Source organism: Muntiacus reevesi, chromosome 6, assembly GCF_963930625.1.
Source record: "Muntiacus reevesi chromosome 6, mMunRee1.1, whole genome shotgun sequence".
Taxonomy (NCBI): Eukaryota; Metazoa; Chordata; class Mammalia; order Artiodactyla; family Cervidae; genus Muntiacus; species Muntiacus reevesi.
This window is the reverse complement of record NC_089254.1, coordinates 21141039-22294471: the sequence shown is the minus strand read 5'-3', so window position 1 is coordinate 22294471 and position 1153433 is coordinate 21141039. Positions and strand designations below refer to the sequence as shown.

Here is a 1153433-nt window from a genome sequence, read left to right as displayed (position 1 = left end):
TTGGAAAAGACCCTGATGCTGGGAGGGATTGGGGGCAGGAGGAGAAGGGGACGACAGAGGATGAAATGACTGGATGGCGTCACTGACTCCATGGACATGAGTTTGAGTAAACTCTGGGAGTTGGTGATGGACAGGGAGGCCTGCTGTGCTGCGATTCATGGGGTCACAGAGAGTCAGACACGACTGAGCGACTGAACTGAACTGAAACTTAATATATGTTATATTACATTTTTATTATTGTCAAGTGCAACCTCTCCTTTTGTTAGTTTACTTTTGTTGCTTTTTAGCCTGAATCTCTAATTTTACTCTATTCCCTCCTGCTCTCTATGATGACCAGGATATAATATATTTAATGCATAGCCCATAGTTGAATATATTTTGGTAAAATGTGAACTAATAGCAAAGATGTGAATCAATGCAACTTTTCCATATTGTTGGTATACACTGGAAATCAATTTGGCACAGTCCCGTAAGATCAACTATTCATACACCAAATGATCCAGCAATTCTATTTCTAACCTCCACCCATTCCCTGCCCTCAAAAGATTCTGATATCTCAACACCAGTCCACAAAATATTCATAGCAATGCTATCAAGAATTTAAAAAGCCCACTTATAGAAGAATGAATATTGTAAGCAGTGAAAAATGAATGAGCAGCAACAGTAACAGTTACCAATTTATGTGAAATTTAGAAACAAGTGTGAAAAGTAAGTGAACAATAGCGACATATACCATAATGTTTCAGAGACTTCAAACATAAAGTCAAAAGTACATGTGCTAGAGTTGCATATTATCTATGATAAAGATAATAAATATGAGAATGGAATGATAAATATAAAGTTGCATATAGTGGCTCCTCAGTTGGTAGTATGCAGAGGAGGGTGTAGGAAGATACAGATCAAAGCAAGAGATGCTAGAAATGCTATAGATCTTAATTTGAGTGGTTAGTTCTGAGAGGGAAGTTTGTTTTGTTATTAAGCTTCATAGTTTATACATGTATGATATTTGTATATGTCAAATATTACCCAGTAACATTTTAAAGAACTTGATTTTAAAAGCTGTTTTATAATTTTTAAGAGTTTTATTTATGGAATCAGCATGTGTACTGCATTTCATTTATTAATTCTGCCTTCATGGATATTTTATCTTTACTAGAAAGGGTTTCATTTTCTGTTGTTCAGCTTCATTAAGTTTAATTGAGAATTTACTATCTTGAGCTGTACATTATTTGTGAACAGATAAGTACTGAAAAGTCAATATTTGGGTAACAGGTTGTTCAGCTCCGCCCTGCTTAGCTAAGTCTTGGTTGTATGTGCTGTAATGTATCATCCAGACAACCATGTTGTTTTAAATGCTTTCACAGTAATTTATGTCTCTGCAGTTTTGTATAGAATATACTTCTCACATAGATAATTGGAGTTTTGTTTTGTATGCCTAAACTCGATGAATACTGATTCAGCAGCTCATTGCCTCGAAGTATTTTCAATATTTAGGATGTCATGATTATGATTTATCTTGTGCAGGTGGTACAGTGGAATCTAATTACATGCTGTGTCTGTTACTCTTTGCTTAAATCATCTAGGAGTAAGGAAAATCATCAGACATACAACATGTACCTTGCCATTACTATTTAACTCAAATTTCACAAGCAATGTTTTCTGAGTATGTGAGTGACTAAAACAGTTTCCTGTCTTTAAGACATTCTAGATGAATAGGTTCAGAACTAAGTAACAGGCTCAGTGGTAAAGAATCCACTTGCCACTGCAGGAGATGTTCAGTCCCTGGGTTAGGAAGACTCCCTGGAGAAGGAAATGGCAGCCCGCTCCAGTATTCTTGCCTGAGGAATCCCACGGACAGAGGAGCCTGGCGGGCTACAGTCTATGGGGGTCAAAAAGAGTCAGACGTGACTGAGTGACTAAACAAGAACAACAGTTCAAGATAAAGTAGCAATAATAGGTGTGTTTTTAAAAAGAAATGTGATCAAAGGGGAGGGAGTGGAAGAAGGGAAGCGATGGGACTCTGAGGAGCAAGTGGGCGAATTTAGAGTTGAGCTAGAATTGGAGAAGGAAATGGCAACCCACTCCGGTACTCTTGCCTGGAAAATCTCAGGGACAGAGGAGCCTGGTGGGCTGTAGTCCTTGGGGTCACAAAGAGTCGGCACGACTGAGCGACTAACAGATTTGAAATGGATGTCCAGTTTCACTTGGTGAATACAGAGGGGAAGAGCCTGACAGGGCCAGGCTACACATTGAAGGAAGGGCAGAAGAGTTTTGGGGACTCAGAAGCGAGGAGACTGTCCTTCTCAGAAAATAGTGAAGCAGGGCAGCAGTTTTCAAGCAAAAGTCTTCTATATCATTTTAGTGCCTCTTACTTCATCTCTGTGCTATCTTTCCCCCTCTACACAATCAGATCACTCTTTTAAAAATACTTTCAGTCATGTTACTCTCCAGCAAAAATATTCACTGACCTCCCCTTGCATGTGGTAAAATATTTTCTGGAGCTTGAGCTCAATGACCTCCTCAATGTGATCGTAATAGTTCTTTTGGACTATCATCCCTATCAATCTCCTGCTGTAAAACTGTTTCATGAAAAGGAAATCTGTCCACTGTCTTCAATCTTTGATGTGTATGCTGACCTGCATTCGATTTTACCTGTCTGTCCCTACTACATGTCTACAGGATTCTACACCTAGTAAGACCTCAAGCCTTTTACCGCCTGTTTCAGGACACATAGCCAGTATTGTGTCCTACAAAACATTCTCCAAATCCCTGGGGAATTATTTCCTCTTCAAAATTAGAGTACAAAATTAGAATATTCTAAACACTTAGCAGTTTAATAAAAGACAGAATATGGACAGGGGAAAAAATCATAATTAAAAAATGTAAGTTGTCATATCAAAAGTACTTACTGCTTTCCAAGTAAAATGAATCAAAAAATAATTGCTCCAGTATATTCCCTGATGGCTCAGACAGTAAAGAATCTGCCTACATTGTGGGAGATGAGGGTTCGACCCCTGGGTCAGGAATATCCCCTGGAGAAGGGAATGGAAACCTACTCCAGTATCCTTGCCTGGAGAATCCCATGGTCCATGGAGACTGTAAAGCTATGGAACGTGGGGTCACAAAGAGTCAGACATGACTGAGCAACTAACACTTTCACTTTTCATGCATTTCGGAATTCCTGAACAGTGTGGATGAAAAGTTTATTTTAAAAATTTCCAGAAATACGAGTCATGGACAAATGGACAAAAAGTGTTCAGAAATTCTGCATATTTGAAGACTGTGGAAGAAGCCCTTCATATTCAAAGAGAAAATAATTTTCAATGTAGGAAAAGTATCAACCAATTAGGGAAAGTAATAAAAAATTCTCAGTGATAAGTTTGTGTAGCTTAACCTAGTTCTAGAGCCCAGGGATTGACTAATATCATATCATTTTATCCAAAAAATTGCAGAACTCTAACTTCATTTTGCAAGCAATTAAACAGTATTCTGCCCTTCCCGGAGCACTGTTTTATTCAATACAGTGATAGAAACTGTTCTACAGATAACCAATTTTCCATTGGTTGATGGAACCAGTGTTTACACCAAGACTCTCAGGAAGCTATGGAAAGAACCTTACCTTCTGGTCTCCTTCTTCACTTACCTCCTCTTTAACAAAGTGGTTAAAAAATTATAGGCAGAAAGATTTGAAACAGTGTGATGTAACTATTGTCATTGAGAATTTTGAGTTTTTAAGCTCATTAAATTATTTTGATGTTTTAGAATTATTTTTCATAAACCAATGCTCTGTGTTCAAGGAAGTTAATTATTTTTAGCAACATGACAGATGTGATACTCAAGATGTGACTGGAAAGCATTGTCACTCATTACTCACTCCTGGTAAATATATGCATTATATATATTCATAACACACACATATGCCAGATGTTATACCATTGAAACTTAAGTGCTAAGTCATTTTTAACACCATTTTTTAAATTCCTCTGTTCTTTTAATCAGTACTTCAGGCATACACAGAATTTCCTTCAATATAAAACCAAGAGCCAACAATTACATGGATTGCATGACTGAAATACTAGCATCCTAACCTGTTCCCTGTTTTCAAGTATTCCTTTACTTGTTCAATCCTTGCCCTATAGTCTCCTTGATCGCAAGTCACAGTGACTAGAGATTTTTTTTTTTTTCATATTGGAACATTTTTTAAAATGACTTTCAGGCTCAATCATTTTTTGCAGGAGAGAAGGAGTAGAGAAACGATGTTAAAAATATGATACCAACATTCATGAAAATGTTCCATTGTTCTAGAATATTATTTTCAACTGTAGGAGAAAAAAACAAAAGGGTAAAAGATTGTATATAAAAGTAGTAAAATATTGGACCACGTGCAGAAAAATAAAAAGATATCATGTTAAACATGAGAAAAGAAAAAGAAAAAAAATTTCTACATAATTATAATTATTTTGGGAACTATTGCCCTAAACAAACCCAAATAGTCAGAAATCAAAGTAAATATATTTTATGATGTTTAAAAGAAAAGCATACTTCTAGTTTAATTCATATACCAATAAAATAACATACAAAATTGCAAAGGGGGGGATTCTATGTAGCATTTTACAATTTCCTATTTCTAGAACATATGTCCTAGACCCTTAACTTTTATACAATGCAGGTTTTCCATTTCTCTCTTTAAATTAAACCATTGGGATTACTCAAGCATGACTGATACACTTAGATATTATCAGGTATTCAATACACACCATGTGCCTTTGATTTCCTTGACAAGTGACAACAAGGCCGTGTTGAGTTAAGTGCAGACACTACCAATAAATGAATATTTGCAGGTCCCCCCTGTGATTATTATCATACCAGAACAGAACTCTTACTCAATATCCTGTCTGTGAAGCAGCCTCTACCAGATGGTTACAAAGAAAGGCAAAACCACCCATAATGCAATTGGATGGACATGTAATTCTATACCCCTGAGGGGAAAACTCTTCATGCTGGCCCCAGATGGTGAGCTACTCACACTCTTCACATTCCTGTGAGGACTGGTCTCTTCAAAGGATACGTTTTTACAGCACTTTTTTGATTCCAAAATTACTTTCAGTTTAGTAACTCGGTAGTGTCTGACTGTTCGCAAACCCATGGACTGCAGCACGCCAGGCTTCCCTGTCCATCACCAACTCAAGTTTGCTGAAACTCATGTCCATCCAGTTGGTGATACCATCCAACCATCTCATGCTCTGCCATCCCCTTCTTCTCCTGCCTTCTGTCTTTCCCCAAATCAGGAACTTTTCAAATGAGTTTCTTCACATCAGGTAGCCAAAGCAATGGAGTTTCAGCTTCAGCATCAGTCCTTCCAATGAATATTCAGGACTGATTTCCTTTAGAATTGACTAGTTGGATCTCCTTGCAGTCCAAGGGACTTTCAAGTGTCTTCTCTAACACCACAGTTCAAAAGCATCAATTCTTCAGGGCTCAGCTTTCCTTAGAGTCTGACTCTTACATGCATACATGACTACTGGAAAAACCAGAGCTCTGACTAGATGGACCTTTGTTGGCAAAGTAATGTCTCTGCTTTTTAATATGCTGTCTAGGTTGGTCATAGCTTTTCTTCCAAGGAGCAAGTGTCTTTTAATTTCATGGCTGCAGTCACCATCTGCAGTGATTTTGGAACCCAAGAAAATAAAGTCTGTCATTGTTTCCCCATCTATTTGCCATGAAGTGATGGGACTGGATGCCACGATCTTCACAGTCAAAGGCTTCGGCATAGTCAGTAAATAGAAGTAAATGTTTTTCTGGAATTCTCTTCCAGAACTCCCAGAACTTACACAGGACTGGAGAAGCAGACTCTTGGAGGGCACAAACTAAACCTTATGTGCACCAGGACCCAGGAGAAAGGAGCAGTGACCCCACCAGAGACTGGCCCAGACTTGCCCGAGAGTGTCCAGGAGGCTCTGGCAGAGGCGTGGGTTGGCAGCGGCCTGCCGCAGTGTCAGGGGCACTGAGTGTGGCAGTGTGTGCATAGGATCTTTGAAGTTGGTTGCCATTTTCTTCATTACCTCTAACATAGTTTGGTCTCAGGTCAAGCAACAGGGAGGGAACACAGCCCCGCCCACCAATAGAAAATTGGATTAAAGATTTATGGAGCATGGCCCTACCCATCAAAACAAGACCTAGTTTCCCCCAGTCAGTCTCTCCTATTAGGAAGCTTCCATAAGCCTCTTATCCTTATCCTTCAGAGGGCAGACAGAATGATATCCACAATCACAGAAAACTAATCAAACTGATCACATGGACCACAGATTTGTCTAACTCAATGAACTATGAACTATGCTATGTAGGGGCACCCAAGATGGACGGGTCATGGTGGAGAGTTCTCACAAAATGTGGTCCACTGTAGAAGGCAATGGCAGAAAGTTGGATTAAAGATTTACTGAGCATGGGCCCACCCATCAGAACAAGACCCAGTTTCCCCCACAGTCTGTCTCTCCCATCAGGAAGCTTCCATAAGCTTCTTATCCTTATCTGCCAGAGAGCAGACAGAATGAAAATCACAATCACAGAAAACTAATCAAACTGATCACTTGGACCATAGCCTTGTCTGAAACTACTTTAAATCATCAGAAATAAGTTTTTTTTTTCAAATTACTTTAAATCATCTGAAATAAATTACTTTTCTTTTTTCATTAGAGGACTAAATTTTGTTTTAAAAATTAAGACAAATCATATGTTCAAAAGAAGTATCACAAAGTTCATAGTAGGCACATAGCTGAACACAAGATACTTATAACATTATAAAATAAAAACTAAAAAAAGTGGGGGGGGGGGTTACCTAGAATATGCTCTTTGAAAACTGAGTAGTTTCTTCAGCTTCAATCAACCTAAGCTACTTTTTTTTTTCCTTTCCCTTAGAAAACTCCCCCTCTACCCCCATAGCTACATGGAGATATGTCCACAGCTGCTTTTCTTCTGTCTGCCCAGGGCATCAGGCATATCTACTGTCACACATGCTTAAGTAGCTGCCAGCCATCTTCTCCTTTGAAAAGGTCTGCATAGGGAAAAAAGCCCCACCAACCAGAGGCAAATTACTAGCTAGCCCTGTTCAGATTCAGGGGAAGCAAGACAGGAGCTGTGCTATAAAACAGAGAGAAGAAAATAACCAAGAAATTCATTTTCAACCCTATGGTTGTGTTTCAAAACTGCAAGCAGTGATTTAGAACAAGAGGACTTGGATAAGACTATGAATGGCAAAAACTGAAGGCTGGCACAGGAGGGTCAGCAGGGGAAGAGGGAGCAAAGAGGAAAATGCTCTAAATTTCTGAAGAAACCATTAGAAGGAAGAGAAGTTAGATGAATTATGATCAACCACTTTAACTTAATTGCCAAGAATGAAAAATTAAGGTAACAAGTAGATTGACAGCCACAGAGTATCAGATGTAAAAGATTCTGTAGGGAATAAAAGAAGGGTGATTTCATTAAAATATTGACTTTATAAATATTAAAGCACATTATGAATATTAAAATACACTATTCTTAGGAATAATTCTAGATTAAAACCTTCAGTTTTACTTTAGGGTTTATTGTGAAGTGATTTGGATTATTGTCTCTAGACCAACAAAAGTGGATTATCATCACTCAGTCTTTGAAATGAGAAGATTTTGTTTCCATTCATTAATTTGCAACATAATTCTCTCAATATCTCCCATTAAGCCGATTTAAACTTTTTCTCAATGTGAAAAGATCCTGGAGACCCTGATGCTTTTACTAGAGAATAGATTTGTGGGGAATTGTTTTACATATTACTCATAGTAACTTCCGAGTTGAGAAAATGTTGGTCATTTCAGTATAAGGGACCATAGCAGTGCTACATTATGAATAGGGTATCTGAGGAAAGGAAAGTCTTTGAATCATATGTTTACATGATGGTCTTTCATTTTTAGATCTGGTCACTTGAGTTTTATTTTTACATGGTACCTAGCAAAAGTACATATCCTTTTATTTCCCATGATTACAAGCAGCAATAGATTACAATAAGGGGCTGTTATAAAATTTTCATAAATTTTTATACTTCTGTACACAGTTGCTCAGTCATGTCTGACTCTTTGAGACCCATGAACTATAGCCCACTAGGCTCTATTGTCTATGGGATTTTTTTCAGGCAGCAATACTGGAGTAGGTTGCCTTTTCCTCCTCCAGGGGATCTTCCTCACCCAGGGGTCAAACCTGCATCTTCTGCATCTCTTTCTATACTGCTGAGTCACCTGGGAAGCCCTTTATACTTCCATTTAGCCAAAAGTCATGCTCTATGATTGATTAAAATTAGATATTATTACACTTCTTACACTATACAGTGTACATGCTGTTTTACAAATGTCTCTTTTTTACGTTGTTACTGAGGTATAGTGGGGCTTCCCTGGTGGCTCAGATGGTAGAGATTTCGCCTGCAATGCAGGAGACGTGGCTTTGATCCCTGGGTCAAAAGGATCCCATGGAGAAGAGAATGGCAGCCTACTCCAGTATTCATGCCTGGAGGATTCCATGGACAGAGGAGCCTGGCAGGCTACACAGTCCATGGGGTTGCAAAGAGTCAGACACGATTCAGTGACTAACGCTTTCACTGTTCAGTTCAAGGTAGAATGCAACTGGTTTTGTATGAAAACACTTAGATTCAAAGAGATTACGTGTTTTTATGGAAATATATAATCAGTACGTGGTAATTTCTAATTCCAAGCCCAAATCCTCTAATTTTCAACAGTGTAATTTCTGTTAGGCTGCGTGTCTCTTGTGGCTGGTTCCAAGCTTGCTCTTAGTAGAGTATACAACTTTACTGAATGCCTGAGCCTAGTTATCAATACAAGAAATCCTAGCACTTGCATAGCAAATTAATATATATATATAGAATATCTCTGAAATACCAGGATATTTGATGACTTATAGATACTGTCTTTGATGCTTACAATAATTTTAAAAGATAGTTGATATTATCTCTACTTTTAGATAAGAAAATTGAGAGTCACAGAGAGTAACTAACATGTCTGAGTTCACAGGTTGACAGAATTCATACCCATGTCTATTTAGTTTTATGCTTCTTCCAGAATCTCCTGCATGTTTAAGAGACAGAACACTTCTTTATTTTTATGTGACTCTTTTGTAAAGTCTTTTTATTTGCACTCCTTCCCCCAAGGACCTACCAATTGGTTTACTTATTTAACTTGCCTAGCCTTTGACTGTGTGGGTCACAACAAACTGTGGAAAATTCTTCAAAAGATAGGACTACCAGACCACCTGACCTACCCCCTGAGAAATCTGTATGCAGGTCAAGAAGCAGCAGTTAGAACTGGACATGGAACAATAGACTGGTTCCAAATTGGGAAAGGAATAAGTCAAGGTTGTATATTGTCTCCTGCTCATTTAACTTATGTGCAGAGTACATCATGCAAAATGCAAGGCTGGATGAAGCACCAGCTGGAATCAAGATCGCTGGGAGAAATATCAATAACTACAGACACGCAGATGACACCACTCTTATGGCAGAAAGCAAAGAAGAACTAAAGAGCCTCTTGATGAAAGTGAAAGAGGAGGGTGAAAAAGCTGACTCAACATTCAAAAAATGAAGACTGTGGCATCCAGTCCCACCACTTCATGGCAAATAGATGGGGAAAGAGTGGAAACAGTGACAGACTTTATTTTGGGGGGCTCCAAAATCACTTAAGATGGTGACTGCAGCCATGAAATTAAAAGATGCTTGTTCCTTGGAAGAAAAGCTATGACCAACCTACACAGCATATTAAAAAGCAGAGACATTACTTTGTTGACAAATGTCCATCTAGTCAGAGCTCTGGTTTTTCCAGTAGTCATATATGGGTGTGAAAGTCTGACTTTAAAGAAAGCTGAGCCCTGAAGAATTGATGCTTTTGAACTGTGGTGTTGGAGAAGACTCTTGAGAGTTCCTGGGACTGCAAGGAGATCCAACCAGTCCATCCACTGTCTAGAAGACAAACATAAAACCTCTAGCAAACATAAACATTATTACAGGAGGTTTTTTTTGTTTGTTTGTTTTTTGTAAAGCAGCATTGTGCAATGAAAAGATTAATAATAGCTAAAGCATTCTAGAGTTGAGGCTGAGGCAAAAGATAAAACATGGTTGGGAAAGATGTATTAACCTCTTATCTAAGGGCCCACCTTTATATATAGTTCTTATTATCAAAATAAATTACTTCTTTGCAATAACATCTGGGTCTCTTGACAATAGTTTGATAATAGAAACCTACCTCTAACGTGTTTTTGACCCTAACCTACAGATCAGAAACCCCTCAGAGCCCCCCTCCCTCACTGAACACTTTGTAAATAGGACATGGAAACAGAGTAGAAGGAAAACACAGTTCTAGCCCCTGTGTTCTGAAGACAAACTCATGTATTCTCCCTGTACCCCCACCCTCCCTACTAGGGAAGACTCCTGCCTGGGAAATCCCATGGACAGAGGAGCCTGGCGGGCTCTAGTCCATGAGGTCGCCAAAGAGTTGGACATGACTCAGCGACTAAACAACAAACGACAGCAAAGCTATACATAATATAGAATGCTGTTTTTATGAACTAGAAAGCCAATTTGAGCTTATACATGAAAGTATATTGGTCTTGATCATAATAAAAATATTCCCACAATGTGGTTTATAGTTCAGTGGTCATTTGTTTCCTGAGGCCATCCTGTGCCAAAAATATTTCTCTTTCTACTTTCTAAATTTCTATGGTACTTCATGACTTTATTTTAAAATATATCAAGCCCTACTGTCGTGATTGATTTCTGTGCCCTTCTCTATTCATTCTCAGCCATTATATTAATGTTCTCTTTGGCAGGAGCTCCCCTGGTACCCTGTATGGTTTAAGTGGGACAATGACTTCAGGCTGTGTAGGATATACCGCTCTTAGGGACATTCATTTACTATCTGAATCCAGTTACAAACAATTCTAGCATTTTAACATCTTGGCAGGTGGTTAACTGCTTTTTCCCTTGAGTCTGCTATACTCCAACTGTTACTGCGTCCAAGCTTGCTCTGCTCGCTGCACAACAGGCCAATAAATCTGAGAGATGTTGAGACAAGGAATACCGAGAAGATGGCAGATTAATGTCTTGAAATAACCATCTTATAGGGGTCTGGATGCCAGTTTCTTTATGGGACAAAGATGGAGGGAGGCGGGGAAACAAAGTAAAAAGCACATTAATCTTGTCAGTGTTTCCTGGAATGGCAAGCCTAGGGAAGGAGTGCATTCATTTCTTCCTTCCTGTAGCCATCCACAGGTGGACAGGATCCTGAACAAAGGCTCTTTGGTTTAATATTCAGGTAGAGGGGCAGGGTTCCCTGAGACAGGTCAGTATGTATAATTACAAAAGCAACAAAAAGCAAGTCTAAGAAATGGATCCAACATGGACTCAGAACTGACTCTTCCTTGCAGCACAACATTGTTGAAAAATGTCTCTCTTTAGTTCTGCATAAGAAATTATATGAAAAAGGATGAAGAGGAGTACAATATCATCTTTTGCATCCTTCCTAAGATCAGACGAGTATATCAGTGAATTAAACATTTTACAAACAGGAAAAGGCTTTATCTGGTTCAAGTTAAGTGACTAGATTCAAAACTAAATTCCTCCAGCTTTTGTCTAGAATCTTTCTATACCCTGGATTATTTAGGCCAAAAGCAGCATAATATGGACTGATGAAAAATTCTATTGTCATGATAAACTGACAACCCAAAAGGCTATGGAAAAGATCTGGGCTGTGCCTTTTGAGTCACACAAGAAGAACGTTACCAAGGAGACCCCATAGCTACGACAGAGATAAGTGGCTCAGGTAAAAAGGTCGGGAGAAAGCTGATCAGCCACCAGCAAGCAGAGGACAATGCTGTTAATGGACTTTTGGTTTCTTGGTTTTGATCTTGCTTTGCCTGCCACTTATCACCCGTAACTATATGTGTGAAACAATGGTTGTGCAGTTAGCCTTCTAATCAGTTATACTATCTCCACTGAAGCTCTTCATCACAAATATAGTGAAACTCTGAGCTTTTTAGTTCAGGCTGTGCTATGAGTTACTGATTTGAGACATTTCACAAGAATATTTGAAATCAGATCAGATGCAGATTTCATAGAAAAGTTACAGAAAGTTAGCTGAGTAAGAAAAGTATCTTATCAAAGAGTCTGTGTGCATGCCCAGTCATTAAGTCGTGTCTGGCTTTTTCCAGCCCCATGGACTATAGCCCCCTAGGTTCTTCTGTATGGCATTTCCCAGGAAAGAATACTGGAGTGGGTTACCATTTCTTTCTCCAGGGGATCTTTCCAATCCAGGGATTGAACCCATGTCCCCTACATTGGCAGGTGGATTCTTTACCACTGTACTGCCAAGGAAGCCCCTAGCAAAGGATTCATCCACTTTATTATGATAAATTATTTTATTTTATTACTTCTTACATCACAGTTTTTATGTAATTAAATGAACTCATTGAAGGTTTTAAAAATCTCTGTTGGTTAACTTACTTCTCTGGTTCAGTAGTACTAAAGTAATACCCATTTTTAAAAAGCAGAATGGCCTTGTTTAACCTGTCCCATTATTACTCATCTATGGAAGAAGACAATGAGGCAGAAAATGTAGGAGCAGATGCTGGAATGTGGTGTTGGGAATGTGTGGGAGTTATTTTTCTGATTGTTTCAGTTTTCTCTGTTCAGTTCAGTCCCTCACTCCTGTCTGACTCTTTGTGACCCCATGGACTGCAGCACGCCAGGCTTCCCTGTCCATCACCAACTCCCGAAGCTTGCTCAAACTCATGTCCATTAAGTCAGTGATGCCATCCAACCACTTCATCCTCTGTCAGACCCTTCTTCTCCCACCTTCAATCTTTCCAAGCATCAGGGTCTTTTCCAATGAGTCAGCCCTTCCCATCAGGTAGCCAAAGTATTGGAGTTTCAGCCTCAACATCAGTCCTTCCAATGAATATTCAGGACTGATTTCCCTTAGGATGGACTGGTTGGATCTCCTTGCAGTCCAAGGGACTCTCAAGAGTCTTCTCCAGTACCACAATTCAAAAGCATCAATTCTCTGGCACTCAGCTTTCTTTATAGTCCAACTCTCACATCCATACATGACTACTGGAAAAACCATAGCCTTGACTAGACAGACCTTTGTTGGCAAAGTAATATCTCTGCTTTTTAATATGCTATCTAGGTTGGTCATAGCTTTTCTTCCAAGGAGCAAGTGTCTTTTGATTTCATGACTGCAGTCACCATCTGCAGTGATTTTGGAGCCCCAAAAAATAAAGTCTGCCACTTTTTCCACTGTATCCCCATCTATTTCCCATGAAGTGATGGGACTGGATGCCATGATCTTAGTTTTCTGAATGTTGAGTTTTAAGCAAGTTTTTTAACTCTCCTCTTTCACTTCATCAGGAGGTTCTTTAGTTCTTCACTTTCTGCCATAAGGTGTCATCTGCATATCTGAGGTTAGTGATATTTCTCCCGGCAGTCTTGATTCCAGCTTGTGCTTCATCCAGCCCAGCATTTCTCATGATGTACTCTGCATATAAGTTAAATAAGCAGGGTGACAATATACAGCCTTGACGTACTCCTTTTCCTATTTGATTCCATGTCCAGTTGTAAGTGTTGCTTCCTGACCTGCATACATATTTCTCAAGAGTCAGGCCAGGTGGTCTGGTATTCCCATCTCTTTCAGAATTTTCCACATTTTGTGGTGATCCACACAGTCAAAGACTTTGGCATAGTCAATAAAGCAGAAATAGATGATTTTCTATAACTCTCTTGCTTTTTTGATGATCCAGCGGATGTTGGCAATTTGATCTCTGGTTCCTCTGCCTTTTCTACAACCAGCTTGAACATCTGGAAGTTCACGGTTCATGTATTGCTGAAGCCTGGCTTGGAGAGTTTTGAGCATTACTTTACTAGCGTGTGAGATGAGTGCAATTGTGCGGTAGTTTGAGCATTCCCAAAGAAAGGCAATGCTACAGCATTGCTCCAGCGCCACTCAGCTGCCACTAATTTTCTCTGTAGGATACAAAATAATTAATATCTTAGATTTACGCTGGTGGGGAAGTATTGAGAATTAAGAAAATGTGAAATATTTGTCTTTGGAAGTATAGCATAATTGTACGAAAGCATGAAGTACCAGTGTATTTGAGATTAATAGTCTTCTTTTATAGGTGGAATCATGAATAGGTCATGTGTCTCCCTTCAGCCACATTCAGTTACAAGTGTTCAGGGGTTCATAAATTGGGTGTAATAAGCCAGGTAAATTTGACCATGTCAGAGAGGTACAAAGAAACTCAGGGCATATGTAAGGGAGTGTGTGTATTGACTGACCTTAGAAATTAAGTTGGGTAAGGAAGACAGATAGAAATTGAAAAAAGCAGTGTAGTGAAATGATGGTGGGGTCAGTTTTAACATTGTAGAAATTAGAACTATCAAGTTAGAGAAAATTATATTGCTTATATGAGTCAGAATACTCATTCTTGATGTAATCATTAAAATTATACCTCACTTGATGTGATTATATTCTATAAGACAGGGTGAGAACATCTCATGCCAGGCATTATTTATTATTAATCAATTTAAAATATATGTGTATTTATTTATATATTGTTAGGTAGCACTATTCCTAATTTGTCTTAAGTTTAGTAACCATCATAAACCAATTTGCCAACTATATTATATTTTAATCATTTGCCATTATATTTTCCACTTTTAAATTTCATTTGTTACCATTTCTAAGGTTTTAAACATGGCCACATTTATATTATCATATATGTATATATACTATAATATATGAAGTAAAATTTTAAAATTATATACATATAATGCCTATTATTTGTGTATAATCAAAACATCTCTGTAGCTGGATATAGCTATACAAGTCAGGGGTACCAACTGCCTCATCCACGGGGCTATATTCAAATTGTAAGGTGTAATTATACCTAACTGTAAATCAATTTATCCATCTATCTCCGTATCTATATTTCATCCTTATATCTTAGATGCCCAAGATTCTTTCATTTCTTATTCATTTATCTTAGAGCAAGTGGAAGGAATCACTCTAGTGACATTCATATCAGCCAAGTTTTTCCTCTTATTCAGTTCTTATAAAGGTCAAAGGAAAAAAATCAATAGCTTAACTTGGTGTTTTCCATTGTTGGATATATGACAGAATCTCTTGGTAAGCTTTTAAAAATGACTGACACCTGGACTCTGTCTCAGACCAAATCAAAATATTTGCAGTGAGAGGGGATGGAGACCTGGGCTAGACTTCTCCACTTGTACGAATCAAATCCAATGTTAATAGGCTGCCCATCTCTTTCACTTGTAGGGATGTGGTGATCCCCTAGTCAATACAAAGATCTCTGTGAATCAGACTATTCTGATTAATGTCTTAGCTCCATGTCAGCCAATTAACTATGTTCACCATGTCCTTAACAATTAAGTGCTACCACCTGGCTTCTGAAACCCTCCAGGATTTTAATGGTATTTAGAAATTGATTGTAGCATTTTCATTCATAAATGGCTTACAAAGAAGAGGCACATTCAAAATGGAGGTGAGGGGCTCCCTTCATATTTTTCTCACAAGCTTGGTTAAGACATTGTTTTTTAGACTCTAGGGAGCATAGTTAAGGTTTGGGGTGAGTAAGAATGTGTTACATATTAAGTTCACTTTACCATTCCAATCACAGTAAGCCTTTGGTTAAGTGCCTTTTCAGTTTAATAAGGAAGATTCGGAAGTTGAGTTTTATTTGATATAGACTGTCTTTTGTTCATATTTTAGTCAACCAACCAACCAGACCATTCTGAACCATTGAAACTAATATATTCGATCTGAAATCAACATGTCAATAAATTCACCCTAATCAAACATTATATTATGTTCTACCCTAATCTCACACATATTCCTATGTTTCTATTAAATATAAATGGTAGAATCATGCAGCTCTTCTTTTTGCATTGCACTATCTTATCAATCAAATTTTGTATAGCATCTTTTGGTGCCTAATGAGATTTGTTGTAGTTGTTCAGTCGCTAAGTTGTGTTTAACTCTTTACAACCCCATGGACTGCAGCATGCCAGGCTTCCCTCTCCTTTACCATCTCCCAGAGCTTGCTCAAACTCATGTCCATTGAGTCAGTGATGCCATCCAACCATCTCATCCTCTGTCATCCCCTTCTCCTCCTGCCTTCAATCTTTCCTAGCATCAGGGTCTTTTCCAATCAGTCAGCTCTTCACATCAGGTAGCCAAAGTATTGGAGCTTCAGTTTTAGCATCAGCCCTTCCAATGAATATTCAGGGCTGATTTCCTTTAGGATTGACCGGTTTAATCTCCTTGCTGTCCAATGGACTCTCAAGAGTCTTTTCCAGCACCGCAATTGAAAAGCATCAGTGAATTTGGGGTTTGATTATAATGTCGAGAAGAAAGAAGCGAGAGTTAGTGGTAGATGTAAGGAACATAAGCACCTCTGGCAAGACAGCTACTTCTGGGACAGACCTTACATGGTCTTCAGGTCAGGAAAAGTGATCTCTTCTGCAGGGTTCAAAGGGCCATTTCTGCTGGCCAAGTGGTCACCATAGAATTTATGGTTTCAGAGTCCTTAGCTTCAGTGGAATTTGTACATAAGCCACTGTCCCAATTTTCAGGGTCTTATTTCCTAAGCCATGATGATAACTTTAACAAAAGAAACTTTGAGAAGTTGAGAATTGGACTTGTGTTGTGATTCATCCATCTATAAAGTGAGACTTTGGGTCTGGTTTTTAGAAATCTTGATGGCTACAGGAAATAGAAGGATTCACAGAAAATTTGAGGTCTCTTATATGTGGTCCTTATGCTAAAAACTTAAATCCTTCAGCTTCTTATTTTCTTTTATCCATGTTCTTCAGTACAGATAGAAGGAAGAGCAGAGTTATTATTGACTTTAATCACATCAGAGAACCAAAGGCATATCATCTTTAAAATTCTGTGCATTTGGAATCATACTTGGTACATTCAATTAGAAAAGTAGACTGAATATATATATAGATAAGCTATTGTATATATACAGTTTTTTAGAATAAGGAATTTGTTACAGATATTTGGCCTTATACAGAGACATGCTGTTAGAAAGAGAAGATGGATGTAAAATATAAACATTGAAGGTATAAAATTCCTTACCAGAAAGCAGTAGAGATGCTTTGGTAATCCAAATAAAAGGCGAACAAAATTTCATCCCCCAAGACTTGCCCTTCTACTCATTCAACAAAACATGAAGGACAGCAGAATTTATGATCCCAAATATACTTCTTTGGCATAAGAATTATCCTGAGCCTATTATTTAAAAAACAAAAAAACAAAAAACAGGAGACATGAGGGAAGTTCTGAAAACTAGTAGTTTACTCTATCATGAAAAATACTTATAAGGGAAATCTCCATTTGCAAAGGTTTCTCCTCTGTACCAGGAAGAGAAGGATGAGTGACTCTTTAGAAATGTATCATGGAAATGACATGGACTTAGATCGCATGGCAAACATACCCTTGTTTTCTGTGCTTTGCTTGAAAACCTCCCATAACTGCCCTCTCACAACATCTTCTTTTGTTTTTAGGTAAAGATGCTGTTTCAGGTGGTGGGCTTAGGCCATGTCAGAGAGCTTTTCAGTTTTCCTAGGTCTCCCCCATGTATACAGGAGCTATACAAGTTATGAAACTGTTTATTTTTTTCCTGTTAATCTGTCTTTAATTACAGTGGTGTCTTAACCAAGAATTTAGAAGAGTAAAGGGAAATCTGTTTTTCCTCTGCAACACTGGTTACTGCTGTGGGGAAATTTTGCAGATGTAATTGAAATTTTATAAAATTGACAAGGTTATTGAGGACCAAATAAATAGTCTGCAAATGAAGTGCTTTATAATCTGAAGAAGGCTACTGAAGTATTACTAGGTGTCCTCAGTTACTCATGGTGGAGTGGGGGTGGGGAATAGAATAAGAATTTTAAGATATGCATCAAAATATTTTATCACAGTTTCTAAGCATAATGAAACAATTATCAGGATTCCAAATATTTAATTAGCAAGTAATCAAAGCCTGAAGTAAATTTTTGTGCATCAAGTAGGATGAGGAATAGATAAATTCCAAACAACTTTAAGATTATAAAATGATGATCCAGAATATCATGCTTCCCAATTCTGTTTTCAAAACATTATAAAATTGAATAGATTTTGAAGTTCCATCTAGATGTATTTTGAATTTTAACTAGAATTTTTAAACACTCATATTTTAAAATATTGTTTTCCTTTAATAAAACTGAGTTACTAAATCCAATCCATAATTTTATATTATTCTAATGTAGCAAAATTTACAAGATTCAGTGCTCCCCAAACCAATTGCCATCTTAACACTTAAACTACAAAAATTGGATCTGTTAGATAGAATAGGAAACAGGAGTCCAGAATGGTGGTCGCTAAAAGACAAGGAAGGGAAAAGTCCACGAAAATAGAACAAAAGAAGGTCCGAGGACCGGAGTGAGGGCCTCGGGTAGAACAAACAGCACTCCTGGCTAGCCCAGTTTACATAGGGCAGGCCCGGAGGGAGGAAAAAACTTATAAAAAGAGGAGCCAAAGGGCTGGGCTCTCTCTCTTCTCTTTGCGTCTTTGGGTTGGCATGCCCTCCCACCTTGAGGGTGTATTCTCCTGCTATTTTCTAAACAAAACTGAGCTGTAACACGGAGCTGTAACACTGATCTGTCTAAGAGCTATAACACGGTCTGTCTGAGATCTGTGACATGCCAAGGGCTTTAATGTCCGTTGCTTCAAATCTTTGTAGTGATGAGACAGAACCGAGGAGATTACACTCCCCTGACAGATCCATAAACAGTACTGAAAAATGATGGACAGCCTACTAAAGATATTGAAAGTAGAACAAAAAGGAAAGGAAATAGAATATAAAGGAATTACATAGCAAACGTATAAACAAATGGGAAAAATATTGAACTGTCTTGTATGAAAGGAATAAAAAGTGAGGGAATCTAATTAAAAGTTGACTCCTGAATTGTTTTGTATTTATTGCCATAGCAATTTTCATGGATATGAAACAGACTGTTTCACTTCTGGCTTAAATAGCAGTCCAAGTATGTGGATGACAGTTCCTATTTAAAACATTTGGTATTTTTGTTAACTGTATTTGCCTTTGATTTGATGAATGTGTTTGAATGAAGGTACACATTTGTACATGATGCTTAGCCTTAAGGAAACAAAGCTCTTTTACAGTGCCTTGCTCAGGAAAGTTAATTGGATTAATTTAGTTAATACAGCTGTAAGAACATTTCTGAGATGTCTATATAAATAGCTATTATGCCAGGAACAGATCTAGATAAAATTATGACATGTAAAAAATGCTCTCAGTTCCTCTCTGCCCTACTCTGGTGATTATTCCTCACCAGAGCAGAAACTTGTTCATCTATCAAAGTTTGCCCTGAGGAAATTTCTGGGACATGTTTTGTCTTATATGGAGATAGAATCATGTATAAAATGTGGCTAGTAGTAAACACATGAGTAAAAAGTAACAGAACCAGCATGACTTTATATCTTAGAGCATCTCTTAAGAAATATGTTTTTAAGTATTATCTTAATCTTCATTAAGCAAAGTGAAAGATTCTTCATTATTGAAAATTCAAACATTACCCAACAGAAATGGGTGGTTCTGTTTGTGTACTTTGTAGTTTTGGGTTTTAGAAAAGCTGGACCAATATTTCCTGAAATTTTATCATACAAATAAAGGATTGTTACACATACAGTTTTGGCTGAGATTAGAGGTTGGTGTTTCCTAAGTTTCTGTTGGAAAATTCACTTTAGGAAAGATCCACATAAAAGAATCTCTTTAGATAAAAAGTACAATAGAAGAGTGTACCCTTTAATCAGTGTCTTACTTTATAGTCTCAGTCATTTTTTCAGACAGCATTAGCATTTAACATATACCTAGTACATGGAAGGCATACAGTTAACATTATTTGAATAAATGAATGCATGCTGTCTTACAGTGGGTGTGAAAAAATTGCATTTACCTCAAAGTGTGAAAGTGTTAGTCGCTCAGTCATGTCCGACTCTTTGTGACCCCATGGCCTGCAGCCCAACAAACTCCTCTGTCCATGGAATTCTGCAGGTAAGAATATTGGAGGGTGTTGCCATTCCCAACCCAGGGATTAAACCCAGGTCTCCTGCATTGCAGGCAGATTCTTTTACCCTAAAGAAGAGATTAAAAGGAATTTTACTAAAAACATACTTAAAGCAGAGTCATGTTTGCAGGTATGGCTTCAATGTGATCAAGTAACCTCAGAATCCTTTTTGGAAAGAAATAGGTTATTGATAATTTTTAAAAAGCAGAATAATCATTTTTAGTGAGATTATATCTCTGAAAATATTTTTTAATACCTAGAAAATACTGATGTTCAGCCTTTATTTTAAGAGAAAATTTTATTCTTCTGTTCCCACCAAAATTCTCAAAATAATTTAAATTCATGTGGATGTTCCAGAGATATCCATGACACTGTTGTTGTTTAGTCGCTAATTCGTGTTCAAGTCTTTTGTGACCCTATGGACTATAACCTGCAAGGCTCCTCTCTCCGTGGAATTTCCTAGGCAAGAATACTGGAGTGGTAGCCATTTCCTCCTTCAGGAGATCTTTCCAACCTAGGGATCTAACCTTAGTCTCCTGCATTGCAGGCAGATTCTTCATCGATGATGCAAGCCCATCCATGACATATAGGACTTAAAATAATAGAGGTAGATTTTTAAAGTGAAAAGGAATTTCACAGCTATCAAATGATTAGAAATCCTTGATAAAGTGAAGTAAATACCAAAAGTAATACGCTTTTCTGCTTGTATGTCCAGTATGTTTAAATTGATTAAAGTGGTTGTCAGACTCCTCTTTACAGCAATCTAAATCAAGAAAGTTTCCATCTTCATGAGCCCATATTTACAAATGGCCTCAGGTTTTCAGCCTGTGTTCATTCAAGTGAAACATGATCCCTTGCTTGATTAGGTATTCATCAGTTATTTAACTGTATACATTTTTGTTTGTTTTTGCTGTGAAAAGCAGCTATTTATTTTTAAATTAATGTTTATTGAAATATATTAGTATATTTACAGTTTTGTGTTAGTTTCTGCTATACAGCAAAGTGAATCAGTTATATATATATACAAATCTCCACTCTTTTAGATTCTTTTCCCATGCAGGTCTTTACAGAGTATTGAGTAGAATTCCCTGTGCTATACAGTAGGTCCTTATTCGTTATCAGTATTTATAGAGTAGTGTCTCTATGTCAATTCCAATCTCCCAATTTATCCTTCTCACCCTTTCCCTCTTGTTAACCATAAATTTGTTTTCTACATATGTAAGCTCTGTTTCTGTTTTGTAAATAAGTTCATTTGTACCAATGTATAATGTACCAATATACACTTTTAAATGAAATCAATAATCTAACTTGGAAGAGAGAGATAAGTTTGTCATGATTTATGAGTAGTAAAATAACACCTTGACCACAAAGCAATTGCATCCTGATACTGACACAATGAAAAATTACCCCTAACAACAGAAAAGCAAGATTATGGTATTATTAGGGAAAAAGTTGACCTCCAAAATGCCAAGAGAAAAGGCATGAAAATATTTCGTTACTCTGAATAGAACCCTGGTAATACCTGAAGTATTTACATCATTTTTCCAATAATAAGCTAAGTTGCTTATCCATGACTTTCATTAAACTACAAATTTAAAAAACATATGGGGTTTAATTTATTTGATCTAAAGGGCAGTAACACTGTTGGCCTTCTTTTTAAGGTGGAGTTAGTTTAAGTAGATATAATTTAGGCTGAAAAGTTCATGTGAGAAGTAGAACATATTAGGTATCTTAGGAGAATAACAAAGTTCTCTGAGGATCCTAAAGAACATATATAATTGCAATTATGTAATTGAAATAGAAATAGAAAAATTTTTGTTGTTGTTGATTTCAGGAGGGAGCATATAAGTTTAAAGGTTGTGTATCTTATTGGTAATAGTTTGACCGGTTAAGGTGGTAGAGTAAGACCATTGCAACTTAAAGTAACAGTGAAGAATACCAAAGATTTAAGAAGGAGTCAAATCAGAAAAGAGGAAGTTTGTGTGTGTGTGTGTGCACATGCATGCAGTGGAAATTGAAACAGAAATACATTTTAAAGAAAATATTAGTGGCCTGATAGGTGAGTCTGAGCTTGAGAGTAAATTCATTTCCCCCTCTCCCTTTGAAAGATCAGTTATAAAACCATGTAGACAAAGGAAAACCACTAGACAAAGGAAAAAATAGAGAACAAATAAATTGGAAGCTGATGAAGTTCATGGCATCAGAAGGAATTGGGATTGACTGTGTAAATTACTGAGAAATTTACCTCTGGAGGTTTTTGTAATAATTTGATGTAGTTTGTTGGAGACAATAAGATCAAGCACAACAAGAAGTCTTTACAAAAAGGAAGGCTGAAAAAAAAATAGCATTCATTCCCCATCCATGTATATTTCAGCTATGCATGAGGCACTGTGCAAGGACTAAAGATACAGAATGTATAGCCTCTACACTGTGAAGCATAACATCTATGTGGAGAGATAGTTAACCGTAAGACAGTGATGTACATGAGAGAGGTATGAATGAGATGCTTTCAAACCACAGAAGCACACATTTATACTAGGGGGCCATGGAGAGCTTTTCAGAGGGAAGGATGGCATGCTTTTTCCAGGTGAACAAGGGATTGTGACTGGGTGGAGTTTTATGTTAAGAACTGCTTGCACTTCTGAAGCACCGGGAGTGTAGTTTCCTTAATAGATGGATTGTGTGAGATGAGTCAGATGAGACGCATGATGATCAAATCATCAAAACTTATATATTCAGGAGTTGGATTTTGCTGTAAATATATTTTAAGTAGGGGAGAGACATGATCAATTTTCATTCAAAATTAAAAAAAAAAACATTACTTTCAAAGAGTGATAAATTTGAAAAGAGGTAGAGTAATTAGGAATGTATCATATCAACCTAAGTCAGGAGCTGGAGATCAGATTAAGCCAGAGGAAGTATGGGTAGAGAGGTAGGAATAGATTCAAGTGATGATTATGATAATAATGACAGTACTGATGATGGTGATGCTAATGCTGCTTCTGTTGTTCTTGCTGCTGCTACTGATTACAGGTAACATTTCTGAGTACTTACTATTTGACATGTTCTGTGGAAAGTTTATTATATAAATCCTATCACATAATCCTCTGGCATCCCTAGACCTATTTTTACCTTCATTTGAAATAAAATAGATTAGAGCACATATTTGAGGAATGATTTTCTCAGGTTAAATGACAATAATGCCTACTCATCCTGCAACTCCACTTGAAATAGAAGATTCCTGCCCCTTGTCGTCTAGCTTGCATACTCACCCATGCTCTTATATGACACACTCTAATAACGGTGCCATCTCTAATATTTACACCAACCAGTCCATCCTGAAGGAGATCAATCCTGGGTGTGCATTGGAAGGACTGATGTTGAAGCTGAAACTCCAATACTTTGGCCACCTGATGGGAAGAGCTGACTCATTGGAAAAGACCCTGATGCTGGGAAAGATTGAGGGCAGGAGGAGAAGGGGATGACAGAGAATGAGATGGGTAGATGGCATCACTGACTCAATGGACATGGGTTTGGGTGGACTCCGGGAGTTGGTGATGGACAGGGAGACCTGGCGTGCTGCGGTTCATGGGGTCGCAAAGAGTTGGACACGACTGATCGACTGAACTGAGCTGAACTGAACTTACTGGCTTTTATGTGGGAGGAGCTAGACTGATAATTATAATTCTATTGCTTCTTTCATAGGCATCAGTTTTCATGAGAATTGAAAAAAGAGGAAAAAAAACTGAGCATACCCCTTGAAAATTATCTTTAGTACATGTAATTTTTTACTTGTAATAAATTTATACATTAGGGTGATTTTTAGTATTTAAATTTATGATGATCAGTCTATAAAAGAAGAAAGTCAATGCTTTATCACATACTCTTTCCATTATGCTAAAAAGACTGATAATGAAGATTCAGAACTTGCACAGCAAAACCAATAATTCTAAGGTTTTACTTGGATGGCTCCTTGCATTATCAGGAACACCTTTTTGACAGTGTAGATGAAGATTGTGCATCCAGGCAAGCTTGATAATGACATTCTGTCACCATAGAGCACATAGAGTGAAGCCCCTAGGGTGAAAGGGAATGTCTTAAACTAAATGGACAGCTAATGAGATACTTGAAGGCACAGACAGTGAAACGTGTTATGGGAGCAAGGTCTATACAAATGTGTTTGAGGCCTCTGGTTCATTGATCTGTTTATGGAGATGTCATAGGTTGATATATACTTTATTGCTGTTGCCAAGAATAGATTGAAGACATATTGAACACATCTTATTTAGTGAGAGTTCCCAGAGGGAGTATGAGAATGAGCAACCTACATCAATAACATTGGAGGGTATCCTGCTTGATTTAAAAAAAAAATTAATTGTATAGTAATTGCTTTTCCAGTGTTGTTTATATTACAGCCAATTCTGAATGTCAGTAATTTACTCTGAAGAAGCAAGCAAAACCACATGTCCTTAACATTGTCATGAAACTGTCCATCTCATTTATGTATAATTTAGCTGTGTCTGAACAAAGAAAGTAAATGAAGAATCAAGCAAGTAAAGAGGGAATTTATTTCCACCAGCCACACTAGAGCACCATTTTATCAGTTTTCTCAGTAGTGACATGGAGTCTCCACTTCTGTTTCCCATGAATATAGGTGAAAACACAAATTAAAACTGACGCGCATATTTGCACAATTTGTAATCATGAGTTTGAGCAGAAAGCTGATTAAGATGGTGGCTCACTGGGAAAGAACCTGCCTACCAATGCAGGAGACATGAGTTTGATCCCTGGGTTGGGAAGATCCCCTGGAGAAGGAAGTGGCAACCTACTCCAGTATTCTTGCCTGAGAAATCCCATGGACAAGAGGAGCCTGTTGGGCTACAGTTCATGGGGTTGCAAAGAGTCAGATACAACTTAGCAACTAAACAACAAGGCAATGATATCAGCACTCCTAGAGGAGAATAAGAACAGCTCAATGTATATGCATCTCCTTTAAATGAGAAATTGGGAGAAAACTGATATTCTCAATAGGATTTTTCACATTTAAGTATTTGGATGTCAATCTACCAGAATCCCACAGAAACACAGAAAAATCAAGTTAATTATAAAGCCCATAAAAGCAAGTCTAAAATGAAAAAATTTAAGTCAGTAGGAAAGCTACAAATACATTTAAATATATTACAGTAGTCATATTCTTGACTAGTTAGTAAAAGAGAATACTTATTATATTCACCACATCATATGTATTTCAGTGTAGTAGGAAATTATTAATGACACAGCAGATGAAAATTTCAGTGATTCAGATTTTCTTCAACATATCACCTTATAATTTAACCATCACAAGGATACACCTTTGGCCAGGTGGCTAAAAATTGTAATGATGTGCAGTTTATAGCTGGAAGTTACAGAAAATCATAACATAAAAATTTAGAATTATTTTAAAAATTACCATTCCTACTGCAGATTTCAGTAACATACATTGATGGTGAAAATGGACTGCTTATAATTACTAAAAGTATGACGGTGTGTATACACCTGTCATTCTATCTTATTTCACCTTTTGAATCTCTGTTCTCTTTACTGTTGGACGAATTAAACTATTTGAAAAAGAGGATTCTAAAAATATTTTATCCTTTGAAGTGAAGTATTAATCACTCAGTCATGTCTGACTCTTTGAAAACCCATGAACTATAGCCCGCCAAGGTCCTCTGTCCATGGAATTCTCCAGGCAAGAATACCGGAGTAGGTTGTCCTTCAACTAGGACTTATACCATGAGCGATCCTGGTACATTTTGACTAGATTTTATACCATCAGTTCTGATTCTTATCATTTTCAGGCCTTTGTACTTGGAGCTATAATAGAACTAGAACTAGAACTAGAACTAGAACTATACAATTAGCTTTCCTGGGTTTTCAGCTTGCAGATGGCAGGTCATGGTAGTTCTCAGCCTTGATAATTGCATTAGCCAATTCTTTACAATAAACCACAATTTTAGAAGAGATGTGTGTGTGTGTGTGTGTATAAAGGAACCATGGGTTGTAAAGAGCTGGGTACAGCTGAAGCAACTGAGCACACATGTGTGTACACACACACACACAATATATATACATATGTATTAGAGAGAAAGTAAGAGAGAACCATGACTAATGCCAGGATATTTCAAAGATAGCTAGTCTTTCATGCTCCTGGTAAAGAATTCTCATGTTGTAGGTCACCTGTATGGAGGCATACAAGGCTATTTACAGATTATCTGTTGATGAGCATTTTAATCCTTCTTTCTTAGCATATCATTGGATTTATTAATGGATCATTGGATTTATTAATCCAAATAATCCAATTAATAATAATAATGCATAATAATTAATAAATCCAATTAATCATTGGATTTATTAATAACTAAATATGAACTAGCTTAGTTATATTTGAGATTCAATTTAGTCTACTAAATGTTTGCATCAATTCATGCTGTCATTTTTATCATGCAGAACACAGTGGGTTATGGTCACTTAACCAAAAATACCAACATCTCAGTTTAGAACCAGGTGGAATATACTTACAGCTGATTCACACTGTTGTACAGCAGAAACTAATGTAAAGCAATTATCCTACAATTAAAAAGAAAAAAGCATGTTTGTTTCTCTTCATGACATTTCTTTGGTGAGTTCCTGTAGGTCTTCCTCTAGCTCACCTCACTACAGGCCCGAGGCTAATAGGGAAGTGGCCATCTGTGTCACCCTTTGACAGATTACAGCCCGCAGGCCAAAAACAGCATGCTCCCTGTTTTTGTAAATACATTTTTATTGAGATTCAACCATAACCATCTATTTACACATTCATTTTTTCTACTTTTAACTAAGACATCACAGTGAAACACCTGCATCAGCGACCCTAAAGCCTGCCAAACCTAAAATATTTGCTATGTGACCCTTTTTGAAAAGTTTATTGACCCCAATCTGGTACATTTCTCTTGCTAAATGGGGTAAATGAAAAGAAATTGGGTGTGGTGAGCCATTCTCTGGCTCTTAAAGTTTAATTCCTAAATTGAATTTCATCACATTTTATCTTTTAATCAAGGGATCATGTGTTCTATTTACCTTGACTTATTTCAGTTTAGCAATATCTGCCCATTAGTTTTATCCTGTAAGGAGAGCTAAACTGGGGATAAAAAACATTGAATCACATTATTTTTTTCCTGGAATATTTGTCTTTAATTATCTCATGACTGGATATTGATGAGAAGTCTGAGACCAGTCTGATTTTTTCTCCTCCACTCCCATAACCTCTCTCCCCCTTACTTTTGTGCTCATTGCCTGAAAAAAACTTTTTTTTTCTTGAAAATACAGCACTTTAAACAGGGTCATTTTTCCTGAATAATCCAGAGGGTTTTTTTGTTTTTTTTTTTTAAGTAATACAAAATGCCTCTTCATTGTACTTATTTAATTCTTCTTTCAGTGGAAGAAAATATTATTCTGTTGTATTGGTTCTTTTTCTAGTATTTGGTATTAACTGTGATTTCTAAGTCCTTTATGTCATTTTATTTGGATATTTATATTTACTCTCAAACTGATTGCTTTTGTAATATTGTTGCTTGGTTCATGATTTCGTTCCCCTGAGTCTCAAATCCTCCTATTCATTTAGTTTTTCACGCTAATCATCTCATGTTTAATATCTCATTTCATTCAAAGTATGGAAACACCTATAACATTAGTGGAGTTATTTTGTGTGTTTGGGTTTTGTTTAATGTCAGAATTGAATACTTCATTACTCTGATTTTAATATCTTTAGTGTATATTCTTATAGTGTTATGGATAGATGTCATTTTGTCTCATTTCTCCTTTCACTCATGTCTTAAAAAATTTTTTTTATTGGAGTAGACTTGCTTTATACTATTGTATTAGTTCCTGTTGTAGAGCAAAGTGAATCAGCTATAAGTATGCATCAGTTCAGTTCAGTCGCTCAGTCATGTCCAACTCTGTGACCCCATGGACTGCAGCATGCCAGACTTCCATGTCCATCACCAGTTCCTGAAGCTTGCTCAAACTCATGTCCATTGAGTCAGTGATGCCATCCAACCATCTCATCCTCTGTCATCCCCTTTGCCTCCTGCCTTCAATCTTTCCTAGCATCAGGGTCTTTTCCAAGGAGTCAGTCCTTCGCATAAAGTGGCCAAAGTATTGGAGTTTCAGTTTCAGCATCAGTCCTTCCAATGAATATTCAGGACTGACTTCCTTTAGGATTGACTGGTTGGATCTCCTTGCAGTCCAAAGGACTTTCAAGAGTCTTCTCCAACACCACAGTTCAAAAGTATCAATTCTTTAGTACTTAGCTTTCTTTATAGTCCAAATCTCACATCCATACATGACTACTGGTAAAACCATAGCCTTGACTAGATGAACCTTTGTCGGCAAAGTAATATCTCTGCTTTTTAATATGCTGTTTAGGTTGGTCATAGTTTTTCTTCCAAGGAGCAAGCATCTTTTAATTTCATGGCTGCAGTCACCATCTGCAGTGATTTTGGAGCCCCAAAAATAATGTCTGTCAGTGCTTCCACTGTTTCCCCATCTATTTGCCATAAAGTGATGGGACGGGACACCATGATCTTAGTTTTCCTAATGTTGAGTTTTAAGCCAGCTTTTTCACTCTCCTTTTTCACAGTCATCAAGAGGGTTTTTAGTTCTTCACTTTCGACCGTAAGGGTGGTGTCATCTGTGTAGGGGCTTTCCTGGTGGCTCAGATGGTAAAGTGTCTGCAGTGCTGCCTCCCGGGCTGCAGTCCTCATTTTGCTCCAAATAAAACTTAACTCGCAACTCTCAAGTTGTACATCTTTTTTTAGTCGACAGTTATGGTGACCAATGAAGCGACCCAGAGTGGACTTCCTTCCTTCAACCTGACTCCATGAGGAACTGGAACTTTGGTACCAGCAGGGGGCCCGTGTACCCATCTGCCTCCTCGGGGGGTGCAGATGAATTTGGGACACTCTAGGGTAGTTTCTGAAGCTTATCTCAGTAATCTGTCTTTGGATGAAGATCAGATGCCTCACGCATGACATGCAACCAAGACTGGAAGAAGACATAATTTAAGGAACTGTCTCCAACCTGGATGGAAGGACATTTCTATCAGGTACCCAGTGAAACTGAAGGGAAATTGACTCTTGGGTTAACTCCCACTTCCAAAGGACCCTAAGCTGGTCTGGTCTACAGAGAGGCCTGCTGACTTCAAACTCACCTTAAAACAATGCTCAAACAGACGAAACTGCACTATACTAGGATGAGAAGAAGATGACATCAGAAGCAGAAGCTTGCCCAAGATGCTGATCTGACTTTTGTGATCATTTATAATGTTTTCTTGATTCCCTGGACCTATGCCTATCAATCAAATATTTTCTATCATGGACATGATTCTATGCTAGTTTAAAACTCAATCCAATTGTTCAGTTATGACCAATTACCTACGTGTGTCTAGTACTTCTGGGTTACCTTGGGGGATTTCTGTTCTCTAGGGCTCTGTTGGATACACCCTAGGAAATTTATTTCAGATGAATGTTCAGTCCTGTTCTATCTGTTCATGATATTACTAGATGGGATCCTCTCACCTGGCCAATTAACAATATCTGCTCTGATGCTGGCCATAGATTTAAGTTTTCTCTTAGGGTCATTCAGACTCAATTGGAATGATGAGCTAAGTGTCAATAAAAAATTAATCTCTCATCTGTTAAAAGGAAAACTTCCACAATTACGGGGTGAATCTACATGGTTAACACCAGGCTGTGGTCATTTAAGTTTAAAACCTCCTCTATGTTGGGAATGGCTAAATCATACTAAAAATGATCAACCTGATAGTTATGAGACAAGGCTGGGTGCTTTATGACCTATGCCTATTATTACGCTTAGAGAGAGTGACTGGTATGGAACTCATGGATTTGTGGCACAAATTTATGGCCCTGATATCTACAGGGATGGATATGAAAGTATAGCATGGGAGTCCCATGAATTTAAGGTCACACATGTTAAAAAATCAGAGGTAAACCCAACCAATCTACCATTGGTATGATCCTAGAATACAGAGATCTGTATTCTATTGGTATGACCATCTAGCAGCTTTCTGTGTGTGTGTGTGTGTGTGTGTGTGTGTGTATGTGACTTCATTGGGGTTGGAGGATGTAATTCGCCATATTGAAGCCTTAAATTTCATAAGCTTTAAATGATAGTAACTGGGCTATTAGCCTATTGAATTCTGAGATCTCTCTGTTGAGAAAGGCAGTGCTACACAACTTCAAGGCCCTGACACCTTACAGCATCTCAGGGAGATATCTGTGCTACAATTCAAAGTGAACACTATATTTTCACTCCTGAAAATCCTTTAATGTATGTAACACATTTGATGAACCATATGAAAAATCACATTTCTGCTTTAAGTCACCCATCCCCTAGTCTTGATGATCTTTTAAAAATCTGGTTTGATGTGGGAGATTTGTGGCTAAAATATTTACTTTTAATTTCACTAGTAATAACTATACTATTTGTATATTGCCTGTTTCACAAGATTATTGCTTCTTGTATTACCAAATGTATGACTGAGCCTCGAACGAAAATAATGATGACTAAACTTAAGTGGTTGATCAAATTTATAGCTCAATATATGATCAATGATTGTAATAGTGTAACTCTAGATATAGGAAGATGCAATGAAAGGGAATACTCTCCTGGACCATAACTAGAAGACAGGTGTCCAGAGAACGTTGACTTTTAAGACCTAGTCCAGTAATAAATAACACATTGAGTGGCCTATCAACAAAAACCTTCTTCAGAACTGGGAACAAGCCTTCCCAGCAATGTGGGACAAAACGGTCATGAAATGCCCCCCAAAGTATGGTCAGATTTATGACCACAAGGGGGGCCGTGTCAGCTAGAAATTGGCACTTACCAAGAGCATTGCCAAGAACTGAGCAACAAAGACATTTGCCATCTGCCTCTACAGGAGATTGAGCCCCATGCTGCTAAGGGAGTTCAGGGTGGAGTGAGGTGCTCCAGAAAATCTGGTGGGACAGGTCTTTAGATAGTTGGATGCTTTTAGGAGAACTTTTCAGGAAAACCCAGAGACCCTGGCTTGATCCCTGGGTTGGAAAGATCCCCTGGAGGAAGAAATGACAACCCACTCCAGTATTCTTGCCTGGAAAATCCCATGGACAGAGAAGCCTGGAGGGCTACAGTCCATGGGGTTACAGAGTCAGACACGACTAAAGTGACTTAGCACAGCACATCTGTGTATCTGAGTTTATTGATATTTCTCATGGCAATCTTGATTCCAGCTTGTGCTTCAACCAGCCCAGCATTTTGCATGATATACTCTGCATATAAGTTAAATAAGCAGGTTGGCAACATATAGCTTTGATGTACTCCTTTCCTGATTTGGAACCAATCTGTTGTTCTATGTCTAGTTCTAACTGTTGCTTCTTGACCTGCATAGAGGTCAAGAGGAGGCAGATAAGGTGGTCTGGTATTCCCATCTCTTGAAGAATTTCCCACAGTTTGTTGTGATCTACACAGTCAACGGCTTTGGCGTAATCAATAATGCAGAAGTAGATGTTTTTCTGGAACTTTCTTGCTTTTTCAGTGACCCAGCAGGTGTTTGCAATTTGATATCTGGTTCCTCTGACTTTTCTAAAATCAGCTTGAACATTTGGAAGTTCACAGAAGTTCATGTACTGTTGAACCCTGGCTTGGAGAATTTTGAGCATTACTTTGCTAGTATGTGAGATGAGCACAATTGTGTGGTAGTTTGAACATTCTTTGGCTTTGCCTTTCTTTGGGACTGGAATGAAAACTGACCTTTTCCAGTCCTGTGGCCACTGCTGAGTTTTCCATATTTGCTGGCATATTGAGTGCAGCACTTTAACAGCATCATCTTTCAGGATTTGAAATAGGTCAACTGGAATTTCATCACCTCCACTAGCTTTGTTCATAGTGATGCTTCCTAAGGCCCCCTTGACTTCACATTCCAGAAGGTCGGGCTCTAGGTGAGTGATCACACCATCTACTCTTTTTTTATTTAGCTACAAGTATTTTGATTGTGAAAAGTATAATAATAATAAGCCATTTGCAAGTCCCAAAGCACCAGAATTAAGGAGAACACATAATTTTTATACACACATTTTTCGTACAAAAGGTTGATCTTTATAGACATGTAAAATAAATGATCTAGACATTAGTAGCACTGATTGCACAATAAGTATCTTGCTCTCTGCCTTAAGATGACCAGCCTCCTATGTGGCCAAAAATTTCCTTCATATATAGATCACCACTGTCTTCCCAGGTATCTCAGATGGTAAAGAATCTGCCCGCAGGGCAGGAGACCCCAGGTTGATCCCTGGGTCAGGAAGATCCCCTGGAGAAGGGTTTGGCAACCCACTCCAGTATTCTTGCTTGGAGAATCCCATGGACAGAGGAGCCTGGCGAGCTACAGTCCATGGGGGTCACAAAGAGTCGGACACGACTGAAGTGACTCACACACACAATAGGTCACCACAGGGCATTGAGTAGAGTTCCCTGTGCTATACAATAGGTTCTCATTAGTTGTCTATTTTAGTTTCACTCATTTCTGATTTGAACAATTGTATTAATATTTTGTTTTTCTCATGTGATTTAGTTAAATTTTCCTTAACTCTTCTTACTGTGTTATCTAAGACTTGTTTGTCTCCACCTCTAACATTTTATCTGTGAGGGATAAATTGTATGTTCTCTTTGGTTTTCCAGGAGCCTGAACATATGCCAGTATTTGTGTAGGGGAAGGTGGGAGTGGGTTAGGGTCAAAAGTGCTGAGTTAGAACTATGTATTCAGTTTGGGAACTGGCAGCTAGTCAGGAGTTCTGTCACAGGGCTTACACCACCTGGTTGGAATATGTTCTATCCTTTTTAGAGATATTTTTGAGCTTTGATTTTTTCCCCCAGTGCATTTGGATCCTTATGCTTTTGGAAAACACAACCCAGATATCCTCATCAATTACTTTTGTTAGTTTTTGAGTTAGGAAATTCCAGGATCAGCCAGTCTTTACTCTGCCCCATTATTTAGGATGTTAAAAGCTATTACAAATGTTTTGTCAATTTTAGAAATGCCCCAGATCATTTTTGGAGGAAAGCAATGAATAAGTAATAAATGATATAAATGTTAGCCCTACATAGCAGTTCGAGAGTATGGCTTCAGGTTATACCAACAAAATATTTTGAATGAAATTTAAACCAAGTCTCTTAAACAGGTTTCTAGCATCTTTTTTTTCTTTATCATCCATTGCACTGCTTGATATACAAGTGGCAAGAATATTAACTGTCAAGGTGACACATAATTGCTATTAAGAGTTCAAAATGGAATCAAATAGGCATGGGTTCAATCTTGGTTGTTTCTGACCAACTGAGTGACTTTGGGTGAATCACTTACCTCTCTGAGCTCTAGTTTCCTCTTAAATTATCCATATCTTTGGGTTGTTGTGACTTCAGCTGTGGATTAAGTATCTGGTTTAGTCTGTCATAGAATATTCTCAATGGATGGTTATTACTGTTAGTTAATAATTGAGGGTTTTATTCAGTTTAATAAAAGCATAAGGTGATAATTACCCTATGGTTTTGCCATAAATGTAAAAACACATCAGTTCAATTCAGTAGCTCAGTCGTGTCCGACTCTTTGCGACCCCATGAATTGCAGCACGCCAGGCCTCCCTGTCCATCACCAATGCCTGGAGTTTACTCAAGCTCATGTCCATCGAGTCAGTGATGCCATCCAGCCATCTCATCCTGTCATCCCCTTCTCCTCCTGCACCCAGTCCCTCCCAGCATCAAGATCTTTTCCAATGAGTCAACTCCTTGCATGAGGTGGCCAAAGTATTGGAGTTTCAGCTTCAGCATCAGTCCTTCCAATGAACACCCAGGACTGATCTCCTTTAGGATGGACTGGTTGGATCTCCTTGCAGTCCAAGGGACTCTCAAGAGTCTTCTCCAACACTGCAGTTCAAAAGCATCAGTTCTTTGGCACTCAGCTTTCTTCCCAGTCCAACTCTCACATCCATACATGACCACTGGAAAAACCATAGCCTTGACTAAATGGACCTATGTTGGCAAAGTGATGTCTCTGCTTTTTAATATGCTATCTAGGTTGGTCATAACTCTCCTTCCAAGGAGTAAGTGTCTTTTAATTTCATGGCTGCAGTCACCATCTACAGTGATTGATGTAAATATTGTGGCTATGTATTGCCACAATAAGATATGACAGATAATTGTTGAAAAATTTGAAGACCTGAAAACAAGTGTGTAAGAATTGTTCCACATACTGTCTTAGTATAATAGATCTGAAATTATTCAAGTAAATCTCATTTACTCTAGGGAGTAAACAATACTTTAATTCTTTAATTTTTAGTTATTTTTAAATAACTGTTGATTTTCATTTATTTTGTTTCTTTTCCATTTGGAATAGTAATTTCAGTTAAAAATTTCATAGCAAATTTATACCATTTAAATTATTTAGAAAACTGAAGATTTAACAAATTTCTTCATGAGGCACATACTTTTCAGCTTTTCTTCTTTGGTAATTAATTCTCTCATATCTGCTTAAATGAGATAAACTTCCAATTCAAACTTATTGATGCAGAAGTGTAGTATATGAATCGATAAATGTAAATTAAATTAACTGAGTTTATTAACTGTTGAACTGTTCAAAACCCTCAACATCAACCAAAGGAAATACTTAAAAAAAAACAACAAAAAAAACACGTTTAGATAGAGCAGTCTTGTGCTTGAACAAAATGGTAATGATTAATGTTATGTTAATGTTACATTTTTCTGAGTGTATTTTTTAGTTTCCTCCAGGATAATCAGAGAAAAGGCAGTTTTTCATACACTGGTTGTGGGTGGTTCATGTTTTCTTCCTTGTATCTATTTATTAAGTCTGAGTTTTAAAAAAATCAATAGAAAGCAATAAAAAAAATCTAAAAAGCAAAATTAATTTAAAACTTTCTAAGAAAAAGTACACGTAAAATCAGAAAATTTGATTTATAGGAACATTTGATTTGACAGAGTATAAGTGTTCTATAAAGCAAACTCCACCTAATTACATTATTTCAGTGTTTATAGGAATTATGTTTGTCCATTTATTCATTTGTTCCTTTATTTCAAAATAAAGCAACTTTTTTCTTTTTTAAAAGATCTTGACTTCACATTTATGTACATCAACAAATCCATTTGATTTTCTTACAGTATCCACCTAGTGACCTGTTAAAATCAGAAGGACAAACACTATGAAATCTTCGTAGATTCTGTTGACCTTTGACTGCCTTTTTAGTATGACTGTGGACCTCTGAACCTGTGACCTTTAATATCTTATGGATAATAGAAATATTATTTTTACCTCCATGTTGACAATTTTCTACAAATATTTTTCCTGAAAATAATTTATTTTACCTAATTATGCAATCATAAAGCTTTGTTCATTATAACTAGGTATTCACCATTTTATTGAGGAAGTTACTTTCAAGATTCTAATAAATCCTTGTTTACATGCAGAAAAATTTTACAGGCAATTCTTAATTCATGAATGCAGATTTTATAAGGTGCATAACTTAAATGCTTAAGCAGAGATTTCACAAAGCAAGACCACCTGACCTTAATATTCTGAGAAATGCTTCCAAGTAATAGTCCAGCCTTCGGTATTATTCCACCAATGTGTACCACTTGTCTTTAAGCACTGGATTCTCATAAGAATGCTGCTGTCTGTGGCAAGTTGACCTTTCACAGAGCAGTTGAGCTACTCAAAAAGTGTGATCACCATATATTAAGCAGTATAAATAAAGAGAGAGCGTGTACCTTCTGACCTAGAGGGTCTTCAGAGTTTTTCATTACCTCTGCCTTTGTCTTTTCCCTCATTTTCAGAAACTATGACATATTTAATGCATTCTATGAAGGAAAGATTAGAAGCAGCATTCTGGCAATTACCCGTTGACTTTAGACTTTGACACAGAGGATAGAGCTCAGCCCAATGCTTTATGGGACTAAATACGACCTTTCATATTGCATACGTTCAACAAAAGAAGCCCAAAATACATCATCAGAAGATTGATATATAATAGTCTATTTTTTTAGATCCAAGAGCCATTGCTCTTTGAAGGATCAACTAATCACTATTTTTCCCATTCTTTGTCTCCGTCATAGGACAATTATGATGTCGTACTTGGAAAAACCAGAGCCCAGCTAAAATGGCATATGGCATTTAACAATATAAATCTCCATTTTCAGTGCTTGCATAAATCTAATGATTTTTTTCTCTTGAGCAAAGAGTCTTTAATGCCTTCCTGGTGTGTTTTGCAGAGCACTGGATCAACATCACACATGGAATATATTTGTAAAGAGACAGGCAGGATTATGTCATACCCAGAAGGGATAATAATCAGGTAACAAGCCTGCATTTGCTGTATTAATCATATTTTTGTGACTGAGAGAATTAAGAATAGAGTTGGCTAATATACTCAAGTTGACCTTGTTCTCAGTCTCTAATTTTGGTGTTTGAAATCTGTTGACCTGTCTGCGCATTGTGTCATTGATAAAGTAAGGCTAATCATGCTTAATACCTCCTCATTGGCTTAGGGCTTTGGAAAGTAAAATTTCACATTTTGCATGTTAACTTGAAAACTTTTATACTATTCAGGTGCTAGTGGCTTTCTCTGGCAAAGAAAACTAAAGCATACTCTCTTATGATTATTTAAAGATTTCTTTCTTTTTTTTTTAAGATTTTGCTTTGACATGTGTACACTGCTTTATTTACTTGTTTTTATTTTGGGCTGCTCTGGGTGTTCATTGCTGTTTTCGGGCTTTCTCTAGTTGCGGACAGCAGAGGCTAGTCTCTAGTTGCAGTGCAGGGACTACTCATTTTGGTGGCTTCTCTTGTGGAGCACAGGCTGTAGGCGCACAAGCTTCAGTAGCTGCAGCACACAGCTTCAGGAGTTGTGACTTGCCTGCTCTACGACGTGAGGCTTCAGTAGCTGTGGTTCTGGGGCTCATTTGTTGTGGCTGATGGGCCCTAGAGCCTGGGCGCAGTAGTTTCGATGCACAAGCTCCTTTGCTCCACGGCATGTGAAATCGTCCCAAACCAGGGATCGAACCTGTGACGCCTGCATTGGCAGGCAGATTCTTATCCTCCGTGCCACTAGGGAAGTCCTGATTTGAAGAAGATTTTAAGTGAATAATTACATTAATATTTTAAGTCAGTTGCACATCATATTTATATCATAATATCTAGGGTTATTAGCATAAAGTAAAAATTAAACTTTAGATATTACGGGTGTTAAGATTGAAGGAAATGATAAAATGCAGTTTTAAGGAGATGATTTGGTTTTAGCTAAGATAATGTTACATTACACCTGGTAAAAGTTAATTTAGTAAAATTTTTCGGTATAGTTTAGCATCTAATTGGAAATGAGAATGACTGGAAATGGTCATGCTTTATTAATAAGCTCTTGGGATAAATTTTATGGGATAATTGTATGAAACAAGGTAGTTGTAACACTCATCAAAAACCTATCAGTTGAACTAGAGTTATAAGTGCTGTGCTAATAAGATATTACTATTTGTCAATCTAAAAATCATATAATAGTGATGCTATAATTGATAAAAGTCAAGAGTTTGAAAAGTCATGGATGAAGGGTCTTTCTATTAGAAATGGTCCATTTCCTAAATGATACCTCATTGCAAAGCAGTTGCACATGTCTGTCGATGTCAGCTTGCATATAGAGAAGAATACAGGATAGGGTAGAATGTGTGTTTCTTTTTAAATTAAACAAGGTAGACTTTACAGCCATTTCTCATTTTTTCTTTTTAACAGAATGCCACTTTTGTTCAGGCACTGGAGAGCCAAATACTAAAGGTCATATATTTCAGAGTGTATGTACCTGGGGCTAATTTTGTTCAGCTAAGCCTATGATTATAATTCAGTTTTCATGCTGATGGCTGAAACATGTGGTTGACTTCTGGCTCAATAGAGATGAGGGAAAATCTGCAAGGAGGGTTCTGGAAAAGACTTATTCTCACTGATAGCAAGAAAAAGTAGAGGCAAAATAAGTCTTCTCTCTGATGGATTCTTTTGTGACACCTGAAACTTTGGCACTCATTTGGGAACATGACTTGAGCCAACATAAAAGACTTGGTCAACATACATGTAGGCAGAGAAAAATCTTAGAAAGAATGACTCATTATGATGTAATGTATCCACTAAATTAGCCAATCATTCTAGCTCTGATCTTTTTAGCTGCAATATGAAATTTCTATACTGCCAAGTTAGCCTATTTTGGTTCTTCTCTAGCTTGCATATAGTTGATGCTTGAAGTGTGAGTCGCTCAGTCATGTCTGACTCTTTGTGACCTCATGGACTGTAGCCCACCACGCTCCTCTGTCCATGGGATTTCCCAGGCAGGAATACTGGAGTGGGTTGCCATTCCCTTCTCCAGGGAATCTTCCTGACCCAGGGATCGAACCCTGATCTCTGCTTGGTATTCAATATATTGAAGCACTTATTTGTGATAGACATTCTTTCTGAGTGGATTTGAAAGCATTGAAAGTTTATATCAATGGCATGGGTGTATAAATTGGGGTTGCTTTCATCCAAATTTGTAGGACTTTTAGATAATATTGTTAAAATTTAGAACAGAGGGGACCTAAGTTAACATTTTGTACATTTTCTTTCTACCCCACCATTTTATAACAAATGCAGTGAAATCCTGAAACGTTCTTTGGCCTACCAAAGACAGTCTAGTTTTCTGTATTTAGAGCTATATTTAAATACTTGTCCTTATTTTTGACTCAACTCTCTTTATGTTATACTATGATTTTTCATGAAGCTTAGGAATTAAATCATATATCTGATTTTAATTATTATCTTAAAACCTTGTTATGTAGTTAAGTCTTCTTTAAAATCTTGATGGTATTTATGAATTTTCAATATTAACCAACAGACTTGGTTTAACTCTTGGTATTGGCTAGTCACTGTCCATGGTGCTATCATAGTAAAAAGATGAAAAAAGCTTTCTAATGTTGACTCAGTTTTACTTTTTGATATTAGGCTGTCATATACCTGTGGTATCATTTAAATTTTATTTAAAATAAAGATTTATTTAAAAATAACTTTTAAAGTTATTGCCCACTTTAAAAAAATAGCATATTCACTGTATTTGTCTTGAATTTAAGATTTTTAAATTGTCTTTATTTCTTTGGGGCATCCTTGGTGGCTCAGATGGTAAAGAATCTGTCCACAATGGTGGAGACTTGGGTTTGATCCCTGGGTCAGGAAGATCCCCTGAAGGAGGGTATGGCAACCTGCTCCAGTATTCTTGCCTGGAGAATCACATGGAAAGAGGAGCCTTGCTACAGTCCCAGGGGTAGCAATGAGTCAGATAATGATTGAGCAATTAACACTTATTTGTTTATTATACTGGTAAGAGTTTAGATGAATATCTTTTTAGATTCTTTGTGGTCTATAATAGAGCAGTTTAAAATTATAACAGGATAAAAGAGTAATTGCATGATTTGAGTTTTAGTTAGAAGTTTTGAGCACTGGTTTAGAAGTGGTAGTTTAGTATGTTTAAATTTTTTTACATATATATCAGCATCTCAGGCTGCCATAAATCAATTGTTCATATTAAATATAAGGAAGGTTACATACTTTCCTCAAAGTACTATAATTTCCTTACCAAGGCCAATGAGACTCTATGGGATCTAGCCCCCCTAATCTCTTTCATGTCCTCCAAGCTCCTCCTCTTTTGCTTGTGCCAGCAACAATTGCCTTTGTGCTGTCCCTGAAATATACCAGCATGCTCCAGTTTACACTTTTAACTCTTTATTGTTCCCGCTTCTAGACAGCTTTTTCCTTCAGGTTCATATGAACCCACTTATCTCCTTCCTTCTGGTGTTATTTAAAATGTCACTTTCTGTAAATAAATGACAAAAAAACAACGTAAAGTTGATTTACAATGCTGACAATATGGTAACAAGTCACATGATGAAAGGCCCAGTGAACCATTTTCATAAACCACCTACATGGTTTTCATGTCACTGATAATAGAGGTATCATCATGAGTGCTTCTTCGACCCTATTGGCAGAGAGCAGCTTTCTTTGTAGTTATTTATTCAGCTCAACTATGAAGAATTTCACATTTAGTTTTATATCACCTGACATAAGGACTTACCTTTTACACATTTAGAGATAAAGAAAAAGTCAGATAACTTTCCCAAGGCCATCTGACTTGTAAGTAATGCAACTGGGAGGGTATATGTTTTTAAGTAGTAGAAGTTTTTTTTTTGTGTTTTTTTTTTTTAAATAATAGAGATCTTTAACTATCTGAAAAGCATTATAGTTATTATAAACGTTATAAAAGTGATAATTGAGCTTCAGCAAACTTTATGCTTTTTTGGGAAGAGCATTTTAGTGTTTTTCAAATACAGGTTATGTTATTTTGCTTCAAAATGTTTTTTGCTTTTAAAAAAAATAGTTTAAAAACTATTTTCAGGAGAAGAATATTTATCCAGTCATACGAAAAATTCAATAAACTTGATTTTCCATAAAAATGTAGAATTGTATGTCATTCCAGTATATAAAACTCCGCAGAATTTAAGCCAGCATTATTAGGTTCCATAAACTTTACAGTTCTCACCTTGACCCTGGACTCCAGCTCAGTTTCAGGTGTGGCTCTGTTTTGTAAAGAATATGAGCAAGAACAATGATTTAAAAGAGAATAGGCTGCTAGCTCAGTTAGTAAAGAATCTGCCTGCCATGCAAAAGCCTTGGGTTCGATTCCTGGGTTGGGAAGATCCCCTGGAGAAGGAAATGACAACCCATTCCAGTATCCTTGCCCGGAGAATCCCATGGACAGTGAAGCCTGGGAGTCTATAGTCCGTGGGATTGCAAGAGTCGGACACAACTTAGCGACTAAACCACCACAGGCTGCAAGAATCTCTTATAATCTTGAAAGAAGCATTAAGCCATGAAGATCATATCTAAGTATGGATAATCCAGTGTATCCAAGAAAACAGTCATGGTAACTTGGGAATTTTTGAGTGTCTCTCTGTCACATGAGCAAAGTGATAATAGCACAGATAATTTAGAAACAATGAATTGAATCAACTGAGTTCATTAAAACATGGCAGGTTTATACTGTGATAATTCATCTTTTCCATTAAAAGGATTTACATCAGTCCCTGACCATGTATTCTGTTTGCCCACAAATATACAGTTCTTTGAAGCATTGTTATTTACTAATCCTGAAATAAACATTTTTAAAAATCAAAATTAAGGAGAGAGCTTGAAAGGAAGTTTGAAACAAAAACTTGAAAATTTTCATACTGGACAATCAGTGAAATAAAAGGAGTGGTGGGGATTTTATAGGAAAGAATTATTGAGGACCATATGCAGAGATGAAAACAAGTGTTGTTTCCCTAAATTCCATCATTATTTACTCTGAGAAACAGTTAACAGTAGTTCTTCCACATATCTACCTGCTTTGAAAAATTGCCTATTGAATAAGCAACCATGTGCCAGGTAAATGGTTTTCTGACCATGAATTTGTTGGCTTGGGTATGGCACTTCCACCTTTTGTTTATATACTTCATCCTACACTTTACTTTTCCTGCTGCCTCTTAACCTTTCTGCTTCAATTTGCAATAGTGGTTGATGTCTAAAATGTGTAGCCCTGAGGAGACAATCCCAAAATGAAATTGGGCAGTCAGAGCTTGATACCATCAGTAGATCAGACTCATAATACTTCGATTGCGTCAGTCTAAATGTAATGGAGGCAGCAGTCTGTCCTAAAACAAAATAAAAAAAAAAAAACCCAAGCCTGTTTTAAAACCTGCATTAAATTAGATTAAAAAGGAAAATGGCTTGATTATTCTTATATGATACTAGACAGAAAATGCTGCCCAGGACATGGCGCTCTGTCCCTTGTCACTGATGATGAAGTGGCCTTCTCTTTGACTTAAAAGGTTATGTGTCTCAACTTGATGCTTCAATAATTTCTCATCTACCCGTGCTTAATGGTGTTCCAGAGTCTACCAACATTACTGCAACAGTGCAGGTGAGCACTGTATATATATATAATAGAAACGGCCATTTCAGTAAAATCTTAAATATCACTCAGCCCTAGCTAGCTGTAAAAATACCTTTTTCTTACCCTTCATCTGTTTTGCATTGTCATGAGGAAACTTGAGATCTCTAAAGTCCACAATTTCAAATATCATTACTGATAAAAAAAAAAAAGTTATAGAACTGAATGACATGTTGGAATGATTTGAAACCCAAAATTCAGGAAACCAAGTTTGAGGCATGGGTTCATAATTCTTGTAGAAGGGTGCATTCTAAGTAACTGTACTCAAATTCTCTATTCTTTGTGATACAGGTTTTTATCACTTCCATCGTCTTTCGTTCTGATGTCACGTATAGTTTCCACAAAATGCTCTGCACACTCTGGATTACTAAAATTAGAACTCTGCTTTTTTGTAGGAGCTATAAAGAGAAAAGAAAAATATGACTAGCTCACCAAATAAAGTTTTGTGTCAGCTTTTTCTGTGCAAGAAAACTATAGAGGTAGTTTAAGCACCATTTCAAATTCAGGTCAAAACCCAAAATTTCTAAGAAAATTTTCAAGATTATTTCCAAGATCACCCCTGCTTTCCATCACTATAACATGATTCATTATATAATGCACACTCTAAAACTATAAACTGAAAGACACAATAACATTTTTGATATTTACATTTAAGATTCCCCCTTTCCTTCCTTCCTTCCTTTGCCCCCTTTCCTTCTTTTTTGGTATTGTCTGCATCTTCTACTGTCTCTGTTTATCCCAGATTTCTGGATTCTCACATTTTGAATCCACATGTGACTGCTAACCATTTAGTACTACCATTCGCCAACTCCTGTTTATATAGGCCAAGACACTGGAGCTAATTGGATAATCTACTGGAGACAGAGGAAGTTATCTTTGATAGATTTCTGTGTGTTCCACTATATTTAGTGTTTCAGTCTCCTTATCCTCTCTTATGTCTTTTGTGTCATGTTTCCCAGAGTGGAGAAGTGAGTACCACCTCTTCCATGGTGGCTCCATGAAGGTTAATGACTTTTATTAATAGCAACAGACAATCCAGTTGACTGCACCCTCTTTTTGGAACACTGGCTTCTGCAATTTACAGGACATCACACTTTTCTAATTTTCTTCTTACTTCTCTGACTTTCCCTTCACAGATTTTTTCTTTTTTGGCTGTTTCTGTTCCTCATTTTACTCTTGAACTGGAATATATTGCGCTACATTTGAATCTTTCTTTTTTCTGTGATATATACATAATTATATATACATGGTAATATATTTTCTCCCCATATGCAATGTATCATCTCTGTATAATGCATCTGTTAATACATAGTATATCTTCTTTACATACATACAAAAGTATGAGTCAATAAAATGCTATTGAAAAATGGAATATTAATAATTATAGACAAACATATTTATGACTTATTAGTTTCTAAAAACTTGGAAAACAGTTGTGATCAATAGCATGTTATATAATGGAGAATATACTTTCTAATATTAAGATTGTTTATCTTTTGAGAGGTAAGATAAGTAATTTTCTTATGTTTATTGTTGTCTTATGCTATTTCTTTCATGTGCTTATATACTATATTAGCACATATATAGTACATGTGTATCATAATTAACATATCTTTGTATATAGTAGAGTAACAAAAACATTATTCTTAAAAAGTAATAGATCAATGAATAAAATAATTGTTAAATTTTACATATTACTCCATTAATGTTTATTTAGCTTATTTTTAGATACAAATTTTATTAGACTCAATGGATATTATGTGGCATTTATGATGGAATGATAAGGGATTAAAATATTTGCATATATCATGTGGTCAACATATTTGGTGGGTCATATGACAAAAATCAACAGATGGTCAACACCAAAATCAGATTGATTATGTTCTTTGCGGCCAAAGATGGAGAAGCTCTATACAGTCAGCAAAAACAAGACCAGGAGCTGAGTGTGGCTCAGATCATAAACTCCTTATTGCCAAATTCAGACTTCAATTAAAGAAAGTACGGGAAACCACTAGACCATTCAGGTATGACCTAAATCAAATCCCTTATGACTATACAGTAGAAGTGAGAAATAGATTTAAGGGACTAGATCTGATAGACAGAGTGCCTGATGAACTATGGACAGAGGTTCATGACATTGTACAGGAGACAGGGATCAAGACCATCCCCATGGAAAAGAAATGCAAAAAGGCAAAATGGTTGTCTGAGGAGGCCTTACAAATAGCTGTGAAAAGAAGAGAAGCGAAAAGCAAAGGAGAAAAGGAAAGATATTCCCATTTGAATGCAGAATTCCAAAGAATAGCCAGGAGAGATAAGAAAGCCTTCCTCAGCAATCAATGCAGAGAAATAGAGGAAGACAACAGAATGGGAAAGACTAGAGATCTCTTCAAGAAAATTAGAAATACCAAGGGAACATTTCATGCAAATGGGCTCAATAAAGGACAGAAATGGTAGGGACCTAACAGAAGCAGAAGATATTAAGAAGAGGTGGCAAGAATACACAGAAGAACTATACAAAAAAGATTTTCACGACCCAGATGATCACAATGGTGTGATCACTCACCTAGAGCCAGACATCCTGGAATGTGAAGTCAAGTGGGCCTTAGAAAGCATCACTACGAACAAAGCTAGTGGAGGTGATGGAATTCCAATTGAGCTATTTCAAATCTTGAAAGATGATGCTGTGAAAGTGCTGCACTCAATATGCCAGCAAATGTGGAAAACTCAATAGTGGCCACAGGACTGGAAAAGGTCAGTTTTCATTCCAGCCCCAAAGAAAGGCATTCCCAAAGAATGCTCAAACTACCACACAATTGCACTCATCTCACACGCTAGTAAAGTAATGCTAAAATTCTCCCAGGCCAGGCTTAAGCAATACATGAACTGAGAACTTCTAGATGTTCAAGCTGGTTTTAGAAAAGGCAGAGGAACCAGATATCAAATTGCCAACATCCGCTGGATCATCGAAAAAGCAAGAGTTCCAGAAATACATCTATTTCTGCTTTATTTACTATGCCAAAGCCTTCGACTGTGTGGAACACAATAAACTGGAAAATTCTGAAAGAGATGGGAATACCAGACCACCTGACCTGCCTCTTGAGAAACCTATATGCAGGTCAGGAAGCAACAGTTAGAACTGGACATGGAACAACAGACTGGTTCCAAATAGGAAAAGGAGTACATCAAGGCTGTATATTGTCACCCTGCTTATTTAACTTACATGCAGAGTACATCATGAGAAATGCTGGGCTGGAAGAAGCACAAGCTGGAGTCAAGATTGCTGGGAGAAATGTCAATAACCTCAGATATGCAGATGACACCACCCTTAATGGCAGAAAGTGAAGAAGAACTAAAAAGTCTCTTGATGAAAGTGAAAGAGGAGAGTGAAAAAGTTGGTTTAAAGCTCAACATTCAGAAAACTAAAATCATGGTGTCTGGTCCCAATACTTCATGGCAAATAGATGGGGAAACAGTGAAAACAGTGTCAAACTTTATTTTTTTGGGCTCCAAAATCACTGCAGATGGTGATTGCAGCCATGAAATTAAAAGACGCTTGCTCCTTGGAAGGAAAGTTATGACCAACCTAGATAGCATATTATAAAGCAGAGACATTACTTTGCCAAGAAAGGTCTGTCTAGTCAAGACTATGGTTTTTCCAATGGTCATGTATGGATGTGAGAGTTGGACTGTGAAGAAAGCTGAGCGCTGAAGAATTGATGCTTTTGAACTATGGTGTTGGAGAAGACTCTTGAGAGTCCCTTGGACTGCAAGGAGATCCAACCAGTCCATCCTAAAGGAGATCAGTCCTGGGTGTTCATTGGAAGGACTGATGCTGAAGTTGAAACTCCAATACTTTGGCCACCTGATAGGAAGAGCTGACTCATTGGAAAAGACCCTGATGCTAGGAGGGATTGGGGGCATTAGGAGAAGGGGACAACAGAGGACGAGATGGTTGGATGGCATCACTGACTCGATGGACACAGGTTTTGGTAGACTCCGGGGATTGGTGATGGACAGGGACTCCTGGCGTGCTGCACTTCATGGGGTTGCAAAGAGTTGGACATGACTGAGTGACTGAACTGAACTGAACTGATGACCAAAATTACTAAGTTAAAATGTTTCTTGTGAAATATAATCATTATCTAATTCTATTTTCCATAATTCTCCCGTTCTACCTTGGATTTTTCCAAAGAAATGAAATTGTGAATATAAATTGGAATCTAGCTAAAATCATTTATTGCTTAAAATGTTATACTTTCTTTTGAGAGTCTAATGCTAATTTTGAAATACATGAACACTCAATGCCTTAAAACAGTAAACATTTATTAGCCCGTGAGCATGTAGTTCATTGATTTATCCTGGTCTTAGCTGGTCAGTTCTGTTCATTTTGACTGGACTTATTCTCAGATCTAGTGATCAACCAGCTATAAACTGATGTAGGTTGGCTATGGGAAAACTGGTGCTACTGACTCTCGCCATTTGCCCTTAAGTGTCTAGGTTGAGCATATTTTCTCAGTGAGGACAGAGATGCAAGGGCACAGTGGAAAGCTTCCAAGTACTTTTCAAGGCTCTGCTTTTAAAATATTTGCCAATATTCCATTGACCAAAGCAAGTCTTATGCCGAAATCCACAATAATAGTGGGGGAGTTCTATTTGGTATTAGGTCAAAAAACATGAACACTAGGTGGGGAGCAGAATAAGGTGAGTAATGGAAATAGTCTACCACATGTCATATGAACACATTGGAAACTACTGTAGGGGTTATAATCATCTGTGGAACGTATTAACATAAACATACATCTCTACCTCAAAAGTCTCATTGAAAGTGTATATGTGTTCAAAAAGCCATGCAGATGATTGGAATATATACACCTGATTGGGAATAACTAGCTTAATAAAATTAATACCAAGAGATATGGTGTGACAATTTGATTGGTCTAAGCAGAATGTACTTATATTTTTGGAGCAGTCAAGCAGTTTACTAGGTTCAGGGCATCCACAAAAACTTTAGAAGTAAGCCGTTTATTCAAAGGAAAATTTCTTTCTAGGGCTTGTGATTTATCCCTTGTACTTACTTTTTAAAATATAAAAATCAAGAGCAGTAAATATCTAACTTCAATAAAATGTTCCTCTTAGATTCCCTGTTTCATGTTTTCACTTGGTTTTTCTACTTATTTCATTTTATAATCCAGTTTTTTCCTTTATCCAAACTTCCCAAGGGATCTGTCTTCATTCTCAGACTTGCTCTGATTCAGTGGACTTTGCTAATAATAGCTTAGCAGTAAACTCTGACTAAAGTCTGTGCCACAAAATAACTCTGCCTTTAGTATTTTAGTGCCATTTGAATTACTAATACAAGAATGTTATTTTCCAGTTCCATCATAAAATGTTATTTTAGTAAAAGTATCTAAGATCAGGTTAAAAATACTGAAATAAGAAAATATATATGAAAATTGACTCATGCATACACATAAATACATACCAGAACTCTACCAGATTTTAACATAGAAAAAAAACATAGACTATTTTCTCTTAATTTTTCCATTTTTTAATCTGCTTCATTGACTGGCTTTAAAATAATCTCTAGTCTAGAAACTTCAATTCTTATGAAAAAATAAGGCTATTTTTTATGTTCAAGAATTTTGTTGGTATACCCCTGTTTTTGTCTATTTTCTTTTTGTTACCCTTGCCTTGGGTGTTTTATCTGTGAAACATTGCCAAACCAGTGTCATGAGCTTTTATGTCTGTGTACTCACCTACAAGCTTTAGAGTCTGGGGAATTGTTTAAGTCTTTAATCAATTTTAAGTTGATTTTTGTTTATGATGTAAGATTAAGGCCCAATTCCACTTTTAAGTATGTGGATATTCATTTTTATAAATGCCATTTATTAAAGAGGCTAACCTTTCCTCATGCGTTTTTAGCACCCTTGTCAAAGATCAGTTGACCATATGATACGTGGGTTTATTTCTGGGTTTTCTATATGTTGTTCCATTGATGTGAATGCCTTTCTTTATGTTAATACCATACTTCTTTAATTACTGTATCTTTGCAGTGTATTTTATAATAAGTAAATATGATGCCTTCAACTTTGTTCTTTCTTCTCCAATTTTTTTTGTTTATTTGGATATTTTGTGTTTCCAAACGTACTTTAGATTGTTTTTTCTACTATAAAAGAATGCCATTGGGATTTTGATAGGGATTGCTTTGAATCTATATATCACTTTGGGTAGTATGGACATTTTAACAATATTAGATCTTTCAATCAAACTAAAAATCTTCTCCAGAGAAAAAGAAACAATGAATAGATTGAAGCAACTACCAATAGCATTAAAAATGAACTAAGGACATGCATAAACATTTCTCCAAAGAAGTCATACAGATGGTCAACAGGTTTTTGAGAAGATATTAAACTTCATTAACCATTGCTGCTGCTACTGCTGAGTCACGTCAGTCGTGTCCGACTCTGTGCGACTCCATAGACGGCAGCCCACCAGGCTCCTCCGTCCCTGGGATTCTCCAGGCAAGCACACTGGAATGGGTTGCCATTTCCTTCTCCAATGCATGAAAGTGAAAAGTGAAAGTGAAGTCACTCAGTCATGTCCAACTCTTAGCGACCCCGTGGACCGAAGCCTACCAGGCTCCTCTGTCCATGGGATTTTCTAGGCAAGAGTACTGGAGTGGGGTGCCATTGCCTTAGGGAAATACGAATTATAGCTACAATGAGGTATCACTTCATACCTGTTAGGATGAATATTAAAAGAAAAAGATGTGTATTGTCCAGGATGTAGAGAAATTGCAACCCTTGTAAACTGTTAGATGAAGTGCAAAAGTGGTGATGCCACTATGGGAAATAGTATGGAGCATCCTCAATAGATGAAAAACAAAACTTCCTCATGATCCAGCAATCCCACTTCTGGGTATTTATTTAAGTAATTGAAATTAGGATCTTGAAGAGATAGTAGCATTTCCATATTGCAATACTAGTCACAATAGCCAGATATGGAAACCAACCTGAATATCCATCAGTGGATATGTGATATAAACACACAATGGACTATTACTCAGCCTTAAAAAATAAGAAAATTGTGCAATATGTGAAAACATGGATGAATTGTAAAAACATTAGACTAAGTGAAATAAGCCAGTCATAGGAGGATATATATGGCATGGTTTCACTTATATGAGATATCCAGAATAGTCAAACTAATACAAGGTGGGAGCAGAACAGTGGTTGCCAGGGATAGGAGAGAAGGGGAAATGGGGAGCTTCTAACCAATGGGTGTGAAGTTTCAGTAATGCATGCAGAATACATTCTAGAGATCTGCTGTATGTTATCATGCCTAGAATTAGCAGTTCTGCATCATACACTTAAACATCTGTTAGGAGGGTAGAACTCATAGTAATTTTTATAGTAACTACATCAGTAAAGGGAAGCTTCCCTGGTGGCTCAGATGGTAAAGAACCTGCCTGCAATGCTGGAGACCCGGGCTCAATTCCTGAGTGGGGAAGAGCCCCTGGAGGAGGGTATGGCAACCTAGACTGATATTCTTGCCTGGAGAATCCCATGGACAGAGGAGCCTAAAGGGCTGCAGTCCAAAGGACTGCAGAAAGTCAGACCTGACTGAAGCAATTTAGCACTCATGCCAGAGTAAAACACAAATAAAAATAATATTATTGGATAAATTAGAATTAAATGTCATACTTGAAGAAGCTACTTAAATGAATGATCTACCTATTGAAAAGCTGAGGCCTGGTTTCAGAAAACTGGACCAAAGAAACTCTGAAGTGCTTGAGGCATGTTTCCTGGCACCATCTTGCATCACCTTTTCTGAGTCTGAAGCCAAAACTCATAGCTTAAAGAGTAGGATGTTGATTGTCAATGTGTTACTAATCAAAAGCTAAGCCCTAAGATTTCCAAACCAGACATATTTGCAAAACCATTGCAATTTCTTATTTTTTTCCCCAGTATCAGCTATTCATCTCACACTCCTGAAAAGCAATGCATGACTTCATTCATTATGATCTGTGCTTTGGTTTGAACAATTCAGGAATATTCATCAAGATTTACCATTAATCAGTTAAAGATGTTCATAAACAAAGCCAATGAATAATTCATATAAAATTGAGTACATGTGCTCTTATGATGAATAATCATGCACTGATCTGGAATTTGTTAATGACTTATGAATATTTATCTCTCGATGGTACTCCTGTGCAATTCACAATACCATGAAAACGGCTTGCTTTCAGATTTCACTGTGTACTTCTGCTGAAGATGCCATTGGGACCCTTAAGTATCTTTCCTAAAGGATTATAAGGCAATAAACATTGCAATGTGATGTCATCTGCAAGACTTACTAAACACACAAAAATATTAATTTTTTCCATAGTCTCAATCCAGATTTTTCTCAGATAATATTGCCTTTCACCATATGATCTTCTTATATGACAAGAAGATTGCTGTGTGAGGCTCCCTTAACTAGTCAGATGTGAAAAATGTGAAAAAATAAGTCAAATTGAAAACCAAATGCTGGAAATACCATTTCCCTGAAGCAGCCACTAATCTTATGCCAGGTGCAGAATGCAATGCTCTTCTGTGAATGCCTTCTTAGTGTGCCCTCTGGCCGCTTGCAAATTGGAAATTTCAAAACAACTTTGGATTCAGTATTTATATGACATGTCATCCTAGGATTGTCATCAGCTGGCCCTTCTCAGGATGAGGAGAGTTAACAAGCAACATTTTTGGAACACTTAAGGGATTCCAAGTGCTTGGAAATCATTTACCAGTTAATCTTTATTTGAGGGAGGTCAATTTTCACATGAATTTTCTGCTTGAATTTTCATATGAAGTGTTTCACACAGATGTGAAATAATCTCTAAAAAGGCCACAGGGCAGCAAATCTAGGGTAAAAGAAATAATTTGATACAGACCAGGAGCAAATTGAGGAACAAGAAAATTATACCTTTGGTCGACCATGTGGATGTTCTTTCTACCAGCTACTCTTACTCTAAACACAGTCAGTGATTCAGTTCAGTCACTAGTTGTATCCAACTCTTTGTGACCCCGTGGAGTGCAGCATGCTAGGCCTCCCTGTCCATCACCAACTCCCAGAGTTTATTCAAACTCATGTCCATTGAGTCAGTGAGGCCATCCAACCATCTCATCCTCTGCTGTCCTCTGCTCCTTCCGCCTTCAGTCTTTCCCAACATCAGGGTCTTTTCAAAAGAGTCAGCTCTTCACATCAGGCAGCCAAAGTATTGGAATTTCAGCTTCAGCATCAGTCCTTCCAATGAATATTCAGGAATGATTTCCTTTAGGATGGACTGATTGGATCTCCTTGCAGTCCAAGGGACTCTCAAGAGCCTTCTTCAACACCATAGTACAAAAGCATCAATTCTTCAGTGCCCAGCTTTCTTTATAGTCCAGCTCTCACATCCATGCATGACCACTGGAAAAACCATAGCCTTGACTAGATGAACCTTTGTTGGCATTACTTTAAAGTCTCTTCTTATTAATATGCTGTCTAGGTTGGTCATAACTTTTCTTCCAAGGAGTAAGTGTCTCTTAATTTCATGGCTGTAGTCACCATCTGCAGTGATTTTGGAGCCCCCAAAATAAAGTCTGTCACTGTTTCCACTGGTTCCCCATCTATTTGCCATGAAGTGGATGGGACCAGATGCCATGATCTTAGTTTTCTGAATATTGAGCTTTAAGCCAACTTTTTCACTCTCCTCTTTCACTTTCATCAAGAGGCTCTTTAGTTCTTCTTCACTTTCTGCCATAAGGGTGGTGTTGACTAAAAAAGATGTACAACTTGAGAGTTTCGAGTTAAGTTTTATTTGGGGCAAAATGAGGACTGCAGCCCAGGAGGCAGCCTCTCAGATAGCTCTGAGAGACTGCTCCAAAGTGGCTGTGGGGGAAAGTCAATATATAAGGTTTTGATGAAGGGGGAGTTTAATACCATGAAGAACTCAATTTACAAAAGGTTTTTGTTAGTCATGAGGGTCTGGTGCCACCATGAAGGGATTTAGTGCTTCTCTAGATATGAGGAGATGCAAGGATTGAGATCATAAAATCTGTTCCTAAAAGCATCCAACTATCTAAAGACCTGTCCCACCAGACTCCCTGGATCACAGAGTGCCTCACTCCACCCTGAACTCCCTCAGGGGTTGTTGAAGGTCAACAGCTATAGCAGCATGGGGTTCAATCTCCACAGGGGCAGATGGCAAATGTCTTTGTTGTTCAGTCATTGGCAGTACTCTTGGTAAGTGCCAATTTGTAGTTGACAGTGGTGTCATCTGCATATCTGAGGTTATTGATATTTCTCCCGGCAGTCTTGATTCCAGCTTGTGCTTCATCCAGCCCAGCGTTTCTCATGATGTACTCTTCATATAAGTTAAATAAGCAGGGTGACAATATACAGCCTCCTTTTCCTGTTTGGAACCAGTCTGTTGTTTCATGTCCAGTTCTAACTGTTGCTTCCTGACATACATACAGATTTCTCAAGAGGCAGGTCAGGTGGTCGAGTATTCCCATCTTTTTCAGAATTTTCCACAGTTATATAGTGATCCACACAGTCAAAGGCTTTGGCATAGTCAATAAAGCAGGAATAGATGTATTTCTGGAATTCTTTTGTTTTTTCAATGATCCAGCGGATATTGGCAATTTGATCTCTGGTTCCTCTGCCTTTTCTAAAATAAGCTTGAACATCTGGTAGTTCACGGTTCACATTGCTAAAGCCTGGCTTGGAGAATTTTGAGCATTACTTTACTAGGGTGTGAGAGGAGTGCAATAGTGTGGTAGTTTGAACATTCTTTGGCCTTGCCTTTCTTTGGGATTGGAATGAAAACTGACCTTTTCAGTCCTATGGTACCTGCTGAGTTTTCCAAATTTGCTGGCATATTGAGTGCAGCACTTTCACAGCATCATCGTTTAGGATTTGCAATAGCTCAACTGGAATTCCATCACCTCCACTAGGTTTGTTCCTAGTGATGCTTCCTCAGGCCCACTTGACTTCACATTCCAGGATGTCTGGCTCTAGGTGAGTGATCACACCATCATGATTATCTGGGTCCTGAAGATCTTTTTTGTATAGTTCTTCTGTGTATTCTTGCCACCTCTTCTTAATATCTTCTGCTTCTGTTAGGGCCCTACCATTTCTGTCCTTTATTGAGCCCATCTTTGTATGAAGTGTTCCCTTGGTATCTCTAAGTTTTTTTGAAGAGATTGCTAGTCTTTCCCATTCTGTTGTTTTCCTCTATTTCTTTGCATTGATCACTGAGGAAGGCTTTCTTATCTCTCCTTGCTATTCTTTGGAACTCTGCATTCAAATGGGAATATCTTTCCTTTTCTCCTTTGCTTTTTGCTTCCCTTTTCACGGCTATTTGTAAGGCCACCTCAGACAGCCATTTTGCTTTTTGGCGTTTCTTTTTCTTGGGGATGGTCTTGATCCCTGTCTCCTGTACAGTGTCACGAACCTCCGTCCATAGTTCCTCAGGCTCTCTGTCTATCAGATCTAGTCCCTTAAATGCATTTCTCACTTCCACTGTTTAATCATTAAGGGATTTGATTTAGGTCATACCTGAATGGTCTAGTGATTTTCCCTACTTTTGAATTTGGCAATAAGGAGTTCATGGTCTGAGCCACAGCCATCTCCCAGTCTTGTTTTGCTGACTGCATAGAACTTCCCCACCTTTGGCTGCAAAGAATCTGACTTCAGTGTTGACTATCTGGTGATGTCAGTGTGTAGCGCCCTCTCTTGTGTTATTGGAAGAGGTTGTTTGCTATGATCTAAACACAGGCAGGAGTCAATTTATTCTTTACTGCAGTCCTAAGAAGTTGGTGTTAGCATTGTGTCCACTATACGGATGATTAAACTAAGGCACACAATGGGTAAATCAGTTGTTCAGTACGTGGCTAGTAAGTGGCAGAGCTGGAATTCCAATCCATTCAGCAGGGCTCCAGACTGGTCTGGCGTGTGCTTAGTCGCTCAGCTGTGTCTGACTATTTGTGATGCTTTGGACTATAGCCTGGCCCCTCTGTCCATGGGATTCTCCAGGCAAGAACACTGGAGTGAATTGCCATTTCCTTCCCCAGGGGATCTTCTGGACGTAGGGATCAAACCCATGTCTTCTGTGTCTCCTACATTGCAGGTGAATATTTTACCCACTGAGCCATCAGGGCTGGTGATCATTCTGATATGCTATCTCCACCACCTGTGAGATGTCTGCTGCCCTGTTTTGTGTCTTGCCGGTCAAGATTGTCCTACCATATTTTGTCCACTCCAGCAATTAACTGTATATACATTTCTGCTAAGTTTTATCTAAGAAGCTTTTTTTATGTCCAGTTACTTTCTTGTCTCTGGTAGGGAGCTATTCAGTTATCCCTAGTATGCAACTCTTTTTGCTCTCTGAAAGTCTTTTGAAAGAAAAAGTTTTGGAAATGCTTTTAAAATGCCATATAAGTGGGTCCATACTGTCCCTTTTAAAAGATTAGCTAGTCAGGACACAGTGTGGAGTTTTATATCATTTTCTCTAGAAGATCCTAAAATGTGTCTTGAAAAAAGGGGATGCTTTTGCAGTTAAGCCAGGGAGGGGATCATAACTAACTGGATGTGCATATAATAGTAATGAGTGCAGGATTGAACCGGCAGAGGAGATCACACGATCTTTGACTTTTTTTCCTTGATGCCAGGACATTTTCTTAAGTGCAGGTGTAGTGTTTCTGGGTATATTTAGGCAAATTACTTTGAGACTGGAAATCCTGTTGATGTCACACACTGGGTGGTTAAATTTTTCAGTTTTTAGTGAAAGTTAATGGTTGCTATGAAGTCAGTCTCTATTCAAAATAATTATTCTATTTGGAGAGAGGAAATGTCTTTGAACTATTTTACTTTCCTTTGAGTTTAGGACTATTTCACACAGTTTTAAGTGTTTATTGCTGGAACAAGCTTTTAGATTATGTATATGCATTTTTTAAGCACTTCTCCCCATCTCATCAAAAAGATAGTAATATTTGTTAATAACCAGGAATTATAGTTATTAGTTAATTTACAAATATTATTGGTATAATGGGAATGATATCTGACAGCTTTAAAAGAGCTGTGAATATGCAATGGTAAATATAATAATATAATAAATTATGAAATCTGTTTGAGACCAAATTGAAAAAACCTAGGTTCTTAGAAACATTTCTAAAATTACCTAAATTGTTGATGTTCATAGAGCCTCTTTCTTTTATATATAAGTTTAAGATTTTCTTCCCAGGAAAAAATTTCTAAAGGCCAGTAGTCTTCTAAATGTCTATAAAATTTTATGAAAATAATTCTATTCACCTTTTTCATAAACATTGTATACAGTTGTCTTCAAATAAAATAGTCTGATTCAACAACAAGAAAATATAGCTTTTTTATTAGAATTAGCAGCAGTTTTAAATAGACTGATTTAATATTCAGGATTTTTCAAGATTTTTCTCCCTTTCAGTTTGCTAACACTTTCTATAGGTCTTAGATATTACTAATACGGATTATTCTTTTGTAGATCTACTGCAAAGATACTGTTTTCTCATTTATACTTATTACTTTAAAATCATAATTGCTATTTTAGCAAAATAAAATCTGTTTTTAAAATAAAAGTCTTACCTGTATTAGCTCATATACTGTCTGTTATGTCTCTCGTGTAGTTACTTTTATTATACCTATATTAAAAAGGAAAAAAATTGAGACAGATTTAGTCATTCAGAGTTGCAGTTAGTATTTGGCCAAGTTCAGTTTATAAATTAGGCCTTTTAAATAACCTCAGATATGCAGATGACACCACCCTTATGGCAGAAAGTGAAGAGGAACTAAAAAGCCTCTTGATGAAAGTGAAAGAGGAGAGTGAAAAAGTTGGCTTAAAACTCAGCATTCAGAAAACTAAGATCATGGTGTCTGGTCCCATCACTTCATGGGAAATAGATGGGGAGACAGTGGAAATAGTGTCAGACTTTATTTTTTTGGTTTCCAAAATCACTACAGATGGTGATTGCAGCCATGAAATTAAAAGACGCTTACTCCTTGGAAGAAAGTTATGACCAACCTAGATAGCATATTAAAAAGCAGAGACATTACTTTGCCAAGAAAGGTCCATCTAGTCAAGGCTATGGTTTTTCCAGTGGTCGTGTATGGATGTGAGAGTTGGACTGTGAAGAAAGCTGAGTACCGAATAATTGATGCTTTTGAACTGTGGTGTTGGAGAAGACTCTTGAGAGTCCCTTGGACTGCAAGGAGATCCAGTCAGTCCATCGTGAAGGAGATCAGTCCTGGGTCTTCATTGGAAGGACAAATGCTGAAGCTGAAACTCCAATACTTTGGCCACCTCATGCGAAGAGTTTACTTGTTGGAAAAGGCCCTGATGCTGGGAGGGATTGGGGGCAGGAGGAGAAGGGGACGACAGAGGATGAGATGGCTGGATGGCATCACCGACTCGATGGGCATGAGTTTGAGTAAACTCCGGGAGTTGGTGATGGACAGGGAGGCCTGGCATGCTGCGATTCACGGGGTCTCAAAGAGTCGGACACGACTGAGCGACTGAACTGAACTGAATTGAAGTATAGAACTTGCTTTCTTAAGCAATAATTTGTTTGGGTTTTATTTATTTTATTTTATATTACTTTTCTCCAGCTTTACTGAATCATAATTGACAAATTCTGTTCTGTTTCTAAATCTCTAATAGTAGTACCCAGCTAGTGATAACAATGCCCTCTTTTTTTTCCATCCATTTCCACCCATTATCACTTCCCTTATGCCCTCCATCTTCCTCTTTCAAAAACTGTCTCCACATTTCTAACTAATGTAGTTTACAGAACCATGTCTTTATTTTTCACTGTTAAACTTTACTTATGGACGTACATTATAGAAGAGGATTTACCTCGTAGAGTTCTTCTTCCCTTTGGGACTCTACTTCTATAGCCATTCTCCTAAAATACTAATATCCAACTTCCTGGTTAAGTCAGATTTCAGTGTTTACATTTTTATGGTTTTGCAAATATTGCTCTCAGTTGAGTCACTGTCAGAACTTTCACACTTCATTTCTGTACTAAAGACACTAACACTTTAATTCTTGTATGAGTTTTTCTTTATCTTGGAGTTACCTCATTCACTTCATTTGCTTTTTTCTATATACTTAACACTAACTCAGCACCCAAATGCTTTCAGAGAACTGTAAAATTATTTTCAGTATGGTCTAATACTTAATATACATCTGTAAGTTTTACTGTTTTTCCCTTGATATGTCCTTCCTGGATCTCTCTGTTTCCCTTGTTTCCATATGACCTGTTTATTCACAAAACCCACTGCACATATGGCTTTGAATATTACCATTTTTTCATCATCCTGAGAATATTCTTCCTCTGACTTCTCTATTGGATCTCATGTGTTCCATTTTGATATTTACCTCCTAATTTTGGTGGAGTATTTTCTAAGAGATCAGGAGTAAAGCATTTAAAGACCTCATATGTGTAATCATGACTTGACTTTAAATTGTAGGCTAGAATTATTTCCTTGACTTTTAATTTCCTAGATTGATCTTCTAGAAATAGCCTGAATACCTGTAGGTTGAAATACCCTGCAAATTTTGTATGTAATCTTTTTCCTTCTCTGGAAAGAAGATCTGAATATAGGTCTGAAGTATCATTATGATCTTGCCTGGCTTACTGTGATGTTTTTCTTCTTATGGAGTAATCAGACAGTCTTTATATATAATCTGAAAACCCATAGGATTCAGGTCCAAAAATCTCCCTCCCTGTATCTTTCTTTGTTATCTCTTTTTGGAACTATTAATTGCTGGTTAAAATTTTTGATTATCAAATATTTATCTTTATCAGGGTTATCAAATGTTTCTATAAAGGGCTAAATATTAATATCTGAGACTTTGGAAGGCCATAGAATCTCTGACACAGCTGCTCTTACTCTGCCTGTAAAAGCAGTCATAGATAACACCTAAAGGAATGGGCATGAATATGTTCTAAGAAAACTTTATTTATAAATATGGTCAGTAGGCTGATTTGGTCTGCAGAGAATTGTTTACCAACTCTGATCTTGATCCACTTTCCTGAAATCATCAATTTTAATTTTTATAATTTTCCAAATCATTGCTTTGGATTTTCTAGATGAAATCATTCAGATATAGATTTGCATAAACAAAGCAGCACAAAAACATAGATTCTTTCTTTTCATTGCTACAATATTCTTTGAAAAAAAATTTTTTTTGGCCAGATGTTTCAAATGAAGGACTCAATACTATTGACAGCAATATTTTAATGTTAATGTGAATGATTCTAGTATCACATTATTCGCTCTCAGTTTAAGAGGATTTCTTAATTTTCCAAGTGATTCTTTTTTTTAACTTTAAGTACAGTTTAATTGAATTCCATAGAAACAGACGTCTATTAAGGTAGTCATGATTATTTTTCCCTAGCAACCTAGGATATAATGTAATGATAATATAATGGTATTATTTACTTGATAGTCTAAATCTCAGTTAATCATGGTGTTTGATTTTAGTTGCTAGGATTAAGTAGGATCTTAACATATATTTATTTTAATGTTCTTACATAATCTTTTAAAAATACATATATAATTGATTAATTGAATCCACACTTCATGCATATGGAGCCTATATGAAAAAAAGAGTACATATGAAAAAAATTTTATTCAACCTAGGCAAATTCATGGGGTAAAAGTGGGAATAGTGACAGATATTATTTTCTTGAGCTTCAAAATCACTGTGAATGGTAACTGCAGCCCTGAAATTAAAAGATGCTTGTTCCTTGAAGGAAAAGCTATGACAAATCTAGACAGCATATTCAAAAGCAAAGACATCACTTTGCTGAAAAAAGACCGTATAGTCAAAGCTATGTTGTTTCCAGTAGTCAAGTACAGATGTGAGAGTTGGATCAGAAATAGCTGAGCACTGAAGAATTGATGCCTTCAAATTGTGGTGCTGAAGACTGTTGAGGTCCCTTGGACAGTCAGGAGATCAAACCAGTCAATCCTGAAGGAAATCAACCCTGAGTTATTTGTTGGAAGGACTGATACTGAAGTTCCAATACTTTGGCCACCTGATATGAAGAGCGGACCGTTGGAAAAGACCCTGATGCTGAGAAAGAAGGAGGACAGGAGAAGGGGCCAACAGAGGGTGAGATGGTTAGATGGCATCTTTGACACAGTGGACATGAGTTTGAGCAAACTTTGGGAGATAATGAAGGACAGGAAAGCCACAGTCCCTGTCCTGCAGTGTGCTGCAGTCCATGGGGTCAGAAAGAGTTGGACGTGACGTAGTGGCTGAACAAAACAAGGTGATCACTAACGGATGTTGACTTAGCAAATGGCACATTTTTTGTCCTCTCTACCCATGAGACATTTGAATTCAAAGCTTTACAAAAAGAAAATAAGTCATTGAAACAAAAGTAGATTTGAAAAACCAAAAGTGATTGGTGTAAATAAGAGATGCTAGATTGGGCTTCCTTGATGGCTCAGATGATAAGCTAAATTACATAGAAAAAATAAACATCTGCCAAGCATAGGATAAGATATATTGGCCAAATTTATGCTGAGTAGTCTACCAGTTCTTATTTTGTTAAGTTTGATTATTCAGCGGTTTCAGTTTTTTACCTTCTTTATGTATACCTTTTTTTACCGTCTTTAAAATCTAAAATTAGGTTTTACACATACTGTTAATCTAAGAAATTTTAAAATGCTTGTATGAATTATAAAACATACAATTATCTGTTCTTTTAAAGCTTAGAAAAGTTCACTGGTGAGTTATATTATCCCAGAGCTTTATTTGAATTTAATTTTCTTAATTTTTCAAAATTTCCCCAAGTTATTGATTTATTCATTTTTTTCTTTACCCAGTCAGTTTTGTCTTTACATGTGTTTAGAAAAATCATTTAGCTTAATGAGATTTCAAATTAATTTGCCTATGTGTGGGCATGGTATTTTCTTAAAATGTCCTGAATCTCCTTTAAATATGTTGGAAATGTTTAACCATGTATACTCTTGAAAGCTAAAGAAATGTTAAAGGACATAGGGGATGTAGAATGACAATGGTTTTCATTGTCTCTGAAAGTTAAAATATTCAGTCACCTGGCAACACTGCAAAACTCTTTTGAAGGTTACCTGCTCAGATTACCTCAAACTGGAAGCTGGTCTTGCAGTTGTTTCTTTGCAGATGTAAATATAGCGGTTTTCAAACTCAGATAGATATCATTTAATTGGCATACATACAAAAGGCAATTACAACATAAATCCACCTTGAAGACTGTTTGAGAATTATATTTCTTAGTTTAGGCCTATTTGGCAATTTGGTGTTTTTTTTCTTCTATGGCCATTAAAAAAAATAAATAAAACTGGTTAAAAAGAAACAATTATGTGTGCATTGTCATTTTCCAACCTATTCTGTGTTTTCAAATATTTATTTAAATTTCATTTTAGCATATTCATTTTGAAAATCACTTTGACTATAATTAAATTTTGTGTGTGTGTGTGTTAGTTGCTTAGTTGTGTCTGATTCTCTGTGACCCCATGGACTGTAGCTCGCCAGGCTCCTCTGTCCATGGAATTCTCCAGACAAAGAGTATTGGAGTGAATTGCCATTGCTTTCTCCAGGGGATCTTCCCAATGCAGGGGTCAAACCCAGGTCTCCCAAATTGCATGCAGATTCTTTATGTTGAACCACCAAGGAAGCCTAGTTAAATTTTGCTTATGCTTTATTGTATAGCTTGTATTAATTTCCTTTTTTTTTTCTGAAGTGGTAATCAAATTTTTGGTTAAAAAAAGGAGAAATACATCTTCATAATATTTTCTGTATATTATATGTAGATAATAACTGAATTTTAAAGTATAAAATATGTTTCATGCAAAATTTTTTTAACTTTGACATTATATGACATTTTTTCCCCAGGAAGGGAGACTGTTGAACAGAATTTTTAGAATCACTGATTTGCTTTGTGAGACTAATAATTTTGCCATTGATTAAATATTTTAGCTCTTATTTTTCCTCTAATCTGTATTAGCTAAGGGCTTCCTTCATAGCTCAGTTGATAAAGAACCTGCCTGCAATTCAGGAGACCCCGGTTCAATTCCTGGTCCAGAAGAGCTGCTGGAGAAGGGAAAGGCTACCCACTCCAATATTCTGGACTGGAGAATTTCATGGACTATACAGCAAAGAGTTGGACACAACTGAGCTACTTTCACTCACTTTCAGAAAACTAAGATCATGGCATCTGGTCCCATCACTTCATAGGAAATAGATGGGGAAACAGTGGAAACTTTATTTTTGTGGGCTCCAAAATCACTGCAGATGGTGATTGCAGTCATGAAATTAAAAGACACTTACTCCTTGGAAGGAAAGTTATGACCAACCTAGATAGCATATTAAAAAGCAGGAAAAAAAAAAAGCAGAGACATTACTTTGCCAACAAAAGTCAATCTAGTCAAGGCTATGGTTTTTCCAGTAGTCATGTATGGATGTGAGAGTTGGACTGTGAAGAAAGCTGAGTGCCGAAAAATTGATGCTTTTGAACTGTGGTGTTGGAGAAGACTCTTGAGAGTCCCTTGGACTGCAAGGAGATCCAGCCAGTCCATCCTGAAGGAGATCAGTCCTGGGTGTTCATTGGAAAGACTGATGCTGAAGCTGAAACTCCAATACTTTGACCACCTCATGTGAAGAGTTGACTTTTTGGAAAAGACCCTGATGCTGGGAGGGATTGGGGGCAGGAGGAGAAGGGGACGACAGAGGATGAGATGGCTGGATGGCATCACCGACTCGATGGACATGAGTTTGAGTAAACTTCGGGAGTTGGTGATGAACAGGGAGGCCTGGTATGCTGCGATTCATGGGGTCTCAAAGAGTCGGACATGACTGAGCGATTGAACTGAACTGAACATTTTCAGGTAAATAAAAGCAGTCCTGAAGGTGAAAGTGTTAGTTGCTCAGTCATGTCCAACTCTTTGCAATCCCATGGACTGTAGCCCACCAGGCTTACATGTCCATGGAATTTTCTCCAGGCAAGAATACTGGAGTGGGTTGCCACTTCCTATTTCAGGGAATCTCCCCAACCTGGGGATTAAACCCCTGTCTCCTGCATCGGCAGGCAGATTCTTTACCATCTGAGCCACCAGAATATTAGCTAACATTTTCAGGGAAATGAAAATAGTTATATTGCCTAACAGTAGTTATTAATATTACAGTATTTTTCAGTTAATAGAAATATCTCTTCTATTGATATTTTACTAAGGATTTTATTTGTTTTATAATCGCAAATGGATGGTGATTTATTTTATAAAATTTGAAATTTCTTTAATTCATGTATTTTTCCTTCTTTGAACCATTAAGCAGTGAAGCATATTCATAGATTTACTGATAGGTGTTCATGAATTTCTAGATTAAAGAAGCAAAAAGTTATCATAAGGAAAATTCAGTAAATTTTTCATTCATGATGAATATATGGTATTAAAACAAACCTACCATTAGCTGTTAAATTGATGAAGAAAAAACAGAAAAATGCATAAATATTCAAAATAAGCAATAATAAGGAGAGATGACCACTGAGACATAAGAAATTTAAATTTAAATAAATTTGTATATTTTCAATTCAAATAAATTTGAACACCTCAATGAAATGGATAATTTCTTAGGGAAATGCACATTAACAAAAGTAATCCCAGTCGAGTTAAACAGCTTCAACAGGGCAATTCCCTAATCAAGAAAATGATTAAGGAACTATCATGTAAGTGCCAGGCTTAAATGGTTTCACAAAGGAATTCTACCATCCTTCAAACTAGATAATCTCATTGCTCTATAAATCATTTCAAAGCATTACCAGTAAGGAAAAACTTTAAAATTCCTTTTAGAAAGCAATTATAACACAGATAGCTTAGGCTCCTTCTTCTGTCTTTGGTACAGCTTTTCATCATTTGCTTTCATTCCCATAAACCTGTCCATGAGAAGGAAATGACATAATAGGGTGAAAGATCATATGGTGCTATGTGGTGAATAACTTTTCTTCTTAGTGAAGTTATGTTAAAGCCTTAGCGTTCTCTGTCATCAGACTATGTGAGGGTGTTATTTGTATTGAGTAAAATTTTTCATTTTGATTTGTTGCTGTCTAGACATACATAGACTGAATTTGGGCTCATTGTCACTAGCTATATAATATTATTGCCCCATTGCTGGCATATGTTTTTAATCCTTATGCCTTTGCAGTATACGTACTTGCTTATATTATAGTGTGACTTCTTTCCACATTTATTGTTTTCTGCTGTGTGTGCTACTTTGCTTGAAAGTTATAATTCACCTCTTTATTTTTCATGATTTTCTTATGTAGATTTTTTTCTTTTAAGTTTCTTAATCAACAGTGTCCATGACATAGGTTTGATGCAGAGTAAATTGCTTAATACATGTAAATCACTTAGAAAAGTACTTGACGTATTTGACAGTAGTATTTTGTTTTAAGTAAGCAAAATTTAGCTATATATTTATATTCTATGTGAGACTATCAGTTTTTGTAATGTATGTACACTGGGCATATCTCAATCATGGAGGATGTCAGATTCCTTCATCCTTACCTGCCTTCTGATCTGTTCCCTTGCTCCATCAGCTGCTACCATGACAACTCACCCATGTGCCCTTGGTCTTCCACCCATTTGAGACTGAAGCCCAAAGTCTCATTATCCTCCCACTACTTACAGACGTACTCCAAAGTCAAATTTGCCTGTTACTCCAGGTATCTCTCGACTTCTTACTTTTGCATTCCAATCCCATATGATGAAATGGACATTTTTTTGGTGTTCTAGAAGGTCTTGGAGGTCTTTGTAGAACAGGTCAGTTTCAGCTTCTTCGGCATTGGTGGTTGGGGCGTAGACTTGGAATACTATAATGTTGAATGGTTTATCTTGGAAATGAACCAAGATCATTCTGTCATTTTTGAGATTGTACTCAAGTACTGCATTTCAGACTCTTTTGTTGACCACAAGGGCTACTGCACTTCATCTAAGGAATTTTTGCCCACAGTAGTAGATATAATGGTCATCTGAATTAAATTCACCCATTTCCATTCATTTTAGTTCACTGATTTTCTAAGATGTTGATGCTTAATCCTGCCATCTCCTGCTTGACCATGTCCAACTTACCTTGATTCAGGGACCTAACATTCCAAGTTCCTGTGCAATATTGTTGTTTACAGCATCAGACTTTAGTTTCACCACCAGACACATCCACAACAGAGCATTGTTTCCATGTTGGCTCAATCAGCCTCTTCATTCTTTCTGGAGCAATTTCTCCGCTCTTCCTCAGTAGCATAATGGACATCTTCTGGCCTGCGAGGCTCATCTCCCAGTGTCATATCTTTCTGCCTTTCCATACTGTCCATGGGGTTCTCAAGGCAAGAATACTGGAGTGGTTTGCCCATTCCCTCCTCCAGGAATTGACTTCTGCAATTGCTGGCGAACGACCAGGTAATACACCTGAAATCAGGGATATTAGCTCCTCTTGTCATGAAACTTGGCTTTGGCCAACAATGGAGGTGGGGGCAGGTGTGGGGGAGTGATATGACAGATATAGTAGTGTTAGTCTTTCAGTCGTGTCTGACTCTTTGCGACCCCATGCGCTGTAACCCACCGTGCTCCTCTGTCCATGGGGATTCTCCAGGTAAGAACTGGAGTGGGTTGCCATGCCCTCCTCCAGAATGATAGATTTGCAAATAAGTTAAATTTCCCTTTCCATACTTCACATACTTTTCTGAAAGATAGTATTTGTATCCTGTTTGGCTGAATTAGTGGACGTGTCTGTTTGTGAAACTGGCTGTTCATGTAATTTTCTTGTGTTTTTTAGAATGTCGTTAGTTCTGTCCTGATTAGATGATCTCCACTGCATGATGATTTTCTGAAATAACCCATGTTTTCTGACTTGTAAACACAATAACATGTAGATTATGGATGGCAGTTTTGAACTTGCTTCAGAACCCTTTTCCACTGGGATCCACTCACAGCTAGCAACTATTCACAACTTATAATGAATGAGTTGGGATATTATTCTCAAGTGTATTGTATGTTACTTCTGAAATCTCAAAAGACCTAAAGCTGTTGTCTTAGTTGTTAGTGTCAGGAAGTACAGTACAATGTAAAAACTTTCTTTTTATCTTAAATATCCAAGAACATCACAGACAGTTGTCATCCTGACCCCTCAATATCTATAGAGTTTCTCCAATACTGTGCTGGTAAATGTTTCACAGTTAGAACTGGACATGGAACAACAGACTGGTTCCAAATTGGGGAAGGAGTACGTCAAGGCTTCGTATTGTCACCCTGCTTATTTAACTTATATGCAGAATACATCATGAGAAATACTGGACTGGGTGAAGCACAAGCTGGAATCAAGATTGCCAGGAGAAATATCAATAACCTCAGATATGCAGATGACACCACCCTTATGGCAGAAAGTGAAGAAGAACTAAAGAGTTTCTTGATGAAAGTGAAAGAGAAGAGTGAAAAAGTTGGCTTAAAACTCAACACTCAGAAAACTAAGGCCATGGAATCTGGACCCATCACTTCATGGCAAATAGATGGGTAAACAGTGGAAACAATGACAATTTTGGGGGAGCTCCAAAATTACTGCAGATGTTGACTTCAGCCATGAAGTTAAAAGATCCTTATTCCTTGGAGGAAAAGTTATGACCAATCTAGACAGCATATTAAAAAGCAGAGACATTACCTTGCCAACAAAGGTCTGTCTAGTCAAAGCTATGGTTTTTCCAATAGTCATGTATGGATGTGAGAATTGGACTCTAAAGAAAGCTGAGTGCCAAAGACTTGATGCTTTTGAACTGTGCTGTTGGAGAAGAGTCTTGAGAGTTCCTTGGACTGCAAGGAGATCCAACCAGTCCATCCTAAAGGAAATCAGTCCTGCATATTCATTGGGAGGACTGATGCTGAAGCTGAAACTCCAATACTTTGGCCACCTGATGTGAAGAACTGACTCTTTGGAAAAGACCCTGATGCTGGGAAAGACTGAAGGAGGGAGGAAAATGGGACAATAGAGGATGACATGTTGCATGACATCACTGACTTGATGGACATGAGTTTGAGTAAGCTCTGGGAGTTGGTGATGGACAGGGAGGCCTGGTGTGCTGCAGTCCACGGGGTCACAAAGAGTCGGACACGACTGAGTGACTGAACTGAACTGAACTGAAATGTTTAACAATAGCTCTCTAGCAAAGAAAAAAGAAAGTACTCTTTTTTAGATATGTAAATTCTTTCATAGAACTACTTCCACTGTTGCCAAAATTTGGCTCTCTGTGCACCAATTCCAAACTGAAATGCAGAGAGTTATGGAGTAGAAGGAAAGACTGGCTTCATTAATTTGTCAGGCAAAGGGTGCTAGCACCTCAAAGACTGTACCCTCCTTCCTGGTGAATAGGAGAGGTTATATAGTCAGGCAGGAGTGTTGCAGGAAGAGGGACCCCTTCAGGGCCTGAGTGGGCTCTTGTCTAACACTTGGAAATGAATTGTCCAAGGAGCCCTACATGCTGACAAAGAAAGAGGTTTTATTGGTAAGGAGCACCCTGGAGCAGTAGCATAAGGGCACCTGGGAGAATTGATCTGCCGCTAGGACCTCCTGCCATAAAACAACTCATATATATGGTTACTATGGTGCCTGACCAGGGTGGATGGTTTTGGTCAGTGCACTTCCCCTAACTGGGGTATGTGATAAGGATCAAGGCAGTCATAATCTTCATCTCTTTTCTGCAAAACTTTGGAAGGGTGGGGTTGCTGACAAGATTATGGTATGTGCAGGGTCTTAGCTTGTCTCCTAATCTTGATGTGCTTCTCTGGTCACTTTACCTTGCCTTAGATGGTTTCCTTGCTGCTTCTGCTTTGATTAGTGACTGTTCTGCCCTTTGGAACTCAGAGAAGGTCATAGAGGCTGGAGTGTTGCCTGCAAGGATGGGGAACAAAAAGGCCTCTATGCCCAGGAGTCCCACAGGGCCCTACTCAGCATCATCACCATGGCTTATTTCAAATTATCAAAGTGGCATTTCATAATCCATACTTGGGAAGAGATACACACATTTGGATCTCAAGAGCTGTTGCAGGCCAGCTGCATGAAATCTCTTTTATATTCTGATAATGAATTACTAGGTGATCTAGGATACATGTAGCATTCTGTTCATCAGGATCAATATAGTTTTACTTCTAGTAGTATTAAGCTGTGTTTTTTTTCCAGTAGTCATGAAGAAGGCTGAGCCCCGAAGAATTGATGCTTTTGAACAGTGGTATTGGAGAACACTCTTGAGAGTCCCTTGGACTTTAAGAAGATCAAACCAATCAATCCTAAAGGAAATCAACCGTGAAATATTCATTAGAAAGACTGGTGCCAAAACTGGTGCCAGTACTTTGGCCACTTGATGTGAAGAGCCATCTCATTGGAAAAGATCCTGATGCTCGGGAAGATTGAAAGCAGGAGAAGAAGGGAAAAACAGGATGAGATGGATGGATGGCATCACTGACTCAATGGACATGAGCTTGAGCAAGCTCTGGGAGATCGTGATGGACAGGGCAACCTGGCATGCTATAGTCCATGGGGTCACAAAGAGTTGGACAACAACAACAAAACATTGAGCAGGGCTCAACTTTTGAAATAATTGTATAGTCCAGTAACACAAACTGATTAGAATTAAGTGAGTCCAAGATGGAAGACAAGTCAACTTGTCTTGATCCTCAATCAGCAAGGTATATGACACACCCAGAAGCACCATGACAGTGCCAGTGAGTGAAAGTCAGTCAGTCATGTCCAACTCTTTGTGATCCCATGGAGTATACAATCCATGGAATTCTCCAGGCCAGAATACTGGAATGGGTAGCCTTTCCCTTCTCCAGTGGATTATCCCAACCCAGGGATTGAACCCAGGTTTCCTGTATTGCAGGCCGATTCTTTACCAGCTGAGCCACAGGGAAGCCCATGACAGTTCCAAGACACCATCAAAAGACCAAAAATTGGTGGTGACCCAACTCCTGGAAATCTTCACCTCTTAGACAAAGTAATTAGAGTAATCCTCCCACTCATTAGCCCCAAATTACTCAGCCCATAAAAGCTAACCATGCCACGTTTAGGGGCTGCCGGACTGGCCCTCTGCAATGGCCCACACTCTGTCTGTGGGGTGTTACTCTCTTTGAATCTGAATTAATCCACTCTATCTCTCACTGAGTACCTTCTGTGATGAGACATCAAGAACCTGAGGTCCATTAAGTCCTGAAACCAGGTACCGTGGGTCTTGGCTGGGTTCAAGTCCTGGTCACATGGATTTGAGTCCCAACCTGCGTATTGGCTGGGTTTGAGTCCCAGCACAAGGGTTCGAGTCCCAGCACAAGGGTTCAAGTCCTAGTCTGAGGTCAATGGTTTTGTTAACACAAGTCGTGTGCCCGACAACACAGTGAGGCCAACCAAACTGAAACATTGGAGTCTGGAGTGGAGAAAAGTTTATTTCAAGACCATTCAAGGAGCTGAGGTGGCTCCTGCCCTAAAAGGCCTTGAATTCTCCCAAGAGTTTTGGTAAAGCATTTTTTAAAAGCCAGGTGAGGGAGAAAGAGGTACATGATCAGATTGTGCACAGTTCTCTGGTTGACTGATGATGAGGGAACAGGGTGGTGTCACATGGGTTAAGATTATCGGTCCTTAGGCTCTAGGAAGCCTGGGGCTATGTGCTCACCCATCAAGTAGTTAACATATTCCTTTTGGTAGGGAGTTTTCACATCTGCAAAACAGCTCAGGAAATTTGCATCAAATACAGTTGTCTAAGTACTTCAGAGAGGAGCTAAAGCAGATTATAGGAGAAGGCCTGTCCCAGGACAGCCCCATAGGGTCCTGCTCCAATACAGTAGATTGTGTATGATGTTCTGTAGACTACATATAAGAACATCATGTGTAATTTTGTATGGCGTCTCAAAGAAAATGAAAGCCTATGTTTGTATATTATGATAGAAGAAGAGAATTCATCTGAGTTCTACATTGAAGTTGCACTGTTGGCTTTAACATATAAAAGTAAGCTGCTGTTGGGCTCCTTATCATGGAGCTCAAGAAGAAAGTTCAGTTCAGTCACTCAGTCATGTTCAGCTCTTTGTGATCACGTAGACTGCAGCACGCCAGGCTTCCCTGTCCATCACCAACTTCCCGAGCTGGTTCAAACTCATGCCCATCAAGTCGGTGACACCATCCAACCATCTCATCTCTGTCATCCGGTTCTCTTCCTGCCTTCAGTCTTTCCCCAGCAACAGGGTCTTTTTTAGCTCTTAGCATCAGGTGGCCAAAGTATTGGAGCTTCAGCTTCAGCATCAGTCCTTCCAGTGAATATTCAGGACTGATTTCCTTTAGGATTGACTGAATTGATCGCTATGCAATCCGATAGACTTTCAAGAGTCTTCTCCAACACTACAGTTCAAAAACATCAAGTCTTTGGTGCTCAGCTTTCTCTTTGGTGCAAGTCTGACATCCATACATGACTACTGGAAAAACCATGGCTTTGACTAGATGGACCTTTGTCAGCAAAGTAATGTCTCTGCTTTTTAATATGCTGTCTAGGTTTTGTCATAGTTTTTCTTCCAAGGAGCAAGCATCTTTTAATTTCATGATTGCAGTCACCATCTGCAGTGATTTTGGAGCCCAAGAAAGTAAAGTCTGTCACTATTTCCACTCTTTCCCCATCTATTTGCTGTGAAGTGATGGGACTGGATGCCATGATCTTAGTTTTTTGAAGGTTGAGTTTTAAGCTAGCCTTTTCACTCTCCTCTTTCACTTTCATCAAGAGGCTCTTTAGTTCCACTTTGCTTTCTACCATAAGGGTGGTGTCATCTGTATATCTGAAGTTATTGATATTTCTCCTGGCAATCTTGATTCTGGTTTGTGCTTCATCCAGTCCAGGATTTTGCATGATATACTCTGCATGTAAGTTAAATAAACAAGGTGACAATATACAGCCTTGTATACTCTTTTCCCAATTTGGAACCAGTCCATTGTTCCATGTCCAGTTCTAACTGTTGCTTCTTTACCTGCTTACAGATTTCTCAAGAGCCAGGTCAGGTGGTCTGGTATTCCCATCTCTTGAAGAATTTTCCAGAATTTGTTGTGATCCACACAGTTAAAGACTTTAACATATACCATGAAGCAGAAACAAATGTTTTTCTGGAGTTCTTTTGCTTATTATATACTCCAACGGACCTTGACAATTTGATCTCCAGGTCCGCTGCCTTTTCTAAATCCAGTTTGAACATCTGGAAGTTCTCTGTTTATGTACTGTTGAAGCCTAGCTTGGAGAATTTTGAACATTACTTTGCTAGTGTGTGGGAAGAGTGCAACTGTGCTATAGTTTGAACATTCTTTGTTATTCTCTTTCTTTGGAATTGGACTGAAAATAGACCTTTTCCAGTTCTGTGGCCACTGCTGAGTTTTCAAAATTTGCTGGCATATTGAGTACCACACTTTCACAGCATTATCTTTTAGGAATAGAAATAGCTCAGCTGGAATTCTATCACCTCCACTCAGTTTGTTCATGGTGATGCTTCGTAAGGCCCACTTGACTTTTTACTCCAGGATGTCTGGCTCTATGTGAGTGATCACACCATTGTGGTTATCTGGGTCATTAAGATCTTTTTTGTATAGTTCTTCTGTGTATTTTTGCCACCTCTTCTTAATATCTTCTGCTTCTGTTAGGTCCATACCATTTCTGTCCTTTATTGTGCCCATCTTTGCATGAAACATTCCCTTGGTATCTCTAATTTTCTTGACGAGATCTCTAATCTTTCCCATTGTATTGTTTTCCTCTATTTCTTTGCGTTGATCACTTAGGAAGACTTTCTTATCTCTGCTTGATATTCTTTAGAACTCTGCATTCAAATAGATATATCTTTTCTTTTCTCCTTTGCCTTTTGCTTCTTTTCTTCTTTCACCTGTTTGCAAGTCCTCCTCAGACAAACATTTTGCCTTTTTGCACTTCTTCTTCTTGGCAATGGTTTTGATCATAGCCTCCTGTACAATGTTATGAAGTTCTGTCCATAGATCTTCAGGCATTCTATCTATCAGTTCTTATCCCTTGAATCTATTTGTCACTTCCACTGTATAATGTAAGAGATTTTATTTAGGTCATACCTGAACGGCCTAATGGTTTCCCTACTTTCTTCAATTTAAGTCTGAATTTTGCAGTAAGGAATTCATGATCTGAACCACAGTCAGCTCCTGGTCTTGTTTTTGCTGACTGTATAGAGCCTCTCCATCTTTGACTGCAGTGAATATGATCAATCTGATTTTGGTATTGACCATCTGGTGATGTCCATGTGTAGAGGCATCTCTTGTGTTGTTAGACAAGGCTGTTTGCTATGACCACTGTGCTCTCTTGGCAAAAATCTGTCAGCCTTTGCCCTGCTTCATTTTGTACTACAAAGCCAAACTTTCCTTTTACTCCAGGTATCTCTTGACTTCCTACTTTTGCATTCCAGTCTCCTATGATGAAAAGGACATCTTTTATTGGTGTTAGGTCTAGAAGATCTTGTAGGTCTTCATAGAACTGTTCAACTTCACATTTTTCAGCATTAGTGATTGGGTCATAGACTTGGATTACTATGATATTAAATGGATTGCCTTGAAAAATGAACAGAGATCATCCTGTCATTTTTTAGATTGCACCCAAGTACTGCATTTTGGACTCTTCTGTTGACTATGAGGGCTACTCCATTTCTTATAAGGAATTCTTGCCCAAAGTAGTAGATATAATGGTCATCTGAATTAAATTTGCTCATTCTGGTCCATTTTATTTCACTTATTCCTAAAATGTCACTGTTCACTCTTACCATCTCGTTTGACCACTTTCAACTTACCTTCATTCGTGGGCCCAACATTCCAGGTTCCTATGCAATATTGTTCTTTATGGTATTGGACTTTACTTCCATCTCCAGTCACATGCACAACTGGGCTTCATTTTTGCTTTGGCTCAGCCTCTTTATTCCTTTTGGAGCTGTTTCTCCACTCTTCACCAGTAGCATATTGGGCACCTACTAACCTGGGTAGTTCATCTTTCAATGTCATATCTTTTTGCCTTTCATACTGTTCATGGGGTTCTCAAGGCAAGAATACTGAAGTGGTTTGCCATTCCTTTCTCCAATGAACCACATTTTGTCAGAACTCTCCACCATATCTCATCTGTCTTGGATGGCCCTACACAGCATGGCTTATGGTTTCATTGAGTTAGACAGGACTGTGATCCAAGTGATTAGTTTGGCTAGATTTCTGTAATTGTGGTTTTCATTCTGTCTGCCCTCTGATGGATAAGGATAAGAGGCTTATGGAAGCTTCGAAGAGGAAAATTTTTGTCAAATCAATTTCTACAGAATAAGTGCCAAAGAATGTGTGAAAATGAGTCATTCCATATGAGCCATGGCAGTTTTAATTAAGATTACCATACTGATAACACTATAGCCCTTTACATCATCTTCTACTGTGATCCATATGGTTCTAACTGAGGCCATAAATGAACTGAACGGGATGTGTCTGTGTCTGTCTGTATTAGTTGCTCAGTCCTGTCCAACTTTTTGCAACCCCATGAGCTGTAGCCAACCAGACTCCTCTGTTTATGGAATTCTCCAGGCAGGAATACTGGAGTGGGTTACCATTTCCTCCTCCAGGGGATCTTCCTGACCCAGGGATTGGACCCAGGTCTCCTGCATTGTAGGCAGATTCTTTAACATCAAAGCCTCCAGGGAAGCCCCAAAAGGGATATAATGGGGGCCAATCTTAGAGAATCCTTCACTTCTTTTTATGTAGATACATTGCTAATTGCTGTATTATATATTGATATATTTTTAAGCTAAAATCAAATACAGGTATAATAAAACTCATTTTTGTTTTAATTATGAATGGTAATTATTTGGAAAGAAACTTACAGTTCAGTCTACAGCCATACCACCCTGAATGTGCCCGATCTCGTCTGATCTCAGAAGCTAAGCAGGGTCGGGCCTGGTTAGTACTTGGATGGGAGAAACTTATGGTTCAAAGAAGCTTGTCATACATATATCTTTTAAAACAGTAAGAGTTATAGATGAATAGTTTCATATATTATATATATTATTTTTCATAAATATAATTTCCTCCACAATATTTTATCTTTCTTTCTTCTCATGGAAGTGTTCAGGAGATAAACTTTCATTTTTGAAATTTTGTCAAACAAAGACCATATCTCAAGGGTCAAACTCAATGTGTTCACCAAGCTGAACACAGTAATGGAACTGCCCCCTAGATTGAGAGTTAGGACATTATTAAGATACCAAAAATCTTTCTTGAGTACCACGTTTCACTTAATAACTCTAACGATAAAGGTAACTGCTGTCCTGACTTCTAAGAGCTTAGATTAGTTCTGCTTTTTTAGCTATTAATGCAAATGGAATCATATGTTATGTGTACTTCTGTTTCTGACTTCTTTGTCTCAACATTTTACTTGTGAAATTTATCCATGCTTTTGCCTTTAGTTGCAAATCATTCATTCCTGTTACTGTGTAGTATCTTTTTGTAAGGATATTCCATTTTAGTCAACCTAAAAATTTATAGGTAACAGTAAGGAATACCTTTTCAAGTATTTATTGGCTTTTAAATATCTAGTATCTTTTGCAAATATCTGTTCAAGTCTTTTGTACATTCTTCTGTTAGATTTTTGTGTTTCTCCTATAATAAATTTATTTTAAGTATAATTTTTGTTAGATATATATGCTGCAAATGTTTTTTTCCACTCTGTGGGTTGTGGTATCTTTTGCCAAATTTTAAGATAGTAATAAAAGTTTAAAGAAGAGTGCTAAAAAATTTATTTGAATGTATTCTATCCTTCCCTATTCATTTTCTTTAAAAAGCTAATTTTATCTCTTGATATATTTAAGAACAAACATACTCTTTTTACCGATACCTGAATAGATAGTTTTTTCAATATTGACTCTCCATTATCTGAATGAATTATGAGACTCTTTGCCTAAACGGGAACCATTAGTATACTAAGTAGTATTTTACCAAATAGTTTAAGGTTCAGATATATTCATTTTTAGTAAACCTGCATATTGTTGACAGTGGAATCAATAATGCTACCAACTAATACCTAAGAGTCAACATTTCAAGCAAATCACTTCTTATGTCAAATTTAGTTTACTCAAAGAATAAGCAAATTATTATAATTATCTCCTCTCACCTTGTTTTTAGTAGATTAATTGACAAATCTGTCTTTTTTTGGATGAATGCATATATACATATGTGTGTCTGGTGAAATTACACACACACATACATAGAGTTGAAAATAGTGACTTACTAGAGGATAAGATGCAAATAATATTTCAGGCCTGAAGAACATTACAAGTATAAGTTTGACAGTATTTATTACTGTGATTTGCAAAAAGTCTACAGGATTCAAATATAAAGATGTTAAATTTCCTCCAAGCAAAAGCATTGATCTGAAGACTTAACTTCTTCCCCTTGACAAAATATATCGGAAAAGTGTGGGAAAGGCCAAATAGAGCTATTTGTTCTTAAATACTTTAAAACACTGCATTTTTTTTTTTCAAAGTATGCCCTAAGATTTCCTAAAGGAAATCAGTCCTAAATATTCATTGGAAGGACTGATGTTGAAGCTGAAACTCCAATACTTTGGCCACCTGATGTGAAGAACTGATTCATTTGAAAAGACCCTGATGCTGGGAAAGGTTGAGGGCAGGAGGAGAAGGGGACAACAGAGGATGAGATGGTTGGATGGCATCACCAACTCAATGGACATGAGTTTGAGTAAACTGTGGGAGTTGGTGATGGACAAGGAGGCCTGCGGTGTTGCAATCCATGAAGTAGCAAAAAAATCGCACATGACTGAGTGACTGAACTGAACTGATGCCTTAAGAATAATCATTAATAAAAGAAATCATTAAATAGTATTGTTGTAGCCACACGTTCCAGGAAACAAACTCATACAGAAGGACAATGCAGATAGTGGAGAGCAGTTTATTACCCCGGCAGGCCCAAGGCAGAGTCTCCTTTTAGCTGAGGACCCCGACCGACTTTTGTGAAAACCTTGTATACCTTAAGTGTACGGCTCAAGCCCACATCCCCAAATTCCTTAAACCTAGCCTGGAAAGTGTTAAAGGGAGATACAATCAGGTTACAGCCATGATTCGCAATCAGAAGGGTCAGCTGGTTACACATTGTAGCCTATACCAATGGGTGCCTTAAAGATGACAAAGATGATTGACCACAGAGGGGGTTATCACATTCTTTTTGGCGATGGGAAATCTTGGTATAGAATCTGGTGTTTATCAGTCCAGGAGGCCAGTTCGGCCATAGGTATGTTATCTGCATGGCTACCAGGCACATAGTCCAAACCTCACTGAAAGTGCAAGATGGAATTTCCTTCTTTTTCAAGATGGAGTCAGCTCAGCCTGTTCATTTCCTCCCTCAGTATAAGTAGGAGAAAGAATAAAATGGAATAGGGAAGTAGTAATATCAGTATTATTTAGAGTTTGTAACTTTAAAATTTCTAGTTTTTGAAAATAGCCTAATATTTCCTGCAGATTACATTAAAATAGTTGTACAGCATTCTTTTCTTCTACAGTGACTTCTTTTTGTGTGTGCCTAAGTGATTTAAGAACAAAAACAAATGTTCCTTTGAATTATTTTTCATTTTCAATCCATTCCTTAGGGGCCATTGTTTTTACTTTCTCTATTGAAAATTTTAAATCTAAGCCCAAAATGTTCTCTGATGCATTAGAAACATATTTTCCCCCTATGCTCTTGACTTTGCCTAGATGGATAAATCATAAAAGGATGGGGGCATAAGCTGTTTTTAGAATTGTCTAATGTACAACTACTTCTCTGAATTAAAGAAATACTCCTTCCAAGTAAACTCCTCTTCATATACACACATATGCATATTCATGCATAAAAATAAGCTAAATAAGTCACAGAAGACATATTTTTTCTTGGACTTTTATTTCAGGAAATGTAAAATCCAGCTGAAAGGAAATGGATTGCAGAGAATACACAGCTTATTTATTGTCAAATTCATTCAAGTTAAATGACTCAGTGGAGCCAGGAGTCATCAAGAGAAAGGGGAAGTGGAGTAACAGAAATATCCACAATGTATTATTTAACCAACAGAGAGCTGTAATGGAAGAAAAGTGAGAGTTTTGATTGGGGTGTGGGGCTCTCTCTGGAGTGGGTCAGGGCACTTTTTGTACCCCTGTTTCATAGGCGAAAGCAACTGGGCTTCCAGGCACTTCATTTGTGTTTGATCTTTTATAGGGTGGAATGATTCCTGATCTCTGTGATGTAAAAATATCTGTGATGGTGTTCTGCTAAGAGCAAATATATAAAATATCCAAATGACTATACTAATCTTCATGTTTTCACATCTTACATATTTTTTGGATATTTCATTTTGTTGGACTGAATATAGATTTTTTTTTTAATTTTATTTGCTTAATGAATCAGCACATTGAAGTTAATATTATAGTTTTGTAGCATCCTTCACTAAAGTTCCAAACAAGAATTTCTGCATCTGAGAATTTATTTCAGAAATCTTTAACCGTGTAGAAATAGCCTAAGCATCTAGATAACACCAATATCTTTGAACCATCAGAACAAATTTACAGTTCCAAAAACAACATCAACATCCAAAAACATCTCACTATTCAATACAGCATGCTTTTCTTTTCTAGTCAGGCCTTTGAAGGTAGGGTAGATAATTCACCTTGAATTTTTCTTCAAACTTTTAAATGATCCATAAATATCCTTCCATAAAAGACCTAAAACTACTTTTTTGGAAAGCCTTTACATTTTTCTAATGGTTGATACAATTTGTGCAAACTGAAAATCCCAGCAGGGAAAAAAGGATCACTAGAAAGAATTACAAGCTCTTCAAAAACACGGAGCAACCTAACATACAGTCTCTTCATCTAAAAATTGAACTCTAAGTGACAAGTTTTGTTGCCACAGAGAATTCACTAAAAATTTTTTCTTCAGTCTTATACTCACAACCCCAACAAGAATGTAGCAAAAGATGAGGTTTCTTTTTCCATTTAGTAAAACTTTTACTTGAAATAAAATTCTGATAAATCTATTTTTATTCAGAGTTTTATTTTCTTTCCTTCTTCAACCAAAGTAACATAAAAATAAACTCCAAAAAAATATTTAGGGAAGTTTTTATTGCCTTTTTGCAATGGGGCTCCATTTGTAATAGGATATTTCATAGGACAATGGTATGTAGCCCTTTCCTTCAAGGGAGTATTTGTTCAGGGTGTGTGTAGGAAAAAGTGGAAAAGTGGTACTGAGTTTCTATTTTCAGTGAGTTTGGGATATAACATTGACCTGTCTGCGCTTCTCCATCATTCACTTGCAGACTGCCACTGTCTGACAGACCCAGTTCACATAACTAAGTAAGAAGGCATAACCAGTAGTGTCAGGGAAGGTAAGAATGGTAAGAATACTTCTAATCAATGCAGAACAGTAGTGCCCTTGAGCATATCCGAGAGATCACACACTACCACTGTATTTTGAATCTCTGTCTTATATATTTCATATATATTGAAGATGAACTGGATGCTCAACACCAAATAACTGTGGTATTCTTAGTTATGAAAGAACAGAAAGTTTGACTTCCCATGTATTAAAATATTACAAAAGATAATGCATCCCCACCTAGAATAGCTTTGCTATATCAGACACAAAATAACCTATTTTATTTCTTTTTGACTTTTTTCTGGTAACAAAGTAATATAAAATCAATGTAAGCATTAAAAAATACAGAAATTAGCATAGCAAATATACCTTCTCCAAGCATATTTTTCATAACTTGGCTCATAAATATATAGAAAGAACATGTCAAAGAATTTTGTACTCATTGGGGCTTCCTTGGTGACTCAGAGGTTAAAGTGTCTGCCTGCGATGCGGGAGACCTGGGTTCGATCCGTGGGTTGGGAAGATCCCCTGGAGAAGGAAATGGCAACCCACTCCAGTATTCTTGCCTGGAGAATCCCATGGATGGAGGAGCCTGGTGGGCTACATTAGTCCATGGGGTCGCAAAGAATCCGACATGACTGAACGACTTCACTCACTCACTCACTCAATGAAGGAACCAGTGGGCGTTAAAATGTAGTTACCAGTGGCATAGATGCGAGATGCTGCAGGACTTGAGGGCTTGGGGGAAGACTTGGAGGGGAAGGGGCTCGCTGGGCTTGAAGCCTGGGTGGAATTTGGGCAGAGGACACGTAATTCAGAGTCACACCCTGGGAAAAAGGGAGAAGGAAGAAAGTGTTAGTTCCTCTGTCGTGTCCACGCTTTGCGATCTCATGGACTGTAGTCCGCCAGGCTCCTCTGTCCATGGGATCTCCTAGGCATGGATAGTAGAGTGGGCTGCCATTTCCTTCTCCAGGGGATCTTCCAGACCCAGAGCACAGACCTGGGTCTCCTGCATCGCAGGCAGATTCTTTACCGTCTGAGCCACTAGGGAAGCCTAGTATTTACCAGTGCAACTGAGTATTTTTACACATTTTAAAAAAGGGACTGTTAGTAGATTTCTAGTTCAGATATAAAACTTGAGGCAATAAAATCCCGTTGAGCATATCTTTTCTTCCAGGCAGAAATGACCAAGCAAATGACTGTGTATAGTGTTCCACTTCTAGATTAAAACAACAGCAACAACAACAAAAACCTTGATATCCGATTGAATCTCCTGGTACAGTCCGACCATTGTCTAAATGATGTAGGTTTAAGCTCCAAAGCCTGACACTGTGAGTCTATTCCTATAGGTATCAGTAGTTAAAACAAAACAAAACAAAACAAAACCTTGTTTGTTGGTTTCCAGGAAAGTGAGCATACCTTTCTTTTTTGAAGATGAACGTTTCCCTACATCCTATAAAGAACCAAGCATGAGATAAATGCAGAGACTATCTGTAGATGCTTGAGATAAATGCAGAGAATATATGTAGATGAGAATGAATAGCTGTGTTTAATTGATTACAGAACCAGTATCAGTGTGGAGAGGAATAAAGTTCTTTATCAGGGTATCAGGAATAATTCTTTCATAAGAATTGTATCAGCGTTGCCTCTGAGGACATGTTAAGGGGAGCAAGGGCATTGACAAATCTTTAGGGCTTTCAAATCCATTTTGAAAATTGTAGACTCTCTGAAATATTTATGTAATTCACAATTTACTTGTATAAAATCATCATTTACTTTGAAATCTCTTTCCATGCATCTCTTATAATAGTGTTAAACTAGGCCAAGACATATGGAGCATTTCAAATAAATCTAATTTTTTCTATTTCCCTTTTGATTAAATGAGGAAAAACAAGCCTTTATTATTCCCCAAATGTCTCTAAGAACTCTAAACTTAGTTTTAGATAGAAAAGGCATGCATTTTTTTTTTTTTACTAAATTTAGGGTTTGATCTAAAGGAAAGCAAAAAAGATTAGCACGGAAAATTTGGTCATCTGATTAAAATAGGCTCCTAGGTGTCTAAGAACAATTAATCAGTATGGCAATATAATCCTTTAAGTAAACATGAGAGAAGAAATCTCATCTCCTTCTGATATGAGCAATATATTTTTTCATTGTTTAAATATCAAGGACATGATAAAGTCAAAACAAAATCATACGTTTATTTGGATACTCTGATGAGGCATGAAAATGTCACTGTTTGAGCATACCATTTCAATACTCCATGCCTGCTGCAGTCCACAGGGTCGCAAAGAGTTAGACACACCTGAGTGACTGAACGACTGATGGTAAGAAATGACAACATACTTCAATTGTGATATTAATTGACACCTAAATTCAGTCTTGCATTAATATGTGGCAGTAAAAAATGCATCAGTTCATTTTTTAAAAAACTTGCTTGAGGACAAGTTCTCTTAAAACCAATAGCTTATTGCATACATACAGTCATTTTTTCCATGCCATTATAATTCTTAGTCTAATCTCAAACATCAATACTGATTATAACTTTCAGTCAGGTAAGTTCTATTGCAACTGAAGGTAGTGATTGATAACTGTCAATGTCAACCATGTTGCTAGACAACAAAGGATCTGGAGCAAAATAATGGGCTACCTACTGATACCCACACTACTTTTACCCATTCTTAATTGACTAAGTGGGCATGTTCATTAACTCGACCCCCAAGTATAGCCACTCTGTAACATGCTAAAGTAACAAAAAAGGTGTGCGTATATATGTGCGTGTGTATAAGTATATCTTACTCCTTGGAGGGAAAGTTATGACCAACCTAGACAGCATATTAAAAAGCAGAGATGTTACCTTACCAACAAAGGTCTCTCTAGTCAAGGCTATGGTTTTTCCAGTAGTCATGTATGGATGTGAGAGATGGGCTATAAAGAAAGCTGAACGCCAAAGAATTGATGCTTTCGAACTATGATGTTGGACTTGGACTGCAAGGAGATCCAAGAAGTCCATCCTAAAGGAGATCAGTCCTGGGTGTTCATTGGAAGGACTGATGTGAAGCTGAAACTCCAATACTTTGGCCACCTGATGTGAAGAACTGACTCATTGGAAAAGACCCTGATGCCAGGAGGGATTGGGGGCAGGAGGAGAAGGGATGACAGAGGATGAGATGGCTGGATGGCATCACCGACTCAATGGATGTGAGTTTGGGTAAACTCCAGGAGTTAGTGATGGACGGGGAGACCTGGTGTGCTGCAGTTCATGGAGTCACAAAGAGTCAGACACAACTGAACGACTGAACTGATCCTGATACTGAGATATATATATATATATATATATATATATATATATATATATATATATATATATAAAATTCAGACTTTGTAATATTTTTACAAAGTATCTAAATATTATTTGGAGGCTTCCCTGCAGGCTCAGCAGTAAGGAATCTGCCTGCTAATGCAGGAGACATGGGTTCAGTCTCTGGGTTGGGAAGATCTACTGAAGGAGGACAACCCACTCCAATATTCTTGTCTGGAGAATCCCACGGACAGAGCAGCCTGGCAGGCTACAGTCCATGGGGTCTCAAAGAGTTGGACACAACTTAGTGACATCATGTCTGCCTCTGCGACTCCATGGAGCCTTCCATAGTCCTGTGTCCATGGAATTCTCCAGGCAAGAATGCTGGAGTGGGTAGCCATTCCCTTCTCCAGAGCATCTTCCCAACCCAGGGATTGAACCCAGGTCTCCTGCGTTGCAGGCAGATTCCATTTGAACCACCAGGGAATCCCTAAACAAAACCAACAAAATATTGTTTATTAATGATTTTTTTACATTTACTTTTATTTTATTCATTTTTGAAAATATCTTTGATGTGGACCATTTTATTAATGATTTTATTTCACTTCATGGCAAATAAAAGGGGGAAAGGTGGAAGTAGTGACAGATTTCGTCTTCTTGGGCTCTAAAATAACTGTGGATGGTGACTTCAGCCATGAAATTAGAAGATGATTGCTTCTTGGCAGGAAAGCTATGACGAACTTAGACAGTCTGTATTGGTTTAGTTCAGTTCAGTCACTCAGTCATGTTCGACTCTTTGCAACCCCACGGACTGCAGCACACCAAGCTTCCCTGTCTATCACCAACTCCTGGAGCTTGCTCAAGCTCATGTCCACTGAGTCGGTGATACCATCCAACCATCTCATCCTTTGTTGTTCCCTTCTCCTCCTGCCTTCAATCTTTTGCAGGATCAGGGTCTTTTCCAAGGATTCAGTTCTTCGCATCATTGGCCAAAATATTGGAGTTTCAGCTTCAGCATCAGTCCTCCCAGTGAATAGTCAGTGTGATCAAGGCTATAGTCCTTCCAGTAGTTACATATGGTTGTGAGAGCTGGACCATAAAGAAGGCAGAGCACTGAATAACTGATGCCTTCAAACCGTGGTGCTGGTGAAGACTCTTGAGAGTCCCATGGACAGCAGAAATCCAGCCAGTAAATCTTAAAGGAAATCAACCCTGAATACTCATTGGAAGGACTGATGCAGTAGCTGAAGCTCCAACATTTTGGTCACCTGATGCAGACAGAAAACTCATTGGAAAAGATCTTGATGTTGGGAAAGAGTGAAGGCAGAAGGAGAAGAGGTAATCAGAGAATGAGATGGTTGGATGGCATCACCAATTCAATGGACGTGAACTTCGGCAAACTCTGGGAGAAGTTGAGGGTCAAGGAAGCCTGGTGTGCTGAAGTTCATGGGAGTTGCAAAGAGTTGGACACTCTGGGTGACTGAACAACAACAACATCAATAATATTTGAGATAAATCCATACCTTTGGGCTAGCCTTGTCCTTAAATAAGCAAGGATGTTGAACATTTTGTTAAGCTTACAGATGCAAATGATACTGAATACTTATTAACTCTTAACTAATACTTATATTAGCATAAAGTTTTAGAAGTTTTTTCCCCTCGGGTTTCCTGAAACTTCATTAGTTGCTCAGTCATGTCCTACTCTTAGTGAACCCCGGACTCTATCCCACCAGGCTTCTCTGTCCATGGGATTTCTCAGGAAAGAATACTGGAGTGGGTTGCCATGGGTTCCCTAATATTTGGTTTATGTGACCTTTATTAGTCTCTATAAGTTAATTAAACAGTGCCCCTTAAGAGATTTTATAGTTCAATATATTGGTATAACATGAAAGAAGAAACAATTTCAAAACTCACATTAAGAGGTACAGATGTTTCCTAATTATGAATACACAGATATGTAGAGCTTGCAGGTTTGTCTTTACAACATCAGTCACAAAAATAAGCACAAAACAATAACAACAAAAAATCAATGCTGGGAGTCTCAAAGGGCTATTCTTCTTTCTAGTGGGCAAGAAATATTTTCTTCATTAAGTTCACAAAGAATGCAAATGAACAAAATAAAAAACTAAAGACAGATTTATATCATCTTTCACCTGACTGAAAAAGATCTCCATCACCTCAGAAAAGATTATCAAATGTTCAGATCATAGAACTAGAATTCTAATCGTTGCTGCAACCCAGTAAGAAATAAGTTATTGGTCATACATAAAGTAGAATCAGAACCATAGTTGATCAATAACCTGAAACAAAATGAGAACAGGGGAGTGGGGGGTAGATTAAAGTACTGTCAGCATATTGGCACTTGGAAATAACTCTAAAGATCCATTCTACACCTCAATAAAATGTCAAAGATTTAATACCCATTAATGAGGAAATCACTCAAATAAAAACAGTAAAGCTTATTTCAGAAACATTCAAGAAGTTGAGAATTTATTGAAGTATACGAAGGTGAAGGAGGAGTAGGAGGAAGAGAAGAGAAGAGTGTTGTAAGGATAAGATTGTTAATTACATACAATCCTATTTATTGTCTTACAAGGCAATAAATCCATACCTTTGGGCTAGCTTTGTCCACCAGACAGAAAGTTACAAGTTAATAGCAACATCACATTTTGTGAACTACAATTAAATAATAAATAGAAAGTAAAAAAAAAAAAAAAATTCAAAAAACAGAAACACTCTTTTGGGTCCAAAAAATGAAAAGATTCTTATTAGAAAAGGTACATGATGACATTAAAAGGGCATGCTATATTGCATTTTGTTGTGGTTTTTCTTTTCCTGTTTGAAAATTTGTATATTATTTCTTGGTACCTTATAATTTCAAGTGCCAGAGATTACTATTTGGTCCATAGATTTTCTTTTTTTTTTTCTCATATATATAATTATACTTGGGGACTTTTTATGGGATCTTATACAGTTTAAAAGCTTCAAACTTTTCATGGTAGGATATAACTGCCTATTTCATACTCAATTCATTAATATGGCCAACTGGGGACTATTCGGGTGGTTCAGTTAATAAGACTCTGCGCTCCCAGTGCAGGGAGCCTGGATTCAATATCTGGTTGGGGAACTAGATCCCATGTGCAGCAAGTAAAAGATCCTGTATGCTGCAAGGAAGATGGAAGAGCTTGTGTGTTGCAACTAAGATCAGGCACAGCCAAATAAATTAGTTAATTTTGAAAAATGGCCAAATGGTTGTACATATTTTCCATTTTATCCTAATATGCCTCTGTTTGTTATATTATTACATCATATAAACAGTAAAAAGTTAGATCCCCAATACTTTTAATCTGAGATTAAAGAGAAATAATTTTAGAACTTAAGTATTTCTAAATTTTTAATTAATAGTATAGTGAGAGGTATGTTTCTCCATTTCGTGTTATTTTTCAGTTGAGGTGTATGTCTCAGTGGTCAGTGAGTAAATGGTTTGTGAATATGAGTCTTTGAACCGTGTTCATTGTGTTTACCATTTTGTATGAAAATGACAGATACTTCTATTCAGTTGGTTTCTCAGTAATCATGTATATTCACTAGCTTTTTCTTTAGTTTGCTTTCTCAACAAGGAGAAGATATGTCTAGAGAGAATGTGTTATTCTCTACAAAGGTTCTGTGCATTTTATTTAGTTTTCCCCTAGGGGAAAGCCTGAAGGCTAGCAGTAATGTTATGATTTAGCTAGAAATTCTTGAGATGAATAAGCAAGTTTGTGAGTGGCAGAAAAGGGTCTGCAATAGAGGAGTAGAAGAATAGAAAGGGAAAAGGAAAAAAAATTACTTCATATTGTAACACCTCAGCAGCAAGTAGAACTAAACACATACCATCATCTCTAAGAAATTCATTATAGGTTTATTGCAGTTTTCTTCTTTTGTTATCTCTAGAAATAATTTTAATCTGTAGGAAAACAATATATTGAAAGTAATAAACATTTTTCTGCCCTTTTAATCTATAAAAGAAAACTATTTCTTAAATAGTTTTAAATTTCTATAATTACTTTATTTATGTTTATAGTTTATCTCCTAATATTCTTAAAATTTGTAGGCTGCTAAGTGGCTGAAATTTTGTAAGCTCTCCTAAAATATGCACACATTTTTTCATGTTATAGAATTTATTAGGTTGATTCGTTCAATTTGAATGAATAATTTTTCTCAGGCATCTTTATACTCACTAAATTGCTGGGTTAAGTCTGATTCTGGTTTTCAGTACAGCCAGTCCCAAACTAAAAGGTATAGCCTGGTGCTAAATTGGTCTTTCTAAACCAGACATTTTCCATTATGAGAAAATCTGTTATGCATCTCATTGGTTCCCTACAGTTTCATTTCCATTTGTTCTTCCAAATCTACCAAATATATCTGTATATATCCTAATGTCAGTTATGGACTTGATTAGAAGTCATTTCCCTCAAGGGGGTCTCCAAAGTTTTCCATATAAGCTGATTTGCACTATTCAGTGTTTTTAAGTTTACCTGTCAGGCGTATCCCCTCTCTGCTCTCACCCAAAATAGGTACATTGCTACATCTAAATATAATGCCTAACTTGAGCTTTTTTGATATTTAGTATTACTAACTTTACATGATATATTTTAGGATATTATGGCTTAATATTTTATTAGTAAAATCAAACATATGAAAGTTTCTATATTTTCACTTGAAATTAAAAACCAACTGTCTCACAATGCATTGCATAGAGTATAACAAATTTATAACTTGACACATTTCACAAAAAAGGATCCTAAATCATTTGTATCTGGGAGCCTAGAACTTACTACTAAATATTTGATGAGTATCAGTATGCTCATTTACCCCTAAGCAAATTAACTGAACAGTTTCTCAGTGACAAATATATTAAAATAAAATATTTTTTATTTGAACAGTGTATTTTGTTGAACTGAAGCTTCATGTTTTCTTTCTATATTTTATCAATATTGCCTTCCATATTGTCTGTTATGATCTATTTATTATTACTGTATCTTTATGTGTTTAAGGTTCACAAATACCTTATTTTTAAAATACAAAGCACAACTCTTAAAGTATAGATGTTTTGGGTTTTGGATGCTATTATGGTATGTACAGATGAATACAAATATACTTTAATATCTTTATGGTGCCCGTAGTTATTTCCTTGAGTAGTTTAAAATGTGCTCTGTATGTTTTCATTTCCTTCTTCATGCATTATTTGTTCCATTTTTCTGTTCAAGGGTGATTCTATAAAATAAAACTAAAAGAGTATTCAACTCTATTTGTGTATGAATATATAATTAATATTTTACATAATATAAACAAAATATTTTAGTGAGCCTGCTATGGGCAAGTCCCTGTGAGAGGCTTTAAGGAGAGAAAATAAAATCATCTTTAATATATTTATCATATATGAATAAAATATCATTAATAAAATTTTTAATTTCTACATGTTTTGCATATTGGAAATTGAGATAAACTGCTAGGCCTGCTTCTTGACTCCACACTTGCCATATCAGCCGCAACCAGCTTTAAGAATGCTTCACACAATTCTTTAATGCCTTTACTTTGTAGCACTCTATGGATTTCAAGGAGCTTTCAGATTCAAAGATTCATTTAACTCATACACCTTATGAAAGAAAGTAGGCGGAAACAGAAACAGATTCAGGGTTGTAAAGTGACTTGTTTGGGGCCAAAACAGAGTAACACGTGTCTGTGAATTTCCTTCTGACTTTGACTCCAAGCTCAGATCTTTTTTCATGATAACTTAAATTCTTTTTTCAGAAATACGTTGATTATACTGGAAATGAAACTGTTGGTGGTTGCCCAGGGGCACTCTTCTTCACTCTCTCTGGCATCTTTGTTCCCCAGTAGAGGACACTGACATACTTGATGGGCTGTGTATAGACACATAGGAGTTCAAATTTCAGATTTGATGTTTTCTCACATTGATATGGAGAATTTGAACAAGAGTCCATTTCTCTGGTCCTGTTTCCCACACACTGAAATGAAGAACTGTGCAACTAAATGTTTGTTCAAATCCATTCCAGCCAGATTATTCTGTTCTAGAAACTGGTTGTTTCTATTCTCTATTACAGAATTGAACTTAGCCACAAAATGATGGATCTTATTTGTCAACAAAGAGTTTCCCAGTCATGGCTCTTTATTTTTGTATGTTCCATTATGCAAATAAATATCTAAAGTGTACTTGATAAAATGATAAACCTTCAGCTTAGAGAGGGGGCCTCAAAGGGAGCAAGACCATTTATATAATCACAGCACTTGTATATACTGGAGGACATCTTTAAACACATGTAATTTTTATAAAAATCAATACTGACCTTCTCTACAAACACTACTTCCCAACATTAAATAGGATAAATCATTTATTTAGGAGAAGCTAATATGGCAGAATTACTGACTTTTGTAAATTTGAGATTAAAAATTCCCCAGATCTTGCAAACATTTTTAGCATCTTGAATTGCTAGTCTTTTGAACAAGAATGTTTCTTTACAAAATGTCTTCAGCCTGATACATTATTACTACAACATATCAAATTGAGTTCTATCGTGTAATAAAACATTCTGAGAAAGACATTATTTGGAAGTACAGCAGTCTCCTGTTATCTGAAGTTTCATCCATGATTTCAGTTAACCCACGGTCAGCTGAGTCCCAAAAATATGAAATGGAAAATTCCAGAAATAATAATTCATATATTTTAAATTGCACATCATTCTTGGTAGCATTGGGCTTCCCAAGTGGCGCTAGTGGAAAAGAGTCTGCCTGCCAATGCAGGAGACTTGGGGAGATCCTCTGGGAGAGAAAATGGCACTTCACTCCAACATTCTAGCCTGTAAAATTCCATGAGTAGGGGAACCTGGCAGGCTACAGTCCATGGGACGGCAAAAAGTCAGACATGACTGACTGACTGAGCAGTGAATATCATGACGAAATCTCACGCTGGCCCACCAGGTGTGAATCACCCTTTTGTCTAACATATCCTGCCCGCTAGTCACTTAGCAGTGTCTTCATGATCAGATCTACTGCGTGGTATCACCGGGCTTGTGTTCAAGTCACTCTTGTTTTACTTAATGGCCACAGTGCACAAAAGTAGTGATGCTGGCAATTTATGCCAAAGAGAAGCCATTAAGTGTTTCCTTTAAGTGAAAATTCTGACTTAATGAGATTAAAAAAAAAAAAAATCACATGCTGAGATTGCTAAGATGTTCAATAAGAACAGATCTTCCATCTGTGAAATTGTGATGAAGGAAAAAAAAATCCATGCACCTCAAAGTGCAAAGTAATAGCTACAATACATAAATGCTCAGTTAAGATGGAAAAGGCATTATGCTTAGCAATAAGATATTTCAAGAGCGGGGGAGACCACATTCACATAACTTTTATTACAGCGTATTATTATAATTGTTCTATTTTATTGGTAATTTTTGCTGTCAACCTCTTATTGTGCCTAATTTATACACTCAACTTTACCGTAGGTATGTACATATAGGAGAAAACATAATATATATAGAATTTTGTGCTGTTCTCACTTTCAGCATCCACTGTGGGTCCTGGAATGTATTTCTATCAGGTAGAGGGGATCTACTATAGTAGTCTTCCAAAATTTAGAAGAAAGCATGTCTTAAAAAAGATACAGATGTGCATATCTAAAATTTCTCACTAGCATTTTTTTTGGTAGAAAATAATAAATGTGCCCTAAGTATATAAGTAAATCATATGTAAATTTAGGCATTATATTAGCATGTCTTTGTCAGGCATTTTAAAACATTCCTTACTGAGAATTGCCTGCATGAAACTTTGAAAAATACAAGATTTTGGTAGGGAACATTTAGAAAATTGAGTGTTTAGAAGAAAGTGTCATCACTTCTTCACAACAGATATATCTTGTCAACAAGGATTAGTTTTCATTCCTTGCTTGACGGCAAGTTAATCCTGTCTGCCTTTTCAGTGCAGAGCAGTTCCATCTGAAGCCAATGAGGAAATATATAAGCTTGCAATCATAGGAGATTTAGACATGATGACAATTTATTTGCCTTAATTTCTAATCTGCCTAACAAAGAAGCTTTGTCTCTGATTAGATTTTTCTTTTAAGTGAGGCCAGTATGTAGAAAAGATTATAAACCCCCAGTATCAGTTAAAAATTCCTATTGTTTGAATGTACATTTGCAGTGTACATTGCCAGACTTTAGGTTTCTTAGAAACTGTTACCAACACTAACATTTAAGGACACAAGTGTGGAAATTTTGAAAATTATTTCAAGAAATATAAAGAAATATTGAAATAGTTTTGAACTCTTGAGAATGTTACAGAATAAAGCAAATATGTAAGTAGGTTTGTTATGTTGTTTAAAAATTCCAAAAATTATACCTTCTGAGGGGAAAGTAGAAAGGTTCTTACCACTTAAGTATTTCCTCAAGTCCTTACTAGTCTTGGTAACTCTCAACTCAGTTCAGTTCAGTCACTCAGTCGTGTCCAACCCTTTGCAACCCCATGGGCTGCAGCATGCCAGGCTTCCCTGTCCATCACCAAGTCCCAGAGCTTGCTCAAACTATGTCCATTGAGTCTGTGATGCCATCCAACTATCTCATCATCTGTCGTCCCCTTCTCCTCCTTCCCCCAGTCCCTCCCAGCATCAGGGTCTTTTTAAACGAGTCAGATCTTCCATCAGGTGGCCAAAGTATTGGAGTTTCAGCTTCAGCATCAGTCCTTCCAATGAATATTCAGGACTGATTTCCTTTAGGATGGACTGGTTGGATCTCCTTGCAGTCCAAGGGACTCTCAAGAGTCTTCTCCAACACCACAGTTCAAAAGCATCATTTCTTCAGCGCTCAACTTTGTTTTTAGTCCACCTCTCACATCTATACATGACTACTGGAAAAACCATAGCTTTGACTAAACGGACCTTATTGGTAATGTAATGTCTGTGCTTTTTAATATACTATCTAGGTTGTTCATAACTTTTCTCCAAGAAGCAAGTGTCTTAATTTCATGGCTGCAGTCAACATCTGCAGTGATTTTGGAGCCCCCCAAAATAAAGTCTATCACTGTTTCCACTGTTTCCCCATCTATTTGCCATTAAGTGATAGGACTGAATGCCGTGATATTAGTTTTCTGAATGTTGAGTTTTAAACCAACCTTTTCACTCTCCTCTTTCAGTTTCATCAAGAGGCTCTTTAGTTCTTCTTCACTTTCTGCCATAAGGGTGGTGTCATCTGCATGTCTGAGGTTATTGATATTTCTCCCAGCAATCTTGATTCCAGCTTGTGCTTCCTCCAGCCCAGCGTTTCTCATGATGTACTCTGCATATAAGTTAAATAAGTAGGGTGGCAATATACAACCTTGACTTACTCCTTTCCCGATTTGAACCAATCTGTTGTTCCATGTGAAGGAAAGTTACAAGGCAAAATAGCCTGGGGTTAAACTCCCCTCTGGGTCCTCCCCACCATTCTATGCAAAACAAAGAACTCTCTCACAGGAAGAAAAGAATGGGCATTAAGGTTGATTTGCCCAGCTCCCAGCTGGTCCAGCCTCTGGCTTATCTCCAGAATCCTTGCCCCAGCTGTTTAAGAGATAACTACTCCGAGCAACCTTGGAGAAGAACAGGCCCCCTTAAGACAGTAGCTTTCCACAGATATGCCTATATTTTACTTACTCTTTTCTTAGGTTAGTGCAGCATTTCACTAATCTGATTGCTGCCCCTTCTCACCTCATTAAAGATGATCTTTCCTGTAAAGTGCTGGTTCTTTATCTGAACCTCGCTTTCTCTAACTCTGTACCCTACAACATGTCCAGTTCTAACTGTTGCTTCCTGACCTGCATACAGGTTTCTCAAGAGGCAGGTCAGGTGGTCTGGTATTCCCATCTCCTTCAGAATTTTCTGCAGTTTATTGTGATCCACACAGTCACAGGCATTGGCATAGTCAATAAAGCAGAAGTAGACATTTTTCTGGAACTCTCTTGCTTTTTCGATGATCCAGCAGATGTTGGCAATTTGATCTCTGGTGCCTCTGCCTTTTCTGAATTCAGCTTGAAGATCTGGAAATTCATGGTTCACATACTGTTGAAGCCTGGCTTGGAGAATTTTGAGCATTACTTTGCTATTGTGTGAGATGCGTGCAATTGTGAGGTACTTTGAGCATTCTTTGGCATTGCCTTTCTTTTGAGATTGGAATGAAACTGACCTTTTCCAGTCCTGTGGCCACTGCTGAGTTTCCCAAATTTGCTGGCATATTGAGTGCCACACTTTCACAGCATCATATTTTAGGATTTGAAATAGCTCAACTGGAATTCCGTCACCTCCACTAGCTTTGTTCTTAGTGATACTGCCTCAGGCCCACTTGACTTCACATTCCAGGATGTCTGGCTCTAGGTGAGTGATCACAGCATCGTGATCATCTGGGTCATGAAGATCTTTTTTGTATAGTTCTTCTGTGTATTCTTGCCACCTCTTCTTAATATCTTCTGCTTCTGTTAGGTCCATACCATTTCTGTCCTTTATTGTGCCCATCTTTGCATGAAACATTCCCTTGGTATCTCTAATTTTCTTGAAGAGATCTCTAGTCTTTCCCATTGTATTGTTTTCCTCTATTTCTTTGCATTGATCACTGAGGAACACTTTCTTATCTCTCCTTGCTATTCTTTGGAACTCTGTATTCAAGTGGGTATATCTTTCCTTTTCTCTTTTGCCTTTTGCTTCTCTTCTTTTCATAGCTATTTGTAAGGCTTCCTGAGACAACCATTTTGCCTTTTTGCACTTCATCTTCTTGATGATGGCTTTGATCATGGCTTCCTGTACAATGTTATGAAGTTCTGTCCATAGATCTTCAGGTACTCTATCTATCAGTTCTTATCCCTTGAATCTATTTGTCACTTCCACTGTATAATGTAAGGAATTTGACTTAGGTCATACCTGAATGGCCTAGTGGTTTTCCCTACTTTCTTCAATTGAAGTCTGAATTTTGCAATAAGGAGTTCATGATCTGAGCCACAGTCAGCTCCAGGTCTTGTTTTTGCTGACTGTATAGAGCTTCTCCATCTTTGACTGCAAACAATACAATCAATCTGATTTTGGTATTGACCATCTGGTGACGTCCATGTGTAGAGTCTTCTCTTGTGTTGTTGGTAGAGGGTGTTTGCTATGACTGGTGCGTTCTCTTGGCAAAACTCTATTAGCCTTTGCCCTGCTTCATTTTGTATTCCAAGGCCAAATTTACCTATTACTCCAGGTATCTCTTGACTTCCTACTTTTGCATTCCAGTCCCATATAATGTAAAGGAAATCTCTTTTCAGTGTTAGTTCTAGAAGGCCTTGTAGGTCTTCATAGAACCATTCAACTTCAGCTTCTTCAGCATTACTGGTTGGGGCGTAGACTTGGATTACTGTGATATTGAATGGTTTGCCTTGGAGACTTGGTAACTCTCTGATGGTTTTAAAATAAGATTTTATTTCTCTTTTATCTGCTTTGTTAATTGTTCTTGACAAGAAAATTGGTTTGATATTAATAAACTCCCCCACTTAGAATGCACACTTTTCTTTCTAAAATTGAAAGATAAACTGTTAATTATAGAATGACTTGAAAATTTCAGCTATATCAATAAATATGCACAATCAAGACTTCTGGTATAATAACAGGCAAAAGTGAAGAACTCATTGCAGATGGCTCAACTGTATTTGAAGCTGCACATGTGGAAAAAAAATTCTCCCTACTTAAAGCCACACCATATTTTCCACTCAAGCCATTTGTAGGTTGTAAGGGGAATACTTTATAATGATAAAGTAAAATTCATGACACTTTTAGATGTGTATGCTCATAGAAAAATAGCCTCAGAGTACATAAATATTTTCGAATGTTGAGTAAAACTTGAGTGCTTAGAATTAAATCCCACTTGGTCATGCTGTATAATTCTGTGTATATATTGTTGGTTTTGATTTGCTAATGTTTTGTTAAGGATTTTGATATCTAGAATCATAAGAAATATTGATTTGCAGTTTCCTTTCTTAAAATGTCTTTTCCTGGTTTGGCTTCATAGAATGAATTAGGAAATATGTTCCTTTTGCTATTTTCTGAAACAGATGGTAGAGAAATGATATCATTTCTTCCTAAATGTTCTGTAGGTTTACCAGTGAACCCATCTATGCATGGTACTTTATCTTTGGAGAGTTATTAATTCATCATTCAGTTTCTCTAGTGCATTTAGGCCTATTGAGATTGTTTGTTTCTCATTGTGTGACTTTTGGTGTATTGCGTCTTTCAAGAAATAGGTCTGTTTCTTCTAAGTTATCAAATTTGTGAACATAGTGTTTTTTAATAATAATCCTTTATTGTCCACTTAAAGAACATGGTATTGGTAATGATGACTAATCTTTCATTTTGTATCTGTAATTTGTATCTTCTTAACATTGATTTTTAATTTTTAACATTTGAGATGCTTTTATTACCTATCTGGTCTTGCATATTGTCCACTTTTAAAATTATATCCCTTAGCATATAAGTCATAGGTGCTTTAAATTTCCAGTTATAGTTCCAACATCTCTGCCATAGCTGAATCTGGTTTTGATACCTGTTCTGTCTCTTTAGACTGTGTTTTTTGAACTTCAACATACCTTGTTAATTTTTGTATAAGTCAGACATGCTGTATGAAGTTAAAGGAACTGGAGTAGATAGGCTGTTAGTATGTAGCCTTAAGTCTAGCTGGCTAAGAGTTAGACTTTACTCCACAGTTGTAGCTGTGGTATCAGAGGTTAAATTTCCTAAATATTCTTGTTTTTATCTCCCCTGTTGTCACTGGGTCTAGAGAGTCCTTCAATAGGATCTAAGCCTTGTATGTCTTGTAGTTGTAATCCCTTACTATTGTACAACAACCCTAGTGAGGTATGGAAAAAGGAGAAGCATTCTATATGATTAGGTCTCAGTCTTCTAATAAGCCTGAGTTGAGTATTTCTCTTTTCCCACATCAAAGACTGGAGAAGGCTATATTTTCATATTTCCCTTTCTCCTAGTGAGTTTGGGCTTTGGTAAAACCCCAGGCACTTAGGCTCTGGTGAAATAGATGCTCTTGAGGCCGTTGTCTTGTTAAAAATCACAGGGAGTGCTCAGTATATTTCAAAACATACTTTTTTCAATTTTATCACCTTTATTTTGGTGTGTGAACTGGAGTGATGATTTGCAAGTGCCTTACATATAGAGTAGAAAATTTAAGTCCTCCCCAGAATTTTACAGTAACTTCCCTGTGATGGTGTGCTCAGATGATACCCTGTCACTCCAGTTGTCAGGCCCAGTGCTTCAACTATAAAGCCATCTGTGGTTTTGAAAGTCACAGATTAATTTTCTTTGCTCTCTTTATTATACTGTCCCCTTTACTTTGAAAATTCTATTTTCTGGTCTCAACACTGAAGTTAACTAATTTCCACTTTTCTTTCAAAATTCACTTTATTGTAATTCTCGTTGGTACTGAGGTTTCAGTGCATCTCACTAGGCTTGTACTAGCTTCTCTAATTTTACTTTTTGTAGTATATTGCAGGCATCTTTTAACTTGCTTGTCTCCTTGACCAGATTATTTTGTAACACTAGAACTTGCCACATAGGAGTTGTCCCATTGGTAATGGCAGTTTAGTCACTAATCGTCTGACTCTTGTGACCCAATGGACTGCAGCCCGCCAGGCTCCTCTGTTCATGGGATTTCCCAGGCAAGAATACTGGAGTGGATTGCCATTTCCTTCTCTAGGGGATCTTCCTGACCCAGAGATTGAACCTAAGTTTCCTACATTACAGGTGGATTTTTTACCAACTGAGCCACCAGAAGGCCAGTTGTTCCATTCAGTTCAGTCACTCAGTTGTGTCTGACTCTTTGCGACCCCATGAATCGCAGCACGCCAGGCCTCCCTGTCCATCACCAACTCCCGGAGTTGAGTTTACCCAAACTCATGTCCATCGAGTCAGTGATGCCATCCAGCCATCTCATCCTCTGTCATCCCCTTCTCCTCTTGCCCCTAATCCATCCCAGCATCAGGGTCTTTTCCAATGAGTCAGATCTTCGCATCGGGTGGCCAAAGTATTGAAGTTTCAGCTTCAGCATCAGTCCTTCCAATGAACACCCAGGACTGATCTCCTTTAGGATAGACTGGTTGGATCTCCTTGCAGTCCAAGGGACTCTCAAGAGTCTTCTCCAACACCACAGTTCAAAAGCATCAATTCTTTATTGCTCAGCTTTCTTTATAGTCCAACTCTCACATCCATACATGACCACTGGAAAAACCATAGCCTTGATTAGATGGACCTTTGTTGGCAAGGTAATGTCTCTGCTTTTTAATATGCTATCTAGGTTGGTCATAACTTTCCTTCCAAGGAGTAAGCGTCTTTTAATTTCATGGCTGCAGTCACCATCTGCAGTGATTTTGGAGCCCCAAAAAATTAAGTCTGACACTGTTTCCACTGTTACCCCGTCTATTTCCCATGAAGTGATGGGACTGGCTGCCATGATCTTAGTTTTCTGAATGTTGAGCTTTAAGCCAACTTTTTCACTCTCCTCTTTCACTTTCATCAAGAGGCTTTTTAGTTCCTCTTCACTTTCTGCCATAAGAGTAGTATCATCTGCACATCTGAGGTTATTGATATTTCTCCCGGCAATCTTGATTCCAGCTTGTGCTTCATTCAGCCCAGTGTTTCTCATGATGTACTCTGTATATAAGTTAAATAAGCAGGGTGACAATATGCAGCCTTGACGTACTTCTGTACTTCTTTTCCTATTTGGAACCAGTCTGTTGTTCCATGTCCAGTTCTAACTGTTGCTTCCTGACTTGCATACAGGTTTCTCAAGAGGTAGGTCAGGTGGTCTGGTATTCCCATCTCTGGAAGAATTTTCCACAGTTTATTGTGATCCACACAGTCAAAGGCTTTGGCATAGTCAATAAAGTAGAAGTAGATATTTTTCTGGAACTCTCTTGCTTTTTCAATGATCTTGAGAAAGTAGGAAAAACCACTAGACCGTTCAGGTATGACCTAAATCACTGGCATAGGTATTATTTTATTAGTATTTATTTTTGACATTTCAATGTGTTTTCCAAAAGGAATAGACAAAAACCTGAGTATTTGGTCACCCATCGTGACCTAAATATATCATTATGCAGATATTTTCTTCCAGTCTTTAACTATGACTTAACTAGTCACTAAATTAGTTTTAAAATAATAAGCAAATTCCTGACTCCTAACTGTTGACTGAAAGTCAATGGAAAAACAAAAGGAAGAACAAAGCAGCTTATATACTTCAAAAATTTTACTGATGTTTTCTGATTATTGAGAATTTTTATAAGCTTCACTCTAAATTTTTTTTCCTTTGTTTAATGAAATTAAGCATCTCATACTTTACCAAAAGACTATAAAACAGAGTCCTGAGTAAAATACTTCTAATTTGTATACCTATTGATTTAAGCTCTGGAATTTATTATGAATACAGCTAAATATAAGAGAGCATACCCTGAACATTATGAAGTGCATTTATGCATTTTTATGAATTGGTTTCTTTCTTAGCTGGTTGCAGAGCCTCCATAAAATTGAATGCCTGAAGGATTTTAATAGCAGATCATTGACTTTCCATTCATTTATTACTGCTACTCCTCATTTCTATTTTCTTGGCACTAAATAATCTTAACCATAACAGCATATATTGAGTAGTCTTGACATAAGTGGAAAATTGACATATTATTTGCAAAGCAGAGAATTAGCTGGTTATAATGGAAGTATTGGACTGCTTTACTATAGGTCAAATACAAACTATTGTATGTCCTCATTCAAGCACCTTTTAATATTCTTGATTTCCCACCTCCATATCACTACCTCAGTTCAGTTTATCTCCTTTCTAGATTCTTCACTCTGTTGACCTATATCCATCTTGATCTTGTCCAATTATTTCCCACTTTGGAATCAGAGAGATTCTAATAATGTGCAGACCAGAGCGTGCCATTTTCTTGCTTAAAATTTGTCAATATTTGCTCATTCCTCTTAGGAAAAAAGACAAAATTCCCTCACAGGAAAAATAAGAACGTGCAGAATCACATTCCTTCTAAGCTGTCTACCATCTTCACCCTCTGTGTTTCACTCAATGTAGTCTGCTTTTCATAACTCCTTCACTGAGATAAGGGCTTCCGTGGTGTCTCAGGTGGTAAAGAATCTGCCTGCAATGTGGAAGACCCAGGTTCGAACCCTGAGTTGGGAAGGTCCCCTGGAGAAGGGAATGGCGATTCACTGCAGTATTCTTGCCTGTCAGTGGAGAATTTCATTGACAGAGGAGCCTGGCAAGCTACAGTTCATGGACTCGCAAGGGTCGAACACGATTGAATGACGAACACTTCCACTTTTCAATGAGAGATGATCCTAATTATTTCAGAGTCTTTGCATGAGCTGTTACCTCTGCTTGGAAAATACTTGGTCTTTTATTTTATAACCAAATGACTCATATATTTATATGTTATCTTTTTTGGTCAAGAAACTGCTCTTATTAGTTACAACATACCAGGTGCTATGATAGCATTGCAGATACACGGATGAGCCCATAAGACATAGTCCTTGGCCCCAAGGAAATAAAAGTCAAACTAGGAAAGCAGACCTAGAGCAAATTCTTGCACAAATAACCTGACAGTTATGAAAGTGCTGCAAAAGGAAAGCATGGAGCAGTATGAGCACATAAAATAAGAGTGTTGTAAAGATATTTCACCTAATCATGGAGGTCAGAGAAAGTTCCCACGAAGAAATGATGATTAGCTGAGCTGTGGATGAGTAACCATTAGAGGCCAAGTGGAGGATACACAGCATAGAGGCACTGCTAAGGGAGAGATCAAGCAGAAGTGAAGAAATGGTATTTCACTCCATGATTGCTATGGACTGACTTGTGTCCTTTGAGAATACAAATGTTGAAGCTGTACCGCCCAGTGTGATGATATTTGGAGATGGGTCTTTTCGGAGGTAATTATGGTTAAAATGAGATCATAAAGATGAGATTCTAGTAAGATCGACTGGGGTACTTAGAAGAAGAGGAAGAGAAAGGCCAGGAGAGGACATAGCAAGAAGGTGGCTATCTACAAGCCAGGAAGAGAGTGCTCACCAGAAACCAGATCTGCCAGCACTTGACTTTGGCCTTCCAAACTTCTGCAACTGTGAAAAATAAATACCTATAAATATTACTAATGATATGTCATTATGATAGCCCAAGCAAACTAAGGGCTGCCCAGGAGGCTCAGATGGTAAAGGATCCGCCTGTGATCCAGGAGACCTGGGTTCAATCCCTAGGTTGGGAAGATCTCCTGGAGGAGGGCATGGTAGTCCATTCCAGTATTCTTGCCTGAAGGATCCATGGACAGAGGAGCCTGATGGGCTATAGCCTATGGGCTCACAAGGAGTCAGACATGACTGAGCGACTAAACAACATCAAACCAGTTCCATTGCAACTACCATTCTCTTGATCTCAGTTCAGCTTTCCTTGGTGTGTTTCTTCCTTCCGTTGACAAACTTCTGTTTCACGGTTTGGGAAAATGCTGCCCCAAATTCCAAGTTTATTTTATGAAGATCAACTTCTAGAGCAGGAAGAACTTCCCACTCTTCATATAAAAGAGGCTTCCCTATTGGCTCAGACAGTAAAGAATCTGCCTGCAATGTGACAGACCCAGGATCAGTCCCTGGGTCAGGAAGATCCTCTGGAGAAGGGCGTGGTTACCCACTCCAGTATTCTTGCCTGGAGAATGCCATGGACAGAGGAGGCCAGCGGGCTACAGTCCTTGGGATCACAAAAAGTCAGACACGACTGAGCAGCTGACACACACACATTCATATAAAATTCCAGAGAAGGGTACTGATTGGTCCTGCTGGGTCGTGTGCCTGGACATTACTGTGAAGTATGCCAGGCTCACCTGTCACCAAGGTCAGAGTCGTGACTAAAAGAAAGATCAGGCAAGAACCATGCCAGGCCATCAAAAGCAACTACCATGACAGCCCAGCGCTGTGCTCGGGTTTATGCCCTCTGCCACTTTTTGACTCTGTACTTTAGTCATTTCTTTGAGAGTACCTCACTTTGAAAGATGGTTCCATCATCTTTAAATATTTAGAAAAACAGCATACTTAAAGAAACTCTAAGAATCCATTTACAATGTGGCTAATGTAAACATTCTTTTCCTTGATTTCGAGTATGTTACAGTGGAATACCTGAAATCATTAGAATTCAGAAGTAGTTTGTTGCTGCAAGAAAAACAGAAAATTGGAAGCCAAATTTTCCAGCTCTTATAAGCACCAAACGCTTGTCTGCAAGGGTTGGTTTGTACTAACTTTTCCATTTATATTGAAATTTACAATTTCACCCATGAAGTCTCTCAACACCTGGTAAATTTCTCTCTAGAGAAAACAGTCTATCAAATATGGAAATAACTCATCACCCTTAGCAAATTCTAATATGGATAAAAATACAATGAAGAAAATAAATAGGTTAGAGTAAACTAGATAATTTTAAATAAGTTAATATGTTAACTGTTATTTTAAGAGCTGACAATATATTGGATTGGCCAAAAGGTTATGAAAAAACCTGAATGAATTTTTTGGCCAACCCAGTATGTTGCTTATTGTAATAAATTCTAGAATAGGGAGTGGTGTTTTGCTCTATACTTCACAAAATATTAATAAATCCATCATACCAAATTGCTTATAGAAATATAAATTTATCTAAAACTTACAGTAAAAGTATACATAGAAACAATGTTATTTAATGAGAGTGAGTTGTTAACAACAGGTATTATTTGAGTGCTTACTCTATGCTTGGCATTGTTTTAGGCACTTGGGATACATCAGTGAATAAAGCAAAGTTGTTTGCACTCATAGAGCTTAAGTTCTAAAAGATTATAATAATTATTTATACTCAAAGTTAGTTGAAAACTTCAAAGATATCTCACAGTAAATGAGGGATCTGGGATCATGTGCCTATTGAAAAGTGTTAGTTGCTCAGTCATGTCTGACTCTGTGACCCCATGAACTGTAGTCTGCCAGGATCCTCTGTCCATGGGATTTCCCAGGGAATAATATTGGACTGGGTAGTCATTCCCTTATCCAGGGGATCTTCCTGACCCAGGGATCGAACCTGGGTCTCTTGCATTACAGATGGATTCTTTACTGTCTAAGCTACCATGGAAGCCTATTAGACAGGTCCCTGTAAATTGGCTCTTATGTTAGTGAAATCAGCTCATTTCATAGGCCAGCCTTCAACTACATAGCTACAGAAACCCAATGTTTTGTGTACCAAATGGTGCTTCATAAATCTCTCACAGGTGGAATTCAATTAAACTCACTGACACCAGTGTCTATGATAAAATCACTGATTTACTGGTTTACATTAAAAATTGTCAAGGCTGCTGTATAGGGACTAAGCTCCTGGATGCATTCTTTCTCTGTGGACAAAAGCTATAATCAGAAGATTGCTTGGAGAGCATAAAATTACAACATGGGAACTGAAGAGAGGTTTCAGATATTTGCAATATCAGATTTTTTAAAATCAGCTAATAGTAGCTTTCTATGAAGTGTGTAGCTCCCAATTTTTGTGCAAATTATTTTGCCTTCCCTAAAGTATATGCATAGATAAACACAAACATGCTTACTTCTTGTGGCTGATTCTATAAAGAGCTTTCCAGTTATCTAGTTAAGAACATGATTTCTCAGTCTTTTCATTGTCCTTCCCTCAGATCCATGCCCCTGGGAAAAGAAAAGAAAAAGGATTCAGAAAATGGGCTTGTCTCTCCTTTAAATAATTGCATGATCTTCATTACTTTGCAGTAGACCTGCCTTAGCAAATGCAATATAAGATTTCAATTAGAAACTCCTTCTTGTCTCTCTAAATCTCCAGTTAATACCTAATTAATATCCTCTAACACCTAATTGATGTGTTTTTTCTAAATGTGTTTTTCCCAGTCTGTGACACTCTGTTTCTGGGTTTAGTCTCTGAAAGTGGATTTTGTACACTCTGAATGATAGTTACCACTTTTTCTCCACCAACCCCAGTTCTATCATTTTACCAAACTCTCGCTAGTCTTCTCACTGACAGCTCTACTTTAACACTGTTCTTACATGTTTCTGGTTCATCCTGTCTGGATGAATTTATTATGTTTATTTCTATCCCCTGTTATGGTGTCCTATGACTTTGTGAAGAATTGAAGTGAATTTGGTTTATATACATATAACATAATAAATGCTCCCCACAGAAGACAATGGCATTTGTGCAAAGGCTGGTATTTGAATAAAGTGCAGCTGGAAAAAGCATTTGTGATATTGAATTACAAATGGATTATTCATGTCCGACAAATTCAATGGTGTGTTTGTCCTTAATGGATCACTCTGAAACTGGCTTCTGATTCACAGTACAACCCAGGTTCCACAAATTAACATTGGGAGATCTGCTACAGATCATTGTTCAAAGTCTTCATATCATGACCTGGAAGATAAACCCGAATTGACCTTTGATTATCGTATGTCATGGACTTACTGAGAACATCTTGCTTTACTAGTGAAATCGCTGCTGCCAGAATATTTATTTTATTTGTTCCTTCCTTCATTCAATTGTTTGGTTTTTGAGCTACCTTGTGGCTCAAATGGTAAAGAATCTGCCTGCAATGCAGGAGACCCAAGTTCCATCCCTGGGTCAGGATCCAGTATTCTTGCCTGGAGTATTCCATGGGCAGTTTGGTGGGCTATGTTCCATGGGATTGCAAAGAGTTGGACACAGTTGAGCAATTAACACCCTATGGTAGACATAGAAGTGCCTTGAGATCCCCCTTCAATCAAGGACTCTGGAGAGCCTTACAGCTTAAACTCCATCAAGTCCACCTCAGCTTTGCAACTGAGGACATGCTTTCCACAGAAAGGCTCCAACCAATGACTGAGTCAGACTGTGGCATCATGACAGGCATCTCTGCTCAGAATGGGACTTCTCAAATTCATTACAGGTTTTGCAGACTGACCTATACCGTGATTTGATGACTATCCCTTTCCAATCCCGCTTTTTCCAATTTCCTTTCCCAGATATGTCTCCCAAATGTAACTTTTGTACTCCTAACTCCATAAGGGTATCTGATTCTCAGAGGACTCGATGGTGCCAGAACTGAAGTTTTAGAATGGGATCACTTCCTACCTAGCTGGAAATGATAACCACATATCAAGAGGACTGTGGGGCCTGGATAGTGCCTAAGTCAAGATGGCAGTCCAGTTACTAAAATTTCACCTTGTCACTGATAGCAAATGCAGAGAAAACTATGCATACAAGGCCAATAGAATCTGTTGACTGAAATTAAATTCCATTCATACCCTTACTGAAAGATGTTGAAAGCCTAAAAGCTTTTAACAAATAATTGAAAACTAAGTGTGAAAGCCAGAGGGTTTTATCTCCTTCAGGGGGAGAGAAGAAAATAATAAACTTAAGGATATAAAGAGTTTTAAGATTTCAGTGACATTTTTAATATTCAGCTGAGCAGGTGGGAGAACCTGGGACCCTGACACATGGGATCTTGGTGAACAAATCTGAACATTCCACTCCTCAGATTTCTCTGAAGCCTCAGAGTGCACGTAGGTGGCCAGTTCTACCTGTTAAGAGCTTATGGTATCCCTGCAAGAGAAGACACTGCAAAACCTCTCCCAACTAGGGCAACAGGGGGCCATCATGAGGATCTACCCTTACTTTCTCTCCTGTCTCCAAGCCATTAGCTAGGAATAAGTAACAGCTTATCTTAGTCAGGTCACATATCTTAAGGGAGGAAGACTTTATGTCAAAAGAGCTATAGCAATTATCTGCTGGAAATTGGCAGGAACTGGGGTAGTAAGGGTGTTGCAGGAAGGGGGACCCCTTCCAGGGCCTGAAACTGGGCTCTTGTCTAATACTCGGAAATGAATTGTCCAAGGAGACACATATGCTGACAAAGCAAAAGATTTTATTGGGAAAGGGCACCCAGGTGGAGAGCAGGAGGGTAAGGGAAACCAGGAGAACCGCTCTGTCACATGGCTTGCAGTCTCAGGTTTTATGATGATGGGATTAGTTTCCAGGTTGTCCTTAGCCAATCATTCTGACTCAGAGTCCTTCCTGGGGGTGCACGCCTTGTTCAGCCAAGATGGATGCCAGAGAGAAGGATTCTGGGAGGTGGGCAGACAGGTGGTGTCTCCTTTTGACCTTTCCCGAACTCTTCTGGTTGGTGGAGACTTATTAGGTCCCTGTTCCTTACCAGGACCTCCAGTCCTAAAATGACTCATGCAAATGGTTACTATGGTGCCTGACCAGGGTGGGCGGTTTCAGTCAGTGTGCTTCCCCTAACAACTCCCCCCTGAGACTTCATACTCAAGATACTACTTGGGAATTGGGGTGGAGGTCTCTTTCTTCTGTAACTTCTTCCTGCTGTGCATGGGCTTAGGCCTGCTTAGCAGAACAGAAGTTTCTTTCTACCTGATCTAAGTCAAGGTATTTTTTTTTTTTTTTTGCCTGAAACCAGCATTCACACTTGTAATAACAGCAATTTAGTTTGAAACTGTTAGCTCCTCTCAGCAATGAAAGGGGCCAAACAGGAAACCAAACAGGATGGTCATCACTGGTCCCCAGAAGCAGGAGGCAACATTTGGGGTGAGGACTGCAGGGTTTGTGACTTTTTTTTTTTTTTTTTTTTTGATTGGTTGGTGGTGAAGCAACAGCTGTGCTCCAGGAATCTTGTGTTTAGTCTGAAGTTACCATCCTCCACCTGGGTGGGGGCTCCAGTTCTGTAGAAGAACCCAAAGACATTGTTATGCATGTTTCTCTGAGTAGGAACCAGGACCCTGAGTCAAGGCTGTACGACCATTTGATTATTTCTCCTCTGTTTCTGTATCCCCTCCCTTCCCTGATTAGCAGTTGTTTGAATCCATGCTTTGGAACTCAGGGAATATCAAGGAGACTGAATGAAACCTATATCCTACAGATAAGAAATGGAGAACACACAGCAGATCAGTACTCCAGAGCCCCAGAATCCTGCTCAGTTTTAATTTAGGGAACAGGGCAACTATGACTGTGATAACTTTCTGTCAAAATGAGGTATAGGACTGCCTCAGCTTGGAGAATAGACACTGAATTGGAAGTATTACTGAGTTCCAAGTCCTAGATCTGAGCCTTGTATGATTAAAATCTCAATCCCTTGGTCTGCCATTTTGTTGTAACAGACCCAATTAGTAACTGGAGGAGGGAGAACTGGAATTTTAATACACAAAATAAATCTCATTTATTTTTAGAAGAATAGGCCTGAAACCCAGTCTGGACCTGGCACTTCAGGAAGACTTGTAGCCAGGTAGCCAGTTGCCTAGCTTTATCAAGAGTAAGGTTGCAGTTACTAGCTTCCAGCAGACATTATTTTGAGAATGGTGGCATCTAAGCCTGACACAACTCAGAAAAGTCAAATGTTTAGCAATACAAAGTCTAATCTGAAATTACACCCATAGTAACACCTAGTTATTTCCCAGGATGTCTGAACCATAGCTACTCTATTTTGACTTTTAATTGTAAAATTTTCCTTAATAGACAAAGCAGATATCACCATTAATGACATCAGTGTTTTTCTAGGTATGAGAACATGCGACAATTGGAACTCATAAAATCTTCTCCTGAAAAGATCTAACTATCTGAAGGCCTCTTCTGCCAGTTTTTCCCAGAGCACAGAGTGCCTCATTCCTGATTTTCACCCTGAACTCCTTTCAGGGGCATTGAAAGTCAGCAGTTTAATCTTTGTAGATGTAGATGCCAAGTGTCAGTCTTCAGTTGGCAGAGCCCCTTTTTGCTCATAAACTTGACCATGATTTTGAGGGGAGCATTTCATGACCATTTTATCCCATGGTGCTGAGAATCTCCATTCTCAGGTTTGGCAAAGATTTTGTTGACAGCACATTCTTTGTGCTGTTACTGGACTAGGCCAAAAAACAGTTTCCAAAATTCTCTCTCTTACTAGCCTCTTGGTTCAGGAAAATAGTCCCTCTTGTTGCTTCTTCCCCTATCTAGAGTTACACTGTTACCATCATCGATCTAATCAGTCAGTTCAGTTCAGTCACTCAGTCGTGTCCGACTCTTTGTGACCCCATGAATCGCAGCACACCAGGCCTCCCTGACCATCACCAACTCCCGGAGTTTACTCAAACTCATGCCCATCGAGTCGGTGATGCCATCCAGCCATCTCATCCTCTGTCGTCCCCTTCTCCTCTTGCCCCTAATCCCTCCCAGCATCAGAGTCTTTTCCAATGAGTCAACTCTTCACATGAGGTGGCCAAAGTATTGGAGTTTCAGTTTCAGCATCAGTCCTTCCAGTGAACACCCAGGACTGATCTCCTTCAGGATGGACTGGTTGGATCTCCTTGCAGTCCAAGGGACTCTCAAGAGTCTTCTCCAACACCATAGGTCAAAAGCATCAATTTTTCGGCACTCAAGTTTCTTCACAGTCCAACTCTCACATCCATACATGACTACTGGAAAAACCATAGCCTTGACAAGATGGACCTTTGTTGGCAAAGTAAAGTCTCTGCTTTTTAATATGCTGTCTAGGTTGGTCATAACTTTCCTTCCAAGGAGTAAGCATCTTTTAATTTCATGGCTGCATTCACCATCTGCAGTGATTATGGAGCCCAAAAAAATAAAGTCTGACACTGTTTCCACTGTTTCCCCATCTATTTGCCATGAAGTGATGGGACCAGATGCCATAATCTTAGTTTTCTGAATGTTGAGTTTTAAGCCAACTTTTTCACTCTCCTCTTTCACTTTCATCAAGAGGCTTTTTAGTTCCTCTTCACTTTCTGCCATTAAGGGTAGTGTCATCTGCATAGCTGAGGTTATTGATATTTCTCCTGGCAATCTTGATTCCAGCTTGTGCTTCTTCCAGCCCAGCATTTCTCATGATGTACTCTGGATATAAGTTAAATAAGCAGGGTGACAATATACAGCCTTGACGTACTCCTTTTCCTATTTGGAACCAGTCTGTTGTTCCATGTCCAGTTCTAACTGTTGCTTCCTGACCTGCATACAGGTTTCTTAAGGGGCAGGTCAAGTGGTCTGTTATTCCCATCTCTTTCAGAATTTTCCACAGTTTATTGTGATCCACACAGTCGAAGGCTTTGGCGTAGTCAATAAAGCAGAAATAGATGTTTGTCTGGAACTCTTGCTTTTTCGAAGATCCAGCGGATGTTGGCAATTTGATCTCTGGTTCCTCTGCCTTTTCTAAAACCAGCTTGAACATCTGGAAGTTCTTGGTTTATGTATTGCTGAAGCCTGGCTTGGAGAATTTTGAGCATTACTTTACTAGGGTGTGAGATGAGTGCAATTGTGCAGCAGTTTGATCATTCTTTGGGATTGCCTTTCTTAGGGATTGGAATGAAAACTGACCTTTTCCAGTCCTGTGGCCACTGCTGAGTTTTCCAAATTTGCTGGCATATTGAGTGCAGCACTTTCACAGCATCATCTTTCAGGATTTGAAATAGCTTAACTGGGATTCCATCACCTCCACTAGCTTTGTTCGTAGTGATGCTTTCTAAGGCCCACTTGACTTCACATTCCAGGATGTGTGGCTCTAGTTGAGTTATCACACCATCGTGATTATCTGGGTCATGAAGATCTTTTTTGTACAGCTCTTCTGTGTATTCTTGCCACCTCTTCTTAATACCTTCTGCTTCTGTTAGGTCCATACCATTTCTGTCTTTTATTGGGCCCATTTTTGCATGAAATGTTCGCTTGGTATCTCTAATTTTCTTGAAGTGATCTCTAGTCTTTCCCATTTTGTTGTTTTCCTCTATTTCTTTGCACTGATCGCTGAGGAAGGCTTTCTTATCTCTCCTTGCTATTCTTTGGAACTCTGCATTCAAATAGGAATATCTTTCCTTTTCTCCTTTGCTTTTTGCTTCTCTTCGTTTCACAGCTCTTTTTAAGGCCTCCTCAGACAACCATTTTGCCTTTTTGCATTTCTTTTCCATGGGGACCTAGTTGGCTCTAACCATTTTTCTTATGGCTGTGTCATTCCTAACAAAATCCATCTAACTAATTGTAATCCAATTTTAGAAAATACTGATCATGCATAACTTTTTTTGGTATTTTTTCATACACTGTTTTTTTTTTTGTTTGTTTGTTTGTTTGTTTTTACTGAAAACACACTTCCTACTTTCCTTTAGCAACCAAAAACTTACTTTTTTATTAGCATTTTATAGATTGGTGAGCATAAATACCAGTGATAAAATCTAAAATCCTTGCTTTTTTAGAACATTTTAGGATGGCACCAAACTTTATTCATTTATAGTCCCAAATCTCTTTAGTTTCTCTGTAAAGGGAAATTAGTGTTTAGTAGTAAATGTTTCATTTAGTAGTAAATGTTTCAAAATCTTATTTTATTTGGAAATGACCTATCTATTCAATAGACTTCTAACACTTAGCACACTTGGCACAACCCTTAGAAATTCAAGTTACGCCAATCTGGAGTGACTGTTTTAGACAGATATTCCTAAAGAATAATTATTCTTAATAGAGTTTATATAAAAGCTCATATCTCATTTACATTTTTAAAGAAGTTTCTTCACTCGAGGTAATTTCCTTGTTGACAAAGTTGTAACATATAATATTTAACTTATATTAAACCTAGGTACAATGAAAATACTCTACTTAATGTTAATTACCCTGACATGTGTATATTAGATAGGTCAACAAACAAACATAAATATAAGGTATTTAATACTGAATATTTCCCAGTTCACATGAACCTAGAATTTATTGTTTAATTTAGAATTATTTGATTTGTAAGTGCTTATATTTCCTTAAGTCAATTAAATAGAGCTCATTTACAAATTAACCTCAAAAATATTTCCCAGAGACAAAGACATACCAAGACATATTTAAACAGACACAGTGCAAGATCTAGCTTCATTTTCTAAGTTTAGTCATGAATTAGATATTACAATATAAAATTTACTAGTTTATTAAAAGGAAACAGTAGAAAGAAATAAAAATTTTAAAGGCTTTTTCTCCTTTTCCCTCAGTCTCAGGAGTTAGAAGAGATGGTCTAGATTAAGTGTTCCTGAGAGCCTGGTCTCAAAGCACAGGGAAAGAAAATCAAGTTCTAACAAAATGGCGGCAGGTCTAAACCAAATGGTGGCCAAACAAAGCAAAATGGCCATCAAAAATCACAACACAGAACACAGAGTTAAAATACACATATATAAACCTGGCAGTCCTCATCAGACACTCCTTTAAATACAAGAATACAGTCTCTCAGAAAACCTCCTATAGAGAAAATATCTCAGGTCTTCAAAGATTTCAAAGGGAGGAAAGGAAGTCAGGTTGAAAGAAGGGGGAGGAGGCAGGAGGTGGGGGGGCAAAAGGGGTGGCCTTACAGACGTCTCATGCCACCTGCGGATACCCAAGCATTACGGGACTTTACCCTGGGCCTCCAGAGAAGGGAGGACTGGATCTCAGCCCTACCAGAAATCAGACCAGAACCAGAATTTGAGTTCTCTGCCAAAAGGAGGTGATCAGTCTCCAATACTCAGCTCAGGCTGAGGCCCTTCGACCAGATTCCTGCGTCCAGGACCGGGGGACTAGAAAAAAAGAGAGAGAGAAGGGGTGAGAGATCAATAAAGTCTCTTGTTCCTTACTGGTTGGGGCACTCTGGCCAGTTGTCCACATCAGGAGGAGACCAGGGACAAAAAGGCCCAGTTGCAGCCTCTGGATCTGGTCCATTGGCAGGCAGGCTGGCCCCTGAGTACCCCGAGTGGTCAAGATGTCAGTCTCAGTGAAGAAGAATCCCCACCAGAGTCGCCATTTGTTGCAGGAAGGGGGACCCCTTCCAGGGCCTGAAACTGGGCTCTTGTCTAACACTCGGAAATGAATTGTCCGAGGAGACACATGCTGACAAAGCAAGAGATTTTCTTGGGAAAGGGCACCCGGTTGGAGAGCAGTAGGTAAGAGAACCCAGGAGAACTGCTCTGCCACGTTGGGTCTCAGGGTTTTATGGTGATGGGATTAGGTTCTGGGTTGTCCTTAGCCAATCATTCTGACTCAGAGTCCTTCCTGGGGGTGCACGCCTTGTTCAGCCAAGATGGATGCCAGAGAGAAGGATTCTGGGAGGTGGGCGGACAGGTGGTGTCTCCTTTTGACCTTTCCCAAACTCTTCTGGTTGGTGGAGGCTTATTAGTTCCCTGGTCCTTACCAGGACCTCCTGTCCTAAAACAACTCGTGTAAATGGTTACTATGGTGCCTGGCCAGGGTGGGCAGTTTCAAGCAGCGTGCTTCCCCTAACACCGGTAGGACTTGATTTTAAGGGTGCTTGATCAAGAGGGTCATATAAGACTGAATTTGTTGTTGTTGTTTAGTCACTAAGTCGTGTTTGCCTCTTTGTGACCATGGACTGGATAGCCCACCAGGCTCCTCTGTCCATGGGATTTCCCAGGCAAGAATACTGGAGTGGGTTGCCATTTCCTTCTCCAGGGGATCTTCCCAACCGATAAGACTAGATAAAAAAGCCTTTATTAACTTGTAACTTCTTTTGATATACAGGATTTAATACCACATAAAATTACTAATTATTTAATACCACTAAAATTTACTGTGGGGATGGTACTGGAAACCTGCAGAAAGTGATGACTTTGCTGGACACAAATGTGAAATGCCAGAAATCCTTTGGCAGACAGTTGAGAAATAAATTAAAAGGCTCAGGGAAGTGGGCATGAAAGAGTGGATATTCTGGGTAAAGCCTGATGTTCTAGCATAAGATTACATTTCTGGGAAGACCTGAGAGATACAGCTGAGAAAAGGACTATATTTTATCCACATTAAAATCCTCCTTCTAAACGTCCCCTCGTTAAAGCAGGAACACTCAAATTCTGGATGAGGGCTTCCTAAAGGTATATGGGTAAGTGGACTCATATGACATGTAGGGAGGATGGTGGCAGATTTGAAGATGTGCCACGCAAATATTCTTCAAGAAAGAGCTCATTGACCAGTTGCAAAGATTGGTTAGTTGATAGATTCATTGCTAAACTCTGTCAGGCCAGCCTCCACTTTTGAGCTGAGATCACACTTCTTTAAAGTTGACAAGTTTCTTTAAAATTTGTGATTATTTTCAGTAATTTAAAGGACTTCATACACAAACTCAAAAGTTCTTTTCACATATATAGTTCATTTATATAGCCAAAAAATGGTATTTTGAGGCTTGATGATTTATTCATACTATTTTCTACTCTTGGGGAGATCTTAAAAAAATCTCCAGAATATTATCCTGAAAAATAGGGATGTATAACATGTACAAATTTTTCAAGAACACATATATGGGGAGTCATTTTCATGTTGTTAGATGACCTGCTTTACCATCCATTGGGTAGAAGGCACACACTTTTTCCTACTGCCTGACCCACCCTCTACTTCTGTCCTCACAATAGGGTTACTTCGTGGTTTCCTCAACTACATGCTTTGCTGTCTGCTCCCTCTTGTGGACTGTTCTTTAGTTGGTTTGTTTTTGCAATCAATTTTAGACAGCGCCTATTGCTGTATTTCTAAAACTGCTTGCAGTAACATGAGACTTATATTTTATCCTTTGAGCAATGACTGGTCAGTACAGACTGATGTATTTTACATTAAAAAAAAAAAACTTTTAAATTAATTTTAAAATAGTCAATGATTTTTTAAAAAGGCAGTCAATAATTTTATTGAGTTATTAACTATAGGTAGATTGTGAGTGAGTTTTTAAAATTTCCTCATTTCTCAAATATCCTATAATGTTCTTGTTGTTTTGCACTTATTTTTTAACCAGTTCTTCCTTAGCTAATTGAATTGTCTCTAATGTGCTAAGATAAAGTTTAGAATTGAATGCTTAAATTTAACATTCAATCAGACATAGAAAGAAAAATGATTGAGCAATCTTTTGTAGTATATCTCTTTATTTTCTATACAATTTTGAAAGATTACTTTACATTTACAGTTATTAAAAAATGTTGGCTATATCCCCCATGTTGTACAGCCCACCCTTGAGCCTGTCTTACATCGAACAGTTTGTACTTTCCAGTCCCCACCTCCTATACTGCTCCCATACCACTGGTAACCACTAGTTTATTCTTTGTATCTGTGACTCTGCTTCTTTTCTGTTACATTTGCTAGTTTCTTTTAGATTCCATATAAGTAATATTATAGAGTATTTTTCCATCCCTATTTGACTTATTTCACTTAGCATTACTGCTGCTACTGCTGCAAAGTCACTTCAGTCGTGTCTGATTCTGTGCAACCCTCTAGACGGCAGTCCACCAGGCTCCCCCGTCCCTGGGATTCTCCAGGCAAGGACACTGGAATGGGTTGCCGTTTCCTTCTCCCACTTATCATTAATGCCCTCCAAGTCTATCCATGTTGCTGCAGATAACAACGTTTCATCTCTTTAATGGCTGAGTAGTATTTCATTGTTTGTATGTTGTTGTTGAATCATTAAGTCATGTCCAACTCTCTACAACCCCATGGACTATAGTCTGCCAGGCTCCTCTGTGCATGGGATTTCCCAGGCAAGAATACTGGAGTGGGTTGCCATCTCCTCCTTCAGAGGAGCTTCCTGATCCAGGGACTGAACCCACAACTCCTGCTTGGCAGGTGGGTTCTTTACCACTGAGCCACCTTGGAAGTCCATGTATATGTGTATATGTGTATATGTGTGTACATTTTCTTTATCCATTCATCTGTTGATGGGCGCTTAGATGATTTGCATATCTTGATATCTTGGCAATTGTAAATAATTCTACATACATTGTAGGTTATGTATCTTTTTAAATTAGTGGCTTTTTTTTCTAGATACATATCCAAAAGTGGAATTGATGGATCATATGGTAGTTCTATTTTTAGACTTTTTTGTTTTTTTTTTTAAGGAAACTCCATATTGTTTTCCAGAGTGATCAATTTACATCCTCATCAACAGTGTACAAGGATTCCATTTTCTCTACATCCTTGACAACTATTTTTAAAAAAATATATATTAGCCAATCTCACAGATATGAGGTGATATCTCATTATGGTTTTGATTTGCATTCCCTTGATGATTAGCTATGTTGAGCATCTTTTCACATGCTTCCATATGAAATTTTCTCTTTGTGAAATGTCTATTCATTTCTTCTGTCCATTTAAAAAAATTTTTTTGGATGTTGAATTGTTCAAACTGTTTGTATACATTAGATATTAATCCCTTATGAGTCATATAATTTGCAAATATTTTCTTCCATCTGGTAAGTTATCTTTTCATTTTGTTAAAGGTTTCGTTTGCAGTACAAAACTTTTTAAGGTGGCCTTTTAATTAAGTCACATTTGTTTATTTTTGCTTTATTTTCTTTACTTTAGGAGATGGAGTCAAAAAAATATTGCTGCAATTTATGTCAAAGAGTGTTTTGTTTATGTTTCCCTCAAGGACTTTTATAGTATTTGGTCTTACATTTAAGACTTTAATCCATTTTGAGTTTATTTTTGTATATGGTATTAGAGAATGTTCTAATTTTATTGTTTTACATGTAGCTATCCAGTTTTCTCAGCACCACTAATTGAAGTGATTTTCTTTTCTCTATGATATATTCTTGCTTCTTTTGTCATATATTAATTGATCATAGTGCATGGTTTTATTTCTGGGCTCTCTATTCTGTTCTGTTTATCTGTGTGTCTATTTTTGTGCCAGCACCACACTCTTTTAATTACTGTAGTTTTGTAATACAGTCTGGAGCATGATCATACCAGTTCTGTTCTTCTTTCTCAAGATTAGTGTGGCTATTTGGGGTCTTTTGTGTTTCCATAAAAATTTATAGATTTTCTTTTTTTGTTCTAGTTCTGTGAAAAATGCCAAGATCTGATAGGGATTGAATCTGTAGATTGCCTTGGGTAGTATGGTCATTCTAACAATGTTGATTCTTCCAATCCAAGAGCATGCTATATCCTTCCATATGTTTGTGTCATCTTCAGTTTCTTTCATCAGTGTCTTATAGTTTTCAAAATATGGGTCTTTTGCTTCCTTGGGTGTTTATTCCTAAGAATTTTATTCTTTTTGATGTGATGGTAAATAAAATTTTTTCCTTTATTTACCTTTCTGATAGTTTGTTTTCAGTATATAGTTTATAATTTAATACTTAATTTTAACATTTCAATCATACATAGAAAAAAATGATAAAGCAGTCTTTTAAGTGCTAGCTGGGTAAATGGCAGTTTTATCATTTATTGGTTACAACTACAGTAACTAAGTGGGAAGAATTTCAGAAACTGATGATTAAATTCTGAACACATAAAATGTATGAGAACATTGAAAAAGATGCTATAAAGGAAATGAGGAAGGGAAGTAAAAATATTATATTATTTGGCCTTGATTCTCTTAAAATAAAAATTGGGAAGGGAAAGGGAGGTCTATTGTAATTTTCACATATATTTACAATTTTATCTATCAGCTTTATTATAGCATATGCCAATGTAAGCTCATTTTATATCTCAGAACTGTCCCTGCATCCTTATATCAAACTCAATTCCTCTTTTAATTTCCTTTTGTTCTTCCTAATAATTCTTTCATGTTTTATCTTTTGGCCACCAATTTCACACCCTCATCTTCATTTATTCTAGTCACTGTGGATTTTCCTCCAAGACTTAATTTAGTTCCCTCATTAACACTTGCAAAACAGTCCACTACATTACAAAGAATTACTGAAATACATGGTTATGTAAATCTTTCTTAACTGTCAGCTGTGGATATCCTATATTTTCTTAGCTTGTATTGTTGAAATCATATAATACTCTGTAAGACCTAAATTCTTTGGTCATTATGCATTTGTTTATTCTTATGTTTCCTTGGCTAAGTCATTCATAAGTCAAGATAATCAGGGAATAGATTCTTTCCATGCTATATAGAAAATAGCTCTCTGGTACTCACTAGGATTTTTAATTATGAGGATGGTACATACATATCCTAATTCAAGTCTCTTAGTGATACTTACATTCCAATATCATTTAGGACTGTATGATGACTGAAATATGAATGGACAGTAAACAACACATTTCCAAACTCATCACTGAATAATTCATTTCAAAATTAATTGGTTTTGGAATATGCCATTTATTTTAAAAAACTTGTGATGAAACAAAAAAAAAATACATTTTTTAAAACAGAGTTAAAGAGACCTTTGAAAGTATCTTGAAATTCCATCTCTTTTTTTCTTTATTTTCCTAGAACAGTCGGCAATGGGAGATTTAATATAGATTTCAAAACTTTTTATAAAAATTCTGAGGCCTACTCATGGGAAAAAAAACATAAAGAGAATAATAATTATCTTCTAGTGAGCATTGACAATGAAAGTGAGGAAATATTTTGTAATTTATCCTTTGAATGTTAAGGAAATTGACATTATTTACATATCATTTATGAATAATTTATTTTTTATAATTTTTTAGTTTTTAATTGGAGGATAATTGCATTACAATATTGTGTTAGTTTCTGCCATACATCACTGTGAATCAGCCATAGGTATACATTTGTCCCCTCCCTCTTCAACTTCCCTTTCACCTATGATTAATTTCTTATTTTAAGTAGATGGTTGTACAACTTAACTTCATTAAAGTTTAAAGCACATCAAAAAAAAAAAAATGTGAGTTTAGTTGTCCCAGGAGACTTAATCAATTTCCTGGGCATATAGTTTTTAGAATTATTATGATACAATTACATTTTTACAAACTTTTATGTATTTTAATAGACAATATGAACATTGGCCTACTTAGCTGTTATATCATTATTTAGTGCTCCCAGATATGTTGGTACCTAAAGCAAATTTAATAATAATATGGTGAGTATATTTTCTCTCTTCTGTGCCTTTCTGTTTCATTTCACCCCGTCAGCCCCCTTTGCTAACAATTACCAAGTTATCTGTCTCCTCCTTGTCCTCCTCCTCTGTCCCTCTTTTCCCTGTCGCTTCTTTTTCACTATTTTTCCCAGCTTCTACTGGTACTTAGATTCCCCACTCATTTAAAAATTATCCAGAATTTTTTCATTGGCAATCACATTATGCTGGCTAATTATCACAGTGTTTTGTGTCTGTTCATTTTTTACTTCAAGTCTTCTATTATCTGTGAAAGGTAAAAGTTCTCCTGGGAGTTCAACCTTTGAACTCTTCAACATAGGACCTCAAGCACGTTGAAAGTTTGGGAAGGAAAAAAAGAAAGACCCTCACAGTCCTAGGCATATAATACAGTAGCTCCCCATCAGAAATGGGGAGTTCACATTTGCCATCACATGGTTGTTCACATTTGCCATCAGAAAAGTGAGTGGGCTCACTTTACCCTCCAGCTGTAGCTGTATATCTTCCTACCGTTGCCCCATGTGTGCCTGCAATCCACTGGTCTGTCGGTGAGAAACTTGCTAAGTCTCTCATGAAGAAATAGTTCTATTAATTTCACGTCTCCCATCTTGCAGAAACAGAGTCTAAGTACACATACCATATCGTCTCTGTTTGTCTGTTCTCCTACCCACAAACAGTTCAAAATGGGACAGTAGTGGAAAAGGGACGACAAGGGTTCCTCCTTAACGCAGGCAGAAGTTGAACTTCAACAAAACTAGAAAGAGATTTCAGTTTAATCTCTTTCCTACTGGACTCCAAACTCCTGTAAGAGAGCAAGGTGGGAAACATGATATATCACAATGACCTGCAGAGCTCTGTGCCCTTGTCAGCCTTTCAAAATGGTTTTGGATATTGTTGAGACAAAAAATTAAATGGACAGGTACAAATAAAGAAGTCTTTTGAAAAGTAAATCAAAGTTTTCCCTCTGGAGATTAAAGTTTTTGTTATTATAAACACTTCCAAAGAATAATTCAGACATATAGTTAATTTTTGGAAATGCTTTCACCTGTATATAAAGTATAACAATCAATAGATTGTTCTTATCCATCAAAGGAGAAAGAGCAGAATGATTTATATCAAAGATGAGAGTGAGAAGAAAACAAATACAGATGATTTTAGTAAAAGTAATTTTTTCCTTTTAGATTGGCTGGCAGCCAACAAAGAGGATGTTCAGAGTGTTCTGCCCTTGGGCAGCTCAGTGGGTCAAGAAAGAAAACCACTTTGTTTACGGTTCTCTTGACAACCTTTGGGACACATCTAACAGGCTGTCTCTATATACTATCTATCAGAGTGTCTTTTCTTAATACCTCCTTCTCAGAATTATACATGCTTCTCTTATCAGAATTTCGCAAACTGGATCTGAGAATTACATGACATAGCTATGCTTGTTAATGAAAGCTATCCCATCTTTGGAAATTACATAACTATAATTTACTTATTCCTGGAACCATATTTTATAAAATCGGGATGAGATTTCCACATCTATCATATACCAATATGGTGTTACTATGAATGAATAGGTATCCTAAACTTCTGATTGCAAAATCAGACTTCTAAATGAAACCCCCACCACTAATGATAACGTTCTCCTCTCTCAGTCTTTTCCATGCTGCTTATTTTTATTTTATTTTTCTAGTTGTCTGAGGAAAGAAACTTGAGGAGTGTTAAATTTCTGAGCCTAATGTGCATGTTTACTGCACAGCCAGAAGGTCAGTGTAGCTGGGCCTAACCTTAGCAGAAAAGCAGCAGACATAGCAACAGATGAAGACCCATGGCATCAGAGGCCCTGCTCATGGAGGGGTTTTAGGGCATGATGACAACTGTTGCTTTTACTTAAGTTGATTTTGTGTGGTTTACATTTTAGCAGAATCCCTCTCATGAGTGTTGAGAACAGAATGCAGATTTGAAAAGATGGAGTAGATGGGATCTATTAATAGGATAATAATAACCCAGGGAGGAGTTGATTATGGCACTAAAGTATAGCTATAAAAGTGATGAGAAGGGTTCAGATGCTGGATTAAGGATCTGTTGATGGAAAGAATGCAGGGTGTGAGAGAGAAAACTCAAGATTGACTTCATCTTGTCATTTTATGTGTCTTGAAGATTCTGTTGAAGCAGCCTTAATAGGATTGTGTGTCTGAACCTGTTGTGGAAATAGCCTAAATAATTAGATCAACTGCATTCACTGGGATTATTTCAGTCATCTACATATGGGAAATCTAGCCATCTAGACAGTATTCTGAACTATTGAAAAGATGCTCAATCCCATTCACAGTTAAATAAAGGCAGTTACAACGATGACATATTTTTATCCTATTACTTTGGCAAAATAATATTTTCTTTCTTTTAATTTTGCAAAATCACATTTCGATAGTAGACAGATAAGGGCTCAGGAAGGCAGAATTTTTCATATACTGCAGAAATGTGGGGGAGAGTAGCTTGGTAGGACCACAAGAAAGGGGTGATATTTTCTATGCAAAAAATTAGAAATTCGTATCTAACTTTTAACTAGAAATTTTACTGTTCAAAATTTAACCCAGAGATAGATTTCTCAGGTATGTTTCATGCATATATATCATTGCTTTTCTTTTTTGAACAATAACAAAACATTGAAACTGACAACTTCCTGTAGGTCATTGGTTGAATAAATCATTATTCTATGTATATCCATTTAATACATTACTATGCAATAACTTTTAAAAAGTATACAATTTATCTCTAAGATATTTTCTTAAGTAAAAAGTGAAAGGTGAAAAATTTTTTATAATGTAGCCTTTTAATATTAAAAAGGTTTATATGTATTGATCTATAATATGTATGCATAGAAAATTTCTTGAAGAGTACACAGATGGTTAACTGACATAGCCTTTGTGAGGAGAATTTATTACCTCCGAAGAGATCCTTATGTTTGACCTCTTTTTCAGTGGTGGATTTATTTTTTTCATGTTCATGTATTATACATTTAATTAATTTAATTAAAAATACAAAGCAACCATAATGTAGAGGTGGTATGACCTAATATAGAACACAATAATCTATAAATATCCATCTGTTAACTTCTGAATTATTTTAATTTTAGTTTATTCTGAAATATCTGCAATATCTAAGGTAGTGGTCAGAATTATCTGAGTTATTGTTTTATTAAGTATCTCAAGTTCTATTTTATGTTCAAAATAGGCACTGAGTTCTTCTTCAGTGTCAGCATAACTAACAGAGGCTGGAACATTGGAATACCAATGACTTCTTATTTACTAATCTTGTTTGTTTATCAGACTTGTTTTGATCTCCTTCAGGCATTACAGTGCATTGACCACCACCTATTGGTAGTTACTGTATTCCACCCTGGTGGCTCAGAGGGTAAAGCATCTGCCTGTGGTGCGGGAGACCCAGGTTCGATCCCTGGGTCGGGAAGACCCCCTGGAGAAGGAAATGGCAACCCACTCCAGTATTGTTGCTTGGAGAATCCCATGGACAGAGGAGCCTGGTGGGTTACAGTCCACAGGGTCACACACACCTTGACTTCAAGATGATCACTCTTTTTTGATTTCCCCCCCCCCCCTTAACTCTTTTTCCTTATACTCTTTAGCTGGCAGCTGCTTCGCCTTTGTGTCCCCTTTAAGGATCAATTCTCCCCAGGGTTCTGTCAGTGCAAGTTGGGTAGGTATTCTGTGAACTTGAAGTTCACAGACCTCAAAGTTGTTGTTATAATTCAAGGGGGGGATCTATGAACTTGGATAAGAAAAAGAATTACAATTATATTCATTAACCTTTCATTTAAAATTTGAATGTAGATGAAACCCACAGTAGCAGTAACAGTACCTGTATCTTTGTGACTGCAATAGACATTGAATCGTTTTATATCACATGACAGTTATTATAGATACCCAATATATCACTTATACTCACCACTACTTTGAAATTATAGTAGCTCTTAGTGATTCCACAGGATCTTGTTATTGGTTCTTTAGTGAAGAGGTGGATGTATAATCATTCAAATGTGTTTTGTCAAATATTTTAGGAGTTGTATTTTAATAAATGGTTTCTGTGTGACCCTGTGTATTTAATTCTACACATTTAGAAAGGTTGTTTAAGGCTTTCATAGATTCACCAGTCTGTCAAAGAAGTGAATAACACAGAAAAGGTGAAGAAAGATAAGTCTTTCCATGGATAAGCATATCACTTCATCTAGAGTCTAATAATCTTTGAATCTGTATCTTTAATAAATACTTCTTTCATGAACTAGACCACCCAGAAGTCTCATGGACATGTTAAATTCAACTCGTCCCAGTCTATCTACCCGTCTATCTACCTGTCTATCTATCATTCCTCCCCCTCCCCACCTTCAAACCTGAATCCTCCTGTTTACTCTTGGTTTAGTTATATTGTCCACATTCATCTAGCTTTGCAAACCAGATCATTCAGTTAGTCATTCTTTGTTTCAATGGCTTGACAAAGAGAGAAAAAAAAATTATTCCATCTGGCAATTTTTGTGCCAAGAGCTATTTGGGATTTGCATCTCAATTTCATTTTATCTTCACACAATCCTACACAAAAAGAAGGTTACTGGCTGCTTGGTAGGCTGAGAAACATGAGCTTAGAGAAACTCAGTAGTATTATTAAATGAGAAAATCAAGATTCAAGTCCAGGTTTGTCTGATTCAGAAATCATGCTCTCTGTATCACATAGGTCAGTAGAGTCCATTATGCTGTTCTCACCCTAGCAGAAATGCAAGAAGGCAGAAGCCATGCTTCTCCCATTCATTCTTCAGACATTCATAGATCTCCCCCCATGCTTTACAGGGTCTTAGCTCTCTGCTAGGAGAAAAGATAAAGTTGAATGAGACATGATACCCACTCTTAAGTACCGTGTAGTTTAATCTTTTTGCAACTTAAACCTCTTCAGTTCAGTTCAGTTCAGTCGCTCAGTCGTGTCCGACTCTTTGCGACCCCATGGAGTGCAGCACGCCAGGCCTCCCTGTCCATCACCAACTCCTGGAGTTTACTCAAACTCATGTCCATTGAGTCGGTGAGGCCATCCAACCATCTCATCCTCCGTCATCCCCTTCTCCTCCTGCCTTCAATCTTTCCCAGCATCAGGGTCTTTTCAAATGAGTCAGTTCTTCACATCAACTGGCCAAAGTGTTTGAGTTTCAGCCTCAGCATCAGTCCTTCCAATGAATATTCAAGACTGATTTCCTTTAGGATGGACTGGTTGGATCTTCTTGATGTCCAAGGGACTCTCAGGAGTCTTTCTCCAACTTCTTTAGGCAGAGTGAATTGCAGAAATTGGAAAAAAAAAAAAAAAACCCAAAACATTGTTTTAGTAATTGGATAGTGTGATAATAATACCAAATTTTTTTAAATGCCAACTAAAATAATAAAGAAATAGGTATAGTTTCAAAGCAGCAGTTACAGAATTTGTTCCACTATCTTGAATTTGTTACCCAGTCATGTTCTTATTTGTGAGTATATTTCATTCAGTTTCCAGCACTGTCACAGATAATAAATTTGCATACAAATGTGGAGAGGATCATGACAGAGACCATAAATTATTGTCAGTGATACAATCTGACTTTTTACATTTTTCTCACTGTGATTGAAACAAACAAAACTACCACACGTTAGTAGATTCTTGAGAATTTCCCCTGTAACTGTTACGCCTATATTTAAATATTTGAATAATGTTTTAAGAAATGAATTTCTTATTTTCTAAAAACAGTGCATGCTTGCTGTTTTTAAAAGTGCAGTAAATCCAGAAGAAAAATGTAAAAGATCACCTGATATGTGCAAGCAAATACAATTAAAAGTTAGATGAACACAGTTCCACGTATCCCTCTCATATATTTTAAGAGAAGAACACATGAATAGATAGCTAGAAATACATACATGGAAAAATTTTAATAAAAAATGGATTAAACATGCCACTTCATACAAAGTATAAATAGTTTTTAAGTGAACAATATATTTTTCCTCTTAAAGAAATTTAATTTCTTAGTGTTTTTCGAACAAAAGCTAGTGCAGTCTAAAAATGTGGTTAGTTTTCCAACTGAGTGAGGACAATCTGTTATAATTGCTTATGTGACTGCATCAAATATTGTTTACAAGCCTTCCAGTAACACCAATTAAAGAAGAAAACATTAGCTCAATAACTGGGAAGAAGGAAAACCTTGTCCTTGGGGAAAACCCTAAGAGCTGACCCATTTCAATAGCTACCCTCATGCTTTCTACAGAATCACTTTTGCCATGAGCCTGATGCTGTGGGTGGGTCTTTCTGATTCTGTCCACCTCCATGCTTACCCTTGGACAACAGGGAGCTTCATCATCATTCCTCCATCTATTTTCTCTTTGTGAAACCAGACACTACCTCTTGACAAGCTTTTATATCCTCTCTTCCTCCTCCCTTACATAGCCATACATTTTGGTTAAGCATGTCTATCAATTCAGAGGTGAATAGTTCACATATGAAGGAATTAATGCATCTTCGTACCCATATAAGTTGCTTTCACAAACTGTATATCCACACTATACCAAAAGTTGCTCAACATAACTTAGTTTTACAAATATTTAAGATGCTTTGTGTTCTTTATCTTGTTGAAGTCTACTAGTCTCAGGAAAGTCTTCAGAGGAAATAAGGTATATTGCTCCCTTTTAAGAGATGGAGAAATTTAAAGAGTAGTTGTTTCATGATTTACTGGAAGTCATAGAATATATTAGAGCACAAGCAGAACCAGGATCCAAATGTCCTGGTTTCTAAAGCAGGACATTCTCCAGTACATCAAGACACATCCTTGGCTCACTGTTCCTAGTGAGGATACAAGTAGTAAGAAATTTGTAGCAAAGTACAGACAGAAAACCGTTTATTGCATTTTAGTATATATGAACTATTCATGCTATCACAAATTTATTAAAACTCCAAAAGATTATGCTTAATTTGATTCAATAAAGGCATTTTACTTGATTTCTTCCAATCCACTGCCACCATTTCCTTTGAGAAGGTTCATTTACTGAAACAAAAATAGAAGTATCAGTTGTTCCATGCCATTTAGAACATTTGTAACTATGGAAAGAATTTTTTTTCACAGTTGATTCTTAATGGAACCAAATATTATTATGCCTTCTAGAAAAAGAATTTTGAAATAGGCAAATTAAATGTTTTAAGTTTGATTGACTACATTTTTATATAAGGTTATATTTTTCTTTCTGAACTAAGACGCTTATTTTAGACACTTATAATTAGGTCAAAAGCTGAACATTTTAAGTATCCATAACCTGACAAATCAGAGATCCTTAGTCCTACTTCAGAATGATTAACGATTTTTCTTTCCAGAATATAAAAATAGGCTTAGAAAAAACTGTTACTGTAGGGAAATCATTGTAATGGAACCCCAGTCTCTCTCTTCTGGGTTCCCTTGCCCAGCTCTTTACATATTCCAGGACCTGTATATTAGCAGTCTGGCTGTCCTTCAAAATCCATTCAGGCCACATCATGATACTCAACTATGATGATGATTTATCTGAAAGTACGATTTATTGATTGAGAGACTTCATTTTCCACTTGAGTTCTGTTCATTGCTTACTCTGTTCAACCTATATATGAGGGGAGAGCTGTTCCTCAGGGCTGCTTAACCTTTGACATCTTCATACCAGCTTGAAACAGACTGACAGCTGAAATCTAGACGTGGGTTTCATGGCTTAAGAGTCTCAAAAGGATTATCTTTGCACTGTGGTTTTGTTTCAAGTTTATAATCCTTACCAGACTATAGAGCATTCACTATAGCAGCTGTGGGACAAATCACCAGGTTTTATATATTGAATCCAGAGGCCTAGAATGGCAAAGTGTGTGGCCCTGGCAATAATCATTTTTGCTTTTTTTCCCCCTAATAATGGAATGAGAATGCTACAGCAGATCTAGCCCTGGGAAGTTTTTTCACTATACTTAAGGTCAGATCTTGCCACCAGAGTTTCTGATTTAACTCATCTACAGAGGGCCTCAGTCACCAGTAAATGTTAAAGGATCCTCAGGTGACTCATTTCCAGCCAAGGTTAAAGCCCTCTGCTACAGCCTCAGTGATCATAGGTCTTTATCAGCCAAGGAGGAGACAAGACACCAACTAATGGTCCAGGCTAGAACTCACTTGTTTCCTCTTTCAAGCGAGATCTCAGAAAAGTACACACAAGATACAGTCAATCTCATAGCCATGCACATATTAGAAAAATAACTGACATTCATTATTTGACTTGGAATTACTTCCTTTTTGTTATGTTTCACTTCCAAATACAATATGCATTCACTTTATTTATATAACTGGGATTTGGCTTGCTTTTCTGTACGTGAGTAGTAGGTTGGGTTTAATGGCTTTGGTCTCTAGTATTCATTCCACTATGACAAAAGCAGGAATAGGAATACAAAAATAATGATTTAAACTATCTTTGTCCTCTTTTAAGGATAGTGTTGCTACCAGCTATTGTGAGCATGAGTACTTTGGGCGTAAGAACCTTAGTTTGGGTCATATATATGTATATCCTGCATATATATATGTATGCATATATATGTATATGTATATATATATGTATGTATATGTATATAGGATAAGAACCAAAAGGATGCCTCTTTTTCCACATAGGTTATTTTTTAAAGGGGCTACTAAAGAGCCTCTTGATTAAAGTGAAAGAGGATAGTGAAAAAATTGGCTTAAAACTCAACATTCAGAAAACTAAGATCATGGCACCTGGTCCCAGCACTTCATGGGAAATAGATGGGGTAACAGTGGACACAGTGTCAGACTTTATTTTTTGGGGCTCCAAAATCACTGCAGATGGTGACTGCAGCCATGAAATTAAAAGACGCTTGCTCCTTGAAAGAAAAGTTATGACCAACCTGGACAGCATATTAAAAAGCAGAGACATTACTTTGCCAACAAAAGTCCATCTAGTCAAAGCTATGGTTTTTCCAGTAGTCATGTAGGGATGTGACAGTTGGACTATAAAGAAAGCTGAGCACTGAAGAATTGATGCTTTTGAATTGTAGTGTCGGGGAAAACTCTTGAGAGTCTCTTGGACAGCAAGAAGATCCTACCAGTCCATCCTAAAGGAAATCAGTCCTTAATATTCATTGGAAGGACTGAAGCTGAAACTGAAACTCCGATACTTTGGCCACCTGATGCGAAGAACTGATTCATTTAAAAAGACCCTGATGCTGGGAAAGATTGAAGGCAGGAGGAGAAGGGGACGACAGAGGATGAGGTGGTTGGATGGCATCACTGACTCAGTGGACATGAGTTTGAGTACCCCGGGAGTTGGTGATGGACAGAGAGGCCTGGCATGCTGCAGTCCATGGGGTCACAAAAAGTCGAACACAACTGAGCAACTGAACTGAACTGATACCTGTGTAGGAATTATAGAGAATGAGCTCACAACTGAGCAAACAAATCTGAGGTTTTCAGATTTAAAGAATATTAGAAACTGGAAGAATGGGGGGAAAAAACACAAAAGAAAGGATAGGAAAGCAATTGCAAAGGCAAGGGGTGGTAAAATATCTCAGTTCCCATTTGGGATATGCATGTGTGTGGGCTGGAAAGTGGGGAGGAGGGAGGTGGATTTAAAAAAAAAAACAACTCTCCCAGAAAAGGAAAATATTTTGTTAAAAAGGAAATATATTTTTTAAAAGTATTGGGTCAAATGTAATTATTTAGAGGGTGGCATATGAGTTGTATTAGCCATATTTAATACAGTGAGGTTGTAAAATACATAATTTTGTTTGGTTAAATACAATGATCAAATAACTATAACTCATGTAGCCTTAGAACAAAGTACTGCAACCTTTTCAAACTGAGATTATTTTTAGAGAGCTCACTAATGCTTAATCACTCCTTCCTCTGTCTCTTCCCTAATTGCATCGTACTTCATGCCAGGGAGATGTGAACTTTCCTTTTGATACTTGAAAGGAGTAATACCTACTGCTTTCGTCACATAAAGATGCCTTTAAAAAAAAACACTCATGATCATTTATAATACCTGTCATATCGTGAAATATAATTCAGGGGGAAAATTTGGCTAGTATGCATTCAGTTTTTATACATGATCTGGAAATCTTCCTATGTATTTCATATATATATATATGTTTCCCAGATGGTTCAGTGATAAGGAATCTGCCTGCCAAAGCAGAAGACGTAAGAGATGTGGGTTCGATCCCTGGATCGGGAAGATCCCCTGGAGGAGGGCGTGGCAACCCACTCCAGTATTCTTTCCCGGAGAATCCCTGTGGATGGAGGAGCCTGGCGGACTACAGTCAATAGGGTTGCAAAGAATTGTATACAACTGAAGCGACTTACTGGGCATGCATGGTCTTTGAATCTCAAATGATGACTAAAAATTTTTCAAGAGGTTTTAGAATCAAGCTGAAATTAAATAAACACATAATGAGAAAAAGCATAGTTTGTTCTTGAAAACTTTAAATGAATATAAATATGTATGTGAATATATATATTTATAAATCCACTTTATCTTACTATAATTTAGTCATGATTGGTCCTAATTAGAAACTTGACTTGGTTTAAATCATACCACAAAGTGCTTTACTGCACAGAAGAAATTGTCCTTGATTCACTTTCTATTTATTATGGAAATAAATGCTAGTTCAGGGCTTCATGGATTAATCATATGGATGATTCTCAGAAATCCTTTCCCTACAGTGTAAAATCAGATACTGTGCAAAACGGAAGAGAGATGATTAACTTTTTTCCTCCTAGTGTAGATGATCCCATAGTCTAATCAGTGCCTCAAAGAGAAAATAATTTTTTTGTAGAAGACAGCTGTGGCTGGGCATCTGGCTTAGAATTAGAAGACCAGGTGTTATTTCTGGCACAACTCTGATATCTTGGGGCCATCATTTATCTTTTCTGACTCTAAACTCTGACTGATAAAGCGAAAGTGGCAGTTTTCCCTCAGAAATTTTAAGGATTAAATTTAAATCCTTTATAAACTGTAATGAACTATGCAAATAATTGTTTTCTTCTATCGTTGTTACAATTTATTAAGAGCATGCATGCGTGCAAAGTCACTTCAGTCATGTCTGATTCTTTGTGACCCTATGGACTGTAGCCCCCAGGCTCCTCTGTCCATGGGATTCTCCAGGCAGGAATACTGGAGTGGGTTGACATTTCCTTCTCCAGGGGATCTTCCTGACCCAGGGATGGAACCCACATCTCTTGTGTGTCCTGCATTGGCAGGTAAAGATTATTTACCACGAGTGCCACCTCTGTGCATGCTAAGTCACTTCAGTCACGTCCAACTCTTTGTGACCCCACAGACTATATTCCTACAGGCTCCTCTGTCCATGGGATTTCCCAGGCAAGAATACTGGAGTGGGTTGCCATTTCATTCTCCAGGGGATCTCCCTGACCCAAGAATTGAACCTGGGTCTCCTGCATTGCAGGCAGATTCTTTACCATCTGAGCCACCAGGGAAGCCCTATTAAGGGCATATGTGGTATTATATTTGTACCGCATACGTAACTGTGTGCCTCAGGAATTGGGAAAGTCTCAGCTGAGAGGTGTGTTTCTGGCCCTCTCGGTATCAGATGGAGCAGCTGGGAGCAGGGGATCCACTTCCAGCATGACTTCCTCACTCACAGGTCTGCTCTCTCGGTGCCCTCTGGCTGCCCTGTCTCCATCTGCCATCACAGTGAGACTTTGACATCTTGCACCATGGTGATCTCAGGGTACTCACTGTTCTTATGTGGTGGCTGATTTCCATGAAAGAGGAGCTGTCAACCCCAGCTCAGGGTTGTGCCCAGAAGGGACACAGAATCCTCCCCAGTATGTGCTCCCGGTCAGAGCCATCTTAAGGACTGCATAGGTGCAAGGTGGAAGAGAACCAGATCCTGTCTCTTGATAGGGTGGTGGCCAGGTCAGCTGGGCTTTGAATCAGATCTGACCCATTATCTTCTACTGCTTGAGTTTATTTTTTTCCGATAGGCATTTAATAAATGAACACTTCTAACTTCTTACATAATACACAAAGCATGCATGCTCACAAAACAGTATATGCAAAGGCATCTATTGCCTGCTATCTTACCATCTGGAAATATCCAATCACTGAACATTTGCACATACTTTTGTTACTATGACAATTGATAGTTGTATTGTATGATATTGAAAGTATGTGAAATGTCAGTGTAGAATATTTACACTTTATTTTGACTAGGCTACTTTAAGTCTAAGGAATAATAGACTTTTGATGCCTAAGACAGCCTGGTGATGAAAATATTTTAAGACATGGGTATGATGGAGGCAGCCACCTCCTCTGCATAAGACTAGTCATCGTTTTCATAACTTTGCCATGTGGAAATATATCTGTGGTATATATATATGATGTATCAATGTGGGTGAAATGCCCTCTTTATTTCTTAGGATAGTTGACTAACCAGAATACCACATTCCTTCATTATGTCAGAAAGGAGAAGATTTATTTTTCTAAAACTGCCATAAATTTTCTTATTAGTACTCACAGCTATAATAGCACAAGCTCTACAATGATCTTAGTAACCATGATAAAGTCGTATTGTGGCTATCCTTCAGTAATCTCAGGTAGACACTGAGGGACCATTTACTGTGTGTGGGGTGTGTGTGTGTGTGTGTGTGTGTGTGTGTGAAAGAGAGAGACCTCATCCTTCTCCATTCATTCTGGGGAAATTCCAATACCGCTCTTCCTCTGCTGTTTTTTCCCCTTGCCTTCTTGACGTCTGCTTTCTCTGGCATTCTCTTCTCATCTTCCACTGGTTCCCTTCCTGATAGGATTGGAAGGAAGATTCGCATCGTTTGGAAGTGGCAGGACCTTGAACTGTGTGATGGGGCTCTTTTCTTCCCTGTGTCTACATTCCCATTCTCTTGCATGCTGTAGAATCTGATCTATGTGAGGGGATCACAGCCTTCAATACCAGTAAGTGCCTCACAGGAAACAGATGAATGAGATGAATCATGCAGGCCGAATACAAATAAAACAGGGTCTTCGGAATTATCCATTTTCTCCCTGGTTGGTTCAGACATGAGTAAATGGAAATAGTTTTGTATAACATAAATATTTTTCTACTATAAAAATTTTATCACTGAAAACTGACACTCAGACTCATTGTGTAAGAGACAATGGGGAATGGTGGGGAGTGTGGCAAATGGAAGGGCAAAAGCCTTATAGGAGAGGCACAGGTATTACTCGGCTCCTGGTCACTGGAGTCTTGTGAGAATGCAGAGCTGTTATTACCAGATCCAATTTTATGTGAATTCCCTTGATTTTTAAAATGTTGATGACCATTTTTAAACAAAATAAAAATATATAGATCAATAAAGCATATCTTTGGACCAAATTTTGCCCATGGACCACTGGTCCTTAAATTTATTCTTGACTTTTGACTGAGCTTTAGATTTATATCCAGCTACTCCTACGACACCTTCATCAAATGTCTAAAAGTCATCCTGCTTAACATGTCCAATCAGAGCTCTTACTATGTCCCCCTAAATTTTCCTATCTCTGGAAATGGCATCATTATCAGTTTAGCCATCTATCTTCATCATCTTCTTTCTATTCCTTCCTGTAACCCAGTGCATCAATAAGTTATGCCATTTCTAATCTCCAGAATTTAGCTAGAACACATGTGCTTCTCCACATCTTCACCATCATTCTTGATTTTTGCTCGATTTCACTTTCCTAGACGAAGGTGATGGGCTTTATCACCTTGTGTGTCTGTTTCTGTTCTTTTCCCTTTTCATCCTTACTCTGTCAGCACTGGAGAAGTACTAAATGATCTCAACAAAAACAGCAGCAACATTATTCTTTCACGAGAACCTTTCAGTGACTTCCCATTCCAATTGGAATAAAAGCCATAATCTTTTCCATGGCCTGCCTTTTAATAACCCCATTCCCTCGCTCACTGTTTGGAAGCTATATTAATCTTCCCAGTGTCATCGAAGAGGACAGGCTCTTGTCCGTTTCAAGATTGTGCTGGTTGCTTTTCTGCTGGAACTTTGAATAGGTGGCTTCTTCTCAGTTTCAGGTCTTAGCCCAAGTGTCTTCTCAAAGAGGCATTTCAAGACCATCTTATCTAATGAAGCCCTTTCTACTCAGTTCCTATCACATCACCTGATTTATTGTCTCCATTAATAAACTACTAATTTGGTTACATATTTTTTTTTTTACTAGTTATAACTTCCTTCCTCAAATGTAAACTCTGGTTAAAGGAGAAATCTCATCTTCTTGTTTGTTCAGAAAATTCCTGAAAATTCTCAAATCATAGATTATCCTACATTTGTCTTTCTTAAAAAAAAATTAGATATAAATTGACATGTACCATTGTATTAGTTTTAATTACATTAGTTTATGCTGTTTAATTTTTAAAAGTTTTTTAATTTTTAGATTTTTATTTTGAAGTATAATTGATTTACAGTGTGTTCATGTATTTTTTACAGCACTTTATTCTCATACTTAAAAAATAATGTGACTACATGGTAAGCAGTGAGTCACTTTTTCCATGATAGGGTCTAGCCTGGATCTAGCCTGGCACATGGTATTTAAGAATAAATATTTGAGGGAATGAATGGTTTGAATACCTATGCATATTTAGTATGAAGACATCACTATTTTACAAAAAGCCTCTAATTCTAATGCCTGATGTTCTCTGGGCCTGCCTAAGTTAATGACTGCAGTCAGCACCAGCTTTCCCCATTCTCTATGAATTGTGTAATTCTTTCCTTTGGCATCATCACAGGGGTCATTTCTTCTGCCCCAGAGGGATCCTTTGGCTCAGACTCCTTTCAGTTATCTGGACGTTTTCCTGTTCTTCCTTCAAATCAGAACTGGATATTGTTTCCCAATGAAGTTTCCCCTACCCACCTCACATCCCCTCACCTGAGACCTGCACTGTGTGTGTTAGACACTCAGCCGTGTCTGACTCTTTGCGACCCCTTGAACTGTAGTCCACCAGGCTCCTCTGTCCATGGGATTCTCCAGGCAAGAATACTGGAATGGGTAGCCATTTCCTTCTCCAGGGGACCTTCCTGACTCAGGAATTGAACCCAGGACTCCCGCATTGCAGGCAGATTCTTTACCATCTGAGCCATGAGGGAGGCCCTCAAGACCTGCTTTGGTTCCCACCAAATATATACTTTTATGTCCTTTTTATTTATATCCCGTATCCCAGTTATAATTAACCTATTTTCTGTTAAAATTTGTTTACCATCTGTAAGGACCAAGTCTGTCTTGTTTATTGCAGCATTATAAGCTTCCTAGAACAGAGTTGAAACTAAATAAATGTTCATTAACAAACATTTGTTACTTTATGTTTGAAAATAGGGAACTCACTTTTCTGCTATCCCAGTTCCCTAGGGAGTACAAATTAATTACCATTAATAGAAATTAGTTAACATGTCATCCTAAATTACTAATATAGGCCCTTCATTCCCTGAAACATTCTTCCTCCATTATTTCTGGGAGATCTTAAGGGATTTGCACGTGTGCTCATGAACCACTCCTGCCAGTTACCATAAGTCTGCTGTTCCCTCTCCTCTCTATGGATATTTGCCACTAAAGGACCTGTGTGAAGGGATTCTGCCACTGTGCTCCAAGTTCCCAGCAAGTCAAATTCCATTTTTTCCTTTCAGGCACCATTGTTTCCCAGGTGGTAAAGAACCTGGGAAAGAATGTGCCTACCCGTGCAGGAGATGTAAGAGATACAGGTTCCATCCCTGCGTCGGGAGGATCTCCTGCAGAAGGGATTGGCAACCCACTCCAGTATTCTTGCCTGGGAAATCCCAGGCACAGAGTGGCCTGGTGGGCTACAGTCCATGGGGTCATAAAGAGTCAGACATGGCTGAAGCAGCTTGCCAGGCGCCGTGCTGGTCTCTGCCTCCATATGTGCTACTGCTGCGCTGAAAATGCTGAGTGCTTTGAAACGTTCTGTGTGGACTCACCCCATTGGATAATATAGAGAGAAAGAGAAAAGACTCCTCACTCCTTCCTGAATTATACCGTATAACAACAATAACATCTTGTATTCCAGTCCTCTGCAGATTTTTTTAGAGAAGGAATTATTTATTTCCTGATACTTTTAAAATTTATACTCATCCCTCTTAGGAGTCAAGAACAAACCCATGAAACCCTGAGTGAGATACAGATTTAGTGACTGTTTCTCGCTTTTCTCAAAATCATGTTACTTTTCTGTTAACTGAGGCTTTGATATGGTTGGGAGAGCATGTCTCATCCATTTCCCAAGCTTGGAATACTGTTGAGGTATTCTCCACCCACCAAATTTTGTGTCAGTAAGAACACAAACAAACATGGCATCCGGACAGATTCAGACCCTGTGTTAAAATCTAATGGAAAATGGCAATTGTAGGGTAGGAAGGATAATTTTCCATCTATGCTTCTAAGTTCATGGTTGGAACACCCCCTCCATAATAAAAGTTCAACAGGAGAAAAACAAAAATTTATAACATATATATCTCCTGTACGCATGGGAAATAACTGGGAAAACTGAGTGTTCAGAATGGCCAAAGTCAACCATTAAATACTTTCTCCTGCTAAAGACAAAGGAAAGATGTTGGGAGCCGGGAGACCAGTTGCGGGAGGTAACTGGGAAAAACACAGCGAACAAGGCTTTGAAGGGAATGGTGATTAAGCAGGTTTAAGTCACTGCCTTCTTCATCAATGAGAATTGGTGCAGATTTAGAGATTTCCCTTATAAATGTAAAGTTCTTTTATGAAAGGGTAATTTCCACTCATTTTTCAGAGCTTTTCCTATGTCTGCTGTTTCTTAAAAATAATCAGGCTAGAATAACCTTTATTTCAAGAAGGCATAGTTTGGGGTGATAAATTCTGCTCCCCTGAACAATTTCAGCATGACAAACCAGCTGCTATTGTTACCTATTGTGACACTATTCAAAGGCAAACTAATGAATGCGGCTTCAGGATCACACAGCCTGCAATGGGCCTAGGTTTCAGATATAGCAAATCCATCAAAATGATCAGGGATCCCAGCCAAAGTCCCCTTCTTTCTCCTTTTCCCCAAATCATTGCTGATGATTGCAAGAAATTTCATAGGCTTATAAAAGGGAAAAACACTGGTGTGAGACCAAGGACTCAGAATGGCATGGCGTCTGCTCTTTAGCAGGCAATGGTTTTTCAACGTGTACAGTGACTAAACTTTTCCATAGAAAAAATTTTCCACTCAGATAAATCTGCCATACTTTATGACCAAATGCAAAACAGGATGATAGACACTGAACAGCCTAGAGAAGGCCTGACCTGCCTTTTACATCCTTGAAAGAGCCAGTTGAGCTCTGAGCAGTGAAGAGCCTCAAAGCCTGAAAAATACAGAAACGCCAAGTGAGAATTCAGAGGAGGTCTGCTGTTAAAATGCGGGACTTGGAACAAAATAGCAAAATCTTACTCTTAGAAAATTAGTAGAGATGGAATGACCTGGGAGGGCAAATGTTTAAATCAAGGGAGATAAAAATAATTAAGGGAAACAAAAGTAGACCTTAAAATAATTAAGGGAAACAAAAGTAGACCTTGCCAATTCTTAGGCTCTGCTTGTAAATAAAGATCAAAGGGGAAAGTGAATATGTCTAGAAACGAAAAACAACTTACCTTAACCTAGATCTCATATGTGCATGCGTGCTAAAATGCATAGGTCATGTCTGTGTAACCCTATGGACTGCAGCCTGCCAGGCTCCTCTGTCCATGGGATCCTCCAGCAAGAATGCTGGAGTGGGTTGCCATGCCCTCCTCCAGGGGGTCTTCCCAACCCGGGGAACTGAAACCACATCTCGGGTCTTCTGCACTGGCAGGCTGTTCTTTATCATTAGCACAACCTGGGTAGCCCCGATTACATATGTATTACTTTTGAAATATTTAAATATATTGCATGACTTTGAATGTGTTCACATAGCTATTGAAACTTCATGCTTTGTCATTTCTTGGTGATTTTTACCACCTGCACGAAGTGATGGAAGCGAATACTTCCATTCAGTGATGAGGGGGCATTAGAAAGCATTATTCACAAGTAGCTACTGAAGTATTCAGATATGCTTAACTGCTCAGATTCTTGTTGTAATTAAATGGAACTCCCACAAGGGGGAGCAAGCGAACACGTCTCAAAGCCCTGTCCAGGCAACCTTCCAACTGAAGGTACGCTCGATTCCAGAGGGAACTGCTCAGTATTCCCCCCAGCCCCACCCCGGAGAATCATTTGCAGCCTGCATTTTACTGTGGGAAGTTTCTTTCAGATTTATTTTCTCTCTCTCTCTCTCTCTTTTTTTTTTTTTTCAGCTGCTTTTTTTAGTTGTAAATCCATGCTTCGGTTGAGCAGCAAAGCAACTGCTTTGCTGGAGTTCCCAGCACACTCCATCAGGCAAGCATTTTCCTGCAGGATTTCTAAAACCTTGCAGAGTCAACAGAACCTTCCCCAGCGCGTTGCCAAACGTAGCACTCTGATTACCCAGCTTGGGGCCTGGGAGAAGGACGACAGAGACGGGAAGGAGACACTTTGCTTAGGGAAGCTCTGGGAAAGAGGCTTCATGACTCAGAAGGAAGCACTGGGGAAGCGGGCAGGTCAGCACAATAGATGCAATTAGCAAAAGCAATTAGCATCGGCAGATAAATCCCTCCCTCTTGACTTTCTTCTGTGTATTGCCAAGGCAACCCAGACAGCCTCCTCCTTTCCCACCCCCTCTCCATCCCAACAACCCCGGTTTCCACCCACTCCCCCTGCCCCCCAATTCTCACTTACAGCCTCTGCCCTTGGGATTGAGTTTTAATCAGGTTGCACCTGAGTTAGCACGTGTCTGGGGGTGGAGGAAGGGCAAAATGGGTGCGGAGAGTGAGAACCTAGGGTTTGCAGATGAGATTTTCAGTGGTGGGTTCACAATCTGGGATTATTTTACCCCTTATTGTGATCCTCGGCTGGCATGAAAAACACCTTTCTTTTCATCACATGGGAGTTTGCAGCTGCAGCGCAGTGTACCAGGCACTTCACTATCTGTTCCGAGTGCATCTTTACATATTTAAATCTGCCATTAGCTAGTTTGTTGTAAGATGAGCAACCTTTGGAGTTCATTTTCATGGCCACAGATAGCTGGAAATTGTGAAGAGCAAAGTCACAACTCATGAAAAGAATGGGAATAACTTAAAAAATTGTATATATTATATATGCATATAAACAGTAATATCTGAGTGAGAAGTGGTATCGAGGAAGAATATAGGCACTTTAATTTTCTGATTTAAACAGCTTTGCCTTTTATTAAGCAAATATGTAATATTTTTAAAAATACAAAACTACCCCCAAACTAAAATTCCTTTAAAACTAAAGACATTCTGATCAGTTGGAAAAAAAAGTAAGATGTAGATTCGAAATGAAGCCAATAACTCCAATAATAGCAAAACCTTCCCTGAATGTTTTCTGCATGCCAGGCAGTATTCTAAGCCCTCATTTGATTCTCACAACCACCCTGGGATGTAAGTATTTTTATCTCATTTTTGTCAGATGGGGGAACTGAGGAACAGAGACAACTTGCCCAAGATTACTTAGCTACCAGGCCACACTGCCTTTCATTTTCACAATTATCTGCTGTGATTTGTTTATAACATTGTATTTGGCCATTATTCCTATGGACGGGAAAGAGCAAAGGAAATGTAGGCGGCTTGATAACATTAAACATAATTAACCCTCAGGCCAACTTTGGTCTAGCGGATCATCATGTAGTTCTGGAGTCAGGTGGCACAGTGGTAAAGAATCGGCCTGGCAGTGCAGGAGACCCGGGTTCTATCCCTGGGTTGGGAAGATCCCCTGGAGGGAGGGCATGGTAGCCCACTCCAGTATTCTTGCCTGGGAAGTCCCACGGACAGAGGAGCCCGGCAGGCTACAGTCATGGGGTCACGACTTGGTGACTAAACAGCAACAAATAGGTAAATGCATGTCTAGACGTCACCACTTAGCTGACTGGCAGGATAGCTTCTCAGCCTCAGTATCGAGGTGTGTACAGTAGGTCGGATAATAGCTACCTCCCTTCCAAACTACCCACTTTCCTTTTGGTTCTCATCCCACTCATCCAGTACCTCCCTATCCCCATATTTGGGATACTTTCTTCTTTCTTGATGAAGAAGAAAGGTCTGGGTAAAGACATTCAGATAATATTTTAGTTGTGCAGTGCCTTTCCGAGGAAGCATTGACACTGAAATAGAACTCAACTAGAAATAGAAACACTTAAACCAAAGACACTCATAATTGTTGAATATTGTGGGAATGAGTTCCTCACAGCAACTTTGCCCTGATTTGCACCTCTATTTATCATTTGCATTTTCTACTTTAAGGCTTCACTATAGTTTTCTCCGTGTTAGTCACATATATAGCACATGCAGATATGTAGAAATGACAGGAAAGAAGGGAGAGACTTTATAAAATGCTTTGCATCCCTGCCCAGCCTCCCCATACGTGTGCTAAGTCTTGGCTAACATGGGTGATAACGACCCAAATCTGACCTCACATTTTTCAACTGGTTTTCCCTCCAGAGGCTGTTTTATGGGAAAAAAGAAAGACTGCCCATTTAACCTCTCCAGCTTTATTGAGATATAATTGAGATAAAAATAATACACTGATGTCTTGCATAATGATCACCACCATCACGTTAGCTAACACCTGCACTTTGTCATCTAATATTCTTGCCTGGAGAATCCTATGGACAGAGCCTGGAGGGCTCTGTGACACAGTCCATAGTGTCACAAAGAGTCAGACATGACTGAAGTGACTTAGATGCACACATGCATAATGAAAATATTTAAGATCTACTATCTTAGCAACTTGAAGTATTTAATTCAGTATTATTAACCATAATCACGATGTTGTACTTTAGATCCCTAGAGCCTCCTCATAACTGGATATTTATACTCTGACCAACATCTCTTCTTTCCCATGCCCAGCCCCTGTGAGTTCAGCTGTTTCATATTTCATATATAAATGGTATCATATAATATTTGTCTTTCTGTGTGACTTATTTCACTTAATGCCCTAAAGTTCTACTCATGTTGTCACAAATGTAAGGATGTCCTTTTCATGGCTGAATAATATTCCACTATATATATGTCTGTCACATCATCTTAATTCATCCATTGACGGACACTTAGCACTTAGGTTGTTTTCATATATTGGCTATTGTAAATAATGCTGCAGTGAGCAGAGGAATACAGGTAGCTCTTCAAGATTCTGATTACATTGCCTTAGACTACATACCCGGAAGTAGGATTGCTGGATCATATGATAATTTTATTTTTAATTTTTGAGATGCTTCCATAATGTTTCCCATAGTGACTGCACTAACTTACATTTCCATCTACAGTGCACGTGTTCCGTTTTTTCCACATCCTTGCCAGCACTTGTTATCTCTTATCTTTTAGATGGTAGTTATCCTATCAGTTGTGAAGTGATATCTCACTGTGGTTTTAATTTGCATTTTCCTGATGATTAGTGATGTTGAGTACCTTTTCATATACCTGTTGGCTATTTGTGTGTCTTCTTTGGAAAATGTCTATTCAGTTCCTTTGCCCAGTCTTGAATCATTTTTGTTTGCTTTCTTTTTTTTTTTTTTTTTTGCTATTGAACTGTGTGAATTCTTTATATATATTTTGGGTATTAACCCTTATAAGGTATTTCATTTACAAAGGTTTTCTACCATTTTGTAGGTTGCTTTCACCCTTAATTTTAGATAACATTCTTGAACGGGGTGTTAAATGACTTAATCTCATGGAAGAACCTGCTGCCCTCCTTGGAGACTCAGGATTGAGAGGTAAATAAATGTTAGTTCAGAATAGACCCATATCAGTTCTCTGGCTTGAATACCTACTTCTGGCCACTAAGGACCTGAAACTTTCCTTGATCTATATTCAGGCTATGACTTGTTAAACACCAGGAAAAAGTACTCCATGTACTTCTTTTGCAGGTAATGAATTTGGTTATATGTCCCAGCTGTTCTATTGAGACTGTAGAGTTTGACAACTCCCTGGGCATGTGCACAGGCATAAACACACACACACACATGCACACACACACACACACACACACACACACACACACACAGAAAGAGAGAGAAAGATGGATTTCTCTTTGACTTACATTTTCAGGAACTATTAACATGGAGCCTGGAGGTTACAGTAGGGACTTTGGTTTAGATTCAGAGAAAGATGGAGAATCAGAGAAAGGTTTTCAGGCTTGTACAACCCTCTTGACTTCCCTTGTTTTAGATACTAGACATAGGGAGGTAGGATTAGAAGTGGGGAGACCAGCTAGAGGGGGACTAGTGCAATAGACAGATGGATGCCAACTGCTATTTGGATCAAGGTGGGTGAATCTTGAAAGAAAATAGATTCAGGGTAGAGAAAAAAGTAGCCCCAAAGGAGGCGGTGACAGGATGAATGTAGTACTTGAAAGAAAGAGGAGCCAGAGAAAACTAGAGAGTATACTTTGATTAGAGGAAATAGGGCTTCGTGCTTTCTTGATTATGGTTAGATGACATTTGGTGGCACAGTGCCACCTGTAAATTGTCAAAAATGGGTTAAATCTAGAGCAAAAACATTCCGTGGCTTTTTAAGGACCACCTTTCTGTAGCAATGGAGTCCCCTGCGGCAAAATGGGCTGGGCTTCTGCCTGTCACTCGTGGTGCTGATAATATCTCACTCTGTTACCTCAGGCAGGTCACATCTTCCTTCTGGATCTCCTTCTGTTTCATTTGCAAAAGCAAAATGACTTTATCAGGTTATCTGAGGTCCACCTCAGCTGAGCATTCTGTAATTCTTTGTGCCTGTACCTGATGGGGTAGACAACTCACTCTTCAAATATAATTGAAGCTAATGGTAAAAATGTCACACAAGATTATCAAATGGCTTTCTGTCAAAATGAGTTTGGGAAAGATTTCAGAAATGAAAGTTAATTTATTTTAAAGCATTACCAGTCCATAAATTGTAGGCATTTCTAAAGGTCAGAATTTTAAGCCTCAGAAATAACTATTTGTAAATAAGTAGCATCAATAATATGTTTTTGTTTGAATAAATTGCAGTGTTTGCTTCCCCCCAAGAGGGACTTTCCTGCTGGCCTCTTTAGCCTAATTATAAACCATAAAGAAGAAATGTTAAGTTAAAACCAGAGGCATTGGTTTTGTACTGTTTCTGAGTAAGAGATAAAAAGAAATCATTCCATATTCACTGATAGATTCTCCAGTTTGCACAGTTTATTAACTTAGTTCTATAATACTTATTTATGAAACATCAATCAAAGAGTTAAACTTTCTGAGCAAAAGGATGTATTTTATGATCAAATTCAGTCTTCAATGAGTAATCTCAAAATAGCAGAGTTGTTTTATCCTCCTGCTCAAGGATCTAATCACATATTTGCTAAGAAACTATTTTTATGAATTATTCCATAGGTTGGCTGCTTACAAAATATTAATTCTTTCATTCATTCAGTATACTATCTGCAAGCACGATTTTATGTGTGAGGGATAGGACCGCAAACAAAGCCCTCAGTCCTATGAAACACTGCAATCGTCTATTTCATGTTCACTTTCTCTGTGTCACCTCTACTCTCTTTGAAGAAACTAGGGCGTGAGATTATCTGCAGGTGTTTAGAAATGTAATTCTTAAACAGATCTTGCTGCCTCATGAGTTTAAATCCAATTATTGACTACTACTTACCATTTTTCCTTCTTTAGCTCTCAGCATTGCTATATAAGCTGAAATTTTTAATTAATTTTTCGTCAACAAGGATCTTTCATGTAGGCCACTGGACTGTGTACATTTCAATAAATTGAGGTTCTGTGGTTAAGAGTAAAGAAACTGGATTGGGAATCAAAAGTTTAAGCTCCAGCCCTGTCTTGTACTATGGACCCAAGCAGTTTACTCACCTTGTCTGAGCTGAGGCCTCCTAAGTAAATTGGATGCCTCTTGAGGTTTTCTTAAGATTCTAGTGAAATGATGTATCCTATTATTCTCACCTCTAAAAGAGCATGCTGAGACACTAATGTTTAAAACACTAGTTCTTAGTTTTAATAATAGCAACCAAATTTGTTGTACATTAGTAGCATACTACATACACATTATAGAGAATGAGAAGATAAATAGCTTTTAATTAGCCTGAAACTTTTAATCATCACATCTTTTTATTCATCAAACTGATCGAATCAGAGAAGTTCCCAAGACATATCAATTTACTTCTATTATCTTTAACTTCTGACTGACAGGTCCGAACAGCACACTCAAAACAGAGCGTGACAGAAAAGAAAATGTATTTACCTCTGTTTATCAGAAAGAGGATGAGCAAGGATAATTCATTTTACAATGAGAGTCTTATGCATTCCAAATATGTCCCCATTTATGGGGACAGTCTTCTCATTTCCAGTGTGATTTTACCCTTCAGAGATTTACAAAAGGTGGCAAAGGTGCCCCACAGGTACTGCTGATTACTCACCAGGATGTATTAGGCTCAGTGAGATCATAAAATAAAGTGCTCATTGAGAGATCTTAAGAGTCTCAACAGAGAATGGAAAATGAACAACACTGCTCCTACCAATAAGTTAAAGTGGACTTTGAAATTTCCACAGTAAATTTAAAGACTCCAAGGGACAGAATAAAATAATGGCAGCGCCCGGGGCAGAATGAAGCATAGGTTACATATGAAGAGCATATCAGTCATCTCAAGCAGAACAAGCCATCATTCTTAGTTGAACATTAGCCTCATATTTTATTCTCTCTGTCTTCAAGTATGTCCCTGTTCTACTGTCTTACTAGGTAAACTGTTTTATTTTAGAAAATCTACTTTAAATATTTTCAGGGAAGCATTTTATCTTTACCTATTTAGCGTTCCTCATAAATATTTGTTGTTGTTGTTCGGTCTCTACATCCGACTCTTTGTGACCTCATGAACTGCAGCACGCCAAGCTTCCCTGTCCTTCACTATCTCCCAGAATTTGCTCAAATTCATGTCCAGTTGGAATTGGTGATGCTATCAGCTATCTCATCCTCTACTGTCCCTTTCTCCTTTTGTGCTCAATCTTTCCCAGCATCAGGGTCTTTTCCAGTGAGTCAACTCTTCTCATCAGGTCTTCAATATACAGACACTACATTTTTAGATAAAAAGTCTAAACGTGATGGACCACATTATTAACTCGTGTTTCTTATTTTAAAATAAGTTGATACTTGGTCATGTGATCCCCACTTGAAAATAATTTATTACATGTTCTTGTTTGCTCGAAGAAATACTGGACATATTATGGATCTGGGAACTGCCATGGGAAATAGATTAGCATAGGTCAGCATTGAGTTGACATTCAGAAACTGAATGAAGGAAAAACAAAACCAGATACAAATATCACAAATGATGGTATTACTTTACATCACTGTGTAAATCAAGTAATCAAATGGAAGCAGTCTCATATAGAAACTAAGTAAATGTGTTTGGGGAAAGTTTCAGCTCATAAATTGATATGAGATGTATGTCTCACACTGACACTCTGAAGCCATTTATTTCTCCCATGCACTAATGATTAAATGCTCAGTGGCTGCACTTGGCAAACCATTTTGTCTCATGCAGCCCTCCATCAATTCTGTGTAAAAGGAAAAGCAAAATTAGAACTCAACTATATGCCATTGACAAAATAAAAAGTAGAGACCCATCAAAAATGTGATTAAAGAACAAAGGTGTGAGCAACCCAATTCTGAAGACAGTCATCTCTACCACACATAAGCCTAGTTTAATATTTCAAAGAATAAATACAGACAAGAGAATGAAGTGGGGGGTTTCCATGGTGGTCCAGTGGCTAAGATTTTGCCTTCCAAAGTAGGGGGTGTGGGTTCGATCCCTTTTTGGAGAGTTAAGAGTTCATATGCTTTGTGGACAAAAAAGCAAAAAATAAAACAGAAGCAATATTGAAACGAATTCAATAAAGACTTTAAAAATGGTCCACATAAAAAAAATTCTTTAAAAAAAAGATAATGGGGTGAAAATAATTGTCAAACAGCATTACAGCAATCTATGTGCTAAAAGAGTGAGGGGGCGGTTATTTTAAGAATGTCTCATTTTTGGATTTGATAATATAGACTTAATCAAACTTGTTTCTTTAATGAATCTTAAATTAATATTTATTTCTTCAAAGGACAAATAGAAGATAATCAGATAACATGTCCTAAAACACAAAAGGAGATAAATTTGCAGCTTCTTCCTGCCTCTACTGTAGTGAATGTTGAGGTATACCAGATAGACCACCCGTTTAGAAGCAGTGTATAAGTTTCTTCTACAGTTGGGGGTGTTCCTGGCTCACAACCCTCCCCAGGAATTGTCTTCTGTCAAAGGGAGCTTTCTCTCCAGAACAGGTGGAAGAATAAAAGAAAACAAAACCTGAGCCCCTTTGCCTCAATTTGGGAAGTTTCTTAGGTGGAACGCCAACCCCAGAGTCCCCCAGGGAATCAGATCAGTCCTCTGTGGTAACCCTTTCATAGTCTGACTTTTCCTTCTGCCCAATCCTGCCTCCTTACCTCTCTTTCTGGTGTTTTTCTAAAGAGTGCTGTTCAATATACCACGTGCAGACAAATGTCAGTCTCAGAGTCTGCCTCCTAGGGCACTGACCTTGGCATCGGCCTCCTCTCTAATTAATTATAGTTTGAAAATGCATACACTTTAACAGGAAATTGGGAAATATCTGCATTTCCTCATTACTTTACCATCATTTTATTCAATTACTTTGCTCATTGTCTCAAAAACTCTTATACCACTTTCCTCTTTCTCCTCTTTAGCAATCTTGATCAAATTTTGATCACATCAAGAGTGCAGGAGACCAGCTTTTTCTTTTCTAGATGCATGATTTAATAAGGACAGAAAATTTTGAAAGGTCATTGAATCCAGTTGTAGTTCTAGTTTTCAAAAGCCAATAGACTGTGAACATTCTATTCAGTCTTCCAAATTAGCATTAGTCATCCCTGTTCAAAATGTCCCTGTCTGACAGTTCATGCAGATTTATATTCCCAGACATAGGCTACTATGAAAATTAAGTTTAAAAGAAATGAACCAGGAGTTCTATCAGGAGCACTGCCAATTCCATTAGGTGCAATTTGTATTTTTAAAAATAACTTAAATATACCAATAATTACCTACTATCTACTAACGCTTACTATCTAGTATGCATAACACTAAATACTTTTCCCATATTGTCCCTAAACCTCACCACATGGGCACGTGTGCTAAGTCGCTTTAGCCATGTCCGACTCTTTTGAGACTCCATGGACTGTAGCCCAGAGGCTCCTCTGTCCATGGGAATCTCCAGTGTGGAGACTCCATACTGAAGTGGGTTGTCATGCCCTCCTCCCAGGGATCTTCCCAACCTAGGGATTGAACCTGTCTCTTACATCTTCTGCATTGACAGGTGAGTTCCTTACCACTAGCGCCACTTGGGAAGTCCAAATCTCACTGCAAACTACAAGTTAAGTATTATCAGTGTTATACAAAGAAAAAGATGTGAGTTTCATGACTTTTAAGTAACTAGGCCATAATTGCGTGTTCTGTTAGTGGTAATTCTGAAGCCCATTGGCCAAAGGCTACAGGACATATCTGCAGTCATACAATGTCAAGTTTATTTAGCTTGGTGTAGCAAGGGAGATGGAGAAGGCAGTGGCAACCCACCCCAGTACTCTTGCCTGGAGAATCCCATGGATGGAGGAGCCTGGTAGGCTCCAGTCCATGAGGTCGTTAAGAGTCGGACACGACTGAGCGACTTCACTTTCACTTTTCTCTTTCATGCATTGGAGAAGGAAATGGCAACCCACTCCAGTGTTCTTGTCTGGAGAATTCCAGGGACAGGGGAGCCTGGTGGGCTGCCGTCTATGGGGTCGCAGCAGCAGCAGCAAGGGAAAACACTTCATAGGCCAGCCTTGGGACCTTCTCAATCTGAGAAAATAGTGAGAAGCTTTTACAGGGTACTGAAGATTGGTTTGAGTGGTTTTAAGATGAGTTGTACAAAACAGATTATCAGTTAAGATTGGTAGAGTGAGAGAAGCAGGAGGTATTTACTGATTGGTTATGGGCTCTTACTGTATGTGCTTAGTCATGCAGTCATGTCCGACTTTTTGTGACCCCGTGGGGGGTCCATGGACTGAGTCCATGGACTGTAGCCTGCCAGACTATAGCCTCTGTCCATGGGGATCCTCCAGACAAGAATACTGAGTGGGTTGCCTTGTCCTCCTCCAGGGGATCTTCCCAACCCAGGGACAGATCCTAGGTCTCCCACATTGCAGGCGGATTTTTTACCATTTGAGTCACCATTAACCACAGGGAAATGTTACCTCTAGTTTTCTTTTGTTTAAATCTATTATCATGACATTTGAATTAATACTCTTTAGAGGGCCCATCAAGCAGTTTCTCAGTTGACCTAAACCCCATAGCCACCATCTGAAAGCCACCAGTAGACATGAGCCCATTTTATCTATTCAGCTCCATCATGGTGCCTTCAATCTGGGCAAAAATTCTAGAACACGGGTGAAGTAAAACATTTTCTTTAACATTTAAAACCTAATTTTAAATAATGTATAATGTCTATTGATGTGAGCCTCACCTCAACTTTCTCTTTAGTGAGATAAGAATTTAACTTTTTCCTTCTCAGAATTGGATATTATTTTCTACAGTTAGTTATACTGATCAGCAGAGTTTTTTTTAAAATAGTTTTAGAATTAGACAGCAGAAAATACTCTAGAACTGTGGAAGGACAGGAAAACAAGAATGAGAAGTTGATTTTTAACATCACATATAGTTAGGAATTACTTTGCCAACAAAGGTCCATATAGTCAAAGCTATGGTTTTTCCAGTACACATGTATGGATGTGAGAGTTGGACCATAAAGAATGCTGAGCACCGAAAAACTGATGCTTTCAAACTGTGGTGTTGAAGACTCTTGAGAGTCCCTTGGACCACAAGGAGATCAAACCAGTCCATCCTGGCTTGAAGGAAATAAACCCTGAGTGTTGCTTCTCTGATAGCTCAGTTGGTAAAGAATCTGCCTGCAATGCAGAAGACTCTGGTTTGATTCCTGGGTTCAGAAGATCCTCTGGGGAAGGGAAAGGCTACCCACTCCAGTATTCTGGCCTAGAGAGTTCCATGGACTGTCTAGTCCAGGGGGTCGCAAGGAGTCAGACATGACTGAGTGACTTTCACTTTCATTTCATTTTCACTCATTGGAAGGATTGATGCTGAAGCTCCAGTACTTTGGCTACCTGATGCCAAGAGCTGACTCTTTAGAAAGAAACCCTGATGCTAGGAAAGACTGAAGACAGGAAGAGAAGTTGACGACAGAGGATGAGATGGTTGGATTTCATCACCGACTCAATGGACATGATTTTGAGCAAGTTACGGGAGGTGGTGAAGGATAGGGAAGCCTGGCATGCTGCAGTCTATAGGGTCACAAAGAGTTGAACATGACTGAGCAACTGAAAAACAGAAAAATAGTTAGGAATTACTGACAATTTTTAAGGTAGAAAATGAAATCATAAAAATACTAGTGGAATGAATTTCGGAAACTATGAAAAGGAAAAGACCTCACACTCATAAATGGGGCTAAGGCCTATATATTACAATACATTTTTTAAATGTTAGATGTTGCAGAGCTCTGGTGTTGATTTTATTTGAGCAATACAGTAGTGGAAAATGGTTCTGATGTCTTGAATCTGACTGAACAATCAGTGTTAGCTCTTTGGCAAAAAGGAAAGTCAAACTGATCTGCTTTAGAGTCACTGATCTTAAAGGATGACATTTCTGCCCTTCTCACTTTCTCCTAGACCTTGTCAAGCAGAACATGAGTGATTTTGCATGCTTGTTATAACATTGCATAGTTTTGATTTACTGTGCAAGTGAGAGGCAGCCCTCTCCTCTACTCATCACTGTGGCCACTGCAGAGGGTAGCATGGGTGATGTAAAGACAGTATGTCCAGTTCTGGAGCTTAGTCTGGTAACATAACTTGACAAAGACTGTTTTCCAACATATAAGGTTAATTTTGCTAAAGTCAGGATGCCTGACTTAGGAGCTGTTATGGTTACCTGTTGCCCTGATAAACTCCCCTACAGCTTAGTGAATTAAAATAACAACCACTTTAATATATCTCCTGCTTTGGGGGTTAAAAATTCAGGTAGGGCTCATCTGGACAGTCCTGCTCCCTGTGGAAGTGGTTTGGATCACTGGTCAGTATCCAGTTGGCTGAGCCCAACTGGAGGGTGTGAGCCTGTTAAACTTACATGCCTTATTTCTTGATGGGGATTGCTGGAGTGCTGGAGTTAGCTGGGTTTCTCTTCCTTTCTTTTGCCGTGTGGTTTTAGGGCCTCACCATATGATATCTCTGTATCTCTATGAGGTAGTTAGACTACTTACGTCGATGTATGGGGCTCCCAGAGACCACAGTGGAAGTTGCCCACAGTCTTAAAAGCTGAGCCCAGAACTAGCATAGTTTCACTTGTGCCAAATTGTATTTGTCAATTGTCATCTGCCAGCCCAAATTAAGGGCCAGGGCTGTGAGACTCTGACTCTTAATGGGGAGAGTGCCAAAGCGTTTTTGGTCACATTTAGTCTGTGATGGGAGAGTGAGAAGTTGGGGGAAGCCTCCACTCACTGCTGTCTCGAACCTGGCGGGACCTCTCCCCACACAAGTACCATCTATTTGTTTCCTACCTTCTGACACATCAGCCCTGAGGGAACCAAGGATGCTAGAAAGTCCGCACACCCTGAGTGGTACCCATCAAGAAACTGCTAGTATTTTTTGCTGAAAATAGGTTATTTGAGCTTATCAAGAAATGTAGCTTGTAAGCAATTTTAGAGTGCTCATATTTGCCAACTCTCAAAACAACTAAACTGACTATAATGTAGATGGTTGAAACTAGAGGGAATGTTTAGGATAGCAGTGTTTATTTAAATGGTATGTGAACTCTGCTTTTAAATTTTGTAGATCAGATAGCATATATATTTTAATTTTATGATGATAAGCTTTACCAATTTCAATTCTGAAAAGAAATTGGATTCTCAAATGAGATTTTTTAGACAAGCAACATGTTTTCTTTTGAATATTTTTTTTTTTTACTTAAAGATGTGTCCAAACCTAGAGTCTTATTATTAACCAATGTACTTATTTACACAAAACTATATTTATAATACGTATATAATGACTAGCTGAAATAAGCAGTAAATACCACGTGTTCTTATTTTTAATCAATAAGTCATTAATCAAAACATCAGTATAAATGATGAAAATCTTTTTTCAAAACCTTTTTTATTGTGGAAAATTTCAAACATACACAAAAGTGAAAGGAGTGGTGTAATAAATCCCCATGAGTCCATTAATTAGCTTCAAGAATTATCAACGATTTCATCTCATCTGTGTGTCTCTTTTCCCTCTCCATTTTTTAATGCAGTAGGTTTTATTGGTTATTTACTTTTTAATAAAGCAATGTGTATATGTCCATCTCAGACCGTTAACTCTCCCCCATCAGGTGAGTTCTCTAAGTCTGCGAGTCTATTTCTGTTTTGTAAATAAGTTCGTCTGTATCAATTTTTTTTAGATTTCACATATAAGCAATATCATACTACATTTCTCTTTCTCTAACATTTCATTTAGTATGGCATTCTCTAGGCCCATCCATGTTTCTGTGAATGGCATTATTTTATTCTTTCTAATGACTGAATAACATGCCCTTGTATAAATGTACCACAATTTCTTTATCTATTCCTCTGTTGATAGACATTTAGGTTGCTTCCATGTCTTGGTTATTACAAACACTGTTGCAGTGAATATTGGGATTCATTTATCCTCTTGGACCATGGTTTTCTCCAGATATATTCCTGAGTAGGATTGCATGATCGTATAGTCACTCTATTTTTTTTTCTTATTCTTATAAGCACCTCCATACTGTTTTCCATAGTGGCTATATGAATTTACATTCCTAATAGTGTAGGAGAGTTCTCTTTCTCCAAATTCTCTCCAGCATTAATTGTTTGTGGATTTTTTCATGATGGCAAAATTCTGACTGGTATAAGGTGATATCTCATTGTAGTTTTATTTGCATTTCTCTAATAATAATTCTGAAAGAGATGGGCATACCAGACCATCTGACCTGCCTCTTGAGAAACCTGTATGCAGGTCAGGAAGCAACAGTTAGAACTGGACATGGACAAACAGTCTGATTCCAAATAGGAAAAGGAGTACATCAAGACTGTATATTGCCACCCTGCTTATTTAACTTATATGCAGAGTACATCATGAGAAACACTGGGCTGGATGAAGCACAAGCTGGAATCAAGATTGTCGGGAGAAATATCAATAATCTCAGATATGCAGATGACACCACTCTTATGGCAGAAAGTGAAGAGGAACTAAAAAGCCTCTTGATGAAAGTGAAAGAGGAGAGTGAAAAAGTTGGCTTAAAGCTCAACATTCAGAAAACTAAGATCATGGCATCTGGTCCCATCACTTCATGGGAAATAGATGGGAAAACAGTGGAAGCAGTGTCAGACTTTATTTTTCTGGGCTCCAAATCACTGCAGATGGTGATTGCAGCCATGAAATTAAAAGACGCTTACTCCTTGGAAGGAAAGTTATGACCAACCTAGATAGCATATTAAAAAGCAGAGACGTTACTTTGCCAACAAAGGTCCGTCTGGTCAAGGCTATGGTTTTTCCAGTGATCATGTATGGATGTGAGAGTTGGACTGTGAAGAAAGCTGAGCGCCAAATAATTGATGCTTTTGAACTGTGGTGTTGGAGAAGGCTCTTGAGAGTCCCTTGGACTGCAAGGAGATCCAACCAGTCCATCCTAAAGGAGATCAGTCCTGGGTGTTCGCTGGAAGGACTGATGCTGAAACTGAAACTCCAATACTTTGGCCACCTCACGTGAAGAGCTGACTCATTGGAAAAAACCCTGATGGTGGGAGGGATTGGGGGCAGGAGGAGAAGGGGACGACAGAGGATGAGATGGTTGGATGGCATCACCGACTCAATGGACATGAGTTTGAGTAAACTCTGGGAGTTTGTGATAGACAGGGAGGCCTGGCGTGCTGTGATTCATGGGGTCGCAAAGAGTTGGACACGACTGAGCAACTGAACTGAACTGAATAATAATAGAGGGAAACAATAGAATGGGAAAGACTAGAGATCTCTTCAGGAAAATTAGAGATACCAAGGGAACATTTCATGCAAAGATAAGCACAGTAAATGACAGAACTGATATGGACAACAGAAACAGAAGATATAGAGAAGAGGTGGCAAGAATATAGAGAAGAACTGTACAAAAAAGATCTTAATGACCTGAATAACCATGATGGTGTGATTACTCGCTTGCAGTCAGACATCCTGGAGTGTGAAGTCAAATGGACCTTAGGAAGCATCACTGCAAACAACTCTAGTGGAGGTGATGGAATTCCAGCTGAACTATATCAAATCCCTAAAGATGATGCTGTGAAAGTGCTGCACTCAATATGCCAGCAAATTTGGAAAACTTAGCAGTGGCCACAGTACTAGAAAAGGTCAGTTGCATTCCAGTACAAAAGAAGGACAATGCCAAAGAATGATCAAACTGCCAGACAATTGCACTCATTTCATATGCTAGCAAGGTCATGCTCAAAATCCTCCAAGCTAGGTTTCAACTGTACATGAAGCGAGAACTTCCAGATGGTCAAGCTGGATTTAGAAAAGGCAGAGGGACAAGAGATCAAATTGCAATACCCGTTGGATCATAGAAAAAGCAAGAGAATTCCAGAAAACCATCTACTTATGCTTCATTGACTACGCCAAAGCCTTTGTGTGGATCGCAACAAACTGTGGAAAATTTTTAAAGAGATGGAAATACCAGACCACCTTATTTATCTCCTGAGAAACCTATGTGCAGGTCAAGAAGCAATAGTTAGAACCTAGCATGAAAGAAAAGACTGGTTCCAAATTGGGAAAGGAGTGTGTCAAGGCTGTATATTGTCACCCTGTTTATTTAATTTCTCTACAGAGTACATCATATGAAATGCCAAGCTGGATGAATCACAAGTTGGAATCAAGATTGCCGGGAGAAATATCAATAACCTCAGATACACAGATGACACCACCCTTTTGGCAGAAAGCAAAGAGGAACTAAAGATCCTCTTGATGAAGGTGAAAGAGGAGAGTGAAAAAGCTGTCTTAAAACTCAACATTCAAAAAACGATGATCATGGCATCCAGTTCCATCACTTCATGGCAAATAGATGGAGAAACAATAGAAACAGTGACAGACTTTATTTTCCTGGGCTCCAAAATCACTGAGGACAGTGACTACAAAAGCCGTGAAATTAAAAGATGCTTGCTCCTTGAAAGAAAAGCTATGAGAAACCTAGACAGCATATTACAAAGCAGAGATATTACTTTGCCAAAAAGTGTCTCTGTATAGTCAAAGCTATGGTTTTTCCAGTAGTCTTGTATGGATGTGAGTGTTGGGCCATAAAGAAGGCTGAGCACCAAAGAACTGATGCTTTTGAACTGTGGTGCTGAAGAAGACTCTTGAGAGTCCCTTGGACTGAAAGATCAAACTAGTCAATTCTAAAGGAAATCAACCCTGAATATTCATTAGAAGAACTGATGCTGAAGTTGAAGCTCCAGTACTTTGGTCACCTGGTTCAAAAAGCCGACTCGTTAGAAAAGACCCTGTTGCTGGGAAAGATTGAAGGCAGGGAGAGATGCGGAATGACAGAGGATGAGATGGTTGGATGATGTCACCGACTCAATGGACAAGAGTTTGAGCAAGCTCTGGGAGATGGTGAAGTACAAGGAAGCCTGGCGTGCTGTAGTTCACAGGGTTGCAAAGAGTTGGACACAATTGAGTGACTGAACAACGGTAATTAATGATGTTAAATACTTTTCCATGTGCTTCTTGGCCATCTCTATGTCTTCTTTGGAGAAATGTCTGTTTAAATCTTCTGCCCATTTTTTGATTGGATTGTTTGTTTTGATGATATATAGCCACATGTGAAGGAGAAGGCAATGGCACCGCACTCCAGTACTCTTGCCTGGAAAATCCCATGTACGGAGGAGTCCATGGGGTCGCACAGAGTCAGACACGACTGAAGTGACTTAGCAGCAGCAGCAGCCACATGTGAAATGTGTTAGTTGCTCAGTTGTGTCTGACTCTGCCACACCCTGGACTATAGTATTTAATGAGATTTAAACAGCCTCTCAATTCACTTGATAAACATTAACTGAGCTCCCACTCTTGTCAGACTCTTCTATGCGTGTAATGATGAACAAGATGAATGAACCCCCATTGCCTAGAAGCTCACATTGTACTAGAGGGAGAGACATTAAATTAGTAAATAAAATAAGAACATACAATTTGGAATAGCAATTAGTGCCCTAAAGTTTAATTCAAGGAAAAGGAGAAAGATTGGTAGAGGGGGCAGGGATACTCTTATACATCACATGGTCAATCATCACATGGTCCTTTCTAGGGAGGTGACGTTTAACAGGGCTAAATAAATACAGAGAGTTGACTCTGTGTGATCTGCTCTTCCCCCATTATCTCTTCTCCCCTGACTAAAGTCTTGTATGGCACTAATTAATATCATATAACTATATGTCATAATATCATATATAAGATGATTTTATTGTCTGCTTCCTTGAATAGAATGTGAATCTCAAAACTTAAGGATAGCAGATGCTAAGTCAGTCTTATCCATCATTACATTTCTAAAGGGAATATTATAAATATATCTTATCTGTAAATATATCCAGTTCTCCAGATGAGGCAGCAAGGGTTCTTAAGTTATCAGGTGTCTTAACTCAAATCCTACAACCTAGTAAATAGAATGAGGAGGTAGAAGGAAGGAAATGAACACATGCTGAGTGTTAATATGTGCCAGATATTACAATAGGTACTTATCTAAGTCTATGATCTAATATAATCCTTAAAGCAACTGTGATAGGCTGAATGTTAGCCTCCAAAGGATCCACATCCTAGTCCCCAGGACTTGTAAAGGACGCCTGATAGCAAAAAGAAACCCTGTAGATGTGATTTAGCTAAGGACCTTCGGAAGAAGAGACCATGTTGGATCATGAGATGGGCTGTAATCACAGGAGTCTGGTAAGAAGAAGGCAGGAGACCCGAGAGAAAGCAGATGTTTAATTTGGAAACAAGGTTGAGGTGATGTGAGGAAGAGCTATGAGTCAATGAACACAGGTAGCCTTTAGAAGCTAGAAAAGACAAACAAATGGGCAATCCCTTGGAGCCTCTAGAAAGAATAAGCCATGTCAACACCAAGACTTTAGCCCAATAAAATTGATTTGAAACTTCTAGTCTCCAAAACTTTTTAAGAGAATAAATTTGCATTGTTTTAAGCCACCAGGTTTGTGGCAGGTTGCTATAACACTCATAGGACATTAATACAGCATCCCAACTGGGGAACTCAGGTACAGGTTAGGTACTTTGTTCAGTATCAAAACCCCTCGGTAAAAGATAGTTAAGTGTTCTGTGTCTGTGCTTTTAGACAGTGCTCTGAAGTTTATCATCATAGGTAGAAATCACTCCCATGCTTCAGAGTGTCAAATAGTTACAAGTAATTCACAAAGCACTTACAAAAAGATGGCATGACAAGTGTCTGGTTTTGTTTTGCTGGGGTTTTCTGATGGGAAAGTATTTATTCATTTTAGGTTTTCACAAGCTCAGCATCAAATGCAGGTCTTCCATACCAGAGGCCACCTGCTCCAACAGAACAGCAGCCCTTTATGAATTAGACATTCAGCCACATTCTTCAACCCTCAAGTGCCCTGCTTCCATCTCTGCAAAATGAACCTAGCACTTTCAACAAGGTAATTCTACCATGATTGTGCAGCAGCAACAGTTTATTGGGGTGTGAGATCATTCCAAAGTCCAGTGCTTTCAGCTTAGAATGATTATCAGTATCAGTGGGGTGAGACAGCTGAAAAGCCTGTGACAATGATTCTTAAGAAGAAGGCCGTCAAACTGATGTACAGCAACCGCTCTTCTATCCTGGAAGTAAGTGAGGACCATGGTCCATGCGGCTTATATTTGGTGTGTCATCCTCCAGTCGGATCCCTTGTCTTCAATGGACTCGCCTTCTCTGGGCCATCCTTATTGCTTTGATAAAATATAACTGGAGGAGTGTACCATCTGCTTCTTCATATTCACTTAATATGGTTCTCTTGACCCTCACACTCACACCTCGTTCAGTCTGAATAAGATCTAGAAACACAATTCATCTGGGTTGTTGAGCTGTGAGCTCAGAAGAGAATACTGGGGCATGGAGGCTCTTTCCCTCCAAGATAAGGTGACCCATGCAAAGCATATAGAGACTGGCAGTGCCTTAAAGAAAGGCAGACCATGGTACACCTCTTGTGGGCTTCCTTGGAGTAGAACACAAGACACTGCTTAATTGAATCCCTGCAGGGTAGATGCATGAATATAATGAAGGCTGTGGGCTTCCCTCGTGGCTCAGTGGTAGAGAATCTGCCTGTGATGCAAGAGACCCAGGTTTGATCCCTGGGTTGGGAAGATCTCCTGGAGAAGGAAATGGCAACCCACTCCAGTATTCTTGCCTGGAATAGCCTGTGGACAGAGGAACCTGGTGGGCTGCAGTCCATGGGGTCACAAAGAGTTGGACATGTCTGAGTGACTAAACACAGCACAAGCAGATGAAAGAGGAAAGCTGCCAAGAAAAGATCCCCAGAGCCCAGCACCCACAGTACAATCTTATGCATTGTGGAGATCCATACCCACCGCCAAGCCCTCTGAAAAAATCCACACAATGTGAATGAAGACAGCAAACATACAGGAATATTGTCATGAAAGAAAACAAAGGCCGGACTACAGAAATAGGAGAAAAGACCTTTGCCCTTCTTCATTCAACTCCTCCTTTCTCACCTCAGTCCAAGAGGAGGCAGGAAAGGAAGGAGAAGAAGGATGAGGGAAAGTGAAAGATAAGTAAAAATGCCCTTTCTCATAGGAAAACTTTGACCCATGGGCCAGTCTTGAATTGTGGAGAAGAAAGAAGCTCTGAGTGGAATTTGAGATTGGAACTGTGATTTAGGCTAGATTGAACTTTTGAAGAAAGTTGACTGAGAGTGAGTCATAATAACTGAAGAGGAAATAGAAGTGACTTGGAAGTTATGAGATTTACATAATGTGCTCTCAGGGAGCAGGGAAGGTTGATCAAAAAGGAATGATAAGTGGAATAGTTAGTTAAAAATAGACTTCCAGAACACATTTCTGTCAAATTTAGTTCACTCAATAAACCAGTTAACCTCAAAGGATGTAGGGTGGGATAGTTAGGGCTTGAGAGCAGACCTCCCATCTTACTTTCAGGTTTTCTTCGTCATAGCGTACGTAACCTGGTGTCTAATATCCTTAGAAATCACCCTAACATGAGAATTTACTCTCTCATGTCTTTCCACTGAATGTGCCTCTATAATGTATTATAAAATGCAGTGATTTGAAGCTTCCCAGGTGATATGTGTTAGTCGCTCAGTCATGTCTGACTCTTTGTGACCCCATGGACTGTAGCCTGCAAGGCTCCTCTGTCCATGGGAATTTTCCAGGCAAGAACACTGGAGTGGGTTGCCATTCCCTTCTCCAGGGGATTTTCCCAACCCGGGGATCGAACCCAAGTCTCCCACACTGCAGGTGGATTCTTTGCCAGCTGAGCCACAGTTCAGTTCAGTTCAGAATCTCATGGACAGAGAGGCCAGGTGGACTGCAGTCCATAAGGCCACAAAGTCGGATGTGACTGAAGAAGCTTAGCACACAGTGACATTCGTGATCATCGTTCAATTCTGTTCCTGCCTTACAGAATCAGATTAACTTTAGACTTCCTTGGTAGGTATTTTTTTCATTTTGTTGTTTTAGTTTCTGGTTTGCGTAAGTTGCCACACTTTGTTCTTGCTTGGAAACTTTTCCATCGTTTCATGTAATAGTAAAGTAGTAGAGAGACATGGAATGATGAGAAGTTATAAAATGTATTTCCAGGAGCAAAATTTGGAGTATCTTTGAAAACACAGAGGCAATATTTGTGTTTCGTTAGGGTTTATGCTTCTAATTGAAGGAGAGAAGGAGTAAAGGAAACATTATTTTCTAAATGGTTTCTTGAAAAATTTAAGGTGTCTTGAATGTCAACTAGTAAAGAGACTGTCAATTTAAATTACTCAATCATGGCTATATGAAATAGATAGAAAATAATATTGGGAAAGGTAAAGCCTATGTTTAGTCATTGAATGGCCTAAGGACATTTAGAAGATAAATAAAAACATCCCCTAAATCTGAGACAAATTTAAGCACTAAATATTAGTAAAGCTATTATACAAACTTGCTTTTAAGAAGGAAAACTCTCTTCTTTATCTTGTATTACTTGGAAATTTTAAGAGCCAACATGTCTCAACTTTTCATTTCTTGCTTTAAATCTTATTCCCGCACCAAAATAGGAAAAAAAATCCAAGGCATTTAAATTGAAATATGTCAGATTTAAGGATGAAATTCTCTCTCTATTCTCGTTAAATGTCGTGAAAAGCATATTTGTCCATCAAAATGTTTTGAGCTTACTATATATGTGTCATTACAGAATGATAAAGGTCTATTCTTTTCCCTGTTATAAAATAAGCCGTTCAGCAAGAGTCAGGTTGTCACATCTGGTTGGGATCTTAGGGCTCATCTAGATCACTCCCTTCATGTATATTGACATGTATATGTTATTGATACAATATATAAAATAAATAACTAAGGATAGTATACTGTATAGCACAGGAATCTCTCCTCCGTGTTCTGTGGTGATCTAAAGGAGAAAGAAAACCAGAAAAGAGGGGATACGTGTATGTATATAGCTGATTCACTTTTCTTTACAGTAGAAACTAGCAAAACACTACTAAGTAACTATGTGTGTGCGTGTGTTCAGCTGCTCAGTCATGTCCAACTCTTTTGCGACCCCATGGATTGTAGCCTGCCAGGCTCCTCTGTCCATGGAATTTTCCAGGCAAGAACACAGGGGCAAGCTGCCATTTCCTACTCCAAGGGATCTACCCATCAGAGGGATCCACCCACATCTCTTGTGTCTCCTGCACTGGCAGGAAGATTTACCACTGCACCACCTGGGATAGCAAAGCAACTAAACTCCAATAAAAATTTTAAAACGATGACACCTGAAAAAAAAAAGAGAGAAATAAACTTCCCACATACCCTGCTCTGTGCTCTTACCTGTTTCATGAGGGCAAGTTGAAGATGGCAGAGATATAATCAGTTTGGGTCTCTGAATGACCTAGTAAGGCAGAGATACCCCCTTTCACTATCATAAGCTCTCATATATCTCATATATCATAAACTATCATATATCTCCCTGGGTTGGAAAACTGTCCCACAGACTTTAATGTACATCAGAAATATCTGGAAGTTTTGCATACATTTCTGGCCCTCTAGACGAGAGTTTCTGATTCAGTCAGTACATCTAGAGTAGGGCTTCCCAGTGGTAAGGAACCCACCCTCTATTGCAGGATACATTAGAGACACAGATTTGGTCCCTGGGTTGGGAAGATCCCCTGGAGGAGGGCATGGCAACCCAACTCCAGTATTCTTGCCCGAAGAATTCCATGGACAGAGGAGCCTGGAGGGCTATGGTCCATGGAGTCCAAAGAGTCGGACACAACTGAAGCAACTTAGCACCCATGCATGCATACTTCTCCATAGAGGCTTTACCAATTTATATTCCCACCATTGCAAAAGGGTTCCATTTTCTCCACGCCCGCTCCAGCATTTATTGATCGTAAATTTTGTGATGATGGCCATTCTGACCAGAGTGAGGTGATGTGTCATTCATAGGACCATTGTAGTGCTTCTTACTTGCCTTTTGAAGAATTTTAGCAAGTGGTCACAGCCAACTTTAAGAGAGGCTGAAAGTATAGCTAGGCATCTTATATCCAGTTGCTATTAAAGAAAGGAGAAGAGATTTTGGTGGATGGTCTTGGCAACGATCACATAATTATTTTTGGACAATCGGGTTTACTGGTGATGTGTTTTATCTCTCTCTTTTTTAATCTTACATTCCTATTGATGTTTCTTTCACTCAGGTACTTTAACTCTGGCATCGTACAGGAGTATTGCATCATGGGAGCTAAAGTAAGAGGGTAATTAAAGAAAGAGTAAGCAGTTAACAGTGCCAGATACTGCTGAGAAATCAATGAAACGAGCACTAAAAATATCCCCTAGATTTGGCAAAATGGAGGTCCTTGATGACCTTAGGAAGGATTGTTCCATAAATAAATGGTACATAGCTATGTTAGCATACAGTATGCTAGTAGATGCATAGGAGATAAGAAAATGAAGACAGCAAAACAAGTAATTTCTTTTAAAGACCAATTGTGGAGTGGCAGAGAGATAGGAATGTAAGTAAGGATGATATATGATAGAAGCCTAGGATGACTCCATATTGATGGAAAAGGTCTAGTTGAGACAGTATGGTTAAATATTAAGGAAAGGGAAGTTAGATAATATTCCTGAGAAATTATAATGGGGTCTATGCATAGGGAAAGAAAAACTCCCTTTAATGTAATAGGAAAGATGGAGACATACTGGGAAAGAGAAGAAAATTTGAATCAATCATTGGGGAAATTGAGAGAGGAAGTTTCTAGAGTAACGCAGATGGACTGCTGAGCCGTATGAAAGACCTGATTAAAGCTACTTTGTACAAATCTACACAAAATCATTGTAATAGCCTGTTAATGTTATATTGCATTGCTGTATTCATTTGGATGCTATCAGCCCTAAAACTTACATTTATTGGAGTGTCTGTTAATTTTTTAAAAACATTAAAAAACTAACCAAGAGTAGGAAAATTATGATTTTTTTTTTCTTTTTTGCCTAACGCTGCTTAATTAATCTTGGTAAGGATTCCTTAGTCAGCAGACTTCTTACAAATATAGCACTTTGTGAAATTCAGTAACTCTCTCAAGACTTCAAAATGAGCATTCAGATGGAAGGTTTTTAAGAGTTGACATCATTTATCTGTATTCCATTGGAATTTTAGAAAATTCTGAGTTACTGGTTCATCAAGTGAACCAGTATTTCATGTTTATAAAAAAGTAACTAAGAAAATTGAGTGCCTCATTTAAACATCCCATTTATGTGCAAAGAAGTGGGGGAAAAAAGGCCTTTGTCAATCATTAGACCTTTTTTTAAATGGAATCTGCCTATAAATTGTGAAGGGACTTGGATATTTATCCAAGGTGAGGTTTTTCAGCCTTGTCATCTGGCTGCTGTCAGCTTCCAGGTGTAGGATTCATTTTGCTGGAGCCCGCCATGTTGCCCTGGAAAGTTAACTTCCCTTTCCAGGCTCTCCCAGTCTGGGCCACGTTGCATCACCCTAATAATGGCAAGTACCAACTTGCTCCTTGGAAGAAAAACTATGACAAATCTAAACAGTATATTAAAAAGCAGAGGCATTACTTTGCCAACAAAGGTCTGTATAGTCAAAGCTATGGTTTTTCCAATAGTCATGTATGAATGTGAAAGTTGGACCATAAAGAAAGCTGAGCGCCAAAGAATTGATGGTTTTGAACTGTGGCCTTGAAGAAGACTCTTGAGAGTCCCTTGGATTGCAAGGAGATCCAACCCGTCCATCCTAAAGGAAGTCAACCCTGAATATTCATTAGAAGGACTAATGTTAAAGCTTTAGCTCCAGTACTTTGGCCACCTGATGCAAAGAGCTGACTCATTTGAAAAGACCCTTATGCTGGGAAAGATTGAAGGCAAGAGGAGAAGAAGACGACAGAGGATGAGATGGTTGGATGGCCTTACTGACTCAATGGACATGAGTTTGAGCAAGCTCTGCGAGATGGTGAAGGACAGGGAAGCCTGGCGTGCTGCAGTCCATGGGGTCACAAAGAGTCGGACACGACTGAGCAACTGAACAGCAACAACAACCAGATTTCTGGGCTTGCCTCGTGACTCAAGCGATAAAAAATCTGCCTACCCATACAGGAGATGTGAGTTCTATTCCTGGGTCGGGAAGATCCCCTGGAGAAGAAAATGGCAACCCACTCCAGAATTCTTGCCTGGGAAATCCCATGGACAGAGGAACCTGGTTGGCTACAGTGTATGGGGTTGCAAATGAGTCAGGCACAACTTAACGACTAAACAGCAACAACCAGACAACAAAGGATAACCTGTATGCTGGTGATTCAAATCAGCCCATCCTCACGAGCCTTGTAAATCTGACTCCACCTTGCCTGCCGAAGCTACCTGTATGGCTGCCGGCCCCTCCCTGGTTGCAGCTCCCTGAGTGGCCCTGCCCAGCGGCCATCTCTCCTCAGTTGCCTTAAGTAACAAAGTGTTCAGCCTTTCATCCGCATGAATCAGTGTGTTGGATGCCACCATCAAAAGATTTCTTCAAGTCTTATAAAACAGTTGGTGCTGTGGCCAAAGCCACTGACTTTTGGATTACTTCTGGGGAGACCACTCCTGGCCCAGTAATTGGCTCCAGACCATGGAGAGAGCAGTTTGGGAATGGAATTTGAGCTTGAGCTTTAGTCTTGAAGCCCGAGGCCCCTTGAGCTGTGCTTTCCAGGCCAGAAGATTCTGCAGGTCTGCTTTGAGTCCCAGCCTGTGATTGCCAGAGGCCTGTTCCAGGGGGTTCTTCTTGTCGGTGCTGATGGTTTCTTTGTTACTGTTTGGGGCAGAAGCCTGGTTGGTCTGTGTGTTTCATGGGGCCCCTGTGCAGGGAGATGTTGGATGGCCTCCCCACAGGAGAGGACCCCCCCCCCACCATGAGAGAGAAATCGCAGCTGGGTCTCATTTTGGTGGTGGTAGAGTAGGGGTGGAAACTACTTGTCTTTGCTACTCTGTGTCTCCTTGATACGTTATGCTCTGTAGATTCTCAGGAATATCACAGGCTGCACCTTCAGGGACCTGCTGTGTGTGTGTTAGTTGCTTAGTTGTGTCTGATTCTTCACGACCTCATGGATGGTGGCCTGCCAGGCTCCTCTGTTCATGGGATTCTCTAGGCACGTATACTGGAGTGGCTTGCCATTTCCTTCTCCAGGAGATCTTCCTGACCCAGGAATCAAACCAGTGTCTCTTATGTCTCCTGCATTGCCGGGTGGGTTATTTACCACTAACGCTACTTGGGAAGCCCATACATATATATCATGTACTGTATATATTTTTAAACAAAGGTCCACAACTTAAAACAATTGAAAATCCAATATTTACTAGAATAATTTCTTTCACAAAAGGATTCAAAGGCCACTGATTGCCTTTTGTGCCTCTACAACATAGGTTCTAAATTTACTTTAACAACTTCTAAAGTGCACCAGTTGACAAAGTTTCATATTCTTAATTGTACTGGATCTCATATTACAGTTTTGTCAGAAGATCCTACTAAATTTAAACATGGAACCTCCTCTAACCTTAGGAGAGTAACTAACTATAAAAGAGAAAATATAGGTATTCTTTATGTCAAGTTATAGTCCTGCCTAGGTTTGCCATAGTCATAATATCTGTTGCCCTAAAATATTCTATATTGGTTATGGACACTCTGAAACAATGAGTAATAGGTTGAAGCTAAGTAATGTCTCTGGCACTTAGAAACTGACTTGATATAAAAGGACTCCATGTACCTCCCAGTGAAAATAGTTAAGATGGCCCAATGAGTTAAGACAGGGCCTTTAAAAAACTTAAGCTTTATATAAGACCTAATTAATATAGGTGCTATATTAATTAGGTGATTATGTCTACCACCCCTCAATTTAATAGTCAAATTTTACCTATACTTAAACCTCTTATAATTGAAGGAAGAAAAGAACAATGCCTCACAATGGATCACTACATTAAGGCTACGTATGTCAGAAGGGATGTCCACTGTGGCAGAAACATGGGAGAGAAACCACAAAAAAATGCAACAACACAATGAAGTATGGCCAGGAAACATTCAGACGCAGAGGTGACAGAAAGCAACGTGCAAAAACTCACATCCCAGTGTGCGTCAGTGTCTGAGACAAAACTCTGGTAGAAGCCACACAACTGTGCTTGATCTCAAGAGTCATATTTTCTCCCTGCTTGAGGAAAATCACCCATTTATGTGCAAACAGGCTAACTGGTGCTAAAAGTTTGCAATAAAACGTAGCCTCACAGGGAACACCATCCTGCATGATACTGATGGGCAGAAAATGAAATTTGAAGTAATAGCATCTCATGAAAAGTTGAGCTGGGCCTTTCATCTCAGTGGATATATCCCTTCTAAAAGGAAGCGCCAGTGAGGCTTATCTCTGCTTTAAGACAGAGTCGCTAAGTAGTGTTGATCTCAACAGTTGTAGTAATTACTCTCAGCTAAATATCAGATTGTATTGTTGAAAGAACTGCAGACCAACAAGCTTAGTTATTTTCTCTCGGAAACATATTTCTCTTTTTTAAAAACACTGATTTAGAAAAAAAAAATTGACAGGCACTCCTGTTAGTGGCTCCTTCATTACAAAGGTTTTATCAACCTCTTCTCAACGTCTGCAGGAATTTCAGGATGCTTATGGGGCCCATAGCTTGCCCTTGGGTTTTTGATATTAGAAATTGAGCTTGGATTGGTGCTGTCCACCACTAAACCAAAAATCACTTGCCACGTACTGGCCTTTCCTAGAAATGGTGGCTCTCACAGACCCCTAAGCATGAGACCTTCTATACCCACTTGACAATTATGCCCTGGTTTATAAATGCAGCAGCCCTCAAACTTAGCACCTCTACTTAGGCCTTCTTCTTAAGGGATGAAACCAAACCTGAGCCTTCTGGGATATTCCACCTGAGGAGCGCTTGGTCTTTCCTATCCTCAGTCTCTTGCCAGCTGACAGGCTGCTCAATAAGGCTGTCTTTCTCCCAGTTACCTTAGCTACCAACGGAGTGCCTTGGGATCAACTGATGGATTAGAAGTGCAATTTTGTAGTTTTGGGCGGCATTGCCACCATCATAAATGATGAAGCTCAGTGGTATAGCTATCAGGGAAGGTGCTCAGCTGGTAAAGAATCTGCCTTCAATGCTGGAGACCCAGGTTCAATCCTCAGGTCAGGAAGATCCCCTGGAGAAGGGAATGGCTACCCACTCCAGTATTCTTGCTTGGAGAATTCCATGGACAGGCCTGCAGCCCACAGAGTCACAAAGAGTCAGCCACAACTGAGCGACTAACATTTTGGGCTTCCCTTATGGCCCAGCTGGTAAAGAATCCGCCTGTGATGCAGGAGACCTAGGTTCAGTCCCTGGGTTGGGAAGATCCCCTGGAGAAGGGCAAGGCTACCCACTCCAGTATTCTGGCCTAGAGAATTTCGTGGACCATATAGCCCATGGGGTCGCAGAGTCAGACACGACTGAGTGACTTTCACTTCACTTCGCTTCACTTCAGTGGTACAGCACCGCTTCCCATCTCCCAAGTGGTATGTCTGTATAAAGGACAGGACCCAAGTGTCAGAAAATTTGCCATACTTCAGACAAGCATTTTAGCACTGGACACACTCATCAGGGAATTACTCTGTATACATTTTTCTTTTCTTTTTACATATGCATATTCTTGAGTCATTGCCTAAAACTTGTTCCCTCTGTTCAGGATAAAGAACTCTGTGAACCTCTTTGCTCACAACCCAGAATAGAAATCAAGGTCACACGTATCTCTGCATGTATTACGGTCACAATATAAGGCCCCAGCAGGTCACTCCTTATCCCTTAGGGCATTCCAGACACTGCTGACAGTGATCAAGGCACATATTTCACTTCTCAGAATACTCGGTGCTGGGCTGCCAGATTGGCAGCCAATAAAACCCAATTCTCCAGTAGGGCTCAGACAGCTGGTCTAATTGAGAGGCCTAATGGGCCCCTCAAAGAACTCTCTGTTCAGTCAAAAGATGACAAACCATTGCACAGTGTCTGTCTTGCCCCCAGGCATTAATCCCTCTTAAGTCAAGGCTTCTTAGCCAACTCATACCACACACGAGCCTTCAGAAAATCCTTCCTTTAGATGTTTGCTTTATTTAAAGGGAAAGATGTCTGGCTATTTGTATATAAAGATGCATTATATATGAGGTCCTTTAATAATGTCTCTTCCTGCTGTTATAGATTTCAGTTCTGTTCCCCTCCCATAGACCCATTCACCATAGACTTTCTCATGGGCCAAGAACCTGCCCATCTGACATGGGACTCATTTGAGCCCACACTTCCACCGCTCCAGGAATCTTCATCAATATTCAGGATAATTAGTCTTGGCTCTCCAGCTGATTTCTTCCAGAAAATTAAAATTACTTCCCTGGGAACATTCCCTTAGACAGTGTGGGCTACCAAAAGGGAGAAAACTGGACTTAGTAAATAAAATGAAGACAACATGATGAGATAATAAAAGTAACATCGTATCCCATAATGATGAAGTCAGACAACCCATTTTTGGTAATTATACATGCCAGAGGAAAATCTACATCAAACAATAAGTCTTTCAAGTGCAGTCACATACTATTCTGTTGACCTAGAGAAGGGAATGGCAACCCAGTCCAGTATTTTCACCTGTAAAAATTCCAAGGACAGAGAAGCCTGGCAAGCTACAGTCCATGGGGTTGCAAAAGAGTCAGACATGACTGAGCAACTGAAGAACTTGATCTTATTGCTATTGGTCTGGATGCTTTCATTGGTTTGCAATTCAGAGGCTCCAATCCTCCAGCTAAGTTACTGTTTCAGCCAAATTTGGCAGATTCTGGAACCCATATCCCTACAACCTGATGTCTTCACTGGCTTGTCCATTACCCACCAAACCAACAACTGAGGTAAAGGGCCTATCGTAATTGGCTAAATTGGAGGTCTTGCCTATGGGGTAATGCTGGAGCTCCACACTCAGCCACAGATATTTTAATTTACAAACATGACATCTCATTAACAAGATGTACCCCAAATAGGTCATGTGATTTAAAACCTGTCTGCAATAGAATCCCATTCATCATCCATCTAGACAATCTCTTGGACAGTGGGAGCTTTTAGATTTGGCCACCCTTCATTAGGAATTTAATTATGTCAGTTGGGTTCTGGTGCATTGGTTCAATTATGGCAATTTCATTGAGGCAAACGTCATCTTTGTTAGCTGTGCATCCACAAAGCCTTGATTTAAAAAATGTCTTTAAGTCAAGCTCCCAGGATCAAAATTGTCTTCATACTTTACAAGAGGCTCAGTCTTGTTATAATACTACAGAGCCACAAAAACAAGACCCTTATTAACTTTCGTGGGTATCCATTTATAAAGATACTTCAGTCCCATATCCCAAATTGCTTTGCCCTGGACTAGGAGTTTGTTCTTGGAAAAGATACCATGTCAGATAATACTACCTGGGCCTAAGACTTGGAAATGACTTTGCACCCTGTGACAGAGACAGCTACTCCCGAACACTGAGACCACCATCCCAGCAACACTCTCCGATCGACTCTCCTAAGATGCCAACAAATTGGACGTGAACTCTTTATTTTATTTATTTATTTATTGAGATTTGGGTTTCTGTTTGTCGACTTTGCTGTTTACTTAGCCTGTGGTATGCTCCTTGCTCTATATTTACACTTACAGACCTAAAGGGAAATCTTATAAAGCTTACTGCTTTCTGTGCCATTCTAAAAATTAATCAAAATTATTTCTTCCCCAAGTAGGTAACTGTCTCACATTGATCCACCCTTTAGTTGGACCTTCTACTCTCCAGAGCCTTCTCCCGCTTCCTCTCTCCCTCCAGCTTGCCACCACAACCACCCACCCTATAGGTATGGCCACCACAACCACCCCTTCCCCTTGGCTATGAACAAATACCACTAATCTTTATATATACCTTGCTAAACTAGCAATACATGTGTGTGTGCTCAATCATGTGTGATTCCTTTGTGACCCCATGGACTGTAGCCCACCAGGTTCCACTGTCCATGGGATTTTTCCAGCAAGAATGCTGGAATGGGTTGCCATTTCTTTCTTCAGGGGATCTTCCCAACCCAGGGATAGAACCTGCATCTCCTGGGTCTCTTGCATTGGCAAGTGATTCTTTCCTACTGCTCCACCTGGGAAGCCCTAAGCAGTTCATACTCTCCATCTACAAAACTGTTGAGCCTACCACCTTGACTCAGGGAATACAAGATAATATTTTCAAAAATATATAATTTGAACTTTAACACACCTTACAAGTCCGCCATGATATTGTTAGAGACTCCCAAATTTCAGATCCGTTTTTGCCTTACAAATAGGAAGCTTGGTTACAGGTTGATCTACTTGTACTTCTACTTCTACCTGACTCTCATAATAAAATATTTTCCTAGGCAGTTTAGGGGAACATACATGCTACTCTCTAATATTTCCTCTACTACCTAAGCTACTAGAATTCTTTAGATAATTGAGCTGAGAACTGATGCCAAGACAACAAAAGGTCAACTGTAATATAGTTTTGGTTTTGTGCTGTCTGGACTGAGTTTTGAGGACCTAACTAATAGGTGGTCAGTCCCCTTCTTGAGCAACTGATTAAGTCCACACTCCAGCCATGTCCCTTATCAGGCTCCCACCTTCAGAACCATTGTGCCTCCATGCTAACTGCCTCAAGGTCAGGAAGCAGGCAACTGAGGACTGCCCCTATGACCTGAGCCTGAAAAAGCATCCAAATTAGCCAGTCCACAGGGATCTCTCCGAACCTAGCTGATCCTCTCTCCTTTACCCTCTATAGCCGCTCTATAGCTTGCTGGTACCTGATGGTGTGGTGGGGAGGGCAATTCTTGCATGTCCCTCTCTGGTAGCCATCTCTTCTTTGGAGCTCTAAATGACAGGGAATTCTCCTTTTCATCTATCTACATGTCAGTGTCTTATGTCCCTCTATCAAAAAATCTTTAAATCTCATGAAACATGTAGTTTATTTTCTTTGACTATAAATCTATAACAGGAATGTTTCACCCAAATCTGAAATGTCTAAATTCTTAGAATTGCCCCAAAGAAAAATAAATCATCTTAAGTTACTGAAAATTTAGATAAGACATTTCCACTTCCAATAAAGCCTTGTGACCTCAGTGTCAAAAGAACCTAAATGTCAGAAGAAGATTAAACTCTTACAGGCATTGATTTATCATAATCATTGTCCTTTTTTGTCTTCGTATTTCTCCTGTCATTCTGTTCAAATCAGTTTTATCTGTTTCCTCTGATCTTAGTTTTTTTGAGTCAGTGGTATTCTAGAATGGCACTCTTTAATACACTAGCTATTAGTCAAAGTTAAATAAAATACAATAGAATTTTTCCCCCTAAGTTACACTAACCACATTTCCAGGTCTCAGTAGGCACATGCTACTAGTTGTGACTATGTTGGTGGGTGCAAAAGGGCGTTTCTTGCTAGCAGAAAGTCCCATTGAACAGCTGTCTTCTGGAATACCAGTGCCTATTAATTCCCTCAAGGACTTCCAGTATTATTTGTAGGCATAGTCTTATGGAATATATCAGGTATTTTAGGTAAATGTTTGCTAACTGAAGGTTAAGATCAAACAACCTAGGAGAAAAAGTGATGAAAAGTCAGAAAGAAAGCATACACTTAGAGGAAAAAAATCATTTTTAACCTAAAGAAGATGGATATACCAATTAGGATAAAAGATTCTGTGCAATCTTGGTATCTCTGATCCTTTTGGATTAGTCTTTCTTTTTTTTTTTTTTCCTACCAGATATAGTGTATTATCTTGGATTTGATCTCTACTCTCCTGGGTGGTAAATGGTTTCCTGGGCACACATGTAGTAATACAAAACAAAAACAGAGCAAACATTTTCTCTTATGCAACATCCCAAAGACTTTCCTGAATGGATCTGAAAATATGCTCCTGATAATATGGTTAGCTATCCAGACAGAGTGTGGGCATGATGTGAACAGGTCATCATGAATCCTTTTGGGTTGTACTGTCTATAAGTCTTGCTGAGTGGAAGCAGGGTGACTTTCCCAATTAGATATGCATTGCAACAAATTATATTCATCTCAGTTCAGCAAACCACATGCTCACTTGCAACATATATGAAACATTATCCAGCACTGGTACTGGTTTTGAGGTAGCCTGAGCGTGTGTCTGAAAATTGGAACAGTTCCCCATCTATCATGCTTAAGATTAAACCTTGATAAATTCACATTTTAGAAAATGAATATTATTTGATCTGCTTTTTTGAGCAGCAGTATGTGGCCATGATTATCAGTTCATTTCATATATCCTGTGTGTATGTGTGTGTGTATGTTCACGTGTGTGAGTGTGTGTGTGCATGGCCGTGTTTGTAAACCTTGGCACTGTTGACACTGAGTCATTTGCCACTGTGTCAGTCTCTGTTGTGAAGGCGGGCCTGTTCTATGCATTGCAGAATGGTTAGCAGCATCCGTGTCCTCTACCTGGAGAGGGCAATGTCAGCCACTCCAGTACTCTTGCCTGGAGAATCCCAGGGACGGGGGAGCCTGGTGGGCTGCAGTCCATGGGGTCGCGAAGAGTCGGACACGACTTCACTTTCACTTTCACTTTTCACTTTCACATATTGGGGAAGGAACTGGCAACCCACTCCAGTGTTCTTGCCTGGAGAATCCCAGGGATGGGGAGCCTGGTGGGCTGCTGTCTATGGGGTCGCACAGAGTCGGACACGACTGAAGCGACTTAGCAGCAGCAGCATGTCCTCTACCTAATAGATGCTGGTAGCGCCCCCTCATACCCAGCTGTGACAAACAAAAATGTTTCCAAATGTTGGCATATGTCTCCTGGGTGGCAAAGCAGCCTGTATTTGGGAAGCTCTGTTCTATGATCATTTCTCAGAATTATGAATGTGTTCATATATATGTTTCTATAAATGTAAATATAGCACATGAACATGCTGCTGACAGCAAATGATAAATATTGCTTTTGGCCTCCAATCCCTCTGCACTCAACCAGTCTGAGATGCTATGGTATAAGGTAATTACTCAAATATGCAAATATCAAATCTGTGGCTTGTGCAAATTGCATAAGTGGAAATAAAACCCTTGATTAATAATACCAAATCAAAATCACCTCTATGTAATCTATCTTTATTAATAGAGCCCTGAGTAAACACATCATTTTTTTACTTAACTAAAAGATAGTCGTTTTAGTGCAGAGAAATATGCTTGGCCATGTCTAAGTCACTGATTCTGAAGTGAAATTACAAGGCTGGTGAAGATGCAGTGCTGATTTTCAGAGTCCAGCCAATGAGACTGATTATCGTTTATGGTTTATCCTACACAGAATGATAGATCTTACTCTGCTGGCACAGTCAGCGGCGAGTCTGCCTGCAAAACAGTAGACCTGGGTTCGGCCCCTAGGTCGAGAAGATCCCCTGGAGAAGGGAGTGGGCAATTCACTCCAGTATTCTTGCCTGGAGGATTCTATGGACAGAGGTGCCCTGCAAGAAGAGTTGGACACGACTTAGCGACTAAACCACCACACAAATCAGAAAATGTAAATTTAAAAAACAGCAACAACAAAAGCTTTTGAGTTTGGAATTTGGGTATGGTGAGGTCTCCTTTGCCCTGAGAGCCCCTTATGTCCCTTTATTTTAATTAGGGTTGATTACTCATAGATAAGGAATTATGACTGACCATATTCACACATGCATGAAGGGCATTAAGATCTCAAAATGAGGCTGCACAATCACTCACAGATACATGTTGCCCAGATTGAAAAAGAAGGCAGCATTCTTCCAAACTTCAGCCTGGGATCCTTGACTGGTTAATATCCACGGTTCATTAGGAATTACTATTTTTAAAAATAAATTCTATAATTTTGTGTGAAAGCTTTATTATTGTATCCTAGTTTGACGTTAGTTTCTAAAAAGGCATTTTAAATATAGAGAATTATATTCCTTTTTGTATATATATATATATATATATATTTAAATGTATGTATATATTTAAATATATTTCTATAAATGTATATATATATGAAAACTATATATATATAGTTTTCATTTTTAATATGCTGGTAACCTAAAAATGGGATTTCTCTCCATCTTTGAGAGGTTCTGCCAGTGTTCTTCTCCTTGCTTATCATGACATCCATCTGCAAAGTGTTGGAGTAAGAGGTAATTAAACCACTAAGTGCAACATCTGAAGTTTCAATGACAACCCTTTGGCATGAAAGGTGAGGACTGAAAGTGTTTTGCCAAGACTGTGAGGGACGGAATCCAGAATTCAAGCCTATCATCACCATATCACTCTTGGAGTCCAAAAATATTAAAAAGGATTTAACAAAATAATTAAACCAGGCTCATGACTAGAGGAGCTTTTGCATTTGGCAGAGGCACTTGAGAGCAGGCTCTTCCTTAGCAACCACTTAATCATGATCTCATGGCTAGTTCACCCATATCCCCATCATCCATTCAGATGCTTGTTTTTTGTGTGTGTGTGTATTTCATATATATATGGATATATTCATATATCCATCAGTTAGTCTAGAGTTTTCGTCTGCTTTGCTTAAGGAAAACACATTTACCTGAAAAATATTAGATAGCCTATTTTTCAACATTTTAAAATGTAAAGTGCATCAGGAATCAGCACTGATATTTTCTCAGATAAATTGCTGCACTGATTACCATGAAGGACATTGATGTCACTATCACTATGACAACATTAGGACGGCAACTCGCTCTCGGCTACCTAGTAAAAGGAATTGTCATCCGTATTTGCGAATAAGATGAAACACATGCTAGGACCTCTATTTTCCTCATAAATTAGTACCTTAATGGCTAGGGAGTGTTGAATCACAGTTGGATGAAGAACCCATTCACGTTTCTGTTTCCCTAAAAGTAAGACCTGACTATTTGAGGACTCTATACTTTAACTTTTCAGGAGGTTAGAAAGGAATCAATTGTTTTATCGTTATAAGGAACTATTGGAGGTAATAATACTCTTCTCTTTATCTGCTTTTTTGTTTTGTTTGTTTTGCATTTAATGAAGCACAGAACTGTGAGATCAACAAAGTCTAAATAAATAAATGAGCTTTGGGATCTATTTGAAGTTTTCTATGTGAAGCAGTGTTTGAATCAGTCTTTATGCTTTTAGGATTTTGCATAATTTTTAGCTTTCAGCTTCTTGTGATAGAAGTGAGTCACCCTCTTGTACTGTTCCATTTTTAATTAAGCGAGGATTCAAAACCATGTTTTCATTGTTAACTTTAAAAATAAGTTGATTCTCATGTATCCTCTGTTCCCCTCCCAATAGGGATGTCCTATAGAAAATAAACAAAGGTATGCTGTACCCTTAGAGAGAAAATCTTAGTCCCCATAAACACACTCTGCTGCCAATATTTTTAGATTATTTATGCTGTTTTGTACTTGGTTTGTATAGTAGAGTGTCAGCATTCTGACATTTGTTGCTTAGAGAACTTTATCACCACACAACATGACGTGAAACAGGTGACAAATGTCAGTCTTCCCAGCAATGTTTGCCTTTTTATTTGATCTGAGCCAAATAGAAGCTCTTTAGAGGAATTCCTTCTTTATAAGACTTGGTTGACCTATAAAAAAGGAAAGCAAAGGTATAACCTATTTTGATTTTGAAATTCTACCTTTCATTTTGAGAGTTAAGATAATATGACAGATATCACACAGAAACAGGAGCTGCAGTCATAGAGATAGTCAAGGTGTTCCCTTAATTACAAAATCCTTAATGAACATGATTGAAAGACTTTTCTTAATTGTAAACGTATGTTGCATCATTTAGTGCTAGACACACTGAAGGAAAAATAAACATTTTTGACAAAAGGCGTGCTATTCCAAGTATATTATTTGATGCAAAAACTCAAGTATGTTTTTGTGTTACTCGAGTATCCATCTGAAACAGTTGGGGAAAATAATTGCAAAAAATTGATCATGGATAATATTTATCTGTAAACATCCTGAAGTTTCTCTGAGAAGTGATATGATTAGCTCAGCATTCAGTATATTTCAGTATGAGTCTCTATCTTAGAACACAAATGTACATATTTTGACTATACTATTTTTTCTCCTTCTCTGATTATGCTGTTTTTTAAATTAAATAACTTTTGTTTTCCAAATTCTACTTATGATAGTTTTATTAAACACCATCTAGTAGACAAAGAAGAAAATAAATATTTCAATAGAAGGTGTTTTGAAAATATTTCAATGGCATCTTAAGCAAAAATTAAACACAGATAAGCATAGATATGAAGAGTAAAAAAATAATCAAAAGTCTGTTGGATATGCAGAAACTTAAGAGAGAATTTCAGACTTGTATTTTAGTGGGGAAAAAAAAACTTCAAATTGATTGCTTTAAGAAATTTGTTTCCATGAGGCATAATTCCCCTGCAAATTATAGTTTCTATTTTAAAGTAAGCCTTTAGCAGAACATATTGTATATAACTAAAAAAATCTGCTCAGTATCATTCATCTAACCTATTTTTATCATGTAATACAAGCATTAGATTTCCTGTATCCTATGTAAAGTTAACCTAATTTTGCCAGCCTTTTCCCACACACACAGACACAAACATACACTTGCATGCTTCTGTGTTTCTTCTTCTCTGTAACCCATCTGATATGGTTGATAATAATTTTATTTTTATGTCTATCTTTTAAAATTCTTACAAAAGTAAGCAAACTTAAAACTCAGTTCCCTGAGAACAATTTTTTATTTGAAGATTTAAGCAGCCATAGATTTTATGGTAATCGCTGAGAGAGCTAGGGCATCGGAATCATAAAGGAGTTCACATCTTAAGGAATATAGTTTAGACCTAATCGGATATTAGTCCTACTAAATTAATCACTTTAACGTGATGACTACTCCCTCACCTAGTGCTTTAAATTTAACTTCTGTGATTTTATAGCACACCAGAAATAGAAGACAGCGAAGTACTCTTCTTTTTCTTTCTTTAGGATTTAAAAAGCATTTTATTTAATTGCTCTGGAAATAAATAAAATTTACTGCTTATAAATTTAGACCGAAAGGACAGCATAATCTCTGTGTTATACACAGACTGATTTATTGCACATTGCCTATTTAAGTTACATCAAATAGCTTTTACAGCACACAGGGAATCCTAACGTTTAAAAAAGTATTCAACTTAAAATGGAAACTTTTTTCTAGTATGTATGTTAGAGTATATATCAAACCTTAGTTTCTGTGCAATGTGTGGTAAAAATGGCATTTGTGACTAGCATGACAAAGATCCCAGACACTGATTTTTACCTTATCCAGTTCCTGAGGCAAAGTAGTCTGTCATTACTTTCCTTAAACAGTATCATCTTGATTTAGCTTAAAGTTACATTCAGTGTTCTTTTATAAGCAGGTTTAGGCACAATCAGATATTAAAAACATAAAAGGCTTTCATGAATCGAGGAATTTTTCCACATGCAGTATTGTATTTCACAAACAATGTTAATATACGTAATTATTTTTCCTTTCTTTTTTCCTTGTATAAACCTAACTGGTTTCACAAAGTTTGTTTTAAATTCAGTTGATTTTGCCTTATAATTAGGAAATAGAAAATCGGATAGATATTTTTACTCACCTACAAATTTTAAATCAAATAACTGTTTAAAAACTACTGTATTTAGTGTCCACAAATGAGATATCCTGGGACCAGACTTTTCTGCTATGAATATATCATGAGTCTTTTGTTAGTATTATGCAAAAGAAGGTAGGAAGCTTTATTTTCTGCAATAAAATTAGATATTTTTTTCCCTCTACCATCTCAAAGCTCAGTGTGCATAGGGATAGCATAAAATATATTTATTTATGATATTTATTTTGTGAGCCCAGACATGTTTCAGGCTCTGAAATACATAGGTCCTATTTACTTGCTATATCACCATCTGTCAGAAAATATTTTGAGTTGAATAGAGGCAGCAAAATAATGATCCAATGTGCAGATATTGTTCAACTGAGAAATCAATTCCAACAATTGAAATTGTCGTTTAGAGAGCAGAGGAATTTTTTCTTTTTTTTTTTTCATTGTGATACAATAGTTTACTTGATCTGACTCCTTGGGATGGAAAGAAAATGCTAATTATTTTTCATTCAGATTTGCATTTGAAATTGCACTTTAGGACTTAGCACAGAAATGGTTCAAGAGCCCTGTGACACTTCCACCCTCTGGCCCTGTGTTCTGTGCCAGCCTCGTCTTTACAGCTGATCTGCACTCAACAGAGAGATCTATAAATGGTTTCCACAGCAGGAGTTCAGGGCCATCTTTTGGAAGAGAGTCTAAAGACTATTGCACAGTACGTTCTCATTAAGATTTGTTTCCCTGTTAAAACAAGGATAGACTTTCCAGAAGAAAAATCCCCAAAAAGGCAACTTTGGGGAATGGGCAGGAAATTCTGAGGGGCAATATCATTTGCATTCTCTTTGAGATTGATGAGGGAAGCATTTTGAGGTTGATTTCTATCCTCTTTGTCTTTTTCTCCTCCAAGCCATTCATTCATTCATTTCCTTTCCCCCTTGTCATTCATTTTTTAACTTATTCATTCAACTAGTACGTACTAAGCATTTTAGCATTGTAAGCCACTTTGTTTGCTGAATTTGTTCCTAATACAAGAGTTTGCATTTTCCTATCACCATGTAGTATTTCTTCACTACTTGATACCATCCAAACAAATGTTTGTTACATTGTGTATCCCTCTCATAATTTGCACCTTGTGAGAAAAAGAAATTCTCCATGTTGTTCAATGCTGACTCTCCCAGATCTAGTGGGTGGCTGGCATCTAGTGAAAGTAGTGTTGATACTAAATAACAATAATAATAATAAAGCAGCTACCTTTTGCAAAAATTTTTAAATGTTTGTTCAAAAATGAAAGCATGAATGAAGGAAGTCGTACGAGAGGACTCACTGGCATTGATAAGGCCCAAATCATGCTAATGCACTTAATGACCAATTAATTCCATACATTTTCACTTCCAGATAACCCAAAGTTTCCTATAGTCAGAGGGTTTCTGCAATCTCTTCTTTTTATCATCTTTCCAGCCTATTGGGACTTGACAGGTTTTAGAATTGCTTCTTGTGTGTGAGAGATTAACAATGTATTAAAGGAACCATCACTTGAGGCCAAGCCCCTAATTGTCTTTACATTGTTTATGATTCAAAAATCCTTAAAGAAGACTGATGGTAACAGCAAGAGTGTATCCTTGCTTTGATTCCAACATCCTTTGCCTCTGGCACAGTTGTTGTTATCAGAGTTGTTGTTAACTTTTACTATTATTTTAATATTTATTTATTTTGACTATGCTTTGTCTTCATTGCTGCACGCAGGCTTTCTTTAGTTGCAGCGAGCAGGGTCTACTCTTTGTTGAAGTGCGTGGGCTTCTCATTGCAGTGGCTTCTCTCGTGGAGCACAGGCTTGAGAATGTGGGCTCAGTAATTGCAGCAAGTTGGCTCAGGAGGTGTGAAGCACGGGCTTAGTTGCTCCAAGGCATGTGGGAGCCTTCCAGACCAGGGATGGAATCTCTGTCTTCTGCATTGGCAGACAGATTCTTAACCACTGGACCACAAGTCCCTTACAAATGGCATAATGCAGACAGGACAATGAAAGTTTAGGGGTGCAATGAACAATCAAAATAATTTTGACAAATGGAAAACATGCCAAAATAAAGAGCTAGTGTTTTACAAAAATTAATGGAAATTTTTGTATTTAAGTTAAAAAAAAAGTCAACAACACATAATAAGATAATGCCCAGAGTATTAGTGTGAGAATAAAACATACCACCTTCTTTGAATGATGCAAATGTATAGTGTATATGCTAAAAGCATGAAATTTCATGTTCTTTGATAAAAATATATGCTCAAATAGGGATATCATGCATTGCATTTATAAGGTGGATATTAAAATTTTACTTCTGTTTCAATAGGGATGATTTAATTTTGGTCATGCTCTTCTGGAGCAAGAAACTTGACTCTCACCCCAAGGAGATCTTTGGGGAAAGAATGAATAATTGTCTGTCAATCAAGGTATAGGGAAAATTCGAGTAATGGATGGTAGAAAGGAGTGTATGATATTCAAGTCTCTTACAGGACTGAAATTTGACTATTGGCTAAGTAATTCAAGACTAAAAAGCAAGCAAACAAAAAACCCAAACAGTAACAACAACAAAAACCCCAGAAAGAAATGGGAAAAGACAGAATCTGTTGTTTCCAATCATCAAAAGTAGTGGATATATTAATTTGTTTTTCAAAAGAGCTCTCTTGAGAATGTATGATTTTAGTTTCACCTTCTGTATTAAAAAGAGCTACAAATGGGTAATTTATTATCACAAATATTTTAATTTTCACTGTGAAGACAGCACTGTTGCATATATTTTGGTTCAGTTAGCCATACATGCAAACACAACAAATCAAAGATCTTTTTAAATAAAGTTTTCTAAAGCCTCAAGTTAGGAGCTCTTTTTCTTTTTTTTTTACTTATTCACATTCTAATTGCTTATCAACTTAGTTGCTTATCAACTAGTAGCAGGCTTGTTCTGTTTAGTGTTTCTTGACCAATCTGAGTGAAAGTCAACGGAAGCTTGTTTTTGTTATTGTGATATACATGTTAGTATTTGGTGGGGAGGAAGGAAGCAAAAAGATCAAATTTATCTGAGATGTAAAGGTATGAGGATAATAGAAATGTTTTTGAATTTTCTGCTACCATCACCATTAAGAAGAAGGTAGGCACAGATATTTCTGTTCCGAATTTCTCTGATACATAAAATATGGCTTCATGGGCTACTTCTATTTCTTTGCCAGAAAGATCTCCAGCAACTATTAGAGTGGATTCTTTCTTTTAAACTTAAACCTGTCTGCCTGTCTGTCTTTCTCCCTGTCTTTCAGTTTCTCAAACACTTTGAGCTCTAATTATTTTTCTGGCTAACATTCTCCAGTAGAATTTATTAGTTCTAACATATGTTGGTAATTTCTATATTTTAAACAATATTGTTCATCAGCAAAGATAATTCAAGTCTTTTCAACTCAACAATTACATGTTGCCCCAAAATCAAGTCTGAAAGTATGTCACATCAAAGTAGTTTTTTTATAGTTTTCTTTAATTACAAAAGTCATCCATCCACCTAAAGTATCAATCACATGTTTAAAGTTAGCAAGCTCTTCTTATTTAGGGTATGCTGTGTATAAAATAGTTTATTTCTATTCATTTGGGAGTCTAAAAATCCTCTTAAATTTTCCTTAGCACATTTGGATTAAAGTTTTAATTTAAAATTGCTTTCACCTTTCATGTAAAAAAAAATTCTGTGGATAACCAGCTATGTTTCAGTCTGAAACTTAGTATTAATTCAGTAGTTTAACTGAACCAATAACTATTTTGAGGCATATCATTAAATTCGGTCATTTCAAATGACTGGCTCCTTGATCGACCAGTAGCTAAGACGCCAAGCTCCCAATGCAGGGTGTCCGTGTTTGATCCCTGGTCAGATAACTAGATCCCACATGCCACAAGCAAGAGTTCACATGCTTGAACTAAAGATCCTACATGTGCAATGAAGACCCAGTGAGGCCAAATAAATAAAATAAATATTAAAAAAGAGAAACCTCAAGTAACTGGCTCTTACAAAATTTCCATGACATGTAGAATGAATAAAGCATGTCATAATCTGTTGTAAAAATCTACAGTTTATCCATATTATGTCCTTAAGATGGAATTTTAAAGGGCTTTAGCTGTGAAGAATTTCCCATCATCTTATTTTTATATAATGATCTATAATATAGATATTATATGGCATATTTTAACAAAATTGTGTTAGTAATCCAACAGAAGTATTTCCTTCTCTAATTCTCAGTTGTTTGTCTTTACAATATCCATGTGCTTGAGTTAACCACAAAAGAAAATTAAAAATTAATTAGACCTCCTGAGGTTATCGTGGACTGGGGCCAAGGGAAAAATCCAACTCGATCCCTCATCTGGCCAGTCGATTTAATAGAGGCAGCACAGAACCTGGGAGTATGCAACTCTGATTGAACATCCTTTTACAAACTTCTCCCATTGCTGTCTAATTAGGATTTTTTCCCTTCAACAGGGAAAATGGTACCAATCCATTCTGATATCACCAGCATGAATCACTAAAAGTTATTTAGCAAAATTTTACTATGCTTTTAATGCTGTACTATGTGAGATATAAAAAAGCCTTTTAAGCCTTAGTCCTTCCATCAAGACACTGTGTCTTAACTAGGGAGATACATTGAAAAGCTAAATTGTATCTTATTCCTTCACTCCTAGGAAATGAGAGGAGGAAATGATTAGCATGGGCGTTATGGAAGAAAAAGACTTGAGTCAGGCCTTGAGAATTTGGGAGGTTATAGTTTTGTTGACAGAAAGAATGAAAGAGGTTATGATGGGAAAAAATATAATTAAATATATGAGTCAGGAAGAAAATAGCATTGTTTTTTTTTATTTTTCAGTGGGTTTTGTCATACATTGATGTGAATCAGCCATAGAGTTACACGTATTAGAGGGGAAAGGGCGTGGCCATTTTGGAGTGTGCTTGCTAGGTATGAGTTGGGTTTTTTTAATTTGGGTGTAATTGCTTTACAGTGTTGTATTACCTTCTGCTGAACAACCAAGTGAATCAGCTATTTGTATACATACGTCCCCTCCCTCATGTACTTCCCCCCTGCCCTGCCCCATTTCCACCTCTCCAGATCATCACTGAGCTGGGCTCCCTGTATTATATAGCAGCTTCCCGCTAGCTACCTATTTTAGTCAAGGTAATGTATATATGTCAATCTTACTCTCCCAATTCATCTCACCCTCCCCTTCCTGAAAATGATCTTAAATATATGGGAGTGCTGCCAAATAATGGAGAGCATTGAGAAGTCAAATATATGATTGTAGAACTGATCAGAAATTTTTTTCATATTTTATGTTCTTTTGATGGTAGGCCTATCCAGATTTAATAGGGTATGGATGGTGGTGTTAATATGCTGTTATTACTCTGTTCTGTTTTCTTTTTCTATGTCTTGAATTAAATGTATATTTCCTAATGATAACTAAGTGGTCTGTGTATGTAATGAATACAAATCATCACTAAACACAATTAAGAGACAAGAGACAAGTGTTTTGGTTTTGTTTTGTTTAATTTAATGTCTCTTCTAAAATGTAGATTGCATTTTTTTCTTACACATCTTGCTATAAATGGTGCTCTGGTTTCTATCATCATTCTGCCAGCTTGAGCATCACTGATTTGGTTAAAGAAATTATACTTCTTGCTCTCTATCTCATTTAATGGCCAACAGTCAGTTATTCATCAGTCTTTTCTCCTCACTATTGTCAGCAAGAGCTCCTTAAAATGAAAATTTAAAGATAATTTTTCACTGCCCCCAGATCACCCAATTCCTGTTTAAAATTTTTAACTATGTTAGAATAAATTCCAGTGTTCTTTTGATAATCTGTAAGATCTTTCTTTTTCTGGCTTTGACTATCCATCTAATTCTTTGTCTACTAAACTAATTTACGTTCTTTACTTGCCATTTATCTGAAATATTTAAAATTATTCAGAGTGCTATGTTATTCTGTGACTCTATGATGTAGCACTTTATATTCTTATTTATAAAATTCAGCTGTTAAACACATTAGTTCTTCCAAATTTTTATCAGACATCACCTCCAATGTGAAGTCTTTCCTTACTCCTAAATTTCTACCCTTTTCCCTAAAGATAATCAAATTTCCTAATGTAAAGTTTTATATGTAAATTCTTTAGGGTAAATATCATATATTTATATTTTTAATTTTATTTATACATTTTCTTTATTATTGCATTGTATACTACCTCAGGGAAAGGTCTATTCTATATTTATCTACGTATTTCCATTGCTTAATGCAGTGTCTGCAGTATGGTAGATTGTTATTAATATTGGTTGAATTAGAATAAATCTTCCACCTACTGAAAGTAAGAATAAATAATTTCTGATACATGTTAGCTGTGGAGTGGGTATATAGCTTGTGTCTAACACCAGGAGCTCCAGAACAAGCTTATTTACCAGACACACCTGCTCCATCACTCCCTAGCCTGTCACACAGTTGTCTTTGGATTTTAGTAAGGTAATTGATTCTCCAGGGCAGATATCCCACCCACCTCAATCCAATGTGAATTTATTAAAAAACAAACAAACAAACAAGTAGGCCAAGAGAGACAAAGTTGAGCAGCGGAGAGAGACAGACAGACAGACAGACAGACGGGGGGCAGAGAGCACAAGTGGTTCACTAGCTCTCACTTCCAGTGGCCTTCTTTAGGACCTGTGGTTCATGTCTGGCCTAAGCTCATCTACCTGCATTTCTGTCACTTGAAGCCAACGGAATCCTAAATAATAAAATCGAGTATGTATATGTACATATACATATATATACATGCATACACATGTGTATGTGTGTACATGAATGTATGCATATACATATATACATGTATGCTGCTGCTGCTAAGTCACTGCAGTCGTGTCCGACTCTGTGCGACTCCATCCCTGGGATTCTCCAGGCAAGAGCACTGGAGTGGGTTGCCATTTCCTTCTTCAATGCATAAAAGTGAAAAGTGAAAGTGAAGTCGCTCAGTTGTGTCCGACTCTTCTGTCCAGGCTCCTCTGTCCATGGGATTTTCCAGGCAAGAGTACTGGAGTGGGGTGCCATTGCCTTCTCCATATACATGTATATACATATACATATACACACATGTATACATACATGTATATATACACACATATACATATGCTTATGTAAAATATATGTGTGTATACATGTACATACATATATATACGCATATATACATTATGTGTGTATATGTATATACATATATATGTATGCATATATGCACACACATATATATACACATATATATGTGTGTATATATATAAACAGCTGCAAGGTTTTGTATACTTGTTGAAAGTAAGATGGAAAATGAAAACTACACTTGAAATAATAGTAGAAGCATTTATTAGCTTTGCTACTGGTACCATCTTGTTTTGTATGTACACACACACACTACACCTACATCTATTTACAAAGAATTCCATAAACATCGATGTGTTCTAAAGAGGCAAAGGGAGACGTTTCATTGTATTTTGAATGAGTTGCGTCAAAAATCTTGATTTGCCAGGATTGTGATGAAAAGGTCGTTTTCTCTAATGTGAACATGTACTTTCTACCCCAGAATAAATCATTTTATTCAAAACATAAAATCCTAAACTGATTCTGATCTTTGAAAAAGGCGATACTGTGCTTTTGCTATTGTTGCTGCTGTTATTTTCAAGTAAAAATGTGACGTCCTCTATATCTCTGCAGCTGAAGTGAAGAATGTCATTTCAAACAACTCTTTTCAAATTGAAAAGTACCTTATTCATTTCTGAAATTGGAGAAAAAGAGGAGCTATAATATGGATGTGTAATTTATTACTCAAGTTATAGAGTCTGAAGTACCTCAGAAAAACACGTGAACTGTTACATAATCAGTAATAAGTCATACTGATGATTATTGATGATTATAAGCTTTCTCATACAGTGTTCATACTGACAAGTATTTTTTTCACAGTTTCTAGACAAATGGGTCTGTGGTTGGTGAGACTGTGCTTATAAGGGAGTCATACATATATCATCCCAGGTGATATCAAGGGTAAGAGGAGAAGTGTATCTACACAGTGGATAGATGTCATAATGAAGCAGCCTATACTACATGTCTTCATGTTATTATATTTTTTCTATTATATGCAATGTGGGTCCTCTGAGAAGTAGTTGCTGAAGATCTATCTACTCAGAAGGGCTGTGAAGGTTTATTGTGAAGTAAAATAAATAAATTAAAAAAAAGAAAGAAACTTGTTAAAAAAAAAAAAATAGAAAAGTAGGTGAGGAGGAATCAGCAGGATTCTGCAGGAGAAACTTTCAGGCCAAGGTTTGAACTTTAAATTCTGCCAATCCAACAGAGAAGTCTGAAAGAAAGGGCTCATTACAAGAGTCCTTTGTTAAGCAGAAATGACCCAACTTCTATACGATAGTTTACTCAACTATCTGCTGAATCCTAAGAGTGGCCTTGGCTCAAAATTTGTGATGAATGAGAGATACCTTGGAAATGGAAGCCATCATCTGAACCACACTCTGCAGAGCTGGTCAAGGACGCTGTCCTTGCATCACCATGGCACATCCCTGTGATGTTCAGTCATGCCTGACTCTGAGCGACTCTACAGACTGTAGCCCACTAGGCTTCTCTGTCCATGGGGATTTTCCAGGCAAGAATATTGAAGGAAATGGAGTGCCATTTCCTCCTCCAGGGGATCTTCCCAACCCAGGAATCAAACCTGTGTCTCCTGTGTCTCCTGCATTGCAGGAGGATTCTTTACCTTTGAGCCATCTGGGCACATTAGAGATACATAGACTAATAAGAAAGGTGTATGTTAATCAAGTTAGTAAGCACAGTTCTTTGAGAAACAGGACAATTGACCGGAATTCTAAATAGTGTGTTTTAGAAGTAGAAAGGTTTTGCTGACTGAAGTATCTAGTGGTTACCAGCAGAAAGTGCTCGAGTGGCAAATGAAAGAAGAGATATGGAAATAAATTCAATATTCTGTTCAATAAAACTTAAAAATAAGTAGTTAACCTGCATGCATACAAATCTTTGAAACAAATGAAACACAAAACTATTTTCAAAATAGAATAAAAATTCAAGGATGAAAGGAACTAGAAGACGAGTATAAGTAGAGTCATGCCAAAGAAAATGGAATAAAGGAAGGACCTAAAAAAAAAGTCTTTTCTAAACTGGAGCATACATTAAATAAACCATACAACGCCTAAAATAACTATCACCTCCAAGAATGAGTTTGCCAGATGTGCAAGTGAGTATGTGGAATTAAAACATGTAATAAATCTGTAAGTTCAGATGTCATGTTCTCTAGTGTCTGAGCCCTTCTGCCTGAGATCCTGAGTAATGAAAAATTTACCAATGGCTTTTATTTTATTTTCATTGGCAGCAAAAGAAGTATTTGTTATTAAAACTTTCAAAATCTGGATAGAGAAGATAAGTGGATTCTCAGTACTGAGCATACGATATTCACATCAACTTTAGAATAAATAAAAAGAGGATCTGCTATGGGACATTGACAGCAATATCACACTGGTCAGTATCAATATAAGTTTTGGAGGAAAATCACAATTGTCACTGTCATTTTCACTCCTTGGCTAGATTTGCTCTATTAAATAAAGTGATATTTATAAATTAAATTTTCTCAAATTATAATATAAGCAAGTTTGTATTTGCATTTTTTTCTTTTTTACTTTCAATAATAAAATCTAATGTTTAGAGCTTTTTTTCTTGACAGCAAGGACTGGAAGAATAGAACTAAAATGTTTAAATTACTGAGATTTCCAGTGACCTCTTTCAGGTTGGCACATTGAAGCAGTTACTTAGCGAGCTAGCCCCACAATATGTAATTTAGTAACAAAAATGGTTACTAGGTTACAAATGAGTTCTGCCGTCCTTAGTGGACTGTAGGACTGTGAATACCCGATTTAGTTTCCTCCCTCAAATTTACAAATATTAGATTCAAGAAATTGTATCATGATGGCAAGTTCAGTGAATAAAGGCATGTGACTCTTGTTTACCTGAAATACCCTCAAAGGATGAAAAATATGTTTTTAAAAAAGATCTCTCTCGTGTGCTGGCAAACAAGAGCATCATGAGCCAGGTATAAAAATCATTCTGTCAGAATCAGCAGTTCTCATGTAAGCCAACTATAGGCAATTACACAGTGTAACTGAAAAAAACTAAACACCTAGAAATAGACCTATCAATAAAGGTGCAGTTATTTTATCAAGAAATTTACAGCATTTTACTATAAAAGTGTGAGAGATCTAAGCAAGTGGAAGCAAGTTCACTATTCCTAAATGTGAATACATGTTTGTGAAGATGTCAGGTTTCTTCTAACTTCCCTTCCTATTGATTTATAACTCAGTGCAATCCCAAACAAAATACCGAGTAAAATAATCAGCATCAGTGATTTCTCTACAAAAAGAAGTTAATTTCAAAAACAATGTCCACAGTGAAACTTTGAATTACATAGCTAGGTTCTTTCTTGGCTTTTGATGTAAGAATGAAACTTTTATTTAGCTGTGAACTGGGACGTTTCCCTATGCCTAGAATTTTAGAACACCTGAAAGTTCCTTCTCAACAGAAGTTCCCATGGACGACCAAAAGACCATGGTGTGGTCTCTTTCATAGGAAGCACTGTGAAAAGAGGAGATGTAAGGACATGAGGAGATGATAAAAAATTGACTGAGGATCTGCACGGTACCTGTTTGGAGATGATCAACAATGAGGCTGGAGTTGAAAACCCTGAAGTAATGAAAACATCAGTTACTTTAAGAAATAGAAATGGTATCTTTGGGAACTTTGGTCATAAAACCAATCATTAAAGGAAGAAAATCAAGTAGTTTGGGCATAAAAGTATTGAACACATTTCCTGAAACTTTGACTTTCTTGCTCCCTCCCTCTCTTCCTTCTTCCTCTGTCTCTCTTTGCTATTTTAGAAATATCTTCTGGAAGAGAGTGTGTATATATGTAGAGGGGTTGGTGGAGAGTGGTGTCAATGTAATTAAACAAGAAGGCCACTAGACCGAGATGGCTCTCAGGCATCTGTCGTGCATGGAAGCAAACAAAAATCTAACTCAGAGTCCATGCAGCTGCTAAGTCTGAGGAGATAAAACCCAAGGACAACCCATCGCATAGCCAACTAGGCTTTCCTGTTTAAGGCAACTGTCTAAACTATAGCCAATCAATATCCTTGCTTTGCTTCCTCATCTTCTCTATAGAAAGGTCTCCCCTAATTCCTGTCAGTATAGCCCTCCTCACTATGTTGGGTTTCATGCCACCCAATTCAAATTGATGTATGCTCAAATCAACTCTTGAAAATTTAAATGTGCCTCAGCTTATCTTTAACAGGGTTGCTTAACAACTTAGGAAACTACCCGGTTCCTTTCTGCATGTTGACCATCTGCCATCTACTAAAATATCTTCTGTCATGTAAGGGTTCCTCTGCTGAAGAGCCCATCCTCATGAGGTCACCAGAACCGCCTGGAGGCCTTCTTAGCTACATCGTGGAAACTGCAGATGAAAGGGAAACAAATGCCTATCACAGCAGTTGGGGATGCTGAAAGATACAATTATTTGGGTGTCAGGTTGACTGGATGTTGATTTAATTCTTGTAAAAATTGTTTGAATAATATAGTAATGATTTAGAAGTTGTCTAAGGGTTTCAAAACAGTGCATTTAAATTGTACATGTACAATATAATAGAGTCTGCACCATAACAGATTCTGTGTAGCTATACAAGTGTGAACTTAATTTTGAAATTTCACTGTATGTTATATTCACTCATTCATGCAAAATTCTATAAATGAGTCTATTTGCATTATTGTCAAATTATTTTAGGCCTTTATGTACAATATTTTGGGACAGATATAAAATCTGTAGTATTTAGAAATAGGCATGGTAAAAATCATCACAGACTCATGTATAAAAGAGGAGCTTACAAAACACATGTCAAGATGTAGTGTGAGGAAGAGGTATCAGGGTTATTGTTAGGTGAATAATAACTAGTAGCAGAAAATACATGCATCACCCTTCCCATCCTGTAGACACATCTGTAACATTTCTCAGTCTTCCTTGGTTGGAATTAATCTATTTCCTTCTCATGTTCCTTTGCTTCCCAGTCCTTACTTTTAACATATTCTATTTTATATTTCAGTTTGTGATATAAGAAAATATCTCCAGTACTAGGCAGTATTATTTATTTTATCCACCCCAAAGGTATCACAGGATAAATAACTCTTTAAGTGGGTCAAAGCAGCTTTCACACATTTCTTCTTGGAACATTTCCAGAAAGCTTCAGAAATAATATAGTAAGAAAAAAAAAGATAATCAGCAATTTTCAAAGATTGTCTGAGAACTAATTTTTGGAGGTATTGAAACATGCTTAGAGGTTTTTTTTTTAATGGTTTTTATGCCATCTTTGTTTTTAAAAATGAAGCAAAATATTTAATAAGATAATACGTTTAAAAATATGAAATTTGAACTGTGAAACTAGAAAACTAAGAGGCTCACAAATTCAGATTTGGTGTTAGCGTATAATTAGCCTGCTACAGGTTAGAGAGACCATTCCTTTTGCAATGAAACTGTGAAGGGTGATTTAGAGAAGCCAGGGAGAGAGAAATAAGAAGGAAAGATACATGAATGTTTTAACGTTGTTCTCTGCTCATTTGCCTTTTGTATTTTTTTTTTTAATGAAATGCCTTTTCTCTCTCTCTCTCTTTTTTATTAACCCAAAGCAAAGTTTCCTGCTTCATATACAACCAAAACTTCATCTTAACATTTGCTGTGCTGCACACATGGGTATATTTATCTTTTTCTTCTCTAAGAGCCCATATTTTCTTTGCAATTAAGTTGGTTGGTGATGTTATGATAATATTTCTTGTACAGACACTGGAATGTTGGAATGTTATTAGAAGCCAAGAGGTTCTAATTAAAAGCAGAGAAGCTGTCATACTCATTCACGTAGCCTCTCTGGTACAGATAGAATGCATATTAATTTTTGGATAAATAGAATTAATTAGCAGCACACTTTCACATCCCATAAAAATGTGGGCTCCTGTAGTATGTTACTGGGTTTCCCTGATGGCTCAATGGTGAAGAATTTGCCTGCCAATGCAGGAGACCCTGGTTCGATCCATGGGTTGGAAAGACCCCCTGGAGAAGGAAATGGCTACCCACTCCAGTATTCTTGCCTGGGAAACGCTTGGGCTACAGTTCATGGGGTTGCAGAAAAGTCAGACATAACGGAGTGACTAGACAACAATGAATATGTTACTGCTTGGCAGCAGATTTTGAATTTCAAGAAAAGCTTCGTAAAATCTTTAGCAGATATTGAATGAAACTAATGAAATAATAGCACATATGTGATAATCAACTTTACAATACTCAGCCTTCTAACAAATTTAGAGTCCTTTACTGTGTGGGCATCAGAGTCATTGTCAGGAGAAAAAACTAGTTTTGATTTGAGGAAGATTTGTCTACAGAAATCACTGTATTCAAGAAAAGTGTCAAGTAGCCTACACTGTGAATGGCAAAGGCAACTATTCTAGTTCATCTCTCAATATCTATCCGATTTTGCACTTCTGTCAATGCAATCATGTTTCTTAAAAAGTTCCTTGATATGGTTCTTAACATACTTTGAATTGCAATTTTTGGCTGCCTTTTGCCATCACTTGAGCTTTGCCAATGTTAGTTTTCATATCTGTCTTAAAATGGCCACTTTTTCCATGTTACAGGTATTACTGTCCCCCAGAAGATCTATATCTCATACTGGCTTCGTCAATGGAACTTCTGATCATTCTTTCTAAAGAATTGCATTCTAAAGGCTATAGTCAAGTGAAGAGATGCCCACCTTCAAATATGCCTTCTGCTTATAGTGCTTGTACAACAAACACTTACATTGTTATTACTGTATATTCATGATCCTGTGTATCATCTGTAACTATCATCTTAGCACAGTTTCAGTCAGACACTTTTCCTGTTCTCGTTACCACTGCCTCCCCACTTTCACTGGGTATTGAGGTTTCAAAGTATGTCTTTCTGCTCCAGCTCCTGAGCCCTTTGTTTCCAGCTGGTGTCTTCTTGGACAAGCAGTTCTAGGTTTTCCTGAAGCTCCGTGCTCACATGAATATCATTAAATGTCTCTGTCCTCCTTCTGAGGCTTTGCAGTCTTCGGAGATGACTTTCAGGTGTTTTTTGAAGTCAGTCACTTTGAACTGGAGCAATTTTGCTGGTTCTTCAAGCGAACTTGACTGTCCTTCAAGTTAAGTCATCGTCAGTCCATGAAGTAAAACTTTATAGGACTGGCTTTTTATAGGATTGGCTTTTCTGTTCTCAGCCAAGAAGCTTGACTCTATCCCCCAGTGTAAAGTTGGACCTGTTCAATATTAACATTAAATTTTGCCAAATAGAGGGTTGCTGGCATCAGAGGACTGACCTCCACTGCAGATGGCTCAAGGGCATTGAAGGTGTATGTAATGAGTTTTTTCCACCTACTGACTTTAAGATACTCTGCCCTTCAGGCAGCAAATCCTTTGGCTAGGTCATTGCCCCTCAGAGTATGTAAACTTTTTACTGTGCAAGTAATCAAAGCAGCATAAAACAAAATTTTCAAGGGAAACTCAGAGATTTGACCCTTGTGTCCATAATTCAGACAGTATCATTGAAGTACCATGCAGCTGATGCAGGAGTAGTTGGAAAGACATTTTCATAGCCATAAACAGGCCCTCCTTGGTTCCAAAGGACATTGAAACTCTGCCTCTAGCCAGTAGCATCAGGGTTACAGCTCCCTGTCCAAAATCCTGTTTGTGTTCTACTTTAAAACCACTCAGAGCTTGACAACTAGGACAGACCATCAGTAAGTATGGGGGAGGTGGACTGGTTTTATACACTAGTGATATCTAACTTTGATGCAGTCACTGCAGAATTACAAAACATTACAATTTGTATAGTACATTGGGAAAATGGAAAAGACCAGTTACAGTCAGAGGAGATGAATTGTGGCCACTCTAGGCCCCACTGGAAGGTTAGGAGATCCAAGCAGTGCTATGCTCAAACCAAACCTATTGAATTAAGAGTAAGTCTAGATTTCTGGTGCTTGTTCTGCCTCTTCAATAGCTTCATGAACGGGGTCTTCAAAATTGTAGCCAATATTTTGCTGAAAGCAATGCAGAACATAAGTCATTTTCTTATGCAGTATCTTGTTTAAAACATGGTTATCCTATGATGTTGATCATTGTCTTAATTCATTCACTCTTCTATATCAGAATCTCAGAACCTGGGTAGCTTAAACAATAAATATTTCTGACTATTCTAGAGGCTGGAAAGGTACATGATCTCAGTGCAGACACCTAGGTTTTTTGGTGAGGACTCTCTTCCTGCCTTGAAGTCAACCACCTTCTTCTTTTATCTTCTAATGGGTAGAGACAGACAGCAAGCTCTGGTCTCTTCCTCTTCTTATGGGTACACCGATCCCATCATGAGACACTACCCATATGACCTCTTCTATGTCTAATTACCTCCCAAAGGTCCCACCTCCACATATCACCACACTGGAGGTGGGGGCTTACGGCTTCATGTTAGGAACTTGAGGAGGACACATTTAGTCTGGAACGCTATCCTATAGGGTCATTAAATCTCTTAAGTGACGAACTTAGGTTAAATGGTTCTCCTAGGACATTGACTATTACACGATAGTTGGATTTTGAATCAAAACCATCTGTCTCCAACTATTATTTTTTGTTTTAAACCATTGTATATGGCTTAATAATTTCACCCCACTTTGAAAACAAATAATTTTTAAACAATTTTTAAAGTCTTTGTAACTCTATAATTGTCTAATTCCAACAACATTCTTTTTGACTCCTAATACAATAGCAAAGCAACCATTTTTATCACATGCAGTATTCACCCTTTTCCTTTCCAAGCATTAACAGAATTACTCCTATATGACAAGTGCTAGTGCCACAGGAAAAAAGAGCTCACAGTCTGCTCAAGGGGGCAAGTTAACACACAATTACTGTTTGCAAAAGGTGCTATAATAGAAGCAATGCAAGCCTGGGGAAGAGACCCAACAGCAGAGGTTGGGAAGGGGAATGGGCTAAAAACTAAGTTAATGTGGGAAATTATACCTGCTTCCCTGGTGGCTCAGACCATAAAGAATCTCCCTGCAATACAGGACACCCTGGAGGAGGAAATGGCAATCCACTCCAGTCTTCTTGCCTCGAGGACATAGGAACCTGGTGGGCAACAATCCATGGGGTTGCCAAGAGTCAGATATGATTGAGTGACAAAGAGTCGAGAGTCGGATACCTAAATTGAGTTTTGAAAGATGAGTAGGAAGTAATTTCTGATGGTGTGCCCAAAAGATAGAGTTTTAAAGTTAAAAGAAAGGGTTCATGTGAGAGCAAACAGAAATAATACAGTGCTTTGGGAAATTAGATGCTTTATGGTTTAAGAATTAGGCATGACAGTGAAAGTGATAGGATACGATTTCACTAGATTGTCAAATAGTGATATTTTACAAATTGCACATTTTGCTAAGAAACCATAGATTTCTGGTTACAAGGAGGAACCCCAAAATATTTCAAGGAAGGGAAATAAGATGATCAAATTTGATTCATGAAATATATTTAATTTGGAGAATAAATTGTGAGAGAAAGAGCACTGTAGATTGGAACAATCAAATGCAGATAAGTTGAAAAAATATTTTTAAAAAGGATTGAAAAAAGGCTGATATATGAACAGGGTACTTGATAGAGTGGTAAGGGAGGCAGAAATCAACAGGATGTATGAATGACTGTACTTAGTCATGGTAAAGACTAGAAAGTCAAAGATAACTCCGAAATTTCTGACTTGAGCAACTTTGTTGAAGTTCATGCCAATCACAGAAGAAAGGAAAACAAGAGGATGATCAAGAATGCATGTGTTTATTTGGGGTGAAGAGGTGAGGTTGAAGCACCACTGAAAAATTCAAAATAGAAATCTATTTCTAGAAAGAACTTAGGCAAATATAAAGAAATAGCTCTGAGGTCCAAGTTTTGCTTAATGGAAAAGGTATAGTTCTGATAACTTATGAAACGTGTGTAGAATGAAAGTCAAAGAGCGGAATCCCAAGATTTAAGAAATTAAAAGAGAATTGAGCTTGCAAAAGAGATTGTGAAGTGCTATTATTTTTTAAAAGTTTTTTAAAATTTTGATCTGGGCTATAGTCAACTAGCAAACAGTATCGTGTGAAGCACTAACTTTGACAAGAATTGTTTACAGGGATTCGCTCTACTTCTCATATTCCCTCTGCAGTTGAAAAATCTCTGGCTTCTGCCCTAAAGTTTCCACTGGACTGGCACCTGCAAATTATCTTCATTGTTGAATCAAATGTGTGCTTCCAAGCCCTAGTTTTATTTGATGTCTCAACAACTTATCACAGTTGATCTCACATTATTCCGACACTTCGTTTTCTTTATACCTGACAGTCTTCTGAGAAAGTGAAAGTTGCTCAGTCGTGTCCAACTCTTTGCGACCCCATGGACTATGAAGTCGATGGAATTCTCCAGGCCAGAATACTGGAGTGGGTAGCCTATCCCTTCTCCAGGGGATCTTCCAGACCCAGGAGTCAAACCGGGGTCTCCTGCATTGCAGGCAGATTCTTTACCAGCTGGACCATGGGGAAGCCCTATTGAGAATTCTCCCTAACTCTTTGGCTTAAGCCTCTTTTGTTGGCCACTGTTCCTCTAGTGAGTCTTTTAATTTTAAACTTTCTTCAGGCTCAACTGTATATCAGCTCCTGTTTGTGTGTTCTCCCTACAGCTTCTATGTATTTGGAAAAATATTTACGTACTAGTGACATCTAAATTTGATCCTGAACCTAAACTTCTCTTCAGATCTCTAGACATATGTAGAAAGCTATTTACTCATAATCCCCACTTGGTTATCTAGTAGGCATCTACTTTACATATTTTATATATTCTATATTGAATATATTTTATTATATATTCTTATCTCCTTTGTCTTTACCTAACTGATGCTTTTGAACTGTGGTTCTGGAGAAGACTCTTGAGAGTCCCTTGGACTGCAAGGTGATCCATCCAGTCCATCCTAAAGGAAATCAGTCGTGAATATTCATTGGAAGGACTGATGCTGAAGTTGAAACTCCAATACTTTGGCCACCTGATGCAAAGAACTGACTCATTTGAAAGACCGTGATGCTGGGAAAGATTGAAGGTGGGAAGAGAAGGGGACGACAGAGGATGAGATAGTTGGATGGCATCACCAACTCAATGGACATGAGTTTGAGTAAACTCTGGGAGTTGGTGATGGGCAGGGAGGCCTGGCATGCTGCAGTCCATGGGGTTGCAAAGAGTCGTACATGACTGAGTGACTGAACTGAACTGAATATCTAATATATAAATAATTATTGGATTTTGTTCTTCCTCCAGAATGTCTCAACTAGGTCCGCATTTACTTGACACCAGCTCTGTAATCCAAAAGAATCACCACGCTTACCAGAATGACTCTGAGAGTCTCCTACTAACCTTCTAAGTTTCACTCTCTCCATTCTTAGAGTTTATTCTCAATTCTGTGGCTGGAGTGATTATTTTAAATGCAATCTCATCTTTACACTGCTTAAATCAATTAATGGCTCACTATAATGTGATAAAATTCAAAACCTTGGTGCTCCTTGCAAAGCTTTGCATAACTTTTAATTTTTCAGCCTCATCTCATAGCTCTCTACCTAATATTTAATGTATTTCTCCAAACTCATCCTCAGTGCTCATCTCTCCGAAGTGCTCTCTACCCATGACTAAAAGACTGTTCATCATGGCCATCACCATGTACATCAGTTGTCACTTTATTAGAAGTGTAGCATCTTGGCACATAGAGAGCAATTTAATGTGGAGGTCGAAGAGTCAGAGATGGCATCCAGGTTTTTGACTTGAACAAGCAGATCTACATCATTTTCTCTCTTCACGCACATTTAAATCTGAGATTCCCCAAACAGATGAAACTTCTTTAGAAAAGCCTTCTTTGATCCCCTTATAGAGTGCTTCTCACATTAGAGCAGCATCAGAATCATCTGGAGGGCTTAGTAAATCACAAATGGCTGGGTCCCACCCCCGGAGTCTCTTACTCAGTAAGGCTGGTATGAAGGGCTGAAATCCATGTTTCCAGCAAGTCCCCAGGTGCTATTCATGCTGCAGGTCCAGGGACCACACTTTAAGAAGCCTTGCTCTGCTGAGAGGTTTGCAGTCTTAGCTGCATGGTAGGAATACCTGGTGGAGTTTTTTTAAAAATACCGATTCTTGCATCACATCCTATGTCAGTTAGATAAACATTTCTGGGACATTCCTATGGGTCCTGAACTTAAGGTGGCAAGCGTTCGTTTCTTCAGGTACTTGGGGGACCTATAATAACATCCTGATCTCTGATGACTAATATCTTAAGATAAAACACTTTTTCTTGTCTGTTATTTCTTGTTTCTGCTGAAAGTTAAACTCCATGTTTGTTGTTGTAAATTTACAATTTGGAAATGTCCTCCACATTCTAACTAACCCAGTAAAGTGTTAAATTTTTGTGTGTTGTAGTTAATACAGAGACAGCATATTTCAGTGGGATGGAGGGTGGGTTTCTATTGGTCTGCCAAGTCATTGTTTTAAATGTCATGCTAAGAAGTTTTAAGTTAAAAAGTAAAATTTCAGTAGAAACATAAGAATGTTATGAATTTTCATAATGAGTGGATTTAAAGTAAATAATCTTTTAGTCCAGATTAAGAAAAAAACTAGTGGAGATAGAAAAGGGTAACATTAGGATGTTTGTGATCTCAGAATTTTTCTATTTTGGATACTTTGATACGGTTTTCCTATTGAACCTCAATTTCTAGACCTCAAAAATTATTTTTCTTTAGTTGACAAGATTCTCTTCAGATAGGAAAATACAAGTGTCAATATGTTATACTTAGATTTGTAAACTGCCTGTTAATAGTGAGCATTGCTCCAGGGGGGTTGGTTGAACAAGTGACTTTTTACCCTTTATTATTTTGACCTTGAGAGGAGTGTATTTCGCTTTGGGTCTTCATAATATGCTAGTTTTGTGTGGAAGCCAGTGATTGGGAAAGATTAAGAATTAATGTGGAAAGTTGTACAATGAAAGCAGTAAATGAAAGGTAATGGACTGACTGGGGGTATTGAACCCACTAAAATAAGGAAAAAATGAGAGATGCATGGATAATGCTTGTTTCAGCAGCACATATACTAAAATTGCATGGCCCCTGCTCAAGAAAGACAAGAAAATTTGTGAACTGTTCCATATTTAAAAAAAAAAATGATTGGACAAAAATATTGGAACTGAGTACATTCAGCTATGTCTAATATATCTCTTTCAGCATTTGCTTTTCACGAACTTCTATTTGAAGATACATGATACAATTTATGATACAAATTAAGATAATCACATATATTTTCAGATTTGTTTGATTCATGTATATAAAGTGCTTCATGTATATAAACCAAGAAGAGTGTTTTCTTATGTGGATATTATTCAGTACATACAATATGTATGTATGATCATATAATTACATTAACCTGACTCCAGAGTGTTCAGAATAAATCTCATTAATACAAGAATAGCAGTTAAATATATGTATACACATTTTCTGTGTTTCAAAAAGTTAAGGATGCAAAAATAAATTATTAGGTAGAAATTTACATTTGAACAGTAATTCACCTAGAAACAAGTGGAATGACAGAAACATAAATTAAAAGACTCATAAGAGAACAGTTTTGTTTTTGTGAAGGAATTTGTTTTACAAGCAAAATGACAAATGGCTTAAAACAATATTCTTGTTGCTAGGCTCTTAGATCCCTAAACAGACCTTATACTTTTTAGGTTTAAGCATAACAAACTGAAACATTATAAAGATGCTTAGTAAAAATAAGAAGATGACTCACTACAAAAATTAGAATTTTGCTTTTCTACTAGTTCTTGAAACTGTATACAACAGATAATTCTTTCTTCAGATTTTCTGCCTTTTTTGTTAATCACATTGTCTTAACAACAGCCTCACTATGTGAATTTTTTTAATTAAAAAAAATACAATATTATTTAAATATCCTCTTAGGTTGTACCTTATTATTTCTTGCATGTTAGAAACAAACTATTTTATTTGGAAACATTTTCCACTATTTATGTCTGATGAAAAATATAAAGTGGCTAGTTTTGATGAATCAATCAAGTATAATAACAACAGATTAAGAAACTTGATTCAAATGTTAGAAGAATCTTGCCAAGTGGTATAGGTACAGTATTGAGAAAGGAATTTCAAAAGACAGAGTAATTTTCTTTTTCTTTTTTATTACTAATTGGCTATGTGATTGTGGGCAGGTCATGTCTCCTTCTGAAATTTTTCAACTGCCCCACTTTCATGATGACATAGATTCCTTGGGTGCAAGACAGTCAGAAACTTTGAGGTCTTGATATTTGGGTTTCTGCGTATGCATATAGTTTTGAAATGGGACTTGAGGATGCTGTCATTGAGCTATATCACATTCAAAAGTTACAGAATCAGCTGCAACCTATGAAGTGCAGATTTAAATTTCTTTTAATTCATATATTTTAAATTTTTATTTATTTATGTTGGCTGTGCTGAGTATTTGCTGCTGCCAGGGCTTTTCTCTATTTGTGGTGAGCAGGGGGCTACTCTCTAGTTGCAATGCACAGGCTTCTCATTTCAGTGACTTCTTTTGTAGCAGAACATGGGGCTCTAGGGTATGTGGGCTTCAGTGGTTGTGGTTTCTGGGCTCTAGAGCACAGGCTCAATAGTTGCAGCACATGGGGCTAGTTGTTCCACGGCACATGGGATCTTCCTGGACCAGTGATCGAAACATTGGCAGGTAGGTTCCTTACCACTGAGCCACCAGGGAAGCCTGAATTTTTGTTTTTATGCAGCATGTGTGTGTGTGTGTTTTAAGGGGAGTGAAATCAGTTTAAACCAAAGATTACCATGATTAATATAGAGAGAAATATATTAAGGAACGAGTGTAAAAGCAAGTGGAGTCTGGCCTAAAGAAAAATGTGATAGTTATGAAAACAGACGTTGTATTGATTTTTCTCTGCAAGAATTGGTGCATGATATTTTTTTTTTTTTCTGAAAGCATTCTATCAGAGGCCAAGCTTAAATTCTACTGGAGGTGATGAGCAGATCATGAAAATCCAAAAGCATACACAAAAAGAACTTAATGAACAAATACTTAAAAATATATATATATATATGTTTTTTGGGGGGGTGCATCAGGTCTAAGCTCTAGCATGTGGGATCTTTGTGTTGCAGCTCGCAGGCTCTGCCCTGCGTCTGTGTAGGCTTCTCTGGTTCTGGTATGCAGGCTCCAGAGCCCGTGTGCCCTCCAGCTGTGGAGTGTGGGCTCGGTTGTTGTTATTGTTCAGTGACTCGGTCCTGTCCAGCTCTTTGTGACCCCAAGGAAGCATGCCAGGCTTCCCTGTCCTTCACCATCTCTCAGAGCTTGCTCAAACTCATGTCCTTTGAGTCAGTGATGCCATCCAATGATCTCATCCTCTGTCATCCCCTTTTCCTCCTGCCTTCAATCTTTCCCAGCATCAGGATCTTTTCCAATGAGTCGGCTCTTCACATCAGGTGGCCAAAGTACTGGAGCTTCAGCATCAGTCCTTCCAGTGGATATTCAGGATTGATTTCCTTTAGGATGGACTGGTTTGATCTCCTTGCAGTCCAAGGGTCTCTCAAGAGTCTTCTCCAGAACCACAGTTCAAAAGCATCAATTCTCAGATTATTGATATTTTCCCCAGCAATCTTGATTCCAGCTTGTGCTTCTTCCAGCCCAGCGTTTCTCACGATGTACTCTGCATATAAGTTAAATAAGCAGGGTGACAATATACAGCCTTGATTTACTCCTTTCCCAATTTAGAACCAGTCTTTTGTTCCATGTCCAGTTCTAACTGTTGCTTCTTGACCTGCATACAGATTTCTCAGGAGGCAGGTAAGGTGGTCTGGTGTTCTCATCGCTTGAAGAATTTTCCAGTTTGTTGTGACCCAGTCAAAGGCCTTAGCATAGTCAATGAAGTAGAGGTAGATGTTTTCTTGGAATTCTCTTGTTTTTTGTATGATCCAGTGGATGTTGGCAATTTGACCTCTGATTTCTTTGCCTTTTCGAAGTCCAGCTTGAACATCTGGAAGTGTTGAGTTCATGTTCTGTTGAAGCCCTTGGAGAATTTTGAGCATTACTTTGCTAGCATATGAAATGAGGGCAGTTGTGTGGTAGTTTGAACATTGTTTGGCACTAGCTTTCTTTGAGATTGGAATGGAAACTGACCTTTTCCAGTCCTGTGGCCACTGCGGAGTTTTCTAAATTTGCTGACATATTGAGTGTAGCACTTTCAGAGCATCATCTTTTAGGAATTGAAAAAGCTCAACTGGATTCCATCACCTCCACTAGCTCAGTAGTTGTTCCAAAGCATGTAGGATCCTAGTTCCCATATCAGGGATTAAACTGGTTTCCCCTGTGTTAGAAGGCAGATTCTTAACCACTGGACCACCAGGGAAGTCCTCCCATAACAAATACTTTTAAAGTTTTATGCTACATCAAATTGTAGCGTGAATATCCCATTTTTTAAAAATCCAGAAGAATAACTTTAAACTCCTTATTATAAATTCCCCCCAAATTTTATCATCAGCAGTTATTGCTTAGTGCATCTCTTCACAAGTATCACTGATTTCTTCTTTAGTTAGCTAATTTCAACATCCAAAAAATTCTAATGCAAACTGTTGTGGTTAAATGAGTCCAAAAAATGCTGGGTTCCTGAATCTACCATTTACAAATCTTGTAATAGTAGATAAGCTAGTGAGTCTATTTCTCCCAATCCTCCCATGTACAGAATATTGCCATTAGCATGTAGGGTTATTCTGAGGTTTGAATGCAATTCCCCATGTAAAGTATGTGAAACATTGGGATATTAAAGCACAACACTAATGAATTTATTTGGTCATTCAACAAAATCTAATTGTCTAGATGCCATTGACAATGAGCCTGAATTTATTTAAAAATGACCCCCAGAAAAACCCTGCTGCAGTGATAAAGTGACCTTTGATGGGCACGTTTCTTGAGAGAAGGAGGGGCAGTCTTTGTAGGGTGATAGCTTAAGAGCAATCCACAGCTAAAGAGAAATCAAACAACACTGTGAAGGAAAGAATTGTGGGGACCAGACTAGGAGTGAAATGCACTTAATAATAGTAAAATGTAGTAATTAGAGGACATTGATTTGCATATTTATTCACTTTATTTTAATGTACCTTGTTTAACTGTACGTTAATTTTAGCAATAGCTGTGTTTAACAATTGAATCACCAGAGTTTTGAAAATTCGGTAGTACAGTTGACTCTCCTGAGTTGGTACAGTTGCCTTTTGCAAACCACTGAGGAACACTGATTGTGAAAATGCATGAGTAATACTTGCATATGTGCTTTGTTATCTCAAAACAGGCATTACAACCAAAGTTCTGTTCAGAGTTTTGGCCAAATATCTGGCCAAAAATATTTGCATATTATCACACTATCTAGAAACCAGAGTCTAAGACTCACCTTCATCATTCCCTAACAGTAAAGTTAATGTGGATCATTTCTTCTGGATTATGTGTTCATACATTCCCTGAACAGAAAATGTGTCTGTAAAATAACCATCTAGTTGTAATCATTGTTATATATTGTAGGCTACACTTGATTTATTACGATAATCTGACTTTTTTGTGGGGTTTTATTTTCCTATGACATATTATGTATAGCATTAGAATTCAGAAAAGAAATTCATTGATGTGTGTAAACATGATTTTTTCCATTCTAAAACTAAGACTTCATTAACTTTAATAACATCTGTTTTCATCCTTCTAAAAACAATGTTACAGTACAACAAAAAATGACCTTTCATTATATCTCAAGTGAAGGAATCTGTACGTATTTTTTAAAAACTTCTGTATATTAAATACAGAGATGAAAATAAACCTTACACTTTTTTCAATAAGTCAGTAAGTTATCCAATAAATATTTAATGAGCAATTACAGTGTGCTTGTTAAATTATTCCAGGTGTGGATAAAACAGAGCACATCTTTGCTTGTCCTTCATTTCATGTTGCTTCATTTACGTTTGTTCTTTGGAAAGAAGAGGATTGCAAGTGAAATGGAAAAGGTATTTTAACGTGATGAAGAAAGGACCTTAGGAAAGATAACATTTGAGTTGAGGCAGAAGTAAAATAAGACACGGTGTCATGCACACATCTAGGGGTGAGACTATCTGGAGGAGAATTCCAGGCAGAGATAGTGGAAAGTGCCAAAGCCCTAAGGCAGAGGCTTGCCTGGAGAATTCAAAGGACAGAGGGAAGCGAAGAAAGCTGCACGCGTGCCAGTCGCTTCAGTCACGTCTGACTCTTTGCAACCCTGTGGACTACCCCTCACCAGGCTTCTCTGACCGTGAGATTCTCTAGGCAAAAATACTGGGTTGGGTTATCATGACCTCCTCCAGGGGATCTTCCTGACCCGGGGATCGAACCAGAGTCTCATGCGTCTCCTTCATTGGCAGGCAGGCTCCTCACCACTAGCGCCACCTGGGAAGCAAGCTTGAACAGCGAATATTGAGGAGAGCAGTAAATGGAAGAGAGAACAGAATCACAGACTGAATCAGTAATTGCTAAGCCCTGTTAGGATATATCACAATATTAAAAACAGGGAAATTATGACCCCCAATTGTCCCTTTATTAAAAAATATATATGAGAAAGAACTTTCAAATAAAATTGTTATTATTAATAATATAATAATACAAGTGAACAGGAATGAACATAGTGTTATTCCTGTTAAATTAACCTGCATTTCCATCTTCTGTGTACATTTTTATTATCATAACCTTTTTTTGGAAAAATTTGCTTTGTTAATTCATTTATTTACTGAGTATTTATATGCATTATTTTAGTGTCAGGCTCTTTTTTTTTTTAATTTTTTTTATTAGTTGGAGGCTAATTACTTCACAACATTTCAGTGGGTTTTGTCATACATTGACATGAATGTGTCAGGCTCTTTTTTAGGAGTAAGAAATAAGTGTAATGAAAAATTTCCTTTTCTCTTTTTTTTTTACACTCTATATTCAATTTTATACTTGAAAATATTATAAAGACATTTTAAAATTCACTCACTTTTCTAGCCCTCTATCACACTTTGATTCATCATTTTATATGCGATTCTTTTAAAATACTATACCTAAAACTTTAGAACTTGCACGATTATAGTAGCTGTTTCAACATATGTGGTTGAAATTATAATAGACTTATTTAAATATTGCTTATCTGTAGTTTAAAACATTATTATGAATAAAACTCGGAGTTCAGCTGTAGGAATATTTCCATGTGAAACAACCTGAAGATGGTGTGCCATGCACTCATTTGGGATGCTTTGAGCTGCAAGTAACAGAAACCTCTCCTCTAAGTGTCTTAAACAGTAGGAATATTCATTAATTTATTTTCATCCCAAACTAGAAGCTAGAGTTAGGCAATTCTAGGCAATTCAAAGACTCAACAAGTCAGAATGCTACTGAAATTTATATTATACAATTTTTTGCTCTTTTTCTCTGATGACTTAAGGATTATTTTTGTTCCTCTATATATTATGTCTTTGTCCAATCTAAGAGAGAAGCAATTCTCAATGCATGTTTCACTTCCTCATGCCTCTTTCTCTTTTGAATTGATATGAAAACCTCCCTCAGGTCCCAGTAGAAATTAGTCACTGGCAGAGGAGGACAGAGTTTCTCATTTTGGACATCCTTGATTCAGGATCTAATGTGGGGACAAAGGCTTATTTTACCTAAGCAAATTATTTGCCTAATGTAATTTAAAAACAAAAATAAATCTATGATTCTGTTAAAAAGGAAGGTAAGATTGGGAAAATTTGCTATTGAGTGGGCAAAAAATATCTGTCACTTTATATTCCTCAATTTATTTGAATTGATAAATCTTTCATGCAATAGCAAAAATAAATCTGTGAACTAGGTTAACATAAATGAGTACAGCTCCAAAGAAACTATTACTAATTGGATTCTAAAATTGACTGTTACTTGAGTTGGAAGTAATAATTTAGTAAATTGTGAAATTATGTCTTGTTAAATCTATACTGCTTCTAAGCATCCACTTTGTTAATTTTTATCTAAACTTTTAGTATAATTTTTGTATCTTTCCATTATAACCAATTTCTAAAATCTAGTATTATTTTTAAAATCATATGTGATCATTATTGTAAGTGATTAGAAATTGACCTTTCTAGCTAGTTAGTCACTTCCAGAGGATTTTTCAGAATGAGTGACAAGAAACTTAAATTAGAATTGGGTATTATTCACCAATATTTAAATCATTTTTACTAATTACCTGAGAATCACCTCAAGAATTTTTGTAAACTATCAGCTATCTCCATGAACAACGTATATGTGTATAAATTTTGCACATGTTTTCTACAGTGAACACTCTCTATAAAATCCATTTAAGCACCCCTTAATTCTACAAGCCTCAGGGGTTTCCCAGGTGGTGCAGTGGTAAGGAATCTGCTTGCCAATGCAGAAAACGTAGGAGATGTGTGCTTGTTCCCTGAGTTGGGAACATCCTCTGGAGGAGGAAATGGCAACCCACTCTAGTATCCTTGGCTGGAAAATTGCATGGACAGAGGAGCCTGATGGTTTACAGCCCATGGGGTTGCAAAGAATTGGACATGACTGAGCGACTGAACACACACACACACGATAGGAATTCTGATTTAAGTTACTATTTTAAAAATTATCTTTTAAAAAAAAAAATCATCCATAAAATCACACATTGAATTCTTTTATGGATAAGACGGTCTCTTCATAAAACCTCCCCCATACAATCTCCAATTAAGATTCCTATTCATTATATAAGACACTGCTGATTTAATAATTTTTTATATGTGCTTGAACAGATGCAGTTCTTATGATAATATCAGTTCTACTTGTAATCATTGCCACTGTCTATGCTCTATTGAAGTTAGTTGACCTTTGCTCTGAGCAAGAATAAGTAATTCATCTCATAAATTTTCATGAAAAAATATAACTCTGCTTTCCTCACATCTAGTATTTAAATCATGATCCTTACCGTTACAAGAAGTAAGATCTGTAAATCAACTATACTTCGATGGAAAAAAATGCTGAAGATAAAGGTATGATCTGTACACTTTGAGACTTCAAATAATAAATTTATATTCAAAGTTTTATTTTGGACGTATGCTACTTGAAAGGAACAGTCTAAGGAATTATTAAAAACTTTTTAATTTCATGTTCCTATGAAATAAAATACCTAGAATCGCATCTTACTATGATGAAATATATATATTTGAATTAAAATAGGGTTTATCAGTGTCCTTAGTTGTTAAAAAATATGGTAACATAGGAAATGTTAAATTTGGAATAGTGATTTTTAATGCTTTTGGCAAAATATGGTCCCAGACAAATATACCTTACAGAAAAATATTTTTGTAGTTCCAGAAGAAAATATTTAACTTTATACATTTGTTGACATGATCTGCTTTATTGGACAAGAAAAACAATGCAACTGAAAGTTTTATGTATTTCTTCTGAAAAGTGTTGTTGCTCAGTCGTGTCCGACTCTTTGTGACCCCATGGACTGTAACCTGCCAGGTTCCTCTGTCCATGGAATTCTCCAGGCAAGAATACTGGAGTAGGTTGCCATTTCCTACCCCAGAGGATCTTTCCAACGCAGGGATCAAACCGGGGTCTCCTGCGTTGCAGGCAGATTTTTTTTTTTTTTTTTAAACCATTTGGGCCACCAGGGAAGCCTATCTATGAGGGAGACTCAAGCCTTATTATCTGCTCATCTATTTCAGTCAGCCCAACTCCAGTGCCTAATAGTCTTTACTCTAGGGCTCTTCTTGCTTGCTGTTTTCCTCTCTTGGATGTCATTTCTAAAACTGCATTTAAAAATCCTTTCAGGGACTTTTGGAAATAGACAACAGATTGATATTTTTAACCAATTTGAAATTGTGTGTGTGCTGAAGATGCACAGATAACATGCAGAACTTCCATAGGTTTCTGTGTCACTAATTGCATCCGTGAGCATAAACACATTTGCCTACTCGGGTCCTTCTGCGTTGTGTTTAGGTTTACATACACTATAGCTGGGCACAGAGGCCGTAAAAACAGGAGAGAGAAGAAAAGGCAAGGCACAGATGTTTTGTTCATGGTTTGTTTGTTTGGGTTCTGTCTAGGCGAATCATATGTGTTATTTCATTTAATTTTTGCAACAATGCTATGAAGCTGGTATTAATCACCATCCTAGTTTACAAATGAGATTACACATGTTATATGTATCAGATGTTTTAGAGAACCTACATATTGTATATTTTTTAAAATGTCATGAAAGAAAGAACACTGCCACTCTTGCCAGTCTCTCTGCTCTGTTAAATTTTTCTCAAAATATGAGTATTGCATAAAGAAGATTTTAAGTGGAGAAAAATATTTTTGCCACCAAGGTTAAGAATAAAACACTTAAGGGAGTTTTGGACATTTCACAAATCACTAGCTTTATGTTTCCAAATTAAGTGCAAGTGATTACTTTAACATTGAGGCTAACCCTTTGTAACATGCAGGAAAAAGATCTGATTTATTACTATTTCTTTCATACTATGGAAAGTATATATTCATCACCTACTTGATTGGCACAGAATAAAATGCATGGAACAGAAATATTAATGAAGTAGTCTAGCTTTGAAGAGTTAAAATTTGATGAGTAAGATGACTTTATATCATTATGTATGATATAAAGTATGCACACAGAATGCTAGAAAAGCCTGCAAGAAGAACATTTGAAGGTTTGAAGTGGGGCTTCCCTGGTGGCTCAGATGGTAAAGAATCTGCCTGCAGTGCAGGAGACCCGGGTTCGATCCCTGGGTCGGGAAGATCCCCTGGAGCAGAGCATGACAGCCCACTCTAGTATTCTTGCTTGGAGAATTCCATGGACAGTGGATCCTGGTGGGCTTCGGTCCATGGGGTCGCAAAGAAGTCGGACCCAACTGAGCAACCGAGCTTGCTTCTACAAAACCCACAAATAGAATGCTTTTACTTTAGTCATTCTCTATCCTGGTGTAATACTGCCAGAATATTCCTGTAAAGGCAAGTGTTATTGACCTGGAAACTTGGACACCTGGGTAATGATACAGAATGATAGAAGGAGAGCTTCCCAAAGGGAAATGTACATATCCGCTTGCGAAAGAGGGTGGAAAGGATGCTGAGCAGGCAGGTGAGCCTGCCCTTTGTTTACATGCGACCCTAAATTGTGATCTCTTCCTTCTCAGTTCCTCTTCTCCTTCCTTTCATGATTTCTTTAGGGGGCAGAAGAATGTTCTATATAGACTAGTCAAATGTTCTCTATAGACTAGTTAAGCTGGGCATGTAAGGACTGGGAAAAGGAACAGAAAGTGCCCTCTAGAGACACCTGTCTGCCATTCCCCCTGTCCCCACTGTTATAACACAGAGACGCTTCCCAAGCTTTTCTTTTTTTCATCCTCCTCTCCACTCTGCTCCTAAAATACGTCCGTATTCATTCAGGTGGCGTACTTTCACTTGTGAGTTTGATCCAGTTTAGCCAATTTTTACAGGAACTCTTCTACATCAGTTTCCTTCATCCTCATTTGTACAATTCCCAGCTGATGGACTCAGGCTTGCCCTTTGCAGAGAAAGCAAAACAAACCTTTCCTTCAATCTTAATACCCTCTCAAGCAGTCTCTCTTTTTCTCCTCGTTGCTCTCTCTCTCTCTCCTTTTTTTCACTCTATACCTGCTAGGTTCATTTTCTTGTCCCTATTTTTCACCTACACTTTGGTGTCTGATACTGAATACTCCACAGGTTGTTTTTAAAAAGATAACTAGCCAATAAAATCACTTTCTGTATTTCCTTACTCTTTTTACTCTCATGTTCTCTGTATTTTCAGAAAGCACCAGATGGAAACTTTCTTTTCTTTCATTTTTCAAGCACTCCGTGTGTGGTTACCCTCCGACCTCTGATAGCTCCATCTCTGTTTCTTCTATGATATTTCTTACCTTCCCCACCTCCAAAATATGTGTGTTTTCTAAGCTGATTTTCAACCATTTTTTTTCATTCCACTAAACATTTCATGTTTAGACCTCAGCTAAATTTATAGGTATTAAGTGTGACTTCTCCACTAGAAACTGTATTTCTAACTTTCGGTTACGAGTCTTCACTTGCTATCCTGCTGTTGCCTCAACCATACCAAAATGGAACCTGCTTCCCAGCAAGTCAGATCCAAAATAGTGACACCTCTATTCTTGCTAAGACTGTCACCTTTGTCTTTTTATCAATCATCTTATTAATAATTCATGGAGATGCTCCTCATCCCTCAACCTCTGGTTCTTGAAAAATCCCTCTCAGTTTTATAGTCCACAGTTCCTGACCGGCTGTCCATTTGTCTTTTGCCTAGATTAGCATTTCTCAGGATGAATCCCGTAGTCTTGCTATATAGGCCTCACCAGGTAATTTTTTGTTTGTTTTTTTAATTTATTTTTAATTGGAGGATAATTGCTTCACAACTGTGTTGGTTGTGTTGGGCTCTGCCGTACCACGGCGTGAATCAGCCAGAAGTCCACATGTGTCTCCTCCCTCTTGAGGCTCCCTCCCCCCATCTCCATCCCACCCCTCTAGCCCGTCACTGAGCATCAGGTGGAGATGCCTATGTTATGTAGCAACATCCCAACAACTATGTGTTTTACATATAATAATGTATATGTTTCAATGCTACTCTAGAACTGAAGACTCCTCAGACCCTACTGAATTAGAACCTACATTTTTAATAAGATCCTTTATTTTGGTAGCTCAGATGGTAAAGAATCCTCCTGCAATGCAGGAGACCCAGGTTCAATCCCTGGGTCAGGAAGACACCCGGGAGAAAGGAATGGCAGCCCCTTCCAGTATTCTTACCTGGGAATCCCTTGGACAGGGAAACCTGCTGGGCTACAGTCCATGGGGTCGCAAAGAGTCAGACACGACTGAATGACCAACACTTCATTTTCTGTCAAATATGAGCTCCATGAAATTTTCTGGAGAAAGACAGGCAGTCAGGAATGGGGAAGGAGGAAAGTGAAGAGGGGAGGAGGAGGAAGGAAGGAAGAGATGAGGAGGGAAGGGCGGGGGAGGGAAAGGAAGCAGAAGACAGAAGAGAGAGAACCGATTGTTTTCCTCTTAAATATTCACGGTGTGACTAGCTGCTTAAAGCCTTACATAAAGAAAGAATACTTTGCATGTAATATATTTTAGAGGTCTTGTAAAGAGCATATTGGACACTGGTCTAATTCACTGACTTCCCCATTTTCTGTTTCATATGGAATTATTGCTCTTATTCATGATTATCAAACCTAACTATAAACATTTATGTGACTGTTTTATGTAAATACTTTTAGTCAAAAATGCATGTAATAGCTTTATTATATTATTTTTACACAAAGATTTTTTTTTGTCTGGAATTATATGATAGGATATTTTTAGAAAAGTGTTTCTTGATAGACATTATTTTGTTTGAGGTGTTACTGAATCTTTGTGAGACTCTTTCGTGGTTCATTTAAAACCTACAGAGTTCATCCTGCTGTTGATGCAAGAGAAATTTTATTTTTCTCCTTGGTTAGAAAAAATACCCTCACTGTGACACACTCACCTGTCTTACACATTTTCCCAGTAAAGGCTGTCTTCCTTTCTGGAGATTTCCTATAATGAATAGATAGATAGATAAATGAATTCACAGATAGATAAGGCTGCCAAAGCCACTTTACATTGGTATCCTATTTGCAAGCTCATTAAAGCCTGCAATGAGATAGGACCTAGTCACCACCAATCTGTCACTTGATATGTCCAAAGTAAAGATGACACGTGAATGCTTTCTTGTCCAATAAAGTTCAAAGTAGCTTAAGGCTTGTCTCAGCATTAGTAAAGTGCTTTTAGAACCACAAGACTCCAAATGTAACATTAGGCTGTAGAGAAAATGATGATGGAAAAGAAACACAGTTGTATGGGTTTTCTTTTGTTTGCTTCAGTCACTGATAAAAATCATTGAATTAAGAAAATTGGGCAGATGTCAAGTACAAATCAATATACCACATGGCATTTTAAATCAAGTTAAGGGGACTGATTGAAACAGACATTTCTTATTGTAATTGTTTGGCTTTATTTTTCATTTATTTAAGTGAGTATTCATTCAGAAATATACCCATTTCTGCATATTATTTTTACATGATAAAATTTATTATATTAGATTATATTGTAGAAATATAAATAGGAACAAATTGTGGTAGAATATATATAAAAGATTCACTCTTGATTATTCTTAAAATTAGCATTTAATGATTTCCTATTGTTTATAAATTCTCTACTTTGGGGTCCTCAATCAGCATGTTCAAAAAGCAATAGTTTAATCTCTCAACAATGACTGAAAATAAATAAATGAAAATGAAATTTTAATTCAATGAGATCATATTGATAATTTATAGCATGCCAAACACACTGCACTCAAAGAATTGATAATTTTCAGATTATCAGATAATTGCAATTATAAATAGCATACTTTTTATTCTTATTACAAATGCTTATTTATCATATTAAAATATACTTATAGCATATTTGCATACAGATAAATAAGGTTTGCCATTAAAACTTTTTGAAGTACTATTCCTCTCCTGTGAGTAATTTATTAAATTAATAATTTTGAATGTTAGAGATGTCAGAAGGGAAAAATAATTGAAATTATTTTTCTGCTGATCAAACGGAAGTTGAAATTATTCATGAGGTTGAAACACTGAAAGCATACTTATTGAATCTAGAGCTGACAGGTACTTTAAATGCTCACTTTCTCCTGAGGACATTGATCATCTGCAGATACAAAACAATGAAAGGGTAGTCAGAAAGGGTGTCGTTTTTTGTGATGCCACAAAGAAAAATTACTACTGACAGGGCATCGTTTTTCTACAGAGTCAGGGGGTAGATTCTGGAGAGGATATATTTAGATGTAATATTGTTAAGGAGACAGCCTTTCCCAGTTCTTCACTTCTGTTCCGTAATTGATAAAAGAGGAAAATAACAAAGCAGTGCCTTGTAATTTTCAAACATCAATTGAATAGAGAAGCTTCTGGAACCATTGAAAGTGAGGTATGTTTGTTCTCTTAAATATTAACTATAATTAATGAGCAGAAAAGCAGAAAGTAGAAAAACTGGAAAAAAAATTGAGTTCTGAAGCTCGTTGAAATTTGACCTTCCTAAAATTAATGTTTGTGTGTATGTGAACATTTTTTTCTCTTTTTATACATTACTTATGGAAATTCCATCAACTGATGGGCACTTAACATATGGGGACTGCGGTTATGAGTAAGACATCATTTCTACCCTGAAGGAACTTGTGAAGTGATAAAATTAGCACAATAATTACTTAAATAAAAAGGCAGAATGTAGTAACCTTGAGAGAGGTACAAATATAGCTGGAACTGATTCATGCAGCACACAGTTTCCATAGATTATATGCCAACACTGTGCAAAGAATAAAAATTTAACTCTGGGGATAAGGAAAGTCTTTATAAACAAACCAATTTAAGAGAGGAACTAAGGGATTGATAGATACAATTTCCAGTGATAAAGAGAGAACAGGAAGACAACTTCAGGGATACAAAGTTGTTATGATGTAATGTGCATAATGGCAAGTTTAAGAGTATTCAGGTGATGGAGAATAATCTACTAGATTAGGTGATAATCTATTAGAGAGTATAACCTAATAATCTATTAGAAAGTAAGTGGTGATGCTTTGCTATTGTTGTTTAGTTGCTAAGTCAGATCCTTCTCCAGGAGATCTTCCCAACCCAGGGATCTAACCTGTGTCTCCTGAATTGGCAGATGGATTCCTTACCACTGAGCCACCAGCGAAACCTGAAGATGCTTAAGTAGATGATTAATCTGGAAGTAAAAGTATATCCTAAGTGAACTGGAGATGCTTAAGTAGATGATTAATCTGGAAGTAAAAGTATATCCTAAGTGAAGTATCCTGTGGAGGTTATTGTTTCACGGTGCCAGGTTCACCCATTTTATAGTATTCTCTGTGATATTGGGAATGGGAGTTAACAAACTCCATTTCTGCGATTTCTTTACTATCTGGGAAGAGATGGTGTGTTATTGGAAGGTTAGAGAAGAGCAGGGATTGTCTTTCTCCCTATAGCTTCTATCTGCATCTTTTTAGCATCAGCAAACTGTAGCAGCTCTAGTGCTATTTGGTACTTCAGAGTCAACCACTTAGCACTTTCCAAGGTGGCCCAAGAACTACCAATAAAATTCCCAACCATATTCCCTCACCTTTTCTTCTTACACCTTAATCCCCAGCCAGGTCCCTGCATGCCACCTGGAAGCCTTTTGGTCATCATTACAGTTGTTGTTGTTGCTCAGTCATTCACCCCTGTACGACTCTTTGCAACCCCATGAACTGCAGCACGCCAGGCTTCCCTGTCCTTCACCATCTCCTGGAGTTTGCTCAAACTCATGTCCATTGGGTCAGTGATGCCATCCAGCCATCTCATCTTCTGTCATCCCCTTCTCCTCCTGCCTTCAATCTTTCCCAGCATCAGGGTCTTTTTCTTTTTTTAATGAATCAGCTCTTCACGTTAGGTGGCCAAAGTATTGGAGCTTCAGCTTCAGCATCAGCCCTTCCAATGAATATTCAGAGTTGATTTCCTTTAGGATTGACTTGTTTGATGTCCTTGCAGTCCAAGGGGCTCTCAAGAGTCTTCTCCAACACCACAGTTCAAAAACATCAATTCTTTCATGCTCAGCCTTCTCTCATATCTGTACAGCCCAACTCTCATATGTGTACATGACTACTGGAAAAACCATAGATTTGACTATACTGACTTTTGTTGGCCCAGTAATACCTCTGCTTTCTAATATGCTGTCTGTGTTTCTCATAGCTTTTCTTCCAAAGAGCAAGCACCTTTTAATTTCATGGCGGCAGTCACCATCTGCAGTGATTTTAGAGCCCAAGAAAATAAAGTCTATCACTGTTTCCATTATTTCCCCATCTATTTGCCATGAACTGATGGGACCGGATGCCTGACCTTAGTTTTTTGAATGTTGAGTTTTAAGCCAGTTTTTTCACTCTCCTCTTTCTCCTTCATTAAGATGCTCTTTAGTTCCTCTTCACTTTCTGCCATAAGCGTGGTGTCATCTGCATATCTAAGATTATTGATATTTCTCCCAGCAATCTTGATTCTAGCTTGTGCTTCATGCAGCCTGGCATTTCACATGATGTACCCTGCATATAAGTTAAATAAGCAGGGTGACAATATACAGCCTTGAAGAACTCCTTTTCCTGTTTGGAACCAGTCCATTGTTCCATGTCCTGTTCTAACCATTGATTCTTGACCTGCATACAGGCTTCCAGGAGGCAGGTAAGGTGGTCTGGTATTCCCATCTCTTGAAAATTTTTCCACAATTTGTAGTGATCCACACAGTCAAAGATTTTAGCATAGTCAATGAAGCAGAAATGGATTTTTTTTCTGGTATTCTCTTGCTTGATCTCTGGCTCCTTTGTTTTTCCTAAAGTTAGCTTGAACATCTGGAAGTTCTGGGTTCATGTACTGTTGAAGCCTAGCTTGGAGAATTTTGAGCAGTACTTTACTAGCTTGTGAAATGTATGCAATTGTGTGGTTGTTTGAACATTCTTTGGCATTGGCTTTCTTTGATATGGGAATGAAAAGTGACCTTTTTCAGTCCTGTGGCCACTGCTGAGTTTTCCAAATTTGCTGGCATACTGAGTGCAGCACTTTCACAGCATCATCTTTTAGGATTTGAAATAGCTCAACTGGAATTTCATCACTTCCACTAACTTTGTTCGTAGTGATGCTTCCTAAGGCCCACTTGACTTCACATTCCAGGATCTGACTCTAGGTGAGTGATCATGCCATCATGGTTATCTGGGTCGTTAAGACCTTTTTGTATAGTTCATCCATGTATTATTGCCACCTCTTAATATTTTCTGCTTCTGTTAGGTCCATACCTTTTCTGCCCTTTATTGTGCCCATCTTTGCATGAAATGTTCCCTTGGTGTCTCTAATTTTCTTGAAGAGATCTCTAGCCTTTCCCATTCTATTGTTTTCCTCTATTTCTTTGTATTGATCACTTAGGAAGATTTTCTTATCTCTCTTTGCTTTTCTTTGGAACTCTGCATTCAGATGGGTATATCTTTCCTTTTCTCCTTTGCCTTTTGCTTCTCATCTTTTCTCAGCTACTTGTAAGCCTCCTCAGACAACCATTTTGCCTTTTTGCCTTTCTTTTTCTTGGGGATGAGTTTGATCACTGCCTCCTGTACAGTGTTATGAAACTCTGTTCATAGTTCTTTAGGCACTCTGTCTATCAGATCTAATCCCTTGACTCTATTTCTCATTTCCACTGTATAATAGTAAGAGATTTGATTTAGGTCATACCTGAATGGCTAGTGGTTTTCCCTACTTTCGTCAATTTAAGTCTGAATTTGGCAATAAGGAGTTCATGATCTGAGCCACAGTCAGCTCCTGGTCTTGCTTTCACTGACTGTATAGAGCTTCTCCATCTTTGGTTGGAAAGAATGTAATCAATCTGATTTCAGTATTGCCCATCCGGTGATGTCCATGTGTAGAGTTATCTCTTGTGTTGTTGGAGAAGGTGTTTGCTCTGATCAGTGTGTTCTCTTGGCAAAACTCTGTTAGCTTTTGCCGTACTTCATTCCGTCCTCCAAGGCCAAATTTGCCTGTTGCTGCAGATGTTTCTTGACTTCCTACTTTTGCATTCCAGTACCCTTTGGTGAAAAGGATATCATTTTTTTGATGTTAGTTCCAGAAGGTCTTGTAGGTCATCATAGAACTGCTCAACTTCAGCTTTTTCAGCATTACTGTTTGGGGCATGAACTTGGATTACTGTGATATTGAATGGTTTGTCTTGGAAACAAACAGAGTTCATTCTGTTGTTTTTAAGATTGTACCCAAGTACGGCATTTCAGACTATTTCGTTGGCTATGAGGGCTACTCCATTTCTTCTAAGGAATTCTTGTCCACAGCATAATGGTTATCTGAATTAAATTTGCCCATTATTAATTAGTTTTGTTGAACTCCCAGTTCTGATGATACTTTTGAATCTTTCTATTTTTTTCTTGCTGTAGGGCCTGCAAATACTTCTTTTATATCCCATTTTTTCTTTAGCCTTTTGATATCTGAGTAACCAATTTTTACAGTAAGCAATCATGTTTGAAAAGCCTAGTTTGTTTCCTAATTCTTTAATGCTGCTTAATGGATATGAACAGCATTGGTAGATTTGACAAATTAGTGAATGTAACAAAGAGAAACTGACTCAGAAATACAGAGAACAAATCAGTTGTTGCCAGAAGGGAGAGGAAGGTTTAGGGGAAATATAGGGGTATGGGATTAAGAGGTACAATAAGCTATATGTTGTATAACACATGGAAGGTAGCCAATATTTTATAATAACTATAAATTGTGTAAAACCTTTAAATATTGTTAATCACAATATTGTACATCAGTAATTTCCATTAGTATTGTGTAGCAACTATCAATTCAGTTTAGTCCCTCGGTCATGTCCAACTCTTTGTGACCCTATGGACTGCAGCATGCCAGGCTTCCCTGTCCATCACAAACTCCCACAGCTTGCTCAAACTCATATCCATCACATCGGTGATGTCAAGCAACTATATTTCAATTAAAAAAGTGTTGGGGGATTTTGCCGTGGATGTGGTATAGCCAGTCATGTGCGTTACAAAGTTTGCCTATATGATTAATAAAATACATGATAATCTGGAAGTGTGGTATGCATTTGGGAAACTGCTAGTAATTCAGATAAAGACAAAAATGTAAGTTGGTTTTGATAAAAGAGAAGTCCTTGCTGACATCATTGTTGTTAAGTCACTGAGTTGTGTCCTACACTTTTGCAACCACAGGGACTATAGCCTGCCAGAGTCTGCCCATGGGATTTCCAGGGAGGAATACTGAAGGGAGTTTTTATTTCCTTCTCCAGGGGATCTTCCCTACCCAGGGATCAAACCCACGTCTTCTGCATTGGCAGGTGGATTATTTACCAATGATCCAGTCAGTGGAGCAGGGAGGACCTGCTAACATTGTTAAGAGTAGTTTAAATGACACATAGAATACAGAATACAGAGAAGAGTGTGATGAAACACTGAAGATATTAATCCAGCCTGTATATATCTCTATTGAAAAAAAAGTTTGCTTTGAAAGAACAGAGAAATTAGGTAACAGACAAAGAAATAGGTGTGATCAAAGAGATTTTTATAATCTGGCAGAGAAAAGAACATATTACTTTGAGATGCTAATGGTTTCAATAAAATTCTAAGGAAAGCTTGATTATAATTAGCATATTGCTAGGCTAACATACCCTATTTATATGGTTAGCATTTCTTATGTATATGATAAATCTTTATGTTGCCATAATTATGTTCATTTATGAATTATTCAGTTCAGAACAGCTCAGTCACTCAGTCGTGTCCGACTCTTTGTGACCCCATGAATCGCAGCACGCCAGGCCTCCCTGTCCATCACCAACTCCCGGAGTTTACTCAAACTCATGTCCATTGAGTCGATGATGCCACCCAGCCATCTCATCCTCTGTCGTCCCCTTCTCCTCCTGCCCCCAGTCCCTCCCAGCATCAGGGTCTTTTCCAATGAGTCAACTCTTCGCATGAGGTGGCCAAAGTATTGGAGTTTCAGCTTCAACATCAGTCCTTCCAATAAACACCCAGGACTGATCTCCTTTAGGATGGACTGGTTGGATCTCCTTGCAGTCCAAGGGACTCTCAAGGGTCTTCTCCAACACCACAGTTCAAAAGCATCAATTTTTTGGTGCTCAGCTTTCTTCACAGTCCAACTCTCACATCCATACATGACCACTGGAAAAACCATAGCCTTGACTAGATGGACCTTTGCTGGCAAAATAATGTCTCTGCTTTTTAATATGCTGTCTAGGTTGGTCATAACTTTCCTTCCAAGGAGTAAGCGTCTTTTAATTTCATGGCTGCAATCACCATCTGCAGTGATTTTGGAGCCCCCCAAAATAAAGTCTGACACTGTTTCCACTGTTTCCCCATCTATTTGCCATGAAGTGATAGGACCCGATACCATGATCTTAGTTTTCTGAATGTTGAGCTTTAAGCCAAGTTTTTCACTCTCCTCTTTCATTTTCTTCAAATGGCTCTTTAGTTCCTCTTCACTTTTTGCCATTAAGGGTGGTGTCATCTGCATATCTGAGGTTATTGATATTTCTCTCGGCAATCTTGATTCCAGCTTGTGCTTCTTCCAGTCCAGCATTTCTCATGATGTACTCTGCATATAAGTTAAATAGGCAAGGTGACAATATACAGCCTTGATGTACTCCTTTTCCTATTTGGAACCAGTCTGTTGTTCCATGTCTAGTTCTAACTGTTGCTTCCTGACCTGCATACAGGTTTCTCAAGAGGCAGGTAAGTGGTCTGGTATTCCCATCTCTTTCAGAATTTTCCACAGTTTAATGTGATCTACACAGTTGAAGGCTTTGGCATAGTCAATAAAGCAGAAATAGATGTATTTCTGGAACTCTCTTGCTTTTTCGATGATCCAACAGATCTCTGGTTCCTCTGTCTTTTCTAAAACCAGCTTGAACATCTGGAAGTTCTCAGTTCACGTATTGCTGAAGCCTGGCTTGGAGAATTTTGAGCATTACTTTACTAGCATGTGAGATGAGTGCAATTGTGTGGTAGGTTGAGCATTCTTTGGGATTGCCTTTCTTAGGGATTGGAATGAAAACTGACCTTTTCCAGTCCTGTGGCCACTGCTGAGTTTCCCAAATTTGCTGGCATATTGAGTGCAGCACTTTCACAGCATCATCTTTCAGGATTTGAAATAGCTCAACTGGAATTCCATCACCTCCACTAGCTTTGTTTGTAGTGATGCTTCCTAAGGCCCACTTGACTTCACATTCCAGGATGTCTGGCTCTAGGTGAGTGATCACACCATCATGATTATCTGGGTCGTGAAGTACTAGTGCTTGACAAATAATAGTTACTCAGTGACTATTTGAAAGACTTATTCTATATTTTAGCATATCTATTTTCATTAACTTTTATATATAAATCTAGTTTTAAATAGATTTTTGTTGCCAAGTTGAAAGGACTTCTGCAATAAAATTTTTTAATTAGATTTCACATAATTCTAAGCAATACCATTACTTGCTCTTGTCATCGCATCTAGATATAGTACTCTGAGTGGTGTGTTTATAATAGCAATATAGAAGAGAGAAGAAAAGAGCCTAGGTCCCACTCATTGTGGACAAGACCACCATCCTCCCCATCTGCATAAAATCAGGATGCACAAAATCTAAATCATCTTGAAACAGTTAAGTAGATATATCCATCTCCCAACAACTCCAACAGGAAGGAGTTGCCTGTATCGAAAACTTGATGCTTGATAAAGAGAAAATAATCTCTCTCTCACACACACATACACTCACAAAAATTTAATGATATCATATTCACGTGTTCTAGAGAGACAGAGTCACCACATGCCACAGATGACCAGATGGGAGGAGTACTAAGAGAATGGGTTCATCCATGCCAGGACCTGTGGACAGATGCCTTCTGTGGGGTCAGGTGGAGTACACAAGCAGAAGCTGCAATGGGATTACATTAGTTCCTTTGAATGTCTTTAGGTCTCAGTCATAGGAAAGTGAACAGGGTAATTTGTAGCAATAGCAAGCCTTATCACACTGGTGCTTATCACAGCCTCTTTGTGAGGATATTAAAGCAACCAGAAAATAAAGTTTTAAAATTTGCAGTACAAGTTAAGATTCCTCTCATCCAGTCTCAGAAGCAGATAAGACAGAAGTGGGACGAGAAAAGTATGCAAAGAAATGATGGCAGAAAACTTCACAAATTTGGTTAAAGCTATAAACCTAAAAGCTAAAGCTGAATTAAATTTTTTAAAGGATAAACTCAAAGGGATCCAAGACACATTATCACTAGACTTATGAAAACTAAAGACACAGAAAAATTTCTCAAAAGTGACCACAGAGAAGCAAGATATTAATTGTAGAGGATCCACCAATTTGAATGATAGTAGACCTCTTATCTGAAATTTCTGGAAGCCTTTTTTCGAGTTTTGAAAGAAAAATGTTAACCACAAATTCTTGATGAAAACAAATATCAAGAATGAGAAAAAATAAAGACATTCTCAGACAAAAGAAAACTAAAAAAAAGAATTGTTAGTGAACATTAACTTAAAATTCCACTTTTAAAAGTAAGGTAAAGCATTCTAAAGGGAAGTGAGATTTTAAAGTTGCCTTGAAGCACTATATCGTAATACCTAGAACACCCACTAAAAAACATACAATGCAACATATCAATATTCAAAAGCACTATGAATAAATCAAGATAAAGTCTTAAAAAACAAACTTTTAAAGTCACCTATAGAAATGTAAGAAAAGAGAAAAGAGGAAACCAATAAAATGCAAAACATAAGTTATCATCACATACTTAAGATCTAAGATATGAATAATTAGTAAAATATAAGTAGTCAAAATACAACAGTTAAAAGACAGATTAAAATAAATCCAATCCAACTATAGCAATTTTATTTTAAACCTAACATACACAGGTTGAAAGTAAAAAAATTGAAATAATATACTTTGTAGATATTAGTAGAAAAGTACAGGAATACTTATATTAATATCATATAAAGTAGACTTCAGAAGAATTGCTAGATACTAAGAGAGCCATTACATAATGAAAAAGTTTCCATCTGCCAAGAATACACAGTGATCTTAACTATGCATGATTGTATACTCAACAGAGCCTCAAAATATATGGCTTCTGCCACTGCTAAGCTGATTACCACTGTGATTCTCTATATTTGCTGGTCTCTCTAGTTTTGGATGATATTTTGCCTTGTGACCTCAGATCTCTGATAGTTATAAGAAAAGTCATTGATTTCCATTTTTCAGATATGTCTTGATGTGAGGATGGGGATGACAAGTTCTAAGCTCTTTATATATCAAGGGTAATATTTTGAGTCAAGAGATTATCTTTTTTTCTTTCCATTTAGCTCTTCATCCTTAAAAATTCCCCTCACATACCAAGTACCTAATGAAAATTTTCATGTCACTTTCCTCCCATTTTTATTTGATTTGATTTTATCGACCTCATACTCTTCTTTACTCTCCTTGTCCTACTTTTACTAATACTATCACCTTCATCTGTAATCTTTGAATTGCTTGGTGGGCTCTCTATGTTAGGAAAGTGTGTATCATTCATCTCAGTGTTTGTAATGTGTAGCACCATATCTAGCATGTAGGGCTTAATGTTCATAAGTGAGAATAATGAATACTATGATCAATATGATGCCTAACCTTAAGTTACATGTTTTAGTTGGAGTAACAGGGAAACTAATAGGCATTCTATATACAAGGTAAAAAGTACAAAAATTGCTGAGTACACAGGTGCTATGTATGAGAGGATTAAGTTTCATATATTCTAGAGAAGTGGAAACCTGAACTCGATTTGAAAGAGTTGCTTGAATCAAACAAAATAAAAAGGGGTCCCAGGGGGACCAATCTTGAAAGAACAGAGATGACATCTTGAGAAAGAGTGTGAATGTGACTGAGCGCATGGTGGCGTGAAGACTCACTGATCCATATGTTGGAACATTCTGTGTAAGACTGGCTGAAGCTGGGCAGAAGGCATGACAGCGTCCACTTGCTTGGTGAAGTGGAAGACAAGGTCATTTGCTCTGAGTCAGAGGAGTGTGTCAGGTGGGAGTCTCAAGGAGAACCCTAACGTCTGAAATAGTGTATTATGAAGGACCTTTGAAAGTAGTGACCTTTGAAAGTGGTTCAAAACAAGAAGGGGCAACTTCAAGGGAACGGAGAAGAGATTCTGGAACAAAGCAATGTGAGAGAGGGTTTGAAGGTCGGGAAGACATAGAGAAGTGTCGGGCCATGATGTGTGCAAGACAGTTAGCACTCTACCAAAGAAATAAGCCTGAGGCCGCCACTGGAATCATGAGAGAGATAATGGTGAGGAAGCGGACAAGGCAATGTTGAGTCGTGTTCAGTTCTGTGCAACCCCATGAACTGTAACCCACCAGGCTTCTCTTTCCAGGGGATTCTTCAGGCAAGAATACTAGAGTGTGTTGCCATTTCTTCTTCCAGAGGATCTTCTTGATCCAGGAATCAAACCCATGTCTCCTACTACTCCTTGCATTGTCCAGTGGATTCTTTACTGCTGAACCACTGGGGGAAGTCCCAGATAATAGGTTTCTACTAAAATAGTTAGCTTTGACATTGGCATCTATTTATTTCTACTTTTGTATCTAGGTAAAGCATCTGCCCAGGAGACCTGGGTTCAATCCCTGGGTTGCGATGATCCTCTGGCGAAGGAAATGGCAACCCACTCCAGTACTCTTGCCTGGAAAATCTCATGGATGGAGGAGCGTGGTAGGTTACAGTCTACAGGGTCACAAAGAGTTGGACACGACTGAGTGACTTCACTTTCACTTTTGTATCTAAGGGGAAAAATGATGAATTTTGTAGCTGAAACTTGTTGTTGTTCAGTTGCTCAGTCATGTCTGACTCTTTGCAATCCCATGGACTGCAGCATACCAGGCTTCCCTGAATCTATATAACACTAAATATTTTTCATATTAGCTTCATTAAAACAGTTCTGGCTTCTCATGTGAAGTTTTCAACAATTTCCTGTATTATTCTCCTGGTGCTTGTCTCTTTTTATTCTAGTCCATTCTATTCATTATCACCAAGTGAATCATCCTAACTGTTCTCCCAGTGAACTCATTCTTCTGAAGCACATTCTCAGTGTTTCAACATTACTTGATCAACTGCTAATGTTCCTGTTGCAGACAAGTGAAACAGATCCTGGCTACTTGACACAAGAACTATCATTCCACCAGTAGAAAATGGTTCATAAATTAAATAAACCACAATAAGACTAGGCTTAAGAAAGTTTAGAAAACAGGCTGACTTGATGATCTAGACAGAAACATGTGAGGATGCTTCCATGGAAGTTTATCAATTGCAATGTCTTCATATAATTTGGGAACTTAAATTTCTAGTGAGAGAGTGCCACTGGCTTAAGTTAGTTCCCTTGACATTAGGAACAAGATATCTTGTTTGTTAGCAGAAGACGGGGAAGTAGAGCTAAGTAGGAGTGAACAGAAACTAAAACAAGTCCAAAAATCAAAACTCGGGTGTGTTTTGGATATAGTCCAATGGTCTTAGCCTGATAGCCAACCTCTTTTTTTTTTTATGGCTTCCATATACTATTTTGGTGTCATACAACATTCCAACATATTGTTATATAAATAACATCACTGACTCAATGGACATGAGTTTGAGCACGCTCTGGGAGATGGTGATGGACAGGGAAGCCTGGCGTGCTGCAGTTTATGGGGTCACAAAGAGTAGGACATGGCTGAGCAACAACATTCTAACATATTGTTATAGAAATAAAGTCAGAAAATAAGTAATAGAAAAATGGTCCACCAATTAGTAATAGAAAAATGGTCCACCACTTACTGAGTCGGATACGACTTAGCGACTAAACCACCAGCAGCACTCTCACTTTCACTTTGGCACCCTTGGTCTCCCATCTTAGATTAAATGAAACACAACATTACTACAGCTTAAATTCTCTGGCTTAAGGTGCACAGGTGTTTAACAATGTAGTTTAAAGCACCCATGAAAATCTCAGATAATCATACACATCTTTATCAGATGATTTAGACTTGGGAAAGTCGGTGTGGTTTTTGAAGGAAAACAAACAAGCAAAAAGACTTACCACCTCTTCTTGAATTTATTAATATTATTTAGATGTGAGTAATTAATAAATCATTAAATTTTAGTGACTATCTGTCATTGAGCTACATGTTGAAGCTATAATAGTAAAATGAAAGAAAAATTAGAATTCTCCCTCTCATAGAGCTTACAAGTGACATTGACAAATATTAAGCAAATAAACAACAAATGCACTATTTAATTAATAATTATTCTAAGCCCTCAAAAGGAACATATACTTCTTTTTCAACACCTGGCTATAACATTTACATAATGTACAATCAACTGCTTAAAGTATTTTCAGCATTTGGACAGATCCTCACACAGACACATTTATTGATACTGTGATAATTATGTCATGTTTCTAGTTTCAGTTTTTATTTAAAGAGCTAAAACTACAAAGGCAAATGAGCATCTTTTCCTCACTGAGTTTATTGTGTAATGAGGGTGAGCCCACAGAGTAACTACTATTGTAGCCTGTTCCACTGCACGCATGCATTTAAAGTTAACAAGATTATTAAAACACATAAATTAATGGTTCTGTTAATCTTTAATTTGCTATGATGTATATCAGATACAAATTATCAGTTACAATAAATATGCATGTGCTTGAAATAAATTATAAGGTGAGAAATGTAGCTTAATTAAGATTTTAAGTTGTCAAGAAATCTACTTCCAAGTAATTTAAAGTTAATATAAATTATTGACGTTTCAAATATTAGTTACATCCTGTACTGATTAAACATAGATTAATTAATTAATAGTTATCTGTTGTATTGCCTTAAGCATTCTAATTTCATATCTTAAATGATACTTCCCTGTTAGAAGTAGAGAAATGATAATGCAGAGCTGTTCAGAATATGACATCTGGAGCCACATTATAAAGTTCTAGGCTCCTCACCACTCATCATTGAATTTGGTCCTTGGATAAATTACTTAGGTACTCAGTGCTTTGTTTCTTTGTCTGAAGACTGGAAATCACAACAGTAGCTGCCTTTTAAGATAGTTTTGATTGTTAAGTGAGGTACCATTGTGTATTACATAACTTTTAATTAGATTAGTGCCTAGAAGAAAATTTCTTATTGAACATGAATATATTTTGGTGGATGAAAAGGAAACAAAAAGCTAACATAAAGCTTGATAGCTTTTAAAAATGTATTTTTGAATAAATCTTTCCAATAAAAAATTTGCTTACTATAGGTGTTTGTTTCTCTAGCTTTTAAAATAATGTCACAATTTTTTTGTATAAAGTATCATGACATCACACCTTCCCAGGATTATCATAATAGGTGCAAACTTTCCCGTAAGCATTTGACGTCAATTCCCATTGATATAGAAGTGCTTATGAGCCAGTATTTCATGGAACTATTCAACCTCAAAAATCATTTGTAGATAAATCATCCAGGACAAATACAGTGCCTGGAATTCAGGTCATGCTAACTGAGGAAACGTGACTGATTTTTAAAAATATATTCAGTCATTGTCTGTTTTAATTATGCAATTTATTTGTAGGCTGACATGTAGTGAAGCCCATTTGCAAATTTAATTTTTCATATTGGTCAAGAAATTTAAAACAGTGGGTTGGGTATATTTATAACAGTTTAGTAAATCTGCAATGAAAAATACTGTTCTTTGTGTTTCTCCTCATAATTCTCTAAGAAGAACTACAAGGCTGAATCCCAATAATGCAATGTATACCTGAAATTAGTATACATAAGAAGAATGACAAGATCATAAAAATTGTTAAGAATGATTAGAAAAAGATGACATGACATCAAAACACCCCCTCTTTCAGGAGATCTTTCTATATGCTGAGTTTTTTGAGAATCTGACATTTAAAAATAGTTACAATCTGAAGAGAAGAAATTACTCACTGTAGGGAGAAATGAATTTGTCTTAATAGGCATAGCTGCTTAGGGTGTACAGGTCACATATGTGATTTTCCCCTCCTTCAAACTCTTCAAACTAGATGCAAAATTCATAGAAAGCCATCACAAAGAAATGAGTTCAGTTTATGGAAAAAAAAAACAACACATTTACTTAAGGCTTAGAATGAGCTTCTCTATTTTGTGCATGTGCTTAATATTTTCGTATTATACTTATCTCTTTGTAAATATTTATCTCACTGACACTGAGAAGTTTCATTGAAAAGATACATCCTGAGTTTCTCAGACTAACTTCAAATACCACACAGATGGCTGATTTCATAGTAGTGAAGATAAAGATAATGAATCTTGTTAAAATTTTCACGATTGTATAGCATTTGTCTTTTCAACAAAGTGCTTTGTTAAGTTCACCTGAAACAATTTGTATGTATATATATTGTCAATGAATAGTGCCATTGGGCATAGTTTCTGTTACAGATTTTAATACAGGTTCTTCCCTCCAGGTTACCTGCCACTCTAGAAGTTATAGAAATGTAAGTTTCAGTTTAATAGAAATTTAACTTTAAATCACATAAAGGATACAATAGAAAGCTTTTCAACCTCTACCCGTGGCCAGAAATTCCTGCATTTCATCTTATGGCAGTCTTTCCTAAACTTAAATAATGTAAACCATATTTAACCAGTTAAATAGCTTAAAGCTAAAGTATCTATAAATTATCAAGCTAGTAAGCTTGAAATTATCCATGGGATTTCCAGGGCAAGAATACTGAGGTGGAAAAAAAAAAAGAATACTGAAGTGGGTTGCTATTTTTTTCTCCATAGGGGATTTTCCCAACCCAGGAATCAAAACTGGATCTCCTGCATTGCAGGTGGACTCTTTGCCAACAGAGCTATGACAGAATCCCACATTTGCTTTTAAATATTCAGCTATTAAATGAAGACTTAGGTATTCTCTTTCAAAAGTTGCATTTAAAAGGATTATTTATTACAATTCCATATCAGTGCAATTGAAAAATCTTTCAGTGTTTTCTCTTTTTAAAATTTTTAACTGAAGGATAATTGTTTTAAAATGGTGTTGTTTACTGCCATACATTAACATGAATCAGCCATAAGTATACATGAGTGTTTTATGTTTGTAAGCCGTGTACAAATATAAATATAATTTGACCTGTAAATCTAGGAAAAGACAAACAAATAACTCTAGAGTGTTAGAGAGAATGATGAAGATGTTGTTCTGGGATTAGAGAATTATTCAAATCCACCTATCTGGTTTCTTAGTAACAAAAAACCAGTCATTGCAAAATAGGTATGCTTTGTCTCCTTTTAAGTCATCGGTCCAATTAATAAAGTGGGACCATACAATATAAAATATGACCATTTTCAGGAATTGTCTTGCAATTCACTCTGTGGATGACCACTGCTAAATCAATTACAGTGTAATCCACATCTATCATGGAGACAGTCAAATGAATGGCTAGACTGCTAATTTCCCATGTAAAACTTCAATTTCAATACTCCAATTTCTCTGTCATAGGCTTTCTATTTTGTGCTTTAAATCATGTTTTGCTGCATTTTCTGTAATGCTCAAGCATGTGTGTAGCTCAGGACTTCACACAGTGTGGATGCTTTAAAAAATTTTGTTGAGCGGTTTCTTCAGTAATTCATATTATCACTGTTCTGTCAGACCTCTTTACAACACTGTTTACCTTACTTGAAGTAGAGGGGGAGTTCTGTGTGATTTTAAAAATTGTCTTTTGTCAGACCAGCAGTGTGCTTGCTGCTCAGAAGAGAATCATGCAGATTCTACATTGTTATTCATTTAAAATAAATTAAATAACAGGACAGTCATTTACTTAAACCTTAACCTCCAGTGAGGAGGAGAGATAATCATCCTAAAACTGATAGTTCTTGCGTGTGTGTGGTGTGTGTGAATGTGTTTGCATGTGAGTGTGAGCATGTGTGTGTGTGTGTGTGTGTGTGTGTGTGAATGTGTGTATATGTATGTATGTGTGAATGCATGTGTGGATGTGTGTGTGTATACATGCACAGGCATACATGTGCATAAGTGCATGGAGAACTCTAGCAGGCAGTGAGCTGTGTCCTTTCCATGTGCCAAATTCTTTGATTCTCTAAATCACTCTATGGCGCTGTTATTATCCTCATTTTGAGAGGGACCGAGATGGCAACACAGGCTCCCGAACACCTTGCAGGAGCAGCTCATGGCAGCACCTCTTGCAGAGCTGCAGATACAGAGCTGAGAGAAATGCATAAACTAGCTGAGCGACTCCTCCACCTCAGGTGACTGAGAAAATACCAACATCAAAGTGGGTAGAAAAAGCTGAGACATCCTCTCCCCAGAAACCCCACTCCTGGCACAGAGCCACATACTTAGGAGGGAACCCCTAACTCCTATCTTCTCTCTGAGGAGTGAACGGTTTGAAGCACACCTCTAATGGACCAACTTTTAAGGCTTCCATGTGAGGGATGGCTCTGCAAGTCAAAGGGGCTTATGTCCACAAGACCATCTGGGCTATAGAAAACCATGAACACCCAGTTCTTAACAGGCACTCAAGAATTAACCACACTATCACCCCAGGGCTCAACACAGAAGGAGCAGGCAAAAATGCCCATGCTCTCAGTCTTAGAAGGGATTTTATTACATGCTTCACATGATGCTTCCTTTCTCAAGTCTAATTTGCCTGTGTCTAGGAGCAAGCTGTGATTCTCCATGATGTCAGGAGGCAGTAGGCACTTCCACTGCTTCCTTCCTCCAGCGCAAGCTAACAATAAAACCAGATCACCAACATCTTTCTTGAAATAGCGCATTTAAAGACCCTGGGTCCCAGTTTTTATGACAACCACCTGAGGGGTGTGACCATCAGATCGCCTGGCTCTGACAGTACAGCTTGCATTCACAACTCCAACAGAACTACAGCGGAGTTGTTTGGTTTTGCTTTGCTTTTTTTAAAAAGTTGAAGTATTGTTACAATATTGTGTCAGTTTCAGGCATACAGCAAAGTGATTTCTGTGTGTGTGTATGTGTATTCTTTTTCAGATGCTTTTCCCTTTAAAGTTATTACAGAATTGAGCATAGTTCTTTGTGTTACGCATTAAGCCCTTGATATTTTTTGTTTATATATCAGTTCAGTTCAGTCACTCAGTCGTGTCCGACTCTTTGCGACCCCATGGACCACAGCACGCCAGGCCTCCCTGTCCATCACCAACTCCTGGAGTTTACTCAAACTCATCTCCATTGAGTCAATGATGCCACCCAACCATCTCATCCTCTGTCGTCCCCTTCTCCTCCTGCCTGCAATCTTTCCCAGTGTCAGAGTCTTTTCAAGTGAGTCAGTTCTTCACATCAGGTGGCCAAATTATTGAAGCTTCAGCGTCAACATCAGCCCCTCCAATGAACACCTAGGACTGATCTCCTTTAGGATGGACTGGTTGGGTCTTCTTGCAGTCCAAGGGACTCTCAAGAGTCTTCTCCAACACCACAGTTCAAAAGCATCAATTCTTCGGTGCTCAGCTTCCTTTATAGTACAACTCTCACATCCATACATGACCACTGGAAAAACCATAACCTTGACAAGATGGACCTTTGTTGGCAAAGTAATGTCTCTGCTTCTTAATATGCTGTCTAGGTTGGTCATAACTTTCCTTCCTAGGAGTAGGCATCTTTTAATTTCCTGGCTGCAGTCACCATTTTCAGTGATTTTGGAGCCCCCAAAAATAAAATCTAACACTGTTTCCCCATCTATCTGCCATGAAATGATGGGACCAGATGCCATGATCTTAGTTTTCTGAATGTTGAGCTTTAAGCCAACTTTTTCACTCTCTTCCTTCACTTTCATCAAGAGGCTTTTTAGTTCTTCTTCACTTTCTACCATCAGGGTGGTGTCATCTGCATATCTGAGGTTATTGATATTTCTCCTGGCAATCTTGATTCCAGCTTGTGCATCTTCCAGCCCAGCGTTTCTCATGATGTACTCTGCATATAAGTTAAATAAGCAGGGTGACAATATACAGCCTTGATATACTCCTTTTCCTATTTGAAACCAGTCTGTTGTTCCATGTCCAGTTCTAACTGTTGCTTCCTGTCCTGCATATAGGTTTCTCAAGAGGCAGGTCAAGTGGTCTGGTATTCCCATCTCTTTCAGAATTTTCCATGGTTTATTGTGATCCACACAGTCAAAGGCTTTGGCATAGTCAATAAAGCAGAAATAGATGTTTTTCTGAAACTCTCTTGCTTTTTGGATGATCCAGCAGATGTTGGCAATTTGATCTCTGGTTCCTATGAATTTTCTAAAACCAGCTTGAACATCTGGAAGTTCATGGTTCATGTATTGCTGAAGCCTGGCTCGGAGAATTTTGAGCATTACTTTACTAGCATGTGAGATGAGTGCAATTGTGCGGTAGTTTGAGCATTCTTTGGCATTGCCTTTCTTTGGCCACTTCAGTATTCTTTCCTTGAGAACTCCATGAACAGTACGAAAAGGCAAAAAGATAGGACACTGAAAGTTGAACTCCCCAGGTCAGTAGGTGCCCAATATGCTACTGGAGATCAGTGGAGAAGTAACTCCAGAAAGAATGAAGAGACGGAGCTAAAGCAAAAACAACACCCAGTTGTGGATGTGACTGGTGATAGAAGCAAGGTTCAACGCCATAAAGAGCAATATTGCATAGGAACCTGGAATGTTAGATCTATGAATCAAGGCAAATTGGAACTGGTCGAACAGGAGATGGCAAGAGTGAACATCAACATTTTAGGAATCAGCAAACTAAAATGGACTGGAATGGGTGAATTTAACTCAGATGACTATTATATCTACTACTGTGGGCAGGAATCCCTTAGAAGAAATGAAGTAACCATCATAGTCAACAAGAGTCTGAAATGTTTATATATATATATATATATATATATATATATATATATATATATATGTATGTATGTATGTATGTATGTATGTATATGTTAATTTCAAACTCCTAAATTATCCCTCCTCCCTACTCTCCCCTTTGGTAATCGTAAGGTTGATTTTGTGTCTGTGAGTCTCTTTCTGTTTTGTATATAAGTTCATAGCTTTTATTTAAATTTTTTAAAGTTTCAGTCTTATTGAGGTATAATCAACATGTAAAATTATAAGATATTTAAGGTGTATATTGTGATGATTTGATGCATGTATACAAATGAAAGGATTTCTGAGTTGTTGAACATGGCAGTATTATCTTTCTCATCACTGAATAAAATTCCACTGTGTGTGTATGTACTATAGGTGTATACACACTTTGCCTTTAACCATTCATTCTTTGGTGGGCACTTAGGTTTCCATAGTTTGCCTATTGTGAATAATGATGCCATGAACATGGGGGTGCAGATGTCTCTTTGAGATCCTATTCTCAGTTTTTGGATATATGTGAAGTAATGGAGGTTCTGGGTCATATGATAGTTCTATTTTAATTTTGTTAGAAACTTCCCTACTGTTCTCTGCACTGACTGCACCAATTATATTCCTACCCACAATGCACAAGGGTACCCTTTTGTCTATATGCTCAGCAATACTTGCAATCTCTCGTCTTTTTGATGAGAGACATCCTAACAGGCGAGAGACAATACCTCATTGTGGTTTTAATTTGCGTATTCCTGGTGACAGGAGATGTGGAGTGCTCTTTCTCATATCTGTTACCATTTGTATGTCTTCCTTGAAGAAATATCTATCACATCTTTGTCCATTTTATAATTGAGTTATTATCTTTTTGGTTATTGAGTAATGTAAATGTCATTTATGTTTTGGATGTTAACCCTTTTGGATATGTGGTTTGCTCTCTCATTGCATAGGTTGCCCTTTTATTTTGTTGGTTTCCTTTGCTGTGCAGAAGCTTTTAGATTCTTGTAGTCCACTTTTTATTTTGGTTTCCTGTGTTTTGATATTATATCTAAAAAAATCTTTGCCAGAAACAAAGTCAAGGAACTTAGACTTCTCAGGTGACACAAGAAGAACCCACAGGAGATATCAGAGACACAGGTTTGATCTCTGCATCGGAAAGGTCCCCTGAAAGAGGGCAGGGCAACCCACCACGGTTCTTGCCGGGAGAATCCCACGGACAGAGGAGCCTGGCGGGCTACAGTCCGTAGGCTTGCACAGAGCTGGACGTGCCTGAAGCAACGTAGCACCGCGCAGTATGAAATGAGGAAGTGTGTCAGCAGCGTTGTTCTTTCTCAAGATTGCTTAGGCTGTTTGAAGTCTTTTGTGATTTTACACCCATTGTAGGGTTTTTCTATTTCTGTAAAAAGTGTCATTAGATTTCTGATAGAGATTGCATTAAATCAGTAGATTGCTTTGGGTGGAATGGTCACTTTTGAACATTAATTTTTAGAAACCATGAGAACAGGGTATATTTTCATGTATCTGTGCTTCTAAAGATCCAGTTGTTAGCATGGTGATGTTTGGCAGAAATGAACACAATACTGTAAAGCGATCATCCTTCATTTACAAATAAATAAATTTAATTTAAAAAGAAGCAGTTTTTAAATGGGAGCAGGAGTACCTCACCTCCATACCATGATTATACACCCATACTCAACACAGAAGAAACAGGCAAAATTGCCCATCTCCCAGTTTTTCCTGCATGGAGGCTTAACTGCATACTTTTCCAGCTGATACTTGAGGATCTGGCTTCTAATTACCCTGCTAGATACCCTGCTAGGTGCCGACTGCAAGCATTCCCTTTGGTGTACTGACAGGTCTTGGCATACCCTCAAATACTAGGAGCCCCTGCGAACAAAGACTGCAGCTTGGAAAATCACAAAGGATTGAGCGAAAACCTGGAACTTGAACTGGGCTGACTGATAGACTTCATCTCCTACAAGAGAGCAGTCTGTCAAGATTAGGAGAGGTGGCTGTCTTACCCAATGTTCAAAAACCAACTGGGAAATGCAAGGGAAAGGAAGAAATATGGGAATATGTTCCAATCAAAAGAACAAGGTAAATCTTTAGAAAATGATATTACTGAAAAGGGGGTAGGTGATTTAACAAATAGAGGGTTCATGTAGACAAGCCAAAGAAAGCAGAGGTAGCTATATTTATATCAAAGAAATTAGACTTTAAGCCAAGATGGCAACAAGAGACAAAGAAGGCCATTGTATAATAATAAAGAGGTCAATTCATCAAGATTATATAACAATTATAAATATTTATATACCCAATGTCAGAGTACATAATTATATAAAGCAAATATTAACAGATCTGAAGAGAGATATAGACAGCAGTACAGTAATAGGGGACTTCAATACCCCACTTTCAATAATGGTTGATGATCCAGAGAGAAAATCAATAAGGAAAGAGTAGACTTAGGCTACATGATAGATATAACAAGCATATATACAGGACATTCATTCTAACAATAACAGAATACACGTTCTCCACAATGCCCATTGAACATTTTCTGGGACAGATTAAATGTTATGCCACAAAACAAGTCTTAATAAATTTAAAAAGACTGAAATCATATCAGACATCTCTTTCAAGCAAAGCAGCATAAAACTGGAAGTCAACTGCAAGAGGAAAAAGTGAAAATTCACAAACATGTAGAGATTAAGCAGCCTGCTCCTTAACAACAAATGGATCAAAAAAAAAAAAAAAAATCTTGAGACAAATGAAGTTGGAGACACAACATACCAAACTTATGAGATGCAACAGAATCAGTTGGAAGACAGAAGTTGGTAGTGATAAATGCATACATTTAGGAAAAGGAAAGATCTCAAATAAATGACCTAGCTTTAGACCTCAAGGAACTAGAAGAAAAAGAACAAACTAAACTCATTAGTAGAAGGAAGGAAATAACATAGATCAGAGCAGATCAAAACCACAGAGATATGTTACCTTACACCTGTTAGGATGTCTGTTATCAAAAAGATAAGAGATAAATGGTGGCAAGGATGTGAAAAACGGGGACTTGTGAATTGTAGGTGGGGAAATAAATCATTGTGACTTCTATCTGAAGCAGTATGCAGATTCCTCAGAAAATTAATAATACTGTATGATCCAACATTCTCACTTCTGTGTGTGTATACATATATATCCAAAGGAAAGGAAATCATGATCCTGAGGAAGTATTTCTACTCCCATGTTCGTGACAGCATTATTCACAATAGCCAAGGTATGGAAACACCCTAAGTGCCTGTGAACCAATGAATGAATAAAGAAAATGCTTCTCCTCTGTCCTTGGACTTCTCTAAGGAAGAACACTGGAGTGGGTAGCCACTCCCTTCTCCAGGGGATCTTCCCAATCCAGGGATCAAAATTCGGGTCTCCTGAATTGTGGTTAGAATCTCTACTGTCTGGGCCACCAAGGAAGCCATTATTCCCATACCCACACTCACACCCACAGAACAGGATGCACCTCCACCTCAGCAGGTGAACATTGTCTGGCCACTGCAGAGCATCTGCTTCTCCTTGCCCTTCAGCCTAAGTTGCATTTTTCATTCTAGACATCCTGCTCTGTGTCCTGGTGGGTACCCTCTGGGAACCAGGGAGTAGATCTCATTCCAGGCAGCAGCGTTAGCTGCAAGAGTCAGCAGTGAGGTCACTGTGAGTCCCACCCATGACCTGCCAACAGTGTTGATCCAAAAAGAGCATTCTCCTCTTTGTGGCCTCCACCACTCTGACTCTTGAGAGTCCCTTGGACTGTGAGGAAATCCAACCAGTCCATCCTAAAGGAGATCAGTCCTGGGTGTTCACTGGAAGGACTGATGTTGAAGCTGAAACTCCAATACTTTGGCCACCTGATGTGAAGAGCTGACTCATTGGAAAAGACCCTGATGCTGGGAAAGATTGAAGGCGGGAGGAGAAGGGGACGAGAGAGGATGAGATGGTTGGATGGCATCACCGACTCAATGGACATGGGTTTGGGTGAACTCTGGGAGTTGGTGATAGACAGGGAGGCCTGGCGTGCTGCAGTTCATGGGGTTGAAAAAAGTCAGACACGACTGAACTGAACTGAACTGAACCACTCTGCAATTACCTAGGACACACACACACACATATATATATATATATATATATATATATATATATATATAATTCAGCCTTAAAAAGAAGGAAATTCTGTAGTTTTTAATAATATAGATGATCCTGGAGGGCATTAAACTACATAAAATAAGTAAGAGAAAAAAATTACTGCATGATTTTATTTATATATGGAATTAAAAAAAACAGTTGAACTATCAACAGTAGTGGGAGAATTAGGTAGGGGCTGGTAAAAGGATACACACACAGTTTTAAGATGAATATATTATGAGAGCCTAATACATAACATGGTGACATAGTCAGTAAAACTATATTTTATAATAGAAATTTGCTAAGAGAGTGGAAGCATTAAGTGTTTTCACAAAAATAAGAGAAAAATCAAATACATGAAGTGATGGGTATGTTAATTAAGTTGGTAATGGGAATTCTTTCATAATGTATATGTACCTCAAATTATCACACTGTAGACTTTAAATATACTCTAATTTTGTTGATTATACCTCAGGGAAGGGGCCTTTTCATCCATTACTGCATCAGTTGCATTTTCTACCCATTTCCCTCTTCTCCTTCTGAGATCCTTATAATGGCCATGTTGCTGCTCGGTAGCTAAGTTGGGTCTGACTCTTTGTGACCCCATAAACGGCAACACGTAAGGCCTCCCTGTGCTGCACTATCTCACTGAGCTTACTTAAACTCATGTCCACTGAGACAGTGATGCCATCCAACCATCTCATCCTCTGTCGCCCCCTTCTCCTCCTGCCCTCAGTCTTTCCCAGCATCAGGGTCTTTTCCAATGAGTTGGCTCTTTGCATCAGGTGGCCATAGTATGGGAGCTTCAGCTTCAGTATCAGCCTTTCCAATGAATATTCAGGACTGATTTCCCTTAGGATTGACATGTTTCATCTCCTTGCTGCCCAAGGGACTCTCAAGAGTCTTCTCCAACACCGCAGTTCAAAAGCACCAGTGCTTCGGCACTCAGCCTTCTTTTATGGTCCAAACTTCACATCTTTACATGACTACTGAAAAAACGATAGCTTTGACTATACAGACCTTTGTCAGCAAAGTGATGTCTCTGCTTTTTAATACGCTTCCTAGGTTTGTCATAGCTTTTCTTCCAAGGAGCAGGCTTCTTTTAATTACATCATGCAGTCATCATCCACAATGATTTTGGAGCCCAAGAAAATAAAGTCTATCACTGTTTTCATTATTTCCCCATCTATTTGCTGTCAAGTGATGGGACCATATGTCATGTCTTCATTTTTTAAATGTTGTGTTTTAAGCTAGCTTTTGCACTCTCCTCTTTCACCTTCATCAAGAGGCTCTTTAATTCCTCTTTACTTTCTTGCCAGTAGGGTGGTGTCATCTGCATATCTGTGGTTACTGATACTTCTCCTTGTAATCTTGATTTCAGCTTGTGCTTCATCCAGCCTGGTACTTTGCGTGATGTACTCTGCATAAAAGTTAAATAAGCAGGATGACAGCATACCGCCTTGATGTACTCCTTTCCCAGTTTGGAACCAGCCTGTTGTTCCATGTCCAGTTCCAACTTCTGCTTCTTGTCCTGCATACAGATTTCTCAGGAGGCAGGTAAGATGGTCTGGTATTCCCATCTCTAACACTGTGCTGTTCCTTCACAGTGAAGAAACTGGTAAATAACCTTCCCAGCAATAAACCATGATGAAATAAGATGTTAGTTTCTAGCCTATAAAATATGAAAATTGAACTAGATGAGGTCAAGGGCCTGTCCATAGCCAGCATGTTGTGATTATTACTTTTTAAAGTCAGTTCCCTAAGACTGTATTTTTTCTGGATCTTCCCCAACCTCCCAACCTACATTTATTGATTCACGGATTGGAAACCAGTGGAATATTCCCCATGTGACAGTCTGCTCAATTTAAGAGGTAGCTCTCCTTTCATCACCTAAGTCAAATTTGGCTAGGTTTTAAATCATGTTTGATATAAGTTTGAACTATTTTATTTTTCTAAAACATAATATGCTTAAATCAAAAACTTTTAATTACAAAGTAGGAATACATTTTTTATGGGGCCATATGTCCTTTAAATGCAGTTGGACTGTGTTTGTCTTTCCAATGCTTTGCAGTAAATGGATGTTCAGTAAATGTTTGTTGAATAAAATTAACATGACAAGGTATTTTAAATACCAGTTTACATAAAAGTCTGTGATTGAACATGGACTTATATTTACTGTAAGTAATCTATGTTATTACATTATTTAAGCTCTGCTTCTCATAATTTTTTTATTTGTATAAGATTTACTTTATTTCTGTTTGTAGAAGGTCAACAAAGGTCTTGCTTGTAATCACTGATTCAGGACTATTATTTTAGAAACACATACTTAAGTGTGTAACATCCTATTTTCTTTAAGCATCTGGCCCAGTACTCACTTGACCACTTGCAGATGTAAGAGTCAAAAGTGGGAGAAAACCATGTGTTTCTTAGAGATTATATGGGTCCTGTTGTTACTGGTTTGTACAATGCTCAGGAAATGAGATTTTAGGGAATTTTATTGATTGAATTTGTATAGTAGAAAAACCATTTTGGAGAAGTACTAGGGACAGGCCTTTATTACAGTTTTGTGGGATCTGAGTGATATGCCTGAAAGGATGCTTGATACCACAAGTGAGTCACTTCCCTAAAGCGCCACAGTTATTTACCAGCAGAGTAAGGGCTGGGTGAATTTAAACATCTTTATTCTCTGTCCACTTATCTTTCCAATGCCCTGCATTCATAGGCTAATTCATTGACTCATTTTCTCATTTATTTAAAAAAAAAAAAAGCAACTATTTACTATGCATATACATATTTTAAGCACTTTGATGGATTTCAGAGATACATGAGTGAGCTAGAAAAACAGGACTTCTGCCATTGTAGGTTTACTGACCTTTGGCTTTTCTTTGCAGTGAATGAGTATTATTAAATCACTGAATTTAGTTTGAGAATACATGTTTCTATGGTAAAAGAGATTTAGTTGAAAGTTAAGAAATTATTTCTTTCTGTATTCCCATAAATTGTAGATTTTTTTGACTAATGGGAATTTATAGGACAAGTTCATTTTTCTATCACTGTCTTTTTAGATTAAGTAAGTATACAATGATCCTTATGAAGTTTCTGAAAATTTAGAGCTGGGGGCCAAGAGGCGTCTTAGAGAAATGGGCATGAGGTTATAAAGCAGTTATTTTTAAGTTTTCCTCCAAAATGGAAAATACTGAGTTACAAGGGTCAGAGAGAAGGATCAGCCATCAATCCCCAACCAAAACTTTTCTTCTTCCATTATCAAACCTTGGGGATTGTGTGGTAGTCTTGTTAAGAAAGTGATTTCTTCTTTAAATCTCACTAATGTTATAAGCAATTTTTTAAAAGCCAGCCAAACTAAGTGCTCATGATCAATTGTTTCAATTCTTCCTGGTTCTTCCTTTTCTATCTAGACTGGATCTTTAGTTTCCTGTTTGTCTGTAATAAAGATATCTAAGAAATTCTCTCTCTGTTTCAAGAATGTTTACAATGTAACTACTCTTCCTAAATATATTTGAATTTTAAAATGAGAGTAAAAGTAAAGCTGAACCCCCACACTGCCCTCACCCCCCATATTGCTAAACTATGGGATTTGAAGGGCAGGATAACTTTCACATCACATCACCTAGGAATAAAATTAGCCTCTGTATCAAATGTGTCTTTAAGTGATGTCCACTATTTTTGTCTAGTTCCTTAGGTTCCATTGTATATAAATAGGAAATGTGGAATTACGCTTCACATTTTTTATTATGTTTTTAATTTGTCTATTTTTAATTGAAAGATAATTGCTTTACAATACTGTGTTGGTTTCTGACATTCATCAACATGAATCAGTCACTGGTATACATGTGTCCCCTCCCTCTTGTTCCTCTCCCCCACCTCCCACCCCATTGCACCCCTGAGGTTGTCACAGGGTCCTGATTCGAGTCCCCTGCGTCATATAGCAAATTCCCATTGGCTATCTATTTTACGTATGATAGTGTATATGTTTTCAATCTATTCTCCTCTTCAGATTTTTAATATCAGTTAAATGTTGTATGATATTTAGTAGACAAACAGAAATTGAGGCAAAACTATGTGGCTGTTTGGCATCAGTTTTCATTAGAATTTTACATTTGAAAAGTTGTAGATACTCTGAATTTACTGTATTGCATGATTTTTAAAAGAAAAATTTTTTTTCTGTTATAATTGTAGTTGGGTTGGTTTAGTAAAATTGATACTTATTGGATAATTGAGAAATGCTTTGAACATTAACTGGGCTTTGTTTTGGTAAAGGCAGAGATTTTTCTAATGTAAACAGATCAGGAAAAGATGTACTATGTAATTCTTTTGGGTTTCTTCCCTCCTTCTGGGTTCCCTGTTGTATTTCCAGGGGCTTTTCCTTTTTTTCATTAACATCTGTTCAATTTAATCCTGACTCTACAATCCCTAACAACTGGGAAAATGTATGGCATATATGAAAATTGCTGAGAGCAAGGTAGAGATAATTAAAGGTGTCCATTACTAGTAAAATCAAAAATAATTAAGTTTATTTTTAGGTCAGAAAATTGAATGCTGAAAGCGGATTAAAAGTAATATTCAATTAAGGCGTGTGCGTGCATGTTCGTGCGTGTGTTCATAGTCTCCCATCCTATTACAGAACAAAAACATGATAGCAAATACATTTAGTCATTAAGAAGTATTCTAGTCTTAGAGGGTTTGGAGACCCTCTTTAACTTATAAATTCTGCTGCATATCACCTTATGTGAGAATAATCTGGAGATATAACAGGGCAGGGAATGAGCAGCCAATAAGGAGAAAGGGAACATACATTGACAGCGGTAACCAGTAGGTTTCACCAGTGGTATTAACACATTGAAATCACAGTAGATGTATCACAGGGGAGCTGAGAGACACCCAGGGGCATGTATATCAACATTCTCTGCATTTAAGCTGTTAAACAAGCTCCTTAATAACTGTCTGGCTTTGCACACATTTTGTAAAGCAGGCATGCTTTTTTTACTGACATATTTTTATTACCCCCCAATGCATTATTTATACACATAGCTCAAAACTTTCATTTTTACCTGTGCCCCAATTGGTTAGACATATGTACAACTCTTTTAATATTCGCCTACTCTCCCCCATCCTTTCCTTCTTCATCCTCATCCAGCCCCCAATCACCTGTTCCCAGGTTACCAACTCTGAATATAGAAAGAGCGTGCAGCTGCTACGGTTTCCAGAAGTGGGTTAGGCAGGTCAGTGATGAACAATGACCCATCAAGGACTATAGCTGGCTGAAGGCAGAGGCAGACAGGTATCAGGTTTCCTGTTGGAGGGGAATTGTATTCTGAATGGTAGTAATTGCCGGGAATCAAGCTCAGAGCTTCAACGGCAGCCACTCTACCTGTCCAGCCTCCTCCCTTGTCCTATAACTGCTCCAGCAGTGAAACAGCCCTAGAGCACGTCTCCTGTCTCATTTCCCCTGAGTTCCAGCAGCAATAGTAGCAACAGCAGCTGTAGAAGCGGCAGCCAGAGATAGGCAAGGCTGTTGCTTGCAGCCGCTGCGTGGATCGCCTCCTCCTCGCTGCACACACACACACACACACACACACACACACACTTCAATATCAACGCATCTTGCTATAAATCAAGGACTCAAAGACACGAGAGAAGAGCATTAGTCATGGACAACAGGTATTTCATCTCTGACAAATTCCTCCTGATGCTTATTGGTATGGGTAATAAAATAATCATTCGTGATACCTAGTGGGAGCCTGGAGGCGGCCGCGGTAGAGGAGGGGGGAAGTGGGAGGAGTGAGGGGTGGGGAGGGGGCTGCCAAAGATGACTCTGAGGCTCCGGAAACCTCCAGCTTTCAGCCTCCGCGGTTTTTGAGTTGCAAATTGTCAGGAGCCGGGAGGCTGCCGGCAGCCCGCGTTGTTGACTGGCAGTGGATTTCCATCTCTCAGACACTAGTTAGACTGGGCTGGGTGTTCTGGAAGGGGGGTGGAAGTCGAGAGGAGGAGATGCTGTGAGCAGAGTTCTTGAAGCTCCACTCCTCTGGGGAAGCCGAGCTGTGAGGGAGCCTTCTGACTGAGCGGAGCGTGTGAATTGGAAGGGATCCTGCGAGCTGGCGAGTCCCGGCTCCTCTCCGGAGAAGCAGTCGCTCTGGCTTCAGAGCTGTGGCCAGGCTTCGCCTGCATCACACTGCAGTAAGTTCAGCTCGACACGGCTGGTGATTTGAGTGGCTTCTGGGTATGTGGTGCGGGGGGAAGGGAAGCTGACCAGAAATGGCGAGGAAAGTTAGAAAAGCAGAGCTTTGGAGTCACCACGAGACGTTAAATCGGTTTGTCTCTTTGACTTCTGTCCTAGTTATGCTGTAATCGAGTTACTCTCAGTTAGGTACCTACGGACGCTGCTTGTCGGGTAGGTCTGGAGGAAGCACCCTGTTTATGGTGGTTTTCGGCAGCACCACTGGTAAATGCGTTTTCTAGATTTCCTTACAAGAGTGGGCTTCTCAAAGTTACTAATGGGTAACAGCTTGCATTTTCAACAGAAAATGTGTGAGGAGGCTGGCTTAGATTTTCAAATGCCCAGTTAATTAAGTTTCATTCCAGACTTATTCCTAACCTGTAAAGAAGCCATCAAACAAAACAAGAGTCTTTGATTTACTTTATTAAGACGTGAAGTAGGTCTTTAAATAATTGCTAGGCAACAACCTGAGGCGACACTGATGATATGACAAACATTCAAGTACTCTGTAGTGGGTTCAGGATTCCCCCACTTTCTTACAACTGCAATAATCTCTTCCACTTGCTAAACGTGCCTTCTTTGAAATTTCTAAGTGTTGGTTTATTACATACATGGACTTACACTTAGATCCAAGCAGCATTGTGTTCACTGGCAAAAAAAAAAAAAAAAAAAGAGGCTTAAAAAACTTTTTAAAAAAAAATGACTTCTACTGGCTGCTCAAATTGCAGATAACCAACTTTTAAAAGGAGGTAGAAACAGGTCAGACCATTGTAAAGCAAATGACCAAATGAATGTGAATACAGGCAGAACATGAAAGGTCTTTTTCAAAAAGGAAACCAGAAATAATCTAAGAAAACTGGAGTATTTCTAACCAGGTCCTCTTTTACACTGACTAGATTTTTATGATGGAGAAAAAAACGGGACTCTCTCAAGGAGAAAGAATATGTCACAAAAATACTAGACTTAGCTACAGGATCGTTGAAGACAATACTATGTTACTATAGTTTTCTCCAAGAAATATTAATGGAAAAGCAGAGGTTATCCAAAATAGAATCCAGAATTTTGAGCTAAAAACTTTCATGTACTGCCATAAATTCTATAGGTGGAAACGGGTGTCAGAACCTTATGAAGCAACTATTGTGAAATGTAAAGTAATCTGAATTCTCCATTATTAGAAAAAAGGAAACAAAAGATCAGACTTTTCCAATTATTTTAATTTAATAATCTCCAAATATTTTAGTTTTCGGTTTTATCAATATTTCTCTAACCACCTAATCTTGTTTTATTATAAACATATTCTGAATATAATTTAATTACTTTGCCTATGCTTCTTAGGGATCTCCAGGTATATTTGTGTTCTTATCGAAATACCCAGCTTGTTGGAGGTATCCATTCCATACATGCATAATTTCTCAGTGCAAAAAACTTATATCACAAAGTCAAATATAATCCAGGGGATATATTTGTTATGATAGTGCATGCATGATGGTGGTTAAAGTTTTTTGCAAAAATGAAAAAAAACACATCTATACAAAGACTATTAGAATATGTTTGTGATGAGTTTATAAGTAGTTCCCAGATAACTTTAGAATAAATCATTACCCGAACCTCAAGAATTTTGCTGCTGCTGCTAAGTCACTTCAGTTGTGTCCGACTCTGTGTGGCCCCATAGATGGAAGCCCACCAGGCTCCCCCGTCCCTGGGATTCTCCAGGCAAGAGCACTGGAGTGGGCTGCCATTTCCTTCTCCAATGCATGAAAGTGAAAAGTGAAAGTGAAGTCGCTCAGTCGTACCCGACTCTTAGCAACCCCACAGACTGCAGCCTACCAGGCTCCTCCGTCCATGGGATTTTCCAGGCAAGAGTACTGAAGTAGGTTGCCATTGCCTTCTCCGCAAGAATTTAGCTAAAGAGAATAAAAATCAGCCTGAGAGCTTGGTTGAAACTGATAAGAATTTAGATTGAATAGGAGTCCTTCAGGATTTCTTTAAAGAAAAAACTTAGGCAGGTGGTATTGAGTTTGGGGAATACCTTTGCTTGGTATTTTGGTTGTCCTATTGGTAAACAAACCTCGTGTTATATCTGAGGAGAAGATTTTCAAAGCCATTTTTGGAATAAAATGATTATTTTAAAGTTTAAACCATTGGTAAGATTTGCTGGAACAGAGTCTGAACTAGACGAGTATCCTGTGACTCATGCTTTTCCTTGCACACGTGAAAGGAAGAGTTGTGGCCAGACAAGCCAGACGAAGATCATCTGGTCCCTCAATCTTATTCTGCCTACCAATCACGACTGTGATGTTGATATCTAGGCTTGAAATGATATTTTAAGAATATCCTTTCCTGGGTGCTTCTCTTCCTGGCTGGACTCAGGAATAGAACTGTACTTATGTATGCTTGGACTCTAGCATTATTCTCTTTACAAGAGTAACACCTTTAGCTTAGAAGCCACTGCCTGGAGGAAGCTCTAGACAAGATATTGGAGAAGCCTCTTCCTATTGTTCCTCTTGCATCTATGGCATTTTCTTGCCCTTGCAAAACACCAACACAAAATATGACCTCCAGTAAGAATCCCACGCACCTGTTCATCCTTAGGTATTGACTGTGAAGTAGGTTCAACTCCTTGATAGTTCCTTAAGTTATTTGCATGTATGGCTTTCTCACCGTGTAAACCATAAGAAGTTCCTGGTTATGGTGAGTGCAGTAATGGCAGGACTTAGGTTCAGCACTTTGTTTATTTGCTTTATAATTGTAGTCAATTTACAGTATGAGTTTCAAGTGTGTAACATAGTGGTTCAGTATTGTTATGATTGCATTCCATTTAAAAATTCTAAAATGTTGTCTGTATAACCCGAGCTGTATATTACACCTTTGTATTTTATTTATTTTAAACCAAGTAGTTTGTACCTTCCCCTGTCTTGCCCTTTCAAAGGTTAAGCACTTTGAATATGTTTTCTCACTTATAGGATAAGAGTTACAGGAGAGAGATGGCATTCTCTCCCATTGATAAGAAATTCAGCCCCAGAGGGAATAAGCAAATTACCAAAGGAACATATTTAGTAAACGGTGGGCTTGGATTAGCCCTCAAGTGTGACTAGCTCCAACTCTTCATCACTTTGTCACTTTGTTTTATTACAGCAATACTCTACCATGGATCAAGTGGAATGAGCTTATTGTTTTGTGGATGGTGTGGGCTCAGAGTGCTTGAAAAATTATATCAGTCAAGAGAGAACTCTCAGCTTTACTGATACCCAAGATTGAATCTGCTTAAATTGGAACCTAAATTGACCCCAAAACCAAATTTGGCGTACTTTACAATTCCAATTTCAGTGTTCTGCTCTGGCTTCATGAATCATGAAAATGAAGCTGAGGGCATCTTTGCTGGGAAGAACGATGATGGAGTTAATGTGGGAGTAAAATAAGGAGATCACATGGTTGGAGGCTGGGCTGAGACCTTGTCTAGATTCTGTGCTCTGAGGAACTCTAAAAAAACAACCTATTTGGGCTGTGTGTGGGGTGGAGATATTTAAAGACACAGATAAAGCAGAGAATCAAAATATCTCCTTAAATAGGTCTGATTATAAAAATTAGATTAGCCTTGTGTTCAGGTAATCTCCTTTGCGTGTGTGTACATGTATGTGCGTTTAAGAGTAAAAATGATGATTCAAAGAAAAGGAGGGAGAAAGACCAGATGATGACTGAAGAGGTAAAACAGTGCTTGGAAATATCACTGGCTCTTGCATAATCACCTTCTGAAAATTTGCCAGGAAATGAAAGGCCATCTTTAACTGGTGAGGATAAAAGCAAAATGGTTCATTTAGGTAAAATTTGAAGTGTTAAGGAGAATAACATGATTACTGTCATTTGTTGTCTCATCACAGAAGACAAATACTAACAAGGAATAAAATGAAAATGTTATGGGCATAATGCCAAACAGTATTTTAAGATTGGTCTTTCTCAGCATGCTAAATTTAAACAGCTGAAATTCTTTTTTTTTAAGTATTATCTGAGTCAACAATTGGAAATGAAGAATTTGCCTTGTAACAGGGAGTCTGTATGGCATTTTAAGTTTGAAACACAATGTCCTTGACTCATTTATTTCTTATTGGCAATATGCCAATCACTACAGATTAAGGAGCACAAAAGCTGTCATCTTCAAAATCAATGTATAAATGTACATGCTCCATAAGGAAAGGTGATGTTACTGAACTGCTGTCATAGATCTGTATGGTGATGGGGCTTTGCAGATACATTCATGATGTCAACCCCAGTTCTTTCTCTTTTCTTTGTCATTTGTGATACTGCAGGTAGATGTTTGGAATAGAGTTAGTTTCAAGGGTTGATTTTTGAATGTGGTGCCTTGGCTTTCTTGCCCTCATATTTTAAAAATAGTGACAGTAATTTTTATCATGTGCTTCCTACATGCTAGTTGCTTGTTTAAGCATCTTTGAGCATTTAATCTTGAAAACACTCATATGGGATAATCCTATTATCATCATCATTTCCATTTTATAAAGGAGAACACTGAGGCACAAAAGGATTAAATGACTTACCACCCACAGTTAGAGATTAGGATCCAACTGGGATGGGAACCCATCTGGACAGTCTGGCTCTAGAGCCCATGCTTTTAACCAAAAGCTCCAAGTCTACTCTTATCACTGGTTTGTTATGACCCTGCATGTTGCAAGCTATTTGTTTATCTCTTTGGTCTCTGCTCATGACTATTTTTGGGCTTTCCTGGTTGCTCAGATGGTAAGGAGTGTGCGTGCAGTGTAGGAGACCCAGGTTTGATTCCTGGGTCAGGAAGATCCCCTGGAGAAGGCTATCTCTGTCCACGACTTCTTTCTGGATACAGTCAGTCTATTAGGTTTTACCTGATGATGCATCTGTATCATCTCTTCTAGATACTAGAGCTTCTGCTCTAGTATCATGACCTTCTTGAATTCTGTTTGTATTCTACCACTGGCCCCACTGTCCTTCTCAATGGTTCCACTGAAATGTGTGCTTGACTTTAAAATTGAATATGCCACAGAAGGTTGATATAATCTTATCTACATGAAGGAAGGAAACCAAGCCTTTTTTACCTCTGGGACTTCAGTGCTGCAGATAGCGTCTAATACATTATTGGAGTTCAATAATAGCTTCAATAATAAGTTGCGCTTTTGGTACACTGAATTCAAAGCTCTAATTCAATTCTAATTCAAAGCTCTAATTCAAAGGGACTGTGAAAGACAGTCCCTTTCACAGGCTTTGTTGTTCAGTCACTAAATCATGGCTGCCTCTTTGAGACCCTATGAACTATGGTCTGCCAGGCTCCTCTGTGTTCTCCAGGCAGGAATACTGGGGTGGGTTGCCATTTCCTTCTCCAGGGGATCTTATTGGCAGGCAGATTCTTTATCACTGAACCACCATGGAGGCCCTTCACAGGCTTTACCCTCTGCAAAAAAAGGCTAGAGAATAGAGAATAGTTGTAAGTTGTAAGGTCTGAGCCACACAGTGTATTTTAGTGCATTGAACTCATAATTATTGTAAAATTACTCACAAGATATTTCTCACCCTGTCTGGAATTGCATATCTGGAACATAGGAGAGAATGTTTTATGATATGATAGATGTCATACTTCCAAATCATAATATTGAAATTTTTAATGTTATCTAGTTTATGGTACTAATGTATTTTTAAGGGGGAAAACAAATATTACAATAAGTTATTCATTAAAAATGTTTTGCTCTGTGGGACAATAAAGTTGTGAAATGGTGCTTTTTATAAATTGTTTGTTGAACTCTTTTTTCTTTTGAGGAAAAGTCTTGAGGCTTTGAGTGAGTCATTGCTCAAAAATATTGAGTCATATCTGTGACCAGATGATAGAAACTTGACTACCACTAGAGAAAAATGAAGAAATGGATGAAAGTGAAAGTTGCTCTGTAGTGTCTGACTCTCTGTGACCCCATGGACTATACAGTCCATGGAATTCTCCAGGCAAGAATACTGGAGTGGGTAGCCTTTCACTTCTCCAGGGAATGTTCCCAACTCAGGGATAGAACCCAGTTCTCCTGCATTGTGGGCAGATTCTTTACCAGCTGAGCCACAAGGGAAGCTTGGATAATGGTGGGAAAATCAATCCCCATTTCTCCTCCTCCAAAAGAAGCATTTTTTGTTTATGGGATAATTTGGGTTTTACTTGTTAAATGATTTTTAAAATTTCTTTCAGTAAGTATGTAAATATTATAACAATGTGAACTAGATGGACATCACATAAGGATTTCCAAAATGCAATATTTTTATTAAAAATATCATCTTAGGTCAAATGATTCTATTTCAGTCTCTTTCTAATCCACATGAATTAGTTATGAAATATTAAATTATAACCAGGAAAAGGACAGACGGAATGAGAAGTGCGGTAGCTATTTAAAATCTCTTTGAAATTCTGTCAACAGAATAATCTCTGGATAAGCTTACCCTACTGAGGTGGCTAGGCCTTCTTTGTAATATAATTACAATTAAGTTGAAAGAATCTTAGCTCATTTCGTAGTTTGAAGATTCATCTTGAAGATGTGGAGAAGTTGACTCCATGTATAATTTCTGAACATGCAACAATGCTCATTTGAATTTCATTATTCCCTTCTTAGACACTATGATCGGAGAAGGCATGGCACCCCACTCCAGTACTCTTGCCTGGAAAATCCCATGGACGGAGGAGCCTGGTGGGCTGCAGTCCATGGGGTCTCAAAGAGTCGGACACGACTGAGCGACTTCACTTTCACTTTTCACTTTCACGCATTGGAGAAGCAAATGGCAACCCACTCCAGTGTTCTTGCCTGGAGAATCCCAGGGATGGGGTCGCACAGGTCGGACACGACTGCAGTGACTTAGCAGTAGCAGCAGACACTGTGATATAGGGGTTAAAACTTACATTTTATATTCAGATTGCCTAGCTGCAAATCTTTACTACTTGGATGACCTTGAGCAAGTTAGTTAAATTCTATGCTTTAGAGTTCTCTTTGAAAAGCAGGGATAAATGAAAATGATACCCACTTCATAGAATTAAATGATTTAATCATGCAAGGGTCTGAGAACAGAAGGTACATAATAAATATTTAAAAGTATTAGTTATTTATTATTTCCTATTAAGTTTGGAGATGTTGTCTCAGGTAAAGAATGAAGTATCAATAACAGAGAAAATATTTGAGATAAAATCTAAATCTAAAAGTGGTTATTATTTTAGTTTTATATTATTAAAATATGACTCATAAAATCTATTGAATGTTACAACCAACATTCTCTATAGAGAGTCGTCTTCTTATTTTTCCCAAAAGGGTTTCATTGAATTATAAAAAATGGTAACAGTTAACCCAGATCATTTAAATAACACATGTAAGCACCACCCATAGAGTGGCTGGCAAAATTTTAATTCACCTCCTCTTAACTAGAATCATAATAAAAGGCCTTTCATTTTCATTCTTCTTCTTGAAAATATAGTCACAGCTATCCCACTCCAGTAACATGTCTGGAGAATCCCACGGGCAGAGGGGCCTGACAGGCTACAGTCCATGGGGTTGCAAAGAGTCGGACACAACTGAGCGACTAACACACATACATCATTCATTTAAGGTACAGAATGATATTCTGTTTTCATTGATATTGACTACTCTGCTGTTTATACCCAAGCCTGCTGGGAAATGTGACCTCTTCTGTGAGGAGACTGATTACTCCCTAGATCAGCTCCTTTTGAATTAGATGAAGTGGAAAGAGGAGGAAACAGAGGTGCTGTGCAAAAGCTTTATAGGATCCTTGACCTGAAAACAGACTTCAAGCACAAAAGATGAGTTTGTAGTTTATTCAGCAAGCTGTTTTGCTGAGACAGAGAATGTAAGGAAAAGTTCTTCCTGGGCTTTTGACCAAGGAATCCCTTTGCTGGTTCCTTAATCAAAAGACATAAGAGCTGGGGAATTCTCACTTGTCTTCCCTTTGTAGTATATGTTGTAGAGACTGTCAGCAACACAGCGATTTCTGGGAAATTTAAGGGTCAGTAGACATAATTATTAAAACCATCTCCTTAAGAAACATAACCCCTAATACCATGACACTGGGTTCTAGTTCATCTCTCTGTCATGGATGGGCTACTGTCCTTGGCAGGCACTGGGCCAGACTTAGGGGAGGCAGTGGAAAATAATAGACAAGTTCCTACAGTACTGAACTCATTTCATTGAGAGAGAAACAGGAAGCAGATACACTAAACAAAGACACCAGGGCATGATTTATTGTTGTGGTTGTTATTGTTGTAATACATGCTATGAAAAAAACTGAAAGCTGAATTAGAGAACAAAGATCCCATTTACTGGAGGATAAACTGGTTTCAAGACCCAGAAGAACTACTCCCCCCACCCGGCCTTGCTTTTTTTTTCTTTTCCATTATAGAACAAATTTCTGGTGTTCACAGTGAATAGAAGGGGATTATACACCTGAGATAATCCTTAAAACCAAGACAGATGAACTCATGGTGAATCAGAATTTCAGAATTATTGAGCAAAACATTTTCATTGAGGCAAAAACATGACTCCCACATTGCTTTTCCCTTTACCTTTATATTACAGGATTATTCAGCTCGTGGCAGCTTTTAAAGATGAGAAAATGCAAGTACTTAATGTTGCTTAGTAACTTCTCTTGCCTGTCATTTTGGGCTGCATATAAACAACTCGTAACTTCCCCACACTTGTCCCAAATTACTAGAATCGGGAAAGAGCACAGAGGCTGATGAGTCATTTTGCAATCCTGTTGTTCCTAATAAGAGTTCTGATTACGAGGATGGGTGCTTTATTGTTATATAATGCTATTTTCCACGCCATATGTCAGAACTTTCTGTTTGGCAAGTAGAGTTTCCTTCCCTATAACACATGGAAGAAAGCAAAGCATAAACGTCTTTCATGGGAGGGCTGTTGTTTTGTTTTGGGTCCTTGGTTTTAAATGTGCTCTATCCAAAGTGTACTAGACAGCATTTTGTGGGAGTAAAGTGGTAAGGTTTTTGAGCTTTAAATGGGGATTCTGTTTTAGAGCTATGAATGCTTCTGTCATTCAAACTACCTGCATAACTGTCTGGTGGCACAGCTGGTGTTGAGGTAACTATATTATCTTAGTGTGCTAAGTCACTTCAGTCATGTCCTACTCTCTGCAACCCTATGGACTGTAGCCCGCCAGGCTCCTCTGTCCATGGGATTCTCCAGGCAAGAATACTGGAGTGGGTTCCCATGACCTCCTCCAGGGGATTTTCCCAACCCAGAGATTGAACCTGTATCTCTTATGTCTCCTCCATTGGCAGCTGGGTTCCTTACCACTTAGCGCCACCTGGGAAGCCTGTACTATCTTTATAAGCGCACTTTCAAAAAAACCCAAAAGAATGGTTTCAATGTGGCTATAATAACTTTCCCATTCTATTGGTTGAATTTTTGAAATTAATACCTTTGCAAAAAAGAGAACACTAAGAATCTGTTAGACTTGATGTATATGTCAGTAGAATGGTAGTACTATGTTGATCAAAATTTCTTTTCTGCTAGGAAGTGTCAGACCTCTTTTGAAGGAGTCATACGTTGATGTGTATCCTGGGTGGAGGATGCCCCATACTCTCCGGGTCTTCGACATCTGTTTTGCTGACCCTAATAAGTTAAAATCCTAACTATCTCAAGACATAAGGAAAAATTGTTTGAGAAATACCAATGTGTTTTAAGAGAAGAAAAGGGAAAAGGAAGCTTTCCTTATCTAAATGTTGTTTAGTTGCGCCTGACTCTTGCAACCTCATGGACAGTAACCTGCCAGGCTCCTCTGTCCATGGGATTTTCCAGGCAAAAATACTGGAGTGCACGGCCATTCCTTCTCCTGGGGATCTTCCTGACCTAGGGATCGAACCCACATCTGCATCGGCAGGCGCCACTCTGCCACCTGGGAAGCCTATCTACGCATTAAGCAAAGTTAAATAGTTTTCTATATTAAGGATTCTTACACTTCTTCAGGTGCAAGTGTGTGTTAGATTCTCTTGGAATGAGATTTAGTACAAACTTCCTTGACCTTATTTAATCACAGAATCCCTCTTTATGGAAGTATCTATTAATATATACTTGAAAACCCCAGAACACAATGTGTTGTTCTGATTTTCAAGCATCTACCATATATCAGATTAGTAAGTTCTGGGAAGAAAATTATAAATAGAATCTGGCCCTAACATTAAGTAGCTTCTAAATTGGGTGTTGCGGGAAGACACATAGATGTAAAAGTTATAATATCATGGTCTACGTGCATCAATAAAAGTATATGGAGAGGATTACCTGATTGCTATAGGAAATGAAGAAATAAGACACTAAGAAATTAATCACAGATCATTTAGAGCTTAAGTTGGGTCTTGAGGGAAATTTGGAATTTATCAAAAAAAAAAAGGACAATAAAAGTATTCACAAGGATATATTCACAAGAGATCATTATTCTTTTACCCTTATGTGGAAACCGATATGGCTTTCATTCATCCAGCACAACTCTTGAGTGAACAGTTGGCTACATGAATAAAGAGATGAGAGCAGCAAACAGGGAAAGGGATATATAAATTTTGTGGTACAGATGGTAATTCATTCCTTTGGAATAGATAATAATTCATGAGAAAATAATGTAGAATGAGAAAGAAGATGATTTAGGGAACAAATCTTGATGAATTCTAATATTTTTTAGTGTATTGGAGTAGATGGGATTGTGAAGAGGAAAATGAATTGTCACCGAGGAGGAAAACAGTGAGAGATTTGTGGTATTCCAAAGACCAGAGAAAAACCTCCCACAAGTAAGATGAAGTATTCATAGCTGCCAGATGTTGCCGAGAGGTTAAGATGAGGAGTGAAAAAAAAAAAAACCTTGGATTTGAACACAGGGTGCTCGTTGCTGATCTTACTTAGCTAATGGTGTGATTGGGGTGAAGCCACATGAAAAATGTGTTAGGGATTGAGTAGGAGCTCAGGAAATGGAGATAGAGTGACTCATGCTACATGTCTGTCTACAAAGCTTTTGAGAAAAGATAGGGTGGTTCTGAAGAATCACAGAAATTTGAGGAAGCTTTTTCTTTTCTAATGTGGGAGATTCTTGAGCATGTTTACATAACTATGAGATGTTGAAATAATTAAAATGTAGAAGCTAAAGGGATGTTTGATGGATACCACAGAATGTGGAATTGAGTTGGTGACTTGGGCCACGAGTAACATTCTCTATAAAGAAAGAGAAAAGGAAGGAGGAGGAGAGCAATCTGAGTAGGTGTGCGTGTTTTGTAGTGCTAAATTGAGGATATTTCTGGAATTTAAATTTATTTTGTAGAATTTGTACAAAGTGGAGAAAGTTTTTGACAGTGCTGGAGACTTTATGATAAGAGAAATCTAGAATCTGGATTATACTGGGGGGCATTTAAGTAATCAATTTACAGTGATAGTAGTAAATTATTGTTTATCACTCAACCTGTGACTCCTTTCAGCAGTTCAGGGTATGGCGTAAAAAACAGTTCATCCGAGATACATTGTTTCATTTTGCTTTGCTTTTTATATTATCATCCCCTGCTGCCTTTGGTATCATCTGTCATCTTCTCTATAACTCTTTCAAATTTAGAAGTCTGGATGACAGTTTTTTATATCTCCTATTTTGATAATGATTAATGAAAGTATATAGGCAGATAAGTCAATCAATACCCTACAGAAATTCCTTAGCCACCTTACCTTCATTAACAGACCACTCTATTGCAGGTTAACCACTGGACAATGACTCCAGTCTGGATCTTGGTATTATCTGAAATTTATCATGTTTGAGATAATGAATCATGAAACAGTCATCACCTAATTCTCTCTACCTCCCATCAGTCTCTAGTACTTTAACATACCTTCCTTTCTTCCGATGATTTTTTTCTCATTCACCCTTTCTATACTATTCAGGCAAGGCCTAGTATACAACTTAAATAAATACCTCTTTGCCCAACCAGATCTTTATTCCTTTTGTATTCTTTCATTTTATATCTGACAAAATCTACCATTTCTCTATTGAGCACCCTGGTTTTGCTTTTTCACCTGGGGTCCTGAATGCTAGTGAAAATTAAAAAAAAAAACATGAAAACTAGTACCATAATAAATTTGTGATCTCCCATCTTCGTCTCATCTTGGTAATTCTTCAAGTGCCCATGTTTTATTTTCCTAACCATTCTCCACAGCAGCCTTCTCATAAAACCCTGCCACACATGTACTGTATATTTCCTTAAGAAAAGAAACACTTGAGTATCTGTAACCTTTCCTCTGTGTCATTTCCTTTTTTGTACTGGCATTTAAATATTTTAATTAACTTTGGTTTTAATTTTAAAAAATATGAATAGCCACAATTACTTCAATCTTGTTCCCCATTGCCACCCACCTTCTCTATACCCTTGTTCAGTGGAGAAGGAAATGGCAACCCACTCCAGTATTCTTGCCTGGAGAATCCCATGGACAGAGGAGCCTGGCGGGCTACGGTCCATGGGGTCGCAGAGAGCCCGACATGACTGAGTGAGTAAGCATGCGCGGAGGTGAGACTCCATGACACTGCCCCTCTTTATCTCTTCAAGAATGTCTGTTGCCACTCTGTTCTCTTCCAGCCCAGTATTCTTTTGACATTAAGCTGCTTAAAATACCTTTTCTGTCAGCACTCCTTTCTCATCTTACTTGTTCTCCATTGTGTCTCAGGCTCTTTATTTCTCAGAGCTTAGAACAGTAGCTGGTATAAAACAGGTACCTAAAAAAAAATCACTGAATATGTAAGTGAACTTTGAAAATGTCTCTTTCTAGACTAGGGACGATGAGTTATCTTGTAGAGCATCTCCCTGGGTCAGCAATGTTTTTATCCTCATTCTCTTTAATACATTGTTTCTTATGTCTTCCCTGTGTATTTTTCAGTATGATTTTTTTTACTGATTCTGAACAACTGTCTATGCTTTAGCATATGTTTTTCCCCTTGGAACGTAATAGTAGTAAATATATTTGCTCATTTTGGATATAAGTCATGTGATTGTTTTGAGAGAATGAGATTAATCTTTTTTTCAATTTTTAAAAATTTGTAATTTTTAATTGCAAGATAATTGCTTTACAATGTTGCACTGGTTTCTGCCATTCAAGAAGAGATTATTTTTTTATATGAGTGTGGGAATTAGAGCTTTATTTCTCCAAGATTGGCAGCTTATATTAGATTGAGGCTTTTGTTTTATTTGTGATATTTATCTGTGGATTGATGATTGGCATTCAGTTGTGAACCTGGATATAAGGAGGGAAAAGGGTCAGGGTTGTTTTCAATATTTGACAAGAACAAGCAGGGAGACTTTGAGGGCTTATAGGAAGTAAACAGAAAGCTGAGGTCACCCATGTGGAGAGAATAGAAAATAACCTAGTCTGTTTTCCCCCGTGCTAGAACACTTTCTCAGAGCCTCATTTAAATGATGATGTGCCAGTGACAAAAAAAAAAAAAAAAAAAAAAATAGTTTTCTCAGACACATCAAATACATATTAGAAAAAATGTGGAAAAATTCTTATAGAAAGCTTTCATTGTGATTTCCAGGCACAATTAGTGTGTGGGTGGTCACTTGTTCAGATTCTTGCTTTCCCATAACCACATTCTCCCTCCATTCTTCCCATAGAAGCAGATATCAACTAAGGAGATAACTGAGGGCATTTTCTGGAGGAAATATTATTCATGTCAACTTTGACTTCAAGTGAATTTGTTCATAGCTATACATTAGTCTGCTTTGCAATTTGGACTTTTCACTTACATGCAGCCTCAGGTCATAGGTTGAGGGTGTCCCTGAAAAATCTCTTGAATTTCCAGTTTCTTTTTCCCCTATGTACTTTTACCTAAGCAATATAAATAAGTAAGGTTAACTGAGACCTATAAAATTTTGTTTAGTTGCTAAGTCATGTCCAACTCTTTTGTGACCCCATGGACTGTAGCCCGCTAGGCTCCTCTGTCTATGGGATTCTCCAGGCAAGAATACCAGAGGGTCATTTTGCCCAGAACGCAATATAATATGTGCCCTCGTTAATTTTATTTCTGAGATTTGAAAAAAGTATAACTTCACAAGGAAATTAAAACTGTGTGGAAAAGCAACCTTTCTTTTCTTTTTCTTTCTTTTTTTTTTGAGAAGGCTTTCAAACTGGGAAGCTATTAGATTTTAGATCTGGTGAATTCTGGTAAGCTGATACATGTAACTGCATATGCTAGACTTTTTTTCCTTTTTATTGGTTTTCTACATCACTGAAAGAGGTTAATGTATTTCTGTATAATATTTATTGTAGGCCAAACAGGACTAGCTCAGTTGGTAAAGAATCTGCCTGCAATGCATGAGACCCCAGTTCAATTCCTGGGTTGGGAAGATCCCCTGGAGAAGGGAAAGGTTACCCTCTCCAGTATTCTGGCCTAGAGAATTCCATGGATTGTATAGTCCATGGGGTTGCCAAGAGTCGGACACGACTGAGTGACTTTCAGTTTTTTAAACAGGAATAAACATGAAAAACTAGTTTTCGGTTTTGAAAAATGACTTCCTTTATTGGTATGAATTGAAGGTGGTGGAAGTCAAGGTTCCCCCTGTCTTACTTGTCCAGAGTCTGCTTATTCCACATTTTTGTTTCTGTCAGTTGGGGCTGGAATTTTATTTTCTTACTTGACATCTTTTCATTTTCCACTTTATATTGCCAAGGGATTAATTACAAACCATTCGTTGATTCACCCGAAGACTTGTTCTTTCCTATACGATGAGCACCTGGTCTTCCAGGTGGTTCTGTGGTAACGAATCCACCTACCAAGCAGGAAACAAGGGTTTGATCCCTGTGTTGGGAAGTTCCCCTGGAGAAGGATATGGCAACCCACTCCAGTATTCTTGCCTGAGAAGTCCCATGGACAGAGAAGCCTGGCGGGCTACAGTCCATGGGATACAAGGAGAAGGACAAGACTTAGCCAGTAGACAGCAGCAAGAGCATACAATGAGCAATGTGTTGGTGGCCTGTTACAAACCAGGGAATGTTCATTGTCTGTTAGGTAATATGCAGTTCTGTTTCTTAAACTGAGCAACTGATTTATGAGATGACATTCCTCTCCCATCTGTTTTGGAGTGGGAGGATTTCCCAAGTGGGCTTTATGGTAGGCTAGAGCTAGGCCCTTGCAGTTTGTTTGGTTGGCCTGATAAAGGACAGGAAAGAGAAGAAAGTAGCTCTTTGGTGCAGCGAGAGTGCCAGTAACATGAAGAGGGCTGGCCCTGTAGTACTGATATGGACCTCCTACCCAGATGGTGATGAAAAGAACCAAAGCCCAGGTCCTACACTGTGTTGGCAGGGAGGATTCCGCCCTCTGCATGGTATTCTGATACTTTGAACTTTGACTCTGCCCTTGTGTGGAGTAAAACAAAGCCTCAGGGAGCATCTACTCACTTACATTCTTAATCCTGTTTTTATTCTCTGCAAAGATTATTTGCTAGTGTAATTGTGAATCAAAGTGAAAGCCAAACAGAGCTGAGTCATGGTCCTAATTCTTGCTAGTGCTAGAATCTGAACCAGATTTTTTTTCTTCTCACCATATTAGAGTCATTGATAGAAAAGATCTTTATTGGGCTAGACATAGATTCCTTGCCACTTCCTCTATAACATCAACACTACCTTGTTCCATGGTGTTCCTTTTTATCCATATCATACCCCCTGGAGTGCAAGATGTATAGTTTTAATAAATATTTCAGAAATCATTAAGTTTAAAAAAAAATTCTGACAGGTAGATTACACTTACCAATGCTTATTTACTTACACTTCCTAATTTCAGTATTTAAATAAGAGAGTTCAAACACTACATACATGTAACCAACTTTGAAACTTCATAGCAATGCTCTACATTCTATGCTCTACAAACTCAGATCATGGCATCCGGTCCCATCATTTCATGGCAAATAGATAGGGAAACAATGGAAACAGTAAGACTTTATTTTTGGGGGCTCCAAAATCACTGTGGATGGTAATTGCAGCCATGAAGTTTTAAAAGATGCTTGCTCCTTGGAAGAAAAGCTATGACCAACTTAGACAGCATATTAAAAAGCAGAGACATTACTTTGCTAACAAAGGTCCATCTAGTCAAAGCTATGGCTTTTCCAGTAGTCACGTATGGATGTGAGAGTTGGACTAGAAAGCTGAGCGCCGAAGAACTGATGCTTCTGAACTGTGGTGTTGGAGAAGACTCTTGAGACTCCCTTGGACAGTAGGGAGATCCAACCAGTCCATCATAAAGGAAATCAGTCCTGAATATTCATTGGAAGGACTGATGCTGAAGCTGAAACTCCAATACTTTGGCCACCTGATGCAAAGAACTGACTCATTTGAAAAGACTCTGATGCTGGGAAAGATTGAAGGCGGGAGGAGAAGGGGTGACAGTGGATGAGGTGGTTAGATGGCCTCACCAACTCAATGGACATGAGTTTGAGTAAACTCCAGGAGTTGGTGATGGACAGGGAAGCCTGGCATCTGCAGTCCTTGGGGTTTCAAAGAGTCGGACATGACTGAGCAACTGAATTGAACTCAACTGAAGATTCTAAGCAATGACCTTGCCTTCTAACTTTCAGATGTATGGCTCTCTTTTCACACAAAATATGAAAATGAAGAGGGTCGGTCCTTTCAGGTTTAAGATAGCAATTGGAAAGAGGACTCATAAAACACAGGGAAGAGACATATTAGAGTCTTAGTTGATTAAATGATTCAAGAAATACCAACACTGGCATGTGCAACAAAGGAGATCCTGGTGTTATGAATAATGTCTACTATAGAATTCTTACTCTGGTGGCCTCTGTGTGTGTGTGTGTGTGTGTGTGTGTGTGTGTTCAGTTGCTCAGTTCTGTCTGCCACTTTGCGACTCTAGGGACTGTAGCCCACCAGGCTCCTCTGTCCATGAAACTTTTCAAGCAAGAATAGTGGAGTGGTTGCCATTTCCTACTCCAAAGGGATCTTCCCAATCCAGGGATTGAATCTGGCTCTCCTGTGTTGGCTGGCAGATTCCTTACCATTGTGCCACCCACTAATTCTTTAAACAATTACAATTGCCATCAACATGCACCTAGATTATAACTGACCTTATAATTTATTAATAATTTCTGAATTATCAGGTGCATTTACCTTTTACCAATTCTTGTCATCTTCAACCTCTTCAGCTTAGCCATTTTTGATAGCTTCACTCACTGTTACATCTCTATCTTCTGTCATGTGTTAAGATGCACTACTATAGCATCATTTCCATTTATTCAAGCAGTCAAAAGCACTTAATGACCATTATTTGCCGGGCACTCAGAAAACAATGCTATTCAAACCCACAAATAGTTTCTGTCCCGACTGACCTTATAGTTTAGGGAGCTGGATTGATATTAATCATTTATTATTTAATTTAATAAATATATTTGGCCACCATTGTGGGAGGTGTGGGTTTGATCCCCGGGTCGGGAAGATCCCCTGGAGAAGGAAATGGCAACCCACTCCAGAACTATTGCCTGGAAAATTCCATGGACGGAGGAGCCTGGTAAGCTACAGTCCATGGGATTGCAAAGAGTCAGACATGACTGAGTAACTTCACTTCACTTCACTTCAGACCAGCTGGTGCAAAGTTCTATTCTAGGCATCAGAAATGGAGTGTAAAAAATAGGACATTGAAAAACTTAAATTTTCTTAGAGGAGTTGTCACGTAGTTATGTCGGACTCTTTGTGACCCCATGGGCTATATGCTGCCAGGCTCCTCTGTCCATGGGATTTTCACTGTCTCACCTAGGAAGCTCAACAATTAAATATATAATTTTATATATGAGTGTCTTGAAGAAAACTAAGTCAGGACAAGAAGAAAGTGATAGAGAACAAGTTTTAATTTAAATACTATTTTGTATTTATTTTAAAAATTTGTCTCATTCTCTATATACATATTACATTTGAAATTTTTTATTGAAGCATAGGTGATTTACAGTGATGGGTGAGTTTTAGGTGTATAGCAAAGTGCTTCAGTTTTATATATATATATATATATGTATATATAGGTGTGTGTGTGTCTTTTTCATAGTCTTCCATTATGATGTTTTATAGGATATTGAATAAATTTCCCTGCACTCAACGTAGAACCTTGTTGTTTATCTAATTTGTATATAATAGTTTAAAATGTTTTTAATGTATTCAAGAGGTGGTATTAAGTAGGCAGTTGGATCAACAAAGTTGAAATTAAGGGAAGCTGTTGAAGACAAAAAATGTGAGCAACAAGTCACATGAACAAACCAAGCCAAACAAAAACAGAGATACAGGGAACAGAGCACTGGTTACCAGAGGAGGAGGGTTGGAAGGGAAGAAAAATGGGTAAAGGGGATCAATTATATGGTGATTGGGGGGAACTCTGCTCTTGGTCATGGTAATATACAGAAATAGAAATATAGTGTTGTATACATGAAACTTATATAATGTTATAAATCAGTGTTACCTCAATTTAAAAAAGTGAACATGTGTACAGACTTGGAACCAAGGGAGGTCACCTAGAGATTGAATGTAGGTAAAGAAAGTCCAGTGCTGAGCCTTGGGGTAAACCAGCATTTCATGGGATAGAGAATAGGTGGGAGAATCTACAAAAATAGCTGAGAAGGAGCAGCAGGAGCTATCCAGGAGAATGTATCACTGCTTCCCAGGATGCCAAATAAGAAAGTGTTTCAGTTAGGTCTACTGAAATGTGCAACTGCCACTGAGAAGACCAGCAGGATAGCTACAGGTCGATCACAGGATTGGAAGAGAGAGATCTTGGTTGACCTTACAAAGGGCAGTTTCAGGGGAGTGGTGGGGCCAAAGTCAGACTGAAGCAGACTGAAATGTGAGTGACTGGTATTAATGTAGAAAGAAAACAAATTAAATACCAGTGCAAGTAAGTTGGGAAATCACACACAAAATGAATGGTCCAAATATAACAGTATTACTTGACCTACTCAAGAGGGCTTGAAAGGTTTTATGAAGTGCTAATAAACTGAGGTCTGAAAGTATTAGCTAGATAATAAAGCAGAAATAGAAAATGATATAAGAAGACTTAATTGCATGGCATACTTGAGGGCTGAAAGAGAAGTCTTTGCAGCTTGGAGTGAGTATGTATGAGCTTAAAGAGGGGTCAGATGGTATAAAGCTGCTTTAAGGTCTGATGATCTACGGGAGCTGCTGTTAAGGGGACAATGTTATCTATTTTGATTAGATTACTCTAGCTGTAGTGTGTATAGAATGAAGAGCAGGCTGATGGCAGTTGAGTAACCCATTAGCAAGGCATTGTGGTGATAAAGGTTAGTGATTATTTTAGTCTAGTTTATAGCAGTAATAGTGTAACTTGTTGTTGTTCAGTTGCTAGTTCGTGTCCGACTCTTTGTGACCCCGTGAACTGCAGCATGCTAGGCTTCCCTGTCCTTCACTCTATCCCAGAGTTTGCTCATACTTATGTCCTTTGAGTTGGTGATAGCATCCAACCATTGCATCTTCTGCTGCCCCGTTCTCTTCCCGCCCTCTATATTTGCCCAGCATCAGGGTCTTTCCCAATGAGTCAGTTCTTTGCATCAGGTGGCCAAAGGAGCTTCAGCATCAGTCCTTCCAATGCATGTTCAGGGTTGATTTTCTTTAGGATTGACTGGTTTGATCTCCTTTGCTGTCCAGGGGAGATAAAGATAAATCTGAGTGATATTTATGAACTGTGAATAGTGCTTATAGCAATCTGGTTATGAGATGATGAGGAAATGAAGTAGAGAAGTTGATATGACCTCTAAGCTTCTATCATTTGGTGTAGAGAGCAGTATCTTGGCACCAAATGGAGAGAAAATTGGAGCAGGATACTAGGGGTTTGCTGTTAATTTTGCAGGCCTTAATGAATTCAGTTGCATTTGAGGGGCTTTTGAGCCATCTTCATCTGCCTATTAGAATTTTCTATCATCCCATTGACTTCTCAAGAGTATTATTAAAACTGAGTTTATTTTTATCCTCTCAACTTTCTCCTTTCCATGATCCCAGGCTCAGTCACCTGAAATGTCCCCTTTTTCCTGGTACTCTCTCAGCTTCCATTTTAGCTGATTCAAGATCAAGCCTCTTGATCTTTCCTGTCTGTTCTCTCTCACATTTTTTCCCTTCTTTTCCATTTTCACCCAACCAGGCAATTTCAGACTCTTAAATTTTACTCATCTGTACTCTTAACCTGCTTCGTAGTGTCTTCATTTTCAATCCATTCCTTGCTTTGTACTTCTTTTTTAATCCTCTGTATCAAATTTTCAGTATAAGATTCTGATTTTTCTCATGTCTGTGCTCAAAATAATTCAGTGTCTCCCCATTTCCTTTGAAATAAGCCATAAGTTTCCCTTGGGTTTGCATTCAGCTAAAATAAATAAATAAATAAAATTGTTGATTTTCTTTAACTTGCTACACTGTCTAAGGCAATGCTTAGGTTTAAATATTGACTTTAGCAATTACCAGTTGTGGGATTTGGGTTGCATTGGTTAGTTACAATTTTCTGTTTTTCAAATGGGGTTAATAAAAGCAACTCATTTACATGGTTGTTTTAATGTCAAAATACATGAAATTCTCTTTGCACAGCCCCTGGCACAAAGCTGACACTCATTTAACACAAATTCTGGGGTAATTCTGTGAGTCTTGCACTGTGTGCCTGCTCTGTATGCAGACACAGATTTAACCACATCGTGAGCACCCCTTCCAGTTCCCTTTGGTGCCATATTAAACTCCTTCCCTGATGGCTCAGTGGGTAACAAATCCACCTGCCAATACAAGAGACTGAGGAGATGTAAATTGTAACTAAACAATGCAACCCAAATCACACAACTGGTAAGTGCTAAAGTCAAGATTTGAACCTAAGGATTGCCTTAGACAGGGTAGCAAGTTAAATAAAATCAACAGTTTTGATCTCCGTATCAGGAAGATCACCTGGAGGAGGAAATGGCAACCCACTCCAGTATTCTTGCCTGGAGAATCCCGTGGACAGACGAGCCTGGTGGACTACCTTGGTGGACTACCAAAGAGTCGGACATGATTGAGCACATGGCATATCACACATACTTCTGCCTAGAATGCTTTCTCCTTCTCTTGGCAGATCCCCTTCCCCGCCACCGCCAACACCATTTCTTCCTGTTTGAATTATTTCATCTCTTAAAGGAACAGGTCCATTCTCTGTCTCTCCTCTCCCTTCCCCTCCCTCCTTACTTCTCTCCCCCACTTGTAAACATTCCTTATTCAGCCCTTCCACTCCTCAGTCTCAGGTTCTGTTCCCCCACATTTTTATATACCTCAACGTGTAACATCTTACAGAAAAACTCAAGTGAACATTTTGCCCAACCCAGTATCTTATCAGCTCTTTGTCTATAGCCTTGTCTGTTGCTTTTTTGCCTTAACCACCCAGTGGTACTTGAACATAGGACATTTATTTGTGTAGCATCCATAGTGTTTCCAGTATTCGTAAAGAAATGACTACGGTATAAGTGGGCAATTCCTTCAATCACCTGTACATATTTTCTCTTCCTTCTCACACACTGATTTTGGCTCTACTCCACATCCAGAAACATCAAATTACCTGTCCCAGATCTTTTTCCTTAAGGATAGGAGCTTTTAAGTCAGCAGGCTTCTAAACCAATCATTGCTAATGTGTTTTCCTGTGCTCTCAGGAACTCTGAGTACATTTAACTAAGCCCTTCTGGCAACAATGGGCCTGCTTTTGTGTTCCAAGTCATTAGTTGGGGGAGTTTTTGGTGTCTTTTTCTCCCAGTTATACATAATTTGGAGGAAGCAGTCTTAGCAGAGGTAGCCAAACAGCCAGCTTAATGGTGTTCCACTCAGAGATCTCCAATAATTGGCTTCTTTAAAAAAAAAAAAAAAAACCTGTCATAAAAGAAGAATATTTAATATCTTTTCTGTTTCCTGCCTAATTTCCTGTGGTCGAAGTTTTGCCGAGTCCTGGCCTTTGGAGCATGAGCTGCTGGTTTTTAGGATGTTCCAAAGGCATGAATCAGGATTGATTCTTATTTTATTCATGGCTATACTTGGTGGTAATTTACACAGCCTGAGATGAGGGTTTATTTTTCCCCTCTGAAGGTTTCAGGGATGTTTTTGTCAGGTTTTGGAAAATGTGCTCCAGGAGCAGTGATAAATTGAGTGCTGCCTTAGAGAAAGTCAGGCTGTCAGGGAACATATTTATCTCCACGTTTGGGAAGCAGGGCAGGATAAGTACAGACCTTTTAAAAACCTGTGTGAGAACTTTTTAAGGTAAGGGAGAAGGTCAGTCTGACGTGGCTTTCCATCCATTTTGTTTAGAATTTATGGGCTGCCTGGGCATAAAGAATAATCTCAAATCTATGACTATTCAAAGATGAATATTTCTTTTTCCTGCAGTAATGCAGAACTGAGGGAGACTGGCTAGTTAAGTTCTGTTCCAGGAATAGATATCCTGATATGAGAAATAAATAACTATATTAAAAAGTACTGTCCCAGGTTTGCTTAAAGCAGAGATCGGCCTGTTTTTGTAAACAGAACATATGGGAACGTGGCTGAAGTCATTTGTTGATATTGTTCATGCAGCTTTTGCACCACAACAGTAGAGTTATGTAGTCACAACAGAGACCTTTCGTCCTGCAAAGCCTAAAGTACTTGCTTGGTGACCCTTTAAGAAAAAAAGATCGTTAACTTCTGGCCAAGACGGACATATTTTTCTATTCTGTTTTCTAGAATGACATGAATAAGAAGCTTGCTCTAATTGTGATAAATGACAGAACTGTGATGGTAGCTCTGTTTATTGTGTGTGTATATGTTCAGTCACTCAGTTGTGTCTGACTCTCAGTGACCCCATGAACTGGAGCCAGCCAAGCTCCTCTGTCCATGGAATTTTCAAGGCAAGAATACTGGAGTGGATTGCCATTTCCTCCTCAAGGGGATCTTCCTGACTCAGGGATCGAACCCACATCTCTTGTGCCACCTACATTGGCAGGCAGATTCTTTACCCATTGGACTACCTGGGAAGCTCATCTATTATTAATATACTATTTTACTGATTGATTCATTTGTCAGATATAATTGGGTTTAAAATAGGGCTAACAGTGAAAAGACAATAAATTTATATCAGCCTCATCCAACTAAAGCATTGATGAGGGGCTTAATTAGACATCACAGAGTTAGGTGTTGGTTGTAGAGCTAGACAGTCTACTGGTGTGAGCAAATTGCCAGTTTAACCTGTAGGTTCAAGAGGTTTCCAAAGAGTGATTCTCCAATTTGTTCAAAAGTACAAATGGTCACAGTGGTTAATGTAAAACCACAAAGCTTCAAGCACAGACTCCTAGCAAAAACCCTGTAGACTGTCTCGCACTACCTCTGTCTCTGTCTCTTTCCATCTCTAACATCTCAATCTGTGTGTATGTATTCTTCCATCTTACATATTCACTCAACGAAACTAGAAAATTTGAATACATTAATACTTTATATATATCCACATATTTTGTGTTCTAGTTATGTATTAAGTGTTTACAAGCACTCATTAATGATCATCTAAGCAAATATTAGCACTGTGATAGGTACTAAAAGGGAGCAAAAAGGCATAACTCCCAAATCTATCAAGTCTTCATAATTGGCGAGGATAAATATTTAATATATCACAAACAAATTCATACATTCATGTGCATGTATATTTTTTTCTCTCATTTACCTTTTATCTGAAAGGAAAGGCGCAAATCTTAAGCGTGTGACTCCATGAAATACAAGCTGCACACACCCATGTAGCCAAGTCAGATCAAGAAAGAGAAAATTCCCTGTGTTCCCCCAGATGTCCCAACCTGGTCATCCCCATCCTTCAGGGAAAACCACTGCCTGACTTCTAACCTCAGAGATTCAGACCTGAAATTCCTAAAACACTGAGTTTCTGATACATACAAATCAGGAAATGTGCATGTCTGCCATCCTTTGAGAAACAGATCTTGGCTGTCCTGGGTGTGTGGACTCCTTTCTCCAGGCAACAGGAGCAGATTGACTCACCTTGTCTGGCCACCTGCCTGGCCTGCTGATTGCAACACTTGTCTTTTTGCATCTTTTGATGGCACTTTCAAAGTCTTGGTATGTTTGACCACCTTGAGCCTTTTGTCTTTTGTGTAACAAGGTAGTGTTAGAGATAAGTAAGTACATCAAAAAGGAAGAACAAATTATATGTAAAATGACAAATTTATCATGTGCGATATACAGAAGGTAAAAACAGAGTTTGTTACAGGGCAAACTTAATGTCTTTTCGTCATTTGGACAGAAGAGTTACAGAAGCTTTTTCTAATAAAGTAATTATTTAACTACTACTGAGGCAAAAAATGAGAAGTAAGGAAAAAACAAGATGAGAGGAGAAAATATATCCCAGAGAAGTCTCTTTATACAGTCATAATTATACTAAGTACTTCACTGTGGGACTTCCCTGACAGTGAAAAATCTGCCTCCATTGCAAGAGACCCCAGTTCAATCCCTGGGTCAGGAAGATCACCTGGAGAAGGGAATGACAACCCACTACAGTATTCTTGCCTGGAGAATCCCATGGACAGAGGAGCCTGGTGGGCTACCGGCCATGTGGTCCCAAAGAGTCGGGCATGACTGAGCAACTAACACTTTTACTTCACTTTTTTTTTTTTCACTTCACTCTACTAATCCCATTAATTTTTTCTGTTTGACTCTTGGCGACCCCATGGACTGTACCTGTCAGGCTCCTCCATCCATGGGATTTTCCAGGCAAGATTGCTGAGGTGGGTTGCCATTTCCTTCTCCAGGGGATAGTCCCAACCCAGGGATCAATCCCGGGTCTCCTGCATTGCAGGCAGGCTCTTTACCATCTGAGCCACAAGGGGGCTTCTAAAAGCTTGTTTATATAAAAACACTTATATGTTTTTTTAAAGTTTTTAAAAGCTTAAAATGACACAACTTTTCCATTCTCCTTAAATTTTCAGCCATTACTTTTCATGCAAATCTCAGATCACTGTGGCTCGTATTTCATGTAGAAACATGTAACAGAAATTCAAACATTTGAAACAGGAAATACAGCACTACCTACCAAATTACAGAATGGTCCCATCCCACCCCTCCTTCTTTCTGCTAGTATGAGGGGAAGATTAGGTCCTCCCGTGGAGCCTAACGGACTCAGTATTTGTGGTGGTTTGGCCACTGTCATGTCCAACTCTGGGACCCTGTGGACTGTAGCATGCAAGGCTTCCCTGTCTTCCACTATCTCCCAGAGTTTGCTCAAACTCATGTCCATGGATTCAGTGATGCCATCCAGCCATCTCACCCTCTGTCACCCCCTTCTCCTCCTGCCCTCTACCATTCCCAGCATCAGGGTCTCAGTATATCCTCTGTCAGACTCTTCCCCCCTTTTTGTGGACTGCCTTGTCGCCCTTAATAATTCTCATTCTTTCTTTCTCTGTCTTATCCTTTACTCCTCTTTCTTCCTCATTCTCTCAAATATATTTACAGTTTCTGTCTTCTTCCTTCCAAACTCCATTACTGTTTATTTTCATCATTCTATTTGAGACCACCAAATTCTCTTTCTTAGGAAACTTCTGTTAAAGCTGAAATATCCAGTATTTCCAAATTCCCCAAAATTTCCTTGTGTTCTTTTGCAGTATGTGCCTCTGTGTGTGTGTGTGTGTGTGTGTGTGTGTGTATGGTTTCTTTGACTGTATTTTTGGGAAGAACACTTGACATGAGATCTAACCTCTTAATATTTTAAAGTGCACAATGAAGTTTCTATCATGTAAGATAAATAAGTTCTAGAGAGCTACTGTACAACATTAGTACCCATAGTTAACTTCTTGAAATTTAAACCATGTGTATGTACTAATTTAAATAATGTGGTTGTGTCTGTGTATATATCCATATGCACATATTAAATATATAAAGACAAAAAGTTTGTATACATTTATAGGTGTATATAATAAATGCAGAATATTATAGCAAAAAATATGACTTTCATAGAAGTGATTCAATATGGGCTCATTCCAAAGATTTTATTCACTTCATCAGTTACTGAAGGACCTAGTAAAATGCCCAGAATGATTCAAAAGAGAATTAGACAGTGTCGAGATTGTTACAGAGTTGGTCACTTAGGAGGAATGAAAAATTAACTGAACAAAAGATACAAAAGTGGTTATTATAGTCATACAAGGCAGTAAATAATAGCACTTGAGTTTTGTCATAGAAGTCATTTGTTTTTCTCTTAGACAAAAATCATTTAAAATTTTCTCAAAGAAGGGTCATCAGCGTTTCAATTAGTTCTACAAGTTAACCTTTACTTTTAGGTAGTTGCAACATATCCTGATCAATAGGAAACAGGAAGTTGAACAACAGTACCCAGCCCTGGAAAGTCAGAGAATCTCCCCTTTGGATGTGTCTGGTATAGAGCACCCAACCACTATACTGACATAACACCAAGTAATCCTTTGGCTGTTTCCAAATAGAGACAAGTGCATGACTTGATTTTTCTGTATATACTCTTAACTCCTAACATTTTCTCTAGGAAATTGTAAAATGTTATTAATATTTTGACAGCCTTATTATATAGAAATTTAAATCACCTTTATGAAAAAGGTATCAATTAAAATTTTACAAATGGTTTGTTGGGAGGAAATACATTTTATTCAAATAATAGTCAAAGTGCTAAATTCTCTCATGTTCAATGATGTGTAAAAAAACAATTTTAGAAAAGGTGACAGAGCTATAGAAAAAACAAATTATAAAAGTGATTCTGATAGCTAAGCCTATGAAATTATGCCGGTCTCAATTGTTGTCATAGAAACAAAATGATGACCATACCACCAGCACCACCAACAGTAATATAATTCAGAATTCACCCATTAGATTGGAGAAATTTAAAAACATTTAAATGCATCCAATATTGACAAGGATATAAAGAAATTGCTCTTAGGAACTGTCAGCAATTCTGTAAATGCTGTGGAAAATTTGAAAAGCATCTTGCCATAACTTATTAAAATTTAAATTTTCCATCATTTTTTGGCCCAACAGCTCCACTAATTTTTATTCAGTAAAGATACCTGAACATAAAATATGGCAGTGATTTTTTTTTATTGTGGCATTATCTGTTATAGCATAAAACTGGAAATAAGAGCAAATAAATATCAATAGATATTATTGAGTAAATTGTACTTCCATACATGTAACATTCTGTGGATGTAGAGAATGTTAGAATTACCTGTATGTCTTTTCTGTTTTTAAAGTAATAATGGGAAACTATGGAATGTGTAGCTTATGATCAAATTTTTTTTTCTCCCAGTTTTATTGAGACTAAAATGGACATATGGCATTGTACAAGCTTGAGGTATACAGCATAGTGACTTGACTTACATAAAGATCATATCTTTAAAAAATAAAAATATCTAATAGAAAAGCATTAAGTATTTCCTATTTTTGATGAGGTTGTATCAACAGAGAAAAGTTACACACAACATGTTACCAGTGGTCACATTGCAGTTATGAGACTGATATGAGGCTCTGAAATACATTTTTTAATTTGATAATTTAGCATTTTGTTTAAAAGAACATTAATTTTTTGAGTTTACATGGAAATTCATCTTTCGAGGGACTTCCTATGGCATTAAGAATGCAATCTAAACTTCTTTCCCCATCTGTAACTCTTTTGTGATTCAGTTCTGCTCCAACTTGACCTTGAGCAATTTTTAGTACTCCGTAACAGCCTTGAGGAACAATATATTTTTAACAATAAATTTTTAATTTATTTTGAAAGAGAGTAATTCTTTCTTAACTTAAACACTTTCTATTCACTACCATGTTTCCCAAATTTTTTTTGGCTGATTCACTTTGTCACTTGCCTGTAATTGTCACTTTGATCCTTTAGTAGAAATTAGGTCCCCCAGTCATGAACTCTCATAAGGATTCTGAAGAATGTAGTTTTTTAATAGAAACCAAATCGACCTCATATGAAGCTCAGAATTGCTACTATGAAGATTTTGAGCATGCTCTGCAAGATGAACTAGATAAATATTCATTAAATGTAATTTTTAAAAAGTAGAACCCTATTATGAAAGAAAATAAGGGTCAGGCATACAATTCTGGATTGTTTCATTTAGAAAGAATTTCGACTTGTCAAGCAAAAGTCTCATGTGGCAAGATTATTTCAACATAGTATTAATTTGCCTTGGATAAGAATGAATGTCCTTGCTTGATCTTTATTCCCAACTATAAGGTGGTTATTGGAAACATTTTCATTGGATAAATTAAGGGAGCTTTACAAGTTTGTTTACTAGCCTAAAGATTTAAGATCATAGGCCTATTTTTTGGACTTTATAGACTTAGTTTGTTTCAGATTTTAAAAACAAGGCTTGACTATTTGGTTTAGAACCTTCTAAAGACAAATATTTAGATAGAATGAAGCATTATTTTGGATGTTCTGACAAGATGAAGTATAAACTATCCAACTAACTTGGAAGAAGAGTTAAGTGTTTTATATTTAGGGGGCAAACTCCCACTGAAGTAATAGAAACAGTCTCTTTCAAATGATTTATCTGACCAGAGTCATGTACTGAATACAAAGAGTGGGAGCTTATCATATTAAATTGTCTCATTAGATAGGCCTGGCCAGCTAACCATAGGCAAATCATATCTTAAGAGGATATCCTTTACCTCAGGTCATGAAGATTTTGAAAATGACACATTTTGACTGTGCTGGGTCTCCGTTGCTGCACGGGGTTTTCTGTTCGTGGCAAGCAGGGGCTCCCCCCGAGGAGTGGTGTGCAGGCTTCTGGTTGGGGCGGCTTCTCTTGTTGCCGGAGCCTGGGCTCCAGGGTCTGTGGGCTTCAGTAGCTGCGGCACGCCGGCTGGTAGTTCCGGCTCCCAGGCTCCAGAGCGCGTGCGCAGTAGCGGTTGCTCCGCGGCACGTGGGATCTTCCCGGATCAAGGATCGAACCCATGCTTCCTGCGTTGGCCAGGTGGGTTCCTCACCACTGAGCCACCGGGGAAGCCCAGGTGATGAATATTTTGAGACACATCAGTATAGATCATTTTGTTTGTTTTGCTTGGAAAGAGTTACATTACCCTGAGCTGTGAGCCTTGATACACAATACAGCCTTAATAAAACAGATGTATCAGAAATATGTATGATAGATTATTCTGTCTGGTTGCATGAGGCTGTGAGTATACAATTCATTATAAAAGAAAAGCATGAATTTTTGTGTCCTAAAATAGAATGATTTATAGAACTATGGGTTTTATTTTGGTGGTGGTGTTTAAGTAGTTGTTGGGTTTTTGATACAAGTTGAATGGCCTTATGACCTACGCTTGTAAGCTAAAATATACGTAAGATATAAACTCAATTCAATAGGAGGGAAGCAAAATTAGTATGTAAAATATTTAAGTAGATCACATAATATAAAAATATTTACGTGTGAGTTTTTAATACCCAATAAAAGTGTAGTTTATAAACTACAACTCTTCACCAGCTTACAAATTATGTAGTAAAATATGTAGTTGTATAACTACCCTAGTTGCTGGCATCACTTAAAGCTTCAATGCAAGGACATTAGTCTGAGTTTTACTCTCCATTATTATTTATGGATGTGCATGAAATAAAGGGAATGGTGGAAGTGTTAAATTCTGGATTATTATTGGCATAAAGTTTTCTAGTTCACTTGATTTATAGATGCATATGTATAACAGTCAAACATAAAAAATTTGTTGACAGACTTTATTTGTATATGTACACAGTTCACTGATAAAATATTATCAGCTTCCCCACTAATTGAACAATTTCAAAGTCACTGTAAGTTAAAATGAAAAGTCTGTTTCTGCTCTTCTGTAAAAATTGGCACAAATATGAATTCTTTTTAGAACATATATAAATTAGGCACTAGAGTTACAAAAAATCATAAAATGACAATCAGTCCCTCAAATCTAGGGCTTTGGTTTAATTCTCCTATATATAATTTTTCCTCATGACAAATCAGCATAATTTCTAAGGCTTCAAGGGACTATTATCTGTGGAACTCTGCTCTGTGGAGAGTTACTTCATTATCCCCTAGGAAAAGTTTCCTTAGTAAATAAACAGTGAGCATCAATCACAAGCTTCATATTCTGGAGAACATTCCAAAGCTAAAGAAGGTATATATAACAGTTATAAGCCCCTGACACATGCAAACCAGCACCAGCTGTGCACAAGGGTGATGGGAATGCAGTGCCCGACGGAAATGATTGCCCAAAGCAGAAGTTTTCAAAAGAATATATAAGTAGGAATGAGACCAAAAAAATTGGCTGAATTTCAGCAATAATATTGTAGAGGTTAAATTACATATGTGCATTCTCAGAGACAACAGTAATGATATTCAGTAGTTACTGAACTTCCCTTAGCATCCCCAGCATTGTTTCACAAGGAAAAAACTCTTCAGTAAAACTGTGGTCGAGACTTCCCTGGTGGTGCAGTGGATAGGAATCTGCCTGCCAACGCAGGGGACACGGACTCAACCCTTGGTCCAGAGAGACTCCATGTGCTATGGAGCAACGAAGCCCGTGTGCCACAAGTACTGAGCCCATGCTCCAGAGCCCACGAGCCACAACTGCAGAGCCCAAGTGCTGCAGCTACTAAAGCCTGTGTGCCTGGAGCCTGTGCTCTGCAATGAGAATAGCCACCCAAGTGAGAAGCTCCTGCTTGCCGCAACTCGAGAAAAGCCTGCACCGCACAAATACCAGCACAGACAAAAAGCAATGAATGAATGAGTTTAAAAAACTATGGTCATGTAAGTCCTCTTAATTTTTTCACATGCATGTCTAAAAATATTAATGTCCTTTTATTATCTTCTCAGCCATTAGCACAGTTCTTAGCACCGAAAAAGCCTCGAGATCTTGAAACGGCAAACATTGAGAAATTTTTATTTTCTGAAACAGAATTTGGTGGCTGTTACTAATCTTCCCTAGAGGATACACAGGATATGAGGAAAGCAGTTTGAAATAGAAGTTAAAGGTTTTTTATGATTTGATTCTATTGATTACAGTTATTTACATTGAATATACTATGATAGTGCTAGGCACAGTGGGTTTGAAGTACGGAACATGTACGTAGCCTGTTTGTTAAGGAGACATGCCTGTGTCATCAGATGACACTGTAGAGCATCGTGAAGTTCAATTTGAGCACCAGCTGCAAAGGAAAGACAAGTCCGGAAATGCAGGTGAGTTACTTGAGTTGAATTTGTTGCAGCTTACAATTTTAAAAAACAACAGTATAAAGCTGATCCAGTAGCACTGATATAAATAAGCATGATATATACATATATATATATATATATATATATATATATAATATGAAGTCGCTCAGTCGTGTCCAACTCTTTGCGACCCCACAGTCTGTAGCCTACCAGGTCCTCCATCTATGGGATTTTCCAGGCAAGAATATGGGAGTGGGTTGCCATTTCCTTCTCCAGGAGATCTTCCTGACCCAGGGATCTAACCTGGATCTCCCTCATTGTAGGCAGATGCTTTACCATCTGAGTCACCAGGGAAGCTCAAAAACCTAACAAATATAAGAAAAACAGCTGAGGAAAGTTATTGGGGTTCTAACTTGACTCAGTATTCCAGGCAAAAATGTAGCCACGACAGTTACATTATTTACTTGAATGATGCTTAATAGTGTATTAGGAAAGATCATTTCTCTCTGTGAATGATTGTGAGTTAAGGATATAGTACGTGTGTACTAAAATCTAACATTTAGCATGTATGTACATATTCAGTCACATTATTTCTAAATGGTCTTCATAAGACATTATATCGGTAGTTACCATAAGCACTTTTATTTTACAGAGGGGTGAAAATTGGTATAGTTCAAATATAGAACATTCAGTTACCTCTGTGGCTTAATGAGAAAAAGCATGATGACTTCTAAAAAGTGACTGTTAAAGTATTCCTAGATTTTTAAGCTACAAGCAGATATAGGAAGCAGAATTTCCCTTCCAAAATAAAAGAAGTAGCTTTTGGCATTTAGTGAGGATGCCTGAAAAAGAATAGAAAGTCCTAGATGGCAAATAGCTTTAGAGGAACAGAACTTATTTTGTCCGCAGCTTGCAGAGACAGCTTCATTTGTTCATCATCACTTCTGTTAATATGTTGTTGATCGAACTGTGGTTAAATTCTTATTCTTTGAATGCTGTCCTGGATTTCAGGAAAATTCATTTTAACCCAGGGAAATTCATCACACTGCAATTGTTAATGACACATCAAACTCCTCTATAGATAATGAGCATTATTTTCTCACACAGAAGAAAAATCCCTTACCATGCAAAGATGCCTATGGAATTATGCAAAATATCTAGTCATTTAATTTTCTTCCCATAAGCTAGCAAGATGAAAAAAGAGTTTGGGAAGGGAAGATATTGCAAAGCTATTTTTTCCTCCTTCTTATTTTAGAAGAACAACTTGAAAATTTACATTCAGGGGACTGTGTGATCTAAGTTTTTTGTTGTATCTAATAATAAATCCATGTAGGGGGATTGATTTCAAATAATGCCTCAAAGCTCAGGATATAATGAATTTTGTCGAAATTGCAACTATTTTCCAGTTGTTACTGAAAAAAAGCCCTATTTCAGATGACTTAAATCTTTTGTAGCAAAGCTCTCCTTTTTTATCATCTATGTATATACGGTCTTATAAATTGTATGTTAATGTTTAGTATTATCTATTAGTAATATCACATTGTCTACTGTATTTTAAAGTAACATAATATGTTTCCTAATTATAATCTCATGGTGAGATTTTGGAGATAGGAAAATTGAAATTCTTATACATTAATCCATCTGCTATATTAGGGCAAATGGATGTAAACAGTGTGTTTGTATTATTAACCTTAATGGATTGAATTTTAAATATGGAAAGTATGTTTATTTCTAGTGCTAAGCTATATCAACTAACTTTTCTCTACAAAAATTGCATTATAGTGAATGCATGTCTACTGAAATGATCCATGAGTTCAATTATGATGAAATAAATCCTGATTAAAGAGAAGTAAATGGGGCAACCAAAGAGATAGAGCAGAGGAGCTCAGGTCCTTATTTTATCATCATTTGCAAAACAGATTTCTTTTCTTTTTTTTTTTTTAAATTTTTCAGTGGGTTTTGAATCAGCCATAGAGTTACACGTATTCCCCATCCCGATCCCCCCTCCCACCTCCCTCTCCACCCGATTCCTCTGGGTCTTCCCAGCCCACCAGGCCCGAGCACTTGACTCATGCATCCCACCTGGGCTGGTGATCTGTTTCACCATAGATAATATACATGCTGGTCTTTCGAAACATCCCACCCTCACCTTCTCCCCCAGAGTTCAAAAGTCTGTTCTGTACTTCTGTGTCTCTTTTTCTGTTTTGCATATAGGGCCATCGTTACCATCTTTCTAAATTCCATATATATGTGTTAGTATACTGTAATGTTCTTTATCTTTCTGGCTTACTTCACTCTGTATAATGGGCTCCAGTTTCATCCACCTCATTAGAACTGATTCAAATGAATTCTTTTTAATGGCTGAGTAATATTCCATGGTGTATATGTACCACAGCTTCCTTATCCATTCGTCTGCTGATGGGCATCTAGGCTGCTTCCATGTCCTGGCTATTATAAACAGTGCTGCGATGAACATTGGGGTGCACGTGTCTCTTTCAGATCTGGGCAAAACAAATTTCTTAAGGGCAAGTGTGTCTGTGTGTGTGTGTGTGCATATGTCTGTAGGCATATGTGTATGTGTGTATGTGCATATGTACATACACACATGTAGGCATGTTTGTATGTGCGTATGTCTGTAGGCATGTGTGTATGTGAGTTTGCACGTGCACACACGTGTATACATGCGTGCTTACATAGGTAGCACTGCAGGATAACCGCATACATCTCTTCACCTAGAGAAATTCATCCTCTGATACCTTGACTGAGCTAGTAGATTTTTATTCAGACGACAGAAAGCTATTACTAAAAATATTTTAAATCACAACTGTATATTTTTATTCATTGTTAGTAACTCAGCATTCTAGTTTTTCACATTTTGACTAATTAATAAAAATTATTTTTCCATATATATGTATTCACCACCTATGTAATATTTTATAATCAATTTACTAAAGTAATACATAAATACTGCCATTACTGAATCTGCCACTTTTATTTCTTTGAGGAAACTGAAACAGTTTTAAATAACTTTTACTCAGCTCAGACATCTTCAGTAATAATGAATTTGTAAGTTTGTACTTTGGTACCTTTGCCCAGGAATAGTGGAGCTCAAAAGTAGCTACATCATTGTACACCTATGTGTCATAAAAAACCATGCACATGTGCAAATGTATGTATATATAAACGTGTTTGCATGTATGTATATATAAGCATGTGCATATGTATATATATAAACATATAAAAAGTTAATTGACAGAAAACAGAATTCTGTAAAGCAATTATCCTTCAATTAAAAAGTAAGTTAATTTAAAAAGAGTTATTGGGATAGTTGATACTAGGTTGGTGACATTTTTATTTGTTTTGTTACATTTGGAATGTTTCACACCAAAATCATAGGTATAGTCTTTAAAAAAATGTAATGTGTTTGAACTTCTAGTATTTGATATTCTTGAGTAACTTTTACTTGAGTAACTTTCTAAATTTATATCAGTTTTATTATAGTCTTTCCTTATGTTTTTATTTTGTCATTGTGATCAGAGTATAGGGTATTAATAAATATTTTCAGATGTTAATTATGGTACGCCTAAGCAGACTGTTGTTTAGTCGGTAAGTTGTGGCCAGCTCTTTGCGACCCCATGGACTGTATCCCTCCAGGCGCCTTTGTCCATGGGATTTCCCCGGCGAGAATACTGGGGTGGGTTGCCATTTCCTTCTCCTGGGGGTCTTCCTGACCTCAGGGACCAAACCTACATCTCCTGCTTTGGCAGGAGATTTTCCTACCACTGAACCACCTAGGAAGCCCACTAAACAGGCTATTTTCATGATTAAGAACAAAATGTGAAAATGTTTATTTGTCCTTCATACCAACACAAGTAAAGGTGAAGTTGAGTGAGTTCATATTTGAATGGAAGACTGCAGAAGGGTAGTAGAGAGGAACGCTGACTGTGTTGAACTTGTACTTTCTAATTAAGAAACTAACTGCAGTCATGAAATTAAAAGATGCTTGCTCCTTGGAAGAAAAGCTATGACCAACCTAGACAGCATATTAAAAAGCGGAGACAGTACTGTGCCAACAAAGGTCCGTCTAGTCAAGGCTGTGGTTTTTCCAGTAGTCATATATGGATGTGAGAGTGGACTATAAAGAAAGCTGAGCGCCAGTGAATTGATGCTTTTGAACTGTGGTGTTGGAGAAGACTCTTGAGAGCACCTTGGACTGCAAGGAGATCCACCCAGTCCATCCTAAAGGAGATCAGTCCTGGGTGTTCATTGGAAGGACTGATGCTGAAACTGAAACTCCAATACTTTGGCCACCTGATGTGAAGAGCTGACTCATTGGAAAAGACCCTGATGCTGGGAAAGATTGAAGGCAGGAGGAGAAGGGGACTACAGAGGATGAGATTGTTGGATGGCATCACTGACTCGATGGACCTGAGTTTGAGTAAGCTCTAGGAGTTGGTGATGGATAGGAAAGCCTGGTGTGCTGCAGTCCTTGGGGTTGCAAAGAGTTGGACACAACTGAACGACTGAACTGAAAGATAATATATTATTCCTAAGAAGTTTAACAGGGCTTTTGGAAAGTTCTATTTTTGAGCCAGGATACTTTTCTTACTTTTGACCATGATTAGAATTTTCCATTACACTGGTCAATTCTTGTAGATGACTCCACTCTTCGATGACTTTTTTGAACTTACATTTTGGATTGCATTTAAGTATGTTATGGTTATCACTAAATAGTTGTATTCCTATTCTGTTGTTTATCAAATAAAATGTTAAATTCTTTATGCCTTTCACATTGGCTATTTCAGAGTTGAAGAAGCTTCTCAGAGAAATATGTATTATTTACAGCTTGCAAATATTTTAATAAGCAAGTTTCTTTGCTGGGAGCTAAGCATGAGACTGGAAGGGTGTCTTACAGAAAAGGCACTTATAAAGGGCACAATTCTGAAAATAATTAAAGGCAGCAAAACAAGCAGAGTTCATTTTCAGAAGTTTTGGAACCACTTGGGTTCTTGAAACAATGCTGATGATGTCACTGCTATAGAAATATTTGCTAATAATTATCTTATTCATTCAACAAGCATTTATCTAGTACCTACCGTAAATCAGTAACTGTGCTGGGCATTTGGAATATAATTAAATATATGATCTAGACAGATACTCTGTCTAGATACTTCCTGTAAATTCCTTGATTTTAGAGCAGGCAAGAAATAGGTTTCATTACATATGCCAGTATTAATCAACTGGTAGTATTTGCCTCCAGTGCTTTGCACAAGGAAGTGTCTGAGCCTGCCTCTTGGCTCAGCAGTAAACTATTTAAATTGTTTATTTATTATCGTGGCTGTTTTGAGTGTCTAGTGGTAGCAGATATGTGATATATTTGCTATCCCTGTTCTACAATTTTCTTTTTTAGAATTGGCATTTCACTGAAAAAAGTAGTTGTGCTTTATAGGTAGCATATTTATATAAAGGATAATATGACAGATTAATAAATAATAGTTCTTATGTTAAACTGCAGAAATGACTTATGATGCTCGAGTCTTCATCCTTTACAAACTCATATTTATTTTTAGATCTAATGAATCACCATTTGCCCTTTGCTTCACAGTGAACTTAGAGAGGTGAATGTTGTTGAGAATTTTAGTCCTGTCTCAATGATAGCTTGTTTTTGGCCAAGTGCCATAACCATGATAGAAGTTTTAGCAAAAAACATTAGAGAATGTTAACATTTCAAGCTTCTAAAGATCACTTAAGATAAAAGTGCAGAAACTAAATGGGTAAACACTACAGTTCATTTTGATAATGATCGGCTATTGTCTGCACCGTGCCATCTGTCTTTATATCTACCCATATGTAGCAATTAACAATAAACTTGTTTATGTTTTTACAAGATCTAAACAGTGCTGGGTACTTAGTAAAGACTCACTGAAGGCTTGTTATGTGATAGATGGCAGGTCTGTGTGCTAAGGCTTTTTCAGCTCTATGCTATGCATGTTTTATAAGAAACGAAAAGCCTAGTCTTTCTGAGTCAGAATTCTAGGTAATATTAGCATGCCAAATGTTTAGGTATATTAACATTATCAAAGGCAGAAAACAATAAACATGTTATAAATAAATAAAAAACTGTATAGGGCTGACCTTAAGGATGGTAAATCAGAATAAAGTTAATCTTGGAAACTGGAGACAAATTTTCTCAAGGTCAGGCTTAAGTTAGTCTTTGGCAGGATTTCCATAATTAGAGAAAACGAGAAAAGATTTTTTTTCAAGGCATTAGAGAAAATAGCCTTAGTAAAAGGCCAAAGTGTTTTCTAAAGAATTAACTCATTATTTCATGTGTGTATTTATTTCATTTCACTCATTTATTCAATGTCCAAAAAATTGCTTGTGTACCTATAGTGCGGATTATAGGAAGCTGCAAAACGGAATAAACAGGGGATTGAAGCAACCACTTAATTTAAGGTATTTGTGGAATACCTAGATGAAAAGCTCAGTTTAATATATGACTCTGTGGGCTTGGATGTCATGTGAGAATTAGGGACTCAGGTACGTTCAGAAGGCTTTTTTATATAGGTGTCAGTGTATCCATAGATATGGTGAGGTCATTCAGGCAAAAAGTGTGTAAAGTCAAGACCCACAAGATACAACTCTGGGCCAAGGTGTTACAGAAATTAAGAAAAGTTGAGAACAGAAATTAGAAAATAGAGAGGTGGAAGTATTGTCAGAGAGAGCATAATATAAAAAGTAAGTGCCAGATTATAAAACATAACTTAGTATTGTCTCTCAGATTATAAACTAGATCTGACATAGCATGATCATTAATGAGTTATCTCTTGTTTGTCCACTGCTGTGTCATGATTCATTGATAGTGATTGCTGCTGCTGCTAAGTCACTTCAGTCGTGTCCGACTCTGTGCGACCCCATAGACGGCAGCCCACCAGGCTCCTCCGTCCCTGGGATTCTCCAGGCAAGAACACTGGAGTGGGTTCCCATTTCCTTCTCCTTGATAGTGACTAGATACAACTAAATTATTATAAGTGCACAGCATAATTAATTTAAAAATCTGAATGTATTTTGTATATATAATTGTTTCAAAGAAAAATTGGTTATAGAACAGAGAAATGCCCATGTATAGTAAATGTATGTTTACTTTCCTATTAATGAACTACCTTTATAAAATTTAATGAGAATAAACTTTCAGAAACTTTTATTGAGATGATTGATTATATATTTTTCAAAGTGAAGTACTTAACTGCTATGAATTGATTGATTTATTTAAGAATGGATTTTGATAACCATATGATACAACATAACCATGTAAACATTTTCCTACAAGTGGAATGAATATTTAATTTTTGGAGGAATGTATGCTAAATTATAAAATTGTGATAAACTGCATTAGTTAAAAAGAAAATGTACAGGAAATTATGGACTGAGGTAAGCCCTACATATTTAATTGTTAAAACATGATAAAGTCTCAAAGTCTCTAGAGTAGACCATGATGTAAAATAAAAACCTAGACTGAATTCTTAATTGCATTTTCCAAGAATTACATAGGATATTTTTGGCTTTTCATTACTCATTTTGATGAGCAATGTAATTCTTTTTCTTTGTATGTAATACTCCCTTTGGCAAGATGTCATTGCTCATCTCTGTAGGTTTACATTTTAGTGATTGCCATCTCAAGGATTTATAACATTTAATTATAAAGAATTCTTACAGTGTTTAGATTATAAAATCTAGAGGACATGTCCTTGCAGTTTGATAAAAACGTTCTGTCTTGAAGATGCATGGCAGGGATTTCTTTTTTCACTATCTTCTTGGAACTACTTATTGTCTTTATCTTCCTTTTGAGCTATCTGAAATTTGCCTTTGTGCCAGGAAGCAAGGAGTGCATAGTTTATTAACATTGAGTGCTGAAATATGCAACAGAGACTAGGGTTGATTCTTAGGGTTACACTTTAATTCCACCAGAATTCCTTGAGCTAGGTACTGTCTTCTCATGTCATACATTAGGGAGGATTTACCCTCTTCTCCACTTCCAAAGAGGGAAACTAGAAAATGGAACATTAGAAAAGCTGAATGGAAGAGAAACTGTTCATGAAGCTAAGTGGAGAGTTAAAGGGAAGGTGGGAGGAAGGCGTGAGATTGAGGGTAGAACAGAGTCACTGTGCATAGAGCTTCTCTAAGTGAGAATCCATGGAAGAGGACGGGTGAGTGTGGGACCTATAGAGGAGCAGTGACCAAGGGAGGTTAAAGGAAAATGTGTGCAGTAGGCCTTCTTATGTATTGTATTGTAAAACCTTCCATATAGTCCACATTGTTGTCAGTGAAAACCTGACCTCAGGAGGGTTCTTGGTCAGATTGGAGCCAGAACAAAGTTCACTTAGATGAAGATTACGTGTTGATGATGAAATGGAGATGCAGAGATGTTAAAGACAATGCTGTCCAGGTCTGTCTGATGCCGAATCTCCTATGTTGCTACTCCATTAGCATGCCGTTTGAGATCAGCTAGAAATCCAGGAGGAAACACCTCAGAAACACTGCTGTATCCTTTGTTGATGATACCTTAGTTATTAGTCTGCTAACAATGTCTGGATAGCTGATTTGATTGTTTTGACCGATAGCTGAGAATTACACCTCCGTCGGAGAACCAGTGCTAGTGGTTGTTGCATAAAGTCACATGTCCTAAGGAAGTGTACTTCTCAGCTCTGCTGGTATTATTAAGGATGATTCTCAAAGGAGTAAATGGAAGCCTGAGTTGGTTTCACATTCCATTAAAAGTAAAGGAGAAAATATGATTCATTTCAGGTATTTATATAGGTTAACTACATTTTCTTTTAATAATTTAAAAATATTCAGAGCTTTATTACTGTTTTTCCTAAACACTGCTGAGCAAATGAATTTGAAAAATTAGTGTTCCAGTTTTAAAAAACACAAAGTCAGGCTTTAGAGAGCAATTTAGCAGTACCATGTCATAAAATGAACCACAGTTCAAGAATGTATATTTTTTTTAAATGTAAGCAGAAAAATATTGGCTTTAATATATTTTGTCTGCTGCTGGAAATTAGTTCTTAAAGTGCTTGAAACTCAAGAGAAATGACATTTTAGAAGAACAGTGTAAGTAGAAAATGTGTATTTTCTGAAAGTATTTCATAAATTTATGTGATTGGATTAGAACACAGTTCCACTCTCTTCAAATAATTAAGTGGCCTCTAAAATAGTCACCAGCCTTAGAAATATAGTAATTTACCTAAGACTATACATATCAGTATCTAAAAAATACCAATTTACATTGCAGTGCTTTATAAGAGACTTTCTCAACTTTGCCACTATTAACATTTGGGGCCAGAGAATTCTTTGGGGCTTGTCATGGGCATCCCTGGGTGTGTAGCCACATCCCTGACCTTTACCCTCTGGATGCCAATAGTGACCTCAAACCCACCCCACAGTCCTAATAGCCAAAGTCTCTCCAGACATTGCCAACTGTCTCCGGGGGGGGGGGGGGGGGGAATTGTTACAGTGTGAGAGCTTGCGCCCTATCAAAGTCATCTTTAACTCCATCTGAGCTACCTTCGTACATTATTCTAAGGCTTACTACTTGCTTATGTTATTCATGGTGGCTCAGGCGATTAAGAACCTGCCTGTAAGATAGGAGATGTTGGTTCAATCCCTGTGTCAGGAAGATCCCTTAGAGAAGGGAATGGCAGCCCACTCCAGTGTTCTTGCCTGGAGAATCCTATGGACAGAGGAGCCTGGCGGGCTCCTCTGGGGTCACGAGAGTCGAACGTGATTTAGTGACTAACACTTTCACACTTTCATATTATTCATAATTCTTACAAAATAATTTAGATTTCCTATTTGTGCTGACTTTCTCAAGCTTTGTATAATACTGCAGCTCCAAAAATTAGTATTATGACCCTCTCCATCTGGGCCAACCAAGATTATTTGTTACTAATGAATGAATTAATTAAAGTTGTTTTATTTGAGGATGCTCTTCAGAAGAGTTAAAATGATATTTGTGGAACATTCTGCCCATGACTAGAGTTACTTCGATGAATGTCATTTCTTTGACAACTACTCTCATTTTGCTTTTTAGAAATGGACTTCTTATACCTAAGGAAGAGTTCAATAAATTCAAATACAACTAAAAAAAAAAAAAAAAGGTGCCATCTGTAATTTTAAACTTAGTTGAAACTTTTAAAAACCAAATTAATTTTTCTGACTCTCCTGTGAGCTGGTTTCTGTATGGGAGTTACGTCGCAGTTGGCTAAACTCAGATAGCAAAGGAGCTGAGGTTATAGTAGGAATAACAGGAATTGCAAATAAGCAGACTGGAACTCATATGTCTCAAAAATAAAAGATCATTTTATTAATGTCCTTTTCCTTGATGATAACAAATCCATTCCTCTTCTGAAAATGAAAGTGAAGTTGCTCAGTCATGTCCGACTCTGTGCAACCCTATGGATGGTAACCCACCAGGCTCCTCCATCCATGGGATTTCCCAGGCAAGATTACTGGAATCGTTTGCCATTTCCTCCTCCAGGGCATCTTCTTGACCCAGGGATCGAACCTGGGTTTCCTGCATTCCAGGTAGACTCTTTACCATCTGAGCCACCAGGGAATCCTATTCTAGAGTCCTATTAATGGAATTAATATTTACTTGGGTTGTTTGTGATCATCTTTTAGTTCATCAATAGGTCAATTCTTTACAAAATTAACTCTGGAATATCTCTAGAATTTGCCATTTCCTCTCCATCCCCACCCCTGTGGTTTTTGTGTCTAACCGGGAAAGTGAAAGTATTAGTCGCTCAGTTGTGTCTGACTCTTTGCGACCACATGAACTGCAGCCCGCCAGTCTCCTCTGTTCATTGGATTTCCCAGGCAAGAAGACTGGATTGGGTTGCCATTTCCTTCTTCAGGGGATCTTCCTGACCTAGGGATCAAATGCAATCTCTTATGTTTCCTGCATTGCAGGCAGACTCTTTTACCGTCTGAGCCACCAGGGAAGCCCATTAGAGCTCTATTTGCACCCTTACAGAGCTGCCTCCAAAAACTGCAGATGGTGACTGCAGCCATGAAATTAAAAGATGCCTGCTTCTTGGAAGAAAAGCTATGACAAACCTAGACAGGATATTAAAAAGCAGAGACATTATTTTGCCAATAAAGGTTTGTCTAGTGAAAGTTATGATTTTTCCAGTAGTCATGTATGGATATGAGAGTTGGACCATAAAGAAAGCTGATTGCTGAAGAATTGATGCTTTTGAACTGTGGTGCTGGAGAAGAATCTTGAGAGTCTCTTGGACTGCATGGAGATCAAACCAGTCCATCCTAAAGGAATTCAGTCCTGAATATTCACTGGAAGGATTGATGCTGAAGCTGAAGCTCCAATATTTTGGCCACCTGATGTGAAGAACTGACTCATTTGAAAAGACCCTAATGCTGGGAAAGATTGAAGGCAGGAGAAGAAGGGGGTGAGATAGTTGGATGGCATCACTGATTCGATGGACATGAGTTTCAGCAGGCTCCAGGAGTTGTTGATGGACAGCTGGGAAGCCTGGTGTGGGCAGTCCCTAGGGTGGCAAAGAGTCAGACATGACTTGAGTGACTGAACTGAATTGAGAGCTGCCTCACAGGAGCCCTGCCTCTAGACTTCACTGCTAGCACAGTTCTTGCTGAAATATGAATACAACCGTGAGATTCTCCTGCTTATATTTTTGCAATAATTACTGATTGCTGAAAGACTAGTCTGAAGGCCTCAGCCTGGTCTCTGACTCAGTTTTTGTGTGTTTTTTTTTTTTTTTTTCTCCAGTTATCCTCTATCATCCCTTTTTTCCATAGCCTCTCTTCAGTCCTGTTAAATGATTTAGAATACCCTTAGCTGTTGCCTGTTTATTTTTCTTTCTTTATATGTATTGTTCCTTCAGCCTAGCTAGTTTCTAATGCTTGTATAGGATTCTTCTCAAATGCCTCATTTTTCACAAAACCTTTTCTCTAATGCCCAGGCATATGTAACTCTATTTGTATTTATCTCCTTCTCTCTTGCTGTACTATGCTCAGTTGTGTATGACTTTCTGCGGCCCCATGGACTGTAGCCCACCAGGCTCCTCTTTTCATTGGCTTTCCCAAGCAAGAGTACTGGAGTGGATTGCCATTTCCTTAATCAGCAGATCTTCCTGACCCAGGGATCAAACCCACATCTCTTGCATCTCCTTCATTGGCAGGCAGATTCTTTACCACTGTGCCACCTGGGAAGCCCATATTTGTCTCCTTGTATTTAATAATTTAATACATACACTCTGTCATTTGACTTAAGATCAAGTAGGAATACCTACAGAAGCATATCTATTACGTAAAATAAAGATGATATAAAGTAGCTTCTATAAGCAAATTAAATTAAGATAAAAGTTCATAATTTTAACTTTGCAAAGTCAGAATCCTACTTTTAATTTGGCATCTTTTAAATTTTAACACATGCTACTTAAATTTTTAAATTATGTTTTAATTTATCTTATAATATTCTTAAATCTTCACACAACTAGAGGTATGTAGTAAATATCCATTCCATTTAGGTTTGAAGTGGTTTTCCCATTTTTCTCATATTAAATGGTATGTTGTGAAGTTTAGTTTTCTATTCTAAAATATGTAACTTTTATCAAGATCTTTTTAGTTTTCATTTTAGCAGATAACCTTAAAAATCTTCTCTGTGATTCATCCTTCACCTTGACTCCTTTAGCATCCCTTTCGGCCTGGAAGGTGGTCCACTTAGGGTGGGGGTTCGAGGGGAAGACTACATGCAGGAGGTGCTGGTCCCGTGCAGTGGGGCAGGTAGGAGCTGTCCTTTCCGCACCCACTGCTCAGCTACCTGCCCCCAAAGCCAGCAGAGCCCCCGAAAACCTGTCAGGTGGCTCCCTTAGGTCCTTATGTGCCCACACCTTGGAACCCTACCACAGAATGACCTGTTTTGTTTTCCTTTTGCTATAATTGCAAATTATATCCAATATTTTTTGAAATTTAAATGAGAGAGATATTAATGACACATGAGACCCAAATGATTAATACCTAATATAAAAAATTAAATATACAGGAAAACAGAGTCCCAGTGGAAAATGGACAAAGTGAAAAAGAAGGCAATTCATATGCATACAGAAAATTACAAATGTCTAATAAATTTCAGAAGTTCCTCACAGCTTCATTACAACTTAAAGAAGTGCAATTTACAATGGTTTACCATTCCTGCACCATCAAATAAAATAAATTAAGAACAATTCAAAGGCGTTCAGCATTTTCTCAGAGCTTAGCGCCATGGGCATGTCTGCAATTCCTGACTCTGTACTAGTCCTCTTATCATCACCTCTTGTTGTGTCTAATAGAAAATGAGTTCTACTAAGAATTATTTTAAATAATAATTCCTGAGGGAAAGCGCAGAAAACAAAGTAAATTTAAGGATTTTTGTGACCTTTATAATACATTTAATGCAATAGATGTAGAGTGGTTGAAATAAAACAGAAATATACAAAATGTTTTGTAAATACACAAATTTAAAAACATTGTAAAGGTGAATAAGGAGATCCATCCAAGCCACCAGGGAAACCCAAGTTAATGATACAACTACACTATATGTTGAAAAGAAAAAAGAAAAGACAAGTAATGAGGGCCCTTTACAATATTTAGTCTATAAATAAGATAGTAGTAGAATTTGATGGTTCTAATCCACTGAGAGGAGTTTTCTCCACTAGACCCCATGAGTTTGAATTCTGACTCCATCATTTATTAACTGTGTAACTTGAGGCAAATAAACCTTCATCTCAGTTTTCTTATATGAAATATGGAAATACTATTACCTCACTGGAAAGTTGTTATAACCATTAAATAAATATAAAGGGTTAAATGTGTATCTAGGTTATAGAGAACACTTAATAATTGTTACCTGTTTTTTTATATTTTTCTATTTATTGATCATTTACTATATTTAACCATTTCAGTTTACTTAAATATAGATTGTGCTGAAAGTAATAATTTCATTTAACCATTTAAACACATTTTCTTCTTTTGTAAAATCTATTTAAACACATTTTCTTCTGTTGTAAAATCTATTCAATATACTTATATTTGAAAGTATAACTGAGCGGAAATATTTTCGTATATTTTACTGGATGCTTTAGAGTCTGAGAAGGGGCTTCCCCAGTGGCTCAGCAATAAAGAATCCATCTGTAATGCAGAGATGCGGAAGACTCAAGTTTGATCCCTGAGTTGGGAACATCCCCTAGAGGGGAAAATGGCAACCTACTCCAGTATTTTTGCCTGGGAAGTTGCATGAACAGAAGAGCCTAATGGGCTACAGTCTATAGGATCACAAAGAGTCTGATATGACTGAAAAACAGCACACACTAGAATGAGAAAGATAACATATAAAAATACAAATAGTGAAAAAAAAACCGTACATTTACATGATTCATGTACTAAATATAGTGGCCAAAGATTTTCAGGGGCCTAATATTATATTTATATGCCAGCTATCTTGAAACAAAATGAGATTGTGGGAAAATCATTCTGAGTGTGAATTCTGAGTTTGAATTTTCCCTACAGTGGTATCTTATATCACTACTAAGAGTCATTTTCTTACCCCAGTATAGTAATACAAGGATATAATGCATCATTCACTGTTTATGAAGGAAGTATTTGGCATCATTCAGAATTTCCAGGGGAAGTCAATATTTAGCATCTTAGAGACGTTATAGAATGTCACAAAATCTGTGAATTTTCTCTCTTGTTATACACATAGTCACACAATTTTGCACGTATTAATAGGGTGTTCAGAGATTCCCTGACACTGTCCATGGATCATTACATATCCTGAGGGGAGAAACTCAAGGAAGGAGATTGTTATACATTATTCACATAATAATATTTAACTATGCCATTTGAAACTATAAAATTAGTAAATAAATATAGATTGTTATCACTGTTTAGTTGCTAAGTCGTGTCTGGCTCTTTTGCAACCCCATGGACTGTAGCCCATGAAGCTCATCTGTCTGTGGGATTTTCTAAGCAAGAACACTGGAGTGGGTTACCATTTCTTTCTCCAGGGAGTCTTCCCCACCTAGGAATCAAACTCATGTCTCTTGCATTGCAGGCAAATTCTTTACCAATGAGCCACCAGGGAAACCCAGATTAATACTAGAGAAATGAAATACCTTTTAGTATTTACATATCATCCAATTTTACAGTATAATAAAAAAGGGTATAGAGTATCTGTCTTTAGAAAATGATACCAAAATGCCATTTTAAAATTATTTTCTTTTGCTTCCTGTCTTATCTCAGTTTTTGTCTACCCTTCACAAAATCATTTCCTGAGTTCCAGTTTATTAGGCATTATTTACACATATAAATGAAATATATAATGGGAGATAAATATTGATGTACATGATTGTTGTCAGAGGTCAAAGTTTGTTCAAGAAGCACTTACATTATGAAAGAGGCCAAGAATTTTCAAGAGTGGATGACTTTTGTCATTCAAAAGTGAATTTATGTTTTGTAAGAAAATACTTAGTACCTTATAGATCTAAAATATAAAACATTTTAAAACAGGTACTTGAAGTTAGAAAGTTTCAGTTTCTAAAATGACAGAAATGATAGATTATATTTAAAGTATTTATTATGCTGTCTTTTACAGTCAAAGAAGTTATTTAACAAAGGAAATACCTGGCACATTGTTGTTAGACTGTATCATTGAAGTATGAGAATATAAAACCACTTTTTTCCATATATGTATAGTTAATGAATTTTTTTCTTGTCATTTTGTTTGTTACAATGAAAATAAGTAAATACATGTTATCAAATTGTTTCTTATGTCCTGCTACTATTTTCTGACCAAAAGGCTGTTTATTGAAATCACTTTAATTCTTGCTACTAGGCCTTTTGTTACAACTTTGGCTATATGTTGCATATCTTTGGGTGCCCTTAATGTGTATTGAAGGTAACATTAGTGCATAAAAGAATTTGTGGATCTAACATAACTATTGTGAGATGTGCTTTAATCTAGTTTAGGTATTAATATTTGCATTTAGCCAAGAAAAGAGGTAAGAAAGGAAGATATTTATTCCATAATTAAAGCATCAGTAATCTTCAGTGGTTTGGTAGGAGGAGACTGGAGAAGGAAATTTGTGAACTCTTGAAACAATAATGAGAAAAAAAAACAACCCAAAATGTCTTTCCAACATCCTATACTACTAGTTACCTCCTTCTCTACTCTTGTATGTCTGAAGATAAAAACCAGTGATCCTTGTACTTCAGTTCTCTTGGTTCATCTTTTTGGAGTCAAGCTTTCCTATCTTTTGTGGGGCTCGCTTATATAGTCTGTTTCTGAGTCTGAGAAAATGCATATTTGATAATGACAGTACATACTTGTCCCTGGGTGTGCACTGGGGATTGGTTCAAGAACTTATTTCCTCCTCACCCAATATTGTCACATATGACTGCAGAATCAAATGTCATTACCAAGACTAATAAGCAGACCCAACTCTGATACCACATCCCTTTACTACCTTCTTTTCTTGATATTCGGGCTTCCCTGGTGGCTCAGATGGTAAAGAACCTGCCTGCAATGTAGGAGACACAGGAGACGCAGGTTTGAATCCTGGATTGGGAAGACCCCCTGGAGAAGGGAATGGCACCCCACTCCAGTACTCTTGCTTGGAGAATTCCATGGACATGGGAACCTGGCGAGCTACAGTCCTTGGGATCGCAAAGAGTCAGACATTATTGAGCGACTAACACTTTAACTTTTCATTACATTCAGATCTCTTGTCCAGGTGCCAATCCCCTTTTGCTCAGATTTTGGTTTTCATTCCTGACATACCCTACAATCCATACTCTCTGCCTGGGTTATCTCTTGATTGCTGACCACAATGTTTTTGCTGCCTGGAAAGCCCTCTGTCCTGTTCTCTGTTTCCTGGTGAACATGTTATTCAAGGTCAAACTTGGATTGTACACTTCCTCTTTGTAGTTCACCCTGATCTTTGCAGCCAAAATCACATTCTCACCTCCCTGCTTCCAAAAGGGCGCTTGTTCCCCAAGCTGCCTCATGTGAAGGTGAATGTGTTTATGTTTGTCTTTCCAAATAGACTGTGAGTTCACTGACATCCAAAAGCACTGCTTAATTATGTTTATTTTCTTCAGAACCCGTGACAGTGACATGCACTTGTCACTTGATGAGTGTGTGATTTGAATATCAGTGCCTTATCCACTCTGGCTAGTTTTTATCAGCTCCCTTGATGATCTGCCTCCTGGCTTTGCTGGTCATTAATGGAGGCTCCGATTCATATCTTTTGACTTCCTGCTATTCTAGTGGTTCTTTCCTCTCAATCCTTGATCTGTTGCCATGTGACACCCTGACAGCTTAACATCCCTCATGGTGCTCTGCCACCTAATTATAATACACATTTTGCAGGCCAAGTAATTGTGCTCTCTTCAAAGCAAGTGCCACCTCATTAAACAAATTTTGTTTGTGTTCCATGGGGCAGGATCTTAACCTCATGTAGAGTTTGTTGTGCCCTTTTACATATGTCTTCTGTTGCTTTTGCGTGCATTTCTATCTCTGTATACAGATACTTTCTGTTTTTACTTTCCTCAGGATGTATACATTCATACCCTACAAAAGCATGAGATGGATGTAATCTTGCTAGTTCTTTGATGTATATTACTGTTGGTCTTCAACTCCTTTAATTGTTGTTATCTTTTAACCTAAAGATCTGCTGTGAACAGTCTCTGAAGTATCATCTTATGGAGGCAATTGGAAACAAATAACCTAAGTGTGGCTCTTGGGTTTTCTTCTTTTAATAGTGCTATAGGCCAGTATTGACTCCCCAGGTGACTCAGTGGTAAAAAATCCACCTGCTAGTGTGGGAGACTCAGGTTCAGTCGTTGGGTTGGGAAGATCCCCTGGAAAAGGAAATGGCAACCCACTTCAGCATTCTTGCCTGGGAAGTCCCATGGACGGAGTCTGATGGGCTGTAGTTCATGGGGTCGCAAAAGAGTTGGACAGAACTTAGTGTCTAAACAATAACAACAGGCCAATATTAGAAAACAGTTTCAGCTCACATTCCAAATTCTTAACACAACCTTGAATATTTATTTGGATTCTGTTGAAAGAATACTCTTAGAGGTCTTATAGGACTTTTACTATCTACAGACCCCTTGGCACATAATGAAACTTCATCAAAGGAGTGACCACTGCCATATTCTGTTGGTTAAAAGTAAATCACAGTTCTCATCCACAGTTAAGGGGAAGGAATTATTTAAGGGTGTAACTCACTGGGATTCACCCTCAGATGTGTCTCTCACACTCATCTTATGGGCAAAAACTTGAGCTTACTAAAATAAGTTCAGTGTGAAGAGAAATTTGGCAGCATATAGTAAAGTGTGTTCTAAAAAGCCAGCAATCACATGTACACTTATGTGCCTGATAGATATATGGAAAAATGTCCAATGCATTATTGTTTTTAATAATGAAAAATAATACTTAAAATATAAATTCTATAAATAGAAAAGTAGATGAATAAATTTTACATATTCACAAACATTTTATGGAAATATAATTGATTTATGACGTGTTAGTTTCAGGTGTACCACAGTGATGCAGTTATATGTAGAGAGATTGTTCTGCATGTATGTTCTTTTTTAGATTATTTTCCACTTTTCCACTGTGCCATACAGTGTATTCTTGTTGGTTATCTATTGTATATGTAGTGGTGGGTCTATGCTCATCCCTCCTACTTTATCACTCCCTACCCCTCCTTTCTCCTTTGATAACCATACATTTGTTTTTTAATGTCTATGAGTCTATTTCTGTCTTATAAATAAGTTCATTGTATCATTTTTTTTTTTTAGATTCCACATAAAAGCAGTATCATATGGTATCTCTTTGTCTGACTTACTTCTCTTAGTATCATAATCTGTAGGTCCATCCAGGATGCTGCAAATGGCATATTTCATTCATTTTTATGACAGAATAACATTCCATTGTGTAGATATACCACATCTTCTTTATCCATGCATCTGTCATTGGACCCTTAGGTTGCTTCCATGTCTTGACTGTTGTTATTATTGCTGTATTAACATTGGGGTACATATATGTTTTTGAATTATAATTTTTTCTGGATATATGCCCAGGAGTGGAATTGCAGATAACTCTATTTTAGTTGTGCAAGGAACCTCCATACTGTTCTCCACAGTGGCTGTATCAACTTATAGCCCCTCAACAGTAAAGGAGGTTTCCTTTTTCTGCACACCCTGTCCAGCATTTATTATTTGTAGATTTTTTGATGATTGGTACTGACCAGAGTGAGACAATACCTCATTGTAGTTTGACAACAATAACATTGTTTATTGTTGTTTAACATTGTTTACTATTGTTAACAATAACATGTAGTTTAACAACATAACATTGACTTATGTTTCTCTACTAATTAGAGATATTGAGCATCTTTTCATGTACCTGTTAGTCATCTGTATGTCTTCTTTGGAGAAAAGTCTTACTTAGATCTTTTGCCTATTTTTTTTAACTGGGTTGTTGTTTTGATATTGAGCTATATGAGCTGTTTGTGAAATATATCTTGGAAATTAAACTCTTGTCAATTGCATAGTTTGCAATCTGTAGGTTGTCTTTTTGTTTTATCATTTCCTTTGCTCTGCAAAAGTTTGTAAGTTTGATTAGGTCCCATTTGTTTATTTTTATTTTCATTTCCATTATTCTAGGACTCACATTCAAAAAGATATTGCTTCAATTTATGTCAAAGAGTGTTCTGCCTGTATTTTTCTCTGAGTATCCAGCCGTATAGTTTGGTCTTTAATTTTGCCTTTATTTTTGTGTATTGTGTTAAAGCGTGTTCTCATTTCATTCTTTTGCATGTTGTTGTTCAGTCACTAAGTCGTGTCCAACTCTTTTGTGACCCCATGGACTGTAACCCATCAGGCTCCTCTGTCCATGGGATTTCCCAGGCCAGAATACTGAAGGGGTTGCCATTTTCTTCTCCAGGGGATCTTCCTGACCCAGGGGTTAAACTCGCGACTCCTGCGTCGGCAAGCAGATTCTTTACTGCTGAGCCCCCGATGAAGCCATCTTTTATATGTAGCTGTCCAGTTTTCCCAGGACCGCTTGTTGAAGAGACTTTCTTTTCTCCACTGTGTTTTCTTGCTTCCTTTGTCATAGGTTAGTTTACATAAGTGCACGGGATTTTTTTCAGGACTTTCTATCCTGTTACGTCGATCTTTGTGTCTGTTTTTGTGCTAGTACCATACTCCTTTGGTGACTGTGGCTTTGTAGTGTAGGCTGAAGTCAGAAACCCTAATTCCTTAGCTCTGTAATTCTCTCTCAAGAATGCTTTAGCTATTTAGTGTCTTTTGTGTTTCCACAAACATTTAAATTTTTTTTTCTAGTTCTATGAAAAATGCCATTGGTAATTTGGGATTGCATTTGGTAATATGGTCATTTTAAGTATTAATTCTTTAATCCAAGAACATTGTGTATCTTTCCATCTGTTTGAATTTGCTTTTATTTCTTTCATAGTTTTCTTTTCCCTCCTTAGGTAGATTTATTCCAAGTTATTTTATTCTTTTTTGATGCAATGTATTGGTACAATGAATACTTTTGCTCCACAGAGCAGCAAAAATGAATGAATCAGAGCTATAGATTCACACACACACATATATATATATTATATATGTATGTATGTAGATATTTATTTATAGAAGAATTGAATGAAAAATGCAAGTTATAGAAAGTGTTATACAAAGTATATAAAGTGACAAAACATATAAAATGATACTATATAGTGTTTACTTTATACATACACTCACACACACATGCATATGTATATATGTTACAGTCATAGTAAAGAATAAAAGAAGCTAGACATGATAAATAGTGGTGTTAACATATAAACTTTAGAAGATGTGAGTGAGTTTATATGCATGAAAAAAAATGTACGCTTACCAGTTGGAAAAAATATCAGTTGTAGCTAAGAACTTTTATATTTGTATTTCAATGAGAAGCTTTTTTCAAAGGACACCTGGGGATCCATGTGTTATATTCCAAGCAGACAGTTTTTAAAATTTAATCTGAAATTTTTCTGTTCTTAGAAATAAGCCTCAGGAGGCTAATAAGGCAAAGTTTATTCCTTGAAAGTTGTTCAGTTATTAAGTTCCCTTAAAAAAGTATCTTGAATATTAGGAGATTTCACATTTGACTATGGTATTATTTCTATCATTAAAATAGATGGAAATTCAAAAATTCAATTGTACTATAGGTTTAGGAAAAATTTAATTACTAGTGTTTATTGCATCATCTAAATTGACACTAAATGCCATAGTATAACTATAAAATGACATTTTTATATGTTGTCTTCTGCATGTTTTACATTATATTTTGTGTTTTTATTACTTTTGCCCTATTCTCAGGGTAAACAAATATCTTCTAAAGTACACATGAGCTATTCTTCAGAAGAATAGAGTTTTATCAAAAGTCATTTGCAATCAAAATGGAATGTTAATATTTAGAAATTAAAATGAGAACAATGAATTGAGTATAGAAAGAATCTGGTCTTTGAAAAAACCTGTATTCAAAAACGCTTTTGGTAAATAGATCTGAGACTAGAAGAGTTTAATCACTTATAACTCAGGAAAGCAACACGCTCAATCAGTCTCTGACAAAACGGGTGCATGTATTTTGTGTGTGTGTGCTTGTGTGAGTGTATGAGAGTCAGCTATGTCTGCTGATTAATGGAAATACACATTTACAGAATCAAATGTTCAGTTCTTCATCCTTGTCCAGTATGTCGTAGAAACAATTGTAACAAACATCTCAAGATTAAACGTATATGCCTTAAGTGGAAGGGATATACATCTTGCCTCTGAAAGAACTTTGAAGCTAGAATCTAAGTTAGTTGGAAAGAGTTCTCATGGGTGATTTAGGCTCTCCTTGAATTTACAAGTGCTGCTAAATTTAGGCCATTCTAACCAGGAGACGCTGAGGTGTGCTATTTCTCTGCTGATCTCCAAACAGCTGCTGCTGTTCCTCAATCTTTTTTGAGCTAGACCTGATTTAAAATATTACAACCTCGTTTCACACCTTGAATTCTTCTCAGAAAGAGTAATTTAATTTCAGTATCTTTTTAAAGAAACCTATTGTACATTACAACCTTTGTCATATGGTTCAGTTCGTCACTGTTTCTGGTTTCTGAAGGACGTCCTACAAACTGTCTGGAACGCATTACCCTACAGCACGCTTCTTCTGAGGAATTACTCCCCAATTTTAGAATAATTCCAGAACTAGAACAATTTTTTTGTGTATATTTCTTTGGTTATAGAAATGTTCACTTTTTTTTTTTCCCTTCAGGGCAATGAACATATGCCTGATTTCATTAGATGATTTGTTCTTTTGTAATTCTGAGGACAAACTTCTGCAGGCTAAGAGTAAAAGCTTAACTTGTTTAAAAAAAAAATGTCCTTCTTTCCATTCACTTATTCAGTGTAGTAAATATGGTGCCTTCCACAACATATTTAATACCCACTGAGATTATTTATATTATCATTTTACCCAAGATAAAATATAAAGAAGTTAAATATTGTTCAAAGTAACAGTTTTAGGGCAAATATGGCTTTGAGGTTACCATGCTAAAATTGTGTTATCTTAGCCAGTTTAGAGTTTATGGTTGACATCTATATGCTTAATGATACAAATTGGACATTATTCTATAGATAATAAAGAACCATTAAAGGATTTCAGAGGTCAGATCAGAGGTCAGAGCCACAAATGCTGATGGGTTCTTAGAAAGGGTACCTTGATTGCAGTGCTGATAATAGAATAAAGAGGGCTGAGGTCAAATGAATGAGGGAAGATGTCATATAGATATTTTGTAATGCAGTGACCAGAGGGATGAAGACAATGTATGTTTTGCTTATAGGATGTCATGTGAAATTTAAACTAACCACCATTTTTTTAATGTAAATTTTAGGAAAAATAGTTACATTAAAAAAATGTCCAAGCTCACTTCTAAAAGTTTCTGTAGTTTATGGTAAAAAAAAAAAGTCACTATTCTTAATTTTAAAAGATGTTTTATATTCTATTGCTGATATCTACCTGTGTGTCCGTAAAGTGAATACAGCTCTGTGTTTTTATACTGTGGATTTACTGCAAGCATTGCTTGTTCCTCAGAGCAAACATCAAATTTAATTTGGTAAAAAGGTCCCTGGTGTACTTCAATAATGATTTTCCTTAGGCAGTTGTGTACTGTAACTTGAAGTTGAATAACATCTTTAGAGTTGATTATTTTCAAGGGATTAAAGGTTTGAAAGATATTAGTTCTTCCAGCAATCATCAATTTACAGGAAGTGCCTGAGACTGAATTTATTATTTTTTTTAATTAATAAAAGAAGATTATAAGCACATGCATTCTTAATTCAATACAAAATCTGAATGTACTATACTGGAGGCTCTTCAGGGAAGGAGTTAATATTTGGAGAACTCTTTTTAGTGAATTTCTGCTTTCTTAAGCTAGATGTGGAAAACAGTAAAGAAACATTTATCAGTTTACTATAATCAGCATTCTAGGTACTGTTTCTGTTGAAGAAGTCCCAGGTCAAATAGATTGAAAAAGCAATTTAATGGCATTCTTTCTTAATCAGTGTTCCATCCTGGAGGTGGAAGGAAAGGGTTATCCTTTTTCCTTTTCATTTTCTTCTCTTTATTTGGGCTTAAATTTATACTTGGAAAATCTTTATAGGAGGCAAACAAGCCTTGTTTCCTGTCAAAATATAACACCAACAGATAACTGGCATATGAAATGTATCTTTTCTTTTTCTGGGTTCATGATCTTTGCCATTGTGTAATATATCCTGCTAGGTTTTGATTTTTTGTTCCAAGATTCTCAGTCTGTGAGCAATCCATCACTGTAAAGTCCAAAGTTAGAAGAAAACTCACATTAAATATTTATACTCCACTCCCAAAGGCTCTATTTCTCCCTTCAGATGGAGATAGAAAATACTTGGCCATACGAACTTGACTGTGTAATGTAAGAATAGTAAATTAACAGTTAAACACTCATAGACTCACATATATTTTGCATATTTGAATATCTGTGAAAATGTAATCAACATCACCACAGTAAAATGATATTTTTTGTACTTTGTGTGTGTGTCAAATATTGCTCCAAGTCGCTTGTTCATTTCACTGTCCCATAACAAACCACAAAATACTCTATGCTTTAAAACAACCATTTATTGCACTCATGGACTCAGTGGGTCAGGCTTTTAGAATGGGCTTAATGGGTTCACTTGTTTTTTTTCTTTTCCCACTCTCTTTGGTGCCTCTTCTGGGGAAACTGCCAGCTTGGAGAAGGGGACTGCTTGATAACTTGGGGTGGGATCATCCACAGGTGTCTTCACTCACATACTTGAGAGTGATTCTGGATGTTGACCAAGACTTCCCTAGACTGTTGCCTGGTGCACCTACACATGATATCTCCAAGGGGTCCCTTCACGTGACTACTTCAGGATTTCTTCTAGAGCATCATAGAGCATCACTCCCACTGTAATCTACTGGCTAAAAAACAGTTGTAAATGTACTCACGATTACACAGGAGGAAACAGACAGCACCTGTTGGAAAGATATATAGCGGAGTTTTAGAAGGGCATTTATACTCAATATTTCACATTGAGGAAGGTTGTACCCAGTGCGTGATCATCAATTCCCCTTACCTTCTATTCTCTATCCTAAGAGATATCCTCCTTGAAACTATGTGTGAAAGGAAAAAGAAAATTCACATAAAGTAATTTTCTTAAGAAGAATAAAATAGTCAGGTTAAAAACCAGGACTACAAAATGCAGACTATTAATACAAAGCTTGATTTATTTCCCTGTTTTACACCATCAAAGATTTCCCTTGAAAGTGTTGGCAGAGTTCAAAAATAACACAATTATGAGTCTTTTATTAAGCCACCCACACAATCTTCTGAAAGGCTTGTAGACTTCTAATCTGGTTCCCACATATGCATACTGTGTATATATATAAATTAAATACTATAGATATATCTTAGATCCTTACTTACAAAAGCAAGGAGAAAGGAACCACTATTGAGAATCTTTTATTTGTTATGCACCGAGCACATGTTATTGCATTAATAATACCTGTGGGACGTGCATGGTATTATCTACTTTTCATGAAAAAGGAATTAAAGCTCAGGTAGATTAATTGAATTGCTTTACCTCAGGAAGATAACTCCAAACTTGAATGGGGATACATATGAGCTATCAGATTCAGAAGTGGTAGGTTAAGAATATATTAAGAATTAATCAATTAAAGTCAGGCTGTTATAATTTTAAATTAATGAAAAGCAATATCCCATTAGCTTTTAACTCTGCCTGTTGTTTATACTACATACCTTTAGTGAGCTCGGTTTATGCCATTGGTGTATAATTGTTTTCAATTATACAGTGTTACTTTCCTCTTCCTTTTTCATTGCCTAACTAATCTCTCATCTAATAATAGATATATCGAGATACAAGATATAAAATTGAGAAAACCAAAATCGTCAATCAGAAATCTTCCATTTTATCAGCATCAAATCTATAAAACCACTTGTATCTATACACATTGGTAAGATTAATTTTGGTCCTCATGTAATGATGCATGGAACTTATCTTCTGCTGCTATTATGGACTTTTAAAGTCCTTTATGAAAGGACTTTGAAACCCCAGTCAGTTGCTCTCTTTCCTGAAGTTTGAATCACTCTTACTATAAATTCTTCTCTTCAATTCACAAGTTTTTTCCCAGGGAGTCCTACAAACAAATGAAATCCATTCGTTGCACATTCTTCTTTCCTCTCCATAACTCATTTGGGCTCTCCATTCATCCCCACAATCACACTTCTCAAGCAGTTGATGATATTCACAGTCTTCCCAAATTCAGTTCAACTATGCAGCCCATTTCAGTCTGGCATAGTCAACTGCAGAGAAATTGCTCTGTTGAAGTCACTAGAGACCAGCGTATTGCCATTGGATATTTCAGTTCTCTTCTTATTTAACTGCTTAACAATTTTTGAAAAGTGCCTTTCTTTCTTGTCGTTAAAGATTCTTTTCTTCCCCTTCTGTAGTTGGCTTAACACCGTAGTCTTTTTTTCCTCCAGTGTTTTTCCACTTGTAGTCGCTAATTTGAAAATGCCCTGAAGCTTTGTCTGGGCCCACTTCCTCATACCACACCCTGTGCTGATGTGCTCGATATTTCATATCTGTCCCTTCAGATTCCCTTCTTATCCTCCTCCCATTTGGGTAGGTGACTCATGGGGCGATTTCATATAGACTGCACCAGTGGCTGTCTTCGCCCTATGGCTTATGATTGGGTTTGCTCAGTGTGAGACAAGGAAAGATACTGGAGAGTTGAAAGATAACACGGTGGGGGAAGTTATTGACTATCTCCTCCCCAGCTAAATCATTGAAAGGGAGGTGCATTCTAGTATCCTACTATTCAAGTCTATGGCTCTTATCAGATGATCTTGTATATTCTGAGGTTTCTTAGCTGCAACATCTCTAGTCCCTTTGGGCTCAGGGTCAATAAGTTCCCAGGTTTTGCTAGAGCAGGATACAGTGCCAGCCTCTAATAGCTTTTCTAATCTCTGTCCACACTTCCTAAATAATCCTTTTATTAAACTCCTACTTATTCATTTTAATGGTATCTTCTGTTTCCTATTGGGATCCTGACACATGGGATCCTTCACCAGGAAACAAAGACTGAGATGGAGTTACAGAAACAAAGGCTTATCAGGAGATTATTCCCGTGAAAGACAAAAAAGAAGAAAGGGAAGATAAGGCAGAAAGAGCCTTTAGACAACAGTGCGGCTCAAATACTTGAGAAAAGAAGGAAGGTGGAAGAGACAGCATTGGTTATGAATAGCATCAGATTATAATGCAGACAGGCCAGTCTCAGCCAGTCCATTGGGGAGTTTTGGAGCAAATATGGATCTTTAAAGGCTTCCCCCATTGGACAAAAGTGGCATAACCTTCATACATCCAACACCTTTCATCATTAACCTCTACCTCTAAAGAATGTGACTTTGCTTCAAAAGCTACATGTATTCTGAAGAAAAAAGAACTCAAAACTGTCAGCTAACTGTACCCTTTGCAGGTGAATGCAAGTTCTTTCTTGAACGCAGAGCCTAGTAGCACAGCTTTATGGTTGCCATATCAGGGAAACTCTATTTCCATATCTTCGCATATTGTCTGTATCAGACAATTCACAATATCATGCCTCTGTATTTCTTTTATTAGTTCTAGGCTTGTCTCACTGTCTACTAATCCTTTAAATCTAGAGTTCTCTTCACAAATTTGCTACATCCCAAAACAAATATACTGATTTTACTCTTCTTACTCTTGATACTGCTCTAGTATTTAGAAACTTTAAACTCCAGCCTTATGTTGTTGTTGTTTAGTTGCTAACTTATGTCTGACACTTTGCGACCACATGGACTGTAGCCTGCCAGGCTTCTCTGTCCAAGGGATTTCTGGAATATTCTGGAATATTCTGACAAGAATAACTGGAATGGGTTGCTATTTCCTTCTCCACGTCATCTTCCTGACCCAGGGGTTGAACCCTTGCCTCCTGCAATGCTTGGTGGGTTCTTTACCACTGAGTCACCAGGGAAGTCCTCTGTGCACTGTGCTCAAGCCAAAACTGTAGGAGTCATTCCTGACTCCCTCATCCTGCACATAGTGTATCCTGTTCATTATCAGATCTGACTCCAGGAATGTATCTTGAATTTGACTTTTTACTTTCATCTCTACTATGACTTTCCTACGTAAAGCCACTACCAGCTCTCATCCAGTTACTGGAATAGCCCTCTGTTTTGGCCTTCCCACGTCCATTCGTGTTATCTTCTAATTCATTGAAGAAAAAAAGAAACTTTGTAAGATACATGGGGAATATGTTTGTCTCCTTCTCAAAATATGTCAGTGGCTTCATAATTTGCTGCTGCTGCTGCTAAGTTGCTTCAGTCGTGTCCGACTCTGTGTGACCCCATAGATGGCAGCCCACCAGGCTCCCCCATCCATGGGATTTTCCAGGCAAGAGCACTGGAGTGGGTTGCCATTGCCTTCATAATTTACTTGAGCTAAATCCTCAACATGGCCCCTAAGAAAGTTCATGTTGTGGCTTTTACCTGTTTCTGTGGTCTAATCACGTGCCCCTTTCCCTCTTCCTCACCAGGCTCCAGTCATACTTGCCTTCTCTGGGGGTCTTCTCATATTTATATTCTTTTGTTTTGTGTTTGTTTCTACACTTCCAGGTTCTGCTCAAAATGTTTTTCTTCTCACTCAAGTTTATAACTATTACTCAACTTTTATGATTTAATTTAAATAAAACTTCTCTGAACTCAGTCTAAATCAGGGCTCTTTCATAGACTTCCATTACCTGTATCTCATATAACTTACTCACAGTTTGGGGTAGTGGTAAAGAATCCTCCTGCCAGTGCAGGAGACGCAGGAGATGTGGGTTCGATCCCTGAGTTGGGAAGATCCCCTAAAGGAGGGAATGGCAACCCAGTCCAGTATTCTTGCCTGGGAAATCCCATGGACAGAGGAGCCTGGCAGACTACAGTCAATGGGGTGGTGAAGAGTTAGACGTAATTTAGTGGCTAAGCACATACATTGCAGCTTATAATTATTTATTTGAGTGGTTGGTTGTTGCATGTGGATCTTTCAACCAAACAAGATCCAGGAACTGTCTTACAACTGCATCATGAGCATTTGGCTCAGTGCCTATCATGTTACTGGGTCTCAATGTACACTTCTTTTCACAGATAAATGAACAAATAATTATAAACCAAGTGATAACTTTAGTATTCCACTTAATTTCATCCTATTTTAATTTCAGAAATTCTATGATTGATATTTTGACTCTCATCCTTTTTCAATCCTATCATTTCTCCATGGGTTACCTTATTTTGGGGGATTTATAACCCTTGAATCCCAGTAAATATTTTCAGTCATCAGAATTCATGTACATGGAGTCTTCTGTGTGCCTTAGCGTGTATTAACATTATTCAGTGATTGGAGTCATTACACACTGACTTTGAATAATTATTTAGAAATCTACATTTAATATGAGTAATATATATCCAGCTAATCGGATCCGTTTATCTAGATGTTGTTATTGTTGTTTAGTCACTAAGTTGTGTCTGATTCTTTTTGTGACTCCATGGACTGTAGCCAGCTATGTTCCTCTGTCCATAGGATTTTCCAGGCAAGAATACTGGGGTGGGTTGCCATTTCGTTCTCCAGGGGATCTTCCTGTCACAGGGATTGAATCCGAATGGCTCAGAGGATTCTTTACACCTGAACCACCAGGGAAGCCCCTTAACTAGACATTGCTTGTGCCTTATTCCTGAAGAGATTGATTTCCTTTCCTAATTCTGGGGAAATGTTTTAATTCAGGTGCAACAGGCCAAAGAGCCTTTTCCAACTCCCCCATTGTAAGTATTTCCTGCCATCAGCTAAGCAAAGTGGCACATCCATTGACTAGTTGAGAATGCATTCCAACAGCCAGCAGAGTGGATTCTTCCTGACTTTCCTTTTATGTGCCCAAAGAAAACCCCGTGCAGGAAAACAGGAAGTCTGTTGAAAGCATCATAAGAAATCTCAGCTGAATACTGTTACTTTCTTTGTATACATTTATAAAGAGGCAGAGACTATAAGGAAATGTTGCCATCATTCCCATCTGCTTCTGAGGCATAGCTGTGCCTCTTGATTTAATATTACACATGCAACATTTTTCTTTACAGACTTATGATACATTATTTCAACTAGTTTAAAATATTTGCTTAGGAAATATGATATGTTAGTTCAACTAGTTTAAAACATTTGATTAGGAAAACCATCTTCATTTTTACCCCACCCTTACTTATTTTTTTATTTGACTGCATATGTGAGAGCTGGAAATAACCAGAATTGTGAAAATCAAAAGGCTTCCATTAGGAGAAGAATCAGAAGGAGAAATTCTATTCAGAGCATACTGGTGTTGGAGTTAACCGGATCAAAGAACCAGAGAACTTACTTTGAGTCCTTCAGGGATGTCATTACCCTTTAAATACCTCTTGCTAAAATGCAAATGGATTAGATCAATTCAGAAATCCTGTCCTTGATACAAAAAGTGCAGACCTAAGGTGACAAGATAATGCTAAATAAAGAAAAGCTATGTAATGTTTTTGTTAAATATCTAGATGTAATTTATATATTGTCCTGATGCTTCTGTGTAAGTTTTGTTATTATATATTGCTTAACTGACAGCTCAATTAATGCATCCCTTGGAAATGCTCATTCATACGGTCAGTTATATTTAACAACCAAACATAGAACCTATGTGAAGTAAAGCTTTTTTTTTTTTTTTTAAATTGTAAAAGCATTGCATCTCTAAGCATAACTTATTTTGTTTGTGTCCAGTCAGTTGAAGGGAGAGGAGGTGGCTTTAGGGAAAGTGAAACCTTTAGTGACTTCCGTTCCTGATGCCTTCTTTATGAGCCATTTTTTCTGTATCAACTTCAGGGTCTCCTTTTAACGGCCCTATCCTTGTTTTTCATTATGGAAAAAAGCATTTAAGTGAATTCATTCTATAAATATTTACATATCCCAGGCACTCTTCTAAGCGCAGTGAACCAGCTGTGAACAGATAAAACTCCATGCCTTCATGGAACTTCTATCTTAGAGCACATGAGAGGATGGTGACTCAAAATCTAATAAATATGGTTCAGATGAAAGGCAAGTTCAACAGGTATTTTTAGTTATTTTATTTGTAGCTCAGCTGCTAAACAATCCACCTGCAATGCAGGAGACCCTGGTTTGATTTCTGGGTCGGGAAGATCCCCTGGAGAAGGGACAGGCTCCCCACTCCAGTATTCTTCTGCTTCCCTGGTGGCTCAGCTGGTAAAGAATCGCCTGCAGTGTGGGAGACCTGGGTTTGATCTCTGGGTAGGGAAGATCCCCTTCGAGAAGGGAATAGCTACCCACTCCAGTATTCTGGCCTGGAGAATTCCATGGACTGTGCAGTCCATGGGTTTGAAAAGAGTTGGACATGTCCCTTTTTGATAATAAACAAATTTGATATGAACATTTGATAATAAGATGTTGTATTCCAAACAAAAGTGTAATGTGTATGAATGTTCAAGTGTAAATTGAATGACCAGGTGAGACTTTACTGAGAAAACATAATTTGTGTAAAGATCTGAAGAATGCTAGTTAATCACTCTTTTTAAACATTTAAAAAATAAATGTTTATTGGTGTATAGTTGCTCTACAATTTGTGTTAGTAGTTTCTGCTGTTAGAGCAAAGTGAATCAGCTGTGTATATATATATATATATTCCCCATTTTTGGAGTTCCTTCCTATTTAGGTCAACACAAGCATTAAATAAAGTTCCCTGTGCTATACAGTAGGTTCTCATTAGTGATCTATTTTATATGTAGGTGATTTATTTTATACATATTATCAATAGTGCATATATATATGTCAATCCCAATCTCCCAATTCATCCCACGACCCCACTTCCCCACTTGGTGTCCATACGTTTATTTTCTACATCTGTGTCTCTATTTCTGCTTTGCACATAGATTATCTGTACCATTTTTCTAGATTACACATATATGTGTTAATATACGATGTTTGTATTTCTCTTTCTGACTTATTTCACTCTGCATGTCAGTCTAAACACATCATTTTAAATTTGAGTTTCTTATACCAAATTAACTGAGGAATTTTAGTAAATTTCAGAGCAGGTATCCAGGTGAAAACCTGTAGTTAATTAATAAATTGCTATTGTAATTTTAATTAGCTTGTTGGTAATTTATCAGACAGACCTCTGGAATCATGTCAGTTCATGAATACCCATGGACAGGCCATGTTAAGGAAAGTAGAGAGACCAGAGCAGCGGGTTAAGAAGCTATCACAATCCGAGTGAATGAGAAACTAAATGAAGACATTGACATTTTTCCAAAATGACCTTTTCCCAATGTAATTAGGATTCTCGCCTTTCCTGTATTTCTTTTTGTTCCTTGTTACCTTCAGAATAGTGCCCCAACCTCTTTATTTAGCATTGAAATTCTGTAAAAAAATTGGCCTCTTATTGGTTTCTCTAATAGGTTTGTCTGCATTCCAGTAAAACTTGATTTACATAAATAGCTGGTGAGCCAGTATTTTCTGTAATCAGTTGTTTGCCTAGCCTTGGTCTACTTCATGAGACTTCCATTCTTAGCATATGGCTTCCGTTCTAAAAGTTATCTCACTAGAATAAGAAACTGCTGAATTTGTAGCCAATGTGTCAGCATTCCAGGTAGGAAGTTGGAGGCAGAGAGAAGAGATTAAAAGAGCACTTTCCAGCTCTTTCCTCAAATAGAACCTTCCTATATATCTCACCCAACATCTGCCGCATCTCACTGACCACTTCTTCATGCAAAGAACCCAAGGAGTCTGTTTAGGTGGATGTATTTTCATTTAATAAAATTAGGTTTCTTGTTACCAACAAAGCACGAAAGAATTGTATTGTGTGGGTTTCTAGCAGTCTCTGTCCTGTCTGTCAGATTCCTACCAGGCGGGTCAATTTCTTCATTTGTCAAAATGGGAGACTGTCAGTGCCTCACAGAGCTCTTTGGTAAAGATTGAATAATCCAACACATAAATGCTGTCAGGAGAATGTCCTGCATACTGTAAGCTGTTAGTAAAACTGACACATTGCTGAAATTGCCTTATTTTCATCTTTTGTGTGTTTCTTTGTTGTATTTCTGGTGTCTGGAATGCTTTCAAGCACACAAGATATTGATAAACATTTTTTGGAATGAATTAATGAACTGCCATTATCATCAGTTGAGGCTTTTAGGTGGTAGGTAACAGAAACTGATTCTGGCCCGCTTATTTGTTATTAAAATAATGATACCTTTAGAAGTGACAGGACACCTAGAGCGTCAGGCTCAAACAGGGACAGGTATCCTCATTATTGCTGTAATCATTGAGACCGGAGCTATTTTCATGCTGTTCTTGCATAACTCCATTCAACAGTTAAAGCCCCATGAGATGGAGTCTGATGATCAAAATGTTACTGAATCATGTCTCCCTCTGGATACAACAGGGCACCTTATTTTACAGTCCCACCAAAATGGCATCTAACTGGAGAGAAGCAAAGAGTCAGGATGAAATCAATGTGAAGGATGAAATCAGCAGAAAGAAACTGGGTGGAAAGTGCAAAATTATCTATCACATAGTCTCATTCCTTTTACTTTGTGTTGTTTTCACAATGTTATGGTTGTGATGTAAGAGCATGCTCTGGGAGAAAAAAAAAAGATCTAGCAATTTGGCCTCTGTTAATGCATGGGTATCTTCATTTTTTTTTTCCATTTAAAAGCAGACTGTCACCTTGTAAAACTAATTGCCGGAACTCTAAACACTTGAGACCAACACAAAGAGATTTTTTGTTGTTGTTGTAGGTTTTTTTTAGGGTAAGATGACAGAATATGACAGTAAGGTTGTAGGGTGATAGTGGAGAAGAGTAAAGAGATGTTGAAAAAAGATTAGGCACTAATGCCAAATACAGGTTCCATGCCTTTAGGTAATGACCTCTATACTCTTAAGCCTTCCAGTGATTTAATTGCATAAACTAAGTAATTGTTTCTAAATATTTTAGTTTCAATAATGATTACAGTGCCAGTCTGGTGGGTCACTAAGCGATTGATTACTGTCTCTGATAAAAAGTTAAAGCCAGATGGTTTTTCATTTTGTTTGCTTTTATAGATGTTGCAGTGAATGGAGGGCCATGACAATCTAGGGGTTTATTTTTAAGCATGATTCACAGTAGTTCTATCTACTATCATTATGAAAGTCAGTCAGACATTTGAAATTGCTTTAGTTTGGTAAATTTTATTGGGAATTTTAAATGGTATAATTAATTTTTCTTTTTTACTGTTAGGAAAACAGTCAGTTTATACCACTCCCATACTGATGTGCATAATTGTAAATATAAATGCTGTGGGCTTCCTCAGTGGTCAGTGGTAGAGAATCTGCTTGTAGGGCAGGAGATGCAGGTTCTGTCCCTGAGTTGGGAAGATCCCCTGGAAGAGGAAATGATAACCCACCCTAGTACTCTTGCCAGGAAAATCCCATGGACAGAGGAGCCTGGCAGGGTACAGTCTATGGGGTCACAAAGGATCAGACAGAGTGACTGAACACACACACACACACACACACACACACACACACACATATCTGTGCTACCATTGATGACCATTCCAAACCATTGTTAGAAAATTGACAGACCAGCAGTTTGTTTGTTTAGGTAACTTAGATCTTACTTAGCTTCATTTAAAAATTTGGGTTTAAACATAACATTCATTTAGATATTTAAAAAACTGATCAGTTCAGATTGATAAAAATTGCACCTTTCTTTGCTCTTGGAATATGGAGTTTATAAAGCTGAATAACATAAAAAAACCACTTGTATGAAACTAGACTTTATAAAATTTTCTTCACACTTTGTATTTTTAATCATATTTCTTCTATGATTTGGCATTAGAAAATGTATATTAAATGTCATTAAAGAGTGAGCAATGAAATACTATGCAAAATAGAATAACTTTGATATATATTACTTAGGAATTAAAAATCTTTAGCATTCTATAACTTGTCAGTTTTTTTCTTCATTTAATAAAGCTAATCTTTCAATCTTTATGTTTTTCTTTCTACAGTGATTTAATACTTTATTGAAACTACAAACTCATATCCACAGCGGTCTCATGTTGACAGATTGCATAGTTTGAAAGCATGACATATTTTATAATGAAACTTGCCATGTGGAAACTTTGAAGCCTAAATTCTGCCAAAGTCTGAATAAAGAATTCCTCACCTGGCATGTAAGAGATCTCCTGACCACCACCATGACAAACCAGGAAAAGTGGGCCCACCTCAGCCCCTCAGAATTTTCCCAGCTTCAGAAATATGCTGAGTGTAAGTATGCATATTGATATGATTTTACTTGGTATTTATTTTAAATGACATATTATATACCTACAAAAACAGATTATAGGTCCTGTTCAGCATCGGGATAAATGTCTTTTGTGTTTGCAAGTAAGTGGACTTGAAGCTACTTGTTTGGTGTGAGGAAAAGGAAGATCACTAAATCTAGAAGAAAAATAACTGGATGTCAGATGCATAACTGAACTTGGAAACCCTCTAACTGTAATAGGTGTGAAACAAAGGATAAAGCAGTTTGGGAAAATAGAGATTGGTGAGTCTGTAACCAAGAAGAAGGATCAACAGAAGTAAGAGGGAAAGTGAGACTTTTTTCCCCTGTTTTTTAGCATAACATTTCTATAAGACTGGGAATAGGGAGTCTTAGATACATTGTGGCCAATCCCACATGTATAATAAGAGGTTGTGAAATAAAAATAAAGAATAGAATAAGAGATTGTAAAAGAAAGAGAATGTATTAGGGTGTGTGTGTTAATACAAAGATAAGCCATGATGATTTGCTTTATAGTGTGCAGTTTTTAAATATGATTATCTTTACTCATAAACAGCAGGGTTGTATTTACTGTTTCTACCATGGATTTTCAAAAATATATATGTTTCACAAATTGAGTTTCAACTGTAAATATGAGGGGACAGCTGTGTCAAGGTATTAGAGAAAATGAAGCAACTAAGAAAGCAGCAAAAGGTTGCTGGGAGCATGATGAGCAGAGAAAAATGAAGCAGAGAATGTCATAAGAGTGGTGATTATGAGTGACTAAAATGCAAGAAATGGACAGTGAGAGAGAACCAATAGCACACAGTAGTGAGGGAGGCAGAAGGTGGAGCAGCTGCCTGGAGATGCTTATGCCAAGAGTTGGGGTGTGTAGGAGAGAAGTGACAAGAATGAATTGAATGATGTTTTGAAGGAGAGGTGGAGAAAGGATTAAACTCAAATGAGGGATCTTGAATAATAATAAGTAGATAGGTGAGTGAATAATAACACTCACATTTATGGGGTACATATTATAAGACAGGAACTGTCTTAGAATGTCTGTTTATCTGAAGCGGCCAATAAATAGGTATTCCAGTCTTTCTAACTGGAGGGCTGAAGTGTTCTGGGTAAGGTTTTGAGAGTGCTGGTGGGTATTTGCAAGGAAGATGCAAATTCCTTTAAGAACCTGTGAGTTTTCTCCATCAATAATGATTAAAACTAAACAAAACAAAATAAACAGCAACTACCAAATTGGGAGGGGGAGGGAAAATAATTGACATCAAAATGTGGTCCCAGCTTCAAAAACTGTTTGGAGCCCCTGAAAGCACGGTTCGTCTACTTATCTCGTTAGAACAGTTTAGTCCAGAATGGCTAAATTCTTGGCAGCATGTTTATACTCAGTAGTTTTGAAGTTGACTAAAAATTGATTTACCTATGTTTTCTAATTTTTATATGCTCTTTACTGTAAATATTTCTGAACATTTTTATGGAGAGTATTCTGCTTTGCGCGGTGGGAAATGCATATATGCATTTTTGGAATTTACAGTACAATGAAGGCTAGGAACTGATGGATAAATGACTCTAGATCTAGATAAAATATAATCTAAGGGCTACAAGCAAAGTTTAGGTATCCATAGGGTTACAGTGTACCACTTGAGATAGGGAGAAAGTGAAATCTTCATGAAAGAAGAATTTGGAATGAATTAAAAAAAAAAGACAAGGTGCATGCAGAAAAATGATATATTTTAAAATAAAAATTTAGCATATATTTGAGAAAGTGACATGAGCCACATTTAGCTACAACACAAATTAAAGAAGTGAGTGAATTAAGGCTGAGATGAGATGGAATTATGAGATGGAATATATATGAGATGGAATATATATGAGATGGAATTAAATATATGAGATGGAATTAAAATATACAATACACAACTTGAGTTAGACAGTGAAAAGTATTTGTAGGATGCTAAGGGTAGGTTGTTAGGAACAGGACTATAGTCCAAGAATCTGAATTTGCAAATATGAAAATAGTATTTGAAACAGACTGAAATTATGGCAGTGAGCTACTGCAATAAACTAAAAATTTGAATGGAGAAAGATGATAATAAAAACATAGACTTAATATTATATCATTAAAACTAATGGAAGAGAATTTAGGCAATAATAAAATATGAGAAATGAGAGAGAGACAAGCAGATTTCAGCTCTAAAAATTTGATTAGAAAGACAGGAGAGTTTGGTGACATAATTCCCTAAGTAAAATAAACATAATGGTTTTGTTTAGGTTATGCTGAACTTAGCTGGACTTTTAAAATATATTTTCCAGTGCTCAGGTACCTACAGGAAACATACCTATGGAGGCACTAATATAAATTAGATAAATTATTGCCACAGCAGCTAAATTATTATTTAGAATAACTTTTGCTCAAATATTCAAATTTCATTTGAACTGATAAGTAGAATTTAATGCTAAAATATTAAATATATTATTGACCACTACTTTTATTTTATTGGCTAAGGAATATGGGAGTACATTTAATTACATCATTAAAATACTTCATTTTGTAATAAATTTGCAGAAACACCTATGACAGGTATAATAAAAATTGTCAAATGTATAAGTTGTAACCTATTGAGACAAAAACTAATGGGCATTCAATAAAATAGTGAGCAGTAACACAATAAGTATAAGAACATTATTGAAACAGATTTTTTAAGAAGACAAGTTAACTGTAAAGGAAATAAATAGTGCTGGTTCCATGATCATTAAACGTCTACTCTTTTTTAAATAACCTCGACAGCAATGAAAAGTGCTAGATTTAATCCTTGAAGTTTTCTGTATAATTAAAAAGCAAAGACCATTACAATTCGGATGTATCTTTGTGTAATAAATTGCCATTGTCAAAACATAACTGGAAACAAACTTATTAGCCTGAAGATTAGAAAAGGGATATCTTTACCATGCTATTCAGTACATGTCATCAGTTTATTTGCAGCCTTTAAGGATCAGATTTTTCATGTTGCAATGCAATGTTGGCAAAGTGACATTCTTCCATAGTCTGTTGCTTTCTTAACTTTAATTGTTTTGTGACTTTCAATAAGAAATTGTTTATGTATATTAAATGACTCAATTTTTAAAAGTTATTAACTTAAGTCTATATTTGTAGCATGCCAAGGTTATATGTCCTGGAGAAGGAAATGGCAACCCACTCCAGTATTCTTGCCTGGAAAATCCCATGGACTGAGGATCCTGGTAGGCTACAGTCCATGGGGTTGCAAAGAGTTGGACACGACTGAGCTACTTCACTTTCACTTAAGGTTGTATGTGGTACATTTCAAACAAGTGTTTTATATGCTTTTGGGGAATGAAGGTGTGGTTGTCAATTTCTTGGTTGAGATGAATGAATTCATGGAACTCTTACCCCCACAAAACCAAATCACTGTGTTAGTCATGTAATACCATATAGATCTTTTCCTCAAGTCATCTGATTTTGAGTTCTCTCCACAATTGCCATAATATATCATGTCTTACTTTGTTTGGGCTGCTAAAATGAAATACCACAGACTGGGTAACTTATAAAGAATAGAAATTTATTTCTCATAGTTCTGGAGGTTGAAATTCTGAGATCAGGTTGCCTGCATGGATTCTGATAAAGGTCTTCTTTTGAGCTGCAAACTGTCAGCTTTTTGTATTCTCACATGGTTGAAAGAACAAGAGGAGCAGTAAGTTCTCCTGGGATTCTTACAAAGGCTCTAATCAGAGTTCTAGGTTCAGGACCTCAGGAGAAATTGTCATTTCCTCCTCCAGGGGAACTTCCTGACTAAGGGATTAAACTGGGGTTTCCTGCCTCTCCTGCAGAGCAGGCAGATTCTTCATGACTGAGTCATCAGGGAAGTTCATTTACCTCCTAAAGTCCCCCCTCCCCCCATATTGCAAAATAGGATTCCAACATATGCATTCGGGGAGGCACAAATTTTAGTCCATTATACCCTGCAACTATACATGTTGTTTCAACTTCTAGGCTTTCCTCATAATTAATAGGGGAAAAATTAAATGATACTGGCATAGCATTCCTGGTTCAGCAGCTAGCACATCAAACAGTTTGTATTCAAGTCCTGGTCCCACCATAGTACAGCAAAGTACATAGTACTTTGACTTTCAAAAGTTATATAACATCTCTGTGTCCCAATTTTCATACTTCTAAAATGGGAAAAATAATAAATATGTCAAATGTTGTGAGTATTAAATTGAATGAGTTAATAATATATGTCAAGTAATGAGAACAGTGCCTTACGAGTTGCAAGTAATGTAGCTGTTTACAATCATTATTTTCATAGAGGAGGGGGGACTGTTTTGTTGGCTGTTTGAACATATTGTTGATGATCGAGTTAAAAAGTGCCACATTTTGGAGCATGAAGAACCAATGACTTTTTTCTGCTACAGGATTAAGTTTTTCCCACAAGGTAGAAGCTTCTGGTGCTGTTGGCAGCCTCCGATCTGTGTTGTCCCCACAAATGCTCAAGGCAGCTAATGCAAAGCCCGCTGTGGCCGCCTACAGCATGCTGAGCGCATGCTCCTGTTTAGGTTTTCAGGCTGAGTCACTCCATGGGAAGCATTTCCATTGATATGTGGGAGAGGAGTATAATTTTCTCTCCCCCTCTTTATAAAGTCATCCAAACTGTTGTTGTAAGATGAAGAGCTCTCACTCCTGCCGTGTAGAGAATTGAGTTTATCAGATTATTAGTTTGTCAGTGCTTCCTGCTGTGGTTTCAAGACACCGCAAAGGGTTAAGAAATTCCAAATCTTTTCATGGATGAAAATATTTTCTATGTAAAATCTGCACAGTATTTCCAAGTGATTCATTATCTGCCCACATATTGTCACTTAGGATTAGCTTTTTATTTGCTATATATAAAGAGTGTTATAGAGCATGTAAATTATTTTTGAGAAATACTATGTTATTACAGTGGGAACACTTCCGAACTTCCATAAATTTCATACTGTTTATAGCAGCTGGCATTGTAGAGAGTTGCAAAATTATATGATGAACTTGTTCTTTTCAATAAGGACCAGTATGCCTGATATTTGGACCTAGTGTACAATCTCTTCCATTGGAGAGAGGCGTGCAGTATGACTTTGTGGAAAGAACACAGGCTTTGCAGGCAAATTAATATTTGACGGCGTTGAACCTCTGCTCTATTTTCGACTTAGCCCTGGGGTCTTGGGGAGGTTATATATACTACCTGTGCCTCTGCTTTCTCACCTGGAAAAGTGGAATTCCACCTCACAGTATGGTAGGATTTAATGAGAGAGTAGCCATCATCATCAATAATGGATTTTTAGCACCCTGTTCTAAATACAAGTATCAATTCATTTAATACAGTAAGCCTTAGAGGAGGCAGATGATCTCTTAGGAAGATTACTTGGCCCATTGATGTGGCACAATAAGTGATGACAAAGATCAAAACAGTAATAATTCATTTAATATTTCTTACAAAGATCACTTTGTTATTAAACAGGCTGTTAATCGTGATTCACAAGTAGGAGAAGCTGGAATCCAGGATTCATCAGGTCCTCTATCTCCAATAGCCACAACCATCTTTCAAAGGGATTTTGTATACAGGACAGAGCTTCCAACTGTGGCTGTGGCTTTTGCCTCCAAATATACCTCTCTGCTCTTTTATTCTGCTTCATTGCACTGGATACTGTGTGGAATTCCATGATGCCCTGTCTTAAGTGGAATTATTTTTCATCATCCTGCCCACGTGTCTTTCTCCTGTTTCTGTAACCTCCCTTAGTCTTCCTTATGAAAAACATGGGAGGGAAAAGAGAGGAGAATAAAATCAGCACACAATTGTAATAATAATAATAATTTAAAAATTGGCGGAGTCCTTTTCCATCTTAAGTAGTTTTCCTCTCCCAAGAAACCCCACCCTCCAGCACAATGATCTGTATCTTTGAGAGATCTTTTGTGCTTATCCATACCTGATGGTTTAGGAGGTGGAGGGAGAGACTAGACCTCCCCTGTGCATATTCAGTTTATTGGTAAACAAATTTAGATCACATATTAACCCTCGATTTCATCTCAGTGGGATGAGCTCTCTTACTTTTGTCCTAGGCTCTTTGTTATATTGGCTCTATTTTGGGAGGCCAGGCCACTTAATGTTAATTACTCTTTTTGCTCACACAGAAGAATAAATGGCTCAGAGTCAATTAGCATAGTGGCTGAAAACATATAAATCCTTGTTAGGTTAAACTGGGTTTGAGTTCAAGTGCTGTGATGCACACCTTGTTTTCCTCACTATGCCCTAGGATTGCAATAATGATTCAGTGTGAAGAGGCCTGTAAAGTGCTCAGTACTCAATAAATTACTCTTGTTGAGAATCCTGATGGTGGTGACGGAGGTGATTTCCTATGAAAATGAGGACTTTGTTCTTCAATTTATGCCTGCTCACTTCTACTACTCACGCAGACTGTCTTGACTTTGCCCTGACACTTGTCTGCAGTTGGAATCTGTGACTCTATTTTAGATAATCCATGTCTCTTGTTTCCGACCCTGTTTCTTCTTATTCATGTTGATTAACTCAGCGGTTCCTGGCTCTGACCCAGATTTTATTTCTGGAATGTGTGTTGGCTGCATAATCTCTTTCGCCTCATCTCTGGCTTTGGTTCCTATTTGTTGTACTGCTTCAGGCCGAATTTCCTCTTGGTGGCTTCCCTGGGTCCATGTAGCTTGCATTTTTCAATACCTAAATCTTGTAGTAGGAAGAGAAAGTTTTAACTATGAATGTCTAAGTTTCCGTTATTTCAGTATCCTGAAAAACCATCATTTTCAATGACTTTTAACATCTATTCTTTTTCAACTTTTCAAAATTGCCACAAAGCCATAAATTAAGATTTATGGTCAAACAAACTTTAATATTGAAGTTAGGATTTCTGTGAAATATTTTGATCAGAGTGGACCAAATTGGGCTATGACTGGAACAATTAACAAAATCTCAGTGGCTTAACAAAACAGAAGCTTATTTCTTGCTCCTATTACATTTCCAAATCTGAATCAGCAAATGGTTTAATTTCGCATTGTCCTTAATCAAGTCCCAGTCAGATGGAGTAGTCATCAGCTGTAAAAATTGGCACATGCTTTGACAGAGAGAAATAGACTTTGTACATGGGGGGCTGACTCTTAAGGCTTCTTCCTGATGATGTCATTGCTTACGTTTCTTTGGCCCAAGCAATCCACATGATCACATCTAACTTGAAGGGAGTACAGAAGTGCATTCCTTCTGTCTGTCTAGCATTGGGGAAGATAGAAATATTTGGTGAAAACTACAAATGTGGACAGTAACTCACAAATATTTCCTGTGGAACATTAAGAAAGTCATTGCAATCTCTTTAAGCTTCTGTTTCTTCACCTTATAAAATGAGGCTAGTACTTCCCACTTACAAATAATTAGTCTTGTTGTTATTACTAATATTATTATGATGAATTGTAACAAAAGTTATCACAAAAATTCATACACGTTAAATTATGCACTTCATCCTTAACTGAGTTGTAAAGGTTGTTATTTTCTAGAAGTTTCCTTAGATGCTGCCATCCACATTTTAGCAGGACGTGCCCCCCCCCACACATATGCGCGTGCACACACACACACACACACACACACACACTCTAATATGAGTATGTATACTAGAGGAACTTAATTTTACTCACTGCTTGTTATTTAGCCAGAAGTAATTACTACCTTTTGGAAGGACTGATGCTGAAGCTGAAACTCCAATACTTTGGCCACCTCATGTGAAGAGTTGACTCATTGGAAAAGACCCTGATGCTGGGAGGGATTGGGGGCAGGAGGAGAAGGGGACGACAGAGGATGAGATGGCTGGATGGCATCACTGACTCGATGGGCATAAGTTTGAGTAAATTCCAGGAGTTGGTGATGGACAGGGAGGCCTGGTGTGCTGCGATTCATGGGGTCGTAAAGAGTTGGACATGGTTAAGCGAATGAACCAAACCCAACCGAACTCTTAGGCAGTATGCTTGGTTTCAGATAATACAGAAATGAATATCATGGTTCTTTTAGTCAAAGAGCTTAGTCTATTCAGAGAGGCTAAATACCATGGCAAATGATGATAAAGCAATAAAATACTTACTCCTGATATTATATATGCAAGATTTTTTTAATGAGATACAGTTGACATATAACATTGTATTAGGTGTACGACACAATGATTTGATATGTATTGCAAAATGATTACCACAATAAATTTAGTTAACATCTATCACTACAGTTACGATGTTTTCCTTATGATGAGAACTTTTAAGATGCACTCTTTTAGCAACTTTCAAATATATAATACAGTATTGTTAACTATTGTCACTATGCTGTTCTTATAAGGGGAAGTTTGTACCTGTTAAACACACTTACCCATTACACTCACCCCCTGCCCCTTGCCTTTGGAGAAGCACAATTTTGTTCCTGTAAGTTTCTAAGATTCCACGTGTAAGTGCGATTATACAATATCTGTCTTTCTCTCTTCTGACTTACTTCACTTAGTATAATATCCCTAAGGATCACACATGTTATTGTCACAAATGTCTTTCTTTCTAGCGGATAGATAACATATGTATAGCTATATATATAAATTATATATATATACACACACATAATTTTATTTGCCATTTATTTGTCTATGGACAATTACATTGTTTATATATCTTGGCTATTGCAAATAATGCTGCAATGAAAATGAAGGTACAGAGATCTCTCCAGGATACTGATTTTATTTCTTTCAGATAAATACTCAGATGTGGAATTGCTGGAAAATATGGTAGTTCTATTTTTAAATTTTTGAGGAGTCTCCATACTGTTTTCCATAGTGGCTGCACCAATTTATATTTCCATCCACAGTGTACAAGGTTCATGTGTACGTCCTCGCTGATACTTGTTACCTGTTTGTGATGATGGCCATTTTAAGAGGTGTGAAGTGTTATCTCATTGTGATTTCATTTGGCATTTCTTCTTATAAGTGATGTAGAGCACCCCTGCTGGTACCTGAAATAAGCACCTTTCTCTGAGCAAATGGGTGTTTCAGGCCATAGACTCTGCACTGTGCCCTGTGGGTCAGAAAATTGAGAACTGATATTCTGTTATAGGCTTGTGAGACTTTGGAACATAAACATAAACATTATCTGGCCAGGAAAGCCAGATAATCAGGGGGTACATCCCCTGGGCACAGCTGCAAAAGCTGGGGTATCAGACCTATGTGCAAGCTCCTTTCTGGAATATCAGGCCACCTGGAGCAAGGCAGATCGAGAGAGAGCGAAGATGGTGTCTGCCAGCCTTCTGTCTCTGGAGAGTATTATAGTCAGCCCTGTAGATGGGTATTAAATTAGATGCTTGCTCCTCAGGCCACAGCTTTTAAGCTTTTTAACTTAAGCTTAAAAGCTTAAGTCCTTTTTAATGAAAAGACTGGACATCTTTCCTACACAAAATGTTGCATATTTTCTCCTGGAAGAAATCATTTTACTCATTTAAAATTCTACAACACTTCATGATCTCTCTGTGGTATTGATTACATTAATACACCTATATCTACATCTCTCTATCTATGTACAGATGTCTGATAAACAATACATAATATAGTTTCATTTTGAAGTCTGAGCATTACAGATTTAATCTGCTGCCTCTGCACTGGACCTGGGGGCTTAGCCACAGTAAGTCTGCTTGGGCTGTTATGAACATTTTCTCAGTTCCCAATAGCCTTGTGGGCCTCCTAGACACAAGCCCCATTGGCTTTCACAGATAGATGTTTTGGAGGCCCCTCTCTCAAGTGAAAGGATTCAGAGCTGGGGCACCATATGTGGTGTTCAAACCCCTGGCTCATCAGGGAAAAGCTGGTAGTTATGAGTTCCCTCCTGGTTGTGGATCTCCACAGTGGGACTGCGGCTCATGGCAGAATTGTGCCTCAGCCTTTACTACCTATTTTGATGTGGGTTTTTTCTTGTTTGCCCTAAGCGTAGGGGTCATTCACATCCTCCTCATTTACGAAGTTCTTTCTTAGGGAATTATTCTACGTAGCTGTAGAGGAAGTGAGTTCAGGAGCTTCCCGTGTCACCATCTTGGACCAAAATCTAGCAAGACTCTTTGAGAGCTTTTAACTCTTCTGCACTTGGATAGGTGTTGAAAGGGGAGAGGAATTTTAGTTGAAAGTATTGAACAGAGTTTTTTAAAAAAGCAGAGAAACTCCAAATAGATATCAGAGCATGTGTTGAGGCGTGAAAGTAAGTGACACGTTAGGGAAGAGTTGGAAATGTGTGTTGGTGTATGTATATATTTGTGTCTCAGCAGGTGTATGTGTACAAGGACATGTGTATGAAGACAATACTAAAGAATTCAGCCCGTCATATAATACAAATCTGTAAGTGGCATTAATAAAACGTTGCCTATCAACATGTAGTCATTGAGAGAAATTAAAGATGCTGAGTGGAAGAGAGGCAGAATATATACAAGCTCTTTATAGAATCTAAGCCATGAGAAAAAAGAGGAAGACTCAAAGTTAATGGAATAAAAAGAGGAATTTTGTTTTTTCACATAGGAAAGAAAGACATGTTTATAGGAAACAAGTTGGGCAGCATATGAAGAAAAACACTTGGTGATGAAAGATTTTGAGCTTTATGGCCAACTCTAGAATTATGTTTGGTTTTATTCAGTTTTCTGAAGTCCTCTACTGTTTATTTTCTTAATGTATTAGTTTTGGTCATTATCAAGTTACATAACCTTTCTAAAGTTTAATTTTCTCTACTGTGTAATTAAGAAAATAAAAAGCCCATTCACAAAAATGTTGTAAGTCTCAAATAAAATAATATGTGTGGAAATGCTTTGTGAATGGCAAACTACCATATGTAAGTTAATTATTGTTTTTATTGTTATTCTCATTAGAATGTCCTGAGTTATCGTTCTGCTATTTCTTTTCTTTTTTGTAGTTCAGTATCTCTGTTTCTCCCAAATACACATTTCTAATTTTATTATTTATTGAATTGTACAGTTTGTTTCTGTGAGATTATGTGAGAAATACCATCCTATTTCTTGTGGCCTAATTTCCCACAATTTATCTTCAAATCCTGTTGCCTCTTTCAAAGCCTTGCCTAGGCAACATCGGGTACAAGGATTATTTCTGCATACCCCCAGAATGTATTTTATAAGGAAGAATATTGCCAAGACTATAGTAGGTCTGAGATCTTACCCTATTTATAGTCTCAGATGTTAGCTTGCTGTGGCTTCATGATGCTAGAAGAAGATGCAAGACTCCTGGGTCAGAGAAGGAGGAGTTTATTAATCATGTCACAGAAAACATGATGTTTCTTGTGTTATTATTGGCTCCCCTACTTTAGTTTTCACAGGGAAACAGGAAAAAGGCCCAGTGACCTTTGCACAAGCAGTGAGTTGAGTAAGGGGAACTGCCAAGTTTAGGGAACCTGAATGTTTTATAACAGACAGTAAACAAATATGCCTTTTGCTCAAAATGGGGTCACAATCTGTGTCTCTCATGGTTTTCCACTCCAAAAACATCCTTGAAATGATAGTTTAGGGGAAAAAGTAGTCTGTGCCTATGCTTGCAAAACCGGCAGAAACATGAAAGAAACATTGAGAATTGCTTCTCAATGAATATAAACGTGTGATAGTCTTTACCACCATAATCAGTAGCCCACAAATTGTTGAAAACTTTCCCATCAGATTGCCTTTCAGCTCATATAAAGACAACTTCCGATTTGTGCCCAGATATCTCCTTGTCTTGGTCTCTAATTCCTCTTCTTCCCCTGTGCCCTACCACTAGGTTTTCAGGTATATCCTATTTACACCCTACTTTTCAAGATAAGAGAGTCACTTACTTTTCTATATTCATCCAGAGAGGATGAAGGAAAATACAGTTAGTTAAAGGTATTTTAGAGTCTACTGTGAAAAACAGGCATAAGTCTTACATTTTATTTTTAAAAAGTCAGTCTTTTAAAATACAGTTACAGACACACACACACACCTTTTTCTTGCAAGTAGCATCGTTAATTTATTTTTCATTGTTTCATTATAGAATGAATACAGAAAGGAAGGATCTGAGAAAGGGAGACCAAAAGTTCCACTACAGGCAAATTCTCCCCTTTTGTTGAATACCTTGCCCCTTCCCTGGTGGCTCAGCTGGTAAAGAATCCACCTGCAATGGGAGAGACCTAGGTTCAATCCCTGGGTTGGGAAGATCCCCTGGAGAAGGCAACGGCTACCCACTCCAGTATTCTGGCCTTGAGTATTCCATGGACTGTATTGTATGGTCCATGGGGTCAGAAAGAATCGGACTGAGCGACTTTCACTTTCAGAAGCTCAAATTGTAACACATTCTGCTCCAAACGTACTGATGACATGAGGCAGGACTCTCAACATTCATGCAATTGCAAGGAGTTCTCAAAGTGAAAGTGAAAGGTGCTCAGTTATGTCCCATTCTTTGCAACCCCCTGGACTGTACAGTCCATGGAACTCTCCAGGCCAGAATACTGGAGTGGGTAGCCATTGCTTTCTCCAAGGGATCTTCCCAATCCAGGGATCGAATCCAGGTCTTCCCCATTGCAGGCAGGTTCTTTACCAGCTGTCACCAGGGAAGCCCATTTGGGCTTCTACAGCTGCCAAATGATAAGTGACTTCTAGATCTTTATAGGACTTAGGATAAATTAGGATATCCTAATTTATTGCTAAATTAGGATAATCCACTGTCCCTTGAAACCTGTCCCCAAACTGAAGACAGTGGGAAATCAAAACTCTCACATTAAAAAAAAATCAGGAAAAGAGTAAAATGGTGGTAGCCATAACTTCAACTTGGACCTGAGCATCCCCCAGATGTTTACAAAATTCTGCCAAATCTTTCTCGTTTACAGTTTCCCTATGGATATCAGAGGTTGGTAATGGTAATTTTTAAATTCTTTCAACTGAGGATCTTTATCTAGAAATTTACTCGTAAAAGATATGCTTTAGTTAGGTATTCAACTAGGTAACCTGTAATGAAAGGAATTCCAAGGAAAGCATGGAACAGAGGTTATATTCTGATTTTTGGTGGGATATAATTTGATGTGATTACTGACATACCCTTGTTACCAATATCAAATAAACTGTTTATGATGGGAAAATGTTGTATACATTTTTAAGCTTATGGGGCAGAATTATTTTAAATAAAACTTTCTGGGGGGGCATATTTTCCTTTCCACTCCCGTCATATATTCACTTCACAAATGGCAGAATTTTAAAGAAAATTAGACACCTTAAACATTTTGGAGTCTTTGGGACCAGGAAACTTGCACCCTCATGATATGCAGCCTCTTTTCTCTGCTTGGGTGTCAAAGACATCAGGCATGACTCTCAGTGTCTCTGGGAAGTATTTCTGAAGCAGCAATAACTACTTTCACGGGCCTTTCATGAGGCACTGTTATATGGTACACGTCCGTTTAATGCTGATTTCTGCCATTTCCCAAGCTGCTTTCTGGCAAAGGAACCTTGCAGAACTCTTCCTCCTTCTTCCACTATTGGCTGCCATCAGCATTATATTGAATTCTCTGCTCATTTTCCTTATATTACATTATCTTCCAGTCTAATCTAAAAAGCCTAGAGTTGAAAAGTGAAAAACAACACCGTTAACTTAAGAGTTCCTTAATGTAATCCTTCAAAAGCTCCGTCTTGGAGAAACAGACACTTGTAAATGGATCACGGATACAATTCCATGTCTCCTGTAATTATATGTTGCTTCAGTGTTCCTGAGTCCATGTTCCATATCAAATGAAAGCACTCTTTCTCCTTCTTTATAGTTTCCCTTTCATCTACTTCTTGCAGGTCCTTGGGTATCTGAAAACTTTCAGTATCACAGAAGTTTCTGCTCTCTGTTGGCTCCTTTCCATTGCAGTCTTTAGGCTGAGACATTTGTTCTGATGATGTTTTGACCTGTAACTGACCATACAAATTGGCACGAAGGCACGTAAGGGCAGCATGTGAAGATGCCACTCAGTCTTTCCTGTGAGAGGTAAAGAATAGGTCAGTACCTAAAGGAAGTTGAAATTGACCTTAGGTAGCAGCATTAGTCTGCTTACAGGTGCTGAGTCCACATGTACCATTTTTCTGAGGCCCTTGCTCTCCTCTGGTAACTTCAGAGCCTTCTCAGTGCAGTCAACCCAGGCGCATAGATATTTTACATTTAGACCGTAGAGATATGCCCATATTCTTACTAGGGAAATGTGAACAGTAATGCCCAGAGGTGAACTAAATAATAACAGTCCCCTGAGACTTGTCCAGAATTCTTCCTCTGTTAGTGCAGACACCTTGGAATCATTACACCTTTCTCAGGGTCTTGCAAGTCAGGAGCTCCAACAGGACTCTATTACAGGAAGTGCAGTCAGATGCAATAGGATGGCATTTTTGTCCAGCTCATGCTGAAGCTGAAACTCCAATACTTTGGCCACCTCATGCGAAGAGTTGACTCATTGGAAAAGACCCTGATGCTGGGAGGGATTGGGGGCAGGAGGAGAAGGGGACGAAAGAGGATGAGATAGTTGGATGGCATCACTGACTCAATGGACATGAGTTTGAGTAAACTCTGGGAGTTGGTGATGGACAGGGAGGCCTGGCGTGCTGCGATTCATGGGGTCGCAAAGAGTTGGACCTGCCTGAGCTACTGAACTGAACTGAACTGAGGAAAGAATCCATTTGAAACATACTTACCAGCCTGTACTGTGCATTTCTCCAGAATGTCTTCCTCAGTAGTAGGTGAGATGAGTTTTTTGAAATGAATCCTATAGCTTGCCCACTGTGTCACCTCACCTCATGGGGTGAAGATTGGAAGTTCTCATTTCAGCCACCTAAAGTGTCTACTAACATCTCAGCTTTCAATTGTCTGTATCTTATAAGTTGATAGGACCCTTACTTCATCAACTTTTTTTTTGTCTGGTTCTCCATAACCTCTGACTTTTCTTGATTCCTTTGAATTAATAACAACCACAGAGATACCCAGACATCTATGAGAGATGGATGGCTGGCAGAGCATGACACTGGACCAGATAATTGCTTCTATCAGGTCTTGTTTGAATCGTAACTGGCTTTCTTTTTCTTAGCCCTCCTCTCCAGCTTATTTTGTAAAAACTTTCTGGTGTATCACAGAATTGCATATATTTTATCTTCCATTGCCCCATGTGATCAAGAACTTAGCATAGGTTTCTGGACATTTCCTTCTCTAATAAAAATTTGCTTTTGAAACCACTAGTAGCATAGAACTCAGTATACAGCGATACTGCCACTTTCTCCAGTTTTTCCTCCACACACGTGTGTGCGCGTGCATGCGCGTTTGTGCACACACACACACACAATATAGCTTTTTCCTAAATTTTGAGTGGAGACATTATTCTCAAAGCTTATGCTTCTCCTTCACGTTCACTTCAGAGTCCAAGATATCTCTCTGTTGCCAGTGCCTTTTCTCTTAAAATGCTCTATGATTCTACTGTCAAGTAAAATACCACAATGGAAGTTTCTGAAACTGTTGTATGCTTGGATGTAAGTGTAACCATTCTGAAAGTCAAAAATCCTGGGCAATGCCTTTTCCAACTAGTTCCATTATATTACTCCATACGAAGTTCAAAGGGCATTCAGGAACTGTCCATGTTTCACAAAGAATGTAATATCATGAATATCTGATCAAAAACATAACCTAGAATAGAAAAAATGGGACAAAACATTTGTTCATCTGTTCTGCCCTTTCTTGTCCTGTTTTCCTTCTTCTCTCTTTCTCTCTCTCTTTTTTTTTTCCATAACTTTTTGCAATGTCTTGGCTCCCTCCTGCCTGAGTCCCACTGGATCAAAGCTGGCAAGACCATTATTTTGGTGTCCTGGGTAGTTATGATCAGCTATTATTCATAGCTTCATCCCATGAGGGCAAAAGATAGCTCATTGCAGACCTTGGGTCTATTTTAGAGTATTCAGAGTGGTGTGCTTTTAGAGCAAGCCAAATGTTTGCATGCTGATATTTATTATTACTCAGAACACATCTTGGATGGCAAATATAATATGCTGTCTAATACTTACAAAGAGTTTACCATGAGTTCATTTTGGTCACATTTTTCTAAGTACCTGCGCTTTAACTGTACTGACATTTAATCCCCATAGCAACTCTATGAGGCCAGTGATTATTTTGATTATCTCCATTTTGCAGATGAAATTAAAGTCTGGAGGAATTAAATAATTTGCCTATGGTCATAGAGGTATTAAAGTACAGAGACATGGTTCAAATAAGGTGGACTGTGTCTTGGGTCCATGCATTTAATCACCATGCTATACTGCTATCCTTCGGTTGATCATTAGTTTATTTATTTATTTACTTAATTTTTTTTTTCATTTATTTATATTAGTTGGAAGCTGATTACTTTACAATATTGTAGTGGTTTTTGGCATACATTGATATGCATCAGCCATGGATTTACATGTGTTCCTCATCCTGAACCCCCCTCCCACCTCTCTCCCCATCCCATCCCTCTGGGTCATCCCAGTGCACCAGCCCTGAGCACTTGACTCATGCATCAAACCTGGACTGGCGATCTGTTTCACACTTGATAATATACATGTTTCAATGCTATTCTCTCAGATCATCCCACCCTCACCTTCTCCCACAGAGTCCAAAAGTCTGTTCTATACACCTGTGTCTCTTTTTCTGTCTTGCATATAGGGTTATCATTACCATCTTTCTAAATTCCATATATATGCATTAGTATACTGTATTGGTGTTTTTCTTTCTGGCTTACTTCACTCTGTATAATGGGCTCCAGTTTCATCCATCTCATTAGAACTGATTCAAATGTATTCTTTTTAATGGCTGAGTAATATTCCATGGTGTATATGTACCACAGCTTCCTTATCCATTCGTCTGCTGATGGGCATCTAGGTTGCTTCCATGTCCTGGCTATTATAAACAGTGCTGCGATGAACATTGGGGTGCACGCATCTCTTTCAGATCTGGTTTCCTCGGTGTGTATGCCCAGATGTGGGATTGCTGGGTCATATGGCAGTTCTATTTTCAGTTTTTTAAGGAATCCATAGTGGCTGTACTAGTTTGCATTCCCACCAACAGTGTAAGAGGGTTCCCTTTTCTCCACACCCTCTCCAGCATTTATTGCTTGTAGACTTTTGGATAGCAGCCATCCTGACTGGCGTGTAATGGTACCTCATTGTGGTTTTGATTTGCATTTCTCTGATAATGAGTGATGTTGAGCATCTTTTCATGTGTTTGTTAGCCATCTGTATGTCTTCTTTGGAGAAATGTCTGTTTAGTTCTTTGGCCCATTTTTTGATTGGTTCGTTTATTTTTTGGAATTGAGCTTCAGGAGTTGCTTGTATATTTTTGAGATTAGTTCTTTGTTTGTTGCTTCATTTGCTATTTATTTTCTCCCATTCTGAAGGTTGTCTTTTCACCTTGCTTATAGTTTCCTTCATTGTGCAAAAGCTTTTAATTTTAATTAGGTCCCATTTGTTTATTTTTGCTTTTATTTCCAATATTCTGGGAGGTGGGTCATAGAGGATCTTGCTGTGATTTATGTCAGAGAGTGTTTTGCCTATGTTTTCCTCTAGGAGTTTTATAGTTTCTGGTCTTACGGTTAGATCTTTAATCCATTTTGAGTTTATTTTTGTGTATAGTGTTAGAAAGTGTTCTAGTTTCATTCTTTTACAAGTGGTTGACCAGTTTTCCCAGCACCACTTGTTAAAGAGGTTGTCTTTTCTCCATTGTTGATACATAGTTTAAAACAAAGTATAAACACACAAAACTGCTCTCCAACAGAAATGAGAATAGGAAGGGGAAAAATGAATGAAGGTCCTAGGAAGTTCAAATTATTCATAAAGGACACGCATATTTGCTATGACCAAGAAGACAAAATATAAAGTATAGTATTTCTTGAAGGCTGCTGGGCTGTGAAATGAATCATTTCCCAAGTGTTGGAAAAGGTGTAAAAATATACCTTTTAAGGCAGTCTGGAGATAGTTCCAATGGGCAGGGAGTTGGAGTCACTTTGAAAACAGTAAGAGTCTCATGAAAAAAATCAGAGATTATGGACAGAAGCTTCGATGAAGAAGCTGTATTTCCCCCGGGCAGAATCTATTTCCAGGCTTTAGTAGGAAGAAGCATGATGGGGTCTGCCAAGTTATGTGAGGAAGCATTTAAAGGCTTGGCTCCTTTTTACGGCAGGTTTAGCACTACTGCTCTCTGCAAGCCCCTGAGCAGAGTAGGCAAAATCAAACAGGCTGCCTCAGGCAGCAGCAGTTAACAAGAAGTGCTGAAGGTATAATCCAGTAAGTGGGCAAAGGGAAGTTTGCAATTGGAGCGTTAAAGCAGTTGACAAAAATGAAATGAATCGGCCAGGAAGCCCGGGATAGCTCCGTGTTTGTGTTGCTTCTGCACTCCTCCTCATAGTCTACCCTTTGTTGCTAGGCTGTAGAGGTAAGAATTCAGTCATCTTTATGTTTTAAATGGGTAGAAATTCAGTTACCCTTTTCTTTTGATTAGAGAGTTGATTTTAGGGAAAGGAGAAATAGCCTGGGTCACTTGTTTAAATTGTGAACGTTTTGAAAAGTATTTTTGTAAAGAGTTGGGGCAGGGCCTTGTTAGGCGGTAGCCAGTGACCAGCCTAGTACATCTAAAAGATACCTTGCTCTAGAAAGCAGATCTTCAGTTCCAGCCTATAGGGTACCATGCCTTTTCCCCCACCTAGAAAACATGCAGAACAATAGCTGAATGAATGCTCTGTAATAGTTCTGCTCACCTAGTACATAATTGTCTTAGTTTGGCTCTAATTTATATGTCCATCAAGCAAGTTGTTTCTGTTGGAGTAATCCATATGAAATGGGTCCTTTATCATGAGAATTGAAACATCTAAAATTATTATTTTGCAATCAATAAAAATAGGCCCCTAAGTGTTGTTTTATATAACTTTGTAATGTGATCTCAAATAACAAAGACTAATCAAACCATCAATTCAGTGATTTAAATAAATGGTAGGTGTAAATAAACTTAATGTGCCTCCAGAATAACCCACCTTGGTTGTGATACATCAAACCATATACACAAACTTCTCCAAATCTAGGCTAATGAAGAAACTTTCAAGTACGTTAATATATTTTTTTTTAGCTATATAATGTGGCGTTCTGAATTCTAATCAGTAATGAAAATATTTTGCTGCTAATTTTCCTCTCCTAAGTAATTGAATTTGATCCATCTCTCACCCTCTTTTCTTAGGCTGTATTCTGTCTTCATTTTATTTCATTCCTATTTTCTTCCCTCAAACACAATTTTTTAATCATAATTCTGAGAGGGAAAGTTACCATCCTAGGAAAAATTAGTATCCTAATTGGAAAAAACAAAATTATTTTATTCTCTGACATGGAATTTTGCATCATTTAATACTTGCTGTTTATTTAGGGAGAAAATAAATGAGGTGAAAAAGATCACACATCTAAAAGAAAAGTTAATAGGGTTACAGATTATGCTAATATAGACTGGGGAGTGAGAACAATGAAATGAATTAAAATTATTTTTTAAAGCAATGTATTTCTTTTCAGGTAATCTGTAAAATATAGAGAAAGAGGGGGAAAATGTAGCACCTGTAGTTTCACTTCCTTCTTGATTGTTAGTCTTTTTTTCTAAGAGTTGTTTGTTTGGGGTAATTGATTTTAAACATTGCTTGTTTTTCTCTCAGTTAAGGAAATAATCATAAATTTAAAAATTTATCTCTGACACTTTGTAAAGTACTATCAACTTTTTGCATTCTCTCAGTTGAAATTAACTAAAATATAAAGCTTTCTATGTCCTTGTGATATTTTTATCTTTAATAAGATGCTATAATAGCTGTGTGTTTTCCTCTAAAGACTAATTTCTTTTTTAAGGTAATTTTTATTGGTGTGTCGTTTGCGTTACATCCATAAACTAATTTCTAATTTGACAAAAATATCCTATATTCAGTATACACAGATATAATATTTTTAAGAAAACACTTTAAAAATCTGCTGGTTTAGGGATCAAAAGTTGTTATTGAGGATATAAGAAATGATAGTCAATTAAAAATCAAATGTTGCAGCTTATCTGCATATTTCAATATTCTATCTATTAATTTAGTCATTTCTTTGTCCTTCCTAATTTAACTTTAGTTTGCACTGAGATCACACTGCTTCCTCAATTACAGTTTTTGAAAAGTTTTTTTCCTACTTAGTTTTCTTTTAATGTACAAAGAAATTTTAAGCTCCTAACTTATCTTAAATGACATAAGTAGATATAAATTTAATTTTCAAATGAATTGTTCACAATTGTCCACGAAAAAAATCAGTTGATCTAAGAAAGAAATGGAAAATTTTGTCTAAGCTAACCTGAGGATGCAACCTGGGAGCAGCAACTCAGAAAGCTCTGAGAACTCTTCTGCCCTTTAGAAGTCAAAGCACAGTTATCTCAGTTTTTTGAAACAGAGGGCTGTCCATTCAATGATGTATTATTGAGTTTACACAAGGTAGATCTGCAAGTACAAAGTGCTGGGTCATCCTGACCCCTTACAAGATCAAGAAGGAATGTATCTTTTAAGGAGTTGTCTTGTTGATGCCAGGAGAACATTGTACTTTATGGTGGAGCAGGTATTTCTGCTGATGGGGAGGTTTGTTCAATGCATAATGTAGATATACAACGCACAATTAGAGGGAGAATGGAGGATAAAGGGGAGAGAAAGGTTTTTTTATGTTTAAATTTTTCATGTTTCACCATGAAATATGAATACAAAAAATATATAAATTAGTTTAAATCTTTGGTGAATTTAGCTGAGAATAGATTACATCATTCAATTATACTTAAAATATTGAGTAGAAAAATATTATAGTTTTGGATATACATGATTTCTGAGATGAAAGAAAAATCTACAAATAAGCCATCATGGTCAGAACTTCAAAGTGTTAAATTTGTGATTTTGTGCTTGCAAGAACAATTGTAGAACGCTCTAATAGTTGCATCTGTCATCTAGTAGTTTATGCTTCTCCTTTCATAAGCTGCCTTGTCCCTTTATGTAGTCCCTCATTATTCTTTCACTATGAAGGGGAACAGAATTTGCGATCCTCAAATATACCTCTTTGGCATAAGTATTCCATGGACAGAGGAGCCTGGTGGGCTGCAGTCCATGGGGTCACAAAGAGTTGGACACAACTGAGTGACTAACACTTTCACCCAGGTGGTGTGTATACCTGATAGGTGAGACTTCAAAATTGCAGTTTGAGGGTTCCCACTTATAGTCCCAGACCAAAAACTGATATAGTCATCAGTTTGCGAGCAAATTGCAGGTCTAATGTCACATTAACCTTTCTTATAATGTTATTTGTTTTATCTTATGAGTTGTAGGCTTTTGTTAAGCCCTACACACGGTTGGCTAGACCTCCTCCAGGGGCTCAAGAATTCCAAGATTTGCTCCCTGTTTTATCTATATTGCTGCTCATCTTACTGGTAACAGTCCGTGCACCTACTGGCAGATGCCTAGTCAGCACAGTGTCCAGGCCGGTCAGAAGGAAGGTCAGAGGCCTGCTCTGCTTTCTTGTCTCTAAAGCCTGAACAAGACTATTTCCACTTAACTTCCCTATCACCTCCCCTAAATGATCTTTTCTACATCAACATCTTTCTTTTGTCTTTTGCTTGAAATGGTATTGAAGGGGGTGGCTATGGCCATTTTGGACCCTCACGATGGATATTTTGAGTTTTTCTGGGTGTCTCTGACATATACAGGATATATGCTCTGCCCGGTCACTCAGTCGTGTCCAACTCTTTGCAACCCCATGGACTGTAGCCCACCACACTCCTCTGTCCCTGGAATTTTCCAGGTAAGAATACTGAAGTGAGTTGCCATTTCCTCCTCCAGGAGATCGTCTAGACCCAGGTATCAAACCTGTGTCTCTTTCATCTTCTGAATTGGTGGGCAAATTTTTACCTTTATGCCACATGGCAAGCCTATATAGGATGTATACATATTATTAAAATTTTGATTTGTTTGTTGCAAATTCAGTAAATTTCCAACATTTAAGTTAGCAAGACTGAACTTTCAACTTATCAAAAAGATTATGAAGCTATTTTTAAGTACATATACCTTAAAACATGGGGGCTTCCCTGGTGGCTCAGAAAAGAATCTGCCTACAATGCAGGAGACTTGGGTTCTGTCCCTCAGCTGAGAAGATTCCCTGGAGAAGGTATTGGCTACCCACTCCAGTATTCTTGCTCAGAGAATTCCACGGACAGAGGGGCATGGTGGGCTACAGTCCATGGGGTCACAAAAAGTCAGACACGACTGAGAGACTAATGCTTTTACACTTTTACCCTAAAACATGGGCTTCCGAGGGGGTTCAGTGATAAAGAATCTGCCTGCCAATGCAGGAGATGCAAGTGACATGGGTTCAGTTTCTGCGTCCAAAAAATCCACTGGAAGAGGAAATGACAACCCATTCCAGTATTCTTGCCTGGAAAATTTTATTGAGAGAGGACCCTGGCAGGTTGCAGTCCATGGGGTAGCAAAGAGTCAGACATGACTGAGTGACTGAGCACGCGCACACACACACACACACACACACACACACACACACACACACCCTAAAACATAATTATTGCAAAAGTTTTACCTAGAAACTCCTCTTATCCTACTTATATCTATCTGCAGTAAGTCACTTGCTTCTAACAATTTTGTTTGGATTATTCATGAAAACCCATGAGACATTGGACAAACTCAGCCATCATCTCAAGCTAATTTTCTTCCTGCCAAATTTTGCAAAAGATATAATATGAATTTATTTGACTAGTAAACTCAGGCAGAATTAAAGTTGTATGTCTGCATTATATGGAATACTTATAACTCTGAAGTGTGCTGTTTTCAGTCGTGTCTGACTCTTTGCAACCCCGTGGGCTTTAGCCAACCAGGCTTCTCTGTCTGTGGGATTATCCGGGCAAGAATACTAGAGTGGGTTGCCATTTCCTCCCCCAGGGGATCTTCTGAGTCAACGATGGAACCCATGACTTCTGCACTGGCAGGCAGATTCTTTACCACTGAGCCACCTGGGAAGTCCTTGTAACTCTGAAGATATGCTATTTTAATTAAGCCAACAAACTTCAACTAGCTTTTATTTATGGAAGATTACCCCAGATCATATGAACTTGAAAAAAACTTGGGTTAGTTTCTATACTTCTGAGAATTTTAGTATATTCCAACACCACTTATGACAGAAAGTGAAGAAGAACTAAAGAACCTCTTGATGAAAGTGAAAGAGGAGAGTGAAAAAGTTGGCCTAAAACTCAAGATTCAAAAAACTAAGATCAGGGCATCCAGTCCCACCACTTCGTGCAAATAGATGGGGAAACAGTGGAAACAGAGTCAGACTATTTTTTTGGGCTCCAGAATCACTGCAGATGGTGACTGCAGCCATGAAATTAAAAGACACTTGTTCCTTGGAAGGAAAGCTATGACCAAATTAGACAGCATATTAAAAAGTAGACATTACTTTGCCCACAAAGGTCCATCTAGTCAAAGCTATGGTTTTTCTAGTAGTCATATATGGATGTGAGAGTTGGACTATAAAGAAAGTTGAGTGCCAAAGAATTGATGCTTTTGAACTGTGGTGTTGGAGACGACTCTAGAGAGTCCCATGGACTGCAAGGAGATCCAACCAGTCCATCCTAAATAAATCAGTCCTGAATATTCATTGGAAGAAGTGATGCTGAAGCTGAAACTCCAATACTTGGGCCTCCTGATTTGAAGAACTGACTCATTTGAAAAGATCCTGATGTTGGGAAAGGTTGAAGGCAGAAGGCCAAACCTTTGTCTTTGTGGATCACAATAAACTGTGGAAAATTCTGAAAGAGATGGAAATACCAAACCATCTGACCTGCCTCTTGAGAAACATGTATGCGGGTCAGGAAGCAACAGTTAGAACTGGACATGGAACAACAGACTGGTTCCAAATAGGAAAAGGAGTATGTCAAGGCTGTATATTGTCACCTTGCCTGTTTAACTTCTATGCAGAGTACATCGTGAGAAACGCTGGGCTGGAAGAAGCACAAGCTGGAATCAAGATTGCTGGGAGAAATATCAATAACCTCAGATATGCAGATGACACCACCCTTCTGACAGAAAGTGAAGAAGAACTAAAGAGCCTCTTGATGAAAGTGAAAGAGGAGAGTGGAAAAGTTGGTTTAAAGCTCAACATTCAGAAAACTAAGATCATGGTATCCGGTCCCATCACTTCATGGCAAATAGATGGGGAAACAGTGGAAACAGTGGCAGACTTTATTTTTCTGAGCTCCAAAATCACTGCAGATGGTGATTGCAGCCATGAAATTAAAAGACACTTACTTCCTTGAAAGGAAAGTTATGACCACACTAGACAGTATATTAAAAAACAAAGACATTACTTTGCCAACAAAGATCCATCTAGTCAAGGCTATGTTTTTTTCAGTGGTCATGTATGGATGTGAGAGTTGGACTATAAAGAAAGCTGAGCACTGAAGAATTGATGCTTTTGGACTGTGATATTGGAGAAGACTCTTGAGAGTCCCTTGGACTGCAAGGAGGTCCAACCAGTCCATCCTAAAGGAGATCAGTCCTGGATGTTCATTGGAAGGACTGATGTTGAAGCTGAAACTCCAATACTTTGGCCACCTGATGCGAAGAGCTGACTCATTTGAAAAGACCCTGATGCTGGGAAAGATTGAGGGCAGGAGGAGAAGGGGACGACAGAGGATGAGATGGTTGGATGGCATCACCGACTCGATGGACATGAGTTTGGGTAAACTCCGGGAGTTGGGGATGGAAAGGGAGGCCTGGCGTACTGCGGTCTGTGGGGTCGCAAAGAGTCGGACACGACTGAGCGACTGAACTGAACTAAACTGAAGGCAGGAGGAGAAGAGGAAGACAGAGGATGAGATGGTTGGATGGCATCACTGACTTGAAAGACATGAGTTTGAGCAATTCCAGGAGTTGCTGATGGACAGGGAAGCCTGGCGTGCTGCAGTCCATGGGGTCACAAGGAGTCAGACACGACTGAGTGACTGAACTGAACTGAATTCTTATATGAGGATTGGCTGCCTTATATACTTGCAATTCTTATATGCTTGCCTTCCACCTGACTAAATAACCCTCTTTTACTAATTAATGTTGGCAGTATCATCCAATGGTAGAGATATATCATGTCTACTCTACATGTGTAGACACAAATAAGCCTAAAATCAGACACAGAGAATTTATATAGTTTTAATATTTCTGGAGAGGATTTTTCTCTTGCCCAGTTTCCAAATACCCTCCTTCTTCTTATTTTTTTCTTCTTGTTGATTAGAAACATCTCTCTAAAAATTTGCATTTCAAAGAATGGCTCTTAGGTCCTAGAAAACAGGAGCGGTAGAGAATTCAAATCACAAAAGCACAGAGAAGGTATCCAAATTTTTGGTTTTTGGCTTTTGTTTTCTTCCATGATGGAGTTTCAGGGCACATTTGCTTATTATCACAGGTCTAGGGTACTTAGCATTTAATTGTTTTTCTCTTCTTAGGTGGAGAACAATCCTGTTTGTAATCTCCCAGTACTTATAGGCCTTTGGGGATGAATAGGGGTTTAGGTCTTGATAGGGTTTAGACTTGGCTGTGGAACCACACCATTGGCCTTGTGGAGATTTTCTGATGGGATGTGGTTCAATCACTGAATTATGTCCTACTCTTTGCGACCTCATGGACTGCAGCACACCAAGCTTCCCTGTCCTTCACTATCTCCTGGAGTTTGTTCAGACTCATGTCCATTGAGTGGCTTATGCCAAGCAACCATCTCATCCGCTGCCATCCCCTTCTCCTCCTGCCTCAGTCTTTCCCAACATCAAGGTCTTTTCCAGTTAGTCAGCTCTTTGCGTCAGGTGGCCAAAATATTGTAGTGTCAGCTTCAGCATTAGTCCTCCAGTGAATGTTCAGAGTTAATTTCCTTTAGTATTGACTGGTTTGATCTCTTTGCTGTCCAAGTGACTCTCAAGAGTCTTCAAGGGAATGGTTACTTCCAAATTCTCAAAGAATTTGATTGTATATTGAATATTAAGCACTGACTCACTCATCAACTAAATTATCTTCTATTTCCTTTATTATATCATGTAGAAGATTTCCAGCTAAGATGGAAACCAAAAGATTTATACCTTTATAAACTCTGGATAAAGCTTTCTAACAAGGGCATTTGGATATTCTTTTTCTAAGTGCATGATTCAATCTTAGACCAATTCACTTAAAGGGGAAAACCTCTAATGTGGCTTCTATCAAGCCTTAAATATCAGCCTCTAGCTTCTGTGCTACACTGTGTGGTTTCTGGCAGTTTTGCTGGTCCCTTTAATATGTACAAATAATATGTACACATAATACTGCTTAGCCCTATATGCATTCTGTTTTTACAGTATTGGATAAAGTATACATTCACCATTGAGCTATAGTGTTCATCCTCAAAATACAAGTAGAAGAGACAATCAATCTACATAAAGCTTGTTAAAGTATACCATTTTTCCTACTGTGCATGAAGAATTAATCAGTTGGTATAAGAAAAAAGTGGGAAATTTTCTTAGAGCCAAATTGTGGATTACAACCCAGCATAGTTAGAAGTCAGCATAGTTAGAATCCACCAGTTAGAAGTCAAAGCACAGTTCTATGTTTTTGAAACAGAAAGCTCTGCATTAAATGATGTATAATTGACAATTTACACAGTGCAGATCTGCAGGTACTAAGTGGGAGGTCATCATAACCCCTGACAAGATCAAGAGGAAATGGTATCTTTTAAGGAGTTGTCTGATTGGTGCTAGGGGAACGTTGCACTTCCTGGTTGAGCAGGTTGTACACGGGGAGGTTTGGTCGATGTATGATGCAGTAATGGGGAGAGAGGAGGACAGAGGACATTTTTTTAAAGTTAAAATTTTTAATGACTTGCCATAATATATGATTGTTAGTTCACACTATAAACTTTGTACTTAATTCCATCAACTCTTACATCCTGACTATAAGAATATAGTTAAAACTTCATCAACAGGTTTTGTTTTTACATAATGAATGGGAGAAGTGCTCCTAGCCAGACATAATATCTTTTCCCATAAAGTATTCAGGTAAAAATGACATAAGTTCTTTACATAAAGCCTGTTTAAATGTTATACTCTTTAGAATCCTATAATCCCTGACATTCCCGTAGTCTTTCAGACTAACCATTGCTCACACCAGGGCTTCATCAGTGGCTTTTGGGCCACAGTGCATGAATCTTCTGCATACTCCTGGAAGCTTACTTTCCTTCACCTCATGATGGTTTTGCTGACTCTTGTGTAAAAGGCAGTGAGGAATTGAGCCAAGGGATGTTGGCTCTTTTGTCAGCCTTTAACTTGATTAACCTACCTAAGTACTAACCCAAATGGTTGCTGGTCAGACATTTCATTGCAATTTCTACCTCCCAGTTTTTAAATTTCTTCAAGCTAGGGTAACTAGAGTGGACTGGTTTGGAACCTTTAATTTCGGGTGACCAACAGAAGGTTCCTTTTGTCACATGAACCTTTGATTGTGTTGTATCAAAACCTTTGCTTTAAGTCCATCTATTTTATTTTTGTTGTTGTTCAGTCACTAAGTCCTGTCCAACTCTTTGCAACTCCATGAACTGCAGTACACCAGGCTTCTCTGTCCTTCATTATCTCCCACAGTTTGCTCAAATCCCTGTCCACTGAGTCGGTAATGCTATCTAACCATCTTATTCTTTGCTTCTTCCTCCTCTTTTTGCCTTCAATCTTTCCCAGCATCAGGGTCTTTTCCAATGAGTTGGCTCTTTGCCTCAGGTGAGTCAAGTGTTGGAGCTTCCACATCAGACCTTCCACTGAATATTCATGATCAATTTCCTTTAGGATTAACTGGTTTGATCTCCTTGTAAACCAAGGGACTCTCAAGAGTCTTCTCCAACACCACAGTTCAAAAGCATCAATTCTTCAGCACTCAGCCTTCTTTATGGTCTAACTGTCACATCATACATGACTATGGAGTAACCATAACTTTGAGCCTTTACTTTGATTCCATCAGTGGTTGATTTAACCAATTCTTAATAAAAATCTAAAGATCTTTACAGTGTTGGGATGAGTCCTGTTGCTCTCCCCTTTCTGTTTCTTCTTTGTTTTGACCCAGTCAGTATTCAATTTATTCTTTAATTATCATTTTAAAATTTCCACCTTTTACGGAAGTTTCTCCTTACTGTCCCCTTGGCCTCCTCTCTTACTCTTGTTAATTAACTTAATGTTTTTATTAGCATCTGTAAGACCCTTAAGGGGAAGCTCAGACAGCAAATTTAATAAGCTTTCCCAAACTGCTTTTAGGTTTTGCAATAATAAGATTATATGAGGTGCTCCTATACAAAGGACCCCTCAATTATAGCATTTACTATGTGACCTGGGTAGTGAGCTCTTGATTCTATATCAACCTAAACATGCTTTTCTACTCCGGGAGCCATGTCTTCAAAACTGAAGACATGACTTCCAAACTAGTCACCCTTGTTCAGCAAGTTTGAACTTAATGGTTCCACTTACTGCAGAATTTTTTCAATAAATATATACAGTAGTACTATAAGATCTGTAGTAGGCTGAATCCATGTATATAGAATGACAAATACTGAGGGATAACAGAAAAATTATACATGGATTTTCAACTGTGTGAAGGGTTGGCATCCCTAAATCCTGCACTGTTCAAGGATCAACAGCCTTTCAGGAGTTTCCTTAGGAAGCTGATGACACTGATCTACAAAATGAAACAACTCCTTATACCCTCTGATTTCAGTAGTTTTTTTAAAAATCTGCTGCTGTCCACAGGGCCTGAAGTCTTTGCATTGAGGATCCAGGATACATCTGCAGAGGATGTATATAACATCCTCTTCGACATTGTATATTGTAAAGTAATTAGTCTCCAACTAATAAAAATGAAAAACAAAAACAAAATATCTATTACTATGCAACCATACAACAAAAAATGTCTAAAGTTGGCAGAGCCTGATTACAGAGGCCTGGGAAGTAGCAGTGTTACTGAACTCAGGTTTGGCTGCTTGTAGTTTCTAAGCCAATACTCTAGAGGCAAGTGTTGGTTGAAAGGAAAGGTGGCTTTATTTAGAAGGCCAGCAGCCTGGGGAGAAGGCATATTCATATCCAAAACCAACTCTGAGACTTCTGCTTCACAATGAAAACATTTAAAGGGAGAATCATTTGGGGAAGGGGTCAGAATGCTTGTAATCTACCACTTTCATCTGAATGGTTGATTTTGAGGTAACAGGGTGTTGCTCCAGGAATCTTGTGTTCAACTTAAACTTACCATCCTCCACCCAATTGGGGGCCTTAGTTCCTACTGAAGAAATCAAAGGTATTGTTCTGTATATTGTGTACATTCCTTGAGGAAGAACCAGGACCCTGCCCCAAGGCTGAACTGTTGTTTCTTGACTGATCCTCCATTTCTCTCCATCCCCTTCCTTCCCTGATTCAGTCAGTTCAGTTGCTCAATCGTGTCCGACTCTTTGCAATCCCATGGAATGCAGCACTACAGGCTTCCCTGTCCATCACCAACTCCCAGAATTTACTCAAACTCATGTCCATTGAGTCGGTGATGCCATTCAGCCATCTCATCCTCTGTGGTCACCTTCTCCTCCTGTCTTTCTATTTTTCCAAGCACCAGGGTCTTTTCAAATGAGTCAGTTCTCATCTGGTAGCATTGGAGTTTCAGCTTTAGCATCAGTCCTTCCAATGAACACCCAGGACTGATCTCCTTTAGGATGGACTGGCTGGATCTCCTTGCAGTCCAAGGGACTCTCAAGAGTCTTCTCCAACACCACAGTTTAAAAGCATCAATTTTTCAGTGCTCAGCTTTCTTCACAGTCCAACTCTCACATGCAGACATGAACACTGGAAAAAACATAGCCTTGACCAGACAGACCTTTGTTGGCAAAGTAATGTCTTTGCTTTAAATATGCTGTCTAGGTTGGTCATAACTTTTCTTTGAAGGAGCAAGCATCTTTTAATTTCATGGCTGCAGTCACCATGTGCAGTGATTTTGGAGCCCCCCAAAAATAAAATCTCTCACTGTTTCCCCATCTATTTGCCATGAAATGATGGGACCGGATGCCATGATCTTAGTTTTCTGAATGTTGAGTTTTAAGCCAACTTTTTCACTCTCCTCTTTCACTTTCATCAAGGGGCTCTTTAGTTCTTCTTCACTTCTGCCAGAAGGGTGTTATCATCTGCTTATCTGAGGTTATTGATATTTTACCTGGCAATCTTGATTTCAGCTTGTGCTTATTCCAGCCCAGCGTTTCTCATGATGTACACTGCATATAAGTTAAAAGCAGGGTGACAATATACAGCCTTGACGTACTCCTTTTCCTATTTGGAACCAGTCTGTTGTTCCATGTGCAGTTCTAACTGTTGCTTCCTGACCTGCATACAGATTTCTCAAGAGGCAGGTCAGGTGGTCTGGTATTCCCATCTCTTGAAGAATTTTCCATACTTTCTTGTGATCCACACAGTCAAAGGCTTTGGCAGAGTCAATAAAGCAGAAGTAGACATTTTTCTGGAATTTTCTTGCTTTTTCAATGATCCAACAAAAAGCCACTGGCGTGGTGGCTGTGCGGCGCTGTAGCAGCTGTGAGGAAATACCCCACTTCCAAGGGCAGAGAAACCCCAGGAAGACGGTAGATGCTGAAGAGGTGGCTGCGCGATGCTGGAGCAACTTTGAGGAGATATCCGACTACCAAGAGCAAAGAAAAAGCCCCAGCAAGAAGGTAGAAGGTGCAAAATGGCATCATTTAAAATCAAACCCCACACCCGCCAGAGATGCTCAGAGGGCTCAAACAAACCTTGTATGCACTAGGACCAAGAGACCCCACAGAGACTGAGACAGAGCTGTGTTTGAGTGTCTCCTGAGGAGGTGCAGGTCAGCAGTGGACTGCCGCAGGGGCAAGGGCTCTGGGGGCAGCAGACCTGGGTATGGCATAAGCCCTCTTGGAGGAGTCACCATTAACCACAGCAGAACTTACACAGGACTGGAGAAACAGACTCTTGGAGGGCACAAACAGAACCTTGTGTGCACCAGGTCCCGGGAGAAAGGAGCAGTGACCCCACAAGAGACTGACCCAGACTTGCCCGTGCGTGTCCAGGAACCTCCCCTTGGCCTCAGGTAACTAACAGGGAGGGAACACAGCTCCACACATCAACAGGAAATTGGATTAAAGGTTTACTGAGCATGGCCCTGCCATCAGAAAAAGGCCCAGTTTCCCCCTCAGTCAGTCTCTCCCATCAGGAAGCTTCCATAAGCCTCTTATCCGTCTCTATCAGAGGGCAGACAGACTGAAAACCACAATCATAGAAAAGGAACCAATCTGATCCTAGGGACCACAGCCTTATCTAACTCAGTGGAACTATGAGCCTTCCCTGATTAGCAGCTGTTTGAATCTGCCCTTTGGAACTCAGGGAAAGTCAAGCTTATTTCCTCCAAAGAAGAGATACGGGGACATGGAAATAATTTGTACCTGGGCGAGTCCCATAGAGTCCTGCTCCATTTCAGGAGAAGTGTTGAGAGACAGCAAACAGAGCCCCACTGCCTGTTCTAGGTTCTTCTGCTAAATTCACCTCCTGGCTTTCCATATTTACATGACTAACCTGTATACCAAGGTCCTGGAGATCAGGCTAGAGTGATCTTTAATCTTATAAGATAAGGGAAGCTAAAACAGGCAGCTGGGGAGAGATTTTGTGAAGAGAATTTACAGTGGATGTAGACCTTAATTTTTGTTCTAAGTCCAATTTCTGTTCTTTCATTCTATTAAGGAACTCCTATGGCCAGGTGTTATACTTCTTTGTGTCCTTTTCCCTTAGGTATCAATAATACAGTTGTTCAGGATGAGAACAAAAGATCCATCATCTGTCTATTGATGAGTAGGGTCTATTAATCTCAGTAGTAATTTAAACTAATAGTCCATTCTGTGGCTTGACTAAGAGTATGAGGCAAAACACAAGAAGATTCAGAAAGTTCACTCCCGAAGTTAGCCTAGGAAAGAAGAACTTTCCTTGTCACAGAACATTCCAGGTTCCAAGAATGTGAGATGCTTCCAGCAATAGACGCACTAATCTCTGACATTGTACAGGCGCTAGCTGAATGAGACTTTCCTAGAACTAACAAAAGAATGAAGGTTGTGATGGCAAAGAAAGACCCTGTATGAATTGGAACCCATTTTTGACAAACTCCTCTGAGAGCTGTCATGGTTGAACAAAGAGCATGCTGCTTATTGGTTCAGTAGCCTGTTCAGCTGTCCACCAAATGCATCCTGTTACATACATCCTCCGATTAGTGGAGACCAGAGGGAATATTCTCACTGGTGACAAAGTCAGTCTATTAGGACATAGAACAAGATGAAAGGAAAAACCTCATGAGACTGATTTTCCTCCTTATACCAATGACACACAGAACAAAACAATAACTATCTCTGAATCATAAAACAAGAGTACTTAAAAGAAACTATTACCGAAGTTGCTTTGAAACCCTTTACCTCAGATAGGGACTTGAATTCATGAGAGCAGAACTCAAACACAGCCAAAACCTAGTTTGGGACTCGAACCCACGCAGCCAAGACTCGAACCTGGCCAAAATCCACAGTCTTCCAACTGAGATCACAGACCTGATTTCAGGACCTAATGAAGCTCAGGTTCTTGATGTCTCATTGCAGAAAGAAAGCAGTGAGAGACAAAGTGTACAAAGAAGTAGATTTATTCAGAGGGAAACAGCCCATAGACAGAGTGTGGGCCATTGCAGAGGTTAGTGTGGTTGCTCCAAAATGTGGTGTGGTTAGTTTTTATGTTGGGTATTTCATAGGCTAATGAATGGGAGAGTTATTCCAACTATTTTGGAGAAGGGGTGGAGGAATTGGGCCACTGCCCACTTTTTGGTCAATTGACAGTGCTTTGGAATTGTCAAGGTGCCTCTGGGTGTGTCATTTAGCTTGCTGATTGAGGATCAAGGGCCAGGGGACGTTGCCTTGTCTGCCATCTTGGACCCATTTAATTCTAATCAGTTTATGCTGTGTTCTCTGGCTATGTCATTCTTTCAGAAGTTGTACCCTGCTGCTTTCCCTCCGGTTTTAGCTGTAGTCACATAATTAATTTCACAAGTATTTTTTCCTGCTAAGCTAAATTTAGAAAAATGAAAGGATTCCCACTTCCTCAGACCCTATTGGCAGAAATTTGTGAAACTGACATCATAAGAGTTCTTACCTTGGATTTGCCTTGTGGTTTGGTGATTTAAGAATCTGCCCGCCAGTGCAGGGGATGTGGGTTTGATTCCTTGTCTGGGAAGATCCCACTTACCTTAGAGCTACTAAGCCCATGCAACTACTGAACCTGTGCTCTAGAGTCTGGGACCTGCAATCACTGAATGTATTTTTGTTGTTGTTGTTCTTACAAAAATGTAACTTATACTTAGTTTTACCGTTTCTTAAAAACAGCCAGCTTAAATAATCACTACACCAAAGAAGCATGTATTTTATTCCTATTCACTTGCCTTCTAAAACTCAACTTTCATTTCCTTTAAATGAAGTGTGTAGGACAATGACTTCCAGATGTATGTTTCTAACCCAATCCTCTCCTCTCAACTTCAGCTCTAAATGTGCAGCTGTCTAGTTGACATCTTCAGTGGGATGTCTCCTTGACATTTCACATCTAACAGATCTGAAATTGAATTCTTGACTCCCTTCTATTCCATCAAAATAAAACAAAAATTAAAATACAAATTCTGTTACTCTATTAGGTTGCTGCATTTTGAATTTGTGCTATTATTATTCTATAATTTTGGAATTCACAAGTGTATATCTACTTAGTGTATATCCAACTTTAAACATAACATTTAACACACAATGGGCACTGAATAAATGTGAAACTACTGAGTTAATGAAACTTAAGATAGAAAAACTTGCTCTAGTTTCTATATATAGAACGGGACATGGTAGGATACTCAAAAATAAACAAAAATAAACTTTTGGTACAAGATAATCTTTTCTGATTTCAAGATTCCCCTCCTCCTAGTCATGGGTATGTTATTGACTTAGATGTGAAGAATATAAATAGACCTTTATTTTTCTTCTTCTTTTTTAATCTCCAAGTAATAACGTATCTATAGGACACCCCTTTGGAATCTGGTTGAAGATGTTCACAGAGCATATAGAGAACTTAGCATATTTATTGCAGGTATATGAAGTGTTTCTAAAAAGCTTAGTCTGAGATTAGAACTATGAAATTTGGGTCAAAAAGTATTCAGTGGACTCACTACAATTTTCCAGTTCTGATTTAACAACAGAGCCATACTTTGTTCTATACATTTCAGAGTTCTAGTTCTGAGATAAATCTTTTTGATAGTTTTAGATTAACTTTATTAGAGTTTCTGGGCTTAAACCCGATTAAAAAAAAAAAAAGGCATATCAAGGCCTATCTCCCCGCATTTCATACACAGTCCGCTCACATTAAACATTTTCCAACTGTCTACCCAATGATCAACTCTAAGTTAAGAGTATTTTGCTTCTTTTTTGTATTTGTCTTTGAATTGAAATACTTTGAATTTTTCAACAAGATTATTTTTTTGAGCAAGCTAGTTTAATACATGACTTTAGCTAATGGGAAACCATAAATAATAAACACTATTTCCTGCTTATATATGCAGTTAAATTTTTTTAAAAATGTTTTAAAATGCTCAATACAAGGGCATTTCTCCTTGTGTTATAGCACCAGGCACTGCAAAATGCCAGTGCCGGGTTTTTTTTGGTTTTTGGGTTTGTTTGTTTTAAAATTTTAGCACTTAACAGAACTAGATTATAGAGATGGTCAACTCTATCTTGAAATAGAGTCTGGTCTAAGCAATTTGGAAAACAATGAGATACTACTATATAACAATGTTGTATAATACAAGATTGTCTGCATATTATTATACTAAACGAGTAGGATTTTCTGGATGATGTTTAAAAAAAGAGGTTATTTAAACAGTTTAAAAGTGTTTTGTTTTTTTTTAAATTTTTTTAATTGATCTAGAATCTCTGTTGTTTATATAGAAGGTGACCAAGCATGGTTTAAGGCACAGGGCATCATTAGATGAATGATGATTAAAGGCTTCTAGGTCTTTGTTCAATGAACTGGCATGAGGCAGTGTATTGAAAGGTTGAAAAAAATGGGTAACTTTTCCTTCTCTTCTTCCCACCTTCTTTTTCTTCTTTTTCTAGCTTTCTCTCTTAACCACAGGATCCCCAAACATATGGGGTGGGGGAGGAGGCTTTTCTTTCTGAATATTTCAACCTATCCTAATCTCTGTCTTTTCAGAAGTTATTACATTTATTGGATATACCATTCGTTTCACTTCTCATTTAATGACTTAACCTAATGTTTATGTTCTTTTAAAAAAACTCTAAGTCATATGATATAGTGGTTAAGAATGTAGTCTTAGAATTAAACTGTTTAGGTTTGAATTTTGCTTTACAAGCTAAGCAACTATGGACAAATTGCTTCATTTCTGTTCTTTAGCTTCCTCATCTGTAAAATGTAGATAATTGCAGTATATATGTCATGGGGGCATACTGCTAGCAAGTATAATTTTTACCTCTTATCATTATTGGTCAGTAAACCAATTAGTTTATCCAAATAGAATACATATAACTGGACATCAATGTCTCCATGCCCATTTATCCCCCTTTCGTATCATATACACTCTATACTCTTTATGTATTAGAAAAACGATAGATATTGGTCAGAAGAAAGCAAATTTGGAAAGTGAATGTATCCTTTGCATCTGGAAATGATGGAGAATGGAATAATGGAAGCAAAAATGGAAAGGGGGTAGCATAAAGGCAAGAGCAAATGCCCTAATGATTAAGTGCAATCAGTTCTTTTAATGAATAATTAAATGTTTGCTGCTTTATATTTATTTTTAACCTGCATAAGAACTAAACCTATTTTCATAGCAGGCACTCATGCCTGACTTTGTGTTTCTGCACATCCTTACAGTCCCATCATCTCTAGTTGTTCTCTTTGTCCCTCAGATAGTACCATCCCTAATAGATGGATTTTGAGCATGCAGTGATCCAAATATAGTTTCAACAACACACCATCATCTTTATCATTAATCCCTTCTTCTTGCTTGTAAGGTGGAAACTTTGCTTAACAACTGGAAGTTGGATTTAGGATCCTGACTAATATAATAATTGGACTGGAGGCAATTGTGTTTTTTAGTTCTTTTTCTTTACCAAACAGCCATTGCCTCTGCTTCTGTTTCCCTTATGCTGCAGCTATTTTATTGTTCCTTTGTTCAGATCCCCTACTCACAGCCTTTGGTGCTGTGGCAGGAGGAAGGAAAAGGCGCACCTGCAGGGGTTTAATGGGCTGCTTTTCTCCTCACTGCTGGGGAGCAGAGGGGCCAGCCCACCTGGCTCTTTATTGCTCTCCTTTGATGTAGGAGGGTTGGCATTCTCATCTTAGCCCGCTGGTTCAAGATTCTAGAACTGCATGCCTTAGAGGGGGCAGAGTTAAATGATTGAATTAAGAAAGAATAGAATTTGGACCACCCCTGGTTTCAGTCACTTTATTTTTATTTCTGGAAAATACCTTTCATCACTTTCAATAGCCCCTTGTAGGAGGATTGCGACAATGTCTCAAATTCTCCTGATATTTTTTGAAACAAATGGGGCTTAGTTGGTGAGGGCTGCCCTTCAGTGAGCCTGTAGCAGTTTCGGGCTCTTAAGAATTCATGTTCTAATCTTCTGGAACATTGATATTATCAAAGTTTCCTAGCAGAAGTCACGATTTGTATACCCAAGAGAAAACCTGGAGTTTTTCCCAGTTGGCATCTTGATTGCTTGCTCTTGTATTAGCACATAGAAGAGCAATTCAGAATCAGGCTTGGCAGATACATGCGACGCCTACTGGTACTTTATTGTTGTTGTTACATGAATTGATTCTTGCTGTCAGCATCAGGCCATGATCTCTGTGCTTCTGCAAGCACATGTACATTTGTATTATTACATTTCACGGGGAAGTGATTAAAAATAGACTTTACTTTGTACTGTATCATTATTGTCAATATCTGTGCCAGGGATATGGGAATACACACTAAGTAGACAATTGGTTTGACAATATAATCTAAACATTGTGTCAGTTGCGCTTGTTTTAGATGAAAACAGGTATTTCCCTTGTAAGAAGCAAAAATGTATGTTAATTAACATATCTACTTCTGATTCAAATTCTAAAATCAATATAATACTAAAGAAGCATACATGTTAGACACCTTAAAAAATAATATTTTTAAAAACTCTTCAAACTCCAATCTAATATTTACTCGGTTTTATTACTAATCTCTCCTTAATCATTTTTGTTGTAGTTAATCCCTAGAAGCTTTATGTTTTTACTTATATAGTTGATTATTTGAAATAATGTCTGACTAGATTTCATCTTTTTTTAAACTAAAGCTAAATATTATACCTGTTTTTTTCTTTTTTTGTAATTAAATTCTTATTCTAGTGTAACTAGACATTACTATTGTGGCTAACAAATTAAAACTTGCAGCATTTACTAGACTATGAGATAGATTCTTAGTGGGACAGATGACTTAAAGTATCTCAATGGCATTTAGTTTTATGTATGTGTGTGTGGTAGTTAGAGTATAAACCAATATCCTCAGAACAGCATGTCACAATCCCTGAGCGAGATTATGATCAAATTAAAGTAAGTTGGAGATGAACTTCATGATACTCTTAGCTCGTAGGTATTTCTTGAAATCTCAAAAATTGGAACAAGGTCTGAACTTTAGAAGGGATTTGAAATGAGGAAAATCAGGACAAGTATTGATGCGTAATATGAAATGGAGCACATTACAGACAGAAAACTGTCAGTAGTCTGCGAGCTTCTCTTTAGTGAGTGTGTCCTAGCAGGAGTGTAGAACTTAAAGTCATAGTTTGCATCAGGAGTTCATCCCTAAATGATACATGCATAAATATGTCAGCTTGCCTACAGGGCATTTTTCATTCAGGTTTGTTTCTCTTTGTGAGCATAATTATTATAAGCAATGTTGGTTCAGAAATTTGAATGTTTAGTATTGCAGTGAAAGCATTTACAGTGAATACAGGTATCATCCTATAATATCGTGCATCCATATGTAAAACAGTGTGCTATGTCCTTTGCTATTCTTTACTTTTTAAGAGACAGTATTATTTATACTATTTTTTAGACTAAAAAGTTTATGGGATTTTTGTTTCTCATTTTTATTGTTACTGAATTTTGTAATTTTTCTGTAATTTTTCTCATTCTCCCCCTCCCCCCAATTTTTTAATGCATTGATTATATATTATTGTATCTGATTCATGGCTACACACTTATTCTTATTATACTTTTTGTTAACCTCTCAACATCATTTTCATAACATTAGAGCGTGAGTAGTTACATATTTTCTCTTAGACAGATCCTTTGAGAAATTCTTTCTTCTGAGCTTTCCTTGTTTTCTTTTTTCTTTCATACTTGGAGTTCCCTTTACCTTTCTCTTGAGTTTGTTTAAACCACTTCATGGGTTTTATGCCTTCTTCTTTCTCCGTTTTACTCTCTTGTTCAAAAGGCTGCATCATTCAGGAATTTAGTCAGGTTGGAAATGACAAAAGGCGTGCTGACAGCTGCCCAAATCCCGTCTCCTGAGTCACACTGCTCCAGTCTGAATAAGTGCTCCGGGGCCTGCTCTCTTCACTGCACCCCCCTTTCCTGTTTGTCCAGTTTGGGGTTTTTTCTCTCTCTGTTTTTTAATTTCTCGATTTATTCCCATATTTTGGTAACAGACGTTTTCCACTCTTATTAAGGTAGGCGCACTGTTTTTGCATCCTGATTTTGTATTTTGTTTGTTTTGCATCTTGAATATCTAAAAATATCCTTGTTTTACCTTGGCAGTTGATGGGACACTTGGCTGAGTATAGAATTCTAGGTTAGAAACAATTCTATTCCAGACTTTTGAAGGCATTACTCCATGGCCTCCAATGTATATTTAGATCACTGTTCCTTTATATGTTCCCTGTATTTTTTTAATATATATACATATGTGTGTATATATATATGAAATGTGTTTATGTGTATACACATGTGTGTATATATGTGTGTATATATATGAAATGTGTATATGTGTATACATATGTGTGTGTATATATATGAAATGTGTATCTGTGTATACATATGTGTGTATATATGAAATATGTATATGTGTATACACATGTGTGTGTATATATATGAAGTGTGTATATGTGTATACATATGTGTATACATATGTGTGTATATATATGAAATGTGTATATGTGTATACATATGTGTGTATGTATATATGAAATGTGTATATGTGTATACACATGTGTGTGTTTATATATGAAATGTGTATATGTGTATACATATGTGTGTATATGTGTATGAAATCATCGAAGTATAGTTGACTTACAGTGTTTCTGGTGCACAGCAAGGTGATTCAGTCATGCAGGTACACATATAATTCTTGAAATTATTTTCCATCATAAGTTATCATAAGATATTGACCTAGTTCCCTCTGCTATACAGTGAAACTTTGTTGCTTGTTGCATATCTACCTTTTAATTAGAAATCTAGCATTCTATTCATCCTAAGTCAAACAAGTGGAATCAAAATGTCATACTTTTTTTAGTAAAGCAAAAATTCATGTTTTCAAACAAAAAAATATATATGTACACAAAAGCTTTTCTACTACACTTGATAAAGACTTGAGAAAGAACATAAAAAAAAGAAGAAGAGATGGAGAAATTGGAGGACATAAACTGAATGAAATGGGAGCACTGGATATGAAATATAAAAAGTGAAACAAAGTTGACAACAGTAAAGATCATCATATCTTCTATTTGTTTTTAGATATGACTGCTCATTAGAGATGTATCTGTAGTTCTGGAGGAAAAAAGGAATACCTGAACATTTATATTTTTCAAAAAATTTCAAGATAATTCTGATATGCATCTGGATTTTAAAAAGTGATGACAGATTTTTCTATTAGATCTTAGTTTTGGTGATACAGAGTTCTATTATTTGTCTGTTGAACAATCATGATAACAATGGTATTAAATGAGTAATAGTTACATAATCACAATAGTAAAAGATACTTATCAGTTTTTACAATTAATAGCCAGACCAAAATAAATAAATAAAGATAATTACAATTACAAGCCAAAATAATTGTATACAATTTGAGTGAGGGTGGGGTCATCAAGCAGAGTGATGTGGTAAGTGGAAGCGCATATAGCATATATCCACCCAGTCAGTCTAAATGCATTTAGTCCATTTATATTTAAGGTAATTATTGATATGTATGATCCTATTACCATTTTCTTAATTGTTTGATTTATTTTCTGTAGGTCTTTTCTTTATCTTGTGTTTCATGCCTAGAGAATTCCCTAGGTGGTTTGGTGGTGCTGAATTCTCTTAACTTTTGCTTGGCTGGAAAGATTTTGATTTCTCCATCAAATCTAAATGAGAGTTTTGCTGGGTAGAGCATTCTTGGTTGTAGGTTCTTCCCTTCTGGTTTATAGAGTTTCTGTTGAGAAATCAGCTGATAGCCTGATGGGATTCCCTTGTATGTTGTTTGTTGTTTATCCCTTGTTGCTTTTAATGTTTTATCTCTGTCTATTTTTTGTCAGTTTGATTACTGTGTGTCTCAGTGTGTTCCTCCTTGGGTTTATCCTGCCTGGGACTCTCTTGGACTCTCTTGTGCTTCCTGGACTTGGTTGACTATTTCCTTTCCCATGTTAAAGAAGTTTTCAGCTATTATCTCTTCAAGTATTTTCTCAGGGCCTTTCTCTCTCTTCTTCTGGGATCCCTATAATGTGAATATTGGAATGTTTAATGTTGTCCCAGAGGTCTCTTAGACTGTCTTCATCTCTTTTCATCCTTTTTCCTATGTTCTGTTATATGGCAGTGATTTCCACCATTCTGTCTTCCAGGTCATTTATCCATTCTTCTGCCTCAGTTATTCTGCTTGGATTCCTTCTAGTATACTATTCATCTCTGTTTGTTCTTTAGTTCTTTGGTAAACATTTCTTGCATCTTCTCAAGCTTTGCCTCCATTCTTTTTCTGAGATCCTGAATCATCTTCACTATCATTATTCTGAATTCTTTTTCTGGAAGGTTGCCTATCTCCACTTCATTTAGTTGTCTTTCTGGGGTTTTAGTTCGTCCTTTTATCTGGGACATAACTTTCTGATTTTTCATTGTGGTTAACTTTCTGTAATATAGTTTTTTGTTTTAGCCACAAAACAAAATGTGAGATTTTGGTTCTTCTTGCTTCTACTGTCTACCCTCTGATGGATGAGGCCAAGAGGCTTGTGTAAACTTCTTGATGGAAGGGACTGGCAATGGGGAAAACTGGATCTTGCTCTGGTGGGCAGTGCCTTGGTCAGTTCAGTTCAGTCGCTCAGTCATGTCTGACTCTTTGTGACCCCATGGACTGCACCACACCAGGCTTCCCTGTCCATCACCAACTCCCAGAGCTCACTCAAACTCATGTCCATCGAGTCGGTGATGCCATCCAACCATCTCATCCTCTATTATACCCTTCTCCTCCTGCCTTCAATGAGTTTTAAGCCAACTTTTTCACTCTCCTCTTTCACTTTCATCAAGAGACTCTTTAGTTCTTCTTCACTTTTTGCCATAAGGGTGGTGTCATCTGCATATCTGAGGTTACTGATATTTCTCCTGGCAATCTTGACTCTAGCTTGTGCTTCATCCAGCCCAGTGTTTCTCATGATGTACTCTGCATAGAAGTTAAATAAGCAGGGTGACAATATACAGCCTTGATGTACTGCTTTCCCGATTTGGAACCAGTCTGTTGTTCCACATACAGTTCTAACTGTTGCTTCTTGACCTGCATACAGATTTCTCAGAAGGCAGGTCAGATGGTCTAGTATTCCCATCTCTTTAAGAATTTTCCACAGTTTGTTGTGATCCATACAGTCCAAAGCTTTGACGTAGTCAATAAAGCAGAGGTAGATGTTTTTCTGGAACTCTCTTGCTTTTTGGATGATCCAGCAGATGTTGGCAATTTGATCTCTGGTTCCTCTGCCTTTTCTAAATCCAGCTTGAACATCTGGAAAGCTTTAATTCAATTATCTGCTGGTGGCTGGGGTTGTGCTCCCTCTCTGGTAGTTGTTTGGCCTGAGGCGACCCAGCCCTGGGATCTAGGAGCTCTATGGTAGGGCTAATGGCAAACTCCATGAGGGTTTATGCCAAAGAGGACCTTGCAGCACCCCCAACCCTGTGCTGACCCCCTGCCAACTTACACCTCCACAGGAGACCCTCCAACACGAGCAGGCAATTTTGGTTCAGCCTCCTGTGAGGTCACTGCTCCTCTCCTCCGGGTCTTGGTGCATGCAAAATTTTGTTTGTGCCCTATAGGACTGGAGTCTCTGTTTACCCGAGTCCTCTGGAAGACCTATAATCAAATCCTGCTGGGCTTCAAGGCCCGATTCCCTGGGGTTCCTTGTCCCTTTGTCCGGTCCCCAGGCTAGGAAGTCTGACATGGCGTTCCGAATCTTCACAGCAGTGCAAGAACTTCTTTGGTATTATTGTTCTCCAGTCTGTGGGTCACCCACCTGGCAGGTATGGGATGTATCATGATTGATCCCCTCCTACCATCTTGCTGTGGCTTCTTCGTCTTTGGATGTGGGGTTATCTTTTTTTGGTGGGTTCCAGCATCGTCTTTTCGATGGTTGTTCAATAACTAGTTGTAATTGTGGTGCTCTCACAGGAGGTGATGGGTACATGTCCTTCTATTACTCCAACTTGAACCAGAAGCCTCAGGTTAAGGTTTTAAGAGGTGGCACAGCTTTCCCATGTAGTTGGAAATGGAATATGTGTGTGTCTGATTACATAGTCCAGGTTCTTTTTTCATTTGCTATTCTGCTGAATGGTCACAATTCCTTCTGTCCTACAGCAAGTAGAGGCCCAAAACAATGATCTGTGATAACTTCCAACCATCAACATGGATAAGAGCTCAGAAAAACTTGGGATAAAATGGCAAGAGACAAACAAACAAAACATAAAAGTAGCCCCTCCTTCCTAATCCCTTCATTTCCTGATTATAACCCTTTGTATTTATTCATAATTCATAGTATTTCATGTATAATTCATAATGTTTCATTTAAAATAATGTGGATCACCAGGAAAACAGAAAATATGAAGACTAGAGAAATTATAAAATACTGTAATTGAAATGCCAGAACAAAAGAACAGGAGAAGTTGATCATAAACGGTAGTTAATTATATATTAGAATATGCCTTTCTGAGCTGAAGGACACAAGTCTACTGACCAAAAGAGTAAATGAACTAATAAAAAGAAACACTTACCTAAAATACTCTCATAATACTTTTAAATTTGAAAGATAAGGAAAACATTTATACGTACTTAAGCAGGTGATTTCTGCATAAGAACATTTGATCAGGTTTCAGATTTCCCTCTTCTGAGCCAGTTTGCAGAAGAAAATGAAGTTATGCTAGTTAAAGTTGAGTGGAGAATAGGTTTAAAATTTGAAACCTAACCCATTCTTAAATTAACACAACAGAGACGAATACGCAGATATTTATATGAGATTTTGTGATCTTGAAATCGGTTGGTTCTTTATTAATCAAAATAGTATTACTTGAAGAAATTTTTACTGTCAATAGTATTTTGGGCCACAGTAGTAGAAATCCTGGCTCACAGTGACTCCAACATTTATATGTATGCCTATATTTTTTCCATGTCATTTCTCTCTCATTGTTTTTCATTTCTGTGATAGCTTGATGTTCCCAAGAAAGCTGGGAAAGCTGGGGAAATATGCCTTATGAGTACACTAAATATGAGAGTAGTTTTTCTGTTGCAATTGAAACAAAAATTGAATGCTGCATTATTTACATCTGCTCATCTCTCTCTCTCTTCCTCTCCTACTAAGGCTTGCTGAAGGAAATAACTGCAAGTTAGGAGCATTGAATGTGTTAGAAATTCAGACAGTCAAGGTCCTTGGAATAGTGCTGGTTATTAATAAAATGATCTTATGCTTCTCACAAGTCTTTGAACACTTTAAATATGGCATTGCAAAAGTAAGAGAACAGGCTGCTTTTGCTTTGCACATCAGTTCTCAAGATTTCATGAGCTTTGTTTTCATATTTTTAGATCATACTTAGTACATCATTGTGTTTATTTTTCTCCTTGGTTTGGATCTTGCGCCCTCAAGGGCGTATTTACTAGAGGGGAAGAAATTACAATTGAATCCAAGTTTGGATTGAGGATAAAAGGAAACTGGAGATAGGAGAAACACTTACTGATGCTGCAAAATTGCTAAGGTGCAATTTCACAAGGCTAAATTTAACCTAACCAAGCACACATGGTATTTTAGTTGTTGAAATCGTATTGCTTTAAAAATGAGTTTTTAATACCAAGAATAGTTCACATGTGGGAGCTGAGAGAACTAATAGAGTGAAGAGGGTTGAAAGATTGAAGCCTGGAGTCTGTGACAAGATAAATTCCAGCCCAAATGTGAAACTGGGATAATTTAACTGGGACCCAGGGAGCTGTAGGGTAGAATATTCTACAGATATTTTTAATTTTCTGAATTCATTATGCAAATATTTCTACATGGACAATGACTTAATATTAAAGAATGATAATCTTAGAAGAATATAGTGAAATAAGAACTAGGGAGCAAGGGACAGAAAAAACTGAGAAGTTCAAGAGAATAAATTTGTCTAGTCTATTAGGAAAATGTATTGTATTGCTAGCACTAAGAGGAAAGATTTTATTTTAGAGTGAAAGAAAAGTCTGCCACCATTTTAATGAAAGAAAAATAGGAAAGATAAGTGCTCCACAAACTTAGGTAGGTAATAAAAGCAAAAGCCCAGGACTCGGTTGTTTGCATGCTCCAAGTTCACAGTGGCATTTTTCACAAAACTGAAAGGTAGAAGCAACCCAAGTGTCCATCAAATGATGCATATATGAGCAAAATGCAGTGGAAAGAAATATTACCCTTAAAAATAAGGAAGTTCTGATACATTCTCTTACTTAGATGAACCTTGAGGACATTATGCTAAGTGAGATATTTCAGTCTCAAAAGACAACTATTGTATGATTCCACTTGTATGAAGTACCTAGAGAAATCAAAGTCCTAGGAACAAAGAGCAGAATATTAATTTCCAGGGACTAGGGGAAGAGGGAAGGGGAGAGTTAATGTTTGATCTGGGTAGAACATGTCATGTCCTTGGGGGAGGGATAAAAAAGTTCTGGAGATGGATGCTGGTGATAGTTGTAGAATGTACTTAATGCCACAGAACTATACACTTAACAATGGTTGCAACAGTAAATTTTATGTTATGTGTATTTTACCACAATAAAAAAAATAATAGTGAAGCCTCCCCCTCCCCAATTTTAGAAACTTTTAAATGATGAGATGAAAACGGTCAACTTAGGAAATTGTGATCTTAGGGTGTTTTAACAAATTACGTGCATAATTTGAATATTTTTTCATTTAAGGTAGATCATTTATTCATTTCCACTTTTATAAACATAGAATAAATAAGAAAAAATATTGAAAGGACTTCATATCTGAATAATAAAACTTAATGAAGACTGAATTTTGTTTTAGAAGAACCAATGTTTAAAAGCATGTACTCTTCTTACTGTATAACTCCTAGATATAATTCTTTTTTTTTTTTATTTCTGTCAGTGCTGGGTTTTCATTGCTGTGCATGGCCTTTTCACTAGTTGCAGCGAGTGGGGGTGGTCTTCCCACTGCCGTGGCCGCCCTTATTGTGGAGCACAGGTTCTAGGAACGTGGGCTTCAGTAGTTGTGCATGGGCTTAGTTGCTCTGCAGCATGAGAAATATTCTCAGACTAGAGATTGAACCTGTGTCCCCTGCACTGGCAAGTGAATTCTTATCTACTGCAATACCTGTGGTGGTGGTTTAGTTGCTAAGTTGTGTCTGACTCTTGTGACCCTTTGGACTGTAGCCCACCAGGCTCATCTGTCCATGGGATTCTCCAGGCAAAAATGGTGCAGTGGATTGCCATTTCCTTCTCCAATAATAATAGGAGACTGTTGTTAATCTCCAATTAATTATTAATCTCTAGTTAATTATTAATAGCAGGGAAGTCCATAATTCTTTATAATTAAACAGTTTAACATTGCCCTTCCTATTTTTTTTCTTGAGGTATAGTTGATTTGCAATATTGTATTAGTTTCAGAAGTATAGCAAAGTGATTCAGTTACACATACATATTTATCTTCTTTTTTTCAGATTTTTTCCCCTTATAGGTTGAAACAAAATATTGAGTAGAGTTCCCTGTGCAATACAGTAGGTTCTTGTTGGTTATATATATATTTAGTAGTGTGTATATGTTATTCTCAAACACCTGATTTATCCCTTACTCTTTGGTCTTTAAAGCAGCACAACTTTACAAGTATATTAATAGAGATTGAGAAGTATGGAATATTTCAAATAGGTCTCTTCCAGTCCTCCAAAGCCCCAGCTTTTAGTTATACCATGATAATCAAAGAGCATTTTAATAATCTTCCAGCTCATGGCACTCTACTTGGCACTGTTTAAAGCTTTTGAAAACTGAACATTGCGGACTGCATGGTCTAATACAGTAGCTACTGTCATGATAGTCACTCAAGTGTGTGACTTGGTATTAATGCCAATTTTTGACAAACATGAAATGAACACTACATTTCAAAGACTTAGTAAGATAAAGGTATTAATTCATAATTTAAAATATCAGTACATATATTCATTCATATTTTAATATATCAATACATGCTGAAATTTAATATTTTAGGTATTGTGAATTAAATTATTTAAATGAATTTTGCCTGTTTCTTTTTATCTTTGTTTAATGTGGAGCTACAAAATCTTAATCAACTTTTGTGGCACATCTATCTTTGTGGCTTGCATTCTATTTAAATGACAGCAAGTGCTGTCCTAGAATGTTATAACCTAAATATAGCTGAACCTCAGAATGAGAAAACCACTTCAGGATGAGATACATTCACTTAGAATAGAGATTAATTGTCAGGAGTGACTAGGTTTCAGCTAGATTACCAGAAACAAGATCATAACTTGAAAGTGAAAGTGTTAGTCATTCAGTTGTGTCCGACTCTTTGTGAACCCATGGACTGAAGCCTGCCAGCCTCTTCTGTCCATGAAATTCTCTAGGCAAGAATACTGGAGTAGGTTGTCATTCCCTTCTCCAGGGGATCTTCCCAACCCAGGCATCGAACCTTCGTCTCCTGCATTGCAGGAGTATTCTTTACCATCTGAGCCACCAGGGAAGCCCCAAACCATAGTTTCCTTGTTCCCAAATCTCTGCCATTTCTTGAGAGTTGCAGCATGCATGCTTCTGCCACTGATCTCTGAGTAGAGCCTTTGAGAGTTATTTTTCCTAGTTTCAGGCCAATTTCTAAGTTAATAAGTCATTCATGTTTGCACTATGGTACATTCTTTCAAGTCTTTGGGAAAAACTTAAATAGGAGGCTAAAAAATGTAGAATTCAGTGATCTGAAAAAGTTAACATGAGATCGTAACAGGCTTAACAGGAATTTGCATGTGCACCAGAGTTAGCGGAAAAGAGGCAGGTAAGCACGATCCTAGAAGTTTCATATTGGAAATCTACATAGATGTATTTTTCCTGTTAATGCAGCACACTGATATCGCTAAAATGTGCCACCTGAGAAAAGGATCTGTTGTTCACTTTCATATATGTAATCTAAAGCAGAAAGATTAAAATTTTCTTGAGGAAAGAACTGCATTTATTGTTTTGAATGACGTTTCTCACTGTCTACCCTTTTACTGCCTAATACTCTGCTGCACTGTTGGCTCTAAATTATTGTATGTTTTTATTTGATATCTGTTGATCAGACATTCATTCAAACTGATTTTGTAAAACCTATTTCCTAAAACCTAAGAATCTTCATGGAAAAAGGATTGCTTACTATTACACATTGTTTACTAGTGAAAATGAACATTTATTAGAGAATCCCAAATGTGTTAGAATATTTGTTGTAAAAAAAAAATTTCTTACTTTTCTTATTGAATGGAAGGTAAAATAAGACCTCCATGTTTCTGGGAATGATGACACCTCCCATATAATTCATACATTCCTTGACCCTAGCTTCAGTTGAACTTGAAATCTTAAACTTCATGTTTCACTTACTCCTTTTGATATGACCTTGAAAATATGACCTCTATTAGTAGTTGACCTGAAATATCAGATATTAACCCCTGGCCTACAGCAAGAAACCTGGTGTTTATGGGTGAATAATTAATACTGTTGTAAATTAAATCACAAATTTCACATGAAAATAAATATTTAAATATAAACACTTATGTTACTTAGAAATAATATAGTGGAATCCTTAAATTTATAAATAGACTTTCTTAAGAGATGAGCCTGACTTATGAGTTTGAGTAAACTCGGAGAAATAGTGAAAAACGGGAAGCCTGGCATGCTGCAGCTGATGAGGTTGCAGAGTCAGATATGACTGAGCGACTGAGCAACAATGAGATACTCTGATTTATGTCTTCCTCTTAATTTTGTTACACTTTCCCACAAGAGCTAGAAAGAGGATGCTGGGCGAGGACTTGGCCTACATTTTAGTTATCGCTTTCTCAAGTTTTGCTTCTAAAGTTCTCCTGTTAAAAAATAAGAGCTTTGGTACCCACATCATTTGAAAACGTGAAGTGTGTGTGAAGGGTGTCTGGTATGGTCGAGCCACCCCTGAAGTGAGAGACACGTGGAGCTGTTCCCTCGGCTGTCATCTGTTTTACCCTCGGGTTCCAGGAGGACCAGGTCCCTGAGTTATACGGAGGCACGTGGCTCAGTAGTGACACGGCCACGGTGAAGACCTGGAATATCTGCATCTCGGTATAGTTGTTTCCACTATTTCTGCAGAAGCTCTTGGCCTTTCCTGGCAAAACGAATCCTGTGAATGAAAGGCAAATTCTTCTCTTGTCTACTTTCACTTGGGTTGCTGTCCCAGCCCAAGGCCACGCCTTACTTCCTTTTTGTAACCTCTCGTGCTGCATTCAGCCTGTGCTGTCCTTAGTCGTTCAGTCACGTCCGACTCTTGGTGGCCCGGTGGACTGTAGCCTGCCAGGCTCCTTTGTCCATGGGGATTCTCCAGGCCAGAATACTGGAGGATTCTTCCCTACTGAGGGGTCGGCCCCAGGTCTCCCACACTGCAGGCAGATTCTTTACCATCCGAGCCATCAGGGAAGCCCAGGAATACTGGAGTGGGTCGCCTGTCCCTTCTCCATGGGATCTTCCAGACCCAGGAATCGAACCAGAGTCTCCTGCATTGCAGGCAGATTCTTTACCAGCTGAGCTACCAGGGAAGCCCATATATATATATATATTCCCTCATTTTTAGATTTCCTTCCCAATTAGATCATCACAGAGCATTGAGCAGAAGCAACTATAGGGTCGTATTTTTTATTACTGAATTGCTCTGGCTATCAAGAATTTCATTTTTGAAATGAAAAATGAAAAAATTTAAATTTTGCTACATTTATGTCTTCCCCCAATTATTATCTTCATCCAGCCTTTATCCTGCACAATACTCCTTCACTGACTACTGATTCCAGCTCAGTGTCCTTACACTGTCCTTGAAATCTTTTAGATTTGCAATTTCTCTCTCTCTCTCTTTTTTTAAATTCAGCCTTACTACATTTCTTTTGAACTCTTCAGAGTTTTAATGGAGGGTGATGAACTCTTAGTGTTTATGCCTGACTTGAATAGTTCAAAATCTTTTGTACAGCTACTCCACTTGTTAACAAATGTGTCCTCTTCATATTGCCAATTATTTATTACTTTTGTATAAAACTCTTCCTTCTGAAGAATTTATTTACTTCATAATAATATTTTATGTATTGTAAACATTAACATTTTTTGGCAGTAGAATTTTGGGGAATGTTCAGGTAAGGAAAATCTGATTTATTTGTTCATAGAAACAGTACTCACAGAAATCCTGTTAGTTTAGAATAAAAAGACTGAATGACCACTTGCAATGCATGAATCTAATTTAAAAGAGGAGATTAATGTACTTTCTTGTGACAACTGGGGATATTTGAATATGGTTTAAAGACTAGATATGAATTTTTGTCATTTATTATAGGTGTCATAATGGTGTTTTAACTTGGTCATGATCCTTATTCTTAGGAGTTACATAATGAAGAAAGTATAGGTGAGGTGTTATTATGTCTATAACTTACCATAAAGTAACATTAAAACATGTATTTACACAGATAAATGACAGATAAACAAATATGACAAAATACTACAATTACTGAAGCTGGTTTGAAGGCATGTTTTTCATACTGTGAAATTTTTTATAAAAAGAACCGAAACCAAATAAAGGACTGTCATACTAAGAAGATGCTCTAAAGCAGTAGTACCCAAATGTTTCTCTCCTATTTCTTGGATAATATAATTTTGGAATGTAGGAACTCTATGACAGAGATGAGAAGATGTGTGTTAGGAGGCATTTCTAGGACTTGCAACACTATCCCGCAATGCCACTTATATAATTTCTGATACACATCAGTGTTAATCTTACTTCATCAGTGTGATTTGATGCCATGTTTTTCTAAACTAATGTTTCAGTTTTTCATAGTAATTTCCCATGGGGCAGTGTAGAAGGAAAATAATATTTATTTGGTGCCAGTTCAAAATATTTAACTCAGACTTATGGACAAAATATCAATTATTTTAAATTATTAAGATCTAGTCTTATAGCTATGAAAATTGATGCTTATAAATTTGTTCTTTTTTTATTGAGTTTTTTAGTTGGATACTATGATAGAAACATAACATAAAAGGATTAATAAGGCATCATCTCTGTTTGCAAGAGGCATAATATAGTGGGTGATACAAAGGAGAGAATGGGAAATTATATGATCTGGGAGGTAAAACTCCTGCAATTACAGAGAAGCTAAACTCTAATTGTCTATGGAAAAAATAAGAGAGTGAGAGAGAGAGAATTTACCTAATTACCTGAAAAATTCCAGAACTGCTCTACCGTTAGGTAGAGCTTTCTGCCCTCAGGAATCTGTCTCCATCTCTCAACTCTGATTTTTCTCTCCCCCAAGCTTCCTTGTCTTTCCTTCTGGCAGCAAGATGACTTGAGCAGTGACCCATGAATACCTCACTGGTGTACAAACCTGGCAGAAGGAGCTGTCATTGTTTCTGATTGTTCAGGGAAATCCTAGAGCTGACGATGCTAAATAGCGTCTCAACTCGCTTGCTCATTGCCACAAGTGCTGTGGCTTTGACTATCTGGGTCTTGATTATAGTGCCATCCAAGGAGGGCCTCTGGAATAACACTGAGAGTAGGAGGGAAGTGGATTCTAAAGGAGATTGGTAAGTAGGCAAATATGACAGCTATTCATTACAGACAATGAGATGTGACAAATAAGATGGTACAAGGTGCTTGGGGACGCTTAGGAGGGATACTATCCATCAACCAAGGTGATTCCATGTGAATTAAGGACAAGAGTATGATTTCATATTCAGAATTTTTCCTCTTACTAGCTATAGCACTGTACATGCATTCACATGGTTTTTATAAAGCAGAGGATAAGTTGCCTGTTTGTGTTTACTTTTTCCTTTATTTGGGATCATGTATTTACAGAACTAGTTATGAAGAACTAGGTATTGTGTCATGAATTTCACTGTATTTTAATTTATACATGTGTAAGATCCAGATACTTTTTAGGAACTTTATACAAGACCTATAAGACCTATAGCCATATGATCAGTAAACACAGTACAATGCTAGGCAGTACTCCCACATACATATGCAAAAGAATATTAGAATCATTCAAATATAAACTGGTTACAGAACATTTTTTTAATCTTTCTGAATTTCACCTTGAATTAAAGCTAGCTATTCAGGAAGATTGTAAATTAAGATAGAGTTATAAGAAAAATGGAAGCTAAACACTACTGTGTAAAATTATGATGGAGAAATCAGAGAATAACATGACATATAAATTTGCACAAAATATTCAAATATTTTTGGAATAAAATATGAAGAACTATTAACATCCTAGTGTATATGTAAAATAATAGTGAAATTATTACCAGAAAATTTTAAAACTGCAAATTCAAGTAAGCAGAAATGATTTGAATTGGTATAAAGATCTTTTTAAAACATGATTACAAATATAGGATATATTTTAAATAAAAATATAAATATGCTTGAGATTCAAATTCTGTGAATTCTTGGTAAAATTACTTTGGAAGGAAAAGTTATAGGCTTAAAATTTTTGAGAACCAGAAAGAAGCATAGAGCTCATTTCCTTGGAATACTTACAAGATGGAATTATAAGGTCACACCTTTTGTTTAAAAATCTTACTAGTGTTGATCAGTTAGGTATTTCAGTAGTTGAAAACAAAGTCATAGTGTTTTTTTTTTAAAAAGCTATACACTTCCATGGACTAGAAACTGGAGAGAAACGTGAAATAAGATGTGTAACTAAATATGTAGGCATGCTGGAATTTGCTTTTAGACTCATATATAAGAGGCTGAGATTCAGTGCTTGTGTGTCATTGAGAGCTAAAAGAACCCCACAAAAGATGAGATGCCAGAAATATGGTCAAAGGTAGGAAACAGGTTCTTCGGTTAGTCTTATCAGTGAGAAGCTTGAAAATGGTGTCCTTGTTGCTTAGAACATCATATACAAGAAAGGTGAACAAGGCAGCTAGAATCTCAGAATGACTTCCCACTGGCTTATAACTTATTCAGTGATAGTCCCATTTTCACTTGAGCAGTGTTTCACAGGGCAGCAGCTTACAGCGTTTAGATGGTATATTCTCAGGGTTGTGACTTGCATTGTAGCCCAAATAAATGGATTCCACTAGAGTTGTGTGGTCTTAGGATAACGATTCACCAACCTAAAACTTAAGGTTAGGCAGTGGGCTTTAAGACTGAATGAAGGCAATTATATAACTTCTATAAAGAAAGAGATGAGAATAAAACGAGGAATAAATCTACTCAAAATAGACCTAAAAATGTAAATATGATAACCAATAAGGAAAAAGAAGAAAAAAAAACACAGCCAATAAAAATCAGTTCTAACAGAATTTTAATAATTTTATGACTGAAAATTTTCACAAATAACGGGAGCAAGACATAATGAACTACAATAAATAGAAGTGAAATAATAATAGGTGCATCTGAAAAGAGGCAAAGAAATCTCTGGGAAAGAAAATATCATTACTGAGATGCAATAAACTGAATAGGTAGAAAAATGCCTAAGTTGGAAACAAGTAGATGAGTAAGTTGGAAGATAGTAGAAGATGATTCCCCAAATGTAGCACAGATGAAGTTAAAATAAGAAAGGAACATTACAGAGACACGAAAAATTTGATTGAGAACATGTCACATGTGAGTGTTGGGAGTGCTATGAAAAGAGAATGGAAGTTGTGAGTTGATGTTTGAAAAATGATTCCCATGAATTATCTAGAATTGAAGGAAGACACAAATCTTCTATTTGAAAGTGAATGCCCAGTGCTGACCAGGAAAGATAGAAAGGTCGAGGGATGGATAGATGGATGGATGGTTGAGTAGAAATAAAAGAGATACATACATGCATGTGTAGATAAGCACAGAAACACAAAAAATGTATTGAGAATATAATGTTGAAGCTGCAGACTATATAAGAAGTAAATATTAAAAGAAATTCAATGAAGAAGGCAATAGCTGATTTATTTTTAAAATGCTTAGGGGCTGACGTCTTCTTCAATAAGTGAAATCACCACACAATAAAAAAATAATTCAAAATGCTCAAGGAAATTAACTGGAAAAAATATACTTTTTCAAATTGATGTCAACTGATTTAAGAGTAGAGGCAAGTAAATATTCAGCCTCAAAGCTTAGCCCCAAAACTACCTGAATTAAAAGAACTATTGACAAGAACACCAAAAACAGAAAGTGAACTCAATGTAAAGAAACAATACAGGAACCAATGTGGTAAATGTAATGCACTGTTGAGTAGAATAATTAATAATAAGGAATTTTTTAAGTTTCAAAAGAAAGTGTTAAAATTCTAGAAATAGTTACAAGGAAAATAAGGGCAGTGTTCACTTGTTATTGAAATATGCTAACACCCTTTTGAAACAGTAATAGAAAAATTGAACTATTTTAAATATAGAAATATTGGCTATTGGTATAAATACATGTAAGCATAATCAACTTAAAACATTGTGTCTAGTTTTCAAAGATAAAACAAAGAAAAACTGGTACAAAAAGCACACATACCCACCTATACAAATACAAGACACTCATATATACCATGTGATAGAAATAAATTCAATTAAAAAGCAATCATAATTAGTCAAACACATTAACTCAGTCATGAAGGGATGGTGCCTAACAGATTTGAAGAAAAAGAAAGCCATTTGATATTTTTAAATCAACCAAAAATGAAGAAATGAGAAACAAACAACAAAGGGTGAAATTAAAATAATGGCAGGAGATATTTAGGTAAGTTGTAATCACTCCTAGCACACAAACACACTCACACAATTAGCTGGTATACCAATGCTAGATAAAAGAATTAAAAGCAAAACATTAATAAAAATAAGTAGGCTGTCTCCTGGTATTGAGAGATCCAAACCAATGTAATAATAGGGGAGGAAAATAAACCACTCTCTCCTCTTAAAATGTTTGCTCAAATGACACCTTCTCCTAGAAACTTAAAATTCATTCCTCTATATTGAAAACTACCCTCAGCTCAAACACTTCAAACCCTCCTTTCTTGCTTTATTTTTCAGCAATGTCATTTCTGAGATTTTTCATTATGTTTATAGCTTGTTTTTTAGTTTACGAATAAAGATAAATTGCTAAAAAAACTATGAAAAAATTTTCTGCAAATATTAAGTATATACACTCTCTCTCTGTTTATGAATTCGTAAATATGCAGCAACTATAAAAAGAAATCAGGGTGGTGAAGATCCTCTTCAGTTTTATGATGTGGTTATTTGCAGGTAGTTTTGATAGGAATATGTATATAGGCTTAATGAATCTTTTTATTTTGACTGAATTTTATTTTGAATTGTTATAAGTGAGCTGAAGAAAAATATAACACAGCATTTGTTAAATATGTGTGGTGGGTACACTGATGACTATAATTTTATTCTCTAAGCTTCTTTGCATTTTTGAAATATTACTAATAGAATAATAATTTCATCAATCAGAATTTGATAACACTTCAACCTTGTTTCATAAATTAATTACATTAGAAATGTTAACAAATAAGGATTTTAAAAAATATTCAGAGATGATCATAGAAATTAAAAATAATATTTTGTATGATCTTCACAAAATAGCCTAAGAGAAGCCAAATACATACTACTGGCCTTAATAATATTAGGCTGGATAGATTTTAAAGGATCTTCCAACTTAAGTGCTATAACCCCCACATTCCTACTGGTTGTAATGAACATTTGCAGAAAAATAATTGCATTTGTGAAATTAATGACAGCAGAGAAATAAGACAGGCAAAAAGAATTGTAGAAAAGAATACTCCTTTAAAATTAGATTGCAGTTACAGTAGTGGCAGTGATTTTGTAAACTGGAAATTAAATCAAGTACAAAAATGATTAAAATCAACTTAATAGGCTTTAATTTGTAATATAATAGTGAACTCTTGATTTAAAAGGACCCTAAATTAGGGACAAAATCCCTGACATTGATAATAGTTGTCACCTTAGATATAAGAATTTCTCAGGGAGATTGCTAATCTTATCACAAATTTGCTTTTAAGGTCAACTTGTGCATACATTTTTTTTTGTAAAACCTGAGATGTGTGTACATCTCTCTGCTTCTGGAAAGCAATGTTGTTGTTGTTCAGTCGTTCAGTCGTGTCCAGCTCTTTGCAGCCCCGTGGACTACAGCAGACCAAGTTTCCCTGTCCTTCACCATCTCCCAGAGCTTGCTGTAACTCATGTCCATTTAGTCAGTGATGCCATCTCATCCTCTGTCATCCCCTTCTCCTCCTGCCTTCAATCTTTCCCAGCATCAGGTTCTTTTCTAATGAATCAGCTCTTTGCATCAGGTGGCCAAAGTATACAAGCATTATTAATTGTCTTCTTTAAAATTCTTAAGTATAAAGTGTACAAAATATTTGAGTGATACTTTAAAATCATACAGTCTTCCCTGATTTCTAAAAGCCGAGTATTGTGGTAAGATTCAGATACCCAGACAGAGAAGGCAGATGCAGGGTCAATGTGCTCTGGAAGCTGAAAGAGGAAATACAGTATTTGAATATCACAAGTGAAGGGTGGATGGAGAAGAGGCAGGAATGCTTTCTTGGGACAGTAGTGGTAGATTGACACCTCCTGATAAGTCAAGATGAAGAGAGGAGTCCCATTCAAATAGTTTTGTCTTTTCTGAATCTGAGAAGCTCCATGGACTATTTCTTATAGTCCATGAGTCTTTTGCCAAAATGACTACCATTATTTTTCTTAAAATTTACCCCAATATTAATGCAAAATAGCAAATGCATCTTTTTCCTTTAGGAATTCTAAGTTTCTCTAACTGTTGTCTCTGATGTTTTTATTTCCTCTTCCTCTAAGATGTATATTATAATGTATATTATACACAAGTATGGTTAATGCAGTGCAGTCCTTTTCAAGCATCTCAACTGGTAATTTTGCCTCATCTGATTTCTTTATATCATGTGTATATTTTCATAGACACGTGCTTTCTTTTTCTCCTTAATGAGGATGTTAGTGTTCTGCTGAAAGAACATATTTCTTTAAATTTAATTGTCATACAGATGGCTAACAAACACATGAAAAGATGCTCAACGTCACTCATTATCAGAGAAATGCAAATCAAAACCACAATGAGGTACCATTACACGCCAGTCAGGATGGCTGCTATCCAAAAGTCTACAAGCAATAAATGCTGGAGAGGGTGTGGAGAAAAGGAAACCCTCTTACACTGTTGGTGGGAATGCAAACTAGTACAGCCACTATGGAAAACAGTGTGGAGATTCCTTAAAAAACTGGAAATAGAACTGCCATATGACCCAGCAATCCCACTTCTGGGCATACACACCGAGGAAACCAGATCTGAAAGAGACACGTGCACCCCAATGTTCATCGCAGCACTGTTTATAATAGCCAGGACATGGAAACAACCTAGATGCCCATCCGCAGATGAATGGATAAGGAAGCTGTGGTACATATACACCATGGAATATTACTCAGCCGTTAAAAAGAATTCATTTGAATCAGTTCTAATGAGATGGATGAAACTGGAGCCCATTATACAGAGTGAAGTAAGCCAGAAAGATAAAGACCAATACAGTATACTAACGCATATAAATGGAATTTAGAAAGATGGTAACAATAACCCTATATGCAGGGCAGAAGAAGAGACGCAGAAGTACAGAACCAGACTTTTGAACTCTGTGGGAGAAGGGGAGGGTGGGATGTTTCGAAAGAACAGCATGTATATTATCTGTGGTGAAACAGACCACCAGGCCAGGTGGGATGCATGAGTCAAGTGCTCGGGCCTGGTGCACTGGGAAGGCCCAGAGGAATCGGGTGGAGAGGGAGCTGGGAGGGGGGACCGGGATGGGGAATACGTGTAACTCTATGGCTGATTCATATCAATGTATGACAAAACCCACTGAAAAATAAAAAAAAATTAAAAAAAATTTAATTGTCAGATTCAAGAAATTTAGTTTAACATGGAGATAATTTCCTATAGAATTTCTTTTTATGAAACTTATATTTGTTTCCATGTAGGGAAATTTTCTAGTGGATTGACTTAAAGGTATTTGAATGGGAAAAGTTATGAAGGGCTTAATGATAATTCTGGAGATATGATGCATTTTCCTTAAAGACATTTTGCAAAAAGATGAGGTGTCATTATATTAAACAAACCCAAGATGCTCTAATATTATATTTACAAAGTAAGTTTCAAAGTAGAACAATTTAGTTCTATCATTGCCCAGCTACTTGAGACTGTCCTACTCCTTCTTTGAGTGGCTTCTAAGAAATATTGTCTATTTCCTTTCCACTTCTTTGATGAGAATGATGATTATAATGATGGCAGTTCTTTAAGGTGTATAAGTACCTTGCAATCATTATTTCATTTAATTTTCATTACATCCTATTGATGTCGATACCATCATTACTACGAATACAACCAAAACTCAGAGATATTAAGTAACCTGCAAGTATCACCTAGCTAGGAAACAAGAAAGCTAGAATTTAAACTCAGGACTGTTTGACCCAATGTCCAATCTTGTCCCAACTAACATTACAACTAAGCTTCTTGATCCTTTACTTGAATGGAACAGTAAATGATTGAGATCCTGTACTAGACATCCCTGAAGGTTGTCCTTATCAACTACTGTCCTCACTCTTCTCACTGTCTTGAAATGGGTCCTTAGTTTTCTCCTTAAATTATTTTTGAATAGGTTTAATATGTATGTGATTTAAAAGTTAGTAAAAAAGAGAAAAATCTAAGAAGTCTCATTCCCATAACAGTGAAGGGCTGTCCCTATTCATTCCTTTTCTCATCTCTGGTTCCCTGTTGGTAACTCATTTTATTGGTTTCTTGTTTATCTTACCAGTGTCGCTTTTTGCAAATATAAGCAACGTCTAATACACATTGTTATCTTTCCTACTTTTTAAAACTTTCCTGAGATATATATTTTTTCTTGCACTCTGCTTTTTTACTTAACTGGTACTATTTCCCTAGCTGTATATAAAGATATTTCTCACTATTTCTTAATAGCTACATTGAATTCTTTATTATCTAAGGAAATTTTTGCTGTAGCAGTCCTTTTTCAGTGATCCCCAAAGTTATATATATATATATATATATGCACACATATATTTTTAGAAATTGGGAAGGATCTCTTTTTCACTCCTGGCAGTTACCAAATTCTTCTCATATGTAATTACAGAGATAAGGTCATTTCAAATTGGTATTTCAGAGATGTGGTAATGTGAATAAAAGACAGTGTAGTTATTGAGATGCCAGGAAGTTAACTGATAAATTAAAAAGTGGAATTATATAATGAGAGGTTTTGGAGACCAACCCCCCCCACACACACCTAAAATATAGTCATTAAGATCAGAGAGACCTGGATTTGAAGTCTTCTTTGCTACTTACTGAATCCATGAACACAAGTAAGTTGTTTAGCATCTCTGATCTTCATTTACCTCCTTTGTAAAATGAGAAAAATAATAGATACCTCAGAAGATCATGATGAGGATAAAGGAGGTAATTAATATGAATATAGAGAGTATGCAGCATATTGTAGCCAGATAGTAGGCATATAGTAGAAAATTATATCTTCTTTTCATATGTTATTGCTCAAGTTAATATCATAAAAAAATATGAGTCTCCTTTTCCATCCTCCTCATCTAATCTTGTCAACGAATGGTTTAAGATGAAAGTGTCGTTCTTGGTGTACAGCAGTGTGGTTTTCTTTTGACCTGTCATCTAGTCTCCATCTTTCTATTTGGTCTCTTTCTATGCTAGGCTTCTGATGATTTTATAAGAAGCATCTTAAGTGATCAAGGCCACCCACTGTTTTTAATCAGAGCTGCAGAACTGCATGGAGCTAAAAAACCATGAGAAGGGTAGCTAATGACAAGGTTGAATGCTAATTGGATTTGGGGATTAGAGTGGCAGGAATAAGCCCTGCACTTCTTCATTCTCATATTTGGTGATGTTAGAACACTTTGCTGTGGGAAGGCAAAGCAGATTATAGCTCTGAAACCAGGCGAAGGACCGTACAACTCAGTCTGAATTCTGTCAAGGCTTCCTGCCACTTGTAAGCAAATCTATTCCTGGAACCGTAATAACCACCACACCCCGCTGGATGACTATTTTAAGTAATACAGTACTGAAAATGTCAGAAAATTCTTCAGACAGTTTAAACTGGCAAGATGCCCTCTGATCTGTGATTCATCTCACTGTCCACTTTTTATTGCTTTTGAACATTTGACAGAGGACTAGCCAATAAGAAGACACATGTGTTCATATTTAATTCCTGATGGGGACTGTAAGATGCTTTATGTTATAGCTGAAAATGACCTCTATGAACTCTTTCACAAAAGCAGATTAAAGACATGTTTTAAGATGCACCAAATAATTTTCCTGTTTATTTATAATATTTTTATGGATATTAGCAAAACAAAGCTGATTACTCCATCTTTCCTGTGCTTCTGTTAGCTCTCTTCAGGGACGTGTTTGCATTTTCCTAGGTACTTCAGTGTTATTCTTTTACCTCTTCTCATAACCATGAGAGTGATCATCAACTTACAAGACTGAACTTAATAAAAATGCAAATTTAACTTATCAATGTTTGTGGGACGTGGTTAATGAAGACTAACAGAGAAATATGCAGCACTAAATGCATATATTAGAAAGAGGAAAAATTCAAATCAATATTCTAATCTCTCACTTCAAGAACCAAGAAAAGTAAGACCAAACTAAATCCGACCAAGAATGGAGAATGAAAATTACAAAGACAGCAGAAGTCGATAGAATTGAAAACAAACAGCAACAAACCAACAGAGAAATTACATGAAACAAAGAGCTGGTTCTTTGAAAAAATCAATAAAAATTGACAAATCTCTGGAAACGGTGACAGAGTAAAGAGAGAGAAGACACAGATTGCCGATATCAGGAATGAAGCAGGAAACAGAGCCAATCTTAGCTCACATAGTATGAAGTGGATAATCTGAATAGCCCTATAACCATCAAATAAATTGAATTTGTGATTTAATAAAATTCCCTAAAAGAAATCTCTAGGCCTAGATGACTTCACTGAAGAATTCTATCAAGCATTTAAACAAGGAACACCAGTTCTACACATACTGGTCTATTAAATAGAAAGGAAGGATATACTGAGCAGCTCGTTTTTGAAGCTAGCATTACCCTGATACCACAACCAGATGAAGACAGTAGAATATCAAAAAGTGATAGCCTGACATCCCTCATAAAAATGGCGCAAAAATTCTTAACAAAATTTCAGCAAATACAATGTGTAAAGCAATGCAGGATAACTACATTTGGCTATATTCCAGGGATATCAGAGTGATTCAATATTAGAAAATCAAGTGATTCAATATACCTTGTTAACAGGCCAAAGAATGAACATCGCACAATTCTTTCAATCAATGCAGAAAATCACTTGATAAAATTAAATATATGTCATAAAGAAAAACTGTCAAAAAAAGAGGGATATATTCAACTTGATAAAGAGCATCTATATATATAAAAGACACAACCAGCATTCTGCTTAATGGTGAAAGACAAAATGTCTCTCCTGAAGACTGGAACAAGGGAAGGATGTTTATTTTCCCCTTCTAATTCAAAGAGTGTTTGAATTTCTAGCCAACCCGATAAGGAAAGGACAGGAAATGTTGTTCAGTTACTAAGTCATGGCTGACTCTCTATGACCTTATACATTGCAGCACACCAGGCTTCTCTGTCCTCTACTGTCTCTAGAGTTTGCTCAAATTTATGTCCATTGAGTCAGGGATGCTAGCTGACCATCTCATTCTCTGCCACCCCCTTTCCCTTTTGCCTTCAATTTTTCCCAGCTTCAGGGTCTTTTCCATTGAGTCGACTCTTTGCATCAGGTGGCCAAAGTATTGGAAAGGGAAATAAAAATCAAAAAAGAAGAAATAAATCTATTACTATCTGCCGATGAAATAGTTGTCTTTGTTGAAAATCCTCAGATATCGATTTTTTAAACAGATGGCTGGATGGCATCATCGACTCGATGGACATGAGTTTGAGTAAGCTCCGGGAATTGGTGATGGACAGGGAGGCCTGGCGTGCTGCAATTCATGGGGTTGCAAAGAGTCGGACACGACTGAGCAACTGAATTGAACTGAACTGAGAATTATTAAGAGAGTTTCTGTTTTCAAGATAAAAGATAAAGATTCCAGATCTGTTGTTTTTCTGTGAATTAGAAAAGAACATATGGGCACTGAAGTTCAAAACAATATTATTTATAATTAGTCAAAATTATAACAAAATATGCATAAGACTTGTGTGCTCAAAAGTTAAAATTGAGATGAAGGAAATCTAATAAAATCTTAGTAAATGGACAGATATGTTCATGGTTTGGAAGCCTCAACATAGCAAAGATGGAAATTATCCCTAATATACAGATTTAATGCAATTATTCTCAAAACCTCAACAAGATTTTTTAAGTAGATACAGACAGTATTTTTCTAAAATTTATATGAAAAAGCTGAAGGAACTAGAATAGCCAGAACAATTTAGAAAAAGAATAAAGTGAGAGGAATTAATTACTCACTTTCAAAATTTTATTGTGTAACCACAGTCATCAAGACTGTGTGGTTTTTTTCAGGTTAGAGACATGATTAATGTAGACAGAGGACACTGAAATAAACCCACATACATTATGCCTAGCCAATTTTTGACAAAAGTGCAAAACTTAATGGAGAAAAGAACTTTTGAAACACGAAGTGCTTAAGTGATTAGGCATGCTTTACCTAACAAAGCTACAAATAAATGAGCCTAAATCTTAAAATTTATTAAAAGATTAACTCAAGGTGAATCACAGGCTTAATTTTAAAGATATAATACCTTTAGGGAAAAACCAAATAGAAAAATCTTAGGGATTTCATGCTAGTCTTGATACTATAAACACAGTTCATAAAAGGAAAAACTGATAAAATGGACCTCATCAAAATAAAACATTATGCAGTTGATTCTGTTACAGGGAAAAAAGAACAGGCTACTCATTGGTAGAAGATATTTACAAAATGCATGTGAAAAAGGACCACTATCTAAAATATTCCAAGAGTTCTCAAAACTCAACAGTAAAAAATAGAACAAACATTCCAATTAGAGCATAGACAGAAGACCTGAACAGTTATATCCCTGAAGATGGTATGCAGATGGTAAATAAGCATGTGAAAAGCTGTCAATATCATTGATGAGACATTACTACTCACCTATTAGAATAGCTAAATAAAGAAATAGTGGCAACACCACATGGTGGAGAGAATGTGGAGAAACTGCTCATTCTTTGCTGGCAGGAATTTAGAATGTTACAGCTACTCTAGAAAATAGTTTTGCAGTTTCTTAGTAAACTAAACATGCAACTACCATATAACCCAGCAATGCAACCTTGGGCATTTATCTGAGGGAATTGAAACTATGTTCACATAAAAATGTGTACATAAATCTTTTAAAAAGCATTATAATTACTAAAGACTAGAAACAGCCTAGTTGCTCTTCACCTCGTGAATGGTTGAACAAACCTTGGGAGCTCCATACAGAAGGATGGTAGCCATAAATACAAATGAACTATTGACACATGCAACAGCCTGGATAAATTAAGAGAGATTATGCTGATAGAAAGAAGTTATCCAAAAAAATTACGTACTGTATGATTTCATACATATCATGGTTTGGAAAATACAAAATTATAAAAACAAAGAATAGATGAGTGTTTGTCAGACTAAGAAGGGGGTGGCTAGTGGAAACTGGGAAATGGCAAGATATTACTGTTGAGAAAAGCTAGGAAAAGAACACATAAGATCTCTCTGTTTTATTTCTTAGAACTACATATAAATCTACAGTTATCTCAGATTTAGATGTTTGACTTAACCCCCACCCCCACCCCTCAGTGGTAAACTGCAGCTGTATATTGCCGAAGTTCAGGGTGGGAGTACGGAGGGATTTTTCTCTGTGTCCTTGCTCCATCCATTGCCATCTACCAGCAGACCCGCAGCGCCTATGGCACAGATGAATCTTCGCTGCTGCCTCCCATGCTACGGAAGTAGACTGCTGTCCCGTGCTGCTCGGGGTAACGTGTTTTAAAAATACATTATATTAGAGAGTTTGGGATGGATACGTACACACTGCTATATTTAAAATGGATAACCAACAAGGACCTACTGTGTAGCATAGAGAACTCTGCTCAGTGAGATGTGGCAGCCTGGATGGGAGGGGAGTTTGGGGGAAACGGACACATGTATATGTTTGGCAAGTCCCTCTGCTATCCACCTGAAACTATCACAACATTGTTAATTAGCTACACTCCAACAGAAAAGAAAATTTAAAAAATAGATTGTATTATCATTAGGTGTAGCAAGGCTAACAGATCAGGGAATGCTTGCAATTGAGAAGATAGCTTGTTGCATTCACAGATCTTAAGAGAAGGGGCACATCGTGTGATGAGGGGCTAAATGTGGAAGCGCCAGGGTCAATCAGGAGGCAAAGGAAGTGCAGAGAAAACTTGAGTGAGCCTTTATTATGATTGCTGTGAGAAAGAATAGTTGAGGCAGGGAAAGAATGAGTAAGTTGAGGCGGGGTAAGTCATTAGGATTGGTTTAGGATTGGTTAATTTGGATAATTAATTTCAGCAGGCTGTGGGTTGTTGGACCTGGCTCTGGTTGTGTGGTGCTTGACGCTGGGGTAATCAGAGCCAATAGATAGTGGGCCACAGTAAAAACCTGATAAAAGAGAGGTTGGACTGTAAGCTCAGGATTGAGATGAAAAGGTCTGCTCACAGGCAAGAAGTGAAAGTGTTAGTCACTCAGTCACGTTCGACCCTGTGACTCCATGGACTATTGCCTGACAGGCTCCTCTGTCCATGCAATTCTCCAGGGTACTGGAGTGGGTTGCCTTTCCCTTCTCCAAGGGATCTTTGTGATCCAGGGATCAAACCTGGGTCTCCTGCATTGCACGGAAATTCTTTACCACTCAGCCACCAGGGAAGCCCCACAGTCAAGATTGAAGTGAAAGTCACTCAGTCACGTCCGACTCTTTGTGACTCCATGGACTATACAGTCCATGGAATTTCCCAGGCCAAAATACTGGAGTGGGTAGCCATTCTCTTCTCCGGGACATGTTCCTAACCCAGGGATGGAACCCAGGTCTCCTGCACTGCAGGCAGGTTCTTTTAACAGCTGAGCCACAAGGGAAGTCCAAGAATATTGGAGTGGGTAGCCTATCCTGTCTCCAGGGGATTTTCCTGATCCAGGAATCGAACTGGGGTCTCCTGCATTGCAGGTGGATTCTTTACCAACTGAGTGATCCAGGGAAGCCCACGGGCAAGATTAAGAGTTGGCTAACCCTGCAAGGAACCATCCCTTCAGGTTCAGCAAGGCCCCAAGACATCAAAGCATGATAGTACAAGAACCAAAGGGCATGGTCAGTATACATGCTTTTGGTGGAATAGGAAGGACAGGGCAGAGTTTCATGTCATCTATTGTGTACTAAGACTCAGAAAGATTCTGTAGACGCCCTCCTCAGGGCTCCTGAGGTTCCTAATTTTCCTGGCCTTCGCTCAGAGGCGACATACCTCTGCTCTGTATCAGGGCCATGTTCTAAAAGGCACTAGGGATTTTCTTGCTCCTCTTTCAGTAGCAGCAAGCTTTTGCTTGGCGTCAGTTCAGAGCGCTCTCTGTCCCTTCTCCAGCAGTGTCCTACTGTGGCTTGTTACTCAGTCCAGTCCCCTGGGGCCCTGGGGCATGTCTTTGTTCTCCTGCTCCAGCCGAGTCTTAGCCATGAATTTTTTCATAATCCGTAATACTGTAAGCGTATATGTTTCTGTATTCCTGAAAATTTTTCTGACCTTTGCTTCCTATGAAGTTTGTAACAGGAGATATCTGCACTATTGCTTAGGAACATGAAAAGCAAAAAAAAAAAAAAAAAAAAAGGGAGAGAGATAGGTGATGCTTCCTAATGACTTTCTGCTAAAGAGTTCAAAAACTATTTGTAAATAATTTGTAATAATAATTTGTAAATAATTCTTTGAACTCATGGGACAGAAAGTTATAATATAGCTTTCTTTTACCCACAGATCTTTCAGCTGTAGTGGAAAAAGAAAATTTCATCCTTTCATATCTGAATATTGCACTTTTCAATACTACTGAGATCAATTTCAGTTACCCCAAATTTTGGTATATGAAATAAATATTTCTCTTAATCTGGTATTTCAGAAATGATCTTATTTATGATTTTTTAGAATGTTCAGTGTCTGTGCAGTTTGTGGTTATGATTCAATGTTTGATTTTCTATTTTGGGTTTTCAGCTTGGAAAATCAGACTTAACTTTCTTTGTGTCACACTCATCCTGTTACATGCTCTTCTCACAAGTTTTTTTATTTAGGAGGCTTTTGATTTCTAGTTCAGTTCTCTATTACATATATGTATGATTTAGTTCTCTATTACATATATGTATGGTGTATGATTACATATATGTATAATCATGCATATATGTATGATTTTAATGACCTAACAATATTAGAGCCAAAATAAATCAAATGACAAGGCAAGGTTAGAAAAGCAGGACCAAAGGCATTTCTTAGTAACTTTGCCAGTCATTTTCTATACTTTTCTTGAGGTACTGAGAATAAGATACCTGAAAATGATTTTAAAAAGCTGATTAGCTGATTCTAAATCTTTGAAGTATCATATTTTTATATCATACTTTTTACTAAGTATTTTTCTGAGACTTTGATTTCAGAAATGATCATATGAGAAAATAAATGTAAGCTGTCAAGGGAAAATGGAAAATAGAGATGAAAGTCATTCAGAACATTTGGATGACTCTTACTTGCTCTTTATCGTAGAAAGCGCATTGGTACCTTCATCTCACGGTCCATAGGGATGCAGGACATGTTACTGTGACACAGCCAGCATCTTAGTTTATGACAGCTCTGCTCTGGTAAAGGAAAGAGTCTTTCAGCAGTGTGGCAGTCTAGCCATGTTGAGGAGTTTTGCAAAAGTAAGCATGCATTAAAATATATTGTTGTTGAACTCTCCAAAAAAATCAAACAGAATGGGTAAGAGAACAAAGAAACCTGGTTACCCTGGGGAAAAGAATACTACCAGATAGTTCAATCACTCTTAGATATATAAATAATCATAATAATTTCTTATGAAGACTAAAAGATGCATAGTTAGAACTCTTATAAAATAGCATATAATTTGGAAGGGAGGTGAATATGTTTAAAGTGTTCAGTGGCTCTTTTGTTGTTCAGATTTTTATTAAGATTAGACTTTATAAGTATAAAGTATTTTATAGACTTTTTTTATTAAGATTAGACTTTATAAGTATAAGTATGTATAATCTTATCTCAAATGTAACCATTCAAATAATATGTTCCAGGATAGGACATACAAAGCAGAAGAGTACAAAAAATAACGTGGGCTGAGGGCAGTGAGTCAGTAGATAGCGATAGGTGAATAAATTATTAAAACAATATATCCTAATCTCACTATATTTACTCCAGGAATGAAAGAGTTTTTGACACTAAAAGTGCAATTAATGCAATTTGCAGTATCACATTACTCTTTTTTTTTTTTTTTCACATTACTCTTGAAAAAAGAACATTAAAAACATTTAATAAAAGTCAATAGGTATTTTTGATTAAAAATTATTTATAAACTAGAAAAACAAAAAAAAGTCTTCAACTTGATTAAAAGCATTTAGCAGAACAGTATAAGTATCATTTGTAATGGCAAGACAGTATAGGTGTTTCCTCTGAAATCTAGAACAAGGAGGCCCATTGTCACTAGTTCTGCTGAACATTATAATGGAGGTTCTTATCAGTAAAATAAGAAAAGAAACAAAAGATTCAGGGTTGGAATAAGAGGAGCAAATTAATATAGTCTATGGGTAATGTCTCCTGTACAGTGTCACAAACCTCCATCCATAGTTCATCAGGCACTCTGTCTGTCAGATCTGATTCCTTGAATCTGTTTCTCACTTCCACTGTATAATCATAAGGGATTTAATTTAGGTCACATCTGAATGGTCTATTGGTTTTCCCTACTTTCTTCAGTTTAAGTGAATTTGACAATAAGGAGTTCATGATCTGAGTCACAGCTCCCAGTCTTGTTTTTGCTGATGGTATGGAGCTTCTCTGTCTTTGACTCCAAATAATATAATCAGTCTGATTTCAGTATTGACCATCTGGTGATGTCCATGTGTAGAGTCTTCTCTTGTGTTGTTGGAAGAGGGTGTTTGCTATGACCAGTGCGTTCTCCTGGCAAAATTCTGTTAGCCTTTGCCCTGCTTCATTCCGTACTCCAAGGCCAAATGTGCCTGTTATTCCAGTTGTTTCTTGACTTCCAACTTATGCATTCCAGTCCCCTATAATGAAAAGGACATCTTTTTAGGGTGTTAGCTCTAGAAGGTCTTGTAGGTCTTCCTAGAACTGTTCAACTTTAGCTTCTTCAGCATTACTGGTTGGGGCATAGATTTGAATTACCGTGAAATTGAATGGTTTGCCTTAGAAATGAACAGAGATCATTCTATTGTTTTTGAGATTGCATCAAAGTACTGCATTTTGGACTCTTTTATTAACCATGATGGCTACTCCATTTCTTCTAACAGATTCCTGTCCACAGTAGTAGATATAATGGTCATCTGAATTAAATTCGCCCATTCAAGTCCATTTTGAATTGCTGGTTCCTAAATGTCAATGTTCACTCTTGCCATCTCCTGTTTGACCACTTTCAATTTGCCTTGATTCATGGACCTAACATTCCAGGTTACTATGTAATATTGCTCTTTACAGCATTGGATTTTACTTCCATCACTAGTCACATCCACAACTGGGTGTTGTTTTGCTTTGGCTCCATCTCTTCATTCTTTCTGGAGTTATTTCTCCACTGATCTCCAGTAGCATATCGGGCGTCTACCGACCTGGGGAAGACATCTTTCACTGTCCTTTTCATGCTGTTCATGGGATTCTCAAGGCAAGAATACTGACGTGGTTTGCCATTCCCTTCTCCAGTGGACCACATTCTGTCAGACCTCTCCACCATGACCTGTCCATCTTGGGTGGCCCTACACGGCATGGCTCATAGTTTTATTGAGTTAGACAAGGCTGTGGTCCATGTGATCAGATTGCTTAGCTTTCTGTGATTGTAGTTTTCAGTCTGTCTGCCCTCTGATGGAGAAGGACAAGAGGTTTATGGAAGCTTCCTGATGGGAGAGACTGACTGAAGGGGAAACTGGGTCTTATTCTGATGGGCGGGGCCATGCTCAGTAAATCTTTAATCCAATTTTCTGTTGTAGGGCAGGGTTGTGTTCCCTCCCTGTTATTTGACCTGAGGCCAAACTCTGGTGGAGGTAATGAAGATAATGGTGACCTCCTCCAAAAAGTCCCATGCCCACACTCCTACACTCAGTGCCCCAGCCCTGCAGCAGGCCACTGCTGACCCACGCTTTCTCCAGAGCCTCCTGGACACTCCTGGCAAGTCTGGGTCAGTCTCTGTGGGGTCTCTGCTCCTTTCTCCTGGGTCCTGGTGCGCACAAGGTTCTGTTTGTGCCCTCCCAGAGTCCGTTTCCCCAGGCCTGTGTAAGTTCTGGCAGCTAGGTGGTGGGGTTAATGGTGACCTCCTCCAAGAGGGCTTATACCATACCCAGGTCAACTGAACCTAGACCCCTGCCCCTGAGGCAGGCCACTGCTGACCTGTACCTCCTCAGGAAACCCTCAAACACAGTTCTGTCTCAGTCTCTGTGGGGTCTCTGGGTCCTGGTGCACATAAGGTATTTTTGAGCCCTCTGAGAGTCTCTGGTGGATATGGGGTTTGATTATAAGCACAATTTCGCTCCTCCTACCATCTGACTATGGCTTCTCCTTTGCCCTTGGACGTGGGGTATCTCCTCAAAGTTGCTCCAGCACCACGCAGCACTCAATATGCCAGCAAATTTGGAAAACTCAGCAGTGGCCACAGGACTGGAAAAGGGCAGTTTTCATTCAATCCCAAAGACCAGCAATGCCAAAGAATGCTAAAACTACCATACAATTGCACTCATCTCACATGCTAGCAAAGTAATGCTCAAAATTCTCCAAGCCAGGCTTCAACAGTACGTGAAGCATGAACTTCCAGATGTTCAAGCTGGATTTACAAAAGGCAGAGGAACCAGAGATCAACTTGTTAAAATCCATGGATCATAGCAAAAGAGACAGAGCTCCAGAAAAACACCTACATCTGCTTTATTGACGATGCCAAAGCCTTTGACTGTGTGGATCTCAACAAACTGTGGAAAATTCCTAAAGAGATGGGAATACCAGTCCACCTGACTTGCCTCCTGAGAAATCTGTATGCAGGTCAAGAAGAAACAGTTAGAACTGGACATGGAACAACAAACTGGTTCCAAATCAGGAAAGGAATGTGTCAAGGCTGTATATTGTCACCTTGCTTATTTAACTTATATGCAGAGTACATCATGCGAAATGCTGGGCTGGATGAAACACAAACTGAAATCAAGATTGCTGGGAGAAATATCAATAACCTCAGATACATAGATGATATCACCACCCTTATGACAGAATGTGAAGAAGAACTAAAGAGCATCTTGATGAAAGTAAAAGAGGAGAGTGAAAAAGTTGGTTTAAAACTCAACATTTAGAAAACTAAGATCATGGTATCTGATTCCATCACTTCATGCCAAATGGATGGGGAAATAATGAAAACAGTGACTGACTTTATTTTGTTGGGCTCCAAAATCACTGTAGATGTTGACTGCAGACATGACTGCAGACATGTTCCTTGGAAGAAAAGCTATGGCAAACCTAGACAGCATATTAAAAAGCAGAGACATTACTTTGCCAACAAGGTCCCTCCAGTTAAAGCTATGGTTTTTCCAGTAGTCATGTATGGATGTGAGAGTTGGACTTATAGAAAGCTGAGCGCTGAAGAATTGATGTTTTTGAACTGTGGTGTTGGAGAAGACTCTTGAGAGTTCCTTGGACTGCAATGGGATTCAACCAGTCCATCCTAAAGGAAATCAGTTCTGAATATTCATTGGAGGGACTGATGCTGAAGTTGAAACTCCAATACTTTTGCCACCTGATGTGAAGAACTGACTCATTTGAAAAGACCCTAATGCTGGGAAAGATTGAAGGTGGGAGAAGAAGGGGATGACAGAGGATGAGATGGTTGGATGGCATCACCGGCTCCATGGACATGAGTTTGAGTAAGCTCTGGGAGTTGGTGATGGACATGGAAACATGGCATGCTGCAGTCCTTGGGGTAGCAAAGGGTCTAACACGTTGAGTGGCTGACTTAACTGAAAATTATTGATTAAGCCAAAAAAAAATCAAATGTTTTATAAACACATTTTGAGAATTAATAATTGAATAGGTGCAAGATGTAAGACAAATACAGAAAACATGTCTACATTCCAAAAACAACACAAGAAAATGTAATTAAAAAGAAAAAAAAAATTATTCAAAATAATAGTGAAAATATACTGTACTTAAAAATAATTCTGACAAAATATGTACAACAGCCTAATGGAGTAAGTTATAAAATTTTTATGAAACTTTATTAAAGCAGACATAAATATAAGGAGTAATATTTCATATTCATGGCTAGGAAGATGTATAAAAAATCACCTATATTCCACGAATTAAGCCATAGATTTAAATAATATTTTTTAAAAATTTGTAAATATTATTCATACTGTTATTTAAGAAATTCTCACTAAATTGTTAGGGAGATTTAAGAAATTTTGCTATATAACAGAACAGAAATTTTATGATGAAGTAGGATCAAAGATTAGCAAGACATCTCTGACATTAAAATTATGATGCCAATATAAAAAAATGTTGAGTAATACAATATAATATATAGGTGAAGAAAACCGTAATGCTGTGACTGTAAATAATAGATCCGTTTTGCACAATGTGCAAAATAAAAGAGAGCTGTAAAGTCTAATATTCATTTAGAAAAAATCTTAGAAATAATAAAGATGTTAGGGAATTTGGAAAAAAATCTACATAAGAATATCATGTTCAAAATGCTATGCAGACTAAAATGTGTGGAATGGTTTGAGCTGTTGACTGTAAGAAAATGGCATCTACTTGATGCATTTCTAATAACATATGATTAGCTTTACAGCTCCTTTCCTCAGGGAGAAAATGCACTATTTGGTTAAGAAGTAAATGTTACTATTAACTGCTTATTTTTATAAATGCTAAGTGGTTTTGAAATTTTAGAATCAAGGAACAAGGAAAATACTGAAGTGTGTTTGTTACATTGGACTCAGAAGCTCAGAGAGAACTAAACTTTCTTCGATTTATAGAAGGAACAAATTTATACCCTTCCTGCACAAAACGGGTAGCGAATGTTCCAGATCTGTGGGTGGTTCTACATCACAGAGTCATTTCCTTTTATCTTGTGGCCTTGCCAGAGCACACTCTAGGCTGGGAGTAGGTCCTGTTCATCTTCCAGCTGGCAAAACCAGGAAAGGGGAAGCCTGAAGAAGGTGCATCACTATCAAAGTGTCCCAGTTTGGAATTAGCACAGATAACTTCCTGGTATTCCATGCCCTATTTTTACATCTAAGCTGGCCATATGCCCAGCTACATCATTAGAGGAATCTCCATCACAGAATAAAAATGCAAACATGAAGACATGGTTAATAAAAATTGGGAAAAGCAGTAGTGAAATAGTGTAGATCAAACAATTTTCCCAGACTGCATAATAGAACAGACAACAGATATTTTGAGTTTGGAGGATCAAGAGATAGAGTTTTAGTGAATTGTTTGCAGTTATAAAGTGCCAAGCAAGAAAACTAAAACTAGTGATAGAACCAGTAAAATTCTGAATACATCTGTGTGTTTTGGGAAAGGTATATGTACAACACAGTTCTTTTCTTTTATAATAAAAGATATTGTGACAAGAAATGGATCGCTGGGCAGAACAGAGATAGCAAAAATGGTTAATTCTGGCGTTTGGGTGAGCTTTTTACTTCTTTACCCTTTGGTATTGATTGAATATTTTAATCCAGCATAAAATAAATACTTTAACCATATCACTCTTAAATGATGGTTACAATAATAGTGTTTCTGTAATTAAACATAGAATAATGTTAAAACATGATAGCTATGTCTCTTAATCAAACCTTTCAAGTTCCCTTTGTTAATTCAGGCCATTGACATAAAGATAAGAACAGATGTTTTCTTCTTTCTACTAAGTAATTAATATTGTATTTAAAAGTTACAAAAATGAAGTAATACATATATTGAAACTGCAGCGCTATCTCTACAAGAATAAAAGGTAAAGGTCAATTCCTTCAGTTCTTTTAGCTGAAGGCAAGAAATAAGAAAATAATGCTTTCTTAGTTGACTGGATACTTTGTATCAGAAGTGTTACATGGGACCTCAACCTTTTTCTCTTTACTTTCTAGAAAAAATCAAGCAATTAGGAAAAAGGGTTCCATGTCCAAAGGGTTACAGAGTAATTAATACTAGAAAATCAGTTCTTCGTTTATTCTGATACAATCCTGTGAAATGAGATTTGGCTAATAAGCAACTAGTGTACTCATTTACAAAGAGATTTTAACGTAACCCGTGTACCATAAAGAAAAGACTTTTATGGAAGTATTTTATATACCAGGTGCTGTGGGAAAAAAACTGGGGATAAGTCATAGTCATTTACTTAATGGAATTTGCAATATAGCAAATACAGAGTGTTTTACAACTGGAAAAGGCTTAGAAATTGCCCATTCACCTTTACAGATAACAATAATTAGGTCCAAGGAGTATATTTGCCTTAGTAGTACTACTTTCCTAACTCTGGATCTTGTGCTCAATCCACTTGAGAGCACTTTTATTCTTCAGTCCGTTTATCCTGATATTCTTTAAGAGCATGATGTTCAGTAATCACACTGTTACAATGCAAGAAAAAATAATTTACTAGTAATACCTATGTCTACTTAAGACTTTCCAGGTGGTGCTAGTGGTAAAGAACCTGCCTGCCAATGCAGGAGATGAAAGAGATGTGGGTTCCATGCCTGGGTTGGAAGGACCCCTTGGAAGAGAGCATGGCAACCCACTCCAATATTATTGCCTGGGAAATCCCATGAATAAAGGAGCCTGGTGGACTATAGTCCATTGGGCTGCGAAGAGTCGGACATGACTAAAGCAACTTAATTATTAATATTCATAGCAGTATAGAATCTGCAATTAATGTGGCATTTTTACTTGAGCATATGATTGTTGTAGTTAGAGTGCAAGTAGATTTGCACCACATTTGAATCATGTCCAGACTCTATACACATATACACTGTGATGACAAATTAAATTGGTTCAAACTTGCTGAAGAACAAATCAACATGATGTAAAAAAAAAGTCTTAAAATACGTTAAACCTTTGATCTGCCTATGTTTCCTTCAAGAATTTATCCAAAGATAGAACCAAATATGGTGTAAAGATACATGTACATATATGTCATGTTCATTATGGGCTTTCCAGGTGGAGCAGGGGTAAAGAAACTGCCTGTCAATGCAGGAGAGACAAGAGACATGGGTTCAGTTCCTGGGTCAGGAAGATCCCCTGGAGGAGGAAATAGCAACCCACACCAGTATTCTTGCCTGGAAAATCCCATGGATATAGGAGCCTGGTGGGCTACAGTCCATGGTGTTGCAAAAGAGTTGGCCATGACTGAATGACTGAGCATGCACGCATGCATGTTTATGATATTTTTAATATTCACATTTTTTAAACATAGTTCTTAAATATGAGATTCATAAATGAAACACAGCCATACAAGGACACAATTTTCAGCCACCGTGGATATATGTCTATCAACTTAAAAAAAGATTTAAAATACATTAAATATAAAAGCAACTTGAAAATGCCATGTAATCTGTAATCACATTTTTTATAAGTTCTGATGACAGTTTTCTAAATATATATTTATACATGCATATTGAAAGCATTCCAAAAGGGTATCACAATGATAATAGTAGTCATTTGCAGGTAGAGAGATTATAGATGGTTATATCTTTTTATATTTCAGTGTATTCTGTTCTTTAATGAGTATTATTAGCTATATATTCATAAAAAATACAATATTTTGCCTTTATATATGAAAATCTTAATGGCAAAGGATTACATGTCACTTAACAGGATGTCATTCTGGGCACTGAGAGCTGAGACATGTAAAGTATTGTGTGACAGAAGGGAGGAAAGAAGCTGGAGAATACTAAGACAATAACACATTATTGTTTATAATATCGTAAGTTTGGATAAATTGGCTGCCAGTTTCATGTAATTGGCCATCTGTCTTGGTTAATTCAGACTTTCTTAGAAAATCTAATACTTTGGAGAAGATTGTTGCATATGATATATAGTTTCTTAAACTTAAAAAAAGAATGACTGATATTCCACTGTAATCTGATTAAGCTTTAAATAGCATTGGCAAAGGGACAGTTGTTAGAGACTTAATCTGATAACTTCAGAGTAACATTCAAGCAAAACCAGTCGGTATGCCACAGCAAAAAGACAATGATAATAACAAATGAATACGAGAAAACCTAAACCCTTTCACCAGTTTCCATTTCACACTGGTCTCAACTTTTCCATAATTTCAGATTTTAACTGAAACAACTTTCCAAACTATTTAGAGTTTCTTTATAGTTGTGTATGTACTTGAATTATGTGCTTTAGTTATGTAAAACTCTTGCTAGATAATAATGAGTTTATTTTAATTTCTTGGAATTCTCTTAAACTTTGGAGGAGATACTTTCTCAGACCTTCTCAGGTCTCTCCTATCACAAAAACAACATTAAGATGATTTCATCATAGCCTGTGAATCTCTTAGGCCCAGTCATTCCGGCTTGTAACTTGTCTGTATGTGTGTGAGTGTGTATTAGTCTGTCATTCATGTCTGATTCAATGAGACCCCGTGGACTGTAGCCCTCCAGACTCCTCTGTCTATGTGATTCTCCAGGCAAGAATACTGGAGTGGGTTGCCATGCCCTCCTCCAGGGGATCTTCACGACTGAGGGATCAAACCCGGGTTTCCCACATTGCGGACAGACCGTTTGCAGCCTGAGCACCAGGGAAGCCCAACTTGTCCTTATACTCTTCCCAATTCTGTGAGTGAGAGCAAATGACTCTAATGCAAGTAAGGGCCAAAAATCCAACACGGCAGCTGGCTGTTACACATTCTAGTAACTCAAGCCAATTTACAAAAGTCACACTGTCAGGAAAATGAGCACATTGTCATTTTTTTCCTCTTTGCTGCAGACACTGCAAAAAACTTGTGAGGCAGTGTGGGTTTATCGAGGATCTCTGCGGTGGCTCAGTTGGTAAAGAATACGCTTGCAATGCGGGAGACCTGGGTCCAGTCCCTGGGTTGGGAAGATCCCATGGAGAAGGGAATGGCTACCCACTCTAGTATTCCGGCCTGGAGAATTCCATGGACTATAGGTCCATGGGGTCACAAAGAGTTGGACATGACTGAGCGACTTTCACTTTCACGGGCTTATGAAGACATCACCGTCTGAATCAAGGGTGCTTTTATCATGCATGACAGGTTACAACACAGAAGAATTTCCCAAAGATATTGCCCAATATAGTCATTTTTACTTATGGTTCATTTATGTCTCCTGATGATCTCATATTTTGTCCTCTGATACTCATTTCCTGGCATTTTCTACAGTATAGATAGTTTAATTATGTATTCTCCGCTCTTCGTTATTGATGACTTCATGCTTTTTTTAAATACACCTGAATATTACTCCTTATTTAGAACAACTGATATTGGGGACCATACTGTTCAGGTTGACCTGGATCCTCTGATAGACTGCATTAAATTCCAGTGCCATTCTTGGTCTTTCTCACTCTTGTCTCTTCCTCATTACCTTGGTTATTCTTCAGTTACTTTGAATTTGCTGGGTGTATACATTCCATTTCTACATAGTAATTGGAAAGTATGCATCCCTCATTATCTATATCAAATCTATTATTGAAAATGTGTTGACTATTGATTTTTTGAATAGAAGTCTTATGCCATTATTTTTAATAGGAAAGTTAAAATGCATTCCCAGCCTATAAAAGCACCCAAATGTTCCCAAGTTGTAATGAATACTGATGCACCTACATATTGATAAAAATTTCACAGACTTTTGCATAATGTAAAACACTAAAGCAACAGTTACTTAATCATTTAACACCTAATTACTTAGCACTTTTGAGTGTATTAGTGCATATGTGTGCAGTATATAATGACACTGACATGTAAAGTATTAGAAATACAAGTTAACTTTCCTTCTAAGTACAGACTTGAAGAATGATTGATGTGTTCAAGATGCAGTAAATAAAAATAACCTTTTAAAAATAGAAACAATGAAGTGACAAGGTAGATTTTAAATTAAACTCAGACTTTTTGGTTGAAGTTTAGTGGTGAGGAGAGAGGTGGAAGATATAGTCAAAGCTGCTGCTGCTTGCTGAAGTGGAAAGAGGAGCAGGAGGGGGCTGATGAAACTGTGAGAGAGGCAGGAATAAATGCCTGAGGTCTGACCATGTCTCAGTACAAGGCCATGTCCAAGTACATGCAAGCAGGAGACAGCTTTGTCCTTTTGGCTCTTTTGACTGTAGAAATGGATGATTGTGAAACTATCAACTGATGCCGTATCTAACAACAGGAGGCTAAGACTCTTAACTCCACATTCATTTCCATTCCCTTTGTTTGTGTCAATAAAATGTGATAATATGACAATCTGAGCTATTCATATTCCTGCCATGATAACATGCATTGATTTTAAAATTTACTTAGTTAATTAAGAGTGTCTTTGAATAAGCATTACAAATAATCAGTTTAATTCAACCTTTGCAGTTGAGTGTGTCTTTTTAATGTCCTGGGTAATAGAAGATTAATAAGAAACATGTATTAGTAAGGGGTTTCCCAGGTGGCTCCGTGGCAAAGAATCTATCTGCCAATGCAGGAGAAGTAGGTTCAATCCCTGGGTGGGTCGGGAAGATCCCCTGGAGAAGGAAATGGCACCCCACTCCAGTATTCTTGCCTGGAGAATTCCTTGGATAGAGAAGCCTGGAGGGCTACAGTGCATGGAGTCTCAAAGAGTTGGACATGACTTAGTGACTAAAACAATAATACCAACATGGCATTATTAATTCTGATGGGACAGAGAAATATGTTTTCCCAAGGAAAAGCACTTGCATAATTATTGGAGGTGCTAGGTGAATTAATCTCTTTTCTCATAGGATACCAGTTTTAGTTGAAAGAATAATTGATGAACTATGTTTATTAAGACATTTTGCCAAATTGCTTTTATCTGTATGGTCTAATATTTATTTAAAGATTTGCATCAAATATTTATATTTTCTCCCAATTTACAATTATACTTTATTTGAATGAATTTCTTGCTCCAATTCCCTGCTGTTGCATACAAACTTATTCTGCAATATTTTCACTGCTCATAGTAGTAAATGTGACCTCTATACTAGACCCAAGATGTGTGTTTGATTATTTCTCTTCATAAAAATTTTGAAAATTTAGCAACAAAGTATAGAACAAGGTCTTTTTTCATATTTTATTTCTTGTTAGGCATGAGATCTGTTTTGTATCCCAGTTGAGCAATTTGAGTATCTTTTTTGATATCAAGACCATTTTGATTAATCTTCTGTCAGAGCAAAATCATCTGTATCAGCACCCCACCACAGATACTGCATCACTCATATCATATCATATATTTTCAATATTGTCAGTACCCCTGGCTGTAATAATAACAGTGGTAATGGGAGATAGAAAGGTTGCTTGTATATTGTCTCAAAATCGATAATCCTAGAAGGATGTCCTTGAGCAGGGCATGCCCTAGATATAGCAGAAGAGCTGTTTGCAGAGCTTTCTTTCTTCTTGAAACTGCTTTTAAATTAATTTTTATTGCAGTTTAGTTGCTTTGCAATGTTTTGTTAGCTTCTACTGTAGAACAAAGGGAATCAGCTCTGTGTATACATACATCCCCTCTTTTTTGGATTTCCTTTTCATTTAGGTCACCACAGAGTAATGAGTAGAGTTGCCTGAATTATACACTAGGTTCTCATTAGTTATCTATTTTATGCAGAGTATCAGTAGTATATATGTATCAGTCCTAATCTCCCAATTCACGAAAGTCCCCCCACCCCTGCTTCCCCTTCGCTGTCCATATATTTGTTCTTTAAATCTTTGTCTCTATTTCTGCTGTGCAAACAAGATCATCTGTACCATTTTTTTCTAGATTCCACATATATGGGTTAATATACAATGTTGGTTTTTCTGACTTACTTTCCCTATGTATGACAGTCTCTAGGCCCATGCTTGTCTCTACAAATGATCCAATTTCTTTCCTTTTTATGGCTGAGTAGTATTCCATGTGGGTCTTCCCAGGTGGCTCAATAATAAAGGTTCCACCTGCCAATGCAGGAGGTCGAATAGACGTGGATTCAGTCCCTGGGTTGGGAAGATCCCCTGGAGGAGGGCATGGCAGCCCACTCCAGTATTCTTGCCTGGAGAATCTCATGGACAGAGGAGCCTGGCGGGCTACAGTCCATGGGGTCGCAAAGAGTCGGACAGAGCTGAGCGCGCACACACAGTATTCCATTGTATATATGTACCACATCTTCTTTATCTGTTCCTTTGTTAATGACATCTAGGTTGCTTCCCTGTCCTAACTATTGTAAATAGTGCTGCAGTGAACATGGAAACTTCTGGTGAATGGTGACAGAAAGCTTTTCACTGAGCTGTGACTGCCTCTTCATCATTTACATGTTACCCTTTAGACTCACCACAGTCTTCTTCCTGGATTGCTCCTAGGCAGTGACCAAGCGTGATAGTGATGGCAATAGATCCAGTTTTCAACAGGACAGGCTTCCAGTGGGTGGTGTTTGCTCAGGAGCTCCCTGCTGCCCTGGTGGAGATTTTCTCAGAGCTGCAGCACTTCTTAGGCCTGGCTTCTCTTTTCTCTTCTTTCTCATCTCCTTCCTTAAGTGCTAGACCACTTTAGAGTCTGAAGGTTCTCCCTGCCTGCTCCCTCTCCCTTTTATCTTTCACACATATTCTCCATTGTTTTGCATGAATATCTCAGAGAACCTGAGGTAACATACCATTTAATGAAAAATTAACCTCACAAGATCCCATTAAGATCGCTGGGTTTTTCAAAGCAATGCTGCCATAAAAGTTTTGGCTGAACATCACCTTTAAAGTTTCTGCCTGAATCTAGTGTGCCGTAGGTAGAATAGCGCCACTCAAAAAGACATGGCCAAATGCTAACCCCTGGAAACTGTTTGAGGAAAATGGTCTTTGCCAATGTCATTAAAAATCTCCATATGATCTCATCCTGGATTTATAGAAAGCTCTAAGTCTAGAGGCCAGTGTCCTTTATAAATAGCAGGAGAGGAGAAGATACAGTGAAACAGAGACAGAGATCATTATGATGGGTCAACAAGGCCAAAATGGCCAGATTTCCGGCAGCTACCAGAAGCTAAGGAGCAAACATAAGACGATTTCTCCTTCAGCATCTGCAGAAGGGACCGTCCTTGATGATACCTTAATATCAAACTGCTGGCCTCCAGAACCATGAGAAAATAAATTTCTGTTGTTTTAAACCTCCAGGTCTGTGTGTGGTTTTTTTTTTTTTTTTTTTTTACAGCAGCCTAAGAAACACCTAAACTGAGTTAGCTTACCTTGGCAAGCTTTTGTATTCATGGCAGGTTTTTTTTTTTCCCCTCCTCAGACACGACTGAGAATGTTCTCTGTAGTAGAACACGTTGATCAATGGATTCCTGCAATTCACTGGGGAGGCTGCTACAGCCTCATTCATTCTATTTCTGATTCTTAACCGGTGCAATGGTACATGGTCCTCAAAGCATTTCTGGCTGCTTTGTAACGAAACTCCTTTACAAAATCATCACCCTTAATCATTCCCTTCTTTCCTATAGATCTTCAAAAATATTTAAATAGTATGGGGCAAGCTTTACCCCAGTAGGTGAATGGCTGAAGCACAGTTAAACTGCATCAGAAATAAATCCTTTCACTCAGAATAGCCACCACATTTATTAGTGTTTTAGCAGGATTTTTTTTTTAATTTGATTGTAGATTGTGGTAAAGTCAGTTTTAAGTTGTTATAGCAAATATTCCAATGTAAGTTGTAGAATGTGAGAGAAACCATTAAAAAAAAATCTTCTGAATTCAAATAGTGATATTCAGAACCCTAAGTGACAAGATTCAAATGCAGTGTTTTATCTCCAATCTATTTTCTGATCAATAGCTTGTAAAAATATAAAGATTGATTGTCACATGGTAGGTAAAATTTTCAGTTTAAAATTGTCTATTTAAGGAAATGTAATCAAAGCCAATCACTTTTCAGAGTAGTCGGTATAATTCCAAATACATTTCTCAAATATAAAACCTGTGCTAATGTTACTAGCAGTTCTGATGTCCTGAGAAATTTGACATGCCAGAGAAGCATTTGAGCTGGATTTCTTGCTCCTCTCTCCTTTTCTTACTTTATCTGGTAGTGGGATCAAAAATCTCCAAGAGCCTCTATCTGAACTTTCTTTTTAAAAGTTGGATAATATTTAAAAGAAGTTTGAGTATTTAAGAGAGATGAGCATATTAGGAAGGGAATGTTTATGGCATGTGGAGCTGAGAGTCCTTCTAGCATATCTGGTAATGTTTTCAATTATGAGTCATTGACTGTTGTGGCTGGAAGAGTCCTTAAATACTGTTTCTTCTAATTTCCTCAGTGTTAGAGGGAGAAAATGAAGGTCTGTTTTATGAGAGGGCTATACTATAGGTCAGGGGTCCCCAGTCTCTGGGCTGCAGCCCAGTACCTCCTGTCAGATCAGCAGCCGCATTAGATTAGAAATAAAGTGCACAGCAATGTAGTGCACATGAATCATCCTGAAACCACCCCTCCACCTCCATCCGTGGAAAAGTTGTCTTCTATGAAATCAGTCCCTGGTGCCGAGAAGGTTGGGGACCACTGCAATAGATCATCTGAGATCCGGAGTCTGGAATAATTCCATGTATGGTGACAGCTCTCCTTTTCACATTAAAGCTTTCACTTTCTCCAGAGGCATGGTAAGGATGAGTGGGTGCAGAAAGCCACAAGATAAATATGGCCCATTTCCCTGAGTTCTGTTTTGAATTTAAAACATGGGGACAGTATTTTAGAGTTTTATGTTCTTTAAAATATGTATGTGAGCAAATTATGTTCTCCGAAATCTGTATACCAGCAAAATAAATAGGTTTCTATTTTTCCAGATTGCATAATACTGTGTTTGTTAGTAAATGTACAGAGTGCTGGAAATTTTTATGGTCAGAAACTATTTAGAAATTTTGGTGATTTTTGTATTGTCTTAAAACAGGGTATTGTTAGCATTGTGACTACAGAATATAGTATTGTTTCCAGAATGTCTGGTTCCTCAGTATATGTTTTACAGCCCACAAGAGAACTTAAATAGTAAAATAAAACTTACATATCTGAGCTAATATGGGTTTCAGAATTTTTAATGATTTACAGATTTAAAATTATAACTCATAGTTGCATTTCATTAAATATTTTGATTGAAGCACATATACATGGCCATTTAATTCTGTTGCCTGTAAGAGTGAATTTCCCATAAGATTAAAATTAACAATTTAAATATAACTTTAAAACATTTTATATTATGTCCTGGTTATTGTTGTAAATAAGAAATTTAAAACATCGAGTGAAAATGCAAAAGAAAATGAAAACTAATAATAATCTGAAATTAAGGTTATGACAAAAAAACACAACAACAACACTCCCAGAGCTCAGTGTAAATCTGACAACACAGATGATGATAAGGGCTCACAGTTAATAATATAATAATAAAGTGTACCAGGTACTAATCTCAGCAGAAGCACAAGTAAGGTGTTATCATTATCCCATTTACAGATAGCAGTTTTGTCATCACAAATAGTGAATGCTAGTTATTTAACACTGTGCTTGGTTGCTCAGTCATGTCCAACTCTTTGTGACCTCTTGGACTGGAACCCGTCAGGCTCATCTGTCCATAGAGAATCTCGAGGGAAGAATACTGGAGTGGGTTGCCATGTCCTCCTCCAGGGAATCTTCCCAACCCAGTGATCAAACCCAGGCCTCCTGCCTTGCAGGTGAATTATTTACTGTCTGAGTCACCAGGAAAGCCCAAGAATACTGGTGTAGGTGGCGTATCCCTTCTCTAGGGTTCTTCCCAACCCAGGAATCGAACTGGGGTCTCCCACATTGCAGGCAGATTCTTTCCCAGCTAAGCTACCAGGGAACCCCCTTAGTTAGCACTAGCCAATCTAAAAGTCAATATTTAGTTGAAAAGGAGCTCATTAATTTGAAGATGTCACATCATATGTGTGAAGGAGCTGCTTGAACAATACTGCATGAAATGATTGTTTCTTGCCATTATACATCTGTATCCATCTACCTATCTATCTGTATAGTCTCTTTCTGGAAAAAATATTAATACAAGGTATTCAGTATGTAAAACCTACCTTCACTGAAGCTGATAAATGACTTACGATGACATTTTAAAAGAAAGAAAAAATTATAGAGAATAAATGAGCTTGACTTTAAGTTCAAGGACTGGGGAAAGAATAAGTAACTTCAACCACACACAAGTTAAACAGTGTCATCAAGGAATGGAGAGTATCAAGAATCATTTCACTGTTATTTTTCACCCTCTCTAAAATGAATTGAGTGAGTCTGTACTGGCGTGGGTGGAGCAGCATCCGACAGGCAGGGAAGAGCAGGGGTGGTAGAAAAGGGGACAAGAGTCTCATCCTGCCTCTTTAGAGAAATAATCCTTTTCATTATGAATAGTGATGGCTTGACATAGAGCTGAACTGCATGGGCTTTCTATTTTGTCATCCCCTGGACAAGGAAGAAGGCTGAAAAGGACCATTATTGAACAGAACATTATGTGTCTAAGTGTAATTGGATGTTTAACAGAATGGAGAGAAAATTGAAGGAACGGGAACACAAAGAAGATGAGAACTACTGAGGTACTGTTGGCCCTGGGGGAGCACACATAGAAAGCAACCCGAGGTACCAATTTCTGCCTTCCACATCCCATTATAGCTGGTTAGACACAAAGGAGGTTGGTGTCTAAGTAGAGAGCGTGAAGCTCTGAAAAGCATAGTGACTGTGTATAATTGTTCTTTCAAACTCAAGAGGATGACTAGCAACATCACAGTGGAGCCTTCCCAAGTTGAAGTAATGATCTAAAACCCAAGGGCAGCCCCCATGAGAAGTCATTGAAATTGAACCCTTGTTTCCTCCTGCAGCTCTCTTGCCCTGTCTCACTCCATGGCATTTGGGTGGACAAACCATAACCCTAGGTAACTTGAACTCTTCCCCCGCAATATATCTCACTGGTCTAGTGAGATTGCCGTGCCCCATTTCTCTTATCTGTTCCCTTTTGCTGTCTTCTGAATGACTTTTCAACACCTCAGTGCATGTGTTCTGTCTCTTCAGTTGTGTCCAACTCTTTGCAACCCTGTAGACTGTAGCCCTCCAAGCTCCTCTGTCCATGGGATTCTCCAAGCAAGAATACTGGAGTGGGTTGCCATGCCCTCCTCCAGGGGATCTTTACACCCAAGGATCGAACCCATGTCTCTTACGTCTCCTGCATTGGTAGATGGGTTCTTCACCACTAGTACCACCTGGGAAGCCCTCAAAACCCCAGACCTTTCTTCAAATCTCCATCAATTCCTCTGTTCTTTTTTCTCAGCTGATGGCCTTTCTTTCTTCTTCATTGAGTAAAGTACAGTAAGTCATCTACATACAAACAAGTTCCATCCCAAGAGCTCATTTGTAAGGCCAGTTTGTTCATAAGTCTAAAACAGTTCATGAGATTCTCAAGGCAAGAACGCTGAAGTGGTTTGCCATTCCCTTCTCCAGTGGACCACGTTTTGACAGACTTATTGGAAAAGACCCTGATGCTCTGAAAGATTGAGGGCAGGAGGAGAAGGGGCAACAGAGGATAAGATGGGTGGTTGGCATCAGTGACTCAATGGACATGAGTTTGAGCAAACTCCAAGGAGATAGTGAAGGATAGGGAAGCCTGGTGTGCTGCAGTTCATGGAGTCACAAAGAGTTGGACACAATTGAGCAAATGAACATCAACCAACAGAGTCAGCCTAGGTACCTAACTAACACAGTTGGCTATATAGTACTGTACTGTAATAGGTTTATAATACCTTTCACACAAATGATGTATAAAAAAGCAAGGAAAATATTTTTAATTTCACAGTTCAGTACCTTGTACTATACAGTGGTATAGTATAACAACTGGCCTGCAGGGGCACATTCACATTTTAGAAAGTTCACAACTTGGAGGTTTGCATTTAGAGGACTTACTCTAATTGGAAGAGAGCTTTACAGATACCAGCTGGACACCTAGTTCCCCCAGCACATGAACTCATATATTCTCCCATCTCCCTTAGGTAAACTGTCCAGACCCCTACCCTAACCCAGGCCTTCTGACTTCCTGCTGTGAATGAGATTGCATCATTTCTTTCCCATTATTTTAGTGGTGTTTCTCTTTCACCCCCCCTTCATTTTCAACAATTTCCCACCTACTGGATCCTTTCTATTAGCATGTTGTTTTCTTTTTTCGCCTCTTAAAAAACCATCTTGAGTTCACTTTCTGCAGTCTAGCTGGCTACTGCCCAAATTCTTTGATTCCAATTGGAGCAATCTTTTTGATGAGCTGCCTCTGTTGCTGCGCCCTTCCTCATCTTACGTTCTCTTAACTGACTCTGATTGGACTTTTTTCTCAACCTCTAAACTGAAACCGTTATTGACAAAACACGAATGACGTTCTTGCTAAATCCAGTCTGCTCTTCATCTTACTTTACATTATATAACACTTTGCTTTCATGCCTCTTTGTTTCTCCTGGTGTTCTTGTTATTTCACTCAGTTCAGTTCAGTTCAGTAGCTCAGTTGTGTTTGACTCTTTGCGACCACATGGACTGCAGCACGCCAGGCTTCCCTGTCCATCACCAACTCCATTGAATCAGTGATGCCATCCAACCATCTCATCTTCTGTTGTCCCCTTCTCCTCCTGCCCTCAATCCTTCCCAGCATCAGGGTCTTTTCAAAAGTCAGTTCTTCGTATGAGGTGGCCAAAGTATTGGAGTTTCAGCTTCAGCATCAGTCCTTCCAGTGTATATTCAAGGACTGATCTCCTTTAGGATGGACTGGTTGGATCTTCTTGCAGTCCAAGAGTCTCTCAAGAGTCTCCTCCAACACAACATTTCAAAAGCATCAATTCTTCGGCGCTCAGCTTTCATTATGGTCCAGCTCTCACATCCATACATGACTACTGGAAAAACCATAGCTTTGACTACATGGACCTTTGTCAGCAAAGTAATGTCTCTGCTTTTTAATATGCTGTCTAGGCTGGTCGTAGCTTTTCTTTGAAGGAGCAAGCTTCCTTTAATTTCATGGCTGCAGTCACCATCTGCAGTGATTTTGGAGCCCCCCAAAATAAAGCCTCTCACTGTTTTCACTCTTTTCCCATCGATTTGCAATGAAGTGAGGGAACTGGATGCCATAATCTTAGTTTTTTGAATGTTGAGTTTTAAGCCAGCTTTTTCACTCTCCTCTTTTACTTTCATCAAGAGGCTGCTTAGTTTCTTCTCACTTTCTGTCATAAGGATGGTGTCATCTGCATTTCTGAGGTATTTCACTCAGTATTCATTCTTAATCTCCTTGCATATTCCCCTTTTTTCCTGACATCTGAGCCTTGGACTGTTTGTGGTCTCAGTCCTTGATATCTTTTCTACATTCACTCTCCACGTATCATTCAGTTCTGCATTTAAATGTCACTTATACAAATCACACTCAGAGTTAGTTTTTTAGCTCAGACCTTCTTCTGAAGTCCACGCTTAGTTTTTATTGCTTCCTTGATGGCTACATTTGGATGTTTAGTAGATTTCTCAACTATAAACTGCCTAAAACTAAAGTTGAGAACTCTCCTTCCCAATGCTCCTTCTGTGGTGTTCCCCATTCCCCTTTATGGCAATGTCATCCTTCTAATTCTTCAAACATATCAACAAAACTTGGGGATCCTTGTTGATTCTTCAGTTTCACAGCCCATATCCAATCCATCAGAAAATCCTTTTGACTCTGCTTTCAAGATAACTACTCCAACATTAGTACTTTCATGCAAAGGCAGCATATCTCTAGACTGAATTAATATAATGCTTCCATAATTATTTCCCTGCTTTTATCCTTCTTTTCTACAGTCTGTTTTCAATACAATATAGTGCTCTTTAAAAAATATTTTGGAATAATGATAGATTCACAGAAACTTACCAAAATATATGTACAGGAGGCTCCGTGTACCAGTTGCAGATGGTTACTTCTTATGTAACTACAGTTTATAAAATTCTCTCAAAACCAGAAAATAAATGTTGGTATTATCCACAAAACTTATTCATCAGTTTTAAATGAACAGAGTGCTTCTTTTAAAATATGAATTAAAAATAGATGGGGTTTTGCCCAGATCTTGCTTTTTCACAATGGTCTGCTCTAATTTTTTTATTTTAAACCATAAACTGTTCTGCAAGCTGATAATCCTTCTTACCTTATAATATTTCTCCATAGTAGATGAAATCTTTTAATATACAATATTGGTGTATTATGTTTATCTTCTATCTTCTTGTACTACACTATAAACCTGATGAGCCGGAATATTTTTGGTTTTGTGCAATGATACATTCCAGGGACTTAGAATAATACTTGTTCTAGACAAAAATATTTGAAAGAATAATTATACACTTAAAGCTGGGGCTTTTTGTCTTGTTTTTGTTGTTTATCTTGTTTTTGTCTTTATCTCTGTTTGTTATGAAAAACCTGTTCTTTCTCCCTGAAGTATATTTTGTATAAACCTTTTGTGTTTATTAGTTCATTAAATACTGCTGATATGAGTCCAGTGTTATCATTTCTTCCCAACTCCGCATTCATGATATCTTGTGGAAGGCTTGAAGTGGCCATGATGGGAATATTTATAAGAGCTAAATCAGCAAACATGTCAAGTCAGCACTCTATATCCTCAGTAATTGTTAGACATTTGCAAGCACAACACTGAATCTGGCCAGTCAATTCAGCCATCAATTAAAATTCTTAACTAAAATTGTTTTCCTTATCAAGTTTGTGATACTGTATAGATGAGTGGCTCAAATAAAAGTATATATTTTCCTAATGAATTTCTTATTCAACACTGTGTATACAATATATGTTATTTCACAGGCTTTTAGGCCAGTATCCAGATGCCTTCAGTTTGTCAACAAAATTCTCAGATATTTATCCAAGATTCTCTCCTATGTCTATGTCTCCAATGTCTAAGACATTGCAGCAGAGGCACACATCAGAAGTTGAGTATAGGTAGGTGAAGAAGGGGAGAAATAAGAGCAAATGCATGAAAGTGTTTTCAGGATAAGTTGCTAAAGAGCATTATCAGCAAATAATGAATATTAAAAGGAGAAAGGAAATTTTCTTCATAGTCTCAAATCAGCAGTTATTCTGGTATTAAATATTTGTCTTTCTGGTAAAATGGCCATAGCTATTGCAGTGCCTGTAGCCTTTTCTCTATGATATTATGGCCATTGCCTTATAAGTTAATAGTAATCCTGAGAAATTTGCAAGAACATGTGGAGAAGAAGCATACACTGTAACAGCTCATATCTCTTCTCTATGTAGTTGTATCACTAGAATATTCTTCTCAGGATGTTCTTTTAAAATACATGGGTATAGGTTTCCACCAGTGCTACACTGTGACTCTTTACTTTTAACAAGTTACACTTTTTTTTCAGTCTCTTGGTGCTTTTACTGTAATTTTCATTAAAGGAGATGTGAACTTCTGTCTCCTGATGACTAGTTCTCCAAATATCTTATTTTATATTGCCATAGGTGTTTCTTTTCTGCTACTGAATAGCACTTAAGTAGAGCATCTTCTGTATCACCTGAGGAATTGCTTTAATAGCAATATCAATTTCTGGATTTTCAAAATACCATTTTTGGCCATTGTGACTGGAGTGAGAGTTCATAAATTTTTAAATAAAGTGTTCTAATATGATTTTATTTCGTGGATTGAATCTAATTGAGCAATAACCAGACTACACACACACACATGCATAGGAAAATTCAGCAGGGACTAATTGCTGATTAATTCTCAATTTCTTTGTGTATCTTTTAGAGAGTCAGATCTATGGTTAATTCAACCTTACCTGAATATGAGAATCATGTGAGAATCTTTTTTAAAACTCCTGGTCTTTGAAATCCATCCCAGACCAATGTACTATTTATCACAATGTTTTGGGCCTAGGCAGCAGTATATTTTAAAAGTTACACAGGTGGTTGTAAGATGGATCTAGGTTTGAGTACCACTGGATTAGGCACAAAGCTGTTTTGGTTGGACGAAGATAAAGCTTTTTATTGGTGTTCAGTCGCTCAGCTGTGCCCTACTCTTTTAGACCCCTTGGACTGCAGCACACCAGGCTTCCCTGTCTTTCTCTGTCTCCCGAAGTTGGCTCAAACTCATGAGTTGGTGGTCCCATCCAACCATCTTATCCTCTGTTGCCCCCTTTTCCACCTGCCTTCAATCTTTCCCAGCATCAGACTTTTTTCCAGTGACCTGGCTCTTTACATCGGGTGGCCAAAGGATAGGAGCTTCAGCTTCAGCATCAGTCCTTTCAATGAATATTCAGGGTTGATTTCCTTCAGGATTGACTGGTTTGATCTCCTAGCTTTTCCAGTACCACAGCTCATAAGCATCAATTCTTCCTCACTGAACCTTCTTTATGGTCCAACTCTCAAATCTGTACATGACTACTGGAAAAACCATCGCTTTTGACTATATGGACCTTCGTCAGCAAAGTGATGTCTCTGTTTTTTAATGATCTATCTAGGTTTGTCATAACTTCTCTTTCAAGGAGCAAGTGTCTTTTAATTTCATGGCTGTAGTCACTGTCTACAGTCTAGCAATCACTGTCTAGCAGTGATTTCAAAGGCCCAAAAATAAAATCTGCCACTCTTTCCATTTCTTCTCCATCTATTTGGCGTGAAGTGATGGGACTGAATGCCATGATCTTAGTTTTTTGAATGTTGAGTTTTAAGCCAGCTGTTTCACTCTACTTTTTCACCTTCAACAAGAGGCTCTTTAGTTCCACATCACTTTCTGCCATAAGAGTGGTGTCATCTGCATATCTGAGGTTATTGATATTTCTCCCAGCAATCTTGATTCCAGCTTGTGCTTCATCGAGCTTGGCGTTTCACATGATGTGCTCTGCATATAAGTTAAATAAGCAGAGGGACAATATGCAGCCTTGATGTACTCCTTTCCCAGTTTTGAACCAGTCTGTTGTTCTATGTCAGGTTGTAACTTTTACTTCTTGACCTGCATATAGTTTTCTTAGGAGGCAGGTAAGTTAGTCTGGTATTCTCAGCTCTTTAAGACTTTTCCAGTTTGTCGTGATCCACACAATCAAGGGCTTAGCATAGTTAATGAAGTTGAAGTAGATGTTTCTGAAATTCTCCTGCTTTTACTCTGATCCAGCAGATATTGGCATACATAGATGATATATTCTTTGTCTGCTAATTTAAGTCAGTAAAAAAAAAAGACTATTATTTTCTTGTACTAGAAAGATAAGTAATATAATTTTCTGAACCAACAAATGTCATGGACTCCAAAGGAGAAGACCTGGCTGTAATGGAAAATTCTATTACTTCTTTTTCTATCACAAAGAGACCAGATTTATGTTATATAAAAGAGTTTGGATCACTATGTTAATCTTTTTTATTTGTGAGACTTTGAATAATAATAGCTTCTTTAACCTTGATTTTGTATGTGTTATGTGGGGAGAAAGTTTGATTAAGTAATAAGGTATTTTGAGTTTTAAATAATTTAAGATAAAGCACTTTGCAATCTCCAAAACACTCTACACATACAAACTTTAATTCATAGTGTTCATAGTATTCAGAGCATAAGGCAGGTATAGATTTTAAGAGAATTATTATGAGGAGTTCCACACAGGGCAAATTGTTGTCTGCTATAGTTCAAGGTGACCCTGAGAGTTTTGCGGACAAGGTGTCAGATAAATATGGGATACACTATCCTTGAACTTCATCTGACATTGAAGGGGATGCGGGGTAAAAAGAACATCGTGAAGAAAGGAGGGGCTCTGAAATCATGAGTTGCCTTGGGAATTATATGTCTGTATATTGTTGACAGGGAAGGCACAGAAAGTAATTATTTGTAGGTAGCTGTAGATCATATTTTGACACATCTGTGATGCCAATAGGAGGAGCTTGTACTTCAGTTCAAAGGCAAAAAGAAGCATTGAAATATGATGATATGTTTGAAGTCTGTTTAGGATGGAACAGGAAAGGAAGAGGAATTTATTGAATACTTGACACTTTGCTATACACAATGTTTCCAGGCCTGTGTCATTATTACAATTTTAAGTATTAGAAAACTGAGCTACAGAGAGGTTAAATATATATACCCAGGGACATTCAGCCAAGAGTTCTGGAGCCAAGACTCAAGTCCAAATTTATCTGCCTTTAAATCTTTCCAAGACTCCACGGGACCTTTGCAATTAATCTGACAAATGCACGTTGAGTTTTTTTGAAATAAGGAAGCAAAGAGGCAGTGAAATCACAAAGGAAGCTCATTTGAGATGCAACAGACACCTAAAGAGATATGAAATGTTCTATTTTTCAGCTGTGTTTTATAGGACCTTTTAGTTTGATTCTTTTATTTTCTTAACATTGCCAAATACTGATCACTTTATTTTTATGTCAGAATTATGTAAAAGGATTTAAATTTTCCTTGAAAATCATGTACACATTCAGAATGTTACTAGCTGTACATTTCTAAAATGTAACTAGCTTAGCTCTCATGGCATTAGATATTCTGTGACTCAGCCAAACTTCAGAGGATTCACAGAGACTGAACCCTTTAAAAGACTTCTGGAACAACTCATGCACTAGAGCAGGTGCTAGAAAGACAAGCCAAAATCTCCTCTATCAATTCCCAGGTAGATTTCCTCCATTCAAGCATACATCAAAGGTATTTGCTGAACAAAATTACCCCTGCTTTTAGACTTGGTACCACCTTGCTTTTTAGATCATGGTAAGAGTGATGGAAAAGACCACCTAAAATGAACCCATTCTCTTTGTTGTGGTTATTCACATTAAACTACTTCCTTGTAGGATGGATGTCCTAGTCAAAAGGCAGCAACTGGTATCCAGTGTTCTTCTCCAAGTTTCCTTTCCTGGTAGTCAGGGCAAGCTTTGATGACTCTGGAATTAGCCCTGTATTTCAGAATTGCCTTAAGTCACTATCCTCCTTGGCTTTGTAAGAGACTCAGTATTTTCTGCTGAGCATCTGTGCTGATTGCTTATTCCAAGGGTTAAGCCAGCTGTTTGAATCTGGCTGCCCAATATTTCAGGTGTCAATCTTTTTGGAAGCTGGACCTTTGTCCCATTACAGATCCATGTTAACTGTGAATTGATCTCCCAGTTCACAGCTGCCTGCCTGTTTGGCTTCTTGCCTAGATTTCTCAGCCCAGAAGCTGTCACTGTGCTCTCATACTTGAAGCTCTAATATTAGCTGAACTACGACTGAAATTATGTTTTTCACTCAGCTACTATCTCTTCATCTAGGCGTCACTTCTTTGGTATGTCTTCCGCTAGAGGGTAGGATGAATATAGTCATGCATCTTTTCTTCTCTTTGCTGCTCCATTTATTTTGTTTGTTTGTTTTTGTTTTCTGGAGTTGCCATGTGGCTTGTAGGATCTTAGTTCCCTGGCCAGGTATGGAACTCATGCTCCTTGCAGTTTAAGCTAGTGTTCAAACCACTGGACCACCAGGGAATTCCTGCCCAGTATTGTTTTAGACAGACATGATTCAGAGTTGATATAAGCGAAAAGTTAGCAATGTTTATGATTATAGGCAATAGGGTGAAATCCATAAAAGCAACTCATATACAAAGTAAGTTAATATGTAATTCTCCTATAAAGGCACACAGCAGTACGTATTTCACAGTCTAGCGCAATTCGGGAATCCAAGCAGATGTGTAGGCAAGTTATATAAGGCGATTCTGTGTAAAAAGCATGAGGCCAAGGCAAGTCATCTGGAATGCTTTGATGTTGCATACCAAAATCTCCACATATAGAAGGTTGACTAGAAAGTCAAGACCTCAGTCTTTAAAAGATTGGACCCAAGAGGAGTTCCTGGGATATGAATAGACGAGCAAGATAAGGCTCCAGGTTCTAAACTAGATTATGGAGTGGCGATTGGATTGTGGGTAAACTTCAGATGTCAAGACGTTAAAAATGGAACTTGAGAATTGGAAGAGGAGTACAAGTTGAGTTGATGGTGATTCATCTGAATATGAATCAGAGCTTCTTAAATTGTCCCAGACCCTGATCATCACTGAGCCTCAGATCATGGAAAATGCAGTCATGGAAATAGAGATTTTGGCTTTTAATTCATTAGTTTATTCTTAGTGGTCTCCCTCTAAAACTATTCCAACGTGAACTATGACCAGAAAACTGTTAAAAAGTGACAAGAACAAATCTGAAGGCTGTTGTCTTCTCTTGGGGCATTTATAAATGATTACTGAATGTATTTTTCATTCCTATGCATGCTTAAAATGAAAAGCCCATCTTCAGGGCTAAAGTTCTCTGTAAGGCCTGTGTATCAAAAACCAACTTTTTCTTTTTTCCCTTCAATTTTATTATGGAGCCAAGCTGTGGTTAAAATAGTCCACTGGGATGTATTCTATTAGGATTATTCTAGTTTTTACACATATGGATATGTGTATCTCTGTATATGTGTATGTCTCTGTGGGTACGTATAGAAGGTTATACACCTAAATCTATAAACAAGAGGAAGTAAAAGGTTTTGTCCTAACTTAGACTAGTGTCTTATTATCTACAGAGAAGGATTTGAGAATAAAGAATCAGCTTTTTATTCTCTTTCATATAGCACCTGGTCTCTGAAATAGTGTAAGTTTCTGCCAAGGTGCATGTCAAAGCAATTACTGTAGTTTGTTGTATTTTAGGATTAGCTCTGATCATTTCAATCCAAATATTTATTGCAATTCTATTGTCTCAGCTTTGTAATAAATTGAATGTTGTGCAAAAATAAAAATGTTCATTTTATTCTCTAGGGTCACCTACAATCTAGCAAGGTACACAATAAAACAATTTAACCTGAAGCACAGTATGGAAATTGCTAGCAAAATATATAATGAAAAAAATTATTTACAGAAAGCTGCACAGACGTTAAGCATGTTATAGTGCACACACACATAAACACTCACACCAGAGAATCTCAGCCAAAAGACAAACAATCCACTTAAAAATGGTCCAAAGTCTTGAAGAGACATTTCTTCAAAGAAGATATTCAGATGGCCAACAAGCACATGAAAAGATGCTAAAGATCATTAGTCTTTAGTAAATTACTACTCCAATACAAACCGTAATCATTTTATCCATAGGGTGACTATAGTCAAAAAGCTAAAAAATAACAACGATTGACAAAGATACAGAAAAATTGGAACCCTCATACGTTGCTGGTAGGTGTGTAAAATAGTACAGCCCTGTGAAAATCTGTTCGGCAATTCCTCAAAACGTTAAACATAGAATTACCATATGACCCAGAAATTCTCCTCTTAGGCAAAGAGCTGAAGCATGTATTTGAATAAAAACATGTATATGTGAACGTTTGTAGCATTTTTATTCACAGAAAAAACTCAAATGTGTACTAGCTGATAAATAAAAAATAAAATGTGGTATATTCATAAAATGTAATATTTTTAGCTGTAAAGAGGAATGAAGTACTGACCCATGCTACAATATATATTAACCTTGAAGACTTTATGCTGAATGAAAGAAGTCAAACACAAAGACAATGCCTTATATGATCCCTTTTGTATGAAATGTCTAGAAGATGGGTTTCTTTTTTGACGTGAAGAAAATATTCTGGAAGTAGACAGTGGTGGTTGCTCCACAGTGACTTGTATACTTTAAAATGGTTAAAGTGGTAAGTTTACGTTCCGTGAATTTTATCACAGTAAAAATGTACAGTCACATACACTTAAAACTGAACACGATTTGCAATATTAAAAAAGTTATAAATTACAAATAAAAGTGTGAAGTGAAGTGGTGTGAAGTGAAGTGACGTGAAGCTAAGTGAAGTGAAGTCGCTCAGTCGTGTCTGACTCTTTGTGACCCCATGGACTAGTAGCCTACCAGGCTCCTCGGTCCATGGGAATTTTCCAGGCAAGAGTACTGGAGTGGGGTGCCATTTTCTTCTCCAGCGGATCTTCCTGACCCAGGGATTGAACCCGGGCCTCCCACATTGTAGGCAGACGCTTTACTGTCTGAGCTACCAGGGAAGCCCCAAATAAAAGTGTAATTTGTAAAATATAGGCATGATGCACTTAATGGGCATCTAAGTGAATTTTCTAAGGGTTTTTCAAAAGCTCATTTGTAAATTAGTTTTTTTGGAAACTGGAAAATGTTTTATAGTGATTCAAATATAACTGAGTTTTGAGGGTAGGCAGGAAGGATTATATTCAAGTGCTGGGAAATAGTATCCACTCCCTATCCCCTAATAGGAAACTTAAAATCTGCTTATTTCCCACATTTTAGTTTCAAGCTCATTTTATCATTGTTATTTAAACTTGATTGAATATTTAAAAGGCAATGACATTTGTTGTGTAATTTTCTTCTTTAAATATACTGTAATTCTGAGATTTCTTGATCAAAATTATATTTTGACATGATTACATTATGTTAGCAGATTGACTACATACATTTTTATTACATTTATATATAATTTTAAGTTCATAATTGTGATCTTCATGACATAATTTCCTGTGTTAATTCAATTCATTTTCTTTATCATCTTAATATGATGAAACTCCTGAAAAGTATAAAAATTTTGGAAAATCATAATTTAAAATACTTTTGATAATGTATCTAAATTCTTTTCTTAATTGACAAAAAGTAATTTGAGCCTTATGGATATTTAGAAAATTCTCTCTTGCAAAATAATAAGATGTATAGTTTGCCTCTAAATGGATCCTATTTTTCTTATCTATCCAGCAGGGCTATTTTTAGTTAATGGAGTGATATATGGAAAATGCACTATGTATGGTAAAGAATAGCTGGGTTTTCTGTTTTTATAAAACTATGTCATTCACTTAAATGTTAAAAAGAAAAGAACGGGGAAACACATGCTACTGATTCATTATTTGCATATTAATTCATATAGTAATAGACAGTGGCCCCATTCTTGGACAGAACATGTTTTCTTCTGTTTCTTTTTATTTTTATTTTTTGCCACACACACAACTTACTGGATCTTAGTTCCCTGACTGGGGATTGAGCCTGGGCACAATAGTGAAAGCACTGAGCCCTGGACCACTAGAAAAATTTCCATTTCTTTCTTTGTGTGTGTGTGTGTGATTGCCTTTTCCAATTATATATCCCTTCAAAAATGATAAAGAATGTTTCGCATATTTATCTTAAAATTTACTATCTGGTGGTATTTATTTATATTTTAAGAAGTCTTTGTTTCTGAACTGGGTTATGCAAGCGTTCTAGCAGATATATAAATAAACAATGTGTTTTCTATTTCTTATAGATTCTACAAAGAAATTAAAAGATGTTCTTGAAGAATTCCATGGTAATGGTGTGCTTGCAAAGTATAATCCTGAAGGGGTAAAGCCTTTTTTTCTTTATTTAAGTTTCATATAGATGTTTGCAGGAGGGATTTCTTAACGAAGAGTTCTTGGAAATGTATATTCATATCCAAAATGAAATTCATAATGAGATGCTATTCTGGAACATACATTAAATGGTATACTGCTTATTTTCATCCCAAAATGTTTTGCTAATGAAAATAGCATTTCTATATGGTATGCTTGGAATTGTATAGATTATCTCTAATATATGCTAGGTTCTTTTCCTAAAAGTCAGGAAACACTTTTAGATAGAAAAAGAGAGAAAGTGTGCCTGACTCTCTCTAAGCCCTACTTAATGTTAACTCGGCATTGGGACTGGAAGTGGTACCTTGACTGAAGGAAAATTCTGTGATGGATATAAGTGATCTGTTACTTTAAAGAGCAAGACTTGATACAAAGAGAGGAATTTATTCTCCTTATCTTGTTTTTGTCTGGTACCAGTAAGCTTTTGAGTCCCTGAAATTCTTTCCCTATAAAAACTTGATGTATTTTCTAATTGCTTTGAAACTCCTTTCTTGAATGAATGCCTGTCCCTTCCTAATTATTTGTTAATAACCTTGTCTTTTATGTTAGTTGAGAAATGTTACATATTAGATGTTTGATCATCATTGCTGTAAGTTCTTTGGTAGCTTTACCAAGTGATAGTTGGGTTTTATGGGAGTTAAAACAAACTGCCCAGAACTCTTTTACCTGGATATATTATCTAGGTATTTAGACAGCTTTGTTTGCTGATTAAAATGTGATTGGTTTTTGTTATCATTGTTATTGCGGTTTTGAATGTTTACAAAATGACAGTTCTTGGCTATCCTTAATATTTTACTTTTCTGGGATTTATAGAACTAATGGTTTAGTCAAAACGCAGTCTTTAAATTCTGACCTCATTTTAGTATTTTCAATATTTACTATTTTTATTGCAATAATTACTTTTTCCTTTTATATTTTTATTCTGTCTGCATTCCAATACATAATATATCTTTTAAAACTTTTTAATCTGAGATTCATTTTGTTTTTGTTTTTTTTAATAAAGCTAATGTTTAGTGCCTACAAATGATGCAGAAAATAGACAACTTAAAGCCACTTCTATTTGCCTATATGGAAAAAAATCACATATTTGCCCTCATTCTGCTCAGATTTTGTTTTCCTAGATGCTTTAGAGAGAGAGAAAAAAAATGTTGGCAGGTAAATTTGTAGAACTGAAAATCTCAAAGACCAAGAAAGTAGGGTTGAAAAGGTAAAAATGACAGCTTTATTGAATTGTTATAAGACCTCCAAAATTCAGTAATTATTTACATTCTCAAACATAGTTGAAAACCTGCATGTACCTATTTATGTACAGAGAGAAAACCAGTTTTTTCTCCCTACAGATAGTTGTCATCTATATATTCATGTGGAATGTGGGCTTGTTTGCAAATAGACTTTTTGCTTCAATTATTTCTTATTTAAAGGACTCTCAGGACTTAATCTGACTGATAAATGGATTTATTGAGGTAATTACTAGATTCGTTATTAGACATGTATGATGTCAGCCTTCTCAATAATGTAATACCTCTCCATAAATGCACAGATTTGCTCTTGAAATGCATTATTAAAATAATGAACAGTTGAAAAACAAAAAGTTAGATCTTATTAAGACTCAAAAGTATCTCTAATTTGAGTAAAACCTCTCTCAAATTTTAAAGTTGATGGGGGGGGGGATTTTCCCTTCAGGAGAAAAATTTAAAGTTTTTATGAGTCTTTTAAATACTAGTATGTATTTTATAAAAATCAATAGGAAATATTTAGAAATATTCAATGTTTAGAATTGAAACTTCAAAGTCTAAAGATTCTGTTGGTGCATACCTTCGTCAAGTTTATAAAAGTTTACTTAAATAGTAGGAAATAATTCATACTGTCAACTCACATGTGAAAATATTACTCTCTATTGATTGGTCAAGTTGAGCTCAGAGTAGACATAGTTGAGTACCTAATTAATGTTCAGCTATATAAGAAAAACTAGGAAAGCAATTAATCTAGTCATGCTTTATAGTAAATGACTAATACTTTGTTTTCTAAAATAGACATAGTCTGCATCATCCATGGAAAGTATTACTTCAAAGAGACTACAACCTAAATATCTCTCAAATAATTTTCTCCTTTACAAAGTAAAGCTCCTTAAAGGGTAGATGTATTATTTTTGTTATCACTTACTTGAACTACTGAATTGTAAAAGCTATTTATACAAACTTATTCCAATGAAAATGTGACCTGTTTTAGTCTATGTGAACAGAGAATATTAAGTGTAATATATGGATGAATCATTTATTTTTAATTCCTATGAGGAAATAAATGATATAATCATAAAATATATGTTTAAACAATGGCTTTAAAGATGTTTTAAGAATAAAAGCTTGAGGAAGGTCTTGAGATAACCAAATATGATTGTAAATAAAGAAACTGATTTTAAGAAAAGTAAAATGCCTTTCCCAAGATGTACCATCTAGGTTTGTGACAATAGTGATAATTAAAATCTAGATGTGTGTAATCCCAGTTTAAGATATTTCCTGTTTACTTAATTGATGAGGCTATTAGAATGAGAGGGAAAACCAAGGGATATGAGAAGGATGAGGGGAAGGAAAACATTTTTCATATGCATTGAATGGTATTACTTATGTATGAGCATGGCCTGTTCCATTGCACCCAATTATTACTAACTCATACCCAGCAAGGTAAGAGATGCCTATTAGTTTCACCTAATGTTATGTGAGCAATGTAAAGCCTATCATTATAGGTAGATTGTAATGGCCATTCATTCTTCGTGAGAAGGTTCATAGTAAACCAGTCAGAACATCGCAGATATAATAGATTCATGAGAGTAGTAGAATTTTGTAATATAAGAATCAGTTTGTCATTGAAAATGTAAATATTTTCCCCTGGATTTCAGATTCCATATCAAACTGTTTTGTTGGCTTCTAAAACAATGGGAAGAAATTAAATAGTGGCATATATAGAGAGAAATTAAATATCTACCTTTAAAGAGATGGAGAGAAGCTAGGCATGTTATTCTAACAGGTGGAATCATTAGAAGTGGGGAATAAGTATAATCAAATATACCTTTATATATTCTATTATATTTTCATATTCTTCTCTGGAAGGCTTCCATTATACTGTATGTGTTATTCATTATACTTACCCTATGTCAATTAGAACTGTTTGCTTATTACATTCTAAGATTGATCTATTTGATGAGTCTCAGGTTTTAGCTGGCGTCAGAATCACCTGGGTTCTTCTTAAAATAGTTTGCTGCCTCTCCACTTTAGTTTCTGGAACAGAGTTCAAAAATTTCTCTTTATCAGTTTCCCAGCTGATGCTGAAGCTATTTCGGACCCCCATTTTGAGACCCATGCATCTAAAGTGTGTTTTCAGATCAATCTGTAAGCTTGACTTTATCAGCAATATAAGGTGATGAGTATAAATTATCTGGCATTAACACATGTATTCTTTCTTTCCTTGCATTCACAGAAACAAGACATTCTTAATCAAGTAAGACATTTTCTTTTCTATTAAAATCTGTCTTTTCTTTCTTTATTCTGATGTGAGCTATGAATTTCTTATCCTTATCTCTGAGCTATACTTCTGTACCGGTGAGATTCATATATAAGATTAACTGTAATACTTATAAAGATAAAAGTGACTGATTTGTGTTCAACTTAAAGACTCAAATAGAGAAACTATACCTCAATAGAATCAAAAAGGGTCCAGACTGCAGCCTTCAGTTTTGTAGACTCTTGAGCTTACTTTTTCTAATTTCACCAAAATATCATCAGGCTCTGGTAAAAAGTTTTATTTAATGAAAGTCTTAAATTATTAATCTATGATGAGAGATTTAACAATAGGATTTAAATGCAATTGATAAGAACTTTTGATTGGTCTACAGTGCTATTAGCATATGTGAGGAAAATATGAGTGAAAAGCTCTTGATTTTCACCCTCCTAGGAAAAAGAGTAAACCCGTCTGTGCTTTCAACCACTCTCTCCTAGTTATGTCCATTTCGTAAAGAAGGTTTTAGGTCCATAGTTAAGTGGGATGCATAGAATTACAATACATTGTCGAGTTCTCTGAATGGATGTTTATATCCCAGTAGGAATGTGTGCATGCGATCTTACTATTAATAAAATGCACGAGTTGTCTAAAACCATATTGTCTCCCTTGGACCAGACTAGGTATGTATTAGCTGCTTCTTTTTTTATTAATATATATATATATTTTATTGAAGTATAGTTGACTTATAATGTGTCAGGTACACAATTCAGTTATACATATGCACATATATTACATTTCAGATGATTACCACTATAGATTATTACAAGATATTGACTATCGTTCCCTGTGCTATACATTAAACCTTTTTTGCTTGTTGTGTATCTATTGTTTTAAGTTAGAAATCTAACATTCTATTCATACTAAGTCAAACAAATGGAATCAGAATGTAATAAAAATTTTAGCTAGGAAAGAATTCATGTTTTCTAAAATATATATATTATACATAATACACAAAAGCAAAGGCTTTTTTCTATGCTTGATACAGGCTTAGAAAGAACATCAAAAAAAGAAGAGACAGAGAAACTGGAAAACATAAACTAAATGAAATGGAAGCATTGAGTATGAAATAGAAAAGGTGAAACAAGCTAGATAAAAGGTCATCATGTAGTCCAGTTGCTTTTAAATATGGCTACTCATTAGAAATACTATCCAGAGTTTTGGAGAAAAATGTACTAACTGCTTCTTATTCACTAGTTTCCCTGTTGTTTCAATGACAGCGTGCACTGTAGTTTCATCCCTGACATGTCCCAGTATGATTGATTACATCAGAGTGAACTTGACTGACTTTGATGCTGGTCCTACGTGTTATAATCGCCTAGGTTGCAACACAGCTGAAATGGAAATTTGTTGGTGGTGATAGTTGTCACTAGCCCCTCTCAGACCTGACCTCTGAGGAAACCTACTAGCTCCCCCAAAGGCAGTTTCCACGAGGTTTATGTTTTTAGACGGCAACTCCCATGGACAGAGGAGCCTGGCGGGCAACATTTCATGGGGTTGCAAAAGCGTCTGACGTGATTTAGTGACTAAACAACAACAACCCCTTCAGAATAAACAGTTGCTTTTATGAAGCAGGCTCTAGCTTCTGAAGGGCATTTGTTGTGTACTTTGGTTCACAAACACCATCCCACACGAGCTGCCCTCCCGCTCCAGGCTGTCTGAAAGCTGTTGGCAGAGGAGCCTGCCTCTGTATGGGGTCAGCCTAGCGAGCTGCTTGCTTTCTATTCTGTGTTCAGTCTTTGTTCTGTGTGCAGTTTAGCAGGGAAGCCGTTTCAGTTGCAGAGTATAAACAACGTGGAAAGCTGAGGGTAGCCCAAGGGAAAAAGTAGTGTGAGGCATGCATACTTATTGCTCTCCGTGTGTTTTTTGTCTATCGTGTCCTGTGAGTGTAAGATGTTCTTTTTACATTTCCTGTCAGTAGATGATTCTTGGCCCAAGGCTGAGTTAACTTTTTATAGCTCCCTGGGTATACCTTATCTTTGTACTCAGTACTCTGTACTGGGTTTATGCTAATGTGCCTACCCTTTATATTCAGACAAGTGAGTTGCCTCAATCCCTTAATAAGAAACCTGGGGATTCAGAACCTACATTTTGTAGCGCTGCTGCCTAATGTATATTTTAAATGTCTTTAGAAAGGGATATTGATGCAATTATAATTAGTAGCAAAGATAAACACCCTTCTATTTTAAGCTGTAATTGTCCTCCCAGAATCAAATTCAACCTTTGCCATTAAAGAAACCTCCTTGAAAGTATAATAGAGAAAATACAGTCTTAGGAATCCAATGATCGAGTTCAAATTCCATGTCTGCCACATACAAGCAGGTGTTAGACTAGTTGCTTCATCTCTCCTGGCCTCAGTTTGTTCACCTATCAAATGAAGAGAGTATCGCCTCTGCTTAGTTGTTGAAAGGGTTAAATTCTAAAGTAGATGTAAAATACTTAGCCCTGTGTCTGTGACAGGTGTTCACTGATGTTCTGAGGCAGTGGTTGTTGGTCACACTGTAGGGAGGAACAGGCTTTCAAATAAAAGTTCTGGAGAACATATAAAAGATAAAACCAAGAATATCTGAGATACCCAAACCATTCCATCGTTCAATTGATGTCCTTCGAAGGTGTGAGTGGAGGACAAGTCGTGGGATTTTCTTCCCCCACCAAGCCTCGTTGCGATCTAGAATGCCGTCCTGGCGGTAGAGTTAGGGTGTCTGTTGTCCCCCGCCCCCCACAACTGCATAAATGCCAGGACAATTAGTCAGCAAGGAATGGATGTACCATGTTTACCAATGTTTCTGCTTCACTTCTACCCTATTGCTATCAACACACTTTCAGTCATCTTCCTTCTCTTATCAAACTTGTAGTGAGAACACAGTTTTGAAAACATACCATGAGATGGAAGAATAAAATGCCTACTATCATCCTGTCATTAACCTGATTTTGATTATGTGTTACTTATTGTTGAAATACTTTGTAACTTTTATTTCAACACGTGGCTTCAGTTTTTATGCCCTTGATACTCTGAGAACTGCTCTCACATGGAATGGACCATGTCCAAAAATTTGAGAAAATATTTGCATAGCTCCTTGTGCGATTAATTAGTTATGTCATAATTAAACAAATCAATTTGAATAACTCCTTGCAGGTTTCTAGTAATTGCACTGAGGAGCAAATCTCAATGTTTCAAAAAAACACACTGTTTTATATCTGTGAAAATATTTAGAATTTGAGAATGGACCATCTGCCACATCTTATTCTAAATTGCAAGCTTAATGATTTAACTACTTAAAGTGACTAGGTGATATCTGTCACAGTCAACATGTCACAAATGATCCATTTCTCCCTTAATGTTCTGTAATAAATATACAGAAATTTGAAAATAGGTAAATATTTATAATATATAAAATGTAATTATACTAATTGCTTCCAATTGCTTTTTCTACAGATGAACTGCTAAAACAAGCTTAAATTGAAAAATAGACTGGTAACTCTCTTTAATTTGATGATAAGCACTAACTTTGACATGTAGTAAACATTCTGTATTGGTTACTCTTTCGTTTCTTTTTTTTCCCCTAACAACATACACAAAGATAAACTCAAAATGCATGAAAGACCTAAATATAAGACCAGAAACTATAAAACTCTTAGAGGAAAATATAGGCAGAACACTCTATGACGTAAATCACAGCAAGATCCTCTATGACCCACCTCCTAAGGAAAGGGAAATAACACCAAAAATAGACAAGTGAGACCTAATTAAACTGAAAAGCTTTTGCATAGCAAAGGAAACTACAAACAGGTTGAAAGGACAGAATGAGGGAAAATAATAGTAAATGGAACAACTGACAAAGGATTATTCTCCAAAATATACAAGCAGCTCATGCAACGCAATACCAGAAAAACAGACAACCCAATCAAAAAGTGAGCAGAAGACCTAAACAGACATTTCTCCAAAGAAGACGTGCAGATTGTCTTTCGTTTCTTTCATAGCATTTATTAAATGATTCATGTAAGAGTTAAAAATCAGAGAAAAAGTGATGTTGGGAACTTCAGGTGATCTTTTTTACTTGTTTAAGGATAAATAGGGACTTCCCTGGTAGCTCAGCTGGTAAAGAATCCACCTGCAATGCTCATGACCCCCGTTTGATTCCTGGGTTGGAAAGATCCCCTAGAGAGGGATAGGCTACCCACTGCAGTATACTTGGGCTTCCTGGAGGCTCAGACAGTAAAGAATCTACCTGCAGTGTGGGAGACCTGGGTTTGATCCCTGGGTTGGGAAGATCCCCTGGAGGAGGGCATGGCAACCCACTCCAGTATTCTTGCCTGGAAAATCCCTGTGGACAGAAGAGCCTGGTGGGCTACAGTCATGGGTTTGCAAAGTCAGGCATGAATGAGCGACTAAGCACAAAGATAAACAGAGAAAATTCTTTAGGTGCTTGCTACACCTAAAATTTATCTGAAGGTTTGTCTACTGTGTTTGTTTATGTGTTTGCATCAATAGAAATAGATTTTTTCAAAAGGAGTACATTTAAGGATATTAGTGGAAAATCTGGACATTTGTGTATAAGGACTTAGATTCTCTAAGGATTTTAAGTTTGTTTCTTTTTTTAGGTAGCTAGAGGAAATGATACATAATTTTCTTAAGATCAATAACCAGTAACACTGAAGAAGCTGAAGTTGAACGGTTCTATGAAGACCAAGACCTTCTAGAACTAACACCCAAAAAGATGTCCTTTTCATTATAGTAGACTGGAATGCAAAAGTAGTAAGTCAAGAAGCACCTGGAGTAACAGGAAAAGTTAGCCTTGGAGTATGGAATGAAGCAGGGCAAAGGCTAATAGAGTTTTGCCAAGAGAATGCACCGGTCATAGCAAACACCCTCTTCCAACAACACAAGAGAAGACTGTACACATATACATCACCAGGTGGCCAACACTGAAATCAGACTGATTATATTCTTTGCAGCCAAAGATGGAGAAGCTCTATACCATCACCAAAAACAAGACCGGAAATTGACTGTGGCTCAGATCATGAACTCCTTATTGCCAAATTCAGACTTCAATTGAAGAAAGTGGGGAAAACCACTAGACCATTCAGGTATGACCTAAATCAAATCCCTTATGACAATACAGTGGAAGTGAGAAATAGATTTAAGGGACTAGATCTGATAGACAGAGTGCCTGATGAACTATGGACAGAGGTTCGTGACATTGTACAGGAGACAGGGATCAAGACCATCCCCAAGAAGAAGAAATGCAAAAAGGCAAAATGACTGCCTGAGGAGGCCTTACAAATAGCTGTGAAAAGAAGAGAAGTGTAAAGCAAAGGAGAAAAGGAAAGATATTCCTATTTGAATGCAGTTCCAAAGAATAGCAAGGAGAGATAAGAAAGCCTTCCTCAGCGATCAATGCAAAGAAATAGAGGAAAAAAATAGAATGGGAAGGACTAGAGATCTCTTCAGGAAATTAGAGATACCAAGGGAACATTTTATGCAAAGATGGGCTCAATAAAGGACAGAAATGGTATGGACCTAACAGAAGCAAAAGATATTAGGAAGAGGTGGCAAGAATACACAGAAGAACTGTACAAAAAAGATCTTCATGACCCAGATAATAACAATGGTGTGATCACTCACCTAGAGCCAGATGTCCTGGAATGTGAAGTCAGGTGGGCCTTAGAAAGCATCACTACGAACAAATCTAGTGGAGGTGATGGAATTCCAGTTGAGCTATTTCAAATCCTGAAAGATAATGCTGTGAAAGTGCTGCATACAATATGTTGGCAAATTTGGAAAACACAGCAGTGACCACAGGACTGGAAAAGGTCTGTTTTCATTCCAATCTGAAAGAAAGGCAATGCCAAAGAATGCTCAGACTACTGCACAATTGCACTCATCTCACACGCTAGTAAAGTAATGCTCAAAATTCTCCAAACCAGGCTTCAGCAATACGTGAACCGTGAACTTCCAGATGTTCAAGCTGGTTTTAGAAAAGGCAGAGGAACCAGAGATCAAATTTCCAACATCTGCTGGAGCATGGAAAAAGCAAGAGAGTTCCAGAAAAACATCTATTTCTGCTTTATTGACTATGCCAAAACCTTTGACTATGTGGATCACAATAAACTGTGGAAAATTCTGAGAGAGATGGGAATACCAGATCACCTGACCTGCCTCTTGAGAAACCTATATGCAGGTCAGGAAGCAACAGTTACAACTGAACAGGGAACAACAGACTAATTCCAAATCGGGAAAGGAGTACGTCAAGGCTGTATATTGTCACCCTGCTTATTTAACTTATATGCAGAGTACATCATGAGAAACGCTGGGCTGGGAGAAGCACAAGCTGGAATCAAGATTGCTGGGAGAAATATCAATAATCTGAGAAATGCAGATGATATCACCCTTACTGCAGAAAGTGAAGAGGAACTAAAGAACCTCTTGATGAAAGTGAAAGAGGAGAGTGAAAATGTTGGCTTAAAGCTCAACACTCAGTAAACTAAGATCATGGTATCCGGTCCCATCACTTCATGACAAATAGATGGGGAAACAGTGGCAGACTTTATTTTTCAGGCTCCAAAACCACTGCAGATGGTGATTGCAGCCATGAAATTAAAAGACGCTTACTCCTTGGAAGGAAAGTTATGACAAACCTAGACAGCATGTTAAAAAGCAGAGACATTACTTTGCCAACAAAGGTCCATCTTGCCAAGGCTATGGTTTTTTCAGTAGTCATGTATGAATGTGGGAGTTGGACTATAAAGAAAGCTGACTGCCGAAGAATTGATGCTTTTGAACTGTGACGTTGGAGAAGACTCTTGAGAGCCCCTTGGACTGCAAGGAGATCCAACCAGTCCATCCCAAAGGAGATCAGTCCTGGGTGTTCATTGGAAGGGCTGATGTTGAAGCTGAAACTCCAGTACTTTGGCCACCTGATGCAAAGAGCTCATTCATTTGGAAAGACCCTGATGCTGGGAAAGATTGAGGGCAGGAGGAGAAGGGGACAACAGAAGATGAGATGGTTGGATGGCATCACCGACTCAATTGACATGAGTTTGGGTGAACTCCAGGAGTTGGTGTTGGACAGGGAGGTCTGGCATGCTGTAGCTCATGGGGTTGCAAAGAGTCAGACGCGACTGAGTGACTGAACTGAACTGAAGATCAATAAGTTAAATTTTCCATTTGGGAAAATATGTCTAAAGCCAATGGGAACAACAGACTTGCATTCAAGAGGAGACCAGGTATAAATTACTGAAGAAGTTCAATCAAATGATGAAAACTGGGATGGCAAGAAGGATTATAATAGAACCTGAAGGCAGATTTAGTATATAGTCCAGATATGTGGTCAAAAGTAATAGGTTACATTTAGAATATCAAGAAGAATTATAGTCAATTCAGAGTTTTCAGGATTGTGGAACTGAGATTATTATACCATCACTGTTTATTTTTATAGTTTTCCTTTTTTAGTCTAATGACTATCTTATTGATAGACTAGTCAACAGAGTTGATGGTGACAAACCAGTTGTACTTGATATGGATATTGTAAACTTAAAATCTGCCCATAGAATTATACTTAACTATAACATGAAAGCCTTTGAAATCATAAATATTTAGGTCCTTGGCAATAAATAGGAACTTTTGGCTTTGGGCATTTTACTTGATGTTTCTGAGCCTCAGAAAAATCATTTTACAGCCTTCCTGTCTATAAAATAGGAGTGATAGTGGCATTTGCTTATGGAGTTATTGCGATGATCGAATTACAGCATACACATAACATACTTAGTGCAGTTCCTAGAACACAATAGCATTTAGATAGTTTCCATTATATACATCAAACACTTTACGGAAATTCGAATTTTATTTTTCCATTTATGGATAATAGAGCATATTACTGACTATAAAGATCGAACGGAGAGGTTGAAGGCTTTAAGAAGTAGTTTGGCATAAAAACATCTACCAGTGAGGATAAACAAATAGAAAGTGAGAAAAGCACTTGGAACAAAAATTATTGGTTGCATCCCAAATAATGCATGCATATTATGTATCAGATATTGTTCCCTAGTGGCTCAGACAATAAAGAACTGGCCTGCAGTGCAGAAGACATGAGTTCAATCCCTGGGTTGGGAAAATTCCCTGGAGTAGAAAGTGGCAACACTTTCCAGTATTCTTGCCTGGAGAATCCCATGGACAGAGGAGCTTGGTGGGCTGCAGCCTATAGGGCTGCAGAGAATCGAACAATACTGACTAAGACTTTCACTTTTACCTTCATTGCATCTGGACGTGTGGAAGAAACGGAAATGGTCAAGATGATCTTTGCTACCAAGAAGTATCAAGCGATTAAATATATTTTACAGATTGCTGGCAAAATACTTCACCTGGGAATCTTCCCTGTAGCTCAGATGGTAAAGAATCTGCCTGCACTGCAGGAGACCCCAGTTCAATCCCTGGGTTGGGAAGATCCTCTGGAGAAGGGAATGGCAATCCACTCCAGAAATCTTGCCTGGAGAATCCCATGAACAGAGGAACTTGGCGGGCCACAGTCTAGAGGATCGCAGGGTCGGACACGACTGAGCGAGTGACTCTACACTACTAAGGGATTCTTAAATCCTGAAAATAATCAGTGAATTCCCTGATGCTCCTGTAGACTCTCATTCCCTCCCTCTCACATGCTAGCTGAGCGCTTCCTGACTAGTCTTCTACACTTTTTCATCTTGATGTTTCTCCCTATAATAACCCAGACATATTTGGGCCTTGATAGATTAGAAAGAAGAGATTTTTTAGGATAATATGTATTTGACATCATTTCAAATTTTTTGTTATATTGTTATCAATACTTTTGTTGATTTTGTTTTATTTTAATTTGTTACAATATTACATATATAGCCATGTGCTATCATACTTTAAAATAATCTCATTTGAGATTTATTAAAACAATCTATTCCTGGTCAAAACCTTTTTGTATTTATTCTATTTCACAAATTCTTACCATACTACTTGAACCAGTTTTCTTTCTTGCTAGATGTCATACAAAAAGGTATTGAGTGAAATTGTGCTTATTTCTATTTTTTTGCTATCCCAGTGTTCATACTTCAAATATATCATGATAACCTGCAATGTAAAAGAATTATGTTAAGCACTGTGTGGTTCAGAGTTGTGTTGGATCTTATAGGCTAGCAGGGAAGAAGAGATACTTGTAATTTCTGCCTATACACATACCTGCATTAAGAGACTCATTGGGGGATTTTTTAAAATTAATTTATTTTTTTCATTGAAGGATAATTGCTTTACAGAATTTTATTTTCTGTCAGACATCAACATGAATCAGCTATAGGTGTACATATGTCTCTTCCCTCTTGAACCTTCCTCCCATCTCCCTCCATGAAGATGCAAGTATGCAGTCCTTAAAAACTGACATTATTAATGAGAATTATAGATACATAGTTATTCACAAAATCTTTATTCTGTTTTATTTTTTGAGGAGAAATAACTTTTAGAGCATTTGGTGTGTTGTTCAGTAATAACTCACACCAGTTCTAGTGACAACACGAAACATAGGCAGGACAGCGTCCTACGAGATGAAGGTGGAATCTATTTTTAAAAAATGGTACAAATGAACTTCTCCACAAAACAGAAATAGAGTCACAGATGTAGAAAACAAATTCATGGTTAATGAGGTTAGAAGAGGAGGGATAAATTGGAAGGTTGGGATTGATGTATATTTATATATATATATACTATGTATAAAAGAGATAACTAATGAGAACCTACTGTATAGCATAGGGAACTCTACTCAATACTCTGCAATGGTCTATATGGGAAAAGAATCTAAAAAGAGTGTGTATATGTATATGGATAACTGATTCACTTTGCTATACACCTGAAACTAACACAACTTTGTAAATCAACTCTACTCCAGTAAAAATTTTTTCAGAGTAGATTTCAGCTGAAGTACAAAATTTAGTGGGATACAGACTCTTGATCACAAGATATACTGAAAATCACAGTAAAAGTAACCCGCTTAAAATTTTTCTAATCGATAATGTGCATTTCATAATTACTAAAATAACTCGGAGTATCATTGTTTGTTATTCTTGCCATTGGCCATCTCTTACTGGAAAACACATGTCTATTTCTCTCTGTGAGAGTTAGTAGATGTTAGTTTTAGCTAAAGACTGGTACAGTTAATAAATTATGTACTTCTGAGGTAGTGAAGATGATTTCATTTGCCAAAATTAAGTTTCAATCCAATGTGAAATTCACACTTTCACTCTTTCTTATTAATGAAAGTTTCTCCATGGCCGTGTAGGAGACTATCAAGGAGTGCTCTGAAATCTAAAGGGTAATGTACAGTCTATTACAGAATCAATTTCAGTACAAGATACGCATAAGCAATGAGATATTTACAATGTAGACTTTCTTTTCTGAAAGTATTTTAATATCAAAATTATGTATTTGGAATCTCAGAAAGTTAGCCATACTACATATTAATGTATAAGTTTTGGTTCAGTAACCTTTACATCAGTATTTGATTTAACATAATTAATTAATGATGTAAATTAGATATAAATTTGCACATAATGATACAAACTAGGAAAATTGATATCGAAATGGTGAAAGGCTTTCTTAAATTGCTTAAATTGCTTACTTAAATTGCTGCCTACCTCATTTGAGTTCTTTTGCTCGGTAGCCAGCACTGTTGTACACACAGTAGGCACTTAGTCAACACTTAATGATGAATGAGTTGAAGTAATTTCTTTGTTAATGGTTTTAGCTACTTAGTCTTTGATACTTCAGTGATTAATTTTTGTCTTTTAAAGATCACCTATTAATCAGCTGTGTATGCAAGTTCATTAGCAATTGTGAAAATTGAACTTTGTGTCTGATATAAAAGTTATAAGATCCTTTTATGTAAAATGATCCTATTATTATTAGTCTTACTATTGTGATTAAGAAAGTGTTAGTTGCTCAGTCATGTCCAACTCTTTGTGACCCCATGGACTGTAACCCCCCAAGTTCCTCTGTCCATGGAATTCTCCAGGCAAGAATACTGGAGTGAGTAGCCATTCCCTTCTCCAGGGGATCTTCCAGAACCAGGGATGGAACCTAGGTCTCCTGCATTGCAGATGGATTCTTTACCATTTGAGCCACCAGGGAAGCCCTATTATGAGGATATGATCCTGTTAAAATATGTTAGATCACATGATTTCCTGATGCAATCCTCCAATAACTGTTCCTCTTACTCTACTTTAAGCCATAATGGTTTATTTTTAATATTTATTTATTTTTATTTACTTATTTATTTGCCTGTGCCAAGCTTAGTTGTGGCTTGTGTAATCTTAATCCCCTGACCAGGGTTTGAACATGGGCCCTCTCACTGGGAGTATGGAGTCCTAACCACTGGACCACAAGGAAAGTCCCACCATAGCACTGTATTGATGGTCTAAAATATTTTTTACAGCGTCTGCCCCCATATACACACCACCAAAGATCTTGTCTTTTACGTCCTCTCTATAATTCTAGTCCTTCCTCAGTCCTGCTCTAGTCGCTTGCTTTTCTTCACTACCTCTTTTTTTTTTTTTTTAATTTTATTTTATTAGTTGGAGGCCAATTACTTCACAACATTTCAGTGGGTTTTGTCATACATTGACACGAATCAGCCATAGAGTTACACGTATTCCCCATCCCGATCCCCCCTCCCACCTCCCCCCCCACCCGACTCCTCAGGGTCCTCCCAGTGCACCAGGCCCGAGCACTCGTCTCATGCATCTCACCTGGGCTAGTGATCTGTTTCACCATAGATAATATACATGCTGTTCTTTTGAAACATCTTCACTACCTCTTATAGAAAATCGTCTAAAACAAGAACATCTTAATGCCTCAGGACATTTGCACCACCTGTTTTTATCTCTCTGGGATGTTCTTTCTCCAAATGTGTGAAGCTCGCTCCCTCATCTCATTTCAGTCTTTATTCAAAGAACAGATTCTCATTTCCTAATCATCAGATTTAAAACTACAAGCCCCATCCCCAATATATAAATTTCTTCCTTCTCTATTTCTTATACAACATTTAATTGGGCTCCCTAGTGGCAGTGCTAGTGGTGAAGAATCCACCTGCAATGCAGGAAAAGCGGGAGACGTGGGTTCGATCCCTGGATGAGGAAGATCCCCTGGAGAGAGGGCAGTGGCAACCCACTCCAATATTCTTACCTGGAGAATCTCATGGACAGAGAAGCATGGTGAGCTACAGTCCATAGGGTCACAAAGAGTTAGACATGACTTAGCACATAGGTACACACTACTTAATACCTTCAGACGCTGTACATTTAACCTCTTTATTATTTTTCTTATTCCCTTTATTAGAAGATAAGCCCCCTGATGGAAGGATTTTGCATGTATCAGTAACATCTTTACCCCATCACCTAGAACAGAGCCCAGTACAAAGTGGATATATGCATAATGTACATTTGCTGAATATGAGAAAATCTTTATCCTGAAACTGCCAAAATAAATTAATGATAGAGTGACGACATTTATTTTCATTCACTTTGAATCTACTTGGATGAATACTAGAGTTATTTCTTTATTATTAGCAGGAATTTAAACATCAAGAATCCAGATGGTCAGATAGAATAATGAAAGGCACATAGAAATGTGTTTTGAATTTGTGCCAACTTGGCAGCAAGCTCTGAGCAGCTTCCCGAGTTTGTATTCTTTAGAGATTCTATCTCCCTAAATAGTCTGTGGCTGCTCCTTCAAGAAAAAAAAAAAAAAAAAATGGAAAAACAGGTTTCAAAATCTTAAATATAATTTGGATTGTGTGTCTCTGAACTTCTAGCCAATTTGATTTTTGAGAACTCATTTAGTTGTTTGATCCTACGTTTTGCATTAGTGTTTCTGTTGCTTTGCATATAAATGAGTTTATTCTATTTAAAGGTCACGATCTTCAGAAACCAATGCTAGCGCTGCTGCATGACGGCAGTAGAAAATAAGAGATGTAAATTTGGAAATATTCTACTAAATTGTGAAATAAGAAAAATGTACAGATTGAGGATAGTATCAATTTATGGAAGTGTTAATATTCTGGAAAACACAAAATTTTAGAGAAGATTGCTAATGAGAAGTAAATGACTTAACCAGGAAAGGCATTGAAGATTAATTCCTCAATGAACATGAAACCCTGAAGCAGCTGCCTTTTGGCTTTGAAGAAGTTTGGGTTTTACAACATTGTAAGCTGTGTGTAATGACAGGAAATGTAAGAGAAAGGAAGTTTGCTCTTACCAACACTATAAAGAAGCTGGAGGAAGTAGTTGACGTCATCACTAAACTTCAGTCATAAATAGGATGACGTCATCTTGTGGAAATCATTTAAGAACTAAGGAAATTTTTATTCTATTCTTATGTCTATGAAAGGCTTTTAGTTATTTTAAAGTAAGTTAATCTCTTTTTAAAGGCTTACTTTCTGAAGGCAATCATTTGCCAATGTTGCCTGACTCAGAACAATTACAGCACAATATCTAAGACACAAAAACTATGGGTTCAGTTTGGAAAAATGCAATGAATTTTCTAATTTTCTGAATCAATAGACTAGGGCAAATTAAGGTTATAAAAATCTAACCTCAAATCAGTACTTCTTTTTATTTATTCCCTTTCCATTTTTAAGCTATTTTATTTCTTTTATATCCTTTGGGCCCAAGGGTACATTAAATGCTTTACATCAATTTATTATTATGTTTAGGCAGCACTGAGGAAATTAAGGTATAGAGGTGACAGATAATACAACTAAGCTATTCTTTTTTTTGCTTGCTGAGCAAGGGAGAGCTACAACACTGGAGCTAGTTCAAAAGGTTTTCCTGAGGTCTGAAAAAGAAGGTATCAAAGAGAAATGTATTCCTTATCAAGAGAGATGTCATACATTAAGTTCACTTTTTTTTTCTTTTGGACTGGCTATTTTCCTGGTTTTCTTCATTAAATCACAGGCATTGATTTCAAGGATGTTCTATGTGGGTTATGTAGGGCTCTATGAAGGGCATAAACATACTTGGGATGAGGCAGATTTTTCCTTAAAAGAGCCGGTACATGTCTTGCCCCAAACTACTCAGGCGGTGAGTGGAGGTATTAGAATATGAAACAAAACTGTTTTATTCTGAAGTCCTTGTTGTTGTTTTTGTTGGTTTGCTGTTGTTTTTTTCCTATGTTAAACCCTTGACTGGAAAGAATTCTGTTTTTAAATATAATCTTACTGTAAAGGAAGACCCAGAGGAAAAAATTCAGTCATTATAGCCCTTTGTTCACATTTAATTACCAGATTTCTCAAAAGCAAAAACAAAGGATAAGCAAATAAACAAACAAAAGTGCCCAACAACAAAAAAAGGGGACCCATGTAATGATCTATTAAATGCAAATGGAAACATTTATGTTAATGTGGTTTAAGGTTCATTCTTCCAATATTGTTGGGAATTTTTCCTAACAAACTAAGAGATTGTTTTTATAGATGAGGAACATGAGTCACAGAGAGATTAATAAATTGCCCACTGTCACCCAGCTGGATACTGTTGGGTCAAGAGTTGATCCAAGGAGTCTGACTTCAAGACCATGCTTCTATCATGTTATGTTTCCAAACATAATGCTGACTACCATAGAGTACAGAGAGAAGAGATACTATAAGTAACTTTGATTTTAATCATGATACTTGTGAATATGTTTATCACACAAATTTCCTATAACTTTTTGAATTAACTCCTGATTCCCTTCTTTATTCGTTGTAGCAAATACTTTCTGAAAGTGTTTCAGCTGATTGATGCTATTCTTTATATATTCATGTTATTCATGGATTTTAGTTTTGTGGTTCAGTCTGCTTGTAGACTGCAGTCCATGGGTCACAAAGAGTTGGACACAACTGAGAGACTGAACCGAATTACTAGTAGAATTTGTAATATTCTGTGGTGGAGATGATTCATTGAACATGGAAAGAAATGAAGTCTTTTTACCACCACTAATATATAACCAACTGTGTGTATATATATTGGATGAGGAAATGGCACCCCACTCCAGTGTTGTTGCCTGGAGAATCGCATGAGCCAAGAAGGCTGGCAGGCTATAGTCCATGGGATTGCGTGAGTCAGACACGACTTAGCAACTAAACCACCACCGCCGTATATATACATATATACACACATACACACACATATATATGTATAAATATTTGAAGTACCCTACTGAGAATGAATAAGCAAAACAAGACAATTAAAAATGTCAGATTAAGTTGCAGGTGGGATCTTAGAACCATTAATAAACGTAATGTTTTTTTATATTGGCTTGAGATAATATTAGGTACAGAAGCATGCATAGTATATATAGTTAAATGTTATATGATCTAATCTGCAAAAATTTACTTTCTCATATTGATATCCTTATACGTCTTATTCTATTTTAGGTCTATTCAAAATAGTACAGTGATAAAATTGGTCATTCTCTGCCACCGTATCCCAATATTTTTATGTAAGACAAAATAAGCTTTTTGTATCTGAAATTTGCAGTTTATGGAATTAAGTTTGTTCTCATCTGCCAGGAGTTTGAAAAAAATTGGGAGCATTAATCTGCCAAGTTTTGTTTTTGCCTTTTATTTACTTTCATCTCCATTATATTGAACTAATTGGTAAGGAAAAAAAAAATGTATCTTTCAAGGACTTCCTATGAGCCTATAGCACTTGCAGTCCTTTGATCTGGGCAGATGTGGCTGCATTTCAGTTTCTTCTCTGTAGGTCTCCTAGTCGCTTCAAATGGCCTAGTAGATAGTATCCAACACAATTCCAGGGGCCTTGTCTTCCATGAAGTCTACATCTGTAGTGTCCCTGCAGTGACACGGAGAATTGGCCAAGCCCAATGCAACACCATTGTCCTGTCTTGGCCCTAAAGTACCTGCACCCTTGTTCTCAGTTTCCCAGGCAGGAGTCAGATCTCGGCCCACTGTTCTCATCTGCTTGGAGAAAGCAAGCTCTCTCAGTAGCTCCTGTGAAATTCTCCCATGAACTTGAGACTAGAAGGTAGCTCCCATCACCATTTCCCCAAGTGGGCGTGGAGATCCTCAGTGTAGCAATGGTTCTTTGCATGCAAAGGTCAGCTCTTTTATAGCTCTGCGCTGAGTAAGAGTGGGCAAAGATCTTGCAGTAGATTTCTTTGACAATTGCCTAGGAAGATTTAGAATTTCACTATAGGATTTTATATCCATTGGTCTTGGGGTTAAGGTAAAACTTTCTTTTTCTCCACTTTCTCCAGTGGTTGAACACAGTATTTATTATCAGGGACAAAGAAAGGAAACAAGAGGGGTAACTTTCTGTATTGGTGCTGTGTTCTTGATTCTACGTCAGCACCTTCACATAGTTGTCTGATTTAATCATCATAACTCTGTGGAACTGTGAATATTCTCCCCAATTTACAGAGGAGGAAATTAACTTTCAAAGAGTAAAGTTTTTAAGACCACACAGACACTGTGGAAATAGGGATGCCTGACTGGAAAGCTCCTGTTTTTCTTACTCCATTGCTGCAGGTAAGACATCTAAATCTAATCACCGCTGTCAGTGTAGGCCTGCCTGGTTTATTTCTCAGAGAGTTGCCTTCCTTTTGTAGACTTGGATGTAAGAATGTTTGAGATCATTTCTCCTTCTCATGCTCTTGAACATTGCAAACAATCCTAACACTGGCTGAGTCTTAAAATATATATTAAATTTTTTTTTTCAGACAATAGATTTTGAAGGTTTCAAGCTGTTTATGAAGACATTCCTGGAAGCTGAGCTTCCTGATGATTTCACAACACACCTTTTCATGTCATTTAGCAACAAATTTCCTCATTCTAGTCCAATGGTAAAAAGTAAGCCTGCTCTCCTCTCAAGTGGTAAGTCTAAGTATTTACTAAAAATGTATATAATGCAAAAACCTCAAAGGGAAATGTCAGTATAAGTTTTCTATAAGATGAGATCATTTTGCTTAGAAATTACCTTTGTTGCAGGATTTATCTTTTCATACTAAGACTGTGCAACTAAACATTAGAGAAAATATACTTTATCATTATTCATCACTTGTCATCACAATGTCTTAGAAGTCTATGTTTAGGTAATAATTTGAAGAGATACTTCCATAAAATTTAAGAAAGTGCAGTTTTAAATGACTGGAATATATATAATATCATATATCATATGCCATGTATCATATATCAGTAGTCACAAGGCAGTTATGTCTAGAAAACATAGTATACTTTATCATTATTCATCACTTGTCATTACAATGTCTTAGAAGTCTATGTTTAGGTAATAGTTTGAAGAGATACTTCCATAAAATTTAAGAAAGTGCAGTTTTAAATGACTGGAATATATATAATATCATATATCATATGCCATGTATCATATATCAGTAGTCACAAGGCAGTTATCTAGAAAACATAGTATTTATTATCACTTGTTCAAATTACCAGTATTCTTTCACATGTGTAGATTTGTAAGCTCAAAGTATTAATTTTTCTCTTAGATACTTACTTCAATTTTGTCACTGTAGAGATGGTTAGTTCCCTTATTAGGTGTAGGTTTTAATGCGTTACTACCTGTCACTAATTGTGTCCCTCTCCACACAGTCGGGAAAACAGAAATCTCACTATGTTGCTTTAGGGAATGTGAAACAGGAAACTGGTAAAACAGTGTTGGAGAGTTTGAAAAGCAAAGATGAACACTGAGGCATGCGGAGGTACAACCATGGGAAGCTTATGCCTCCCCCAGCTTGGAGTCATCAAAACCCAGAAGCTAGGAAGGAGGACCTCTTAGAGCCGGAAGGCAGAGTTTGGAGGCGGGGGATTTTGCCTGGCAGCTGGTGACCATCAGACTCCTGTGCAGAGGGGCCTTCCTGACAGCCTCTGGTAGCTCAGGGACTCAGGGAGGAGCCCACAGCCCTGGAAGTCAGACCTCTTTCAGCATCACCATGGCTCTGCAGGACTGAATGGCGGGCTGTAAGCTGCAGACTAGAGGCCAGTTGCTGCTGGAACCAGGTTCTGTGAGAGTGAGATGTTGGAGAGATCTAAGAGGAAGTACAGGTAGAATGGCAGGAACCAAGCCCTTCCCTCTCCTCCCTTCTCTGGTCTCGCTCATGCCCTCTCTGAACCCAGCCAGTTTCCATCAGTAAGTGGAGAAATCTAATCTTCAGCAGTATGTCTCAAACTCTGATCTAGGACTCTTTTAGGCTTCTGAAAAATCCTTGAAGACCCCCAAATGGTTTTGTTTATAGGTGTGATATTTATTTCTATTTATCATATTAAAGATGACACAGACTCTGTGACCCCATGGATTGCAGCACGCCAGGCTTCCCTGACTTTCACCATCTCCTGAAGATTGCTCAAACTCATGTCCATTGCAACGGTGATGCCATCCAACCATTTCATCATCTATTGTACCCTTCTCTTCCTGCCTTCAATGTTTCCCAGCATCAGGGTTTATTCTCAGCAAGTCAGTTCATTGCATCAGGAGGCTAAAGTACTGGAGTTTCAGTTTCAGCATCAGTCCTTCCAATGAATATGTAGAATTGATTTCCTTTAGGATTGACTGGTTTGACCTCCTTGCAGTCCAAGGGACTCTCAAGAGTCTTCTCCAATACCACAGTTCAAAAGCATCAATTCTTTGGTGCTCAGCCTTCTTTATGGTCCACCTCTCACATCCATACATGACTACTGGAAAAACTATAGCTTTGACTAGATGGACCTTTGTTGGCAAAGTAATGTCGCTGCTTTTAACATGCTGTCTAGGTTTGTCATAACTTTTCTTCAAAGGAGCAAGTGTGTTTTAATTTCATGGCTACAGTCATCTTCTAAGTGATTTTGTAGCCAAAAAAATAGTCTTTCACTGTTTTCACTGCTTCCCCATTGATTTGCCATGAAGTGATGGGACCAGAGGCCATGATCTCGGTTTTTTTAATGTTGAGTTTTAAGCTAGATTTTTCACCCTCATCTTTCACTTTCATCAAGAGGTTCTTTAATTCTTCTTTGCTTTATGCCATAAGGGCACTGTCATCTGCATATCTGAGGTTATTGATATTTCTCCCAGCAATCTTGATTCCAGCTTGTGCTTCATCCAGCCTGGCATTTTTCATGATGTACTCTGCATATAAGTGAAATAAGCAGGGTGACAATATACAGCCTTGATATCCCCAATTTGGAATCAGTCTGTTGTTCCATGTCTGGTTCTAGCTGTTGCTTCTCAACCTGCATACAGGTTTCTCAGAAGGCAGGTAAGGTCATCTGGTATTCCATCTCTTCAAGAATTTTCTACAGTTTATTGTGATCCACACAGTCAAAGGTTTTAGCATACTCAATGATGCAGAAGTAGATGTTTTTTCTGGAATTCTCTCGCTTTTTCTATGGTCCAATGGATGCTGGCAATTTGATCTCTGGTTCCTCTGCCTTTTCTAAATCTAGCTTGAACATCTGGAAGTTCTCAGTTGATGTACTGTTGAAGCCTAGCTTGAAGAATTTTGAGCATTACTTTGCTGGCAAAGTGAGATGAGTGCAATTGTGTAGTAGTTTGACATTCTTTGGCATTGCCTTTCTTTGGAATTGGAATGAAAACTGACCTTTTCTAGTCCTGTGGCCACTGCTGAGTTTTCCAAATCTGTCATACTGTATGCAGCACTAAATCATATTTTAGGATTTGAAATAGCTCAGCTGGAATTCCATCACCTCTACTTGCTTAGTGATGCTTCCTAAGGCATACTTTACTTTGCATTTCAGGATGTCTGGCTCTAGGTGAGTAATCACACCATCTCGGTTATCAGGGTCATTAAGATCTCTTTTGTATAGTTCTTCTGTATATTCTTGCCAACTCTTCTTAATATCTTCTGCTTCTTTTAAGTCTATATCATTTGTCCTTTATTGTGCCCATTTTTGTATGAAATATTCCCTTGGATAAACCCCTTAGATGTTGACAAAAATATCATCTTTATGAAAAAATGATTATTTTCAAGCTAAATAATTAGAAGGTGAACATTATATTACATTGTTACAAATGACTAACATCCAGCTACATAGACAACAGCTGAGCAACCACATTTGCTTCTGTGTTGACATCATATGTCATGTAACCCCCTGAAAACTCCACTGTACCCTCATAAGAAAATGAGAGTGAAAAAAACAAATGATAGTTCAGAATCCACACTTGTACCATTCTGATCTTACACATCCCCTGAGAGAGATTCATGTGCCCTGTGGGAGCCACAGGTCGAGAGACTTCCTGCCCCAGCATCACAATGTAGAATATCAAAGTGTGGGTAAAGAAATGAGGGGATTTTTACTAGCTAGCACTCTAATGAATAAAAAGTTTAAAACATGTAATTAAGAAATAGGTGATTGAATCATAAACCAAAATTGGGCAATCTGATGACGAGGTCAGACTGTTAAGTCTTATACTGTACTCCTTCCCTTTCTGTTCAAGAAGTCACATATTTTTCCTTGGGTAATTATGTTGTTTCCTGCTTTTTAAAACAGATGGATACCTTTCATATGCAATATTTTGATCCCTTCAAAATATTAAACAATTAATATACTTATAGCCTTTACCCATCAAATATTTAGTTCCTCAAATAATTCTCCATATCTCATGAATTGAGAGGACTCCCCACACTCATTGGCTCTCTGAGTGAAATTCATTTAGTTTATTCTAATGTATGGTTTCAGCTTACCAGTGTTCTGTGCTGAATATTTTTAAATGGTACAGATTCTTACTTGGATCTAGAGATTAAAACTTCTGTATTCTCTGTTTCATTCTATAAATGGTTTGCACATTCAGACATAGCAAAGTTGTCCCTTATTTAAATTTACATGAGCAAATGATACTGTCCTTGGGTTTTGAAAAAGAAGCGGGAACAGTTTTTGATATGTTCTCTCTCTGAGTCAACAGATTCAGACTAATTGTGTCAGACTTGGAAGAAAGAGACAAGTTGAATTATTTTGGTACTTTCATAAGAAATTCAAGTCTCAAACCCTCTTTTCTTTAGATAGCATATAGTAAGTACTACATGTAAGATGCCAAATTTACAAGGAATAGAGATCAAATGGGGTTTCAAAATGGGGAAAAAATAAGGACTAACAGCTTGTACTTCATTTGGGATAATCACACATTCTGCAAAGACCTACTTGAAAGGAATTATAAGGTAGGCTATGTAGCTCTCATACCACAAGAATAAATTAAACCATGATGCCTTTTCAAAGCATGGTCTCCAGTCTTAAAACATAGGTATATAGTATCCTTGGTAGCACTCTTTCTCATGCTATGTACTTTTCAGGATTACCTTTGATAGTCTTTTTTTTTTTTTTCTGAGAAATAAAGAACACTGGATAGTAATAAAATTTTCAAGACCTGGGGTAACCTTGACTCAGAAACCATATATATATATATATATATACACACATATATATATAAAATTCCTTGAGACTTAAAATAATCTAAGTTATCTACATAAGATACATTCATGTTTGAAAAAAAATCACAAATTATTATTGAATAATCTGGTGCTATAATCTGCTTTGCTGATCACTCTGAGTTCATCTGTTTCATCACCACATTACCATCAGGAATATGATAGCCATTCTTGATTGTATATAGACTGGATAATAAGGGCTTCTTAACAAGAAGACATACATTTTAAAAGGAAAAACTATTATTCTTGTTAATGAACAATGATCATGTATTTGATAAAAGTAACATATTTAGTTTTTATAGAATAAAATATTTTAAGATAAACATAAGTAGGTATAAATGTGAGTGTGTAGGTAGTTGTGTTTGTTGAATGCCTAATGATCCATCTGGCATTTCATGTAGCAGATGATATATTGTTTTGGAACATTTTGTTGCCGTTAAGTGCTTATCACCTATTTCAATATATGATGATTCATTCTATTGTTCCCATGTTGGACTCTTAGTTTTTCAATGTGTCTCCTATGTACCATCTTTCCACCTTTCCCATAACTTCTTCTGCTTCATTGTAAATGCCAAATCCTTAATCCCAAATCTCTACTAGTCCGGTGACCCATTACTCATTTTACACTCTCTAGAATCTATCACTTGAACTATCACCTTTACAAAACGTTTTCCTCTTTTGGAATCCTTTTTTTTTTTTTTTCCTACAAGAGGCTCACAAACTCTCAGTCACGGATCACTATTATGATCCCGTATTTCAGTCCTTACGATTTGAACACAGCATAACCAGGGAGAAATCTCATAAATACACAGGTTTTTGCCACTATAAATTCCTAACACTAGGTATGTTTTTTCTTTTGATTTTTGCTTGGCGTATAATTGCTTTACAAGGCTGTGTTGGTTTCTGCTCTACAACAGCATGAATCAGTCATCAGTACACATGCATCCCTTTCTTCCGAGCCGCCCTCCCAGTCTCCATCCCTCCCTCCCTCCAGGGCCTCACAGAGCACAGAGCTGAGTTACCTGCGCTGTGCCACAGCTTCCTGCTGCTGCTGCTGCTAGTCGCTCAGTCTCGTCCGACTCTGCGACCCCATGGACTGCAGCCCCCCAGGCTCCCCCGTCCCTGGGATTCTCCAGGCAAGAACACTGGAGTGGGCTGCCATTGCCTTCTCCACAGCTCCCTGCTAGCTATCTATTTTACTCATAGTGGCTGAACACCCACAGGCTTCCCTGGTTGCTGACTGGTAAAGAATCTGCCTGCCAGTGCAAGAGATGCTGGTTCGATCCCTGGTTGGGGAAGATCCCTGGAGAAGATCCCTACAGTCCACTGGGTCTCAAAGATGATGGATACAGCTTAGGCACTAAAGAGCAACAGGCTAACACCCAGTATTAACATGGTCTTAACACCTCTTCAGCTTTAAAAAAAAAAAAAATACTATTCTGAAAAGTATTTACTCTTGTTCCCGTCTCCTAGATCAGTAGATTAAACCTTTCAAACCTCCTTTAGTTTATTTGTATCTTTCCCGTCACTCTCAACAGATGACATTTTTTATTCACATCACACACACACACACACACACAGAGCAGGCGTTGTCTAACATAAAATGCCTCAATTATTTCTCACACAACCCAAAACTCTTTATTACCCTTTTGGAGACTATATATTACAATATTCCAGATGGAACCCTTCATCTGAGTGGTGTTCCATAAGGAATCAAACTAATTGTATCTGAAAGTCAAATAATTATATTCTACCCACATCTGCTTCTATACCTATCTTCTTTCTTGGTGAATGGAACCTGAATATTTATCAATTTCCCTACCTGAAAATTCTGGACTCTCCCTGCCCTTCACTGCTTTTCTCCTCACATTTAATTAATTGAAAAGTGCTCTCTGTTACTCATTGTAACTTCTCAAATGTTCTGCCAGCGTCATTTGATTCATCACTGTGTCATAGACTTTTAGTTCCCATGACTCCCAGCCAGGCCCTACCCTTCTCTGTGCAAAATGGTTTTTCTAACACAGTAGCGTGATAATATTATTTTGGGGGTCTGGCTTTCACTGTCACCTGGTGGAATGTTTTTTAAACCTTTATTTTCCAAGTAAATGTAACTCCTAGTTATTTAAAGTCAATTAAAGCAAAGTTCCTTTGCTTTGGGGATGGAACAGGAGAGTTCTGCGTACAGGGAAGTCCTAATCTTTCTGCCTCCGTCCTACCCCCTCATCTCCCCCTTCCCCAGGCTGGATACACCCCCTCCCGAAGTGCCCTTGCTGAGCCTCCAGGGCCTGGGCAGGACAATTAAGAAGGTGACAAAGTCTGAGTTTCATAGCATCAAGTCCATGCCATGGGCTTCCCTTGTGGATCAGCTGATAAAGAATCCGCCTGCAATGCAGGAGACCTGGGTTCAATCCCTGGGTTCAGAAGATCCCCTGGAGAAGGGAAAGGCTACCCACTCCAGTGTTCTGACCTGGAGAATTTCATGGATTGTATAGTCCATGGGGTCGCAAATAGTCGGACACAACAGACTGTCTTTCACTTCACTTCACTTCAAGCCCATGCCATGAAGCTTGCAGGAGGTTTCCCAGATGCCACTAGTGGTAAAGAACCCATGTGCCAGTGCAGGAGACCTAAGAGATACATGTTCTATCCCTGGGTTGAGAAGATCCGCTGGAGGAGGGCATGGCAAGGCACTCCAGTATGCTTGACTGGAGAATCCCATGGACAGAGGAGCCTGTTGGGCTACAGTCCATGGGGTCGCAAAGAGTTGGGCATGACTGAGTGAGCACACATGCATGCACGCACATGCAGCTTGCATAGTCTGCCTCCAGCCCTCATTCTCTGTCTCCTTGCCCATGCACCCAGATCCTTTTCATGTCCAACTGTTAGCTTTGACTTAACACGTGCTTTGCTTACTCAGGACTCTGAACTTTTCTGCATGATGTTTCCTCTGCCCTTATTTCAAAGCATACCCAGTTTCTTCATGTCTCAGAGAGTGCTTCATTCTAATTCACAAGGGTATGCTGTGCTCCATATTAGGGATGCAGTGATGGGAGAGATGGGGTCCCTAGAGAATGCAGCTGGGAAGCACCCTGGGCAGCCTTGTAAAAGTCCCACCATCTGCTGCTTGCAGGATAGCTGGAGCATCCCTGTCCATCTCCAGCTCCCACTTGTGACTGTTGTCGCACCTGCTTTCCTAGAATTAACCCATTTCAGCTAAATTTTATTTCTTTTTGTGTAAGATAGCAATTCATAGTAGATACTTGTAACATTTGTAACGTTCCTTTCTCTAAGAAAAGAGCAATTAGAAGAGGAGGTTGTATGGTTTATTAGATGCTTCAAACACTCATTCCATGTATTCCTGTGGGCTCCCAGCGTCCAAAATATCAACTTTATAACAGTAAATGTTATTAGCCATCAGTTCAGTTCAATCGCTCAGTGGTGTCCGACTTTTTGTGACCCTATGGACTGCAGTACGCCAGGCCTCCCTGTCCATCACCAACTCCTGGAGTTTACTCAGACTCATGCCTGTTAAGTCAGTGATGCCATCCAACCATCTCATCCTCTGTCATCCCCTTCTTCTCCTGCCTTCAATCTTTCCCAGCATCAGGGTCTTTTCAAATGAGTCAGCTCTTCGCATCAGGTGGCCAAAGTATTGGAGTTTCAGCTTCAACATTAGTCCTTCCAGTGAACGTTCAGGACTGATTTCCTTTAGGATGGACTGGTTGGATCTCCTTGCAGTCCAAGGGACTCTCAAGAGTCTTCTCCGACACCACAGTTCAAAAGCATCAATTCATTGGCGCTCAACTTTCTTTATAGTCCAACTCTCACATCCATACATGACTACTGGGAAAACCTTAGCCTTGACTAGATAGACCTTTGTTGGCAAAGCAATGTCTCTGCTTTTTAATATGCTCTCTAGGTTGGTCACAACTTTTCTTCCAAGGAGTAAGTGTCTTTTAATTTTTGGCTACAGTAACCACCTGCAGTGATTTTGGAACCCCCCAAAAATAAAGTCTGCCACTGTTTCCACTCTTTCCCCATCTGTTTGCCATGAAGTGATGGGACCTATGGCTTATTAGCCACATATTGTATAAGATTTAGGTGGTTATTTCTTTTCTTTTCTTTTTCTTTTTTACTTCTAATTTTATTTTATTTTATTTTTTTAAATTTTATTTAGTTATTTTTTTTTTCAGTGGGTTTTGTCATACATTGATATGAATCAGCCATAGAGTTACACGTATTCCCCATCTCGATCCCCCCTCCCACCTCCCTCTCCCCCTGATTCCTCTGGGTCTTCCCAGTGCACCAGGCCCGAGCACTTGTCTCATGCATCCCACCTGGGCTGGTAATCTGTTTCACCATAGATAATATACATGCTGTTCTTTCGAAACATCTAGGTGGTTATTTCTTATTTGTTGTTTTATAGGGTACAAAGAGAACATTTTCCTAGCATCCTTTAAATCAGATCATGCAGTGAATTGACCAGTTGTGCCATTTAATTATTCATTTTACCATTCATTAATTCATGCATACATTCATTTTTAAAAACACATTTTGTGTCAGGAATTCCATAAGAAAACAGAGGATCCTTTAGAGTTAGGGAGAAAAACAGGCAGTTAGTCGATCAATTATCCAACAGTAAAATAAGTACTGCACCCTATTTATCAGGAATGTCTGAGATTTGAACTGTAAATTAAACATATCCAGGTTAGCTAGAGGTAGGGATAGGTATGGGTGGAAGTGGATTGGGAGTTCCAGGAATAGAAAGCAGCCTATACATTTCTCTTTAAATATGAAAATCATGTCCCGTCACAGTACAGAGCACGAATTTAAGACGGTCAATATTTACTTATTCAAAAATATGTACTGATCACTTACAATGTGCCAGATACTGTTAAAATTACTGGGAGTACATCAGTGAGTAAAATAGAACTAACCCTCCCACAGTCACTTACATTCTAGTGGGGAAAGACAGACTAATGAAAAAGTAAAAAAAAGAAAAAATTGTATCAGGTTGGATGGTAATGAGTGCTTCTGGCAATAATGAACGAGAGAGTGTGGGCAGAGACTGAGGATGAATGAAAGTCCTCGGTTTCTCATGGTTGATTGAAACTGGGATGAGGGTCAGAAGGAGGTAATTTTTGATGGTGCCAGAGTGGATAGTAGTCATGACTTTGAAAGTATTGGGCTCAGTCTGGAGATAGGGTTGTGGGGGTGATTCTGGCAGGGTGAGAGTCCTGATGGCCTTTGGAGTGGGCAGGAAGGTAGGCTTTTTGGACACCCTGCGAGATGTAGGCTGGGCCTTGACTCATTTAGACTGGGGCAGATGACATGACCAGAGCGCAGATGAGTTGGGTAGCCAGGATCCCATGGTGGAGAGGGTTGTCCATCATGCTGTGTTTTGAATTTTATCCAGAAGAAAGTGGAGAGCCATACAAAGGATGTAAGGCAGAGAATAACCACTATCAGGTGTGTGGAGGCTATCATGAAGGCAGATGAGTTTGATAGTATAAAAAAGATTGAGAATAATAAAAACCATTGCTGACAAACGTTAAGGTACTTTTAATCTTGGGTCCCCTCTCATTGCCTGTTTGATGTGGCCACGGTTAGTGGGTTTGTGCTGTGATGCTCCATTATCAATAATGGTATTTCACTCTTTTCATATTGTCTGCATAATCAAAGAGTCACACCACAAGGGCTTGTTTTAGACAGAAAAGGTAAAGCAAATCCTTTTTGTTCATAAGGAGGTTAATCAGCTTAAGAACAAAAAATTGTATAGTGAAAATGAGGTACTTAAACTTTGGGAAAATGTTCCTTCGCCAAATGACCTTGCTGAATGTTCTTGCCAGAAGACGCACTTCGTCAGTTGTGCTGAGAAGAAAGTATTACTCTTATCAGGACTGTCTTAAGGATATTCAGTGTATGTGTGTGTTTGTGTGTGTTTACTGTAAAGTAGTTTTATAGGTCTTTTGTGTCTCATAAGCTATTCAGTTTCCACCATGCAAACAGAGGCAGGGCAGTTGCCCCCAAACACAAGCGGGACACAGTACACGGCTGATGTAACTATGAGATGGGTAGATTCTCGGCACACAGTAGGTCATTTTAAATATATTTGTGCATTTATTAGTGTAGATATACTTTATTGATAATAATGATTACAGTCTGTGCAGTTTATGTGCCTACTTAACAAATGCTTTAGAAATAAAGATAAAAGAATTTTTATCCATTGGCCAACTAGCATTTATATATCAACCATTACATTTTTCATAGCTCTATAGTACCAAATTCAGACTTCTAATTAGTATTATAAGTAGTAGTAATGCTTACGTTATTTTACTCCAATAAATCTTTGATCCTGAAACCCTATAAGGGCAATATAGTATTTATTAGTTTACAGAGCCTCAAATCAATCATGGGTATCATTTACTTTGTGATGTGTTCTAAAAATATTTAGTAGCAAGCTAGAAAATGCCATGATGTTGGGTATTTGCTTTTATCCGCTAGAACAGAAGCCCTATGAAAATAGGATTTTCATCTGCTTTGTTCAATATTTGATCTCCAGTGCCTAGAACCTAGTTTTCCATGGATAACACTAAAGGTCTTTAATATTTATTTAGGTTTGGGACTTCCTTGGTGGCTCAGCAGTAAAGAATCCACCTACCAATGCAAGAGACAGTTTTGATCCCTGCATTGGGAAGATCCCCTGAAGAAGGAAATGGCAACCCACTCTAGTATTCTTGCCTGGGAAACCCAGAGAGCTTGGCAGGCTACAGTCCATGGGGTTGCAAAAGAGTCAAACGTGACTTAGTGACTAGATAACAACAGCCTGCTTATAAAGGATATGCTAGTTGTATACCCATGAAAAAACACAGTTAAACGAAAAGAAAAAGAAAAATCATTCATAATCCATTTCCCTATGAGAAAATGCAGGTAAAGATTTGGTAAATATGTATTTTTATGTGTGCATGTTTATACATGCAAGCCAGTGTATACAGTCTTCTTACGAACATGTATTAAGTGGATGGCCCAAGGACAGATCTGAATGGAAAGTGAACATTTAAGGGCTCTCAGCCATGGCTAGGATTTCTAATTCCCTTCCAGAAGTTTATGAAATAATCAATGTAGTTACTCTCGGGAGTCTCGAAAAGCAGAGTCTTAAAAGGTCATTTATTGAGAGGCAGGAGACAGATTTCACTGATTTGGTTTTTGCTCTCTAGCACCACAAAAGCACACTTAAAGCTTGAAATAATCCTGCATCGGGTTGCCTTTTAAATTGTGGGTGCACAACTGGTCTTTGTTTTCTTGAATGCAAAATGGAAATAATGTCTGTCTTACTGGGACCTGTGAGACTCAAAAATGTAATTTACATTAACAATGCCAGCTATTACTGTTATTCACAAACAGGTCATTTTTCTGTGTTTCAGTTTGCAAATACAGAATAAAGATCAAATTCAATGTGTTTTTTTTCCCCCTTACAATATCATACATCCAGAAAGAGTATAGTAAAATTTAAAGAGTAGTATTAGGGACTTCCCTGGGTGGTACAGTGGATGAGAATCTGCCTGGCAATGCAGGGACCCTGGGTTCGATTCCTGGTCCAGGAGGATCCCATATGCCATGGAGTGACTAAATCCATGGGCCCCAAATACCGACCCAGGGCTCTAGAGCCTGGGAGCCGCAACTGCTGAAGCCTGTGGGCCCTCGAGCCGACGCTTAGCCAAAAGAGAAGCGCCACGTGAGAAGCCTGTACACCGTAACTAGAGAGGAGCCCCCACTCACCTCAGCTAGAGAAAAACCTGCATGTGGCAATGAAGACCCAGCGCAGCCAGATTAGCTAATTATTTCATTCAAAATAAAAAGTATCATTGAGATTTCGTTTTAATGTGACAAATATAGGAATTCTGGTAACATGACTTTTCACACGTGGTGGCCTAATTCCCTCACTTAGAGTATATTTAAGGAACTGAGATGAATTCAGCCAACTCTCAATATGCTGCCTGTGGACACAGTGTCTTGCCTGCTCTGGTTGCCACTAGCTCAAGGTAGCATTGAAATCTAAATTTAACAAGCAATTAAAACAGCTCAGTTCTTTATTCAAATACCAGCCACATCTCACGCTCTAAACAACTGTGCGTGGCTAATAGCACTGTATTAAACAAGGCAATGGTTAGAACATTTCTATCATTGCAGAATATTATACTGGTCAGGACTGATAGAAAAGTCTTATTTTTACTGCTTTTTGAAAAGAGCCTGAAGTTTGGAATTAGATGTGCTTGCATGCTCAGTCGCTGAGTCGTGTCCAACTCTTTGTGACGCCAGGGATTGTAGCCCACCAGGCCCCTCTGTCCATGGGATTTTTCGGGCAGAAAAATTCTGCGGGTAGATTTTTGTGGCAAAATCCAGAGTGGATGGCCATTTCCTCCTGCAGGTGATCTTCCTGACTCAGGGACTGAACTCACGTCTCCTGTGTCTTCTGCATTGCCCGGAAGATTCTTTACCACTGAGCCACCTGGGAAGCCTCAATATGTGACAAATTGCTTGAGAAGCCTGACAAATTTCTGCAAATTGAACCAGTATAAAAACTGGAAAAAACAAATTACCAGAGTGTTTTCTTGCATGATAACTTTAGAATTTTAATTTGTATTGTTAGTTTTGAATATTTCATTTTAATAGAGGAAGGGAAATAATGGAGATAACACTACCGTTTTCATTATCTGGAATGCTAGTGTTTGAAAATAAAATAAACTGGAGCAGAGACGGTAATTGAACATGTACCAAAACTGATTTGCTAATAATTGAACCTTGAGACTGGAATTAAATGTATCTATTAAAACAGAACCTTTAAAGTCATTGTTTCAAGAAATGGAATATCCGTATCAGAATACAATGAAAATAAGGTGTTTGAAGAATTTGTTAGTTATAAACAATATCCAATGTGACTAATGCTAATTATTTTTGTACTTAAAACTTTGCAGAGAATGTTTATACATATATGTGTGTATGTATACACATATATAAAATCATCATAAAAGCAGAAAAATGCCATCAGAATACAATTTAATTATTCCCAATAAAACCAACAGACTCTAATTACCATGCCTATTTTTCACTTTATTTTGTACTTTGTTGTACCTTGTAATATGTATTATATGTGTATAGCTATATATGGGTCTGTGGACATAAATGACATGTGTGTAGGTGTATACACTTCACTTTTGTGGGGAAATATTTAAAGAAGCATAACATTGGGCAAGTCAGAGAATGTGCGAATTTGGGTGTCAATCACATGATCTTCAGAACTAAATATTGACCACTTGATGCAAAACAGACACACATTGCTTTTATACCTAGCTTCACGTATAGTTCCAATTATGAAGAGGGAGTTTCACCAGTGATTGGATGGGCTAGAGTGGGCTTTATTAAAGGGAAGTAGACTTCTGAGCCTCTTCTTCAGAGGCTATTACTGCTAAAGAGAAGTGTAGATTTCCATTTACCATCTCACTTCATTGAGATGCTGTAGGCAGGAAACCAGGCTTTCTATGTTCATTTTCCACTTGCACGGTCTCCTGTATTTTCTGTATAACCCTTAGCAGAAACTGCTTAAAAGGAAAAACACTTTTCTTCAGGGAAGTGAACTTTCTGAGAGATGAGTAAGTACTGGGAAAGAACTACCGCCAAATTTAGGGACAGGAAAAAAATTTTTACAGGGTAGAGTACAGATGTGAAAATAACCTCTGTGAAGACAGATTGAGGCCCTATGACCTGTTTTCAAAATATTAAATGAAAAAATAAACATTTCATCACATAAGAAAAAGTGGGCTGATCTAAGGGAGAGGGTTGGGGCAAGAACCATCCCAAGGCTTCTTTAATGCAATACCTCAAGATTTAGTAGTCCAGCTCTCTATATTTTTTGTTGTTGTAAAGTAACTGTGAAAAAGGCCTTTGACATTTTATTTGTTTTCTCCGATGCTCCCTATAAATCTTTGCAAAAAGTATACATTTTACCTCTCAAATTTAGCTGAAATTGGGCTTAAGGAAAATTGGGTTAGTTCTTCATTGTGTGTTGTCATATATGCCCATAATTTCTTTTTTTAATAACTTTTAAATTCTTTTAAATGTGAAATTATGATGCAATTCAAGGCATCATAAAACTTTTAGTTTACAACATATCATGAATTGCAAATGGCAAATAGTTATTTTGTCAAGCAGAAACAATCTTAGTAGAGTAACATGTTTCTTGACCAAAAGTAGTATTAAATTTCAATTATACATTTATATTCATGTTCAGTATGTACATGACATACAAGAAAGGCAAGCAGAAAACTATGATAGTCATATTCTCCAAATTTTTGTGTTCAGTATTATGAAAACTGATACTGAGATACCATAACCTTTGTTTTATAAATACAGATGGTCATAAATGAAAATGTGTAAGTAAAAATGGATACGTTTTGGCTTTCTTGCAGATGAATGTGACAACACACGCTTTTTATTCTTTCTTGTTTTGTGCTGAGTTGTAGTGTAAAAGAGTTAAATGTAACTGATTAAAGCATTTCAGTGCCATAAAGGGGGAGCATGAAAGAGAGGATTAGCTCATCATGCAGGATGAGTTAGGTCATAGTTTATCCAACCGTAATTCAAGTGCTGTGTTCTCCAAGTCTGGAAGTTATGGCCATGTGAAGGATCAGTGCCAAAATGTCTTTTATCATAGACTGAAACTGCTTATTCCTGCAGCTGGTGAGACTTTAGATGGTTAGTTAGAAGTAGTCAGATATTTTCTTTTTAAAGCTCAGGATTGTCTTCTATTCTCTGCCCTTGGTTTATAAAAGTGACCATATTACTTTGTATTAGATATACAGTGACACTTTTGTCAAGGTGGGAAATCAATTTATAATGTATGTATTTGTGTGTGTGTGTGTGTGTGTGTGTGTGTGTGTGTGTGTATCTTTTTCAATAACGGTAAACAGAAGTAGCATTAAGGTGAAGCATAGAGGTATATTTGAAATACGGCTTTGGTGACAATGGAAGATATAAAGCACTGTTCTACAAACTGTGGGTTGTGGCCCATAATGAATTCACTTAAGGGGTCTTTGACAAAAGAATTTTAAGAATTAAATAGAAGAGAATAGGTTAACAGAGGAAAGAAAATATTGGCACATTTAGGAAACCTACTAGTATGTGTGTGTATATTTGTGCTGGATTAAGATATAAATTGTTTTTCTTACTTTTTCTTCCTATTGGCCTTGAACAAAAATAGTCTGTAAGCTATTAGTGTAGACTAAAGAGGACAAATTTGCTAGTTATGAAACTCTGGCAATTCATTTCACTGAGGTTGTTTCTCATCTGTAAAATGGTAATAATGCAGTCTCCTTCACAGGGTTAGTGGGAGAGTTAAGTAAGATGATGCTACATGTTCAAGTGCCCAGCATGGTTCCTGCTACATATCATACACTCAGTAAATGACACATTTTCTTAGTAGTAACCTTGTGACTCCTAAACTAACTTCTGACTTTTCATAATGCATGAAGTTGTATTTCTGGATACCTTGAAATGGCTGAAGGAAATGACAGGTATTTTATCAAAGTTATACATGGAAGGAAATAAACTAGAGCAAGAGATGTTGTTAGGTTGAGGTGTGCTGGTGAATGACAGATGAATGACAGGCTTTTAGACAGTATTTGGTTAAGGTTATTCCTTCCATTCCAGTAACTCCCAGTTGATTAGAAACCTTGAAGCCATTCACCCCATTAGCCATTTCACCCTCATACTTTTCATATGACCAAACAGACCTCAAAGGATAATCGAGGTATACCTTGTCAGATGCATATGGTCTTGTTTCAGAGGCTTCTCTCATAAGATGGAACTATTTATTGTGAAAAGGTTTCAGCTTAATTATCATCATCCACAAAATCTGCAATCATCAGCTCTTATGAATAGGCATTCAAGTTCACCACCCTTGTCTTGGAATAGGCACAATGAATAGGTGTCAGAGATAAAGTATGGACTGTTTTTAAACTACAATTGTGTAGTCTTACCTCGCTAATGGAATCTGTCATGTTTATCCAGAATTTTTGTATGTTCTTTTTCTCTCTTACCCATGGGAAGATTCCTTGATGGCAAAAAGGATGTCTTTTGCATGATTGGACATAAATACATGTTTTTATGTATGAATGATACCTGGTTGTCAGTATATAAATCATATTGTGACAGATTCACATTTCCTCAGTTGTTTTTTTTCTTTTTAATGAAAGACCATTTTTCAGTCTTCCCAAATGATTTACAGCTGCCACTGCCTAAAGTGGAGAAAGGTGGAGTAGGGAAGTAGTTCTTCATGCTTTGGATTCTGTCCACCAACCAACCTTGGGCAACAGAATTCTGACCCACATATCCTTCAGTGAGTCTGCAGAGCAGCCCCAGTGCCCCTGAATGCCAAAGATCTCTCCATTACTTAAAAGAGTCATGGAATGTCTGTCTCCATTATACTAGTACCAGAGGTTTGGGTTATTTGATGCCTAAGAAATATACAGTTCTTTATATGGTCTATGCATTCTCTCTCCATTTCCTTTTTTTTGTTTGTTTGTTTGTTTGAGAGCACTGTGAATTTCTTTAAGTATGTAAAAACAAATGTTCTTTTTTCCAGGTCTGAAAATGAATAAAAGTGCCATCACCCCTCCTCGTACTTCTCCAGCAAACACGTGTTCCCCGGAAGTGATCCATCTGAAAGATATAGTCTGTTACCTGTCTCTCCTGGAAAGAGGACGACCTGAGGATAAGCTGGAGTGTATGTGCGCCTTCACTTAATTTACTTATCATGACTGGGGTGGGGGAAGGGGCTAGATATTGACAAACCTAAAATTGTTTCTACTATGGTTGCCTACATTCTTATTAAATGAAGTGACCTTGGTTATTAATAATAAAAAATCCTCCAACAGAAAATCAGACATTTAAAAGATATTAAGAATCTATCAATTTTAGGTTATTATTGATCAAGGTTCATTTATTACTGAGTATTTCTTGAGTATGTTTATCAGTTGACCTATTTTTTAATTTGCTGTTTGTTAACCAGGTTATGTCGAAAAGTATCTTTGTGTTCTTTTGAAAAAACGCTTACTTCTAATATATAAAAGATCTCATTAGTCAGAAAGAGGGTTCGGTTCATTATATACAGTCAACCTGAGCCTTTCTCTTTGGAAATCTTCCTTGAAACCTTCTGCAGTAAGTTTCTTTGCCAGGAACAAATAATATCTTAAATGCCAAATATGAGAGTTTCATTTCTAGAAACTGACTCCGAATATTATAATTAAAGAATAGCTATTTTCCTTCTAGCATGTAGCAGGCATTTCTGATAGAGAATTTCAATCTAGTTGAAAGGAAATGCGATCTCTTTAATAAAATACAGTTACTGAGCTCTCTCTGGTGGCCGACTGTACTCATTGCAAGACAGGAAAATACTTTTTTTAAACCTTTTCTGTAAGCCCAATCATTTAATAATCTATTCTGTCGGTGAAGTCCTTGCTACATAGAGAGCTGGTGGTTTGTTCAGTAATCTGATTAGCCTGGTTATATTAGATAGCATTAAAATGAATTAAACATTCTTGCTACTGGAATGATAGTAAAGACAATGAATCCTAAATTTGATATTTCTAAATCAAATATAGAATATTATGACAGTTCAGAATTATGGTTAGGTAGCATGCTTGGTTAAATTTAATGATAACTTTTTAATAATATTTCTGTTACTAATAAAGAATTTAATATATGATTATTTAAGTCACACCTGCTTAGGTTATGAATAAACCATATTAACATCATTCTTTAAATACATATTTATTAGTTTTAAATGTTGAATATTTGCATTTCAAGATTTATTTGTATTCCTAAGAACCTGTAGAAATCTCTCTCATTCCAAAATAAATATTAATGTTTAGTGAATTTCTATTGAAGTAAAGGCCAGCAAGAAAGTTTTCTCAGGTGCTATCAGGACCAGGTTTTGGATGATGTTAAGACTCCAAAGACAAATATTCTATTCCAGGTCTGAGAATGAATAAAGACAACATCACTTCTCCAAACACGGTCTTTCTGTTCCAGTTTAATTATTTTTAGGTCAACTAGAAGTATTTTGTTTTTAAGGTAGAATTCCTAAGAGGTATGTTTTGGTATGTTTTAAGTTCTCTGTTTGAATCTTTGAATCCATAGTCTTTGTCCGCTATTGCAAGGCAGACTGTTAACTCAGGAGTGATTCAAAAACATTTGATGAATCAAGTCAAACCTGACCTGCCACTTACCTTTCTTCGGTGTTATCAATCCCCTTCTCTCGGTTCTTTGAGTTTTCCAGCTCTTTTTTGAGCTTATAACTTTCAGTTGCATTTTCTTTTGTCTTAACCATATCTTTAGATTTTCCTCGTAGATAGATCTGTTAGCTCCTGATATTACTGCTGTGGTTTTCACCAGGTCTGCAAAGTAAATGCATTTCCAGTTCAGAAGCACATGACGGTACCAGCTATGCTGTGGTTTTCTTCTTTACCACCCTTAGGTTTGGAGGACCTTCACCTGGTTCTTACTCACCTGGACCTTGTGTTTCTGTCTGGTTTTTAAATACCAGTGCTTGGCTCCTTGCTCTACCAATTGGACACCATTTCTTTCATGTACTTCCCTAGCCATGTACTTATACGTCTTCCCTTTGACAGTTGCACGTTTACACATTCCTAACATTCATATGTTGTATTACAGATTCTGAAAAGCTTTTCAATACGTTTTTTAAAAAATTTAATGGTTGTTAATTTGTGTGCCTGTGTACTTAGTCACTCAGTCGTGTCCGAGTCTTTGAGACCCCACGGACTGTAGCCCCCCAGGCTCCTCTGTCCATGGCGTTTCCCAGGCAATAACACTGCAGTGAATTGCCGTTTCCTTCTCCAGGGGATCTTCCCAACCCAGGAATCGAAACAGCATCTCCTGAAGCTCCTGCACTGCAGGCGGATTCTTTATCATTGAGCCATCAAAGAAAATCCTGGGTAGTTAAATTAATACATACTTATTTACAAAATGGTTATGACTTATCAAACACAATATATACTAGAGAGAAGAAACTAAGAAAATTAAAATTAACACAAAAGTGCATATGATGAAGCACCTGATAAAATTAACTTTTGCAGCTGAGTGTTGTTTTGGAATCTCAGTTTTCAAGTAGCTAAGTAATAAAGGAGTAGGGACACATTGCCTTAGGTCAGAGATTCTTGAACTTTATCACATGTAACAATCACCTGCAGGACTTATGAACGCACTTACTGGGCCCCAACCCCAGTATATGTCATTCAGCAGGCTTGGAATGGGATTTTAGAATTTTCAGGTCATGCTTATGTGGCAGGGACCACATTTTGAGAAGCATTGGTTTATGCAATTCCTTTTGTCTAATGAAAATACATAACACACACACACACACACAGACACACAATTCACCTGAAACTACAATTGTTTCTTGAATTATCGGTGACAGTATTTCATATGCTTTTACCTGGATTATTACAGAAGGAAATGGCAACCCACTCCAGTATTCTTGCCTGAAGAATCCCATGGACAGAGGAGTTTGGCAGGCTACAGTCCACGGGGAGTAGTCCATGGGGAGTCCGTGGGGACACAACTGGGTGACTTTCACTTCACTTGCCTGGGTTATTACATAAATGAATGGCACTGTTTTAAATTTCTTCCCCCCACAAAACAATGTTTTATAAATCTATTCAGTGATTGCTGCCACTTCTAATCTCTTCACCTCTCTTCTCTGCCAGGCATTTACAAAATGTTTAGAAGAAAGCAATTTTTTTTTTCCATTGAAAGGAACCTAACAAACCAAAGCTCTTGAACTTTTCCCTGATTACATCATCTTCAATTTGCTTTCCGTCACTGATCTTTAACTCAATCCTAATGCCCAAATGTGGGCTTTGCAGGTACTGAGACCTCCCCGATCAGTACAAGGTATTTATTCACCTGTTCCTATGCACCCTTGGAAAGTATGTGCGTGTCCTGAAGTTGTGAAGGAATTCTATTTTTATGTCTCCTCGTTGACACAAGTTACCAACCATCCAGACACATCAGTTCAGTTCAGTCGTTCAGTCGTGTCCGACTCTTTGTGACCCCATGAACTGCAGCACGCCAGGCCTCCCTGTCCATCACCAACTCCCAGAGTCCACCCAAACCCATGTCCATTGTGTCGGTGATGCCATCCAACCATCTCATCCTCTGTCGTCCCCTTCTCCTCCTGCCCTCAATCTTTCCCAGCATCAGGGTCTTTTCAAATGAGTCAGCTCTTCGCATCAGGTGGCCAAAGTATTGGAGTTTTAGCTTCAGCATCAGTCCTTCCAGTGAACACCCAGGACTGATCTCCTTTAGGATGGACTGGTTGGATCTCCTTGCAGTCCAATGGACTCTCAAGAGTCTTCTCCAACACCACAGTTCAAAAGCATCAATTCTTCAACACTCAGTTTTCTTTATAATCCAACTCTCACATCCATACATGACCCCTGGAAAAACCATAGCCTTGACTAGATGGACCTTTGTTGGCAAAGTAATGTCTCCGCTTTTTATTTTTATTTATTTTATTATTATTTTTTTTAATGTCTCTGCTTTTTAAAACGCTGTCTAGGTTGGTCATAACTTTCCTTCCAAGGAGCAAGCGTCTTTTAATTTCATGAATGCAATCACCATCTGCAGTGATTTTGGTGCCCAGCAAAATAAAGTCAACCACTGTTTTCAATGTTTTCCCATCTATCTGCCATGAAGTGATGGGACCGGATGACACATAGATGAGAACATTGTGCCAGGGCCAGCTTGCCCTCTTGCCCTTAAGCCCACAACAGTGGTTTATGGAGAGTCATTCAGTACATCCCTCTTAGCGTCTCCTTATATTCCTCAAATTCTGTGACCTCACCTCCATTTTATTTCAGCACTCACTTCTAATGCTATACATACTTTCTAATGCTATACCCTAAAACCTGTAGGGCTTCCCAGGTGGTGCTAGTGGCAAGGAACCTGCCTGCCAATACAGGAGACAGAAGAGACACAGGTTCGATCCCTGGGTCGGGACGATTCCCCTGGAGGAGGGCATGGCAACCCATTCCAGTATTCTTGCCTGGAGAATCACATGGACAGAGGAAGCCTGGCAGTCTACAGTTCATAGGGTCGAAAAGGGTCAGACACAACTGAGAGGAATTAGCACACATGCACAAGCCTTGTAATTTCCAAAGACTACTCTTATTCTAAAAATTTAAATTCTGGGATTTTACTTGTACCACGGCCTGTGTTCACTTAACTTACTTTCCAAATTTTAATTTAAATATTTATAGCACAATTCTCAAGAACTTGGACCCTTCATTTCACTAGTTGAATGAATCTTAGCTTTGACCTGGACTATCTAAGTGATCTGGGCACATGTGTAAAACCTCTCAGACCTTAGTTTCCTTAGCTGTAAAACTGATATAATAATAATAATGTCTATCTTGTATGTTTCCTACAAGAATTAAATGAACCATTATCTGCTCACATAAATTCCTTTACATTTATGTGAATATTAAGTGAAATAAAAATGAGAATTCTCAGCCCTTGACCACTTCCTCTTGAGCTTGCCTGCTTTTTTTGCATCTCCCACCCCATCATGTAAAGACCGATTCATAATCTGTGAGGTCAACCATTCCTTCTCACTTAGATTCCGACAATCCAGTTTATTTGCTAACATACTAAGCTGCCAGAGATATTGTGAAATAAAAATGCAATTCAGTGGATTGTAACTCTACTCACAAACTTCACCTGGCCTTCAGTGCCTTTGGTGTTTCTCTAATCATTGATTTTACTCTAGTTAGAAGTTCATTTAGGTGTTTCGTTACTTCATCACCTACTACGTAATCATCATTTCACTGAGCTGTGAATTCTTATAACTTCCTCTCATATTACCTAAAACTTGTCAGTCTCTACACTTGTACCTTCCTCTTTCTCTTCTGACTCAGGATGAATGTGTGCCTTTGATCATTCCCTACTGAGTAACACACAAAAGTGAGCTCTTAACTTAGCATCCACATACAAATCTAGCTCCACAATTTGACCCCAACCTAATTGGCCCATCTTGCATTTGGCTTTGACTTGCATAAAAAATCCCAGGCTCATGAATCTCCTTTTTAATCACTGGATAAACCCGGAGCTTTTCCAGCTTCATGCCTTTGCTTAAAATGTGCCTTTGCTAGATGTATATATGATTTCCACAGTATATTAGATCCATTCTGTGCATAAATGCTAAGTAGCTTCAGTTGTGTCTGACTCCGTGCAACTCCATGAACTGTAGCCCGCCAGGCTCCTCTGTCCATGGGATTCTCCAGGCAAGAATACTGGAGTGGGTTGCCATGCCCTCCACCAGGGAGTCTTCCCAACCCAGGGATTGAACTTGCGTCTCTCATGTCGCCTGCATTGGCAGGTGGGTTCTTTATCACTATCACCATCTGGTATAGTCTGCACTTAAAGCCCTGCTCACATCATGAATCGTGTTGCCATCTCTAATTGAAGTATTTCACTCTCCTTCCTTGTACCCTTATGCTGGGTATAACTTCCCATTCTTAGTACCTACCACTCGTGTCTGTGTATTTTTCAAAAGATAGATGCTCGATTAAGGATGGTTAAATGGAACTGAAGACTATGGGTGCTTGACAAGAGAAAAATAATGGAAATTATTGAAGGTATCTCAGATAACCATTATATCTACTACTGTGGGCAAGAATCCCTTAGAAGAAATGGAGTAGCCATCATAGTAAACAAAAGAGTCCTAAGTGTGGTAGTTGGATGCAATCTCAAAAATGACAGAATGATCTCTGTTCGTTTCCAAGGCAAACCATTCAATATCACAGTAATCCAAGTCTATGCCCTGAGCAGTAATAATGAAGAAGCTGAAGTTGAACATTCTATGAAGACCTAAAAGACCTTCTAGAACTAATATCCCAAAAAGATGTCCTTTTCATTATATTGAACAGGAATGCAAAAGTAGGAAATCAAGAAATACCTGGAGGAGTAACAGGTAGAGTTGGTCTTGGAGTACAAAACAACGCAGGAGAAAGGCTAACAGAGTTTTGCTAAGAGAACCCACTGGTCATAGCAAACATGCTCTTCCAGTGACACAGGAGAAGACTCTACACATGGGCATCACCAGATGGTCAATACCAAAATCAGTTTGATTACATTCTTTGCAGCTGAAGATGGAGAAGCACTATACAGTCAGCAAATACAAGACTGGGAGTTGACTGTGGCTCAGATCATGAACTGCTTATTGCCAAATTCAGACTTAAATTGAAGAAAGTAGACCATTAAAGTATGACTAAATAAAATCCCTTACAATTATACAGTGGAAGTGACAGATAGATTCAAGGCATTAGATCTGATAGACATTGCCTGAAGAACTATGGATGGAGGTTTGTGACATTGTACACAAGGCAGTGATCAAGACCATCCCCAAGAAAAAGAAATGCAAAAAGGCGAAATGGTTGTCTGAGGAGGCCTTACAAATAGTTGAGAAAGGAAGAGAATCTAAAATCAAAGGAGAAAAGGAAAGATATACCATTTGAATGCAGAGTTCCAAAGAATAGCAAGGAGAGATAAGAAAGCCTTCCTCGGTGATCAGCACAAAGAAATAGAGGAAAACGATAGAGTGGGAAAGGCTAGAGATCTCTTCAAGAAAATTAGAGATACCAAGGGAATATTTCTTGCAAAGATGGGCAAAATAAAGGACAGAAATGGTATGGACCTAACAGAGACAAAAGATATTAAGAGAGGTGGCAAGAATATACAGAACTGTACGAAAAAGATCTTCATGACCCAGATTACCACGATAGTGTGATCACTTACCTTGGGCCAGACATCCTGGAGTCAGAAGTCTTGTGGGCCTTAGGAAGCATCACTTTGAACAAAGCTAGTGGGGGTGATAGAATTCCAGTTGAGCTATTTCAAATCCTAAAAGATGATGCTTTGAAAGTGCTGCACTCAATATGTCAGCAAATTTGGAAATCTCAGCAGTGGCCACAGGACTGGAAAAGGTCAGTTTTCATTCCAATCCCAAAGAAAGGCAATGCCAAAGAATGTTCAAACTACTGCACAATTGCACTCATCTCACACGCTAATGAAGTAATGCTCAAAATTCTCCAAGCCAGGCTTCAACAGTACATGAACCATGAACTTCCAGATGTTCAAGCTGGATTTAGAAAAGGCAGAGGAACCAGAGATCAAATTGCCAACATCCATTGGATCACTGATAAAGCAAGAGAGTTCCAGAAAAACATCTACTTCTGATTTACTGACTACTCCAAAGCCTTTGACTTTGTGGATCACAATAAGCTGTGAATAATTCTTGAAGAGATGGGAATATCAGACCACCTGACCTACCTCTTGAGAAATCTGTATGCAGGTCAAGAAGCAACAGTTAGAACAGGACATGGAACAACAGACTGGTTCCAAATCGGGAAAGGAGTGCATCAAGGCTCTATATTGTCACCCTCCTTATTTAACTTATATGAAGAGTACATCATGAGAAACGCTGGGCTTGAGGAAGCACAAGCTGGTATCAAGATTGCCTGGAGAAATATCAATAAACTCAGATATGTAGATGACACCACCCTTATGGTAGGAAGTGAAGAAATGAAGAGTCTCTTGATGAAAGTCAAAGAGGAGAGTGAAAAAGTTGGTTTAAAGCTCAACATTCAGAAAACTAAGATCATGGTTTCTGGTCCCATCACTTCATGTCAAATTAATGGGGAAACAATGGAAACAGTGACACTATTTTCTGGGGGCTCCAAAATCACTGTAGATGGTGATTGCAGCCATAAAGTTAAAAGATGCTTGCTCCATGTCAGAAAGGCTATGACCAACATAGTCAGCATATTAAAAAACAGAGACATTGCTTTGCTAACAAAAGTCTATCTCTTCAAAGGTATGGTTTTTCCAGTAGTCATGTATAGATATCAGTGCTGGACCATAAAGAAAGCTGAGCTCCAAAGAATTGATGTTTTTGAACTGTGTTGTTGGAGAAGACTCTTGAGAGTCCCTTGGACTGCAAGGAAATCAAACCATTCCATCCTAAAGGAATATTCATTCATTGGAAGGACTGATGCTGAAGTTGAAACCCCTATACTTTGGCCACCTGAGAAAGAACTGACTCATTGGAAAAGACCCTGATGCTGGGAAAGACTGAAGGTGGGGGAGAAGGGAATGACAGAGGATGAGATGGTTGGATGGCATCACCAACTCAATGGACATGAGTTTTAGCAAGCTCCGGGAGTTGGTGATGGACAGGGAAGCCTGGTGTGCTGCAGTCCACGAGGTTGCAAAGAGTCGGACTTGACTGTGTGACCAAACTGAACTGATTGAAGTTATCAAATATTATTAATTTTACACTTTTTTATTTAAAATACTTGCAATTCACTTTTGAGTTAGTGTTTATCAAATTATTGATGACTTAGCTAGAATAAGTTCTCAGTTAGCTTACAGTTACTGAAAAAGAAATCAATACAAAAATATCCAGAAAATAGTTAATTGCCATACAGATAATGAGAACTACCTGTATGTTAAAGTTACTGCTATGTCTAGTAACAATCTTTGAGGTACTGAAAATTAACATTGAAAAGACCTTAGACATCATCTAGTTAACCTTCCTGTATTGTCAATGAAAAATCTAAAGCCCAGAGAGTTTGATTATTATTTATACCATGAATTTTTCTGGCTGTGACTAAAATGCATGGTTTCTGGTCTGTTGTGTGTCTGTTAGTCATTCAGTCATGTCTGACTCTGAAACCCCATGGACTGTAGTCCACTGGCTCCTCAGTCCATGGGTTTTCCAGTCAAGAATACTGGATTGAGTTGCCATTTCCTTCTCCAGGGGACCAACCCGAGTGTCCTGCATTGCAGGCATTTTTTTTTTTTTTTTACTGTCTGAGCTATCAAGGAAGCCCCTCTGACTTGATGCTCTTTTTATTTTGCAAAGCTGCCTTTCCTTTTTTAGATTATTGTTTCTGTTGTAGAAAATAGGAAAAAGTATAACACCATTACCCTAGATGCCAAAACTCTAAGTACTATTTTTGCCACTGCCTTTACGGTTTATTAAGTAGGTCTTGAAATACATAAAACAGTAAAAAATTATGAGTTAAAGAAATTCTGGCTTAAATGTCTTTTAAAATATTTACTGTAATCTTTAAAAATAACTTCCATAATAATAATTTCATATAAATAACATACAAAAAACAAAGAAATATTCAATGCAAAGATAGATTAAAAACCTGCAAATCTCTTGGAAAACAAATTAATTCTAGATAGAAAGAATTATCCTCATATTACATAATGTGCCTTTCCTTTGATCTTTTAACCAAATTCATGTGTGGGCACATAATTGTTTCTATATAAAGTGTAATTGCATGAGCATAAAAATAGAAAAAAAGTGGTTTAAATGAGTGATTGTTGTGATTTTGTAACAGGTACCCATCTTTGGAAGCTATCATGTTGACAGCATAATTTTAACATTGAGCTTAAATTATTTTTGCACCTAAAAATCTATGTCCTTATATATTGGCTTTAGAAATAAAACCTATTAGTTCAATAATTCAGTTGACCTTGGAGACTAATGTATTTTTAAATTCTAACAAAAATAGGTTTATTATACTGTTTGAGGATAGGTATTAATTTTATCAATATTATTCAGGCATGATTTTAGAACAGAAAGTTTCTATAGGCTTACCAAGCCAAATAATTTTTATCTTCCATGATGTTAATAACTGCCTTATTTTCTTTATTTGATTAGTTTCTCTATTCCTATAAAACTAATTAATTTTCAAGTCTTCCACCCTAAATTCTGGTTTAGAAACTTTTGCTCTTCATCTGTTCCCTCATCTTTTCATTGTTAGTTACCTTCCCCTTTATCTTAATTGCTCAGTCTTTGAAATCACTCTTTTTAGACGTTAGAGTTCCAAGACAGAACTTTGAACTATAATATTGTTAAAGTTTTCAACTTGTTTTCTTCTGTCTTTTACTTGACATCTGAGACATCTGCTGCAGGCTTCCAAGGTGGCACAGTGGTAAAGAGTCAGCCTACCAGTGCAGGAGATGAGACACAAGAGATGGGGGTTTGATCCCTGGGTTGGAAAGATCCCCCCGGAGGAGGAAACAACAGCCCGCTGTATATTCTTACCTGGGAAATCCCATGGACAGAGGAGCCTGGCGATCTACAGTCCATCGGGTCCCAAAGAGTTGGACATGACTGAGCACATCTTCTACATCTATGATGACTTTTTTCCCCACTGTTTCTAGCCTAATTTGCACGTCACAGAGAATCCACTTTGTTCTCAGCACCAACCTTATTTACCTTTATTATTATTTCATAGCTTGAAACTTTCCTCTTAGTTATAAGATCCCCCTTCCTCCTTTCCTGCTTCCTGGTTTCTTCCAAAATACTTTGCTTTGATCTGAAGCAGCTGCTTGGAGCTTGTGGGTAGGTGGGTGGGTGGGTGGGTGAAGTTTAAGTCTGACTCATGAGAGATGAGGAAGGGGGAATTAACTTTTCTCAGTGTTCACTGTATACACCTTCATGGGATTACAGTCTGTTTGGTATGAGACACCTACCATCAGAATACCTGAATACCCTGAGCTCAGAGTCCCTGTGGTTTGATTGTTGTAAAGGTCAGAGATCCAGTATCCTATCAGTTAGGGGGGTTGGCATACCCTCAGGTCCAAGGTGTCAGCGGTTGCATTTAAAGGACTAATTTCTCTTCATGAAAAATATGAATTAGTTTCCCTTTCTGTGTGAATCTGTGCCCCCTCTTCACCGCCAGCTTAAGTTTATATTTCTTAGGTTTCTCAGCCAGTCACTATGTGTTATCCAGCTTCTAAAACTTTATGATTCTTATTTCCCCTCACGTATTCTTTGTACTTGTGGGTTTATGCCTGTTTCATCCCTAAGTGTTGCCAGTGGACTTGCAATAGAAAGATAACATAAATACACATGTTTAATATTTCATATTTTGCAACAACCCCACTACAATTTTAAATTAGGAAAGTAGACTTACCTTTGAAAATAGAAGTTTTAGAATTCCTCTCTCTGCTCCAGGATCAAAGAAAATTTTTGTCTTTGATTTATACTTGATGAGATTTAGACTATTGGATACTTAGTGCTCAATATATGTGTGTTATTTTTATTATTGCTATAATAACTAAAACTTGAAGTTTTCCAGCTTTCTTCCCTGATGAATTTGAATTTGTAGACAGCCGTTAACTCCTGTCAATGTGTTTAGAAATCAAGGCTAAAAGCATACTAGGGCTTCTATTTCATTCAGTAGTAAAATTGTTTCTGAGTCCAAGCTTCCACTGTTTGCGTATGACAGGCCAGTGGATCTGAGACAGGAGGTGTTGAGGCAAGGAAAACGACTTTATTTGGAAAGCCAGGTGACTGAGAAGATGGCAGGCTACTGCCTCAAAATAACTGTCTTATCAGGGTCTGGATGCCAGGTTCTTTTATAGATCAGCGATGGCGGGGGGCGGGGGCGGGGGAAGGTGAGGAAGCAAAGTAAAATCATCTTCCTTTAGAATGGCAAACATCTTCTAGAATGGCAAGACTCTGGCAGGGGATGTGTTAATTTCTTCCTTCCTGCCAATTCCAGGTGGACCTAGTTATGAACAAAGACACTTTAACAGGCCCGTAGACAGGCAGGATTCTCTGAGGCAGGCCATTCTGTATGATAATAATAACAAAACAGCTAAAAGCAAGTCAAAGAAACAGTTCCAACATGGAGTCAGAACTGGCTTCTTTTCTGCAAGAGTGTTTTCAGATCACCTTTCCTGCTCAAAACAACTAGAACATTTAAACTCTATATTAAAAAAAAATTGTTTGTAAATTTTAGGAAACTTATCAAGACAACTGTTGTCCAACTTGTGGGTCAATTTCCTGGGAGTGGGGAACCAGGTTTTTGCCACTATTTTTTAACCGTAATTTCTTAGATGGCTGAGAGGCTGAAAAGGTAAGGTAACGAGCTTTGGTGGACAAATCTTGGGGAAAAAACTTGAATTCTGGAGTCTTTCTAGCAAGTATATTATGCTTCTAAGTGTGGTTTAAATTTCCAGTTTCTAAAAAAAAAAAAAAAAAAAAAAAAAAAAAAAAAAATTTCCAGTTTCTTTATAATGGATAATTTTGAGAACTTTGATATGATCAACTACTCATACATCTTCCTTTTTTGAAGCATCTGCTTGGTTTTTTTTCCTCTTTCTTAAATGCATTGTTTTTAATTACTGAGCTATATGGTCTGTTCATAATCTAGAAACAAGTCCTTTGCTATATATGTGTGTGTGTTCTGAAAATATTTTTTTCAAATCTGCCGCTGACTTATTTTCTTAATAGTCTTTTTTTTATGAACAGAAGTTCTAATTTTGATGAATTTTAATTTACCTACTAAAAAATACAATCTTTGATGGTTCATATTGGCTTACATTGAGGTTATAAGGATGTTGTGCCATATTTTCTTCCAGAATCTTTAAAACTCTGCCTTAATGTAATTCCGTTTGAGCTACTGTTCATACTTGGTGTGAAGCAAGGGTCATGGCAATTTTTTTAGTATGAACATCCATCTGTTCCATCATCATTTTTTGTAAAGACTTTTCTTATCTCATTGAATTGTTTTGGCCCTTGTTGTATGGATCTCTGTCTGTCCTCTAGAGCTCCCGTTGTTTTATTTGCATAGTCAGTATGCCACTGTCCTGATTCCTTGGATTTTTATCAACTCTTGAAGTTAGGTCATGTAAATCCTTCAGATTTGTTTTTGTTTTTTTTTTTTCGAAGTTGTTTGGATATTCCAAGTTTCTTTTTTTTATTTTTATATATTGTGCTTAGTCGCTCAATCGTGTCCAACTCTTTGAAACCCTTTGGATTGTAGCTCACCAGGCTCCTCTGTCCATGGGCTTTGCCAGGCAAGAATACTGAAGTGGATTACCCTTTCCTCCTTGATGGGAACTTCCAGACCCAGGGATTGAACCCAAGTCTCCTGTGTCTTCTGCATTGCCTGAAGATTCTTACCTGCTGAGTCATCAGTCATGTGACTATTTAAAACAAAGCTGCTGTTATTTTTGTTGAGATTTTCTCCATTATATGGAACAATCTGAAGAATTTACATTTTAATGATATTAAATGTTCCAATTCATTAACATAATTATATATCTTTTCATTTATATGGGTTTTATGTAGTTTTTCTTGGTGACGTTTTATACATTTTGCACAAAGGTCTTGTCCAACTCTTGATAAATTTTTCTTATGTATGCAGGTTTTTGGATATTATTTTAAAAGATATATTTTATGTTTCAATTTCTAATTGTTCTTTTCAAGTAGTAAAACTGCAATTGCCTTTTTATCTTACCACATCATTGAATATGTATACATATATATATTTATATGTAAACATATATATCAGTATTTTTCTAATAAAATATATAATATATGTTATATAAGATGTACTACTTAACATAGTTATATAAGTTCTAATATAGATATGATAAATATGATATATATGTTTTAATGTAAGACATATCTATATATATATGATGGGGCCTCCCTGGTAGCTCAGGTGGTAAGAGCAGGAGACCCAGCTTCGATCCCTGGGAAGATCCCCTGGAGAAGGGAATGGCAACCCAATCCAGTATTCTTTCCTGGAGAATTCCATGGACAGAGGAGCCTGGTGGGCTACAGTCCATGGGTTCGCAAAGAGTCAGACATGACTGAGCGACTAACACTTTCATATATATATGTGTATATTACATATTTGTTATGTAAGTTCTAATACATATGTAAGTTCTTATATATATGAAATATGTATTTTTATATATAAGTTCTAATTCATTTTGATGATTGAATAGAATTCTCTGAACATACAAATGCATCATTTGTAATTAAAGATAGGTTTAATAATTATTTTCTTACATGTTTGCCAGCCCCTCACTGCTCTGTGCACAGACAGTACCTTTCAGTGTTAGCACCATCAGTCACTCTTCTCTTCCATTACTACTGCTGCCTGTCGTCACCATGGATTATGTAACCTTTTTTCTTGGGTCACTGCCATCTGATTGATCTAGGCTTGTGCTTCTGATTGGTAGAGGCTGCCCCTTGTGCAAACTCTATTTTCAAGTCAGGCTACTGAAGAAAAGGTGTCTGACTTTTCATCTATTATGGTGCTTTATAAAGTCTGAATTTTAGAATCTCGGAAGAAGTTTCAGATGCTGCCCAAAATGAATGACAGATACCCACACATTCACACCACTTGGGTGTGTGTCTTTGAGCTCATATTTCCACGAAAACTTGCCAGGAGGCATAGGTTTTCCACCTTGCTGAGCTGTATGAAATTGTTTGGCATTTGCTTATTCCTTATTCCAATAAGGATTAACAGAGTCACAACTGTCACTTGGGACATCGTTACCACCTTTCTAGATTCCATATATATGCGTTAGTATACTGTATTGGTGCTTTTCTTTCTGACTTACTTCACTCTGTATAATAGGCTCCAGTTTCATCCACCTCATTAGAACTGATTCAAATGAATTCTTTTTAACGGCTGAGTAATATTCCATGGTGTATATGTACCACAGCTTCCTTATCCATTCATCTGCTGATGGGCATCTAGGTTGCTTCCATGTCCTGGCTATAATAAACAGTGCTGCGATGAACATTGGGGTGCACGTGTCTCTTTCAGATCTGGTTTCCTCAGTGTGTATGCCCAGGAGTGGGATTGCTGGGTCATATGGCAGTTCTATTTCCAATTTTTAAAGGAATATCCACACTGTTCTCCATAGTGGCTGTACTAGTTTGCATTCCCACCAACAGTGTAAGAGAGTTCCTTTTTCTCCGCATTCTCGCCAGCATTTATTGTTTGTAGACTTTTTGATAGCAGCTATTCTGACCAGCGTGAGATGGTACCTCATTGTGGTTTTGATTTGCATTTCTCTGATAATGAGTGATGTTGAGCATATTTTCTTGTGTTTGTTAGCCATCTGTATGTCTTCTTTGGAGAAATGTCTATTTAGTTCTTTAGTCCATTTTTTGATTGGGTCACTTATTTTTCTGGAATTGAGCTGCAGGAGTCTTTTGTACATTTTTGAGATTAATTCTTTGTCAGTTGCTTCATTTGCTGTTTATTTTCTCCCATTCTGAAGGTTGTCTTTTCACCTTGCTTATAGTTTCCTTCATTGTGCAAAAGCTTTTAAGTTTAATTAGGTCACATTTGTTCATTTGCCTTTATTTCCATTACTCTGGGAGGTGGGTCATAGAGGATCCTGCTATGATTTACATCAGGGAGTGTTTTGCCTATGTTTTCCTCTAGGAGGTTTATAGTTTCTGGTCTTACATTTAGATCTTAATCCATTTTGAGTTTACTTTTGTGCATGGTGTTAGAAAGTGTTCTGGTTTCATTCTTTTACAAGTGGTTGACCAGTTTTCCCAGCACCACTTGTTAAGGAGATTGTCTTTTCTCCATTGTATATTTTTGCCTTCTTTGTCAAAGATAAGATGTCCATAGGTGCGTGGATTTATCTCTGGGCTTTCTATTTTGTTCCATTGAGCTATATTTCTGTCTTTGTGCCAGTACCATGCTGTCTTTATGACTGTAGCTTTGTAGTATACTATAAAATCTTGAAATGCATAGTATCTATTTTGTGATAAGTTTTTTTTTTTCTTCCTGAATTTTATTCTTATTTAGTATATAAGAACAGTTATCATGGTTTGCAAGATATTTATGTCATTTAGCAAGCATAACATTGTATCCTTTAATTCAATGGCTATACATTTTCCACTTATTTTTCAACATCTTTAAAGTCTGTTTCCATTTTATAATAAATAGGTCATCATAGCTAGTTTGGTAGCATTTTTTTTTTCCCTTTTAGTGATATGCAGGCTAGTTTTCATCACTGACTCAATGGGCATGAGTTTGAGTAAACTCCAGCAGATAGTGAAGGACAGGGAAGTCTGAAGTCCTGCAGTTCTTGGGGTCACAAAGAGTTGGACATGATGTAGCAACTGAACAACAACAGTAGGCTAGTTTTGCATCTTATAAATATCCTAGAATTTTTGAAATATAATACTTATTTTAAACATGAAAAATAATGAGTTACAGAGTAGAGTCATTTCATAATTATGTCTCCTGGTTGTCATTGCTTTTAGTTCATGTTATAAGCCTCAGACATCAAGACTCTTTGGGAAATTATACAAACCCAACACAAACCCTCTTTTCCACACCTCTATTTTTACAGCTGTGGCATTCTTCTCTGTTTATCTCAGCCCAGCACCTGCAGCCTTTTCTGTAGTCTCCTGGTGGTGTGTGAGCTCTTCGAGGGGCCCTTAGGCCAGCCGTGGACCTCTGCCATCCCGCTTTCCTGAGCTCTCTGTGGTGGAGCCAACAGCATCTTTTTTATGTTTGATTAGTTCAAACATTGGTTACCCCATGAAACTACACCTGAGATTTAAACAAATATATCATTATACCTATGACAATAACGCAGTTTTGCTGCTGCATCTTCTTTCAGGAAAGTTCCCTTATTTTACACTAGTTTTTCCTCTCACATACTGTCTAATGATCAGTCAGATCAATGGCTTCTGTGTGTGTCATGACCTAAAGCTTTTGTATATGTCTGTGTGTGTCCCCTTGCTTAACTTTTACAACAAATATGTGTATCAGGACACGGTGAGGATTCTCATATTATAGATGAGAAAGCAGTGTTTGACTAAGCTCACATAATGATGGATGGCAGTTTTCAGATGATAATTGATCTCCAGACCTGTAAATCAGTTATTTCTTCATATCCACACTGTTCTTTAGTATCCAGACTCTGAATGTCTAAACTCCTTCTCTTCTGGTATTTTTGAATTTCCATTTAATGATCTTTTAAAAAAATTTGAACAAACAGTAGCAGTTTTCCATGATTTCTAGCTGAATAACAAAAATCAGTAGAACTTATATCTGATATCCAGTACTTTTATTAATGCTTAATTCATCTTGAAAGCTTGAGAAATGATCCCATAAATCAACTACTTTAAGGTGGGGAGGGATTAGTAGTATTTATTTCTGACAGAAAATAAATTTTCAAGAGTAGCATTGATCTTACTCACCTCTAATCTTTTTTTCAACACCTCTTTTATTTCTAGTTATGTTTCGCCTCTATGACACAGATGGAAATGGCTTCCTGGACAGCTCGGTAATTTTTTTCTTCAAATTTTCTGTGAAAATTTCAGAGTAGTTTGTTCTGAAAAATGCAATGAATAAATTTATAGCTATTACCACAGAAGACACAATATAATTTCCATGCACTCACACAGCATTTTTATCATCCGACTTTTTGAAAGCAAGTGATCTGAGGAAACTATTAGGATTATAGCTGTTCTATTAAATAAGTTTATTACAAAAAAATGACTTTTTATATAAAGAAAGATAAAAAAGACTCCAGCCCTGTCTGAATAAAGTATAAGAGAAAGATGAGGCCGATGCTCTAAAAATGTATCTATATATATATCAATGAGTGTTGACACTTAGGAAAATATCAAGAATACAGGTAGAATTTAGAAGAATTATAAAGTCAATTCAGTCATTTTATTATTTTCCCACTTTTTAAAGAGGCTTCTCAGGTGGTGCAGCGGTAATGAATCTGCCTGCCAATGAAGGAGACACAGGTTTGATCCCTGGGTTGGGAAGATCCCCTGAGGAAAGCATGACAATCCACTCCAGTATCCTTGCCTGGAGAATCTCATGAACATAGGAGCCTGGCAGGCTACAGTCCATGGGGCTGCAAAGAGTTAGACATGACCACACATAGCGCCCACACACGTTTTAAAAGTACTCTTAGTCACATATGTTGATAAAATAGGCAGTTATCTTTAAAACTGCTTTGGTAAACTTCCCTTTGAAAAACACCTTATCCAATTTTAAATCCAGCTTACACTCTATCTATAGTTTTAGTTATAAAAAGAAATAGAAGAAAATATAATCTCACAGAAAGCAATAAATAGATGTTTATTTTATTCGTAATATAGGCGTATCATTCACAGCTTTCAGAGGAGTACTTAGCTTCTTAGTTCTCAAATCAGAGCCTTATAAATACATCTGTTTAACATGGATGTATATATATATTTCAGATGTATTTTCTGTTTAACATTTTGTATATTATATCTGTCCTATTGTATGAAGAAAATATAAGAATATTACTAAAAGAGTGTCAGATTATGGAAATTTTGAAGTACATAGGTACATATAAAAACAAATGTTTTGATATACTGAATACTGATTAAAATAAGCACTTCTGACAATGAGTTTTTCTCATCATCTGATGTACTTCCCAAAGGAAGAACTCAAACAGAATTTTGCAAGCAGAGCAAATAATTGTTGGACACACATTAATGTAACACTGAGTAGGATAATGGTACATTAGCTTCTCCATAGAGAGATAAAAATATATAATTCCTCATTTAGAAAATGACCACCAATCTGAATTGATGCTGTGATTGTGGGATTTCTTATGTTAGGGTATTTCTAATTTTTCAAATGCTGTTATCTTTAGTGCCTAGTAATGTTCAGTTTTCAACTTAGGAATATTAAGCTGCATGATACATTTGCTTATTTTCTGGTGTCATTTCATGGCTAGGCATTTAGATTTCCTCTACATATGTCAATATGCTTATTGTACCACTTCCGACTATACTAATGTAAATTTATTTTCAAATCAGATTTGTTTTAATTTTTCTTTTTTTAATAATTCTATTACTTTATTTTTAAAAATTAATATTTTAAAATAATTTTCTTTTTAATTAAAGAATGTGTCTTTACTAGACTTTTAGCCTTGGGTTGGCAACTGATTTGAAAATCCAGTCAAATGCTTCTTTTGGTCTCTGGCCATTTTTTGCTTAACATTTAGTAGATTACTAACAATATTTATAATTATATTCTGAATATTATACAAGCTGAGGATAAATGTTTGATTATGATTGAATTAGTCATTTTTGTAAATAAAGCTCTATGGTTTTTGGCCACACAATTTTCTGCCCCAGGAGATTTCCTTCATTACCAGGTTGGAACTGCAATTCCAATTGTCGTTTTCTTAGAAATTTAAAGGCTTAGCTTCATATATTGGAGATACAACAGAAGAAAATTAATACTTTGAGAAATGACCAGTGTGTCTAATAATACTAGTTAATGTTAATTGATTACTTGTGTCAGATAAGATCAATGTATCTTATATAATGTATTTAATCTTTTTAGCAAATGTATGAACAGGTACCATTTTTACTGTTGAAGGAACTGAATCTTTGAGAGGTTAATGACTTATCTGATATCACATGCCCATACAATAGCGCACCCAAAATAGTTTCAATTTCTCAAAACATATCCAGAGACTTCAATGGTCCCAAATCATTGTTGTTTAGTCACTAAATCATGTCCACTTCTTTTGCAACCTCAAGGAGTGTAGCCCACCAGGCTCCTCTGAGCATGGGATTCTCCAGGCAAGAATACTGGAGTGGGTTGCCATTCCCTTCTCCAGGGGATCTTCCTGACCCAGGGATGGAACCTGTGTCTCCTGCATCTCTTTCATTGGCAGATGGATTCTTAACCACTGAGGCACCAGGGAAGCCCAGTGAGGGGATTGGCAGAAGTAGGAAGGTGTATGTACGCAAAGATAAAGCACCTAGAAGATTAGTTATATACACACACACACACATAAATTCTTGCCACTAATTCCAAAGTAGTAGTGTTAATTGCTCAGTCGTGTCCGACTCTTTGCCACCCAACCCACTGTAGCCCGCCAGGTCCTCTGTCCGTGGGATTCTCCAGGCTAGAATACTGCAGTGAGTTGCCATTCACTTCTCCAGGGGATCTTCCGAACCCAGGGATCAAACCCGGGTCTCCTGTGTTGCAGGCAGACTCTTTACCCTCTGAACTACAGTGAAGTCCTGATGCTACCCTTGATCCTGGCCAGATGTGTTTACAATTTTTTCTTAACTGTAATAAATAACCACATTTGTATTTGCATTGTTTCTGAGACAACCTATGTTATAAAATAATACTTTTATGATTAGAGTTATATTTTTCAGTTTCTCAGAGGGATCCACAAATCCTTCTATCAAGAGAACCTCTTTAACCATATTTACTTCTTCATTTTATATTAACCATCTATATTAGATTAGAGATTTGAGTAGGATATATTTTATTAATATGCTTTCAAGCATTCTTCTTTTATACTTCTTATACTTTAAATTATCATACTATAAAACACTACTTCTAATTATATCATTTACTGACTATTAAAATTTTTGACATTCACAAAGTACATTTAGTCTGTTCTAAGGATACAGAAGAATTAAAACATTAAATAAATTGGTATGAAAATATTTTTTAAGTTATTTAGCCAAGGCATCTATATTAACCAGCAGTTCTTCACAAAGCTGACATTGAGCAAAAGAATGTGAAAATTCAACTAAAATTCTGTCTCTTCACAAAATAAATTCTGCATGCCTTCGCCTCCAAACCTTGACCAGAACACACGGCTAGCAGAGCAAATTATACCAATAAATGGCTAAAAGAGTCAATATACATTCTCATTATATCAGAATAAAAATAAACCTCAGAGTTACCCTCAAACACTTCCCCCCACCCTTCCACACCTGTTCTCAAGCCGTGGAGTAAGGATACTTGGAGGGAGGTTTGGAATGGGGGGAACATGGGTGTACCTGTGACTGATTCTTATCGAAGTTTTACAGAAAACAGCAAAATTATGTAAAACGATTAACCTTCAGTTAAAGGATAAATACAATTTAAAAAGTGACTGCTTGTGAAATTATGTGTGCTCCTACTTTCATCAAATACTGCTTTCCAAACCAAACTTTTCCTAAAAATCTTCTGCTGGAAGAAAATCTTTCTTTGTATAATTGTGCCCTCTCCTGGTGAAGCTTTCTAGACAAAGTCCAGAAAAAGCAGATATTTAGTATAGTTGACTTCACAGTTGACACAGTGGCGAAGAATCCTGCTGCCAATGCAGGAGACACAGGAAATGCTGGTTAGACTCCTGGGTTGGGAAGATACACTCAAGGAGGAAATGGCAGCCCACTCTAGTATTCCTGCCTGGGAAATCCCGTGGACAGAGGAGCCTGGAGGACTGTAGTTCATGGGGTCTCAAAGAGTTGGGCATGACTGAGCATGCATGCATATGTTTACTTTTTATATAAAAGTAATCATTGCACTCTTTTAGTGTTTGAGCTACGTGCTGAACAAATCAATTCCTCTAAGTCAAAGTTGAAGAACTTACTAAGACCTTGTATTCATTCTCTCTCTCTCCCTCCCCTCCCCTCCTCCAGGAACTAGAAAATATCATCAGTCAGATGATGCATGTGGCCGAGTACCTCGAATGGGATGTCACTGAACTGAATCCAGTAGGTATAGGGATGATTTAACTCTTGGCTACTTTCTAGAAGGCACTTGCCTATTTCATCTTTTTTGCCATCCTAGTATGTAACTGGCATTTGATTTTATCTTTGCATAAGTCTTAAGTTACTATTTATAATCAGTAGTCAAAGTGGATTCTGAGTATAAAATAATGTATGTGATTTTCTGAAGTTCTTAGCAGTAATATCTTGCTTTTCTTTCTCATGGAATTAATTTGAATGATGGTCTTAAATAAATGTAAGTAAACAAGCTGTCAGTGACACTACCAAGGTCATACCATGCCATAAAAAAGTCAAAATAGATGGGTATTTTATGATCTCCTTGTTTTTCCTTATATGGAAATAGCTGGAGTAGTCAATCTGAAAGAGGATGAAGGTGATTATGAAGATGATAATGATGGTTGTCTGTGCACAGTACACTGTTATCTTTCCATCTGTGTTGTTTAAGGCTCACAATCCTAAGAGGTAGATACTACTATTTTACTCATTTTACACATGAGGAAATTGAGACCCCAAAGGTTTTTGGTTTGTTTTTTTAAATTTATTTTATTGAAGTATAGTTGATTTACAATGTTGTGTTATTTTCTACTGTATGGTAAAATGATTCAGTTATATATATATATATATATATATATATATATATATACACACACACACACACATATATATATATATTCTTTTCCATATTCTTTCCATTATGGTTTATCACAGGATTGAGTATAGTTCCCTCTGCTATGCAGTAAGACCTTGCAGTTTATCCATCCTATATATAACAGTTTGCATTTGGTAACCCCAAACTCCCCATCCATCCTTCCCATCCACCTCCTTCTTGGCAACCACAAGTCTGTTCTCTATGGCTGTGAGTCTGTTTCTGTTTCACTGGTAAGTTCATTTGCATTGTATTTTAGATTCCACATATAAGTGGCATCATATGGTATTTGTCTTTGTCTGGCTTGCCTTGCTTTAAATGGTAAAATTTAGGTCCATCCTTGTTGCTGCAAATGGCGTTATTTCATTATTTTTTATGGCTGAGTAATAATCCATTGTATATATGTAACAGGTCTTATTTATCCACTTTTCCATCAGTGGACATTTAGGCTGCTTCCATGTCTTGGCTGTTGTAAAAAGTGCTACAATAAATACTGGGGTGTGTGTGTCTTTCTGAATCGTAGTTTCCTCCAGCTACATGCTCAGGATTGCAGGGAGACCCCAAAATGTTAGTGACTTGCCCCAAACTCTCTAGCTAGTTAAAGATCGAGCTAGGAAACATTAATCAAATTGTTTAAAGAAACAGTATCGAACAGTGCCTATAAGACCATAAAAACCTCTTGTTTTCCATAGATTTATATCCAAGTTACCAATATTATTCAAATGTGTATAAAACATACGTGGTTTGAAATTTTTACTTTGGTCACAGGTAATATTTGGGGGAGAGTTAATGAATGTTATTGATTTTAGTTTCTCTTTGAAACCAACTCAATTTAGCAAATTGTACATTAATTAAGTAAATACAAATCAATTTAATTTAAATGGTTTGCATTTTATATGAATTCAAAGAGCCCATTTAACCATATAAATTCCCATTTATGCAGTCAGCACCATGGTAATGGCATAATAATGTGATAGGAGAGCTCAAATCACATTTTCCTTGCATTGCAAACTAATGCAGTTAAAGTACAACCAAATCATTGCAGTGTTGTGTACGGGGCCAGCACCATTCTTACTGGGATGAGGATTTTCCAAGTTTTAACTCAGCTGGTTTTTCTTTTTCCTTTTTTTTCCCCTTTTTGAATGTGGAAATGCATATGCTATACACATAATGAGTGGCAGATATCATTAACAAAATTTAAGTTTGCATATGGAATAATAAAGTAGATGGTAACATGTATTTAATTCAAAAAATTTCTCTTGATTCACTGTGATACTGTTTTCACTGAAATCAAAGGACTTCTTGTAAGTTCTGCTGCCTTTGTTGGTTGTGTTTCTGTAAAACAGCTTTCTCCATCATACTTAATACCTGTGAATATAATTTATCTGTTAATCAAGCCTCTTGTGCTCACTGGAGTAATAAAGGGAAGAGAACCTTTTTTTAGTCAGCTTTCAAAGCAGACGGAAGCTCCACTACATCACAACAAAAGTATTCGGTGGTGGTGGGGTTTGAGAAAATGGGGATCTGGATGCTCTGTGGAAGGGACAGTGGTGGCTGGATGGTCTAATTAGAACAAATACATACTGGAAAATGCAATTAATGAGCTAAATAGCAGCATCAGTCATTTGTGGCATATACTGATAAGTCTGTCCTTTCTGTGGGCAGTATAGAGTGTCAAGATAAAAGCCTTGCCTGTGTCTGTAGTTGCTGTCATAACAACTGCCTCATCCTGCCCGATGATTCAGCAGCTCTCCCCATTTCAAGCGTGTGTGTACTTCTATACACTTTGTTTGACTCTTAAGTTGGCATGATAAATAATGAGAAGGATACATTTGATGTTGATGGCAGTTAGCAGGAGATGACATGTCCTTGAGCAGAGTTCTTAAAAACTAACCCAGGCTCTCCCGTTAGATTTACTAAGTACGAAATGAATGGATCAGTTTTCTGAAACAAATGCTCTGTGTTTTAGTTCTCTTCCTATTTTTTCATTTCTTTTGGTTCATGAGAGTGCCTTCAAGATGGCCTTTTAATCAGACCTTATGCCCAATTTTAAGTGAATTCCCTTGTCCTTCATTTTGAGAGTAATGAAACTACTCATTTTTCCCCAACAAGACTCTTTCCAATACCTGTAGATGCATTTGTTTCTATGGAGGAAAATAATCTGATTTTAAAATACTTCTTGAGGAAAAACATCAATCAACCAAGTTCAGCAATGTTGAGGCAAATGATCCTGCTATCAACAAACATATCAAGTATTCCATTTATTGCACCTTTTCAAATTTTTCTTCTAATGCGCTCTGTGTTTCGTTCATTTTTTTTTGAATGGATTAAAACTTCCATATTAGCTAGAGGTGATGAGTTACTTTCTTCACTGGATTCTTCCACATTTTCCTCTTTGATGCCATTAGATAGGAGGTACTACGCCTTTCCAGCAGCCGAGGGTAATATGTTTGGGACTCAAATATAATTTCTGCTAATGTAACATGGGGCTTCCCAGGTGGCACGAGGGTAAAGAACCTGCCTGCCAGTGCAGGAGACACAAGAGACGCAGGTTTGATCCCTGGGTTGGGAAGATTCCCTGGAGAAAAACAAGGCAGCCCGCTCTGGTATTCTTACCTGGAGAATCCCATGGGCAGAAGAGCCTGGCGGGCTATAGTCCATGGGGGCCACAAGGTCGGACATGACTGACCCACTGAACATGCAATATAATACTAACAACACCTCTATTAAACTTACTCTGTGTGCTAGAGACTCTTCAAAGATACTTATACTGTGTTAGCACATCTAACTCTCACACCAACCCTTGGAGTTAACAACACATATTAGAACTATGCAGCCAAGAGGTAAATGTATCACACATACCGTGGAGAACACTTTGGGATACTGTATGCAAGTCAGCTTTAGAAAAGAAATCTAATCCAAATGGTCTGATTGTTTAACTTCTTGGCTCTATTAAGTTCTGATAGGCAATTAGAAGTGACTTAATTCCCCTGCCCCATACCACTTAGCAAAGAATTATTTCAGCTCTTTGCCATGAAGTTAATTTGCTCAGTCATTATCTGGCATATATTTGAATTAAAAAAAATAATCTAGAGACAGCAATTAAAGATCACTTTCATCCATAAATTAAAGATACCTTTTTGTTTGAGTGCTGCCATTCATGTGACAAAATATTAAAAAGTTAAGCAATTATGTCTAAAGTTGATCAGTGTAAGTAGTCATGTTCTAGCAATCGTAGCAAAGCTACTTTTATTCTCAATGACAAGATTGACATCGTACCAAGTTATCTAGATAGTTATCCCGACTTTCCAGTTAGCTGCTGTTTTGTGTGTAAAGTGTGTGCCCGTGCATATGCGGGTGTGCATATTGAGTCATGTCCAACTGTTTGCGACCCTCTGGATTTTAACCTGCCAGGCTTCTCTGTCCATGGAATGTTCCAGGCAAGAATCCTGGAGTGGGTTGCCATTTCCTTCTCCAGGGGATCTTCCCCACCCAGGATTGAACCCGTGTCTCCTGCATTGGCAGCTGGATTCTTTACCACTAACACCACCTGGGAAGCAGTTTGCTGCTGGTCACAGTTTACTGGGCTTTCCTGGTGGCTCAGATGGTAAAGAATCTGCCTGCAAAGCAGGAGACCCGGGTTCAATCGCTACCCACTCCAGTCTTGTTGCCTGGAGAATCCCGTGGACAGAGGAGCCTGGAGGGCTATATAGTCCAAGGGTCGCAAAGGGTCGGACACTCCTGAAGCAGCTTACACACACACACACACACACAGTTTATCATAATCAATTCATTGTAATACTTGGTTGTGTCACATTATTGTATTGATTCATTTTCAAATTTTTGCTCATCTCCTCTATTCCAGATCCTCCATGAAATGATGGAAGAAATTGACTATGATCATGATGGAACAGTCTCTCTGGAGGAATGGATTCAAGGAGGCATGACAACAATTCCACTCCTTGTGCTCCTGGGCTTAGAAAATGTAAGTATTTACATAGAGGAGTAACCTGGTGGTAAGTCAGTGGAGTTCTCTTTTATACATTTTGATTATAAATTCATCTATATTCTACAATTAAGTATTTATTGAGTGCCTGATCCTTCTAATATGTATGACACTGTGCAATTTAACAGTAGTTCCTTGTATAGTAATAGTTGCCATGAATATATTAATTCATTCATTCATTTACCTTATTACTTAATACATGATTACTCTCTTTCCCCCACTATTTAAAATGTAATCTAGTTTAAAAATTATTGACCTCATTTTGCCTAATGGAAGAAACACCCCAATATGACTGCATGCTATGGTTGTTACCACACTCCTTCAATTTCTATACTTCCTCTCCTCATGAAGATGATCTAGTTTATTGATAAACAAACCCATAAGTGGAGGAGCCAATTATAATTGAGGTGGTTGACTATATATACATGTAAGTGTATGTATAGTTTGGACTTGGGCTTCCTTGGTGGCTCAGACGTTAAAGAATCTGCCTGCAATGCAGTAGACCCGGGTTTGATCCCTGGATCAGGAAGATTCTCTGTTGAAGGAAATGGCAACCCACTCCAGTACTCTTGCCTGGAGAATCCCATGGACAGAGAAGCCTGGCGGGCTACAGTCCATGGGGTCGCAAAGAGTCGGACACGAGTGAGTGGCTAACCCTCCACAGTTCTCCATATGTATTGTTCAGTCACGTCTGACTCTTTGCGACCCCATGGACTGCAGCACACCAGGTTCCCCTGTCCTTAACTGTCTCCCAGAGTTTGCTCAAATTCAAGTTCACTGATGCAGTGATGCCATCTAGCCATCTGATTCTCTGCCACCTTCTTCTCCTCCTGTCCTCAATCTTTCCTAACATCAGGGTGTTTTCCAATGAGTCGGTTCTTTGCCTCAGGTGGCCAAAGTGTTGGAGCTTCAACTTCAGCATCAGTCCTTTCAATGAATATTCAGGGTTGGTTTCCTTTAGGATGGACTGGTTTGATCTCCTTGCTATCCAAGGGACTCTTGGAGTCTTCTCCAGCACCACAATTAGAAAGCATCAATTCTTCAACAACCTTCTCACATCTGTACATGACTACTGGAAAAACAATAGCTTTGACTGTACAGACCTTTGTTGGCAAAGTGATGTGTCTGCATTTTAATACGCTTGTCTAGGTCTGTCATAGCTTTCCTTCCAAGGAGCAAGCATCTTTCTGTTTTTCTTTGCATAGCAATAGTCTGTCAAAGTTTTTCCTTCTAATCCTGTTAACGTTTTCTCATGTCACTGCCTCCAGTGGTAATTAAAACTGGTGGTTTGGGGAATAATATACCAACCTAAGATCAGAATGTGATATCATAGTGACTTTGAATCTAGAGCTTACTACCCCAGTTTGGTTGACTTTTGGTAACGGTTAATTTAAAAATTCAATACTAGATTTTTATACTTAGCTTTAATAAACAAGAATTAACTATCACATTCAGATAGTATAATGTTAATTAGATTCAAAGAGCATTACTTATGGAAAGCGACATGGCACATAGCAGTTAGAGTTTTGAGATGCAAGATCATAGTGTTCATTGCTTCTCTGCTGACCCCTAGACTTTTCATACTTTTTGAAGTATTTATTGATCTGGCTGCCCTGAGTCTATGTTGCTGTGTGTGGAATTCTCTAGTTGCAGAGAGGGCTACTCTCCAGTTGCGGCGCCTGGGCTTCTCATTGCAGTGGTTTCTCTTGTTGCAGCTTGCATGCTTGGGAGTACAGCTTCCGTAGTTGTGGCAGCTGAGCTTAATTGCCCTGCAGCATTGGCGACTTCCTGGAGCAGGAATTGAGCTGGTATCCCCTGCATTGCAAGATGGATTGTTATCCACTGAACCGCCAGGGAAGCCGCTTTCATACTTCTTGTTACCAGCAATAACAGTTTTTCAAATTCAAGACTATCCTATAGTTAACTTAAGATACCCAATTTTTAAGTCAGTTCTCAAGAGCTCTTGCAGTCTGTGTAAAATGTGTGATAGTGTGTAAAAGTATGTTGTACAGATTTACATATTATTTTGAGAATCTATAAATGGGCTTTGGGACAGTGGAATTTGTCTGTTTCATCTGGATCTTCAAATTCTTTTACATTCAGGTTAATCTTATAGGGCCCATGGGATTTTAGAAATGGTCAGAGGAAGGAAAAATAGAATTACTAATAGATGATAAATAGGAAATTAATCTTAAGGTAAATAATTTATTAAAACAAAGATAATATAGGCCTTATTAATAGACACATAGTTCTACATTTTGAGAATTAATGAAGCAATAATTCTTGTGTCTGATGTTCTTATATATACATAACCTAGTATCTTCTTGTAATAACTTACTATGTATCTCTGCATCAAAAATATTTGTTTCATCATATAATATACCTTCTGACAAAGGCATATGCCAATCAGAATATTGGGTGAAAACAGAAAATAAACTGACAAAATCTTAACTTCAGAAGGTTTGGTATATGTTCTGTATTGAAAAATAGTTGGCAAATGACTCTTCAAGATGTTCCAATGATAGTGGTTCCCAAGAATGGAATTTTATATTTTTAAAACTAAAATGTTTTTATTTTAAACATTTATGGAAATTCTAGTATGAAGGAAGATTTAGGAATGAGCAAGTAAATTATTTGATAGTAGCAGATTTGACAGGAAACTGCAGAATTGGAAACATCTATATTTTTAATAAAAAATTTGAAATAATATTTTTCTTTGGAAGATATTGCTTACAAATTTTTTACAGCTTTACTAATAAGTACAGATATTTGTGAAATTGTGAACATTGCCTGGGTAAATATAGTCCACAAATCTGTGTGAATGTTAACTAGAAATATTTTAAACAAATATGGTATACCCCCGATTCTAGAGGGCTTCCCTGGTGGCTTAGAGGGTAAAGAGTCTGCTGCAATGCAGGAGACCCAAGTTCGATACCTGGGTCAGGAAGATCCCTTGGAGAAGGAAATGGCAACCCACTCCAGCATTCTTGCCTGGGAAATCCCATGGACAGAGGAACCTGGTAGTCCATGGGGTCGCAAAGAGTCAGACACGACTGAGCGACTTCTCTTTCCTTTCCTTCCAGTTTCTAGCAGCAACTTCTTTAATTCAGCGGAATGAAAGTTCTTTGCCATTAATTTCCATCAGGCTAATGTTACATAATTTATTTTATATTGATATTCTTAGATTTATAGTGTATGTGTTTTGTTAAAAAATTTTGGGGAGTGGTGCTTAATGGGAGAAATTTAATTCAGGGTTCAGAGAAACCTGAGCTGCGTTCCCAGTGATGGCCACTAGATGGCAGGGCTACATTGTTTAACATTTGTAGATGGGCTATGCGATTGGATGTTTTCCCTGCGAAGAGCAGTTCTGAGAGTGTTTTCTTCACTTCTTAAAAAAAAAAAAAAAAAGCTGATAATGTTTTTTAAATTGTCTTTTATAAAATGGGTAAGCCATTAATTAAATTCACAAATCAGAGCATCTATTTGTTAAAAAGAGCTTTTTAATTCCCAGACATGGTAAGTATTTTACAAACCAGGATTGACACGATGATAACTGAGTGATGAGGGCCTTTTCTTTTTAGTAATTGAGATTTATTTCCTTTTCTGTAGGCGATTAATGTGCTATATGATTACCTGTAGAGAATTTAATTCATGGAGCCATTTCCCCCATTCCCCACCCCCTACTTTGACTTATCAGATTAGAAGTCTAGAAGTTTTAGATCGAATTCAGCCCCTTAAATACAAGGCCCGTCTTATTATGTTGTCCTATATATTCTTGTCTATTGTCAATTATGAGCTCAGGGAGTAGATGCTAATTGATAGTGCATGTTAAATACCACAGTGTATTTGAAAATGACCGTGGTGTCCTCCCCCAATTACACAGATAGAATATTGTCCTGGGAAAGCAGTCCTCACTTGTAATGTTAGGCAGAGCAGTTGTGATTTTACTGTGGTTCAGTTTTTTCCACCAACAAGATACTTAAAACTATGCTCTTTTACATTGTACCTATTTTGGTGCCAAAATCAGAATCGTAGTTTATCAGAACCTTGTTCTTTATCAAATGCTGAGGGTAAGAGTCATTTTCTTTCCCTTATAAGAAGTCCTTCAAACTTCATGAGACCCAGTATAAATGGTATACTCTCTCATTTTGGGGGGGCATTTGATTACAATAAAAAATTTTTGTATGAGACTGAGTCATTCTTCCTTCAGCACTCATCTCAACTAAGAATTTTTTTTAAATCTTACTTTAAATGAATAAAAAATTTTAAAATAACTGCTAGCAATAAACTCTGAATGATGACAAATTTGGCATTTAAAGGACAGATAGCAAGTAGATTAAACTTTGTGGGTCATAAAGTCTCTGTTGCAACTGCCGGACTGCCACTGCAGTGCAAAAGCAACCACAGACAGCACCTCATTGAGTGAGCAGGGCTGTGTTTGTGTTTTTGTTTTTCCATTTATTTTTATTAGTTGGAGGCTAATTACTCCATGGCTGATTCATGTCAATGTAGGGCAGTGTTCTTATAAAACTTTATTTACGAAAAGAGCTTGTTGGCTGTGTTTGACCCAAGGACCATAGTTTGCTGACCCCTGACTTATTCTATTGTTATTATGCCATATCACAAATTACATATTATATATTCTGTCATACAACACAATGAATTTTAACTGGTTTTAAATCATTTTGGAAAGAGAATTCTGATTTTAAAAAATTAGATCATTCCAGTAAGGACCAGTGAAGAGATGATAGAATGGAAGTTAGCATTATTAAATTGGCCTTCACCCTGACTTGGTTTGAAGAAGGAAACAGCAACCCACCTCCAGCATTCTTGCCTGGGAAATCCTGTGGGCAGAGGAGCCTGGTGGGCTACAGTTCATGGGGTCACAAAGAGCTGGACACGACTGAGCGATTAAACAACAGTAACTGGCTTGGTTATGAACCAACCAGGTGATTTTGTGCTAGACGGTCCTCTTCTCTGGACATGTTAAAAGAAGTTAGTCAGGAAAATCCCTTTCCTTTTCTAATATTCTTTCAGTTCAAACGTTTGTTGTACTAGATGAACAAGATGATTAATGATGCTGTGAGCGTGTCCTAAGTTACTCAGTCATATCTGACTCTGTGCGAACCTTTGTACTGTAGCCCGCCAGGCTCCTCTATCCATGGCATTCTCCAGGCAAGAATGCTGGAGTGGGTTGCCATTTCCTCCTCTAGAGGATCTTCCCAACCCAGGGATCGAATCCACGTCTCTTATGTCTCCTGCATCGGCAGGCAGGTTCTTTACCACTCGTGCCTGGGAAGCCCCGATTAATGATGCTCCAGTTCCTGAAATCTTTAATCTGGGATCATTGTTAGATTTTTCAAAGAAAATTCCTAAATTCACACTATCGTAAAAACTGGAATACAGATTTAAATAAAAGCCTGGCTTAAAATAAGGATACTTTAAATTCTGAGTTTGGCATTGTTGGTGCCAAATTTGGCCTGTGTGATTTTTGAATGGTTATTTATTTTGATTTCTTTATTTTTGCTCAGAGTCCTGGTTTTAAACCCTATAGGCAGTTTACAGTTTAAACTTTGCCATTGTTTGAAATGTTTTGGTACATATATTTTTGCGCCTGGTTCAATAAAGTAAAAGTATTGTTTGGTTGGATTTCTGATGAAATTTGTCTCCTGGTGACTATGAATGGAAAGCAGAAGATGATGTATTCTTCTAAGCTGTATTTGGGAAAGTAATGTTTCACACTCTATTTTTTTAATTTGGTTGCAATGTTGCTCTGTTGTTTGTACATTGCTCAATCAGGAAAGGAGTTATGAAGCTGGATAAATGCAACCATTCTTGAGATTCCACATCGGGTCATTCAAGGAAAATAACCATGTGATGTTACAGTCTGTTGAATCAGCATTTGAAATGTAAGATTATCAGGGTCTGAGCCTGACTTCAGAACGTGCGATCTGGAGAAGGACAGTTGGTTGTAGCTCTGCTTAGAATTTTAAAACTTCTCTCTACATTTTCTTTTTGTCTAAAAGAGCAGTTTCTTTTGTATTGTTATATTTTTTGGAGACCTTGAGCAGAAAAGTAAGATAATTTAATGGTGCTTATTGTTGATTGAGTTGGAATCCATTTGCAACATTAGCTTTATGTATTTTAATTGAGGTCAGTTGAAATGAACCTGACAGGGGAATGGGCATTCTGGCTTTGATATCAGTGAAATTTCTCCATGAGATCTTTAGAAGATGTGTGTGTGTGTGTGTGTGTGTGTGTGTGTGTGTGTGTGTGTGTGTGTGTGTGTGTGTGTGTGTGTGTTAGTTGCTTAGTCGTGTCTGACTCTTTGCAACCCCATAGACTGCAGCTCACAAGGCCCCTCTGCCCATGGGATTCTCCAGGCAAGAACACTGGAGTGGGCTGCCATTTGCTTCTCCATCTTTAGAAAATAATGATATTTATAACATCCCTAGTTCACTTGAGCACTGTGTGCAATCCTGGGGGTATTTAGGGGAAAAAAGCTAAAACTTTACAAATCACTAGATAAAAAAATTGTTTTCAATATTTTCCAAAGAACATTCTTCTCTTTGAAACTTCCTTTTGACTTAAAATGTCAAAAGGAATTAAAAGGGGAGGAAGACCCGGATGCCACTCTGGAATTTCCTGGATTTCATTAAACATTTCTCTGATATCAGCACAGAACTGAACTACTTCATTATAAAATAAGTGCTTACTAAATATCAGGAGTACATTTTTATTAAGAGTAATATCTAATGATGTAAAAAAATAGGAGAACACAAATTTTATGAAATAAACCATTTTAAATCCACAAACATCCTTCTCAGATCTTTTAGCTGAAATGCTGGGATGTTACACAACTCAACCCAATGATGATAATAATATTTGCTGTTTATGTAACACCAATCTTCTGAGGAGCTAAATTGACTTCACAGGTATTGTATAATGAAACCTCACACCACGGTCTGGGCGAGGAAAGTGGTTACTGTCATTTTATTAGAGAGGAAAATAAAGGTGAAATGGCTTATCCACATTTTCATCAGAGGCCAGGAATCAAGCCTTCCAGATTTGCTCTTCATTGCTTTTTTAGAAAAATGAATTCCTTTCTACGACAATAAATATTTATTTGCAATAGAAGTACTAATAGGCATATGCTGTCCCCACTGATGGAATATAGTCAGGGACCCCTCCCCCCCCCCCAAGTTTACCATCTAAATAAGACAAACAAGACAAGACACAAAAATACAGAGCGTTGGAGTTTAATTTGCACTGCTGAGAAGCAGTTGGCTCCTGGTTTCAATTTCTTCTCTTGAAGTCACATACATATTTCATCCTTTGCATAGTTTGGCAATGTATCCGGCTAAGAGCTATAAAGCTATTTAATTTGTTTTTTGGTAAAGCGTTTTATGTCTGGATAATGGATTTGTACATCAGTGGCAGCCTGTAACATGGCTAAGTGTTCTGATTGACAGAACACCCACGTTCAGACTTGTTTATTTTTTGATAAGGAAAATGCCAGCTAACTTATCCATATGTGCTCTTCAACGGGAGGAGGCTTATTCACATGTAATGGACACTCATTTAAAAATAAAATGACAGGGATTATGAGAACAGTAATACATAGGAGAATTAAATTTTCCCTTCTCTTTTTCACTTAAAAATGTTTTTTAAGCATCGATCCAATAATGCTTAATGCTAAATTTATCAATATATTAAAAAAAAATTATCCTCTTGATCTTTTAGTTATCAGGCTACCTTATTCTTATTTAAAGGAATAGAAAAATTTTAAATATAGACAGTTTATAAACTATAGCAGAATTAAGCAAATATATAAAGTTTTCCCAACGGGGCTTCCCAGGTGACTCGGTAAAGAATGTACCTGCCAATGAAGGAGATGCAAGAGTAACAGGTTCGATCCCTGGGTTGGGAAGAACCCCTGGAGAAGGACATGGCAACCCACTCCAGTACTCTTGCCTGGGAAATGCCAAGGAGAGAGGAGCCTGGCGGGCTGCATGGGGGTCACAAGGAATCAGACACGACTAACCACACACTCGCGTAAAGCATTCCATTCATATAATGAAGATACTAGAAAGCTTATGACTCAAGCAAACCAGAATTGGATTCAGAAATTACTACAAAATCTATTCCTTAAATTTGGGGGGAAAAATGAAGCCCCATTGTCTTGAGATGTCCCCTCCATGACACCCTCTGCAGAAGTGCTTTTGTGGAGACCTTGTGAGACTCCTGTCGGGAAAATGAAGCTGAGTGTTATCGAGCACTGTGAAGGTTCTGAGAGTTACCTACTTGTAGGTGAACAAATGAACTTGCCCCAGTTCTGTGGGTGCTGGCAGAGGACATGAGTGTCTGGGTCAGAAACCAACACTGTTCTCTCATAGCAAAGAAGCAGTAGGAGTCTCAGAGCGGATCTAGGTCTCCAGGCCTGCAGATTCTCTTGGGGTGATGCAGAGAGGCCCAAGTAACACAACATCAGAGCCAAGAACCCTCTGGCTTGGTGTAATTAAAGTGAAGGCAAAAATGTTAGCCACTCAGTCCTGTTCGACTCTGCAACCCCGTGGGCTGGAGCCTGCCAGATTCCTCTGACCACGGTATTCTCCAAGCAAGAATACTGGAGTGAGTAGCCATTTCATTCTCCAGGGGATCTTCCCCACCCAGGGATCAAACCCTGGTCTCCCGTGTTGCAGGCAGATTCTTTACGGTCCGAGCCACCGGGGAAGCTATCATCATATGCAATAAACAAGCTTGCTTAACCTTTGCCTGTAAGAGGCATTATTTTCATCATATCAGACTGTAAGTAAACCTGCCCTCTGCTCTGGAGGAAGATATGTCTCTACAATGCAAGGCTCTACGTTGTTGAAAGAGGACAGTTCTTCTGCTTACAAAATGTGCAGATGATCAAGAGACCCATGGAGAGCTATCTCCCAGGAAGCATTTTCGTTAATGTTTCATATTATGATGCAAATTTGACATTTCTGGTTCTAATGTAAGAATTAGTTTCTATGAATTTAATTGAATGCTTCAAATCTGGTGGATTATGTCTTGACTAGGAATAGGAAAAAGTGGTTAGGAAGCATTACTATTAATATTTTATTATTTAGAGAAACAAGATGACCGGGACATGTTTATATTATCTCACTCCCACAGAATTTGTATTAGTGACTCAGCTCATAATAGGTGTTCAAAGAAATATGGCAACTTGACTGACCTGAAGAACTGAGAACTACCATGGTTTCTATAGAATACCAATAAATGATATCTAAAATTAATCTGAGTTGGATACAATTTGATGAATGATGTACAAGGAGTACATGTTAACACAGAAAATGATGGTGAAAAAAGTAATACATATATAATAACTTCATTTAATATCTTGACCTCCTTGTAAGGAATTCAAGAGATTTGTAAGCATCCTATTATTTTGTTTTACTTCAGTGTTGGACAATGCAAATGTAATTAAGTATCTGATTGAGTACAGCTATTATGATATTATGTAGTATTTCAGAAGAATAAATGATAATTACGATTTTGCCAAGATTTTGAATTAATTAAACTCAAGATTTTATTGTGGCAAGGAATGATAGGGATTGTTGCCATTTTTCCATGAAATTAAATTCATTCATATATATTTTTCTTTTCTTATAAACATTCATGTTTTGCAAAACAGAAGTAAAGAAAAAATTAATTGGAGCCTTATAAATACTTATTTTTTTTAAATTTAACTATTAGAGGCATACAAAAATATATGAATGTAAATTATGACATGTAAGGAATCCCCCAACTGAAGCCTTAGAATACCATCAGTAACTTCCTTTTAAGTCTTATGTTTTCATCCCATCCTACCCCTCTGCTTCCTTATAAGACCTAATCACTATCATGAAATTTGTCTATTCCTACTATTAAGCAAGGGTTTGGAGCTACTCTGGTGGCTCAGTCGGTAAAGAATCTGCCTGCAATGCAGGAGACCCAGGTTTGATCCTTTGGTCTGGAAGCTCAAGTGTTAATATATTCTGTCTAGGTTTTCACCTCTCAGAATTTTCCACTCAAGAATATTTTGTTTTTCTTTATTCACGTATTTGTTTATGGAATTGTCCTAAAAGTAAAATATCCAGGTGAGGCAGACACGCCTCTGTTCTCAGGAGTGCTCGGTTGGGCCAACTGTGATGCTGGTTCGGGACCTCCTATTGAAGTGTTGACATTAGATGAGAACGTGTGGGTTGCTGTAGCATCTGAGATTTGTTAGCAGGATCTCATTCCACTAGAACACATGTGTTTTTCTAGACTTCTGTGGTGATCTTGGAGAAAGTCAGGGATGAAATAACAGATTGTCTTCAAACGCTGCCGTCCAGCTCTGAATTTTATTGGCATTTTCTTATTCCACTGTTTATTTCATTAAGTGAAATCTGTTTCTCTTACGTCCCGTGCAGAATGTGAAGGATGACGGACAGCATGTGTGGCGACTCAAGCACTTTAACAAACCTGCCTACTGCAATCTCTGCCTGAACATGCTGATCGGCGTAGGGAAGCAGGGTCTCTGCTGTTCCTGTGAGTATGCTTGCCTTGCCCAGACATCACCTCCGGAGAGGAAAGGTTGATTTCATGGCACAGTCCTGTTTGTAGACAGAGTCAAGAAATTAACCTGACCCTTCCTGTACCTGTGATTTATGTCCCCCTGTAGTATGTTTCTGAAGGTTTAGGTCATTCTAGTTTTAACTTCCTTCAATTTTGGAAAACCCTCTCCTTGGGAAAGGAAGAAGGACATTGTCCAACTCACAAGCCATTTTCTTTCCACTGTAATTTAGTTTATTCATCATTTTTATTGCTTCTGCGAGTATTAGGAAAATATCCACTGGTCTCTCATACTTATATCTTACATTTATTCATATTCGTCCTTTTTTTCCCAAGTTAGCTGCTTTATTCACATTGTTTTCCTGTAATGAGAGTACTCCTTTCAGTCTTTTAAAAATAATTGCTTGATCAGTTTGCACTCAGATTAAGAAATCACAAGGAATAAAAACTAATCTTGTACCTCAGACACATGAGTTTTAATTCTATCATGGAGAAGTTCTTCATATATGGTTAATGGGTATTAGAATGCAAAGTTTCGCCTGTTTGTGAATTGAGGTCATTATTTTTATTTCAGCACACTTATCTTTGCAATATTTATGTTACTCTACAGAATACTGCCCACTAGAATTTTCAGATAGTGCTTGCATCAATTTATAGAAGGCACTGAAGAATTTTTAAACCAACAGCATGTACGCCTGAGGAGCTTTTGCATTCTGTGATACTTCTGCTAAAACAGGGGGAATCCTGAGTTCTCCTCATTAAGGGCGACTTTGTCTTAGTCCAGCACGTTGTCCAGCCATACTCTTTTCTGCAGTGTATGTTTACTGAACCTGTCAGGTTTATTGGATACATCCCATTTTCGTGCATTTATAATAAATCTAATTTCTTACCTGGCTTCCATATAATACATAATTTTTAGATATTAATTTTACCTAATGGCTTCTTTGGTAGCATATTTGGGAGGAGACTTTCAGATGTTTTATTTGACATTAAAAACCATATTTTAGGACCACTTTTAAGTGTTTAAAGACTTTAGAAAAGTAACATAAAATTACCTCATGCCACTTCAGAGGGCTGTTTCTGGTGGCCACATTTAAGAGGCTGGTTACCCCAGAACATTCTCCATGTACAAAGGAAGAAATTTGCTTTCAAGGCTTTATTATTTTTAAGGAAAATGCTTTTTTCAGAGTATTTTCTATTGATGGGACCTTATGAAACAAAATGGTAATTCTCAAATAATGTGGGCAGTGTCATGTAAGAGTGAGAATCTTACTCACAAATTTTAACTGGTAGGTGTAGCAAACGTAATATACAACATTATTACCATTAGGAAAGAGAAGAGGAACTGTTTTCTTCCTCACTGTTGCCAAAGGAAGTCACAGATGTGGCTATTGGGGAAGAGTTTTACTATATGAACTTAGTATTTTTTCATTCTAATTCCATGCAGTGGTTAATTTCTTTTTGTCTTATTGAGAGAGCTACCTGGTTGCTTTTTTACTTAATTTTTATTCCCTGTATTTATGCATTTGTTACTCTTAATTAGAAACCAGTATTTTATTAAAGAATATCTTTATAAGACCCTGAGTTATACTCAAAATCAAGCCATGCAGTGATTTACAGATGCCAATAACGTGTATGTGTTGGCTTTATGTCACTTTTTACACACCCACACCCCCATATATATCTTTGTATTTGTGAATATATTCATATTTGTGCTTAGTCACTCAGTCGTGTCTAACTCCTTGAAACTCCATGGACTACAGCCTGCCAGACTCCTCTGTCCATGGGGATTCTTCAGCCAAGAATACTGGAGTGCGTTGCCATGCCCTCCTCCAGGGGATCTTCCCAACCCAGGGATTGAACCCAGGTCTCCTGCACTGCAGATGGATTCTTTACCATCTGAGCCACCAGGGAAACCCATACACATTTGCATATACATATTAATTGTGTGTGTGTGTATATATATGTATGTGTATATATATATATTTACATACCATAAAATACATATATACATACACATGTATATCTTTGTATATGTGTATATATACACATTTGTATATATATATTAATTTTTGTAATCATATATCACAAAATGCACACACACACACACACACACACACACACACACACACACCCACCCACCCACCCATATGCTGCCTAGCAAAGGTTTTTCCTTTTGGAGACAGATTGCCATCATGGCTATGAAGGATGAAGTTTAACTGAAGGCCTGGCATGTATGAGGAAATCTATTCTCTGGAAATAGACTAACCAGCTATTTAAGATTTAGATAAATCAATAGACAAAACAGCACAAACTCATGGGCTTTTTTACTCCCATGCCTGCCAGCTGCTCTCATGCCTATACTCTGTAAAATATAGATCTTTTCTGTCTAACAAATGACACCAAGCCATTTGGCAGTCATCAATTTGTCTTTAATATTTTTGTCATCTGGGAATTATTGTGAAAAATTTGAGTAAGGCCTGATTTAATTAAGCATTTCCTGCTATGCCATGATAGAAGAGTCTTGGTTTTTCACATGCATAATATTTCCTGTACTAATTGGCCCTTTGTATTCCATGGTAAAAACAGTAGACTTGGACTTTTTCTTGATGTCGCTGATTGGATTGATTAGGGAGCAGAGGCTATGAAACAAGTTTCTGTTAACGTCATTCTTTCTCCGTAAAATTGCGGTCTGGGCCAGGATGAGCTCTGAATTTGCGTGCATGTTTTCTTGCAGTTTGCAAGTACACAGTCCATGAGCGCTGCGTGGCTAGAGCGCCTCCTTCGTGTATCAAGACCTACGTGAAGTCCAAGAAGAACGCTGATGTGAGTGGTGGCCCTGCTGGCGTTTGGGGTGCGTGGTTTCTGGATGCTGCTTCTCACTGCAGTGCTCTCGCTCTGTTCTAGGTGATGCATCACTACTGGGTTGAAGGCAACTGCCCAACCAGGTGTGACAAGTGCCACAAAGCCGTCAAATGTTACCAGGGCTTGACGGGGCTGCATTGCGTTTGGTGTCAGATCACAGTGAGTGACATCGGAGGATATGTCTCTGCCATTCACTCTTGACGAAGACGCTGTTCCCCATGCTCTCTGATGAGTCTTAGAAGGCCATCTTGAATTTCAGACTAAGTCCAAGTTAGCATAGCATAACAGGAGCCTCTCATCCCATGTGTGGCTCCCAAGGGGATAAAGGTCAGAGTCAAATTTGACCTCAGAGGGTCCAGAATTTTAGAGCTAGCCTTAGAGATAGTGTCATCATGATGCTTTCCAATTGTGCTCTGTGAAATTGCAGAAAGGTAACAAACAAGGCCGGTGGCTGTGGGTGGGCAGTGAGCTTGGAATATTGGCTGGGTAGAGCTCAGCTACCCTCTGCCCTGAAACTCTGTTTTGGTAGAGTTTTGTATTCTACGTATTCTATATTTATTTCAATCATGGGATCTATTAGGCTTAAAAAGGGTAGAGCCATGAATAATGTGATCCAAAGACTTAATTTTATAGGGAAGGTATTAAGACCAAGAAAATTTAAGCAAATCATTAATGACCACATGGCTAAATAGAGATGCAAGCATGTCCATATTTTAGTTCTTGATGATTCTAAGAACTCACTTAACCCTTCTTTACAATGTGTTGTTGCCTTGCTCCTTTAGTTAAGCCATAAATTGAGGGATACAGGTATGGATGTAAATGCTAACCATTAATGGCTTTGACAATGAAGAAGAGGTTACTTGGTCTTTCCTGGGATATCTTTGCATTCTCCCTGGGTTGCATAATTGAAAAAGCTGCTTCACATAACTTCTGGGATAAACACATTTGTTAGGTGGCACCTCTAGTATTTCATGTTGTATTTCTGGAAATTAATTAGACTGCACATTTTTAAGAATAACCATTTTTTACCATTTAGTACAAAAAAATTTTGGGGGCTGAATTTTTCCCACACTGACTGTTTTCTCTTTACACCTGGTGTATGAGCCATCTTATTTATAGGACAAATTGTTCTTGCATTGTGGGAATTAAACAGTAGAGAGCAGTGTATCAGTTAAGCAAATAAATTTCTGTGTAATGTCCCTGAGCACTCCTCCCCAACACACACACCATTTAAAAGTTTTCTTAAGTACACATACACGCACACATACACACAGGATAATGAGAAAAATAAGCTGTGACTTGTATTTCAAAAGTACAATTAAGTACTTTTTTTTAAATGAACACATTTTCTTCAATCATTTTCAGCTATTACTCAGTTAAATTATATTTACATTTGAAATTTCCTCAATTATGAAAGACAGTTTTAGTTTTTGAAGTGATTGGGTATTATAATAAAATGTCTAACACTGATTTAAACTATACATGTGAATTACTTAAACATGTTGATTTCTCAGTTTTAAGAAAACCATAACTATTTTATTTCTTAAAAACCTTGTGCTCATTAAAATATTAGTTTTCTTTTCTAAGCATCTGTAAAAAATTTTGTTTCAGATGTTAAATAACTCTATTCCTCTTATTTTTCCCATGGAGAACATCTTTTGTTAGTTATATCTTTATTTTACCATCAACTGAAGTTGGAGAATATCAGAATTTGTTTCTCCTTTTTATTTCAAGTTATGTTCCATCCTTCATACATTTCAAATGTGTTATTTTCTTTCCCATTTTTAATTTCTTTTTTTTATTGGAGTATAGTTGCGTTACAATGTTGTGTTAGTAGTTTCTGCTGTACATCAAAGTGAATCAGCTCCATGTATATGTATAGTCCCTCTTTTTTGGGTTTCTTTTTCATTTACATCAGCACAGAGCTGAGTAGAGTCCCCTGTTCTATGCAGTTGGTTATCATTAGTTGCCTATTTTATGCATAATAGTGTATATATGTCAATTCCTATCTCCCGATCCATCCCACCTACCCTTTCCTTTTTGGTATCCATACATTTGTTCTCTATGTCTGTCTCTATTTCTACTTTGCAAATAAGTCCATCAGTACCACTTTCTAGGTTCCATGTATTCATGTTCATATATGACATTTGGTTCTCTCTTTCTGACTTATTTTAGTCTGTATGACAGTCTCCAGGTTCATCCATGTCTTGACTATGGCACAGTTTCATTCCTTTTTATTCCATTGTATGCATGGACCACATCTTCTTTACACACTCCCCTGTTGATAGACATTTAGGTTGCTTCCATGTCCTGGCTATTGTAAATAGTGCTGCAGTGAACATTGCAGTATTTTTTTTTTAATTATGTATTTAAAATTTGAACAGTATAAAGTTACACACTGCCTCCTTTCCTGATACAAAAGCTTTTAGAGATTTTAAGTTTCTTTATTTGGCTCCTCTTCTCTTTCCCCGATTTAATATCTTCTGCCTTTTTCATTCTATGGGAATTACTCTCCTCAGAGTTACCATTGCTAATAGTGTCTTATTGATAATCAACGGATCTTGAAATGTTTTTTCTTGTTTTATATTCCATTTTGCTTTTCTTGTTTTCTTTCTTTTCTTTCAGTGGTTCTGACACTGAAAATTTACATTTCTAGCCCTGTCAATCTCCAGTTATACACTTATTTTTTGTCTTGATCGTGGTCCTAGTCTTATAAGAAATTAGGCCTTTCCTTTCATAGGAAAGAAGACTCTGTGTCTGAATAAACTCTGCTTTTATAATCTGAGGATTTCAGGTCCAATTCAGTTCAGACAACATGCCCCTAACATCTTACTCTCAAGGTCAAGGTGTACCTGGAGGTGATTCTTTTGTCACTACAACAAAGCACAATATAAGCTATAAATGTCTTCAAATCCCACCTTCTACTCAGAGCAAGGGCTAACAGGGAGCCCTGAAAGGCTTAATGCAGAGTCAGAGAGAAATGGGGCCTCTCAGGGTGCTTCTTAGCTTACTGAACTCTCCCAAGACTGGAGGCTTCTGGCTAAGTTCAGCTATAAACCATGATCTCCAGGGTTTCTGTGAGTGTTTGGCTCATGAAACAAAACTCAAAAAATTTTTTAAAAGTTCTCATGTTTCCAGAAGAAAGAAAAAAAAAAACAAATATATATATATATATAAAACACCTTCTTATAAGTAGCTTCAGCCTCTGTGTTCTTTTGGATTTTTAATGTTAAGCAACTATAAGAATATATTTATTAATTTGTTGATTTTCTGCCTAGGTTAAATAGAAGATATCTACCTCAGACCATTTCTATATTTAATATGAGCTATATTTTGTTTTTGAACTATTGTACGAAGATTTCAGCCTAAAGTTGATCTGGTCTTGACTGACACACTCCTGATTGCCTTTATTAAAAAAAAATTATTTATGTATTTCACTGCACTGACTCTTAGTTGTGGCTCATGGGTTGTTTACTTGCAGCACATGTGATCTAGTTCTCTGACCAGGGGTTGGACCAGGGGCTTCCCGCCTTGAGAACATAGAGTCTTGGCCACTGGACCACCAGGGAAGTCCCCTGATTGCCTTTAAACAAACTGAATCTACTTTCCTATGTCTTTATGCTTCTCTGAAAGTGCTATAAATATAGTAAAGAGCTAGCAGAAGGTGTGAATGTGATGGGATATGTACCGTCAAAGCTGAGTATTAGGAAGGCCTATCTGAATGGAGTCTGTATGGAATAGATTGTAGAGAGAAACAAAGAGAATGAAACCTGGTTTTATTTCAGGGGTTTTACAAATGCTATCACTTCCTTTAAACATGGGACTTTTGGCAATTGCTTGAGTCTTAATTTAGTCTTAAGTTAGACTGACCATATTCCTATAAGTGTCTCTGTTCAACAACTAGGGCAGTAGTTGTATCATCTTGGGCAAAGTTATACCAGCTTTGGCCAGTTTCCTAATTGTCAAAATGGATATAATAATACCTATCTTGTAAGATTTTTCTAAACACTAAATAAATTTAAAAAAATCTGTGTAAGTATGTTTAGTGCAGAGACTCATACATAATAATGCTTGCGTGTGTGCTGAATCAATTCAGCTGTGTCTGACTCTTTGCGACCCCACGGATGGTAGCCCACAAGGATCCTCTGTCCATGGAATTCTTCCGGCAACAATGCCGGAGTGGGTTGCCATTTCCTTCCCCAGGGGATATTCCTGACCCAGGGATCAAACCCGGGTCTCTCAGGTCTCCTGCACTGGCAGCATGTTCGTTACTTCTCACTCCACCTGGGAAGCCCATGGTCGTGCTTAGTGATCGGCAATTACTTTCACAGTGAAGGCTAGGTGAAATGTCATGTGTGTGTGCATGTGTGTGTGTGCGTGCTCAGTCGTGTCTGACTCTTTGCGACCCCATGGACTGTGGCCAACCACACTCTTCTGTCCATGGAATTCTTCCGGCAAGAGTACTAGAGTGGGTTGCCATGTCCTCTTCCAGGGGAGTCTTCTCAATCCAGGGACTGAGCCCACGTGCCTTGCGTATCTTGCATTGGCAGGCAGATTCTTTACCAGTAGTACCAGCTGGGAAGCCCAGGTAAATTGTCATATGGGGGCACAAAACCCAACCTCTGGCTCACAGAGGGTCCTCCATGAATGCTACTCAAACCACCTCTCTTCCTTCTGGAAGGATCTCTAATTTCCCAGTCTAAGAATAACACCTGCATGTTCTAAAAGCATCCAGAAACATGTGGTCCTGAATCTCACCAAAGCCTAGACTAAGCTGATTTATTTATATTCACAAACTCTCTTCTATGAAACATAGTAACATCATGCTTGCGATGATTGGAAATAGAGCTGGAAGTCAATCTCTTATCCCTGTCTTTCACCTCTCTCTCATATATTCAACCTATCACTGAGCCTCTAAGTTTCCTCCTTAAAATATCTCTCTCAGATTTGGTTTTTGTCTTCACCATTCACAGCCTAAGTGCAAGCTCTTAGCACCTCTTAACTAGATTAGAGTCAGAAATCTTGGCTTACCTCCCTAACAGAAGGTACTTTTCCTATAACACAGGCTGCAAACCACCTCCAGAATCAACTTCTGAAAATACTGTTTTGTTATCATATGCCACCTTTGGCAACCCATAATAGTTCTGTGAAAATAAATGCAGTCCTCACCTCTTCCTACCTCAACCTGGTTTTCATTTCCCCAAATATGAGGACCAAGCCTAAGCACCTGATGTATGTAACATTCCCCTTCATGCCGAGGCCCTCCTTTAAGTTGAGCATGTCTATGGACAGTTCTCAGGGAAAGCCATGCTTCACCCATGTTATTTAGCTCACTTTGCTTTATTTTATTTTTTAGTATTGTTAAAATTTTTATTTATTTAATTTTCTGTGTTTTGGGTCTTGATTGCCACATGTGGGCTTCCTCTAGTTGCAGCAAGTGAAGGCTACTCTCTAGTTGTCATCTTCGGGCGTCTCACTGCAGTGGCTTTTCTTGTTGCAGAGCACAGGCGCTAGGATGAGTGGACTTAAGTAGTTATGGCACATGGGCTTAGTTGCCCCATGGCACGTGGGATCTTCCTGAACCAGGGATTAAACCCGTGTCCCCTGCATTGGTGGATTTTAACCACTGGACCACCAGGGAAGTCCCTTGCTCACTCTGTGATTGTCCTGAATGCACCCACCTCAAATTCTAACTACACTTCAAGAGCCAAATTAAGTTCCATATTTCCCTTGAGATTCTCCTTGACACTATATGTTTACTTTTCCTGAATACTTTCTAAGCTTTTATTCCACACCAAAAGAAGACTGAGAGGCTGTCTAGAACTGTCATGTCTGCATGCTGACATTGTCTACACTGCTCGACCACAGTCTTATCCAGCTCCAGATCCAGTATACACCTTTGGATCACCCTCATCACCCTAAATCTTGATTCAGTGCTGAATATAGAGGATATCCTCAACAGGTATCCTATTCTTACTGCTAAATAGTGAATTTTAAATGTATGACTTAAATTGTTTTTTTTTAAAAAAATCCTATAATCCTCAAATATACATCAGATATACAAGTATGTGTATACAAATATTTAAAGATTAAAAAAAAGTGTTAGTTGCTCAGTAGCATCCGACTCTTTGCAACCCCAGGGACTGTAGACTGCAAGGCCCTTTTATCCATGGAATTCTCCAGGGATGAGCACTGGAGTAGATAGCCATTTTCTTCTCCAGGGGATCTTCCCAACCCAAGGATCAAACCCCGGGTCTTACACACTACAGGCAGATTTTTTACAGTCTGAGACACCAGAGGAAACACCCCTTTTTATTCAGAATCTGTGGATTCTTGATGTTACAAAATTTTGCCATCATATAGATAGAAAGTTAGGCTCTTAGAACTGAGTTTTATCACCTTTTGTTAAGTCTCACCGCTTAAAAATAAAGACAGGAAAATCCTAAAAAAGAACAATATAAACTGCCTTCTGACATTTAGGCAATCGTTTCCCAGTGCTTTGTAATTCAATCAGCTGGGCTGAATGTCCTTATTGCTTCCTTTTTCCTCCTCTTGCTGACATTCTCTGATCCTTGAGATATCACTGTTTAATCACTGTTATTAGAGAGATGCAAATCCAAACTACAGAGAGGTATCCCGTCACATGGGTCAGAATGACCATCATCAAAAATCTACAAACAATAAATCCTGTAAAGGGTATGGAGAAAAGGGGCCTTCTTGTACTGCTGATGGGAATGCAAATTGATACAGCCACTATGAAGAACAGTATGGAAATTCCTCCAAAATCTATTAATAAAACTACCATATACCATATACCATATACCATACCAGAAATCCTACTACTAGGCATATACCCTGAGGAGACCAGAAGAGCTAAGACATGGACACAATCTAGATGTGAATCGACAGATGAATGGATAAAGACGTTATGGTACATACACACAGTGGAATATTACTCAGCTATAAAAAGAAATGCATTCGAGTTGGTTGTAATGAGGTGGACAGACCTAGGACCTATTAAACAGGGTGAAGTAAATCATACAGTGAAATAGAAATATCATTTATTAATGCATATATATGGAATCTAGAAAGATGGGACTGAAGACCCTATCTACAGGGCAACAGTGGCGAGGCAGACATAGAGAACAGACTTTTGGACACAGTAGGGGCGGGAGAAGGTGGGATGGTTTGAGAGAGCAGCATTGAAATGATACATTACCATATGTGAAATAGACAGCCAGTGGGAATTGTCTGTGTGACACGGGGAACCCAAAGCTGGTGCTCTGTGGCAGCCTAGCTGGGTGGGGTGGGGAGGGGGACAGAAGGGAGGTTAGGACGGAGGGGCATATGTAGCTATAACTGACTCTTGTTGATATATGGCAGAAACCATCACAATATTGTAATCATTCTTCAATCAAAAATAAAATATATATATATTTTAAAAAAGATCTCTCTTTATACCTGTTGATTTCTACCATGAAAGCATTCTCTTGACATTCTATTAAAATAGGCTGTCATTTGCTCCTGGTTGTGGTTAAACGTCCATGGTCAGGCAGGACTCACAGTATCGGTAGTTGATACTTTTCATTTGAGCTTGGCAAAAGCAAGCCTATATTGTGGCTATAGATTATTGACTCTTGGTATCATGTAGGACTACTATTTCTTTTAAAATAGTCGACTCCTAACAATGTTTAAAGGTTTCCAATGACTTTACAATAGAAAGATTCAGGCCTTAGCAAATGCCAGCATTAATGCAGCACCTGAAATTGAAAAATGTCAGAGATAAAAATACATACAAATCAACAAATATTTCTCTAAGTTGGTCACTTTACATTTCTGCAGAAAACTATTTCTTCTTTCTTCCAAATTCTTATAGAAATTTATTTTCTATTTTCATTCCTTGCTTTTTAGATTCTGTTTTCTTCTCAACGCAACACCTTCACTCTTTTCTCAACTCCATCCCATAAACGCATATACATATACACACATACACACAAACTTATTCACACATTTTCTTTTTCTTCCTAAATTGAGACAGCTTTTTTTCCAATAAACATAGATCTGGCTCTAAATTAAGTGCTATTAGAAATGTTGTAAACTCTGAAATTATTTCCAAGTGTTTAATTCACTTCCAGAAATAGCTGGTTTATATTTTATGAATTTTCTAGCTATAATGCCAATTCCCTTACACAGAAATGGAAGTTTCTGTACATATAATAAAATATGACCTGATGATTTCTATGCCTTACTCTAAAAATGCAAAGGTAACTGTGAACAAAAATAAAAACACTGTTTAAAAGGTAACAATTTCTTTACTCTGGGGCTCCACTGGCCAATCCATTTAAGAGACAGGACTCATCAATGTTCTATTTTATTGCTTTTCTTAATGAGGCCTTTTCTGTTTTGCTGATTTACAATCTGGGTTATCTTTAAGACAATTGTCAGACTTCAGAATCTTACTGTCACTGAGAAGGACTCAGCTTTGACTTTTTTTTCCTGTAAAATGGCATGGTGATGAGTTTAAGCAACTTGTTATTATTACTGATCAAACTCACTTTATTCCTTTTTGCATTTTTATTTAAAACATATCATGCTATGCTAAGTCACTTCAGTCGTGTCCGACTCTGTGCGACCCCATGGACAGCAGCCCACCAGGCTCCTCTGCCCACAGGATTCTCTAGCCAGCAATACTGGAGTGGGTTGCCATTTCCTTCACCAAAACATGTCATACATACAGAAAATTATAAATATACCAGGGAGAGAGCTCAATGAATTTTGCACATGAACACTATGTGTAGCTAACACCTGATGGAGAAACAAAATATTACCAGTAACCTAAGATACTTTTAGGGGCTAGTGGCTTTTAAATTCCATTATATGGTTTCTATTTTGTTGATATTTTCTATTTTTTAATAGACTTCATTTGTTGCAAAGTTTTAATTTCACAGCAAAAATGATGTACACTTTTAATCTTGATAGTCTTGGGAACCATAAGCATTTTCTCATTGTCCTTCATATTTTATAGTTTGTCTTCAAGTATGTTTATGAACAATATGGTCAGTGCAGTAGACCTGCTATACACATTGTGGAAAAATCAGTATTTTCCAATGTGGTGTCCTCAGCTTTGATACTTCCAGCTACAAATAATGTCATGATGTTGATGGACACCCACACATATTTAGCAGCTGCCAGATTCCAGTCTTAAGAGAAGTGTAAGGTACCTTGCACGTTACTAGTTAATACAGCCTTCTTGAGGAGGAGAATTTTCTTGCACTGTGTCTTCCTGTTTCACTGATGATGATATGGTTACTGACATCTTTGTAGATCCTGCCATATGCTTATATTCCTGCAAGACTCTGCCCCATAGCCACCCGGACCACATGACAATCAAACTGGGCAGTGCCATGCTGATTTTATTTAGCTCTGCAGGGAAGACAGAGCATCCCAGGTGATGCTAGTGGTAAAGAACCCACTTGCCAATGCAGGAGACATAAGAGATGTGGGTTTGATCTCTGGATTGGGAAGAATCCATGGAGGAGGGCATGGAAACCCACTGCAGTATTCTTGCCTGGACAGAATCCCCATGGACAGAAGAGCCTGGCGGGCTACAGTCCATGGGGTTGCAAAGAGTCAAACATGACTGAAGTGACTTAGCACGCAGCACACAGGCAGGGAGCAGTGTTTCGTAGGACCCGTTCCAGTACCTGTGCTCTGAAACCCTCAAACCTCAATGTGAAGAGGTACTCCGTATATTCTGTTTGGCTTATCAACTTTGCAATTCTTTCTGAGTGCTCAGTTCCTTTTTTTGTTTTGCTGGAAAACTAGCTTAAATACCAAAAAGCTGTCATTAAATTCATTTTATTTTTGTTGTTTTTTTATTACATCTGGCAACCCTCAAATAACTATGTAGAGAGGTTAGTCATCCCTGCCCATATCAGTTGCAGATTGTTAGAAATCCATGGGATGGAGGCTAAGCTTGTGTAGGTGGTCAGTGCTGGCAAGATCTCAGTGCCCTGTCACTATCCTTCAGAGTTGCATGTAAAACTTAAGTCACTGCAAGCAAGTGTGAAAATTCAGCTTTCTCTCACTCTATGCACACAGAAATTTTGTCTTAGAGTCTTGCATTGTCCGTTTTAAATAGTGCAGGATTGAAAAGCAGAAGTTTTTTCTCTGTGACACCACAGTACAAAAGAGCCTTCGAGACACACAGCTTGTCTTTGATTTTTGGTTCAGTTTTCATAGCAATTGGTACATTCCATTCCAAGGGCTACCATAACGAAACAGTACAAAATGAGAGCAGAAAGTTATCCTTTCATAGTTCTAGAGGCTAGAAACCCAAGATCAAGATGTTAGCGGGCCATGCGCCCTCTGAAGGCTGTAGTGAAGAACCCACCGTCACCTTCTCCTGATTCTGAGAGTGGCCCCCAATCATTGGTGGCCCTTACTTAGCCTTTGGCTCCATCACCAAATCCCTGCTTCTGTTGTCACATGACCTCTTCCCTCCATGTCTGTCTCTTTATATCCAGATGTCTCTCATCTCATAAGAAAGTCGGTCATTGGATTAAACTCCAAGCTATTTCAGTATAACTTCAACTGAACTTGAATATGCCTACAAAGATTTTATTTCTCAATGAGTTCATATTGTACAGGTACTAGAATTCAGGACATTAATTGGGGAAATCCCCAATTTAACCTGTAACACTTGGTAATCTGTTTGGTCTGAATCCCAAATTTCAGGGTCATGATTTATTCTGAGAAGATTGATGAAGTCTAATATATTAATAATATATTTAAACCAGTCACTAATTTTATTTTGTGGAAACTATGCATTTTCATTTACCAGATGATTGCCTGTTAATTTAGTTGTATTTTGCGTATGGCTTCAAGTGCTTCTTTATCTTGAATACCCCTTGCCTCTTGACAAAGCAATGCTTGGTAAGATGAAGCCACTTTTTTAATAAGGAGTTTACGTGTCACTGAGAAGCAAAACTGCTAATTATGGATGAATGTGTAAAGGTATTTTTATTTCATGTAATGTGGCCTAGTGTGAGTTAATTACAGTACAAGTAGCCTTAATTCCAAGGCAGGGCGTTACCATGATAGATGTTTTAGATCCAAGAACAACAGAAATACGCCTTCAGTAGGGAACTACTCAGGTGAGCTATTATTGCCAGCGGCACGTCTACTCTCATTAGACTCCCGTGCTTGGTTGGTAATGAACCGCTACAAAGGTAGGCTTGCGCTGGAAATTAATGTAACCGAGATTTAAATGGGGTGGCTTTTGGTTCAGAACTGAAAAATAAGTCAGCTCCTTTTTGTTTCTGAACAAAACATGTTATATTATTAACATCTGTCATTTTTTTAAAATCATGACTGTTTCATATTACATTGATAGGGAGTAGGGGATAAAGGTGTCCATAGGTGCCTTTAAACAACTATTACCTTAACAATTCTATATGGCTCCAATCAGAATTATCACCTCAATTAAAAAAAAATCACTTATTTAATATACCATATTATAATACCTTAATTTCAACTTGTGGCCAGGTTTGGTAAAAATATTGGTTTAAATTCATCCATGTTGAAAAGTAAATTACACTTATGATTATACACTTACTTAATGTAGAGCTGATAAATACAATATAAAGATAAATTTTGATAATCATAATCATCTTCTTATATTTATATCCTGCTCCTACTGAGATGAATCTCTGGTTGCATTTACATATTGAATTAGAAAGTTAAAACTAATGATGGGATCAATTATGCCCCATACTGAGCTGTGCACTTTGGAATGACTTTGAGAAAACAGGAGGGTCAAAAAAAAAAAGGCAGCCACAGTGCACAGTGGTTTCAAGATTATGCTAACAGATAAGCGTAGGAAGGATTGTAATGGATGATAATGTGTGTTTGTCAAAGAAATCAGGCTTTTCAGGGGAAAAACCTAAAGGGCATTTCTAACTTAAGCATTTCTGAGAATTAGAAAATATATAGGCTGGGTCACGGAAGTCGCTGCGCAGTTTATTTAAGGCAGACTGTATAAGAACAGATGTCATAGGAGTCCCTTTATGATCCTGTTTGTTTGTTCTTGTAATTCTTTAAACGTATTTGCTGCATCTCAGGTGAAGTAGGATCTGCTTCATGTTTGCTGTTGTTATGCAAAATGATAGTTTCCTCTTTCTCCTTCCCTAGCTGCATAATAAATGTGCTTCTCATCTGAAACCTGAATGTGACTGCGGACCTTTGAAGGACCATATTTTGCCACCCACCACAATCTGTCCAGTGGTACTGGTGAGTTTTTCCTTCTCATCATTCTGCTGTAACTTGGGATTTCTGTAACTAACCGGTGCACTCTGCCACTTGATGCTTTCAGAGGTCGTTTTCCATTGATCAAGGCAGAACTCAGTAGACCTAAAATACCTCCTTACTTCAGAGAAGACCTCTTTGCCCACTATATTTCCTTTTGCCTTCATGGCACAATAAACTTATCAGTAAGGTATGCTCTAACTGAAGCTGACTCAGGTTTTATCACTCAGTCATGTTGTACTTACCAGAAATTGTATAGGCAGAACACTTCCACATTTTACATGTTTTATAGATTGAGCTTCCCAGAATAATGAAGTTATTCTTATGGGCAGTTTTGCTGGAGATGCACATTATATATCTGCAAGTGGGAAGTCCCTCACCTAAGTCAGAGGCTACTTAGAATGAGGACACACACCTGGAAGAGAGTTCTGCACTGCCACGAGGTGTATTTTATCTTTTATTAGTGAACAATAAATTTAACTACCTGCAAAACAGTTACTTGATTCAAAATATACAAGCAAAAAAATGCTTAAGTAAGATAACCTTGATAAGAGCAAATCCTGATAGAGAAGCAGCTATTCATTCAAAGATAATATTCACATTACCTTTCAAAATCCAAATTGTTTCTAAAGTGAAGCAGTTATTTTACAAAACAAACCATTTTATATCCATAATGCAGTTCTCATTTCTTTTTTTAAACAACATGGAAATTAACTAGCTGGAACTTCAGTTTGATGTAAAAAAATACAACAACTAAGAAATGTTAGACAAATACTTTTCTAAAGGTCAACTTAGAAATTAATCAAATTACTCAATTTGCACCCACTTATGATTCATTTTGTAATTATCTGTAAAATACTGGATGTATTTAAATGCCTTTATTTAAAAAAAATTAAAAACTCTTTATTTTCTCAAACTGCAAAGAAAAAGCAGAAGAAAATACCTCCATGTTGCTGAGGATAGCAATAACCAATTCTAAATTTCCCTTCATCGTGTAAGAATTATTAGACATCCCGTAGTAAATAAGATTAATTAAAATTAATGAGAGCCATATTAAATTTTTTTATTATTTTATAGTATTTTCTTAAAGAGAAAGAACTTGTAGAATTTTTATATATTTGCATTTAAAAAAATATACAGTAATTTGTACTGGTTTAGATACACTCTTAATCTCAGATTTTAACTCTTAAGAAAAAAATCTATTACGTCATTCTATTATCCAGCTATCTGTGTAAAACCCTACTAAATTCAGTGAGCCAGGGGACTATTTCTATGACCTACTTATGTCAGCCTCTCGTCTTATAAGCTCACGAATGAGCTAGATTCTTTTATTATCCCATCCTTCTTTTCTTTGAAAGAATCAAAGGTAAAGAACATGTGTTGAATAAATGGTTTTGTCTTGAACAATCTTGTAGACTCTTTCGTTGCTTTTGTAGACACTTTTGATTCTGAAGATTTATTTTCTCATTAAATCTTCCTAAGGGTTTTTTTTTTCTTTATCATGATTTGTATCTCAGCATTTGCTGTATTCTCAGTTTCTTGGTACTAACTGAAGTGTTAGGCACTGTTAACCACCTCATCCTTCATGAACATCTACCTTCCTTGACTCCCATTATCCCACCCTCTCCTGATTCTTCTTGTGTTTCTCTGGATACTTGCTTTTTATATCTTTCCTGGTTTTCAAGAGTTCAACCTGCCCTGTGTTGGTTCCCATCCATATGCCCTACCCTCATTCGCATGCCATGGCTTTCTGCTCTTAACACTCTTCCCAGTGAGATCTTGCTTATTCATTTATTTCATTATTGTGTTAATTTATATTAAGTTCAACCTCCACTTATGAGTCTCAAGTGCTTCAACTTGGAGGTTTCATGTTGTTTACATGCATGATATATTATTATAAGTAATAACAGTAACTCCTACTTATTGAGCACATATATTATACCAGCTGCTATGTTAAATATCTTAGTCCATTCAGAAAGTGTTTATTGTTTAGTATGTGCCCAATAGTATTAACAGTGGAAAGAAGCCCAAATAAAATCTTTACCTTCATAAAGTTTTCATTCCAGTGGGGTGAAATAGGCAATAAGCAAAGCAATAAGTAAGTTATTTAGTACTTGTTTGTGCCTCAGACGGTAAAGAATCTACCTTCCATGTGGGAGACCCAAGTTCAATCCCTGGGTGGGAAAGATCCCCTGAAGAAGGGAATGGCAACCCACTCCAGCATTCTTGCCTGGAAAATTCCATGGACAGAGGAGCCTGGAGGGCTATAGTCCGTGGGGTCACAAAGAATTGGGCATGACTGAGCAACAGACACTTTCGATTTTATATTAAATTACTGGTGGTATTTAAAGTTGAAAGGACAAAATTAAAGTGGGAAAAGAAAAGGAATGTTGGAACTGCAATTATAAGAGAGCAAGTTAAGAGTTCAAGGAAAATATTACGAGTTCAAGGAAACAGTAGGGCGAAGAGTTGAGGAATGTGAGAGAGTTGCTCTTGTGGCTCTCTGGGGACAGATCTCTGTAGACAGAGGAGTCAGCGAGGAGGAGGAGCACAGACTCAACAGGAGAAGCCTGACATATCTGAAGAGCATCAGAGACATCAATGCCTGGGTCTGTTTTGCAGGGCAAATAATAGTAGAGAAGTTCAAATATGTCTTAAGATTTTCATATGCATAGGACAATTTAGGCTATTCTAAGGTCTTTAGCCTTTACTGTGAAAGAAATTGAAGTCAGACCAGAAGAGGGAATGATCTGACTTATATATTTAAAAGAACATCAGTCTAACTGGTGTGTTTAGGGGCTAACAGTGGGAAAAGGAAAGGATGCCTAGATTTTCTTTAGAAAAGTAGGAAGCTGGCTCATTGCTGAGAGCAGGGTGGTTGGAGAGTTTTGCAGATCAGGAAGAAATTAGACAACAGTCACTTGGAGAATGGGAGCTATGTGGATCAAGGAAATACCAGATGATTGCCAGGGAATAAGGAATAGTCTTGGGCTAATAATAGTGAATTTAGAACAAGGTCAGTAAACTTGAATGGGTACATTTCTCTGGTGATATTCAGTCTTATTTCTCCAGTTATATTCTAACTTTAGGAGCAGAATAGTCGTGGGTCAGCTTTAATGAGACTGTGTTTTATCCAATATGACCAAAGGAGAGGGAAGCAAAAGACTCGAGAGTGTGTGCAAGCGAGTGATTGTAGGGATTGGTTGTGGAATTTAAACTGGGAAACGAGGGAGCTAAGGACATGGAGAGTAATATACAGTAAGGGGTGTTAGCAAAATACATTTGTGGATTGCAGTGGGATCAAAGGTTGTTGAAATCAACCTTAGTAGTGTCAAGTTACAAGAATGAGTGAGATAACAATTGAGATTATGGAGGGGTTGCAGTTATTGATGATGATAGGTATGAATTAATTTAAACATCACAGTGATGCCAAAAAGTAAATATTGTAACTTTCTCGATTTTACCTATGAGAAAAGTGAGAAACAGAGATTAAGTAAATTTTCGGTGTCAGATGGCTATGAAGTAGCAGTCCGAGATTGGAACCCAAAAACAATCATTCCAGAGCTTGTACTCTGAGCTCATCATTTCTAGCCTTTCTCCAAGTCCCAAGATAGATCTTCTCCTATTGGCCTTTTCTAGAACCTTCATTCTCCAACCTTCCCAAGCCAGAAGCCTAAGAATTATCATTGGTGCTTCATCTTGAATATCAAATTTATCATCAGGCAGCCTATACTGATGTTCTTACCTCTCTCTTTTGCCTTCAACCCAACTGTAACTCTCATATGTTACTCGCAAATTGTTTTTCAGAATTGTCCTCATGTTAGTAGAATTTTTATAGAATTGCCTCTTCTTTGCATTCTCCACACTGCTTCCTGGATCCACTTTCAAAAACACAATAAAATATTTTCCTACTCAAATATTTTAAAATGCTTAAAATGTTTTTAGTGATTCCTATTTGAGTTACAAACTATCCAGCAAGTAAACAAGGCTCTTTAACTGAATCACTCCACCTAATCCGTTACACACCATCTTACATGCTAGAAATCAAGGATTTGAACTACTTGAAATTCTCTAAGTATATCTGCTCTCCAAAGCCTTTGTGCTTTTGCACAAGTCAATAAATTGGCCTGAATCACTGCCTTGCTAAGTAGAAATTAAAGTTTACTTTCTGATCATGGAATTAGTACTTGATTCTTAAACCCATTAGCTATTTAAATACTAAAACTTTATACAAGTTAATAAAGTTGTTCTGCACACAAAATTGCTTAATATGCTTCAACTGATAGGCTCTGAGGCTTTTCAATTTGTGAACTTTCAATAACTTCCCAGGAATGATTTCACACTGTATCTGCTGCTGGAATTTTTAAACTTTCATTGAAAGAAAATCCTTAGTCCTCACACATAATACAATATTTTTTATCCTCTAATAACAACTTTCTTCTTAAAAAATATAAGTTCTCAGATTCTCATGATCATGTGAGTTTCAAACTCAGTAGCAATGTGGTGATTAACATTATTTATAGCTCATTCTAGAAAATATGGAATGAAGAATTAAAACATAACATTTTATTGAAGCTTTTATCCCTTGTCTTTGACTCTATTGTCAGGAATCAGTTATTTAATGAGCAATGTAAACTCACTACAGATTAGATATCTTACCTCTGTTTGAAACATTTTAATGGCATACTTCTAGGTCAAGGTCAGTAGCAACAGTCTTCTTATATTTTAGAGCATCCCTTCAGGTATTAATTTTATTCATTTATTCTTTAAAATTTCTATACCTTTCTTCTCAGCCCCCAAACTCTCCCAGATACTTATTAGCTTTAATGATTCAATAGATATGTGCTCACCTGTTATGAAGATTAGCCAAGTCAGCATGTTCTTTGCACTGATGACATGCTTTTATAAGCGTACACTAAAAATTACTTCCACAGTTAATTTGTCTTGATAGTGTCTATTTCCATAAAAATATACTAAAGCCAACTACTCTGAAATTAAAATAGAAATGTAATCAATGATTCTGTATATCAAATATAATCATGGATTTCTGGAATTGCAGTTGATTTCTAGCATATTTTGAGTATACTATCAAAAGAAGCTTTACCGTGTAAAAGTTATCTAGGTTCTTTGTGACTGTGTTTATGTATCTCTAATGCTTTCTCGGAGGATTTTCCAGCAAAAAAAATAAAAAATGATTAGAACTATTATCTCTCTACTTCCATATTGAAGATAATTCAGAACTGTTTACAAAGGTAGATTTCTTGAAGGTCTATTCTCATCTCACCTCCAAACAACTGGAAAGTGAATCCAATCCAATCCAATTAGTCAGGACTCTTGATCAGCAGCTTAATTTCTAGAAAAAGCCATTAACCCTTACCAAATTAGAGTCAAAACAGATGTTCTTCCTTTAATGGACTCCATCAAAAATGCATTCCTGATTCTTGTTTTGGATCACACTCAGAAATCTCACGTTCCCAATCCCAATCAAATGTCAATGTAAAAATTGTAATAATTTCATATAAATCATGACCTGATGAGCATGAAAATTGCTCACTCTTTTATGAGTTTTACTCCTAACCCAAGCAGGTCCATGTTGTTTTAGTCCCTCAGAGGTTTGCTTTAGTTATTTTGGACCACTGTGTCATCAACCTACACTGAAAGGCTTTAAAAAAATAATATGAAGCTGCCCCATTGTAACGAAAATGGTATGTTTTTAGAGATGACTTCATTTTCTAACAGAAGTCCCTTTCCACTCTGTTTATCATGGTTTAATAACCTCTGAATGCTATTATTATTATCATGTTTCATCTTCTATCCTTAAGAAGAATAGAGTTAAATTTATACTGACGTTTGACTGTGATGCTGGGTTGTATGTTATTTATTTCCGTGTGCTAATCTATAAGTCTATTGTTATCCATTTCATAAATTTTGTTCACTATAATGGTCTCATTCAGTACTTCTGAAATTATTTTTGAAAGTACAAAATTTTTTTAGGTCCCAAAAATCAATGGAATAGGCCAGATAGAGCCCATCTGATTTTCAGAATAATTTTATAGTGGAAGCTTTAAATTTGATACTTCCCTAGAGCTATGGTCTAGTCTTACATTAATTATAAATTTTATGTATTTTTTTTCTAATGATCAGGCTGAGTGTCTATAATTACATGTGTTTTTATAATATTTTTTCAGTTTGTGTTAGGGTTTTATTCAATTAATTCTGCTCCTGTTAACAAATGAATACTTGAGATGTCTCCTGAGGAAATAGCTTTTTTAACTTATATTTGAACAGCAAAAACATGTCATCATAAAAATCATTTCTATTATATTTAGCTCTGTGATTTAATTTTCTCTTTATAAAATAATTACTTTACATGAGAATTTAAAAGCAAGCTTCTATTCTCTAACTAAGGGGCTAATTATTTAGTAATTTTCTATATCAATGTATATTAGTAAAGTTGATAAAATATGAAGACTATGTAATGTTGATTACTTTAAATCTGGATTTATATTACATATAAATACCAATTCTTCATGTAACTGTTAAGACTATGCCTTTAAATTGTTTTTAAGATCATTGTTGATAAACAATGTATATTATTTTTATTTATAATAGCTGCAGTGCCAGATTCCTCCTGGTTTTTCTTTTCTTTCCTTCTTTCTTCCTTCTTTCCACTGACTTTTATTGAAGTCACCAAAGCTAAAAATTCAGATAAGAACAGTTCTCTTATTTACTGTAATTTTGCCTCTGTTGGGCAAGACAGGCAAGGAGATTACGTATTCCAGTGTGGTAAATATTGACTTACTGGGGCTTTTCAGTGAAGAGAATCTTCATCTATTCTGAGGGTAATTCAAAGAGTAAATGAAAATTTTCTTAAATGTAGGATGCTTGAGCTGAATCTTGAATAAAACAAGGATTTGGCCAGTGAATGCAAAGTGAGCTTTGTACGGATAGTCTCAGAAATAAGAGAGCACAGGGTGAGATCTTGAAACAGCAAAATGTTTATTAAGTTTTATGAATAAATGCGAGGTGTGGAGAGACAGACAAGACAAAGTCTGAGATGGTGAAAAGCCTGACCTTTCTTTTAAGGAAGTGGGCTTTATCCAGTATAAATAAGGGAGTACATGATCTGTGTTTTTGAAAGATAATTCAATTACAGTAAATTTAAAGTAGGGAGCAGAGGAGATATGAGAGTACAGTCACTAGGTTGTGAGGGAAAAAAATCACAAAACACCAATAGAGGAAGAAAATGAGGGAAAGAGGATAGAAGATTATAGCAGAGAACAGAATATTAGGGATTGATTTAATTTCAGGATAAATTAATTTCAGAGGATGGTAAAGTCCATTACGTTGAACCAGAAAATGAGTGTTAGCCCTTTATTATATGAGAACTATGCATTTATTGTATATAACTCATTAAAACAATATGAAATGACTAGAAAAACATTTAAAAGTCTCTAAAAGTTATATAAGAACAATTATTAACATATCAATAGAACCACTACTTAAGTTTACCTGTTGATGTTTAAATGTTTATTTTGGCATTTTTGTAATTAGCCTTGACATATAATGTACTATCCTACTTTAACATATAAACTAACATCACTAAGTGTCTATATATTTCTACATACTGTGTAACATCAATTAATGGTTGTATAATATCTCATTAATTGAAGATATAGTTCAGTTGAAACAGTGTTTATATTTAGCATATTTGCAAGTCTTACTTTGACCTTATAAATAACACTTTAGTGAACATCTTTATGAAGAGTGGCTTCTCCAAGTTGCTCTCTAATCAGAACTACAGAGTATTACTTTTTCCCCAAACATACTTATTTTCTTCTGCAAATGGAACAGATTTCACAGTTGTTTTTTCTGTACTATGAACACACCTCCAAATCAGGAATAGAGGACAGTGATGCATCCTGAAGTCAAACACTAGCTTTACAGTCACAAAGACTCAGACACAGCTGAGTGACTGAACGGAACGGAATTGATTCCTTATTTAAATATTTAAAAGATTGATTAGGTGGGACTATTTTATCTTACTTTTAAACAGACATATTATCAGAATATACTGTTAAGATAGTATTCATTGACAGGAAGTGATAGCAAACAAAGAATATGTTCAGCAACCTGCTTCTTTGGACCAATTGTGGTATGTTCTTCCTGGAACATTTTGTCTTATTGTAATATCCTATATTACCTGAAATTCACCTTTATGAATGCCAACAAAATAAATAATAAAACTTGTTAGCTCGGAGAAAGGAAGGCAAAACTTCTGAGAGAATATATGTTTTAAACATAGTCTTTAGATTTGATTCATATGGTTCCAATTCTACCTTTCTCTTCTTTGCTGTGACTTTGCAATGTGGCCAAGTCATGGTGCTGCTGAGGCAGCAATCTGTTTATCTTTAGGTATAACAGCCTCAGAGAACCATATGTCTCTATTAACTTTTCCTCTTATTCCGGTCTTTCTTACTCCTCCACTATTATAAGAATTCTACTAAATTATGCATTGTAGATATGGTAAGTCTTAAATAGCAGAGAGTATGTTAAATCTTTCCTCCGAGCATGTGTTTACCCCTCAGTGATGTCAGAGGCCTGTTAGGGAGTGGAAGTATCACATACGCTTTCTTTGTCACAGTCCCAGGATTCTGAGTTCTTCCTGTCCCATCTTTCACGTAACCCTAACCAGTCACTGTTAATAGCAGCAACCTCAATACCAAACATCAGCTAATTAAAAGGAGGAGGGAGATATTTGAATTCTCTGTGATTCCGAATGTTAGATATTGAATTCTCATTAACCTTATTTCCTGAACTAGTCAGAGAGTGCACAGAAGTGTAGAGAGTCTGGGAGAGAGGTGTGAACAGTTGGCTAAGGATGTGACTTGCTGCACGTTTTACTTAACATCATTTCAGCTGCTTCATTTTCCACTTACCTCTTTAACCTTAACCACAGTTACTAAAGTCATCTATTTCCTTGAAAATTCTTTATGTAAGGTACCATAGGTTTGTGCCTATGTAATTTTCATTTTTTGTCTAAAGAGTGGAACAAAGCACGTTGTCAGTGCTCAATAAATGTTTCATCAATGTCATTACTTAATATTCATTTAATTAATATTCATTATAGATCAATTCATAATTGTCATCAGAGTAATGATAGGCAAGAACGAATCTCATTTTTTCCCATATTTTGAAAATCTAACTCAGACCCAATTTCACGGTATTATTCATAAAGGAGAACTGCTTTTTTAAATTTATTTTTTACATATATAAAATTAAATTCTGAATGTTCTTATATTTTTTGCCTGTGGTTTTTTGCTTCAAAATCCAATGAAGGATATATTATTGGAGAGAGCTATAGTGTTTATAAAATATCTGTAGATCCATTTTGTTTGGGCGTAGTCTTCATGTACTTTAAAGGGCCATACATAGTACAAGAAGGCTGAAAAGGACCCAGCATCATTTACTGATGATTCCATCATCTGTACTTGTGAGGTTAACCATTTATATTTTACTTTGTCTTAGCTAGTTTTATTGGTTTCTGAAGAACCCATCTTTATGCTAACCTAGGCTATATTATATAGAATATGTATACCTGTAGGCAGGGTCTAATATGGAAGAAAAGTTAATATATCATAGTTAATTACATTCTTACCTAATGATTATGGTAGAATTCTATTTCTGAGGCTAAATATTTTTAGTTTATTTTTTAATTGGACTACAGAAATATTCCTACAAGTTTCTATGATATTTTATGTCTAAAATATTGCCGTATCCAGAACAAGTTATAATGTTTTTTTTAAAGAAACAAAATACCTTCTTGGTTTTGTCAAAAACAAAACACTGGTACTTCCCTGGTGGAAATGGATAAGAATCTGCCTGCCCGTGCAGGGGACGTGGGTTCAATCCCTGGGCTGGGAAGATTCCACATGCCTCGAGGGGCTAAGCGGTGAGCGCATGCCCTGGAGGCCACGAGCCCCAGCTGCTGAGCCCATGTGCCGCGACTGCTGACGTCTGCGTGCCCAGAGCCTGCGCTCTGCCACGAGAGAGGCCAGCACAAGGAGAAACGCGTGCGCTGCAGCTGGAGCGCTGCCCCCGCTTGCTGCAACCTGAGAGAGCCCGTGCAAAGCAACGAAAGGCCAGCACAGCCACAGTCAAAAACAAACCAGCAACCCCCCCAAAAAGCAAATGACTAATATGGCATAAACTGGAAGTGCAGTTACTTGAAAATCTGATTGAAATCTAAAGCATGTAGTGTTAAAAATCTTCAAAACCTAAAATCTCTGAAATAGACTCAAAATAAAGAATATCAAGTATATGCCTGACTCTAATGTGAGGATGTGAGGTTAGCTCTTAGTGAATTGTTATTCCACAACTTATTACCAACCATATTCTAGGCAACGTATATGAATATACAGTGAGCAGTAATATAAAACGGAATGTTTGTGCCAAATTGTTAGACTTAGAAATTTATGTGAAAGTATCCTAAAAAGTTGACAAAGATAATTCAAAAATTTGTAGCTGAGTTACTTAGTAGCCTTCAGAAAAGGGGGAAAATATTGATTTGACAGCATTCACACCTTAAAAACAAATGATTCTCTTAGAGGAAACTCTTCTTTTTGTCAGTGTTATTACTAAGACTCAAAATTAACTTCTTCCATGTGAGATCATATTGGTGTGGGACTACAGTCAGTAATATTGCTGTAATTGGTCTGCTAGTGTTTGTTTCCTTTGGCTTCACTTTTTGTAACAACTGTCAATGCAGACTGATGGCTTGTGGCCAAAGTGCACTTTAGTGTAAATGAGTCTACCTATTGCCAAAATAAAAATAAAATAGTAATAATTCTGCAATAAGTAAATAAACAAGCATAGCAGTTAATAAGTTAGATGGATGTAATACATAAAGATTGATTGCGGCTATCAGACAGATGAAAATGCTGGTAAAGTTACATGACCAAGAATACTAAATAAAACATCTCTTTCACAACATACTGATTTGAAAGGGATATCTAGCAGGTCAAGAAAATATGTGGAGGAAAAAAGTAATGCCTTAGCAGAAACTAAAATGTATCAGTATCTACATAGGGAAAATCAGCATTGAGAACAACTGAATCAGTTATTTGGAGGAAAAGGTTAAGAAACTCCTCCAATGAAAAGGAGGAGAATGAGAAGATAGAAAGAGACCTTGCTATCCCCTAAACAAAAAATTAAAACTATTCTGTCTAAATATATTGAGGAAAATTAAGTTGAACTAAAAACTGAGTGCTCAGTCTTGTCCAACTCTTTGAGACCCTATATACTGTAGTCCACCAGGCTCTTCTGTCCATGGGATTTCTCAGGCAAGAATACCAGAGTGGATTGCCATTTCTTTCTCCAGAAGATCTTCCCAACCCAAGGAATGAACCCATGTCTCTTACATTTCCTGCATTGGCAGGTGAATTCTTTACCACTGTGCCATCTTGAAAAAGAACCTACATTTCTTCAAATTTACTTATCTACCTAATGCAATTTCCATGTAATAGTCTTTGCTTGACAAAATGATTCCAAAGTTTGCCTGAAAGAATAAATGTGCACAAACATATTATAAATTCTGAGGAAGGAAAGTAAGGAAAGACCTGTATTAACAAATCTTAAGAATATATTTACTAAAGCTACAGTAATCAAAATCATGGAATAGTAGCTCTGGGAGTTACAAAGAACTGGAAGAAGGTATAAAACATACTGAACTAGATGTAATCATGTGGTATATGATGAATGTCGCATATCCAATCTGGAAGGGGCTAGTGGAATTTATGCATGTTGAGATTACTCTATAGCCATATAGTAAGCTAAATTAACATAAATTTTACTTTCCACCTTTTCCAAAATCAAACGTGAATTGAGGATTTAATTAAGGCCTTTTGAAAGCCTTTTTATTTTTTTTCTAAAGAGAAAAATAAAAGTTGACAGCTTCGGTCAATCAAAATTTTCTTTAGAAAATGGTAAAGGCTAAACTTTACGAATCAAGATAAACATAAGCATTGTAACAAAAAGCCCTTTTTTGTAAAAATAATGCAAATAACTAAAAAAGTAGTTTTAAGACTTAAAGCTTATAAATATTCAAGACCATCATACTGAAAAATGAAATAAACTTTTTTGAAATGATATTGCTCATTGTTGAAAAAGATTACAAAATTGGCTATTCTCTTTAAACATTGGTAAGATCAAATTGCCCCAAACTGTCCTAAAAGCTTCCAAATATATCTTAGTGTTGATATTTCTGCTTGTTCCCCCAATCCCACCCCCCCGCAAAGAAAGATTGAGGTTCAGTTCAGTTCAGTTCAGTCGTTCAGTCGTGTCTGACTCTTTGTGACCCCGTGAATCGCAGCACGCCAGGCCTCCCTGTCCATCACAAACTCCCAGAGTTTACGCAAACACATGTCCATCGAATCGGTGATACCATCCAACTATCTCATCCTCTGTCGTCCCCTTCTCCTCCTGCCCCCAATCCCTCCCAGCATCAGGGTCTTTTCAAATGAGTCAACTCTTTGCATGAGGTGGCCAAATTATTGGAGTTTCAACTTCAGCATCAATCCTTCCAATGAACACCCAGGACTGATCTCCTTCAGGATGGACTGGTTGGATCTCCTTGCAGTCCAGGGCACTCTCAAGAGTCTTCTCTAACACCATAGTTCAAAAGCATCAATTCTTTGGTGCTCAGCTTTCTTCACAGTCTCACATCCATACATGACCACTGGAAAAACCATAGCCTTGATTAGACGGATCTTTGTTGGCAAAGTATTGTCTCTGGTTTTTAATATGCTATCTAGGTTGGTCATAACTTTCCTTCCAAGGAGTAAGCGTCTTTTAATTTCATGACTGCAGTCACCATCTGCAGTGATTTTGGAGCCCAAAAAAATAAAGTGTGACAGTTTCCACTGTTTCCCATCCATTTCCCATGAAGTGGTGGGACCAGATGCCATGATCTTAGTTTTCTGAATGTTGAGCTTTAAGCCAACTTTTTCACTCTCCTCTTTCAGGGCTAATATACAGATCTGATTTCATTACAGTAGAAATACATGCTTTATATCATTCCTTTCTTCTACATTTTAAATTTTGAGTTCAGTAAAAATGAGTCCCTTCACCACTAGACATTTAAGAATAAATCCACCTTGCAAAGGTAACCTTTGTTGGTTAAGTTTTTGTGGCTTTAATGATTCTAGGTGAAATGATGGCACTCATGAAGTATTTATATACATGCTTTCTTCTGTTTTCCTGTTCAAATATAACTTGTCTATTCTCAACTTTCACTTGAAACTTGAGCCAGAATTGATTTATATATAACTTTTTGTCCATACATCAATTTAGTGCATAGTGCAGTGATTTTTTTTAACTCAGTCTTAGTTCAACCTATGTTTTCTCTTAATATGGAATAAGGATAGTTTAGTTCTGTGGGAGACCTCCATGACCACTCTTTGCTTTTCAGTCTAGATGATAAAAATCTATCATTCTAAATTCTATTCCTAACACTAATAGGAACTTTGACCAATTCCTTCTTATTTGCCCAAGGAAACCCAAGTTCTAGAGGAATATAGCACATCACCTCTTGTTTTATTCCTATGACATTACTCTTATTTAATCCCCACCACTAATATTCTCAAATTATGTCATGTGGTTACCAGTTTTCCAACATCCTTGGGTTATCCAAGGCCTATATTCCTCCAATTTCTTTCATTCAAGCATTGTGTGCCCCTCTCTTTCCTAGAGCTCTCCAATTTTTTCCTTTTATGGTATTAGTCACAATCTAATAATATACTGATTTGCAAGCTTCCAATTGAAAAAATCTTAAACAGGGTGTAGTTTAACATGCTTATGATAGGTAGCAATTGATATATTGCTACCTATAATTCGAGCCCAGCACTTGAACTTCTCTGTTTATAGACTTAGTTGTTTATTTGTCAGAGCCCATACCAGATGAAGGGGCCATTTTTTCTCACGTGTAATGTTGTTTTCCATATTTAGGTAGGATGTGGTCTTTTCCTGCCTCTTAATGTATCCATAGGGATATGCAGGTGTATATTCAGTGTATAGGTATCTGCAGGTGTAGATACATTCACTGTATCAAATTTCCTCCTTCCTCCTCAACCTACATTATTCTAATTTCTGACTATAAAATGGGTCTAAAACTACTCTGACCTTCCTAAATCCAATGTCGCCCTTTGTAGTTGGATTCCCAAGGAGTTTATATGTGATATAAGAGAGAAGAATATTTCTTTATTAAAAATAATCTTTTGAAGAAGGAGATGGCAACCCACTCCAACATCCTTCCCTGAAAAAATCCCATGGACAGAGGAGCCAGGCAGGCAACAGTCCATGGGGTCGCAGAGAGTTGGACACAACTGAATGACTCAGCAAAAATAATCTTTAAGGGAGGAGAAAGCAGAAAAGGAAAGAGGCAGGCTTTGAGCAAGGAAGTGGTCACAGAGAGAGTTTAAACCTTGGTCTAAATCTTGAAGGCTCTCGGACAAAATCGTATGATAGGATTTTTCTTAAAACAAGGGGGTGGCATTCTATAACCCATGTGTGCATGCTAAGTCGCTTCAGTCATGTCTAATTCTTTGTGACCCAATGGACTGTAGCCCACCAGGCTCCTCTGTCCATGGGATTTTCCAGGCAAGAATACTGGAGTGGGTTGCCATTTCCTCCTCTAGGGGATCTTCCCAACCGAGGCATTGAGTTCATATCTCTTATGTCTACCTTCATTGGCAGGCAGGTTCTTTACCACCAGTGCCACCTGAGAAGCCCCTTTGTAACCTGTGTCGATGCCCTGTTCAGGTAACTGTGGATCTGCTTTGGTCTGCTAGCAGCATCTACGAGACACTCTTTCCAAGAATGATCTTTTTTGAATCCTTGACAGTATTTGACAGTATTTGAAATGCTCTGTTGTCATATTCTGTTAAACTCAACTATGGCATTTCTACTAGCTTTTCTTCTGCTTCTCTAGCCACACATCCACATTGCTAAATTCCTAGTCCTCTATCTATTCTTAAATATGTGTAGATATCCATTTTAAGTTATATTTTCATGTCATTATGCTCTGTATCAATTACCTCATCCAATTTCATGAGCACAACTACCGCGTTTGAATGTATCTGTTCTCCCTTACGCCCTTTAGATCTGAATAGTCAGTGTCACATTTTAAATTTCCTTTGAGAGGCCTCAAAGCCAATATACCAGGAATGGTGTATCTCTTTTTGTCTAGCACCTAATTCAATTTGACATATAATAGGTGCTCAATGAATATTTACTGAGTTAATGAATAACAGTCAGCTCTTTTATTCCAAACAGTCATCACTCTCTTTCCTGAGTCAGGAAGAAAATACATCACACAATGATAGAAATATTAAATACAAATCAAAGTGAATATGCAATAACGAAGCTTATTTTTTTAAAAATCGTTGATAACCAATGATAATTGAATTTTATTGTTATAAGCTAATAAAATTGAGTTTGAAGTGTGTCATGATAATATTAGTGAATGTCAAATTAGCATGGCATTTCTGGAGTGGCATTTGAAGTATTTTATAATTGTTGCTATACCTTGAAAAACTTGTGATTGTTATGTTGTTGTAGTTATATAAAGTATCCAATAGATGGTACTGTAAAATGCCTAATGTTTAAAGTGGTATTGCAGGTAGAGAGTTTAAGCAAACAGAAATTCTGGGAGAATTAAGATGTTTTCCCCTGGATATTAAATTATATTTAAAATCGGATTTTTAAGAATATAGCTTAAGTAGCACAATAGTTCATGTGAAATATTATAAATATTTTCTTAATTCTCAGAAAATTCATGTATACTACAAGATGCAATTTTTAAATTATTTGTATTATATTAGATTTTTTTGGTTCTTTTTGTGGTGATTACTATTAGTACCTGTGCTATTTTAGTTAATGCTATTCAAATCACAGCATTTTCAGTAAGCAACCATAGCTGCATGTCTGTTAACTGAAGTTCTAAAAAAACTTTTATGTTCAAAATAAAACAAACTAGTATGCGATAATCTCCTTGCTTAGCAAGAGTGAGTCCATATTTCTTTCAGTTTTGGATTTTCCTGAGACCAATCTAGTATCTGAATAAAGCATTATATCATTTTGTAAATATAACATGCATTGAGAACATTTACAAATATATAATTTATGAAGTTGAAATTTCTTACAAAAAGTAAGCTATAATTGTCAATATTGACAGATTGGTTGGAGGCATGTATGAAAAAGAGCAATTTGTAGATGGCTTAGTTTATCTTAGAACTCATTCAGAATTTCCATTACAAATTTCCTCTGTATATTTATTTGTGAGTATGAATACCAAATTTTGACTACCAGAATAAAGTTTTATTAAACCTACTTCTAAAGCTAAAAATGTCTGAGGAATTATGTAGTATAGAAGGTTTAAAATTTTCTGTTTATCTTAAATATACAGAGATGCTGCATAGCTTTAAAATTTTTTGCTGCTGTTTATGATACTGCTCTTGAATAATGCTGAGTATTCCTTTGTGTGATGGTTATTTATCTTTTAATTTATTCAGTAAAATTTTATTGTATATGACATTATGCCAGGTATTAAACTAAGATAAATAGCTTTTAGGAAGAATGATTTTATGTGAATCAGCAGCTTCTTATGGGCTATGCCTCCTATGTCCTGTGGCTTCTTTATGCATTTACTATTTTTTCCATATTTTGTATAATCAGAACATGTGGTGTGATATTATATGTACTCCTACATGAAATATATCCTTAGGTACCCAGGAATCTTCTACTTAAAGGAAATATACAATTGAAGTAGCTTGATCCAGCATGAGTAATTGAGGATATCTTCTCTACTAAAAGAAAATAGTGCTTTTCCAACCATTATCTCCTAAGTCAGATTAGAATAAATAGATGAGACTTAAATAAAAAGGTATGAGATGAACATCTAATTGCCTGAATACTTCAAGTTAAAAATAACTTTTTTCTGCCCAACATGTTCCATGTGATGATAAATTTATGGATTCATCAGGGAATAATGGGGCCTGTGGCATTTTATCCAGATTCTTTAAGATGTGTGTATGCATTTTGTACTATTCTCTTTTCAGAAATAATGGCACACACTGACTCATTTACTCAGATTTCCTAACATGCTGGATGTATGTAACATCATGGCAATGTTCCTACATGAGCTAAATGGGATTAAATATAAACTGCATGCAGAGCTCAAATGATAGTCTCTTAATAGATATCAGATACTTTTTATCGCTGCCCTCTTTTATTTCAGTAACATTTTAATTAATTCACACTGATTGAATAAATGTACATTGAGACTTGTTTCCTAATGAGGGCGCATTTAGAGGAAAGGTTTTGCATCATTCTGATATCCTGTGGGTAATTATATTCTAATTATATGGTCGGGGGAAAAGAGTCTATAACTCAGTACTGATATTGTTCATTGGACCCAATTAATTACATGCACATAATGAAAGTTCATGATAAGGTTGACTGGCAGTCAATGTAAAATTCTAGCTCAACTGAATCTAAGCCAAATGTGAATACAGAATTGGACTTTAACCTGGTTAGAAAATGCTTTGGTGTGAGATCAGTGGGTATTTAGAGGGGCAAAAGATGAAAGCAAATTTCATTATAACTTATTTGTTTCTTAATTCAAGGTCTTTTCCAAGATTTATGGAAAGGAAAATGTAGCAGCCTAATGCTTTAATTCTAAATATTATTATCAATATTATTTCATTACCTTGAGAGATTTTTCTGTATTTTAGAAAGTGAGTCACTGAAGATACAATGAATGGTACATTTCTAGAACAGGTTCATATATTTGTTGAGAGAAAAAAATCGGCATAGCAGGAAGAATTACTCATTTTATGGATGTAAATTCAGCAGATATTAATCTACTGTATTAGGGTGCTTTATTATTTCAAACCACCATATTTCATTCAGACTCTTGTCCCCCACTTTCAAAGGATAATTATATATGAAGTGAAAGTGTCAGTCGCTCAGTCGTGTCCGACTCCTAGCGACCCCATGGACTGCAGCCTACCAGGTTCCTCCGTCCATGGGATTTTCCAGGCAAGAGTACTGGAGTGGGTTGCCATTGCCTATATATACATGCCCATAAATAGGTAACTTTTAATTATCTATTTATAAAGTAAGAGTTGTAAAGAACAGTCTGAAAAATAACCAATAAGTCAGTTATGTTTCATTTTGGAATGCATTTTGGCAATGTTTAAATCTGATATTTAGAATTTTGTAATATTTCAAGCAAAAGTCTAAGGACATGGTCTAAGTATTGGTTCTCATCCTTTCTTTATTCAATTTCATTGTTTCCTTTGCTCAGATTTTGGAAGAGACAGCCTCCAAGACTGAGGAGGCTAGCTTCTTCCAGCCCTCTTGTCCTCTAAGCCTCTTCGCTCACCCTCTCCTTTTTGTTCATTGCTTTCTGGCTTTGATCACTTCTCCCCACCCCCCCAGCCCCTTTCTTTCTTTCTCTCTTCTAATAGTCCTCACATAGATATTTTCATTAAAAGACAAATCTGCCCAGTCTCATCCCCTTATTAGCAACAAAAGTGTTTTCTGATGAGGAAAATACAGTCAGTCCTTTCTTGATGAGCCCTAAGCAGGCAGTGGAAACGTTTGGATTATACGGTTCATAAAACAGTTAACATTAATTGGGAACTTATTTGCCAGACATCCTTTTAATTCTGAAGGTAGATATAATGATGATATTCCCTCTACATTTGAGGAAAGTGAAGCTTAGAGAGAAGAAGGGATATACTAAGTTCACACAGCATGCAAGTGTTAGGAGCAATCCCTGCCTTATCCTGAATCCCATGTTGTAAACATATCTTTTATTTTTATGCTACCATCCTCCAAAACTGGTGAGGTATGAAATAAATTTGCGGCATCTAGACCTTCAAAAAAGGAATGAGAAATGCTGAAGAAAAGTACTGAAGTAAAGTAGAGGGGAAGAGGAATGAAAAGAGAATAATAGATCAGAGAGTAGGCAAGCGGTGTAAGTAGTCTTTGTGAAGTTATATTTATTGTGAATCACAGCCAGAAAGAAATTGAAAACACTCCCTTCACTGTACTGGCTTCTGATAATTTTATGAGACCAAACCAAATAGGATAATATCTCTAATGGCTTTATTTCATTAGGTAATCAGGGAGGCAAGATGATAACATTATTCTTGTTGATAGTTTTTATATATGGATAGTGATGTTTGAAATGATTTTGATATCACCATTAAACATAATTTTAATATTTATATTGAAAACATTTGGCACCACTTATGTTTCCAGTTGTCCATTTTACCAGGTGTATGCATTCCCAGATGGTTCAGTGTGCTTTCTTTCTGGACACAGACACGAATATTGAGTGAGCTGTGTAGGAGGGAGCCCTTATCTTCAGTATCTCCTGAACAAAACTCTGCAAATACACAGAAACAATCACATCAACAAAAGGAAGAATAGAACATCTTTGTGAGTGATTATAAGAGAAGTGAAATCATCTCAGTTAAAAATATGTTTATCTTTAAATTTATGTTGATGCAAGCTTCAAAATTTTGCTCTAGTGATAAGTGGTTAGGCTAAGAACACTGGATAAGAGTACAGTATGTGTATTTTCTAAAAAAACCAATTTTTTATTGAAGTATAGTCAATTTACAACAGTATTTCAGTTTGTGGTATACAACAAGGTGATTCAGTTTTATATATATATATTCAATCATGTATATACATATTCATTATTTGTAATGAATATATATATATTCAGTCATATATATGTTCATTATATATGATGAATATACATATTATTTTTCATATACTTTCCCATTATCATTTATTATAGGATACAACAGGATCTTATTGTTTATCTGTTCTATATATAAGAGTTTGCACCTGCTAATCCCAAACTCTGAATCCATCCCTCCTTCTCACATATTAATCAGATATGTCAAGGGCCTGGGGAGAAGAGAAACAATTCATGTTTCTTCTAACTGAAACACTTGCCATACATTGAAATAACCTTTGGTTAAAGATGTTAATAAACAACAGAAGTATAAAAATCATTTTTGATCCATTTCCTTTAAAAATTTGTATTGTGTTCAGATTTGTGAGTGTACATACTTAAGAATGTGCAAAATCATAAAAGGTTAAATAAATTATGACACTTCAATGCAAAACATAAAATTCCTAGAAACATATTTGGTTTCTATACCTAGAGATGTACTCAAGATATATATATGTATATATATTTATTTATTTATTTATCATGTGTGAGGAAGGAATAATTTACCCTCTTAGGGATAAGCAGTGCATCATTTTACAAAGACCATTTTTCTTTGCCCAAAACTGCTTTCCTTTTTTAATGTCAGAAATATCCATTATGTATAAGGAAAACAAGCTTTTTAAACTAGTTTTATTTGGCCACTTTAGGTTTATCATGGCATTGAAAGTTTTTGTATTAAACTAATCCATACTGACATCCAAACCTGTTCTCTCAGTCTGAACAGGGAAACATTGTGGTTTCTAACTGCTTGACTGTGTTTGTCAACATTTAAATTAATTTTGTTTCCAAATCACTGAAAAAATAGAGATGTGGCTATAAAACAAAAGCTTTGAACAAAAGTTCTTGTTAAGTCTGCTTTTGTTTTAATAAATGATGCCTGCACAGGGAAGCAATGTGTTTGAATTCTCTCACTAACTTTATTTCTTGGCTAGTCATCTAAACTTTTTGATTCTGTTTTCCAATTTGGAAAATGGGATATCTTGTTTTACCTGGAGGATTAAATGATACCATAAGCATATTCAAAAATGTATGAATATTCTTATATTGGTATAAGGTAGTAATATAATTAATAATTATTTATAACTAATTACACATTTTAATAAGTAAATACATTTAATGATATAATTCTGTTAATTTGGCATTCTCTTAAAATAACTATGACCCTTTTAATGTTAGTACTATACTATGATTATATTTTAAACATTGTCAAACTTCTGATATCTCCACCAAAGATTTATTTCTTTGTCTTATGACAATTTGAATTAAATTGTCAATTTAAAATGATTACATGTTAGAAAATATGAAGACAAGAGATATCTCAATACTTAAGAATAATAAGATTTTTTAAAATTCTTAATATTAAGTTAAACCTAATAAGTGCCCTGAAGGCAGATGTATCTTTTAAACTAATTATCTGTTCTTTGTATTCTGTTTAATATTAAAATGGTACTGATTAAATAAAATCAATCACATTCCTCTGTAGTCACACCTCACATTTGCTTAAATAAAACAATACACAGCTCTTGTATTAATTCTGATTAAAAATACATTACATTTAGAATTACACACTCAAGATAATTTTTAAAAAACTGAAACATTTACTCTGCTCACCCTTCATATTTAAAAATTATATACAGAGATGCAAAAAAGAAGTATGCAATTTCTGAATTTGTTTTGTGTCAAGTTGCTTCTTTTTATTTTTCCCAGATGCCATGTTTTCTTACTGTAACTCAGGATTAGGCTACTGATAAGCAAGTTAATTTAATGTATACTCTTTGCCTACATATCTTGATTGAAAATGAGCCTATGTATATGTTGTTTTCATCACCTTTATTCTTGGAGTGAATTTCTAGTGTTGCTGTCAGATGGCTGAGCATTGATGGTGAAATTCTCGGAGCTGGTTGCTTTCTCTCTTATGTCTTTATTACTTCTAGTTCCCACTGAGCTCTTAATTTCTCTTGATCCTGTTATTTATCAGCTGCTTTCCCATTTTCTGGGAAATAGTGACAAAATTTTTACTATTTCCTTACTTTCTTCCTCTCTACTACCTCTCTGCCAACTTTATTCTCTCTCTGTAGATACTCACATCCCCCCTACTCTTGAGAAAGATGAAGCTTACAAACATAAGTATCTGTAAATAACAGATTCTCTACGAAAGTGGTAGGAAAATGGCAGCCAGGCTTCAATTTCATCCCATTGTGTTTTCATGGGGGATACCTTAAAATGGGATTTTTCTTATCCAACTTGGCACAGTCTTTGCCTTTTGTGGCATTGGGCCCATTTGTATTATCTTGTTGGTCCCTGTAGACTTTTGCATTCCAAACCCCTGTGAGTACAATCTCAGAGCTCTTTTTTTCACCATTTGACACTCCCTCAAAATGAATAGTGGCTTAGAGAATTCTCCAGGCCAGAATACTGCAGTGGGTAGCCATTCCCTTCTCCAGGGGATTTTCCCAACCCGGGGATACGACCCAGGTCTCCTGCATGGCAGGCGGGTTCTTTACCAGCTGAGCCACCAGAGAAGCCTGCACCGTGCCCCACTCCCCTCGCAACCCCCCTCCAAAAGCGGTCTGGTAAAGAGTCTGCCTGCAATGCAGGAGACCCCAGTTCAGTTCGTGGGTCTAGAAGATCCTCTGGAGAAGGGATAGGCTACCCACTCCAGAATTCTTAGGATTCCCTGTGGTGGCTCAGTTGGTAAAGAATCTGCATGCAATGCAGGAGACCTGGGTTGGATCCATGGGTGGAGAAGGTCCCCTGGAGAAGACAACAGCCACCCACTCCAGTATTCTGGCCTGGAGAATTCCACTGACTATATAGTCCTTGAGGTTGCAAAGAGTCAGACACAACTGAGTGACTTTCGCTTTCTTTCTTTTCACTTTCAAAATGAATAGATTTGGAAAAGACTAATAGCTTTTATATAAGCTTCCACCTCATCTGAAAAAATTTTTTGAAGAACTTCCTTTTATTTTTTATTTTCAAATAGTCCCTCTGTGTCTCTCTGCTTCTTTCTCCCAGTAACCTGGATGCATACCTGTGTTTTTTTAACTTTGAAAAGACTCAACTCATTGAGTCTCCATGAAAATAGTGCTCATTACTGCCTCCCACGCACATCATGCTGTCTCCATTCAAATTTTTAGAATTGTCATGTTTTCATTGAGTATTTCATTGTGTATATATATATACACATATTTTATTTCACTATAGATTTTTGCAGTCTTTCAGGTTTTAGAGGATATAGTAAGAAGGTAAAAAGAGAGATCAATTTTTTCTGCAAATTTCATTACAAGTATTCTCAAACACAATACATATGAATCCAGTATATTCCCAAGCTTGTATGAATTATCAGTCATTCTTATGATGAGATATATATATATATATATAAAATGATTGAATTTTCAATCATTCTTATATATGTATATATGGTTATATGTATGCATGTGTATATATTTTATAAACATACACACACTAATATATAATTTATTAAGTTGGACCCTTTGGAAGTAAATTGCACCTAGTATGACACCATATCCCTAAATATTTCAGCAGGAAAGTTCTAAGATAAGAACAACATTTATAATATTATTATGAAAATATTAGCTATTCCATAAAATCAGTAATAATTCTTTCTATGCCAATAATTATCTAAAAATGACTTACATAGATTATTTTATCTCTTTGTTGGTGGTGCTGGGGTGGACAGGAGCTATTTGAAGTTCTTGCACTGCACTTGGCTGTTATTCTGAACCATTTGATAACTATAGTTTTTTCACTTGGCTCTCCATTGCACGTGCAGTGAGCATAGACACTTCACAAGATAGAAGGCATACGAGATTCATGCCCTTCTTGTTGTTCAATCTCTCAGTCATGTCCGACTCTTTGTGACCCTGAGGACAGCAGCATGCCAGACTTCCCTGTCCTTCACCATCTCCTGGAGTTTGTTCAAATTCATATCCTTTGAGTTGGTGATGACATCCAACCATCTCATCCTCTCTTGTCTCCTCCTCCTGTCTTCAGACTTTCCTAGCATCAGGCTCTTTTCCAGTGAGTCAGTTCTTCACATCAGGTGGCCAAAGTATTGGAGCTTCAGCTTCAGCATCAGTCCTTCTAATGAAGTCAGGGTTGATTTCCTTTGGGATTGACTGGTTTGATCTCCTTGCTTTCCAAGGGCCTCTCAAGAGTCTTCTCCAGCAGCACAGCTTGAAGGCATCAGTTCTTTAGTGCTCAGTCTTTTTACTATCTGGCTCTCACATCAATACATGATTACTGGAAAAACCGTAGCTTTGACTATATGGACCTTTGTAGGCAAAGTAATGTCTGAGCTTTTTAATACCTTGCCTAGGTTTGTCATTGCTTTTCTTCCAAGGAGCAAGCGTTTTTTAATTTCATGGCTGCAGTCACCATCCACTGCGATTCTGGAACCCAAGAAAATAAAAGTCTGGCACTGTTTCCATTGTCTCCCCATCTATTTGCCATGAAGTGATGGGACCAAATGCCATGATCCTTGTTGAATGTTGAATTTTAAGCCAGCTTTTTTCACTAACCTATTTCACCTTCATTAAGAGGCTCTTTAATTCCTCTTTGCTTTCTGCTGTAAGGGTAGTGTCGTCTGCATATCCGAATTTATCGATATTTTCCCTGCTCTTGTTTCCAGCTTGTGCTTCATCCTGCCCGGCATTTCACATGATGTACTCTGCATATATGTTAAATAAGCATGCTGACAATATACAGCCTTTATGTACTCCTTTCTCAATTTGGAACCAGTCTGTTGTTCCATGTCTGGTTCTAACTCTTGATTTTGACCTGCATAGAGGTTTCTCAGGAGGCAGGTATGATGGTCTGGTATTCCCATCTCTTGAAATATTTTCCACAGTTTCTTGTAGTCTACACAGTCATAGGCTTTAACGTGGTCAATGAAGGAGAAGTAGATATTTTTCTGGAATTCTCTAGCCGTTTTTATGATCCAGTGGATGTTGGCAAATTGATCTCTGGTTCCTCTGCCTTTTCTCAATCCACATTGTACATCTGAAAGTTCTCAGTTCACATACTGTTGAAGCCTAGCTTAAGGATTTTGAGCATTGCTTTGCTAGCATGTAAAATGAGTGCAATTGTGTAGTAGTTTGAATATTCCTTGGTATTGCCCTTCTTTGGGATTGGGATGAAAACAACTTTTCTAATCCTGTGGCCACTGCTGAGTTTTCCATACTTGCTAGCATGTTGAGTGCTGCATTTAACAGCATCATCTTTTAGGATTTGAAATAGTTAAGCTGGAATTCCATCACCTCCACTAGCACTGTAGGATTTCTGGCTCTACTTGAGTGATCACACCATCGTTGTTATCTGGGTCATTAAGATCTTTTTTGTACAATTCTTCTGTGTATTCTTGCCATGTCTTCTTAATCTCTTCTGCTTCTGTTAGGCCCATACTGTTTCTGTCCTTTACTGTGCCATCTTTGCAGGAAATGTTCCCTTGGGATCTCTAATTTTCTTGAAGAGATCTCTAGTCTTTCCCATTGTATTGTTTTCCTCTATTTCTTTGCATTGTTCACTTAGGAACACTTTATCTCTCCTTGCTATTCTTTGGAACTCTGCATTCAGATGGGTGTATCTTTCCTTTTCTCATTTGCCTTTCACTTCTCTTCTTTTCTCAGCTATTTGCAAGGCCTCCTCAGACAACATTTTGCCTTTTGCATTTATTTTTGTTGGGGATGGTTTTGATTACCACCTCCTTTGCAGTGTTACAAGCCTCCATTCATACTTCTTCAGGCACTCTGTCTATCACATCTAATCCCTTGAATCTATTTGTCACTTCCACTGTTTAATAGTAAGGGATTTGATTTAGGTCATAACTGAATGACCTAGCGGTTTTCCCTAACTTCTTCAATTTAAGTCTGAATTTTGCACTAAGGAGTTCATAATCTGAGCCACAGTCAGCTCCCAGTCTAGTTTTTGCTGACTGTACAGAGCTTGTCCATCTTGCCTGCAAAGAATATCATCAATCTGATTTTGATATTGACCATCTGGTGATGTCCATATGTAGTGACTGCTGGTTAAGCATCTTTATTTGATTTCTTGAGAGTCCCTGGAGACACTCTCAGGACAATGCCATAGAACAGGATAAGCCACTTAATCTGGATGTAAGTAGATCACACATTTGTATATTGTAATAAAGGTAGCAGAACTACATCTGTGTCTTTAAATGTTTATTTAGATCTAAACTTCAACCAAGAAGTAAGAAAGGTAGAAGGCTGACAAAATGCTCTGAGCTGGCCCAAACAGAAGCTAACACACACAATTTCCCTACCTCCAATTGTCCTGGGTTAACGTTATGTTGACTGACTTGGACTCAGAAGTCAAGCATATTACTAACGCCAGAATCTTTCAATAAAAGTTCTATCCAACCTGTTGTCAATCCATCTGAGAAACAGCAGCAGTGGTCCCCAGAGGCTTCTCCTGTTAATGGGATAGTTGTCCCAAGTTCATCTTCCCAGACTCCATGACTTTTTTTGATGAAAATCTGTTGCTATAGTATTTTATATTTATACTCTGGAAATATATTCTAGTCTTGTATTGTTGTTGTTATTGTTGTTCAGTCGCTAAGTCATGTCCAACTGTTTGCAACCCCATGGACTGCAGCACACCAGGTCTCCCCGTCCCTCCCAGAGTTCTCCCAAGTTCATGTCCATTGAACTGGTGATGCTCTCCAATCATCTCATCCTCTGCTGCCCTCATCTCCTTTTGCCTTCAGTCTTTCCCAGAATTGGGGTCTTTTCTATTGAGTCGACTCCCCAGATCAGGTGGCCAAATTATTGGAGCTTCAACTTCAGCATCAGTCTTTCCAATGAATATTCAGGGTTGATTTCCCTTAGGATTGACTGGTTTAATCTCCTGGCTGTCCAAGGGACTCTTAAGGGTCTTCTCCAACACCACTATTTGAAAGCATCCATTCTTCGGCACTTAGCCTTCTTATGGTCTGGGTCTTACTTCCATGCATGACTACTGGAAATACCATTGCTTTGACTATATGGACGTTTGTCGGCAAAGTGGTCTTTGCTTTTTAATATGCCATAGGTTTGTCATAGCCTTCCTTCCAAGAAGCAAGCATTTTCTAATTTCATGGATGCAGTCAGTGTCCACAGTGATTTTGGAGCCCAAGAAGAGAAAATCTGTCACTGCTTCCATCTTTTCCCCTTCTATTTGCCATGAAATGATGTCCCATGATCTTTTTTTAATGTTGAATTTATTCCAGCTTTTTCACTGTCTTCCTTCACAGTATAAAAAGGCAAAAAGAGTTTTATTCATGAACACTAATTTCCTCTAGGGCTGTCTTACACTTGTTTTGTTCTGCTCTTAGATGTATTGGATCCTTCTAGTCCCTCTCTGTACAAGTAGCCACGAACCTCTCATGCAGGAATTTATTCTTCTGGGTTTTGCTTCCTTTCTGGTGTTCTAGTCGGTAAGGGAGTAAACGAATATCTGAACTCTCAGCTCTTTCATTTTCATTTTGGGAGTTCTCCTCACATGGCTTGGTACAGGAGAAGAAACTCAAAGATTCTGAGTGTTCTCTTCTTTCTAGAGACACACGATGTCTAAGAACTAGCTTCCTATCAACCTTTCCTACTCCCGCCAGAACCAAAGAAAATATTTATCTAGTATGATGAATGTAATTTATCACCTATTCTTCCAGATTTGTGTTTTATGGTATAAAGCCCCATAGGACACAGCCTTTTGGAATTTGGTAAATGAATCTCTGTTTCTTGCCAGAAAAAAACAAAACCAAACAAACAAACAAAAGAAAAACAACTTTCCTCATGTGGCTCAGAAAAGGAAGGGTAGTGGGTAATTAGAGAATACACTGCCAAAAAGATTGGTTTCAGTGTATTTAACTTAATCTTTTAATAATTATTCTCAAGTAAAATTTTCTACTTATTTCATTATATTTTGAATTACTGCTATTAATGTAATATATACTTTTTATTTCCAGAATATCACAAATTAATTCAACTCCATAAGCTGTATCTACATCAAAAAGAAGATGAGTGTTTTTGAGATAGGATTGAGAGTTGGGCTGGAAAGTGAAATAGTGGGCTGGGTAAATGGGCAAGTTAAAAAGTTAGTAAGAATGGTTTATGAATGATAATGGAACTTGGAGATGAGGTCTCATTCCAAAATATGAGTGTAATATATCACTGTTATTATTGAGAGGTCTATGAAATTGACCAAATATTAGTATACTAAGTATATGAAATTGTATTTTAAATAAGTAACTCTATAACATGATCTCTTCTGCTTTAGAATGATCTTTGTTTCATGAAGAGATCTTTGTTTATTAAAGAAAGTAAGAAGAAAAATTATGACAAATAAATGCATTTGTAATGTACTCAAATTATTTCACAGGTGTATAGTGATATAATAATTTTCATTGGTATTTGCTTTTAATATGACTTTTTTTCAGCTTTAATATGAACTTCTCTTTTTCAGCAGACTCTGCCCACTTCAGGAGTTTCAGTCCCTGAGGTGCGTAAGCAAAAAAGGTTTTCACACTTACAATTATAGGTCATTATCCATCCTGTATTGTTATAAAGACCATTTTGGGCTGTGAGAGTGACATACTAATGTTAATTTATATGTTTTATTTTGTCTCATATTCTTATATTTGGAATTGGGATCTTTGCATTAATATTTACATGTTGGGATAGACTTGAAGCCTTTACCATCTACCTTCGTGACAGGCATTAGGGAAATAAGAAGTTATGTGGCACAGAATAAGCAGGGTAAAATAACAGTGACTTTGCAGAGTTTTTACCAGTGTATAAGAATAGCGTTATTCCTATTTGTCACATTTAAACTTTGCAGAAAATCCAAAGTTTACTAGTGTAAGCCCTTAAAATGTAGCTTGCAGTGATAGTAAATCGAGAAACTCTTGTTCACATTGAAGTGCCTATTATTTTTAAAACATTAATCACTTAACATATAACATTGCATAGGAAGTCATAAAAATACAATATAGTCACTAAATAAATGACTTTGATTTTGAAAATAAATGTAGGCATTGCCACAGCATTTATTTTCAGTAAAGTGTTAACTTTACCTTCAAATTAATGAAGTAAAGCCTCCACATTTTTCTGTGACAATACCCCATTCAGTTGCTATTATCTCTAAAGCATATGCTCAGATGGTATTTTTTCACTTAAAATTATAATTTGAATCTGCTTGGTTAGACTATATTACTCATGATATCTAAATACTATATGAGTATGATTTATTTTCAGTTCAGTTCAGTTCAGTCGCTTATTCGTGTCCAACTCTTTGCGACCCCACAGACTGCAGCATGCCAGGCCTCCCTGTCCATCACCAGCTCCCGGAGTTTACTCAAACTCATGTGCATTGAGTCGGTGGTGCCGTCCAACCATCTCATCCTCTGTCGTCCCCTTCTCCTCCTGCCCTCAGTCTTTCCCAGCATCGGGGTCTTTTCAAATGAGTCAGCTCTTCGCATGAGGTGGCCAAAGTGCTGGAGTTTCAGTTTCAACATCAGTCCTTCCAGTGAACACCCAGGACTGATCTCCTTTAGGATGGACTGGTTGGATCTCCTTGCAGTCCAAGGGACTCTCAAGAGTCTTCTCCAACACCACTTAGAAGATTACATAATTGCACAAAAATGTAATAACCTCTCTTCTCCTCTAAAATATTTTCTAGTCAGTGTAGACTGCCTCATACATTTTTAAAAATTTCATTTTATAAGTACAGACTTACTTAAAATATACTAGTAGCTATGATATGTAATGTTTCTACTGAGAGATATTAAACTATTTTGGTATTCCTTAAGTCAGCTGATACCATTATTATTATAAGTTTTCTAAAGTAGACATGTTAAATTACACACTCAGGTAAGATAGGTATTAGGAAAGCCTATTATTTATGCTAATTTTTTTAGTGTCAGAGAATTAACTTTATGGTTAAGATAATTGAGTTTATTTTTGCCCCATCATAGCTCATCAGATAATTAACTGAGATTTTAAAAATTTTCTCTTTAGACTTGTTTAGTTCTCTTTAGATTTCAAAAGCTCTCCCATATTTAGTTATATAATTTGTACACTATAAATAAAATTAATACACCAAAATTGCTGTTTTCAAAACATGAATTTTTTAATTTGTCAATGTTTTCTGCTATGAAGTTTTAAATGTCTTCCTATACTGGATATATATATATATATATATGTATATATACTGGAGCTATATTGGTTTTGTGTGTACATATATGTAAATGTATATTTATTGGCTAAACTTTTCACATGGGAGCAAGAGCTCTTCTGTGTGGATACATCTATTTTTCAGAAATGGCATATACCCTTTCTTGCATACATCATAGCCTTATTGCCCATGATGTTTCAATTATTAATTGTTTCAAAGTATAACAAAAGCATACCTTGTTTTGTGAAAAGGCATTTGTCTATTAAGAAAATACTTTTAATTGTTTAAAAGTATAAGAAAAGCTCACAAACATCTACAAATCAATTTCAGTGTAAAATAACCTCTCACTTTTTATTACTAATTCTCAAATCTTTAATAGACATTGTGTCCAGGCCAACTTGACTGTTCTTTCTACACACACACACAGACACACACACACACACACACACACACACGTATCTTGTTTTATGGTCTTTCCAAAGGATGTAAGTAATTTTTCATGGTAACACCTTATTTTATACTCAAAACTCACTGGTTTGAGTGATAATTAAATTACACAGTTCCAATTATAGGATAAATTCTACTTAGAACTTGCATAAACAGATAGGGGGCTACATAGAAATTACTAAATTAAGCTTTTAACTCAGCTGATAGAAAGAGACAATGACTATGAAAATACAAGAGAGCTACTTATAGGTTTTTAATCTTCAGTTTTCCATGGCCATCAATTATTACGGTTTATCAAGGGAATGGAGAGTGAGTGGTGTTGAGGTCTATATGCTGCTGCTGCTGCTAAGTCGCTTCAGTCGTGTCCGACTCTGTGCGACCCCATAGACGGCAGCCCACCAGGCTCCCCGTCCCTGGGATTCTCCAGGCGAGAACACTGGAGTGGGTTGCCATTTCCTTCTCCAATGTGTGAAAGTGAAAAGGGAAAGTGAAGTCGCTCAGTCGTGTCCGACTCTTAGCGACCACATGGACGGCAGCCTACCAGGCTCCTCCAGGCAAAATTACTGGAGTGGGGTGCCATTGCCTTCTCTGTGAGGTCTATATTCCCTGACCTAATTTTCTAGTGGCCCAGCCATAGCTAGTAAACAGCCCAAATGATTTTCACATGGACTTTCCCATTCCTAAATTTCATTTCTTCCAATCAGAATTTCTTGAACAGAAATCTTCTAATCTTTCATACTTAACATTCAGTATGAAATTGTGCTAGACGAGAATACGCATATCATGTGTGATGTATGAAAACCAGGGCTGTGGATCAAGGCATACATTTTACCTTCAGGCTGAGCTGGTGAATAGCACCTGCAGTATGTTAAGACTGGGATTGATCTGTCTCGTTTGTTTTCCTCTGTCGTCCTACAAAAGACTCAGATTATCACACCAAGTTATGGAGACACCCTGGGAAAACAAATAGAATACTATAAAGTAAATAAAGTGCTTCTTCACTTCTTCACTTTCACTTCACTCCATCTTTACTAAACAGCCTGAGTTTTTTTTAACTATTTTAAAAATTACTGTCATTTACTGAGTGCCTAATTTATGCTAGTATTTTATCTGCTTTTTCATCACATGAAATTTCCCATTTTATAGGTGAATTAAGGGATGGCTTAGAGAGGTAAATAACTTACTTGCCCAAGTCTTTACAGAGACAAAGCTCGAATACAACCTCCAAGCTCATATTTTTGCCTTTGTACAAAATAGTTTTTGCTTTTTGAATAAGTACTTATCTAACTAAAAAGAAATGGAAATCTTTATATCATTTGTCATAGCTATGCTTAAAACTGTATAAAATATTTCTAAAAATTCAAGACTACTTTGCTACTCAGCCGTGTTTCACTGCAACTTCTAAGGATTTCTGGTAGATTTTGAGCCTTCTCCATGATTGGAATGATTTAATATTTCTCAGCAGGAACATGTTTAAATCTTGTAATAAGGTTATGATAATTAAAGGTGCAGCTTTGCGACTGTCATTAAGTTAGTTTCTTGGAGTTTGTAACTTGTTTAAACCCTGATGAACATGGTTACACTCCTACTTCAGAGAGATCTTTTACATCCTGTTCCTTGGGTTAAAATCCTAGTTTCAGGGAAATGCTTAGGGGCTAGCTGCAGTGGCAGAATGGGCTAAGTCACCATTTGGGCAGGTGATGCAGTAGCAGAGAAAGCAGGTTAAGAGATTCCAGTAAAGGATACTGTTGGCGGGCAAGCAAAACTCACCCCCACCCTTTGTGACTTTTGTACCAATCAAGGCGCTTTGCTGCTGCCTGTCTCTCATGCTGAGATTGGACAAAAAGAAGAAAATCCTATGCTTGAGGTAATCATCACTTGCTGCTTGTCATTTGTGAGTGATCAATAACAGCAGGCTTAAGTATTGTGGTAAACATCTCTTTTGTGAAAGCACTTTTCAGCAACTTACAAATACTCTACTTCTGAGAACCAGCATGAGATAGAAAAAGACTTTTTTTAGAGCACATATTTAAGGTGACGTCTTTTATTTCATTTATCGTGTCTTTCTGTTTTCTGTGGATTGTCTTTTCATCTTTTCTTCTCTGTTTATGATGATGGTGATTATTTGGAATTCTAATAGAACATATTGCCCAGTTAAGATCTGTTGTGCTACTAGTGGAGTCTAAGGATCAGAAGACACTGAATTCTATGTTTTAAATGCCTGCATAGCAAACACAAATGGTTGATATTTGAAAATGCTGAAATATCGATAACTGTGTTTTATATTTTGTAGTTATATGTTCTGTGTGCTTTCATTTTTTTTTTTTTTTTGGTTAAAGCAGCTCTTTTCAGTGTTTGAATAATTCCTATTGATTGAAGCAATAATTTTCCAACTCTTTATATCTAGGATAATTTATCTGGCAGAACAAAATTTACCTTAATTATAATAAAGTAATTTAGTTTGTGATTTAGAGCCCCAAAACTTAAAGAACTGAAGGTGAAGTGATAAGTACTGCCCCGTATTATCACAGAGCAATTTTATCCTGAATAAAGATGCAAAATAATGCTGGCGAGCTCTTCCTGAAATTTTTCTATAACTTCAGCATTGGAAGTAACATTCTTAGATATCATAATAGAATTTGACCAGTCAGGGAGAATCAACCCCCAATGCGGGCCAGTGACATTTTTGTGGACATCAGATTTTTCAAAGATGTAATTGCTTGACCATTCCTGTGCCTCATATAGAATTGAAAAGAAGTAAAGATTTTCTTAGTGGAAATAGGGAAAAGTACTCAACTACCCTCCTGTTATCCTATGCTGCTTAAGTAAAATATAGTGAATAGCTCAGAGAGACTTCCATACAGTTTGGAAATAAACATGAAACAAATGAGTTTAATACAAAGAAAACCATGGAAAAATGTTAAGTGGTTTATGAGTCTTTCCTGTTTTTAAATTGTCAGTCTGATTACTTCTAGAAATTCCAACCACTAAGCATATTCCCATCAAACAAAGAAATCACTTTATTCTTGATGGTGGTGGGGTGTGTGTGTGTGTGTGTGCGTATTTGAATAAATATGTTTTATTATCTAGATCATATAGTAAAATTCACCTGCTGATGAGTCAAATGAAGTTTTTTCATTAATCTGTGATATACCTCTTATGATTCTAGACTTTAAAAATAAAATTTTAACAACTGAAAAGTCAATTTAGGGCTTTAAAATTTGTTTTTTTATTTTACAATTGCTACTAGAAAGCATTAGTTTGGTCTAGTCCACAGTTTTCTCAGAGGGATGACCCCCCAGAAAGACATGAAATAACTTAAACAAGTGCTTTCTGCAAGCTAGCGATTCTCAACCACACAGGATTTCCCCCAGCTATACACTTTTTTATTGTTTTGTTGCTAAGTCATGCCTAGCTCTTTTGGCACCCCATGGACTGTAGCCAACTAGGCTCCTCTCTCCATGGGACTTCCAAGGCAAGAATACTGGAGTGGGTTGCCATTTCCTCTTCCAGGGTATCTTCCCAACCCATGGATCGAATGTGTCCAGCATTGCCAGGTGGATTCTTTACTACTAAGCTACCAGGGAAGCCCAGCTCTATGGGCTAAGAATAAAATACTATTAATTGATAATCTGGTAATTCTTTACAGATATACACTCACATGTTTTATTTATTTATTTATTTATTTATTTTCACTCACATGTTTTAAATGCCCAGAATTACATTTATAAATAGTATGGACACAAATGCTGAGTTCCATTGTGAGTAGTCAACTTAAATTTTATTTAGATCTTATAACTCAAGCATTTGAGAATTTAATGCTAAATAACAATGTTGGATTACAAGGCAGAATATATGATGTATAAATGATAGCTTTCACAATGTAGATTTTTATAAAATATTGTTACCACATTTTATTTATCTGCATGTTAGAACTCAGAAAAAAATATCCCCACACCCACCAAGTATTACATGCTTGAACTCAGTGCAACATGCTATGGATTTTCAAATGTAGGTTGCTGAGCTTTACTCATCTAAAAATATGCCTGTTGTAATTAGTTAACTTTTTTATATATATGTATTTGAAAATATAACAAACATTTTACATAATGGTGATATTAAAGAGCACCCTAATGGAAGAACCATACCTATTTTACATTATTCACAATAATTTTCATTTATTTAGCACATGCACTAATACAGGCACAATATTAGAACTTTATACATTTTCTTTTAAACCATACACAACTTTGAGAAATAGGTATTGCTAACTCCATTTTGAGTAAAAGTCAATTCTCTAAGGCTACATAGTATTTAAGTAGAAAAGATGGATTCCATTTGGGATTTCTGACTCCAAATCTCATCCTATAATTCACTCATTTATTCATTATACTTAACTATCTGTGGACAAAATGTAATTTTCAGGCTTAGAAAGAATGATCTGTTCCTTAAAATATCAATATTTTTGCCAGAAATTCTGCTTATATGAAAATACATCAGTTTCCAAAGAATTTGAATTTCAGGAATCCTATTGCACAAGCCATTTTTATCTACACAAAAATATATTCAGTGCACCATGAAATTGCAAGGACTATAAAAGGGCTATGCTGATTAGCATTTATTTTGGTCCAAGAAGTTTTCTGTTCCATTTGGCCTTAATATATATCAAAAGAGCTTTACTTTTAATTCCACTTAAAAATATTTTCCTAAATGACAGTAATTGAGAAGTAATTGACAAAATATATGCAAATATAGAAACAGAAATGTATATATGTATCTGAATATGTAATAGAGAATACATGGCACTCAGACCTTTAAACACACATGGGAGACATTGCTAATTGATCAGGACAGTTTTTCACATCAAGTTTAGACATGCCTTAGGAGTTCTTCTCAACACAATATTTCAGGCACTTTAAATTGCTTGATTTTTGAATGTTAAGATTGATTTATATCTGCATTCATTTTTAGTGATTTTTTCAGGCACTGATCTAGGATTTAATGTGGAACAGTTAAGCAAAGTCATTTCTCTATGGAGCTTTGATTTAAAGTGTAAGAAGACCAGTATTAAATAGATAATATTTTAAATTATATAAAAAATATGCATACACACAAACATATAAAGGAATAGAGTCTAATGTTTGACCAGGAGCAAGAAGAGCTGTCTGGCAGAGTGCAGAATGGTTGTAAGAGCCCTGTATTAAAAGCACAATTATTGTGATCAACAAACAAAGATGTAAAGAAAAAACAAACAAAGATGGGGTTGGTGTAGCTGGAGTGCAGTAATAAGGGATGAGTGTGGCTGTTACCTAGAGAATCAACTGGAGGGAGACAAAATGGAAAGTGATTGACTCATTAAGGTGATGGCAATAATTAAGGCAAATAAGATAATGGGGCTTAAAACATGTAATGATAGATGTGATGAATAATCATCCAGTTTGGGAGTTATTTTTAAGGTGGATAGGGAGAAACTTTTTATTTTAATTAGTTTTTATTGTTTCAGGATTCATATGCATTCTAGATACTTATGTGGACAGAGAGAAAGGGCTTTTGTTTATAGGAATTAAGCTCCTGGGGGATCTCTGAACAGTGTTGACTTAAAAAATAGTTACAACCTAAAAGCTCAGGGAATTTTTAGGACTTCAAGCCTGGGAAACAACATTTCAAGTAACCCTGAGAGAACTGCTCTGAGGATGTGGGGGCAGGAGTCAGGTTATATAGAAATTTGCAACAAAAGGCAGGTAGTATGAACATCAAAAACATTTTTGTGAGTTAAAACCATATATCTCAAGTTAAGAAATTTGGAGCTTCTTCTATATGGGCAGATGCAAGAATTTGGACACTGAAATCTTTCCTCTCATATGCATCTCAGCTATCTAGGACTAGTATCCTGCATTTTTCACACCCTGAGTTCCTCAGTGCTCACCATAGGGAGTGGCTGCTGCAAGGTGGTATTGTTCTTCCTGATTGCCCTTAGGGGTCAGAAATCCACATTTAGAGGGATGACATTGCTGATCTCTGTGATATTCTTGTTTACTGATATGGCAAGAATATTCCTTTTCTCAACAGGGAATATAAACTTAGGTTTCATTATCAAATTGAAGTCGAAAGCCTTGGGTGTAAATGAAGTTCCCTAGGGAGTGTGTGTAGACAGTGAGATGAGAGGCCCAAGGGAAAGGTCAAGGGTTAAATGTTGAGATTATAAGGTTGGAGGAGGAATAAGAGAAAAGACTTAGCGAGAAGTTAGTAAAGTAAGAGGAGCGCTAAGGAAAGTGTTCTGGAACCCAGCTGAAGCAAATTTCCTAGAGGGAAAAGGTCAATTCTGTCAAATGCTGCTTAAAAATTGAGAAGTTGAAGGCTGACCAACAAGTGCAGCAAATGAGCATGTCATTGGTGATTTGCATAAAAGGTGAACTGGTACATTAATGGTTAGGGTGGGTTGAAAAGAGTGAGAGGAGAAGAAATAGAAACAGGAAGAAGACAACCATGAAAATGTTTTCTGTTATGGTGAATATAAGTGTTAGCTGGGAAGGAATGTGTGTTTTAAGTTTTATGCCACTCTTGATGATCAATAGTAGTTTAAGAGTCTATCATGTATTCATTTTCAATATTGCATGTATTTATAAACACTAAATTTAGTGCTTGGTACAAATTTATTTACAGTCCTGTAGTATTATCTGTACCATTGTTTATGAAAGTGATCAGCTTTAGTAGTCCTTAAGAAATTTTAACAGAGTCATAATTGGGCACCTAGGATAATATGTTTTGGTTTTCTTTTGCAACCTTTCTTTAACTGATATTTTGGCCATGCATCTATCATATATTTTGAGCCAGTAGAAAGCATCTGGTTTCATATTATTCACTAGAAACACCAAATTAGGAAGCTGAGTCCAAGTTAGTAGCCATGAAATTCTTCTTTATGTTGCCTTTGTAGTAAAGCAATGAAATATTTTCAATATTTTGATAAAAGATTTTTTTCTAACAGGAAAGACAAGCAACAGTGAAAAGGGAAAAGGGTGGTTCCCAGCAGTCAAACAAAGTGACCGACAAGAACAAAATGCAAAGAGCCAACTCTGTTACTGTGGATGGACAAGGCCTACAGGTAGGATTATTTTAATCCAAATTTTAGTAGCTTTCATATTTGTTACTTTGGTGCTCTTAGAGGGGCATATGTCCAGCTATCAACACATTTATTTAATGTGCAAATTTGTTCAGTAGATAATTTTAGAAACATTTTTATTAATTTATCAAGATGTCAGTTTTAGAGTTGATTGACAGAGTGACATTCTGATTAATCATTTATGATGGTGTCTTCATTTAAACTGAAATTGATAAGAGATCTTTCGTCAATCTGAAGCTTTTGCAAAGTAATATTAAATATAATATTTGTGTTATATATATGCATTATTTATTTCAAAGCATACTTTCTCCCTATATATTATTGTATCTATTTGGAAGTCATTTTGATTGAAAAAATGTTTTCAGAAAATAATAAAATGAACTCTTCTGTGTGGAATTTTTTTCAAATCAATAATAAAAATAAAGAATCCATTATAATTTATCCATATCTTCCATTCTTTTAAGTTGAAATTGAAACTGCATATATGTATCTAGTTTAACACAGGTAACTCAAAATCATGCTTTTAGTACTTTAAACACCTCTGAGTTACCCTTAGGGGTCCCTGACCATCAAGAGGAACATTTCTTTCCATCTCTATTTTAAATGTTTAATATTAGTTAGCTAATTAATTTTACTGCGCTGCATCTCCACTGTGCACTAGCATTCTCTAATGATGGAGAACAGGGCTACTCGTTCTTGCGGTGCTCCGGTTTCTCACTGTGGCGGCGTCTCTTGTTGCAGAGTCAGGCTCTAGGTACTCAGGCTTCAGTAGTTGCAGCGCACAGGCTCAGTGGTTGTGGCCCCCCGAGCTCAGTTGCTTCATGGCACGTGGAATATCCTGGACCAGGAATTGAACCTGTGTCCCTTTCAAACATGAACACAATCAAAGAACTCGGCTTAATCTATGGATTAAGTTTTTGTTGTTGTTGTTGTGTTTTCTGAAGTTATTTTTCTTTTGTTTTCCTATCTGTATGTTTCTCTCTTCCAATTTCTAATTATTTTCCTTAAATATGCTGCAGTTTTTATGTTCTCCAAGAAAATTTACCAACCTCTTACTACACAAAGATATAGTATGTTACATACTTGAATTTGATATATATTATTTTATATCTTTTTCACTTATTATTTTATATCTTTTCCACTTATTATTTTATCTGTGATTCTATGGGTTATGTCTCTCATGTCCTTAGTTTGCAAGGACAGTAGAGACCACATGGTAGTTGCCTAAATGCTTGCTTCTTCATTGTTTTGAGTGTCTCACTGAAAACAATAATTGTTGCTTACATATTGATAATCAGATTACTGATTTTTAACATAATAAAACATGTTGTGAATAGAAAATTGCTTATGAATCATTAAATTCAAATGTGAAAAGAAGAAATTCTGAATGATAAAATTATTTACATTGGTCAGAGAGTACAGAAGTTAATTATCAAAAGAGGAAGTCAATGTCTACACATTTTGAAAGGCATACTTGTGTGTTAAGCAATCTCATTGAAAGTCCCAAATATAAAATTTATCCACAACTTTTTTTTTAAATAGATAAAAATGCCTTTATTTCTAAAACATGGCTTAACTACACCCACGGTGTGCCAAGCTTGTTTTAGAATCATCTTGGCAGCTCTAAGTAAAACCAGGCCAGTGGAGGCTGGGCTATCGGTTCCCAGCACCAAGGTGTCACTACTTTAGCAATTCAACCCACACAATTATTCTCCAGATGTTTTTTTGTGATGTATGGAGAGTCGTTTTGGGTTCCTCTGTACGACAGAGAGGTCCGACCTTGAGGAAGATCGGTAGCCCACATCCTCGGCTTTGATAGGCTTAATGATATGGCCTGGCTTGGTGACAACCTTGGGCATGGTCAGCTTTTGGAGGGCCCTCTGGGTGTTCCATGTAGATCCTATGGGGGTCTGGATGGTCCTTGTAAATTGTTGATGGTGTGTGAATGGATGTGGAAGCACCTGAACCTGATGAGCTGCTGCATGGATGTTCCGCTTCTCATTGATAAAAACATTTGGCAAATTCTTGTCTTTCCTTGGAGGACCCTCAGGGGCTTTCATGAGAAACTGGCGTCTCTTCTTGGCACTGGGCCTCAGGCCCATACCACCCCACTCGCCCCAGCCAGGCAGAGTCAGGTCCAGGTCCTTTGGCTTACTGGCCTCCACAGCTTCCCTCTTCTCTTTCAAGAAGTCTCTGATAACATCATCCCCAGCAAAAGCTTCCTTTGTCATATGCCATTGATCTTTCTCTTCTCTATCTTCCAACTCCTGTACAGTCATGGGAACTGCCAAGGACGTCATGGAAGGCGATTTTGTGGTTAGGAGGTTCTGGAGATCAATCATTTGTTCCTTCCTTTTCTTCTCCTTGGGGGTGCCGATATGATTACTTAGATTCTTCTCCAACTGCAGCCCTTCCACTGCAGTTCTGGGAAGCTCCTTGTTTTCAACACACCCTTCTCTGCCCAGCCCCTCCAGCTCGTCCAGAGTCTGAGCTCTCTCTGGCCTCTGCAGCAACACGGGCTCCTCTTCCTCCCTGGCAGGTTCCTCTCTCTGAGCTGTCCTCGCTGAACTCCTTTCTTGCTTCCCCGACTGATGGTTCTCCGTGATGAGCTTCTGAGACAGTGCCCTCAATTCGGACAGCACCTCCTGGCTGCTAGGATCCTTTGTTACACGTCTGTGCACTGGCTCCGCCATGTGGTTGAGCTCAGACTTCTGTCTAAGTGATCGCCTTTCCTCAAATTCTTTCAAGAGAGTTTCTTCTTCCACCACTGCTCTTTCTTCCTCAATTTCAGAAGTCTCCTGGGCTTCAGGCTCAGCAGGATCTTTCAGGTCTTTCTGGACCTCCGCCTCTTTGGCATCACTGAAGTGATTCCGCAACATCCAGGGGTTCAATCCATTTGCCTTTATCTGCACCCCATTCACCATGTCAGGGACAAGAGGTTCTTCCTCTTCCTCCTGGCCTTCCTCCTCTTCCTCACTCTCAGAGGCCGCCCGGACCTTCTGCGTCAGCTCTTTGTTCCTGGCCAGCTGTTCCTGCACAGCCTGGCGGGCCTCCAGGTCATATTTGGCCATAATTGCCTTTGATTTTGCCCATTTCCCACTGTTCTGGTGCTTAAGGCTCATTCGCTCCATCATTCTGGCCTTGTCAAGTTTTTTCAGTTCTTCCAGTGCTGCAGCAGGATTGACCTTCTGCAGCTTCTCAAAATCGTTTAAGGCTTGTTTGGCCTTTCCTTTCTTCAGAATTCTGTGATACTTTTTGCTTTTGATTCTCTTTTGCCTTCGAGCCCTGGCCTCATAGTAGGACTGCAGGGCCCGGGCCCTTTGAAGCTCTGCTCGGCGCATCTTTACCTCCTCCAGGCTCATAGCTTTGAGAGAGGCCTTTTCCACGGGAGTCAGTAAAGGGTCTATCACGGGCTGCTTGTTCTTATGGAGAAGATTAAATATCTCCTGCTCCAGGGGAGTTCCTGCCTTCCAGCCACTGACCACATGTTCGATGGGAGCAAAGGCTGACGGGGGCTTGCTCAGGGGAAAAACCAGCTGCTCTGCTTGCCGGTTCTTCAGAACGACAGTATCCCATTTGGAGAGGATTTGGGAGCTTTTATTGAATGCCACTTCTCTGTGGATCCGCTCAATCTCTTCTCTGTGAAGTGGTAACTCCACAGTCTTCTTTGATTTCACTCGATTCAGCTGCTTTTTCACAGCAGCCCATGAGGATGAAGTTTTAACAGGCTCAAGCAGATCTGAAAGGACCAGCTTTTCTCCTGATCCTTCAGAACTTACATTGAACTCTGACACCTTCAGACTAGCCTCAGACCTCTCAGCCAATTTCTGCCTATCCTTTCCATTAAGTGAACTGATTGATTCCAGAAGCTTCTGATGCGTTCTTTCTCCATCACTGTCCCCTTCATCTTCACTGGTGCTCAAGGGGCAGTCTTTTGGCAAATCCTCTAGTTCTTTCTGTTGGTTCGAAGCCAGAAGGTTGCTCTCCGCAGCCTGGTTCGCACTCATCTCAGCAGCCTGTCTCTCACATGGACCAGGAGTGGAAGTCAAAAAGCAAAATTTATCCACAATTTTGATAGCAAAAACTTTTAGTTTAGTGATCCTGTGAAATTTTTAGTGAAAAATAATCAACATTTGTAGTTTTAGTAGGTCAATTGATGATATTGAGTTTAAATCTTTAGTTACTCTGGGTTCCTGCAATGAAAATAACAAAAGGAAACCTAATTTTGACTTTTTCCACATTTTAAAATTCAAATATATTTCACACAAATATATTTCACAACATACTTCCAACATACATGGATGGGAAACATGCATCATTTGTTAAACAGTATATGCTAGCCACTGTGATAATATTTTATGTCTATTAAGTGATCCTTCTCAATGATGTCTAAGATAATTATGAATTCTTAAGTCTCCAACATATAATAAATATTATTATTACCACTTTAAAAATGAGTACACTGATGTTCTAAAGTAAAATTATTCCTAGGGCCTCTCAGTTAGTGAGGTGAGAATGAAGGCCATCAGACTCAGAGTTTGTGTTACCCTCCTGAGATCCCTGTTCCCTTGGTTAACAAATTTTAACAGGTCTAGCAATGCTAAATTTCTGACCTCCTTGCTCTTCCATGTACTGCTTTTGCAAATTTTGAAACAAAAATTTGAAATTGCTAGAATTATAACTGCTTTAGTCTCTTTCTTAATATTTCTATAGTTACACCTGTCTTTACTCAAACGTCAAAACCAAAACTAAATGGTGCATGCAGAGACTTTAAATTGACATAGGTATATAAGATGTATTTTCTTTTATATTCTAAAGGATGCAAAATTTTCAATCTTATTACAGCTAAATCACATCAAAAACAATAGATGATTAAGTTTCTCTGTGTATGTGTTTCCTTTCTCTAACCAGATAATAACTATTTATAGATTTCTTTGACATATAAAATTGTCAGGTAAATTTGTTGGTTAGCAAAGGGAAAGCATCAGCCCTTATAATCAGTAAGTAAATACTATGATCATCATCACTTTAATTTTTTCTTAAAAATATTTTACATAATCACTTCACTTTCACATGCAGTAGTCTATTTCACCTCAGCAGAATGGACTAAAATATGATGCATATAGGTATTCATATAATTTGGGAGAAAATATTTAAAAAGTGGACAATAAATTATTGGATAACTATTTCATACAAAATGTAAAAATAATTTTTGTTGTGGTAATCAATTTAAAAATAATAAAATGCTTATTCTTTGTCACAAAATTTTAAAAGATCTTCCAGAAAATTAATTTTCTGTGAGTTATAAAAATATATATCACCAAAAAGCATTGAGTTGCAGCCCAGTTTGCATATAACTCAGTGACAGAAGAGATCTACATGGCTTACAGACTATTAATCATAGTTAAGCACATTCATCTTACTTCTTTCCAGCTAACCAGCATAATGATCAGGATTATTATTTCTAATTAGAGGAAGTAATAGATCATGTATAACCTTAGGATGAGTCTCATTAATTAACCCGAGTCCTAGGGGACTTCAAATAGAGGTGGTTAGGCACTCCGTCTTTGTCATCGCTCACACCATAGGTTTACATTTAATACATATGATCAAATGTAATTGAAACAATTCCTTAACATGCAAGAGATGTGAAAATACAGATGATTAGCTACATGAGAACAAACAATTAGAAAAACAGAACAGTTGTTTAAACTGTATTATGCCCATGTTACCTTGTCCCTAAAGATTCTTTTGAGAAAAATTTCTGAATGTGTCACTTGCAAACCATAAAGTCTATAGTTTGTAATACTCTTAGCAAAAAATAAAGAGGAACCTTTATAATGAAATATCTAAAAGTGAACTAGTGTTGTCCCCACCACAGCTGCTTTCCTCTTTCCCTACTGTTTTTATTATTTACAATTATCTCATTCTTATAATTTCCAAAACTGTAAATTAAACATGCATATATGCACTATAGAGAAATATATAGCATGGATATAAAATTTATTCCTTTTCTTTGATTATATGTATATGTATGTCCACTTTGGGATCCTCAGGCTTATTGATTCTAATAATCAGCTCTTCATTGTCATTTTAAGTCTCTAAGTCCAAAATTCCTATTCTATATTTTGAGTATTATAACAATCTCTAAAATGAGTTCTGGTCTCCATAGATATAAAATGTACTCGATTATAAATGAAAATATGGAACTGAATAAGATAAGATGTGTCAGGGCTGAGAATCAGCATTGTCTATAATTTATGTAAGACAGGGAAATTAGGTCTCATTAAGATGTGAAGAGTAGGGGCATTACCAAGAACTTTGGCCCATGGAACTGAAATGATGGAGTTGCCATCGACTGAGATGGAGAGGGTCTGGATAAATAAAATTTGGAGTAAAATATCTGATGCTGTTCAATGTCCAAATGGAAGTGTTTAGTGGGCAGATAGATGTGTGAATCTAGAATTCAGGGGTGAGAGTAGATATGAATTTGGGACAGAAAGGCATATTGATTGCACTTAATACCATCACACATGAATTCGCTAAGGGAGAGAGTATATGTAGAGAGAATGGTTGAACTGGGATCCCAAACCAGTCTGACCCTAAAGCCATATTCTAAAGTGTTTCCAATATATAAATGAAACTGCTCCTTTATATGACTAAATGTGATCTTGCGTGATTTATTTTTATAGAGGAGAATCCAGTCTGAACTGTTTCTTACTGCATGCAGTGCCTTCACACCTAATTTAGAACCACTCTGCAGGATTTCAAGTATCACACATGCTCTAAAATATTCCTGAACACTTTTCCCCACCATCAGTATTTTCTTTGCTCTACGGTATTGCCCTATCCCAATGTTTTGTTTTTGTTTTTTAAAGACTGCTTTGAGAAGGATTCCATAGACATACCTCAAGCACAAGAGTGGGGTGATGGGAAGCTGAGAACGGGATCAGGGTTCTCTCACACATCAGACAGAGTAATTTGCTTTTCATCTATTTTATATACTGTTCCACTTGAACTTATTTCAAGTGCTATATAAATATTTACTTCCAAGGTCAAAGAGTTGGGAAGATCCCCTGGAGTGCAATATGGCTGACCACTCCAGTATTTTTTTCCTGGAAAATTCCATGGACAGAGGAGCCTGGCAGGCTACATACAGTCCATGGCATCACAAAGAGTCAGACATGACTGAGCATACACACATGCACAACAGGATTTTTAAAATATTTATATTTTTGTCTTACTCTTCCCATCCCACTAAAATTTATAACCAAATGCATATGAGATTTTAGGATGACAATAATTCAGTTTTCAAAGTAATTCTTTTATATTTTATTTCAGAATTATATAAAAGTAAAAATTCAAAATTTGTCCTGTTAAAGACTATATTAGGTACAATTCAAAAGACAATTAGTGAACTTGAATGTGAAATTGATGCCTTAGTGCTATCTGATCTTCAGATCTCACTCTAGTTTCATCAGTTGTCTCAATAATGATCTTATAACAAAAGAAGCTAGTTCAGAATCATGCTACCTTCTTGATTTTTATGGTTGTGTTATGTTTATGTAAGAGAATGTTCTCATATGTAGGCAATCCTAAAAGCCCGGGGTTCTTTTACTAAGGATGAAGAGGAATATGAGAATTAATTTACAAATTATAGTCTCTGTCGCTAAGATGCTGCTTCTTGTTGTTCAGTCGCTCAGTTATGTCTGACTGTTTACGACCCCATGGATTGCAGCACACCAGGCTTCCCTTTCCTTCACCATCTCCCAGAACTTGCTGCTTCTTACTTCAGGAAAGTGAACACAGTAGTTGTTTACTTTTAACTCATCAGACTTGAAAATGGCTATGTAGTACTGTAGGTCTTTGGTTCTCAAATCTAAAAACACGGTCTTTGGTCTCCTGGCCCCCAAATTTAGTGTGCTAGATTTTATAGTAACAAAGTTTAGCAGAATTCTGAAGCTTTTTGATTGAGCACTGAAAAAGATGCTGATTTGCCTGAAGCCACCACATTTCTGACATAAATACCACCATTGTTAAATGATCCCATAATACCAGAATTTCTGTGGTTCTGATATGGAATCACATATTGCTCCTTAAGTGGAGGCTATGTTAGGTCAGGTGACTTATCTGTTAGAATAATTGTCAAATAGGCACTATTCTGTAGTCTCTGATAACTTACAAATAAATATTGAAGTTTTTAATGTTTTATTTTTATATAGTATTATTTTACAAGTCTAATTTATGGTAAGGGGATATGTGAGGAAAAGTTTGATGGCTTGGTTTTATTTCTGTTCTTCCATTTGCTCGGTATTTAACTTTTGTGACTTGTAGAGTATCATCGTTATCCTAAATTCTTTATTTAGATTCTCTCATATTTTTTAATCCATTTGACATAATTATCCATCTGCTGACTTCTAAAAATGACATCTAGGTTTTTGTATTTTGAGATCCTCTGCAGACTATATTGGGGCTTCCCTAGTTGCTCAGTGGTAAAGAACCCACCTGCCAGTGCAGATGTGGGTTTGATCCCTGGGTTGGGAAGATCGATGCCCTGGAAAAGGAAATGGCAACCCACTTACCTGGGGAATCCCAGACAGAAGAGCCAGGCAGGCTACAGTCCATGGGGTCACAAAGTGTTGGATACAGCTTAGTGACTAAACAACAGACTCTACTATATTCTAGTGGGATCTTTGTAATAATGTCTCCTCAGAACACAATTGTCTGTAGCATGCTGCTGACCTTTTTTTGATAAATCATATCTTTCAACATTTCAATTAATAAACCTTTCTGAAAGACATTCCAGAATAAATTTTCAAGTGAGTTAGAAGATTTGCCCAAATAAATGTAATGTAATCTCATGTAATGGTAAGCTGAATGTTGAATTTTTGGATGATCACCCTAACTTAGTATTTGGGTTCAGATGCTTATGTTTTCATACAGTCTGAAGATGTTACCAATTTCTCAGTGCCTATAATCATTAGAAAAATGGTATTTCACAAGAATTAGAAGAAAATAGATTGGTAGGATATTTTAACATATTGTTTAACAAGCAAAAGGAAACAAGATGACATGGTGAAATGGTTGTTTTTAATCTCCTCATTGAATATTTCAGGTACTTTCTAAGGGAAAAATACCAGAGCAATAAAGGATATTTTGAATCTACTTTGAAAAAGTAGACTGATCTAAAAGCTTTCAACTTAATATTTAGAGAATTACATTTTGCATGTTTTATTATTAAAATATTGTTCTAATCAAACTATGTTTAAATGGGAGTTACATTGAATAGAAATACTTTTATTTAAAAGAGCTTATCTCTTAACATTGAACTTGAGTAAAATACAAGTGTTCTTTGCTACTCTATCAAAAGATAATTTCTCCCCCTCATCAATGAAATGCTATTACCTTACCTACTTTATTTCTGGTAATACTTTTTACTACTAAATATATATTTATTTGTTTCTCATGTATCTCTACCAGATTATAAGCTCCACTAGGACAGGAACTTTTTTGGATTAAATCAAGTATATAATGATGAAAAGTGCATGGCATATAGGGACTCAGTCAATTTAATGAATTCCTGTTTAGCAAGTAGCCTGGATTAACTGGCATTCTGCTTCTCAAGTAGGAAAAGAAAGCACTGGGGAAGTGTTGTGTAGATGGGGACTCAGGCTAAAAGTGACCCCAAATGATCTTATCTAGAGTCTTGTTCACAAGTCATTGGGAAGATGAATTCCAAATGTGCTACAAAGCTCTGGAGTAGGGATCATGTCTAAGACGGATCAATAATCTGAGCTCTTTCTTTCCCAACTTTCTTCCCCACTATATTCTGCTTTATTCTGGGTGGTTTACTCAGTGTCCTGAAAGTGGACCTATTGTTTTCATCGCATAACTACTGAGAGGTTATTCTCTTTTCATATTATACCTACCTTACCCTCTGCCCCTGTTCTTAGTGGCATGGGTATTCCTGTTGGAGATAAAGCACAGGGTTTAAATTCGTTATTAAATAGATCTACAGTCTATTATCTATCTCTGCTGTTTATCTCCTCATTACAGGACAAACGAACCATATTTTTGAATTTGCTAATTGGCATGTCATAAAGTAGAAATAACAAGGAGTTCTCTTTATATCTAATGTAAATAATTTGTCCACATATTCAACTTTTCTTCTAGATCACTCCAGTTCCTGGTACTCATCCACTTTTAGTTTTTGTGAACCCCAAAAGTGGTGGGAAGCAAGGAGAAAGGTATGGTTTTAAAAATCAGTTTTATTTACTGATTTTTTAAAAAGTCAGCTTTATTTACTGATTTTAAAAAAATCAGCTTTATTACTATTTCATATACATGTGAAAAGAGAAACTAAATTTATGGTATAAAAACATTTAAAACTATTATCCTTCATGGTTCAGTAAATTTAATTTGAAATAAATGGTGCTGTCATCTCTGTGTAACAATGTATATTGGTATGATCTCTCCCTATTTTACAGTTGAAATTTTAATATAGTAATGACCTTTTGTAGAGATTTTATTATCATAAGTCAGATATCTGAATTCTCTCCACCCTGCCTATTACCTCCCTAGCTATTAACAAAGAGCTTTGCATACAGCACAGCTCCATAAATACTGTTGAATGAAAACTGGTTCTCTAGATGGTCAACAGGTGACTTCAGGTAAATCATCCCCCAGTAGTAAGGAATGGAATTCGTCGCCCGCCCAGTAGTAAGAAACAGAATTTACATTCAGTTTCTAGACAAAATATATTTTGATGATTATCTGCATGTGTGTTTGGAGAATATGATGACATATGAACTGGAGAAGAATAGTATATTTATTCAGAATTTTAATGAGCTGCATTATCTGGTGTCTCAGTTTTCTTGTGGACAATATTTTTTTTCTTTTTGTAAAGTTAATGATTAAATTCTAATAATTACTAAAATTATGAAAATTGCTACACTGAAGAGTAAATCTTATGTTATCCTAAGGGGTGTCATAAACAGAAATTTATTTGTTACCTGTTACCTTAATAATTTCTAGAAATTTTTACTAATCCCAGTCAAAAAATGAGCAGTCAGATAAAAGCACTCACACAAACACTATGATAATAAAATAGAAATTTCTATTGTGGTTTTACCAAATAATGAAGTTGAAATGTTTCTATGAATAATGGAATTTTGAAAAGTAATTTCCTTTCCTATCATTTAACTTTCCAACTTTATTTCAGTTAAATGAAGAATGGTCATTTTCCACTCAATAAAATATTATTTCTGCTTAAAAAGTTTTCCCTCTTTACCACCATACATATATATTTTAAACTCTGCTAAATATGATATAAATTATTTTAAATAACTAGTGGCTTAATGATATAAAGTATTTATAATGCTTTACTAAAGAGACTACTTGCCTTACCTTTTAGACACATGAAATAGTAAATGATGATGATAAAATCATTTCCTCCTTTACTACTCATAGTTTGTTGTTTATGATATTGATATCTTGAAAAGAAGCATACTCTTCACAAAGCAATAGATGAGACTAAAATTCATATTGGAAATTAGAAACAAATGGAGTATAAAGTGAAAAATAATTTCAAATGGAAAAATCCCCCTCAAATTAAGAGAACATTAATCTTGCTGAATGACCCTTAAATGAAATATTTTTCTCCCTCTTCTCCCAGTACTTAAAAATAATTCTTTAAAAAATATAGATAGATACACTGAAATTATCAGTAAATGAAATTTAATGGGGCAAGGAGGATATTTGAGTGTTCCTGTATGCACACTCACTTATGTTTTGTCCTTTATACACTAACAAGGACCATTCAAAGTCAAAAGAACTGTAAATATGTTTAAAGGAGATCTATTATGTGTGTGATCACAAATTGTCCTGAATGCATAGCAGCCATCTTTCACAAATAAACAGGATTCTATTCAGGGTTTTCTTTTCAAAATACATTTCTTCCCTGGTGGCTTAGATGGTAAAGAATCCACCTGCAATCCAGGAGACCTGGGTTCGATCTCTGGGTTGGGAAGATCCCCTGGAGGAGGGCATGGCAACCCAGTCCAGTATTCTTGCCTGGAGAATCCCATGGACAGAGAAGCCTGGCGGGCTGCAGTCCATGGGGTCACAAAGAGTCAGACACGACTGAGCGACTAAGCACACAGCACAGCATTCAGGGTTTTCCTTTCAAAATACGTAAATTTTCTTATTTGATGTATTAGGTAAGCAGGAAAAGGTCACAGAAATAAATATGCACACATAGGTAGTTTCCATACCCATCAACAGTTGTGGAAGTGCTCACACATCATTCAGACAGCAACACTTGAGAGAATCTAGTCTCTGCTAGAAACTGGGGATGAGACAGACGACACAGTCCTGCAGGGAGGTAGACACATAAATAGATTTTCTACAATAACCCCAAGGTAGCAGCTTAGTTAAGAGTGTTTAAAATAAAGGTGCCATGGGAGTTCAGAGGAAAACAGTGATTGTCTCTGAAGACTCAAAAGTCTAGCTTTAGAGTTGGCTCTAAGTAGGTATTAGACAGGTGAAGGAAGAAAAGAGACATAATTGTGGACGGGTGTGCTGTTTTGGTAGGGAGCCAGAAGATATTCATTGGGGTTGAAATTTAAGAGGAAGAAGGAGAAAGATGAGCTATATAAACTATTTTAAATATAATAAAATATTTTATAAGTTTCCTGACACTGGCAGTGATTTTTCTTGTTGGAAACAGCATGGCTGTACTTAGGTAGCAGTACAGAAGAAGGCTGGATAGGCAAGACTTTCACAGATCTGGGGAGAGAACTTGAAAGCTGCAGTAAGGCATGAGATGGAATGACCAGGTACGGTAGACACTACTCAGTTAGAAGGTACAGGACTGTCCTCTGTTTCGGGTGCTGGGGAGAAAGAGGTTCCGAGAATGACTAAAATCATTCTTAAGACACTGGGTGGTATCATTATTCAGGATCTAGAATGCAAGGGTGTTACACAAGGAAGTGGGAAGATATAAGCAGATATTTGGAGATTTCTATCAGTAAACGTGTGTGTGTGTGTGAAAGTCGCTCAGTCGTGTCTGACTCTTTGTGACCCCATGGACTATACAATTCATGGAATTCTCCAGGCAAAAATACTGGAGTGGGTAGCCTTTCCCTTCTCCAGGGGATCTTCCCAACCCAGGAATCAAACTGGGGCCTTCTGCATTCGAGGTGGATTCTTCACCAACTGAGCTATCAAGGAAGCCCCATCAGTAAACATGATATAGATGTATTAAGATATATAGTCATATTTTCACATGTATGTAAAAACTAATTTTAAAAACTAAATATATTCCTTTACGTGTGATATTTTGCCTTAGAATGGGATGTGTGTATACTTAGAAACATTTCTATTGTATTGGTTATACAATATTTAATTCATTTAAGAAAAAATGAATTGTTTGATATGTTCCTGGTGAAATAGTTCAGCAATTTTGTGAGTAGCTCATCAAGCTGATTGTTTATGTGAAGTAATTAAGCAGATGGATCACAGTCTTCACTAACAGACATACATACATATAAAGTATCCAAAACCATTATATATATGGGATAAATAACTTTCATCTCTGTTAGGGTGGTCCAATTTGTAAATTGGGCCTATTAAGGTCCAAAACAAGGACCTATTAAGAAAAGATATTTAACTAATTTTATCCTGGTATTTTAAAGTATTTATTTGAAATTGTATTAAGTAATATTCAAAAGCAGGATAGAGAATGTTCCAAATCCATGTGCATTGTAGAATAAAAACTTGGAGGTACCACTAAATTTAATTTTTTTCTTCTATGTTTTCACCTTTATAGAATTTATAGAAAATTCCAGTACCTACTAAATCCTCGTCAGGTTTACAGTCTCGCTGGAAATGGACCAATGCCAGGGTAAGTCTAAATATATTATTGCCATTAACTTATTTAATACTAATTAATTAAATAAGCAGCCTGATAAACCTAGAAATAATGTTATTCAAATACGGCAGCCAGATCAGTATAGATAACAATATTGAATATCAACTACATAAGAGTAACTAATGCAGATGTTTTTCAAAATGACCTGTTTCAATCAGATTTTCCTCCTTTTAAAAATATTGTGAAGTAATTCTCATACTACTGCTAATGTTAATAATAATAAGAATAATAGCACCACAAACATACATGTATATTAGCTGGATGCTGAAATAACTAAACCATCTATTGGTTGGAAGTGCTGCTCTCCTTTCCTTTCTTTATTAAATGTAAGATATAGATCTACTACAGAAGAAAAAATGCTGGTTAACAAAGACTGGAAATCATAATGTGATTTTTTCATTTACTACCTACAAAATCCAATAACTATCACTCTCTTATATGATACTTTGTAATAGGCAAGATGTAGTGAAATACAATTATTTTTCAACAGATACTATATACTTTTGATGTCATCAGTATGCACTGAAATAAATCATTATTAGCTTGACCTGTTTAACTAATTAATGTCATCTTTCACTGATCTGATTTCTGTCTATCAACATGATAGTAAACATTATACCAGATGAAGTAGAAAAAAGCTCCATAAACCAAGTTCTTTTTGAAAAATATGTCAGTATGATCAAAGTAAGTCTTCTAGGTTATTCTCAGAAATGAGAAAGCAAATGTTTAAGTTGTCTTTTGAATGCTCAGAATAAAATGTACGCCATCTAATCTTCTATTAGATAAATGAAACTATATGCAATTAGTTAGCACAGGCTCCCACACATATACTCATCCTTCTCTTCCCTCCCTGCTACGTGTTGTCCAGGGCCAGTTTCAAATGCTGAGCAGTGATGGGTGGAACCTCCTTGCTGTAGAAGGCAGCTTCCCGTAGGAATTTAGTTCAGAACACAGTCTTTGTCAAACTCCAGTAGAGGATCATGATCAGATTACTGACTAACTCAGCCACATGCAGTAAGTTCCAGCCTTGTCAAAGACAAGCAAAAGTAAAGCCTTGATATTAACACAAATGTTCAACCAGGGTGCCTCTTTTTCTTGTTCTTTAATATTCTCTGCACTTCAAAAAAATAGCTCTTACTCTTCAGGGGCTTCCCAGGTGGCGCTAAAGAACCTGTATGCCAACGCAGGAGCCATAAGAGATGCGGGTTCCATCCCTGGGTTGGGAAGGTCCCCTGGAGGAGGGCATGGTAACCCACTCCAGCATTCTTGCCTGGAGAATTTCATGAACAGAGAAGCCTGGCAGGCTACAGTCTGTAGGATCACAGAGACTTGGACATGACTGAAGAGACAGTATTCAGCACGTACTGCAGGATTAAGGAACCGTGCTTTAAGAAGTTTAGCTACTCCAAGACCTCTGTAGCTCCACTAGACCAAGTAAATCGAGGATTTGCTTGTATTTTATAGTTAAACTAAATGTCTGCTGACTCTGATAATTATAAACCTCATCATTTAACTGCCTTGTGTTGTCATCATCTTCTCCATGAAACGAAGAAATAGTACCAGCCTCATAGGATAGTTATGAAGTAAAGTTGGGATGATTCCCATGAAGCATATAAAAATGCACTTATTACATAATATGTCCCTGATGAATTTTATTTATCAGTATCATTTATAGTAGTGTTAATTAATAACATAATCACTGTGTAGCTCTATATAAAAATACTGTAGTAACATTGATTTTAACCTTATTTTCACATTTCATTTTTTTTCCTACTGCACTTTAAATGTATATTACATGTTTCCTTTTACTCTCTGACTGTTAGGCATCCTATTACCTTATATATTTTAATATTTTGAAACATGAAAGTAAAATATGTACTTTTATAATTTCACACTACAATGAATATAATTTAGAGATTAAGTTAAGGGCCTCACTTTAAGGTCTAGCACCTTTCAGGGTATTATTATTGTGAATTGTTTGTATGTATCCTCAAAGATCTCCTATAAATATAGATATTAATATATGTATATTAGGGCTTCTCAGGTGGTGCAATGGTAACGAATCTGCCTGCCAGTGTAGGAGATGCAAGACATGTGGGTTCAATCCCTGGGTCAGGAAGATCCTCTGGATTAGCAAATGGTACTGCACTCCAGTATTCTTGCCTGGAAAATTCTATGGGCAGAGGAGCCTGGCAGGCTTCAGTCCCTGGGATCACAAACAGTCAGACATGACTGAGTGAATGCATTCATATATATACAATGTATTCATATATATACCTACATGTATGTTTTGTATAGAGAAATAGATCTTTTATATAATTTAGAGTATAGTTTTTTGTTGCTCTGCAGCTTGCTTCGTTTTGCTCAAAAGCATATGGTGAATATTGTTTGAATTCAGTAGATACTGATAAGTTTAAATGTTTTTAAGAGCTGTACAGTATTCCATAGTGTTTTTTTTTTAAAGCAACTCTTACTGGGAAATATTTATATTGCCTGAACTTTAAAATTATTGGAATAATTTAACAATCAAATTGTTTTTAGAAGCATATTCAAATATCTTAAATTTTACTTGTCAGGTTCTGCTGAATTACTATACAGAAACTTTGTATTGAATTATAACCCCAAAAGCAATATATGATGTTTTATTTCCCATAACATCTTTTAAATTGGCTATCTTCAGTAATTTTTATTTTTGTCAAAGGTAAAAATATATCCTTATTTTTATTTGCATGGCTAATCAGTTGTAAAGTTGGATATGGCATTAGTTAGATTGACTTTTCTATAAACAACAGAAATAAAATCTAACTTCTGATCCAAAATAGAGTTTACTGAAAAGTTATGAAGTTGATCATAGAATTAATGCAAAAATGAAGAAATATATTTCAGAAAAGATAGGAATCAGAGCAGTTTGAGGAAACTCCTCAAACTGGAATGGCTGATTCTTGTTGATATATGACAGAAAACCACAAAATTCTGTAAAGCAATTATCTTTCAATTTAAAAAAAAGAAGAAAGAAAAGGACAGTTTGAGGAAACTCTGACTAAGAAGACAGAGTCCCTAGGTTACTGCTAAGAGAAACTGACTCCAAATGCTTCAGGTGTCCTTATCCTCTATTCAAGATGCAAATCCTCAAGAGAATCATATTTTTGGTTTCTCTTGTTTCCCATGTCACAGTCTTAGAACTTTGGAACAGGGCTTCTTGATTAACAAGATTACTATCAAATTATTTGTTTCCTCAAAGCCAAATGAGGATGGCATAACCTGAGGATGAAAGATAAATTCTTGGTGGGGGTAAACAGTATGTGTTCACCACCATCCAACCATTTAATTATCCAATATCTTTTCTTATCTGAAGATAAAAGTTAAAAAAAAAAATACCAGTCATTACTAATGCTACTAAATATGTCAGCAAAAATACACATCTTCCTAAAATGTAGATAACCCAGCATCTTGTATAATTACTATATCCAGCTTCAAGTCCTGGTTCTTGGAAACATTTCTGGGGATGACTATTTTCTCCTTTATCTTTATCCATTTGATCTCAATGTACATAAATATAATTAGGAAAATGTATATTTAACTATAAGTGAATTTCATTAAATGACATTATTAATAATACAAAGAATGAAACACATGTAAAGCCTATAGGCCTATAGTCCTAGTTTTACTACTGGTTGAAAGCTGTAGCTGAAGCATAACACATTTCTCAGCTTCCTGGAAATGTTTCCCCAGTGTAGGGACTCAAGTAGTTTTAGCTGATGGGTCTGAGATTTTGGTAGTACTGCTTGTGTAGAGCAGAATTCATTTCTCACTTTGAGTGACAGGTGTGGTAGTACATGGCACTATTAGTACTGTTTAGCAAATATTTCCAGATCTCCTTCCAGGCACTTGATTTTGATTTCACTCCTTTCACCTTGGTATTATGAGTGGCCTCTGACTTTCTCTTATAATAAAGTGTGACCAGAAAGTAGAGTTTCCACTTTTTCTCTTCCTTTACCACAGTGATCAGCAGTACTGGCCTGAAAATATGGAGAGAGAGGGCCCCCATCCCCAGCCTTACCCAAGATCTCCATAGAATGAATGATAAATAAGCCTCTGTAAGATTATGCCACTAATATTGGGGGTTGTTTGTTACTGTGTGTAACCTCACCCTTACAACTAAACCAGTGATTGGAGCAGAAATCTTATTAGTACTCCTTACTTCCATTGTAGAGCAGCAAATCTATTTCTCCTTGGGAATTAGAGTCAGTTTTATACCAATCAATATCATATTTGTCACTTATGCCTATTTGTCTGGTGCTACGAGGCACCTCAAAATGTCCAAGTATCAGTTTTCCGCTTCAATTCAATGAAAATTTTGTCTCAAATGGTAGCATTCCTCTTTGGTATTAAAACATTGAAAACATAAGAGTTAAGGACCTAGAGAGTGTGAAGCAAAATGTTTGAAAGAATGTATTAGCCAGTGTTCTTTACTGAAACAGAACCAATAGTATATATTTTGAAGAAAGATTTATTATACGGAATTAGCTCACATGTTAATTGAGGCTGACAAATCCAAATTTATAGCGTGGATATTTATTTTTGAGCTCACAGGCTAGCAAGCTGCTATAGAACTAAGAAATGTCAATATCCTAGTTCAAAGGTGATCACACTGGAGAATTCTCTTTCCTGGGATAGGATCAATGTTTTGTTCTATCAGACCTTCAAGTGACTGGATGAGGCTCACCTGTTTTAGAGAGGGCAATTTGCTTTACACAGTCTACTGATTTAAATGTTAAATCTCATTGAAAAATATCCTCACAGAAACACCCAAAGTAATGTTTGATCAGCTCTCTGGACATACATTGCCTAGCCAATTTGACACATAAAATTAAGATTCACAGTGAGTATTAACGTATTAACTATAATAAGTTGTAAGTTTCAATACACAAACTCCAGAATCATTTTGGCTCTAGAACCATATTTTCTGAATTGGGTAAAACAGCAAAATATAGTTCAGAACATATGACATAGCTGTTTGATAGTGTAAGTGCTCCTACTGATTCAGTGACTGAGTCTTTTAGTAGGTTATTTCAGTGTGCTCTGGACAACAGTTTCTCCCTAATAAAACATGTAAGACAACCTTTACATCTCTAGGGCATCAACCCACTCTCTTTCTTCCTTCTCAGTGAAAGGCATTCCTTGAAAGGAGACAGCAGTATGTGAGATACCATGATAGTTTATTGGAGAAAGAAATAGCAACCCACTCCAGTATTCTTCCCTGAATAATCCATGGACAGAGGAGCCTGGTGGGCTACAGTCCATAGACTCTCAAAGAGTGGGACCTGACTGAGTGACTGAGCATATGATAAAGCATTCAGTAAGTCATTTGCTGTGACCACTGACAAAGGCATAATGGGAAGGAAAAGTTGGTACAATTTCTAGAACACATGTCTAGTTAGTGAGGACAAATGGCTGCAGCTGTATTATGGAAAGGAACCAATGACTTTAGGCTACCCTTAAGTAGATGGGTTAAATTCCCTTGAGTTATAGTAACATATTGGAATTCACTAATTGGTTCACTCAATGACAACTGAGTACCCCAGAGTTAGTAACTACTCTTTTTGTTAAATTCCTGTTGTTTATTCCTTCCAGAGCTTCTATCCCTACCAACATGAACAAGAGTGTTCAAAACACTCATGGAGTGGCTATGAAAAATTGCTAACTGGCATTTGGAGCAGTAATAGTCCCAATATTGGGTCCACTCTGAGAAATTCACTTACATAAATTTTTCCTCCCATCACTAATCATCCATTCTTGTCTTTTCCAAGTCCTTAATAGTGTGACACATACTTGTTATTAGTCGGTACTATTGAACTCGAATGTTTCCTAAACTCTGAACATCTCTCTATCCAGAAAAGGTAAACAGGAAATTTTATTGTTTGAGTTACTGCCCACTGGTGAAATGTCATTTTTTTCCCCTTATACTCAAATTATTCCTGGTTTAGTTGTACTGCCACTGTAGCCTACTGCCAGTTACTTCTGATTTATCATGGAGAGGCACTGGAAAATGAGGGCCTCTCATTTTACCCTTAAACAGTGAGAATGGAGAACTCCCTATGAGGGCATAGGCATGGGTTGTAAGAGGGGTTGGGAGTACAGCCTGATTTAGAATATCTGAGGTGTAGGCCTAGACAAAGCTCCCCAACTGGTTACATGGAGATGGCATGGATAACCACTGATTTAGGAGATTAATTGCTATATAATAGGTATTACAGGCCATAATAATATCCTGAAATTAGAGTACCTTCCCAATTAATAATCAACAATCACTTTAAATTCTTAGACAACCATGAATCTTTTGTGTTACCATTTTTGCAGGTTGCCTCATATGGCTGAATCAGGAATCCATTTTGATCTTTTTCAAATTTAGAAAAACGATTTCTCACAGACCTAGGTTTGGCTACATGCCTATCCCACTGATTGGGTCAATATAGCTGGTTCTTTGTTTGATAGATGTTCCAATATTGTATTCAGCAGCATGTTTCCTCTATAATCAAATAAGGCCAAAACAAGAGATGATCCAAACAAACACTATTTCTTTAACTTTTTATTTCCTATGTAAAGCATATGCCCTTTTACTTGCATATTTTCATTTTGATTTGCCTTTTCTCATGTTCACTTTAAAATCTTACGGCATAAGTATTTACATCATCATTTTATATTTGTTGGAAGAGTTTTCTTTACTTTGTTCTAGTTGTTTTAAGTTTGTATAGTTTGTTCTTTTTTGTCCATATAAATATATAAAAATTTCATCTGTTAATTCTATGCTGAATACTTTCTCAATTTCACATTTTGGAAAACCTTTCCTCAAGCCAAAGTTACTGAAATATTCTTTATATATTTTAGTTTTTATATTTTGTTTTAAATTCTAACCTTTAATCTTTGAAAATTGCAAGTTTCTTAGAGATGCATTGACAGAAAGGATGAGATCAGAATGGAATGCTTTTTTCCTTCAGATCAAAATCTAACTGTCCCAACAAAAGTTGTTCATTAGTTCACCATTTTACCACTGATTTGACATCCTTCATATAAAGTGAAAGCATATTTATGTTAGACTATCATTGCACTTTTCTTTGCTTCAGTGATCTATTTATTGATTCTCACTAGTGACTGTCTTTTTGTAAGTCCCTATTATGCCCTCAAAATTTAATGACATTTACTCTCCTCAATGTGTTGTCCTTGTCTTGAATCTTAAAATATGAGTTTGAATGGAATTGGATTGAATTTCTAGTTTCATCTTGATCATTTCTTTTTACATTGTTTAATTTAAAAGCTTTATTTCCCCTTACAATTAGTAAATGGGTTTCATATTAGTTCAACTGGAAATTTTCTTCCTATAGTTGCCTTTCTCATTGACCACACTGTTGGCAGGAAAATTACTTTCTCACTGGGGAAGAGTGTCCTGTTTTATCTCTGATGTCAGTGCCCAAGCTGCATGGCTAGTGGTAGACCACATTTCTAAGAGAGCTGCTCCTCAGATGTATTCCAGGAGGCAAATGCCATAGGCAGCTGTTCTGAAACAGGATTCTGGCAGGCGATGCTGTAACCCTTCGCTAATCCCATAGCTGACCTGCTCACTTGTTATAACTCCTCCCATCCCTGCTTCCAGCTGTGCCATCCCTGATCCTGGGTCAGATGCAGGTGTCTTTACAGTGGTGCCCTTTCAATGGATTGCTTTTGAAACTATTCTATTCTGTAAGGTTTCTTTACTAACCTAATAACCATTGTGATTTGATTTTTATTTTTGGTTTATTACTTTTCCAAGGCTACTGTTAAAAAGTAGATATACTTTTTAAAAAAAATAAATATTTTATCTGCCACCTTGAACCTGCAGAACCTTTATTCATTCTTTTAATTTCCTTTTTTTCCTCATTTTTCCTTTTTCCCGATTTTTAAAATCTTTTTGTATGCGTCTCTTCTTTCACCCTATCTTTATTTCTTTTCTCACATTTTGTTTAGAAGTTTTTTTTTTTTTTTTTTTTTCTTTTTTTTAATGTATTGAAACCTTGATAATACCTGGTATGAGTTAGCTAAAACTACCAAAACTCTCTGGTCACTTCCCTTGTTATCTTTGTTTTTAAGACATAAATAGGTGTTTGTTTTTATTATGTCTCTTTACATAAATTCTTTCACTCTGTAATGACTATTTTAGTTAAAGATATCTGAAACTAGAATCTGTATCCTATAAAGTTGTTTCATCCTGATGAAGCATACTGTGATATAATTGAATAATTTGTTTGCTGGTATAAATTTTTATCTCACTGGTCTTTATAGAATGAGTTTTCTTTCCCTCACAACATGATAATAAATATGCACATCTCTAGCTGTTATACCAACTGCATATGCTAATGTGACTTATGAAAAGTTAATATCAAGTTTTCTGTATACATGTGATATTGGTTATTCCCTCTGACTTTAAGCTTCATGAAAGTACAGATGGCTTATTCTGATATCATCCCTAAAATATTTAAGTAAAAAATAACAAGTATTTATTGAATTGAGAAAAATATATAAGACCAATATTTTTAAATTATGTAAATTATTTTCCAGCTCTTTCAGCATAGGTAGGCATAAAGAATTGTTCTGAAATGAGTGCTTTATAAAAGTCTTTGGTTTTATCTACCTGAACTAAATGTATAACATATATAATTAAAAAAAAATGAAATGTAACAGTCAACATAAAGATTCACATATTCCAAGTATTACACATATTTCCATATTAAAGCCTTGGAATATATTCTCCTGTTAAAATAAATTTGTAATTTAGAAAACACATAACACATTCCACAGATTTCATGACTTTCTTAATTTAAAATGCTATTTTATATAAAAAATTTCTACCATATTTTACATAAATAAAAACCCTTTTGAATCAGAATTTATGACCTATTACTTATATCTCTTTTATGAAATCTTGTTATGTCAAAGAGCTGAACAAATCCTTAAGATGCTAAGAAAATGTTAATCAAAAGAAGAAATGAAGAACCCCAGGGTTAGTAGAAGGAAAGAAATCATAAAAATCAGAGCAGAAATAATTGAAAAAGAAACAAAGGAGACTATAGCAAAAATAGGATATAAAATTAATAAACCAAAATACCTTGCATTTCTATACACTAACAATGAAAAAAACAGAAAGAGAATTAAGGAAACAATCCCATTCACCATTGTGATGAAAAGAATAAAATATTTATGAATAAATCTACCTAAAGAAACAAAAGACCTATATGAAACACTGATGAAAGGAATCAAAGATGACACAAATAGATGGAGAAATATACAGTGTTCATGGATTGGAAAAATCAATATAGTGAAAATGAGTATACTATCGAAAGCAATCTATAGATTCAATGCAATCCCTATCAAGCTACCAATGGTATTTTTCACAGAAGTAGAACAAATAATTTCACAATTTGTATGGAAATACAAAAAAACCTCGAATAGCCAAAGCAATCTTGAGAAAGAAGAATGGATCTGGAGAAATCAACCTGCCTGACTTCATACTATACTACAAAGCTACAGTCTTCAAGACAGTATGTTACTGGCACAAAGACAAAAATATAGATCAGTGGAACAAAATAGAAAGCCCAGAGATAAATCCACACACCTACAGACACCTTATCTTTGATAAAAGAGGCAAGAATATACAATGGAGAAAAGACAATCTCTTTAACAAGTGGTGCTGGGAAAACTGGTCAGCCATGTGTAAAAGAGTGAAACTAGAACACTTTCTAACACCATATGCAAAAATAAACTCAAAATTGTTTGAAGATCTAAATGGAAGACCAGAAACTATAAAACTGCTAGAGGAAAATATAGACAAAACACTCTCTGACATAAATCACAGCAAGATCCTCTATGACCCACTTCCCAAAATAATGGAAATAAAAGCAAAAATAAACAAATGGGACCTAATTAAACTTAAAAGCTTAGCAAAACAAAGGAAACTATAAGCAAGGTAAAAAGACATCCTTCAGAATGGGCGAATAAAATAGCAAACAAAGCAACTGACAAAGAATTAATATCAAAAATATACAAGCAGTTCAATACCAGAGAAGTAAACAATGCAATCAAAAACTGGGCCAAGGAGTTAAACAGACATTTCTCCAAAGAAGACATACAGATGGCTAACACACCAGAAAAGATTCTCAACATCACTCTTTATCAGAGAAATGCAAATCAAAACCACAATGAGGTATCATCTCAGGCCAGTCAGAATGGCTGCTATCAAAAAGTCTACAAACAATAAATGCTGGAGAGGGTGTGGAGAAAAGGGTGGGATGATTTGAGAGAAGAGCATTGAAACACGTATATTACCATTTGTAGAACAGATGACCAGTCCAAGTTCTGTGCATGAAACAGGGAACTCAAATGCGGTGCACTGGGACAACCCAGAGGGATGGGGTGGGGAAGGAGGTGGGAGTGGTGTTCAGGATGAGGGACACATGTACACTGTGGCTGATTCATGTCAATGTATGGCAAAAACCACCACAATATTGTAAAGTAATTAGCCTCCAATTAAAATAAGTAAATTAATTAAAAAAAATTCAATCTGGCTCTATTGGAAATTTCCAGAAAAATAAGCATTGCTTTGCCAGTGTAAGAATAAAGCTCTCAACTTACCCTTTCAGTCCTAATTAATCATAAAATATGATGTAGATGATTTTTCAACCCCCCAATTAAATGTATGGGCATAATTCTGTCTCTGGCTTGATCATAATTCTGTCTTAGCAACTGAGTCTGAGTATCAATCTATGCTTCTGTACTAAAGATCTGCAGGTTAAACAAGTAACAAAAATACAACATGCTCCTAGAGTTAACAAAGTCATATAACTTCCAGTCCTGCAAAAGAATTTTGGGTATTACAACTCTATAGTCACTTTCCACAAACATCAACAAATTGATTATGACTTTAAAGATGTTGGAAAATCTGAACTTTTATTATTCATTTCACAGAGAAAATAATAACTAAACAACAGGTTATAGATCCTAAGGTATTGTTAGAGGTGATTACTTGTCCAAATTTGTTGAACACTGTAAAAAAATGACATTTTCTCCTAAATTGGCTGTTGGAAATGAATGATTCATTTGTCTATATCCTTTTACCTGTTGCTCATTTTATTCTACAAAAGTCAACTTTCTAATAAGTATCATAAGCTATTTTAGTTGACTGTCCTCAGTTTGCTGTTACTAAGCCTGTTAAGCAAGCTCCCTGGGCACAACTTTATTGTCAGCCCCAGGGAGTCAAATAGCAATGTCTTACTAATGAGTGAAAATAAGAAAACTCATAGCAGATAATATCTCAGAATCCTTTATTAATGATAATTTAGTGAACTACTCCTATAATTTAATTAGAAATAATAACTGGACTATTAAATGTAGTCCACTCTAAACAGAATAATGATGCAACAACTAAGTAAAGTGTGAAATGGTAGTTTAATAATAACAACATGTATGTGTGTATATATATATTTAATATTAGTAATGTAGATTGATTCAGCATATATTAATTCAGTGGCTACCAGTCGCCAGGAAAAAGTCTTAGCAGTGCCAACCCACTATGAACAAAAGAGACATCACTTTCTGCTCTCATAGTCTTGTATTTTAGTAGAAAATGGCACACATTAAAGTAGTAAAATATATACATGTCAGCAGGGAAGGCAAAGAGTGCACATTGGTAGTCAGTGTTCTGTGACGGTTTTTTTAAATAGGCTGAGCAGGGAAGGACTCACTGAGTATAGACATGAAGGAGATGAGGGAACAAGTCATTTGGTTATTTATAGAATAACATCTGGGCTTCCAAGGTGGCACTAGTGGTAAAGAACCTGCCTGCCAGCGCAGGAGATGTAATAACATTTAAAGCAGAGGAAAGAGCAAGAGTAAAAGCATCATGAGTGGAGAATATCTGACATATTGGGAAACATTAGCAGGAAGCTCAGGGTGGCTGGAGCAGAATGAATAGAGGTAGCATATTAGGATAGTACTGATGGGTCAAATCACCTAGGGTCTTACAGCTACTGTGACCATAATAATTAATTTTACCTGGGATTCTCCTGGTTTATTCCTGGTGTTCCAGCATCCAACCCAATTTAGTATTAGCATGGGTACATTATATAATGAGTACATCATAATAAACTTGAGCAGTTTGAGATTTGTCTAATTTGTTCATCATGCTTCTACTGTTATCCTCTAACAGGATGCAAAATGTCTAATGAACAGAGTTCATGAACATATCTAATGAACAAAGTTTTCATTTTGACTTATAATTATTTCATCTAAAAAAGCAGGAAAAAAACTCTTTTCCCAACCCTTCCCACATAAAAGTCAACAATTTCTTCTGAAATACAATATACAGAGAATTCAAAGATAAAATTCAATGTTCACTGGAAAACCTTGTTGGCCAACTGGTATACTTGTTATGCTAGTCCATTATGCTGTGGCCTGTGCCTCTCATCTTATAAGATGTGAAGGGGAACAGATATAATAATCAGCATTGTTAGTGTAGAACTGAGAAATCATAGAATAGATGGACATGAAATATATGTAAGGAAGAGAAGTTGAACAGTCTGCTAAGTACGTTTAATGAGGTTTGAATACTCTTCCTAGGTGTCTTATTAAACAAACACATCTTATGTAAATATTGGGTTGAGCCTCTCCAATTAAAAAAAATACTTTTATATAATACATTTTTATTTTGCAATAAAAGTTTTCAGCAAATATTTCTCAAAAAGGAAAATGCATACTAAATGAAAAATTAAGTTCTGAATTTCTGTGTTTTAAAAAGTATTGATGATGAATACATAATTTGTATGAAATATTTATCAATCTATCCCATTTGTGATGGGAACTCTAGTGATGTCATGGACCATATGGAAACCATAAACACAAATATGCTAAGTAAGCATCAGTATCTGTTTCAAATTAATAGTGAGTTCTCTGCTTGTAGGCAATCTTTTAAACTGCAGAAAATCCGTTTGCATTTCACTCTTTTAAATATGGGGCTTCCCACGTGGTGCTCATGGTAAAGAACCCTCCTGCCAATTCAGGTAGACATAAGAGATGCAGGTTCGATCCCTGGGTAGGGAAGATGCCCTTGAGGAGGGCATGGCAACCTCTCCAGTATTCATTCTCGCCTGGAGAATCCCATGGACAGAGGAGCCTGGCAGGCTGTAGTCCATAGGGTTGCACACAATCAGACACAACTGAAGCAACTTAGCATGTGTGCAAATTTTTAAATATGATTTTTTCATTTAGATATAGTGTGACTTTTAAATTAATGTACAGCTTTTATTTCAAGCTTTCTTATATGTGTTATAAGTAAGAATATTTATTAAGCTTTTGGTTATACAAGTAAGAGAAAAACTTTTAAAACATAAAGTGATGCCATTTTTACATCAGAGTGATCAGAATGTTTTAAATAGAAAGTTCGTTTTTTGCAATAATTATTTTAGTGCATTCAATTATTGAACTCTCAATAAAGTTTTTGGAAGTTTGTTTCGATGATGGAAAATACTGGACACATCATTGATAATGTTATCATAGACTCAGTTAAAAAGTACAGCCCTGAAGATTCAATTATTTGTTTTTGTGGTGATAATTTAAATATACATCTTGGTAAACCACATCATTAAGACAAAAATGTTTTTTACTAAAGTAAGAAACATATAGATAAAGATATATGCTTTGAATTGGTAGTGGCATGCACATAAATCATAATTGCTTTCAAAGACACTTTAACAGTCTTATGAATTACAATGAAAGCCTTAATTGTCAAATTGTATGCATATGCACATGCTCACACACATTCACAAATTATTCAATCATTCTCTTACTGATTCTACAGACACTAAGGGACCTTTGGGGGAAAAAAAAGTAAGACTCAAATCTTAGGTCACCGAGGTAATGAAGTCTTTAAAATCTCTAAGTATAACACTATACTGGCTCAACTTTTTCAGATTATGCCCTCCTTATCAATGTAGAACTGTAAAACTCAAGTTTAAGATAATCTGATATGGAGGCAATCAGCTTATAGAAATATACAATTTGATCTTATCTTTTCATTTTTTCATAAAATTATTGTTCAAAATTGTTCATATGAAAAGTAGATCAAGTAAAAACATTAAGTATATCAAGCTAATTAATATAATTGTGTTTTTATTCTAGATTTTATGATATCTATGAGCTACCTTAAATTTTCAGTCTTGTGATTTATTTTAATAAATTTTACGTGTATATTATATATTGCATTTATATATTTATATATAATCTATATACACCTAAATTTGTATACATTTTTGCATATTTTTTTTGAAGAGGATTTCCGATTTTTCTAAACATCACATTCCAGAAAATCAGTATTTATCCTTAATCCTAATTTATCAATCAGAGGCCATGGGAAGTAAATTATTTCAATTTATTTTCATTACTCCTGCCCTGATGAACATGTTGATATTCACACCCATACTGACTTCCTTCCCTGTTCTCTCACTGAAGAGGCATCTCTCCTCCTACGTAAGGTATATTCAGCTTCTGTTCTGGGTGCCCACTCCTCTTGCTTCTTTGATACTCTATTATCCACCTCATCTCAGTGCTACATATTGAGCTATTCCTATACTACTGGCTTTGTGTCTCAAGTATGTAAGCTCTCTTAATATATGACTACTCGGCATAAAATAATATGGGTTAGTGTATGGAAGCATGTGTGATGTTTAAAGTGTTATAATCACAGATTAAACAGGAATGGTTAGAGGAGAGAGGTTCAAGACCAAAGGGGAAAACAGAATGACAATTCCTAGGTCATTGCAGAGTTGCAAAAATGTGAGCAACATGTAAATTTGAGGATACTCTCATTTTTAATTTGAAAATCTCTGTACAAATGTATAGCTACTTACCTTCCCAACTCTGTATGCATATATATAACATATATATATATATACACATACATACATACATACTTATACATACACACATACACACCCCAACCCTAATAATAATCACATATATATATATGTTATATGTATCACATATATATGTGATATATATAATATCACATGTGATATATAATATCACATAATAATAATCACATATATATATGTGAGATATATATATATATAAAACCACATCTTCTTTATCCATTCATCTGTCAATGGAAATTTAGGTTGCTTCCATTTCTTGGCTATTGTAAACAGTGCTGCAATGAACATAAGGTTGCACGTGTGTTTTCGAGTTATAGTTTTCTTTGTATATATGCCCCAAAGTGGGATTGCTGGATCATACAGTAGCTCTGTTTTTAGTTTTTTAGGGAACCTATTCTCATTTCATGATTTTGATCATCAAGTGTACATGGATTCCTTGTGAATATTTTCTTGCATCCCAGATTTATCTCCCCATGTAGACTTATTTTACGAATTATTCTACAATTCCATGCTAATGTCCCATTAGTTAAATTTAGTTCAGTTGCTCAGTCATGTCCTACTCTTTGCAACCCCATGGACTGCAGCACACCAGGCTTCCTTGTCCTTCACCAACTCCCAGAGCTTGCTCAAACTCATGTCAATCGAGTCGGTGATGCCATTGAATCATCTAATCCTCCGTCATCCCCTTCTCCTCTTGCCCTCATCTCAAATTTTACATTCTATACATTTCATTCTTTTCCAAACTTGCTCACTGACTATAACTTGATGAATGGAAAAAACATTTCACTTTCCTATGCATTTATTCTCCTCTCACTAATCTGCATTAAATGCATTAACTTTTTTCAGAAAGCATCCCGTAGTGATGTGAACTGGATGTTTTCTTCTCTGCCTTCTCAATTAAGATGCTTGATGGCAAGGCCTCTACCTGCTTTTGAATCTCTGGACTGTAACCCAGTTTCTGGTACACAGTTGTTGTTAGTAAATGCATATTAAATAAAAGCAATGATGCAGGTCCTATATCATTCATACATTTTTTTAGGTATATGGATTTTTGATTAATTGAAACCCTTTATATAGATATAATTATTCTTTTGTATTTGATATTAGTCAAAGTAAAATTTTATCTTTATAGATGTCTAAATTATTTCCTAATTTAGAATAACTTCTTACCTCACATTCTGAAGTTCACTTGGTAGAATGATCTGATGCATATGAAACAAAATTCATCCTAATTATTAAAAACACTGGGATAACAATGGATTTGAGTGACCTTGCCAAACAGACCCAAACAAAGTAATTAATTTTACTGCTACATGGTAGGGGTTTAGACTATTGTTTGCACCACAGATTATATCTCTGTGCTTTCCAATTGAAAGCATTAAGAATTAGCATGAGTTTTTCCCAAGTTAACTTTGAAAGATCAAGAAATATGTGTAATTTCTGGCTAAATTAAACCCCTTATCATATTTTTCAGTTCATTCTAAAATTGTTAGTTTTAAGTGTGTGACTTACAAACTGAAGAATATTTAATTACATTTCCTATATAATTATATGCCTTTCCAAATATATATTTTTAATATATAAAAATGCATAGTTTATTTTTTTCAAATTGACTGCAACAGCAGTAATAATATCAATGATATCAAAGTATGTATTGACACAGTGTGAGTGTATCTAAATCAAGGTGGAAGGTATTAAGAACGCTTTTTAGACCAAAGAGAAAATAGTTTCAAACCATAACAACATGACAGACCCCAAATTTTTGCCTGATTTTAGTGAGACAGTTGTGAACCCATCTAATCTTATAAGTGTAAGAATAATATATATCTGTGTATATGTAGGCATGAGGACTTTCCTAATAGTTCAGTTGGTAAAGAATCCACCTGCAATGCAGGAGACCCTTGTTCGATTCCTGGATTGGGAAGATATGCTGGAGAAGGGAGGTATGAATATGAATTGAGCTGAATAGTAAGAGTTAAATATGCTTATTTCTGGCTCAAAATGTTTAAATCAAAATGTAGACCTTTTTAAAGGCAAACTCTTGAAGCAAACTATTTTAAACAAAGAGAAGGAAAAAATGAAAGTGAAAGTCCAGTCCATGGAATTCTCCAGGCCAGAATACTGGAGTGAGTAGCCTATCCCTTCTCCAGCAGATCTTCCCGACCCAGGAATCGAACTGGGGTCTCCTGCATTGCAGGTGGATTCTTTACCAACTGAGCTATCTGGGAAGCCCTTATTTTTGATCCTTAATAGAAAGAAGTGAATATGCACAATGAAATGAGCATTCACTCTGGATCATTATGCTAACAATATTTATCAGTCTCACATTGATTTCCTACAAGTATCAAAGAATATAATTTTGCAATATATAATGTACAATATGTACATTTTAATAACCATATGTTTATTTTTATTTATATGCTCAATCTAATATATCAAAAAATTATATACAAATGGCAGTATCACTTATTTTCTATGAATAATAAAATGTGAAATTGGAATTAAAAGAAATTCCTACATATCGTCCTTTAAAAAATCTGGTCATAAGACACTGTCCAAGATAATGGAATCAGTGCTGCAATTTTTCTGCTCTCTTAGCAAGTTTTTCTGGTGTGCTTTTTACATATTGTTATCAGGCATAAATGAAAACTTCCTAATTTTTCTATACCTGTTTTATCCTAATAGTTACTTAAAATGGAAAGTACACTTCTGAATCTTAGATGAAATACTTTTACTTGCTTTTAGTGGCATTAACCATCTTGATCTTACTACTCACTTTTTTTTTTTTTAAGTGTGAAGGCATTAGACACAGAGTTACTTAACCCACACATTACATAGGATCTTGCTCAAATTTAGCTATCAGGGATAAATAAAAAATACTCTAGGAGAATCAGTGCTATAATGATGAACACTGAAAACTCAAGAATCATTGATTTACTTTAAAAAGTGTTCCAATTTTTTTTTTTTAATTTCCATTAAATGGCAAAAAAATAAATTCAGGACCCATACATGATTATTTCATTGCAAAATGCATATAAAAGAACCCTTTGAGTGAAATGTTTACCTTCACAGGTAAAACATAGAGTCTACAGTACCAAAGGGTCCACAAAGGGGAATCTTTTCAAACACTCCTCATTCTCTCATCCTCCACATCCTTAGTATGACTTAAGAAGTATGAGCCTCACATCTGCTGGTTTTTGCAGCTTAATGAATGAAAAGTCAATTGTCACACCAAGTCTTGCATTTTGACTCTGCCAAGTCTCTTGCTTTGTTCTCAGTCAGAGCTGTTTTCCTATGCACCTTCTGTCCCCGTTGCCATAAGTAGGTTTCCCGGTAGTTTCTGCTGGGAGATGGGACTTTCATCACCGTCCAGCTTTGCTCCTAGAAAAGGCTATTTTGTCAGAACATGATGGGTGAAGATGGTGGTAAAATGGAGGAGGGGCAATCTGATTTATAAAATATACTTACTACTTTTCATAAAGAGAAAATTCCTAAATTAATAATATCTCTGGATTGTTGTTGCTGTTCAGTGCTCAGTAGTGTCTGACTCTTCATGACCTGATGGACTGCAATGCACCAGACTTCCTGGTCCTTCACGGTCTCCTGGAATTTGCAGAAACTCATGTCTATTCAATCAGTGATGCCATCCAACCATCTCATCCTCTGTTGCCCCCTGTTCCACCTGCCATCTATCTTCTCCATCATCAGGGTCTTTTCCAATGGATTGGCTCTTCACATCAGATGACCAAAGTTTTGGAGTTTCATCTTTAGCATCAGTCCTACCAATGACTATTAAGGGTTGATTTCCTTTGGATTGATTGGTTTGATCTCACTGCTGTGCGAGAGACTCTCGAGAGTCTTCTCCAATACCATAGTTTGAAACCATCAGTTCTCCAGTGCTCAGCCTTCTTTATGGCCCAACTCTCATATCTATACATGACTACTGGAAAAGCCAAGCTTTGACTATATGAACCTTTGTCACCAAAGTAATGTCTCTGCTTTTTAATATGCAGTCTAGGTTTATCATAGTTCTTCCAAGGATCAAGTGTCTTTTAATTTTATGGCTGCAGTCACCATCTGCAGTAATTTGGGAATCCAAGAAAATAAACTCTGTTACTGTTTCCATTGTTTCCCATCTATTTGCCATGAAGTGATGGGACCAGATGCCTTGTTCTTAGGTTTCTGAATGTTGAGATTTAAGTCAGCTTTTTTACTCTCCTCTTTTCCTTTCATCAAGAGGATCTTTAGTTCCTCTTTGCTTTCTGCCATTAAGAACGTGTCATCTGCATATCTGAGGTTATTGATATTTCTCCCTGCAATCTTGATTCCACCTTGAGCTTCATCTAGCCCAGTATTTCACAAGATGCACTCTACATAGAAGTTAAATAAGCAGGATGACAGTATACAGCCTTGACGTACTCCTTTCCCAATTTGGAACCAGTCCATTCTTCCATGTCTAGTTCTAACTGTTGCTTCTTGACCTGCATATAAGTTTCTCAGGATGTAGGTAAGGTGGTCTGGTATTCCCATCTCTTTAAGAATTTTCCAGTTTGTTGTGATCTACACAGTCAAAGGCTTTTGTGTGGTCCATGAAACAGAAATACATGTTTTTCTGAAATTCCCTTCCTTTTTCCATGATCCAGTAGATGTTGGCAATTTGATCTCTGGTTCCTCTGCCTATTCCAAATGCAACTTGTACATTTGGAAGTTCTTGGTTCACATACTGTTGAGGCCCAGATTGAAGGATTTTGAGCACTATCTTGTTAGCATGTGAAATAAGTGCAACTGTGTAGTAGTTTGATGTTCTTTGGTATTGACGTTCTTTGGGAGTCAAATGAAAACTGACCTTTTCCAGTTGTGACCACTGCTGAGTTTTCCAGAGTTGCTGCATATTGAGTGAAGCAGTTTAACAGCATCCTGTTTTAGGATTTGAAATAGATCAACTGGAATGGGACCTCCACTAGCTTTGTTCTTAGTAATACTTCCTCAGGCCCACTTCACTTCACACTCTAGGATCTCTGATTCTAGGTGAGTGACCACACCATCCTGGTTATCTGTGTCATTAAGACCTTTTTTGTACAATTCTCTTGTATATTCTTGTCACTTATTCTTAATCTCTTTTGCTTCTGTTAGTTCATACTCTTTTTATCCTTTATCGAGCCCATGTTTGCATGAAATATTCTCTTGGTGTCTGTAATTTCCTGAAGAGATCTCCAGTCTTTCACATTCTATTGTTTTTCTCTATTTCTCCTCACTGTCCACTTGAGAAGGCTTTCTTATCTCTCCTTGCTATTCTTTGGAACTCTGCATTCAGATGGGCATACTGTTCCTTTTCTCCTTTGCCTTTCTCTTTTCTTTTCTCAGCTATTTGTAAGGTCTCCTCAGACAATCATTTTGCCTTTTTGCATTTCTTTTTGGAGCATGATTTGATCACCACCTCCAGTACCATGTTACAAACCTCCATCCCTAGTTTTTCAGGCACACTTTAAGATCTAATCCCTTGAATCTGTTTGTCACTTCCACTGTATAATCATAAGGGATTTGATTTAGGTCATACCTGAATAGGCTAGTGGTTTTCCCTACTTTCTTCAAATTTATCTAAATTTTGAAATAAAGAGTTCATGATCTGAACCACAGTCAGCTCCCGGTCTTGTTTTTGCTGACTGTATAGAGCTTCTCCATCTTAGGCTGCAAAGAAGATAGTCAATCTGATATTGGCATTGACCATCTGGTGATGTCCATGTGTAGAGTCATACCTTGTGTTGGAAGAGAGTACTTGTTACGAGCAGTGCATTCTCTTGGCAAAATTCTGTTATCCTTTGCCCTACTTCATTTTATACTCCAAAGCCAAACTTGCCTCTTACTCCAGGTATGTCTTGACTTCCTACTTTTGCATTCCAGTCCCCTATAATGAAAAGGACATCTTTTTTGGGTGTTAGTTCTAGAAGGTCTTGTAGGCCTTCATAGAACCATTCAACTTCAGCTTCTTTGGCATTAGTGTTTGAATTACTGTGATATTGAATGGTTTGTCTTGGAAATGAACTGAGATCATTCTTTTCTTTTTGAGACTGCACCCAAGTACTGCATTTTGTACTCTTTTGTTGACTGTGAGGGCTACTTCATTTCTTCTAAGGGATTCTTGTCCAAAGTAATAGATATAATGGTGATCTGAATTAAATTCATGCATTCCCGTCCATTTTAGTTCACCGATTTCTAAAATGTTGATGTTCACTCTTGCCATCTCCTGTCTGACCCCTTTCAAAAGTTTACCTTGCTTCAGGGACCTAACATTCCAGGTTTCTATGAAATTTTGTTCTTTACAGCATCAGACTTTACCTTCACCACCAGACGCATCCACAACTGGGTGCCATTTCCACTTTGGCTCAGCCTCTTCATCCCTTCTGGAATTATTTCTCTACTCTTCTCCAGTAGCATCTTGTACATCTGCCAAGCTGGAGGGCTCATCTTTCAGTGTCCTATCTTTTTGCCTTTTCATGCTGTTCATGGGGCTCTCAAGGCAAAAATGCTAAGTGGTTTGCCACTCCATTCTCCAGTGCACCATGTTTTATCAGAACTCTCCACATGACCTTTCTGTCTTGGGTGTCTCTATAGAGCATGGCTTATAATACAATGAAATTTATATACATCCTTTGTTTATTCCACAAAACAGGCAAATAAAGCAGGGGGTATTAATTCCATTTTAAAGATACAAAACTGAAGCTCACCTAAGCCTACTATTCAAGACCCTGGAGAAGGGAATTAACCCCACTCGAGTATTCTTTTCCTGGAGAATCCCATGGACAGAGGAGACTGACAGGTCAATGTCCTTGGGATCACAAAGAGTCAGATATGACTGAGACTAACACACACATGGTATTCAAGGAATGAATGAAGTAAGTAACGAATTAGTCTCTAGGGAAAACTGCATGGATGGAGTGGAATAAGAAGCTAAGATAGAGAGGTCAGTTTTTCAATCCATTTAGCAATCAGTTTACAGAGAGTAAGCTGATCTGACAGTCACACGTGGTTTATGTTTGGGGGTAGGATGTTGCAGAAGAACCAAAGATGACTATTTTAAAAGAAAACAAGAATGAGTAACAGATGAAACATCATTATGGAACAGAAGAGCAATGGTGAGTCATATGGGTGATTAGGCTTTTACTTGAAACAGTTATGGTAAACATTTCAGATACTGGCATATTTGAAAAGCTTTTATAGACTTTACTGACAAGGTCTTTGAAAACGTAGGAAACAGACAAATTAATACAGAAATATAGTTGGTATAAACTAATTTAGGAAGAATTAGAAAATATTACCTCTTTCAATAATTATTAAAGGAATTATAATATTTAATACCTCTTAATTAAGAAATATCAAAGACTCACCAGAAATTGGATAGTTGATTTGCAAGTGCTAACATTTTAATATACAGATACTCCAAAATAAGGGCATATTCTGCAAGGGGTTTTATGAGATGAAATAATTTGATAAAAAATTAGATGTGGTATGAAGAATAATATATTAAGTCTGTTGTGTCCATGAATATACATGAAAAGTTGTAAATAAAATGTTAGCAAACCAAACCCAGTTCTCTATAAAAATGTTAATAAATAGTGTCAGTTTGAGCACATGAAAGGATAGTAAGAATGGTTTAGTGATGCATAACCATGTAAATGTAGAATCCCATGTCACCAATTAAGTGAGTCATAGCAGTATTTCACAAGGTACAGAGAATATTAACATTGAATTACAAGAAAAATTCCTTCTATATAAAAGAACTGAAGAAAATTTTATTAACTTCATCTAAGATGTCACTCAGAAAAGAAAAGAAGAGAATGCCTACAACAGACATCATCCTAAGTGGGGAGATTCTGAAAGTATTCCATTTAAGTTCAGGAACAAGATATGTACACTCTGTATGAATGCTCTAATTCATCAAACTATTGACGCCATCCATGGCCAGCACAATAAGACAGGAAGAGAAATAACAATGACAAGGACTGAAGGTCAGTAATGTTGCCATTGTCATTAGCACATGATACAGTTGTTTATACAAAAATCCAAATAAGTCTACAAATAAAATATGGGCAACAGAAAAAACGAAGAATAATGTGGCTATTTATAAGATCAATAAAGTCAAATGTATTTTACATGCCAGCAAAAAAAAATTAATAAATGATTTGAAAGTTTAACATACTAACACAAACTACAAACCAACCAAGAATAAATGTAACAAAGACTTGCAAGCAAAAGATTTTAAATATTTAAGGATGTTAAAGACTAAATTGAAACATCCTAGATCCATGGATAAGGAAATAAATAACATCATACATAGGATTCATGTAACTCCAGTTTTTAAAAAATAATGATTTTTTGTGTCTTTATTGTTACTTTTATGGAATATGAGAAATTAAATTCACTATGTATATAGAAAAGCATAAAAGAAGTAATAGCTAAAATTTTTCATGCTTAATGAGATATAGACTAACTATAAAGCTGTATTATAATAGTGTGGTACTGGTGCAGAGATGGACACATTCATGAATAAAATAGAATATAGAGTCTAAAAGAAAAATACCCACATGTGGAAATCTGACTTATGATGGATCTGCGTGATAGAAAGTTGAGTTATCCAAAACATGAAAAGGTGGATTTACGGATGGAAATTGTCACACAAAAGCTTAAAGGAAGATAGAAAGGAAGTGAGAAAGGGAGAAATAGAGAAAGAGAAAGAGGGAGGGTGGAGGAAGAAGAAAGGAACTGAAGAAGGGAAAAGAAAGTCCCTTTTTGACACAACCAGTGTAGAATACTGTGAATACTTTATGTATAATATATATTCTCATCTATGCTAATATTTCATACCATCACCACAGACAATTTCTTTGTCAAAAATAAAACTGAAATTTTAAGAGAGTAAATGTGTTCTCTTCTGACCATGAGGAAACAACTATTTTGTTACACAAAACAAGCTAAAGTGCTAACCATTTATGAAAAGATGGATAAACTTCAGTACATTAAAATTAAAATCTTGTTTGTTAAAGTACACATTTAGGAAAGTAAAAGAAGAAACTTTCATCCTGTACGAAGTATTTGCAAAAAACTACAAACTAAACAAACAAACAAACAAAAATCCTCACAAGGATTAAAATTAAGAAAAAGTAAAGAATTTTTACAAATCAGCAACAAATAAGGAGTAAAGATGGGGAAGACATTGCACATATGAGGAAACACATGAAATTAAAAAAAAAGTGAAATTAAAAAAAACACATGAAATTAAAAAAAAAAGTATTAGAGCAGATGGGCTCAGCACACTTTTTCTCATATTTCTGGTAAGTACCTGTATTGCTATAACTACTATAGGATACCAATTGGTAATATCTTGTCAAATTGCAAGAGTGATCACCATCCATGTGCATTAGAAAGTATTTCCAAAGATGGATTTTTATAAGGATATAAAATATTCCAAATATACAATGGCATGGATTTTAAAAAGCATAATCAAAGAAATGGTATTGAACACAGCAGTAGGTATAAAATAACTTCAACTACTCACGGATGGAAATTCAGCTACTACATGGAAGAATCTTAGTAACAATGCTGTGAAGAAAAAGCAAAATATAAGCAATGTGCTTATGGCATGTACATTATAACCTGAAATTCAGAATAATGCTCACCTTTGCTAACAATGGAGGAGGCTCCTATGCGGAAGAAACACAGAAGGGTATGTAAGTTACTAGAAATGTTCTACTCTCTGGGGTGGACAACTGGTACACTGTATTGCTTATATAATCTAAGCAAACTAACCCAGTGATAATCTCGAAGAAAATTTTGCAACGTGTCTAACAAAAGGTAAATGTCCACAATATAATACACAACGAAGTAAAGGACAATTTTGTGTTCCAAATATCTGTGCTTCCTGTTACTAGGTAGTGGTGGTTTGTTTACATTACTATTGTATTTACACATTTTGTATTACATTAATCAAAATGTTAATGATGCTAATTTGAATGAAAATATTACTAATAATGTCTAGTGTTTATAAGAATAAAATACAACTCATGGGAAAGAGATACAATGCTTTGATGGTGCAGTTTACAAAGGAGGTCACAGGTCTGTGAGCCTACAAAAATATGTTCAATCAAGTAGTAAAGAGGGGAATGTGATTTTACGATAATCCACCAGGGTATTTGTTTTTTTTTTTACTTATTGAAGAAATACCATAAAGTTGTTTGTAAGTAGTGTTTTGGAGTTTCAAGGAAATGGACACATACATGTTCTGTAGTGGGAACCATCCAGAGGGTAATGTGTTGTTGTAATGGAATATTTCCCTTCTAGAAGATTGGCTTTCTAAACTGATACACTTGTTCAAATAAATGTATTCAAAAAATATTAACTACAATACCTGTTATTTTGTGGCAGTGAAACACTAAAAATACTTTAAAAGTACAGGAAATGACAGTATTTTTAATCATAGAATGTTATATTTTGTCAGTCGCTCTGTCGTGTCCGACTCTTTGTGACCCCATGGACTGTAACCTGCCAGGCTCCTCTGTCCATGGAAATCTCTAGGCAAGAGTACTGGAGTTGGGTTGCCATTCCCTTCTCCAGGGGACCTTCCCTACACAGAGATTGAATCTGTGTCTCCTGCACTGCAGGGAGATTCTTTACTATCCAAGTCACCAGGGAAGCCCCAGCATGATAAGAGTGACGTGTACATTTATATATGTTATCTTAAAGAAAATTTTCTTAGATGACTGCATACAGTCTTCCCTTGATAACCACAGGTGATTGGTTCCAGGACTCTCCAGATAGCAAAATCCACAGGAGCTTAAAGTCCCTTATATAAACTGGCATTTGTTGGCATACACTTAAATGAACTTTAGGTTACTTATAATACCTAATAAAATTGAAATGCTATGTATATAGTTGTAAAATACAATATACATGCTGTGTAATAAGTTGTGGTTCACCAAATTCAAGTTTCACTTTTTGAAACTTTCTGGATTTTATATTTAAAGATTTTCTATTCCTAGTTGGTTGAATCCGCAGATGCAGAACCTGCAACCTGCAGATAAGAAGAGCCAGTTGTATTATATTGTTACCACCAGGGCTAGAAAAGTGCAGAGACACATTCCCAGATACTCTGTCCTGTTTCAATTTCTTTTTTTTTTAAGAAAATAGGCATGTATGATTGTATAACTAGATGCATTATTTGTCTTTCCCCAAGGTAGGTTGCATTAATAAGCATGTTGCATGCAGTAGCAGCAGAAGTGGTGAGCATTTATCACAATCAACCCAGACATTTTTGTGTGTTCCTGGGTGGTAAACACTCCCTAGGAAGTCAAAAGAGTGGAGGAAGCCTGGCTTCTATTTGCAGATTCAAAGTCAGAAGGAAACACTGAAAACAGTTGACTAAAGCCTCAGATGCAGCCTGATCAATTTCTCCCAGTAAAGGAGAAAGCAGAAAACTCTCAAAGACATTTTTTACTGAGCTATTAGTCACATTTATATAATTGTTCAAGAGAGAATTGTTGGTCAATAAAAATCAGTAAATAAAACAAAATTGTATACATATGTCTAAGTAATCTGTTTAGTCTAGGTAAACTGCATATCACATATGGGATTGTACTTTAATGAAAATTATTATAATTTATTCATTTTTTTTACTTTAGAGTTGTTAAAAGAAAAATATATTTATTATGGAATATAGAATTTATAATGATAACATTTAAATTAGGATATGTTGATACTTCTATTTTAGAACTTCATTGTAGATAAGGGTTTACTATTTTTCAACAAAACCTAAATCTTTCATTAGATGAAATGCTAAATATACAAAAATAAAAATGTCCTAATTTTGAAATATCAATCATGTGCTGTAACATGCTTATTTTTCAGGTTAAACTTTTTCCGTGATGTTCCTGATTTCCGAGTGTTAGCCTGCGGTGGAGATGGAACTGTAGGGTGGATTTTGGACTGCATAGGTAAAGATGACACGTATTTAATGTGGCTTGGGTGAGAGTGGAAACCTTAAATTCTGTGTATTTCATTTGTTTATTTAACACATCCATATCTTTATTAAATAAAATAAACAGTGATAACAATTAGACATCTGGAATGTTGCTGGCTTAATTTATTCTGTATTTCAGATTTTTAACAGTCAAAATAATTTACAAATAACTAGATATGTTTGTGTTCTCATTCATTTTTTTTCATGGAATTTAATAAACCTACTTCCTTGGTGGGCCAGCTGGTAAAGAATCCACTTGCAATGCAGGAGACCTGGGTTCGATCCCTAAGTTGGGAAGATCCCCTGGAGAAGGGAACAGCTTCCCACTCCAGTATTTTGGTCTGGAGAATTCCATGGACTGTATAGTCCATGGGGTTGCAAAGAGCTGGACACAACTGAGTGATTTTCACAGGTACTTCCAGATCTGTACTGAACGAATTCTTTGTTAAAAATAGATCCTTTCATAAAAAGGAAAGACTTGATTCAAAAGAAGTTTTGTTATCTATATGTATTGAAGCTAAGTTTTATTCAGTCAATACAGTTGAGAATATTCAACCTTTTCATACCCTCAAAAATATTCAGATTATAACTGAATACATATTGTCAACACCCTTTTGGTAAGCACCTAACAATTTTAATCTGCTAAACTTTCTTTTTAATTTTGAAAAAGAAAAGGGAAAATTGTATTCTTTGGCCCTCCAATAAACAATGTCAGTAGTACTGATATTTTAAGTACAAAACCGGGGTTCAAAAATGCCAAAATTAAGGAGTCCCTTGAACAGTGTCTGAGGACTTGTAACAATTTTAGTGAAGACAGTAGGAATGATTGGTTTTCAGTAGCCCCTAAAATCTAAGCCTTTGGTAGTATTCTTTGGCACATCCCTACATAATTACCCACATATGCTTACTCTGAGGGGCTGAGAAGGGAGAAAAATAAAGTAATATACGTTTGTGAGATGTCTTCAGTGGCTCAAACAAAAGCATGTGGAATTTCAGTGATATGATCTTTTCTGAACCCAAACACTATGTTATATAAACTTGAATCTCAAACAAAACCTGGTAATGTCTTCTGTTGTTGACTCTGACACAGAGCAGCAAACCATTGTTAGTATTTCACTAACTTTTAGAATTCCACTGTTTTCAAACTATATTTTTCTTAAAGTATACCTAGACTCAATGTTGCCAAAGGACTTTTCTAAAGAACCTACTTTTCCACTTTAGTGATATCCTTGTGTTGCATATACCTGCACCCTTGAGCATTTCAATGGCGTGCTACAATTTTTAACTAAAGTAACATATTTAAAAATCTTTCCTCACATATAAGTCTTAAAAATCCCTGTCACTCTGTGAATTATGGTATTTACTTGCTTTATAAATTGCTACAAATACATATAAGTTAATCATAATTTATAATTGTATATATCTATAAAACGTGACTTTTTCCATGTACTGTGTAGAACGTCTTCCATGTCAAGCTGTGTTTTGGTTTTTTTTTTCAATTGTTGTTCAGTTAGTGATCAATTTTTTTTCTTTTAATTTTTCAATTATATAGAAAAGGCTAATGTAGTCAAGCATCCTCCAGTGGCTATTCTGCCTCTCGGGACCGGTAATGATCTAGCAAGATGCCTGCGATGGGGAGGAGGTAAATATATATGAAAAACCACCAACAACAAAAAATCTTAAAAAACAGTAATATAGTGGAGAGCACCCTCTTTCAAAAAACTAAATTTAGCATTTCTTCACTGCATGACAGCTTTCATGTGCTTTTAGCAAATGTAATGCTGTGAGATATGTAATATAATTTTGAACAATAGTCTGGGGTAGAGAAACAAAGGGTGGACCAAGAGTTATGTGATTGCTAATTATACACTAGATAGGAGGGCAAGCGTCTAACTTTCTCTCTCTCCAGTTTTTGGGTTTCCAACTTAAGAAATGAGGTAAGCATGGGTTAAATTTAAAATAGTGTTCATATTTTTCATCTCTGACTTGTGTGAAAGAATCACAAACAAAGGAAAAATGTTGAAAGGTGAAAGAACAACTTGTCCAGGAATGAGTACAAGATGAAACCAATTTTCTCAGACTCACTTGGCACTGCGTGGTATGTTCTGCACTTGGAATAGGCAGTTAAGAATAGAAAGAACAGAAGATCTGCTTTATACAGGGCCTTAAATTCTAGTGTAATATGAAGTTATATGTAAATTGTGAGACTTCTTACTGACAAGCAAGATGATAATCAGCATAATGAATGACCTTACCTAGGAACTGACAAGGTAAAATAGGGAGAACTTGAGGGGTGGTGGTGGTTTAGTCGCTAAGTCGTGTCCCACTCTTGCGACCCCATGAACTGTAGTTCACCAGGTTTCTCTGTCCATGGGATTCTCAGGCAAGAATACTGGAGTGACTTGCCATTTCCTTCTCCAGGGGATCTTCTCAACCCAGGAGTCGAACCCAGGTCTCCTGCATTGCAGGCAGATTCTTTATGGTCTGAGCCAAGAGAGAAGCCCCAAATAAGCTCAGTGGCTCAGTCACGTCCGACTCTCTGTGACCCCATGGACTACAGCACAGCCAGGCTTTCCTGTCCATCACCAACTCCTGGAGCCTACTCAGACTCATGTCCATCGCATTGGTGATGCCTTCCAACCATCTCATCCTCTGTTGTCCCTTTCTCCTCCCGCCTTATCTCCCAGCGTCAAGGTCTTTTCCAATGAGTCAGTTCTTCGCATCAGGTGGCCAAAGTATTGGAGCTTCAACTTCAGCATCAGTCCTTTCAATGAATATTCAGGACTGATTTCCTTTAGGATTGACTGGTTTGATCTCCTTGCAGTCCAAGGGACTCTCTCAAGAGTCTTCTCAAACACCACGGTTCAAAAGCATCAATTCTTTGGCGCTCAGCTTTTTTTATAGTCCAGCTCTCACATCCATACATGACTAATAGAAAAATCATAGCTTTGACTAGATGTACCTTTGTTGGCAAAGTAATGTCTCTGCTTTTTAATATGCTGTCTAGGTTGGTCATGGCTTTTCTTCCAAGAAGTAAGCGTCTTTTAATTTCATGGCTGCAGTCACCATCTGCAGTGATTTTGGAGCCCCAAAAGATAAAGTCTCTCTCTGTTTCCATTGTTTCCCCATCTATTTCCCATTAAGTGATGGGACCAGATGCCATGATCTTAGTTTCCTGAATGATGAGTTTTAAGCCAACTTTTTCACTCTTACTTTCATCAAGAGGCTCTTTAGTTCTTCTTTGTTTTCTGCCATCAGGGTGGTGTCTTCTGCATATCTACGGTTATTGCTATTTCTCCCAAAAATCTTGATCCCAGTTTGTGCTTTATCTAGCCCTGCATTTTGCATGATTTACTCTGCATATAAGTTCAGTAAGCAGGGTGACAATATATAGACTTGACGTACTTCTTTCCTGATTTGGAACCAGTCTGTTGTTCCATGTCGAACCCAGGTTTCCTGCATTGCAGGCAGATTCTTTACCATCTGAGCTAAGAGCAAAGCTCCAAATAGGGAGTACTCTAATAGGTGACTAATGACAGAGCCATATAGTATTGAAGGTGGATTGACAGGCAGAAGAAACATCAGGCTTAAAGCCCTAGAGATAGGAAGTGACTTGACATACTGAAGGAACTCAAAAATGGAATATTGTAGATGGAGCAGATGAGAAAATGGAGACTATTTCGAGATGAGATCTTAAAACAATTTGAAATATCATTAATAGGCTAACCTTACCTGAAGATATCAAAGAAAAGAAAAGCATATTTGCTAAAGAAACAAGAACTGAATCCTAAATATTTTTAGCATCTAAACCCAGTGAAGTTTGAAAAGTGTCTACTAAGACAGTGTGAATCAGAAACCCTTGGGGAGCTTGTTAAAGATACAGTGGACTGACCTCACCTCATATATGTTGTATTGGAATCTCTAAGGATGAAACTGCACAGGTGATTTCCTTTTTAAGCAAACTCCCTAAGTAATTTGATTCACAGAAAAATTTGAGAACAATTCCTCCATTTGTACCTGGATAACTTATGGACTCAATGATGTGTATATATGTATTTGTGTATATGACAGAATTTGAGATCAAGTTAAAAACATGGTATATGATATATTTGTGATTTTCATTAAGGATATAACAATAAAAGAATATCATAAAATGATGGGTTAAATTGTATAGAATCTAAAGATAGATAGAAAGAATGAACCATTGCTTACGAGATGCTCATATATTCCAGTGTTAATATTTGTATATTGATTAAAAAGAAGATACTGTTCATGTGGCTTCTTATATATTCTTCTCAAAAGTATTTTTGGTATTTGAAAATTAATAACTTTATTTGGTTCCAAACTGGCAAATGACTTAAATCTCGAAATTGAGTATAGAAGTTTCAGAATATCCTCTCATTATTTCCTTATAAAACAGTTTTAAAGATATTATTATCAGTGGACAGAGACAGGTGGATTATAGTATTTGTTAGAGTGTATATTGATGATGAACTCTTTGTGAGTACCTAGTATATGTTGGCAGTGTTCAAGGTGCTAAATAGTGAATGAGAAACAAAGGGCTTTTACTTTTTTGAGAATTATATTTTCATTGAGTTTCCAGACAATAGATCAGTGAATAATGAAATATATAATTACAAAATAAGGTCAAGATTATAAAAGAATCAGAATATATTTTTAGAGAAGAATAGAGGGAAACTCCCTTGGAGGAAGGCATGGCAACTCACTTCAGTATTCTTGCTTGGAGAATCCCATGGACAGAAGAGCCTGGTGGGCTACAGTCCATGGGGTTGCAAAGAGTCGGACATGACTGAGGCGACTTGGCACAACAAGGCCCAGAGGGAAACTCTTCAGCTCTACAGTCAAGGAGATGTCCTTTAGAAAGTAACATGTAAGCTGGGTTTAGAATATGCAGAAAAAGAAAGCTCTCTGTATTGAAAGGAATGAAGGAAGAGTGATGATGTAACTCTAAGAGGTTGTGGGGTGATGGGAGGTATGGCCTCCAGAGAGGGGTGGGAATAGTATGAAGTTGGAGAGAGAAGTAGGAGCAGGGTGGTGTGAGTTATTTCTCGTTAGGTGTCTGACTTTGAGCAAGTTGCTTAAAACTGTGTGCTTCAGAGTCATCAGAACTTAAAGAAAACAGCTGGAGGTGGCACTAGTGGTAAAGAACCCCCCTGCCAGTGCTGGAGGCAGAAAAGACACGGGTTTGACCCCTGAGTCGGGAGGATCTCCTGGAGAAGGGTATGACAGCTCATTCCGCTATTCTTGCCTGGAGAATCCCATGGACAGAGCAGCCTGGTGGGCTATGGTCCATAGGTTCTCCAAGAGTCAGACCTGACTGAGCGACTAACACTTCACACTAAGAACCCTACCTTGCGGGTTCTTATACCCCAGATACCAAGTTATATCTGCCCAGTGTCTGAGCCCTTCTTGTAATTATACTAATTATCATCATGCTTAACATTTGAGAAAGAAGTTACTTTATTCGACTAATAGTCATTTGGTTCACTTAATTTCACTGGAATCTATTGACTGGAAGTTTAATTTTTATGAGTGTATTTGCAAATTTTGGAAAATATAACAGGTACAAATGTAGGACTTCTAAGGGCATTCAAAAAATACTTTATTTTCATCTCCTTTGCAGTTTTTTTCTGGCAATAATTAATCCCTCAAACAAAATTCTGGAAACTATTGCAAGAAAAAATGCTGTGAAGATTAAGGGAGTAAGAGACAGAGTTTTAGATGGAAAACACTCTTACATATATTTTCATATGATTCTAAATTTGTAAAAATGATTTTTTAGATACTGCTTTTCTTCATGTGATCTTAAATTTGTAAAAATGGTTTTTTAGATAGATTCAGTTATTATGATAACATCATATCATTAAATGGAAGATAAATACTAATTATGTTTTCATTTGATTTCTTAGCCTAGAGTGATTATAGGCTTTAAATCAAAATAATAGAAGCAAAGTAGCATCATTCTTTTCTAGAGCAAGTTTTTGTTTGCTTAGTAGTAAGTTTATCTTTTTTAAAAAATATAATCTTACTGAGTTCAGGAATGCTGTTTATAGTTATGAATCATTATTTAACAAGCTCGAGCACAGATAAATACAAACAAGTAGGGCATAGATATCTGTTAAATGGAGAAAAACAATTTGGAATTCTTCACCTTTGTGAATTAATACTGAACTTCACGTATGATTCTCAAAATAGATTTATTGCCTCTCTCTCTCTCTATTTTTACTTGGCTACAAGACTGATTGATACCAGCCTTTTTCATGTGTATGTTAGTTGCTCAGTCATGTCGAACTCTTTGCAACCCAGTTTACTGTAGCCTGCCAGGCTTCTCTGTCCATGTAATTCTCCAGGCAAGAATACTAGAGTGTGTTGCTATTTCCTTATCCAGGGGATCTTCCAGACCCAGGGATCAAACCCAGGTCTCCTGCATTGCATGCAGATTCTTTAACATCTGATCCACCAGGGAAGCACAGCCTTTTTCATACGTAACCCATAAAAACTTTGAGAACATGTCCAGTGCTAAACAATTTAAGTTGATTGACCCTACTTAATCTCACTTTATTAATACTTTCATTAAATTAAATTCTGTTGTATTCTTTCCTTGTCAGTTCCATTCCTCCATTTTTCCAGTGTTATGTTGGACAATGCTTTTATTAACATAAGCTGTAGCTGAAAATAAGCTCAATGTTTGTTTAAAGCATTATCATTTACTTATATTTCTGCTGAGTGTGTGTAATTTTCATACTATATTATACAATATTAGTTTAATATATGTAAATTATTTACATCTAAAACCATCAAACTTATTTTCAAATAAGAGTAGAATTTGGAAAATATATGAATATAAACTCCTTTTATTCCATTCAATGTGGAATATATATATATATATATATAAAATTGCGAGTTTAAAAGAAAGTTAAAAAGGAAATAAATATTGAGAATGAGAGTGGAACTATTAAAATCTGGAAAATAAGTACACTTAAATTTTGTAGTCTTGTCGTTTAAAAAATTCAGTGTTTTATCACTGATACTATTCTATGCATTTTATATATGTTCATCAATTTTGAATTATGCTATAAATATGATATGGCATCTATTATTTCCTTTAATGTTTATGTCAGTGTAATCACTGTTTATTGTGCTCTTTGTGGTGTGTATTGAATAGTGCATAATTATTTTTAGACCTGTGTATGATAAGAGATGTAGCTTCCAGGATGAGTATTCCTGATTTCTGGCTAATAGTTAATCCTCTAATAGTTAATTCAACAAATACACCATAAATATAATTTATTTGTCTTTAGAGAATGTTGGCATATTATCGTACCTATTTTATTTTAATCCAATTCATTTTTTTAAAGTTTATGTATATTAACACCTCTAATAAGGACTCATAGCCTCTGGCATATACTTATTCAACAGACCAATTATTAAAATATAGACCCGAGTTGGACACAGAAAAACATCTATGAAAATGTTGTTCCAACTTAAAACATCATTTCAAGAATCTGTGTGTACAGAGTTAGAGAGAGATACATTATTTAATTTAGCATAACATTTCACATCCTAATATCATCAGTATTATTGTTGACAACTTTCTGTTCTTTTGCCTCATAGACTAAGACCTTTTATGCATTTTCTCTTTTTTCCTCACTTCATTCTCACACCAAAACTAAGGTTTTATGAAGAAAGAAGCTATTTAGAATGTTAAAAGCAAACACTTCAGTATATAACGCAGCCAGGATTAACCACAGCCCTAATTAACTATAATGTTAGATAACTAAAGGTATGTTTAAGAGAAAATACAATATTAAGCAATAACTTTCAGGCCATAGTAGATTTATTTAAAAATGGATTTGTTGAGCATTACTGGAGGGTACATCTGGGAAAAGGAACATCTAAGGAGAAAGATGTAAATAATTATAGTGCAGTATACTAGTTCTATGGTATGGCTGGTTTGGAGAACTGTGTGCTGTGGTACTGTATGACTCTATCATTTTGGGAGGGTGGCTTCTGGGAAAAAGTATTAACAAATGTAAAGCATGCAGAGAGAGGAGAAGCAAAGGACAGGTTCAACATGGCAGCAAGAACTTTTATTTTAGCAAGTGGGTGGAGGGTGTCATCTTTGGGAGGGAGAATTCACAGGAGGATCATACCCAAACAGATCATCAATTCCATTTTGAATATATTGATAAAAAGTTTTGTGAGGGCTATGCAGTGGCTATACTGAGAATTTGTACCACAAGAGAGAAATATGAGTTGCAAGTTAAAGCTAGAGATAAAATATTGATGTGAGTATAATAAGATTGGTCTTAATTCTTCAACTTGCATTAAATTTGCTTTGAAATGCATTATTTAGCTTTAGAATGATACAACCATTCACACACTTAAATACATATAAGCAATAGCTTTTATTGTTTGGTTATATTTTTTCTCAAGATAATTTTTTTTCCATTAGGTTATGAAGGTGAGAATTTGATGAAAATCTTAAAAGACATTGAAAACAGCACAGAAATCATGTTGGACAGGTGGAAGTTTGAAGTCATACCTAATGACAAAGATGAGAAGGGAGACCCAGTGCCTTACAGTATCATCAATAATTATTTTTCCATTGGCGTGGTAAGATTTTCCACTAAATGTTCTTTTTTTTTTTAACCAGTTCTGCATAATCACTGACATAAACTCTTATTTATGAAGATTTACTGCTTATAAGTAATTTATTTTACCTTTGTGTCAGCAAAACACCTCTTCTAATGGGTAATAATAGTAAAACATCTGAATTTATTTAAAATCAGAGAATCAGGAATAGATTTTTCATGTGCTAAACAAAGGAAAGAAACTATATGTAATTTTTTGATCATTTTTTAGTAAAATTAAGCTTAGAATTGTTTAAAAGGTTTATAAAATGGTTTATAAGGTTATAAGTTTCACGTTACTAAAAGTGTGACAAGAATGCATACAATGTTATCTTATTTTGAAATCTATATTATAATATCACAACATATTAGTCTTCTATTTATAGACATTATTTTTAAAATTATGATTTAGTTTAAAGTCTAAGAAAAATGCTGTTAGTATTCTCAAGTGGTTAATTAGTCAAAAAAGTAATTTTTGACTTAATTTCTTGAAAAATTTGAGACTGAAATTAAACTATCATTTGGCAATTTAAAAAGTTATTGAAATTTCAATCCCTAAGGAATTAATAAATTTAACAGTGATTTTTCACATATTTATATAAATATATTACCCAGACTTATGAAGTCTTAAAATATGTATCTACAGCGTTACATTTTATTGAACATATTCACCCAATATTAATCTATGTCATGTCTCATTTCTCCCTTACGGACGTGCATGTACACACACACACACACACACACACACACACAAACACAAATAGCAAACTACAGAAAGTATTGGTTGAGTCCATGAACCTAGGCATCAAGCTACCTTGGTAAGAGTTCTTTAGCAGTTTTTTTCTTGTCTTAGTTTCCATCAATTTACCTGTGTCATGATGATTATTTTCTCCCTCATAGTTATAAATAATGTGATTACACATTTAATGAGCCTCATATAATAATGCATAATGAAGGCTAAGTATACAATTGTTACAATAGTATGATAATAATTATTTATTTCAAGAAAAATATAATGCATTTGATCATAAAAACCCTGTTTATATTTGATACGAATGTGAATAGCAATATTTTAACAGCTTTATTGACCTAATTCAATCATTTTAAGTAAACCTTTTAGTGATTTTAATAAGTCTGTCTCATTTTAAAATGTTTTTATCCCCAAGGCAAGAATCCCCGTGCCCACTTGTAGTCAATTCTGAGTCCTTACCCTAGCTTCAAACAACAGCTAATCTTCCTACCTCTAAGATGTGCCTTTTATGGATAATTCATATGAAAGAAACAATACAATAGATAGTCTTTTGCATTTGGTTTCTTTTACTTCACGTAATATTTTGAGGTTCACTTATATGAACTACATGAAATACTGTATTCCTTTTATTGCTGAGTAGTAAGTATCCCATTGTATGGACATATAACATATTGTCTATCTCTTCACAAATTGATGTAGGTTTAGTTTGTTTTCAGTCTTTGGATATTATGAATAATGTTACTCTTTTAAGTCCCTGTAATTAATTTTTTTTTTCATTTTGGTTAGTATACTTTTTCAACTCAAGGATTTCTATTTGGTTATTTTTTTTTTAATATTTCTAGGCATTTAATTGGCATTTTCTATTTGAACAGTCATCATTATTTAAGCATAGTTTACATTAGTTCTTTGATGTATTTATAATACATCATAATTTGATATAATACATCAAAATACATGTAATACTGTTTTGAAGTCTTTGTCTGCTAAGTCCAACATCTAGACTCCAACGGAGACATTGTTTCCTTTTTTTCCAAAGTATGTGTTACACTTTCCCATTCCTCTGGTGTTTGTGAATATTTGGTTGGAAACTACAGATTATAATATATTGTAACCTCTGTGGATTTGCATTCTCCCACAGGGGTTATGGTTGTTCCTGTGTTTGTTTAGGGAGTTCCCAGAACTAATTATATGGAGCTGTTCTCCCTTGTAGTGTATGGATATACTGATGCCTCTGAATTTTTGATTTTCCTTTTGCTTTTATATTAACACTGGCTTCTGGGGATTGTTCCTACGTCAGTATGGTTGACCAAAGTTTGTGTTTAAACCCCTCAAGACAGGAGGTCGTCCTCCCTTTGCTGCTGTATCTGTATGTTCATTGGGGAACACATACAAACTTCAGGCAGTTATTAATCTAATTCAGCTTCTAATATCTGTTGGCCCTTTTATGTCTTGTGCTCACGTACAAGGCCTGTCACTTAGCCAAGGATGTGCAGATAACTAGGGCCTGCTTTTAGTCTGCCCTGAACACATCTGCACCCCTCTTTAGTCTGTCCTGCACATATAGACAACATGCATACAGTGTTTCAGACAGCAAGGGATATGTGGCAACTTACCGAGGCCCATGGGGCTTCTCTGGTGGCTTAGATGGTAAAGAATCCGCCTTCAATGCAGGAGGCCTGGGTTCAATCCCTGGGTTAGGACGATCCCCTGGACGAGGGCATGGCAACCACTCCAGTGTTCTTGCCTGGAGAATCCCACGGACAGAGGAGCCTGGCAGGCTACAGCCACGGGGTCGCATAGAGTCGGACACGACTGAAGCAACTTAGCCACAGCAGCATTGAGCCCCATTACGGCTGCATCATTCCCAAGACCTCCTGCTGAAAATATGGCTAGTTGCCTGGTTAGCTGCTTGCCTTAATCAGTTTTGCAAACTCGTGCAAGCTGCTACATTTGCCACTGAAATGACTTTTATTTTAGATAACTCTCTGGGTAATGGAATTTCTCTAGCTTCCACTCCAAATCATGCTAGCTCCCCCGACAGTAAAGTTGCTTGCTTTCTTAGTGTGCCCAGCCCGGCTAGAACTATTGCCCTGGTGGAGCTGAAGTGTGAGATAGCAGCTCAACTTTGATACATCACAGATTGCCAGCATTCTTATCTTAGGTTCAGTAATTTTTGTTTCTTTTTTCTGGTAAACAGTTGTCAATTTGTTATATGCCTTTGATGAGTTTTCAGTGGTCTTCAACAGAAATTATTTCTGTTCCATCACAGGAGACATCTGGCAATGTTTGGACACACATTTGCTTGTCATGGGTGAGAGAGTATTGCTCTTGCCAGCTAATGGGTAGAATATAGGAATGTTATGAACATTCCCAGTTCATAGAACAGCCCCCCAAATGCACAAGAAAGAACCACATAGCTCAGCATGTCAATACTGGTGAGGCTGAGAAAATGTGATATTAAGAAACAAATAATTGCAAAACTCAAGATGTTGAAAAAGGGAAAATAGCTAATACTTAAAGAAATGAGAAGGAAAGCTGTAAGAGAAATGATAGGACATACAGCAAATAATAACAAGAGCAAAAAAGAGTATGTTAACAAAATAAAACTTGATTATTGGAAATAATCAAATCTATTGCAAAACTGATGTTTTAAAAATATTGTAAAGAGAATTGCAAATAATATAGAATGATAAAGACCAAAAATCCCTCCACAAAGACAAAAAGTAATATCCTAACTGAAAATATATTAAGACTAACTAAGGAAGTGTAGCAAAGTTACTAAATATAAAATAAATTTATTCAATAGCATTCCATTATACAAGTAATAATCAACACATTTAAAAAACAGCAAGCAAAAATGGGAAGTATCTAGAAATTGATAGAGAATATACAAAACCTACAAATAGAAATGTTAAAACTCTCTACAAGACATAAAAGATGAGAATAAACAGAGATAGTTTCTATTTTTAGATAAGATAGCTTAATATAATATTGCACATTCATGTATACCTTTAACCTATAACTAATCAAAATTAGAGCTGGATTTGTATGAAAAATTTGAAAAACTTTTCCCAAAATATATATAACAAAGTAGCTCATTACATCTTAATAAGAAGAAATAGAGAACTATTTTACCAAATTAGACATGCTACAAATGAACTGGATAATTATAATAACATAGTGTAATGAATGAGTAGATGAAGAACTCAGTGGAAAAGCAGAGAGACATATAGAAACTTGACAGAATGGATATAGCCTGAAATCTCGAAAAATAATGGTGCTCAGTTGATATGTGTTCAAATACTAGCTTCCTAGGGGGAGGATATTTTGCTAGAACTCTGCCCCACATTACATAGGCAATTGCTAGAAATACCAAAGTACTAAAGTTGAGATGCAAGGTTTAGGGTCTAATAAAAGTATAAAATAATATGCAATTGCACACATTTATGATTTTAAGGTAGCACAGAACTAAACCAGGCAGGTTTTGATTGTTTTCTTTAGAAGAGTGCTGTTCTATTTAACTTGCAGCCTCTTTCACTGAGTCTGACAGGGGAAAGAAAGGTGTGAAAAGAGGGAGAGCATTCTTGCCTGAAATATTTACGTCTGTCCCAGCAAGACGGAGGATCAACACTCAGAGTCAAATCAGACCAGTAGACCTTATAGAGTTCAAGTTCTGGCTGTCACTCAGTGAGTTCTATTTATCAACTTTTGATTCTCTGCCCCGGTGAGTAAATCCAGCAGACAACAAAAAGAAATGAATCATGTACCTCAAGCTATTGCTGAGTATGTAATGAACAGCTGAATTGGAGCAATGAAAGCATAAGGGGGACATTTCAATTTTTTTGCTATCACCAACATGAGAAAGCTTAAGATGGCACATAATTTGTACTTGAAATTATCTCTAGGAACCCTCCTACCTCCTAATTATAAGATAGTCTCAAAACTGTACTGTCAATGTTGTTTTCATTGTTTCAATAGTTGCCTTTCATATGCTGACTGTAGGTGCTTTACAGCTTACATTAAGCCTTGCTTCAAATTTTTAGAAAATCTATGAGTTAGAAATATATAATCTTCATATACAGCATGATATAACCTTTGTATTAGAGTGGGTTTTGGCACAACCTCAAAATATTAGTGGCCTGACAACTGAAAATTAGTTCTTCCTCCACATGTTAAGATAGAGGACTTGGCTTTTTGGAAGAGGCTCTGTTCCAGCTGGTCATTGACCCAGGCTCCTTTCTGTCTTATGGCTCTACCCTCATCTAGATACATACAGTCCTCTCTATTCAACAATTGGTTGATAAAAGAGAGTGGAATATTGGCATTTGTGAGCGCTTTTCTTTTTAAATGGACCAGGCCTGGAAAATGTTCAGCTTATAACCCACTGGCCATATCCTAATCAATTAATTACACCTAATTGTAAGGACGGGCTTCCCAGGTTTTACCAATGGTAAACAACTCACCTGCCAATGCAGGTTAGATGTAAGAAACGTTATATTCGATCCCTGGGTTGAAAAGATCCTCTGGAGGAGGGCACAGGAACCCACTCCAGAATTCTTGCCTGGAGAATCCCATGGAAAGAGGAGCCTAGTGGGCTATAGTCCATTGGTTCGCACAGAGTTGGACATGAGTGAAGCAACTTAGCATGCACACAACTGTAAGGAAAGGAATTGTGTTTGCCCAAGAAGAAAAGGGGAAACTGGTAAATAACTAGTCAGTTTCTGCTAATTTTTTCTTTGTAATGCTTTTCACTTTTAGCCAGAACAATGGAAATAATTCTGAAATCATACTTAACTCTGAAAATAGGTATTCATCTACAGTGGTGATCCTTAAATAAAAGCTTATTTATTATCTTCTTGTGTTAGATACTGTTTGAGGATTGGCAGTGAACAGGATAGAAGTCTATGTAATCACTAAACTTAGGATATTGTGAGGTGAGACAGAATTGTCATGAGAGACTTAGCATCTAGTATTAGAAATATAGATGATGGAAATTAGTAAGAAAAACTGATAGTTCCTACCTTTTAGTCTGATTTTGTACTTTAATGACTACAGATAATCTCAGAACTTACAGTTAGAAAATTTTTCATCCACTGGATCAACATCAAATTCATACATGCCGTTAGTTTCACCCTCATTGTTGACTCTTCATTCGTTTGTGTAATTAACAAAAAAGTATCTTTTTTTCTTTTTTTTCGGTCAGGTCCTGGAGTTGTAGAAATGAATAAAAGAGACAGATCACCCCATTATTAAAATCTGGAGCTTAATAGTAAAAGTATTAAAAAATGCACAAATACAACTTTTGGGGGAAATTTGTGATATATACTGTGAAAGACAACAAAAGTTGCCAAGAGCTCAAATAAATTTAGCTCTCATAGTCAAATTTAGTTCTCATAGTCAAAGAAGGTCAGTATAAACAACATGCATTTAAGAGAGGATCTAAGGAATACACGTAAGTCAGGTGGACACCAAAGAGATGGAAAGTGCATACTAAGCAGGTATACTGTATGTGAAGAGCCTGAGTAGAGAAATGGCCTGGTGTGTTCAAAGACCTACAAGGTCAATGTGCCTGAAACTTAAAGAGAGAATCTGGGAATGAATGACAACAAAGACAATAGCAGAAGTGGCTGCTCCTGTGTCTTGAAGCGACTTCGAAGCCAAGATGTGGTTTTTGTTTTTGAAGAGAGGCCCCTGAATGATTCCGTGAATACAATCAGGAAATGAAGTAGTCCAATTTATGTATAGCAGAAGGTCTTCTACTAGAGGTGAAGTTAGACATTAATAGAAAGGTAAAATAAGTGTCATAAAAATGACCCATATAGCGTTGGATATTTCATTTTAACCTAAAATCTATAAATATAATTGAATTGACCAATTTTTTCTTAAAGGCCCAGCTACTGTCATTTCTTTGAATGTTGGTCATCAATGGGGGTTCTACAAAGTTTGCTTGTATAAATCACACTTCATAATAAACCATCTGTTATTTCCATTTTTAGATTCTTTTAAGTGGAACAAAAACTCAAAAGACACTTGTGAAGCAATCTGAGTATAAAAATCCTTCTAGATTTTTACAATAGTTTCAAAAATCTTTTATAATGCTCTCTCTTACATATAATTCTATGGCAAAGAACATATAATTCTATAGCAGTTTCACAACTGCATTTATATCCAATCTTCCCAAATCAACTTTGTTTTCATATATAAAACAAAGACTCTTTTTGTAATCATATTTTCCATTGCTATAATAGGTAATTAAATTATATAATTATAATAAAGACTAAAATTGGCATAAACAGTGTTGGAAACCACACAAATGACTCTTGGTAAGTATAAACCTCAAAATGTGGAAACACTCGCAGACAGAAATAGTTGAGAGAGGCTGGAATTATACTGAGTTACAGGCAGCTTCAGTATCTTCAGGGGACAATAGGAAAGATGTAAGTGGGCCTCCTCTGGGGCAGGGATGAGCGTGCCTCCTTCTGGATCCCTGAGCAAACAGGACCCTGGTACCATGGTTAAAAGGGACTGCAGCCAGGTTACAGGGCAGCCTCAAGAGCCATAGTCTTGGGACTTTCCTGGTGGTTCACTGACTAAAGACTCCAAGCTCCTCAGTGCAGTGGTCATGGGTTCGAACCCTGATCAGAGAGCTAGATCACACCTACTGCAGCTAAGAGTTCTCATGCCACAAGTTAAAGATTTCGCATGTCGCAACTAATACCCAGGACAGCAAAATAAATAATAAATATATATTTTTAAAAATAGATCTGTAGCCTACATTTTAAAAAGCAGTCAATTTCTCCAGTCTCAATTAACAAGGCTGGAGAGAGATACACCTTGTCAGCCCAACTAGGGATCCTGAGGCGTTCTAGGACCCTTTTCTCTCAATGCATGAACTCCCTACGTCTCTTTGAGAAGGTAGGGGAGAGGCAGTTTTAGGATTGCTTTCTCTCCATTCCCCAAAGCCTGGCTGGGTGCTGACGCGACCTGTGTGGTTCCTTAGGCCAGAGCCCCCCAATGCTCACATTTAGAACCTTCCTCCAGTCGCGTGAAGTTAACCCGCCATCTGGAAGTGATCACCTGCTCTCGGCTTGCTCTCCCACGTGGGACGCACGCACGCACGCACGCATGGACGCAGCACGCACAGGGCATGTGCGCAGAATGCCAGCCAGGAGGTGGGGAGGGAGGAGGCCCATAAATCTGTGCGGGCGCGCGGTGGGTCCGTTGACTGCTGAAACCATCAGTGTAGGCTTCCAGAAGCAGCTCATGGGCCATGCTCCGGGAGGAATCTCTGTATTGATCTCTAGGCTCCATCGCCGCTCATTGAGGTCCAAATGTCCTAGTGAGTGTGCGGCCTTCTCTCTCCTACCTGCTTCCAGCCTCTGCCACCCACTCCCCACCAAACTGATGCTGAGACACTCGGTGCTCCAAGTGAGACGAGAAAGAAGTGGCCTCTGCGGCAGTGGCAGCATCCTGCGAGGCACAGGAGCTGAACACTCCATCCCGATGCTGGGGGAAATCTGGGACTGAATGGAGCTTTTTTTGGCCCTGAGCTGGGCCACGCTGGGGGAGGGGTCACGCCGGTAGAGGAAATGTGTTCTTGCCCCCTTAAGTGGATCTGTTCTTGGATGTTTTGCTCTGCTGGAACTTCTCCGCTGGACTCTCTGACTCGGCAAAGGTACTATCTATTCCTTAGTGATTGTCGAAAGCTGTATTCCTTGAGGAGGGGATGGGGGAAGGGTGACTGCTGACAACGCCCCCTGCGCTATCTTGCCCACTTCTCTTTCCAACATTTTTTTTTTTAAACAAAAGGAAATAAACACAGAACATAATAAATCTGAAAATACAGCCACAGTTATGGAAAATATTTCAATGGTTATAAGAGTAAATCATGTGCATCTGTGCCAGCAAACTTTACAATGTGGAAGAAATTGAGTATTGCCCATCTAAATGGAAAAAGCTGAAATACGCTGAATGGCAGCGGTGCCCAACATTTTTTTGGCACCAGGGACCGGTTTCGTGGACAACACTTTTTCGGAGGGTGGGGGGGTGGTAGTTTCAGAGCGATTGAAGCACATTACATTTATTGGGTACTTTATTTCTATTATTATTATCTCAGCTCCACCTTAGATCGTTAGACATTAGATTCAGGAAATTGGGAACTGCTGCTGAAGGGGTAGGAAATCTAAGGCAGTAGTTCTCAAACTTAAGTATGTATCAAAGTCACCTGCAGGACTTTTTAAAATGCAGATTGTGACCCTCAAGCCCAGGCTTTCAGTAGATCTGAAAAGGAGTCCAAGAATTGATGATTCTGACATCTCCCAGATGGTCCCAGTATCTCTTGTCCATGGTCACACTTTGAGAACCATTTCTCTAAGCATACAACCAAACAGGAAGAAGTAAAAACATAGTAAAAGAGCTATCAAAACTGGTGTCATTTAAACAGTCTTTCATAGCACAAATAATTCTTATATTTTAAAAATTGTTTCAGAGTATAAAGATAGAATGTTTGCCCATTCATTTTGTATAGCTAGCGAACCTCAATATAAATACCTCACTAACACAACCCCCAAAAAGAACATGTATGTAAATACAACAGTTGCAAACAACAAAATTAGCAAGTAAATTCAAGTCTTGAAATTAAGGAATACAACCTATTGACTGAGTAGGATTTATTTCAACAAAGGCAAATGTGTTATTAACATAATTATTTAAATAAAAAGCAAGTTTGCGATTTTTATAGTTGAAAACTACTGAAAATGTGTAACCATTTTCTACAGATTAACATGTAATGTATTAATAGTGGCATATTAGAGGCATCCCAAATAAAATGAGAAAAAATGCAGGGATTATATTTGTCACCACTGTAGTTAGCATCTTTAGAAAAATGAGCTAATTTAATAATAAAAATTTAAATGTGAAAATATTGACAAGAGACAAGCGTAATGTTATTGGAGATGATATGATATCATATATAGTCAATATGCATCAACTAAAAATAAAACTAGTAAATCAACTTCAATTGCCAAATACTAGATAAATATACAGGAAAATGACCCTAAATCCTCCTTTTATAAAATTATCTGTTAATATGAATATAAGTTTAGTTAATGTTATCAGAAATCTATGAAGTATCAAGGTTCGAGTCTAGTAAGAAAGACATTAAACCTGTTAGAAAACTAACAATGCAAATTTATAAATTAAAACCTGAATAAATCATCTTGTGTTTCTCTATGTGAATATATATTATTAAAAGATGTAAAATCTCAATATATAAATTTAGTCCATTGCTACTGAGAATTCTAGTAGGATTTCTGTACTTGTTTTGATAAACGGTAGTTTACAATTATACAAAAATGCCATTATATTTTTTTGAGATGATTAATATCCTTTAATGGTCAGTTTTCTTACCATGTGCAGAATACTATCAAGTTAATATAACTAATGGAGAAGGCAATGGCACCCCACTCCAGTACTCTTGCCTGGAAAATCCCATGGACAGAGGAGCCTGATAGGCTGCAGTCCATGGGGTCGCTAAGAGTCAGACACGACTGAGCGACTTCACTTTCACTTTTCACTTTCATGCATTGTAGAAGGAAATGGCAACCCACTCCCGTGTTTTTGCCTGGAGAATCCAAGGGACAGGGGAGCCTGGTGGGCTGCCGTCTAAGGGGTCACACAGAATCGGACACGACTGAAGTGACTTAGCAGCAGCAGCATCAATGTAACTAAAATATGGTAGCACAAAAATCGTTAATTAAAGTATAAGATTAGATCAAAAATTATAAAGATATGCAGAGAATTCAGTATTTGTAAAATTTTGTAATTTCAGATCATTGGGTAAGAATGAAGTGCATAATAAATTAGTTGACAGAATTGGTTACTCTTTTGAATGAAAATTTATATTTCCATTCATATCATGTTAAATAGACATCCAGTAGATTAAAAATGCAAATTGTATCCTATATATTAATATATTGTATAGGATAATGTTAATATAATAATATCTTTTAAGTAATACACTTATAGGATATTGGAAGAAAATACCAAAGTATGTTGCTTAGGGTAGGAGAAACCTGTGTGAGGCAAACTGGAAACCTAGAACCTATAGAAGAAAAGGGAATCAAAATTGCTTTTCATAATGTTTCATTCAAAACAGTATGATAAAACTCATTAACAAGTCAAAGAAAATATTTCCAGCACAAGTAATAAGCATGGTGTTAATAAACTAAAATATGGAATTCTTAGTAAAAAGAATCTAATAAAAATACAGACTGTGAAAATTACAATGAAAAGCCAGATAATAAGACTACTAATGTTCTAAATTTATAAGGAAATGAAAAATGCAGTAGATTATGTTGTTTCAGATTATTGAAAATTACAGATAGTGGTAGTATCTAATGTCAGTGAATGTATACAAGAATACTCATAATTGTGTGATGGGTCTATAAATTTAAATACTTTTTTGGAGAATAATTTGATGGTATCTGTTAAAATGTGAGTACCCTTTGAGCCACCAACCCCATTTCTAAGAGTCCATTCTGCAGAAATAAATGATACAGAAGCCTAAATGATACCAGTATTATTTAGTGACATACAGTTTGGAAATATCTAAAAGCTTATTCAGTTTGAAAATGATATACAACAGGAAAAGAGGTCCCAATATTTTAATGTCAAGTCACAAAGCAAATTGTCCGTAAGGAAACACTATGTCACCTATTCTTTTGAGAATGAGGATAATAGCTATTTTAAGGAGATATTTGGGATTGACTTAAGGACTTGTAAAGTTTTTACAACATTAACACTGATGCCTAATAAATGTTAAGAATGATGATGTGGTGATAAAATACAATTTTTTATGTAGCTCTGTCTCTAAGAACATACTAAAGAGTCAGCAAATATATATACCTAAATGTTAACAATATTAACATTGGTGTGTATAGGTTTGGGGAGGGAAATGAAACTTACTCTTATGATTCAATATATTGTGACACTTTAAAATTTCTCAGGGTTATTCAGATGTATTTAACTGTCACTTAGCCTGCTGCTATGATGCTTACATTTACCTTCAAATATTCATTCTGACCTGCTCTATACCCCTGCCTCTTATAAAAATTGTTTTAATAATGATTTGAGATTTGATGTGTTTTTATGTGCTTAAGTGGATAGACTTAACTAAATTGTAACTGGTATTCTGATGAATCTTGTTTGTTTCATGCAGTCTCATATTTTGATATATTTATGTTCAGTGTTGCTGGACATTCTTGAAGTACTGGGTAGTATAGTGGAAGTCGGTATTGGAGAACAGATCAGGCATAACCTCAGCTCTCAGTCTTCATCTTCTTAGAGGGGTAAGACAAATGGATTTCAAAGTAGTGATAAGTTTTATGAAGGAAAAGATGCAAGGTACAATGATATAAGGTGACCAAGAGTCACCTATGTTTATCACCTAGGATCTTTATTTCACTACAGGATGGAAATATTTTTGTTTTGTATGACATTATTTGGTGTACTTTGCACAGTGTATTAATGTCTATTGGGTTTCCTGTACCAGACCATAATGAGTGCTTCTGTATCAAATGTTCTGTTTGTTTCCTCTTTTTAAAAATTGGGGTATAATTGACTTATAGCATTATGTTAGTTTCAGGTATACAGTATGATTCAATATTTGTATACATTGCAAAATGATCATGAGAGTAAGTCTAGTTAATATCCACTGCTTTATTGACTGTGCCAGCACCTTTGACTGTATGGATCACAATAAATTGTGGAAAATTCTGAAATAGATGGGAATACCAGACCACCTGACCTGCCTCTTGAGAAACCAGTATGCAGGTCAGGAAGCAACAGTTAGAACTGGACTTGGAAAAACAGACTGGTTCCAAATAGGAAAAGGAGTACGTCAAGGCTATATCTTGTCACCCTGCTTACTTAACTTATATGCAGAGTACGTCATGAGAAACGCAGGGCTGGAGGAAGCACAAGCTGGAATCAAGATTGCTGGGAGAAATATCAATAACCTCAGATATGCAGATGACACCACCCTTATGGCAGAAAGTGAAGAACTAAAGAGCCTCTTGATAAAAGTGAAAGAAGAGAGTGAAAAAGTTGGCTTAAAACTCAACTTTCAGGAAACTAAGATCATGGCATCTGGTCCCGTCAATTCATGGCAAATAGATGGGGAAACAGTGGCTGTCTTTATTTTTTGGGGCTCCAAAATCACTGCACATGGTGACTGCAGCCATGAAATTCAAAGATGCTTACTCCTGGGAAGGAAAGTTATGACCAACCTATACAGCATATTAGAAAGCAGAGACATTACTTTGCCAATAAAGGTCCGGCTGGTCAAGGCTGTGGTTTTTCCAGTGGTCACGTATGGATGTGAGAGTTGGACTGTGAAGAAAGCTGAACACTGAGGAATTGATGCTTTTGAACTGTGGTGTTGGAGAAGACTCTAGAGAGTCCCTTGGACTGCAAGGAGATCCAACCAGTCCATCCTGAAGGAATCAGTCCTGGGTGTTCATTGGAAGGACTGATGCTGAAGCTGAAACTCCAATACTTTTGACCACCTGAAGAGAAGAACTCATTCATTTGAAAAGACCCTGATGCTGTGAGATATTGAAGGCGGGAGGAGAAGGGGACGACAGATGGCATCACTGACTCAATGGACATGAGTTTGGGTAGACTCTGGGAGTTGGTGATGGACAGGGATGCCTGGCGTGCTGTGGTTCATGGGGTTACACAGAGTGGGACACGACTGAGTGACTGAGCTGAACTGAACTGAACCATACACAATTACAGGTGTGTTATTATTATTATTATTATTTTTTGCTTTTTTCCTCATGATGAAGTCTTTTGAGACTTATTTTCTTATTTAGCACCTTGGAAATATGCAATTAAGTATTACTGACTGTAGTCTCTATACTGTACATTACATTCCAATCACGGGTGCTTTATAGTTGGCAGTTTATACCTTTTGACCCTGTTCACCCATTTGCATCCCCTCCCCTGGCATCCACTAGTCATTTTCTGTATCTGTGAGCTTGGTTTTGTTTATTTATTTATTTTTTTTAGATTCCACGTACAAGTGAGAACCTTACAGTATTTCACTTTCTCTAACTTATCTCACTTAGCATAGAGTTCTCAGGGTTCATCAATGTTGTCACAAATGGCAAGATTTCTTTCTTTTTATGGCTAATATTCCATTGTGCACTATACCTCCTTTTTCTGTTCATCCATCGGTTCAACTTAGGTTGTTTCAATAGCTTGACTGTTGTAAATAATGCGTAAATGAACTTGGGGGTGCATGTATCTTTTCCAATTAGTGTTTTTTCAATTTACTTCTTACAACTCCACTTTCTCTCACTATCTTCCCTTTGGGGGTTTGGCCTTATGCATCCCAAGTGTATCAAGGTACTTATTATTAGCCTTAAGACCCCTGGCTCATTAATTTTATTGATATTCATGGGAAGCATGCACATTTGGAAATTGTAGAACCCATACTCAATGAAAGTTCCCTGTTGATTCACTTTTCTTACCAGTACACAAAGCAAGAGAGATTATATATTTAAAATGCAAAGGGTATAGTTCAAATTAGTAATAGCTGCCTCAAATCCACAAAAGTTCATTGAAAGTGAAAGTCACTCTGTTGTGTCCGACTCTTTCTGACCCCATGGGCTATTCCATGGAATTCTTCAGACAAGAATATAGGAGTAGGTAGCCTTTGCCTTCTCCAAGGGATCTTCCCAACCCAGGGATCAAACCCAGGTCTCTCACATTCCAGATGGATTCTTTACCAGCTGAGCCACAAGGGAATACCCAAAAGATCATTATAAGTCACTTTAACTATTAAGTTTTCCCTGCCCTATTTGTAATTATCCACCTAAACAAAACATGCCGTATTGCAACAAGGAGATCATTCATGTATAAGATCAGAGAAGGATGGATGTTAATACCAAGGATACTCCTAGTGCAGGTTCCAGTTTAAAAGAATAGCAGAATATCCATACGGGCCGTTTACTAGAATTTATAAATGGCTTATAGAATAAATATTTCATAACTTCTGATTGTACTTGCATTAACATGTAAAATCTAAAATATTGGCTCATCATGGTCACTTATTACCCTAGTTCTGACTAGTATTTTAGTCATAAGGGAGTTCATTTATTAGTTTATTCTACAAATACTTATTCAGTGCCTGTTGTAACTCCTGATAAGCATTATAGTGGATACAGAGATGAACTCTGAGCCAGAAAAAAGTGTGAATTCCACCATGTTGAACATAAATCATTACACACATGCATCTTTCCTTTAGTGTGGCTAGAAGATATACCAATAAGTAATGTTTCAGGAAATTAATTTTTGTCCCTTTAAACTGTCAGCATATTTATCTTGTTGGTGGTTTACTTGCTGAATCCTGTCCAACTCTTACGACCGCATGGACTGTAGCCTGCCAGACTCCACTGTCCTTGGAATTTCTCAGATAGGATACTGGAGTGAGTTGCTGTTTCCTTCTTCGGGGGATCTTCCCTACCCAGGGATCGAAACCAGGTCTCCTGCATTGCAGGTAGATTCTTTATAGTTGAGCCATCAGGGAAGCCTTTATCTTATTATTTTAAGGTTATGATATTAACTGTATGCAGGTCAAGAAGCAACACTTAGAACTGGACTTGGAACAACAGACTGGTTCCAAGTCAGTAAAGGAGTATGTCAAGGCTATATATTGTCACCCTGCTTATTTAACTTATATGCAGAGTACATCATGTAAAATGCCAGGCTGGATGAAGCACAAGCTGAAATCAAGATTGCTGGGACAAATATCAATAACCTCACATGTGCAGATGATACCAGCCTTATGGCAGAAAGCAAAGAAGAACTGAAGAGCCTCTTGATAAAAGTGAAATAGAAGAGTGAAAAAGTTGGCTTATAACTCAACATTCAGAAAACTAAGATCTTGTCATTCAGTGCCATCTCTTCATGGCAAATAGATGGGGAAACAATGGAAACATGAGAGACTATTTTGGGGGGGCTCCAAAATTGCTGTAGATGGTGATTGCAGCTATGAAATTAGAAGATGCTTACTCCTTGGGAAAAAACTTATAACCAACCTAGACAGCATATTAAAAAGCAAAGACTTTGTCAGCAAAGGTCTGTCTAGTCAAAGCTTTGGTTTTTCCAGTAGTCCTGTAGGAATGTGAGAGTTGGATTATAAAGAAAGCTGAGCGCTGAAGAGTTGGTGCTTTTGAAATGTGGTGTTGGAGAAGACTCTTGAGAGTCCCTTGAGCTGCAAGGAGATCCAACCAGTCCATCCTAAAGGAAATCAGTCCTGAATTGGAAGGACTGATGCTGAAGCTGAAATTCCAACACTTTGGCCACCTGATATGAAGAACTAACTCATTTGAAAAGACCCTGATGCTTGGAATGATTGAAGGCAGGAGGAGACGGGGACGACAGAAAATGAGATGGTTGAATGGCATCACCAACTCGATGGACATGATTTTGAGCAAGCTCCGGGAGTTGGTGATGAACAGGGAAGCCTGGCATGCTGCAGCCCATGGGGTTGCAAAGAGTCAGACACGACTGAGTACTGAACTGAACAATGATAATAAGTATTAAAGAGAACAATACATAATTATAAGGAATACTTAGCCCTCCAAAATGGTAAGAATTTTTAGGATGCATGTCAGCTATTACCTTACTGCTAATTGGAGCATCAGTGTATAATAAAACAAATATACAAACATCTATATTACTTTTTAGTTTATTTTGCATAAAAAAAATTTAGAGACTCATTTTGAGGAGATCTCTGCAATGTGGGTACCTAGGTTTGATTCCTGGGTTGGGAAGATCCCCTGGAGAAGGGAAAGGCTACCCACTCTAGTATTTTGGCCTGGAGAATTCCATGGAGTGCATAATCCATGGGGTTGCAAAGAGTTGAACACTAGTGAGTGACTTTCACTACAGTAGCAATAGTATGACTCAGTGTTTCAAACATAATAAATGTTAAAATGATGGAAGATTTAAGAAAACCCATTTCTTACTAAGTATATCAGTGATCTTCTTTGCAACTGGGAATATGCATAATTATGCATAATTAAGACCTATGAGTTATCTCCCCCACCTCTAGGTTTCTAAGGGCGATTCTGAAAAGACCATGGATTATATCCATGGGAAAGCTTCCACTAACATAAGTTGTATCTGACTTGTTGACATTGGTAGATATTCAGTCACAGACTAGTGCTCGTGTAAGATCATCTTAGTCCAATTCTGTTTTCCCTACATAGAGTATTGATTTTGTAGCAGCTGTTAATCATCCCAGTAAGTTCCAACTTGGACCCTCTTCAACACAGAAGTCAGCACTGTGAGCAGAAACAAGCAAGGCAATAAGAATTTCAAAGGCTTCTGGAAAGGTCCTCCAGTTTTTGCAGAACGTATCCAGAAACAAGTTAGTATCACACGCTGTGTAAAAAGTGAAAGCCAACATGAAATTTAAAACCTTATTCATATTTGTACTTCTGAAATTGGAAGTGGGTCTGTGATCCCTATAGAATTACTCTCTGAGTCTGGAAGAAATCTGAGGAAGACTAGAAGACTTGTAGTGCATCATATATATTTCCACCCAGATATCCTATCAAATAGATATTTGCATGGCTGTAACTTAATAGCCTTCAACCCAAGTCAGTCACTGAGAGGCTCTTACTTCTTCAGTATAGGAAAAATGTGACTACTTAATTCTCATAACCATAAATATCAGGTTAGCGGAATAGCAGTCAGAATTCTTACAGTCGTTAGCCTTGTCTTTTCCCTATGCCTTTACTGCAAATACAAAGGAAATATCTTAATCTTATACATTTAACTGGACTTCCCAGGTGGCAATGGTGGAAAAGAACCCACCTGCCAGTGTAGGAGACCTAAGGCGCATGGGTTCAGTCCCTGGGTCCCCTGGAGGAGGGCATGGCAGCTCTTGCCAGGAGAATCCCATGGACGGAGGAGCCCGGCAGGCTACAGTTCATACAGCTGCAAAAAACGACTGAAGCAACTTAGCACACATGCATACATTTAATTATGAGCACAGACTGGTTAACAATGTAGAGTTTTTGGTCTGGTCCTGAAATCAGTTAAATTAGACTCAACAGATTTGAGGCTATTTAAATTTAAACAGATTTAAACCAAATCTCTTTTGTTTTAAAATCTCATTTCCTTGCTTTGTCCACTTCATTTACCTTTTTATTAAAACATTATATAATTTGTAAGCTACAACCCATGTATTACTTAACTTTAAATTTGTTTTGGCTGAATTCTATTGGTCTAAAGATAATACTGTTATTAAGCCAGCAATAATCTGTGTATTTTCTTAAATGGGGAATTTGGATTATACATTTTAGAAATTAGAAACATTAATCAAGTAATGTCTACAATTCTCATTATAAAATGACATTGTTTTGAAATGTATTTTTTCACATTTTATGACAAGGAGAAATTCATAATGATATTAATGCTATATTGAGTAATATGCTTTTTCTGGATATCAACTTCATATTTTTATTGGAAGATTCCATTTCATTAGACATTTGTTTCTGAAATAGGCTATTTAAAAAAGATTTATAGTATTTGAGTAAATTGTCAGGCACCAAAACTTAGTGATCTCAAATACTTGACAAATTTACCTCACAGCAGTTTATCTACAAATTTTCAGTGCAAATTCAGTTCTAACCATTTTGTTAAAATTACATAATGTTTCTCTTTTATTGGCTCAGCCATACTAAACTGTTTAGTAAATTGCAAAATAATCCACTTACTCTTTACTGAATGATAAAAAATTTATTCATTGTCATATAAAATAATGAGAATTTTTTTCAAAGCAGTTCAGTTCAATCGCTCAGTTGTGTCCAACTCTTTGTGACCCCATGGACTGCAGCACCCCAAGCTTCCCTGTCCATCACCAACTCCCTGAGCTTGCTCAAACTCATGTCCATTGAGTCAAAGATGCCATCCAACCATCTCATCCTCTTTATCATCACCTTCTCCTCTCACCTTCAGTCTTTCCCACAATCAGGGTCTTTTCCAGTAAGTCAGCTTTTCACATCAGGTGGCCAATGTATTGGAGTTTCAGCTTCAGCATCAGTCCTTCCAAAAAAATATTCGGGACTGACTTCATTTAGGATTGACTGGTGGGATCTCCTTGCAGTCCAAGGGACTCTCTAGAGTCTTCTCCAACACCACAGTTTAAAAGCATCAATTCTTCAGTGCTCAGCTTTCTTTATAATCCAACTCTCACATCCATACATGACTACTGGAAAAACCATAGCTTTGACTGTATGGAACTTTGTTGGCAGATTAATGTCTCTGCTTTTTAATATGCTGTCTACATTGGTCATAGCTTTTCTTCCAAGAAGTAAGCGTCTTTTAATTTCATGGCTGCAGTCACCATCTACAGTGATTTTGGAGCCCAAAGATATAAAGTCTCTCACAGTTTTCATTGTTTCCTCATCTATTTGCCATGAAGTGATGGGACAAGATTCCATGATCTTAGTTTTCTGAATGTTGAGTTTTAAGCCTACTTTTTCACTTTTCTCTTTCATTTTCAACAAGAAGTTCTTCCGTTCTTTTTTGCTTTCTGCCATAAGGGTGGTATTATCTGCATATTTGAGGTTCTTGGTATTTCTCCTGGCAATCTTGATTCCAGTTTGTACTTCATCCAACCTGACATTTCACATGATGTACTTTGCACTTAAGTTAAATAAGCAGGGTGACAGTATACAGCTTGTCGTTCTCCTTTCTTGACTTGAAACCAGTCTGTTATTCCATGTCCGGTTCTAACTGTAGCTTCATGGCCTGCATACAAATTTCCAAGGAGGCAGGTCAGGTGGTCTGGTAGTCCCATCTCTTTAAGAATTTTCCATAGTCTGTTGTGATCCACATAATCAAATACTTTGGTATAATAAGTAAAGCAGATGTAGATGTTTTCTGGAACTCTCTTGTTTTTTCAATGATCCAGTGGATGTTGGCAATTTCATCTCTGGTTCCACTGCCTTTTCTAAATCCAGCTTGAACATCAGGAATTTCATGGTTCATGTTCAGTTGAAGCCTGACTTGGATAATTTTGAGCATTACTTTGCTAGCTTGTGAGATGAGTGCAGTTGTGCAGTAGTTTGAACATTCTTTGGCATTGCTGTTCTTGGGGATGGAATGAAAAGCGACCTTTTTCATTCCTGTGGCCACTGTTGAGTTTTCCATATTTGCTGGTGTATTGACTGCATCACTTTAACAACATCATATTCTAGGATTTGAAATAGCTCAGCTGGAATTCCGTCTTCTCCACTAACTTTGTTTGTAGTGTTGCTTCTTAAAACCCACTTGACTTTTCATTCCAGGATGTCTGGCTCTAGGTGAGTGATCACACCATCGTGGTTATCTGGGTGATGAAGTTTTTTTGTATAGTTCTTCTGTGTATTCTTGCCATCTCTTAGTATCTTCTGCTTCTGTTAGGTCCATACCCTTTCTGTCCTTTATTGTGCCCATCTTTGCATGAAATGTTCCCTTGGTATCTCTAATTTCCTTGAAGAGATCTCTAGTCTTTTTCATTCTATTGTTTTCCTCTATTTCTTTGCATTGATCACTGAGGAAGGCTTTCTTTTTTTTTTTTTTTTAAATTTTATTTTATTAGTTGGAGGCTAATTACTTTACAACATTTCAGTGGGTTTTGTCATACATTGACATGGATCAGCCATAGAGTTACATGTATTCCCCAACCCGATCCCCCCTCCCTCCTCCTCTCCACCCGAGAGGAAGGCTTTCTTATCTCTCCTTGCTGTTCTTTGGAACTCTGCACTTAAATGGGTATATCTTTCCTTTTCTCCTTTGCCTTTCACTTCTCTTCTCTTCATAGCTATTTGTAAGGCCTCCTCAGACAACCATTTTGCCTTTTTGCTTTTCTTTTTCTTGGGGATGGTCTTGATCACTGCCTCCTGTACAATGTCACAAACCTCTGTCCATAATTCTTCAGGCACTCTGTCTATCAGATATAATATCTTGAATCTATTTGTCACTTCCACTGTAAACTCATAAGGGATTTGATTTAGGTCATACCTGAATGGTCTAGTGATTTTCCCTACTTTCTTCAGTTTAAGTCTGAATTTTGGAATGAGTATTTCATGATCCTAGCCATAGTCAGTTCCCAGTCTTGTTTTGCTGACTGTATTGAGCTGTTTGAAAAACAGATCCATCAAATAAAAACTGGTAATACTATAATTCGATTTTACCCCCCAATCCAAAAACTCCAAACTAAAACATTGTAGCTGAAGTTGGGACTTATTTGTTCATATATTAATAAATGTTTAAGTATTGCTCTTTCATTAAGTCTCTGATTGCAGTATTTTCTGATTTTCTTTTTTCTCTCCAGGTATTCTATTTCTTTAATATGCAAGTTTAAATACTTTGAGTTAGTTATCCTGCACTTCGTCACCCAAGAAAATGTATAGTGGGTTTTGATTATTGACAGAGATCTTTGATCTGTGAAGATGATACATGAAGTGTTTAATTTAAAATCCTTAATTAAAATATAAAATAATAAAATATCATAATTTCAAATGAAATATAAAATTTTATTTTAAAATTTTAAATAGAATATAAAATTTGTGGAAAGAAGGAAAGTGTAAAACATACATTACATTTAAAAAAAGAAATATTTATTCCTAGGTAATTTCTCAGTCCAAAGAATTTTAGTTGCCCCCACTTCCTCTCCCCTTTGAGGAACCAGTACAAGATGACTTTGTTATCTCTTCTTTCTCTCATACCACTTTCCCAAAACTTCTCTTTCTTTTGTTATCCTTGACCTTCAGATTCACCAGTTCAGTGACACTGGTTTCCCAGTATTTTGCTGCACTTAGCTGTGAATCACTTTGTATTTCTTGGTGACTCACTGGTAAAGAATTCACCTGCTAAAACAGAAAAAGAGACACAGAAGTACAGAACAGACTTTTGAACTCTGTGGGAGAAGGTGAGGGTGGGATGTTTCAAAAGAACAGCATGTATATTATCTATGGTGAAACAGACCACCAGCCCAGGTGGGATGCATGAGTCAAGTGCTCGGGCCTGGTGCACTGGGAGGACCTAGAGGAGTCGGGTGGAGAGGGAGGTGGGAGGGGGGATCAGGATGGGGAATATGTGTAACTCTATGGCTGATTCATATCAATGTATGACAAAACCCACTGAAAAAATAAAAAATTAAAAAAAAAAAAAGAATTCACCTGCTAATGCAGGAGGCACGTGTTTGATCCTTGGATTAGGAAGGTTCCCTAGAGAAAGTAATGGCAATGCACTCCAGTATTCTTTTCTGCGAAATCTCATGGACAGAGGAGCCTGCTGGGCTACCGTTCATGGGGGCTGCAGAGTCAGATACAACTGAGCTACTAAACAACAGCAAACTTTGAATCACTTTCTATTTATTGAATTTTTTTTCTCACTTCTTTGCACTTCCTTGGCCCCATAGCCTCTCAAAACTTAGAATTCTTTTCTGACCGGGCTGATTATGTGTCATCTTCATGTACTTTTCTAAATTCACCTCTCCGTTACTTGTAAATAATTAACAGCTCTGCTCTTTTTTCTCTGTCTTGTAGGCTATTTCATTCCTCCTCATGGTTTTAATCATTTTCTGAAAATAGGGTAGCAAACTTTATATCACACATGTAGATGTCATCTGGAGTTTCACAAATCTCCACACCTAATCAGGGAATTGGGATGGTTCTGTATGTGAATATTCTGTAAGTGTTTCCTTTTCAATTTTCTTTTATTCTGTTTTGGTTTATTTATGTTTTATTTGTTCAATTTTACTGATGTGTTTTGCCTCTAAGGAGCTCAGACTCATCACCTCTAATTTTCCCTGTTCTGGTTTCTCCATGTGGCTCTTCTCTGCCTGAGCAGCTATGCCTTCAGTGGCTCGATACGTCACACAGCTGAACTCTAACCTCCTTATCTTGTCTGGCCTGACATATCTTCAGCTTTATCTCTATTTTGGAAGCTGCCTGTCCTTTCTGAAATGCTTTTCCCTAATCTATAGTTTCTCTCATGCTAGCAGTTCTGTCAGGGTGAAACAGATCACCTTCATCACTCCCCCTGCCCCCATCACTAACTTTTCCCAAATATATCTACCTTTTTCTTATTGACAAATTATAAGGTTAGCAGCAGTACATTTGTGAATAATCAACTCATGCTATTTTTCACTTAAAAATCCTTTCCTGAGCTGTCAGACTAGGTTTGACATTTTTTTTGTACCTTATGTTTCTCTTCACATACCTTTATTTAACATTAATCACTTTTTATAGTCATCTGTTTGTCTTTCCCTAGAATCTGAGCACTTTGAGATTAGCAATGTAAGTTATTCAAGTGTGCCTACTCTTTGCACACACATTAGCATATAGCATTTGTTAATAGATATTAAATGTTCATTTATTGTGAATGAATAAATATTCCACTCTTTTCCAAGCTACAGTCAGATCTCTGTCGTTCTTTTGCTTGCTCACATATAATTAAGAGCATTCTCATTGTTATAGAAAAGCAAGCATTAAAAAATTTCCATAATAACTTAAATAAACTTTTATATATATGTAGAAAGTTTAGCATGGTATTCTTTTGACTATTTTTACTAATTTTGGAATATAGGAATATTGTAAATATGCTTAATGTGCATAAATGAATTCATAGTGTGCTGTATAGTTTTCATACATGTATTTCAAAGCATGGAGTCTTCTCAAACAATCTGTAATTATAGGAGAGGCCTTTGTCTGACTTGAACAGTTTTAACAGAATTTTATTTTCTTATAGTCATTTAATTTCTGGGACATGGACTTTCCTAATGTTCCATAACTAATTTAATCTTACCTGGTTTTAGCTGTCATGTGCTTTTAATGACTAAACATGCAAAATGTATCACAGACAAGGAATTTTTTTAATATTAAAAAAAGCCCTACACACTTGGTAAGAGCTATAACGCTGCAAGTGACATTGATAAATGAGGCTGTATTCCTGAAGATGTAATTAATCTGCAACAGGGTGAGAACAGCTCCTTAGGTAAATGAAACTAAATCAGCTGTGTAGTCTATAATTAACTTACAGCCATATTAGTCCAAGTGTAATGTTATTCATTATATATGTAAGGTATTATTTTCTCCATATGAAAGTTGTAATTTGCTAAGTAATGATTAACAGTTCATCTTAATACTTTAGTCATATTATTGTAATATAATTGTCATACATTTTCATTTTATTCCATTTACCCGTCTGTTTGAAAGGCAGGATTAGATGTCAGTTCTTCATGTTGCATGTACAGAAATGAATAAATTGAAGATAAAGCCTGACTTATTGTGATTACCTCTCACTGACGCTTCATACAACAGGTCTATTCAATAAATATTAAAGCAGAGGTGTGGCATTCAGTCTGCATTGAGTACATGTAAAGGAGAAAAGATTCAAAGAAAGTAAGTAAATACTGACTTTTAAAACTAGGTTTTTATTCCATACATTCCATACTGAATCTTCACAAGTTTAGACATGCAGTGATTGTTACGGACATGAGATACCTGGGAGAGAGCTTACCTTGTTCAAAGTATGGTGCTTTTCTAGACACATTCAAGAACATTTTAGTGAATTAGGAAAACAGATGAGACTCAATGCAGATATAAAACATGATATCTAAGAACTGCTTGGGATTCACATGGTCAAAACCCAACTCATGCTAGTTTAAGCTGAAATGGGAATAATTTGACTCACATAGCTGATCAAATAGTGTTTCAGGCTTCAAGCTTGTTTTAGAGGCTCAACACAGTCATCAATACCATATTTCTTATTCTGTCCCTCAATTCAGTTGATCTTTGATTTGTTTTCTAGCTTAAGTCCAGATAGTATTATCTGGATTCAGTATTATCTGGATAATTCTAAAACTATCTCTGTTTCCGGGTCTACTTCAGACTTGCCTCATCTAGACGAAGAACTCACTTCCTGAAATTCTACACGAACCCTAGGGAAGCATTTGATTGAAAAACTTTTAGACCTACATTCAAGATGGTCTACATAATTTGTGAGGCCCAGTGCAAAATGAGAAGGAAGAGCCTTCTATTCAGCAGTTAAGAGTTTCAAGAATAAAACAGTAGAACTTACTGAAAGACCCTCTTGATTATGAGGCCCTTTTTGACTGCAGGAGTCTTATGCCCCTGAAGCTCAGCTCAGCATGGACTCTTGCCTGAAGCAATCCCCGTGTCCTGAGGAACTATGGCGCCAAAGAAGGGTGGTGCTGATGGTGATGAGTTTATTTCTTCTTGAGTCACAAGGAATAAGTTGTCCTTTATAAGGAGAGATTTTATTATGAGAAAAAGAGGAAGGGATATTTGGTAGGCAAAGCCAAAACCATGCTTACTGAAAGTCATTAAAAACTTGGGAAGTTACTAAAGAAGGAAACTGAGAGATTAATTCAAGTAAAAATTTATTCAAATCCTTGGTTTCCGCTTATGTGTGTGCACTAAGATGCCTCAGTCATGTCTGACTCTTTGCGACCCTATGGACTCTAGCCCACCGGGCTCCTCTGTCCGTGGGATTCTCCAGGCAAGAATATTGGAGGGAGTTGCTATTCCCCTCCTCTGGGGTAATTTATCTGACCTCGGGATCCAACCTGCGTCTTCTGTGTCTCCTGCATTGCCAGGCAGGTTCTTTACCACTAGTGCCAATTGGGAAGCCCTGGTTTCCACATGCATGGACATAATTCCTTGTTGGTAAGAATATTACTTAAGTGCCATAATAAGTGTTATTTCCTCTAAAAATGATTGCAGTCTAGCTGAGAAGATTTGAAGAATCATGAAAAAATTGAGTTGTTATTTCTGACTTATTTTTACAGATGCAATTACTAGATAAAAGCAGAATAACAAGTAAAAAAAAAAAAAAAAAAACCTATGTGTATTTGCCAAAACAGACTAGGTTATGCTAAGGAAACAAATCCTAAAAATCTAGGAGCTTAAAAAAATCAGAGGTTTATTTCTTGCTAATGTTCATCACAGTCCAGGAGGCACAGTATTCTGGGTGTGCTAATTCAGGGGACTCGGGCTGATAGAGTCTTCAGCATCTGAAATATCTCCTTTCATTATGGCAGGACAAAATGGTATTGGATTTGATGTTGGATTTAAAAACTGTTGCCCAATGCTCACACAAAACAGTTTTACACTTCATTATCAAAGGAAATGTGCAGTCCCAGATAACTGCAAGGTGGCAGGGAAGTTTATTTTTGCCATGTACCCATTAGAAGAACAAACTCAGTGGTAAAGAATCTGCCTGCCTATGCAGGAGACCTGGGTTTGATCTCTGGATTGGGAAGATCCCCTGGAGAAAGAATTGACAAACCGCTTCAGTATTCTTGCCTTGGAAATCTCATGGACAGAGGAGCCTGGCAGGCTGCAGTCCATGATGTCACAAAAGTAGGAGGTGACTTAGCAACTAAAACACAACTAAAATAACACACATCCCATTAGAATAACAAGAATATTGAAGAATATGTGCAGTGATTAGGAGAATTAGATCTTTTGGTTAGGAAATGATGTAATCTCTACACTATACCCAGTACACTTGTGCTCTGATCAAGGATGCCAACCTTACACGCCTAGCTAGTCATATCCAAGCTGGTCACAGTCCAAAATCTCTGACCTAAGCATACTTGTTTCTTCTTCAGGAACTGAGAAAGTAGTCTATCTCAGTTTTTGTTTGACCTCTCTTTAGTTAGAAATGTAGAATTAAAAATAGCAATTTCCTGCGCTCTTTCTCACCATATATATGATGATTTAGAACAAGATGACCCACATACATGCTCCCACAAAGGGAAAGAATGGAAATCACCCAGTGGACCCTAATTTTTAGCATTTCTTAAAGGTTCTTGAGCTTATATAACTGTGAGGATTCCAACAGTGGGAAAGTGTTCAATTCAGTTCATTTGTTCAGTAGTGTCTGACACTTTGCGACCTCATGGACTGCAGCACTCCAGGCCTCCCTGTCCATTACCAGCTCCTGGAATTTACTCAAACTCATGTCCATCAAGTCGGTGATGCCATTCAATCATCTCATTCTGTATTCCCCTTCTCCTCCTGCCTTTAATCTTTCCCAGCATCAGGGTTTTTTCAAATGAGTCAGTTTTTAACATCAGATGTTTCAGCTTCAGCATCAGTCATTTCAATGAATATTCAGGACTGATTTCCTTTAGGATGGACTAGTTGGAACTCCTTGCTGTCTAAGGGATTCTCAAGAGTCTTCTCTAACACCACAGTTCAAAAGCATCAATTCTTCAGTGCTCAGCTTTCTCTGTAGTCCAACTCTCACATCCATACATGACTACTAGAAAAACCATAGCTTTGACAAGACAAATGTGGCCCACTGGAGAAGGAAATTGCAAACCACTTCAGTATTCTTGCCTTCAGAACCTCATGAACAGTATGAAAAGAAAAAAAGCTAGGACACTGAAAGATGAACTCCCTAGTTTGGTAGGTGCCCAAGATACTACTGGAGAAGAGTGGAGAAGTAACTCCAGAAAGAATAAAGAGACGAAGCCAAAGCAAAAGCAACACCTAGTTGTGGATGTGACTGGTGATGGGAGTAAAGTCCGATGCTGTGAAGAGCAGTATTGCATAGGAACCTGGAATGTTAGGTCCATGAATCAAGGCAAGTTGGAAGTGGTCAGACAGGAGATGGCATGAGTGAACATCGACATTTTAGGAATCAGCAATCTAAAATGGACTGGAATGGGTGAATTTAACTCAGATGACCATTATATCTACTACTGTGGGCAGGAATCCCTTAGAAGAAATGGAGTAGCCATCATAGTCAACAAAAGAGTTCAAAATGCGGTGCTTGGATGCAGTCTCAAAAATGACAGAATGATCTCTGTTTGTTTCCAAGGCAAACCATTCCATATCACAGTAATCCAAGTCTATGCCCTGACCAGTAATGCTGAAGAAGCTGAAGTTGAATGGTTCTATGAAGATCTACAAGACCTTCTAGAACTAACACCCAAAAAAGATGCCCTTTTCATTATAGGGGACTGGAATGCAAAAGTAGGAAGTCAAGAAACACCAGGAGTAACAGGCAAATTTGGCCTTGGAGCAGGGCATGAAGCAGGGCAAATGTTTTAATAGAGTTTTGCCAAGAGAACGCACTGGTCATAGCAAACACCCTCTTCCAACAACATAAGAGAAGACTCTACACATGGACATCACCAGATAGTCATAACCGAAATCAGATTGACTATATTCTTTGCCGCCAAAGATGGAGAAGCTCTATACAGTCAGCAAAAACAAGACCGGGAGCTGACTGTGGCTCAGATCATGAACTCCTTATTGCCAAATTCAGACTTAAATTGAAGAAAGTAGGGAAAACCACTAGCCCATTCAGATATGCCCTATATCAAATCCCTTACGATTATACAGTGGAAGTGAGAAATAGATTTAAAGGGTTAGATCTGATAGGCAGAGTGCCTGAAGGACTATGGGCGGATGTTCGTGACATTGTAGGAGAGGCAGGCATCAAGACCATCCCCAAGAAAAAGAAATGCAAAAAGGCTAAATGGGAAAGTGTGATGGAACCTAATTAAACCTGTTTCTGCTTTCCAGAGACCCTGCTGTCCATTGTTCACAGTTCCTTTGCTTTAGTCTTTTTCATTGTCCCCTTTGGCTACATCTAGGGTAGGTGTTTGGAAATTAGTCTCTCTCAAGAAATGGTATGTGTTCTCAGCAAAGGTTCTACTCAAAGACTGTTAGGGCCTCATGTGTCATTACAATCTTGTAGATTTAAGCTTTTTTAATTCTTGCTTTTTAAAGTATTTTGACTACTGGAACTTCCCTGGTGTTCCAGTGGCTGACACTCCCAGCTGGCGATGCAGGGGCCCCATGATCAATCCCTGGTTGGGGAAGTGGATCCCATATGCTGCAACTAAGGATCCTGCACGTGACAAGAAAGATCGAAGATCCAGTGTGCTGCAATGAAGAGCCAGCACAGCCAAATACATAAATAAAAGTGTGTTAGGACCTATGGTGAGAATGATATCATAAAAAGAGTAGGGAATAAATATACAGTATTTTGACCCCTAAGTTGACTTGCTAACGATTTGATTCCAATCAGCAACATGGTCCAGTACATATACCCACAGTCCCTTTTAATTGAGGATACTTAATTTATATAAACTTCAACTATAGACATTCAACCTTGTTTAATTTTATTTTTTTCCTTGAGCCATCTTTTGCAACTATAAGAATTTACTGTGTGCCACACACATAAGCCTAGCTTTTTCTGTAATGAATACTAATCTTTCAGTGGTTCTAACACTGTGGAAAGTGAAAGTGAATGCTCATTCATGTCTGACTCTTTGCAACCCTATGCTCTTAGCCGCCAGGCTCCTCTGTCCATGGAATTCTCCAGGCAAGTATGCTAGAATGGGTTGCATTCCCTTCTCCACGGGATCTTCTCAACCCAGGGAACAAACCCGTGTCTCCCACATTGCAGGCAGATTCTTTACCATCTGAGCCAGCAGGGAAGCCCATAACAATGGGAGAAAGACTGTAACTTGAATCACATCCTTATCCTGAGCCAGTTTAATAAATTGAACATTTTTAATAGTAGGTATAAACCTTGTACTTTTTCTTTATAAAAACTGAGTTTTAATCTGCTTTTTTGTTTCTCTAAAACTGTTGTCAGTTTTATCTTGTACTGTATGAGACTGAGAAATTTCCTCTTCCAGCCCTAATGAATTATCTTTGTCTTCTTTTATTTTTCATTACAAATCTCCAGTTCTTTCCTGTGCTCATTTCTTTCTTGAAATACCTTGCCAAATGCTAGCAGAGGCAACAGCACACAGTGCTTGCATTAAAGGTTTCTCCTAGAGCTCTAGATGTTTAGTGTATGATCCCATTCATTTTCACCAAGGTGTAATAACCTTCTTTGCTCCTGTCTTTGATAATAATTTCCTTACTACACAGCATCATCCTAGGCCTAACTGCTAAGCCAGTGTCCTGAGGGTTTCTTTCTTTCTTTTTTTTTTCCTTTTTCTTCAAATCATGATAATATCCTCTCTAAGATAACAATTTCTGTTACAGTGTGGTAACAAAAAACACTCCAAGTCTCAGTGGATTAAAAACAGTTTATTTTTCATTCAAGCTCTGGGTCCAGCATATGTTGCCAGGATTCTCTGATCCATATCATCCTCATTCATGGACCATAATTGGATGTTGTCTCCACAACTTGGAAAGTTGATGGTTGTCTTGGCAGCGGAAAAGAGATACAGTGAATTACACACAGGCTTTTCAAAGCATCTGACTGACAATGATATGTATCACTTTGGTTCACTTTTTTTTTTTTCCTTTAACAAGTCACATGTCCACTTCCTAATTTCTGTCAGTGCCTGGGAAAAGGAAACTGAAATATGGATAAACAGCCCTAATGACTATCCTAGCTTGAATGCATACAGAGGAGTAGAAAAAGTAAATGCAATTTTAGGAAAACATGTAAAACGGATAAAGCATTTAGCAATAGAGGGAGGTTAGAGGGATGGTGATAGAATGGGTAGAATAGCAGATATAAAGGAAATGGTAAACTTTCAAAACCTGAGTTTATTAAAAAAAAAAAAAAAAGGAGAAGCACATCTTGGCATCAGCATGAAGAAGCAGCTGACAGTAGGAATACAAGTGGGAGTGAATGAAAGGGGAAATTGACATTTGGGAGCAAGCCTAGAAAGCAAAGAAAGAACTGACTTACAGAGAAAAAAAAAGGTGTGATAGGCCTGAAAAGCAAAAATGGATTTCTATAAAAAGAGAAAACAACACTACTAAGAAATTTATTAACACTTTTCCTAGAAGAATTTTCCTGTCAAAAACAGCATGTGAGGTCTTATCATTACTATTATTCATACCCCAACGTATTTGACTATCCATGCAATCCTGATAATAAAGGTGCCAGATAATCTGAATATTCTTTGAAAACCAACCCCAAATTATTTTCCACTAAAGACAAAAATCTGACTTGTGTGTCAGCAGTGTTAGGGACCCATGAGAATCAAATATAAATGGACATTTTTATACCAAAAAAATGAGGGACTCTCCAAACATGTGTTAGTGAATTTTAAATTCCTTTAGTTTAAGATTTTCTATTATTTGAATGATTCTGTATGTTAGGTGTATTTCCTTTGTTTTATAAGCCTATATTCCTTGATCAGTATCTTCACAGCTCATGAAACCACTGCTCTTCTACTAAACATTTATAAGTACAAAAATATGTACGATTTTCTAACCTTATTAAGATGTAAATGACATATAAGTGACATATAACATTGTCAAAGGTTAAGATGTATAGCATGTTGATTTGATATGCTTATAAATTACAAAATGTTACTATCATTGTGTCAGCTAACACTTACAGCATGTTACATAATTACTATTTCTTTTCAGTGGTGAGAACATGTGAGACCTATTCTCTTAGCAAGTTTCAAGTATATAAGAGTATTGACTATGATCACCATATTCTACTTCAGATCCCCAGGACTTAATTCACCTTATAGTTGGAAATTTGTACCCTTCGACAAGTGTCTCTCCACTCCCACTACCCCTCAGCCCCTGGTAACTACCATTCTCATTTGTTTCTGTGAGTTCAGCTTTTTTAGGTTCTACATTTAAGTGATATTATACAGTGTTTATCTTTCTCCAATTTATTTCACTTAGTTTAATGCCTTCCATGTCCAACCATGTTACAAGCAACAGAATAGCCTTTCTCATTGCTGAATAATATTCCATTGTATTTATATAGGTGTCCTTGCTGTCTCAGTCAATAAAGAATATGCCTGCAATGCAGGAGACTGCCTGCAGGAGGCCCAGGTTGTATCCCTGGGTCAGGAAGATCCCCTGGAGAAGGAAATGGCAACCCACCCCAGTAATCTTGCTTGGGAAATCCTTGGACAAAGGAGCCTGGTGGGCTATAGTCCGTGGGCTTGCAGGAGTCATACATAACTATGTATATGTATCATTTTTTCTTTAGATAGATATTTTGATTGTTTCCGTAACTTGACTATTGCTGCAGTAAATATGGCAATGCAGATATCTCTACGAGATCTTGTTTTTACTTCCCTGTCATATACACTCGCTTGCATTGCAGGAGACCCAGGGTCAATTTCTGGATCTGGATGATCCCTGGAGAAAGAAATGACAACCCACTCCAGTATTTTTGCCCGGAGAATCCCATGGACAGAGGAGCCTGGGAGGCTATAATACATGGGGTCGCAAGAGTCGGACATAGCTTAGCAACTAAACCACCACCACCACCACTTTTAATTTCTTGAATAATCTCCATATTGTTTTCCGTAACGACGGTACCAATTTATATTCCCACCAGCTAAATATTCATAAATACAAAATTATAAAAAAAAGTATATTGTGTAATTTTTATTTGATGAGTTTAGTCATTTAATATTCACAATGACTGCTAAAGAGGGTATTATTTTCTTTCATTTTTATAACCTGAACCAACACAAAGACTGTCTTGTGATGTTCTGCTGAAATGTCCTAAATATATGTGATTTTTAAATATTTAATGGTTATCTTGTAACTGTAACTTGAATATTTTTTAATTATCTCAAGGTGATATGAAATTTCAGAATTAATGGCTAGATCATAAAGAAGTAAACCTTCTATCCTGAAAACAAAGTAATATGTTTAATAATGTATTAAAAAGGAATTTTAGTTTATATTCTTTTTTATCAAAGTGAAATTTTTATAAAATGCATATGGTGTTTTACATCTACAATGTTCTTCCTATCTTTTTTGAAATCCCTGAGGTATATGAAGATGTCCAGAGAGAATTTGTGGAACTCTCTCCCTAACATTTGTAACCAATCCATAGACTTTGAGGTAGCAGTGTCTTGATTTTAAATTTATTGCCATAATAATGACCTATTGTTTACTGAGCTGCTTCTTTGTGTGAGAGTTACTTGGTACTAGATGCTTTACAAGTTTTAATTCATTTGATTATCTTTACAACACTGTGAGCTAGTGACTACAGCTCCTCTCTCATTCTTGCTGAGAAAAGTGAGATTCGGGGAGGTCAGTTTTACCATATTGATGCAGCTGGTAAAGGAGAGGGTGATATAAAAATCCTTACTTTTTCCCCCTTTTTTCAGGTAGGTTTTATAACTGTTATTATTATCTCCTATTTATAAACAGATCCTTTTAAAATATTGTAGCCTTGATAAAATGGAAATTTGTTCATCACTGTATATATAAAAATTAATTTCTCACCTTTTTAAGAAAGAATAAAATATGATGTGGACCTGTAATATATTATGGTCCATAGTATAAAACTGAAAATCTGCAAATTATGTACCTGGACCACTGATAGGCAGAAGTGTCATATTCATATCTGAATGTCTGAATCTTTTGGCTCCACAAGAGAGAGGCAGCTACAGGTTGGTTCAGGTGACCAGACAAATTAATGAAATGCAAAATTGGTAAAACTATACAGAAAATCTTTTTCTCCAGGATTATTTAAGGGAGTGTAAGAGTTATCTAGGAAGTATGCACAAGTTTCCTGGACAAGAAGAATGATGTGAGCAGTTATGAAGTAGGGAATTTAGGTAGCACCGATCATGTTCAGGGAGAGGGAGTGGCCACTCTGACTTAACAGGTGTTTGCTGGTAGATGACCCTGTGAAAGTTCAAAAATAGCAGTCTGGTTCACCATGGCAAAATTGATAAGGAGTTTGGAGGTTAAGATATAGTCTATAAAGAACCATTGAAGATTTTGGGAAAACAGTTGATCAGTTGAAAGGAATGATATTTTAGGAAGAATAATCTGACTGCAGCCAATATATGTATTTAAAAGTCCTGGCAGGCAGACCAGTAATGAGCTCAGAGGCTAGCAGTTTCCCTGGTATTAGATGATGATGTAAGGAAACAGAATAGGATTATTAGAATGGTGATATCAGAAATCAAGCTGTGCTAAGGACCCAAGGAACAATTGAGAAATTTTGGTAATGGATTTGAATTGAGGTCAACATGGCTATTAAAAGTGTTATGACTTCAGAACCTTCTGACTGAGTTGAAAATTCAGGTCTGTAGCACAAAAGAGGATGTGGTAGTAAATTTGAGAGTAGATTAATATGGGATATAATTGGGAAAATCCTATAGAATGTAAAAATAAGTGGTCTCTGAATGAGAGATTAAGTCATTTACATACCTTGGGGACTTTTAAAATCTTTAGTTTGCTTCTGTATAGTTCTCTAAGTAACCCACTCCAGTGTTCTCGCCTGGAGAATCCCAGGGACGAGGGAGCCTGGTGGGCTGCCGTCTCTGGGGTCGCACAGAGTCGGACACGACTGAAGCGACTTAGCAGCAGCAGTTCTCTTAAGTATCAGAAACAAAAATGTCTAGTGTTTCTTAATGTAGGAACTCTAAAGCACAAATAATTATTTTAAAATATATTATTCTATATGTGTATTTCTGGGGAAATCTCAGTGATATTTTATCTTTTATTATTTATACTTGGGCTCAGTTCATTCTTGCTTCATTTTTCATGTATAGCAAGTAACAAGATATATTTCCTACAGTCCCATTTGGTCTATAAAGCACTGCCAAATCTTTAATTCAGTTGGGAAGCCCTTCACTATGCCTTATAAGTGAAATGGTACTATAACTGACCCACATTTCTGAATGATTTTTATTTCAATGTTTATTAGTATAGAATCATTATTTTTGTAATGCTGCAGTTGTCATTTACTTTGAGTTATTCTTTGTTCCCATGAACAAAAGAATATCACAGATCTTTGAATAGGGCATCACTTGTCATATGAATGTGTCTGGAAAAAACATTTTTAATGGAGTATTTTTCCAAGTGTAAACCATGGACAACTAGTGAATATTGATGACCTGTCAAACGTCAGCAAGGTGTCTGGTGGTTTAGATGAAACCACCGTGAAGTTTTGTTCACATATATTGCACTAATTTGAAAATAAAGTTAATTACTGTTTTCATAAATACCTTATTATACTATAATAATAGTTGCATTTGAAAGGGTATATCCATTTTAAAAGGACAGTGTTGATCAATTGTCTTAGAACATGTTCTGATAACAGGGTGAATTTCCTTTCACCTGATATGTTAATATTACTTGCATGTATTTCTTGCATGTTATAAATATGCATTTGTCATTTTTACTGTTACATTGAGTTTTATCCACAATTCATTGAAAGTTAACTAGAGCCTCAAAATGGGACATTCAAATATAAATATAATGAAATCAGTCATGAAGTTGTAACTCAGACTGTGAACCAGACTGCATTGTAAGTATAGAAGGTAAAACTGAATATTCTCAGGGAAGCACATTAACAAGCGTAATGACTTTGCACAAGCAGCCAAAACAGAAAATGATATGATAGGAATTATGAAGATAAAAATCTTTTAAAATTAGATTTTATTGTATTAATGACTTTTTATACCTTACCCTAGAGCTTTTTAGGTTAGATATCTCTGACAATTGGGGGTATGAACTTATGCTTAATTTTCAAACAAAGCACAATAATGTCTGTGGCAAACCAATTGAGTTATTTCAGAACAGTCATAATACAGTGTTTACAAAATTGATTACTATTACTTTTGCCAAAGGCAAAAGGAGAAGAGCAGCATTTCAAAGGCATCATTAAAGTCACATTTTCATAGTAAATATGTCACATGGTTGCTGAGAGTATTATAACAACATCTGCAAGGTTAATAAATCTCAGACCCCCAAAGAATGATGTATGGGAACATTCCTATATCAAATGATACTATTGATTGTATCATACTATTGCTGACCTATACCTTAGAAGAACAAACAAAGGAGTTTTGCATTCTATCACATATTTTGCTTAGGTGATAACAGTGATGTGATGAGAGAAATGGGCTCAGTCATGTTTTATCTGCTTATCATGTGAAAATTTGTACTGTGGGAGATTAGTCAAATTTTTTCAAATCACCACAGAGAGTTAACTGTATGTTGCAATCAATAATTAAATAGTCTAAGTATTACACTCTGAAGGGGTTACTCCTGAAAGACAGTCCACATACTGGGACTGTTTAATGATCAGTATCCACCTCTGGATCTTGATTAAGTGTAGACACAAATCAGTAGTGTGAAGGTGACCAAAAGGCATGTCCTAAATATAAACTATTTCAGTGTGCTGCTTGAGTAATTGGATAGCAACTGTAGGATTGTGCTATTTTCTTCATTGATTTTTTTTTATTGCAGTGTATTTGCTTCTCAATGTTAGTTTCCGTGGCATAGCAAAGTGAATTAGTTTTATGTATACACATGTCCCCTCATTTTTAGTTTTCCTTCCCATTTAGATCATCACAGAATACTGAGCAGAAGCAACTCTAGGGTCATATTTTTTATTACAACCTGAGTGCCTCTGGCTGTCAAGAAGAATTTTGTTTTTGAAACTATAAATGGAAAATTAAAAAATTCTTGTGAAATGTAAATGTAAGTAATTTACTCAAGTTTCATCTGTCAGCAGTATTTTAAAAACATTTAGGAAATAAAATTTACACACCATAGAATTAACTCATTTAAGAATAAAGTTCAATGATTTAGGGGGGCTTCTCAGGTGGCTCAGCGGTAAAGAATCCAGTTGCCAATACAGGAGACATGGGTTCTATCACTTGTTCGGGAAGATCCCCTGGAGAAAAGAAATGGTAACCCACTCCTGTATTTTTGCCTGGAAAATCCCAGTCCCTGGGGTTGCAAAAGAGTCAGACTTGACAGGGTGACTAAAACAACAACAAATAACATCATAACATCTAGTTCAGTATCATGGGGCTGTTTCCTAGTTACCCACTATATAGCTGCAAATGTCACAAACTCTTATATATATAAATAATATATATATATATATATATAAATTGTGTATATGTGTGTGTGTGTGTGTATAAATGCTTTTCACAGTAAATAGTACTCAAGTTGGTTTCCCAGGTGGTGCTAGTCGTAAAGAATCCACCTGCCAATGCAGGAGATGTAAGAGATGCAGTTGGATCCCTGGGTGGGGAAGATCCTCTAGAAGAGTATATGGCGGCCCACTCCAGTATTCTTGCCTGGGAAATCCCATTGACAGAGGGGCCAGTGGGCTATAGTCCATAGGGTCACAGAGAGTCAGACTTGACTGAGCACACACACACAATGATTTTTACTGAATTTGTATCACTGTGTAACCATCTGCATAAAACAGTTCTCAGACATTTCTGTCATCCTCAGAGTTCTTCGTGTTTTTGCTGTCAGTCCTTCATGCAGTCAGGTCTGCGGTCAGTCACCTTCAACATTTAGCAATTTCCTTTCAGTCTCTTTTGTTCTTTACTTTATTGCACTGACTACAGTCCTGTAAGTAGGTATACGTTTCCAGTTTACAGTATTATAAATTTGAGATTAGCATTTAAATTCAAGTGTATTTTCTAAAGATGAGAAACTTCCTTTTTCATGCCGTATTGTTAATAAATTGTCATGATGAGTTTTATTGTACTTTACCAAATTATTTTTCAATACCTATAGAAATGATAGTGTTTTAAAGATATCAGTTTTCCTCTGTTCATTGCTTTAGCTGCAACCCATACTTTTTTTTTTTATGTTTTGATTTGTGTTCAGACATTTTCTAGTTTCCTTACTGATTTCCTCTTTGACCAATGTTCATCTAGAAGTGTGACACTTAACAAATGTATGGTAATTTCTCTGTATTTTTTATGTGGTTGATTTCCAGTTTCATGTCGTGATTGAAGCACATCCTTTGAAGTGATCCATTACAGTAAATTTACAGTTGCTGATACTTTTTCTTGGTTTAATTATTGTTTATCTTGGATGATACTTCCCATACATCAGAAGAGAATGTGTAGCTTCTATTGTTGGGTCTAGTGTTCAAGAAATGTCAGCTTAGTCAATATGGTTGGTAGTGTTGTTTTAACCATCTATTTTTAAGTTGATTTACCTAATATTAAGAGTGAACTATTTAAATTTCTAAACATAATTGCTGAATTGTCAGTTTTTCTTCCAATTTTGTCACTTTTTATTTTATGTATCTTGGGATCTGTTGTGATGTGAGCATACTTTATGATTATCATACCTTCCGTTTGTTTGACAGGTTGTCATTGTGAAACTTGTTGCCTCTAGCGGTCTTTCATGCTTTAAAGTTTATTTTCTTATGTATTACTATATTGACTCCAGTTCTCTTAGGATTACTATTTACATGTTATCACTGTTTTCCGCCCCTGTGCTTCCAACCTAGTTGTGTCTTTGAATCTAAAGCATGTTTCTTGTAGACAGATTATTGTTGAATCTTGCTTTGTATCCAAGTTGATCATCTCTGCATTTTGTTGCAAGTAATAATTCCTTTCATATTTCTATAATTACTGATATGTTTTTCACATCTGTTGTTTTGTCTTTACTTTCTTCAGATCTCATTAAATTTTGTTCCTTTGTTCTTCATTTACTGCTCATTTTTTGGATTTTAACAAATTTCTATTTTGTATCATTTTTATTCTTCTAAGTTTTTTTTTTACAGCAGTTGAAGTATAATTTTCACAGTCTAAAATTAAGTCATTTTAAATATACAATTCATTGGCTTCTTAATGTTCACTTGAAGCTACTGCCAGTCCCCATCTTCAAACTATTACTGATATACTATGTATGAATATATTTGTCTTTTCTAGACATTTTAGTGAAATATAATTGACATCCAACACTATAAGTTTTTAAGTTGTGCAGCATAATGATTTGAATAATATATATCATGAAATGGTTACTGCAATAAATTTAGTGAACATCCATCATCTTGTATAGATATAAGTTAAGTAAGTTAGTCACTCAGTTGTGCCTGACTCTTTGCGACCCCATGGACTGCAGCCCAACAGGCTCCTCTGACCATAAGATTTTCCAGGCGAGGATACTGGAGTGGGTTGTCATCCACAACTAAATAGATAGAAAGTGTTTTTCCTTGTGATGAGCTCTCAACAACTTTCGTATATAACATACAGCAGTGTTAATTATTTATCATGCTGTACATTCCTAGTACTTATTTATAGTATAACTGGAAACTAGTACCTTTTGGCTGCCTTCATCTAATTCCTCCTCTCCCCACCCCCTACCCCTGATAGCCACAACTCTGTTCTCTTTTTCCATGACTTTGTTGGCTTGTTTATTTATTGAAATTTAAGTGATCTGTAACACTGTGGTAATATCTAATAAACAACATAATGGTTGATATTTCTATATGTTTCAAAATGATCACCATAATATGTCTAGTTACTGTCACTGTACAGAAATATTTTTATTTATTTATTTATTTTAATTGGTGGCTGATTACCTTACAATACTGTAGTAGTGTTTGCCATACATTCACATGAATCACCCATGGTTGTACTTGTGTCCCCATCCTGAAGCCCCCTCCCACCTCCTTCCCCTTCCCACCCCTCACGGTCATTCCAGGGCACTAGCCCTGGGCACCCTGTCTCACACATTGAGCCTGGACTGGTGATCTGTTTCATATATAGTAATACACATGTTTCAGTACTATTCTCTCAAGTCATCCCACCCTCACCTTCTCCCACAGAGTCCAGAAGACTGTTCTATACATCTGTGTCTCTTTGCTGTCAAGCATATAGGGTCATCGTTACCATCTTTCTAAATTCCATATATATGCGTTAATATACTGTATTGGTGTTTTTCTTTCTAACTTTCTTCACTGTGTGTAATAGGCTCCAGTTTCCATCCAACTCATTAGAACTGATTCAAATGCATTCTTTTTAATAGCTGAGTAATACTCCATTGTGCTGGGAAAGATTGAGGGCAGGAGGAGAAGGGGACGACAGAGGATAAGATGGTTGGATGGCATCACTGACTTGATGGACATGGGTTTGGGTGGACTCCAGGAGTTGGTGACGGACAGGGAGGCCTGGCGTGCTGTGGTTCATGGGGTCACAAAGAGTTGGACATGACTGAGCAACTGAACTAATATTCCATTGTGTATATGAACCACAGCTTTCTTATCCATTTGTCTGCTGATGGACATCTTGGTTGCTTCCACGTCCTAGCTATTGTAAACAGTGCTGTGATGAACATTGGGGTACACGTTTCTCTTTCAGTTCTGGTTTTCTCAGTGTGTATGCCTAACAATGGGATTGCTGGGTCATATGGGAGTTCTATTTCTAGAAATATTATGTAATTGTTAACTATATCCTTCCACTGAATATTTTATAGCATGACTCATTTATTTTCTTACTGGAAGTCTGTTTCTCTTAATCTCCATCACCCATTTTTCTCCTCTCCCCATCTCCTCCCCTCTGGAAAACACTTTCTTATTCTCTGTTTCTGACCCTGTTTCCATTTTGTTATATTTGGTCATTTGTTTTCTTTTATAGATTCCATAAGAAGTGAAATCCTACAGTATTTGTCTTTCTCTAACTTTAGTTAGCATAATACCCTCTAGGTCCATTCATGTTGTTGGAAAGGGCAAGATTGCATCCTTTTTATGGCTGAGTGATATTCTATTATATATAATCATATATTTCTGTGTGTATGTATATATATTAATATAAACATATATACACATGTCACATCTTTTTCATCCATTTGTCTATGGATAGATACTTAGCTTGATCCTATATCTTGGGTATTTTAAATAATGCTGCAGGGAATATAGGGCTGCACTTATCTTTTCTAATTAGTGTTTTCATTTTCTTTGGGTAAATACCCAGGAGTGAAAGTGCTAGATTAAATGGTGATTCTACATTTAATTTTTTGAGGACTCTCCATACTGTTTCCATAGTGAATACACCAACTTACATTCCCATCAATAGAGCATGAAGGCTCCCTTTTCTCCACATTCTTGCCAATACTTATTGTTTGTTATCTTTCTGATAGTAGACATTCTGTCAGGTGTGAGATGGTATCTCATTGTGATTTTGATTTGCATTTCCTTGCTGATTAGTGAAGCTGAACATCTTTACATGTGCTTGTTGGCCATGTATATATCTACCTTGGAAAAATGTCTATAAATATTTATAAAACTAGAATCATAAATAGACTTTGGCATTTCTTTCACTTAGCAAAATGTTTTAAGTTTTGTAATATAGCATACATCAGTAGTCTATTTTTTTAAATTCAGTGGTGTTCTGCTATATAGTTATATCAAGTAGTGTACATTCTTTCATTAATTAATATGTATTTGGATTATTCCCAGTTTGAACTATTAGTAATATAAATAATGCTGCATTCATATGCATTTCTTCGTGTGGATACACATGTTCGTTTCTGTCAGATAGATTTCTGCTTAGTTGTTTGGCAAGTACCTGTTAAACATTTTAAGAAACTGTGAAACTGTTTTTCACAGGGGCTCTGTGTGCCATTTTATATTCCTGCCTGCGTTACATGAACAGTTCAGTTTCTCCACATCATTACCAACTCTTGATATGGTCTTTTTTTGAGTCATCAAGAAAGGGGTGTAGTGTGTCTCATGATTTTAGTTTGCATTTTCCTATTGACGATGATCATTTATTCATGTGTATTTTAGCATATATAGGATTTATCTCTTTTTGGTTAAACACCTACTTAAAACTTTGTCCCATAAAGAAACAAAATGGTCTCTGCTGTTGATTATAAGAGATGTGTGTGTACTCTGAGCATTGTCCCATCATCAGATATATGTTTGAATGTTTTCTTCCAGTCTGTGACTTGTTTTCAATTTCTGAATTGTGTCTTTTGATGTTTAACAGTTTTAATTTTAATGATGTCCAGTTTAAAAATTTTTGTGAATCTTTGTTTTTTGGTGTCCTGTCTACAAACTCGTTTGTCTAATCCAAAGGCCATGAACATTTTCTCCTATATTTTCTTCCAGAAGCTTGGTAGTTTTAACTCATCTATTCAGATGTAGGATCCATTTTTAGTTAATTTTTGTATATAGTTTGAAGGAAAATCCTAAGTTCTTTGTGTGTATGTGTTTATTGATATCCAGTTATCCCACTGCCATTTGCAGATATTCTGTCCTCTTCATCATTAAATTAATTTGATGTCCTTGTCAAAATTCAGTTGACTATAAATTTAAGGGTTTATTTTGGGACTCTTAAATATGTTCCATTAGTCTACATGGCTATCATTATACCAATACCATATGCCCCATTGCTACAGCTTGTAGTAAGTTCTGAAATTAGATTGTATGTGTCTTTCAATTTTGTTCCTTTTGAAAATGGTTCTTACTATTCTGGGTTCTTTTTATTTCCACATATGTCATATGTCCATCTTGTCAGTATCTCCAAAATATCCTCCTGGCATTTGGTAAGTTAGTCAGGAAGTTCAGTTGCTCAGTTGTGTCCAAGTCTTTGTGACACCATGGACTGCAGCACACCAGGCTTCCCTGTCCATTACCAACTCCTGGAGCTTGCTCAAACTTATGTCCATCGAGTTGGTGATGCCATCCAACCATCTCATCCTCTGTCATCCCCTTCTCCTGCTGCCTTCAGTCTTTCCCAGCACCAGGGTCTTTTCAAATGAGTCAGTTCTTCGCATAAGGTGGCCAAAGTACTGGAGTTTCAGTTTCAGCATCAGTCCTTCCAATGAATATTGAGGACTGATTTCCTTTAGGATTGACAGGTTGGATCTCCCCACCGTAGAACCACCAGATCTTATACAGGACTGGGGAAACAGACTCTTGGAGAGCACAAACAAAACCTTGTACGCACCAGGACCCAGCAGAAAGGGGCAGTAACCCCACAAGAGACTGATCCAGACATGCCATGAGTGTCCAGGAGTCTCTGGTGGAGGCATGGTCGGGGTGGCCTGCTTCAGGGTCAGAGCCACTGAGTGCAACAGTGGGGGCACGGGGCCTTCTGAAGGAGGTCACCATTATGTTCACTGGCTCCACCATAGTTTGGCCTCAGGTCAAGCAACAGGGAGGGAACACAGCCCTGCCCATCAACAAGACCCAGGTTCCACCCCCAGTCAGTCTCTACCATCAGGAACCTTCCATAAGCCTCTTATCCTTCTCCATCAGAGGGCAGACAGACTGAAAACCACAGTCACAGAAAAATAACCAAACTGATTACATGGACAGCTCAATGAAACTATGAGCTATGCAGTGTAGGGCCACCCAGGACAGACAGGTCATGGCGGAGAGTTCTGACAAAACGTGGTCCACTGGAGTAGGGAATGGCAAACCACTTCAGTATTCTTGTCTTGAGAACCCCATGAACAGTATGAAAAGGCCTTTGATAAGGATTTCATTAAATCTCTAGTGCATTTCTGTAAAGTTGTGATATTGACAACACTCAGTTTTCCAACCCATGAAAATAAAATGTCTCTCACTTATTTAGATTTCCTTAAGTTCTCTTAGCAATATGTTGTTCAGGTATTCTTTAAGAATTTCAGTCTTAGGAATTATTATAAATATTATTTACTCAATTTGCTTTACGATTGTTCGTTACTAGTATATAGAAATAGAATCAATTTTCCTAGATTTGACTTTTGTAACTTGTTTTAGTTATTGAAAAAAATGTTTATTTTTGACTGTGCTGGGTACTCATTGCTGCTTGGGCTTTTCTCTAGTTGCAGGGAGTGGTGGCTAGCCTGTAGCGCAGGCATGTCATTGCAGCGGCTTCTCTTGCTGCAGAGCCCGTGCTATAGGATGTGGGAACTTCAGTAGTTGGACACTTTGGCTCCATAGTTGGTGCTGGGCTCTCGAGCACGGCCTCAGTAGTTTTGGCGCACAGGCTTGGTTGCTCCATGGCATGCGGGGTCCATCTGGATCAGGGATCAAACCCATGTCCCCTGCATTGGCAGGTGAATTCTTTACCACTGAGCTGCCAGCGAAGTCCTTGTTTTAATAATTTTCTACTGGGTTTGTAGGAGTGGAGAAATAATTTTTCTGCACAGTGGATTATGTCATCTGCAAATAAAATGCAGTTTTCCTTTCTTTCTTTTTGGACATGTGTAATTCCTTTTTTTTTCTTTGTTGTTCTAGCTGTAACCTTTAGTGGAAACTTTGATTATAAGTGATGAAAGTGGATATTCCATTTAGTGTGGCAATTTTTAAGGGCTATATTCAAGTGAATTTGAGGACACAAACTTTGCTTTTTATGTGTTTGCCAATATAAAAATGTGACATAATTGCAGAATATTTTTGACAATATTTGATAATGTTATTAAAATTACTTTTTATTCCATATTACATATCAATTTTAAATGTTTTGTTTTAGATTTAGAGTCTTTAGCTCTACTAGATATTTTCTTTGATTATTTTATAGGGGGAAACAGCGTATATAAAATGAACTGGAAAACTTGGTATCCATTCATGGCATTTTATGCTACCTTCTTTATTTTATGAGAAATGTTATCCTGTACTAGAGCAATTAATTAGTAAGGGAAAGGAAGATAAAGGAGGTGTTTAGTCTAATGGTAAATTACAGAAATGATTCATGGTGTGATTGTTAAGTTGGTTTGATCCACCTTTACTGTTTTTTGTATGGTGACATGTTTCTTCTCAGAAACTTAAATATGAGTAGCTTGATCTCATGGATGTGTTCATGAGACACGTAATATTGTATGATAAACACTTAAAACATCTTTTCATGTTTTATATATGCCATTCACTTTTCAACTTTCCCTCTTTATAAAGGAGATAGGGATTTTAAATTGTAGGCTATTTCAGTTGAACAATCAAAGGAGGAGGCAACTTGAGATGAGTTATTGTACATACAGACTGGCTAGCCATGTTAATTACTTACCAGCTCCCTTCTTCAGGCTGACCAAAGGCATTACTCAATGCATGATCTTTATTTATTACCTCCCAATTTTTTATGCTTCATGAAGCAGTGTTTAGTAATTTATTTTAAAAATTAATAGTGTAACGATTCACTTTGGGAAAGTGTTTATAAATAATTTTTAGTTACAACATTAAAAAATATAGCCTCAGTAAAGTGGCATTCCTGTCTCTGAAAGATTATTGACATTTTTATATAAGGCAGAAACCTTTAATGAGATCTCAATCAAAAAAATGCTTCATTAATGACATAAGAATTAATCGATACTGATCAAATAAATCTACCACAGTCCATTCTGAATTTCACTTTATGAGTAGCTGCTCTGGTCAAAAGATTAGAAATTCATAAGTGACTACTAATAGCATTTCACTTGACTCTGCATTTGTATCTTGCTAATTGTACAAGACAATATTTGAAAGTACTTCAGATTACAATTTATTGTAGTATAGAATTCCTTGGAGAAGAAACATAGCAGGCAAAACAATATAAATTAAAGCTTAATCTAAAATAAGCCATGCAGAAATACCTGAAGGTATATGTTGTATTTATGGAACTGTGGGGAAAAATAGACAATTGCTAAAAAAAATAACAGCATTTGGATTATGTTGAAAAATTTTGCAAAGAATTTGAAAGTAAGCAAGCTCCAACATGATAGCATTATTATTTCTTTCGATGCTGTCAAATCACCTTTATCCTTGAGGTAAGAAAATTTTATCTTTTGCTCAAAACATTTTTTCATGGACAGTGATGGTACTGACACATTCCAGAGCTCCATTCCAACATTACATACAAAATATCATCTTAATTACTTTGTAATAGAATTGACATTATCTCTATTTCAGGACTTATGTTACTGATGTTTTTAATCATAATATTAAATAAGAAATAGTTGCTTGAATTGATTTTTACAGATTTTTAGTTCCTTCTGGAGTTACAAGGAATAAGTTATCCATTGTAAAGAGAGGTTTTATTATGAAAAAGAGGAAAGGGTTATTAGATAGACAAAGCCAAAAATATGCTCCCAAAAGTCATTAAAAAACTTGGGAAGTCACTAAAGAGGAAACTGAAAGATTAATTCAAATCCTTGCTTTTCACCTACATGAATGTAATTGTCCTTGTTGGTAAGAATATTATTTAAGTACCATGCTGCTGCTGCTGCTGCTGCTGCTAAGTCGCTTCAGTCGTGTCTGACTCTGTGCGACCCCATAGACGGCAGCCCACCAGGCTCCACCATCCCTGGGATTCTCCAGGCAAGAACACTGGAGTGGGCTGCCATTTCCTTCTCCAATTAAGTACCATAAAAAGTGATATTTCCTCTAAAAATGATTGCAATGTAGCTGAAAAGATTGAAGAACTATGAAAAAATTGATTTGTTATTTTTGACTTAGTATTTTTGCAGATACAATTACTGGATAAAAGAGTAACAAGTTAAATACAAGTAATATGTGTATTTGCCAAGATAGATTTGTTTATGCTGAGAAGACAGATCCTCAAAATCTACGAACTTAAAAAAGCATCGAAGGTTTATTTCTTGCTAATGTGTTGTATATTTGTCACAGTCCAGAAGGCACAGTGTTCCTGGTGTACTAATTCGGGGGACTCAGGCTGATAGAGTCTTCTCCATCCAGAACATCTTTCACTGTCACAGGGAGAAATGGTATTGGATTCAGTATTGGGTTTTAAAGACTTTTACCTAGAGTTGACAAATAGTTTTACATTTTATTACCAAATTAAATATCAGTTCAGTTCAGTCGCTCAATCGTGTCCGACTCTTTGCGACCCCATGAACCGCAGCATGCCAGGCCTCCCTGTCCATCATCAACTCCCGGAGTTTACTCAGACTCATGTCCATTGAGTCGGTGATGCCATCCAGCCATCTCATCCTCTGTCATCCCCTTCTCCTCCTGCCCTCAGTCTTTCCCAGTGTCAGGGTCTTTTCCAGTGAGTCGGCTCTTCACATCAGGTGGCCAAAGTATTGGAGTTCCAGCTTCAGGATCAGTCCTTCCAATGAACACCCAGGACTGATTTCCTTTAGGATGGACTGGTTGGATCTCCTTGCAGTCCAAGGGACTCTCAAGAGTCTTCTCCAACACCACAGTTCAAAAGCATCAATTCTTCAGCACTCAGCTTTCTTTATAGTCCAACTCTCACATCCATAAACGACCACTGGAAAACCCCAGATAAGTACAAGAAGGCAGGGGTATTCCTCAGCAAAACAGTTGGTCTTCACCCTTAGCAAACACACATGTAAACCATATTCCACAAAATCCTTCTCCTGGTATATATCCTTGCCATGCTGCACTTTTAATATTTGTTTAGGTTTTTAAATTCAGACAATATCAGATAAGTGTTCAGGACAGAATCCATAATTATCCATTTCCAAACTTATAGTCGAAGCTTTGAAAATAATTTAAGTAAGTATCTTTGTTGTGCTTCATCATTCAGTCATGCCTGACTCTTTGCGGCCCCACGGACTACAGCCCACCAGGCTCCTCTGTCCATGGGACTCTCCAGGCAAGAATACTGGAGTGGGTTTCCATGCCGTCCTCCAGGAAATCTTCCCAACCCAGGGATTGAACCCAGGTCTCCTGCATTTATGGTGGATTTTTTTTTTCTTTTTCTTTTTTTTTTTTTTTTACCATCTGAGCCTCCAGGGAAGCCCTGAGCCACCAGGGAAGATTCCAACTTGGGTCCTACCAATAGGTAATACATTTTAAGTTTCACTCTTGGTATGGATTCTGCCACTAAACACTAGTGCAAGTGATCAATCTCTGAACTTCTTCTGCTTTGACCTTGTAATATCCATTCCACTTCTCTTTCCCTATCTTAGTTGTTTGCCATTTTCCCTGTCACCTTTGTTGAAGCAGTGTGCAAAAATATTACACAACTGTCAAAAGATACAATCAGAGGTTTACTACCTATCTTGTAAAATATATATCCCCATTCACATGTACTTCTAATGAACTGTGTGATATGTTTGGTTACCCATATGCATGCCCCACTAGTATAACATATTGATGACTTTTCCTGTTACCACTTTAGAAAATGTATATTACAATATAGCTACTCTGCAATTACCTTTGAGGAGACCCATAATAAAAATACGATTTCTACAGATTACTTCATAATTATACTTCAAGTTAGCATGTAGTTCAATGACTAATCATCATGTTACGTGCAATTTTTATATCTTGTAAGCCTGCAGTTTAAAAGACAGAAATAATTAGATAATGAGTCTTTGATTACATAGTACTCACCCTGTTCTTAAATGTACTTAAATGGTCAATAATTACCATGTAATTACAGAGCAATTATCATAGTGCATTCACACCAGCATATGTAGGGCATGTCAGTGATTTCGTCCCCTATGTTTAGGCATTCGTGACTCAGACGTGGAAAGGTCACTGCAGGCTGCATTGGGAAAGAACTGCCTGAGGTAGTGGGGCCATGTTCTAAAGGTGAGAGCAGGTGGCGGTAGGGTAGGAAGGCTTATTAAAGTGGAGTCGTGGTTTTGGGATTTTTGACATTTTAAAAAATAAATATAAAATATATACAGAAAGAAAAAACTTAGAATTTATATTAGCTGTTTAAAATTTGGTAGTTCATCACTTTGTTCTTTTCAGCAAGTCATTTTTGCTGCAGTATCTCTTTTCACTTTATCCAAAGATGCTTTTTGGGGGGCTACTAATAGACCATTTTAAATTATACAGTACAAGGTTCACACACTAAAAATTCCCATCTCACTTTCGTATAGCTAGAAGTTTTAGGTGCCAGCACCTGGCACTCAGCAAAAGATCATAGTTAGCACATTTTCTTTTTATTGAGTTGTTGCATGGCAAGAATTGATAATTTTTCACTTTGAGAGTTAAATAAAAGTTGATGCTTTAAAAATAGCTTTCCATGGTTGAATTTCATACTGAGCTATGTAATTCTTTTAATGCTTTATTTCCTATATGTTTATTTTGATTATAGTCAAGTTTCATTAAAAGAAATTGGCATTATTGGTGTTAAGGGGAAAAAAGTAAATCTCAAACCCAACCAAATTTATAACATTTATGGTAATATTGTCCTACACTTTATTTGAAACTCCCAAAAGTAGTTCCGACAGAATCAGGCATGTCTAGAAATCCCAGGAAAACTTTGAGCTGAAATCCATCTAACCTTAATTCTCTTAAGTAATTTATCTATGCCAAAATTGGCAAAGTTGGTAGTTCACCAGTGGTTTGGATGTGTACTTTTATTATTCTTTAATTTTGACTTTGATGGAGATGCTAAAAGTTAAGGTAACCACAAAACAGGGAAAATGTTTCTCAATTTAAGTCTTAAATACTTACTCAGATTTTATTGTCGTCCTAATACTTTTCTTTGTACAGTGGACAATGCTAACCAATGAGTTTCCTGTTTAGTTGTAGGCGTAGAGTCAACTAGAGATCAGTGCTAAGATATGTAAGCATATTCAAAGTAGTTCAAGGCTGGTTTTGAACTTAAGTGTTCATGCTATTTAAAATATATTTTCAAATGCCAAATAAATGAATCACTTATGCTTGCAGGCTTTGTAAATGTGTGTGCGTGCTAAGTCACCTCATTTGTGTCCGACCCTTTTTGACCATATGGACTGTAGCCTGCCCAGCTCCTCTGTCTGTGGGGATTCTTCAGGCAAGAGTACTGGAGTGGGTTGCCATGCATTCCTCCAGGGGATCTTCCTGACCCAGTGGTTATTGAATCCATGTCTCTTATGTCTCCTGCTTTGGCAGATGTGGTAATTTACCAATAATGGCACCTGGGAAGCCCAGGCTTCGTAAATACCTAAGAGGAAATTCAGTTAGCTGTTCAACTATATTTAACATTATCACTTGATATTTTAAAAAGGGTGGTGGGAGAGTAGGTTAAATGTTAAGTAACTAAAAATTAAGTTTTCTCATATCAAAATGTGTGTGTGTATGTGTATTTACCTTCGGCCGGTTTTCGTTTGGATGTGTCAAGGTTTAAAATTCATTCCTTTTCTATGATGAACTGTTCTAGATCAAAATATATCAAAACAAATTGGTGAAAAATGCATTGCTTGCCATCCTACTATTTCCTGGGCTTTATAAGCAACTTAGACTTTAAAGCAACAGCTGTCTTGTTGTGGTACTCTCTTTTAGATCCTCACATTCAGTAAACATTACTTGAAATTATTTAGTTTAAAAATGTTTTTAATTGAAAACTTCTAATCTCAATGCTTTTTTCAAAATTCTTCATTTCTTGTTCTTGTTTAACTCTTCATGTTATTTGACTTATAATCCTTTGGGAGTAATTAGAATTTAGGTAGATGCAAAGCAAAATGTACCTTAAGGCATTGGTTCTCAACAGCAGGTAATTTGGTCTCTCTAGGCACATTTGACAATTTTTGGAGATGAGTTGGTTGTCACAACTTAAGAGGGATATTACTGACATCTATTAAATAGAAACCATGGATTTTCCTAAATAGTATATAGTACAGTCCTTAGTATAAACACTATACATAGCAATGTACAGCCCACCACAATAAAGAATTACTCAGTTCTAATTCTATAGACCTGGGATTGGAAAACCCTGCTTTAAAGGAATGAGCATACATTTGCCTTAATAGTCTGTTATTAACCTTATAGAATTTTAGCAGAATGTTTTCTTTTTTGCTCAAAATCTTTTAAAACATACACAAATGAAGAAAAAATTACATTAGATTGAGTTTGAAAAGTATTATATAAAGTGTAAAGTAAAAATTTGCCTACCTAGCTTTTTGGAAGCAGGCAGATAATTTTCAGCATATGTAAAAAGCTACACTAAATCATTATTCTTAATGTCATAAAAATCCTGAAAATTTTCCCTTCTTAATGCTAATTTTCTTCAAATACTTCTTTCATAACCAAACTGTGGATGCAGTTGTTATGGTGCTATTAATAGAGATTAATAACTCATGGGAAATATTTGAGATGGGTAGTTTGCTTAGTAAATAATAAAAATGACTAAAATATTTTTACTGTTGCACACGTAAAACTGTCTCAGTCTGCCTACTGATTACTTCTTTTGAATTACCGGTGTCTCTACATCCATTATAGCAATTGGATCATCAGGTCTTGCCTTTTATGAGCACTGTATGGCTCTAATTTAAAGGTCATTAGACCAAGTCACTTAAGTGACCTGCCAAGGGCATGTACCCAATGATTAGTCAAATGAGAGAGAATTCCTTGTTGGGCAGAATGATTTTTCCTGTGCTGCTTCATGGAGACAACTTGATAACACTCTTTTCGAGACATGGTAGAAATGTAGCAAAAGAGTATAATTTCCAGAAGAGTCATTCTTGTTTCCAGCAAAGTCTAACTTTTAAACCACTCAGAAGGTCTCTCTCTCTCTTTTGTTTTCCTTCAACCTCGATCTAACATCACAAATGAAACTTACAGGTCCTCTCGCAAATGAAGATGAAGTTTGGAATCATGCATAGAGAAAATTTTAACTGAAGTTGGAGAAAGTTACCTAGATCAGAGCTACAGAGTGGACAAAACAAAATACTCACCCACCTGTCTTAAAAATGGTTTTTCTATTTGTGTTCATGGCAGGACCACCAAATCAGAGATAACGCTAAAAATAACTTATCAAGGGGATTTAAAGTAGTGGTAGTTTTCTAAAATAGGGGAAAAAAATAAGGAATACTAAAAAATAATAATAATAATAACTTTTTACCATGGAAATGTTTAAACCAGATAATGTAGAGAATGGTTATGTACTTTTAAAGTCACTTCAATAATTAATAAAATCTTGTCAATTTTTATATCACCTGTAAGGATTATAGTATGTGTCTCTAACTGCTAAAGGCATTATTATACAGTTACTATTTATCACATTTAACAAAATTAGCAATAATTCCTTAATGTTTTCACAATCCTAATAGAAAAAAATGGCACATTCAAATTGGGCTAATTGGGTAGAGTTTACTGGATGAACTATTTTGAAAATGTAGATAGGATCTGGGGATTTCATGAGTAACAAGTGGCCTGGCTCCAATTTGGGAAGAGAGTGTTGCTTTTACAATTCTCTTGTCTGGAATTCAGCAGGGAGTGAGAATAGTTACCTACACTCAAAGAAAGGAACTATAACTAATTCACTGGGAATGCTGTTTTCCAAGAACATTGAATTTTGTTTTTTTCAAGTTTAAATTTAAACTGCTAGTGTGTTTCCTAGGAAACTCTTTGGGAATGTATCTTATAATATTTTGAATGTAACACAATAAATATACAATACAAAAATTTATAGACAGTCACTCTCAGGTCTTAATAAATCAATGTTAGACATTTCCACAAAGGAAATGGCAGCCCACTCCAGTACTCTTGCCTGGAAAATCCCATGGATGGAGGAGCCTGGTGGGCTGCAGTCCATGGGGTCACTATGTGTCGGACACGACTGAGCAACTTCACTTTCATGCATTGGAGAAGGAAATGGCAACCCACTCCAGTGTTCTTGCCTGGAGAATCCCAGGGACGGAGGAGCCTGGTGGTCTGCCATCTACGGGGTCGCACAGAGTCGGACACGACTGAGGCGACTTGGCGGCAGCAGCAGCAGTTTCCAAAGTGACTCTTTGAGAAGATAGAAAGCAGTTGATTTATTCAATATGCCTTCATGCCTCCATTCAGAGTTGGGAGTGCAAAGAAAAGGACAGGTTTTACTTCTAGCATATATGTCAAATACTTTAATAATTGTCTTTATGCAGTACAGTGCATCATTTAGTTATTAGAGATATACAGTATAGATGCTACTGCAATCCTTGTTATAAAGATGAGGAATCTGAAGCAGAGAAAGACTTCATCATGTTAATCACCCAGCTACTAGGTAGTAGAGTTGGCATTCAAACGTTGATGTGTCTTAATCTGAAACTCACGCTCTTTATACTGCAGTATGCTGTTTCCTATGAAACATATTTAGCAGCAGCTTTATATCTTGTGACTCATAATTATTTGTAGAGAACATTTGTATATAATAATTATATCCAAACAAGATGGCATATGACTGTTTTATTGACATCATCCATATTACACTGTGTTCTAATATATAAACATTTATATTTTGTATGTAGCCTTGATTTGGAATATAGTTTTAACACAGATATTCTCAGGGATCTAGAGCTTATGTAGATGAGCCTGTCTTCTAGGTTGTTAACTGTGTGAAGGAAGCATTTCTTCAGTATAGATGAATAATCTATTTTTGTTAATCAAAAAGGCTGTACCTGTGGCAGACTTGCTTGGGGAATGTCTTATACTGGTTGTTTGAAAGACTATAATCTCTTTTGTTTAAACAACTTTCATGAACAAGAGAAATTGAAGTCTGTCTTTTCAGTTTCCATGATATTTTCTGTCAAAGGAGATGTTATCAAATACCTTCAAATATGTTTTTAAAGAGAATTTTTTAAGAAACAGAGGAAAGGATGTTATCCATTTGATCTGAATTTGCAGCTTCCTATTAATGACATTTATCTTTTATCTTAGCATCAACAAATTCTGACTTTTTTGACTCAGAAAGCACTATATTATCAATAGTCCCTTCATGCGTTTGCTCAGACACTAAGTTGTGTGTGATTCTTTGTGACCCCATGGACTGTAGCCCACCAGTCTCTGTCCATGGGACTCTCCAGGAGTGGATACTGGGGTGGGTTGCCATTTCCTCCTTCAGGAGATCTTCCTTACCCAGGGATCGATCCTGTGTCTCCTGGCTCAGGAAGCATAATATGATAGATGGTATGAGGCTGTTAATCAGAGCTGGGTTTAGGTTCAACTTGGTTGAATACATTTAGTTCAGATCTGGTTAGTTTTATGCTTCTTCTTGTCTCAATGTTTTCTTCACAAGAAGAGTTAGGTTTCTGGATCTCAATGACTTATTTTATTTTTTTAGTAATCTTCTGTAAATCAAAAGTCAGTGGGTGGCATAACCAAGTGAAGAGTCAACAAATCCTTTCATCCCCCAAACAAGTGTAAAGCTGGACAGACCTAAAGCAAACAGTTATTTGCTCTAGAATTAAAGCAAAAATATAAGGTGAAAGGTGTTGATTCCTGAAAAATGTGAACTTTAGGAAAGAACACTTCAAGTCTATATCATTTTTGCCTGGGTATGCTCCTACACTCCCTTCCCCTTTGTCAGTCTGGTGGTTAAATCAGGGAGGGGACTTGCTTGCTGCCCTTGCCAATTGTGGCTCAGTTAGTTTGGAGTATTGTCACTTAAAGTGGTCATCTCAGGAACAAATTGACAAAGATGATGAATATTTTATTAAGACTTAGTGCACAGGCCCTCATGGCCTATGCAGGGCCAGGAGACTGTCCACAAACTTAACAGAAGTTTGAGAGGTCAGGCAGACATAGAGGGCTTCGCAAACTTTCCATGTATCACAAGTTGACAGAAACTTAGATGCATTCTTTTTTATTTATTTTTTATTAATTTATTTTAATTGGTGGCTAATTACTTTACAATACTGTGGTGGTTTTTGCCATGCATTGTCATGAGTCAGCCATGAGTGTACATGTGTACCCCATCCTGAACCCCCCTCCCACCTCCCTCCGCACCCCTCTGGGTTGTCCCAGAGCACCAGCTTTGGGTGCCCTGCTTCAGGCATCAGATTGGCACTGGTCATCTCTTTTACACATAGTAATAGAAATTCAGTGCTATTCTCTCATTTCGTCCCACCCTCACCTGCTCCCACATTGTTCAAAAGTCTGTTCTTTACATCCCTGTCTCTTTCGCTGTCTTGTTACATGCATTCTTGTAACAAAATAGTCCTAAGAAACCCACAGTCTTTGGCCTGTAGAACCACTGGGTGGCAGAGACGTCTGAGAGCCTCGTAAGAAGTGAAATCCAGGATGAACTTGAAAACATGGTCTAAAGTTTAAGTGTACTATCTGGGTCACAAGTAGATCCATCAGAAAATAAAAACCTCAATGGCTGAGGTAGGTGACCATAAACATTGACCAAATTTTTCTTTGGACACTAAGCTATATATTAACAGAGGCTGCTCTTACAATGCCAGGCTTAAAAAAGTCAAACTGAACAGAGATATACATTGTAGATCATGCATTGCTGGAGAGAGAGATTTCATAGATCTAGTCTAGGCAAACTAAACAAACTAGCAGAACAACAGTAATAGCTTTAAGCAAAGAAAACAATAATCTGATTGTTTTATTATCTAAAAAGACCAATATTCAACAAAATTATGAGATGTTCAAAGAAACAGTGTGACCCTACTTATGAAAAAAAATTATAGAAATTTGCCTGAAATTTTCCAAATGTTGAAAATAGTAGGCCAAGTTTTTGAATTAGCTATTATAAATATGTTAAAAGATAAAATAAACTTTATTAAAAGAATTAAAGTATATATGAAAATAATGACTCAGTGAGTAGATTATATACAAGGACAAAAATATTTAAAAAGCACTGGGAATTGTGAAAGTGATAGTCCAATAACTGAACAATGAAAAATTCACTAGAAGGGCTCAGTAGAGAATTGATGAAAAAAGAGAAGGAAAAGAGAACCAGTGGACATGAACCCAGAGCAATAGAAATTTTCTTATCTGAGCACACAAAAATACTGAAGATAAATGAACAGAGTGTGGGACTTTGGGAACAACATTACATAATCCAAAATACAGATAATGAGAGTCCTAGAAGGAGAAAAGGGGTTTGAGATACAATGGTTGAAAACTCTCAAAACTTGATGAAAAATACTAATCGAAACTCCTGGAAATCAAGAAGTAAGCAAATAAGGTAAGTATTAAGTGAATCACACTGAGACATGCCATATGTCACACTGTTCAAAGATGAAGTCAGCATCTTGAAAGTAGCCAGAGAGAAACGGCTCACACAGTGGAATGACAGGACGGAAAATGGTCGACTTCTAATGAGAAGCAGTGAGGGTGATAGGAAAGTGGAGAAATTTATTCAAAGTACTACAAGAAAAAAAAACCTGTCAACAAGAATAATTTATTGGGCAATATTATCCTTAGTAATAAACATGAGTAAAGATCTTTTCAGACAAAGACTGAAAGATTTCATATGCAATTTCTTGCCATGCAAAAATTACTATAAGAAGTCTTTCACGATGAGAGAAAGTGACACCAGTAAATAACTCAGATTTACAGGAAGTAGTTAAGATTGCCAGAAATGGTAAATATGTAAGGAAATATGAGAAGATTCTGTGAATCCTGTTTTTCTGTTTCATCTGTTAATTATTTTAAAATACACAATATGGTATGAAGTAGTCATTATAGTATGGAAGTATAATATATAAAGGTTATATAATATATTGATTATAGCAAAAATGCAGCAATAATATTATAAAATGGAGAGAGTAAAAGATATATTCGAGCAAGATTTCTATATTTTAGCAGAATTAAGTTAAATTAGATTTTGATAAGTGTAGATACATAATGATACCACTAGCAAATCCACTAAGAAAATAACTGACATATTTAAAATTAGCAGAGAAATTAAATAGATACACTGGAAACATTTAATCACAAAATAAGGCGATATATGAGAAACAAAAAAGTAAAATGCCATTAGAAAATAGGAAACAATAACAAAATAGCAAGCATAAATTCAGCCTTTTTAATACTTTCATTAAATGAGAATGAACTAATTACCCAAATCAAAAAGTAGAGATTGTTAGACTGGATTTAAAAAATCCAGTTATATATATATGTTATATAGAAGAGACTAACATTAAATTCAAATGCAAACATAGGCTAAATGTAAAAGAATAGTAAAAGAAATACCATGCAAATAGCAACCATAAGAGAACTGGAGTGCTTAAAGATGACAAATGGCAGCACATCAGGATGATTTAAGACTTATAAATGTATATGTACCCATGGAATACAGGATGTAAACTTACATAGACTTCTAAGTACATGAGGCCCCTAAATACATAAGCAGGAACTAAAAGATTAAAACGAAAATGAAAACTTTAACAACATTGCCTTGATTTTCTGATACTTCACTCTTTGCAGTTTATAGGAAAACTGACAGAAAATAGCAATAATATAGGCGTTTTCAACAACACAGTCAACCAACTGTATTAAATTGGCGTATACGAAATGAGTACAGAATGCAGATTCTGTTCACTCACTCACACTCATGGCACATTTTCCTGTAGAGATTACTTGCTGTTCCACAAAACAAGTCTCAATGAATGTAAAAATATTGACATACAATATATATTTATGTGGTATATAATTTGACCACAGCCTCATTACATGAAAAAGCCACAACAGAAAGAATCCTGGGAAAACCCCAAATAGTGGAAATTAAACAAGACACTTAAAATCATACATGAACAAAAGAAAAATCACAAATAAAATTAAAAATATTTTAGCTAAATGAAAATAAAACCCCAGCATACTTACGAGATATAGTGAAAGCAGTGTTTAGAGGGGAGTTCGTATATTTAAATGCCTCTATCAGAGAAGAAGAAAGGTCTCAAATCAGTTACCTAAGTTTCCATCGTAAGAAACCAAACTAAATCCAAAGCAAACAGAAGGGATGAAATAGTAAATATTAGAGCAGAAATCAGTGAAATAGAAAATAGAAAGTAATAGAAAAAATCAGTGAAACAATTGAAGATTTGTTTTTTGATAAAATGAACAAAATTGATGAAATATAGCTAACCAAGGAAATACGAGAAAAAAACACAAGTTACCAAAAATCCAGAATAATAACTAAAACTTACAGAGGAAAACTAGGCTTCTCTGGTGACTCAGATGATAAAACATGTGCCTGCAATTCAGGAGACCCGGGTTCAATCCCTGGTTTGGCAAGATCACCTGGAGAAGGAAATGGCATCCCACTCCAGTATTCTTGCCTGGAGAATCCCATGTACAAAGGAGCCTGGTGGGGCTACAGTCCATGGGGTTACAGAGAGTCGGACATGACTGAGTGACTAACTGTTTCATAGAGGAAAACTGGTGAACATATTTGTGACTTTGGGTTGCTGCTGCTGCTAAGTCGCTTCAGTCGTGTCCGACTCTTTGTGACCCCATAGGTGGCAGCCGACCAGGCTCCCCCATCCCTGGGATTCTCCAGGCCAGAACACTGGAGTGGATTGCCATTTCCTTCTCCAATGCATGAAAGTGAAAAGTGATGGTGAAATCACTCAGTCATGTCCAACTCTTCACGACCCCATGAACTACAGCATACCAGTCTCCTCCGTCCATGGGATTTTCCAGACAAGAGTACTGGTGTGGGTTGCCATTGCCTTCTCCGACCTTGTGTTAGGCAAAGTGAACTTAGGCATACTAGTGAAAGCATGACCCACAAACTAAAAATTGAAAACTTTGACTCCAATAAAATTAAACATTCGTGCCCTTTGAAAGACAGATGTAAGAAAATTTTCAAAAAGTTAAAGTGGGAAAAATATTTGCAAATCCTATGTCTGATAAATGACTTGTGTCCATATTATGTAAATAAGTATCATCTAAGAATAATAAAACAACTTGATTAATAAAAAGGACAAATGAATACACTTTTCACCAAAAACTTTTATTTATTTTTATCAGGTGCAGAATAAATTATATTTGATTTACTGCTTTTAGTAACAAACATTAATTTGTTCAAATGTATATGAACCTACAGGTTGAAAAAAGTCACTTTGACTCTCAAGTATTCCTCCCCATTGTATGCCCTCAAATGACTGATGTCCAGGAAAGTGTAATTTTGAGAAAATAATTCTGGGTTATTTCAGCACAGTGTATGATATTGACTATAATTTTTTCTGATACTTTAAAAAAAGCAAATAAGCACATGAAGAGCATAGCATTCTTAATCAATAGGAAAATAAATTACAATAATAAACTGCTGCATCAGTTCAGTTCAGTCGCTCATTCATGTCCAACTCTTTGCAATACCCTGTACTGTAGCACACCAGGCCTCCCTGTCCATCATCAACTCCTGTAGTTTTCTCAAACTCTTATCCACTACGTCGGTGATGCCATCCAACCATCTCATCCTCTGTCGTCCGCTTCTCCTCCCACCTTCAATCTTTCCCAGCATCAGGGTCTTTTCAAGTGACTCAGTTCTTCGCATCAGGTGGCCAAAGTATTGAAGTTTCAGCTTCAGCATCAGTCCTTCCAATGGTTATTCAGGACTGATTTCCTTTAGGATGGACTGGTTGGATCTCCTTGCCGTCCAAGGGACTCTCAAGAGTCTTCTCCAACACCACAGTTCAAAAACATCAATTCTTTGATGCTCAGCTTATAGTCCAACTCTCACATCCATACATGACTACTGGAAAAACCATAGCTTTGACTAGAGATGGACCTTTGTTGGCAAAGGAATGTCTCTGCTTTTTAATATGCTGTCTAGGTTGGTCATAACCTTCCTCCCAAGGAGTAAGTGTCTTTTAATTTCATGCCTGCAGTCACCATGTGCAGTGATTTGGAGCCCCACAAAATTAAACCTGCCACTGTTTCCACTGTTTCCCCATCCATTTGCCATGAAGTGATGGGACCGGATGCCATGATCTTTGTTTTCTGAATGTTGAGCTTTAAGCCAACTTTTTCACACTTCTCTTTCACTTTCGTCAAGAGGCTTTTTAGTTCTTCTAGGCGTTCTGCCATAAGTGTGGTGTCATCTACATGTCTGAGGTTATTGATGTTTCTCCCGGCAATCTTGATTCTACTATGTGCTTCTTCCAGCCCAGCATTTCTCATGATGTACTCTGCATATAAGTTAAATAAGCAGGGTGACAATATACAGCCTTGACGTACTCCTTTTTCTATTTGGAACCAGTTTGTTGTTCCATGTCCAGTTCTAACTTGCTTCCTGACCTTCATACAGGTTTCTCAAGAGACAGGTCAGATGGTCTGGTATTCCCATCTCTTGAAGAATTTTCCACAGTTTGTGGTGATTCACACAGTCAAAGGCTTTGGCATAGTCAATAAAGCAGAAATCGATGTTTTTCTGGAACTCTCTTGCTTTTTCAGTGATCCAGCGGATGTTGGTTTTTTGTTCTCTGGTTCCTCTGCCTTTTCTAAAACCAGTTTGAACATCTGGAAGTTCACAGTTCACATATTGTTGAAGCCTGGCTTGGAGAATTTTGATCATTACTTTACTAGCGTGTGAGATGAGTGCATTGCACGGTAATTTGAGCATTCTTTGGCATTGCCTTTCTTAGGGATTGGAATGAAAACTGACCTTTTCCAGTCTCGTGGCCACTGCTGCGTTTTCCAAATTTGCTGATATATTGACTGCAGCACTTCCATAGCATCATCTTTTAGGATTTGAAATAGCTAAACTAGAATTCCATCCCCTCCACTAGCTTTGTTCGTGGTGATGCTTACTAAAGTATACAGCTGCATACCCACTAGGAAATCTATGATCAAAAGCCAGATAATACTAAGTGACAGAGATAATGTGCAAAACATGAAACCCTCACTAATTTCTGATGGGTTACGTGGAACAACCACGTTCAATAAGTTAGGCAGTTTCTTAAAAACTTAATTCATCCAAGAGAAATAAAAAGTTATGTCCATGTAAATACATGTATCTCTATTCAATAATATTTAAAAAATTTAATGGAGGCTTATGATTTGTTACTTCTTACTCAAAAGAGAATAATGTACATCCGTGTCACAATGTAGCAGAAGTAGTATCACCTGGGAACTTGGACATGCAAATTATCAAACATTACCCCAGACCTTCTGAATCAGAAACTTTGGGCAGGGAGGCTGCAATCTATTTTAATAAGCCTTCACCTTGATTCTATCGTATGCTCAAATTTCAGAGCCGCATACCTTCATATTCCTATAGTATTGTGGTTCTGTTTCTCTGAGAAAAAATAAATACACACCTCCTAAGTCTCCAGCAACTAAACGCTGTTTTCATTTAATTTTTTAAGGTTGAATAGGCAAATGTTTTTAAAACATAAGTATTACATACAAAAGCATAAATTCATGTTTCTTTTGGGAAAAAAACGACAAGATGATGCAATACTCCTCTGGTCTTCCCTCCATGGCAGTATTGAGCTGGAGCAGATCCTGTGTCTCCCTTGAGACACAGAGGGCTCTTCGTGTGTCTTCATCCCACACAGCTTCCTTCACACATCTTCTTATCTGCATGACCCTTTTGGGTCTAATTTCCTTACCTTTAGTTTTCAATTAAATCCCAAACTACTTAAGTACGAATCACAGATTTTGGAAACTACATTAAATTATTCAAGTATGCAAGAAAACATTTTTAATATAGTATTGTTGTAGCAGTTCTGGGAGATAGTGTGTAGAGTTTGATTTTGTAGCTGATTTTCAGTTAGTTCAATGACTTTGCTCACATTGTGTACTTACCTGGAGAGTTTACATTTTCTCTAAGTCCCAGGAATCTCAGTCACAGTTTATTTATTCCTAGAGTGGATAGATCTGCTTGTGTTGTAAAACAGTTTTCGTCTTTTAAAAAACAGAACTTCTGTGCTAGCAATTTTGAATGAGAAATCTTACATTTCTGTAATAACCACACTATTTATTAATAACCTACATAGCTTTAATAAAAAAAAGGTAAGATAATTATTCAGATAATTTAATGATGAAGTTCTTATTTCTAGGTGGAAAGGTAGATGGTTGAGGTGGTGGCCAGATTGTAGCAAACTGTGTGAATATTTTGTTATTAAACCTTTGAAATGTGAAATTTATTGGTTTTTCCCTCTCCCTGATTCATACTTTTTTTGACTAGATGCCTAAGTCTTTTTGAAAACAGTGATATTCAACTTAATAGATTAATGAAAAGAAGTTTAATAAATTTAAATTATTGAACATGTTAGGTTGTTTGAGTCAGTTTCTGATTTATTCATAATAGTGGAAGGAGAAGTGTTTGATTTGCCTGTCAGGAACAACTACGAGATAATCCATCTCAGAGCAAACAACTCCTTTCGTTGTTTTGAGACCTTGAACACTGCCACTGCTGATTTCATTATTTTCCTGGCAAATAGTCACAGAATGTGCTGTAATCAATTTTCTCAAAGAAAGATTTGGAATAATTTTCCTCAAATTAGTAATAAAATAGAAAAAAATGAAATTATACTTATAATGAGTGTCCCCATTTTTTATTTTTGCTGATTTTAATATTTATTAACTGACTTTCTGATTAACTAATGTTACTCTAAACATAAGAATTGTTAGTTAAAAGTTTATATTGTTGAAGGAATATTTCAGCTCTGAGTGGGAGATCTTGAGGTTGCTAACTCTTCATCTACTAATCTTTTAAATTGGGAATTTAATAGCATGTTTCTTGTAAAGTTATAGCAAAAATTAATTTAGAATATCCATTTGATTACTATACTTGGTACAGGGTAAAATTAAAAATAGATTAATTTGATACAAAATAATAGTTCAATATCTGTTGATATCTGTGTGCTTCTGATTAGCATGTTTTGCTCATAACATATTTAATCACTTGCTTGTTTTATAATTAGATTACCAATCCATAGTACATTTCATATTCAGATATTTGAATAAATGATTATTTGCAATTATAAGCAAACTCTGTGGAGTATAAGTAATAGTATTCAAGTAATAAATTGATACTTATACAGTTCTACTTGAGTATAACTTCTAAGAAAGTCAAGTTAATGTCCTATTTTTTATGTTATTTTGAGGTAGGAATATAACCCTCATATATTTTTAGTTCATAAAATCTAAAATGTTTGAAAACAACTTACTTTTATGGTGGGTGAGGTACCTACATGATTTTAAAAAGATCAAAGTTTGGTTTATTATTTAAATCACAATTTAGAAAGATTTTCCAAAATGTATTTCATTAGCTAGAACTATAAAAGCCTTGTGATTTAAATAGTATCCAAAATATAATCGGTTTCAAGTTAATTAGTAGGGTTTTCATTGGCACTTTTATACATTTAACATTTATCATTTATCTCCTGGGTTTAAAGATTTTAATTTGCCTTGAAAAGAAATGGAACTTTAAAATGAGAATCAGATTACTTTTTGGTAATTAACTGCCTAGAAATGTCGGTAACCCAAAAGCAGAACCAGCAAATTTAGGCACAAAATAGCAGGTAGGACGTTTTAACCAGTAGTGATCAGTGGAGCAGAGTAACTGCACAGAGGAGTTTTATATTTAGAAAATCATCCATATGTTCACAATTTTAATTTCATTCTAACACTCTTTCATTAAATGAAACATTATTCTAGGTCCTAGGGAATAAGCAAAGCTGAACAACATATAGTTCTACCCATAAGAACATTTACAGCCTAGTGAAAGAATGTATTTCACTATAAAATTTTGGCAACATTCATGATAAAAAATTGACCTTCAGCTATAATGTTTAAAATCTAGTAGGTATGCTGAAAAAAATCTTGTTTTAGTAAAACCTTTTTATTGGTGTAATATGAAAATGTAGGTAGTAATTATTTAAGTCTTAATTGCTTCCAGAATTAGAGTGAGTCTGTGTCTTAAAATTTAAATGAATAAACTCTGAAAAAACTTCCCCTCATCATGGTCACAGAGCTAATTCATTTTATTTATTTTTTTAATGAGAAAGTAAAAGTTACACAATTTTGCATGTAATAAAAGCAGAATAAGCATTTGACATAGATACAATTGCTCTAAATGGACAGAAGCATCTACTATGTTCCATAGACATTAATTTTCTTTTTTTACTTTTATTCTTAATTATATGTAATACCCCCAAATGTGGTCAAACCTACTTAATACATAGAAGATAGAATAATAAAGTATGGATTCTGTCTTAATCACTCTCTTCTATTAAATATTAAAGGTCTGTTATTAATAGCGCTTTTATAATGGATGTCATTTTCTACCTTGGATGAAAATCTCATCTCCTTTCATGTATTCATTGCAGAAGTTATATAATCTTTTCAATTTGGAATCTTGTATCAGAGGAGTTTTCTGTTGACCACATACCATATTTTCTTTGTAACTGCCTCAGTTCTTGACATGTAATAAATGCTCACCAGTTGTTTGGTGAATACATAAATGCCCTCATATCAATGAAGGAAAGAATAAAAAAGAAAAGAATTGTCATAAAGCAGAAATCTCTTTATTTAGTTCAGGTAAACTGTTTTCAGGTTTTGGTGTGTAAACTTCTACTGTCAGGTAGATTTTTTGATTTGTCATCTTTTGAAACCTCTGTAATGGTGAACTGTTCAATAATTGAGTACTATGGTATGTTAATGGACCGGGGCTCTCAACTATATTTAGTAGGAAAAATGGATGACACAGTAAGTTTTTACAAGTTGTATACCTTAGTTATAATTTGAGAGATATGTATGATGCTCTTTGTTTTGGCAACAGCTATTAATCCATTTTCTAAAGTCTGATCTGTCTAAGGAACATATTAAGACAAATTAAAGATACAGTTCTCCGGATGACATTTTAGAAGATTCAAGCTATCTAAGGGCATAATACTATCACATATGCAAGTAATCTTGAAGAGAAAATCTATTTCTTAACATTTTAGTTTCTTTTAAGCAAAACAAAGTTGTGATTGAAAAAGCTTTACTATTTGGGTAGTCATTAAATATATATCCCTTATATAGATCCTCTTTGGTAATCAAATGAAGCCAAATTATTCCATCTTGTAGGAAACTAAGCATATAGTACTTCTCATATTCTGTGACTGTATTTAATGTTGTACAAATGTGAATATGTTGTATTGGAGGTATGTATTCATCATTTGGTAAATAAGATACCTATAGACAATGGATGCAAATTGACTGGGATCAAGATTAAAATTTGATACCAGGTCAAAATCACTGTAGATGGTTACTGCAGCCATGAAATTAAAAGACGCTTGCTCCTTGGAAGAAAAGCTATGACAAATCTGGACAGCACATTAAAAAACAGAGACCTTACTTTGCCAACAAATGTCCATATAGTTAGAGCTATGGTTTTTCTAGTAGTCATGTGTGGTTATGAGAGTTGGACCGTATAGAAGGCTGAGCGCCAAAGAATTGATGCTTTTGAACTATTGTGTTGGAGAAGACTCTTGAGAGTCCCTTGGACTGCAAGGAGATCAAACCAGTCAATCCTAAAGGAAATCAGTCCTAAATATTCATTGGAAGGACTGATCCTGAAGCTGAAGGTCTAATACTTTGGCCACCTGATGCAAAGAGCTGACTCATTGGAAAAGACCCTGATCCTGGGAAAGTTGAAGGCAGGAGGAGAAGGGGATGAAATATGATAGTAGACATTTCAGAAAAGGTCACTTGAAAATTGAATATAATATTCCTATTCACATCTTAAACTGTAAACGTTATGTAGATGAACTAATTAAACTCTGTAAGATGGAAGGATAATAGGATAATAACAGTAGCATTGGATTTGGGGTCAAGAAACCTGAGTTAAATATATGACTCACTCAGTCACTTTAAATATATTAATTATCTAGGTCTTAAATTAATTTTCTAAGTACTTTCAGCCTCAATATCAACTTACTAATATATGTTATCTCTAAAACTGATTTAATAGGAATTATCCTTAGTATGGGTGTCCCTGCTAGCTCAGATGGTAAAGAATCTGCCTGTAATGCAGGAGATCTAGGTTTGATCCTTGGGTTGGGAATATTCTCATATAGCTCATAAGTAAGGAGAAGGGATTCTGGGAGTCTTTCCCAATAGGTCCACAGGGCCTTTGCTGCAATAATTGCACATTATCTGTCCTCCAAATCAAAATCTTGTGTTGTTTCTTCCCTAAGAGAATGTTTTCCTTTGAATAGACATCTTCAGGTGGTAAAATAGCTTAACCTAAGTAGCAGTAATTTAAGAAATTTCAGGCAGCCTGTCAAGACAGTAGGGAAGGCATTCTTTAAGTGGATGATCCCTTTAAAGATCCTCAGATCATATACTGTTCATTTCATGTGATCAGAAATGAACAGATCCAATCCTGATAATAAAGTTTACTAGTTTTTACAAGAACACATTTTTGAGCACTTCCCCAGTTGTCCAGTGGCTAAGACTCTGCGCTGTCAGTGCCGAGGCCTCAGGTTCCATACCTGATCAGGGATCTAAGTCTCACATGCTACAACTAAGAATTCACATGCTGCAACTAATGGTCCAACACACTGCAACAAAAATGGAATACCCTGCCTGCCACAAGTAAGACCTGGCACAGACAAACGAATAAATAAATATTCTTTAAAAATAATAAAATGAAGCAATACATTTTTTGGTCACACAAGTAGAAGGGTGAAAGATGAATGTTAACAAAGCCACAGTTTGAAGCCTGCTGTGTAATTGTTGGTCCTAGCATATAGTTTATTAACATTTGTCTCCTGATTTTATTGTACAGTGTATAGGAATAAAGTCAAGATACACTTTTTCCATTGTTTAGAACTGATTTAGCTAGAAACTGTTTTTTAAAGAGTCCTGCCCAGTTGTCTCTTGGAGAGTCTCCTGGGTGACAGAAGACTGTCATCAGCCTTTGTAGCAGTATTGCCTTGTAGCTATTATCCTCAGCAACCAAAGGTGGCTTTAAAAGTATTGTATAATATGAATCCATCAGTGCTAGATTACTGTTGACAATCTGTGTCTCTGTGAGCATGCACTGTAAGCTTAGGATGGACAAGTGTTTGGACTTTCATGTCTGGGAATCGTGCCATCAGTACACACAGTTAAGTCACATGTTTTATGTTTTTTTTTTTTTTTTGGCTCCCCACCCCATGCCATCTGTGTGTTTGGCGTTATGCCCGCTTGCAAGTTGGTCAGACCTGTGCCAACATAATGGAATGTAGATGGATGGTACATAGAATGCTGCAAAATGTAACATTTTAAAGGAGAAAACCTGCTTCGGGGGTACCACATGGGTTCAACATATGGCCTTCCATGGATACCTGAGGAGAAGGGGTGAACAGAGACATGAAATCCACAGACATTCCGAAACGGCAGCAAAAGTAAGAATGCTGTGAAGATGTCCATACAAGCACAAAATGAAAACATTCTCAGGCACCTTATGGCTTGACATATTTAGCACTAAGTCACATGTGGATCCTCCATGAAAATGTTGATTAGTAATAGACCATTAGGATTTTTATAGTCACATTTACTATTTCAGGAGCATATCTGATAACATGTTCAGAGAGTTAAGTATTTCGTTAAAATTGCAGTATTCCTTGGAGAAAATATCAGAGCTTAAATGATACTTTTGGGTTTTGTGGATCAAAGAATAAGATGCTAGGTTTTAGAATTTTCATGAAAAGCACTGATTGATCTTAATTTTTTATGTCAGTGAGAGACTTTTAATATTATATAGTTTTTTGAATTAAGCATATATGGTAGGTTACGATTGGATGATCAGTTTAATGGATATGAGTTTGGGCAAACTCCAGGAGACAGTGAAGGACAGGGAAGCCTGATGTGCTACAGTCCATGGAGTTGCAGAGTCAGACATGACTGAGCAACTGGACAAGGACAAATGCTAGCTTATGCTGCAACAACAAACTAGCCTTTAAATCTCTTTAAACCTCTAAACCCAGTAGACATTATGTCTTGTCCATGGGTTTCGGCAGTTGTCTTCTAAATACCCCAGGCTCTTGCAGCTGCTACCTCTGCCATGTTGCAAGGACATTGTCACCTTGGTATCATCCAGCCTACAGATGGAGTGGGGAATAGGGCAAAAAGAAGGAGTCCTGGACAGGTAACTACTCCTGTACACAACTGTAGCTGCTACTCCTACTTCCTCCTCTTAAAATCTACTGGCCGCTACTAGTCAGTGGCTAACCTGCTAGGAAGTACAGAAGAGAACAGAGTATCAGGGAGTGTCAGCAGCCAGTGCTACAGCAGAAGATGTCAGCAGTAAATATTTTTGTGTGTGTGGAGGATCCAAGGGTGTCATGATGCTCCTACCCATTCACCTGCCATCAGATTCTTGAATTGACAGGAGACCTGTCACCTCCTCGCAGGTCTATTCACGGCTTTCTAGTTCCATGTTTCCAGTGCCTTGCACAGTCTATGGCATGTTTTTCTTTTATGAATGAATGAAAACTGAACTCCTATTGTACTGCTCAGCTCAAAAGAGATTAAATGATTCTTATAAGTTCCCAGAATAGCCAGATCTTCTGATTCCAGATGAGGCTCTGTTCCAATACAGAGACACTTTATTTGCAGATTTTCTACTTTTTTTTTTTTTTGCGTAAATATTTTGAAGCTGGACAACATCATTGTTCCCTTTAAGAAGTTTAAAAAATGATTAAGAAGTCATTTTTGACTGTAGGAGTTTGCCATTTTGCTTCCCCACAAACCTGCATTGTGTGACGGTCTGGACTTGGCATAAGCATGCTCTGTGCAGTCAGGACAACATCCTTCCTATGGGTGCGTTTACAGTTATTAGTTTGTGGGAGACTTGGAATTTTTGTTCTTCCCTATTAAGAGGATTCTGCCAAAATCTTTCTTCTGAGTTAGCAGGAAGTGTGGTTAGTCATAGTGGTAGTGCACTGTGAGTTAGAGAATATTCATTCAACAGTGCCATAAGTTCTGCTTGTAGTACCTACACTTAAACACATGATGCAGCCCTTACAGAAGAATCTGTATGTAGCTAAAAGTGAAAGCATTTTAAGTCACGTTGCTGGCAGGGAAGAAGGTTGCTCTGTCTTTAGAATCACCAGTGAAGAGACCTAGATATTAAACAAATGTGGTGCAGATCATAGAGAATTTACATGTGGACTTTGTAAAGAAGCAAAGAAAATAAACTGGGGTTTTGAGCTTCAGTCACATGTGCACTGCCCCAACACTTTGCTGTTTCCATGCTCTTTGTGACTGCGTGGACTGTGGCCCACCAGGCTCCTCTGTCCAAGGGCTTCTCCAGGCAAGAATACTGGAGCAGCTTGCCGTTTTCTCCTCCAGAGGATCATTCCAACCCAGGAATCTCTTTAAGTCTCCTTCATTGACAGGCTGGTTCTTTACTGCTAGTGCCACCTGGGAAACCCATCTTCCTGATGAACCTCAGTTAAAGAATTGTTTTCTGTTTCAAAAAGAGGAAGCGTCTAAAGAATATTTAATCAAAGCCTAAGGCAAATAGTTATATACATATGCGTTTAGGAGGCAATTTTAAAGTGATTTTTGAAGGTATAATTTGAATAACATGGACTATGCACTTTTAAAATCTTTGCAAAGGCAGTGAACTTGTGACAAGTAGAAGGTAGTCTGCAAGATAATGGAGGATGCATATGTGTGGGGGAAATAAGGTTAGGCAGTCTTGAAACAAGATGAAACAAAAATTAAGTACTTGAAATAAATAGTTGACAAGTTCAGAAAAGGGGATATTATTTCTGAGCTCTATGCCTTGACCACAGCAGGGGCTAAAAGACCAACATTAGAGAGCTTTGTTGTAATGTAAAATCTTATTTTCGGCTTCTGATCTTTAGAGTGTAACAGGTATTGAATGCAAATCCTTGTGAATTTGAGGATTTGAAAATATTTTAACACATTCAAGGGATGATTACATATAGAAGTAACTAAGTTACATGACATACTTTACCTGGTTTGTTAGGTTGAAAGAAATTTCGTTTTCAGTGACACAGACCAGTGCAGTTGGAGTCAAATTTTGGAGATTATCCACCAAAATGCTTGAAAAGAAGGGTCTCTAAATAAAAATCAATTTCAGTTCAACTATGAAGTTTTTGTGAGAATCATGTCTTTATCTGTTTGGTTTAAAGAAAAACAGTACTTATTGGTGATGATTTTGTTTTCATATATTGACAGCTTTTTAGTGATGCATTTGACTAGTCACTTTGGAGTATTTGTTCACTTTAAACACAGTAATGGAAGAGTACTTAAAATTTTATAGTACATTAGTAATTACACATCTCAAATGGATGAATACCCTGTGAATCACAAGGAGAAAGCTATAGGGGAAAAAAGTCAACAAGTTCATTTCTAGATGCCTCTTAGCTACAACCTTCTAACCACTCTTCATTTGTCAATACTGAACTTTAATGAGTCCGGATAAGAAGCACGTCAATGGATATCCATTTAGCTAGAGATAATCTGAACTCCAGCTGATTGTCCTGCAGCTGTGTGGCTTCATTACCATGAGAAAGGCATGCAGCCAAGCCAGCTGGTGCCCAAACCAGCTACTCAGTACACAGAGCATATCCATTTTGGTTTACACATCAAATTACACAGGCTCCATGAAAAGTTTGGAGTAGGAAATAGAATCTGCATAAAGCTTTAATTTAAAGGGTTTGTCATTACTATGCCAAGTATAGCTAGTTTGTTTTGTTTTTGTTATAATATGGTATATTGTGGTGGTTTTCGGTTCTTCCATAAATGCAGCCTCCATGCAGAATTTGCATTGACATACCAAACACAACTGCACATCATAATTTCCCAGTTAAGAAAACATTTTTTGGTTGTGTTTGTTTTAGTACTTAACAACAGTACATTTAAATTTTTTGTTTCAAGGCAGCTTTTATAGAAAACAGTTGCACAATCTTATTAATAGCTAGTTTAGCTTCCATCTGTCCCCTCCTTTCTATCCATAATTCCACAGTTTAGATCAGGCTTCTGGTGGCTCTTCATTACACTTTTACAAAGGTTTTCTTTTTCATTTATTTTTATTAGTTGGAGGCTAATTATTTTACAATATTGTAGTGGTTTTTGCCATATATTGACATGAATCAGCCATGGATTTACATGTGTTCCCCATCCCGATCCCCCCTCCCACCTCCCTCTCCACGCAATCCGTCTGGGTCTTCCCAGTGCACCAGGCCCAAGCACTTGTCTCGTGCATACAACCTGGGCTGGTGATCTGTTTCACCCTAGGTAATATACATGTTTCGATGCTGTTCTCTCTAAACATCCCACCCTCGCCTTCTCCCACAGAGTCCAAAAGTCTGTTCTGTACATCTGTTTTCTAACTGAACCCATTTGCTAGTCTGTCACTTCTTTATGATACTAGGAGACAATTGTCTTGACTTTTAACCTCATTGTATAGAGCACTGTTTACACTGTAGTCTCTGGGTCAGAAACCTGTGGAATGCAGATTAAGCTCTTTCCGAGATCCTCTGTATAAGTCTAGGAATTGATTTTATCTATACTAATCTTTGAAAAACGCTTCTGTAGTGAAAATTGTTTATTGTTTAGTTGCTAAGTCGTGTTCAACTCTTTTGCAGCCCCATGGACTATAGCCCACCAGGCTCCTCTGTCCATGGGATTTTCCAGGCAAGAATACTGGAGTGGGTTGCCATTTCTTTCTCCAGGGATTCTTCCCAACCCAGGGATCAAACCCACGTCTCCTGCATTGTCAGGCAGATTCTTTACCGCTGAGCTGCCAAGGAGGTCCCACTTTGGGCAGAAGCCAGTATGTAAAATATACTCCCAGTTTAATAAAATGATTAAACTTTTACCTAAATAAAAAGTCGAATTCAGATCATAAGTTCAAAGTATGTGAAAAATCAGTGTATATAAGTAACCCTTGTAGTGTTATAGTAGAAAGAAAGAGGTTTGTCAGTCTCCTACATAAGGATAACACGGTAGACGAGAGTTGGTCAGTTCCTGGAGAAGATAGTCACAAATGCAGAGTTTGTGCAAGAATGCAGACATTTCTAAGGAAAGACTAGCAACAGCATACAGTCACCTACATTACATCCTGGAGAAACACAAAATCACAAGGAGAAAAAGACAAAAACTTAATTGATGGGGTGAAAGCAAATATTCAAAAGAAGGACAGAGCAAGACCTTTGAAATCTTAAGCTCTCTAGTGATGCTTTCATTGATTCCAGTTTTTGTTTTGTTTTGTTTTTAATAAGAAAACTGATCCTTGAATGAAAGATTGGAGGACACTGTAGCCCACCATTGGAGGACAATGTAGCTGAGGGTTGTAGAAAGTTCTTAAGTGAAGGAGAAAGGAAGTCTGAGAGTCAGAACATTAGGGAAGGTTTTTGAAAGCTGGTAGGAAATGTAATGGGCTGTGGGTGTTACATATGAGCAGCAAGAGCAGTTTTGCAGTTGGGATGCACTGTGATGGGAGCAATGGTACAGATCTTATCATGTTTTCAAGGACTATATGTTGGCATTCTAACAGCAGTTATAGAACTCAAGACAGTCTAAATCCAGCTTTGAATTAAGTTGTCAGTCTGACGTCAAATTTTGTGATCTTTTTATTTCCATCAACTGCATTCAAGGCTTAACTTTTATAAATAACATTTTAGTGCCAGAAAAAAAAATTACCAAAGGATTTCCAAATCATAAATGAATAGTGAAATGACAGGATAGGTGTGTTTGGCATAGTTAAAAATTATTTTGTCGTTGTGTAACACACTTAATTCAAGCTGTGAGGACTTAAAACTACCATTTTGTCATTCTTGCAGTTTTGAAGGGCACAGATTTGGAAAGTGATCAATGGGTGATTTATCTCTAATTTATGGACATTATCTCTGGCAGCTGGGGCTGTGGGATCTAAATCCAAAACAGGTTCTTCACCGACATCTGGTCCAGTGGTGCTCTGCTTGACTTTTCTCACTCCCTTGAGGATGGGAAAGCTCTTCTTTCTTCTTAAATCATGGAGGTGTCAGCTTAGTTGAGCTTCTTACATGGAGGCCTGGCGGGTCCCCCACAAAGCAAATATTTCAGAAACAGCTCTCCAAGAGACTAAAGAGGAAGCTGCAAGACCTGGAATATCACTTCCATTCCATTCTGTTAGTCAGGCCCAGGTACAAAAAGAGGGTAATAGACTGTACATTTGACTGTACTACATTTCATGTGGGTATGATACAGGAATAGAAAACAACTGCTTTTGAGACAAGCTATAACATTCACCCCTCCTCAAAATATGGCTGTATTACATGCAGAATATGCCATCTCCTTCAAAAGCCTCAGCCGGATATGACATCAGCTCAAGTTCTAGAAAGTCAGTATTGAAATCAGGTGCAAGCATAAGTGAGGTTCCTGAGTGCACTTCCTCTACTACAATTCCTTGAGTATGATTTATCCTGAAATAAAGGTCTGTTAACTTAAGAGCCAAATTATCTCTACCCTCTATACACACCCAACATGCAATGACATGGAAAAAGAGGCCATAGACACTCCCATTCAAAAGTAAGGAAATACAAAGTATCAGGACATAGCAGTGACTGGTTCATAACAGTTTTGAAGTTCACCGGCGCACATATTGTCAGTTTTGTGTTTAGCGTCTAGTTCAGCTTCCTGAAGATGATTTTCTGAACGCCTGATCCTGCTTTCTGAAACACTGTTTTGTTTCCAGAAAAATATAGTTTGTATTTTCTGTTAAACTTTTTCTCAGCCTGCTACCTTCCCATAGTAGGATGGGGCTGCAGCAACTTTTCATTCTGTTCTGTCTCTGTCCCCATCGGCCCAACTGGAAGAGTTTCTTTAAAAACTTTTCATGCTGCCTACACATCTAACGATAAATCCACCCCACTAGACAACAGGCATACCCCTATATATCTTCCTGATAGACTTTTCTCTAACTCAGGTTGCCTAAGAGTCTCCTGTGGGAGAATTCTCTTAAGATTTTTAAAACCCTATTAACTGAAAGTCTATAAAGCGTACTGTTAAGAGACTTAGAAGACCCACTAAGCAAGACCTTAAAATTTTTTGAGATCTTAACAAAGAACCTGAGTAGCAACTTTGTGATCTTAAGCCTCTTTCCATGTGTTATTTGTAGTATGTAGGTTTTAGCTTCCCTCTGAAGCCAGTTCTTAAGAATATTTGATGAGAGGGATTGAGAATGAGAAACAGTTTTTTCAAACCCATCAAATCCTGGTTCATTATTATTTCCTTCACATTTTACTTGAAAGCTTCCTTTGTTATTTGGTCCATCTTGCCCTCCCTCTCTGTCTTGCATTTTATTACAGGCAACTAGAAGATGTGAAAGGGTTGTTTTTTACATTTTGCCTAGAAGTTTTTGCGACCATATTCATGAATTTATTAGATACCATTTCTTTCTTCCATGTAAGAAGGAGGAGATATGTTACTCAGCATTTCACCACTATATAAAAAAGGTCCTCTTTTCTCAAGTATAGACTTCCTTGGTGGCTCAGATGGTAAAGCATCTGCCTACAATGTGGGAGACCAGGGTTCAATCCCTGGGTTGGGAAGATCCCCTGGAGAAGGAAATGGCAACCCACTCCAGTATTCTTCCCTGGAATATCTCATGGATGGAGGAGCCTGTAGGCTACAGTCCATGGGGTCACAAAGAGTCGGACATGACTGAGCGACTTCACCTTCTCTTTCACTTTTCTCCAGTTCCCAGAACCATTTTTGCACTGACTCAATGGACATAAGTGTGCAAACTTTGGGAGATGGTGAAGGACAGAGAAGCCTGGCATGCTGCAGTCCATGGGGTCGCAAAGAGTTGGACACGGCTCTGCGACTGGACAACAATTCAAATTTCACCAATAGAAACTCTGATATCCTTTGAGTTTCTGCACATCAGCTACTCCCCAGACCAATACTTTCAGCAAAAATGCATACAGCACCAGTAGATTATTTATGTTTAGTAGTATATATCATTTACTTGTTTTTATTGTTAACAGTAATTGTAGAATCAGAAGGGTGGAGGTGAGATTTTACAGAGTACATGGAAATACTACTAGAGTTACTTATAGTACTTCTGAGTATCCCACTTTAGGAAAGTCATACTAGCAATAGAAAATCAAGGAACATTTCAATCATGTCCTTTTTCTTACTCAAGCTCTTATTCTGGTATTAAGCATATATTAAAATTCAAGTGAATTAATAGTAAAAATATGAGCAGATTTTAAAAATTGTATTTGTTTTATTGGAATCTAGTTGTATAAGGTTGTTTGGGTTTCTGTTTTACAACAATGTGAATCAGCTATAAGGATAAATAGCACCCCCTGTTTCTTTAGGCTCCCTCCCACCTTCCCCATCCCACCCTTCTAGGTCATCACAGAGCAGCTCCCTGCAGTATACGGCAGCTTCCCACTAGCGATCTATTTCACACATAGTACTGTACATATGTCAATGCCACTTTCTCAGATGGCCCCACCTTCTAGGTCCTTTCTCTCCTAGATCTATTCCTGCCCTACCATAGAAAGAGAGTACCATAAGAGAGCATCAGAAGTATCATCACTACCATCATCAGTACCATAAAAAAGAGCAATTTTTAAATGCAGAGAAAGGTGAGATAATTTTACTTGAAAGGTTGATCAATAAAACCATGAAAATTTTATGAACTTTTTATCCAAAAAGTTGAGGTTTTAGATAACTTATAGTCTAGGTTGGTAAAGTTAAAAGGGCAGAGATGTTAATCAAAGTAAAAATACAAGAAAATTAGCCATTGTTTGATTCTTGAAAGTTAACATTGTTTTATACCAAATAAAAACTCAGTCAAGAATATTATTTATAGACCATGTAAAATTAGGAAACAGAGAAATATATAAAATATTCAGAAAAGCTATAACAGATTCATGATAATAACATCACAAGGATAATTGGACTTCAGTTCAGTGTATTTTCTAATTTGGGGCTTGACCTGTGGGGGAAGAAATGTGTCCTCTTCTCATTGTCATGGCCAGAAAGAAAATACTAGAATAGTTGGGTGTCTGATCCATTTTGACAATTCTTAGATTTTTCTGTTTTTAGTATGTAGAAAAATATTAATTATTCTATATTTTATATTATTGCACTCAGCCATGTTTTGAGCAACTTCTGCCACTCTTCGGAAAGTATTTGATTCATTTGCTACTTGGCATTGAAGTTAGATTATGTAGTATAAGGGCATATGCTAGGACTCAAGAGACAGATAATGCTGCCACAGCTCATTGACTATTTGCAAATCATTCCATTCAGAGTGTTTCCCTCAGTTTTCTTGCTTGTACAAAAAATTTTCAAACAAGATGATCTGTGAGATTACATATTTATGATTATGTTAATCTCTCCCTGATCTGAAATATCTTAATTTCATTTTTGGTATTTAAGAATTCTTGCACCAGAAGACAGAGGAGTCAAACCAAAGATGAATGTTTCAAAAGTGATATTGATGGCCAATAAAAATCATGTCTTTGTAGATTGTTGTTCAGTCACCAAGTTGTGTCTGACTCTTTGCAGCTTCATGGACTGCAGCACACCAGGCCTCCCTGTCACTCACCATCTCCCAGAGTTTGTCAAGCTTTGTATGGTAACAAAAAACTCACTCATCTCTCTTGAATAGTTCCAGATAAACAAAACATACTGAAAAATGGAAACGTTTATTATTTTAATCAAACAAAACCTTGCTTCCCACTAAAGCTGGTAATGCTGTGCCTCGAATAACTCCTTGATGCCAGCTCAGAACAGAGATATTGCTGTGCAAAACCAGTGAAAGGGACAGAAAATGAGTTTGAGTGTAAATATATTTGGGACATTATTTGCTACATTTTGCCACTTAAGAAACACATGTAAAAACCTTTTATTAATGTTGTAGTAAGGTAAGCTTTCCAAAACAGAATCACACCTAACTTTTTAGATATTGAGACTCTAAGATATACCCTTTACCCACTCTGTTTAATATATGATGAGGACTCAATTGTCAATCAAATCAAATTAAAACTCTTTACCTTCACATTGTCACAGCCTTTCATGTTCATACAAATGTCTTCTTTTTCTCTTAAAAAATCCAGTTTTCTTCTAACTTCATCTCCAAGTGATTCTTCTGCTTCCCTATCAATTATCATTTGTTTCCCAGATGCGAGCAATTAATAAATGTAAGGCAAGTAAATATATATCACTATTTAAAGTAATTAGTAGTTTTGACATTTTCAGTCTGTTAGGTTGAGTGTTTTCGCATTGTACAATCCAAATTAGTTTGGTCTTATATGCCCTTGCTAGGAAAAAGCTGACAAGTGCTTATAGATAAATCCTGATACTTATTGATAGAATTCTATACTTTTTGAGGCAAAAAAATTGATAATTCCATGAAATTACTTTGTGACCTTAATTAAAATGATTTAATGTACAATGGATTTTTATTTCAAAGAATTTGTTGTACAGATTATCCTCTGACTCTATGAGTTTGAATCTCAAAAACCTCTTCAAGTTTTTAGAATTCCATGGCTTATTACTTATGCTATTTTTCTTTTCAGTTTTTATCTCTATAATTTTATAATACTGTGTGTTAATTAAGTTAGCTATATTAATGCATCTTTAGTAGAGCAGTTTTTTTTAATGTAACAGTTATGTTTGTGAATATATTTTAATGAGCTTTAAAGGCATTTAAGCAAAGTAAGCATCTTCAACAAATGCTATTAAGTAGAATGTATAAGGCAGCAAATGTGCTTTTCCAAGACAATTTTTGTTTGCTTTAAAAGGTACTTTTCATAAATTAAGGAATAGAAAAAATTACATAACTTTTGAAATGGAAAACATTCCTGGATATTCTTAAACCCTTCAGATAGAGTAAAATATGATTATTTCCCCATATATTTTAAAATTATAAGAATTTAATTCAACGTAAGTGGGATATAAAAGTCTAAAATCAAAACACTTTAAATATATGTTTTTATTAATAAAATTAAGTGTACAACCAAACTTTTGCTTTGAGATTTAGTAATGCTCGGATGTCAATTGCCCTTCCTTCAGTAGCATTTGGTGATAGCAGTTTTATCAGCATCGGTGGCATGTAAATCAGACACCCACTATCTCCTAGAGCAGAGCCACGTTTGAATACCACTTGAAACCAGATATTGGTTTTGAAACATTGCACGATTATTGAGCATTGTTGAACATCAGTTTGTTCAACTATATGTACAGTAATATCCAACTCTGGATTGTTTTTATTTTCAATTAATTTTTTTGAGTATAGCTGATTTCCAATGTTGTATTAGGTTCAGGTGTCCAGCGAAGTGAATCAGTTATACAAGAACATATACCCACCATTTGTTAGACTCTTTTCCCAGACAGGTCATTGCAGGCTTGAGTAGAGTTTACTGTGTCATACAGTAAACACTTATTAATTATATCTATTTAATTATGGTAGGGTGTATGCGTCAGTCCTAATCTTCCAGTTTATCACTCCCTCCCTCACCCTGTTGGTAATCATAATTTTGTTTTCAATGTCCATGACTCTATTTCAGTTTCGTAATATGTTCATTTGTACCAGTTTTCAAGATTCCACTTATAAGTCATATCACATGACATTTGTCTTTGTCTGACTCACTTCACTCACTGTGACCATTTCTGAGTTCATACATGTTATTGCAGGTGGCATTGTTTTACTTCTTTATGGCTGAGTAATACTCATTGTGCGTATATGTATGCACACACACACACACACACACACACACACACACACACACACACACACACACACACACACACACACACCACACATCCCAGTCTTTATCCATTCCTCTGATGGTTATTCTTGGTGATCCTGCCAATTTTCAGTTCTTGCTTCCAAACTCTGGGTCGTTTGGTATTCTCTTAAGTTATGTAGTACAGGCTGTTTAAGCTCACTTGTGCCTGTCTAGATGTGTGTTGGGAAATAAAGTGACACATTCTATTAGATGCCTTGTTTGAAGAACCCAGGAGCATGAAGTTAGCCATAGAAGACACTCTCTGTAACATAGGGGATGAAGTTCAGAGTTTGATGTACTTTTCCCAAATAAATTAAGTAATGTCAATGTGGAGGGCTAATGTTTAAAGATTTTTCACTTTTTATACCACACTCCTTCCATGTACAACCTACATCTTGAAGCATTCTCACATATTTTTAGAAATACATTCCTATTAGGTATGCTGACTTTTTGATACTCTATCTGAAGTTGGAATTGCATAATCAACATAATTATAACAGTAATATAATTTCTGTAAATACCTGAAGCAACTCCACCTTCTGTTTTCAGTTTTATTGCAAAAAACATTGCTTCTTCTGTTTACAAGAATGTCAGAGTATTGTTCCTGCCTTTTTGTGACTGTTACATCATTGAAAAGTAAGAGAAATAGAAATTTACAACTGTTGTGATTTTCCTAAGCACAGGTCTAAGTATGTTTAATTTTGTCAGCTTGGAACCCAGCACAATGTTTAGCCAATAGTAGATTCTGAATAAATAATTTATACAAGAAATTACTTTGAAAGTTAGTTTTATGAAAATGGTCGTTTTCAACAAGGTATAATGATAATATACCCCTGTACCATTTTTTTTTTTTTTTTTGCCAAAATCACTCTGACTTGAATAAAAGAACCTGAGGGTGCTCTGTTTGTTAGGAAATAACAGCCATTTGTAAGTAAGAAAAAAATACTCATACATTTCACTATCTTATCACCTTTTGTATTTTTAATATGCCACTAAGGTTTATCTTTAAAAATCCAACAACAAAATGCTTCAGGCAGTTATTATAAGTTTGACCATATGGGCATTGCTTCTGCAATCTACATGTGAAATAGGAAAACAAATCTTATACACGTTTGATAAAACATGGACTATCTATTTGTAAAAGGTAAAGCAAGAAAATGCTACTTCAATAAATTTTTAAAACTGCAAGTCAGTAGGTTAAATATTAATTTCAATGTCTACAATAATGGGTACTTCTGCTATTTAAGGAAGTCATTTTTCTGCTGTGTAGTCAACAAGCATATTGATTAGAATTAATTCACTGCAAAAAGTCTCCCATCATTTTTAACATAAGTTTTTCCTCTTTAACGGTAGCCTGAAGCCTCTTTTTTTGAGTGTGGTCAATTTAGCAACAAATTTGCAATTAATCATTCCCTGATTGCAATGAATGATCTGTCAATAATATGCAACTCACATTGCTAAATGGGTTATTCTGAGCTTTATTGTTTTCTTTTTGTCTCGGGAATGCTTTGACTAGCTATATTTCCTAGAATGGATTTGAATAGTTGTTTTGAGGTAATGCATGCCAGTTTTAAAGAGACACTTCAGACTGCTCTGAGGGTATTAATCAAGATATGCCCTAACTTTCTTTTGGCATTACAATATTTGGACATCTGTTCTGACTCCTTATATGTGAAACAAAACTCATACCAGATAGTAGAATAAATGAAGGGTTTCATTATCTTAAATGTCATAACATTTGTTTGAATTATCATGTGTAAATTTTAAATGCTGAAATTGTCATTTTGGTTTTGTTTCATCTATTTTGCTGTCCTTTCAAAAGACTATATGCCTGAAAAAATTCTTTTTTCTATTGAATTAATAATTTAAAAGAAATAATTTACTATTTTATGCAATAACAATGAAATTGTTGTGGATGAGCTATATATTCTGGTAATTTATAAAGCATAAATATTTTACTGAGAGAAAGTTACCCTTTTAAAGCACAAAAGGTTTCTTGTTATAATGGGAGTGTGTTTAGTGACAAATAGTACATTTTTAAACAGCCATTTGTTGACTATTATTATAGTTCTCTTTGTGTAATGGTATTATAGACTCTTAGGCATTCACTTATTAAAGTCTTTTCCATTGTGTGTATCAGGAAAGACTTGTCTCTGAATTCCATGGTGCCACTAATTAGTGGCAACTGCATCTAGATGTCCACAGGTCAACCTGAAATATAATAGGAATGTATTTGGACTTTTCATTTAAGCTATGAAAATAATTTGATTTGCTAGATATCAAGAATAATACCAAATTTGATTTTAACCACCTTAATACCTTTGCCTTTCTGAAGGATTGTTTTTAGTTTATTTGTTGAACCGTTATTGCTAATCATGGAACGATAACTGTTTATCACGAAGCCATATCACATATATTCACTAGGCTTGCCAACAGTAGTCGTACTGGATACTGGATTAGTGCCTATATATTTATGTTTTTTTTTTTTTTTCATTTCACATTAGGGTGAAAGAATAGCATATGATTTAACTTACATAAAATGTTAACTAAATCATGGAAGCAAAGTAGTGTTTTACAGACATTTAATTTTGAATATCTTTAGAAAGCCATAGGTGCTTTCAGCCTTCTATTTACATATTTGATGTCAGAGTCAGTGATATTTTGCCTAGCAAAACATTTCAGTCCAAGGTGCCCCATAATATTTTGCTTGCGAGACTAATTTTAAGTGGTTATAATTCTTAATTGAAAACTATTTTTATAAATGTTGGTAATTTGAAAAGAGATAAAGTTTAAATTTATGTTTTTATATTTGCAAAAACTGAGGAATTTTGTAATTCTTTTAAATAATGGGATCCTGAGTTATGACCAGCACAAAACTGAAAAAATTAGCCCATTGGAAACATTAAATATGGTTTGTCTTAAGCTCTGCATACATTTTGAGTCAGACATCTAAAATCTTGTCATTTTATGAAACACTAAATAAAGTAAAATACCAGATTACCATGTAGGATAAAATAATAAATACTAAATGAGATAAAATACTAAACGTACTAAAGATTTACTCTTTAAAGGACAGTTTTTATAAGACAGTACATTTTAGTCATACATCTTCTCTAAGCAGGGAGAATTTGTAGTTTGAGTTGGAAAGCACTTTTGTATGTTTAAACATTCAAAGCCCCTAAAAGACTGAAACTGACATGTTGGTACTGAAACATGGAACATTTGCCCATTCGCATGTTTATGGCATTTGATTAAGCTCTCATTTCTGTTTAAGTGCTCTGATGAGTAAATAACTACAATGTGTATTTCTGTGATGATTTTTTTGTGCTTAGAGTTAAAATGATACTTTTATATGTGGAAGTTTTCATGGTGAATGAAAATTTTCAGAGTCTTAGAAACTTAATTTTCAAATAGCCATGTGGGATGTGAAACTCCATGTTTAATTTATTCAAATAAACAGAATTGGACATCGTTGTCTGCCTAATCATAGAACCATTTTGCTAAACACATTGATATAAAATTATTTTACCAGAAAATAATAACAGTAGGCAAATATGTCTCTAAAAGTGTTTGCACAGATTAAGCATTCAAAGTAGATATATGGAAAATGCTTATGTCTGAGTAAGTATATGTGATAGTTTGACTTATGCAAAGTTTGACTGTAGTTATTGCTATTCATTAAACCTATTACTATTACTATTAAACCTATTTCTAAACCTATTAAACCTATTACTATTAATTAAATATTCATTAAACTATACAAACAGTATAATTAACAAATTTTTCACCTTTTCAACTCCACTCAAGTTTAAATATTTTATTTTCATGTACTGTAAATAAACACTTTTATTGTTAAGATTTGTGTTGCTATTGAATGTAGAATATCAGAATGATTTAAATTTCTTGGCACCTGTTTCTTTTAGAGATGACCCCTGATTCTTCAGTTTGCAGGTTCAGTAATTACATGAGGTGCTCAGAGCAGTTTTGTGTTTGTGAAATTACTTTATAAATGCATAATAGATATATGTACTAGTTAATTGCAAACAGAGGCATTGTGGTAGTAGAAGTATAAGGATTATATTTAAATATTTGTAAATATTGAATAGATTCTCAGAGGCTAGTAAGTTTTAAATGTTAGAGTGGCCAGGGAATAAAAGGGCTTGAAAGCTAAGCCTCAAATTTTGAAGTGGCATAGCTTCAGTTGAACTTGGTGGCTTCAGTTAGATCTATAGCAACTGATTATTGACTAGATGTGGAAGAAAAGGGAAAATAAGAAATAACTTTTGCTCTGAATCCACGTAGCTAGGATTTGGATGAAGACAACAGTTTGAGGACTGCATCCATTTTGGGGAGAAAGATGGTGTTGGATTTGAATTTTCAACCTGAGACCTGATTGGCAGAATAACGTATGGATTTGGAAGCCTGGGACTGAATAGCACGGGAGCAGCCAAGGCTGCAGGTACTGAACTAGATTTTATCAGAGCAGTTGAAAGCTGTAGGTAAGAGTGTAAACAGAGATGTGGAGGTTTTAAGAGCATTGGATTTTAAGACTGTTTCTTTTGGAAGAAATGGAGGGCAGTGTTGCAGGGAACAGGAGAACAATTCTGAAAAAGGCTTTGGAGTTCAGTGACTTGGGATTATTTTCTCACACTGTGGACTTTCTAATAACTTTGATTTCTCATCAGAACTGTCAGTGAAATATTTCTCAGTATCACTCAACAAAGATCTTGAAACAAATATATGGCACATTTTGAAATGTGTAAATTTTAAGAATTGCTGAAAAGATACAGAGAATCTAGGAATAAACCAGTAATTATATCTATATTAAGTGTATGAAGTTACTTTTCTGAAGGAGACATTTTATTAAAAAAATAGATCCATATATTGTATACAACATGCAAGTGAGGAATATTTTAATTGGCACCCTTAAAAGATAATAATGCATATAGTTATTTAAAAATCTTGTGAAATCATAAATGTTACACTTTTCTTATAATAAATTTCCAGTAACAAGTTTTACATTAATCATTGATCAGTGATTAATGCAAAGAAATAGAGGAAAACAATAGAATGGGAAAGACTAGAGATCTCTTCAAGGAAATTAGAGATACCAAGGGAACATTTCACGCAAAGACAGAAACAATAAAGGACAGAAATTGTATGGACCTAACAGAAACAGAAGGCATTAAGAAGTGGCAAGAATACACAGAAGAACTATACAAAAAAGGTCTTCAAGAACCATATAACCATGATGGTGTGATCACTCATTTTGAGCCAGACATCTTGGAATGCAAAGTCAAGTGGGCCTTGGGAAGTATCACTACAAACAAAGCTAGTGGAGGCAGTGGAATTCCAGTTGAGCTACTTCAAATCCTAAAAGATGATGCTGTGAAAGTGCTGCACTCAATATGCCAGCAAATTTGGAAAACTCAGCAGTGGCCACAGGACTGGAAAAGGTCAGTTTTCATTCTAATCCCAAAGAAAGGCAATGCCAAAGAATGTTCAAACTAGCGCACAATTGCATTCATCTCACATACTAGCAAAGTAATGATCAAAAATTCACGAAGATAGGCTACAACAGCATGTCAACCATGAACTTCCAGATGTTCAAACTGGATTTAGAAAAGGCAGAGGAACCAGAGATCAATTGCTAACATCCGCTGGATCATCGAAAAAGCGCGAGAGTTGCAGAAAAACATCTACTTCTGCTTTACTATGTCAAAGCCTTTGACTGTGTGGATCACAACAAGGTGTGGAAAATTCTTCAAGAGATGGGAATACCAGACCACCTGACCAGTCTCCTGAAAAATCTGTATGCAGGTCAAGAAGCAACAGTTAGAACTGGAAATGGAGAACATATTGGTTTCAAATCGGGAAAGCAGTACATCAAGGCTGTATATTATCACCCTGCTTATTTAACTTCTATGCAGAGTACATCATGAGAAATGCTGGACTGGATGAAGCACAAGCTGGAATCAAGATTGCTGGGAAAATTATCAATAACCTCAGATATGCAGATGACACCACCTGCCGATGACACCACCCTTATGGCAGAAAGCAGAAAACTAAAGAGCCTCTTGATAAAAGTGAAAAAGTTGGCTTAAAAACTTCAGAAAACTAAGATCATGGCATCCAGTCCCATCACTTCATGGCAAATAGATAAACAAAGGAAATAGTGAGAGATTTTATTTTTGGGGACTCCAAAATCACTTTAGATGGTGACCGCATTCATAAAATTAAAAGACGCTTGCTCCTTGAAAGAAATACTATGACCAACCTAGACAGCATATTAAAAAGCAGAGACATTACTTTACCAACAAAGGTCTGTATAGAGAAACTATGGTTTTTCCAGTAGTCACATATGGATGTGAGAGTTGGACTATGAAGAATGCTGAGCGCCCCAAATTTGATGTTTTTGAACTGTGGTGTTTGAGAAGACTCTTGAGAGCCCCTTGGACTGCAAAAAATCAAACCAGTAAATCCTAAAGGGAATCAATCCTGAATATTCATTGGAAGAACTGATGCTGAAGCTGAAGCTCCAATACATGGCCACCTGATGTGAAGAACTGACTCATTGAAAAAGGCCCTGATGCTGGGAAAGATTGAAGGCAGGGGGAAAAGGGGACAACAGAGGATGAGATTGTTGAATGGCATCACTGATTGATGGACATCAGTTTGAGCAAGCTTTGGGAGTTGCTGATGGACAGGGAAGCCTGGCATGGTGCAATCCATCAGGTTGCGAAGAGTCGGACACGATTGAGTAACTGAACTGAACTGAAGCAGTTTTACATTAGTAAATCCAAAAAAATGAAAAAAGAAAATAATTATCATTTTCATTATCAAGTAATTTCTATATTGCTGTTATTTTGACTACTTTACCAAATTATTTTCTAATTTATTCCTTATCATAACTTAAAAGAGTAGAAACATGTTCCCCAGGTTCCACTGCTAGTAAGTGAAAGAGAAAATATTTAAAGTAAGAATTATGTGCTACTGAATCATGTTTGATTTTTTTCCCAGTGAAAAATTGAATGGTTGTTCATTTAACGTATAACAAAGAAGAATAGACATTGCTGGAATAATGAAGTGGCAAAATCTGAATTATTCATACACATATAAACATTCCATAAATTTATTCATATATGTAATTTTACGTTTTTATCTAAGCATTGATGATTGTTAGTTCTCAAAGAAAACAAATTCTAGGAAAAAAAGTCACTTTGTTAATACTATAGCAACATACTACATAAGTTTAGATTTGATATTCTGATAATCTTAGTATTTTCTAGTTAACACAGACTTTCTTATCAATAATAGTCTCAGTAGTCATCAGCCTACTCCACTGGTTTGTTATTTAAAAGCCATTCATGACACCATGACCTAATTATAGTTTCATATAAGTTCATGAATTCCCGAAATATCTTTAAGTTGACTTTTAACGATTGAGCCTTTCAAAGACATAGGCAGTGACTCTAGTCAGATCACATATTTTACTGTAATATTTAGGTGAGACTTTGTGTGTGTGTGTGTAGGTGTTTGTGTAATTTTTATATATGACCTACATTTAAGTCAAGTCAGGGACTCACTAGGAAATGTTATAGAACTAAAATTCTGCTTTTCATGATGGGGCTGTACTTTTGGTGACCATACAAATGTGCAGTTTTTTTGTTGTTGTTCTGAATGTTGGTTACACAGTTGTGTTCATTTATTCATTGTATACACTTTTATAAACTAGATGTTAAATTTCAATGCAAAGTTTAGCAAAAAGTTTCAGTGTGACCAAAGCAGATTTCATTATCTCTGATGAACATCCTAATCTTATTCTATCTCAATTGGAGGGAGGTGTCTTATTAATCAAATTACCCAAACCCAAAACCAGTGAGTCATTTCTAATCCTTTCCTCCTGCTTAGCACTCAGTCAGTGCCTAATCAATCAATCAATCAATCAATCATCAGGTATTGCTTGAAGTATTGACCTCGTAAATATTTCATGAGCAGGTACCTTCCTTTCCACCCCCTTACTATTATGCATATTGCAGTTCTAACTCAGCAGTTATTTTGTATCTCCCTAATATTGAGCCCACCAAATAAATCATTCATACAGTGTCCAACTGATAGTTCTAAAATGCAAACAAGATGCCTGGTTGTAAAACATTTCTGTAGTTTCATGGTTTTAGAATAAAGTCTCATCTTCCTAATATGAATCGTCTTTCCTTTTAAGACCCAGTTGTGTAGAGTTAGTAAAAAGGAGTATGAAGACCGAATTCCAAGAAAGGTTATTATTGAAGTGATATACAGAAGAGTAACAAAGTAATCCAAGATGAAGTGGCCTGGAAAATAGAAGGAAAACCATGAGTTGAGTTGCTCTGATACACATCAACAAAAGAGAGTATTAAAGAAATAAAACAAATTAGAATCAGATTTACCTTGAGATCAGGGCTATCAGTGATAATGGACTGATAAATTATACTGTAGATGGCAATAGGGTAGGGAGTAAAAGTAGAGAAAGCAAAGCGGAAATCATAGTTGAAAATTTTAAGTTGTGATATTGAAAGCCAGACTTCGGTATGGTCAGAGAGACTGAGGAAGTGAAGTCAGAAAGTCTAGTCAGTATTTTTAAGAAGTTTGAGTGAAAAATGAAAAGGAAAGTGTCAGTGTTTTGTAGTACAGGAGTTTAAGGAGTTATTGTTTACATTATGGATACATAAGCAATTTTAATGTTACAGAAAAAGAACCAATAAAAAGAAAGAGGATGAGGTACTGGAGAGGCTCATCCTTTAAACTGAACTGAACTTCACTGACAAATAAGCTAGTTGGTCTATAGTTTTTAACAGAATGGCTTTGACCTTTCAGACATGTTAGACACTGTTACTCTTTTCACACCTGTGAAGGTGGCCTCGTTGCCTATACAGACACACACACAGCTAACCAAAGGAACTTTCCAAATACACCAGTTCTCTTCCCCTCTGTTATAACACAGGTCTCCTCATCCATTCCAAGATCAGCCCCCACACCCGTGCTTAGATCCTATCTCTTAGCGATCTCTTAGGAATCACAACACCTCAGGAGTTTATACCCTTTCTCCAAACAGAATCATTTTCCTTGAAACACCTCATACGAACTTCCGATCCACTCTCATCGCTAGCACCTCTAAACTCCCCAGTTCCAGCAGCACTCAGTGGTTTCCCTTGCATTGCGTTGCCTTCTTCATCCTGTGGTTCTTTTTGATGACACAGCCCCACAGAGTGTGCATCAGATACATTATATTCCCACTCAGATATTATATCCTCCCCCTGGATATTGTAATTATTTTTATGTTGTTTTATTATGGTAAAACAAACACTGAGATTCAGCCTCTTAACAAAACTTTAAGTGTCCAATATATATTGACTCAGGTACAGTATTGTGTGGCAGATTTCTAAAGTTTATTCAGATTATTTGACTGACAGTTTATGCCCTTGAATTAGTAACTCTGTTTTTCCCTTTCCCCAGCCCCTGACAACCACCATTCCACTGTTTGATTCTATGAAGTTGACTCTTTTAGATATCTCATAAGAAATGGAATTATTTGTCTAATAGTGCTTTTTAATTTCAAAAATCCATTTTTAAGAGGTGTCTGAACTTCCTGTTTGCAATAGCTAGAGAAAGAGAAAAAAAAGTGGGCAAATGTCAGAGGAGGCAGTTGTGAGTCCTTGGGTGTTACCAGTGTGTCCCTTCACAGTTAGTGTGGTATACATTATAACACGTAAGGGTTACATGTTTTTATTTGCCACTATGAGAAATCTTTTATAGGACAAACAGTTTTGTTTTGGAGTTATGTAACAACTTTCCCTTGTAATTTTAACATGTCCTAGATACCGAGTTTTTATTATAGAAGGAAAGTATTTTATCTCTGAAATCTCTTGGAAATTTACTTACCAATATTACTAATTCATTAAAGGGTAATGTTATAGCCCTTTATCCTCATTAAAATACTAGTTTACTTATGTGCGAGTTCTGTAGTCCCTTTGTATGATATTCTTTGTAGCACTAAGGCAAGAGGTATCCTGGCTGAGGGATTTTGGAGTCAGGTTCTTCTACCTTAGATGAATCAGGAGTCTGCTTATGGTCTTAAGCTCCTGACTTACTGATTTTATTCTCTTCAAGGAGAGAATATGATTACAGGAAAGGACAGCTAATGTTACATTTGTTCCTGAGGAAAAATAATAAGGGCAAATTTATTTATTTAATGATTACCAGTCAACTTCATTTTGTTTCCCAGCCTCACCTAGGAAACACCTCATTAATTAAATGAAGCTTACTGTTACATTGCAAATAGAATTATAGATGCAAGCAGTGTCTCCTGATTCTCTAAATAATAATAGTTGTTTTAGGAAATATGCTGATAGCATTAACAGCCATTAATGGTGAAATACCTCTTGATGAGAATGTGATCAAAAGGAACATTAAGTGACCTGTCCATATTGCTGGATTAAATAAGGGGGTCACACCATGAGCAATGGACTGGGGATTAAAAGACTGAAGTCATTTGTCCCTGTGGTGAGGTGTGTCACCTCAGGAAGGATCATTAAACCCAGATAGATCTTTGCATTCTGAAATAAAGATATTACTTTCTTTTCTGTCAAAAAAGGCAAATACCTAATTTTGTAAAAGTAATGGAGTCAAAATAGATAATTTTGCAGAAATCCTTTAGAAATCATGTCTATGTACAAATATAGCATTTTGAGTTTTACACATAAAGGAAAAATAGTTGAGGGAACTACTTCCCAGAAGTCACCATGACAGAATTTGTAGACTCCCTTCCATTATGTTTTCAGAGGGACAAGTTGCTCTCTGATGGCTCAGACTGTCCAGAATCTGACTGCAATGCAGGAGACTCAGGTTTGATCTCTGGGTTGTAGGATCCCTTGGAGTAGGAAATGGCAACCTACTCCAGGATTCTTGCTGGAAAACTCCATGGACAGAGGAGCCTGGCGGGCTTCAGTCCTTGGAGTTCAAAGAGTCAGACATGACTGATTGGCTATCATTTTCACTTTCATTGTCATTATGTTTTCAGAGGGATGAGTTGCTTCGGAAGTTATCACCTGTGTTTTCTTGTATTGTATTTGACTTCATGAAGAAGTTACAAAATGACAAATCAGTGAATCCTTTGTTTTTTTTTTTTTGGCTGGACATCTGGTGTTCAGATGCTACTGTGGCCATCAAGATGTTTTAAATAATCAGGCTTCCTATTTTTTCCTTTGCAATTTTCAGCAGTGACTTTTATCCTTGTGTTTTCAAGTTATCTGCTTATACCTCTTAGGAATTACATCTACATTCCTGTGATTAAATTGGTGAGGGTGGTGGTGGTGGGAAAGGGTGAGGGGAACTGTATCTAGATCATAGTTCTTTGCCATAACGAGGAACCTTGAGGATTTAGGATTTGCTTGCTTGCTTGCTTGATCACATGTTTATTAGCTGGGTGGGTACCCAGCTGCCCAGAAGAGATGAGTTCCAGTGGTTAAAAAAAGAGGAGGGAAATACATATTGGGAAGGCATCAGGCGACATCTGCCACAGCCCAGATTAACCCTATTAGAACTAATCTGCCATGGGTAGGTATACAGTTCTAGGAAAAGGATATCTTGGAGAAGAAAAGATGAAATCTACCTGCGGGACTTTTAGTATGTGTATATTTAAAAGGACAGAGAATGATGGCAGGAAAGAGAAGGTGGCAGGACAGGAATGGGAAAGAGGACAGGAAAAGGAAATGGAGTGAAGTACTCCTCAGTGAGTTTGTCCTCCAAGATAGACCAAGTGAAAAGAACATACACTGTCGCTTTCAGCTACCTTACTGAAATCAACCATTTCTTAGTAGCATTTTTCAGACATGTTTGGAAATCATTTTTTAATAAAGCTAGAATAATTTTGGAAGCAGTTGGCCTTTAGAGACAGTGAATTACTATTTTCCTGTGTGTATGTGTCTCTCTGTGTGGCTCCTCCAACTTGATGACCTATGATAGGTTACACGAACTGATGAAGCTTCACTGTTTTCTTTACCATAGTATTTCCCTTATAGATTTACATGATGTTGTTGTTGTTCAGTACTCTCTGTGACACCATGAACTGCAGCATGCCATACTTCCCTGTCCTTCACTATCTCTCTAAGTTTGCTCAACCTCATGTCCATTGAGTCAGTGATGCCATCTAACCATCTCATCCTCTGTCATCCCCATCTCCTCTCGCCCTCAGTCTTTCAAGCATCAGAGTCTTTTCCAGTGAATTGTTTCTTTGCATCAGGTGGTCAAAATATTGGACTTTCAGCTTTAGCATCAGTCCTTCCAGTGAGTATAAGTTCATATCCTTTAGGATTGACTGGTTTGATCTCCTTGCAGTTCAAGGGACTGTCAAGAGTTTTCTGCAGCACCACAGTTCTAAAGCATCATTCTTTGGTGCTCAGCCTTCTTTATGGTCCAGCTCTCACATCCATACATGACTACTGGAAAAACCATAGTTTTGACTATATGAACCTTTGTCAGCAGAGTGATGTCTCTGCTCTTTTTTTTTCCCCTCTCATTTATTTTTGTTAGTTGGAGGCTAATTACTTTACAATATTGTAGTGGTTTTTGCCATACATTGACATGAATCAGCCATGGATTTACATGTGTTCCCCATCCTGATCCCCGCTCCCACCTCCCTCCCCGTCCCATCCCTCTGGGTCTTCCCAGTGCACTTGTCTCATGCATCCAACCTGGACTGGCAATCTGTTTCACACTTGATAATATACATGTTTCGATGCTGTTCTTTCAGATCATCCCACCCTCACCTTCTCCCATAGAGTCCAAAAGTCTGTTCTATACATCTGTGTCTCTCTTTCTGTCTTGCATATAGGGTTATCATTACCATCTTTCTAAATTCCATATATATGCGTTGGTATACTGTATTGGTGTTTATCTTTCTGGCTTACTTCACTCTGTATAATAGGCTCCAGTTTCATCCATCTCATTAGAACTGATTCAAATGTATTCTTTTTAATGGCTGAGTAATATTCCACTGTGTATATGTACCGTAGCTTCCTTATCCATTCACCTGCTGATGGGCATCTAAGTTGCTTCCATGTCCTGGCTATTATAAACAGTGCTGCGATGAACATTGGGGTCCACGTGTCTCTTTCAGTTCTCGTTTCCTAGGTGTGTATGCCTAGGAGAGGGATTGCTGAGTCATATGGCAGTCTCTGCTTTTTAATATGCTGCCTAGGTTTGTCATAGCTTTCTTCCAAGGAGCAAATGTCTTTTAATTTCATGGCTGCAGTCACTGTCCACAATGATTTTGGAGCTCAAGAGAATAAAATCTGTCACTGTTTGCCCTTTTTCCCTATTTGCTAAGAAATGATGGGGAACCAGATGCCATGATCTTTGTTTTCTGAATGTTGAGTTTTTTTTTTTTCCCCATTTATTTTTATTAGTTGGAGGCTGATTACTTTACAATATTGTAGTGGTTTTTGTCATACATTTTCACTCTCCTCTTTCACCTTCATCAAGAGGCTCTAGTTAGTTCACTCTCTGCCATTAAAGTGGCATCATCTGCATATCTGAGGTTGTTGATATTTCTCCCAGCCATCTTGATTCCCACTTGTGATTCATCCAGCCTGGCATTTGACATGATGTACTCTACACAGAAGTTAAAGAAGCAGGATGACAACATACAGCCTTGACCTACTCCTTTCATAATTTGGAACCAGTCCTTTGTTCCATGCCCAGGACTAACTGTTTCTTCTTGACCTGCATACAGGTTTCTCAGGAGGCAGATCAGGTGGTCTGGTATTCCCATCTCTTGAAGAATTTTCCACAGTTTGTTGTGATCCACACAATCAAAGGCATTAGCTTAGTTAATAAAGCAGAAGTAGATATTTTTTCTGAAACTCTCTTGCTTTTTCTGTGATACAATGGATGTTGGCAATTTGATCTCTGGTTTGGCCTTTTCTAAAGCCAGCTGGAACATCTGGAAATTCTGGGTTCATGTACTGTTGAAGCCTGGCTTGGAGAATTTTGAACCTGGCTTGGAGAATCTTCAGATATGCTTCATTATTTTATGACTATTGTAATCACACCTCTAGTCAGAAGTCTCATGTATATGTCATCACCTCACAGTACCAAATCCCATCTTCTAAATCATCAGAATTAGTTATAGATGAGACTCAGAGGAAAATTATTTATTGTATAAAACTAAACCAAGTTAATGGCTTTGTATGGTGATAAAACAGGTGCAGTATAATAGTTAAACATTCCTCCTTGAAAGAAAGGGCAAGATAGCACAGGGTCATCGACCCCAAGAAATAGCAATACATGAGTTGGAAACATCTGCAAGAACTTTACAAGGTTCTAGGAATTAGGTTTTAGTACCTTCTAGGAATTAGGTGGCCACCTTTCAGCCTACTACAGATGACATCATGAAAAATACTGACTTGCATGTAAAGAGAAAACCTAAGTAGATCACAGAAATTTTAAAAATTGTCATAATGTTGCTTCTTCCAAAAACTACTGGCCAGTAATTCATACATAGTCCTTTAACACCTTTGAAGAACAAACTCTTTGCTTTATTAACTATTGTGAACCATAAAATGGAAACCTTCTAACTCCCTTTATTAAGCCAGCACAATGAATATCAATATCTGACAAAAATCTGCCTATGAAATGATCTTATCTGTAGCTATTGGTGTAATATTCTGAAATAAAATATTAACAGAACGTACATTGTCTATTCAGATATTCAGGTAAAGAGTGTCAGGAGAACACAGATTGTTAAGTGCAGATGGGAAATGTATTATAGGACTGTAATCTCTTATTTAAAATTTCAAAATCTAATAAAGCTCAGAAAACTAATATTTTCATTATTTACTTAATGAGATGTATAGTCTGAACTGGCATATTCTTTGCAGTGTTAATTTATCTTTCTTTAAGTCAATATCCATATGTCCTAGTACAGAAATATGTGAATTTTACAACATGTTGTTCCTGACCCTTTGGGTTTGTTATTTAATGTATCTTTTATGCATAGTGTAACTTTTCTGAAGCCCACAAAGTTTTAAATACCAAAGCCCAGCTGTCTCTTAAGTACTTCATCTAATGCATATAGGAATTTATTTAATTTACTATACCAGTAAACTGAAAGAGAAATGTGACTCTCAAAGTGATAAATATGTTTCTTTAATAATAAGAGCTAGCATTTATTTGCTTGCTTCATAATGCCAGGCACTATTTTATTAGAACATCCATGTCTTCATAGTAAAGCAGGTAGCACTAGTATCATTCCTATTTTAGAAATAGGAAATGAGAAACGCTGATAGCCTAAGCAACTTTTAAGGTCAAAGATCCAGTTAGGTGTACAGCAGGTCTCAAACCAGGCAGTTTAACTCCAGAGTCCAAGTTCTTAACCTGTCTGCATCGTCAGTCCGTGTCTGCTGATTATTTTAATAATTCGTCCATTCAGTTAATCACAGTTTGAGTGCTTGATCTTTCATAGGCTAGTAAAATGATATGATATCCCATTCTGTGGTATGGAAGTGAATCAGGCAGGTAGAAAATGTATATACTCACTGAGCTGGCATCACCTTGCACAGTGCTTAAGAGGAGAAGATGATAAAAAAGCTGCAAAGACAAGTACATAGCTTGTCAGATTGTGTTAGCATGCTGTGTATGAGATGATAATTGGTATTACAGAAAAATAAAGCAAGAAAGGGAGACAAACTCTTAATAAAATATAACTGAATAAAACGTCTCAAAGTCTGATAAAAACATAATTTCTCAAAAGTGAAGCAAGCATTTTGAGTAATAACAACATATTACATATATTTTTATTAAATTAAATATGCAAAATGTGTACCAGCATTCCCATTTGGTATTGTTCTGGATGTACTATGTAAAGCAATTAGATAAGAAAAAAGACTTAGAGGTGGAAATGTCTGAAAGGAGCTGGAGCATGTTTATAGATGGTAGGACTGTGTTCCAAGAAAAAAATGAATCAATTGAAGGGAACCATATAAAATAACAGAATTATAAGGTTTAAAAGATTAATAATAAATAATCAAAATGTTTTCTATATAAAACATAGCCAGTTAAAAAGACAAAATAATAAAGAATCATATTATGGTAAATACAAAAGCAAGATAGTTCAGTTCAGTTCAGTCACTCAGTCATGTCCCACTCTTTGCGACCCCATGAGTCGCAGCACGCCAGGCCTCCCTGTCCATCGCAAACTCCCGGAGTTTACTCAGACTCGTGCCCATCGAGTCGGTGATGCCATCCAGCCATCTCATCCTCTGTCGTCCCCTTCTCCTCCTGCCCCCAATTCCTCCCAGCATCGGGGTCTTTTCCAGTGAGTCAACTCTTCGCATGAGGTAAAGTAAGATAAGTATGTATGAAATTAATAAAAATAAATATATTGGACTTAATGTGAAGAAAATTTTGGACCCTACTAAAAATCATATGAGAATATATAGTAAGCAGAGAAATATATCTTAAAAAATATAACGTGATATTATAAAACATTCTAGTCCTCCCAAAATTTATCTATCAAATCAGATCTAATTGCAGTACCCAAAGATTTTAGCTGAGTATCATAGCAATGTAATGTGAACAAAAATGGTGTCAAATTTTATCAAATCTTCTAAATAATCATACATTTTTAAAAGAGTTAAATGAGGAATATGACCCTTGCCCAACAAATATGAAAATTGATTACAGAATTACAATAATTGAAATAATTATGTATACTGGTTCAGAGTAACAGAGAAATGCAGAGATAAACATTTATTATATTTAAGTTGTGTCTTTCAAACAAAGAGGGAAACGTAAACTGTTGACAAACTTGTATTAACAAAAATAATATGTATTTTGGCAAAAATTCAGCAAGATTTCTACTTAACTCTTATGCCAAAATAATATGAAATGATTCAAATATTACACTGTAAAATATGAAGTCATAATGGCCAAGACATACAAAAAGTAGTATTATTCCTAAATTGGAGAAAAGAGATTTCTAAGCATGACTCAAAACTCAGAAAATTTTGATACAGCTGAAATTTAAATAGTTTAAACTCTACAAGATAAAAAAGTCAAAAAACGGACTTGTGAAATATTTGCAATGCATGATTTCTTTACTCGAAAAAAGAGCATGAAATGCCTGCATTCTAAAGATGTTTCTTGTATTCAACTGTTAATTCCACAGGCCTTTCTTATATGGTCTGGGATGATTAAAAGTTCTGTAATCCTATTTTCTAATTTGTAACTCTAGATAACAATAGCTAGCTCATAAAATTTTTTATGGGCTTAAATGAAATACTACATATAAAGCTTTTAAAACAGTGCTTCAGTAGTAGTAAATATTTAAGTACTATTTCCTCACTATGGTCATTAACATAAATAGTTTCTTAATGTACATAGACGAAATGGATAATGTATTTAAGTTAGATTGTCCCCAAAAGAATAGATATGAACAAAAGCATATGAAAAGATCATCAAATTCAATCAACAATGACAAAACTTTATTTAAACAATTGTGTCACACTTTTTAGCCCATCAAATTCAGAAGCGGATAAACTTAATGATGACTCGTCACGTTAAACACTGTTAATGGGATTGTGTTAACATTTTTTAGAGTAATTTTTCACTGCACAATAAAGCATAGTACTTAACTACACTTTCAGCCAGGAATTCCTCTTCTGAGTATTTGTTGTAAATATATATTCTCAGAGATGCATGAAGGTTGTATAGAATTTGGTAACAAAACATTAAATAATATTAATTTTGGTAGCGAAATAGTAAACCCAAACCACTACAAATAGGAGATATCTGCATAAATAATAGCACATCTATTAAGGACAATAGGCTACTGGTATTAAAAACATTAGGAAAATTCCTGTTTCCTGGATATGTATATGCTTTATTGATAAATGAAAAAAAAATCCCCATTTCAGCACAGTTTGTATAAGTCTATTTTTGTAAATATACAGTTGTGCATATGTATTTTCATACATTTGTATTTTTTAGATAGGCTCTTTTCAAAATGATGCATGAGAAAGGGCCTCGTTTATTGTCTCTCAGAATTAAAATCGGGGAAATGTGGGTCTTTCATATACGTCTATATACTTTGAGTCTTTAATATTGCTTTTATTTAAAGTGTATGGGCTTCCCTGGTGCCTCAGACAGTAAAGAATCTGCCTGCCATGCAGGAGACCCAGGTTCAATGCCTGGGTTGGGAAGATCCCTTGGAGAAGAGAACGGCTGCCCACTCCAGTATTCTTGCCTGGATAATTCCATGGACAGAAGAGCCTGGCAGGCTATAGTACATGGAATTGCAAAGAGTTGGACATGACTGAGCAACTAACTAACTAACTAATGCTACATATCAGTCCCTGGGTCTGAAAGATCCGCTAGAGGAGGGCATGGCAACCCATTCCAGTATTCTTGCCTGGAGAATCCCATGGACAGGAACCTCCAGGGCTACAGGTCATAGGGTCCCAAAGAGTTGGACACAACTGAAGCAACTAACAATTTTACTTCAGTTTGAGAGCTCAAGTTCTTTAAAAAGAGAGACCCTAAGAATGTATTCTCTGAATATCTTTTGAAGGAATTAAAAAAAAAAATCCTTTGAAATCCTTGAGGCTGTGCATGGGATGGGTGTTGAGTAGAATGCACAAATGGACTTTCAGAGTGCTTATTGCTATTTTGTAATTGTTGAATATAGCAAAGCTGAGAAGATATATTAAAAGCTGTGAGAATGAATGAATTGTGATAAAGCTGGAAGCATTTATTAAATCTGTATCAGAACTTTGAAATCCTATAATTTTGCCAGAATTGACAGACCCTTATACTGAAGCAATAGTGTGACTCAATAAGGGTTAATGCTCTAAAAAAGAATACCATTTCTTAGGAGGGTAAAATTTAAAAAGACTATCAAGAGCGGGTGTAGATGTGGAGTATTGGTAAACGTGTGGTAAAGATGTGGAGTAACTGGAACCCACATACTTTACTAGTAGGAATGCAAAATGATACAAGTACTTTTGAAAAATAAGGTTTTGTTTTTTTTATATAAAGTTAAATATACTCATACCATCCAACACAGCAGTCTCATTCCTAAGTTTTTACACAAAGGCATAATCACACATGTCTACAAAAAGAATTGTGCTCAAAAGTTCATAGTAACTTTATGCATAAAAGCCAAATGTCAACAATTAATGAATAAACAAACAGATTGTGCTATACTTATTTAATAGAATACTACTTAGCAATAAAAAGGGACAAACCCCTGACACTGGAACAAATGACTGAATCTTAAAGGCATTATAGTAAATGAAAGAAGTCAGACATGTGAGTACTTTTAATTTCCATTTATAGGAAATATTAGAAAAGACAAACTATAAAGACAGCAGATCAATGATTTGTCTGTGTATATATGTAATGAAAATGCATAAATGCAAAGGGCCTTAGGGAACTTTTGGGGTGATGGAAATTTTGTGTATCATGATTGTTGAATGTACTTATTGAAACCTTCCTCAAGACATTTAATTGTACACTTAAAATTGGTAAACTTTATTATATGTAAATAATAAATCAGAATTTCATTTGAAACTCTTTGAAAAATATTCAAAAAATAACAAATGGAACATCACACATTTCAGCTTTTGAAGCTCTTGAAGAAATCACAGTTATTAAAGAAAAAAAAAGCTCACACACAGGAAGTCATTTATTCATCCAAAGCTAAGAAGGAACTGAACTATTTTAGGAAATCAATGAAAATTCATCTAGTATGCAAAGTTTAATTTTAAAGTCTATGGTTGCATTTGGAATAACTCTTGATAACAGCCATTTGTCATTGGTTAGATTTATATTCTATCCTTAAATGTAATGGAATTGAGAAAATGTTTAATTTGCTATAATATTCAGAAATAAATTATTTGTCAAGTTTTGTAAAAATAATTGTCAGAGAAATATTCTTTAAATGGATTAAAAATATATCACCTATGATAATATTTGGGTAAGTATATTTTACACCTCAAGTAAAAGATTAGTATTGATAGTGTCCTCTTCTTAGTAGAGTTTGCTGTTTATAGATATCTCAGCAATTTTGTTTTCTTAATTTAAAATGTTATAACCTATAGAATATAATCAAGTTTTTCATATTATTAACTTAAAATGCAATTTTGGAGATTTAGGGTAACTTTATTTTTTATCTTAATATTTTTATTTTTAAATTTATTTTATTATTTTATTTTTAATAATATATAAATTTTATATATTTATAAAATTTATAAAATTATTTATAATATAAATAAATTATATTATTTATTTTATTATTTTATTTTATAATTTTTAAAAAAAATATTAAGCTGTCATAGGAAAAGAAAAAAATCAGTCTTTAGAAAAATACCAGTACACAGTATTAAAGGTAGATATGGCTAAGAAGTTAATTCTTTGATATGTTTTTATGCATGTGTGTGTATATATATATATATATATATATACACATACACACATATTTATATATTTATGCATATATATGCACACATATGTACATATTTACATATTTATAAATTATAAAGTACTACACAAAATACTCTGCTTTGAAAATCAGCCTAACAAGATCTAATTTATTTTGCTTTAAAAAAGATGAATAAGACACAGATGTTTAGAACAGACTTTTGGACTCTGTGGGAGAAGGAGAGGGTCGGATGATCTGAGAGAATAGCATTGAAACATGTATATTATCAAGTGTGAAACAGATCGCCAGTCCAGGTTTGATGCATGAGACAAGTGCTCAGGGCTGGTGCACTGGGAAGACCCAGAGGGATCGGGATGAGGAGGGAGGTGGAAGGGGGGATCAGGATAGGGAACACATGCAAATCCATGGCTAATTCATATCAACGTATGGCAAAAACCACTACAATATTGTAAAGTAACTAGCCTCCAACTAATATAAATAAATGAAAAAAGAATTAAGAAAAAAAGAAAAATACCAGTACAGAGTATTAAAGGTAGATACAGCTAAGAAGCTAATTCTTTGATATGTTTGTATGCATGCGTGTGTATATATACACACATACACACACACACACATATTTGTATATGTATGCATACATATGCACACATATATGTACATATTTACATATATATAAATTATAAAGTACTACACAAAATACTCTGTTTTGAAAATCAACCTAATGAGATCTAATTTTTTTTTTGCTTTAAAAAAGATGAATAAGTTTTATTTTCTCTGATTTTATTTTTTAAATTAAGATGAAATTTTTTAAAATTCAGGAAATAATAAAACCAAATTGAGAGTCAGTAAATATATCTTTCAAAATTATCCAATTCAACTATTTTTAACTGTTCTCTTTAACTTTCAGTAGCATTCTAATGTGGATATAGAATATATGAATACCCCAGTTATACCGAAGACTATTGCAATTGCTATACAGAATAATCTAAAAATATCTCACCACAGTACTTTTATAAAGGAGTATTAGAATGGCAGCCCACTCCAGTGTTCTTGCCTGGAGAATCCCAGGGACGGGGGAGCCTGGTGGGCTGCCGTCTATGGGGTCGGACACGACTGAAGTGACTTAGCAACAGCAGCAGCAGCATCTTCTTTTAAAGATAAGAAAGCTGTGACTCATGGTAAATAAGTAATTTGCTCAAAGTCACAAGTCTTGAAAGTGAAAGTCTGTCTAAACTCAACATTTATCCATTCTAGGGTATGAAAGTGATGCCAATTTAAGTTTTATTTTCTAAAAACTGCATTATATAGAGACTGAAAGGGCAAAGTTCATGTTAAAAACCAACATTGTGTGTGTGTGTGTGCACGCTCAGTAGTGTTTGGCTCTTTTGTGAACCCATGGACTATAGCCCATCTGGCTCTTCTGTCCATGGAATTTTCCAGACAAGAATACTGGAGTGAGTTGTTATTTCCTCCTCCAGGGAATCTTCCTGACCCAGGGATGATACCTACGTTTCTTGCATCTCCTGCATTGGCAGGCAGGTTCTTTACACTGTGCCACTTGGGAAGCCTCTGTTTTCTCATTTGGTCTTTTTAGAGAACCTTTAGTGTCCCTGAAATATGGCTGCTGGGTAAGTTTGCAGGGTTTGGCAGTTCTCTTTCAAGCCTCTTGGGGTTATGCCAAAGGGACAGGGTCCCATGGGAATTTAGTCTGAATTTTCATCCAAATGAACACCTGCTGCCATTGTTCCTTATCCATCCTTTAGTCGGCAATGCCAGCTCTCTCTTTGTGGTGGGACCCATTCAACACAAGGAAAATGCATGCCAGTGTTCTTTACTAGCTTTTATTTCCCCCCTCTCTTTCCTACATGATTCATTGCCTGAGTGTCTTGGAAATAGAGGAGCTAAGGCTAAGTTTATCTTTGGCTATGTGGTGTTCTGTATTTCTAGGAATTTAGTCAGTTATAGTCCAGTCTACATAAATGGTCTTTTGATCCAATCCTCTCCTTTCTCTTCTCTTCTCCTCTCTCCCTTCCTCCATCTGTCCTATTTATGTTGTTTTGGAAAGAAGAGATCTATTATTGCAAAAATATATGCTTATGAAGCAATCTACTTTTAAAAGTTTCACTTCTATAACTTAGAAACAAATAATTCAAGCAGAGGTAAATTCACTGATCATCTCCCCGTGGATAACTAACATTCATTCCTAGTACTTGATTCATGTTTCTTTACTGTTGTTTAAATAGTCTATTGGATGAAGGCATTTAACTACATAATAAGGTATTCCAAATTGATTTTGAGCCAGATTAGGGATAAAGTCAAAATAAATGATTTTTTAAAATTAATTAATGATAATGCTATATAATACACCATAAATAGCCCAACTCAGATTTTTCCCATAATTTCATACCATAGTAACAGAACTTTGCTTTATTTAAAATGTATTTTTATGAGTTATTAGTGAGCATTTTTTTTAAAAGGAAGAAACTTTACGTTTTAGAGCTACTGGACTAATAAGAGTGAACACTTTGATATTAATAGTAAACCAGGAAATTGACCATATATGTATAACAAAATTATATCAGAATATCAAATCATAGAATTTTTCAGTAACTTTTATTCTACAAGTGTTTCAGTACACATGTGTCTATACCTTTGTGTTCCTTACCCTTGTGGATTAATTTAATTACTCAAAATTTTTAGAGGATAAAATGTACAAAAAAATTTAAGAGTTCTATCACAGCTCTATCTTGGGGGAAAGCGGCTCTCTGTCTGCCATCTGCAGAGGGCATTGGTCCCTCTCTTGTGGCTAATGCTTTGTTATGCATAAGTAAGCACATTAGCCTTTTCATTTCATTCATTAGACTTTTAATCCTTGATTAGTGTTTTCAGGATTCTTTCAAATACACAGCTTCTTTATTCCCTTTGTGTTTGGTTTTTCTTTTTCTTTTATCCATACTAGGAAACAAAATTAACAGTCATTCGCTAAAATTGCCCCATTTCTTCTGAGATGACTGGTAAATATATTAGTTTCTCATTGGAGTGATTAATCATGTGTCGATGAAGAAAGGGAAAGTATCTCCTTGCTTAGACTAACAGAGACAACTATTTAAAGTTAGAAAGAACAGTAAGTTGAGAAGCATGAATCACAATATTCCACCAGTCTCATATATTGTGTGATTCTGTGTCATAGAAACTCTGAATGAGTTTCCTAAATGGAAAAACATCCATTAGGGTGTGGAACTGGTACATTTGGGATCTCAGAGTTTAGATACACTTGTTACCAATTCTCCAAAACTAAATTTCCCCTTTGTTATTTTTCTCTGATAAGTAAGGTAAGTCAGAAAGTAGCTTGTGGAATGAACAGTTAATAACTACACATCCAACAGACTCTTAGCAAACTTTGAAGTCGTATATTAAACTTACCTTTACTAGATAGAAGCACTCACATTATACACATTATATTTTTACCCATAATTAATTTCAAAAGACGAGGAGACTAGGATTTTCTCCACTTACACCATCCTTCTAGCTTTTGTATAACAAGAATTTTAAATATTTGTTGGCATTTATGTCCATATGAACTATTTTAAACATTCTGTAAGCATAGTCCAAAGGCAATTGGAGGAGGTGTATGCATTATATAGAAGTTAATTCCTTGAAGTAAATTTCAAAAGTAACCAACAGTGGCTAACTCATACTTGTACAGAATTTATGTCTATTACCCATTTCTGCCTAATTGCACAATATCTTCTTAGCAATGGTATTTTTTTAGGAAAGTTTAATTTAAAATATTATTCTTTAATTTTTTCTCTTTTAATTGTTTCCACAAGATATTAGGATCATAAAATGTCCTGTCTTTTGTTTCTCTTTCTCTCCTTAGGATGCTTCCATTGCACACAGATTCCATATCATGAGAGAGAAACACCCAGAAAAATTCAATAGTAGGTAAGATGAAAAAATGATTCATTGTAATTATGGTTGCTGTTGATGGACTGTGTCATAAAAAAGGTCACTGTATGATATAAAGCATTTAACATATAAATGACTGAATAGGGCTTGGTGTAAGTATTAAGACATAAATGTAAACACATGTAATTTTCCTTGCTAGATTTTAGGGAGGTTATAACGGGGGATACAATGTGGTCATCTTTGGTCCATTTCCATACTAAGAAGAAAGATATCAAGTATAAGGTAAAAGTAGTTATTGGGATATAGTGAAAGTCTTTACATGGCCCAGTATGTGAGGGGGTGATCATCCTAAATCTGAAGGAGAGGCATGAGGCTCTGTTTGGTCATGCTGAGTAACTGCATTTCATAGGTATCATATAAGGCCTCTAATTTTTGTCCTATCAGTCCTGTATTGGCTTCAGCTAAATGCAAAATAAACCAGAGAAATATCAATGCTGACAAAAACTACTGTTAAAGACTTTCTCTTCAGAGCAAAAGCCCTTGAAAGCCAAAACTAGTTTTGCTGCTATAGCAATACAGACATTATTTCCTCAGAAATGTGGATGCTGACTTTTGCTGATATTCAGGAAAATCGAGAAAGATTGGCTTTGTTACCTTTCCCCTTTCTAGAAGGAAATATGGCCATCTCCACCCCACTACCCAGGAAATTTTGGGCAGAAGGATATTTTGTTTAATTATACCCATTTCTACTCTGTTCATTTCACAGTTGCAAAATAATAATCAACATTTATATATACATATTTAAGTGATTTATATATTAATGTTCAAAGTCAAAGGCCCTGGGGTCTCTCTATCTGGCTAGGTTAACATTATACCATGAGTGTTATAGAGCACTTACAACTACTGGAAATTTTTCTATTTCAGTTTTGTTATACACCAGGAGATTGACGTAATTTTCTTCCATGTGATTCCATAATAAATGAATGTATTTAAAATGTATTTTAAATTTATTTTAGATGTTTTAACAATAGACTTTAGTGTACTACTTTATATAAGAATTATCATATTAAATAGTTTCATGCAAGATCCTACTTAATTTTTCATTATATTGATCTATTTAAATGTTTTAGCAAGACATATGAAAATGTTTATCTAAAATGTTCCCCAGATATCACCTTGAGATCTTTCTAACCCTACAGATGACAAATCATGATGCTGTGGTTTGCTTTTTCTTTCATAGTTGAGGCATCTATGATTTTGTCTTAAGGAAAATGGAAAAAAGCATGTAATAGATATGTGTATGTGCATAATCTTTAGAAAAATTTGAAAAAATCTTTTAACTTTGGTTTCTTCTGGAAAAGGGAAAGAAGTGGATGGGATGGATACTGAGTTTTTATTGCAATATTTTAATTTTATGCTATGTATATTACAAAATTAAGTCCAAGTTTCTTTAAAACTTTGCACCTTTTTTCTTTATATCTAGAATATACCTTTTCATTTTTTAAGATTTAATTTTATTTCATGAAACTGATGTAAAAATGATGTAACAATAAAATTATATTTATAAGTATTTTAGCACTTGATCCATCTTGGTTATACAGGAAATGAACACATGTATTAATGCACATAAAGCCACATTATAGAGTCAACTCTCTTATGCTTACCCCAGTGCCATTCTGTGAATCTTTCATGTGTTGATACTCATTTATTAAAATAGATTTCAAGCCAAAAAGACGCTATTTGAGAAATACTGCATCCAGTGCGCCCCTTTAGGAGTTTTACAATTTAAAAGCCCGTTAAAGGCATTAAAATATGCTTAAGGGGGGAAATTTTTGTTCCAAACTTATTCAACAGAGATAGGATGAGAGAGAGGGGAGAAAACCAGAGAAACAGAAAGAGAGACATGTGGGACGGGGAGGGAGAAGGAGAAGAGTACAGAGCAGTGTATCGATATATTTGAGATGCCCAATTTGATGGCCTTTATTAGAATGCCAGTATTTACGATGCTCTTTCGAAGCTAATCAATTCTGTTCTCCTGAATAGTTTTAATTATTTTAATAATGAAGACTTCTATTATTCATATATGTCTATTTTAAGTTTTTTATTATTAGCTGCAGTACTAATCTATGACATTGCTCACTGCCTCACATGTGGTCAGATGTCATTGACTACAGTGTGTTTGTGTATCCCAAAGTGTTTAGAAGATGCAAACTTGCATCTTACTAAAGCTTCAGTGTAAATTTAAGTCACAAGTCACTCTTGCTTATATAATTTAAACGGAGTATTTCATTTGGCATAGTAATAACATAGAAAATCCCTTCTGTATTGACACAGCTCACATGCTTCTAGTATGAGTTCAGAGAATGCCAGTTACATCAGTAGTTGCTCAGTGCATTATCCCTGACTATATTTTTAAGGTAACAGTCAGCCCTAAAATTATATACATTGCCAAGTTAATTGTTCATATATACTGAGTCTGTACTTTTCTAGATTGTCTTCACTCAGTGTTATGAGCATTTAGGTAATTCCCTATGCTGCAATGCAGCATATTCAGAATATGAACATTTTCTGATAAATTTATATGAGCAGGAATGCCAGATAGTGTGCACAAGCTCTTTCATCCTCACAAGGACAACTTTCTAGATTTCAACATTGATACAGGTTCAGCTGTAGCACTTTCATATTTTCAGGAATTTGCAAATGGATTTTTTTTAAGTACTCCTAATAACGGTGTTTCAGATCAGATCTCTTGTCACAATAAATCATGCGCCATTAATATTATCCTCTAGCATGCTCACCTTGAAATTCATTTATATTTTAAAGAACATGATATTTCTAACATTATCTTAAGGAAATTAATTACCAAAATATATAGTTCTGTTCTCTATGCTTCTTATGACAGAAATTGAAAGAACTGGGAAAGATAATGATTTCTCTGGTGGTGCTTAAGCGAGTGCTAGTTGAGAGGTTTATATCATACTTTTTTCCAAATTTCGACATGAATCTATGTTAACTGTTAAAAGGAAATGTGCTTTTCAACTTTCTAAACTTTAAGATAGTCTTTAATCAAACTGAATTTAAATAAATATTTCTGTCCTTTTAGGAAAAAATAATTCTTGAAGTGTCTGTGCTACTATGTCTTATGCTCATAATTAAAATTCATTATACCTTTTCCAATTTTATTTAGAAGAAGCATTTTAAGTTTTTGCTTTTCCTAAAAAAATTAACTATACCTAAACACACTAAAATATCTATTAACGTAATTATGAAGGGTTATAATAATTTGGAGAAAATGGTTGAATTCTATGTGTAAATCTGTGTAACATTGACAGGGACTTATAAGTATTATGCAAAATGCAGCTAACTATAGAAAAAGCCTTAGTGACTTACAGAAATTTCTTAATAATGTAGTCATAACTTGTTTTTAAAGTACAAATTCCAATTCTTAATATACAACACTTAATGTACCTGCTATCAAACACTGAGGGCTAGCAGTCCTCCACAGAGATGCTCTTTCATTAAGTCACATTGATCACTTAAAAGTATCTTGTCTCTAACTCCCTGAATGAAACAAAGATCATTTTCTTAGTCCCCTGTTCAAGAGCTATGTCCCTTATTTCTGTCCTACTTTCTGCTGTTTTATGAAGAAATCTGTAAGTAGAAAACTTAAATTGGTATGTAAATTTTAATAGTGCAGTTTAACTAAGAGTCTAGGTAGTGATATAAGGTATGACAGAGAGCCTTGCCTTCTAAATGTGTGAGAAGAAACAAAACTGAAAAATTAGTGTTCCAGACTGATAATTTGATACTACCGTATTAATAAGGGGCCTCCCTCACAGCTCAGTCGGTAAAGAATCTGCCTGCAATGCAGGAGACCTGGGTTCGATTCCTGGGTCAGGAAGATCCCCTGGAGAAGGAATTGGCAACCCACTCGTTTCTTTGCCTGGAGAATCCCTTGGACAGAGGAGCCTGGTGGGCTACAGTCCATGTGGTCCCAAGGGTCAGACACAACTTAGAGAGTAAGCCACCAGCACTATATTAATAAAACCTAATTCTGAAAAGAACTTGTGCTCTGCAGATTACTCAGATTAATAGTCAACATGAATTTAGATTTGCCTCTGCCTTTAAGAGCACACTCATGCTGTGCAGTGATTCTTGACTTCTTTCCCTGACAATAGGCTTTGAGAGATCATGGAATGAGACTCTCTGTCTGAGACTTCAGTATCTAGGTAGTGCATGGAATATAGTGAGCACTCACTAGATACTTACTAAATGTATTCATTAAATTATACATTATTAAGTGTTATATTTGTTTTTTAAATATCTTTACTACTTATTCCTGAGAAAGATAATGGAAAGAGAGTTGAAATATGCGTACAATGAGTCTTGATTCTAAATAACTATTCTTTCAGGTAATAAAAGATTTTTCTGTATTCATGTATTTAATATCCCAAGACCTCAGCCAACAGTGTTAACAAATTTTTACAATATAGATCCCTGAGCACTGTGAATGCTTTGCTAATGAACAACACTTACAGATTTGGATTAGCACTTGTATTATCAACTTTATGGGTTAGCAGTATGTAATTCTTAGTTACTAATATTACCTTGGGATTTCCCAGGTGGCTAGTGGTAAAGAACCTGCCTGCCAGTGCAGGAGACATCAGAGACATGGGTTTGATCCCCAGGTGGGGAAGATCCCCTGGGGGAGGGCATGGCAACCCATTCCAATATTCTTGCCTGGAGAATCCCCATGGACAGAGGAGCCTGGCGGGCTAGAGTCCATAGTGTTGCAGAGTCAGATACGACTGAAGTAACTGAGCCAGCATGCACCCTGTGATGGTGTTTAACTAAAGAGTGAATAGGCAAGATCACTCTGTCTTACCTTCTGTGCATATATGTATATACAATAATTATTTTGCATTTGTATATCATGTGATATTAATTATTAATTATTTTAATATTAATTTTATTAATATTAATTAATATCAATTGATTAATAAAATTAAATCTTGCCTAAATTATAACAATCTGAAGAGATATTTTACTACACAGGTATTTTTTATCAGTGAAAACTAGTCATAATATATTCTTGTGTGTGTCTGTTCAGTTGATTAGTCATGTCCATTTCTTTGCCACTTCATTGACTGTAGCCCACAGGAGTCCTCTGCATGGAATTTTCCAGGCAAGAATACCAGAATGGGTTGCTATTTCCTTCTCCAGGGGATCTTCCTGACTCAGGGATCGAACCCATGTCTCTAGTCTGCTGCATTGGCAGCTGGATTCACTACCACTCGTGCCACCTGAGAAGCCCAATATATTCTTAGAATTCAATAAAATAAATGTTCAAAACTTCGCAAACAATTCAAATTCTGTTCAAATTCTGTGTGGCATTTTATTTTAGGCCTTTGACCCCACTTTTGCATCCACCAATCAAGACAACTTCATTATTGTATAGTGAAATATTTTTTTCTTTTTAAAAATACAGATTATGCTTCATTGTAAACTTCCACATTTGTAAATTATGCCATTTTTAAAAAAACCAACTAGGGAAACGACACTGTTGATATTAAAATTTTGAACATTTGTCATTTCATATTTTGAATAAAGCTGTATTCATTAGAATTATTCACATTGAACAGGGATGTTTTGGAGAGAATTATATACCCATGAGGTTGTCATGACCTAAAGCATTTTTATGTCTTTATTTTCTCTGTACCTAACCAACTTTGGTCTGTTTTTAAAAACAAAACTTACTCATTTTTCATTGGCACTTAGAATGACTACTCAATTGTATCATTTAAATAACATTTTTTTTTGTCTTTTGTATAAGCATTATTAGGTCAGCTTTTCCAGATGGCTAAAGTATTATCCTCATATAAGACATATTGTGCAAATAAATAGATGGGTATATAAACTATAGATTTATACTTCTGTGTACATATATGCACACCTTCCCTGGTGGCTTAGTTGGTAAAGTATCTGCCTGCAGTGCAGGAGACCCAGATTCTATCCCTGGGTCAGGAAGATTCCCTGGAAATGGGAATGGCTACCCATTCCAATATCCTTGCCTGTAGAATTCCATGGGCAGAGAACCCCGGCAGGCTATATAGTACATGGGGATGCAAATATACATTTGTGTTCCATAGATTTATTTATTTGTGTACATTAAAGTTTCAGCTTTTCATATCATACTTCTATTAAGTTTTTCATATCTTATTTCTGTATTTGTAATATAAAAGTTAAAATAATTTAGTTACTATGCTATCCTATCCATATAGTTTCATTTGTATGTTGAAACTCATTAAATATATGATGATCTGAACAGATGAAAACATAAATGGTTAAGCGAGTTAAAGTCCTGTGCACGCTGACACGAGATTTGATTTCCCTGAATCTTTGTGCATTATTTCCTGGTACCATTAAAGTGACATGCTAACTTTTATATCAGAGTTGTTCAAAACCATTTTTGTAAGATAACTGTTTAGCTTAGAGTGAGTGAGAACTGGAATATAAATCAGGAAAAGATTCAGTAACTTTTCTTCCATCTTTGCTTCTCACTCTGTCTTTTCTTCATTCTTTCCAGCTTTCTTATTCCTGCTCTCTCTTTTTTCTTTTATTTTTGACACTGTAGGGGAGTAACAAAAGGAATAGTGATGGTCTTGAAGTTGGATAAAATACGGGTATCTGCTATTGATTTGGTTGACTATTCTGTAGACATTTAATAAGTAGTTCTTTTCATGTGATGGACATCACACCAGATGTTGAATTTTTAAACTCTCTAAGGCAAATGAGGAAAATTAATTTGGGGTTATACAAAAACCATAAATGGTTCTAGGTCCTGGGAAAGAATGTAAACTGGGAGAAAAGTCTACATTATAACAGCTCAGGTCAGTTCAGTTCAGTTCAGTCTCTCAGTCGTGTCCGACTCTTTGCGACCCCATGAATTGCAGCACGCCAGGCCTCCCTGTCCATCACAGACTCCCGGAGTTTACTCAAACTCATGCCCATCGAGTCGGTGATGCCTTCCAGCCATCTCGTCCTCTGTCGTCCCCTTTTCCTCCTGCCCCCAATCCCTCCCAGCATCAGGGTCTTTTCCAGTGAGTCAACTCTTCACATGAGGTGGCCAAAGTATTGAAGTTTCAGCTTCAGCATCAGTCCTTCCAATGAACACCCAGGACTGATCTCCTTCAGGATGGACTGGTTGGATCTCCTTTCAGTCCAAGGGACTCTCAAGAGTCTTCTCCAACACCACAGTTCAAAAGCATCAATTTTTCGGCACTCAGCTTTCTTCACAGTCCAACTCTCACATCCATACATGACCACTGAAAAAACCATAGCCTTGACCAGACGGACCTTTGTTGGCAAAGTAATGTCTCTGCTTTTTAATATGCTATCTAGGTTGGTCATAACTTTCCTTCCAAGGAGTGTCTTTTAATTTCATGGCTGCAGTCACCATCTGCAGTGATTTTGGAGCCAAAAAATAAAGTCTGACATTGTTTCCACTGTCTCCCCATCTATTTCCCATGAGATGATGGGACCAGATGCCATGATCTTAGTTTTCTGAATGTTGAGCTTTAAGCCAACTTTTTCACTCTTCTCTTTCACTTTCATCAAGAGGCTTTTTAGTTCCTCTTCACTTTAGTTCCACTTCACTTCACCACCATAAGGGTGGTGTCATCTGCATATCTGAGGTTATTGATATTTCTCCTGGCAATCTTAATTCCAGTTTATGCTTCTTCCAGCCCAGTGTTTCTCATAATGTACTCTGTATATAAGTTAAATAAGCAGGGTGACAATGTACAGCCTTGACCTACTCCTTTTGCTATTTGGAACCAGTCTGTTGTTCCATGTCCAGTTCTAACTGTTGCTTCCTGACCTGCATACAGGTTTCTCAAGAGGCAAGTCAGGTGGTCTGGTATTCCCATCTCCTTCAGAATTTTCTACAGTTTATTGTGATCCACACAGTCAAAGGCTTTGGCATAGTCAATAAAGCAGAAATAGATTTTTTTTGGAACTCCCTTGCTTTTTCGATGATCCACCGGATATTGGCAATTTGATCTCTGGTTCCTCTGCCTTTTCTAAAATCAGCTTGAACATCTGGAAATTCTCGGTTCACATATTGCTGAAGCCTGGCTTGGAGAATTTAGAGCATTACTTTACTAGCGTGTGAGATGAGTGCAATTGTGCGGTAGTTTGAGCATTCTTTGGGATTGCCTTTCCTAGGGATTGGAATGAAAATGGACCTTTTCCAGCCCTTGGAGCCAAAGCAAAAACAATACCCAGTTGTGGGTGGGACTGGTGATAGAAGCAAGGTCCGATGCTGTAAAGGGCAATATTGCATAGGAACCTGGAATGTTAGGTCCAGGAATCAAGGCAAATTGGAAGTGGTCAAACAGGAGATGGCAAGAGTGAATGTCGACATTCTAGGAATCAGTGAACTAAAATGGACTGGAATGGGTGAATTTAACTCAGATGACCATTATATCTACAACTGTGGGCAGGAATCCCTTTGAAGAAATGGAGTAGCCATCATGGTCAACAAAAGAGTCTGAAATGCAGTACTTGGACGCAGTCTCAAAAACGACAGAATGATCTCTGTTCGTTTCCAAGGCAAACCATTCAATATCACGGTAGTCCAAGCCTATGCCCCAACCAGTAACGCTGAAGAAGCCAAACATTATAACAGTACAGAGGGATATTTTATGGGGCTCCAAAGCTAAGGTGAACATTGAGCTCTAAAGAATATTGTAAGGGTTGCTTATATATTATCTGATTTAGCTGAAGAGGAAACATTCCTAGTTTTTGTTTGCAAGATACTTTTAGGTATTTTATTAGTATCATCTCCATGCAAATATTCCAGATTTTTCTTCCTTGATTTTGCCTCTCTATTCTCAGATTTGTGTTTTTGCTTTACATGAATTTGCAAGTGTTTTATGCAAAACTTTGGACTCACACACAAACACAATTCCTAGGATACCAAATTAAGAAACCAGATTTGTGAAGTAACAGTGGTTAATTCAGAGATGATGTTTGAAAAGTCACAAATGAATAATCCAAGACATAAATAATCAAAGATATGAAGTATTTTCTTACAGGGAAGAATTTAAACAGAAGGCAATTTAAAAAGAATTTCTGCTCATTATTATAGATTCTTTGTGTACATGGAATCTTTCAGAAAATAATTATCAAATTGAAACAATAAATTATTTCTTGTTAAGCTGACAGCATATATATGTAGTATATATAAATGTGTACATATATATATATATATATATATATATAATTTCAAGCAGTCCATGATAAATGATCAATTTTAAGAGAAAAACTGAATAAGTTAAAGCTGCTGTTTTTTAAGCTCTGAATTGAGGATAGAGCTCTAAGAACCCTATCCTCAATTTTCCAAATGTTTTAGTGTTAGAAACACTGAAACCTCCATTTCCTTTGTGTTCAGGCCTTCTCCCTGGTTTAGCATTAGTCTAACAAGAACCAAGTGTGCTCTAGGGGCTGAGGGGATCCACTGCACTAATTAGACAGTGGACAGAAGACTTTGGGGAAAGAGCTTGTAACACTAACCAGTGTGAAACCAGAAGTTTCTTTTTCCTTTAATGTTTACCAGTAATCTAGAGGCTAGCATTTGTAATTCGTTAAGAGTTCAATTCCTACATTCTTTAGTATAGATGAAGTTAGTCCCAGATAAGTTAGTTAATTTGATGTGAAGTTTAAATGCCTCATTTATAGTATCCGGATGCTTTAGGATTTATTCCATCAGTAATACAATAGAAATATTTTGGGGTCTTCCAAAATAAAATCTATTGATTCCTGTTAAAAATTATCCCTGGCGTGGATCCTTGAGGACCCTTGTTTTACCAGTTCTTTATGGGACATATTAAGTGTAAAGTAAGTCTATCTTGAACTCTTTCTAAAGAGGTTAATCACCTCATTATAAGGTACTTTTACCTGGAGAGGAATCCTCCTGCATGGCTAATTGGAACTAATTAGATGCTCTCCATCGCTTCTTGCTCCACCTAAGCATTAGTTCCTAATGCTTTTCCTTTTGGGATACATGTTCTCATATGGATATGTTCAGCATTATTTTCTGACTAAATATAATTAATTTTAAAAGAGTAACCTTGAATGGCAGATTTACTTTTTTAAAAAAAAGGTTTTCCCACATAACATTTTTCTTTGGAGGTAAAGATGATATTCTCAAATATGCAGCATCTTTAAGTTTGTGTTTTCTGCTTTGTATTTCTACATGACCAGTATTTTCACAAAGTCGGGAATCTTATTTAAGTCACCCTCATTATTCTATGTACTAGCCCTAAAATGTGAAGAAAAATCTTTCCTTAATGGATACATTTCTGAGGAGACTTAGAAAGTAGAAGTACAAAAATTCTTGATTTATTATGAATTTTTAATTTTAGCTTCTTAGAAGTTATCTCCCTCTCCACCTCAGCTTCTATCAAGGAAAATGGCAAACATGGTGTAACTTTATTGTATTTGTTAAGATTTTGTTTGGCAAACACTTACAAGGGGCCAAAAATATGCTAAGTATCACCAAGGTATTCTCTTTGCTATTGCTCCATAAGAAGCTTTTTGCCACCATAAGAGTTCAGTTTCTTCTCTTTTCCAGTAACATTGTTCCTGTATTGTTGAAGCCCTCACTAGCAGTATCCTAAGGCTTGTCAGTGTCCTCCTGTCTCCCCTAGGTTCTTTTCAGCCTTCAGTTCCAAAGCAGTTGTCACATGTTTTCTGTTTTGCTGCCTTTCACTTCCAGGTATCAAAATCTCTTTCCTTTACTACTGCTAAATAATATGTACTTGAGGGCTTGGCAATGTAAAGCAACCATTTTGTTATATGCATAACTTCCATGGGTCAGCAGTTCAAACAAGATGAAGCAACGATGGCTTTTTTTTTGCTTCACCGTGTCTTGGTCTTCAGCTGGGAAGGCTCACTGGTTGGAAGTGACTTGATAGCTAGTAGATGGCCACCATTCCCTGGTGGCTCAGCAGTAAAGAATCTGCCTGCCAATGCAGGAAACACAGGTTCCTGCCAATGCAGGAAACACAGGTTCCTGCCAATGCAGGAAACACAGGTTCGGTCCCTCATTTGGAAAGATCCCCTGGAGGAGGAAATGGCAACCCACTCCTGTATTCTTGCCTGGGAGATCCCATGGACAGAGGAGCCTGCTAGGCTGCAGTCCATGGGATCACAAAGTCAGACGCGACTTAGCAACTAAACAATGGAGGGTGTCTGGTGGGTGATGCCAGTTGTTGGCTGAGACCTTATCTGAAGCGTTTACTAGTCAGGGTCTCCATAGAAATAGAACCAGTATATGGTACCACCCATGCGACTGTAGTGACTGAAAAGTCCCAGAATTTACCTTCTGCAGTCTGGAGACCCAGGAAAACACTGGTGTAATTCAGTTTGAGCCAAAGGCTCAAAGGAGCAGATGGTGATAATCTCAGTTTGAAGGCCAGAGAAGATAAGATGTCCCAGTCAGTGAGGCAGGGGAAAAGGGGCAAATTCCTCTTTCCTTTGCCTTTTATTCTATTCAGGTCCTTCACAGTATGGATAATGCCCACCCACAATGGGGAGAGTATCTTACTTTACTGAATCCACCAATTCAAATGCTAGTCTCATCCAGAAACACTATCACAAACACACCCAGACATGATGTTTAATTGGAGCACCCTGTGACCAAATTATCATGTAAAATTAACTATCACCAGTACCTCCAAATGACTTCTCCCTGTGGCCTGGTCATTTTCAGAGTCTGGTGGTCTAGGACAACCAGACTTCTACCACGCAGCTCAGGCCTCCAACATTAGTGTCCTGAGAAGACAGGGAAAAGCTGTATCACTTAGCTTTGCAAGTCACAGAGTTTCATGTTCACTGTACTTTTTGTTGATTGAAGTAGCCAAGGGCTTAGTCTGATTCAAAGGAAGGAGACATTGATGTCACTTTCCAGAGGAATACTAAAATATATTCTGTAACCTTCACAGAAGGGATTCAGTGATGAAGAACACTAAGGTCTTGTTTCAAAGCAGCTTAGCGTTTAATGGGAAAAATATCACAGCATACCATTTAATAAAAGCTACTGTTACTTAGGAATGACGCTTTCACATCACTGTTGCTCTTGTTCGGTCCCTCAGTCATGTCCGACTCTGTGACTCCATGGCGCGCATGCAGCACGCCAGGCTTCCCTGTCCTTCACTATCTCCTGGAGTTTGCTCAAACTCCTGTCGATTGACTTGGTGATGCCATGCAACCACCTCATTTTCTGTCACCTCTTTCTCCTCCTGCCCTCAATCTTTTCCAGCATCAGGGTCTTTTTCAGTGAGTCGATTGGCTCTTCACATCAGGTGGCCAAAGTGTTGGAGCTTCAGCTTCAGCATTAGTCCTTCCAATGAATACTTATGGTTGATTTCCTTTAGGATTCACATCATTAAATTGAGTTTATCATATGATATCTTCTTTAGTCCTTAAAGAAAGGCTGCTCTGTAACTATTGCTGTCTTTATTTTGTAGTAGTAGTAGACGTGTAGTAGACGTGGTTACTGTCCACAAAACACTTCATAGTAGGAGAACCAAAGCTCATGCCCTTCAAACATAAGCATAGTCAGGAGTAAATGATGTCTCCACACTATCTTCATGCCCTGCCCTTGTCCCTATGACACTTACTTTCTTTTGGTTCTTGACTTAGATCTTCTGTTGGAATTCCCAGTTGCCTTCTTCATTTTCTGGATCCTCTACATCTGGTAACATTTCAGTATTCTTAATGCTGATTGTGTTTCACTAATACCAGTTACTGCTAACCATGGTTGCTGAGTTTGAAACCTGTCCCAGGTACTCAAATCTTCTCTGTGCTTATTAGGTGCCTATAATTTGCTAAGGATGGGTGAGGGTGACAAATGGAATGCTAGATTTTACATATAATCTTCTTTAGATAGGTTATATAAATAACACAGACACTATTTCATGTCTATATACAGAACTGACTTGACCTGGTTTGGAAAACAGGCTATTGTAACTTAAAGGACAACTTAAATTTTAAGAGTAGATTGTTATTTTGGGAAAATTACTGGCACTTTATCCCAAGCTCTATTGGGATAATGACTTGTATCTCAGAACTTCTGAAGAAGGAACAACTACTTTAATGATCCTCTTGTTATCATTAAATAATGAATAAATTATTTCTGAGAGTCTTTCCAGAAACTTCTTTGAGAGTGATCTTTTTAAAAAGTTACCCCACCTTCCTTTATCAAGCTCATTAATTTCTCAAATCCCCACTAGTTTATAAGGCCATCCATGATTTGTTTCCTGGCCTGACATCTGACGTTTTCTTTGTCCCTTGCTGTTTCTGCATCTCCCTGCCTTTTAGATTGGCTGTTACGGTTCATGAGGATGATATTGACTGAGTTACTGCTTCCTTAGGATGGTTCCCTCTTGTTTCACTCAACTGGGTTTTAGGCTCCTGAACTACCTGATGCTTTCATTTTGTATATTTTTTAGAGGATCAGTCTTTGGTATGTTTTTAATTCCTTGAAGAATTTTGATTTAACTTCCAGGCTCTTCCTTTTTCCAAACCGTATTTTAGTGCATTGTCTACACTGCGAGATAGTGAATGACAGGGTAGCCTGGCATGCTGCAGTCCATGGGGTCACAACGACTTAGACACGACTTAGCGACTGAGCAACAGCAACTACTTCATGATAAGGTTCGGGAGGAAGGGGTCACAAATCTCAGTTATTAAATTTCAGAATGCTTGAAGTTCATGTCAGAGATAAAAGGTTGAGAATAGATTTTAAAATTTCATAATCCTGGCTTGTGAATATCAAAAGTGGAAGCCTGAAAAACTCAGGGCATGATATTTATCTTGTCATCATAATTCTGATATTACAGAATCTCTGAAGTGATCTGAAACAACAGAAAAGCTTTATTTAAGAGTATGCAGTTTTATGGCACTTCAAAGCAATTTGACAATAAAGAGCAATGTACTTAGGAAACTAATGTTGGAGTTGGTCATGCCTGGGAAAGAATGACAATTGCATTAAGCCATGAAAATATTAAAAAATAAAGGAAGACCTTACTGATTGCTATTTCCAATGTGCTTTATAGTTGTTAAAATTTCCTAGTTTTACTTCTCAAATCTAGTTATGGTTGTTTCATAATTCAAAATTTTCAGTTTTCAGACTTCAGTTTTTTCAATGTAAGCTTCATCATATACAATGCATGACAAATTTTTTTATGCTGAATAAAGACTATTAATGTAGACACACTTGTGTGACTTTTGATAAAGTCATCAGTTCAGTTCAGTTGCTCAGTCGTGTCTGACTCTTTGTGACCCCATGAACTGCAGCACACCAGGCCTCCCTGTCCATCACCAACTCCCAGAGTCCACCAAGTCCATGTTCATTGAGTTGGTGATGTCATCCAACCATCTCGTCCTCTGTCATCGCATTCTCCTCCTGCCCTCAATCTTTCCCAGCATCAGGGTCTTTTCAGATGAGTCAGCTCTTAGCATCAGGTGGCCAGAGTATTAGAGTTTCAGCTTCAACATCAATCCTTCCAATGAACACCCAGGACTGTTGGATGGACTAGTTGGATCTCCTTGCAGTCCAAGGGACTCTCAAGCGTCTTCTCCAACACCACAGTTCAAAAGCATCAATTCTTCTGCACTCAGCTTTCTTTATAGTTCAACTCTCACATCCATACATGACCACTGGAAAAACCATAGCCTTGACTAGATGGACCTTTGTTGGCAAAGTAATGTCTCTGCTTTTTAATATGCTGTCTCAGTTGGTCATAGCTTTCCTTCAAGGACTAAGCGTCTTTTAATTTCATGGCTTCAGTCACCATCTGCAGTGATCTTGGAGCCCAGAAAAATTAAAGTCAGCTGCTGTTTCCACTGTTCCTCCATCTATTTGTCATGAAGTGATGGGACTGGATGCCATGATCTTAGTTTTCTGAATGTTGAGCCTTAAGCCAACTTTTTCACTCTCCTCTTTCACTTTCATCAAGAGGCCTTTTAGTTCTTCTTCACTTTCTGCCATAAGGTCGTAAATGTCAGATGTTTATTTTCTTTTGATGAATTTTTTTTTCAAAATTTGATTTATATTTTGTGTTTTTAACTATTTAAAATTGTAAAATACATATAGGAAAACTGTACTGCTTTAATTACTTTTATGTGTACAGTTTAGTGTCGTTTGGTACATTCACATCACTGTGTAACCATTCCAGTTACTCAGTCATGTCCAATTCTCTGCAACCCCATGGACTGGGGCCCACCAGGCACCTCTGTCCATGAACTCTCCAGGCAAGTACACTGGAGTAGGTAACCATTCCCTTCTTAAGGGGATCTTCCTGACCCAGGGATTGAATCTGTATCTCCCACACTGTAGGCAGATTTTTTTACTGTCTGAGCTACCAGGGAAGCCCTTACCATCATCTGTCTCCAGAACTTTTCTTTCTTCTCAAAGTAACGCTCTGTACCCTTAAAGCAATAATCCCCTTTCTCCCCTCTCTCCAGTCCCTGGTGACCACCGTTCTACTTTCTGTCTCTCTGATCTGACTCCTGCATGTAAGGGGAACCATACAATATCTGTCCTTTAGTGACAGGCTGCTTTCACTTAGCATAATGTCTTCAGGGTTAACCCATATTGTAGCATTATTGTACTGTATTGTAGTCAGAATTCTTTTCCTTTTTACGGCTGAATAATCTTCCATTGTGTAAATATAGTGCAGTTTGTTTATTCATTCATTTGTTGATGGACATCTGGGTTCTTTTCACCTTTTAGCTATTGTGAATAACGCTGCTCTGAATATTGGTATATGAATATCTGTGCAAGTCCTAAACTCATTTATAAAATTACTTACAAGCTGCCTGGAAACTTTAAAGGAGTTACAATCAGCATTAAAATAATTGTATTCTATAAAAGACGATAGGGCCTAGCATAGCTAGATTTTCAAATAATTAGGTAAATGTGGATCTTCAAATAATTAAGTAAATGTGAATTCTTTGGGTCTCACTTTTTCTAGCTCTCTCTCTGTCTCTGTCTTTGGTGTTCAATGGCTCATCTCTGAAATGTTTTCTAAGTGCTGAAAGAAAACTTGAGTATAAGTTTCTAAGAAGCTGTCTAACTAATCAACAAATAGATTTACCCTATAACTAAAATGTTAGAAGTGTTCCATGTATATACATCAAATATATATAATTCTCTTAGGGGAACATTGACTCTCAAAAAATTAATCACCCCTTAGTTTATGGCTGAATGTTTTAATATTCCAAGAATACTCATATATCTTATTCAATAGAAAATTAAAAATTTACACAGTTATAGTCTATTGATAAAAGCAAAACGATTACTACCAAATTTTAAAAAGCTCTACAATTTTAACACAGACACCCTTAACACAGTTTCATATTTTTCCACTATTTTTTAAGTTTATCTTTAATTGAAGGGTAATTGTCTCACAGCACTGTGTGGGTTTCTGCCGTGCATCAGCATGGATCAGCCGTAAGCATACATGTGTTCCCTCCTCCCTCCCTCCCACTCCCACCACATCCTACCCCCTAGGTTGTCACAGAGGGATTGAGCTCCCTGTGTCATATAGCAGATTCCCACTAGCCATCTATTTCACACATGGCAATGTCTATGTTTCTGTGTTACCCTCTCCATTCAATGTGTGTGTTAGTCACTCAGTCATGTAACATGAGAGAAATGTTTATTCCAGGTCTCTAATATAAAAGTGCTTGGAAAATAAATGAGGTTAATAATTAAATATCCTCCCTGCCCTTGAAAAGCCTCTAGGGCAGTGGGGAAGACAAACCAAACATGTAATCACAATAAAATGTGGTAAAAACTATCGCTAAATTTAACTGCAAAATTGAGTGCAGTGTGCTGCTAGGAGGAAGTGTCTGGTTCTGTTGGAGGTAAGAAGGAAAGAGGATATTACCCTTAAAAATTAGCCTTCTCCATAGCCACGTCCACAGCCTACAGCATCGTCACCAAGTACCTCCTCTGAAAGTCACACATGTCACTTCTGCTCATGGTGTGATTCTGAAACAGCCATCCTGAAAGGCAAGAGCTCAGGAAGATGTGGTCTCCCACTGTGGGGATAGGTGCCCACTAGAAGCCTGGGGAGCGCTACACATAGAAAGAATGGAGAATGGAAGTTGGTCAGCAAACTGCCAAAATCTAAATAAAAGTGAGCTGGGCTGTTCATGGACTTTAGGCTACTTGGTTCACTTTCTCAGGTTTCAGAAGTCAGTTATGTCTAAATTCCTATGGTCTTCATCTTCTATTATGCGTGCTTAATGATGTAACAAAAATACTGAAAGATAGTGTGAAAAATCCTTACATAATAAAACCTGTTCATAGTACAAGTGCTCAGTCCCACATTTATCAGCTTTGTAACTTTAAATCTTCAGTTGTCGGTTTATCTCTAGGCAGGGCACATGCCACTTATGTCACCCTTCTAGTTTGCTGAAAAGTTCATTATTTATTCTGACAGAATAATTTGTTTTGGTTTATTTTTACACATAGACATATTCAGTTCTAAACATGTATTTTTTACATATTTTCATCTTGCTGTCATTACATTTTTCCCTTATTTAATTGATTTTGCTTTAGTTTTTAAGACATTCAAATTACAACGGTCATTTGGAATTTTGATAATTTCTGAAGTACAGAAACATTCATGTCCTTTAATTCATGTAATCTGTGAATTTATGAATATAAACTATAGGTATATTCATATTCAGTCACTTTACATTTATTGGCGTTTTTACATTTCAAACTAGATGTTTTAGCCTGTTTTGTATTATCTAAACAATATTCGGATATATATAAACTAGCTGAAACAATTATGGGGCATGCATAAAAGAATACAAAGTCTAGTAAATACTGTATTGTTTCTCTTTATTAATTTTTAAATTATTTATTGGAAAAATTATTTCATTAAGAAGAAATACCATGGATTACCATGAACACTTAACATAACATCACATTTGTTAGTACCCATCTTATATTCTCATAGCCTAGTAGTTACAAATCTGATAGTAATATTTTGTTCTAACCATGTCGTATAATAAAACTCATCACAAATGTCTTAAAGGCTCCACTATGTTCTAGTTACTCTACCAAATGGTTTTTGTATATTATTTTATTTAATCTACATACAAACCTATGTCATTGGGGCTATTATTATGCCCACTCTTTGTTGGAAGGTAGAGTTCGAATTATAAGGAACTTGTTTAATTTACATATTCAGCAAGTTACAAGCCTTCTGTTCTGGTGAACAGTCATTTAGTACATATCTACTAACCAGAAAATATCTTTATTGTTCAGGGTAAGAGATGAGTTTGATACCATTCCAGTGACATGGAATCTATGGTTTAGTAGCGACTTCCCAAGTGGCTGACTGGTGAAGAATCCCCCTGCCAATTCAGGTGATTGTGAATTTGATCCCTGGGCCAGGAAGATCCCCTGGAGGAAGACATGGCAACCCATTCTAGTATTTTTGCCTGGAAAATCCCATGGTCAGAGGAGCCTGGTGGGCTACAGTCTATGGGGTCACAAAGAGTCAGACATGGCTTAGCAACTATGTACACACATGGGAAAAATATTTACCATACTATGAAATGAATGCAGTAATCACAACATCATACCTAAGTACATGAAGGAGGAGATAATTTTCATGTGGTAGCACAAGGGAAGGCTTTGTAGAAAATGTCATTCCTGAACATGGTTCTGAAAGATGATTGTGGAGTTAACAGAAAAAATATCATATGTTAAGGTAATGAGGCATAAAACACACCCATATGTAGTGGGAACCATAAATGGTTCCAGATGGATGAATGGTTGGTTGGATGGATGGATGGATGGATGGATGGATGGATGGATGAGTTTGAAATGTAAAAAATAGATAATTGAAGGGTATTTGTTGATCATACTCTGATCACAGAGAACTTGGATAGTGCCACTGGAAACTGGGACTTTATATCCTTAAGGTAATATGAAACAACAATAGGGGTTACAACAAGGATAAAGACTAAGGAAATGGATTTTTAGAAAAGAAGATAATGTTATCAAACTTAGTAATTGATATGGCTGTGAATATGAACTTTAAGGAAATAGGGAATGAAAATATTTGAATGAAGGCAGAATGGTGGCAATACCAACCAAGAGGCGAATATAGGAAGAAGAGGTGGTATGTGGGAGGAAGATTATGAATTTGATTCTGTGCTTGTTGAATGTGAGATATCTGTCTATGGAAAAACCAGATCAGTTCCATAGACAGTAGATCCTTTTACTGGCCTGGCATTATGTGGAATGTCTGGGATTGAGATGAAGAGGTATTAAAAGAACCATTCTTGCTGCGTCATCTATAAACTGGAGCATTGGTAAAATCCAGATTAGTGATAACTCTGTCATTTGACTGGGTTTGGATACTTTGAACTATACTTGTTATAATAAGTGGCTTTTTGAAGACACAGACTTAAAGTCATTAGTGAATTATTAATGTATTTTTACATATTATAATATAAAATTATATTACATATGACTAGTAATATATGTAATTATATGCATTATTAATTACTAGTTTTAGAAGAGGCATTTGTGTAGATTGTTTTGTTTATTTGCTTATTTAGGCTATTTTTTCAGAAGCATTATTTGTTATTTTGGAATATTAGCTTTTAAATTGTGTCTTTAATTGTTTTTGGGTAAGAAGTTTAAAGTTCACATTCTTACATAGTCTCCTTTCCATTGAGTCTTAATTCCAGAAAGAAAGACAAGACATCCTTATAACAAGTCCTTGAAATGATTCTTTAAAGAAGTTAAAAAATCAAACCAGCAGAGGGCGGTGGCCCACATGCACTCAGTCATTGCAGCGATCCTTGTCATCTAGACGAGGCAGGGAGAGTCCTTAATAAGCTCGCTGGCAAAGTAATTGTTTTGCAGAGAGTTTTGTTAGTACCAGAAGGTAGATATTTATACCAGTAGCCCTTCTCTTGTGTAAATATGCATCTCTTTTAGCAAAGTGCACTTTGAGTTATATTTGAACACTTCAGAGTTTGTTATAAAAAGTCAAAATCTGAACCATATGTGTTGAGGTCAAAGGACATTTGTGTACCCTGGTCCTGCTAATCAACTAAGGAGGTTTCGATCACATTTCTTAGACAGGACCAGATTTAATCTGATGTGGAAAGGATGTTACTTAAGCCAAACTGAATGTCAAAGTTTTGATGCTTTCTTAATTGTAGCATTACTAATTTAAAAAAAAAAAAAGCCCAAATGTCTGTAGCAATTGTCTAATTGGAACTGAGGGCATTCTAAGAAAAAATATAACTTAAAAAAATTCTTAGATAATTAAAGACCAATAGCATTACTATGCTATAATATATAAGTTATTTCTAAGATTTTTTTTCAACATCCCTCCCTTCCCGGACTTAAAATATTTAATGATCTTGCAAAAATATTATCTTATAAATATTAGAAAATGTAATATTTTTTTAAAGCATTTTAGCTAATTTCATATTTTACATATATTTATTATTATTTTCTTAAATTTCCCATTTAGATAAGAAAATAAGGAAAACATTTTTCTAAGCTCAAAGAAGCTTTTTAATGTACATACTTTATTGACTTATTTTAGGTATTTTAGGTAATTGCTTAGTAATATGAATTTGTTTTAAATGATGCTGGCCCTTTTAAATGCCCTCTTTACTAGCACACACTGATTTCTTGTTGTTGTAACATGCAGCATACTTTTAAACTGTGTACAATTAAATACATGCTATATCTGTTGAGTTTCTGAAATCTGTTTACTTTTAAAAGCTGTTGTGAAATATGGTTGCTTCATATGTTATAAAGAGAAATTAAAATTCTCATTTCTACTTTATGATCCAACACAGTCAAAGTGTAGTAAACTGTTTAGAAACCTGCAGGAAGTTAATTTTAATGTTTAATAGTGTGAGGGGGTCTAACCTCTTTTCTTCATTTGATAAAGCTTGTAACAATTTTGTTTGCCAAGTTTGTGAAGATGATGATTATTTAATAAAGTGACAAACTGTCCCACTGATAGGATACATTAATTTGCCTCTAAAGCTGTTCCCTGTCCTTCATAAGAAGGTGATAATTAGGTTTTCAGATTAGAATAAAATAATCATGTCTGTTATATAGATGCATGTTAAAATATATTTAATCCTTTATACAAACTTGAAACAATTAAAAGCTGTAAAATATTTTTCTATGTGAACTTTTAGGTGAATACAGCTAATATACCAGGTTAATGTTAAGCTAACATTACTCTTTGGAAGGTTAACAACTGGAAAAATAATGTAAGAGGTGATTAACTTTTTAGGTAAAGCAATAGTATTAGGCTTTGCTGGAACATCTATCTAATAAAACTACACTCATTCATATCCTGATTTAATTTCTCGCTGTGTCCACACAGATCTTGCAGTTTAATCTTTCAGAAGTCGCATAGAATCAGTTTGTACATGTATATTAACATCCTCAATTTCTAATGTTGAGAGCTTAAATTATTGTCAGGTACTATAAATGATTATATTTCATTTTTAACTTTATATTACACAAAATTCACTCAGTCCCACAGATAGACACTTGAAAAGTACTCTATGGTGTTTGAATTTCCAACAGTGAAAACAGAATTTATAAAGCAAAACACTAAGTGATTTTTTAAAAAAGAAAAACTCTTTCATTGCCTTGTGCTTGATGATAGCACGTTGTCTTAAAGTTCTAAAGCCTCATTTTCTCTAGCTTTAAATAACCAAAGGTAATTTCCTCTTCTTAAAGTTTTCAGAGTATTAAAAACTTTCCTAAATCTATTTCCTGAACCAAGTTGGAGACTGTTCAGTGCACATTCATTTAAAATACCTTTAAATGTTCTGATTGACTTATTTTTAATAAAGTGAAGAATGTTTGGTGTAGCTTTGAGTGTACAGCATGAAAGGTTGGGTTTTAGTTAGAAAACATTCAGAATTAGCTCCTGTTCAAAAATAGCCTATAGAGAAATGTAAGTAACCAGAAAACCTTGTTACATGTGCTGCATATGTCATGTACTTTCTTTATGAATGTTATATACAGAATTATGACATAAATGAAGTTATGGTAAGACACTGGCAAGATAAAAGGAGATTTTTATTGATAATATGCAAAAATGTCACATCTGTTTTTATTCATTCTGCAGTTATTTCTTTGAGGGAGCTTTTACACAGCTGTGAAAACCTAGAGAATTTTGTACAAAGCAACTTGACAAATGTTCATGATTCCATACCAATGAAATGCATTTTAATTTCATTCTGAATTTTTCAAGCTCTCTAGCACATAAACAGTAATAAAACTCATATTGAAGTTATTTCTGTGATTTTTAACTTTATTGTTCAAATGATACAAGCAAATTTTCCTGGTCCTCATTAAGAATTGTTGAGACTCTAAACAGGGCTTACATAAGAAAAAGTACACTGATGCGGAAATTTGAAGCTGGCCTGTCATGTTGTCATAGTAAGTGAACACAGTGTGTGAATTCTATTTCTGCTTTCTACCAGCTCTGAAACTTCGGGCAAATTATTTAGAATCAGCACCATTTTATCACTTAACAGAAACAGTTACAGAATAATAATAGAATTATTATTCTCAGGGTTCTTAAAAGATTAAATTGAATAATGCAGAGGATATAGCTAAAGTAATATCATTTTCTTTCCTTTTTATTCCCATCAGAATTTACTATCAGTATTATCATTTGAAGTGTATAAGGAATACTGATGTCATAGTACAGGGGCCAGTAATTCTCTGGAATTTAGGAAGGCGGGTCAGAAATATTAAGTGATTTACAGGAAGTGGAAAATGAAGTAGGAGGTTTTTGAAAAATTTAGTATTTAACAGGTCAATAGCATGGGATTTCCCTGGTGGCCCAGGGGTTAAGACTCTGCTTCCAATGCAAGGAGCACAGGTTCAATTCCCAGCTGAGAAACTAAGGTTCCCACATGTTGCATGGCAAACAAAACAAAAAAACAAAAAGGCAGCATCTGTCTGATAATCACATATGATTTTTGTATGTAATGCAGAAATTATGTGATACAGTAAAAAGAGCACAGAATTTAGATTACAAAGCTGTGTTATTATTCCTGGTTGTGGAAGTTACCTCTGTCTCTATAAACTGGAATGATTTTAATCAGACATGTCATCGGTTTTTTTGTACCTCTCTGGTTGATGATGTTCGTGAAAACAAGGCTAGCACAAGAATTGGCTCAAGATGATTTTCCGATAAAAATCACGGTCAAGAAGAGAAAATAAGTTTGACAGGTGCATATAGGTGGCACTAGTGATAAAGAACCACCTGCCAATGTGGGAGACATAAGGGATATATATGGGTTCAATCCCTGGGTTGGGAACTCCCTGGAGGAGGGCATGACGACCCACTCCAATATTCTTCTATGGAGAGTCCCATGGACAGAGGAGCCTGGCAGGCTCTAGTCCATAGTGTCACAAAAAGTTGGACATGACTGAAGCAACTTAACCCACATGTACATACAGAGAATGCTGTAGAATTAAGCGGTATCTCTAGATGGAAGAGCATTTTCGGAATATCCTTCCCTTCTGAAAGGCAGCACAAATATGATCACTTTCTAGTATAGCTGAGCAAGGTAGATCAGGGATCAGAAAACTATGGTGCCCACACCAGTTCCATTTCTCTGCTCACTTTGTGGGGGGGGGGGGGGGGGGGGAAGTATTTTTGGAACACAGCCAAGTTTCTGGGTTTTCCTGCTGTTTATGCCTGTGTTCAAACCACATGGGCAGAGTTGAATTGTGACAGAGACCATGTGATCCGCATAGCCTAAATATTTACTATCCGGTCCTTTACAGAAGAATTTATCCCCTGGAATAGATGGGAGACTATAATTATGGAGAAAATGTTCAAAAGAGTGAGGGTAGATATCAGAGGATATGAAAGGAGGGGAAAAACTCCAGTTCTGTACCATAGGGACATAAGTAATAGATACAATTGAGAAATACAGGTTTCCCTCACTACCCGAAAATGGGCCATTCTTATGAAATCTTTTATTAAGCCGAAATGGCGTAAAGCTAAAAAGCTTGGTAGTGGACACACAAGATAATTCAAGATAAAGTAGAGATGCTCACAGGTGCAGTTCAGAGCTAGGATGACTTGCTGTTGAAATGCCGAGTTTAGTTCTCAGGGAAGGAGCCTGAAGGTGTTACTCTGCTGTGGGGGTACCTCCTGCTTACTACAAAATCAACCTGAGCACTATTTTCGCTTTTCTCCTTTTTCCATGAAAGTGAAGACCCTGTCAGGATTTCTTTAGGTTAGGGAAAATAGTCTTTCACAAAAGTGAAACAACGTAAAGCAAACTTGGAAAAAGTGGGGGCTTACATGTACTGTGGATGAGGAATTTAAGTAGGCTTCTAATCTTAAACCATGTGTGGATTTTGAGCAATTGTGGAGAAAGGAGTTCTCTGCAAAAGGTAATACGTTCTAGTTCTGATCCATATGTGTTACATAAAATTGTGAACTAGGGCAGCATGTGAGATGGATACTCTGTGTTTAGTCTGTATCTGGCTCAGCTTTTGCTTGTTAGGAAAGGCAGTGCATACCAGAAACGTTTAATTTGACCTTAGAAATGGCTATAGTGATGATGATGGCGATGGGGTCAATGACAGGGACACACTCTGGAGTCTGACAGCTTGGATCTCAGTCCAGGCTCCTTTGTTTACCAATTGGGTGAGCAAGCTCCTTAGCCCTCTTTGTGCCTTGGTTTCCTTCTCTGTAAAAAGGCATGACTGTAGTTCCTGTCCTTGAGAGTAGGAAGCAGTGTATGAGTTAATGTAAAACTCAAAGAACTATGACTGGCATGTAGTAATCACAATATGCATAAGCCATTGCTACTTGTGTTTCCATGCACATGCATATATTAGTTTATATTAACTGTACCATTTCTATTTACTATTTATGATTAACATTGTGCAGTGTGAACTCAGTCAGTCTCATTTGACCCTTTTTTTTTTTCCTTGGCCTTCACAGGGCTCTGGTTTAATTTTACCTTCATATAGATAATATCTGTTTGGACAAATGGGATCTTATCTGAACATTTCAGTCAAGAAAGTGTATTATAAAGTGATTTACAAACATAGTTATCTAAATGTTAGTCACTATATAAATATTTCTTTAGGGCCTCAATAGATGAAGTGAAGCATAAATACTTTTGTACTAAAGGACAAAATTTGCAATTCTAGGGTTCCAAGGTTTTCCTTAATTTCAAAATAAATATCATCTTAAATTACATAGTTGAATAGTTTTAAATTCATATGAGAATAAAGGTGTTAACCTAGCCTAGGTAATTATCAGCTTGTTTTTTGTGTTCTAAAAAATTTTTGACCCTTGTCACTATTGTCGAAATAATAAATACATGTACACACTGATTTACAGTTTTAAATTTACTTTTTATGCATTATTTTATGTGATCTTGAGATATTCAAGCTCAGAGATGTATGTCACGTATGCTCTTTTCTATTTGGCAGGAAATATTGCAAGCATATTGATGGTGATAATTAATATTTTCTAAACAGTCAGAAAACAGGTGTACCTTTCCAAATAGACCTCAAAACAAACTTGTTGAATGAATTCAAAAAGAACTTTAAAAAAAAGTAGAAATTGTCTTGAAAGTCTTCAAATTTTGAATGTTGTTACAAATAATTATGTCAAATTTTTAAAGATAGAAATCATGCTTTATTCATCTTTGTATCTTCTTAATCAAGTGCCTAGTATACAGTAGATATTCAAAGTGTATTGAAGAATATAAATTTTAAATGTCTCTTGTTACCTTTCAATGGAAGTTTTAATGATCTCTAAATATTTGTGGAATAGATTTAATGGTAAGAGTAGCTAAGTTCATTTCATATTATATAAAAATTACTAGCCTTGGCAATAACCATATTAATACAAGCAGTAAAATATAAAGCAATCATAAATCTGTGCCAAAAAAGTGCCTTTCTTTAATTTCTATAATTGATCTCATCTTGTTTTTGAGTCCCTATTCTCACCGAAGGGGTAAACAATTGGTTTTGTCAATTAAAATGCTTGTCATTTCTATTAAAATTTTTTTTCTCTTTATTGTATGACATCCCTTACATGCAAAATCTAAAGAGAAACAATACAAATGAGCTTATTTACAAAACAGAAACACTCACAGAGAATGAACTTATGGTTACCTGGGGGAAGAATGGGGAGAAAGAGATAGGGAGTTTGGGATTGACATATACACACCCCTCACTGCTGTATTTAAAATGGATAATCAACAAGATCCTACTGTATAGCACAGGGAACTCTGCTCGTTGGTATGTGGCAGCCTGGATATAAGAGAGTTTGGGGGAGAATGGATACATGTATATGTATGGCCGAGTCCCTTTGCTTTCCTTCTGAAACTATCACAACTTTGTTAATTGGCTATACCCCAATATAAAATAAAAAGTAAAAAAAAAAAAAAAGTTTTTTCTCTTTCATTTAGCTTCCCAATTTTTCTAGGTATCATTGCCTTTGATCTGTCTACTCACTGCCTTTGTCCTGCCCATTTTCCTTCCCAGAACAGTGTTTGGATACAAAAGGCATAAGACATTTCCTCTTAGCACAGAAAAAACTCTGATCTCTATCAGGTGATCTCTAGCTCTAATAAAATGCAGCAGAAGTCACTGGGCATCGTCCTCTGTCTGGTATCCTCTGTGGAGATGGCTGATACCTGCTCCTCAGGACTGTGGACTGTGTAACAGCTTTCTCTCTCAGTATTCCGCACTCACTACCAACTTGTTCTTAATCTATGCCTCCTCCTCTTTCATCCTCTTAACACTTTTGATTCCATGTTTTGGAAGGATCTTAGAATTCCAAGATGCTTTTTCTTTGCCATAGTAAGGTCTCTGTCACCCTCAAGGTCTTTCTCCAGATGCATTTGACTGGACACCTCTTTGACCATCACTACTTCACTTAACCTATGCCATGTAGGGCAAGGAATTATACAAACATTGTTCTTTCTACTCACGGATAGGATATCCCTAGATTACTCTTAGGTTCTTTGATTGCCTCATCCTAGATAGGTATCTTCCTTTTCCAATCTGAGAGGTTGACCAGAAGAGTGAGGGAAGCAACACTTAGACACAATCTCTTGTCTTTCCATTACCAGCGTTTTGTCTCTGTCTTGTCACCCAGTAATAGTAGGGCTTTGCCCTTCTCGTTTAGCAGAAATCCCTGCTATGTCTCCTTAATCTGCAGTTTCTGTGCATTAATTCATTTCAATCTTCTGGTACCTGTCTCTTGAACTGTAAATCTCTGCTGGGGAAATACAAAGGCCCTTTGTCTTTCAAGTAGGCCTGGTTTTTCAAAAAGTCAGAAATGTGTGTCTTTAGGTGACTACCTGGATAAGGCCATCCCCACAAAGATATGCATGTATATGTAATTAGTAGGGGATTCACAGGCATTCATGATTTTGTTATTAACTCAGCAAGACAAACATGAATGTAACACTTCAAAAATAAGAAAAACTACTTTTTGTATCTATGTTGCATAATCATAAAATATGTTCTTACATTATTTCTTATTCTCAATTTATCAGAAATATTATAAACAATTTATCAGAAATATCATAAAATTGCAGTGAGTTATTTTTGCCCTAAAAGTAAACCATACTGAGCTTTGAAAATCAAAGTCCACTAATTTAATTACACAATTCACTCCTTTGTTTAGAAGGTAGTGTGTAGTATGTTTATAAAGTCTCCAATTAGATGGTTTCACTGAATGTTCTCCATGTGAGTCTGGCACAAAACCGGATTAGAATAACTAACTGGGTTGGCTAAACATTTTGATTCAAGAGCCACACACAAATTAAATGTTAATTCTCTTATTCTTTTGAAGCTGATATTTCCTTAATCGGCCATGAAAGAAAAGCTTGCAAGAATATCTACTAAGGGAATGTAGATGTTTGAGGGGAGGTTAAATACCATGACAAGATATTTAAAAAATATCTTATGGGATTTGTAATGGTAAAATATGTCAGCTGTGCTCAAGAAAGTGGATGTAGATATTATAGGCAATTGAAAGTAGTAGGTGGTTATTTTAGCTGGAATGCCTCCCAGAGCAGATGGTTTTTTAGGAGTTTTTGAAGGAGAAGAGCAAGGTGGCCTGCCTGCCTGGCATATATTAATTGAGTGCCTGTTCCAAGTGTAGGGGGTGGTTGGAAGAATGTGTGATATCTTGAGTGGGCGAATGATACAAACAGGCATAACTTCAAAATAACCTGAAATTTATATCCCAGAAAGCTTACAGACAATTCACAAAGACATAGTTATGGCTGTAAGGAATCAGAAAAATGCAAAGTTACACAAACAGAAAGTTAACACCACATAAAATAGAACTTAACAAACCATGGTCAATATTTTCACATTTAACACTTGGCTATTGCTTATCAACAAAAAATAATTTCCTAATTAGAAAAACCTTACTAATATGCCTTCTGAGTTTGAATTTTAAAAGATCAGATTTCATCAAGCATTTAAAAAATATGATTAACATCTAAGATTTCTGCTTATATTTATACACATAGATTGTTTGGATTAGCTTGTGTAGTCATTATGTTTGTTTTGTGAGTTCACAGTGACTCTCAAATTTTTCCCATCCAGCCATGACTTACAACCTCCATTCTGGTTTAAATAACATTACCCCATGCAAGTACCACTGAAAAATCTAATTCTGTTCCCAGCCTTTCCAGTTAAAGAAACCAATATGTTACATTCAGATTGATTTTCTTAAAAATTGGTTTTACTCATTCACTTGATAGATTCATGGATAAGAATATAGAACTTGGAAACAGACTACCCAGGCTTGAGTCCCAGTCCTGCCTCTTCCTAGTTATGATCTTGGGCAACTTACTTAACTTCTCAGTTTACTAGCTCTCAAAGTATGTATCAAATACATGGGTGATCAATTTACTTACCTTAGAAAGTTGTTATGGATACTGAAAACTCAACCTCTGTGCACCAGTGCCAAATCAAATATTGGAGACAGTTTTGGGTGAAGTCTAGCATTATTGCTTTGCCAGGCGAAAGGGGACAGAGGGGCTTGTGCCCTGAAAAGCTGTGTCCCAACCTGTGATGGGGTGGATTTGACTAGGAGTTGTATAGCAATGGTTCAAGGGCAGGGGTGCTGATAAGAATCAGTGTGTGCAGGGTCTGCATCCTTTTAATCTGGCCTCGGGTGGTCTCCTGATGGTCTGTGGTTTTCAATGTTATCACACTGTGACCTTCTCTACGAGTGAAGAATGCTTCCACTGGATGAGGTGGTAATTCTATAGACGAGCTCAAAGATATTGTTATGAGTATCCCTTGAGGCGGAACCAAGACCTTGCCCGAGGACTGCACTATTGTTTCCTGGCTGTTCCTCCCTTGTATCTGCATCTCCTCCCTTTCCTGGTTAGCAACTGTTTGAACCTGCCCTTTGGAACTCAGGGAAGGTTATGGAGGCTGAAACTTACTTCCTACAAACAAGAAACTGGGGACACAACAGAGAAAGGCTTTGGTATCCAGGATTCCCACATGGTCCTACTTAGCTTCATTAAGAGGAATAAATGTGTTATAATTTAAAGCGATGCTGGACACCTCTCAAGTGCACTGTGCTTAGCTAAATAAAGGTCATGATCATGCTCAGAAAACTTTAGGATTCTCTGCTACACAACAGAAAATTAAAAATTCTTAAACATTCAAGGTCTTTTCAACCGGGCTTCTATTTTCCTGTCTTAATCAACCTTGTTTCCATAGGCAGGTATCCTGCTGTCAGTATTCCATTCCTTTTGTATTTTCTTGCTTGCATCTTTTAACCTATAGCTTTCCTCAAACTAAGATGCTAAATCAGCATTCCAGTGCCATACCCATCTCCACCCACAAGCTATATATTAGGTCAGGCACAACATTCAGGTACCTCCTCTACCCTGTCTCCTGTGTAATGGTTTTCTTTTTCACCTTCTCCTGATGTAATTTTCCCCTTCCAAATTCCTCAAACACACATATAACGATGTTGTGTTGGTAATAAATTGCTTTTGTAATTCATAGTGTCTCTCTAGCTAAGTTGCTAAATTCTTAAAGAGGGTATGTGGCATCAGCACTCAGCGTGTATCCTTGCACACAAAAGATGCTCCTAAGTATATGGTGAATGAGAAAATGAATACGCAGATAAGTAAATGCATGCATACATTGGAGTATCCAACAAATGGATTTCTTGTGTTTTAAAGAGATTAGAAGGCCTGAGGTTCTCAGAATTTCAGTATCATTCTGTCAGGTTTAAGAAAATGTCTCTTTAGTCAAGAGCCCACTAAAAATCAGATAGTTTAAAATTTTCAATGAAAGCACAGAATTAGTGTTGCTTGAAATGACCAAAGTCAGAGAAATGTTCTAATACACACAGAAGCTTATAAACAGCTAATGGGTTTTATCTTGGAGAATGCCAGTGGGTGTGCTGTGACAGAAGCAACAGTTGTAGCTGTCAACTAAAAAAAAAGATACACTTTAGAGTTGTAAGTTAAGTTTTATTTGGGGCAAAATGAGGACTGTAGCTGGGAAGGACTACAAAATGAGGACTGTAGCTATCTCGGATAGCTCTGAGAGACTGCTCCAAAGAGGTGTTGGGAGGACAGTCAGTATATAGATATGAGGAAATGCAAGGATTGAGATCACAAATCTGTTCCTAAAAATATCCACCTATCTAAAGACCTGTCCCAGCAGACTCCCTGGAGCACAGACTGCCTCATGCCACCCTGAACTCCCTCAGTGGGGTTTGAAGGTCGACAGTGCTCAGTCTCTGCAGAGGCAGATAGCAAATGCCCTTGCTCTTCAGTCATTGGCAGTGCACTTGGCAAGTGCCAATTTGTAGTTGATGTGTAAACTACAAATTGGCACTTGATATGTCAACTTTGTCAAATTGACACTTGACCTCGTGTCTAGAAAAGCACTAAATGCCTTCATGGTGACATAAGATCCTCCTGACTAGCAGAAAACCTCCTATAAAGTACACACTTGATTGCATTGGACTCCCCCTTCTCCAAAACCTCACATTTTGAACTTCCTCCCAATGCCTCTTTGGAGCAATCTCGCAGAGCTTTCTGAGATATTGCCTCCTGGGAGGCAGTCCTCATTTTGCCCCAAATAAAATTTAACTCACAGCTCTCAAGTTGTGCATCTTTTCTTCAGTCAACGTAGCCTCTGCATGATTGTTAGCATAGGCCTGTTCATATTAAGAAGGGTTTTCATTATTTCAAGTCTGAGAACTGGATGTGTTGGCAGTTTTAGTTTTAGTACCCAGTGACTGAGAAAATAATTATACAAAGTAGTATAAATATACCAATGCTTTAAAATGAATATATCTTATAACCTAATTAAGATAAGTATCTTTGAGAATTATTTGTGTATATAGGTGCAAAATATTTCTAAATTGTTTTCTGGATATGTGAATTTTCAGACTTGTTGTAATATACTGATGTCCCCTACCCATCCATGATCCACATTTTGAAAGCTACTAGAATAGAACCTGACATTAATGAGGTAAAAAAAACCCTGAACTCACCTATCATTTTGGGGGGAGAAGCTTTTAAAGGCAAAATTTGGTGTGAGGGCTACAAGGTATGTGACGTTCTTCTCTTTGACTGGTGGTGAAGTAACAGGATGGTATTTCAGAAGTCTTTTGTTCATTGTGTTCGGCTTGAAGTTACCATCCTCCACCTGGTGGAAGCCTTAATTCCTTAATTCCTTCAGAAGAAACTCAAAGATAATGTTTTATATATATATATATATATATATATATATATATATTTCTTCAGGAAGAAGCAGGACCCTGCCAAAATGCTATAATTGACCATTCCTCCTTTATGTCTGTATTCCCTTGCTTTCTTGATCAGCAACTGTTTGAATCCCCCCTTTAGAATGCAGGGGGGGTCAAGGGGAATGAATGGAGCCTGTTTTCTGCAAACAAGAAACAGGAGACATGGAAGGAATTTGTACCTGCTCCATTCCATTAGTTTCTGCTGTACAGCAAAATGACTCAGTTTTATACACATAAATAAACATATATTTCAGATTCTTTTCCATCATAGTTTATTATAGATAGTGAATATAGTTCCTCTTTCCATTCAGAAGGTCCTTGTTGTTTATCTATTTTTTATATAGTAGTATGTTTCTGCTAATTTCACACTTCTAATATATCCCTCCCACCATTTTTCCCTTCAGTAATTATAAGTTTTTTTGTGTCCATGAATCTGTTTCTCTTTTGTAAATAAGTTCATTTGTATTGTTTTTTTTTAGATTCCACATATAAGTGATATAATGTACTTATCTTTGTCTGGCTTCATTTAGTATGATAATCTCTAGGTCCATCCTTTTGCTGCAAAGAGCCTTATTTCATTCTTTTTATGACATTCTTTTCTGCTGTATAAATACACCATATCTTCTTTATCCATTTATCTGCCAGTGAACACTTAGGTTGTTTTCATGTCTTGGCTATTGTAATAGTGCTGTTGTGGGGGTGCAGGTATCTTTTTTAATTAGAGTTTTCTCCGAGTATTAGCTGAGGATTGGGATTGCTGGATCATATGTTAGCTCTATTTTTAGTTTTTTAAGGAACCTCTGTACTGTTTTCCATAGTGGCTGTACCGATTTGCTTTCTCATCAGCAGTGTAAGAAAGTTTCCTTTTTTCCATACCCTCTCTCACATTTATTGTTTATAAACATTTGGTAATGGCCATTCTGACCTGTGTTAAATAATACCTATGAGCTCATTTTTATTTGAGCCTCCACATGTCCTTGGACAAGTTCTTGGCCAGAACTCTGGAGGAGAGACTTTAAATTTGTTCTTAAATACATATTGAGCAAGTGGTAAGCTGAGTAAGCGAGAAATACAGAAAGCTCTTAAAACACATGGAATACAAGTTGGTATTTTATCATAAATTTTTGGAAATATTATTAATCAAAGATTTGATCATTGGTCGATGTTTAATTGAATTTTTTTCAATTGACACTCATGATAACATGCGGTTTCTGGCTGCATGTCATGTGTTAAAGTCATATGTGGAGTGTGAGAAAGCTAACAAAGCAAGTTCCTATTAACGAAAACTATACCTCTTTCCCTGCTTGTATCACTCTTAAGGAGTTAATAGAGCAATTGATAAAACAACTAAGTAAACCAGTTTACCTAAGTTCTCAGAAAGGTTTGATGAGGATCTTAGAAGTGGTTCTAAGAATGTGCAGATAACTGTCCTAGAAAAGAACACATTTTGTTGGAGTGGAACATTAGTTAAGCAGCTGCCTTTCAAAACACACAGCATTTGTATGATTCTTGGGTCCACTGTTGACAGGATTTTCTTCATTACTTTTAGAACCAAATTGACTTCAAAGGGAATTCATTTCCTGATGTATGGGCAGGCCCTATACATTGACTGAATAGGAGATTGCTAGAAGTGTTGGAGACGATTTTGATTGTGATGTAAATAAAAGAGAGGATAAAAAGCCAAAGAAGTCAATGAAAAATGGCTTTTCCTCATGTTACAAGTTATACTGATTGAAATTTAACTTAAAATTTAAAAAAGAAAAAACCTCTAAAAAATTCAGTGTAGACTTCCTCTCCTGATAGAACTGTGAACTCAAGGGAATTTCTGCAACAAAACGTAGTTGAGTTTCATAGAAGGCATTATTTTAAGACTTGCATTTGTTTCGAAAATCATAATTCTATAAAAAAAATAGCATTTTGGTAGATGTCTTGGTTTATAAGAAACATGAAACTTGTTGCTTTGTTTAATGAATATGTGGCATTATGGACACTTTATCTTTGAAGTTGCAAGGTTTTCTTTATGATCCTTGGAAATAGTTTCCACCTTTTAAAATTAAAAAAAAAAAAGATTTATCTAGTCTTATAATCATGATCAATTAAAGCCAAAGTTCATACTTGGGGCTCCATTATCATGACCTTCTCTCCATTATTTCTTTCCTGCTGGTTCATCTTCTTTAAATATATTTCTAAATTTTATGTGTCCTAGTAAAGCATTATTAAATAATTTGGAAAAATAAAAAGAAGTATGATTAACAAATAAGAAAAAAGACATGCAGAATTGGGATATTTCTATTTGAATTTTTTTTTCAGTATAGATCAATTTTGGCTTTGATAATGAACACTAATTTCACCTGGCAGATAATAATGCAGTGGAATGTGGTCAGTCTTTGAGACAGTATATCCAAAATATATCATGAAAATACAGGAAATTAAGAGATAAGAGGCTTTAATTCTTCATTTTCTTCACAGTTTGTCATTCTAGAAGCCATGTACACTAAAAAATATATGTCATGACAGGGTGCCACAAAGAAAAGAAACAGCAAGAATTAAGAAAGAAGCAGGGAAATGATTAGTTCAAATTTTTAACAACTATATTTTTTTCTGAAAGGATTTTGCAGTATGTAATGAGTTGTTTTGATATTAGACAGTTTTTTTTTTTTTTTTTTTTTTTAAACAACTGGAGCATTAGGACTTGGACATTTTCCCCCAATTTTCTTTCCTATTATATGTCTTTACAGAATGGTCATCTGCTAAAAGATGTTGCTAAAATTTGCCTGCACAAATTTTTCCTGGGAATGTTTAATCATTTTTAAAAAATTTAATTGGCCATAATAACCTCTAAGTGCTCATTTATTTTTGAACAATTCCTTGAAAATAGTCATCTTGAAAATCCTGTTAGTTTATGTGAACTTAAAATAAATCATTCAAGGATTAACATTAAGAGTGATTGTTGATCATTGGTTTGTTTGCTGTTTTAAGTTTTTAAATGATTTAGATATGTGACTTTATGTATTAGTTGGTCTTTCAAATTAAAATTGTATTTTCTTTTGTCTTCCATGTGTCTTCCATGTTTTGTAACTTAAATGCCTTCATTTTATAGCTAATAAATATGTATCTTTTGATAGATTTTATACTATTTTTAAACTCATTCAGTGAAGGAAAAACAATAAATGCAGTCTTTTTTCATTTGTAACATGGAAAATATGATACATTATAAAAATGTGATAATGAATAGATCCTATACTTGAGAAAAGATTAACATTGCTCCTTGATTTTCCTTGTTTGACCTTCAAAATATACTCTGCTATTTGTTTTTTATTAGTGTAAGAAACCTGGGAATTGGTATCAGGTAACCATAATGATCAGAAAAGAAATTAGTCCTAGATCTTATAGACAGATAAAGGAACCATCAGGATGGCTATTAGAGGAAGATGTAGAAGTATACAGATGACAGAGATGTTGGGGACAATAGTAGATAATCTGAAATATATTAAAGGTTAATACTATGTCTTTATTACTCATAATTGGAAAATTAATTTTTTTATATTTAGCAAACAAATAGCTAATTATCATATTTCTCAAATGAATTTGCTACAGGACATAAATAGGTATATTCTGGGGTGATTTAAGGTGTTTCAAAGATATTGTTTATAATTTTATAGCATTTTAAATAACATTTTTAAGAACACAGTATTCATGAGCTTATCTTGAAATTGTAGGTTTTAAACTTAGTAATACTAGCTATAACAATACATAAGGATAACAAATATTAATTTGGGGAGTATTTATAATTTAGTAGATATTAAGCTAAGGGCTTTATATACATCACATATTTGTAAAGTAGGAATAATAATAGGACCTCATTTATCATCTCCTGTGAAGATGAAAAGTCTAATTAATAACAAATGTTTAGTGCAAATTTCAGTAAATTTTCAGCATTATCTATTTTGTCATTACTGTTATTTTTATTTTTACCTTAGCACTTAATGATACAGTATTCACTGTCCAATTTTCCAGATTTGGAACTGAAGGTAAGTAAGAGAAGTCACATAAGTTGTAAACCTTGTAATTATTGGATACAATATTTTAATTCCTATCTATCCATCTTTCAAGTCTATACATCCTTAAAATCTGTCCATCTTTGAAGTGTATGCATTTGGCAAACATGCTATAATATGTTAATAAATAAGTACACCATATCTTTTTTTCACATGATATTGCTGTGGCATTAAACTTTTATAAAGAAAAACAGTATACAGTTATTACTGAGAAAAACAGTGCTAATACATACCAATTGAATAATACAAAAAATTATAACCATATATTAATACAATATCAAAATCTGACCCACAAATTTAGAATTGTTAGGGATGGATAATTTAAAATCCCCATGTGATTTTATTACAGCTTACAGATATAATAAAATCATTATGAATATTGTTGAAAATCGTTATTATCAAATTACTACAGTTGTAGATATAAAAAGGATTTATAAAATTTGGCAGTATAATAACCAAACTTGTTGACATTATAATCTAACATATATGTAAAAGAAGAGTATTTGCAGTGAATATGATTTTTAATTATATTTATAAAGTATAATTATTTCCATGTAATAGCCAACATTTATAAATTTCTTTTCCAAAGTAAAAAATGCAGGTAATTAAATACAGTCTTTTATTTCTTGTCATTATGGTGGATGGGCTTCCCTGGTGGCTCAATGGAATGCAGGAGATGTGGGTTCGATCCCTAGGTCAGGAAGATCCCATGCAAATGGCAAATGGCAACCCTCCTCAGTATTATTGCCTGAAAAATCCTATGGACAGAGGAGCCTGGTGGGATACAGTCCATGCAGTCACAAAGACTCAAGCATGACTTAGTGACTAAACAGCACTTATAGTGGATAGATATCATGACGACCCTCAAGCCAAACACTTAAAAATGCTGAGTAAAATATAAATTCTTGGCTATGATAAAATGTAAAATATAAATTCATGGCTGTGTTGTGATTCAGAGAGAGTTTCTCAATGTTCAAAAACTGGGAGTGGAACATTGATGATCTAAGTTTAACTAGAAGCAAAGCTGCTTTGGGCATGTCTACAGAATTTAGTATTCTCAAAAATTACATTTTGCCTATTCCATTGGGGTCATTAGCTAAGATTTTCAGTGTCTTTAATTTGGTGTTAGAAGGTTACCTTCCCAGAATGCTAAACACTTGAAATGCTTTAAACTGAATGAAAATACAGTTGAAAGAAAAATCCATCCTCAGCCAGGAAAAAAACAACAACCTGTTTCAACCTAGACACAAAGTTGATATAGTAAAAATTTACGTAGAAATGAAAACCACAGACCAAACTTACTGCAAATTTTAAACGGACGTTTCTGCTATCTTGGAAGTAGCAAAAAATCCGACGAGAAAATTTAAAGTTATCCTAGGTTGATATCACCACTGGTTACCTTGCTAGCCAAAAGTAAATTCTACATAGAGATATTAACTCTCAACTTCGGACTTGTACAGTTCCTACCCATAAATCCAGAAAAAGCCTGAATGAATAAGTCACAGTGGAAAATTTAAAGTAAAATTAGCAGAAATTAAAAATAAGTATTTAAAAAAATAAGTAATTTTTAAAGGTTAATAATTACAAAAATAAACATCTGAGAAAGAAACATGATTATTTTAAACAATATTAATTATTTTGAAAAACAAACTAAATGTAATTTCTATAAATGTAGAATATGATTATTGAAATTTGAAAAAAATCCTCAATGGAGGATTAATAAACACATTAGAACACAGCTAACACAGCTGAAGATAGTATTAGAGAAACAGAAGATATAGCAAGAGATATTATTGTTTTAAATAGAGAAGGATGTGACTGGACTCCAGAAACATATTATCAAGAGGTGAGGAAACTAATATTAGAAAGTGTTAGTCACTCAGTAAGCATCCAGCTCTTTGCAACCCTGTGGTCATTCTCCAGGCAGAGATACTGAAATGGGTTGCCATTTCCTTCTCGATGGGATTTTCCTGATCCGGGGATCAAACCCAGGTCTCCTGTGTTGCAGGCAGCTTCTTTACTGTCTGAGTAACCAGGGAAGCACCAATATAGGAAATGATAGTGGAAAAAAAATTGTAGAATTATAAAAACATAAATTCTGAATCTAAGAATCATAACAAATTCTCTGCAGGATAATAATCCAAAAGTAAGGAAAAAAAAAAAAAACAAACTTCCAGATTCATCTTAGTAAAACTAGAGGAAAGAAGTGGAATGAGAGAGAATTAAAAAAGTCCCAGAGAGAAAGGACAGGTTCTCTTCCAAAGAACATAGCACGAGGGACTATTAATTATTTAACATAACCAATAAAAGTCAGAACTGCAGAGTACCATCACATTTCTGAGACAATAATCAATAACCCATGATTGGAAAATCAGTCGATTTATCATTTGGGGACCGCAAAACAATGAAACAAAAAGTAAGAGGGTTTATCTCCAATGAACTTTTACTTCAGGAAAATTTACTTCAGAAAATTTAACTTATGTTCAGAATAAAATTTAGCTTGTGAGAAGATATTTGTATAACCGAGGACAAGTCTAAGTATTGGCTGAATAAATCAATAATGTCTAACTGAGAAGTAGATAACAGTATAATTCAAACACATAGGTTGAGAGAGAACTGAAGGGATATAAAAATTTTAGGTTTACTGTATGCTTCAGAAGTAGAACCCTACTTCCAAACCAGTAAAGAAAAAAATAAGGAATCAAATGTCAAGTAAAACAAAGGAAGATAAAAGAATTTGTAAAAGAGCTACAGAAAATGGAATAAAATAGAAAACATAAAGGCATACCCAACATATCATTTTGAATTAAACTTGACAGGTACAGAACAGTCATTGGCAATTTGTATTTATGAACTTGACTCATATGTGAGTGATATTATCTATGTTTTCAAGAATCATGATAATGAAAATTATATTTTTATACAAAAAGTTAATCAGCCATATCAATTATAATCTGAAACAGAAAGAAAATAAGTAAAACCCTGATTTAGAAATGCCAAATTATAGATCAAATAAAGTAGTCATATGGACAGCAGAAAATATTTAGAAATGAAGTATGATGAAAATATATTAAAACTTTTATCATAAAGTTAGTGTGTAATTAAAGAAAGTTGGGAGAAGGTGAGGGTAGGATGTTTCGAAAGAACAGCATGTATATTATCTATAGTGAAACAGATCACCAGCCCAGGTGGGATGCATGAGACAAGTGCTCGGGCCTGGTGCACTGGGAGGACCCAGAGCAATCGGGTGGAGAGGGAGGTGGGAGGGGGGATCGGGATGGGGAATACATGTAACTCCATGGCTGATTCAAGTCAATGTATGACAAAACCCACTGAAATGTTGTGAATTAGCCTCCAACTAATAAAAAAAAGAAAAAAAAGTCACACACACACAAAAAAGTTATAGCTGTAAACACTTAGGGGAAAAACGGTAAAAAATTAATGAGTCAATCATTTAACTTAAAAAGTTAGCATACTCTCAAATAAGTTTAAAGATACTTTAAAATATTTATAAGATATGGTATTAAATATATATAGAACAAAAACCTAAATTTGAAAAAAATGTTAAATATTTGCTTATGGAAAAGACAAAATTTTTAGCAAGTTAGGTCATAACAGGAATAATAAAGAATTTTAGGATTTTTGTAAGAGAATTGAAATGCAGAAATCAAAATAATAAAAATAAATTAATATTATAATAAATTGATTAGAGTGCATCTGGAAAGAGGGCAATTTGTAACATTAATAACAATTTATACAACTGTTAACAAAAGTAAAGCTTGTTAGGTATAAAATAAAAAATTTAAATAGTGATTAAAAATTAAACCACTCCTTCATTAACAAAGGTTTTTTAAAACATCCTTGGACAAATACTCAAGGATGTGTGAATTTAAATAGTGTTCATACCAGCTAGAGAATATAAAAGAGGATACCCTTAACCATTCATTTTATTTTTTTAACATATCGATAAGCATAGTCCAAGACAGAATGATAAAGGAGAACTAAACCTGATTTCAAATATTAACATAGCTGCAAAATTCTAAGCAAATTCTTGGAAATCAAATCCTAAACCAGATTCTAAAATATTAGCTGCACTATAATCAAGTTGGATTATCCCAAGATTACAAGAGTTATTCAAAATTAGAATATTTTTATAATAGACATATATCTAAAGCAAACATTTTAGAATAATCTATTATATATCCCATTAAAATATTAAAAGAAAAACAGTAAATACAATTAAGGATCTCCTAATTAAAATCCTTAGCAACTGGGAATAAAAGATGAAGAATATCTATTAGAAAATTTAACAAACTTGATAGATAATGGTGAAAATTGTAAGTATATACTTACGTTGAGGAAGAATACAAAGATGCTTATAATCTCATTATTCCTGTGGCACACTGTACTGGAACATATCAGATTAGCAAGTCAAAAATATGAAGTAAAACAAAATTTACTATGACTGGGAAAGAAGAAACTAGATTGTCCTTGTTATTTGTTATATACATGATTATATGGAGAACACTAAACGGTCTACATTCAAATTATTAGAAATAATAAGAGCCATCTGATATTTGGTAGTTTTCAAATATAATCCAAAGGAAAGAGAAATCCTATTTATAGCATGGCAGAAAAATCACACTGTATAAGTCTAACAAAGTTGCATAAAACCCTCAAAACCAAAAAAAGATGTATTTATTGTGTTAATGTTAGTCGCTCAATTGTGCCCTGATTATAGAACTTGTTCAGGAGGGCACAGCCAGTAAATGGTGAAGTTAGGATTAGACCCTATACATGTCTGATTATTGCCTGGTGGTGTTTTAGTCCTGCAACCCCATAGACTGTAGCTTGCCAGGCTCCTCTCTCTATGGAATTCTCCAGGCATGAATACCGGACTGGGTGGTCACTCCTTTCTCCAGAGGATCTTCCTGATCCAGGGATCAAACGTGGGTCTCCTGCATTGCAGACAGATTCTTTACCATCTGAGCCATTATGGAAGGGTATTAAAAACCTATTCATTAGTAAGAAGACTGCCATCAAAATGTCAGTTCACCTTAATTTTTAATTCATTTACAATCCTAAAAATGTATTTTTAAAAATGGAACTGGACAAGCTTATCTTAAAATGTGTATGGAAGGCAAATGTTTACAATCAAGATAGAATACAAGAGTTTGTGCTACCAAATATTAATATGTATTATGAAGCTATGAAAATTAAGGCAGTGTGAAATGTGGTTTGGTTGCAAGAATGGAAAAAATATTGTTAGAAAGGAGAGCCTAAAAACAAGCCCCCTCCCCAACAGGAAAGCATAATATATGACAAATAGCACTGTGAATCAAAGAGGACATTACTTAAATTAATTATTAAATGCTGTAGATATTGCATAGGAATCTGAAATGTTAGCTCCATGAAACAGGGTAAATTGAAAATGGTCAAACAGGAGACGGCAAGAGTGAACACTGACATTTTAGGAATCAGTGAACAAAAATGGAGGAGAAAGAGGAGCAGGGGATGACAGAGGATGAGATGGCTGGGTGGCAATACTGACTTGATGGACATAAGTTTGAGCAAGCTCCTGGAGTTGGTGATGGACAGGGATGCCTGGCATGCTGCAGTCCATGGGGTCACAAAGAGTTGGACCCGACTGATCAACTGAACTGAACTAAGATGGACCAGAATGGGAGAATTTAATTCAGATGACCAGTATATCTATTAATGTGGACGAGAATCCCTTAGAAGAAATGGTGTAGGTCTTATAGTCAAAAAAAGAGTCCAAAACATGTACTTGATGCAATCTCAAAAACAACAGAATGATCACTATTTGTTTCCAGGGCAAACCATTCAATATCATATTAATCCAAGTCTATACCCCAACCACTAATGCAAAAGAAGCTAAAGATGAATGGTTTTATGAAGACCTACAAGACCTAGAACTGACACCAAGAAAAAAGATGTCCTTTTCCTCATAGGGGATGGAATGCAAGAATTAGAAAGTCAAGAGATACCTGAGGTAACAGGCAAGTTGGCCTTGGAGTACAAAATGAAGCAGGGCAAAGGCTAAAACACTTTTGCAAGGAGAATGCACTGGTCACAGCAAACACCTTCTTCCAACAGCAACACAAGTGATGATTCTACACATGGACATCACCAGATGGCCAACACCAAAATCAGACTGATTATATTCTTTGCAGCCGAAGATGGAGAAGCTCTATACAGTCAGCAAAAACAAGACTGGGAGCTGACTGTGGCTCAGACCATGAACTCCTTATTGCAAAATTCAGACTTACATTGAAGAACGTAGGGAAAATCACTAGACAATTCAGGTATGATGTAAATCAAATTCCTTATGATTATACAGTGGAAGTGACAAGTAGATTCAAGGGATTAGATCTCAGACTGCCTGAAGAAATATGGACAAAGGATCATTACATTGTAGAGGAGGCAGTGATCAAAACCATCCCCAAGAAAAAGAAATGCAAAAAGGCAAATGATTGTCTGAAGAGGCCTTACATATAGCTGAGAAAAGAAGAGAAACGAAAGGCAAAGGAGAAAAGGAAAGATATACTCACTGAATGCAGAGTTCCAGAGAATAGCAAGGAGAGATAAGAAAGTCTTCCCAAGTGAATAATGCAAAGAAATAGAGGAAAACAATAGAATGGGAAAGCCTAGAGATCTCTTCAAGAAAATTAGAGATACCAAGGGAACATTTCATGCAAAGATGGGCACAATAAAGGACAGAAACAGTATGGACCTAACAGAACCAGAAGATATTAAGAAGAGGTGGCAAGAATACACAGAACTATACAAAAAAGATCTTCCTAACCCAGATAACCATGAGGATATGATCACTCACCGAGAGCCAGACATCTAGAGTGCAAAGTCAAGCAGGCCTTAGGAAGCATCACTTTGAACAAAGCTAGTGGAGGTGATGAAATTCCAGTTGAGCTATTTCAAATCATAAAAGATGATGCTGTGAAAGTGCTGCACTTAATATGCCAGCAAATTTAGAAAACTCAGCAGTGGCCACAGGCCTGAAAAGAGGTCAGTTTTCATTCCATTCCCAAAGAAGTGCCAAAGAATGTTCAAACTAATGCACAGTTGCACTCACCTCATACACTACCAAAGTAATGCTCAACATTTTCCAAGCTAGGCTTCAACAGTACGTGAACTGAGAACTTCCGGGTGTTCAAGTTGGATTTAGAAAAGACAGAGGAACCAGAGATCAATTTGCCAGCATCCATTGGTTTATAGAAAAAACAAGAGAATTCCAGAAAGACATCTACTTCTGCTTCTTTGACTACGCTAAAGCCTTTGACTATGTGTATCACAACAAAGTGTGGAAAATTCTTAAAGAGGTACTAATACCAGAACACCTTAACTGCCTCCTGAGAAACCTGTACGCAGGTCAAGAAGCAACATTTAGAACTGGACGTGGAACAGTGGACTGGCTCAAAATTGGGAAAGCAGTACATTAAGGCTGTATATTGTCATTCTGCTTACTTAACTTTTATGCAGAGTACATCATGTGAAATGCCGGGCTGGATGAATTTCAAGCGTTACTTTGGTAGTGTGTGAGATGAGTGCAACTGTGCTTTAGTTTGAACATGAGTTGAGATTGCTGGGAGATGTATCAATATCCTCAGATGTGCAGATGACACCACCCTTATGAAAGAAAATGGGAATAACTAAAGAGTCTCTTGATGAAGGTGAAAGAGGAGAGTGAAAAAGTTGGCTTAAAATACAACATTCAAAAAACTAAGATCATGGCATCCAGTCCCATCACTTCATGGAATATTGATGGGGAAACAATGGAAACAGTGACAGAGTTTATTTTCTTGGTCTCTAAAATCACTACAGATGGTGACTGCGGTCATGAAGTAAAAAGATACTTGCTGCTTGGAAGGAAAGCTTTGACAAACCTAGACAGCATATTAAAAAGAAGAGATATTACATTGTCAACAAAGTTCCATCTAGTCAAAGCTATGGTTTTTCCAGTAGTCATGTGTGGATGTGAGAGTTGGACCATAAAGAAGGCTGAGTGTTGAAGCATTGATGTTTTTCAACTGTACTGTTGGAGAAGACTTGAGAGTCCCTTGGACTGCAAGGAGATCCAACCAGTCAGTCCTAAAGGAAATCAACCCTGAATATTCATGAGAAGAACTGATACTGAAGCTGAAGCTCCAATACTTTGGCCACTTGATGAGAAGAGCTGACGTGTTAGAAAAGACCCTGAGGCTGGGAAAGGTTGAAGACAGAGGACGAGATTGTTGGATGGTGTCACCAACTCAGTGTACGTGAGTTTGAGCAAGCTCTGGGAGATGGCGAAGGACGTGGAAGCCTGCTGTGCACAGCTGATGGGGTCACAGTTTTGGACATGACTGAGCAACTTAACGGCAACAGCAATTAGAAAGGAGTGCCTGGATACAAGTCCCACCACAGGAGAGCATAGCATATGTCAAATAGCATTGTAAATCAAAGAGGAGATTGTTTAAATTGTCTTCAGGGATTATTTGTCTATTTCGGAAAGAGTAAATTAGATTTATATATCATATCACAAACTTAAATAAAGTTTAATGTTAATAAAATTGACTTCATATAAGTTGATAACATCTGTATCTCAAATAAAACTTCAATACAAAAGATATTCTCCATCTAGGGAGAAATAATTATAATGTCTGTAACTGTTAAAGGATTATTATTTAGAAGATGAAAAAGCTTTCTGTGGTTATAAACAGAAAAGTGAGGTTTTTTTTTATTTAAATGGACAAAAGATATGAATAAAGCAATTCTATAAGGGAAAATGTATACCCAGCAAATACAGATTATTCAATTGATTTCAATTAGGAAAAAGCAAATTAAAAGTTACCATTTTATATCTTTCAGAATAATTAAAATTAAAGGACTGATAACACCAAGTTTTGGCATGCATGAGAAGCAGAGGCACATCTTAAACACTGCACATCATGTTTGTGTTGATAGAAACACTTTGAAGAACAGTATATCAGTAGATGTAAAGATGTGCATGTGCTAAGACCCAGCACTTCTATTTCTAGCTATGTATTCTAGAGAAATTCTAGCATATATATGCCATGAGACTTGTTTGAAAATGGTCAACATTCTTTGCATTGTTTATACTTGAAAGATAAATATGAGTCTTCCTACTGTGTCATCAGCAGTGAAGTGAAAGTCGGTCAGTCGTGTCCAACTCTTTGTGACCCCACTGACTATACAATCCATGGAATTCTAGAGGCCAGAATACTAGAGTGGGTAGCCTTTCCCTTTTCCAGGGGATCTTCCCAACACAGGGGTCAAATCCTGGTCTCCCACATTGTAGGCTGACTCTTTCCCAGCTGAGCCACAAGGGAAGCTCGTGCCATCAACCGTAGGTCAATAAACTGTGGTAGCAAATTCAGACAGTAGAATAGTGTTCAGAAATGATAATGAAAGAATTTGAGTTACATCTGTCAGCCTGAATATATCTTATAGACCCCAGTGCTTGATCTGAAAAAGGAAAGTGCAGTAAAATGCCTATCTCTAATAATATTTTCAAAAGTTTTAAAACTTACAAATATTTTTATGTTTTAGAAATTCATACATAGAGAAAGCATAATCAATCCATGGAGATGACATGTCAAAGACACTAGTGAAAGAAAGTAGTTATCTAGGTGAAGAGAGGGGGGGAACTATCTGATGGGATCACCAGTATTTTTATAGTACTTCTATTCATCATGTTATATATAAAATATTTTGTAATAATATCTCAATAGAAACAGAAAAGGGTATGGCTTTTATATTGAAATATTTTAAAAAAAACATTTGCAAATGCCATAAAATCTCATTTTCTTCTCTACTGAAGTAGGAGTAACACTAACTATTTCAGGAATGAGTGTGATAAAGAGTAAGTACGAAGAGGAAGTTTAGATATAAATACATGTACTAAAAGCAAACCTACCTTAGGAAAGTCACACCTCCTTTCACGTTTGTTTCCCTTAAACATACTTTAGTTGGCGATGTCTCATCTGACTACGTTTTCAATTAAATATCAGGAACTCTTGACTTGGAGAAAGCCTGAATTAAAAATTAGTAAGGCTTTCTCTCAGTAATATATAATTTTTTCATCATTAAAGGATTTGAAATGTTTAAAATGTTAGAAATAGTTAAAGGTTAGGGAATATATTCAGGTCACTATGTATTTTTTTTTTTTTCTTATTACTTAGATTTTAAGACATGGAAGTGTTAACCTTTCAAAAGGCATAGAGAAGATAATTAGGTGATACTTAATTGAATGTTTCTTTAAGGAATATATTTCTAGATTGAAACCGATTCTTGCTGCCAACACTTACTTAGATTGCTAGAAGGACATCTTGCTTCACAATGTCAGGTCTAATTTGAGATAAAATAATGCGTCTAACAATGCTGTCATCTATAATTCATGGCCACTCCTAAGTGAAGTTCATTGAAAACTCACCCATGCTCCAACCTCTGTCACTCCAGGAAGCAAGATTCACTGCACTTTCTGTTTTTATCTAAATTACTATGTTGACTGTATAGTGGGTTTGGGTAGTAAATGGTTCTCAATAACACAAGTCTAGCTTGACAGTATTCCTTTAATAAGAGAGTCTACATTTACTTTTTTTTTTCTTTTTAGAACATGAATACAAAAATAACACTGCTTTTGATGGTTCCTTTACTAAGTCCTCCTCCAAAACGTCACATTTTCATTAGACTAAAAAAAAAAAACTACCTTTGCTCTCTTGTCCAACTAATTCAACTCCATCAGGCTCACTAAGCATCAGCGTCAGGGTAAAACGCGATAATGCGGTGGAGAGACTGAGCCCCATTTTCTTAATCCCGGCTATTCTAATGTTACACTGACAAGTTGGATCAGCAAACTCTCCAGTCAGAATGAATTTGTCCTAGTATCCTTGCATTTCTGTCTGATTTAGATAGATACACATAGAATACAGTACTTAAAAACTTCAGAAGCTGCAGACTTAACAATAAGGCTTTGCCATCTAGGTACTGTCACGTACTAATGATTTCTGTTATTTGTTATCTTGTAATAAGGTATTTAAATTTTGTAATGTCATCTTTCCTATACTGAGTGGAAAATGTTAACCTATAAGCTTCCTTTTCTTTGTCTTATTTTTCAGTTCCTTAAAAGCCAATAAATTCTGCCTTGAAAATGCTTTCCCTAGGATTCTCTAAGGCACAATCTTACAGTTATTTTCTAAGAAAGACTTAAAGGAGAATACTAGGGGAAATTTGAGGGGCTATAGAGTGTAAGTGGGGAAATTGACTTTTGAAAATTTCATGATAAATTGTTGAAAATATTGTAAATCCCCAGAGATTAAAGACAATTCTCTGTCTTGGAGATTGCCTTTAAAGATTCCAATTAACACAGTTATCTTAGTTGAAAATACATTTAGGAGATAATGCAATTAAAAATAATAAGTCAGGTAAAGAAAGCTGGCATGTACAGTCACATTTGGTAAGTAAATAATTTCTAATGAGAATTTTAATGAATATGCTTAGCACACTTTAAAGAGTGGGACATACTTTCTGTATTGCTCCTCAGCTTAAATTAAATCTTACTTTTCTAACCCAGGAACCAGTAAATGTGGAGAAAATTTGAAATCAGTATAAAAGTATGAATAGTTTTAAAAGTATCAAAGTCATTTTATGTTAATTCTGTGGTAATAAGTAATGTAAAAATTGAATCTCTACTTTCGTGGACTTGGTTACTGAATCAATCAACTCCGGCTTAGTTTTTAGTTATTATCACTTTTTCTGAGTCCAACATAAAGTTTTTTTCTGTTATCATTTCATCTCCTTTATATATTTAAAAATGAAATGCATCTCCATAAATCATAAAGTCTTGTTTCCCAGAAAAGTGTTTTGTGTATAAAAATGAAATTTATGGTTTGCTGAGGTTGCAGTTCTTTACTGCAGAAACACACGAATAAGCAAAAAGAGAACCCACCAAAAAAAAAGCCTTCATGCAAATTAAGTTCATTAAGGAACATGATATTAGTTGTCTTAGTAAATTCTGTGAAAGCATGTTAACAATTATATGGTTTTTAATAGTTCACTTAGGTAATTTCAGTCTTGAGAGTCATTAAATATTTTCAAAGATTATGCTTGCTTTTTTGTGTTCTAGTACTTTTAATAATATTATACTGAAAATTCTAATTAAAATGAAGGTCAGCCTCCTAGAATTTGATTAAGGCAAGACTATCTTGAATGAACTTTATGAGAGAAATAGATACACTACTTGCTGATGAATCACTAAGAAGTCACTAAGAGTGAAATAAAAAACTTAGTTAAAAAACAAACACTTTTTTTTTTTTTTAAGGGAAGTCTTCCCAAGTGGCGCAGTGGTAAAGAATCCCTCTGCCAGTGCAGGGGATGCCGATGTGGCTTTGATCCCTGCTGCAGTCCACGGGGTTGCAAAGAGTCAGACACCATTGAGCACACAAAAACGCTCTCTCTGAGCTAGAGAGTGGTCAGAGTTTCAGAGCAGCCTTCCCCTGGACACCATCCCAACACAACTCTCCAGGGAGGCAGAAATGCCTGTGAAGACGGGGACCAAGAATTCAGTCCTTAGCCAAACAAGAGGTGCGATATCCATTCCGTTGTTAAATGAATCCAGCTCTTGTAAAAACTATTAGTTTGATGAATTTAATGTTTAGCTTTTATTTATTTCCTAATTCTCTTTGCTCAAAGTTAAACATTCAGTACTGTTAAAATTAAATAGGAATTAATATTGGTATTGGAGATTAATTTTTAAAATACTGCATTTTCTAAAGTGCTAATGCATGTAATGAGGATAGTTAGGCATTAAGTTCCATTTGAAATACTCTTTGCCTGAAGAATACTGATAATTTCTATTGATCCTTTCTTTGGTATTTTTCTAAATCATAATCAATTATAGTACCCATTTGCCCTGTATTTCCAGAAAAGAAATGTTAGTACGACATGTGTCACATTTAACAACTATATCTTCTTATTTGGAGCTTGGAACATATTTCTAGAGATTGCTTTCATAAATATATTCAGAAAACTTGCTTTCTGTCATGATTTAACAGTAGAAAATTAAATAAATGTTTTTTTCAAACATAATTAAATTTTCAAATTGATAAAAGCAATTAAGTTTGCTTTTTTCTTGTATAAGAGAAATAACAGAAATTAGAAACATATGTGAAATGAAGCAGATAAACCATTGAAGATAATATGACATTGATTATCATGTTGGGAGCATTGTCACGGCATTATTTATTACTTTCATTGATTCTTATAATAAAATAATAATAAATAATGCCATTTATTAATAAATTGTTTATTTTTTTAAAATTTAGTTGCCACAATACTTTAACTACATTTACTGTACTCAAAATCACCCCGTTGGGTCAGTACAACTCCTCTGCTTTTCAGAAGAGATAACTATGATTTTGACAGTGAAATAAATTTCTCAACATTACATACTGACCCAATGAGGGAGCAAAAACTGAGCTTAAGTATATCTGACCAATTAGTCCTATGCATGAGTCATGAAGATTATATTAGTTTTCTTTTGCTGCTGTGCATATTACCTCAAACCTAGTGTCTTACAGCAACAGGGGGTGATGGGGCATATATGTGGTTTGGGAAGGGATATTCAACATTGTCTCGTGGTTTGTTACTTAAGATCTAAAAATTTCAAATAACAAATGCTTAAGATTGTGGTTTATCAAAACGATCATGACATGTTACAAATATGTGATAAACATGTACTGCAGACACATTTTCTCATCCTGTGCCACTGGTTATCTCCTTTTGAGAATCTGACCAAAAATGAGTTTTTTCAGACAAAAAAAGAAATTCATGTCTATACATAAATAGTCTAAATGTAGTCTATGCTAAATGTAGTCTCTAGGAAATTACAAACTGCTTAGAAAGGAAATAAAGAACCCCCAGAACTTTATTATTTATTATTTTGCAGTTCTCTAGGTCAGAAATTTTTGACACACATTTGTGTTAAAGATTAGGTATCGGCAGGGCTGCATTCCTCTAGAGGAGAATCCATTTTCATGACTTTTCCAGCACAATCCCTGTTCTCTATCTTCAAATCCAGGTTGAGTTCTTTTCACATCATATCTTCTAATCTCTTTGGTACTACCACATATCCCTTTGATTTTCTTCTGCCTTCTACTTTTAAGAACATTTGTGATCATAGTGAGCTCAACTAGGTATCCAGAATAATCTCCCCATTGCAAAGTCCTAAATTTAATCATATCTGCAAAACTGTTTTGACTATGTACTGTCACATTGTCATTGCTTTGGGGGGTGAGGACATAAAAGATTGGACAACTTTGAGGGAGGTGGGGATTATTCTGCCTAATACAAAGAGTAAGCTTCCCTGGTTGAAAAAAAAGCACAACAAACAGTAGTGTGAAACTGCTTGTCTAGTTTAGATTTATTGGTACAATTAAAGTAGCTTAAAGTCTTTTTGATTCTGAGATGACTGTCTCTATTCCAAAAATGGTAATTGTATATTTTTAATTAACTGTGCTTGATTTCCCTCTCATTTTCATCAATCTCCCTAAAGTTAGAAAGGAGTATATATAAACATATATAATTATTGAGTCTTTTCTACAAAATAATGTGTTTTAAATATACTATTTGATTTTTCACTTAAGTCATTTTTTCTAGATAATCAGGTTGCACAAATCTATGATGTCATTCTCATAAAATACAATACTGTTGCCTTCATATTGCCATTTTTTGTTGACAGAAGCTGAGGATGCTAAAGAACCCAAGGTCACACAGCACGTTAAAGTGCTTGGTTTCAAACCCAGATTTCTCTGACCTCAATACCTATAGTTTCAGGTCAAGTTCCTTAGAAAATGATTCTGAAATGGAGATTTGTATACAGGAAATGCATTGGTATTAATAATGGTGAGGGAACAAAGAAATTATGATTACAATGCGGGAGACTCAGGTTCAATCCCTGGGTTGGGAACATCTCCTGGAGGAGGAAATGGCAACCCACTCCAGTATTCTTGCCTGGAAAATTTCATGGACAGAGGAGCCTGGTGGGTTATAGTCCAAGGGGTCACAAAGAGTCAGACATGACTGAGTGACTTTACTTTAGTGTTGAATTTTAATTAAATCTCAAAAAAGTTTCAGTTGATCCCATAGAGGTTTCTAGAGCTAGAATGATCCTTGAGAATAATTCTTAAAACAAAAGGTAAAACTCTACTGTCTTTGATTGACCTTCTTCCCTAGGAGAAGCTGTGATGTAAGGCTAGAGGTTCTTCCCTGCCCAGCTGTGATCAACTGTCAGTATTTCCAGCAACTAGAAAAATAGGAACATTAATGTTCGAAGGGAGGAACTAGGAAGATAACTAGAATATCCACAATCGTCATATGTTCATTCCATGTATGCTTATTAGAGTTCCATCCATTTAATGCATTTGATTTTCTTCCCTAGGACTGGTTTCTGGGCTTCATGCTTCCTTATTCCTCCTACACACATCTGAAATGTGTCACTTGCAAAAGAAAAATGGCTCTGGAGCAGACTGAAGAAAAGAAAACAGGAGGAGAGATAGAAAGTGACACATGGAATGAGGGAAATGGAGGCAATGAAATTAGAACTGGGACAAGGCTAAAGAAGTCAGAATTTTGGCAGTGGGTAGACACACAGGGGAACCACTCCTCAAATATCCTTCTTTGGGGGATTATGATTCATAGATTATGGTTCATAGTATCTCCCTGAATTTGTGCAAACTCATTTCCATATGGATCTTGCAGGTCAATTTCTGTGTATAACTTTTAAAAGTAGTAGCAAGCCAGTAAACCCAGGGGATACAAATAAAGCCAAAGATGATGGAGGATAAATTGAAACTCTTTCTGAGAGTTCAGGGCCACAGACCAAACCTGGGGAAGTAGAATTACGAATAAGAAACAGAGAAGAGGTGGAAAGACTTTGGGGCTGAATCAATTTAGAAATATATCCTGAAAGAGCAGAGAGATTTGGAAGAGACTGCAGTACACATTGATAGTATTTGCAGCCCAGTTTTTCACTGAAAGAGGTGGTGACGTGAGCGAAAGTCACTCACTCAGTCGTGTCTGACTCTTTGCAACCGCATGCACTGTAGCCTACCAGGCTCTTCTCTCGATGGAATTTTCCAGGCCAGATACAGGAGTGGGTAGCCATTCCCTTCTCCAGGGGATCTTCCCAACCCAGGGACTGAACCAGTTCTGCCTCATTGCAGGGTCTCTGGCATTACAGGCAGATTCTTTACCATCTGAGCCACCAGGGAAGTCCAAATAGAGGCTGGTGGTGATGTATGAATATATGACTTTTGTTGCTGTTATTAGTTGCTAAGTCATGTCCAAGTCTTTGCAACCCCATGGACTGCAGCGTGCCAGGCTTCCCTGTCCTTCACTATCTCCCTGAGTTTGCACAAACTCATTTCCTTTGAGTCGGTAATGCCATCCAACTATGTCATCCTCTGTTGCCCGCTTCTCTTGTCCTCCATCTTTGCCAGCGTCAGGATCTTTTCCAGTGAGTTGGCTCTTCACATCAGGCAACCAAAGTGTCGGAGCTTCAGTTTCAGCATCAGTCCTTTTAATGAATATTCAGAGTTGATTTCCTACAGAACTGACTGATTTCATCTCCTTGCTGTCCAAGGCACACTCAAGAGTCTTCTCCAGCACCAGGGTTCAAAAGCATCAATTCTTCGGCACTCAGCCTTTATGGTCCCACTCTCACATCCATACATGGAAAAACAATAGCTTTGACTATACGGACCTTTGTCAGTAAAGTGATGTCTCTGCTTTCAGTGTGTGGGTTTGTCATAGCTTTTCTTCCAAGAAACAAGTGTCTTTTAATGTTATGCTGCAGTCACAGTCAGCAGTGATTTGGGAGCCCAAGAAAACAAAATTTGGCACTATTTCCACTCTCTCCCCATCTATTTGCTATGAAGTGATGGGACCAGATGTGATAATCTTAGTTTTTTGAATGTTGAGTTTTAAGCCAGATTTTTAACTCTCTTCTTTTACCCTCATCAAGAGGTTCTTTTGTTCTTCTTTGCTTTCTACCATTAGAATGGTATCATCTACATGTTTGAAGTCGTTAATACTTCTTCGGAAGTCTTGATTTCAGCTTGTGACTCATCCAGCCAGGCATTTAGCATGATGTACTCGGCATATAAGTAAAATAGCATAATTCTTGGAAGGGTTATTATATGGACTTCATACTACTTTCTCTTCTGAAAATTGCATCATTCATAGCCAAAGTGACAAAGAGAACTGTTTATAGGTATAACAATAATGACAGAAAGTTACAAAGGGAAACATTTCTGATTTGATGGTAGCAGTTTCTTCACTTACCAGTGAGAAACCAATAATTGTAAAGGATTTTTTGAATTGGGGATTTTGCATCTATATAAGCTGCAGCAGCAGCAAGAAAGCATATTGAAGTGTGTTTTTATCAACAGAAATGAAACGTGTAAATATTAGAAGAGTCATCATTGTTTTTATATTTCTGGGCAAGCATTTTCATTTTCCACTGAAGCATATCTGGTATACCCTTTCACAGCTAACAAATGTCAAGACTTTGCAAAATATACCTTGTAAATAATCATGTTAATGTGCAAGTGAAGATCATAATAAAGACATGATCTCTCTTATCATATATTCATGTAGCTTTCCTGTAATTCAGTTCAGTTCAGTTGCTCAGTTGTGTCTGACTCATTGCGACCCCATGAACTGCAGCACGCCAGGCATCCCTGCCCATCACCAACTCCCAGAGTTTACCCAGACTCATGTCCTTTGAGTCAGTGATGCCATCCAACCATCTCATCCTCTGTCGTCCCCTTTTCCTCCTGCCCTGAATTTTTCCCAGCATCAGGGTCTTTTCAGATGAGTCAGCACTTAACATCAGGTGGCCAAAGTATTGAAGTTTCAGCTTCAACATCAGTCCTTCCAGTGAACATCCAGGACTGATCTCCTTTAGGATGGACTGGTTGGATCTCCTTGCTGTCCAAGGAGCTCTCAAGAGTCTTCTCCATCACCACAGTTCAAAAGCATCAATTCTTTGGTGCCCAGCTTTCTTTATAGTCCAACTCTCACATCCATACATGACTACTGGAAAAACCATAGCTTTGACTAGACAGACCTTTCTTGGCAAGCTAATGTCTCTGCTTTTTAATAGCTGTCCAGGTTGGTCATAACTTTCCTTCCAAGGAGTAAGCATTTTTTAATTTCATGGCTGCAGTCACCATTTGCAGTGGTCTTGGAGCCCAAAAAAATAAAGTCTGCCATTTTTCCCCCATCTATTTGCCGCGAAGTGATGGGACCAGATGCCATGATCTTAGTTTTCTGAATGTTGAGCTTTAGCCAACTTTTTCACGCTCCTCTTTCACTTTCATCAAGAGGCTCTTCAGTTCCTCTTCACTTTCTGCCATAAAGATGGTGTCATCTGCATATCTGAGGTTATTGATATTTCTCCCGGCAATGTTGATTCCATCTTGTGCTTCTTCCAGCCCAGCGTTTCTCATGATGTACTCTGCATATAAGTTAAATAAGCAGGGTGACAATATACAGCCTTGACGTACTCCTTTTCTTATTTGGAACCAGTCTGTTGTTCCATGTCCAGTTCTAACTGTTGCTTCCTGACCTGCAGACAGGTTTCTCTATCAGATCTAGTCCCTTAAATCTATTTTTTATTTCCACCGTATAATCATAAGGGATTTGATTTAGGTCATACCTGAATGGTCTAGTGGTTTTCCACACTTTCTTCAATTTAAGTCTGAATTTGGAATTAAGGAGTTCATGATCTGAGCCACAGTTAGCTCCCGGTCTTATTTTTGCTACTGTATAGACCTTCTCCATCTTTGGCTGCAAAGAATATAATCAATCTGATTTCTGTGTTGGCCATCTGGTGATATCCATGTGTAGAATCTTCTCTTGTGTTGTTGGAAGAGGGTGTTTGCTATGACTAACGCATTCTCTTGGCAGAACTCTATTAGCCTTTGCCCTGCTTCATTCTGTACTCCAAGGTCAAATTTGCCTGTTACTCCAGGTGTTTCTTTACTTGCTGCTTTTGCATTCCAGTCCCCTATATTATAAGAAAAGTACATCTTTTCTGGGTATTAGTTCTAGAAGGTCTTGTCAGTCTTCATAGGACCATTCAACTTCAGCTTCTTCAGTGTTACTGATCAGGGCATAGACTTGGATTACCGTGGTATTGAATGATTTGCCTTGGAAACGAACAGAGATAATTCTGTCATTTTTGAGATTGCATCCAAGTACTGCATTTCAGACTCTTGTTGACTATGATGGCTACTCCATTTCTTCTAAGGGATTCCTGCCCACAATAGTAGATATAATGGTCATCTGAGTTAAATTCACGCATCCCAGTCCATTTTAGTTTGCCGATTCCTAGATTGGTGCACTCATGCCATCTCCTGTTTGACCACTTCCAACTTACCTTGATTTGTAGACCTAACATTTCAGGTTCCTATACAATATTGCTCTTTACAGTATTGGGCCTTGCTTCTGTCAACAGTCACATCCATAACTGGGTGTTGTTTTTGCTTTGGCCCCATCCCTTCATTCTTTCTGGAGTTATTTCTCCACTGATCTCCAGTAGCATATTGGGCACCTAATGACCTGGGGAGTTCATCTTTCAGTGTCCTGTCTTTTTGCCTTTTCATACTGTTCATTCTCGTCTCCAGTGGACCACGTTCTGTCAGACCTCTCCACCATGACCCGTCCATCTTGGGTGGCCCCACACGGCATGGCTTAGTGTCATTGAGTTAGACAAGGCTGTGGTCCATGTAATCAGATTGGCTAGTTGTCTGTGATTGTGGTTTCAGTCTGTCTGCCCTCTGATGCCCTCTGTTAGCACCCATCATCGTACTTGGGTTTCTCTTACCTTGGATGTAGGGTATCTCTTCACGGCTGCTCCAGCAAAGCGCAGCCTCTGCTCCTTACCTTGGACAAGGGGTGTCTTCTCACGGCCACCCCTCCTGACCTTGGACGTGGGGGTACCTCCTCTCAGCCGCCACTCCTGACCTTGGACATGGGGTATCTCCTCTCGACCGCTCCTCCACCATGCAGCTGCCGTTCCTGTGATCACATACATATAACTTGTTCTTGCTTCAGTATAATTTTTATGATAAATCTCATATAAATCAATATGCACCTCTTTCTCCTTAAGAATTTATCAATACTTTAGTAATATAAATATAACTTAATTATTGGAATAAGTATAAAACTAAAGTATTGTCAGAAAATATTTGCTTAATACTTAATTACAGATGGAGCTTAAGGCTGTTAGAGCATTGTCTTAAAGAAAGTAAGTACTTAATGTTATTTGAAGATAATTTAAAAATCTGCTGTGTAAGAGCTGTCAGATTGTTCCTTTAGTTCATGAAATGGTTTTAGAGTGTTTATGTCTACCCTTAAGATTAAGTTGATCCAATTAAATTTCTGTCATTCAACTACTTTTTCACCTAGAAAAGCAGAAGATTTGTGTTTCAAATGGATATTACAGTGCAGCAGTTGAAAGTAGTATCTCACTGGAGGTAGATAAAAATGTGAAGTTTAAGGAAATCCAGCTGGTAGAAAAAATGAAGTTGTAGAACGGATAGTAGGTCAGATGCCAGGTAAGTGGCCAGGAAAGCAGACACCAAATCAGATGAGTCGGGAGAAAATCACCCAGTCAAGAAAGGAAAAGTCTAACACGGATATGTAACAGTGAAGTAGAAAACCAGCAGTGTAGGAGAGAAGTAACCATTTACTCTGGGAGGTGATCAGAGAGAGATTCTGAGTATCGGCCACAGCTGGGAAAGGAAGCCACGTCAACTGACAGAGCAGAACAAGGAAGGCAAGAGACTGAAGCGAGGAAACGATGCTTTAGAAGTCCCTCTCTGTTACAGGCAATTCCAGGTACATGCTTCTAGTTTAGATGTTTCTATGTAGAACTGAAAACAAATCTAGAGCTAGAATTGTCTGGGGTGGGGGGTGATGATTAGGGTTAGAAAAGCAGTGTGGTGTGGTATGAACATTCTGCAGTTAGTAGCTCAGTCAGGTCCAACTCCTGTGGTCCAAGGACTGTGGCCCTCCAGGCTGTTCTGTCCATAGGATTCTCAGGCAAGAATACTGGAGTGGGTTGCCATTTCCTTCTCCAGGGGATCTTCCGAACCCAGGGATTGAAACCGGGTCTCCTACATTGTAGACTGATTCTTCCCTGGCTGAGTCACCAGGGAAATTAAATAAATGTTATTTTCATCTAAAATATAGGCTTATGATACCTAAATGCTGGACATAACAAATATTTACTGATTCAGTGTATTAGAGAATGGGTTTGGAATGTTTTGTTGCTTATTAATCATAGAAATATGAGATTTTAGATACTAAAACTATGGATGTAGCTTCCAGTTATTTATTTTGAATAAGAGTAGTGGAACTATAGCACATGGTAAACAGTCATGGATTTTTGTTTCTGGATGTAATTTAAAATAATGTAGGACATGGAAGCAACCTAGATGCCCATCAGCAGACGAATGGATAAGGAAGCTGTGGTACATATACACCATGGAATATTACTCAGCCATTAAAGAGAATTCATTTGAATCAGTTCTAATGAGATGGATGAAATTGGAGCCCATTATACAGAGTGAAGTAAGCCAGAAAGATAACATTACAGCATACTAACACATATATATGGAATTTAGAAAGATGGTAATGATAACCCTATATGCAGAACAGAAAAAGAGTCACAGATGTACAAAACAGACTTTTGAACTCTGTGGGAGAAGGTGAGGGTGGGATGTTTCGAAAGAACAGCATGTATATTATCTATGGTGAAACAGATCACCAGCCCAGGTGGGATGCATGAGACAAGTGCTCGGGCCTGGTGCACTGGGAGGACCCGGAGGAATCGGGTGGAGAGGGAGGTGGGAGGGGGGATCGGGATGGGGAACACGTGTAACTCCATGGCTGATTCATGTCAATGTATGACAAAACCCACTGAAATGTTGTGAAGTAATTAGCCTCCAACTAATAAAAATTTTAAAAAATTTTTAAAAAATTAAAATAAAAAAAAATGTAAATTGACAGATTAAGATATCTTCCATGTCTAAATATGCAAAAACTTATTTTACTCATTCAAAATTACAGATGAAAGTCACATGAATCCCGAGAGATCAGCCAAAATGTAGCCAATATTATTAGACATTAAAGAAAAATCACCATATTTTGAAATATTTTATTTATTCATTTTTATTGAAATTTAGTTGATATAAAATATATTCATTTCAGATGTACTACATAATAATTCAGTACTTTTATAGATTATATTCCATTTAAAGTTATCATAAAATATTCTCTATATTCTATCTAATGTACAGTATATCATTGTATCTTATTTTATACATGTTCGTTTGTCTATCTTAGTCTCCTATCTCTATATTGCCCCGTCCCCTTCTCCTCTCACTGCTGTTAACCACTAGTTCATTGTCTGTTTTGTGAGTCTGTTCCTGTTTTGCTATATTCAATTGTTTATTTTTTATAATCCACATATATGAAATAACATACAGCATTTGTCTTTCTCTGTGTGACTTATTTGACTAAGTATAATGCTATCTAGGATCATCCATGTTACCAAGGCAAATTTTCATTCTTTTTTATGATCAAGTTGTATTTCATTGTATTTACCACATCATCATTACCCGTCATCTCCTAATGAACCGTTAGTTTGCACCCATATGTTAGCTATTGTAAATAATGCTTTATGAACATTGGGTTACATACAGCTTTTAGAATTAGTGTTTTCTTTTCTTTTGATGTATACCTAGGACTATATCATGAATAACAGAAAAATTTCTATTTTTCCTGAAAAAATAGAATTTTTCCTTCCTAAAACAAGTAGCCTGGTTATTAATTATATGAAGGTTTCTAGCTACATGTGATACAAAAGGCACAATGTCCTTTGCTTTTAGGTCTTCCCTTACTCTGAATTAGTGAACTATCAAGTTTAAAAGAGGAGAGAGTTTATAATGTAATATAGAAATGCATACATGCACATATTTGCACAAATATGTCTCTGCTATCCTGCCTTAGAGTTCCTAACTTATCCCCATGGTCCAAATAAACTAAATACTTCATTTAAGAGCAATAATCAAGAAAAGGTATCAGTGCAGACTCTATACAGTGGTACAGCAATAGAGAAATACAGGCTGAAAAAACACACCAGGAAAGTATTGCCATGAGAAGAAAGAAATCACATCTGTCTTATTGTTGTGAACTACACATGCCCTCAGGCCCCTCCAAAGCCTCAGTGCAACAAGTCAAGAAGGCAAGAACTTCAGTACCTCAGAATTTACAAAGATAAAACCGGAACTGGAAGAGAGAGATTAAGAAAGGTGTGGAAGATATATTCAAGAAAACATTACAGAAAAGAAAATCCCAGGGAGAGTAACTGGGAACGTCGCTGAGGGAAGGAGTCAGGGATGCAGAGAACAGAGCTGATGAGGTAGAGCAAACTGAAGTTAAATGAAAGTGGAGGTGACTATAGAAAAAAGTTTTCTGACACACACACGTGTATATATCAGAAAAAATTTTAAGACAGAGCCTAGAGCAGTGTCTAGCGCATAACAAGCCTTATTATCACCGACTGCCAGTTGAACAAATAATAAACTTATGTAAAGTAGGTGTTCTGAAAGAAAACTGCACACATAAAAAAATAATATAAATACATACTTAAATGAATATGGGCTTCCCTTGTAGCTCAGTCGGTAAAGAATCTGCCTGCATTGCAGGTAACCCGGGTTCAATACTTGGGTTGGGAAGATCCCCTGGAGAAGGAAATGGCAACCCACTCCAGTATCCTTGCCTGGAAAAATCATGGACAGAGGAGCCTTGTGGGCTGCAGTCCATGGGGTCGCAAAGAGTCGGGCACGACTGAGCGACTAACACTAAGTAACTAAGGGCCAAATGTAAATGACCAACACTAAACCATATCATATTATTGTACAGAAGAGCCAGTTCTGACTCTGTGATCAATTTGTTCCATTGACTTTGACCTTTGTTTTCGTTGCTTTTGCTTTTATAATCATACATAATGCCCTACCTCCAGGAGCCCTGTCCCTCTGCTTGCAGAGATTAATACTTCCCTGCCCTGAGGTTGGCCATTCTGCAAGATATTTGCAAGAGAATAGTCTATACTTCCTCAACCCCTCCCTTTCTCTGACCTATAAAAGAATCTGACATCCAGACCCCCATGATGGTTATTTTGAAGCATTAGTCTGCTATCTTCTTGGTCAGCTGGCTTTCTGAATAAAGTCCTATTCCTTGCCTCAACACCTTGTCTCTCGATTAATTGGCTTGTCCTGTGGCTAGCAGACCAAACTTGGACTCAGCAAAAATATTACATTAGGTTTGAAATATAGAAAAAGACTCTCTGGAGTATCTAGGCAAAAAATTTCAAGTTGGCCCTAAAGAAAAACATTTCTGGTTGATCTGAGACTTATCACAAAAAAAACATTCAGTCCTAGAAGATGGTAGGAAAAATTTCCTATGAAATTCTTAAAGGTGTAAAGAGTGAATCCCAAGATTTTTAACCAGCTAAAATGCTATTTTGACATAAATATTTTTAAAAATGCAAAAAACATTCCTAAAGATACTTTAATGAAAGAACTATACCGTTGCATGTTGCTGTTCAGTAGCTAAGTCATATTCAAATCTTTATGACCCCCATGAACTTCAGCAAGCCAGACTTCTCTGTCCTTCACCATTTATCACTTTGCTCAGATTCATGTCCTTTGATTTGATGATATTATGTAACCATCTTATCCACTGCTCCCCTCTTCTCCTTTTGCCTCAATCTTACAGGTTGTATATATGTATAACTGAGACTGAGAATGCCATTCTGTAAATATTGTTAATAAAACAAATGAAAATATAAATAAAAATAAATAGAAGCTGAAAAGTTAATTTTTAACATTTTAAATTCAATTTTTTAAAAATAATTGTAAGTTATTTTTAAAAATTCAGCTGAGTTTATTTGAAGATCTAGTTGGTTTATTCAACATTTCATGAATGAGGCAGCATCGTATCTAGTAAGTTGAAAGACACTGGGATGTGTGTACAAAATGGAAGGCTTTCATAGACAGAAACACTGTGGGACAGGAAGGGTATTAGTGAAAGAAAATAATACATTGTTTTAGGTAAGGTCACATCCTCTTAGGGACCAGGAAGGACTAGGGTCTTAGCAGGCAGATTATTTCGCTAGCCTTAATCAGGAAATTCCAGACAGACTGCTTTAAAATTCTATTGGGAGAGGCTCAAACTGCAATTAGGTTAGGTATTAAGTTTTGATGGGGCTTAAAAGTGACTCCATTTTGGACCACTTATTTCTTTTTAATAATTTTATTTAAATAATGAAGCAATATATATTTAATAATATATATGAAATATATTATTATTTATTATAGTACATAAATTAATTCATTATAAGCTGAACCGTTTTAATTTATCTTAGGTAAAATGTTAGTTGAAACCATAAGCAAAGTCAAAAAAATCTTCATATGACATCAAGAAAGTTGTTTAAGTGCTTTTGATAAATGAAAGTACTTAGTTCTTTTGTCTTAGCTGCATTTAATCAATCCTTGTTTGAGATGAATTGGATCTAAGATGTCAGGTCATACAAATATGCGTAATGAAGTAATTCATATGGACAGCTTTATCATTAGAAACAGTAAAGTGGTCACCTGTTTATACTGGCCATCCTTGAGCGTGGGTGTGAACATTATGGGGTAAGGTGCACTAGTGATAAAGAACCCGCCTGCCAGTACTCTGCTGTGCTCAGTCATTCATCTCTGTCTGACTTGCTGCAGCCCCATGGACCATAGCCCAGGAAACACGTAAGACTCTGGTTTGATCCCTGGGTTAGGAAGCTCACCTGGAGGAGGGTATGGCAGTCCATTCCAGTATCCTTGCCTGGATAATCCCATGGACAGAGGAGCCATAGGGTCCCAAAGAGTCAGACATGACTGAAGCGACTCAGTACATTCACATGACTGTTATGGTCAGTTTAGTTTTCACATTGGAGAAATGTGAGCTATTCAAACTGAACAAGTAGATATAAAATATTTTAAAACTGAATTCAAGAAGAAACAAATGCAAGTTAATGGAAACTTGAATAGATTGAATTAAAGTAAAGTAAATAGATAACAAGGAAATGGCTTAAGTACTTTAAGCTGGGAATACGCTGATAACTTTTAGTGATATAAGAAATATTTAATTATTTTAGGTTTTGAATCATTTTTTTCTGCAAGCAGACTTATTTCAAATCAATTTTTTTAATTGAAAAAGGTCATAATTTTCACTCATTAAACAATAAAACAATGATGGAACAAATGAATTTAGAGGTATGACTGTCCTTAAGTAAAAATAAAGTTTCCATAGTAGTATTGCTTAATATAGATTTAGTAGAAGAAATTGCACTGGAGTCGACAAACTTTAAACACAAGGCTCAGTGATAGCTTTCATGACAATCATAATCTGCTTAATAGTTTGTCTTTCTTCTACTTATAATTTGAGTAAGAAATGGCTGGAATACTTTACTATCAAAAAATTGCTAAAATCTGAGGCCAGGCAGAGGGGTAGAGTAAGGCTTAAAATCTTTTAGTGAAATTATTTTGCAAAGACTTTTTATTTCCCACTCTGCCCTTCCTTACTATGTTGGGTGACTTTCTTATATAAGGAAGTCAGTCCATCTATCCATACTTCATTTAACAAACATTTATTGATCTCCTACTCTATTCAACGGGAGGTTTATTTTTACAGTAAAGAATCAGGTTTTGATTTCATATATATCTCACAAGCAGATTGCATATCTTCAAATCACTTATCTTAGTGTATAGATTTCTAAGTCCAGCTTTACTCTTTAATATACATATAGCAAATTTCCATTGAAATAAGCTTTTTTTTTTTAAACCAAAAGTAGACTGAACAGCTTCAATACCTGCAGGTGATTTGGGCTAGGTAATTCATGTAATATGATACGTAAGGTGTGTGCTGTGCTAAGTCACTTGAGTTGTGTCTAGCTTTTGTGACCTTATAGACTGCAGACCGCCAGGCTCCTCTGTTCATCAGATTTCCCAGGCAAGAACACTAGAGTGGGTTGCAGTTTCCTCCTCCAGAGGATCTTGTGGACCCAGAGACTGAACCCATGTCTCCTGCATTGCAGGTAGATTCTTTACCAGCGAGCTACGAGGGAAGCCCCAAAGGCTGATTTATATATAAACAAATGTATGGCACAATCCATCTTTATCTTTCACTAAATATAAAAGCAATACAAGAGAATTTGTGTTATGGCCTTAATGCCAGTGGTCCAGCACAAAGATTATAAAAGAATATGCTTTATATTATGGTTAAATGTATGTTCAAAGGCATTCCTAGTTTTAGAGGAATTTTAGAGGAATTTTAATGCATGCATTTGTCCATTGTGGACATTGAAAAGGGAGAAGTTTAACAGTTACATTATTAAGAGGATAGAATAAATTATCCAATAAAAGGAGGAAAAATCTGTGGGAATCATAAGTCCCAACTCTAAATGATTTCTGGGATAAAGTCAGTCAGTATTGGTGATGTTCTTTATAATATGAATACTTTTCTTATGTTTCAACTCCAACCAAACCATAGAACTGAAGGTAATCATTTACTTAAAAGAAAGTTGGGTAAGTGAATAAGAAGCTGAGAAGACATACAGGATTAACACATATCTTAGACAGTGTGATACAAGGGAGTAATCACCAGGTTTGATCAACCTGGGTTTGAATCCGTTTTCTTCCATCTGCTTACTGTGGGATCCTGATCAGTTTTCTTAAACTCTTCACTCTCATGTCCCTTTGTAAAAATGGGAGAATTTGGAAGAATACACAGGATTGGGTAGTTGACACAGAGCAAGAACTAAAGAATCTGGAGACTCAGTTTGAATCTTAGTCATATGTCTAGAGAATTTGGTAAATTTTAGTAAGTTACTTAAATTTTCCACCCTTCTGGATGAAAGAGAAAGAAAAAAACCTACTTCTTAGAATTGTTTTGAAGATTGTGAGATAGTGTATATAATACATTTAGCAGGGTGTCTGCAGTATTAATATAATGAAACTTCCAGAAAGAAAGTGATGGAGCTTAATTCTTGAATATAAGAGAGATCAAAAAAAGCTTTTTGCTGAATGGCATTTGGGCAGAGACTTATAAAAGGAAGGGGATTGGGGACTTCCCTGGTAGTCCAGTGAATTAAGACTGTGCCCTCCCACTGCAAGGGGCATGGGTTTAATTCCTGGTCAGGGAACTAAGATCCCGCTTGCGAGTGTGACATACAGAAAATCTGGAGTGAAGAGTATTCTGAGCAGCAAGAACTGGTATGAAAAACCAGGAACAAATCCAGGCTTGGTGTATGCAAGGCAATGGGGCAATGTCACAGGAAGAGAGTGAACAAGAGGAAAAAGGCGGGGTGGGGGGAGCAGAATGAGGACAGAGGAGCAGAGGTCCAGGCCACACTGGGCCTCTTAGAGTGATAAGGACTTTACTGACTGGGGGGGTTTGGCGAGTTGTGTTGGGTCAAGTCTGATTTCTGCCTGGAGTAATGACTGAATGGAAGTAAGGATTTAAGTGGCAAGACCAGACTAGGCAGGGAGTGATACTAGTTGGAATGGGGTGAGATGAGGGTCAGTTCTGGATATGCTTTGAAGGTGATTAATGGGATTCATTGATTGATTATATGTATGGTGTAAAAGAGAAATACATGGTAAATTTTAAAATGTATGCCTGAACAACTAGAAGAGTAGATGAACCATTTATTAAGGGGGGACTATTGTAGGAGAACCAGATTGATGATGAGTTTTATTTTCAGTTTATTTCCATGTACCAAATTCAAAGATTGGAGTAGTTATAAATGTTAAATGTATATCAGTGGTTTAGATGTAATCACTGTGTGAAATGTCATTGATTTCAGTTAACTTTTTCCAGAAATTCTCCTTTCTGAATTTTCGTTAAACTTTTTATGGAATAACATTCTTATGAGTTAAAAGATGCAAAGCTATTGCTAACTCTTTCAAAATATTTCCAAACCAGTTTAATGAACTGCTAAGGAGTAATGACAGTTAAATAAAAAATTTATGCATAACCAGATTCTTTGGCTTTTATATACTAATTATGGCCCAGATGATATTTGAGCACCTATTTGGTAAAGACTAAACGTGTAAATTATGAAGCCATTTAAAACTTCTTAAATGTCAGATAATTTTATTAGTGTTCATACAATTAATACTCCATTGCTGATTTCAAAAGACAAATAGCATTATTCTCTTTGACAGTTATTTTAAAGATAGGCCATTTTATTCATCTTACCTTTCAGACTGAAATACAAATGTGTGTTATAAATTTAAAGGATAATTTCTAGGATAGCAAAACTACATTATACTCTTAAGTCTCAATATCATATAGATACTGTATTATTTGCTGTCTAGCCATCTGGCTATCTTGTCATGTAGTTATCTGTCTATTAATTAGGTCCCCTGTAATGTTCATATTATTAGGACTTTTAATTTCCCAAATCTCTAGAAGAGAGAGAGAGCATGATCATGAAACACAGGCTATATTCTCAGAAAAAAAATTAAGTCCAAGCATTTCCAATGTTTACCTATAAAATAGTACATCAGTCACTTTGTACCCTAAAGTCTTGTTTTCCTCAAAATATGCATTGACTTTATAGAGGTAATTTACTGATGTAATGAATATGAAGAACTTAAACACCACACCAGAGATATAGATAGTACCAATAATTGCTTGCTGGTAATATTTCTATATTGTTCTTAATCTTTGTCATTATTTTTAGACTTTTATGATTCTACTGTACTTATGGAATTTTTAATAGCTCAAACTCGAGCATGAATAACAAGCATTAAGCATTAAAAATACGTTAATGTGAAGAACTTGTTAGCAGTTAAGATTAAAAATATCCTGTGAGAGAAATAGAATCTTAAAACAATACTATCAAATAAAATACATCAAAGACATTTTCTTTTCAAGAGCATCCTTTGATATTTGAAATAAATAAAGCCTGGGAGTTCTTTTTGTTCCATGTTGCTATATGTGAATAACTGTGGAAAAATTGGATGGTCATTTACCTGAATAAAATGTTCATGAATTTTAAGCTTTTCTGATTTTAAAGTGATCATTTAAAGACAGTATTTGTTGTTGTTGTTCAGTTATTAAGTTGTGTCCTGCTATTTCCGACCGCATGGACTGCAGCACGTCAGGTTTTCCTGTCCTTCACCATCTCCCGGGGTTTACCCAAATGCATGTCAGTTGAGTCCGTGATGCCATCCAACCATCTCGTCCTCTGTCATTTCCTTCTCCTCCTGTCTTCAGTCTTTCCCAGCATCAGGGTTTTCCATTGAGTTGGATTTTCAGATAAGGTGGCCAAAGTATTGCAGCGTCAGCTTCAGCATCCGTCCTTCCAATTAATATTCAGGACTGATTTCCTTTAGGATTGACTGATTTGATCTCCTTGCAGTCCAAGGGTCTCTCAAGAGTCTTCTCCAGCACTACAGTTCCTAAGCATCAGTTCTTCAGTGCTTAGCCTTCTTTATGGTCCAACTCTCAATTCTGTACATGACTACTGGAAAAACCATGCGTAACATTCATCCTGTTTGTGATGCCAGTTGTCTTGCTGTTCACACTGTCCATGCTGTTTGCTGAACCCAGGGTAGGAAAGGGGCAAGATAAGAGGCTGGAAGAAGACTCGAGGAGCCATGGGAACTGCAAGCGTATTTATTCTTTCCTGGCTGACCCAGCAGCTGTAGGAGCAGTCATAGCATAACCTAACACAATACAACCTCTCTTCTGGCTGACGCAGCAGCCATAGCAGAAGACAGGCTATATTCTGTCCTGTCATGGTAGACCCAATGGACACAGCTGTGACACGCAGTAATGGCACGACTTTCTAGGTGAAGCTCATATATGCATACAGCACACGGCCTGTGTCCAAGTGAGTACCTTTCAATGCACATGCGCAGTGCTATAAATGATCTTAGCTGTTCAGTTCAGTTCAGTTCAGTCGCTCAGTGTTGTCCGACTCTTTGCAACCCCATGAATCACAGCATACCAGGCCTCCCTGTCCATCACCAACTCCCGGATTTTACCCAAACTCTTGTCCATCGAGTCGGTGATGCCATCCAGCCATCTCATCTTCTGTCATCCCCTTCTCCTCCTGCCCCCAATCCCTCCCAGCATCAGGGTCTTTTCAAATGAGTCAACTCTTCACATGAGGTGGCCACAATATTGGAGTTGCAGCTTCAACATCAGTCCTTCTAATGAACACCCAGTGCTGATCTCCTTTAGGATGAACTGCTTGGATCTTCTTGCAGTCCAAGGGACTCTCAATAGTCTTCTCCAACACCACAGTTCAAAAGCATCAATTCTTCAGCGTTCAGCTTTCTTTATGGTCCAACTCTCACATCCATACATGACTATTGGAAAAACCGTAGCCTTGGCTAGATGGACCTTTGTTGGCAAAGTAATGTCTCTGCTTTTAAATATGCTATCTAGGTTGGTTATAACTTTCTTTCCAAGGAGTAAGTGTCTTTTAATTTCATGGCTGCAGTTACCATCTGCAATGATTTTGAAGCCCCTCAAAATAAAGTGAGACACTTTCTACTGTTTCCCCATCTATTTCACGTGAAATGATGGGACCCGATGTCATGATCTTAGTTTTCTGAATGTTGAGCTTTAAGCCAACTTTTTCACTCTCCTCCTTCACTTTCATCAAGAGGCTTTTTAGTTCCTCTTCACTTTCTGCCATAATGGTGGTGTCATCTGCATATCTGAGGTTATTGATATTTCTCCCGGCAATCTTGATTCCAGCTTGTGCTTTCTCCAGCCCAGCATTTCTCATGATGTACTCTGCATATAAGTTAAATAAGCAGGGTAACAATCACAGCTTTGAGGTACTCCTTTCCCAAATTTGAACCAGTCTGTTGTTCTATCTCCAGTTCTAACTGTTGCTTGTTGACCTGCATACAGGTTTCTCAGGAGGCAGGTAAGGTGGTCTGGTATTCCTATCTCTTTAAGAATTTTCCAGTTTGTTGTGATCCACATGGTCAAAGGTGTTAGCGTAGTCATTGAAACAGAAGTAGATATTTTCTGGAATTTTTTGTTTTTTTCTTTGATCCAGCAGATGTTGGCAATTTCATCTCTGGTTCTATTTCCTTTTCTAAATCCAGCTTGTACATCTGGAAGTTCTCAGTTCACATACTGTTCAATCCTTGTTTGAAGGATTTTGAGCAATACCTTGCTAGCAGTCCATGGGGTTGCAAAGAGTTGGACACAACTGAGCGACTGAACTGAACTTGTTAGCATGTGAAATGAGTGCAATTGTGTGGTAGTTTGAACATTATTTGGCATTTCCTGCTTTGTGATTGGATGAAAACTGACCTTTTCCAGTCCTGTGGCCACTGCTGAGTTTTCCATATTTGCTGGCATATTGGACGTAGCACTTTCACAGCATCATCTTTTAGTTTTTGAAATAGCTCAGCTGAAATTCCATCACCTCCACTAGCTTTGTTTGTAGTGATGCTTCCTAAGGCCCACTTGACTTCACACTGCAGGATGTCACCCTCTAGGTAAGTGATCACACCATCATGATTATCTGGGTCATTAAGAATTTTTTGTATAGTTCTTCTGTGTGTTCTTGCCATCTCTTCTTAATATCTTCTGCTTCTGTTAGGTCCATACCGTTTCTGTCCTTTATTGTGCTCATCTTTGCATGAAATGCTCCCTTTGTATCTCTGATTTTCTTCTCGAGGTCTCTAGTCTTTCCCATTCTGTGGTTTCCCTCTGTTTCTTTGCATTGTTAACTTAGGAAGCCTTTCTTATCTTTCCTCTTATGTTTCTTTATTTATTTAATAGAACAGCAGATTTTGTTTGCATTCATTTATGCAATGGCAGTCCTCAACAATAACAACACAAAAATAAACTTCAAAAAATAAATATAAATTTATTCCCATTAAGGGAACTGACCCTTCTCTTGATTTTTCTAGAGGCCAGCAAGCAAATTCTGAAGTGCAGTGATACCTGGTTGACACTAGATTAATCATATTTAGAAACAATTAAAGGGCACTAAATTTAATTGTATTTTTCCTTTTAGGTTACTGGAACTGTAGATGGTAATATGATTCAGCAATATAATAAAGGAGATTAGTTGTCACAAGTGCATTCTTAAAGATAGATAAATATAACATATCAATATTTATATATATATACATTCTATAAATATTCTTCTTATTTACCCAGGAGGCTGTAATAGCTTTTATGGATGGATGCTTAGTATTGTCTGAAGTGAATTTTTATTGCCTGTTATAAACCCCTAAAACAAGGGTTTATAATGGGAACATGGTGAGACATTTAATATCAGCACTGAAATAGGTACTTTTGAGTACCCTATTTGTTTGAGATCAGTAACAGCAGTCAGAGTTTTTCCCAGAGGTATAGTTTCTTTAGCTGTCTGTCTAAGTGTGTCTAATTACAGGAGTATGCTTTTTGCATATTCAATGTTGATACTAAACATTATTTTCCATTACAACAATATTCTTATTTTAGAGCTTTTAAAATACACTCTACCTAATAAAATATCTGTGGAAATTATATTTTAAGATTGAGTGAAATGTTTTCCATTGATAAAGGTTGAAAGGCAAATTTCTTCTTTTTAAAATTTCTTCTTTTTTAAACAGTAATTCTAGATAATTTGAGTGACTTATTTTAGAACAAATATCCGCTTTCCACTTTATTTGACTGGGGGTGGGGGAGAAAACATGGACAATAACTGATAAATTATGTAATAATGTACAGTTTAAGAAGTACTTTTAAAATAAATTATTTTATTAAGCCTGAGCAAAATCCTACGAAATGTGTTATCTTTATCATTCTGTCTCTCTCTCTCTCTATTTGCAAACATGTGTGCTAAGTCGCTTCAGTCACATCCCACTCTCTCAGACCCTGTGGACTGTAGCCCTCCAGGCTCCTCTGTCCATGGGGATTCTCCAGGCGAGAATACTGGAGTGGGTTGCCATGCCCTTTTCCTGGGGATGTTCCTGACCAAGGGATTTATGTGTTCATGAAAGTCATTTGTTTATGGCCTAACAGCGAGAAACTACCACATAAGGCTTTTCCAAAATTCCATGAGCCTTTTCAATGAATGAATAAAGTAAATTCTGAGAAACAAATGAGCATATACATTTGCAATATGTAAATGATAGCTTCTTCCTTATCACTTAGGTAAGGATTTAGTTAGCTCATATCTGAATTGAACTATCCATCACACGGCAGACAGAATGAAAAGCACAATCACAGAGAACTAACCAAACTGATCACATGGATCACAGCGTTGTCTAGCTCAATGAAACTATGAACCGTATTGTGTAAGGGCCATGCAAGACAGATGGGTCATGGTGGAGAGTTATGGTTAAATGTTGTCCACTGGAGAAGAGAATAGGAAACCACTTCAGTATTCCTGTCTTGAGAACTTCATTAACAGTGTGAAAAGGCAAAAAAAATATGACACTGAAACATGAACTCCCCAGGTCGGTAGGTGCCCAATATGCTACTGGAGAGGCGTGGAGAAGTAAGAAAGAATGAAGCAAAAACAACACCCAGTTGTGGATGTGACTGGTGATGAAAGTAAAGTCCAATGCTATAAAGAACAGTATTGCATAGGAACCTGGAATGTTAGGTCCATAAATCAAGGTAAATTGTTAGGGATCAGGAGATGACAAGAGCGAGCAATGACATTTGAGGAATCAGTGAGTTAAAATGGACCAGAATTGGCAAATTTAATTCAGATGACCGGTATATCTGCTACTCTGGGCAAGAATCCCTTAGAAGAAATGGAGAGCCCTCATAGGTAACAAAAGAGTTCAAAATGCAATACTCGGGTTTAATCTCAAAAATCACAGAATAATCTCTGTTCAATTCCAAGGCAAACCATTCAGTATGATAGTAATCTAAGTCTATGCCTCAGTCACTAATGTGGAAGAAGCTGAAGTTGAACAGTTCTATGATGATGTACAAGACCTTTTAGAACTAACACCAAAAAAAGATGTTCTTTTCATCATAGGGGACTAGAATGCAAAAGTAGGAAGTCAAGAGATACCTGGAGTGACAGGCAAGTTTGTCTTTGAAGTACAGAATGAAGCAGGGCAAAGGCTAACTGAGTTTTGCCAAGAGAACACACTGGTCATAGCAAACACCCTCTTCCAAAACACAAGAGAAGACTCTATGCATGGACATCACCAGATGGTCAGTATCAAAATCAGACTGATTATATTCTTTGCAGCTGAAGATGGAGAAGCTCTATACAGTCAGCAAAAACAAGCCTGGGAGCTAACACTGGTTCACATCATGAACTCCTTATTGCCAAATTCAGACTTAAATTGAAGACAGTAGGGAAAACCACTAGACCATTCAGGTGTGACCTAAAGCAAACCTCTGATGATTATACAGTGGAAGGGACAAACAGATTCAAGGTATTAGATGTGATAGACTGCGTGCCTGAAGAACTGTGGACAGAGATGTATGACATTGTACAGGAGGCAGAGATCAAGACCATCCCCAAGAAAAAGAAATACAAAAAGTCAAAATGGTTGTTTGAGGTTGTTTGAGGAGGCCTTACAAATAGCTGAGGAAAAAAGAGGAGCTAAAGGCAAAAGAGAAAAAGAGAGATATACTGATCTGAATGCAGAGTTCCAAAGAAAAGCCAGGAGAAATGACAAAGTCTTTCTCCATGATCAATGCAAAGAAATAGAGGAAAATAATAGAATGGAAAGGACTAGAGATCCCTTCAAGAGAGAATCTTCTCTAACACCACAGTTCAAAAGCATCAAATCTTTGGCGTACAGCTTTCTTTATGGTCCAACCCTCACTTCCATACATGACTACTGTAAAAACCATAGCTTTGACTAGACAGACCTTTGTTGGCAAAGTAATGTGTCTGCTTTTTAATATGCTGTCTAGGTTGGTCATAGTTTTTTTTCCAAGGAGCAAGCGTCTTTTAATTTCATGGCTGCAGTCACCATTTGCAGTGATAATGGAGCCCAAGGAAAATAGTCTCTCACTGTTTCCATTGTATCCCCATCTCTTTGCCATGAAGTGATGGGACTGCATGCCATGATCTGAGCTTTTTGAATGTTGAGTTTTAAGTCGTCTTTTTCACTCTCCTCTTTCACTTTCATCAAGAGGTTCTTTAGTTCCTCTTCACTCTCTCATAAGGGTGGTGTCATCTGAAATAGCTCAACTGGAATTCCATTACTTCCACTAACTTTGTTCATGGTGATGCTTCCTAAGGCCCACTTGACTTCACTCTCCAGGATGTCTGACTCTAGGTGAGTGATCACACCATCATGGTTATCTGGGTCATTAAGATCTTTTTGTATTGTTCCTCTGTGTATTCTTACCACCTCTTATTATCTTCTGCAAGTTCTCATTAGTTATGTATTTTATATATTGTAGTGTATATACTGTTTGGATGCATGCATGTTCAGTCGCCCAGTTGTGTCTTGACTCTTTCTGACTCCACGGACTGTACCATGCCAGACTCCTGTGTCCACAGCATATTCCAGGCAAGAATACTGAAGTGGGTTGCCATTTCCTTCTACGGGAGATCTTCTTGACCAAGGGATCCAGTCTGTATCTCCTGTGTTGGCAGGCCAATTATTTACCACTGAGCCACCAGGGAAGCCTGTTAATTTTTGTATATCTCAACCCCAATCTCCCAATTTATCACTTTCCCCTTTTCCCCTGGTAGCCTTAAGTATGCTTTCTATATCTGTAACTCTAGCTGTTTTGTAAGTAAGTTAATTGTATGGTGAATGATTTTTATTCATTTTAAATGTTAGTTATCAAATCTCTCCTTTGAAGTTCAAGAATAATTTTTTTTAGGTGAAGTAAACAGGAAAATGTTCAGAAAGTATATGAAAATTTACATATTCTGAAATAATAGATGACTACTTACTCTAACAGCTTTTACCACTCAAAAAATTTATAGCTTATCTCACTGAACCATAGTAGCCCTGTTTTACTATGTTTCCTGAAGTGTTTTATGTGAACATTGAGGTTCCTAGTTATTTCACAGTTTTTGTTTTATTCTAGTGTAATGTCTACATATAACAACAACAAAATAAGTGTAAACACTGAATTCTTTGATATTATGAAATTAATCATCATAAATATACTCAAAAATGTAGAATCCTATAACTTAGAGGGAATGCGATTTAAGAAAACACTTTTGTCGTTGCTCCGTCGCTTAACCATGTCCAACTATTTGTTGCCCTATGAACGGCAGCACGCCAGACCTCCCTGTCCTTCACTGTCTCCTGGAGTTTGACAAAACTCATATCCATTGAGTCGGTGATGCCATCCAACCATCTCATCCTCTATTGACCCCTTCTCCTCCTGCCTTCAATCTATCCCAGCATTATGGTCTTTTCCAAAGAGTTGGCTGTTTGCGTCAGCTGGCCAAAGTATTGTAGCTTCAGCGTTAGTCCTTCCAATGAATATTCAGGATTGATTTCTTTCAGGATTGATTGGTTTGATCTCCTTGCTGTCCAAGGAGTTCTCAAGAGCCTTCTCTAGTACCACATCTTGACAGTATCAGTTCTTTGGCACTCAGCCTTCTTTATGGTACAACTCTCAAATCCATGCATGAGTACTGGAAAAACCATAGCTGTGATTAAACAGACCTTTTTCAGCAAAGCGATGTCTCTACTTTTTATTACACTGTCTAGGTTTGTCATAGGTGTTCTTCCAAAGAGCAAGTGTCTTTTAATTTCATGGCTTCAGTCACCATCTACAGTGATTCTGGAGCCCGGGAAAATAAAAATCTGTCCATATTTCCATTGTTTCCCCATCTATTTGCCATGAAGTGATGGGGCTGGATGCCATGATCTTAGCTTTTTGAGTGTGAGTTTTAAGCCAGCATTTTCACTGTCCTATTTCACTTTCATCAAGAAGTTCTTTAGTTCTTCTTCACTTTCTGCCATAAGGGTGATGTTGTCTGCCTTTCTGAGGTTATTGATATTTCTCCTGGCAATCTTGATTCCAGTTTGTGCTTCATGCTGCTGCTGCTGCTGCTAAGTTACTTCAGTCGTGTCCAACTCTCTGTGACCCCATAGACGGCAGCCCACCAGGCTACCCGTCCCTGGGATTCTCCAGGAAAGAACACTGGAGTGGGTTGCCATTTCCTTTTCCAGTGCATGAAAGTGAAAGGTGGAAGTGAAGTCGCTCAGTTGCATACGACTCTTAGTGACCCCATGGATTGCAGCCTACCAGGCTCCTCCATCCATGGGATTTTCCAGGCAAGAGTACTGGAGTGGGGTGCCATTGCCTTCTCCATGTGCTTCATCCAGCCCAACATTTTGCATGATGTACAGTACCTAGAAGTTAAATAAGCAGGGTGATAGTATACAGCCTTGATGTACTGTTTTTCCAATTTTGAACTAATCCGTTGTTCCATGATTTGTTTCTGTTACTTCTTGACCTAATTACAGGTTTCTCAGGAAGCAGGCAAAGTGGTCTCATATTCCTGTTTCTTTAAGGACTTTCCACAGTTTGTTGTGATCCACACAGTCAATGCTTTAGCATAGTGAATGAAGCAGAAGTAGATGTTTTTCTGGAATTCCCTTGCTTTCTCTATGATCCAAACAGTGTTGGCAATTTGATCTCTGGTTCCTCTGCCTTTTCTAAAACCATCTTTAGTACTTCTGTAAGTTCTCAGTTCATATACTGTTTAACTTGTACAAGTTAACTTTAACTTGAAGGATTTGGGGCATTACCTTGCTAGCATGTGAAATGAGCGTAGTTGTGCCATAGTTTGAACAGAAAACAATCTTTACTGAAAATAGTAGAGAAGCAGAGAACTTAAATATCTTCCCCAATGTCATAGAGCCCTTTATTGAAAAAGCTAAAATATTATACCTATTCCTATGATCCTTGCTGTTTCCATTAGATATATATACCTTTAATATCAATGATATGCATAGTAACTGTTAGAATATGATTGTATCAGAAACTTAACATGAAGAAAAAAAAGTCATCCCAGAATGATGCCTGGTGAGCAGAACACAGTTTTGACCATTGAAAGCATGAGCTGAAACTTAGAAAAGATTTCAGTGAGTCGCCCACCAATGGAAATGTTGAGTTATTCTGATTGGAGTTATAGAAATGAACTAATTTAAATTATTTAATAATAAATTTAAGGTTAAGTGCAAGATTTTGGCTATGGTACATACTCTAAGAAAATTTTAAATTCTGGTCTTGATAATTTAAAAAATAAAAGTGAAATCTTCCAAAATATCAGAAGTTCCCCAGTTCTGTAAGACAGCTGAGAAGAAGCACCACAGAATTTTATTCATTTAGATATAATGAAATCAAAGCAAAACCATATTTAAAAATACATGAATATAATATGACTCAAAGTTAATCATTGAGTTTATGCATAAAGCCAAACCAATTTAAATACTTACTAGAAAATAAAACTTCCAAAAAGAAATAGATGTATTTAGTTGTAATTACTTTATATGTCATTCATTCACTATTTTTGCACACCTTTGTTTTAACATGTTTACTTCAGAAAATATGTGTTAACTTTTAAATCCTTTCTTTACTAATACTCTTGTATTTTGTTGATTTAAACATAGATCACATTAAAAAGTCTTGAAATGATTTGCTGTCTTATAGTATTTAAATTATGCATAGTTGTCAAATTTTCTACACAAGAAGTAAGATTTTAATGGATAAGTTACTGAGGGGATAAAATCAAATGACTCAGCTTGTCAGAAATGTGAAGTGCCCTTCACACATCTCTAAGGCTGGAGAATGTCATTTCACAACTCTGCCAACCTGTTCAGTATTAAGCCAAGGTATGTGTGGAGCTTTTATCCCCAGTTACAGAGGGATCTACAGATTAAAAACAAGTTCTGTCGTGCTATACAGATACTTAAGATTATGTCAGGTTTTGTTTGTTTTATTTTTATTTTATTTTTCTTGCAGCGTACCTATCCTCTTCTTTAGTTAGCGAAAGTAAAGAATTTTAGTGCTGTAAGGGATAGATATGGAGAAGGCAGTGGCAACCCACTTGAGTACTCTTGCCTGGAAAATCCCATGGACCAACAAACCTAGTAGGCTGCAGTCCGTGGGGTCGTTGAGTCGGACATGACTGAAGCGACTTAGCAGCAGCAGCAGCAAGGGACAGATAATGTAGGCAAATTCTTGAATTACACTTGTAAATAAACTAAAACCTGGGTTAATTAAATATCTTAAACAGGTGCCCCTCTGTTTTTATTGGCGGAGATGAGAGGAAGCCCTTGCACCTGACTTCTGGAAAGGGACCTTTCAGCTGTAGCATACTGTTATCATCTCCAGAGCAACATGGAAATGGCCTGCTTGATATGCAATTCTTTTCATTTGTTCAGTATATTTAAAAATCTTTCCAAAATTTGCTCTGTTATACTTTCAGAGGGTAAACTTTGCTTAACCTCCTTCATATTCCTTATGCACACTTTTTCTCTGACCTGTCCAGTATCCTACAAACTTTCACTTTCCAAACTTTCTCACTGTGAGTTTAGAAAGTGAAACTTAGACATATGGAAGGTATATTCATTAGTCCTTAATATTCATCTGCTTCATCTTTTATTGTTATGTATTAAAACATCTTTTACCAGTATTCATTTACTCTTTTTCTTGAACTGTGAAAGATTGTAAGCCTGTAAAGTTAAAATATGTACAATATATTTAAAATAATGTAAATATTATTGATTCATTCTTCTGCTCATTTTAAAATAGTTTTATCTGTGTTTTTTGACATTGAGTTGCGTGAGCTATTTATGTATGGTGAATATTAACCCCATATCAGTCATATCATTTGCAGATATCTTTTTTCAGTAAGTTGTCGTTTGGTTTTGTCACAATTTCCTATGCTATACAAAAATTTTTAAGCTTCATTAGGTCCCATTTGTTTATTTTTGCTTTTGTTGCCTTTGCTTTAGGAGGTGGATACAAAAATATATTGTGATCTATGTCAAAGCCTATTCTATGTTTTCCTCTAGGAATTTTATAGGTTCCTGTCTTACATTTAGGTCTTTAAACCAATTTGAGTTTATTTTTATATATGGTATTAGAGAATGTTCTGATTTCATTATTTTACAATTAGCTGCCCAATTTTCTCAGCACCACTTACTGTAGAGACTATTTTCTACATTGTATCTTTTGCTTCTTTGTCGTAGATTAACTGTAAGGGTGAGGATTTATTTCTGGACTGGATTTTTGTAGATTTAGCCTCTCACTTCTAAGAGCAAACCTCTATTCTTGATCTGCCGTAATCTCTCCCCCTGGAAAACAGGTTCTTTTATTTTCATAGTTTATGCCCTTCTCTGGTGGCCCAGATGGTAAAGACTCCACATGCAGTGCAGGAGACCTGAGTTCGATCCCTGGGTCAGGAAGATCCCTGGAGAAGGGGATGGCTACCCACTCCAGATTCTTGCTTGGAAGATCCCATGGACAGAGGATGTCCATGGGATCGCACAGTTGGACACAACTAAGTGACTTACACTTTCATGCCCTTCTAGCTAATATGTTTTGCCCCTTTTCTTTATAGCCAAAATGCTGAAGGAGTTTTCTATATTTCCTGTTTCTACTACTCAAGTCTGATCCAATCTTACCTATGTGAATCACACATTATTTTGTGGGTGCCAGTGCCCTTAATGTCAATTTCTTCAGTGAGATTCCTTTTAATCAGTTCTTACATGAGCTTTCTGCAGGGCTCATTACAGTTCAGTTCAGTCATATCTGACTCTTTGTGACCCCAGGCACTGTAGCACGCCAGGCTTCCCTGTCCATCACCAACTCCTTGATCTTGCTCAAACTCATGTTCATCAAGTCGGTGATGCCATCCAACCATCTCGTTCTCTGTCCTCACCTTCTCCTCCTGCCTTCAGTCTTGCCCAGAATTAGGGTCTTTTCCAGTGAGTCAGTTCTTAGCATCAGGTGGCCAAAGTTTTGGAGCTTCAGCTTCAGCCTCAGTCCTTCCAATAAATATTCAGGATTGATTGTCTTTATGATTGACATTACAGTTGGATACTTCTAAAAACATTTTTTTTTCACTTGAATACTATGATAGCATATCTCTAGCAACTTCTGCTCTATCTCCCCTTCAGGATTACTCCCCTTTCATCTGGAATAGCTAATTTATTAGCTAATAGGCTAATTTATCCAACTGTTTCATTGGCATCTGCTCTTGCATGTTTTGAAGGTAAATTCAAGGTAAAGATATATAAAATGGGTTTAATAACTTTCCTTCTGAAACTTGAGGCCATTCCAACATTTGCCATCTCTTGCAGTGGCAACACTGTTCTCATTTTGCAAGTTAGGAATCTATGAACCACCTTCATCAGCTCCTTCCCACTCAGTATTGGCCCTTTCTGTGTCCTGGCCATGTACTGACTGTTTAAGTGATGCACTGTCTTTTGGTTTTCTTAACTGTAGAGAGAAGATACTGTCATTTTCTTCACACTGTACTTTCCATATCCAGTCCACTGTTATATAATTTTAGTTTTGCCTCATAAGTAAATCTTAGATTTGTCACTTCATTTCATTTCTGTTGCCACCTTCCTCATCCAAGGTCCTGTAATCTCTCACTAGCATTACTCAGATAACTTCACAGTTCTCTTCACTGACTTGTTAGCCTTCATTCTGTATCCAGAGTGATGTTTTTCAAACAGATCTTTGATCATTTCCCTATATGAACACCTCCTTAAATCTTAATAACACGTATATCCTATGTTTAATTGGTCACTCACCTGACCCTCCAGCCTTACTGGATACTATGCTTATCTATTAAAACCACATCAAGTCCCTTGCTTCCTTCCAACCCAGGGCATTCTCTGAGCTATCTTTCCTCCAGTTTTTACTGTGTATAGCCTGCTCTTCCTTCAGATCTCAGTTTCATTCCATCTGTAGAAGGCAAGTCTGATCTGACTTCTTTTTGGAAGTCAGTATCCCTGTTACAAACTTTTCTATATATTTTTCCTTTATAGCATTATTCCATTTACTATTTGAAATCTGTTCATGAGATTATTCTGACAGTATCTGTCTCCCCAGATTGTATTATACAAATCTATGCTTTGTGTTTATCTTCTCTGAAAACTTTTATCATCATATATTAGTGTGGTATCTGCTTTATAGCAGGAATTCATTATATAATTTTTTAATAAATGAATGTTTAGATGTCCATTTTTCTCTGTGCTTACACATGTATGCACACTATTATGCATACATATCATATCATGTCCACACATGACCTTCACATATAAATAGCTGCTCTTACACCTATCCCATATACATATGTATACAAACTGTGATAATCAAACATATTTATACAATCTTTTTTTTCTTGTATCAACATAGTTTTATTAAATAATTTTATTATTTTTCTATATTTCCATTATTTTTTCTATAGTAATACTTAAATGGCTGTGTATTATCCCACCACATGAATGTGAAAAGATGTTTTAAATCACCATCATCTTATTTTACTGTTACAGATGATAATTTGGTTAGCATCTTTGATATTAAGCTCTGTTTATATCTGTAATTAGTTCCAGATTAAAATAAGAAGATAAAGGAGCATAATGAAGTACTAGCAATTTTAATCCTTTAGATTAATTGCTCTTAAAAGCAATTATTATTTGTCAGATCTGATGTTTGTTACATTGTTTACTTGACAAGCATCCTGGAAGATGGTTATTATGATCTCCATGGTACAGAAAGGTAAGTTAAGACTCAAGGCATGAAGGAAACTAGTAGGGTTATAAGACAAGCAAATGGCGAGCCAACAGTTTGAGTCCTGGTCTATCTGATTATATTAAGACTTATTAATAATAGGCTATACTCATTTTAAATTTCTTTCCTTCCAGAGAATTTATACTAATCCATACTTCTCTATTTCCATATCTGTGTGTCGACACTAATGCTCGTTTTAGTCTTACTGAGGAAATATATTTTTTCCATTTAAAGACATATGAATTTATTTTTAGTACATTGTTATATGTTTGAGTATAAATAAGTGTCAGTACATTTGTATCTTTCTCTGAGTTGTCTGGTCTTTTATCATTGGTTTTGGTATTTTTTTTTAATATGATTGATTCTTCAGAGCTCTTTCTATAGTAAGGGCATTAACTGTGTGCCTCACATGTTACAGGTGTTTTCCTATTTTGTTAACTTTCTTTTAACTTAGTTTATGAAGTATATGTGTGTGTATGTGTGTGTTTACTTTTAATGTTGCAATCAATTTAACTCTTGTTTAGTCAAATAACTTAAAATTATATGCTTTTATCATATTCAGGATTTGACTTTTGACAACATTTTAATAATGGGTAAAGGTTAAATAATTCTTGAAAGAAATGTGCTTAGAAATATAAATTATAAATATGGTTGGTTATATAAGTAGATAAAATTTATTTTAGGTGTGTCTTGCTGAGTAAAAACGTCTTAGAGATAGGAATAGCAAAAGGTTTTAGAAATAGAAAGAATGTACACATAAAATGAGTTTGGAACAAAATGAATAGAAAGTTACCCATAACCAGACTCTATAAAAATATATGCTATTATAAATTTTAAAATATGCTAAAAAATTCTGCTGAAAGATTATTTTTGAAAAGTATATATATATATGTATGTGTGTCTATACATATATATGTATATGTATATGTATGTATATACATATATGTGTGTCTATATATTTACATATATGTATGTATATACATATGTGTATATATTTACATGTATCTATGTAAACAGGCTTGGTGTGATTAAAATATCAGAATAATTGATGGAGGAATAGCTAAGGGATTTACATATGGATAGCGTGTTGTAAATTGTAGTATCATAATGTTATATTAATTGAAATTCCATGACTGTTGCTATAATGAAGAAAAAATGCAAAATGTTAAAAAATTTAAAATAAAAAATCCAGTGAACTAGAGCAATAAGATTATAGAATAAGTTAGAAATGGCAATAGTTGCATAACTTTCCAGGGTACCTCCCCAAGTGACTTTGCTCTCACCTCAGTATAACAAAGGCAAGTGGAAGTGTTAGTCTCAGTCTTGTTGACTCTTTGCAACCTTGTGGACTGTAGCCTGCCTGTCTTGCCTGTCCGTGTAACTAACCAGGCAAGAGTATCGGAGTGGCGCCATTCCCTTCTCCAGGGGATCTTCTCGACCCAGGGATCGAACCAGTGTCTCCTGTGTCTCCCGCACTGGGTAAAGCCGACTGGGCCACCAGGGGCACCCCGTGAACAGAGGAGCCTGGCAGGCTGCAGTCAGTGTGGTCTCAGAGTTGAACATAACTGAGTGACTTACACTTTCAGTATACTAAATTATACAAACATTTCTTGTTTACCTAAAAGCCTGGTAAACATTAATAATGTGGTCAACTTCACTCTCATATATGCTGTGTATATGAATGCTTTGTCCTATAATCCTTCCATATAGCCTATTGTGTGTGTGTGTTTGTGTGTGTGTGTTAGTTCCTCAGTCGTGTTCGACTCTTGGCAACCCCATAGACTGCAACCCACCAGGCTCCTTCAACCATGAAATCAAGGCAAGACTACTAGAGTGGGTTGCCATTTCCTTCTCCAATTGCCTATTGTAACTAAACCATACTGGTCATATGGTTGTCAATAAATACATAGTTATTTGCTTATTCATTTGAAAAATTTCTTTATTTCGGTGCTTACTCTCCCCAAGATAAAATTTGGAGTACTTCCATGATAATTGACTTGTCCCTTCTTTCTTCTGACACCCAGAGCTTATTAATAATGCCTAGTTGATTGTTAAACCTTCAGAGACCAAAACTTCAAATGAGTAACTGATTGCTACACCCTAGGTGAAGGATATGTTTTACTTTGTCAAGAACCACTATATTTTTTCTTCACAACTTTATGTGCAAAATGTATTCTACCTTCTTAGATATATATTATACTGCCTTAGCTCCAAGTGAATAACAGTTATCAATGTGGACCCCCAAGAATTGAAAAGTGATGTCTTCCAGTGTTGTTGGAGTTTGTATTTTGTACAAAACTGTTTTAGAGTTGACAATCCTCTCACCTCTAACATCTCCCTGTGTCAATATGCATAGTTTCCAACAAGTGTATTTTACTGATCATGTACTGTTTATGCAGAGAAAAATACAGAGAACAGAGTTAACACAAAGTTACCCACACACTCCCTCCATGTGTTTCCCAGAGGATGGGAGCTTCTATTCTTAATGCTGCATTATTGTTCTATCCAGGCTGTTACTCTTTTGTTTTCTTTTAGACGAGAGTGGCAGGGTTTAATCTTTGAAATTTAATTCCTAATTCTGTTTATTCTATCTGTCCTTATTGGTGGTGTCTGGTGACCTCCCATTCACTTGCCAGTAGTCTCAAGGTACTGTCAGGGTGCCTGATTTATAATATTTGTGTTCATTCTTATTGCATCATCATTTGAATTCTTCACTATCTTTAATCACAGATTTTGCCATATTACTTTGTAATACAACTCATTAGAAAAGGTGGATTATTTTTCCCCACCTCATTAGTGTCAGTTTGAGTCATGTAATTTATTTTGGTCAGTGCAATGTTAGCATATATTAATTGAGTTAAGGCTCTCATTTGTTTGTATGGTTAGACTTGCCTCTTGTCCTCTTGCCACCCCAAATGGGAAGAACATGCCGAGGAAGTTTCTTTCCCATCAGCTTGGCCACTCAAAGGAGAACATAGGGGAGATATAAACACTGGAGCAAAGATCCCACACAAGCACTTTAGCACAGAGTGGCCCAGGTGAGCCCAACCTTGATCAACTAAATACAGTCAGACTGAACACCCACGGGCTTAAGACCATAATGTTTGTTATTATATACTAGTGAGATTTTTGAAACTGTTTATTAGTGACCAAAGCTAATTAGCAGATACTATAATTACTTAATACATTTGATGAAGCCAAATCCATTTTAGCATGTTTTTAGCTTTTAAGATTATAGTTTCTGAAATTCATGAACTAAAAGAACTATCATTTCCATTGTGTTCCTTTACTCCTTGTCAAATTCATACATAAAATATATCATTGCCCTCACTCTCTTGACTTCTGTTTTTTATCCTTTTTGCTCTCTCACTCCTGCACTCCTTCTTAATTGCTTTTCGACCTCACAAAAACCTCATGTATTGATGCCTCCATTTTTTTCCTATAACTGTCAGTATCTCCTTGAGTTAAACTTTCTATTCAATAAAGAACCTATAGTCACTCACTTGCGTAAATCCTCATCCAGTCTTTCTCTTTCATTTGCTATATATTTTTCCTGCAAACTCCAAACATAGATCAAGCTGCAATTTATATTCTTTATTCAGTCAGACTAGTAGTATAATCGTGGGAAATTGTATAACTTAAATAACTCCACAAAATGAGATGCAAATATTGCTTTAGCTCATAAATTATTCAAGATGCTACTTAGCTTAAGAGCAGAAAGTATAAGATCTTCTAGAGGTTTCTCTCACTCTCTCTATTTCCCAGAGTGAAGAGGTTTAGGCAGTCACAAAGTGGGCCAGTTCTCTGCACCCTTAAGCTTGTTTTCCTTCTAAAGAAATCAAGGTCACCATCACAATTTATTTCTATTTTTCCATACAGAGCCATCTTTCTGGGAGTTGGCCAGATAGGGTGTAAGTGTGGTCTTGATCAGGAGTATATAACTTTTGCCTGTTTCCCATCTTCTTATATCAGGGATAGGCAGTATTTTTCTTTATATCCCTAAAAATATAGTATTTACAGATCATCATCTTTCACTTTACAGTAGAGTCCTTTCCCCAGAGTACTGAATATAGTGAGCCTTATGACCTGAAGAATCTTCTGCTACTTCTGGCCCACTATGTTCTCAGATCAATTCCTTGTCCTTTGCTTTTTCTTCTAGAAGGTTGAATTCTTAGGGTGGATTTGCCAGGTTATTGAGTCACGTGGCATTGGATTTGGCGTTCAGCCACTGAAAGCCGTTGATAATGGAGATTTTGTTTAATAATGGTACAATGGGGGGGAAGGAAAGAGCAGCAAAGAGCACTTTCGGTATATTAGAGAAGACAGACGATTATCGTATGCTAACGCATATACATAGAATCTGGAAAGATGGTACTGATGAACCTAGTGCAGCGCAGAAGTGGAGACACAGACATTGAGAACACACGGACGTGGTTGGTGGGGAGGGGGGAGAGGGTGAGATGTATGGAGGAGAGTAACATGGAAACATACATTACCAGATGTAAAATAGATCTAGCCAGTGGGAATTTGCTGCATGACTCAGGCAACTGAAACCAGCTCTGTAACAACCTAGAGGGATGGGATGGGGAGGGACCTGGGAGGGATGTTAGAGTGGGAAGGGACATGAGTTAAAAAAAGAAATTAAAACAAAAGACAACTGAAGGGTTGAGGTTGAGTGGGAACATGTAGGATGAGGTAATCAAGTACATACATATGTCTGTTATCTGTGTCTGTTTCTCCATTGTTGCCCTGTAAATAAATTCTTCAGTACCATTTTTCTAGATTCTGTATATATGCATTAGAATTTGGTTTTTATCTTTCTCTTTCTGACTCACTTCACTCTGTGTAATAGGTTCTAGGTTCATCCACCTCATCAGAACTGACTCAAATGGTTCCTTTTTAGGTTCCTTTTTATGGCTGAGTAATATTCCATTGTGTGTATGTACCAGAGCTGCTTTATCCATTCATCTGTCGATGGACATCTAGGTTGCTTTCATGTTCTAGCCATTGTAAATAGTGCTGCAGTGGAGAGGCGAGGGTGAGAAATGTACATTACCATATGTAAAATCGATAGCCCATGGGATTTACTGTGTGGCTCAGGAAACTCAGACGGGCTCCATAGCAACCTAGAGGGGGAGATGGGGAGGGAGATGGGAGGGAGTTTCAAAAGTGAGGGTTATATGTTTACCTATGGCTGATTCATGTTGAGGTTTGACAGAAAACAGCAAAATTCTGTAAAGTTATTATCCTTCAATAAAAAATAAATTAATTTTTTTAAAAAAGCACTTCAGACCATTGCATTGGGAAGTTCATTATGAAATGAGGTTACATCTCTCTTTTCATCACTGGACTCAGTTTCTGGCATATAGTGACTACCCAGTAAATGTTAATTTCATGCAACAGGATCATCTTGAATATTGAGTTATAATTTGATTTGAGGAATAATTTATAGCAGAGTAAATCAGTTGAGTGCATATGCTAGTTTGCTCCTAGGGAGAATGAATAATGAAATAAAGTCCGTTTGTAGATTTGCTCTTTTAAACGTTTAGTTGAGGGTTAGAAAGGTTTGGATGTTGTAGCATAGCATTCAATAAAGAGAAGCCAATGATAGCATTTTTGTTTCAGATTTCTGAGGTGGAAGGCAGAGTGTGGCTTCTGAAGGAAACAGTAGGTTAAATGGAGAAATCTGAGAGTGTATGTAGATGCATCTCACAATATCAGCATTCAACAGTTTCTAGCCTACTTTACTCTGACATTTTTACCTAATACCTATGTTTGACTGTAGGAGGAAAGAGGATTTTCAACCGTTCTAAATTGACTTTGTATATTACAGTAAGCATGACTTTGTCCAGAAGGATATATGCTTCTTTCTGACATGACAAAATGGATGAACTCTCTGAAAACTGTCTTCCTCAAAGGAATTCTTTTTCTTCTTTCTTAAAAGAAGGTCTTGATCTCATGGCTAAAGAATTATAACAATTAGATAAGCGGAGGTTGCTGTTGTAATGTAACCTTGCTTACATATTCAGTGAAGCTGGTAATCACTAAGCCAATTAACAAATTACACGCGCACACACACACAGGTGAGTATCACAGGTCTTGATTTTATGTGTCTTTATCCTCCCAGTTTCCATGATTCATGTAGAATTTACTGGTTTCAATAACAATCTTTGTCAAAGGCTATTTGAAAAGAGCAAGTCACTGTGGTGGTTAGGTAGATGGCAAAGTGGTCATATGTAAATAGTTTCTGAGGTCTTTATGTGAGAAGTTCACTTCCTTATTGAAAACTAATGGATACTTTGGGACACTAATTAGCGTTCCCTAAGAGTTCTCCAAGAGGAATTGCATTGGAATTGATGTGAATTGGCAGAAAGCAGCATAAATTGATTTGATCACTAAAAGGTCTTGCATTTGAGGCTTTTTTTTAAAGTAGAAAATGGTCCCCCAATGAAAACATATATCATAGAAGAATGAGGGAAGAGAAGATAAAGAAAATTGAATGTTTGTCGCTGATCAATTATTCAGAATCAATTATGGTTTGTGAAGGAAAGCATGCTGTGCCAAAGCCAAACCAAACTCAAGTAAGCATGAGAATTAATTACTTTCATGCTTGCATGAGGCTATAGGAAGGAAGATGCAGTATCTTTTGGCAGAAATGTAGTAGGAGCAGAAAATTATGATGACACAGTGAGATGCCTTACTCCAGAATGTAGACATTTTGTTATCAAGGAAGGGATTCTGAAGTCAGTTTAGAGGAGAAGTGTTGGAGTTCTCTAGAGAGATAGAACTGATAGAATGGATATATACTATAGTATATATGTAACATATGTAATAAAACATATAAAAACTTATATGCATATGGTATATATGTATTTATGTATGTATATATATATGTATATATACACATATGTATATAAGAGAATGCATGCTAAGTCACTTCAGTCATGTCCAACTCTTTGCGACCCCATGGACAGCAGCCCACCAGGCTCCTCTGTCCACGGAATTCTCCTGGCAAGAATACTGGAGTGGGTTGCCATTTCCTTCTCCAGTGTAAGAGAAAGAGACTTATTTTATGAAATTGACTCATGTGGTTGGATTGTGGGACTGACAAAATTTACAGGGCAAGCTAGCAGGCTGGAAATTTTTGCTAAAGCCAGTATTACAGTCGTGAATGCAATGACTGAAAACCCAGGCAGGTTTTCTGTGTTGCCATCTGGGGAGCAGAATCCCTTCCCCCAAAGGGACCATTGTCTTTTCTCTTAATGCCTTCAACTGATTGGATAAGGCCCACCCACATTTTGGAGGGTTACCTACTTTATTCAAAGTCAGCTAGTTTAAATGTTAATCTGAAAACTACCTTCACAACAGCACATAGACTGATGTTTGACCTAGTATCAGTGTTTGAGCATCATGAGCTGACTAAGTGGACATCTAAAATTAACTAACACTTAACTGTATCTACTTATAGCCAGGTCTGTGCTATGGATGATAAGCTCTCACATTTTGATAACTAGTTTTACATACTATATAGTCATAAATTTCATATTCTCCCAACATTATTGGAAGTTAAGCAGGGAAACAAATTTGAGTCCACTGACATAAATAAGGGAACAGAATCATTCAAAACATTAAAGTCTTAAATTGTGCATTGAAGTTCACATCCAGTGTCATAAAGAATATAATTAGCAGCCAATAGAAAATTGTTAATAAGAAAATGTATTCCTGGAATTCAAATTAGGTGTTATTTGAGTTATTTGGTATGAACAGGAGCATAATCTTTATCATTAAATTAAAATTATTCTATGTATTTGAATTTGTAAGCAGCTTCAATTTAGCTTGGAACATTTTTACTTAACAGAAATGGGTAAACTGTGATAAAATAATTTTGATGGTAAGAATGATTCTGTCTTCTTTTGAAAAACGTGAAAATCATTCAAGAAATGAAACATACCTACTTCTCTCAGATAACCTGTATCTATATCTAGAGAGAAGGAGAGAGAATTAAAGAAAAATCCTTCAGTCCCTGCAAAGGTATCTGAAGTTCCCCTCCCTCTGATGGAGATTGAAAAGTCTTTTGACAGTAGAAAAGGGGCAGTGATTCGTATTTGTTGAACAGGATGTGTGTATGCGTGTGTGCATATATAAATGATAGGTCTTTTCCCCTTGAGATGGATTATCCCCACTATGAAACTACTCTTATTCACATATGTCATACATAAAGAGAGAAATTTTTCTACCAGTATTTAAAAAGTCTCCCCCAGTGAGGCAGTGTTTCCCTTTTACTGCCCTTGAGTTGAAATTTTTGAGCTGAGAAAGATTGAAGAGTCTGTCCATTTTTAAAGAGTGAATTTGTTAACTATAAACCTAGAAAGAGACTATTATACTAATTATCTAAAACATTTTAAAACTAGCCTAATGCAAGCGATTATGTTTGGAGTTAATGAAGCACCGATTCCCCTAATCTAGTCGAGGAAAGGGGAGAAGGATCTTTTGCCAATAAAAATCTCATCAGGTGATGGCCTTGACAGAACATCCCACTATTCCTGTCAGCCAGAGCTGTCATAAACAAACCACTGATGAGACAATGACAATAATTAACACTGTGTTAATGGGGTATGGAGCTTCACAGTTATTTTTTCAGCTACAGTGAACTGAATGGATGCCAACCAGTGCACATGGCTTAACATCATAGCATGTTTCTTCTTTATTTACTGGGGTTATGTTGGCACTCTTGTTGTTACTAACTAGAGATATGCTTCCTCAGGCTCATGGGATGGTTGATAAGGATACTAATATGCTGGAAATACAACAGCTATGTTCACATCATCAGTTAAGTTTAAGAGTAAAGAAAATTGACTTCCTCTGGACTTTGTTTTGATTAAGACTATGGCAGTTTGCCCCTGCACAATGGAAGATACTTCAGATTATGATTGTAATTCTAAGGGAGGACATTGTTTTAAAAAACCAGAAGTTTCGACCCACAATTAAAATAATAAGAGGCAATGGAGTGTATGAGAGATATGGTCACTGGCAGAATTAGATTATTAAAGTCAGGAGAGGTGCTGGCTACTGCTGTTACAAGCAAGAATCTTTGGTGATATTTTTGTAGCAAGGTGTCACATTCTGATACAGGGTAGCAAATTAAGTTAAGAAGCAGTGAAGGAGAGCTTGGCCCATTGGTTCCATGGAACTTGCTTTACTGTGCATCTCTAGACCCATCACTTCAGTCTAACATGTTTATACTCTACCATAATTTTAAGTGTGTATCTAAAAGATCTCTCCCTCTTGGCATTGCTTCTTTTCAATAAGATATTTATGGAACACATGAATACTTCTTAAAGCCACATTTTAGGCTTAATAAATTTCATCTTACATGAGGAACAAACATGGTAAGTCTAGACAGATTTTTTTTTTTCTTTCATTTTAGCTTCTCTACTTGAACTCGAATCAAAGGAAGTAACTGTATTACATAAAATGCATTCACTTGTAGAAATGGAACTGTTTTGATCTCTATTAAATACTGGAATTTTTTTTTTAAAGTTTGAATGTACTCTAAAAAGTGGGATTATTTTTACCCTCCTGAATGACAAATCTCTCTGAACAGGCTTTCCAGCAATTAGTCTTGCTCTAATGCTATTTCTACACTGGCAAGATGAAGCCTGTGACTTGCCAGATATCTGGAGAATATGGTGCTTTCTGTACAGACACCAGCGTTTGTCCAAAAGCCAGAGTATACGCTTGTACTTGGCCAGTGTAGAAACAGCAGAAGAGGCCTGAAGTACTCAGATTGTTATTGGATTAGTTGGGTGATTTCTCTCAGGAATCACTGCTTTACTTCTCTAAGAGTCACAAATTATTAAACATAATGCAAGGAAATCTGTGGGTTATTCTGTTTACTGCATATGCATTATCTTTGGCATGACTGAGAATCGGAAGGAAGTAACATCATGATCTTAACTCTAAGGGAGACCATAAAGGGTGTTTTCATCTTAGACTCACAACTTAATTGAAAAAAATTATATGGGATTTAAAATGAACTTTTAGAAAACTATTGTCATACACACTCTAGTGTACAAATGGTTTTAATAGTTTCATAAATACTTGTGTAAACCATTCCTTGAAATACTTTGAAATGAAATTCTATTATTCTTGTCAGAATTCATGGTCATTTTCATAATAATTTTTTTGTTGTTGTTGATATTGTCATCATGTATCTCTTCTATCAAAGGGGAAAAGTCCTGGCAGCCTGAAGATTGTTAAATTTTCATTTTGTTAGATTCAAAGGTTTCAAAATAATCTGTTCCCTGTTCTGTCTCATTCTGAGAACTTCAGGAGAAATGGCTTTTTAAAAGGACACCATGTTGAAGTAGATTTTCTTTGTCATTCTAGAAACATACACTTTGAATGTCACTTCCCAGTCTGTCTCAATTAAAGTGTGATCGCATCTAAATTTTTTTTTTCCCTTAAGCCAAAGGCAAAGTTCAGTTTTTCATAGGAGTAAATGTATAGAATAATCACTGTATATGGTAATCAACTTACTTGTCTCAAACCTTAGTGCTTGGCTATAGAATTAGTTAAAGGTTATAACGTGAGTCAATATAAAGTCTAAATGTTCATCTTTGTTTCTATTAGAGACATATCCTTGTTTTAGAATTGAGATACTAAGTGATCTCAAGTGTTTAATGATACAATGTAATGATTATGGATTTGACTAATATAAAATAAATTCTTCTGAATAATATTTCGGTTGATGGCATAAAATAGAGCTATGGATAATTACTGAAGAACTGAACATTCAAGTGGTCAATGCCTTTTTCCCCCACAGTTACATCCATATTCAAAACATGGTTTTGTTGTTATTCAGTTTCTCAGTTGTGTCTGACTCTTTGCAACCTCATGGTCTAAATCTCAGCGGGCTTCCCTGTCCTTTACCATCTCCCAGAGTTTACTCAAACTCATGTCCATCAAGTCAGTGATGCCATCCAACCATCTCATCCTCTGTCGTCCCCTTCTCCTCTTGCCTTCAATCTTTCCCAACATCAAAGTCTTTTCTAATCTTTTCTAAGGCTCTTTACATCAGGTGGTCAAATTATGGTAGCTTCAGCATCAGTCCATCTGATGAATATTCAGGATTGGCTTCCTTTAGGATTGATGGGTTTGACCTCCTTACAGTCCAAGGGACTCTCAGGAGTCTTCTTCAACAACACTGTTCAAAAACATCATTTCTTCCATGTTCAGCCTTCTTTATGGTCAAACTCTCACATCTATACATGACTAATGGATAAACAACAGCTTTGACTAGATGGACCTTTACCAGCAAAGTAATATCTCTACTTTTAATATGCTGTCTAGGTTGGCCATAGCTTTTCTTCCAAAGAGCAAGCATCTTTTGATTTCATGGATGCAGTTACCATTTGCAGTGACTTTGGAGCCCAAGAAAATAAAGTCAGCCACTGTTTCCACTGTTTCTCCATCTATTTGCCATGAAGCGATGGAACCAGATGCCATGATTTTGGCTTTTTGAATGATGAATTTTAAGTCAGCTTTTCCACTCTCTTCTTTTCACTCTCATCAAGGGACTCTTTAGTTCCTCTACACTTTCTGCCATAAGACTGGTGTCATCTTCATATCTGAGGTTACTGATATTTCTCCTAGCAATCTTGATTCTAGCTTGTGCTTCATCCAGCCTGGCATTTCAGATGATGTACTCTGTGTATAAGTTAAATAAGCAGGGTGACAGTATACAGCCTTGACATAATCCTTTCCCAATTTGGAACCAGTCTGTTGTTCCACATCCAGTTCTAACTGTTGCTTCTTGACCTGCATACAGGTTTTGCAGGAAGCAGATAAGGTAGTCTGGTATTGCCATCTTTTGAAGAATTTTCCACAGTTTATTGTGATCTACACAGTCAAAGACTTTAGCATAGTCATTGAAGCAGAAGTAGATGTTTTTCTGGAATTCTTTTGCTTTTTCTATGATCCAACAGATGTTGGCAATTTGATCTCTGGTTCCTCTGCCTTTTCTAAATCCAGCTAGAACATCTGGAAGTTCTCAGTTCATGTTAAAACCTGACTTAGAGAATTTTGAGCATTACTTTGCTAGCATATGAAATTAGTGCAATTGTGTAGTAGTTTGTACCTTCTTTGACATTGCCCTTCTTTGGCCTTGGAATGAAGACTGATCTTTTCCAGTCTGGTGGCCGCTAATGAGTTTTCCGTATTTGCTGGCTTACTGAGTGTAACACTTTAACTGCATCATATTTTTACTGAGCATGGCCCTCACCAGAGTGAGACCCAGTTTTACCCCCAGCCAGTCCCACCCACCAGGAAGCTTCCACAAGCCTCTTACCCTCATCCGTCAGAGGACAGACAGAATGAAAACCACAGTCACAGAAAACTTACCAAACTAATCACCTGGATCAAAACCTTGTCTAACTCAATGAAACTACAGTCCATGCTGTATAGGGCCACTCAAGATGGACAGGTCATGTGGAGAGTTCTGACAAAATATGGTTCACTGGAGAAGGTAGTGGCAAACCACTTCAGTATTCTTAACCTTGAGAGCCCCATGAATAGTATGAAAAGGCAAAAAGATATGACACTTAAAGATGAACTTCCCAGGTCAGTAGGTTCCTAATATGCTACTGGAGAAGAGTGGAGAAATAACCCCAGAACAAATGAAGAGGTTGCGCCAAAGCAGAAACAACACACAGTTGTGGATGTGTCCAGTGGTGAAAGTAAAGTCCAGTGCTGTGAAGAGCAGTGTTGCATGGGAAACTGGACTGTTAAGTCCATGAATTAAAGTAAATTGCAAGTGGTAAAGCAGGAGGTGAGCAAGAGTGGACATGGACATTTTAGGAATCAGTGAACTAAAATGGACCAGAGTGGGAGAATTTAATTCAGATGACCATTAAATCTACTACTGTGGCAAGAATCCCTTAGGAGAAATGGAGTAGCCCTTATAGTCAGCAAGAGTCCGAAATGCAGTACTTGGATGCAATCTCAAAGACAACAGAATGATCTCTCTTCGTTTCCAAGGCAAACCATTCAATATCACGGTAATCCAAGTCTGTGCCCCAACCACTAATGCCAAAGAAGCTGAAGTTGAATGGTTTTGTGAAGACCTACAAGACCTTCTAGAACTAACACCAGAAAGCTATGTCCTTTTCATCATAGGGGACTGGAATGCAAAAGTAGGAAGTCAAGAGATACCTGGAGGAACAGGCAAGTTCCTTGGAGTACAAAATGAAGTAGGACAAAGGTTAACAGAATTTTGCTAAGAGAACTCTCTGGTCATAGCAAAACCCCTCTTCCAACAACACAAGAAACGACTCTACACTGGGACATCACCAGATGGTCAATGCCAAAGTCAGATTGATTATATTCTTTGCAGCCAAAGATGCTGTGGATGGTGACTGCATCCATGAACTCAGAAGACGATTGCTTCTTGGCAGGGATGCCGTGACAAACCTAGACAGTTTGTTGAAAAGCAGATATATTCTTCTGCCAAAAAAAGGTCACTATAGTCAAGCCTATGGTCTTCCAAATGGTCACATATGGTTGTGAGAGCTGGACTGAAAAGAAGGCAGATTGCCAAAGAATTGACACCTTCAAACTGTGGTGCTAGAGAAGACCCTGAGAGTGCCTTGGAGAGCAAGGAGAGATCAAACCAATCAATGTTAAGGGAAATCAACCCTGAATATTCACTGGAAGGACTGATGCTGAAGCTGAAGCTCCATTATTTTGGTCATCTGATGCAAACAGCTGACTCGTTGGAAAAGTCTCTAATGCTGGGAAAGATTGAGGGCAGAAGGAGGAGAGGGCGTCAGAGGATGAGATGCCTGGCTGGCATCACCAATGCAATGGACATGAACTTGGGCAAACTTTGGGAGGTGGTGAGGGACAGGAAGTCCTAGCATGCTCAGTTCATTATGACGTAGAGTCGGACCCAACTGGGCAACTGAACACAAAAAATGTATTGTTTACGTACTAAAGTGCTTTCTTTAAACATTTTTAATATATTTCTTTGAGAAATATATTCTCAAAAGCTAGAGACTGCTTTTGTTTTAGGAGTAGTATTGGTGATGATGATAGTAGTTATATTCCCAAAGGAAACTATAAGTAAGGTGAAAAGACAGCCCTCAGATTGGGAGAAAATAATAGCAAATGAGAAAACAGACAAAGGATTAATCTCAAAAATATACAAGCAACTCCTGAAGCTCAATTCCAGAAAAATAAATGACCCAATCAAAAAATGGGCCAAAGAACTAAACAGACATTTCTCCAAAGAAGACATACAGATGGCTAACAAACACATGAAAAGATGCTCAACATCACTCATTATCAGAGAAATGCGAATCAAAACCACAATGAGGTACCATTACATGCCAGTCAGGATGGCTGCTATCCAAAAGTCTACAAGCGATAAATGCTGGAGAGGGTGTGGAGAAAAGGGAACCCTCTTACACTGTTGGTGGGAATGCAAACTAGTACAGCCACTATGGAAAACAGTGTGGAGATTTCTTAAAAAACTGGAAATAGAACTACCATATGACCCAGCAATACCACTTCTGGGGATACACACTGAGGAATCCAGATCTGAAAGAGACACGTGCACCCCAATGTTCATCGCAGCACTGTTTATAATAGCCAGGACATGGAAGCAACCTAGATGCCCATCAGCAGACGAATGGATAAGGAAGCTGTGGTACATATACACCATAGAATATTACCCAGCCATTAAAAAGAATTCATTTGAATCAGTTCTAATGAGATGGATGAAACTGGAGCCCATTATACAGAGTGAAGTAAGCCAGAAAGATAAAGGTCATTACAATATACTAACACATATATATGGAATTTAGAAAGATGGTAACAATGGCCCTATATGCGGGGCAGAAGAAGAGACACAGAAGTACAGAACAGACTTTTGAACTCTGTGGGAGAAGGGGAGGGTGGGATGTTTCGAAAGAACAGCATGTATATTATCTGTGGTGAAACAGACCACCAGCCCAGGTGGGATGCATGAGTCAAGTGCTCGGGCCTGGTGGGCTGGGAAGACCCTGAGGAGTCGGGTGGAGAGGGAGGTGGGATGGGGGACTGGGATGGGGAATACGTGTAACTCTATGGCTGATTCATATCAATGTATGACAAAACCCACTGAAAAATTTTTTAAAAATAAATAAATAAATAAATAAATAAATTGAGGCTTACAGAATTTAAAACATAGATTTATATTGATATGTTTTATAAATTACAGGGTAAATTCAGGAGATTCATTTTTTATTCAAAATTTCTTACTAATTTCATACGTTTTTTCCCCATTTGCACCACGTGTAAATGTAAGTAGGAATCCTTTATCTGCAGAGTTTGCAGGTGTATTCAAGATAGCTTGCTAAAGTTGTATTTAAATAGTCCCTAATATTTGTAGCCTTAGACTGGTCCCACCACTGATTTAGCCAGGTTAGAAACCCATATGACTTTTAAAATAAGACCTTAGGCAGTCTGTTACCTTTTGTTTTTGCATCCTTTTAATTGTAGACTATGGGTTAGCATCTATGCTCACATTACTTCACAGATGACTCCAGATAATAAATGCCAACCACTGTTCATTCTAATTCCATTCCCATGATGTGTTTGTAACCACTGTTCTGTCTGCACCCTCATTCTAGTTCATCAGAGATAAATTACTACTGAGTCCTTTATTCCAGTAGATAATTTTCTCTTTTGAGAAGAAAATAATGATAGTAAAAACAGAGTTCGAGGTTTTGCCTTCACACATGCCAGTTAGTTTTCCTTTTTATGGAAGTAGTTGTAGCTTTGCCTCACTGTTCATTTTTGAAGTGATAACATGCATTTGTCAGAATCATAAATCTGAATTTGTGCTCAAAACCCTAATTGTCAGTTGTGAAGCCTTTGAATGAATTATACCTTTAGAACCATGTACCAATCACAGTTATATCCATTGTAAGGTGTCTTTCTGTTTTTTTAATTACTCATTTTGTATTCACAAGGACGTTTTCAAAACCTCAGCTCATAGGAAACATAGGAGACTATTTATTGGTAAATGTGGTTTTGCATAATGTTTTACAATGGGTACTATAAAACTTGGCATTTCTTGTTTTTTACCATCTTTAATCTTTCAGCTGGTCATTATCATTGATCAAAATCCTTCAAGATGATGAGATCAAAGTAGGTATTTAGGTAGTTGCATACAGTATGCAAGCATTTACGGAGCTTATGTCACATTTTCTGCAACGCATAAAGCATTCTTTGAAGTGAATCCAATTTTTCTACCAATGCTAAGTGTTCAGAGATTTCAGTAAAATTTTGGTTATCTGAAACCAGACTTCTTGTTCCCCCATTCATCTTGAAAGAGCATGAGTAGAAGGAGGCTCCAATTCCTTGAAAACAAAGTCTAATTGTTAGGCAACTAGGAACAACTAAAGCTTTCTAAAAGAAATAGAAGACTCAAAGATTATACTTGATATAATAAAGCAGCCAAATAGTACATACTCTGATCAGCTGATGAGAACCATCCACTTTTTTTTTTTCACATGAAAGCTAAGAAGCAAAAGAGTAGCAATATTGAACAAACCCAAATGAAAGCGGAAATGTGTAGTGAAACGGGAAGACACAGTAAAGAAGGGTTCATTGGACCGTGGTAGTAATGACGCAGGTGATGACAGTGACGCAAGTGGTGAGTGAGACTATAATGCTAAAGAAAAGAACCGAACCATGAAGAGGCTTAGTAGGAAAAGTAGCTTTGTTGGTAGAACCACAGTGGTTCTGGGCTCCAGAACTCATGGAAAGTATAGACTAGAGGTGAGCTACCTTAAAAGGAGAAAAGAAGCTAAGATCTAACTAAACACATTAGAACCTGAAGATATGCCCATAGATTCTTTCTGGTGACTGGGTAATAATGGGAAGGGAGAAAGAGGTAAATGAGAAGAAACTTCTGTAGTTCCCAGATAGTCTGCATGTTAAAAGTAGACCAGCCACTACGCTTAAACAGTCTGAGGATGGCAAAGATCCACAGCTAATGTACTGACAGTTCTTATCCTCTCTTCAGTTCTGTACTAGTAAAACTGACACTTCTAATTTCAGCTCTTCACAAAGTATAACACAAGTCATTAATGTTAATAATCTCATCTGCCATCATTAATAAAGTTTGTCATGTTCTGACTGCCTAAACAATATTGAAAGAAAACAGTAATTCTTTTGGCAATTCCTGTGCCCCAGTCTATATAAATCAGTATAAAACTCTCTCAGAAAACTTGAAAAGTTCCTTGGACAGAATATTATATCCCTCCAATATATTCATGTAGCATGATTTTTGTAATAGAAAGCTTGGGAATTGATTAGTGGACAACTTCTCAACCCAATTCAGAGTTGGGAATTCTCCTTACTCTGAATTAATCAGATGTAGATAGCAGGGCAGCATATTCTGCCTTTTTTATTCAGTAACAAACCTGTTTGGTTTTATTCTTTACTTGGTCTTTAGAGTTCTCACACTCTATCAGTTTAGTAGATATTTGCATAGCGTGGCAGCTTCTGCTGTGGGAGAGCTGGGTGTGGATTGAAGCGTATTATCACCCTGATACGAAAGGCAGCAAGAAACACTAGAAAGCACAGTTCTCACAGCATTTTAAAAATGAAATGCTGATTCTGTTTAAATGTGCAATCTGCTTTGTTCTTGTAGTTATTTCATCACTAAGTCACGTCCTACTCTTTTGCAACCCTATGGACTGTAGCCCGCCAGGCTCCTTTATCTGTGGTATCTCCCAGCAAGAATACTGGAATGGGTTGCCATTTCCCACTCCAGAGGATCTTCCTGACCCAGGGATCGAACCCACATCTCCAGCATTGGCAGGCAGATTCTTTTCCACTGAGCTGCGTGGGAAGCCAGTTTGACGTACATATCATCAATGTTGTTAAATATGCTGTTTGAAGAATCCCAGTCAACAAACAAAAGCTCACAACAGCCTTTTGGCCCATAGCAACATAGACCTGGGCTTCTTCCTGCTTTGGGCTGAGCTTGATTATTGTCTTTGTGCTAGATCTTGGTGTAAGGTTTAACTAATAATGGCTCTGAGTCCATAGTTAATGAGATTCCTAATGGTAAGGCGATATACTTTATTTAGAAAAGATCATCTTTTAATAATTTAGACACATGGCCTAAGATATTTGTTCCATATAAAATTTTGATCACTTAATCACCATGCAGAACTAAACTTCCGTGCTTCTTATTTTTTATAAGATTGCTATTGAATTTTTACCTTGATACTATTTTTTTTTTCAAATAAATAAATCGTCAGTAAAATTTAGAATAACATTTGAGATTTCTCTGGTGACATTTTGCAATCAAACTAGACTCTGGGAATTTGCATTTATTTACTTTCATTTAGTTATTATATTTAAAATATATTATTTCCTAACTTACTCCACATATAAAGAAGAAAATAGAAAGCATCTTTACAGAGGTGTAAGGTTGACCTTCTCTGTCATTCTTCGGTGACATAGTCACATAATTACAGTCTAGGAGAGCAAACTAATTCATATATTGATGACTCGCAATGGGAAAACTTATATTGAAGGCAGTTCTTCAAATGCATATTTTATAACCAAGAAGTTTTATGTTATGAAAGTGATATATGGAGTAGCTTGTATTGCTTCAGTGAAGTCATTTTTAGGGGGAAATATTTACCATTTTCTTGGAGAAATTCAATAGGTAGGCCTAAATGTTCAAGGATTTTATTATCTTACATGCACTGAGTTTATTGCTTTATCAATTACATACTTCATACCTTGTTTTTTTTATATAATGTGAATAATACATTAATTAAACTTAAAATTGTTTGATAGATCCAGATATCTAAGATATTGCATATTAGGAATTTGTACATATTTATATGCATGGTATGGTAATGTATATATTTGTACATATGGTAAGATATCATTTAGACATAATGGCTCTCTAAAATGTTTTTATATGAATTTCAGAGTGCTGGAATTCTCATTTATATCTTAAATGATAAATTTGAACATCAACATTTTAGAATTAGCTTCTTTAAATTTTTTACCTAGATCTTTAACTAAAAGATTTTTTTCTTTTCTTACATTTATTACAGAAACAGTATCAAACTGTTAACTAACAGATTTATTTATTGTATATTTAAAAAGCATAGTAATAAAATTATGAAGAAATATTGTTAGCAAAATTTGCTTTGAATTGCAAAGATTATTTTAAAGATTTTTCTAATGTATGAGCATGAAAAAGAGCAAATGGTGGGATGGAAATAAGAGATAGTAGTGAAAATATTTTATCATTGTGTTCATTACCATAAATCAAAGGCACTGTAAGATTTGCCTTTATGTTTGGAAGAACAAGCTTTTTATTGACTGTCTTTCATAATTAATAGCATTTACTCTTTAAATCAAATTAGTCCACTTTTCCTGTTAAAGCCTCATTGTAGGATCATTTTTTAAAACGCAAAATGACCTTGACAAAATAAAGGATCGATAATATGTTGATTAGAAGTCTATTTGGTCTAATAGCAACTGTTTCCTTGTCATTAGTTCCTGCTGCAAAACTCTCAGAGGTCATAGTTCATTACTATCTCCTGGCAGTGTTATTTTCTCCATACAGAAGAAGTTGACCCTACTGAACAAAACACTGATGGATTGACTTAGTCATATATATGGATTTTCTTAATACTTCTTTAATCAGCTAATTTTGTGATTCAAGGTTGTATTACAGGATATCCATCAACTGGGCAGGAAGAAGAGAACAATATGCCAGGGAACCGAGCATCCTCAGAATTTCTTGTTAGCCATAATCAATGAAGGGTAGAGAGGCTGTACTTTATTGCAGAAAAAGAAATGCATAATGTTGATTGAGGTTTCAGAAAATCAAAATGAAAGCATTGCTAAGGAAACACATAGCAGGAAAAACTGTACATATAGGAGCAAATTATATAGGTGTTCATGGTTTGACATGTTGAAAAATAAAGCTAGACAATGTTCCCCATAAGCCCTTGGAATCCTTGCTGATTTTAAGAATTTCTCCTATGAAATGTGTTAAATTTTAATATAAACACCTCCCTTTCAAAGTAATTTGTGCAAAGGAACACAGATATTTATGAAACAATACATCCAATAAACAGAAACCATTGCTTACACATTCTTTGTCCATAATATATGTGGACTTCACTGGTATAAAATATATGTAGTCAAAGAAAAAAGTAGTTTGCTTTGGTTAGCCAAGGGCAATAAAGGACAAATGAGATGCAATTAAGCACAGAACAATTTAGGATAATTCTAATAGCAGAGTCTTTAATGATGCTTTGATACAGATGAATTTGATTTAGAAATAGCTCCTAAGTTAAGTTGTGGAAACCTATCTCTTCAGTCACTTAAATTTGGACAGGCAAAAGTTATTATGCTGAATGAGAAAATGGAAACCTTGGAAAGGAGCTAAATGACCTAATTGATCTTCTTTTCCATCACTGATTTCTAGATACTACTGTAAATTAAAAGGGAAAAGATTACTTTCTTACTATTTAAAACAAAAAGAAATGAACTGGACTTGCAAGTACTTATTATATATTTTTTAGAAAGTTTAGCAAGGCGGCATTAGTGGTAAAGAACCCATCTGCCAATGCAGGAGACATAATGAAATGCAGGTTTGATCCCTGGGTCAGGGAGATCCCCTGGAGGACTGCAGGACAACCCATGCCAGTATTTTTGCCTGGAGAGTCCCATGGACAGAGGAACCTAGCAGGCTAGAGTCCATGGGGTAGCAAAGTGTCAGACACAACTGAGCAACTTAAACACACACAAACATACACACAGCATAAAGCCATGTCTCAGTTCAGTTCAGTCGCTCAGACATGTCCGACTCTTTGCAGCTCCATAGACTGCAGCACACCAGGCTTCCTTGTCCACTCCCAGAGCTTGCTCAAACTCAGGTCCATTGACTTGGTGATGCCATCCAACCATCTCATCCTCTGTTGTCCCTTTCTCCTCCAGCCTTCAATCTTTCCCAGCATCAGGGTCTTTTCAGATGAGTCAGCTCTTCTCATCAGGTGACCAAAGTATTGGAGTTTCAGCTTCAGCATCAGTCCTTCCAGTGAATATTCAGGACTGATCTCCTTTAGGATGGACTGGTTGGATCCCCTTGCAGTCCAAGGGACTCTCAAGAGTCTTCTCCAACACCACAGTTCAAAAGCATAAATTCTTCAGTGCTCAGCTTTCTTTATAGTCCAACACTTTCATCAAGAGACTCTTAGTTCTCTTGATGATTAATACTAAGAACTAAGACTCTTAGTTATTCTTCACTTTCTGCCATAAGGGTGATGTCATCTGCATATCTGAGATTATTGATATTTTTCCCGGCAATCTTGATTCCAGCTTGTGCGTCATCATGTGAAATGCTAGGCTGCATGAAACACAAGCTGAAATCAAGCTGTGTCTATAGCCTCCTTTTTGCCTGTGTCCTTGCCTGACATTGTTCCTTGTGGCTCTGAGGTGATGTACCCAATATTTGTGTTATATAAATCACTTCAGATAGCTGGATGATAATTTTTCGAGAACAGAGTAGTAGTCACAGTTTCCTGTCCTGATTTAGAAACACATAAATCATTAGAAACTATAAAACCATTATCCTCAGATTGCTCCATCAGCAACTGGAAAACCAGTTAGACTGGTAAATAAATGGTAAGGGAAACAGAAAAGATGAACGCCCCAAGATGTTGTATCAGGTAAATCAGCAGTGTAAACATTTTATGATCTTGCGGGAGTAGAGCAGTACTACCCTACTCTTAAAGGGGTTCACAAACTTTTTCTGTAAAAGCAAATAATAAATGCTTAGGACTTTCAGGTAAGGTGCAAAATTAACGATATTGTATATGTTATTACATAGCAAGAAAGAAAATACATTTTTAAGATTTTTATTGATAACATTAAAATATAATATTTTTTGAGTGCTATATTGGTAATACATGTTTAGTAATGAAGAGAATGGATTTTCTATTTTAAGAGAGTAATACTTTGCTTACTTGTGTTTCAAATTTTGTGTTCCTTGTCATCAAATCAGTTGTAAACATACAAACTATAGAGAAACAGATTTCTTTTGATTTGCAAGTCCTTACCAAGTCCTTTCTTAACGTATCTTGGGCCCATGCTAGAGCTTTTTCTGATGATGTTTTATCTCTTGTATGGGAAAACTAGGTGAAATCTTAGCCCAAAGTTATCTGAAATATCTGTACTTGGACCCCAAACTATAGCTGTACCCAAAGTGTAGAATAAAGATTTTCTAGTCAATTAAATGTGATCAAATATCCCTGAATTCTTTTTTTTCTTATTTATAGGCTTTGTTTTATAATGAACATTGTGTATCTTTTTAGCTAAGATTTAATCAACATAAAACATTGTATCAGTTTTAGGTATACAAAGATGATGATTTGACCTGCATATATATTGCAAAATGATCACCACAACACAATTAACATACATCACACTTAGTTAACAATTATTTTTTTTTCCTTGTAAGAAGAATTTTCAGGGGAAAATCTTCTCAAAAGATTTCAAATAGACAATAAAGTATCCTATTTTGTTAGTCGTAATTTTATATCAAAATTACTTTTTACCCATGGGTTTTGGAATTTCCAATAGATTCTGACCAAAATCATATATACTCTTTACTTCCTAAGTGCAGCCCGGAGTACCAAATCTGCTTCACTTGCTGAATTCACTCTGACAGTGATTCTTGGTGCCCAAGTGAGACCCAAAAGATCCATGGATAAATGACCGAAACTTCTATTAGAGAAACAAAATGATTATTTATACTAATATGTATTAATTTACTTATTAATTATGTATACTTTATAAACAGTCCTGTTGAATACATAGACTGATCCACTCACTGATAATTATGAGGACACAGAAATATTTTGGGAGTATTTTCATGAATATGCTGCTCTAAGTTGCTTCAGTCATGTCCGACTCTTATGACCCCATGGACTGTAGCCTGCCAGACTCCTCTGTCCATGGGGTTCTCCAGGCAAGAATACTGGAGTAAGTTACCTTTCCCTTTTCCAGGGGAATCTTCTTAATCCAGGGATTGAACCCACATCCCCTGCAGCTCCTGCATTGCACGTGGATTCTTAACCGCTGAGCCACCAGGGAAGCCCCATTTTTATGATTACATCATGATATTAACTACATAAAGAAATAAACTAGACCTTTGTTACCTGTCTTCTTGTACTCACAGTCCCCCAAAAAAGGTTAAAATCATATAATCTTAAAAAGTTTTGCCTGACAAATTCAACAGTGTATTTTCTATGTAAATTAGTGTTTTTCTGAGATCAGAAGAAGGAAGAAAATAAAAGTAGAATATATATATGCTTTAAAATTTCTAAAGCTGTTAATATCAAAAGAACATAAAACTTTCTTAACAAAGAAAATACAGTCAGGTACTTTTTGGTGTTATCATGCTCTTCATATATTATTTGAGGAAGCACATGAAGTTTATATAATATATACCCTTGGAGGTATTGCTCTTATGTATATTTTCAAGCAATTTTAATATAGCTCTTTTAACAGGGATATTCAAGTAAGTGTGTGTGTCCATGCTAAGTTGCTTCAGTCGTGTCTGACTCTCTGTGTCCCTATGAACCATAACCCACCAGGTCCCTGTGTCCGTGGGATGCTCCAGCAAGAATACTGAAGTGGGTACCGGTTCCCTTCTCTGGAGGATCTTCTCTACCCAGGGCTCAAACTCGGGTCTCTTGTGTCTCCAGCACTGGCAGGCAGGTTCTTTACCACTAGAGCCACATGGGAAGTGCAATCAAAGATAGAAATCAGCTCGATATTCTAAATCAACCGTTTGTCTAATTCTCATCTATAGGTTTACTATAGTCTCTCGGTATGACATCTTTTCAGTCCAGTGATACAATAAAAACATAGAATTTTTCATATTGTGTTTAGCATATGTGTATTACCAAAGAATTAGAAGTATGAGTTTTAAGTGCCTGTGTATCATGTCTGAAAGACACAAATGGGCATTTTCCAGTATCTTTCAAGTTATCTTTTTCCATTCTCCTTAGAATCTCATGGCTCAAGTAGGATGATAGAATATGAAAGGTTGTGGGGAAAGAAAGTTGACTCAACTTGTAAGTGGCTAAATTTCAGTCAGACTCTTACCATAGACTTAAACACAGCAAAAAACAAAACAGATAAAGTTATACATTTCCATACACAGTTGGTTTTACATGGATACTTAAAAGTGAATTAATGTGATATTGTTACTAAATTTGTTCTTTTAATCACAAAAATACCTCTAACTAGCAAGTGGAGATAATAAATATGTCAAACTGAATATATACTGGTTTCATGTTGATTTTTCTTGAATTTTATTAATTTTTGCTAAAAACAAATTTCCAAAGAATTAAATATTTTCTCTAATTTAAGTTATAACTTATTTGAAACCAAAACAAACATTCCAGAAATTGAAGAGGTGAGTTCTTAAAGGAAACAACAAAAATGTCCCTTCAGAACAAGTCATTTTAACTACTCTACATCAATACTGGTTCATTGGTACACCTTTCTATCCTAAATGTGTATTTTATGCATACCTATTCCATCTTGTAAATTCTTTTGCAATATTTTATGTAAATAATTATATGTCCCCTTCTCAATTCTCTTGTGATAATTTAACTTAAGTAAAATCGTGGAAAAGATCTCTGTATGAAATATTAACCAAAGATACAATGAAATACCTTTGACTTTTGGATATGTGAAAAATAACCCCAATTTCTTCTGTTTTGTTGTTGTAGTTGTCTTTTTGTTGAATAAATGTCTTGTGCACTATACAAATCTATGTTCAAAATTTCAAATGATTATAATTCATCTTTTTCTTTGTGGTTCTTGTCAAGAAATCGATGAAATGACATAAGAATTAAGTGTATAAAATAGTTCAAAGATAAATTGTTCCTTCATTATAACTTTCTCATGTTAAGCCATGGTGGCACTTAAAGGAGAATTTTACTTTATCAAGTCAAAAAGGACAAGTAAAAATTTGTTTCTTCAAGAAAATCTCTCTTCTTCAAGAAAATCTCTATTCCCTAAGATTAACCTCTTCTAGAATCCTGAAGACCTTTATTATCAAATTATTAAGACAAATTATTAAAGTGAAATTTTATGAGTATGAGAGATTTTCATTTGCTGACATAAGACAAGGAAACATTTTGGCTTGCAGCATCAGAAAAGAAGTAAGTTCTGAATAGCTCTTACCACTTGGAATTACACTAGTATTTAAATAGAAATACTGAAGAGGGATTAGTAGGCATAATGAAAGATTCTGTTAGCAGATAGCCTTATGTGTGGCTCACAGTTTACCCAGAAAATGGGAAGTAGTATTTTCTCTCTGCAAATATCTGTAATATACTTCTGTCTCCTTACATTCAAATGATTGCCTGCACCCCCACGCAGGGTTTGGAGTTCATTTGCCAACCAGTTATGATGCCCCCCACCCCATACATGTTGGAAGTGTTTCACTGTAAAGGGGCTTAAATGGCATGCCCTCATCTTTTAACTTTAACAAGGGCCGTTGATGGATGTGGTCCATTTAAATGTACAACAGAGAGCTGAACTAGATAACGAACTTATTATTCCTCTCGGAGGACTATAGGTTAGTCCCGACGGAGTGCAGTAAGCCAGAGCAAATCCATATCTACTGGCTAAACAATAGCCAGAAGGCTGACTAGAAATATTGATTTACTTTCTAGGCCATTTAGACCTTAATGGCAGAGAAAAGCTGAAGTGCTGTTTACTTTTCTGCCAGAATCGACCAAACAACCAGTCCATTTTTTACAGGTTTTTGATTGATTTCGCTTAGAAGAATTAGAGGTGATTTATTTTTAAGCTGAAAGCAACTCGTAAATATCTTCAACTGCATGGGTTCCCTGAGAGGAAATGTTAAGTGGAAAGACTTATTGAGAAAGACTTCGTTGCAAATCAATGGCAACAAGGTATCATGCCTCACTATGAACCGTCAGATGTCATACACCTTTCCAGAGCCCTGTCAGGACTATAATCTCATCCCTTCAGTGTCTGTCCTTTTGAAAGCTCTCAAGTTCACCAAGCTTGAATAAATTTAATCGCCTGACTGAATTTCAGCCAAATGCACCCCGCTGACTTTCAAAGGGTCCTAGATGGGACAACATAATGGTGTGCAAGGCTCACATGGAGCATTTTCGATGTTTGATGGGTGAAAACAGTAATTTATCACACAAGTGGCAATTTTCCATGATTCCTCAATCCCACACACAGAAAATGCGTAACTCCAACAAAGGAGTGAAGCCTAACAAAGGAGGGCTCATCCCAGATGGTACCTTGTTAGTCCGGCTTTTAAAAAAAGACGTCAACACTTAAATCAGTTATAATATTGAAAGATATGCTTCAACAATAACAGCGAAAAATTGTCTATGACCTACTGTTCACTCGGGCAAGGGCATGACAAGACTGCGATGAAAGAACAGTTAAGTGTTTTAAGTGACCTTCTCAAGAGTGCCTGCCTTCATGTTTAGAATGAGTTAACAAAGGGGTAAAGGATGGCCCTTGAAATTCTATATGGAAGTTCTCTATTCTGCTTTGGCCACAGAGGGAGAAAGGAGTTCAACACTTCACATATCATCTCTGTGCTCTTAGTTGTCATCACCATAACTGTCTTTTAAATTTTTGATATTTTGCTGTTTGGGAAAGTTATCAGGGATTCTTCTCTCTCACCTTACTGAAAAAATTTTAAGAATCATATTATCAGTAAAAATCAATTGAGAACTTTGCATTCATCAATCTATTATAATTTTTAATAATATACAATTATCTTTATAATATTTTCTTTCTTGACAATAAAATCATATTTGCATGTGGCAGAAAATTTAGGTAATAAATAAAATTTTTAAGTATTAGAAAGATCACCCATAAGTCCTTTAGTCTCAAATAGTCACTGTTATCTTTTAGTAGTTTTCCTTTCAGTCTTCTTCTGGGGAAGGAGGTTTAGGTTGCATGTATATTTGTTTAATATTAAAACCAAAACTTTGGAAAAATTGCATATTTCATTTGAAATTATTTCGGGAGCATTTTTACATAATCTGTAAAAGAGAATTTTCCTTCAAATCACAGTTCCACTATTTTCTAGCAGTGGGGTTTGAAAAGGACACTTCTCCATCTGACAGTAATAACCTGTAAAATGGGAATAATAATAGAGCACATACCGCATGAGATATTTGAGAGGATGAAAGTATTTTATAAAATAATAGCAGTGGTGATCAATCATTTGAGTTTATAGCTTAAAATTTGGTTTACCTGATTCTTTCATTTATTTTGCTTTCACAGTGCAAAATTTAGCTACCTGACTGTTTTCTGTTATATCTATTAATTGTCATTAAAATGACAAGTGCCTCTTAGTGAAACCATAAAATAAAAGCCTCCTATTTGAAAGACCTTTTAAATATAATAAATGCAAAAATCTAATTGATGTTAATAATCTTTTTGTTTATCTCTCTTGCCCCTCCCTTTTGTCCTTCATTTCCCCTATCAAAATATTTGATCATTTAGAGGAGGCTAGACCTCCTGGGAGAGGAGCAGTACATGTCAAGCTGATAAGCTTCAAAAAACATGTTTGCTGGAGTTCACCAGAGGGACAGTTAGCCACCGCTTTGCTGTAATTACTGTAGACCAGGGACAGCAGTAATTCATGGGCTGACAATTCACACTTTCTTTCTCACTTATCTCTTTCCTTTTACTAAAATCCGTGCCACTGTTTCAGCAACTGGCACATAGTTGTGTCATGATCCCTGTGGCATAAAATACCTTCTCATCACAGATCTTTCTTGAGGAATAAGGTTATTGAATTAGAAAAGAATCATCCTTGATACGTAGTCACATGTTAGGGCAGAAGGTCACACTCAGCCCTGAATCCCTAAGTGTAGAAAATTTTATCCTTGGAATTTAAATGGAAATATTTGATAGGAACAAGTAGGAAGCTCAAAGAAAATTTTTAAAAATTTATTTCTGAAAATGATATGTATCATTTAAAAAAAAACAACAGCTGTTATCAGGGAGCTGAACTGGATTTGAAAATGCTAGCTTAAAACAATGATTATAAATGCAATATTGCATTATGACATTAGAAGCTTCCAGGCCAAAAGCACTAGCTCAGAGCAGAATTTCCCACATGCCATGTGGAACTGTAGTTTTGAAATAAATTAATAGTTCTCATAATTAGACAAGTTCAAATAAGTACGATAACCCTCACTCTTGGAAATTCACAATCCACATAACATTTTAAAGGTTCTGTGATATTTTATATTTTAGTTTTTTGCTAGCTTCTCATTGAAATTCAGTATTTCCTTTGACTTGAATGAAGATACAGAGCTCTACTAGTACCTGAGACTTTGTCTCCAGTTACAAATTACAAACGTTTCCATATCAAATTAGGGTTGTTGCAACTATTATGAAGAATTATTTATACTCAACTCTATTTTAAAATTTTTATAGTTATTTGATCTTATTTAATATGTTAATAAATACTTGCGTTGATATTTGCCACAAACTTATCTTTTGATAATGGCACTTCAGTACAATTCATTTCCTTTGAAACTCTATAGATTTTGTTTTATATATTTAATAACATTATTCTGAAAAGGGATCGATGACTGTCAAAAGGATCTGTTACATGAAAAGTGGTTAAAAACCTTTGCTAGGAATAAACTTATTCAACTATGTCTAACCTAGTAATTTCAAAATTATTTATTTTGGAATCCTTATTTTTCCCACTGACAACCAAGTTGGAATGAGTCTTCCAGGGAACACCTTTGAGAAAATTTTGGCATGACCTTTGCCCCACTGACCTACCACATTATTCTAGAGTTATGTCTGTACTTGGCTGCCTCGGTGGGACCAACATGCCCGAGGTTCCTAGGTTTTTTTCACCACCAGACTTCTCAGAGCCTATGAAATGTGAATCTCCAAGATGATGTTACTATGATATTCTAAGCCTCCTTCCACCAATTCTTTTTTGCCATAGAATTCTTTTCCCTTTGAGAGCAGAACTTAAGAGCTAGCATTCAACATGACAACCTGTGTGGGAAACATTGTGTTAGTACATTTTAAGTGATGAATGGAAAACATTGAGTTGATAAGTGCAGGTAAAAATGGTGTTTTGGTTCAGATAGAGACAAAAAAAAATAGGTGAGGTATGAATATAGCATAGCTCCCACCACTGAGATAGAATACCACAAGACACTTTCTTTCAAGGGAAGTGCTGGATCATTGGCAACCACTTGTTCACGTTTCTCACTTGCCACTGGGTTTCTCAACACCCACACTGTTGGCCTGTGGGGCCAGGTAGTTATGGTAGGCTGCTGTGTCCTGCGCATTGCAGGGCGCTTATCATCCCCCTTGGCCTCTGCTCACTCGATGCCAGTGGCAGCTTCTTGCACCCTTCCCTGCCCCAGTTGTGACAACTAAAAATGTCTCCAGATACTGCCAGCTGTCTCCTGGCAGGCAAAATTGGCCCCACTTGAGAACCAGTGGAGAAAAGAATGTGTCATTCTTTAGGAACATTTCAGAGTCAAGGTGAACACTAATTGATCTGTTATGTAATTAATGATACAGTTACACAAGCAGTTTTTCAAGAGTGTTCTGTGGCCCTTCCTTCTAAATGTGAGGAAAATTCAGTATGTCCTGCTATTTATTTTGTTAGGCCTTATGTCAAGGATCGGGATACTTTTTCTGTGTCGTCAGATAGCAAATATTTTAGGCTTTGTGGGTCAGACTGTCTGACACGGCTGCTCAGTTCTGCCATCGTACAGTGAAAGTAGACACTGACAATATGTAAATATTTGAGTCTCTGGGTTTCAATGAAACTTTATTTACACAAAAAGCATGGTAAGCTAAATTTGGCCAGCAGTCTAGGTTTCTCACCTTTGCTTTAAATGCTATTTATTAATTTTAGATATAGAATAAGGAAAGATGATTTTTAAAAAACATTTTATATATTCAATATGCATTCAGCTAATAATTACACTAATTTTCAAAATTGATGCTGTGTCATATCTAAAATTTTGTTTATATAAGTTAATGAATCAGTTTGATGTATTCCTCACAGATTTGTTAACATTTATGTATCTTGTGCCTGAAAGTAAGGTGGAAATGAGTAAGTGGATTGTTACAGAAATGTTAGACAATACATACCTCATCTTTAAAAGCCTTTCAGTACATGATTGACTATAACCAAAGACAGCCACACAGTATAGTCAATCTTGGTTCCTATAAACAAACTACATGCTTTATTAAAATCTCAGTATGAAAGGCAATTAACATGTCCTCTATGGACAGGCTATGTTAAATGATCCACTGTGTAGCCATATTCCCCTTTCTCCTTAGAATTAGAAACTGGGTTTACTGCAAGGTTATAATGCATTCAGCTAAAAGACTATATTTTTCAGGCTCTTCTCCAATTCCAGGTGACTGTTTGACTCAAGCTGTGGCCTGAAACATAGCTCATAGATGTGTTGTGCAGGATATTCAGAAAGGGTGATTTTAAATAGTTTACTAGCAAGGAAGCTCTTTCTGCTTTCCTTGACATCTTCGTTTTCTTGGCCTGGCATGTTGATATGAGGGCTGGAGCAGTAGAGGCCATGTTGGACAGTGGGCATAGAAACCACACATTGAGGATGGCTGAGGAGAAGGATAGGAATCTGGGTCCCTTATGATACTGAGAAGCCAACACAAGAGACATGTCCTACTGATGTCTGCTACATGAAAAATGAATACACTCCTAACTTTTTAAACTAATGTGGTTTTGAATTTTTATGTTATGGGCTATAAAATATGATCACACTTGACTGAATTAGTCATAAATTTGAAAATGGTTATGATGTTCATTGGATGATCATATGAAACCCTGACTTCCTGAGTACTTAAGGAACTGGTATGCTTCAGACCAACTACCTGGGCGTGCATGCTAAGTCGCTTCAGTCGTATCAGACTCTTTGCGACCCTATGGACTGTAGCCCGCCAGTCTCCTCTGTCCATGGAATTCTTCAGGCAAGAATACTGAAGTGGGTTGCCATACCCTCCTCCAGGGGTATTACCTGGACACCAGTCCCAAGTGAAAAGAGGTGAGGAGACCTGAAATGTTATCTGGAAACCCTGTGTTCTCCAGAGATGTTCTTCCCTGAGAACCATTATAAATAGGAACTATTTATTGCAAAAAAAAAAAAAAAAAATCTTTGCTGTTGAACTTTGTTTTTATCATAAATCTTACTTTTCAGTCTACTCTGAAAGAAGAGAAGGAGGAAATTCTTCTTGCTCTGAACTCTCAAAAAGTTACCCCATGGGCAATCAGAATAGCAATGAGATTATTTAGTTTCTTGTCTGACCTGAAAGACAGGTTATTATTATTATATTTATTATAATATTTTTCATATTTTGTTATTATTATTATATTTTTCATATTTTATTATTTTATATTTTTCATATTTTATTATTTTTATATTTTTCATATTTTATTATTTTTATATTTTCATATTTTATTATTTTTATATTTTTCATATTTTATTATTTTTATATTATTATATTTTTCATATTTTAAATTTCCTGAAGGATCTCCTCTTGGCTCTTCACTTTCACTTCCACATTCACCACCCAGTGGCCCCTGTTACTGATGCATAGTCCATCTCACTGACAGTCACCAGCATTGGCTATTCAGGTTCAGAAACAGTCCCAGAACCCCCAGGCACCATCTTTGTTCTTTCTTCTCAATCTGTAGCTACAGGGGAAAGCCCGTGGCATTAAAAACTTAAAAACTTTAGCATCCTTCCTATTGTAAACACTCTTCTTTTACAAAATACCTTTGCGTGCTTGGGCTTCCCAAGTGGCACTAGTGGTAAAGAATCCGCCTACCAATGCAGGAGACATAAGAGGCACAGGTTCCATCCCTAGGTAGACAAGATCCCCTGGAGGAGGGCATGATATCCCACTCCAGTATCCTATTGTAAACACTCTCATTTTACAAAATATCTTTAGGTCCTCTGAAATGCTTAATTTTGTAAGAGTTGTTATTTTGGTTTTAATACTACCTTAGTAAGTGGCTTTAGGTAATCATTCCTATCAGTGGGAAGTATAGAAATTTCTTTTGTGAACAGAATCAAGGTCTTTTTCTTACATAATGTTTTACCCATTTGGGGACATGTGGGTTTAGGTGTGCATCAATGCATGTATGCCTATGTATGCAAGTACTTAAAAAGGTCTTTGGGGATGGTTGATAAGAAAATAAAAGGAAAGGAAATATGAATGAATACAAGGCATATTCCTCTCTATAAGTTGTGTGCCTCTTTGAATAACACTTTCCGTTCAGTTCATTGCTCAGTTGTGTTCTATTCTTTGCGACCCCATGAACCACAGCACGCCAGGCTGCCTGTCCATCACCAACTCCCAGAGTTTACACAAACTCATGTCCATTGAGTTGGTGATGCCATCCAACCATCTCATCCTCTGTCAGCCCCTTATCCTCCCACCTTCAATCTTCCCCAGCGTCATGGTCTTTTCAAATGAGTCAGCTCTTTGCATCAGGTGGCCAAAGTATTAGAGTTTCAGCTTCAACATCAGTCCTTCCAATGAACACTCCGGGCTGATCTCCTTGCAGTCCAAAGGACTCTCAAGAGTCTTCTCCAACACACAGTTCAAAACCATCAATTCTTCAGCACTCAACTTTCCTTATAGTCCAACTCTCACATCCATACATGACTACTGGAAAAACCGTAGCCTTGACTAGATGGACCTTTGTTGGCAAAGTAATGTCTCTACTTTTAATATGCTGTCTAGGTTGGTCATAACTTTCCTTTCAAGGAGTAAGCGTGTTTTAATTTCATGGCTGCAGTCACCATCTGCAGTGATTTTGGAGCCCAAAAAAATAAAGTCTGACACTTTTCCCCCATCTGTTTGCCATGAAGTGATGGGAAAGGATGCCATGATCTTTGTTTTCTAAATGTTGAGCTTTAAGCCAACTTTTTCACTCTCCTCTTTCACTTTCATCAAGAGGCTCTTTAGTTCTTCTTCACTTTCTGCTATAAGGGTGGTGTCATCTGCAAGTCTGACGTTATTGATATTTCTCCTGGCAATCTTGATTCCAACTTGTGCTTCTTCCAGCCCAGCGTTTCTCATGATGTACTCTGCATATAAGTTAAATAAAGAGGGTGTCAATATACAACCTTGACGTACTTCTTTTCTTATTTGGAACCAGTCTGTTGTTCCATGTCTAGTTCTAACTGTTGCTTTCTGACCTGCATATAGGTTTCTCAAGAGGCAGGTCAGGTGGCCTGGTGTTCCCATCTCCTTCAGAATTTTCCACAGTTCATTGTGATTCACATGGTAAAGGGCTTTGGCTTAGTCAATAAAGCAGAAACAGATGTTTTTCTGGAATTCTCTTGCTTTTTCAATGATCCAGCAGATGTTGGCAATTTGATCTCTGGTTCCTCTGCCTTTTCTAAATCCAGCTTGAACATCTGGAAGTTCACATTTCACGTATTGTTGAAGCCTGGCTTGGAGAATTTTGAGCATTACATTACTAGCATGTGAGATGAGTGCAATTGTGCAGTAATTTGAGCATTCTTTGGCATTGCCTTTCTTTGGGATTGGAATGAAAACTGACCTTTTCCAGTCCTGTGGCCACTGCTGAGTTTGCCAAGTTTGCTGGCATATTGAGTGCAGCAGTTTCATAGCATCATCTTTTAGGATTTGAAATAGCTCAACTGGAATTCCATCACCTCCATTAGCTTTGTTCAAAGTGATGCTTCCTAAGGTCCACTTGATTTCACATTCCAAATGTCTCTAGGTTAGTGATCACACCATCATGATCATCTGGGGCGTGAAGATCTTTTTTGTACAGTTCTTCTGTGTATTCTTTCCACCTCTTAATATCTTCTGCTTCTGTTAGTTCCATACCATTTCTGTCCTTTATTGAGCCCATCTTTGCATGAAATGTTCCCTTGGTATCTCTAATAACACTTTAGTGGACAAAAAAAACTACCTCTGTGCACAAAGAACCCTGTTAATTGTGGGTAAGAACCTCATAGATCACATACCCCAACTCTAGTCTTCTAAATTACTCCATCCTACTGTATCCACATGTAATTCCATTGTCCTTCTCTGTAGGGCCATTCAGGCAACTGTTACCAGACTAGCAGGTGAAATCTGATATGAAGGCTATTTGCAGTCTAAGACTTTTAAATCGTCTTATAAAAATAAGTTGAATAAAGATGGCTGAATTTGAAACCATTTGAAACACATAATTCAGGATCCAAAAAGATATCACGCTGACAAAATGAAAAGATTGCTTATTATTACAAAGAGTTGGCAGAATCAGTAACCAAAGCTAAAGCTTGCTGTTTGGGTGCTATTCCACTTTAAGCACAGAAGAGAATTGAAATTGTGGTGAACATCATCACCATTCCTCTAAGACCAATATGTTTTAGGGAATGGTTTGTGATTGTTGACGTTCAGTCAGTAAGTCATGTCTGACTCTTTGCGACCCCATGGATTGCAGCACGCCAGGCTTTCCTGTCCTTCACCATCTTACAGAGTTTGCTGAAACTCATGTCCATTGAGTCAGTGATACTATCCAATCATCTCATCCTCTGTTGTCCCCTTCTTCTCTTGCCCTCAGTCTTTCCCAGGATCAAAATCTCTTTCAGTGAGTTGGCTCTTTGTATCACATATCCAAATTATTGGAGCTTCCACATCAGTTCTTGCAGTGAATATTCAGGGTTGATTTCCTCTAGGATTGTCATTTAGGTTTATGATTAGGCCATGGCTTAATACAGAAAGAAACTGAAGAGGACATCCATTACCTCAATGCCAAAAAAAGAAATATTCCTACAAACTCTGTGACTAAAAGGAAAACCTGTTAGCAAGATACATTTCTACTCCTGTAACTTCCATTTTCTCATCTCTAAAATGTGTGTGCAAAGTGGTTTATCTTAGTGAGTTGTTATCTGAATTCCATGAAGTAGTACATGTAGAACATTTTACATAGTGTCTGACACATAGAAGCCACTCAGTTAAATTTTGGTCACTGGATTATCATTCTCAGGTTTGTACCTGTGGATTTTAGAAGTTAGAAAAAATAGTAAAAATGGAGGTCCACATACCATACATATACCTAAATATAAGTTTTAAGTCCATCTAACCAACTTGTTTATTGATGCTGAATAAAATAAGTTGTATCTGATTACCTTGGCACAACAGCAGAGAGGGCCATGTTCCAACTTTGTGAAGTTTCTCACTTGGTGATGATAGCACAGAGAAAATGAGGCCCAGGCCACAGACTTCAGCCAGGCCTTTCCTCTTCTTTTCCCAACCCCAGCTCCATGGAGCATTGTAAGGGGCTTAGCTTTCATCTACAGGGCACCTCAGTCTGCACATACCTCCTGAACGCAGCATCTCCTTGGACAACCCTTGAGCCTAAGGGTCCCCACCAGCATATTCTGTCATCAGGAGAGAGGACTGTCCAGTCTCTCCAGGCAGGCACAGGTCTATCTGGGAAGAGATTATAAGAGGAATTATTGTATTAAAAGCAGTTGCTTAAAATCAGCTGAAGTCATCAACTAGCCAAACACTTGCATCAGTCAGAATTCTGTCCACCCCACTCTAGTTCCTCTTTCCCTGAATCATCAAACATCCACATATGGACTAGAAATGAAACTGGGGGAAAAATCAACTCCATAATTTCTCTGAGGCACCTAGTGATGGATTTATCTTAGAATTTTTAGTAACTGTGTGGTGTGTGAGGTTGGTGCAAGAAAAAATGATTTCATACACGGAGTGTAAGGTATAGTTTGGATCGAGGCCAAAAAGGAGAGAGGACCTCAATGGAGGTAGGTTACCTTTATTCAGGCAAGGAGGGCGACAACCACCCTGAAGACCAGGCTGAGGCGAGAGGGATCAGGGAGGTTTCATATTTAAAGGGAGGTTTGTGGAAGTGATAAGGGAAACATTAGTCACATGGGACGTTTTGGGTAATCTTTAGTTGAGATGGCATTTGTAGTTGAACAAGGGGTGGGAGGTTTCTGGGCAGGGGGTACTAAGTCCCAGGTAGATGTAACAGGCCAGGGGTATCAGGGTGGGACTTAAAGTTCAGTTTTGTTTTCCCCGAAGTCAGATGATTCAGCAAGGGCCTTTGAGACAGTTGTTTTCTTTTCTAGACCCAAGGACTCCTTCATGGAGGACTTACAGATGAAAAAAACAAATAACAGGTTTTACTTAAAGAGGGTTCAAAACACTCAATCACTGAATTTAGCTTAATAAGACAAAATGAAGTCGGTAAAATGAATTTGACTTAGAGATAACACTTTAAAAACTGAAGGTATATATTGTAGTGGGGAAAGTTCTTAAAATGCGTGTGTGTAACATAAATGTCTTCAACATTCTCAAGAAATGATGTTGGCTAAAACTAAAAAATAAATTTAAAAGTTCTTCCACAGATGACATTTTCCTCAATGTCATTATGCTTTCTTTTTAACCGGCATTTCCTCCTACTCTTTCAAGCCAACTTTTCTAACAACTTATTTTCTATTTCACCAAATTGTGTAAGTGTTTATAATAGACAAGAACAAAAACATTCATTTACCTCCTTCCATTCTTAATCCTTTGCATAAGCACCTAGTAAAAAAGAGATCTGAAGAAAATAAGTACACAGCTTATTAAAAACAAGGGTTGGTTTTGGTCCTTTTGAGTTTTTCAGTGGTCAGTATGTTATCCACTGCAAGCATTCCCCTGAGTCTGTAAGTGTGTTATACAGAAATACTTCATTGAAGCATTTGATGTTAGTCTGTAATAAACGGACTTCCCTATGGCTCAGACAGTAAAGAATATTTCTGCAGTTTGAGAGACCTGGGTTCGATCTCTGGGTTGGGAAGATCCCCTGCAGAAGGGCATGGCAACCCACTCCAGTATTCTCTCCAGAAGAACCACTGTGAACAGAGCCTGGTGGGCTACCATCCATGGGGTTGCAAAAAGTCGCACAGGACTTAGCAACTAAGCACAGCACACACACAGCTCTAATGAAAACAGTCACTGTATCTAGGATGGAGGTTAGGTAACTTTCTATCTTGTATATAGATTGAATCCATCATTCCCTAGTGTGTAATTGACTTTTATTTTTTTCTGTTTTGCTCTTTTATTTTTTTCTTTTAATTTTTTAATTTATTTTAATTGGAAGCTAATTACTTTACAGTATTGTGGTGGTTTTTGCCATACATTCCCATGAATCAGCCATGGGTGTACATTTGTTCTACATCCTGACCTCCCATCCCACCTCCCTCCCCATCCCATCCCTCAGGGTCATCCCAGTGCACCAGCCCTGAGCACCCTGTCTCATGCATCGAACCTGCACTGGCAATGTATTTCACATATGATAATATACATGTTTAAATGCTGTTCTCTCAAATCATCCCACCCTTGCCTTCTCCCACATACTCCAAAAATCTGTTCTTTACATCTGTGTCTCTTTTACTGTCTCACATATAGGGTCATCGTTACCATCTTTCTAAATTCTATATATATATGCGTTAATATACTGTATTGGTGTTTTTCTTTCTGACTTACTATGCTCTGTATAATAGGCTCCAGTTTCATCCACCTCATTAGAACTGATTCAAATGCATTCTTTTTAATAGCTGAGTAATGTTTCATTGTGTATATGTACCACAGCTTTCTTATCCATTCATCTGCTGATGGACATCTAGGTTGCTTCCATGTCCTGGCTATTGTAAACAGTGCTGCAATGAACTTTGGGGTCTCTTTCAGTTCTGGTTTCCTCAGTATGTATGCCCAGCAGTGGGATTGCTGAGTCGTATGGCAGTTCTAGTTCCAGCTTTTTAAGGAATCTCCACATTGTTCTCCATAGTGGCTGTACTAGTTTGCATTTCCACCAACAGTGTAAGAAGGTTCCGTTTTCTCCACACCCTCTCCAGCATTTATTGCTTGTAGACTTTTGGATAGCAGCCATCCTGACTGGCGTGTAATGGTACCTCATTGTGGTTTTGATTTGCATTTCTCTGATAATGAGTGATGTTGAGCAGCTTTTCATGTGTTTGTTAACCATCTGTATGTCTCCTTTGGAGAAATGTCTGTTCAGTTCTTTAGCGCATTTTTTGATTGGGTCACTTATTTTTCTGAAATTGAGCTGCAGGAGTTGCTTGTATATTTTTGAGATTAATTCTTTGTCAGTTGCTTCATTTGCTATTATTTTCTCCCATTCTGAAGGCTGTCTTTTCACCTTGCTTATAATTTCCTTCATTGTGCAAAAACTTTTAAGTTTAATTAGGTCCCATTTGTTTATTTTTGCTTTTATTTTCATTACTCTGGGAGGTGGGTCATAGAGACTCCTGCTATGATTTATGTCAGAGAGTGTTTTGCCTATGTTTTCCTCTAGGAGTTTTTTAGTTTTTGGTCTTACATTTAGATCTTTAATCCACTTTGAGTTTATTTTTGTGTATGGTGTTAGAAAGTGTTCTAGTTTCATTCTTTTACAAGTGGTTGACCAGTTTTCCCACCATGACTTGTTAAAGAGATTGTCTTTTCTCCATTGTATATTCTTGCCTCCTTTGTCAAAGATAAGGTATCCATAGGTGTGTGGATTTGTCTCTGGACTTTCTATTTTGTTCCATTGGTCGATATTTCTGTCTTTGTGCCAGTACCATACTGTCAATGACTGTAGCTTTGTAATATAGCGTGAAGTCAGGCAGGTTGATTCCTCCAGTTCCATTCTTCTTTCTCAAGATTGCTTTGGCTATTCGAGGTGTTTTGTATTTCCATACAAATTGTGAGGTTATTTGTTCTAAATCTCTGAAAAATACCGTTGTTAGCTTGATAGGGATTGCATTGAATCTATAGATTGCTTTGGGTAGTATACTCACTTTCATTACATTGATTCTTCTGATCCGTGAACATGGTATATTTCTCCATCTATTTGTGTCATCTTTGATTTCTTTCATCAGTGTTTTATAGTTTTCTATATATAGGTCTTTTGTTTCTTTAGGTAGATTTATTTCTAAGTGTTTTATTCTTTTTGTTGCAATGGTGAATGGAATTGTTTCCTTAATTTCTTTTTCTGTTTTCTCATTGTTAGTGTATAGGAATGCAAAGGATTTCTGTGTGTTAATTTTATATCCTGCAACTTTACTATTTTCATTGGTTAGCTCTAATAATTTTCTGGTGGAATCCTTAGGGTTTTCTATGTAGAGGATCATGTCATCTGCAAACAGTGAGAGTTTTACTTCTTCTTTTCCAATCTGGCCTCCTTTTATTTCTTTTTCTGCTCTGATTGCTTGGCCAAAACTTCCAACTATGTTGAATAGTAGTGATGAGAGTGGGCACCCTTGTCTTGTTCCTGACTTTAGAGGAAATGCTTTCAATTTTTTACTATTGAGGATAATATTTGGTGTGGGTTTGTCATATATAGCTTTTATTATGTTGAGGTATCTTCCTTCTATGCCTGCTATCTGGAGGTTTTTTTTTTTTTTTACCATAAATGGATGTTCAGTTTTGTCAAAGGCTTTCTCTGCCTCTGTTGAGATAATCACATGGTTTTTATCTTTCATTTTGTTAATGTGGTGTATCACATATATTGATTTGTGAATATTGAAGAATTCTTGCATCCCTGGGATAAAGCCCACTTGGTCATGATGTATGATCTTTTTAATATGTTGTTAGATTCTGTTTGCTAGCATTTTGTTAAGGATTTTTGCATCTATGTTCATCAGTGATACCGGCCTGTAGTTTTCTTTTTTTTGTGGCATCTTTGTCTGGTTTTGGTATTAGGGTGATGGTGGCCCCATAGAATGAGTTTAAAAGTTTACCTTCCTCTGCAATTTTCTGGAAGAATTTGAGTAGGATAGGTGTTAGCTCTTCTCTACACTTGTGTTAGAATTCACCTGTGAAGTCATCTGGTCCTGGGCTTTTGTTTGTTGGAAGATTTCTGATTACAGTTTTGATATCTGTGCTTGTGATGGGTCTGTTAAGATTTTCTATTTCTTCCTGGTTCACCTTTGGAACATTATACTTTTCTAAGAATTTGTCCATTTCTTCCACATTGTCCATTTTATTGGCATATAGTTGCTGATAGTCTCTTATGATCCTTTGTATTTCTGTGTTGTCTGTTGTGATCTCTCCATTTTCATTTAAAATTTTGTTGATTTGATTCTTCTCCCTTTTTTCCTTGATGAGTCTGGCTAATGGTTTGCCTATTTTATTTATCTTTTCGAAGAACCAGCTTTTGGCTTTGTTGATTATGGCTATGGTTTCCTTTGTTTCTTTTGCATTTATTTCTGCCTTAATTTTTATGATTTCTTTGCTTCTACTAACCATGGGGTCCTTCGTTTCTTCCTTTTCTTGTTGCTTTAGGTGTAGAGTTAGGTTATTTGTTTGATTTCTCTTCTCTTTCTTGAGGGAGGCTTGTATTGCTATGAACCTTTCCCTTAGCACTGCTTTTTACTGAATTTCATAGGTTTTGTGTTGTTATGTTTTCATTTTTGTTTGTTTCTATGCATATTTTGATTTCTTTTTTGATTTCTTCTGTGATTTGTTGATTATTCATAACTGTGTTACTTAGCCTCCATATGTTTGTATTTTTAATAGTTTTTTTTCCCTGTAGTTGACACCTAATCTTACTGCATTGTGATCAGAAAAAATGCTTGAGATGATTTCAATTTTTTGAATTTACCAAGGCTAAATTTATGGACCAGAATGTGATCTACCCTGGAGAAAGTTCCGTTTGCACTTGAGTAAAAGGTAAAATTCATTGTTTTAGGGTGAAATGTCCTATAGATATCAATTAGGTCTAACTGCTCCACTGTATCATTTAAAGTCTGTGTTTCCTTGATAATTTTCTGGTTTGTCAAGTAGGTTGAGCCATTTGGCGGAACCAACTTGAAGACAGCGTCTGGGGTACATTAACATAGCTTAAGACAAACATTTCCATAAGAAAAAATGTATTGGTTAACTCAAGGTTTGAGAATAATTAGCTTCGGGTGAAACCAGGTGTCATGGCAACACAGCATTTTAAGAGAAACCTCCTTTTAAATTTGTATAGAAAAGGGAAAAAATATCCCTAGTTTGTTTCCTCCTGCCGCTTAAGAGAGATAAGAATGTCTGGCACTTGAAGCCTATTTCCTCCATTTGGAGACCCCTGGCCTTCCTGTCTGTTACCCTCTCAGTATATATAGGGGCCTTTTTTTTGTATCCATTGAGCCAGTCTTGCCTTCTGGTTGGGACATTCACCCCATTTACATTTAAGGTAATTATTGGTAAGTATGATCCCATTGACATTTACTTTGTTGTTTTGGGTTCAAGATTATATACCCTTTCTGTGTTTCCTGTCTAGAGAAGACCCTTTAGCATTTGTTGAAGAGCTGGTTTGGTGGTGCTGAATTCTCTCAGCTTTTGCTTGCCTGTAAAGCTTTTGATTTCTCCTTCATATCTGAATGAGATCCTTGCTGGGTACAATAATCTGGGTTCTAGGTTTTTCTCTTTCATCACTTTAAGTATGTCCTGCCATTCTTTTCTGGCTTGAAGAGTTTCTATTGAAAGATCAGCTGTTATCCTTATGGGGATCCCCTTGTGTGTTATTTGTTGTTTTTCCCTTGTTGCTTTTAATATTTGTTCTTTGTGTTTGATCTTCTTTAATTTGATTAATATGTGTTTTGGGGTGTTTTGCCTTGGGTTTATCCTGTTTGGGACTCTCCGGGTTTCTTGGACTTGAATGGCTATTTTCTTCCCCATTTTAGGGAACTTTTCAACTATTATCTACTCAAGTATTTTCTCATGGTCTTTCTTTTTGTCTTCTTCTGGTACTCCTATGATTCGAATGTTGGGGCATTTAACATTGTCCCAGAGGTCTCTGAGATTGTCCTCATTTCTTTTGTTTTTTCCTCTCTGCTTCATTTATTTCCACCGTTCTATCTTCCACCTAACTTATCCTATCTTCTGCCTCAGTTATTCTACGGTTGGTTCCCTCCAGAGTGCTTTTGATCTCAGTTCTTGTATTATTCATTATTGATTGACTCTTTTTTATTTATTCTAGGTCCTTGTTAAAGTTTTCTTGCATTTCTCAATCCTTGTCTCCAGACTATTTATCTTTAACTCCATTTTGTTTTCAAAACAAAATGGTTTCGTGGGCTTTTATCATGTTCCTTTACTTGCTGAATATTTCTCTGCCTTTTCATCTTGTTTAGGTTGCTGTGTCTGGGGTGGCCTTTCTGTATGCTGAAAGTTTGTGGTTCCCATTTATTGTGGAGGTTCCTCCCTGTGGGTGGAGTTGGACAAATGGCTTGTCAAGGTTTCCTGTTTAGGGAAGCTTGTGTCTATGTTCTGGTGGGTGGAGCTGGATCTCTTCTTTCTGGAGTGCAATGAAGTGTCCAGTAGTGAGTTTTGAGGTGTCTGTGGGTTTGGTGTGACTTTCAGCCACCTGTATTTTTGTGCTCAGGGTTATGTTCCTGCTTTGTTGAAGAATTAGCTTGGTATGTCTTGCTCTGAAACTTGTTGGCTCTTGGGTAGACCTTAGTTTCAGTGTAGGTATGGAGGTTTTTGGATGAGCCCTTGTTGATTAATGTTCCCTGGAGTCAGGAGTTTTCTGGTGTTCTCAAGTTTTGGATTTAAGCCTCCTGCCTCTGGCTTTCAGCCTTATTCTTACAGTAGCCTCAAGACTTCTCCATCTATGGATGGATTGGCACCAATGATGAAACATCTAAGTTAATGGTGAAAAGATTCTCCACAGTAGGGGACACCCAGAGAGGTTCACAGAGTTACATGGAAAAGAGAAGAGGGAGAAGGGAGATAGAGATAGAGGGAGAAGGGAGATGACAGGAGGAGAAGAGGGGGAATCAACAGGGGACAGAACAATCTAGCCAGTAATCAATTCCCTATTTGCTCTCCACAGTCTGAAACACTCAGAGAGGTTCATGGAGTTGCATAGAGAAGAAAAGAGGGAGGAAGGAGATAGAGGTGACCAGGAGGAGAGGATGGGGAGTCAAAAGGAGAGAGACCAATCCAGCCTTTGATCAGTTTCATAAATGTTCTCCACAGCCTGGAACACCCAAAGATATTCAGAGTTAAGTAGGGAAGAGTATGGTGAGGGAGGAGATTGAGGTGACCTGGGGGAGAAAAAGGAGAGTCAAAAGGGGAGAGAGCAATCAAGCCAGTAATCATGCTCCTAAGTGAAAATGGGTAATGAAGATTAGATTCTTAAAGGTACAGAATTGATAACAAATACCAAAAAGCAAAGATTAAAAATTGAGAGTAGAGGTTAGACTCTCAAAAATACAATATTAAAAAAAAACAAAACAAAATTGCAAAGTTACTAAAAAAAAATATGCAATTTGCTTTAAAAAATAGGGCCTTTTTCTTTTCAAGGTAATAGTAGGTTTTAAAAATGAAAATTAAAGGAGTAATAAAGAACTTATAAATTAAAAACAAAACAAAAAGTGATAATAGTAAAATATATCTAGGAATTTCTCTGGAACTGTTGAGGGCAGTGTGGAGTCAGTTCAGTTCCAGATAGGTCCTTGTTCCAGTTTATCCTTTTTCTCAAGGTCTGTTGGTCCCTTCCAGTGTAGTCAGTGCTAACTACAGGGTTTTAATCTGTTGCACCCGTCACTTCCAAAGCCATTCCCTCTTTGTTTATTTTGGCTTCCTCTGTTTGCAAGTCTCTTCAGTGTCTAACTTCTGCCCTGACACAAGGGGATGATGGTGGTCACTTATTTAGGCTCACTTGTCCAGTTGTGCTGCGGGGAGGGAGGAACACGGCAAACAAACATCACTGGCATGTGTGGGGCGTGCTCGCGGTGTCTGGGCCACACTGGGTTTCCCCCGCTCACGGGCGTGTGTGCTTTCCCCGTCTACACTGCTCAGGCTCCAGGTTGCTCTGCAGGGGAACTGTCTAAAGTGGTCCCTGGGTTGCGTGCACTTCCCAGGCCTAGGCCGCTCAGGTTCAGGTTCTCGGGTACACCACAAAGGCACAGACTCGGTTGGGCCTGCGTTTTGCGCCCTTCCCAGGTCCGAGCAGGTCAGGCGACAGGTGCTTGGTGAGCACCCTCTCCCCGGGTGCAGTGCGTCTTATCGCCTCCCCATTCCGGCCACTCGGTTTCCTGGGTGCGTAGTGGGAGCGCCGTCTCAGGTGTGCGTGTCTCCTCTGGGGAGCTGATCTCTGGCTGTGACCCTCCCGGCGGATGCCAGCTGTCCAGGATCCCAGGAAGACTTGGTTAGCAGCTGGGAGCCTGCTTGCAGTTTGCTGGAGGATGCTCTCTCTGGGGCCGAGTTTGCCCCTTGCCTTCCCGTTCTGGCTCTGGCTGGTGCCTACTGCCCCCTGCCTCTGGCGGGGGATGGGCCGGTCTGCAGCTGGCTAGCTCTCGTCTGGTATTCACTCAGTCCTTTGTTCTGTGAGCAGCCCAGCAGTGCCTTAGGTTAGAGCTTTTCGTGGCTTCTCTCTCTCTCTCCTCTTTTTCTTTTTTCCCTTCTCTCTGGCTATCCCACACTTTGGGTTACTGTCTCACATTGGCTCCCTCAGGTTTCCCTCAGGGCATTCAGGCCTAGTCCTTATCCTCAGCAGTGCAGCCTGCGCCTCCCTGTTCAGCCCCCACAGGCGTCTGGGCTACTTCTCTGCTGGGAGTTGCAGTTAGGCACGTAATCTGTGTGTTTTATTTATTTATTCTTTCCTCCTGGTTATGTTGCCCTCTGAGCTTCCAAAACTCCCAACAGACCCGCTGGTGAGAAGGTTTCCTGGTGTTTGGAAACTTCTCCTCTTTTATCACTCCCTCCCCCTCCCCGGGATGGTTCTTGGTCCCTAACTCTTTTGTCTGTCTTTTCATCCTTTATTTTTTTTTGTCCTACCTCCTTTATTTTGTCCTACCTCCTTTCGAAGACAATGGGCTGCCTTTCTGGGTGCCTGGTGTCCTGTACCAGCATTCAGAAGTTGTTTTGTGGTATTTGCTCAGCATTCAAATGATCTTTCAATGAATTTGTGGAGGAGAAAGTGGTCTCCCCATCCTATTCCTCTGCCATCTTAGGACCGCCCCTGTACTTGACTTTTTTAATTCCTGGAGATGACTCTGATAGCTTATGGTGAAGGATGTAGGATTCATGTTGGATTCATGATCTCTGAAGAAGATTTAGCTTTGGGATCAGGGACCAGGCTTGATCACTCAAAGCTTCTGTGTGGCAGAAGTTTTATTACAGTGAAAAAAGACAGAGAAAGCTTCTGACATAGACATCAGAACAGGAAGGGAGAGGACTCTGTCACTAGTTTTAGCAAGGGAGCTATATACTTTTTCAACTGGTTATTAATAATAAGGGTTTCCCTTGTGGCTCAGACAGTAAAGTGTGTGCCCGCAATGCGGGAGACCTGGGTTCGATCCCTGGGTCGGGAAGATTCCCTGGAGAAGGAAATGGCAACCCACTCCAGTACTCGTGCCTGAAAAATTCCATGGACAGAGGAGCCTGGTAGGCTACAGTCCATGGGGTCGCAAAGAGTCGGACACAACTGAGCGACTTTGCTTCATTAATAGTAAATGGAAAGAATGTCTCAAAGTTGCAAAGGTCTTAGCAGACCCACTCCCATAATTTATATTTTAAGATAACAGGATTAGAACTAACAATAGGAAGAACTTCCCACTCCCATAATATATGTTTTAAGATAACAGGATTAGAACTAACAATAGGAAGAACTTCCCACCTAATCTATGTTTTAAGGTAACAGGATAAGTGAGAAGGTTCTTAAGGAGAAGCATGTCCTCCAGCAGGACATATTGTTATATAATGTTTAGTGCAGCATTTTAGGAAGAACATACCCTTGAGCGAGATGAGGTGTTTCCTTGTGTAATCATTAGATGTGGGCTTAAGGGGAAAAAAAAAATTGTGACTAAGAGGAAGGAATGTAGGGGGGAAAAAAGAGAAAATTTGTCTTTTTCTCCTCCTCAAGAGCCCCAGACCCTTTCTCCTCCTCAGGGACCCCAGACTTCTTATCAACCTACCTGAGAATTAACTCTCTCAGCTTCTATCACTAAATAATATTTTGAGTCAGATATATATTTTAGAAAAAGTTTTGATTTACAGAAAGGTTGCAAAGATGGTATAGAGAATTTCTATGTACCCAAAGATGCAGAGAGATGGGGAAATCCAGAATGATGAATAATTTCTTCTTCTACCCACTTTCCACTAAAGTTAACAGCTTAGGCATAAAGCATTTGCCAAACTAAGAAGTAAACACCCCAAACTGATAAATTAGCATTACTGTGTTTTTTTACTCTGTTTATATATGCAAATGGATTAGAATGTCATTCTCTTCCCCTAGAAATGACTGAATCTCTGAAGAGAACCAACATTCATAAAGAGGTCCATTTCAAAATTAGTAGGGAGGAGAAGGTCCTCTTGAGCCTCAAATTAAATTCATTTGTTTTTCATTATTTTTTTGCTTTCAGTAGAAGACTTTCACCCCTACAATCACACAATTTACACAGTTTCGGCTGAGCCATCCTGAGCACAGTCTAAACTATCTTGAGAATGTCTGACAGAGTGTCTTTGATAGATTTCAGCTGCACTGCAGAATCACAGGGGCACTGAGTAGGCTGGCAGGCCCGGTGCATTTCCAGTCTAGGAAAGCCCTCTGTGGATTGAAAAGACAGTCGTTTTAGGTCACCATCCAAGGAGCACTGTGAGGACAGGATGGTGTTGTACTGTCTACAAACACACTTCAGAGGGAAAACCACAAGCCCTGGCTGTGGACAGTTGTGCACAAAGCTAAAGAAGCACATTCTCCCATGGGAGCTGGTGACTGCATTTGGCAAGAATCCCCAGAAAATCCAGGGGTCCTGGACAGGGGCTCAATGTGAGGTATACGATTATTGACGAGAGACATGGTACTTTGTTGTTACCATAGATAACTTGGAGTCCTGGTAAGGTATGTTGTTTTGCTATGCACTTTTTGTATATGCAGCTTTGGGGGCTGCATTTGTTACCAAGTTATATGGCGCTAGTGGTAAAGAATCCGCCTGCCAATGCAGTAGACACAAGAGATTTGGATTCAGTCCCTGGGTCAGGAAGATCCCATGGAGAAGGAAATGGAAACTCATTCCAGTATCCTTGCCTGAAAAAGTCCATGGACAGAGGAGACCGGTGGGCCACAGTCCATAGGGTCGCAAAGAGTCCTGCACAACTAAGCACTGCATTTAAATACATATTACCGTTTTTATTAAAGTCAGTTCAGTGATTCCATACCTGTCCTTAGAAAGGTAAGAATGTGCACTGAGGAGTTTTAAAATAGAAGACAAAAGCATGCCCCTCAAGAAGAGCAAGTCCATACTTTAAATCATAAAGTGAATTTAAAAAGTTTAACTAGACTACCATCATTGCAATTTTTCATCTTTCATTTTAGATTAAATCATGGGAATAAAACAATTTTCTTTTTTTCTTTCTCTTTTAAGAGTTTAGTACATTGTAATAGATATGACGTTGAGTGATTGCTAAATTAATGAAACCATTGTTAGAATTCTCTACAAGTTTAGAGATTTATAAAAGGTATACTTGGCAGCTGGCTGCTTGACCCCATTTTTGTCCCTTTTAGCTTTGAAAGAGCCTGATTAGGAAACCATTCTGTACAATGGGTCAAAGGATAAGTCCCTTGAGCAAGAGCTCAGAATCTCATGGCACAGAATTGTCTCAAATTTAGGGGTGCTCATGGTTCATAACTGCCCCTCCCCACTTTAACCCACGTACTATAACATCATCACTGGAACCTGCAAAATGCAGAGACATTTGGGCACTTAACACTTCCTAGATACTGGCCTAAGTTATAGAAGCCTTGGGCAGCCTAGTGCCCTGGCTCTCCTGGAAATTTTCCCCATGGCTTTGGGGGCAAGCAGGAGGTCTCAGACTCTCACACCAACTGCAAACTTCTCTTCCAAGTTCTGTTATTTATAGAAAGACTCCTTCTTCTTTAAGAGACCAGCTTCTCACCAGTCTGCCTGCATGGAAATTTCTGGGTGATCGTTTATCACCTTAGAAAATTATTTAGCACAGAAGTCTTCATAAGTTGGCTCTACATGAGTGTATGTTTCCATAAGCAGCACACATGCTGCTTCAGGGGCAGAGGTGGAGCAGTCATGGTTTTCCTGAGGCTTTTATCATTCTGTTTGCGAGGGTTTGGAGCACTGTAACAACAGATTTTCTAATTTGGGAACGTTCAGTATTACCTCTGCTATAAGGTACTGGACTTTTAATAGGTTTCTGGAGACGGGAATTTAAAATGGAAAATTGCATAATTAGTAACTTTGTTAGTTTTGGAGGCATACTGGTAGAATCTTCAACTGAAGTAAGGTTATTTTTATGATGAAAATATATGTCTATTTTCATAATCTTTGTGACAAGAAAGATAGAAATATATTTAAAATATTACTTGGTGGATTAGGTAACTCATGAAGTTAAAGAGAGTGTTGAGAAATATAAACAGTTACAGTCCTTTGGTCAGCAAGGAACTCAAACCAGTCAATCCTAAAGGAAATCAACCCTGAATACTCATTGGAAGGAGTGATGCTGAAGCTAAATCTCCATGACTTTGGCTACGTGATGTGAAGAGCTGACTCATTGGAAAAGACCCCGATATTAGGAAAGATTGAGAGCATGAGGAGAAGAGGCTGATAGAGGATGAGATGGTTGGATAACCTCATTGACTCAATGGACATGAACTTGAGCAAACTCTGGCAGAGAGTGAAGGACAGGGAAGCCAAGAATGCTTCAGTCCAAGGGATTGCACTGTGGGATGCTTTCTGGTGAGAAGAGCTTATTTAATTTGGGTCAGCTAAGTCTAAAATAAGTAAGAATTTTCTGGGTGAAAAATGATAAAAAGGAACCCCAGCAAAGGAAGTATCCTTGACAAAGTTTCTAAGACAGAAGGTAGACTGTCCATTCCTCAAGGCTACATTTGGTAATGTCTGGGGATATTTTAGATGGTCACAAGGCAGGAAATGCTACTGGCATAAGTAGAAGCCAGTGTTAGTCACTCAGTCGTGTCCAATTCTTTGCAACCCTGTGGTCTGTCCATGGAATTCTCCAGGCAAGAATACTGGAGTGGGTTGCTATTCCCTTCTCCAGGGGTTCTTCTCAATGCAGGGATTGAGCTCAGGTATCCTGCATTGAGGACATGGAAACCCACTTCACTATTCTTGTCTGGAGAATCCCCTGGACAGAGAACCCTGGTGGGCTATATTCCATGGGGTCATAGTCTGACACGACTGAGCAGCTAAGTACACACACACTGTTACATTGCAGGCAGATTCTCTACCATCTGAGCTACAAGGGAAGCCCAGTAGATGCCAGGGGTGCTGCTAAACACGCTACAACACACAGGACAATGCCCACAACAGAGAACGATTTGGCCCTTATCCTGCTATAAGGCGGGAAAATGGTCTCATGTAAAGAAAAAGGAAGACCTCTATGACTAGATCTTATCATCGGAGGGTGATCAAGCAATCACATAGGACTTTATAGGCTTAATTAAATTGTATCCTAAATCCAAATGAATTCACTGTAGGATTTTAATCAGAATGTATGTGGGGGGCAGTGGTGTGACATTGTGGGCGAAAAATGAATTTGGCAAAATTTGACTTATATTTGGAACAGATTATGATAATGGGAGTCTCCGCTGAGGCATGTACATTCCAAAGAGGGGGTGCTCATACAGAACCAATTTGTGACTTGTTAAAATGTTCTACCGCAGCAACCCTGGAGAAGGAGATGGCACCCCACTCCAGTATTCTTGCCTGGAAAATCCCATGGACAGAGAAGCCTGACAGGCTACAGTCCATGGGGTCGCACAGAGTCGGACACGACTGAGTGAGCACACACCACACCAAAGTACCGAAGTCAGTGGGTATAAACTGGAAGATCTTTGAAGTGGATTTATCTGGAGGAAGATGTGCTGTCAGGTCCTCTTCACACTCCTAGTGGAGCCAGTCCCTGCAAATTCCACCTAACCTGTGTTGGGAAAGGAGATTTAAGGAGCTGACTTGGAGATCTTTCTCTGTCTCTGCCTCTTTGTGGGACAGTGCATGCAATTTGTTTCTGAGAGAGGTAAAAGTTAGGTGGCTGACTGAGGCAGCTGTTGATAGCAGAGTGGAGAACTGCAGTTTGAGAAAGGCTTGTGCTCTCTGGGTTTTCCAGGGCAAATCATTCAGCTTGAGGGCAAGATAATGTGCCATGTGCCAGGAGAGGAGCTGGGGTAGGAGAGGGGAGAACATGAGCTGCTCTGGGTTTGTTTTAGATCCTTCGGCAAGGACAAAGTGGCTGCAGCAGAAGGAGATGGAAGTTAGACTGACTGTCTTCCAGTGTGTGGAGAAGAGCAGAATGAGCTGGAGTGACAATGATCTTGACCGTGTCAGGGGACTGTGGTTGAAATAGCCCCAGAGTTGGAGGAAGGGGGTGGAGGACAGTGTTGGGAGAAATTTCTAAAGAACGAAAGCAAGGGCCCAAGGGAAAAGGGAATTTTTAAGCTGTTACAAAACTAAAAGTACTAGTGGAAGCTTTCCCACTGTGATAGAAAACAAATGAGAACTATCTTGCTCTCCTTGTCTCTTCTGCTCCGTGCTGTAAATCAAAAGGGCCAGAGAATATAGATAGTAAGATGGAGCAGGAAAAGAATAAGGCCTAGGTGAGAAAGGAATGAAGAATTTGACTCCCTTTTCCTTACCATAGGCATTCTTCTCACACCAACCATTAGCTATGGCAGGGAAGAAATTTCAACTTTAAATTAGATTAAGAGTTTTGATGAAACTAGCATTTTAATTAATGACGTAAAACTTTTATTTTGAGCAAAGCACTAATTATGGAATAAATTTAAAGCAAATCTCAAAAGTTATTTTTTGTGATAACCTCACTTTAATCATTTTAATTCAATATAACTGTTACATAACTGAACAAATGAACAAAAAAAGTCTACTTTTTGAGAATAGTTTGGGAGTGGAACAGCATGTTTGGAAAGATGTGTTAGAGCATGTTTTGAACATGTTAAGAAGTGTTATGCTAAGATAATAAACAATCCCAAAATAGGGTGACCGAAAGCCACCAAAGATTTGTCTCCATCATGCCCCCAACTTCTTTGCAGGGACAGAGGAGCTTGGTTTACTCTGCCCAATCAAGAATCCAAGTTGATAGCACAGCCGTGTACTTATACTTTGTCATTCAATGTTCAAGAAAGGAGAGAATTTCAGAGGCTCTCTCTTTGACAGTTAAATATTCCAGTCCTGAAATGACCCACGTTGTGTTCATTAATATCCCATTAGTCAGAAGTAGCCACATGGCCCCATCCTACCATACAGGGACTAGGAAATAAAATTCATCTTGTTCCCCAAAGGGAAAATATTTATCCAGTTGTGTGATTAAATGATCAAGGTAATTGATGATAATGACTGAGATTAAAGTAACAGAAATAAAACTTTAAATGCCTGGATTTGAAGGATATACTTGAATAAAGTCTTCTAGAGTATAATTTTGAAAGCATATTTATGATTTATATGAGTCCTAAGAAAGTGTATGAGTGAATAAAACAATGTGAATATGTAAAGTAATAGATTAATAAATATAAATGTAACACCTTTGTTACCATCTAATTGCTCTAGGAATTGCCTTAGGAAATCGTGACTATATTTAATTCTTTCCGTATGTACATTACTCTAATGGTAAAGATATCATGAAACAAAGAGAAGCTGAGTCACAGGGATACAGATATTTCTATTACAGTGCTTTGGCGTATTTTTTAAAACTCTGCTACTTGTTGCCACAAGTTATGATGTATTCGGTACTTTCATTATAGGCTATATCACCAACTATATTTTCCTTCATATTGTGATTTGCAGAATTTCTAATATGTTTAATACAGTCAAGGATGTAATTACAAAAGTATATTCCTCTCTAGAGGAAATCCTTGAGGCAAACTTTAGGTTCAAGCTAATATTTAGCTTTTAATAACCTCTATCTTGACTACTAATCATTTCAAAAATACACCTAAGTGCAATGTTAGATGACAAAATTACTATGTACTTCATATTATTTGTGGAATTAAGAATATAGATTGGGATTTGGCTTCAGGTATAATAATTTGTAATATGAAGCAAAAATTAGTTCTTTGCTATGTATTAAAATAAATGAGAGAAAAAGACAAATCAGAGTGACAATGATATGATGCATGTAAAAGTACTTCTCTCTCTAACAGCAAATTAGGGACTTTCTTGGTGGCTCAGATGGTATAGAATCTGCCTGCAGTGTAGGAGACCGGGTTTGATCCGTGGTTTGAGAAGATCCCCTAGAGAAAGGAACAGTAACCCACTCCAGTATTCCTGCCTTGGAGAATCCCATGGACAGAGGAGCCTGGTGGGCTACAGTCCATGGGGTTGCAAAGAGTTGGGTACAACTGAGCAATTAACACAAGTCAAATGTCAATGTATTTAGGATACAGCAAGGTAGATTTGCAGGAGGTAGGATTATAGACTGAGGATTAAAACTCATGCATAAAATATAACCAAGTCTAATTTTGTGGATTCTTGTTAATCAAAACAGTAATATATCTCTAATATCATATCCTTAGAATATCTACCAAATAGTAAAATATGGCCTGTCAGTTTAAAATGATGCTTCCTAAGGCCCACTTGACTTCACATTCCAGGATGTCTGACTCTAGGTGGCTGATCACACCATCGTGATTATCTGTGTCATGAAGATCTTTTTTGTATAGTGTATTCTTACCACCTCTTCTTAATATCTTCTGCTTCTGTTAGGTCCATACCATTTCTGTCCTTTATTGAGCCCATCTTTGCATGAAATGTTCCCTTGGTATCTCTAATTTTCTTGAAGAGATCTCTAGTCTTTCCCATTCTATTGTTTTCCTCTATTTCTTTGCACTGATCACTGAGGAAGGCTTTCTTATCGTTCCTTGATATTCTTTGGAACTCTGCATTCAGATGGGTATATCTTTCCTTTTTTCCTTTGCTTTTCACTTCTCTTCTTTTCACAGCTATTTATAAGGCTTCCTCAGACACCCATTTTACTTTTTGGCATTTCTTTTTCTTGGGGATGATCTTGATCCCTTTCTCCTATACAATGTCGTGAACCTCCATCCATAGTTTATCAGGCACTCTGTCTATCAGATATAGTCCCTTAAATCTATTTCTCACTTCCACTGTGTAATTGTAAGGGATTTGAAATAGGTAATACCTGAGTGGTCTAGTGATTTTTCCTACTTTCTTCTATTTAAGTCTGAATTTGGCAATAAGGGGTTCATCATCTGAGCCACAGTCAGCTCCCGGTCTTGCTTTTGCTGACTGTATAGAGCTTCTCTGTCTTTGGCTGCAAAGAATATAATCTATATGATTTCAGTGTTGACCATCTGGTGATGTCCATGTGTAGAGTCTTCTCTTGTGTTGTTGGAAGAGGGTGTTTGCTATGACCAGTGTGTTTTGGCAAAACTCTATTAGCCTTTGCCCTGCTTTACTCCATACTCCAAGGCCAAATGTGCCTGTTACTCCAGGTGTTTCTTGACTTCCTACTTTTGCATTCCAGTCCCCTATCATGAAAAGTGAAGTGAAGTGAAGTCGCTCAGTCATGTCCCACTCTGTGGCCCCATGGACTGTAGCCTACCAGGCTCCTCTGTCCATGGGATTTTCCAGGCAAGAGTACTGGAGTGGGGTGCCGTTTCCTTCCCCAGGGGATCTTCCCAACCCAGGGATCAAACCCGGGTCTCCCACATTGTAGGTAGATGCTTTACCATCTGAGCCACCAGGGAAGCCCTATCATGAAAAAGACATCTTTTTTGGGTGTTAGTTCTAAAAGATCTTGTAGCTCTTCATAGAACAATTCAGAGCGACTAAACTGAACTGAACTGAATTTAAAATGAAATAAGCTATCTAATTATTTTATGTAGATAATGGGAAAATACAGTTTGAAAACTACATATGTGCTCTAACATGATAAATGCTGTATCAAGTAACTTTGAGTAAGAAATTAAAGATACTAAGATCTATCATTTAGAACACATATGATCTAAGATTTTTGCTAGTCCTCAAGGTTGCAAATATGACCATAGTCAGGAATTTTAACTTGAATTTACGTAGTTGTGGACAGTATGAGTAGAATTCAGGAAGACTGTAAAACTCTAGAGGTTTTAGGCATAACCTTTACATATGTGTCCTGTGTATTTCAGCACAGAAGGTTCCTGACTCATTGAATTCTTAAGGTGTCCACGGCCCATAGAAAATTATGAACCATTGCTCTTTGTCTCTGCTTCACATAAATCATAAAGCTAGTTACAGACTAATTGATTGTTGCGTCTAGATTTCTTTTATGTGCTTTCTAATTTATTTTTACAAAAGTGAGAGAAAAGACTTTTTAGCACTTCACTGGAATTGCATACATGGTAACACGTGGAGAATGATGAAGCCACATTACACTGGGGATGGCAGGAAATTCAGGCTGACTCAAGTATTGATATAAAACTCATGCCTCATCTTTAACTGTAATTCCAGGTCCTTGCTTTTGTAGTATTTGCAAAGGGTTAAGAATATAATCATTAAAAATCATGGGGCTAGATAAAGTCCATGTTGAACAAGAGCAGTATTTTTTCAAGTGCTTAGTACTGAATCCTTTTTCTTGTGTGTGTGACAGAATCTGATTGATACTGTAGATGCTGGGCTGTTTGTTACCCCTCTTTCTTTGTGTTGATTCATATTGCGGATATTACTTCAACAGTGGTTGAATGAGGCAAAAAGTGGAGAATTATGATGATGGATACAGAAAGCCATAGAAGACATTGTCATATTGATTGATTCTCAGAAGACTTGAGTCTAATCCCATGGCTGGCCCCAATTCTACCCACTTTAAATCCTCATTCACTGAGTGGGTAAAGAAAAAAAAGCTCTGCAGTACTTTTCTGCTCTAAAAGTGGGATTCCACAATTAATGTTTGTTTTCACCATTGATTTTCTAAGTATTGAGTACTTTTAAGTCTGTGGCACTCTGAAGAAGATTAAAATGAAATTATCATGGGGTCTCAATCCTTAAAATATTGACTTTCTAGGAGGAAACCATAAATGATCACAATACTTTAAAATGATGTTTCAAAAGAAAGGTATATATTTGATGTTCATAGCTAGTGTCATAAAGTGGAATTAGGACTACCAAATATATTCATTTATGTGACACATTTGCAGATGGTGACCTTCTATATGATAATCTTGGTGCATTTCCTTAGGAAATTCTGTTTTTCTGAAGTCTGTTGCTCCACGACTTTTGGTTCTTGAGATTTATGCTCCCATGCAGTCTGGGCCTGAGCTTCATTAGCACCTGATTTACCATGAGTGCAGATGGTTATTGGAAATAAAAAGTCAGCCATTTCCTATGATTAAATCTCTCATGGGCTGCATCTCCCTTTTAGCTATTTCCTTACTATTGCATATGATTCATTCGCAAGCAGAACAGTGATTATTATATGATTGTTAAATCTAAAGTGGAGAGGAAAGTAGATTATTAGAAAAAGTCTAGTAGCTTATTAATATATATTATGTGCTACAATGAAATGATTTTACCAAAGTATTAGCAGGATGATAGATTTATGGATGATGAGAGAAAATTACTCTATTGTGACAATTGGGTATAACAAAAAGAATTCAGACTTTTTTTTCTTCTTTTCTTTTTTCCTTCTGCTTGCCTTGCTTTAACGGATTCTTGCTTAAACCAGTAATCTCCCCAAATGCCTCCTCATCCTTCTGAGCAATCATGTAACTGTGGGTCTAATAAGCAAAGGAAGGGAAATCCAGGAGCATTAATTTACTGTGTCTATATTATTTGAGCTGAGAGGAAAGCAAGACTTTGTTCCCAACAGAAATATTTCAGTAGTTTTATCTGATTGGAAGTAATTGACTGTTACTTTTTCACTTGACCCTTTTATGCAAACAGTGAGAGTCTGAGAAATTGTATCTCCCTTTCAGAATGTTGCATCCTCTTTATGTGATGCTGAATTAATGAAATTGATGACCACATAGTACAGAGTCAACTTGTACAACAGAGACTTGTTGATTTGCCTGGTTATTACTGTATTTAATTGCCCTATCATATTCCTCTTCATCTGTGTAAAAGTCTAAATCATTCAATTGAAAGGCGAATACAACCACAGTTATCAGAGCTCTCTTCTCTCTAATTCATTTCCATTATTAAATTTATTCAGGTTACTTAGTTTCAGCTCTGAGGCTTTGGTTATGCACAGTGTTTTAACAATGAAATTCAAGCATTTATCTGCTGATCTTTTAGGAACTATTTTGCTGCCACTTCCTGAATGCTCAGGCAGCAAATAATTGTATCAAAAGAAATAATATACATAGACAAAGAAATACAAATTCAGCATAAGTGCTGCCACTGACAGTATTCATCATAAGAAAAATATACTACACGGCACAGTGCTTGGCCTACTCTAGCAGCATTAGACGCCCTGAGCTAACAGTCTGGTCTGGGTTGTTTGGTCCTCCACTTGGCTTTGGGCATGTTTTCTGCCACAGGGCCTTTGTGCCGTCACCTGTGCTAGAAATGTGTGCTTCCCTCCTAGTGATTATAACCTCTCAGGAAAATATTCTCACTTTCCCTCCTTCCCATGGTACCATAGCAATCCCACATGTGTGTGCTTGAGGAATGACTCTCTTTCCCACTCTACTGTAGGGCATAGTGTCTAAGGCAGAATTGATGGACGCTTTTGCTGACTTCTTTATATGTTATGCTTAGCACATTATCAGGTATATAATAAGTCTCTTTTATCCATTTTTACACACCCCACCACACCAAAACTTGGTGCCTGAAAATAACAGCAGTTTATTATTTTTCATACTTTCGGGGTTAGCAAGGCAGCTCTTCAGCTGCAATAAGCTGATGGATTTGCTGGGCTTGGGCTCAGCTAGGATGTTAGATCTTTCTCATCACATCATTTTCCACCCTGAGCAAGAGATTCTCAGGACATGCTCCGTGAGAGGGAGGTGGTCTTTACAAAGCTTTTGAGGCCTAAGCTCTTGAACTTGCACAACATCATTTCTGCTGTATTCTGTTGGTCAGTCACTAAGGCTAGTCCAGATACACAGGGGGTGAAGAGACTTTCCTCTGGAAAGGAAAGGTACCATATTATTGTTGCATAATGGCATTTATGCAGGATTGGGAAGAATGTGGGTCTGTTAAACAATCTACTGTTGTATTAAATAACATTTTAATTAGTTATAAATGCAAATATAATTTAATTTTGAAGCTAGTCCAGGAATTGGCTGATGTATATGCTTTATCATTTGTTGTATTTGCTTTGGACTTTTATTTTATATACATTGTGCTCTAAGAATGAGAAGAAACGGAGAGAGTGGTTCATCAATTCTAAGAGATAATAGGTGATCTAATCTCACATTTAGATAAATAAAGGCTGTGAGCTGTATAAGAGCAGGGACTTAATCACTAATGAACTTCCAGCAATTAGGACAATTCCTGGAGCATAATAGGTATTTAATAAATATTTGTTGAATGAATGAATGAGCAAAATTAGTAGACATCCCTTTCCTTGGTCTTCCTTTTTATGTTCCTAAGGAAGTCACTTTTTCTTTTCATCTGTCTAAAATGATCAGGTTCTAAATTTTTAGAGAAAAGGCTGAGGGACAAGTAGTATTTCTGCTCATCCATGTATTGAGTTGTCCAAAAAGTTTATTTGAGTTTTTATGTAAGAAGTTATTTCCATGAATATATCCATGAATCCATAATAATGAATTCTGTCAAGATTTAGCAATAATAAAGCATATTATGTACATATGAATAATCTTATAATTATTTTACATTTGACGACTTACTAAAAAGAGCCTCCAAGAGATTTTGTTTTCATATTGATCGATAAAAATAACAAGATAGCCTCTTCAGTCTCTATAATCTGTTCATAATAGGAAACATCACTGAGTCACTAACCTAAATGAGTGACTATAAATATCCAGTAATATTCAGTATGAAATGACTTCAGCACTGTATCTGGATTCAGCAAAATTTTTGTGAACGAAGGTATCGGTTTGTTCTTCCTCAGCTGAAAAATATAGATGACTTTTTATTTAAATTCTGGGAAGTGGTGCAGTGTGTTGCTAAGTATATTACTATAGCAAAGAATGTTGCTTTATTGATTTCTTGATGGTAATGCAGATTGGAAAAAGTTTTATCTTATAAAATATCTTCAACTATAATTCATCGCCACTTATTATCTGCTTATTTGAGCATAATTTCAAACAGTAGAAAATAGAATATGGACTTGGCATAATTTTTAAATAAAAAATAGATAATACTAGAGAGAAAAGACGAGGAAATCTTTCTTAGAATTATCTAACGTGTACTTGAATGTATCAGTACAATGATTAATCCCCAAATAATAATGCCTACATCTGTCAATTAGTTCATATACAAGTCAGCCTGAATATTTTATATAAATTTTAGTATCTTGACTGGAAACAAAAACAGATCATGATATTTCAGGGAGTCATCTGGGTCCCTCAGGATATAAATCAGTGACAAAAAATGCAATCTAAATAGTAATAGATTTACTTATTCATGTGTTAGACTATATAATTCTTCAATTTGATTGAAAATATCCGTATTTTCAATATAACTCAAGTAATCTGATTCCTATCTTTATCATTTTTATACAAATAATTAATGTGTTGGTAAAACCATCCCTCTGTAGCATTGGGAAAAGGAGGATTGCCTCATTTTTAATTCCAGTGTGAGAGAAGCTTTAAGGTGAATAGCATTTTCAAAATGCACAGCTGTGGTTTTTGCTACAGAATTGGAAAAAGACTGCTGATGTGTGAGGAAAAACAAAAGTAAAACATTAACTAATTTTCAGAGAGTAGAAACAAGTTTTATTAGAAGTAATTTTTTTTTTTAAGTTGTGAAGCTGTGTTAGTCCTCAGCAGAATATAGGCAAGGGAAATAATGTGTGGAGGAGCTGCTGCTGCTACTAAGTCACTTCAGCTGTGTCCGACTCTGTGTGACCCCATAGATGGCAGCCCACCAGGCTCCCCCATCCCGGGGATTCTCCAGGCAAGAACACTGGAGTGGGTTGCCATTTCCTTCTCCAATGCATGAAAGTGAAAAGTGAAAGTGAAGTCACTCAGTCATGTTTGACTCTCAGCAACCCCATGGACTGCAGCCTACCAGGCTCCTCCGTCCATGGGATTTTCCATTGCCTTCTCTGGTGAAAGAGCCAGAGAGGTGTAACTTTTTTCTTTATTTTTTGTAAGTTTTACAAAATACAGCATCTAAAAATTCTTTAAGAGAAACAGATTAGAAACATAGCAAGGTGTAATATGTTCTAATGATTCACCTTTGTTGATTCCAAGCTATTCTATGACACTGAGGATAGTAATAGAAAAGAATTAATTGGCCTTCAATAATGAAAAGTAGATGTATTTTGAAAAAATATTCATGTAATCTTTTTCACATGTTGAATTCCCTATGTTTGAAACCAGTTTAGTGATTTCAGATGTCATTAATAATTTAACATGCAAAACAAATGCCATTAAACAGAGTTACTTAGTTTAATAATGTTGACTCCTTCTCATAATTGTCAAATGCACAAAGTTATAAATTAATTCATATCCTAGCTTTAAAGACTTGTCCATGAGTCAGGTCAGAAAACTGGAGCTGTTTTTACTGTAAGTCTACTGAAACTATTAACGTTTGGTTAAATTCCCTGAAACTAGGCGTGTACCTGCGTGCTCAGTTGCTGTCTTATCTGACTCTTTGTGACAGGAGCCTGGTAGGGCTCCTCTGTCCACGGGATTCTCCTGGCAGAGTACTGGAGTGTGTTGCCATTTCCTTCTCCAGGGGATCTTCCTGCCCCAGGGTTTGGACCTGCATCTCTTGTGTCTCCTGCACTGGCAGGCAGGTTCTTTACCACTAGTGCCACCTTGGAAGGCCTTCTATTTATGTTTAGTGCTTAAATACTTGACTGGCTTAGTACATTCAGTAAAAGCAAATAAAACAGAGAAAAGAGAGAGACAGAGACAGAGACAAATATAACCAAGAAAGTCAACTGGCAAATAGTAGAAAGAGAGGGAATATGGCGAGTAATTGTTTTACTTTCTAGATCAACATACTCGGTTTGTTATCCAGCTAGTTGTCTTAGCTGCCTTTAAACTTGCCTTATTGATGTCTCCCCAGGGAGTAGTATGTTGACTGTATGATCCTAGTCCAGTCTCATCCTCATTTTTAGAAAATGGAAAAATATCATTGCATCATGGCACCCAGAAGTAATCAGGCTCTTAATCACTTGCTGAAGTTGCCATAAAATAAACTGTATATAAACCAGTTAAAATAGGGGGAAAATAGTGGTGATTCCTCTCCAGAGTAGAATGAACAGTTCCATAATTCAAGACATCATATTCATGATATCAAAATCCATGGAATTTCAGAATAGCTCCAGATTGCTTATTAACTATGGAATTAGAGCAAAGGAAAGGGATGGGTCTTAGACTCTGAAAAACCCGGCCAATTTCCTTCCTTAAAGAAATTTGCTATTCCCTTTTAATGTGTTCACTCTTTTTGCATCCTATGAACCTCCTTTTTATAACTTATCACATTTGATATTAAATCATTTCATTACTTTTTTGTTTCCTAACTAGAAGTTAAGTGTAATGTGAGTAGAGACTTCTGTCCTGGTTACAGATGTAATCCCATTGTCTGTCACAGTTCCATGTCTAGAATAGGTGCTCAGAATGTGGATAAATGAATTTTTCCCTATAGAGGGCAGAATAGTTTCTCTACTTTTCCCCTGTTGTTCAGAGTTAGGCATGGAAACTGACTAATTCCTGCATTTGTAGTGCCTTCCCCTCCATGGACAGAGGAGCCTGGCAGGCTACAGTCTGTAGAGTCACAAAGAGTTGGACATGACTGAAGAGCCTGACCACACACACACACCTCTTTTTGTTTTTATACAAACTGAAGGGAATTTTTGTATTAGGGACATTTTCTGTTTATGAATTCAACAATCAACTGGAAAGAAGTAGACCTTTATTTTATATTGAGGCATACAAACCTTCATTACAGTTTCACTGTCAACTTCGGCCAGGCTGTGTAAAGGTGTTCCTATTTATATTAGTGAGAGATACTCTACCTTAAATATTTTTGTACATAATCTCACACACCATGGTCTATTTTATTTCAAATATCATTGACTTGATTTCTAAGTTTTTGGATATGGGACAGAGGAAAGTGGGAAGTGTGAACTTACCCATTGGTTTCTAGTCTATAAATATGATAAGAGTATTAGTTACAAATTAGGAACTCTTCAAAAAGAGTTGGTTTGTGACTTTTTCCCTGGGGTTATTTCAAGTATATAAACATAGAAATCATTCCCTAAAATTGCAGGTCATAGCTTTTCAGTGATATTTGCATATCTAGTCACAAGATTAAGCACAGGGAATTATGCTAAACAGAAATTCACTATCTTAACTCCCTTAATTCAGTTACCACAAATTTCACATCTAGAAAAATAGTATTGTGTAACAAATATATATCTCTTTTGTGTTTTCCAAATATCTCACCTTGTAATAATACATGTGAAAATTCTCTTTTGAACTATAATGGACAGTGCTGTCAGGGTGCTTTTGGCTAAAAGTAACAGAATATATGAAGTAATTAATGAGTTTATTCACAAGTCTCTCATGAGTGGAGATCCAGTAATGAACTGCAACCCCATGGACTGTAGCCCACCAGGCTCCTCTGTCCATGGGATTCTCCAGGCAAGAATACTAGAGTGGGTTGCCATGCCCTCCTCCAGGGGATCTTCCTGACTCAGGGATCAAACCCAGGTCTCTCACATTGTGGGCAGATTTTTTACCATCTGAGAAACAGTGAGCCTTGTTTTCACTTTCTACATGTCTCTTTTTTAGAATGGAACATCTCTCAGGTCCCATTGGTCTGCTCTAGATTACATTGTCATCCTTAATTGACTAATTTCAAGAAAGGGGAATTAAAAATACTTTTAAAATAGAAATATGAACAAAAGAGTCATTTAGTGATGATCACCCATCTGACCTCTAACATTTCCCTAATGGCTTAGAAAAAGGTTTCATGTGATGCTGCATTCATTATTATATTTAATAAGAGGCAGTATGGGAAAAAAGGTAGAATTTCTGAGTTGAGATTTTGCTGCTTCCCATATTAGGTTGGGTGGGTGGCTTTAAACCTCTTGGGGTTCACCTGTGACAGTGCCATGCTGAATGACAATACAGGTATTACTATGACAAATTTCATTTAATCTCCCTAATAATTTTCTCTAAGAACATTTTATGATTATAAAGTACTTATTTTAATAATAGAGGATCTACTTGCTATTGAAAGATACTAAGTTCTAAACATCTTGAACACCCATTTAAACACATTTCATTTAATTATTAATTCATCCTTGTTCTTTGAGGTCTTATTATGTATATATACTTTAGATTCTTTAATGTGACATTAGTACTGCTTTTATACTTTTCCATTCTAACATTCCTAATTCTTTCTAGTGCAAGTTGCTCAGTTATGTCTGACTCTGCATCCCCATGGACTGTAGCCTGTCAGGCCCCTCTGTCCATGGAATTCTCCAGCCCAGAATACTGGAGTGGGTAGCTGTTCCTGACCCAGGAATTGACCTGGGGTCTCCAGCATTGCTGGTGGAGTCTTTACCAACTGAGCTACCAGGGAATCAAAAAGCAGGAGAAAAGAAAATTTCAGTTCAGTTCAGTCGCTCAGTCGTGTCCGACTCTTTGAGACCCCATGAATCGCATCATGCCAGGCTTCCGGAGTTTACTCAAACTCCATGTCCAACGAGTCGGTGATGCCATCCAGCCATCTCATCCTCTGTCGTCCCCTTCTCCTCCTGCCCCCAATCCCTCCCAGCATCAGGGTCTTTTCCAATGAGTCAACACATCGCATGAGGTGGCCAAAGTATTGGAAGGTTCAGCTTCAACATCAGTCCTTCCAGTGAACTCCCAGGACTGATCTCCTTCAGGATGGACTGGTTGGATCTCCTTGCAGTCCAAGGGACTCTCAAGAGTCTTCTCCAACACCACAGTTCAAAAGCATCAATTCTTCGGTGCTCAGCTTTCTTCACAGTCCAACTCTCACATCCATACATGACCACTGGAGAAATCATAGCCTTGACTAGATGGACCTTTGTTGGCCAAGTAATGTCTCTGCTTTTTAATATGCTGTCTAGGTTGGTCATAACTTTCCTTCCAGGGAGTAAGCATCTTTTAATTTCATGGCTGCAGTCACCATCTGCAGTGATTTTGGAGCCCAAAATAATAAAGTCTGACACTGTTTCCGCTGTTTCCCCATCTATTTGCCATGAAGTGATGGGACCATATGCCATGATCTTAGTTTTCTGAATGTTGAGCTTCAAGCCAACTTTTTTACTCTCCTCTTTCAATTTCATCAAGAGGCTTTTTAGTTCCTCTTCACTCTCTGCCATAAGGGTGGTGTCATCTGCATATCTGAGGTTATTGATATTTCTCCTGGCAATCTTGATTCAGCTTGTGCTTCCTCCAGCCCAGCGTTTCTCATGATGTACTCCACATATAAGTTAAATAAGCAGCCTTGACGTACTTGTTTTCCTATTCAGAACCAGTCTGTCATTCCATGTCCAGTTCTAACTGTTGCTTCCTGACCTGCATATAGGTTTCTCAAAAGGCAGGTCAGGTGGTCTGGTATGTCTATCTCTTGAAGAATTTTCCACAGTTTATTGTGATCTACACAGTCAAAGGCTTTGGCAGAAAGCAGAAATAAAGCAGAAATCGATGTTTTTCTGGAATTCTCTTGCTTTTTCGATGATCCAGCGGATATTGGCAATTTGATCTCTGGTTCCTCTGTTTTTTCTCAAACCAGCTTGAACATCTGGAAGTTCTCGGTTCTTGTATTGCCGAAGCCTGGCTTTGAGAATTTTGAGCATTACTTAACTAGCATGTAAGACAAGTGCAATTGTGCAATAGTTTGAGCATTCTTTGGGATTGCCTTTCATTGGGATTAGAATGAAAACTGACCTTTTCCAGTCCTTTGGCCACTGCCGAGTTTTCCAAATTTGCTGGCATATTGAGTGCAGCACTTTCACAGCATCATCTTTCAGGATGTGAAGTAACTCAACTGGAATTTCATCACCTCCACTAGCTTTGTTCATAGTGATGCTTTCTAAGGCCCACTTGACTTCACATTCCAGGATGTCTGGCTCTAGGTGAGTGAACACACCATCTTGATTATCTGGGTCATCAAGATCTTTTTTGTACAGTTCTTCTGTGTATTCTTGTCACTTCTTAGTATCTTCTGCTTCTGTTAGATCCATACCATTTCTGTCTTTTATCGAACCCATATTTGCATGAAATGTTCACTTGGTATCTCTAATTTTCTTGAAAAGATCTCTAGTCTTTCCCATTCTGTTTTTTTCCTCTATTTCTTTGCATTGATCACTGAGGAAGGCTTTCTTATCTCTCTTTGCTATTCTTTGGAACTCTGCACTCAAATGGGAATATCTTTCCCTTTCTCCCTTGCTTTTCGCTTCTCTTCTTTTCACAGCTATTTGTTAGACCACCTCAGACAACCATTTTGGCCTTTTTGCATTTCTTTTCCATGGGGATGGTCTTGATCCCTGTCTCCTGTACAGTGTCACGAACCTCCGACCATAGTTCATCAGGCTCTCTGTCTGTCAGATCTAGTCCCTTAAATCTATTTCTCACTTCCACTTTATAGTCATAAGGGATTTGATTTAAGTCATACCTGAATGCTCTAGTGGTTTTCCCTACCGTCCTCAATTTAAGTCTGAATTTGGCAATAAGGAGTTCATGATCTGAGCCACAGTCAGCTCCCGGTCTTCTTTTTGCTGACTGTATAGAGCTTCTCCATCTTTGGCTGCAAAGAATATAATCAGTCTGATTTCAGTGTCGGCCATCTAGTGCTGTCCATGTGTAGAGTCTTCTCATGTGTTGTTGGAAGAGGGTGTTTGCTATGACCAGTGCGTTCTCTTGGCAAACCTCTGTTAGCCTTTGCCCTGCTTCATTCCATACTCCAAAGCCAAATTTGCCTGTTACTCCTGGTGTTTCTTGACTTCCTACTTTTGCATTCCAGTCCCCTATAATGAAAAGGACATCTTTTTGGGGTTTTAGTTCTAAAAGGTGTAGGTCTTCATAGAACTGTTCAACTTCAGCTTCTTCAGCGTTACTGGTTGGGGCATAGGCTTGGATTACCGTGATATTGAATGGTTTGACTTGGAAACGAACAGAGATAATTCTGTCATTTTTGAGATTGCATCCAAGTACTGCATTTGGGACTCTTTTGTTGACCATGATGGCTACTCCATTTCTTCTCAGGGATTCCTGCCCTCAGTTGTAGATAAAATGGTCATCTGAGTTAAATTCACCCATTCCAGTCCATCTTAGTTCGCTGATTCCTAGAATGTGACATTCACTTTTGCCATCTCCTGTTTGACCACTTCAAATTTGCCTTGATTCATGGACCTAATATTCCAGGTTCCTATGCAATATTGCTCTTTACAGCATCACATATTACTCTTTACCCATGTCCAAGGTAAGGAGCAGCAGCTGTGCTTTGCTGGAGCAGCCATAAAGAGATACCCCACGTCCAAGGTAAGAGAAACCCAAGTAAAACTGTAGGTGTTGCGAGAGGGCATCAGAAGGCAGACACAATGAAACCATAATCACAGAGAACTAGCCAATCTAATCACAGGGACCACAGTCTTGTCTAACTCAGTGACACTAAGCCATGCCGTGTGGGGCCACTCAAGACGGACGGGTCATGGTGGAGAGGTCTGACAGAATGTGGTCCACTGGAGAAGGGAATGGCAAACCACTTCAGTATTCTTGCCTTGAGAACCCCATGAACAGTATGAAAAAGCAAATTGATAGGATACTGAAAGAGGAACTCCCCAGGTCGGTAGGTGCCCAATATGCTAATGGAGATCAGTGGAAAAATAACTCCAGAAAAAATGAAGGGATGGAGCCAAAGCAAAAATAATACCCAGCTGTGGATGTGACTGGTGATAGAAGCAAGGTCCGATGCTGTAAAGAGCAATATTGCATAGGAACCTGGAATGTTAGGTCCATGAATCAAGGCATACTGGAAGTAGTCAAAGAACATTTAGGAAATAAATACTTATTTTCTGTTAAGGAAGAAAATTCTCTTATATAAAAATAATCTGCCATAACCACATATTCTCTTTCTTTCTGCAAGAGAATTAAAACATATTAAAATATTCAATCTTTGAGAGCATCTTTCATATACTTACATATGAGTAACTTTAATCTTATAAAAGTAATTCAGGTTAAAAATTGCATTTTTAGACTCTCCATCTTTTCTTTTTTTTACATTCCTTGGTAGAATGTTTTATGATTCTGTCTGAAGTTTCTGTAGCATGTTTCATTGTCTCCTGAGGGCTTAACAAGTGTTCCTTAAGGATGTGCATTATATACAAGCATTTTTATATGTCATCTTAAAAAATGTATCTTTATTTGTTGTTTGCAAATCTGAGGAATGTTTGCTCTCTTCCATATGAATATAAGGTATCTCCACTCCAGTCATTACAGCTGTGTTTCCTCCTGACGAAATAGTATTATCATTATTATTCTTTTGCTATGAGAGAATATAACTTCCCATTAAAAAAAAGACATAGATTTGAGGGTTTCAGTAAATGTAGTTCTTTTTATAAAATATAATCATATTAAGAGTAACACCTCACCTCGTTTAGGAATAAATGAGTAACCCTATAACTTGTGTTTGGTGCAACATCTCTTGGAAATGAAAAACAAAACTGAACTGAGTCTTGTGACATAAATCTACTGCTTTCAACACTTACCCTATTGCTATAAGTCAACAGTGCCGTATCTCCTCATCACCAACGTTGTTAGCCAAATTCAAAATTCCTGTTTCTAGAATATTCCATCAAATTGTGAGACTGAATTTTTGTTATTAAAATAAAGTTATTGAAATGTTAGAAGCATTGCTCTCCATGGAAAGTAACTTTAAACCCAGTTTTGAAATGACTTTGAAATGCTTTCATAACAGGATAACAGGGCAAAAATGAAAGCAAGCTAATATAAATGAGGTTTTTGTAACATGCTTAATGAGCAAAAAAATATTCATTTAAAATCCATTTTGGCAACGCTACTGAGGGCTTCAAGTTTTTGCTTTCATTTGAAAAGCAAAGGTCAAAGTTTTATTTTATCTGATGAGCATATTATCCAGATAGTATAGATATCTAAGGGATTACCCTTAGATAAGGATGTCTGAGAATGGATTCAGGTGTCTATTAGAAAACTTTAGTTTTACACATATATAAATGATCTTCCAGCATCTCCTACATCACCACTAAATACATGAAAAAAAAAAAAAAAAAGATGCACACCTGTGAGAGAAAAAATGATATTTAAGAGTAATTTGACTGAATTAAAACTTTTTGTGTGTTTATGACTTTCGAGTTTGCTCCCGTAAGGTAAATGAGGCAATTTCACCCTTTTTATGTTGCATCTTTGGTAAAGTGAGCTTCATATCTCATTAGGTTCTTTGATATTCTTTTCTGGGAATTGCACTGTCAGTTCATGCTTTGCTTATTTTGTTTTATATTTGCTACATTATCATTACTTAGCTGACAAAAGTTTTAAAAAAATTGTAAACCAGGAAGACAAGTTCTAAAGTTAAATATATTGCTAGAAATTAAAATGCCTATTTGAACAAAACTTATAGAACTAAATATTACCTAAATTTCATTGTGACAAGAATAATTGCTTGTCTGAGCAGTATCTCTGATAGTTCACGTATTCCTGAGAATGTGTAAAAGAAGCAAAATTACTGGTAGTAAGAAAAAAAAAATGCCTGGCAAATGAATGCTAATTTCATTTTTACCTGAACATCTGGTAGCCAATCACTTTAAACATTAAACTGAAGGCTGTAGACTTACAATTAAATTCATTGAAATAGGATTTAATATGTTAACAGCTTAAAATTATAATAGTATGAATAACTCTTTTTTTTGGAGGACATATGTCATCATACCTGTAATCACAAAACTTGTCTAAGAACACAATAAATTTGACTGTGGTGTGAACATTTCATAGTGGGTTAAATGTCCTGTTACCTTGTTCTTCAAATCCAAAGCTGTATGTTTCCTCTGACAAATTTGAGCTTGAATTATTTGGATCATTTTCTAATGTGAGCTGTAAAAATAAACAGCATACATGCTTAAATGTGCTTTTTTCATTTCTACAACCTAAAAACCAGTTTGGTTGAAAAAAATAAAATTTAACAGCTTTTAATTTGTCATGTGGAATCTGATCCTATGTGCTTTTTATTGCCTCCATATATTTATCTAAGTGAAACATAAAATGGTTGTAATAATGAGAATTTAAAGCAGTTTTGCACATGAGCAGTAATGCTAACTAATATGGTGAATAAAGACTGAATGTAAATTCTCAGAATTTCTGTTTCTTGTGATGTGTTTGCTAAAGTAAGTATATCTAGGTTAGCTTATACAAGCTCCTCATCATCTTGGTTAAGCTATGAAGAACTTTGGGGAAAAATTGGGAGTAATCATTTACATGCAATTGGAAGTCATATATATATAATTTTCAAACTTCAATACAGTGAAGTTTGAAAATATCACCAAACCTGTCAAAATGTAAACTCATAAACTCATAGCCCCCCCTTTTTTTCTGGAGTAATACTTTAATATCCCCACATATACCTCCAGAGGTAACCCAGGTATGGCAGAAATCAGTGTTATCTAATACTACCAATTCGTATTGATGCACTCTCATTTATGTCTCTTAAATTGAGCCTCTTCTTCCACTTTCCTTGCCCCTTGGTTTAGGCCTTCAATTGTTTTTCACTTGTACTATTCCAGTTACCACATTTCTGTCCATAGCGCCAACAGTTCGACATTGCCACTCACTTATTCATTTCTGTGAGTTTTACTTTATCCATATAATAAGACTGGCCACATCTCTCCAGTGCTAGCAGATTTCTGTAGCATCCTATAAATCTGTAATATCAAGTCTAAACCCCTTAACTTGGCATACCCCTAGTTAGCCCACGCTTAGCAATCTCTTTAAGTCATTCTGCATGCTTTGGAGGGTAATTGCTTTACAATGTTGTGTTGGCTTCTGCCATACGACAACAGGAATCAGTCGTAAATGTATATGTATCCCCTTCTTAAGTCTGCCTCCCTCCTCCCATCCCTGCCCCCCAGGTCACACTGCACTCTTTAAAACCTGCCCCAGAACTTGTCTCACTTTCCTCCTGTTTGCCTTCTGCTTATCCATTATGATGTCACCTTCTCTTCTAAAGCTTTCTGGACCCTTGAGGTAAAAGCAGGAGATTCACCAAAGTGTTTTTTCACAATATTTCGGTCATATTTAATTTAGAGAATTAGCTTTTTAATTATTTTATATGCCTGTAACTTTAACATTCTGAGCTCCTTAGAGACAAAGGTAATCATGTTCATAGTTATATCTTTAGGATAAACACAGAATATGGAAGTGAATGTTCTCACTGAAAGTTGTTGATTGCGTGAGTGATGAATAAATGAATCCAGGAAGGTTTGGATAAAAGGTCAAAAGAAAAGTATTATTAGAAAACTTGTTGAATGTAGAAAGACAATTCCAAACAGTCATAAAACATATACTAAATATTATTCAAAGATTGTCTAGAGACTATTTGATACTGAACAATGTCTTCCTATCAATTTATTAAATGATATATTTTTATGATAATGATGCATTAATAGGAAAATATTTTTAATTTTCCTAAATTTCAGCCAATGTGTAAAATTGTAAAGCTACATTTATTCTATAAAGTAGATTGTTTTCATTAATTTGACATAATCGTACATGTAGGCCTAGACCCACAGGTCTTACTGTTAAATGTTTGCTGTTGTTTTTTCTAACTAGTTATCATCTATTTCTATCTACTCAAGACATATTAAATCAGGCCATATCCACAGAAGACATTCTTGAGAAAAAGAATGATAATTCATAGTGCTAGAATCTTCTGAAACTTATCTTGGTTTTCAGATTATTGGCCTTAATATGGTGATTAATGCAAGCAAGGCAAGTGAAAGTTTTGTAAGCAAATAAAACCTTGTATGAAACTAAATATTATTGGATGTGTCTAGACAGATAAGATTATTTTTATAATTCCAAATTTTATATCAGAGAATTCTGTACAACACAGCATAACAATAAGCACTGCATGTCATCTTTTATAGCAAGTAATAGTATTTGCATTAAATAGTAAAGTCCTTTCCAAGTGTCTTTTTTAATTGTTGAAATGTTTTACACTCTAATGTGAAAAGCACATGTCAGTGTTTATAAAGAAAAAAATAGTTTGCTTTTGTAGAGACATTTTAATATCATTATAAAAATTTTATTTTGTTTTGCCTTCATGTGTGAAAACATATATCTCATTTTACCTGTATTTTCTTCTAATTGAAGGCATGACAGTGTTAGACTATGTATAATTAAAAACTGTAGCTTTTTGTGAAAATTAATTTTTAGATCCAATACTAACTAATATAAAAATCTAGTCATCCTTTGTACAATTACTTTAAATGATCAGTAATTTAAACACCTATACAAAGAAACAAAGATATGGTCACTGATTTCTGGGAGAAAATAAATTTTGAATATCTTAACTCCAGATTAAATACTGTAATAATTTAAAACTATATTTTCTTTGCAACTTTGTTATGCTGATAAAATATTGCTATTACTTCTTTAGTTCTTTCAGGCTGTATCATAATTTCCCACTGTCATTCATGTAACAGAGGACAGTATCTTTGATAATTGATAGTTATCTAAAAAATGCTAAATATTATTCTGTGGATAACTATTTTTTTCTTTTTAATATGCTTTCCAATCATGATAATTTCTAGTCAATGCATAGTCATCTAAAAAAATTGAGCATATTTAAGTTCAGTTTCCTGAAAAAGGGAAAAAAAAAGATCTCATGAAAAGTCTAGACTTTTTTCTCTCTCTCTCGTTATGATTACAGAGTGGCTGGTCTCAAATCAAGTTGTCTAAGAACTAGCTACAAATCATAAGCACTAAACCCATATTTTAAAATCTGAGCAACCACTATTATAGAAAAGGCAAAGATATACTTGAATCTGTCAGATCAACACATCCCTAAAATCCCCTCCAGGACAATCACTAATCTGACAATAGCACTTAAACTTTGAAAATTATGTGAGCATTTTTTACATAACGGATGGTACATGTCCTCACATCTTTTCTATCACTCATAATGCAAGACAGATCTACCCCATTTTAAAAAATCCCTTCTGTTATTAATAATTGCCTAAGCTGCTTCTTCCTTTCCTTTTTCAGAATGAAGAACAAATTTTGGTATTTTGAGTTTGGCACATCTGAAACTTTCTCAGCCACCTGCAAGAAGCTACATGAATCTGTAGAAATAGAAGTAAGAAAATGAATTCTCTTTATAATTCTATGAAATGGCTTGAGTTTATTAATTTGTTGTGATAGCCCATGAAAGAAGTTAGAATTTTAGCAATCCACATAGCTTTACCCAATATTCTAAAATGTCATTTCTGTCACTCATTGAAAATCTAGCACTATCTGAAATACTAATGTAAAGTGTGAGTATGCATTGTTTAATACAGGATAAAAGATTTGAGAGGTTGAAAACAACTGTAGATATCACTGGCTATAGTATGGATAGAAAGCTGTAAGATAAAAGAAAGTGCTTGAAGGGAAAGAAAAAAGTTGCAGAATGCATGAAAAAAACATTGTTTTTAGGTCTCAATATCATATAACCTTTAAAAATACATTTCACTAAAATTGTACTTACTTTCATGAATAAAGGTTAAAAAATATACTTTTCCATTCCCATTCATTAGCTAGATTTTCTTGGTTCCTGAGGTTGCCATTTCCCCGTTATATTTGTAGAAACTGAAAAAGTCAAGAGAGCGAAGATAGCAAGAAAAGCTAGACTTTAAAAAGGTTTGGAGCAAATATGTCTATCAAAATTAGATACATTGTAGGACTAAAAATTTTGGAGACAAGTTAGAAAATGACTTAGTTTTATTTAGAGATTTTTAGGGGTTAAAAAAAAGGAAATGTTACATTTTGATAAGTAGTAAAGACAAATGAAATGAACGGAATCATGAAACAAGGATGCCTAATGACTAGCTTATGTAAATTGAGAATTATTGGCTTTAACACTTTTCATTTTAAAAATAAACAACTTGTCAGCTGAGATCTAAATCTTATAGTGGCAACTTTTCAGGTAATAAGTTTGGTAGACAAAAGTAGTTAGGGACCACAGAGAAATATGATCATCTGGCTAGGTTTTTCATTATCCCAGCTTTCTGATTTACTGTTAATAATAATAACAACAGCAAAAGTGGTAGTAATTCAGACTATATCTCTACTGACTTTTACCTCATCATGATTTGTAAATAAATCAAAGTATTACAGGTAGAATTGATTGTCATGGTATGGGAAAGGCCCTTCATGACTGAATCAGCTCATAATCCTGAAAAGGATTATTATCACAAAAGGTGAAGGATTTGGGCTAACATGGACTTTCTGTGATTGCTATTAGTGATGATAAATGTGTGCATATGTAATATATATATACTGATATAGCTATTTGTGTATATGTATTTATAAAAATCTCCCTTTACCTTAGAAACTCATTATTTAAAAAATCATTATATAGTAGATTTTAAGTATTTTTGCCCTCAAAAACTGTTGCTTATTGAAAATCAGCAAAAGGCAACAATGGAAAGGAAAAATTGAAGTGTGGCTTTTGGTTGAATGTAGGATAAATACTGTGAAACCTCTTGCGCTTCTCTTCACCTTCACCTACCACTGAGCATAGACTGAACACAGACTGAACATAGATTGAAAAAAAGTCATCCGAGAGAGATACTTCATGTTCATGTTAGGTAAACTCACTATGGTAGTGATGTCTATTCTTCTCAACTTGAGCTAAAGGTTTAATGCAATCCCCAAATTCCAGCAAATTCTTTTGTGAATATAAAATTTGTGATTCTAAAATTTATCTGGAGAGTCAAAAGACCCAAATAGCCAAAACAATATTGAAGGAGAACAAAGTTGGAGCACTGACACTATCTGTCTTTAAGACTTGCTATAAACCTAGACAGCATATTAAAAAGCAGAGACATTACTTTGCCAACAAAGGTCCATCTGGTCAAGGCTATGGTTTTTCCAGTGGTCATGTGTGGATGTGAGAGTTGGACTATAAAGAAAGCTGAGTTCCAAAATATTGATGCTTTTGAACTATGGTGTTCAAGAAGACTCTTGAGAGTCCCTTGGACTGCAAGGAGATCCAACCAGTCCATCCTAAAGGAGATCAGTCCTGGTTGTTCATTGGAAGACTGAAGCTGAAACTCTAATACTTTGGCCACCTCATGCAAAGAGTTGACTCATTGAAAAAGACCCTGATGCTGGGAGGGATTGGGGGCAGGAGGAGAAGGGGACGACGGAGGATGAGATGGCTGGATGGCATCACTGACTTGATGGACATGAGTTTGAGTAAGCTCCAGGAGTTGGTGATGGACAGGGAGGCCTGACGTGCTGCGATTCATGGGATCGCAAAGAGTCAGACATGACTGAGCGATTGAACTAAACTGAACTGATAAAGTAATCAAAACAGTGTGATGTTGGTGAAAGAACAGACAAAACAAGGAAACAGTTTGTAGAACCCAGAAATATATTCCCATAAATATAATCACCTGTTCTTTGACAAATGAGGAAAGCCAATACAATGGAGAAGAGAAAGTTTTCAAACAAATAGTGCTGAGATGACTAGAAATCACAGACCAAAAAAAAAAAAAAACCCTCTTCACAGGCCTTCACCTTTAATAAAAATCACTGAAAATGGATCACAGAGCTAAATGTAAAATGCAAAACTCTAAAGCTTCTAGAAGGTAACATAGGAGGAAATCTAAATGGCCTTGGATATAATGATGCCTTTTCGATACAACACCAAAGGCACAAAACAAGAAAGAAATAATTGATAAGCCAGACTTCATTGAAATTAAAAACTTCTGGTTTTTGAAAGACAGTGTCAGGGGAATGAGAAAACATGTCACAGACTAAGCAATAATATTTGCAAAAGACATATTTGATAAAGAACTGTGTATATTCAAAACATACAGAGAACCCCTACAATTCAACGGTAAGAAAATAACCCTATTAAAACCTGGGCCAAAGACTTTAACTGATACCTCACCCAAGGAGATACACAGATGACAAATGAGCAGGTGAAATGACACTCCACATCATATTTCATAAGGAAAATGCAAACTCAAACAGCAGTGAAATTCTGCTACGCACCTATTAGGATATTGCTAAAACCAAAAGCTGGTGAGGATATGGAGCAATAGGGGGTCTAAATCATTTCTGTGGGAATGCAAAGTGGTACAGCCATTTTGGAAGAGAGTTTGGAAGTTACTTACAAAGCTAAACATGTCCTTACCGCATGATCCAACAATCATACTCTTTAGTACTTACCTAGAGGAGTCGAAAACATATGTACACACAAAAACATGCCCATGGATGTTAATAACAACTTACTTAATAATTGTCAGAACTTGGAGGCAAACAAGAGGTCCTTTAGCAGAGGAATGGAAAAATAAGTTGTGGTGTATCCAAATAGAATATTATTCAGTGCTGAAAAGCTACCAAACTGAAAAGACATGAAGGAAACTTAAATGCATCTCCCTAAGTGGAAGAAGTCATTGTGAAAAACCTGTATGCTGTATAATGCATATGATATTCTGGAAAAGATAAAACTATGAAGACAGTAAAAGATCAGTAATTGCCAGTTAAGGAGGAGGGAGGGAGGAACAGGCAAAGCACAGATTTTTAGGGCAATAAAATTGCTCTATGTGATATAATGATGGTGACTACATGTCATTATACATTTTTTCAAAGCCATAGAAGGTATACCAAGAGTGACCAAATAGAAACTATAAACTTTGGGTGATTATGAAGTGTTGAGGTAGGTTCATCAGTTGTAACAAATGTACCACTCGGATAGGGGATGATGATAGTGGGAGAGGCTATGCACTTGAGGAAGAGGAAGTATACAGGGTATGTCTGTACGTTCCCCTTAATTTTGCCATGATCCTTAAACTGCTCTAAAAAGTCAAGTCTTAATTTCCAAAAAGAAAATACATCAATCTACCATACAGTATTATGTTTGTCACAAAGTGAAAAATGTTCCAGGAAAAGTTTGTATCATATAGCAAAAGATGTGTGATGAAAATAAGTATGGAAAACATTGATTTTAACATTACAAGTGATAAGATTCAGTGATTTTGTTCCACCAAGCTTTACATCTTGAGAAGAACTCTTTAGGGTCGTGTTTCTACATGTCCTCCAAGTCTGGCTTCCCAGCTCCACATTTACTGCCTTATTCTAGCCACCACTAGAGTAGCATTTATTAAGTCAGAGCCAGCATTGTGCACTCCTCATTCTATTGTTGTATATCTTGAAATACTGTTATAATTTGTATGCATTTATCTTACTTCTAAACTTGGTTTGTGTGTGTGTTTGTGTGTATGGATGATGATGTAAAATCTGCTTCTTTACTCACTTTTTAATGAATCCAGTCTATCATATTAGCAGAATATACGCCTTTGTACCCTCAAGGTTACTTCCTAATTAAATATAATAAAAACAGCAATTTGGAAATTTGATTCTGCTTGCTCTTGCTTCCTGTTTGGCCTAAAATTATACCAACTATGGTTTGAAAATATATAACAGAATAAAAGCACTTCAGTACAAGAGTACCTCAAGTAAGATATATATTTTAATGACAGCTTCTTCAAAACAAACCATTTGCTGTGTGACCCTTTATTTCACATCTCTTTTTTATTTAGGAAGCTCTTTTTTTTCCCAAAGAAGGTGAGTATTTGGAATGATATTAATGTCAAGGGGTAATAGGGTGTGCTGAAGTCCATGGGGTTGCAGAGTCAGACATGACTGACTGAAAAATAATAGTTGATAATAATAACAATTAAGGTTTATCAATTATTAAGTATACCTCATGCTTGGTGCTAAGCAATGTACATCCATTACCTGATTTACTCTTCTCCCAAATCCTTTCATTTAAAGAGATTCTATTGTTTCTTTACCACAGAGACACATATGAGCATTTTATTTCGTAATTTAATAAAACAACAAGAATTGTATTGCTTGCTGCCAAAATATTTAAATCTAAGGAAACAAATCAATTGGAGAAATAATAGACACACACACACACACACACACACACACACACACACACACACACACACACATATATTTTTGTTGTTCAGTCACTAAGTCGCGTCTGACTCTGCAACCCAATGGACTGCAGCATGCCAGCCTTCCCTATCCTTCACTGTGTCTTGGAGTTTGCTCAAATACAGTGAAAGAGATTTAACGAAGGTGAAATTTTTAACTTGAAGAGTTTCAGTTATCTTCTAACTTCATAACAAAATATAAAAAAATATAAACAATGAAATGAATAGTTTAAATTTACAAGATAATATATTAAAAGCAACATTTCTATTAAACTATTTGGAGCATGGATATGTACCTAACACTCTCATGTCATCAACTGAGATTGAAGTTTACGAAGTTCATGAATTTTGAATTTACTCTTTGTACCGGCAAAGTTCATGAGAGAATAAAATGCCCCCTACTCCAAAGTATTTCAGTCTTTTGGTATTTGGTGAGACTTGGAAGGATGGTATATTTTAAGGCCAAAACTTCCATCCAGCAATCCTGAGCTTTGTCTTAATGATTGAAACATAAAACTTAAACATTTCCATAAAACCTAAATGAGTTCAGGAATTAACAAATTACAAGAAGTGTGTCAGGGACACAAAGTTAATCAGCAGAATTAGAAAGACAAGATTCTGGTTGATCAGTAACCCAGAAAGCACAGTTATTAAAGGCAGTAAGGCAGATTTTCAGAGCTTCATTTATGCCCCATATATCAAAATCATCCTCGATGATATGTCAGCATGTACTTAGAGAACCTGAGCCCAGCCTTCCCCCTCCAAAAGACTATCTTGGAGTGGGAGAAATAAAACTTGTGGATGAACATTTTTTCTTAAGCCCTTTATGAGGCATAGTTGACATACATAACGCTATACATATTTAATGTAGACAACTTGATAAGTTTGGAGAAAAGAAATACCATAGAATTATCATAATCAAAGCCATTAACATCTCATCACCTCCCAAAGTATCTCCTTACCCTCTTTCCGTATGTGTGTTTTTGTGTGTGTGTGTGTGTGCGTACACATATGTGAAAAGAACAGTCAAAAGATCTTCCCTCGCTTCTGAAGCTACGCAGGTGTTTTGTTTTTTGATTTTTTTTTTTTTTTTTGGCAATGCAATTCTAGAAGCAGAAATAAAGGGAAACAGTAAGATGTGGACCTCAACCAAGATGATCATAGGAAACAAAAATTGAATTCATTAAGTCCAAAGCAAACAAACAAAAGAATACCTCCTTATTCCAGGAAAGAATGAGAAATGTGGTGGGGGGTCAGAGAGAGTTAACCATTTCATTAAGATAAATATATTTTATATTTTCTTACTGAGGAGGGTGAGGAAGAAATGAGACAGGTAAAAAGTAAGCAACAGGTGAAATTTATACATTTACCAGAAGTTATTTTTAATAGCTTTTAGTGAGAAATTTAATATCCCAACTATGATTTCTGACTTTCACAGAATCTCCTAAAAGGAGAAACATGTAAAATTAAGGTGGTTTTCTGTTAATACTTATGGCTAGTGCTTGATATCTTGAACCCAGAGTACTGTTGTTATTGTCAACATGCTCAGCAGCTGTGTATGTGCATACATGGTACCAGTTTCAAATATTCCTATTTCCCAGGGATGCAGGTGTGCTGCCATCTTCCTCTCCTTTGCCTGCTGTCTCCCATTCCACTGTAAAAAAAACTATGCGATTCTCTGTAATTAGCACTTTTATCACCATCACCAGAATACCAGCTAATACTAAAATTACCTCAAAGGCATTCTGAGTCCCTATGTTACACTGTGTTTTATGGATAATACTTTTAAAATGCATTTCAAAAGGCACGGAGCTTAATCACTGGTGAAATACAGAGTACCGCAGCCTTCGAATATCAGAAGTCCTGTTGAGCCACTCGTGTGTACGTGTCTGTTTTAACTTGTAGGTTTGCTGCTGTAGTTCTCTGTAATGTAATTCTGTCCTATGAATTACCTATAACTTTGCAGAAACTTTTAAAAATCTAAGTCATCTTACACCATGCCATTTTAAACAATGAGTAAAGCAATGTTTTATGTTTTATTAAGTAAGATTATGAATAATTTTTATCTGACCTGGGCATAGAATTAAACTCACTATGAAAAAATATTTACAGTTTATCATTAATCATATCTCATCAGAGTTATTATGCACACTTATTGCTCTTCAAAGTTCTTGACATGTTTTCAGTGCTCGTTAACTGAATCTCAAACACTAAAATCACATATAAAAATTTGTCTTTATAAACTTCTATGTAGTGTGGTGCATGGTATATTTATAATCTAGGATTAAAATATATTTGAAGAAAAATGTAAACCATTTTCTTTTCTTTTTGGTAAATTTGCCTCTAGAATAAGATCTTCCGTTTCAAAACTGAAATGAGTGGACAGTGGCCTGACAACCTTGCACTCTGCAAATGGCGCCTAGAGCACTATATGTTAATGACCTTTCTTCAGCATAATAAAAATATTCAGGATTTATTGACTCATTGAGGCTGTTAGCTTTTAAATTCTTTTCCTCTGTAGCTACCTTTTTTTTTTTTTTTTTTTTTTTTTAATATTATTTTATTAGTTGGAGGCCAATCACTTTACAACATTTCAGTGGGTTTTGTCATACATTGACATGAATCAGCCATATAGTTACATGTATTCCCCATCCCGATCCCCCCTCCCACCTCCCTCCCCACCCGACTCCTCAGGGTCCTCCCAGTGCACCAGGCCCGAGCACCTGACTCATGTATCCCACCTGGGCTGGTGGTCCGTTTCACCATAGATAATATACATGCTGTTCTTTCAAAACATCCCACCCTCACGTTCTCCCACAGAGTTCAAAAGTCTGTTCTGTATTTCTGTGTCTCTTTTTCTGTTTTGCATATAGGGTTATCGCCACCATCTATCTAAATTCCGTATATATGTGTTAGTATACTGTAATGTTCTTTATCTTTCTGACTTACTTCACTCTGTATAATGGGCTCCAGTTTCATCCATCTCATTAGAACTGATTCAAATGAATTCTTTTTAACGGCTGAGTAATATTCCATGGTGTATATGTACCACAGCTTCCTTATCCATTCATCTGCTGATGGGCATCTAGGTTGCTTCCATGTCCTGGCTATTATAAACAGTGCTGCGATGAACATTGGGGTGCACGTGTCTCTTTCAGATCTGGATTCCTCAGTGTGTATGCCCAGAAGTGGTATTGCTGGGTCATATGGCAGTTCTATTTCCAGTTTTTTAAGAAATCTCCACACTGTTTTCCATAGTGGCTGTACTAGTTTGCATTCCCACCAACAGTGTAAGAGGGTTCCCTTTTCTCCACACCCTCTCCAGCATTTATTGCTTGTAGACTTTTGGATAGCAGCCATCCTGACTGGCGTGTAATGGTACCTCATTGTGGTTTTGATTTGCATTTCTAGAGCTAATTAATGAATATAGTAAAGTTGCAGGATATAAAATTAACACACAGAAATCCCTTGCATTCCTATACACTAACAATGAAAAAACAGAAAGAGAAATTAAGGAAACAATACCATTCACCATTGCAACAAAAAGAATAAAATACTTAGGAGTATATCTACCTAAAGAAACAAAAGACCTATACATAGAAAACTATAAAACACTGATGAAAGAAATCAAAGAGGACACAAACAGTTGGAGAAACATACCGTGTTCATGGATTGGAAGAATCAATATTGTCAAAATGGCTATTCTACCCAAAGCAATCTATAGATTCAATGCAATCCCTATCAAGCTACCAACGGTATTTTTCACAGAATTAGAACAAATAATTTCACAATTTGTATGGAAATACAAAAAACCTCGAATAGCCAAAGTAATCTTGAGAAAGAAGAATGGAACTGGAGGAATCAACCTGCCTGACTTCAGACTCTACTACAAAGCCACAGTCATCAAGACAGTATGGTACTGGCACAAAGACAGAAATATAGATCAATGGAACAGAATAGAAAGCCCAGAGATAAATCCACGAACCTATGGACAGCTTATCTTTGACAAAGGAGGCAAGGATATACAATGGAAAAAAGACAATCTCTTTAACAAGTGGTGCTGGGAAAACTGGTTAACCACTTGTAAAAGAATGAAACTAGAACACTTCCTAACACCATACACAAAAATAAACTCAAAATGGATTAAAGATCTAAATGTAAGACCAGAAACTATAAAACTCCTAGAGGAGAACATAGGCAAAACACTCTCCGACATAAATCACAGCAAGATCTTCTATGACCCACCTCCCAGAATATTGGAAATAAAAGCAAAAATAAACAAATGGGACTTAATGAAAATTAAAAGCTTTTGCACAACAAAGGAAACTATAAGTAAGGTGAAAAGACAGCCCTCAGATTGGGAGAAAATAATAACAAATGAGGAAACAGACAAAGGATTAATCTCAAAAATATACAAGCAACTCCTGAAGCTCAATTCCAGAAAAATAAACGACCCAATCAAAAAATGGGCCAAAGAACTAAACAGACATTTCTCCAAAGAAGACATACAGATGGCTAACAAACACATGAAAAGATGCTCAACATCACTCATCATCAGAGAAATGTAGCTACCTTTTTAAAAATCATAAATCTTCCAAGTGGATGAAAATATTATCTGACACTTGTTTATATTTCATAGCCTTCACCTCAGCTTTTATTTCCGTGCACTCAACTGGTATGCTACAACTCCTGGTCTCCATCAGAACCAGCTCTGGAAATTTCCAGACTAATCAACACAGCGTTAAAGCCAACAGAGGAAGGTAGCCTGGGGTCAAGAACTAGTGGAAACAAATTATTAATAAGTAGGCATTTATGTAAGAACATTGTCTGGCTCTCATAGGAACCTCAGTGTTCTTCATCGGTCCTCCTTCTTCGAGATTTCTTAAGGGATTTTTCCACTTTTTAGAGAGCTGCTTACTATTTCCTTAAACCTACACGTGACAAGACTATGAAGAGTGAAAACATGAATAATAGTATACACTGATGTTTTTCAGTTGTCACATGTGATTCCCTGAGTTCAATTAAAAGCAAACAAAAAAACAAAAAAACCTATTTGCAACATGCTCTCCTTTTCTGCAGATGAACAAAGGAATTCTCCTTCAGTAATTCTGAAAGTAGCTCCGCACAGTGGGGTTCAGAGGCCCAGTCAAGTAATTGTCTTAGCGCACTGCCTGCTGTGTTCAATATTGAGTGAGAATGGAAGCCAGGCCCCAACTCCAGCTTATTTCACAATTCTTCTGTTATTTAAATGATTTTAGTCAGTTTGGGGGAAGCCAGACCTTTATAAATTAACAGCAGGGAAATACCAAAGGTGTCAGATTGCATATTTATCATCTTTTTCGTGTAATACTTAAATATGTATTAAGAAGTGACTGACATAAATTAGGCAGATTTCAGAAGCCACAGGCCGTGGCTTGTAGAGGACCCCCTTCTGCTTGACATTTCATCCTTGTCAAAGATCAAATTATTTTAATTTAGGCTGCAAATTATAAGGAATGAAGACTTCTTTGTGGGAATTCCCTGTGGTAATCTGACTTTTGTTGTTACTGCTGCTTGTCAGCGTGCAAAAGATATAATATGCATGCAAATAAGGTTAAAAAATATGTACTATCTAATTATCCAGCCAGTACATTCCACTTGAAGACAGTGGGAGGCCTGGCACACAGTATGTGTTTGATTCATTGAGGCCTGCAGGGTATTTACACAAGATTACTTTTAATTATGAAATTAATATCTGTTTATCTAGAATATATAGCAGTAAGTGAGTATACACATGAGCAGAATTCTTTAGTAAAAAGAAATCGTCTTAATTTAATATATGAAAAGAAGGGGGAAAAATCAGTTGTTTCTAAGGGGGAAAAAAAAGGCATCACCCAGATCTTGGTTTCACCCTCGTTGAAACAAATTGAATGAAAACTTGGCACCTTCTCTAGAATTTGTTTCTAGCTCCTCCAAGTAGGCTCAAGATGTGTTGCTTTATTTCACAGTTTTTATATCTTAGTGAACAAGATACAGTGTTAGATTCAGTATGATTAGGAAAATGTGGGAGAAGAGAGGGTTTGTGGTTTTTTCTTTCTTTTTTTTTTTTTGCAATTTATTTTTTTGTTTTTTATAATTTTGGTGGCAGATTATCTCTTCTGAGTTCACAAATCAATGATTGCTATTTGAAAGAAAATGATGAAATTTTGTCCACATTTTTTTCTGTAATAAAAACACAGCAAATAAACAATCCCATTGAAGCTATACTTTAATATATGAAGTTCATATTCCTAACAATGTTTACTTGTGAGGCATAGTGTTACTTACTGGTAAAGCAAGTTAATCTGCTCATATTAACTTCTAACTAAAAATGGCAGAGGAATATCTGGGATATAGTTATAAATGACTCTAACAATCATTTCAGAAAACCCAAAGCAAATGAATAAGTAACAATACTTTAAAAATACAGTATGGCCTTGTCACTTCCCACCCATATCCATTAGCGGAAATGTATAGAAAATTTGAAAAAGTAAACAGGGACCTCTCTGAATAAGTGTTGTCTGGTAGAATGTTTCCTATTCTGTGCAGTCAGAATGGTGAAGGATGTCTTATCACCCAGCACGCAAAAAATCTGGCTGGACTAACTGATTTCACTTTTCAGTCTTTTGTTACAGCAGTTCCGAGTTATGACAGGTTGGGAATTCCTTTTACTGCTGCTGATCTTGGCATTTCCTTTGTTCAGCCTCTCTGCTCCTCCATACTCATCTAAATAGCTGTGCATCTCTCTGCCTTTGACACTGTGCCTGGAACTTAATCTAGTCCAGGAAAATATCCTTGGCCACTTGAGTGTAGTTCATATCTCTTTGAATTACCTTCTCTTTTCGGAAGTCTTTAAGCCACTTCTTTCTCTGCTCCCCCAAAATGAGACCCTGAATTATGAATTCTGTTTCTTAATTTTCCCCCAATAATACCTTGCCTTGTGTTCTAAATAGGAAGCAGTCATTAAAATTTCGGCCTGAAATGTGACCAGACTTAACAGAGTCAACCTCTTTGTAACACATTGGAAATCTGCAGCTCATTATATATGCAGACACTAAAGTGTGCCTTTCAAAGGTGTTTTGTAAACAAAGATACATCAGTGACTTAATTTGATCATTTTTAAAGACTATTCATGATACCTGTTATTGACTGCTTTGTCGTTTATATTGACCTTTAGGATAACCATTTAAGTGTTCCAAAAGGTTAATTTAGAAAGGATAAAATTATAGATTTTAAAATTCTTACCAAAAGATGAAAAAATGCAAAAGATGAAATCATATTGTTTCTCTTCTTTTCATCTTTCTGATCAGTGTGATGGAGTACAGATTGATTTAATAAACATCTCTCTGGAAGGAATTGCTATTTTGAATATACCAAGCATGCATGGAGGGTCCAATCTTTGGGGAGAGTCAAAGAAAAGACGAAGCCATCGCCGAATAGAGAAAAAAGGGTCTGACAAGAGGACCACGCTCATAGATGCCAAAGAGTTGAAGTTTGCAAGTCAAGGTAAGTTTTCTAACATTTAATTGTTTAATGGCTTAATAATTAGCTCTTGAATGCTACTCTAAAATGAAAGGGTTTTCCATTTCTCTATACATATTTATGTGGTTATATTTTTAACGATATGAGATATACAAGTGAGATTGTTATATAATAATAGATTCTAAAAGTCATGTATAAACTGGCTATATTTTCATGGACTTTTTCTCCTTTATTCTCCTTTTCTGGATATAGTTCTTTACACAGGAAGTAAAATGTATGTGAGTTTTTAGTACATTATAATATAGGATGTATTATACATTAAATTCTAGAATGTGGTCATCTTGGTTAAGATGTTTGAGTTGCTATAACCAGGGCCTAGATTAACACTTTTCCTGAGGTGTGTTGCGAGTTTTATTCTTGGCTTTCTTACATGAAGCTGTTGTCATAAGCATCATATATAATGGCATGTTTAAATATCCCATGGTCAGTTTTGATTATCTGCTTCTGGTTTTCCAGAAATTTAGTAAAACTTGGAATGCCTGGAAAACAAAAGGTAAAAGGGCTAACAAAATAGGGTGCAATAGTGATGGATTAATTTTCAGTTCTATTGAAATATAATTCACATTGAGACATGACAACTAATTCTTGTTGATAGATTTTACAAAGACACCAAATCGGTGGTATTCTAATAATTGATCATGTCCCAGTTTATTTGTAGTATCCATACTATTTTTTTAGCCTTCAAGAATTTACCTAAAACCACTGATGGCATTCAGAGGGCCAAGAAAACATATTGGCCCAGTCATGTGTAGCAAAGACAAAATGGGAAGTGGTTACAAACTTACGGGATAAATAAAGTAAATAAAAATTTGTTTTTTAAATAAAGAAAATGTGAGCATGGTTGATCAGCCTGATGCTGGTGGGAAGTAGCTTCATGTTTTGGTGTTTTCAGGTTTCTGATTCAAGTTTCAGTAGAGACTTCGGTAATGTGGAATTTGGTGACCATGAAGGAGGAAAAAAACTGACAAGAGGAAGCAATTAAGTATCCTCTTGAAAGTATTTATTACAACCTGCAAATAACAGAAAGTTTTTATGCCCATTAAATGTATTGGTGATCCTAAAAAGACAAATCTTGTAGAATTGTGGAATTTAATGCAAGAACGTTTGTACCAAATTAATTAAAAAGTTTTATATTCAGAATGAGTTAAACTGTATGAAAACATGGAGAAAAATGGTTTTTGGAGAGATACATAGAAAAAATGAATCAATTTTTGCTATAGGAATTTTAAAATGAGGGGAATTAGATATAACTATTTATTTCTAGGAGTTGTTGACACTAATAATGTAGATTTCTAAAAAGATTCCTAAAAAATTTCTAAGTTTAAAAATTAGTTCAAGAACCATACTAAGACCAAAGCTAAAAATCTCTGCTTCTATCTCTAGGAAGCAATGAGTACATATAATAATATAGACCTCAGAGTTAAAAAAGAAATTCTATATATATGTGTGTGTGTATAATATGTATGTAATAATTTCTACATTTATTTTTTTTTCTGTTTTATCACTATATGTTAATACTTGGCATGTCCTTTGCATGGAGACATTTTAGGTGTGTATCTGAATTGATTCTCAATGCTCAGCTGCCAACTATGTTTACCCAATGAGATGTTGAAGTTTGTAAAACTCATGGCTTTGTGCCATCAGGATAAGTGTCTGTAGACTCACTATGGATCTAGCATCTCGGGTGGTGCTAGAGGTAATGAACCTGCCTGCCAGTGCAGGGGGCATAAGAGTCACGGATTGATCCCTGGGTCAGGAAGATCCTCTGGAGTAGGAATGCAACCCACTCCAGTATTCTTGCCTGGAAAATCCATGGGTAGAGGAACCTGGTGGGCTTCAGTCCATGGGGTCGCAAAGAGTCAGACACAACTAAAGTGACTTAACACATACTCACGACCTCATTCATCCCCCCTGTATGCTGAGGAATACACGTTTGGAGAGAAGAACAGACAGATCAGCCAAAAGTATAGACTGTCAGTCTGCCTATAACTCTAGAAAAAGGTCTCTCTCTTCCCATCCTGTCTTCTTGCTTTGTACTATGAAACTATTGGGAAACTTGGGAAAGAAAGAAAGAAGAACCTACAGAGTTTGTGACTTAGTTTGTTTTCTCAGTACAAGTGAGTGAAGTCGCTCAGTCGTGTCCGACTCTTTGCAACCCCATGAACTGTATCCTACCAGGCTCCTCTGTTGACGGGATTTTCCAGGCAAAAATACTGGAGTGGGTTGCCATTTCCTTCTCCAGGAGATCTTCCTGACCAAGGGATTGAACCCGGGTCTCCCACATTGCAGGCAGATGCTTTACCGTCTGGGGCACCAGGAAGTACAAAGATGAGGAAGAACATCAGAAATCAGCGTTTCCGAAAGTTGTTGTATTAGTACAAAAGCTGCTTTATAATGGGTTTGACGAAATGGTTTTTCTCCTCTCTGTACCAGCTTTGCTTGTGAGTTTGGGTTTAGTTTTACTTCAGGATCAGTATGCTTGCTCAGGCACTCAGCTGTGTGCACCTCTTCATGACCCCATGGACTGTAGCCCACCAGGCTCCTCTGTCTGTAGAATTTTCCATGCAAGAACACTGGAGCAGGTTCATGCTTAAAATTACCTTATCAGCTGAATATTTTTTAAAAGATTTCTATATTAACCAGTCTTTTCTTTTATTAGTTTTATCAAGATTTTTTCATTTTGATATGTTTCACAACAGAATAGTTAAGAATATCTCAAGATATTTCTAAGTTTTGATTTCACATTTATTCTATCAATTCTTATATGTTATACTTAATTATCAGAAATGAAAGAAACTTACTACTTAAAATATTCGCATGTATCCCTCTTTGAAATGGTAATTGTTTCTATCATTTGATCTTGTTTTCAAATTCTTGATGTCGAAATTATAGTATTAAAGGTCAATCAGTATTTTAAATCTAGCTGTATTTTCAAATTTACATAAATGGACAGGTATTGTGTGTAGAATGAAATATAGAGAATATAATTCTAGTCCAACAAGTTTTCTTGTTTAACCTTGGTTCAAATTAATAATTTCAGTCTTAGAAAGATGGAATTAAATAAATTAAATAGGTTAACAGTTTAAATTTCTTCTTTTTAAGATGCACTTCTTTAAACATTAACTAGCAACTTTCTGATATGGCTCTGTAAAAATTTGAAGTTTAAACTAAATTTTTGCTGTATTAAAATGTATGCTTGTTGCCATAAACTTTTGGAAGTTTTGGTGGTCAAGGAAGGGGGGAAGCATATCTAACTTGATTCTTGAAATAAAGAATTTTTATTCTTTAGTGGAAAGATTTAAATTAAGAAAAAGTTTGCAAGTTTGTTTTGATTTTTTAAAAAATGTCATAGATATAAGGTACAAGGTCAGGTTTGGAGCATGACATACTTACTCATTTATACTTTGCCCTACATGATCCGTAACTCCTGCACAATCTATTTGCTTGCAATCTTTGAAGACACTCAGAGTATCAGATCAGAGTATCCTCACTTAATAAATTCACTTGTTGGAAACTTTATGGTTGATTTAATTCGAGTTGATCAAATTACAAGTAATTAATTTAATTACATTATTGTTCTAGCAAAATATTCTAGAACAGTTGGATGCAATTCTGAAACATTTTTATACATTTATCTAATTCAGACATTTTCTTTGTGCGTTTGTCTTTTGTTTTATTTTTGTTGTTGTTTGCTTTCTTTTACTTCTTTCGGAAATACTAATGAGTGTATCATATATTGACAGCATGGTCTTTAAGCAAAATTGTGCAATCATCAAATTTGATTTTCAGTGCCCTTAGCCTTAATAGTCTTTCCCATTTCTTTCAGTTGCCAAGTAAATATTTTTCTCCACTTCTTCTGCATTAAATCCAAGCATCAGAAAGATATGTAATAAATTCCTTCACATTAATATATAAATGACTGATTGCCCATGAATGTAGAGGTATTTGCATTTTAAGAGAAACAAAGGCCTTCAGCTAAACCATTATTTTTCACACTGTGTTCCATTGAGCAATAACTGCAGTTCTTGTTTATAATTCATTTCTGTCATATTTTGAAACAACAGCAGAAAACCTATAACAAAACCCTGTAAAGTGCATTCTATAGAAACATTTTGTCATATTGACGATTCTTAAATCATCAAATTGTGTTACTAGACAAAACAGCTTCCTTTCCTCCTGCTGTTCCACACCTCTTCTTCCCAGTGGCTGGATTGATCTGTAGATAGAGAACATGATAGTTATTTCTTTCCACACACATGTTTGTAAGCATATACATGTCTAAATGAGTAAATAGATAAATGTGACATTAATTGGAAAGTTCTAGCTGTGCAATGATCATTTTATATATATATATCATTGTATATTTAATGAGGAAAATTGTACAAATGGGTACATTACCACCACAATGTATGTGAATCACAATTAGGGCCCCCAAGCTCAGGTACTTTTGCTTGGCACAAGCAATAAACAGAGCTTAACAATCAAAGGAAATGAAAACAAGGTGGTGATACTAATGCTAATTAATACTTTTAATGAAAATGTAAGTCACTTCTTAGAAAAGTTTTTGCTTATAAAAATTGCATTAGTTAGCTGTCTCCCCCAAATAATAAGTTTGTACTATTTTGTATATCAAATGGAATTTTAACAGAGATTTATGATACAAACATGCTCACAACTCCTGCTAAAGAGACAGCGATGAAACTGAAACAGTTTCAGATAATATGCAGAAATAAGACAAATTTGACTAATTGAAACTTTGAGTTAACATCTGAAGCATGCAGCAAGTAAATTTTTATTGACAAAGTTGAAAAACTGTACTAAAAAGATACCTGTAAAAAGTATTTTTTTAACAGCAAGGACCTCTCAAGTAATGTAAGCAGTTTTTACATATGACAACCCACCCCAGTACTCCTGCCTGGAAAATCCCGTGGGTGGAAGAGCCTGGTAGGCTACAGTCGGTGGGGTTGCAAAGAGTCGAACGCGACTGAGCGACTTCACTTTAAGCTCTGAAGATACAAGTCTAACTATACCATTTTCCAGTAAGGAATGCAGAATGGTGCAAGACTGTCAAGTGAGAGGTACAAAGTTCATGTCATTTACAATTACATATCTGTCTTGATCAGGATAGTCCCAACATCATACAACAACAAAAGAACTCCAGAAATCAATGAAAAATAGGCTGCCTATAACACTGCAGCTGCCCTCTTCATAATAACTCCATTATTCCCATAGAGTGACTATATCACAAGTGTTAGCAATTTGAACCTCTAAAATATATTTGCAGAAATAAAATTATAATTTTCTCTTTAATTTACTGGTCTTAAAAATATTGTTTCATTTTAAAAACCAAAAAAAAAAAAAAAAGTTGACAGCTTTAAAAAGTTTGAAAACCAGTGAGCAAAAGTAATTACGTTCAAACCGTATAATTTCAAACATTTGCCAAAAGCTAAGGGAGGTACTGTCAGGAGCAGCTGGACTTCCTGCTTGAAACCTCATTAACTAGGTGACTGTCTGCCCCACATATGGATACAGATAGAAAAGTTTATTTTAAAAACTAATTAACATATGATATTGTTGATAAAATCTTCAGTGTTTTCATTCCCATTTATCAATGCTAATTCTTTTCTTTGGGCCAAATTTCTCAGGGTTAGCATAGACTCCACTGAAAGAAAACTGAGCTGTACTCAGATGAATATTTTAAAGTGTGATAGTTTTTATATGTACAGTAGCTGTTGTTTTCTTTTTGGTAAGGGGTACTTTGTTCTTAATTTATAATTTTAAATAATTTCGTTTTTGAAATAAGTTCATTTCATTAAAATAGTGTTGTGCTAAGTTGCTTCAGTCATGTCCAACTCTTTGTGACCCTCTGGACTGTAACCTGCCAGGCTCCTCTGTCCTTGGGATTCTCCAGGCAAGAATACTGGAGTGAGTCGCCATGACTTCCTCCAGGGCATCTTCCTGGCCCAGGGATTGAACCCACGTCTTGTGTGGCTCCTGCATTAGAGGCAAATTTTTTACCACTGAGCCAAAACTAAAAAATAATAGAGGATGTATGTGGATATGGAAAAAACTGATGGTGGGACCAGAAAGATTAAAGTGTGGAAAACTCCATGAAGGCTAATATTACAGATTCCAGCACTTTGTTTTATTTGCATAGCCCTAGTTTTTTGTAATCTTAGTGTAAACATTTTTTTATTCTTCATTATCTTGTATGAAATTTACTATGCATAAGTTCCCCTTATACATATATAAGCTTATATATAAGCTTACACTGCACATACCCCTACCTCACCATATTTGATGTCTGTACTCTGTACTGGAGAGACTAAAACCCTCATTCTCTTTAGGAGCTAGAGGGTAGAACTTTGTATCTGATTAACTGTCATGGACTGTCTATATCATATGACTTTATTTATTTTTTTGAAAGCTCTGAAGAAGTAGAAAGAAAAAAAAAAGGTCAGTCCAAGTTGAACTAATCGAAGAAAACAAATGAATTGATATCTGTGACAACTTGGCTAAAGTTGAATTTCATTTCTGAAAATAAATAAGGTTATTGGCTTCAAGGTCTTTATCATTAAAATGGGGCTTGTGAGTTCTCAAAGAGTTGGGATTAACCTGTGTGTGCTGTTATTATATTGCCTAGATAACTGCACAAGGGATATTTAAATAATAAGAATCGAACACTTCCTACTTCTTGTAAAAGTTACAATTACCTGAAACTTTGGAGAAGGGAATGGCAACTCACTCCAGTATTCTTGCCTGGAGAATCCCTGGATAGAAGAGCCTGGCGGGCTACAGTCCATAGGGTTGCAAAGAGTCGGACACAACTAAGCAACTAACCCACACCTGAAAGTTGATAAAAATGGATATTTGTCATGCATTATCAATTTTTCTAGACATTTCTATGGGTTATGTAGGGTAATTTAGAAGGCAGTTTTTTTTTTAAAGTTGTCTAAATATAACTGCAACATTCATTTTAGAACTGTAGATGATGAATTTGGCATTCAAACACCAGCAAGCAGAACAATTTCCAAGCATTTAAATTCAGTGATTAAATCAATTACATTTAGAAGCAAAAAGAGGATTTCATGTTGCATTATTATACCTCGATGTTAAAATTGCTGGAAAAAGATCATGGCATTTGAGATGTTGCATTTTACAGAGATATATGCATATACCAATACCATGACAATTTCATTAGTTTAAAATAGATAAATCCACACATTTGCTGTCTAGTAACCTTTAAGGAGATGTCTCAAGTTGAGTTTCTAATTGTATGTTTTTAAACTACCTCCTTGGAAAATTTCTAGCAATGGATAATGCAAGTAATAGCAAGTACTTAATAAAGCCATCTAAATATCAAAGTTTCTGTTTGCCATTTGAAAATTACATCATATACCTAGATATCTTATGTGATAGGTCTGTCTCCTTTTTTTATTTTTATTTTTTACAAAAAGCATGAACTTAAAATTTATAAACAACTATAAAAAGTTATAAAATACAAAACATTTCTTATGTGTAAAAATATATTTTCAAAATATAAGATCATGTGCTCTTATATTTGGACTTTAGTTCAGTTCAGTTGCTCAGTCATGTCCGACTCTTTGTGACCCCATGGACTGTAATACGCTAGGCTTCCCTGTCCGTCACCACTCCCAGAGTTTACTCAAACTCATGTCCATTGAGTCGGTGATGCCATCCAACCATCTCATCCTCTGCCATCTCCTGCTGTCCCCTTCTCTTCCCACCTTCAATCTTTCCCAGCATTAGGCTCTTTTCAGATGAGTCAGTTCTTAGCATGAGGTGGCCAAAGTATTGGAGTTTCAGCTTCAGCATCAGTCCTTCCAATGAATATTCAGAACTCATTTCCTTTAGGATGGACTGGTTGGATCTCCTTGCAGTCCAAGGGACTCTCAAGAGTCTTCTCCAACACCACAGTTCAAAATCATCAATTATTCGCCGCTCAGCTTTTTTTAAAAGTCCAACTCTCACATTCATGCATGACTACTGGAAAAACCATAGCCTTGACCAGATGGACCTTTGTTGGCAAAGTAACATCTCTGCTTTTTAATATGCTGTCTAGGTTGGTCATAACTTTCCTAGCTGTCTTATAAAATCATGTATGTATTGAAGAAGTATTTATGAAATTTCTGCTTGTCATGACACTATAAAAATTTAAAATATCAATATTTAGAAAATTATTTTATTCATTATGGAGCTATATGAAATACCATTTTGTGACTAGGATTATTGCCCTATACCCCATGTTCAACAGTCAAAGTTTCAAAATCTGACAGACAGTATAATTATAGAAATAAAATCTCACATGCAGTACAACTCTTGAATTTCTTATAGTGAAATCAGTAAGGCTACAAAATTATTTTGGACATAATACGGTGTAAGTTATCATTTAAACAGAAATGTGGTGTTTTCTTATACATATTAATGATATCATTGTAATTAAAGGTTTATTCCTGAAAACAAATTGAAATTAGGAAAATGAAGAAAATTCAAAGAACAGGTAGATAGTAATTGTAGAACAAAGAGCCATTTGCTTTCACCTAATGAATCTGGGAAATTTGAGAAAAAAAAATGAGGTTTTAGTAACAGTTGATTTTGAAAAATATGTGATTTGGCAATTGATTTAATAGGTGCAAGGGAAAAAGGAAAGGAATTTGTTTACTTGAGGTTTTAAATGAAGGTTCGGTTACCTTCTTTGTCTTCTGAGGCAAAGTATCTTCTTCTTTTCAAATTTCTAATGCTATTCCCAGACTCTTCTGTGTTTCTATTATTTCTGTATTTCTAACTATTTTCTAACTAAAATTAATTTTTAAATTCAGAGAAAGATGGAAAATATAAATGCTTTAATGGGTCATTTTCTCCATGATGCTGATGTCTAATATTAGGGATAAGGCAACCATCTTACTTGTTTCTGTGATATAACATACAATCATGAGTCTTTTTAAAATAATGGCAGGTTATTTACCCAGACTAAAACTGAAGTATAAATTTTAATCTATTTAACCTGTGCATGGTAGAAACACAAAGCATATTTTCAAGTTAAATAAGTATTGGCTGATTATGTAAGTCTCGACTCATTAACACTTGTAGAACCTGCTTTCAAATAGTAGTCACATGAAGTTTCCCAATATGAGGCCATTCATACAAGTGTCCTAAATATAAAGCAAATAGATACAAATAACTTTGTCATTTGAGGGTGATGGTTTGACACTCAGCTAATAGGGAAGTTAAAATAGCTTTCCTATAATCAGTACATGTAAAAATGATTTCATATGTCCTAATTATAGGTGAATTTTTTTTTTAAAACAGTAAACACAAAAGAACTATCAAAAAGACATGAAATCAGCTACAGAAATTGTTAAATATAAGTCATGGTTCTTTTTTTTTTTTCCCTATTTGTATTAAACACCATGTTTTCTTTTCCATCGAGAGAAAATAACCAAGAAAACATATAATCTTATTGAGGATGAAGCTTTAATTGTACCATCTTTTGGAGTGATATGTCTAGCGATTTCATGTCATGATAGAGACACTGAACTTTTAATTTTACCCCTCTTTATTTATAAGTGTTTTATTTCTGATTACCATAATGGATATAATGAAAATGCCACAGTCTGGCTCCTGGTATTCCTTGCACACAGTTGTCTTAACTACCAAAGGGTTTCAGGGTCAGGGTAGGGTCTAGCAGAGAGCAAAGAGACTTGTTCCTTGAACGAATCAAATCTCACCATAGGTAGTTATCTTTGACCTGTATGTACCTTTAACCAAAACAATTAATCACTAGAGTTCCACTGCCGTGAATTTTAGTTTTTACAAATACAGTATAGAGCTAGTTAACATAGAAATGGTAACTTCTTGGACAATATACAACCAACTCTGTTTTTGTGGAAATTGATAGAGATTCATGTAGATCACCATTCCTTCCATACTGAATAATTATTCCACTGGTTAAATAAAAAGTTACATTGTTCTTCCTTGGATAAATTGTAGATTTATAACTTGGATGCAGGTGGTGTCTGTTTCAGGCATTGTCTATTGGCTGGTGTACAGTACAGCTATTAATCAGAGTAAATTAAAAATTGAGGCCTGAATGTTGTAAAGTCACAGTCATTTGAAAAAAGACTAAAAACCTCTACGGATAAACATAACTAATTTAAATGAGCCCCCAAGCGACTTTTTTGAGAAAGTTCAAATGCTGCACTGTTATTCTAATTATCCCATAATATGGTATAAAATAACAACCTCACTTTATCCTTATATTTATAAAGCTGTTCCCACTATCATTATATTTTACCTGTTCAAGTTCTGAAAGATTGCCACTCGTTGAGAGGTTCATTAAGAGAATAATTATATCTCACAGATTGGCAGAAGGAAAATGTATCTTTGAACAATTCCATTTCCCTGAACAGTTCGTTTCAAGGTGGAAGACAAGTCTATTAAGTATCTTCTACCCTTTTTAAACATGTCAAAGCTAACCATTAATACTGAAATTAGTAATTTGGTTCTGATTTAATGAAGGAATCAGATGCTATTTTAAATGAACTCAATTTCTATGAATGAAACAAACATTTTTAATATTGAATAGCAAAAAGTATTTAAGAATCTTTTTATGTATGGTGATTTAACCTATATCTCTTCTGATAGTTAAAGCCCTTAGCATATAGCCTTCTTCAGTACTGATGCTTGAGAATATTTACTTCATCCAAATATTAAATCATACTATTTTCTTACTAAATAAATGTCATTCACATTTTAAGAGTATCTTTTTAGAAAAATAGTAAGTAGAAAGTCAACCAATATCAAAGAACTTTCTATTTTTAAACTGACTGCAGGAAAGTTTCGTAGGACTTGTGACTAAATGCCTTTTTTAAATTAAAAAGAAATTCATGTGCACAAAAATGTGGCTTCAATAAAAAATAGGTCTAAGACATAGCACCTCATATTTAAGCACGTTGGTACTGTGAAATAAGCTACCCATGGTCACATGCAAGTAAATACTTTTAACTCATCATAAATCTGTATGGTAAGTAACTGGACAGTAATAAAATATCAATCACTGATGATTTTGCCAAGCCTTCTATACTTGATGATAAGCACTTTCTTCCTGGAGTTCTTATATTGTAGTCTTTTCTTAGCATCATCCAGCCCAGATTGCTAGGACCAAAGTTCAGGATATCATATTCAGTGAGAGTCAGTGCATCTTTTATTCAGGATAAAAATATAAAAGATGCTATTTGGTTTTTTAAAGACAGTAATTGTATCAAATATAAACAGCAATTTTAAACATGTGTAGTATCTGAAGAACTCTCAGAGCTGTGAAATGAAATAATCCGTGTGTCTCATTTTATATGTATGCAACTAAAACATGCTGATATATTAACGCTGCTATCTGGAGTCAAAGATTGAATATGAGGTATTGTATATTTTTATAATTAGGTATTATTTTTATAATTCTTCATTATATATTTTCTGTCCTTTTTTATTAATGAAACCTGTTTCTTCTGAAGGGATTATATAGGTCTTCATCTCTTTTTGTTAAGATAGACTATTTGATTTCTTTTTTGTTTCATTTTTTTATTTTTGCTATTTAGCTTCTGAATATTTTATATATGTTACATTTGTAAACATTTCATTCAATATTCATACAAAAGTTAGGAATTAACAAGGGATTATGATAGGTATTTTGAGTCTTGAGGAAGGAAATGAATATCCTGTTTATGGTAGATATTGAAATTTAACTTCCATTGCAAGCCAAGAAATTGTCAAGTTATCCAAAATAGCAAACAAAAAATGAAGTAAATGTGTTAATTTAGGCTTAAAAATTGAATTAAAATTTTTATAAATCTGACATTTTAAATACCTTGTAGACTTTATAGAAGAGTGTATTGAGTGAGTACTCAAATAAAATGCCTTAATCATGTACACGCTGTGACAGAGTTTGTATGCATGTGTGTCTTTGTAGGTAGACATATATACTGACAGTTTATGGGGTAAGACATATGGACATGCAGATATCCCAATGATGCATGGAAGTGAATCACTTGAACACAATTTATTTTGGAAGTTCCAATCAGAAAGAAAAGCAGGGGAAACAAAGCATTGCTTTAAGAAAGGAAGGGAAATTTTATTTTTGTTTTAATAGCAATAGAAGAGAATGTGATAGAACAAAGCATTCTCTCTAAAATACAAATCATGATCCCATCATTCCAAGGGAAAAAGAGATGAAAATAGGTAGAAGGGAATTCTTTATTCTGTCTTCCTTTCCTTTTTTCCCCACTGTATGTTTTCCTTTGGGAATAATGCTGTCTTCAGATTCCCTTACTCTTCCATCTTCAGACGAGCAAGCCCATCCCAGAGTGACCCTGTCCCAGTAGCCGAGCACTCTTGATCTGAACCCTCTTGATCAGTCCGTGCAGTACGTTTACACCTACTTATGAATCAGAAGACAGTAGTTTCTGAAGGTCTGTAGGAAAATTGTGTCAACCTGAAAAAACGCACAACATGAATGTTGCAAGTTAAGTTTTATTGGGGGCAAAATGAAGATTATCGCTGAGGAGACAGCACTTAGCACTGAGAAACTGCTCCGAAGAGGTGGGGGGAAAGACAATATTCATGTGATTTTGGTGAAGGGAGAGTACATGCAATCAAAATCATGTTTTTCTAGAAGGTTTCTACTCGTCTCCTGAAGCTTTCTGTTAGTCACGAGAAACAATCGTTACTGTGAAGGATTTTAGTGCTTTTCTAAATGTGAGGAGATACAAAACTTGGGCTCATAAAATTGGCTCCCCAAAATACCTAACTATCTGAAAACCTGTTCTGCCAGTTTTTCCAGAGCACAGAATGCCTCATTTCTGCACTCCACCCTGAACTCTTCACAGGGTGTTAAAAAATCAGCAGCTGCAGAAGCACATATTTAATCCTTGTAGAGGGAGATGGCAAGTGCCATATTAAAGCTGATATTGTTTACCAATACAGCATTGACGCTTCTTTCTCTCATTTTTAAAGTTGAACTATAAGTGAACATATAACGTTGTATAAGTTTAAGTTGTACAACTTTGTTGATCTAATGCATTTATATTTTGCAATGTGATCACAGTCGTAGTGTTAGCTAAACCTCTATCATTCCATGTAATTATTTCTGTTTCTGTTGAGAATAACTAAGATCTAGTTTCTTAGCAACTCTGAAGTTTATAGTACAGTGTTGTTGATTATACTGTATTCACTTCTTATTTTTTTGATTATATGTCTTCTCATGATGTGTATGATAAAAAGAAGTTATATTCCACGGCAAGAAAAAAAAGAACAAAATAATATCACACCAGTTGTTTGTCTTAAACAAAATTCTCACGCCAATCCAGGCTGTCTTCTTCCTACTATCTTTTCAAATCAACAGCCCCTGAGGGGAAAGACTTTTGACATGGACATTTTAGATCAGTGAATTTCTTAGAGATAGACTTTAGCTTTTGATTTTCTGGACTATAAAAATATGGCAATAATAAGTTATTTATGGAGAACAGAAAGAAATCTGTGACCTCAGATCAATCGTTAACTTGATAAGTCTGTTTTCTAACCTGTATATAAATGAAAATAATCTTTTCTGATCTTTTCACCTTAGAGAGTGATTTGTACATATTAGCACATTTCAAATAATTTAGTGTAGAAATACAAGGTGTGTATTTGATCAACTTAAGGATATGCACAAAACTGTCTTTCTAGAGTGTGTGAAGCACTTGTATATTTGTCCCACATTTGTGAGGGAGGAGGCAAAGATTAAGCGGTCATTCTCCATCCATGGAAAATTTAGCCCTTCTAAGAATTAATCCTCACTCTTCAGAATTATAAAAATAAACAGGATTCTTACTTCAGATTATGAAAACTATTTCTTTTCCTGAGAAACTGTTTTATGGTTAAATAGTAGAATTCTTAATACTTGAAATCTTTAAATGAGATCTGACAGGGAAATAAGTACTGATCTACCATTGAATTAAAACAGTTATTAATCATCCTTTCCCAAGAAAGTGGAAATTCATTTAAAAATATTTGTACCAACCAAAGTTGATTAAAATTCAGTTCACTCTTTCCAGGTTGTTGGGATGATTGAAATATTTTGTTTATGCTGGTTAGTTTCTTGGAGTCTCATCTGCTCATTCATTCCTCTCTTCTTCATTGTGAATTGTGGAAAATGTTTCCTTTCTGCACTTCCTTTGATTGCACACCTTCCATCTTTCTTTCTCACAAAGAGTTTAAGATTGTGGTGGCCATAGTACCGGTTCTCTAGGAGCCAGATAAGCAAATTGCCCACCAAGTCACTTTGCCCATCAGTTCAGATTGTACCTGCTGCTATTAAATTTTGGTTTCCCTCCTGGCAGCATTACTGGTGATTCATAGAGATGTTTATTTATAAGTGAAAGTGAAAATCGCTCAGTCATGTCCAACTCTTTGTGACCCCATGAACTGTATAGTCTGTGGAATTCTCGAGGTCAGAATAATGGAGTGGGTAGCCTTTCCCTTCTTCAGGGGATCTTCCCAATCCAGGGATCAAACCCAGGTCTCCAGCATTGAAAGCAGAGTTTTTACCAACTGAGCCACAAGGGAAGCCCAGGAATACTGGCGTGGGTAGCCTATCCCTTCTCCAGGAGATCTTCCCGACACAGGAATTGAACCAGGGTCTCCTGCATTGCAGGCAGATTCTTTACCAACTGCGCTATCAGGGAATCCCTCGCTAAAGTAAGCTGTACTGGAGAGGACAAGTTGCCTAACAAATTACTGACTTTGTGAGGTGCTGCCTGCTGGAGTGAAAATAAATTTTAGGAGGGGGCAAGGGGCAGGTAATGGGACCTAGCTAAGCTGCAAAAATCTTTTGAAACTGGTACTGACTGTGTACCAGTTGATGTGGCAATAATGGTCAACAAGATTTATGGCCCTTTAACATAGACTTTATTGACTATGCCACAGCCTTTGACTGTGTGGATCACAATAAACTGTGGAAAATTCTGAAAGAGATGGGGATCCCAGACCACCTGACCTGCCTCTTGAGAAACCTATATGCAGGTCAGAAAGCAACAGATAGAACTGGACATGGAACAACAGACTGGTTCCAAATAAGAAAAGGAGTGTGTCAAGGCTGTATATTGTCACCCTGCTTATTTAACTTATATGCAGAGTACATCATGAGAAACACTGGGCTGGAAGAAGCACAAGCTGGAATCAAGATTGCCAGGAGAAATATCAATAACCTCAGATATGCAGATGACACCACCCTTATAGCAGAAAGTGAAGAGGAACTAAAAAGCCTCTTGATGAAAGTGAAAGAGGAGAGTGAAAAAAGCTCACCATTCAGAAAACTAAGATCATGGCATCTGGTCCCAACACTTCATGGCAAATAGATGGGGAAACAGTGTCAGACTTTATTTTTTTGGGCTCCAAAATCACTGCAGATGGTGACTGCAGCCATGAAATTAAAAGATGCTTACTCCTTGGAAGGAAAGTTATGACCAACCTGGATAGCATATTAAAAAGCAGAGACATTACTTTGCCAACAAAGATCTGTCTAGTCAAGGCTATGGTTTTTCCAGTGGTCATGTATGGATGTGAGAGTTGGACTGTGAAGAAAACTGAGCACCAAAGAATTGATGCTTTTGAACTGTGGTGTTGGAGAAGACTCTTGAGAGTCCCTTGGACTGCAAGGAGATCCAACCAGTCCATCCTAAAGGAGATCAGTCCTGGGTGTTCACTGGAAGACTGATGCTAAAGCTGAAACTCCAATACTTTGGCCACCTCATGCGAAGAGTTGACTCCCTGGAAAAGACCCTGATGCTGGGAGGGATTGGGGGCAGGAGGAGAAGTGGACAACAGAGGATGAGATGACTGGATGGCATCACCGACTTGATGGACATGAGTTTGAGTAAACTCCGGGAGTTGGTGATGGACAGGGAGGCCTGGTGTGCTGCAATTCATGGGGTCACAAAGAGTCGGACACGACTGAGTCACTGAACTGAACTGAACATAGACTTAGTAAGAAAAGGGAAGTTGGAGTTTTTTAACTTTGTGTAAAGCCTCCTGCTTTAGAACAGCTCCTCCTAGGTAACAGGCTTGCAGTGTCATTACAGGTCATTCACAATTCTCAAGGAGCTCTTTGTATCGTCTCAAGACTTTGAATTTTTATTTTGTTGTTATTGCATGTGTTGCTTTACTATTGTTGGTGATGTTGACACTAGTATTTTTAAACTGATACAGAAAAAATCTCACAGAGTTAGAGTGTGGTATGTCAGTCAGTAAGTTCAGTCACTCAGTCATGTCCAACTCTTTGTGACCACATGGACTGCAGCATGCCAGGCCTCTCTGTCCATCACCGACACCCAGAGCATGCTCCAACTCTTGTCCTTCGAGTTGGTGATGCCATCCAACCCTCTCATCCTTCGTGGTCCCTTTCTGCTCCTGTCTTCAATCTTTCCCAGTATCACAGGGTCTTTTCCAATGAGTCAGTTCTTCACATCAGGTGGCCCAGGTATTGGAGCTTCAGCTTCTGCATCAGTCCTTCCAATGAATATTCAGTACTGATTTCTTTTAGGATTGACTGGTTGGATGTCCTTGCAGTCCAAGGGACTCTCAGGAGTCTTCTCCAACACACAGTTCAAAAACATCAATTCTTCGGTGCTCAGCTTTCTTTATAGTCCAGCTCTCACATCCATACATGACTACTGGAAAAACCATAGCTTTGACTAGACAGACCTTTGTCAGCATAGAAATGTCTATGCTTTGTAATATGCTGTCTAGGTTGGTCATAACTTTTCTTCAAGGAGCAAGCATCTTTGAATTTCATGGCTGAAGTCACTATCTGCAGTGATTTTGGAGCCCAAGAAAATAAAGTCTGTTACTGTTTCCATGGTTTTCCCATCTATTTGCCATGAAGTGTTGGGACCAGATGCCATGATCTTCTTTTTTTGAATGTTGAGGTTTAACCAAGATTTTTCAATCTCCTCTTTCACTTTTATCAAGAGAGTCTTCAGTCCCTCTTCACTTTCTGCCATAAGGGTGGTGTCATCTTCATATATGAGTTATTGATATTTCCTGGACCACCCTAGTAGAGATTGACTTTAAGTGTCATAGTCCCTTTAAAGTATGATGTTCTGTTTTTCTGTTTCCATTGATATTTCTCCCGGCAGTCCTGATTCCAGCTTGTACTAAATCTAGCCCGGGATTTTGCATGATGTACTCTGCATATAAGTTAAATAAGCAAGGTGAAAATATACAGCCTTGATGTACTCCTTTCCCAACTTGGAACCAGTCCACTGTTTCGATTATTGCTGGATTGCTGGTACCAAGTCTTATATCTAGCATTATCTCTATGTAAACTTTCATATATGTATATATAGAGAGAGTGCCTATAACTTTTTTTTCATGAATGATCACTGAATGAACAGTATACTTTTATTAGCAATTTTTTTCCAAACCTGTTTTCTTGATTAACTAATGGTTTTTGTTTTCATTAGAAATCGTGTAGGACGGACAGAACTTTAAAGATTGAGTGAAACAGGAATAAGCTCTTCAATTGAGCAATTTATTTTCCTCATTTTAAATTTGTTTTTCTGAGGTTAGTAGATAGGATTTTTAAAATCATTTTACAGTGTGCTATGTATACTTAGGGCTTCTCAAGTCATTTGGTGGTAAAGAACCTCTCTGCCAGTGCAGGAGACACAGGAGACATGCGTTTGATCCCTGGGTCAAGAAGATCCCCTGGAGTAGGAAATGGCGACCCGCTCCAGTATTCTTGCCTGGAAAAATTCCATGGACAGATGAGCCTGGCAGGCTATAGTCCATGGGGTCACAAAAAATTGGGACATGATTGAGTGGCTGAACATACGTGTATGCTTAATGGATAGGTAACGAAGAGCAGTGATGTTAAGACCGGAAGTAACAACATACAGATAAGATATTCATCCACTTGTTTCATATGTGCCCAGCCAGTTGGACTTGTGATCCTCTCCTTCTCACTCACTCCACTCAAGCCAAGTTTGTCTTTTTGATGCTCATCACAAACACCAAGCGTGGCACCATCTCAGTCTTTGCATTGATATTCCCTCTGCTTGGAATATTCTGACCTAGGCTCTTCACATGGTTTCACTCTTTCAGATTGCTGACAAAATATGCTCCCTTTGGAAAGGGCTTCCTGATCACATTCCTAAAATATCATGCCATTTCTTCCGACTCCCTGCTCCCTGTCTTACTATGTGTTATCCTTTTTAAGAAGTTGAACATGTTAATGACCTAAAACACTTGTACAGAAAATTGTACATATCATGGTTGTACAACTGGTGAGTTTTGGCTAGTGAACACATCTATGTAGCAACTCTTCGACATCAAGAAACAGAACATCATCAGCCTCACAAAACACAGCCCAGACCCATTTCCTCCTCAGTATCCTGGCTTCTAATAAGTTTTGTCAGTGTTTAAACTTTATATAAGTACAGTCATGTAGTATATATTCATTTATGTCAAGCTTCTTTAATTTCATAATTTCATTTTGCAATTTATTCACTATATTAGTATGCTGTTTTTTTCAGCATGGAGCTATTATAAATTCTAATGCTGTGAACATTCTTGTACAGGTCTTTTGATGTGTATATGCATTTATTCTGGGTATAGACTAAGAAATGAAAATTGCTGGGTCATAGGTTATGTGTATATTCAGCTTTAGTAGATACTGCCAGAAGTGGTTTCACCAGTTTACACTCCATTTAGCAGATAAGGCTTCCAGTTGATTCTATATCTTCACCAACACTTTGTATGATGAGTCTTTTTAATTTAGTCTTTCTGGTTTGTTGTGTTTTAAATACACATGTTACTGATTGACTAGTGATGTGGGGCACCATTTTATGTGACCAGGTTATTTGGATATCCTCTAGTTTCTTGCCTATTTTTTATTGGGTCAATTTAGCTAGCTCACTGTGTATTTGTATTTGAAAGAACTAGAGACTTGTTGGTTCTATGGATTGATAATTTATTCTCCCACTATGTGGCTTGCCTCTTTATTATTGATGTCTTTTGAAAATCAGAACCTCTTGATTTATGTTTTAGTATATTAATTTATTCCTTTTTGATTATTGCTTTTTATCACTGGTTAGGTTTTTTAAATTATTTTTCTAAATCTTTTAACTTTTCCTATGTTATTTTGGAGAAGCTTTATTTGTCTGACTTTTAAATGAAATTGATTTTTGTACATGATTTAAGATTGAGGTTAGGAATAATTGCTTTTTGCATATAATTATTCAATTTACAAAGCACACTTTATTGAAAAGCCTCCTTAACTCCATTGTTTATTGGTAACATAATGTTGATTCAGGTATCTGTTTATGTATTGACTTATTTCTGAACTCTGTATTCTATACTAAAAATAGGCAAACTTCTCTAGTGTCAGAGAATAAATATGTAAAGCTTGGGGGTCATGTGCTCTCTATCACACCTACTCAACTCTGTCACAGTAGCACAAAAGCAGTCAAAAACCCTACGTAGGTGAATGAACCTGGCTCTGTCCCAGTAAAACTACTCCCCAAACAGGTGGTACGTCAGGTTTGACTCATGGCTACAGTTTGCTGACACCTCTTCTCCACCATCAGCCTATTTGTCAATGTTTATGTCAATACCGCACTGTCCTCATTAATGTCTTGTTTTTCAAGAAGAATATTCCCTTTAAGTTTTTCTTACACATCTTAGAATCAGCATGTTAATTCCTCCCATCAAAAAATAAATAAACAACTGAGGGGATTGTAATTGGAATTACATTGGTGAATTTAGGCAAAATTAATATGTTTATAATATATGTCTTCCAATTCATGAGCATATTATATCTTTACTTGATTTAGCTTTTTAAAAACATTTCTCAAAATAATGATTCATAATTTTTGATGTGTAGTAGTCTTATGCCTAGATATTTGACATTTGGGTACGCTATTCTAAATAGTATATTTTCTGATATTTATCTCCTAATTGTCTGTTGCTGTTATACAGATATAAAACTCGCTGAAGCTACTTTTCAGTTCTGACACTGTATGCATTGATTCTGTTGGATTTAAAACATCTATTTTCATATCAGATAGAAGTGATGGCAGCTGTATTTTTTTTTCTTTTTATACTCTTAGACCTTTCCATTTTACTCTTCTTAGTTCCCTTCTTAAAGTTTGCAGTAGAGTGCCAAATGCAGGTGATGATTGCGACTTTGATTTTGGAGAGTGAAGAGGTGAATTTCAGTATTTCACTGTTTATCTGATGTTTGCTGCATGCTTTTATAGGTACGTCTTAGACTAACGATTTAGCCTTCAAGTTTACTAAGTTTCTTCTATAAATGAGTGTTGAATTTTATCAAATTTTGGTTCCATATGTATTGAGAAAAGCATGCAAATTTACTTTTTCATTCCTTGAATTACTTTAATTTTCAAATTTTAAAGCAACCATGCATTCCATTGCAAAATCTAACTTGGCATGATGTTTTTTCATCTCTGTGCAGTACTGGGTTGAATTTACTGCTAATAGATTTAGCACTCATGAGAATCATCACTACTTACTTTCTTATAATGTTGTTATTAGGTTGAATTAACAAGGTAAACCAGGTTGAGCTCATTATTTAAGCTCACTAGCTAGTTTAAAGTTATTAATATTATGCCAGCCTTATAACACAAGGTAAGGAGTTTACTATCTTACTATATTGTCTGAAGCCATCTTTATCCAAAATGCTTCTTATGTTTAAAAATGTAATTATCTTAAAAATATATGCTATGACTCAGCTAGTGTTTCTGCTGAACTGGGCAGCTTATCTGATGGATTTGCCCGGATCCTGGTCTTTCCTAAACTATGGGTCCTTACTTAACCCCTTTTCATTAAGTCAGATCATGGAAGCATCAGAATACTTTCCTGTGGTAACCTAAACATCAGACCTACTGTTCTGTGCTCCCTCTATGTAGCAGCATCCATTTCCCCTTGGATACCAGGATCTGTGGCTCCACAGAGCCTAAAGGCGTGGGAATCCGAGGCACAGATTCTCAAGATGCGTTATTTTAAGAGTGGTCATAAATAAGAGCGCCTGTGCTTGCTTTCTTTTGTTCTCAGATGCATGCCTTCCACTTACCGGGAACAAAGCAGCAAACAGCCATTATTAATTTAGAATGTAGACTGTGTCTAGACGGTGACAGTCCATCCTTACAGTACTTCTCCTGGTTGGTGCTTCAGTTGAGTCTTTAAATAGCATTCCACTTTTCTATTAGTTCAGCATTTTCTTGGTAGCTGAGGTAAATGAATCAGTGTATTCAATAGTAATATGCCTTCTGCTCTACTTCTTTGCTGAAAGAGGTCCCTTGATATGATTCCCTGGAGAAGGGAGTGGCAACTTGCTCCAGTATTCTTGCCTGGGAAATTCCATGGACAGAGGAGCCTGATGGGCTATAGTCCATGGGATGGCAAAGAGCAGGGCATGACTGAGCAGCTAACGCTTTCACTGGCAACACGATCAGTTTCCCCTATTAGTGAGGTGAGTCATTCTGTCCATCTGGATATATTGTGAAGGAAATGCTACGTCTATTCATCTCTGAATAGTATGTTCATCAGGTGGTCATCTATGATACAGAGATCTTCAAACTTTGTTCCCATTCCTCTAACTTCATGCACATGCATCTTTGGAACTCTTTATCAAAATATACCTGAGTCCATGTAAATTCTTACCTTACATGACTTCTCTTTCTTCACAAAGGATGACTTCCCAGAATTCTGTTCATTGGGAGAACTTCCCTTTACCTCCATCCTTAAGAAGCATTTTAGAAGAATAGCAGCCTGTTTTTGATGTGCTCTGACATAACAAGGGGCTTCCCTGGTGGCTCAGATTCTATAGAATCTGCCTGCAACGTAGGAGACCAGGGTTTGACTCCTGGGTCAGGAAGATCCCCTAGAGAAGGAAATGACAACCCAAACAAATATTCTTGCCTGAAGAATTCCATGGACAGAGTAGCCTGGCAGGCTACAATCCATAGCATGAGACAAACCATCTATTAAACTTGTGTAAATCTTTTCCTTCTCTGACATCTGGTCCTAAGAAATATAGGAGGAAGCTGAAGGAGAGGTGCTTGTCCAGCAGTGGTGAAGACCAGGACTACCTTTTCCTGCAACCTTCCGTACTTCCTGGCCCTACTCATGTCTGATCCAGGTGGCCCACTTTCATTTTATGCCTTAGTGCATCCTTCCATACACATTATGATAGGTCAGGAGACTTAACAGGGCCCCAAACTAAGACTCTGTAGTTTACTGTTGTCTATTTCACATGGATATAAACTTATGTTGATTCTTCTTTTTGAAAGAGAAATAAATACGTTCTCTGTACCTCATACTGAAGGCTGTGTTACTCTGCTCCAGAAAAATACTGTATCTTGCAGAGCAAATGCAATTGATGTTGCTATTTTGTAAAGTTTAGTTTTCTACTATGCTAGGCCATGTTCCGTCCCTTATTTTTAACAGATGTTAGGCTGGTGTCATAAATGGGAATAAGCCAGAGACTACTACCTCTGTCTTCTTTAAATCTTTGTAAATGACATTAATTATACACAGAACAAGAAACCAATGGGAAGGATCTGCCAATTAGCAAAGATGTGCAATCCAATAATATATTTAGAGGTCTCAGAAAAGACCACCTGATGGATCTGTGGACTACCATGTGCCAGATGAAGGCCGGAACTCTGCTTATTAGCTGGCTCCCTCCCATGTCTTTGCCATTAGGAGGACTGTTGAATCAGTTTGGGCCTCAGGATATCATTTTTAGTTTTGACTCTGAGTGAAGAATCCTTGAACGTTCTGGATATTTCTCTTTATCTAATGCATAGTCCCTTGAGTAAATGGCCTTAAGAATCTTTGGGAAAGGAGTAGGGGAATTACGACTTCATGTTATCGTGGTACTGCTCGGTACCACCTCTTAGAGATCTGTCCTGTCCTTCAGCAGATAGTCTTCAAACAAAAGTCTGAGACTCAGCCCAGGTCTCCAAACTGTGCAGGAGGTGGTGAGTGGGAAGCAGGAGTGACGTAGAGGGAGGAGCAGATCAAGGAGGGAAACCTGCGCTAGTCTTCTATTCATCCGTTCTTGATTTATTCTCATTGTGTAAATTGAGCAACACCCTGCCCATCTATTTTGATGCGGAAACTCCGTATTCTGTTTATCTACTCTATCTTCTTTTTTAAGGTTATACCCAGTTTTGCCACGCCTGTGTTTCTGCTCATTGCAATGTTTTCACCTGCCTTTCTTCTGGTCATTAAGTGCCACTTCTTTGTATTTATTATTTAGAGATTCTGTCATTCCCATTTTTATCAAGAACCCCAGTTCTGTTATGTCATTCCCTACCTTGCCTACAGAAGACAGCTACCACTGAGCTTCTCAGTGATACTGACGTACCTTTCCATAGTACATTCTTTATTATTTGGTAAATGGAGCATCTGATGGACTCTCCCGTAGATTATAGTTAGCTGGCAGGGTTTCTAACCTTACATATTTATTTTTTCTCAGGCATGCCCAATTCACTGAGTCTTTGATCTCTTCCTCATTCATCTCCCATGGCAGTTCTGGAATTTCTACCCACTTAGCATAGGTCATAAATTTTCTCAAATTTCTAAGAACCATCCTGGCAGCTGCTAATACCATCTCCTAGGATATGTGCCAGGGTTTTAAATTCTGTATCACAGGAAAGTGCTCTTGTATCAATTAACTACTGTATCTCAGGGTCTATTCTGTCACCTGTTGACAGGGACCCTCAGGACCCACACTGTGCATACTCTCCCAGCTCCTGCAGATCCTTCACCAACTTCACTGATAGGCCCTCCATCTCTTAGCACCCATAGCATCTCTGGTCTGGTGGTGCTATGTGACCATTAACATTTGTCTAGTTGTCACGGGGACCGATGTCAGCAAATCTGCAGGGAAGGCAGTATTATTTATAAGAAACCTGCCTCTTGTCAGGTCTCTACCTGGTCTACAAACAAGTTGGGCTGTGGAGAGAAGATCTTCTATAAAGAGGGATAGAGCCACTTTTTACAAACTCAGGGAGAATCTAGGAAATCTGATTTCTGAATTGCATCTATCCAGGTATTACAGTTGCAGCTCTCAGGATTCTTCTCTCTTTTATTTTATTTTTTTAATGTGGACCGTTTTTAAAATCTTTGTTGAATTTGCTAATACTGCTTCTGTCTTACGCTTTGGTTTTTTGACCCTGAGGCATGTGGGATCTTAGCTCTTCTACCAGGGATCAAACTCACATCCCCTGTATTGGAAGGCAAAGTGTCAACCACTGAACTACCAAGGAAATTCCACAATTCTGAAGGTTCTTCTGATCATGGATTAGGAGATCAAACTTCTCTGAAGTCTGGTGCTTTCATGACTAAGTGCCAGGCCTGGTCCTTTGCTGTCCTCGCTTTCTGGCTATCGAAGGTTAGAGCTCCTTAAATTTTGCATAAGAAGCCCTCTGGCTTTCCCCTTTTTCCTGGAATTTAGTGATTAATCAAGTATATGATTTGCTTTCACTTGAGCAATTAAAAAAAATATTGTATGGAAAATCTGTTTCGTGCTAGGCCCTGAGTATACACGATGGACAAGAAAGACTGCTCTACCTCTAGCAGATCCTTTCATTTAATCTTAGCAACAGTCCTGCAAAGAAAGCAGAGCTTTGCGGATTTTTAAGGGTGAAGAAACTCAGATCATTTATCAGTAGTAGAACAGAGAGCGCAGACACCATTGGAGACCTACTTATAGAAGTGAGTGAAGTATGTCCCCTATTTTTAGCTTATTCTAGAAACAAGACCTCATTCTACCCTGGCACAGCCTCTAAGGGGCTTTGTCCCCTTAAGTTTCCCATCAGGTATAATATTCCCTGGTTCCTCCCTCATGTAATCCATACATTTCCCACTCTGTCTATATTAATACTTATAGTTCTACAGTTGTTTCTAGATTTACCTAATAGCTCTAAACCATTGTTTAATGTTTGTCATCTTGTAACTAATTCAATAACCTCACCTTATTTGTGTTAAAAAAAAAAAAAGATACTTATGCCTCCATATTATTCTCTTTTGTTATAAGATTTGGCAGAGATGTTTGTAATTAAAAGAAAAACCATGTTTTTATTTTGGCTATTCTCTGAACAGGTATTTTTATACCATGTAAATAGCATGTTAATATTAACAGTATAGTGTAAAAATTTAGGTCCTTTGATAAGCATTATTAATTAAATCTATTAGAAGTTAATAAGTAGAGAAGCAAATTAATCTAGATATTTTCATTTCATAAAGAGAAATGTAAGTGTCCAAATTTAGGGAAAATGTTATACTAGTTATGGCATAGCCATCAAAAATCATATGTTGAAGTATTGTTTTGTTTTACATTTATATTTTCACTTGGTCTTTTATTGAAATATAATATTGTGTAGATTTAAAGTATACATGTGTTGATTTGATACATTTATACATTGCAATATGCTTTCAGAATTTTAATAATATTTAAGGATGTTTATGATGTTGAATTACATGAAAAAAGCCTGATATAAAACTATACAAAAAGTGTTATTATTATTTTATTATTAGTATATCCATATACATGAAGTACATAAAGAATTATCTCCAAAATGAGATAATAGATTATTTTTTACTTTATTTTTATTTTTTCAAATGTTCTACAACTAGTTTATGTTTGTGTGTGAGTCGCTCAGTTGCGCCCAACTCTTTGTGACACTTGAACGGGACGTGGACCAACAGACTGGTTCCAGATAGGAAAAGGAGTCCGTCAAGGCTGGATATCTGTCACCCTGCTTATTTAGCTTATATGCAGAGTACATCATGAGAAACGCTGGGCTGGAAGAAGCACAAGCTGGAATAAAGATTGCCAGGAGAAATATCAATAACCTCACATATGCAGATGACACCACCCTTATGGCAGAAAGTGAAGAAGAACTAAAGAGCCTCTTGATGAAAGTGAAAGAACAGAGTGAAAAAGTTGGCTTAAAGCACAATATTCGGAAAACTAAGATCATGGCATCTGGTCCCATCACTTCATGACAGATAGATGGGGAAACAGTGGAAACAATGTCAGACTTTATTTTTGAGGGCTCCAAAATCACTGCAGATGGTGACTGCAGCCGTGAAATTAAAAGACGCTTACTTCGTGGAAGGAAAGTTATGACCAACCTAGGTAGCATATTTAAAAGCAGAGACATTACTTTGCCAACAAAGGTCCATCTAGTCAAGGCTATGGTTTTTCCAGTGGTCACGTATGGATGTGAAAGTTGGACTGTGAGGAAAGCTGAGTGCCAAAAAATTGATGTTTTTGAACTGTGGTGTTGAAGACTCTTGAGAGCCCCTTGGACTGCAAGGAGAGCCAACCAATCCATCCTAAAGGAGATCAGTCCTGGGTGTTAATTGGAAGGACTGATGCTGAAGCTGAAACTCCAATACTTTGGCCACCTCATGCAAAGAATTGACTCATTGGAAAGGATCCTGATGCTGGGAGGGATCGGGGTCAGGAGGCGAAGGGGACGACAGAGGATGAGATGGCTGGATGGCATCCCAACTTGATGGACATGAGTTTGAGTAAACTCCGGGAGTTGGTGATGGACAGGGAGGCCTGGCGTGCTGCGATTCATGGGGTCACAAAGAGTTGGGTACGACTAAGCAGCTGAACTGAACTGAACTGAACTGTATCTTGCCAGGCTCATCTGTCCATGGAATTCTCCAGGCAAGAATACTAGAGTGGGTACTTTTCAAAACAGGGAAATATATTATTTCAGAATATTTTGTTTTTAAAAAATCTTACTGATATTTACCCTAAGTCCCTAAGCCAGTGGGATTATTAGTTAATCGACACATCTGAGCTAAAGTGAAGGACGTTGTTGTTGTTCAGTTACTAAGTAGTGTTTGACTCTTTGTGACCCTGTGAACTGCACCACGCCAGGCTCCTCTGTCCATGGGATTTCCCAGGCAAGAATACTGGACTGGGTTGCCATTGCCTTCTGGAAAAGCGAAGGATGCTTACGCATAATCTCGGGATGTCAGTATGGGAATATATCAGTGGCTTTCAACAAATCTAAAGAGCTTATATAAAATTTTGAGTAAGGTACTATAATTTTAGAAGAAAAAGAAAAATTAAGTCAACGATGCGTTCCTATATTTAGGGAAAAGCACAATGGATGTAGTTAGCAACATATAAGTGAAACAAATTAGTTGCTTTAAGTCTGCTAGCATTACTGTTATTCTTATTAACTACTGATACTGAGTTTACCATCTCAGAGCAGTTTATTTATGAGTTGGCATTCAGTATTGTACATGGCAAAGTTTATATTTTATTTGTACACATATGGCCACATTTCTCTAATCCTAAGAAAGTTCCAGTTGTTCTTTTCCTATATGCATATAAAGCAGCCAGCAGCTCATCTTTCATTTAGAAAATTCTCTAGTCTTTAACCTTTACAGTTATTTGACTATCTAATTAATATGCCCAGTCATACATTAGAAATAGGTTAAAACTGAATTAAATGTCTTAGATGAAAGCTTATAATACCACATCATTTTCTATGAAAGACTTTAATTAATTGAAGTATAGAAATATTAAATGACTCTAAGCATTTTTTTATACTGTTAAAAATTTTCCTATTTTAGATACTAGAGACAAGTGCAGTTTGAGATAGTGATAATAGTTGTTAGGTATTTGATCTCTACTATGCTCCAAACATAGAATTAAGCATATTACTCAATTATTTAGTCATTTTTCTACTAATATTATTGTGCTAGTTTATATGTTAAGCAATGTGATGGATTTAAATAGAAGGTAGAAAATAAAATTAAACCAGCAATTATAATAAAGTATGTGCTCAGTCATATCTGACTGTTTGCAACCCCATTAGCTGTAGCCTACCAGGCTCCTCCCTCCATGGGATTCTCCAGGTAAGAATGCTGGAGTGGGTAACCATTCTCTTCTCCAGGGAATCTTCCTGATCTAGGGATCAAATCCAGGTCTCCTATACTGCAGGTGAATTCTTCACAGTCTGAGCCATCAGGGAAGTCCCATAATAAAATATATGATCAGCTATCAAGGGAAGTACTAGTGATAGAAATATATACTAGGAGCGCCACAGCTTGTAGAAGAGATTAGGGAAGTTAGAAAACAGATCCTATTAAGTGAAGACTTGAAGAATGATAATGAATTAAGTATCTAGAGATGGAGATAAAATTTGTATTATTCTAGGTTTCTTATGGGGTTTCACTGGTGGCTCGGTGGTAAAGAACTCAGGTTCAATCCCTGGGTCAGGAAGATTCCCTGGAGAAGGAACTGGCAACCCACTCCAATATTCTTGCCTGGAAAATTCCGCGGACAGAGAAACCCAGAGAACGACGGTCATGGGATTGCAAAAGAGTCCGATATATCTTAATGACTAAATAATAACAACAGATTTCTGGTGGGACCGGAGGACACATTTGAAGGGCTGAAGACATTCAGCAAGAAGTCCCAGTAGAATTGGCTGATGATTGGCCTGATTAGTTGGATTGTGTCCCCTTCTCTCCTGTAAACTGTGAGGATCATGAGGGCAAGGAGCATTCCCTTCTGTTTTCTTTTTATTCCCCTGGACTGAGCTTGGTTCCTGGTACACAGTAGCAACCCAAGGATTATTTGTGAAATCAAAACAAAACTAGAGGAGAACTGGAAACCCTGAGGCTGAGGACAAACTTCATACACACCACATAGATAATTTAATATTAACCCTACAAGTGACGCAACTGACCCAGCTTTTAAAATAGTGCTCAAACTCAAAAAAAAAAAATAAAATAAATAAAATAAAATAAAATAGTGCTCAAACTCATTAAGTGGGTATACAGTGAAGTGAAGAACTCAATTCTACCCAACGCCAGAAAGGTTTCCAGTATACATCATATCTCTTAGAAAAAAATAAAAGCCTTTGTGTTAATTTCATGTATACAGCAAACAGATCAGTCATACATATACGTATGTCCAATCTTTTCTAGATGCTTTTCCCATACAGTCTGTTACAGAGTAAGTAGCAGTCCCTGTGCTTACGCAGTTGGTCCTCATTAGTTACCTGTTTTACACATGTGCTGTGTGCTTAGTTGCTGAGCTGTGTCGGACTTTTTCATATTGCAGTATGAAAGTGAAAGTGTTAGTCGCTCAGTCCTACCTGACTCTTTGCAACCCCATGGACTCTAGCCCGCCAGGCTCCTCTGTCCGTGGGGATTCTCCAGGCAAGAATACTGGAGTGGGTGGCCATGCCCTCCTCCAGGGAATCTTCCCAACCCAGGGATCACACCCAGGTCTCCTGCATGGCAGGCGGCTTCTTTACCATCTGAGCCACCAGGGAAGCCCCATTTTGCATACAGTAGTGTGTGTATGTCAGTCCCAGGCTCCCATTTTATCCCTTCCCATCCCATTACCCACTGGTAAACCATCTAATTTGTATTTCTGTTTTGTAATTCACTCAGTATGACAATCTCTAGGTCCCTCCATGTTGCTACAAATAGCATTAGTTTGTCCTTAGTAGTGGCTAAGTAATATTGCATTGTATGTATGTACCACATCTTCATAGATAGGAATCTATCTGTTCCTCTGCTGATGGATATTTAAGTTTCCATGTCCTGGCTAGTGTAAATAGCACTCTACAGTGAACATTGAGGTGCATGTATCTTTTTGGATTATGATTTTTTGCTGATTCTAGTCTAGCTTCTTTATCTTGTTTTGCTGTGATTTATCACAGAGTGATCACCTATAAACATCACCAAAATATAGATGTGTGTGTGTGTGTGTGTGTGTGTGTGTGTGTGTGTAGAGAGAGAGAGAGAGAGAGAGAGACAGAGACAGAGGGATGGAGGCAGAGAGAAAAACTCTAACTGACTCAATGTCACTGGATAAAACCAAATGATTCCAGATAAGTAAATAGTTTCTCAAAAATTTCAACTGCTTTAGAATGAATTTAAAAATCTTACTTGGGACTATCAGCTCTAAGGGAAAAAGAAAGAAAAAATATCACTTAGATTTCAGGCCAACTAGATGAATAAATCTAATCTTTAAATTTAAGTCCTAGGATTAAACTTGGTCTCATCCATTCTTTTTAACCCTTGAAAATTCATCTGCTTTTGTACTCTGCTGTTCTCATTCAAAGTGACATTATCATTTAGATAAAAGTTTAAATACACACATCTGAAAAAAATACTCAAGGTAGCAATCTAGTCATCTTGTCAAGCTCTGGCAATTACTACAGAACCTTCTGCTTTCTAATATTTGTTTTTTAGAATAAGAAACCTTCTGCTCTATAACACAGGGAACCCAGCTTGGTATTATATGATGACCTAGATAGGCAGAATATGGGGAAGGGAAGCTCAAGAGGAAGGGGATAGAGATAAATAATTACGACTGATTTGCATTGATGAGACCACCACAACATTGTAAAGCAATTATCCTCCAATAATTTTTTTTTTTTAAGTAAGAAACCTGAAAAGACTTTAGGGATCACTACTATGATAAGTTCATTACCAAACCACAGTTGTAAAAGTACACTGATGCAATGTATTGGACCTTCTTGTCTCTGAAGTTAATGACAAGGGGGCCATCTGATGGATCACAAACCGCTGGATCTGTAAATGAAAATTGTTGTTACACATGTTCAGAAAGCTTCGAACTCCAGCATTTGAGCAGTGATTGTGAACATACATCCATATATATGAGAAAAGTCATTGTCTTTAAAATTGGTTCTTTCAAATCACGACTGCCTTGTTGTCCGGCATGTCAACCTCACACCTAACTACAAGAGATTAGATCCCTACTTGGTGTCGTTAGAAATGAGGTAAGAAAAAACAAGCAAACAAAACAAAAAGCATTGTGCAAGTGGATTGATTAACTCAGTTGTGTTAGTAACAACAAAAAAAGAAATGAGGTACAAATCTCAAATAGTATTTTTGAGATATGTATGTATTTTGAGTAAAGAGTCACAGATAATACAATAATAAACTAAGTAAACTTCAACACTGGAAGTTGCTTTCTGTCATTGAAATAATTCTATAATATGGCCAGATGTAGTCAGTATCAATAATCTAAACTCATAATGGTTTTCACTAGGCTTAAAATAGGCCTACTGTGTCATAAATGGACAATTTTGTACTTTATTGAGAAGTTGAAAAAATTCCACAAAGTTTCTATTAAAATTCACAGCATATTAAAATAGACATTTTATTTCTCAGTTTAAAAATTGAAAGTCAAATGACATTTATGAACTCACTACTGGACACTAGGCTGGCAATGATTGCTTACCAGGGGAAATATCTGTGAATTGAGCTTTGGCTAATGTTTGAAGAGAAAACAATCTGCTTGGACTCTATTGTAAAAAACTAAACCTGCAATTTCTTTTCTTGAAGCTCATCTCATTACCTGGCCTTCTGAGGTAGAAAACTGGATGTAAGTGAATGCTATGAGGCTTAGCACAAAGTGAGGCTGTGGAATGTTATGACAAGAAAATCTGGAAATATTGCAGAAATCAAAATGCTCTTAATGGTGCAATAAAAAAAAAAATCTATAAAACACCACACTGCAAAAATAAGCTGTCTTACATTACCTGCGTGTAATGATGCTAAATGTAGAACCCTGACAGCCTAGGCAGATCTCAAAAAAATAAATAAATAAAAACTAAAAATAAAAAGATAATTCATCAGCAGGTTAGTCATTTTAACCTGAAGCAAATAAACTTGAACATGAAGAATTACAGGTTGATTTGTTATTTTTGAAAAAAATATACTTGCTTAAGGTTTGTGTATATATGAGGATGTGTGTGTGTGTGTGTGTGTGTGTGTGTGTGTGTGTGTGATGCTAGTTCTACAAGAGGAAGCTGTGTAGACTAACAGACATATAACATAAAAAATAAAATAAAAATGAAGAAGCACACCCGTCTTCCAATTTAGGATTTCATTAAAACTTTGAATTGTTTGTGTGTATGATAGCATTTATCCTCTAATGCATGATAGATTTTTAAGTCCTCATGTGATTTTCATGATGGCAAGAGAAGACTGAAAACAAACTGCTTAAAAACTGCAGCCTGCACCCAGAGAGCTCCTGGCCACTCATCCTTCATAACTAAAGAAGCGACTTCAGTGTTTACCTGGAGCTGCTGTTTCAGTGTAAGTGGCAGTTGACCTTTGGGACTTCTATCCCTGTTTAAACTGACTTTCTCTAATGCTTATAAGTGAGTAGAGAGTGCCATCATGATTCAGTGAATGTATTTTAACTTGAACACAAGCACAGAGCACCTAGATCAAGACCAGGTCTGGTCTGAGCAAAGAAACATCAAACAGCAAAGGAAAAAAAAATTAAATGGGAAAGTGAACCAGGGTTCAAATGGTAAATGTAACAGGTAAGTTATTTTATTTAATGAAGTAGAAAGAAGCACAGTATCAAAACGATTAATAATCAGTAAGACACACACAATTCCTGAATCCAGGCTAGGTATCCATTTATTGTTGTGGAGGGGTGAATGTGGTTTTGTGTGAAACATCCTTCCTAAAATGAAAGAAAGAAAAATAAATTCATCTTGCTTTTCTAGGAAGGGGAAAATAGTCATAAACACCAAGACAAATTTTCCTGAAGGACCTATGCAGATCCTTAAAAGGAAATAGAGTCGTGTTTGTCATTATGTTGGGCTTCCCTGTGGCTCAAACGGTAAAGAATCTGCCTGCAACGCAGAAGACTCAAGTTCAATCCCTGAGTTGGGAAGATCCCGTGGAGAAAGGAATGGCAACCCACTCCAGTATTCTTGCCTGGAGAATTCCATGGCCAGAGGAGCCTGACAGGCTACAGTTCATGGGTTTGCAGTGAGTCGGGCACTATCGAGAGACTAACGCTTTCACTTTCACTACACTTTGTTATATTGCAATTAAACTTCGTCATTACCACCTAAGGCTTTCCCTTTCCATGTTTCATAATGTCCCTGAGAGAAATACTTCACTTAGGTATGCCAGAAAGAAAGTCATTTTGAATACATATGAATATTTGTCTGATATAATTCTTTTTGCCTTGCAACACATCTATGATAACCAAATTATACAATGAAATCTTGGGCTTCTCCTAACTTCCATAGTGTAAAATAGACTATTCTTGAGACTCTTAAAGATATTTTTGTTTTGACCAAAGATTCATTCTGTGTTGCGAATAAGGACTAGAAAGAATACCTGCTGTCATAGGTCTTATATTATAGCAAAGATTTTACAATAAGTAAATACATACAAAAATTTATAACTTCAGTTTCATCATGTGGAACTTTCTGATATGAGAGAAATAAACAAGATGGTACAGAGTAATTGATGGATGCCATTCTATTTAGAATGAGTGGTGAAGGAATGCTTCTCTAAGAAAGCTTCAGTTACTTTGAAGCAGAAAAACAGTTTGAAGCAGAGGAAACAGTTATGTAATGACCAGTGAAAGTATATGGCTGGTAAAGAAGGAAGTTGAAGTGCAGAGATCCTGATGTGGGCAAAATGTTTTTTTCTTTTTGAGCAAGAGCAAGGAACTCTGTGTGCCTAGAGTGAAATGAGCAGAAGGAAGCCAGCTATTTACAGATGAGAATAGGAGAAGACAATGGCAGATTATTGGAAGGTTTTCAGTAGGGAACAACATGATCTAATAAATGCTTCATTAGTCTTAGGACATAATATAGCACTTATGTACACAAGTGTCAAAACAAAAAATACCCTGCAGTGATTTATCATGGAATGATTACCTGTGTAACATCACCAAAAATACAGAACATTGGCAGCACCGTGGAAAATTTCCTTATGTTCTCTCTTCATTTGCAAGCCCTGAACCATCACATTAGAGACCCTTATCCTGACCTTGATGATAAGTGCTTTCATGATTTTTCATCTAATTTTAACACCTAAGAATGTATCCCTAAACATTATAGCTTAACTTGTGTGTTGAAATAAATTCAGTCATTTATTCTTCTATATCTGCATTTATTTATTCAGTATTATATTTGTGAAATTTGCTCATTTTGTTGTCTCTGACTTTGGTTTGTTCATATTTGTTGCTATACAGTCTTGCAGAGACTGAGAAAATCAAAATAGAATGCAGTCCCTGTGAGAGGCGCGTGATTACAGTTGGCTCTTATTGCTAGAGTTCTGCCATTTGGGGTCCCAAACCAAGACAAACAGTATTTCGCAAGCTACCTACTTTGGTGGCCTGGAACTCAGCCCCATGCTGTGACAGAAACACTCTTCACTCTCCTGGAATTCCTCCTGAAATGAAGGAAAGCCCCAGGGTAAAAGTAGTCCACTATCCTGGGTATCTCCATCCTTAGTCGGAGGGTAACCCAGTTTCTTTACTTCTTTGTTAGCTTTCTAAGCCTTCAAGTAGATGGACATATACATATACACTCACATGCATATACATAAACATTTGTTGTTTAGTTGCTGAGTCACGTCCAACTCTTTGCAACCCCATGAACTGCAGCACACCAGACTTCCCTGTCCTTCACTGTCTCCCGGGGTTTGCTCAGACTCATGTCCATTCAGTCAGTGTTGCCATCCAACCATCTCAGCCTCCGTCGCTGCCTTCTCCTCCTGCCCTCAATCTTTCTCAGCATCAGAGTCATTTTCAGTGAGTTAGCTCTTGGCATCTGGTGGCCAGAGTATTGGAGCTTCATCTTCAGCATCAATCCTGCCAATGAATATTCCGGTTTAATTTCCTTTAGGATTGACTCGTTTGATCTCCTTGCTGTCCAAGAGACTCTCAAGAGTATTCTTCTGCATCACAGTTTTAAAACATCAATTCTTCGGCACTCAGCCTTTTTTGTGGTTCAACTGTCACATCCGTACATTATTACTAGAAGAAAACAGAGCTTTGACTATACGGACCTTTGTTGGCATATACACATATACCTGGGCATGTACATGTATGTGGATATGCTTATGCATATGCACATGTATGTATACAACAACACTGCTTCTTTTCTTTGTAGAACTGGCCCAAATTACCTAGTTCTTATCACAATAAGTAAAGCCTCCCTAATTTATATTTTAAAAATACTGATTACCTTAAGAAGAATGGAGTTTACTTAAGTGATAAGAATTAAAGACAGAATATAAACTAGGTCAGTAATTCTGTTGTCTGCACAATAGATGAAGATGTCTTTGGCTGGATATGATAGCTGTGGAGAGAGCTTTTTTTTTTTCTTTAGATAGGAATCTCAGGACTTGCCAGTTGTCAGGATATGTAGGAAATGGGAAATATAGGTGTTAAATAACTTGACTTCCAAGGGAAAATTCTGTACAGGATAAGCTATTCCTATTTCATTGCAACTTGATATCTTAATCAAATAAGATTGTTTTCTTTGGTGTTATTTTTCCATTTTTAAAATATATTCTCAGATTTTGCATTTTAGAAATATAATTATAGGGTGATGCATATATTAAAACAAATAAAATTCAAATGCCACAGATAAACTAAAGGAAAAGTACAGTAATTTATTTTTAAAACCTTGACTATTAAAATCATGTCAAGTGTATTGCAGGTAATGTATGCCATATGAAACTCTGATGCCTAATAGTGTAGAAAAGTTAAAGCCAATCAAAGCTGCATCCATTTGAAGGATTTCCTTAAGAAAACCCATCTGGTTCAAAACAAATGTCATCTTTGACTATAAACCAGTGTCTAATAACTTTCTCTCCTGAGTCAATCAGTGAATTCATCAGTCATTTGCCTTAGTTGAAAGGAAGTCCCTTAAAGTTCCTTGTTGACGCTAGAAGTAAAACTGTTCAAAGTCAGGAAACAAACATCACAAAAAAAAAGAGTAGTGCTTCAGAGGAGACATTTCTATGAATGATGTATTTGCTAAAACTGGATTCTGGATGCTTAAGAAAGTTAGGATTAAAGGGCAAGTATTAAAAAAAAAAGAAAAGAAACATGTAATGTCAGAGTGAAATATAAAGTAGAGGAAATGTTAAAATTGATTGAAAGTACCTAGACAGCATATTAAAAAACAGCAACATCACTTTGTTGACAAAGGTCTGCATAGTCAAAGCTACAGTTTTTCCACTAGTCAGGTACGGATATGAGAGTGGGACCATAAAGAAGGCTGCACAGCGAAGAATTGATGCCTTCAAACTGTGTTGTTGAAGAAGACTCTTGAGAGTCCCTTAGATGGCAAGGAGATCAAGCCAGTCGACTAAAGGAAATCAACCCTGAATATTCACTGGAAGGACTGATGCTGAAGCTGAAGCTCTAATACTTTGGCCACTGATGCAAAGAGCCGACTCACAGGAAAAGATTGAAGGCAAGAGGAGAAGAGAGTGGCAGAAGACAAGATGGTTAGATAGCATCACTGACTCAATGGACATGAATTTGAGCAAACTCCAGGAGATAGTGAAGGATAGGGAAGCCTGGTGTGCTGCAGTCCATAGGATTGCAAAGAGTCAGACATGACTTAGCAACTGAACAACAAATGGTTATAAATATAGGGATTTTGGTGGGTGTGTTGTTTCTGTTTTGGCTCAGTAATATCAATAAGTATAATACAAACTACTAACAATGGCCTGATAGACAGTATGTCTTGGGCATGAGGAATGTAGGTTATGCCCCATGGGGACCTGTAACACAATATGAGAGGTACCAAGTGTAAAAATACCCACAAGTGAGTTTATAACTGTCACCCCTTTTCTGCCTCTCCAGAAACTCTTCATATACTCTCCTGTCCATGTAGTTAAAACTGTGTGACTCAGTGTTTGATTCATAAAATTTTATCACAGTGGATACACATTGTGTGTGTGATTGGAGGGGCGGGAGGGAGGGAGGAAGATAAAGAAGGATGAGCTGGAATGGGGATAGTACTTTGTAATAGTTGTTGGTCTAAATGAAGTACATTAGTCTTAATATCAGTAGATTTTTTTTAAAATTTAACTTTCTGTACTGAAACAAATCTTTTTACCCAAAACTTTTATTAATATACTCTGTCGTTTATTCATTCACCCATTTAATATTGAGTCCTTAAAATGTATCAAAAACTATTCTAGAAGTTTACGATACATTGATCAAATGGTTCTTGTTATAGAAATGTAATTCTACATTTATTTAAGCTTTTCCACATAGGCATTTTTTTTTCATTTACTTTTTTCCCTGGAAACTCTACATTGTAGCCTGCCTGGACTTTTATAAAATGTCCTTTCACTTTTTCTGCTTGCTACTACCTACCTTTCATCTAATACCCACTTCCACAGCCAGCACTTCCACTAACTTTGGATAAATATGAATTGGAATTATGAGGACTGGTTAGAAAAGAACCAATTATAGAAGGTCATGAAACAAGGTAGAGGGAGGGTTGAAGATTCAGATACTTATTTACTGGGAAGCAAGAGTGTGTTCTGTTTTTGAGAGAGTGTGTAAAAAGTAAACTGTCCAGAAACCATGGCCAAGAAAAAGATAAGTGAAGTTGCAGGCCCCATAACCCTGAACTCAGGTAGAAAATGGAGAGAAGTAAAGATCTAAAGCACAAATGCCTTTTAACAGATTCATGTTAGATACACGCAGGTTTGGAGCTTTGAAAAATTATGATTCAAACACATTTTTGGTCCCTGAGCTCATTTAACAAATAAAAGGAAATAGTATGTCTTATTCTATAATTCTAAATAAATAAATCTAATATAAAATGACCTATGAAATATTTATTTGAGGTTAAAGTTTACCAAAATGAAATCAGGCAATGATGGTGATGTATTTGCTAACTGAAAGTAAAATAAGTTACCAAATAATTCATCCAGTACACTGCCCTTTTCATAAAGAAAAAATGTATATTTTCTATACATGCAGTCATACTGACTTTCATTAAATATTTATACAAAACTTACTGTGTGCCAGGAACTGGACTACTGCTGAGGAAACAGTAGTGATCAAGAGAAAGATCTTCTTCTCTCATAAGGTTTTGAGAGGAAAAAGATGACAAAGAAAGAAATGTAGTACCCAATGACACATCCCATCCCTCAATAGCTGGTCTGTCCCCTTTGGGAAAATGTCTGGAACCTCATTAGTCTAGAGCTCAGGTAACTCTGGTTAGTCTCTTTTTAGCCCCCGTAAAGATCCTCTGAAACCTAAGCTAATTGTTCTTATTACCCATCCGATTGTCTCATTGAACTGGTGAGTCACTTCAAAGCCCAGTCCTAGGTCCTATTCACTACTATCTCCCCAAAGCCATCCCGTAATAGATTTTCAGATAACCTTTTGAATGACTGAATAACAGACAGCCACCAAAATACAAGTTGCAATAAAACACATAATGCATTTCCAAATAAATTATATAAAAAGAAAAGTGAACAGTCTCTATTTGGTAAGTCAGAATAAACAGATATCAGTAGAACAAAACAAGTATTTTTATTATCCTTCATAAACTTTGAATAACTTTACCCTCATCCTCTTGTCCTCCTCATCTTTTATACTTTCCACTGGCAATATTCCAACATTTCCAACTTTTCAAATGATTCATTAGGCACAGTATGATACTCTTCACATCAGAGTGGCTGTCAATGGGCAACCACAGTCTCCGTGTGGTTGATGCTTTTGAGGGTAGTGGAGAGCCAGCTTTGGCTTTCCAGAGAATGCTTGAGAGTATGGTCAACAGAATAATGTTCCCTACACTGCCAGAGAACTGCATCCTCATTTTTGGTATCTGTGAATTATGTTGTTATGTAGCAAAAGAGAAGACGGTTGCAGAAGGAATTAACGCTGCTGATCCACTGACTTTAAAATAAAGAGATTAGGCTGATTCATATCAATGTATGACAAAACCCACTGAAAAATAAAAAATAAATAAAAATAAAATAAATTAAAAAAATAAAATAAAGAGATTATACTGAATTAACTGGTTGGGTCCAGTGTAATCTCAAGGTTCCTTATAATTGGAGGAGGGAATTAGAAAAGAGAAAACCAGAGAGAAGGTGTCATGAGAAAGACCCGGCCAAAAGTTGCTTGCTTTGAAAGGGGCCCAGGAGCAAGCAATGCAAATGGTGTCTAGAAGCTGCAAAAGACAAGGGAATGGATTCCGCTTCATATCCCTCAGAAAGGAGTGTATCCACCAACATTTTGATGTTAGCTTACTCAGACCCACTTCATACTTTTTCCCTCCAGAACTGAAAGATTAACAATTTGTCTTTGCCACTAAGTTTGTGCTAATTTGTTTCAGCAATGGAAAACTAATAAAGGGGAGGAGAGTAAGAAAACCAGGCTGTACACAGTCGGAGAGGAAAGTTGTGAAAGATTCAGCAAGAGCAGCATGTAAGGACTTTGAAATTTATTCAGAGAGAAGTAGGAAGCCATGGAGGGGTTTTAAACTATAGAATTTTAGAAATTAAACTCAGTCCACTCTGTGGAAGATGGATTATAATGCAAGCTTGGAGGATAAGACCTAGAAAACGGACACAGATAGAAAAAAGAAGCAAGTCCAGGAAGAGATGAGGCGTAGAAAAAGAAAAAAGTACCAGAAAGCCGAACCATGTTACCATTAACTATTTTGAATTTTGACAGGTCAGGTGATTCATGTGTTTTCTTTTTTATTTTTTTTTCTTTCTATTTTACAAGTTTCTTTATTGAGCACATTTTACATTGTATGCTAAAAAAAAATCAGTAAATGGCAAAGAACATAGAGAATAAATCAGCCACAGATATGAGATAATTAGGTCTTGTCCTGTGAAGAGAAGAGAAAATGACATTGGGTATCCCATGATGGAATGAAATACAGAAACCATGGGAAGATTTCATGATTTCCTCTGTTCACCTTCATCCTGGCAGGTACAAATAGAAGCTGGGCACTGAGATATTTTTATCATACAGCTGCAAATTCAGGTAAACTGTCTTTCTTGACATGATGAGTTTTTCTATTTTTAAGTGAGCAAATTTATAAAAGAATCTTTATTTCCAAACTGTTCAGTGATTGGTGTTTCTAAGTATAATGTATGCACTAAATGCACATATTCAACAAATAGGAGTATCTCTAATTTAAATATAAAGAAAATCATTTTTAAGCAAAGAAGTTCAAAGGACATGTCAGTAGGTGTCTGCCGAACTTTTTTTGCTTCTGTTTTCTCATCCTAAGAATGATTTAGACACAATCATTCTAGCCTTCCCAATCTGTGGTTTGACCATCCAGAAGGCCCAGTACACTAGATGATTAATTTTTGATCTGGTATTTTGCATCATGTAAAGATGGTCCCAAATGAAACCAGTAGTGGCCAAAGCTCTGCATACTTATACTGTCTTTAATGAGGGCTTCCCTGGTGGCTCAGACTGTGAAGAATCTGTCCGCAATATAGGAGACCTGGGTTCGATCCCTGCACGAGGAAGATCTCCTGGAGAAGGGAATGACTGAAATAGGAGCCATTGTCAACATCAGCACCTCTGAGAAATCAGATTTCAAAACCAGAAACCGCTCATCTCATGGTTTGAAATCAGATAGCAGGTATGCAGAGGCTCTCTTCATGTGCAGAAAGGTTAAATAATTTTCTTAGGATGATAGTACAATTCATCCAATAAGTAAGACCACCCAGGATCTGAATTAGAATGAGCCATTTAATAACATGTACTTTCACCTGTTGGTTTAAGAATTGATACTCCCTGAGAAAGAATGGTAATAGATGTATCCAAAGATTGGTTCCCTATTTAAAAGTTCCAAAACACTGCTGAAGTATACTTTTTACTTTGTATCAGTTTATTTAAAAAAGAGCCAGGTTTGAATTTGTGTCAAGCCAAGATATGAAAAGGAGCACACAGTCCCGCTGACAGAGAATGGGAGGATCGCTGCAGCACTTCTCACAGCTTGGATGCACTTAAAACACTGTGAGAAGACAGCCTTACCCTCCTCTGCATTCTGCATCAGTGCCGATGGGGCAGCCCCACTTTGCAGGGGAAGAGAAGGAGAAAGAGACATGAGTGAGTCATGTCACATCCACCACAGATAAAAGTGCAGTCAAAGAAAGAACTCACAGGGAAGGACTTTTGTACTTCAACATTATAGTTAACATGTTCCCAAAGACATTAACAATTACTTTTTAAAACCAAAGATATATTAAACCAAAGTGACTTTTCACAAACAAAAGGAGTTAAGTTGTCATAATTTCTACTGCTTTTCACAGCATGTTATGTTAAACATAACATTCAGACTTCAAAAGCAAGCATTTGTCCCTCAGAGGTTGTGCCTCTTTTGTGAAGAAATTGAATAGGAGTTAAATAGTAGATGTTACTAACAATTTCCAGAAGTTACTCTGTCTGAAACTCCTGAGATTAGCTCTTGGCTCTCTGGCCAGTGTTTGCTTTGTTGTGTAAAATAACCTTATGATCTGTTGCTTAGAGAAGCAAAATGTTTAGGGCGACAAGATCTTTGTTGCCTACTTACAGAGTTTGTGATTTTACTAGTAATGGCAGAATTTTCTGCTTACATTGAATAAATTACCTGGATGTATTCCTGCTCTTTACTATTAGAAATCCATAAAAATTTCTGAAAATAAAATTTTAAAACTGGAACTTTTCTCTGGGTGATGTAAAAGGGATTATACTGAAAAATTTTCTAATCAAAACAAAAATGGTAGAGAGAATTTCAAACTTTATTAGGCCAAAACTATGGATAACTATAAGACTGACTGGAGAATTTCCTCTATGGAGGATTTTTTTAGTGTTATTTTTAATTTATTATCTCTTTTTGGCTGTGCTGGGTCTTTGCTGCTGCATGGACTTTTCTCTAGTTGTGGGGAGTGGGGGCTACTCTCTAGTTGTGGTGTGCAGGTTTCTCATTGCAGTGGCTTCTCCTTGCAGAGCATGAGTCTAGGGTAGTTGCAGCACATGGGCTTAGTTGTTCCATAGCATGTGGGATCTTCCTGGACCAGGGATCAAACTCATGTCCTCTGTATTGGAAGGAGGATTCTTCATCACTGAGCTATGAGGGAAGGTTCTTCCCTGAGGAAGATTTAAGATTCCTGACTCAAAACAATTGGGATTACCAAGCAAAGAGCCAAAACCTGTGAAGACATTTTAGGGCCCATTTCACTTCACACTCATGTCTCCTTGAGATGTAAATGAAATTCTTTCTCATACCTATGTCAATAATGAAGAAATTCCTTAAATTTACAAGTTAGGAAATGATTTAATGTTTCATCTCTTTGTATTTAACGATGAACAGTGTTTGTCTACTTTTCAGATAGTGTGGTATTTTGGCGCTTCCTCCCTAGGACTCTGGGGGGTAGGGGGCACAATGGGTTTGTTATTCGTGATCATTTTCCTTTACTGTGCAATCCCAGTCCATCCGAGAGTCTGACATTCCCTGACTTAGCTCTACTTAATTCCTGGAAATTAGGTTGCCTTATTATGCTATCTGTGGTAAACTGTATTATTGTTCACAAATACTCACCGATAGAAGAAAAGGATACATTTGCTCCTATAACCTCTTGACCTCCTGTGTGACATGACACCCTTATTGCTGAATGGCATATGAGCAGAAGTAGTTGGTGTCTCCTCTGGGCAGAACCTTCAAGGAGCAATGTATAGTTAGCATGTCTCCCCCCACACCCATCATAACAGCCAGCAGTGTCCCAGATAGTTTGAAGGAAATATGCAGCCAACTTAGAATTCATCTTGAATGTGCAGCACAGATAGAAACAAAGCTTTTTGGTTGTAAGAACTTAGGTTCTTTGTGCAACAAGATAAACTAGCCTTTCTTGACAGGTTGGTCTCTCATCATTGATCTCTTAGAACCTATGTTTTCCAATGCCAAAAGTTAAATCTAAGAAGTCATTCTTTTCAAGATGTTCAGATTGTAGAAGATGAAATAATTAACTTTCAATCTGTCTTTGGAATTCAATTTAATGTCTTTCCCAAAGAGGGATAAGAGATCTAATGCTCACTCCTCTGTTTTCCAAATCTCTTTCTTAGAATGCAGTGCCTTGAAAACCTGAGGTTGCTTAGAATAAGGAATACAACTTTTTACCCTGTACCTGTGTTGGGCTTTGGGGTCAAGCCAGAACCTCTCTTTCCTTCACTGTGTCTATGTGCATCTTCCCATACATGTAGTTCCATGTTGGTTGTAATGTATGCCAAATTTATAACAGTGTTACATGCACTTTGGATTGGGTTATAGTATTTAATTTTTCATATATCCTGAATGTCAATTAATGAATTTATAATTCAGGTTGACCACCCCAGAATAGCAAACATAATGGACAGAAAAATATAGCTGTTTTTCTTGATACTAATCATACAGATTTGCAAGTTTAGTTCAGTTGCTCAGTCGTGTCCGACTTTGTGACCCCATGGACTGCAGCACACCAGGCCTCCCTGTCCATCACCAACTCCTGGAGCTTACTCAGACTCATGGCCATTGAGTCGGTGATGCCATCCAGCCGTCTCATCCTCTGTCGTCCCCTTCTCCTCTGGCCTTTAATCTTTCCCAGCATCAGGGTCTTTTCAAATGAGTCAGTTATTCACATCAGGTGGACAAAGTATTGGACTTTCAGCTTCAGCATCAGTCCTTCCAATGAATATTCAGGGCTGATCTCCTTTAGGATGGACTGGTTGGATCTCCTTGCAGTCCAAGGGACTCTCAAGAGTCTTCCCCAACACCACAGTTCAAAAGCAACAATTCTTTGATGCTCAGCTTTCTTTATAGTCCAACTCTCACATCCATACTAACTATTGGAAAAACCATAGCTTTGACTAGACAGACCTTTATTGGCAAAGTAATGTCTCTGCTTTTTAATATGCTGTCTAGGTTGGTCATAACTTTTCTTAAAAGGAGCAATTACTCTTATAGAATTGCCTTTGTTACAATTTTGTGGAATTTTTCTTTTTCTTTTTAAAGTATAGTGATAAAGAAAGGAATTTGAAAAACAAAACTAAAATTCAGACAGTATTTAATGGTATTATCCTTTTTTGTTATTGCATGTTACCATGACTTAGAAATTTATAAGTGATTACTCTTTCAAGTCACTTATAACAAAATATTTTCTGGTTAAATTTGTGGGATTAGTCCATATCTATAATATTCAAACTAGAATATATAAATTACCTGAAGCATTTATTTTTAATAAAATTTTAGTATGGTGTCTAATATAAATGCATACTTTTTCAAATATATTATTTGTGTGCAGAAATTGCCTGTGTTCTAGAATGCCTTCAAATACATTTACTTCAGTTTTAAATACTTCATATTTATTCATAAATCTTCACTGCATTTTTCCAATTAAAGTATCAGTACATTTGTGTCATTACTAATATTATTCTTCCCTCACTCTGAAAAAACACTAAAAACTAGGTGTTTTTTTCAAGCATGAGTCTCTGTTGCAACATTTCAAAACAATTTCTAAGACATCTACAGTAAATGTTGACTTTAATATTAAATCTATCAATTGCTTCCAGATCTATAGACATTTTCAAAGACTGTTTCTATAATAAACCATGTGTCTTGGGAAATTAGGAGAAATCTGTTCTTAGATCCTGAAGAGCTATGCCAAAGAACAGCATGCTACAAACAGTACTCCAAAACTCTGTTGTCGTCACATCTTTCTGTATCACTGTATGTGCTAGGGGCTGAGTGTTGGCTGAGACCCAGCCTGCGTGGATGCTATCGCAAGCCTTGCATTCAGGAGCAACAGTGCATATGGGTGTGGGCTGTGCTTCTGGTAGCAGAACCAGACTGACCCACCACAACACATCCAGGAACCTCCTGTTTGGGTACGTCTGTCTGTGGGGAGGTTTCCAGCTGGTCTATTTGCTATACATTTGGATGCTTTTATGTAAACAACGAAAACATTGAGGGAATTACCCGTGGAGTCTGACTAACAAGCACAGGCTGACTTTGGCTACTCTACAAGGATAAAATGATGAAGGTAAAGAGAGTAGAAAGAGGGTGTCAATTAAATGGAGGGCTAAAAGGGAAACAGAAAAGCTTGGAAAATGTTGCAAGGAAGCACATAGGAGAAGGTAATGGTTAAAAGTGCAAGGGGCACTTTACTCCTGGGAGTATATAATTGGTCAGAAGTAAATCATAGCAACTATGAGTGAGGCCTAACTACTAAAATATGTTCTTACAGTCAATTCCTGAGTGAGTTCTTTTCAAATTTTGAATGTGCAAGTGAAAGTGTTAGTCACTCAGTCGTTTCTGATTCTTTGTGACTCCATGAACTTAGTATATGAATTCAGTGTATGAAATATACCATGGACGTGGTGGTGCTAGAGAAAAGTCTTGAGAGTTCCTTAGACTGCGAGGAGATCAAACCAGTCAATCCTAAAGGAAATCAACCCAGAATATTCATTATAAGGACTGATGCTGAAGCTCCAATTCTTTGGCCACCTGATATGAAGAGCCAACTTATTGATAAAGACTCTGATGTTGGGAAAGATTGAAGGCAGGAGGACAAGAGGGCTACAGAGGATGAAATGTTTGGATAGCATCACCAACTCAATGGACATGAGTTTGAGCAAACTCAGGGAGATAGTGAAGGACAGGGAAGCCTGGCATGCTGCAGTCCATGTGGTCACGAAGAGTGGACATGACTTAGCAACTAAACAACACAACAATGGCACTAAAAATTATTGAAAAATAATAAATATAATCTCTCCCAGGCCAAAGTCATCCAGGATTATTAATAACTCAGATATTATTAATAACTCAGATTATAAAACTCAGATAGATGCCTCATTTCCAGAATGTCAGGAGTTCTAACACCTTCAAATTCTTCCCAACCAGTTCAGAAAGTTCAAGATACTTTTTCTTCTATACCCACAAACATGATCTTCTTGGCTTAGACATGGTATTTGTCATTCTCTCCATTTCTGATCCTGATAACATCAGGATCATAAGAATCTTAAGAAAACTAGCAGAGAAAGCTTCTGTTATTCCTGAAGTGTTACAGTCTCAGTTGCCTGTGCCGTTTCCATTCCATTACACTTTCCAGTGTACCCCAAAAGAACCAAGGGAAAATGAGACAATGCCATGGGATTAAGTTGTGCTTAAAATTCTGACCTTTCAGATACATTTCACAGTAGGTTCTGTGAGGCTCAACTCATTGGAAATGGCCCTTCTATTAAATAAAATTGTTAAAATGCCTTAGATCTAAGCATATTAATGAAATCTGTTGTTACTTCATGTTGTATAACAATACAACAATTTGGCAGTAAGTTCTAGGACCCATGTACTGAAAAATCTCTGCATTCACTTTCTCTACTGTTCTTTCATTACTCCATCACCTAGCTTAAAAGAGCGCTTCACTTAAATGTTTTGTTTGAAGCCTACGGTTATCAGTTATTCCTAGTGAAGATCTAGTATCACATGAACCATGGGGTCTAATCGTGTGTTTACAGTGACATGGCTTCCATATCAGTCATGTAGTCCATGCAATAGATGTGGGTAAAAACCAACAATCAATAAATGAGTACTAATTCAACACATCTTTGTTGTGCATCTACCAATTGTTAACTATGATAACACATTTAGAACAACTTAGAATTTCCTAGAAAATTTCCATTAAAAATTCTGGGGATAAGAAAAAATGGCATTACAAATCCTACTTGATTGAATTAACCCTAACCTAATTAGAAAAGAAATACTGAAATGTAGAACTCAGGAACTCGTTGTTGTTTAGTCATTAAGTCATGTCCAGCTCTTTTGTGATCCTATGAACTGTAGCCCACCAGGCTCCTCTGTCCGTGGGATTTCACAGGCAAGAATACTGGAGTGGGTTGACATTCCCAATTTTATGTTTTTGGTGCCTTCTTCTCAATGGAAACATTTTTCTAACATTGTCTTAGAGTTTGGCATGTATTTTATAATTCTAATAATAACTAAAATATGTTAAGTTATAATGCTTATGTATTTATAACTGCAGTTATTGAAAAACAGTCTGGAATCTCAGACTTTATCCAGACATTTAATGATCAATGAACTTATGAAAAAGTTCTTACGAACTTACAAAAGTTCCCCATCCAAAAAGATCTGAAAAATATTATGCAACACAGTTGTTGTTTTTCAGTCTCTCAGTCATGTCCAGCTCTTTGTTACCCCATGGACTGCAGCACACCAGGCCTCCCTGTCCTTCACTGTTTCCTGGTGTTTACTCAGACTTCTGTCCATTGAGTCAGTGATGTCATTCAACCATCTCATCCTCTGTTGCCCCCTTCTCTTCCTGCTCTCAATCTTTCCCAAAGGACTGCAAAAATGAGAGTTTAGAACAATGAACAGTGTACATGAATGCCATTTTTAAGTAAACTTTTCCATGTATGAATGCTTACCCAATTCTCAGTTCAGACTCCTCCTATTTTGAACATCATTAGTTACTGTAAGAGATTCTGAAATCCAAATCCAAATTTTATCTCCTCTCATATTCTTTAGGACAAGATATTAGTGCTCAAGCAATGCTCTCTCATTATTCATTTCACTTTTAAGAGTCTAGATGCCATAAAGCCCATATTGTCGGTATGCTAATGTATTAAGTTATATTATTCCTTAAGTTTGTCCAGTTATATGTACTCCACCCTTCCAAAGTATTATGCTCCAGTGCTCAGTGAAGTACACACTTTGGATAGATAAGAAGTGATACCACACAGACCTGGGCAAAGCTGGCTCACAGGTGTTGTCTGTTACATAAGATAGATTTCATGAAGGGCTTCCCACAGTGGTTGAAGAGAATGCTCAGCTGTATACTTGCTCTAATTATAAATAATGATTTCTGACATTGAAAATTTTGTGGGTCAATAGGCAAAGAGGTCTCTAACATCTAATTGCTGTCACTTTCTAAAGGGAATTTTTTAAAAAAGAAAAACCTATACCAGTCCATTGTTGTATACAGAATAATTTCTAGTAATACAGAAAAGGCAGCTTCAAACATAGGTCTTTTTAAAAATGTTTAAACACAAATACTATGTGATATTTAACTATTTGAAGTTAATCCAGAAATGCTGACTGTTATCAGGGTTATTAAGGTCAAGGTTTCTCAAACGTGCTAAATTTGAATTTGTCTCATAAATGTGTTCTTTGTTTCTCTAAATTACTTATGTAACATCTTCCCACGTACATAAATGTACCTTCCCAAAGTATGTATCATAATTGATTTCAAAGTAAAAAGCATATAATGTCTATCTTTGGCACATAGTTAATTGGGGTCCAATTAATGTATATTGTGAGTTATCAGATGTAGCTTGTTATCTATAACCATCAGTGAGCCCAACCCAGCTGTTTTGTCCTCCACAAAGTGGTCTATGAGATTTTTGTCTCAAATAACATTTCCTTACCTCTGCTAAACTGTTGTATACTTAATTTTAGTTCTTTGTTAGTTCTCAGTCTGCTGCATTTGGAATGCCTTTCAGAAAGATGAATAGGATGAGCAGCTTAAACCCCTCGATTAGGGTATCTTCATCACCTATAAGGGCATTTTCTCTGAGACATTTACCTACTGCATCCCTCCCACCACTTAGGTCCATTACCACTTCGTAACCTCTCTATTACAGCAGTAACTGTGATGCAATCAATAACTTTCTGGACACACTAGTAAGTTTCATGTCTTATTCAACTTTGTAGCACCCATGCAATGGCAGTACATTTTATGAGTGTACTTAGGGCTTGGTGTACATAAATGGTCAAATCAATAAAATATATATATATATATTAGAAATGAGTTATCTCTAATAAGTTATTTTAAATTTAACATTAAGCAATAATTTTGGGTGGTCCTAAGATGGCAGAGGAATAGGATGGGGAGACACTTTTTCTACCAAAAATTCATCAAAAGATCATTTGAATATTGAGCAACTTCCTCAAAACAATTTCTGAACGCTGGCAGAGGACACCAGGCACCCAGAAAGGAACCCCATTCTCTTCGAAAGGAGGTAGGACAAAGTATAAAAGACAAAAGAGAGACAAAAGAGTTAGGGATAAGACCCATCCCGGGGAGGGAATCGTGAAGGAGGAGAAGTTTCCAAATACCAAGAAACCCTCTCACCAGCGGATCTGTGGGGAGTTTTGGAATCTCAGAGGGCAACGTAAGTGGGAGGAAAAACAAAAAACAAAAAACACAGAATATGTGTCTAACCACAACTCTCAGCGGAGAAGTAGCCCAGACGCTTGCATCAGCCACCAGCGAGAAGGGCCTGAACACGGAGGTGCAGGTTGCATGCTTAGGATAAGGACCCGGCCTGAATACCATGAGAACAATCTGGGGGAGCTAACATGAGATAGCAACCCAAACTGTGGGATAGCCAGAGAGAGAGAAAAAAAACAAACCCAGAGAGCTTTCCCATGAAAAACTCTAACCTAAGGCACAGCCTGACCGGCTCACAGAACAAAGGACTCCGCAAATACCAAAGGAGAGTTAGCCTGCTGTGGATTGGCCCGTCCCCTTGCTGGAGGCAGAGAGGCAGGCAGGCGACATCCAGAGCCAAAAGGCAAGGGGCGATCTTGGCCCCAGAGACAGCATCCTCCACCAAACTGTGAGCAGGCTCCCAGTTACTAACCAAGTCTTCCTGGGATCCTGGAGGGTAGACATCTGCCAGGAGAGTCACAGCCAGAGATCAGCTCCCCAGAGGAGACACACAGCATACCTGAAATGGCACTCCTGCGGTGCACCGGGAAACCGAGTGGCCAGAACCAGGGAGGTGATTAAGACACACAGTTCACCTGGCACAGTGGCCCTCCAAGCACCTGGTCAGGAAAGCACTCGAAAGCACACACACCATGAGCGGGGTCAAACCCAGCATGGCCCAGACACTGCGAGTGCTCCCCGCACACGCCAGTGATATGTGTTTGCCGTGTTCCTCCCTCCCCGCAGCACAGCTGAACAAGTGAGCCTAAACAAGTGACCACCTTCACCTCCTTGTGTCAGGGCAGAAATTAGACACTGAAGAGAGTTGCAAACAGAGGAAGCCAAAATAAACTAAGAAGAGGGAACTGCTCTGGAAGTAATGGGAGCAACAGATTAAAACCCTATAGTTAGCACCGACTACATTGGAAAGGGACCTACGACCTTGAGAAGAAGTATCAGCTGGAACAAGGAACTATCTGAAACTGCACTGACTCCACACTGCCCTCAACACCTCCAGAGAAATTCCTAGATACATTTTTACTATTACCTTTTTTATTTTTTTAATTTTTAAATTCTTTATTACTCCTTTAATTTTCATTTTTATAAGCTACTATTACCTTGCAAAAAAAAGACCCTCTTGTTAAAGCAAATTTCATACATATATATATATAAAATAATTTTTGTGATTGAATTTGTTTTGTATTTTTAGTATTGTATTTTCAGAGTCTAACCTCTACTCTAGATTTTTAATCTTTCCTTTTTGGTATTTGTTATCAGTTTTGCACCTTTAAGAATCTAATCTTCAGTACCCATTTTTGCGTAGGATTGTGATTACTGGCTTAACTGCTCTCTCCCATTTTGAGTCTCCCTTTTCTCCCTCAGGTCACCTCTAGCTCCTCCCTCTCCCTTCTCCTCTCTACTTAACTCTGTAAATCTCTCTGGGTGTTCCACACTGTGGACAGCACATAGGGGATTGATTACTGGCTAGATTGCTCTCTCCCCTTTTGATTCTACCTCTTCTCCTCCTGGATACTTCTATCTCCCTCCTGCCTCTTCTCTTCTCTGTGTAACTCTGTGAACCTCTCTAGATGTCCCTCACTGTGGGAAATCTTTCCACCATTAACCTAGGTGTGTTATCATCTGTGCTGCATGGATGGAGAAGTTTTGAGGCTACTGTAAGAATAAGACTGAAAGCCAAAACTTAAGAAAACTAGAAAACTCCCAACTCCAGGGAACATTAATCAACAGGAGCTCATCCAAAAGCCTCCATACCTGCACTGAAACCAAGTTCCACCCAAGAGGCAACAAGTTTCAGAGCGAGACACACCAGGCTAATTCTCCAACAACACAGAAACATAGCCCTGAGCATTAAAATACAGGCTGCCCAAAGTCACACCAAACCCACAGACACCTCAAAACTCACTACTGGACACTTCATTGCACTCCAGAGAGAAGAGATCCAGCTCCACCCACCAGAACACTGACACAAGCTTCCCTAACCAGGAAACTTTGAGAAGCCACTAGTCCAACCCCACCCACAGGAAGGAACCTCCACAATAAAGAGGAACTTTAATAATAAAGTTATTAAATAATTAAATTTAATAATTAAAGTTATTATAAAAATAAAAGGAACTTTACTCCACAATAAAGAGTAAACTTCCAGCATACAGAAAGGCCACCTCAAACACAGCAATCTGAACATGGTGAAAAGGCAGAGAAATATTCAGCAGGTAAAGGAACATGATAAATGCCCACCAAACCAAACAAAAGAGGAGGAGATAGGGAGTCTACCTAAAAAAGAATTCAGAATAGTGATAGTAAAAATGATCCAAAATCTTGAAAACAAAATGGAGTTACAGATAGATAGTCTGGAGACAAGGATTGAGAAGATGCAAGAAATGTTTAACAAGGACCTAGAAGAAATAAAAAAGAATCAATAATGAATAATGCAATAACTGAGATCAAAGGCACTCTGGAGAGAACCAACAGTAGAATAACTGAGTTAGAAGATAGGATAAGTTAGGTGGAAGATAGAATGATGGAAATAAATGAAGCAGAGGGGAAAAAGGGGAGGGGGGAAAGAATTAAAAGAAATGAGGAAGTCTTCAGAGACCTCTGGGACAATGTTAAACGCCCCAACATTCGAATCATAGGAGTCCCAGAAGAAGAAGACAAAAAGAAAGGCCGTGAAAAAATACTTGAGGAGATAATAGTTGAAAAGTTCCCTAAAATGGGGAAGGAAGTAGCCACCCAAGTCCAAGAAACCCGGAGAGTCCCAAACAGAATAAACCCAAGGCAAAACACCCCAAGACACATATTAATCAAATTAACAAAGATCAAACACAAAGAACAAATACTAAAAGCAGCAAGGGAGAAAAAACAAATAACACACAAGGGGATTCCCATAAGGATAACAGCTGATCTATCAATAGAAACCCTCCAGGCCAGAAGGGAATGGCAGGACATACTTAAAGTAATGAAAGAGAATAACCTACAACCTAGATTACTGTACCCAGCAAGGATCTCATTCAGATATGAAGGAGAATTCAAAAGCTTTACAGACAAGCAAAAGCTGAGAGAATTCAGCACCACCAAACCAGCTCTTCAACAAATGCTAAAGGATCTTCTCTAGACAGGAAATGCAGAAAGGTTGTATAAACGTGAAGGTGAACCCAAAACAACAGAGTAAATGGCAACAGGACCACACCTATCAATAATTACCTTAAATGTAAATGGGTTGAATGCCCCAACCAAAAGACAAAGATTGGTTGAATGGATACAAAAACAAGACCCCTATATATGCTGTCTACAAGAGACTCACCTCAAAACAAGAGACACATACAGACTAAAAGTGAAGGGCTGGAAAAAAATATTTCACGCAAACAGAGCCCAAAAGAAAGCAGGAGTCACAATACTCATATCAGATAAAATAGACTTTGAAATAAACATTGTGAAAAGAGACAAAGAAGGACACTACATAATGATCAAAGGATCCATCCAAGAAGAAGATATACTTTTGAATATATATGCACCCAGCAAAGGAGCACCACAATATGTAAGGCAAATGCTAACAAGTATGAAAGGGTAAATTAACAGTAACTCAGTAAGAGTGGGAGATTTTAATACCCCACTCACACCTATGGATAGATCAACTGAACAGAAAATTAGCAAGGAAACACAAACTTTAAATGATAGAGTGAACCAGTTAGACCTAATTGATATCTATAGGACATTTCACCCCCAAACAATGAATTTCACCTTTTTCTCAAGTGCACATGGAACATACTCCAGGATAGATCACATCCTGGACCATAAATCCAGCCTTGAAAAATTCGGAAAAATTGAAATCATCTCAACCATCTTTTCTGATCACAATGTGGTAAAATTAGATGTCAACTACAGGAAAAAAAAAAACCTATTAAAAATACAAATACATGGAGGCTAAACAGCATGCTTCTGAATAACCAACAAATGATAGAGGAAGTCAAAAAAGAAATCAAAATGTTCATAGAAACGATTGAAAATAAAAACATGACAACTCAAAACCTGTGAGATTCAGTAAAAGCAGTGCTAAGGGGAAAGTTCATAGTAATACAAGTTTACCTCAATAAATAAGAGAAAAATCAAATAAACTTCACACCTAAAGCAACTAGAAACAGAAGAAATGAAGAACCCCAGGATTAGTAGAAGGAAAGAAATCATAAAAATTAGGGCAGAAATAAATGAAAAAGAAAGAATGGAGACTATAGCAAAAATCAGCAAAACTAAAAGCTGGTTCTTTGAAAAGATAAATAAAATAGACAAACCATTAGCCAGACTCATCAAGAAAAAAAGGGAGAAGAATCAAATCAACAAAATTTGAAATGAAAATGGAGAAATCACAACAGACAACACAGAAATACAAAGGATCATAAGAGAGTACTATCAGCAACTATATGCCAATAAAATGGACAACTTGGAAGAAATGGACAAATTTTTAGAAAAGTATAATGTCCCAAAACTGAACCTAGAAGAAATAGAAAATCTTAAGAGACCCATCACAGGCATGGAAATGGAAACTGTAATCAAAAATCTTTCAACAAACAAAAGCCCAGGACCAGATGGCTTCACAGCTGAATTCTACCAAAAATTTAGAGAAGAGCTAACACCTATCCTACTGAAACTCTTCCAGAAAATTGCAGAGAAAGGTAAACTGCCAAACTCATTCTATGAGGCCACCATCACCCTGATACCAAAATCAGACGACGTTGCCCCAAAAAAGAAAACTACAGACCAATATCACTGATAAACATAGATCCAAAAATCCTCATCAAAACTCTAGCAAACAGAATCCAACAACATATTAAATAGATCCTACATCATGACCAAGTGGGCTTCATCCCAGGGATGAAAAGTTTCTTCAGTATTCACAAATCAATCAGTGTGATACACCACATTAACAAATTAAAAGATAAAAACCATATGATTATCTCAATAGATGCAAAGAAAGCCTTTGACAAAATTAAACATCCATTTATGATAAAAAAAAAACCCTCCAGAAAGCAGGCATAGAAGGAACATCTCTCAACATAATAAAAGCCATATCTGATAAATCCATAGCAAACATTATCCTCAATGGTGAAAAATTGAAAGCATTTTCCCTAAAGTCTGGAACAAGACAAGGGTGCCCACTCTCACCACTACTATTCAACATAGTTTTGGAAGTTTCTTCTCAATCAGAGAAGAAAAAGGAATAAAAGGAATCCAGATTGGAAAAGAAGAAGTAAAACTCTCACTGTTTGCAGATGACATGATCCTCTACATAGAAAACCCTAAAGACACCACCAGAAAATTGCTAGAGCTAATCAATGAATATAGTAAAGTTGCAGGATATAAAATTAACACACAGAAATCCGTTTCATTCCTGTAAACTAGCAATGAGAAAACAAAGAGAAATTAAAGAAGCAGTCCCATTTGCCATTACAATGAAAAGAATAAGATACTTGGGAATAAATCTACCTAAAGAAACAGAAGATCTATATATAGAAAACTATAAAACACTGATGAAAGAAATCAAAGATGACACAAATAGATGGAGAAATGTTTCTGGATCAGAAGAATCAATGTAGTGAAAATGAGTATACTGCCCAAAATAATCTATAAATTCCATGCAATCCCTATCAAGCTACCAGTGGTATTTTTCGGAGAACTAGAACAAATAATTTCACAATTTTATGGAAATATAAAAAGCCTCAAATAGCCTAAGCAATCTTGAGAAAGAAGAATGGACCTGGAGGAATCAACCTGCCTGACCTCAGGCTCTACTACAAAGCTACAGTCATCAAGACAGTATGGTACTGGCACAAAGACAGAAATATAGATCAATGGAACAAAATAGAAAGCCCAGAGATAAATCCACACACCTATTGACATCTTATCTTTGACAAAGGAAGCAAGAATATACAATGGAGAAAAGACAATCTCTTTACCAAGTGGTGCTGGGAAAACTGGTCCGCCACAATGTAAAAGAGTGAAACTAGAACACTTTCTAACACCATACACAAAAATAAACTCAAAGTGAATTAAAGATCTAAATGTAATACCAGAAACTATAAAACTCCTAGAGGAAAACATAGGCCAGACACTCTCTGACATAAATCACAGCAGGCTCCTCTATGACCCACCTCCCAGAAAAATGGAAATAAAAGCAAAAAAATAAACAAATGGGACCTAATTAAATGTAAAAGTTTTTGCACAATGAAGGAAACCATAAGCAAGATGAAAAGACAGCCTTCAGAATGGAGAAAATAATAGCAAATGAAGCAATGGACAAAGAATTAATCTTAAAAATATACAAGCAGCTGACACAGCTGAATTCCAAAAAATTAAATGACCCAGTCAAAAAATGTGTCAAAGAACTAAACAGACATTTCTCCAAAGAAGACATATAGATGGCTAATAAACACATGAAAAGATGCTCAACATCACTCATTATCAGAGAAATCCAAATCGAAACCACAATGAGGTACCATCTCATCCCCATCAGAATGGCTGCTATCAAAAAGTCTGCAAACAATAAATGCTGGAGAGGGTGTGGAGAAAAGGGAACCTTCTTACATTGTTGGTGGGAATACAAACTAGTACAGCCACTGTGGAGAACAGTGTGTAAATTCCTTAAAAACCTGGAAATAGAACTGCCATATGACCCAGCAATCCTACTGCTGGACATACACACCAAGGAAACCAGAATTGAAAGAGACAAGTGTACCCCAATGTTCGTCACAGCACTGTTTACAATAGCCAGGTCATGGAAGCAACCTAGATTTCCATCGGCAGATGAATGGATAAGAAAGCTGTGGTACATATGCACAATGGAATATTACTCAGCTATTAAAAAGAATGCATTTGAAGCAGTTCTAATGAGGTGGATGAATCTGGAGCCTATTATACAGAGTGAAGTAAGTCAAAAAGAAAAACACCAATACAGTTCATTAATACATATATATGAAGTTTAGAAAGATGGTAACGATGACCCTATATGCGAGACAGCAAAAGAGATACAGATGTAAAGAACAGATTTTGGATTCTGCAGGAGAAGGTGAGGGTAGGATGATTTGAGAGAATAGCCTTGAAATATATATATTATCATATGTGAAATAGATCACCAGTCCAGATTTGATGCACAGGTCCCGGTCCACTGGGACAACCCTGAGGGATGGGATGGGGAGGGATGTGGGTGGGGAGTTCAGAATGGGGGACACATGTATACCCATGACTGATTCGTGTCAATGTATGGCAAAAACCACTGCAATATTGTAAAGTAATTAGCCTCCAATTTAAATAAATAAATTAATTTACAAAAAAAATAAAAAAGCAATAATTCTCTCCACAGATGCAGACTGAGAAAGTCTGGTTAAGTAATATTATAGAAATAGAATTTTCCAGTTTATTTTTTTCAAAATAAACTTAAAATTTTTTTTTAAATATTCTCTTTCTTCATCTTTAAAATGGAAGTTATAATAGTACCTACATCATTTGGTTGTTGTATTAACTAAAATAATCCACAGGAAAGATCCTAACAAAGTGGTCAGCATACAATATTTTCGAAATGCTTATATTATTTTTGTAATACTGAAATGCACCTTAGGAAAAATAGATATGCATAGTAGTATGATCTAGTAATAAGTATAATCCCTCTAATAATTTAGTGTATACTTCCAATTATTTTTTATGTATATTACATACATACAATAGAAATTTGATATAGTACTGGGTGTATAATATTGCAAAGCAAGCTTTCAGTTAAAATGTACCCTGGGCATCTACTTTATATGGTAAATATATTTTAATGCAATTTCAGTAGTGTTTAATATTCTATCTTGTAAGTCTGCTGTAATTTAACTCATTTTATGTCTTTATTAACTGAAAAGTTGCTTTCTTGAAAAAAGTAGATTTTCAAGAAATGCTTTCCTAATGAAAGAAGTTTGTTTGAGAGGAGGAGATAGAATGTAAGAATATATGTAGTTCTACAACTCAACAACAATGATAAGAAGGTTTTTGACTTTATTATAGGGAATAGCAAGCTGTGTGGTATCACTGATCAAAAACATTTCTGTCCCCGAATAGTGAGGCTATAGTTCTTAGCAGGGCTGATGTTACTGTGCTAATATGTTAAGAAACAGTAAAGCTTCAACTACTGCATCACAGCAACAGGAATTTAATACCTTCTGATTTTTGAGTATTAAAAAAGAGCAAAATATTTTCTGTATACTAATAGATATTAGGCTGGCAACTAAAATTATGAATGAGATTTCAGAACTTCTTGCATTTATGTTCATAAATAATAAAGAAATATTTCTTTATGAATGAACAACTAGAAAAGCACTCACTTTAAAATACATGATTAAATGACAGTTTAGTTTGTTACTTAGAATTTGCATTGTCCTAAAATTTGATTAGCTTCATCATCATTATGAACTAGCTTTGGTGATGTGTTTCCAAACTTTGGGAGTTCTAATCTTAACTGGGAGAACATCACTGACATTTTGGATTTGTTAAGGGCTATTAAGAATTGCTAGTTGATTTTCCCAAGAAATTTTGTATTTTCTTAGTTGTTTCTTATCTTCTGTCAGATGTCTAAGGCAGAGAAACTATGGCTGTTCTAACAAGCAGAGACCCTGTTTAATTGAAACTATTAAATTTCCACACGTGGACTTCATTTGACTCCTTCTAGGCCTGCTGCAATTAAGTGCTTGCTAAATGTTGCTTTCCTTTTTCTAAATGAAAAACAATTAGAGGGAAAAAGTGTGGAAAGATTTTAGCATAAGCCTTGTTCAGCTGAAGAAATGGCTTTTATTGAATTACGACCCAGTACCTTGTGTTCTGTCACTGGGAAAAAAAAGTTTATAATTAATTATTAGTTCAACAAATTTTCGCACAGACTATTTATTGACTAACCACTCTATGGCAGGGCGAGTGGTAGGAACTAGGATTATACAGAATTGCGAGTTGTGGTATATGCCTTAAGATTCAAAAAGATATATACACATTTAAAAACAGAATGAAAAAAAAGCAAAACCATGGGAGTTAAGTATATCCAAAGCAATTATAACATAAAAGGTGTTCATTACTTCTGCCCAAAGGTGGTAGAGGGACATTTCAGAGGTAATGATGCTTAATCTGAATTTTAAACAAAGAAGAGAAATTTATCTAAGGCAAAGGAGGCAGCCTTTCAAAGTAGACAAAAATGCGTTTGTGTTACACATGCAAGGAGAAACAGCAGAATGTGAGAAGCTTTAAGTCTGATGTTAAAGAGAACAAGTATCAGGTGCTCAAAACAGTTTAAAGCCAGGTAGGGAAGAGTCAATTCATAAAGGGTCTTTTTTGCTCTACCAGCACATTTGAATTTGGAATAACTAGAAATCACTGAAGATTTTTCATAGATTTGAGGAGGTAGGCATCTTAGTAAAAAACAAAAACAAAACTCTGACGAGATATATGAAAGTAGGATTAAGTTGTTGCAAGAGGAGAAAGCAAGGTTAAAAGTTGGAGCCCATTGCCAAAAACAGGACAGATGATTGTAAAATAACTGCAAGGAATCTTCTAAATAGAATGCCAAAATCCAGAGGAAGAAACTGAAGCGTAAGACTGTCACATTTTGGCGGTGGGGGTGTGAGGTGCTACCTGGAGAAAGTAGGAAGTCAGTGACCACACAGGAAGTTACCTTTTACCTCAAATCCTGGGTGGTTTATGCACAAGGGCATGCAGGTTGTGATGCTGTCTTACTAACCAAAGTCCCACCTAAGCACATTGCTCAAGCCCATAAAAAAGGGGACATAGATGGTCAAATCTAGGACAGTCTTTCACGATTCGATGATATATAAGTATGCTTCCAATGATTTAAATCCCTCTAAAAATCATTCTGCAAATAAAACATGAAATAACTCCATTTATTATCATATTGCTTATCTGTGGGTACAAAATGAAATTACTAATATGCAGATATATCTTTGTAAAAATGCACACACACTCTCTGCAACATGAACAAAAGGAAAGAGGGAAGGAAAGGAAAGAGAACGGAAAGTAAAGACCATTTACTAGTAGCAACTGAGTAATATCATGTCTGTGCAGTTTTAGAACATGCCTTTGCAGAGCAAGAGATGAATTTTATCAGTGGAAATATATAATACACAGCATTTGTAAGTAGAGTTGTCAGTCAATTATTATCTGTTCTCTGTACCATATTACTTGAATACCAGCCATTATATACTATGCTAACCAGAACAGTAAAGAATCTGCCTGTAATGCAGGAGACCCAGGTTGGATCCCTGGGTCAGGAAGGTCCCCTGGAGAAAGAAATGGCAACCCACTTCAGTATTCTTGCCTGGGAAATCCCATGCACAGAGAAACCTGGCAGGCTACAGTCCATGAGGTCACAAAGAGTGGGGCATGACTGAGTGACTAACATTTTCATTTTCATGCTAATCAAAACAGTAAGATCCTTGTTGTTGTTCAGTCACTCAGTCGTGTCTGACTCTTTGTGACCCCATGAACTGCAGCACGCCAGGCTCCCCTGTCCTACACTGTCTCCCAGAGTTTGCCCAAGTTCATATCCATTGAATCGGTGATGCAATCCAGCCATCTCATCCTCTGTCGCCCCCTTCTCCTCCCACCCTCAATCAAGATCTTTTCCAGTGAGTCGGCTCTTCACATCAGGTGGCCAAAGCATTGGAGCTTCAGCTTCAGCATCAGTCCTTCCAAGGATTAGCACAATCCTAATCAATCCCAAATCCGGCCCTCCAGCCTTGCCATCGTTACTAGCACAGTGTGATAAACCAGAGAGCTCACAGTGCTTCATAGAAACATACTGGCTATGAGTATTAAGTAGTCAGCCTGAATCTATAAACTACTCATGCACATCAGTTTCATGTTCTTATTCTGTTATAGAATCTCATCTGAAATGAGACTGCCAAACACATCATCACATCTCCTGTTGAGGAAAGTTGTGATCCTTGTTATGAATTTAGACTGATGATGGGACACATATTGGGTTGCATTATCTTCACCTCTTGGTTCTGCTATACTAAATATCCTATTATCAGAAACATCCATTCATCCAACTATTTGATCTACCACCAAAAATAGGCTCCCTAGTCTCAGTACTACCATGTATATAAGCTGCATTTTTATTTCCTGCTTAAATCTTTTATTATTCAGAATGGATTTGCAGTTGGAATCTTTCATTTAAGATTGCTGGGGCAACAGCCATTTCTAAAAGATAAAAATTCTTATGAACTATGAACATCTCTCAGCTCTTATGTGATTTATTTTGTTATATAGAGACAGTAATGGGTCAGGGAAAAAAGTATTTTCAGTTGTGGATGTTTAAACATTAAAAGTAGAGTGAAAGTAAACATAGTGAAGAAGACTAACAATATGACAGAAAAGAAAACCACTGCACAGTGTAATCATCTGCTAACTGCATAACTTCTTCAAAGACATAAATCTCAACCAAAAAAACAATTGGAAAATATGTTTTTCTTATTTAAAATTTTAAATTTTCTTTCATAGTTCATGGTCCTCTACATAGGTTTAAAAAAAAAAAACATTCCTTTTTTATCACATAAGATTTTTCTTCCAACCAATAATCTTACACGTATATATATGGTAGTAATGTTGTTGTTCAATCGCCCAGTCGTGTCTGACTTTTTACAACCCCAGGACTCCAGGCCTCCCTGTCCCTCACCATCTCCCTGAGTTTGCCAAAGTTCATGTTCATTGCATCCGTGATGCTGATCAGCCATCTCATCCTCTGATGCCCTCTTCTGCCCTGACCCTTTCCCAGCATCAGGGATTTTCCAGTGAGTCATCTGTTCTCATCAGATGACCAAAATACTGAAGCTTCAGCCTCAGCATCAGTCCTTCCAGTGAATATTCAGGGTTGATTTCCCTTCCCTTAAGATTGACTCGTTTAATCTCCTTGTTGTCCAAGAGACTTTCAGGAGTCTTCTCCAGCACCACAGTTCAAAGACGTCAATTCTTCGCTGTCTGCCTTCTTTTATGGTAATAATAATGTCTGCCATTTGTACAGAATTTTTTACAATCAAAGAACTTTAGTATTGAGAGTCTGTGACCAAGTGCCTTGCCAACCTGATAGGAATATTAAAAGGTTACTTTCACATATATCTTTTACATTTCTTTAAATTGAAAAACCATTAATTCATCTAATTCTCCAAATAAATATAATATCATCCTGTGATGTTGGTGAAGGATAATATATAAATGGCATAATTAGCAAAAGTTGTTTGCTTTTTAGTCTAACTGCTGCCCTTCAAATCAAATTAAATTGTCGCATCCACACATATAGTATTGTATGCTTGTTTACTTGTTTTAAATCAAAGTGTCAAGGAGAGAAGAAGGCGAGAAACATGGAAATGTAACTTGAACACTCTGAAGGGATACGGCCATACACATGATCTTTCCATAACTAAACCAGGCAAGAACACAGAAATCTCTCTTCTGCTCTCTTTATCCTCATTAGCAAAACGTTAGGGTTTTGTTCTAAATAAGAAACATAGTATTGTTAGATTTTTGGCAAATCAGAGTTTGCCCTTACCCCCACCCGCTCCTCGGCAGCACACATACAAAAGGATACTGGTAAAATCAAGTTCTTGGGAGCTATTTTATTTTTTTTCCCCCTTATAAATCCCAACGAGAAGCTTTTGTGTTACGGGCATTTAAGCTGAGAATACCTTTTTTGTAGTGCTCTCTTTCAGAGCACTCAGGCCATGTGCTCTGCCACTATTTTAGGATGGTGATGCCTTCTCTTTAAAGATGCTTATCCTGCCCCTCAAAGGCACCATTGTCTGCCTGGGATTCTCAGTTTGGTTGCTTTTAGCCCCTGATAAATTAGTAATGGAACAGAACAGGAGGCATTGTGGCTCCTGGTGCCCTGTTATTAAATTGTGGTTTGGTGCTAAAATGTATACACCACAGCCTCTGTAATGATAGGTAACTCTCTGACTAATTGGACCAGACTCTACAGAATCACAGAAATACACAGATTTTCAAATTCTTCAGTCTATGTCATTTCATGTTTTCAAGGAAGACTGAGGCCTTGGAAATTTAAGACTTGTACAACAACATAAAACAGCAAGTAGCATAGCTTGGTCCATGACATATTCTGTTTTTCACACAATTTCCTTTTGAATGGAAGTTCTGCTGTCTATTAAAGTATTAAGAAAATGAATTTAAATTTAGGTACAGACTTCTTCTGGAAAAGGTCTGAGAGTCTTATAAACCATTTTTAAAAGTTCAAGGCAGCTCTTTAAATTTTTTCAATCGGTCATCAATTCCTAAGTCATTGTTTACTCATAAGAGAGCCTGTATTCCGATAAGACTCTATCCTTTTCAAACTGTGTTCCTACAATCTTTTCCCTTCAAGCTTGATCCATATTATATCAGGTGAAATACTATATTTTCTATAAAGTTTTTAAGGAAGATATTATTTCTTTGATTTATTGTGGCTCAAATGGTGAAGAATCTGCCTGCAATATTGGGGGCTCAGGTTCGATCCCTGGGTCCAGAAGATCCTCTGGAGTAGGAAATGGCAACCCACTTCAGTATTCTCGCCTGGAGAATTCCATGGACAGAGGAGCCTTGTGAGTTACATTCCATGGGGTCACAGAGAGTCATACATGGCTGAGCAATACCAGAATAATAATAATAATGGTTTATCCAGTTTTATTCTGTGAAAGAAGAAAGTGAAAGAAGAGAGTGAAAAAGTTGGCTTAAGCTCATCATTCAGAAAACTAAGATCATGGCATCCGATCCCATCACTTCATGGCAAGTAGATGGGCAAACAGTGGCTGACTTTATTTTTCTGGGCTCCAAAATCACTGCGGATGGTGATTGCAGCCATGAAATTAAAAGCCGCTTGCTCCTTGGAAGGAAAGGTATGACCAACCTAGACAGCATATTAAAAAGCAGAGACATTACTTTGCCAACAAAAGTCCATCTAGTCAAGATTATGGTTTTTCCAGGAGTCGTGTATGGATGTGAGAGTTGGACTATAAAGAAAGCTGAGTGCCAGAGAATTGATACTTTTGATCTGTGGTGTTGGAGAAGACTCTTGAGAGTCCCTTGGACTGCAAGGAGATCCAACCAGTCCATCCTAAAGGAGATCAGTCCTGGGTGTTCATTGAAAGGACTGATGTTGAAGCTGAAACTCCAATACTTTGGCTACCTAATGCAGAGAGAGCTGACTCATTGGAAAAGACCCTGATGCTGGGAGGGATTGAGGGCAGGAGGAGAAGAGGACGACAGAGGATGAGATGTTTGGATGGCATCACTGACACAATGGACACGGGTTTGGGTGGACTCCGGGAGTTGGTGATGGACAGGGAGGCCTGGTGTGCTGCGGTTCATGGGGTCGCAGAATTGGACATGACTGAGCAACTGAACTGAACTGAACAGCTATATATTTAAATTTTCTCTCTTTTAAAAAATCATTTTTGCCTTATTTGTTTTTACACTTTAAATATTTTTAGGTACAAAGCCTTAAATATTTTACCCATTTGTTTACATGCTTCATCCATCCTGTTAATCACTAGAAGCTTTTGAAGGTAAACAGACTTCTTAAGCTTCTTTCAGAACTCCACAAGTTTTAGCTATGGCTTTACAGAAAGAAGTTTTCAATATGTTTCTTTAGTTTCCAAAATGAATTTATCTTTGACAGATAAAACATATGTATAAAATTATTTTCTTGAGGTCGCATAGGAAATTAGTAGAAAGATAGGACTAAAATAGTGTATTCATAAACTCGCCTATTTTCTTAAACATTGTACTGCTTGAACAAGGACTCAGAATGCCTGTTCCACCAAAAACCTCCTTCTGAGAGGAGCCAGTTTCCCAGGTCTCTTCCTGAAGAGGCAGTGTTTTGCAAGCCCCTATGCCCACGTCTACCCCCAGTCAGAGCTGATGGAAAGGATGGGTGAGGTCCTGGCCCAGATTACACAACGCAGAACCTAGGCTGACGAGTGACTTCGCAGCTGAGATGCATGGTTTCCAAAGAGGTGAGAACAGCTAGGATACCAAAGGCCAGCTCAAGTTGGGAGGGATTAGAAACTGGGAGTAAGCATAAGCGCCAGGTTAGAAGGGAGGAAGAGGGGAAAATGTAGCATACATGCAGTAAAAAGTGAAAATGCCGTGAGAGACAGAGTGTGCAGTCTGCGAGAGGGACGGTGAGAGTGGCCCGTCACTGGAACTGCATCACTGTTGATAGCTATTCTTTTCTGTTTTAGCTTGTATCCACATACATTTTGAAAATTAAACCCCTTTCCCGTCCTTCTCTTGAAATAGCAACAATAAAAAGCCTTATTCCCTGGTCACTTGGATGGTAAAGAATCTGCCTGCAATGCAGGAGACCAGGGTTTGATCCCTGGGTTGGGAAGATCCCCTGGAGGAGTGAATGGCAACCCACTCCAGTATTCTTGGAGAATTCCATGAACAGAGAAGGCTGGCAGGCTACAGTCCATGGGGTCACAAAGAGTCTGACTCGACATGACTGAGCAACTAATACACACACACATACACACACACACAGTAAACAATACACTTAATTAAAGGCATAGAATTCCTTGACCCCTGATTTAGAAAAATCAGTTTATTTCCATCTTTTCACAATACCTACCCATTAATTCTCTAGTTTATGAAATGTTACAGGATTTTTAACACAGATAATTAAATATCTGTGACCTGTCTGAAGAAGTGTCATAAAACCTTCCCTATGTAGTTAATTCTAAGATGTATTTTAGATTCAAATCAGATCCCGATATTTCTCAGAAGTAAAACCAAATTTCCTTAACAAATAAAGAAGAAGAATGGATTGCATCTAAACAAAAAGTTTCTAAATCTATGAATGGCAATTCAGCGCTGGTTATTTTCGTCTGATCTAGCTAATACCTTGACCTGAATTGCTCCCACACTGCCAGCATATGAAGTTACATTTTGAAAGAATATATTTGATTTTTGTGAGACTGAGTGGTGGAACTGGTGAAATGTGAATTTAGAAACAGTCCTTGAAAGAATATAGTCTTCAGAACTATATGCTACCTGTGACTCAAAGCCATGCAGTGTTCTCTAGACAGTCACCAAACAAACCGACGGAATTGATTCTTGCTGAGTCTTTGAGCCTGGCAGTCAGTTCAGTTCAGTCGCTCAGTCATGTCCGACTTTTTGCAACCCCATGGACTGCAGCACGCCAAGCCTCCCTGTCCATCACCAACTCCCAGAGTTTACTCAAACTCATGTCCGTTGAGTCGGTGATGCCATCCAATCATCTCATCTTCTGTCGTTCCCTTCTCTTCCCACCTTCAACCTTTCCCAGCTCAGGGTCTTTTCAAATGAGTCAGTTCTTCGCATCAGGTGGTCAAAGAATTAGAGTTTCAGCTTCAACATCAGTCCTTCCAGTGAATATTCAGGACTGATTTCCTTTAGAATGGACTGGTTGGATCTCCTTGCAGTCCAACGAACTCTCAAGAATCTTCTCCAACACCACAGTTCAAAAGCATCAATTCTTTGGTGCTCAGCTTTCTTTATAGTCCAGCTCTCACATTCATGCATGACTAGTGGGAAAAAAACATAGCTTTGACTAGACATATCTTTGTTGGCAAAGTAACTTCTCTGCTTTTTAATATTCTGTCTAGGTTGGTCATAACTTTTCTTCCAAGGAGCAAATATCTTTTAATTTCATGACTGCAGTCACTATCTGTAGTGATTTTGGAGCCCAAATAATAAAGTCTGTCACTGTTTCCATTGTTTCCCCATCTATTTACCATGCACTGATGGGACCAGATGCCATGATCTTAGTTTTCTGATTATTGAGTCTTAAGCCAACTTTTTCACTCTCCTCTTTCACTTTCATCAAGAGACGCTTTAGTTCTTCTTCGCTTGCTGCCATAAGGGTGGTATCATCTGCATATCTGAGGTTATTGATATTTCTCCTGGCAATCTTGATTCTAGCTTGTGCTTCATCCAGTCCAGCAGTGGTGGTTTTAAAATACGTTTAGAAATTCTTTGATATTGCTCACAGGTGGGGTCTACTTCTCCTCCTCTTGAGTCCAGAGTGGAGTGGGTGGCTCACTGCCAAGGACTAGAATAATTGCACATTGTGGTATGTGACTGCAGAAACTAGGTCATAAGAGGCATTGCAACTCCGTCCTTTCTCTCTGATCCCTCCCTCTGCTGTGTCAGGAGAGATCCACAGGCAAGGACCTAAGGCCTTTGCCCACAGTCAGTGAGGGACTGAGGCATCCAGCCAGTAGCCATGTGAGTGAGCCGTTACCAGAAGCAGATCAGCCCTGGTAAAGCTTCAGATGCTTGGGGACTCCTTGGCTACAACCTCATGAGAAACTAAGTTATAATCAGCCTGTTTGACTCCTGATCAGCAGAAACTCTGCGTGTGTACATGCTTGCAATTTTAGCCTGCGAAACCCAAAGCTAGTGTGCCACCCCTAACAGATAACTAGCACACTACCCGTGGGGCCTCCCTAGTGTTTCAGAAGGTAGAAAATCAGCCTGCAACACAGGAAACCTAGGTTCAATCCCTGGGTCGGAAAGATCCCCTGGAGAAGGACATGGCAACCCACCCCAGTATTCTTACATGGGAATCCTATGGACAGAGGAGCATGGTGGGCTACAGTCCATGGCGTCACAAAGAGTCAGACATGAGTGAGCAACTCACACACACACACAGGTACACATATAGACCCTACCCTTATATCCTATAGAGAGATCATCAAACTCAAAGGTACTTAATGTTCTGATATTCAAATTATTTGTCAATAACCACTTCCCTATCAGAAATGATGCATAATGTACCCTATTTTCAAAATGTTTAGTGTGTGTTCTAAATATGTTATATTTTGTCTACTTTGTAAATATGTTATACTTTTAATTAAATTGTTCAACCAACAGAAGATTTGCATGCTTTTCTTAAAGGAAAACAAGATTAACTTCCTCCAGAACTGATTAGTAATGCTAGGAATTCCCAAAGATTCTACATCCTCTAATATGTTTATTTCTTAAATCATGCTAGCTTCAGTTTTAAACTTTAAAAGAAACCAAGAAGAAGAAGAATTTCTTATATGTTTTTACATTGTTATTCTGAGAATTCTTTGAACACCTCTTCATTTTGAATTCTAAATCAATAATCTTGCATATGCTTGAAGAATCTTGTATTTATACACATGTATACACAATATATGAATACTAAAATGCATATGTTCTTTTTCATTCCATTTTTGCTTTATTTATTTATTGCCATTGAAGATTAATTCCTCCCAAGAAGCAGCTGCTTGTGGGTGGTGGGTGAATTCACTGCTTAGCTCACAGAATCTTTATTAGATGATTTATAAAACTGGTGATTAGAAGTACTTGGAGTATGTTTGTGTTGCTTTGATGTTTAAGATAGATGTTTAAAATCTACAAGTCAGATTGTTCTATTCAGTGATTAGATCAGTGGGCTAGAAACTAACAGACCTGACTTCTCTAAAACAAACATATAAACATAGGATAATACTTGGTTGGCAACCCTGAGATTTTTCTTTAGCCCTGGGTTTGAGGGCTTAATTATTTCATTATTTATGTATATTCTTGTAGTGAATTATTTTCTAATATTTAGATTTTTGACCTGTTGTAGCCTAGTTATTATTGGAGAAGAAAATGGCAGCCCACTCCAGTGTTCTTGCCTGGAGAATCCCAGGGACGGCGCAGCCTGGTGGGCTGCCATCTAAGGGGTCGCACGGAGTCGGACACGACTGAAGCAACTTTGCAGCAGCAGCAGCCTAGTTATTAGAATGGTTCTGAAATAGTTTCATGAAAGAGAATCACAAAATGGAGTATCAAGCCAGAGATTCACACCATTTACCCTTGTTGTTATTTAGTCACTAAATTGTTTCTGACTCTTCTGTGACCCCTTGTCCCTTCTGTGACTCCTCTGTCCCTGGAATTCTCCAGACAAGAATACTGGAGTGGGTAGCCATTCCCTGCTCCAGGGATCTTTCCAACCCAGGGGATCAAACCTGGGTCTCTTGCATCTCTGCGGCAAGTGGCAAGTGGATTCTTTACCACTGAGCGACATGAGAAGCCCTATGTTCCGATTATTTCTTGTTCTTTAACAAAATGCTCAAAGCTTAGTGGCTTAAAGCAACAACAGTTTAGTAAAATTCAAGGTTCTTTGGTCAGTAATTTGTTGAGTATTTCTTCTGTTCCCTGTGGTATGACTGGGATCACGTCACTTCCTGGACGCCAGCTTGGCCCTAGTGAAGAGCTGAAAGGCTGAGTCCATATGGGTCCATCTAATGGTCCATGTAGTTCCAAAAGACAGGAGGTGGAGGCTGCCAGTTTTCATAAGAGCTGCCCCAGAAATTGGCACAGTATCACCTCTGCTGTTGTCTTTTGGTTTAAACAATCCAGAGCTTTCTAAGACATGTTAGGGAAAACATCAAATAATTATGGCAGCTTTTATCTGCCACATCCTGGAAGACTTGCAAAGATATGCACTTATGCACCAGTATGTTTCATATACAACAGATAATTCTAGAGGGATCCAACTTGTTCATAGTCTATATTTCAAGTGAAATTGGTTTTAAAATACAAGGTAATGTTGTTGTTGTTTATTCTCGAAGTCATGTCCAACTCTTTATGACCCTATGGACTGCAGCATGCCAGGCTTCCCTGTCCTTTACCATCTTGCAGAGTTTGCTCAAACTCATGTCCATTGAGTCAGTGATGCCATCCAACCATCTCATCCTCTGACATCCCCTTCTCCTCTTGCCCTCAATCTTTCCCAGCATCAGTCTTTTCTAATGAGTCAGCTCTTCCATCAGGTAGCCAAAGTATTGGAGCTTCAGCTTCAGCATCAGTCCTTCCAATGACTAATGACAGAAATTAAAACACAAAGCTTCAGTTACACTGAAGCACATTTGCTTGCTTAAGTATTAGTGCATTGTAATGCTGTTGGTGATCTAATATTAGTATCAAGGAAATGGATTAGATGATCATTTTAAGTTATGTATTAAAATGAACAACATTGTCCATTTAGTTAAACCAATATATATTTCTTTGTGTATTAAAAGGCAACTGAGCCATTAAAATAATCAGAGTAAAATTGTATAAAAATATAAAATGATACAGTAGAATGTTGTTTTATTTTGAACATGTTGGATAAATAGTGGTGGATATATTTTGGTACATTGGTATTTCGAATCTCAATAGAAATACTTAAAAGGTCAAACACACAGAAGCCTCTACCTGTAGCAGCAAAATGACATCATCTCTAGCCTTTATAGCTACAAACATTTTTCAAAGACAGCAATTATGAATGCTCTTCTAAGAACCAGTCGATATATTAGCTTTCTTTAAAATACACAGCTGCAGCTGTAAGCCACATATATTTTATTTGGCCTTGCTGATTTTCTCTGAGTTCTAGGAGCTATGGATTTTTGAGATATTTGGCTGAAACTCAAAATGAAAAATCATTTTAAAAAATAGAAAAGCGTTTCATTCTTTAAAAATGCTAAAAATATATGATGCAAAATGTCATAGTTTGGCTGTAATAGCAAAATTCTTAGAATCAATCAGTCAAAAATAACTGTGTTATTTAAGTGCAATTTGAAGACATACAAACTAAAAACAGTATTTTAAAACCATCTATAAGAGCTTGATAGCTTCTCTACACACTGATAGCTATTTGCTTTGTAAAATAACAATTGAATGAGCACAGAGAATAGACCACCATGGAAAATGTTGCCTTTTATGTAGCACTAACATACACTCAGTAGCATTTACCTACTTAGTCTGGGCCAAGGGCAAGGGGGTATTTCAACAACAACCCAAACTACCCTGTTTTAACCACCATTTTCACTATATAATCCCCTTGCAATAAAAGCAAGTAGCACACTAAAACTCACATAAACACCCCAAATTGGAAGACATTTTCTGTATGTTTACTTTGCCAGAAAGAATATTATATTATGAGAAAATGAACAACTGCTTGGCTCAATCATTTTTTCATTTTCTAACTTATTCATTTCTTCAGAATACATTTAAAGAACCTACTATGTGCCAGATACTCTTATCAATGCTTAGGGTAGAGAGAAATAAACATAGTTCTTGCCTTCAATAGAGTGAGAACCTAAAGGGAAAATACACATAAACAGATAGTTGGAAAATGCAGTTACTGGGGCAAGGATGGGATAACGTAGCATCCTAACTCAGTTTTGGAAAACTGGGGAGAGATCTCCCAAAAGATAGACCAAAAGGACATTTTGAGAATTAGCTCAGTAAAGGAAAAGATTTGGAATATGAAAGGAATATGACTATCAGGAGATAAGAAAAGATGTGTTAGCTGGAGCAACTAACAGTATGGGTGGGTAGTAGAGGAGTGTGGAAGTTTAGTAAGATGAATCACATATGAACTAAAACTTCTAAGGAAAAGAAAAAAGGAAAATGCAAGAGAAAGGGAGGCATTCCCAATATAGAGAAGAGTTCCTGAAGCCAAAAGTTACATGCTGATGCCTGGGGCCAGAGGGAAAAAGCATGATCATGAAGTACCAGGTACAAAAGTGAAAAATTTTATCCAATTTCTAAAGAAGTTACTTTGAAAGTTTTAAAATCTGTCATGTCATATTTGTCTTTAGAATGAGCTCTGGCTTAGGAGGAAAAAAAAAAAACAACAACAACCAGAGACAGGAAGGTGAAGTTGCTGTTACATAAATGTGAGTCAAGGATGGAAAGCTGAAAGAAGAAGCCAGCTCTCATGACCATCTTCTCAGAGTCCTTCCAGATTCTGCCCGATCCCTGTCACAAAGACAATGCTACATATTTTTGGTCTGTTGTTGTTCACAGACTAAGTCATGTCTTGAGTCTTTGGTGACCCCATGTACTGCCCTATGCCAGACTTCCCTGTCCTTCACTATCTCCCGAAGTTTGCTCAAACTCATGTCCATTGAGTCAGTGATGCCATCCAACCATCTCATCCTCCATCGACCCCTTCTCCTGCCCTCAATCTTTCCCAGCATCAGGGTCTTTTCCAATGAGTTGCCTCTTTGCATCAGGTGGCTAAAGTATTGGAGCTTCAGCTTCAGCGTCAATCCTTCCAATGAATATTCAGGGTTGATTTCCTTTAGGGTTGACTGGTTTATATTTTAGCAAAACTGTACTTCTGGTAATGTTTCAGCTTTATTCCTTATTGCCATGTAACATGTGTGTGTGTGTGTGTTTTGTCGCTAAACCAACCCAGACTTGAGTGACTTAAAACAGCCATTTTCTTTCCCCATGATTATGTGTATTTACTGTACTCAGCTGGGCAGGTTTTCTACTCCTGGTGATGTCAGCTGAGGCTGTGGCTCATCCAGGTGCACAAATGAGGGGAGACATCCAAGACACCTCACTCACGTGCTGCACCCACGCTGGGGCACTTGGGCAGTTTGGCCTCTCTCTCTTTCCCTGTAGTCTTGAGACTCATTCTCCACATGACATCTCTAACGTTCACTCCGTGAGAGTAGCCAAATTTCTTATATGATGATTTGGAGTTCCCCAAAGTGCAAACACAGTAGCTCCTTAGCCTTTTTAAGGGGTAGACCCTGTTCACTGATGATGTCTGCCACTCACAAGAGTTGAACCTACACCTAACTAACAGCGTGCTCAGTTGCTCAGTCAGGTCCAATTCTTTGCGACCCCATGGACTGTAGCCTACCAGACTCCTCCGTCCATGGGTTTCTCCAGGCAAGAAGACTGGAGTGGGTTGCTGGGCCCTCCTCCAGGGGATCTTCCCGACCCAGGGATTGAACCCACGTCTCCTGAGTTTCCGGCATTGACAGGTTGATTTACCACTGTACCACCTGGGAAGCCATACTCTTAAGTAAGATCCTTGATTATGATCAGGACTTAACGATTGTTTTAGGATTCCTACCAGGAAAACAAAACAAGAGCATTCCTAGATGTCCTACTGAGGTGTCCTTGGAAGCAATTGTTTTCATTTGTCTTTGGGTTTATTTAATGTAGAAAAGTTAAACTCAGAATATTTGGTATGGCTTTTTCAGAGAGATTTCTATAAAAATGTATGAATACTAAGAAGTTGATCTTTTCATGGTTTCTTCCTTCATCTAGTTGTAGGGTATGTCATCACAAAATAAAGACATAACGTATTAATACTGCCTGCTTTTAAAAGGTTGAAAACTTGCAGTTTACTCAGGTATGTAGAAGACATTTAGTTTATTTTACCAATAATTAATCAGCTCTGATTTACTACCATCTGCTGAGTAGCAGGAAAGAAAAAAAAATGTAGTCCTGTCTTTTAAAATGCACTTAAGACACCTAATGAATCTCTTTACATAATGTTTAGTGATTCTAAGATAAAATGTACACCCCCTTCTCAGATTTTCAGGATCTCATCTGGATGTGTGATGAGAGGGGTGTGGCCTAACTCACCTCATGATAGGAAGGGAAAGTTTGACTTGTTGAATAAAGTGTCTTCTATCTCCCTTGAGTCTGAGAGTGATAAACCTTATCTTGCTCATTGCTGCTTGTCCAGTTGGTGTTCTGAGCTACAGTTTGATTCAGTTTAATTCAGTGGTCCAACTAGCAGGAGCTGGTTTGGCCAGAACCCTTGTGTAGCATCTCCTATCCTCTTTCTGTCTGGGTGTTTCACAGCTCCATCTGCTTGAACTATGCTTTGCAGTAGCCCTGTGGCAGGTCCCTGGCTCTGAGCCCAGGGGCACCCCAGCCATTCCTTCAGGTATGGTGTCCCCATCTGGGCTTCAGCCTTGCTACAAGGTAAAAGAGATGGCTCTTTCCACTCAACACCATTAGATATTGAGTTTAATTTGAGAAGCTGAAAATTCAAATTCTGTGTTACCATCTGGGGAGCTCTGACTCTCTAGAAAACTCCCTCTGCCCTCACTATACCTCTCTTAACTTAAGATCTGAGAAGATAAATCCCCATTCTTAATTATTCACCACAAAACCCCAGAATTTATTTGAAGTCTTCTGTAACATCTAAAGCACATGTTACTAAGCAGTCTTCTTCTCACAGTTTGTTTTCAAGTTATTTCATTAGGAAGCTTTACAGGGAAGAATTTGTTTTTGTTTTGTGTTCATAAGGCTATCTTTTGGAATACTGCATGTCTAGTTGCAAAAGAATCAGACAGTAGGAGTATCAAATCCTGGTACTTAAACATTTAAGAGATACCACTAATGTACCTTTTTTTAAATAGCTAAGATTATTTTCTTTGTTAGAATAAAATACAGCTACATAGACCATATTTTGGTTTCTCCCTACATCCATTTTAAGGAAGAGGACCTTGCCCAATCTTATTTTACATTTGATCATGTGTGTGTGCTGTGCTGTGCTTGGTCACTCAGTCGTGTCCGACTCTTTGTGACCCCATGGACTGTAGCCCGCCAGGCTCCTCTGTCCATGGGATTCTCCAGGCAAGAATACTGGAGTGGGTTGCTCTTCGTCAGGGGATCTTCCCAACCCAGGGATCAAACCCAGGTCTTCTGCATTGCAGGCAGATTCTTTGTCAGCTGAGCTACCAGGGAAGCCTGATCATGTGTATACTATATATTACATTTATTATGGATTAATTAAATCTAAATATAATGTCTATTTTAATTTCTAAAGAGCATATCAAGTCAGTCACTAAAAAAGCAAAAATATCAACCTATTTCTAAGTGGTTTTGAATAGCTGTGTCCAAAACTTCTGTCTCTCATCCTTCACCATCTGCAGTTTACAAAGGGAGACGATTTCATTTCTTCAAATAATTCATACAAGGACTTATTTCTGCATAAAAATATGAAGGTGCTAGCTATACATCTTGAAAACATTGCTTGAAAAATAGCAAATCCAGTCTATGCATTGGTTGCTTTATTTCTGTGATACCCAAACGTATATATCTGACTGAAATGACAGCTTTTTGCCACTGTAACATTTGTCTGAATTATTTTGACATCAAGCAACCCAAAATGTTGAAGAAGGGAATGAAAAAGCATACCTTGCATAATTTAAGGCAGTTAAAACATGGTTAAAATCATCAAAAAATTGCCCAGTTCATTTATTTAATCTTCTTACATTCTGCAAATGTAAATGCAGTCATTCTAAAGAAGCTTTGATATTTATTTAGCTAACCGCACTTAGTGAATAAAGTCCCGGAATTATTTTTTATAATGGTTTTCTTGACTTTTAATTGCATTCAGTGTATAGTTGACAATATTCCCTTCCTATTGGGTAGATAAAATCTTAATGAGCAATAAAGCATCTCTTTCTGTGGGCTTAAAGCAAGTCTTAATCATAACCTTACCTGAGTTAAATGTTAACATTTTGGTTAGTAGTAAGGTTCAGAGAAATGAAATGTTACTATAATTCCATGGTATTAAGTGGTCACACATAGACCCCAAGAGTGGCTAAAATTACCTAAAAATGCCTAGCTGACTGACCTTTAATAAGCTGGTCTCACTCTTAATTATATTGGTTGAAAGTTCCTAACCTTACTGATGTAATAAGAATTGAAAGCTGGAGATGCTGCCTTATTTTATTATTTATAATAATCCCTTTTGTTTGAATGATGGAAAATGTCTAGGAGTTCTTATGATATCTTGGATGTCATGAAAACAACAGTCTCATATAGCTCTGAGCCCACTGGCTTATGTTGCTGGATGATCACCAGCAAGGTTTAATTTTAAACTTGCTAACACAAAATAGTAACTGGAAAGCAGTGTGTCTCACTTTTTTCTTAGTAAAATTATGATGGAAAACTGTTCACCTGGGAAAATCCAAATTCGTATCATAAACATAATCCTGTTTATAAGGAGTACTAATGACATACTTTATGAATTTTAATTTCTGTTTGGAAGTCAGCAAGTGTGCATTCTATAAATGTAAACCATCTGTTGGCACCTCCTAAAAGACTAGATTTCAGTCCATCCCAACATGAATTATTTATTTTGATGTATTTCTTTCCTAAGCAGATTCAAGGTTGTGTGTGTATATGTGTGTGTGTTTTAATCTGTTTTTAATCGGCAATAAAGTTTCAAAGTCAGGACATGCTTAATTGCCAACCAAGAAGATAGAGTGCTCAACAAATTGTATTTATTTTATATAATACAATTGTGAAATTAAGACACACCATTTAACGCTAGATCAAAGGTGAAAAGAGGAATAGGAGGAAACACAATTAAAATTTCTGTGATATTAATGTTTCAGTGACAATATCAGAAGTACCTATTGCTTATTAAAAAAGAGAAACCCATAGCTTTCCATTGACAGTATCATATACTGCATAGTTGTAAGGCAAATGCAATGAAAATCAACATTTTAAATATGTTCACTTAACTGGATGAACATTTACTGTATTTTGAACAAATACAGAAAATCTCTGTGGAGTTAACAAACCTTGTTATGTTGCCAAAGTTGCATTTTTTAAAAAAAATAATTCTTGTTGATAAACATTTGAAATAGCCCTTTTATGTCAAAGTTTATTGAGCATAGTTGTATACTTCTGAGTTTGCATTTAACTTTTTTCTTTCAATGAAAATTTTCATTAGGTGGGACAGAGACCATCAATGCACATTAGTGAATCTGTAATCTAGGTAGGAAAGAGATGGGTATCCAAGGAATTTCTTAAATCACGTTAACAGGAAATGGTGTAGAGTTCAAGTGGGAAAAAAGCTATGCTATTGAACAGTTGCTTCAAACCTGTTGAACAAATTTAATAGACAAATACATAAGACATCTTATTACAAATTACAAATTAGAGCAGTATTTGATTCACGCTTTAAGAATCAGAATTTTCTTGGTTTAAAATAAATGCCTTCCAATAATAATTTAAAAGCTACGGATTTTCCTAGGGCTAATCACTTTTGTTTTTTTAGAGAGGTGGACCCTAGTTGAAGCAACACACTTACCCTAGAGTTCCAGATCCCTTTTTCATTCCTTATTGAGTCATTATTCCATCTTGTGACATGGGCAAATTAAATCAACTGTGAAAAGTCTGTTCCTCTTTGTACCAAAGACCAAGTTTCTGCTGTACATAGACTTGATTGTGCTTATGTGTATTTCCATAACACTTGTTGCCATTGGAGAGCTACAGCTGCAGTTGCCATCTCTGGGTTGTTCCCTCCCATCTCTTTCACCCTCCAGCAATTTTTGTTCTCTTCCATTCAGGCAAATTTGAACTGATTAAATGTTCTTGGATTATGCAAGGAAGCTATAAGACAAAGTGTCCTGTTGCATTTCACTCTAAATTCAGCAGTCTGTAAATTGCATCTTTTGGTCTTGAAAATGTATCTTTAGTTATTCCTCTGGGCTACAAGTCTAAGACATTTAATTCAGACAGTCTATTGATTCTTGACTATAAAAAAAAATCTTAAGACACCACTTCTTATCCAAATTTCCTTCCCCAAGCTCAAGTCTTCCTATCTCTAACACAAACACAGCATTTTATTCTGGGTGCCCATCAAAAATTAAGGATATCAAGGAAGTGATATCTAACACAGAACCTTATTGGTTTTAAAAACAGTGAATGTTAAGCAGAATTTATTAATATAAAGGCTTTTCACAGTTACAAGGAAGTCCTTGTACTGCTATGCACATCAATTTATACTCATCATGGTCCTTTGGTTTATTTTATTTTTCCTAGTCAGGGCACTTCCAAATAAAGAATGCCATTGTTTTACATTGACATCTGTTTACTAAGATAATAAAAATGTATCATATCTGTGTTTTTCTTAAAGGTGGAATTCATTAGTGCGGGCTCAGATAACTTAAAGCTTAGACCCAATATGAGTTACACTTATTATTTAATTAGAAAAGACTCAGAAAAAGTACTTACTCCTGGCCCTTGCTCGCTCTTTACTCACGTTTTTCCTATGTTTCTCATGATGCTGCTATTTACTTTGTCTGTTGTAACTTGATATTTAGAGGGGAAAATGTCTAGCTATAATGTAAGTACTAGGAATGAAGAAAGATTGAAAATTAATGAGTTAATAAATTAACTTAGAATGTTAGGAAAGTAGCATAAATGCAAAAATCATGAAAGGGGAAAATAATATAAAAGGTACTAGTAGAAACTGATTTACTAGAAAACAAAGACTCCATAGATAAGCAAATAAAAGGACTGGTTCTTCGAAAGTCTAGTTAGTGTTAGTTAGTTGTATCTGACTCTTTGTGACCCTATGGACTGTAGCCTGCCAGGCTTCTCTGTCCATGGAATTCTGCAGGCAAGAATACTGGACTCGATTGCCATTTCCTTCTCCAGGGGATCTTCCTGAACCCAGGGATTGAACCAACCCAGGGATTGAACCCAGGTGTCCCACACTGCAGGGAGATTCTTTGTGTCTGAGCCCCCAGGAAAGAGTTAATATGATGGAAAAAAATTACTGAGCTTTGAAAGGAATGGTAAATAAAAATGAGGAGAATTGTAAGAGGACATTAGAATAAAGAGATTGAAACAAGAGAATTTCTGGAAAGAGTTGTTCATAAGCCCCCTAAAATTCAAGAGAAAAAGAAATGAAATATATGTGTATTATGTCTAATACTTAGTAGGACCTCAGTGATCTTTTCTGGTACAGGTTCAGTGGGGTCAGAGCACATGATCAAAACTTGACTGCAGTTACAGAAGAGTAAATAAATGGCAGGTGAGGAAGTGTAGAAAATAAAGCTCAATATTTGTGCTAAAAGTTGTGAAGGGAAGATGAGGAGAAAACAGCCGGGAGGATAATCTAGTAAGTGGAGATTTTTCACAAACCACAGTGACAGAATCAGGGGAGGGAGGTGAGTTTGGGAGCTGAAAGCTGGTATTCATAGTATTATTCTCTGTGTGAAAGTCTTTGGAAAATATATCATTTTAGCTTTTTTCTTCACTCTTACCTTTGAAACAGCAGAGAGGTCTCCAAGTAACCTCTGGCTATGGTTCCTGTTTACAGGTCTCTGAAAATATTTCAAGATACTTTTTATAGTTTTTTTTTTCTCCTTCCCACTTAATTAGGGGCCAAGGGAGATGCTTTGAGTAGAGTGAAATGTCTTTAATTGAATTCTGTGTCTTGGTTTTTGTCATTATAAGAGTATACCCATATTGACTCTGCTGATTGCATTATGTGTAGTAGCAATAGGAGGGTGATTAATATTAAAATATTTTAATCATTAAAACACCTCTAATTAAATTATTTTATTTTTTCCAAGGCTTAATATGGGAATGTTTTCATCTTTGTTGCAACATTTATATCTGTCTTTCAACAAGACTTTTCAAGTTTGTTTTGATTTCCAATAATTCTTACTCCAACAATGGGGACAACTTTAAGAGAAGGCAAATTTAATTGATTTGACACTCCACTTACACTTCATCCCATTGTCCTCCACATCTGTATTTTATTTTATAACCCTTTTTCTTGCTGTAATCATTTTTACTTGAAAGAAATTTGTGGATTTTTCTTTTGAAGTTAATATAATGGATCAGATGTGGGACTTCCTTCAGTTTCCATTGACTGCTCTGCCAAGAAGAAAAATCCTCTTATTGTTTACACTTGCAGTGCTAAGGAGCATTGTTCACTCTTAGGAAGTCATCAGTATTTCTGAATATGTACAGAAGGAAGAATTCTATGTGAAGTATCAAGGAAAGTTTTGAGATGGGATTTTAAAAAGCGGGGAAACTCAATTGGGTTCTAGTTTTTATTTCTTATCTTTTAGAATAAACTTGATAACACACTATTGTGTTTGCCCTCGAGGAAAAGCACAGAAACACACACAGTTTTGGACATTTAGGAAAGATTTTTAAGTATCTAGAAGTAGCTTAAAATAATTGAAATATATGAAGTACTCTGTGTGTGTGTGTGTGTCTGTGTATGTGTGAGAGAGAGAGTGCGAGCAAGAGAAAGATTGATAAAACATATGATAAGTGCAGGAGTGTAGAGAAGACCTCTTGCAAAGAACATGGAGTCCATTCTGGGATTCAGGTGATAGTAGTACAAGGCAAGCATCTTGCATTCAATTCAAATTTTGATACTTGTCATAGCCTCCCAAAAGTTTTTCATTCCCTCTGTGTTTCAGATTTTGCCTATATGAAATGTAGCTATTTTCTTTCCTCCTCACTCTTCCTCTTCTCTTCCTTCATCTCTTTCTTCTTCCTCTTCTTCATAAATGAAAGGAAAGTCAAATGTTATTGAGTTTAAATGCCTTGTTATTAGGAAAATGTTTCATAGTTACATTGGAGAGCCAAAAATAACTCCAAAAAAAATTTCCCCATAACCCTCATGAATTTAGCAACCATGTTTTGGCATCTAAGCATAAAATCATTTTTCAGATCCTATTAAATTGGTCATAACTGGTATTAGATAACCGTTAGTACTTAAACCAAAGTCACATCTCTGCACGGTGTATTCGGGAGAACAGTGGACAGTCCTCCACACAAGGATGTGCCAAACAGACATGTTCACCTCAGAAGATGACTGAGGCAGCCAAGCAGACCTGTCCTCTTGTGGAGTGTGAAAGGGCGGAGGAGAGGAGGCCAGCAAGGAGGAGTGAGAGGAGTGGCCTGGTGAGCGTGCTGGAGCCGCTCACCACTGTGGAGCAGACACATGCTTCTGAGAGGAGGACAGAGCAATTTTCAACTCCAAGCGGAAAAAGATTTTATTGAAGGTGTTCTAAAAAATTGTCCTCATTACTGTATTCAAAACTCTAATCTGGCAGGTGGGGGAAAAAAATTGGTTGCCAGAGAGATTTCAGACTTAAGAGCATTAAGGATAGGGAAGTAGGGAGCGGTAGTTATTTCAGTGGTTAATAATCAATTATTAAGACTAGGTACTGCAGGCCTTTAAGGAGACATTAGATAATCCAGTGCGGATAGCCAGGGCCAGACTGCCGGGACCCAGGAAATGGAGCAGACCCGAACTCACAGGCCTGATCCCTGTGCCTCACTTCTTAGTCACCCCGAGTTCCTTAGCACCCTCCCCCCAAAAAACCAGAGCAAAACATAGAATTCGATTTCAAAAGCTGCTGAGTGCATTCTTTAGAATTATAACTTGTTAACATAGTTTTGCAATGAGTTATATGCACAGAAGATTTTCATTGTTGTGGTTTAGTTGCTCAGTCATGTCTGACTCTTTGCAACCCTAAGGACTGTAACCCACTAGGCTCTTCTGTCCATGGGATTCTCCAGGCAAGAATACTGGAGTGGTTTGCCCTTCTCCAGGGGAATCTTCCCAACCCAGGGACCAAACCCGTGTCTCCTGTGTTGGCAGGCAGTTACTTTACCGCCGAGACACTTGGGAAGCCCACTAACTTCTAAAATACCCCTTTTCGTATGCTTACCTGGCTCATTCACCTTCCTTCTATTGTTTTGTGAGATATTTTTCCCCAAAGGGCATGATATCATTAAACATGTCATTTTGTTGTTGTTTTTACTTAATTGCAGTCAAATTTCAATCTTCTTTACCTGACCACATCCCTAAGTAATAGCAATTAGAGTTTGAGGTTTCATCAAAGTTTTCAGGAGGATATTTATTTTACCAGATAGCCTTTTCTTTTATTATTACCAAAGTTTATCATAGTGTGTGTGAATGTTTGTGTGTGTGTGTGTGTATTTCCCTCATATAAATGAATCTGATAGATTAGTTTCATATTTTGGGAAGACTCCTCTATGAGATTTCCATGATTATCATTCCTCTCTCCACTCAAAAACTGTTTCCTATACCTGTCTCTCTACAGATGAAATATAAAGAGTAAAGGTAAAGAAAGTTGTGGGAAAATGAGTGGTTGGTATTTAGAGACACTGCTCAAAGATTTTATGATAAAATGAATTTTGAGAAAATTGTTAAAAAGACAAGTGGTGGGGAAATGCATTCTGACTTCCTTCTCTAGTTTTTAGCATCATTCTCACTGTCCAAGGCCTGGACGTGTCCCAGTTCCTCTTTATGTCTTCCCCAGCCTTTCTCATTTTGCTAGAAGTCTCCTTGTTCTCTTTATGAAGTAATGAGCACCTGTAAAGTGGATCTCTGCCCCCCACCCTCCCACAAAATCACTCATAGTATCGTATATAGAAGGAAAATATCAATAATAAGAATTTGCATTTAGCAATCTTGGCCTCCTCCAAGGAGTGGTTGGCATTTAGCGATACTGCTTAAAGATTTTATGAAAAAATAAATTGTGAGAAAATTATTAAAAAGAATGATGGTGGACAAATTCATTCTTACTACCTCCTTTAGCTTTTTAGCATTATTCTCATTATTCATGTTTATTATTAAAATGAGAAGTAAAGTTAGAAGATTTGACCAGTATCAAATAGCAAAGATGGGACTAGAAATCAGTTATTGTGACTCTCGGTTTAGGTTCAGATTATGGCCTGGCTGTAGAAATAAAAGGATAACGTGAAGTGAAGGTCGCTCAGTAGTTGTGTCCAGCTCTTAAAGTAAGTGTTATTTCTAAGGAAACATTGACAACATTATAGGCTAATTTCAAAAAGAGGCTACAGTCAAAGGTAATTGTCACCTCAGTTTTATTAGGACGGCAGTAATACTATTAAGAGGGGAGATTTTATGGATCAGATGTAGTATCCTAAGGAAATAATCCAACTTGAATATTTTTTGTCTGCATGGAGTATTTGAATAGCAGTGTGCTTTGGTGTGCTAATGCTTCAAAAGACATTCCTGAATCTCTTTGTTTTGGAAACTGAAATGCCCTGGGAGCTAAAATTGTGCTTCCCCTATGTTGAGTATGTCTTAGGTGGATGAGATGTTGGTAATTTCAGCATATGACCTTGACTTTTAAAAATAAAAATCAGGATATCTGAGTTAGTTACTCAATATTAAAAGCAAATAAAAAGCATCCATGTACATCTAGTCCTAGGAATTCTTAAATGTATTTCTTGTGTCTCATCACCAGCCCATCACTCACTCACTTCCTTTGACTTGTCTGCCCCTTGACAGAACTAGAAGTTCATTTCTGTACATAGGAGCGGTAGGTTTCCGAACGCTGCGGTCACAGCACACGGCCCTTTCTTCAGTGCCAGTTCTGTCCCCTCACGTCAGAAGGCACTGGGTGCAGCGTTAGCAACCTTTGTACAGCCTCGGACCGACACGCAGGTTTCTCTCCAAGTCTGCCCTTTTCCATTTTAGCTTTTTCTTATCCATCTCTTCTTTTCTTCGTCTAAGAAAAGCTCAATTGCCTAAAAATAGGCTTAATACCTTTGCTTATGGACTTCTCATTTATTTGGATTTAATGTCAAACTACATTTTCAAAGGAAGGTTATTCTATTACTGTAATTCTTTTTCCATCAGATCATCTTCAAATTACCAGTTTTCATGTTGTCACCTTTATTAAGAAATACGTGTTTGCTTCCTATTTGCATGAAGTCCAAATTCGGAACTCTTGCAGTGTCTCAGAAACACATAGAAAGCTACACACACACACACACACACACACACACACACACACACACACACACACACACACACACACATAGCCTTCATGTATTTGAATGTGGTTCTTCTATATTTATTGCTGCTGAGACTTCTATAGAATTTAGAAGCACTAACATCATCTTCAGTTATTATTATTGACTTGGAAGTTATGAAGGGTATAGTTGAATTTAAGAACTATGACCTTTCTCCGAGGTCACCAATTAAATTTTATAACTTACCTTATGAAAAGCTGGAGTCAAAAGAAGAGCAGAATAACTTTTTCTTCCTTCAGGTTGTAATATAATTTATGAACAACCATCAGGATACACTCAAAGTATTTCCACAATGTAAGATATTGCTTTGAAGGGCCTGGGTGGTGTTTCTGGATGAATTCTGACCTAGATTCCTAAGAGAAGCAGGCCGCATGGCTCTGCGCGCCTTCTCAGACAAACAGTAATCTGATTCTCAAGCACAGAAGGCTGTCAGGATTTGTGACCTTTACTGTGAGTGATATAAGCTGCACCAGAGTGGAGACAGAATTACCTCTTACCTTGCAGAAAGTCACTCTCAAGGTCATCTTCAGGACAATGCAAGGAGGGGTGCCCTACTGCTTCTTTGCCCTGTGAGGCCTTTCTCTTTGGCTGATTTATCCATCCTGGGTACACCCCGTTCCAGTAATTCAAAGAGAACTCATTCTCCACTAGATGAGATCAAGTCTGGTAACCACCAGAAACTGGTTTCTATGAAGGAAAATGATGTCAGCCTGCAGGCGGGTCAAGGACTGGTGGAATCAAATGAAATCAGTGTTAGGTTTTCTTGTCTGCCGGGCATCATATGCCTAATAAAATATGGACCGGAGAATGTTGATTTGTTTCACATTGGCGTTTTTGTACTGATGTGTTGAAATATATAAATCACTGCAGGTCAGTAACGTAATACAATTTGTTCTATTACCCCAGCTAGCTCGTTGATACCTGTTACTTCTAAAAATAAGATATTTCAAGGGAGTTTCCTTATACTTTATTATTTAATCACTAAGTTGCAATCATGGTTATAATATTTGTAAAATTGCTTCTTTCTTAATATTTTCTCCAGGACTTCACATGCTATATCTGTCACATGTGCCTTCTTTCTGTTTTTATATCTGCATAAATTTTCTCATGATATATATAAGTTCCCTGGAGTTCAGACCTATCAATATTATTCATTCATTTTACTTTATTTTCCTACTTTCAGGTAAAAGCCAACCAGCTAAAACAGAACATTTTTAATTCAATTAAATTTTTAAGAGTCTGTTAATTTGTACTATTTCATGTTAAGTGCATATAAGCTGCTTAAAAGTCATTTTAGGGCATGCATAATAAGTATTGTAGAATATTGTATGTCATTTTTCATAAGTTGTATGAGTTGGGTTTAGGAATATAACACTCGCATATGTAATTCTAATATGTTAGAATTTATGTAGGACTCCTCTTCACATGATCAGTTATTCAGGATTTTGATAGCCTCTATAGAGTTATGAATCACCATGGAAGAAAATGTTAAGATAAAGATCTTAGCTAGGAGAAATTGTATGTTTGAACTACTAAGAGAAAATCAGGCTTTTGTTGTTGTTCAATTGCTAAGTCATGTCCGACTCTTTGCAACCCATGGACTGCAGCATGCCAGGCTTCCCTGTCCTTCACTATCTCCCAGAGTTTGCTCAAACTCATGTCAATTGAGTCAGTGATGCTATCTAACCATCTCATCCTCTGATGCCTTCTTCTCCACTTGCCCTCAGTCTTTCCTAGCACCAGGGCCTTTTCCAGTGAGTCCCTGCTTTGCATCTGGTGGCCGGAGTATTGGAGCTTCAGCATCAGTCCTTCCAATGAATATTCAAGGTTACTAATTGTTTTTCTATTTTGAGTTTTTATCTGATGTACAGTATGCATAGGAATTATTAATGTTATAGTTTATAGCAATAATAATAATGACCATTTACTTTAATTATATGCCTGTGGAGTGAGCTTAGAAGAAAGCTCCATATATTTAATTAATGATCTGACTAAATCTAATGCAGTTAGCAGTTAAGTCACTTCTGGACCATTTCTTGGTGGTGCTTGAGTTTCTAACGACTGGTAGGCATTTATTTATCAAGAGTCAAAAAGGAGGATAAAGATCACATAGACTTTAAGGACATATCTGTGGTCATAGTTACTTGAAAGAGACTTGAAGAGAACTTCCCCAAATGGTTTGTGAAATGATTAACTCACAGATTCTACAAATTCAATAATAGAAAGAAAGTGAAAGTGAAGGTCACTCAGTCGCGACTGACTCTTTGTGACCCCACGGACTATACAGTTCATGGAATTCTCCAGGCCAGAATACTGGAGTGGGTAGCCTATCCCTTCTCCAGCAGATCTTCCCGACCCAGGAATCGAACCGGGGTCTCCTGAATTGCAGGTGGATTCTTTACCAACTGAGCTATGAGGGAAGCCCCACAAATTCAGTAAGAGGTACTTTAAAAATTTCCAGGGACTCCTTTGGCTTATTAAGTTTTTTCTTTTTTTTTTTTTTTTTTTGAAATAGCATAGCACCTCTATTTATCTTTATAAATAGTAACCATTTACTGAAGATATCTTCGCTTATCAAGAGTTAATTACTGAGCAACTGAAAAACAAGGAAAAGCAAGATGTCAGAGCAAATGCAGCTTCTCGCCACTTGCTTTCTCTTTATTTTTTGGTAAAAGTAAATAGGAGTCCCACATGGCAGAAGCTAAGCCCTTTCTCCAAGGATCTTTCTTTTGGGGAGGGAACGAAAGTTAAGGGGCACTTTCTGACATTTCTGGTTGAGGGGATTGAAAGAGGGAAGTGGTTTATTTTTTCTTATAAGGCATCTTGCGCTACAGTGACTGTGCTGACAATAATATGGAGCATGGACATAGGTTTCTGAGGAGAATCCTGGATGTCACGGGCCAAAATGAAATCATTTTGCCACTTATCACTTAATGATAGCTTAACTGCTCCAAGGATAAGAACTTTTAAAATAATTGCACAGCTATTTAAACGTTGACACTTCTTGGTTATTTTGGATGCAATACAAATGGCTTGTTAAAATGCTATGATTTTTCACAAGTATTACTAGTCACCAAAGAAAAATTCTTTTAAGCAGAACCTTGGTTTTGGAGGATCACCTTGTTATTCTAGTGCCACCCTGGGATGTAGAAGGTTGAAATCATTTAACAGAGAGATTTAATAATGAAATCTCTCAAGCATAAAGCTGTTTGGATAATGGCAACATATTAGCAACGCATAATTGGTAAGGGGGATACAGAATATATGTGTACCTCTACTGGGCTGTCTTCTCTTCCTCACCTTTTCCTTTCCATTAATGTTTTAAAAACAATTTGTGTATCATGGCCAGTAAGGCAGTTACATTATTTTGAAATTATGAATATATTTCTCATCAACATTAAATGTGTTCCTATAGGGTCTATAAATTGTAATAAGGTTAAATACATACATCTCTGTAGATTTATCTTTAAGCACTCATCTCATATTAATCCCTTGTACCAACTAAATGTCAGTCTTGTAACAATCAGGACAGCCAGAGGCATGGTCTCATCACCGGTGACCCCACTCAGCCTTGTCTTGGAAATCCTAGCCTGTCTTAATAGGCTTCAGTAGAAGTGTTCGGTTTTTATTGAAAGAATCTCTGGTGGCTCAAAGGGTAAAGAATCTGCCTGCCATGCAGGAGACTGGGGTTCGATCCCTCAGTCAGGAAGATCCCGAGAAAATGGCAACCCACTCCAGTATTCTTGCCTGGAAAATTCCATGGACAGAGGAGCCTGGCGGGTGGCAGCTGGACAGGACTGAGTGACTTTCACTTTCACAGTGCTGTTGTAAACCTGAGAAAACCTTTAGGCATCCCAAACCGTAGAGCATTTTGCATCATTCAGATAAAATTTCCACCCTAGTCAGAACCAATTCTGTGTGATATTTTCAATGTTTCTAACTCAACCAAGCCTAAGTATTGATAGTATTGTACACAAGGACTTTATCATGATTTTCATTGTTTCTTTTATTGTGCCTATCAAGATTTAAAGAATGTAATATTGTCATGGTTAATGGGCTTTATACATGAAGGAATAATACTGCAGTTGCCTTTTATAGTTATTTATGTTCTTCATAGCTGTGAAGGCTTATTGAACAGATTAATATGTATTTGAATAAGGAAAATAGCAATTAGTCCTAGTAATCTACAGATCATGTCATGTAAACATATGCAGTTTTCACAAAGAAAGAATATAAGCATATTCTGAATTCATAGGTTTATACAGATGTCTTGCTTTTGATTATCCTAATTGGCTTTATGAACCTTCAATTTTATTTTATTTTTTCTGAAAATAACCTAGCATTAGGTGTGGGCCTAATTTAGCATGTTAAATCAGATTCAACAGATTCTTCAGAAACAGTGTAACTTAAGGAGACCAAATTAATCATACAGAGTTGAAGTTTTTATTCTGGGGTGAATAAAAAGGCTTCAGAATCCATAATCATCCCTCAGAAATAAAACATAAAAATTTTGTGTTCAGGGACGCTTGTGCTTATTCGTTCACTTGTGTCTGACTCTTTGAGACCCCATGACTATAACCCACCAGGCTCCTCTGTCTGTGTGGATTCCCCAGGCAAGAGTACTGGAGTGGGTTGCCATGCCCTCCTCCAGGGGATCTTCCCAGGGATCAAACCCAGGTCTTCTGCATTGCAGGCAGATTCTTTACCATCTGAGTCACTAGGGAAGCCCATGTTCAGGGGCAGTGGACTTTAATTACCCATAGAGTCTTATTGAATTTGAGAATACAATAATAATTTAAAATCACACATAGAACTTTGCTTACATAAACTGAGTTCCAAATTGTGTTTTACTCTCATTGGTCCACTAGAAGCCTGGAGCAACTATATTGTGGAGTTTTTCCTTGTTTACACAAGGCTGGATGGGTATCAGGTAAGTGTAGATTCTGGTCTAGGCTCAGAGATTCATTGACCTTTTGACCTAGCAGATAACTTAACAAGTTCTCTCTCTTTTTTTTTTTTTTTTTTGGAGTTACTATGAAGATACTAATCATCTACCTAGAAAGTTTAGATGAGCAAACACATGATGAAATGATGAAGTGCTATATAAAAATAAGGAATTACCGTGACTGCATTGCTTGAGACTGGTATGAAAACGTACAGTCTACAGAAAATTGCACAAAGCAGTCTGCCATGTGAAGATCAAAGTGAGCTCTTTCAGAAAGCACTTTTTAAATTCCATGCTCTCTGATTTTCAAATTTATCATACCTATGAGCTTTAAACTTTGCTGAATGCATTTTAACATTTTTTAAAACTTTTTGAAATCAGCAATAACATTCCTAGAGCTGTAAAAACATGATGTTCCAACTGCACTTTTTTTATAAGCTTTGTACCCTTTTCTTGGTTTTATTGCCAAAACAAGCCATGGAAACAAAAGATGCAGAAAAGATATGAAAGGAAGTAACGACTGCTGAGCAGTTATCCTGTAGATGAATAATAGACAAGTACATAAACAGATGCAAGCCTAACACGGATGCAAAATGAATGAGAACTAACAGAACAAGCAGTTACAAAGTTAGGCTTTGGGAGTGGGCATTCATCTATCTCCCTTGGAAGATGTTCTATTGCTGACAGAACAAAATCTCTCTTCACTGTAGTATAATCATTGCTTTATATGCGTCTATCTCCTTTTGACAAGTGAAAAGGAAAAAAAAAAAAAACCATTAAGACCCAAGACAAAGCATGTTAACTTTCTTAGGCAGTATTCCTATAATACTTCAACAAGCATCTGAAAGTTAATCATCATTTATACATAGATATCGTATGTAGTTAATCAACTAATATTTTCCTCATATATTAGTTTGAAGAACTATATGTCAAATCAGACACAGCTTCGACTTATGTTTTTTACTAGGAATTGTTGCTGTTTAGTCACTAAGTCATGTCTTAACTCTTTTGCAACCCCATGGACTGTAGCCCACCAGGCTTCTTTGTCCATGGGATTTCCCAGGCTAGAATACTGGAGTGGGTTACCATCTCCTGGATCTTCTCAACCCAGGGACTGAACCCATATCTCCTGCATTGCAGACAGTTCTTTACTGCTGATTTACTAGGAAATACGCATTTTGATTAACTGAATTCACCTTTTCTGTGGTTGTTGTTGTTCTTCAGTTGCTCAGTTGTGTCCAACTCTTTGTGACCCCGTAGACTGCAGCACACCAGGCTTCCCTTCCCTTCACCATCTCCCTGAGCTTGCTCAAACTCATGTCCATTGAGTTAGTGATGCCATCCAACCATCTCACCCTCTGTTGTCTCCTGTTCCTCCTGCCTTCAGTCTTCCCCAGCGTCAGGGTCTTTTCTAATGAGTCGGCTCTTTGCATCGGGTAGCCCAAGTATTGAAGCTTCAGCTTCAGCATCAGTCCTTCCAATGAACATTCAGGGTTGATTCACTTTAGAATTGACTTGCAGTCCAGGGGACTCTCAAAAGTCTTCTCTTTTCTCCAAGACTACAGCTCAGAAGTGTCAGTTCTTCAGTGCTCAGCCTTCTTTATGGTCCAACTCACATCCATACAAGGCCACTGGAAAAATCATAGCTTTGACTAGATGAACCTTTGTAGGCATAGTAATGACTCTGCTTTTTAATATGCTGTCTAAGTTTGTCACAGCTTTTCTTCCAAGGAACAAGTGTCTTTTAATTTCATGGCTGCAGTCACCATCTGCAATAATTTTTGGAGCTCAAGAAAATACAGTCTGTCACTGTTTCCATGGTTTTCCCACCTATTTGTCATGAAGTGATGGGGCTGGGTGCTGTGATCTTAGTTTTTTGAATGTTGAGTTTTAAGCCAGCTCTTTCACTATCCTCTTTCACTTTTATCAAGAGGCGCTTTAGTTCCTCTTCACTTTCTGCCATAAGGGTGGTGTCATCTGCATATCTGAGGTTATTGATATTTCCCCCAGAAACGCTGATTCCAGCTTGTGCTTCCTCCAGCCCAGCATTTCAGATGATGTACTCTGCATATGGGTTAAATAAACAGGGTGACAAAATACAGCCTTGATGGTCTCCTTTCCCAGCTGGAACCAGTCCTTTGTTCCATGTCTGGTTCTGACTCTCGCTTCTTGACCTGCATACATGTTTCTCAGGAGGCAGGTAAAGTGGTCTGGTATTCCCATCTCTTAAAGGATTTTCCAGTTTTTTGTGATCTACAGAATCAAAGGCTTTGGTGTAGTCAGTAAAACAGAAGTAAATTTTTTTTCTGGAATTCTCTTTCTTTTTGATGATCCAATGGATGTTGGCAATTTGATCTCTGGTTCCTCTACCTTTTCTAAATCCAGCTTGAACATCTGGAAGTTCTCAGTCCACGTGCTGTTGAAGCCTAGTTTGGAGAATTTTGAGCATTGCTTTGCTATTTTGTATTAAAGGAGTGCAATTATGTGGTAGTTTGAACATTTTTGGCATTGCCTTTCTTTGGGATTGGAATGAAAACTGACTTTTTCCAGTCCTGTGGCCACTGCTGAGATTTCCAAATTTGCTGGCATATTGAGTACAGCACTTTCACAGCATCATCTTTCAGGACTTTAAATAGCTCAACTGGAATTCCATCACCTCCACTAGCTTTGTTCATAGTGATGCTTCCTAAGGCCCACTTGACTTCAGACTCCAGGATGTCTGGCTCTAGTGATTGTTTGTTTCCCAGATTGTTACTGATCTTCTATGATGTTATGAAGAAATTAGAAAATGGAGGGTAAATATTACATTAAAACTTAAAGGAAAAAATGAAAAGTGGCCAGAAAGAAAAAATAGACCTAATATTCTGAAAATGTTTAGTTGCCCACATGCTTTTATTTTCATTAAAACTTTTTTCCAGTTAGTTTTAATTTTTGAAATATAGTCATGCTATTAGTATTTCTGGTGGAAGAACTGAATTGGTTTAAGTCTGTTGACTTGATAAGTTAAGGTTGATAAATGTTTTGCTAGCAACTATGTCAGAAAAGAGAAATCTGGGATTAAATTACTTCTCATAAATAATTCAGAGTTGGGAAAGGTTTAATTGCTTTGAATTTTAGAAAACTTTATAAATGTTATTTTTTTTTTCAGATAAAGATTTCCCACTATTTCTAAAATTATTTAAATCAGAGGACTGTGTTACATTTATCAGCTGTGTGACATTTGATTCTCAATTTGACTTTCATTAAAAACTCAAAATTGTCCTTTTATCTGATATATATTTTTTAATTTTTTACCTTTTTTCTTCTTTAGTGACATTATGATAAATTATATATTCTGGAACAATAGTGATTTGTTCAAAGGGTCTCTGGTTCTTTAGCTTTGTTAATATTGCCCCAGTTCTTTGGCAGAAATAATAATTTATCATTACTGTTCTTCCTTAATTGTACTGAATACACTCTTCACTTTTCTAGGAAAATTGCTGTGCCATCCCTACTTATTTGGGAAATGATAAGCTGCCTTTTTTGTTGATAGTTACTTGTTCTGATGCTTGGTTAAATTGTAACAATTATAATTCATTTTAAATGATGATTATGAAGTATTATTGGTTCTTCAAATGGTATCTGTAATTTGAAAAGTCTGTAACTGCAAAACCGTTACATCACTCTTTGAATTCTATTTTAAAATCGGGATTAAAATGCATATTTTGCAGTAACTTTTGACAAAAATTATCAAATAAGTACATGAGCTCATTTTTTTTTTATTTCAAAAGTCAGCCTGACTTAGTAGTATCATAAATTAGCTCTGCACATGTGTTGAGTGACTGCATGTGTTCATATGTGTGTGCGTGTGCATGGGGACAGAAGCACTGTAAAAATGTGGTTTGGTATTGATGCACATTATTGCCGTAAAATTTTATAGATTTACATAACACCCAAATTAGCTTCAAGAAGCTAAACATTAATACATTGTTTTTCAGTATGTAAGGCTAGATTAGCTTTTCAGAGGAGAGGTTGAAGCAGAGTTAAAGAGAATTAGTTGGCATTTTGAAATACATTTAACTATTGGTACCTTACTTCACATGGTGCCTGATTACACTTTTAGCAACTGCCATATACAATATGCTTCAATGATGTTTAATTATAAAATTTTATTTGTGAAATTACAAACCACTAATTTTCCAGGGAGTAGTGATCAGATATTGGCATTGTGTTTCACTGATGCTGACAAAAACCCCTGATAAAATTGATGTTCTCTCCCACATCCTTAAATAGGGTCCCATTTCTGAAGCCCTTCTCTGCTGTACAGAATGACAGTTTAGTTTCTTAATATCAAATTCCTTTGCCTGTTCCAAGCAAAACAGATGGTTAAGATAATTATAATGGAAATGGCATGCTGAGAAAACTGTGGAGAAACCATTCCCTTCTTTTATCCTTCCTTTTTGCATATCCTTTCTTTCTGAATGCAGTGGATAAAGGTGTGGAGCAGTAAACAGAATATGCAAGTCAAAAAAAAAAAAAGTGAGTTCTAACTTTAACCCGTGGAGGTGACCTGGGAGACTCAGATGGAATCAGCCAACCTCTGCAGGTCTCAGTCTCCTTGTCTGTAAAATCCAGATGAGGGACTTACTTACCTCGGTGGAACCTCAGTATCCACCTGGCAGAGGCTCCCTGGAGGAGGAGGAGGAGGAGCCAGCTTGAGCAGAAGAGATGGTTCCTTCAAAATCAAACCCAAGTTACTTTTTTGTTGACCAAAAGAATTTTTATGCAAAAGGCATTTCAAATGCATTTAAAACAGAGAGCAGAAATGAATCCGAAATGCCTAACGTATGCTTTTTCAGCACTTTCTAGCAATTATGACAATTTAGGTGGTTATGTAAATTACACAATTCTTGTAAAATGACATAATTATGAAATGTTGGGGCAGAAACAGAAAAGGATTACATTGCTTTAAAGTGAATACTTCTTTGATCTAAGACTAGATCCATCACCTTTTCTAATTCCTCTGGGATTTTACTGTTGCCAGTGGAAAAGTATCAATAAGGAAGTAACATTCCAAGACTGTAAGTGTTGATAAAATCTGGATAGGGTGATATACTATAATGAGGCTATTTTAAACTGAATTTTATTGTTTTGATTCAGATTTTTAAATCTGTGTCTGCATAAACAATCCATCCACATGAAACTGTTTTCAAAAATATTATCTTTATTTCTAGCAATTAATTTGGCATTTAGAGCATTTGTAAATGTCTGTAAAAGTATTTGTAGCACGTATTTCACTTAGCATTGTGTTTTTCATGTTCAAGAAGAGGAATATTTTATTGGGGAGATATTGCTAAGGTAGTTCCAAATAGTCTAAGAACCATAAAAATACATATGTGTGTTTGCATATTTGCAGAAACCACATTTACTTTTGGAGAATAGTATATGAAATGTATTTTCTTTTTTAATCTGTGATTAATACCTTATCCTTAATTCCCCAGTTACTTAGCAATGACAAATATATATGTAACTGTGTTTGTGAGAAGGAATCACAGTTTTGAAGTGTGTTGAATTTCAAAGTCCATCATGAAGTTCCTTACTTTTCCTCCAGGCTGGAGAGTTTCACCCCAAGGAAAGGTAGAAGAATGAACGTGCAGGCAGAGGTTTCTAGCTATCAAGAGCTGTTACTTGCCTGGCAAGGAGAACTTTGAAGATACCATGCTTTCTAGGCAACTTGGTTTCCCTTTTTTGAACCCAGACCAGGTATACTTCCTCCTCCGAGCATCACAGTTAAAATCGTCCTTGCCAGGCCTTTCCTCTGGCTAAGGCAGTTGTGACATTGTTTAGTTGCTCAGTCATGTTTGACTCTGTGTGACCCCATGGGCTGTAGCCTGCCAGACTTCTCTGTCTATGGGATTTCCCAGGCAAGAATACTGGAGTGGGGTGCCATTTCCAGAGGATATTCCTGACCCAGGGATCAGACCTGTGTCTCCTGCATTGCAGGCTGATTCTTTACCTTCTGAGCCACCAGGGAAGTCCCTTGTTATCTAAGATCATCATTATCTAAGAATATTAAGAATATTAATTATCTAAGAATATTAAGTTATATGGAGCTGGGAGGGGGACAGGTAGTCCCAGAAGAACATTATCTAGATTATGAACGTTAAGAAAGGGGAAGCAGAGCAGAGGGAGTGGGTGAGGGGCATGTCTCCGTAGATGGAGAGAAGAGAGCCTCCTACCTCTTGTGCGATCTCTACTCCTACCCCAGAAAGGGAAAGAAGCAGGAAATAAAGCTTCCATTTGTCACTCCCCATGGCACAACTGAGCTTCCGCAGTGGCTCAGTGGTAAAGAATCTGCCTGCCAGTGCAAGAGATGCAAGAGATGCGGGTTCGATCCCTGGGTCTGGAAGATCCCTTGGAGAAGAATATAGCGACCCACTCCAGTATTCTTGTCTGGAGAATCTCATGGACAGGAACCTGGCAGACTGTAGACTTTGGGGTCCCCAAGTGTTGGACACGACTGAGCAAGCACACACTACATTATTACCTTTACCTCAGGGAGTTATTTTCAACCCCTCTGACTAAGAATGGTTATTACTGAGCAGTACAGACCTCTGATGAGGACGGACTTTTTTCCCAATTACCCTCTCTCACACTTGCTAAAAAGACAAAGACACAAGCAAAAGGAACAATTGAGAATATTTACATTGCTAAGTTTGCAACTCAGAGTGGTAAAAAAAAAAAAAAAAAAATGAGGCCTGGGACTCAACAGGACATCAAAAAGGAAATTCTGGGACTCAATTTATGGGAAAGAAGAAAAGACGTTGGCATGAATTCTTTACAAAATAGGAAATACAAGCATCCTCCCTTGGCTAAGAGATAAAGTAAAAGGAAAAGAAAGACAGAGATACTCATACACTGCTCTTCACTCAGTCTCTCCGTATAATTCAGTTTGTTGTTGGCTTACCAGACTAGGGTGGTGTATTGTCTGGAAAAATCATTTCCCACTACTTCCTGTCTGTGTTCCCTTTCATCTTTCTTTGCCTGCTCATAGCTTAAGGCAAGCCTATTTTAATACATAGGCTCATGTTGTCTTGAGTTCTCTTCATGTATTCCCCTCTGTCTTCCAACTCTGGCCAAGACACCTCAAGAAATCATTCTTCCTTTTTAAAACCATTAAAGCAAAATATCAACCATGGATAATAAGCTTGAGTTGTCTCTGTGTATCAAGGACAAAATACTATTTTTAAATGACTGGCGGATTCTTCCTGTTGTTCTGGATGTAGTCTGTATCTCTCAATTGTTGGAGCCTAGAAGTAGATATCTTAGGGCTTGTGAAGAATTTTTGCTTCACACGGAGCCTGAAATTTGTCCTTTCAGCAGGCATGCTCATCATCCTGGGAGTTGCACTTTGCAGAGCACATTTTAGTCATACAGATACCTCTTCATGGCTCTGAGAGACACCTTGAACTAGTAACTAGACAATTCACAGTAAATATTAACTTAACGTGTCTTGGGTGCTTCCTAAGAGGTGCTTCTTTCCTATTTTGAATGCCCTTAAAAGGTTAGTTAATTCCAGATTAGGAATCTGAGCTCACCCGGTGTTTAATGCATGTATATGCCAGGTAGAGTGAGACTGAATCATGTAGATATTGAGAACCAGTTGTTCTCCTTTAAAGATCCGCTTGCCTTTGTCTCCATGGTCTGGATCACCCTGTATGGTAGGTTGTAAATATTCTACTCTAGCAGATACATGTCACACTTTTAATCATACAAACACAAAGGCAACTTTGGGATCCTGAGGGAAAGAGCTCTTTTTTTTTTCCTCCTAAATTTCCCTGAACTTTGAATGTAAGGGATTTTGAGCAGCCATTTTTCTACTGAAGACACATGGCTTCTGAAACATCCAAGTACTGAAGGACTAAGGATAAAGAGGGCCCATAGGTAGGACTTCTGAGGGGGTGAGACTTATGCATTCTAGAAGCATGAGTGCTCAGTTGTGTCTGACTCTTGGCAACCTCATAAACTGTAGCCCACCAGGTTGCTCTGACCATTGGATTCTCCAGGCAAGAATACTGGAATGGGTAGCCATTCCCTCCTGCAGGGAATCTTCCTGACTGTGGGATCAAGCCTGTGTCTCTTGCATTGGCAGATGGCTTCTTTACCACTGAGCCATTTTAAAAACCTGCATTCTAGAAGAGGGGATATTTAATACTCACTGTAATATGTTACTTTCCTTCATTTAATTCCCTCCTGTTAAATCTTTATTTAGTTGTATCATAGATGGGAGGGGAATTAAAGGAGAGGCAGAAGGATGCACAAGGAATACAACAATCTGAACCAGTAGTTCATAGCTCACTGGAGTGAAGCAACAGAAGAATCTGGGCAGTGGTCACCAGGAGATAAGTCCTTGGCAGATTTGTGTGGCATGAAAGCATTCCTGAGAACTCTTAAAAATATTAATAGGAAAATTCAGTAAAACCTAATCAACTTCTCCCCAACTCAGAGGAAGGGGCTTCCACTAAATTGAACATTGTAAGACAGACTTAATAAATTTGGGATATTTGAATAATATTGTTGATAGTATGTACTTTTTTTTTCCTTATAAATGAATATCAACTAAACTTTTTCTTTGGAAACTCAGTAAACATGATTTTCTTTCATCAGAATTACAATACAGTAAAACTTCAGACTTTGCCAAAGACATAACATAGTAACTAGTTTTAGGCAATATTTTTCCTGAGTAACAAAAAATTTTCTTTCATCCCATACCAAGAGGCTATATGTATAAATATACAGCACATATATATATGTATAAATCCACCCATATATGTATATGCTTCTCTCCTGGCTCAGATGGTAAAGAATCTGCCCACAGTGCAGGAGACCCAAGTTTGATCCCTGGGTCGGGAAGATCCCCTGGAAAACGTGAATGGCAACCCACTCCAGTATTCTTGCCTGGAGAATTCTGTGGACAGAGGAGCCTGGCTGGCTACAGTCCATGAAGTTGCAAAGAGTCGGACATGACTGAGTGACTAACACTTTTTAATATATGTATATGCCACAGATACAGCATACATGTGCAAATATGCACATATGTATATGCACATAAAATTTAATTTGGCCATATGCCAAACTATTCTTTTGTGGAAGTTATGTCATTAATTTGTGATATAGTCAGTTCTTCAAAATACTAATGAATTACTTTTTTACAGAATAGTTTTCTTTTGTAGAATAGCATTAGCAAATATGGCATCATCTGAGTAGTCCTTAAAAGGTACACTATTGCTTAATTCAATTGGTCAATCAAACATGAGCAACAGAGACTTGATACATGTGTTCCAGGAGAACTAGGCATAATATTGAAGATACAAATATTTACATAGCAGTTATTTAATTGTTGTAAAGATATTTATAATAGAGCTACACCTTTGGGACATATTTCATCTGTAGGAGAGGAAGGATGACTGCCCTGAAGTATTTAGACTTAGCAGGACCCAGGGAGAAGGTCATTTTCCAGACAGATATATTTGCATGTGTGAGAGACACTGAGTAGAGAGACTGGTCTTGATTGACTTTATAGTTGTTCAATTGCTGAGTTGTATCTGACTCTTTCCAACCCCATGGACTGCAGCATGCCAGGTTTCCCAGTCCTTCACTATCTCTTGGAGTTTGCTCAAATTCATGTGTATTGAGCCAGAGATGCCATCCCCAACCATCTCATCCTCTGTAGATGCCTTCTCCTGCCTTCAATCTTTCCCGGCATCAGGGTCTTTGAAAGTGAGTTTACTTTCCTTATTTCAGCTAAGGAAAGTAAACATCAAAGAGAATGTAAAGGGACAGGACTAGTGAGAATGGTCTACTGATGTAGCAAGTTTATTCTGAAATTTAGCTTTTTAAAGTACTTGTGAATTTGTATTGCTATATGAAATGTAGCAAAGTTGTTAATGTTATAATAATCTTCTGGTTATACCAGTTTTACAGTTGAATATCTTAGTTGTTGCTCTGTCTTATCTTGATGTCATTAATTTCTCCTTTTCCTTGATTTGCGGAGGATATTTAACCTTACAGATTACCTCACAAAGATATATGTATACCTATGACTGATTCATGTGGAGGTTTGACAGAAAACAAAATTCTGTAAAGCAGTTATCTTTCAATAAAAAATTAATTAAAAAATAATTCTTCAGTTAATGACTTTTCAGTACAACAGTTTTTGAAAATATATAGACTAGATTTCATATTTTTCACAGTGAAATGATGTTTTCCCCTAAGAATATACTAAGTGACTTGACTGTAAGAGATTTTATGTTGACATTAGTGTTTTGGGCAAAAATTCACTCACCCATTTGTGGTAAGTGAGATTTTCTAATAAAATAATTCACACAAAATAAATTTGAATTGTGTGGATTTGCCAAGTGAGGGACTGAAGAGAAAGCATCTTTTACCATATGTTAAGTTAACCTCTTCTTTTGAGGCAAATTGTGTTGAGCATTTTTGTCCTAATAATGTTTTCTTGGTCCTGGTCTATGACTTTTTTTTAAACATATTTTAATGTGATTTTAGATTTACAACAAAATTGAGAAGAAAATACAGAGATTTCCCATATCACCGCTGCTTCCCACACATGCAGAGTCTCTAGTTATCAATATCCCACACCAAAGTGGCATACTTGTTGTTTGTCGTTATTCAGTTGCTTAGGCTTATCCGACTCTCCGCAACCCCCATGGACTACAGCACATTGGGCATCCCTGTCCTTCACCATTCCCAGATCTTGCTCAAACTCATGTCCACTGAGTCCGTGATGCCATCCAACCATCTTGTCCTCTGTCATTGCCTACTGTCCCCTTCTCTTCATGCCTTCAGTCTTTCCCAGCATCAGGGTCTTTTCTAATCAGTTGGCTTTTCGAATCAGGTAACCAAAGTATTGGAGCTTCAGCTTCAACATCAGTCCCTCCAATGAATATTTGGGATATTGATTTCCTTTAGGATTGACTGGTTTGATCTCCTTGCAGTCCAAGGGACTCTCAAGAGTCTTCTCCAACACCACAGTTCAAAACCATCAACTTTTCAGCACTCAGCCTTCTTTATGGTTCAACTCTCACATCCATACATGACTACGGGAAAAACCACAGCCTTGACCAGACGGACCTTGTTACACTTATTACAATCAGTGAATCTCCACTGAGACATAATAATTATCCAATGTTCATAATTTGCATTAGGGTTCAGCTTGATACTGTACATTCTGTGCATTTAAACAAACATGTAATAACATGAAACCAACATTATAGTCTCATGCAGAGTATTTTCATGGCCCTCACTGACTGAAAAATCCTCTGTACTCTTCCTGTTCATTTGTCCCTCCCCACTAATACATGGCAACCACTGATCTTTTTCCAGATTGGCTTTTTTCATTTGTGTGTAAGTTGTTCAGTCATGTCTGACTGTTTGCAGTCCCATGAACTATAGCCATCAGGCTCCTCTGTCCATGGAATTCTCCAGTCAAGAATACTGGAGTGGATTGCCATTCCCTTTCCCACAGGATCTTCTGAACCCAGGGACTGAACCTGGTTCTCCTGCATTGCAGGAACATTCTTTACCATCTGAGCCACCAAGTTTTCTCCATGTCTTTTCATGGCTAGATAGATCATTTCTTTTAATGTTGAATGTTGTTGTTGTTCAGTCACTCAGGCAATCACTTAGCACCCCCATGGATTGCAGCACACCAGGCTTCCCTTTCCTTCACTATCTCCTGGAGTTTTCTCAAACTCATGTCTGTAGACAAACTCATGTCTATTGATACCATCCAGCCATCTCATCCTCTGTTGCTCCCTTCTTTCCTGCTCTCAATTTTTTCCAGCATCAGGGCCTTTTCCAATAAACTGGTTCTTTGCACCAGGTGGCCAAAGTATTGGAGCTTTAGCTTCAGCATTAGTCCTTCCAATGAGTATTCAGATTTGATTTCCTTTAGGATTGACTGGTTTGATTTCCTTGCTGTCCAATGGACTCTCAAGGATCTTCTCTAGCACCACACTTCAAAAGCATCAATTCTTCAGCACTCAGCTTTCTTTATGGTCCAACTCTCACATCAGTACATGACTACTAGAAAAAACAGCTTTGATTAGAAGGACCTCTGTCAGCAAAATGATGTCTCTGCTTTTTAATAGGCTGTCTAGGTTTGTCATAACTTTTCTCCCAAGGAGCAGGTATCTTTTACTTTCTCGGCTGCAGTCACTATCTGCGGTGATTTTGGAGCCTAAGAAAATAAAGTCTCTCATTGTTTCCTTTTATTTTCCCATTCTGTTTATCATGAAGTGATGGGACCGGATGCCATGATCTTTGTTTTTTGAGTGCTAAGTGTTAAGCCAACTTTTTCACTCTCCTCTTTCACTTTCATCAAGAGGCTCTTTAATAGTACAGTCTTCCCAAATTACTACAGGTAATATATCCATTTACCTACTTAAGGACATCTTGGTTGCCTCCAAATTTTAGCAGTTGTGAATAAAGCTGCTATAAACATCCGTGTTCATATTTTTGTGAAGACCTAGTTTTAAATTCCTTTGGATCAATACCAAAGAGCATGATTTCTGGATTGTTTGGTAATAATATGTTTAGTTTTATAGAAACCTCCAAGCAGTCTTTCAGAGTAGCTGTACCATTTTGTATTCCCAGGAGAAATGTGTAGAGTTCTCATTGCTCCACATACTTGTTAACAATTGGCATTGTCTGTGTTCTGGATTTGGTCATTCTGATAGCTATTTAGTGGTACCTCATTTAATTTGCATTTGCCTGATGATGTATAATGTGAAGCATCTTTTTGTTTGCATATTTTCATCTATATATGATTTTGATGAGGTGTCTGCTAAGATCTTTGGCCTATTTTTTATTTGGGTTATTTGGTTTTTACTGTTGATTTTTAAGAGTTCTTTGTTTATTTTCACTAAGTCTAGACAGATGTGTCTTTTACAAGTATTTTCCCCTATTGAAAGTATTTTCCTCTCTTTCTCTTTATGTGGTCTTTTTCAGAGGAAAAGCTTTTAATTTTAATGGAGTACAGCTTATCAATTATTTCTTTCATGGGTCAGTATTATGTCTAAAAAGGCATCACCATTCTCAAGGTCATCTTGGTCCTCTCATCTTGTAGAAGTTTATATATTTTACATTTAGACCTGTTATCCATTTTTAGTTAATTTTTGTGAAGAATATGAGGTCTCTGTCTGGATTCTTTCCTTTTTCTTTCTGGATGTCCAGGTTTTCCAGTACCATTTGCTTAAAAGACCACCTTTGCCTCACTGTATTGCCTATGCTCTTTTGTCAAAGATCAATTGACTATTTTTATGAGAGTCAGTTTGTGGGCTCTCTGTTTTGTTCCACTAATTTATTTTTCTATTCTTTCACTATTATCACATTGTTTTGATTACTATAAATTTGTAGCAAGTCCTGGACTCAGGTGACATCAGTCTTCTAACTTCAGTTGTTCTCCTTCAATATTGTGTTGACTACTTTGAGTCTTTTACTTTTCCACATAAACTTTAGAATCAATTTGTCAACATCCATAAAACAGCTTGCTAGGATTTGATTGCAATTGCATTGAATATACAGATCAATTTGGGAAGAATTAACACTTTGACAATATTAAGTTTTTCTATCCATGAACATGGAATATCTCTTCATTTACTTAGTTGTTTGTTTTTATTTATTGGAACTTTGTAGTTTTCCTCTTATAGATCATGTATATATTTTGTTAGATTTATACCTAAGTGTTAAATTTAGGAGGGTGCCAGTGTAAATGGTATTTTGTTTTTAATTTCAAATTTCACTTGTTCGTTATGTGTATATAGAAAGCAAGTGATTTTTGTTCTGCAACTTTACTGTAATTGCTTATTAGCTCCAGGAGTTTGTGGAGTTTTTTCCATTATTTGCTTTTTCAAATTTTCTCTGTAGATGAGCCTGTCAGCTGAGAACAAAGATAATTTTCTATTTTTTTCCCCCGTATCTTGGCACCATTCCTTCTCTTTTCCCTGCTTTATTGCATTAGTAAGGACTGCCAGTCTGGTGTTGACCAATGGTAATGAGAGAGGACAACTTTATACCTGAAAGGAAAGTTGTGAATTTCTCACTATTAAATATGATAGCTGCAGGTTTCCTGTGGATAGTCTTTATCAACTTGAGAAAGTTCTCCTCTGTTCCTGGTTTCATGAGAGCTTTTATCAAGAATGGGTGTTGGATTTCGTCAGATGCTTTTTCAGCACCTATTGATAGAATCATGTGATTTTCTTTTTTATCTACTGATATGTTGAAAAAAGACATAATTGTTTCTCCCATGTTAAGCCAGTCTTGTATAACTGAGATAAATCCCACCTGGTCATGGTGTGTAATACTTTTTATACCATTTTTGACTCAGTTTGCTAATATCTTGTTGAGAATTTCTTCATGTAAGTTTCTGAGAGATACTGGTCTGTAGCTTTCTTATAATATCACTGTTTTGGTATTACAGTAACACTGGCCTCATAGAATGAGTTAGGAAGTATCCCCTCTGCCTCAAAGGAATAATATAGAATTTGTATAGTTTCTTTAAAAAAAAAAAAAAGTTTGAAAAACTCACTGTTGAACCCATTTGGGCCTGGTGCTTTTTGTTTTGGAAGATTGTTAATTGTTGATTCAATATAATTAATAAATATAGTCCTCTCTCAGATCATCTACCTCTTGTGTGAGTTTTGGCAAATTGTGTCTTTTGAGGAATTGGTCCATTTCATCTGTATTTTCAAATTTGTGAGTATAGAGGTCTTCATAGTAATCCTCTATTATTTGTTACATTTCTATGGCATCTGTATTGATATCTGCTCTTTCTTTTTCTGATGTTAGTAATTCATACCCGGTCTCTTTTTTCCTAGTTAGTGTGGGTAGAGGCTTATCAACTTTATTGATCTTTTCAAAAAGCTAGCTTTTGGTTTAATTGATTTTTCTCTATTGGTTCCCTGTTTTCAATTTCATTGATTTCTGCTCTAATTCTTTTTATTTTCTTCTGCTTGCTCTGAATTTAATTTGCTCTTCTTTTTCTAGTTTCTTAAGATGAAAAGTTACATTATTGATTTTAGATCTTTCTTCTGTACTAATATATGCATTCAGTGCTGTAAATTTCCTTCTAAGTATAGCTTTTGCTGAATCCCACAAATAAGTTGTGTTTTCATTTTCATTTAGTTCTTTGATCCATGTGTTATTTAGAAATGTACTGTTCAATCTCCATGTACTTTGGCGTTTTCCAGTTACCTTTCTGTTATGAATTTTTTATTTAATTCCATTATGATCTGAGAGTAGGTGTTATTTGAGTAAGATGTTTTTAATAAAAGTGTGTTTTCTTGTGCAGAGTGTGGTCTGTTTTGGTGATGTGTCCTATGAGCTTGAGGAAAATGCATATTCTTCATTTTTGTTCAATGATATGTAGATATCAATTATATTCAGCTGATTGATGGTATTGTTGAGTTCAGCTATGTCCTTACTGATTTTCTTCCTCCAATATCTGTGTGCTTCTGAGAAGGGGATGTTGAAGTTTCCAACTCTGACAGATTTGTCTATTCTTTCTTGCAGTTCTGTCAGGTTTTGCCTCATTTCATTTGATATTCTGTTATTAGGAACACACACATTGAGACCTATTATGTCTGCTTGGAGAATGTGTGCCTTTGTGACTATATAATGCGCTTCTTTATCCATGGTTTAAGGTCTGCTCTGTCAGATATTTAATATGGCTACTTCTGCTTTCTTTTGATTAGTGTTAGCATGATATATTTTCTTCGTCTATTTACTTTTAATCTATTAAAATATGTTCCGTTATATTTAAAGTGGTTTTCTCGTAGACAGCATGTAGTCGGGCTGTAGGTTTTGATCCTCTCTGGCAAGCTCTGTCTTTTAACTAGGGCATTTAGAGCCTTGACACTCCAGGTGATTTTTGAGGGCTTCCCTGGGGGCTCAGTGGTAAAGAATCTGCCTGCCAATGCAGGAGACATGGGTTCGACCCCTGAACCTGGAAGATTACACGTGCTGCGGATCGGCTGAGCCTGTGCACCTCAGCTGTTGAGCCCGTGCCCCAGAGCCTGGGGCTGCAGCCCCTGAGCCCACGCGCCCCAAAGCCTGTGCTCTGAGGCAAGAGAGGCCTCCACAGTGAGAAGCCTGTTCACCACAACTAGACGGTACCCCCCACTTGCCTCCGTTAGATAAAACCTGCCTGCAGGAGTGAAGACCCATCACAGCCAAAAAATAAGTAAATCTTTTAAAAAATGTGATTATTAATACAGTTGGATTAACAGCTGCAATATTAATTACTGTTTTCTATTTATTACCCTTTGTTCTTTGTTCCCCTCTTGTCTTCCACTCTTTTTCTGCTTTTTGTGATTTTAATGGGGCATTTCACATGATTTTGTTTCTGCCCTTAGCCTATCACTTGCAGTTGTGATATTTTTAACTTTCTCTAGTGGTTATTAAAAATTCACCTTCAAACTAAGCCATACCACTTCATGAGTACTGTAAGTACCTTATAATTGCAAAATAATTTTAATTCCTTCCCCTCATCCCTTTTTTCATTGCTGTCATTTATTTCACATACATAAGCACATATATGAATACATTGTTGTTATTATTCTCTTGAATAAATTGTTATCTGTTAGATTGAGTAAGGATTAGAAAAATAACATTTTTTTTCTTTTATCTTCACTTGTTTCTTCTTTTTGGTCATCCTTTCTCCATATACATCTGAGTTTCTGACCTGTATTGTTATCCTCCTCACTAAAGAACTCCTTTTAATATTTCTTACAAGGCAAGTGTACAGGCAACATATGTCTTCTATTTATGCTTGTCTAAGAAAGTCTTTATTTTCTTCTCATATTTGAAGAGTAATTTTGCAGGGTACAGAATTCTAGGTTGGTGGTGGGTTTTTTTTTTGTTTTTTTTTTTGTAACACTTTAGATATTTTATCCACTCTCTTCTTACTTGTATGACTTCTCAGGAAAAGTTGCATGTAGCTTTTATTTTTGTTCCTCTCTAGGTGAAGTGTTTATTCCTTTGCCTTTTTAAAAAATTTTTTTCTTTGCCTTTGATTTTCTCTAATTTGAAAATGACATGCCTAGATAGAGTGTTTTTGGCATTTATCTTGCTTGGTACTCTCTAAAATTCTTTGATCTGTGATTTGGTATCTAACATTAATTTGAGAAAATTCTCAGTCATTATTGTTTCAAATATTTCTTCTCTTCCTTTTCTCTTTCTTCTTCTGATACTCCCAGTACATGTATGTTACACCTTTTGTAGTTGTCTTACAGTCCTTAGATATTATATTCTGTATTTTTCAGTCTTCATTCAGATTCTTTCCGCAGTCATCTTCAGTTAAGCCCATAAAGTGAAAGTGTTAGTCACTCAGTCTTGTCCAACTCTTTGCAACCCCATGGACTGCAGCCCCACAGGCTCCTTTGTCCATGGAATTCTCTAGACAAGAATACTGGAGTGGGTTGCCATTCCCTTCTCCTTTTTAAAAATTTCTATTAAAGTTTTTTTTTTTTAATCTCTAGAATTTCCTTGGAATTCTTTTTTAGGACCCCCATCTCTCTGCTTATATACTCTATTCTTGCATACTGTCCTCATTAGAGTACTAGCATATTAATCATACTTGTTTTAAATTCCTGATCTGAAAATTCCAACATCCCTGCTGTATCTGGTCCCGATGCTTGCTCTTTCTTTTTAAATTTTCCTTTTTGCCTTATTCTATGCCTTGTAAAATTTTCTTGATAGTGGAATATGATATATCAAGTAAAAGAAACTACTATAAATTGACTTTTAGTAATGTGGTAGTGAGGGTAGTGAGTTGTCAGAGAAAGGGAGCGTTCTATAGTCCTACACTTAGGTCTCAGTCTTTTAGTTCTTTTGACCGTAAACTTCAGAAATATTTTTGCTTTTTTTCTCCCTCTTTGCGTGGTTCCTTTCTTGAATGGCTAGAAGGGACTGGAGTTGGGTCTTTCCTTTACACTACTCAGTTAAACTCTGGTAATAAATACTACAGCAGGTTAAGCTATGATTAATTAGTCCTTCCCCCTTCCCCAAAAGAAAAAAAGACTCTGGTATATTTTTAATGGTTCCTTTTACCGTCCCCATGCACAAAGCCTGAGGGGATTTTTCTCTGATGTTTAATGTGGCAATCTGGTTAAGATCTTGGAGATAAATCTTACAGTATTGTGAGAGCTCCCTGTGACTGAAGCCCCCTGGAGTTTTTTAAACTCTGAATTGTTCTTACTGAGCCTCCAGCAATTTATCATTTACTATTTAGCTTTTCCTACCTCAGCAGTGATCCTCACAGCACTTTTTGCTTGTGAGTTGAGGTCTGTTGCAGTAAGCTTAGATTCCCTACGTTTGCCTGTCAGTTGGAGACCAATTTGATCTGTGTTCTCCTCTACCTGAGGATCCAAGAAGAGTTAATTTTTTCAGTCTGTTGGCTTTTTATTTATTTTGACATTTAAGCTCCTAATGCATAGAACCAAAAATCCCCAACTTCAGTAGCAGTTTCTATCCTGTGGTCACTAGGCAAATAGCATCAGTTATAAAATAAAATTAAAATAAATTACAGAGAACCCTGTTTTTAGAGGGATTAATGAGCCACAGAAGCTGATGACATAGCAACTTTAGTTTTCAAAGCCAGAATTTCTTTATGATACTGATATCGAGTAATTTGAGCCCAAAGAACATAAGTAGTTAAACCACTCTGTACAGTAGCTAGTTAGCATAGACCATAGCCTGATAAATGCTGTCTTAATTGATGATACACTTGGCAGACACAACAAACAACACTAATGAGCTTCACTAAACTATTTTATTTAATATTTTGCACACATAGTTGTTCAGAATTCTGAAGACAGATATGATCTTCTGTGCAGGAGATGAAAGAGAGTAGATCAAACTTTAATAGAACTTCAGGTTTAAAAGTGAAAGTTGATCAGTTGTGTCTGACTCTTTGCAACACCGTGGAGTGTAGTCCATGGAATTCTCCAGGCCAGAATACTGGAATGGGTGGCCTTTCCCTTCTCCAGAGGACCTTCCCAACCCAGGGATCAAACACAAATCTCCCGCATTGCAGGCAAATTCTTTACCAGCTGAACCACAAAAGAAGCCCAAGAATACTGGAGTGGTAGCCTATCCCTTCTCCAGCAGATCTTTCCGACCCAGGAATCCACTCAGGGTCTCCTGCATTGCAAGCTGATTCTTTACCAACTGAGCTATCAGGAAAGCAGTTTTATTTTACCTGCAGTTTTCCATTTTAATGAAATCATAGATAAATATTACATATGTATATATGAAATGTGTATGAATTATATCTCTTTGTTCCATGCTTTTGGTATTTGCATATTTTTTTCATTGAGTCCAACATGAAGGACTGAAACAACAAACGAGGTTGCTAACTCTGTTTTTCCCTTCTTCCTCCTTCCTTTTCTCTTCTCCTTGTGTGATTTTATCAAGGTAGAACCCAGTGAAATTCTGTACATGAACCAGAAATTCAGTTGACATATTTCTGGCGATTTGATCTTAGAAAATAATTTTTGTTTATTTTTAATTTATAGTCTATTTTTAAAATTTACACTGGCTATTTTTGTTTGGCTATTTACTCATAGATTTCTCTAGTAACTTGCACATTTGGGAGAAATGTTTTGAAACTCAAGCACTTAATTATTATGATTGAGTAAAAAATTAAGAAAGGGAACTTTTCAAAGTGTAAATCTAGTTTTAATTTCCAGTGTGTTAATAAGTGAGGATGAAGTAACCATATAGCTCTCAAACTCTCCAGAGTGAGATTTTCTGGACAGGAGTTCATCAAGGTTATGAATAAAGCAGAGTTCAAAGTAGAGTGGGCCAGGACTTTGATAACCTGTAGTAAAACCCTGGATATCTCACTCAGTCATTAGATAAATTATGTAAACTTTGTAGACCTCCGCTTTCTTATCGTTAAAATTAGATATTTTAACAATATGACCTGTTAGCTGCTAGCTTTAAAGGTTTATGATTCTAAGTGGATGTTAAAGACAGCGTAAGTGTCTCATCTAAAAAAGTAATTACAGAAATTAATTCTAATGCCATAATTATTTTTACATGTGATTCATTTCATGTATTATAAGTAAGACCACTGGATATTGATAAGTATCTGCTACTTATCTGAAAGAAATTGCCAACATAAATTTGGTTGAACCATATGATTCATAGAACTATATGATTCAGTTTGATATGTGTATATATCATAAAATAATTATAAAAATATTTGTTATAAAAAAAATTTGTTATCATTTGCTTTATGAGGTCTTGATTTAAAATCTCTCTTCAAGAAAAATCGTCATGAGGCCGAAATTTATAAGAGAATTACAAAAAAAGAATTACAGAGTATCAGTTAAAATAGTTAAATGTGTAATTCCTTTAAAAAATTAATACTGGAAACCATCTTCTCTCTTTATCAGTTTGGTTGTATTTCACATTTCAAACTTAAAAATAATCTAATTTGAAAAGTCTTAGATTCAGAAAGAGGAAAAATATCTATTTTGCTTACGTATAATCCTCTTCACATTCACATGCCAGATGGTGTTTCCTATCAGGTCAGAAATAATGAAGGAATCTGACTTTACATCTAAGAATCTGGAGGAAAATGAGTAACTAGGGATTACATATTTGTAATAACATTTTCCCTGAAATTCAACCTTTTGTAATAATTTTTGATATGCATCTGTCTCTGTGTGTGGATTTATTTTTGCTTATTTCATTTCTATTTTACCTTGTTGGGATTCTGAAATGTTATTTATGATGTGATTAGATATTTCTTCAATCCTTGGATCTCTATAGCCAAATAATAATTTGACCTTCAGATATTTCAAACGAAGTCAGTGACTAGTGTAGAAACTAGAAAATCAATGCCTAATGGGGAGAGAAAAGTAAATAGAAATTCTAGTAAGTATGAAGGAGAATAATATTTTTCTAATTCATTTTAGAGAAACTAATTATAAAATTAAATGTCCTGAATTGTTATGCTAAAATAATAAATTCCCTTCATACAGAAATAGCACATTTCATTGGCATAAACCTGGCTGACTTTACAGAGTGAATTAGGCATTTTTTATTGCACGGAAATCGAAAAGTTGTATTCTTAGTTAATAAACTCATTTTTATAATTGTCTTGATTTCTGTCAGTTCATCTTAATAGATCACATGATTGTCTTTTTCTTTAGCTAACCTGATTAAAACTAATTCATCACAATGTTCTACCAGTCACTGGCTTTTTAGTGTCTGTATATAATAATTATCTGGTTCTGTGGCTTGACTGCACCAAGCTATTAAAAAAAAGGACAAACATTTCAAGTAATAAATGTGGCTGAATTATGTAATTATGTAAATCCAGTCCCAAATCTCAGCCAAAAAAAAACCTCCAAAGTTTCACTTTTGACATGGTACTCCTTTTGGACTTTTTAGTTCTGTGGATTCACTCTCTAGTGAAACTGGTAAAAATTGTTTTAAAAAATTGTCTCCAGAAATGGTCCTAGGGGAACATTCAAAGTCTCTTAAGTGGTTCTAAGGATGGCAAACACAGATCATATAATGAACAAATAAGAAGCACTCAAAATCTGCTAGAATTATTGTACCCAGCCCCATCAGTTGAATATTCAGCTCATAAAGTAGAGGTGTTATAAATTCAGAGAGAAGTATCCTATTGTCCCCACTTCTGCCTCAGAGCTGGAGCTCGGAGATTTTGCAATGGAAAACAAAACAAAAAAAATAGATTATAAAATAGAGAGTTCCACATCTTTCCACAAGAACTGACATCATCTGCAATAAAATGTAGAGAAGTTCAAAGTGAAGAATACTCTCATATGTAGTTGTGGTTATGCAAAAAAGACGGTTGGGAGGAGACTGACAGCTTCAATGGAAATATAAGCTAAATCTTAAGTTGGCTACTTCAAGGGGAAGAATCCTGACAGATGTATCCGGAAAGTGGCTTCCTTGGATTAGAACAAATTTCAAACAAGAATCTCAGAAACTGTTCTTTCAGATGATCCCAAGTTTGATTGGATCAGTCTGTCAATCTATTTATGCCTCAAGGCATTGTTGAAAATAAGAGCACAGATAATTACCAAGTATTAGGCCTGGTTGTGGTAAGGGAAGGAGATGAAGAGAGCCCCACGATAATTCTTGTTGTCCCAGAGTGACTGTAGCAATATCCAAGATTGTGTTCTCTGAGGAGCAACATCAGAGGCTTCATGCTAGGGGTGTGAGTGGAGAGTTGGTAGTAGTGGGAAAATTGACTGAAATAATCACTAAACAAATAAGTAAATAATAACAAGTCCCCAGGGTAAGAGGGAAGTACCCTGAGTTGCCAAACCACATTATGTAAAGTGTCAAGTTTCCAAAAAACAGAGAGACAACTACAGAGAAACCCAAAAGTATGATCCACACACAAGGTGGGTGGGGGCAGGGGAGGAAGACAACAGAAACTTTCTATGATTAAACCGAATGTTAGATTCAGCAGACAAAATCTTCAGTGTAATCACTGTAAATGTATTCAAAGAAATAAAGAAATGATAAAAGAAGTATATTGACAGTGTTACATTGTAAAAATGCATATTGAAAAAATAAGCACAACTAGAAAATTGAATATTACGTTTTATTCAGCAGACTTACTACTCCAGTGAATTCAGCAAGTGAAAAATTCAGTAGATTTGAACTGAATTAGTGACTTGAAAATTGCTTGATAAAGATTATACAGTTTGAAGGGTAAAAAAGAATTAACAAAAATGCAGTGCAGAGAAATATGAGACACTATCTAGTGTACCAAAATATGTATAATAGGAGTACCATAAGGAAAGGAGAAAGAAGCATAAGTACAATTTAAAAATAATAGCTAAAAAACTTGCCAAATTTATTGAAAACATTACACATCCAGGAAGCTCAACGGATTTCAAGTCATAAAAACACAAAGAGGTCCATAGTCAGACACATCACAGTATAAATATTGAATCCAAAGATAAGGAGAAAATCTTCAAATCAATAAGAAGAAAAAACACTGTAAAAGAAAATTCCAATAAGATTAATAGAACAGTGGAAGCCCAACAAAAAATGGGGGAGAGGGGTCGGTGTATAACATTCTAAAAGTGCTCAAAGAAAAAAATGTCACCAAAAATTCTATATTGAGCAAAACTGTTTTATAAATGAGGGCAAAATAAACATATCCCCAAATAAAAGCATGAGAATTTGTTTCTAAGAAACCCACATGGTTTGAAATACTAAAAGAAAATCTTCAGGCTGAAAGCAGTTGACCCCAGACAGTAATTGGAATTTACCAGAGCATATGAAAACAATAATAAAGTTAATAATGTAACTATAAAATATAGCATATTTATATATTTTTTCTCCTTTATTAACTGATTTTAAAGGTTAAAAACTTTATGTATTATTTGGCCTGTAATATATACATGTGTAATATTTTTGGCAAAATAATGTAATGGAACTGAGTGATCTAAGTTGTTTTGGCTAGGAAATTAATTCCAAATAGTAACTTGATTCACAGGAACAAAAGAAGAGATCAGAAATGGTAAGGTTAATTTAAAAAAGCTATGCTTATTTGTTCTTATTTCTTCTCTCAACTTCTTTAAAAGACAGAAAATTATATAATGTGACAATTATAAATATAATATTAAAATATTAGCATTTATAGATGTAATTATAAAAATAATATCACAAAAAGTTAGAAAAAGGAATAGAGTTATAGGAGTAACACTTTTATACGTAACTGCAATTGAGCTAGTATTAATTTGAAGCTCATTTTTATAAATAAAAATGTATATGGTAGGCCTCAAGGCAAATGCTGACATGGCTTAGGAAAATCATGGTGAAAAAGTCTTTAAAGTAACTGCATCATTAAATTAATTGAAATACTACATTGAAAAATATTTACTTGCAAAAAAAACAGTAAGATTAAAAAAAGATATGATCCATACCAAAACAAACAAAAGCATAAAAGTAAAATGACAGACATAAATCCAGCTATATAAAAAAGACATTAAATATGACCAGTTTAAAAACCTGATCAAAAAGCAGAAGTTGTCAGAGGGGAAAAACAAACAAAAAAGCCATAATCCTACTCTATTCTGTCTATAGAATACATTTTATATTCAAAGATAAGACTGCTGCTGCTGCTGCTAAGTCACTCCAGTCGTGTCCGACTCTGTGTGATACCACAGACGGCAGCCAACCAGGCTCCCTTGTCCCTGGGATTCTCCAGGCAAAAACACTGGAGTGGTTTGCCATTTCCTTCTCCAATGTATGAAAGTGAAAAGTGAAGGTAAAGTCACTCAGTCGTGTCTGACTCTTAGCGACCCCATGGACTGCAGCCCACCAGGCTCCTCCATCCATGGGATTTTCCAGGCAAGAGCACTGGAGTGGGGTGCCATTGCCTTCTCTGAAAGGTAAGACTAGGAAGTAGTAAAACTATCTCTGTTCTTATAAAACATGATCTTATATTTAGGAATTTTAAAAAATCTACTAAAATACTATTAGAACTGAAATTGAACATGCATGTCAGATACTAGATCATTATATAAAAATCAGTTGTATTTCTAACATTTGCAATTAAGCAAAAACTGAAATTAAAAAATGTCATTTATAATAACATCATAAAATAATAAAATACTAGGAATTAAAATTCAAAACTAATACTCTGCAAACTAAAAAACATTGTTGAAAGAAATTAAAGAAACTCTAAACATTTCCTCTTCATGAATGGAAAAATTTAAATTGTTAAGATGGTTCAGTTCAGTTCAGTTCAGTTGCTCAGTCGTATCTGACTCTGCAATCCCATGGACTTCTCTGTCCATCATCAGCTCCCAAAGCTTGCTCAAAGTCATATTCATTGAGTCAGTGATACCATCCCACCATCTCATCCTCTGTTGTCCCCTTCTCCTCCTGCCTTTAATCTTTCCCAGCATCAGGGTCTTTTCCAGTGAGTCAGTTCTTCGCATCAGAGGGCCAAAGTATTGGAGTTTCAGCTTCAGCATCAGTTTATTCCAGTGAATATTCAGGACTATTTTCCTTTAGGATGGACTGGTTTGATCTCCTTGCCACCCAAAGGACCCTCAAGAGTCTTCTCCAACACCACAGTACAAAAGCATCAATTCTTTGGTGCTCAGCTTTTTTTATGGTCTAACTCTCACATACATACATGACTACTGGAAAAATCATAACTTTAATTAGAAAACAGACCTTTGTCAGCAAAGTAATGTCTCTGCTTTTTAATATGCTGTCTAAGTTGGTCATACTGTCTAAGTTGGTTAAGATGGTAATACTCCCCAAACTGATCTACAGACTCAGTGTGATCACTGTCAGAATCACAGCAGACTTTTTTGTAGAAACTGACCAGCTGATTCTAAAACTCACATGGAATTGCACAGGATCCAGGATGGCCAAAATAATCAGGAAAATGATGAACAAATTTGAAATATTCACACTTCCCAATTTTAGAAAGTAGTATAAAGCACTAAGTAATCAAGACAGTGCTGCCCTTGGGTAAGGATAGACATAAAGGTCAATGGAATAGAAATGAGAAAGTCATGTGTCTGTGGTCAGCTGATTTGGACAAAGGCACAAAGACCATTAACTGGGGAAATAAGAGTCTTTTCCACAAACAGAACTGCAACAACTGGACAAGCCAGCCACATGTAAAGAGTGAAATTGGACTCTTACCTTATAACATTTACCAAAATTAACTTGAGTCAAAGACCTGAATTGAGGATCTAAAACTATAAGTTTTTTAGAGGAAAATGTAGGGGTATATCTTGATTCCTAAATTTGACAATGGATTCTTATGTAAGACACCAGTGGCATGAGCAACAAAAGAAAAAATATATATAAATTGAACTTCATCAAAATTAAAAGTATGTGCTTCAAAGACACTATCCAGAAAGTGAAATGACAGCACACATATAAAAGTAAATAATTGTGAATCATGTATCTGACAAGAGACTTGTGTCTGCAATATATAAAGAGCTCTTACATCTCAATAACAAAAAGATGAATAATCCAATTCAAAAATGGGGAAAGTTCTGAATAGATGTTTCTTTAAAGAAAATATGCATATGCTCAATAAGAACATGTAAAGGTACTTGACATCATTACTGATCAGAAAATTGCAAATCAAAACCACAATGAACTACCATTCCATATCCATTAGGATAGCTAGAGTTAAAAAGTCAGATTAATAATAAGTGTTGAAGAAGATGTAAAAAAATCACAGCCCTTATACCTTGCTGTTTGGATTATAAATGATTGCTGCCGCTTTGGAAAACAGCCTGGCACTTACTCAAATGGTTAAACATAGAGTTAGCGTGAAAGTGAAAGTTGCTCAGTTGTTCTGACTCTTTGTGACCCTGTGGACTATACAGTCCAAGGAATTCTCTAGGCCAGAATACTAGAGTGGGCAGCCTTTCCCTTCTCCAGGGGATCTTCCCAACCCGTGAATCGAACCCAGGTCTCCCACATTGCAGGCAGATTCTTTACCAGCTGAGCCATAAGGGAAGCCCAAGAATCCTGGAGTGGGTAATCTATCCCTTCTCCAGTGGATCTTTCCAACCCAGGAATCAAACTGGGCTCACCTGCATTGCAGGCGGATTCTTTACCAACTGAGAGTTAGCATATGACCTAACAATTACACTCCTAGGTAAATTTCCAAGAGAAATGAAAGCATGTGGTCACACACAAAGTTTTACATTAATGTTTATAGCAACATTATTTATAGAAGTCAAAAGTTGGAAACAACCAAAATATCCATCAATGGATAAATAAAATATCCTCATAGAATGAATTATTATTCAGCCATGAAAAGGAATAAAGTATTGATACATGCTAAAACATAGATGAACCATAATAGTGTTATACCAAGTGAAAGAAGCAAGTCACAAAAGGCAACATATCATATGATTGCATTTATATGCAATATCCAGAACAAGCAAATTTATAGGAATTGAAAGTAGGTTAGTAATTGCTGGGGAGAAAATGGGACTGAGATTAGGGGATTAGGGACTAAGGGGACAATATTAAAGGATACAGGGTGTCTTTTAAAGGGTATAAAATTGTTCTAAAGTTTACTTCGCGTATACTGAAAAACTGGATTGTATACTTTAAATGGTTGAATTCTATAGAATGTGAATTCTGTTTCAATAAAGCTGTAAAAACAAAACAAAAGAAGACAAACAAAACAGTCTCTACCCCAGGTGGTGTAGCTACTCCCCCAAAGTATGTACTGTGAAAGGTACATTTTGTCCATAAATGGACAAAAATATAATCAGCTTCCCCTTATCTTCCTCTGGGCAATCTCTTATTATTCATTATGGGCAAGAGCCACTTCCAAAGTAGATCAGGTCTTCATTCCCATTAGCATTTGGCCTTTGATCAATTCACAGCACACAAAGAGCTTTCTCTGGCAGACAGTTTTAGAACACCAACAAATTCACCTATGAGGTGGAGCAACTATCATTGTGGTTTTACAAATTTTTTACTAGAGTGATATTTTTATATAACTATTGAGTACTTTTGCAAAATGATTTCAATGTTGAGACATATAATCTTGATCAAGATTTATAACTCTTTTTAAAACTACCTTTTAAATATGATTTCAAGTGTCATAACTGTTAGATTAGAGCTCAAATTTATTATCTATTTAAATTCTTTCTCCATTTTCTCTGAGTAAACCAGTACATTCCTTTTTCTGTTCTCTATTTTGAACATATTAATATTAAATACCTCATATTGAAAATGATTATTCTTTTTGCTCAAATTCTTTTTAAAAACCAGTCATAGGAACATAAAGTCACGTCTATCTATGTTTATATGAATCTACCCTACCAAATAAAACTTATCTTATTTCAATGTCAAGTGAAATTTAACATTTGCCCATTAGTAAGGACCCTAACTTGCCTCTTGAGAAACCTGTATGCAGGTCAGGAAGCAACAGTTAGAACTGCACATGGAACAACAGACTGGTTCCAAATAGCAAAAGGAGTACGTTAAGGCTGTATATTGTCACCCTGCTTATTTAACTTATATGCAGAGTACATTATGAGAAACGCTGGGCTGGAAGAAGCACAGATTGGAATCAAGATTGCTAGGAGAAATATCAATAACCTCAGATATGCAGATGACACCACCCTTATGGCAGAAAGTGAAGAGGAACTAAAAAGCCTCTTGATGAAAGTGAAAGAGGAGAGTGAAAAAGTTGGCTTAAAGTTTAACATTCAGTAAACTATGATCATGGCATCTGGTCCCATCACCTCATGGGAAATAGATGGGGAGACAGTGGAAACAGTGTCAGACTTTATTTTGGGGGGCTCCAAAATCACTGCAGATGGTGATTTCAGCCATGAAATTAAAAGATGCTTACTCCTTGGAAGGAAAGGTATGACCAACCTGGACAGCATATTAAAAAGCAGAGACATTACTTTGCCAACAAAGGTCCGTCTGGTCAAGGCTATGGTTTTTCCAATGGTCATGTATGGATGTAAGAGTTGGACTGTGAGGAAAGCTGAGCACTGAAAAATTGATGCTTTTGAAGTGTGGTGTTGGAGAAGACTCTTGAGAGTCCCTTGGGCTGCAAGGAGATCCAACCAGTCCATCCTAAAGGAGATCAGTCCTGGGTGTTCATTGGAAGGACTGATGCTAAAGCTGAAACTCCAATACTTTGGCCCCCTCATGAGAAGAGTTGACTCATTGGAAAAGACCCTGATGCTGGGAGGGATTGGGGGCAGGAGGAGAAGGGGACGACAGAGAATGTGATGGCTGGATGGCATCACCGACTCGATGGGCATGAGTTTGGGTAGACTCCGGGAGTTGGTGATGGACAGGGAGGCCTGGCGTGCTGCGATTCATGGGGTCGCAAAGAGTCGGACAGAACTGAGCGACTTGAACTGAACTGAACTGAAGGACCCTAACAGGAAACTGATTAAATACTCAAGTAAGCCTAATTTGAGGATGGTTTATTTACAAAGGACTACTACAAAAGCACAGGTAGGACCAGGGTATCAGATGCAATAAAGTTGTTACCACCTAGACCTCAGCAAATGAAGGGAGGAAGAGGGTAAAAGGCAAGTGGGAAAAATAATGAAAGAGAATGAGTTTCTTTCAAGGCTCAGTTAACCTGGGAGACTTGTGGTGACTTCACAGAGGGGGAAGGAAACTAAATAGCTTCAAGTCTGAATGGAAATTTTCATTCATCTATATGTGAAGGAATAATGCCATTTTTTTCAGATTTGTCTATACCTTTCCTTTAGCTTATTTGAGGTCTGTTTTGCTGTTTTCCATTTATGTTCTAGCCAGATCTATTGTAATTATCACTATGACCTCATCACAGATTTTTTTCTTCCAGTTTTATTGAGATACAATTGACAGAGAGTACTGCACAGGTTCATAGTATACATCATATTGATGTAACATATATCATGAAATGATTATCCCAATATGTTTAGTGATAATGTATCTCATAAAGTTACAATATTAAATAGGAAAAAAAATTTTCCTTTTGTCGCGAACTCTTAGGATTCACTGTCTTAATAGCTTTCATATATATCATACAGCAGTGTTGATTACCTATATCATATCATACTCTACGTTCCTAGTATTTATCTTATTATTGGATTACCTAATTCCCCCTCCTCTGATCTGCTACCTGTGGTAGCAGTGAATCTGATCTCTTTGAATTGTTTTTGAAGTATAATTTTCTACAACACTTTGTTAGTTCCTGTTACAAAACAGTGATTTGGTATTTCTTGTGTTTCAAGAAGACCACCAAGATGAGTCTCGTTACCATTTGTCAACCTACAGAGATAGTAATAAGTATTGCCTATATTCCCCACGTTGTGCATTGCATACTCATGACATTTATGTTGCGTCTAGAAATTTGTACCTGTTTATCTTGCTCCCCTATTTCTCTTCTCCGCTCATGCCTGGCCCCTCTGGCAGCCACCTCTTTGTTTATTGTATCTGAAAGCTTGCTTCTGTTTTGTCACATTTGTTCATTTTTTTTTTGTTTCTTACATTCCACATGTAAGTGAAATCATACAGTATTTGTCTTTGTCTGACTTATTTCACTTAGCACAATTCTCTGTAGGTCTATCCATGTTGCAAATGGCAAGATTTCATTCTTTTTTATGGCTGAGAAATAGTCTGTTGTGTGTATGTGTACATATGTGTGTATGTATGTTTGTGTGGATGGATATATATATATGTGTGTGTGTATATATATATATATATATTTGTATATCATCTCTTCTTTATCCATTCTTGGGCATTTTGATTGCTTCCATATCTTTTGGCTATTATAAATAATGCTACAGTGAACATCAAGGTATATGTATCTTTTCTAATTAATGTTCCCAATTTCTTTGACTAAATACCTGGGAGTGGAAATGCTGGAGCATGTATTAGTTTTGTTTTTAATTTTTTGAAGAAACTCAGTACTGTTTTTCCTCATGGTTGTACAATTTACATTCCTACCAAGAGTGCATGTAGGTTCCCTTCTCTCCACATCCTGACCAACACTTGTTATTTGTTGGTGTTTTTTTTTTTTTTATAGTAGCAAGTCTGATAGGTGTTGGGTGATATCACATTCTGATTCTGATTTTCATTTACCTGGTAACTAGTGATGTTAAGCCGTTTCATATGTCTGTAAACCATCTGTAAATCTTCATTGGGAAAACATCTGTTCAGCTCCTCTACCCTTTTTTAATCAGGTTGGATTTTTCAACAATGAGTTGTGAAAGTTCTTTGTATATTTGGGGTATTTATTAACCCCTTATCTGATATATTGTTAGCAAATGTCTTCTCTCAGTCTCTAGGCAGATTTTTCATTTTGTTGAAAATGAGCTTCATTGTGCAAAAGCTTTTTAGTTTGATGTGGCCCCACTTGTTTATGTTTGCTTTTGTTTCCCTTGCTGGAGGAGACATATCCAAAAAAAGTATTTCTGAGATGAATGTCAAAGAGCAAAATGTCTATGTTTTCTTCTAGAAATTTTATTATTTCAGGCCTTACATATATATCTTTAATCTATTTTGAACATATTTTTATGCATGGTGTGCAAAAGCCCAGTTGAATTCTTTTGCATATAGCCGTCACGTTTTTCCAACACCATTTAATGAACAGAGTATCATTTTCCTATTGTATACTCTTGCCTTCTCCTCATAGATTAATGGTTCATGTAAATGTGGATTCATTTACAGGTTCTTTATTCTATTCCTTATATCTATGTGTCTATTTTTGTGCCAGTACCATACTATTTTGCGTACTGTAACTTTGTAGTATATAGTCTAAAATCAAGGAGGTGATAGCTCCACCTTTGTCCTTTATCAAAGATTGTTTTGGATATATTTGGGTTCTTTTGTGTTTCTGTACATATTTTCGAATTATTTGTTCTAGTTCTGTGGAAAAATGCCATTGGTACTTTGATAGGAATTGCACTGAATCTGTGGGTTGCCTTGGGTAATATTATTTTAGCAACATTAATTCTTCCTGCTCATGAGCGCAGTATATCTTTCCATCTGTTTATGTTCCCTTTAATATCTTTCATCAGTGTCGTCTAGTTTTCCAAGTACAGTTGTTTTGCCTCCTTAGTTAGATTTATTTCTAGGTATTTTATCCTTTTGAAGAGATTATAAATAGAATTGTTTCTGTTAAATTTTGTCTAAAGTTTTTCTCACATTTTCTGAAATGGTCACATAATTTTTATTCTTCAATTTAATATCCTCTATCACATTGATTGATTTGCAGATTGAACCATCTCTTCCACTTTAGTGATTTCCACTATTCTGCTTCCAGTTCGCTGATCCATTCCTCTATATCATCTAATCTACTCTTGATTCCTTTTGGTATGTTTAGGATGTCATTTATTGTATTCTTCAGCTCTGTCAGGTTCTTTATATTTCCTAACACTTTGTTAAAAACTTCTAACTTCTTACTATGTTCAAACATGCTTCTCTCAAGCTCTTTGAACATCTTTATGATCTTTACCTTGACCTGTTTCTTGGGTAGATGGTTTATCTCCACTTCACTTAGTTATTCTGTAGTTTTGTCCTGCTCCTGAATTTGGAGTATAGCCCCCTATGACCTGATTTTGCTTGATACTGTTTTTATTTCTATACATTTGGTAATTTGGTTATGTTTCCTGATCTTGGAGAAGATTGTTGTAGATATCCTTTGCATCCCAGCAGTGCATTCTGCTCATATCACATTTCTGTATGCTCTAGGGATGCCCTCTATATGGGCTGCATAGACCCTTCTGTTAGAGCAGGCTGATTACTGTGGTCAATCAGATAGGTGTGGCTGGCCTCTGGTCGGGCTGGTTGCCATACCCTACCTTGTATGGAGGCTGTGTGCCTTCTGGTTGGTGAGGATGAGTCACAAGGCTGATGTCTATGGAACCCCAGGGGTCCCTGCGGCTAGTCCTGGTGCACAAGTGTATGCAACTGTGTCCTGAGGGCGTGGTGGCAGAACTGGAGATCCCAATCTAGTGTTGGCCTTCTGTTTAGCCAGCCAGGTCCTGACATGGCTGGTTGAGAGACCAGGGTGTCCCAAAGCTGGTATTGGCCATTGGTGAGTGGGGTCAGATCCCGGAGAAAGGTCCGGGGTGTCTCAGCTGCTGTTGACTTGCTAGTGGGCGGGCTGTGCTCTCATTCAGCTAGCTCCTTGACCTGAGTTGTCCCAATACGAGGGTAGAAAAGCTGGGGTTTGGGGCCCAGGCCTAGTATCAACAAGCTAGAACAAGATTTAAAAATGGCATTTGCTAGCTCCAGTGTCCAGGTGGTAAAACACGCTCCCCAAAATGGCTTTGTGTCCCCAAGATGACCTTCATTTGCCTCCAGCCTTTCTGACAGGCTCTCCAAGATCTGTAGGTAGATTTGACCCAGGCTCCTTTCCAATTATTGCTTTTGCCCTGGGTCTTGGAGAATGTAACATTTTGTATGCATCCTTTAAAAAAGGAGTCTCTACCTCCTACAGACCTCTGCCTCTCCCCAAAAGTAAACCCCACTAGCCTTCAGAGGCAAGCGTTCTGGGGTTTTGCCTTCCTGGTTCAGAACCTGGGCTAGGAAGGTCAGTGTGGGGCTCAGACTCCTTGCTGCTTGGGCAGAATTTGTGCAGTTGCACTCATCCTTCCATTTGTGGGTTGCCCACCCTGGGTATGGGACTTGGCTTTACCACGACTCCTCCCTCCTACTCATCTCACTGGGCTCCTCATGTATGGATCTTTTCTGCTTTTCAGGTCTTTCTCACCAGTAGTTGCTCTGTTAGCACTTGTAATGTTGGTGCTGCCGTGGGATGAGATGAGCTCATGATATTCCCCGACTCCACCATGTTCAGCTCTCCTCTCCATCTCAGCACAGTACCTTGTGATGATAAACTTTTCAGTGCTGTGTGTAAAAATAGATCTTTCCTAGCTTCTTGAGGCACCTGAATTTCTTGACCCCTGCCACTCTTCTCGCTCTTGTACTCTTATCACAGACTTTTAGATACACCTGGTATGTTTAATCATTTCACAATTTGGCAATGATCACGAGATTGTAAATACTTTAGACTACTAGTTCAGATTAACAGTAAAAAATATTTATGAAACTGCTTTTTCTATAGGTTAATGAAAATGGGAAAAGTAAAACTACAGAGATTGCAACTAGAGTGCAATCTTCAGATATTTGGCATCTAGCAAAAACTACATATAACATGGAAGCAAACAAAAATCCAAGCATTAAATTTAATTTGGGTAGAGAAAATCAGTGGACAGTTACTTACTATTATTAAAATTATTACTGGAAATATATTATTTACAAATGAAACTGAATTATTTTCACTTTTTAGAATTTAATATCCAAATAGTACTTTAGAATCCTCATGCATATCCTTTAGAAATATAATGCACTTGGGAACTATAAGTTGCCTCAGAGACCTTCTAGAGCTTTCTCTAGTTTTTTGAGTCATATGTTCAGATGTAAAGAGAAAAGTGACTTTCTCAACCCCTTCAAGTTTTCATTAAGTGGGCAAAATGAAATAGAAATCTAGGATAGCAATTCAGAAGAATTTTTTTATATAATAGATTTATGTATTTTTTAAAATGAAATGTAATACGTAAAATTTATAAAAATCAAGGTGTTAGTTGCTCAGTCGTGTCTGACTCTTCGCCACCCCATAGACTGTAGCCTGCCAGGCTCCCCTGTCCATGGAATTCTCCAGGCAAGAATACTAGAGTGGGTAGCCATTCCCTTCTCCAAGGGATCTTCCCAACCCAGGGACCAAATTCAGATCTCCTGCATTGCAGATAGATTCTTTACCACCTGGGCCACCAGGGAAATGTATAGAAAATATATACTTTTGAAAAGGAATAAATATCATTCATAAATCTTTCAAAAATAACTATGAGCAACACGTTGGTACAAATTCTTCAGACTATTTTCTGAACTCACAATCCTTTGTCTCCAGGCCGCTCCCACACGTACTCACTCACAAAAGTGATAACATACCATTTCTATTTTCATAACCATCATTTTCTTTCTATAATTTATAATAATATTTTAAACAAAATTTCTCATTCATGACATTACAGATACACTAGCATAACTTTAAGAAGTCCAAAAACTATTGGGCATGGCTGAAATTGGAGTAACGTTCACCGTATTTTACCCATGTCATTCTATTCTTTCATAGATGTATTCCTTACCTTCAACTTCCAACCTGATTAAAAAGGTAAAGATCAAAATTGTGTTCACTTATTATTCTTTTCCCTCATAGTATATTGTTCATTTCCTTCATAGTAACTTGCCAACCAGTCCAACTCTCACATCCATACATGACTACTGGAAAAACCATAGCCTTGACTAGACAAATCTTTGTCGGCAAAGTAATGTCTCTGCTTTTAATATGCTGTCTAGGGTCATAACTTTCCTTCCAAGGAATAAGCGTCTTTTATATTCATGGCTACAGTCACCATCTGCAGTGATTTTGGAGCCCAAAAAAATAGTCTCTCACTGTTTCCACTGTTTCCCCATCTATTTGCCATGAAGTGATAAGACCAGATGCCATGATCTTAGTTTTCTGAATGTTGAGCTTTAAGCTGACTTTTTCACTTTTCTCTTTCACTTTCATCAAGAGGCTCTTTAGTTCTTCTTCACTTTCTGCCATAAGGATGGTGTCACCTGCATATCTGAGGTTATTAATATTTCTCCCGGCAATCTTGATTCCAGCTTGTGCTCCCTCCAGCCCAGCGTTTCTCGTGATGTACTCTGCATATAAGTTAAGTAAGCAGGGTGACAATATACAGCCTTGATGTACTCCTTTTGCTATTTGGAACCAGACTGTTGTTCCATGTTCAGTTCTAACTGTTGCTTCTGTACCTGCATACAGGTTTTCCAAGAAGCAGGTCAGGTGGGATTGCTTGCTTGCAAATCCCATCTCTAGTATTAATTAATTAGGCCAGCTAATTAACTCTACTTCAGTTTTCTCATCTGTAAAATAGAGATACTAGTAACTTCTTTGGGGGACAGTTTGAGGAGTAAATAAGGTAAAACATATAAAATAGTTATATACTACTGCTTCTCTTGGGCTTCCTGGTGACTCAGATGGTAAAGAATCTGCCTCCAATGCAGGAGACCAGGTTCGATCCCTGGATTGGGAAGATCCCCTCGAGAAGGGAATGGCGACCTACTCCAGTATTCTTGCCGGGGAAATCCCATGGACAGAGGAACCTGATAGGCTACGGCCCACAAGGTTGCAAAGATTTGGACATGACTGAGTGAAAGTGATTTCCATTTCCATACTTACTGCACTTATTAGATGTTCTGAATATTAATATTATTGTTATCATTATCATTATTATTGTGGGCTTATCTGCATGCATAGACTGCTATGAAATTTAAGAGAAAGAAATTGTGCATGTAAGTGATAGAAAAGAAAAAACATTAATATTTATGCTTACCATGAGCCTGCACTTGGCTTAGCTGGTAGGGAATCCACCTGCAATGTGGGAGACCTGGGTTCAATCCCTGGGTTGGGAAGATCCCCTGGAGAAGGGAACAGCCACCCACTCCAGTGTTCTGGCCTGGAGAATTCCATGGACTATACAGTCCATGAGGTTGCAAAGAGTCGGAAAACTGAGTGACTTTCACTTCACTTCACTTCACACTTTGTGAAGTGCTTTTACTATATTATCCATATTTTACTCTTACAAAAAATTTGTCTTAAACCTTTCATTTTCTCCCAGGTTTGTCATTAACCAACTTGTCACACATGCATGCTGATACAACAGGTTCCTCTCTTATGAAATGGTTTTTATTTGCCTAACCTGAAACATTCTTGTTTCCCACATATGAAAAATCTCACTGCATACCTCAGCCAGCAAATACATGTCCACGTTGTCTTTGAGGCCCCACTCAAATGACCTCTCATTGTAAGCATTGTCTTCACACTTCTGTCTTATCATTTGCCATCATGATGAGGGTAGGTGTTCCTAGATCAGCTCCCCATTTCACCATGAGCTCCTCGACGTGTTTAGCAGCCATCCTTGCACTTAGATGGTGCTTACTGAGTGTTGAACGGGAGGAGAAACAGAAGAGTGTGAACAAGAGGGTAGCAAAAGCCAAGACAGCACTGTGTGACCCTAAAACCTCTGAAACAGTCGATGGAATTTTCCCTCAGCTTAATCCTGTTTTTCCTTAGTTCTTATTAATTTGAAGTTAGTTTAGCTGAGGATAAAGAAGTAGTTCACACACTTAATCTTCTCTTGCTATTTTCAAATTTCTGCTGCCTTCTTGCTCTTAGAACCATGCACCACATTTGAAGTTTCATTGTTTTGTTGTAATAATGTGATGGAAGAGCATAAAACAATGGCCAAAAAAAGACAGATTTTGAGAAAATATATTGTGATTAAAAGAGTAAAGTATATAATATGTTGGTTGCAGAAAAAGGAAGAATATGGAATTAAAATAACTAAAATAAGAAATAGGTATTGATCCTACAACCCAGAAATAACTGCCATGTAAAATTTCTGTATGTTTTCTTCCTATGCTTTTATTTATATTGCAGTGTACAACCAGAACACATTTTTTTAAATTTCTTATTTCCAAAATATGAAATTGTAATAAATTTCTTTGGAAATATTAACTTGAAATAGCATATTGAATTTGATTTTATAAACAAACATCCCCTAAACAAGTCTATGGCATATTCAAGAAAGGGAAAAGCTATGTTTGCTGTAGAAAGTAATGACAAGAGGAGATGTTATCTGGCCTTCTCTGAGTCATCCTGTTGGGAATAGGGCTTGGGGGAATCACTGCAAAACCGCTGATATTATGGCTACTACTGTTGCTAAGAGTATAAAACTAAACTTCATCTGTAATCCAGGAGTCTGTGTCTTCCACCAACATTTATAAAACTGTGGTGATAACCATATAGTTTATATTCTCACCATAGGAGTATAGAGAATACCATATTCACCTTATTATAGCCGCTGATGTATAGTTTATTTCAAGAAAGGAGCAAAGTGGTGAGCAGGGAGAAGAAAATATGAGGCCGTGTTGGCTCTGTCAAGGGTTTGGAGTTTTGCCTTGAGGATAATCAGAAAGACTAAGTGTGCTTAAGACCATAAAGAAAGCTGAGCACCAAGGAATTGATGCTTTTGAACTGTGGTGTTGGAGAAGACTCTTGAGAGTCCCTTGGACTGCAAGGAGATCCAACCAGTCCATCCTAACGGAGATCAGTCCTGAATATCCATTGGAAGGACTGATGCTGAAGCTGATGCTCCAATACTTTGGCCACCTGATGTGAAGATCTGACTCATTGGAAAAGACCTTGATGCTGGGAAAGATTGAAGAAAGGAGGAGAAGTGGATGACAGAGGATGAGATGGTTGGATGGTATCACCAACTCATTGGGCATGAGTTTGAGCAAGCTCCGGGAGTTGGTGATGGACAGGGAGGCCTGGCGTGCTACAGTCCATAGGGTCACAAAGAGCTAGACACAACTGAGAGACTGAACTGAACTGACCTGAAGTGTGTTTAACCAGGAAAGTGATGTGACCAGATCCGCATTTGAGGGAGACTGATCCCCTGGTGATGGACAGGGAGGCCTGGTGTGCTGCGATTCCTGGGGTCGCAAAGAGTCAGACATGACTGAGCGACTGAACTGAACTGAACTGAACTGATCCCCTGGTAGAGAGCATGGAAGCCCATTCCAGTATTCTTGTCTGGAGACTCTCCAGGGACAGAGGAGCCTGATGGGCTATAGTCCATAGGGTTGCACAGAGTTGGACACAACTGAAGTGACTTGGCATGCATGCACACAGAGCGATGCAAGGCTACCAATTCAGAAGCTGCTGCAGGTACTTTGGGCTCGGATGGTGGTATCAGAGAACAAAAGTGAGAAAGTGTGAGGAGTAATTGGGAAGGAGCAAATGGAAAGAGGGAGAGCCACAAGGGAAGCCCGAGTTTTAGAAAAGTGGCGATTAAAATGTGTAAGTTAACTACAAAATTGTGGTAACTGAAATTGTGTTGGTGAGTGAGAATTTCTAAAGAAAGAGTATTAACAGGACTCAAGAAAAAGAACCCTGCAGAATTCCATCTTTTAGTTGTTAGAGAAAATGGGGAGTGAATACGTAACTAGGAATATGTAGCCAGAAATGCAGGAAGCAAAAATGAAGGCGTGTTACAAAGCAAAGGTTAAGACACTGCCTGAGAAAGAGCAGTCACACGTGTCATATGCCACAGGCATCTCTAATAGCATGATGAAACCCTTTGATTTTAGCATCACAAAGGGGATGACTTATGACATCAACATGATGAATTTTAATGAAATGTTAAGGATAGCAGCCAGAGTTGAAAGGTTTGAGAGGTAAGTGGGAAGGGAGCAGCATAAAGAAACTTGTAAAAATGTTTAGTTGTGAAAGAGGTGAGCAATGGTGACAGCTGACCATTGCAGGGGAGCAAGCATCAGTGGGTTTTTTTTTTTTTAAGGAGGGATTCCTGAGTGGGTTTAATTCAGAGGGCAAGAATCCAGCAGAAAGAGAGAGAATATGAAAATTCAGGTAAAGGTGAGGATATAATGTAGATTGAAATGGCTTTGCTCTATAAAGAGCCCACAAATCCACTGGAACGGGAAACAAAGGGGACCAGGTGGGTGCTGGCTTGTGTAGGCTCTAAAACAGTGGACTGTTGAAGCAGTGCCCTTCTAGTGATTCTTAGTTTCTCAGCAGCAGGTGCCGTGGTCATTTCTTAGGGTAGGGGATATTTGAAGAGAGGGACATAATCTATGCGAGGTTCCTTGCTGCAGAGACTGCTGGATGGATGATCTCTACCATCCTCACCCTACCGTGCTGGTTGATTCTGAAGATGAGTTGTGTGCAGAGGCTGTGCGCCGAGCCGAGTCACATTAAACTCTGTTTCAATTCTCATATTAAAATTCTGTCCTTTTCCTGGCAATAATATTTAGAGACAGAAACTGAAGAATTAACCTTCTCCAGATTATGCTCATGGATACATATCTAACCAAATGGAAAAGATGAAAGCTGCCATCTTTCTGGAGTGCTGTCTGCTAACCAGTCTCAGAGAATTGGCTGGCTGCCCTTGATCCTGAAAAGAATTCCTCTTTGCCTTTGTGTTGAGTTAAAGAGTCAGGCATTCACCCCCCAGTAACGGAGGCATCGCTCCTTCGTGCTTGGCCATGGCACCACCAGATGTATCACATAAATGCTCTAATGGAGAACGGTGGACTAGGAACACAGGAGATAATCTCATGCAGGCAGATGCTAGCAGTCAAGATTACTCAAGCTGTATTGAAATTTCCTTTGCACCTGGCACTGGAGGTGTTAGCCATGCCAGTTCAATCCTTGCAACACAGATGTTCTTGTTGTACCACTTTGTGTGTGTAACATTTAGGTTTCTGTTCAGCCTTGCCATAGCACACATAAATACAGTAATCCAAAGACCACCCATTTGTTAGTGCACCTGCGTCTTCAGCCAGATTTCTTTCATCCTTTTCAATGACTGCTCAACATTTTTTTAATGAGAGAGCTATAGGGTGAATAACCTTCTGTATCTGCCAGATAACTTGACAAAAATGCTGCTGCTGATGATAAAAATAACAATACCAGATCCCGCCTCCAAGAAAAAGAAGTGAAATAAAAACAAGCTTATTAAGGCATTGAAGTAAACTGAATTATGCCTAAGCAAAGATAATTTTATGGACCTCCAGTTTAAGCTTTTATTTCTGATTAGTTAAGATAGGTTATATAAATGGATTATTTTGTTCAAAACTAAATTCTCCTATTCTTTTCAAATAGATTGGTAGAGCTTACCTCTTAAGGAGCAGATTTTCCTGTATGTGAACCTCTGAAGTCCCCATTTTAAATTAATAGCAGAGAGCTCTGTGCAGCTGGAGACTGGATGTGACCTCCTGAATATGGGATAAAAAAACCTTTGGAGGGAGGCAAGATCATTACTCTAGAGAATAACCTTGTGTAGTTGCTGTCCTACTGAAGTAGGAAAAGGGCATCACAATGTTTTGATCTTGTTTTCAGAGTGGCAAGCAGCGTCTGTAGCCTCCCAAATAGCTAATTTTGAAAGATCTCTCTCTATGAAAAGGAATTTCAGTGCTACTTAATTTTGGTCTGGGGGGGAAATGGAGCTGCCTTTCATTATTCATTTGAAACAAATAAATGTTTAAACATGAGCTACATTTTAAAAATAGATAAGTGGTGATGGTTTTCAAAATTTTTTCATCAGTAGTAATAGTTTTCCAGGTTTATATTCATGTCCTGCATACTTCCCATTCTGCACATGGCCACAATTATATTCTCCCTGAGACTTATACATGTGCCCACAGAGAAAAGGGAAGCAACACATGCCATTATATCAATATTACTGTAGTAATTTAGTAATTCGTTGTGCAGAATGTTGAGGCAATCAAGAAACCAGCTAATTAAGAGATGAAGTAGAAAGAAGAGCAGAACCCAAGAGGAAGAATGAAGAAACAAAAGAAGTAAATGAAAAAAATTAAGACGTTATACCCAGAGCCCAAAAGGCTCTGAATGTCCTTTTATTTATTTCTGACAACTCTTGGAGCTCTAGGACAGGACTGAACAAACACTGGCAGTGTATTCAGTGAATAGTTATGGAATTGGGTTAGCTCTGCAGGTTACCTAGTAGCGCTGTATTCCAAAGTTAAAGACATAAAGCTGGAATGAAGAAAAATCAAGAAGAAAGCAGTAAAAGTAATTTCTTAAATATTCTAAAGTCAATGCAACTGTTTCCATTTAACTCTGATTCAAAATGCTGGCATATGTGTACATGTAGGCGCAAAGAATCATCGATCCATAACTTAGAAGAAAGAAAGAAGAAGAAGAAGACGACATATTAAAGAGGAAGAAATCAAGGCTGTCTGGCAATCCCTAGCATCCAGTATAAACACGAAATGTTTGAAGTAGACTTGAGCCTCCATTAATCCTCCCCGTCACCTACTTCAAAAATGAGGATAAAATAGAATATACTTCTTTATTCTAGACTAATCTTTGTGCTTTTTTTTATTTTTAAGGCCTTCTAATACTACACTGCCACTCCAGTTCAAGAATCTGGAGCACTGGGACTTCCCTGGTGGTCCAACTATAAAGAATCCACCTGCATTGCAGGGGGACACACGTTCGATCCCTGGTCCAGGAAGATTCCACATACCTCGAGGCAGCTCACTCTGTGCACCACCACTGCTGAGTTCCCTGTGCTCTGGAGTTTGAGCTGCTCGAGAGATGTTACCACAATAACAAGCCCATGCGCCACAACTAGAGAGCGTCCCCCTCTCGCCGCAATTGAAGTCTGAGCAGAGCAATGAAAACCCAGCGCAGCCAAAAATAAATACATACATACACACATAAATTCACAGACACATAAATAAATAATAATTTGTTAAACAGAATCTGGAGTACTAGTACGCACTATCACTATTCACCCCTTGGAGTGCTTCCCTAGTTAAATGAAATGCTTTTATTGTTAACAATATTGGCAGCAACTACTGAGGACCTGTCCTGTACCAAGTATGGTGCTTTTTTTTAAACATATTCTTTTATAGATATTCTTACTTTATTTTGCAATCAAAGAGACAGGTACTTGCAAAGTTTAAATATTTTTCAAGGTCACATAATTAGTAACTGAAGTCACAGCAATGTGGATTCAGATCTCATAAAGTTTGCCTGTTTAACCACTAGCAAACTTTACTGAGAAGATCATAGACCAATTTTACAAACAAAATTCTGTAGACATGTTCAAGAAGCACATGAGAAATGGTATTAAGTCATATTTAAATTTTGAGATTGCTAATTTTTAAGAATATATTTTACTTTACCAAGAGGATATAGGATTGGGTTACGTTTTTTTCTCCTGTTTTTTCCCCCACATTTATACTCTCACCCTCACTATTTTCATGAGTAGAATAAGACATAATTCAGGATAAAGATAACAACTTTCCTTTGTATGTGTGTATATATACATACATATGTTAGCTTCCCACATGACACTAGTGGTAAAGAACCCACCTGCCAATGCAGGAGACTTAGGAGATGCAGGTTTGATCCCTGGGTCTAGAAGACCCCCTGGAGGAGGGCATGGCAACCCACTCTAGTATTCTTGCCTGGAGCATCCCAGGGACAGGGGAGCCTGGCAGGCTACAGTACATAGGGTCACAAAAAGTCAGACTTGACTGAAGTGACTTAGCGCGCGCACACACACACACACACACATATAATATCAGACCTTTCAGTTGGAAACAACAGGATTCAGTTTTGTGCAAGAAAGGAGGACTTTATTTAATGGTATCAGTAGCCCCAGAGTCTCTCCAAAGGACAGAACCAGGCTTAAAAGCTGCACTGCCAGGAACCACAGGCAAAATCCATCACCTCGCTTTTCCCCAGGGAACTCGACTGTTAGGGCTTCTGTGTAGGAGCACGGTGCCTTACAACAGAGGTGCGGGATGCTACTTCTGACATTCTTCCCTCAGAAAACACTTTCTCCATGCCGTCCTGGCCAGAGTCCTTCCTGCCTGGCACCTCCTTCAAGGCACCACACTCCAAATGAAAGCTTCACATGATGTACCTGATGCAATCCCCATGTCACATGCTGGTGGATCCCACGTGATGGGTCACATGCAGGTAGACCATGGGTCACAAGCTGATGGATCATATGCTGACTCCAAAGGAAACAGAGCCAGTGAGCTGCTGCTGTCTGCTGCAGGCAAGATTTATATTCCTAAAACACAGGGAGATGACTTTAGAGGTGCTGGGCAGCAAGGAGAAAAAAAAAAAGCAAATGTCTTCACCACTGAATAAGAGAAAGAATGTAAGAGAAAAGATGGAAAGTTATTTTCAACACCTTTATTCTCCATCTCATATTTTTTTTCACCTTAATACTTAACATTTTCTCTCTCATATATCTTTTAGTTGAATATTTTCTTAGCAACTGCTGTAAATTGTCCTTTACCACTGCAGTCCAGTAATAAAATTTACTTCCCTATCAGAGTTCATGCTACAAAATAGTCAAAAGAAATTACTTTTATTCAGTGTGATGTTTGCTTGTATCTTAGAGTTGGCTGCACTGTAGCATTTATTATTTGACCACTGCAATAGTCCAATAAGACAAGCTTGTTATATGACACTATTTTCACTTTACAAATTGAAGAAACTAGATTTCAGAGGGGTCTCAGCGCCCCAAACCTGATTTTGTTATCTGTCGCATAAAGTGTTTCAGTGGAAGACCAACAGTCCTTCAACTTAAGTTCAAACTCTTTAAGGTAGTTTATAAAATGATGTGCCCAGCACTTGCTTATTTTCTGAATCTAATTTGCCTCTTCCTTCATAATCCCTGAACCTCCATGCTGCAGTCAGATTGAACAATTTCTGAGTCATTTTCAGTATCAGGATTTTTCTCCCTTTTCATTGTACCTTTGCACATGCTCTCGCTCTGCCTGAAACCACCACTGCCTACCTATTCACCTGAGTCTCATTCTCAGGGTGTTGCTTTTCCCAGGTTCCCCTGAGAAATCTTCCTTAAAGATTTCCCTTCTTCCATGCTACCCGGCATCTTGAACTTAGCCCCATCTTAATCCTTATCACATTTTTTCAGTTAGTGTGTTAGTGAACTATTTGCCTATGTGAATTCCCCACACCACCTCCTCTCTTTATTAGGCTGGAATCTCTGTGAGGACACCTACCATGTCTTCCTAATTCTTCTCAGAAATGCTAGCTCTTGAAGGAAATTGACAGGTTTTATTTAGTACATACATTTCTTCTGAGTATGTGCATTAATAAATTATCACCTGTTTAGTATAAAATAGCAGATACTGTCTTATTCAAAGTCTAGTTTTGCTTGTTTATGTCTGCTTGTTCGTCTTTCTGGCTGCATCTCTACTCTATTTATACACAATATATTATTACTTGACTTGTCTGCCTGTATTTTACTATTCCCAGTTTTACAGATACAGTAAGATTCTTCCATGTTCCCGCTTGGGATTTTTTTTGCAGTTAATGTCATCAGCTCAGAAGACAAAGTCACAACTGCCAAGTGGAACCAAAAGTGAAACGCTCTGGGCGGGAATGTGGTTGAGTGAGACAAGGAGATTTGCAAGGAGGGCAGGTTGGCCCAGTGTTGCCAGATCTTCCCACCTTTCAAGAATCTCCAAATTACATATTTATATGGAATCTACTTTTTTAAAATGTTAACCAAATGGGAAGAAAGTATTTGCAAACTATGTATCTGATAATCAGTAAATATCCAAAATATATAAGACACTTTCCTCCAACTGATTAGCAAAAACAAAACAAAAACAAGATAGGCATTTCTCCAAAGAAGACATATGAATTAAGAACAGGTGTATAAAAGGTACTCAGCAACAATAATAATCAGGGAAATACAAATCAAAACCACAATGAGTTCTCACCTCAGACCTTTTAGGATAACTATTCCCTATGAAAAGAAAAAAAAAAATTGTTGGTGAAGATATGCGGAGAAAAGGCAACTTTGTACACTGTTGATGGGAATGTAAAAATTGGTGCAGCCCCTATGGAAAACAGTATGGAAGTTCCTCTGAAAGTTAATAGAATTACCATATTATCCAACAGTTCCACTTTGGGGTATATTTCCAGAGGAATGAAAATCAGAATATTTAAGCAGGGTCTGTATTCTCATGTACACTGCAGTGTTATTCATAGAAGGAAAGACGTGAAGGCAATCTAAATGTTCATGAATAGAGAATGGGTGAAGGAATTACGAAAACGTGGTGTATACATACAATGGAATATTGTTTAACCTTAAAAAAAGAAGGAAATCCTGCCATTTGTGACAGTATGGATGGATTGGAAGACATTATGCTAATGGAAATAAGCCAGACAAAGAAGAACAAATACTACATGATCCCACTTATATGAGGAATCTAAGAGTCAAATTCATAGAAGGAGAGTCTCCTAGAGTAGGAAATGTCAACCTAATCCAGTATTCTTACCTGGGAAGTCCCATGCGTAGAGGAGCCTGGTGGACTGCAGTCTATGGGTTGCAAAGACTTGGACACAACTGAGCTAGCAAGCAGCAAAGAATAAAAAGCAGGGGTACCAGGGGCCGCAGGAACAGAAAAACAAGTAGGGGTTCTTCAAAGGATACAAAATTTCAGTTGTACAAGAAGAAAATTCCTAGAGATCTATTGTAGAGCATAGAGCCTATAGTTAACTACACTATATTGGATACTTTAATAGTTTGCTAAGAGGATAGATCTTATGTTGTGGTGTTATCACAAAAAAGGAGGGAAGAAAACTTTTGAAATGTTTGTGGCATAGATTATGATGATGATTCCATGGGTGTATTATTTCCAGACTCATCAAATTATATACATTAAATATATTCAGCTTCTATATGTCAATTATTACTTAATAATGTAGTTTTGTTTTTAAAAATTGAGAGATTAATAAAAGGTTTGACATTCACGTTTGTTGTTTAGTTGCTCAATTGTGTCCAGCTCTTTTGCAACCCTATGGATTATAGCCTGCTAGACTCCTCTGTCCTTGGAATTCTCAAGGCAAGACTGGAGTGGGTTGCCTTTCCCTTCTCCAGGGGAATCTTCCTGACCCAGGGATCAAACCCACATCTCCTGCATTGGCAGATGGATTATTTACCAGTGAGCCACCAGGAAAGCCTAATAAAAAGTTAGCAGCAATTTAAAAGTTTAGAATATTTGATAGTATGAGTCAAACAAGTGTGTGAAGCAGATTCATCCCTCTGGCCAACAATTTGTGACTTTTGCTCTCTGAAGAGATGATGTGAGATGTTCCAAAGAAAGAGGAACTTTGTGGGGAAAGGAAAGATTCTTCTAGACCAGCCAGGGAAAGGGTTGCTGTGGGTGGGTCCTGAGAAGAGTGTAGCACCAGAGGCAGCACCCTGGAAGAGTCCTGAGAAGCTGATAAGATGTACCCAGATGGAAGGGCTGAGAAAAAGCCCCGAGACAAGTCTCAGGAATCTTCCTCAGTTCCACACATTCATGGCATCAAAATGCAAGCTTGTGCCCCTTGAATAATCATGGTCATATGACACTAAAAATGAGAGCCTGTTTTCAAATTGTCCTGGCTATTATACAACCTTCAGAGAGGAAAGGTTCTTTAAAGTATCAGATGGAGTGTACAGAGAAGATGGATAATGGGAAAATGTTAAGCACAATTAAATTGATTAATAGGAAGTAAAGGCTATAATATTTTTGTTGAACACCAACAAAATGGGCTGATCCTGACACATGCACACACACACACAGAATGCTTTATTCAAATGATTATTTTTTCCAAATAAAGCATATCCCCTGATTTCAAAGAGTTGCATGAAAATAACTACCAGAGATAAAGAACAGAAACAATTAATTTATTTCTTTTCTCCTTGAATTGATACACTTGAGCATGTGTTCCTCTCCCATACCCATGACTCTTCTTTCAATATCCTTTCTAAGTGTGGAAAATAATTGCTGCCCTTTTGTTATGACAGGGGTCTTGACTATTTCATAGTATTTCAAAGACATGGTCTCCTTTTAGTCAATTCACTAAGTACTGAAACCTTTTAGTTCTCATGAGTAAAAAGCTAGTGAAGATTTTTATGAGATAATTTAGATCATATTAACTCTTCACCCAATCATAAACTCTGTATTTTCTCAGCAGTTTTATATTTCCCCGTTTAAACTGTGTGTGGCGAGTTGGTCTCGTGTAATGGATTGAAGTATGGTAAGTGGCTTAACCAGAGACTTCTGACTAATCATTTCCTTGCTCATATTTATCTGGATAGACAAACACACATAGACACATTTAGAAGGTTCAATTTACCTGCCGAGGCTACTTGTAGATCTGTGTAGAAGAGCTGAACATTTAAGTCATGTCGGAACTGAACATGAATGCATATATTAAGCCTCAGTATACAAGTTCCCAGGGCTTCCCAGGTGGCACAGTGGTAAAGAATCCTCCTGCCAATGCAGGAGATGAAAGAGACTCAGGTTTGATCCCTGGCTCAGGGGGACTCCCTGGAGTGGGAAAGGGCAACCCACTTCAGTATTCTGACCTGGAAAATCCCACAGACCGAAGAACCTGGCAGGCTACAGTCCATGGGGTCACGAAAGAGTGCAGGACTGAACACACACAAAACAAGCTTCCGTGTGTCCAAATCTCATCCACTGTAGCATAGCACATGGAAATTTGTGAACAGAAGAACGGTCCTGTCCTCGTTTTGCAGTATGTGGTTTAATATAACGTATATCAGTGATTTACATAAAAGTTAATCAGTTGAAAAAACATTACTGGACAATATTTTTAAATACAGTTGCACCAATTCATTTTCCTCCTAGTCGGGAATATGCTTGTCTTGAGTACCGTCTCCAAGTTTATATTTTCTCAAGTAGATGGTTCTGGGAAGCTCAGTTAACATGACAAAAGGATAGCTAGCTTGAAATTCCTTGGGAAAAGGAGAGGATAGAAATGATGCTGAAGTACCCTTTATGGGTGCCATTCAACTAGCAGCTCCAGCTTATCTAAATATTACAGGTTGTCAGTTGGCATCAAGTTTTTCTTTGCCCCACACCTACTGACATAGATAGGTGAAGACTGGACATCCTTCCAGAGATCACCACGATATGTCACATGGAGACGGAAATGAAGCTTTGAGAAGAACTTGCATCTCATTTATCCCATATAAATAAAGCTATTCACATTTCTTGTAGCTTCATGACATTTTCCAGGGCCCAGGGGTCGGTGATTGTATAGGATGTGCCCTGTAAAATCTGAGGAGAGGCCATTCACGTGACAAGGACGTGAATGGTGACCCAGAAGTGATGTGGTATGCAACCTGGACAGCTGCATGCACTGACCTGCAGCTTTAGTGACCTCTAGGATCTGACGCTTTTCTTTTCTTTCTTTTTTTTTAATTTTTTTAATTTTTTTTATTTTTCAGTGGGTTTTGTCATACATTGATATGAATCAGCCATAGAGTTACACGAATTCCCCATCCCGGTCTCCCATCCCACCTCCCTCTCCACCCGATTCCTCTGGATCTTCCCAGCCCAACAGGCCCGAGCACTTGACTCATGCCTCCCACCTGGGCTGGTGGTCTGTTTCACCACAGATAATATACATGCTGTTCTTTCGAAACATCCCACCCTCCCCTTCTCCCACAGAGTTCAAAAGTCTGTTCTGTACTTCTGCGTCTCTTCTTCTGCCCTGCATATAGGGCCATCGTTACCATCTTTCTAAATTCCATATATATGTGTTAGTATACTGTAATGTTCTTTATCTTTCTGGCTTACTTCACTCTGTATAATGGGCTCCAGTTTCATCCATCTCATTAGAACTGATTCAAATGAATTCTTTTTAACGGCTGAGTAATATTCCATGGTGTATTGTACCACAGCTTCCTTATCCATTCGTCTGCCTATGGGCATCTAGGTTGCTTCCATGTCCTGGCTATTATAAACAGTGCTGCAATGAACATTGGGGTGCACGTGTCTCTTTCAGATCTGGATTCCTCAGTGTGTATGCCCAGAAGTGGTATTGCTGGGTCATGTGGCAGTTCTATTTCCAGTTTTTTAAGAAATCTCCACACTGTTTTCCATAGTGGCTGTACTAGTTTGCATTCTTTTCATTACTGTATCCTGGCTGACTCACTCCAGCTTAAATGCTTTAATGCTGAATATTCTGGTTTATACATATGACATTTCTCCAAACATGGATGAATCATTGCTGCCCTTGGAGTTTATTCATTATCATTATCAGAATAGAAATGCATGAGAATGAGATTAAATCAAAATATATATCCACCTCTGAGTGCTCTTATAGGTTTTGTAGTTTGTTATTTGCTCCTCAGTCCGATTTATCACTGGCTAACGCAGTTACGAGTATTAGGGAAAATCCTGAGAATGTTTGTGTGTGTGTCCTTTCATGTGGTGCAGAAAAACTTCAGAGTACAGAAAGAATAAAGCTTCAAGCTTATTTTTTTGGGCCACTGTTCTTTTTGATACCCCAAGCAGAGATTATTCGCACATCTGTTGATTTTTTTTCACGTTGCACACATTTGCACCTTTTTTTTAATGTTGACTGAATCACTTAATTGTAGAGGAGCATTCATTTTAATGTAAATCTTACAGTATTACATGAGTGAATGTATGAAAATAGCTTGGAATAGTTTAAATTGGGCAGAATTCAGCTTTGATCATAATGTGCCTCTTCAGCATTAAAATAAACTTGCAACATATGCTGAAAAACATGTGTAATAAGTAAGTGCCTTTTGCATGGTGACTTCTTTGGAAAAAATAAATCATCATTTAATAGAATTCAAAATTCATAAAATACTTCTAACACTTAACCACGTGAAGAGATGATTAGCATCTTACACAGACAAATAAGTATCTATTTCTAATTTAAAGAAAGAATTTTTAAATTTTAAAAATGTTATCAAATTATAATCAGTTTTGGAAATATTTGAAAGCAAAACATTTAGTTGGCAGTTACATAATACTTTATTGTATTGTTATAGACATAATCCTAATTTATTTTTGTGGTTTAAAATATATCAAAGAATGTGGGACTTGATTTCAGTTTTTTAAAGTAAAAACAGTGAAGTGGTCAGTAAAAGTAATGAAGTTATCAATATTTTTGAGTCATGATAAAGGTTAAGAAGAGTTAGTAATGACAAACTAGTGTCCAAAAACAAAATGGCTAGATAACAACTGTGTTTGCTTTTGAAAATGACCTTGACATTATTAACTAATGACAGTTTTCCAAAGAATCCAAAGAATTGTTCCGTCAGCATCCTTGGGTTGCAAGGAAGAATTTTGATATCCTGAGAAGAACCCTAGACACCCTAATTTGTCTTCTGTGACTTCTCCATCTGTAAAATTGTATCAGTAAGAAATCCCCATTGCAAGTTAAAAAATTCCACCTAACCATGGCTTAAGGCTAGTCCTTAAGTACCATGAGTGTATTAAATCATTAAAAAATGTGGGAAACTAAAAGAGCCAGATAAATGTAAGAAATTTAAGAAATGTAAGAAAGGTAAGAAACTACATAAAAGATAATCTTGTAAAGGACAGGGAAGTCTGGTGTGCTGCATTTCACGGGGTCTCAGAGAGTCTGACACAACTTAGCCACTAAACAACAAAAGCTAATCTATCAGTATTTATCTGTGATCAAAAAGAATAGTTTGTCCCTTCAAGAATGTTTCTCTAAAATCAGGAGCCCCTTTGTTCCCTAGCTAGTACTTGTTATAAAACAGATTCAAAAGTGAGCCTCTTTCTTTTGGAGACTCTCATAGAGAAGTATCAGAAAGCTTCACATGTACTTAATACAGTACATTATTACTAATTCAGCATGTGTCTATTGATTGTCTGCTCTGTGCCAGGTTGTGCATTTGAGGATCTAAAAACAAAACAACAAACTCCAAAGCAACACAGTGTATGATTCTCAGTCTTAAAGATTTTAAGTTAATTTGGTGATAGTGTTCATATCTACAGATTTGTTTTCTCCAGGCAGTCCTCTCTGGAGTTTCAGAGTGCTCTGCATGAATGTCTTCACAGAGACTGGTGATATCAGCTTGAGGGGGGTGCTAAGTCACTTTAGTTATGTCTGACTCTTTGTGACGCTATGAATTGTAGCCCACCAGGCTTCTCTGTCCATGGGATTCTCCAGGCAAGAATACTGGAGTGGGTGACCATGCCCTCCTCCAGGGATCTTCCCCACCCAAAGATCGAACCCGCATCTCTTTTATGTCTCCTGCATAGGCAGGCAGGTTCTTTACCGCCAGCGCCACCTGGGAAGCCCATGATATCAGCATATCCCAAACCAAATTCACCATGTTTTCTGCTCTTCTGTTGACTGTCCCCGTCTTGGCTGCTGGCTTTGCCATCGGCTGGCCTCACAAGCATGAACCTGGGCATCATCATGCCTTCCAACATCCGCCATCTCCCAGTTCATGGTATGTCAGTTCTGCTTCCTGTGCAGTTTCCCTTCCATGCCCATGGTCATGGCCTTACTATAATTCCCTGTCATCCTTAACTGGGATTCTTCAGCAGTGTTCCAGTTGCTCACCCTGCTTCTTACCTCCTTTCTTTACAATATATCCTCCACCTCACTCCCTAACTGTTACTTTTAAATTTAAATGTATTCACTTCTCGACTTAGCTTAGAAATCTTAACTGGCCCCCATCAACTGCAGGGAAAATCCAAGCTTCCAATCAAAGTTTATAAGACCCTTCATGGGTGAGGCCTCATTACCTCACTTCTCACAACTTTTCCCTGTGCTTCTTATAACCCAGGAAAAATGGAGGCGTTTATAATTCACTGAACACACCATGTCGTTTTAAATGTCCTTTTGTTTCTATACACTTTTCTTATCCTGGAAGAGCTTCACCTAACCCAACATCAGAAAACTAAAATTTATCATCATTATCATCAGTCCAGCAAGACTTTCCCTAAACTTCTGTCCGACTCTCCCCACCCCCAGGTACCATCCATGGAATTAAACACTCAATACTGTTTTCAGTGTATTCTTACAATATGTGTCTGCGTGTGTGCTAAGTCACTTCTGTTGTGTCCAATTCTTTGCAACCCCGTGGACTATAGCCCTCCAGGCTCCTCTGCCCATGGGATTTTCCCGGCAAGCATACTGGAGTGGGTTGCCATGCCCTCCTCCAGGGAATCTTCCCAACCCAGGAATCAAACCCACATCTCTTAAATCTCCTGCATTGGCAGGTGGGATTTTTACCACTTGTGCTCCCTGGGAATCCTGAATATGTGTATACTGTAGCATTATTTTTGCTGCATTACAATTTTTCTTTACTCTTTTTATCCTTTCTTGTAAGAATACTGACCTCTTTGAAGTTCAGAACTAGAACATTTCCAGTACCTTTCCAGAACTTTCCACAGTAACTGGCATATATTGACCTACTGAGCATCTACTTTTTGCTCAGTGTCACTTTGTTGTATGAGATGAATGGATAAATGAACACATGAATGCTAATTATTCTGAAACAATATATATGATTTAACAAAATAGAGATGACATTTAAATCAGGGAAACAAAAATTCTTGCCAAAATTCCTAACCAAGATGGAATAAAATTAGATCATCAGAAATTCATAATAGCTCTGTAAAAGTTGGGATTATTTTTATGAGTAGTGTGGGGGAAAAAAATCAGATTTGGACTAAAATGTCAATAACAATTACCCTCAACATTCAGAGCTTTCATGTTGTCCTTTAGGCAATGAGGTGACCAAAGTGAAAAGTGATCTGTGACATTTTTTAATTGCTAGGTCTGGCACTCCATGGTCCACACTATGTGAACCTTGGGTACCCTATTTGCTGCCTCACAGTGTGGGTTGAGTGTCAAAAGGATCATAAAGATAGAGTGTTTTTATAACAGTTAGCAGTGGGTTGGTGGCATAAAAGAAAGCATTACAGAAAGAGGTGTTATTAAACTGAGCCTTAAAGGATTAACAGAGTCTAAGTAAGTGAGGGAAAAGCTTTGCTTAATAGTGAGGAGCAGAGTAGTAGCAATGGGACAGATTTTCAGGAACAGAAAAATACTAGTTTGAACAAGGTGTGAAAACTTGCATAGAGGAATACTGGAAATAAAATTATGGACAGCTGAATGCCAAGGTTGTTGCACCTTAAGGAACACTGAACTGAACTGAACTGAAACGCAAAGAAATAGAGGGAAACATAAGAATGGGAAAGATCTCTTCAAGAAAATTGGAGATACCAAGGGAACATTTCATGCAAAGATGGGCACTATAAAGGACAAAAATGATATGGACCTCACAGAAGCAGAAGATACTAAGAAGAGGTGGCAAGAATACACAGAAGAACCATACAAAAAAGATCTTCACAACCCAGATAATCACGATGGTGTGATCCCTCACCTAGAGCCAGATATCCTGGAATGCAAAGTCAAGTAAGCCTTAGGAAGGAAGTATCACTACAAACAAAGCTAGTGGAACTGATGGAATTCCAGTTGAGCTATTTGAAATCCAAAAATATGATGCTGTGCAAGTGCTGCACTCAATATGCCAGCAAATTTGGAAAACCCAGCAGTGGCCACAAGACTGGAAAAGGTCAGTTTTCGTTCCACTCCCAGTGAAAGGCAATGACAAAGAATGCTAAACTACCACACAATTGCACTCATCTCACACACTAGCAAAGGAATGCTCAAAATTCTCCAAACTAGGCTTCAGCAGTACATGAACCGAGAACTTCCAGGTGTTCAAGCTGGTTTTAGAAAAGGTAGAAGAATGAGATATCAATTTGCCAACATCCGATGGATTATCGAAAAAGCAAGAAAGTTCCAGAAAAACATCTATTTCTGCTTTACTGACTATCCCAAAGCCTTTGACTGTGTGGACCACAACAAACTCTAGAAAATTCTGAAAGAGAATGGAATACCAGATCACCTGACCTGCTTCTTGAGAAATCTGTATGCAGGTCAGGAAGCAACAGTTAAACTGAACATGGAACAACAGAATGGTTCCAAATTGGGAAAGGAGCACATCAAGGCTGTATATTGTCACCCTGCTTATTTAACTTCTATGCAGAGTACATCATGAGAAACGCTGGGCTGGAAGAAGCACAAGCTGGAATCGAGATTGCTGGGAGAAATATCAATAACCTCAGATATGCAGATGACACCACCCTTATGGCAGAAAGTGAAGAAGAACTAAAGAGCTTCTTGATGAAAGTGAAAGAGGAGAGTGAAGACGTTGGCTTAAAACTCAACATTCAGAAAACTAAAATCATGACATCTGGTCTCATCACTTCCTGGGAAATAGATGTGGAAACAATGGAAACAGTGACAAACTTTATTTTTTGGGGAGCTCCAAAACCACTGCAGATGGTGACTGCAGCCATGAAATTAAGAGATGCTTATTATGACCAACCTAGACAGCATATTAAAAAGCAGGGACATTACTTCGCCAACAATGGTCCATCTAGTCAAGGCTATGGTTTTTCCAGTAGTCATGTATGAATGTGAGAGTTGGACTATAAAGAAATCTGAGCACTAAAGAATTGATGCTTTTGAACTGTGGTGTCAGAGAACACTCTTGGAGACTCTTGAGATCCAACCAGTCCATGCTAAAGGAAATCAGTCCTGAATATTCATTGGAAAGACTGATGCTGAAGCTGAAACTCTTAATACTTTGGCTACCTGATATGAAGAACTGACTCATTGGAAAAGACCCTGATGCTGGGAAAGATTGAAGGCAGGAGGAGAAGGGGACGACAAAGGATGAGATGGTTGGATGGCAACACAGACTCAATGGACATGAGTTTAAGTAAACTCTGGGAGTTGGTGATAGGAAAGCCTGGCGTGCTGCAGTCCATGGGGTCACAGAGAGTTGGACATGATTGAGTGACTAAACTGAACTGAATCATTAAACATGTCAGGGAAAGAGAATGAGACGCCCCAAGTACACTGAGGAGGGTGAATTTAACAATGGTAAGAACTGAAAGTCATGACACTCAGGTGCCCTTTAGTTTGCAAGTAAGAGAAACCCAATTCAACTGACTAAATAAAACTAGACCACTTTTATTATAAATACCTAAAATGATTTTGAAAGATACAAACTGTATACATTTACTCATGTAGCTAAAAGAAATAAATCAATGACAAATTTCAGGAATAGCTGAGTCTAAGTGCACAAACTATTAACAAGAACGGCTCCTCCCATGCAGTGGCAAGTTGTCCTGTAGAAGCTTCAGACATGTTCATTTTTGCACTTATATTGCAATGTGAAATTCCACCTTCCAAAGATTGTATTCGGTCTTTGTTTATATCTTGCTTACCACTGTATCCTTAGCACCTAGCTTAGCAACTGATACATATAATTTTAATCTTTCTTGGATTTTTTTCTGTTTTGACATTTTTGTTTCTGTTATTCATGATATTATAATAAGCATATAGTTAATAAGAAGTGTCCTGTTTTCCAGTAGTCTTCTCAGAGATCTAAGATATTGTATACTTGCATCACTAATATTTTTATTTCAAAAATCTTAAAGAATAGCAATACAATTATTGTATTAATTTAATAATCTAAGAAAGATCTTCATTACTGTGGGCTACCTATAGTGTACTTATGGTTCAACTTTGTCCTACTTACCGGTTTAATCCCACTGAACTTTTGGTTCTGCTATGTCTTTCACCAAGAACTCCTGGGCATCATCTTTTCATCCCCATTCTTCAAAGAACTAATGTGAAAACTGGGCTTTATTTCTGCCCCTAGGTTTACAGTGAGCCCACTCCTACCCCAAGAAGCCTGCAAACTGCTGACGTAGTTTCTCTTTCCTGCCCTTCACTCTAAGGTGGAATACTCTGCTTCACCTTGTAGAATCTGGAGTTCAGGGCACTGATATTAGTGTTGTGGGTAATAAAGTCTTGGATCTCTGACTCCAGAAGTTCATGTCTTCTGCCAGACTCCCTCAGATCATGGCAAGCTATCATGGTAGCTTTCAAGAAAGGTAAAATCTTGGATACTTCCTTTCTTGACCATGACGTATATTCCCTGGTATAAACTTCTCCTGTCATCTAGGTTCTTTCTAGACACCTGCTCATGAATTCTTTCTTGTTACTCTCATTCCTTGGCTTCAAAATTTTCTTTTTATTGATGATACTTGCAGAACAGTCTTTTTACTTGCAATGTGTAGTAACCCTCCATTCTGAATATGCTAGTTTTATTGAATCCTTTACTAAGATTAAAAAAAGGCAAGAACCGAATATCTGAGTACAGTTTTAAGATGCTACCAAATAATTCAGTTCTTTGACCTCACACTTCCAGCCCAAAGGTATGGATTTATTAGTCCAAAATTAGTCCCTCAGCTCATTTCCCCTTCATGCACTATTTTATTTCATACCTGATGATCTTAGTTTGGTGGCCTACATCAGAAAAAAGTTGCAGTTCCTTCCATAGGATTTGTTCGGTAATATGCACCTTTGCCCTGGGTAGATGTATACCAGCCATACTTGTCCAACAGAAACCACTAGTAGGTATCCTTTGAAATGTGCATCTCAGCTATACAAATACTATTTGAGCAGTAGAATTTTCTAATAATATTTTCCCAGTGAAATTGATACTCACTCTGCATTTTTACCCAACTAAGAGAAAAAAAAGAATAGAAACTTTCTGCCCAGGAGCTTTAACCTTTCTGGTAGAAGTGGCGATTGGTCCAAACACATTAAAATTCTATTTTCCCTTCCAAGTGTTTGCTGCAGATGACCCCCACTGATCTTAAATATATTTCTGTATCTGTAACTGAATAGAGGTTTTTCGTACAGCATGTTCTAATGGCACTCTGGCCTTTAGCCAACAAGGCACTGAATACGGCTATTTTTAAAATACAGAAACTGGGAACAGCTGCAGCAATCAAATTTGATAAAAACAGAGAGGAACTTTGCTATTTTTTTTTTTTTTTTTTTACGGTTTGTCCAAGTTTAGACTTCTTTCATAGAACTGCTTTTGTTCAGCTGTATGAAGGGCTACAAGACTGATACAGTAAAGCCTTTTAAAGTAAATAACTTTTCAAATGCTACTAAATAGATAATGCTACTAAATAGAATAAATTTTCTCTGTATGGAGGGTATCAATGTGGTAGTACTTTAAACTATTTTTTAAAAAGGGGTATATCTCTTATATGAGGAGTAGGAGAAGAATAAGTTATGTTAGTAAAGTTTGTGCTACCAAAGAGGTTTTGGTTTCCTCTACACCCAGAGGCAGTCCTTGAAAGAGGAGATAAAGTCCTGAGTTTTTTAGCATTGGAGGTCTGAAAGTTTGCATTTTAACTTCTCTTGTGTTCTCAAGTGTTTCTAAGGGTGAACATACTTTGAATGTTCCGTTTCTACTTTTCCCATTACTGTTAGTCATGAATGTTGCTGTATTTCCTAAAAGATGAATTAATATCAGGGCGGTTCTTTTCTAAAGTTAAAATGACATGCTTTTTAAAATGTAAAGAAAAACTTTTTCACAGAGACCTTTTGTACTTATTTGAGTCCCTCAACATGTCGACATACAAGGGCTTATTCTTTAATTTTTTAAAAAATTCAAGCTCTTTGGAAGCTTGTCAGTACATGATTAATAAGTGTCATGAGGTGAGTAGATACTGCAAAGCTCCTGCACAGTAGTAGGTTACAGGTTCTCGCTTCTAAGTGATCACATGTGTGTAATGGATTTCTCTGCTAACTTCCTAATTGACATGACAAAGGATATTGTATTTCTTATAAGCATTTACAAATGGGGTTAATTTTAAAATATCATCCAAATAAAACTACTTATGTCAACATTAATTCAATTTAGTAATCCAGAATGTAATTTAATTCTTCTTCAGTGGCCGTAAAGCCATGAAACAAAATTATCTTACTGCATAAGGAATAAAAAACAAGGAGGATAGATAGAAAACAGAAGAATTCAGGTGTGTTTTAATCTATACTAACTTGTTAACAGGTAGCATATTTGATACATTGCCCCATCTGTCTATAATTTATCATAAGTCAAATGAAACATTGTCTTCTCTGACTTGAGTGAATCAAGAAGTGTTCCTCTGTAAATGGTGAGGCAATGGTGATTTAAGTGTGTTGTTTGTCAGCGCTTGAGGCTGTCACGGTTCCTGTCTCGGGCCTGTTCCTGTGTCCTGTCCTCGGTTGTTAGCGGCGGGTGGTGGTCCTCGCCCCTGCATAACAGTAAAACTCCTTAAACATACTGTATGTGACCCCATGGACTGAAGCACACCAGGCTTCCCTGTCTTTCACCGTCTCCCTGAGCTTGCTCACACTCATGTCCATTGAGTCAGTCAGTCAGTTCAGTTCAGTCGCTCAGTCATGTCTGACTCTTTGCAACCCCATGAATCACAGCACGCCAGGCCTCCCTGTCCATCACCAACTCCCAGAGTCTTCCCAAACCCACGTCCATCAAGTTGATGATGCCATCCAGCCATCTCATCCTCTGTCGTCCCCTTCTCCTCTTGCCCTCAATCCCTCCCAGCATCAGGGTCTTTTCCAATGAGTCACCTCTTCCCATGAGGTGGTCAAAGTATTGGAGTTTCAGCTTCAGCACCAGTCCTTCCAGTGAACACCCAGGACTGATCTCCTTTAGGATGGACTGGTTGGATCTCCTTGCAGTCCAAGGGACTCTCAAGAGTCTTCTCCAACACCACACTTCAAAAGCATCAATTCTTTGGCGCTCAGCTTTCTTCACAGTCCAACTCTCACATCCATACATGACCACTGGAAAAACCTAGCCTTGACTAGATGGACCTTTGTTGGCAAAGTAATGTCTCTGCTTTTTAATATGCTATCTAGGTTGGTCATAACTTTCCTTCCAAGGAGTAAGCGTCTTTTAATTTCATGACTGCAATCTGCAATGATTTTGGAGCCCCCAAAAATAAAGTCAGCCACTGTTTCCATTGTTTTCCCATCTATTTCCCATGAAGTGATGGGACCAGATGCCATGATCTTAGTTTTCTAAATGTTAAGCTTTGATGCCATCCAACTATCTCATCCTCATCACCCCCTTCTCCTCCTGCTCTCAATCTTTCCCAGCATCAGGATCTTTTCCAGTCAGTCAGTGCTTCACATCAGGTGACCAAAATATTGGGGCTTCAGCTTCAGCAACAGTTTTTCCAGTGAATATTTAGGGTTGATTTCCTTTAGAATTGACTGGTTTGATCTTCTTTCAGTCCAAGGGACTCTCAAGAGTCTTCTCCAGTACCATAATTCAAAGGCATCAATTCTTCAGTGCTCTGGGCTTTATGGTCCAACTCTCACATCTGTGCATGTCTACTGGAAAAAGCATAACTTTTACTATACAGACATTTTTCGGCAAAGTGATTTCAGGATATAATCCTATATTTTAACCACTACCAAAAAGTTCCAAAGAAGATTACTTGGATTTAATTCTGTTTAGTCATGTAGCCTCTTTTCAGAAAACAAACTACCAGGAGAATAAGATTTACTTCTGGCCAGCAGTACTTTTATGCAAATGACCTGAGAAAGCACAGTAACCCCAATGTGTTACTCTTGCTAGGAGTATAATATTTATATGTGACCAGAAATAATTGGATATCAAAGCCAGCTCTGTTATACAGGACAGTTTTTATTATAAACCACTATTCCTCACAATTATATTTGGTCTGTATTTTAATGTACAGTCTTAATGTTATAAGTGAGTTCCAATGTATTACCATGTTTCAAAAATTTTATTAGTTCACAAGTGTGTTTCACAGTCATATGTAAAATAAGATCAACACTGTCATCTATTAAGTTGGATTTTAAATTGTTTTTTAATCATTGGAACTACTTATTTCTTAGAAGAGTAAGGGTTGGTGATCTTCCTGGTGACTTTAGCCTCTTAGATAGATACAGATGCTCAGTTGTGTCCCACTGTTTGCGACTTCATGGACCATATATAGCCTGCCAGGCTCCTCTGTCCATGGAATTCTCCAGACAAGAATACTGGAGTGGGTTGCCATTCCCTTCTTCAGGGGATCTTCCTGACCCAGGGATCGAACCTGGGTCTCCTGCACTGCAGGCAGATTCTTTAGCACTAAGCCACTAGGGAAACCTTTAGCCCTTAGCAGGCTGCAGTGTTGGAATTCAGGACGCCCCTCCAGAAGTTGTTCAGGATTTGCTGACATCAGCCTTCATTCATGTGCACTCACTTTGTTTAGTGATGGCTCTAATGTGAGGAGACACGTAAAGTAGTTTGGTTTATGAAAGAGGGCATGGGAAGCATGATGTTGTGAAAACAGCCCCTCACACCCTAATGGCTCATTCACACAGAAAGCAAGCAACAGCCTTTAGTCCTGCCTCAGAGCTTAACAAGCACGAGCTGACTCAAGATCCCAGAAGCAGCCATGTTCAGAACCGCGGCTAGCTCGTGCTCCTAAACTCTGTGCCTGCCTTCACTGACCATACGCGTTGCCAGTCGTAGCGGTGGTTTTCTGTGGGGAGTCTTTACGCTGGCTCTCTACGGCCTTGTATATGAAATGTCCGTGATTCCTGGGGTTGTGTGTCCTCAGGTGAAAGTCCTCTTTCCAGTACGCCATAATAAAGTGATGGCCAGCCCCGGACCACTTTGATCGCAGTAGGGCAGTGGTTGATAGTTTGCTGTACTACTATTATTCCTTTTTTTTTTCTGAATCCATTTAGGGAAGTTCAGAATTTTAGAATGAAAATACATGAAGTTATAGTCAGCTCTAGCTGGTTGTTTTTTTAAAAAACAGATGGCTTTAAAAGAGATGATCAAATCTATTCTTTAAAAGTCATTTTTAAAGTCAGGCATGTGATTCTGCTGTGTGTGTGTGTGTGTGTGTGTGTGTGTGTGTGTGTATTTCTGTATATACCTTAACTCCTTATTTTTCAGATTTAATCAGAGAATGGGATACTTCACACTGTTAGATTTTCCAAATAACTCTCCTTAATCCTTTATGCACTATACTTTCACCTTTTTCATTTTTAGTTTCTAACCACATTGGATAGAAATGCTTTCAAAAAGTGTTCTGCATGTCTTAGCCTTCTTATCAAGATTCTTCTAAGTATAATTCATTTACATGACCTGGAGTAGTCATAGTGAATGAGAGTCTTGTACTATATTATAATTTGGTGACAGCATCTGAGCTGATTCAGTGGTATAATTATTAATAGCACTGTTTTAGGGTATCATATATTTCTTTGCTGCATTTTTGTCTTTCAGTCACTGATAACATTTAACTGATTAGTTCTTAACTGTTGTCGATATGTCCAATTACTTGGATTTTGGAGGGAAGGAACCTAGTTGGAAAACCACACTTGCAACTGTGTGTGAAGACTTGAATAGATAACATAGTTTCCTCCTTGAAAAAAAAAAAAAGAATAATACTGGCCTCAAGGCATTGTTGAAAGTCTTAAATGGAAAAATGCCTATAAACCCCTTATCAGAAAGTCTGCTATTAGGTGTACCTTATGTGTGTATATATACACACACATATATATATACACACACACATATATATATAATATATTTCCTTGATAGACTTATAATTGTATAATATATTCCATGAGATGCTAGAAGCTTGCTTTAAAGATACTTCGAAAAGGTCAGTTTTCACTCCAGTCCCGAAGAAGTAAAAGTGAAGTCGCTCAGTCATGTCCGACTCTTTGCTGCCCATGGACTGTAGCCTACCAGGCTCCTCTGTCCATGGGATTCTCCAGGCAAGAATACTGGAGTGGGTTGCCATTTCCTTGAGGCAAAGAATGTTCAAACTACTGCACAATTGCACTCATCTCATATGCTATCAAAGTAATGTCCAAAGTTCTCCAAGCTAGGCTTCAAGAGTATGTGAACTGAGAACTTTCAGATCTCCAACCTGGATTTAGAAAAGGCAGAGGAACCAGAAATCAAATTGCCAACATCTGTTGGATCATAGAAAAAAGCAAGAGAGTTCCAGAAAAGCGTCTACTTCTGCTTTCTTGACTATGCCAAAGCCTTTGACTGTATGGATCACAACAAACTGTGAAAAATTCTGAAAGAGATGGGAATACCAGACCACCTTACCTGCCTCCTGAGAAATCTGTATGCAGGTCAAGAAGCAACAGTTGGAAGTGAATAACAGTTAGAACATGGAACAAAGACTGGTTCCAATTTGGGAAAGCAGTATGTCAAGGCTGTATATTGTCATCCTGCTTATTTAACTTACATGCAGAGTACATCATGCGAAATGCCAGGCTGGATGAAGCACAACCTGGAATCAAGATTGCCAAGACAAATATCAATAACCTCAAACATGCAGATGACACCACCCTTAGGGCAGAAAGTGAAGAGGAACTAAAGAGTCTCTTGATGAAAGTGAACGAGGACAGTGAGAAAGCTGGCTTAAAACCCAACATTCAAAAAATGAAGAATATGGCTTCCAGTCTCATCACTTAATAGCAATAGACGGAGAAACAGTGGAACAGTGACAGACTTTATTTTCTTGGACTCCAAAATCACTGCAGATGGTGACTGTAGCCATGAAATTAAAAGACGCTTGTTCCTTGGAAGAAAAGCTATGATCAACCTAGATAGCGTATTAAAAAGTAGAGAAATTACTTTGCCAACAAAGGTTTGTTAGTCAAAGCTATATGGATTTTCTAGTAGTCATGTACGGATGTGAGAGTTGGACTATAAAGAAAGTTGAGCACCAAAGAATTAATGCTTTTGAACTGTGGTGTTGGAGAAGACTCTTGAAATTCCCTTGGACTGCAAAGAGATCAAAAGCAGTCAATCATAAAGGAAATCAGTTCTGAATATTCATTGGAAGGACTGATGCTGGCGCTGAAGCTCCAATACTTTGGCCACCTGATGCAAAGAGCTGACTCATTGGAAAAGACCCTGATGCTGGGAAAGATTGGAGGTAAGAGGAGAAAGGGAGGACAGAGGATGATGGTTGGATGGCATCACTGACTCGATGAACATGAATTTGACCAAGGTCCGAGAATTGGTAATGGACCGGGAAGCCTGGTGTGCTGCAGTCCATGGGGTCGCAAAGAGTCGGACACGATTGAATGACTGAACTAAGCTTAACTGAACTGAACTTGAAACACAGAGTTCATGTTAATACATTTTTGCTTCAGCTCTCTTCAATCAGCTGCTTTTCTAATTGCATTTTCTAGTTTATGGAGGTTGGAGAAAACAGCTTTATGTTCATGAGGAGTACATCTAAATTAAGAAGTAGAGCTACTATGTGATCCTGCAACCACACTCCTGGTTATATATCCAGAAAGAAACATTGTTGAAAGGATACATGCACCCATGTTCATTGCAGCACTGTTTATTTTTTTATTTTTTATTTTTTCATTTATTTTTATTAGTTGGAGGCTGATTACTTCACAACATTGCAGTGGGTTTTGTCATACATTGACATGAATCACCCATGGAGTTACATGTATTCCCCATCCTAATCCCCCCTCCCACCTCCCTCTCCACCCGATTCCTCTGGGTCTTCCCAGTGCACCAGGCCCGAGCACTTGTCTCATGCATCCCACCTGGGCTGGTGATCTGTTTCACTATAGGTAATATACATGCTGTTCTCTCTAAACATCCCACCCTCGCCTTCTCCCACAGAGTCCAAAAGTCTGTTCTATACATCTGTGTCTCTTTTTCTGTTTTGCATATAGGGTTATCATTACCATCTTTCTAAATTCCACATATATGTGTTAGTATGCTGTAATGTTCTTTATCTTTCTGGCTTACTTCACTCTGTATAATGGGCTCCAGTTTCATCCATCTCATTAGAACTGATTCAAATGAATTCTTTTTAACGGCTGAGTAATATTCCATGGTGTATATGTACCACAGCTTCTTTATCCATTCATCTGCTGATGGGCATCTAGGTTGCTTCCATGTCCTGGCTATTATAAACAGTGCAGCACTGTTTAAAATAGCCAACCCATTGGAGCAACCTAAATGTCCACTGACAGAAGAATGGATAAAGAAGATGTGGGGTGTGTATGTGTGTATATATATATAATGACATTTGCACCAACATGGATGGACCTGGAGATCCTCATACTGAGTGAAGTAATCCAGAGACAGAAAGACGAATATCATATGAAACCACTTTTGTGTGGAATCTACAAAATGATGTGAATGAGCTTACTAAACAGAAAGAGACTCACAAACTGAGAGAATGAACTTATACTTGTTGGAGGGAAGAATGGGGAGAAGGGATAGAGAGGGAGTTTGGGATGGACATGTACTTCCTGCTGTTTTTAAAATGGATAACCAACAAGGACCTGTTCTACAGCACATGGAACTTTGCTCAATGTTATGTGGCAGCCTGAAGGGAGAGGAGTTTGGGGGAAAATGAATGCATGTGTGTGTGTGTGTGTGTATGGCTGAGTCCCTTTGCTGTTCACCTGAAATTGTCACAACATTGTTTGTTAATCAGCTGTGCCCCAGAACAAAAATAAACTTTAAAAATAAATAAATATTTAAAAATAAATAAATAAGAGTCAATTGGCAGGGACCTCCTGGTGGTCCAGTGATTAAGAATCTGCCTTGCCATACAGGGAACAAGGGTTAGATCCCTGGAGGGGGAACTAAGAGCCCACATGCCACAACTAAGACCCAAATACAGGCAAATAAATTAAAAATAAAGAATCAGTGGTGATAGACGGACATGCTACAAAATCACCCTTGAAGCATTCACTTTAGAGGAGTCATTTCATATACCCCTAGGGTTTGAAAGTTTATTCTGGATCCTCAGGCACGTTTCAGACGTCTGCCAGCTAAAACAAGCATTGCTGGAAGGCATATGGTCTTTGCACTCAGCAGGTACAACTCCATACCTAGCCTGGCGTCGCCTTGGCGTATAAATCCGTAAGAGCTGTGATGTCATCAGCAGTTTAGGTGGTGACAGAATGTCCTTTCTGAGTCGCTGAGCGTGCCCCCAGGGCCTAGCTGCCCCTGTGCTGCAGCGCGTTGCTGGACACGCTGCACAGAGGAGTGAGCCCTGCCCTGCCCCACCCCACCCCGCTCCCTCAGTACACACTCTAGTCAACGAGGTGCCAAAACGCCACAGCCCACATTGAGTCTCTGTTTGTCATGCATCCTCTTCTGTTCCCTACATGTGGCAGTCTGAAGCAATTACATAATGAGACGTATTATCAGGGTGTAACTGTCAAAAATGAGGAGACTAAGTTATGAATAAATCTTATCCATTTATTGGCTGTGCTACTCCTGTGTTCTCAAATCTATACTGCACTCCTGACTTTCAGATTTTATGTTTATACCCCCGGTTACCTGTATAGCAATCATGCAGCACTAGCAGTGCTCAGGAAAAGGTATACAAAGTCAAAGGCAGGTTAAAGTAGGGTTTCTTACCATTTTTGTGCTATAGTCCTCTTTGCCATTCTGGTAAAATCTACTGATTCTTCTTCAGAGTAATGTTTTAAAATTCATAAAAAAAGTATGTAGGCTTACAAAGGAAATCCATTATATTGAAATGTTAAGATTTCAAATCAATAATATATGTGCTTCTATATGTGCTTCTTTTCTAAATTTTTATTTGAGAATACCTTGATAAACAGTGGTGTTTGAATCAGACAGTAGAGAATCTGCCTGCAGTGGAGGAGACCGGGATTTGATCCCTGGGTGGGGGGGAAGATCCCCTGGAGAAAGTGAAAGTGTTAGTCAGTCAGTCATGTCAGACTCTGCAACACTGTGGACCGTAGCCCGCCAGGCTCCTCTGTCCATGGGATTCTCCAGGCAGGAATACTGGAGTGGGTTGCCGTACCCTCCTCCAGGGGATCTTCCTGACTCAGGACTTGAACCCATATCTCCTATGTCTCCTGCATTCAGGCAGTTTCTTTACCCACTGAACCATCAGGGAAGCCTTCCAACATTCTTGTCTGGGAAATCCCATGGACAGAGGAGCCTGGCAGGCTATAGCCCATGGGGTCCCAAAGAGTCTGACATAATCAGTTATACATATATATATGTGTGTGTGTGTGTGCATGTGTATGTATATCGACTCTTTTTTAGATTCTTTTCCCATATTAATAAATTACTTTTAGAAATCTAGCAGAGGCTTAATAATTATTAAGATGTCAAAAATTATAAAAATAGAATTTTTAAATATAAATAGAATTCTTAAATATAAATAGAATTTTTAAATATTGCAACAACTATAATGTGATATGGAAATATGTGTGATATCTATCAGTGACAATGTCAGAGATCTTTCTACTACAACTGTGGTTTCTTGCCTAAATTTATAATTGAAAGAAGTTCTTAATTTTAATTAATGTTGGTGAAAAAGTCATATTTTTCTGCATTCAGAATCACTGCCCCGGTGATAAGAATCTTGTTCTACTATACCCAGTTTTTGTTTTTCATGACATCTGTTCCCTCCGAACACCTCTTCTAGACTTTCTCTTTTAAAAATGAAAATACTAAATTTGGCAGATTTCCTTGCTTCTGTTATACCCATGGAGGCATTTGGAAAGATATGTTAACTCTTTCAGAAATGTACTGCTTTTCTTCTTCAAAAGTAACATTAAATTGGTAAAAAGCACCATCTTCCTTGGAATAGACACACTTCCTAGAATTAGGAGGTCAGGATTTCTCAGTACTCAGCTGCAGACTCGCACGGGTAGACCTCTCACGCGTGTCTTCAGGCCTGGGTGCAACTTCCGCCTTCCGACCTGTGACTGTACTTTGACACACGAAGGCTAACCGGATGCAATGACTGAGCGTGATGTTGAACGTTAAGCTGCTCTACTTTCTTTTGTAACAGGGTTATTTAGAAGCTCTGGTCTTTCACTAGCAACAGCAAACTGATTATAGGAAACCTCACAGTATATGAGTAAGGAATGAGTGCTCAGACATTATGTCTTTCAGGCAACTGTGATGCCATTAGGATTTATAGAGGCAATACTGAAGTGAAATCCAGGCTTCCCAGGTGGCTCAGTGGGTAAGGAACCTGCCTGCAGAGCGTGAGATGCAGGAAACACGGGTTCAGTCCCTGGGTCAGGAAGATTCCATGGAGGAGGGCATGGCAGCCCACTCCAGTATTCTTGCCTGGAGAATCATTCCCATGGACAGAGGAGCCTGCTGGGCTAGAGTTCAGGGGATCGCAAAGAGTCCAACATGACTGAAGCGACTTAGCACGCAGCATGCACTAAATTTGAAAATCTCAGTGGCCAGAAATAGTTAATATTTCACTCAAGCAGTCAAGCAGAGCTTGGCACTTTCTTTCTAAAGGTCTGAATAATAAACACTGTAGGCTTTCTGGGTAACATGGTTTCTTCTGCAGCCCCTCTCTTCTGCCATTATAGTGTGAAAGCAGACATATACAAAACCTAAACTAACGAGTGTCTGCTTCCAATGAAAACTAATTAATGAATGCTGAAAGTTGAATTTAATGTATTTTCAGGTGTCACAATGTATCAATTTTTTCCCATTTGTAAACATGTAAAAACCACTCTTGCAAGCCATACATAAACAGACAGTGGACTTGATTCAGTTCATGGGCTGAAAGCAATAGCCACATAGCAGACCAATTAAGGAGGTGAATGTGGTTGATTATGCCATCTCAAGGGGACCTGTGCTTAAAATAAATTTTAGCTAGAATATGAAGTGAGGAAGTTTTTGATGTTTCTAGATGATACCATAGGTAGAAACAGAATTCAAAATTATGTAGAAATTATCTTTGTCTGAAATCAGTGAGGACCCTGCCCCCAAAGACAGTATGTAAGAGGAGGCAGTTGTACACATATCTTACAGGCTTTTGTATATAAAATTGTTGAAGTGTTATGGGAGCAAATTTGTGCAGCACAAGTTAGAATTTCTTTTTCTTTTTTCTGAATGCTTAATTAGAAGGAATATGGTGTTTATTTTGCACTAGTAAGTATACCACTATTTCTATACAGTTTCTTTGTGTTAGCAAGAACATGAAAGGTTGAATGCCTACGTCTTCTAAATCTATAAGCAGAGTCTTCATTACCAGTGATTAATGGTAGAATTGATTTTTGGAGCATTTTTGCAGGGAGAAAAACAAAGACAAATTAAAAGAAAGAAAAAAGTCAGAAGGAGGGTGGTAGACAGTAGCAATATGGTGTAAATGTAGACAGTCCCTGTGATTCATGGGAAAGTTAGGGCTCACAGATTAACTCTGTCATGAGAAAGTATTTCATTTCTTGCAGAACAGTTTCCATCAACCAGATCGTTACAGGAATCAGTGTAAAATTTCACCTTTTTAAGAACCAAGCAGTGGAAAATGCATAATACTGAACAGGAACCTCATTTTTGTGGTTGTTGTTGTTGTTGTTGTTTTATAAATATCACCAGACACACATCTGGGGTTTTACTGTTTGCCACAGTGCAGTTTTCTGGTTGACATATATCTAAGAAATGAGTATATTAACACCCAGGCTATAGAGCCAAGCACATTTTAGTGCCGGCTACAGCTGAAAGAATATGTTTCCATTCCTTGTCCATCTGTTCTTGGCAACATAAATTTAAACTAGAACACAGAATAAGTTTGATGAGAAATCAGTCTAAATATGGTTTAGAACAGCAAGGTGAATGTTCTAAGATACTATGACTTGTTAGCATTTGATTCAGCAGCTAGATAGTTGTGTCCACATATGAAGAAATCTCCTGCTGCAGCTAGAACTTAAAGTTTAAAAAAACAATGGTTTTAAAAAGTCAGTTCAATTCAAAAAACATACAGTGGATTGGTCACACTTTGTGTTTTCAGAGCTTAGATAAAATGTGCCAAAGGTCATGGGCCTAACAAATTTTGAGGTTTCAAAGCGTTATTTACCACACACATGAACAGCACCGAAAATGTATCATTCATCTGTCTGAACTTTGTGCTAAACTAGATTCACTAGTGGGAAATGAGGACTTTCTGTACCAAATGGAGTACATACAGCACACATATGCTGGTTTTGGTTCAAGTCCACCCTCAGCTATGACTAGTTGTTGCATGGTTAACTTGTGTATTCATACCTTACCTTATACCACTCTATGCCACCCGTCCAGCTCTTTTTGCTACTGAAAACAATATTAAACAATTTATTTGCATTTGAAAACACTTGGGATTACATGAAAATATCAGAATAGAAAAGGACCATATATGCGCACCTAAAATTTTGCCTTCAAATCAAGGGTTCAGGCATTCTGAGCCAGGTAAGTGAGTGGAGGGGCTGTGTGGCACAGTTGCGCTCTGTAGTGTTTTACTGATAAGACTACATCCTCTACTACTCTGGGGAGTGAACGTTTTCAGGTTGGGAGGGGAACTTGCAGCTCACACAGATACCACTATCACCCCCTCAATAAGAAATACTTCTATAAATTTTATAAAGGTCTGTCTGGTCAAGGCCATGGTTTTTCCAGTGGTCATGTGTGGATGTGAGAGTTGGACTGTGAAGAAAGCTGAGCACTGAAGAATTGATGCTTTTGAACTGTGGTGTTGGAGAAGACTCTTGAGAGTCCCTTGGACTGTAAGGAGATCCAACCAGTCCATCCTAAAGATCAGTCCTGAGTGTTCATTAGAAGGACTGATGCTGAAGCTGAAACTCCAGTACTTTGGCCACCTGATACGAAGGGCTGACTCATTGGGAAAGACCCTGATGCTGGGAGGGATTGGGGGCAGGAGGAGAAGGGGACGACAGAGGATGAGATGGCTGGATGGCATCACCGACTCGATGGGCATGAATTTGAGTAAACTTTGGGAGTTGGTGATGGACAGGGAGGCCTGGCGTGCTGTGATTCATGGGGTTGCAAAGAGTCAGACACGACTGAGCGACTGAACTGAACTGAACTCTTTGGTATGGCTGATTTACCAAATATAACATTGTGATTACACCTCAGATTTTGACTCTGTCTCTTCCTCTTTATGTTAATATAAATAAATTGAGTTAATTTCTCTGATTTTCAGTTTCTCTGTCTGTAAATTCTAATAATCATATTTGTTTTAAATTGGTTTTGCCAGGGGAGCAATGAGGTGATATAGAGCAATGATTAGTCAGTGACAGGTACTTTGGAAACACTCGACAAGCAATACCTAATACCATTAGCCTTTTTTTTAAACTGTCTTCTGCTTAAAAAAAAAAAAATAACACTGTATTAATACTGTGATAATTATCAAACCTACTCTAGCCTTTGGTAATATATTCTTTATCATCAGGAAAACATTTCTTTTTTCAAGTTCAAGAAAAACTCTATACAAGTTTACCTATGACTGTGGTATAAAGAACCTGCCTATCAATCTGGGAGACATATAAGAGATGTGGGTTCAGTCCCTAAGTTGGAAATATCCCTTGAAGGAGGACATGGCAACTCACTCCAGTATTCTTGCCTGGAGAATCCCATGGACAGAGGAGCTTGGCAGGCTACACCGTCCGTAGGGTTGCAAAGAGTTGGACACAACTAAAGCAACTTAGCCCACACGTGGACAAGTCACTCAGTGATTTAACGCCTCAAGTCTTCTTATCTTTAAAATAAGAAACTTTAATTCCATGATCTCTAAGGTCTTTTGTTTGAGTAATTCAACAAAATCATGTTTGACAGCATGTCCTCATATTTTATTTATAGTACTGAAATGTGTATTTGCTGCCAAATGTCTGATGTAGAGGGTATAAATGTTCCATATATACATGTGGAATAATGTTGAGTTTGTTGATGTTAAAGCTACTGGTATATTTTTTGGCATTATTTGACTCAGAATCCTTTCTCCCCATTTTGTTTTAGAATAAGCTGACAGCACATCTTTCCCCACAGCACATCAGGGTTTACTTAACTGAGAGTTTCAGAAGTAAGACACACCATCTTTGTGTTCTTTTAGTATAGTATCCGAGACAGTGAAGCTTTCTTTCTCAAGAAGCTTTTATTTTTCATTTCCATAATGTCTAATGGCACGGCATTGTACACATAGGCATATGCACTGTGATTTACAAGGCTTCTGTTTCCTTTCAGATCTGAGTGATCAGCTGCTGGAGGTGGTTGGCTTGGAAGGAGCCATGGAGATGGGGCAAATATACACAGGACTGAAAAGTGCTGGGCGGCGGCTGGCTCAGTGCTCCTCTGTTGTCATCAGGTAGCCCTTTCTCTCTAATTCAGAAAGGAGGTTAGCATGTGAAAAGTGAAGTGAAGGTATTAGTCACTCAGTTATGTCTCATTCTTTGTGACCCCGTGGTCTGTAGCCCGCCAGGCTTCTCTGTGCATGGGATTCTCCAGGCAAGAATGTACAGTGGGTGGCCATTCCCTTCTCCAGGGGATCTTCCTGACCCAGGGATTCGATCCCCAGTCTCCTGCATTGCAGGAGGATTCTTTACTGCCAAGCCACCAGAGATGGCATAACTACAAATTATTTAGATTAATCTTATACAAGATTTTGATAATGATTTTGTTTCATCTGTACATTGTTATCAATGATTAATACTGACACATTTCAAAATAATGGAAATTGACAGAATTTATAAAGATTTGATTCACTGTTACTTACCATGTTCACTGGAATTTGATAATCTTTTGTTGAGACCATGGATACAATTCTAACATACAAATTCTACTGCCTCTAGTCTGGCACACACATGGTTGAATTTACAGAAGCACTGAAGTATCTACTAGGCAAACTACCCAGTGAAAACACTGTTAAGCCATCATTAACATACATCCTTTCATGAAGTCCACCATTGCTTCTATAAACAATGAATTATTATGAGGTAAAATTTTATATGTATATTACATTTAAATCTTTTGAAAACCCTTTTTCAAACTTATGCCTGTAGAACAAAAGTTTAATATTACCCTAACATGAAACTACAGATTATAGCACAGATATAACTGATGTTATGTTAACATATATGAAAGAGTTAATACTGGAAAGTGTGAGATATCAAACACTTTCCTCCACGCTTGCAGCGTGGGATTGCATGAAAACAGGGAGGCTCGTTTTACCGTTTTTCTTCAGTCACACAGTCGTGCCTGACTCTTTGCCGCCCCATGGACTACAGCACTCCAGGCTTCCCTGTCCTTCACGATCTCGCTGAGTTTGTTCAAACTCATATCCATTGAGTCAATGATGCCATTCAACCATCTCATCCTCCGAGGCCCCTTCTCCTTTTGCCTTCTATCTTTCCCAGAACTAGGGTCTTTTCCAGTGAGTGTCTCTTCACATCTGGTGGCCAAACTGTTGGAGCTTCACCTTTTACATCAGTCCTTCCAGTGAATATTCAGGACTGATTTCATTTTGAATTGACTGGCTTGATCTCCTTGCAGTCCATGGGACTCTCAAGAGTCTTCTCCAATACCACATTTCAAAAGCATCAGTTCTTCAGTGCTCAACCTTCTTTATGGTCCAACTCTCTTCCGTGCATGACCACTGGAAAAAGCAAATCTTTGACTATACAGACCTTTGCTGGCAGAGTGATATCTCTCCTTTTCAACATGCTGTTTAGGTTTGTCATAGCTTTTCTTCCAAGGAGCAAGCATCTTAATTTCATGGCTGCAGTCATTGTCTGCACTGATGTTGGAGCCCAAGAAAATAAAGTCTGTCACTGTTTCCATTGTTTCCCTGTCTATTTGCCATGAAATAATGGGACTGGATGCCATGATCTTTGTTATTTGAATGTTGATTTTTAAGCCAGCTTTTTCACTGTCCTCTTTAACCCTCGTCAAGGAGTCCTTTAGTTCCTCTTCGCTTTCTGCCATTAGGGTGGTGTCATCTACATATCTGAGATTATTGATATTTCTTCTGGCAATCTTGATTCCAGCTTGTGCTTCATCCAGCCCAGTATTTCACATGATATACTCTGCATAGAAGTTGAATAAGCAGGGTGACAATATACAAACTTGACATACTGCTTTCCCAGTTTGGATCCAGTCTTTTGTTCCATGTCCAATTCTAATTGTTGCTTCTTGACCTGCATATAGGTTTCTCAGGAGGCAGGTCAGGTGGTCTGGTATTCCCAACTCTTTAAGAATTTTCCACAGTTTGTTGTGATCCACACAGTCAAACGCTTTATTGTAGTCAATAAAGCAGATGTTTTTCTGGAATTCTCTTACTTTTTCTATGATCAACAGATGTTGGCAATTTGATCTCTGGTTCCTCTGCCTTTTCTAAGTCCAGCTTGTTTATCTGACAGTTTTCAGTTCATATACTGCTGAAGCCTAGCTTGAAGGATTTTGAGTATTACCTTGCTAACCTGAAATGAGTGCAATTGTGCTATAGTTTAGACATTCTTTAGCATTGCCCTTCTTTGAGATTGAAATGAAAACTGACTTTTTCCAGGCCTGTGGTCACTGCTGAGTTTTCTAAATTTGCTGACATACTGAGTGAAGCACTTTCACAGCATCATCTTTTAGGATGTGAAATAGCTCAGCTGGAGTTCCATCACCTCCACTAGCCTTGTTTGCAGTGATGCTTCCTGAGGCCCCCTTGAGGTTACACTCTAGGATATCAGGCTCTAGGTGAGTGACTGCATCGTTGTGATTATCCGAGCCATGAAGACCTTTCTTGTATAGCTCTTCTGTGTATTCGTACCACCTCTTCTTAATGTCTTCTTCTTCTATTAGGGCCATACTGTTTCTGTCCTTTATTATGCCCATCTTTGCATGAAATGTTCCCTTGGTATCGCTAATTTTCTTGAAGAGGTCTCTAGTCTTCTATTGTTTTCCTCTATTTCTTTTCATTGTTCCCTTAAGAAGGCTTTTTCACCTCTCCTTGCTATTCTTTGGGACTCTGCATTCAGAGGGATATATCTTTCCCTTTCTCCTTTGCCTTTCGCTTCTCTTCTTTTCTGAGCTATTGGTAAAACCTTATCAGACAACTGCTTTGCCTTCTTGCATTTTTCCCCCCTTTGGGATGATTTTGGTCACCGACTCCTATACAGCAGTACAAACTTTCAACCATAGTTCTTCAGGCACTGTATCAGATCCAATCCCTTGAATATATTTGTTACTTCCACTATATAATCATAAAGGATTTTCTTTAGGTCATACCTGAAGGGCCTAGTGGTTTTCCCTAAACCCTGAATTTTGCAATAAGGAGTTCATGATCTGAGCCACAGTCAGTGCCCAGCCTCGTTTTTGCTGACTGTATGGAGCTTCTCCATCTTCAACTGGAAAGAATATAACCAGTCTGATTTCGGTATGGACCATGTGGTGATATACATGTGTAGAGTCATCTCTAGTGTTGCTGAAAGGGTTAGCTCTTGGCAAAACTCTATTAGGCCTTGCCCTACTTCATTTTGTACTCCAAGGACAAACTTGCCTGTTACTCTAGGTATCTCTTGACTTCTCCTTTTGCATTCCAGTTACCTATGATGAAAAGGATATCTTTTTTTGGTGTTAGTTCTAGAAGCTCTTATAGGTCTTCTTAGAACCACTCAGCTTCAGCTTCTTCAGCATTAGTGTTTGGGGCATAGACTTGGATTAATATAATGTTGAATGGTTTGCCTTGGAAACAAACCAAGTAATTCTGATTGTGTCATTAACTATACACTTAACATTTGTCTTTTATTATGCAAAATTTTTTGTTTGTATCATCACATTTACCAGGAAGCACTTAATATTCCTGTAACTAAGATACAGAGTATTCATTGATAGTCATGGTTTGTGCTCAGTCATGTCCAGCTCTTTGCGATCCCATAGATTGTAGCTCACCAGGCTCCTCCGTCCATGTGATTCTCCATGCAAGAATACTGGAGTGGGCCACCACCTTCTCCTCCAGGGAAATCTCCCCGGCCCAGGGATCGAACCTGCATCTCCTGAATTGGCAGGCAGATTCTTCACCATTGAGTCACCTGGGGAGCCCAAGTCAAGAGCTGAAGTTCCTTTTATAAAGGATAGCTTGAAAACAGAGCCCAGCTTTTACCATATTTGCATTCCCTGATCTTACCATTTTATATGGGGCATATAGTCTGCTGAATAAAGTATTTCTGTGCTAGACTTGAATTGTTGGTTTTTTTTTTTCTCCAGGACTAGCAAGTCTCTGCCAATGCAGATTGATGGGGAACCATGGATGCAGACCCCATGCACTGTGAGTACAGAGTAATTAAAACGCTATGTCATTTTCACATTTGCTTCCCAGATATTATATCCTGCAATAGCGAACTAATCATACTCCTGTAAGTAAATAATCACAATACCTAAGCTTTGGACCTATCACCAAGTGCCTTTTTCGTTTTGCTTTTAATATGACAGAGCCATTGCATCCAGGTTTTAGGCAAAATATGCCTGTGGCAATGATTTAACAGTTGAATGCTTACGTTAGCCAAAGTGTAATCTTTAGATACCATAGTTATCTATATAGAACCACAATTATAAACTGTGGAACTAAACAAATTTGTTAAGGTTTCTCTTAACTTTTCTTGTAATTATTTCTATTTCATTATTTCTATTTCTATTATTTCTATTTCTTGTAATTATTTCTTGTAACTATTTCTGTTTCACCTTATAAGAAAAGTATTTATGGAACCTTCAGACATGATTCTTCCTAAATGTATTACTCATCTCTTCTTTGCCTCCTATTGGAATTTGAGGGCTTCCTTATCTATAGAAAAACTCCACTATAGTTGTTCTCTCCATATGGGATATTATTTAATTCAGACATTTAGAACTCACAAAATTTCATTTTTATTTTATTTTTTTCAATTTCATTTTTACAGTGAATATTTTATTACATTTCAATAATATGTTAGGCACTAATCTTGGCACTAAAAATAGAGACCTGACCACATAATAAAACATTGGAGTAATAAGAACATGAAATAGAATGTATTCAATAATATAATTGTCCTCAAGGAACTTACATTCTGGTAATAGGAGATTAAATAAATTAATAAATCAATAAATAGAGACAAACATGCATAATGTAACTTTTGATTACAAGAGTTATGAAATATGATGAAGAGGAACTAAAGGTTAAGTGTGAAGAAGACTGCTTTCAGTAAGTGTGTCTGGGAGGCCTTTTCAAAGAAGGACCCAAAAGCTCAGCATGTTAGACAGTAAGAGGGATGGTGTGACCAAAGCTTTAGATGTAGGGTGAGAGTGTAAAAGGCAAAGTAGAAAAGATGGGCAGGAGACAGACAGAGTAGGAAAAAATGATGGTGAACAATTACCATTGATTCTGAGCACAGTAGGAAGCTGTTGAAGGCTTTAAGCATCATCTGATTTACATTTTTAAAGTTCACATTAACTGCTATGTGGGGAGTGGATTGTATTGAGTAACAAGTGGGACATAGGGTTCAACAAAGCGCTCTATGCTTGGACAGCAATAGTGACTAGGAAGTGGGTGGATATGAGGGGCTGGTATTTCATGGTTATAGGTGAGTGTTGTGTTAGGTGTTTTTTAAGAGAAATAATTGGCATACAACCTTATATTCAGTTCAGTTCAGTTCAGTCGCTCAGTCGTGTCCGACTCTGCGACCCCATGAATCGCAGCACGCCAGGCCTCCCTATCCATCACCAACTCCTGGAGTTTACTCAAACCCATGTCCATCGAGTCGGTGATGCCATCCAGCCATCTCATCCTCTGTCGTCCCCTTCTCCTCCTGTTCCCAGTCCCTCCCAGCATCAGGGTCTTTTCCAATGAGTACTTATTAAATATTCACACAAACTCTAAATAATGAGTATCACCATTTGTCAGAGGGAGAAAACTTTGTCATTAGAAGGTCACATAACTTCCTCAAGGTCAGATATGTAGCACATATGGAACTCTAACCCAGGACACTTTGATCATTCATTAATCACTAGTTTTTGGCTACCAATTCCAGAAGCACAACTTAGCATATAATATGGGAGTTTGGGGTTTTACCTTTCCATTGCTTTTGACTCTAAAACGTTTGACTCAGTCTTTGGTATAACACATAAATATGACTTTTTGTTTATTCCTGGCATATTTCTCTTAGGTAATTGGCCCCGAGTGTGTGAAATCTACTAATTCCGTAATAATAATGTAAGACAAATTTATCAAAAAGTCTTTCAAGGATGTCAGTTTCTTATGCCTTCTCGTATCTCTGTGCTTGATTCCAAATATCTTTTTAAAAATCTCCTGTTCCTCCTTTTACCAGCACGTGTGCATTTACATCTTGTTTCTTATTCTTCACTCTCCCAATGACACTTCGGAGTTCACCTTTACACTCACATGTGTATTAAAGGTCTGGTTACTATTGTTGCCAGTGGTGGTAGTGATGTACTGACTGTAGAGATCAGGATGATGGTGGTCATGGTGGAGCTCGTGGTGATGGTGGCTTTGACGGTGTTGGTGCTGGTGGTGATGGCAGCCGACGGTGGTCCAGATGAACTGGCAGAGGTGCCACCAGCGTTGGTGGTGCTCGTAGCCACAGTGGTGGTGGTGACTGTGGTCCTCATGCAGGGTGGCAGGGGCAGTGGGGGAAGCAGCACTCATGTTTTAATGAAACGTCCCTGCTGTTCAGTCTGGGTCACAAAAGAGTAAATGAAAGACAGTGAAACCAAGCAGCTTCCATCAGCACCCTGCTTGTTTTGGACTCTTCTCAGAGAGAAGCAAGATTTAGTCCCTCTGCCATGTTTTAAATCAAGAAAGATTGATGGCAACAATAATATCTAGCGTTTATTAAGCTTGTAGTTTGTGCTACTTGACCTGTATTGACACATTGAATTCTCACAGAAAGCATATAATAAGCTTAATTTTATGGGTAAAAGAGCTGAGGCAGAGGTTAGTTTGCCTGATTCCACACATAGTAAGTGGCAGAGTAGAAGCTAAAATGCAGTTAGCCTGGCTCTACTGTCCGTCCCCTTCATGGCTGCTCCCCACCCTGGCTCTCCACCTAAGAAGGCCCCAGGCCATCCCTGTGGCCTGCCACGCTAGAGCATGACCTCTGCTATTAATAAATCCCTTCTGCCTCTCCCCAGCCAACAGATGAAGTCTGTTATCTTTTAAAGTCTAATTAATATTTTATAATACTTGTAGTATATTTCACACAAGCTTTCCTAATGACTCTTTTGTTACCCTTTCTCTCAAAGAATAACAAGATATTCATTTCAGCTATTAATTATCAAGATCTAAACAATGGTTAAATTAGTAACAAGTTTTAAATAATATCTACTTTAGTTTTCTCTCTGTGTGATCTCTCTTATTCATTTAAGACATTTATTGCAGTCTACACAGTGGGCCAAGAAGTGTACTAGACTATGGCTCGTTATTGTTATTTCACATTCTGGCATACCCTCTTTTTCCTAGAACCACATGGAAATCTGAACTTTAAATTTCATTTTAACTATAGAGAATATTTAGTATTCATAGCACTGGTATGGTTGAACTAAAGAGTGTTCTTTGCTTCACTTGAATAACACATTGTTCCTCTTACAGAACATAAAAACGAGAGAATGTTCAAATTCTTTGCTGAATTTTAATATCCATAAGCTGATACTCAATTTATGAAGGGATTGCTCTAGATGTAATTTTAGAGCATAGCAGAAGTTCTGCTTTTTCTTTAAGTGAAATATTTAAAATAGAAAAGCAAGTGACAAATAGGTCTTGATTCTTAAATCAGTGAACACTTTTAAAAACCAGAATAATACAAATTCTGGAGATGGATGTGGTGATGGTTGCCCAATAGCATGAATGTACTTACTGCAGTTGAACTGTATATTTTAAAATAACTACATTGGTAAACTCTACATTACATATATTGTACCACAATTTAAAAAAAAAGCGATTGAAAACAAATTAGGGTGATATTCAATTACAGATTTTACCAATTCTAAGTTCAACTATCAGGTCAGGGGGGAAAAAAAGCAAGAGTTTAAAGCTATCTCTTCAAATGCATGCTTTGCAATTATTTTCGTGATTATCAACTTACTAGAAAGTAGTCAGCAGAAACTTGTTAGTTATGCCTGTGTTCACAGTTTTGTAAGAGTCACTGAGTTAACGGAGAATAGATTTTAACCATTTAACAATTGTTGTTCAGTCGCCAAATCGTGTCAGACTCCTTGCGACCCCACGGACTGCAACATGTCAGGCTTCCCTGTCCCTCACCACCTCCCGGAGTTTGCCCAGGTTCATGTCTGTTGAATCGGTGATGCCATTCCACCATCTCATCTTCTGTTGCATAAGCATAACAAGCTAAAGACACAGTTGATTCTAGAAGACATTATGTTGCAGCAGTTCATGAAGAGCCTTCCTTCAGGGTGGAGTCTAGAACTTAACTATGCTCCCCTTCCTATCTTCTTCCCCCCCAGTCCTTCCCCCTGAGGACTTGGAATATTCTGACTTTGTTGTCAATATGTTCGCATTGTAGGAAGGAAAAAAAAGAATAGTTTCGATAGGAGAGAAGGGAGAGTAGTAATGTATGAGAGGTCATGCACTAGGTCAGATTTCGTATTGGATCTGCACACCCAGCCCTCCCACCCCAATTCATTACAAGTGATGGGTGCCCAATTTACGTTTCATTAAGTGACGAGCAACCATACTAAGCCTTGAATTCAATGTAACCAAAATGGGCTCATCTTGCACCTTCTTCCATCTCCTCCCACCCACCAATAATGACTTCTTAAGCTCCTGAATCCCTGTCCTTCCTTTTACCTTATTGAGCTAGGGGAGCTCAGTCTTTGTTTCCTAAGCTAGAAATATGAGAGTCATCCTGTACTTCTCTTCACACCCTAAAATTCAGTATCTGTGCGCACTTGATCAAGTGTCGTATTTCTGGGTCTTTTCTTTTAATCCCTACCACCACTGTCTTAGATTTGGCCCATTTCATTTCTCTCTCTCTCATCAGGTACCTCATCAGTCTTTCCCCCTCTCCATTTTTTTTTTTTCTATTTGAATTCATCTTTAACTTTTCTACTAAAATGATCACTGTAAAATACTAATCTCACCATGGCACTCTTCTAACTAAAACATTTAATTACTTTCTATCTGATAAAGTATAATTTGAATCAAGTTTCCTGTTTCATTGCAATCATCTGTTACTTCTTTTTGATATTTTCATGTACTTTGCTTGAGCCCAAATAAACCTTTCTTCGTCTTCAGTTGAATTACATAACCCATCTTTTGAGACTTGTTTCATGCTTCCACTCCCCGTTTTTGAATATCACCCCTCCCTTCACTCCATCTCATCTCTGATCCCTACTAGTCTAAAAACTCAGCCCCAGTGCTTTATGACTTTATCAAAGAACTACCTATGTTAAACTGAAATCATTGGGTTTTTGACTAGCTTCTTGGTAGGCATATGATTGGTCAGGCACTATGATTTTGGTCACCTCTCTACTTCCAGAGAGTAACACTGACACTGTGCCTCACACATCATTAGCTGCCAACACCATGTGTATTTTGATTTTGTGTTTCGTAACTAATTCTTGGAGAAGTATAACAATTTTAAAAAATGCTTTCTACTAAATCTTTCACTAAACATAATATAGGTTGGCTAGCAATTCATTCTCATATTTTTCATATATACATACATGTAAAAGTTATTTTAAGTTATCTTTATTCATTGCATTCTCAAAGCAAAGAATTTTGAATGTACCAGGAAGAAATACTTTCTTAACCTTAAAAGATTTAATCTCTCTGTTTTCTGATATAGGACAATTAAATTTCTTGGGCCGCTTCCTTCTGTATTATCAATTATGTATTCATTTTACACATTGTATAGGCTGCATTCTGTTAATATGTTGAAATATTAATAGTCATATGTGAATTATTGCTTGTGTTACTTTTATGAAAAGTAATGCCAAAGAGGTTGTAATGCCATATCACTCTGGGTGCTTTGTGTATGATTAATTCAGAAAGGATGCCTGAAACTTTCTTCCATGTGGTAGAGGATGGGAAGGAAGTCAGGAACACATCATAAACTAAATGGTGAGATGGCCAGAGGTGAAGTGTCCATGGGCCAGCTCCCTCCTTCAGTCCCCATTCCCACTGTGTGGGCCATTCTGTAAGATGCTGTTTTCTGACTTGCATGCCACTTTCCTTCCCTTGCTCTAGCATCTAGTGGATTCAGACACTGGCTAGTTGCCTATCCTTTGCCTGCCCCCTCTCTTAGAAAAGCTGGATCTTTTTCCTACAGCCCTAAACACTGAAGTTACTTCAGTTTGTCTTCATTTTGACACTTGTTTTTATAAAGAGAATATATTCAGAACAGTTTTAAAATGCAGACTCTTTAAAAGAGAAACAGAGTTTTGGGGCCTATTAAATTTTATTTATGTGCTCATTGTAATTATTTAAAATAATCATAATTTTAAAGTGTTATTTAATCTGAAACCATTTGCTGAAATACAAATTAATTTCAGGACATTAAGACAGAATGCAAAAATTTTATAAATGTATGATTTTCCGGTTCCAGGAATTTAGTGATATGTAGATGAAGGCTAATTGGATTTCAGAATATTTAGATGTCATTAAGATGTTTGGAAGAAACCGTAGTAATAATGTTTAACATTATTTAGCATCATTTACCAGTTTCTGTTCTGTATATTCATATTTTTATTTGAGCCTCAAAACAACCCTAAGAAGTCAATAAAGTTATTGTAACTCCTATGCGTGTGCTGTTGCTCAGTCATGTCCAACTCTTTGCAGCCCCATGAACTGTAGCCCACCAGGCTTCTCTGCTCATGGAATGTTCCAGGCAAGAATACTGAAATCTGTTGCCATTTCCTACTCCAGGGGATCTTCTTGACCCAGGGATCAAACCCATGTCTCCTGCATCTCTTGTATAGGCAGGAGGATTCTTTACCGCTACACCACATGGGAAACAATACCATGTCATAAATTGAAAAATTAAAACCCTGAAACAGATGAGCCAGCCACTTTGTTCAAGGCCACACACTTAGAGGCAGTCAGTGGGCTCTGACGCCTTTCCCCTGAATTAGGAGGTTTTGCTGCCTTGCCCAGTTGCTTGTATTAGTAATCAATTACAACTTACCACTAACAGAATTCAGTTCTTTTTCACCTTGTTTACATTTTTCCTCTTTATTTAATACATTATTTTTAAATTAATTATTTATTTTACTTTACAACATTGTATTGGTTTTGCCATACATTGACTTAAATCAGCCATGGGTGTACATGTGTTCCCCATCCTGAAACCCCTCCTACCTCCCTCCCCATCCCATCCCTCTGGGTCATCCCAGTGCACCAGCCCCGAGCACCCTGTATCATGCATCCAACCTGGACTGGCGATTCACCTCACATATGATAATTTACATGTTTCAATGCTATTCTCTCAGATCATCCCACCCTCGCCTTCTCCCACAGAGTCCAAAAGTCTGTTCTGTACATCTGTGTCTCTCTAGCTGTCTCACATATAGGGTCATTGTTACCATCTTTCTAAATTCCATATATATGTGTTAGTATGCTGTAATGTTCTTTACCTTTCTGGCTTACTTCACTCTGTATAATGGGCTCCAGTTTCATCCATCTCATTAGAACTGATTCTAATGAATTCTTTTTAACAGCTGAGTAATATTCCATGGTGTATATGTACCACAGCTTCCTTATCCATTCGTCTGCTGATGGGCATCTAGGTTGCTTCCATGTCCTGGCTATTATAAACAGTGCTGCGATGAACATTGGGGTGCACGTGTCTCTTTCAAATCTGGTTTCCTTGGTGTGTATGCCCAGAAGTGGGATTACTGGGTCATATGGCAGTTCTATTTCCAGTTTTTTAAGAAATCTCACACTGTTCTCCATAGCGGCTGTACTAGTTTGCATTCCCACCAACAGTGTAAGAGGGTTCCCTTTTCTCCACACCCTCTCCAGCATTTATTGCTTGTAGATTTTTGGATAGCAGCCATCCTGACTGACATGTAATGGTACCTCATTGTGGTTTTGATTTGCATTTCTCTGATAATGAGTGATGTGGAGCATCTTTTCATGTGTTTGTTAGCCATCTGTATGTCTTCTTTGGAGAAATGTCTGTTTAGTTCTTTAGCCCATTTTTTGATTGGGTCATTTATTTTTCTGGAATTGAGCTTCAGGAGTTGCTTGTATATTTTTGAGATTAATCCTTTGTCTGTTGCTTCATTTGCTATTATTTTCTCCCAGTCTGAGGGCTGTCTTTTCACCTTGCTTATAGTTTCCTTTGTTGTGCAAAAGCTTTTAAGTTTCATTAGGTCCCATTTGTTTATTTTTGCTTTTATTTCCAATATTCTGGGAGGTGGGTCATAGAGGATCCTGCTGTGATTTATGTTGTAGAGTGTTTTGCCTATGTTCTCCTCTAGGAGTTTTATAGTTTCTGGTCTTACATTTAGATCTTTAATCCATTTTGAGTTTATTTTTGTGTATGGTGTTAGAAAGTGTTCTAGTTTCATTCTTTTACAAGTGATTGACCAGTTTTCCCAGCACCACTTGTTAAAGAGATTGTCTTTTCTCCATTGTATATACTTGCCTCCTTTGTCAAAGATAAAGTGTCCATAGGTACATGAATTTATCTCTGGGCTTTCTCTTCTATTCCATTGATTGCTATTTCTGTCTTTGTGCCAGTACCACACTGTTTTGATGACTGTGGATTTGTAGTAGAGACTGAAGTCAGACAGGTTGATTCCTCCAGTTCCATTCTTCTTTCTCAAGACTACTTTGGCTATTTGAGGTTTTTTGTATTTCCATACAAATTATGAAATTATTTGTTCTGGTTTACATTATTCTTTGCCCCCCAGTATAGCCAAAACCATCCATCTGATTGCCGGAATTACCACTGAGCAACATGATTATGATCATCCAGCTTCCTGATCTCAAAGTTCATTGCCTCTTCATTTCACACGGCGTAGAGTTCAGTGTCCTTGTCACGCCATTAAATCACTCTCCCGAGGCTCCCATCTGCCAACCATACTTCACCGGGACCTCTCTCCAAAGGCGTTCTGCTCATAGTGCTTAATTATGTACCTAAAATCTCCATCCCTTATTTTGTGGTTTAGAAATAGGCACATTCTTCTTGCCTTCAAGCATGCTCACGGGGAATCTGTAGTTTCTTCTAGCAGTTCTCTGGGACTGATTTAATCTTTCCTGTGGTTTATTATTTTGCCTGAATTAATTATCCTGTGCTGTTGGGATATGTATATTTTTATATGTTACTTCAAAATCTTTCTGGAAGGCACTAGAATATAAATGCACATATACCAAAAATAAAATGAGATCTCTTCCTTCAATGGCAAGCTTAGCATCAATTTCCTCACGAAACCTTTTTAACTCCCTATCTATCTGAAGTAAACTCTCTGATTCTTTGCACTCCTGTGACTCTCTGTTGATATTTTCTCAATACCATCTCAATCACAGCTTTGTATTTCAGCAATACATGTATTTGTCCAGGTCTTCTGACTTAATTGTAAGCATTTTATGATTTCACCCTTACTTCCTCCTCATACCTCACATTCACAATATGGTTTCTGATGCAAAGTCCATATTTGAATTATTGCTCTGCAATATGTAATGCATCATTTTTCCAAGGCTGCTTTCAAGAATTTGTTTTCTTTGTCTTGACTCTTCAGTGTTTTGATTTTGATGAGTCTGGTCATGCATTTCCTTCAACTTATTCTTATTTTGGTTTCTCTGAACTTCATGAATCTGTAGGTTTATGTCTTTGGCCACGTTGGGAAGTTTCCAATCATTATTTGTTCAAATATTGATTTAAGCCCACAGTCTTTCTCCTTTCCTTCTTAACCCTGATGACACATTTCAGATATTTATATAGTATCTCAATATGAGTCTTAGTTAATTTTTTCCTTCCTCTTTGTTCTTTCTATTCTTCATACTAGCTAATATCTATTCACCTATATTCAAGCTCACTGGCTTTTTCCTCTCTTATCTCCATGCTGTTCTTGAGCCCATGCAGTTAACTTTTATTTTGGTCATTGATTTTTTTTTTTCTGTTGTAAAATTCAGTTCTCTATGTTAGGCTTCATAAGGTCAAATCTGTGCATATATTGCTCAGGGGAAAACTCAGGGGGTCATATACAACTTTAAGAGATAGCCTCTTTGAGGCCCTCTCCACTCCAGGATCTCCCTGATGGTTTTTGACTCCCAGGGCTCCTCTGATTATAAATACAAGGCTTTCGTTTCTCTGCATTGCCATGTACTTCTTCATATAGCTTCTGCCTCCAGGGCCCTGTGGTAAGGGGATAAAGAGAGAAACCATCGGTAGGTATTTGCCCATGATTTGGGGACCATAGTTTCATGGACCAGAGAGAGCTTCACTGGAGCTGTAGGCACCTGCCACTGCTGTGGAATTCCCAGGTGACTGGTAGGAGAGATTGGGGTGGCGAGGGGAGGGGTGAAATGAAGCAAGATGCCTCTCCCCCCCTCTCTGACCTCTCCCTACAGGTCATCCACTTCCTACCCCTTGAACCAGAAACACGGGGATTTTCGATGGAGCTCTCCATCTGGACTTGTTGTAGAGTTCCAGGTGTTAAGCCACCTTTAACTCCAGACTGGGAACTGTGAGAGGGGAGGGTAAAAACAGGACGATATCACTGGTTCAGGGACACTCCCTGCCCTGGTTTCCTTCCCCAGTCCACCTGCTGTCACTCGCCGCTCAGCAGTCCATACTTAGCTGGGCCGTGCGTTCTGTATAGGGTTTGTGGTTGCCTTCATTGGGAGAGTCACGGAATGTGCCTACTTCTTTTTGACTAGAATGGAAAACACCACCCCTCTCCTTAGATTTTGTATATGGCGGTATTGAGCTCTGCATGAATAGTCCCCATAAGATTGGTATATTATTAGCCAGAAGTACCTATCTGCCAACTTTAGATTTCACAGTATAGTCCCCACTTATATGTATTTTATAAAAATTCTAAATCAATCTCAGAAGGGCTATAAACCTTGAATCATAAATCTTATTCTTTTTGAGAAAACTTCATCAATTTTCTTCCATTCCTGTGTCCTGCATTTAAGCAGAGACCACGTTTACCTTGTCACTTGAGTAAGAGTAATTGACCAAAAAGGCATAGACTTCCTACCTGCCTATACAAATAAAGGCAAACTTTAGGTATTTGTCTAGACAGTAATGATATGGATGACCATATGAGGGTGTTTGTTGTTGTTTTTTTTTAAGATTACTTTGTGTGTAGGTAAACATGTTTTAAGACTAATGCGAGTAAGTTATGTGGTTATATGGGAGGCTTTTAGACTGCGGTGGTGAGGTTAGATGAATGTTCGAGGTCATGAAGTAAAGAGTTATAAAACTGGGACTATTTCTAACTATTTTTTCTAGTCTCATCATCAGTTCATTGGGCTTATTTGCCTAAGGATAAAAAGTTCAAAGAGGAGACAATACAAGGTCTCTGAAATTTTTATAATGCACAGTAGTGGGAAAAGGAGCGCAGGTGTAAAACAAGCAGCCAGGCAATGAGATTTTCTCCTGCAGCTTCTGACCGCTGCAAAGCAAGCAGAGGGCACCTACGTAGAGAAGCAAATTGAGTAATTTTAAGGAAAGAGGTTGTTTTAATGGCCCTTTCAGCCCACTTGTAAAGTTGAATATCATGAAAATCCTTTCTGCTTGGAATACCATTTAAATGAGAATTTCATGTGATATTATATTAGAAAATACAGTAATATCAGATGGATTGGTTTTGTTCAGTTGCTAAGTCTTGTCTGACTCTTTGTGACCCCGTGGACTGCAGCCAGGCTCCTCTGTCCTCTGCTGTCCCGGAGCTTACTCAAACTCACGGCCTTTGAGTGGGTGATGCTATACAGCCATCCCTTCCTTTGCCACCTCCCTCTCCTTTTGCCTTCAGTTTTTTTCCATCATCGGGGTCTTTTCCAATGACTCGGCTCTTCTCATCAACTGACCAAAGTATTGGAGCTTCAGTATCACTCCTTCCAATGAATATCCAGGGTTGATTTCCTTTAGAAGTGACTGGTTTGACATCCTTACTGTCCAAGGGGCTCTCAGGAGTCTTCTGCAACACCACAGTTCAAAAGCATCAATTCTTCAGCGCTCAGCCTTCTTTATGGTGCAACTCTCACATCCATATGTGACTACTGGAAAAACCATAGCTTTGACTAGACGAACCTTTGTTAGCAAAGTGATGTCTCTACTTTTTAATATGCTGTCTAGGTTTGTCATAGCTTTCCTTCCAAGGAGCAAACGTCTTTTAATTTCATGGCTCTAGTCACCATCTGCAGTGATGTTGGAGCCAAAAAAAATCAAGTCTGTCACTGTTTCCTCTGTTTCCCCATCTATTTGCCATGAAGTGATGAGACTGGATGCCATGATCTGTATTTTCTGAATGTTGAATTTTAAGCCAGCTTTTTCACTCTGCTCTTTCACCTTCATCAAGAGGCTATTTAGTTCCTCTTCGCTCTCTGCCATTAGGGTGGTGTCATCTGCATACCTGCAGTTGTTGATATTTCTCCTGGCAATCTTGACTCCAGCTTGTAAGTTGTCCAGCCCGACATTTCACATGATACATAGAAGTTGAATAAGCAGGGTGACAATATACAGCTTTGACACACTCCTTTTCCAGTTCGGAAACAGTTCCGTGTTGGATTCTAACTGTTGCTTCTTAACCCGCACACAGGTTTCTCAGGAGGCAGGTAAGATGGTCTGTTACTCCCATCTTTTTAAGAATTTTCCACAGTTTGTTGTGGTCTACACAGTCAAAGGGTTTAGTATAGATGTCTTTCTGGAATTCCCTTGTTTTCTCCAAGATTCAATGGATGTTGGCAATTTGATCTCCAGTTCCTCTGCCTTTCCTAAACCCAACTTGTACATCTGGAAGTTCTTGGTTCATGTGTTGCTAAGGCCTAGCTTGCAGGGTTTTGAGCACAGCCTTGCTAGCACGTGCAATGAAAGCAACTGTATGGTAGCTTGAACATCCTCCGGCATTGTCTCTCTTTAATGTTGGATCACTTGTTTCCACTGTTTATGTGCTTATACCTCTCTCTTGATTACCAAAGATACAATAAATATTTTTAAAGGCAAATCCTGGCCAGAAGAGTGTTTCCTGACAAGAAGCTACTAAAATCTAAATATAAACAGTCCATGAAAAGATTTATGGGGAGAATGGGGCAAATTTGAGAAACTGGCATCCATAACTAAGTCCACTTCTCTACCCCATTAGCAGAAATTCAAAGTAGTCTGTGGTTAAAAATATTTTTCATTCCTTGAACATAGTATTTTATTGTATTTTCATAAGGAAGGGAGGAAAAAGCTGCTTAGAAATAGTATAGCAAAATACCTGTATCCCAATCGGTAGAAAACAGAAATAAAAGCCAGAATCCAGGGTCTCATATTTGTTGTCTTGGTGACCTCTGGACTTCAGAGAATTACATAATTGTGGAACTGTATCTTTATTACTAAAACCAACTACCTACAAATTATGACAGTACTGGAGGCTTGTTGAAAATTAGTTTGTGTCTCATTTGTCAACACTAAAAAAGTAATATTTTCTAGTGTTTATTAGTTTTGTTATAACCAATAATACACATGAATTTTCTTCTTTTTCACTGTTCAGACTAACTTCCTTGTTATTCTGAGTTATACAGGGAGAAAAAATAGTTAAACTCATGGTATTTTGTGCTGGGATAGTATTTGACATCTTTTTAAGATTTCGCCAAGGTGTTAATAGAAAATTAGCAGTGATTCTTGCTGTTTTCCTGTAATCATTTACAGATAAACTCATATTGGAAAGGATATCACTTTGCCATAATATTTAGCGTCTTTAGTAATTATATAAAAGGAAAATTATATTAAAACTCATGCAGAATAGAGTAGTGCATGAAAACGCAGATTGCCTAACTCTTGAATCTCCCAAGACCCTTGCATTGTCTATTAAATTGAAATAATATTAAATAATAGTTAATGCATCAGGTTGACTTCCTGGGAAGTCTTATTTTGAAAATTTGATAAGAAAATTACTTTCTCATTAAAAGTTACACAGCTATTGTAACATGGCACTTGCTACCTTAGCAGATACACCATTTTTAAGGAATCTTAAGTGGTTCTAATGGCTTACTTTAGAGAAGGGAAAAAGTAGACAAGGTAACGTGTATTTTTGGTGCTAAAAGGAAAGAGGTAACCCATAAATTATCAGTAGGAAAATTGTTAATGGGTGGATGTACACCTGAAAATTACTATTTACTTAATATTTAACATAAAATAAGGATGACTCTTAAGATTCTTCATTTGTTATGGGTCTAAATCTTGGTATTTTGAGGAAAAGAAAATTAGCTATTAATAACAGTCTTCTGTCATCTTGAGACATAGTTGGATAATCAGATGGCTGTTCTTGTGGGTATACTTCTTAAGATATGAGTGGTAGTAAGACTCCAAAAGCAGTTAAATAAAACATAAACTAAAAGCATCCTTTTACCTAAGACTTCATTGGTAAATGCTCTTGCATAGATTTACATTTCTAAGCCTCTTTCCCCCCGCAAAGACTGGCATGTTAGTGTTTAGTGGCATTATTTTGTGTGTTCCCCTGTTACTTATGCATTAATTAGTTTTGTTTACCTGTGCATAATTTTTTCCTAATTTCACAACAGTTGTTGTTTTTGTAATTGACAATGCAATTTACTGCATGTATGCTTTCAGGCCTGCAAACAAAGATGTTAAGGTGTAGAGCACCAACCTCTTCATCTTAGATTGTTTAAAAAAAAAAAAAAAAGAATTGGTTGTGACTAATTTCCAATTAATTTGCAGTGGTTACAGGGAACAAAACAATTGCACCTACTAATTAAAATTTAAAATATTCCAAAGTGTCATCTTTAGGTGTCTGTGGAATATATAATTTCCATTTTGGTTCATTGCTAGATCTGTAACATCCGTGAGCCTGACAGCTCTATTAATTTAAAGTCTCAGTAATACCTATTAGTACAAAACATGAAAAAACTACCATTAATCATTTATTTTAATTTTGCAGCTCTGTCATTTTCTCAGTATGTTTTAAAATTATGATGACACCATAATGTGCACAAATCGACCTGGGTGAAGGGAAAACAGATCACTCTACTTAGGAGAGATACTGATGTCCATTGTTAGAGCTCAATTGATGCCAAACTGATTAGATTTGCTTGCATTTTGCACAAAAATATTTTAAACATATTTAAACCTGTTTAAATATTTTAAACATTAAAAATATTTTAAACATTTTCTTACTGCATGGTATTTTTAAAATTATCCCAAATGAGTTATGTTTACAATTAGACTTACACCTTTTTATAGCTCTTTATTACATTCTATTTAAATATAGTGAAATAAACCTACATTGTTCTTTTATTTTTCATTTTGAAACCTGAATTAATCTACACTGTTTCAATTTAGAAAAGTTCATTTCCGCTTAGCTGGAAGATAATAGTGTCTTTTTTAGATATGTTCTTGGATAGGAACTCCAAACCCAAAGTGGACACAATGTTCAAAGACATGAAAGGGCAAACATTGAAATAAGAAATATATATTAATATAATACCTTATGCATTTTTATTGATGTGATCTGGGACTGTTCATGCTGAAAGTGATGGAATTATATGCACTTAACAGAATTTTGTCATTAGTTTTCTAAAGGACCAGTAGATATTTACATTTAAATCTGGTTCAAAATTAAATATATTTTTCTAGAATGGATAAAGTTAGTAAGTCTCTTAATTGATGGGAATTGTTGTACCAATAGGTAAGTTTGATTTTTTTCTTTCCAGAGCAGTCAGAGGTCTGTTTTTTGGATACAAACTATAGATTCATTAGGCCTGAACCTGATCTTTCTCCCTTGTGAAAGACTTTATGTAGTTCTTCATTTCTTCTGATTTTTTGCATTAAAAGTTAGAAAATATGGCTAACATATTCTAAACTTTTCTTCAAAATGTAACATAAAGTATTCCTAAAATTTTCCAGAGTAAACCTTCTTATTCACAAACATTTCATAGATATATTCCCAAGATGGGTTACCAATTTGAAATAAAAATTTTAATTAAAAAACAGTAAATTACACTGAATAAAATTTAATCATTTATTGTCTTTATTTCCATGAATAGTCAGAACACAGGTGCACATGTCTTATTTGAGGAGACTTTTAAAAAAGAGAGGATTTTAACTTTTACAGACATACCTAGGAGATATTGCACGTTTAGTTCCATACTACTACAATAAAGCAAATAATACAATAAGTCACATGAATTTTTTGTTTGTTTGTTTCCTAGGTCTTGTATGTTATGTTTGCCATGTCCTGTAGTCTATTAAGTGTATGATAGCACTTTTCTAAAATAGAAAGTGTAAACCTAAATTTAAAAAAAAGAACATAACTTATATTTGATCCTTCAGTGAGTCATAATCTTTTTGCTAGAGGAGGGCCTTACCTGGGTGTTGACATCTGCTGACTGATCAGGGTAGTGGTTGCTGAAGATTGGGTGGTTGTAGCAGCTTCTTAAAATAAGACAACAATGAAGTTTGCTGCATTGATTCTTCCTTTCCCCAGGCAATTCCTCTGTAGCATCAGTGCTATTTGACAGCATTTTACCTACAAGATAACTTGTTTCAAAACTGGGGCCATTCCTCTCAAACCCTGCCACTGCTTAATCAACTGAATTTATGTGATCTTCTGAGCTCTTTGTTGTCATTTCAACACTCTTTACACAATATCCACCAGGAGCAGATTCCATCTCAAGAAACTACTTTTTTTGCCCATCCACGAAAAGCACCTCCTCATGTGTGGAATTTTTATCATGAGATTACAGCAATTCAGTCAGATCTTCAGGTTCCACTTCTAATTCTTGTTCTCTTGTTATTTTCACCACATCTACAGTTACTTCCTCCACTAATGTCTTGAACCCCTTAAAGTAATATATGAGGGTTGGATCAACTTCTTTCAGACTCCTGCAGTGTTGATATTTTGACCTCTTCCCATGAATCAAGAATGTTCTTAATGATGTCTAGAATGGTAAATCCTTCCCAGAAGGTTTTCTGTTTACTTGGCCTAGATCCATCAGAGAAATCACTATGTGTGGCAGCTATAACCTAGTAAAATGTGTTTCTTAAATAATAGGACTTGAAAGTCAAAATTAATTCTTGATCCATGTACTGTAGGTGAATATTGCATTGGCAGGCATGAAAACAACATTAATCTCATTGTATATCTCCATCAGAGTTCTTCAATGACCAGGTGCATTGGCAGTGATATTTTGAAAGGAATCTTTTTTTCTGAGCAGTCCATCTCAACATTGGGCTTAAAATATTCATAAACCATGTTATAAACAGACGTACTATCATTCAGGCTTTGCTCCTTCATTTATAGAGCACAGGTGGAGTAGATTTAGCATAATTCTTAAGCATCCTAGGATTTTCAGAATGGTAAATGAGCACTGGCTTCAACTTAAAAACACCACCTGAGTTAGCCCCTAACAAGAGAGTCAGCCTGTCCTTTAAAGTCTTGAAGCCCAGCATTGACTTCTCCTCTCCAGCTATGAGTACTGACCCCGGGTGGCTCGGTGCTAATCTGCTCGTAATGCAACCCAATCCCTGGGTTGGGAAGATCCCCTGGAGAAGGGAATGGCAACCCTCTCCAGTATTCTTGCTTGGAGAATTCCATGGAGCTTGGTGGACTACAGTCTGTGGGGTTGCAAAGAGTTGGACACAGCTGAGCTACTAACATTTTCACTTTCTCTCGCTGACATCTTCTTCCCATAGAAGGCTGTTTTGTCTACATTGAAAATCTATTGTTTGGTGTTGCCACATAATTAATTGTCTTAGCTAGATCTTCTGGATAGCTTGCTGTAGCTTCTGCGTCAGCACTTGCTGCTTCCCCTCATACTCTTTTGTAATGGAGATGACTTCTTTCATTAAACCTCCTGAACTAAGCTCTGTTAGCTTCAAACTTTTCTCATAAAGCTTCCTCATCTCCCTCAGGCTCCACAGAACTGAGGAGAGTTAGGGCCTTGCTCTTTATCACACTTCAGCCTAAGGGGATGTTGTGGCTGATTCAGCCTTCTATTAAACCACTGAAACTTTATCCATCTCAATAATAAGGCTGTTTTGCATCCTTATCATTCTTGTCTTGACTGAAGTAGCACTTTTGGTTTCCTTCAAGAACTTTTTCTTTGCAATCGCAACTTAGCTGTTTGACACAAGAGGCCTAGCTTTTGGCTTGTCTCAGCTTTTGACATGCCTTCCTCACTCACCTTAATCATTTCTAGCTTTTGATTTAAAGTGAGAGATATATGACTCTTCCTTTCATTTGAGCATTTTGAGGCCATTTAGGGTTATTATTTGGCCAAATTTCAGTATTGTAGTGCTCAGGGAATAGGGATGCCTGAAAAGTGGGAGAGAGATGGGGGAATGGCCAGTCACTGGAGCAGTTAAAACACAGAAAATTTATCTATTGTTTGCCATCTTATATGGGTACAGTTCATGGTGCCCTACAACAATTAGAATAACGTCAGAGATTACCTAGCACAGATCGTCACAACAAATAGAATAATAATGAGAAAGTTGGAAACATTGTGATAGTTGCCAAAATGTGACACAGATACATGAAATGAATGAAGACTGTTGGGAAGATTGTGTGAATTGTGTGCATAGACTTGCTTGATGTGGGGTTGTCACAAGTTTTCACTTTGTATAAAAAAATATGCCTAATATCTGCAAAGCACAATAAAATGAAGTGCAGTGAAAGGAGGTATGCCTGTACATTGCTTTATCCATGTGACAATTTGCTATGTGAAAAGACCACATAAAAGAGGATATATAAAATATTATTCATGAAAAGTAGAATCACAAATTGTGAATATTGTTAATATTCTCCAGTTGCAGTCAAGGAGAAATTTTTTATTGTTTTGTTATTTTAAAAAAATTTTTGCTTTTTTCCCACATGATTAAATATTTGGAGAGACCCTTGAAAGAGAAAAATAGTTTCTAGGTTAAGTTGTGATATCATTTTTCTGCAAAGACATGAAAATTATAAAAACATTTTTTAAAATTGTCATTGACCTTCCTGGCTACCAGCTTATAATGATGAAATAAAATGAAAACCAAATTTATACCTTAAAAGAGATTTCAAACCCAGGTATGAATATTTCCTCTGCTATGTGGACAAATAGCCCATCACTTTCAGGAGAAAGGTTCTCTTTTCTTATTGCCATACCTATTTAAAATTCCTGTGAATTTAATCAGCAAGTAAACCTCTCAAACCCATTGTTTCAGAGATTTTATTGTAAATCTCCACAGTGATTTCTTTGAGCTTGATGTTAGATCAAAGACTTTGACATTAAACTTGGAAATTACTATCATTCCAGAAAATAATGGCTGGAATCATAAAGAAGCTGGCACAGGGATTTTAGAAAATTGTTATGTTTCATTGCTTTGCTTTTTGGCAGTTATGGACCTGAAAAATTTAGCATGCTCTTTATTCCCACTGTCATATGGCTCAGCTACATGCATGAATTCAAAATGGTTTCCATTATTGGAAAGAGACACTCTTATTCCAGAATCAAGCTAGGTAACTTTTAATGTTCCAGATAATTGCTAAATTAAGCACTCTCTGCAGATATTTTATGGCATTTATTTTGCTCTGAAAACCCCTTTCATTTTTAAGGTAGCTGAATAAATCCAGTGATAATAAATTCTTAAGGAGATGAATCAGGAAAAGAAAATTTTGGCTAAATGAAGGGGGGATATTTAAAAAGGAGAATCCTACCTTCTAAGATACTTTCTAAGAAGCATAATATTATTAAGCCCACCCTGGTGCAAAGCAATAAAGAGATTAAACATTGAAGCCAAATTTGATCAGTTGATCTGTTACTAAAATTGGGAAAGCTAGTATACATTCTCATTCAGAATTTTCACAGAATAAATTCTGAATTGTGGCACTCAAGTATAGCAAAGAGATGCCATATGAGACTATTTCCACTTTTATTCATCTTTTAACTTGTTGTTCTTTAGTCGCTAAGTAGTGTCTGACTGTGACCCCGTGGACTGTAGCCCGCCAGGTTTCTCTGTCCATAGAATTTCCCAGGTAAGAATACTGGAGTGGGTTACAATTTCTTTCTCCAGGGGATCTTCCTGACCCAGGGATTGAGCCCGTGTCTCTTGCATTGGCAGCTGGATTCTTTGAGCCACCTGTCAAGCAGTCTTTTAGATATTGACCCATTAAAGTCATAATTGTAAATTAATGTCCATTATTTGACTGTAATTGCATCAGGGGTCAGCAAGTTTAATCTTTGGGCAAGATCTACATAGTCACCTGTTTTTGCATAGTCAGAGGGTTAAGAATATTTTTTTATATTTTTGAATGGTTGAAAAATCCAAAAGAATAATAATAGTTCATAATGTTAAAAGTATATGAAATGCAGATTTTAGTTTTCATGCATAAAGTTTGACTAGAACATAGTCACATCCATTTGTTTACACTTAATCTGTGGCTGCTTTTGTGCACAGTAGCAGAGTTGAGTTGTTACAGAGACTTCATAGGCCACAAAGCCTAAAGTGTTTACCATCTAGCCCTTTACAGAAAATATTTGCCAACCCCTAAATTGCATAAGCATCCTACAGTTATATAACTCTCAAATATGATTTCTAGATTTAGAATTAGTATTAACAATTTAATAGTTTACTTAACTTACATGCAAATCGTTGTGAAAATGGAGGCATGCCTAGCCTAGATACATGTAATTTGAATGTCTCACCTTCATTAATAGAAAACGAGTAGGCCACATTGAAATTCTAGTTTTTTCTCCTAACTCCCTGGTTACTTGTCCTCATATTATTTCATAGTATATCATTTCCTGCTTAACTGTCATATGTCCATGTTCCTCCATTATGCAATATAATGTCTGATATTTGCATTTCATACACACATCTGTCCTTTAGTCATCTCTTTCCAGTGGATAATGTTATTTACACCATCATTACAACCAAATCTGTCTCGAGACCCATTCTCCCTTCTGAACACCAGGCCTATATATCCCAAACTCTGAGCGTCTCCTCTAGAATATCACACTCTATAGGAGGTCACCAACTTACTGGCTCTCACTCATGCCAAAAAATACATCTCTTTCTATAAAGAAGCATCACCAGACACACAACAAGCAAAGCTAAAAGCATGAAAGTCATACTAGAATCTTTCTCTTTTTGATTACTCCCTGCATCCATTATACCCTGCAACGTGCCTCCTTGGTATTTCTCAGATCTGCCCTCTGTTCTGTTTCCATTGCCAATGCTGCAAGTAAAATCCATTTTACTCCTTTTCTAGATTATTTTATTCACCTCCCATCTGATCTTCTGTTTCTGGTATGACATGCAGCCTTTAAGCTATGCTTCAGAGTGTCACTGCTCAGACTCAGTTTATGTCCTGTCCTTCACCCATGACCTGAAGGACATTATTTCATGCTCCCATTGCACTCTGAGAATATCTCCATAGCACAGTGTGTGCACATCCTACTGCTACTTATGTTTCCATTGTTGACTCTGTGATATTAGCTTTCAGCAAATGTTTAGGGGATGAATGTAAGAGGTGCTGGTCATTCATTTTTTCAGTCAGTCAGCAGATTCCTACTGCTCTTACCCCTTTAGAAAGAGAAGCAAGTGACAAACAGACCAAGGCTTCTCAAAGGTGAATGTATGTGTGAATTACATGGGAATCTTATTATAAAGTGGAATCTGATTCATGCTTGGAGTGGGACTCAGTTCAGTTCAGTTCAGTCGCTCAGTCATGTCTGACTCTTTGCGACCCCATGAATCGCAGCACGCCAGGCCTCCTTGTCCATCATCAACTCCCGGAGATTACTCAAACTCATGCCCTTTGAGTCGGTGATGCCATCCAGCCATCTCATCCTCTGTCGTCCCCTTCTCCTCCTGCCCCCAATCCCTCCCAGCATCAGGGTCTTTTATAATAAGTCAACTCTTCGCATGAGGTGGCCAAAATATTGGAGTTTCAGCTTCAGCATCAGTTCTTCCAATGAACACCCAGGACTGATCTCCTTTAGGATGGACTGGTTGGATCTCCTTGCAGTCCAAGGGACTCTCAAGAATCTTCTCCAACACCGCAGTTCAAAAGCATCAATTTTTCGGCACTCAGCTTTCTTCACAGTCCAACTCTCACATCCACACATGACCACTGGAAAAACCACAGCCTTGACCAGACGGACCTCTGTTGGCAAAGTAATGTCTCTGCTTTTTAATATGCTATCTAGGTTGGTCATACCTTTCCTTCCAAGGAGTAAGCATCTTTTAATTTCATGGCTGCAGTCACCATCCGCAGTGATTTTGGAGCCCCCCCAAAAAAAAAAATCTGACACTGTTTCCACTGTTTCCCCATCTATTTCCCATGAAGTGATGGGACCAGATGCCATGATTTTAGTTTTCTGAATGTTAAGCTTTAAGCCAACTGTTTCACTCTCCTCTTTCACTTTCATCAAGAGGCTTTTCAGTTCCTCTTCACTCTCTGCCATAAGGGTGGTGTCATCTGCATATCTGAGGTTATTGGTATTTCTCCCAGCAATTTTGATTCCAGTTTGTGCTTCTTCCAGCCCAGCGTTTCTCATGATGTACTCTGCATATAAGTTAAATAAGCAGGGTGACAATATACAGCCTTGACGTACTCGTTTTCCTATTCAGAACCAGTCTGTTGTTCCATGTCCAGTTCTAACTGTTGCTTCCTGACCTGCATACAGGTTTCTCAAGAGGCAGGTCAAGTGGTCTGGTATTCCCATCTCTTTCAGAATTTTCCACAGTTTATTGTGATCCACACAGTCGAAGGCTTTGGCATAGTCAATAAAGCAAAAATAGATGTTTTTCTGGAACTTTCTTGCTTTTTTGATGATCCAGCAGATGTTGGCAATTTGATCTCTGGTTCTTCTGGCTTTTCTAAAACCAGCTTGAACATCTGGAAGTTCTCGGTTCACGTATTGCTGAAACCTGGCTTGGAGAATTTTGAGCATTACTTTACTAGCGTGTGAGATGAGTGCAATTGTGTGGTAGTTTGAGCATTCTTTGGGATTGCCTTTCTTAGGGATTGGAATGAAAACGGACCTTTTCCAGTCCTGTGGCCACTGCTGAGTTTTCCAAATTTGTTGGCATATGGAGTGCAGTACTTTCACAGCATCATCTTTCAGGATTTGAAATAGCTCAATTGGAATTCCATCACCTCTACTAGCTTTGTTCATAGTGATGCTTTCTAAGGACTGCATTTCTCACGATGCTGTCAGTATTCCTGGTTTGTGGACCACATTTGGAGAACCAAAACACTAGAGAGAACAGTTTCTTGCCGAAGGATTTTTATTGTTAAACACATGTACCAAAATTATATGTATGCATTGAAAAGAACAAAATGTATGGAATTTCAAGAAAAATGACTAGCTTCTGTCCCATCATTTGGGTCACCAGATCCATTCTTTGATTCTTTGACTGTCTCGTCTGATTTTTATTGAATGTCAATAAACAATCTGAGGTTTCCCCAGTGGCTCAGACAGTAAATCTGCCTACAGTGCAGGAGACCAGGGTTCGATCCCTCTGTTGGGAAGATGCCCTAGAGAAGGACATGGCAACCCACTCCAGTATTCTTGCCTGGAAAATCGAATGAACAGAGGAGCCTGGCAGGCTGCAGTTCATGGGGTAACAAAGAGTTAGACATGACTGAGTGATTAACACTTTTTTACTCAGACAATCTGCTTTGCTATAGTTTTGTGGGAGTGGGGGGGTTGTTTGTTTGTTTACTTAAGAGTTTTAGGTATATTCTGCTTATTTTATGCTTTACAAAAGTGTTTTGTAACATCACTCCATTTAAATCTTACTAATAGTTAATATCTGCTGAGTGATTTTTATGTGCCAGGTAACTTAATTCTAAGCATTTTGCATGCTTTGATTCATTTAGTCCTTACAAGCAACCAATGAAACAGGCACTATCTTAAAGTCTCTATGGTATAGACAAGGAAAACAAATTAGTCATTTGCCCAGAGTCTCCAGATAGGAAGTGGGGATCCTGTCAGTCTGATTTTTTAACCAGTATTCTATTCTGCTTCTGAAAAAAGAATATTTGAAACCATATAAAACATAGAATGATTGAGATTATGAAAATGTCATCAACTATAGAACCAAGCACTGACACACAATTGCATTTTCTTTCCTACAGAGCTTTTATCATCTCTGTTCCTTTCTTTGTAAAGCCATCATTATAATAATTCTCATTTCTTAAACACTGTGCCATAACAATTAATCGATTATCCCCACTCCCTTCCTTATATGGCAGAAGCACTTCCCTGCAGGTTTCTTCCTGGGTTTCTTGCAGATCAGGGTCTCAGTTGGATCCTCTTTTTGTTGCCATTGTTGTTTTTAATAAACTTGTATTTTAGAGCATTTTGAGGTTCACAGTAAAACTAAGGGGAAGGTACCTAGATTTCCCATCTAGCTCTCACCCCATACACACGCATGGCCTCCACCGACAGAATTACCCCCACAAATGGTACTTTTGATAGAGTCGGTAAACCTCCATAGACACGTTGTGTTCACTCAGAGTCCGTAGTTTGCGCTGGGTCCACTCGATGCTGTTCATTCCATGGGCTTGGGCAAGTGTATAAGGTCTTTATAATAATAATATACCTCTTATTATAACATTATAAGGAATGTCACTGTCACGAAAATTCTCTGTGCTTCATTTATTCATCCCTCTCTCCCATAACCCCTGGCCCACTGATCTTTTCACTGTCTCCACAGTTTTGCCTTCTCCAGAGTGTCATATAATTGAAATTTTACTGGATATAGCCTCCTCAGATTGATTTCATCCACTTAATAGTGTGCATTTAAGTTTTCTCCATGTGTGTTCATGGCTAGATAGCTCATTGCTTTTTAGCACTGAGTAATATTACTTTGGGCTTCCCAGGTGGCGCTAGTGATAAAGAACCTGCCTGCCAGTGCAGGAGTCATAAGAGACATGGATTCGATCCCTGGGTCATGGAAATCCGCTGGAGGAGGGCATGGCAACCCACTCCAGTATTCTTGCCTGGAGAATCCCTTGTACAGAGGACCCTCGTGGGCTACAGTTCATAGGGTCGCACAAAGTCAAACACAACTGAAGCAACTTAGCACGCACACACAGTATTCCTTTGTCTTGATTGATGTACCACAATTTATTTATCCATTCACCTACTGCAGGAACTCTTGGTTGTTTCCAGGTTTTGGCAATTATATAAAAAACTGTTGTAAACATTTGTGTACAGGATTTTATGTAGATGTAAGTTTCCAACTTTTTTGTATAAATTCCATGAGTGCAAACACTGGATCATATGATGAGTATATTTAGTTGTATAAGAAACCTCCTAACTGTCTTCCAAAGTACCATTTTGCACCCCCAGTATCTATGTATGGGAGTTCTTGTTGCTCCACACCCTCACCAATGCTTGGTGTTGTCCATTTGAGCCTTTGTTTTTTTAATCTCTTTCTTAGCTCATACATCTGTTTCACTGGAGAACACCCTCAATATGTTTTAAAAGGCATATAAAGGGCAAGCTATCTAGATCTTTCTATGATTGAAAATATATTCATTGTACCCTTGCATTTAATCAATACATCAACCACATAGAGAAATCTAAGATAGAATTAACTTTTCCTCTGAGGTTTGAAGGTGTTTCTCTGTTTTCTTCTACCATTAATGTTTTTGAGAAGCCTGATGCCATGCTGATTTTCATGTTTCTGTGAGTGACCCGTTTTTCCTCTCAGAGGGCATTTGTTGTTGTTTGGTCACTAAGTCGTGTCAGACTCTTTGCAACCCCATGGACTGCAGCATGCCAGGCTTCCCTCTCCTTCACTATCTCCCAGAGTTTGCTCAGACTCATGTCCATTGAGTTGGTGATGCCATCCAACTGTCTCATCCTCTGTCACCCTCTTCTCCTTCTGCCTTCAATCGTTCCTAGCATCAGAGTCTTTTCCAATGAATCAGCCCTTCACATCAAGTGGCCACAGTATTAGAGCAGCTTCAGAGAGCATTTAGAATCTTCTTTATGTCATTGTGCTGTGAAATTTCAAAATAATGTGTGATTTGAGCTGAACCGGACAGGGATCAAAGTTTGCTGGAAGGTTCTCAAGAGCAGTGCTTGGCACAGAGATACAGAAGTGGGGATCAATAAGGAGTGCTTGGAAGATTCGAGAATGTGCTTTCAAACCCAGCTCTTGCATTGGCCGACTTGAGTGGGGCATTTCAGGTTACGGAACCTAAGCTTTTGTCCTGTAATATAAAATAAGGATGTTGACACCTACCTCCTTAGGGCTGTTGGGAGGGTATATTTAGATAATATATAAGTAAAGTTAAGAAAAAAAGTATTCTTTTGGTATTAGGCATGAGAATTCCTTGAAGATAAAATAGACCCCTCCTCATTCTTCTCTTATTAGGATGCTTTGATAAGCACTTGGTGTGGTGGATGTGGCATACAGAGACTGGGTGTTAGGCATGGTGTTCCTGTAACCTGAGGAAGAAAAATAATACTCTTCACAACAAAGAGTGGGTAGGAATATTCAAAGCTGAAACAAGGAGCTAGGAAAGAAAATACCAATGAGCTGGGCCAGATAATGCCTGGAGAATGAATCCAGGAAGACTTTCCTCTCTTCCTCAGTTTTAGTTGAACTAACGTCAGCTAAATTTGGAAAACTCAGCAGTGGCCACAGGACTGGAAGAGGTCAGTGTTCATTCCAATCCCAAAGAAGGGAAATGCCAAAGAATGTTCAAACTGCCACACAGTGGCACTCATTCCACATGCTCAGTTTCACATTTCACTTGATAATGCTCAAAATCCTTCAAGCTAGACTTCAGCAGTATGTGAATGAGAAATTCCAGATATACAAGCTGGATTTAGAAAAGGCAAAGGAACCAGAGATCAAATTGCCAACATCCGTTGAATCATGGAAAAAGCAAGGGAATTCCAGAAACACATCTACTTCTGCTTCATTGAATACACTAAAGCCTTTGACTGTGTGGACCACAACAAACTGTTGTAAATTCTTGAAGGGAAGGGAATAGCAGACTACCTTACCTGCCTCCCGAGAAATCTGTATGCAGGTCAAGAAGCAACCATTAAAAGGAGACATGGAACAATGAACTGGTTCCAAACTGGGAAAGGAGTATGTCAAAGCTGTATATTATCACCCTGCTTATTTAACTTCCATGCAGAGTACATCGTGTGAAATGCTGGGCTGTATGAAGCATAAGCTAGTATCAAGATGGCCAGGAGAAATATCACTAACCTCAGATATGCAGATGACACCAGCCTAACGGCATAAAGTGAAGAGGAACTAAAGAGCCTCTTGATGAAGATGAAAGAGGAGAGTGAAAATGCTGGCTTAAAACTCAGCATTCAAAAAATGAAGATCATGGCATCCGGTCCCATCACATCATGGCAAACAGATGGGGAAACAATGGAAATAGTGACAGACTTTATATTCTTGGTCTCCAACATCACTGCAGATGGTGACTGCAACCATGAAATTAAAAGACACTAGCTCCTTGGAAGAAAATCTATGACTACCCTAGACAGGGTATTAAAAAGTAGAGACATCACATTGCTGACTAAGATCTGTATAGTCAAAGCTATGGTTTTCCCAGTGGTCATGTATGGATGTGAGAGTTGAACCAAAAAGAAGGCCGAGCACTGAAAAATTGATGCTTTTGAACTGTGGTGCTGGAGAAGACTCTTAAGAATCCCTTGAACAGCAAAAAGATCAAACCAGTCAATCCTAAAGGAAATCAATCCTGAATATTCATTGGAAAGACAGATGTAGAAGCTGAAGCTCCAGTGTTTTGGTCACCTGATGGGAAGAGCCGACTCTTTGGAAAAGACCCTGATGCTGGGAAAGATTGAGGGCAAAAGGAGAAGGGGGCAACAGAGGATGAGATGGTTGGATGGCATCACTGACACAATGGACATGAGTTTTAGTAAACTCTGGGAGATAGTGAACTATAGGGATGTGTGCTACAATCCAAGGGGTCACAAAGAATCAGACATGACTAAGGAACTGAACAGCAACAAAACAATGTTTTTGGAGAGAACACAAATAGCTAGTGAACTAGACACTGTTCACCATGTACTGTAAGCTATAAACCTCTCCTCTGTCCCTTTTAGGACATAGGTTTTCAATTCTATATACTTTGATAACAATACTTTTATGAGAGTAGACTTTTGTCAAGAACAACTTAAAGAGAAGGATGAGATAGGTAACATCTGAATATCATGTGTAAAGCACTTAGCGTAATAGTTTGCACACACTAAGAGTCAAATCTTGTCATTATTATTGTTAATATTACAATTATAAGGTGGGGCCACCTATCATACTATATAACCCTGACAGTTCTATACAGACAAGAAAACCATGCCTTGTAATCCTTCATCTGGTTTCTATATGTGCATTTTTATTTCATATTGAATACTTATAAAACTGAAACCAGCTATTTTCATGTTTCTATTTTTAGAGATGCTCAATCTTAATTTGACATAGGAAGATGGAAGTAGAAATAGTCATGAGATTTTCATGCTGTTGCTTTCTAAAGGGATAGCTAAGTAGAAATGAAGAAATTATACAAAACATCATTCTAATTCTGACAATACTTATCTTAGCAGTTCTCTTCTACCTTCACCTAGAGAAGGGAATGGATACCCACTCTAGTATTCTTGCCTAGAGAACTCCATGGACAGAAACACCTGGTAGGCTACAGTCCATGGGGTCACAAATAGACATGACTGAGCGACTAACATTTCACACTTCTACCTTTATACAGCCGTTTCAGCTTCTAGGAGCCCCATCACCATTGCTTAGGATTGCCTACAGTTCTCTCTCAGTTATAAGCTCAGATTCCCTTCAAACAAAACAGTCAAGTTGCAAACTTCCCTTGTTCATAGTTGGTGCTCAATAAATATTAATGTATTCAGAAACAACTAAGAAGTAACTACCCAACTCAAAAACATGGAAGCACTCAAAGAGATTCTAACGTTTGGTTTATGTTTTCAGACTGTGGAGATTTAATCTATTCTAATGTCTTTGAGGGATATGTTCCTCCTTTCTCAGTATTGTTTTCCTCATGGATAACAGGTTCTAAAAAATAGTAACAAAAATATAAGGGTGTGGAGTTGGAACAGGTATCTGAGTCATTGCGTGCCTATTGAGACACCCTTAACCAGGGTCCCCCAACACGAACCATCTGAACATAAGTAACACTTTAGTCCCGACAGCTTTCTGAAGCCTACACCTGGACTTTACAAAACCAGCAGTTCCCCTGGTACTGGACTGGTATTATTCTCATCCTCAATGGAGTAGAGTTTGCTTCTGCTCAGATATTCAAAGATCTATGATTATCTGATGAGGCAATGTATGCAAAGAGCCTGGATACATAATAGACATCTCATGAGTGCAGCTTTCTTCCATAGTGTCTCCCTGAGAGGAAAACAGCCATTGTTTCTCATTTTTATAAAGAATGGACAAAAAGACATAGATTTCAGTTTTTACAGAAATAATGGGAAAGAGTTGTGTGTGACCACAGAAGTGCTTAAACAACTAAGAGAACAGAGGATAGATGATTTTAAAAGCCCAGGCTGGATGCATGAGACAAGTGCTCAGGGCTGGTGCACTGGGAAGACCCAGAGGGATGGGATGGAGAGGGAGGCGGGAGGGGGGATCGGGATGGGGAACACATGTAAAACCATGGCTGATTCATGTCAATGTATGACAAAAGCCACTACAATACTGTAAAGTAATTAGCCGCCAACTAATAAAAATAAATGAAAAAAATAAAAAAATGAGACTGGCCACTATCCAGCTTAGAAACTAGAACTAGAAGTTCAAAGTAGTCAGTAGCATGGATTAAGGGTCCTACTGTGTCAAGAGCACTTAGTGAGATATTGTGCTGTTTTTCAAAGGAATAGTGACATGTGATTTCTTTTAAGAGATTGTTAATAGAAAGATAACCATGATGAAACAAAATCCTCTCATACATAATAAGTAGTGATATTTTGGTTCTACTTTATCATAAATTGATGCTAATCTTTTTTAAGTGACTAGCATGATATACTTCTTTTCCTGCAACAACAGTAGTTTGGTAATAATGATATTGTTTTCCAAAAGACTCTAACAGTAATGTACCCTCTAAAGGATTTAGTCCAATAACCGTGAATCAGAAATCTTTACTTTCTTACCATGGCTTCTTATATTCTGTTTGAATCTAGGATTATTATATAAGTAGCATGTGTTAACTGCATCCTCACATATTTTTAAAGGACATTTTGTATGAAAAGATTCATTGTTATATTCAGCATTAAAAAATAGTACCTTTCTGCTTAGCCTCATACTTTGGCATCTATAACACTATTGAACATACTTCTTAAATTTCTGTTTCTTACTTGACTAGAATTTATTGGGGTAGAGATTGTGCTTTGTCAGTTTGTTAAAGGCTCCTGGTACAGTGTCTGAAACATAGTAGGAGCTCAATACATTTTATGAAATGAATGAGTGATGGTATATTAGACACTCTAGAGGAGTATGAAAGTCAATGGCAAGAGGTACAGTGCAATCTAAATGTGAATTATTAGGAGAGAAAGTCTGACTGAGATCTTCTTCAGTCTACATAGATAGGTGCATTCTGACATCTTAGGTATCTGGCTATTGATCCCTCAGTTAATAAGATAACAAAGGTAAAATCAAATGAAATCAGATATCCAGAGAGTTTGAGGCTGGTTTAGCCTGGTGGCCTTTTACAGGTGCAATTTATTTTTACAGTACAAAGAACACTGAATCTTCCCAGAATAACCTGATTCCAACAGAGTTAAATAAAGTTGCTCATTTATCCTGATTTTTGACATACTTCTGTCTTTCTAGACTGTCTAGAAAGATCTCTATTTCCCAAAAGCCTCAGTGTCAATTTTAATGATCCAGTCCACGTGACATCCTTTTTTTTTTTCATTGCTATTAGTGAATGACAAGTGAAGGATATTCATTTTAACTTGAAAATGTCAGCTATGCACTTTAAGAGATATATTTTTGCAGCTTGTAATGAGGTGGTGTTTCTTTTTGAAAGAAATACTCATCTCTGATGTGAGTGCTGTGCAGGTGACAACTGATATTTAATAAGCGATGGTTCTTATATTAGTCGCAGTTCTCTAAAGAAAATGTCTCAGATTGCTTTTGAAAAACTCTTAGCGTCACTAGCCCAAAGGCATGATGTGACCTTTTTATTACATAATGAGAATCATTTATTATCTTACAATGTATCTTAAAGTCACAGACAAAATGCCACTTTGATAATTGCTTTCAATTAGCTTTGAGCATAGCATATATTCATAAAATGTCTTCTCTAATTTAGACTTGAATTAGAGAAAATTACAGACATAATCTACTTTAAGGTTGTCTCATTTAAGGTGATTCGTAGTTTTATTTCAAAGAAATCAAAAAGAAGAGCTTTAGAACAGTCTCTCAGAATGTTTTAAGCAGGCTTTTCAATATTTGATTCTATTCTATTACCAATTAATTAACAAATTAGAAAGCTAGTTCATCATTTCTGACCTTTTATGCACGTTAGCTTTTGACTTTCATTCTTAATGATTGTTTTGAAATTAAGGCTTGCAGTTCGTGTTGAAAGAGATAAACAATCTGATTAACAGGGTAAATAAGGCTTGCCTTGGTACCAAGTACATCTTGATGTGGGGCTATAATTGAGATTCTGAGTACTATAATGGTGCATCCTTTCCTGTCTTAAATAAATAATACATAACTAGTGGTCAATAAATTATACTAGATAATCATGTGGCATGAAAGAGGAATTTGGGGGTTTAATACAAGCAAGGTTAGAAGTAGTATGATACTTAAAATGTAATTTCAGTTAAGTTTGGTTTCTTGTTAGCACCCTGAGCATTGGTATATAGTTTAAATGCATACCCTATCTTCCTTAAAAATATTTTGCAATAATAGAAACTCAAAAACTACATTTTACGCTTGTGCTGTTTCAGTAACACAGGCAATGTGATTATCTTTAACAGAGATTCCCAGAAATTCGTATTGTACCAAGGGATTACTCCCTCCTCTTTCTCTCTTTTTTTCCCTAGATAAAAATTATACACAAGAACCAAGCCCCAATGCTGATGGGCCCTCCTCCCAAAACCGGGTTGTTCTGCTCCCTCGTCAAAAGAACCAGAAACCGAAGCAAGGAGTAATCCTGTATCGTTCCATTGTTGGCACTGTAATGAGCATGATTGGGCCATGGAGCACTTATGCTGGAAATCTTTGAACAACTTCAAGTCTCCTGCTCATGTAAAATCATGGAATTGGTTTGACAGTTTCTGTGACTGAGTTAATGTAAAATTCAGCTAATAGGAAATTTATTGTCTCAGTTTTTATAGGCATCTTTGCATGAAGAAAGCAGAAGTTTACATGAAGTGATACTGCATATTTTTGTTGCATGCATTCGCATAGATTTTTATGTCTCCTATCCATTCCTTCACAAATTTCCATGTACTAACCTGTAAGAAAAATCTGTACAATAACAACAAAAAAGGAGTATCACAGAAAATGTGATTCCAGTTATTAATAAGCACTGCTTAATAATGCTTCAGTGATCATAATTGCAGATTGCTATACTTTTCCCTTTTAGACTGTAACAACATATCAATGATCTTTGACCTATGATTTGAGAAGCAACTTTTAATTGAAAGGTTTTATTAAATAGCTGTCTATTTGCTGTACCTAAATAGTTTTTCTTCGACTTCTTGATGCTTCTGAGTGGAATTTATTAATAAAATATCAGGTGTAAAGTTTTCTTGTGCTGAGAAGTAGGAAGTGGTTTTATTTTGTTTAGGTTTGTTTTTAATTCTACACATCAGTGAAATCATGTTACTTGGCAGTAAAGTGTGTTAATATGGCAAGCCTTATTCCCTTCTGCGTGTGAATCTAGAAGAAAATTCTTAATCACAACAGTAACCAAATAGATGTTTGAAACTATGTGCCTAACTGTATTTCCCACCAAAGATTCAGAAAAAGATGCTTGAGAGAAATGGGTTATGCATAATTAATTAAGCATCATGTAGAAAATTTATGGTTCCAGTGATTAATTTTGTGATGGCTAAAACTCTGGAAGAGAGGGAATTACCCATTAATTATCATTAAAAATCTCCTTTCACAGACAATAAGCCATGCAACAGAATCAAAGCTCAATAGCTAATTTCTTGCTTTTTTGGTCATTTGTGAGTATAGGTGTCTATAATTTTGAATGAGTCAGCTAAGTACACTTGAGAAAGTAAATGATTGTATCATTTCCTTTCAAGTATAAATTGATCCCTGTAATAATATTGAGCTCTTTGAAGTCAATCATGCATGCAGTTAGCACCCTCCCTTTCAACTACTGCACTCCCATCTCCATGACTTTTCAAATATTTATTTGGAAATAATGCCCTAGATTGTTATTAAAATTTTTCATGGCATGGCTGAATCCTCTGATTGTTTGAAGAAATTATGGAATAGTATTTTTAAGTGTTTCATTTAAACCTATGATATAAAATTAAATGCTTGTTCTGAGCAATTTTGGTATTGTTCATTCATATTGAGCTGTATCTCCTCATTGCATGTTTTATATTTTTAAACATGCCATAAGGAAAACAAGTGCTTGAAATGCATGATTTATTAGTTTCTCTCTCCATTCTGCATTAAAGTACTAATGATTTTCAGTTCTGTTTTTCTATTGATTCATTCATCTTTGAATTACAGATAGCATTTAGTGATTCTTGAACATAATCCTGTACATGGACTTATGGATTTCAAGTTAAATTGCTATAATTTTTGTTCTTTGATTGGAAGACTCAACTGAATGTTGTTATATCAAATAACTACTCTCAAGCAATGTGCTATCCCGGAAGATTATGTCTAAAGCATTTTCTTTTAGTGTTTCAGGAACATGGGATGGTAAATATAAATCAACAAAAGTTTAATTGCTTTAAAAATAAAAGCTTTTGAATAAATTAAGACATTATTTAGCATTCTCAGGAAAATTATCATTATAGTTGCAAATGTAGCACAGCAATCACTTGCCCTAGTATAATAAAAGTTATTTGGCAGAACTGTCATCTAGACCAAAAGAAATCTCAAAGCAGTAACAAATGCATTACTGACATAATGTTACATAACACACACATTGATTTTTGTGTATCTATGGTTACAGGTAATAAATATTTTCACACAGACTGACAAAATTTTCTGTAATGGGCCGGCAGGTTTTGTATCAGAAGCATACTCTGAAGGCACAAATTATTTTGTGTTCAGGACAGCATACAATTATTTCCTGGCTACCTTTCATAGTTTGAAGGCAGCACCAGTTTGTGAATCCGTTTTAACAATCTCTGCGCTGAAGAGCTGTTGAGAGACAGTGAGATGAGAGAAATCAAGCAACCTGCCCAAGACCTGAATAGTTGAAATAATGGGATGTAGCTTTCCTTCAGTGTAGCTATGTAATTATAATTAGTAATAATTGTAGTTACCTCTTCAGTCAGTCAGTGGGATTCATTGGTACCAATAATAAACGTTCAAACAGGAATCAAACTTTCTTCTCCCCAACTCACTTTCTAAAGACTCTGATGAGCATGCCCTTCAAGAACACTGTTCAAGGGGTTTGAAAAGTGATTTTTAAAAACTAGTTTGATAGTTTTGAAATCAGAGAAGATAATCTCACCATTTTCTGACAGTTTCAAGTGAAGAATATATATTTTAAGAAACATTCCAAACTGAAAGCTCTATGGTATATAGAAATAGTAAATACAGTTAGCTTTGTAAGGTGGAAACTTTTCTTATATATGTGTGGATGTAGTTGTATAAAGTTTTTAAGTGGATGAAGCTCTTGAGTAAATATTATACTGGGATTTCTGGGTTCAGAGGAAAGTGGGAAAAGAGATATGTACTTTGCTGAGTATTGCCATACACTGAGTAGATAAATAGAAATTCCAGAATAAAACTGGATATCTGTGCTGCTAACAGGAAAGGAGGTGTCTGTGTAGAATGGAGAATTTTAAAGGACATAAATATATTCCTCTACTTATGCGTGTATACCATGTATATCTGATGCTGTTAAGTTTATTGTGGAAGGAAAATATATCTTGTAGGAAGTAAAGAAAATAGAATTTTAAAAGAGTTTTTATTTTTAAACAGTTTATATGATTATAGCCAGAATAAAGCAAAAGACTCAGATATTTAGTGTATTCTACTGCAGGGGGAGATTTAACTCCAGTGAGAATTATTGAATGACATATATATTTTTTTTTCACATTTTGTTCTTTTTTCCTTATTTAGGAGGATGGGAAACAGTTGTGCTTTTCAAGGAAGAATCTGTTTTGAATCTCAGACTGTATTCTACTTGAATAAGACAAAACTTTCAAACAGCCCCGTTCCTTTTTGTGTCAGAAGTTTGTTTCTCATTGGTTAGAAAAAGGAAAATGTTCCTCTCTTGGGCACATATTAGCCCAAAGAGCTATCCAAATATAGTACATGTATTCTAAATGAAAATAGTAAGCCCTTGTAATATATGTTGAGGATGTAAAATTTAAATAAATAAATAAGCAAGCAAAAATTTGCAAAGGAGCGTTTATTTGGGGAAATGCAGAAATTACCCTTTAAGTCTCTCAATGAAAGTGCATTCTATTTAAATAAAGTTTGAATAAACTCACATTTAAAGGATTGTCTATATCCTTGTTGTGTTTAAAAACATGGAATTCATTTCATGATGCTATCTTATTTTCTCAGAAAGTGTTATTATATATAATATCCTGCCTTTTGAAATAAAAATGTTAACACTCAGTTGTGTCATTCTTTGCCACCATTTTGCCCAACTTTTGTCCATAAATTAGTTCTTCAAGCAGCTGAAAATCTACCCCAGTGGATGTCCACTGGGGGTACCAGGCAGGCCTCCTGTCTTTTGTCAGAGAGAAAGAGTCTGATTATTGGGGGACTGAATTTGGTGTCGTCAAGAACTGAACCGTTTCTGCTTTGCTTGGACCCAGGATTCTGCTAAGAACAATGTTCCATCAATTTTAGAAATTCCAGGAAGGCCAGCAAACCCACTGATAGACTCAAGAGAACTGAAAGACTGAACCGGCGGTTCTGTAAGGGCTTACACTGAATTTTCTGGATGAAACTGATTTCTGATTTTATGTTGGGTAACGGACTTCACCAGATATCTCATGGGCACGGAGTAGGTACACAATATTTTACAAAGGAGCTGCGGAAATTAAAGAATTTTTTAATCATGTAAATCTCTAAGTGCCTTTCCATCTATTGGAAGAGTTCATTATTGACTAAGGTAAGGACCAAGTTGGGCTTCCCTGGTAGCTCAGTGGTAAAGAATCCACCTGCTTTGCAGGAGACAGCAGGAGACACAGGTTCAGTCCCTGGGTCAGGAAGATCCCCTGGAGGAAGGCATGGCAACCCGTTCCAGTATTCTTTCCTGGAGAATCCCATGGACAGAGGAGCCTGGCGGGCCATGGTTCATGGGGTCACAAAGAGTCAGACATGAAGTCTGACATGACTGAAGCAAATGAGGACACATGCATGAAAGGACCAAGTTAAAGCAAAGTGTGATACATATTCAAATGAGAAAAGAGTACTTGGTTGAAGGAATTAAAAAAATCCTCTAGAGAAGATAAATCTGCAAATGGCTTTTCAGGCTAACTTGTCTTTTACATGAAGAGACAATGAGAAAGAAGGAGCCCTTGAGTCAGAGAAGATGAGTTGAGGGCATGGGGTTAGAAACGAGGTCCTGGGACTTCATTGCCTCAATTCATCAAAAGCTTAGGGAGTTCATAAATTAGACATTTGAATAGTGGGTCTTTAAAAAAATTATTAGAAGCAAGAAAAGGGAAAAGGCATGGAGAAACGAAAGAAGGGAAGTAATTCAGGAGGGAGAGAGAATAAAGGCAAAACCCCAAATTAGGAATAAGTGACTATCCATTAATTTTGCTTCCTGGAATCAAGGAAAATCAAGGAAAAATAAAAATACAATTACCAAATCTGACTTGAAAGCCTCCAGGCAATATCTGGCCAGCCTACATTTTCAGAGAGTTTTAATTAAAAGTATCTTAATAATATAATTTTTTAAACTCTCTAAAATTTACAGAAAGCTAAAGTAATAGAGAATACTCATTGTAGAATGTGTTAATGATAACAGTTTTGTAACATTTTTCTAAAGAGCAAATAGATAACTCAGTCTTTTCTCTAGAATGGTTGAATAAGTTTTTTAATTGATAATTTCAAATTTCATTTTGCCTTTCTAATTCCTGTCGGTTATATTCCGTGATCATTCCTCCAAAATAACAATTTTGTGGTTAAATATTTTTGAATTTTTATTTTATATTGGCATATGGTTGACTAACACTGTTGTGTTACTTTCAGGTGTAAAGTGATTCAATTCTTTTTCAAATTTCTTTTCCATTAGATTATTAAAGGATGCTGAGCAGAGTTCCCTGTGCTTTACAGTAGGTACTTATTCTTTATCCATTTTCAATATAGCAGTGTGCACATGTCAATCCCGAACTCCCAATCTATGCCTTCCCCTGACCCTCCCCCCGGGGAACCATAAATTTGTTCTCTAAGTCAGTGACTGTTTCTATCTTGTAAATAAGTTCATTTGTATCATTTTTGTTTTGTTTTTACATTCCTCATATACCTGATATCACCTGGTATTGCAGAGAATTCAGGCCCTTTAACCCCACTAGTCATGGTGTAGTTCATTCACATCCTCACAGGACCCAGAGGCCAGTATGCCAGGATGAAAATGGCCACTGACCTCGGAGTAGAGCTGCGTTTGTTGGGGTCCCTTTTACTTGAGGTCAAGATTAGTTATGGATGCTTAGGCTGGGCTTCCTCAGTGGCTCAGTGATAAAGAATCTGCCTGCCAACACAGGAACCGCTGGAGACTTGGGTTCAATCCCTGGACTGGTATGATACTCTGGAAGAGATTGAAGTGGAAACCCACTCCAGTATTCTTGTCTGGAAAATCCCATGGGTAGAGGAGGCTGGCGGGCTACAGTCCATAGGGTCGCAAAGAGTCAGACGTGACTGAGCGACTGACCACGCATGCAAGCTCACCTACGCTATGTGGGGTGTTGCCTGATATCCTGGTGGGTGAGTTGGTCCTCAGAGTGAAACAGTGCTCTATGACTCAACCGTATGACTGAGCAGGTTGCTGCTCCCTCCCTGTATTCATCAAGCTTTGGAGTGGGCCCATGCCAGTGAGCTAAATGGAAGATCCAGCATGGGAACTTCAAGATAACTCTGCCTTTGGGAGCTGTAAGAAGGTTCTTGACGCAGAGGTGTAAACTGTAATCCCAGCTGCTTTTTTTACAGAATGTGTTTCAGGAGAAAATTAATCTCTCGAAGCCTCAGTTTTCTTACCTGTAAAATACAGATAAACACAACATTCATTTCAGGGTTATTTCGAGGTTAAATTGAAGTAACTCAAAATTACTTTCTATTGGCAAGCATGCAAATTATTGTTCAGCTTTAATGGAAATTTAATAGTAATTTTGGTAGTAGTAGCAGCAGGAAAATCCTCTTTGTCCCTACTTCAGTCCTTCCTCTTCAATGCCAATTGTATTTTTCTGGAAATCGATGATTTTCCTTATTGGATCACTGTTTTTTACATGATAAAAGTTCAAAATTCTCATACATAGAGGGCTTTCATAAGCTGAACCTTGTCAACCTTTCCTGTATCCTCTACCCTCTTATCCCCATGTACAAACTTAGTTATAGCTATTTGCATTCACCAAATATGCCATGTTCTTGCAGGACCATGCAGTTTGTAAGATTTTATAATCACTGCCACATTCCCTTCCTCAAGGGTTTGTTTACCTCCATTCAGAAGGATTTCTGGAGCCACCCTCATCTTGAATGCATTCAGTTCAGTTCAGTCACTCAGTCGTGTCTGACTCTTTGCGACCCCATGAACCGCAGCACGCCAGGCCTCCCTGTCCATCACCAACTCCTGGAGTCCACCCAAACCCATATCCATCGAGCCAGTGATGCCATCCAGCCATCTCATCCTCTGCCATCCCCTTCTCCTCCTGCCCTCAATCTTTCCCAGCATCAGGGTCTTTTCAAGTGAGTCAGCTCTTCGCATCAGGTGGCCAAAGTATTGGAGTTTCAGCTTCAACATCAGTCCCTCCAATTGAATGCATTAGAATGAGTTATTCTGGTGAGTTTTTTTTGTGCTCCTTTAAAACTGTGACGTCTATTCTAAAGTTCATTCACTCTGTATTTTAAATAGTTACATATCAGATTTTCTCATTAAACTTATGAGTCATTTGAAAGCTAGCCGTGGGTTCTCATCATTAACTATTCCCATGGACTATCCTGTATTAGATATCCAATAATATTTGAATGAATAAATAACAGCCTCTAAAAGAAGTCCCAGTCACTATAAAATGTATTCCTTGTTTCAGAAGAAAATATTAAAAAGGAAGGAAAAAGTCTATAATAAATCATAAAATTCATATTAATACCACAGAAGTATTTTATTATGCCTTATAAACGTTGGGTGAGTAAACTTAAACTTTATCCTAATGTTCTTTTCATCCCGTCACTTTCCCATATGCAATAGTACAGTATTTCCAACTTAGTGAATTTAGTGACCAATAGTGGTAAAGAATCCGGCTGCAGTGCAGGAGACACAGTGGACTCAGGTTCATCCCTGGGCTGCGAAGATCCCCTGGAGGAGGATACGGCAACAGGCTCCAGTATTCTTGCCTGGGAAATCCCATGACGAGCCCCGAGGGCTGCAGTCCATGAGGTTTTGAAGAGTCTGACAGGACTGAGCACACACATGGCACACTTCAGCTCACAAATGGATGTTAGTCTGCACGGGATCTGCATGCCTCTGCCAGTAGTGAGAGCAGTGGACAGCTGCCTTCTTCTCCAAAGAAAGCTGGGGAGACGATAAGCAGTCTAATGGCCCCCTCGTCTTTGGAACCTGTGAATACGTTACAGGACAATGAGGAAATTAAGGTCTCAGGAAGACTCAAGAATGCTACTCAGCTGATGTCAAAACAGAGTATTCTGGATTATCCAGATGAGCCCAATGTAATCTCAAGGGCCCTTTAAAGTAGAAGCAGTCAAAGGTCAGAAGGACATCAGAGTTGGAGAGGCTTTGAGAGTGCGTTGATATACTTTATTCTGGTTTTAGTTATTTGGAAGTTTGCAGTAGGATTTTTCCCCTTCTTGGGACACCAAAGACACTTGCTACTTTTGCCTGTAGGAGGAAGAAATGATAAAAGATGACTTTAAAGGGGAGGTTTAGAGTTACCTTCTCAAATTAAATTATTATGTCAATCCCACAATTTCCTGCATGTTCCCTTGCAAGTTCAGCTTCAGCGGGAGCAATAGCTGAACAGAGTCAACTAATGAAGCCACTCATTCTTCCAGGTCAGAGCCCTACTTTTGCTTTTGGATTGCTATCCCAGTTTGAAGCCTTGAAAGAGTGTGCTTGGTAAATGCTAATTAATTTTAACTGATTTATGTGAAAAGTATCAGGTAGTTTGAGGGGAAAATTAAGGTACCTTGCCAATATTTTACAATGTAAAAGACATACTGGATTCTTATTCCTAAACAAGAATTTCCCAAGTCAAAGGAAGATTACAGCCAGATGAAAACTTAAACTTAGCGTATATTTAACCTGAATCCTTTTCCTATTCCAGAACCTTCACTATGGTGAGTTGTGCACGTTGCAATTGCCACCCACCTGCCTGGGAGAAATTAATCAATTCGGTGGTCTTGGTACAGTTTAGTGACAAAAATTCCCTCTTCCAACTTCAGGCTCCCCTGAACTTTTCTCCAACTAAGCCTCAACTTTTGTATTTCTTTGTCTCTGCACTGTCCAGCTCCAGCAAGAATCCTGTTAAGGCAATTTAGCCAGATTCCCCAACCTCCACATCTGATCATGATATAGCTAATCTGGTTTCTCATCCCCGCCACTACCCATCAGGTGACACTTGATTACTGTGCCTGCCTTTGGTGAGAATGCCCCCTTGGCCCAGATGGTGCTTCTGAGTAATTTTCCATCCAATTCTAAGTAATTTGCCTTTAGCTATAATTCCCCACTTGCCCATGTTGTATTTACAGTTGAGTCCGGCCTCTCTCCTCTACCATAAAGTTCCATTGCAGTGGTTATATTACCGAACCAAACTTGGGTCTGCACAGTAAAGCCAATCTTCTAACACTGGCTTGTGGTGAAGGAAAGTGCAGTTTTTACTTCAGGGCACCATCCACTGAGTCAAGGCAACTAGTGTGCAAAAGGCCAGAATTCCACAATGGCTTTCAGGGGGAGGTTTTTAATGACAGGGTGAGGAAGAGTTGCCAGGTATGTCATCAGCCCGTGGACAAAGTTCTGATTGGTTGCTGGTGAGATCGCTAGGAGACAACATCATTAACCTTCAGGTTTCAAGAGGTCTGGGGTCTATGCGCTTTGGGGCAGCATGCTGTTAACTTCTTCCATCTGGTGGGGATTTCAGCATCTGCAAAGCAGCTCAAAGGATATGGCTCAGATTATCATTTAGTTCCCCTGAGGAGGAATTAAAGGTCCTTGACTTCATTTAATGGCTAAATTATTATTTTGTCTAACTTGACTGTTTTCCTTCACTTCTGCATTTTCTCACTTCTCTGATTAAATTTATTCTTTGCAACCTGGTATCTCCCTAGGAGGGTAAGGCTTTTCTACAAAGAGGCAGTGGGAAGACATGGGGCTCGGGGGTGCAGAGTCGGGGTGGGGAGCCCCCTGAAGTCAGAAAGTCCCCATGGGTCCTGCTGGGTTACAGTTCCTGTTCCTCTCTCCATGGCCCCTGCCCCAATGATGATGTTCTTACCCCGCTTTAACAAGTGTCAACATTTTCATTACCATTAATCTGGTATAATGAAAAATGTGTATAATGATGGCATATTACCAGAGTCTAAGGATTGTCTCAAAGTTCCAATCCTGTAAAATAATATTCCCTTTCAGAAATTTATCTTCCAAATAATTTGATTAAATGCAATCAAATAACTTGAAAAGATCAGGATGTAGGAATAACTGTTATTGCCCTTGGAAAGATTTAAGAAATTGATGGCTTGCAATTTTGTAATACAGACAGTTGTCAAAGGACCATACACCCCAGATCCTGAGTTCACCTGCGGCTCTGGAAAGGTCCTTGCACTGACCCTTCTCTGCCGGGAACACTCACCTGCAAGGAATTAAACCGGCTGGGGCATGCCGAGGCTCCTCTCGGAAGTGCAGCCCAGTGTTAGCCCCCAGCTCAATCTTCAACCAGCTGGGGTGGAAGTCCACTGATAAATGTCCCAGCTTCTGTCCTTTTAGTCCTGACAACTCAGAGGCGCAGTTTCTCAGAGGGTTCCCAGTGAGACTGAGTCCCAGTTGCCTATAGCAGTAGCCCCCTCACTGACACACACCTTTTTTTTTTTTTTTAACCTTGTCTTGGGTCTCTTGCTTTACTCTGTTGCTCACTTTTGCTTCCTGGTTTTACCTTCGACAGAACTACCAACACCCAACTCCCTCTTCTTTGGAGGGAGCCTTGTCTTGAGGGAGCTTTCCTGAGCACAAAGGCAGCGCTAACATCCTACCTAAGCCTGCTGCTTTTGTAAAGGGAACTAGTTATCAAAGCTTAAGGGAATGGTGACAAATACCCGAAGAGGACAAGAGGGTGTGAAAAGGTAAACTGAGTCATGTTAAACATGTTGAGCTAATTTGAGTGGTACATATACCCGATAGAATGTTACTCAGCTATAAAAAGGAACACATTTGAGTCAGTTCTAATGAGGTGGGTAAAACTGGAGCCTATTATACAGAGTGAAGTAAGTCAGAAAGAGAAAGACATACTGGACATTAACACATACATATGGAATTTTAGAAAGACAGTACCAACGATCATACATGCAGGGCAGCAAGATGAGACACAGATGTAAAGAACAGACTTCTGTACTCTATGGGAGAAGGTGAAGGTGCAATGATTTGAGAGAATAGCATTGAAACATGATATTATCATTTGTAAAAGAGATGACCTTTCATGACTATGCATGAAGCAGAGCACCCAAAGTCAGGGTTCTGGGACAACCCAGAGGGATGGGGTGGGGATGGAGGTGGGAGGGGGGTTCATGATGATGGGGACACATGTATGCCTGTGGCTGATTCATGTTGATGTGTGGCAAAAACCATCATAATGCTGTACAGTAATTATCCTCCAATTAAAATAAAGTAATTAAAATTTTTAAAAAGCAGAAATCAATTAGGATCAGTCAGCATCTAATTTAGCAAAAGAAAAAAAAAAAAGGGAGCTCCAAGGACCTGTCCAAAATGAAAGGCTTTCTTTTCATACACAGAAGGGAACAGGAACAAAGAAGTAATATGCAGCAAAAATCTGAGTGGTTATTGCAAGGTTACTTTGCTTGAGTGACAGGCCAGAATCTATCAGGCAGATACCTAACTACTGTTAGGAGATTCTGGACTGACTGGTTTAAGATTCCTTTTCTCAAGAGCTGAAACTGTATTTAAGTCTGTTTCATATAAAGCTTAACATAAGCAACTCTATTTTGAACCTTTTTTTCCCCCCATTTTTAACAGGGGTAACATAAGGACCATAGCCCTTTGGTTAAATCATGTGTGGGCATTGGATAAAGGTGAGAACTGTGTCGGAACTGACTAAAACTTGGTTTATAGGTAGCTGGAGCCACATTGGGGCAAGCAGATTGCTACCAAATGAGAAAGGTATGCTGACATCACCGTTTCTTCCACTTTCCAAGAGGAATGGCAAATTAAGATTTTTGTATGAAGTCTTTTAATTTTAACATGCTGTGTGGCTAACAAACAAACAAGCAAAAACACTTGTATAAGTGTTGTTCAACCCCAAATTTCTAAGTACTAAGAATTTTTTTCCTCTGTAAATTGCCACTTCTGTAGTTAGGAAAAATATTGATATTTGTCTGGTAATGGTGAGACTGGTAATGGTGAGACCCACTACTGTCTTATCACATTCTCTCTCTGCTAAGAAGTCTGGATCATTGTTGATGTCAGTTGTTTCAACTGAGGTTAAATATGCTGAAACACTGAGAAGAAAATGATGTGTATCTCTTGATTCCTTTAACAGATTTAGTATGTGTTTACTAAATGCCTGTAAATGTTTACCAAATGCCTCAGGAAGCGTGTGACTAAAGCAAAGGTCATTGTCTTCATGTGGATTATTAATATATTCTAACTGATGTGACCATGAAGCCATTTAAAATGCCAGTACCAAAAAATAAAATAAAATGCCAGTACCTAAAAGTTTGAATTAAAAATTTTCATGGGGCCATACTAGGGAAGTTTATAAACAAGTAGTTTATAGCAGAAGTAATAACTTTCGTATTATTATTAAGTTTAGGATATTTTTCATTCTTTATTCAGTTTTCCTAATCAAATTTTATTAACTCTTAGTTTCACTCAGAACTTTTCCTGAAATGACTTTACATAATAAGACAAAGGGACAAACAAATAAATATGGTAGATGTTTTATTTATATTACATGATGTTGCTGTTTTTAATTACTGGAGTTGAACATAATTCTGAGTTTTTAGCTATAAGGAGATTGAATAGGGGCTTAAATCCTACAAAGTACTTCTCATTATTCAACATATACATGCCTTTTAAGGTAGGGTGTCCTTTGGGATTCCCGTATTTACCTAAGATGTGGAAAAAAATTTATGTAAAGACCAGCACAAATCCACATACATGTTTAAAATGGAACAAATATCAAAGTGAAACTTCAGGTTTGCAATAGGTCATTGAAAATAGTCCCCCAAGATCTCTGGTTTATTATGTCAAAACTTTGGACAGTGCTTTGGGTAAAGCCCTGTTCCATACTCAAATTTTCACCAAGAGCCCAATCTCATTTCCAAGCTACAGACCTATATCCAACTGCCTCCTGGTAACTCTACTTGAATGTTCCACAGGTATCACGGGCTCACTGTGCTGGAAATTTGACTCCTCTACATTGTCACCTGACACACTTCCCCCGGGTCTGTAGCTGCCTTTTCAATTTATTGGAAATGGTATGACCCACTATTTCACTGGAGTACGAAATGGCAACCCATTCCAGTATTCTTGCCTGGGAAATTCCATGGACAGAGGAGCCTGGTGGGCTACAGTCCATGAGGTCGCAAAGACTCAGACATGACTAAGCAAGCAAGCAGAGCACTGTTCAGTATCTAATCAGTTACCCAAGGTTTTCTATTCAGTTTACTTCACATCTTTTCATTTATCTTCTAGTTCTATTCCCCCTGCTGTTGGTTAGCTTTTGTTGTTTATCTCTCCTTTGAACTCTTCTCAGTAATTATGTAACTCATCTACCTGCTTCACTTTGCTCTCTTTTCAGTGATCCTACCATATAATGCATGTATTTTTTTAATACTGATATATTTAGTTCAGTTAAGTCGCTCAGTTGTGTTTGACTCTTTGCAACCCCATGGACTGCACCATGCCAAGCTTCCCTGTCCTTCACCAGCTCCCGGAGCTTGCTCAAACTCATGTCCATGGAGTCTGTGGGTCCATTATGGACATCTCATCCTCTGTCGTCCACTTCTCCCCCTGTCTTCAATCTTTCCCAGCATCAGGGTTTTTTCCAATGAGTCGGTTCTTCACATTAGGTGGCCAAAGTACAGGAGCTTCAGCTTCAGCATAAATCCTTCCAATCTATATTCAGGACTGATTTCCTTTAGGATGGACTGGTTGGATCTCCTTGCAGTCCAAGGGACTCTCAAGAGTCTTCTCCAACACCACAGTTCAAAAGCATCAATTCTTTCATGCTCAGCTTACTTTATAGTCCAATTCTCACATCCATACATGACTACTGGAAAAACCATAGCTTTGATCAGACAGATCTTTATAGGCAAAGTAATATCCCTGCTTTTTAATATGCTGTCTATATTGGTCATAGGTTTTCTTCCAAGAAACAAGTGTCTGTTAATTTCATGGCTGCAGTCACCATCTGCAGTGATTTTGGAGTCCCCCCAAATAAAGTCTCTCACTGTTTCCATGGTTTCCCCATCTATTTGCCATGAAGTGATGGGACTGGATACCATGATCTTTGTTTTTTGAATGTTGAGTTTTAAGCCAACTGTTTCACTCACCTCTTTCATTGAGAGACCTATAGTTCTTCACTTTCTGCCATAGGGTGGTATCATCTGCATATCTGAGATTATTGATATTTCTCCCAGCAAGCTTGATTCCATCTTGTGCTTCATCCAGACCAACATTTCACATGGTGAACTCTGCATATGAATTAAATAAGCAGGGTGACAATATACAGCCTTGACGTACTCCTTTCCCAATTTGGAACCAGTCTGTTGTTCCAAGTCCGGAATTGGAATTCCTTCACCTCCACTAGCTTTGTTTGTAGTGATGCTTCCTAAGGCCTACTTGACTTCACATTCCAGGATGTCTGGCATTAGGTGAGTGATCACACCACCATGGTTATCTGTGTCATGAAGATCTTTTTTTATAGTTCTTCTGTGTATGCTTGCTACCTCTTCTTAATATCTTCTGCTCCTGTTAGGTCCATACCATTTCTTTCCTTTATTGTGCCCATCTTTGCATGAAATATTCCTTTGGTATCTCTAATTTTCTTGAAGAAATCTCTAATCTTTCCCATTCTATTGTTTTCCTCTATTTCTTTGCACTGATTACTGAGGAAGTCTTTCTTGTCTCTCCTTGCTGTTCTTTGGAACTCTGCATTCAGATGGGTATCTTTCCTTTAGCTTCTCTTCTTTTCTCAGCTATTTGTAAGGCCTCCTGAGACAGATATTTTGCCTTTTTGCATTTCTTTTTCTTGGGGATGGTCTTGATCACTGCCTCATGTACAATGTCATGAACCTCCATCCTTAGTTCTTCAGGCACTCTGTTTATCAGATCTAATCCCTTGAATCTCTGTGTCACTTCTAGTATATAATAGTAAGGGGTTTGATTTAGGTCATACCTGAGTGGTCTAGTGGTTTTCTCTACTTTCTTCAATTTAAGTCTGAATTTGGCAATAAGGAGTTCATGATCTGAGCCACAGTCAGCTCCCAGTCTTGTTTTTGCTGACTGTATAGAGCTTCTCCATCTTTGGCTGCAAAAGAATATAATCAGTCTGATTTCAGTATTCACCATCTGGTGGTGTCCATGTGTAGAACTTTCTCTTGTGTTGTTGGAAGATGGTATTTGCTATGACCAGTGCATTCTCTTGGCAAAATTCTGTTAGCCTTTGCCCTGCTTCATTTTGTACTCCAAGGCCAAATTTACCTGTTACTCCAGGTATCGCTTGACTTCCTACTCTTGCATTGCAGTCCCCTATGATGAAAAGGACATCATTTTGGGGTGTTAGTTCTAGAAGGTCTTGTAGATCTTCAAAGAACCGCTCAAATTCAGCTTCTTCAGCATTAGTGGTTGGGGTGTAGCCTTGAATTGCTTTGATTTTGAATGGTTTGCCTTGGAAATGAAGAGAGATCATTCTGTCATTTTTGAGATTGCATCCAATCTCAAATTGTATTTCAGCTTCCCTGATGGCTCAGGTGGAAAAGTATCTGCCTGTGATGCGGGAGACCTGGGTTCGATCCCTGGGTTTGGAAGATCTCCTGAAGAAGGAAATGGCAACCCACTCCAGTGCTCTTGCCTGGAAAATCCCATGGATAGAGGAGCCTGGTAGACTACAGTCCATGGGGTTGCAAAGAGTCAGACAAGACTGAGTGACTTCATTTTAACTGCATTTCAGACTCTTGTTGACTTTGAGGGCTACTCCATTTCTTCTAAGGGATTCTTGCCCACTGTAGTAGATATGATGGTCATCTGAATTAAATTCACCGTTCCAGTCCATTTTAGTTCACTGATTCCTAAAATGTTGATGTTCACTCTTGCCATCTCCTGTTTGACTACATCAATTTACTTTGATTCATGGACTCAACATTCCATGTTCTTATGCAATGTTGTTCTTTACAGCATCGGACTTTACTTCCATCACCAGTCACATCCACACCTGGAAGCTGTTTTCACTTTGGCTTCATGTCTTCATTCTTTCTGGAATTATTTGTCCCTTCTTTTCCAGTAGCCTATTGGGCACCTATCAACCTGGGGAGTTCATCTTTCAGTGTCATATCTTTTTGCCTTTTCATGAGGTTCTCAAGGCAAGAATACTGAAGTGGTTTGCCACACCCTTTTCCAGTGGTATATTACTCATACACTACTAACATATGAAAGCATGCTGAATAAAATGAATTCTTTTTCATGTACATACAAATAGCTTTAAAAATCTTATAATGTTTTTACTCTGTTGCTGAATAAGCTATTTTGACTGGAGGAGGAAAGAACAAGAGTAGTAGAAACACACAGCAATCATCTCATCAAAATCACAGTCCAGAACTGAGTTAGGTATGTTACAGTGAAGAAGGGACCTTAGCTACCACATATATAGGAAAACATTGAGTAATAGCTGACCTAGGAGACTCGAGCAAAGGAATTCCGGGACTTCTACACTCATATATTTTTACCCTCTAACATCCTTGCAATCTTAGAGAATGCAGGGCTTTTAATATCTTATTATTTATTAGAGAATTCATTAATGTATTCCAAGCTTGTTTCACTGCCTCCAGTCATTAAATTGTGACTTAAAATGTAATTGTGCAAGAAATAATGGATAAAATAGGAGTTTAAAACACTTAGCTTCTATAAAGAGCTGCAGATGTGCTAATAAATATTTTCAAAATGTTTGCACATATTTGTAACTTTTTCTGTGCTCTCTAGTAACTGCATGCTGGGAGCTCTATTTTCACATCCATGAAGAATTACTTGGGGTTTGGCTTGTAATATTTTAGATTACCTTAACATATGCAGCTCTAAATATCTGGCATGTCTTTTAAAGCTTTTATATCATAGATATTTTTTTCTTGTTTTCAGTGTGTGTTTTCTACCTTTGGAAAGGTTCTTTGAGAAAGTCACAAGTTTTGTCTACCACTCATTTATTCACACACACATAACACATGCCACCTCACACACAATTTTGCAAAGTAAATCTAATTGAAGAATGGGGGAGTCATTTATAACCCACATCAATTTCAAGGCATTAAACTTTATAGTGTTAAAGGAATTTTGAATGTTATTGGAAAATGCTTATTCAATTTTTTGTGTGTGTGTGTGTGTGAAAGAAAACAAATAGGCCAAATAGAGGTTCCCTTTGGTCCGTACAGCTGGAAGATCAGTGGTGATTCTTTGATTAAAAAAGTAATACTCTATTCCTTAATGAATTCATAAATTAAGGTTTATAAATAATCTTTTGGTTTTAAATAACTTTGTTGCTAAATACATAGTTTTGGCATTTAAGAACAATATTTAGAAATTCAAGAATAAATTCTTAATTCCTATTCTCTTATAGTAATTTTATTCTCCTAATTTATAAATGCTTCTACACTAGAAATGTCTGTTGATTTGAGAGAAGGGGTAATGGGCATTTGAAAATAGAAAACAATAGAATCAAATCAGTGTTCCTTCCTAGAATTCAATCTTCCATTGGTTTCTAGTCCATATATTTTTTTACAAGCATAATAGCATCTAATTTTATAATTATAAATTATTGAAAATAGCCACTTCATTTTTGAGCTATTTTGGAATTTGACTTTTAGAAATTAAAAAAAGCAATTTGTTATAGCTCATTTTAGTTTTTAAACTGTTTTTTAAGTCTTGGGATTTGTACTTCAGGTATGTGAACAGAATTCTCATTTTCTGGTGTCTTTATCTTGTCAAAACTATCATTTACTTTCTGCCATATTTTTAATTTATCTAAATCAGCCCCAGTAACACTTTGCACTTTTAGAATCAAATATTTAGGGCTAGAAGAACCCCTCATCAAACATACTTTGAAAAATTATGCTTGTATAGATTAAGTTCTTTGGCTACATTCTCAGAGTTAACTAGGAATAAAGCACTCACCTATTCCAAGACTACTTCTTTCTCCATAAATAGTTAAAATTGTTAAAAAATACAAAATTCAAAGAGGCTTTTCAAACAGAATTTTAGTTAAGTCTGAATTATCCAATAAAAGTCTATAGTAGTATAGTTATTGTCAAAACACTTGGTTTCAGAGAATAATTAATTGTAGAGGAAATTTGCATAATTATATTTTATTAGGCAAATATTAAAATTTGTTTTTTCTGAAAGAACGATACCTGATAATGGGGATAATTGAGGAGTAGGGTGGACATGAGTTGGCAAGGTTATTCAGTTTTAATATGTCTTGGGTAAAATGCAAAACCCCAAATAAGCTAGGTAATTGAAAGTTGTAATTGAAATAACTAAGGATAATGACAACAGCAATATGGGAACCTAATCATGAATATGCTTAACTTAACTATTGATTATTTGTTATTTTAAAAGTTGAGGCTTCCAGATTCTTTCCAGTTTTTATTACTGTTTTGTTTAGAAAACTTGATTCAGAAACACTACAGAGGAGAACAAGATGTCAGAGGAGTAGGTGGAGGTGGCATACATCTCTCTCCCCTGGATGCATCAGGAACACACCTTCAGACACAGAAGTGCGTGCAGAACACCAGCTGAGAGCAGACAGGAGTACCTGACCAGTGGGAAAGAATATATAGAACCACGGAAAACTCGGTAGGAGGAAGGAGCTAGGGGGGGAAACAGGAGTGTTAGTAGGACTGGACCTGCCCTTGGCAGGTGGGGGAACTGAAGCAGGGGTCCAGTCCCCCACATTGGGGCAATTATCTGAGTCAGACGAGAAATATTTAAGGCTGAGAGTGAAACAGCAGATCTGTAGCAGCCTAAGTGGAATGAGAATCAGACAGTCCTTGTCACAACCATACATACCCTGGACAAGGACTCAGGTCCCCTGGAAGGCACAGAGGCTGGGAGCTGGAGTTTAGGGATTGTGGAGCAATCCCAGGGCGAGGGCTGCTGTTGACTGCAGAGAGATGAATCTAGGGGATGTGAGGGGGGAGGCTGTGGTGGGAAATGCCTGTGGAGGAAAGCCAGGCATCCATGGAAGCAAGGCGATACTGCTGAGTCACACATAGGGGATTGAGCCATCACCATAGTCTCTCTCTCCCCACACGCCAGCATTGGCAGCTGAACAATGGAGAGGCTGGCCCATCAAACTCCTGATACACTCAACTCCAGAGTAGGACCCCCCTCCCCCCAGGGTGTCTCTTTAAGTGCCTGATGCGCCAATCTACAGAGTAGGACCCCAGCCAGGGGCGCCTAGCCATGTGCCTGATGTGCTGAGCAACAGAGAAGGACCCCAGGCAAGGGAGCCCTCTAAGTGCCTGAAAGGGCAAAGCTATGGAGAAAGACTGGCCAAAGAGGCCCTTTTGATCACCAGCTACAAGAGGCTCAAAAAAAGACGCTGACAGGGCCATAACTCCCGCCACAGGGGCAGTCGGTGTCCCGCACACTTGGTGCCGCAAGGGTCCCCACAAGCCACGCGGCTGTGCCACCTTCACGCTCAGCTTTCACTGGGATGCAGATGTCACATGCAAAAAATTCTTGTGTCTATGCGTGCAGGGTCGCATTGGTCGTGTCCAACTCTTTGCGACCCTGTAGACTGTCACCTGCCAGGCTTCTCTGTCAGGGGGGTTCTCCGAGCGAGAATACTGGAGAGTTTTGGCCCATACTGTTGGCCATATCTTTCTAGAACACTATATTTCCTGCCGCCCTAGCCACCAACTCCCCTGAGTACCTGGTGCAGCCAGAACCCCTGCGACCCAAGCAGCTGCACCACCTCCGCACCTGGCCCTCACAGGGGCAAACCCAAGTCCTCCAGGGCAGCCTCAGGAGCAAACCCCAGTGGACGGCCCACATGCAGAGGTGGACATAAAACCACAATTGAAACCCAGGGGCAGTGTGGCTAATGAAGAAGACCTAAACCTTTCCATCAGCTGTACAAGCGGCAGATTAAATCCACACGATCAACTAGCCAGACTCTGTGTCTATGGGATTTATAAAAGGACACTGAGAGTTCCACAAAAAGAAAATGCACTAGCTCTGATAGCTGTGGACGTTGGAGGCAAGAATACACGGGAGCCAGATTAGCATCTGAGCTTCCCCCATGGTAGGTTGAGAGGGTTGGAGGGTATCCTAGGGAAGTGAGGTGGACTGTGACTCCCAGCGAGGGAAAGGACTCTGACAGCAGTGACTCAAGAAAAATATTTATTAATTTTATGTTTTGACTTGTTCAATAGATTCTTTGGATTTGTTTTCTTTTTTCCTTTTATCCCCCCACCCCCAGCTTTGTAGTTGTCAATTTTATTGGTACTATGAAATCTAATTAAGCTTTTGAGCTTTTTTTTTCAGTCACATTTTTTATTGTTGTAAACCTTTGCCTCTATGTTGAGCTTTTGCAGTTCTGTGGAGTTTTCCTCTTTTTTTCCCCCTTTATCTTTCTTTAATTTTGATTTTTAACTTTTTAAACCTATTATTATTTTTTCTACATTTATTCCTTTGTTTTCTTATCCTACTGTTCTTTTCCCCTTGCAGTTAATCTTTAATGTATATAAATCTTCTTTTTCTACCTCTATTTAACTTTGCAAACCTATTCTTTCTTTCATTTCTTTCTTTCCTTCCCTCTCAATAAATTTGTTAGTTTTATTTTCATTGCTTTATTCCCCAACTGACACCTTACTTTAGTTTTGTTTTCCAGGTTGTGCTTTAGTTACTTTTGTTCTTAACTGGTAGAAAGAAATTTTGGTTTCCTTTCTTCTGCAGATCAATCTACTGTACTTTATTTTCGTTGGACTGTTTGGACTTTGCTTATGGGTATATATGTATATGTGTATATTTCATTATTATAATTATTACTTGCCTGATTCTGTAACTGTCATTTGTCTGGGATTCCTCTTTGGTTTATCGGTTTTGGCTATTTGTTTTAATCTCACTTAATGCCATAAGAAATCACTTGTGGAATCTTCATTCCTGACCAGAGATCAAGCCCTGAGCCTTTGGAGTGGGAGCACTGACTCCCAGACCCTAGAGTACCAGAGAACTAACCCTAGGGAGAATCAAATTGTGAGAACTCACACAAAAGAAACTACTTGCATACAAGACCCAGCATCATCCAACTCCCAGTAGCACCCTGTGCAGGACACCTCATCTAAACAACAAAAAACAAAAATACAAACCAAACATCAGAAGACAGGATGACCACCTCACTCAGCCTTGCCCATCAGAGGAAAAACAAGCAAAAAAAACCAAAATAGCAAAAACAAAAAACTAGCACAAATCTCACCCTATATGAAGCTTACACAAACCACTGGACCATATGTAGGAGGGGAGAAACCAAAAGAAAGAATCCAACCTTGAAACCTGGGAAAAGGAGACCTCAAACACAATAAGTTTAAAAAAAAAAAATGAAAAGGCAGAGAAATACTACTCAAATAACAAACTAGAAGCACAGAAGTCCAAATAAATGAAGAAGAAATAGGCAAATTACCTGGAAAGGATCTCAGAATAATGATAGTAAAGATGGTCAAAAACCTTGAAAACAACATGGAGAATATGCAAGAACCAATTAACAAAGACCTAGAAGAATTAAAGAATAAACATACAGGGACAAACAACAAAATTATTGAAATTAAAAATACTCAAAAGAATCAGTAGCGGAATATCTGAAGCAGAAGAACGAATCAGTGAGCTGGAAGATAAAATGGTGAAAATAACTTCTGAAGAGAAGAATAAAGTAAAAAGAATGAAAAAATACTGAGGATAGTCTCAGAGACCTCTGGGGCAATATCAAATGCACCAACATTAGAATTACAGGGGTCCCAGAAGAAGATGAGAAAAAGAAAGGGTATGAGAAAATTTTTGAAGTGATTATAGTTGAACATTTCCCCAATATGGAAAAGGAAATAGTCAATCAATTCCAAGAGGCACAAAGAGTCCCATAATGGATAAAGTCAAGGAGAAACACATCAAGACACATACTAACCAAACTAACAAAGACTAAACACAAAGAAAGAATATTAAAATCAACAAAGGAAAAGCAACAAGTAACATACAAGGGAAACCTCATACGCTTAAGAGCTGATCTTTCAGTAGAAGCCCTGCAGGTCAGAAGGGAAAGACAGGATATATTTAAAGTACTGAAAGGGGAAAATCTACAACCAAGATTACTGTACCCAACAAGGATCTCATTCAAAATTTATAGAGAAATAAAAAGCTTTTCAGATAAGCAAAAGTTAAGAGAATTCAGTACCACCAAGCCAGCTTTACAACAAATGTTAAAGGGACTTATGTTGTGAAGAAATACAAGAGAAGAAAAAAGATCTACAAAATCAACCCCAAACAATTGATAAAATGGCAATAGGAACATATATATCAATAATTACTTTAAATGTAAATGGATTAAATGCTCAAACCAAAAGACACAGACTGGTTGAATGGATACAAAACAAGACCCAGATATATGCTGTCTACAAGAAACCCACTTCAGATCGAAAGACATATATAGACTGAAAGTGAGAGGATGGAAACATATATTCCATTCAAATGGGAAGCAAAAGAAAGCTGGAACAGCAATCCTCATATCGACAAAATAGACCTTAAAATAAAGATTACAAGAGATGAGGAAGGACACTGCATAATGATCAAGGGATTAATCCAAGAGGAAGACATACCTATAAATATCTATGCACCCAATATAGGAGCACCTCAATACATAAGACAAACACTAACAGACATAAAAGGAGAAATTGATAATACCACAATAATAGTAGGGGACTTTAACACGCCACTCACACCAATGGACAGATCATCAAAACAGATAATTATGAGAAACAAGTCTTAAATGATACATTAGATGAGATGGATCTCACTGATATCTTCAGGACATTCCATCCAAATGCAGAAAAATACACCCTCTTCTCAAGTGCACATGGAACATTCTCCAGAATAAACCACACTTTGGGTCACAAATCAAACCTCAGTAAATTTAAGAAAATTGAAATCGTATCAAGCATTTCTCTGACCACAATGTTATAAGACTAGATATCAATTACAAGAAAAAACAACCACAAAAACTGTAAGAAACACAAACACATGGAGATTAAACATGCTTCTAAATAACCAACAGATTACTGAAGAAATCAAAGGGGAAATAAAAAATTTATAGAAATAAATGACAATGAAAACACGACAACTCAAAGCCTATGGGATACAGCAAAAGCAGTTCTAAGAGGGAAGTTTATAGTAATACAATCCTACCTCAAGAAACAAGAAAAACATCAAATAGACAACCTAGCTTTACACCTAAAACAACTGGATAAAGGACAACAACAACAACAACAACAACAAAAAAAGCCCAAAATTAGTAGAAGGAAAGAAATCATAAAGAACATAGCAGAAATAAATGAAAAAGAAATGAAAGAAACAATAGTAAAGATAAATAAAATTTTAATAAATTAATAAAAAGAAGCTGGTTCCTTGAGAATATAAACAAAATTGACAAACTTTTAGCCAGACTCATCAAGAAGAGAGAAGAATCAAATCAACAAAATTAGAAATGAAAAATGAGAGGTTACAACAGTCAATGCAGAAATACAAAGAATTATAAGAGACTATTATGAACAACTACATGGCAATAAAATGGATAACCTGGAAGAAATGAGATTCTTAGAAAAGTTCAATCTTCCAAGACTGAAACAAGAAGAACTAGAAATTATGAATAAACCAATCATAAGCACTGAAACTGAAGCTGTGATCAAAAATCTTCCAAAAAACAAAAGCCCTGGACCAGATGGCTTCACAGGAGAATTCTATCAACCATTTAGAGAAGAGCTAATGCCTACTGTTCTAAAACTGTTTCAAAAAATTGCACTGGAAGGAACACTTCCAAGCTCATTCTATGAGGCCACCATGACCCTGATACCAAAACCAGACAAAGACAACACACAAAAAAAGAAAACTACAGGCAATATCACTGATGAACACAGATACAAAATTCCTTAACAAAATTTTAGCAAACAGAATTCAGCAACACATCAAAAAGCTCATACACCATGATCAAGTTGGGTTTATTCCAGGAATGCAAGGATTCTTCAACATGGAAATCAATCAATGTGATACATCATATTAAAAAATTGAAAGATAAAAACCATATGATAATCTCAATAGATGCAGAAAAAGCATTTGACAAAATTCAGCACTCATTTATGATTAAAACTCTTCAAAAAATGGGCATAGAAGGAATCAACCTCAACAAAGTAAAGGCCATATATGATAAGTCTACAGCAAACGTTATTCTCAATGGTGAAAAACTGAAAGCATTTCCCCTAAGATCAGGAACAAGACAAGTGTGTTCACTTTCACCACCATTATTCAAAATAGTTCTGGAAGTCCTAGCTACAGCAATCAGAGAAGAAAAAGAAAGAAAATGAATCAAGATGAGAGAAGAAGTAAAGCTCTCACTGTTTGCAGATTACCTGATACTGTACATAGAAAACCCTAAAGATATTATCAGAAAATTACTAGACCTAATCAGTGAATTTAGCAAAGTTGCAGGATACAAAATCAATACACAGAAATCACTTGCATTTCTATATATCAACAATGAAAGCTCAGAAAAAGAAATTAGGGAATCAATCACATTTACCATTGCAACAAAATGAATTGAATCAGTTCAGTTCAGTCACTCAGTCGTGTCCGACTTTTTGCAACCCCAAGAACCGTAGCATGCCAGGCCTCCCTGTCCATTAGCAACTCCCAGAGTTTACTGAAATTCATGTCCATTGAGTCGGTGATGCCAAACAACCATCTCATCCTCTGTCGTCCCCTTCTCCTCCTGTCCTCAATCTTTCCCAGCATCAGGGTTTTTTCCAATGAGTCAGCTCTTCGCATCAGGTGGCCAAAGTATTGGAGTTTCAGCTTCAGCATCAGTCCTTCCAATGAACACCAGCACTGATCTCCTTTACGATGGACTGGTTGGATCTCCTTGCAGTCCAAGGGACTCTCAAGAGTCTTCTCCAACACCACAGGTCAAAAGCATCAATTCTTCGGCGCTCAGTTTTCATTATAGTCCAACTCTCACATACATACATGACCACTGGAAAGACCATAGCCTTGACTAGATGGACTTTTGTTGGCAAAGTAATGTCTCTGCTTTTTAATATGCTATCTAGGTTGGTCATAAGTTTCCTTCCAAGGAGCAAGCGTCTTTAAATTTCATGGCTGCAGTCACCATCTGCTGTGATTTGGGAGCCCCACAAAATACAGTCTGTCACTGTTTACATTATTTCCCCATCTATTTGCCATGAAGTGATGGGATCAGATGCCATGATCTTAGTTTTCTGAATGTTGAGCTTTAAGTCAACTTTTTCACTCTCCTCTTTCACTTTCATCAAGAGGCTTTTTAGTTCTTCTTCACTCTCTGCCATAAGGGTGGTGTCATCTGCATATCTGAGGTTATTGATATTTCTCCCAGCAATCTTGATTCCAGCTTGTGCTTCATCCAAACTAGCATTTCATATGATGAAATCTGCATATGAGTTAAATAATCAGGGTGACAATATACAGCCTTGACATACTCCTTTTCCTATTTGGAACCAGTCTGTTTTTCCATGACCAGTTCTAACTGTTGCTTCCTGACCTGCATATATGTTTCTCAAGAGGCAGGTCAGGTGGTCTGGTATTCCCATCTCTTTCAGAATTTTCCACAGTTTATTGTGATCCACACAGTCAAAGGCTTTGGCATAGTCAGTAAAGCAGAAATAAATGTTTTTTTCTGGAACTCTATTGCTTTTTTGATGATCCAGCAGCTGTTGGTAATTTGATCTCTGGTTCCTGTAACTTTTCTAAATCCAGCTTGAACATCTGGAAGTTCACGATTTATGTATTGCTGAAGCCTGGCTTGGAGCATTTTGAGCATTACGTTACTAGAATGTGAGATGAGTACAATTGTCAGTAGTTTGAGCATTCTTTGGCATTGCCTTTCTTTCGGATTGGAATAAAAATTGACCTTTTCTAGTCCTGTGGCCATTGCTGAGTTTTCCAAATTTGCTGACATATTGAGTGCAGGACTTTCACAGCATCATCTTTTAGGATTTGAAATAGCTCAGCTGGAAATCCATCACATCCACTAGCTTTGTTCATAGTGATGTTTCCTAAGACCCACTTGATTTCACATTCCAGGATGTCTGGCTCTAGGAGTGATCATACCATCATGATTATCTGGGTCGTGAAGGTCTTTTTTGTACAGTTCTTCTGTGTATTCTTGTCACCACTTCTTAATATCTTCTGCTTCTGTTATGTCCATACAATTTCTGTCTTTTATTGAGCCCATCTTTGCATGAAATTTTCTCTTGGTATCTCTAATTTTCTTGAAGAGATCTCTAGTCTTTCCCATTCTATTCTTTTCCTCTTTCTTTGCATTGATCACTGAGGAAGGCTTACTTATCTCTCTTTGCTATTCTTTGGAACTCTGCCTTCAAATGGGTATATCTTTCCTTTTCTCCTTTTTTCCCACTTGTCTTCTTTTCATGGGTATTTGTAAGGCCGCCTCAGACAGCCATTTTGCTTTTTTGCAGTTCTTTTTCTTGGGGATGGTATTGATTCTTGTCTTCTGTACAATGTCATGAACCTCCATCCATAGTTCATCAGGCACTCTATCAGATCTAGTCCCTTAAATCTATTTCTCACCTCCACTGTATAAGCATAAGGGATTTGATTTAGGTCATATCTGAATGGCCTAGTGGTTTTCCTACTTTCTTCAACTTAAGTCTGAATTTGACAATAAGGAGTACATGATCTGAGCTACAGTCAGCTCCCAGTCTTGTTTTTGCTGACTGTAAAGAGCTTCTCCATCTTTGGTTGCAAAGAATATAATCAATCTGATTTTGGTGTTGACCATCTGGTGATATCCATGTGTAGAGTCTTCTCTTGTGTTGTTGGAAGAGGGTGTTTGCTATGACCAGTGCATTCTCTTGACAAAACTCTGTTAGCCTTTGCCCTGCTTCATTCCATACTCCAAGTCCAAATTTGCCTGTTACTCCAGGTGTTTCTTGACTTCCTACTTTTGCATTCCAGTCCCCTATAATGAAATGGACATCTTTTTTGGGTGTTAGTTCTAGAAGGTCTTGTAGGTCTTCATAGAACTGTTCAACTTCAGCTTCTTCAGTGTTACTGGTTGGGACATAGGCTTGTATTATACTGTGATATTGACTGGTTTGCCTTGGAAACAAACAGATCATTCTGTCATTTTTGAGATTGCATCCAAGTACTGCATTTCAGACTCTTTTGTTGACCATGATGGCCACTCCATTTCTTCAAAGGGACTCCTGCCCACAGTAGTAGATTTAATGGTCATCTGAGCTAAATTCACCCATTCCAGTCCATTTTAGTTCTCTGATTCCTAGAATGTCAACATCCACTCTTGCCATCTCCTGTTTGGCCACTTCCAATTTGCCTTGATTCATGGACCTAACATTCCAGGTTCCTATGTAATATTGCTCTTTACAGCATTGGACCTTGCTTCTATCACCAGTCACATCCACAACTGGGTATTGTTTTTGCTTTGGCTCAATCTCTTCATTCATTCTGGAGCTATTTCTCCACTGATATCCAGTAACATACTGGGCACCTACCAACCAGGGGAGTTCATCTTTCAGTGTCCTATCTTTTTGCCTTTCAAAGTGTTCGTGCTCATCTCAAGGCAAGAATACTAAAGTGGTTTGCCATTGCCTTCTCCAGTGGACCACATTCTGTCAGACCTCTCCACCATGACCCGTCTATCTTGGGTGGCCCCACACAGCATGGCTTAGTTTCATTGAGTTAGACAAGGCTGTGGTTTATGTGATCAGATTGGCTAGTTGTCTGTGATGGTGGTTTCAGTCTGTCTGCCCTCTGATACCCTCTCTCAGTTCCTACCATCTTACTTGGGTCTCTCTTACCTTTGTCATGAGTATTTCTTCACAGCTGCTCCAACAAAGCACAGCCACTGCTCCTTACCTTGGACATGGGGTAGCTCCTCTTGGTCACTGCCCCTAACCTTGGACTTGGGGTAGCTCATCTTAGCCATTCTTGTACCACGCAGCCGCTGCCCCTGCGCTGCACAGCTGGTGCTTCTATCTAGTAATAAACCTACCTAAGGAGACAAAAGAACTGTACACAGAAAATTATAAGACACTAATGAAAGAAATCAAAGACCACATAAACAGATGAAGAGATATTCCATGTTCCTAGATAGGAAGAATCAATATTGTGAAAATGACTATACTTGGTAGTGCAATCTACAGATTCAATGCGATCCCTCAAATGACCAATGGCATTTTTCACAGAACTAGAACAAAAAGTTTCACAATTCATATGGAAACACAGAAGACCCCAAAAAGCCAAAGCAGTCTTGAGAAAGAAGAATGGAGCTGGAGGAATCAACCTTCCTGACTTCAGATCATACTACAAAGCTACAGTCATCAAGACAGTATGGTACTGGCAGAAAAATAGAAATATAGACCAATGGAACAAGACAGAAAGCCCAGAAATAAACCCTTGCACCTATGAGTACCTTATTTTTTACAAAGGAGGCAAGAATATACAATGGGGCAAACATGCAGCCTCTTAAATTGTGCTGGGAAAGTTGGACAGCTACATGTAAAAGAATGAAATTAGAGCACTTCCTAACACCATACACAAAGATAAACTCAAAATGGATTAAAGACCTAAATGTAAGACCAGAAACTATAAAACTCTTAGAGGAAAACATAGGCAGAACACTCAATGACATAAGTCAAAGCAAGATCTTCTATGACCCATAACCCACTTCCTAGGCTAGCAGAAATAAAAACAAAAGTAAACAAGTGGGACCTGATTAATCTTAAAAGCTTTTGTGAAGCAAAGGAAACTATAAGCAAGGTGAAAAGACGACCCTTAGAATGGGAGAAAATAATAGCAAATGAAATAACTGACAAAGGATGAATTGCCAAAATATACAAGCAGCGCATACAACTCAATACCAGAAAAACAAACAACCCAATCAAAAAGTGGGAAAAAGACCTAAACAGACATTTCTCCAAAGAATACATACAGATGGCTAACAAACACATGAACAGATGCTCAATATCACTCATTATTAGAAAAATGCAAATGAAAACTACAATGAGATAATCACCTCACACAATGGCCATCATCAAAATGTCTACAAACAATAAATGCTGGAGAGGGTGTGGAGTTGGTGGGAATGTAAATTGATACAGCTGCTATGGAAGACAGTATGGAGATTCCTTAAAAAACTAGGAATAAAACCACCATATGACCCAGCAATCCCACTCCTAGGCATATACCCAAAGGAAACCAAAATTGAAAAAGACACATGTATCCCACTGTTCAGTGAAGCACTATTTACAATAGCTAGAACATGGAATCAACCTAGATGTCCATAGATAGATGAATGGATAAAGAAGTTGTGGTACATGTACATGATGGAATATTACTCAGCCATAAAAAGGAATTCATTTGAGTCAGTTCTAATGACATGGATGAACCTAGAAACTATTTTAGATAGTGAAGTAAGTCAGAAAGAGAAACATAAATGTCATATTCTAATGCATATATACAGAATCTAGAAAAATGGTACTGAAGAATTTATTTACAGGGCACCAATGGAGAAGCAGACATAGAGAACTGACTTATGGACAAGGGGGAGGGGAGGAGAGGGTGAGATGTATGGAAAGAGTAACATGCATACTTATATTATCTTATGTGAAATAGATAGCCAACGGGAATTTGCAATATGGCTAAGGAAACTCCAACAGGGGCTCTGTATCAACCTAGAAGGGTGGGATGGGGAGAGAGATAGGAGGGAGGCTCAAAAGGGAGGGGATATATGTATAGGGGATATTTACATGCAGGAGAGCGGGTTTGACCCCTGGATGGAGAAGATCCCCCTGAGGATGGTATGTCAATTCACTTTTGTTTTCTTGCTGGGAAACCCCATGAACAGAGGATCTGGTGGGCTACAGTCCATGCATGTTGAGGTTTGACAGAAAACAACAAAATTCTGTAAAGCAATTTTCCTTCAATAAAAAATTAATTAATTAAAAAAAAACAAACAACCATAAAAATAAATAAAGAAACACTACAGCCAGGTATGTTTTCTAGTCATAACATTAAGTGTAAAGTTATAACAATATTTGATGCTTAGGTTAAAGAAGAGTATACTATTCTTCCTTTAGGTTCAAAAATGTATTTCTCTAAAAACTGATTTGTAGGAATTTTACCAATAAAATGAAGTCCTTAGTTTAACACTTTGAAGAATAAACACCTCATATATATTTAGTACTATGTGCACTCAGCCGCTTCAGCCGTGTCCGACTCTTTGCTACCACATGGACTGTAGCCCATTGGGTCCTCTGTTCATGAGGTTTCCCAGCAAGAAAACAGAAGTGAATTGACATCCCCTCCTCAGGGGTATCTTCTCGATCCAGGGATCAAACCCGCATCCGCTGCACTGCAGGTGGATTCTTTATAGCTGAGCCACTGGGAAAGTCACATTTTGTAGTCCAGGCACTCACTTTTAGCTTACCTCTATCAGCTTGACATGGATTTTAAGTTAGGGTCAAAGTCACTCCCAAGGCTTGTTTTCAACCTTTGGTTTGCAGGGCAGTGACAGAAGTGTCTCTTCTTTTGCACCATTGCCCGTGCTTACATGGACACACGTGCCTTCTACTCTCTTCTGGTGGTGATGTCTGAATCACCTCCTTGTACCCTTTCAGTGGATTAATGGACTTTCTAGGTGGCTCAGTGGAAAGGAAGTCACCTGCAAGGCAGGAGATGCAGTTTCAATCCCTGGGTTGGGAAGAGCTCCTGGAAAAGGAAATGGCAACCCACTCCAGTATTCTTGCCTGGAGAACCCCAACAACAGAGAAACCTGGTGGGCTGCAGTCCACAGGGTCACAAACACGCAGACACGACTTAGTGACTAAGAACAGAAACAAGCAGATTAACAGTTTTCTTCTGGCAGATAGAGAAGAAAAGTTATATGTGTTCAATCTTTGACCTTCTACATCAACTCAGGATTCTAAAATAGTCACATGACATTTATTTTTTACAATTGATTGCTCATGTTTTCACATATCCTGTTCTCATGAAACCCAAGTCATACCTCTTTCTGGTGCAGGAATCACCAGGCGCCGTAGTGTGAGCAGAGGAAAGGATGGGGGGATGGTACAGAGAGAGGGCCGAGAGGAGTCTTGACCCCTGCAATTGTGTCATTGCTGGTTTCAGCCGCTAGGTGACACCACTGAAGTTTATCAACACACTTCCTGTTGGTGATGCTTCTGCTGGTGCAGATTCCTGGGTGCCTTAGGAGTGACTGCACCCCAAGCATAGGTTCTAAATTTGGCTCTCCTTTCCTTTATTCACAATGTTTGGCCATTTCCCCCCAATATAAAATATAACACCATGCACTGGTTGCTCTACCGGGACGGGCTTCCTCCTTCAAGGGAAAGCTTTATTCACACCAACTCTTCTTCAAAAGCATTTAGACCTTTGTCTTATTGTAAACACTACCTTAGACTTTACCTTTCCTCACAGCTATTTTCTTTTAGGAGTGATGTTTACTTTCCCTGCCAGTAGGTCTTTTTGAAAACATCCTGTTCTACTTTGGTCTCTTTACCTTTCCATTTCAGGGGCCAAGGGTCAAGATTTCCAATCTCCCACAGGTATGCCTGTTGCTTGCTTTTTCTCCATCACCAGCAAGGAACCTCAGGAAATCAGTCATGATGAAGTCACAAGGTTCTGTCCTGGCATTCTGCAGGTTTCCTGCTCTCCTAGCTCCTCCCTTTCACAATTCCATAAAACCTATCTACTTACATGCAGCTCTTCTTGGAGAAGACACATACATACATACACATATATAGATACAATCATAAACATTGCCTGATCAAGTACCTTTTATTCCAGCATATGTGTCTTGATCTGGCCTTGGTCAAAATCACAAATTCAGCAAACTTACCTTCTTTCAGTATTTCTTTTTTTATCCCATGTTTCTCATCATCTTGAGAATCTCAACTATAAATTGTTGCATTCTACCAAGAATGCATAATGTTTCTCACTGAAACAACTCTCACTTGCCTCTTGGATCAAGAAATTGATAACAAGATCCATGTCTGTAAGGAATGTTTTTAACCAGATCTAAGATATTCAGGGACTTCTAGGTTTTACAAAGTCCTTCCTTTAAGAAACAGCCTTGGGTAGCAGAAAGTACACTGACTTTGCAGTCAGCTTGACTCGACTCCAAATTCCTAAGAAAAAAATGAGAGAAGTAAAAGGAGGAACCAAATAAGAGCCCAAAGATGAGTGAAAAAAGGAAAAGCTGCACTCATGTGCTAGTTATTACTCTATTTCGACTCTGCCACTTGGAAACTGAAATGGATGATGTGGTATTTATGTTTAAAGGGAGTTTGCCATGAACTTGAGCAATATAAATAATGAATACTGAATTTTTAAGAAGGTGGGCCTAGGGAAACTTTAAGGGAAATTCCAAGAAAAAAAGTATTATGACTTCAGCTTTAAAAAAAAAAAAAAACTTTGCTATGTAACAAATAAACCAGATGTCATCAGGAGCAGATGCCAATGAAAGTTTTCTCTATTGAATTTAATAGAAGGAAACATCATCTGTGACCATTTCCTTCCATGAAAAAGGAGGCTGACCAAATCCTTAGTATTCAAGTTCATGGTATCGGAAATGAAATCCACAAGTAGAAGCCAGTTTAAATAAAAAAGTGTTGAAGTGTTAAAAGAAAATACTTATTACTGGCATACCATAGAGAAGATTGAAATGCATTGAATGAAAGAAGAGATCAATTTTTCTGTAATTCTAACTTGGTTTGAAGTTGACACAAAGTATTTGGTTTTGATTTTTTTTTCCTTTAGTCAGTAGCTTTCTCAAGTAAGCTAATTATATATATATATATATATATATATATATATATATATTTGTGTGTGTGTATATATATATATACATATATATATATAAAGTTTTCTAACCTCCATGTAACAGTTTATGAATTGAAGTGAAAGTGTTAGTCCCTCAGTCATATCCGACTCTTTGTGACCCCATGGAATTCTCCACGCAGGAATACTGGGGTGGGTAGCCATTCCCTTCTCCAGGGATCCCTGACCCAGGGATCGAACCAGGGTCTCCTGCACTGCAGACAGATTCTTTATCATCTGAGCCATCAGGGAAACCCCTAACCATATCTAAGTTTCTAACTTTCCTGTGAGGGTTTGTTTACTGTCCTGGAGGTGGTATATTGCATTTCATGGAAACATGCCATGTTAATTTATACTGAAATAGGATTGACTGTTTTCAACCATTTGTAAGTTTTAAGAAAAAAATATTTTCAGGTTCCTAGAAGTTTTGTACAATTTACTTTAACATAAAATCAGAAGAATGGTTTTTTCTTTTTCCCTGTGAAGTTTTTCTAGTCATTTGCTAATGGCCTACTTTTTTTCCACCAGAAATGTAATTGTTTTGGGGAAGTATTTCAGAGTAAATAAATTATCACTAGGCTTGGGTTTTGGTAACCCAAGTGTTAATATTAGCAAATACCACAGTCTGCATTTGATTTCTAAACTTTTCCTGTTATTTACCAAGTGTCTCCTTCTGTGCTATAAATAATTTAGAGTTAAAGTGAACTTTGCCACTAAGTCCTAGAAAGCTCCAAATCACGTTGATTTTGTTTGTTAATGTTTCCCTCATATAACCAAGCTCTGAAACCTTTATACTTGCCCTCTAATGTTAAACAAAAGATTTTTATAATGACAGCTGTAGTCTTCTGGCAAGGGGTAGAAGAATAAATCTAATATTCAAAGTGAACTGATACAGAACACTTCTTATGTGTATTAGTAATGATAATATACTATTCTTACAATGTGCATCTCATATAGGAAAATCCACATTTAACGTGACCAAAACAAAGAAGGATCTGAAAACTCACTATGGATTGATTTGTAAAGGGTTTTATTGATAAGTTATTCAATAGTGGCATCTAAAATAAAGGAAAATTAAATTTACATGTGTTTCTAGTGAATATGTACATAACCAGCCTGCAACCCTTGAAAGAATAACAATTTTAATTGAATATTTCTTGCAGCAATGTCTCATGAATAATTTTAAATATTCACTTCAGCATGTTGTGAAAAATGACACAGCAGATTCTTCACAGTCGTGGAAAAATTTTGCTGCTTCCCTGTTGTGGTTTCCTTATGCCAAAAAGCAGTCATTTCAAATGATTCAAATGATTTGTATTTGTTTTATTTATATGACCTTGGAACACTTTTTGAAGGAGATGAGATCTAACAAAATCAAGATCATACTTTCATTGCAATGATTATGTAAAGAGAGCTTCAAAAAGTTTTCACTTTGCCCAAGCTATAAATTGTGGCAGGTTTGAAATGAAAGCCCCAAGATTATGATGGCCTACTCTGGCCATTTTCCTGCCTTTAAGAAGGTTTGTGACACTTTAAAACTCTTTTACAAATACGTCCCACAGACAAGTTTAAGACACTAATAATAAAGTGTTGTTAAAAAAAAAATAGCACTTCAAAAGAATATCTAACTTTGTCAGTAATTTTAATGTCTTATTTGAAACCAAAATACAGAAAATTCTTTTTAATCTTCCATTTTAAGTCAGATTAGAAAATAATAGTTTTTTCAAAAGGACTAGAGCTCACTTACTAATCTGTGTACATGGGGTTGTATCTGCATCTTCTGTATCTCCTACATGTAACACGAACAATATTTAGCACCTCTGCAGACTCTCTCTAAGCGTGTAAGCTAGTTTATGTTTCCTGACAGCTGAGGGCTCTTGTGTGGACTGGCCTTAGGGATACATGTAAGAAACTCACCTAGCACCTGTTTTGGTTTCAGTTCGTGTTACTAAGTGAAGAGCTTCACTGAATCATCTCCTAAGATGATCTGGTTCAGTTACTCTTTTACAAGAAACATCTTTGATGGTTTATGTCCATAAACTCTGTAGCCACTACAACTGCTAGTTAACATCGAGAACTCCATTACGAAATGTAAAGAGACTAATATAATCTCTCAGACACGTGCACTATCCTAGGTGTTTCATAGATTATTCGCTTTGATTCTCTCAGAAATCCTACATGGCAGGTATTAAAACCTTCATTGTCTTATGGATACTCAGTTCAAAGCAACTGACTTGGCTAAGACTCCATAGCAATATAAGAGAAGCTGAATTCAAATTTAGCTATGCCTGCTTTGAAAGCCATCAATTTTCTAGTCTATCGGGTGACTATAAAACCTGAAAGATCATGTAACTTTGAAGCTAAAAAAGAATTATTTACTCCTCTAGTAGGAAAACAAAGGTTTATAAGCACGTAAAATCCCATCCCAATGTGTTTCCCAATATCAGTGAACAACAGGCTGAGAATCAATTTCTGAATGTTCTTTCAGCACTGCTGGCTTTAAATGTTGAGGTCGAATTTAGATTTTTGGAATTTCTGTCTTCTATAACTTCAACATGCTTTTGAATTCCCTTCCTCCCAATCAAATGCCAAAAGCAAACACTTCACAGACACACACACGTGGAGTCATCTGCCTCATTTCCTTCGTGAGAGCCTAAGCTTGCTCTCTGTGATGTGTATCTTGCCTCACTACGCAACATAACCTGACCTCTGCCAGGTGCCTTTTCATGGTGCCAAAGTAGAGCCTTCAGGACACTTTCTCAGGTCCTTCCTAAGCCCTTTGCAAATAAGTCCTGGTTGTAAACACTGAAAATCACTTCCCAATTAAATTTTTCCAGCTTTCACATGAGTAAGATCAATGGCCTTTGTTTAGCAATATGTTCCAGGTAATATACTAAGCATTTGGCACATGTGAGCTTATCTAGCAGTTATAATTGAACACAGTTGACACTGGTCCTCACCCTTATTTTTCAAGTGGGTACACCCAGAAAGACAAAACAAATTACACAAAGCAACAGAATAAGTAAGAGAAGATTCAGGAATGCAAGCCAAAACTAGCAAGGCTTCCATAGTCTGCCTTTTCAGACTTCTATTGGGTAAGCAAACTTCTGAGCTGCTCACATGTTCAGTTCAGTTCATTTGCTCAGGCATATCTGACTCTTTGCACCCCCATGGACTGCACCATACCAGGCCTCCCTGTCCATCACCAACTCCCGGAGCTTGCTTAAATTCATGTCCATCAAATCAGAGATGCCATCCAACCATTTCATCCTCTGTTGTCTCTTTCTCCTCATGCATTCAATCTTTCCGAGCATCAGGGTCTTTTCCAGTACTTTGCATCAGGTGGTGAAAGTATTGGAGCTTCAGCTTCAGCATCAGTCCTTCCAATGAATATTCAGGACTGATTTCCTTTAGGATTGACTGGTTTGATTTCCTTGCAGTCCAAGGGACTCTCAAGAGTCTTCTGCAACACCACAGTTCAAAAGCATCAATTCTTCGGCACTCAGCTTTCTTTATAGTTCAAATTTCACATCCATACATGACTACTGGAAAAACCATAGCCTTGACTAGGCAAGCTTTTGTCAGCAAAGTAATGTCTCTGCTTTTTAATATGCTGTCTGGGTTGGCCATTTCTTTTTTTCCAAGGAGCAAGCATCTTTTAAGTTCATGGCCCACATGTAGTACCTTGGAGAATCTCCATAAGCAGCAGGAAGTGTTTGCTCCTTTCCATTTTCCCAACTTTCCCCAACCAGAAAAACAAAAACAAATAAACAAAACCCAAGTATTCAAAACTGTGTTCATGGAGAACAGGAACCTGTTGTATGCAACCATTTCCTTGACATTTTTGGATTAAGTAGGGTTTCCCTGGTAGCTCAGACAGTAAAGAATCTTCCTGCAATGCAAGAGAACTGAGTTCAGTCCCTGGGTTGGAAAGATCCCCTGGAGAAGAAAGTGGCAACCTACTCCACTATTCTTGCCTGGGAAATCCCACGGATGAAGGAACCTGGCAGGGATATAATCCATGGGATTGCAAAGAGTCAGATAAGACTGAGCAACTGACACTTTCACTGTTACTACCCACATCTCTGTAACAATATCAGGTAGTTTGCTTCCTGAAAGAGACTCTGTTGCCGTTTTCACTCCCAAGTATTAAATGTGCTCTCCTTTGAAACCATAATGTTTATGTAAAACAAAATGAATAAAAATCTCCACAAACTTTGTATTCTAAAAGATATTATACATTCTGTTAAACTTTCCAACTGATCATAGAAAAACCATTTTCGAGTTTAGTTATGATGCATGTTGCTGGGGAAATTTTGGATTTGTTCTATTAGTGCTCAGATGGCTGTAATGCAGACAGCTGCTGGGGAAATTTGGCAGGTGTCCAAATGAAGTTAGAAATGTACATGTTTATCACTTCGAAGCTGCATACACCTACTGTTCTTCACCAAAAGATAACAATACCACATTTTATAGGCAATTTTCTTTCCTTTTTTTGTCCCAGAGGCTCACCAAAATTCAATATGTTTATTTTAGTGAAAACCACCTTGCTGCACTCAGCATCTTGCCTAAGCAAAATTCCCTAAAATAAAGTGAGCAGGAGCCATTTAGCAAAGTGAACAAAGCCAAAATGATCATGAGCCCATTGCTTTCCAAATGAGCCCATTACTATTAATTTCTCCAGTCCTTAGAGAATATTTGGAAAAAACAAGTTCACCAGGAGAGTGAAATAAGTGTAAAAAAAAGTTGGTAAAAATATCTCTCCCCTTCAAAACTGCATCCTAAGTAAGGTGATCCCTATAGGACACTGACTCAAAGGCACAAGCTCTGCTTCATGTTTTAGATGATGAGCTGTGGGTGATTGCAGGATGTTTTGACACTGGCATCAATCAGGAGCTAAATATTTGCAGAGCCACTTCAGTCAGTACACATAATGCAACGGATTCCATTCTCAAAGACTTAGGATTTTCCTTTCTTGGATATCTAGAGAGACTGTCATGGAAGGAATGTTAATAATAAGAGACCATAAGTTAAAAAATAAATGACATTGAAAGACTCACCTACTGTGAGTCAAATTCCCTGCCACTCCCTACCCTGTCCTAAGGAGGGCACACGACTGTGTGTGCAGGATGGGATATGTGGCTTGAGGGCACAGCTAGAGATGGGAAGAAGGGGGTGAGCAAAGCAATGTCTTTCTTTGATACTCTTCTGAACCCCAGAGCCTCCACTTACAAGCTGTTTCACTTTGGACTTAAATCACAGCACTCTTGGTTTTTTAATCTATAAAATGAGAACAGTGATAGTTCTTACCTTATAAATATAAGGCATTAAATGTAAATAGCCTTGGACAGTACTGGGCACATGATAAGATTTTCTTTAATGGTCATGAAGTTTTATGGATTTGGACAGCAATTTCCGTCTCTTCTCTTTCTTCCCAAATGGAAAGTATGGAAAAGTAAGCATAAACCTGATTGTCTGCTGATGAAAAGTCAAGCAGGATGGGGTGGGATTTGGGGCCACAAAAAGAGTGAGATGGCTGGCCATATAAACAAGTTTTTAAGAGAGGGATGTATTCTTTTCCTATGAGTTGAGTCTTCAGTGTTGTTGTTGTTCAGTCACTAAGTTGTGTCCGACTCCCTGAGAACCCATGGACTGCAGCACACCAGGCCTCCCTGTCCTTCACCATCTCCTGGAGCTTGCTCAAACCCATGACCATTGAGTCAGTGATGCCATCCAACCATCTCGCCCTCTGTCATCCCTTTCTCCTCCTGTCTTCAATCTTTCCCAGCATCAGTCTTTTCCAATGAGTCGGCTTTTCCCATCAGGTGACCAAAATACTGGAGCTTCAGCATCAGTCCTTCCAATGAATATTCAGGATTGATTTCCTTTAGAATTGACTGGTTTGATCTCCTTGCAGTCCAAGAAACTCTCAAAAGTCTACTCCAGTACCACAGTTCAAAAGCATCAATTCTTTGGCACTCAACCTTCTTTATGGTCCAACTCTCCCATCCATACATGACCACTGGGAAAACCATAGCTTTGACTAGATGAACCTTTGTTGGCAAATATTTTTGTTTTTTAATATAGTGTCTAGGATTGTCGTAGCTTTTCTTCCAAGGAGCAAGTGTCTTTTAATTTCATGGCTGCAGTCACTGTCCACAATGATTTTGGAACCCAAGAAATTATAGTCTGTCACTATTTCCATTGTTTCCCCATCTATTTGCCATGAAATGATGGAACCGGATGCCATGATCTTAGTTTTCTGAATGTTGTGTTTTAAGCCAGCTTTTTCACTCTCCTCTTTCACTTTCATTAAGAGGCTCTTTAGTTCTTCTTCACTCTCTGCCATAAGGGTGGTGTCATCTGCATATCTGAGTCTTCCATGCTTTTTTACTATATGAAGATAGTCAGTCTTCAAATCTAAGCTTGGGAAGAATATTAGGGCAGACTGAGTTTGACTTAATCTAAGCCTTAAAGAAGCAAAAAGAATTTTCTTAGATCACATAAAGGTCAGCCTACTTTACCAAGATGAAAGATCAGCTAAGGATTTGGCACTACTTGAAGTATTCTCTCCTATATACATGTGCTTCTCCTGGAGCCCTGTAACAACACAGCAAGTCATTAAAAATCAGGTATCAGGGACTTTTCTGAATGACTTTAAAACAACACTTCAATCTCCAACCACTACCACCTCTGTTTCCCTATCATGTGTTGTCTATCTGTTTACCTGTGCATGCATGCTGAGTCGCTTCAGTTGTGTCCACCTCTTTGCAACCCTATGGACTGTAGTCCACCAGGCTATCTGTCAATGGAATTCTCTAGGCAAGAATACTGGAGCGGGTTGCCATTTCCTTCTCCAGGGGATGTTCCTGACCAAGGGATTGAATCTGCATTGCAGGCAGATTCTTTACCACTGAGCCACTGGAGGAAGCCCATCTATTTTGTATCGCCAAATGATTATTTCTTTCCCAGCAGAAAAAATTTGATCATTATCACAACTTCTGGCCCTTTTCCCTGGTTAGTTGCCTTTGTTGACTTAATGATAAGCCAGATAAAATGTCCACATAACCAAAGCTGGAATGCCACTGGTTAGTTGTCTATGAGTAATGCCATCAATATTAAGAACAGAAACACACATTTCAAAGAAGTGGCTGCTCCTCTTTAATAGCATTTAAGCTGTTAGAGTTAGTATTATAGGAAATAGAAATTGAGAAAGTATTATTTCATTTAAAAGCTAGGGATGGCCAAGTATGAAGTAAGAAAACATTACATTAATGACACAGGCAGAAAATTCAATTTAACATTTGACTTCTAGTTCTTGAGGTGGTGGTTTAAGTGTTTGTTAACCAAGACATCACTAATAAGATTTTCAAAGCAAATTCTCTAAACCAAACAAAGATAAGGTGGTCCTTGAAGTGTATATACCTTTATTTTTATTCTAAAAGACTGAAAACATTTAAGTAGTAAATGAGCTTTTCTTAGCCTACTTCACAGACTGGATAACCAGTAGTATTAAACATGTTAAGCACGAAATAGAAACTTCCATCACAGTCTACACATTCCTTAACTTCTGTAACATTTCCCTGAGGAAGGCCTTGACAAACACCTTACAGAATAAAAGGCTCTGCTCCTGATCATCCAAAACACAGAGGAGTTTTGGATAATTTATCCAAAGCTGTCAATTTACATACCTTAATATAGTCTTCAACATGAATGCCATATAGGTGAAAGAGCCAACTCACTGCTTTCCTTTGTGCTCAAATATTGTACTTCTGGAAAACATCCCAACAGTAGCCAAAAACCTTACATGGAGGAGGAAATCAGGAAAGATCATCTAATAATCAAAACTCTGAATTTTTAAAAAAACATTGTACCTTACTTGTGGGCCTCTAAATATTACTTAGTTTTTCTCTCTCCTTAGGTATCCACCAAGTGCATAAAATGAAATATATTTTATAGAGATGGGTTTTATACTCCAGAAGTTTAATTCTTTTTGAATTCAATGCATTGCCCCTATTTCATTTGATTGATTTTTCTCATAGTAGATTCCAAGGTGCAGTTATTGTTCCTTAGCTATAAACAAAGCACAATATAAAGCTTTTGCCTAACTTCCTGGGTAAGCCGCAATCCAGTCCAAATGCTTTCTGTTTGTGATTCAGGTGCTTAAACTATAAATTAATACTCAGTCATAAATGGTAGGAGAAAGATTGGAATGTTGCAGCTGCTCTGTATGGTTCTGTTTATTAGACACGATGATGGTTCAATATAAAATGATCAAAGAAGTAAGAAAAAAAATTCTGGGTTCTGGAGAGGAAACTCGGGTATCAGTATGTACAAAAGTAGAAGAGCCCTGCCCAAGTGGCTTTCAAACTTTAACCACAGACCAAAGCTAAGAAGTATATGTTTTATTTTATTCAGTAACACACACAGCTGGTACAACTTTAATAAAATGACACTTGCCATTGTTACCTGTGACATTATTCTGACATTTTCTAACCCACTATATCCTATGTCATTTCATCCGTCCTACTGTATTCTATTTCATTTGTGTTGGAGCTACATAATGTTCTCCAAGTATCTGCTGTGGGTCTTGCTATGCATCTCAATGCTAGTCTTTGCCTCAGCTGTGTCAACTGGTTCTTGCTCTCTGCCCTGAGGCTTCTCAACCACCACTACCTTGGCCTAGATGAGAGTACCATCAACTATTCTGATACATGTCACTAAAAGGGTCAGGTAATTAACTCATTTTGAAGTAATTTTTGTGAAGGGACAGGAGTCAATGGAAAATCATCCTCTCTTTCATGCCTCTTCTGAGATGCATGATTCATGCTTTTCAGGGTCAAACCAGCAGGCTCTGCCCCTTGTGCCTGTCGTAACGTCCTGGGCAAGGCACCTGTGGGTTGGTTTTCCCTGTACTGGCTCCCCAGCTCTTAAGTCCCCAACTACTATTTCTTGGGATGGGATCAAATCCTAAATAAACCACCTACACATATATTCTAGTCACAAATTCTCCTTTTTGGGGAGAGGAGCATGAAAAGGACTCAGACTAAAATAACACTTGATTTAAAAAATGCTGGTTGTAAGTTGATTTCATGTTTCATTAACATTAGTTTGCAAAACAGTGATCCAGGCCTTGGGAAGAAGGAGAATTCAAGTGGAAGAGAGGATTCTCAGATGATGGGAGAGCTGAAAATTTTCTCATTTGTGTCAGAGAACTTTGCAAAATACCCATTGGTGAATGGTACTCATGAGGCAAGTTTAGCCCAGCTAGCTATAAAGTATCTCTCTGTTCTGTGGTATGTATCAGCCTCACTCACATCTGTCTCCTTTATGACTTCATTGGAAGATTCAATGCACATCATGCATTTACAATCAATTTAGCAAGTATTTATTGAGTCTCAATAATTCTGAGGTTACTATGTTAGAATGTTTTTAGAAGAGAGCTGAAACATAATGTACATATCTACGTAATAAAAAATTGGAAGTCTCCTGGGCACTGCTGGTGCTATCAATTTTTGTTAGGAGAAATAAGGGGGTTGGAAAGGAAATAAAGAAATTAGACATGACTCTATGTGTGTGTGTGTGTGTATTTGATTAGAGACTGAAATAAAATTTGCTGACTTGAGTTAAAATTCATAGAAAAAGAAAGACATAGAAAAAGAAAGCAGAGTAGCCAATACAGAAAACACTGAACAAGTGTCAATGTGTTAGTCACTCAGCTGTGCCCGACTCTTTGCGACCCCATAGACTGTAGCCCACCAGGCTCCTCTGTCCGTGGAATTCTCCAGGCAAGAATACTGGAGTGGGGTGCCATGCCCTCCTCCAGGGGATCTTCCCAACCCAGGAATCAAACGCAGATCTCCCACATTGTAAGCAGATTTTTTTTTTACCATCTGAGCCACCAAGAAGTCAGGAACACAAATTTTAACATCAGATTCTTACTATACATGAATATTCAAGGAATGTAAATAAGATACATGTGAAAAGTAACGACATGTGTCCACATACGTGTTACAGGGCTTCCCTGATCATTGAGGAGGTTTACCAGCTACACAGATTTCCTTTTCTATGAATTTTACCATGTTATTCTTGCCTGTCAATCAGATTGTTAATTCCTTTCAATGAATCTGTAAAATTTTAATATATTCTGTCATGTGCATCACAGATGAAGTCTTACAGCATTACTGTTTCAAAAGAGTCCCAGTAGCACCTAACAAACTCTTTACTTGCCATGCTGAACTTAAGTAAAAAATAAAGAGCCTACAGGAGAGCAGTGACTGTTCAAGTTTTATCTCTTGTTGGTCAAAGGGTCCAGTTATAAGATGAATAAGTTTTGAGAATCTAATGTACAGCATGGTGTTTATAGTTATTAATACTGTATTGTCTATTTGAAAATTGCTGAGTGAGTAGATCTTAGTCTCATCACAAAAAAAAAGAATGGTAATCATGTGACTTGATGGAGGTGGTGGCTGACACAATGTGGGTAATCATTTTTCAATATAAATGTACCAAGTCAGCACATTGTACTCTTTAAGTTTGCATAATATTACATGAATTATATCTCAATTAAACTGAAAAGTAGAGTTTTATCTCTGGTCCAGACATATAGTATCCAAGGGTTCTAATAAATCTCCTTGAGCCCCTGTCATTGTATTGAAGGCAGTATAGTAACCAGTGGAGAGGCCAAAGAGTGAAAAAATGTACAGAAACAGTGCTGGTAGATCAAGGGGCTTATCTTCCATCTTGATCTAAATTTCAGAATATTTAAATAATCTGTGAACATTTATAAGGCAAAGGAGAAATAAAAAGATGAAGCACTACCTGTACTTGCCCAGGGCTTACTAGTGCCTTGCCCCGTGCAGTGGCATGCAGTAAGTGCTAGAGAAAGACTTACTAAATAGTTGAGTGCCTCTGTGAGCATAGCATCGTAAGAGGGATGCCAACAAGTGGAAGCACATCCAGTGATGGATGATGAAGGTCATGAAGGGTCCAAGGCCATGCACTGTGTCGAGTCATCAGAAGTTAGAAGTCATCAGAATTAAGCCTGAGAGAACACAGGATGGTGGTGGCCTAGTGATGTCATGACTACGTGGCTTGCATTTGGAAGTGATATTAGAATATTAGTCTCCCAATGGCAGTAGAGGTCCATGGGAAGAAGTTCAAAAGAAGATAAACTTTCGTATTTAATTCAATAGCAACAAAAAAATATTAAAGCCCCTTTTTATATGCTGAACAATGCACCTGATGCTGAGGATTAAAAGTACATGAGATGCAATCTCATGTCTCAAAATGTTCAGTTGGGCAGGAGAGACTAGTCTCTATATTGTTAAAGTTAATAAATAGTGAAAGTAATGTAATATGCTGAAGGAGAACCGAGGATATAGTGATTAATTTGCTTAAATACATTCAATCAGTTAATAAGTTACCTCGAAAGATACTGAGATTCCAAACACAAAAGGCATTTGAGCCAAATGTGAGCTGAACTCAAACGCACTTGGACATGGACAATAAACACAATTGTTTAAAAGCTGACTGAGTTTGAAAAAACAGAATCTAAGATGGCTGTATTTCCAAGAACATGTTTGCTTAATGGATTTCATTCTAAAAATAAGCATGAACTCAATGGTAATCAAAGAAAACTGCTATTGTTTTCACATTTGGCCTGGTTTACCAGTGTATGATCCATTGTCTAAATCAGGGATTGGAAAACTATGACTCATGAGTCAAATCCACGTATCTGCCTGTTTTTGTAAATACAGTTGTATTACAACATAGCCATGCTAATTACTTCATGTATTGCCTGAAGCTCTTTGAGTACTTGTGGAAGATTGTCTAGTTCTCAGATCTAAAATACTTAGTATCAAATTCTACAGAAAAAGTTGGCTGAGTGTTGGTCTAGATAACCACTTGTCATTCATGTTGAAGCTGGGGTGTTGGGTTGGAAGGTGGTGGTTATTGGGTTAAATGTTGGACTAGGTTATTTTCAACTTTACAGGATGCATTAAAATTGTGATTATTCTATTTTTCTTGTTAGATCCTGAGTAAATTGTTGTATTAATGTAGATAATCATGTTCTTATCAGTTAACAAGTAAAAACAACACAAACTCCCTGAGAGTTGGGAAATTCTCAGTCTAATCAATCCAATTCAGTTGGATCATGTGTGTTTTCTCCTCCAACCTAAAAATTACATTGTAAATCTACAGATTCCTTGGGTTTCATCACTGTTTCCGCTCAAAAAATACATTTGAATTGATTAGAAAACAGTTGGCGCAGTACTGCTATAGCAACAGGACCTATATGATGAGGTAATGCTTGCTTGATATTTAATGCTAAATTAATGAGAATTATGCACCCATGACTACTCTTAGAGTGCCAGTAATAGATGTTTTATTATGATGTGTGCAGACAGATTCCGTCTTCTCACTATTTCGCTCTTAAGCTGATTGATCTTGCCAAGCTTCCTGGAGAATTGAGTGCTGAGGTGTATTGTGAATTCAGCCAGGGAAATATGAAAACATTTTTTAAACATAAACTGCTAAGTTAAATATTTGTATAACTTTAGAAAAGTCCATTTATCCAGGCCTTCAGCATGCAGATCCATCTTCTCAAAAATAGAACATTGATGCTAGAAATGTGAGACCTGGTTCTCCCGTGGGCAGCTGTGGGAGCCAGCCTCCAGTATGGCCCCTGATGGTCCTCATCTCCTCCTACTCTCAGTCTTATTGTATCTTTCTGTATTAAGTGGGACTGACTTGTGCAATCATCAGGGTACTGCAAAAATGATGGAATGTGGTACCTAAAGCTAGGTAATAAAAGACATTAAGGGATTTCTCTGGTGGTTCAGTTGTTAAGACCCCACGATTCCAGTCTGCAAGGAGCGCGGGTTCAACCCCTGGTCAGGGAACTGGGGTCTCTCATGCTGCACAGCATGGACAAAAAAAAAAATAAGAAGAAGAAGAAGGAAAATGGACAAATAAAAAATAAAAGACACTGAGACTTCTGCCTTGCTTTCTTGGGTCACTCATTCACAGAGAGGCCAGGTAGTGTTAGAGACGGATACCCAAACAGCACTGTGGGAGGCAGTCTGACAAGGAAAGGGGACAATCTTGCCAAGAGTCAAGAGCAACTTGAGAGCTTACATGGGATAACAACTTTAGAAGGAGATCCTCCAGCCACAGTCAAGACTTCAGATGGTTGCAGAGAACTTGATTGTAAGCTCGTGAGCGATTTAAAGCCAGAATCACTCAGTTATGATTCTCTCAAATCCAGGCAATACAGAAACTGAAAGATGATGTTTGTTTGAAGGCATTAAATTTGGAGATGAATTGTCATGTACAGTAGATGACTAACAGCAGTAATACCACGTGTGGTCTTCCCTGCTGACTCAGATGGTAAAGAATGCACCTACAATGTGGAAGACCTGGGTTTGACCGCTAGGTCGGGAAGATCCCCTGAAAGAGGACATGGCCACCTATTCCAGGACTCTTGTCTAGAGAATTCCATGGACAGAGGAGCCTGGCGGGCTACAGATCATGGGGTTGCTAAGAGTCAGGCACCACTGAGCGCTTTTCACTTTCACTCTGTGTGGGACAGTTATGAAGCGCTGCTTCACTGAAAACATCAATCCATGCTATAGAGCCTTGGCAGCTGGGATGAGAACGCCCCATCCCGGGGGTCACACAGCAACTTCGTGCCCCAGAGATGAAGGCCTTCCTCTCCAGGTAGATTCAGCCCCATTGGGATGCCTGGTCTATTGATGGGAATGATGCAGAGGTGTTTTGAGCTAACAGGCTGGCAAAGACACCTGTTCTACTCACGTAAAGCCATATGACATTGGCCGTGGCACGAGTTCTAGACTTCCTTTCTGTAGTTGAAATGACTCTTTGCTTTTTCCAAGTCAAATAAGGGAACACATGTAAAAAAAAGTTTGAAAATAGTGTAGAGCTATCACTGTGATTGCTGATCCTTGGCACCTTCTTTAAAAGATGAATGCTAGCTCTTGCTTGTTTATAAACGTTGATGAAACTGTCCATTTTTCTTCGTCAGAATTATGGGACACATGAGTGTGTCATTATCTTCCATTCCTTGATGTTCCCTCCTCTGTGAGTACCTGAATTTATTCACTCTCAATTTTAACTACGAAGTCAAAGAAAAGATTCTTTTCCTAAGCTAATTGCCATCACGTTTCCCCTTCTAATGGTTTTCAGCTCGGCCTGCCATATCTATCCAGTCTGAGAAGACCCTGAATCTCCATTTTTAATCATCTGTGCAGTCTGTGTTATGAATCGCCCAATGCTAACCACCTCTAAAGGAGTAAAAGGAACATGCTTTCAGTATATATTGCTCATACCATCATAAATGTCAAAAAAATACATTTTACAACATTGATTCTTTAGCTCATTCATTTCAAAAACATTAATACTTTATAATATAATTAGCATATATACCATGAATGTTTATATTCTGTATCATGCTGTATTCTAGGTGCTAGAAATACAACTGTGAACAAAACAGAATCCATACTTTCACAAGGCTTTTAGTTTATTAGTGAGTGAATGCAGATCACAAATAATATACATGAAATACACAGCATATTACACGGTGCTACTGAAAAACAAAAAAAGAATTATAGGGAGTACATGGAGGGTGTAGTTTCAAATACAGTTGCCAAAAGTCTTCATGGGGAAGGTGACATTTGAGTTAAGATCTGGTGGAGATAAAAAGTGACGTTGGGTCCCGAAGAAGAACACTGCCATCAGAGGAAGCAGTGAGAAGAAAGGCCCTCATGTGGAAGCAGGTCTGGTTTGTCTCGGAGGGAAAGGAGGTTAGCATTACTGAAAAAAGTGAGAAAAGAGCAATTGTTACTTCCCAGGGGGCACAGTGGTAAGAATCTGCCTGCCGGTGCTGGAGAAGCAAGGGACCTGGGTTCGATCCCTGGGTCAGGAAGGTTCCCTGGAGGAGGAAATGGCACCCCACTGCAGTTTTCTTGTCTGGAAAATTTTGTGGATAGAGGAGCCTAGCGGGATACAGTCTGTGGGGTCACAAAGAGTTGGACATGACTAAGCATGTATGCACAAGGCCAAAGGGTATATTTTTTCTTTCTTTCTTTTTTTTTTCTTTTGAGGCTAGAGGTTTTAACAGGAATTTAGATAGTTTCCAATGACTTGTACATGGGATGAGATGGGAAGCCTCTGAAGAGTTGAGCAGAATGTTGATTTGATCTGACTTGTGGTAGCTCCACTGGTAAAGAATCCACCTGCAATGCAGGAGACCCTGGTTGGACTCCTGGGTCGGGAGGATCCTCTGGAGAAGGGATAGGCTACCCACTCCAGTATTCTTGGGCTTCCATGGTGGCTAAGACCATAAAGAATCTGCCTGCAATGGGGGAGACCTGGATTCAATCCCTGGGTTAGGAAGATTCCCTGGAGGAGGGCATGGCAAACACTCCAGTTTTCTTGCCTGGAAAATTCCCATGGACAGAGGAGCCTGGTGGCCTACAGTCCATGGGGTCACAAAGAGTCGGACACGACTGAGCAACTCTGTACAAACACATATTTTATAAGAAGCACTTTAATAGTTGTGATAAGAACACAGTGAGGAGGCCCATGGCAGATGCTGAGTAACTGGTGAGAAGGTTTGAGCATTAATTTGAGTGAATAATAATAAAGGATTCTTTTACTAGAGAGATTTTTTTTAAAGGTGTGGAAAAGTGGGCAAAAATTCTGGATATATTTTGAAGGGAGAGCCAGAAGGAGTTACTGACAGATTGACTTAGGATGTTAGAGTATTTTTCCAAAGATTCTTGGCATCACACAAATGGAAGAACGGGCTTTTTTAAAGTGATGATAAAGACTGCAGGGAAATGTATTTGGAAAGTTAGAACCTAAGGAGTTCATTTTGTAATATTTTAACCTGAGGACACCTAGGTGAAAATGTCAAGTAGGCAATTTGTTGTTCAAGCTGGGAGTTCAAGGATGAGGTATGGGTTGAAGATGTTCATTTATAATTCATCAAGATTTAAATGATCTCAAGGCTGAAAAAGTGTGTTGGTTAAAAGGAAAAGTGGTTCCAATATTTCGTTCTGGAACACTCTAAGTTTAGAGATAGGTGAGGAGAGGAGAGTACAGCATGAAACAACTTGAGGTGGAGTAGCCTGTTACTCAGGAGAAAATCCAGGGCAGTGAGCATTCTGGAAGCCAAGTTAAGATAGTGTTTTAAGATGAGAGACCCATTAACTGTCAAATACTGCAGATAGGACAATGGATGGGGACTACGAAAGAAGCAACAGAGAGTTTATTGCTGATATTGACAAGAGTCATTTCAGTGGAGGTGGAAGCATGAAAACCTGAATGAGATTAGAAGAAGGTACAAGATAGGAAGAGAAATAATGGAGTGCTACCGAAGATGACTATTTTGAGAAGTTTTTCTTCAAAGTAATGAAAGAAAATCTGAGGTAGTATCTGAAGAAAAAAGAGAACTCCAAGGAAAATTGTTTTAAGGAGAGAGGTAATAGAGATTATTTTGTGTTTATGGGAAAATCTCAGTAGAAAAGAAACAATGATGGAGCAGGGGGGAAGACTGGTGGAAGCAATGTGCTTGCGTGGTTGAGTGAAACTGGCACGTAAGTGGAAAGATGGAGCATCGCTTGGAGTACAGTTTATAGCAATAGACACGGTTCATAGGCGCAGGTACAGGTTGTAGGCATATCTGTTTGGGGCTCTTTGAAATTTTCTTCTGTTGCTTCAGTATTTCAGAGAACACAATATGCTATGTCATGGACTAAGAATGTGCATAAAAGAGTAGGTGTTGGAAATTTGAGGAGAGAGAAAACCATTTAAAATAGTTATCCAGGAAAATGAAAGAGACACCAGATTGGGCAACTAAAACGTGAATTCCAGGTGTCATTAAAAGCTCACTTGACATTTGTAGTCACATTTATAGAATTGTGGTGTCTTTTCCCCCAGGATGTTCAGCTGTCTGGTTTGGGCAGGGAGTGGAAAATTAGATAAGTGAAATGTAAACATGTACATATAGGCTTTGTCAAGAGAGGAGAGAAAATAAGTGAAAGGCAGGGTAACTAAAGATAGAGGCCAAGGAATGGTTATAATAATTGAACATGGAATAAGCAGAATAAGGAGGGATGTAGAAATGGAGGATGTGTGAGGGATAAACAAAGGTGGTCAGGTTAACAGGTTAGAGATCCATGAGTTAAAGAGATTGATGGAGTTGGAATTTTAGACCAATACACTGAAAAGATGGCATGTACTTGTTGGAGGAAAAAAGAATGCTTGTAAATGGAATTTGAAGGGACTGTAGTTACTGTCAACAACAAGTTTTAGGAGGTGGAGACATGGGCATTGGAAGGAAGGATGTCAAAGAGCTCTAGGCAAAGATATTGAAAGGACCATCTAAGTGGATACTGCAATTCTTTAGAAATATGGCAGGAGTAGTGGTGGAGAGAGTGGCTGTGAACCAGGAATTAAAATTTTCAAGGAAGAGAAAAAGTGACGAGAGATTCAAATACCAACTGCCAAGGAAAGATACTAGATAGAATGGTCTCATGACATGGAATCATGGGAGTAAAAACTGGATTTTTTAAAGAATAAGAAGCAGAAACGTGACTGATTTCTCCTCCAGGAGAGGAATATGCAGTATGTGAAGGAAAAAACCTATGCCCCTTGAAACAACTTCAAGGAGACAGATTTCAATTTTGAAAAAAAAAAAAAAAAAGTGAACAGGAGAGATTTTGTTGATGACCTATCACTGTGGAAAGGTCAGTGAAATATTTTCATATTCTATTCTTTAGTAACTTGGTTATATGTTCAAGAAAATAGGTGTAGAGGAGAAATAACCTGTACACAGACAGGTATTACTGAGTCAGAGTGCAGTTCAGTTGTATTAATTATTCACCTGCCCAGGTGATGGACTCAAGGGCACAAAGTCAGAACAGCCTCTGGTCTTTCTGAACCATTTGTAGTTCTATAGTTTCATAGTGTTTTTGTGATATAGAAAAATGGTGTTCCTTTGGGTAGTCAGATGGAAAGTAAGAAAATGGTATAAGATTTCAGAATAAAATAGTAACTGATATCAAATATAAATTTGGCATGCTGATAAAAATACATCTAAAACAAGCAGCAAGATGATAAAGAAGTGGGAAAAGCCTCTGCTAGATAAGCTCTAGCATTATTTACCCCACTTTTTGCCCAGTCTCACTGAGCTTTGATTTTTCTATAGGAGAAAAATATATCGTATAAGAAGGTGTATATGGTATGAGAGGGTCTGACCAGATAAATCCTAAGATCTTGGCTCTAAAATTGTAGTGTCTTAACCTTCTGACAAGGAAAATAATTTTAAATTTTCATATAAATTTCATATAAATTTCCTTTATATTACTCTGCTTTAAGCTATTTGAAAATTTATATAATTTAAAATGGGAGCTCTCAATAAATAACATTAGATAAGCTTTGTCTTTGCTTTAGAAAGCAAGTGAATGAATGCCACAAAGCACATGCCTATATATACAGAGCAAAAGGAATAAAATTTATTTTCTTCCCCTAACCCCAGGCAAAGAAAAGCATTTCCTAGATATTTCATTTCCCTGACAAATTCCAAGGTATATACTAATCAGCATTATATTAATAACTGATTTCCTATTAGTACATAGCCAATATAAATCTTCAAAATTGATTAAAAAGAATAATGGATGATACAGAGGAAAGAGAAAATGGTAAAGCTTTGAATTTAAAAAAGAAACCATCTCTCTAAAAATTGTGGTTGTAAGATTTTACCCTTCATCTATCATGCGTGACAGGTCTGAAATAAACAAGTACTAGCCCCCAAAGTATACACTTTATTGGGATTCCTTAGGACCTTTTATCCTAAGATTTAGCTCTTCCTTATCCATGCACTCAGATTACAGCCCTTGTGAACTGAGGCTACAATTGATCACTCTCAATAAGGCTGGAATATAGTCTAGAACAGTGCAATCCAACCTAAGATCAGAAGACTGACTGCCCATCTGCAAATTGTTTCTTGCTAGTCTGCAGCGAGATAAGGACCTTGGTGAAATGTGTATAATGAGATAAGGAGCTTGTACCAGAACATAAATTACCTACATCATTAAGTATACTCTTAACTTCAGTTGCTGTTTTTTTCTTAGTAAGACTTTTTCAATGAAGGCAACAGTGTGTTGATTTTCATTCAGGCACACTCATGGACTTCCTCATAGACAAGAACTTTGAGTAGCACAGGCAAAGAGATTAACTGTGGAGGGCCTTTCTGCTAGCTACAATGTGAGTATGCTTAATCACTCCAGGTCCTCCATATTATAGCATAAATTAATTACAGTATAGATCAATTTCTCTGTAAACTGCTTAGCATCTGTAGTCTTCACTGCTAGATTCCCACTAGCAGGCACAGAGTTGGACTTCAATAAATGTCTGTTGAATGAATTAACAGCAAAAAATAAAAGTAGAGAGAGAAATAAGCACAATCCTTGAGATTATTTGCTGCATCATATCCAAAACCATCTTTAATAGGAACTCATATTTCTTTCTATTATGTTATTTTTCTTTGGGGATTTAAGCAAAGAAATACAAGAAACAAAATCACAGTAGAATATATACAAGTATCAGTTGCTCACTTGTGTCCCACTCTTTGTGACCCTTTGGACTATACCCCACCAGCCTCCTCTATCCATGAAATTTCCCAGGCAAAGATACTGGAGTGGGGTGTCATTTCCTCCTCTAAGGGCTCTTCCCTACCCTGGATGAAATCCATGTCTCCTGCATCTCCTGCATTGGCAGGCAGATTCTTTACCACTCAACCATCGGGGAAGCCCTGAATATATACAAAAGATAGACTCATCTCCATCATTAACTCAAAAAATAAATGGTAAAGAATGAAAATCTTTTATGACTGATTATTATCTATTGCCGTTACTAGGACTTCCAGTACTAAGTTAAATAAACATGGTGAGAGTGGGCGTCACTTTGTTCCTGATCTTAGAGGAAAAGTTTTGAGATTTTTCACCACTAAGTGAAAGCTGAGGGCTTGTTGTATATGGCCTTTATCATGTTGAGATATGTTGCCTCTATACCAATCTTGTTGAAGGTTTTTATCGATGTTGAATTTTATCAGATGTTTCCTCTGCATCTATTGAGATGATCATAGGCTTTTATCCTTCATTTTGTTAATATGTTGCATGACATCAATTGATTTGCAGATGTTGAACCATCCTTGTATCCTTGGGGTAAATCCCACTTGACTGTAGTGTGTGTGATATTTTTAATGTACTGTTGAATTCAGTTTGCTAGTATTTTGTAGAAGATTTTTGCATCTATGTTCATCAAAGATATTGACCTACAGTTTTCTTGTAGTGTCCTTGTCTGGTTCCCCAAAACTTTAGTCTCAAAACAGCAGCACGCTTTTAATCCCCCATCGCTTATAAGGGTCATGAACTGAGGAGCAGCTTGGATGAGCACTCCTGGCTTGATGCTTCTCACAAAGTTGTAGTCAGATATTGGTCAAGTATTATCCGATGTCTTAACTCTGCCAGAAGTACCCACCTCCAAGGCGGCTCACTTATATGATTGGCAAATTGGTGCTGGTCATCTTGAGAAGCCTCAGATCTTCACACAAACCTTCCACAGGGCTGCTTGAGTATCCTCATGTTGTAGCAGCTGGCTTCCTCTAGAAGTGATACCAAAAACAAAGTTTTCATTTTTTGAGACCCAGCCTTGCTTTTCACCACATTCTGTTTAACAAAAAGGATTCACAATTCCATTCCAGCCCACACTCAATGGTAGGGAAATTAAGCTTCTCCCTTTGAGGCAAGGAATGTCAGTGAGCTTGCAGAAATATTTTGAAATCACTGAAGACTATCTGGAGAATTAAAATTTCCTCTTTTTTTTTTTTTTTGCTTAAAAGACTGATTATTTTACTCTAATAGCTAATAACTTCACTAAAAGATAATTGGCTATTTCAATAACATGAAAAATAAATTGGCTTTTCCAACAAATTGAATTTCTTCCTTTCTGTTTTCTCCCCCTCCTGTAGCTTTTCCTCTCTTCTCTAAGATTGGCTGTCTTGCTCAACTGGCCACCACAGTTGTCTGTTTGGAAATCTAGTCGGCATAACATAAATATTTCTTCCAAGGTCACCCAGCAAAATGCAGCACTCACTCTAAGTTTTCCAGTGACAGATTCACTCATATTATTTTTAGTTATTTTGAAATAACCCATCAATGACAGCAGCTTTACTTTTTTCCCAAGGCTCTGTGATTTTGAATATAAGATGCAAGAAGTGAGTTTCTAATGACAATAAGACAGAGACTGGGGTCAGGGGAGGACTTAAAGTGACAAGGTCGGAGAGAGAATTTTGTCACCCACAGAGTTGATGTCTGGATGCATGATGTGGTAAAAAAGAAATTGAATTGATGATTAGATAATGGACTACAGACCTTTCAAGTAGCAGGAGCAAAAGTCATTTTTTTCTTTTATTTCTTATTTATTTTAATTAATAATGCATGATGGTGATCTCAGCAGTTTAGCACAGCAAGTTCCAGTTCTCTCATTTTCTATCTGCAGTAGAGCGATGTGACTTTGCCCTCAGTACAGGCTGTGGCATTTGTTATATAATCAAAACCAGAATCATATTTAGCGTGGCTAACTTCTTGAACCTCTCTGTAACAAAAGGATATATTGTTGTCTTAGGCCAAGAGATAATATCATGTCAGTCTTGTTTGAGATAAGGGAGTAAGGTTTATACAGTGATCAGAGGTGGGTATTGAGAGCCATTCCCTGAATATCACTTTCCAGAGCTTCATAGAATGTCATAACTAAGCCATAGTAAAGCAGCTTAAAATATAGCCATTCTTTTATAACTTCGGTAGGTACTACTAGCATATATTTCACATTTAATTTCTAGTAAATTGTGTCTTAAGGGCTGAAATGTTTAGCCAAGACCAGCAGAATTGTTCAAAACTATAACTACCTTTGCTTCTCTCAAGCTAGGTTTACACTGTATTTTCCATCTGAATTTCAGTTCACATGGATCAAAGACTGGTATCAAGAGAACTTTCTCTGACATTGAAGGCCATAAACATTGAAAATAGTGCTAATAGAACAAGGAATAATAGAAAGGCGCTACCCAAGACTGTCTGCATTTAGTGTACATTCGGACAGCTGAATATTTTCCCCATAGTTTAGTTATAAAGTACATGTTCTCACACCAACGTGCATTGGAAGAATTTTTAAGTGGTTTCTTATGAAAAAGAAATTCAGTCCCAATTATCGAAAAGCAACATGATTGTCAATGTTTATTCTATGCAATTTACAAGAATAGGAACGACCTGTGAGTATGAACGCAGCGCTAACTTGTATTATAGAATGTTGCTTAGTCACAAAGTCGTGTCTGACTCTTTTGTGACCCTATGAATTGTAGCATGCCAGGCTCCTCTGCCCATGCAATTTCTCAGGCAAGAATACTAAAGTGGGTTGCCATTTCCTTCTCTAGGGATCTTCCTGACCCAGGGACCTAATCTGAGTCTCCTGCATTGGCAGGCAGATTCTTTACCACCGAGCCACTAGGGAAGCCTGCATTATAGAATAGTGAATTCTAATATAAGTTAGTTTAATATCATAGCCAGTTTTGTGACTTAAGAAAAAGAAATTACCAACTGATCCTTGATTTTTAGACTCATCCTGTATTTTAGCGCTCTAAATTTTAAAACAATTGTGGAGAAACCGAAAAGTTTCTTTCAAATGCTTCTAAACAATGAAAGAAATAGCATTTTTGAGCAGAGGGCTGGAGCAAACTACTGTAGGAATACATCACTGAGTTTAAATGTAAACATTTGCCCCAAGACACATTTTAGATTATGCAAAATTCTAAACAAACAAAAAAAGTCTAACAATAAAATAATTTAGTCACTCAGAAAATTATTTTAGCACAAAAACAAAAATTTGAAAGTCTTAGTTAATTCATGAAATCTGAACAGTAATTACCCTTGCTTTTTTTCTTGTCAATGATTTTTCCTAACCTTCAAGAAAAAAAAGCCTAAGAATAGGGGAGCTAGGAAAGAGAAGCAATATCCTATCTGAGTTTTATCAGATTAGGTAAGGGTGGAGTTGTTTGCTAACAGGAGACATTGCTACCATTTCTTTTGTCATGAAGGGAAGAAAGTCAGCTAATAAAATGTGAGCTTTCTTTGATGAGCATAAGTTTCTAATTAAAATCTTTTCATAATTTGGCTGAATGTGGAAGCACTAGAATCTCTTGACATAAGCCTACAGGGAGGTGGGCAGGAAAGAGTTAGGCTGTGAATTTTTATACCATTTCAGGTGAAGCGGAGAAAGAAGGTGCTGTTTGATGCTACAATTCAAGATGTATCAAAGAAGGCTCAGGGTCAAAGGCGATCTGAAAGCTTCTTTCTTTCATCTAAAAGGCAGGCAGGGCCATACTATTCCTCCCAGTTTTTCTGAGTAGAAGAAGAGTATGGAAGAGAGCAAAGAAAACATTCAAAGTGAAGACACAGTCAAACAAAGAGAAAGGACCTCATACTTTGCAAGGGTCAAAGACAGAATTTTAAGCAGACTAGACAATAAAGGTGTTGGAGTGGCCAGAGCAGCTAGACCCATAGAAATAGAGTTGACAAAGTCTGAGCAATTGCAGAAATCAACGGTCAAGGAATATGGGCAGTGATAGCCGTAGAAGCGGGGCCACGAGTGGGAAATACGGGGACAGTGTAAAAAGGCTTCAGGTAAGACTATCATGTTTACACAGAAGTTCATCCTTAAGATGTTGATTTCACTAGACTCAGAGACTGGAAGAATGAAAGGCTACCTCTGTGTGTGTGTCTGTGTGTGTGTGTTTTACCCTGTTTCCTTAGGACTCAGTAGTTGTGGTTTGGATGCAGAGAGGTGATCTTCAACCTCTAAAAGAGCATTTTTCATCATCTGGATTTAAATATATACAATTTATACACACTTGTGTGGGGGTGGGGGTGGGGGAAGGGAATGGAAATGAACAGATGCTATTTAGCATAGGTTGGACCTGAGAGCAATACTTTTCCTCTTTCTTGACTAGGAAGGGGAGAGGTTGTTGTACAGTCTGTGTAGTTTTCTCAGTGATGGTTTATTCTTGGCAAGCTGGAGGGGAGGTGGAGTTAGGATGCTTGTGAAGCCCGGATCACAAACATGAGCCCTAGAGAGGAGCATCAGAGTTCTTTACTGTTAAGCCTGCTATGAGTGAGAGTCATCCTTGAGCTTCTCAGAGGCATCATTGCTTAACAGAAATAGTAGGAGAAGGTGTTCATTGCTTGTGATTGGAAGGAGAAACAGTAACAACAGGATTTGCTGTGATTTCAGCAAACTCTCCCATGTTCCAAGCTTCGTGTAAACCTCAGCTTCTGCTGAGAGGAAGAGTGACAGAGAGATCCAAATCTCTCATATTAGAATCTCAGTCAAACTTAATTTGCTTTTAAATAACCTTAATGATCTTTCTTGCCCTTGAATATTGAGTAAATGGCCATTAAATATATAAATTATGCTCAGTACACGGTAAAAATTTTGCTGTCTGAGTTTTAGTTGTACATGAAAACAATGTTCAGACTTTGAGTTCAGTGGACAAACTGAGGTTTCCTTTCTGAAAGAAGGGGGGAAGAAAGAACCAAATGGTAATATAAGCAGGAGAGCATACTAGAAGTAAAAAATTTCCGTGATGTGCAGTAGATGAAAAATGGAATGAAAAGAAATAATAATAAATGACTCTATCTCTCAAATGTCCAAAAAGAGAGTGGAGATATGAAATACATAGTAGAATATGATATTCCTAAAGAAGTTGTAGAGCCCTCAAAAACCCACAATACACGATTCCTGTCTCCTTCTAATGCTGTTTACTTACATTTTTTCTTCTTTTCTGTTAACTCTCAACTGTGTTTCTTCAAAATGCTAAGCTTTTATCTTTTGGCTATCAGATGTATCTCAACTTCACCACTTTAAAAAAAATGTTCCTAACTTATATAGTCTTCCTTATTTTAAGTATTATTTTACTCTAACTTATAAATTCCTAGTCTATAATTTCCCCAGTTTTACTCTCTGGTCTTAATTTTTGGCTGTCTCTTTCACATTTATGTCAATTCTGTTAGGTTTGAAATTTTGCTTTAATATCGGTTTAAAGTTTCTGTTCCTTTTAATAATCACATTTCCTTCTTAAGGGCTTCCCTGGTGGCTCAGACAGTAAAGAATCTGCCAGCAATGCAGGAGACCTGGGTTTGATCCCCGGGTTGGGAAGATCCCCTGGAGGAGGGCATGGCAACCCACTCCAGTATTCTTGCCTGGAGAATCCCGTGGACAGAGGAGCCTGGCGGGCTACTGTCCATGTGGTCACCAAGAGTTGGACATGACTGAGCAACACACCACACTACAGCATTTCCTTCTTAAAGTTATCTGTTCCTTATTTTTATGACTTCTCTTCACCAAGGCTGAACAGTGGAGAGCACTGTTATTATGTAAGAGAATGGCATCTTTCTTTGAATTTCCTGTTCTGATGTGTGCCACCTCTGTTTCCTAAGTCTTGTTGTATATATGTGTTTATTTTAAATAAAAAGTGATTTTGTATGAGCAGAGTGATACAAGAATTCAGCTTAGATTTTTCCATATGCATAATTGTTCCAGTACCATTTATTCCATAGTTTGGTAGTTCAGATGATAAAGAATCTGCTTGCAATGCAATAGACACAGGTTTGATCCCAGGGTTGGGAAGATCCCCTGGAGAAGGGAATGGCAACCCACTCCAGTAGTCTTGCCTGGGAAATCCCATGGACAGAGGTACACACCACATACACACACACATACACACATATATATACACACATGTATGTGTGTGTATATATATGAGAGTATATGTATATGGGGCTTCCCAGGTGGCTCAGCAGTAAAGAATCCTCCTGTCAATGCAGGTGACACAAGAGACGGGCGTTCAATCCCCGGGTCGGAAAGATCTCCTGGAGTAGGAAATGGCAACCTACTTCAGTGCCTGCAGAATCCCATGGACAGAAGAGTCTGGTAGGTTACAGTTCATGAGGTCAGAGAATTGGACATGACTGAGAATGTATTCCATTGCCAACATCTGCTGGAAAATTGAAAAAGCAAGACAGTTCCAGAAAGAATCAATTTCAGCTTTATTGACTATGCCAAAGCCTTTGACTGTGTGGATCACAATAAACTGTGGAAAATTCTGAAAGAGATGGGAATACCAGACCACCTGACCCACCTCTTCAGAAACCTGTATGCAGGTCAGGAAGCAACGTTAGAACTGGACCGGAACAACAGACTGGTTCCAAATAGGAAAAGGAATAGGTCAAGGCTCTATAGTGTCACCCTGCCTACTTAACTTATATGCAGAGTACATCATGAGAAATGCTGGGCTGGTCGAAGCACAAGCTGGAATCAAGATTGCCAGGAGAAATATCAATAACCTCAGATATGCAGATGACACCAACCTTATGGCAGAGAGTGAAGAAGAACTAAAGAGCCTCTTGATGAAAGTGAAAGAGGAGAGTGAAAAAGTTGACTTAAAGCTCAACATTCAGAAAACTAAGATCATGGCATCTGGTCCCATCACTCCATGGCAAATAGATGGGGAAACACTGGAAACAGTGACAGACCGTATTTTGGGGGTCTCCAAAATCACTGCGGATGGTGACTGCAGCCATGAAATTAAAAGATGCTTCTTGGAAGGAAAGTTATGACCAACCTAGATAGCATATTAAAAAGCAGACACATTACCTTGCCAACAAAGGTCTGTCTAGTCAAGGCCATGGTTTTTCCAGTAGTCATGTATGGATGTGAGAGTTGGACTATAAAGAAAGTCGAGCAACAAAGAATTGATGCTTTTGAACTGTGGTGTTGGCGAAGACTCTTGAGAGTCCCCTGGACTGCAAGGAGATCCAACCAGTCCATCCTAAAGGAGATCAGTCCTGGGTGTTCCTTGGAAGGACTGATGTTGAAGCTGAAACTCCAATATTTTGGCCACCTGATGCAAAGAGCTGACACATTGGAAAAGACCCTGATGCTGGGAAATATTGAAGGCACGAGGAGAAGGGGATGACAGAGGATGAGATGGTTGGGTGGCATCACTGACTCAATGGGTATGAGTCTGAGTAACTCCAGGAGTTGGTGATGGACAGGGAGGCCTGGCGTGCTGCAGTCCATGGGGTCGCAAAGAGTCGGACACAACTGAGAGACTGAAATGAACTGAACTGAGCATGCTTCCATGCCAAATCATATGTATATAAGCATATGTGTGTGTGTGCTCAGGTTCCTATAGTTGTGTTCAACCGTTTATGACCCCAAGGACTGCAGCCCACCAGGTTCCACCATTGATGGGATCCCCCAGGCAAGAATACAAGAGTAGGTTGCCATTTCCCTCTCCAGTAAGCATACATACATATAGTTATATTCAGACACCAACATATATGCAATAAGCATAAGAAAAATCATGATTTGATTACATGGGGGAGTTGGGTAGGAGATGCATCTGAGAGGGGCATGCACAGGACTTCAAAGTTACTAATATCAATCTGCTTAATTAGGGTCACTAGCATGTCCATGAAGTAATGGGACCAGATGCCATGATCTTAGTTTTCTGAATGTTAAGCTTTAAGCCAGCTTTTCCACTCTCCTCTTTCACTTTCATCAAGAGGCTCTTTAGTTCCTCTTCACTCTCTGCCATAAGGGTGGTGTCATCTGCATATCTGAGGTTATTGATATTTCTCCTGGCAATCTTGATTCCAGCTTGTGCTTCTTCCAGCCCAGCGTTTCTCATGATGTACTCTGCATAGAAGTTAAATAAGCAGGGTAACGGTATACAACCTTGACGTACTTCTTTTCCCTTTTGGAGCCTGTCTGTTGGTCCATGTCCAGTTCTAACTGTTGCTTCCTGACCTACATGAAGGATTCTCAAGAGGTGGGTCAGGTGGGCTGGTATTCCCATCTCTTTCAGAATTTTCCACAGTTTGTTGTGATCCACACAGTCAAAGGCTTTGGCATAGTCAATAAAGCAGAAATAGATGTTTTTCTGAAACTCTCTTGCTTTTTTGATGATCCAGCAGATGTTGGCAATTTGATCTCTGGTTCCTCTGCCTTTTCTAAAACCAGCTTGAGCATCTGCGAGTTCACTGCTCACATACTGCTGAAGCCTGGCTTGGAGAATTTCAAGCATTACTTTAGTAGTGTGTGGGATGAGTACAATTGTGCGGTAGCTTGAACATTCTTTGGGATTGTCTTTCTTTGGGACTGGAATGAAAACTGACCTTTTCCAGCCCTGTGGCCACTGCTGGGTTTTCCAATTCTGCTGGCATGTTGAGTGCAGCACTTTCACAGCATCCTCTTTCAGGATTTGCAATAACTCAACTGGAATTCCATCACATCCACTAGCTTTGTTCATAGTGATGCTTTCTAAGGCCCACGTGACTTCACATTCCAGGATGTCTGGCTCTAGGTGAGTGATCACACCATCGTGATTATCTGGGTCATGAAGATCTTTTTTGTACAGTTCTTCTGTGTATTCTTGCCACCTCTTCTTAATATCTTCTTCTTCTGTTAGGTCCATACCATATCTGTCCTTTATCGAACCCATCTTTGCATGAAATATTCCCTCGGTATCTCTAATTTTCTTGAAGAGATCTCTAGTCTTTCCCATTCTGTTGTTTTCCTCTATTTCTTTGCATTGATTGCTGAGGAAGGCTTTCTTATCTCTCCTTGCTATTCTTTGGAACTCTGCATTCAAATGGGAATATCTCACTTCATGGGAAATAGATGGGGAAACAGTGGAATCAGTGTTGGACTTTATTTTTTTGGGCTCCAAAATCACTGCAGATGGTGATTGCAGCCATAAAATTAAAAGATGCTTACTCCTTGGAAGGAAAGTTATGACCAACCTAGATAGCATATTAAAAAGCAGAGACATTACTTTGCCCACAAAGGTCCGTCTAGTCAAGGCTATGGTTTTTCCAGTGGTCATGTATGGATGTGATAGTTGGACTGTGAAGAAAGCTGAGTGCTGAAAAATTGATGCTTTTAAACTGTGGTGTTGGCAAAGACTCTTGAGAGTCCCTTGGATTGCAAGGAGATCCAACCAGTCCATCCTAAAGGAGATCAGCCCTGGGTGTTCACTGGAAGAACTGATCCTGGAGCTGAAACTCCAATACTTTGGTCACCTCATGCGAAGAGCTGACTCATTGGAAAAGACCCTGATTCTGGGAGGGATTGAGGGCAGGAGGAGAAGGGGATGACAGAGGATGAGATGGTTAGATGGCATCACCGACCTAATGGACATGAGTTTGAGTAAATTCTGGGAGTTTGTGATGGACAGGGAGGCTTGGCATGCTGCGATTAATGGGGTCTCAGAGTTGGACGTGACTGAGCAACTAAACAGAACTGAACTGAGCATGTCCATATGCGTTTATTTTTTAATAGCCATTTAATAGTCATTAAATTGTACATTATGTACACATGTATCTTTTGCACATCTGCTTTATTTTCAACAGTGAATAGATGAGCAAGAATATGAATTGTTTGTCATTCAATTCATTTGTTTACTAAAATGTACAGTCATGTGGAATGCAAGGTAGAGATCTGAGACGAGAAAAGGTAAAATTCTGTTTTGGTCACTTAAGTTACAGATAGCTGTGAAATATGTAAGTGCAGAGAGATATTTGTTTCTGGAGTTCAAAGTAGAAGTTCATGCTACAGATATCAGTTTGGAACACTTAGCCCAAGCAACAGGTGTGTAAGCCAGGGATGAAGAGGTGTGGAGGAAATGAAGATGGCTCCAGACTGTACCCTGAAGGTAACTTCTCTTCAGAATGAAGAAGAATTCAGCTAAAAGACAGCAAAATCCTTGCCAGTGAATTAGGAGTAGTTTGTTTCAGGAAACCCCAGAGGGGAAAAATATTTCTGTAAAGTCAATGGACAACATTAGAAAATTATGTCAGGAGATCAAGAAAGACAGGGTCAAGGAGTTGTTTTTGTTGTTGTTGTTTTTAACCAATAAAGAGGCTACTGTACCCCCGATGGAGCAGAGGAGTGGTGGGAGCAGTTTGGAAGGATTAAGAGTGCGTGGAGAATTGTACCCTAAGAAGTTTCTCACAAAATCTGTCTCTTGTTTCCTAAAGTAAGACCTGTGATAAAATTTATGGATAGTAAACAAACAATAACAACTTAAATTAGGAAACTGGGAAAGGGAAAGTATATAGGACTCTCCACAAGAGTAGATAGAACTTGACCTGGATCCTGTCCCTCCCAGTGATGGTTAATTTTATGTGCCAACTTGATTGGGCTTAGGGGTACACAAGGAGCTAGTAAAAGAGTATTTCTGGGTGTGTCTGTAAGGGTGTTTCTGGAAGAGATTAGCGTTTGCATCAGCAGATTGCACAGGCAAGATGGCCTTCACCAATGTGGGTGGACCTCACCCAATCCCTTGAGGGAAGAACTGCCAAAGGAGGGGTGGATTGTGTTCCAGTCTTGCGCTGGGGCATCCATCTTCTCATGACCTTAGACATGGGAGCTCCTGGTTCTCAGGCCTCCAGACTCTGGATACACCAGGGGCTCACCATTTTTCAGGCCTCTGTACTCGGACTGAATTATTCTTCTGGCTTCCCTTCTTCTCCAGCTTACAGACAGTAGATCTTAGGACATTTTGTTTACCATGATGATGTGAGCCAATTCCTAAAACTTATCTCCTCATATGTATATCAATATATGTATTTTACTTGTTCTGTTTCTCTGGAGAACCCTGACTCAAACACACTTTCATTTACACAGACAATCCCAAGCAATATGCCAAAATATCAGTGAAGCCACCAAAGGTGGAACTTTCTCTTATTCTTCTTCTGATCATGAAACAAAGGAAACTGTATCTGGAAAGTGCTGTAGAGTCTGTAAAGTGGGGAAAGAAAATGGAGAAGATGACTCTGATAGAAAGAAAGGTATCAGGACTATACATTGCATAATAAAAATAACTTTGAGTGACATGGATAAAGGATTCAGGCAGCACCTAGTTAAGGCAGATTTACTGTATGCTACTCAGGGATTTCCCTGGTGACTCAGTTGGTAATGAAAATGCCTGGAATGCAGAAGACCCAAGTTTAATCTCTGGGTCAAGAAGAAACCCTGGAGAAGGGAGTGGCAACCCACTCCAGTATTATTGCCTGGAGAATTCCATGGACAGAGGAGCCTGGTAGGCTTTGTCCATGGGGTTTCAAAGAGTCAGACACGACTGAGTGACTAGCACTTTCTCTAACACAATATAGCTTAAGCTGCAGGTTTCCCTCACTTAAGTGAGTCCTTTTTAAGGCATTGGACCTAATTTTATTTTCATAAGTTTGCCTTATGTTCCTTAACAAGGGCCCTAAAATTTGTGTAAACTCACTCAATCTCAATTTACCCTTGCCTATAACTAATAAAAGTAAACCTTAGTCGTGTACATAAAATATTCATAAAGAAAAAAGCAGAGATTCAGTTGGAAGTAACACTACCAACTCTACCCTTTTGACTGTTTCTTGTCCCACAGAAATTAGACAGAAACAATTATTCAGCCTTAACACCGCATCTCAGGGAGAAAATAAAGCAGTCCTGGCCTTGATACTGCAGGAAGATAGCCAAGTTACTTTCACAATTAGCCAAGTAAATGGAGTGTCTAGATTGGCGCAACCAAGAATAAAAATGAAAAAATTAACTGTCATGGCAACCAAGCAAATATACTATGGCAAACAACTTAAGAGAGAAAGCATGGGAAGAAAGACAAAGGGCTTATCCAATAGGAAATTATTACTTGAAGCACAAAAGGAAATTCTTCTCAATTGCTTCACATTGTAGAACAAATTGAGAAATGTGGCTTCTATAAAAAGCTCCAAGATGAAATGATAAGATAAAAAATAGTCTGAAAATAATTGGAAATGTAAGAGGAAATGAGAATTAAAGCCCCATAATAAAATTAATAAACTAATTAGCAAGGAACAAAAATGACACAACTAAAAATAAAATTGCTGACATAGAGGAAAGATTTGAATTAATCACAGATTAAAAAAACATAAAGAAGCAGAATGAGAAAATTGGACATGGATGGTAGAGAAAGAGAAGCTGACCTTAACTATAATTTTTGCTCTTAAACTAGAAACACTCAACAGAGAAATTCCTTGAGATAAAGAAATCATTAAATCTACAATTTGAAAGAGAACCTTATTCAAGGATAATTTGATACAGAAATTTCAAGACCAAAGTATTTTCTAAGTCAGATATTTAAGCAGTATTTTAAAAGATGTCTTCCTAGGGTATCTAGACTTAAAATTCAGATCACCTGCAACTGGAGAAAATCAGAATTGCATCACAGTCCTACTCAGCAACCTTCAAAGCCAGAAGACAAGGAAGTAGTTTCCACAACAGTCTTAGAAAAGTGTGACCCAGAAACATTCCCCCCAGTCAAAGTGTTAGCCAAGAATAAAGGCAACAGGGATATATTCTCAACTGTGAGAATATCAGGGGGCTTTCCTTGTGCCGTTGCTGTTCAGTTGCTCAGTTGTGTCTGACTCTTTGTGACCCATGGACTGCAGCACGCCAGGCTTCCCTGTCCTTCACCATCTCCCAGAGTTTGCTCAAACTCATGTCCATTGAGTCGGTGATGCCATCCAACAATCCCATCCTCTGTCACCCCCTTCTTCTCCTGCCCTCAGTCTTTCCCAGTAGCAGGTTCTTTTCCAGTGAGTTGTCTCTTCATACCAGGTGGCCAAAGTATTGGAAACTCAGTGGTAAAGAATCCGCCTGCCAATGCAGGAGACAGGAGTTTGATCCCTCACCCAGGAAGAACCCACATGCTGCAGAGCAACCAAGCCTGTGCACCACATCTACCGAGGCTGTGCTCTGGAGCCTGGGAACTGCAACCACTGAAGCTGCCTGCGGCAATTACTGAAGCCCGAGTGCCCTAAAGCCTGTACTCCTCAATGAGAGAAGCCACTGCAGTGAGAAGCCTGAGCACCCCAAGTAGAGAGCAGCCCCATTCACCTCATCTAGAGAAAAGCCTGTGCAGCGACAAAGACCCAGCATAGCCAAAAATAAATCAGTAAAATTATTAAAAAAAAAAAGAAAGAAAAACTCAGGGAATCCACAACTTAAACACCCTTCTTGGAGGGAAAAAATGTTTGACAAAGAAATTCAAAAAATTAAAAGAAAGATGTCAGTGAAGAAGAGAAAAGCATAAAATGAATAGTGGTAAACATTAAACCAAAAATTCAGAAAACTAATTGTAAATAACATTGAGAATACTTTTATAGAAGAAGTAAGTCATAGGTTTACAGAGTATAAAATATCAATAGCAAAATTCAAATGAAGTAAAATATTTTACTTAAAATACATGCAATATAATTCCATTATTATAAAAATGTGAATCATTCATTTTTAAATGTATAAATGATATATACACTTGCTTTGTGTCAATGAAGATAATTTCAGGGAAGTGGTGTTTGGAGGTTTTTTCTCAAATCTTTTACCTTTATAATTTCTCTGCCAAATTTGTCAACTTTATAATTTGTAGTTATCACTTTGAAAAACAGTGAAGTGATTTTTAAAAAATGAAATACCTTCATAATGCTAATCAGAGTTAACTAAGGGTAGTAGACATGTGAATGATTACTTTTTTCCTTTTTTTTAATCCTGCTGTGTTCTGATTCCCTCACCCCAGTTTACTATTCAAAAATTATAAAACATGAATGTAAGTAAAGTAGTAGAAGGAGTAAATATAGGAGTGTGTTAGAAAAGATTTTGGTTAAGTCAAAGAAAATGCGGTAATTGGAAGAAAATGTGGATTTAAGACAGGGATTTTATTAGAGGAAACTATAATATGTTTCTTTGTTGATGTGAGAGATACTATATAGATGCAAATTGATGCTTAGGGTGAGGTGGAGATAACTAACAGAAGGACTACAGTTCCTTGAAGAGGTTATAAATGATGGAACCCAGAGCACTAGCAGGGCGATTGTCCTTGGAAACAAGGATGGCTAGTGATTCCACTGTGAGAAAGAAAAGAGGAAAAAATGGGTACAATGTAAGCCAATTGTTTAGGGATGGAAAGCAGAGAGAATTTGATTCTGATGGTTTCAATTTTCTTAACAAAAATTGTATATTATCCGAAAATACAGTAGAAGAAAGGCATATTTTAATAGAATAAAAATACTAGTAAACATAACGGAACAAATCTCAAATTCTTAGCAACTGAGAGCAAAAAAACAAAAAAACAAAAAACAAAAAAGATCCCTTCTATTTACTGTGTACACAAAGCCCACATGAATATTCCTGATGGACCCGCTACCTTCCTCACAGTCACTCCCGACATAGGTTCTTTCCAATCTGCGACTTCACCATCTTCTAGTTCCTCACTGCACTCTTCCATTCAGCCTGCAGAAAGAGAAGGATTGTATGTAGAAGATTCTTATGGGCCAGGTCCCAAAGCGATGGCTACACCTTCTGCCTACATTCCATTGGCCAGAACTCAGGAAGCTGACTGCTTTCAACTACAATGGAGGCAGAGAAATATAGTCAGCTTGTGAGTCCAGGAGAAAAAGAAAATGGTTTGGATAAAAGTTAACCAATTTCTGCCCCAAGATACTTTCAGGTACCGGGGCAATCAGTCTATTGGAGATAGAATTATGGGGCCACACTGAGTGCAAAAAAGAAAATCTTAAATTCACCAAGTTAAATTTGTAAATGTAAATGTCAAAAATGTGCAGAAAAGTCTTCTTGGGCTCAGGTGGGTGATTTCCTCAATAGCAATATTGCAACTCAGTTCACATACAGAAAAGGAAGTTGTTAGGCTCATCCAGACCTACTGTGTTCCTGGCTGAGTAAAATAGAGGAAGAGTCACACAACTGAGAATATTTGTAAAACATAAATGTTATTTATGGGCCACAGAAACCAGGCTGATTCAGGAAGCAGATGGACATTGAAAAAGTGATGGGGTTAACACATTGGGGGCCTCAATGAGGTCAGATATTGTAGACATAGAAATATTTGATAGAAAAGCTATAAGAATGAAATTGTTGATCTTACAGTGGATTACTTTATTTAAATTTTCTAGTGATAATATGGTTTATTTATATTATCATAAGAGGGAGTGGCAGCAGTAGAATGAATGAAAGGTCATTGGGAAAGAGAACAACAGAAAACTGAAAGACCTAGGGAGAGGATTTAGACATTTGAAGCTTAAAAGAAAAGTGACACCAATAGAAAAACTGTAAGCTAAGCTCTAGTGTTAAGTGAATGAGCTGGGTGAAAAACAAAAAAGACTGTTCCATGACAGTGTGAATGAGAATGATGAAGCAATTTACCAAGAGGAATAAATCTGAAAAAAATGAAGTTGAAGTAGTGGATTGTAAGGAATAATAGAAACTAAGAAACTCTGAGTAGCATGCCTCAAACTGGTGGGGAGTGAAAAGTGAAACAACTTCAACTTAAGAGAAGGAAGTTACTCCAGTAGACATCTGGAGTTCACAAAGGCAAGGAGGAGAGAAGAAAATGCCAAGAGGAGGTGAAAGATACTAGGGAGGTTTCTGATCATACTGGGTGATCCAGTAGTTGTTGTAGGAGGTTTGTGAAGAAGGTTGTGTGGGTGCTTAGGTAGGATGAGTAGATAGCAAGCATGGAGAAGAAATTAGAATGATAACGTGTTACCTGAAAAGATCCAGCATCTGGTGGTGAACGGGATGAACAGATAGAAAGTATGATGCAATTATAAGATTATAAGTATTACTATTATAAGCACTACTCTTAGTATAATTCTGGATTCTGCTCCTAGCATGAGAGGAAAACATAGAGAAAATAAAGTAAATGAGAGTGATATAGGAATATTTGAAGGGTAATATATTACAGCTATTGATGATTGACTGGAAGAGATAAAAGAAATAAAAAAGGATGACTTCCTCATTTCTGACTTAAGCGATGGAATGGCCATTGCTGTAATCATTGAATGTAGGAAACCTTGCCCCAGGAACGTAGATATTATGGTCTGTTTTTATTTTGGAAAGAGGAAAATGATGTTAATCATTCAAATGGAGATGTTGAGTTAAATATATGAAAAAAAAAATAGTTCAGGAGAGATATCTGGGCCGTGAATATAGAAGAGCATCAACAATTATGGGTTGATTAGAGAGGGATGGCAAACAAGACTCAAAAGACACAGCCAGAGAAATCAGAGAAAAACCACTAAGAAATTGTACTATAAATCCATTCAACAAGAGGGAGCAATAAATCATAGGGTGGAAAAAAATGCCAAAAGGTAAATAAGCAGGATGTTTCAAAAGTATCAGTTGATTTTTATGACATGGGACAAATATAGTTCCTACTTCTGCAGTTGTCCCAAATTTTCTGAAATGAGATTCTACGAGGTTTTCAGATTTTCTGAAAATCATTCTACTATACTCAAATATATCTTAATTTCATCACTGTAAGCATAATCTATATTAAAAGATTGTTTCAGATACAGTAATTTAAATACATTATTATCAGATAATATGTTTAAGTTTAGTAGTTTAAAAATACATCACCCTCTGTAAAAGCCATTTTCAGTATAGGTGCTAGTCCAATTTTTTTAAACTCCAAATACTCACCAATAGTGGAGAAATAATGCATAAAGTAAAATAATCCATCACAGTTCATTATTTTCCAGCACAGTTTCTACATGAAATACAATATCTGTGGGAATTTAGTGTAAAACTTTCTGGATTAGTAATTCAAATTTCCATTTCCTAATGATTATTTTATATATATAGCAAATATACCTTTAGTGATTATTTTTTCAAAAGCAAAAAAGAAAAAAAAAGAAAAACCACAAAAAGTAGTGTAAATGTAACTCATTCAGGAAAAGGAATTTAATGTAAAACTGATAGAGATCCTGTCAGATCCTCAGACGCTCATTTACAATAATCAGTTTATCAAAGAGAAGCTGAATTTGGAGCAACAGGAAATCCTTTGACAATTTAGGGAATGCCTCCCCCAAGTCTGACAGATTTATTAACACTGATATTTTTTCCCCCTACAAATGCATATTTATTATTCACTTGTAATGATTTATGGACGCAGCAGATTCAAAATATGTTTTACAATACAGGGCCTGATGCCAAGCATGTGTCTACTTTTTAGCCTTTTTCCCCTTTCTTTTCTATTTCTTAAGGCAGCCTTACATTCCTAATATATTCATTCCACTGCTGAAACGCAAGGCAGCAGTCTGTTTGTGTGGGTTATGGTCTTTAAGACTCTCTAGATTACTTTCAATCTTTGGATCACAGAAATCTACATAATCATAATTTCATTCTCATTTTGACAAGGATCCTCAGACAGCCAGCACAGTACTGGAAGGTCAGCAAAGGCACCGTGGAAAACAAAACTCACAAGTGGCCAGCCATATGAGAATCTGTAAAGCTTTCTTGAGCTTGTTCATTGGTTTAACAAACTTAGCTACAGATTTGCAAGGCAAAGTTGATGGCAAAAGATTTTTTGCAAAATCAATTCTTTCTAAATGGGGCAATCCTTTACATTTATCCTATAGAGTTATTTATTTTAAATAGTAGAAACAACACTAAAGGGAATATTTTTAACCTATATATCTGACTAAGAATTCCTCTGAATTATATATTTCATTTCTAATGAACTAAATCAGTTTTATTAATTCAAAAATTATGGTTCCACCTGACTATGGAATATAGCTCCCAAGAACCATAGCATAAACATTGAAGAATGTGAGCATTGTAACAAGTCTATGTGACTTTGATTCCCAGCTCTGCCAATGTTTGTAAAACTTTGCTGAAGTTACTTCCCCTCTCTTTGCCTCGGTTTCTTCTTCCATAAATGGGAATAATAATGACATCTTTCAGAAGGTTGAGTAAGGACTAAGTTAATATACATAAAGAATTTAGGACATAGCTTGGCATGAATTAAGCTCTACCCGAATATTAGCCACCACAGATATTAGCTAGTAAAATTTTTCTCATTTTCAAAAAAGCAACCTCAATTCATCTTAAATTTGGGCAATTAATTTGTTGGGCAAAGTTCTGCCATGTTTGTTGCAGGACTTCTAGCAAAGAAATTCCAGAGGGTGTAACTAACATCGAGGGAACATTACTCACAGGTGAATCCAACAAGCATTTATTAAGTGCCTACTAGGTGCCAGATGGCTTCTAGTTTCTAAAGTAGAAAAAAATGGACAAGTCTATGCTCTAGGACCCTCCATCATGTTTGCAAACACGTAAGTAGATAGATGGCATCAAGGACTGATGGGTGGTAAGATACGTTTGCCACGTGGACTGGGAGTAGGGAGTGTGGAGTCTGCTCAGCGGCGGCAGGCAAGGTTCAGAGGCTCCCATCTGAACCAACCCTGAAGCCTGACTCCAAGCCCCAGCCTGTTCCATTGATTAAGTAGCTATCAACTATATAATGGAACTTTACTTTCACATCACTCTTGCAATTTTAAGTGAAGGTGAGGGGTTCACACCAATGCTAGATGCCTCATTCCTCTTTAATTCTCTCTCACAAAAAGCACAGATGAATACAGAACATCAGCAATTGGTATGATAATAACCCTTGTTTCTCCCACCCCTTACAATCTTCGCAGATATAGTGCCACAAATGCTATTCTCAAGGATAAATTGCTGACAGAGAAGAGAGGACACTGCAGAAATATTTGAATATCACAATGGATTCAAATGACAGGATTCTATCATTGAAGTCATAGTTGAAGCTTAGAAGGAACCACAGACAGTTGTCACAGCATTTAACTTTTTTCATATTTTAGGCTAATGCTCAAATCCACAGTTTCATCGTGTTTGGCTTGGCAAGCGCATCCCACTCACTCTGAGGGTGTGTGGCAGGGAAGAAGAGCCAGGAGTAGATGGATCCCAATCGCTTACTCATCTCATGGCAGAAAGGCTTTTTTTTTTTTAAGTTGTAGTGCTGCCAGCATGGAAAGTGAGGACCAGTTGAAGTGACTTATAATCATTTGCAGATACTTTGAAATACTGGTATTTCTTTTTTGGACGAAGAACATCAGAGGAAGCTTGATAGCTAAGAGTTAGAAGGGGCCCACTTGAGTGTACTACTCCACCCCTCACCCCTGCAGAAAAAAGAGAAAGGATCTAACCCGGGAAAGGTCAAATGCCCTGAACAAAATCACACATCTATCTGGTACCAATATCAAGGCTGGAATCCAGATTTCCTGCGTTCCAATCATGTCTTATTTCCACTCCACCATGAATTCTTCCTGATAATTATGAGTGAAATATAGTAGAGCTTTCATATTCTGGTAAAATGCTTTCTAAGACCTTCTCAAATTCAGGAACACAGCTCTAAGCATATAGTTTGTTCTTTCAAATGTAATTGAGTGTAACTGAAAAATGCCAGTGATACCTTTGGGTTTTTAATGCATCCGCTATATGGGACTATGGTTTATTTATACAGCTTTTAAAATACCTGTCTCCAAAAGCACATTTCCTTCTAAAGTTAGTTAGGAGTTAATTGCTTTTTCAGATTTTACTGAAGTTTTATCTTTCACAGTAAGAACAAATTTTGGACTATTTAGAAAATTTGCCAAATCAGATTCACAAATCACTTTTTCATGTCTCCATATAGAACTAACAGTGGGCTTGACAACTTCAGATTTCCAAGCCACCATATAATTCAGCAATCTGCTTTGAATTTATCCAAAATGTTAATTTATGGGTAAGAGCATTAATACTTTTAATGAGTCTCCGTGGTGTCTCAGATGGTGAAGAATCTGCCTGGAACGCAGGAGAACTGGGTTCAGTCCCTGGGTTGGGAAGATCCCCTGGAGAAGGGAATGGCAACCCACTCCATTCTTGCCTGGAGAATCCTACAGACGGAGGAGCCAGGTGGGCTACATTTCACGGGGTCGGAAAGAGTCAGACACGACTGAGTGACTAACATACTTTCTACCGCTGGCAGCTGGATTTCTTTCCGAGTCATTTTTTCATATAAAACATAGTTTCATTGCACTTCAGTAGAATTTTATAAACTATAAATATTAGACAAGAACTCAAATCCATAGTGAATGTGGGTGCCTAGTGGTCATCTCACTCACTAGCTAAAGTTCCTTTCTATCCATCAGCCTTGTACTGTAAGTCACTCACTCTCACAACTAGCAAAACTAAATATTGCTATATATTACTAATAGAGGTGTGCACAATCTCTCAGTAGTCCAGAGAAGTCTGTTAAATGTGTCATATCAAAATATCTTCTACTCTTATCACATCCATCTTCTAGCCTGTACTTCAGAAAGTGCAATGCTGGCCCCATTTCACAGGTGGAAACTGAGTTACCATGAAGTTCAGTTACATAGAGTGTATCCCTTTATACCTTTCTTAACCTGTATATACACAATAGATATTTCAAAACCTGTGAAGTTTTCCAAATCAAGCATAGCATATTACATAACAAAATCCTTTCTTCTCCCTCTTTCCACTGAAGAACTTTTCTCTGTTGAATAGATTGTGCCTCTGAAGAAACCCTTCAATGATGTGTCCGAAGTGTTTTGGGAATGATGCAACAAAATTTCAACAAGTTCATTCCAACAAGAGGGAACTTCTTTTTTTTCTTTTCTCACTTTTTGTTAAACTTTAATTTCTGAGACATTTGGTGCCAAAATCTAGAGAGCTTATTTCTATGATCACGTCCCAAAATTTTCCTTTTGCAGTTTTTCTCTCTGTTGTTAGTGATTTGATCTTTTTATGAAATAGGCTTTTTTATCTCCAGGTTACATGTCTTCAATACAATTGTCCCAGGTTCCTGCTGATCTTTATGATTCTTTATTCTACTTCTTACTGGTTGATAGGGATCTCTTTGTACTTAAGGTATTCTTCTTTCCAATAGGCTAGTCCTTCTCTCCATATTAATATAATTTAACCTATAACTATTGGTGTGTTGGATAATTCATAGATGTGGTAGTACATGGAAGAGATTGTACAGAAAAACCTATCTTTGAGGCAGTGCATTAACACGCAATCTTTTAAAATTTATAAGACTCAATCTAAACCCTATAATTTGGGTTTATGAAATAATCATAGTAAAAAATAGTAGTTTGTTAAGACTTTGTATTCTATATTTGCACTAATATTCCATATATGTTCAGAAATGAACTTATAAATTAGAAGATGTAAAAAAAAAGTAACAGTTTCACAGGGTCTCACCCTTCTCTTTTGTGCTCCATCAAGACAGCTGTCCAATCTCTTGGTATTTATTCTAATAAAGTGAGAGTCTTCCTTATGATTTCATAATATATCAGAAAGCAGAACTGTGAAGCCTTTGGTTACATGGGAAAGAGCAATTTTTTAAATGAAGAATTTTCCTTTCAAATATCATTGGAAAAAGTGATTGACTTCATATAACCCAAGGCTTTGGGAGGAAATATATATATATATATATATATATAGAATAGAGTTTGAACTAAGAGTGAGAGGTCTATTTTTAAAAAGAATGTTATGTTTAAGATTGAAGTGTGCTATAACTAACATTTGAAGAATTTGTAATTCTTCAAAAATGGACTTAGAATATATGACCTAAGTCAGACTAAACAGAGTATTTTCTAGGGCATTTGCTAAAGTTTTCAAAAGTAAAGCTAGTGCTTTGGGGCTGAAGATGCTATTATTAACCTGGAGTAGTTGTAGCCATCTCTGTACTGGAAGATGGTTGCCTGAAAATAAAAAGAACCTGGAAGAAATGGAGATTAGAAATAAAAAAGAGAGATCTTACTCACTCCTAGACATTTCATTTATGAAAGTCAAGATATTCCATTTATTACTTAAGCAAGAATAAATAGATGATTAAGATTATCTGTCAAAAGATTGACAACAGTAAAGAAAAAGACCACAGTGAATAAACAGAACAGTTAAGTCCATAGAAAGGGATATAATGCAAGAAGTAGAAGACTGTAAGATTTATAACACTTTCACAGTGTTTGGAAATTACTGTAATTAGAAAAATAGAAAGAAAGTAGGATTATATGAAAGAGTCAATGTATGAACAAGTAACAGTTAAAATGTCACTGCCAAATAAAAATTTAATAAGGTGAAACTATAGAATAAATAGTACCATATAAGATAAAATCAAATTTCTGGACTATAGAACAAAACCAAAAAATATATAGAAATCAAGTCAAAAGACAGTTTTCAGAAAATAGAGCATCTCATCCCCAGAGGGTGAGAAGTAAACAAATGAAAAGGAAGAAATTTATAAAGAAGAAAAGAAAATGAGAGAAAGAAACTAAAGAACATTTTCTGAAGTTGAAGAAAAGACTCAAGTCTTAAGATAGGAAGAAAATATCAAAGACAAAATTGAAATATGGGGAGAACTTAGTTATAGATACATACTACTCTAAGGTTCAGAATGAAAAGCATAGAATATCTTGTGTGTGCTCCCGATTCTACTGTAGCCTACCAGGATCCTCTGCCCATGGGATTTTCTAGGCTAGACTATTGGAGTCAGATGCCACTTCCTTCTCTAGGGAATCTTCCTTACCTAGGGATCGAATCAAACTGCATCTCTTCTCTCTCCTGTGTTGGCAGGCAGATTCATTTATCACTGCACCACCTGGGAAGCCCGTAAGGATTTATTCAAGTGCTTTATCCTTGAGCTGATCCGGATGATGAGATTCTGGATTCTGGAGCTTATATACTTCTAAAAACAGCCTGTATAGAATATCTTAGAATATCTATAGAATATCTTAGAGGCTATATATTACAGTTCACCTTCTATCATCCAAAATTCACAACACTTCCACAGCAAAATATTCTCGTTCCCTGCCAAGATTTCTTAAATTCTCATCCCCAGAAAGAATGTAAGCTCCAGAATCCAGAATATTATCATTTAGATCAGTTCAAGGTAAAGCTAAAGCACCTCTGGTGTAGTTCCTTTTTCAAATTACTGAATTACTATAATCATCCTATTTTACCGAAGGGAACAGATCTTAACTATTTATTGTAGCCACATTACAGATCCTGGGAAGGCACCAGAGAGCCATCCGTAGGAGGTGACACAAAGATCTAAGATCCCTTAACAGCTCCCAGGATAGACAAATACATTCGTATAAACAAGTAAAGGTCTAAAATCTTAAAAAAAGAAAAAAAAAGAGAGAGCTAATAGTGTATGATTGCTTCAAAAAAGAATAGAGAAGGAAAAGAAGAAATCAACATCAACTTCTCATAATGAGGACCTCAAATGAAAATGAAAAAAATATTTCACACACTTGAAATCTATATAATCATGTTTTTTTAAACATGTTTCTGGAGGTCCTCGCCAATGTAATACAGTAAGAAAAGGGGGAAATTGAGTCTTACCCTACGTTAAGAAGAAAACCTCAATGCAAAAGTTCTTGTGCTGCTATTTTTTTATGGAGTACAATTACTAGAAAGCAGGCATGAGTTAGGAAAGAAAAAAAAAAATGACAATACAAGGTTGCATTCCTGAGCTGGCCATTGTTTGGTGTCAAGATAGTTGGTTGCTCTGTCTCATAGAATTATCTTTAAAAAGTCTGTTCTGGGAGGAAAATGAAATTATAAGATTTATTCAATGACTTCCATGACATTTTGATCTTCCATAGGAAGTTGACACATGCAAATTTTTGTCTTTAAATACATGAGAATCAATAGCATTTCATACCTTCAGTATTAAGAGGGAAGCCCTGAAGTCTAAGGCCAGGGGTGAACAGTGGGAGCATTGGCAAAACTACAGGTATGTGAGCAAAAGAGGATCTAAAGCTGAATGTAAGATGTGTCTAATACAAGTGGTATAAATGTTAGAAAGAGAAAAACAAACGTTTGCAGAATACATGATGGCCTTCTTTGAAATCTAAGGTGCATCAAAGTAGTTACTTGTGAGGAGAAGATGGCAGTCGGTGGGTGCCAAAAGATGGTTTTAATGTTTTATTCCAAACATGTTGGTTTCAGTTCTATAATGGACACTTTCACTCTATAATCATTATTAAGTATGAAAAAATTAAGATATTTTTAAAGGATACAGTCTTAGAAGGATTGTTCACATTTTTTATGAGTTTAACCTTCAGGATCCTCTCCAGATTCTCATGATAAAGATCAGAGAAAAGCCTCCTTGTGCTCTGGAGTGGCAGGAAGATGAAAGTGACCATTTCAAAAATGCAACTAGAGCATTCAGCTCAGCATTCAGGTCTCCATATTGAAGTTGTATTCTCAGGTCAAACTACCTTGGCAGAGACTTATCTAGCCTAAGACAAGTACTGTTAGACAATTCCAGCCAAGCTAGCCTCCCTGTCTACACAAGAGGGAGAAAATAAAAGGCTAAGACACTCTCCAAAAAGTCACATGCCAGAAATTAAGACTCTCTTAAAAATAAAATAAAACCTGAGATTTAAGCAAAATATAGAATGCTTCACCTCCCCAATAACTTCCAACACATCAACATAGCTTAATAAAATACCAGTATATTATAACTAATAGAGGTGAAAGACCTCAACTTTAAGAAAGAATTTTTATGGTAGCCCAAAGGTAACAACAAGAACATTAGAAGATAAACATAAAACCTCGTAGTAAAGGCCAATTTATCTCAGGTCCTATTAGCTGATACACCTTGTCTGGCTTTAAACAAGAAAATTGCAAGGCATGCTTAAAGTTGGGAAAACGGTCTGGAGAGACAAAGCAAACATTAGAACCTGATGCAGATGTGTCAGAAATTTTGGACTTATCAGGCTGGGAATGTAAAACGGCTAGGATTAATATGTGAAAGGTTCTAGTGGAAAAAATAATTTACAACGTGCAAAAACAAACGGGTAATAGAAGCAGAGAAATAGACACACTAAGGAAGAATCAAAATGGAATGCTAGAAATCAAAATCACTTTAACAGAAATGAAGAGTGCTTTTGGCTTGATTAGTAGACTAAGCACAGCAGAGGGATGCATCAGTGAGCTTGACGATATGTCCATAAAACTTGTTTAACTGAAAAGCAAAGAGGCAAAAAGAACAATAACAACAACAACAACAAAAAATAGAAGATTCAAAAACTGTGCGAAAATTACAATAGACATAACACAAGCATAATAAGCATAACAGAAAGAGAAAAGAGAAAAAAAACAGATAAAATATTTGAAATAATAGGGGCTAAAAATCTTTCAAACTTACTCACAGACACCAAACCACAGATTCAAGAAGCTTAAAGATGCTTATCTTTTTCTTTGTCTAAAATCATAGTCTTTATTTTTACATGAAACAGTACAAAATGAAGCAGTTCCTCAAAGGGTGACTTGAGCCAGAAAATCTATCGTGAGCTTGAAATTGTTAGTGTTAGACAATCATGTTTGACTCTTTGCAACCCCATGGACTATAGCCCACAGACTCCTCTGTCCATGGGATTCTCCAGGCAAGAAGAAACTTATATTTTATCAAGCAAGATAAAAACCAAATAATACACACCTAGATGTATCATGTTCAAACTGCAGAAACCAAAGTCAAACAAAAAATTTTGATTTATACAGACATAAGTTAAGAATTAACGTCATACATCTCTATTCAGAAACCATGCAAGCAAGAAAGGAGTGGAGAAATTACCTAGTGTGAAAGAAAAAGAATAAGTGCATCTGGGTGAGTTTGAGCTTTAGTCGATCCTTCCTGTGGGTTTTGGTTGAGAGCCTGGCAGATCTCTTCTTTGGTTCTGAGACACTGCGAGGGATTAATTTCTACCATTATTAGGTTTTGGTATAAACTGTATAAACTTCTACTTTTTTGAGGTTCAAAATATGTCATATATATATATAAAGACAGAGATGACTGTGAATTTGAAGCAGTCCCTCTAGAAAAACTTTCTTTTAAGTACCACAAAGCTACAGAATATTTCACTCTTCTTTAGAACACTTCTAATCCAGCCTTCCACACAACCATAGAAGTCAGCAAATATCCCAGGATAAAAGGAGTCACACATTTGAGAATCCTCAAATATCAATTCATAATTTAAGAATGTACAGTTGGTTAAAGCTCTGCTGGTTTACCTTTCCCTCCGCAGGGATCCTCTTCCTAAACTAAGCTAATCTCAGCTCATATTTGGTAAATACGCCCAGAAAAGGAAACAACTAGAGATCTGGAGCTCTGCAGGAGGGCTTTCATTTCATTTTGGGAATTTGGTTTCACTTAGGTTTGCTAATCCAGAGTACTCTGATGTTCTCAAAATTAGTTTTACTTATGTTATACTTTTTTAATTTTAGGTGTTGTAGTAGAACCATTGGCCTACCACAATATATTGCATGTAACACAGAAGCCATTTAGTCCTTTAAAATATAAATATATATTAAAAATATTTTGCATATATTTTATAATGTAGTTTGAATGCTAGAACAAAAGTACAGGTTATTATTTATTACAAAAATTAATACCCATGTATGGGGTGTACATATTTTAACTGTTTTGCAAATGTTGATATATAATCAACAGTGTTTAGAGTTCAACTGATAAAAATTACCCAATTGACTGCTCCAGGGAATCCCTGCTGGCTCAGATGGAAAAGAATCTGGCTGCAATGCAGGAGACCTGGGTTCAATTCCTGGGTCAGGAAGATCCCCTGGAGAAAGGAATGGCAATCTGTTTCAGTATTTTTGCCTGGAGAATTCCGTGGACAGAGGAGCCTGATGGGCTACAGTCATGCGGTTCCAGAGAGTCAGACACGACTGAGTGACTAACACTTTCACTTTTCACACTGCTCCAAAAGCCACTCATTTTAATATGTTCACAAATTTACTCCAGAAGAAATTAAGCCTTTCAATGGTCTTTGCTGAAGAATATTGATACATATGTAGAATCTGATTTTATAGGACATATATATCCACAGAAATTTGCAACTGTCCTTTAATAAAGATATAACAGTGTTCTGCATTGGAGGAATTGTTTTTTCTTGAAAAAATGATGAACTATAGAAGCACTTTTTAAAAAAAAGAATCATGTTCATTTTGCTGAGAATCATTTTACTTATATAAACAAGCAACCAACATATCAATTTTCTTCTTGTTGAATTCTTGATGTTCACAACTCATGGCCTAGAAAAAGAAGTATATTATATTCCTTACTATTCAAGGTAGATAAATTAGGATGAGCTTTATCTTTCATAAAGTGAGCTTAAACTGGTTGTTCTGTTTTCCAGTGCATCTTCTATATATCTTCCAGATGTTCCTCTCACCAAGATGTTTTGAACATCCACTCCTTTATGGTGGGTTCATATATTTCAAACTTCAGTAGTTTTTTGTTGTTCTTGTTTTTAATCTCTTATCTTACGTTCCTTTTTGGAGCTATTCTGTCAAGCTTTTTGTGCTATTTGAAAAGCGCTCAGCTATCTGAACATCTGGAAATAAAACTTTGCAATTAACAGTCGCATTTTCATCACTGGAAGCCTGTTAGTTTGTGAACATCTTGTTTCTGCCTTTTTCCTCTGCTGTGTTTTTCTGCGCTAAGTCACTTCAGTCGTGTCTGACTCTTTGCGACCCTGAGGACCTTGCGACCCTGCCAGGCTCTTAAACTATACCATCTGGGTCTAATGAAGGAAATGAAAACTGAACATCAGAATACTCGTGACATGGTCACTCAATGCATACCTGTACCTTTTTTTTTTTTTTTTTACCTATACACTTGTTTTACTTTTCTTGGGCTAAGTGCTTCTTTTTCACTACATGTTGATGAATTGCCAATGACATAAACAAGTACCAACATTCTTTCAACAATTATTTAAAATTTCTGTGCTTTGTTGAAACTTGGATTCTTAACATGAGATCTGAATTTAATAAGACAATATACTTCTTTTGAGTATCTAGTCTTGTTTTGAGTTGAATTAAATGCAGTTTAGGAATCTCATACTTTCTCCTGGCTGTCTCACAAAAAAAAAGAAATCTAATTTATGAGGTTGTAGGACACTGTAACTCAAACTCTGAATCCCTTGCTACAGAAATATAAAATGCCACATTGCTATATTTTCATGTTATTTTGTCCTGGAATCTTGCAGGGGCAAATTATAAGCAACATCTTGTTTCATTTCTTTCAATAATTACAAATTTGCTAAAATATTAAGCTGATTTTAGATTAAACATTTACATGTAAATTAGCTTTTGTACCTGAGATTTTAAGTCAATAAGTGAAATTGAAAATAGTTGAATCCGCAGGTTTTCAAATTGAACTGAGTGGATTTCGAGTAATTTCAAGGAGTCCCTTTGGGTGAGAATTCAAGGGAAACAAAGGTTGGTGAATGTGGATAATAGAAGTAAGTAGGGTTCCTCTAGGCCTTCCCATTATTATCAGAGAATATTGACTCACCTGTTTTGCATTTTCAGTTTCCTTGTAAGATTTCATTTGAAAAACCTTTCCTAGGACCTTTAAAAAAAGAAATTAAAGTCAGTGGTATTATCAATGCCTCACTTTGGAGACTAAAAAAATGAAACCTAGAGATGATGCCCTTTCCCAGATGCGAACTGACAGCTAATTCACGAGAATTGGGGCAGTTTCTCCTGACTTTAAGTTTTGCAGTTATTCAAATAGACCAACTGCAGAACTGAAGAAACTACACAAAAATAGAAATAAAGGAAAGTCCTAAATTTATAACACCATTTAAATTAATAATTCACAGAGACATTTATAAATTGTGCCATTTTTGAGGAAAAGAGTTGTGAGTGACTAAAGACAACTATCCGTAGTTTCAATTCTGGAAATCTTTGTGTATGTGTTTCCTTAAAACTAGTTAAATAATTATGTATATGGTAGGATAACTGGTAGAAGTACTTACAGCACTTTTTATTTAACAGTTCTTTTCTTCCTCAAAACTATTCTGAAAATCCCCACTGTTCTCAATAAGCATCTCACCAAAAAACATTTAAAAAATGTTAGAGTCAATATTCATTATCCATTATAGTACTAGTTATTCTAACTTAGGACATAGGTCTCAAAACCATTAAGATAACTGAACAGACAAGTCCTTATGTGAAACTGTAGAAGAGGCAATAATAATTGAATATTGTAATTCTACAGTTGATATCATAAAAATTATATAATAAGTGTAAGAAGTATCAGATTTTAAAATAACTATCATACTAGTTTTAATCATTTTGTATGAATGAAGGAATTGAGTTTCCCCTTTTTTTCCTTAAAATCTAACAAACTTAAAAGAAAAATCTGTCAGCATATACTGTTCTTTAAAAGAAGAATAGAACTAAAACGTAGAATTCTTTTTAGAATAGGAAGACAGGCCAGAAATGACAATTATTCTCCTGTGAGTATGTCGTTTCACAAAACACACTAGCATTAGGAAACAAAGGATACAATTTGGGCTCACATGTACACATATTATGGTGAAATATCAACAATAGATTCAGGAGTGATAGTCATTCCATTTGTCAGTAACTGTTCACTTGTCTGACAACATTGCATAATCAGATAGACAATTAAGATGTCCAAAGATTACATTTTGTACTTTTGTAATAGCCAGTATGGATTTAAACAGATTTGGATTTAATCATTCAAAAACATTAGCACAAGTTCCTTGTATTTTTGTACTAATGTTACAATTCTTTTGCATCTGATCTTCAACTATCTGTACTTTATGGTACACATCTACTGAGTGATTAAAAACTATAAATATCTAAAATAAAATAAAATAAATAAAATAAAAGTCTAAAATATCTATCAGTAGTCACGTCTGAATCGTCTTCAGGGTAATTCTCCTCAATAGGTGTAGTCACCTGGTAAGGTTTTCATTTAATTTACCAGTACATTTTACATCAGTATCAGTGATTTTTTAAGATTTTTTAATTGTAGCAAAAAAAAAAAAGGTAAAATTCACCCTTTTAACCATTTTAAGTATACAGTCCAGTAGAATTAACTGTATTTAATTGTTATATAATATATCTCTAGAACTCTTTCATCTCACAAAACTAAAATTTTATACCCATTTCCTCTTCACTGCCCATTCCCATGCCCCAGAAACCACCATTCTACTTTGTGTTTTCATGATTTTGACTACTCTAGATATCTCATATAGTGGAATCATGTGGTATTTGGTATTTGTCCTTTGGTTATTGGCTTATTTAACTCAGCATAATTTCTTCAAATGTCAGTGATACTGTAGCATGTGACAATAATTCCTTCTTCTTCAAGACTGAATAATATTGCATTGTATGTATATATACCACATTTTCTTAATTTATTCATTTGTCCATGAATATTTGGGCTTCCTCTAGCTATTTGCTATTGTGAATAATTCTGCAATGAACATGAGCATACAGATATCTCTTTGATATTCTGCTTTCAACTCTTTGGATATATGTATATACCCAGAAGTAGAATTGCAGGATCATGTGGTAGTTCTATTTTTAGTACCTTCATACAATTTTTTCACAGCAACATTTTACATTCCTGCCAATAGTGTGCCACCATTCCAGTTTATCCACATCTTCATGAACATTTCTTGTTGGTGTTGGTTGTTGGTTGTAATGGTCATCCTACTGGGTGGGAAGTGATATCTCTGTGGTTTTGATGTGTATTTCTCTAATGATTAGAGATTTTAGCATCTTTTCATATATTTAACAGCCATTTGTATATCTTTTTTGGAGAAATATCTATTCTGGTCCTTTGTTAATCTTAAAATCAGGTTACTTATTTTTGTTTTTCAGTTGCATCAATATCAGCTTCATTGTATGTTTTTATTAGCTCTTATAATATTTCTAGCCATAAAAATGGTATTAGCTATTTTTATATGTAATATTATGATAGTTGGGACATGCAGCAGATAAACTTAGATGAACAATTCTCAACACCTTTTTAAGCTTTTACCGTCATAATTAATGACTACACAGTGTTTATTCAGATTATTATGATTATTAAGAATTTGTGTTCTCCAGATTGCACTCAGTAAATCTTCTCTGTAAGTTGCTACCTGTCATGGGTTCTTGGTAGTAGACACATCCCAGAAAATGAGAATCAAAACACATAACTGTATTAATATTGCTTCACCCCAGTTCAATTCCTGGGTTGGGAAGATCTCCTTGAGAAGGGAAAGGCTACACACTCCAGTATTCTGGCCTGGAGAATCCCATGGACTGTATATTCCATGGGGTCGAAAAGAGTTGGACACAACTGACAGATTTTCACTTCACTATGGTCATAGTCAGAGGTCATATCATTTTATTCATTTTGAAAACACAGACAACTCTTGAATATGTGTTAGAATTGCTATCATCCATCTCACCATTTAGTTCTTTATACCAGGAAGAGGTTTCAGTAGAGTGTTTTCCTCCAACTGCATATGAGTCAAAGCTAAGGGAGTTATTATTCTTTTTCTCCAAGCTTCTCTCAAGGCACCAAAATTATATATATTAGCACTTCCCTTTTTTCACATGCATTCACTGACTCCTTCTCCCTCAGTTACAATCTCCCCTTTCTTTCATTTATCATTAATTTTCATCTAAACCTTTGCTGCTGAGATAGGTTCAGACACTGATCATTCATATTGCTGGCAGCAAGATGAAGCACCTCTTTTATTCCATTCCTACCTATGGAGGGTCATATGGAACAAATGTTCAGAAATAGGACTATCACATTTATTAGGCAATGAAACAATTACAACCATCAACCCCAACTTGGTAAGGTATGGAGAAGATATAATCCATCCTTTGGAATTTTTTTAGTTAGATTCAAATCAGTAGATATACTTTCTTATTTCTAGCCTAGGAACTACTGAGATTGGCATTGAAAAAAATTGTGCTTAAATGCAAGAGAAGACTTGTACATAAGCTCTTGTATCATCATCATCCCTCATCCCCTCTTCCCCAATTTTACCATAAGTGCATAACAACTTAGCTAATAAAGACCCATAATTAGACCTCTTGACATTAAATTGCAAAAATTAGGCTGGAGGTACATAGACTAGCCTTTAATCTTTTGTCACCATCTATCATTTTAAGCAAATATTTTAGTTGACTATGTCAGGTATTATTAACCTACTACCTTGAGGATGATAAAGAATAAAAAGAATTCATTGAGAGTGATGTACTTCTATACCCACTGTTCTCTAGGTAGATAGAGAATTGAATGCCTTGATCTGATAAAACGTAATTGTGAGAGTCAAACTGGTATTTTTTCTAGTCTTTTTACAGTATTAACATTGACTCCATTGTTTCCCAGTCTTTTAATAGTATTACAGTTTACACATGGAAATCCCAACCCGGAATATGAATTAGGTCCTGTCAGTGTCCCTACACTGAATGTGTGTGTCTTCTTAAGTCTTCTTCCCTACCCATATGTGTGTGTGTGTGTGTGTGTGTGTGTGTGTGTGTGTGTATTCAGTTGCTCAGTCATGTCCAACTTTCTGTGACCCCATGGACTGTAGTCCAGCAGATTCCTCTGTCCTTGGGATTTTCCAGGCGGGAATACTGGAGTAAGTTGCCATCTCCTTCTCCAAGCAATCTTCCTGACCCAGGGATCAAACCCATGTCTCTTGCATCTCCTGCACTGGCAGGTGGATTCTTTACCATTGTGCTACCTGGGAAGTTCCTAGCCATAGATAAAAAGCAAAAGTAATCTACTTGCAAACTATGTGCTGGCAAGGATGGATTTCAGACTTTGCCTTTTCTGGTTGTTCAACATTTGACTTTGTGGGGCAGCTACCAGTATATATCACCATTTGGCATATTGTTACATGCTTTGAGTCCCTTTATGTTTTTTCATGTTATGGACTTCTAAGCTGCCACTTCAAGAGATCAAACTAGTTTGTCAATCTCATGATTCCAATTATCTCCCAACCCTGGAACAGGGTCGTTTTGGTTAAACATCAGTATATCTTACTTTGATTTTATCTCAGAATTTCTGTAGAGGCTTTCAAAGTGTAGTATCCTTTATGAAGTTCCTTTTCATGACCCATTTGGTCCATTTTACAGAAAAAATTACAATCCCAAGAGTCAGCATACCCAAATAGTAGCACTTTTATTTGTTTCCAATTATTTTATCATTGCAAGGAACAGAGCCTGTAATTCAGCTCTTCCAATGAGGATTTTACTATTTGCTGTTTGCAGGGTGTGCCAAGTCACTTCAGATGTGTCCAACTCTTGTGGCTCAGCTGGTAAAGAATCCACTTGCAATGTGGGAGACTTGGGTTCTATCCCTGAGTTGAGAGGATCCCCTGGAAAAGGGAAAGGCTACCGACTCCAGTATTCTGCCCTAGAGAATTCCATGGACTGTAGAGTCCATGGGGTCACAAAGAGTCAGACACGACTGAGTGAGGAAACAACAACTCTGTGATCCCATGGACTATAGCCCACCAGGCTCCTGTGTCCAACGGATTTTCTAGGCAAGAACACCGGAGTGGGTTGCCATTTCCTTCTCCAAGGGATCTTCTTGACCCAGGGATTGAACCTGTATCTCTTAGGTCTCCTGCATTGGCAGCTGTGTTCTTTACCACTGTGCCACCTGAGTCATGGCCCAGTCATGCTCCTGGAATTGCATTCTGTAAACCAGGCCTGTTACCTGGCATCCTTAGGCACCTGGTCAAAAGCATGCCCATTTAGCAATAGCTGTGCGTAAGTCCTTGGACAACGCTACAGTAGGTTATAGGATAAAAGAGAATACTTGCTTATGAATACAAGGAGTTTTTCTTGCAGGACAAAAAGCATTTTCTTAATTATACCTTTTTTGTTTCATCTTATGAAGGAATTCCTTTAGGTATTGGCTCTATGAGAATGCTTTGCTGCTATTACCTGTGGTGATATGTATTTCAGGTCTTAACACAATCTTGGGCTTTTACTTATTTTGGCTAACTGCATAGGTACTCATGAACAAGCCAGTAACTGTCTTTAAAAAAGAGTATGCCAGAGAACTACATCTGATAATTTTCTAGTCCAGAAGACTAGATAGGTTGCCATTGCCAGTAAGTAGTAGTAGGTATGGACTTTTGTGAGAGACACCAATTGACATGGTTGTAGGTGGTCAACATTTGTTAATTCCATTTCAATATTAGGAGTATGTAGCCATTAAAAAAATATATCTTGGTTTACAATCTTCTTTGGTTCTAAGAAGACTTGGTTTTGTTCAAGCTCCCAGTTAAATACTGTCTTTTTTCAATGATTTTAGGGATTCTAGTCAACAGTATCCCAAAGTAAGGAGTATAAATTCTATGAAGTCAAGAAATTCCATAGGCATGGATTATGCAGAGAGACAGGCAGTGAAAATTAGTTACTTGAGTAAATGATTAAATCATAGGTTCCTCCCCTCCAATCAACCCTTAAAGGACTCACAATCTATGTGAAGTTCTGGATTTTTGTGGAATTAATCAATAACCCCTGATTATCATGTGATTTATGGGACACAAAAAGGTTGCTTTAAGCTTGACCCTCAGTTTCAGAAATCATTCTAATATCATCAGTGTAGTGTATTATAATACTGTCAGTTTTATTAGATTGGTCCCAAGTTATTCAACTGCGACAAAATAAGGGAGAGTTCAAATATCAGTTGAATAGTGCATGTCATCTCGCAAAGTGAGGGTACTGGGAATACTGATTTATTGAGTCTCTTATAATTTATTGTTGGCCTCTTAATTCTATCAGTTTGCCTTATTGTCTGCACCAGCCTATTGTACAATGTGTTTTTGAGCATTAATAGACCTGAATCTAAAATTTTCTGACTTGAGTTTGCCTGGGTAATACCAACTCAGTTTTCTTGTCTAATTAGCTTTTGTTAAAGAGCAGATATCTTTTCATTTCATACTGTTCATGTGGTTCTCAAGGGAGCAATATTGAAGTGGTTTGCCATTCCCTTCTCCAGTGGACCACATTTTGTCAGAACTCTCCACCATGACCCGACCATCTTGGGTGGCCCTACACAGCATAGCTCATAGTTGCATTGAGTTAGACAAGGTTCACTGGAGAAGGGAATGGCAAACTACCTCAGCATTCCTGCCTTCAGAACCCCTTGAGCAGTGTGAAAAGCCAAAAAGACAGGACACTGAAAGATGAACTTCCCAAGTCAGTAGGTGCCCAATATGCTACTGGAGATCAGTGGAGAAATAACTCCAAAAAGAATGAAGAGATGGAGACAAAGCAAAAACAACACACACTTGTGGATGTGACTGGTGACGGAAGCAATGTCCAATGCTGTACAGAGCAATATTGCATAGGGACCTGGAATGTTAGGTCCATGAATCAAGGCAAATTGGAAGTGGTCAAACAGGAGATGGCAACAGTGAACATCAACATTTTAGGAATCAGTGAACTAAAATAAATTGGAATGGGTGAATTTAACTCAGATGACCATTATATCTGTGAGAAAGAATTCCTTCAAAGAAATGGAGTAGCCCTCATAGTCAACAAAAGAGTCCAAAATGCAGTGCTTGGATGCAGTCTCAAAAACAACAGAATGATCTCTGTTCCTTTCCAAGGCAAACCAGTCAATATCATGGCAATCCAAGTCTATGCCCTGACAAGTAATGCTGAAGAAGCTGAAGTTGAATGGTTCTATGAAGACCTACAAGACCTTCTAGAATTAACACCCAAAAAAGATGTCCTTTTCATTATAGGGGACTGAAATGCAAAAGTAGGAAGTCAAGAAACACCTGGAGTAGCAGGCAAATTTGGCCTTGGAGTACAGAATGAAGCAGGGCAAAGGCTAATAGAATTTTGCCAAGAGAATGCACTGGTCATAGCAAACAACCTCTTCCAACAACACAAGAGAAGACTACACATGGACATCACCAGATGGTCAACACCGAAATCAGACTGATTATATTCTGTGCAGCCAAAGATGGAGAAGCTCTATACAGTCAGCAAAAACAAGACTGGGAGCTGACTGTGGCTCAGATCATGAACTCCTTATTGCCAAATTCAGACTTAAGTTGAAGAAAGTAGGGGAAACCACTAGACCATTCAGGTTTGAACTAAATCAAATCCCTAATGATTATACAGTGGAAGTGAGAAATATATTTAAGGGACTAGATCTGATAGACAGAGTGCCTGATGAACATGACATTGTACAGGAGACAGGGAACAAGACCATCCCCAAGAAAAAGAAATGCAAAAAGGCAAAATGACTTTCTGAGGAGGCCTTACAAATATCTGTGGAAAGAAGAGAAGCCAAAAGCAAAGGAGAAAAGGAAAGATATACCCATTTGAATGCAGAGTTCCAGAGAATAGCGAGGAGAGATAAGAAAGGCTTCCTCAGTGATCAATGCAAGCAAATAGAGGAAAACAATAGAATGGGAAAGTATAGAGATCTCCTCAAGAAAATTAGAGATACCAAGGGAACGTTTCATACAAAGATGGGCTCAATAAAGGACAGAAGTGGTATGCACCTAACAGAAGCAGAAGATATGAAGAAAAGGTGGCAAGAACACACAGAAGAACTGTACAAAAAAGATCTTCATGATCCAGATAATCACGATGGTGTGATCACTCACCTAGAGTCAGACATCCTGGAATGTGAAGTCAAGTGGGCCTTGGGAAGCATCACTATGAACATAGCTAGTGGAGCTGATGGAATTCCAGTTGAGCTATTTCAAATCCTGAAAGATGATGCTGTTAAAGTGCTGCACTCAATATGCCAGCAGAATTAGAAAATTCAGCAGTGGCCACAGGGCTGGAAAAGGTCAGTTTTCATTCCAATCCCTAAGAAAGGCAATGCAAAATAATGTTCAAACTACCACACATTTGCACTCATCTCACATTCTAGTAAAGCAATGCTCAAAATTCTCCAAGCCAGGCTTCAACAGTACATGAACCGTGAACTTCCAGATGTTCAAGCTGGTTTTAGAAAAGGCAGAAGACCAGAGATCAAAATGCCAACATCCACTGAATCATCGAAAGAGGAAGAAAATTCCAGAAAACACCTATTTCTGCTTTATCGATTATGCCAAAGCCTTTAACTGTGTGTATCACAACAAACTGTTGAAAATTCTCAAAGAGATGGGAATACCAGTCCACCTGACCTGTCTCTTGAGAAATCTGTATGCAGGTCAGGAAGCAACAGTTAGAACTGGACATGGAACAACAGACTGGTTCCAAATAAGAAAAGGAGTATAGTCAAGGCTGTATATTGTCACCCCACTTATTTAACTTGTATGCATAGTACATCATGAGAAACATTGGGCTGGAAGAAGCATAAGCTGGAATCAAGATTGCCAGGAGAAATATCAGTAACTTCAGATATGCAGATGACACCACCCTTATAGCAGAAAGTGAAGAAGAACTAAAGAGCCTCTTGATGAAAGTGAAAGAGGAGAGTGAAAAACCTGGCTTAAAGCTCAACATTCAGAAAACAAAGATCATGGCATCCGGTCCCATCACTTCATGACAAATAGATGGGGAAACAGTGGAAACACTGGCTGACTTTATTTTGGGGGGGGGGGGCTGCAAAATCACCGCAGATGGTGATTGCAGCCATGAATTTAAAAGACGCTTACTCCTTGGAAGGAAAGTTACGAACAACATAGACAACATATTAAAAAGCAGAGACATCTTTGCCAACAAAGATCCATCTAGTCAAGGCTATGATTTTTCCAGTAGTCAAGTATGGATGTGAAAGTTGGACTATAAAGAAAGTTGAGCTTCGAAAAGTTGATGCTTTTGAACTGTGGTGTTGGAGAAGACACTTCAGAGTCCCTTGGACTGCAAAGAGATCCAACCAGTCCATCCTAAAGGAGATCAGTCCTGGGTGTTCATTGGAAAGACTGATGTTAAAGCTGAAAATCCAATACTTTGGCCACCTGATGTGAAGAATTGACTGATTTGAAAAGACCCTGATGCTGGGAAATATTGAAGACAAGAGGAAAAGGGGATGACAGAGGATGAGATGGTTGAATGGCCTCACTGACTCAATGGACATGAGTTTGAGTAAACTCCGGGAGTTGGTGATGGACAGGGAGACCTGGCATGCTGCAGTCCGTGGTGTCTGAAAGAGTCGGACATGACTGTGTGACTGAACTGGACTGATCTTTTCATTTGTATCTGGTTAGGAGGAATTTTCATTCAATTATTATGTCTATGCCAATTTTCCACTCAAGTAATGTAGATGCCAACAGGACATATACATTCTTTATCATACATTCCAAAATTTAACTAAAGATTAATTTTCCCTACTACTATAACATCTCCATATCCCTATACATTAAGTTTACACAATTAAGAGGATTATTAGCAGATCTAGGCCATACTATACACTGTACTCTCTTATCTAATAGACCTTAAAATGTTTCTGTTCAACCCTCAACCCATTTCATGCAATACTGAAGTACTTTATTGGAGACTGGGTCAAGAGACCTCGATCTTCATGTCAGTTTTCTTTTTACATGAAACATTTTGGCAACGAATACTGGAGGCTCATCAGAATTTTTCTATTATTGGCCTAAGTTCAGATTAAGCATATCAGATGAGATTTTTATATCCTAGAAAGTTCAAGGCAAGAGTTGTAAGTGCCTAAGTTACCTATGAAATTCTATCATCTTTCTGTGAGCACACTGTCAATTTTCCTTTACTTACCATTTATAATTAACCATTTCCATACATCCATATTATTATGTCCTGAATAATAATATTATGTCCTGCCTCCTTTCATTATGTTAAAGGGGCTTCCTTGATGGCTCAGATGGTAAAGAATCTGCCTGCAATGTGGGAGACCCGGGTTCATTCCCTGGGTTGGGAAGATCCCCTGGAGAAGGAAATGGAAAACCACTCCAATATTCTTGCCTGGAGAATCCCATGGACAGAGGAGCTTGGCAGGCTACAGAATATTGCATGGCTAAGAGTTTGGACACAACTGAGTGATTAATGTTAAAATATCATATGAGGAAGCTGGGATACAAAATCTGGGATACAAACTTCTTTTACAGTTGTCTAGGGTTCAACAGCAAAATCACGCAGTACTTTGCTAGTAGCATTTCTTTTATTACAGTATAATTATGCTAGGATAGAGGGACAAGTGTCTGTTAGGAATCTGTTTCCTTTGGAGTGGAGGTACACAAGAAGGAACCTGTGGGCCTGAGTTCCTCTACTACTGAGTGAGGCCAGCCAGCCTGCTTTGGTTAAATCCCTACCTCAGGGATTTAAATTAAATTTAAATTAAATTAAACTCCCTCAGCCAATACCAACAAGAAGCAGTGACAGCCCTAGTGGCATAAGATAAGCCATAAAGACCAAAACAAAACAAAAAGGCTAAAATAAAAATTACATAAAGTCAAACTGTCATTAGAACAACAGCCCACAAAACAAGGCTAGAATCTGCATGCTAAATGGAATGACTGATTGCTAAAAGAGAAGATTTAAATTAGAACCAGAGCCTGTTAACACAATGGGCAAACTTATAGGGTACAAACCAGAATCCCTTATCATAGTAAGAACTATGATAAAGTAATATGGAAAACAAAAACAAGAATGAAAAAAGAGAATCAACATATGTCAACACTGAGATAAATCAGATGTTGAATTTGTCAGCATTCATAAAATAGTTCATAAAAATATTTCAACATCAATTATAAATTGTCTTGAAACAAATGAAAACAAAAACCTTAGGAAAGAAATAAAAGTTATAGAAAAAGAGCCAATAGAAGAAAATGGAAAATATAGAACTGAAAAGTTCAGCAACAAAATAAGAAGCTTGCTGGTTTGACCCAATACTAGACTGGAGATGTCAGAGGATAAAATCAGTGAGCTTAAAGACAATCAAATATACCCAATCTGAATAACAGCCAGAAAAATAGACTGAAAAAAATTGATCAGAGCTTCAGGGACCTCTTTAACAATAACAAATATCCAACATTAACATCATTGGAATCCAAGAAGAAGAGATAGACTAAAAGAGTATTCAGAGAAATAATGACCGAAAACCTTCCAAACTTGGCAAAGGACACAACCCTATGATCTAAGAAATCAAATGAATCTCAACAGAATAAAACCAAAGAAATCCATACCAAGGTACATTATAATTTATTTCTGAAAACAACAAGAGAGAGGGAACATGTTACCTTCAGGGGAATGTCAATTAAAATTGTTTCTGATCTGTATCAAAGAAGACCAGAAGCATGTGGCACAATATTTTTCAAGTGTTGAGAGAAAAGTACTGTCAACTATGAATTATATATCTAACAAAAATATCCTTCATGAATTGATGAGAAATAAAGATTCTCAGAAGAAAGAAAACTAAAGAAAATTTTCACTAGCATACCTGCCTTAAGGTTGTCTAAGAAAGTCCTTTAAATAGAAAAGAAGTGAAAAAAAAAGAAAATCTTAAAGTGTTGGGACTGAAGAAAGAACAACTGAAAGAGCAAAAAATATGGGTAAATAAAATGGATTATCTTTTCCTCATGAATTTTATAAATTATATTTGAGTGGTGTTGGAGAAGACTCTTGAGAGTCCCTTGGACTCCAAAGAGATCCAACTAGTCCATCCTAAAGGTTCTGAGTGTTCATTGGAAGGACTGATGATGAAGCTGAAACTCCAATACTTTGGCCACCTGATGAGAAGAACTGACTCATTTGAAAAGACCCTGATGCTGTGAAAGATTGAGGGCAGGAGGAGAAGGGGATGACGGAGGATGAGATGGTTGGATGGCATCACTGGCTCAATGGACATGAGTTTGGGTAAACTCTGGGAGTTGGTGATGGACAGGGAGGCCTGGTGTGCTGCAGTCCATGGGGTCAGAAAGAGTCAGACATAACTGAGCAACTGAACTCAACTGAACTGATTGAAGCAAAAATTGTAATGCCATCCAACACTCTAGATAGTGATATTTAGAGTAAGGAAAGTAAAGGAACCTAAGAGTAAGTGAAGATCTCACTCATCTATATAAGTAGTAAGATACTTATACTAGTAGACTGTGATAAATAGCATTTGTATATTATGATACCCAGAACAACCACCATGAAAGCTATACAAAAAGAACACTCAAAAAAATCCTATAAATAAGATGGAATACTAAGAAAAAACAATGTTCAAGTAATCCATAGAAAGGAAGGAAAGGAGAAATAGATGAATATCAGAGAACAAACAATATAATGATAGACTTGAGTCCTAATATGAATAATTACCCTAAATGTAAATCAAATGATAGTTTGGTATGAAAGATTTTTAAAATAGCCTGCATATTATTTATAGAAACTCATCTCAAATTCAGTGACACAGCTAAGTTGAATCTAAAAGCATGGAAGGAGATAGATTTTGCAAACATTTATCAAACAAACAAAAAGAAGTGGATATGAAAATATCTAGTCATATGGACATTAAAACAAAGAAAATTACTTTAGTCAAAGAAGGATGAAATCTAATGATTTTTTAAAAATAATCCATCTACCATAAAAATGTATGATCCTAAATGTATATACACCAAAAACAGAGTCTCAGAATACATGAAGGAAAAAACTAATTAAGCTAAAAGGAGAAATAGATCCACAATTACAGCTGGAAACTTCAACATCCTCCTCTTAGCAACTAATAGAACTAATAGGCAGAAAATTAGCAAGGATTTAGAAGAATTGAACAGCACAATTAACTGAGAGGATTCAATTCACGTATATAAAACATTCCACCCAACAAGAGCACAATGCACATGGAAAATTAATCAAGATGAGCTTTAAAAAAAAACAAACAACAAATTAAAAAAAATTGATATCATACAGTATGTTCCTTGACTATACATTTAGCTAGAAATCAGTAACAGAAAGACAATAGGAAAATCGCTAAATATGTTGAAATTAAACAACAAACTTCTTAGATTCATGAGTGAAGGACGAAGACTCACAGGAAATTTTCAAAAAGCACAGTGCTGAAGGAAAACTAAAATATAGCAAAATATGTGACTTGCAACCACAACCATGAGAAGAGACTATATAGCTAAATTATTACTTTAGAAACAAAGAAAGATGTAAAATCAGTCTTCTAGGTTCCCACATGAAGAATCTAGAAAAAAAGGAAAAAGCAAAAGGAACTCATAGAAAGTAGAAGGAAGGAAATAAAGAGCAGAAGTCAATAAATTAAAAACAAAGGAATAGAGAAAATCAATTAAACAAGAGTTGGTCTTCAAAAGTAATCAATAAAATTGACAAACTTCTAGCAAGACAGACAATAATAAAAACAAAAGACTATAAATCCCCAGTGTCAGGAATGAAATAGGGCATATCATCACATATCCTATAGCCATTAAAATAACATTAAGGAAACAGAGCAAATAAGTTTATGCTCATGAATTTAACTACTTAGAAAAAATTAAAACTTTTTGGATACCTGGAAAACTGTGAACTACTGAGAGAGTTAATTCTTAGGTAGGTTGATAAGGAGTCCAGGGCCCTCAAGGAGGAAGGATTCTGGAGCCCTCAAAGAGGAGAAAGGTGTCCAGGGCTTTCAAGGAGGAGAAAGGGACAAACTTTTTTTCTACATTCCTTTGTCTTAGTCACATAAACCCATTTCTTAAACTCTTTCTTAAACTCTTGAGTTGTTATGACAACAGTCCTTAAGACTAACTTTCTTTAAGCCCAGAGCTAATGTTTACACAACAAAACAACTCATCTTGCTCAGGGGTAGGTTTTTCCTTAGCTACTAATGATTATGTAACAAGAATGCATCTTGCCTGAGGACATGTGTTTTTCTTCTTAACAGGAACCTTTTGACTGATCCTGTTAGCCTCTATGGGAGTGGGTCTGGTAAGACCTCTCTACTGTTAGTTTTAGTATGTATGTGAAAGTCCCTCAGTCCCGTCCGACTCTTTGTGACCCCAGGGACTATACAGTCCTTGGAACTGAGCAGTCCAAAATACTATAGTGGGTAGCCTTTCCCTTCTCCAGGGGATCTTCCCAACCCAGGGATTGAACCCAGGTCTCCCACATTGCAGGTGGATTCTTTATCAACTGAGCCAGAAGGGAAGCCCTTGTTAGTTCTAACCTTGTTAATTTAAGATGTATGTTGTGGGAGTGGGTCTGGTAAAAGTACATAAGGCCTTGGTAAGACTAGCAAGCAGGGCATTCTCTATCCCCCTTCTGAAGTCTATATCAGAAGTTTTTTCTGTCCCTTTTCACTGTAATAAAATTTATGCCACACAAAAGCTCTGAGTGATCAAGACTGGTCACTGATCCTGAAGCTAAATCTTTTTCTTCAGAGATCAGAAATCTGACATTATTCACCATAAGCTATCACTACCTAAACTGAACTGAAATGAAATAGATCATCCAAATAGCTGGATAACTATTTAAAAAGTTGAATCCATATTTTAAAAGGTCACAAAGTGGAAAGTGGAAATCGCCAACTCCAACTCCAGCTGGTTTCACTGGAAATTTCTACCAACTCTTAAAGAAGAATTAACACCAATTTTACAAATTTTACACTATCTATGTCAGAAATAGAGGAGGAAGGTACACTTCCCAACTCATTTTATGATGCCAGAATTACTCCAATAACAAAGTCAGACAGTACAAAAAATGACAGATCAATATCTCTCAAGAATGTATACATAAATGCCTTTTATAAACATATTAGTGAAACTTACAAAACAAAATATTAAAAGAACTCTTTACCATGACCAAGTGATAGTTATTCTGGATATACAAGTCTGGTTAAATATTTGACTATCAAATCAATGTAGTCCATCATATCCATAGGTTAAAAACGAAACTGTGTGAATCATGTCAGTTGACCCAGAAGAAGAATTTAACAAAATCCAACACAAATCTGAGATTTAAAACATTTTAGCAAATTAGGAATAAAATATAATTACCTCAAATTGCCAACAAACATCTATAAAATAACTTGTAGCCAACAGCACAGTACTTAATGATGAAAGACTGTATCCTTCTCCCTTAATATCAAGAAGAAGAAATAAATATCCACTCTCATCACTCATATTCAACATATTACCAGAAGATTTAGTTACCATAGTAGGACAAGAAAAGGAAATAGATGACACACAATTTGAAAAGGAAGAAGTAAAACTGCCATATTTGCAGCCAAATGGCTGTAGCAATTCCAGACTTCGCATGTATACACTGCACTGTTCAGAATGAACAAGAAACCTTTTCTTCTCTTCTCTTCCCTTTCCAAACATTGGCCTTGGAGTTGTAACTTTGGAGTTGTAAATTTGTGGCCAGGAGGATGTCTTGCACTGAATAGCTTAGGTCTGGGGTGCTGACTTTTCTGAACCATTTACTCTGGCAGGGGTGGAGAAATTATTCTGATGAATTTGTGCCAATCGCGTCCCACTCTGATGCTGAAGAATATCAGTACCAAGCAATGACATCATTATTGTTAACTGATAACCAGGGGTTTGAGTGGGGAGATGTTGCAACTCTCTTCTTGACAAGTAAATCCATCTGTGAAAATGACATTTTAAGATAATATAAATGCTATAAAAGTATTCAACAGGTAACGAGACCGATACTGACTGTACCTAGGACGGGTACTGTTTTTAGATGGGATAGTCAAAAAAACCTAGGCGGCACTAGTGATAAAGAACCTGCCTGCCAATGCAGGATTCCTGTAAGTAAATTAAGAAATGCAGATTCAATCCCTGGGTTGAGACGATCCCCTGGAGGAGGACATGGCAACCCACTCCAGTAAAAAACCATCTTAAAGAAGGTACTGTTGGAGCTGAGGCCTAAAGGATAAGATGGAGGGGGTCTTATGAAGAGCCTGGAAAAGGACAATGTAGGCAGACCAATTTGGAGATGGAAATGGCAACCCACTCCAGTATTTCTTGCCTGAAAAATCCCATGGACAGAGGAGACTGGCAGACTACAGTCCAAAGGCTCGCAAAGAGTCACATATGACTGAGCGCCTAAGCGCAAGCACAGAGGCATAGCAATTATGGTTTGGTTGCTTGTTTCATTGTAGATCTCCTCTACAAATCTGTACAGTCATTAAGGCTGGGGATCATGCTGGCTAACTCCCTGCTGTATCTAGCAGGGCCTTGCAAAGATTAGCTATTCAAGTATTCCTGATTAATGAATGCAGATGAAGGGAATTCCAAACACAAAGACTCAACGAAATGCTTTTGAACTGTCTCTGAAAGAATGGGAAAGGGATAGCAATTTAGGCCAGTGAGACAGATCAACAAAGGCCTGTCCCTTGTAGGAAAGAATGGGCCATCTCAAGTACAACAAATATGTGGGGTAAAGAGGAAAGGAGCTTAAAGTAGTAAGACTGGCTTCAATTACAGAAGTTTTAGGATCCAAATAAAACTTACCTCTGCTGGCCTAGGCAGTAGGGAAACATTTTTAGTTCTTTAACAGTGGAAAAGAATGATGAAAATTGAATAAGACTATTTTGGATGGAATGAGTAGGCTGAGCAAATCGAGAATCATCATCTTTAATTATTACTGTCACGTGTATATAAACACCAATGCTGTTTAAAGGGTACTAAATAAACCAGACTGTATTCTAATAATATTCAGTGGTTATTATGCATTTTACAGTATCCTAACCCCTTTATATGCACTTATTTGACACTCATATAATCTTATAAGATAGATATTTTTTTCCCATTTTACAGGTGTCAACTAAGGTACAGAGTGTTAAGAAAATTGTCCAAATTCAGTAAGGTAATAAGGCGTAGAGCTGAATGGGTTTGTACACTTAAGCAGTGTTTGATATTACCCTTCCATAGTCCTGTGGAAATAAAAGGCTTTTAGAATTTTCAAGAGAGGCAGAATGGACATTTGAACTCATATGTTGAATATTTCAAAAGTTGACTCAGTATCTCTAAGGAATAATTGAGCCCTTTCTCCCAAATTTTATCTACTAGCTTTTGAACTATATTCTCCAGAAATTCCATTATAAAAAAAAGCATAAGGGTTTCACTTTTCTATATATGTTTTCATTTTATTTCTTTTACAAATTTCTTTTTTTTTCTGGTCTAGAACCTTAGGTACACATTTAATGTTTTCCCATAATATTGTTTTTTTTTTTTTTTTTTCTTTTTGGATTCAAATATATTTCACTAACAATCTGTAATTCTTAATCTTCAGGGAGTTTTCCTTCAGTCTTTCTTATTTCAATTTTGTTGAACACTTAAAATTTCTGAATGCCTTTGATTTATACCCTAAGTTGTGATTCTACATATAAGAAATATATTTAAGTTAAGAAATATCCCCACAAAATACTGTGCATTCTTTAGAGTAAATATATTAGAAATGTATGATTCCATATGTTCATAAAATACATTGTTAAATAATATCTATGTGCTTAATTTGGACTCCCCTGGTGACTCAGAGGACAAAGAATCTGCCTGCAGTGCTGGAGACCTGGGTTCCACCCCTGGGTTGGAAGGATCCCCTGGAGGAGGGAATGGCAACCCACTCCAGTGTTCTTCCCTGGAGAATTTCATGGACAGAGAAGCCTGGTGGGCTACAGTCCATGGGGTCACAAAGAGTCGAATACGACTGAGCCCCTAAGACACACACACACACACACACACACACACACACACACACACACAAATGTGCTTAATTTAGGAGAAACAGTTTCTGTGATAACCCAATTGCTACTCCACTTCTCACCCAAAATTCTCATTCCTTCTTTGTTTTTATTAATATGTCGAGATAGTGGAAGTGTTGCTCTCAGTTAAATGTTGTTTCAAGAATATTTATTAAGGCATTTCCCTTACATTTTATGTTTTACTATGAGAAAGTAAACGCTTCAGAAAGACATTTTTTAGTGAGTTCTTTCAATGTCACTCTCTAATGTGGCTTGACCTAGCCATCATTTTCTTGGAGGTAGTTAATATTTAGGTACTAATTTTTGATGTTCTGCAAACATCATATTGATTGTACACTATAATGTATAATCAGCTTTCCTAAGCATAAATGTTCTTCATCTTTTCATATTCCATAAGATGTTTTATCTGTAATTAAAGGGTCAACTATACTGAAAATCACTTTGCTTTTTCCAGTATTATTGCATAACTATTGATTGTCAAACTACTTTTAATTTTCCCTTGTTAGTATAGACTACATCACTTAAAAATGCTCATTATATTAAAAAATCCCTCAAATATTGTTATATCCATTTTTCCTAGATCTATTCAATATTTTTATATCAATGCTAATCAAAAAGAGCAAATTGTATAGCAGATTTTTAACCTGTTAGTTGATGTAATTAACAACTAAGCATATCTAAACATAGAATGCATTGATAGGTTATAGAAGTTTTGTTCCAAATCTCCATCTTTAAGAGTTCTCTGTGCCAAAGTGGACCAACATCTATGAATCTAATTTTGCAGAAATTTGTTTGGTATACACCTTAATGAAATCTATCGTTGAATAGCCATTGAAGATAATTTGTGATTTTTTTTTTCTTAAATGAAAGAACTGACCTGCAGCCCAAGAGCCTATGGGCATATCAAGAAAATTACTTGCTTTCTCAAAGATTAAATTAGACTGCATGCTTAATAATCCACCTTGGGAAACTCAAGCAAATTCTGTTTGAATATTTACTCTGTTTAGTTATCTTTTCTCTAGCTCTTTGATCCATGAACCTGAACAGAGTTACAACAGAAATAGGCAGACATTAAGCTTCTCTGAGCCATTTATTCCACATACACTTAATTATATTGGTTTGCCCTTCTTCTGTGGCTGTTAAATATTCTAGTATGCAAAACTATCCTTGGTACTATTGACAAATATGTCAAACTCTGTGTTCATCAAAACTGATCTAATTGTTTTGTACTTTGGCATGTTCACTCATATCTAGGTCTTGAGGTCAGCTTGATGAAATTCTGTGGGTAAAAAGTAAAAAGCAGAAACATCTGAATCTCAGAGAGGAGAATCAGCTGGTGTGTCCTGGCTGTTTGAATCCAAGTCTTGAGCTTTCCAGGTGGCACCAGTGGTAAAGAACCCACCTGCCAGTGCAGGAGACTGGGATTCCATCCCTGACGTGGGAAGATCCCCTGGAGGAGGGCATGGCAACCCACTCCAGTATTCTTGCCTGGAGAATCCCATGGACAGAGGAACCTGGCAGGCTACGGTCCATGGTGTCACAAAGAGTTGGACACAACTGAAGTGACTTAGCAAACATGCATGGCAACCTGTGATCACAAAATATAGAAATGTTTTGAAGTTAGTCCAAGAGAAATGGAATTTATTAAAAAGAGTGAATCTGTCTGAGGCCAATAAGGAGAAAAGAGTCACAACAATTTGACTGTATGCAAACTTTAGTGTAAAGAATGATTAAATTAAGATAAAAGAGAAACAAGTAAGGACATACAGAGAACTCTATGGGTTAGTTAAGGGCTAGGAAAAGTGAGCAATGAAGGACAAATTTACAAAGGTATGGCGCGGGGGCAGGGCTTCAGCAAATTCGATCTTATTAGAGAAGGTGTGGTTGCAGCCCCCTGGAGAGTTTGCTAGGTTGCTCAGGTCAGAGCTAGTTTACCACAGCAGGATATAAGGTTTCGAATAGTCAAGACCCTAAGTGAGGTATACAGAGACTGGGAAGGTCTTTCGCTGGAGAATTACAGCCTGTGGTGTAGACAGGGCCCTGGGAAGCAGCCCTTCTAGGTGTGCAGACAAGCCGAGGCTTGGGACAGGTGCACAAAGGGGTGTCAGAACTGCCATGAGGCCAGGAGTGCTTGTGTTCATAGGCGGAGCTGGTGGGGAAGCGTACAGAGAGGGAAATTTTAAGTACGTGGTATTCCGGGAGAGAAGACCACCTCGATAGTAACCAGAGAGGCTGCAAAGTCACTGAGGAACTGCAGCTTCTAGGGATATAACTGGGACAGTACCCTTGGAGAGCCTACACTTTCAGAAACTGGCAGAACACACAGTAGGAGCCAAAAATAAAATACAAAACAAGCACCTCCGAATCAGAAGTCTTCTTCCTCCCGCCACGTCTCTCCTGTGCCCTCTGACAGCTGAACTTGTGTTCGTGTAAGGGAGAAAAGCTTGAAGTCAAATCCATGATTGAAGAACAAGTACTGAAGGGTGAATGTGGAGCTGAGAGGCAGTCAAGTGATAAGTGGCACGACTGTGAATGGGATGAACCTACGGAAAGACCCTGGAAAATCATGAGCAATCAGGCCTGTGCTTAGGGACCAGTTCCTTTTTTTCTGTTTCTTTTCCTCTTAACCATTGGTCTTTTCTCAAGGTATCTCTCTTAAATCTACCCTTCTCTCATTCTTGGGTTCCTTCATTATCATTTAAACTTAAATGTTCATTGTAGTCACTTTGCTTTCTTTGTGAGACATTTCAGCCTCAACATCCATTTCTAACATGTATTCTATGAGGACCTAATGTCCCAAGTTCTTGAAGGAGGGAATCTGTTTAAGAAAGCTCATTAATTTACTCCAGACATCATTACATGTACAGATTAACTGTCTTTGAGACCACTCCTAGTCTAACTGGTTCTGTACCTGGGAATTGGGTCACATGGATAAAACATGGCTCCTAGGAAAAGCTCTTCAGCAAGAGTCACAGAGAAATAGTTCCCCTCCCCTATTGCAAGAGAAGGAGCCACAGACTGAGAGGCATGATGGTTGATGATGTCTCTATTAAGTTTGGTATATATATTATATACATGGCAAATTTTTTCATAGATATCAGTCACCTATACCTAAGCCCTTTTATATTTTATTCTCTCTAGATATGTTACAAACTGTATTCATAAAATTCATTTTTCTATTTCATAAAATATTTTCACTAGATCCACTCTCAGTGTCTTCATAATATCTCCTTGTGGTATGCAAAAGTCAAAGTGAATATAAGAAACTTTATAATGGAAGAATTATATCCTGATTTTTCTTAGACATACTTTTTGCATTGCTAGGGAGCTTTATAGTCATAAAAGAAGGAAACAACTAAAATCAGTCTAAATCAGAAAGGGAGATTTGTTATCTCACGTATTTGAAAAATACTGACTTCAGTTCCTGCTGGGTTCCAGACTCAAATGATGCTACCCATTTCTCAACCCAGCTTTGTTCTGAGTTGGCTTAATCCCCTGTGGTTTCTCTCTACTTGAGGGCCCTCACTATTCTAGACTGCTGTCATTTTTAGAAGAGTGTCAGAGCAGTTTTAGGCAATGGTTACTGCTCACAGGAATCAAAGCAGTGTCACCGAGGACACATATCAAATTGCCCATGGAGAATAACAAGAGTGTGAAATCTGGTTGTGCTTATGTTCTTTCCTTTCTGTGGATTTCTTTAGCTTATATGTAAACATGTGAATATATATGATTATCTTTTTAACTGAAACAGCAGCTAACTTATGAATAAATAAATATCCATTATGAATTATCTTTTGAGATGTTGGATGCACACTTTATTTGATCTAAATTGGCTTAGAAAACATTTGGTTTACTTATTGCTACTTTGCCATCCCTTGCAAATATCTCTGTACAGTGGTTCTCAACCAATGGCAGTTTTGCCTCCCAGGAGATAGATAACAGTGTTGGAGACATTTTAGTTGTCACAGCTGGGTGGGGAGATGCTCTTTTGCATTTAGTAATAGACCCAAAGATTCTCCTAAACATCCTACAATGCACAGAATAGCAACCCACAGCCCACAACAAAAAATTTTCATCTCTAAATGTCAGTTGTGTGATGTTGAGAAGCCCTGTTCTGCATGATCATGCCCACTTCTCTGTCTTGCTCTATCTCCATATTTTTAATCTCTCTATTCTATTCTTCTCTCTCTCTACACACACACACACACACACACACACACACACACACACACGCATATGAGTGTGCATGTGTCTGTGTGCATGCGCTCATGTCCAACTCTTTGCAAACCCATGGAATGCAGTCCACCAGGCTCCTCTGTCCATAGAATTTTCCAGACAAGAATACTGGAGTGGATTTCCATTTCCTACACCAGGGGATATTCCTGACCCAGATATCCAACCAGAGTCTACGGCATCTCCTGCATTGGTGAGCAGATTCTTTACCACGGATGCCACCTGGGAATCCCATATATATCTTAAATTCCATCTCAATCCAATATCACAGGCAGCTAGTTCCAGTAGGGACTATAGTTGACATCAAGATAAAATCTTTTGACTACTAGCTAGAGTTTTCTGGGGAACTACTAATTATCCTGGGTTGAACTCTTTTGGTTGCATTTGACATAAACAATATTTCATCCCTCATAACCACTGAAAAAGATCATTAATATGACATACTATGTCTGATGAACTCAAGAACAAGAATGTGTCTGGATGAGAGGAACCACCAGATACAAGGATGCAGATGCCACAGAATATTCTTTGCATCTCTCAACTCTGCTCCTCTTCTGCCAGATTTTCTTCAGATTAGCCCCAAACAGCTCACATTTTACATGTTACCACTGCCATTAGAAAGAGAAAAGCCTATTATTCTAAAGATCACAAGATGGCAGAGTAGAAGGACATGCACTCATCTTCTCCGGCAAGAACTCCAAAACTGCAACTAACCACTGAACAACCATTCACAAAAGAGTGTTGGATCCTACCAGAAAAAGATACACCACATACAGGGGCAAAGGAGAAGCCCCAACAAGATATAGGATGGGTGAAGTGTTTAGAATCAAACCCCATACCCTCTAGAGATGTTCAGAAGGCTCAACAAAACCTTATGCACCCCAGGATCCAGGCATCCCAAAAGACACTGAGGCAGACCTGCCTTTGAGTCTTTGAGTGTCTACTGCATAGGCGTGGGTAATCCGTGTTCTGCCACTGGGACAGGGCTCTGGCCACAGCACCTGGGAGGCACAGAGTGTGGCATAAGCCCTCTTGGAGGAGGTCACCATTAACCCCACCATAGAGCCACCAAGCAGGTGACCTGCAGACCAGAGAGCAATTATACCAAAGAAGTCCTCACACTGTTGCAAAAGTTCTAGGGCCCACCACAGATTTCCTAAACTGGGGATCTGGCAAAAGGACTGAGAACCCCAGGGAATTTGACATTGAAGGTCAGTGGGATTTGACTACAGATCTTCCACAGGTCTGGGGAAACAGATTCTTGGAGAGCCCACAGAAAACCTGTACACACCAGGACCCAGGAGAAAGGAGCAGTGACCCCGGAGAAAGGAGCAGTGACCCCACAAGAGACTGCGCCAGACTTCCCTGTGAGTGTCCAGGAGTCTCAGGCAGAGGCTTGGGTTGACAGTGGCCTGCCGAGGGGCCAGGAACACTGAATACAATAGTCCTTAAGATGCAGCATACTGGCATAAGTCATTTTGAAGGACTTACCCTAACAATAGTTTTTTGGCTTCAGGCCAAACTCCAGGGAGGGAACACTCTCCCACTCATCAAGAGAAAATTGGATTAAAGATTTACTGAGCATGGCCCCGCCCATCAGAACAAGACACAGATTCCCCCAAGCCAGTACCTCCCATCAGGAAGCTTCCAAAATCCTCTTACCTTTTTCCATCTGAGGGCAGATAGAATGAAAGTCAGAATCACAAAAAACTAACCAAAATGATCACAAAGATCACAGACTTGTCTAACTCAATTAAGCTATGAGCCATGTCATGTAGGGCCACCCAAGATGGACAGGATATGGTGGAGAGTTCTGACAAAATGTGGTCCACTGGAGAAGGGAATGGCAAACCACTTCAGTATTCTTGCCTTGAGAACCCCATGAACAGAATGAAAAGGCAAAAAGATATGACACTGAAAGATGAATTCCCCAGGTCAGTAGGTGCTCAATATTCTACTGGAGAAAAGTGGACAAGTAACTCCAGAAAGATTGAAGAGGCTGAGCCAAACCGAAAAACAACACCCAGTTGTGGGTGTGACTGGAGATGGAAGTAAAGTCCGATGCTGTAAAGACTGTATAGAACCTGGAATGTTAGGTCCATGTCAAGGTAAATTGGAAGTGGTCAAACAGGAGATGGCAAGAGTGAACATCGACATTTCAGGAATCAGTGAGCTAAAATGGACCAGAATGGGTGAATTTAATTCAGATGACTGTTATATCTACTACGATGGAAAAGAATCCCTTAGAAGAAGTGGAGTAGCCTTCATAGTCAAATAATGAGTCCAAAATACAGAACTTGGGTGCGATCTCAAAAATGGCAGAATGATCTCTGTTCATTTCCAAGGCAAAACATTCAAGATCACTGTAGTCCAAGTCTATCCTCCAACCACTAATGCCAAAGAAGCTGAAGTCGAACAGTTCTAGGAGGACCTCCAATACCTTCTAGAATTAACACCAAAAAAAGATGTCCTTTTCATCATAGGGTACTGGAATGCAAAAGTAGGAAGTCAGGAGATACCTGGAGTAAAAGGAAAGTTTGGCCTTGGAGTACAAAATGAAGCAGGTCAACACCTGACAGAGTTTTGACAAGACAGCACACTGGCCATAGCAACACCCTCTTTCAACAACATAAGAGACAAACCTCACATGGTCATCAGCAGATGGTCATTACAGAGATCAGATTGATTATATTCTTTTGTAGCCAAAGATGGAGATACTCTATACAGTCAGCAAAAACAAGACTGGGAAATGACCGTGGCTCAGATCATGAACTTCTTATTGCAAAATTAAGATTTAAACTGAAGGAAGTAGGGAAAACCACTAGACCATTCAGATGAGACCTAAATCAAATCCATTACAATTATACAGTGGAAGTGACAAGCACATTCAAGGAATTAGATCTGATAGACAGAGTGCCTGAAAAACTATGAAGAGAGGTTTGTAACATTGTATGGGAGGCAGTGATCAAAACCATCCCAAGAAAAAGAAATGTACTGTTAAAGTGCTGCACTCAATATGCCAGCAAATTTGCAAAATGGGTGTCTGAGGAAGGCTTACAAATAGCTGAGAAAAGAAGAGAATCTAAAGGCAAAGGAGAAAAGGAAAGATAAATTCATCTGAATGCAGAGTTCCTAAGAATATCACAGAGAGATAAGAAAGCCTTCCTAAGTGATCAATGCAAAGAAATAGAGTAAAACAATAGTGCTCTCTTCAAGAAAATTAGAGATACCGAGGGTTATTTCATCCAAAGATGGGCACAATAAAGGACAGAAACAGTATGAACCTAACAGAAGCAGAATATAGTAAGAAAAGATGGCAAGAATACACAGAAGAACTATAAAAAAAAAGATCTCAATGACCCAGATAACCACAATGGTGTGATCACTCACCTAAAGCCAGACATCCTAGAGTCTGAAGTCAAGCAGGCCTTAGGAAGCATCACTACAAACAAAGCTAGTGGAGGTGATGATATTCCAGCTGAGCTATTTCATTATCCTAAAAGATGATGCTGTGAAAGTGCTGCACTCAATATGCCAGCAAATTTGGGAAACTCAACAATGGTCACAGGACTGGAAAAAGTCAGTTTTTATTCCCATCCCAAAGAAAGGCAATGGCAAAGAATGTTCAAACTACCACACAGTTACACTCATCTCGGATGCTAGCAAAGGGATGCTCAAAATTCTTCAAGCTAAGATTCAACAGTATGTGAACCAAGAACTTCCAGATGTTCAAGATGGATTTAGAAAAGGCAGAGGATCAAATTGCCAACATCTGTTGGATCATAGAAAAAGCTAGAGAATTGCATAAAAAACATCTACTTCTGCTTCATCACTATGCTAAAGCCTTTGACTGTGTGGATCACAAAAACCTGTGGAAAATCCTTAAAGAGATGGGAATACCAGGCCACCTTACCTACCTCATGAGAAATGTGTATGTAGGTCAAGAAGCAGCAGTTAGAACTGGATATGGAACAACAGACTAGTTAAAAATTGGGAAAGGAGTACATCAAGGCTATATATCATCACCCTGCTTATTTAACTTATAGGCAGAGTACATCATGCAAAATGCCAAGCTGGATGAAGCACAAGCTGGAATCAGTATTGTCAGGAGAAACACCAATAGCCTTAGATATGCAGATGACACCACACTTATGGCAGAACGTGAAGAGGAACTAAAGAGTTTCTCAATGAAAGTGAAAGAGGAGAGTGAAAAACTTGGCTTAAAACTCAACATTCAAAAAAAGGAAGATCATAGCATCCGGTCCCATCACGTCATGGCAAATAGATGGGAAACAATGAAAACAGACAGACTTTATTTTCTTGGGCTCTAAAATCACTGCAGATGGTGACTGCACCCATGAAATTAAAAGATGCTTGCTCCTTGGAAGAAAAGCCATGACAATCCTAGACAGAATATTTAAAAGCAGAGACATTACTTTGCTGACAAATGTTCATGTAGTCAAAGCTATGGTCTTTCCAGCAGTCATGTATGGATGTAAGAGTTGGACCATAAAGAAGGCTGAGTGCCAAAGAATTGATGCTTGATCTATAGTGTTGGAGAAGACTCTTGAAAGTCCCTTGGGCTGCAAGGAGATCCAACCAGTCAATCCTAAAGGAAATCAGTCCTAAATATTCATTGGACAGATTGATGCTGAAGCTGAAACTCCAATATTATGTGAAGAACTGACTTATTTAGAAAGACCCTAATGCTGGGAAAGATTGAAGGCAGGAGAAGAAGGGAACAACAGAGGATGAGATGGTTGGATGGCATCACCAACTTGATGCATATGAGTCTGAGCAAGCTCCAGGAGTTGGTGAAGGACAGGGAAGCCTGGCATGCTGCAGCCTATGGGATCACAAAGAATCAGACATGACTTAGTGACTGAACTGAACTGAAACCTTCTAGATGACAATGCTAAAAATCCTGAAACAGGGTGCTAGAGAACCAGATTTAAATCTGATACACATTTCGGATTGATAAACTAATATAAGGGCTTCTCTGATGGCTCAGTGGTAAAGAACCTGCTTGCCAATAAGGGGACAGTTTTGATCCCTGGATTGGGAAGATCCCCTGGAGAAGGAAATAACAAGAAATAGTCTTGCCTGGAAAATCCCATGGATAGAGGAGCCTGGTGGGCTTCAGTCGATAGGGTCACAAAAAAGTCAGGCACAATTTAACAACTAAGCAACAACAGCATACTATGACAAGAGGGGCTGAGAGATAGTATGCCAAACAGCTCACCCACTCACCCACTCCCCCATAACCTTTATATATGTATGAGGGTAGAAGGTAATTTTCAAAAGTAGGGAGTATTTGGCCATTAGGCTCATGGAGGGAAATCAGACACCTAGAAAATACCAACTATATATGCTCACCCTCTTATGCTATCACTTGATCAGAAAATTCTGATTTTCTAGGGTTAAAATATTCTAAAAAACAAAACAAAACAAAACAAACTCCAGTAATTACTCTTCTAAATGTATCACTTCTTTTCTACCATATCTTCTCACACAAAAAAGAACTAAGTTGTATAAAAAATTCTGTGAGTTCCTTGTAATTGGAGAAAGCCTTTTTAACTTATAGTTGAATACCAGACTTTTTAAGGGGGCTTTCGTGATGGTCAACAGTTGGTCAAGAATCTGCCTGCAGTGCAGGAGACACAGAAGCCCTGGGTTTTATCCCTGGGTCAGTAAGATCCCTTGGAGAAGAAAATGGCAACCCGCTCCAATATTCTTGCTCGAAAAATCCCATGGACAGAGGAGCCTGGAGGGCTAATTCAACATAATTGGAGAAAACCTATTCAACTTATAGTTGAAAACTTGACTTTTTGAAAGATATATATATAATCATTTCTTAACACACGGCAAGCTTAACCAAAGGATGTAGATATTTTGCTCTAGTAAGTAGAAAATAATGTAAAATGAGGATTGCAAAAGACCAAGCTACATTGATCAATACCTGTCAAAGACTATAATTATATCTTTATTATTATATATTATATATATTATTATGATATTTAATATATATTATATATTTACTTATATATTTATATAAATATATATTTATAATATAAATATATATATATTATATATATATTCAGTATATTTATTATACTGAAAGTATAATTCAGATTACTGAAAAATTTAGCAAGAGTTTAAAGCAGCTAGTCCTCTTAAAAGAGAAGTATTTTCCTCTGTAACATAATACTCTCTAGTTCAGTAAGTCCCGTTTATTCTTTGGAAAATAAAAATAAGTTTCTGTCTAGTCATATTCGTCCAACTTACCTCAAATTCTAAAACATAAGTTTATTGCAACTGTAGAAGAAGCTTTACCATGACTGTTCAATATAGACTGTAAAGTGATATAATCTTGGCTGTTACCTGAAAAATTTAAAAATGATGTGGCAAAAATTCCCCCAGATACATCAATCTGACATAGAAAGAAGAAGAAACATCTCAGTCAAGTATTGTGTTCCATATACATTAATTGAGAGGCATCTATTAAACAAACCAACATTCATGGTCTGATGGAATTACTGAAAGTGAAATATTTCAAAACTCATCATTATCATGATGATTACGTTAATAATAATCATTATGGTATCATTTCACTAGGAAGGAAAAAGCCTCCAACCAAAATCTTATAGCTATTTCACAGAATGATAAAGTAACAGATGAACCCAGTGGAGGGCGCATAGTAAGGGGTGTTTGGGTAGTTGAGTAAGTTGGTGTGGAGGGCAAACAGTCACCTAGTTCAAGTTCAGTTTCCATTGCATGCAACAGCGGTCCCACTGAACACAACAATTGTCAGTTAAGATGATCAGAATGTAGACTTCAGCAAAGTCTATTCAGTGTGACGTATTCAGTGATTTAATGCACTAGATACATAAAAAGCAACTTTGGGGGAATAGAAATATTTTCCCCTTGGGTCTACTTCCTGTTACATTCATTCTCTCAACATTTATTGGATGACACTATGTTTCTAACACACTGTTTATTGGAGATAGAACATAATTTTCTACCTCTACTGTGTGAACTCATTAACGTTTTTATGGTCTTGTGTGCTGCTCAGATGCCCCTCAGGGTGATCATCCCCTCAAAGTTCAGGGGTTTTAGGTCCTGAAGGCCAGACCTCAGTCCCTCTCCAGAAACTGCCTTTGGTTTTAAGGAGACTGCCTTTTTAAAGTAACAGCCCCTCTGGCAGCAGCACTGGTGGCTGCTTGGGGAAGGGAGGGGGGAAGGGGGAACAGAGGCCCGGTCTGTAACCCACCTGAGGCCACTCTGCATGGCCTGGCATCCAGGGCACCTCCCTGGTGTCACTGAGACCTCTGCTGTGGTTTCATCACAGTTCACCCTCACCCTTTACCCAGTCCAGTTGCTCTCACACCTCATGGTTGTTCTTCCCAAAATTAACCTCTTGTCAAAAAAATCTCAGAGTCTTTGCCAGGGAGACTAATCCACTGTACTTACACTTATTTTGTAAAGTTTTATATAAAATACTTTAAATGAAGATAGCTTTTATTGAGTCCAGAATTAGCCAAACAAACGTTGGCTAAAATAAATATGTAAATGTGAAAAAACTGTACAATTTTATAAGAAAACAAAGTAATTTTATAAGCTTGAGGTAAGGGAAAAAGTGAAAGTGTTAGTCACTCAGTTCTGTCTGGCTTTTTGCGACCCCATGGACTGTAGCTCGCCAGGCTCCTCTGTCCATGGAATTCTCTAGGCAAGAATACTAGAATCCTTGAATAAGTTGTGATTCCCTTCTCCAGGGCATCTTCCCAACCCGGAGATCAAACCCCAGTCTTCTGCATTGCAGGCAGTTTCTTAACATCTGAGCCACCAGGGAAGAAAATTTTTCTTACTAAGAAAGATTTGTTAATAAGACTTCAAAATCACTAACACTAATGTGATTCTAAAGTAAGAATATCTGTTCACCAAGCAAGACCAGAAAGGAAGTGAAAATAGAAGCCACAGCCTAGAATAAAGCATTTCAAATCATGTTAATAGTAAAGGATTACAAGTATCCAGATTAAAATTTTACATCATTAATACTTTTAAAAAGCAACCCATAAAAAGGGACACAAATAGATGATCAGGTACTTCACAGGAAAGCTTCATTGTAATAATATTAAAAAAAAAAAAAAGACTTCAGCCTCACTAGGACTCAGGAAAACACATACTAAAATCAAGACAATATTGGTTTTACTAACTACACAGGCTTTAAGAATTGGAAAATTTCTCGCTTTGGTAAGCCTCTGCCACAATGAGAATTCTAATAAATGGCTAGTGAGAATGTTAATTGACATAATCACTTTGATTTCAAAAACTGACATTTTTTTGAACAGTTGAACGTGACAGTTACCTGTGATATAGCGATTCTATTCCTTGGTTCACATTGTAAACACTTCTACATGTGTAATAGAAGATACATTGCTCATAATAGAAAGACAACTAGACAAAACAAAATGTTTATGATTAGGATAAAGGGTAAATAAACTGTGATAGTCACTTTACAAAGGACTACACAGCAATGATAATGAATTAATTGCAGCCACACAAAAGACTACAGATAAAACTTAGAAACATCACATGGAAAGAAAGCAAACTGCAGTATATAATACTTTTTTAAAGCTTAGAAACTATCAAAACTAAATAGTGTATTGCTTCAGAACGTATACATGTGTGATAAAACTTTTTTCTTTTTAGCTCCCACTGGAGAATAATACTGTCTACTCATTGTTCACCTTCCAAATCACACACAAAAATCTTCCTTGGAAAAAGTGAAATCAGTACCTGCCGAAAAGTGAGTTGGAGTAATGTCAAATCTGTTTTCAGTCATTGCAAAACAGAGGACAATATAAAAGGTAGATGTTATTGTGAAACAATAAATAATATTTAGATGTAACCAAACTTCTTACAGAGCTTCCTGGGTGGCGTGGTGGTAAAGAATCTGTCTGCCAAAGCAGAAGACACAAGAGACGTGGGTTCAATCACTGGGTTGGGAAGATCCCATGGAGAAGAAAATGGCAACCCACTCCAGTATTCTTGCCTGGAGAATTCCATGGACAGAGGTTCTTGGTGGTCTACGGTTCATGGGGTTGCAAAGATTCAGACATGACCAAACATACACACAACACATACACTCAAACTTCTTACTATCCAGTCTTTCTAATTTAGAAAGTACAACTCATCAACAAGTTTCAACTTGATCCCTAAAACTATCTTAAGTCTCCCCCTTCTTGCCATGTCCATTACTTGTTCTTACTTGTCTAGGTCTCCACTTCTCACCTGGATGATAGCTGAATGCAGTAGTCTACAGATTTGTAGTCCATCTTCCTCTTGTGTCTACAACAAATGCAACCAGACTGATTTTAGTAAATAAGATCATGCTGCTGGTCTTTTTAAGAACTTTCTGTGGTTTCCTATCCTACATAGAGTATAATCTAACATCCTCAATTTAAAGTGTCTGATCTTCTCTACATTTCAACAATTATGGTCTAGTCACACTATCATTAAAATTCCTCAAATTTACCTAGTTTATGACACTGGCTTACATGCAATATTATTCCCCCTTCAATAGTCACATGGCTGGTATCATTTTGTCATGTACATCTCACCTTAATACCCATCATGGAGAGAGTTTTTTCCAATCTACAGTAACACCTGGCACTGTAATTCTCTTCACAGCATTCAGAAATTCTTTAATTTACTTGTTTAATGTCCATCTCATCCTCAAGCATTAAGCATCGTAAAGCAAGGACTCTGTGGATTTTGTTTACCACTACGGCATGGTGTCTAGAAGAGGTGTAGGGAGATGAAAATTGCTCAATAAGTAAGTATTGAATGACTCACCATGCTAGCATGCATTGTGATAACAGTGCTTTATTAAAAGATAAAAATGATGCTTCTTACACAACTACATTTTACTTAATATATCAGCCTTGATGCTATAATTGGCCCATGACTCTTTCTAAGTAACCATTCTTTGTTGATAGCCTCTGCTAAAGAGTTAGTCCTTAAGACTCAGTCTTGGCCTTGAGTATATTCTATTTTCTTGAATAAATACTGATAAACATTTCAACTACATGAACTACCAACAATTATTGTATGGAATGCATGAAATGGAATAGCAGCATTTCTTACTTTACTGTCTAAAAGATGTTGTCAGGGAAATGGTAAATCCAAATTGCCAGTAGTAACCATTAATCCTGAAAGAGATTTTTTGAGTCAATGAAATATCATTTTATCTTCAATTAAAATTGACATGTTAAATGTTTTTCTTTAAAGGGTTAGTCCTTAGGAAACCGTTTTGTAAAATGAGACACTTATTGCCATTTACCAGATGGTGATCTAGGAGTGTGTCTGAAACAAAGCAGCCAATTCTGATGGACCAGTTACCTAAACTGTAAATATATCTGCTAGAGAAGATTGTATCTCTTATGATTTATGATTTATGTATAAGAGAAAAAAGTAAACAGCAAGGAAGCTGAAAGTTCCTGATATATAAAGCCAGAAATAGGGTGTGGGTGTGGGTGGACTTGGGCTATACCCAAGCCAGGGACATGAGAGAATAAAATCTCTGCAGTTAGAAAAAAGAGAAATACATTGTCTGAAAGCAGGGAGGAAAAATGGTGAGGCCTGCCCAGAGCTGCTGAATCAAGTTCAAGGTTCAGTGCTTAAGTGAGGATCCACAAACTGTTATTGCCTATATTTCCTGAACTGACTTCATATTACCTGGTAATAAACCTCAGAATTCCTGACTTCTTCAGTATATATCACTTCTACATAAGTTGGAAAACCTTGGCTGAATTTCCCTTCTTTATATCAACAGAAATCTAACTGGTATAGTTCATGGCTCTAGTTTCCATATTTTGTCTTGTCATTTGATCTCTCATTCAACAAATATTTATTTAGAAACATCTATGCTTTAGACACTGTTCTAGGTTTTAGAACAAGATACTGAACAAAAGCAAGAAAAATAAATAAATTCCTGTTCTCCTGAAAATTATGTTATAGAAACGGATATTCCATAAAGAAGATGAGAAGTTAAACATACCTTATAACGTCATTCCCCAACATTTTTGGCGCTAGGAACTAGTTTTATGGAAGACAGTTTTTCTATTAATGGGATGGAGGGGGTAGGAGATTTCAGAATGATTTGAGCTCATTACATTTATTGTGCACTTTATTTCTGGGCTAATACCACCACGGATCTGACAGAAGGTATCAGTCTGTGGCCTGGAGGTTGTGGACCCCAGCTTTATAAGACAGTGATGATGCTAAGAAAAAAAGAAAATAAGACATAGGAAGGGGATATGAAATACTGAAGGAGGGAAGGTGGAGTGTTAAATTTTAGATGAAGTGGCCAGAATAGGCCACAGGGACAGTTACTTTTCAGTACAACTTTCAAGTACAAGAGCATTCAGTACAAGAGCATTACTATGAGCATACTTGGAAAATTCTAGGCAGACAGAGGGGAAAACAAACAATGGGGCCTTTGGCCGAGTTTGTTGAAAGACTAGCAGAATAAGCAAGAGGAAGGACTTTAGGGGATGAGGTCAGAGAGCCACGGGCAGGGGGAGGTGAGACCAGGAGGAATTGAGGTGTTGAGGCCCGAATCACGATGAGTCTTTCAGTCACAGGACAGATTGTGGTTTTTATTCCAGATGAGGTGGGTTGCCTCTGGAAGGTTCCAAGGAGAGAAGTGGCATGCTCTGACAAGGTTTAAGAGCGTCTCTTTGGTTACTGTGTCAGTGACAGACTACAGGTACCTAAGGGAAGAGAGAAAGATGAGTTAAGAGGCTGTTGCTCTAATCAAGGTAAGAGCTGAAAGTCATGTTAGGCCAGGCTGATGGCCAAGGGGGTGTTGGGAAGCCAGCAGATTCTACATATGTTGCAAAAATATTACTGAAAGAATATGCTTTTAGGTAGACTTGCAGGGTAATGGGAAAAAAATGAATCAAGATTTGGGACATGAAATGAAAAGCCTGTAGGAAGAGCTGATGTAGTTTTAAGGTGTAGGCAAGTATATCAGGAACTCCATCTTAAGCTTAAGTATATTAAACTTAAGACATCAAATCTAAGTGGAAATGTCAAGCAGGCCAGTGAAGGATAGAGATCTGGAGTTCTGAAGAGATTTCTGAAATGGGGATATATAAATCTGATAGATAGTTAAGAAGGCAGATAAACAGACAGATGGACAGACTATAAAGTCATGAGATGTGGTATTGTCATCGTTCAGTCCCTAAGTCATGTCCAACTCTTTGCAACTCCATGAACTGCAGCACGCCAGGCTTCCCTGTCCTTCTCTAACTCCTGGAGTTTGCTCAAACTCATGTCCATTGAGTCAGTGATGCCATCCAACCACCTCATCTTCTGTCATCCACTTCTCTTGCCCTCAATCTTTCCCAGCATCATTATCTTTTCTGATAGTCCCTATTCACAGCCCAACATTTGGAGGTCAGTGAGATGAGAAGGAAAGCAAGTGAGATGGTGCAGTCAGAAAGGTCAGGAGAAAAATTAGCTCACAGTGATATACTAGAATACCAAAGAAGGAAGTGACAGAGAAGAGTTGTCCTCACTATCAAATGATGCTAATAACACACCTAAGATGAAGGGCAGATGCAAGGATGCAAATGTGGTTGAGAGAACTTGAATACATTCTCTTCTGAGAGTTTCTATATTCTTGATGGTATGGAGAGCGAGTCATCAGCTGAGACTGAAGATGAAGGGGGAGTTAGACTTTCACTCTAAATTTCCAATTACAATGCTTTTCACTTATCAATTAATGTTCAATATTTGTGGACTATGTAATTAACAAAAGAAAAAAAAAATCCTTAAAATGAGAATGAGAATATAAGGGTTAGAGGCCCCACTCTAGTCCTTATTGTGTTGAGTAAGTCACTCACTTCCTCCACCCTTTAAGATTCAGTTTTCCCATTAATAATGTTAAGCTAATAATAACTACTTAGTGGAGGGGGAAAAAAAAATCCCTGATTGATAGAATTTGTGGGTGAAGTAATTAGGAAATGATGTCTTGAGTATTTAGTACCTTTGTTTCAAATATAATTTATGTGATTATAAGTTACATAGTTTAATATTTAATTTTATTGAACTTATTTCTGAAAATTTAGCAGTCAGCTCTCAGGAGATGAGACAGGCTGGCTCCAGAACACCACTGCATCTACTTCTGAGTTTTAGTAAGAATTGAATGAAATCATGTGTGAGGGAGAGTTTACATTTGGTAAAAATCTTTTCATCCAAGGGTCATTCATCAAGGATCTTTATATTTTGAGATGTTTTAGAGCAAGTAAGAAAGGCAATAGTTACAGTCCCTGCCTTGTTTGTGTTGGAATTTATGACATATTTTCAGAGAGTAACTAACAAGTAAATGAACAATGAGCTAAGTTTCCACAGGTGAGTTAGATAAAAGGCTTCCTGATTATAAAAATAGAGGGAGATTTTAACCATTTTTTTCATTCAAGATCTAAAAAGTTAATCAATTAGTCTTTTTCTTTTTTGTAATTTTACTGTTTTAATATGCTTCTCTCCTTAGATAAAAGGATCAACTATAAAATTTCTAAAATATTCCTTTAAATTATCTGTCATTTTTTTTTCTGAAATACTGTTGTAGACTTCAATTTCAAGATTCCTTTCTATTCAATGATAAGAGATATGATGAAAAAGAGTTAACCACTAACACTTCAAAAAATGACATCATTTATATGGTGCATAGAAGGTACCCTTTGTTGTTGATCTCTCATTTTCTTACTATTACTGTGGCTCATATGTTGTTTACCAAAGTGGAGAAATAAATATAAACTATGTTTATATTTAATACCTATTAATGACCTGTCCATCCTAAAGGAGATCAGTCCTGGATGTTCATTGGAAGGACTGATGCTGAAGCTAAAACTCCAGTACTTTGGCCACCTCATGCGAAGAGCTGGCTCATTGGAAAAGACCCTGATGCTGGGAGGGATTGGGGGCAGGAGGAGAAGGGGACGACAGAGGATGAGATGGTTGGATGACACATGAGTTTGAGTAAACTCCGGGAGTTGGTGATGGACAGGGAGGCATGGTGTGCTGCGATTCATGGGGCCTCAAAGAGTCGGACATGACTGAGCAACTGAATGGAACTGAACTGAACTGAATGGCCTGTTAAATAGGTTATTTAACACCTGTGGCTTTAGTTTCATAATTTCTAAATTAACTTACCTATTTTCTTAAAAAGACTATTTCTGGTTTAACCTTATAAGATACACATTTGAAAAATTCCTATGGAGAGATTAAGGATTATCATAATATCTTAAGAATGATCATAATATCTATTTTCGTGTATAGATTATGGTTAGAAGAGATGGTATCCATTATACCATAAAATTTTCAAGCAAGGTTAAAATATCTCATTATCATTTCTTGTCACCTCTCACTCTACTC

At 37.2% G+C, this 1153433-nt stretch overlaps 1 protein-coding gene and 1 pseudogene across 2 annotated transcripts; one reads left to right on the top strand and one right to left on the bottom strand.

Moving 5' to 3' along the window:
- Positions 1 to 234471: 234471 nt before the first annotated feature.
- DGKB (diacylglycerol kinase beta) lies at positions 234472 to 1039024 on the top strand. 2 transcript variants are annotated; one of them, XM_065939287.1, is made up of 25 exons: positions 234472 to 234696; positions 300716 to 300974; positions 397604 to 397680; positions 418003 to 418156; positions 435353 to 435493; positions 452888 to 452937; positions 457082 to 457156; positions 461683 to 461802; positions 472266 to 472383; positions 475145 to 475233; positions 475315 to 475431; positions 487465 to 487563; positions 515870 to 515905; positions 525012 to 525128; positions 535320 to 535393; positions 538975 to 539049; positions 565929 to 566014; positions 567593 to 567682; positions 574517 to 574677; positions 676892 to 676956; positions 828291 to 828381; positions 840571 to 840766; positions 999371 to 999491; positions 1003376 to 1003436; positions 1035366 to 1039024. In XM_065939287.1, the coding sequence occupies exons 2-25, from the start codon at positions 300905 to 300907 to the stop codon at positions 1035471 to 1035473; spliced, it is 2391 nt and encodes a 796-aa protein (XP_065795359.1). In that variant the 5' UTR covers positions 234472 to 234696; positions 300716 to 300904; the 3' UTR covers positions 1035474 to 1039024. The 2 variants fall into 2 exon arrangements, with proteins under 2 accessions (XP_065795359.1, XP_065795360.1); XM_065939288.1 differs by lacking the exon at positions 515870 to 515905.
- On the bottom strand, positions 526840 to 529183 carry LOC136171031 (U3 small nucleolar RNA-associated protein 14 homolog A pseudogene; annotated as a pseudogene).
- Positions 1039025 to 1153433: the final 114409 nt, after the last annotated feature.

Excerpts from the sequence above, each read along its gene's own strand:
- DGKB (XM_065939287.1), top strand. The coding sequence starts at position 300,905 with ATGACAAACCAGGAAAAGTGGGCCCACCTCAGCCCCTCAGAATTTTCC. Across the intron at positions 300,975-397,603 it reads GCTTCAGAAATATGCTGAGT|ATTCTACAAAGAAATTAAAA; the intron begins GTAAGTATGCAT and ends TATTTCTTATAG. Across the intron at positions 999,492-1,003,375 it reads TGCTCCTCTGTTGTCATCAG|GACTAGCAAGTCTCTGCCAA; the intron begins GTAGCCCTTTCT and ends TTTTTTCTCCAG.